At 38.1% G+C, this 972500-nt stretch overlaps 31 protein-coding genes and 4 long non-coding RNA genes across 70 annotated transcripts in view; 12 read left to right on the top strand and 23 right to left on the bottom strand.

Moving 5' to 3' along the window:
• Nucleotides 1–20299: 20299 nt before the first annotated feature.
• On the top strand, nucleotides 20300–107706 carry med13a (mediator complex subunit 13a). Its single transcript, XM_082157127.1, has 30 exons — nucleotides 20300–20897; nucleotides 24934–25168; nucleotides 46841–47009; nucleotides 60004–60149; nucleotides 66894–67091; nucleotides 68047–68244; nucleotides 68344–68506; nucleotides 69273–69386; nucleotides 74013–74735; nucleotides 84685–84901; nucleotides 86832–86862; nucleotides 87121–87242; nucleotides 87522–87612; nucleotides 87967–88175; nucleotides 89009–89208; nucleotides 93417–94333; nucleotides 94948–95115; nucleotides 96538–96761; nucleotides 97283–97472; nucleotides 97664–98066; nucleotides 98213–98432; nucleotides 99168–99359; nucleotides 100153–100376; nucleotides 100613–100755; nucleotides 101070–101228; nucleotides 101998–102183; nucleotides 102324–102481; nucleotides 102698–102862; nucleotides 103653–103753; nucleotides 106515–107706. The coding sequence occupies exons 1-30, from the start codon at nucleotides 20832–20834 to the stop codon at nucleotides 106645–106647; spliced, it is 6465 nt and encodes a 2154-aa protein (XP_082013253.1). The 5' UTR covers nucleotides 20300–20831; the 3' UTR covers nucleotides 106648–107706.
• On the top strand, nucleotides 40305–43610 carry LOC309488817. Its single transcript, XR_014202283.1, has 2 exons — nucleotides 40305–40542; nucleotides 41667–43610. It is a non-coding gene; the product is annotated as an uncharacterized lncRNA (long non-coding RNA).
• LOC309488819 lies at nucleotides 60338–61226 on the bottom strand. The gene is made up of 2 exons (XR_014202285.1): nucleotides 61151–61226; nucleotides 60338–60577 (listed from the first exon to the last, which is right to left on the bottom strand). It is a non-coding gene; the product is annotated as an uncharacterized lncRNA (long non-coding RNA).
• Nucleotides 107707–108683: 977 nt separating the features above from the next.
• On the top strand, nucleotides 108684–133202 carry ints2 (integrator complex subunit 2). 2 transcript variants are annotated; one of them, XM_082157794.1, is made up of 25 exons: nucleotides 108684–109234; nucleotides 109875–110168; nucleotides 110327–110465; nucleotides 111221–111323; nucleotides 111586–111699; nucleotides 116898–117028; nucleotides 117123–117293; nucleotides 117384–117604; nucleotides 117859–117984; nucleotides 118889–118960; nucleotides 119833–119947; nucleotides 121355–121423; nucleotides 121777–121911; nucleotides 123468–123638; nucleotides 124420–124528; nucleotides 125345–125449; nucleotides 125734–125898; nucleotides 126685–126886; nucleotides 126980–127105; nucleotides 127840–128041; nucleotides 128139–128432; nucleotides 129395–129502; nucleotides 129926–130031; nucleotides 130499–130675; nucleotides 132248–133202. In XM_082157794.1, the coding sequence occupies exons 2-25, from the start codon at nucleotides 109876–109878 to the stop codon at nucleotides 132418–132420; spliced, it is 3627 nt and encodes a 1208-aa protein (XP_082013920.1). In that variant the 5' UTR covers nucleotides 108684–109234; nucleotide 109875; the 3' UTR covers nucleotides 132421–133202. The 2 variants fall into 2 exon arrangements, with proteins under 2 accessions (XP_082013920.1, XP_082013919.1); XM_082157793.1 differs by having other exon boundaries at nucleotides 108685–109234; nucleotides 109872–110168.
• A 136547-nt stretch (nucleotides 133203–269749) lies between these two features.
• auts2a (activator of transcription and developmental regulator AUTS2 a) lies at nucleotides 269750–615751 on the top strand. Of its 6 annotated transcripts, none has more exons than XM_082157791.1 (19): nucleotides 269750–270053; nucleotides 271942–272655; nucleotides 349820–350041; nucleotides 405083–405184; nucleotides 480272–480301; nucleotides 566760–566808; nucleotides 599678–600215; nucleotides 600980–601251; nucleotides 601466–601683; nucleotides 604614–604658; nucleotides 605627–605722; nucleotides 606838–606909; nucleotides 607228–607257; nucleotides 607728–607799; nucleotides 607997–608138; nucleotides 608573–608656; nucleotides 609122–609205; nucleotides 612232–612481; nucleotides 612708–615751. In XM_082157791.1, the coding sequence occupies exons 2-19, from the start codon at nucleotides 272380–272382 to the stop codon at nucleotides 613924–613926; spliced, it is 3801 nt and encodes a 1266-aa protein (XP_082013917.1). In that variant the 5' UTR covers nucleotides 269750–270053; nucleotides 271942–272379; the 3' UTR covers nucleotides 613927–615751. The 6 variants fall into 6 exon arrangements, with proteins under 6 accessions (XP_082013917.1, XP_082013915.1, XP_082013916.1 ...); XM_082157789.1 differs by having other exon boundaries at nucleotides 349823–350041; nucleotides 601466–601704; nucleotides 612708–615750; XM_082157790.1 differs by having other exon boundaries at nucleotides 601466–601704; nucleotides 608000–608138; nucleotides 612708–615750.
• A 15688-nt stretch (nucleotides 615752–631439) lies between these two features.
• Nucleotides 631440–633365, top strand: LOC309489195. The gene is made up of 2 exons (XR_014202362.1): nucleotides 631440–632869; nucleotides 632945–633365. It is a non-coding gene; the product is annotated as an uncharacterized lncRNA (long non-coding RNA).
• A 1013-nt stretch (nucleotides 633366–634378) lies between these two features.
• On the bottom strand, nucleotides 634379–692483 carry cxadr (CXADR Ig-like cell adhesion molecule). Its single transcript, XM_082157816.1, has 7 exons — nucleotides 692299–692483; nucleotides 654774–654943; nucleotides 643066–643270; nucleotides 638956–639111; nucleotides 638708–638830; nucleotides 638372–638510; nucleotides 634379–637054 (listed from the first exon to the last, which is right to left on the bottom strand). The coding sequence occupies exons 1-7, from the start codon at nucleotides 692348–692350 to the stop codon at nucleotides 636781–636783; spliced, it is 1119 nt and encodes a 372-aa protein (XP_082013942.1). The 5' UTR covers nucleotides 692351–692483; the 3' UTR covers nucleotides 634379–636780.
• LOC309488734 (E3 SUMO-protein ligase ZBED1-like) lies at nucleotides 666907–669106 on the top strand. Its single transcript, XM_082157072.1, has 2 exons — nucleotides 666907–668124; nucleotides 668487–669106. The coding sequence occupies exons 1-2, from the start codon at nucleotides 666994–666996 to the stop codon at nucleotides 668889–668891; spliced, it is 1536 nt and encodes a 511-aa protein (XP_082013198.1). The 5' UTR covers nucleotides 666907–666993; the 3' UTR covers nucleotides 668892–669106.
• A 1611-nt stretch (nucleotides 692484–694094) lies between the features above and the next one.
• On the bottom strand, nucleotides 694095–712151 carry ehd1b (EH-domain containing 1b). The gene is made up of 5 exons (XM_082157797.1): nucleotides 711409–712151; nucleotides 707420–707517; nucleotides 697273–697685; nucleotides 695713–695877; nucleotides 694095–695513 (listed from the first exon to the last, which is right to left on the bottom strand). Exons 1-5 carry the CDS (start codon nucleotides 711807–711809, stop codon nucleotides 694992–694994), a joined length of 1599 nt encoding a protein of 532 aa, XP_082013923.1. The 5' UTR covers nucleotides 711810–712151; the 3' UTR covers nucleotides 694095–694991.
• Nucleotides 712152–716323: 4172 nt separating this feature from the next.
• Nucleotides 716324–718521, bottom strand: LOC309489194. Its single transcript, XR_014202361.1, has 2 exons — nucleotides 718274–718521; nucleotides 716324–717024 (listed from the first exon to the last, which is right to left on the bottom strand). It is a non-coding gene; the product is annotated as an uncharacterized lncRNA (long non-coding RNA).
• Nucleotides 718522–720889: 2368 nt separating this feature from the next.
• On the bottom strand, nucleotides 720890–726020 carry wdr74 (WD repeat domain 74). The gene is made up of 10 exons (XM_082158580.1): nucleotides 725865–726020; nucleotides 725592–725698; nucleotides 725379–725503; nucleotides 725199–725262; nucleotides 723810–723953; nucleotides 723613–723714; nucleotides 722467–722623; nucleotides 722086–722228; nucleotides 721820–721873; nucleotides 720890–721681 (listed from the first exon to the last, which is right to left on the bottom strand). Exons 1-10 carry the CDS (start codon nucleotides 725923–725925, stop codon nucleotides 721502–721504), a joined length of 1137 nt encoding a protein of 378 aa, XP_082014706.1. The 5' UTR covers nucleotides 725926–726020; the 3' UTR covers nucleotides 720890–721501.
• Nucleotides 726021–729777: 3757 nt separating this feature from the next.
• cnih2 (cornichon family AMPA receptor auxiliary protein 2) lies at nucleotides 729778–739483 on the top strand. Of its 3 annotated transcripts, XR_014202457.1 has the most exons (9): nucleotides 729778–730047; nucleotides 730375–730529; nucleotides 731214–731888; nucleotides 733842–733910; nucleotides 734121–734168; nucleotides 735185–735297; nucleotides 735376–735519; nucleotides 737580–738712; nucleotides 738857–739483. XR_014202457.1 is itself a non-coding variant. In XM_082158454.1 (8 exons), exons 3-8 carry the CDS (start codon nucleotides 731808–731810, stop codon nucleotides 737605–737607), a joined length of 483 nt encoding a protein of 160 aa, XP_082014580.1. In that variant the 5' UTR covers nucleotides 729778–730047; nucleotides 730378–730529; nucleotides 731214–731807; the 3' UTR covers nucleotides 737608–739483. The 3 variants fall into 3 exon arrangements, 2 of the variants coding, with proteins under 2 accessions (XP_082014580.1, XP_082014579.1); XM_082158454.1 differs by having other exon boundaries at nucleotides 730378–730529; nucleotides 737580–739483; XM_082158453.1 differs by having other exon boundaries at nucleotides 737580–739483.
• An 8200-nt stretch (nucleotides 739484–747683) lies between these two features.
• uqcc3 (ubiquinol-cytochrome c reductase complex assembly factor 3) lies at nucleotides 747684–748660 on the top strand. The gene is made up of 2 exons (XM_082157440.1): nucleotides 747684–747953; nucleotides 748408–748660. Exons 1-2 carry the CDS (start codon nucleotides 747837–747839, stop codon nucleotides 748534–748536), a joined length of 246 nt encoding a protein of 81 aa, XP_082013566.1. The 5' UTR covers nucleotides 747684–747836; the 3' UTR covers nucleotides 748537–748660.
• A 1112-nt stretch (nucleotides 748661–749772) lies between these two features.
• faub (FAU ubiquitin like and ribosomal protein S30 fusion b) lies at nucleotides 749773–751849 on the bottom strand. The gene is made up of 5 exons (XM_082157439.1): nucleotides 751741–751849; nucleotides 751547–751631; nucleotides 751303–751447; nucleotides 751023–751078; nucleotides 749773–750117 (listed from the first exon to the last, which is right to left on the bottom strand). The coding sequence occupies exons 2-5, from the start codon at nucleotides 751619–751621 to the stop codon at nucleotides 749992–749994; spliced, it is 402 nt and encodes a 133-aa protein (XP_082013565.1). The 5' UTR covers nucleotides 751622–751631; nucleotides 751741–751849; the 3' UTR covers nucleotides 749773–749991.
• Nucleotides 751850–752017: 168 nt separating this feature from the next.
• Nucleotides 752018–753978, top strand: mrpl49 (mitochondrial ribosomal protein L49). The gene is made up of 4 exons (XM_082157438.1): nucleotides 752018–752159; nucleotides 752368–752515; nucleotides 752693–752817; nucleotides 752912–753978. Exons 1-4 carry the CDS (start codon nucleotides 752058–752060, stop codon nucleotides 753056–753058), a joined length of 522 nt encoding a protein of 173 aa, XP_082013564.1. The 5' UTR covers nucleotides 752018–752057; the 3' UTR covers nucleotides 753059–753978.
• Nucleotides 753979–754454: 476 nt separating this feature from the next.
• On the top strand, nucleotides 754455–756430 carry znhit2 (zinc finger, HIT-type containing 2). The gene is made up of 2 exons (XM_082157798.1): nucleotides 754455–754594; nucleotides 754679–756430. Exon 2 carries the CDS (start codon nucleotides 754727–754729, stop codon nucleotides 756323–756325), a length of 1599 nt encoding a protein of 532 aa, XP_082013924.1. The 5' UTR covers nucleotides 754455–754594; nucleotides 754679–754726; the 3' UTR covers nucleotides 756326–756430.
• A 54-nt stretch (nucleotides 756431–756484) lies between these two features.
• tm7sf2 (transmembrane 7 superfamily member 2) lies at nucleotides 756485–760674 on the bottom strand. Of its 2 annotated transcripts, none has more exons than XM_082157801.1 (11): nucleotides 760409–760674; nucleotides 760112–760178; nucleotides 759786–759982; nucleotides 759649–759703; nucleotides 759017–759211; nucleotides 758761–758864; nucleotides 758116–758235; nucleotides 757825–757993; nucleotides 757670–757750; nucleotides 757384–757506; nucleotides 756485–756862 (listed from the first exon to the last, which is right to left on the bottom strand). In XM_082157801.1, the coding sequence occupies exons 1-11, from the start codon at nucleotides 760517–760519 to the stop codon at nucleotides 756702–756704; spliced, it is 1383 nt and encodes a 460-aa protein (XP_082013927.1). In that variant the 5' UTR covers nucleotides 760520–760674; the 3' UTR covers nucleotides 756485–756701. The 2 variants fall into 2 exon arrangements, with proteins under 2 accessions (XP_082013927.1, XP_082013928.1); XM_082157802.1 differs by having other exon boundaries at nucleotides 760430–760674.
• A 51-nt stretch (nucleotides 760675–760725) lies between these two features.
• On the bottom strand, nucleotides 760726–768746 carry vps51 (VPS51 subunit of GARP complex). Its single transcript, XM_082157796.1, has 11 exons — nucleotides 768408–768746; nucleotides 768061–768190; nucleotides 766331–766477; nucleotides 765944–766163; nucleotides 764227–765151; nucleotides 762822–763037; nucleotides 762662–762745; nucleotides 762429–762563; nucleotides 762208–762329; nucleotides 761572–761659; nucleotides 760726–761458 (listed from the first exon to the last, which is right to left on the bottom strand). The coding sequence occupies exons 1-11, from the start codon at nucleotides 768582–768584 to the stop codon at nucleotides 761198–761200; spliced, it is 2505 nt and encodes an 834-aa protein (XP_082013922.1). The 5' UTR covers nucleotides 768585–768746; the 3' UTR covers nucleotides 760726–761197.
• A 285-nt stretch (nucleotides 768747–769031) lies between these two features.
• On the bottom strand, nucleotides 769032–777508 carry frmd8 (FERM domain containing 8). The gene is made up of 10 exons (XM_082157800.1): nucleotides 777347–777508; nucleotides 776815–776902; nucleotides 776535–776702; nucleotides 774393–774494; nucleotides 774244–774302; nucleotides 772429–772595; nucleotides 772083–772304; nucleotides 771732–772005; nucleotides 771305–771527; nucleotides 769032–771188 (listed from the first exon to the last, which is right to left on the bottom strand). The coding sequence occupies exons 2-10, from the start codon at nucleotides 776900–776902 to the stop codon at nucleotides 771076–771078; spliced, it is 1416 nt and encodes a 471-aa protein (XP_082013926.1). The 5' UTR covers nucleotides 777347–777508; the 3' UTR covers nucleotides 769032–771075.
• Nucleotides 777509–780618: 3110 nt separating this feature from the next.
• Nucleotides 780619–782800, bottom strand: rab1bb (RAB1B, member RAS oncogene family b). The gene is made up of 6 exons (XM_082157817.1): nucleotides 782572–782800; nucleotides 782258–782330; nucleotides 782079–782174; nucleotides 781898–781993; nucleotides 781638–781769; nucleotides 780619–781292 (listed from the first exon to the last, which is right to left on the bottom strand). Exons 1-6 carry the CDS (start codon nucleotides 782583–782585, stop codon nucleotides 781098–781100), a joined length of 606 nt encoding a protein of 201 aa, XP_082013943.1. The 5' UTR covers nucleotides 782586–782800; the 3' UTR covers nucleotides 780619–781097.
• Nucleotides 782801–783311: 511 nt separating this feature from the next.
• On the bottom strand, nucleotides 783312–811490 carry ehbp1l1b (EH domain binding protein 1-like 1b). Of its 12 annotated transcripts, none has more exons than XM_082157763.1 (30): nucleotides 810956–811490; nucleotides 806153–806210; nucleotides 805548–805643; nucleotides 805322–805375; nucleotides 803914–804095; nucleotides 803355–803494; nucleotides 802855–802929; nucleotides 801154–801420; nucleotides 799679–799840; nucleotides 799279–799434; nucleotides 797804–798121; nucleotides 797013–797072; nucleotides 796718–796880; nucleotides 795546–796265; nucleotides 794771–795166; nucleotides 794025–794438; nucleotides 793296–793679; nucleotides 792349–792987; nucleotides 790087–791307; nucleotides 789557–789797; nucleotides 789272–789444; nucleotides 788509–788557; nucleotides 787852–788409; nucleotides 787698–787767; nucleotides 787546–787595; nucleotides 786046–786157; nucleotides 785852–785951; nucleotides 785687–785760; nucleotides 784893–785007; nucleotides 783312–784428 (listed from the first exon to the last, which is right to left on the bottom strand). In XM_082157763.1, exons 1-30 carry the CDS (start codon nucleotides 811057–811059, stop codon nucleotides 784341–784343), a joined length of 7239 nt encoding a protein of 2412 aa, XP_082013889.1. In that variant the 5' UTR covers nucleotides 811060–811490; the 3' UTR covers nucleotides 783312–784340. The 12 variants fall into 12 exon arrangements, with proteins under 12 accessions (XP_082013889.1, XP_082013890.1, XP_082013885.1 ...); XM_082157764.1 differs by having other exon boundaries at nucleotides 786046–786166; nucleotides 789707–789797; XM_082157759.1 differs by having other exon boundaries at nucleotides 786046–786166; nucleotides 810956–811489.
• Nucleotides 811491–815464: 3974 nt separating this feature from the next.
• Nucleotides 815465–818126, bottom strand: fam89b (family with sequence similarity 89 member B). Its single transcript, XM_082157071.1, has 2 exons — nucleotides 817340–818126; nucleotides 815465–816330 (listed from the first exon to the last, which is right to left on the bottom strand). Exons 1-2 carry the CDS (start codon nucleotides 817592–817594, stop codon nucleotides 816061–816063), a joined length of 525 nt encoding a protein of 174 aa, XP_082013197.1. The 5' UTR covers nucleotides 817595–818126; the 3' UTR covers nucleotides 815465–816060.
• A 1353-nt stretch (nucleotides 818127–819479) lies between these two features.
• Nucleotides 819480–824312, bottom strand: znrd2 (zinc ribbon domain containing 2). Its single transcript, XM_082157070.1, has 4 exons — nucleotides 824219–824312; nucleotides 823645–823793; nucleotides 820820–820904; nucleotides 819480–820729 (listed from the first exon to the last, which is right to left on the bottom strand). The coding sequence occupies exons 1-4, from the start codon at nucleotides 824232–824234 to the stop codon at nucleotides 820281–820283; spliced, it is 699 nt and encodes a 232-aa protein (XP_082013196.1). The 5' UTR covers nucleotides 824235–824312; the 3' UTR covers nucleotides 819480–820280.
• Nucleotides 824313–824747: 435 nt separating this feature from the next.
• Nucleotides 824748–831110, bottom strand: LOC309489682 (solute carrier family 35 member F4). Its single transcript, XM_082158544.1, has 7 exons — nucleotides 830984–831110; nucleotides 830133–830445; nucleotides 827950–828166; nucleotides 827730–827855; nucleotides 826319–826511; nucleotides 825933–826022; nucleotides 824748–825504 (listed from the first exon to the last, which is right to left on the bottom strand). Exons 1-7 carry the CDS (start codon nucleotides 831054–831056, stop codon nucleotides 825257–825259), a joined length of 1260 nt encoding a protein of 419 aa, XP_082014670.1. The 5' UTR covers nucleotides 831057–831110; the 3' UTR covers nucleotides 824748–825256.
• Nucleotides 831111–832132: 1022 nt separating this feature from the next.
• On the bottom strand, nucleotides 832133–837750 carry arr3a (arrestin 3a, retinal (X-arrestin)). The gene is made up of 16 exons (XM_082157090.1): nucleotides 837707–837750; nucleotides 836827–836852; nucleotides 835756–835786; nucleotides 835563–835623; nucleotides 835431–835475; nucleotides 834942–835135; nucleotides 834685–834744; nucleotides 834523–834599; nucleotides 834305–834440; nucleotides 834137–834221; nucleotides 833703–833775; nucleotides 833462–833599; nucleotides 833183–833266; nucleotides 832931–832954; nucleotides 832797–832846; nucleotides 832133–832679 (listed from the first exon to the last, which is right to left on the bottom strand). The coding sequence occupies exons 2-16, from the start codon at nucleotides 836835–836837 to the stop codon at nucleotides 832675–832677; spliced, it is 1074 nt and encodes a 357-aa protein (XP_082013216.1). The 5' UTR covers nucleotides 836838–836852; nucleotides 837707–837750; the 3' UTR covers nucleotides 832133–832674.
• Nucleotides 837751–845111: 7361 nt separating this feature from the next.
• mcf2b (MCF.2 cell line derived transforming sequence b) lies at nucleotides 845112–863779 on the top strand. The gene is made up of 26 exons (XM_082157795.1): nucleotides 845112–845430; nucleotides 846347–846466; nucleotides 846798–846914; nucleotides 847190–847339; nucleotides 847568–847692; nucleotides 848001–848115; nucleotides 850861–850980; nucleotides 851281–851472; nucleotides 851562–851753; nucleotides 851887–852058; nucleotides 852138–852226; nucleotides 852329–852414; nucleotides 852582–852648; nucleotides 853999–854114; nucleotides 854184–854253; nucleotides 855247–855339; nucleotides 855420–855512; nucleotides 855600–855725; nucleotides 856756–856977; nucleotides 857370–857462; nucleotides 858101–858179; nucleotides 858281–858332; nucleotides 859203–859405; nucleotides 859643–859749; nucleotides 859904–860016; nucleotides 862963–863779. The coding sequence occupies exons 1-26, from the start codon at nucleotides 845380–845382 to the stop codon at nucleotides 863192–863194; spliced, it is 3195 nt and encodes a 1064-aa protein (XP_082013921.1). The 5' UTR covers nucleotides 845112–845379; the 3' UTR covers nucleotides 863195–863779.
• A 1610-nt stretch (nucleotides 863780–865389) lies between these two features.
• f9b (coagulation factor IXb) lies at nucleotides 865390–870284 on the bottom strand. Its single transcript, XM_082157799.1, has 8 exons — nucleotides 870126–870284; nucleotides 869626–869795; nucleotides 869513–869537; nucleotides 869251–869364; nucleotides 868548–868682; nucleotides 867990–868297; nucleotides 867687–867810; nucleotides 865390–867286 (listed from the first exon to the last, which is right to left on the bottom strand). The coding sequence occupies exons 1-8, from the start codon at nucleotides 870190–870192 to the stop codon at nucleotides 866697–866699; spliced, it is 1533 nt and encodes a 510-aa protein (XP_082013925.1). The 5' UTR covers nucleotides 870193–870284; the 3' UTR covers nucleotides 865390–866696.
• Nucleotides 870285–871418: 1134 nt separating this feature from the next.
• fgf13b (fibroblast growth factor 13b) lies at nucleotides 871419–888172 on the top strand. Of its 2 annotated transcripts, XM_082157820.1 has the most exons (7): nucleotides 871419–872768; nucleotides 872987–873129; nucleotides 875736–875903; nucleotides 881929–882039; nucleotides 882136–882239; nucleotides 883423–883621; nucleotides 886539–888172. In XM_082157820.1, the coding sequence occupies exons 2-7, from the start codon at nucleotides 873078–873080 to the stop codon at nucleotides 886673–886675; spliced, it is 771 nt and encodes a 256-aa protein (XP_082013946.1). In that variant the 5' UTR covers nucleotides 871419–872768; nucleotides 872987–873077; the 3' UTR covers nucleotides 886676–888172. The 2 variants fall into 2 exon arrangements, with proteins under 2 accessions (XP_082013946.1, XP_082013945.1); XM_082157819.1 differs by lacking the exon at nucleotides 875736–875903 and having other exon boundaries at nucleotides 886539–888168.
• A 4377-nt stretch (nucleotides 888173–892549) lies between these two features.
• tmtops3b (teleost multiple tissue opsin 3b) lies at nucleotides 892550–902127 on the bottom strand. The gene is made up of 4 exons (XM_082157815.1): nucleotides 901235–902127; nucleotides 899912–900240; nucleotides 898684–898914; nucleotides 892550–898602 (listed from the first exon to the last, which is right to left on the bottom strand). The coding sequence occupies exons 1-4, from the start codon at nucleotides 901578–901580 to the stop codon at nucleotides 898372–898374; spliced, it is 1137 nt and encodes a 378-aa protein (XP_082013941.1). The 5' UTR covers nucleotides 901581–902127; the 3' UTR covers nucleotides 892550–898371.
• A 3605-nt stretch (nucleotides 902128–905732) lies between these two features.
• LOC309489173 (uncharacterized protein) lies at nucleotides 905733–910213 on the bottom strand (the record flags this gene model as incomplete). Of its 4 annotated transcripts, none has more annotated exons than XM_082157756.1 (4): nucleotides 905733–906585; nucleotides 908136–908531; nucleotides 908624–908812; nucleotides 910077–910213. In XM_082157756.1, 3 exons carry the CDS (start codon nucleotides 908805–908807, stop codon nucleotides 906542–906544), a joined length of 624 nt encoding a protein of 207 aa, XP_082013882.1. In that variant the 3' UTR covers nucleotides 905733–906541. The 4 variants fall into 4 exon arrangements, with proteins under 4 accessions (XP_082013882.1, XP_082013880.1, XP_082013881.1 ...); XM_082157754.1 differs by having other exon boundaries at nucleotides 908624–908808; nucleotides 910077–910192; XM_082157755.1 differs by having other exon boundaries at nucleotides 908624–908808; nucleotides 909958–910181.
• A 128-nt stretch (nucleotides 910214–910341) lies between these two features.
• On the bottom strand, nucleotides 910342–917331 carry htatsf1 (HIV-1 Tat specific factor 1). The gene is made up of 10 exons (XM_082157752.1): nucleotides 917256–917331; nucleotides 915720–915884; nucleotides 915429–915603; nucleotides 915122–915169; nucleotides 914772–914926; nucleotides 914095–914258; nucleotides 913857–913953; nucleotides 912390–912479; nucleotides 912139–912276; nucleotides 910342–910870 (listed from the first exon to the last, which is right to left on the bottom strand). Exons 2-10 carry the CDS (start codon nucleotides 915882–915884, stop codon nucleotides 910580–910582), a joined length of 1323 nt encoding a protein of 440 aa, XP_082013878.1. The 5' UTR covers nucleotides 917256–917331; the 3' UTR covers nucleotides 910342–910579.
• Nucleotides 917332–917401: 70 nt separating this feature from the next.
• adgrg4b (adhesion G protein-coupled receptor G4b) lies at nucleotides 917402–929535 on the bottom strand. 3 transcript variants are annotated; one of them, XM_082157745.1, is made up of 29 exons: nucleotides 929095–929535; nucleotides 928726–928808; nucleotides 927981–928634; nucleotides 926837–927104; nucleotides 926723–926753; nucleotides 926597–926640; nucleotides 925353–925501; nucleotides 925022–925216; nucleotides 924788–924931; nucleotides 924610–924683; nucleotides 924426–924508; nucleotides 924293–924326; nucleotides 924095–924117; nucleotides 923827–923975; nucleotides 923609–923732; nucleotides 922034–922143; nucleotides 921485–921689; nucleotides 920883–921051; nucleotides 920204–920350; nucleotides 919991–920116; nucleotides 919868–919913; nucleotides 919656–919759; nucleotides 919351–919472; nucleotides 918888–919156; nucleotides 918696–918801; nucleotides 918333–918613; nucleotides 918150–918251; nucleotides 917910–918074; nucleotides 917403–917821 (listed from the first exon to the last, which is right to left on the bottom strand). In XM_082157745.1, the coding sequence occupies exons 1-29, from the start codon at nucleotides 929097–929099 to the stop codon at nucleotides 917670–917672; spliced, it is 4164 nt and encodes a 1387-aa protein (XP_082013871.1). In that variant the 5' UTR covers nucleotides 929100–929535; the 3' UTR covers nucleotides 917403–917669. The 3 variants fall into 3 exon arrangements, with proteins under 3 accessions (XP_082013869.1, XP_082013871.1, XP_082013870.1); XM_082157744.1 differs by having other exon boundaries at nucleotides 924788–925216; nucleotides 926837–926916; nucleotides 927007–927104; XM_082157743.1 differs by having other exon boundaries at nucleotides 917402–917821; nucleotides 924788–925216.
• A 1421-nt stretch (nucleotides 929536–930956) lies between these two features.
• Nucleotides 930957–943098, bottom strand: fhl1b (four and a half LIM domains 1b). The gene is made up of 6 exons (XM_082157753.1): nucleotides 942946–943098; nucleotides 936995–937169; nucleotides 932581–932755; nucleotides 932148–932317; nucleotides 931852–932038; nucleotides 930957–931757 (listed from the first exon to the last, which is right to left on the bottom strand). The coding sequence occupies exons 2-6, from the start codon at nucleotides 937148–937150 to the stop codon at nucleotides 931603–931605; spliced, it is 843 nt and encodes a 280-aa protein (XP_082013879.1). The 5' UTR covers nucleotides 937151–937169; nucleotides 942946–943098; the 3' UTR covers nucleotides 930957–931602.
• Nucleotides 943099–943522: 424 nt separating this feature from the next.
• slc9a6b (solute carrier family 9 member 6b) lies at nucleotides 943523–958427 on the bottom strand. Its single transcript, XM_082157751.1, has 16 exons — nucleotides 958057–958427; nucleotides 954968–955167; nucleotides 954768–954845; nucleotides 954525–954601; nucleotides 954061–954173; nucleotides 953845–953950; nucleotides 951570–951711; nucleotides 951368–951473; nucleotides 947476–947564; nucleotides 947265–947378; nucleotides 947059–947170; nucleotides 946834–946987; nucleotides 946722–946752; nucleotides 946485–946570; nucleotides 944453–944558; nucleotides 943523–944323 (listed from the first exon to the last, which is right to left on the bottom strand). The coding sequence occupies exons 1-16, from the start codon at nucleotides 958328–958330 to the stop codon at nucleotides 944030–944032; spliced, it is 2082 nt and encodes a 693-aa protein (XP_082013877.1). The 5' UTR covers nucleotides 958331–958427; the 3' UTR covers nucleotides 943523–944029.
• A 709-nt stretch (nucleotides 958428–959136) lies between these two features.
• Nucleotides 959137–972500, bottom strand: part of synj1 (synaptojanin 1) — a 26931-nt gene continuing 13567 nt past the window's right edge. For 6 of the 10 annotated variants that reach the window (XM_082157771.1, XM_082157774.1, XM_082157773.1 and 3 more), the window contains 16 exons: nucleotides 972434–972500; nucleotides 972084–972224; nucleotides 971808–972000; nucleotides 970492–970650; nucleotides 970248–970404; nucleotides 970001–970118; nucleotides 969543–969755; nucleotides 968664–968742; nucleotides 968377–968539; nucleotides 968093–968278; nucleotides 967183–967314; nucleotides 966239–966277; nucleotides 965868–965914; nucleotides 965597–965783; nucleotides 964681–964961; nucleotides 959137–962633 (listed from right to left, as the gene is read on the bottom strand). The exon at nucleotides 972434–972500 is cut by the window's right edge and continues 18 nt beyond it. In XM_082157771.1, the coding sequence (XP_082013897.1) occupies nucleotides 961725–962633; nucleotides 964681–964961; nucleotides 965597–965783; nucleotides 965868–965914; nucleotides 966239–966277; nucleotides 967183–967314; nucleotides 968093–968278; nucleotides 968377–968539; nucleotides 968664–968742; nucleotides 969543–969755; nucleotides 970001–970118; nucleotides 970248–970404; nucleotides 970492–970650; nucleotides 971808–972000; nucleotides 972084–972224; nucleotides 972434–972500 (3071 nt within the window). In that variant the 3' untranslated portion in view covers nucleotides 959137–961724. Of the gene's footprint in view, nucleotides 962634–964223; nucleotides 964248–964680; nucleotides 964962–965596; nucleotides 965784–965867; nucleotides 965915–966238; nucleotides 966278–967182; nucleotides 967315–968092; nucleotides 968279–968376; nucleotides 968540–968663; nucleotides 968743–969542; nucleotides 969756–970000; nucleotides 970119–970247; nucleotides 970405–970491; nucleotides 970651–971807; nucleotides 972001–972083; nucleotides 972225–972433 lie in introns of all 10 variants that reach the window. The other 4 variants (XM_082157780.1, XM_082157772.1, XM_082157779.1 and 1 more) reach the window with 3 other exon arrangements.

Here is a 972500-nt window from a genome sequence, read left to right as displayed (position 1 = left end):
TCATTTTATATGACATTTCAATCTCTTGCAAACCTGTCACTAAACCTTAATTTGTGTAAAAAAAAAATACACAATAATAAATAAGTAAATAAATATGAACATAAATATTATTTCTAATAGTTATATCCCTTATGCTTGTATCTCTAATCTAATGCAAAAAAAAAAAGAAAGTTGTAGGATCTGCAGAATACATTTAGGATGGGATTTAAAATTGCCCTAAATATTGTAACTTAGTGTCAGTAAACAACTCTTTTTTTTCCATCTAACTCAATTAAAAAATGTGTGAATGAACAGGCCCATGGGAAAACGAGTGTAATTGCAAACATTGCAGTGTGTATAATACTGTGTAATAACAAGGGATCAACAATGCTTTACTCTCTGTGCATGACATCATGCGTGTAATATCTCTCTTATAAGTCACAAATCACAGCGCATTCAGTCAAGGGTCGAACTAGAGCGTCTTAATACCTTAATGTAAAAGCTCAACTACATCTTTAGAGTGACAAACAGCCTTATACGTCAGACAATAAACGACTCGCTAAGGTTATTTATTTATGTATTTTGAGCATTTTTATCTCACACTTTAATGAGCAATAACTCATTGTGATATGATATTTGCCACTGCTTAATTGCACATGAATAATTCAAACATACTGATGACAACATTGCTGTCTTCCTTCATTTTATAGCACCTGCTGATAATGCAGATGAGGGCTTATGAATGTAAAAGAATCTGCTTTGGCTCTATCAGCATGGATGGAAATCCAGATCAAGCTTTCGCTGTCATAAAGAGCCGCTCTCCTTCAGTCTGGGTTTGTGCAATGGCTGTGTGGGGAAGATAATCTCATTTAAACCATATCATCGTGAAGACTTCTCATTTCAGAACACTTACAGTCTACAGCATATGTGTGTGTGTGTGTGTGTGTGTGTGTGCAGTCATCCTTCAGTCTAATATGTGTGATTGCTCTACAAGACTGGCTTAGAATATGTGTTAAGACCAGTTCTCTTTCTCCCCAGCAAAATATATATTCTCTCTCATGAAGTGAGCAATTTCCTTCACAGTATCTTTCACCCTTCTGGTCATAGTGCTTTCCGAAGATCTCACAATAAGTTGCTTTTCACAGCCGACCTGTTTTATAGGTAAACTCAATCTGAACTTATTTTGATATGTCGATAAAAAGGAATTGTTCCAGTGTGAAATAACTGCACCTGTAGACCTGATGATGTGTAATGAAGAAATGTATGACTTGACAGCTGTCTCTGTTGCGTAATCTCTCCATCTCTCAGATGCACCATCTTTACCCATAAATCCCTCCGGGCAAAGGCTTGTATAATCAGACTCTAGTCGTGGTCATATGGGTTCTCCGGTGAGTATATGTGTGTATGTCAGCGTGTGTGTGATTTAGGAGGGTCTAATGTGTTTCTCTTGTACGGGATTTGATGGGACCGGTGTGTGCGAGGGTTCAGGAAGGTTAGTGTGTTCCTCTGTAACAGTAAACCTTTTTTCAGCTGCTGTGAACTGTCATGCTGCTATTCAAGGGGTCTGTTGATGTGCATGCACCTGTGTGTGTGTGAGTGTGTGTGTCTGGGGAAAAAAATGATACAAAAAGGTCAAACTGAGGTTGATACAACAAATAGTTCTTGGTCTCACTCCTAATGTTACTGGCTACAAATCAGCGTGAGTTTTACAGGTGCCATCAGACATTCTCAACCCCTTCAGACCCATGGTTTTTGTTATAAAATGAGTCTGGTCACTGATTGGTTCCTGATCAATTAATCACAATGAAGATATGACCGCACACGTAATCTGATTGAGCTAATCTGATTGAGTAATATCACAAAAGATAGGCAAGGCTATCCGGCTAGACAGGATGAGGAGTAAGCCCTTTTTTTTTTTCTTCAAATTGAATGTCCATCGCAATGGACATCAGGTGTTGAAAGACACCAGCAGGAACCTCTTAACTTGTGTGTGTGTGCCAGGTTGTAAAATGTGTGCAATTCAAAGCTAAAATAAAGCTACAAATTCTAATATTTTATGAACATTAATGTTTATTAATATTATCAATATGTCCTCCAAGTGAATATAAACTGCCATTCCCTTTTTCACTGGTTTTTGTGAGAGACTCATGTGAAATGAGTGAATACACAGCAACACACACAAACACACACGCTGGTGCCTTGATATACGACAACACACAATAATTGTTGTTGTTAATAATTTCCTTTGTTTATGTATTTTCTATTGAAACAGCAAGTAAAACAAATTGTTTCAATAGGAAATGCATCAACTTAGGGAAAATGACTGGCAACGATGTGGTCTGTAGTTTTAAATGTTCTTATATCACTATCACTGAGTTTGGATCATAAAGAGAAGAGACACTTATTTTGAAGCAAGAAACAAAAGAGTGTTTCCAGCCACAAGCAACTCCTCTCTTTCTTTTCTCTCTCTCTCTCTCTCTCTTTCTGTCCTCTCTTTTCACATCCCATTCCTGTCAGAAAGTGCACTGGCGTTCAGTCTCTCCCACCGTGTGTGTGTGTGTGTGTGTGTGTGTGTGTGTGTGTGTGTGTGCGAGCATGACTCCAGAGACATGCCACGAGTGTGTATCCAGAGAGTAATCAGGTAATTGATCATACAGACAGGTAATCATTCCTGTGCCAGACTCTCTGGCTGCGAGTGGTCGGGCAGCATTAGCGAAACATGTCCTCAAACACAGCACAGAGAGAAAAACAGTCAGGCAGGCCGACGGCTAACACAGAGAGAGAATTAGATCGAGGACACATTACATAAATAGAATCCCTAGAATGTTGCCAATGATTTGCAAGGCCACAACAGTTCTAAGAATCTAAAGAGTCAAGCTAACAGCTCTTAATCATGAATGATTCATAAAGCTTCTTTGACACCTTTTCTGTGTAATGAACTGAGCAGATGGCTGGTGAACCCAAAGAACAACCTTATTTAACTTCGGTGATGTTTGTGCCATGATATGTCATACACTTCTTCAAAACATTTGCTCAGACAAACTAGAACAGAAGGAAAGGTTTTAAATGAGTAATTGTGGAAGAGAGTTTTAGAGAGCTGCTTAGAACGAACAGTGATTTACATCGATCGATGTTCCAGAAGAAGGTTGTTTTAACAGCTGCATCAAACAGAATCATTCCCATGGATTAAATGTTTTATGTTGTGGTATCTTGACGGTTATTAAATATTACATGTTTTGCTCCTTGAGCAGGACAGGACTGTAATGGAAAATGATCTCACCAAACTTGAGTGGCTGGTAAACCTGCTTTTATTTGTGGAGTGATTCTCAACACACCCCAGTGACTTTGATATGGCAATGTGAAATTTGTTATGTGATAATAAATAACGGATGCTGTATGTCACATCCGCCCATAATATCCACCAGAGGGCACTCTTCCATCCATTGCAACCATTTAATGAACTGCATTTCCCATAAAGCCTGGACTCATTATGTGCTGATTACTTTCACCTGTTTGTCATAGACCTTATTGACAGCAGCGCCATTTTTGATTTTTAATGTGAATGAAAGCGAGGCTGTGAGGGACAGACATGCATCTCTTCAATGGGCTGTACTGTTGTTTAATGTGTTTTTGGATTGTTCTGCTCATGAAACACTGGAAAAATATCTTTCCAAGAAATTTCAGTTGACAGAAAACTTCCAACAATATAAGCTGTGGAAAATTGTAAGTAATCTAGGAGCTTTATACAGCTTTTGACAGCGGATGCCATTGGAAACACGGCAAGTCTATCCCTCACAGCCTCACTTACCTGTCATGGCGCTGCTCTGAATAAGGTCTATTAGCTCATTTATATTTGCTTATTTATAGCCTGTGTGTTCATTCATGTTGTTACACTGTATTTTTTTTTTTTTCGTTATTCTGGTTTCCTGTTTCTTGGTTTTGATCTTCTGCTCGTCTCCCTGGATTTCCGTGTTTGCCTGTGTCTTGGACTCTGTTATTATCTGGATTGCCCTGTGGTTATTGACCTTTTGCCTGTTGTATGGATTATGATTCTGGATTGTCCCAATAAAGCTGCAATTGGATCTTCAACCCAAAGTCTCGGAGAAGAACGCAACACTGTATTTCTGAAGAACTTGACATTTACCCAGGCCTATACCCTTCCTCTCCATCTGTTCTTCCTATAATAATAATAATAATAATAATGTATTTATAATAATAATAATTCTAAAGTACAAAACAATATTCTAATTAATACTGTTTCAAAAAATTTATTTTATTTTCATTAAATTTCATAAAATGTAATGTTTAAAATTATATTATTTTATTTCAATGATAAACAACTTTCAAGATTTTGTTATTATTTAGGAGATGATAGTAATAATAATAATCATAACTATAAATTATTATTGTTGTTATTGTCGTTTTGTTGTTGATGCTGTTATTATTATTATTATTAGATGTTATGTATAAACCTTAAAAATGAAAATATGATAACTGTATTATTATTGTTGTATATTATTATGTATGTTTTATAAATAAAATGCAATATTAAATAGTAATAATTTTATATCTACACTGAATGTTTAAAAGGCAAAAAACGTATTTCAATAATAAATCACTTTCAAGATTTAGGTGGACATTTAAGCAGATTTAATAATATTTTTTTTTATTTTTTTTTTAATGTACAGTCTCCTCTGACCAAACAGACCAAAACTATTGATGACTCTTTTTTTTATTTGTAAGAAATATTTAAAATACTTTAATATTAATAATATTCAATCAACCCATTCAAAATAATTATTATTTTTAGTATTGTTTTTGTTAAAATTCACTAATAAATGATTAAATAATTAAATAATTAAATAATCATTGTTTAAAATGTAGCCATATACAGATAAAAAAAATTGATGACCCTTTTTTAATTATTATTAAATCAATATTATCATATTAAATTATTTTATTATTATTATTATTGTTGTTGTTGTTGTAATTGTTAAAATTCGATTATAGTTTAATTATTAACTGATTTAATAATCATTATTTAAAATAAAAATTTTATAACTAATATATATATTTAACAATTTAACAATTAACAATATATATATATATATATATTATATATATTATTATTATATTATTATTGTATTATGTAAGTTTTATAAATAAAATGTCATTATAAATCATATTTAATAGTAATAATTTAATATTTATATTGATTGTTTAAAACTCATTTTATTTCAGTAATAAATAACTTTCAAGATTTAAGTATCAATGAGATCCAAATACATATTTTAGTTCTTTTTCTTATATCCCGAATTTAAAAGCAGCCTTGCACTGACATTTCTCCTGTGGCCCTATAAGAAGAGATCTTCTCCATCAACCCATATTTGGCCTGCATTTTTCCAGGGTAAGTGACAGAAGCAATCTCAGCACATACAGTATATTCAGCCTACTCTATGCCTTATTTACGAGCTGCACAAGTGCAGCACTGCGTCCCATTTGTTTCTTGTCATTTCACTGTCTGTATAGTTCAGATGCCTTTATGTTCTTTTAGGAAACGAGTCAGTTAAGGGCTTTTACTCCTACTGTCGGATGTAAGGATTTGTGCACACCATATAAAAGACTTAGTGTGAGTTTATAATTTATTCCCAGCTACTAGTTGCCATTCTTTCATTTTCACATTAGTATAACACAATGTTTGTTCCAGCTATAAAGAAACAAATTAGAAGCTAGTTTTTTCCAGGATTTTTAATGGATGCATGTACATCAGAAGACTATTTTTCTATGGTGTTTTTCGCTTTTCATCTTATGAGAGTTTTTCCTCGTTTAGTCCTCTCTCTCTCTCTCTCTCTCCCCTCTCCCTCTCTCTCTCTCTCCCTCTCTCTCTCTCTCTCTCTCTCTCTCTCTCTCCCTCTGTCCTGGCACAGATACCCACTGGAAGCATGTACTTACAATATTTGACTACAGGATAAGATCATTGTCTGCTAAACGGAATTGCCAAGTATGAATCTGGGGCTGTGGACTAATCACAAAGTTAAAAAGCAACAAAAGAAAATAAATAAAAAAGCAGCACTGCCAAATTAATTTAGCCTCAGCATGCTGCCACTGCACACAGGAGAGAGTAAGACTTTAGGGTTCGATAGGAGGAGAAATATGGGCAAGAAAGAGAAAAGGAGGGAGAGGGTGAGAGAATGGAAGATGCGGAGAGAGAGTGAGAGTTGCTCCTTTCGTGTCTGTTCAGCATGAGACGGGGGAGAGGGCACCGGGGGGTCGTGCTTGTGTTTGTGTGTGTGTGTGCATGTGTGTTTGTGTGTCATGAGAACCCTGCAGACGCTGCCCGTTGGGGGTCTGAGACAAAGTTGAAAGAAGTGATTCCCTGTGTGTTCAGAGAAATAGCACACTCTTCATTAATTATGTATTTCTCCCATAGAAAGCCTGGCAAACTCATTCAGACACCCAGCACTAAGCCAGCTTCCTGTAGCCATAAAGGAAAAGAGAAAAGAGGATCACAACAACGGAATCAGAATGTGGAGAAAGTGACTTTGTAACATTTTAAAAGAAAGGTTGTTGTAATAATTTTCCTTAAAAAAATAAAATAAAATTGCTGTACTTTCACAGTATTTTCTTTCAATATTCTACAATTTGTTGCAATTAAATGACAGTTGAATATTGTGAAACCCGTTTTCACATCAGAGTAAAATAACAATTTCTTATTCTTTCGACTTTATTTCTCATATATATATATATATATATATATATATATATATATATATATATATTGTCACAGTTGTGTTTTCATTAGTCACGTCTTCCTTTGTTCTGTTTTCCCGCCACTCCTTTGTTTCCACGGTAACCCTCATTAGTTCATCTGTCACACCTGTTTCCTCGTTAGTCTTGTCAGTCTGTCTGTCTGTCTGTCTGTCTGTCTGTCTGTCTGTCTGTCATTGTGAGTAAAAGTTTGCATTGGAACTTTTGATTCTTCTTTGACTTCTTCTGCACCACACCGTGACAGAAGATTGGACCAGCCAACATGAATGATAGGGTTAGAATTATCGTCATGGCTCAGGAGAGCAAACTTTTTTTCATTTACCAAGGACTTTTGCTGCCTTGCTGTCACTAGCACCCTCGACGACGAGAGCCTGATTACCTTGTTCCGGATTGGGGCCACATTCAACCATCCCATCAACCTCCCGGACACGACCGTCCTCCGGTGTCTAGAGTGTCGTGCCTCGATCCAGAACACCGCTAGACCCAAGGCTTCTTCACGTCATGCCTGCCCAGCCTGAGCCCTCAGCCAGGATGGCTGCTGCCACGCCTATACCTGTTCCCCGTTCTGTTCCTCGACCTGTTCCTGTTCCTGCCCCAAGAACTGAGCCTGAATCTGTTCCTGAGCCTGTTCTCGAGCTTGAGCCAGTTCCCGAGCCTGAGTCTGTTCCCGAATTCCCACCCAGCCTCCCATCTGCCACCTCTCAATTCCGCCCCTGCCTGTCAGCCCCTCAGCTCATCAAACCACCTTCGGGGAGGTGGGGTCACCGTGGGTCTGCCAGCCTGCAGCTCCAGCCTGGCTGGTGGATCCCCAGTCTCCGCCTCCGACCTCCCCGACCAGGACTCCGCCTCAGCCCGACGGTCCATTAGCTTCACCTTGGCTCTACCTCCCTCATCTCCACTGTGGCCTATCATCTCCACTGTGGCCTATCAGTCCACCAGCTTCGCCGGGCTCCCTCGTCCCCCAGGCTCCGCTTGGTCGGCCTTCCCTTGCCTCGGGACTACACTCCTCTGGCTTTGCCTTGTCACCTATTTTTTGACACTTATTTTCATTGTTATATAATGCTGTTTATATTGTTTTTTTGGCCACAGAAAATGACCTGGGGCCTCATTTATTGAGGCCCCGTTGTGTACGCACAAAACAGGCCCTGAAAGAGGTGTATGCCACTTAAAGTTGTGATTTATAAAAACAAACTTGACTGGAAAATTTGCCATTTGTACAAACATTTGGGAGACGGAGCAGTTTGGCGACACCGATAGTGAGCTGAGGGACTGACGGCAGATAAAGGAAAACATGAGTCATGATTCCTTATCATAAATGCAATGCATGTTCACAATAATAGTTTAAATAAAAGAATGATTTAAACTGTTTTACATCTGATATACACATTTAGATTAAATTCTCATTAATGGAGTTAAGTCAAGTTTATTTGTATAGCGCTTTTCACAATACAGATTGTATCAAAACAGCTTCACAGTATTAAATTAAAATAATACAACAAAGTTTGTTTCAAGAGGAATTTATTGATTGATAAAATTAAATTAAATATCCCCAAAATATCCCCAACTGAGCAAGCCAAAGGCAACAGAGTTAAATTACTTGAAAGCACTTAAATTACTTGAAATCATTACTGAGAAGTTACTATTTTTTTTTGTATATTCTCATAAATAGAAATATTTATAGTGGATGCGATGCTTTGAACACTTTTCTGGTGGTATTCTGTGCACTTTTTTTTTTTTTTTTTTTTTTTTTGCCTTTCGGGCACACGTACACTTTTAATTAGGATCCTATGCACAGTTTTATAAATGAGACCCCTGGCCTGCACTGAATCCTTTTATTTTTTTATTTTTTCATAATGTTAAGGAAACAATATCCTATCTGCAAGAAGAAGAAAAAACCGTTAAACAAAAATCAGCTTCACACGATTGAGTTGTGCAATGTAGATCCACCATGCAAAAGATGCTTTAAACATCTGTGTACCAACTAGCTAGGAAAAAAAAATGCTGAGAAGATGAATTCTGCCTGGAGAGGACATGTTTCATCATATCCCTGACATATTAAAGCCATTTGCTTAGAGGTTATTAGAGGTTAGAGTTTTCAAGGAAACCTGTGTGTGATTGTGCTGCCCATAGCTGAAATATGCGTTGACTGCTGTCCCCATATCTCTAATGTGAGTGGAAGAGCCCTTAAGCAAAAGTATTGTTATGTAATCAGTCTGTGCGATTGAAATCACCAGAGCCACATTAAAGGTTTGAACAAGATCTGGAGAAACTCGCATGGACCTGTGTTTAAGAGAAAGACTGAACAGTTTAATTGTTCATCAAAACTCTTGCAGACTGTTGGTGGTTCCAGTCATACACACTGATTACACAATGTTTTTGCCTGAGGGCTCTCAGACTCACAACTTTCACAGAGCTTGAGTTTGAGCTGAATGTTTTGTGTGGAAATGCATGTGAAGGAACTATCAAAACATGATAAACATCCTGATGATACAAATGGGAGTGACTGTTTTATAAGTGACCCGTAAAAAAATAAAAGGAAGAAATGTTGAAAAAAGAGATGAGAATTTTTTGCTCATGATAGTAATGCTAAATCTTTCAAATTTATATTATTAAATATTTTTACAATAATAAGTATTTATTTATATTTATTATTAATAAAAATGTTTTAATATTGTCACAGTTAGGCTTAATTTTTGTTTTATCAGTCTGTTTAATCACCTGTTTGTCTGTGTTTCTTTGTTCTCCTTTTCCCGCCATAATCAGTTGGATATTCATTTAATCATCACAGCTGTTTATTAATTATTTCGTTATTTAGTTCATCACCATGTGTTTTTAAGTTCGTCACTTCACTCATTCTGGCATTGTCATTCCGGTGTTGGTTTTGTATGGTTCACACTGTTATGTTTGATCTTGTTGGAATACTGCTTTCATATTGTTTTCCTCAGTTAATATCTTTATTTGAACTTCATCCCTGTCTTCATCCTTTTTCAGACAAACCGTGACAGAAAACCTGAATATTACCCTTCCCCGTGCTGGGCTTTCATTGTTTGAATTTACACTTCGCTTTTGCCAGATCGTTGAATGATCAGACTTAGATAATGCGACTTTGAATTAGGTTCCAAACGCAGGTTCGGGAGGAGCCTAAAACATTCAGTCCCATCAATCATCATTACGAGCGTTCTATATAAGCAGCAGACACTGCATCATCCCACTGACAAAATTCTTCCGGCAGGCAGCCTTCCTCCTCCCCGTCTCCTCCTCTTAATTCTCTCTCTCCTCCTATGTGCAGTTCCGTTATAGAAGGGTTTTAACTCAGAGCTCAAGCCGAGCAGGGTTCGAGCCTCCTTCAAGGACAGCAAGCCAAGTTAACCTTTAAGGATGAATGGGCAGGCGAACTCGTGAAAGTCTCTTTTCTGGATTGGGGCAAATTTTCACTACCCTCGTGACTTACCTGATCTGAAGGCGGACACATGGAGAGAACCAGTTCTCCTGTGTCTGCAGTGTGCCTACCCAAAACTGTTAACATCTGGTACAGCCCTAAAGCCCCCCACATAGCCAAGAGTAGAGCCCAGTCAGCCACCCCCCATGCAGCACATGGATTACGAGCCAGAGCCCACCGCAGACGGGGAGCTTACACCCGCCATGGAACCTGAGCCAGACAAAAATGCCCACTATGTCTGTCTCGGAGTCCCAAAGTGAGTCTGACCACGTGTGTGAGCCAGCATCATCCGTGACAGAGGGGACCTTGGTGGAGCTGACGAGTGCTTGATAGACTGGGAAATGGAGGAAATGCTTCCCATCCTGCCCTGCCTTGTACCTTCTGAACCTTCATCATCGCCGCTGGTCCTGCCCAGCATAATGCCTGTTTCAACGTCTTGTATTGAGATGCAATTATCATCACTGATCCCGCCCAGCCTCCCTCTCCCATCTCCACTGCATTATTCAGCAAGTCCGTCAGCCCTGCTTCCCTTCAGCCCATCGACTTCTCCCCTAACACCATGCCATTGTGTGGTTAAGCCTCAAGTCTTCTGGTCACCAAGCAAGTGGATCCCCCGGCTCCAGCCGCTGATCCCATCACTCCACCTCGGTCTGTTGACCTATCGGCTCCACTCTGGCTCCTCCCTCCCTCGGCTTCACCAGAGACCGTCGTCCGTACCGCTCCACTGGGCTTCCTCCGGCTCCACCTTGGACAGCCATCACCCTGTCTGTGCCATGGACTTTCAAGCTATCCGCTGCGCTCCGTCTCTCCACCTCTTCGACTCCAGCAGGCTCCACCTTCCCTCCGACTACCCCTTGGTCCTCGGTTGCACCGGCTCCACCTCAATCCTCAGGCACTCTGGCTCCATCGTGGACGCTCGTTGCTGTGGGTCCGCCTCTGGCCTTCTGGACCATCAGTGTCGGCCGTCCCATCTTATCTATGTCTGCGCCATGGGCTCCACTTCCTAAAGCTTCATCTCTGTTAGTTGTCCCCCAGGTGTCATCAGCCAAAGCCCCACGATGGCTCCTCCCTCCGTCGATTCCACTGTGGGCTATCGTCCTGGTTGTGCTCTGGACCACAGCCTGGCCACTCCTCCTATCCTCGCCTCTCTGGTTCTGTCCGCCTCGTCTTCCACCAGTCCCTCATCTGCCGCCAGAACCACCTCCTCAGACATTTTACTGCAAAAGGTGCCTTCCCAGGAAGGGGTGTTCTGTCACTTTTATGCTTCTTTTTGTTTCATTTTCTATCAGTCTGTTTAATCACATGTTTGCCTGTGTTCCTTTGTTCTCTTTTTCCTGCCATAATCAGTTACCATAGATATTAATTTAATTATCACAACTGTTCATTATTTAGTTCATCACCATGTGTATTTAAGTTCCTCACCTTCACTCATTCTGGGTCCAGCATTGTTTGTGTATGATTCACATGGTTACTTTTTGATCTTGTTGGAATACTGCTTTCTTTTTGATTTTCTCAAGTAAATATCTTTATTTAACTTAATCATCCTTGTCTTCGTCCGTCATTGGACAAACTGTGACATTTACCATTTTAATACCATTATTATTATTGTAAATATTAATTAATTTATAATTATAGTCGTTATTATAGTATTTATTATTAAATTATTAATAGTTATTAATTATGAATACATTAATATTTACCTGATATTAACCTTATTATTATCATATTAATTTGTTAATAACGTTTTTCATTCATTAATAAAACAATATATAAATATAAATAATAATTCTTTTTTATTGATATTTACAATAATAGTAATAATAATAATACAATAAGTAATAGTAATAAAAATATATTATTATTATTATTATTATTATAGATTTTATTGTCTTGTTAAAATATAACATAAATGAAATGAGTAAGATTAGTTTTATGTTAGCAGGTAAAGTCCATAAAATAACTAAAATAAGACAATAAATCTGTCATGAAATATAAAGATTAACTCAGATAAGACAGATAGCCACACACTTCCATATATCCATGAATTAGTATCAAAGGTGACTTTACTCATACAGTTATTAAAGCAGCTTACAGTAGGCTCTGTTGCAGCACTGATATGAGTATGCATTATTCATAAGCACTGAGCAAGTGTGTAAATTGCTTTAGCATGGGTGCATGTTGAAACGGTGTATGCAGCCCGATCTCACGGGAAAACGTACAAATTCTACAAAGTGGCTTATTCGTACGAATTCATACGACCTGACTCGTACGAATTAGTACGATTTTTGCAAAATCGTACATATTTTACGAATTGGCCAATTCGTATGAATTCATACGAATGACCTACCCCTGACCCCGCCCCTAAACCTACCCATCACGTGGGTTTAGACAAATCGTACAAATTCGTACGAGTGAGGTCGTACGAATTAGTACGAATTAGCCAACTTTTTATCATTCGTACGAATTCGTACGAATTGGTCGTGAGATAGCGTTGGTATATCTCTCCATGGCTAATGCTATAATACCCATATTGATTCCAACTGTTTTCAATTTTACACACACACAGTGTTAGATTGCACATCCTTGCCACATCCTTGCCATATCCTCCACAGAGCACATTACAATTTATCATCAGTGTTTATCGCACACTTGTCACACTTTATAGCTCTTTGTGTTAACACCCGTTAAATTGTGCCATTTGCTATTGCAGTTTCACTCTTTCTTGTGGCCTGCTGCACAATAAGTTTTTGGGTGATTATGTGTGTGTACACTGGCCTTTCAGATAAGAGCCAGACTGTCACACCATCACCTGCCCATAAATACTGTTAAAATCTCCAGTTGTAATGTAACAGTCTCTTTTACATTAACTGTCTGATACTTCTGCAGCAATTCAATGTGTGTGATCCTATACTCATTAAACATTCACAAGACTTAAGAGACACCACAGTGAATCAGAGTAAGACAAAAACACATTTTGGAAGAAATATTGATGATGCATTGACTCATTATTAAAAATAAAACAAATTAACAAAAAAAGTTAGCATACATATTGCACCTTGAAATAATGTTAATATACCAGAAAAACTGTTTTCTACCACTTCACACCATGGTAAAGAAAAAGCCACATTATAAAGTTCATCCACAAATAGCTTTTCCATAAGCTGAGGTAAATACTAATATAGCATACTGGTCTAGAAGCTATACATGCATACAAATTCAAAACATCATAACAAACATGACACTCAAATAATGCAATAAATGTTCATTTAACAACATAAGAAGTATAAAAACCCTAATGTCCAAAACTGATAAGAAGAAATGTTATTTCATTGAAAAACCATCAAATGTGAACATCAGAATTCTCACACAGAGAAGTCTGGGAATGTCAATGTATGTTTGTTTTTTTCACTGTAAATTATTAAAAAAATAATATATTTTTCACTTTCAAACGCTGTTCATTTAACAGTATTTTACTTGAGATATCCCATCAAATCTATTACAGTTTTTCTTTGTAGTGAATTTACTGTGAACTAATTAACAGGTTTTTATTGTATGATTTTGACAGTCTTTTACAGTTAAAATTCTGATCATTTTTAGCTGGATGATGAGGGTTTCCCCATTGCCTGTGTAAATGCCTGTAATCATTCAGCATCATGTCGAATACGATCGTGGTCAGATGGCCAACATGTGGTCACGTCCTCTGTGGCAGCATCCGAGCACACGGACCCCGGTCCCCCCCCCCTTGCCTCTCTGACGCCTGTCCTTGAGGATAACCTGGCAAGGACGCCACTACCCACTGTTTCATGTCTAATTGGCAGCCCCTACCCAGACCCAAGGTGAAACTGCAGCGTGTGCACGCTTTGATTTAAGAGAGGACCGTGGTTTTCATTTGTCATTGATTCTGTCCTTTGAGACGAGCGGAAGGGAAAGCAGGGCCAAATTGTGTGGGTGGCTGATTTCTCAGTGTCTTGTTCGTTGTGGACGTCTCAGCATGTTTGGACTGTTGCAGGCTTGCTGAGGTGACGCTCACGGGTGTTATTTCTGGATTCCACCGAATGCTTGATGCGTATCTGTTCTTAGCCCCCCGAGAGACACTTGTCAAAATGTCAAAAATAAGAAATTCTAAATTTGAGGTTGTGCTATTTTAATCTATTTTATTTGACATATTTCAGTGCCTTTACTTTATATCATGTCTGTCAGGTGCACAGCAGATTTGACTGAATGTGTGGGTATTTCTAGGATTTCAATCTTTAAGGGATCTGCTTCTCAACATGTGTTGATGGAGCTCATTTGAATATGTCTTGCTTCAAGTGTAAAGGTGACAACTTTTTAAATTAATATTAACATTAGACCTGTTTGGCTGTATGTACCATTCAAAAGTTTGGGGTTGGTATTTTTTTTTTATGTTTTGTGCTCACTTATTTTTATTATTGGTACTCAATTTTAATTTTTTATTAATTAGTTATTATTTTGAGGTAGACATCTTTTTTAACATTATACTTTGCTGTCACTTTTGATCAGTTTAATGCATCCTTGGTGAATAAAAGGAAAAATATTAAAACGCTAAAAAAAATTATCTTGCACTCAAACATGAATCATGGTGTCTATACCAAAAAAAAAATGTTCAACACTGATAATAATAAGAAACGTTTCTTTAACACCAAATCAGCATATTTCTTATTTCTCATTTTGTGTACATTTTTTATTTTTTGTCAAATAAAAGTGTAAATGTCTTACAGCAGCATGCATGTATTTAATGATTTCACTGTAACAAGAATTGCAATATATTTATTATAGAAAAAAAGATACACCATCTTAAAATATTTCACAGGTATTTTTTTTTTCATTTGCTTTGTCTCTAGTACAATGACAAAATGAAAGACAAATATTTAATTTTGAAAAAAATTTGACTTTAAACTAGATGTCCCTTAATCTCCAAGGCTCTTTATACAGTACATGTAGCTGTCTATAGGCTACACACACACACACACACACACACACACACACACACACACACACACACACACACACACACACACACACACACACACACACACACACACACACACACACACACACACACACACACACACACACACACACACACACACACACACACATATATACACTGTATAAGTGGGTCCCTGGCAGGTGGATTATTATATTTGAGGATCTGTGTGGTTGCAAAAAGTTTGAAAAGCCCTTCCCTAGAGAACCATAGTGAAAGGGCTCAGGAAAACAGTCTCAGTTGTTTCCCCCTAATGCAATGAATTAATCTGAAGCTATACAGTGATTTTCCTTTTATTACAATAATGTGTTTTGTGCCCATATTGTGTCAGATCTAAGTGTTGATGTGTTTATTGGTTAAAGCTGCAGAGGAATGACAGAGTGAGCTGCCACAGAGGAATCTGCAGAGGTCAAAGTCTGTCTGCGATCCAGGGGCTGTTTCTGCTGACTCCTGCTTTTCAATGGTGCTACTTACAGGCTCCTCAGACGGCAGAAAACACAGCTGAGACGGGAGGGGGAGAGGTTCCTTTCATTAACTCTCTATTCATATTGAATTTATTAATCTCATGCTGTTTCTGCAGCTTAACTAAAGGAAGCCGTGATACCGGCACTTTTCATCCATCTGCTGGTGGAGAGAGAGGGAAAAGAGAGGGAGAGAGATGAACAGAGCGACATGATTTCTAACAGTGCTGAAACGGCAAAAGACTGCAAGTGTGTCACATTATTTAGCGGCAGGGATGTTCAGCTGAGAGGCAGTAGCCCTGCAGAACACCCCTCCTCACATCAGGTGCACAACAAAAGCATGTCATGTCTGCAGTTGTGTACAGGGGAATGTTCCTGCTAATCTCACGTGTGTTTAACAGTGCTTTCCAGTTTTGCAGGCATGGCCTCAACTGTGTGCCATGGCGGTATCACAAAAGCAATCCAGGCTCCTAATGCTAAGTAACAGGCCCAGACGGAATCTGCAGACTTTTTTTTTATTCAGACTTTCTGCAATGATTTGGAGAGAAAATTCTGCACAACATAATAAAATGTGCAAAAAACCAATAATATTTGTCAAACATTTATGTCAATAACATGATGTTAATTTTTTTTTGCCCATTCTATTAATTAATTAAAAAATAAATAAATAATTGTTTATTGTCAAAATGTCTGTGAGACTCAATTGTCCTGATATTTTAATGATTTTTTGATTTTTGTATTTTTTGGAATATTAAAGTATTATTTCTTAGAAAACAACATATTTTAACAAAACTGTAGGATCAGTTCAGGTTATAAAATATCATGGTTCGTGACTCCCCTAAATCTTAATTATATAATTAGGCAACTAATTCGTAGTAGCCTACGTCTTTTCGAAAGTTTGAGGTCGGTAATCAGTAGCCTATGTTACAAATTTTTTTTTATTTTATTTTTTTTATGTTTTTGAAAAAGTCTGTTATGCTCAGTCAGGCTGGATTTATTTACAAACTAACGTATGCCATTCCCACACACACCATACTCGAGTGAATCGCGTCACTCAAAATAGCCAGAGCAGCCCTTTACTGTGGACGAGACCGCACGGGCGAGTGGCCTTTATCCCGCGAAAACCATCCCGACAGGTTTAAAATATTTATAATAGGCTTACCATATAGGCCTAGTGATTCAGGGTAAGAAAAAAAAAAAAAAAAAAAAAAAATTATTGGAATATCCGTTTTGGAATAAGGATTGATTATGTTTGTTTAAATTTTGTTAGTTTTTAACAAAAAAGTTACAAATTGCCTAGTGCTAAAATTACTCTTTTAAAATGTAATTTATTCCTGTGATGGCAAAGCTGAATTTTTCAGCATCATTACTCCAGTCTTCAGTGTCACATGATCCTTCAGAAATCATTCTGATTTGCTGTTCAAGAAACATTTCTTATTATCAATGCGCAAATCAATGTGCTGCTTAATATTTTTGAGGAAACCTTTTTCCAGAATTATTTAATGAATATTAAAGTGGCCGCAAATTTTTTAACAGTATTGTATACAAGCAGAGTTTAAGGTGTATACACTCACACGTATTCATGTAAGAAAAATGCTTTTTATATTTTCTTGCCATTTCTTTATTGTGTTGTTTGTTAATAAACAAACAAGGGGCTGTAGAACATTTTGATGGTGTTCTGAATAGCATTCATCATAACAACCTGCTGAAAACTCCCTGTGTGAGTAAGTGATAAGTGTGAATATAAATGAGAAGCTAAATGTTTTTTTATTTTGATTATTTCCTTTTAGCAACAAAGGAGAAGGCTTTCCCAGAGTTCTGCTGAAAAGATATTGAGCTTGACTGACACAATCTTCCACGGTTCAGAGGAAGTATATGGTTGCAGGCAGCCTCCGTCTGTGGTCAGCAGGTCCTCTCTCTGCAAACAGAAACAGCACAGAGATGAGAGGGGCAGAGATTCTTGTTCAATCCTTCTGTGTTTCTAAACAAGGACATCCAGCAGAGAACTCAGCCAGAGCCACAATTACCCCCTAAATGACCCATTCAGTGGCTTGAAGCTCTTACCAAAATAACCGTGAACCCTTACTGTGTACTCTGGTTCAGCTTGAAGAGCTAACAGGGTATTAGGCTGATTGCAGTGGTGGAAGAGCAGAGAGGTCCTTACACACTCTCTGGCTCTGGTTGATCCACACACCTGATGATGGGATGGGAGACATCTGGAAACTAAATCAAGCATCGTGTTTAAGCACCTTCATGAGTTAAACATTTTGCTGCTGCATTTGACCAAAATGAATTGTCATTAGACTTACATCGAGAATAGAATAATTATTTCAAGTGAATTTTTTCCCCACATGTAGCTCTAAAAGTTTGGAATAAGTAAGATTTTTTATGTTTTTGAAAGAGGTCTCTTATGCTCAAGGCTGTATTTATTTGATTAAACATACAGTAAAAACAGTAAAATTGTGAAATATTATTTCAATTTAAAATAACTGTTTTGTATTACGATATTTCAAAAATGTATTCCTGTGATAAAAAGCTGCATTCTCAGCATCATTACACCAGTCTTCAGTGTCACACGATCCTTTAGAAATCATTCTAATATGATGATTTGGTGCTCAATAATGTATTATTATTATTATACACTTTACTTTATTTTAAACTATTACTTTAATTCAAAGAGGATTTGTTAAATTGATCAAAAGTGACAGTAAAGACATTAATAATGTATGGTGAACATAAGACACTTCTTTCAAAAACATAAAAAAAATCTTAATTATTCCAAACTTTTGACCAGTAATGTTGGTAATATTAATATTAATGAATGTTAATATTACATTTTGTACAATTTTGGCACTGTGTTGGCTCGCCACTTGATGTCCATTTTGTGAATGCATGTCTGCATTTATTCATATGTGTGTTTGTACTGAAAGAAGCAGTCAGACCGCTTCTGTATTTACACGAATTACCCTTTTTGAACCTCTGAATCCCTCCTTGACTCCACTTTTGCTGAAAGGAGCAGGAAGGATATCACCACTTAGCCTGTGTAAACAGCAGGTCTGCTGTTGAACTGTGGCCCTGCAACTACTATTGACACACATTCCACTGACCACTGATGAGTCCCGTGTCTGCCAGCGGTCTTAAATGCCCTGTGTGACAATGTGTGAAAGTGTGTGTGTGTGTGTTGCTATCAGACAAACTTTAAAAGGAACCTGCCAGGAAGGTGGGGAATAATTAACATGAAATTTTTTTTTTTTGATACATTTTTTTTTTATATATATAAGCATTTTTATGTAATGGATGACAGAGATAATAACAAATGAGGAGAATATGTGAGAGTGTGTGAGAGAGATGTGGATGCCTTGACAGATCTATTGTGTGTGTATGTGTAGGCATGACCTTGTAAATCAATGCAGCCATCAATCCACCTCATTCTCGATCCATCCTTCCCCCTTCACATCAAAAGCCTTCATAATTTTACCTCTGACAAATATGCATTATCTAAAGTAAAAGTGTTTCATCTAGTGGACATATCATTTGAATATTAGTACAAATCTATAGACGAAAAGTAAATCATGTGAAGCACCGGTGTGGCTAATAGGTTTGTGTGCTCATCAATGAAGTTTTCATTTTCTAAATGCACTTCAGTCAGACAAGCCCCACTACCATTAGAAAAACAGCGAATGATGCTGGCATCTGATTATTACATCCATGGGAATACATCTCACTTAAACTCTTGAGTGAAAGTAATCTCATTCAGCCAGCTGCGTGTCTAACTACGCCTAACACTCCACTGTGTATTATTTTTATTTTTGATAGTCCTCTTCACACACAAAAAATGCGGCTCTTGTCGTGGAATCATAAAAATGCAAGGACACATTCAGGGAGGCGCTCAAGTCCCTCACTAGCTGTATACTGTGCAGTTACTTTAACCTATTATGCTTGACCGCTTACATTGTGACTGAAATTTATACGTTTCCAATTTCTTATTGATGAGTTGGCAGCTGTAAATAAAAGTGAAGACTGTTTTGAATGTGAACATGGCTGGTGTAAATAGTCATGTGTACATATCTATATTTCCATATTTTAAATCTATTAAAACAATTATAATATATATATTTTTATATAATTACCACTGATCTGTATAACTTTATAAATCAACATTTATTCCAGAGCAATATAAAGAAGTAACTGATTGATTTATGTTGTAAAAGTATTTTCATTAAAAAAGTTACACAAAAGGAAATATGCATATATTTATGGTTTATAATTATCTTTCACTCACAATTGCCTGTTGGTAAAATATTAAATGATGTTAGTTTAATGTTGCAGTTTTCTATTTATTTTAGTTTTTTGAAAATGTGACCAGGAATAAAACAAATATTTTTTTAAAAATATGTTTTTTTTTAAATATATATATTTAAAGATAATGTAAGTGTACTACACTGGATTATCCAAGGAGTAAAAAAAGTGGGGAAAATAATTGGTATTAAAAAATAGTTTTAAATACCACTAGGTGGCGCAGGTTGAAAGTCTGCCAGTTGTAATTTGTATCTGCTCAGTGACTCCCCTAGCGGCAGCGCCCGTCATTTACAGTGTTGTTACGCCCCTCATGACCGCCGAGCAGCCAATGGGCTCCGGGAGGCAGAGTTCTCCCTGTGGCCGCCATTAGAGAAAGGAATCCATGAATTCAAATGGAAACCAGCAGGAACACAGACCTTTTACGCTTTTAAATGAAAATGAGCCATTTAATGTAGTTTCTCGTCACCGGTCGACGCTTTTAACGCGGAATGTTTTTCGTTTTTAAAGCGCTTTCGGTGGGGATGGAGACATAAGAGAGCCGTTTTTAAGCTAAAACCGTTTTTAAGCCAAGGGGGAGGGGGGGAGAGTTGCCTCTTTTTGCTCTCCCTTTTCTTTTTCTATTTTAATAACACATTCCTCTATCTTTACATGTAATCTATTCCCCCACAGCCTCGTCGACGGTTAAGGCCGTTATTTTTTTTTATTCTAATTCGGGCTGAACGCGGGAGGCGCGAGCGATCGAATGGGGCTGTTGAATTCCATTCCCCCACCGATTGTTTAAAAATAATTCCGTTCACATTCGACTCGAATTCGGAGAAACGTTCTTTTTTTTCCATGGAAAGCCCGATGGTGGGATGTTCGAGCGCGCAGTGAAAGGATGAGTTCTTGTTTCGTACCGAACGGGGCCAGCTTGGAGGACTGCCATTCCAATCTATTCTATCTGGTAAGAGATTTAAAAACTAAAAGGAAAAAGCAGCCATTTTTAGCCACCTAGCATGCTAACATCAGCCCCAGTGGAGAGAGAGCGAGCAGGATCATGGCCCAGTGTATGTGTGTGATTCAAACACACACTGCTTGTTTATTTGCTTGTTTGTAAGCTTTTCTTAAGAGATTACATGTTTGTAGTATTTTGCACCAGATGGCTTAACGCAAAGCGACGTTGTGTTTTGATTTGATGCGTTTGTAAATCGCACGCAAGGAAGAGAGTTGGCAGAATGAAAGTTGAAGTTTCATTTTAACAGCACTTTTTGTGTGCAAGTAACGTTACAAATCGCTCTGCTGATTTTTAAAATATATTATTGTAAGAGATGTGTAAAACAAAGCCTTTTAGACTTTCGTTCAAACTCCACGTTCGTATGTTCGGTGGTGTTTACATGAATGTTTACACGCTACTCCACAGGCGTATTTTGGGTCATTCCACGAAAAGGTGTTTTGATGTCTCTCATATGTTTAAGCAATGCGTTTAACAATGCAAACCTGACGCCAGGTTTTAAGGATTTTTCTAAACACGTAAACAAAAAACCCAGAAAATCTGATCTCTTTGACATGTGTTTCCAACTTCTTGCTTTATTATCAAATACGTATTTTTGCTAATATAGTATTTTATACCTAGTGTTTTGCATTTTCTTTTCATATAATTAAAAAAAGTGGACATACAGTTTTTTTAATAAAATGCCGTCAAATTTTTTTATTGCAATGTTAAGTTGTCAACTTTCCATCATAACTTCACCGTATTAAAATGATGTGCAGTTCCATAACTCGAATGACTGTGTCATAATGACATCATTCTTTCAGTATGTTTGTCTGCAGATTATTGAAAACTGGATGTTTGTAGAAATATCTGCATTAAATTCTCCTTTCTAATAACAAACACTGTTATGTAATGACCTTGAGCCAATGGCTAAAATAATCTATAAAACTATAACTAAATTCCAACATACATTAAAGATGACAATGCAGTTTGTAAACACTTAATATGTTTATTAACAATCAATTAATAGGATGAAAAATCTTACAGAAATCACCCTTTTGGAATGTAAATCCAGCCTTTTCATGGAATGGCCCTTTATTGACAGATTTGGCGTGTTTGCAATAATCATGTGAGCCATGCATCAGTTGTTCGGCTCAAAATAACCAATGTTGGGTTTGGGGTTTACCTCATGTCTGCAATAAGAGACATGGGGTTTGAAATAGATTGGGCATTCCTGGAGCCTGCAGGGTTGTTTACGGCACTTTCTGCTCTCTAAACGCACGTGCACACACTTGTACACACACTGGTGTCCCATTGACTTCTATTGTTGTTAGATTAAGCTAATTATAACTACTATGGACCAGCCCTGCATTTGTAGATTTGAGAACAGACAGTATTTGTTCTCTTTATGCAGCGTTTTCATCGCTGAGAAAGTTTTGCTATATTTGACATTTTCATTAATGTATCCCTCACTATTACAGCAAAACAAGTACACAGACGCACTCTCATGAACAGTGTCAAGGCCTTGTGGTGAATTATATAACTTCAGCTTATCCAGTTTAATGCCTGCTCTGTTTTATTACTGCCACAGCACAATCTCTGATATTGTCTGAAGATGGATGGCTCAACTGAGAACTTGTTTGCACACTTAGTTTGAATGTATTGCTTGATAATTTGAATATGAATAGTTGCAGCTTTCCAGAAACTTGCTTGTGCTGTGTTTCGGAAGAGTTTTTGTTGCTGTTTAGTTACAGGTGTGCTTTTTTTCCCTCCTCACGTTTCCCCCCAATGTCAGTTACATTTGTTTTATTACATTTAGTTAAAAAGCGTCCCCATATGATCATGCAGAACAGCCCATCTGCATATTTCTCTGTACATGTAAGCTCTTAAAGTGTTTGACCCCGTTTTGTTTTGCTTGGTGTAATTTTAGCACACGACTGTAAGGCTCAACTCATCATGGGGAACGCTGTCTCACCTCAGCACACACATTTGCTGCCTCATAACACACACACACACACACACACACACACACACACACACACACACACACACACACACACACACACACACACACACACACACACACACACACACACACACATCTTTTTTAGTTTTAGTGCATAATATTAGCCAGGCAGGTGGAGTAAATCTAATTTTGAAATCTGATTTTGAAAGGAACTTTAATAAGCATCATCACCTAACAGCTAATGTGTAATGAAGATTTTAGTACATGTTTATTCACTTTATTTATGTCTAGTGTAGCATTAAAAATGCTTGCCAGAGATGAACTTTAATGTTGTCTGATGCACTTTTTCATGCAATACGTTGTAGATACCTTGTGGCTTCCTGAGATTGACATTTAAATTTTTGTTACACTTGTTGGGTTAGTGGGGTCGTTATGCTTGTGAAAATCTCTTGAAGAGGAAATCTTTCAGTTAAATGGATTTAAAACAGTCACAGTTTTTATCTGGAGTGCATGTAAAGCTATTTTCCTGTCTTTGGACGAATCTCCAGGGGCTATTGGTCTTCGGGCGCCGATTGACTTTTTTGAGTGGCTGAAGCAATTTGAGACAGACGCTATTGATAAGTGTCTCTTGGGAGTGAGAGCTACAGAGAAAGCATCCGATAGTTTTGGGCCGTTAGATGGAGTGCGTCTCAGGAAGGTTGTTGGTGTCACTTCACCTGTAGCTCAGCTGTTTGCTTTGATTCTCACTGGAAGCATCTGCTGTCGTTCCTAGAGGCACTCAGAGGAGTTCTTGTAAACTAGTGAAAAAGGGAGCGAGAGGAAGAAAAGATGTTGTGACAAAGGAGGAAGTTATGTGGAAGGCCATGACCCAGCAAACCACTCAAGTTTAAGTGGAAAGTCAAAAGAGCCAGATTCCTCAACCTGAACATGACTCCTGCTCTTAAAACACGCACACTTTCCATTGATGTTTTTGCATATTGTGGTTGTTACTAATTTTAGACTATATGAAATTCCATCAACAACAGAAAAACTCTTTTTGGAAAACAAGAATTTTGAGCTGGAAAAGTGGATTGCTTCATGTGGTTGTTTACTTTGCTCTTACATTTCAGCCAAATTTTTCTTTCTGGCTTTAAGTCCATTTTGACTTTTTTTCCTTTTTCTCAGCTGTCAACGGTCTAAACTTCGACCGCTAGTTTTGTTCCATTTTTAGTTTCAGTAACAAGTGTGTAACAGCTTTTGCTGCTGTTTTTTTCAGTGCATCCTCTGCAGATGTTCTCTTCTCTTTGCATATTTTGCAGGTGTTTGAACTGCATTATTTTCCAACAGCTGCAACAAGTTTCACTTTGTAATAAATGAGCATTATTATGAACATGGCTGTAAACACCTGGCTTAAGCTGTCTTTTTCCATCTCTGATTCTAACTAGGCGTGCACAAGAGAGAATGACTGCTGTTAGGCTTGCCAATGGTCAGGGTTTTTAGATTGTAACAGTTAATGGTTGTTTTTATGTTGTTCTCTTTATAAACGCTGCCGTCCAGTTTATAAAAGCTGAGGTCTGCATGACCTGTCCTCCTGGCAAGTCAAGGATTTGTATAACTTCACTGCGTGTGTTATTGGTTAATTTGTGCTCTTATAATGTGGGTATTTTTATCCTCTTCCATATTTTTATTCCTTATTTTTCTTACTTTTTATGTATAAAATCCCTGCTTGCTTTTCTTCATAGTAAAAAAAACAAAAACTTTTATTAAGACAATTTTATTGTAACCCATTTCTATCCATTTTATTCTTCACTGCTTGTTTTTGGGTCTGAGTGTGGCTGATCTTACAGCGGATCATTAAGGCAGGATTAACTCCTGGGCTGGGATCCATTAAGTATTTCATAGCTCGAGTGCTGCTGTTCCATCACATCAGTGCCGTTTATCTTCGGTCTTAAAACCAGATAATAGATCAGCACTAAGATTTTTAGATGCTGCCGAATATGTGTCTTTTTACTGGTGGTGAGTGGCCTTACTGACAGAAGTTAACATAATCTCTCTTTCTCACAGGCTGACTTGACAGGGATAAAATGGAAGAGGTACGTGTGGCAAGGTCCGACCTCGGCGCCCATTCTGTTCCCGGTCACCGAGGAGGACCCCATCCTCTGCAGCTTCAGCCGCTGTCTAAAGGCGGATGTGCTGAGCGTGTGGAGGCGGAGCCAGAGGCAGGGACGCAGGGAGCTCTGGCTCTTCTGGTGGGGTGACGATCCAAACTTCTCTGATCTCATCCACCACGAACTCACAGGTAAGCTGTGGAGTGCAGCTTAGAATTTGTTCCAAAACCTAGTGAGCTGCCAACCTGAAAAGCATTTTTGAAAATCCATATTATCAGTGTGTACTTTTGTACCAAGTTGATGCTTAAATAAAAGAGATGCTGCGATATGGGGTCATAGCAACCCTAGTGTCTTTTGAAGCTGTCTAGGTAGGTGGCTCACTGTGTTTTTTTTGACACAAAGTCGTTGACTCCAACGAATACTTCTTTTTGTTTTGCGTTTTTCAGTTTCTTTTTTCCTTTTCGCCCACTTCATCTCTCTTTCTCTATCGACTGTGGTCTCTCTGAATTTCTTCCTCCTTCTTCCTTTCTCACACCCACACACTCTTTGTGTGTGCATTTTAGTTACTTGTCATCAAAATGTGCCGTAGGCCCAAGCAAAAATCTTCAAGTTTTTATTTCTATAGTCCCAGTACAGCAGTCAGTGTCTGTCGCTTGAGAATAAACCTAGAAAGTGTGCCATTAAGTTTATGCACGGTACAATATTTTTAATGTTTACAAGAACCGTTAGAGTGATAAAAATAGATCAAGAGCCTCTGCTTGTGTTTGAACAGACTGGTCTGAAGGTGTTTGATTCATCTCTGTAGAAGTTCTCACCTGTAGATCAGTGTGGTAGGAATAATGTGAAATGCATTTGTAATTGTGTTTTCCTTTAAGATCAGTTCTCGCTCTGCTAACCCAGACCTGAGGGTTATAGTTCTGGGTTTGTGTTGTATTGTGAGAAATGGAGCAGTGGAGTCTGTGTGATGCCGTCACTTCTCAACCGATGTGTGTGAGTGCAAATCCCTTGGTTTGATAAAAAAAAGAAGAAAGGAATAGGAAATATCGAAGAAGTTTTGCCTCATTTTTATTTCTTAAGCGCTTTGAAGGATGGAATAATGAAGAGCACTGAAGCATGAACGAGCCGAAAGCATCATGGATGTCTGCGGAAAAGCTTTCATTTTCCACCTTTCTCTCCTTCCTTGTTTTTTTCTTCATTTTCCTTTATGGACCAGGAAGATGGACCTGCCCCATCTTTATTCATGCCTTTTGCAGTGTGAAACAGAAGGAATGAAAAATGGGATGTAATAGAGATATAGGAAAAGGCGATATTTTTTATTTATTTTTTCATTTCATTTCCCCCCCCATTTTTCCATTGACCCACCCTCATTACCGTTCATTGTGCCGGAGAAGGGACAGAAATGGAGCCTTATGGGCAAAAGAATGATCAATTTACCCATTCCATAATATCACCCTCCACACAAGATATTGCTGTATTTTCCTTTCGTTTGTGGAGATGTTTGCTATAATGGTTGCATCCCTGTTGTGTCTCTTGACTTTCAGAGGAGGAGTCAGACATGTGCTTCTCTCTTTCTCTTGACACCTCTTGTTTGTTTCTTCACTTGTTGGTCTCCGGAACAAGGTTCCCACGGTCAAAGGAAACCCTGGAAATATTAGGACATTTTCTAATAGAGATTTTCAGGCCTGGAAAAATATATATTTTTTTTTTTCTAGCTATGCCCTGCTCTAAAATATTTATTTATTTAGTTAGAGATTGCACATCTAGAACAGCTGGAAAAGTCATGGAGGACTTTTAATTGGTCATAAGGTGTTGGGAAATCTGTTAGATGAACTCTATTTAAAGGGATAGTTCGCCCAAAAATGATATTTAAGCCATGATTTACTCACCCTCAAGCCGTTCGAGATGCATATGTCAATCTTTTTTCAGACGAACACATTTTCAGTTATTTTAGAAAATGTCTTAGATCTTTCAGTGGTTATAATGTGAGGCAATGGGGTCCAGCTGCTTCAAGTCCGAGAATGTGCATGCATCCTTCACAAAAATAATCCACCCGGCTCCAGGGGGATAAACGAAGGCCTTCCGAGGGTAATCCTTGCGGTTTTGTCGTAAAAATGTACATATTTAAAACTTTATAAACGAAAATAACTGGCTTCCGGTGGCGGTTGGTGCGCGTTCATGGAGATGGATGCTGGCGTAGGACGTAGCGTAGGAAGCGTCGTGACGTAGAACGAACGTAGAGTTTTGTTTTGCTCTGCTCTCTGGCTGCGCTGTCACGTTCGTTCTACGTCACGACGCTTCCTACGCTACGTCCTACGTCATACGCCAGCATCCATCTCCATGAACGCGCACCAACCGCCACCGGAAGCCAGTTATTTTCGTTTATAAAGTTTTAAATATGTACATTTTTACGACAAAACCGCACGGATTACCCTCGGAAGGCCTTCGTTTATCCCCCTGGAGCCGGGTGGATTATTTTTGTGAAGGATGCATGCACATTCTCGGACTTGAAGCAGCTGGACCCCATTGCCTCACATTATAACCACTGAAAGATCTAAGACATTTTCTAAAATAACTGAAAATGTGTTCGTCTGAAAAAAGATTGACATATGCATCTCGAACGGCTTGAGGGTGAGTAAATCATGGCTTAAATGTCATTTTTGGGCGAACTATCCCTTTAAGTGTTCATTTTATTGCAGATGAAATCGTTGTTCATTTTATGTGAGTGCTAATCCAGATTGTCAAATGTCGCATTAAGCTGTGCACTTTTAATTTGTTCCTCTTGTAGGCATCTGTGCTTCTCTGTTCAACTAATTCAGGATCAGATAAAGTGTCAAACAGCCTGTGTGTCAGGACTAAATGTTATACTTGTGGTCGTCTTGAGATCAGCAGGGTCGTTGCCACTTGACCTTCTCTCCTTGCAACAGACGTGTGAACCTGCTGCCTGTTCGACAGCTCTCTTGACGCACACTTCTTGATATCTTTTTCACAAACACACATGCTGTTGTCTTTCTGCTGGCCTTCTCACAAACACAGTGGAGACCCACGGGATGCAGTAGTTTAACCTTCTGAGACACACACACGTAAATATATTGGCCTGCACTGGACCACAGAGCACCTGATTTAGATCTCGACTGGCACCCTGGCAATGGAGGTGTGAATCAGTGAACAGCAGGTCCAGTGAGATTTTAAAGGGGATAGAGAGAGAGTGAAAGATGGCACTATCACTTCTTTTGTATGCTGCACTTGAGGAACACATGTCTGAGGATATTTCAAGAACCAAGTGGATGGGCCATATTTGTCTTGCCATAATTCAGACTTTTGTCAAATATGAGACACAACCTTGAGTCACAGGAGGCTCAGAAAAAAAGGTTGGAAATTTTAAGATTTGCATTTCACCTAGTGGCTAGAGCTGCTCACCTCTTCATCATCATATTCTCCACTCTGTCTTAGATGTAAAGATCCTGTTTACACCTGGTGTTACTTTTGAACATGCATCTGAAATGTGTCCCTTTTGAACACTTCTCACATTTTCTCAGTGTTTTGAGAGGATGTCTTTTAGATTGGAGTCAAGTGCTTGTATTACCTGAACTTCACGTGTTAAAGTAAGGAATATGCTCAGATCTGTACCAGTGTTGTTTTTGGCAGCCCTTTTAGTTTTAGTCTTAGTCTTTTGGACGAAAATGCTTTTTAGTTTTAGTCACATTTTAGTCACTTATAAACTTCATAGTTTTAGTCAAGTTTTAGTCGACGAAAACACAAAAAGGTTTGTCAATTTTAGTTAAAAAAAAAAAAAAAGTAGTCTTTAACAAATTAATTTAGGTTAAAAAGTATTGGAAATGGGCTTAGGTTTGACAGGTTGTAGCAAGTGTTGCAATTCGAGTGTTGTAACTCAATTCAATTTGAGCTACTACAACATTACACACAGATAAAGTGGTAACAGTGGAATCACTGTTTTACTCCAAAAAAAGCCAGGAATAAAAACATTCTTACTTTGGCAATTGTGGCTTTATTATATAATTAGTTAAATAATAATTAATGTTATAATCTAAGTTATATAATAATTATATATTACTTTGTACCAATTAGCCTACTAAACTAATGCTCGGACACACTCGGTCTCTCTCGCGTGCAGACTCACTCGGTCTCTCTCGCGCACTGTCGCTCACTCGCGCAGTTCGTTTCGCTTTTGTCCAGTCCGGCGCCTCATATCGAAGATGTGTGGCGAGGGACTAGCCGCAGCCTGCTGGTGTGTTGTTGTTGTGTGGAATCTGGTGCGCGGCATGGCGGCAGCCGGGTGGTGGGCGTACCCAAAACAAGGATAGGAAGCGGCAGCATTGCTGATACTTTTTTAGCTCAAAACAGACAGATTTCACGCAAAATAGGCACAAATGACATGCATTGTGAACGTCAGACTTATAATCATTTTCGTTCCGTCTCGTCAACGAAAACTCGAAAACGTCTCGTCATGTTTTAGTCACCTTAGAGCCATTTTTCAGCTAGTCATCGTCGCGTTATCGTCATAAAAAAAGGTGCGTCAACGAAATCATTTCGTTATCGTCATCGTTGACGAAAACAACATTGATCTGTATGTATAACAGGCTTTTTTCCTCCATTCGGACAGATTATTATTTTTTTTTACGCATCACATAACCTTTGAGGTTTAAGTCCCTGTTATAGTGCAGTGATGAATTTACAGTTGAGTTGGCAGTCTGGGAATCTGCATCAGGGTGCATTAGCATTTACATTACAAATACAATGTGGTCACATGGTTTTTTTGACTAGGGCTGTGCGATTAATCATAATTGATTTTTGATTTTGATTATGAAAACAAAATAATTTAGGTAAAATGATTATTGTGCTACTGCCACATTCCGTCCCGCGCACCTTCCTTTCCTTCACAGCGGTGCGCTTTCGTTTCTCCTTTAGCCAAACTTAACATCTGAATCAGCCGAACAAGTGAGTGTTGTAAAATGCAGTCTACTGTTGCTAAACTGTGGGACGCAGCTGATATTAAACAGTGTCATTAAAAACAAATTAAGCTGCGAACGCGAAGAGCGTGCATAAGCAAAGTATACTGTGGGTCTCGGTTTCGCGCCTAAACGGTCAAATAGCCTACACACAAAATGTCGAATAGCCGTTTTGATAAGTATCCTCGTAAACAGTCCATTATGTCTTAAGTGAATGTAAACAGTTGAGAACGAAAACTCGTGTGTAACAGTATATTGGATCCATGCAGCCTAATAAATCTGCTGCAGTCAAAAGACAAATATAAAATCACTCACTACTCTTGAATGAATAACTTTTGTAGCTTTAATAAGTATTAATCTATATTTAATGTATACAGTGAAGACTATGCATTGTTATTATACATTTGATTACTTTATTCAGTATTATTACATAACACATTAATATGATATACTTTAGTCAGTTTCAGTTACTTTATTCAGAAACATGCAGTTTCTTTTGTAGGCTGTTTGAACCACATTTAGGCTACACCTATATTCAGCACGGCCCACTTGTGATTGCATGTTAATACCAAGCATAAACTAAGAGATTTTGTCTTGGGTTGGTGTCTTCACATCTTTATCCCTCCATGTTTGTTCCCTCCTCTCATAGTTTACCCTACTCATCAGATCTACGGCTTGTTAAAGTCTGAAAATTTTGCAGCAAGTGCCATTCCTGTCTGCTAACTAATCACTCCCATCCCAAGGGAAGAGCAAGTGAAGGAAGAACTTGACGGATCTTCTGAAGCCTTGTATTTAATCACGGAGCGAGTGGAGGAAAACATGGAGTGCTGTTTCGGAGATGTGATGAGACAGAAGGCCATTTGGCTGATGTTTGAGAGGGAACTTTTCCCGACTCTGAATAGAACGTGGGAGAGAACCAATCCCAGTGCTCCACTTGCTATGTGATGGAATGATCTGGAATAACCGAACTGCCATTGGAGTAAATAAGCATCTCCTCGGTAGACCATGGCCCTCTATTTTTATGTAAATGTCCGATCGCCTCCCCTCCCCCTTCCTGCTCTCTGTTCCCGTCGGTGGCGCTTGCTGATGTCGTTCTATCCAGGGGCATCCACTGAACGAGACATGAATAAGGTCTTTTTTCCCTCCTCCTTTCTGTCTCTTTCTTTCCCTCCCCTCTGCTTTTCCTCTCTCCCTTTTTGCCTCTCTCCTTCTCTTTTTTTTTTTCTTTCCTCTCTCTGATCTTTTTTGCATAGAAATTAAGGAGCTGTAGTCTGTCTGTAAGGGTAATTGCTGTAGGGCTCATTTCTTCCTCATTTTTCCTCCTCTGACACTCGTCTGCTACACTCTCTCGCTCCCTCCCCCGTCTGCCAGTCTCCCTGTGGTGCGAGTTGTGCTGGCAGCTTCTGTCTCTCTCTTTTCTTCCCGCTCTCCCCTGTTCTCTCTCTCCCTCCTCTGGCTTTTTTTCGCGAGGGCTACCTGTTTACCGCATAGCTCAAAGACAGCTGCTAGTGATACCCATTATGCTGAAGGCTGATGGGCTTTCAGGCTATGAAATTAAGGCTCATACCGACTTTTTTTTTTTAAACGACATGTTTAAATTTATTATGTGAGGAAAAAGGAGAGCAAAGTCTTTGTTATTGGAGTATTTCCTTCCATATATTGGCTTATAATGTAAAAATTTGTTGAAGGTAAAGTGTGTTTTCTGACCACCAGGTGCTCTGAACAGAATTGCAATAAATGTTTTGTTTTTAAGAGGTTTCCCACCAAAACAGGATTGAGTTATTTTAGGTATTTATTTGAATTGCCTATATACTTTTTTTTTTTTTAAGTTTATTTTTATTATGATATGAATTTTTAATATACCGCAATACCAGTTATGTATGCCGCTTTAACAACGATCGGAATGCGGCACGACACTGTTTGAGAGGATCACTTTTCACTGTTGCACTGTGGTGAGGCACAGCTTTATGTGTTACTAAGCGTGACGGTGAAGATGGATAGGTTAAACTATAATTGATAGCTGTCAAATTATATTACTGTGCGTTCACACTGCCGCTGGCGAGTGCGGGAAAATTCGCTCTCGCCTTCCTGACAACGACGCCGTAGAAAGATTCGTGGACGCTCTGACGTAGATCGAATGCTTGGTCTTTTTTTTATTTTTTTATTTAAAGGGGCAGCAAAGCAAACAAGCATGTTGATCGTTATTTTTGCAGACTGACCAAGTAGGGTATAAGTTAACCCCATGGACTCTTTTAAATGTGAAAGTAAGAAATTGATCGATGGAAAGAACTTCACAATTATAGTGACATGTTTGCAAACAAAATAAACCAATTAAAAGCCATTTATGTGGTGTCTTTTGTGTTCATGGTTAAGTGCTAATCTAATTTGCATTCCCGCTAAAAAACAAGCGTTCTAGCATGAGCATTTTGCCTTTAAATAGTGTTTCGTGCCATCTTATCAAATTCACATGATCAACCTCTCCTCTATTTTGCTTGGGAACTAATGTGGTCGGAACCAAAGTTTACATGACTGCGTTCTCTGGAATCCTCTCAAGCGGAGGACTTCTACATTCCGATTGGTTGCCACTGAACCATGTCATGCTCATTACCATAATGTTGACCTGACTTCAACTCTTCTCGCCGCTCTCGCCGTAGCTCGCCACCAGCTCACATTGAAAATGAATGACTTCCGGCCACTTTGACTCTCTCGCCGGCGGCGGTTTGAAATCACAGTTACAGTGTTTCCCATACATTGGTTCGAAATATCAACACGGCCTTTTGGAAAATCTATTTGTGGTTGACATTGACATTGTTGAATAAACATGAGCACTGCACGTTTCAAAATCAAAACGCGGCACGGGTGTTTTTATATAAATGTATCTGAAGTAAACTGACTGTCTTTAGAAAAGTTTCGATGTTATTTCAATTGAATCTTTCTTTATCTTTCCTGATAAAGCAGCGTTTATGAGCGCTGCTGCTTTGGGTTCAGCCGTTACTGAGGAGACCGCTATTTCTGCTGCTCCTAAAGTGCCTCCTGCTGGCACCTCTTTGTAAACAGCGTTGCAAACCTGTATTAATACTAGTGTGGATTTTTTTCTACAATATTCACTCATTACAGTAAAATAGGGCATTCTATGTCAATCTACTGCAGTATTTTCCCTCTCAATCAGTAGAAAATGTGATTAACGCACAGTCATGCTTGAAAAAAAATAATGCCTTGAAACGGTATAATTTTGAAAAATAAATAATTAATCAAAATGTATTATTATTACTAAATATTATTATATCAAATTAATTATAAAGTTAATGTAATCATAAAATTGCTGTTGTTTTGCATTAATAAATGCAGTTACTAATAATATTACATGGAAATTTTACAGTAAAGCACTGAACTTGAATTGAGATGCAGATACAATTAACTTGTATTAACAGCAGTAATGTGCAAAAACCTAATGTGTATAGGGAAAATTTAAATATTGTTCTCTTATTAAATGTACCATTGTTAATCTATAGTTTCATACTAAACTGACCGACAGCTTAAGTGATTATAAATGGAGCACTCTTAACTTGCTTTCTGTGTAATTCAGTCACAATTGAAAGAAACGTTTTAGTTTTTCACGAGACTTTGTGCCGCCTTACTTTTCTATATATTAGGCAGCGGAAGTGGCTAATAAGTCAGCAAGTGCTCCTATGCCGCCATCGACTGTTTATAGTGGTAATTTCATGTATTTGTTTAAATAAAAATGCTTGTTTGCCACAAAGTGTTCGTTTTCCTTCATCTTTAAACTTGTTTTATAAACATCACATTAAAAATAACGGATAATAACTGAATAATATTTAGAGCTTTGACGTGCTGGAAAAAGTGTGAAACCATTGAAAGCTCTTGTAAAGTGTTTGAATTTCAGTCTCAAAAGGGTTGTACCCTTTGAGATGAATAAAAAACATTCGACTATTTATGCCACAATACCATGGTTACAGTTAGCGTTGCTACATTAAATCCATGGTGAATGTTGGTGATTTGTGGATTGAAAAGCCTACTATTACTTGTTCTTTCATGGCACAATGTTTCTCCTGGTTTAGACATCAGCACGTTTTGATCTGATATGGTTTGTAACAGAATTCTGGGCTAAATTTGAATGCGTCCCACTAGATCTAACTGCAATGTTATTTATTCTGCAGTGAGTTCAAATGCTTTCTTACTGGATCTCCCAGCGCTGTGTAGTAACGGTGTCATGTGATCGAGATCATCACGCCAGAAAACCTGTCTATTATTTCTCAGAGCTAATAAACGTTCCGCACTGCGCAGCTCAAACAAGTAGAACGTTTCGTTCCACTTTTGTGTCGTTTGATGTTTCTCGTATGCAACAGAAATGGCAGCCTTTATCAGTTGGGCAACATGGTGATGGGACAACAATATTCTTGGTTAATCTTTAGCTTTTTGCTATGTGGGGCGGCCACTGTAAAACTAATTGTCCCATGTAGTACTGAAATTAAACGATGCACCTTTAATACAAGTGTTAGTTGTGGCAGTAAGCCAAGTACACCAAGAGCCTGTCAGTCGCAGTAATCCCAGGTTGACCTCTGAGACTCTCCCACCAACATAATGACACAAGTTGTGATGAACACCCTTTATTAAGTATTTGTCCGATGTCACATCGGCCGCATGACTCTTAGGCACACTGGTGGTGTGCTAGCGGCTTGACTGGAACTGTTTGTCAGACACATGAGCCATGCATTTAAGAGCAGGAATCTTCTACTGGCAAGCTGTGTGTAGTGTGAACCCTCGGGCCACAGAGCTGAGCTTCTCAGAGAAAAGGTTATTTGAAAACATGTTGGATCCCATCTACAGAGAGAGAACTGAGTGCTCTGGAGGAGATGATGTCTGCTTTTGCCTTTCTTTGACATCACTGTGTGTCTGAAGATCTTTGGGGTGGTTGTGAGTGAGATCATCCCAGCAATGTCATTTGTAAATCCTCTGCTTGCTTTGGCCTTTGACCCATTGCTGGAAAGATTTGCCTCCAACAGGAAATGATGTCAGATACAAAAGGAAATAATACAAGTTATTTTGCTTCAGAAGGTGTGTTGTTGTCCTTCTCAATTTCCCCGACCCTCCTCTGTTTCCGCAACGCTTCCAAAGTTTTAAACAGACTTCGGATACCATAACAGTCAAGCAATGTGATCAGACAATCACACATTGTGCCAGATGCCTACCAGAAAACAGCATGGGTCTTGTACAGACACATTCTGTTTAGTGTTAAAAAGACATTTCTAGGTCACCTGAAATTGGTGTTATTTCATTTGCTTTATTGAAGGAGAAAGATTTGGGTTGATTTACACTGCTGGTGGTTAGCTGCCCGGCATAACGCGCAAAGCTTCTTTTTGTTCTCACTGTTTGTGAGGTCTTTTTGTTTTGTTTTTTTTGGTAATTTTGTTGTGCCATTTGACAGTTTAAGGGCTTTGTTGCAAGAGTGTGTTATTCCTCTAATGACAGGGCTTTGTTTGTTTTCGTTAAAATGTGCAATTGCAGTTGTCAATAACAATCTATTTTATACCTTTACCAGTATTGCTGGCAAACATCAGTTTACATTGTACTTGAAAGTAGCTTGTGTTTGGCTTAGTGGTCAAGATCTGCAGATATGTGAAATAGGTCAATGATTTAATGTTTTTAGATTAAAGGAACCTGGTTTAAACAGTTTTTTGGTGATTTTTGGATAGTGTTTATGATATGCATTTTTAGTAGGGATTAGGGGTGTAAAGGTTCAAATTACTCAGTTCTTTTTTATCACGGTTTTACGGTCGCTGTTTCGGTTAGTTGTCTTTTTTTTTCTTTTTTTTTTTTCAGAATTGTGGGAGAATCGCGATCTTCATTTCTTCATCTTCATTCGTGATTATCAATTTATCCTGAATCGTGCAGCTCTTGTTCAGTTTTTATTACGGTTTTGGTACGGTTCGGTATGTGCTATGTTCAGGGAAAAAGGAGTACTGTTGAATAAAAATAAAGAAAATAAGAACAAATAATCAAACTACAAGCAATAGCACAAATAAATTCAGTAGAGCAAAGATACAAATAAAATAAACAGTGCTTTTCAGGTTATTTCGATATCTAAAAGTAGTTTTCAGGTACCAAAATTGAATAAAGTAATCAAATGTAAAACAACATTGCAAATAGTGTTCACTGTATAAATAAACCCGGTACTGCAGAAATGCTGCCGTCATCAAATTTTTTAAATATCAGTACCGACTTGGATCCGAAGTAACGGTACTTTTGACAAACCCTAATGTTAAAAACAGTCCAACAATGCTAGAGAGTTTTTGTGGAAACTCTCATTTTTATTCATTGATGGGAAAAAAAAACAGCATTTATTTAAAATAGATTTTTTTGTAACAATGTCTTTAGTCACTTTTGATCAACATGCATTCTTGCTGATGCTTTCTTTCTTTATAAAAAAAATTTAAATTAACCCTAAACTAATGAATGCAGTATATGAATGTAGTGACAAAAGAAGTGTTTGAAGTGTTTCATAGTTTATGAAACCATAATCATCATAATATAGGAACTGGTAGAATTTACTATCTATGGTATTGGCTGTAATCGTTATTGATAATTTTCCTCAGTAATCTGTCTCTGAAATGCACTTACAATTTTCAGCGAGTGCTGTTTGCTGCTTGTTGTTTTGTCTGTTCTACTGAAACTATGGTGTGGTCAGACTTGTTCACCCTGTCCTGATGATACATTGGCTTTTGTACTTAATTCCCCAAACCAGAGACAAGGGATAGCCCTGCCTCCTCCTTCCTCCATCTGTATGCTTCTCTTTCCTTAGCGTTTCTCTCTCTCTTGCTGTGCTCTCCTGTCATCTTTGGAAATAGTCATTAATTAGTAATTGAAGCTCTCCGGTCCTTGTATGGCTCTGCACTCAAAATCAGAGAAAAGGAACAAATGAGAGCGAGCGAGAAAGAAAGGAAAGCCAAGGGCACAAGGAGAAGAGAAAGGAATGGAGGTGCATATAGAAAGAGAAGGGAAGACGGATTACAGCAGAGGATGAAGATGAGGTAGACCGAATTAAAGAAAAATGGAGATGGAGAGAAAGAGACAACAGAGAAAATAAGCAGAAGAAAGAGAAGAGGCTCTTGTAGCGCACAGCTCTGGCTCTTCCCTGGTCTGGCGCAATCCCCTGGGGCCAATGGTTGAGCAGACATTAATCTCTCTGTTTAATGACCCTACAGCTGATCTAATGACTCCTGCATAGGAACCTGTGGCTGTAGGGAGCAGTGCTACACTAAGGGGTAGGGCTCACTGTCCTGCTATTATGAGCCCATGTGTGTCTGAGGCAGGATAATATGGTACTCACTGCTGGTGTACTGAATAATACAGGGAACTGCTGAAAAGACCAGCATGTTCTGGCCTCCTAGTTATGGTCAGGTTAGGGTACATCTCAGAATTTCTCTTATTGTCTCTACACATGGAATTCATATATTTGCAATAATTTACAGTTTATATTGTAAATGTGTAAACTAGCACTGTGGAATGTAATCGTTTTTGCAATGCTGATGTGAATGATTTTGCATCAATGCATAAAAACCAAAGAATCGATTTTTATTTTATTTAAGTGTAATTAAATAGGCCTATAATATATATAGTAATGTGCTATACATGTTAATTTATTGTAAGTAAAGTAGGCTACTCTATTAATAAAGTTACATATGTCTTTAGGAAGCAAAGCATTTGCATCTGATGTTATCTCTTACTGTATGTACTTTACTGCCTTGCGTTACCTTAAGTTTATTATCCTATTTTTTGTGTGATACGTGTATCCTCTGTGATCTTTGTTCAATAAACAAAAAAAATGTATAAAATAAAATAATAATTTCCGTCTGATGTTTCGGTTTTTACAAAAAGAACATACATGTATCTGAAAATAAAGTGCAGGATGTGCTTTAAATATGTATAATATAAATGTAAATGAAAAAAGCACTGTTCATTTAATTTGTTTTTCTTATATTGTACTTGTTCGACTGTTTGTTGTTTGCATCTTTGTTCTATTTTTAATTACAAAGATAAGATAAAATAACGAAAATAACTATATTGTGATTTATTAATACAGTAATTATTATTAATATTATACTATATAAAAGATTGGGAGGAAAAAATTTATCGTGATACCCCCCTTTCCATTAAACATTTTATTGGACTGTCCCTCTTTTAATGCAAGTAGAAAACATTTTTATAGTTGTTGTTATGGCCGATACCGATATATACCGATGTCGATATCTCTGTATAGAAAACGAATTTGAATGATTATCAAATAAAGAGCTATTTTTCAAAACATGATATTGGGCACCTTTACCTGTGTGCAAAATATGTCACATATACGACACACATGCATTATATTGCATTGCATATAATGTGTGCTGGTCAACTTGTCTAAAATGAAGAAACCCTTAGAAAACAGTAAAAAAACAAAAAAAAACAGGAACATTGTGTACAATTAAGATAGGCTACTTAATTTATTATTCCAATATCCAAATATGATACTAAAAAATACCACAGGGAAAAGGGCTTTTATTTGTGACGTGCTGTCTTTGCGTTTGAACATTGCACATTTTAAACAGGAGTGGACACGCATTAACTGAATGAATGTTAGCCAATACAAACATGTTTATAGAAAACAGTTGACAATGAATAGACAGTAGTCCAATAATTGCATAACGAATCACTTATTCTAAAAATAGTAACAAGTAGGCTATAAGACGAATCCGACATATGGGCTGTGCTAACAGTAAAACGTCCGTCATTTAACGAATTTTAAAAACACGGATGGATAATACAAAATGCTTTCTGACATTTTGACAGAAAAAAACAAGCAAGAACAAAATTTAAACTTAGTCCGTCAATTTTTTATTTTACAATTATCTTCTCTCTGTGTGAGCGCGTCCGTGTTTGTGAGAGAGAGAGCTCGCGCAGCACTGATACAACGGTAGCCTACTTTTTAATCCATAAGTAACGAACGTGCTAGTTTTCATACAAAATAAATATGTAACATAATTAGGTAGGCTACTTTAGTTATTATTAACACAACGTAACACATGAAGGCTACGTTTCTCATCACTGAGAATGAATAAATAAACGCCAGTTTCTCCAGACTCGCGCTTATCAGTAATCCACAAATCACACGTGCTGTCACTTTTGAGAAAAATCTAATTCGAACGGGTATCAAATATCAAGCAATATATTCAAATATCTACGAGTCAAAAAACGATCAGTCAAAAATTTGTCATGAAGAGGAAAAAAACAAGTCGCACTGGACTGCGTTAACAATGTTACGGACGGGACAGTTCTCCGTTATGGACGTGAGCGCTCTGAAAGCAGCACTAAAAGACTGCTTTAAAACTTTCACAGAGACCTCAAACAGAAAGCACAAAGCCTGTATTTAAATTTAATTTCGTTTTGTATTAATTGTATCTTAATTTTGATCAATGTTTCATCAACCTGGATTTAATAAATAAGAAGTAAATATAGTAGAAAATATTTAATCAGGACATGGAGGCGACGGCACGTGAACCTGGAGCGCGTCTCATAAATGAACCGAAATCTACCTGCCTCACAGACCGGAGACATATATAGAAAGCTTGAAATGTCTATTTTTAAACAGAACAATTCAAAACGAAAGAAAACAGACTGTTCTCTGCTTATGTCATCTGTATGAAATGTGTATTTCTCTCAGGCGCGTTCACTACTGCTAAGATGCGCGAGTCAGCATCGTCAACTTCATCTTCAACTTCACACGTCAAATATCGGCCTGTTCACATCGGCCATATTTTGACATCGGAACGATACCGATGTGTAAGAAAATATCGTGCACCACTACATTTTTATGAAGTAAACTCACTTCAGGACTTATTTATTAGTAAGGTTTTACCAGAAAAGGTTTTAAATGAGTAGGGCCTATCTTATGTTAATGTTAAAATCTTGAATAATGTTAATAACTGTATTTTTAGTGTTTGCTTGGTTTTTATTTTTGTGTATATATGTAATTTGTATTTTTTGTCATGAAGATAGCCACAGATGCCGACATGGCATTAAAGCTGCCGTCGGCAATTTTTTTTTGATCATGTTCAGTGAAATCGACACTATAATCCGACAGAACAACATAAATTAGGTGGTTTTAGGAAAAAACCAGAGCTTCTAACTCCACCTGGAGCGTGTTATTTGTTTTGCAAAAATCCACCGCTCCCGGATCATCGGGTCCAATCAGTGCAGGGGGGTGTGAGATCTGACTGTCAATCACAGGTCGTGCACACGCCACAGATCCTACTCCCCCCTCGCCATAGTCCCACTCCCCCCCTCGCCATAGTCTTCATCCGAGACTTGTATCTTGCTTTCAAAACACTAACAAATCAAATAAGCTCATTTAGAGTATAAATGACATTAGCAATTGCAATCTATGGGTAGATTTGCCAGGGCAGCATACCTCCGAGTATTCCATGGTGTTGATCGATGCTGATGAGACGGGCGCGTTCACAGAAAATCTGGTGCACACGCACTGACGAGCACGAACTCGATGGGAGGGTATTCGTTGATAGTGGGGGAGGGGCATGAGAGTTGTAAACATTATAGAGCTGTAGCGGTGCGTCGATGACGTCGACGCGTCGACGCCAAAATTACGTCGACGTCATATTTTTTGCGTCGACGCTTCTTTATTTATTATCTATTTATTTTTTTGCACCATTCCCGGAGGTACAGCTCGCCACACACACACGTCTCCTTTCTCTGCAGAATGCCACAAATCCGCTCAACCAATCACAGCGCACCATTCCACGCATTGTAAACAGTAACGGTGGCGCTCTGACACCCGGCATCCTAGTTTTCCTTATCTACTTTGCACTTTTTGATCAACAAACAAACAAAAAAAATAATACATTGATGAACCTGTGGTGGATTCTGCCGTAGGGAAGAAACGTAAGCCATCGAAATCTAATCATTTACGTGAGGAGATTAAGAAGATGAGGCACGCGGGAGGAAGAGAAATGCCGACTGATGCTTGTTCTCACACGACAGCGTCAAACTTCTGTCGAATGCTGACACGTTAACCCCAGAGGATCTTTTAAAAAACTTTCAATTCTTGTACTCAAAGTCAACGAAAACCGAGCAGGACCTAAGCCATTTTACAGCTGATCGCCGTCAAAAAAGAAGGTCGCCGTCGTTCAGAAGGTATTTCTAGCGATGGCTGATTGAATGTAGCCTATGTTTAGTCCAGATTAGTATTGACCGACATCAGAGGCTGTCATATGTGGATCAACTTACTTTGTTGTGTATTTTCAACAGTTTCAATGTGAAAATTAACTTTTATATTGATTCAATGGATTAATTGCATGAAAAAAAAAAGGATTTATCACATTTATACTATATTACTCAGAAGTAAACATTGTAGCTGACAGTGTGTTTATGTCAGAATGTTTATTTTTAAACCACAACCTTCTAAGTGCTTCTTTTACCAATATATTTAACATATCTTTTGCATTTCTCATCCAAACAACGTCAAACTTGGCACTGCACTTACTCGTGCCCAGACAGCTGTCGAGTTTGAAATCCATCGGAGTAACGGCTCGACAGAGATATGCGAATAACAGACAGGATAAATAATTCCAATTAGTCGTTAGATTAGTCGACTAATCGATAAAATAATCGCCCGACTAATCGTTTAATTAATAATCGTTTACCCCAGCACTAAAACATTAACATTTTTGGCTAAGTCCACTCAATCTTCCAGGGTTGCCGACAGCAGCTTTAAATAAAACTATACTATACTGTATCGCATCGAGATTTTTTTTTTTATATAATCGAATTGGTAGTCTCTGATTCTTAAAGGGGAATTTGGCAACTATTTCAACTTAATAAAACCGTTTAGAAATCATTTGGATGGTTAAATAACCTGTTCTGATGAAAATGTTGACTTTCCCCGCTCCCCCTAGCGTTCCCAGGCGGAAAACCAACCTTGCAACATGGGGACTAACGTCCCGGTAAAGTCACGTGAGAAGCGAGAACGAGCGAGAAACACAAACTGCTTTACGGCAATTCGACATAGACATACACACGCCCCCCTCAATACCGTTTTTTTTTTACGACAGTGTTGTGAATTATACGCCCCACAGCTGTAGGGGGAGCTCGTTGAGAAAACACGCGACAACAAAAGTGAAAATCAGTGAAGAAATGGCTAGAGTTGCCAAGTTCCCCTTTTAATCGATGTGAAGATTTACACCTCTGTGTACATATAATAATTGTATTATACATGTTTATTTTTATATAATTATTTACATTATACATTTTTATATTATTATGATTCACTCAAACTTTGCAGTTATTCATTAATAATAACAATAATAGGTTTTGTACAGAAATATTGGATTGGTAGAATTATAATAAATATAACGATTATTAATAAATAATATTTAAATAGTAATAATAATAATACTTTTTATTATTATTATTGTTTTTTTTTTTTTTATTACCCCCACCCCCCCCCCTCTTATATATTATATATTCCCTTAAATCCACCCATGATTAACTTGGCTGGACTGTGTGAACCGGGTGGTTTGTGTGTTTTGAGTCCTATATTGTTCAGAGTCCGGAAGTCGATTCAATTGTTTCCCTTGATAACTTGAACTTTTTTTTTGACAAAAACAACAACACTGTCTCTGTGTCTAAAAATCAGTGTCTTACTCTTACAAAACAAACTACCCTCACAAAACAAACACAGCCCGTGTCAGTCCGACGATACTCATGTCACTACTCAAATTCCATGCATGTAGAGAGGCTGCATCATTTATGCATTTATTTATTATGAATTACTCCTTAATATTGTTTTGCACTCCGGGCTTAATGTGTTTATTTTTCAGGGGTGTTAGTATGTTTTGCAGTCTTTTGAGCGCATGGGTCTTTGTAAGTCAGCTATCTTCCTCTCTTTGTGTCTCGTGCTCTGTGGGTAGTGGTTAGACCATAAGATACAAGGTCATAGGGAACGCTTGATAGAAACCAGGTGCCTCCTCCCCGCAGTAGAAATAGTGAACATGATGGTTTGGTTTAAAGGAGGAATGAAATGCCGTTGACACACAACAGTAGATTTTACGGCAGCTGTTTATATAAAAAAAGTTAGACGGATGATTTGCCGTTATTGAAAGTGGAAGTGACAGTGATACCTTCATTGGTTTTTCATCATCTTAATGCCATCCTAACGCACAGGCTCACAATCTGGGAAAACACGGGATGTGTTACCTATAGCTGAGATTTCATATTAAGTATTGTTATAGGCTAGTGTTTTTGAGTTTCATATTAAAAGCACCGTGTATAGTGTTTTTGCATAGTTTGAATTAGGGATGCGTGATTAACCGGTATAAATTTGTCAATCAGTAGAGATTTTGGATTATTGTGTCTTGCGGTTACGGTCATGTGGTGTTGCAGTGCTACGCTGTTACAAAAGCTTATAGGCTTGTTAAACTATCGATTATGAGGGACAATACGGTATGGAATTTTACATCGGATTAAAGGAGAAACATCATGAATTAAACTTAATTGACACTTGAAAAGTTTCTATATCAACATCCTAATGAAGAGAATACGCTTAAATAATGTATAGTTGTCAGTACACGTCAAGCTTTTCTTGTGATTTTGCTGCCCATCATGTGTACAGATACTAACTTTTCATACACGAGAAGTGCGTTCAAACCCAGACGCAAGTGGTTGCTGTGGTAATGAACAACAATACCTTAACATGCTAATTTGTGTGGACTAACTTTTGAGGAAATCTGTTTATAATAGGCAGGCTATTAGGTTTTAACTTCTTGGTCCTGCACTGCCTTTTATTTCAGTTAATTTGAATAAATGTGTCTATAATAACTAACGTTGTTTAAGTGAACGCTTTAATGATCAAAATGCAAGGCAGGGACATTGCATGTATCTGACCTATTTTTAGCGGCATTCAGGATGGGGTTTGATTGTTCATAGATTATGTAGTCTATTTCAAATGGATTGCATATACAGACTGTCTCTGGGGGGCGGGATTAGACTTCTTTAATAAAAAATTAAGTTTAAACATTAATAAAATTAGTTGTGCACATCCCTAGTAAAAAGATCAATGCCTTTTTTTGTTACTTTTTTCTTTTTTTCTTTGGATGTTGCATGAATGGGAGATTTTCATGGACTCTGAGGTTAATGTTTCTTACCTTGAATGATTCTGTCAAGAGCGTGTATCTGTGTACAGGTGAAAAGTAGCTGGCCCTGTACTTAGGCTATTAAAAGATGCATGAGACAGCCAAAACCACCTAATTTTCTCTCATTCTCTGCCTCTCTCTCTGCTTTGACAAAAGACAAGGTGTTTCATTGTTGCCAAGCTGTTAGTCAAATCAATGACATCCTTTAAAAGTGAATTGTGCTACTTGCTGCCTTTTCAGGAGACATCAACGAATTATAGATTTGCCTTCTGGCCTGATTCCAGTTCTTCAGCTGCGTTCAGTTTGCACTTCTTTCACTGCATGCAGACAAACTCTGATTTAATGACCTTATGATTTGGCCCACAATGAATCTTCTACATTGATTGTGTGGGAATGTGTTTAAATGGTTAATGCAGACCTGAGTGAACTAGGGGTGTAACGGTTCTCTGTAAAAAATCGTGCTGTTCTCCACCCACGGTTCGGCAGACACGTCCTTTTTTCCCTGAACATAGCACATACCGATCCGTACTCAAACCGTAACCCTGAAACCGTGATAAAAACCGAACTAGAGCTGCACAATTCTGGATAAATTCAGATTTACACATTTTTATTTAAAAGATATATTAATTTGAATGAAATGAAGAATAATTTGAATGGAGTCGATGTCTCTTTCATCGAGACTTGTTTCATTATTGGATGAATCAGCATTTGTTTATAAATCATTTAAATGAATGTTTCAATGAGAAACACTTTTTTTAAACACCCACTTGTCAACACCTCCTGGCATAACGATAAACTATACAATACATACAAGTGTCAAAATAATTTTGAAAAGAGTATTTACTCTTATTTTGATCCATACCATGTTTATACCCAAACTATAAAGTTTTATCCCAGTACACTTTTATCTCCTGTTATTTAAATGTTTGTAACCCATAAATAACGATAATGTGTGGTTGAAAACACTCTTTGTTTGTGATGCTGCTTCATACTGTACATTTACATGGCAACTTCTCTCTCCGGATCAGCGGCAGCGCAAACTTGGATTTGAATGTTGCAGTGTGATGATCTTACTTTCAAAGGTTAACCAAAGTCCTTGTTTTAACTTGTCCTTGTTTAGCATGTGTTTTGTCACTGCCCATATCAATGAATGAGAGCGTTCACATCGGAAGCGTGACGGCGACCCTCTCGTCCACTAGCGCGGAGCAGAGCGAGCGGTTTCAATTCATTCCTTTAGAGCTTCAGAGAGAAGCTCAACTTCCATGGGAATGAATTAAAAACGCTCGCTCTGCTCCGCTTGCTTCGCGCCAGTGGACACTCGTCATTCAATAACACGGACAGCAGCAAAATACTTAATGTTCATGTGAAACAGGCGTAAAAGACATAGCAGAATCGCGGTCATTTAGGAATAAGATCGTGTGGGTGTTTGAATCGAGAATGAGATCGCGATCTTTTAACGATTAATCGTGCAGCTCTAAACCGAACCGTTACACCCCTAGGGTGTACAGAACTATTACTGAGAGCTGATGGCTTGATCAAAGTAGCCTCAAATGATCTTTTATTTCAACATTTAAGCAAAGCATTTAAAATCAGTCATAAGGAAAAACAAATAAATATGCAGTGTTGTTAGCTGCAACAGGTACAGTAACTGCGTTTTAAATATACCCGAGTGCATGCCATGACCAGAAAGGGTTGCACATAAGAACACTGTTGTGATTAGTTAGGAAGATACGTTCAGCTTCTTTTTACCTACAAATGATCAAGTGCTTTTGTGTTGTCACCTTAACTAAATGTGTGTCTAATTTATAACACTGGGGCAATTATGTTGTCTCAGACGTCTGCGGTGTTGGGGAATCCTATCTGAGCTGTTTGTTACTGTTTTATCAAGTGGATTTGTTGTGTATCCATCTGCAGACCTGCGGGCGGGCAAGTGTGGGTGGGTGGTGTAATGCGTGCAGCCTCTGGGTGCTCATGGGAGCTGTGCTGCACAGAGACATGTTTGAAAGGAGCTTAAGAGCTGCCAGGTTTAAGCAGTGACTCCTAATGAGATTACTGAAGCATAGAGGCCACTGCCGAACGTGATCCAGAAACAAACCAGCGCTCAGATTTACAGCCCTGTTGGACACCATACCTGCAAGTCTAGTCTGTGCATAGCAAGATGGCATTTGCTAGAATCAGTGCATCAGATTAATTAACTCGAATCAAAAAAAGAAAAGAAAAAAAAAAGCGTTGCTTTAAAGTAACTAGAGCTTCAGAAGTCTTTTTCTTTTTTTAAATTCTGCAGGTGCATAGGTCTCTTTTAAATTCAATTAATGACCCAAGCTTTTCATTGACTTAAAATCAGCAGGAGCTCTGGATTGTTTTAAATTTGTGTGATCAGATGCAGCATTGTTTAAGATGGTCAAACATGTATATACCTGACATTTGTTTATGGTGCAGATATGCAGCCTCAGCTTTGTAGAGTGATCTTGTTTTTCTTCTGGTCAGTTAAAAATTGCAGTTATTGTATTAGTGAAGTATAGTGAATACTTTTTTGCCTTTGTATAAAAAAGTTGTAGATCTGCCTTTCTTTTTTGTTTGTGTTCTGTCATTCACTTCTGCAAATTGCTTTTACTTACGAACGTTACATCAGATGTTTATAGACAGCAGCAGGCTGGTGACCGGGGTCTCTGTGTGTTTGTCCTCTCCACAGGCGAGGATGACGGCGCGTGGGAGAGCGGTCTGTCCTACGAATGTCGAACTCTTCTCTTCAAGGCCATTCACAACCTGCTGGAGCGCTGTCTGATGAATCGCAGTTTCGTACGCATTGGAAAATGGTTTGTTAAACCCTACGAAAAGGATGAGAAGCCCATAAACAAGAGGTAAGAAAAATAATATTTCTGTCCAGATGTTCTTACCTTTTATTTGTGTTTGATCATGTTTTGATCATTGCTTTGATGGAGATTTGAGGAGATAAATCACTCTTTTGTTCAGTGAGCTACCAAGTTTGCAATTTGCATTATCCATTGTAGTCCTTACATTAGAAAACATCTTTTTTGTGAAGCTCAGGTTTCTAGACAGAGTAAAAATAGGGGATTTAGACCTGGTGGCCTCAAATCAACCATACTTCCGTCCCAGTCTGACACCAAAACGTGAATATCATTGCTATCAATGCATATTTACACACCATCTCAGTGTATCCAGAGATCGTTAATTGCAAGGCTATTTGCACTCTAAATCTATATATATGCTGTACGCTCTTGTGTGTTTGTGTACATTAGCTTCTTGGCGCGTTTCTTGCAGGCGTGCAAGTGCTCTGTCTCCAGCGCTGGGTTTCTCCTTGTCAGCATCTGTGCTCTTTGATAAGAAACTGAGACGACGTGTGTAGAGGTGGAAAAAAAGAGAGCAGCTTGGCTTTTCTCTGCCCTCTGCCACAGTTCTCTCCTCACAGCGTCATTTATTTGCGCTCTTCTCTTATCGTGCTCAAGGTCATTTATACACTCTATTAGCACAGCCAGACAGCTTTCAAGTAGATTCAAAATACAGTGGGTTTTTTTCCATACAGAAAATCACAAGAAAGGTTGATAGTCTTCAAGCTCAAAGCTAGATATGTATTTGAGGCATTGTTTAGTACTGAAATTAATATTTTAATCCTAGAGCCCCTGAATTTTGAAAGATCAGAGTCTGTTGGTTAAACATGGTTAAAACACACATTCCTTTGAGATCTGTTAAGGCTCTAACTGTGTCTGTGTTTTATAGCGCTGTCTGTCTGCAAATCACTGTAAAGTGACAGAAAAAAAGGAACAACCACATTTCCTCCTTTAGCTCACACTTTTTCACTCATACAGACACTTTCCTTCCCTCTTTCAAATAGTAGTTTCCTTTAGATGGCATGTTGAAGATTCAGCAGTCTTATAGATTCAGTTTTATTTATTTATTTTTTATTTATTTTTTACCTCTAGCATTTGAAACCAAATGATTACGACCATGCTCGACGTGCTGAACACGGCTTACATACTCATTAATTATTAATTGAATACTTGCATATTTACTAAATACTTTTAACTCTTTGTTCCTCTCTCTTATCGTAAACTGATAAAATGTATAGACTCCATCCGTTAGATTTTAGAAGCAAAGGTATGGTGGAATTTGGATGTGGAGCTTGTAACACATTTGTTTCTCGTGTACATTATCGTTAAAAATGTTTTGTTAAATTGTTTACATTATCTTTCAAAATTCTTGTTTACATTATAGTTGTTGTTTTTTAAATGTTTTTGAAAAGTCTTTAATGCTCACGAAGGCTGTGTTTTAAAAAATCAGAAATACAGTAAAAACAGTGATATTGTGAAATTATCATTTGTAACGACTGTTTTCTGTTTTAATGTTTTGCAATTTTATTTATTTCTTATATAGCAAAGCTGAATTTTCAACATCATTACTCCAGTCTTCAGTGTCACACGATCCTTCAGAAATCATTCTAATATGCTGATTTGCTGCTCAAAAACATTTCTTATGATTATCAATGTGGAAAATAGTTGTTGCATAGTTTTTGTGTGAAATTTATATAGTTTTTTTTTTTTTTTTTTTCCTGATTGTTTGATGAATTTAATGTTCATCAAACTTCACTTTTGATCAATTTGATGCATCCTTGTTGAAATAAAAGTTTTAATTTCTTATAATAAATCATATGGCCCCTAAACTTTTGAATGGTTGTGTACATTCCAAGATGGACCTTAAAGGTGCTGTAGGTGATTCTCTGCAGACATTTTTTTGGTTATTATGCTGGTTGAAAGTCTCCTCATATCCTGATAGCGGATATGTCTAAATGTATTTTTATAAATATATGTTGTCTGTGGAAGGCGTAGGACCATAGAATGTTCATTCAATCGTTGCGTTCTGTCCGAACGGGTTCCCTGTCGGTCAATGTGTGTTTGCATTCAGTACCACTGCGCAGGCTGTTCCAGACATAAGTCATCAGTGTGTTCACGTACTGTGCACAGAGGGAGAATGACAGGCAAGCAGTAACAACAACCAGACTCTCATCAATGAACCCCTGGCATGCAAGAAATATTACACTGATATGTTTTGCTAGCTAAACAAACCGAAAACTTGCTGCATCTAATTCCGTTTTTAAGAATTTGTTTACATTTTGTATGTAGTATTGTTATCTGTTATTAACTGTACTACTATAAAGTTTTCTCACCGGTGAATGACACATGATGTATTGCAGTAATGTTGTCTCCAGTCTTCTGGGGTGTGCGCGCGTTCATGCTTTCAGGAGGCGTGGCTTTGGACGGTGATTTGCAGGGAGGGTGGGATGTATGCTTTTAGTGCTATCAGGCTAAAGTTAGTATTTTCCCAGATGTCCTACTGCACCTTTAATGTTGAAGCAGCGCATGATGTCTTTGTGTTGAGAATTTCTGTGGAGTTCAACACCTAATGTCTCTCAAAATCTGATTCTTCTTAATGTAAGTGTTCATCTTGTATGAGTTTTCAGCCCCTGCATCCCTACAACAAGATAATATGAACTGAAGGGATCTGATTCTCAATCGGTACTCATTGAGCCTTTTAAATTACAGACAGGGCAGGCAGAGGAACGGGGAACACTGTGTAGTAATGGGCTGGATGGAGATTAGCTGCCTGCTACACTGATTCACAAAGTTCGCTTGTGTCTCTCTTAGTGCCAAATCCCTCAGTGAGTGGCTGTGTTCAAGTCTTAAACGTGTATTTTTTCCACCAAGCAGGTGTTTAATTTTGTCCCTGAAGAACCACCATAGCAGAACACACATGTGTCCCTTAGAGGATATCACCTGATATGGCTGTGGGTTCTTGCATGCCATAAAATCTCAAAACACATCTGATTCCTCACAGGCCTCCATTCATAAACGGAAAACTAGCAGTGCATCACAGATTGGCCAAAACTTGTCCAATTGTCATACGATATATTATTTAGTTGATTATTTTGTAGCATCGAGTGATTTTATTAAAAAATATTTTGAATTTGGGACAAAATAATGTACATTTTACATCAGCCATAGCATGAATATAACAATTGCCTAAAATGTTAATCAGTGTTTAAAAAAATTTTAGTCAGTGTATCCCTTGTTAATTATTTATATATATATATATATATATATATATATATATATATATATATATATATATATATATATATATATATATTATATATATATATTATATATTTTGTACTATGACTCGTTAAATTGATAAATGTAACAGTAAAGACATTTATAATGTTACAAATGATTTCTCTTTCAAATAAATTCCTTGTGAACTTTGTATTCTTCAAAGAATCCTGAAAAGGTGTATCACTGTTTCCACAAAAAATAATTGTTTTCTGAATTTTTTTTTTTTTAATTTATAAGAAGAACTTGTGATTTGCGGAGCAAATCAGGATATTAGAATGATTTCTGAAGAATCATGTGACACTAAAGACTAGGGATGGGTACCGAAACCCAGTACTTAATGGGCCTCGGGGTTAAATTGTGAAAGACTGTATTATTAATAAGCTCCAGTGTAATCAGTTCTGCTTTTGGTACTAGAGAATTTCAGAAAATTTCCTGTTTATTGCTACATAAACGTTGTCTTGAAAATGTTTTTCAATTTTACCAACCATTTCTTAATTGCTATAATATTAAGACATTTGTCTGTGATGTGTTTTCGCCTATTCACAATCCAGAAGAGAGATCTCTCTCGCGTCGAAGTCTGTGCCTCTCGCACGCTATAGCGCGCCCAACACGAAAGCCCTGCTTAATTAGTGACAGTGGCAGAGAGAACTAAACCTACAAAAGTGTGGTTACACTTCACTAGAGTCGATACAGACAATGCTCATTGCCACAAGTGGAACAAGACTTTTGCTTGTAAGTGCGGAAAGACAAGCAATCTGTCCAAACATCTCTAAAAAGTGCATCAACACAAAGGACCTGATAAGAATTCCGTTATAGTAAGTCGTATGATACCCATCCCAACTTTGCCATCAAAGGAAGTAATTGCTTTAAAAAAAAGAAAAGTTCACAATATTACCGTTTTTTTATTTTTAATTTTACCATTTTTATAATTTTTTGTGATATTTTGCATTTTATGTTTTTAACCTCTGTGCACTGAATGTTTAGATTAGGTAAAGTGTAATTAAGGAGTGGATCCATACTCGCAGCACACACATACACACTTGTATTCTCTTTTGAGGGATTACCTCAGTAAACCTGTTAGACTTCAGGTCTGTGTTGTCCCCACCTTTGCTTATCCTGACGCCCGCCCTCTAAATCCTTCCGCACGGAAAACACAGACAGCCTCTGCAGCGCCACTGGCTTCCTCTCCCTCTCTCTCTCTCCCCGCAGGTTTTAAAAAAAAAGAATTCCAGCTTGTGAATAGACCCAAACCCTTCCTGTTCTCTTCTGCGCGCTGTGTTGTCTTGCATATGAGCAAAAGTGTCTTGTGGTTTCTCTATAATTAGAGGATCTGTGTGGACGGGAGCTCAGAAGCTAGGCTCCGAGGAATGCCAGGGAACTTGTTTTGTTTTATTAGATTTTTTATTTATTTATTTTGAAATGGCTAGCACACTCCAGCCATATATAGCTCTGTGTAGTTTGTGTGTGTGTTTGTGTAACTATGCTCAGTCACTAGGCGGTTCTCCCATTGGCTGGCTGTGTTGTCACACGGTGCTGCTCTGTAACCAAACCCGATGTGTTTTAGCTGCTTACATCATCCTTCATACAGGTCAGAGCTGTGATCGTGCGCACTCTCTTTCTCTCTCTCATGGTGGGTGTGAGCAGCAGATCTGTTACCATGGCTAATCCACAGATCCAGTGTGTTCTTTTATGGGCAGTGCTCGCAGGGGAGCCGGGTGATGCGTGAGCCAGTGCAGAATATGATGCATTCCTTGCACGTCACTGCACGTTACTCAACAATTATTGTGGTGTAATGTCGCAGTCATACTGTAAAGGGTATCAAAGATGCATCTGTGATTTTTCTGTTTGCTTAGCAAGGCAGCGGAGGAGACAGACTGCGGCTGCAGCGCTGAATATATCCATCACGATACCTACCTGAGTGAAACCACAGACATTTCTGAACATCTGTACACACCCACAGAAGTCTCATGTAATAAAATCATGCGCTTGCATAGGCACAAAATCATTTGCATGCAGAAATGCATGCATGGTCTCCCTTGAGATACACATCTATGACAAACTACATGTTAGGATGTTTTATAGAGGTTTGCACACAACTGTCACAAAGCATTCACACACCAGCAGATGCAGCAACGGGATTCCACAGAGAGCGAAGCGGCATGTGATCTGGTGTGTTTATCTATTATGAATGAACTTGCTGTAACTATACTGTTAAAAGGATGAATTTCTCCACACCAGGTCCCTTGTTTCTTTGTCTCGGTCATAACCAGACCCACACAGAGTCCTTCTGCAGAATTGGGGCAAAGTTCAATTAATCCAGTCCCCCAATTAATACTTGTTCATTTATTAAAATGAAAGAGATGAAACAGAAGTAGCGACAGATTTTCTTCTGTATTGTCATCCAAGTCAAACAGATTATCAGAAAATAAAATGATGTAAGTCGGGACTTGGTTGGAATGGAGACAGATCTGAAGGCAAGCTTGCAATTTATTGTAAGAAAGGGGCAGTATTGATCTGGACTAAATTATTATCCGGCATACAACATTAGAGAGAAATCTGTTGGTTCACTGGAAGTTCCAGTTATGATGTTTTGATAAAATAAAATATAAGAATATCATTACGAGGCATTTCGGGTTTGTGTACTTTCTAGGGCTGGGCGATATGGCCAAAAATCATATCGCTGTATTTTTTGGTAAATGGCGATATACAATATATATCTTGGTACTTTCTACGTTTTTCGATTTGGATAAGGAAAATCTGTATTTATTTAAAAAATATATATTTCACATCCTGCCCAATGATATCCTACAAGCGATGTTGATATTAAAGGATATGGAAACAAATATAGTGAATGTAATGTAGGCAATGCAATATATTATGTGCAAAAAAGGTGGTTAAAATAACATTACATTCTAACATTGTAACATTACAATCTAAAAACAAAAATAATGCTTTTGTTTTTAAATTGACTAAAGGCTAAACTAAAAATGAAAATAAAAACAAAAGCACAAACTAATTATATTAGCCTGCATTTGATTACCCCATTATAATGGTCACTTTCATAAAAATATACTTGTGGGTTTAAAATTCCACACGTGGCACATTTATAGTCTCCAACAACAAATATTTTATCAATATGTATATTTTAGTCAGAATTATTGCGCTACTATTCTATTTTGCTCCGTCTGTATGCCGCGCATGAGTGTGGCGGTGCTCGTTCACGAAAGCTTGAATTTTAGCGGAGATTCACTTGCAGAAGGCTCGTCCTCTCCTGACAGTGAAATGGACATATTTGTTTGAATTTCTAACATTTACAGATGGAGAATATACCTGTGAAATGTAAGTTAAGCACTGAGGAAAGCACCACATCTCAAACGCATTAAACAGCGCAAGTATTTATCTGTCAGTCAGCAACAGTATCTGTCAGAGCATCTGACAGGGCAAGCTGCTTTAAACTTGTTAACTATATCTTACCAGTTATTTTGAAGCCCTTAAAGGTGGTATCAGTGATTTCAGGCCCAAAAATATTTTTTATCACATTCATCTAATCTTTCCTAACGATCCGCTAGCTGCCCGCCCCATAAGCATGCCGTCAAAAAAACGCGTCTCTGTAGGCAGCCTAGGCTCTGAGATCTGCACACAAAAACAAATGGTTTAGCCAAACACTCAAAACCAAAACAAAGTGTTCCAACCAATCACCGACAGGGGGAGGGTGCTGTGAGGTTTTGTGCTCGTGCACGGCTGCACGCAAAGTCAGAGCTGAAGAAAAAGCTGGCTCAAAACCTCACAACACCCTCCCCCTGTCGGTGATTGGTTGGAACACTATTTGTTTTGGTTTTGAGTGTTTGGCTAAACCATTTGTTTTTGTGTGCAGATCTCAGAGCCTAGGCTGCCTACAGAGACGCGTTTTTTTGACGGCATGCTTATGGGGCGGGCAGCTAGCGGATCGTTAGGAAAGATTAGATGAATGTGATAAAAATATTTTTGGGCCTGAAATCACTGATACCACCTTTTAATATAAGCTTGTGTCATGTTTAGGACAAATTGTACTATGTACTTTCACTGCGGGAGCTCACACTGCGTCCTAAACTATTGACTAAAGGGCCGTTTCAGGGCCGCCCACACATTCAAAACTAAATGTAAAGCATAAACTAATAAACTAAATTTTAACCAAAAATCTGAAAAACTTCTTAAGTCTTGTTTTTCCTTTTTATTAAACAAAACGTAAAAAACTATAATCTAACCATTTCTTGTTTCTCGTTTCTTTTTAAGTAGAAAATCAAATTGCCAGAACGTACCCAGATCATTTAAAAAAATAGATAGGGTGAATTTCCATTTCATGCCAACTTTTAAAGATTTGGATCAATTTCATTCTTTTAACTACCAGTCAGAATTTAGTGCTCAGTTGAACAATTTTTTACCACATTGAACATAATTCTGGGGATTTCCCCCCAAAATTTGTGCATTGAAAAAAATCTGTCTCAATCTTTTCTATGTTGTTGCAATTTGGATGAGATAGGAACAGTCCTTGTTTCATTTTGTCCTTGTTTCATGTTCAAGTTCAAAGGCATGTCCAGATTACATCATTAAATCGTCTGATAACCATTTTTCTACACTTCACTCCTGGACAGCTTCAGATAAACGCACTGTAGTAAATCTGGATCATTCAGGGCGGGTCCAGAAGATTGCTGTAAATTTAGAACCCTGCCCAGAATACAGCTCCCAGATCCTCTCTGCTGCTTTCAGAGCTCAGTTCCAAGAGACTGATGTGAGATTCCTGACATTCCAGAACTCCTACTCTCTCACTTCCCATTCCTGTTCTCCACTCACACACTACTACTGACACTACACACTGGTCATAGATATCAATGGTGAATGCTGAAATTTCAACTCTTTTTTCCATTTTTATTCTGGTATCTCGTATCTCTTCATTCTCCTCTACCTCCTCTCCCTCTCCACAGATGCTCACTGCAATCTGGCCTTGACCCCGGAGATTGACTTCATCAGAAGCTCCTTTCTTTGCTCTAAGGAGTGTGTGTGAAGGGTGTCTGCAGTGAATAGATTTACAATCTGTGGAGATGTTCCAAGGTCTCCAGTCTGGCACCTCCCCCTATTTTCAAAAAGCATGTTTATTAAGGAAAGTCCCTTTCCTATAAAGTTTAATTTTGAGGATGGAATTTATGGGTGGTAGCCTATATTGAGGAAGACAGGGTGTAATGGCTCATTTCGGAGGGGTTTGTTGGCTCAAGAAGCAGATTACATGCTTACATGCACAAATGTACAAAGAAAACGAGCACCTGTACATATTGCTCTTTAAAATCAGTCTACATCATAGTTGTTTAAAAAAAAAGTCTTTGATTTTTGTAGCTAAGAAATTACTTCACTTTTTGAAATCCAAATACAGTCTCTAGGGAGCACCGCTATTAATTGTTTGCTGTTTATTAGTTTTATAAAAAAAAAAGCTTAATTCAAAACCTATCCCTTTGTGGCTGTTGTGATAATCTTTGCCAAGATTGAGAGTCTCTATGGCTTTGAGCCAATCAGGTCCTCTTTTAGTTAGAACATTGACTTTGTATTTAGTGAAAGCCTGTTACATAAGATCAATAAACATTTAATTAGCATAAGTGACTGTTGACTAACTAACATTTTGTTTGAGAAACGTCTAGCCAGGTTTGTTCAGCTGTTATTATGAGGCAAACATTTAAAGCATGCAGAATATGAGCTCTTGTCTAATCTAGAGGCCTTTTAAGTTCTGTTATTGACTCTGCGCGCTTCGTTTAAAGGCCACACATTATGAATGAGTGAGAGGATGTCCTCTGTGTGTGTGTGTGTGTGTAAAGGCTTTGTTTGGAGGATCTTTGATGGATGCAGTAGACCGTGTATGTTTGTGTGTTAACTGCCATTGCTCTGTGGTCGACTGCTTTAATCTGAAGGTATTTCAGAGAGTCTCAGTTCTCTATTTGTGGTAAACTCTTTGCTGTTAGTAATGCACTTCAATACAGTGGCTGATGTCTTCCAGGGGTCTGGTTTGGAGAGAGGCTGTGTAACGACATGTTCCTTCAGTTGATCACCTGATCTTGCTACTGCTATTGGTCTGGTGACAGAAGACAGACAGTTAGTCATGTGGTTTAGACACGTGACATGTTAGAGGAATAGTTTAACCAAAATTAAAAATATAAATGAGTAAATGTCTGAATTTGTGATGTTTGTCCTGACAACGTTTACATCATCTCTCTTGTTTTACATTGTTAAACACTCCAGCTCTTTGAACATTCTGCATGATAAGTTAAATGTGAATTATGTTGGATGCTTAGACAGAGGCGTTTCAGATGACTTGGCCACAGGGCCGCCCGCTTACACCACCTGCTTGCCTGTACCTGGGTGTGCTGCATGTGTAAAGTCGTTGAATTTAGATGTGAAGTGTGTTTGTGGGTTTTGCTAGTAGTAGTTTGCTACGCCCTGACCAGAGCCACTGCTTTCAGGAAGTCAGTAACAGACCAACACTACAACAACGGTGGAATGTTAACCCTCGTTTTCTTTTTTTTTTCTCATGCTGTTTTTCTCACCACAAGCTGTTCTTAATTTTTTGTTTGTTGCTAATGCTTTTTCATTCTGCTAATTTTCCCCTCTAAACCTCATTGGGTTAGCTGTTTGGGATCTCTTTTTCTTTTCTTCCTTTCTTGCTTTTTAGATGAAATTCGCGGTCATCATAATTAGCTAGTTTCATCAGGAGTAGCTGGTGTCCTGAGAGTTCTATTTTTGTCATCGGTTGACTGATGCAGAGACCATAAAACTGTTTTGCAGTTATGTTTGTTAAAAATACACTGCTATTCAAAAGTTTGGCGTCGGTAACATTTGTTTGTTTTGGAAAGAAGTCTCTTATGCTCACCAAGGCTGCACTTTTTTGATCAAACATATTCTACAAACAGTAATATTGCGAAATATTATTACAATTTCAAATATTAATATTTAAAAATTAAGAATTTTCAGCAGTCATAACTCCAGTCTTCAGTGTCACATGATCCTTCAGAAATCATTCTAATATGCTAATGTTAAACAGAACAGTATTTATTTGAAATAGAAATATTTTGTAACATATAAATGTCTTTACTGTCACTTGATCACAATTTAACGTCATTTCTGAAGTATACATTTCTTAATTTTTTGCTGACCCTACACTTTTGAACTGTTTATGTATTTTTATTTAGTTGTTTTTCTTTGCATATTTGTGACAAAAAGCACGGCCACTTGCAGAATCATACAAGTACATCCATAAAGTCCCTTGGTTAAGCTCGGTCTCAAAAATGTGAAGGCGAAATAGTATGAATCTTAGTTAAACCTCTGATGATGAATTGGCCACAAAGGGATAAGTTGTCTGAAGATGCAGAAGTCCCAATACGTGTCGCTCTGTTTATTTTCTCGTTTCCAAAGACAATTTTTTTTTTTCATTGGTTGAGTGTTAATTTTGGACTGGTGTAAACTCGAGCAGGAACAGTGGTCACAGGTCACGTTTTTGTTTTGGAGCTGGTCAGTGATGCATACACTGATCGTTCTGTCTGCTGCTGAATAGAGAACTTCAGGAGCATGCTGTTATTGAGCACGCTCTGTGTGTAGACCATGTGATCAAATCTGATGGTGCAGCAGGATTGAGCTCGCTCCGAGAGCTTCCTTTTGTGTGCATTGTTGTTGAGAACGTTTAAGACCTGTGCAGCTAAAATAACGTCAGATCGCAGTTGTGCTAATATCTCTACAGGGGGCAGCCTGCTGTAAAACATCCTCCCCTAGCAAGACCAAGAGCTGTTGTAGTGCTTGGGGTCAGTGTGGCAAGTTTACTCAGTTTAGGCTTGACGTAGTTGCAAATCAGTGTCTCTCTGTGGGTTAGTGGCCAATCCTCTTCTATGGTTCTCACTCTAAATGCAGTGTCCATATTGATGGCACACTGCCTGGACTGTTTTTTTTCGGACAGACTTTTTCAGGTTAATGACCATAGTTATAAAGCTGCTCTCAGTGGGTCTCATTTATCTAACATAAAAACGAGCGCAGAAACATTCGTATGCTGCCAATCCCATCGTACAAATGATCGGACGTTGATAAATGTGGCGGCTGAATACAATCGTCATTTGAATATCACGCCCCTAAAAATTCACATTTAAGAAGCCTCGCCCCTAGGAGAGGAAGTAATCTCATGAAAGAGAAATTGATTTTACTCTAAAAACACCTATCCTCGTAATTGCAAACAATGACTTTAATTTATATGTATATTAAATACCGATAAATAACACAAAACATTTTCAAACATTATAAACACTATAGTCAAGTGAGGCTATTTCCCCCCTCACTCCACAAAAAATCCTTTACATTTAACGGTATTCAGAACAGAACAAGAATTAAAAATAAGTAGCTATAAATTAGGGCTGCACGATTAATCGCAATTTACTTGCGTACACGAGCTGAGACCTGACGCGAGATTTGATTGTAGCCACTGCTTACGTCCATATTGATAAATGGCACGTTTTAACTAGAAACGGCCTTACACACAGATTTCTGTCATATGTTAATTTCATAAATGAGGCCCAGTAACACTGTATGGGACAATGGCTGGACCAGAGACACATCCATAAACACTTTCTTATAAATCATGCAGTGTGAACCCGGCTTTAGATGTTCTGGGTTGTTCCCAGGCTCAAAAAATCAAAAAAAGCAAGACTTGTGATATTCTGTTCTCTAAATGAGTGGTTTTCAAAGTGTGGGGCGCACCGATACTGCAGGGGGGTGCGGGAGATAAAAAAATAAATAAAAAAAACAGCCGTTGCTACGGCGTTCAAGTGCTTCACCGTTGAAACAGGCCCAACATAGAAGTTGCTAGCCATAGAAAAGCACCTCTTCAGTGGACCGAATCACAAGCTGCTATGCGTTGCTCAGCTGCTGTGCGTGTTCCGGTGAGAAGATGAACAAGAAGCTGAGCTTGAGAGGCGCAGTCAAAAGCTGTTATATATTGACACTTTTATATATTGTTTATCCAAAGCATCACTGAAATATTTAAATAACTCCCAATTATGAGCAATAGCAACAATTGCCGTAGCGAGCATAATTAATTTATGCAGGAACTTTTTTTATTTTACAAATGTTTCCTTTTAAAGCATAATGCAGTGGCATTTCATGGAAATACAAGTGGGTTTTTCTGGTCAAGCAATTTTACCAATGGACTACTTTTGCTTTAAGATGCTTTAATGTCTGCAATGATTCCAGATCAGCAGAGCTACCCTAATGCACCGTGGAACAAAGGATTTTAAGCACATATTAGGAAGCTGGTGTAGTTTGGACTTATTTTCACAGAGCTCAGGCTTTACAAAGCTCTGAGTGTGATTAATTTAGAAGTGTTATTGTCCTTTTACATATATTAAAGAGCCTAATGCATTCATGAAGAGCACAGTCAAACGCAGTGTAATCCTTGAGGTCAAAGACCAGACACTTGCATCTTATTGATGTGTGATGTTTATAACATGTTTGAAATATTGACAACACTGTTTTTAGTTACAAATTAATCCGATTTTTTCTTAGGCCTGTAATGATCACATCAGATGGCAGTTAAATACATAAAAAATCCAATCAATGATATGTCGTTAGTTGTTGGGTCTCCAATTAATATTTTTTTTTTTTCTCTTTTTGAAGCACATGTTGCTGCTTAACTTAAGCACCTGTCTCTCTCTCTCTCTCTCTTTCTTAGAGAACACCTGTCTTGCTCCTTCACGTTCTTCCTGCATGGAGACAGTAATGTGTGCACCAGCGTGGAGATCAACCAGCACCAGCCCGTATACCACCTGAGCGAGGAGCACCTGACATTGGCCCAGCAGGCCTCCAGCCCTTTCCAAGGTGATAGAACACTCTTTACTTGATATGCTTTTTCATCTTTTCCCCCATCTCTCCTCTGCTTTTGTTTCTCCTCACACTTTTACTCTTTCCAGCATTTCCTTTCCAATTAAAATGGGATGAGTTTTATAATTAGTAAAGCCTAGTGGCATCCTTTCTGCCCCTTCTTATAAAAAAAAACTTTTTTAAAAATTAAATACAGAAATAGAGTTAAAGACCTTTTCCTGTTGTGAATACTTGGGAAAGAGGGAAGTGTTTTTCATTACCAGTAACGTGGGCAGGGCTTGACGTCCTGACGGTGGCTTCTGCACATCCTTAAATCTTAAAATCGAAACAAAGGATATGATTTGATATTTTTATTACGCAACCCTTTAAGTACAATAGAAAAGTGGAATTAAGTGGTCCTTCCAAAAGGCTGTTAGTGATGATAACTTTGTGGTAAATCCTAGGGTTGGGCGATGTCCCCTAAATTGGCAGTTGACGATGTTTACAGTAAAACATCGCGATGGACGATGATATCGTCGGGGGGGGGGGGGGGGGGGGGGGTGCTGACGATCACGAAGAGACAGGGAGAGTGCACATTGTAGCTACTTACATCTACTGTGTTTACGCAACGGGAATACTCGGCTTGGCATTTTGAAATGTTTATTTGGCCGTTCAGGCGCGCAACCGAAGACAAAGACTATGTTGCGCTCGGAGCGCGTGCGCAGCATCCTGTCAGTAGAATTCAGTTCTCTTTCGCGGCTTATCGTGCTTTTAATATTTCTTTTCAATAGCACATCCTGCTCTTTTCTTTCTCATTCATGTTTTGTTATTAACTTTACATAATCGTCAACTGAAATCTGCGCGGATTAGCAACAATACGATACATTTATAGGACATAAAGGGTCTCTGCGGCAAAAGTGAAAGTACCAGCGGCCAACGGGGCGTGGCATCACGATGGTGGCTCTCCATCGTGATGTCGGTCAGCCATCACGATGGACGATGATATCGTCCATTGGCACAACCCTAGTAAATCCTCACTTTAGAAGATTTAGGCCTATTTAAAAGCAACGTATGCAAATTTGCTGCTAGAGGATAGGGGTGTGACGATAACCGCATCACCGCAATATCGCGTTAATGAGATGCCTACCGCGGTGTGAGGTCATCACCGCACTTTCTTTTTTTTTTTTTTTTTTGAAAGTTACAGGAGTGCATATGGTGTGTGATATGAACTATAAACACATTAATATTTGCTTATAATTTACTGTATTCTGCGAGTCCCATGTTCAAGTGCTTCTGGAGAAAAAAAACGCTTCCTGCGCAAGGGAGGGACAGTCCATTAAACATATGGGGGATTTATTTTTTTGTGTGTTTCTGATTATTATTAATTAACTGCTAGGTTTCAGTACTTGTGATGTTTACAGATAATGTTCAATTAAATACAAACAAACACAGGCATAAAAGACAAGCATGACGTAAACAGTTGGAGTTAGATTTTAATTGCAAGTAGCGATCTCTTATGTGGTATAGGCAAACAGTTGACGGCGCTAGCCGAATGACATTATTCAAAAAATAGCCACGAGTATAGTGTCTAAGCCAAACACTGTGTCGCCTTTGAGGCAGGTGACAATTAAGGGGAACCCGGTGAATTTGGACAAGGCAATATGCCGTATTTGTTGCACAAAAGTATCTGTCTCGCGAGGAAATACCACTAACTTAAGACCACATCTTAGAAAAATTAACCATCCTGTGGCGTTTGCTGGACTTAAGTGCAGCACACCTACCTTAGGTTGGCGACACTGGCTGCGTGGCGTGTCCGTTTTTATTTCGGCTCCCATGTTAACAGGTTAGAGCTTGCACACTGCCTGCGTGAGACGCGCGTCTCAGTTGCGGCACGAGCCGCGCGGAAAAAAGCGTGCATGCTAGAAATAGAACTGGCGCCTATTTTTCACGCAAGCCTGTTGGAAGCGTTTCCTGGCAAAATAGAATAGGAAAAAAATGTTTGTATGTCATTTTGACATGAATACATATTAATAAATTACATTTTGATGTTTGAAAGTTTAGGTTTTGACATAAATGCAGATATAAATGAAATTAAAAAAAATATGATCGATTTTCAAATATTGCACCTGTCAATACAGAACGAAATATTATGTAGCCTATTTTGCCATCAATACTGCCGACGCTGTCTTTGCTGTTATATATTTATGTTTAACATTAAGTATAGGCCTTCCACAACTCTCTCCCCATATGTCGAATATATCACCAATGAGGCTTATATGTCACCTAGCAGCAGCAGCGCTGTTTCTGGTGTGCAAAGACATAAAAAAAAGCCACGCAGCTGACACGCAACAGAAACGCCACACTCACACCATGCAGCCAGTGTGTCGCCGGCCTTAATTAATAGTTAATTATTAATATTTACAATTTAATTAAATGTTAATTTGTTTATTTGTTAATAAAGAATACTGCTTTATGTTATTCATTTCCATTGTCATTTACAAGCTACATGCGTTCTTGATCGCGTCTGCAGTGTGTGACGCGGCCGCGGGTGATTTATTATTATTTTTTTTTATTTTTTTTTTGGGTGGGTGGGGGGTCGGTTAACCGCCAAACCGCGAGATTTGTTGCTTCTTTACCGCGGTAAGAAAAAATCCCATACCGTCACAGCCCTACTAGAGGATACTTATTCAAAACAAAGGCGCTGTGAATGAGTGTGGAATCACGGGATATGTCGTCTTCACCTCCACAGCCGATGAAAAGAAATCCGTTGGGAATTGGGCAGAAATCATGTTCATGGATGAGCTAATGTAAAAAAGTTTTATTAACGTTACAGTGGTATAAAGTTATTTTACGTATTTGATTTCATTCTAACGAAATTCCTACTCGTACAGGTCATTTTATTCGACTAGGATCGAAATCAAGTTCGATATTTTTGTAATAACAGCTGATTTTCAGCATGCCGGGAGTCGGAGCCACCATCATTGGGGATGAACAGAAACGGCTCAACGACAAAATACGCATTCCACACAAATCGACTAATTATGTCGATTACGTCAACGTGTCATTCCAGCACTCCTATATAACAATGATTATTTTTCTGTTGTTTAAGGTATCCAAACAGTTGCTTACCTGTGGAATAAAATACATAATATATTAAAGCATATTTTAGTGATTCGGAAATCAAGGGTGCCTTTAAATAATTTTTTATTTTTTTTTTATGGAATATTGCAGTGTTATTATTAATGATTTATCTGTGCATATTATACTTTTTTTTTAAATTCCTGTGCCTTCAAAATCTTCAGTCAAAAACCTTAACTTCCCCTCCTCCTCGCAATGACATCTCTTCTCCGATTTCGTCTGCACTGCTGCGATGGCTGGGCAAATAATCCTCACTTCCAGCAAACTGTCACTAACATGAGATTTCAGCAGTTAGCAAATGACAATGGTCTAACCAGCCAATGATTTCTCCATGGACAAAATCAAGTCCCATCCTATGTTTTTTTTTTTTCTTGTTTGAGAAGCCGTTTCACTTGGATATACATCACAACGGGGAAAAAAACAATTGCTGACTTTAAGACCTTAACTGGATTTTTAAAGCCCTCAGTTGCTCTTATGTACCCAAGGACTATCAGTGGGAAGTATTGCTTGTGATGCTCACTTTTGAATGGGTTTCATTTAGTATTGTGTAGTTAAGCTTGGCTGGAACGCTGTATTGACCAATCTGCTCCCAGAACCATGCGCTAGAATCACATCTGATGTTGTTTTGCATAATTGAGATTGTTTGCGTTCCTGCAAATTAAAGTTTTAAAACATAATTCATCCTTTTGATGGGAAATAACCTTTGCAGTGAATCAGGAATGTGTGATGTGTCAATTGGAACCAGCTGACCTTTTTCTCACTCGCCTGCTCTCTCTCGATCTCCTTTGGTCTGCTGCTCACCGTTTCTGACAGTCTCGGATTAGTGAGCGTGCGAGTGTTGCGACTATGACCTCATAAAGAGCAGTGAGAGGGGTGTAATGAACTCATAGCTCACTTAACCGAGCAGAAGAGAGAGAGAGAGACTGGTAGTGTACAGATTGCTTGACAGAATAAATGTGAGGTGAACAGTGTGATATTGGAATACATTTGTTTGCCTATTTGTCTGAAAATTGCTTTATATCGGTGTGATGCCCCCAATCAAATGCAGACCAGAGCAGCAGACCTCTCTCTAATGATGGCCGACATGCGGATACATCTTTAGTAGATTCAATGCTTCGAGCTCTCCTGCAATGCAAATTCTGACCTTCCACCCTGACACCTGCCTGAAGAGCTCAATGGCGGGCTTCCTTTCTGTAAATATTTTGTGGTTTTCAGCGTAGTCTTTTCTGATGCACTGCGACGAGCCGGGGGTCCAGAGGCTAAACAAATTCCGGCCCCGTCACCTTGGCTCAATCAGGGAGCTGTCGGATATTAAAAGAGCTATTTTTGCCTGGAGAGACATTCTGCAAACAAGCCGTGTTTGTTTTGTTAGGTCTGGTCAGCTTGAAATAATGCATTTTGGATGCTTTTGTCTTCCAGTGTTGATAAAGGATAATGATCGCTGTTAAAGCGTGTAGGTTTAAGCCACTGAAACCCATTAAAGATGAATCGTGCCACCTTTCCATTTGTATAGCCCCTCCTCCCCATTCCCTCTTCCCATACCTCTTCCGGATGGACGGAGGTGTCCTCTGTCATTGCGGCTTTTATGGATTTGTGTGATGAAGGCCATGGAATGAGCCGGCTAATGGAAGGACACAGGATGGATTCATCCACACCCCTTCTCACTGGAAGCTCCTTCCTCCTCTTAACCCCCAAAATGTGGATCAATATATCAGGTGGTACAATATGAGATTTTCTTGGGAATTTTTTTTAACTACCTACCGCTATGTTTAGTTGTTTTTTTTAGGCATGAAAACAGCATGTAACAGAGCTGCTCTTGAGAAACTAAAGTGTTTTGGTAAGATACCAATAGGGTGAAAACTGATGCTGTTGCTTCCATATTTGTGTGTCACCTTGTCTTGCTCTCTCTCCTTGTCTTTTTCTTTCATCCTGTTTCTGTCTCTCTCCCTCTGAGTAACCTGTTTATTTAAGTTGGTTTATGGGCCCTGAATGAGTGCTGCTTGGCAGTAACTGGAGGCTGTGTTGATATGAAAGGGTTTAAGAAAGTGTCTGAGAGAAAGGAGGAAGGAAAGAGACCCGGCTGCAGTGGAGGAGTCATTTAAGACCACAGTTAATGAGGAACAGAAGTGGAGAGAGCGGTTGAGAGGGAGCCAGGCGGGAGTGTTTGTACAGTGTTCCCCGCTTCATAGACTCATTTGCTTTGGCCCTGTTCTGATTACACGCTCTTCACTCTTCATGTGTTTCTTCTACATATGCTGGGCTTTTTACATCAGAAGAACCAGCAACTTTCCAATGACAACTCCATATAACTGCCACTTGATTTTACTTTTTATCAGAGGTTATTTTGCCTTAATATGTTAACACAAGTACTTACATGATGGGTGAATTGCTTAAGGGCAAAATGGTTAAATGATTATCCTCTGATGCATGTTACATGGTCTTGGTAATTCCTTTTTCTCACCAGCTAGTGTTGTTACAATTATAAAATTGTTTTGCGGGCTTTTAGATATCATACAATTACAGTTAACAATTGAATAGTCTTTTTTTCCCTCATGTCTTTCACATTGTAAGCTTAAAGGGTTAGTTCACCCAAAAAATTTAAACTGTCATCTACTCACACTCATGTCGTTCCAAATCCATAAGACTTTCGTTCCTCTTCAGAACACAAATAAAGATCTTTTTGTTGAAATTTGAGAGATTTATGTCCATCCGTTGACAGCTACACAACTTAAACTTCGAGGCTTCAAAAAGATTATAAAACTAATCCATATGAATTGAGTGGTTTAGTCCAAATGAAGAAACACTTCTGAACAACAGATTTAATTTAAGCTTTTATTTAGATATAAACATTCATCAACTCACACATCAGTTGTGGTAAACGGAAACTCAAGCATGTTCGCTTGACGTGCAAGAACCAATGAGGTTCATTCTCGTGTCATAAGTAATCTCTATAAGTTTGAGCTTCTGCAAGAGGTTTGTTCTTGGTTGAGCTTCTGTTTGTTCGCTGATCAATAAAACAAATTTGATTAAACCACTTAAATCATATGGATTAGTTTTACAATCTCTTGATGAAGCGTCAAAGTGGTAGTTGCATAGCTGTCAATGGAGGTACAGAAAGCTCTCAGTTTTAATAAAAAAATCGTAATTTGTGTTCTGAAGATGAACGAAAGTCTTATTGATTTGGAACATGGGTGTGAGTAAATTACTTTGGTAAGCTATCCCTTTGATGCACAAAGCTTTCCTTTTTGTTTTTTGGTCTTTTGTACAGAAATATTGCATAAAGTTGAATGACCCAATATTTTAAATATTATAATTGTTAATGCTTAAATATGATTTTTTTTTTTATTAGTATTTATTAGTATTGATAATAATGTTACATTTATAATATCGTTAAATTTTAAGATTAATAGATCTTTCCATTTGCACTGTTGTTTTATTTGAGTGGCAATCTGTGATTAGGATGAAAAGAACACCGTGATTATGATTATCTCAATCTTAATTAATCAGATAATCATGACCGGCCTGTGTTCCAGATTATTGCCCTTTATTTCACTATCGACCAGTATCTCTTGTGTTCTGTACGTTGTGTGTATCAATAAATCTCTTCTTTTACTCTCCCTACAGTGATTCTGAGTCCATTTGGATTGAACGGGACATTGACCGGCCAGTCCTTCAAGCTGTCTGACCCTCCAACACAGAAGCTCATTGAAGAATGGAACCAGTTCTATCCCATCAGCCCCACCTCCAAGGAGAGCGCAGAGGACAAAATGGAGGACATCGACTGGGAGGACGACTCTCTAGCAGCAGTGGAAGTGCTTGTTGGTGAGTTGGACCAAAATATATTTTACTTAAAAGTCTGTTAGGTAAAGTCTTAAACTAATTGCATTGCGGAGCTATACATGTATGCATGTACAAGTGTGCATTAGGCTTGCTACTATAGTCGGTGTTACACGGTGTTCAGTCGCAACACCGGTTTCATCACTTGCTCACTGCGGCAATTTTTTTTCAGTTGAAAGCGTTAAAAATATTTATCCAATTTAAAACGCAGTATACGTTTTTTTTCTGTCACCCGTTGACTAGTGTTGTATGATAACGCTCTTATTAATGCAAATGCTTTTAAACCATTCAAGCGCAACAAGAAAAAAAGAGGCCGCGCTGTCTGTCAGTGTCCTGCCTATGTGACACACACAACGCACAGAAAGACTCGCATCAGTATCGAGTTCTCTTTCGGGCTTTAACGAACCATAACACACAAATTATGCCAAATGTCAGTTTTCCTCATAAGAGTGCACTCCGCTATCTTTTAACACATCTCCGGCGAACGGCTTCTTGAAATAGGCCTACCGTTTTGTGACTCTTCAATGTGTCGTGACAGATTGCCTCAGGTAAAGCTGAACCGATCATCTCTTCCTTAGTTAAGCATCAAATAAACATGAATGAATATCAGGAGGACTGTTGTTTTAATCGCAGAAAGACGTCAGTACACACAGTTTTTCAAGTGCAAATCCACAGACGTAAATCTCCTGACTGCTTTCGGACAAAAATGGCGGATTGTGATTGCTCAAATCGCCTGTCAATCAAACTCCCTGCAACGGGTGAATTGGCGCTTTATTTATTTATTTCATTTTATACATCACCCCCCCAATCCCCCCAACGAAACCGGTTTTACCGGTGTTGTCACAAGTCGATTAACCGGTGGGAGAATTTGATCACTGTTACATCTCTAGTGTGCATTTATTAATTGTTCATTGTGCTAATGCATGGGATTTTTCTCCAGGTGGTGTGCGCATGGTGTATCCTGCATGCCTAGTGTTAGTCCCGCAGTCAGACATCCCGATCACTGTAACACCTACGGGGTCGTCGCACTGCACTGCTGTCTATTCAAACGGCCATCAAGTGCCTGCTTCAAACCGTGACCCTGCCATCTCTTCAGTGACCCTGACTCCTCCCACCTCACCAGAGGAAGCTCAGACAGGTGAACATGCCTCTATTTTAACTCAAACCCATACCCATCTCATTTCATGGGCGAGATCCATTACACTCAAACTTTTTGTCTTTTTCTTTCTTTCTGTAGTTCACTCTCACTCGGCACAGAAGTGGATGCGGTTGCCGATGGCAATGGATGGATTCAGTGTTGACAGCACCAGTCACCATGGTGGCAAGATTCCACGCAGGATGGCCAGTCAGGTGGTTGAGGGCGTCTGGCAAGAGTGCAACATCAACCGAGCTCAGAACAAGTAAGTGTGCTCTGACATCCTCAGATGAGCTCAGAGCAAATCTTACATCAGATAATCCCATTTCACAGTCAAGATAAATCAAAGCTGCACTGCAACAATGCACTGCTAAAACTGGTACAATGCATATCTGAGCCTCAGAATGTCTTATCATTGATTAGTTTAATAAAGAGAAAAAGAAAGCAAATACAAGTCATTGGTGCTAGTTGTTACTCAGGGAACTTTTCACAACTTTTCTGTAAGGTGTTCGTTTTGAATTTACACAGATGTGCAATGGTTTGTTTAATCCATTTTAGGAAAAATCTATTTCTGTCCTCCAAAACTAAAATGTTAGGTTGTGTTGTGACATTTTAGATAGTAAATTAATGCAATTTATTAGTTTAAAAATGTTGGGGCCAAAATATGAAATTTTTGCATGTTCACTTTTTGCCATTTTGTTGTTTAAATTTGAGCTAAAAATGCAATAATAGTCTGTGACTTCTATTCTGCCAGTTCTGGCTTTACTCCAAAAGGTCAATGTGTGTCAAATTAAAAAAAAATTTCCTGTGCAATATTTGTGAAACATTATAAAGCTTTTGTGTAGCCAAGACTTAATGGTATGTGTCTATACAGAAATTGACTTTCAAAACAAAATCTACCCTGGGAAAATTTCATTCGAGTAAAACGTACAACTACTAGCTTTGACGAAATACCATGGGTTTTTTTATTTAGAAAGCCATTCTGAAGATACAAAGTTTGATTCCAATCTTGTTTCATCGTGTCTCCACAGACGGAAATTCTCCGCCACAGCCTCCAATGGGACCAGCGAGGAGGAGACGCTGATGAAAGTGGGCGCCTGGGACTTTGTTGACTCCACACAGAGATCAAACTGCAACTGTTCAAGGTACAAACATGCAAACTCACTTAGCCTTATACTCTCGTAGGCTCTCGTTGTTTAACCACCACGCACTGCTGCTGCTACTAATCGCTTTTCAGCTCTTATAGTGTTATATGCCACTCTTGAAAATGACAGACATTACATTTGTCATGGAGTATTAAATAAGCTCTTTGTGAAAACCAGAGGAACTGGTTTCTAAGTGATTGTGTTAAGCAGTTCTCCAGACTACAACCAAATGGTCGCATTTTGCAACCTTTTTTCTTGCCAGTGCGCACTGATTGCAAATGAAAGGCATCAAACGGCAAACAAATCGAAAGCGGAACTAAACAGCACGATTGGAGATCCAGTGAGAAAGTGTTTGATTTTGCAGCTGTATTAACATCGCTGCAAGATCTACTGAGAAGCATTCAAATTCAAACCACAGATATCAGATCAAACAGCGCTGATGTGGAAACCAGTAGAAATATGCCATGAACAAAGAGGGTATAGAATAGGGCTGCACAATTAATTGCAATGAAACCGCACGCGATTTGGCAAAGGCTGTGATTATTTTATGCTCTCTCACGCACACACGCCAAATATGCCCTGCCGCAGAAGTACGATAAAGCACATAATTCCAGCAGATCCCTATCGGGCATCATACTATCTGTGGCTGAATAAACAGAAGATTGAAACGCTTTGATTGATTAAACATGACTAATAAACACACAACTGCTTTATTCTTGTAAGAAGCCGCATCATCTCATAGAAGGATGCTCAACTGTCATTGTGAAGTGAGTTTGTAGTAAAAGCATTTTATTAAATGTTGTTTTTTGTTGGACAAGAGGTTCATAAATGTTTGGAAAAATGTTTGATGCGTGTTGCTTTTTCAAATGCACGTTATAAATGACTCAAACTCACAGGGCTTTCAGATGGAGCGGCGTTTACAGAGCCGTACATCAATGACAAGCTGCACATAAAAATAATCGCGATGTCAAAATCGTGATTAGCCAAATCGGTTTTGGTGCTATTATGTGTAAATTGCGATTAATCGTACAGCCCTAGTATAGAAGGCTTTTCAGTCCACAAATTACCAAAATTCACCATGGATTTAATGTACTAACGCTAACTGAAACCACGGTATTGGGTTCCAACAACCTTTTGAGAGTGAAATTCTATCTACCTTTGATTAAAAATCCCCCCAGCGCTACTAAATCAGGTGCTGGTGCCACCATCTGTAAAACCTTGTGGCTCCAGTGCTACTGCTCACAAATGTTAGTTTGCTGCCCTTTTAAGTGGTGTCAAGTCTCTGATGTAGAGCAAAAATGAACTTGCTTAGATATTCTATGTAGTCTACATGTTTTGATTGTGTATATGTTTATGTATCAGGCTGTATCTAGTCTTACAGCTCTGTAAATTGCTGAGTTACATCTTGGTCCCTCCACTTGAATGTTTTTGCATGGTTTTGTGAATTCTGAGTATTTTACACTCTTACATAAACTCTTTATCCAGATTTATATTTAATGGAAGTGATCTGGAAACAAATGGAATTCCCTTTTGGCTTGGTAGCATAATTGTTAAAAAACAGTTATGAATTTTATTGTAACACTCAGCATCATTACAGAGCTCTGAGTGTGTATTTGTTTCATAATTAAAGAGGGTGGTAATTAATTCATGTTTGAATGAAGTGTGGTAGGTTATTGTTCCTTGCTTCATGAAGGGTACTTTAGCTTAGAGTTTTTGTGATATCAAAAACAGATATGTGGAAAAAGAAACAAATTACAAGCAAGAGAACAAATTAAAACAAAGAAATAATAAATGTTTAGATTGTGAATTATGTATTAAATAAACATACAAGGCTGTTATCTCTTAGAAGAGTGCAGTAATTTCCACTGAGCAGAATAATGTAAATAGTCATTGTTCAAACTGATGCTGGTTACATGCTACAGAAAATAACTTGTTATAACTTGTGTTTACAGATTAGACAGTAGCTGACTCGCTGCCCAACTGTAGTTATTGTAATAGATGCACACTAATATCGCGGCACGCTGTGACAGGACTTGAAAAGAACTCAGATTGACTTTCATTATCAATGTATTCCAGTAATATCGGTGCTGCTGACATGCCTACTTCAGGTTGATAATGGTTTTGTAAACAAGAAGCAGCAAGTACATGAAAGCGTGCATACATACATACAGCGTAGTGCTGTGTGGTCTTGCTGTTAGTCGTCTTCTCTTTCTCTTCATTGAGTAGCTGTTCAGTTCAGGCCAAAAGAAGGCCAGGCGCTGTGGGACTGTTGTCATTTGCCAAATATGTTTTTTGGAAGAGACCCAGCTTGAGAGGTATGATGAAACTCGGAGTCCCCCCGTGAAGTGAAAATGACCATGCATCGACTGAGATCCTTTCTGCTTGCTTTGCATTCTGCTTGCTTAGCATTCTGCTTGTGTATGTGTGTGTGAGTGGCTGTGTGTTGTTGTGTGCTTACATGTGAAATTGTTTTGAGTGTGAGAATAAAAGGGTATAATTTTATCTTTGACTCCCTTGTGGTCTGGTCGTTTTTTTTTTTGCTGTTAAGTTTGGTTGTGCCGGTAAATGTTTCTCTGAAGAACTGTCTGTAACCAGTGTTTACCGCACGGGATGACTAGTATTAAAAAGAACAGCTGAACATCAATACACAAATAAAATATATTGTTTAAATTATTACTGCCTATAGTTATTATTTTGGAATAAATGGAAAAATGCTTAAAGACCCCCTGTGGTGAAAATCAAGTTTTTAATGTTGTTTATATGTCTATGTGGTGTTTTTAATATGCTTTAAGACAAACCATGTGCAAACTCATAAGTCAGCAGCATTGCTGAGTATTTGCTCCTTAAAACTGCAGTGAAAAAAAAAGACAGTCTCAAAAACGCGGTTTGAAATCGCCGGTATTTCTTACATCACAAACTACCTTATAACCGTTAACGTGCGGGCGGGCTTTATCATTAGAGAAGTCTCAAGAGAAGCCAGGTTATCCCGGCGTATTTTTCTGTTGATATGAAAAATCAGGTACATTTAGCAATATAGTGGGTGAATTTTGTATATGATGTATATTATGATGTTATGATGAACTATATATGCCTTTCTCCAATGACGTTCTGAGTTGTTCAAAGCATTTCTAAGGATACTGATTTTAGACTGATTTTTAAAAAAAAATTTTTTACATAAATATGTAATTTTGGTGATCAGAGATGAGTTTTAAGGGACTTTAAAAACACTATTTTCATCAAATTTATACTTGGTTTTAATAAATAGAACATTACATGGTTAAAGTAAAAATATTAAATAGAATTGTATTTGGGTTCTCTTTTTAATGTAATGTTTAAGCAGGAAAATGTGAAAACATTAAGTGTTGAATTTACATTTGATTACATTTGATTTATATATATATATATATATATAAAAACATGACAAAACTGAGGACATTGCCTCCTCATTTCAGAACACCACTCTATGCCACTGATATAGGGGAAGTCTTTTATGCTTACCAAGGCTGCATTTATTTTTTATCAGAAATGCAGTAAAGCAAATTGTGAAATAATATTATTACAATTTTAAAGAACTGTTTTCTATTTTAATACATGTTCAAATTGAATGTATTCCTGTGATGGCAAAGCAGTGCCTCGTGATCCTTCAGAAATCATTCTAATATGCTGATTATTTGATGCTCAAGAAACATTTTTTCTTACTGTCAGTTGCATTTCACAAACAATTTTAGCTTCATTTAAAATATAAATCTTTTGTAACAACAAAAATGTCTTCCCTATCACTTTTGATAAATTGAATGCGTCCTTGCTAAAAAAAAAGAATATCAATTTCTTAAAAAAAATCCTATTGACTCAAAACTGTAGTTAGGTCACATAAGACTACATACTCACCATTACAGTTCCAACCTCAAAGTGCCCCTGTGGTTGCTTTTACAAATATGGGCTAAATTAAGTTCCTTGACCCCTAAACTCCTCACACTATACATGAACTACACACTCAAGCCTCTCTCTCAAATATTAACGTGCATACATATACCACACTGATTGATATCTGAACCAAACTGAAGTTTCCTGGCTTTGTAACATAAGTGGTCGTTGTGGAAGCTTTGCTTTTTTAAGGGAGGGATAAAAGCCTACAGGCTTGTGTGTTGAGATTCTGTGGAAGTTGAGATGGTAACTGCCTCTGAAGAACAACATTATAAATGAGAGACACTGTAAAAGGGATCCCACAGGGAAACTCTGGCAGCTGCGGAGCTTTACATATCTCTGAGAAAGTGTGGACACACGTTATCAGGTCAGACAGACTCTTGATAGGAGTGGAGTGCTTGTTAAAATGGTTGTTTCTTAAACCTGTCTTTGGACTCGACAAGCAGAGAATCTTTATTCAAAAGTGTTTAGTTTTTTCAAGGATCCAATAATAGTTAGAAAATTCTAAATAATGAGCTAATTAAGAAACTGTTACATTTCTCGGTTACGAGTCTCAAAGGCCTATTAAAAAAATAAAAAAAGTCTGTGAAAAGAAATGATTTAAAAAAAATATGATTTCTGGTAATAGGCTTTCTTATTAGTGTTGTCATCAGTTCATAACTCATGTCCCTGTTGAATTAAAATATTTCTTTCTCTTATCAGGCACAAAACGTTGAAGCAGAGAGGAGGCAGCACGCCTGGTCAGCCGCCCAGTGCCGGTCAGACGCAGCAGCCGCCCATCAAGCACAAAGCCGGAGAGAAGCCCGAAAAGGGAGACAAGCAGCAGAAACGCCCGCAGACACCCTTCCACCACCGCAACTCAGTCTGTGAAGATGTTCCCATGGAAACTGACGCTTCTGCAGGCCAGCGCTTGGCTCTTAGAGGTCAAGAGGGTGGACGATTTCCTGGGCTCCGCCCATCTGATGTGAGCACTGGCTCAAAACCGCCACAGCTACACAGCGGGGGCGGAGCTACCGTGGGCAACAGTGGCCCGACCGAGATGGTCGGTTCCCCTCAGCCACCACCACTGAGCCCTCACCCCTGCGAACGTGGCGAGGAAGCCTCAGACGCCATTAAAAACCCCTCCACCCCACACAGCCAACATTATTACCCTCCTTCTGCAGAACCATGCCTCCAGAAGGGCCCAGATGACGCCCGTTTGGATTCCCTCACCCAACCTTTTCCCCCTGCATACTCCGAGCCCTTGGAGCCTACCCCGTACATCAGTGCAGCAGTAAACCTGGATGACGACGGGAGTCATGCGCCGTGGAGATTCTTCAACCTGCCACGTAGGAAAGATGCAGAGTTTCCCACGCCATCACTACCAGGAGACAAACTCAGAGAAGAGGTGTTACTTGGAGCTGAAGGGATTATGTCTGCTACTGAGTGAGTAACAGGTTCTTTACAAGCACCACAAACAATTTCATGCACTTATTTGAAGGTAAATATAATTTCTGAGCTACTGGGTTCACCAAGTGTGAAATAGCAAAAAAAAGTAAAATATTTGAACACTTCTGTCTTCCATAGGTTGACCACTGACTCTTTGAGTTAAATAGGCTATACTTTATGTAAATGAACTCTGTTATGACTGGCTAAGATGTTCTTGAAGGCGGGCCAGCTTGCAGTGACATTGACATTGACATGACGTGACGGCCTAGTATGGTAACCCATACTTGGCATTTTTAACCCATCACGCGCATTAGTGCACACACATTAGGAGCAGTGAGTAGTGAACACACACACTGCAAACCATGGACACAGACACCTGGAGCAGTGAGCAGTCATTTTGCCAGTCTGACTCTCTAACCATTAGGCCAGGACTGCCCAACTGAATACTGAATAGATTTTGATATGCAGATTTGGCTTGTCATATGTTAATTTACTCATTGCTCTGATAACCTTGATAACCTGATTTCTTAACAACCCATTTTTGCAGGTTAGTATAAATGGGCTCTATTGACTGCTGAGAGATCTTTGCCTTGTGATTTTTGGCTGTGTGGCTAGACGTTTTCAAAACACATTTTGTTTACATTCTGATACAATGCAGTGAACTGAAAGTACATATCTTAAATCTCTCCATAACCTGTAAACAGCCAGGAGGATTGTATTGTGCATTAGTGTTGTGTAATAATGGCTTAAGTAAATGTGTTTCTAAAGTGAGAGCGGGACAACCCTGTGGACCCCCTTAATCCCCTCCGCTCACGGCCCTTTTATTTGCAGCAGCCAGAGTTTGTTAGCGAGAGGCTGAACCCCAAACGTTCCCGTCTGTTTGTGCAGTAGGCCTATGTGTTTTGAAATAGCTGTGATGTAGCCTCGCGCACAGTCGCACACATAAACACTCTTGTTCTGTGTAGAATGTTCTTTCTCTGAGTGCACACATCATGTTAATCTCTCACGATGCGCCTTTTTGACATCATACTTCACTAATGTGCAGGCCCAGCACTGTTGTGAACTAGGAGATTATGTGTCCATCTCACACGTGCATACAAACACTCAGGGGTTTAAGTAGGGATTTAGAGTAGAAATAAGCAAGCGACAATTTTAAACACTAGCTTGTGGATCTGAAGGAAAAACAAAACAGAGAGAGAAAGAAATTGGGGGACTGCTTTTCTACACACTCTGTAAATTTAAGGGACTGTTGCTAAATATATTATGTACAGTACTGTTCAAAGGTTTGAGGTTGGTAAGATTTTTTTTAAAATAAATGTTCTGCTTACCAGAGCTGCATTTATTTGATAAATAATATAGTAATATTGTAAAATATTATTACAATTTAAAATATTTTTTTTCCATTTTAGTATATTTTAAAACTTAATTTATTCCTGCTATGGTAAAGCTGAATTTTCATCAGCCATTACGCCAGTCTTCAGTGTCACATGATCCTTCTAAAATCATTTTAATATCCTGATTTGGTGCTCAAAAAACATTTCTTCTTATTATCATTGTTGTTTTCAAGATTATTTAATGAATAAAAATTGTAATTTCTGAAAAAAAAAAAAAAGGTGTGAATAAATATTACTGACCCTAAATCTTTGAATGAAATCATGATAGAGAATCCAAAGGTTGTTATTGAAAAAAATTATATATAAAATGTAATTTACAAATGGAATCATTTCAGTCACAGACTGATTTTGATCGCTTTACTTGTCAGTCAAACAATATCTTCCTGTCAGATTGGGCAGTAATAAGCTAGACTAGATTCAAGCAAGTTGACTAGATTTAGGTTAAAAGTCACAAGAATGCAGACATGATGTGTGTGAAATGGAAACTTACTGTTGTTGCTGGGTTAATATTTTCTATGGAACAGTTGATGTTAAAATAAATTAAGGATGAAAGAAGGATGTGTTCAGATCCACCATATGCTAAGCCCAGACTTTCTTGGAAGAGCACCAAGGGAACTTCGGCTGGCCTCCCTTGTGGCTACCTTGATTTAAAGGCACAGACATTTGACACCGGTGCCAGTGCTGTTTGATGACAGTCTCCAACTAAGCCGTGACATGTTTACTCGTGTGAAAAATTTCTGCTAAAGTGTACATCTTATCTGCTTCTCCAGAAATGTAAATCAACAAACGGTTACCCACACTGCTTCCAAAAGACATGAAGTTGTCATTGTTTTACTGCAGTTTTCTCTGTATTTGTGCTAATATGCATGATGATTAAAATGATTGTACCTAATACAGCGGAAAGCACGTTCATCACTTTGGCTGTTACTTTGTATACAAAAAATTAAAACATTTGCTTTTTCGTATGGTCCACAACGTCACATCTATTAACATGAGATAGTGTTTGTTGAATCTGTTGAAGGGGGAACATTTGTTGGTCGCACTGATATTTGGCCCAGTTTGGGAATGTTTGGACACGTTTGTTTGAATAATGTTAGTGTAGTATGAACTTTTCCTCTAAACCGTTATGGATGAGAGATACTGAAAGCAGTGACTTTATGCCCCTCATAAATTTACAAAGCAGCAGTGTTATGGGAAAATAAAGTGCACACATTGCTCAGTAGTACCATTGTCTTCTTGGAAGAATGCTTGTTGATAGAATTAAGTTAAAATGTGTGTCCTTTTAATCCCTCACTAGGAAAAATGGCTGTTAGGAAAATGTTGTGGTGTGGATGTTTCACACATATCTAATTCTTAATTTTTTTTAGTTTCCTTCAACAGTTTTAGGTGTACTTGAACATTTCAGAAGTGGTTTTCATCTGTATTGTTTCCATTTTTGCCTGGAGTTGCCTAAGATCAGAAAAAGAGACAGTGCTGTGGTTTAGAGAGCTGTCTCTGTTGGCCACAGTGAGATGTAATGGTATGCAGTGCAATCCCAGGATGCACTTGGCTGGTGTCCTCTTGTGTCCATTCTGCTGTTACGGCCTAATGTAATCCCTGTGCACTCTGGGGCCTCAAAATGGGTTTAATCTCTGGCCAGCGCCACTGTGCACTGTCACCCCCCACCAGAGCTGCAGTGGTTGGATCTGTGTGAGAAAACAGTGGTTGGTACATACCATTCAACAAACACAGAGGGATTTTACATAACATACACAAACAGAGACTTCAGGCACTGGGGTGTGACATGATTTTGGAGTGATAGAACTTCCTTTTGTTTTGTTTTTTCCTCTCAGAGTTGGTGAATAATTTATGGGCACATGGACATAAAAATAGGGCTGTTCTTTTAAATGGTCAACTCTTAATTAGGGCTGGAACAAACTATTATTTTTTTCAATTGATTAATCTATTGATTTTTTTTTTTTTTTTTACGGTTAATCTATTGATTTTTTTCAGAATAATTGATTAAACCTTTGGTTAATTTAACGATAAATAATAAACAATAATTTGCCTATAAATAATAACCATAGCTAATCTATGTATGGAATTTTACCTAATGATATCACAAAAGATGGTTTATGCGGTGTAGACCTAATTAGGAAAGGTGTTTACTATAGCCGCGTTTCCACCGAAATTACCCGGAACAATTTGTACCAGGAACTTTTTTCCCAGGAACTTTTTTCGCCCCAGACCGGTTGCTTTCTGCGTTTACACCGCGGTCTAAAGTACCGGGAAGGTAAACCAGTCTGCGACGGACAGTAATCAGTTGCGCCCATAGACTGTAAAAGGGTTGCGCTACATTTATAATAAGTATGGAGGAGATTCAAACTGTGCTGCAGTTATGTATTGGTTTACTAACGAGGTAATTAACAAAACAAAATAGACGAGCACTGATACTAAAGCGTGTTCAGAAAGCTCGTATGCGTATAAAATTAGACAACGTATGTTATCAGTTATTGTGAGATGCCTGGGACGAACGCGCAAAAAATTCCTCTTTCGCAAATACGCTTAAAAAAAGCCTGAACCCCGTCTATCAATCATAAATAGTGAATAGTCTTGTAAATAGTTGTTTGTTACAAACCTCAAAGTGCTATTTCAATCCTGTTATAGTAAATTTGTAACATGGTTTGGAGTGCCTTGCAATAGATGACAATGTGTAAACATAATGACTTAATAATAAAAGCTGTGGCAGAAAAGAGACGAGCACTGATAAAGCGTGTTCAGTAAGCTCGTAATGCTAACGTTAGATATAACATTTGTATGTTATCAGCTATTGCGGACATTGACCGTGAGATGGCTGGGACGAACGCGCAGAAAGTTTCCTCTTCCACAAATACCCTTAATAAAGCCTGAAACTCGTCGCCAGTCCACCAGTTTTTTTTTATTAAATTCCATATTTGCTGACAGACAACTCTTACTGCATGAAGCCACGACACGAACCGCAATAGATTTTTTACAAAGGGAGGTTAAAAATAAATAAAATGCTGCGTGGAATCATCCAACCAAAATGCGGCGTGAACACAACCAATCAGCTTGTGCAGCGCACAAGTCCCACCCCTGAAAGTTCCTGAACTTTGAAAAAGTACTACCTCATGAGCAGGGACTATCGGAGGGGGAAATATTTACCCGGAACTTCATTTAGACCCTGGTTCCTGCGGTGTAAACACATCGAGTACCAGCCCAAAGTTCCTAGTTCCTGGGGAAAGTTCCTGCGGTGGAAACGCGGCTTATGGCTGTTCAGTCACTTTTTGGGATTTACAGCTGCAACTGCTTACAAGTGTGAATTCTGAAATGTTTTGTTCAGTCAGGAGATTAAAGTAGCTGTTTGAATGTTCATTCAGCTGTATGATCAAACAGCAGAAGTCACAACTGCATTCTAACTCATCATAGCGTCGTAGACATGTGGCGGTATTCGGTAATGTGATAAATCGCGGTAATGAATAAGCTCGATATTGTTATCGCGGGCACTTCAAAATACCGTGAAAAATAATAGATCAGAATATATATTTATAGAACGCACATTAGCTTATTTTCCATCAACCGCTTAAACAAACACTGTGTATATGCTGCGCGAAACACGTGCGCACTCTGATGTAAACAATCCCCTCATGTAGAAGCACTGTGTGCATGCGGCGCAGTGCGCACTCTAGTCTAATGTAATGAATCTTCACATGGAGAAGAAGCATGGCGGAAGGAGGAACGATGCCGACGATTTTTTCCCCCCTTCTAAAAGCAGGGCTGTCAACTCAACGCATTCAGCGTGAGACTCACGCAATCGACACTTTTCACACACTCTCGCGCCACACATCCATTTTCTCACGCAGAAAAAATCACGGAGCAAAGAGGACACTGACACCGACAGACAAGACAGAGCAGGTTACTTTTGATATGAAAAAAATTCTCAGCTCTCATGTTCTGTCAATTTTATTACCAAATTCAGACAATAAATACCGTTTTGGTGCTTGTAAATGTGACGTGACCGATCGCTGTAGCGCCTCAGTTCAAGTAAACTGATCATCTGTTAGTTTTTATTTAAAGATACAGTACAACTTACCGAAAGGTATTTATGCCTCATACATAATATCGATCAATCAGTGTTTTTCATCCACGGAAAGAGGTCAGTAAAGCTGCAGGTGAACAATTATATCACAGAACGTTACATTTACCTCAGGAAAGCCATTTAATGACCAGTCCAGCACGTTAGTTGACTAGAAAAAATAGCTATAGAGAGGAGTATTTTGCTAAATATGTGCACTATATTACATTTGTATTATATTTTTACTTGTGTCATAATTGTTATTATAATAAAAACCAAATTATATTTAATTTAATTTGTTAATTTTTAACCTTTAATACCAGCTGACAGGGCTCTCTGTATGTTTACAGCATTATGTGAGATCTATTTTTTTCTTGAGAAAAATTAACATGTTAACATCTACTGTAGCCTACCTAATATTTATCCAAAGAGTCAATATTGAATCAAGATTGAAATCAAATCCCAAGAATTGAATTGAAATCGTGAAAATTGTGTAAAATTCTGTTTAGTTACCAAATGTTTTGACAATCACAATTACACCTATTGTGATGCAAGTTGTTTTTTTCTACATAATACTATAATTTATTAGTTTTTGATAAAACAAATACATATGAAATGCACAACGACACCTAAAGTCGCTCACGCACATACAAGCAAACTCTACACACACGAGACGCACGGAACTCTCCGCGCACATACTCATTATGAGACGCGCGCGCGCGCACACAAACTCTCCATTCACATACTTATATGAAACGCGAGCACACACAAACTCGCACACATACACATACTCATTGTGACCCGAGCACACACACACAATACCATAAAGATGTGGAAAAGTCGATCAAAAGTGTGGGTACATTTCTCCAGGCTCGATGCCAACAGCGCGCGATGCAGTATGTGCGGTAAAATAATTGCTGCAAAGACCGGTACCATGACAAATATGATGAAGCCCTTGACAGTGCACAGAGTAAACATAAGAGCAGAAGTGGCTCCGTCTTCGACTGGTAAATGAAGATATACCTTGTTGATCAGTCTGATAGTGTTTATATTGCAATAATGACCAACTGAATGTACACTGCCGTTCAAAAATGTGTTGGTTAGTCAGAATTTTTTTTCAGTAAGGATGCATTAAAGTGATCAAAAGTGAACTTAAAACATGTCACATGTGTAATGTTACAAAATATTTCGTTTTTTAAATAAATGCTGTTCTTTTGAAAATTGTATACATCAAAGAATCATGAAAAAAAATGATAGTTTCCAAAATATTAAGCAGCAAACTGTTTTCATATTTCTGAAGGGTCATGTGACACTGAAGTAATGATTTTGAAAATTCATCTTTGACATCACATGAATAAATTACATTTTGAAACATATTCAAATAAGATTTTAAATTGTAATACTATTTCACAATATTACAAGTTTTACTGTATTTTTGATCAAACAAATTCAGCTTTGGTGAGCTCTTTTTATATATATATAAATATTGTTCCTTTGTGCACTGGCTAAGGAGCATGAGTCAAACTGAAAAAAATAAAACCAAAGTTTTTCTGAGGTAATGTGTTATGTTAAAAAAGGGGTGGTAGTGGCGCAATGGATAAGACACATGCCTTTGGTGTGAGAGACCCGGGTTCGAATCCACTGTGAGACACCAATGTGTCCCTGAGCAAGACACTTAACCCCTAGTTGCTCCAGAGGCGTGCGACCTCTGACATATATAGCAATTGTAAGTCGCTTTGGATAGAAGCGTCAGCTAAATGAATAAATGTAAAAATGTAAATGTAAAATGGATTTCATAAAATTGGTATCGAAAAAAGTTTCGTTAGGAACCGGTATCGAAATTGGCACCGGATCGAAAGATTTTGAACAATACCCAACCCTACATATAGGCCTACTGGGAATACTAATACACTCCGTGTTCTGGTTATTTGCGCATGATTAAACATGAGTCTTTATATGGCGATAAAACAAACGTTATTTTTTTGAAGTGGGGATTGGGGGTGCGCCAACCTGGTTGGGACATAGAAGGGGGTGCGCAGGAAAAAAAGTTTGGGAACCGCTGTCCTTAACGGTATAACCAAAAGTTTTGATTATCGTTTTAAGAGGTGTTAAATTTGAGGCCAAAAAACAGGAATTGCAAAATGACTCAAAGTGGTTTTTGTCAATGATTTAATAAAAAGAATGTGAGCGCTCCACGTTCAAAGTCAAAACGCTGCGATGTTAGCCATTCTACAGGCTCGCTTGTCAGAGCAGTTCGCGATGAATGAATACCATGCATTTATGTTAAATGATTGATTATGATTTACTTTTGATGAATTATGACAATGTTTACTCGATGGTGTTTGTATTGTAATATGTTTTAAATGCTTGTAAGTGCATATTTTAGCTCCCCTCATATGTTTTGGGCTTGTTTGTAATTAGAAAAAAAGTCTCGCATTATGCAGAACATTCTTTTTCTAGCCACTTAATTCAACAAGTCTTAAAATTGCGACCATTTTGTTCGCATATGCTCCCGAAATTGAATCTGTGTGACCTCAAAATTTATTCACATTTGTGCAAATGCAAATAATTGTTGTGGTGCGACCTTTTTTCTAGAGATGCATCGGTCGACCGGTGTGGTGAAGAGATGAGTCCCACCGTAGAGACGAATCCCACCATAGAGATGAGTCCCACCGTAGGACCCAAGCAATCCGATTGGTTCAAAGCACGTTTTATGGGTAATCGCTTTAGTGCCTGGTTACAAATACGACAGTCACTTTATTATACAAGTCGTTTGATCTACGTTATGACGACCATTAATGTCTTTTAACTTATATTTTTCAAATACTAGTATGTAACCAAAGCTATTGATTGTGAAATTAAACATTTCTCGTTCTTAGGGTTTTTTAGTTAGCTTACATATGCAGTTCATTTACTATACAATAGCTGTTTGTCTTTCTGTAAAGTTGTGTGTACTGTGAAAAGCGCTATACAAATAAATGTATTACTTGATGGGCGTTATCCCACTTAAGGCGGGACTCATTTCTCTGGTGGAACTCATCTCTTCACCACACCGGCCATAAATCGGAAACGGCCAGTTTGTGCTCTAAACACACGACCGGCAACCGGCTGGTTTTTAGTTTAATTTTGGCTGAACTCTATTCCGGACTTGCACACAAACTGCATTGCAATAATTTCCCAGAATGTTATTTGTGCGAAAACATTACGAAGTCTGTTAAAAGGACGTTAACACAGGCCAGAAACGGGACACGTTAAAGACGGACGCAAAGAGGAGAGCGCAGACATGGAGTAGAGAAAATACCAGGCACAGCAAGATTACTGTTCGCGATGCGAAATATAGGACGAAAAATATAAATATTGAATGGGGGTTTAAATGAATGTATCTCTGAAGAGAACTGACTGACTTCAGAATAGTTTCGATGGCATTTTTTTTTTCCTCTTACCTCCGTATAAAGTAGTGTTTATAAGCGCTGCTGCTTTGTTAACAGCGGTACCTAAAGAAACGCTTATTTTCCGTAGGCGCCACCTGCTGTCAGAAAGTGAATTTTACATTTTTATTCATTCATTCAATCAGTCTGGTTTTGTTTTGTGCAGGTGTGTCTTATGTAGCACAATTTCACAAAGCAAAAGTCAGACCATTCTGTATTTGCTCTTAGTCTTGGAAATGATGCAATCTAATTTAAATAAAAAACAACTGCTCATTCTACATGTGTGTAGCATCTTTGTTTGGATTGTGATTAAAATGCTATGGTTTCCTGTAATTTCAAATGCCTACAGATGTTTGTTTTTTAAGGCCAGTTTGGCCTGTTATAGAGCAAATAAACAACAAATAAGTGGGGGGCGGGGGTGGGCGGACTCTTCAACCGGTATCGGAATTAGCAAATTTACTTGTAAAAAAAAATTGGAATCTGCAATTAAAAATCATGATCGGGGCATCAGTTTCGGTTTTGTTTCTCTACAAAACGTGCTGTTTTTAAATAAAATAAATCCTTTAATATATATTAATTGTAGTTGTGGTGCTGCTGATTTTTTGGTGGGTGCTCCTAAATTTTTGCTGGTACTTAAAAAAAAAAAAAAATTACATTGGGAGCACCAGTTCTACCAAGTAAAAAAGTTAATTTCAAGCCCTGTTCAATGTTTAGAATATAAATAATTATTAAATGCAGTTTGAAGCAGAAATATTTAAAAAGTGTAGTTTCAAATAAATAATAATTTTGCTTGTAAAAATGTCCTCGTATCCCTTAATTAAGAAAATTTCTTAAATACAATTTCATTGTGTCCCATAAAGTTCTTAATTTTTCAAATTAGGAGCATATGTGTTCCTTGGGTATTATGAAATGAGCATTAATTTATTTGAAAAATAATTATTGCCCACTTGATCTGGATGATATATTTACCTTCTGCCAGTATATTGGTATACCATGCAGTGTTGTATTGTTTTAGTCATGGTTTGACCTATTTTTCTTTTTGTCTTGACCAGGTCAATGGTTGCCTCCAAAAGGCCGCTCAAGGTCTCAGATGAACGTCTCCAAACGTACTTGCAGCGACAGAACCAGCACCTGGCTGCTGCCATTACAGGCAACGACCATGAGCCTGAGGTTGACCCCTACGCTTTTGTCGACGGAGATGTTAAGTTCACCTTCTCGGATAAGAAAGACAAAGCAGGGGGAGATAGAGAACCGGGGAAGAAACACAAGGTGAGCGACACTTTTTGCTAGAGATATAATCCTACAATGCACTAGTTTTAAGGCTGCACTAACATTCAAAAGTTAAGGGTTGGTAAGTTTCATTTTAATGTTTTTAAAAGACATCTCTTATTCTGTAATTAACTGCATTTATTTGCCAAACATTTGTATGGTATTGTAAAAGTAAAGGTGCTTTTCTCTTTTTACAAGCTAGTTTCAGTTTCACTTGGAAATATGCAATGTTACGGAAGTAAAATAGGCTGTCAATCCTGTTTCACATGGACTCTTTTTCCCTGTGAAAAGGAATTTTAGAAGCTGCAGATTCTCCATTGGCAGTGTAGCATGTAATGTGCTGGCATCATGCCTGCTATCTTCAGCTTATGGGAGATTCCCATCTGAGATCTGAATCTGACACCCTCAAATGTGGAGGAGAGTGCATGAATAGAGGGGGCGAAGACAGTCTCTCCCATTCCTGTTGGATTTTCACACATACTTTTAGCGTCTTTTTGTGGCAGCTGCGGAGGCTGAACAAAAATCAGCTTTGTCCTTCTGTATTCTGTTACTCCATCATTTTGTAAGAGCTTTTTTGGTACCTACTCTCAGAATTACACGTCATTTGTGTGTCTTGGTACCTTATAGCCTCTTTTTGCAGTCACAGGAGAGGTTTAAGTAATTTGGGCCATATGGTACAACAACCTCATTGCTTATAGCGCACGTGTATCTATGTTACGTATAAACATACACACAGCGGCGTTCATTTGTTTTAAAATAGTCTACATAGAAAATTGGCTTCTCAACTCCTGTACTCCACCCCAGGGTTCTGCTATCGATTACGGGGCGGAGTGATTTGCATGTACAGGCGTTTATTACGGAGTTGGTCATTAGGATGTGAAGTGTGTGTACGGAGGAACAGATTACACTCTTTATGCAGAGAGACGGCCTGCAGCGTAATGAAATTATGCATGGCGTAATGAATCTCCGCATAGTGTGCGGCTTGCATTGTAATGGTGGCTCTGGGAGGTGCAGGTTGCGTGAGGGGCAGGTTAAGGGTCTGGGGTGGGTTTCTAAGGTGCTGAGGGGAAAGCTGCTGTCCCATTAGCCTGCTCTGTTATCTTATATTACAAAGTTATTTGTTATGCTGTGCGTGGAAGATTTGGTTAATTTGGTGACAAAGTATAAATATGCTTCCACCCTTCCTCTCTTCCTCTCTTTGGTTGTCTCCTGTTTCTCTCCTTAGCTGTCACTCTTTTACTCTTCTTTTACCATCACCTTTCTGATTGGTCACTTTCTTCTCTGTGATTAATTAAAGGTGTTCTAAGCGATGTCACGCGTTTTTTAAGCGATGTCACACGTTTTTTAGGCTGAAACATTTTTTGTTTCAAAAAGTGTGGGTGGGGGCGGGGGGGGGGGGGGGGGGGGGATGAGGAGGAGGGAGCCTCCGTTTGTTTGACAATACTTCGAACGTCAACAAGAAGTGACGTCACCCAGCATCGTTTAGATCACCTTTAACGTGATCATGAACTGATGCACTCTGGACTGTTTTATTGTGTTTTATGGAAGTTAATCATTGAGTGCTCGATTCTTATATATTGACGACTTCACCCGAACATTTTTTTTTAAATATGGTATCTACTTCTACATTTAACTGGTTTTACTCAAGTCAAAAATATTATTTAACATCACCTAATCAACATAAATACATTAATTTATACCAACAAAACAATTTTTATGGGTGAAATAGAGTAGAAATAGCTCTTTAAAGTAACAATTGCAGGTTGCCACTTTTTAAAGTGGATATGTTTTGGTTTTTCTCAACTTGCTTGCCATTGATATGTGCCAGAAAGTACATGTTGGACCCTGCATATATAATCTAACATAACCTTTGTGTATGTGTGGCTTATATATTACATTTTTAAACCTATTTTATTTTGCTCTCTTGCAGGGAGAAGATGGCAGTGCTGCTCTATCAGATGGTAAGGATTGTCCTGTTACACTCCAGTGACTCTCTCATGAACCCTCTCAAACCATGAGTCCATTTATTTTATTTGAAATAGTTTCCCTGTTGACAGCCTGGGCCGGTTTAGTGTATTGTTGCCCATAAAGGTTAAATGTGTTCGCTTGGTGAGGGAAAGGGCTTGTCCTGATGTGGTCTCAAGCCCAGGCTGTGGTTACGCTAGATAAAGCTGGAGAACAGGACCATGTTAAGCTCTTTCTCTTTCTCTCTTGCTCAGATGCTCAGCGGGCTGCGGCCAATAACCGGGCCGCTTCCACCAGCCTCATACATGATTCAGACCTGGCAGTCTCCATCAAAGACCTGGACAACCTCTTCAACTCAGATGAGGATGAACAAACAGTCAGTATCAAGCCGTATTTCTGTCTCCCCTGAATGGCTTTGTGTCACTGTGAATTTTTCTCACAATCTGACGCGAGGACTCAGAGTTCATCGCCATACATTATTAGAAGTAGAAATATATCATCTGTACTCAAAATAATTACTGTTAAAATTGCCATTGCTTTGCTATTGGAAAATAAGGGTATGTTGTAATGGAAATGTATTTTCTTAAGAGAAATTGCTGTAATTTGAATGAAATCATAGTTTTGATTTTTGGCTAATTTGTGTATTTCTCCATAGCCTGGAGCACGGAGAGCTGTAAATGGAGCAGATGAGAAGTTTGGCAGCAAGGAGTCGAAGCCAGCCACACTGGACCCTGTCTCCTGTATAAGTGAGCACAGTCTCTGTCTCTATAAATATACAAGATTTACTTCATCATTGAACTCTGTATACTGCTCCCTGCTGGCCACTGTGACAACTTTTACATTGCACGCAGACAAGCAGGGACAACATGCATATGTTTCTTTGAGAGGGAGCAGCATATTCATTTTCTATTGCAATTGGAAACGTTTTTTGTATAGATTTTGACAATAATTATTTTTGTTTTCCACAAGAATAAGTAGGAAATGGGCCCATGAGATGACTTGAAACGACATACTTGTCATGGATGTACTGCCTCTCTGTACCGCCTCCTTCTATCCTTTCACTTACATGTCATCTTTCTCTCTGCCCATCCCTCCCTCAGGCACGGCTGATCTACACCAGATGTTCCCTACGCCACCGTCTCTAGAGCAGCACATCATGGGTTACTCCCCCATGAACATGGGTAGTAAAGATGGCTGTATGGAGCCTGGCTCTGGCCTCAACAATCTGGACGGCTCTACTGTTTTGGGTGGCCAGTTTAAAATCGAGGTGGAAGAGAGTTTCTGCAGCCCCAAACCTTCTGAAATCAAGGTGAGATGCTGTGTGCAGTACAAGAAGTTTCCAGCGTCAAGTCATTTTTCTGTCCTGACAGAAAGCGAAATGTTGTGCAGAATGACACAATCACAGCCAATCAGAATGCACTTCATGCTTAATATTAGGATTTTTGTTTTTGCAGGGACACAGCTGTTCTAAGATATAAGCTTGTGTGCATTTTAGGGGTTCCTTTAGTTTTTTTCCCCCCTTATTGACAACCAAAGTTTGTTAACCATTAACAGACAAGATTATGTTAAATTAGAATTACATATGATTAAGTGTCTGTGACCCATTAAAAGTAACAACAACAACAAATTCCCAGGTGTTTAGTTTTACATGTGTAAATAGCAGCATAAACAACAGAACATGAGGATTCATCATATTATCACACACCTGCAGTGCTTCTGTGAATGGAGAAAAACATAATAAAATGTATAAAAGGAATATATAGACCTATACGCAAAATATATTTCACTTCAATAATTAACAGATTAACAAAATTAAAGACAAAACTGCGACAAGTAGTATATGCTGAGATTTTATTGTGAGTGTACACAAATAAAAGTAAACTCTTAACAGTTTAGAATGATCTCTTACTCTTACCTGAACAGTCTGTATTGTATAAAGCGCTATATAATTAAAGGTGACTTGATGACTTGTTAATCGGTCAGAATACTTACTGTCGGTTAACCAGTTAATTATGAGCGTCCTGAGAGCATTTACTCATTTTTTTTGTTACTCTTGTGAGAGTCATTTCTATTGTTTTGCTGAAGAATATGGACTTATGCAACAGCGAATTTAACATTTTGTTTCTTTCTCTCTCTCTTCAGGACTTCTCATTTGTGTACAAGCCTGAGTTTTGTCAACCGTTTGTAGGCTGCTCCATGTTTGCCCCCCTGAAATCTTTGCCTAGTCAGTGCCTGCCCCCTATCAAACTGCCTGATGAGTGTGTTTACAGGCCCAGCTGGACTGTGGGAAAACTGGAGCTACTCAACTCTGTACCTGCTATCTCCCTTTTCAGCAAGGATGGGTGAGTTTCACATCTGGGGTGACGCACACATTCATTGAACCTACTGAATGAACAACACAACAGAGCCAACAACCTCAGCCATTATATATATTTTTACACATAAAAATTGTGTATGCACTAAGGTGGTCTCACAAAGAAATGTCTGGTTCATATTTCGTCTGTGTGAAGGAATGAGCTGTGCCGTTTCATGTAACTATGTGACGCTCATGTTTTCAGCGCCTGCCGTGTCACAATATGAAGACTTGAACACATGAACATATCATAGCTGCTCTGAGAGAACGATTAATGTGCATTTCATAATTTTATTTGAGAAAAACTATTGTCAAATACACTGAAACTCGAAGGTCTTCACTAAAACCCGTCAAAATAAACTTTCGGTTTAACCTGAAAAAATGTACCCTTCTATAGTACAATAGAATGTACTTCTCATTATAACAATAACAATAAAAAAATAAAAAAAATAAAAAACAAACATTTAAAGGGATAGTTCACCTAAAAAGGAACATTTTGTCATAATTTACTCACCCTCATGTTGCTCCAAACCTGTATGAGTTTCTTTCTTCTGTTGAACACAAAAGAGGATATTTTAAAGAATGTTGGTTATGGGATCAAGTCAGTGATTTTTATTATTTGATTACATTAAAACTTTAATTAAATTGTTAGTTTTATGCATTGTTGATTACCATCTCTTTTGTTAATATATTTGTTAAAGACCTGCCGATTTCTATTTTCTTTCAAAGAACTATAATTGATAGCATATACAAACAAAAATAAATTTTTCTTCAATGCAAATTTTTTTTAATAAATAAAAAGACAAACAATAGCACAAATAAATGCAGTAGAATAAAGAGAGATATGAAATAAACACAGCTTTAAGTTTTTCAGGTGGGTATACAGTATATTCAGGTAAGAAATGCTACAGAAATGAAAGTAATCAAATGTAAAATAACACTGGATAGTCTTCATTGCAAAAATTAAACACGGATGAATGCTTACAACTAATTACTAAAGTTATTCAGTCAAGATCAGTGAGTGGTTTTCTCTTTTGTTTTTTGTTCTTTGATTAACATTGAAAACACAGACAGCAGCAGGAATATTAGACTGCTGTCACTTTAAGAGTTTATGCACGGATCCAATATACTGTTACAATGCTTGCGTTATCTTTCTCAACTAATTAGGTTCCAAAACTTACTGTGTTTAACACAATTTTGTGTGTATTTGACAGTTTATTTTGCACAGAAAGACACTCATTTTGGTATTTGCGACTCACAAAGTGCTTGAGACTGAGAGGCGGCTTGTGAGCGTCACTTTTTATAGATCAGTGGTCCGTTCGCTTTTGGTGTGAATGCGAAACCTGCAGGGATTAGTAAAGTAATGCGCAATACAGACAAGTGATGAGACGAGTGAGTGTGAGGAGGCGGCTGTGTGTCACTCTGCCGTCAGAGAGAATAGAGTGAGAACATGCACCTGACGTTATTCCCGCTGGCAACAAAACGGGACCGGCTTGGAAGACATGAGACTGACCGGCTGTTTACTGGTCTAAGCCGATCATGCGGAAAATCTTGATTTTCCAATCAATCTTGATTGATTTTTGATTATTGAAATTAGAAGAAACAAAACAAAAAATGGTTTCAAGTTTGTTATAATAAAGCATTTGTAAAAAAAAAAAAAAACTTTTCAAAATGACCTTTTCATTCATTTAATGGTCATTTTAACTGATTATGCTGATATTAATAATAATTGATTGTTTTATATCGTATATACTAGGGCTGCACGATGTGTCGTTTAAGCATCGATATCGTGATGTACGAATCCACGATAGTCACATCGCAGGATGTGCTATGTAGGCTGTCGTAGTTGATCCGTGATTGATTCATTAACCGTACGGGCCAGCTGCTCCCCGGCCCTTGACGCATGTGATTCGCGGATTAATTGCACAGCTTAACCATCATAGAGTGAAAGTTTATCATTTGCATGTGTTTTTAAGTCCTGTCAGTTTAACAGGGCGCATATAAGAACGAGCAGAGAGAGAGAGCGAGAGAGCCCCGGCAGCGCGCGCGCTCGCCTTTAAGGCCTATTTATACTTCTGCGTCGAACTGCCGCCGTAGCTACGTCGTAGGCTGTGTGTAGCGCGCGTACCCTTCGGCGTACACTGACGTGCACCTCTCCAAAAATGTAACAACGCGTCAATTCTACGCGGACGCAAGCGCTGTGATTGGTCTGCCAGAACCCCTCCCTCGGGGTTTCACATGCTCCCTAGGTGCGCGTCAACGCGGGCAACAACGCATAAGTATAAATTAGAAACCAACACGTTGCCTACGGCGTATAGGCTCCGGCGTAGGTCCGACGCAGAAGTATAATGAGGCCTTTACCGTCTTCAAACAACACGAGCGCTGTCTTGCTCTCTCTCTCTCCCTCGCGCATATTAATCAAAATCAATTGACACGATGATGTAGAACTATCCAGTGATGAAATGTTGACAAATCTTGTGCGATATCCTAAACTGCTGAGATAAACACAGCGCGTGCCGTAGACTACACGTCCGATTCGCGAACTAATGATTCCTTTTAACCGATTCAATTTAATGAATGGTTTAAACAACTGACCTGTCCAACCCTGAACTCACGAGACGTCTGAATTGGTGTATAAAAAAATCTGTAACACTTTACAATAATGTTCTATTTATTAAACTATTTAACTACATTAGTTAACATTTACTAATAGTAAACTGCACTTCTACAATATTGTTAATTTCAACATTTAGGCTATAGCCTACATTATTGAAATCAAAAGTTGTACAGTATTTGTTAACATAGTTAATGCACTGTGAAGTAACATTACCAAACAATGAACAGCTGTATTTTTATAAACTAAGATAAACAAAGATTAATAAATACAGTAACAAAAGTATTGCTCATGGTAAGTTCATGTTAGTTATTAGATACATTAACTAATGTTAACAGTTCAAACCATATCCTAAAGTTACAAACAAATAATTTACTCTAATTTAAATAATACTCTGATGTTTAAATCATTTAAAATGAGAATGTAAGTGTGCTTACCCCATTTTTGTTTGTAAGAAAAAAATAGATTTTTATATCGCAATATATATCGCAGAAAAATTAAATATCGCAATATCATTTTTTCCCAATATCGTGCAGCCCTAGTATATACCATGAAACCATGATATTTTTGGAGACTGTTATCATACCGTGAAAATCTCATACCGTTACAACCCTAACTGTAAGTACTAACTCATGTTCTGTGCAATCAGTACACACCTTTTGTTCTTAGTAATGGCGAATAGAGAATAAAAGCGAAGAACAGGTGTTAACACACTAGTAATTTGGCTGTCAAATCCATCTGCTGCCACTTTCCTTTTATTTTCTTACATTTAAAGCTGCTTATCTCAGAGCTTCTTCACTGTCCTTACTCAAACAACTGTCATCTGGATTGCTTTTTCATCTGATGTTATGAACCGGTTTTCAACTCAACTACTCTTTCATTCTATTAGGCTGAAGTTAGGGTTGAGTTACACTGCTTAAATGCATTGTGTTTTTATACTGCGGCAATATCGAAGCAGATGAAAAAAAATCCAAAAAAGTTCTTTTCATAAATTAATCTCAGAGAGCAAAGAGAACACTGTGTTCTTGAACATCATATTTGATGTCAGTAGAAATTCAGTGAACTCGAGAGAGAGGAGGGTAGTGTTACGAATGGTCGTTGACAGTGATAAGTCTGGTTGTAAAGTCTACGATTGTTTAAGTCAGTTCAAAAGCCCTTTAAGAGCTAGTTAGGCGTCTTTTATAACCCACAGCAGCTGGGGGAGAGGGCCACGTCTTCAAATGGGGGACCTTCAAACGCCTGCCTGTTTTTAAAGGCCACCGGGAGCCACACTCGGCATTCTCACACACAGACACACAAACACGGTCCATGTGGCACAAGCTGTGCTTTCATTTCTTGCACAGCTGCCTGTTGGACCGTCTGTCTAAAAATAGTTTCTTCTCCCTCCCCCTGGAGGTCTTCTTAGGATACAAGTACAGTACTGCAGCTCATAATATATGTCCACTGTGTTATATCCAATAATCTTTTTTGTTGGTGAGAACAGGATTGACGAGACATTTTAAATGTCGCTCATTTGTTGTAGGGCTTGATTTCAGTGATGCCCAAATTACCCTCTTGTCTTTTTTCTGCTTTCTTCACTCTAGTGAAAACAATGCTATGGAGCAAGAGTACATCCAGACGTATACACCCACTCAAACCCACACGCCATTCTTGTCAAACAGCGCCCCGCCCAGCAACAGTGGCACAAACATCCTCCCGTCCCCTGCCACTCCTCGTTTTTCAGCTCCTACCCCTCGTACCCCACGGACACCCCGGACGCCCAGAGGCCCAGCCAGCGTACAAGGTTCCCTCAAATATGAGAACTCGGACCTGTACTCGCCAGCCTCAACACCCTCAACCTGCAGGCCGCTTAATTCTGTGGAACCTGCGACAGTTCCCTCCATCCCCGAAGCACACAGTCTATACGTCAACCTCATCCTGTCGGAGTCTGTCATGAACCTGTTCAAGGACTGCAACTTCGACAGTTGCTGCATCTGCGTATGCAACATGAACATCAAAGGTGCCGACGTTGGCATCTACATCAGTGACCCCAACATGGAGGTCCAGTATCCCTGTACTTGCGGCTTCAGTGCCGTTGTCAATCGGCGCTACGGTAATGGCTCCGGCCTCTTCCTGGAAGACGAGCTGGATATCATCGGACGGGGTTCGGATGTGAGCCAGGAGGCGGAGAAGCGCTTTGAGGCGTTACGGAGCATGTCGCTGGAGAAGACAGGGGGTGGAGGCAAGGATCGAGTCCCGGATGAGCTTATCTCTCTCCTGCAGGATCAGTGCACTAATCCCTTCTCCCCCATCCTGGCATTGGACCCCGAGGGACTGTCTTCCCAAGGGCCAGGGGGCACCACTGTACCACCATGTGTGCGTGTAGAGGAGAGGGACTTCCACAACGACTGTTACCTGGCTCTAGAACACGGGCGGCAGTTCATGGACAACATGTCCGGTGGGAAGGTGGACGAGACTCTGGTGAAGAGCACGTGTTTGCACCATTGGGCCAAACGCAGCGGTAAGAGATTAGAGCACATTCAACGTTTGTTCACGTCTTTTTTTAAAAAACAATTCCTCTCATTAAGCTGGTACATTAATTATCACAGATATAATCACTAAAAGAGGAAGACAATCACATATATACAATTTAAAATAGTCATAACAACTTGGTCACAATTTACCCTACTTACTTTCATACACATTCCTGGTCTTATTGTGTCTTACAGTTAATTGTTCCCAGTCCTTCCTTTTAGAGTGTTGACCAAATATTTCCACTTATGTGTTGTTCTAGTAATGCATTGACATTTCGGCTACCAAAAATATTTTTCATATTGAACAAAAGTAGTTTTGGAGTGCAAACTTTTCCACTTGTGTTTTTGGCTAAATGAAAACTTAATTTTTGGATATGGTGTTTTTCATAAAAAATATTTTGTTTTGGTGCATCACTATATTCTACTCATGTTTATATATGATAGTAAATATTGAATATTGACAGATTTAAGTGTCTATATTAAACTATATTAAAATTCTCTCTCTCTCTCTCTCTCTCTCTCTCTCTCTCTCTCTCTCTCTCTCTCTCTCTCTCTCTCTCTCTCTCTCTCTCTCTCTCTCTCTCTCTCTCTCTCTACACAGCGGTGGATGTGAGCGGGCTGTGCTCTCAGGATGTGTTGAGAGTTCTTCTCTCTCTCCAGCCTGTTCTCCAGGATGCCATCCAGAAGAAGAGGACCGTTCGCTCGTGGGGAGTCCAGGGGCCTCTCACATGGCAGCAGTTTCACAAGATGGCTGGAAGAGGGTCTTACGGTGAGCAACAAGGGTACTTAAAAGACTAAAAAGGCCAACACAATTTTTGGAGGGGAAATGTTCAAAATCATTATTGTTATGGATAATTATGTATTCAAGATTGTTAATAGACTTTGAAACTGATGTCAGGGGGAATCTTGATACCGCTCTCCTGTAATGGTTATGCACTATGCAATTGATGTTGCGCATGCGTGTTGCAGACCATCGCACTGGTGCCAGTACCAATTTTCCTGACTGATAAGTGATCCCATTTTTGATGCATATGAGAAACATTAAACCACAAACGTGCCAAAAGCGGAACGAAATCGTTTGAACCGCGCCACAGACCATTTATCAGATCAGCTCAAAGCACACCACAGTGTGAGCTTAGAGCGAATGCATTTACTTGCTGACCGTTTCAATCACGCCACCACTAAACAGCACTGTAAGATCCAGTGAGAATTGTTTGAATTTGGCACAGAGCTCTCCCATGCAAACCACAAATCAAATGCCTTCTGATTTAAACTAGTTTAAAGCCAGATGAAACAGCGTTGAAAACAACATTTAACAGAAATCAGGAGTAACATTGAGTCACAACAACACAGTTAGAAAGCTTTCAATCCACAAGTTACCAACATTCATCATGATTTACTGTAGTAATAAACCATGGGATTGTTTTCATAACTGAAACCATGGGATTGTGACAGAAATGTGGGAAATTCATATACAATTGTATTCTATTATTAATGTTAGACATTAAAATGGATTATAATTACAGTATTTTTTATTAAGCTATAGCAGTTTTTGTGCATTTGTATTATACTAAATGTCTTTAGGCTATTGTTTTTCATAACAAATGCCATAGAAACGTTACATGTTAGTCAATGTTACCATCCGTTAGTTTTGATTGTAGGAGAAAATTAGTTAATTTTTAACCTTTTTGCTCTTTTTTCAATTTTAACTGGTTTAAATTCGTCTTTGTGTCAACGTCACAGAATGTGACGCTTTATTGTATAATAGTACGGTGATGACTCATAAACCATGTGTATATTGTGTTGCGCGTAATGGTAATTTGCAGCTTGCATTTGCACTCCGCGGCTCACCACACCCAGTTTTGTAGCATTTTTCAAAACTGTGGTGAGAACTGACTTCTGCTGAAACAAATATGACCCTTTAATTTGTGAAATGCTCACCTGTTTGACGTGTTTGTCATGTTCTGATGATAAAACCACAATTAATTGTCTGGGTTCTACAACCTTCAATCAGTAAGCAAAAATCTGCCTTTAAACTTGAAAGAAATAAAGATTGGACATTTTATCGTGATAATTATCGATATCGGCTGATATGAACATTTTTGTTGTGATAATTTTTTGGCCATATTGCCCAGCCCTACTCTCCTGTTACTCTAACTCTCACTTTATTACCTAATTTGCTCCTCTCCAGGCACGGATGAGTCTCCAGAGCCCCTGCCTATTCCTACCTTCCTGGTTGGGTATGAGTATGACTTTGTGGTGCTGTCTCCCTTTGGCCTGCCGTACTGGGAGAAGCTACTGCTTGATCCCTTTGGCTCCCAAAGAGACGTAGGATATCTGGTCCTTTGCCCGGACAGCGATGCTCTCCTGACTGGAGCAAAGAGCTTCTTCAGAGAGTTGACAGCGGTTTACGAGGTAAGGGAGTTTGTCAATCTTTACTTTAATGTTCCACTCAGATTTTTGTCTGCCTCTATCCACCTTATTTTTCAACTAAGAAGTAAGCTATTTCCTGTGAATGTGAGACTTCCCAATTCATTAGCCGCTACAAATAAATAAAGTGCAGTAAACTGTAAAAGTATTTGCGCAACAAAACAGTGTGTTTATGATTCAGATAATAAACTAAAATAATGTGATAATAAATAGCACATTTCAACATCAATCAGCATAACAGAGTGTTGCTGTACTGCCAAAATAGTTGGAACTGACTGACACTGGAAGCCTTGCATGATCAAGTTAAAAATGTCCATGCCCACTCTTATGTTAAAAATATTGTGGATAAATACAATCTAACAATGCATTAACATGCAACCCTTTTTTTAAGTGATGTATAAAAATGGGTAGTTCGTGTTTGTTTCTGTGTCCACTGCACTCTTTCAGCATTTCCTGGCTTCCCTGTACTGCTTTCTTATTGGTCTCTTTGTGTTTCTGCCCAACAGTCTTGTAAGCTCGGTCAGCATCGACCAATCTCCAAAGTGTATGCTGATGGCATTGTTAGGGTAGGTGGAGCTGCTGCCAAGAAGCATTCAGAACAGCCAGTCAACGATTGGTTCCTGAAAGCGGCTGGTGGCAGCAGTGATGCATTTGCCAAGCTCAAGCTGTTTGCCCAAGTCTGCAGACATGACCTCGGTAAGACCATCTCTCTCATTCTCATTCTCATTCTCTCTCTCTCTCTCTCTCTCTCTCTCTCTCTCTCTCTCTCTCTCTCTCTCTCTCTCTCTCTCTCTCTCTCTCTCTCTCTCCTATTATTCCTATTGTCATGAAAATAAATCAAACAGTATTTCTCTCTAATCTTTGTTTTGTCCCTTCTGTTTCTTCAGCTCCATACCTCGCTACACAGCTATTGGACAGCTCCCTCCTCATTCAGCCAAACCCTATCCCTTCTTCCTCCCAATCATCTTCCTCGCAATCCTCCTCCAACTTACAAACCTCAATGGCCTCCGGAGGCTCCGCCCTCAACAACAACAGCGCTGCCAGCAACAGTGGCTTAGGCCTGTCAGGCAACACCAATAACACCTCCTCCTCCTCCTCAGGCCCTCAGGGCAGCAGCATCCAGTCTGCCAAGCCCAGCTCGTTCCCTCCCTATGGAAGCATGGGAGTCCAAGGTAACAGCTCCCAGTCTGGGGCTCTGGGCCAGCAGGCTGTCACCCAGAACTCGAGCCTCTCTGGAGACAATTCAGCCGTCAACAGCCAGACTCAGGGGCCATCTGAACCACCAGAGAGGTACGCAATGCATTTGTTGCTTTTTCCTGTCTAAATAGTGGCATCAGGTATACATTTACCCTGAAATTGTGATGCAACTCTTTAGAATATTCAGGTTTTGTTTTAAAAGCACATTTAAGACCCTTTCTTTTCCCCATTTTTTTCAGCACTATGGAGAGAGAAAAGGTTGGAGTTCCCACAGACGGCGAGTCCCACGCCATCATGTACCCACCTGCCATCATGATTTATGTTGTGGACCCCTTCTCATATGAGGAGGCGGAGCCAGGGACGTCACAATCAAGCATGTGGACAATGGGACTCCTCCGCTGCTACCTGGAGATGCTGCAGGTCCTACCAGCTCATATACGCAACTCTGTGTTTGTACAGGTAGGTACAGCCACTTTCCCTGATACTCTACAGTGGACACATCTTTAAAAGCCTATTTAACATTTCACAATGATCTTTGCATATATGCGAATGGAAGTCAACAGAACAAAAAGTCTAGCGCAGTGGTTCTCAACTAGGGGGCCTCAGAAACTTCCAAGATGACTATACATTTTTTAAAGTACGAGAAAATAACCATTAAAATTAGCTAATAATCTATACATTTTTATTTTAATTCACTGCCTCAACAAGGGTTCCCATGGTTTTGAAACGCCTGGGTATATGTGGAAGCCTAATTTTAAGAATGTGATTTCTAGATCTGGAAAGTAATGTAAAATCTTAAAACTCCATGGCCATTTTATAATGAATATACATGTTTGTATTTATGCCAAGCTCTAAAATATTTTATCAGATTGTAAAATTGAATAAAAAATATTCTGAAAATTATCTTTCATCTTTATCCAGTTAATTTAAGAACAAAACTTCATGTAAATTCATTGCTTAAATGTAAATTCATTGCTTAAAAAGAGTGGGAAGAACATTCTCTCAACTTAATTGGTGGGCCTTCGAATATTGTTGTGGACAATGGAAGGCCTTGTAATCAAAAAAAGTTGAGAACCACTGGTGTAGTGTGACTTTATTGCTACCGTTTCTTTCCTTTTTGACACCAGAAGAATTTATATAAAGACAATAATAAAACGAATCACTGTTTTACATCTGTGCACTTTGTGTTCTTAGATTGTCCCCTGTCAGTACCTGCTTCAATCTGTAAGGAATGAGGAGAGGCACCTCTACGCCCAACACCTCAAGTCTCTAGCCTTCTCTGTCTTCACCCAGTGCAGAAGACCCCTCCCAACCTCCACCAATGTGAAGTCATTGACGGGTTTCGGCCCCGGCCTTGCCCTCGACACCTCCCTCAGGAACCCAGATGTGAGTAAGGGTCCAGCAGTTTGATCGGTTGATAAATTCAGAAGCATTTGCCTTTCCATTGTATGGAACAGAGTAGCTCAGACAGCCACCAAAATGTCTTAAATCTCAAAAATATAAAGTGTTCCTGTTTTTAAAGTTACATTGCTAAAGCTCTGCCAATACCTTAGACTGACTGAGCTGTTGCTCTGCCATGTTAAAGTGCCAGTCCCTTGTGTCAAAATGAACACCCTGATTTGAGGCTCCCAGAGCCTGTGGTTCTAACCTCCTCCATAGAGCTCCTGCACCGCCAGCCCATTCAGACTCTTTAGTGGCTCTCAGTGCTGTATGAGAACTCGGTGACGTGTGGAGACTGTTACACTGACCTCCCTGTCCTGGAACAAAACCAAAGGGGACTCGAACAACCCAACAGTTCTCTTTCCATTATCTGCTTGGGCAGCTCCATGAGACCTCCCTAATGGGATCCGGCTTGCATGTTTTGGCAGCGGAATCCGAAAGCTCCACTTGCTCTCCTTTCTTCACCGAGCTATTTGTAGAATCCAATTTTCTCGCTCCACTCGCTAGCACTGTTTCTCCCACCCTACTTCCTTTCCCACTCACAAAAGAGATGTGACTACTTGGTGGGGTTTATTGATTTTATAAGAGAGGAAAAAGCTATATTGATGTGTGCACGGGTATGACCACCATTAGTCTGAGGTTGATGGTTCGACCTTAGACCCTCACTTTTTCCACTTTTTTGGGAGACAACTTAAGTTCTACCACTATTTTATTTTGACATTTGACTTTCTTGCCACAGAGACCAGAGTGTCTGCGATTGTACACGCCACCTTTCATCCTGGCCCCAACGAAAGACAAGCAAACAGAGTTGGGCGAGACTTTCGGAGAGGCGTCTCAGAAGTATAACGTCCTTTTTGTGGGCTACTGCCTGTCACATGATCAAAGATGGCTGTTGGCCACCTGCACGGACCTGTACGGAGAGCTACTGGAAACCTGCATCATCAGCATAGACGTACCCAACAGGTGATCTACAACTTTACAAGTGTTCAGTAGCATAGTGGGACATATAGGTGGCGCATTAACTGTCACATATCTAACACCTTTGTAACACTTTTACTTTAATCTCCATAATGTACCTCTTAAATATAACAAATTTACACATTTGACTAATTTCTAATCAGGTTTAAAAAATGTAATCATAAAATATGTAAGCCTTTGTTTTAGAGGTTTTATATAATTTTCTGTTTTTGTCATCTCAGAGCAAGAAGGAAAAAGGGATCTGCCCGGAAGCTGGGCCTACAGAAGCTTTGGGAGTGGTGCCTGGGTTTGGTTCAGATGACATCATTACCATGGAGAGTGGTGATTGGCCGACTTGGACGAATAGGTCACGGAGAGTTGCGAGGTAATGCCAATGTAATGCTTTTAGGCCTTTAGCCTTGGCGATATTCACAATACAGTTGGATTTGAGTTGTTACTGGTTTTTAAAAAAAGGTTGCCACATAAATGTGTTAATATTGATAAAAAAATTTAAACAATTCTCAAGAGAATTATTTTAGGTGGCACATTTCAAGCTAACTGCTCAATCAGCATCCTGGACCAAAGCAAATTAGTCTTATAATTCATTTTTAAAGTCACAAGATTTTTTAACACTGCAGTGCTAACATGGACATTTTTTCCCCAAGGAAGTAAATTTATGGTTTTCTTTTCCTCTTTAAGACTGGAGTATTTTACTTAGCAGAAGGAATCTGCAGTCAGTGTCTCGGAGGCTAAAGGAGAACTGTAGGCTGTGTGGGATCTCAGCAGCTGACACTCCCAGCATCCTTAGCGCCTGCCTAGTTGCCATGGAACCCCAGGGCTCATTTGTCATCATGCCAGGTAGAATCACACTTCCTGTTTCTCTCCGTATGGTGCGCATGTTGTCGTCCTCATTTTTATAGCTAGTTTGTTGCGTTAGCAGTAATTAGTGTGCATAGGTAGTTCGTTTTTGCTTCATTTGTGGCACAAAAGGGACTTGTGAAAAAGGTTTTTTTTTTTTTTTCTTCAAACTTTCCAAACAAGTTTCAAGAACACTTACATGCATATTAAACCGGAATAGAATGAAATACTTAAACAATTAAAAATTGCACACTTCAGCTTTAAAATATAGGCCCTGATTGCTGTAGTCATGCGTCTCTTTTCTGTGGATGTGAATGATAGCCTCAATGTGTCATAACGCATGTGTCTGTTGTCCCTATCTGATATACGCTCCTGTCCTGTGTGTGTCTCGATCTCATAAAACACTTTTCTACATTCCTATTGATTCCTGTGCTGGTGTGATGATACTGAAGATCGATGGCTTTATTTGACAAAAGCTTTTTATTCTGTCGTAGTATCAAGATGTATTTCATCTGATGGATTTTGCCCATCATTCACATAGCTTTGAGAGCTACAGGTTTTTTTTAATACTAGGATACCTATGCAAGGAAAAAACATTCTTGTTCGTATTGAATTAAACTTATTCAAAGTGAATTTTAATTTCAGACAAACCTGATTCACTGATGGAAGTAACTGCTAAGAATAGTACTTCCATCCATGAATCCTTGTTTCTCTTGAGTTCATTTTCAGTCTGTCATTTTTAATCTTTTCTGTCCCTTTTCTTTTCCAGACTCTGTGTCAACAGGTTCGGTGTTTGGTCGAAGTACAACTCTGAACATGCAGACGTCCCAGCTGAGCACCCCGCAGGACACGTCTTGCACACACATCCTGGTGTTCCCCACCTCTGCCTTTGTTCAAGTCAACAGCTCCAACTACCCGCACGAGAACATTGACCTTGCCTTCAACCCTGGAAATGGTGAGTACTTTTTTTCCTCCAGTCTATTTTACTTGGTAGCCCGTGTTTCTGTCCCACTTGGAGATGTTGCAATATGAAATCGTTGTACCAGATTTAATGTCATGTTTATACAAATCCTTGAATCCTTGCTTTATCTCTAGATGGATCGGATCCAATCAGTGGCATCTTTGACCTCCTGGAGCAGGAAGGTAACGACCTGGTTGATCCTGACATCATAAGCATCCTCCCTGCCTCACCCACCACGTCACCAGTTCACTCACCTGGATCCCAGTACCCCCATGGAGGAGATGGGAGCAAGGTAACTGAGAGTCAAGTTAATTTACCTCTAATAAGGAACAAATAATCAGAATATTCTCTTGCAAGACCTTGTAAAGGTTAATGACATGACCTTTGAATAGAAGACACAATGGATAAGATTAGTTGATAGAATAAAATATTACTTTTATCAGCTTTTTAAGGTTTTACGTGATTAACTGAGTAACTGACATCTTCATGTCTTTTCATCTTTTTTCAGGGTCAAAGTACAGACCGTATGGAGTCTCACGAAGAAGCTCCCAATATCCTCCAGCAGCCATTAGCTCTGGGCTATTTTGTGTCCACAGCTAAAGCAGGTCCACTGCCTGACTGGTTCTGGTCCGCATGTCCTCAGGCACAGAACCAGTGTCCCCTTTTCTTAAAGGTAACTGCTCTACTCATAATTCAGAAATGCTTCTCTTGAAATTTGTACAATTTATATTGCAATATTTGTATAAATCACATTTCCCTAGCAAATCCTGATTCATCCCCCAAAAAATACTGCATAAAAAGTGCAAAGTAATAATTTTTTATCTGGCATTAGACTTTATTTATTATTATTTTTTATCTGGCATCAGCAGAGTGATTTGCCCAAAATATTTTGTCCAGAATGTCATTTTCTTGTTGACTTAGAGTATCGCCTCCTTGTGATACTGCACCCATCTACCTGTCATGCTTTGTCCAGGTCACATGAACTTCTGTTTCCCCCTCATGCAGCATTTATAGAGAATCCTGCAATGAGGGATTTTTAATAATTCAGTACTCAGGGATTGGGCCAGACTGCTGTTGGTGTGTATAAGAAAGACAAAGAAAAAAAATAGGCTGTTATATGTATACAGTATATAGAGAGAGGGAATTGAGCTCACAAAATGACATGATTTAAGGCAAAGCATTTGATTTGATAAGCAGCTGTTAGTGTATTGCTGACTTGTTGACTTGTACACAATTGAAAAGTCTGGAGCAAACTGTTCCTTAATTAAGGAAATTGTAAACAGTGGTATGAATGTTTCTGGCGTCTCATGTTTACTTGTTCATGGGCTTGTCAGTTTAATTCATACCAGGCCCTGACAATGAGAGCTTTGTAACTCCGCTTTGTAGCTTGTTTTGGGTGGGCGTGGATTAATAGATGCTGTCGGCTGAAAATTTCCTCTTGCCTCTCTCCTTCTCTACTCCAGGCCTCTCTACACCTCCATGTGTCTTCAGTGCAATCGGATGAACTTTTGCACAGCAAACACTCTCACCCGCTGGACTCCAACCAGACCTCTGATGTTCTCAGGTAACGCTCCTCTTAAGTGTTTGAAAAGCTATCTTCTAGTGCAGGGTTCCCAAACTTTTCCATGACAAGGCCCCCCAAATACCACTAGGTTCTGGCCAAGGCCCCCGTTTTGCAGGATGTGTTATTGAACCCATCGACAATACTAGGGCAAATGTAGAAATAAATAAATAAAACATCTAAAACATCAGATAATGTGATGGTGTTTAATACCAGCCAATCAGAAAGATTATAGAGATGCACCGATTACAATTTTCTAGGCCGATTCCGATTTTTCATCGAGTTTGACCTGCCGATACAGATTTTAGCCGATTCCAATTTCATTTTTTCTAACCACTTTACAGCACACACAAATATTTATTATTATATTTTTTTATAAAACACCACTTTTACCCAAACTGATTCATAAAAACAAGTTTAAATGGGTACTAGTGATGCACCGAAATGAAAATTCTGGGCCGAAACCGAAAACGTAGGATGCACTTGGCCCGAAAACCGAAACTGAATCCGAAAATGGCTTCTTTTAAAAACTTAAAAAGTGCTACTTTTAAAAATTATACAATATAATAAAACTTTTATTAACAGTTACATAACAAAACATAAAATATTTTTAACAATAAATATAAATAATAATAGCCTACCAAATAATATTATTCTTCAAGTTTTATGTTCCATCAAATAAAATTGTTTTTTAAAAGTTGTGCAAAAAAAAATCCACAATTTTGGAGAATTTTGCAGAACAAATGTTACATATTGCAACTTTGGTGTCCTCTCGTATAGGGCTGTCACTTTTGTGAAAAAATCCTGTTCTATTTTTGAGACTTAAAGTGTTCATTGAATCGTTAGAAAATTGCCTATATTTGGCGTTGATCCGTTTTCAACGCCAAATATAGGCAAATCCACGGACAACTAAACAGGCATTAGGACGAACGTAAAGAGGGCGCTTGAGACGCGCACAAGTCAGCAATGTGGACTGCCATAACATCAATGAAAAACATTACTGAAGGCTATATATTATGCACTATATTATGCAGAAATAGGCTATGTATGTATGTGTGTGTGTGTGTGTGTGTGTGTGTGTGTGTGTGTGTGTGTGTCAGAACCTGCAGTTGCTGTGTGACGCGCGTTCGCTGCGGGTGTATCGTGACGAGCTGGACGCGCTCCGAGAGAAGGCCGTTAAAATCGATTCCCTATTTTCGTTTTCGAAACTTGTGTTGGTTGGTCCGATCGATTGTGCAATAAGTGACAGCCCTCTGACATGCTTAATCTTTGATAGGCAGACGCGTGATAACAGCTCGACCGTGAGTGAAACCTAAAGGCCAATTTATACTTCTGCGTCGAGTGTACGCCGTAGTGTACGTCGTAGGCTACGCACGTAGGCGACGCCGTCGTGAGCATTTATACTTCTGCGAATGTCTGTGTTGATCTGCAGTTACACCGCCGAAACGCTAGTTGGCGCGGGTGGGTTTTAATGTTCCACTGTGTTTACATTCCTCGCGGCTGTTTTGAGTTTAGGTTTCTACGAGCAATGGCGACTGAAGGAGTCATACAGATGGCTGTATTTCCGCACTTCTTCAAGCAATCTCTCGGTCACTTGTTCTATTTCCATGGCTCTTCACTGATCTTCGGAATTTAAAAATGGCGGGCGGTGCAGAGTGCAGAAGATCATTCCGGAAATGCGTAGGAGGAAATGCGATGCTATCCAGCCGACCAATCACAGATCTTGCGGTCCGCGTCGCTGCGACGCGTAGTTACATTTTTGAGGAGGTGCGCGTCAGGGTACGGCGAAGGGTACGACGTATGGTACACGTCAATGCGTATGCTACGCCGTACCTTCTACGCGCACCCGACGCAGAAGTATAAATTGGCCTTAAGCGCTTGCGCACGGATGGGAGGGGCGGGTGACATTCATTTTCGGTTTACGGTTTCGGCAGTTTTTTTTTTTTCGTCCCGAAACCGATAATGCTATTTTCGGCCGAACATTTTCGGCGGCCGAAATTTCGGTGCACCCCTAATGGGTACATTTTCTATAAATATTATTGAGTCTTCATTTTCTTTTCACATAGCCTACTCCAGTTCTTGTTAAAACACACTATACATGCAAATTATGTGCATTTTAGGTACTTTTTGTGTGAAATCATATTTATTTTGTCCATCAAAAGTGAGCTTTCACTTTAATTGAGCGTGAGCAGCGCAACGCAGCAAAAATAAACTCGGCGCCGAAACCCTCTGCTTCACTACTGCTCACGCGACACTCCTGCTTGACGCTCACGCGCTGCTCCTGCTCGCGGTGTGAATGCACTCATTGAACATGCACGGCAAAAAACATTCGCGCTGCTCACGCGCCGCTCGCGGTTGTGGTCTGAAACGGCCGTAATTCACAAGGTTTCCTACATATGCGTTCCGTGTGCACGTGTGATGCTGATGTTGGCGCAATGTTAATCATGCGGCGCCCGAGTGCATTTGACCGGCATAAAATCGGCATATGTCAGACTGAAAATCACGTGCAAATTGGCCAATTCCGGTCACCAGCCGATCAATCAGTTCATCTCTAAAAGATTAGCATTAAAAGTATAATGTTCAGATAGGCTATGCAACAAATTATTATAATGCTATTTCATAACAATACTCATATTAACAAATATTTGTACTTTTTTTTTTTCAACTTGCTGCGGCCCCCACTTTGAAAACCCCGGTTCTAGTGTATACAATTAAACTTGACGATAGCTAATATTGAATATGTCAAAATGTTTCTCTTTCGCAGATTTGTGTTGGAGCAGTACAACGCCCTTTCCTGGCTGACCTGTGACCCTGCGACCCAGGACCGCCGCTCTTGCCTGCCCATCCATTTTGTGGTGCTCAATCAAATGTACAACTTCATCATGACCATGTTGTAACACTTACAGAGCAGAACTGAGAACAGGACCTTATCAGGGAACGAAAAAAGAAGAGTGAAGAAAGGTGGATCTAAAAACAACCCAATGGATAACTATAGTGCTGGACTTTATATGTATGTGAGTTACAACGGAGATGATCTGGGTAGGCAGTCACTACACCTGAGACCCAGCACTGTGGAGGAGAATCAGGCATCTGGTGTTTATAACACTCACTCGAAGAGAAAGAGAGGATACGACAGAGGACGAACGTAGGCCTTGAATGAGTTTTCCGCAATGTGGAGGCCAAAGAAAGAAGACAAAAGTGCTTACTGGTGGTGTTCTACATCCCTGGTTCCACGCTACTTCGACAGTTGCGCGCGGATCCTCGGTTATCATGGATTCGGCCAGTTCTATAATCAACATGTATGGAGAAGGAATCTGTATAGTATCTGATGGAAAGGGACTTTGATGCTCTATGAAATGAGAGAATGAATTCTTGGTTTTAAGACCTCTAATTCCTTGTTTCTTTTGGATGGGATTATATCCAAATGAAATGCCTGCATCTGTCTTATTTATTGTAAGTTTTTAAATGTATAATTTGTCTGATTTCTTAACCTCTTTTATATATAAAAGTTCTAGAAGGTTTGTATTGCCTTCCTGCTTTAAAGCAATTGGTCAAAAATATATGTAATCGTCTTAATTACAAAAAACAAACCAACAAAAACCCACTAAAAAGATGAATAAAATAAAGTTGCGGTAGGTTGCTTTTAGAGTATTATTTTTTGTAAGGGAGACAGATTATTTGTATTGTCACGATGTACAGAGGAGACCAGATAGGGGGTTTCTGTCCACGCCTTTGCGTGTGGACACAATTACAGCTAAACTTTAGCTGCACGGGACTTGTACAGCAATGAAGTTCACTGTGTTTAAAAATAAAGAGGTACATTGTCGTATATTGTATTTTATACCACACATTTAGACACAAAAACGAAAAACTGCAATATATAAATAATTATATATGAATGCCGCACCGGACTTGGGTGGCACTGCTTCTGTTTTAGGAATAAAAAGTCAACTTCATGTTTTTTCCTGTGCTTGTGTTTTTTGGGGGGAGGGACTGTGATATAAAATCTGATTGTAGTGACAGAGACTTATGGCTTTGATTTGATGAAGATAACAAAGACCTATAATAAGCTTCTAGCCCCCCCTTAAGAAGTGAATTCATTTAACTTCACCTTGCCCTCCCTGATTGGCTCTCCTGTTTGCACCATTTCTGAGTGAAAATTTACACTTTTAGACCAAAATCACTTTTCTTTGAGTGTGACAAAGAAATGTGTGGTGTAAATGGACTTTACAATCTGATCTGGGTACTTGTTGAAAATGCAGTGTTTGTGCACAGAGAAAGATCTATTTCCTGTATCTTACTCTGTTCAGAATAAACTGTATGCTGATATTCAAAGACCCTGGGATTTCTCTTACCTCCCACACCAGTTCTACATGCTTTCCAAATGCAAGTGTGTGATGAACAGCATGTGAAAAGCTATAGGGTCAAGCACCTGAAGGTTAGAGCACACCGACATTTAGTTTACTCTGATGAAAATCAACTTAGTGTGACAATAGACAGAACTATAGTATGTGAGAAGCATACTAATTGGCTATTTGCAAACTACCACCTCAAATGTGTTTTAAGGTACCTTTTCATGACAAATCCCATATTTCGATTTATGCCTAATGGAAAATATAATTACATTGATCTAACCATTCTTTTGTAGGTTGCACCTGTTTACTATGGTATTTACACATTTAAATGAGTTACTATGACAGCTGAAGTAAATCTGAACACAAATACTACATTTACTGAGCTTAAAACTATTGTTAAATTTTAATAAATATAATAAAAGGTTAATATTACTTCTTAAATCTGGAATACAATAGAAAACATTTGAATGGGAAAAATAGTAAGCGAAGAAATTGACCTTGCTGCTCACAGCTACAATATAATGGTTAAACAAGTGTGCGCTGTCCTCTCATGGTTGTGTCTCAAAAACCTTTTGGGTTATTTGCATAGACAGCATTTTTGGGCATCACAGGCATGTTCGGTTATTTTTTCCCTTAATGTGCCATATCTCTTGCACTAGTCTGTTACCATAATTTTTTAACTATGAACACGCCTATGCTGTCCAAACAATGGTGTCTGGGTAGGCAGCTCACTAGGCTTTGAGACGCAGTCAGAGTTCAGTTCAGCATGCACACCGCAGGGAAGATGAGCGCTTGTGCTAAAATCATTCACCATTCTACTTTTTAGCTTGCTGTCTGGAAACAGTCTGATGGACACATATCGTTTTAATACAGAATAAGTGAATTATATGAAGCATATACATATTAATCTTGTAATTATAGTGCTTCAATTAGTTAAATCTTGATGAATGGATCTCTTGTTAAGCGGGATAGCTCTAGCAGCTAGCCTGTTAGCTTACCGGTGAATTCTGCTACGTTGACCGACGACGCTCAACTTCCCGTTGGCGTGAGAATCACGACGAACCGCGGTCACACGGGCCACACCGGGGCTTGTGTATCCATTGTAGCCATCGGCTGTGGTAAACTCCAGGTAAGACTGTGTCACTGTGTCACTGCTGTCACACGGTCCTTTGTAATGCAAAATATACTTGTATTGGATTCTGTTAAATTAACGTTTGAGCCGAAGAGTTTGATACATTAAGCATAAGTTTGTACTTGCTGTTTATCTGAGGGCACCGTCTCTCCACAGTGAGCATTTAAAGTGTTTTAAATATAAATGTAAACATTTTTAGACCAACACATGTTAAAACTGAAATATAACTTAAAATATTATATAAAAATATTATATAAATTATTATAAATACACCTAAACGCCAAGTAAACTCACTCTTATACAATGGTACTGCTATTTATGTAGCTTACTATAGTATTTAAAGACGACCACTATATACTTCAAGGAATATCATGGTATTACCATGGTAACTTACATGTCCAGAATGTTGTAAGTGCAAGAACATGGTAATAACACAGTACTTTTGCCAGTGTGGGTTTGTACTGAAATTATTATTATTATTATTTTACACTTGATTAAAAAAATCCCATTGTCATTTATTATTATGATCTTGCAGCAATGGCAATACTGATGAACTAATATTGTGGGGTTACTGCAAACTTTTTTTGTTTGTTTAAATTTAAACATTTACTTTCTATTTCCTTTTTCTTCACAGCAGAATGTCAGACAGTGCCAGTCTTCAGTTTGTGAGCCCATATGCATTCGAGGCAATGCAGAAGGTAGATGTGGCCAGACTAGCAGCTTTAAGTGACCCAGAGCTGCGGCTCTTGCTGCCCTGTCTGGTGAGGATGGCTCTCTGCGCCCCTGCGGATCAGAGCAATGCCTGGGCACAGGACAAGAAGCTCATCTTGCGACTGCTGTCAGGGGTGGAGGCGGTGAACTCAATCGTCGCGCTGCTGTCTGTGGATTTTCATGCTCTGGAGCAGGACGCTAGAAAAGAGCAGCAGCTTAGGTGGGTTCATATGAAATTTATCCCAGGTGGCCATTGGCATAATATATCTGATAAGTCAGTCTCGCTCAGAAGTGCTCTGAGAAACTGATAGGGATGTTATGGACAGAATCTCTGCTTAGATATCTGATGATATATATGACCAAATTTTCTCCGTACAGGCATAAGGCTGGAGGCTCTAATGGTGAGAGCATCCTGGTTTCTCAGCTGCAGCACGGTTTGACTCTGGAGTTTGAGCACAGTGATCCTCTCAGGAGACTCAGACTGGCTCTCAGTGAGCTTTTGGCAATTATGAACAAGGTTTAGTGTCCTTTTATTTACTCATGAATAATGATCTGTCCTTCACATTCTTATGCAATTCAAAGATGAATTGTGTTATTTTTTTTCAATGTTAAAATTCTTTATCTTAGACATTGTAAGCCATTGAGACCGGACTTGATGTTTGGTGTCAATAGTTGTGCAGAATTAAAGTAATTTAAAAACATGAATATATATAAGGCATTTATAATAGTACAAAATATTTATATTTAAAATAAAAGCTGTTCTTTTGGACTTTCTTTTCATCAAAAAATACTGAAAAAAACCTGCACAATTTCCACAAAAAAGATTAAGCAGCACAACTGTTTTCAACATTGATAATAAGAAGAAATGTTTCTTGAGCACCAAATCAGCATATTAAAATGATCTCTGAATGATCATGCGACTGAAAATGATGCTGAAATTTCAGCTTTGTCATCATAGGAATAAATTACATTTTAAAATATGTTAAAACAGAAAACTGTTATTTCAAATTATTTCACAATGTTACTCTTTTGACTGTATTTTGGTTCAAATAAATGTAACCTTGGTGAACGTAAAAGGCTGGTTAAAACAAAAAATACAGACACCAAATAATATATGTAATATGATTATTTAGTTCACAACGCTGCAAAACAAAAACACATTATAAACGGCTAAATAAAAAAAACTGTTTTCCTCAGTATTTCATAAATATGCCATGCATCTTTCAACCACACATCAAAATAGTGTTAAAAATATTTTCCTCTTTTCAAAAGGTGACTGACTCTAATGGAGAGTTTTTCCTCAAGTCCTCTGAGTTGTTTGAGAGTCCCGTGTACCTAGAAGAAGTGGCCGATGTTCTCTGCATCCTACAAGCAGGTGAAGAGTGTAACATTTTTAGTGTGAAGACTAAAAGCTTTTAGTTGTCAAGACAAATTTAACAAGTTTCAGCAATCATCTCTAGATCAGTAAATATTTCCTTCATGCATGTCAGAAATGAAGACCTAGCTAAAATTATACTTCAGCTGTGCCTGCAATCTGATGTTTTGTCCTTTATTTACCGACTTTAAAGATAAAACTATAAATCTTTCTTAAACAAGGAAAATTACTTTTTGATTTTAAGTTTATATTCTCCCAACAGAGCTGCCTTCTTTGTTGCCCATCATTGAGGTGGCCGAAGCCCTGCTTCACGTGAGGAATGGGGAGTGGTTCTTGTGCCTGCTGGTGGCAAACGTCCCAGACAGCTTCAATGAAGGTATGTCCATCACCTGCTGAAATATTATGTTTGACTTTAAAACAATTTAGATATGTAACTTAATACATTAGCTTTCCTATCCTTCAAAGACAACATACAAAATCTATGTTTATTATAGGGGTGAAATGGTTGTCGGTAAAAAACGAACCGTACCGTTCTCCACCCACGGTTCAGCAAGCACTTGCACCGCTGTTCATCTTTAATTTGACGACGCATCTATAATATGGGTTGTTGAAAATAACAACGTGTAAAGCAAAGATCGAGGTCGGCTAATGTATGTTTCTGTCGATAGATACGCTTCCCAGTACGTTACAAGGGACTTGGGAAGCGTTATGAAAAAAAAAAACCATGGACAAAACAGTGACTCTTTGTAATCTGTGTTCAATGGGAGTGCTGTATGCTCTAATATGTGAACGTAAACAGTAGAGAAAGACAACGGATGTGTATTAGTATCGGTGTACTGGATCCGTCCATTAGTCTTAAAGTGACAGCAGCCTAATATTCCAATATAATATTCTAGGGCTGCATCTAACGATTATTTTTGTTGTCGATTAATCTATCGATTATTTCTTCGATTAGTCGACTAATCTAACGATTATTTTTCCGATTAATCTAATGATTATTTTTGGGATTAGCTGATTTATCCATTGGCAAACTTTCCAATAAATAATAAGTACAACAATATATCAGCTGTATTTTGAAGAGGGTAGTGCATCTGTATATTATTTTAACATGAAATCTATGAATGATGACAAAAAAAAAATTCTTTCAGAAAGGGTAATTGTCATTTTATTATGAAATATGCGAACAGGAAGCATTTTCAACTTTATTTTTAACTAATGGTACTATTGAAAAAAATGTAAGATACACAGGCCCATTTAGGAAATGTGTTTACTATAATCTGTTATTAATTACCGTAGTGGGAGTATGATTTACTCAATTAACTTGTCCGAAAATGCACTTGTGTTTATCTGCAAAAAGGTTCACATACACTAGATTGCAGCCTATAGGCTACTGTTAATGTTAATATAACGTTAGTCGTTTGTTTTTAAAGTCTACATTAGAGACCTGCGCAGGACGGATTTCTCCCTTAATAATTCCTAAAAAGCTGACATCTCAGTTCATCGCGATCTCACAGATTAACTCTGTTATTATCAATGAAACTGGCTGCACAATGAATCTTTCATAATATCTACACTTTGTTTGCTATAATCAGATGATTTGCCAGTATGCAGAATTCAGCACTGAACAAAAAGTCCATTTTGAGCGGTGAGGGGATTCTAGCATAAATGCATCTGATTGGCGTTCAAGAAATCAACACATATGTCTGTGATTGGCTACATTGTTCAACGCTGCAAACATGTTATAAATAGATAGAGACTCTGGCCTGTAAATCGTTTCTATTTTGTTTTAGTTGTTCTTGTTGCTTTTGTCAAACAGATGAATGACAATTTATTCGTTTTTAGATGTTCAATTTATAGATAATTCTATTTTGCGGGAGTTCCGCGAATCGTTTTATTCTCCCGCAACCAGCACACACACGAGTGCATTACCGCCCGCGCCCGGCCATCAGATCTATGTTCCCGGCTCCCGCGCCGCACTCTGTTGCGTTGTGACCCGCGGGAGTGCAGGTCTCTAGTCTACATGTGCATACACAACTTTTAAAAACTGGCAAATGAAAGCTTCGTTAACAGATTTAAGTTTAAGTTATAAATTAAAGTCCATTTTATTGTCACCGAATGGGGCATAGTTTGCATAGTGAAAGCACCTTTCTGTTCGGCCGTAGTGGTAAAGTATTCCCATACTTTGGATGATCGTGGTCTGTCATTTTCACCATGAGAGGGAGCAGAAGCCGCCATTACTCGATATTTAAACGTAAATAATTACGCGTCGACGCATTTCATGCGTGTCGACGTATTTTCATAGTCGACGTAATCGATGACGTCGACGCGTCGTTGCGGCCCTATAATATTCATTAATCAAACAAACAACAAAAGACAAGGAAATCACTCACTGCTCTTGACTGATTATCTTTTGTAACTTTAATAATAATTAATCCTTATTTAAGTTTGTTATTTCGGATTCATTTGCAGTTTTTGTATTTTATTTATTTGTTGTTTATTTGTACTCTTTAATAGAGCAAACTGGCCTTAAGCAAAAAAAATATATGTAGCCATTTGAAATTAGAGGCAACCACTGCATTTTAATCATGATTCAAACAAAGATGTAGCATGAACAGTTGTTTTGAATTAGATTGCATCATTTAAAGCAAAAACACAATGGTCTGACTTAAAATTTCTGAAATCATGGCACATTAGACAAAAACAGCAGACGGATTGAATGAAAATTCACTCCCTGACTGTAGTTTCTTTCGGTACCACTGTATACATATCAGCATTGCGCTTATAAATACTACTTTATACGGAGGTAATAGGAAAAGAAAATGCCATCAAAACTTTTCTGAAGACAGTTCCCCTCAGAGATGCATTCATATAAACCCCTCACCCCCAATTCAATATTTCAATTTTTCTTATTATTAGCATCGCGAACTTGTTGTGCCTGGTAGAATATTTGCTCTGCTGACGCATCTGTGTTTTCTTCTTTGCCTCCGTCTTTGGTGTGTCCTGTCTATGGCCTGTTTTAATGTTCTGTTTACAGACTTTGTTATATTTCCATGCAAATTACATTTTGGGAAATGATTGCAATGCTGTTTGTGTGCAAGTCTAGAATAGAGATTGGCCAAAATAAAAACCAATAGTGTGTTTGGAGCAAAAACATCCGGTTCCGATTTATAGCTGGTCGACCGATGCTTCTCTATAATTAAACGTTCCTGGCCTTACTGTGTAAAAATTAATCAGTCATCTTCATTCAGAAATACTCCACATTATGAAAGTTTATTGAATGGAGTGGTGCAGGGACCCCGCCCCCTGGTTCCCTCGAGATTTTCCTGTGTGGTGGGGTTTTCAATTTATGAGTAAAATAAAGCCTGTGGTAAACATAAGTTGATGATACTTTGACATTTTGTTCCACAAAATAAATTGCACACACCCATACTGAAAACGCGCATAAGCAGTTATGTTCATTTCTTTTTTGAAAACGTGCATTTTGGGGTGTGAGTGTGTGCAGTTTATGTTGTAGAACAAAACAGAATCAGAGTATCGTGAAGTTATGCATGGTTCTGACGTCATCCCTGCATTACTCTATTGCGAATTGTCTTAAATCATGGATTTGTATTCAAGTGTTTCTGGTTTTTGGATCAGGGATATGTACGATTTTCTTTTTAACATACCAAAATATAACTATGTTTTATTTTTCTTCATTGACTATAAAACCACTCGTGACTCAGTTTTACTTTACATTTTATCTGCCTTATGTGGCTATTGCACGATCATCCGAGAGGTGCTAAATTTCCATTTTGATGAGTTTGGCTGCTGATTATGTGCAGTTTGGGCTTGGGTGTGTTTGTGCACCTCTTTATGTGTATGTGGGTTTTCCTCAGAGAAACTCGAAGTGGAAATAATAATATCTCTGAGTCTCTGGTATCCTTTCATCACTCCCAGGTCCTTGTTGAGTCAATAGCTTATTTGTGCGAGGCCTCATTCAGAGCCAGTTTGAAACATTTCATATTATGAATGGCCAATTCTCAAGGCTCATTACCTAGACAGGATCTTTCATTGGGAGAATATTCCGCTCAAGGCTGAATCATTAAGGGAAAGAGCTTGTCTATAGAGATACACTGTAATCAGATGCAGCATGAATTGTGACGGACTCGGCTACGTTTCCTCTCAATCAGATGTTTTTTTCATAAGAGACTATTGAAACTAATATCATTCCGGCACTCAGTCATAAATGGTTCTCTGTAATTCTAATCATTCTGCGCGGCGAACTGTCATCTGTGGTTAAAATCACAGAATAAGAGGGAAACAGATATTTTAATTCAAGGTGAGAGCATAATACAAAGCCAAATAAAGAAGAGCTTATTTAAAGATATTTGTGGAAAATGTGTTAAAAATAATCTTGCCTGAGCCATAACATAGAAGTTAATACATATGGTTCTGTCAGGTTTAGCTGTTGTGCTCACATGAACATGCAGGATCGAATCTGGTCTACATAACATCCCAATATTGGAGGTCTAGAAGACTTGTAGAAAGCTATATGTTAGCATTCAGATTCTTATACACACACATATATGTATATGTGTGTATATATGTGTGTGTGTGTATGTATGTGTATATATATATATATATATATATATATATATATATATATATATATATGTATATATATATATGAAGAGTTCAGATGCAAAAGCCTCTAAGTGCCATCTGAAATTTTCTTCTCGAATGATCATTTTTATCAAGCTCGTATATTTAAGTTCAGTAATTTCACTTAAATGACAATTAATAGGTAATTTTCATTGACATTTAAGTGAAATTACTGAACGTAAATATATGAGCTTGATAAAAATGATAATTCGAGAAGAAAATTTCAGATGGCACTTAGAGGCTTTTGCATCTGAACTCTTCATATAAATATAAAAATATATATATATAAAATCTATTAAAAAGATCTCGATATATTTGGCTGTATATTGACATGAAATGACACGAGGGAAGGATGAGTTAAATGTTTTTGAAAAAAAGCACCAAGGCTGCAATTGTTTGATCAAAAATACAGTATGACTAATATTGTGAAATATTTAATGTAACTGTTTTCTATTTTAATATATTTTAAGGTCTAGTTTATTTCTATGTTGGCAAAACTGAATTTTCAGCAGCCATTACTCCAATCTTACGTCACATGATCCCTCAGAAATCATTTTAATATGCTGATTTGCTGCTTAAGAAACATTTATTTTTATTATCAATGTTGAAAGCAGTTGTCCTGCTTAATATTTTTGTACTTTGATACTTTTTTCCGGATTCTTTGAATAGAATGTTCAAAAGAACAGTATTTATTTTTAAATAGAAATCTTTTGTAAGATTATAAATGTCTTTACCGTCATATTTGATCAGTTTAATTTGTCCTTGCAAAAAAAAAATATATATATTAAATCTACTGGCCCAAACCTTTGACCTGTAATGTATGTAATGAAAATATAACAATATTAGTATCTTTTATGTGGTTTATAGGCTGTTAAAAATGTATAAAAGCAGCACATTTAATCAAAATTGCTTGTGTTTCTTTCATGCCTCTAGTGTGCAGGGGCTTGATAAAGAACGGAGAACGGCAGGATGAGGAAAGCGTGGGTGGCCGACGTAGGACAGAAGCTCTCCGGCAGCTGTGTCAGATGAACCCATCTCAGGCTCTGAACATCAGGGCCATGGTGGTGGGTTTCCAGCACTAGACCACCTGTCATGCTCTGTAATTGGCTGCAGATAAATAATAATAATATTGCTGTTAAAACCATGGTCTTTCCACAGGTGGAGGAGTGTCATCTTCCAGGTCTCGGTGTTGCTCTAACACTGGACTATAAGCCAGACACGGCAGATGAGGCGGTCAGTCCTCTGGTGTCTTATGTCAGTGGCCTACTTCTGGGCACCAATGGAAAAGTGCGTACCTGGTTCAGTATGTTCATTCGCAACGGTCAGCAGGTAAGGAACAACAGTTGCCCTAAAGCATTTGATGATTACCTGCTTTTTAAGCACATGAAATCAAGTATTTGTCTCACTGTCTCTCTTCAGAGGAAAAGAGAGAGCAGCTCAGTGCTGTGGCAGATGCGGAGGCAGCTGTTGTTGGAGCTGGTGGCCATCTTACCCCGCTCTCGCAGCACCCATGTTCCTAATGACAGTGAAATGGACTCAGAGAGCAGCTCGGGGTACTCTGGCCTGCGGGAGGAGCATGTGGTCAAGGCTAGTGCGCTGCTGCGGCTCTATTGCGCACTTATGGGGATCGCTGGTCTTAGGTATGCTACAGTTGACACAATCAGGTCTCTACAGTGGTGCAGTAGCTCTTAATCACAGGTAACATAGGCACTTATGCTGCTAAACTTAATTTTCCACGATAAGAAATTCCTGGCTCCTTTCCATGACAAGGTTGCAAGTTATGGAAATGATTAACTCCACCTGTTTGATTGTATCAGTTCGTGTTGACAGCGAATACCTCTTTGAAGTGTCGCAAATTTTTAAAGATGGTTTCAAATGTGTTTTCTCTCCACAGGCCCACAGATGAAGAGGCGGAGCAACTGTTGCAGTTGATGACCAGCCGTCCACCAGCCACACCTGCAGGAGTGCGCTTTGTCTCCCTGTCCTTCTGCAAACTACTGGCGTTTCCCACCCTCGTCAGGTACATCCTTGCTCTACCCATTAAAATTAATCATAAATTATGATTTAATGATTAAAGCGTCATATCATAAATTAATAACATTTTTCTCCATGAGGTCCACTTGTATTATGCCCAAAATGACAAGTTTCACACAATTTTAATCTTTGATGTCAGAAATCCAAGGATTTTAGTATGAATCATTTTAGTTGCTGATCATTTTGGAAACACTTCTGAAACACTCTTACAACTTTTCAAAAGTTTGGAGTCAGTAATTTTTTATATATATACTTTTATTTGCAAGGATGCAATAAATTGATCAAAAGTGACAGTAAATACTTACATTGTTACAAAAGTTTTCTATTTTAAATAAGTGCTGTCTAAACTTTCCATTCATCAAAGAATCCTGAAAAATAATGCATTACGAGTTCCATAAAATTAATAATAATAAATGTTTCTTGCTCACCAAATTAGCAAATTAGAATGATTTCTGAAGGATCATGTGACACTGAAGACTGGAGTAATGATGCTGAAAATTCAGCTTTGACATCACAGGCAAATATGTTTTTTATAAAAAAAAAAAACATATATTTAATCCGAAAACAGTTATTTTAAATTGTATAACATTTCACAATATTACTGTTTTTACTGTAATTTCTTTTTATCAAATACATGTAGCCTTGGTGAGCATAAGAGACGTTTTTCAAAAACCTTAAAAAATCTTGCCAATCCCAAACTTTTGAATGGTAGTGCATGTCAAAAGATCAAGGAAAACTCTTTAAATGTGTAACAGTTATGTTCAGTGTAAAGCTGTTTGTTTCTGTTCAGTTAAATTTATATCCAATAGTTCAATAGTTTAGTTTAATGTACTCAAAATCCGGAGTTAACCCAGGTGCGTCATCATTGCTGTTGTGTCTTCTCTCTGCAGTACTCCAGAACAAGAGCAGCTGATGGTAATGTGGCTCAGCTGGATGATAAAAGAGGAGGAGTATTTCGAGAGGTATGACAGGCCTGAATGGACAAGCCCTTCAAACCCATAATAATCAATAAATGCATTTTACAACATTCTAAGTATGCCAGTTATTTTATGATAAGCCAGAAGGAAATCTTCTGGAAAAATAATAAATTACAGAAAAAAGAATTGTTATGCATGTACCAAACATATGTTATTCCTTATCCTAATCCAATTAGTTTCATTTTGAAGAGAACTAAGTTTTGATTTATTTTCTCATTCTTTGCATCCTGCAATTATTAGTTCTCTGAGGTTTGCCTGATGCATTCAGACCCACTTCTGTTCTAGACATGTGTGGTAGAAGAGCATGTTTCATGTTTTTTATGTATAAAGTCCACTTTAAGAGAAAAAATAATAATCTTTGTGCGTACACAAACATTTGTGGTAAAATGTGCTTTCTATCTTTTAGACAATTTTACTCCTATAAAAGGAGGGTGGGGAGAAGAGCATGAATGATAAAATGAAAACAGATGGGGTTATGCAGAGGTTAGGCAGTGACAGCCTTTTTCAATTTAATAACTAATAAGCAGCTGATGGGTTATAAGTCATCTCTCCTGCAGCTTGCGCTCCTCCTGACCCACTGTGATTGGAGCGCTTATCCATACTATAAATTTAGAGATAAATGTCCATGGGTGCGCGGCAGTGTGTGTTTGTGGTTAGTGTTATCATGGATGTTAAGCCCACTGTAACCCTGGGGGTTGGTATGTGTGTATTCATATCTTCTGTATAATAAGAGTGTTTAAATATCATGGACTCTTTTTAATCCATTTCCCCCTTTATTCCTCCTCCCCCTCTTCTTCTCTTCCCCCTATTTTGCTTTTCCGTCTCTCTCTTCTCCTCCCTTCTCTTATTCTTTCCAGTGCCGCCGGTGTCTCTGCCTCTTTTGGAGAGATGCTATTACTGGTTGCCATGTATTTCCATAGCAACCAGCTCAGTGCCATCATCGAGCTGGTTTGCTCCACTCTTGGGATGAAGGTGAGTTTAAGTCATCAGTTGAGCAGCACCAGAGCAGCCTATTAATCGATTAAGAACATCACTTCAGCTCTATTCTGGAGGGATTCATTTTCAAAATGACATTTGAGTTATAATTATTAAGACTGGACGCCTGTCATTTCATGTATTTTACTAAGTGTCTTTTTAACACATGTGGATGTGACGGAAGTTCTTGTGATCACCAAGGCTGCATTTATTTAATTGAAAATACAGTAAAAACAGCAATATTGTGAAAAATAAAAAAAACTGTTTTCTATTTTAATATATTTTTTAAATGTTACTTATTTCTGTGATGGCAACGCTGAATTTTCAGCATCATTACTCCAGTTTTTAGTCTCTTGATCCTTCAGAAATTCTAATATGCTGATTTGCTGCTCAAGAAACATTTATTATCATCAATGTTGCAAACAATTGTGCTGCTTAATATATTTTTGTGGAAACGTAATTTTTTTATTTTTTTATTCTTTGATGAAAAGAGTGGTCAAAAGAAAAGCATTTATTTGAAATAGAAATCTTTTGTACCATTATAAATGTCTTTACTGGCGCCTTTAAACAATTTAATGCATCCTTTCTGGATAAAAGTATTTCTTAAAAAAAACAAAACATTTACTGACCTCAAACTTTTAAACGTATATGATAAGGGAATTCCATAATGAATGTGCACTAAGTAATGCAATGACAATTTTCCTTTTGATTAAAGCAATGAATAGTTCACATACATTCCTTAATCACAGATGTTTCTATCCCTGTTGGTTTAATTTCACAGAGAACCTCAAAGATAGCCAATGAAACATTAGCTAATATGCGCTGTAATTTTTACCAGTGAAATCACAAAGTACATCTGTGAAACACATATTTCAAATAAGTTGGACAAAAGTTAGTAGTTGGACAAAACCATTTAAAACTAGTGCCTACAGCAGTAGGTCAGGTTTATCCATCAGTGGCACACTCTAGAGGTATTAGGCTTTTAAAAAATAAAAACAAGTCCAATTTAGAACATAACAGAGGGTGTACTTAGTGCAGTTTACTTTTGGGCTTAAATGCCAACATTGGTTAAAATCCCGAATTAGTCCTGTAGCTGTAAACATCCATTATACTTAGCTTGTACTGTAAAAGTCTCTGAAGGAAGTGAATTAATTGGTGAATTTATTGATTGTTAGTGTCTGAGAACAGGCACATCCCAGAGAAGGCTAAAGTGTGATATGTAATTGCCTTTAACCGAGTCGTGCATTATTGATGAGTCATGGAGGGTTTGTTTAGCCAGAATGAGTCACTTTCGGCATTTAAAAACCTTCATATTTTGTTGAAATTGTTTTTGAAACTTGCAGTTTAAGTTTAATCGGGTTTGGAAAAATATTTTGCTGACTTAAACTCCTTATCCTTCCACAGATCGCCATCAAACCCAGCTCACTGAGCAAAATGAAGACCATTTTCACTCAGGAAATCTTCACAGAACAGGTACTTCTTTCCTTGTAGTGGATCGATGGTGTTTTAATGCAAAACAGTCTCTTTTAATAAGAACAATGTTTTTGCAAAAGATAATGAATTGCGTATGTCTCTGAGTTTGCACAATCTATTTGACTTATTGCAAGAACTGTTCAGTCACCAGAGCAAACATCTTAATTACTAACAACTTGTTATATTATTACATGCACTATTATAGATATCCTGTCCTAGCAGATAACTTGCTTGCCATCTGTCGAACACAGCGGAAACAAAGCACTTTTTGTCGTTATGGAGAAGGCATCTGCTAGAATATCTGAAATGTAAATGTAGAAGCTGATATTAAGTGGATGTTTGTGTTGTGGCAGGTGGTCACAGCACATGCAGTGAGAGTGGCAGTTACTAATAACCTCAGTGCCAACATCACAGGATTCCTCCCCATCCACTGCATATACCAGCTCCTGAGGAGCAGAGCCTTCACCAAACACAAAGTGTCCATAAAGGTAAACCTGATGATCCCCCATACTGGTCTGACTGTGCTGTTTCTCTTCTGTTGGAATTCTGCCCTGTTGTGTTGAGTTATTTTGTTTTTGTGTCACCTGCTACCTTTTTTTGTGTGCTTTTTTATTGTATAGATTCGATTGTATTTTCTTGCATTCTCTTTTTTTCATTTTTTTTGTTCTGTCATTGTTAATCTTTTTTGTTAAGTTTGTTCTAATGACTTTAAAGTATTTAAATTAATACATCATTATTAATATATAAAAAATATTCTAACTTTAATGTCATGTTTAATGTTCTTCAGTCTTTTTGAACTTTTTATTGAAGAACCTGCAGTTCTTGACACTTCAGGAATCATAAATTAAACCAGTTAATGAATTTAATATATCTTATGCGCCAGAGAAACAAGACCATCTTTAGAATTTTGTGTTTGAACTTTTGTTTTTGCGGTAGCTCTGTGTATTTCTTTGGCATCGCTGTCAAAGAGTAATTAGCTTGTGAAGTGGATTTACTTATTGTAGAGTTAACGAAAGTTATCATGAGCATTAAAGGGGATGTGATGACAGATGTCAGTAGACCGGGAAGATTTAAAAATGAGCGGTTCATTCATAAATCTGTAAGATATAACCTTAATGCTGTGGACACGCAAACTTAAGACAGAACACAACGAGTGCAGGGCTAAAAAGGGGCGGGGCAACATAATAACTATACTATATAAAATAAAATAAAGTAAAATAGAATTATTTGTTCTCTGTTTAGTATTTTGTTTTGTTGTATTCTGTTTTGTTTTCTGTTCCCATCTACTTTATTTACATTTTTTCAACTTTCTATTTTACTTTTTGTACTTTGAACTGTTCTTTTTTATTATGTTCTATTCTGTTCCATTCAGTTCTGTTATGTTCTATTATTTTGTTTTGTTGCATCCTATGTTCTGTTTTGCTCTGGAGATTTTTTTCTTGTCCTGTTTTGTTGTTCTGTTAAAAAAGCCCACACTGTGCTAACTACACTACATTACTCTGTTGAGACTGTTCAGTGCTAGTATTGACTTTAATCCATTGGGTTCTATTATATGTTTGACTGGCTGGCTCCTCTCCTGACTCATGGAAAGGCACTTCATTGATTTAATTAAGGATGTGATTTTTGAATGTGGTAGTGCATCGCCCGGCAGATCAGAATGTTTCCTCACAATTACATCGTCAGCCTTAAAGACTGGAATCTGCCTCCTCTAGAGTCAGTAAGGCATGTTATAGCTATTGATCTGCTCAGCTGGAAAGATGATTTAATCACCCGAGTGCCAGAGCTAGATGATTGGATAATTCACTTACTCTGAATGATCTGACTTTCTTTCTTTCTTTCTTTCTTTTCTTTCTTTCTTTCTTTCTTTCTTTCTTTCTTTCTTTCTTTCTTTCTTTCTTTCTTTCTTTCTTTCTTTCTTTCTTTCTTTCTTTCTTTCTTTCTTTCTTTCTCTCTTTCTCTCTTTCTTTCTTTCTTTCTTTCTTTCTTTCTTTCTTTCTTTCTTTCTTTCTTTCTTTCTTTCTTTCTTTCTTTCTTTCTTTCTCAGGACTGGATCTTCAGACAGCTGTGTGAGACGACCACTCCACTCCACACTCAGCTGCTTCCATTAATTGATGTTTACATTAACTCCATCCTGACCCCTGCTTCCAAGACCAATCCTGAGGCCACCAACCAGCCAATCACAGAGCAGGAGATACTTAATGTTTTCCAGGCAGGGGTGAGTGGAGATAAATCATCTTTTTACTCACATTGACTGCAAAATCATCTAAAACAGCACACACAAAAAAATAACTCTGATAAATGACCGCCCTGCAGTAACAAATATCAGCCTACTCAAATCAGTGGCATAGATATTATTGAAGGTTATTTTTAGATAAACGGCTTCTGGATATTGCAATATGTGCAAACGATTTATAGAAGCATAAATTATATAATATCAAAAAGCAGTTTAAAACATTTGAGGTTTAACAGCCTTGAGTCTGTGGTAAAGTATATGTCAGTGATGCTTCCTAGAATAAAGACAATTAGTATTTGGTAATATTGTCTATTAAACTTTACTGACACTATCAGATGAGAACAGCATTTCAACTAAATTGAGCTGGTAAAGACACTAACTTTGCAATATATTGACACTGTTATTGAACTAATTTGAATAAAAATGTAACTGACTTGAGCTGAATGATGACAGTGTCTTCTGTAGAGCTGCTTTTTATATCTGAAATGATCTTGTTTCATAATTACATTTTCAACATTTACACTTATTTTCCTGTTTATTAATGTGAAGGTGCTTTGAAACAATCTGTGTTGTATAAAGTGCTATAAATGCTATAAATAAATGTGACTTGACTTGAGTAGATGACACTATACATCTACAATTCTATCCAATACAGAGCCATATATTCCTGTAACTTCTCTTGCTTTTAACCTCTGTTTGACCTCTCTCCATCTCCCCCTCTAATCTCTCTCTCTCTCTCTCTCTCTCTCTCTCTCTCTCTCAGGGAGATGGAGGGAAAGTTCGTTCTCAGTACACCATCACCACCCAGTTGCTCATTCTCTATTACATCCTGTCGTATGAGGAAGCTCTGCTCGCTAATACAAAGACATTGGGTCAGTATATTACACACCTGACATAATATTTAAAAATGTCACCTTTAAATACATTTTTATTATATTCGTTTACTTTTTCTATATTGAATAATTTTTTTTGGGTAAATTTTTTTTATTATTATTTATATTGTATGGTATGGTATTTAAGTTACATTTTATCGACAACAATGTAAGGACACTTAATTTTGAAGAATTTTATTTCCCTGTATAAAATTTCTTTATATTAAAATTTGGTCATTTCAATTAATCCGTTCAACCCAAATTCCAACTTCATCCTGAGTTTTGCATGTATGGTTCTTTTGTTTTTGGACATCTTTTCTGTTTTGTTGTCTCCTTGCAGCCTCCTCCTTTGTTTAATTTTAAACAATTAAATTATTAAATGAACAACAAGACTTAATCATTTTATCTACACTTAATCTGTTGCATTCACACTTATGTAAGTTCCTGTCTTGCCACCCAGAGTGCTATTATAATATTAGGATGAGAGCAATACAGCTTAGCTTCCCGCTCCCTCCTCTGCATGTTAAATTGCTTCGAACTCACACCAATCACCTGCAGTTTGACTTTGCTTTGGAAGCCTCTCATGGGTTATTAGAGCGGTTACTCTTCACTGTTTATGCACACAGCTCTTCCCAGAGTGCTGTGCTTATTTAATCTCTCTCTCTCCCTCTCTTCTCCTCTATCATCCTGGAGTAATGATGCCCTTTGGCTGTGCTAATGAACTGGAATACAATGAAAAATCACCTGTACATGAGCTGCACCACAGAGGCCTATTTTTAACAAACAGCCTGATAACCATGCGTTCTCTCCTCCCAGCACTTATGCAGAGGAAACCAAAATCCTACTCTCCTGCCCTCATGGACCAGATTCCCATCAAACACCTCATCCGCCAGGCCCAAGGACTGCAGCAGGAGCTGGGAGGTAAAGGACACCCGTTTAACCTCCAATGCGCTTATATTCAGCCAAGTAGTTTTCAAATATGTTCACCAGGGCTGATAATGCTGCATGTTTAGATGCATCTAACTGACACATGACATTCATTTTATACTTGAAATGTTTCTCTCAGTATATTTTTATTTTTATGTGCATTGATTTCCAGGCTGTATTCATACAAACAGTGAAACATTCCAGTGGTGTTATTCTAAATACAATTTATATAAAATAAAGTTTAAAAAAAGACTATTTTATTTTATTTCCATCGTCAGGCCTGCACTCTGCTCTTCTGCGTCTACTGGCCACAAACTACCCTCACCTGTGCATGGTGGAAGACTGGATCAGTGAAGAGGAAGTTACTGGTACTCTGCCCTTACTGAGGAAGATGCTACTGACATCATCATCCTGCAAATACTCACAGACACAGCTACGAGAGGGTACGAGCCACTCCCACTTAGTTAAAGATGAAATGTGTAAATCACTTTACTATTGGGACAGATTTCATTAAAGATTTTCTGGCATTTACTGAATTTTCAAATATGATGCATGATTTAACAATCATTTTGATGGATTAAATATATATATATATATATATAATTGATCAAAAATGCCAATTTTTGTTCAGTCAAAACAAGGAACTGGAGTGGCATATGTCATTTTTTGTAAAATTAAAACAATAATGGATAAAAATAGAAACGTTGCTCAGTTGGATTCTGCAAACTATTTAGCACTTCTCTGCTGTATGACGTACTTCAAGCAAATTTCACACTACTGTAAACCAGACCACTGAACTCTACATTGAGACTCATAAGGCCCTTTGGCACTGGAGGAGATCACAAGTGCTTATTATGGCCTATGATATGAATAGTTTGTTGTTGTAGTCTAACCTTTCATGTGCATAACTCAGTTTTGCACCTGTGGATTAATGAGCCTGAAGGTGTTTGTGTATTTATACATCACTGCTCTGACAGGCCTGTTTCTCCACAGGGCTCTTGTATTCACAGACAGTGACAGGCTTGTGTTATTGCTATATTTAATGATATGGAAATAAAACAAACAATATATTGACTTTTAAAGGCTCTAAATGTTTTACTTTTGTCTTTGAATTAATTATAATCAAATTCATATATTAAATAATTATTTTTGATTTGATTTATTTATCAGCATGTCATGTAAATCAATTACATTTAAAAATGAATCGCATATGTTTTTTTATTTATTAGCTTTCCAGAATGTCCTCTCTGGCGGGCCCAGGCTGCTGCGTATCCTGGAGCACCTGACGCTGCTCTCTGCGGGAGATCTGATCCCATACGCAGAGGCTCTGACTGCCAGCATGGGGCTGCTCTTAGAGGACGGCGTATCTCGCAGAATCCTACAGACTGTTAACAAACTCTGGATGGTACTTAATACAGTCATGCCACGCAAGTGAGACTTCCTCTCTGTTTTATATGCTGTAGTAAAATGGAAGGATATCTTCAGCACTTGTACTTAAGTCTCTATCTTCCTTTACTTTGTCAGGCTGTGGGTGATGACAGTAAATGCTCTGCAGCCCTCAGTAAAGCTCCTGCGGCAGCAGAGATACACTCAGAATGATCTGATGGTGGATCCTCTCATTGTCCTCCGCAACGACACCAGAGTCTTCAGGTATTTTCTGCTTAGAAATGTTCTAATTTATGCCAATTGTTATGCTGCTAATATAATTTGTAATGAAAAAAAGAAAACACAAAATCAGTTTTTTTCTTTTTTTTATTCGATTAAGTTTGAGGTAGGTAAGATTTTTGAAAGAATTAAGTTGTTTACCAAGGCTGCATTTATTTGATCAAAAATACAGTAAAAGCAGTAATATGAAATATTATTGCAATTGAAAATATTTTTTTCTAAAAACAAATGCTTTTTTCTATTTTAATATATTTTAAATATATTAAAATATATATTTTATATATATTTTAAATATATAAAAATATAGATTTTATATATATAGATTTTTTGCCTTTGGCTTGCTCAGTTGGGGATATTTTGGGGATATTTAATTTTATTTTATCAATCAATAAATTCCACTAGAAACAAACCTTGTTGTATTATTTTAATTTAATACTGTGAAGCTGCTTTGATACAATCTGTGTTGTGAAAAGCGCTATACAAATATACTTGACTTGACTTGACTTAAATATATAATTTATTCCTGTGATTGCATCATTACTCCAGTTTTTAATGTCACATGATCCTTCAAAAATGCTGCTTAATAAACATGTATTATTATTATCAATTATATTATATTATATTATATTATATTATATTATATTATATTATATTATATTATATTATATTATATTATATTATATATTTATATTATATTATGTGTGTTTGTTCTTCTGAAGGTGTCCTCCGCTAATGGACATCACTCTTCACATGCTGAACGGCTACCTGCTGGCATCTAAAGCCTACCTGAACGCCCACCTGAAGGAGACGGCTGAATTTGAGCGACAGGCTCAGACGGTATCAAACCTTGGGCTCGGTGGCCAACCTGACACACCTGAGGTCACCAGAGAGGAGCTAAAGAATGCTCTGCTGGCTGCTCAGGTATACACATACACATGCACGCACACACACACACACATCTCTAAAACTCGGAGTCATGAGTTTTGTACATATGTGTGTTGTTTTTGTCCACCTTCAGGACAGTGCAGCAGTACAGATCTTGCTGGAGGTGTGTTTGCCGTCCCCTCAGGAGGAGCTGCAGCTGGGAGGAGGTGGAGGAGCAGACAGTCTGTTGAGGAGCGTTCAGTCTGCTCCAGGTATTCCCATGCGGAAGCAGGTGGGCGACACAGTTTTTGGGCGGGGGTCCCAGCGGGAATGCGAGGCAGAGGGCGGGCTGCTCAGTGACCTGAGGGAGGTGCAGTGCCTCATCTGCTGCCTGCTGCACCAAATGTTCATCGCAGACCCCAACATTGCCAAACTAGTACACTTCCAGGTAACTAAATCTCTTTGTTACAGAACAGTGATCACCGTTATAATGATATACATGCGTTGTAATTATCAAACCTCATGAAAGTCTTAAAACACCATGCACACACAGTTTTTCCATTTTCAGATTACTTTTGTATGTGTCATTTTTTCTTTTACACATTTTAGAGTGAAACAGGATATTCAGCGAGAGAAAAAAAAATTTAGGTCGGGATTTAATTTTCTCCATTGGGATTTCTCCATTGTTTAGATTGATTCGAGAAAAGTGGTCTCTGTATGACAGGTGGTTGAAAGGGAGCTATTAAAATAGGTGGAGCAAATTACACTACTTTTCAAAAGTTTGGGATTAGTAAAAAAAAAATTTGAATCTATGAATCCTTTAAAAAGTATCACAGTTTCCTCAGAAATATTAAGCAGCAAAACTGTTCTCAACATTGATTCAACAAATGTTTCTTGAGCATCAAATAAACATATTAGACTGATTTCTGAAGGATCATGTGACTGGAGTAACTGATCCTGAAAATTCAGCTTTGCCATCACAGGAATAAATGACATTTTAAAAGATATTAACTTAGAAAATAGTTATTTTAAATTGTAACAATATTTCACAATATTACTGTTTTTACTGTATTTTTGATCAAATAAATGCAGCCTTGCTGAGCATTAAATACTTTTTTTCCAAAACATAAAAATCTTAATGACACCCAAAGTTTTGAACTATCCTTTAACATTTTGATGACACTGCGAAAACTTTCCCCCCCCCCAAAATATGTACCAGTGAATCATTTAGCAAATTTAGCAGGAACATGTAATAAGGTCATTTTCCTGTTGGTGTGAATATCATTTTGGAAATTTTGAAATTAAACAGCCATTAGGTTTATGTAAATCAGTTTCAGAATCTCTAATTGTCTCTCTAAGCTCTATTTGAGTTCTTAAGGTTTTCTAAATGTTCTTTAAATGTTTCTTCAGGGTTATCCACAGCCCTTGCTTCCTCTGACGGTGGCAGGAATTCCTTCCATGCACATCTGTCTAGACTTTATCCCAGAACTCCTCGCTCAGCCACAGCTGGAGAAACAGGTAAGCAACTATCAATGTGTCCATCCGTATTATTAGCCAGGACTAAATGGACCATGTACTAAGTTCTGGGAGTGACAGCATCATTTGAATTTAGGTGTGAATGCCATAAATTATCATCCTGTGTGTGTGTACACTGAATATAATTTCTCACAAACCTGTCATGGTCTAAAACGATAACCATAGCGATGCTTTTGACTAAATGAGATACAGATGTATGTGGTTTACTATATTAAGTATATAAGTATACTCAATAGGATGTGAGACTCTTTATAGTATATACTACAACTTAAATTAGAGCTGTACAGCTACAAGTTGAAGCATTAAGAGTGTGTATTACATCATTCAAATTGCTGACACATGGTGAGCCCTCAGGGTTGACCTCTGGGCTTGATGCTAATGGCAGTTTTGTTTTTTCTGCCACAGATCTTCGCCATACAGCTGTTGTCCCATCTGTGCACCCAGTACGCCCTGCCCAAATCCCTCAGTGTGGCACGTCTTGCCATTAGTGTGATGGGTACCCTCCTCACTGGTAAAATAACTCTCATCTGTTTCTTTATCTCTCTTCCATCCTCTCTTTATCTTGGTCTCCGTTCTTATTCATTTATTAGGATCTGGCATTTTATTAAAGAGTGTCTAAAAATAACATTGATAATTGGAGAGATCAGACTATTACCCTGACTTTTTTTGTAACAAAAACCAGCCAGTGCAAACTTGTCTGATTATCTTTGTACACACTGCCCTCTGCTGGCCATTTGTTACTGTCTATATAACAAACCTTCATCTGCAGTGTTTATAAATTATGCATCAGCCATCCATTTATTATGTTTTATTGAATGAGAACCAGAGGTGTCTTGAGCACTCTTAAATCCTGCAGTTCCTTACATTTTGTATTAGATCATTTAAGTTTAATGTTATCTCGTGCATCTGTTCTCAAAAGCAACCAAAAACTGGTCCAATATATTCACTTATGTAACTCATTTTTGGTATCTGTTACAGTACTGACCCGTGCCAAGCGGTTTGCATTTTTCATGCCAACGCTGCCATGCCTAGTTTCGTTCTGCAAGGCTTTCCCTCCACTCTTCGATGATGTCATGTCCCTGCTGGTTCAGGTGGGACAGGTGTCCGCTGCTGATGTCACCACCAAGGCCAGAGACATTGACCCTCTCATTGCTAGTGAGTGTGTTCTTGTCTTATTTGACTTAATTGTTTTAAAATTTTGCAATGTTCAATGACTGTTGTATGTCGCATGGATAGGGCAAGATTAAGTTTGTATTCAATTTTAGATTATATTATTTTACTCATTTGATGCTTTGAAGAGATTTTTAACTAAGTTAGATCTAATAGATTGCAACAGCGCAGGCTCACTTTTTTAGATGCCTTGTTTCCGGAAGTATTTTTCACATAGGGGGCTTAGAAAAAGAGTTACAAGCCAAGAACCAAACCAACCAGCGACAAGGTGAATCTTAACACCACCATGATTTAAAGTGCAATAGATAGATTTGCTTGTTGCAGTTCTCTGATTGGTGGTGATTTCTTTGCAAAATCATTGATAATGCAGCTTTCACCAAGAAATCCACCGATATTTAAATAAGTTGAAATAATGTGATCTGATGGCTTTAACATAAAAATATACCATCAGTTAAAAACTTTGGAGCTCACAGTAGGTTTGTCGTTAAAAGTTTGTTATTGTTAAAAATGTATCCCTTTTTTTTCTTCCAAAACCCAACTGTTGCACTCTATTCAGTTTAAGAGTTTTTAGCAATTATAAATCTTAAAGGGTTTTTAATTCATAATTTTATTCAAAAATTTAATCAAAAATTATATTTTTATTCATTTATTATTTATAAAAAATTTTCTCTCCATGGAAATGGCTACCAAAGCTGGCAAACTTGTTAAAGGTTTTGAATAGTGTTATATTTGCAAATGGCTGCACAATTAAATGATTTAATGATTATTAAACAACCAAAAAAAGCCAATTTATTTCTTTATAACACACCGTTGCAATGGATGCAGGATTCTAACCGTAGAGACAGAACAGACTATTTTCTTTAGCGGGAGCAATACAATAGTTTTTAAATCAATAAACTCCTTTTTAAATCAATATTTTGTGTCAAATTATTGATTTATTTGGTAGGTAGCCATGTAATAAGCGGGATAAAGTAGATCCGCTTCGCGTCGGGGTCCTGATCAGCCTGTCGGGGTTGTATTCGCTATAACAACCGCCTCGCTCTACATTATCCCTTACTTATTAATTATAGAAATATTGCATTGATATATTCATTATATATAAACTCATACTACTTCACTATTACATTACCATCAAATTCCACGATTTTTTTTAAAAGTGGCCTGTGACCCCATTACAGCTAAGGTGGACCAAAAATCTACTTGCATAACCATATAGGTGCCACCAAAGAACGGTGTTCATTTCACTCAGTACACTTTGAAAGAGGTTTGAGTTTGATTCTCAAATGTGACGACTCTTAAAGAGTAACTGTTTCTACAGACTTTGGAAGCACATTGCTTTCAAGTTTATTGTTTCTGCACAGTCTGTTGAGCATGTGTGTTTTTGTTTCAAAGTGTGTTATGCCTTTTTGTTCTTTTATCTTTTTTTCTAAGCATCGGCAATACGAGGTTATCATTTCTCAGTATATTTCTCAGTGATTATCAAGATAAGCACACTATGATTTGGCCAAATCACGTAGCCCTAGATTAAGATCTAATACACTGTGCTCTTGTGTTTAGGGCTTCAATATCTGAGAGAGAAGCCACAGGAAATACCTCTATCAGAATCCAAACTCTCTCTACCAAAGAGATCTGCAGAGGAGCTGGGCGGAGCCGATCCTGACGTACAGCTGTGCTATCAGATCGAGGCCACCTTCATGGACATCATCAGCTCCAGCACACAGACACTGTGACAACACACAGGCAAATAGAAATGTTGATGGACTGTGCATTGATTGGAATGAGTATTTTGTCCCATGTAAAAAATTAAGTATCATGTTACAGGAATCTTGGTCGTACAAATCTACTTATGAACCTACGAAGCATTATAATGATAGATGTCTTGCAGCTGTTGGACTAGTGCTGAGAACATTTCAGTTTAAAGTCAATCCACTCAAAATCCTCCATTATGGCATCCAATACCACAAGTGATGAAAACATCTGGAATGAAGGTGATGAAAGATAGTCTAATTTGACACAGTTTTAAGTAAACTGTTCTTATATTATATATATGAAAAGTCAAATCACTGAGTACCATTTTAAAAAACGAAGGACAAGATGTACTGAAAGGTTAAAATATAGATTGCAATTCCATATTCTGTTGCCAGCAAAATCCACAGTCTATATTTGACTCAAAATAACATTGACTTTCCAGGAAACTTTTCATTCTCTGGCCTGTCCTTAAGGATTGGTTTAATTCAGGTCACAAAGCAGCTTGCTGTAGAAGTAGTAGATTTTTTTCTAAATAGTGTGTTAGGTTGTTAGTAAATTGTGTATTTGAGTGTCTGACGAGATGTGTGTGTTCAGGGCACTTAGCAGTGATATTATTGGTCTGTTTTCTAGACCAGCATTTAACTGTATTTTCTTGGCACACATTCAACTTTTCTTGAAGTGTGACGTCTTAATTTTTTTTTGTTACCTTGGTTGTTTACATGTCTATCCTTTGAACATTTGTATTAAAACATCTTTTGGGAAAGACTTGTAGTTGCATATTATCTCACTTCACCTTTATTTAGCACATATTGATAAGAACATATCTGGCTGGCATTATAAACAGTTTGGGTTGCCAAAACAAAACTCCAAGTCACAAAAAGCACCAACAATTTTTCTGAATATTAAATGCATTTACATAAACTTCAATATTTCAGATAGGCCACCTAAAATTATTTTATCCTTTATCTGTGGTGATGAAATGTAAAAAAATTACATTTCCTTTAGATCCACATGGGGGTGCTCTTGTTTCATCTAAAAATACTGTTCCACAACCTGGAGTACACATGGAAACGCTTATGCATGTTCAGTTATGGCATGATCAATGATTGGAGCATAACAAATAACTTGGCCAATCACATGCTCCTTTTGCTCCAGTACAATGGTTTTCTGTGTTATGAGAGCTTTAGAAGATTTAATTTGCAATCAAAGTTGGCCTATGTACTTCACATTAGAGTAGAACAATCCAGTACAAAAATGTACTTTTTTTTCTGAGCCAGATTACACCATGAGGCTTGACCCAAACTTGTGTTATAAAAAAATAAAAAAATCTTTTATTTGCATCACTTATATAGTCATTCTCACCCATGTAAAATCTTTTGTAATGTCCTTTATAGAAGCTGTTGAGTTTTTCCTCTTGTCTGATGTGCAGTATGTGGAACTACATAAGGATTCATAAAAATAACTATGGCATCCATCACTCCTAAGTGCACATCTACCCATAGGGTGATCTTAGATGTTCTTGCGTGTGATAAAAGTGGAAGAAAAGGCACAAAATATGCATCCGGAGTGTTTTTGTGGTGTAAATGGTTCTCACCGCAGGTCTTTTGCCTCTTCAGAGCTTTAACTCTGAGCTGCTGTGAATGGCCTTAGGCTAGCAAAGGCAAAATCACAGCTCAGTTTTGTTTCTCCTTTAAGGCGCTGTCAAGTTTAAACATCTTTTTCACACAAAAAGCTTCTGTGCTCTTTTCTCTCTTTCACCTTTCCTTGCACCGCTGTTGTTGCATGGCAGAGAGAAATGGAAATGTTTATCGCCTCCCCTAGCAGACCCGGCTTCCTCTTTTCCAGGGCCATTTCTCGTTACTTGCTCATTTGACCTTCGATTGAGTTATTTTCCTCACTTCTGGATGCCTTGAGTGGGAAGTTTGCCGTTTGAATATCCGTGCACGCATCAGTAAATCGGATTGACTTTGTGCTGCGAGACAAAGGTCTGCTGAAATCTAAAAGCACGGATAATGTAATTCACGCTTTGATTTGGTAATTGACATCTGTTTAGTGTTGCGCTCCTCGCTGCACATCATCCATTTGTGAAATCCACTGTGGCGGATGCCAGCTTTCCTTCTGGTAATGGCTGGCGGGCATGTGTGCGAGATTAAATCCGATAAAGATCTTTACAGTAAACATCAAGATTGTAGGTTGTGACCGGTCAGTCTATCTCTCCTTGGATCTCGTTTCAGACGCTCAAAGATGGAGGCCATTTTTCAAAGGAGTTCAAACGGGAATGTCAAGTAACTTTGTGAAGCCTGCCAGTTGGAAAGGCGAACGAAACCGAGTGAATTTGTCTCTTGCCCAGATAGTTATATCAAGTCTCTGATCTCAGGCAAGCCTTTGGTGAAATTCAAAACATCTCGCTTCAGAACGCGAGGCGCTGCGGTGAGTTTGTGTGTTTTATTTCCCACTGAATCAAAGCAAGCTGTGCTGCAAATCGTGTTGTCAGCATAGGCCGACCGAACTGGCAAAAGCTATTTACAGACGCTTGCAATCAAATCACCATATTTCAGCTCCGGCCCCACGGGCTCCATCTAAATGCAATATGCCTCTACGTTCATGGCACCCTGGAGCCTTACATCATGTCTTTTAGTATTGTTTATGAGATTAGAGACTGCACCGTGTAAAATACTCTTTTCTTTGTAGGCTGAAAGGTAGCAGATGCCAGCGTGTGGTCTTCGGCGTGCTCAATCTAATTACCCCTGCTATTACAGGCCGAGCTGTATGTAACCCCTCTGCTCCGCGGCCGGCGTTGCGGGGAGAATCGGATGCGGGGGAATCTTAAGGGCTCTTCGATGCTATACCATCTGGAGAGACGGGAGAGTGCATTACATGATCCCACACCTGGTGAATGTGTGATTAGCTTTTGGTCTGAAGCATAAATCATTTGCAGCCGGTTGCTTTGGGCTCACATTGACTTCATCGGTCGCTCTGGGTGATTACATTAGTAAAGGCAATAAAGCTATTGGGGAGATGGTCTGAGGTTAAGACTGCGTTACATGACTGATGTAGCAGCATTGTGCTTTAGCTTCTCAGTATATATTATGCACATTATATTTGAATATTCAGTGTAGTAGTGTGATGTACCCAACATGCACTGCGCCATGATCTATTTATTTATTTGTTTGTTTGTTTGTTTGTTTGTCCGTCCGGTCATTTCTTGTTACGACAGAAAACAACACAACTGTTTTGTGTTGACCTGACGTAGTACCAGAAATGTTTATCACTCAAACACACACACAAGAAAAAATAAAGTTAGAAATGTTACAGTATATTATAATTTTAAGGACTTTTTTAGGTTCACGCAATTATTTCTGTTAAGTAATTTTAATTAATAGACAATTCAAACAATTAAAATTAAACAACAATTTAATGTTAAAATGAAAATAAATGAAAATAATATTAATGACTGTCACTTATGATGGACTGTACAAAACATATTGCGGTCAGTACAAGTAATGTTTACTTGTAAACCTATATTGTACAGTAGGTATTCATGTATTTGGCCTTTCCTTTTACGATGCTGATGAGTTTAGATTGGATGCACAGCTTTTGACTTTTGAATTAAAAGCATTTTTATTTTTCTTCTCTGATTATATGGTTTGTTTCACTTAATTATTTGCATTTAGCATCGTTTTCTTCCTGATGTCCGTGACCCAACAGTTGAGAATTGACCTAGTCTGCATTGATTTCAGCTTAACATTCTGACAACAGTATATTATTGTACATAACTAATATTATTCAATATTTTAGTGTTCATTTGTTTACCTAAAGAGGGTGAATGTTCATGGCCTTGGTATTGAAACATTTTTTTTTTTTAAATGCAAAAACATTTGTACCTGTTGTCATTGCTAGAATGAGGGACCATCTTTGATGACTCGAAAGCTCACTTAAATACATTGTAATCTTTAATTACCAGTGCTGACATGGCGTATTACTTTTCAGTGTTTCCCCTCAGAGAGTAAATTGCTCTTAACCAGCCAACCAGCCATTTAACGCCCTCATTATATACACATTTGACCTCGTTCTGACGGCTGTAAGCTTCGTAACACGTCCTCTTAAAGTGCTGAAGAGCCTTTGAGCACCTCTCTCTCTCTCTCTCTCTCTACACAACAGATGGCTGCAGTGCTGAGAGAGTATACATATTAATAGCACAATTACAATGCTCTACATCAAGATTGTGTCATTATCATTGTGATTGAAAAAGCAATTATGGTTCTTGATTATCATCAGCCACTGTAAATCTCTGTTATTTTGTTGTTGCCTCTGGGCACGATCCCCATCCGCTGTCAAGAAACCGATCTCTGTGGTGCAGGGTTTGGGAGATGAGCACTCCTCTTTGACTGCCAATTAATTAGCTAGCCTCACATTTGCATAATCGGCTCCTCGGGTGGTTTTGGGAGATTGCTCAGCCTCATTCTAAAGCTATGGCGACAGTTTGAAGGTGTAGATACTGTTACGGGATCAGGCGGGTTGGCGTAGGAAGTATGTGCTTTGAAATCCGCTGCCTTTGCTCTTGATGGTGAAGTTCTGCAGGCAGGGTGGGTTTTTTGAGGCTCTCACATAAGCTGTAAATCCCATGCGACTAATAAAAGAATGAAACAGGACTATATGTATATACACACCACTTTTCAAAAGTTTGGGGTTGTTTTTGAAAGAAGTCACCAAGGCTGCAATCGTTTTATAAAAAATCTGAAATATTGAGTACAATATTGTTCAAATGTTCTATTTTAATATATTTTAAAATGTTATTTATTCCTGTGATGCCAGGCTGAATTTTCAACATCATTACTGCAGTCTTGGTGATCCTTCAGAAATTATTGTAATATGCTGATTTGTTGTTCAAAAAACATTTCTCATTATTATCAATGTTGGAGACTGTTGTGCTGCTTCATATTTTTGTGGAAACCGTGATACATTTTTTAGGATTCTCTGATGAATAGAAAGCTCAAAAGAAGAGCATTTATTTGAAATTGAAATATTTTGCAACATTAAAGATGTCTTTACTGTCACTTACTGCCACTCATCCTTGCTTAATAAAAGTAATAGTTCCTTTTTTATTTTATTTGTATATATATTTTTTTATTCTTACCGACCCCAAGATTTATATATTAAGTTGCCCTTAAACTTTAGGGCCTAAAGCCTAAAGTGACATGGAAAAGAAATGGGGAAAAAAATATGAGATAGGAGAAAAAAATATATACTTCAATGCTCTTCCATCCATCCATCCATCCATCCATCCATCCATCCATCCATCCATCCATCCATCCATCCATCCATCCATCCATCCATCCATCCATCCATCCATCCATCCATCCATCCATCCATCCATCCATCCATCCATCCATCCATCCATCCATCCATCCATCCATCCATCCAGACATCCAGACATCCAGACATCCAGACATCCAGACATCCAGACATCCAGACATCCAGACATCCAGACATCCAGACCCCCTTTCGCCTTCAGAACTGCCTTAATTCTACGTGGCATTGATTCAACAAGGTGCTGAAAGCATTCTTTAGAAATGTTGGCCCATATTGATAGGATAGCATCTTGCAGTTGATGGAGATTTGTGGGATGCACATCCAGGGCACGAAGCTCCCGTTCCACCACATCCCATAGATGCTCTATTGGGTTGAGATCTGGTGACTGTGGGGGCCATTTTAGTACAGTGAACTCATTGTCATGTTCAAGAAACCAATTTGAAATGATTCGAGCTTTGTGACATGGTGCATTATACTGCTGGAAGTAGCCATCAGAGGATGGGTACATGGTGGTCATAAAGGGATGGACATGGTCAGAAACAATGCTCAGGTAGGCTGTGGCATTTAAACGATGCCCAATTGGCACTAAGGGGCCTAAAGTGTGCCAAGAAAACATCCCCCACACCATTACACCACCACCACCAGCCTGCACAGTGGTAACAAGGCATGATGGATCCATGTTCTCATTCTCTTTACGCCAAAATCTGACTCTACCATCTAAATGTCTCAACAGAAATCGAGACTCATCAGACCAGGCAACATTTTTCCAGTCTTCAACTGTCCAAGTTTGGTGAGCTCGTGCAAATTGTAGCCTCTTTTTCCTATTTGTAGTGGAGATGAGTGGTACCCGGTGGGGTCTTCTGCTGTTGTAGCCCATCCACCTCAAGGTTGTGCGTGTTGTGGCTTCACAAATGCTTTGCTGCATACCTCGGTTGTAACGAGTGGTTATTTCAGTCAAAGTTGCTCTTCTATCAGCTTGAATCAGTCGGCCCATTCTCCTCTGACCTCTAGCATCAACAAGGCATTTTCGCCCACAGGACTGCCGCATACTGGATGTTTTTCCCTTTTCACACCATTCTTTGTAAACCCTAGAAATGGTTGTGCGTGAAAATCCCAGTAACTGAGCAGATTGTGAAATACTCAGACCGGCCCGTCTAGCACCAACAACCATGCCACGCTCAAAATTGCTTAAATCACCTTTCTTTCCCATTCTGACATTCAGTTTGGAGTTCAGGAGATTGTCTTGACCAGGACCACACCCCTAAATGCATTGAAGCCATGTGATTGGTTGATTAGATAATTGCATTAATGAGAAATTGAACAGGTGTTCCTAATAATCCTTTAGGTGAGTGCACATATACATATACATATATACATTTTGCCTCCAAAACATTTTATCTGAATTGGCGGCTTCTTTTAAATGATGCTCACATGACATGACTACGCTAGCCTGTCAAATCTTGACCACTTATTTGATAACTTTGTGTTAAAATGCCGTACTGATCCACATTTGTTAGTGCTGATAAATAAATCAATATGTTTGCTTTGCTAACACAATCATTCCCAGAGCTGTATTCCCATCACATGAACCAATAAAGCTGAATTTAGACCAAATGATTGCTGTAGATCCGTTGAGCGGAATATGTACCCTTTTGTTATGGAAAAGTATGATTCTTTTTGGGAGGTCGGGGGTTGCTCAAGGGGAGTGTGCGTATCTTCACTTTGTAAAGTCACAGATCCAATCTGTAACGCTATTGTAACCTCAGGTGTGAAATCTCGTACACCCCACAGCTCAGTGGCTTTAGCAGCTCAGCTGTGAAATTATATCTGTTCTACCTCTTGAGAGCTCCAGAGAGGTGGGAGTAGTGTGTAGTGGTCTACAAAAAATAATAAAGATTGTCTCTGAAAGAGAGAACAAAAGACAGAGAAAAGTAAGTGGTAGGCCAGATAAAAAGTAGAAGCTGTATGTATCCCTCATTAAAGGCCCATGCCTCAGCTTCAGCATCATGAGGGATTCTCAGCCCCCAGTCACTGTTGGGACAGTCCACTCACTCCAGAAACAAGCTGTGGGGTTAGAGGACTCCCCTGAGGTGGAGGAACCTGACACTGTCAAACATATAATAAAGAGGCAGATTATGTATTGTGGACCAAAATGTCTTTGGACACCTAGATCCCACTTTAAAAATGTCTTTATTTCATTGCAACGAAATATAAAAGTGGCAAAAAGTTTATAAAGAATAAACAAATGATACTATACCTTTAGTTTACGTGTGACTTACAGTAAGTGCCCAAATACTAACTAATTTAAACAGTGTAGTGTCCAATCCATCCATCTAGCTATCCGTCAGTCCTTTCCATCCATCTTTCTATCAGTCATTTCATCCATCCATAGCTGTTCATCAGTCCTTTTCATCCATCAGTCCTTTCCATCCGTCTTTTTATCAATCAATCATCAATCTAGCTGTTCATCAGTCCTTTCTATCCATCTTTCTAGCAATCATCCATCCATTCTTCAGTCCTTTCCATCAGTCTTTCTATCAATCATTCCATCCATCCATCTAGCTGTTCATCACTTCTTTCTATCAACCTTCTAGCAATCATCCATCCATCCATCTAGCTGTTCATCAGTCCTTTCCATCCGTCCGTTCCATCCGTCCGTCCGTCCGTCCATCCATCCATCCATCCATCTAGCTGTTCATCAGTCCTTTCCATCCATCCATCCATCCATCCATCTAGCTGTTCATTAATCCTTTCTATCCATCTTTCTAGCAATCATCCATCCATTCTTCAGTCCTTTCCATCAATCTTTATATCAATCATTCCATCCATCCATCTAGCTGTTCATCAGTCCTTTCCATCCATCCATCCATCCATCTAGCTGTTCATTAATCCTTTCTATCCATCTTTCTAGCAATCATCCATCCATTCTTCAGTCCTTTCCATCAATCTTTATATCAATCATTCCATCCATCCATCTAGCTGTTCATCAGTCCTTTCCATCCATCCATCCATCTAGCTGTTCATCAGTCCTTTCCATCCATCCATCCATCCATCCATCCATCCATCCATCTAGCTGTTCATTAATCCTTTCTATCCATCTTTCTAGCAATCATCCATCCATTCTTCCGTCCTTTCCATCAATCTTTCTATCAATCATTCCATCCATCCATCTAGCTGTTCATCAGTCCTTTCCATCCATCCATTTTAATAAATAAAATAATTACATTTATTAAATTATATATATTTTTATTTTGTTTACACACATACATGTGTGTGTAAAAACATTATTTATTGCCATATATTATTTATAAAGAATGTTGTGGTTTTTACATGCATATAATACTATTATATATAATATAATAATATAATAAATATTGTAATAATAAAAATGTCCACTGAGGGTGTTCCTGTGAAAGGTTCACAGCACTACAGCGTAAAGATCCGATGCATGCAATGATGGCTAATCGTTGACGGGATCCATGACGGGATTTTGGAATGCCAGACACAGCTTTATAAAATGAACCATGAAAGCTAATCAGATTTTTACTGCAAGGATGATTTCATTTTGTGCTGAACCAGTGTGGTGATTAACTCCAAATTACGTTTAAAAGGTTGCTTCACACTGGGGATAATGAAATATGAAATCGGTAGTTTTTCAGTTGACGGAGAGCACGTAGGTGGACGGGAAGATGGAGGGAGATGAAGGAGAAATGCTGTGGATATTGGGAGCACTTCTTTGGAAAGCCTTTGTTATGATTAGAACGTCTTCCAGCTGTCGTCACCTTTATTACCATCTGCTTATTGTAGCTTTGGGAGTGATGAGACAATTCGCTGTTTCTCTCCAAGCACATAAACACACGTAATGGGCTCTTTATGACACTTCTGATCTGAGTATGAACAGACTGTCTGGTCAAAAAATATTAGGTTTAGGGCCTCTGAGAGCGGAAACAAAGGGAAGAGTAATATCTGTTGTTGCTACTTTTTTCCCATTCAGGTTTGCCTGTAACCGTGTCATTTCAATAACCACTTTAAGTGGTGTCAGATGCAAACTGACACATTAAACATGAACCAGGCCTATTTGCTCCTCAGCTCATTTGAGTTGCTAATGAGATACCTTGAAATCATTCCCATGCTGAGGTGAAGAAGAGAAGAGCAAGGCCCTTTTTAACTGCATTTAAATAAGACCAATGGTGTATGTGAGAGTAAAGCATCATTAGTTCAATATCCTTATTAAAATGCTGGACTTATAAATGTACAAGTTTTTGTTGCAAATTGGAACTTTCTACATTTTTAAACTACTAAACTGATATTTTAGTATTATTTACATACTATTACAGTATTTCTTATTTGAATTAGCTTTTATTTATATATTTACAGTTCATTTTAATTTTAGTAAATTAGTCGTGCTTTTTTTTTTTAAATGATTGCAACACTTTTTTTAACTTTCAGCTAAAACCACAGGCAGACAAAATATTACTCCGTTTTATTGTGCTGTAGTTCTTTGTCTTCTAATGTTAGCATATGCCCCTATTAAGTGAATGTGTGGGGGTCGTTTCTTTTTAAGAAAAATAGTGTGCACTTTAAACCCTGCAAATGAAATTCCCGGGTTTTAGTGTGATAAAAAGTCTGTTAATCGGCTTCTGGAAAATGCTCTACATTTGTCTTCATGAACTAAGCCGGCGTGTAATTGCTCTTTTGACACATGAATGTGTGTGTGTTTGTGTATTAACAAGTGTGTGTGTGTGAGAGAGAGAGCTCTTGAGCAGCCCCAGAGGTAATTTTCACCCGTCTTTGCATGATTTTCTCTCCTGGTGAGATGTAGAGTAACACAGAACAAGTGTAATATCACCTTTTGGAGGTATCAGGGCAGATTTTATTTAACACTCAATAAATAACACAATTTACAGTTTTTATGTGATTCTTTTTATCAGCAGTGCCTGAAAATCCTCTTATATTTCTCTCCCATAAGTGTTCTCACATAATGATAATGACATAGCTGATAAATTCTGTTACATATCGAAATTAGCAAGTAAACAAAGAAACAAAGGAACAACTTGTAATTTCATTTAAAGCAATTTATCTCATTCCCAGAGCCATGAATGAAAAGTCAGTACGTGTGTCTGTTTCTCTCTCAAAGCACAGGCACATTCCACCCAAGATGGCGTGTTTAAAGTCACCATGAAATCAAAATTCATGTGCCCTCATAATCTTTAATCAAAATAACTTCCCCTCCCTCTTGCAGTGACATCTCGGACATCTCTGGTGACGTGTTTAGTGGCGTGAGGTTGGGACAACCTGTCACTCAAGAGATCACAGCAATAGCAAACCATCCCAATCCATTCCAGATGAACGAAAGTCCTTGTTCGAGAAGCCGTTTCACTCGGATATATATATCACAATAGGGGAGTTTCAACTTCTGTTTCATGCCTTCTGTAGTCAGGAGGAGTCGATCTTGAAATGATGCGTCCATATGCAGTATATTGTCTGTGTTGGGGTTGAGGTCACCTTGTCTCAGCCCAGGCTACAAAGGCAATATATGAGAGGAGATTGCTGGTGACCTCATTTCCTCCCACTTCCTCTCTCTGCCACAATAAGCTGTTTGTATTCCTCTCATGTATGAAACTCCAGGCTGGTGAGATTACTTTCATCCAAATTATTTTTGTGACCTAAGGATATCCTATCAGTCCTTACCTGTTTAAGCCACTCTTTTCCTCCTTCCTTCATTGCAGGCTCCAGTGAGCTGGTAAAGGTGTGTGTGTGTGTGTGTGTGTGTGTGTGTGTGTGTGTGTGTGTGTGTGTGTGTGTGTGTGTGTGTGTGTGTGTGTGTGTGTGTGTGTGTGTGTGTGTGTGTGTGTGTGTGTGTGTGTGTGTGTGTGTGTGTGTGTGTGTGTGTGTGTGTGTGTGTGTGTGTGTGTGTACAGTTTGACTTTTTCCCCCTCTAAGCCGTCTGTTTCCTTTGGCAAACACTGCCGTGTGCTTTCACTGTTTATTAACTGCCTCTCGGGTCCCCTAACTTTTTCTTGGAGCCCTGTTCGTGAAGTTTAACAAGATCTCTCTGTATTAAAATCAGCTTGATTTAGTTTCCAGACGCTGCGGGGTGAGACCTTAGGGGCTCTGCGACTCTCCTCAGGCTCTGCTGGTTAAAGTTAAAGTGTCCTCAGTCAAATGGACAACTTTAAGTGTGAAATATATATATATACCCTATCTTAGGAGGGTGAAAGAAAGAGATTGAAAGATATTATTAACTTGCTTTCTTTTGCAATTTGCAATTGTTTTGGTTAAAATTGTCAGTGTAGAGCTTTTATTACAGTTGATCATTTAAAGAGAAGTTCTAGAGCTTCTAAAGCATTGTCTCTTTCTTTATCAGTAAATATTTTAAAGGGATAGTTACTCCCAAATTGAACAAAAAAGTTTAGGGTCAGTGCGATTTAAAAAAAAAAGTTTTTGAAAGAAGTTTCTTATACTCACCAAGTATGTATTTATTTGATCAAAAATACAGTAAATACTGTGAAACATTATTACACTGTAATTTATTCTTGTATGTAACTTATTCTGAATTATGCATGCCAGGCCAATAGTTGTTATTTTATAAAGAAACACTATTCACCTATAGAGTAGACTTAACATGTAATACGCATGCGCGTGACGTCACACGTTTTTGTAGTATAGATGATAACGGTATAGTTTTTAAAAAAATGTGCACTTTAAAACCCATTTTCAGGCCCCCAAAATGGCGTTGTCGTGTAAATGAATGACCAAAGTGCATAAGGTTTTTTTGCTTTTATTTGAAAACGGTGTTGTAAACAGCCCCTAAACTCGTCCGCTGTTTATTGCTTCTAACAGCTTTCACAAAGCTTTTGTTCAGGTTAAAGTAACCTCTAAAAGATTTCAGGTTACAGCAGAGTTCAGAATAAGCCTGACAAACATGCTAAACAGCCATGACAGCTCAGATTTACACGGTCCTGAATTAATTCAGACCAAAAAGAGAGAGAAAGACATTTTGTCAGTTCAATGTTGCTTTATAAACTGTCCCAATTAACAAGATGGATGGTTCCTGCCTTCAATTTTGTCTCACGAGAACGTAAATATACAAGTCCTGTAATGCCACAAACAAACAGACAGATATTTTTCATTCTTGCCGTCTCGTTGTGTGCCTGCTGTTTTTATCATACCTGACAACAGTGTGCTATTTTAGGGAGAGGGCTTGTGGGACAGATCGACAATGGATTGCAGGAGTGGGATGGTGAGCCGGAGATGGAAGTGTGAGTGTGTGTGCACTTAATATTGAGCAAAGCCTCTTGTGGGATAGAGCCGAGACGTGCAGTGATGTTTTCTCTTTTCCCATGGGATCTTTCCACATCCTTCCTTTCCTAGCCACTAACCAGACAGGATGCTCCTCACACAGCCAATCTGCCTGACAAATGGGAAGCAGAGTTAAAAAAACAGCTTTTTTTCATCTTATTCCAGCAGGTTTGACTTTGATATGCAGCATAGCTCTGTCTCATTAACCCCTGATTTTCTCTTTGATTTCTCTTCTGTGAGCAAATTCAAACATATCTTGCCATCAAAATCTAATGTAAAATTCATAGAGTCCAGTTTGCATCAAGCTGATATTAACAAAGACAACATATAATGTTATTTGCCTTTACCAAATTGATATATGGTAAAGCACTGTATCAATTTAGGGTCCAAAATTCTCTTTACGCCACTCTGGTAATTTAACTCTCTGGTGCTGTTTGGTCATTAATTGGTCATTGAAAAATTTAACGTTTTTATTTTTTCATTTTTTTTGATCAGAATGGTATGATAGTACTTTTATGGCACTTGTTATCACACAAAAATATGGATTTTTTTTAAATGGGGTTAAATGTTCTTTAAAAAAAAAAAAAAAAATTAATGGGAACAAAAAAAAAAAAAAAAAAAAAAAAAAAACAGACTTAAATACAGCGGGGGCAATAAGTATTGAACACGTCATCATTTTTCTCAGTAAATATATTTCCAAAGGTGCTATTGACATGAAATTTTCACCAGATGTTGGTAACAACCCAAGTAAGCCATACATACAAAGAAACAAACAAAAATAAGTTCAGAAATTAAGTTATGTGTAATAATGTGAAATGACACAGGGAAAAAGTATTGAACACATGAAGAAAGGGAGGCGCAAAAAGGCATGGAAAGCCAAGACAACTGCTGAAAACGTACAGTAATTAAAAAGCAATCCAGCCCACTGTCAGTGTAAATTAATAACAGCTGGTTCAGTCCCAAATGATGGCCTACAAAAAGGTCTCATTGCCAAGGTGTCACACAAGACACATCTCATGATGGGTAAAAGCAAAGAGCTGTCTCAAGACCTAATTGTTGCAAAACATAATGATGGCATTGGTTATAGGCGCCATTCTAAGCTTCTGAATGGTCCAGTTAGCACTTTTGGGGCCATAATACGGAAGTGGAAAGACAATAATTTCACCATAAATTTGCCGCGACCAGTGCTCCTCGCAAGATTTCTGATAGAGGAGTGAAAAGAATAATCAGAAGAGTTGTCCAAGAGCCAAGGATCACTTGTGGAGAGCTTCAAAAAGACCTACAGATAGCAGGTACTGTTGTCTCAAAGAAAACAGTAAGTAATGCACTCCACCGCCATGGCCTGTATGCACGCTCACCACGCAAGACTCACAACATTTGGAAAAGCCAGTGAAATACTGGGAGAATATAGTGGTCACATGAGAGCAAAATTGAACTGTTTGGATGCCATAATACACACCATATTTGGAGGAGAAATGGCAGTGCACATTACCCTAAAAACACCATACAACTTGGTGTTGGCTCTTGGACAACTCTTCTGATTATTCTTTTCACTCCTCTATCAGAAATCTTGCGAGGAGCACTGGTCGAGGCAAATTTATGGTGAAATTATTGTCTTTCCACTTCCGTATTATGGCCCCAACAGTGCTCACTGGAACATTCAGAAGCTTAGACTGGCCCCCGCTGTAGATATAGCCAGATGGATCTGATTCATTTTCTTTTTACATTTTTATTGAATTTTAAATGTGTGGGTAAAAAAAGACTGTGTTTTGACAATAATAATATTGCAGAAACTGACACTTAAAATCAACATTTAAATATAAACTTTGACAAAAAAATTATTTGATAATGTCTAAATATATATCCAAATGCAAAACCTAATTCTAGTAAGTAATTATGTCTGAAAACACTGTTCTCAGCAACTAGGGAATTCACAGGTGAATAAAACACTGACACAATGACGAACAAGTAACAATAATATTCGCAATAACATATCGTTTTACTGAATAATTAATTAACCTGATTTCTTAATTTATCTTTGTAAAGAAAGATACTCTCTGCTGTCTCTATTTTTCCTGTCAGCCACCAACTTATGTTGGTTGCAATTCGCAACCTCACCGCTAAACATTTCACAGTGCACCTTTAATATACTTAAATACTGTTTTTATTTTCAAATATTTTTATTATTTTATATAGAAATAAATGGTTTAAGAGGGGACTGTTGTTTAGTACTGTGAAATCTTATATTATATATCTTATATTTAAGCTAAAATATAGTAGGCCTACATTCATTTCATTTCATGCATTTTTTTTTTTACACTTATTGTCTCTTAGCTCTGTTTTGACTGACGAAGTTCAAGTGTGAGCCCCAAATAAACAGCACCTGACGATAATAAAATTGTATTGTCATAAATATTTTATACCAGCCAACTGTATTTTAAATATATATAAATGCCTCGACACTGATCACATACTCCAGTCTGGAGTGATGCACGTTAAATGTTATACTTCAACCAATCAAATTTGAGGAACAGAACTAAATGTTGAATAAATGTGCTTTTTAAACCATTGTATATGGTAATTCTTTATAGGTTATATAAGTTACCTGCCACTTTTTACTCTCATTTGGCGTGTTAATTTTGGACCCGGCTTCAAATGCTTCTTATAATTATGCTAAGAAACTCATTATTAGGAACATACCCTGAGGACAGTAATGAGTTTGCCTTTTGTCATTCTATATTTATAAATTAATTTTGCAAGGGTCAAATTCAGCCCTGAGGACATCTGTTTCCACAGCTGTAAATCAGGATGATAATTGTAGTAACCTAAATGGCAAGTTGATTCATCATGTGAGTGAGTGTGTGTGTGTGTGTGTGCGTGCGCGCCCCCGAGGGCATGCAAATAATGTCTACATGTGTGTTTTTCTCTGAGTTAAAGCGTATTTTGCTAATTGCACAACTCAGATTTGTCATATTTTTATATTGAAATCAATATGGATTTCATGTATTTAGGCTAGGCTATACATAAACTGGAACACACACACCCAGTGCTATCTTTCACATGAAACCACACTCATCCTTTTGACTGCTCATCTTCAGATATTTGCTAAACAAGAGAGGAGAAAAGGGGAGAATTATCTTTAGTGATGACAAGAATTGATTTCCAATTTCCTCCAGAATGGCTGCATTATCGCGGGCGACTCAGGCCATTTGGTCTACATTACTGCGCCAGCCTGAGGCTGTAGATCAAGCCGACAGCTGTCGTAACCTGGACGAGAGCTCACACTGACGAGGGACTGAGAAAGATATGCAGTCTGAATAGCTCTATCAAACACACTGAGGAAATAGACCCTGAAGAGAGAAAGAAAGAGTGGTTGATGTCACTTGTTTCATGCAAAAATTTGCATGATAGAAGCTATACAATATTTAGCTCCAGCAAGGTTTTGTTTGGAATTGGTTGCTTGAGATAAAACGGTCAAATGTTAATGATATAGTGTTTGCAGAATGCAAGTGACCAATCAGATGCAACTTAGTATCCTAGAGCGTCACGTGCAAGTCATGTCGGAAAGATCGTTTGATCGAGTTGAATGCACGCGGACTGTACCACAAAGTCGTAAATACCAGTGGGAAGCTCGGGATTTTCTTTGAGCATCGATCTTTACGCAAATCGATCGAGTTGGGGGAGTGTCAGTGAGAAACATGGTAGCAGTGACGTTGTCAGGCTTTTTTATTTACGACAAAATAAGCTAATTGCCTGCACAAAATATGATAGCATTGTAGGCTAATATAACAATGTAACATGTTATGTAACAATAGGCTATTATTTACAGAGGCTTCCTAAATACATTAAAAAGCAAAACACACCTGATGCACATTATTTGTTCTTCATTTTTTTTAGAAGTAGGCCTAGAGTTAAAAAATATCTTGCTGTATTATATTTGTGTAGTTAATTAAGAGAAGGTAGGCCTACACCGCCAACTTGCTCCGACGGAAGTGACTTGAACGCATATGACCTCGTAGCCTAAACACAACTTCCCAACTCTTAAATACCAACTTCCCAGGAGGACGTGAGCGCACCATCTGACTGATAAATCGTGCCATCTAGCACTCTGATATTTTCTAATGTAGCGTCATATCTGGGTAACTGAAACCAGCTTTTATTTATTTACTAACTAGTAAAGTAGAAGTTTATTCATTATTATTTGTTATAACATTGCAGACTAACATGTGAAATATAAGCCTCAATCTCTGTCTGTCTGTGTCGATATTGTGATAATAACAAATGTCTGGCTGTACATTATCCCTTACTTAATTACAACAATAGTAAGCAAGCAAAACTGTGAAATAGTAAATTAGCCTACTACTATTTGCAAATGATATATCATCACAAAATTCGAGTCAAGCTGCTGTTTATTCTTCATAATACATCTTTCTCTCCTTTACCTATCATTTTCCGAGGCCGCATATGTCAGCCGTCAGATTCAGATAGTGCTTCTCTGTTAGACTATTCTGTATAAGAGTGTATTTTTATCTTGGGCTTTGGCAGGCAGAATAAATGGAGTCTCATTAGTTAGCTGTAATGTCTCTCACTCTGTGGTCTGTGAACACGCCGTTGTTTGGCATATTGAGGAATGACCTGAGCAGGGCTGTGTGTGTACAGAGCTGGAACTGAATACCGGCTTGTCTCTGTGTTGTCGCATCAGGGAGGATTTAGAGTTGATGCAGGGATTTAGTGGCACTGGATAAATGTGTGTGTGCTTCTGTAAAAGCACTTCAGCTGGCTTTTGGGAAAGCCTACTGCTGAAGTTTGAAATTCTGTTACGGACAACCGAACTTCTTGTGTTTGAACACAGTTTGGAACATTAATAATCACTCATAAATTCTAATAATTGAACTTTAATGTAATTATATAACTTTTAAAACTCTGTTTAAAGTGTTTCAAGAAAAAAAACGTTATTGGTGTATTACCTTTCAGAAGAAAATGTGTGTAGCGTTTGCCATCGGTGACATTCTGGTATCTATTGAGACTTAGTAATGTAAGTCTATGGGTTTTTTCCCCACATGTTTTATTATCCTACACTCATAAAACACAAGTAAGATTGTTTAGAAAAGAATTAACATCTTCCCCAACAAGCCATGTTAAAATATCCTTAATATGTTTTTAAAAACTGCCTCGATCCTAATACATAATAAATATCATACTGAAACCCCGGAGGTGACAGTTTTTTTATCGTCATGACTGAAAATAAAATTCTCTCCATTTTATCAAGAAAATCGTATTTTGTGTGGCACATCGGGAGAGACATTTCCCCTAATGTCCTCTCCTAGCGACAGCTGTGGGCTGATACATTCCCATATAAACCAGATAAGACATGGACGGTTCCTCTGTAAACCCTAGAGCATGTCTGATAACAGCATCACTGATGAACAGGCCTCTGTTAAACCGGTCTGGACTGTTTGCCACTTCATTCAAGAACATCAGCATAACCCATTAGTTTCTCATTTCAAAGGCTCCTATTTGTGTCGACAAGCATCTTGTGCGCAGGCTGTAATTTCCTGCAAAATGTCTGCCTGCATTTTACATCGTTTCAAATAATGACAGCTGCATGATGCATGAAAAGGGGAGAGTTAATACACAGAGCATTTCAAATGTCAAGCACTCCGCTGTTAATAAACACACAATGCCTGACTCGCAGCATAAAATACTTTACGAAGACGTCTAATGCAAATCCCATAAATATTTAACCTTGTTCATTTTTAAGAGCATCCAAGGGGGGATGTCTTTAAAACATTTACCCCTCCTACTCACATACTGTATTTACTTGTATAGGTCCGCTTTGTAGCTTTACTACTGTGTGACAAGCAAAGCATCCTAACCTCACAATAGAATACTGCTTTGATATGATCCGCAGATATAATGGGGTGTCTGGGAAATCCATTAAAAGTGCCAAGCCACCATTAATGGAGATCTCATATCGTGTCAAATGGGCTTGTTCAGGCATTAATTCACACATTGTAGCCGTTTCAGCTAAATTCAATCAAAATCCCAATAACCCTCATTTAGTGGTACTTAATCAAAACACGAACAGAATCTGAACAGGAAATCATCAATAAATGCAGAATAACTATAAATACAGTTCGATCCTTTATCAGGAAATGTTGCATAATAGGTAAAATATATTTTTGTTGTTGTTCCAGTTATGGAGCTATGGACTGGCCATCATAGAATCTGCTCCTGCAGAAAACTCAACAGATTTAGGCCTACATAGAATTGGAATGTGTGTTATTAAGTTGAACACATCCTTCACCCCTCGTGTGTTTGTTTATTAAACATTTTGGCTAATTTGCTTATGCTTTTATCTACCAATATGAACACACTACTCATTTTACCAAATAGATCTGTTAAGCAGATTTGCCCTCAAAATAAGCATTGAAAATGTGGAAAAATCCCACAGATTTTGCCTAGACCTGCATGGAGTGCTGAAGGGAATGAAGCCTGATCTGAAGCTGTTTCTCACTGTGAGGGAAGGTCATGGTCTGAGTTTGTAGCCTCTCTCTCTCTCTCTTTTTAACTGTTCTTGGCTTATTTGCATGCAGTTTATAGTTTAATATAAATGCAGTCTTGGTTTGAGGCCTGGTACCAAACACGATTAAGCAGCCAGTTAGTTAAGAGTTTGGAACTGAAAGCTGTGTGACCATTTTTTTCTGAATGATATTTTAGCAATTTTTATAGTGGTGAGTTAATGAGCACAACTCCTCTGAGCAAATCCTATTTTGGGATCCTTCGTCAGATCAAAAACCTCATATTACTTGTCTCATTATTTTAAACAGTCCTGCGTTACTTGGACGATGCAAGAGGAGAAGGGGTTATTGTTATATTTCACTACAACTAGATGAGATTTTAAATATGATAATAGCTACCTATGTACATATAGATACAAACACACCAGTTTAAATGAAGACACTGCAAACTAGACATCTCAGGCCCTTTTTCTCCATCTTTGCTGGACATACATCTTTTCACTTGTGAAGGTCAATTCATTTCACAAGCAGCCTAATTGCACTTCAAGGTTCTTAATTTTAATGAGATAGTTAATCATTGAATTCCCAACCATATCAATAAACCCTGTCAAAATTATTCTTTATTAACCTCATAATTGTCAAACCTCATTAGAGCAAATGGGCAGTTATAGTGTATAGCTGAGCCCAGGTAATGAAGGGTGGATCCAATCGCTGTTCAGGGCCTTTAATTCCTGTTTCTGCATGCTTTGAATTATCCGTCCTCTGTGGAAAGCATTCTGATGCTGTTGACCATCATAAAGACCCTGTAGCTGGAAATGACATATTTAAATCACAAAACATTAATCACCTTTTCTCATTAAGACCAAATCAGTCAGGCCTAAATAGCTGTCCATCAGTATGTACAGAAAATTGAGACGAGAACAAATATGAAGTGAGCTAATTTATGTTATCATTGTGTTCATTTTTCCCGGAATCTTAAATAAATAAATAATATACTCCTTTAAAAAAAAATTTAGAGATAAAACAGTTTTGAAGTCGGCATGAAATGGAAGTCGCAGTAGTCTTTTCTTCCCTATTGTGACGAATATTAGCCTGGAAATCCAGACCTAAATCTAAAAGATTAATGGTCTGGCGTCGACTAGTCTCGCATAGCCAGACCTTCAGACTGACGGCAGAAGGTCTGGACTCTATCGCAGCATTTCTTGGCCAAGGACCGCCCAAGAGGACGTTTGACTGACATGTAACACAACCAATCACAGTTTATTTTGTACCGCGTCATATTTAGGGGCGTGACAATATAATGTTGATGTCCCTACAATAACAGACCGGCGTGCATCTAATAAATTATTCATTCAAGAACCTTGTGCAAGTTTACTGCATCAATGGAGCCGCGAACTTCACACACTTTTGAAAATACAGCGTTTAGTTGATCGTGGTAAGCGCTCATTGTCTCAGTTGTAAAAACAACGGCTTTCTTCTTCCACGAGGGGTTTTGGCGTCATGACATTTGTTTCCAGGCGGACCGAAAATAAACGCGACACTCGCGCCCCGCGGAAATCCGATAAAATTCAACCAATCAGATGACGACTTCGACATTCCTGAAGTGTTTCCAGTTAAGTGTACCATATGCATCAGACGTTTAGCCAACGTTCCGTGGGCGTGACGTCTGAGGCTGAGACTAGGCGTCGACTAATAAAAATCGTCCAGCTCGAGGGGCGGCACCAAGCATGCATTTGAAAATCTCACTGCACACAACTGGATAACACTACGACCAATCACAACAATAAACCCCATACGCTTAGCTACCAGCGGAGCTAACTGGTAGATTATACTCTTACCGTATCCGGTCTGCAAAACAGCAAAAACATCCTGCTTGCAAAGGAACGATTCGAGCGGCGTCTTCTGTTCCTGTTTTAAATAAAAAAACCAAGTCTAACTCGTTCATTGTAGCGGCCAAAGCCGTTTCAAACAACTGGTATTCATCCATAGCCATCTTGCAATGTTTACTAATGACTTCGACTTCACAGCGCTGTCGTCATCTGTTTAGCTCGCCTCTGGCCCGCCTATATCAGATAACCGGATGTGATTGGTGCAGCTCAGATCAAGGGGCATATTTAATGAGCATCATTACTCTACACCAGAGTAACTCGCTGAGCAAATTCAACTTGTGCTCTCACGAGAACTCTGGATTACCAGGGTAGACGAATATATGAGTGAACAAGAAAAAGGGAGGACCAAAAACCAGTGAGGGGGGGCCCATGGGAAATTTGGAAATAAATACTTGTTTAGAAAATATTAAGCACGATTTCAGAAATATTTGCAATGCCCAGTGTCCTAATATAGATGGTATTAAATGTGGCACTGCATTTATTGGACCACACAGTTTTGTTCTAATAAATAAAAAACAAAAAAATACTTTTTTCATTCTCAACTCCCCCTTTAATGTAATAAACTTTAATGTTTACCATGCCAGGGCTTTTTTGGGAAAAATATAATTGTGCCTTTAGTCTTTAAAACAACAGATAAAGTAATATTTATCTATTTTATATTTATGTGGTGGAGTGCGCTGCCGCTGAATAACACTGAAAAGTCCTCTCTATTCAGTAACTTTAGTCTGACGAAATTACGTTAACTAATCTAACATTACTGTGGCGACATACAATAGCTTGATCAATCACACATGAAAGTAATCAGACTAACATATGGTGCGATATTTCAATATATATACTGTAATTGAGTGTGTATATGTACCATAAACAAATGACGTGTTGAGGTGTCTCTCTCTCCTGTTTGAAAAACGCGGACCAGTGATTCTGCTTTGCGAATCGCAAATTAAGTTGGGCATTGCCATGTTGACAGTAAATCTAGCCCAATGATGTTGGGGGGGCACCGGGCGGGGCAATCATATTCCAGGGGGCGCTGGTGCCACCCCGTGCCCCCCCCCCCCCCCCCCTCTAGACACGCCCCTGCTTCGGAACACAAATTAAGATATTTTTGATTAAATCTGAGACCTGGCGAGTGAGTTCAGGTAGTGAGCCAACGTTCTGACTTACAACCCAGAAGCGCTGCGCTGTTACACTATGTGAACTCACTCAGAGGCACACATAATGGAAAATGAATAGTTGAATAAATAAAGTCGTTGTTTTTGTTTTGTTTTTGCGCACAAAAAGTATTCTCGTCGCTTGATAAACTTAAGGTTGAGCCACTGTAGTCATTTGGACTATTCTAAAGATGTCTTTACTAACTTTTCTGGGCTGGCAGATGAAATTACATAGAAGCCTATGAAGGAGTGAGCCAGCACTCAGATGTCATCAAAAATATCTTAATTTGTGTTCCGAAGATGAACGAAAGTCTTACGGGGTTTGAACAACATGAGGGTGAGTAATTACTGACAGAATTTTCTTCTTTTTTTTTTGGGTGAACTAACCCTTTAAGTCCCAAAAGGCATCAGACTCTTAGTAGATTTCATGTTCACCAGCTCGTATCAGCGGAAGTAAAAACCTGGTAAAGCACTCGACTCTTGATCCGCTCCTGAATATTTCAGTATTTAGATTACTTGCAGCAGCAGCATTGCTGAAGATTTGTCGGAGCACCTCAGACAGGAGTGTAACGTAAAAACCAAGCAGGTGGGTTTTGAATTAAAGATGAGCCGTGGGGTTTAAGAAACGGATTCGACATGAATTTTTGATCTGAATCTGCCAGATGAGCAGATTCCACTCACCAGACGCAATTACACAGCTGGCCACTGGGTGGTACTGTTCACCCGTACTTATTTGTGTTAACACTTAAAAACGCTGTTTTGGTAGCGCTTGTATTTTTTTTATTTACTTTTTTTGACTTACACTTATTATTAACACGGAGGGGCTTCTAGTGTTGTTTTTACTCAGCTTCCAGAATTTCAGTGGTCTCTTAATACATCTCAATTATTTTGTATGCGTCATCATAAGCCACGGAGCCCTTGGACTGCTGTAGGTGCATGGTAGGCTTGGCTTCTCATAACACTCCTGTAGTTACTTATTCTCATATTTACATACTTTATGACCCATACATTGCATAGAAATTTAATTAACAATAAGTGTTATTAATGTACAAAATCATGTAGCCTACATTTTGATCTTACTCCATATGCCTGCATTTCAAAGTTTAATGTAAGTGGCACATTGAAACATTTAGATGAGCTTTTTTGTTCAACACATTTTATTTTTTCATAATAAGTTTGAGATCAAACAATAATTGTAGTAGCCCCTACTGTTGCTGACTCCTGTCGTACAGTTTGGTAGCCATATTGTAATATTATTTCGCTGTAAACATATTAAGGATTTGGGGTTGTGGATGTAGGCTAATGATTTAAGAATGAGCTATTGAAAAAACATAATGCTCCAAGAATCTGCATCTGATAAATCCCTCTTAATACCTGTAGTTTATCACCCCAAGAATGAAACGTTTGTCATTTTTGGGTGAACTCTTTCTTTAATGTTTAAATAGACCTATACAAAACAGGCTAAACATTGTGTTGAACTGGCTTGCCATTACATATAAAGGTGGACAAAACTGTAATGAACATTATAATGTAGTTTACAAAAAGCAACATCCTTATTTTATTCTTACAGACTCTGGCACTTCTTTTTTGTTTATCTTCATTTATATCCTTAGCTACCTGATTTAATTATGATAACATATGCACTTTCTGCAACAACATATGCGTGTTGCTATGATAATCATCTGCCTAGAAAATAAATGCAAATGTGATTAGGTAGTGTGATTGGATTATACAGTAGGCACAAATATCTCTGAACATGAATGGAATTAGAAGAGCGTTTTATGTTAACTCTAGAGTGCAGTAGCTTTGGGTTTCGAGCTGAAAGCTAGGGTTCTGCTGGCCTGCTTGTCTTGGCACAGACAGAGTTTGTCTTGGATTGGCGAGACGGCCATCAGAAAATCAATGAACCGCAGTGCAATCTGTAAGTGGTGTTCATTTCCATAATCACACACAGACTTTCCATGGGGGGTGCAGATGCTGAAGGATTTTGTGGCCCTCACACTCTCTCTTTCTCACTCTCATCTCCTTATGTACACACATATTCACCCCGTTTTTAATTCTCAATTAAATGGTTTTCAACAAACAGAATTCGATAATCCTTCCCAAATTCAGTGTGAATCCCAGCAATCTGTGGACCCTCTTCAGTCACACCATGTGTTCTTTCTCCTCTCACTGTGTGTTTGGAGCACATTCAATTCTGTTGATTTATTTATTTTAAATCATTAGCACTTAGTACTTGGAATACACATTTCCCCATTTGAGTCCGATTCACAAGCTCTCGATTACTTTATAAACGATATGCACATAATATCCCATCCATATATCCTGAAAATATATTAAAATACTCTGCCCTATTACTCTACATTCGTTGATTCAGTATCTTGCCATGACAAGTTCAGTGAGTTTATTAATTTAAAGAATCGTGACGCTGATTCTCAGATTACAGGGAACATTCTCAGAACTTTAGGTAACGTTTGGCAAGGTTATCTCAAAGTTGTGAGCAAACATTCTTGCTGTCACATTACAGAAAGTTCTCTGGTCTTTAATAATGTTCTCAAAATGTTAGCACAAGAACGTTATTTATACATAATTCATTAAAAATGTTTGTTTTGTTTTGTTTGTTTTAAAGAATTTTTAAAAACTGGACATTTTGATCATTCAACATTCATTTGAAAATTTCATAACTTCATGGGAACGTTAGCCAAATGTTCTTAGATCATATTTGTTTGCTGGGTTCAAACGGCTTTTTGAATGATTCCGTATAAGGCAAAAATAATCATTTATTTGTGAATTAGACTGCACAGATTGCACTGTATGTTATTGATTCATTAAAACAAACCAGTTCATAATAGACTAAATCGCTAACGCTAAATGTGAATTCCAATATAAGACATGTTTTCTGCTATTTCGTAGTAAACTACTTTTATCTTTGAAATCAGAATTAAATGTCATAACTCGGGTAAAATATTACTTATTTTGCCACAAGGCTGTAGATTTATCAGTGGATTCTTTCAGAGTTGACTGTAAGTGTTTCACAGATGTGATGGTTAAAATATGTCATTACAACGTGCATGGCTATTGTCATGCAGTATCAAAGCCCATTCTTAATAAACATATCATGTATGTATAGTGTGTGAAGACGTTTTGTATTGAATACCATTATACAATTGAAGTATTTTTTACAATTTATTAGTAAATTTAAGTAAACACATTATATGGGTTTTTACATACCACCATCATACAGCACAGGTGTTATAAACATAGGCCTTTTATAAATTAATTGTATGTGACTCAATTAATTTGGTGTGTCAACAATGTGTGAGGCAAAGTTTCAAAGCATTAGGCTAAAAATATTCTGAATAAATGAGCAAAAGCAAGTGTTACAATTACTCCTGCTCCCTGCTACTTAATCAATAATAATCAGCTTAGATGAATCAACTTTGTTTTCTCACAGTAGGGAAGGAGGAGATGAAGTATGCTGCTTCAGATTTCCACAGATGTACATTTTATATCACAGCAGGGTGTTCAAATTCCCACAAATCCTCTTCATTGAGCATTCTCTGAGCTTTTTCTGAAACCCAGATGGACAGCCAGACAGATGAAGGTGTATTTGTCTGTAGGCTTCCTATCTCTGCCTTCCTCCACCTCATTAAATACAGCATATCGCTTCCCTTCATCTCTCCTTCCTCCCTTTCCTCTATTTGCTGCTCTCTGTCTGGATCTGTCTCATGTTTCCTCTTTTTAACTTGCATTGACAGTGCTGTGTAAATGCTGTTGCTCTGAGGAGTTGTTTGTGTTTGAGTGCCCGTGTGTTCATCTTCTCTTGAACGTTCCTATTCCTTTCTCCACACGGATAGATACAGCATGTCTAGGATTCGTTTGGTTTTCCCTGTGATTTTCTCCAGAGAGAGTTCATAGTGAATGCGGTGCATTTTTCTACAGCAAGCCAGTCTGGTAAAGAAGTGCTGAGAGTTATAGCCCCTTTTCAATGAAAACCTTATGTTTGTTGTCTATGAAAATAACCCAAAAGAGTGTACAGAGACAAAATGGGACATTAAATGATGTATACAGTGGCCCACAAAAAGCTTTTGGACACATTAGCAAAATTTTGAAGAGATTTGGCGGGAAAGGGGTCCATTGTTTATTGTCAATAGCGATTTTTGAAGCACAGCTCACAAAGAACTTTTAAGAAAAGTCTGTACAAAAAAGAGGCCAAAAGTACTGTGTTAATATGAATCTATAGTTTTTTTCACAGTTGTTTTACCCCTATTTTGAATTGCATTGTGTTGTGTTTTAGGGTTAAAGCCGGAATCTCCGGGTAGAAAATTACCAGTAACTTTTCTGTTTATTTTTTTCTTTCATTTAGATGGAATTATATCATATATATTGTTATTATATCAGTGTTCTCTATATCAGCATCAGCGTCATCCTTTGAACACCTATTGATTGACCACAAATCATTTGATCTGGAAGAAAAACTGTTTGGATCATTCTGAAATAGCCAATATATTTGTGTTGGCAATTCAGTTGTTTGAAAGCAGAGCAGCCCCATCCTGTTTGCACTTAGTAGACATGTTATATTTTGTATTTTGAACACCCATACACATCACTCCTATGTGGTGTAAATTGCACCTTGACCTCTGTAATGGCTGCTGTGATTTTGAGGTTGTATGAACGATGGCTGGTTTGAGCCATGCTTTGATGCTTGTGGAGTGCTGTGCCAACATCAGATGACCTGACAGATATCAGGTATTAATGGAGCTGTAGACAGGGGCAGCATAACAAGGTAGGATTGGTCTCAAGTGCACTCTCTCTTTTTTTCATTGTTTCTCCCTGTGTGTTTCACCTCTCAGTTCTGTGATGAATTATATATAGGATTCAGTCTGGCTATACATTGCTTTGGATCAAAGCTCAGGCTCTTGTATGTGTGTCTTTGTGGATATGTTTGCATGATCTTTGCCTCACATTTTCTTTACAATGATGAAATATAGGCTAATGCATATTTCCAACACTATTTATTCACTCTGTTCCGAAACCTAGTGGGATGCCTATATAGGTAGGATTTTAAAGGGATCATTTATCAAAACAGACTTTTTTCTTCTTCTGTGAAACACAAAATAATATGTTTGGAAAAATAGTTTTTTCCCCCCATACAGTAAAGTCAGTGTAGTCCCGTGTTGTTTTGGATCCCACTGATTTTGACGGTATGAACAAAAACAGCTGAAACATTCTTTAAAATATCTTCTTTTATGTTCCACAGAAGAACGAAAGTCATACAGTTAATGATAACAGAATTTTGGTTTGATCTTTTGCTTTTAGGCATCTTAATGGTAACGCCTAAGATACAAGCCCTGTCCCAGATGGCACCATAAACACTCACTTTCTTCCTACGAGTCCGCTCTTTTGTTATGCAATGGCGCTTTATCTGTCGGGGAGCTCGCTTAACTACGGGCTCGGCAAAAGCATGCATCGAGGGCGTATATCGACCGCAAGGTCACGAGCACCCTTCTGACAAACGGGACACCCTACGGTCTCATGGACTTAACGTACATGTGCACGCCACAGCCATTGTAAGTCCACAAGCCATTTGGGACAGGACCACAACTGGAGTGAACAAATCCAAGATGGCAGAGTAAGCTGGTGGTTTGCTATTGCCGTGATCTCATGTTATTGACAGGTTGTCCTGGCCTTGCACCAAAAAACTTCATCAGAGAAGAGTTGTCGATGCAAGAGGGAGGGGAGGTTTTTTTGATTAAAGATTATGAGGGCACTTGAATTAAAAATAAATCATTTATAATAAATACTGTAATGTTCCATAAAAAAATTGTCAGTTTTGATTTCATGGTGACTTTAGTTTAAACCAGTTGTAGTAAAGTTCTATGCAAAGAGGCACGTCCTGATCTTATTGGTCACAGTGAAGTGAGTCCATACTTCTGATATGTTTGCCTATATCTTGTCTACTTTGAGTGCACGAAACAGACATTGTCGATGTCAAAACAGATCATCAGAGAAGTGCTAATTAGATAATATTGTTTGGGTCAATGGTTTTGGCCCAAACCGATTTTTGTTGTTGCTGTATATTAAATAATATTTATTATATAGTTTTAATATAGTTAATATTTTTGGTTGCCGCTAATTAAAAATGACTCTTTTATCCAATATTTGTGTGTGCTATGCATTTTGATTCTTACTAGAATATCATATTGACAGTTTAGCAACATGGTAATGGAAAACTCTTCTGAAATCAATTGCAATGCAACTCTCTAGGTTTTGGAATGGAGCTTGTCTAGCTTTAAGTGTTAAATGCTGTACGCAGACATACCAGGTCACGCTATTTCCATGGCTGGACAGCAGAGGATTACATTTCGTTCTTGGCCAAAGTAAATGTGTTGAAAGATTTAGAGCCCTCTCTAACAGAGAAAGCTCTTCACTGCTCCTAGGTTTCCTGTGTAAAACAGTCTGAGGAGTTCATCATCGTGACAAATGTGAACTCTTGGCTTGGTGCTGATTAGCCCTGTCAAAACACCTTTGTGTTTCATTTATGGCCCTCCCTTTGTATCCTCTTTCCCTTTCCTTTCTACTCGGTTTCAGTTTTGACCTATCTATGCAACAAGTGAACTCTTCATGCTGTTATGCCCTTGTTTAAAAGCCTCCTGTCTAGGTTCAAATGCACAGGTTGAACCTATGTGTTGTTTTCTGCCAATCAATGCTGTTATGTCAGCTTCTTGGAAACTCAAGCTCACATATCAAGTGCCGGCCCACCTATAGATTCTGATGAAGTGATACATTTTGCCTGGGTTTAAAAAAATCAAATAAGCTTAAACTGTGGTTGAATGACATGATTTTCATGGTTGATTAGGAGATTGCTTTTTTCTACTCAAAGCCTTTTCAGTATAATGACTCTAATCAGCTGCTTTTGAAAGCTAATTATGGTTATTCCAGTGTGTGTGCGTGCGAGTGCGGTTTCTGTCAATGTGTTTGTTTGTTTGTTTAATGTCTGAATAATCTGAGAATTGCAAGCGTATGTGCGTGAGTAGATGCATGTTTGTGTGTGTCTGTGCGTGGGTGAAAATGAGCTGTGCGAGCTTCTGTAAATGGTGAGATTTTCACTTGTGATAGACAGTCATAGTGAAAGAAGGAAAGAAGGCAGGCAAAAGCCGGGATACATGATGCTAGGGGTGCACAATATATCCCTGTGTATAATTTATATTTTGGTCAATATTGATTATTAAATTGTTCATGCTTAATGTCCCCTTTTTGTGCATTTAAATTGCTATTATCATCATTACACACTCAAGTTAATCTTCTAAATGTATTAACACCTTCTTTAGCAAATCTCAGAATGAATATCCAGTTTTCATACTTCACTTCTTGTAATTTTAGTCTTTTTAAAAATGTATTTAGACAAAATAGTTTAGAATATGAATATCAACAAATTATCATGCAGAATGAATACATTCATTCAGATTTTGCTTGCGATGCATAACAGGGGCCAGTTAAGATTGTGTCTTACGAACTAGTTTGACTATTGAGCACTGAGCAGTTAGATAATAGGAACTTTTCCAAATCAAATGATCCTGATGTAGTTTTTTATGTAGCTGACTCAAAAAAATGAGATGATTAACTTTTAAGACTAGTCTTAGCAGTAACTTGTAAGTTACCTTACCATATATGGTGAAAAATTGTAAATGATTTAACATTGGATAATTTGTCATTTTATTGTAAAATACTGTCAGATTAAAGTAAAAAAAATGTTGATTTATGTTGATTTTAATGAAATACTTTTTAGTCTTTTGAGTTTTTGTGAATTCAGCTGGATTGGAACAGCTTTTCCCAATCATCTCAATGACAAAAAGTGTCCCAATAGACCTGAATTTTGTAAAATTTTCTGTTATTAACTTAATTTTTATTGCATTATTTTAGTGTCATGTGTGGGTTACCCTGATGGCGTTTTGTCTTTGTTTGTATGACTCTGCATCGTAATTTTTATGTTGAATTTCTGGCAACCACAGCTGCCAGGTTTTTTTTTTACCGTAATTTAATGGTTTACTGGTGTAGTCATAATGGAAAGGAGGAGGAGGAGGAGGAGGAGGTATAAGGGAGTGCATGAAGAGGGCGCTGAAATAGATTTCATTAGTTCTAACGATTCGCCAGTGAAAGAGTTTCCTCCATTTCCCCACTTATTCCTTTTCACCCAGATGGAACGTAAACAAACACAATCAGAGGCAAATGGGTGCAAATGCGATGTGGCAGAGGAATTGAGCTTAATTTATTAGCAGTGTTTACACGGCCCCTGTTTCCTTCACCCAGCTAACACAGCTGACTGAGTGTAAATGAAGGAAATCATCAGGTTCATGCAAAATGTAAATAATTAATCCCGACATAAATAGATGGTGCCATTATGAAAAGCAGCTCTTGAGTTGATTCAGCCTGGCTGCTTCAAACGAGAGTATTGTGCAGTTTGACAGCATGAATTCAATTCAGATCTCTCATATGGTGTATAATGCCACTTGAGGAGCGAGACATCAATTGGCCTTGAAGGTGGCAGTAATGATGTTTTTCCTGTCGGAGCTTTGAAATAATAATAGGTCAGACCTGCCCATGATTATTTTTCGTGTTATGGTGCTGCCAAAAGCAGCAGATTCAACAAATCATACTTCTTATTGTTCTCATGCTTAAAATTCATGGAAAAGATTAGATTATGTGTGTTTCTGCTCTGAGACACAATCTTGTTATTACAGAGGATGAAATGGCTTAGATTCACAGGGTCAAGCTAAATGACTCCTTTGAGTGAACGTGGTGATTGATGGCACCGGCGTTTCCTCATCAATATTTGTTCCGGCAGAGTGGCACTGTGTGAAATATTTATTTAGGTTCTGTTCCATCTGTGGCATTCCACTCTCATTCACATTCTACTCCGTCGTGTTCCATGAGAATTCTAGAGGGTTCCTGCGTTCCGCTGGGTCTTAATCAACTCCATTTCTATGGGGGTCAGCTGTTCCAGGACATTCTATACAGCCGTCGATTCGCAGAGAACCGAATGAGTGGTATTTCCTGCCCTCTTTCTTCCTCTACCTAAGCCCTATTCACATGCTCTCTGCTTCTCATCCGAGAGAGAGAGAGAGATAAAGATTGGGAAGAGTCTGGCCTTAGCTTTTCTGAAAATTCTGAGAATACACTTCTAGTGAAGCTCTACAAATATTTGATGCTGGAGGATAAATTTACACTAGATTTGTATTCATTTACTAAATCAAGTGTGGGATTTCTTGGTTGGCACAGTGCTATTAATTTCCACAGGCATATCTGACACCTTTATCTTAATGTTTTGAAACATTTAGGCCTGTTTCACACTGCATGCATAACTACAGTTAGCTGTAATTCCCTCCATTGTGTTTATACTGATTCATAATATCCTATAGTGTTATAGACAGTGATGATGATAAATAAAATTCATTTTTAATACACTGTTTGCATGCACATTTTGATAGATCAAGGTTCACCCCTTGTTTGGTTCATACCTGCAGCCTTTTGATTCCTATCTTATATCTTAACCATAAAGCCACTTATTTATTCATATAGCCTACCCTTTATCATTACAGTGACCATGCAAGTATTGATATACGTCTTGCTAGGGGTTCTTTGATCATTTGAAAATCAGATTTTTGCATATTTTCCCCCTTTTATGCAATTCACTGTTGGGAAACACTGTTGCGATTTGGCAAAATGTTTAATTAGCTGAATTAGCATAATAACAGGTTTGATTGCACATGAAAACATCAGAAAAACAATGAAACCGAATTAATTAGCTTCATGAATATTGTGCCTATCATGTCCGGATGGGTGAGATTATATTGATTCAGAGCCGGTACACTGATCTAAGAATGACTGCTGCTTTACAAAGGGTGGCATGCTCGGTTTTTCAATGAACTGAATATACTAATAAAAGTAATCACTATTCGGACGGCAAATAGCAGCTCTGTTGCAGATATGAGATTTGGATGGGAATTCAAATATGTATTTGTCATAAAACAGTGGGCAGTTTGGCTATTAAATCACTACGCACATGTAAATGCTGAAATTACATCACATCCCTATGTAAAACAATTACTGGCTGTGAATGTACACTACACGTTTGTAATGTGAAATCTGTAGTGTTCATTATCTTTTATTGCCATGATATTTACTCCTAAAGTACTGTATGATTGCTTTCATTACCTGCTATCTAAACTTCTAATACCACCTTGAGAGTATCAATTTCTCGCTTGACTTCCCCTTATACATCGCTGACCGTAATAGCATGCAGGATCACACACTTGTTTAGGTATGGTTGGTAATCGCTTAATATCGTTCACGGTCATGTGACAATATCCATCTGATTTTGCACTAATCATAGAAGTGCTTTGTGTTTTTTTAATATATCTATTATGACAGATTAAGGTTTCAATCTCCTCTGCTAATTGAATGTGACTCCTTTGTTCTCGTTTCCATCAATGCAAAGAGTGAAACAAGACAGTTGACTGTGCTGGTAAAACTGATCAGCTATAATTAGTCACTGTAGGCTCGCTTAAATCACAGAAGTCCAACATTTCCTCTGTTCTTTTATTACAGAGGAACATTTTTGCTTCACTTAGAGCCACTGTGTCTGTGTTTACAGTTCTGGGAAAATTGACGACGTGGTTTTACTCTCTCAAATGAAAGAGATTTTTTATTTTCTTTCTTTTTTTCCCCCCTACCAAATCATTTTAAGATCTTGTCTCTTGATCTTGGTTTATCTTTAGCATATACCAGACTTGGCTGAAAGTTGAAAGTTTAGTCATTAGTGACTGGAAATGGTGTGGCTGATGTTTGGTTGCACAAGTTTACTCTTTCTCTATCAGTGATGTTATAATTCCTTAACGTAATTTTTTCCCCTGATGTTAAAATGCTGTCTTAAATCTGTGTACAATGCAGAGACAACTATATAAGCCATTCATTGGTTTATTTTTGAACCACTTGATGATCTAAAGCTCTGTGATGATTTCAGAACGTCTAGGGAACCGTCGCTCTGTAGTTTTGAGTATCCTCACCTGGGCATTTCCTTTACAACAATGTAACTTGCTGCTTACATTTACATTTACATTTAGTCATTTAGCAGACGCCTTTATCCAAGGCGACTTACAATTGCTTAACCCATGTAGTAATGCATTGATAGAGAAATTAACTAGCTAACACGCAGATGGTGTGGTAATGACTTCTGCTAAATAATCGATTAAAGATCGCAATTAATGCCAGATTATTATAGTTAATTTCCTCAAACAACAGAAAGTCGGTCATTTTTTTTATTGATAACTTGCAGTATGTAAATGGCATACACTTTCTCTCACATACATGTGAGTCATTCAGCCAGCATCTTTCTCCACAAAGTCATTTCTCAGAGATATTGTTTTATTGAACTTGGCATCTGTTAACTACTTCACTATTTTTGTTCCCTATTGTTTTGCTTTATTTGATGTTTGATTCATTGCATGATCCCTCTTACATCATTCGTTCCCTTATGTATTTATGCACATGCACACGATCATGGTATCAAAGAAACTGCGCTTACAGGTCGAGAACTGTAATTCCAACCAAACAAGTTTGCAATGCAGGTTTCAAGAAATGCAGAATCGTTGAACTATGGTGGTATAACGACTGATCTTGCGACCATAATTGACTAACAGTGTTTTTGGGAAACAAACTCCAGCCTGAACAGCAGCACTGGCCCAACCAAAGGTGTGGGTTTGGGGCGGGCTAGCTGTTTATTTGGCCAATGGAAGACATTTGTTTAAAACTGGTACTTTTCTCCCCCTTTTTTGTTTTACAAGTTTGACACAAAGAATAGTTTTAACAATTTAAAGATATAAAAGACATTTATTTTATTAGATTGAGTGTTGAGGAAATCAAATGTTTAAGTCTCTTTAATCTTGTGTATTTCTGTAGTCTACAACATATTCACTTGCAGTTATAATCAAATAAAATGCTGAGAATTATGAGAATTTCTTGTACTAAAATTTTGTGTAGTGATGTAGAGGTGCTTTGCTTAGGTGAATTGGGCCTAGTTACATGGTGAAATTGTAAGACTAGACTGAACTAATCTGTGTTAGTAAGATTCTCATTTGGAGGTGAAGTAAGAACGAATGAATGAGATTTTATGGACTATGAAGGACATATATAGCCTAATCGTACTTGTAATTTCTGTTGCCTCTATAATATAGAGGCAACTGTATAGCGATTGTATATAAGTACAATCATTTTTTGATGTTGCCATAGATTTATTTTAGCTGATGCATCATGAGATCCATTGGGTGTTCATCCCAAGTGTCTGAATCTCAGCAGTGTTAACAGTGTGAATTTGTCCCTCAAGACCCACTGATTGTTATAAGCGAATGCAACCTTTTCATATCCGACATGGATTTAGTGTTAATCCTCTAATGCTTGTCTTTGTTTGTTTTAAAGACGTAAACTAATGGCCACCTTGTCAGTGCCTTTTTCCAAATGGGATGCACGTTAGAGGCGTCAGCTAATATTCGCCTGTCTGTTCTAATTCCCCGCCCTGCTTTCTATTAGCCTGCAGACGGGGTGCAGCGTGCAAATTACTCATCGGAAATGATTAATTCTGCACAAGATTAATAGCTCTGGCTCTATTTCACCCAAAGCTAATTTAGCAGCCAGGAAGGAGATTGGCTTTATTGCTAAACGAGGCTATTTTCTTTCTTCTCTTGTTTCTTAGCGACAGGTTTAGAGAAATCATGCAAATTGGCTAAAGAAAAAGCAAGATTTTGGCTGCTTCGGAATAACCGTTTGTCATAAACACTGCATTTTGCTGCTTGAATTCATTCCTACACTCAGATGGCAATCCTTCATGATGGTTTAATACAATTGCGTTATACAGCTAGTGTTTGTGAGGCTCTTTCAAGGGAAGCACATACTGTATATTAATTATTATACTGAAGTAGTTCTCATAATTTTTACAGTTTTTTTACAGTAATTTTTACTTTTTTGTGTGTGTGTGTGTGTGATTGTTGCCTTGGAAAGTCCCCTGTAGTCAATAATTGTATTCCTTAAAATTCATCTTTGATCACCAAAACGACATATTTAAAAAAAAAAATCAGTGAAAACCCAAAAAAATTCTTCATGCCTTAAAACAGCTTGAATAATAACTCTACACCCTTGCCTCATATAGTATACGCGGTTCTATGAATATGCAAATTAGCCCCGCCTCCACTCACTCACACCAGCTCAGAGATCCACTCGTTGACGATCACACGGTTGACGTGATTGGTTATAAGGTAGTTTGTGACGTCAGAAACATCAGCGATTTCTCGTTTTTGAGACTGTCTTTGGTTCAGTTTTAAAGAGCAAATACTCAGCAATGCTGCTGACTTACGACTTTGCACATGGTTTGTCTTAAAGCATATTAAAAACACCACAAAGGCATATAAACAACATTAAAAGCTTGATTTTCACCACAGGGGGACTTTAAAACTTTACACACAAAAGGTTAGTGATATTTTTTCAAACCAAAATAATATGAACTGATATTGTTCACGTCTTTTGGTGAAGCAGCCTTGAAAGTGTATTTCAACATTTACAGATTTGCCCAACTCACTATCACTATGTCTATGCGTCACTGTAATTTTTTGCCTTGTTCTTATTTTATAATTTTTTAATACAATTTTTTGCTTTATTTTAAAGAAAAGCAGGATAGTAGAAATTAATTTCTGTGCTAATTGATTATGCCACAAGTGCTGTCGATTGACTTGTCGCTTTTACTAACCCAGAATTTTCTTTGAACAGTTTAGCGTCTTCTATTTGCTGTATTGATAAAAACTTCAGTCTTTCAAAACTGAAATAGTACAGCTTTGGATAAAAGCGTCTGCCAAATGCTTAAATTAAAAATGTAAATCATAATTGGATTTTTGACCCTGTAAGATTGCAAAGCCTCACATCCAGGCCTCCTCTTAAACTGTGCGCTCTCAATCGTTGTGGACAACCAGATTCATCCTTTCTCTGTCCCCGTCCTTCATGGCAGACACCATATTGATCCCTGCCGCCCTGTAATAGCTCTAATTGAAGGCCGTCACGCTCTGCGTGTGATATATATCCGTCCATCTGACCATTAAAAGGCGTTTTAGCTGCTGTCATGTGCGCTGGGATGATCTGTGATTCGGTATTGATGAAACCGCGCACCCTTTCTTTAGCCATGGTGCTGTGTTCAGACCATGACCTCCCAATGGTCACAGACGTCTGGTCTTGTGATTTGGGAGGGTGGCTTTTAGAGCAGTTAGTTACAGCAGTTTGCTCCACGCTTCTTTTTTTTCCCTGTGTGTATGATGGGGTCAGAGCTTGTCTTTTCACTGCTGTCAGGAAGACTGATCTTTGCCACACTACTCTGGAAGATTGTGTTCTCTTGATGTTGCCTGGTTGTTGTTTAGAAAAGCTCCCTGGGGATGTATGAACTTGGTCCCTGCACACCAATTCAGGCTGTGTGTGTATGGTGTGTATGGTGTGTGTGTGTGTGTGTGTGTGTGTGTGTGTGTGTGTGTGTGTGTGTGTGTGTGTGTGTGTGTGTGTGTGTGTGTGTGTGTGTGTGTGTGTGTGTGTGTGTGTGTGTGTGTTTCTGACTCTTTAAAACCTCCTCTCTTCATACGTCCATAACAATTTCTTGCATTGAACCTGGTTCGCTTTGTGTTTTTTGATGCGCTGCAGTGGCATTATACTTTCTGTTCTGTTGCATTATAATTAGTGTTGTCAAATGATTAAAATATTTAATTCTCATAATATTTTTTGTTGTTAACGTGTTAACACATTCAGGGATAGTACACCCAAAAATTCAAGTTCTGTCAGCATTTACTGACCCTTTAATCTTGTATGACTTTTTTTCTGCAGAACACAAAAGGAGATAATTGAATCAATTTCCAGCTAGTTAAATTCAATACAATCATAGTACATCATATTTAGCTTACAATGGTGCCCACCATAATTGTACAGTTAAATTGTTTAAATATCAGGTTTTCACCAAAACCGATCAGAGCGGGTTTGTTTGTGTGCGCCGAAACTCTTGAGTCCTTTGAGCATTAAAGTAAGTTTAGAAGGACACGAAGGTGAGTATATGATAGCGTTTTTCATTCTTGGTTGCTCTGGTAGTAAAAGTGCATATATACACTAGACAAAGGCAGATTTCTTCAACATTCTAGTTTTAAAATGCACACAAAAGTTCAAGTTACTGAAATCCAAAAAAAAAAAAAAAAAAACTGCAGTAACCAAATATCATTTTCTACAGACTTTTTGGATTTTAAGTTACAGTGCTGTGATGCACTTCTCATTCGTGTTTGTACAAATAATGTTGTCTTTGCTCATAATATTAATGGTCATTTTAATATTGACAGCCCTAATTACAATACAATGCCCCTTGATAAAATAATTGTATTTAGTGCTCTTTTCACTTAGTGCCAATGAAAACATCAGTTCATGCATTCCCTGACAATCGAACCTTCAATCTTGGCATTGTGTTCTTCATTTTTGGGTGAACTATCTCTTTGAAGACAGAAGAATCCAGTGGTGTTTCAAGCCTAAGAGTGTAAGGATTGTTTAGAACATGACAGAAATACTGGTGAATACTTCAGTTTTTGTGTATTCACAAAGATCTCACTGTCATGTCTGCCCTTTTCAAAATGGCACCCAAACATGTCAGATGAAAGGTCAGTGATCTCAGAATAGCATTGACGACATCTCAAACATTTGACTCCACTGTTAACGATATTAGATACGAGTCATGTTCGCCTTGAAGTGTTTATTTGCCACGTTTTACTATTTATTTCATCTTTTGATATGTGAAGTCGTGCTGGGATACTTAAAGTAGCCGTGATCCTTTCCGAGATGGAGTCTGATCTCATCTATTAAATGGATGCTGGGAGATGGCAACCCCTTCACCCTGTCTCGCCTCATGTCTCCATTTGTCTCACCTCCCTCCGTGGGTAGTTAAAACAGATAGCAGGTCCCCACAGCACAGACACAGCAGGTCAAGTGCACACACCACAAACAGACCACCGTTAGCTTCATTCTCTGAGCAGATGTCGATGGTTGTAAATCACACTAAACAGCACTCAACGGCAGAGGGTTTTCAAAAACAGCTTTGTTACTCTCAAAAACTTATCGACAAGTCTCAGCGCTTACATTTTGCTCTGGGTGGAACTTTAATCGCAAGCCTGGAAAAAGTCACTGTACTTTTAACCTCTCAGACAACAGCATTTGTAAAGTAAAGTATTGTAATAATGCACCTCATCGTAATTTAGTTTTTATGCTAATATATCCCTTGTACATAATAGACTATCATCTGTGTGAAATAACACCGTTTACACAGTAATGTTATTTGCATAATAATATTGTGTTGTTCTGTGGTAGTATTACTATACAAATATACGACAAGGGGATTGTGCATGATCTGTAGTTTGTATATTAAAGCTTTGATTATATTGCATAAAATATTTTTACATTATTGCCTTGAGCGCTAAACAGTGGCTTCATGCACCATTTCTTTATTTTAATATATTTTGTTGAATAGAGAAAAGTCCAATTGAGGAAAAAATACACTTTTATTTAAAACGCATCATTTTTTGAGGGGAGGAATCTCCCAAATCTGAAAGGACACGAGGCGTCTGAGATGTTTTTGCTCATGATCTGGTGTCTTCTCTCCCATCCTTGCAGTGGAGGGCGCTGTTACTCCGTAAGATCAGAGGCCACAGTTTTTCTCACTTTTCACTTTTTTTTTTTACCTCTATTCTGCTGCACATCATCAAGCCTGTGAGGCTGGGCTGTGAATCTGTTTCGCTCTGTTTGTAGAATAACTATTCATCTCACATGCTTCAGTCTTTAGAAAGGGTGTGTTTGTTGTTGTCTGGATCACCCACCCACCCGTGTGGATGTCCTACAGCTGGCAAATGCACCTCTCTCAAACACCTGCTCCCAGTCCCATACTGTTTTCACATTTTCCTCTGAGATTTTCTTTCTAATTTACTCACCCTTAATGTCGTTCCAAACCTGTAAGACTTTTGTTCATCTTTGAAACACAAATTAAGATATTTTAATGAAATCTGAGATATTTCTGTCCTTTCATTGACAGTCTACGCAGATTGAAGCTTCAAAAAGTTCATAAAGAGATTGTTAAACGAATCCCTATAAATTGACTGTTTAGTCGAAATTTTCTGAAGAGACCCGATCGCTTTATCTGAGGAAGATGTTTCATTTAGCATTTTATTCACATATAAACATTCATTAACGCACACATCAGGGCCTGGTTTCACAAACAGGGCTTAGATTAATCCAGGATTAGGCCTTAGTTCAATTAGGATATTGAAGTAGCTTTTATCAACATGCCTTAGAAAAAAAACATTTCTGGTGTGCATCTTGATACAAAATAATGGCATTGACATATTTTAGGAACCAATGAGGTTTATTCTTGTGTGTTACGCAGCACATTTGAGCTTCCACAAGAACCAATTAGATTCATTCTCGTGTTTTGTAGCACGTTTGAGCTTCTGCAAGAACCAGTGAGGTTAATTCTCGTGTTACGCAGCATGTTTGAGCTTCAGCAAGAACCAATGAGGTTCATTCTCGTGTTACGCAGCACGTTTGAGCTTCAGCAAGAACCAATGAGGTTCATTCCCGTGTTACGCAGCAAGTTTGAGCTTCAGCAAGAACCAATGAGGTTCATTCTCATGTGTTATGCAGCACGTTTGAGCTTCAGCAAGAACCAATGAGGTTCATTCCCGTGTGTTACGCAGCAAGTTTGAGCTTCCACAAGAACCAATGAGGTTCATTCTCATGCGTAAAGCAGGTTGAGTTGAGCTTCTGTTTATGTTCGCTGTCATCAATGTTATGTGAATAAAAGCCTGTTCAAAATGGTAGTTGCATGGAAATCTCTTTTTAAAGATTTAATTTTAAAGATCTTAATTTGGGTTTTGAAGATGAACAAAAGTCTTATAGGTTTGGAATGACATGAGGGTGAGAAATTAATAAAACGTTTCCCCATTTTTGGGTAAACTAAACTTTTAAGTCTGAATTAGGTGCAAGACTTGAATAAAATTAATTTGTTATATTTATTAAGTTTATAATTCTAAAATAAAACAGCTTTTTGACAAAAAAAAAAACTTTAATTTGAAGCATAAACAAGAAGAAAACTTAAAATCAGGTCTTATTTTACATTTACTTCAGACTAATTAAAAAAAATTCTTATCACATTGGCAAATATTTGTGTTTTGTTTCTTGTGTTAAGAAACAATCCAACACAATTTAGTGAGGTTTAAACAGGGAGAACATTCCCAGTGCAGTAAGAACAAATAAACTGAATTTAATAAGATATATTCTGTGACACAAATCTTATTATCTTACACAATTTAGCTTCTCAAGTAAGTTTATCTTGCTTTAAGAAAAATGAATTAAGAAAAACAATTGCAGTGTATTACTTTCTTCCTGATCGCTGTTCTATTGATTGTTCTTCTTTTCGTGCTCTTTTGGGCCTCTGTGCATTCAGCACCTCAGTAGAATTGATTCAGGATAGCTGTATTTTTGCTAACTCATTCTACAGGAGCAGATTGTAAAAGAAGCAGTGTGCAGTGTAACAGTGTGTCTCTGGGGATGGTAGTACGGTTATCGGTCTGATTAACAGTGAACTTGGAGCCGGAGGATGTTTTTTAAGGATGCAGACAGATGTTCAACCTTCCCCTGAGAGGAAAAGTGATGGGGTTCGGCCCCGCTGAAGAAAAAACCCTGCATGATTAAACTGAATATTACATTTATTTAAAGTTTGATAAAGTCTTATTAATCTTTAATGCTCTTACATCATCCATTCAGTGATAATTAACACCCTTTCTCCGGCTGAAGGCACACTGACTCACATATATTAGCTCTGTGCTGGTTCTGCTGAATGAAGGATGTTTGATTGACATGTTCCTCGACTGCTTTGTCTCTGCTGTCAACTCGGGAGGAAGCGGACGTGTACAGATGCTGTCTGTCAAAAATCATGCATTTTGAGTTTTATTGATGGAGGCCCTTTTTCAAAGTTTAGATTTTGCTTTTGGGCTCTACTAGAATAGGTTTTCATGCTTGAATCAAAAATCACATTATTTTTCACATATTTTACGTTGTTGTAGCACCTCTCTTCTCAGTCTGTCAGGAATGCTCTGTTTAGTTCCTGTCTCTATGAAGCCCATCCTTCCAAAAAGCATAATGTGGTCAGCTGGACCAGTGTGTTGTGATTGGTCAACCGACTGGAGCGCGTTTTGGAAATGTTACGCCCCTTACCATAACTGTGAGTTTCAACACACTATTAAAGCCACTATTAAATTTAACAAGGCCTCATCCCATTTTTTTACGTATGCCTTTCCTCAATTGTTTAAATGAGGAAAATTGTATGTTTCCGGAAGAAGAAGCCTACATACAAGGCATTTTAGGGAGTTCGGAAACAGTGCTTACTGATATAACTCCCGTTGGAATGGACATTTACTCACCTTTCTGTTATTTCAAACCTTTCTAACTTGGAACACAAAAGGGGTGGTTGCTGTTTTTTTGGATGGATCTTTAAACAATTACACAAAAACATCATAAAAGTTGTCTGTGTGCAAATATCCAAGTTTTCTAAAGCAATGGTGTCTTTGTTTGAAAGATTGGTCATGAAAGGTAGAATAACGACTTTATTTGTTTGGAACAAGGATGATTTAATGATGATCATATTTATTTTTGGATCAACTTTCATCTTTAACATCTTGTTCTGTTCAAAAGTTTGGGTACAGCAAGATTTAAATGAATACTTACATTCAGAAAGAATGCATTCAATTGATCAACAGTGACAGAAAAGACACTTATAATGTTACAAAAGATTTATATTTCAAATAAAAATTTTCTTTTGAACTTTCTTTTCACAAAAGATTTATCAAAAAATGTATCAGGGTTTCCACACAAATATTAAGCTGCGCAACTGCTTCCAACATTGATAAGAAATATTTATTAAGCAGCGAATCAGCATATTAGAATATTTCTTAAGACTTTCAACTTTGTCAGCACATGAATAAATTACATTTTAAAATATAATGTAACAATAGAAAGGTTATTTAAAATTTGTATAATATTTCACAATATACTTTTTTTTTTTACTGTATTTTTGATTAAATAAATGTAGCCTTGTTGAGACTTTCAAAAACATTAAAAAATCGTATCAACCCCAAACATTTGAACAGTGGTGTATTTGGAAAATGAGCTACTTTCCCCGGGATAGTTTTATCTGTACTCCAGACATTATTCAGGGGTTTGATACCGTGCGTCATCAACTTCCACATCTGGTATCAGCGTAGTCTGAAAGAAAAGAACTTGTATGTGAAGGTGTGAACAGAAACGTTAAGTGGTACTTCTGTCGTTCTGTTACTTAAGCTCTTTACACCTTTCCCCCCCCCCCCCCCTCCTCTTTTCCTGGTTATTCTCCCAGCAGTCTCTTCTGGTTCTGTCTGTTCCTCTCAGCAGCTCTCCATCCATCCCCCTGGGTCTCCTTACATTCCTGTAGTGATAAGTCACTCCTGGCTCTTATTTCCTACTGCTACCCCTGTGGAAAACACACTCCAGACAAACACACATGGACATGGTTATGTGTACCGGAGGCCATGTAATTCAACCAGCATCCTTTTGATTTTAACTCCCACCCCCCCTTTTCCCTAGATCAAACACGCGTCGTTTGAGTCGTTGTTGGTTCAATCAAGGTTCAGTGCCAGTCTGTTTGGCTTGAGGTCCTCACCCCAGTGGAAATGTCCTCAAGGTATTATTAGCAGGCATTTGTTCCTCTGAAAGAAGAGATCACAGGTATGCAAGACCACCTACTCCCACGATTCAATACGACAAAAAAGACATGCATTCTGTGTGGGCAGATAGAAAGGTTATTCTAATTGTTTTGCTAAAGCTGTTTTGTGTCTCGCTTAAAGGAAAAGCGTTTGAGCCCCTAATAACAAGCCCATTGTCAGTGATTATGGGAAAGGGAATTTCAGCATGTTTACTGCATGTGGCTTCACTTTGGGTCAGTGCTTTGTATTGAGGGATGTTTTCTAGAAGGCAAAACTGTACGGCAGCATACATGATTTTGCATACTGTGGCGCATTATTCCGTTTTGCAGTACAGTGCTGGTCCTGCTGATGGAAATGATGTCATAGAAAGGACCCCTGCAGACCCTCATGACTGTGTGTCAAGGTCAACAAATATCAGATAATTTACCCTTTTATGCCAAGGCAATGCTATTCGAGGTTGTAAAATATAATTTGGTGCAACTCCACAAAACGTAATGAGCTTTATTAATGAATACATGATGACATTTGTAACATAATAATAATAATTAAAAAAAAATTACCTTGCAAAAATATATATTGAAACTACCAAAATACACTAACATTCAAAGTTTTGGGTCAGTAAGATTTTTTTATGAAAGAAATTATATTTTTATTCAGAAAGTATGCATTAAACGCGACAGTAAAGACTTCTACATTGTTGCAAAAATTCTATTTCAAATAAATGCTGTTCTGGAACTTTCTATTCAAAGAATCCTGAAAAAACTATCACAGTTTCCACAAAAATATTACATTGATATTAATAATATACTATATTTTGATCACCAAATCAGCATATTTGAATGATTTCTGAAGGATCATGTGACTGAAGATGCTAAAAATTCAGCTTTTCATCAGGTATAAATTACACTTTTAAAACATTGAAATAGAAAAGTTATTTTAAATGATAATATTTCACATTACTATTTTTAATGTAGTATTGATCAAATAAATGAGCATATGTGACTTTTTCAACAAAAAAATTAAATCTTACAAAAACCCCAACCTTTTAAATTGTAGTGTTTTAAAAATATTTTATTTTTACTTGGTTACACCACATTATAATACATTTAAGTCATGAAATGTAAACTTTTTTAAAAGAAATTGTATGAATGGTTTTTAAAATCATTTAAAAAAAACATTTCTAATAACTCAACACCCTTATTAACAAGTTTTAAACAAGATTTTCCTTTTTAAGATTTTCCGTGAACACGCTTTTATCATTGTCCCTGATCACACCAGCTCAAAGTGGTCAAGCTGTTTTCTGGAACATGGTCACTCCTGGTTGACTAGCTAATAAGCAGCTTCTTCTGTAGCTACCAGCTTAAGCTGGATTTCTCCAGTGACGAGAGGTGCCTTCCAAAGAAACTGGCATCCCAGGGCCTTGTGCAGCCATAACTTGCCCTTGATAGTCCTTGACCTTAATTCAAATCTGTGGGCCGTATAACTCTGAATTATATTTGGGACATTATTTGCTCTGACTTTAATTTGGGGGTAATGCTACTGAGGACCTAAAACTGTCACATTCTTTCCATTTCCTTGGATTGATGCAACTGGTTAAAAAAAGCCTAGAGGTGAAAAACGACGAGTCTCTCCTGAGCACGGCTCATTTCAGCAAACCAATGAATTGTTCTCTATAATTGTTATTTCCCTTTGCCCCATTAAACAGTGAATGGCAAAGGTGATGGTTTAAATGTAGGCTAAAACACATTTGTTTTGATCAACGTGACCTCAGATAGGAAGTGGAACAAAACACGCCAGTGGGTGAATCACTAGTGCTGTCATAACCAGCATATATGCGGCAACAGCTGTGTTGATTTATTATTTTATTTCGAGCCTCACATGTTGTAATTTCCACAACAGTATAATTGCTTTTGTGTGCTCTTGACATGCATTCACAGTCTGCTCTGAACGAGCGGTGTTTAGCGTCTTTAAGTGGATTCTCTCCAGGTGCTAAAGTGCTCATGACTCATTCGCTTCAAGCGACCAGTGGCGTGCAGTTTGCTTGAGCGCACTTCTAAGAACTTGTCAATCATATTTTATCTTCTGTATTTAAGCCATAATGATGGCAAGGGCTCTTTTGGTTTTGTTGAAAACTATGCGGTGCCCTTGCACAAAATACGACTAGTTACTTGCTTTAAAAGTGAATAAGTGCTCTTTCTCTCTTTCGTTCATGCTGAAGTGGGCTGCCAGTATTTCATCTATAATCCTCTACAATTTTAACTTTGTGCTCTGCCAGTCCTTTTAGCCCAACTATTAGATATTGTCCCAGGCTCAGGGTTGGTCTTAGTAACCAGTGGGGTTCCATTATAAAATATGCTTTCGCTTTCCCCCTACTGTTAGGTTGCCACACGAATGAATCCTACTTTACCGGCCTGCCCAAGGGGATTGTGGGGGGATTATGTTTGGTCTCTCTCCACTGAAGAGGGCCTGAGGCTGATGTTTCAGCTTGTTTACTAACTCAATCTCTCTGTAGAGGAGCAAATCATGGTTTTCTAAGCACTTCATCCATTCAATAATCTGTGTGGTGGTATTGTGGCGTAGGCCATGGTTGATCATGTTAATGTTGATATGATTTTTACACTCCATCTCTGAGAAAATGAGAATTTGTTTGTCAGTGTTTTAATAAATATATATAACATAATAATTAGTCAATGTTTATCACATTTATTTAAATTGATATGGAAATTGTTACTTTTTTCCTACTATATAACTAAGTTTGACTTAACCTTAAATTCTCTCTCTCTCTCTCTCTCTCTCTCTCTCTCTCTCTCTTTCTATATATATATCTATCATTATTCCAGTCTTCAGTCACATGATCCTTCAGAAATCATTCTAATATGCTGATTTGGTGATCAAGAAACATTTATTATTATCACAGTTCTGCTGATTTTTGTAACATTGTAAAAGTCTTTACTATTAGTTTTGATTAATTAAATGTCATTGCTGACATCTTTCTTTTTTTTCCTGTTGTCACACATAATATTTTCCCCCTCAGATTGAAAATATATTTGTTCATAAATAGATGTATTTATGAATTGAATATATAATATATATTTATTCTAAGGGGGTCCCTTATATTTCGGAGGTGATGTCATCAAGAATTATTACATTTCTAACAGACTTTTTAATGCAGGTATTAGATGATCAAGTGTTTAAACACAGCATTCACTTAGCAGCTCCCCACAGACATATAGTTTGTCATTCGCATCTCTGCTCCAGTTATTCATGATGCATAAAATGAGGATTCACTTCACCGAATGCAAATAATATGACTGAGAGAAATAGAGGGCTTGGAGGGATGTGCATCTATGAAAATAAGAATGTTTCACACCAAAAGTCTTTTAACCTCTGTTTGTATTACTTTTATAAATATTTGCAGGTACACACTTCTGCAACCCAGTTGGCATCCATATTTATTTCATCTCAGCCGGCTGGTCATGAGTGGCAGTGTGATGTTCCCATAGCAACCCTGCTGTTTGGTTAATGACTGTTCTGCTGTTAAATAGCATGGGAAGACTGACGGCAGGCGAAGCATAAAACATGATGCAGGAGTAGAGAGAAAATATACTGTCGCATCTTAGGGGATAACTCGATTATTTTGGTGGATTTGTTTGCGGAATTCGTTTTGCATGGAAATGAAGGATGCCATGCAGAAGAGACTGACAAATACTTTCTCATATGCATCTTATTCAAACAAACAAAAAGTTCAAAACATTAAATCAAACACACGCTTTCAAATGGGGAGATGACGGTACAATGAGATCACCGTTATCTCTTACCTCTAAAAGTACTTTGATTGACACTGATCTGACTCCACCAACTGAGCTGAGGGCTTCTGCAGTGAGGGATGCTGGGATAGAACAGATGGAGTGATTTAGATAGTCTTTCATGTGGAGATAGGAACTGCCAGTACTTCAGCCTTGACAACAGGTCAAATAGACAACAGGCCTACATTCATCAGCCATGTACAATCATAACTCTATCATCATTGTTATGAAATAAATGTTGAGCTAGTGTAAATCATATATTTTAATTTACCATCGTGGTACCATGTCCACTTCTATTGTATTTTACTGTATAAACACAGTTACCTTTTACTTGGTTGTGTGACGATAAGATCTTCTTGTTGAATTACTAATTTATAAAGTTTTTTCCAGTCACAGAATCACAGAGAGTGTCGTTTGATCTATGATTAGCCGGATTAAATGTCTACAATACTGCCTCATGTGTCTTGGAGATTTGATGGAAACGTTTTGATTCACGCTGTGGCTTATCCTTTAGTTTAATGCTTGCAAATTTATTCCACATTTTGCTCTCTCTTCATTTCTTAATATCACACAGCGCATGTTTCAGGAATGAAGCTCGCCTCAGCACTCTAGGTTAAAGAAACCAGATTAAAGCTAAAGCAAGATTCGCTCATCAGGTAAATCCAGGCCGTGACCAAGCAGGAGCCAGTGAGAGAGTGTGTTTGTGAATAGTGATGGACCCAGGGGGACAGAACCGCTGAAGGGGAATCAGGAGGAGAACCGAGAGATATTGAGGGTTATGATGGTTTCCAGGAACCCCAGAGCTCCCCAATCTCTGTCACACTCACTGTTTTAGACACACATTCTTCAGGGGATGGATAGGCACGGTATCTCTGAATAGCATTGTCTCTTTCATAGCTTCCATCCTACTTTTCCAGTGTGCTGACCCTGGGTAATCAGCTGTGTTAATCTTGTAAATGAAATTCCATCCATCCATCCATCTTCTTCCGCTTATCCGTAACACGGATTTATATCCGTAAATTAAATTGATAACAAAAATGTTTAGCTTAATCAACAGCATTTGTGGCGTAATATTGATAGTTCACTCAAAACAGAAAATTCTGACATGATTTACTGACCCTCATGTTGTTCTAAACCTTTATTTCTTCTGTGGATCATAAAATATATTTTTAGCAGGGCTGCATGATTTGGGAAAAATAAATAAATAATTGCATTATTTTGTTTCTGGTAAAAATTGCCATTTTATTACAATTAATTAATATTTATTTTTCTATGCTTGTTTGTATGGCTGCAGAATGTGGCCCAACATTTTGTTATTATATATCAATGTGGCTATAATAATACAAATAAATGTAATTATTATTGTAATATTTTACTGTAAAATAAAAAAAAGATTAGATCGTAATTTTACAGTATAACTGTAAAATTGCAATATTTATCTTATATGTCTTAATTTCTTCATTTTCAAATGTTTTAAACATATTTCAAAATATAATTTTTTTGTGTTTCGCAGAAGAAAGAAAGTCAAACAGGTTTGGAACGACATGAGGGTGAGTAAATGATGAAATCTTTCTGTAATTTTTCCGCTCTCTCTACAATAAGAGAATCTTAAAAGTATAATTTATAATAAAGTAAATGGGGACCATTTCTGGATAATTTAAATGCAGAAATGTAAAGCTTAAATTTGATAAAACCGCCCATAACACTGTTTAAAGCATCAATTTTTTTTGGTTTATGGCATTGCGTTGTCATGATGACAAAAAAAGCCCTATTCGGACAGGATTCGTTTTACAATGGAGTAATGTAATTTTACCACTGGACGTCTGTAATATTAATGGCCATTTCGCGCGGGATAAGAAATCTCAGTAAAACTAGCAGAAGTGGGAGGGGTAACTTGATTTATGTACTGTCGTCACCTCCCTGTCGTCATGTGCGTCATTTAATTAATTAATTAAATTCTGATTGGATTCTGTTGGTAATAGGCACTTACCGAAAGCTAAAAGAAGTTTCCTGCCTCTAACAAAAAGTGCTTTTTACCTTCTTTTTGATCTGAATAGTATATGGAAAAAACTTGAGTTTAACACTAATCTAACACTAAAACACTAATCCTGTCCAAATAGGTCTAAAGTGGTACAATCAAAAATTGCTTAAGTGTGCAAGGTTAACAAATGATATTGAACCCAGAATATTCCTTTTAAAGGATATTTTTGACAAAAGGCAAAAAATATTACTATAACTAAAAAAGTAAATACTGGTAAGGAGTGATGGGAGAGAGAATCTCCCCAGTATGTGGTCATTATGTTGTCTCTGTTCAATCCCTCGTGACTGTGCAGGAACCTGAGGGGTGTGTGTGGCCCTGTACATGTTAATGGATGATCTGCTGTTACTCACATCCCCTCTGGTCCTCCTCACGCACTCCTCTCTGCAAAAGAGCCCAGTATTTGGTGGTCTGTGTGATAGTATATCAACCTTATTTGTTCCATTAACTGGATTTGTGGGTGGTCTAATACCCATGAGTAATATCTTAAACAAAGCTTTTTAGCCTTGTAGCTCATTTTTGGGAATGTGTGTGTATTTGTGTGTGTCTGGTTAGAGGGCCACGGGTAATGACTGTATTTGAGCCGGTGAATGGTGCTTTCAATCAGCTCAGACTCATATCCTAAAGCTGGTTTGCAAAAATAGTCTATTGGATGAAACAGGTCATCGGGTTTGTACACCGGGCAGTGGCTGTAACAGGCACAGTATTGAAAAACCTTCCTTGCGTGTTGCCTAGCAACCTTGCCCAAAAACTTGCCCCATGTATCATCACCTTAAGACACTGAGCTCCATGTTTACTTCTCTTGCATTTGAGGTTTGTGATTCTCACTCCTGCTGCTTTGGATTATGAGGTTGTTTCAGTGAGTTTAAGCATCTCTTCATTGTTACATCCAGTTTCAGCAATACCAGTTTCAGCAATACAATACAGTGGGGTGGTGGTGGCGCAATGGATAAGACACATGCCTTTGGTGTGAGAGACCCGGGTTCGAATCCACTGTGAGACACCAATGTGTCCCTGAGCAAGACACTTAACCCCTAGTTGCTCCAGAGGCGTGCGACCTCTGACATATATAGCAATTGTAAGTCGCTTCGGATATAAGCGTCAGCTAAACGAATAAATGTAAATGTAAAATGTACTTCATTCTTTTGTCTGACAGACATATTACCTATTATTGCATCAGCACAGTGTTTGATAGCAAACTAGTCAATATGTGCACACCTGGAATACACTCATATGTGAGTTCCCTTCCTCTGCAAAAAAAGTTTTCTCCTTTTTCCCCCAGTTTCTTTCTAGCATGTAACTCAAACGGAGATGTTTAGCTAGATGTCCAAGCTGCTCCTTTTCATACAATGAAAGTGAATGGTGACCACAGAAGTATATTTTCACACTAGACTTTGAGCATTCAAAATTTGTACAGGCACTGCAACGGTCGTGATATGATGGCACACTCTGCAGCGTCTTTTTTTATAAGCAAAAATTCAACATATAACAGACAATAATACATCCAAAAAGTAAAAAAAATACAATTGAATCCACTTTACTGATCAAATGAGCATTCTTTTAATTCAGTCAAGAGGTCAAGCAGTGGCTTATCAATCTTCTGTTGGTCACACATCTTCACGTGATGTGGATTCATAGGTCAGAGTTCACCAAACTTTAACTTTGAAACGCGCCCTAAAAGAGCTTGCGTTTACTGTCTCCCTCATTTGCATGTATATGAATGGAAGTCAATGGAACGAAAAGTGTGACCGCCCCTTTCCCCTGATGGTATTTTGTTTTTGTGTGTATGACCCTGTGCACTGTATATATACAAGCAAGCATTGGCCATGTTTAATGAACCTAAACGGGCTGTTTACGCTGAACTCTGATTTATCATGTGGCTTTCTGTTTTGCTACCTTTATAATCATGGTGGTCATCGGTACATTTTAATGTAAAAAGCTGAATTTGGTAATTGAAGTAGTTTGATTATATGAATATCACCCAATGAAATACAATTGTAAGTAGTAAAATATACAAGCAGCAATATGCAATGTAACACCTGTCACTGTATATTTTACTGTGAATTTCTGGCAACCACAGCTGCTTGTTTACTGTACATTTAACAGGATAACATTGAGCACACTCTTAGCTTACGGTTTAATACAGATACCCCCTTTTTATTTAAAACAAATTTATTCTTGTTGATAACTGTCATCTCTTCATGCATGTATTGGATGAATCATTTAATTTGTAGCTCCATGACTGTGCTGATTTAACAGACATCCCGAGAGACTGGCGTGATTTAGCTGTGTCTCTCCGGTGGATTGTTAGATAAGATGTAGGTGAGGGGCAATGCTCTTCTTAGGGGACTCTCGCTCTCTGCGGGGAGAGATTCTCTCACCAGCTGACACTTCAAGGGATTCGCAATCTTCTCACCCACATCCCGAGAGAAGCTGGAAACCCCTGTCTCAGTGAAACATGGGGTGGAGAGAGTATCTTTGTCAGGCAGAGACTGAGAGCGGATTTAATGTTTGGATTAGGGGGGATGAATTTATAGTTATAAATATGATGATAAAATACATATTTGTTTAGCCGTCAAGTGCGTCTTCAGTGTAATTGATTTAGTTCTGATGCTTATTCAGTATACTCCCTTATACAACAATGTTGTCTAACTCTCTGTTCTAGATGCAACCAGTGTTATTGTAGTATTATTTATATTCTATTATACTGTTTATTTATGCAGTGCAATTGACAATCCTTAAGGATCATATGCTCCCTTTGCTTTCAGATGTTTCTCAACTTTCCTTTCATCCTCTTCATTCCTTTCTTCTTCTTGTCTTAGATTACTGGTGAGTTATGGGGCGAAAATAAAGCTGTTTCAGTGTTTAATTGCCCCCTCCACCAAAAGTCATTCTGGAAAAATCTGGCATCAGCTGCACTACTCTTCAAAAAGAAATAAACTATGTAAAATCCATTTGATTATCTTGCCAGGATCTTAAAACACCAAACATTCTTGTTTACTGTGGGGAGGAAGATCACTGCCTTCATTCATAGACTTAACAACCGAAGAAACTGCAGATGCACAAACAAGGACTTAAAAGCGTGTAAAATTAGACTAGAGGGCCTGTTAACCTCATTTTTACAATGGAAAAATTAAAAACATTAAAAAACACATTAATGCTGAATATTTGTCTCTACTTCTAAAACCATCACATCTTTAGTAATCTCTCTCCTAATGCCTCTTTCTCTCTCTTCACGTCTCCAGAGGAACACAGCAGGAAGAGTAACCTTGTGGAAAATGACATTATGTGGAGTAAAGTGTCTGTAATTTCAGCGTGGATATGGTTGAATGAGCTCTGTCTTAAGCATGTGTTTTATGCTAATATGGAGATTACCTCTGTAATTGCTCTTACAACACTCACTGCATATTACTGGAGTTTTAGACTTGAATGGAACTGAAGGAATGTCGAGGGTGGATTATGATGTGATGATACATGTCAAGATGAATGTGCTGCTTTGAAGTCAGCTGAGTATTTAACGCCCCACTATGTTGGGTGTTTAAGAATACAAATGTGTGTTATGTGTTGTGTAAAATAAGTGGGATAGGGTTGCATGATATATTGGTCATCTGCTCATTTTAGAGGTTTATTATATTGATATTGGATATTTAACAGCATTTAACACTAGTAATTAAAAAAATGTAATTTAAAATTAGCATTTTTCACATTTTATTTTTCATACTGTACATTATAATGTTGTGATACCAATTAATTAATTAATTAATTAACTAATTAATTAATAACCTCAATCGTTTTGACAAAAGACAAAAAAGTAGTTCTTTAATATTGTCCTTCATCTACAGTATATTGGCCCGGATTTAAATATCAATGCAAATCCTTAAAATGCAGATACATACTGTTCAAAGAGTTTGGGATTGGCAATATTTTTAAAAATGTTTTTAAAGGAAGTCTCTTATGTGTTTATTTGATTAAAAATACAGTAATATTGTGACATATTATTACAAATTAAAATAACTTTTTATTTTTACAGGGACGCTCTTTCTGGAGCAGTCTAAGGTTAAAGTGAACACAGTGTCCTAACAAGGTACAACACGATGAGTGGCCAAGAGTAATTTATCTTTCCACACTGAAAGTGAAAATGCTGTACAACACAGGACAGTCTCAGTCAATCAGAACATATTAAATACAGTTATGTAGAGTAAGCAAGGCTGCCTAGCATGACACTGCAGAAAAGTGTAAATGAGTATGTTCCACCAAAGCCGATGGGTGAAGCCTCCCTTTTTGTTCATTTCACCTTACCTATAAGGAAGTCGTGTGGCGTCCCTCCCTATTCCCATCTCTCTGTCTCGGAACCAGGAGCTCCTGTGATAGACTGAGGGGAGGGGGCCTTCCGCTGTGATTGAGGATGTGCAGCTGGCGTCTTCGTCCTTGCCCGAGTAAAAATCCATCAGAGTATTAACCTTGTGAAATAAATCAGGAGATGCAGGCAGACAGGATGAATAGCACTGCCTGAATATAGGCTTGTCATGTGAATAGCGAAATGAACAATGTGCGCGCCGCTGAGGGGCCGATGAATGCTATAGCTGCACTATTGTGTCACACACAATGGACAAAGCTACATCAGGGCTTCATTGCGATTTCAGCTATTTTGACATTTTGACTGCTTTTTTTTCTTTTTCGTTCTGGATCACCTTTAAAAGCCAGAGCCGTTCAATGTAGGAAGGCTCATTCACGATTAGGCACGCACTCAAATAGCGTTGGTGAGTGAAAGCAGAGAAAGAAAGAGGAAGCGAGAGAGAATGGTGAGAACTTGATTGATCTGGATCCTTTTGACCTATTTCAGTGGTTAATGGTGCTGCTTTAAACCAGTGAGTAAAGGGAAACACTCATTCTTTCAATACACTCTTTACTCTCTGCCAGGTGCACCATAAGAGGTTTCAGAAAAGAACCTGGATTGGAGGCACCTGGTTGGGGAGACAGCAGCACCTCTCTTGGCTATTGCTGAAATTCAATAAATCAATATACTCTTTGGTTGCAGAAGACTTCTACCATCTGGCTATTTTCACTATTTTCACCCACAAAAGTTCTGGCAGGTCACGTTAGTCAAGCTTGCATCAGCTGACTCTCAGCTGATCCACGTCTACCTATAGGAATAGGACGCCTATCACTGTATACATATATAAGCTCCTTCAGTATTATCAACAGCCATCGTGTTTCTCAGGAGCTAATTACCCTCCTCCATCCCATGATCCCCAGCTCCTCCTCTCGTCAGTCAGGATTTGGCATTCTGATTCCCTGTTCCCTGATCCTGAATCAGACTAAAATTCTCTAATTATGTTGTACATTAAAACGAATTAATGATATCTGCAATACATTTATGTTTGTTCTGTTGTGTTTACCGTAAGGGGATTATTGCTGCTCTTATCCATGCTAGGCTGCATGGGTGCGCAGGGAGTTCTCGCCCAGAACGGAACCATACCGCCAATCCAAACTGTATGCTAACTGTCAATCGTATTTGACGATTGTGGTCCTGACAAAAATCTAATAGCTAATACTTGTCACATAGTGATTTATTGAATTGCAGTCTGGTAAAAATGAGTGCAAGCTTGGTATGAAAATGACAAATGATACAATTGAAACGTGAAACACATACATACGTTTTACACTCCAGGCTCAACTTCACAACATGGACACAAAATATTGAATAAATATATACTAAAAAGTTTGAATAAAGTGTATATATGTGTGTATAAAGTGGATTTGTATAATATATAACAGTAGTAATTCATAAGATATTCCTCTTGCCCCTCTTTTTCCTGTCATGCTTCCTTCCTCTCTCTCTCATCTGTCATTCCCCATGTGTTGATTGCTCGGATGTGGCAGGCACTTGGAAGCAGCACCACCTGTGGTCTCCAATAACACATCACTCCTTTCCTGTGTACTCATGTCTCCCCCTCCACCAGCATCCATGCCTGCTCCGTGAAGCTCTAAACGGCCTTTGCAATCAAGGTTTTAATTAGTATGGGGAATATAAGGCAGATGAGAAAAGAGACAGGCTAAATCGACAGCCCTGTGGGGTCTGTAATGGAAGTAGATGTGGAGGCCCTGGGTGGTGATCGAGTTCACGGCACATTCTTACTGCTTCTCATTCCTGCTCAAGAACAAGCCTAAATGACAGCACTGTCAGTCCTCTGTGAGTCCTTAATCTTTGTTTCCTGCCCTCACCGCACTGCGCTGGGAGAGGCTTACTGCTATTACTTGGCATGCGGTTTCCGAGATATTTGATGTTGTTGTTATGCTTTTTGGATCAAAGTCTTTGTAAATCCCCAACAAATAACATAAGAAAAGAACATAAGAACATAAAAACCATTCAGAAAACTGGGGTCTGAATAATTTTTTTTTTTTTTAAGAAATGAATACTTTTTTGTTCAGCAAGGATGTGTTCCATTGATAAGTAAAGACTAGGTTGCACAGTTTTTCCCTACACCGAGCATTATTTCGGTTAAAACACAGATTGAGTGATTACATGAGAAATGATACGGATTTCAGTAAATTGTACTTAATCTTTCAACATAATTTCTGATATTCATACATGTTTTTCGAGATTTTAACTTGTATTAAAGTGGGGATAAAAAGACTCGCGCTCCATGCTGCCGCTTGAACTGAGGTGCTACAGTGATCTGTCATGTCACATTTAAGAGTGTCAAAACGCCATTTATTGTTTGAATTTCATGATAAAATGAAGTAACAAAGCAAAAAGCTCCATGTGAACAAGAAAACCAGTAAATTAAACAACACCAGTGTGTGTATATTTTTGGCCTGGAGCTTATTTTCAGTATAATTCATCATCTTCGGATGGCATGGCACCCACTCAGGAGGTGTTGATTGAAGTTGGTGCTTTCACTGCGGTAGAGGTTGGTTGGCTAAAGTCTTCACTGGGCTGTGACGAAAGCGCCAGCAGAGGCTAATGCCCGCTGAATGCCAGTGCACTCTGTATGTAATGCAAATGGCCTGACATTTAACTGCTGTGGGCAGGGTGTAATTAAAGATGTGGCCTTTAACAGCGCCTGTCCTCCCCTACTGATGAGAGAGAAAGAGAGAACAGGCTATAGTCTTCATTTACAATGGAAACAGGCTGAAGGCAGTTAAAGAAAACAAAGATGGTTTAAATTAATCATATTATTCATTTGAGAATTTGTAGAGTCCTTTTTAATACTCTGACTAAAGCCGGGTGCACACTGTACGATTTATAATAGTCCTTTAAGATTGTTGCTTGTCAGATTGTACGAACATGGTCCCCGCTGTAAGCCATGTCACACTGTAGGATCTCAGTTGTCATTTATGTCAGACTGTACGACAGTCAAGACGCGTTAAAAAACAGATGCACACATGACTCTCCGGAGTTTTACATCATCAATCTGTGACACGTTCATTGATGTGAGCTCAATTATGCGGGATAGAAATGGTGGCTAGCAAACAAAAACGTTAATTTTGATCTTCTCTTGAAAAGCAAACTGGAAAAAAATAAATATGATGTGTGGAGCAAGTGGTGGTTTGTTGTGGATTTTTCGTAGGAGAAGCCACACTGCAGGTGTGTGACACACTAATCGTGTGTCGGTGAACATTTCAAACTAACGATCAGATTTTGACCTAGGATCAGAGGAATTTTTTAGGATTCACAAAATTAGTCTCAGACGGACAAATCGTGGTCAAAATCGTTTAGTGTGAACCCGACTTAACAGCAGAAGGTCTGGTTCACATTGCATATTATTCTTGCCATTAAGATAAATGTCACCGAAAGCCCACCCCGATGTTTTTCATGCAGATATTGAGAGCAAATAATTGATAATCTCATGGAAATCAGCAACTTTTTGCTTGTGTCTTTGCTAAGTCTTTGAGCCTGTTTTTTATAAATCATAGGCCTAGTTTCACAGACAGGGCTTTGATTAAGCCAGGATTAGGCCTTGGTTCAATTACGACATTTAAAGTGCCCCTATTATGGTTTTTCGAATATTCCCTTTCATGCAGTGTGTAATATAGCTGTTTGTGAATGTAAACGTTCTGCAAAGTTGTAAAGTTGAAAGTGCACAATAAATAAAGTTATTGTCTCCTAAAAGAAAGAATCGACTCTGAACCGCCTTTACGAGTCGTTTGGATTTCGAATCCGACTGCTTTACGGTACTACGTCACTACGAGATACATTTGCATATAATGCCCGCCTATGTTGTACGTTGTCCGCCCGCGAACAACTTGACCCGCCCACAACACGTCACTTTACTGACGATTGAGTTCAACGCGGGATTCTCAAAGCGCTTGCTCGTGAAAGATGGATCAGTACCCAGTTTATTTGGACCAACTTGCTCCTTTAGAATCACAACTTGTAAGTATGACTAATTATTGATGTGTATATTTTTTTACCGAGTGTTCAAAGTACATTGAACTTTGTGTTTTATATTGTGTAGGTCTCCTGCTAATTGGCTAACTTACGTTATTACTGACTTACTGAAATACTTCAGCTGTGGGCCACTATTACCTAAAATTGTGTTTATTAATGCAGAGCATCTGTCATTCTCACTACTTTGAGTAAAGATAATGGATGGAGCAAGATTTGTTTTACCAACGTTTATGTTACATCAGTCATTCATGTTAGAGCTCGGCTAACGTATGCACCGTTATTGATATGTTATTGATATCCCGCTTGTTCACTGCAATAAATTAGAAATATACACATCGGTTTGTTGATGGACGTTCACTTGTTAATGCTGACGGTTAGGAATTACAGTTGCAACATCTCATAATGTACCTCAAACTGAGTACTGTATCACTGAGAATCGTCCTGCTCAAGTCATTCTTGCTAGAATAACTTGTTCTTCCAATGTTTCATCTTCAGACTCGCACTCAGATGGATATGGTAAAATCGACGTCTTCGTTCGTTACTGTCTTTAGTTTATGGTGTGTACAATCTCTGAGCTGTAAGCCTCCAGATGGGCCTGAAGTTCAGTTATGGCAATGGGCGTTTTTTTTTCCAACAAGCGCTGTTGGCGGTAGATAAATCACAACAGTCTGAGCCGTGCAGAGCAGAGTAGCTCGCGGAAAGAAGGGATTTAGAGAGATTGATTCTTCCATTGATTCGTTTGAGAACTATTGAAAAATGTAATGATGTGCAATGTATATTATAAGAAAATTAAACAGTTTTTTTTTAACCTTTGATGCATGTAAACCTGTTGTAGGAGATTCCAAAACCAAATTTTGGTGGTGGTTGAGGAGAGATTCCCTGATATGATTGTAAAGCGTTTTGGGTGTACAGTAGTACATATGAAAGCGCTATATAAATGCCTCATTCAATAATTCATGTCAGTGCAAGTTGCTTTCAGTTGAAACAGCTCAAACATACATTCTAGTCTGGAACTAAGCCTTGTCTGTTAAACCGGTGGATAGACAAATAATAAATGCAATGAAAAAGGAGTTAAGATTAACTTTGCAGCATTATAGTGGATCTGATTGGAGGTGATAATGTGACATGCTAAATGTAATTTTCTTTTATCATCAGCCTGAGTTGTCAAATTCACCTTGATACTGAACCTCCCAAGGTATTACTGAGACATTATGGAACCGTTGGATTGGTATTATAGAGAAGCGTAAAATGAAACTGAAATCATGTCTGATTTTGCCTTTAAAATGAACAAGATGAGATCCTCAGAGAGCCAGAGAGGGAGAGGACGAGTCAAGCCAAGGAGAATATACTGCTCTCGTTATAAAGGTGACATAACATGGCTGTCCCTCTGTGTCTCTTCGCTACTACCAGCCATATATCACACAAGTGAAGATGTATGAAGAGCCGAGCGAACAAATCAAGGGCACAGACACAAGGGAAATCTACTGGCGCGGTGTCACAGGCCAGGTTAAAGCCCTGCTCATCTACGCGCTGGTTCTCCATCGCCAGTGACCGTGTTGAGGGCTCAGGGAAAAGAACCGAGTAGATTCTCAGATAGCGACTGTGCCGAGGGATGTCGAGCCCACAAGAGGGTAGCTTAACCTTGAATCCCCTTACATGATGCTCCGTTTAGACACTCCAGATAAGTAGCCAAGAAAAATAGCCTCTGCCAAACACTATCTGCACTATTTTACTTGGTCTTGTCTTTGAAGTTGCACAAAGCTGTATTTTAATGAATATCATTGTGGCTTAATGTAATGCTAAAGTTAAATGAAGCAAAAGTTTGTGATTAGTAAACCAATCGTTCTTTTTAGGCTGATCTTTCTGGTGTAAATAAATGTTTTAAATGTTTTTGAAAGAAGTCTCTTATGCTCTCCAAGGCTGCGCTTATTTGATACAACTTAAAATAACTTTTGTAATATTTTTAAATATATTAAAATAAATATTTAAATATAAAGTAATTTATTCCTGGGATGGCAAAGCTGGATTTTCACATGATCCTTTAGAAATCATTATAATATGCTGATTTGATTTTCAAGTGGAAACCTTGATACATTTATTTTTCAGGATTCCTAGATGATTGGAACAGCAGTTATTTAAAACAGAATTATTTTGTTACATTATAAAAGTCTTTACTGTCACTTTTGATACCTTTAATTAATCCTTGCTGAATAAAAGTATTTTTTAATTTTTAAAAAAATGTTTACAACAGTAATGCATACCGAAACAAATTAAAAATGGTTAATTCATGTTCATGAACTGGACTGAACTATCTGGTGTAGCAAGTTAAATGATTAATTCACCCAAAAATAATGCTATTATATATTTATGCATTTATGATTGCAAACCTCTTTCTATTTCTTTAGTGAAACATAAAAGAAGGTATTTATTTATTTATTTATTGTCTATAGATACAATGAAAGTAAGTGGTGTCCAAAAACAAAAACAGTTGAAACATTCTTTAAAATATTTGTGTGTGTGGTCATACAGGTTTGTGATGATGGTAAGTAAACTATAGATTTTTTTCATTTTGTGAAACATTCTGTCATCATTTACTCACCCTCCAAATCTATGAGTTTCTTCCTTCTGTTGAATACAAAAGAAGACATTTTGAAGAATGTTTGAAGAACTTTTTTCCTACTATGGAAGCCAATGGATACCATCAACTGTTTAATTACCAGCATTTTTCAGAGTATCTTCTTTTCTGTTCAACAGAAGAAAAACTCATACAGGTTTGGAGCAACTTGGGGGTTAGTAAATGATGACAATTTTAATTTCTACAATGAACTGTCCCTTTAAGAGCTCACAGAGCTATTGTATGGCTTCAGAACACTGAAAAGCTTCAGTGCCCATTCATTATGTGGAGAGGAGCAATTAGGACATTTAAGTGTTCAAGGGTCGTACGATATGAAAAACCTGCAGTGTGTTTGCATGCAATTGTTTGTTCTCACTCTCTCTCCTTTACCTTCTCTTACTCTGTTCCCCTCTCTTTTGCTCTGTTTTTGTGGTTAAATGACTCTTGTACAGTTTCAGTGGCTTGGTTGACCTTATCAGTATGCAATAATAAGGCGAGTTTATTATGAGTTTGTGTGTGTGCCAGTGTGTGGAGAGTATTGAACTTCTGCTCAGTCTGTTGTAGCTAACACATTAGGACGGCTCCTCAGCAAACAAAGGGCACGTTATTTTCTCTGGGTCTGACCCAGACAGAGGTTATTAAAGTACTCTGTTATCATAGTGCACACTCAGTGTTTTTTGTGGTTTAGCCACATGGGATGTTTTAGTATGGTTTGAGATGGTCCTCACTGCAGAACATGAAATCCACGGGGCGGAGTCGGATCTAGATCCAACTCCTCCCACCTTATACCTAAACATAGACATGTATAGAAAGGCTAGATAGCTTACCGGCGCTGAGAGCCAATGGGACCCGACGACGTCACACGGCGGCCATCTTAGGACAGGACCGCTCGTCCAGTTATAACATTAAAGTCTATTGTGCGTGTAGTGCTGAAATAACTATATTTTGCTCAATTTTCAACCGATTTTCAAACGGCTTGGTGTGTCATAAACGTCAGGGATGCGGCTATTTAACTGCATACTTGTGAAAAATTATAGCCACAAACGGCATCAGCACAAATCATAGCCACGTTAATAAGGTTTGTAATAAACCAAACCGTTTGTAAATCCGTCAAGAATTCAGCAAGTTACGAGCATTTTAGTTGGCGTATGTCACTCACCTTCCGTCCACAGCAGCAGGGAGCAGCAGCGCAGTCTCCTGACCTAAGATGGCCGCCAAGTGACGACACAGCTGACTCCGCCTTGAGCCATCTAGCCTTTCTATACATGTCTATGTACCTAAACCTACCCATCTCCACCCCCTGATCCCTAAACCTACCCCTAAACCTACCCATCTCCACCCCTTAATCCCTAAACCCACCCCTAAACCTACCAATCTCCACCCCTTATATCTGGATCCAACTCCGCCCCCCGGATCTCGTGTACTGCATTGAGGTGCTACTGTATGGTTTTGACACTTAAAGAGTAGGCATTATTTGATGCTGTTTATGGCATTTTAATTATTGTTTATTATAATTTAATTGTGTACTACCTACATTGTTACTGATCCCAACAAAATATAAAACTTTTTACATATTTGCTTTTTTAAATGTTTTATATACACTAGGCTACAGTTCAAAAGTTTAGGGTAAGATCTCTCATGTCTTTGAATCAGTTTTTAAAGTCTCTACTCACCAAGTCTGCATTTATTTGATCAAATACAGTAACAACAGTACTATTGTGAAATATTATTACATTAACTCTTTTCTATTTGAATATATTTTAGAATGTAATTTATTCTTGTGATAGCACAGCTGAATTTTCAGCATCATTACTCCAGTCTTCAGAGTCACTGTCACTGAGTCAACAACGTCGACAGCACCAGACCTCTACACTCCACCCACTCGTTCCCAGTCACCAGAGTACTAATCACCGTCACCTGCCTCCATCTTCACTGAACATCACCCAGCACTATATACCTCTTCCCAATGCAGTTTGGGGACCATTGTCTGGTCTCGTTGTTCCCTCAAAGAACACTTACCTGACTCCTTACCTGAACGATTTGTCTTCAGTCATCTGCCTCGATCTCCATTTCCGAACCTGCAACAGATAAGACCCTTACTCATCCAGATATCCATCCTGAACACTATATTCATCAGTTCCTCTCCTGCTTCCATCGTTGCGATCACATACTTGTGTGAATCCTTATGTATCATGACAGTCACATTATCCTTCAGAAATCATTCTAATATGCTAATATTTCTAATTATTAAACTATTATTAAATATAACTATTATTAAAAATAGTTATGCTGCTTAATATTTTATATATATATATATAAATATTATGTTTTTCAGTACTCTGATGAATAGAATGTTCAAAAGAACAGTATTTATTTTAAACTAATGTTTTGTAACAATATAAAAGTCTTTACTTTCACTTTTGATCAATTCTTAAATAAATGGCCTTGCTAAATACTAATAATAGTTACACTAATACACTCCTTTTTTATTTTTATTTTTTTTACATTAAACATTGTTTTCAACAAATAATTGTTAATAATTTGCAATGGCTGGACATTTTACTGTTATATATTTGTACTGCTATAAACATTTGGAAAATAATGGCATAGTGTAAAACATTTACATAAACTTGTGTTCTGACTCCTCACAGAATTGGCATTTTCAGCTTTGGATTGCACCAGATATTTGCATTTTGATTATATATATATATATATATATATATATACACATACATACACATATATACACATACATATATATACCATTTCTTGTTTTTTGGAATTGAATGTGTGGGGACTTAATCATTAAGAGAATGTAATAGAATTAGCTACCCTTTCAGTTTGTGTTCTTGGAACCATCTGTTCATGTTTGGAATATCAACTACAAATGCTGTTGAAACATAATCAAAGTAGTCAGCCAGCCATTGAATATACACTACTTCAGAACTCATTTGCCAAATTACTTGATTTGTGAAATTAAAAAAGCCAATAGAATTCCAGTCTGAGATCCATCTGTAATGTTGCCATTAGATCATACTGGACCCAGAGTGCATGCAGTAAAGATCCCTCCGCTGCATCAGGCTTTCGCAATAATAAATTACAATGATGGCTGGTGCTCTCTCCCAGTCTGTGAGTCGATACTGTTACCTGACAGCTTAATCGTGCGCACCGCCTAACCAAACAAAATAAACCTCACCCTATTTCTCTTTCATCCTGACCTTGCTTGTGCTCTCCCCCAAATCCAACATGTCTTTTGTCATGTCTATGCATTGCTTTCTTCTCTAACTTATCACTTTCCTTTCATCCCCTTCTTCCTCGCTCTCTCTCTCTCTCTCTCTGTCATCAGTGCTCCTAGTGTGGGTCCGATGTAATGCATAATAAGTAACTTAGTCTCTCTTATTGACAGAGGTGTCAATCCAGAGCAGTAGTTGTTAAAACAGGTAGGGAATTAATTTACTACCTCCTTCTAGAGTATAGACGTGAGTGCCAGAAGTCACAAATGTGCTTTGAGCCAGACAGGCACTGTTAAAGCTCTATTGTCTGTCGGCCCATAACTTCCTGAAGACATAAACTACCCTAGACTGTAAAATCAATTCAGTCAGTGGCGCTCGTAAAAGCAGCAGCATTCTGCTCTTCACACACACACACACACACACACACACACACACACACACACACACACACACACACACACACACACACACACACACACACACACACACACACACACACACACACACACACACACACACACACACCTGCTGTGTGGAAATGCGCAGTCCAATCACTCTCTACTGGGTTCACAGTGTGCAGTTAAGTAATTACGGCTTATTTGGGCTTTTGTTGGCACCGGATGAATTTTACACTTGAGAAGCCTTTAATATGTTTGCATTTGTTTAATGGGGGAATCTACCTTGGCTAGGTTGGAAACACTGACCTGTAAAATCTTCCTTGTTGTCTTACGCCAAGTTTAGAGAGAGAGAGAGAGAGAGAGAGCATGTTAGATATTTATTTGTCTTTTTATTAGAGCTGTCAATTGATTCAAGAGTTTAATCAAATTAATTGTGTGATTTGTCAAGTAATAAAACCAATTAACCACAATAAGATGCATATCTGTATTTACGGATGAATGGATGGATGTAGATAGATATGGATCGCGATGGATGGATGTGGATGTGAATGAATATGGATTTAATAATATGGATGGATATAGATATAGATAGGTGGAACAATAGATAAAATATATATATGTATGAATGTGTGTGTGTGTGTGTGTGTGTGTGTATATGTACACTGTTAGAAAAATCTGTAGAAATTACAGTATTACTGGCAGCTACTTGCCAGTAACTTACTGTAGATTTAAATTGATGTTATTTACTGGCAACAATTTGTTCAAAATTAAATGAACATTAAACATTAACAAGTCTTTATCTTTACAGAATAAAACTAAAATAACAGCCTCATGCAAAGCATTCTGGGAACCAAAATCTAAAGGAAAAAAAACAGAAAAAGGTTGATGAAGATTTCTGGTTCCCAGAATGCTTTGCATTAGATTTTTATTTTATAATTTTATTCTGTAAAGACAAAGACTTGTTCATGTTTAATGTTCATTTAACTTTGAACAATCTGTTGCCAGTAAATAACATAAATTTAAATCTACAGTAAGTTACTGGCAAACAGCTGCATAACTACAGCAAATTTTTTACAGTGTATGTATGTCTGCCCATATCTATTATCTATTGTATATGATATTTATGATATATAGATAGATGGATAGATATAGGGGTAAATATGGATAGGTAGATAGAGTTGTAGATAGATAGATAGAGGGGTAGATAGATAAATAGAGGGATAGATGGAGGTGTATATAGATAGATATGGGTATGTTGGGGTATATACTGACAGATAGAAATGGATAGTAGGTATATATGGATAGATATAGGGGTAAATAGATATGATAGGTGGGTAGATACTTTAATTTGTGTATGTGTGCATATGTCATTAAGTGTCTTTTTTTAAGAATTTACAAATACTATTTATAACTAACAGCCTATAATAAAGTAAATGTGTTAAAATGCCAGATCTAGTGTGTTTTATTTCCACTGTGTAAAACTGTATCAGCTCCAGTAATGTGGATTAGCAAGCGTTATTATCTCTACTGGAGCATCCTCCAAGTGAACTGAAGAGTGGAGCGGCTGTAAAAGCCAATAAAACGTGTTTGTATTACCTGCCCCATGCGGCCTGCTTCCTCTCTATGTAACATCTGCTTCTGTTGCATTTGCTCCATTTGTTCTGGGCCAATTAATTCCTCTCTAATTCTATAAATACAACAACGAGTTCAATTAGCTCTGCCTATAAGCCCACTGCTGTGAAACTGATTTCCACAGGTATCGAGACACTCCATCGTAATGATAGTCAACACCCTGTTGAGGGTTTATGAGTTTGTGTGTATTTGGAAGGAAAGAATGAGAGGTCGAAAAACACAGAAAGAAAAAAGCGACCATTTAAAAGCAAATGAAGTGAGACTCTTAAATTGAAATATGGCCTCTGTGGAAATTAACATGTTCAAGAGCACTGAATGTTTATCCGATTTAGTGGGGGTTTTACGGCACAGCTGTTTGTTTGAAAGAGTTTATCTTGATTTGAATCCCCTTCGTCCCAGACTGATGATTATTTTCATTTTATCATAGACATTCATCATCATTTTGGAAGTGGGCGCAAAGCATCAATTGTCTGCTAATTACGTGGCTTCTCCTCGTTTCAGAAGTGTGTGTGTAGATAATTTTGTTATGAAATGCATTCTCTCTTGTGTGCCGCTCATTTACGAGAGCTCTGAGGAAGAGATGCGTTTTCAGCAGTTTAACTTTCATCTCGTTATAAGAAGCATCGTTATGAATTCTTGATCAGATTTGAGTGCTCTTACTTTAACAATGATCACATTAACAATGATTAGTGATCGTCACAGCAGCAGCGGCCAGGGGCATGCCATTTCCAGGGAAAGATTTCCTTAAACCCTAAACAAAAGTAGGCCTATTTTATTTTTTATATTATATTATTTTCCTTTATTTTTGTTTTGCTTAGTTAAGCACAGCACATTTACTGTAATGCAAAATCTCATTCTCATTACGGTAATGCAAAAAATTAAGGATATATTTAAATGAAGTAGGCTATTTATATATCATGGTAGTTTAGTTGTACTGTTTTTTTTATGTAGCTTCAAAAAAAAAAAATCAGTGTAATTCAGAAAAAATTGTGCAATGAGAATGACCATTGAGAATTCGAATATTAAAACAGACATATTACAGTAATAATGGGAATTTGGTGGTGAAAAAGTGCTTAATTATCCTGAAAAGAATGTTAATGCTCCTAAAATAGGCTTCATTTTCTTTCTGGAATATGACAACAACATAAAATTGCCATTTCTAAGGCACCCTCGAGTTTTCTACAAATAGTTTTGCACTGTTGAGATGTGAGGAGACGGCACATATTGTTGCCACCTCAATTTCTTCAATGTTTTCAGTTTTAGCTTCAGTTTTTGAAAAGCTGCCCCATCTTTGATCTGTTTAGTGTGGGTGGACAGGAGGGTTTATAAGACCGAGCAGCCAGGGGTCTTTATTTTTATCACAGAATTGTTGCCTGCGTTCGAAAGCCACTGTGATATTCCTGTATTTCAGCACATGAACAGCAGAAGGCTTTTGTTTTTAATGATGCAAGTCTTTTAAGTATGGTTGTTAAAGTGATACAACTGAACATTTAAACTGTAATTTACTCACCTTCATGTCGTCCAAATGTGTATGACTATACTTTCTTATGTGCTCAAAAAAAAAAAAAAAAAAATTATTTTGGACCCCATTGACTTTCATTGTATTGCACATAAGAATATAAAAAAAAAAAGTTTAATCTTTAATTTAGTGATTCATTGTTAATTGATAATTGTTACCTTTACTTTTAATAAACTAAATTGATCTTTTTGTAGAACCAAGAAACATGGTCTGCTTATATGGTCTGCAATTTTTTGTTCAAAAACAGTAAAAAAGAATAAAAAGAAAAGAAAAAAAACTAAACCTGTTTGCTCATCTTAGCTGGTCTCTCTGTCTTTTCTAGCTGATCTGTTGGCTGGTTATAGAGGGATTTTGGAACGATTCAGCTTATGGTTTAAGCATTTTTCCCCACAGGGATAGGTCTGTTTTTCTCAGAAAATTATTATTATTATCTGTGAAAATGCCCAAATGTTTTGAGAATCAGTTTAGAATGTTCAATGAAACCATGGAAAACTGGACTGTTCATAATGACTCCAAAGAGCCAGATCATTTATTAGCAAACCAATTAAAACCTGGATATCACTGCAATTTGAGATTCTTGTCACAATATGTTACACTTTTATGAGGGGATTCCAGTCAAACCATTGACTTTAATTAATGTTAGCAGACATAAAAACTGGTGGGCTTCTCTCCATGAAAATGCAAAAAAACAATTCAGATTTTGAATTCATATTCATATTCAATTCATATTTTTATTACTCTTCAGTGCTTTTTGTCACTGCCATTAAAGAAGACCTGAACCCCATTGCCCTGCTGGAGCTTTTCAAACACTCCACAGTCTGGGTCTCTTTGTGCATTTATCCCAAGTCAAGCTCCGGGTTAAACTACCTAATCAAATTCTTACTGTTTTTGGCACCTCACATTGAATCAAAAGACCTAAGACATAGAAGGGCGCCTTTGCTTCAATTAACCTTTTATCAGCAGAGCTATTAAAAATTCCCCAAGTTTCTGTGAAAATGTCATTTTTTGGGGGGGGGGCTTTCTTATTCGATACACGCACTGGCAGATTAAATCAAAACTTAATAAGAGGTTTTGTAGTGGACTTAGAAAAGCAAGGGGCGTTCTCGCTGTTTTACATGAGAATGAACGAGTCCCGCTGAAAGACTTCACGGTGTAAATAAAAGTACACGCTCATCACTGTAATGTCCCGCTGCCAAAAATCCTGAAGGCTTTTGAATGCTTCATGTTTTATAAAAAAAACTCTTTATATTCGTAAGATGAATAAAGACATGTTTATAGAATAGTAAGATTGGCCTAGATTAGTCCTCTTTTCTTTTCTGTCTTTATTCTCTCTCTCTCGCACATACAGATTGCTTATGTTTCATGCTTCGTGAACTAGTTTCCTCTTTCAGCAAAAAGGCAAAATCAATTTGTTTTCATCATCTTGCCTTCACCTGATGATGTTTCTCCATTCAGACGCACATATGCGGCGGTTTCCTGCTGCGCTGATCCAGCTGGTAAGCTTCCAAAAACTGAAGGGAGGCAAAAATTGGTCCAATTCTGCTTTTATTTAGAAGCTTATGCTGTCTATTATTTAAGGCAGCAGAGAGCCACTTTAGTGTTCAATAGGCACTGATTTTCTGCCAGGTGCTATCAGATTCAATGGGCTCTTTCCCCTCCAGATAAGAGGAGATCTCCTCTGACTGGGTCTCTGAACTCTGCTCTGTTACTTATCTACGACCTGGACGGTCTGTCTGCAGTGATCAATTTCAGCTCGGCTCCCGCTAACCCTGTTATTGATAAAGAGCCGCCGCTTCTGTGAGATTGGAAAAAAAACGAAAGGAGAAAAGGTCTCATGAGAAATAAGTTGCCTTTGTATTTGTACTTGAGCCATGGCTGAAGAAAAACAACAACAATGCTCGTTAGATTTCTTCTTTTTTAGAGGAGCTGCCACAAAGCGTTTCTCTCACAAAGAGTTTTATTTCACCAAACATGTTTTGTTTTTAATCTAAAAATGGCCCCATGAGTCAGACTTTCTCTCATCATTTGCTGCGTGGTGAGCCGGGCACTACGCAATTGTTTCATAACTTCAGGAATGTGCTATGAATTTAAAGGAGGAACAGATGAAACCGACTGGATCTATAGAAGACCACGAGGCAAAACTCATAAAAACTAATCAAAACCTCTTTTCACCCAGACTTTGGTCCTTATGAGTTCAGAAAAACTGGAGGAAAAAAAAAATAATGTTGCAAGGTGAAAAGGAGAAAGGAACAATGAAGCCCGGTTTGTCAGATCCGACTTCCTGCTGAAAACCTCTTGCTTTAATAACCACAACTCTTATGTGATTAGACATTATTTAATCTCTGAGCTCAGTGTTCGCAGTGTGATTTCTTCATTTTAAGTCGTTAAATCTCTGTTAAGAGTTATAATTAAGTGTCCAAATTGACATGTTTTGAAGTCTCTGTAGTGATGTTATCAACACTGGCATCTCTATCACCAACCTGATTTTGAATCTTTTCATTCTTCTTTGCAAATTGACAGTGAAAGATGAAAAGAAGCTTTAGCAGCATAAAGGCACTGGCCTGGAAGTTGGCAGCCACCCAACAGACATTGATTTGCCTTTTAATCCCTCACATATTGATGGACTGGGGCATTATTTGGTGAACCTCTTGTGCTCTGTCTCTGTCTACGGTGGACTTATTCTTACCTCACTCTCACTTCGCTGGAATTCCACCTGGAAGTTCAATGAAAGCACAGTTTGAGAGGCAGGCATTGCCACATCTGAGGCAGTCAGGGTGGCCTTGGCACCAGAAACTGAAGTGTTTTTTTTTTCTGTGTGGGTTTTGAAATGGCGCTTTGATCCCCGCTCCCCCCCCCCCCCCCCCCCCCCCCCCAAAAAAAAACTCTGTTTACCACAATATGAAAAAGAAAAACTGCTGGGAGATTTTACAATGGGCTCGAAAAAGAGACTGCATGATGTTATTTTTTTCACCGTTTCTCCCTGTCTTTTTCCACGTATTGAAACCAAAACACTTCCAGACTACCTCAGTGTGGTCCGCCCGAGGCTAACTAGCATTTAACCTGAGAGGAAATTGATCATTATGGAAGACTTGCCTGGTTGCATCTCAAGGCTCTTGCCTAATGCTATTTTAGCGCCAGCTTAGGCGTGTGGCACGACTGCCAGTTTGCATCTGCTCGCGCAGGTTTGATCTCTGATTTGCTCCTACTCTGTCTGCTTTTGATGGTAACGACAACATGATTTGATTTAAGTCTGGGGGGATTGATGGATTGAGTGATGTGTGTCAGTGCGAGAGAGTATGAGACAATGTGTGCCAGCTGGGATCTCGACGTGAACAGAATTCAAACGGCACAGTTAATGTCAAATCCACAAAACAAAAGACTTGCTTTATAGAAATTGATGGGAGAGGACTATATCAGAGGCTTCATGGGAGCATGAAGAAAAAAAAATCTATATTTTTCTCCACCGTTTTTTATGTCCATTGACAGATGGCTGTTTTTTCCCTATCCTATAAACTCAGGATTTGCATACATTTACCCCAGCCGCTGTAAATCGATTGGCTGATGAGACTTGGCTCAGAAATGAATTACCTTGCTTTTGTTCTACGGTTGTTGTTTGTACCCACTTTTAATGCCTCATTTAACAAGATAAGTAAAGGATATATAACTCTTCTCAAATGAAGCTTAAACATTTTATAAACCTGTTAAAGTTGTACTTCTCTCCAGACTAGATATGAATCCCTGAGGGAACATTTTGATACTCCAAAGTCCTAGGACATAGCTTTTTTACCTCCTAATACTTGTTTATGTTTAGGCTACAGAACAGAATTTAGTGGTTGTTTTTTGTTATATTCTCATAAATCAGTGAGGAGCTCTGCTGAGTATGTGTACTCATTTTGAATGTGATGTTGGCTATAAACAAACCAGATGGTGAGTGTGTTGTGCGATGTGTGAGAAATCCAATGCATTTAGTTCCAGTTTAAACCGCTCATATTTGAGGTATGACGATGTTAACAGCTCTTCTAGCACTGTTATATTCCTGACCTGTGTAAAAAAAACAAACAGAAACATGACAAACACGGTTAAGCGCAATTGATTTTTGCCTTGTTTACTCATTTAAACTTTTTGTTTTCGGCAGGGTTATAAGAAAAAGAACTCTGTTGGTTGCTAGTTGAAGACTTTACAAAGCCTGAAAGGACTGTATTGCCAGTGCTGAGCTCAAAAGGGGGGAAAACAAGAAAACAATCTTGTGAATTAAATCTTTAGCTTGCAGCTTTCCCATAACGGCAATCATCTGCACTTTCCGCTATGGCGTCCCCCCTCTAGTTGCTAAGCTTGCAGTTCAATTTGTCCTAATTCCGGGCTTAATTGTAGAGAGCTTTGCAGCTAATTAAATGTTCAGAGGAGTGATAAATTGGGTGGGTCGAACACAACTACAGTAATTAGTCCAATGTACCGAATGCAGAAACTTCCCAGCATGCACTGCAGGAGGAAAGGAAAGAGCAGGGCTTATAGAATCGTGCAGAAATGACTGATCCACACACACACACACACACACACACACACACACACACACACACACACACACACACACACACACACACACACACACACACACACACACACACACACACACACACATATATATATATTTCTTTGAAAGAAATTAAGGCAAGGGCACACTAAAGTGACTGTAAACACAATTCGTATGTAAATGCTGTTCTTTTGAACTTACTATTATCACTATTTTAAAAACAATTAAGCAGCAGAACTGTTTTCAACACTGATTATAATAAAATAAAATAAAATAAAAGCTTCACGAGCAGCAAATCACCATATTAGAATTATTTCTGAAGGATCATGTGACACTGAAGACTGGAGGAATGACGCTGTAAAATTCAGCTTTGCCAACTAATGAATAAATGACATTTTATAATAGAAAACTGTTATTTTAAATTGTAATAATATTTCACAATATTACAGTTTTTTTTTACTGTATATTTGATCAATTAAATGCTACCTTGGCAAACATAAAATACTTTTTTCAAAAACACAACAGAAAAATCTTACCAACCTAGTGCAATGGTATAGTGCAATGTGTGTGTGGGTTTTTGATAATATATTATGGGATGTGTGATGACAAATATTGCCAGCCTGCAACATAATAAAGTATTTTGTACTGATAAAATGACCAAAATAGATGCTAGTCTCACACAGCAGTCCCTCCGTCCGTTTCACTGACCGTCTGATGCATTACACAACATCTCTCCCTCTCTCACACACACACACACACACACACACACACACACACACACACACACACACACACACACACACACACACACACACACACACACACACACACACACACACACACACACACACACACACATACATGCACTTTAATGACAGATGTTCCTTAATCGCTATACTTAACTTTGTTGACCCTTAATCCTGGTGGTTTCCTATAAAAACAAGCTGAAAAGCTGTTAAAAAGTGCTTCAGCTTGCTTGTGTGTGCATCCCTGACTCACAGTATAATCCTTATGTTGTTCATAAATTGAAATGAAGTGTGCATCTCTCTATTCATTCGATGTTGAAAGGGTGATTTGAATCATCCAGACAGTCATTGTCGACTGCTTAGCAAAGACAACGGAGCAGATTAGCTGGTTTAGCTTTTCAAATAGATGGTGAAATATAAAGGAGGTTTTTCAGTCTTCACTTGTCTGCTGGCTAAGTGCTGTTATCTAAAGATTTACAGTAATTCTCTTCACTTAGAGTGTAATTAAACATCTTGGACACAATCACAGACACTGAGAGATGTAAGGCCGGCGCTGAACCTGAATCGTCTGCCTGCCTCCCTCTGACAGAGCCATTCTGCTGGGCGGATTGGAAATCAATGACTGCAGTTTCCCCCTTACTGCTCTTTAATCAAAGATGTAATTTATAATCAAATCAGAGGATGGACATTGGGAATATCATCTATGCTGCCTGCTCTTTTTCTGCCTGGGTTTCAGCAGTATTCATCCATCTTCATTTTGTGTCACCTTCAATATATTTTACAGTTAATGTTTTTATAAATGTTTTAATGGGCAAGCTCTTTTTTAAACATATTGTATTTCACTCTCTCATGCCTAATTTCAATTCCTTTGGGTATGTTCACACTTGTAAATCGGTTCTTTTGGTCCAGATGGAAAAAAGAAAGAAAATGTTACATTTAGTCATGGTTCACAGTGTTCACACTGTCATTTTTAACACCGAACCTAAAGATACGTGGAAAAAAAGCATTTGATGTTTATTTTGTGAATGAACTTAGCGAGCATCCAAAACAATGCTGAGTGATAAATGTGCTTGTTGTATGTGCGTACATATGATGGTATTTTTTACCAGCTGAGAACTTATAAAGAGCTTATAAAATGTGTAATGGAGTCAAAACAGAGCCAGGAATTCCTCCGTTGCACACACAAATGAAGATCTGCTGCAAGAAGAAGACGCCTGTATCGAACTGTTATGGGCAACATAGCTCCTATGATGAGAACAGAGACAGATTAATGCATGGGCCTACCGGGCTCGTGCAAACCAGACAAGCTGCGGGGGGACTGGTTAGACTATTTAGACTAGCTGTATTGAGAAGTTGACCATTAAGTGGTTTAATTTCACAGCAGTTATATTGCAGAAGTTTAGAGCAAACACGATCGTGGCTGTCACCAATGAAGGCAGGTCAGGGAGACGTGGATGCTGCTCGTAGGGTTCGTGATTTGTGTGCTGAGATGTTGAAGAGGGGGAGTGGTATAGGGCTCATGCAGTCTTTCAGAATTATAACTTAAATGCAGTTGTCGGGCACACACTTAATTGAGAATTGATCCTTTTGGGCCAAATGTAAATAGTAACTAAAATATAAAATAAAAACATGTCTTGCAAAAAGGGCACTTATCTAGTCAGAGGCCTAAAGGCAGGTGCTTGAGCACCACTTATGGTTTATCAGTTCACGTGTCTCACCATGTATTTTGTGTATCATTAAAGGAGAACTCGGTAACTCTAGCGAACTCTTGTCACTTCTTCGCTGATTTTCCCTTTTGTTGTCGCATGTTTTCCCCACGAGCTCCCCCTACAGCTGTGGGGGGGTGTATATTTCACAACACAGTCGTAAAAAACTCATTTGCGGCGGCCTCCTCCCTCTCTACCGCTGCTCATGTGCGTTTGTTTTGATCGGAGCAAGCCAACTGTATCGCGTGGAGCTATGTCTACCGAGGTGGGTAATCTGGTAATACATCATACATGCGTGTGTGTTTATGTCGAATTGCCATAAAGCAATTTGTGTTTCGCGCTCGTTCTCGTTCTAGTTCTCGCTTATCACGAGACTTCCAATTTCTAACTTGCCGGGACGGTAGTGTTGCAAGTTGCAAGGTTGGTTTTCCGCCTGGGAACGCTGGGGGGAGCGGGGAAAGTCACCAATATCACCAGAACAGGTTGTTTAACCATCCAAATGATTTCTAGACAGTTTTATTAAGTTAAAAAAGTTACCAAGTTCTCCTTTAACTACTACTTTGTGTATCTTTAATTGTATCTTAAACAACCCATATGAAAATTTTGAATTCCAGATATGTGCATTGGAAGATCATTGGAGCAGCATTACATTTATGAAATAGTCTCCTATTTGACCACATTTTTTTATCTGGTCTTTTGTTTTATTGTATTTATTTTATCTTGGGCTGTGTGTGTGTGTGTGTGTGTGTGTGTGTGTGTGTGTGTGTGTGTGTGTGTGTGTGTGTGTGTGTGTGTGTGTGTGTGTGTGTGTGTGTGTGTGTGTGTGTGTATGTGTGTGTATATGTATATGTATATGTATATATATATATATATATATATATATATATATATATATATATATATATTTAAACACACACACACACACACACAGCATAGAATTGCTGGCCTCCACACTGCCGGTGGCATGACCACCAGGGTTCTCTATTGCTAATGGGGTGTGTGTGTGTGTGTGTGTGTGTGTGTGTGTGTGTGTGTGTGTGTGTGTGTGTGTGTGTGTGTGTGTGTGTGTAGGTGAGCTCACACAGATCAGAAGGTCGCGGGTGAAAACAACAACAGCAGATCTGATCTTTTTTCCTATACCTTTCAACAACCGCCTGAGGCCGTACCATCTGCACTCCATTTCTTATTCGAAGAAGGCAGTTGGAAGGAAACATTCTGCCAAGGTTAAAAGAATGTTATTTAATAATCCCAGCAGGCATACGGTTGGCTGCACATTTCATAACATTGATGAGTTTCCTTTGAGACCTGGTGAATAAATCTACATTTTTAGAATGCTGCATGTTTCTCTTGCGATCCATGCTATATTTTATGACTGACACCTTTCATGTCATTACTTTTTCTGTGTAATATCACAGGCCAATTGTCAAACAAGTGTTTTCCCTTGAGTAATACAACAAACACTTCAGCAGACCTATCCCAAATATGCTGGAGGTCGTGATATGTGTGTGCACCTATTCTCACTTTCCCTATATTTATAGGCTCTTAAAATGATAAATGATAAAAATTATTTTCAATGTTTAAATATTTTAGCAACACTTTTACAATAAGTTCAATAAACTATATTTTTGCAGCATTATTAATGTATTTTGTATTTTAAATTTGTACCTTACTAATACCTCATTTGTATTACTAATATATTTGTAAATTTCTAATTGTATAAATTAGCATTAGTTAATGTATTATGAACAAACATGAATTAGCACCGATCAAGACTATATTTAAAAATTAACAATAACCTAGAAATAAATGCTGTTAAATATTGTTGTTCATTGTAGTTCACAATACCTATTTGAATTTAACATTATTGTAAAGTGTTACAGATATTTTCTCCAATACCAGATAAATATGCAGAGAAAATAAGCCATTTGTATGTTGATTTTTCTGTTCGTTTGAAAATCTCAAACAGCCCAACATAGAAATATTGGCTTAACCAATGGCTTGAGGCCATTTGAGGCGGCTTCTTCTGTTTTGTTGACCAATGGCTTGAGTTCAGGAAATCTGTTTAGAAACAATTATTTATGTTTTTCCATTATGTGATAAATGGCAAATATATTACACATTGCAAAATTAAATAATTAGAATATGTATAATTTATGCTTTAAGAAGCTGTCGGTTTGGCTTGCGCTTGAGGCAGATTTCAGCCGTCTCTCTTTCTGATGGTGTGGTTGGTATGGAAGGAGTATCAGCTGTACTGTTGCTGTGGTGATGGGTGTTGTAGCTGTGTCCTCTGAGGGCGGTGGAGGGCATGCCCCCTGGTGCCCCCTGCTGGCATCAGGCAGATGTTCACCTGGAACACATTAGCCATGGAGCCTGTCACTACCTGCTGATACATTTATCAACCTCCTGCCCAGATTTAATTATCTCCCATAGACAGAAACAGAACAGGGCACCAGGCCGTGTGTGTGTGTGTGTGTGTGTGTGTGTGTGTGTGTGTGTGTGTGTGTGTGTGTGTGTGTGTGTGTGTGTGTGTGTGTGTGTGTGTGTGTGTGTGTTGAGAGAAGCTGCTTGTCTGTATGTGTGGGGTTAGTTGTTAAGAGAAAATATTGTATAGAGAAACCCTATTTTCTTTCTTAATACACATTGCTGGTTTTATTGTGAACAGTTCAATAATGCACATTGTAATGCACAAAGGAACAAAAAATGTCCTAGAACTAGTCTGTCTGTCTGTCATTCTATCAATCTGTCTGTCTGTCATTCTATCAATCTGTTTGTCATTCTATCGATCTGTCTGTCTGTCATTCTATCAATCTGTCTGTCTGTCTGTCTGTCATTCTATCAATCTGTTTGTCATTCTATCGATCTGTCTGTCTGTCATTCTATCGATCTGTTTGTCATTCTATCGATCTGTCTGTCTGTCATTCTATCGATCTGCTGTCTGTCTGTCATTCTATTGATCTGTCTGTCTGTCAATCTATCGATCTGTCTGTCTGTCTTTCTATCAACCTTTCTGTCTGTCTGTCATTCTATCGCTCTTTCTGTCTGTCATTCTATCGATCTTTCTGTCTGTCATTCTATCAATCTATCTGTCTGTCTGTCTGTCTGTCATTCTATCAATCTGTCTGTCTGTCATTCTATCAATCTGTCTGTCTGTCATTCTATCAATCTGTTTGTCATTCTATCAATCTGTTTGTCTGTCATTCTATCAATCTGTTTGTCATTCTATCGATCTGTCTGTCTGTCATTCTATCAATCTGTCTGTCTGTCTGTCTGTCTGTCTGTCATTCTATCAATCTGTCTGTCTGTCATTCTATCAATCTGTCTGTCTGTCATTCTATCAATCTGTCTGTCTGTCATTCTATCAATCTGTTTGTCTGTCATTCTATCAATCTGTCTGTCTGTCATTCTATCAATCTGTCTGTCTGTCATTCTATCGATCTGTCTGTCTGTCATTCTATCAATCTGTCTGTCTGTCTGTCTGTCATTCTATCAATCTGTTTGTCTGTCATTCTATCAATCTGTTTGTCATTCTATCGATCTGTCTGTCTGTCATTCTATCAATCTGTCTGTCTGTCATTCTATCGATCTGTCTGTCTGTCATTCTATCAATCTGTCTGTCTGTCTGTCTGTCTGTCTGTCATTCTATCAATCTGTCTGTCTGTCATTCTATCAATCTGTCTGTCTGTCATTCTATCAATCTGTCTGTCTGTCATTCTATCAATCTGTTTGTCTGTCATTCTATCAATCTGTTTGTCATTCTATCGATCTGTCTGTCTGTCATTCTATCAATCTGTCTGTCTGTCATTCTATCAATCTGTCTGTCTGTCTGTCTGTCATTCTATCAATCTGTCTGTCTGTTATTCTATCAATCTGTCTGTCTGTCATTCTATCAATCTGTTTGTCTGTCATTCTATCAATCTGTTTGTCATTCTATCGATCTGTCTGTCTGTCATTCTATCAATCTGTCTGTCTGTCTGTCTGTCTGTCTGTCTGTCATTCTATCAATCTGTTTGTCATTCTATCGATCTGTCTGTCTGTCATTCTATCGATCTGTTTGTCATTCTATCGATCTGTCTGTCATTCTATCGATCTGTTTGTCATTCTATCGATCTGTCTGTCTGTCATTCTATCGATCTGTCTGTCTGTCTGTCATTCTATCAATCTGTCTGTCTGTCATTCTATCAATCTGTTTGTCATTCTATCGATCTGTCTGTCTGTCATTCTATCAATCTGTCTGTCTGTCTGTCTGTCTGTCTGTCTGTCATTCTATCAATCTGTTTGTCATTCTATCGATCTGTCTGTCTGTCATTCTATCGATCTGTTTGTCATTCTATCGATCTGTCTGTCATTCTATCGATCTGTCTGTCATTCTATCGATCTGTTTGTCATTCTATCGATCTGTCTGTCTGTCATTCTATCGATCTGTCTGTCTGTCATTCTATCAATCTGTCTGTCTGTCATTCTATCAATCTGTTTGTCATTCTATCGATCTGTCTGTCTGTCATTCTATCGATCTGTTTGTCATTCTATCGATCTGTCTGTCATTCTATCGATCTGTCTGTCATTCTATCGATCTGTTTGTCATTCTATCGATCTGTCTGTCTGTCATTCTATCAATCTGTCTGTCTGTCATTCTATCAATCTGTCTGTCTGTCATTCTATCAATCTGTTTGTCATTCTATCGATCTGTCTGTCTGTCATTCTATCAATCTGTCTGTCTGTCTGTCTGTCTGTCATTCTATCAATCTGTTTGTCATTCTATCGATCTGTCTGTCTGTCATTCTATCGATCTGTTTGTCATTCTATCGATCTGTCTGTCTGTCATTCTATCAATCTGTTTGTCATTCTATCGATCTGTCTGTCTGTCATTCTATCGATCTGTTTGTCATTCTATCGATCTGTCTGTTTGTCATTCTATCGACCTGTCTGTCTGTCATTCTATCGATCTGCTGTCTGTCTGTCATTCTATTGATCTGTCTGTCTGTCAATCTATCGATCTGTCAGTCTGTCTTTCTATCAACCTTTCTGTCTGTCTGTCATTCTATCGCTCTTTCTGTCTGTCATTCTATCGATCTTTCTGTCTGTCTGTCTGTCATTCTATCAATCTGTCTGACTGTCTGTCTGTCATTCTATCGATCTGTCTGTCTGTCATTCTATTGATCTGTCTGTCATTCTATCAATCTGTCTGTCTGTCATTCTATCAATCTGTTTGTCATTCTATCAATCTGTCTGTCTGTCATTCTATCAATCTGTCTGTCAAATCACATCAAATCAAATCAAAGTTTATTTATAGAGCACCTTTTTAAAACAGCGGGTGTTCACCAAAGTGCTGTACATACAATATAAAATAAGCAGTAAAACTAAAAAGAATAACATAAAATAAATAAAAACACAATAAAAAAGCAATAAATACAATAATGGATTATAACACACACTTACAAAGAACTCCTAACAGGTAACTCTCATACTGTGTTATATGCAGTACTATACAAATATGTTTTTAAATGTAATTTAAAAACAGCAAGTGAAGGTGCCTGCCTAATGTACAGAGGTAAATTATTCCAGAGTTTCGGGGCCGCCACTGCAAAGGCACGGTCACCTCTGCTCTTTAATCTTGCATTGGGGGAGACTAAAAGCAGTTGCCCAGCAGACCTAAGTGCTCTGGATGGAACATATGGCTGTAATAGATCTGAGAGGTATTTAGGAGCAGTGTTATTTAATGACTTAAAAACCAAAAGTAAAATCTTAAAATCAATTCTGAAACGAACTGGCAACCAGTGAAGGGAAGCTAATATAGGTGTAATGTGGTCCTGTTTGCGTGTCCTTGTTAGTAGACGTGCAGCCGCATTTTGTACCCTCTGCAAACGTGTTAGAGATGCCTCACCAATGCCTACATAGAGACTATTACAATAGTCCAGGCGGGATGATATAAAAGCGTGGATGACCTTCTCAAAATCAGTAAAAGATACAAATGACTTGACTTTAGATAATTGCCTTAACTGATAAAAACACGATTTAACTACCAAATTAATCTGTTTATCTAGTTTAAAGTCACCGTCCATTAAAACACCTAGGTTTTTTACAACGGGCTTCACATATGACTTTAAGTCGCCAAGATCTACATCAGAGGTATTGATGGTACCACCAGGTCGAAACAAAATGATTTCAGTTTTATCTTCATTGAACTTTAAGAAATTGGAGGCCATCCAGGCTTTAATATCCTCAAGACATCTCAACAAAGGTGCTATAGAGTTTGCATTGTTTCGTTTCAAAGGCAGATAGAGTTGCGAGTCATCTGCATAACAGTGAAACGAGATGCCATGTTTCCTAAATATGGACCCTAAAGGTAATATATATAAAGAAAATAAAATCGGTCCAAGGATGGAACCCTGAGGGACTCCACATACAAGAGATGCAGTAGAAGACACAAATTCCCCAAGTCCCCCAAGTCTGTCTGTCATTCTATCAATCTGTTTGTCATTCTATCGATCTGTCTGTCTGTCATTCTATCAATCTGTCTGTCTGTCTGTCTGTCTGTCATTCTATCAATCTGTTTGTCATTCTATCGATCTGTCTGTCTGTCAATCTATCGATCTGTCTGTCTGTCTTTCTATCAACCTTTCTGTCTGTCTGTCATTCTATCGCTCTTTCTGTCTGTCATTCTATCGATCTGCTGTCTGTCTGTCATTCTATTGATCTGTCTGTCTGTCTGTCAATCTATCGATCTGTCAGTCTGTCTTTCTATCAACCTTTCTGTCTGTCTGTCATTCTATCAATCTGTCTGTCTGTCATTCTATCAATCTGTCTGTCTGTCATTCTATCAATCTGTTTGTCATTCTATCGATCTGTCTGTCTGTCATTCTATCAATCTGTCTGTCTGTCTGTCTGTCATTCTATCAATCTGTTTGTCATTCTATCGATCTGTCTGTCTGTCATTCTATCGATCTGTTTGTCATTCTATCGATCTGTCTGTCTGTCATTCTATCGATCTGCTGTCTGTCTGTCATTCTATTGATCTGTCTGTCTGTCAATCTATCGATCTGTCAGTCTGTCTTTCTATCAACCTTTCTGTCTGTCTGTCATTCTATCGCTCTTTCTGTCTGTCATTCTATCGATCTTTCTGTCTGTCTGTCTGTCATTCTATCAATCTGTCTGACTGTCTGTCTGTCATTCTATCGATCTGTCTGTCTGTCATTCTATTGATCTGTCTGTCATTCTATTGATCTGCTGTCTGTCATTCTATCGATCTGTCTGTCTGTCAGTCATTCTATTGATCTGTCTGTCTGTCAATCTATCGATCTGTCTGTCAATCTATCGATCTGTCTTTCTGTCAATCTATTGATCTGTCTGTCTGTCAGTCTGTCTTTCTATCAACCTTTCTGTCTGTCTGTCAGTCAATCTATTGATCTGTCTGTCTGTCAATCTATCGATCTGTCTGTCTGTCATTCTATCAACCTTTCTGTCTGTCTGTCATTCTATTGATCTGTCTGTCATTCTATCGATCTGTCTGTCATTCTATCGACCTTTCTGTCTGTCTGTCTGTCTGTCTGTCCTTCTATCGATCTGTCTGTCATTCTATCGACCTTTTTGTCTGTCTGTCCTTCTATCGATCTGTCTGTCATTCTATCGACCTTTCTGTCTATCGATCTGTCTGTCATTCTATCGATCTTTCTGTCTTTCTGTCATTCTATCGATCTGTCTTTCTCTATTGGTATTTCCCATGTAATATGATACATTTTAGTAGTAAATAATATAGTTATCCTTATTTCCATTATTGTCTAATTAATTTAAGTCTTTAGATTCTCTCTGTCTTTTAATTATGTACAAATTGGCATTTCCACGGTAATCTGTGATGCCTGACAGCTTTGGGCTCCATGATCCACAACCATCTCACGTCAGAGACGCGTACAGGATAGGCACTTTATTCAGTCCCACTGTCTAAATTAGCAACAGCAGTGTTGTCAGTCACATAATGGATCTTTCCCAGAGACAGTGTCATCCATCAATTGAATTTATTTTAAAAGGCAAATGGCACTACCAGCACTACATACAAACATAAAGAAATCAAACTCTCATTAGCGGCAAGTCGATCTTCTATTTATGCGATGATTCACGACTTGCCGTTCTTATTCTTGTGTTGTTGCATACAGAAATGTGATAGTATGCCATGAAAAGATTAATTACATTAAAAAAAAATATATTTTTAGTCTTTTAAGTGCTCTGTAGCAAAATAGTCCAATATATAACAAAAATGTGTTTATAAAGAATGCAATCATCAGAATTCTCCAGGTGAATATTGCAGATGATTATAACATTGCTGCAGTTTCTCATTCATTCAGTCGGCATGATGCTTAATTTATGTTCCTCATAGCACGCACTTTTGAAAATCAAACGTGGTTGTGATATGATTAGCTTCATCTAAACATGCCTGTTTTTCCGCTCATGTAATTTAATTTAGCCAAATAGTCGCTGGAAGGTTTGATCTTGTGAATAATGTTTTGAGAGAAGATTCTAAGCCCGTTTCAATTTATTTATCATTGTTTAGAGCGAGAGGGGAGATGAGGAGGAGGTGGTGCGCTTGCCTCCTCAACTTTAATTACAGCTAGAAACCCAGAGACCAACAGTTTTTATTTTATTATGTTATAAGATCATATATATATGGATGAGTCACAATGGCTTGTGGGTTGCTCCTGGTCAGCAGTGATTTTTGTGGTTTAATTTACCAACATTGGCTCGAGGAGGGACAAATCTCAAACCGGCTACAGGGGGTTGGGCACCCAAGGATAATGCACCGTGCCACTGTTCAGGAATGGTTTGAGGAACATGCCGGCTTTACCTCACAACCTACAGGACTTACAAGGGTCTGCTTCTAGCATCTTGGTGCAAGTTACCACAGGACACCTTCAGGAGTCTTGTAGTGTCCATGCCTCAGTGAAGGAGTCTCAGAGGACCACACGGAGGTGTGTAGATATGTATACAGGGCTTGATATTACAGTTTTTCTCCATTGGTTTGGCTAATTTCTTGAAACTGAAATGACATTCTCAAAACAACATGGACAAACCTCCAAACCACTTGGCAATTGTTCACAACAGAATTGAATTTCTCATTCATTTCATCAAATTGCAAATGTCTAAGTACATGTCTCAATGTCTCAGTACATCTTTGCAAATGATTAAGTACACGTAGCCTACATTTAGCACAATTTCCAAGTGAATAGATCTTGTTGATCTCAACTGATTGTTGATTCTCATTCTAATGGTTGTTCGCTCCAAAACGTCAGCGTCATTTCATTGAATAAGTCATCACATGCACAATAGTCTGTTCAATTGTCAAAATTAGTCAAGAACATAATACCATGATGAATACCATATATGTATATATATACACTCACCTAAAGGATTATTAGGAACACCTGTTCAATTTCTCATTAATGCAATTATCTAATCAACCAATCACATGGCAGTTGCTTCAATGCATTTAGGGGTGTTGTCCTGGTCAAGACAATCTCCTGAACTCCAAACTGAATGTCAGAATGGGAAAGAAAGGTGATTTAAGCAATTTTGAGCGTGGCATGGTTGTTGGTGCCAGACGGGCCGGTCTGAGTATTTCACAATCTGCTCAGTTACTGGGATTTTCACGCACAACCATTTCTAGGGTTTACAAAGAATGGTGTGAAAAGGGAAAAACATCCAGTATGCGGCAGTCCTGTGGGCGAAAATGCCTTGTTGATGCTAGAGGTCAGAGGAGAATGGGCCGACTGATTCAAGCTGATAGAAGAGCAACTTTGACTGAAATAACCACTCGTTACAACCGAGGTATGCAGCAAAGCATTTGTGAAGCCACAACACGCACAACCTTGAGGCGGATGGGCTACAACTGCAGAAGACCCCACCGGGTACCACTCATCTCCACTACAAATAGGAAAAAGAGGCTACAATTTGCACGAGCTCACCAAAATTGGACAGTTGAAGACTGGAAAAATGTTGCCTGGTCTGATGAGTCTCGATTTCTGTTGAGACATTCAGATGGTAGAGTCAGAATTTGGCGTAAACAGAATGAGAACATGGATCCATCATGCCTTGTTACCACTGTGCAGGCTGGTGGTGGTGGTGTAATGGTGTGGGGGATGTTTTCTTGGCACACTTTAGGCCCCTTAGTGCCAATTGGGCATCGTTTAAATGCCACGGCCTACCTGAGCATTGCTTCTGACCATGTCCATCCCTTTATGACCACCATGTACCCATCCTCTGATGGCTACTTCCAGCAGGATAATGCACCATGTCACAAAGCTCGAATCATTTCAAATTGGTTTCTTGAACATGACAATGAGTTCACTGTACTAAAATGGCCCCCACAGTCACCAGATCTCAACCCAATAGAGCATCTTTGGGATGTGGTGGAACGGGAGCTTCGTGCCCTGGATGTGCATCCCACAAATATATACAGTATATATATATATCCATATAATATTATTGGCCACCGGGCCACGGTGGATGTCCCAGGCCAGTGATGGGGCAATATAACTATGTGTGCTGCCATTTCTGAGAATGGTGTGGCCACTCACATCCCCAGTCTTGGCCCATACAATACACAGAAGCTCCTCATCTTCTTGGACCGCCTTCATTTTGATTTGATCCCTGAAAATGAGAGAGGCCTCGTAGGGCCTCACCTACCACTATGTCATTGTATGGGACAATGTGAATTTCCACCGTGGCCTACTCATCAGGGTCTGGTTCACTACTCATCCAAGGATGGTCAAGGTGTTCCTACCACCTTACTCTCCTTTCCTCAATCCTATTGAGGAGAATTTCTCCGCTTGGAGGTGGAGAGTGTATGAGCATCGGGCTCAAGATCAGAGGTCCCTGCTCCATGCAATAGACGCTGCGTGTGAGGATATTACAGGAGATCAGTGTAGGGGATGGTTGCGACATGCACGCCGTTTCTTCCCTCGTTGCATCACAAGGGAGAATATACGCTGTGATGTGGACGAGAATCTGTGGCCAGACAGACAGCAGCGTGTGGACGGCCAGGAGGGTGAGGACGGTGGCCAGGAGAGGGAGGGTGAGGACAGCGACAAGTGAAGAACTGTTAGTTGTGAAACTCCAGCTTTATTTACAGCACTGTAGGCTGCATCATTTTCATTGTTTTTTGTTTCTGTGTTTATATTACAGTATATTATGCTGTATACATTTTCTTTTTACTCTGATGTATGGAAGTTACTTTATGTGTGTGAATGATAATGGTTACAATTTCCTTGGCAGTATGAGTGCAATGTGTGATGTCAAACCTTGGAGGCTACTCTTACCCCTAAAATCCTATTTCTTTTTTTCAGTTTTATACACAATTGTATTCTGTTAGCTAGACAAAAAACAGTACAGTAACCATTGTCAATGAAGGACTGGGCTAAGCATGAAAGGTGGACATGAGGGATATTTCAATGGTCCTCTGCCATAGTGACAAAACATCTAAACATTTTGACTTGCAGTGCTTACACAATGCCAAAGGGACGAAGCATTTTGGGGGCACTGACTGTTTAAATGAGAAGGAAATTTAGTTTTGACACATGAGTGAACTGTTTTGGGAGAGGCATGAGCTTTTGCAGGTGAACCATGGTGTTGTGCCGAACCATTCACGTTATTTTGGCAAAAGCACCAAGAGTGTTGAGAACGTCCGGTCTGTTTCAAGAAATGAGCCAAAGCAATTGAGAGGGATATTTGCCATTTTCATGGCATTGACTCTTTATATGGGAAACAAATTAATTTTTGAAGCATGAGTGAACAGTTTTGGGAGAGATATGAGCTTTTGCAAGTGAGCTATAGTGTTGTGCTGAACTGTAAGACTGTTTTGTCAAATTATCTTAGAGTTTTGAGAATGTAATTTCTGTTTCAAGAAATGAGCCAAACCAATGGAGAAAAACTTTAACACCCGCCAACCCGTTAAATGCGGGTGGATTTCAGCAGTGGCGCTGAATTTGATATAATATACATTTTCAATTGTAGTCTTTTAAAAGGGCATCTAAAATATTATTCTAAGTGCAATGTAGTGTTGTCAAAAATATTGTTTTTTTAGATAGATATCGATACTGAAATATCTGAAACACTTTCAATACTCATTTTCCCCAGAATAGAAACACGACGCCAGCTGCGCGTTCTCGCTCTCTCATCTCTCCGATAGCAAGTTGACACACAAACCTGCTTCCCCTCACTCACTCGTTTCATTTGCTCCAGATGAATATTGTTGGTGTTACAGGCCTTGCATTTCAGCTTGGAATTGCGCATATTGCACATAATGTTACTCATTCCCACCGATTTTGTGCTCACACCCAAAGTGCGCGCATATAAAGCCAAGTATATTGGCTATATAAAACAGTATAGTGGATCTGTGCGTCAGGTCTTAAAGTGACAGCAGCCTAATAAATGAGATAATATTAAAATATGTTTATGCCAGTTTTTCTCCATGGTATCGATGTCAAAGTGGCCAGTGAAAATGCTGAGTGGCAACTTTGGAAAACCGCTAGCCACAGAGGCTGGTGGGCAAAAAAAGTTCATGTCAAGCCCTGAATGTATAAATATATACACATATATACACACATACCCATGCCCGGATTAAGGCCTACCACCTTGGCCTACCTTGGTGCCACAACGTTTTCTACTACAAAAATAATTATAAGTAATTATATATATGAAATAATAAACAACAATCCCATCATAATGTGCCCAACTCTATCTCTCACTGTCATTCAACACAGTGTCTTATATCAACTATTCTTTTGGTTTGAAAATGATATGCCTGTCTGCCTCAGGCCTCACAGTGTGTTTGTGTGTGTGTGTGTGTGTGTCGAATCAGACGTGAGTTTGCACAACCTGTTCCTGAAGACCCCCTGCTGGCTTGCCATCTATCCTGTCATTACAGAGCTCCTCTTCACTCAGAGGAGATGAAGTGCTTCCTTGGTACTGAACACAATCACACTTTTCCCAGTGTCACAGTAACAAGTTCTAGAATTCTCAACCATGAGCAGAACAACACATTTAAATATGTACAACCCTTGCTGATGCCAAACTAATGAGAGTTTCAGATCTCCAGTTGAGTTTAGACTCTTGCTGTTTGGTTGCAATCTGCAGAATGTTTTATGCAAAGCACTTTTGGACGTAATTCAATGTAATACAATATAATTGAGTAACATCTTAGTCTTTTTGACTGCAGAAAAATGTTTGTGCAGTCTCTCTCGTTTTTGTTGTTGTTGCATGCTTATAGCAGCTGCTGGGCTAATCTTGTTTTGTTTTCATATTTCTATTGTTGCTTATCTGTGCAAATAATTTTTCATTAGATGAAATAACTGTGTGCAGTGTTTTAATTAAAAGTGGGTGATGGTTTCTGTTGGAAACACTTTTGTTCATTCTTATGAAAAGAGTCTGAGAAAAAGGTACGTACAACTTAATCATTTATTATTCTATTTTCTCCTTTGACTATAGTATGTTAATGAGTCAGTAATGAAAAGTTAATTGAAGAGAAAAATTAGACTATGTTTGTTGAGGTTAAAAGAGGTTCAAATTGCAATTATTGAAACAAAATTACAGGCACACATTTTTATACACACACACACACACATATATATATATATATATATATATATATATATATATATATATATATATATACATATAAAACAGCATATTACAAGGTTGCACAAGTTCACATATTGAAGAAGCTGTAATTGCCAGAATTTACTATATTATGATGGGGTGGGAGAAGGTGAAATTATGTCCAGTGTGGGTCCATTTTATATGTAGCGCACGTTGTAGATTTGATCCCCAGAAAAAAATACAAAGATAAAATGTACATGCCCTAAAGTCACTGAATAAAATAATACGCCAATTGCTTTAATGTAAATGTTTATTCTCTTAAAATGCGATTAATAATCATAAACATGTAGTTTCAATGGTTACATGCAATTCTGCTCCAATTTAGCCAATTATGCTCTGAGCACAATCAATCAGATTTAACTTGTCTCTGAAGCAGAAATGGGACACATCCAATTGTCATTTGGAGCTCATTTGTGTTTGTACACGTGTAAGTGTGTTTGCATGTGTGTTTTATATCACTGTGGGCTGCAGTAGAGGATTACAGGGTGCAATGCAGCATTCTGTAGTGGCTGTTTTAGAAATCCACTCAAAGCTGTGCAACCTCAAGTGGTCAGTGTGATTAAGCTAATACGATTAGCCATAGCTATTTTATCCCAGAGATTAGTGTGTTGGACAGATGAGCGAAAGGAAACATACTTCAGCCCAGGCTGATTCAAGAGATTATCAACTATAATCTGGCTCTTCAAACTGTCTGAGGCCTCTCTACAGGAAAATAAACCATTTTGTTTAGAGAAGAATACATTACTTCACATTTTGGGAAGGATACATTTTAAAGATGAAATATGTAGTTTCTGCGACACTAGTGGCACATGGCGGAATTACACACAAAATTCTTGCAAATGCCCCTTTCAAGTGTGTCCGACTGCATCCCGCAGTAGCCTACCACAAACCACGCCCCCTACAATGAAACAGCCATTCAGGTTGTCATCAGAGCCCCTCCCTCTGAAATCACTGATGCCATCACTAGTACTGCTCTTTGTATACTTCACTTTCCTCGCTTTTTAAGCTTCACTATCGCCACCTAGTAATAAGGCATATAGATCGTATAACATAGATCACAAGACCCCAAAAGTCATCCTGTTTGTTTTCATCAGTTTAAATTTTTTTATTTTTTTTTATGTTGTGACCAGGGATTTAGATTTACCACCAGGAACACATTAGGGGGTTCTATTAACTTTGTTTATTCATTTAATGATGTCAAATAAAACAATTTATTTTCAAATGTTGTCTATCAAATTTAATAGAAAAGAAACAGTTCCAGTTTTCAACGTTCACAAAAGAACCAGAAAAGAGCAGAAAAACAAATTCGATAAATAAGGTTCACAGAGATGGTGATACAATTAAACCTCCTCACCGCTCTACATTACTCAGAGAGAGTCCAATTATCTCTGTGATACACTGTACGCCTGGGTATCACAGTCCACTTATGTGTAACAAACACAACAATACTCACAGCAATACAAGAATACAACCGTTTCAAAATGCAAAAATATGGAAAATCAAAAATACGAGTAATGGAATAATTCCAAACCGTCACAATACAATACGGCAGTGGGAATATTGTACAATGAGAACGAAACAACATAAGTAAAAAATATATATATTACCCACTTACCCACTGAGAAATAAGAGAAAAACACACAGCGCCCCCTGTTGATGACTTCGGGAAATACAGGTAATCCCTGTTTTTTTCCTGTCTTCATAATTGAACATATAGTAAATGAAATAACAGTTTTAAACATGCAAGGAGAGAAACAAACTTTAAGGGTAGGCTACCTGGTTGCAATTTTTATTTTTTATTTTTATTTTCATTATTTAAAAAATAATAATACAGTTTTCCCTGTAGTCAGTAACAGATCTGCAACCATCACCTAAGCCATTGCCATGCCATACCGGTAAATACCAGCATATTTAGCATTTAGCCAAGTCATGCTATTACTAGCTGACACAGTAGTGCCACGCTTACTTTACAATACCTTACATGCCTCAACAAACTGGTTCATTAGCACCCATATGCTCAGTCTTTATTGCTATTATAGAGGGCAGATACATATAAGCACTACAAACATGGCAGGTTGATCTAGCACAAAAGGCCTGCCAAACCTCTCCTGGCCCCAACTGGATTTGGTGTTGCCAAGGCTAATGAAATGGAATGTAATTGAGTGGAATATAATCAGATGGAATAAATGGAATGGAATGAAATGGATCAGAATGGAATGGCAATGGCTGGGATGGAACAGGACTGCTCAGCTCACTGCACCCAGATTCTTGGCCTGTGTGCTGCGCCTGAGAGCAGGTTAATTTGCACAGCTGCTCAGTAAGAGAGCTCGGTCTAGAGCAGTAGTTTTGATTGGCTGTGATTTTATTCCCATGATAACAGGTGGTGTGTGCGCCAGGGGCACAGATGTGGCCCTAATGTCATCATTTGGCTAACAGCTAAAGTGGAGTCTTTGACAAGATTAGTGCACCCTTAAGGATAGATATACTTAGAGTCAAAGAGCTTTATAGTGAAAACCTGCAGGGTGGATTTTGTCTTTAGATTTCGAACTAGTTACATTTACAGTCAATCATATAACCGGTTCAATCCGGGTTGGAGCATTGACTCCTGCTGTATTCTCACAACAGTGAACTTCTGAACGCCCTAAAGGAAATCTCCCTACAGTTGAAATGCTGAAAAATGAACAAATCAGTCCTTTAATGGAGTCTTGTAGAAATGAAGTATGAGGCTCAGCGGTTCGTTTTTAGGAGGTACATTATTCAAGCTGTAAATTGAAATGGCGAGCGGGGCTCGTAGACCAGCTCACCGATGGATCACTCTTGAGGCCATTCATTTTTCATTTTACCTATAAACCGCTATAAACCACAGCTCTCAGTATGATTTTCATTCACTGTGTTGATTATGTGATAGTTTCAAATGAAACTTTCTAGAATAAGCTGCTTTGAATTGAGTTCAAAGGAGGCTCACAACAGTGACAAAATGTTAAACGAATAGTTTAAAAGTCCATATCTATAAGAACATTTGACTAAATCTATACATTTATACATAAATCCTTACATGACTTTAACAATTTCTGCTGACCAGATATTTACTTTATTTTATTTTATTATTATTTTACATTAACTAACAATGAGAAATATATTTTTACAGCATTTATTAACCTTTGTCAATGTTAGTTAATAAAAATGTTAATATTAATGTTAGTTCACATGCATTAACAAATGCTAACAAATACAACTTTTCAAAATTCAAATTCTGTAGAAGTACTGTTCATAATATATTTAACAAATGAAACCTTATTGTGACCCATTTTTTATTTTATTCATGGTTTTATTTAAGTTTTATTTAACATTCTCATTTCTTATTTCATTTATTTTATTGGTTTAATCTACTAGTTTTGTTTTTACCAAAAATATTGACTGTACAAAAAAATATTGACTGTACTATTGACTGTTAAATAATGGGTAAATTATTCAATTCTTTGTTCCATAATTGCATTACTAGATGGATCCACATGCTTGACTCGTCATGACTTTTGCTTTTGTTCTTCTTTTGTAAACTCATTAGTTTGGTTTCTCAATCTAAACCTTTTTGTCATTTCCTTCTTTGCTCTGTCTTCGCCTCAGGCAAGCCATTTCTCTGAGGATTTGTGTTGTAATGGGTGACGTTTGTGACGGAAAGGGTGGAAATGACTAAGGCTGATAAAAGAGGGTAATACGAGAGACACTTATGCAACGATGCTGATTTCTGTTTCATTGGATTTATGGATAGGTTACAAAGGCCTTGCTTTCCATATCAGAGACTGCTATCAGACTTAAGGCAACTGTGATGAAGAATGCACTCAATTGCGTAGAACAGTAGAGCGAGTATTTACATCGCCAGTATTGCAGCTGTCAAGGGACATTCATAAGGGGAGATCCGAAATCAGTCTTTATTGAGTTGGTGATTTTAGGTGGCGTCAAATATTGATGTCACAATGTGGGAGTGGCTAATGACAAAAAAAATTTGGAAAGTAGTGAATGAGGACACTGGACATTGATTATAGGTTTATTTCAGGTTTGCACACATACAGCAATATAATATAACAATCATTCTATGTAAGTTTAATTAATAAACATTCATCTTGTTCATGATATGTACTGCTGCAAGTCAAATGCAATTTTATTTCTCCTTCAAAATGTGAATGTTTTGCAGCAAGAATGCTGATTCTTTGCCAAAATAAAATGTTTTTACCATCAATAGCGCTGAACAGTACAGCGAACTGGTGACCTCCTGAGATTAAAAAGCGTTGTCAGTGTGAATGGGGCTTCAGACTGAGTGGCTTTAATGTTTCTTCCTACCTGCTTGTGTGAGCCACATTATAAGAGGTTTTTTAGAAAGCAAAAAGCATTTGAGATTATGTTTTCAATTTACTTGGAAATCGACCTGTGTCACCCGTGCTTGTATATATGAATAGAGTATCTCATGCATTCTCAAGGATGAATGTCTCTGTTTACTGGGGTTGATGTCAGCTGGATTTATCTGCTATCATTTCAAACAGGTACTAGAGCACTTATTTTTCCTCCTCCTCTTTATCTCTCTCTCACTGACATCCCACGTCAGGTCACGACTCGCGCCGTGTTCCTTTATCCCTCCCCTCTCTCGTTTTTAATCTTCTCCCCCTCTTCAAAGATTGTGTGATCTGCCACTCTGTGAGTCTGAAATTAGATTAACCTCTGATCAGATGGAGCGTCTCTCTGTAGATCAGCCCCAGCGTGCTGCCTAATGCCAGGGTTCACTCGGAGCTGCATCAATGATGCTAATTACACTTTAAAGGACACTTTACAAAGGTCAATGAAGAGGTGAGTAATTGGAGGTTTGCTTGCATTTAAATGTGTAGAAATTGAAGGCTTAAGTCAAGTCAAGTCACCTTATACAGTAGCGCTTTATACAATACAGATTGTTTCAAAGCTGCTTTACAGTGATAAACAGGAAAAATTATAAATTTTCGGAGTTCAGTGTTGATTCAGATCCGTTGTAAAGATCATCATCTATAAAGCAGTTCTGCAAAAAATGATGTCATCAACCAGCTTAGTTCAGTTCTCATACAACAGTGTCAGTGCAGTCAGAACAATAACATTGTTGAATATTAAGTGTCCCCAACTAAGCAAGGCAGAGGCGACAGTGGCAAGGAACCCAAACTCCATCAGGTGACAGAATGGAGAAAAAAACCTTGGGAGAAACCAGACTCAGTCGAGGGGGCCAACGAACAAAAACGGTGTCATTATGATTCATTACGCCGGTATGGAGTCGAAGCTGGCCATAGGGTTTGTGCAGATGACCTGCCTGGTTCTTATGGTCTCTACTGAGGATCTGTGCCCATGACTGTCATGTCCACGAGGCCTTCACAGGGGGTCGTCTAGTATACACGGTCTCTGCTGACATTCAGGAATGCGTTGCGTTTGTGTCTAGGTGCAGGTCAACCATCTGATCAGGATACGAACCGGATCCGGCTGACTACGGTAACCTCGGGAAAAGGATGAGACAGACATAATATTACCGTGAATGCCATTCTTCTTACGATGTAACAGAAATACATAGGAGAATGTCAGGAGAAACAAAAAAATCTCTCCACACATAATGTTAACAATCACCAACAAAGAACTAAATAAAACAGGCAGTACTTATACACAGAGATAACAAAGTAACTAATTAAACGACAGATGAAATTAATCATTATTAACTCATGAAAAACCAAGGAAACTAACAAGGGTGAGGAGAAAAATGCTAAACTGAAAGGATATACCAAAACACATTAACAAAATACAATGAAACTAACATAGCTCTGACAATATTATATTATATTATTATAATAAAACATAATATTTATAAATAAAATATATTCGAATGCTTTAACGTTAGTATTGTTTTCATGTTGTTCCAACCTCCTATAACTGTTTCTTAAATAAAGATATGTCTTTTAGGGTGGTGGAAACATTGAACTCTCAAGCACGTCTTTTGTTTTCAGGCTGTGTGTTTATGTCTATACATGCCTGTACATCTTAAAAATTTCATATTTTTTTATGCATGCCTAGGGCCCGAAAACAAGCACAGATTGACAGTTTATTCACCAGACCAACTCTAGTTTTTCAGGGGAGAGTCTGGCTCTTCACAAAGCACTTTACAGACACTTACAATATACAAAAGATGTCTAAATGCCCTGTCAATAAATACAATTATATGAAAATCCAGACAGACATGTTCAACAGTGCAAGGATGTATCTGTCAATCAAAAATTTATTTTATTTTTATATTCTGCACATAAACTGATCCATTGATAATTGCATCAACACTTAAAGGCATACAAATAAACAGCCCATATTTAAAAATACAGAATTTTGGTTGTGCACACATGCAGATTCAGTTTATTTACTAGATATTTTCATCTTATTCTTTAGAAAAGAACACATTTTGTACATTTGAAGATACATTTGCACTTATCATCTCCTTGCCTTCACCCTCTGCTCTGTCTTTTTTCGGAGGATCAGTGGAACAGCTGTTTTTCTGCAGTATCACTTCTCTGTGTGGTCAAATCTCCTTAGAGCGTAGCCTTGTTAGATCCAACATGACATGCCAAATCAGCGTGAGTGGCAGATAGCGGTGCCGTGGGCCATCAGGCACTTCACTCACTCCCACTCACTCACAGCAAGAAGACAAGCTTTACTTCTTTTGTATTTTGGTGGAGGAGGTTGGTGGGTCGTGTGAGTTTCACCAGCTAGAGTGTTAACTGAATCCTGACAGCAATTAAGACACAAACACAAAAAAAGATTTTTTTTTTTTTGACTGAGGTAATATTGTGAGATAATTTCCAGCTGACATGTAACATTAATTCTTTGGGGATCACCGTTTTTCATCATGAAGACATCCATCAGCTCTGTAAATGACACTCTTCTTTCATTTGTCATGTTTAATCACTTTGAGACGTGTCAGCGCACTCAATGTCATTGCAGTGCTCCTTCAATGGAAGGGTAAGAGCCTCATCTGGTGTCATTGTGAAGTCCTCTGTCTCCATTTTATTAAAAAGACTTGTCGCCTACAGCGTTCAGGCACACTCAATAATTCGCTTCGATTACCTGAAGGAAATAATACACTATTGCTTATTTTAATGACTTTAAGATCCCCGTGTGCATCTTGCTGATGGGAGTGCTTTTAATCATCAAGTTTCGATAAAAGTGGCTGAGGTTGTTCTACCCCGGGCTTACTGGAATACTAATGCTGGTGTAACGGCGAGACGAGGTCAACGCTGAAACACCCTGTCACTTCATGACAGCGCGTGAGGAAGAGGAAGTCGTTTCAGAGGCTTCTCACACACCGTTTAAGTCGTTTAATGAACTGCTGAAGAAAGTAACTTTTTTTCTTGCGGTTTGTGGTTGCGTAAGGGCAGTGCGCATCTGCGACCTCAACAATTGTGGTTTGGAGTTTATGTTTTGAACTGTTTGGGTTTACTAAATAAGCTCTTACAGCGGAGCTGACTTAACTGCTAACACGTGTGCACGTACACCAGGGATGGGAACATTTCTGTGTTTAGGAATTGTTTCCTTTTCAATGCATTAGTTATAATTTAGTTAAATTAGCCACCCATTATTTTTTGATCAAAAAATCAAACACACTTTTATGCAGATGGCAGTTTTGTAGGTGGGATTTCATGTTTTAATTTTTTGTTTTTAGTCATTTTAATTGTGTTAATTTACTAAATGGATACACTACTGTTAAAAAGTTTGGGGCAAGGAAGATTTTAAAATATTCAGTGAGAAATTAATACTTTTTATAAATATATTTATAATATTGCAAAAGATTTCTGTTTTCTATTCATATAAATGCTTTCTATTCATTAAAACATACACACAAATATTAAGCAGCACAACTGTTCAACACTGAAAATAATAATAAAAGCACCAAATCAGCACATTAGACTGATTTCTGAAGGATCGTGTGTCACACTTTGCATCACAGGAACTAAATGTAATTTTAAATATATATAAAAAAAATGTTATTTTAAATTGTATTGTATTACATTGTTTTTAAATTTAAATTAAATTGTGTAAGTATTCACTGAGTTACAGTTCATTTTCAGATGCTTTTCAGAATGGACTTCACTGAGAGAGAGACGGCAGAACGTGCCTCATGTTTGTTTTCTTTATTTTACGAAAAGCACAACATTTCGTTTTTATTGTGAGTGTACACAAATAAAAAAGTGTGACAAAATTCGACAGAAAAATAAATTGAGTCTCTTTTGTACTGATAAGAAAAAAAGCGAGACGCGACCGCCGACCCGTGGGGATTAAATGTTTCACATTATTATGTTTTACTGTATTTTTGATCAAAGAAATGCAGCCTTATTGAGCATAAGAGACTTCTTTCGAAACCATTAAAAAAATACCGACCTCAAACTGTTGAATGCTAATGTATATAAAAAATACAAATCTATTGGATCTGTTTCAGACATTATTCATATTGAGTAATGTTTTCAGAAAATACCCCATGTTCCAAGGTGACATGTTCATGATTATGGCAAATTCCGATTACAGTCCTGTGTGTTGTTTGCCACCTCAGTTCAAACTCTTTAAAACACATTCTCACTTCAGTGAATGGCGCACTACCCTGACATACACACAAAGTGTCTGTACAGTCGCTCATCTCCAGTGTCTCCCTCTGTCATGCCTCCAGCCGTTGCGCCTGCAGTTTCCTCTTTGTGCTGGTGTCAGTCTTCCTGATACACAGAGCTCCCACTGTCATGGCTCTCGGCAGCTCCTGTTGGCGTGCTGTGGGGTCTGCCGGAATAATGGATAGAGAGGTTTCTAATGTCACAGCAGACTGACAGCTTACCGGAGGAGAGTAGAGGGACGCCATTGCGGCTCTGTGCATCTAAGGGAGGCCTGACATGCCCCTGAGAGAAGTCGAGCTCTGTGTTTTTCAGGCAGCTGAGGAGAGCCTGTACCGATATTAGTCTCTAGACGATGAAAAGCTGCACTGATGTGGAAATGTCAACTCTTTCTTTTGATTTTATGAGTGAGGTTGCTGTTAGTTTGGGACAGAGAGATATCCGATCCCAGTTCAGCATGCTTTGTTTAACCCAGAGTAACTGGGAAATATTTACTTGAAGCCTGTATGCATATTACATTATAAAACTGTTCATATTGTCTTTTAAAACACATTTTATAACAATTATTTATTACAACATTATCAATATTTGAACGTGTAATAGTAAAAAATGTGAAAAGTATTTACTGATTCATGTTCAATTTGTCACGGTCACTTGTTAGTCACCGTCTTCACTACATGTCCCATCATCCTCTCCGGCTCACACCTGCGCTCACTGCATTACGCGCACCTGCCAGCGATCATCATCATCATCACTCTCCATGTTCAGCTGTTGTCACCTTGTCTTCCTATTTCATCTGTGTATTTAAGTTCCTCATTGTTCTCTGTTCACTGTTGGTTCTCGTCAACACTGAGTTGTAGTTTTGGTTTATATTAAATTCCTGTTGTCACTTCATCCTGTCGTCTGAGTGTGCTTTGTGCCTAATGCAGCCAAAAGCGTGACAATTATTAATAATGTTGCAATATATAGTATTATACTTTTAGTTATAATTGTTCATGGGATTATATAACTGTGATTATAAGGCAACATTTTTCATCCTCAAATATGATGATCCCCTTCCTAAAATATAATAGCATTTATATATAAAAATACCCATTCATATACTTATACAATGGTTTATTTTTTCAAAACTATATGTAGATTTTTTTTGTTTGTTAATAACTATATGTGTCAATAGAATAACATTTTATAGAACAATAAATTAAGTTTTATGTAACAAAGTTCGGGAGTACTCTGGGTTCGGGCAAAATTCCGAGCCCGGAGCCCTCCCCTGGACAGCAAGCCAAATACGCATAAATACTACATTAGATTTCATGTACGTGTGAACTCGTGAATACACATTTTATTTGTTCAATAAATTAATATGTTAACTTTGACAGTTCTTAAAGAGATACATTTCTGTCATAATTTGACAGAATAATTTCACCCTAATGTGATTCCAAACCCATATGACTTTCTTTTTTTCAATGGAACACAAAAGATATTTTATGAAATGTCATGTTTTTTTTCCGTCTTGTCTATACAATGAAGTCAATGTTATGACATAAGGGTGAGTAAATGATTACATAATTAAAATTTTTGGATGAACAATCCCTTTAAGTTAAGTTTAACATTTTTGTTTAAATCTACTTTTTTCTTATTTTTCTTCTGGCCCTGTACTTTAAAAAAACTGTGTATTATAGCTAGTATCAATGCATTCTATATACGCTTCATGCAAGATTTATTTTTCTCTGCCAAAATAGCATCTCTCTATATTGTCTTTGGTCACTGTGAATGTCAGTAATAGATGATTTAATGTGGTGAGAAAATAAAGGGAAAGAAACTGAGAACTACGGTGTGCAAAAAGTTGTTGAAGCATGTCAAGAGGCGTGTTACAAACCCAGACAATGAATGTAACAGCTTTTTCCTAAAAGTGTGTAAAATCAATTTTTGCGACAAGCAGAAAGCCTTTCTGACCCACATTCGAACAGCTGTCCCCCCTGTACCAGCCTTTAATCCAGTCCGACCAGAGGCTCCGAATAAATCTGCATTCAATTAAAGGATTACCGATGTTTAAACAGCATTTTTTTCTCTCCCTCTTTCTTCCTTTATCTTTCAAGTGGGTGTCCATGAATGGCAGAATTGTACATGAGTGGCACTATGTCCACTGAAGGGGACATAGTTGGAACTAATATTAATGACATATGGCACAGTTGAGAAGTTAAAATTGGACCAGTTTAAAACAATAGTTCCCTTGAAAATGAAAATTGTCATTATTTTCTCAGTCATTTCAGACTTGGTTTTCTTTTTTCCGTGGAACAAAGGGACACATTTTTATGAATGTACTGGTCACTTTTCCTGTGTTATTAAGGCGAACTGGTATCATAAATATTACTCCGTTAAGTAAAAAATGTAGTACTCAGAAGTACTCGTTTTTTAAAAGTACTTAAGTATTGAAAGTAAAAAGTAAATATCAATGCATTGTGTTGCATTGTTGTATGTAATACTTACAGTACCTTATGCCTCTGAATCTATGCCTGCCTACCTACCTTCATATCAATATCAAATTTATTTCTAGAACACAGTTCCAGTAGTGGGATTGAATGTGAGATTGAATAAGTGCACTCAATAACATCCACAATGGTTTCGGACACCCAAATGACTGTTCCCTCAAATAGTGCCCTATTTAAAGTTTTTGGGCTTTTAGTATGAATATGTTAGCCTTAATGTTATCTATAAGCTAGTGTGCTCCAAAACAATGACAAGATTCACATAGAAGACCAAACCCAACGTTGAAAATGAAAATCAGGTTGATGTCAGAATCCAACACCAGGTTGACATTAATCTCCAACGTTGGACAGACGTTGTATTGTGGTTGAAAATGAAATTCGGGTTGACGTCAGAAACCAACATCAGTCGGGTTCTGACGTCAATCCGACGTCATGTTCTGACGTCAACCCGACTTTATTTTCCAACCAAAATGCAACCCCTGCAACCAAAATCATCTCCTGACTGACGTTACTACTTTCTACTCAAGAACCTTGACAGAATTCTAGTGGAGTAAAAAGTACGATATTTGTCTTTCAAATGTAGTGAAGTTAAAGTAAAAAGTTTCCAGAAAAATTTGTACTCAAACAAAGTACAGATATTCAAAAAGTGTACTTAAGTACAGTACTCAAGTAAATGTACTTTGTTACTGTCCACCTAAAGCCATTCTAATTCATGCAATAATGACTCAAACTGATATAGTTCTTGAATCCATTTGACATACTTGACCTGGTAGCAATGGTTAACAGCTCACTGGAGGGGAAGATAACTTTAGAAGAAGTTCTAACAAGATATGGTAATTTTGCATCTTTTTGAAAGCTCCAGTCTACATTAATTGGAAAAGAATTCTATTCATTGGAAAAGAGAGACTAGGATGTTCTTCATTCAAAATATCTATTTGTCTGTTCCAGAGAGGACATTTGGAATAATTTAAGGGTGAGTAAATAATGACAGGATGATGTCCGAATTTTCATTTTTGGCTTAACCAATTTCTTCTTCAAAGCCATGAAGGGTGAATACCTGAAACAAGCATGAAAATGCCCAATACTGCTCAATAAGATGATTTTAACTCATTTAAACAGGTTAGCAGGGATGCAATAGAAGATCATTTGTGTTCATTTAATTCAGAAGATATTTATGCACTCATTAATTTTTTCATCCATGATATTTTTCACACTTTCCTCACATACAGTATGATGTAAGCGCTGTGGCATTTATTATACTACAATGAAAACAAGGCTGAATAGGCTTACTGTAACAGTGTATGTGAACATGAAGATTGGCGTTTGTAAATGGTAGGTTATGACAGGGTCCATATGCTCTGTGCAATCAGCCCTCTAACTGAGAGTTTATTTAAACTGCCAAATATGTGCATGTGCTTCTGTAATGACAGGCAATAAATCAAAAGAGACAGGCCTTACGCTGAAATAACGAAGAATAAAACCTTTCACCATTGATTTAGAAGAAAACGTGTGTGGATTTTATAGATTTACTGCGCCGAGAGGCATTTGACTGAATTTATATTGTAGGTATGGCAGACTGAAGGTATGTTGTGTGTGTTAATATATCCTTCTTTGTAGTCTCCTTTTTCCTGCTCTGCAGGGTTGTCCTATTGGAAAAATAAATTGGATGTGACACAGTTTGAACGCCTCTCTGGGACGTGAACATGCTAACCAGTGACTTTATTAATTAGCTGATAATGAACCGCTCATGCTCTGTTCCACTCAGAGGTGAAGCTGTAGATTCTGTTCTCAACTGTGTGTTAATTACAGGTGCCTGTGGTGCGGACGACCCCTCTCTTTCTCTCTCTCTCGCTCTCTGCCTGTGTATCCATCAAATACTGCATTTATATGGTCGACAGGGACCATCACATCTGGAGGGGATGTGTGTGGCATATATATACACACATATCATACATATATATACACACATATCCGTGGGAGTGACAACAAGTGATGTTATATATAAATTCCTGACAATTACTGTCCTGAAGTCACTGGTTATGAGATTTAGGGCCAGATTTACTAAACAGGGCAAATTAGCACCAATGGGAGTGTAAAGTTCTGCACATGATCTATTGACGGCACGCAAATTAAAGAACACAGATGCAGCCAGATCATTTCCATAATGACCAACGCAATCTACCAAGAGCAGCGCGAATTAGCGTCTGGTTTAAATCATGCTTTTTTGGGGTGTTAAATAATGGTGCAAATGCCAGTAAATTGACTAGCACAATCCTTAGTAAATTACCTTGCATGATGCTAAAAAAGAAACTCCTACAAATGCATATGCATATGCAAGAGGATTTGCACTGACACAAGTAAATCTGGCCCTTTGTCACTGATTATAGGAAGAATCAGACCACTACTGTCACTCCCACTGATAAGAGGTTTATCTGATAGGGCATCCATAGGCCAGAAAGAGCTGTGCGTGTAAACCTCACTCCCCTGGTCTCAAGAGGTGTGCTGGCGACTGATGCTAGATACTGTGTTCTTTAGCATCCTTGTTAGAGTGCCCGCCTCCCATGCAGGTGACTCGGGTTCGAGGCCCGCACAGAGCGAGATGAGTAGATCCTGATTGGTTACATATGGGGTCAGGCCCAAATCCAAAGTAATTTTCTTTGGTTGAGATACTGATATTTAAGATTAAAATGATATGCAGATTTTAGTATACTGATTTTTTTTCTGTGTCCAGTTTGGAGAGGACTGCCGATTTACAGATGAATTAATCTAGAGCTTTCGATGAAAGGAATATGCAGCCTAATGGGATTCATCTCTAATGAATGAACACAGTGGTTGACATCATAATGGCATCATAATCTGTGAATAATCCTTATAGGCTCGTTCCTTAATCTGGCCAAACTAAAATGTATGTGCGGCTGTGTGCACTGTATGTAACGCATGACGTGTACGTGTGTTGGTGTATGTTATGTTGTGTGTGAACAAGGGAGACGGGGGGATGAAGAGAGAAAAGCAGAAGCGGAATTACAGCATGGTACATTTTTTCCGAATCGTAAAAGGCTTGGAAGCTCACTTGAGGATGACTGCAGAGAACACCGTTTATCAGTGTAGGCAGTTTGTCAGAGCTGTCCTCAAAGTACTCTTTAATACCTCTGCTCAAAGCGCTGCCTCTTTCTACTGCAGCTTTTTCTTCCATCTGTCTGATTAAAGAAGCTGCTTTTCAGGTGTCTGCATATAATCATTTTCACTATAGCTCACAGATCATAGCGTAAAAAGTCACTAAAAGCCAGAACACGATGAGCAAATGGGATACATGAAAAGATTTTCTCTGCATTTTTACCCTAAAGGGGTCATATCATATTTTCCTTGATCTTTTGAGATTTTTTGAGTTCATTGTGCCATGGAATTGTACTGTATCCCTTACAAAAAAGAAGTTTATTCAAGTGTTCTATTAGAATATTTCTTTTAAACTAAAAATAAGAAAGTATACTTTCAGTCTACTTTTTATATACTTCTCAAAAATATACTTGATGTACTTCTCAGAAATATACTTAAAATTACATTTAAGTGCACTTGACCTATACTGAGAGAAAAGTCCAAGTATATTTGGCCTGTACTTATACTCAATCTTTTGATCGAGATATACTTAAAAGTATTCAAATTAAGTATTCAAAGTATACTCGGCTTGTGTTAACTCTTTTGATCGAGTAGCCTATTAAATATACTTTTTTTATATAGTTTTTCATATACAGTCTTATGAAACTTACATTGTTTGAAAATATTGATTAGAATATTGATATAAAACAGATATGTTTCTTATTCTGCGTATCTGGTTTTTTGTGTAGGCTAGTCCACTGGTAGAGTACATAGGAATTTACTCTAATTCTACTTTTTCACATCATTGACTGAATTTTCCAGCTATCCATGTTTTCACTCTTATACGGTAGGGGGCGTTATGACACATCTTCTAGTACAGAATCTCTGGATCAAAACACAGGAGAAGAGGAAGCTGAAACAAGTGATAGAATCAGGGGGGCAGTGTTTCGGAAAACATTGAAGCTTCCCTGGGCTGTCCATTGATTGGCAGACCTGCTGTTAGCATTCCATTGACTCCCATTCATTTTGGTGTCACTTTGACAGCGAATAACTTTACATCTGAGGCGTTTAAAGACTAAAGTCCGGTTAAAGTCCATTATTTATTTCTAAAGAAACACGAAAATGTATAAAAGGCTCCATTACCTTGTATCTTAAGTTATGGCCCAGTAGAAACAGTTTTTGTAAAAATAGGCTAACGATTGCGTCATAACCACGCGACTCTCTGTCGCACAGTAGAGAAATTACCGTATGGACATGAGGAGAAGCTCACGGCAATCGGGGGGACGTGGAGGCAAAATGACAAAGTAATTAATCAGAATACTTAGCAAAAGTTTCTCCTGCTCCTAGCTCATGGACACCTCCTACTCACATTCTCCGTCTCTGCAAGTTTCGGAAGGGAATGATTCAGATTTCTCTTGGCACAGCTACTAGAAGACAAACGGGTTGCTCACGTCACATCTACGTCGTCAAGCTCAGTTTGAGTCTGCGCAGTACGCTCAGCCATCAGGAAGTGAGAGCTTCTAATTGACTTCACTTTTCTCCGTTGAATCCAATGGGGTCGCTGTGTCCATTTATTTTACTGTCTATGGATGTGTTTTGATCATCGTTATGAATCTGATCAAGGCGTAGTCTTTGAATTTTTTTTTGATTTTCTCAACTTTTTTGTTTAAAATGTTGTCTTTCTTTATGAAACTTACCGACATTCAATTGTTGATAAAAAACGATGCATGCAGTTAATAAAATGTTTTTTAAATGTAAGTACAGTTAAAGGTATTTTTCAAGAAAAAAGAAAAAAAAAATCTACATTTGAACATAGTAGAATACTGCAAGTGCAAAAATAATATATAAATAGTAAACTATTTAACTAGTAAACTAAATAGTAACATAAGTATAATGTTATGTTCACTTAAAGAAAACTTACAAGTATACTTCCAGTATAAAATACTAAACTAGTAGTTTACTGAGAGTACACTTCAGTGTGTACTTTCATAAACTAAAACATTTACTACTTGTATTAAAATAGTAAACTACTAGTATAATTATAAGTTCACTTTTAGTACAGATGCATTACAAATGAGAAAAACCTAGTTGTGTACTTAAAGTTTACTACTGTTACACTTATAGTACACCTAAACGTATACTTTTATATAAGTGGGCCAATTTAGTCCCAAGCAATATTGAAATATTACACTTACAAGTTTACTACAAGTACACATTGATATTAGTATACTGACTACATATACTTAAAAATATACTTGAACATTACTTAAGTATACTTCATAAAATGAACTTGAAGTATACTTCTTTTTCATAAGGGACTCAATTTGAACACTTGACTGCACATTTACATATCAACAAATCATTGTAGGCCTCATGAGTAGGCCGGATGAGTGAGCTACAGTAGAGCCACAAACGAATCAAACCCTTTCCCTCTTTAAAGTAGGCCTATATTGTGATTTATAACTGATAAGTCTGATCTTAAAGGGATTATCCGACCTCATGTCTTCCAAACCCTTTATGATATCCTTGCTTCTGTGGAACATAAAATAGAATATTTTCAAGAATGTTTGTAATGTTTGTTGTTTTGGCGACCATTGACTTCCATTAAAAAAAAGAAAGAAAAAAAAGAACACTGAAACATTTATTTTCTTTTATCTTCCACAGAAGAAAGTTTTACAGGTTTGGAACGGCATGAGGGTGATTTTTGGGTGAACAATCCCTTTAAGACACATTTGCTGACCAGTTGTACAGTAATGGAATGTAGCAACTTCCTTTAATCCATTCATACTTGTCACATTCTTGTCAGTAACACTCACATATTTTTATCCCAACCATCTGGACCAACAGCAGGACTGGATGCCCTCTGTCAGACTCCCATGTTTGGGAGAAAATCTAGAGCCTCAAGTTAATTATCCCAGCCAGTTTGTCCACAGACAAGTGGAAAATAGCCTGGACATATCTAGCGTCCCAAAATGTGTGGTTTTGACTTCTGTCTCTCTTATTTTACACTGAGCATCATTGCGATACTTGACCCAGACAAAGATAAAGCAGGTAGAGAGAGAGAGAAAAAGAGAAAAAGATGGAGGCAGGAGCCTGGGTATTAGACATTTAACAAGGGAATGAGAAGTGTTTTATGTGCTAACATCCCCTCCAGGCCCCTCCACATCTCACATTAAACATGCCATTGAAGCTGTTTCATGTAGCATGTCTAATTAAATACAATACCTGTTTTTCTTTCTTTGCAGGATGCTGGTTGGAAAATGCATCCTGGGCCAGCTTAGAAGAAAGATGACATAATGCCCTCGCTTCAGCCCGTGAGAGACTAGATAAGATGGCAAGATGGATGTCTCAGTTTCTTTCACTTTTTTTCTCCTTGTTTGCTCCCCCAGCAAATTCTTATACAATTTTCATTCTATACTGCTTAAATGTTGTTTAAGTGAGACCAGAAAGACCTCAACACAATAAGGAATTACTGACCCTCCAGTGTTGCTGTTTAGTGTGAACTACACAGCAGATGCCAGACGTACAGTATATGTGTGTGCGTGACTCTGATGTCCAGCCTTTTGAGAGAGCTCTCGACCATTTCATCTTGTGCTTTGTGCTCTGGCTCTTTGAAGGCAGCTTGCTTTAAAGTCCCTGTGGTGAAGGTGCTCTTGAGCAGTGGTGTGTGTGTTGCTCTAATGCACACTAAGGGACTGTATTTTCTACAGTTTATCTAAGTGAGGTCTGACCTGTAAACCAAAAACCCGTTTTTGATCATCTAAGATTTCACGTCACCAGCAAAAAATCTACAGTGTTTTTTGTGTGTGTGTGAAAATGTGCTATTGGGAGGTGAGGGGTTTTAGAACAAGTGAAATGGAAAAATAACTCTCAGAACATCCAGTGTGTGGTTCAGGATTTGCCTACACTGAAAGGACCAAACGTCCTCACAAGGTTAGTAAAACCTGAACACCTACATAAACTTACACCTACATAATGAAAATGTAAAATTGCACAATGGTTTGCGTGAGGGTTAGGTTTGGGCTGTAGAAAAATATAAAATAATATTATAAGCTTAGTTTTAAAACTAAATTATTCAGACATCTTTTTCAGGCCAAGTGACCCCTTTGTGGATAACAAGACTTATACAAACTAAGACTTTTTACAAACTTATAATGCATATATTGCATATCCACAGTAGTACTCAACCTTTTTGACTCCAAGGCCCCCCCTTATCCACAACCATATTTGAAGGCCCGGTGACTTTTTCAGTTCGTTCATGAATTTACTGGAAACGGATTAAAGATAATATATATAATTTCTACCTGATTGTAATGTAGTCCACTGGAGGCAAGTGTAGATGAGAACCCAAGTGCAGTTTATTTACAAAAACATGATGGCATATCATGGCATATCATGGCATATCATGGCATATCATGGCATATCATGGCATATCATGGCATATCATGGCATTCATGGCATATCATGGCATATCATGGCATATCATGGCATATCATGGCATATCATGGCATATCATGGCATATCATGGCATATCATGGCATATCATGGCATATCATGGCATATCATGGCATATCATGGCATATCATGGCATGGAAACAATACTTGACAAAGATACATGGCAAACATGAGGGCTTAAATACACAAGGATGAATGGACAAGGGACACCTGTGAACAATGAAACAATGAACCAATGACAACATGACACATCAGACAAGGGAAGTTAGGGAACACATGGCAGGATCACATGACTAACAGGGAATCACATGACAAAGACATGAAACATGACTGACATGAAACAAAACCAAAACAAGACGTGACACTGATCAAATGAATATTTTATAACATTTTAAGATTTTACTAATGTTGTTCTCCAGGTCTAAAAATCATATTTCCAAGGTTTTCCAAAACGCAGATCCTGGTTCTTCAATGAAAAACAGTTGTGGTCAATAAAATAAGGAATAACTTTTTTTAAAGCTTGTTTTGTCTTCATTTTAAATATTTTTACACAATCTTGAGGCCCCCTAGTTGAGAACCACTGCATGCATCCATCCATCCATCCTTTATTCACACATAATAACCAAAAAAATGATTACTTTGTATGGCGTCCTTTGGACATTTAATTTAACTTGTGAACTAAAATGTTAACTTTTCACTGACTCTGACTGACTCTCTTTTCTTATTTGAGCCTATTAGTCTAACATTATTGGTTTCATTGAGAGTAATTAAAATAAACAAAGTAACCCAGACTCCCTGTAGTGCTGTGCTGAACCCCCCTAGGACTCACTGACCTCTTGTTGAAGACCCCTGATAGAAGCTAATGCCGAGGTCCTGCCATGTTTTTTATGTGATGGATAAGTATGGTGTTTTGCTTAGCTCCATGACTCAGAATGAAGCCAAATTTGTTTTCACACTTATACACTACACCTGATATCATTTTATGAGGGGTTTTTATCCAGACCTTACACTCAGTGACACTCATGAAGACTTCCTGCGATTTTTCTATCATCCTCAAATTACACAGCTGTTCGATCAATAGGCTCAAATAAGAAAAGAGAGCCAGTGAAGATATAGGTTATAAGGTCTACAGTAGAAGACAATTCATTCCCACAGAGAGATAGAGATAGAGATGGTGTCTAAATAAGCGAAGAGTGATCAGGCTGTTTGTGTCACGGTTCAGGGTGCACCATCAGCTTCTCTTGTTGTCTGTGTTTGTCCTGTCATTTTCTGCAGATCGCGACCTGATATCCCTCATCTGTCGCTTGTTCCCTTTTCCCTTATTATTCTCTATTGTGTCTGCGTCTTGTTGTCAGTAGATCATGTGTTATTTGTGTCTTACCTCTGTTTGCTGCTGAATGTGCCCAGGTCAGGACGCTTAGATGAGGAGTGACACCGCTGGTCGTTTTCTGTCTCGTTCTCTGTCTCGTTCCCCGTCCCGTTGAGCGATGCATCTTGGGTGGTCTCCACAGCCTGTGTATCCGCTGGTGGGTGTACGGACAGTGCTGGAGCTCCCATATTTTCCGTTAAATCTGTCCACGTGTGTCACTTCATTTTGGAGGGTGTTTTTTCCCCCAAAGTATTCCAAGAAACTCTTATTTCACGAACCCCCTGCATTTAAGTCCTCTGTTCACCCATTCTGACAGTTTGTGACTCATGTCTGGTTTCTCATGTTCAGGTTGAGGTGGTGAAAATTGCTTTTTTGAGCCAAAATAGGCACTTGATGTGGAAAGATTCATTTTATTGATAAATCTGATGGACATGCTGGTGCCTTTATACAGTTGTGGTCAGAATTATTGGCAAATATCATCAAAGATGGCTGTAAAAAAAATCTGCATTGTTTAACCTTTTGATCTTTCATTCAAAAAATGTGCGAGAATCAAACCTTTCATTGAAGTAAAATAATTGAAGTGGGGGGTGAATCACATTATGAAATACATGCTTTTCTCCAAAACACACTAGCCAACTTTTGCCAAGATAACAGCTCTTGAGTTTTCTCCTATAATGCCTGAAGAGTTTTGAGAACACCTGACAAAAGATCAGAGACCATTCCTCCATACAGAATCTCTCCAGATCCTTCAGATTCACAGATCCATGTTGGCGCTTCTTCTTTTCAGTTCAGCCCACTCATTTTCTATAGGGTTCAGGTCTGGGGACTGGGATGGCCATTGCAGCAGCTTCATTTTGTGCTCAGTGACCCATTTGTGTTGATTTTGATGTTTGTTTTTGGATCACTGTCCTGTTGGAAGATCCAAACACGGCCCGTTATAAGTTTTCTAGCAGAGGCCGTCAGGTTTTGATTTTTTATCTGTTGGTATTTGCTAAAATCCATGATACCATATCTGAACAAGATGTCCAGGACCTCTGGCAGAAAAACAGGCTCACAGCATTAAAGATACAACAGTATTTTTTTCATTTTTTTTTCATCTTACCATAGAATCTGGTCCCTTTTGAAGTTCCAAGTTGTGTCTGACAACTGAATATGCTGGAGTTTGTTTTTGGATGAGCGAGGAGGATTTTTCTTGAAACCCTCCCAAACAACTTGTAGTGAGGTGCTGTTTGATAAAAAATATATATTTTTATTTATAAACATTTTTATTTATTTATAAATATGCTGTGCTGTCTGACCGCAAGACTCAAGTAATCTGTGCATTTTCAAGCTGTGATCCTTGGAGAGTCTTTGGCCACTCAAACGTTCCTCCTCACCGTACTTTAGGACGTTATAGACACATTTTCTCTTCCAGGCAGATTCGTAACATCTTTAGTTGATTGGAACTTCTTAACTATTGTCCTGATTGTGGAAATGGGAATTTTTCAATGCTTTAGCTATTTTTTTACAGCCACTTTCAATTTTTGTGAAGCTCAACAATCTTTTGCTGCACATCAGAACTATTCTTCGGTTTTACTCATTGTGATGGATGATTAAGGGAATTTGGGTTTTGTGCTTCCTCATATTTATACTCCTGTGAAACAAAAAGTCATAGCTAGAAAATTTCATGTTTCTAGTCACCCTGGTGTGCTAATTTTTAAAAATATTAATGGGAATATACTTCAGAGATATTTTACTCATAATTTTTTTAGGGGTGTTTTTTCAAATGTGTTTTGGAGCAAAACATTTATTTCATAATGTAATTCCTTTCTTTGTTTCTTCCTTCTTTTCATTCCTTACTTCCTTTCCTCCTTCATTACACCATCCTTACTTTTTTATCCACCCTTTCTTTTCTCCCTTCATTATCTCCTCCTTTTTTGCCTTACTTACATCATTACATTCGTCCATCCGTCCGTCCGTCCATCCATCCATCCTTTCCCTCCTTACTTCTTTTCTCATTTATTACACCATCCTTCATTTCTTTTGTCCTCCCTTTTTTTATTAACAACAGTAAGACAAAATGTATCCTTTTTAGCCGAAAACCGGTTACCAAGACTCCACTTACAATCACCCGCATGAACAAACCAAACCCTAAAAAAACTTGACACACTCTATCATTCAGCCATCCGTTTTGCCACTAATGCACCCTTTCACACTCATCACTGTGACCTGTATAAACTAGTGGGCTGGGCCTCCCTTCATACCCGGCAGCTCCATCATTGGTTTCTCTTCATATACAAGACAATCCTGGGCAAGACACCTCTCTATCTGTCATCTCTTCTTCATGCCACTCATAACACCTATCACACAAGATCAAGTAATTTTATAAAATTTAGTACCCCCCCCTACTTCTACCACCTTTGGACGTAATGCCTTCCGCTTTGCAGCAGTACATGACTGGAATGTACTACAAATATCCTGAAACTTACGTCTCTGATCCCAATCTCCACCTTTAAGCAGAACCTCCAAAATAACTTAGTTGACTCTTGTTCCTGCTGACAATCCTGAACCATATTTATACTCACTTTTATTCTTTCTTCCCCCCCCCCCTCTTTTTTTTCTTTTTTCTTTGTTCTTTGTTGTCAACCTTTTTTTTTTATTCAATTGCTTGTTCTATGTGTCATGTGTATGACTATGTACAGTTGTACATTATGTTTCTATTTATTCCTGTAGCCTCTTGGCCAGGTCATGTTTGTAAATGAGAAGTGGTTCTCAAACAGTTTACCTGGATAAATAAACGTAATTTTATTTTCCTTTTTTGCCTTATTTCTTCCTTCCTCGCTTGCATCTTTTTCATCCATCCATCCATCCCTCCTTCTTTCCCTCTTTACTTTTTTCTCCTTCATTACACCATCCTTAATTTCTTTTATCCTCCCTCTCTTTCCTTCCTTCATTTATCCCTTTCTGCCTAATTCCTTTCTTTCTTTCTTTCTTTCTTTCTTTCTTTCTTTCTTTCTTTCTTTCTTTCTTTCTTTCTTTCTTTCTTTCTTTCTTTCTTTCTTTCTTTCTTTCTTTCTTTCTTTCTTTCTTTCTTTCTTTCTTTCTTTCTTTCCTTCCTTCCTTCCTTCCATTTTCTTTAATCTTCCCTTTCTTTCCTTCATTGAATCATTTACTACCTAATTCATTCCTTCCTTCTTCCTCACTTTCTTCCCTTCCTTTACTTGCATCTTTTTTCAGTGTACGTCCATCCTTCCTTTCCCTCCTCACTTAATTTCTTTCATTACCATCCTTCCTTTTTATCCCCCTTTCTTTCCTTCTTTCATTTGATCCTTTTCTTCCTTATTTCATCTGTCCTTCCTTCCATCCTTACTTCCATCCCTTTATTTATTGAGTTATTCATTCTTTCATAATTCCATCCATCCATCCATCCTTCCCTCCCTACCTCCTTTTCTTTCCTTTTGTTCTGTTCATTAATTATAATTCCTTCCTGCTTTTTTCCTTCTTATCAGGTATCAGATATCTGAGTAATTTGCTTGTCAAACTCATTCAGCAGCATAAATCTGGGCTTTTGTGTTGTAGTGACTGTTTGTGTATTAAAGAATGTGTGTGTGTGTGTGTGTGTGTGTGAGAGAGAGAGCGAGAGAGAGAGAGAGAGAGAGAGAGAGAGAGAGATGTACAGTCATGATGATTAATAATATATACAGAATCATGCTGATAACACTAAATGGAAAATATTGTCTTCATTATCTCAGCCTTCCTTTAGATACAATTTAGCTCACAGGCCTCCTTTCTGCCCTTGCTCTTTCACTGCTAAATTGGCTTCTCTTTGTGTTTTATAGATTAAGGCTTTGACCCCGGTATTCTGCTTCATTTGCTTTGTGTGTGTGTTCTGACCAGTGTAAAACAACTAAAGGTTAAATTCCCCACTAAAGACTCCATTAATGCCCATCAGTTATCTGTCGGCCATGACTTATGAAGCATTTATGAGCTCTAATTAACTGCTGTAGATTTGTGTGCATGTGTGAATATGTGTGTAAATCACAACCTGACAGTCGATGCTTATCTTCAGCTTAATTAACCCCACATAAGAGCCAGGGCCTTTTCTTCTCTTTAACAATCAGAGAATATTAGACACCACATAATTACCTTAATGAAGGGTTCCGTCTCATATTTGTAGGAAGACATGGATATATAGTGCACACCTCCCTTGTTACAATAGGTTATTCTGTTCCTGCTGTGCTTGCATGTTTTAATGATAATGCTTGTCATTATAGTCCCAATTCTCTCTCAAAAAAAAAAAATTGTGAACCTTTTGTAATTATCATTGTAATGTTTTAATAATTTGTTTGACAAAGATATGGCCATACCAAATTTTATCTATGCTGTTTGTTAAATGAGATTTTCTTGTGTGAATTCAATGAAGATCAAATGACTCATTAGAAGACCTGCAGAAATCCAGATAATGACAATTAATCACAAATTTGAACTTGAATCTTGTTTGCTTCCAGAATGATGTGAGAGTTGTCCAAAGAGCATCTTGTGACCTATACATAATCTTATTTAAAATTGTAGTCTTATTTATTATGTCTTAATTTTAATATTATTATATCTTATTTATTAACATCATTATTCTGGTGGATGTGTCATAGGGTTTAGCCTACAGGGCTTTGACTGTTTCCCTGTGATAGTCTGCAGGTCAAGACATAGACGCTTGGACTTCCTGGTTTAGCCAGGGACTCCACTCTCATTTGACCCATTCCAGCACTCATCTCTCAGCCGACTGACCCAGTGTGACCCTCCCAGCGTGACTGGAGTACACAATAGGCTCTTTCTGCAGCATCTTCCAGACAGGTGCTGTACGTCCGATTGTACAGACCGAGAAGAGTTATGCTTGTTTAAATCAGCAACAAATTATCATGTCCGTGAGCCAAGCTGGACAATGCTACTGGTCCCTCCCTCAGCAGTAATTTTTATCAACCCAAGCCTTTCTGTTTCAGACATCACAACATATATATTTTTTTATTTTTTTTTATTTTTTTGTGTTCCGAAGAGTATTGTCGATCCCTTGGGTCTGTGTGAACTGTTTCATAAGCCTTGGAGAGTTGATTTCAAAACGGCAAACTGTTCAGTCTTATTCTATCAGTCATTCTACTCATTTTTTGGATGTAATTTTGAAATATTTTCGCTGTGTTTGTGTGGAGTAGAAACCGAAATGAAGCCAATCCAGCAGCAGCTTGTAAAAGAATTCCCACTTTTGGATTTTAGCAACACTCTTTGAATACTAGTAATATAAAAGAGAGTAGATATGAAGAGTTCAGATGCAAAAGCCTCTAAGTGCCATCTGAAATTTTCTTCTAGAATTATCATTTTTATCAAGCTTGTATGTTTATGTTCAGTTATTTCACTTTAATGGCAATGAAAATGAACTATTAATTGTCATTAAAGTGAAATTACTGAACTTAAATATGCGAGCTTTAAAAAAATGCTCATTTTAGAAGAAAATTTCAGATGGCACAGAGGCTTTTGCATCTGAAGTCTTCATATGTACTTTATGGGTCAGAAATATTTTTTATTGATTCTTTTATCCGGCAAGAATGCATTAAATTGATCAAAAATGTCAGTAAATACTTTTATAATCTAAAAAAAAGAAATTCAAATAAATGCTGTTCTTTTGAACTTTTCTATTCATCAAATAATCATAAAAATTTCAATATTAACATTTAATATAAATATAATAAATGAAAAATATCAAGCAGCACAACAGTTTTCAACATTGATAAAAATAAGAATTGTTTCTTGAGCACCAAATCAGCATATCAGTGTAATGATCACCAGTGAGAGTGCCCGGGATAACCATCAGAGGGCACTCCGTCCCGGACAATCACCACACATCCACAAACTACATTTCCCATAATCCTTTGCCCAGACTAATCAGCCATGATCACATTCACCTGTATGTCTTTACCTTGTTTAGCTCACCCCATATAAGCCTGGTTTTCACATTCATTCCCTGCAAAGTCTTGTTAGTTGTTTACACTGCATCTCTGAACATTTTCCTCTGTTTTCCCTGTTCCTGGTTTTCCCATTCCGGTCTCACCCTCTGGATTTGTTTGTTTGATTGGACTGATTTACTGTGCTGTGACTTCTTGCCTGTTTTCGACTACGATTGTGGATTACCCTTTCCATAAAACTGCATTTGGATCCTCAACCTTCTCGTCTCAGAACAGTACGTGACAATCAGAATGAATTCTAAAGGATCATCTGACACGGAAGACTAGAGTAATGATGCTGAAAATTCAGCTTTGCCATTAGAAAAATAATATATTTAAAATATATTAAACTAGAGAATAGTTTCATATTGTAATAATTTTTAAACCGTCTATACAATATTTTCAACCTTCTTTCAAAAACACGTAAGTGTATATATCTATGTATGTTTGGATGGAATTTTAAAAATATATTTTGTCTTTCATCCCCCCCTTTCTTCATATTCACACCCTCTGCTTTCCAGTTATATTATGTTTTCATTTGGCCTCATTATGAAATAACTGACCTGGTTTGAAATGTAGGCTTGGTAGTTCCACCCTCTTTCACACAGCATATAGAGGACGATAAACCATGCTGTTCAATCGCACAATCCATTTCAGTGCAAAAAGCTGACCATCAAAGTGTAATAGGATAGGATGAGATTACTTTCTAATTGAGGTGTGATATCAGGGGATATCTTTCCACAGAATATGCTCTTATTTCTCCCACTCAGGCTTAAATCTTTGTGTGTGTGTGTGTATGTGTGTGTGTGTGTGTTCACAGTCTTACATATCTCTGAGGCTTCTTCTTTTTTATACCATCAAGAGGCTTATCCAGGATTTCCTGGAAAACGGAGAAACAAAGTCTGAAGTAAGAAAACATTAATGACAGCAATAGTGGCAGTGGGCATCATGTGTACACCAGATTAGTGGTGAATTGCTTTTTGGTTGGTGGATGGGATTATCACTGTGTTAAGATTTAATCCCCCATAGAGGGCTATCTGTAGGTCGAGATTAAACCTCCAAAGGATGCGACGGGTGTGCAATAGAAGTGCCACAACTTTTTATGCAAGACTATATGAATGATGGGTGATATGCCAATATCTTCTAAAACTCTTCTTCCAAATCTGAGACTTTTAAGCAGAAAAACTGTTTTCAACATTGATAAAGAAATGTCTCTTGAGCACAAAATCAGCTATTAGAATGACTAGGATCATGTGACACTGAAGACTAATGTGTCTTCAAGTGATGTGCAGATATCAGTGCTGGATCCAACATCAGAGGTGAGCAAAATCTGAGGTGATCCAGCTTCTTCTGGCACAAATGAAGCATCGCTTTTTAGAAAATCCAAGTTAGATAACAGTGATGCTTGACACAGCAGATTGTGCGCTGCTGCCATTAAATAATGCATGCATGTAGACATATGTTGTCCCTGTCATAACATTTTGTATCTCTACATGTATAACACAGTCGGATATGAGCTTAAATCCTGGTTGTTTTGTTAAATCTGCTCGCATACAGATCTCTTGACAGAGAACATGCACACAACAGCACCTGCTAAAGCTAAGCAAGGTGAGCATATATCTGCTCCTACCATGTCAATAGGATAAACATTCATCCTAGATGCCGTAAATGAACTACTTGCAGAGGAGAAATTAAATTATGGCTCTCGCTTTGACTGGAAAATGAGAGCTTAAGAACCTTATTGCAATATTGTGATAAATCAGGGAATTATGAAAGGCCAGATGGATGAGTGTGATTAGGGGCCTGTGTAGAGCCCAGCCAAGCATCACTCACCAAGGAACCTTTCTGTCGAGTACCGCCGACACAAAACATTCTTAATCACTCTTTCAAGATTACGGCCGGCCCCCGAGACTACATTTCCACCTTGTCCTGTAGTTAAAGGCTTAGAGCTAAAATTGAGGCTGTTGCTCTCTTTGTGTTTCAACCCCAATTGGAACAAGGTTTGGTTTTACTCATCTCTCAGGGAACTGGTTTGGGTCAGCATTTCCATTAAACTGCTTGAAAGTCAAATATCACAGTGAGTGTGTAGCTGATACATGTGAGGGAAACATGAGAATAAAGGAGAACAGGTGTTTTAACACGCATGAACAATATGTTCTAAATACTACCTTATAGTTTATTCCATAAATCCTGCAATAACATCCTTGCACAACCATTTCATAAATAATAGATATGATGGCGGTGTTCCACAGGGACCTTTCCTGGGTCATCTAGAGTTTACTGGGTATATGTGCAGAAAAGGGACCAAACCATGAAACTGAAACTGTCCACTCTGTGTATCGCAACTGTTCACATATGATTTGTGTGTCCGGTGGCGCTCTTTCGTTTTCCGGAATATCTGCATTGGTTTCTTTGTCATTGACGTTGCATTGGTAGGCATATGCTAAAAACAACAACAGCAATGTGGAGGGGTTTTCAAGACAGATGGTGTCTTATTTACAACATGAAAATATGTAGCTACCGCGCTGGACTACTGTGTCTGAGGAAGCGGCAGAAATGCAGTAAATGTAGGATGGTATGCACAGCTTTATTCCGCGCTGTCGTCTCTGCAGGTGTGCTGAATTCTGACCCACACCAGATTATTACCCCCCCTGAGTCCCCAGTATAGGATTAGGGGTGGGGTTAGGATAACCAGGTAGCTGCCTCAACGAGGGGGGTAATAATTTGGCACAACACCGGTCTCAAAACATGTCTCCATTGTATTGTAATTTATTGCTCGACCGGCATTTCGCAAAAACACAACCTGGTTTCTGTAGTGACTCAGCAAGTTTCCTAGAACAACATCTGACAAGTTTTGGTGTGAGAAAGTGACGCAAAATCCGATCAGAGCAGTCAGACTGAAATTGAATAGGATTTCAAACCACATATGAATGTACAGTAGCTTGTAATGGATTTGTAAAAAAACGCATTTCATGTGATTATTTTTTTTTTTGCCATTCACACTTGCTAAACATGATCGGATTACAATTGGATAAGCAAAATTCCCGGATTTGGGATGAATAAATTGTGCGGGATCACTGTTATTTACATGTGTTGTTTGTGCCGATTTACTACCTGTGTTGAATTATATTATATTATTTTTAGAATTATGTTGTGTTTCGTGTTAGTTTAATTCCTATGTGTTTGTTTCTTGTGCTTGAGTTCAGTTTTGTCTTGATTGCATCCTAGTTAGTCTCTTTGGTTACGGATTATGTTCAGATGTCTGTTGTTAAGTTTCTCTGTGTATTTATACTCCGTCTCATTCAGTTAATTGTCGGTTCTCATCTTTTGTGCGAGTAGTTAATGTTATGATTCTCAGTGCCTTCACCTGTGTATTCTCTTCATGTTCATTAAATAAGTTAGTATCTGATATTCTGCATCATGATTCTGTTAACTACCACTACAAGTGTGACTATTATATTATATTATATGTTTATTATAATATTGTTTGTATGTGTGTGTGTGTGTATGATGTATATGTATGTATATGTATATGTGTATATATATATATATATATATATATATATATATATAATATGCTGCTGACATTTGAATACAGCCCTAGGGACAAGCTGTTAAACTAGATTGTAGATGTTAATTGAATAAGTTTTTCCTGAAATTCTGCTTGAAAGAGTGGTAGTACAGTTTATGTGAATGTGTCTCAAATTGCTTCAAAAGAGTAGGCTGATGTCTGATTCAAAGCCTGACATAAAAAGGGCAGGAAGGAATGTTCTGATAACCATTGTGAGAGACTGTCGCTCAGACAGCCCAGTGTGTGAGATGCAGAGAGTCAGCCCCTCCATTCAATGCAACTAATTGAATGCATTTGCTCGTGGCCATCAAACAAATGAGAATTTGTGTCAGGCTGCCGTTGACATACTGAATTGTGATAGATGATGTTCAAGCGTCTGACTCACATTTCATTCAGCTCCGTGAAATGAAATCAAAGCTACTAAAGGGAGGAAAAATCCGTCTGTCACCAAATCTGATCGGCTTGTCCATTTGTCAGCGTACAACTGCATTGAATCGCGTGTCAAATGAGATTTTGAGACAGCATTTCTAGAGTTTTGGAGATGAGAATTTATAGGAACATTTCAATTTTGTCTGGAAGGCCCAGAAAAAAAGCGTTGCCTTGTGTTTGTCCACTGGTGTTGTGAATAGAGCTTTCTCTCGGTCCAATCCAAAGGCATGACAAGGACAGCGGCCACTCAAGAGCATGTCTGTGGAGGTGCTCTTCCTCTCAGAATCTTAAAGAAATAGTTCCCCCCAAAAATGAAATTCACCCTTATTTTGTTCCAAACCCTTTCTTTCATCTGGAGGAAATGTTGAATCTGCATTTCAACACAAGGAAATGCTTTAATGAATGTTAACACTGCTTTCCTCTATAAAGTAAGTGTGTGTGGACTATGCAGTCAAGCTCAAAAAAGCATTAACCATTATTAAAGTACAGTGTAAATTCGAACAAGTTTGATAAAAAAAAAAGAAAAGAAAAAAAACCTATTGCCTTATTTTCACAAAGCAAACCTAAGTTAAATAATCAGCTAAAAGTAAAGAAAGCAAACTCTCCCTGAGTAAATTAGTTTAATATACTATATTAATATAATATATAAAGGATAGTTTACCCAAAAAAGAAAATTGTCATCATTTACTCACCCTCAAGTTGTATGTACCCTATGTTCCAAGTTGTATTTCTTTCTTCTTCTGAACACAAAATATGATATTTTGAAGAATATGCTTAACCAAACAGTTGACGGGCCCCATTGACTTCCATAGTATGGAAAAAAATTATAATACTATGGAAGTTAATGGGGCCCATCAACTGTTTGGTTACTGTCATTCTTTAAAATATCTTCTTTTGTTCATACAGGTTTTTGGAACAACTAGAGGACGAGTAAATGATGATGACAGAATTTTCTTTTTGAGTGAACTTAATATTTAATTGTAAGTTTACTGCATTTAATTAACATTGTTATGTGCAATTTTATTCTGCAAAGAAAAAAAAGAAAAGAAAAAAATACTATGCGCAATTGGTTTCCAACATTTCTTCTTCAAGTGAACGTATTTTAGTACAGAAGGCAGTCAACAAGTTTGAATTCTTAATCGTTTATTTTTGTAATAAACGGCTAGACATCTGTTTAAAAACGTCACAACAATAAAACTATGCTTCTAGAAAATCTGTTGTGTTCTTATATAAAGCTCTTTTTGCACGAGTAAAGTTTTCACAGTGGATGTTAGAGAAATCCTCATTTCACAAAAGTACTTTGAGAAAAATACAGACTTGACTCAAACCAGATTAAAATCTCACACAACCTCTTTAAAATTTCCAGAGCAAATTACATTTTTCCAGCAAGCTCAATGGAGAAATCTAATCCCATCAGAATGCAAATGTCTGTGATTGCTGATTATCCCAATGCATCTCCTCATGGTTTTTTTTTTACTAACCTGAGCTCGTTTCACCTCATCATGCTGCTCCTTTCAATATGGATGGCATCTGACAAAAGAGAAATATAATACATTTAAGGAAAGACGAATTCCTGCAATGTAGGCTACACTCTATGACACTAAGCTAAACTAAGACACTCTCTAAGAGCCACTTTTTGAGCAAGAATCATAAAGTATGCCCTGGCTCATGAGCTGTGTGTCCTTGGGGCTCACTTATAAAACATGTGTATACAGATTTGTATGCTAAAATCCACGGCAGCGTTCATATTTATAAAAACAGTCTTAGACATGGAAAAGTGCTTAGCGCCACGTCCGGGTCTAAGCAGACGTACACACCTTTTCTTGTGGCAGAGTCGGAATACTGCAGGTATTTGGAAATCTAAGCAATTCTTGCAGCTCACCGTTCTCAAGTAAAGGATTTAGACATTGACTGGTGCTCTTTTATATGCTAATAACATTAGTTATAGGGCATTTACAAGGCGGAGATCTGAAACCATTCAGCTGTGAACAAATTTCATCATTTATGATTTATACATTTCACATCTGCAAGAGAGGCGTTGTGCACATCTCTGAATCAGACATATGCACATTTGAGAAATGATCGTAAGATCAAATGATGGATGGTTTCTATGCAACATTTTATAAATGAGTCCACTAGTCTCCTCTCTCGGGCCAGTTTAGCACCCTTAGCAGCCGATGGTCAGAGTAGAGAGCTGCTTTGGCACTATTGTGACAGCTCCACTCATGACTCAGCAGCAATTCTGCTCTCCTCCTCTCTTGTGCTCCACTAATGATCAGTGTAAGAGAAGAGGAGATAGAGCGAGGTGCTATTCTTTCATTTCAGTGCCCTTACTCATGAGTGCCTGTCTCAGAGGTGGACCTAAATATTCCTTGAACCTTCAGCAAAGAGCCCTGTAAGATTCATTTTAAAGACTTTATTAAAAAACAGACACCATTACATAATTTGCAACCAAATTGGTGATATTCATAAATATCAAAAATGGCTTTTTGTCACGTTGTTAAAGACCAGGCATTGAATTAAAGCACCAAAATCCAAAAAAGAGTTTTGCTTTCACTGTTACCACTCATTATGTTTCCTTTAACCTTCCTGAATCTGCAGGGTGGCTGAGATTGTGTGTCATTCCTTCGGTGTCTTGAAGGAGCAGCCAATTTAACCATCTTCCTGTCTGGAAGCTTGACCCCTGAGGACCTTTGAATGCAACTTGGACAGAGGGTTGCTGATTACAGTAACTGGAGTTTGGTGTTCAGGATTGAGGGATCTGAGCACACAAAAAAGGAGTAGGCCAAAGTATTTCTTTCTTTCTTTTTTAATACATTTTTAATTTATTATTATTTTTTAAATTCTGTTTTGCTTGGTTTAGTTTTGCTTAATTTTTTACACCATGATGACACAAAATAAACATTCTTTTTTATTGATGTTTTGCATTTTATTGATGAAGTTGCAAAGAGGAATTTTTTTCTCTTGTGTTTTTATCTTTCTAGGATGTTCTGAGTCATTGCTTGCTGGTCCAAAGCTGCATTTAAGTAAAAAAAAATGTATGTCCTTCCCTTGCTAACTTCCCCTTCATCTCGTTCACTCAAGTATACAGTTTGCTATTGCTTACATTGCTTGAGTGTCCACTACCGGCAGAAGTATAGGTTTAAATGGAACGCCCAAAGCCCTTGATCACTTGGAATTTGATATGGAGCCTGTCATGCGATTTGCTGTTGTGTCTTCACAATCATGTTGCTTACGGTATATGGATCTTCCTGTAGTGCAAATATGAGTAAACTCACTCTCTCTGTCAAAAATCGAGGGGTTGAGGGTCTGTCTAAATAAACTACCCTCATCCACTTGATGTAGTTTAACGCAAAAGGGCTGCAGAGTGCTAGGGAAGTACACGAGTGCATGTCTAAAAGTTGAGTCAAACAGAGCCCAAGTCAAGAGCCCACTCATGTCTCTGACTTGGGTCCCTCCTTCAATGTAAGTCTATGATGCGTTTTTGTTTCAGTTTTTTTAATTATATTATTATTATTTGCCTGATTTGCCAGACAAGTAATAGGCAATGCCACTTTGTAGAGAAAGACCATGCGCCCGCACACATACGCATTCAAACACACCTACAGTATAGACTAAACACGTAAAACGCATGTGCATGAAGTCACAGTTTTCACAGATTCACGTTTTTGATTCAGATTCACACCAGAACGCATTACGTTTTTTTTTGCCGCCCCTAAGTTGTGATTTTACAACGTACAGAAATCAAAAACTTAAGCTATAAATGAATTTCTTCTAGAGCTGCTGTACAGCAAAGGCAATCTTTGTTGCATACTCTGAAACAATCTGTATTGTAATAAGCGCTAAATGAATGTGACTTGACTTATTGACTGACATCCAATCACTTAGAAAAGTACTTGCTCTGCACAGTGATTCATGTCTGTGTGGTTTGAGTTACACACTAAAATGTAATACTTGGGGTTAAGGATTGGAATAAACCCCTAACACGGAGTAAACTAACACTGATACTGGCCTTAGCAAACACCACTAAAAGTCTATAAAGAATAATGCACCCTCAGAGAACAGAGCTTGGAAATGCACGAGGCAGACCTGAATGACACTGTGTGAGACAGGATTTCCCCAGTGGCCGTTTCTCTCATTATCAGAGCCTTCATGTGCCCAGAGCTTTGAGACTACAAACTGTACTCATTAGAGGGGAAGAGAAGGCAAACCTAGCCCACTGCGTCTGCCCTAAATCTCTGTAACGTCGACTTGCTGTCATTTTTATAGTGCTGATGGAGGCCTGGAGAGAGAGGACAATGGCCTTTTAAAAGATAACAATAAAAGCTTTCAGATGTGTCCCATGCTTCAAATGAGAGCCGACACAAATGTGACTGCCTTCTTTTTAAGGGCACCTTTTATACTGGCAGGAGGTTAAGGTTTTATAAAACAAACACCGCTTTGCTTGTAATGAAATAACTAATAAACTTATTTAGCTGTTTATTACCCTCCAACTTTTAACCAGTTTCACTACTAAAACATAAAAAAATATGAGGACTCCTTTAATACTAAAAATATTGATATAACATGTACTAGCGATGCATTTCATTTTAAATGCCAAAAGCTTAAAATTATACGAGCAGTATCCTTCAATTATCCTTAAAGGCCACTGTCCCGCTTTAACTCTCTGCTTCATTTATCTTATGAATGCACATTAAATTTCAGATAGCCATATGTTTTTGCTTTTGAACTTTATAGTTTGCTCTCCCTTATGTCAGACCATCACCTTAAATTATTAATTTATGACAGTGTAAGGTCAGCATTAAAAGCTGAACGGTTTAATATGACCATATAACAGAAGTGAGATTCTTTTGTGGGGTCATTGAAAACCATTATGAAAATTGGATCAATTTTTCAGTTCATTACCTCATTATGAATTAAACAGCTTTGTTGGCTGGTTTGGCCATTTCTTTTTTTTTAACTTTTTTTTTATCAAGGCTGTGGAGAAAGGGATGAGTACATTATTTTTAAATTCTCATAATACCACATAAAAGGAAAAGCGGTTATGTTGTCATATCAGAAAATTGTCAGATATGATTGAAGTGACTCCTCATATGGATGCGGACGAAAAGTGAGTGAAAATGACCCATAAGAGTTCCTTAAACATTCATTCATAACATCTTTCCTCATTTTTGCACAGACATGGTTTTCATGGGTTTCCTAGTGCTCTGTCTTGTGGTGTCGAATCACAGAAGTTATTCAAAATCCGATAATATCCATGCCAGCACAGGTTTAAGTTGTCTGCCTGGAAACACAAGGTAACAGTTTGTTCCTTTTACTCAGTTGCATTGCTTTCCTGTTATCACTGTAAAGCTGCTTTGAAAATCTGTATTGTAAAAAGCGCATATTATACAGCGCTTTTTCGAAACCATATCGAAATGACGAATCGAAATCACTCTTTAAGATCTTTTTTTCTTGTGTTTTACAGTTTAAGTTTTCAGATGTTGATGTAAGGCCACAGAACATCAGGGGTATGGTAATGCCCACACACACACTTAGGTTTCACTCCTTATTGTCAAAATGTCATCATGCAGTTGTAGATGTGCTGCAACTTTATGTTGTATTATTTTACTGGCGTTTTTTCTGGCTTAAATCCTATCAAATTTTAGCCTGCATATATTATTCTGTTTCTTTGTTCTAAAAGAAAATTCTTCATTGGGTTCGTCTTTCCTTTGCAGCAACATCCTACTCAGTTTGTTGGACAGGACTTTAGGAGATGCTCACACACAGAGCCCTGATGCATGATGCAAGGGGAGCCAACAGTGAACACAGAGGTGTTAATGTGCTCACAAACAAGTGTTATACTCTCACTCTTTCTTTCTCCCACACACATATACAGTCAACAGTAAACACAGCTTTATTATTTACAGTATATTGCATTGAAATCGATTATAAAGTGACAGAAAGGTGAAATATTAAATGTGTATTTGTTTTTATAAATTCTTATTATAGAAATAATATTCAATATATATATTTTTGAAGTAAAAATTAGGGTATATACAAAGTATGCAGGGTAATAAATGCTCCATTCAGCATTAGTATGGCCAAAGTGTATTTTATCGGAATAGACATTTTCATAAAGTTATTTTTATTATTAATTTGTTTATTTAAGAAATAATAGAATTAATATTTTAATGAAATTATATACATGTAAATAAAATGATGTATTTAAGTATAGTCACTTATAAATATGTCATTTTTATTTTAATATTAATTTTTTTATATTTTAATAATTTATTTTAATAATAATAATAATAATAATAATAATATTATTATACTATATCATATTTGTAACTTAAATATAAACATTTAAATAAACAAAATTGGGTAGCCTACATACAAAGTATATGTCAGTCAGGGAACACCAGACTGGGAGACAGAGATAAGGTTAATCCCAAACTGGGTACAGTGATGGAAGAATGAATTTAACAGCAAGCAGGGGAGTAATGGAACAGTCCGTATAATGAGCAGATGAATGGTAGCCTACGTCTAACGATATGCTTAAAACGGAGCAGCCAGTTTCTCCTTTGAGTTTTCCGCGTATTTAGGAGCTGTTTACACGACACCGTTTTCAAATAAAAACGTAAAACTTTTAATACATTTTGACGGTTCGTTTACACGACAACGGCGTTTGGGTGCCTGAAAACGGGTTTCAAAGTGCAAGTTTTTGAAAACGGTCACCGTGTAAACAACAAAAACACGAATCTCTGAAGAAAATGACGTCATGCACATGCGTATTATGTGTTCAGTCTTAATGGCCTGGCAGCAGAATACAGCGTTTAGTCGTTTTCGCGGATCTGTGTGAATAGGGATCGTTTTGACAATGGTGTCCTCTGTACGCGGAAAACTCAGAGGAAAAACTTCTCTGTTTTAAGCATATCGTTGTCGTGTAAACATACCCTCACGGTCTCTTTTTCTTTACCAGATAGCGGAGCAGTGATGACTGGAGCGAGAGAGCACACGTACACCTCTTCACAGTGAGTGGACAGGTAGGCCTATGTGTAATATTCCAAAGAGTAGCTTACATGAGATGGCTGAAGAAACACAGGGAGATCCAGCAGTTAAGTTGTCTGTAGTAGCCTACGTCTTAGTAGGAAAAGTAACTTTGAGGTGCGTGCTCTTATCCTGGTGCAGATTGGAGTGCTAATGGGAAACAGGTGTGGGTGATGGCGGGATGAGTGCAGGTGATGAACAGGAGGAATACTGGGAAATATAGTCATTGAAATGTGACTGGACTGTTGAAGATGGGCAGATGGAGGGCATACTTGACAGTATAGAGACTCGTCAGAGTAATAAATTGGTCATTAAAATACATGGTCACAACTGTTTCTTATTGTCATGTTTTTTTTATTACTATTATTTAAAATGTATAATACATTTTTATTTTACAAAGTATACATACAAAGTATAGAGTAGACTCTTGTCAGAGGAACAAATTGGCCATTAAAATACATGTTAAAAACGGGTCCTTATTGACATGGTGTGCTATCACTCTTCTCCCACAAACATACACAGATATTCTTTTTCTTTCACACCCTTTCTCCATCTTCAGTGAAGCTCATTACAGTGGAGATGCAGCTGGGTTAGGGGAACACACACTCTCACACACTCACACAGAGGAACATGTGATGGTGTAAATGCGCTGAAAGGATAATTTGACACCCACTTGTCTATGATAGCCTGTAATTCTCTGACTCTTCCTGAACTCCTCCTCAGCACGCACACATAAAGTGCACTCTTGGTGGAAACTACTGCAGAAATGTGCCGGTCTTCTCTCCATTTTTTCCGGATGCAAAAATCCATCCCACTTCTGGATTTATGGCATGTATCAAAGCAATTCACAGCCGCAGCTCAGTCAAAGGTTTAGTGGTGGAAACCTGTGATTTCTGTCCACTCAATTCATTCAGAGCGACAGTGCAATTTGTTTCTCATCGTGATATGGGTGTTTTTTTTCCTTCAGACATGCAAGCAGGCAGCATCATCGCTCAAGGACAATAGGCCTGACAAGCCAATGACGGAGACACACATTTTTCTGTGGAAAATTATTTACCTGCTGAAATGATCAAGAATCAGGATGTCACTTCTTCCCTACAAGGTGCTTTGTTTATTCTGTTGTCCTATTGCTGTTTCAGTTTCCATCTCTATTTATAGATATCTTGCTGGCTTCCGTTAGAAAATGAAGAAATAATTGAATACTGTCTTTGTCCAGCACACATAAAAGTTGTCGTTAATTTCAGGTATGAAAATTATGCAGGCAAGTTATATTTTTACTGAAATATAGAAAATCTACATTGATAATACGTCATCCAAATATTGTGATTTGCTACACTGCAAATAAATCATTTTCTTAACCCCCCCCCCCCCCCCCTTTTCCCCCCAGAAAAAAATATTTTGTCATCTATATATATGAAGAGTTTAGATGCAAAAGCCTCTAAATGCCATCTGAAATTTTCTTATAGAATGATCATTTTTATCAAGCTTGTATATTTAAGTTCAGTAATTTCACTTAAATGACAATTAATAGGTAATCTTCATTGCCATTTAAGTGAAATTATTGAAATGAAATATACGAGCTTGATAAAAATGATCATTCTATAAGAAAATTTCAGATGGCATTTAGAGGCTTTTGCATCTGAACTCTTCGTATATATATAATATATATATATATATATATAACTTTTTGAAGCCAAAATCTGAAAAGTATTAAAGACTTATTTTCAAAGTCTATTGATTTAAGTTTATTTTTCTTACCCCTTTATTTTATTTTAAGCATAATTCGAACAAAATGTACCAATGTTAATTTATTTTTTGTTAAAAAAAATTACCAATGTAACGAGAAAGATAAACTTTAAAAGACTAGTTCAACCAAAGATGTAATTTTTCTGTTTTTCAAAAGGAGTATGTGGAAGGATGAATGAATGGATGGATGGATGCTTGTCCACGTTCACCGTGATTTTGCCAAGCAAGACATGTTCCTGGATCAACATATTTTATCCACATAAATCAGAGGGAAATGATAGGTGAATAACACTGATGTAGAAACACCAAACCCTGCTTGTAAGCCAAAACTTGACATAAACTGTAAATGTGTCCCTCAGATCTGATTGGTTGATTGAAATGTTACTGTATAAAATGTTACTGTGACATGTTTTACATGTTGTCTACAGACCGACAGAATAAAATCAAGGAAGTGGTCTGTGAGCTGCAGGTCTGGTGAGACGCGTGGAGGTTTGATGCATGGCTTCATCTCTGTACAGCAGCAGCTGGAGTCATTGAGGTAATGTAATAACCTACATCACAGTAATGCCAACATGCAGTGCTAGAGAAGGCACTGAGTCCGTACAGGGCACAGACCACCTCTCAGAGGTCTATCATAGGAGGAGAGCAGGCAGACATACCAATCAGTCACATATCCTACACAGTTGTGAGATGAACACGTATTTTACTTCATACCCATAACTATATTGTATTGTATACAATAGTGCTGTATACCAGCATGGTCCATTTTATAATGCACATCATTTTTTGACAGGTATTAGTTTTTGTTTTCTTTCATGTGTGAAGGATTAATTCACATCCATTCCTGTTATTTTTAAATGCTTCATATTGGACACATTGAAAGCACCACTGAATGCAACAGCTTTCCAAGAGGCACGAAAACTAATAAGGATGATGGGATGAATGGATGAACGGATGGTAAAAGCAAAGTTTGAATGCCAACGGCATGTTGTATACTGCATGGCATGTGTTCGCCAATCTGAATGTGAACAGTGTGTCTTCGGTATTTAAGTAGCTGGCTGCTAGCATGAGTGTCAATGGAACCCAGCAATAAGCAGGTCACACTTTGCCAAATCACAAATAACAGTGCTGTAGCTTTGAGTCTGAGGCTGCTGTCAGATTTTAGCACTGTACTGAGATTTTCACTGTTTCTCTCTCTGGATAAACAGTCTCTCCAAAAATATAGAGTGGTGCAGGTATGACGTCACTTTGTAGGCAGTTAGAGTGTTAGAGGCAGTTAGCATCACACTGGTTCCCTCGACCAAAACCCAATAGGATTTTCCCATGGGCTTTTGGATTATCGCTAAAAACAAGCTCTGTAATCAACAAAAGTTTATGATACTTGCACGTTTTGTCCATCAAGATAATTATCACAGATGAACACAACTTTTATGAATTTTGAAGCCTAAATGCAGTCGCCATAAGTAAAAAGCTAAAGGTAGGCTATAAACGAACTACACCACGGTCCCACAAATTCAACGTCACCACCACTGAGCTTCCGACAACTCTTGCAGTTTTTATCTAAAAACATTTTCACAGAACGTTTGAGTTAGAATAGTTTGTAAGAGCACAATTATAAGCATAACTATGCTGTAAAAGCAGACTTTAGCAGAGTTTACCTGTTCAGCGTGATGATGTTGAATCTCCTCGAATGTCTCTGTTGTCCCATTTAGCCACTTGTTAGCAACCGCCTATTACAAGACACGAAACAGTAATATAATAATATACATATTTTAAAAATATTGTTGTTATTATGAATAATAATAACTTTTTTTGTCTTATACTTATATTATAAGTTGACAGTGGGGTTTAAAAGACTATTCATATTCAGTAATATTGATTTGACTGGACTAACACTATTGGATGAGCACAAAACTTGATAACACCACTATTTTCTGCTGAGCTGCTGAATTAAACTCCTTTTATAATTGATGGACTTTACACAGTGTTTGAACAGAACTGAATCAACACCGATATGACTTCAGCTGAATAATGACTCTATTATCATTTTAGAGTTGCTTTACAACAGACTTTGGATTTGGATTTGAGTTTGCATCATTGAATCGTTATTTTCCTGTTTATCTCTGTAAAGCTGCTTTGAATCAATCCGTATTGTACAAAGATGACTTGACTTATCTTTCTTTAATTTTATAATGCCTTTTGATTTGATTGTATTATCTGAAGAAATTACGTTCATGTATTTTGAACGTGACTTACAGGAAGTATTCAAATACTTTTCGGGGACAAATGTACCTCTGTGATTTTCTTAATCCCCCTAATGTCCTTCTATTGCCCTTTGCCACCCTGTGTGTGTGTGTGTGTGTTCTGCTACTATGTGTTGGGACCACAGGTCTGGGAGGAAAAACAGAAGAGGCCCCCTAATACTAATAAACGAGTGTGACTTTCTCTTTGCCTCTCTTGCGCTCCAGAGCTTGCCCTCTGGGATAGCAGAGAAAGGCTGAATAATTGGAAAATATCCCTGCCTCCTATTCCGGAGAGATCCTTCTATTTCTCTCTCTCCATCGTGTGCCTGCACAATGAGATACTGTTCTCATTTTGCCTCTTAAAAGGAACAATTAGCCTGGTTCGGGTATGTGTGCGCGCATGCTTTCAAGATGGGGGCTGAGAGAATATGCAGTATTTACATATCTCTATGTAAATTGTGTATTCAGATGGCTGAATGTCGCAGTGCCAGGGAAGAGGGATAGGTTTGGGCGGCTCATCTGTGTCTCTTTCAACTCGCTTGCGAGCGCACACCCCCCGACACATGCTTTGAGCTAATGGCCCTTCTGTTATTGGACATTCAGCAGACCCAGTGCATGTACGACAGGAAGCGGAGTGTTGCGAACTTCCTTTCATGCCATAAAACGGTGAAAGAAAAACATAGCACTTCTACCTCTCTTCCCCAATCCATCCTCTTCTATCCCACTCCTCCCCCCTCCATTTATTCCTCCCAAAGCCCTGTGAGGAAAACCCTTAAACATGCATTTGAAGTAAAAGCTTTTTTGTGATCTTGACGAGAGGGTGCAGGAGGTAATGGAGCAGTGTTGATTCACTGAATGGCAGTCTCACAGTAGGGTCACGGAATGTTTCATGTTCACCCTTGACACTGTTTTAGGGATGCTGTTTTACCCATTTCACTTTTCATCTTTTACTCACTATAAATGAAACAAAGGCAGGCTTTTATAGATCACCCATCAACTCAAATTTCTTGACAAGAAAACATGTTGGAGATCTTTGCTGAAATAAAATAGCCAGATTCAAACTAAATATGAGCATCAAACATGTAGTGCCAGGAATTTTGGTAACACTTCATTTCCACTTTAGACATTCTCCTAACTGTAAGTAACTTTGCAACTACATGTCAACTAACTCTCATTAGAGTAATAATAGAGTATTAGTATACTGTCTGCTTAATATCTGCTATTTTTATAATATCTCAATGCTCTCCCAACATCCATTCTACTGACTATAAGTAACTTTGCAACTACATGTCAACTTATTATACTAAATCAAACCATAACACCTAAACCTGTCTATCTGTTGTTCTGTATGTATGCCCTTCATCCATCCATCCATCCATCCATCCTTCCATCCAGCTATTCATCTGTACTTTCCATCTATATTTCTAACCATCCATCCGTCCGTCCGTCCGTCCATCCATCCATCCGTCCGTCCGTCCGTCCGTCCGTCCGTCCGTCCGTCCGTCCGTCAGTCAGTCAGCCTTTCTATAAAAATGACATGAATCTATTTTTATTAAAATTTAAAACAAGGACTTTGGCAAACAAGCATTCCATATTTCATCCAGAACACTCTTGCAACCACATAGCAATGATATGAAAACTACCCAGTTTTGATGAGTTCTTCATAGGCAACGTATTATACTAACCCAAACCCTGACATATAATCCTGTCTATCTGTATGTCTGGCATTCTTTCTGTTGTTTATCTGCCTGTATGTCTGTCTGTCAGTCAGCATTTCTATATAAATGATATGAATCTTTTTTATTATAAAAAACACTCAAAAATGTAAAACAAGGTCTTTGGCAAACAAGCATTCCATATTTAACCCATATTTAATCTTGCCACCACATAGCAATGCCCTGGAGACAACCCAGTTTTGATGAGTTTTGCATGGGAAAGCACTACTCACATTTTCAGAAAAAAAGTTACATTTATGTAAACTACACAAAAAATAATTTGTCATGGCATTTTGCTGATTTTTTTGCAATTATGACACCAAACCATGCTCAGCATCCATATGTAATATATAGCTGTTTCTTTCATTCATGCTTGTATCTGTATCTCTGGATATATGTGTGTGCTGATATTTCACAGAATATACAGACAAAGTCAACTCCAGACATAGTGATAATGGATAGTTATTCGTAGAAACAAGATAAGCAAAGAAGTTTGACTTGTTTATATAAGGGACTTTACCTGTCACTAAAGTGAACATAAAAGGGTGGTTTGATCCACATAAATAGACACGCTTGTCGGCAATCTGAAAAGTGAAAACTGTTTTTGAAAACTGGAAGAATAAATATTGCGGAGTTGATATGAATGCTACAATGATAGATTTTATCCTCACACTTTTCTACAGTACATATATACATGTATTTGTCACGGTGGAGAGAATGACAAGGAATGACAGGGGAGTTATCAAAACCTCATCCCCTGAGTCAGAGACACAGATGGTTGTTAAAGTTGGTAATAATATGCTGGCAGAGGTCCATGTGTTACTGTGTGACTGTCAGCGCATACAGGGAGCAGAACAAGAGGAATGAGTGGCATTTAAACCATAATGACAGATTTTAAAGGGTTAGTTTGGGTTAGTAAATGAAGTCAGATTTATTTTTTATTTATTTTTTTGATAAGGTTTTACAAGAGATGGGTTCTTAAAATTGCTTTTGAATAGGGCTGTTGTTTGTGTGTGTGGTAAACCTTTAATTGTCTGCAATGTGATGTTTTCCTCTGGGCTAGAGAGACTTCAGCTGTACTGACAGTGTGTTTGATAGGTGTCTGGAAGATTCTGAGCCGATGGGCCGCAGGGGAGTCACTTCTTCTTGAGGAATTTTATTTAGCTGCATCTAATTGAGTAGTTTTTTCTTTAGAGGATGGACATTTGTTTACTCGCTTTTATGGCTTTGGTTTCAGTTTTATTAGCAGTCTTTCCTGATCAATACTCTTCCTTGATTTACAGATTCTCCAGCTGCTCCTGTTTTAGGAGCCTTTGCTATTTAAAATGTTCTATTAAGTGTCCTCCAGTATTCTAGTAAGCAAGTGATTTCTACATTTAAGGTCAGTTAAGTGCTTATCTGGCTGTTTGGAATAAATGTTTTAGGTCTGAAAAGTAGACCGTTCTTCTGTTCAAAGCTGACAGTCGTCTGTTAGAGAGCAGTTGGCCTTGGATGTTGTGTAAATGGTCTATCAGTATTGTGTATTCTGAACTGCACTCAGCTTCCTGCTGCATATAAATATGAGGAAATGCTAACATTGCTTAAACATCATTGTTGCTTTGAGTTAATCATTTTGTCCATAGGGGCTGGTGAATAAATTACTTCACTTTCACTTGTAATGCTCTGTAGTTAAGACTGCATTAGGGCTAAAAATAAACAAGCTTTCCAAAGGCAAGCACATCCACCACTATATATAAACATATGTTGATGCTGTGTAATGTGAAATTCTCCATGCCGAGTTCTGAGTGTGTTATCAGTGCAGAAATATAAGCCTGTTTCCAATATGACAACATCTCAAAAAAGAGAAAAAAATAGTAGCTGACACTGATCCAGACGTGCCAACAAGTGAAATGTGGACATATTTGAGAGGACATATTTGCTTTGCTTTCTGAAATGATACACACTCAGATTTTTGCCACATTTCAGATATGATCAAGATATGATTAATTCAAACACCCATGCGATTTCATTCCTGAATGAGAATGATTCGGCTTTCTATTAAACCTTTGACAAGTACAATCACAGCGAACATTCAAAACAGCATTGGTGCAGCCGTTGAGCCAGAGAGAGTAGTTGTCAGCTTCACAAACAGTCTTTTCAACCACACAGAATCATTATTTCTGTAATTCAATAACAACAATTCAAATAATCACATAAGTACGGGGAGTTTGTAGTTTGGATATAAACGCTGATGTCTATGATAGAGTAATCACCTAATAAAGATTGCATAAATTACATCGTTATGCCAGTAGGTTTGTCATTGAATCATTTATTTAAGAGATTCGTTCAAAAACGCAGATTCATCCAGTAATGAAACAATTTAAGTCTTTATATGTGAGTTATTGAATCATTGAATTCATTCATTCAAAGCGTAAAAAAAAAAAAAAAAAAAAAAAATTCAAAATGAATTTAATATTTTTTAAATGGACTGTTGCTATTAACATTTTGTCAGAACCTCTAATAAATGACATGTTTTTGTTTAGTTGTCTATTCAGAATCGAGGGAGATTTTTGATCGTGGAGCTCTACAGTAAACTCTTTTTTTCCCCCGTTTTTATTTATTTTTAATAGTGATGCCAATCCACATCATAATAGCCTAATGAATAACTTCTGACAGAATAAAAATATTAAACCATTAGAAATGGATAAATATATGAATATTTCAGAGAATGATTTCCTTTCGTCATCTGCCTTTTTCATCAGCCTATTTAGAGTGTTTTACTGACTAATTAAAAACCCACAAATGGACGACAAAATCAGTCCCGCCCATCTGGTGTCAAGGAGACAGCTGTTACATCCCTTCTCTCCCGGGGAGCAGATAGAAGAGCTCGCTCTGTTATTTCAGACAACATCGATAAAAACACTATGGATACACAGCATGCAAATCGTTACAGTGACTCTCCATCGGGTGCCAGAAAGAATGAAAAATCTTTATAGCTAATGAAAGTGCAAATGAGGCATTTGGTTAATGATGGGGTGAGGACAATATTGGCCTGATTGCACGAGAATGAATTAAGCAATGCGTGTTATGCTCTGAGACAATTGTTGCTTTAAAAATCAATTTTATAGAGATGCGGAATGCTGCAATTTTAAGTAGAAACGTTCCTTTTTCTTCCTTCTCGCACAAATATTTACTTGATACATTCACATTATTATGCTTGAGTGTATTGGTCTATTAATCACAGGCAGAGGAGCGCAGTTAAAGATCTATACGCTATATAAATATCCTGTATTGTACCGTCCCAGTCTTTAGAACACACTGTATTAGCTGAATAAATTTCCAGGACTGCAGGACCTCTAGTAGAAAATCCATATCTTGATGCTTGACAGTTTACATGGTAGAAAGTGGTGCAGAGTCATACTTGCTTGAAGCGTTGCATTGTGCTCTTTTTAATGAGGCATGAATGTGGAGTAAATGGTTGTGTGTTTTCTATCAGGATGCGTAAAAGATGGATTTAAACTAGGGATGTCAATTTTCACAAATTCCCATGATCGATCGTCGTTTAAACTAACGATCAATTAATCGATTAATCGTTAGCCTTAATACTGCGATATGTGTCCACTGCAGTGGCTATGACAGCATGACAGGGTCTGCAAATGCTGCTCAAAACGCTATGTTCCTCACCAAATCAATTAGAATGGTTTTAAATATAAATAAAGGGCTAGTAGGATTGTAAAATGTTTCGATGTGATTGATAATTAAATTAATTATTTTTGTCGCCAACGCCGCCTCATATGCGCTTAGAATGTGTGACTGTTGTGGACGCGCTCTTCCTGGAACAACTGCACGCGCTGAATGAATCTGCTACCGTTAAACTGGAGCACTTTGCTAGCACGTTATTTATCTAAAAGAAACGCATCCTATATGAGATTATTCAGATATATTCAAAATAAACATAATATTACAAATTATATCTGCACAAAATGACGCAAATTCATGCACAAGTGAACTTGAACTAAGTTACGTGCCATTCATTCAGAACTACTCATGTTGTGGACGCGCTCTTCCTGGAGCAACGCGACACGGCAACTAAACCCAAATAATTCACAATGTTTTATTACAATATTGTTCTCTTTATAATGTTATGTGATATTACAGTCCCAATAGTCATTATTAGTCGTGCACTGCCGTTTGAGCTGCGCGCGCTGAAGCTGACGCTTTACTACAGAGTTCATTCTTAACCAAATGCATCCAATATGAGATCAGTCAGATATAGATAGGCCTACAGAAAATAAACAGTATTACAACTTACATTTGCACAAAACAAAAGGCTGCGAATGCACACGCAAACTTATAGTCATGATGAAGGTGTAAAATGGTCCCAAACATAACTCCGGCTCGCTCGCTTTACAAGTTTCGCGGTTGAGCAGCGCGCACGCGCATGAAGACCTGCTTAATCGATGATCGATAAGTTGTATCGATTAAATGTATTATCGACAATTAATCGATCGTCGATTAATCGTTGACATCCCTAATTTAAACGCATCTAGTGGATGAAATCACTCATGCTAAGCTGAATAGCTCCTTCTACACAGAGAATTTCATATTGGTTGTTTCTTAAAAAAAAAAAATCTAAATCAGATATCCAAACTGCTTTTTCCAGCATTCTGCCTCTCGGGTCCCTAACCCTATTAAATAACTTGGTCTGCATTGATTTTACAGTATGTTTTATTGCATGAAATTAGTGTAAAACATAATAAAATCATGACCATTCTTTACAGTATGCCTTTCCCCCCCTTTTTTTTTTTTAAATAGTGATGCCAATCCACATCCTATAATGAATAACTGCTGACGCAATCAAAATATAAAGCATTAGAAATGGATAAGTATCGGAATATAACACAGAATGGTTTGCCTTGAGTATCATAAAGTCTCTCATGGAGCATTTTTCTCCATCTAGCACCAGCTGTACCTCTCTTGACCGCACAGACATTTTGAATAAGTAAAGTTAGGCTCCGGTTTCAGTGCGGTTTGATACGGTAGCAGGGGTACGTTAGGTCACCCCTTGGTTGTCCTCAAGTGGAAACCTGTTCATGTTACATAATGAAAGCAATATTAATAGTATAAAGGAATGAAAAACAACATCCGACTTATTCACAATATGTAAGCATAAATGATGTGTTTGAAGGCTTAATTGATTGTAAATTTTGCAAATGTTACTAATTGTCAAATAACTGCATAGTGTTAGAGGCATATGCACAGCCTGAGGGTAATACAGTACTAGATACACGAATTGAAAATGTTAAAGGGGAACAGGTGTTTGATTATGCCGTTTTTTTTAAAAGTGTTTCATAGTATGATAAAACACTTTAAAATGCATTGTGCATTGATAAGATGCACGGTTCAAAAGAAACTTATGCTGCTCTTCAGCTGGATCAGAGTCCTGGTTGAAAACCAATGTGTTGCCAAATTAAGATTTAATAGCCTGTGCAATTACTAAGTCTGATTAGCAGCCAGCAAGTGTAGGTGCTGTAAATTTCAGGATTGTTTTCACTGATTCATGGGTGCCAATAAGGCCTGAGTCATCACACTGTGGTTGGACAGAGGAAAGAACATAAAGGGACAATGTGCCTTATAAACTGTAAATAAATCAAGAAATCAACGTAGCTTATATGCAGTGATTCAGCATGTGAAGTATATTGAATTTGTCATGTCAATGTATTGTAAGGTTGTAAGCAAATGTTCTTTGGAAATAAAGACAATGTTTCCTAGCTGCTGCAAGTTTTAAAGCATCAACTCAAATACATGTAGGCTAATTGATCCACATTTAATGCACAAGTCAATTAATCATGCAGTACAATACACAGTGGTTTTCATTGTCATAATCTGTGCAAAAGGCAGTGTAATAGGAATGTTTAAAGACATTTTAGAAGGTCTTAAGAATGGAACAATAGGCTATAAATATTATGTATATATGTGCTTTAACTTGTAATCAAATTTTTGTGGTCTCATACGTTTAAAGACACAACTGAACGTTCTTTAGGCCTATAGTATGCTATGTGTAGATTTAATACGGAAGTAAAACGTCTTAATACTTCTGCTTTGTTTTAGCCTTTAAATAGCGGGAGTCAAACACCCTAATTTGCACCCTAATGGTATTCTAAATTACATTTAGAGTGTTTTGTAAGATATAATATCTCCATTCCTAGAGCTTCTGAACAAATGGATTTTTGGGGGTGCGGACTGATGGGGCAGTGAACCCAAAGAGTCAGTCTTAGAGCTCCTCCTGTCCGATTTTAGGGAAAGATCACCACAGACACATTACAATCCACATGGGATGATCTCACAGTATAATAAGCAGCTGTACAAAATATGATACAGTGTTTTGCCAGTTTATCTCTTTTTATTCTTTTTATAACTGTATCCACTGTACGTCTGACTGACTGCACTGTATTCATCCTTTTGATTCTAAACTGAACTCAAATGGCACTGAGAATTGGGTAAGAGAGAAACATAAACCACCTAATTGGGGAACTTGAGAGATGAAACCATGCTGATGACCTGGGTCTGTGGTGGAGTTGTGAGTTTGATATGTCAATTAAACTCGAGGTTCTGTGGGGTGCGGACTGGATCGACTCCATTCCTAGAGCTTCCAAACAAATGGTTTTTTTGGGGTGCGGACTGATGGGGCAGTGAACCCGAGGTCAGTCCTAGAGCTCCTCCTGTCCCATTTTAGGGAAAAATCGAGTCCATTGGAGACGTCCAACCCCACAGACACAGTGTAAGAGTAAAACTATATGTAAAATAAGATACACCTGTGTTTTGCCAGATGAAAAGTTTATTCTATGTATCATCTTTTTACTACTTTAATTCATTTTACTCTAATTCATTTTATAACTGTATAATGAATCTCTTTTAATTCCTTTTATAACTGTTTAAATTTCCCTGGCTTTTATTTTGTGCTAATTTTTTTTTCCTTTCTGTGTAAACCACTTATGTATTACAATTATACATACCATATGAAATGTGCTATATAAATAAACTTGCCTTGCCTAATTTAAGTCATCAACCAAGTAATCAGCGCCATACAGAATACAACGATTGTCATTATCTTGATAATCAGCGCAGATGGCAATGTATTGGAAACGAATGGTATGCTAAAATACATTTAGAGTGTTTTGTAAGATATAATATCTGAAAGTAATGTATCAGGCATTTAAGCCGAGAGATCTGTATAGAGAGCGCAGCACTATATGCGCTGAGGAAGCGGATCGCCTGTAAAGCGGCACTGCGGCAGTACTGTATCAATCCGCCCGGTCCCCGCTCGCTCTGGGATCCTGAAGCACGGACTCGCGGAGAGGAGCAGCTTCGCTTCCTTGCAGGATTTATTTGTTTGTGGAAAATTTTCTCTTTTGTTTTCCGTTCTAGAGCAGCGCGTTTTCCGAATGTCGACGACTCGCTCGGACGGCCCTTCTCCACTCGCCAGGCTTTGCATGTGTTGCTTTTGTCCTGCAGGAGAGAAGGCAGGCTTTGTGTTTTGGTGGATCTAGAGCTGAAGGAGGCAGTGCCAGGCGCTGCTGCTGCTGCTGTGGGCTGGACCTGCCACGGTGCGTGAGATTTACTGACGGAGAGAGAAAAAAGAGAGAGACAAAAAAGACTCATGGAAGACAGCGAGAGTGAAGGGAGGGCTGGCAGGGAGTGTAAATACATTAAAACCATTTATATATTTGGTGTGTGAGTGCGCGCGTGCGCGCGCGTTTGTCTGACAGGAGTGCCAGCACAGGGCATCATCAGGTTCAAGGGATATGTGATTGGGAATAGCTTTGCAATAATAGTCGACCTGTACTGTTGATCATTGCTGTTGGTAAAATGTTACTAGGATGCATAATTCATATGGAAAAAGTCAGATTGCAATGCTGATATTCAGTGTTTTGTAAGTGGTGGATTTTTAAGGCAGATGAAGGTTGGTGGCTTGTGAAGTTTAAGTTGATGAGTGTCTATGATGTCATAATGTAGCTGCTGTAGAAGTTTACATTGATGCTTGACTATGATGTCAGTATTGCTGTTGTAAATCTTTGTTATCTACTAAGGTTAACATTTATGGCTATTTGTGATATAACATAGGTGTTTGTCATCTGATGCTGTTTGATGCTTGATTATGATGTCATAATGTAGCTGCTGATTTGGTGAAGGTGTCAATCAATTATTATTAGTTATGAAGTCAATGTTACTTCTGTAAGTGTTCATGTTGTCTAGTAAAGTAAACATTTTTAGCCGATTACCAAAATGTAGGTGTTTATGTTATCTGATAATGTTTTAGGTGATGCTTGATTATGATGTCAGTGTAGCTGCAGATTTAGTGAAGTTGATGGATGATTATGATATCATAATGTACTGTAGATTCTATATGTGTTCTGTAAGTTGTTGAAGTTGATAGCTGAATATGATGTCATAATGTAGCTACTGAAGGTGTTAATGTCGGCTGGTGATGATCATGATGTCATCAATTTGACATCATGCATTTTAGCCAAAGCCTTTTGGTAGAAAAAGATGATTCTAATAAAAAGATTCATTAGTTTAAAAACAAACAACTTAAGCAACTTTATAATGACAGAACATTATACATGAACACTGCAATTATTTATTATGTTGTGCAGACTTGTCTCTTTTTTAAGATTAATGAAAAAATAATGCTAAGAAAGAATAATTTCAGAGGCTGTGCTGGCCTTGGTTTGTTAGTATTCTAATTCTAATAATCTGTGCTGCAGAACCTGTACACTTCTCTTTGACAACCCTGAATTTAGCTAGTTATATTGAAGATTTTTAGTGTTTTATCTATAGTTTGGTGACATTGGGAAATAAACAGAGGAACCCTAGTAGAGATTATCAGTAAGGTGCAGAATGATTTTTTTGTGGCTCTTGGTCTTGTACATAGATGTAACTGTTGAGAGTAGATGACTAGAAGTAAGCCATAAATGTTCTGTCAGTGTACTCAGTTGAACTAAAATTTGCTGTTAGAAAATGACAATTTTTTTCTCTTGATCTACAGTTCTGTTAAGAAAAATGAATAATTTTACTCCGCCTGTCTCCGGTTATAGCAGTCTCAGAATAATGACTCTGCAGGAGGAGAAATATAAGCTCTTGAATATGTAATACAGGAGATCTAGACTCAGCTCTGTAAATGGCTCATTATATGATGTATTTATTCTGCAAGAACACATTTTGAATAATTTTCTACAATAGATTTTGTTTTCTTTCAAGAAACTGTAAGATCTAGGAAGATGGGAATGTGAAAGTGACTATAGTCATTGTGGAATTAGATCAAAAGGAAAGCATCTTAAGATGATCTCTCGCAGAGAGTCCAAATGTATTATGAAAATTGCTTTATTCATTTGCTGCATGATGTGTTTCTATGTATAGCTAAGTGTGGGGATTCTGGGAATGCTCTTATAGAAAACATTTCAAACATCTGCTCTCTATCTCTTTGACTTGTAGGATGGGAAGGTGTCAGACTGCACTTAAACAGAGTGTTGGGTCCGTGAGGACAGCCATGTGGAGACCTGTTACAGCTCCGTTGGAAGACACTTCAAGTGATCTGCCAGTTTGTTTCCCTTAAACGTGGGCTGAATTTGGAAGTTTGGATTCTTTCCAGTTTGGCAACCCTTAACAGGATTCTATTTTGGATTTTTGTGCTTGTGGATATATGCATTTTTCTTTTGGAATCTCATGTGCGTATTGCATTTCAAGCAAAGTCACATAACATCAGCCGGTTGTGGAATTTGGATAATAGCGCATCTCACACTGGAGTTCAGTTATTAAGCTTTCAGTTACAGGTGTTTGGTTGGGAATTGTGCGAGTTCTGCATCCACAACTGAGCTTGAGCCGAGAACCTCCTTTCTAGGAAGTGTTCGTTTGAGTGTGTCATCTGGTGAAATGGATGGCCCGCGGTGCAGCGGGATCCGGAAAAAGCGGAAGACTCGGTCCGTGCGAGACCGGGAGCGCATGTCTAACGGGATCAGGAATAACCATGTCCGGGGACCCGTGATTCGATTCTCCTCGGATTCTGAGAGGGAAGACCGCACCAACCCCTCTTCCTCCTCCTCACGACCCAAGCCACCGAGGAGGAAGAGGAAGGAGTCTACCTCTGCTGAGGAGGACATCATTGACGGATTCTCAATATCAGGATTTATGACGTTGGAAGCTCTTGAGGTAAGATACCAGGGTAGTCTTGTACTGCGGACTTCGTGTGAATGTGTTTTTGACTGCTGTTTTTGGAAGTGCTTGTTTGGTTTGGCTGTGAAAAGCTCAGTGGCGGTATAATGACTGGTTTATTATTGTCTGTAGACTGCTTCTTTCTGGACTCTAATTGCCTGGGTCTGTTTGCACAGTATTGGATTTTCTGTTGTTCCACTGTGAGTGTGTTTGTGATTCAAGCAGATGTGGCTTTATATGCCATTTTCCTGCCAAAGGCGTAAGGCACGTCTGAATTTATGTACTTGTGCATTATTCAATGGCATTTTGTATGACAAATACTGTGTGTGTAGAGTGTTCAAAAAACGGGAAATTCCAACTAGAAGTGCACTTCAGATACTGTACTTGGATGATGCACTTACTTAACTGAACAAAACAAAACAAAGTGCGGAACGTAACAATTCATGCACTCAACTATTACAGCTTTCCTTACGTAGAAGAAGACAAGGGACTATAGTGTGTCTTTTGGGACACAACTGTTGTTGAGGATATCCCTGCTTTAAGATGCAGTTTCGAGAATGTTGTTGACTGTTTTAGATCGAACTACTTGATGTTTGAATACTAATAATTTATTATAACTGTTTATATATAAATCATCATGGAAGGATGTTATATTTAGCAAAAGGTGTTCATGTCTTCTGGTGAAGTTGAAGAATGATGATCATTATGTCATAATTTAGCTATAATTGTAGATGGTTCAGATGACACAGGCCTATTTCAGTCATAGATTTAGATTTTAGTCAGAGACTTTTGGTAAGAAAGATGATTCTGCTAAAAAGATTCATTTGTTAAAAAAACAGACACACACAGAAACTAAAGAATGAAACCTCTAGATCTCTAACTCCTTTTGACAGCATTCATATTGAAACTAAACAGGCTGCTTTGGTCTGTTACACATATTATTTGCAGATTGATCAAATGGATACTGTGTGGATGTTTATTATTGTTCTGATTGCCGGTAAAACTGAGTTTAAGGCTTTATACAGCCATCAAGTGAAGTTGGAAATATGTTACATGCACGGAAATAACCAAGTGAAATCAGTTTTACCAGTGGGAAACTCTGAATTTTACAATTATACCTGAGTTTTGTTGTTTAAAAGTAAAGGCTGAAATACACTACATAACTTTTAACATCTGAACATATTTTAAAACACTAGCCATCATACACTTTCTGACTTTGTAAATGGTTACAGAGAAAAACTGGGCATTATGTACACTGAACGACTGAGGATCATACTGTATACTACCAGACTTTCAAAGTATTTCAACTTTCAAACTTCCTTTCTATGAAATCTGTCATCTCCGACTGCCTAAAATTTGCAGACTGGGGTTAGGGTTAGGGTTAAGGGTTAGGGAAACCTGTCATCTCCGACTGCCTAAAATCTGCAGACTGGCGCAGACTTGCGGCAACTATTGTCGACTCATCTAGATTCTAGACTGCAGATTGGGGCAAAAATCTGAGCAAAAGTCATGTAGTGTGTTCCAGACTTAAGACGCTGGAATGGAAAGCAAGGGGTCAAGTTTTTGATTGGGGTCCTGCTAACAAATAGCTTTTTCCATTTGTAAGAGCTTCTTGGTGGAAAGCAGTAAATGGTAAATTAAAATGACCAGGCTGTCTTTCAATAATATTTTCATTATTTAATAATTTATTTATGTTATTATTTATTAAATATGATGAATTTAGTCCTATTTAGAGATGCACCGATTACAATTTTCTGGGCCGATTCCGATTTCCGATTTTTGCGTTCCGACCCAAACGGTTCAAGGTCCAAATGACAGTTTCATTGCCGCTTCAAAGGGCTTTAAACGATACCAGACGATGAATAAGGGTCTTATCTAGCGAAACGATCGGTCATTTCAAAAATAAAATAAAAAGTTGACGTTTTATAAGCACAAATGTTCGGCTTGCTCTGTTCTGTGATGCGCGTTCGTGACGTCACGTAATACGCAATTACGTTGAAAAGGTCACGCTTGAAAAATTGAAGAAAATGTTCTTTTTGGCTTTTTAATATTAAAACACTCAGGATGCGCACACGAAATGGGCATTTTAAACGATAAACTGACACAAATACATTTGAAAATGTTTATATGGTCCTCCTTCCGCACATTTGTAAACACATCAAACTTGACCTTTTCAACGTAATTGCGTATTACGTGACGTCACGAACGCGCATCACAGAACAGAGCAAGGCGAACATTTGTGCTTATAAAACGTCAACTTTTTATTTTATTTTTGAAATGACCGATCGTTTCGCTAGATAAGACCCTTATTCATCGTCTGGTATCGTTTAAAGCCCTTTGAAGCGGCAATGAAACTGTCATTTGGACCTTGAACCGTTTGGGTCCCAATGGAATCCATAATATGTGGAAAAATCCTGGAATGTTTTCATCAAAAACCTTAATTTCTTTTCGACTGAAGAAAGAAAGACATGGACATCTTGGATGACATGGGGGTGAGTAAATTATCAGCAAAAGTTTTTTCAAAAGTGAACTTCTCCTTTAAGTTTGACCTGCCGATACCGATTTTAGCCGATTCCGATTTCATTTTTTCTGACCACTTTACAGCACACACAAATATTTATTTTATATCTTTTCTGTAATAGGACATTTTACAATTTGCATAGTACATATTTTTTTGAACAGATAAATGCTATCAAATAGAACTATATAAATTACTCCAGGTGTGGGTGATTCACACACATCTAAAGTGTAGTGTTATGGAAGAACCATTTCCTTTTCACATTCAATATCCAATAATTTTTTTATACATGTATTTAGCAAACTAAACGTCTGTATGAAAACAGGGAATGGCGATAAAATAATATATAAATAAAAAAATAAAAAAATATAGCCTTGCAGTATAAAGATATTTCTCAAAGCACACACACAGGCCTATTGCAATCACTTGTACAAACTGAATAATAAAACAAGTTTAAATGGGTACATTTTCTATAAATATTGTTCTTCGTTTTCTTTTCTGACATTGCCTACTCCAGTTCTTGTTAAAACACGCACATTCTGTGCATTTTGGGCACTTTTTTGTGAAACCCTATTTAGGCTATTTTGTCCATCAAAAGTGTGCTTTCCCTTTAATTGAGCGTGAGCATTTGACCGGCATAAAATCGGTGTTTGTCAGACTGACCGGCCGGTCGCCGGTCACGGCCGATCACGTGAAAATCGGCCAATTCCGGTCACCAGCCGATCAATCGGTGCATCTCTAGTCATATTATAGTTAAGTAATATAAAGCTAATTACTCACCCTTCGCAGTTTGCAAGTTTCATGATTTTTTAAATGCTACTCATTTAATAAAACATAGATTGGGAATAAGTAATGCCGGTGTAATTCACTTATGGTTACAGTGTTTTTTTTTCTGTCATTCTTTGTTACTTCCGTATTTTGTTTCTGACTTTTGATGTGTCATATCGTAGGTGCTTACCAGGAGCACTTGAAGGCAGCATTGGCCCTCGCCATTGTTTTATTTGTCAGTCTTGACAGGACATCTGTTGAGTGTCATTCTGACTTTCAGCGTCGCTCTTGCTGTTAAAAGCCCAACAGTCTGACACGACAAAGCTTTGCACGCTTTACCCTCACATCCCCTACAGATGCTGTTGCATTGTGTTGGATGTTCACTACAGTAATCTGTGAAAGGAGCCCGTCAGCAGCTTACACTGTCACGCTAGCGCTATGAACCGCAGGCGCAGTTCTCCAGGGGTGACATCTCATTCACCGCTCTTCACTGTTCTGGGATCTGTGACTTATAGCCGCCCCCTGGATGCTCTCTCATTTTGCTTCATTTAGAAGTTCACCGAGCAGGAGACCTTAGTCTAGATCCTGCATGTCAACGATCAGCTCCATTCTCATTCATGCATCTCAGATGATCATGGGACTTAATGAGCCAGTGCAGCTAGCCAAATCGAATGTATGTTGGCCTATTCTGGTGTAATTATTGTGTTTTTTTTGCCATTGTTATTAATAGTGATTATAGAAAAAGGATTATAAATGATAAGAGGATACTGGATATGGAAATGACACAACCTAGACTCACATTTTCCGTATATGAGAACCAGAGCTCAATGCATCAGCGCAAACTGCAATTCCACAGCGGCAAATTTATTGAATTATCATCATATGAAATTAAAGCAGTAGTGGGATGTTAATATTGGTTTTGCTCTGATTGCTTGCTGTTGTGATTTTGGCCCAAAAATGTAGCAGCAATTTTTTGTCCATATGAATCCACTTTTACAATATGTCTGAGCCATCTTACTTTTACCCAATACACCTATTCTCTCTTTATCCCATCTCATTTAAACGGTCTCTCTCTCTTCCTCTACCTCACTATTTCTATTTCTTGTCCTTCTTTTACAACAATCCCTTGATGGTTTCAATTTGAGCAGGAATTTGTCCTCAATTTGCCAGGAGGGGCTTGAAGAATTCGTACAGGTATTCCCAAATGACACATTGAAATCCAACTCGTTCCACTCCAGTGGACAGACTCGCATAGGAGTGAGCCATCAGCGACCGGGTGTTTATTAATGCTGCTTAGTGCTGGAACGACAGGCCTGAGAGGCAGTGTTTTACACCACTTTGAGAAATTACTAAATCATCAGGCTCGGGCCGCCTCAACAAACCTCCTCCCCCTTGGTCCCTTAGCACAAAGTTGCCACGTAATCGTTTCAACCTCCTCCCCCTTGCCCGCCTCTGCATCCCCAATTCAATATTACTTAATGCCTGCACCACTGGTGCCCTTAAACCACTTTATGTGATCATTGTGTTGTAAAGCTCCAAGCTCATTTGATTGAGAACAGCAGTCACCCTGCCTGCGTTCCCCACTCCATTGATCCACTCGTAAGAAAATGGTTAAGTCAATGTAAATAATACTAATGTTCTAGCACGTGTCTGACGCAAAACAAAGCATTTGTTCTACACAATGGTTTTAATCTTTCAGCTGGCGATCAAAATAGCTTTTCTGATCTTAATGCGAACACATCTAGCCTAATGTTTCTTTTTTTTGTTTTCAACTCCATTGTGTTCGCTTCTTTAGCTAAATTGATGAGTGGCATGTTAATTATTTCAGACCGAGCTTTTATCATTTACAAATATTTACACAGCCTGCAATAACTTAAATGCTGTTTAAATTTTTTTTTTTTAATGAGCATTTCAGAAAGAGACAGGGAAAAGACAGAGCGGGGACCCATCGTGCCAGGCAGTGGATGGTTGAAAGTGGAAATTAGGTCATGGCCGGAGGAGGGGTTGGCATGAGGCCCAGAGGGGCACATCTTTCGTCTTTCGCCTAATGCCACAGCAAGACAAAAAGCATCCTGACAACTTGTAATTCATTTGAAATGAGAGTGAACTCTCAGTGTTATGCATTCATGAAAGGTTACGGTCAGGTAAATGTTTTGTAGTAAGTGTAAATCGTCTTCATAATGTAAATTGTTTTGGATAAAAGGCATTAAAGGAATAGTTCACCCCAAAATTAAAATTATCCCATAATCTTCACACCCTCAAGTCATCCTTGGTGTATATGACTTTCTTCTTTCAGCACAACACAATCCCAAAAATATCCATATTTAAAACTTTATAAACTACAATCACTAGCTTCCGGCAACAGCTGTACGTGCGTTCAGAAGAGGTCCTGCGGAAAAGTGACCTCTGACCCGACCCCTCTTCTCTCATATCGAATTCCTCCTGCATTTTTCTTTAAAACTTTTAGTTTAAGACTTCTAATTCATGACCGGTGTTTAGTTTTGCTCTATCCTCTGTGCTTCCGCATTCGTCAGTTTTCACCTAAGCTTACACTACACCTACGTCAGATGTCAGGTCAGAGGTCACCCTTCCGCTGGAACTCATCTCTCTTGTGAACGCGCACGCCTGTTGCTGGATTATACATGTTAATATTAACATGCATTTTGTGTACATCTCGTGGCTGTACTTAGGGATGTCGCGATAACCGCAATATTGTAGTACTGCGCTTCTGACAAGCCAACCGCAGAGCAATGCAAGTAACCGCAGCAACCGTGAGATTCGCGTATTTTCTTTTTTCATAAGGCTATACCCTTCTTGTTTTGAACTTCATGCATGTGTATTGAATGTTAAATAAGTTAATAATGATAACAAGACTGTTTTTATCATGGTGATTTGTACAGAGGCTTCGTGGATTTGCACTTAAGCCTAAACAGACAGTGAACGAGAGAGATCGACTGAGCGCGTGCGATTACCTGCGTCTGTCTTTGAGGTCAAGTCATATATATTCGTGAAAAGGTTGCCGTGTCCAAGGAAAGCAAAATATTTGTCATGTCATCCTTTTAACGTTTAAGGGTATTAAGCGCGAGGAAGCCGCGTGGGAAAAAAAAATCAGCGAGTCACGCATTGAATCAATGCCTTTGGTCTCTATTAAGTGAGCATCAGCTTCAGCATTACCCATGCGACGCATTGCAGGTCAGCTGAGCCTTGAAAAGTGGAGCCTCAAAGTTAAAATTAATTAACACCCTGTTTCATTAATATCTTTTAATGAATCAACGTTTTTTTAACATGTTCGTTCGTTGAACTGTTTAACGACTCGCGACAGTCCGTTGCCGTAACAATGTGACATCACGCTGAGTGACAGCCTTTCAGTGCGCAGAGATGCTGTTTAGTTTCGGTTACATTGGTTACTGAAAATGTACTCGTTTTTTGCATGCTGACCATATTGTAACACTTATTTATATAGCAACAAATAAATATAGATAAATAAAGATAAACAAATAAATGGTGATAATACCGCATATTGCGCTATTGAGCCACTCAAAATTACCGCAAGGGAAAATCCTTCACCGCAACAGCCCTAGGAAGCTAAGTATATTAACATAGTAAAAAGTTGCCCATTTCATTTTAAGTGTCTTACTGTAATCTATTTTTTTTCTTCCGTTGATTGAGCTTAACTTGAACCTGGAAAAGTATAATATTCCATCTTTAAAGCTGAAGTGTGTAAGTTGTAAGGGAAATAAACCTATGTCTTACTTATAGCTGTCTCTACAAATTAAGCCGAAAGGATAGCAGAAAGTTTGTTAACATGCCAAAAATGACACACTTCAGCTTCTCGTTGACAATGTGCATGTAAATTGCCTGGTATAGATGAGCAAATGCTAAAAGTTTATTTTGTCTGTGTTGATGTAATCGTGTCAAAAGCACTATGACAGAAATGTCTTCTTGGCAGAATTGCGAGACGGGCTATAGATTTTCTGAGCTGTAGATGTCTCTTTGCTGTTTGAAACAGACAAATCGAAAGATGAAGAGAGAGAAACATAGAGAAATTGATTACACTCTTCATTGAGAAGAATATTGTTGCGCTGAATCTATTGATGTTGCATGTGTGTCTAGTTTAAAACACACAAAGTCTGTCAATAATGATGTCAGAACAAAGAAAGAAAACTGGTTGTAAAATGCATAAAACACTAATTTGTCAAAAATTGCTGGTGATTTTCAAGGCAGGTTCTGAATATTTCTATACGTGATATCTGTCAGTGTCTTTAAACCTTCAATTAATTTCCTCCCTAACAGTGCTTATATCTACTAATGGCAGTGACAGCCGATATTCATTTAGACCTCATTTGAAACTGTCAGAATATGATGTGTGATATGCATTAATACAGTGCTGCAGGAGCCATGACTGACACATCAAATATACAGTCCTGTCACTTCAAGGCATGCTAAAAGCAGCCAATGGATCATTCTGTAGTTACGCTTTTACATTCCTTTAGACTCCTACTTAGGCAGCGTCTCTTTTGGATCACAAGTCACATGTATAGCAATACTTTTGCTGTCTTAGGGTTATTAATGCATGATATGGGATTGCAAGTGAAGCTATTGTGCAAAAAATCTTTTATTAAAGATACAAAACATGCTGAGAGCAATTGAGGATCAGCTAAATGTGGAATTACTGTAAGGCTGAGTCCTGATTATACAGTGCTGGTGATTGTCAAATTCAATGTTATATATATTTTCTTTATGCATTAGTATATCCACCTTTCTTTGCAATGCAGAAGAAAGCTATTTTCTGTGAATGTGCAAGACTTTCGATTCGTTAGCTGCCATACTATAGATAAATCAGTGGTCGAATAACAAAGTGCTGTAAACTGTTTAACTGTTGGCACTTTATACCTATGTGTTTATGATTACTATAATAACTTAAAATAGTATGATGATAAATGGCACTATCAAATATCAAATCACGTTGTAAAATTGTGTCTTGGTGGTACACTGCTTTGTGTACTGCATTATAAGCATTAGCAATCAGCCCAATTCCTAACCTTAATGAGTAATTATTGTCTTTGAATTGAATTATTGATTGTTAACTTTTACATTTAAAAAGTGCTGTGGAAGTTTGTGAAAAGACAATCATCCCAAATAGCATAAACGGATGCAAACTTAAAAAATTCAGAAGAAGTATGTTATCTAGGCACTGTTGATTTGTTACTTTTAACGTAATATGATATAGAGCTGGCTACATCTAATCTCTAATGCTATTTACAATAAATAGTATGCAAATTCGGACGTAGCATACATTTAAATTTCTGAATCAAATTCAAAGTCATCACCATGTGGCATTGATGTGAAAAAATCTCAAATTTTTAAATAAATGAGCGTTGTTTGTAGACCCAGAACTCAGTATTGTCTAAAACGAATGCACATATGTCTCCAGTTAAACTAAATATCAAGCTGACATCAATACTGAATAATCTTTGGGCGCCCAGCAGGAGTTGTCTGCTTATTGCATGATTAAAATAGTTTGAAATGGCTCATTAATTAGCTGTGTTGTTCGAACGCTTTTTCTCTCATTTTGGCTCCATTAAAAGCAATCATCCAATCTCTGACGATATTAGCCATGACCTGACATTTAATTGATCTTTAGAGGCATTTTGAAAAGAAAATAACTCTGTGTACCTGTTAAAGGAAAAATGAAATACAAAGATGTGCATGGTTGTGACAGGTAATTTGTTAAATGGTGTGACAAGTACAGGTGTGACTAAGGTTAATTGTTGTAAGAGCTTTAATCCAGCGCTGGCACAAGTATCGGTGCAACAGCTGCACATGTAATTTTGCCATTGACAAATCCAGGTGTGACGTCCGCCGCATGCATATCGATTTGTACAGACAAACATATGTAAATCATTGTTTTATGGTTATTTCCAGGTGCCATGACACTCTCACACTTTATAGCAGCAGCTGTGGTAATAGCTGGGGTGTTGCAAAAGGGCTGTTAACCACAGTAAATGTTTGCTCTCATGTTTAAATGGTGTGGCAAGAATATCATTAATGACCCTGTGAGGGTGTGCAGAGGGGATAGTGCACTGTGTGCGTGTGTGTGTGTGTGTGTGTGTGTGAGAGAGAGAGAGACAGAGAGAGAGAAAGAGTCAACACTCAGCATTCCCTCCAAACTCTCCCAACATCTGTTCACTGATATGCACTGATGCCTTCGTAGCTTTTAATTAAAAACGACAAAAACGTTTAAGATGTTAACAGTTTTGAAATTAAAATGTGTGTATTGGCCTCACTGGCGGCTCTGGTGTCTGTTAACAACTTGTGCTTCTGAAAAGAAAACTCACCACCACCACAATGTAGGAGTTGACCCAACATTTTTTCTTTTTCCATGTTTCCGACACAGGGTTTCTGTATACTGAAGTCTAATCCTTAAAGGAAGTTTAATACAAGTTAAGCTCATTTGACTGCATTGGTGACATAAGATTACCACGTTTATTTACTTTAAAACAAAAACAGAAATCAAGGTTAAGGAGAGGCACTTAAGAAATATGGAGCTACAAATTAAATCACTTAAATTAATTCTTATGTTAAAACATGTTATTTGAGCTTTAAAGCTCTTTAAATCATTTTTTACAGTCATTTTAGAGTTTAAGGGTTGTGTTGTCATGGTGACGGAGTTTTAAAATTGGATATAAGGCGAGTAAGCGGGTTTTTTTCCATTTTAAAATCGTTAACGCACACATTGTTAACTAATTGGCTAAGATTTTTGCCTTTTATATATTTACGTGACCAATTCAACGTAGGGAATATTTTTCATCGTCACAAAAACTCCCGATTGCACAGACTCCTATCGAAATGACTGGATTTTGCCCACGAATATTTGCAGAACAATGGTAAATGTGTCCAAAACTTGAACTTGTAAACCCCAAACTATTCCTTTAAGGTTACCAATTCCCCCCTCCAAAATGAGCAATATTACTAGTTATGGTTGCCTTTGCGGAGACACGCTCAGAATGCATGCGCTCAGCGTTTTGGTGTAGGCGTAAATAATGTATCAAATAGCGGTGTTAAGTGCCCGAAGTCTATCCCATATGCTTCTAGCTGCAAACGCTTGTCTGCAAAGAGTAGATCATATGCTGCTCAAACTCTAACAGCTAATGCTTAGGCAAATTATATTTTTTATTCAATTATAACTGGCTTGTCTAAGTAGGTTTATAATAATACATCTGGCATGTCTGAGACTTAGTATCTGGTGGGACACCACTCATTCATTATCTCTGTTCTCTTGTGTGGAGGAATAGAGTGAAAGTAAAGTGTTTGTGAAAGCTAGTCAACAGCAGGGCTGTGAGGGCTTGAAGGCTCACAGAGACCTGGATGAAGTTAGAACTTCTGGCTCTCTCTGCCTGCCAACATCTGGCAGCAAGTGATGTCATTGCAGTTCCAAAGCAGGTTTGTGTTACACCGTGTCCTGACCAGATGCGATGCGATAAGATTCCAGCGATCTTATAATAATTTGTCTGTCCACACTAGACGCGACGCGACTTAGAGATGCGTAAAAATCAATCAAAACCCTCAGCCAATCAGAACAGCTTGTGGACGGGCTCTCACGGCAAGTGCACAGCACCAGAGAGTAATCGCAAGAAAATGGATCAGAATCAAATTCACTAATATTACACCATTTAAACATTATTCAAATACATAGGCTACTGAGTTACTAAAACAATCTTTGTCAAATAATACACTTGTTTGTTCACAGTTTGAACGTTCTTGTTTCCATTGTTATTGAATTATCCATTGTTGCTTTTACAGCTACAAAGCTGGGAGCACTAAATGATATTCAAAGTCACATTTGCACACTTTTAACATTAAATAAAGCACATAAACAGTCCCTGAGATTATCATTGCCACACTTTGTGTTTGTTGTTGCAGTGCGACGTCGCAGAAAAATAGAAACCGTTTCTAAAATAGAATCATCGCGTGTCGCCGTCACGGCTGGTTAGGACAAAAACTCTGATTAACATGGAAAATATACATTCTATCGCGTGTCACGGCGTCGCGTCGTGTATGGTTGTGACAGAGCCCTGTTCCTCTTCTCATACCCTTCCTCTCACACGTTTCATCCTCTGATTCACACGCACACACCCAAAAGCAACTTGATCTTTCTTTATGCAAGACAGGTCGAGACAGGGCAAGTGGAGGGGAGCTCGCTCTCTTTCTTTCTCTCCTTTTCTCTGAAATGTCCTTATAGTGGTTCATTCTACGAAAACAGGTACCCATGAGACAGTTTGATAAGGGGATTTGAATAGAAATAGAAAGTACTGAATATTACTAATTGTTGACTTTAATCATCAGAAAGGTAATAGGGTTGACAGTTGTAGTCTAATTTGACATTACAAAGCCTTGTGCTCATGACCTTGTCTCTTAGAGAATTAATACTAAATTTCTATAGACTTTCAGTTTTAATAATCAGTTGTTTACTGTACAAAATCATGGTAACAAGATTGACATTTTAATGTTGTTCCCTATACTGACAAAACGAGACTTTCGCTGCATTAGAAAATCCCTACTTCCATACTATATAATAGGTGACAAACAGTATGTGAGCTGAGTAGTATATCCAAATTTATAGTATCCATAAAACAAAAGGCGAAAGTACCTGGATTGCCTTCTACTTCGGTGAGATTTCGGGAAATTAAGCGACGCAACTGACTCCGTAGGTCACATGACAATGACAACATAGTGAATGTTGTACGTCTGAATTTCAGTCATATTACACACATTCATACTATATAAAACATACTTTTTTTTAATGGTGTTGAAGTCAGTTTCAAAAACAAATGTAGTACCTACTAGACAGTATGCGATTTCGGAGACAGCATTTGACTTTTCCTCGAAGAGTTTACTTCTTCAATAGATGATGTCATAATGACTTTTTTATTTATGGACTTGTTTATTGCTTTAAAAGGAGAACACATGCTTAACGGTACTCATTAGTAACAACCTGGAATTTTTTATAATACATCGTCAACAAAAATATACAATATAAAAATGGATAAATGACAAAATTAAAAATGTGCATGTTTGTTAATACATAAAAGTAAAGTTGGAGAACAAGACAAAAAACACAAAAGGCAACCTTGTAAGAGGAAAAGGTAAAAAAAAAACTTAAAAAAAACATTCAAAATAACATTACTGAACTTTTGTTGATGTGTTTAGATAAATGTCTACAAACTAAAAATTGGCATTGGTTATTCATTTATAAAGTAATTTTTACAGTTATTTATATGAGGGACACAAATGGCACTCTGTTTTGTATAATGAATGTCCCTTTCCATATTGTAATTTCCTTCTTTTGAGTTGTATGTTGTTGTTGGCCCTGACTGGATAGAGCTATTTTTTTCCTCCTTACTACACGCCATATGCAGGAACGCCATTTGGCTTGATTTTATATCCTGTAGCTCTTCATCAAGATCTTCAAACCACAGAGTTTGTGTTACTCAAAGCGATGTTAAACCATGTGTGTGTGTGTGTCATAAACAATCATTTCTGTGTCTCAGAGTGTCTAAATTCATAAAAGCCTGAAGAAACAAAAAAAGAGATGGACTTTTTCCATCAGTTCACCTGCCTCCAATAAATTATGGTTATAGATATCCCAGAATTTCTCATTTCAATTTCATCATTTTAATTACATTGCAGATTTAGATGTACTGCCCCAGATTGTATTTATTTTCGGAGCCCAGATGTTAGATTTACTTTTGCAGTCTGTTGGTTTTTCTGTACTTATATGATGCATGAAATAGTATGGGAAGAGTTACATGCTTAAGTTTAATACTTATAATTAGGGCTTGTTCAAATTCATAACCTTAAAAATGAGGAATAGGATGCAGATTGTTCTTTTTGCTCAGTGTAAACACATTTTAATCTGAATTATAAGCAGAATTTGTGGCCAAGGACTCAAAATCTCTCCACCACTTGAAAAGCCACCTTCATTGTAACTAAACTTTAGCCTGTAAATAAGTTAACTCGAACACATGCCAAATAATTGTTTAGGTTGTCGCTGTTAGCACATGAGAAGAATGTGTAATTCCATTCCAAGTCTCTTTTGTTTTTCCTGAAGTGACTGATTAGGTGTGTGTGGAACAGCTTGCTGGTCAGCGGAAGTGTTTGGGGTCAAGAGCAAGTCCAGCCAATGTCTGCAGACACAGGAGGACAATACAAGGGCATGTATTCACAGACAGGGCTCTCGTAGTTCATTTGCACATTGTGTAGATATACACTTTTGTAGTCAACCATTATTAATCTATTCTAGTCCGTGAGGGAAAGTATTATCAGGAAATGCAAATCTAGTCAGGATCCAAAGGCATCACCAGAGCTTCTTTTGGACAGAAAAAAACCCTTTCACCAAAACCACTGCTGTGAACATGTTAGCTGCGTGTTTCCGTCTCTATTTTCTCGTACTCATTTCTGAATTAGCGTTTCGCATTTAGCCTCCTGTTTGTGCCCGACCCTTGCTGTTCGATGCCATCCTGCCTAAATGCCATATTTGTGGCTGCTGAATTATGCATGAGGAGCAGTTTAGAGGCCCAGTGAGTTTGTGCTTGGTGGGAGAGTAATGAGGAAGCCTTGTTTCTAATTTGGCTTGGCAAGATGTTTTATGTGCTAATTGAATCGTAGAACTGAGGAACATTTTGGAGTCATTTGAGATGACAGAAGTGATGTAGTGTTGTGACTAGAGATATACGGATGTGTGAGTGTGTTTTTTATGTGTGACTGTCTGAGAGCATAAAAGGAGCCTGAAATGTAATATGATGTATTACAGGGTTTTCATACATACAGCGTTCATCTAACTTTATATTACCAGCTCCTTCATCACGCTAGTTTTCACCCTGTAAATTACAGCTACTTACTACCAGTAATTAATTGTTTAAATGTTTTGTCCACTCTCTTAACAGCAAACCTCACTTATGGTTTGTCTATTTCCAACTAGTTCTACGATAGAAAGTTCAAATCTATAGATTAACTCTTTATAATATGGATATACAACTGTTTTGTTTTGTTGTCCTCCTTGATCATCCTAATTAAGCTCAATGCAAATTGCTTGTCACGTTTTTCTTCCGTATTTGCTAATTTTGGCACACACCAATTCCCCTCTCCAATGTTTGGGTGTTTGCTCCACTGAAATCTCTTAAGTGATTTTTTTCTACCATGTCACAACATGCCAGGCTTGCCTTCAGGCTGTCTGTCTGTCAGCAGAACCTCCGCTTTAGAGCTCTGGAACTCATCCCTGTCCTCCTGTTGGCTCTCACTGGTGTTTTCAGTCCCGAATGATTTGGATCAAATGGGATATATGCACTACACACTTTTTATCCCCTGACATGCAGAAATAAATACATTTAAATAAAGTTAATTTAATTTAAATAATATAAACTTCAAGGACAGATGATGTTAGATAGTAAAAACAGTTTCTAGAATGAATTTACACCATATCTTTGTCAGATCTGGTGTTCTGTGCATCTAATTATGGACACTAAAAACTATTCATGTATTCCAAGTTACAAATTTAAATTGATTGCACTGATTCCAGATATTGAACGGCTTGTTTCTAGGGGATCTTTGTGCATTTATGTGCTTTGCCTAATGGTTTGTATAGGTATAGGTTGAAATGTTACAAGAGGAGTGCTTGTGCTTTTGGATGGCTGGTGAATGCAGGTCATTAGTTTGTAGGTAAGAGGGCTATAGAAGACACAAACTATTGCAATCAGAGTTCAAGAAATGAGGTCCACTGTCATTCAGAGGCACACAAACTCACTCTGTCTCTGCTATATGGCTCCATGCTGACAGCCTTATTTGTTCCATCAGATCTGTTTTTTCCTCTTCGGCTCGAGTTCAACTAGGAGGAAGAGTTTGCAGTGTGAGGTCAAATGTATCTAGCTGAGGTTAAAGCCTGCTCTGATCATAAGGAGTTATTTTCAGCTGTCTCTGTTACAGCAATCTACACTGGTTTCACAAGCTATTATGTACCTGATGTGGGTAGATAGTAGATACCATACAATTGTTGCTTTTAGACCTATGCTTGCTTGACAGACTACTTGCTCACCAAGGCTGCATTGATTGGCTTTCCATTAAAACAGTAAACTATTACAATTTAAATTCAATGTTTTCTATTTTAATACATTTTAAAATTGACTTTTTTCCTGTGTTTGGTGGCAAAGCTGAATTTTCAGGATCATTACTCCAGTCTTCAGTGTCACATGATCCCTCAGAAATCATTCTAATTTTCTGATTTGGTGCTCAAACTTATTAATTTATATTATTTTCAAGGCTTGACATTTACACCTGCCAAATGCTTTCAGCAGTGGCGTTTAACACAGTCACTCATACTAGCCACTTTGGCAGGTTAAATTTTATATAAAATATATACATTTTTCGATTGTAGTCTTTTAAAAAGGCATTTGCAATAAACTAAGTGCAATGTAGAAAATATGAAATGATGTCTTTCAAAAAATATATCAAGTCACAAATCAAGTCATTTCAGTTTAATCTTTACAAAGAATCAGTCTATTGATTAGGTTACTTAAATTTAAGTATTGTGACAATCCTATAAATAAGTGTATATTGTAAGTTTGGGCTTTTCCATTTCAGTTTTCATCCATGAGCCTGTCTTATACACTAGTGTGCCTGTGTCTAATACACTCGACAACAAAATGTGCTGTGATTGACACCCTCGCATTAAATTGATCTGTTTTTCTAACTCTCAAGTGTGCCGGCAGAGGCCTGGGAGCATTTACTAAACACACTTACGCATTTTTTTTTTCACGCGAGGCCATAATGAAGTTTACTCACATTATAAAACACACCCGCTCCATCTTCAGTTTGACAGTGATGGATTCAGTGGGAAGTGTTAACACGCTCATACTTAATGTAGGAGGACACATGGAGGAGGCCTCTAGGGAAGACGAGCAGAAATATAAACAACAGACCAGTAAAACAAAACAGAAAACAAACAAGAAAGTGCCCAAACCAGCCATTTATACCATGAACCATGGGGTTATGATGGGGGTAAAGCCCTCTGTTAAGATTTTTGGTTAGATTTGTGTGTATACCACATAAATAGACTCCGTTTGTAAAGTTTGATGGAGAATTAAATTACAGTGGGAAAACACATTATCCTCCCCACTCACAGTGCTGCATTCACAATGACATTTTATTCCAGCTCTTTCAATATTTGCCTCCATCTCGTGTAAACACACACACATTTTGGTCTCCGTTCTCTTTTCTCTGAAGACGGCATATTCGCTCTTTTGATGTTTATTTAATAAAGGTCTGACCGTCTCCAGTCTCCCTCCCTGTTTTGATTTATTTGTAGTCGGTATGGGGTTGTGAGCATCATTCATGGTAATGAATCAGAGTTGCTTGGCAGGCTGCCTATCCGAGCGGACACCTGCAAACATTTCCCAGATCATTTCAAGCTCGTTTGTATCATTAATCAATATACTTTTATGTGACTCTTGAATAGACTGAAATGATCTGACCGTACATGCGTAATTGCTGAAATGATTCAGACTAATCTCTGTTCTTTTTGCAATGAAAACACTTTTGTTAAATATCTAAGAGCTGTTTTGTTGTGTGAAAGCATTTTGTCATCATTACTGAATTCAAATTAAACCTTGCTGAATTCATAGTGTTGCTTTCAGTCATCAGTCTCTAGGTAAGGTCATGATGTAAGACTGTGAAAGTCTTATCCCTCTATTCATTGAGATTTTTCTTTTGGCAAAGCACAGATAAGACCTCTTTATGGCTCTGTCTTTCTTCCTGTGTGTTTTTGTCATGCTGTGCGTTTAACACGACTTTGGTGTGTCATATTGATTTCTCTGAGGCGGCAGTAGGTTGGATTTTGTTCAGGCTTGCTCTTAAATGAAGTGTTTATTTACTTGAGCTGTGTTAGTATTCTTCTTTTTAGATTCTTTTCACACCCTTCCTCCCATGCAGGCCTTTCAGAATAAAAGTTATGGCTACTTTTATACATCAACATTTTCCAGTGTTAAACAGGTAGTTATGATTAGGTAAAGCATTTGTTTGATTAATGTTTGAAGCATTATTTGCACACCTCACATCAACTGTTTCCCATGTTATTGTGTCAAACATACATACTTCTACAGTTCGGCTAATGAACTTAAGTCAATTTAATTGACCATCGGTTATCTGCCAATATTAGATTAATTATTTTTTTTGCTTCAGCCCAAAAGAGATGAAATAATTGTGCATGCTTATTTTACACATTTATCTTTGCTGCCATGGAACCATTTTAGGTTTTAGCGTTTTATTTTATCGGTTTATCGATTTATTAATTATTGAAAATTGTTGGCCTTTATATTTCTGTAAAATAATGCTGTTTCAGTGATTTTTAACACATTAAAGTGGGGTTTCCACCTCAAAACACCCCATTTACTTTATACCACAGCTCTTCTTTAGACTTATTGCTTTAGTTAAATACTATTGAAGTGTGTTCAGCGTACAAAAGTACATGTGTCACAACATTGCGCTTTCAGGGAGGCGTGATGTGAGGATGGTGCTGGTGAGGTGTCAGCAGGCGGAGAGAGAGCCCGCAGCTGTGCTGAGATCAGATGCTAACCGTGGAGATGACAGCACAAGCTGTTATTAAGTATTGAGCATAAAAGTCTTTACCGCAGCGAGAGGAGGATCAGCAGCCGCTGACAAACATGTTCAGGAGAACCCAAGAGTCTCACACAAACCACATTAACCAACACCTAAAATCCATTCTGACAGGATTCAAAAGAGAACTTCTGTGGATTTAGAGCATCAGCGGCGGCTTTGCTATTCATGAAAAATGAGCTGTTTTAGAAACCTCAGATGAAGTCTGGAACTAAACTCAATAGGGATCAGGTGAGGAAATATATACGGCTGAATTCAAAGTGCTTATTACAGATGACCAAAAATATGCCCTCAATTTTAAATGAGATTTGAAAGAACCATAAATCATTTAAGACAACTTAAGTCATACACTTCAGCCTTTCTGAATATCCCATAAAACTTTTTCTGTCAAAGTGGCCCCAAAAATATTTGGACACTTAAAGGGGTCCTTGATTATGATTTCCCTTTTTTAACTGTAGTAAGTGTGTAATTTTACTGTTTGAGCATTAACAACATCTGCAAAGTTATGACGCTCAAAGTTCAATGTAAAGGGAGACAAATGGATGGTAGTGACTACAACGAGCTTTGTCCCGGGTGGGTGACATCACAGACCCTAAAATTGACAGAAACCCTGCCCTCGGGACCACGCAACAAAGGGGAAGAGTTGTTGTTGCTGTTTTTTACTGCCCGGAAAAAGTTTGTCCTAAAGCTGACGAACTTAGAGAGGTTAAAATGTATTTTTAACACTGTTCCTGAACATTATAACCTCAACGTTTGTCTGTGTGCTGCACATTTTACGAAGAACAGCTTCCAGAAGAGAGTACAATGCAAGAACAAAAGCTTCTCCTGAAAGACGTAGCCATTCCCATTTTGTCGGGACAATCTGTTGTTTATAGATCACAACTTGTAAGTATGTGTTATTATTTGTAGTTGTGTTTTCTATTAACAGTTCCAATTATAAGCTTTATGTAGTTGCTATGATAGCTATGATGTAATTAAAGGGGAAAGCTTTGCCTCCGCTAGCCTGCTAACTAACATTACAGTATTGATGTAGTGTTTACTTTAGCTTTTGGAAGCTCTTGACTGTTCACCACCCCTTACGAAAATGATCCATGATTTTGTGATTGATTACTGTTTGTATTACCATAGTTTTCTCACAAATATGATTAAACGGTGGATAACATCGTATCTATAAGAAAATAAAAATAAAAACATATCACTCTGAAATGTCCTGTGAAATCCACACTTGCAAAGTCCGTGATTGAAATCCTCTCAGCACAATCCTCTCGTTCGTTAACATTGTCAGGGTCTGAATCGGGCTCGAAATGGTTTGAAATTGACGCCATTGTTAATATTTACATCTGAGTTGAACTTGTGATTATGAAGGGACGTGACATTTCCCGAACACGTGCTAGGTGCTGCCAATCACAACACACTGGGCCAGATAACCAATCACAGCACATTTCGTGTTTCGGAAGGAGGGGCTTCATCAAAAACAAAGCGTTCAACCAGACTGGGGAGAGAGGAGCTGTAATAATGTAAAATATGTGAAAAATAATGCGTTTTTTGAACAATCAAGCATGAAAACATATTCTAGTACACCCCAAAAACAAAATCAAGACTTCGAAAAGGGTATAACAGGACCCCTTTAAACCACACTTTACAATGTTTTAATGACACTGAATTAGATAACAAAATATCAAGTTGAATGGTATAATTTTTGCCTTGTGTTTTATGAATATTGCATATTCAGATATAGTACTCAATACTCAATTTTGCTTGTTCTGACGTGGGAATCAAAAGTGTGCTGTGAATGTCTAAATACATTTCAGGGCCACTGTACATAGTTAGGCTACATTGATTGATTGCTTAGTCTCTGTTTCATGCTGAAAGATAAGCCAAACAGTCTATGTAGATGTGTTCAATTCAATTTATGTTTAAATAAGCGGAATAATGATTTAGCACCCGTTTCCTGTAGTATAATGTGTGACAAGCCAAATAACACTGAACCATTGGGTTGGATTTATATTTAAGACCTTCTTTGGCATTCATGCATTTCTCAGAGCCAATAGATACACCCACACTGTTTTGTTTGACTGGAGTGAATGTTGAAGGACTGTACGTGTGTAGGTTTGCATTTCTAATTTAATGGTTTGTGTTTAGAACGATAACACAAAAACATTTCTCTTTCTCTTTCTCTTTCTCTCTCTTTCTCTCTGCAACAAATGCAATCAATCTGAGGTCTATCCCATGACATCTTTATGACACGTGCTAATAGAAATAGTATATCTTCTGCCAGGGATCTCCGTAGGCCTTCCCACAACCAAACGTTGTTATAAATGTGAGCCAACTGAAGTAGTGAATCCCTGAGACGGCCTGTGCGTGAAAGACTGTTCAGCCTCTGGCATCTGTGTTCTGGGAATAGCTTTGCTCATCACGCTGGTCTGCCGTAAATGAGAGTGGCACTGCGGTTTACTGGGCAGATCCTAAAGCTGAGATCTCTTGGGGCATGTGATATGATAAGACAGTTCTCTTTTTCTTTTCTTTTTTTTTGTGCTATTGTTCAAACGTTTTTTTTTTTTTTACTTGTTATTTTGCTTCTTTGTGCTCTTCTTATTGCATCCGAGTTAATAACTCATTCACATCTGGTTTCTGCCTGCCATTTTTTTCAACATCAGATTGATTTAGCTTTGCCAAGTTATCAGGCTTACTGTATATGTAATATGCACACTTTTTGGTTAAAATGTACATAAATGTAAATGCATCCTTTAACTGCTCTGCTACTATTTCTTTTAAGGGGATAGTTCACCCAAAAATAATAATAATCATACCAAACCTGTATAATTATTTATTTATTTTTACTTTAATATATTTAATATAATTGTAATATAAAGAATGAAATACATTTTTACAAATTGCTAAATTTATATATTTCATTAAATGTTATTTTCTTTTCACATTTATCAGATCAAACATGGCACAGGTCTGACACCATGATGTTTGCTTACAAATCATTCAAGAACCAGTGAAGTCATTAATATCCAACCTGTATCTAGGCACCAATTGTAGGCAAATTTTTGGGTGAACTAGTCCTTTAAGTTTATTGTAATTATTTTGCCATTCACCTACATTTTACATGGTGTGACAGATTTTTTAATGTACAAGTAATATTGCAATTAGGAATGGTAATAAAAATACTATACTATACTATAAACTATAGAATACTAAACAATAGAGTAATACAAGTATTATAATAGTTTTGTTTGAGATATTTTTAGATAAAGTATGCTGCTGCAATTTGAAGTGCTGAATCTGTGTAGACCTGGATACTATAATAGGTGTTGGTTGCATTTCTTACCACACCATCCTGATTTTACACTGGGAAGTTTTTTTTTTTTGGTGTCTTTAGCTATAAAATGTGCTTTAATTAAATATCAGTTTGTAGAATGTTCCCAGATCAGCTAGCAGCTTTTTATGGCAGTGCACAGTGTGGTTTTATAGCACAGTGCTTTGGCAGCTTGTGTAAACAGAGTGGGAAAATGCCTTGCTGTCAGCGGCCCGTCAGCTGCAGGCTTGCACCGTTCTGCTCCCTCGGGCCCGTGACCACAGCACCGAGATTCTCTGCATGGAGAAATACTGCTGGCTCAGTCGCGTTCTCCGCATCTGTGTGGATCTTTCTCTCTGTTTTACTTGCCGTCTCTCCCTCCCCCATCGTTCCTCACCCAGGGGGACTCATATGAAATAGAACATTGATTGCATCAGCGTCTGCATGGAGCAATGCATAATATTACTGCACTATTTTAATGCCTCTCTTCTCAATGTGAGCAGAGTATGAAAGGAGGAGGAGGAGGAGAGGAAATGACAGCCTCTGCTCTGTGTGCTGGGTAAGGCCTGCTTCACTGGTTTAGGCCCAGTTCTGATTAGAGAGCTGAAAGCTGTCCCTGCCTCTGCTGAATAATTGAACATCTCCATTTCCAGGTGTAATTTTAACCTCTGTGAAAACGGGAAACCTAGGGAAGGATTTGACGTGACTTTGATGTATTGTTTCGGATGGATAAAAGGCGAACGTTTTGATTCTTTTAGGTGGTACAAAATTCAATTTAATGCCTGACAGTTTTTTTTTTCTTTTTTTTTTCTAAGATTATTTCTGAAAGTCTGCATTAGATGGAGATGCTACGATTAGAGAATACAAAGTAGCGTAAATCCTAGTTGATAAAGCATTTAGCATCTGAGATGTTCTCTACTCCCTGTTGGATGTGGATCTTTTGTATCGAGCTTGGCTTAGTGGGTAGTTAGATTAAAAATGTAGTCCTCATTTTAACCAAAACCTCAGCGTAATCCCTTAAGTATCCTTACATTTAAGAAGAACGTAGAGTTGCACAATTAACCTTAAAAAAATTTTAATCTTGATTCAAACACCCAGGCGATCTTATTCATAAATGATAATGTTTTAGCTATGTCTGACCTTTGACAAGTATGATCACAGCGAACACTAAACATTAAAAGTTTATAGTTCGGATATGAACACTGATGTCTACAGCTATCACCTTTTGATAGTAAATTGACTCTTCACATAAACATTGTATTAATTATATCTTTATGCCTGTAGGTGGCAACAAGTGACTGTTAAAAAATGTATTTGTCATTGAATCATTCATACAGGAGATTTGTTGAAAGATGTTGATTCATCCAGTAATGAAACAAGTGAAGTCTTCATGAGTCAGTGAATCGTTTATTCAAACCAACAAAAAAAAAAATCGAGTTAATTAAACATATTTTAAATAGATTGCGACAATTTTTTTTACACCAAAAAATTGTGATTCTCAATTTATCCATAATCATGCACCTTTAGTGTAACGTAATCCATAGGCGTAATTTGCGGGTGGGACATGTCCCCACCACTATTTTCTAAGGTCGATATTGTCCCCACCACTTTTGAAACATCTCGCGGCACGAATGTACCAATACAAATAAACAAAACATCTCCAGTTAATTAGCAGAGCATTCATTTCGGTCGTTTTTTTAAATAAGAGACGATCTAGCGCTGAAATGTGTTGTTTTCTTAAATCAACTGATAAAAGTGCTCGTTGCCGCTGCGATCTGTGGCGCGGATACTGTGTTTGTTTCTGGCTCGCGCACAGTCTTCACTCAGACGCGCGTGCGCTTCAGTCCGTTGTGGAGAGACTCTCTATTCGTTCCGGTGAAATTAGAAAACAAAATGCACACAAAGTGTCCCTGCCTGATATACAACCACTGAAAAACATAATCGGTTTAAAAAAAAAAAAACTATATGAGTGCGGATTAGAACCCAGAACCTCTGACACGCTTGGCAAAAGTTCTACCCCTGGACCACTTAAAAACATGCTTAGAATGGTCGGATCAACATATAAAAGGCCTCATTGAACGACCAATTAAGCCCAATCAATGTACTATTTAAATCGATTGCTGGACATCGTAATGTTATTGTACATCTGTTTTATGATTAAGCATTGTGTGTCTTCAGTGTCGCATGATCCTTCAGAAATCATTCTAATGTGCTGATTTGGTGCTCATGAAATATAATTTCTTATTATTATCAATGTCAAAACAGTTTTTGCTGCTTAATATTTTTGTGGAAACCTTGATACAGTTTTTTTCAAGATTCTTTGTAGAATGTTCAAAACAGCATTTATTTGAAATAGAAATCTTTTGTAACATTATAAATGTCTTGCGTTTTATTTTGATCAATTTAATGCATTTCACAAAACTTGTCTAAATGATTCATTCACAAATTTTACTGATCCAGTTCTTGAGTGACCTACTCTAATCTGGTCACTGGAATGGTAGATTATCAGCAATATCATTTATTTTAATATTTTTGTGTTTTTGCATTTCATCTACAGTAAATAGTCCTGCGGTACAGTGGATTTTTAAGTTACAAAGATTCCTTGTATTCTCTCAATTTACATACAAATTGATTTTTTAGATAAAGTATTGCACTGTTGTGATGTGTCATACTTACCAGTGAGTATTACTTTTGATTGTACTTGCTTTGTCTCTGCTTGTCTACGTTTGATGTGTGAGAGAGATAATCCAGCATGTGTGTGGGTGTAGTAGTTATGGGGAGGGGGGACAGGTTTCTGGTGAAGCCCCTCACTGTGTGTTGTCTTCTGGCTCTCAGCCACACTGGAGACGCAGCCTGTCACATCTTCTCATCGCTCTGTCACGGGATCATTCATCGCTGCTAATTAACAATATTCATTGCTGCTGGAAGCATCCACATGCTACGAAAATATTTACTGCGGGAGAATTAAGAGATTGTGGAACACAGTTTTTGTTGATAGTCTTCTAGAGTGTGTGTGTGTGTGTGTGTGTGTGTGTGAATTGTTGTGAGCGTTTAAAAAAAAAAAAATGTAAACGGCAACAACAAAAAATAAATGCATTTGATAGCACATAGGCTAAATGGTGAAAGCAGTGAAAACAAGACAGGGGCAAAGATAATGTGAATTATGGAAAGCTGAAATGCTGTCACTGAGTCATTTGGAAACGCTGATGTTCAGTATTCAGAAATAAACTGCTAATCCCAGGTCTCAACTTCAATTAGGTTAAAGATTTATCTTAGGTCTCCCACAGGCAATTAGCTCTCAGCTAAGCTCAGGTAATTGATTTGGAGTGAGTAGTAAGAAACTCTTTCATGAACTAAATGTTTTGGGCATACATTTGACTATTTATGGGAATTTTACTGGAATTGTTTGTTTTAAAAGATTTGACTAAACCTAGTCCTGCACTGAGTTAAATTGTAATAGTACTCTCGAAAAGTCAGACTTAGGCAAGGATCAACATCAAGTGTCCACCTGACCCTCATGTAAATCGTGATAAAATAATGAAAGTGTATGTAAATCATTTTTATATACACACAGTATTAACTAATATATATTATATATATAGTTAATACTGTATGTTATGTTGTGGTGCTTAAGTTCACTTGTAGCATTTTAAAGGATGGATTTTAGTTTAGTTTTGCTTTGTATTTTATTTTTATTTATTTTATTTATTTTTCATTTATAGATGTGAGCCATCATTCAAATTTGAACGGGTGATTTCATCCACCACATTGGCACTCTGTGGACATCTCACTGTTCTGAACTCCTTTTTCAAATTATTTTTTAAATGAATGAGTTTAAAACCCCCAAAAAAAGGTTCTCTTTGTACACCTCGGGTTGTAAAATACGTAATAGTATGCTTACACTCCGCGCTGTCTTTCAAGTATGCGTTGCTCTGTTTTCTGCCTCTTGTGCGTCTTTAAAGTTGACATTGTGAATGTCAAACCTACCAAAGCAGGAGCCTGAAAGCAAGAGATGTTAAATGTGTTTCTTGTCATCCTTTGCTCTTTCATCTGGCCTGCGGAGAGCTGTTTTGCAAGGGAAATGCAGTTGTCTTGGCAAGCAGATCTGTACTGCCTAAGCAGGGCGCTGGCTACCGGGACTCGTTAGATTGCCTGCAGCCTGGAGAAGCACTGTCACTACCAGAAATATTTCTGCGGAGCACCATAAAGCAGTGTTTCTTCATGGTGTCCGATATACTGATGACCACAAAGGTCCATCAGAGATAAACAATTTAAACATAAGGTATTACAATGTTTTGTACCGGGTTTTTTGCGCTGTCAACATGCTAATTAATTCACCACCATAAGAAAACTATACTTGTGCATCCCATACATGAATGCACGCGTGTATGGAAGTAAAATAATGACAAATTTAAAATAATGTTTTGAAAAAAAATAGGCATTGCATTAACCGTGCTTGCATTTTAATACATTGTATTTTTAGGGCTTGCATTTGTATGGGCTGAAATTCAACATGGTTGAATATTTAAGCTGTGAATATTTCAATTCGAAACATTTCGCACATATTTTCATTGTTAAAAATTCAGTAATTCATATTCACCTTTCAGATTTCACTTCCAAAATGTTCATTCTGTTTAAAATACAACCTATAATATTCTACAGGCAATTTTCAGTCCATTTTATTTCGCCTTACAAATTCGCTTCCACAAATTAAGTGGTTCAAATTCGACATTTGACGTCTGGGAACGGCAGGAATAGCAGTAGATTACCGATTAATAATCTCCATAGCTGTTAGTCGACCTCCCCAGCAGGAGGTGCAAGCGGCTGTTGGCGAAGAAAACTATAGGGTGAGAGACTCATTCATTCGTAAAAACGCATTTACCGAAATGGAGCAAGCGGTCAGTATGTGTGGTGTTTATCAGGGCCAGAAGTAGCTATATATAGAAAATCTGATAAAGGCATAAAAGCTGTGTTTACATTTAAGTGAAATGTTTTGAAATTAAATATTCACAGTTTAAATATTCAACCATGTTGAATTTCAGCCCATTGAAATGCAAGCCCTAAAAATACAATGCATTCAAATGCAAGCACGGTTAATGCAATGCCGGTTAGTGCAATTCAACAAGTTTTTTTGTTTCAAAAAACATTTGTCATTATTTTACTTCCATACGCATGTTTGTGTATGTCGGTGTGACTCAGGGTGAGGAGGTAAATGATTCACAGAAATACTTGAGCACACACCAGAATAATATTTTCTAGGAGCCTGATTACGCCGTCACCCCGCAGGCACTGAATTGCCCACTCATGGCTCTATGCCTGCAATTGATTTATGAGTTTTACTGAAGTGCATTTAGTTGAGGCATCTTAAAAAAGATTGAGTGCATCTAACAGATTGACTTGTCTTGCAGTTTACTCTCACAGAAATGGCTCTGTGCCGCTGTGCTGAGAATTCTGATTATGGTTCTCTGTCTTTTTCTCCCTCCCCTTCTCTGAGAAAATGTACTTTCAGCAGTGTTTCCTGAGAATGAGACACCAGAATAGGTTTATCTATGAGGAGAGAGGGTTTCTACAAGGTTAGGGAATGGAGAATGGATTACACGGATACAAATGCCAGGAATTCCAGCATGCCTATGTTTGATCAGTAGAGAGCTGTTGTGTGTTTTGTGTTGTTGTTTGTGTGTACTGTATGTGTGATTGTGTATGTAGGCTATTCTTTGCCTTTGGCCAATGGTTCTCTTCTCTTATGATTTTGCTTCAGGGTCCATAATTGACATTGGATGTTAAAGTCATGAAAAGCATGAAATGAAAATTCACCCTCTTTATTTTTCAAATGTGTGTTACAGATCTTATTGTGAAGTAATTAATTCATGTGTTTGTTTAAATTGTTTGTTTTTTTAGACTTTGTTATATTTGATTGAAATGTCATGGCAATATATGCCGGAATGTATCCCGCTACGCTACAATTGAATCCAATCTCCCAAGTGAGAACAACTTATTAATAGCACCAAGTCTCCACCCTATATTTAAAACATTTTCGATAATCCGTTACACTCTGATGTACGTCACAATATGAAAGACAAAATATGTCACTACTTCAAGTTTAAGTGGCAACTCAACGCAGTACTTTTGTGCAAAAGTGTCCTGAAAAACAAACACTTAAATTAATTACTAATACCATGAACTGAATAAGTCCCATCAATTTATTATTACCATCAAGTTATCAGCACAATATTGGCTGAATTGGAAAATCTATGATTTTGTAAAGTTTTTGTGTGTGCAAGTTCTTTTAAATGTAAAACAGCAAAAGTGTAATTTTAGTAGCCCAACACATAACAAACTCTAGGCCAAATACTTCAGTATTAGCCATATTATGAGGTAAATGATGAATTGATGTACTTTGATATACGTAGCTAGGTTTGTTTGTTTAGAATAGAAACATAAAATGCTTTGAAATCTGAATAATGCAGTTAGTCTCTGCTAGCAAGCCATGCTAGGTAGCTTCAGACAATTATGTCATAAAGAACGAATACATAAAACGAGTCCAAATACTTCATTTCCTTTTTATGGTTAGTTGGATCATTAGTAATTTGTTGTATTTCTCACTTTCAAGCTTTGTCTTACCCATTAAGTTGTATATTTTTGCATCTAATGCTAACTGACTGGGTTGTCAAAACAAGAGTCTGTGAAGCAAATGCTTATTTCTTCCGGATTAAAATGTTTAATTAACAAGATATTTTTTCATTTCATATGTACATTTAATGTAAAAAAGAAAATGTACAACCTCTCCAGAATCATCAGCACTGCCGAGCGGCACTCTGTTAGCTTTCACCGTTATAAAGTTCTCGCACATTACTCTGCTTTCACCCGGTGTACCTCAGGGCACCCCTAAACACACCTTTTAGCATCTGTAATTGATATTGATGTGTGGATTCAGCAGCTCCTAAATCACTGTTTGAGAGGCGGGAGGCGCTATGCTAGGCTAACGGCTGAGTTATGAATGAGTTAGCAGCTGTCGGCTTTAATGACGTGCTGTTTGCGAAGCACACAGTGCTAGCCTGCACGACAGCCTTGATGAATGGAGCCATCCTGAGCATGTGAAGTTCAGCCACGGCTCGCCACGAGCATTCCGCCTCGTGCCTCTAATCTATGCGTAATCAGAAGCATGGTGTGCCTTTGGCGGGTTGAAGAGGCAGTCTTCTGGTTCTGTTAGCTCAGCGTCAAGGTGAATGTCCCTCAACAGTTAGTTTTGCGGCCTCAAGTAATATTTCAACCTTTTCTGAATGCAAAAATGTTTTAGCCTTGGATTCAAACGTCTTTGAAAGGTATTCGTTCATCCCTGGAAGCTCCTCTGAATCTAGAATCATGTTTTGGTTTTTGAATCCAGGAAAACAGCCAAAACCACACTCTCCATTGTCAATTCACTGTGTGGTTGTTTATATTTCCTGAAAATTGTTCAAGCCCACACCTCCTGGTGCGGTTGCAGTGATGCATCCGTGTTCTTGCAGTTTTTTGCCATCACTTGCCAGAAGCACTTGTTCAACAAAATGCTCATTTTAACAACTCATCCAAATACCTTTTTTATCTTAAAGGCATTTTAATCATTAAATTACTAGCCTACTGTTTTGCATTAATAAGTGCAGTTAGTAATAGTATTACATGTTTATTTCTTGGAAATGCACATTTGACAGTAAACCACTGAGCCTGAGTTGAGATGCAGATAAAATTAACTTTTAACAATTGTATTGAGCAAGTATTTTTGTAAAATGTAAGTATTCTACTAAGTATATAAGTATATTCTAAGTATATAATTAAATGTACCATTGTTCTTCTATAGTAGCATATTGAACTGACCGACAGCTTCAGTGATTATAAAAGGAGCGCTCTTTACTTGCTTTCTGTGTAATTCTTCACAATTTAAAGAACTTTTTCATTTTTATGAGACTTTGTGACTTTTCCTAACTTCAGTACAAAAGTGTCAGACTTTGACAAATTTTGACAAATAGGGATTTCATAATATCTAAATATAAATTAAAAAGCAAAACGTGTGAATACAATATATATTATTAGGGAGTGGAAATGGCTAATAAGACTAATAAGTATCTTGGCATCATTATTGATGATACATTATCTTTTGGCTCTCACATAACTCAATTAAAGAAAAATTAAAAATAAAGCTTGGGTTTTATTTTAGAAACAAGTTTTGTTTGTCATTTAATGTAAGAAAGAGGTTCGTTTCTGCTACTTTTTTTGCCTGTACTTGATTATGGTGATGTGGTGTATCAATTTGCTTCTTATCATCTTCTCTCCTCTTTTGGATGCCGTTTATCATAGCGCTTTAAGATTTATATCAGATCGTACATCTGATATATTTACTGGGGTTGTTGCCTTTGTATCTAGGTTGTCTAATCCAAAAGAAAAGTGAAGTTTTGAAGTGCATTAAAAAGTGTGGAGCACTTGAAAAGTCCTTAAAGTGGTTGAATTTCACTCTCAAAAGATTGTACGTACCATGAAATGAGTAATGTAAAAACATTCAACTATTTCTGCCACAATACCATGGTTACAGTTAGCTTTACTACATTAAATCTATGTTGAATGTTGGTGATTTGTGGACTGGAAAGCCTTCTATACCCTGTTCGTTCATGGCAAAATGTTTCTCCTGGTTTCCACGTCAGCGCTGTTGGATCTGATATGGTTTAGAACAGTGTGATCAAGATCAGCCAATGAGTAAACTGAGCCTGGGATGCGCTGTCTAAAATTGGTCTTAGCATCTCTGCTTTCGTTTCGTTAGATTTTTCTTGTACACAACAGAAATGGCAGATCTTATCAGTTGGGCAATGTGGTGGAGGCACCAGTGCGACCTCCTAACAAACTTTTGTCGCTCCGGCAGGAAAAAAGGTCACAAAATGTGACCATTTGGTCACAGTCTGGAGCCCTGCCCGTGTAAATGAATGAAAAGGCAAATGAATGCGCTCAGTGGTAGTCGATATTAGGGCTGGGTATCGATTCAGATGTTACAATTCGATTCGATTTCGATTCGCAAGCTCTAATTCGATTCGATTTCGATTCTCGATTCGATTTTCGATTTCGATTCTCGATTCGATTTTTCCAATTTCGATTCTAAATTAATTTCGATTCGACTCACTCAATGAATATTAAATACAAATCCTATATTTATTAAAAAAAGAAAAAGAAAAGAAAAAAAAGTGAACAAGTTTTCAAGTGTTTAATTAATACAAAGAAATTAAGAGCTACAAACCTGTATATTAAACTCTTTTTATTTTAGGTACACTTGGGTACATTAAAACAGAACCCAACTCTATATATTTTAAAATGCATACAATGAATAGACAGGATTTTGATGCAAGATGAAAAATTGATGCTGAAAATTGGACAAGTCAGAACAGTCGCATGTCTTGATCAAACAGGTTAACAATCCTCACATAAACCCACATATAAAAACGTTGCATATAATATAATATGTGCCCTTCCTGTCTAACAGCTAGGCCATAGAAATTGAATAAAATTATCAAACAGTCTGTGTTGCATTAATTATAAATTATATATTGACTAATCAAAGTTACAAAAGTTCTTTATTCAAGAGCAGTGAGTGTTTTTCTCTGTTCTCTTTGTTCTTTGATTAACTTAAATGACAGAGATAATTAGTGGCTACAGTGTACTGTCCCTTTAAGACCAGCCGCTGTTGACAGAGACGCGGAATTCACACGCGGACTCATTCTCTCACGAGGCACAACTCTTCACGTTCGTCATAAGACTGCTCTTATGTTATAAAGATACTCGACAAAAATACATTTTGGCATAATTGTGTGTGTTCTTCGTTCAAGCGCGAAAGATAATTATATTCTGTGCTGTCTTGTGCGCACGCACGATATCATCGCAAGTTTTTCTGTCACAGTCACGACAGCATTTTGGCAGCATTTTGGTCATATAGCCTAATTGCGTATAGGCTTGTCATAGCAATTGCGATATGATTAAACGTGCAGCACTAATTGAGGTTATTTTATGATTTAGATAAAACTACCATAAAATCTCACAGCATTAGCTATAAAATTGAGTTTGCAAGCCTATGAACAGTGGAGGAAAACTAATACATAAAGATGGAAAAAAATCGATTCTTGGCGTTTGAGAATCGATTTTGAATCGACCACATTTTAAAAAACGATTAATCGAAAAATCGATTTTTTTGCCCAGCCCTAGTCGATATCAACTTCCTCTGTTTTTCTCCTCCATTAGTGTTTAATCATTTCAACTCGGACTGGAAAACTGTCGTTGTGCCAAATTCATATTAGCCACTGCGCTGTGGAGTTTTAGCCTGCTGAAATGACAAATCATGGCGATTATTTTGTAAGAATATGTTTGATTGTCGAGTGTGTGTAATTAAATCAGGATCTTGGAGGCTCATCACCAAGCCCATATTTATTTTTATTTTTATTGTGTGTCCCAATTCACAGATGACTTCTGGTGATTTATATGTATAGATGTATACTTTACTGTTCATACATTTGGGATCATTACGTTTTTATAATTTCTTTTGTTTTTGAAAGAAGTGTCTTATGCTCACCAAGGCTAATTTTATTTGATAAAAATGCAGTAAAAAGAGTAATATTGGGAAATATTATTATAATTTAAAATAACTGTTTTCTAATTTAATATATTTTAAAATTCCTGTGATGCAAAGCAACATTTTCAGCATCATTGCTCCAGTCTTCAGTGTCACATAATCCTTCAGAAATGTGTAAGAAACATTTATTATTATATATAATAATCAATGTTGAAAACAGTTGTGCTGCTTAATATTTTATTTTTAAAAGATACTTTTTGTGGTTTATTTGATGAATATAAAGTAAAAAAAAACACTATTGATCTAAAATAGAAATCTATTGTAGCATTATACATCTTTACTTCAATAATAAAATGATTAATTAAAAAAAGAAAATCTTGCTGACCCCAAACTTTTGAATGATACAAGTTTTGCACACTCAAATGTATTCATACTATTCACAGTATCTTGTTTCATGATTGCGGATGCACTAATCTGGCATACTATATTGGCTAGAATGCATACTGGCATTCAGTTATATTGATGGACCATTGAGAACATGTTGTCCATGAGCATATAGATGGAATAATTTAGACATGATCCCTCAATATGTGGATGGATCTCATGTGCATCATTAGTGCAAATAAACAATCTCACATGCAGTCCGCCGCAGGATGGGAAACGCATTCAGAGCACACCCCTCAACCTCAGTTAATGGGGGCTGGGTTAATCGAATCACCTTTTAATCACCTCCAGGTAATAATCTCCACTTAATTGAAAGGATTGCTATAAAATGCTAAGGAAATGCTTCCCTGGAGGTCTGTGCTTATTCCAGACTGGCCCAAGACTGATTGGATTTTGGAAATTAATTGAATCACTGCCTGGAGTGACTTGTGCCATGAGGAGAGGAGGAAATACTGATATGTATATATTTTTTTTATTTATTATTTTTTAAATACATTTAAGTTGTTTGCATTGTGATGCTCTTAAAGGTTGCGATTGAGAGAGTTTTTGTAAAGCGATAAATAAAATGTAATGTGTGTATGAAACACAGAGCAAAGAACGACACTGACTTTATTTGCCCTGTCAGATGAGCCCTTAGGGACAGGCTGAGTAGAGAGGAGAACACTGTTGTTTGTCTCCATTACCCACTCAGTATGGCCTCGTTTTTTTTGTTGTTGCAGTGGTTGACACAGGCTTATTATGTCATAACATGTGTCATTGAGCCCCTGCTGAATTACTTGCAATGCTGAGAGCTCATTATCCCCAGCTAGGAATAATTTCCCGCTATTTCAAACAAATTGCTGGCCATCGGTGTAAATATATAAATGACAATTCCACTAGGCCTAAGTATTTGTAATTATGTCTAAGTTGGTATGATGGCATTGTGGTCTACTGGTTAGTGCATATGCTTTTGAGACACATTGAACAATTTTATTATGACTAACTTTAGTATTAAGTTCTGAATATGTATGCATATTATATTAAAATATATGTTAAAGATAATAAAATAAGTTAAATATTGTTTGTCACCCATAATAATTATAAATGTTATATAATAACACACACACACACACACACACATATAATGCCTTAATTTAGCGATTACATTTTTTTCAGCTTTACGCTTTAAAAATATTTAACACAATTTAACAGCTTCCTTTGGCTGCACTACAGTATATGAATAAGCTATCATTCAGTCAAGTGCTATTAAACCTTTCAAGCTCCATAAGACGCAAAAAAGAACTTGAAAGACGCGCTATCATACAAAATTGTCAAAATTCCTGTTTTGTCGAGTATCCTCGCTAGCAGAATCTTAAAAGTTAAAAAGTGTTAAATGAACGTGAAGAGTTAGAAAAATAGAAAAAGAGTGAGAAAACAGGATGTGTGTCAGGTCTTAAAGTGACAGCAGCCTAATAAATCTGCTGCTGCTGTCTGTATCATTAATGTTAATCAAACAACAAAAGACAAAGAGAAAAACCTCTCACTGCTCTTGACTGAATAACTTTTGTAACATGAGTCAAAAACAACAAAAACAATAACTTTTTTTGTGCATTTTGGCAGGGCATTGTACAAATCTGAACTGGTCTGACAAGGCCAATAGAGAAAAAACGTATAGGTAATCCCATAAAAGCACAAGATAAATGTGACATTTATTACATTTATGTGACGATTTGTTTTGAGTTCACTTAAATTAAAAGTTTATATATTTTTAAAGCCTATTTAATGTTAAAATCAATAGCTTTCAATTATACTGTAATATTGAATGGCTATAATTAAAGGCTGAAATTGAGAAATAAAATTATTTAATAGAGACCTCAGTATTGGTATCAGTGATACTGGCCTTCATTCATAGTGCTTAGTAAAAGATACCATTAAACAAATATTTAAATATACCGTCCGTCTTTGTTGTTTCTGCAATATTTTGGAGATTCAATGTTAAACTATTACAATATAAAAATATATTAAAAACTTACATTTTAGCTACGATTAATCGTGGTTATTAACAGAAAAATGTTTGATTAATTAGGCTAGTTGTTGTTTTTTATTGATTGACAGCACTAATTTATATACATATATGTGTAGATAATGACACATTTAGAACAATGTGAAATTGAGTGTTGTGCTGAATGTTTCTCTCTATATATATTTATGGCAAGCCGATTAAATTGTTTATTATTTGTAAATTTTTCAGTATTACCAATGTTGCTTTGATGCCTACAAAGTGTTTTTGCACTTTCTCTTCACATCCCTTGTTAAGGTCAAGATTTTCAAATGAGAATGTGATCTCAGAAAGGGCACCCTCTGCCCAGAGCCACTCTCACAGATGGAGCTCTGTTTCTCTGCCTCTGTATGCATGCCGCTCATGTTTCATCCCAGGCTGCTTTAGCCTGAGAGGCAAACGGTATGGTTTACAGTCACTGAGGACTTTTATTGTGCTGGGTTCAGCTGACTGGGCTTGCTGGAGCGAGAACGTGGAGGGTAACCGAGAGATGAGGTGAATTTTTTTTTTTCTTTTTCTTCTTTCATGCTGCACCAGTCAGTTCAAGTGCCACACAAGAGGACACAAGGGCATTTGGGTCGACACTCCAGAACAGATTGTTGTCTGAAATGTAAAACAGTCTTTCATAGTCAGTGATTTGATATATCTTGAGTTTCAATGGGAATAGTAAAATACAAGGCAAGTCACTGAATGTGGCTGAGGACACATGTCCTTGTCAGCTACTTCGTGTTCATAGTCACAACCCTTTAAATATATGTAAAGTAAACTGTTCAGTAGCCTTTGTATTGCTAAATAGAATCAGCTGGCTCAAATTCATTTGGCATAAGTGTGCACTAGCTGAGTATTGTAGAGACTTAGGCTACATTTACACGTGGCCGGCTATTTTCATAAACAGACATTTCACCCTCTCCGTTTTCAAAAATAACATTGTGCACACCTGTCAGTTTTCAGAAAAGTGTTCATTTACACGAACCAGTGGATATATGCCGTCAAGAGCATTCCAAACCTGTAGGTGGCAGTGTAACGAGAAGCTCAAGCCCACGTTAGCCAATCAGAATCCCGAAAAATAGCAATAACAACATTGAATCATTTGCTCTTTCTCTTTCGAACAAAGATGGCGCCAGGATCATCATTCGTATGGACTGACCAGGAGGTAGAGCTCCTGTTAATAGGTCGCACTTTAAACATAGGTTGCACTTTTGGCGCAGGTGCAAGTTCTGTCGCATACTGTGACGTCGGCTGCCTAAAACTCTGTTTTTCTCAGTTTACATGCAAATGTGCAAACATGCAATTTAATCACATTTGTTGTGATTAAATTGTTGGCCAATAAGTTAATTTAAAAAATGAACACCACTTTATCATTCTTATTGTAGAGCTGACTTAATTGTTAATTTAAGTCTGTGTTAGGCCCTCTGTTATTCTAAATATATATGATGCCACTTGGAAATATTATAAGGAAACATGGAATTAGTTTCCATTGTTATGCAGATGACACTCAAATATATATTTCATCACGGCCGGATGAAAACGCTAAATTTTCCAAATTGACAGAGTGTGTTAAAGATATAAAAGATTGGATGACGTGTAATTTTCTTTTATTAAATCCAGACAAGACAGAGGTAATACTTATCGGTTAAAAAAACCGCCCACAAAACCTCGCACAATACAACTTTAACATCATAGGATGTCCTGTTACTTTATCCTCTACAGTAAAAGACCTGGGTGTTATACTCGATTGCAACCTGTCTTTTGAAAATCATATTTCATATGTTACAAAAACTGCCTTTTTCCACCTTAGAAACATTGCTAAGCTACGTAATATGCTATCAGTTTCTGATGCAGAAAAGTTAGTTCATGCATTCATGACCTCGAGACTGGATTACTGTAATGCTTTATTAGCTGGTTGTCCTGCATCCTCAATAAACAAGCTACAGTTAGTCCAAAATGCCGCCGCTAGAGTTCTTACGAGATCAAGAAAATATGATCATATAACACCGATTTTATCATCACTGCATTGGTTACCTATAAAGTTCCGTATTAATTACAAGGTATTGCTACTGACTTATAAAGCCCTAATCGGCTTAGCTCCAGTCTATTTAACGGATCTTCTATCGCCCTATAATCCATCGCGCTCTTTAAGATCACTAAATTCAAGGCTTTTGGTCATACCTAGGATATCCAGAGAACCACCAAAGGAGGGAGAGCATTTTCACATTTGGCTCCAAAACTCTGGAATAGTCTTCCTGATACTGTTCGTTGCTCAGACTCGCTCTCCCAGTTTAAAACTAGATTAAAGTCGCATCTCTTCAGCCAGGCATTCATATAATCTTACAGTTCAAACTACAATCCGGCCTCTAGCTCATAAATGCCAAAGGAGAACTGGCCCCCGACTGAGCCTGGGTTCTCCCAAGGTTTTTTTTCTCCATTAGGTCACCTGATGGAGTTTTAGGACACCATTAGGTCACTTGATGGAGTTTTTCGGTTCCTTGCCACTGTTGCCTTTGGCTTGGTCAGTTGGGGATATTTAATTTAATTTTATCAATCAATAAATTCCACTTGAAACAAACCTTGTTGTATTATTTTAATTTAATACTGTGAAGCTGCTTTGATACAATCTGTATTGTGAAAAGCGCTATACAAATATACTTGACTTGACTTGACTTAAATATGTAACAAAAGATGAACTATATTTGACTAGTCACACCATGTAAAAAATGCAAGGCATTGGAGAAACAGTCTTTAAATTGCCTAAATGACATTGTGTTCATAGACGAATTAAAACAAATTTGAAATGACAGATTTCAAGAATGTGTTCTTTGTGAATTCTTAAGTCTAGACTAGTTAAGGGTCGCCGTTCGCCAACTTAGTGTAAAAAGCTGGTAGTGGTAGTTGTTAGTATGTTGGCTGCTCCATGTCCAAGGTCATCTGCTTTTGTTGAGTTTACCGGCAAATTACTAGATGAATACAGTTGTAGCGATGCATGCAGGGAAGCTGAAGACAGAAGACCCAGGTTCTCACAAAACACTAAGTTTAATTCCTACTAAAAAAGCAAGCAAACAGGCAGTGCAAACACATCTCAACATAACAGAGACTGGACCAGCATATTAGAATGATTTCTGAAGGATCATGTAACACTGAAGACTGGAGTAATGACGCTGAAAATTCTACTTTGATCACAGAAATAAATCAATAAATTAAATTGATAAAAATGGAAAACAATTCTTTTAAATGGTCATAATATTTCAAAATATTGTGCTTTTTACTGTATTTTTATATGTGGAAGAGTCTAGAAATCTGGTCATCTAGTCACCCATCATGAAATACCTAGTGTAGTTCTCTCAAAATGCTGGTAATTTAATTGAGCCTCCTCCTCTCAACATTTCATTACATCCCACTTCCTTCATCCTCAACATGTTTATTATTCTCTCTTCTTATTGTTTTTCTCCAATTTTAGATATTCTTTTGCGCACAATGTGCGCCACAGAGGAAACAGGCTCAGCAGGGCAGCCATTCATCATAAGATAAATGAAACTCTGTCAGAAGTAAAAGAGTGGTCCTTTTTTTAATCACCTCTATCCTCTCCCTGTATTACCAAAGAGAGAGAGACTTTTGGATTAGATGAGGGAGCTGTATTTATGTTGGAATAACACTTGTAGGATTTGTAGGAACAGGCTGTTTTTTTTGGCTGGAGCTTGTAAAACCCCCTCGGTAAGGATGTATCTTTAAATTCATCCCTGTTGAAGCACCGCTCTTGATTTTTGAAGATTGTCAGATTTTTCAAGTGTGTCTAGTGTGAGGTGTGTGTAAGAAGTGTAAAGAGTAAATTCTAAATGGATCCTTATGGGATCATAAGGGCAGTACACTATCAGCACATAATGAACTGATAATGACTGTGGATGATGATTATGTTTGCAGTTCTCCTCCTGCTGCTTCATCTAAACCTCACAGTCTGATGTGCTTACATTGCCTTATTGCTTATGAGAATATTCACTTAAAATGCTATAAGTGCCCTCTTGATAGGGGCACAATGCAATTTAAATGTAATTGCAGTTTATTTACGTTCGAATTCTTTTTTTTTTTTTTTGCCTTTTCTAACACACCTTTATATTGCTATTGACACCAATTTAATGACATTTAATTGTACAGTTACCTGGCCTAATCATTTTATTCTTTTCCCAAATTCCTGTATTTAAAAAAGTAACTGCTTAAAGTCACCATGAAATCAAAACTGACAAATCTTTTTTTTTTTTTTTTATATTGCAGTCATTATTATAAATGATTTATCTGTGCACATCATTATTTAATTTTTTTTGTGTCCTCATCTTTAATCAAAATAACTTCTTCCTCTTACAACAACATCTCTTCTCTTCTCTGATGATGTGTTCACTGGTGTGAGGGCGGGACAACCTGTCAGTAACATGAGATCACAGCAACAGGAAACCACAACCATCCAATCAATTCCCGATAGACAAAATCAAGTCCCACCCTAAATTTTTTCTTGTATGAGAAGCCGTTTCACAAAGAAGCCGTGATATACATCACAATCATGAAGAAAAGACCATCACAACAGTCATATTAGTCAAGGATAAGAGTATTTTATTTTATAGAACAGATGGGAAATTATTGGGAGAAAAGTGACTAAATAAACTCCTGTTGATATGCACGTCTTGTGAGACATGGCGTCTTCTCTCACCAGCAGGGTAAATAAATGACAATCATTAGTGTCAGCCATACAGATCTGGGTCATAAACCCATTGAAACCATCTTGTTGCTGTCAGTGTTTTCGCTCGCTCTGTTTTTGGCTTCCATCAGAACTCATTGGCGAATGACTGACGCTGAGGGCTTCGGTCTTTGCCAAGATGGAGAGATCCCAAAAATCTCATAATGAATGGCACTTTGCATCGATATTCATCACCACGCCAGTCGATCTGTCATTGCAATGTGTCACTTAGGAATAAAGAACATGCTGTCTGATTAGAGGGCTGCTGTAATGCCTGTGACAGTTATTTAAGTCCCTGGATCCTGATCAGAATGCAAACCTGTTCTGGAGACCGAGAAAGTGATCAATTAAATATGTTTGGAAAGGTTTATAAGAGTAGATATAAGAAGTTGGGGCACTATGACATCCATCTCAGGTGATTCAATCGCAAGAAGTGCTTAATACAGATATAAACTAGGAACAGTGTCTTTTTGGAAACGCATTCAGGGTGGTCAAAAGATTTTATTAAGATTTAAATTTTCACCAGATGACTTGAATAACTATATCATTCTAGAGTTAGTGTGGCAATACTCTTGGAGGGAAGCGCATCTACTAGTATGAGCATTTAAGTGTTCATACTTGTTTACTTTTCCAAACCTCTTTCAGTAACCATCGTTTAAAAATACAACAACTTTCCACTTGAGTTTGCATATGCCACAGTTCCCACAGTTTTTTTTATTGTTATTATTATTAAATAAATAAAAATATTAAACAAAATAAGAAATATTTTGTAATTATACCACTGTACTTTAAAAAAAAAGATTAATAAAATAATTTTAATTTTACTGTAAAATTAAAATACTAATATTTACATCCTAATTTCTTCATTTTCAAACGGTAAACCATTAAACTTTTATTTTAGTGAGTTGCTGGCAAATACAAATATGTGATGCCAGTTTCAAAATGAAGCTTGAAGCTGTGTTCATTTAAACGCATGCAGTCGGAAACGGCTTTACTCTGAAACCAGTAGCGCATATACATATACAATTATACATATGTAATAAATGTGCAGCCTGTGCGATTTGACAGTTGACTTAAGCCATATCACGATATCAATTTTATCTTGATATATTATGCAGCCCTAGTTTTAGACACTAATGAGACCTGATGTGACCCAGAAAACTTTAAAAGGCCTGATGTTCACATCCTGTGACACATGATGTAAAATTGATGTATGTTGTCACATCTGATCACAAGTGGTCACAGGAGATGCATGTTAATAGCAGGTGCGAACAGCAATCGGTCTCGGCCGAGTGCTTGTGATCGTATCACCTGAGACGAATGTTAATACCGGCTGAAAAAACAGCCAGATTGAGGCGAGATATTTGAAGATAAGACCAGTCACAGATATATCAAACCCTTCTTTTCTCCAAGCTATTGTCAGCAAATCTGATTTCCTTGCTGTTTGACTGCTAAGTGGTGCAGCAAACACTCAGTTCCCAGAGGCCTCTGGGAGATGTGGCACATCTTCTGTGCGCGCTGTGGCCCTTTGATTGTGTTTCTGAGATAAGTGTTTTTTTATGATTCAATCACATTTTAACTATGCCAGGAATAGTTGCTTTGTTTGTATGAAGAGTTTTCACTTTATCTTTCTTTAGAAAGAGAGCGAGAGAAATGCTAGGTGTCCGCTGGCGGTGCCTCCTCAGTATTCACTTCACACACTCTCAAGGACAGAGTTTTCTTGTCTCGTCACAAGCCGTCTGGACATGCACACTTTATCTTTTTCTTTCCCTGTTTCTGAAAGTAAGCCAAAAGTGGAAATGTGCAATAATTGCTGCTTTGATCGTTAAAAGCTCATAAACCTCCTCAGCTTTTGCATTTGTGAGTGTGCGCAGTGTTTATATGTATTCATTGAATTTTTTTGGTCTGTGTGTGGTTGCATATTTGTGTATGTGTGTGGAAGGTGGATAGATGTGGTTATGTTTTCACAAACCTGTCATTAACTTTATTGCCCTCAATGTCTTGATAATTCATTTTGAGGTGGAAAAGTTAATTCATGAGAACCTTTCTAATCTAGAACGTCTCCTTGTTCACTCACTGAAGTCGCTATAAACTGTAAATCTTCCCTGCCAACCTCTTAAATCTCAGCTGCACTTTTACTCAATTCATGTTTTTGTGCCAAGTTCTCATTTTGGGGGTAAATAACTCCTTGAACAAACTGTAAAACTCAAGCAGAAGAGCTGTGATGGTAAAATAAATAATATGCAGTTTTATAGTTTTGTGTGAAATCTCTCTCTCTCATATTTATGTGTCTGTATTTATTTTAATTCATGTATTTGCAGTCTCATTGATTTTGTCCAGTGAATTCCAGCCAAATATTTTAGTCATAGAACATTATTACTTCAAGACAAGTTATTGCTGCTAAAGGTGGTTCTACAAGCAGTTAGATCATAGGGTGTACTTAGTTTGTCACACACGGCTTCTCCATTTTGGCTTTATTTTATTAAATAAATAATGAGACTGTGTAATTCGTCATTGTGTTGTTGTTCATCTGGGGTTGTACTTCACAAATTTTATGACCTGCTAATGACCAAATGACTTCTATTGTGTTCTGATGCGTAAAACCATAGAATTCAAAAGGGTGTATTTTCTTTTTTTATGTATACTGTATATTCTAAATATACTGTAAGTGAGAAAGAAAATATAATAAACTTACTGAATTATAATGATTTCTGTGTGAATGTACACACAAAGTCATGTGTATGAATGGTAGTAATGGTCAAGTAATATGTTCAAACAAGTATACATTAGGATCTGAAAACTCACTGAACTTCTGTAAAGAAAGATTGAACTGATGTTTTTCTCCAAATGGAAATGTTGTGTTTTTTTAAAGCTGACTTTTATGAATACCAAAATAATGGATTTAGAGGCATGAAAAAGGATCCTCCTCAGAAGAACTGCGGGAACTTCTTCAAGACGCTTGAAGAAACCTATGTGCAAGTGTACCTAGGACAAAAACTATTTTAAACGCAAAGGGTGGTCACACCAAATATTGATTTGATTTAATTAATAGTAGTTATTTAATAAATAAAATCTATTTCTGATTTTTTTTTTTTTAAAGCATCCTCACTTTACAGCATTTTTACACAGGTACCTAAAACTTTTCACAGTACTACTACTGTAGCTTTGCAGGTCAGTTTCTTCAAGTGTCTTGAAGACGTTGCCGCGGTTCTTCTGGATTTAGTCTCTCTCCGTTTTTCTCGATGATGGTGAGATCAGATCTCCGTGTGGAGCAGACCGGCTGTTGTCAGACTCCTTGTGTATACAAAAATCTCACTGGATTATTAGAGTTAATGGTAAAAGGAATGTTTGGAAATGTATTTTTAAATCGCAATTTTAGGTGAAAATAGTAACGTGCACAGTGACTTTTGCACAGTACTGTAAATGACAAATCCACCATAGTGTCAGAGCCCCCCCCACACACACCCTCTCAGTTTTCAGTACATGCTATCTCCTATTAAGAGTGTATATGTGGTTGTGGTTGATTAGGCAAATATGGGAAAAGTATCAATTATTTCTATGTATAAAACTTTTTTCATGCTTAACTTGAATTGAAGCTTTTAAAAAAAAGCCTTTTCAGGGCAACTTGAGTAGGGATGGCCCGGTTCTTACGGACAAAACAGGTGGAGGCAGCAATCTGGGGCAGATAATCATGATAACCCTGTGAGAGATTGGACCGATCTCAGGGGAGAGAGGACAGACTCCCTCCCCATCCCTCTTTCTCCTCTATTTCACTCCAGGCCTCATCACTCTCTCTGCTCATGCCCTCTCTCATCCTTCTTTTCCATCTCCTCCTCTACAGAATGATCCCTCGCTCGACCAGAGCCTGATAACAGAAAGACTGAGGGGAAATATTCTGCTCTCTCTTTCTCTTTCCATCTTGTCCTTATTTTATCTCCCTCCTGCCTTTTGCATTCAGTTTTGCCTCATTCTTCCTCCCTTGCTCTGTTTCCATCCTTGATTTTTCAATCCCTTACCTCTCCCATCTTCCTTCTCCTCCTCCAGTCACCCTCTTTACCCTGTGGTCATCACTCTGCAGCTTTTCCATCCTCTCCTCTATTTCTTTGTTGACGGCCCAGCAGAATGCCATGTGATCAGCTTCTTCAGCTTGTACAGCCACAGGCGGTTTATCATGTTTCACCTTTTCACATTACTGGCTTTGAGTGAAGACTAGAAATCACACATTCATTTGGAATGCACCTTTCTGTCACAAAATGGGAGGTATTTCTTTTTTTCTTTTCTTTTTTATTCTAAATATAAATTCAAATCTAAAGTCAGTGGACAGTGACTAAGGATTCATTTTTGAAATATCAACAAATAATAATTTATAAAAAAGTATTATTATATTATATTATATTATTTGATATGCTTACACTATTATAATTATACTCATAAGTACTGATTAGTACTAATCAGCTACATGAGACTTACTATAGAGTTACAGTTAGGGTTTGGTTTAGGGTTATTTACTTGTAATTATGCATAATTTACTGTTATTACTATAGTATGTAAATGTAGTAGCATGTAACTACTTCACCTTAAAATAAAGTGTTACCATATTATATTATATTATATTATATTATATTATATTATATTATATTATATTATATTATATTATATTATATTATATTATATTATATTATATTATATTATATTATATTATTATTTCCTGAGTTAAAATTTCAGTCTTTGTGCAATCTGTGTATTTCCATAAAGTCCTTTTCCAGTAATCATAAACAACTGGAAAAGAGATTAATTGCGATGTTGTTCCATCTGTAAACCAAAGGATATTGATCCAGGTATATGTCCTATTTTTCTAAATCCATGTTCAACTATAGTTCAAATATAATTTCCAGACTCTGAATTCATGATCAATCCTTTGTCCTTTCAAATAATAATATTGATAACTATGTCATGGTGTAACTTGCTGTGAAATGAAATTATGACCTGCTTCTTTCCATCTGTCTGCATATTTCTTTAGAAGGAGGGAGAGTAGAGGAGGGGTTGCGGGCGTCCAAGCTTGGGATGATTAATGAGCTGTTGGCCTGGTCATGGAAACGGAGCAGAACATACATTAGAACATACAGACATTGCTCTTTTATGTGCACTACAGACTACTACAAATACACACACAGACAATGGAAAAGGTGGAGAAGAGACATACATCATTTGAGATATGTTTGTTGCACAGATTATTTTCAGAAGAGGTAAAGGCACTTATGGTGCTGATGATAGATGTCCACTCAATCAGTTGATCTCGATGTATTGCAGACAGAGCTGTTCTGAGCTGTGTGATTCAGCATGAAGGTACTTTTGGTTTCAAGCTCATAGAGGAATTCTATATTAAAATTCTACATTTTGATTTGTTGTTCAGCTTCTGAACTTTGTGCTCCAGGAGTTGTTACAGTCACTGTCTACCCAGAGGATAAATGAAGAGTGAGGCACAGAAATTTAGAATGCTGTTTAAATTGTAATGTAATTTAATGTTGTACCATGTGAGATTTTGAAGAGTAAGTTGTTTGGATAAGATTTTACGTTTGGATGATGTAATTTATTACCGTGTTTCTGGTGAGTTTCAGGTCTGTTCTGGTAGTTCAAAAGTTTGGTTTTTGTTTGTAAAAAAAAGAGAGAAGTCACAAAGGCTATTCTCACAAATGCATCGTTTATTTAATCTAAAATGCAGTAAAAACAGTAATATCGTGAAATATTATTACAACTTAATAATAACTCTTTTATATTTTAATATATTTTAAAATGTGATTTATTCCTGTGATGGCAAAAGCTGAATTTACGGCATAATTTCTCCAGTCTTCAGTGTCACATGATCCTTCAGAAATCATTCTAATATGCTGATTTGCTGCTCAATAAAAAAAAAAAAAATTTTCAATGTTTAATACAGTAGTTCTGCTTAATTTTTTTGTTTAATGGTGCTAAAAAAAAAATCATGACTGATTAGTAGAAACTTCAGATAGACAGCATTTATATGAAATTGAAACAATTTAAAACAAATTTAAAACAAAAACGTCTTTACTGTCACTTTTGATCAATTTAATGCATCCTTCCTAAATAAAGTATTAATCCCCCTAAAACAAGTTTTTTGAACGTTAGCATAGATGCCAACATGGGCATTTTGCGTGGCATGCTCTCACAATTAATACAACTTTTTTTTCATATTTTATTTTTTATAAATAGCTACAATGTATTTTGTGCAGTGAAGAGCTGAGTGCATGAAAAACTGACACTACATTATCACTGTTAATAATTGTGCATATTGCTGTTTCTATGCCGTTCTAAGTAATATTGATACATTTCTGTTTATTTTAAGATTGGTTTAGTTTTGTGTATTTTGTTGGATCAGTTGAGATTATAAAACCAGTTGGGACTGCATTGATGTTTGAGAAGTGTTCCATCTCTGGAGGTCACTAAGTCACTCTCCCATCTTACTCTCATTGAAAAGGAGTAGTCTTCAGTCCCTCTATCACTTGAAACTGCAAAAGTGAAAAGGAGTGATGTTTCAAGTTGAGATGTATTGAATGAAGTAGCATAGTGAGGTGTGGAGGATGATAACTGATTATAATGTGGAGAATGTTTTGGCATCTTCCAAAGTACTTTTCTAACACTTATCGACTGTCACATCATTTGATCAGATTTTGACAGTTGTTTGGCAGCTGTAGTGCAGGTATCGTTTTCAGTGCTTTAACTCTCTTCCCTTTGTTCATCATCTCTTTATCTCCCAGTTGCTTCAAGTTTTGTTTCTTGATTCTTATATTTGATCTCTCATGCTGTAGTTCTGTGTCTGGCGGTGTGCTTTCTCGTTCTGTGATATATTGTGAAGCTTCCAGCAGAGCAGATTGATTTCCTTCAGTGTTAAGCTTTCTATTTGCCTGTCAGTGGAGCTGAACGTGTCTTGCGTCAGTCCATAAATGTGTTAAATTCCCTTCAGAGGAGATTGAGCTCTTGACTGTGAGCGTTTGAAGGGTTTACGAGCCATTCATAGAGAAGTGATAAGCTGTTATTAAACAACAAAGATAATGTGGGTATTTATTTTTGGACTGTTAAGCTTAATTAATGCATTACAAACTTGGGGCAAATACCAGTGGTTGAAGCTGAGTTTATTAAAAGCTTGTCTATTCAGATAGTGTTTATTATACATCTGAGTTTGCATGAAGAATATGAGGATTTTTCACTCGGCTCATTAGTTTAGGACGTCGGAGTGAGCATCTCTGGCTCTGTACCAGCGCTGTATGTGAGTAATGAGAGGCTTTGTGCATGTGTGTGTACAGTGTGTAAGTGACTGTGCATGTGTATGTTTTTGGATATTTACATGTTTGTTATTTTGGAGCTTGCGCGTTTTATGAAGTCTCATTTAGGGTTGGATTGGTACCAGTAATTTCAGACTCTGGACTCTCTGTGTTGATGCTAAATCAATAACTTAGGCAACAAATCTGAATTTATCAAATATAACAACTTTCCCCACACTTTAAGCATGTATTTAACATGTTTTTGCTGTTGTCTTTTGGTTTTCTTATTAAATGGTTGTACAAAAACACAATATTTCATAGTTGAGCTTAATAATTAAATTCCACCATGCAAAGAATGCAAATTACTTTTGTTCCTGAACACTTTTGGACAATCACATATTTACATCGTTGTTGTATTTAACAATTTAAAAATTTAGTTTAGTCCAATTAGGTCATGCACTTCATTTGAGGTGTGTGTCCTTGCATATTGCTCTCATCAGCTGCTTATACAGCAACTGTGTGTACACGCACACACTTTGAAAGAGGTGCTCAGCTAAACTGCTGAGCTGGCACTAAGGGAGGTTTGAGGAGGGTAGTGAGACATTAAGAGCTGTTTAAAAGGAGAGAGAGAGAGCGAGAGAAAGTAAGGAGGAGAGTCGGAGCTGAGGGAATATGGAGTCAGTGTGTGCTCTCTCTGATGCTCTCTGAGGGAGAAAGCGAGAGCTTACAGTCTTCTGACAGTCAGAGTGGCTCTATTTGGTCTGTTCTGCAGGCTTTGATCTATTGAGCTGCTGTGCTTTGCCATTGTGAGAGACTGCAGATGAGAGTGGCTTACAAAGTCTCTGTTAAACACTGCGCACCATCTGTATGTTGACAGCATCTGACACGGGCCTTCCATGAATACAATTGTTAGCTGTGATTTCTAGCACTATTCTCCTTTCATATTTATTTTTTACCTGTATGCCTCTTTTATTCATAGTTACAGTAGTAGAGAGAAGACTGGAAATGATGTGTGGAATGATATTGGGAGATGATGTGGGCTGGATTCAGACTCTCACTGACAATATGAGCACCACAATGTTCAAGTTATCAAGTTATATATATAACACCATGTGATTCGTTTAGATTTTTTTTATAGTAATACAAATAATTTAGTTCAGTTACATTACAATTAAAAGCTGGACGTGTCTGCTCAATGCAGTCTGAGTCGAACGAGAGTTGCAGCACAGATCAGCAGCAGGAGATTTAATTTATCATGTGATGAGAGTGAGGCCAGCTGACTGACAAGACGATGGCGGATGATTTTGGTTTCAAAGCAAAATGTAAAAGCTTCTATTTGGCAATATTTTGGATTTAACCCCTTAAGTGTCACCCCTCCTTTTTTTGAATAAACATGAAAAGGCACATTCCGAACTTAAATGGTTGTAATTCAAGAATGCTTTGGAGTAAGATTGATCTTGTTTTAAAGAAGACATTTGGCAGATTTTTGTAGAAGTGAAATAAATTAAGAAAGTGAAAGAGAAAAAAAGTTATAGAAGTTTGAGTTAATGAAAATGTAAGCTACAATGTAAAAATTAGTGCTGCACGATTAATCACAATTTCCATGTAATTGCACTTTAATCAAGATGGCGATACATTTTAATTATTTGAGTGTTTTCCATGGTTGTGTTGACATTTCTGCCTTATAACTGAGGGGATTATAATCAGAGGAAGGTTAAGTTTAAAATAAAAAAATGTAAATGTAATATATTTTTCTCCTAGTCCTTATTTTAAATAGGTCATAAAAAATATCAATAATTATAGATATCGACAATTAAACCCTTATATCATGATACAGTTTTCAGCCATATCGCCCAGCCCTGCCAGTGACACTTAAGGGGTTTTAAACCCAGTGCTAATAGGGGACCTGCAAACATAATCATAAAGAATAATAATGAGGCAAATCAAAACTTTTGAGAGAATGCAAAAATTGAAATTGAAATAGATTCCTCCCATCTCATATTTTTTCCATCATCATGGGGCATTTACGATGGAGACTGGAGATTTCAAGGATGCAAAATCAAGCAAAAGCAATCCAAACGACATGTGATATGTTTGTTTTCTGAAGCCAAATGAGAACTTTATGTGCTAAACAAACCAAAATGTTTCTTCTTAAAACTGCTGACTATGTAAAATCCCACCGCTGTCAGATTTTTAAACCACACGATTAACCTGTTTAATGTGAAAAATTTTTGCTACAAGCACAGCAAACCAATAAAAGCTGATATTTATTTACTGTGATTAAGTGTTTATATTTACACCCCTGGGTTTGGTATTGAACATATGCATGTTTGTGAGTTTAGCAGGAATCAAAGGAATACTCAAACATGCCTTGAAGGGCCATATTTTCAACCCTGTTGCCAGTGAGAGCTAACAGACTAACGCAGGTGCCCATCTCACCCTCTGTTTATTTTGAGCGGTCTCCTAAGCTCTGTGCTCTTCAGTGCGGTGTGAACGGCCCCGGGCTCTTTTCCTCACACTGCTGCACACATAAACACATCCAGCAGAATTCTCTCTGATCATCTGCTGACTGACAACATCAGCTCCGGTTGCTGAGGAGCCGCAGTGTGGGTGGGACATATTCCAGCAGAGAAGTTAAACAAGATTTCTGTATTGATTTCTGTCAAACTGAAATTTTTTACGGTGTGCTAAAGTTCCTGATGCTCATTTCTCTCCATTCCCAAACAATAAAATTGCAAGTTATTTTAAGCTGGCGGGTGTGGAGGATGAAAATGTTAGGATATGCGTGTGTCCATGTGCTTTGGTCTGTGTATTTGTGGTGTGTTGGAATGTGCAATTGTCCTGATAGACCAGTATTAATGGCTCTTTGGTAGACAGTCATAGTAGAGGATAACATCCTTATAACTCTTTACTGTTAGTGTGAATAGTTTTTTAGTGTCAGGGAACTTAGTTTGCATATTTAAAACTTTTGTTTAATGCTGATAAATACAGATCTCTGAGTTTCCGGGTGGATTTTGTATAGTAGTTGTCTGTTTTATAGTCTCAAATAAATTATTTCAAACATCTTAGTAAAATACTTCATACTTGTACTTTGGTTCTCTTGGTTGTTTTGGTTTGGACCAAAAAAAATTTGTTTTGTCCATGTGAACGCTCCACTCATGTTCATCGGAAAAGCAAAGTCAAATAACGAGCTGATATGAAATTGCTGTGCAGTAGTAGAGTTGTTTCTGTTTGCAATAGCCCTATACTGTGCTGTAACATGGTGGGCCCTATTTTAACGATCTGAAACGCAAGTATCAAACGCGAAACGCAGGTAACTTTGTGGGTGGATCTCGGGCACTGTTGCTATTATTCCGGCGGGATAAATGACTCTTGCGCCCGACGCAAATCTAAAATGGGTTGGTCTGAAGTAGCTTCATTTTTCATAGGTGTGGTTTGGGTGTAACGTGAAATAAACCAATCAGAGCATCATCTCACATTCCCTTTAAGAGCAGGCGCTTGTTCCATGGCGGTTTGCTATTATAATGGCGGATTTGCCAGGCGTGTGCCAGGAGCGGTTCACAGCCGAGGAGACCGACGTTCTCGTCAGGCCCGTAAAACACAGAGAAGTGACATTGGGGATGGGAGGAACCCACCCAAAATTAGCTTCGGTTAAACAGCATTATAATAATTTGGGTAAATGTGTAAGCTAGATTTATGCCTATTTTTTCACATCTTCATGGACACCACAATGATTTCCCTCGTGTGTTAATATTTTTCCTTGTAATAATGTATGATTTGCAAAAATGAAAACTGCTGCTTCTGTGTAGATGAGAGAATCAAAGTTTATGCACGTTGTGCACAAGCTACATTATGGCCAAGCATGCGCCCTTAAAATAGCATATGAATAACATGTGTAACGCGCCACTGACTAGGTTTTTCCTGGTCAGTGGCAGAATTGTTTTCTAAACTTGCAAAATAGCATGAAGGAACGTTTGCGCCGGAACACGCCTACTCTTTTATTCCCTAATTTACCTACGTGCGTCTGTGGAGGGAAAAGTCAGCTGTGCGCGGGTGCAAAATAAGAATTATACATGCGTCGGTGTACAAAGTCTATTGCGCTGGGTGCAAGATAGGGCCCGGTGTGTGTATTCATGGGTTTCATCAGGTCCCTTTCCACAGGTGTATAAAATCAAGCACCTAGATTATGAATGCAGACTGCATTGTGCTTGATTAATACACCTGTGGAAAGGGACCTGATGAAACCCATGAATAGCCGTGCTGGGCAACGCTGGTAAAATGATGCTACCCTCTCGTTCACTGATCCGCTCCGATCACATCCTCTGATAATAATAGCTTTGTAGGACAGCACATTATTTGGATAATTGGTCAAAAAATAAATCTGTTAAATCTGATTCTCTTGCATAGAACTGAATAAAGAATATTGATATTTAATATTAATATATTTTCTGTCCAATTTTAGTGTTACTTTCAATATTTCTTTGTTTTGTATATTATTTTTTAAATTCAGTATCATTAAAATGATTGAATTTCATTAAAAGTTGAATCTTTAATACAATTATAAAAAAAAAATAAAAAAAATAAAAGGCTTATTTAAAATAATAAATAAATACATTTTAAAAAGCATTTTCGGTTTTCAGCCCAGAATTTTCATTTCGGTACATTCCTAATATTTAGTCCTGGTTCTCTTAGTTCACAGTGTTATTTTCACATTGAAGTAAAACTACAAAGCAAAAGGCATAAGGATAAGGTCACAACCTGATTACACCTCTTTTATGATGTATATTTTGCGTACTCTCTGAACATATGAACTTTACTTTACTTTACTTTATGAACCCCAGACAATATGAGCTGTGGAAAATGATAAGTGAATGAGCTTTAAACAGATTTTTACAGGTCTGTGGTTCACCTATATCGAACTGTAATGGGTAACATAACTCTTATGATGAGAAGAACCAGCTATGATTGAGCATTCTGTGTTTTTTAGGGTCACATCTTGTGACATCACATCCTGTTTTTGGTTCATTCAGATAATTTTGATCCGTGTTGTGTTCATAGTCCAGTTGAACGGCATCAGATTTTGTTTTAGAAGCGTGAAACGGTGGTCCTTGGTCTGCTTGTTTGGTGCGCACAATGATTCGGATGGCAGCGTTCACACTTGTTCAGATAAGCCGCATTAACAGAGCAATCGCTCCAGTGTTCGTTTATATCGAACCAAACCTGCCAAGTGTGAACACACCATGAGAGTGAGAAAAGCATTAGTTTAATATTTAATATCTTAATACTCCACAGGGCTAAAAGTGCCGATAGTTGAATAAACACTTGTACAGATATTGAGCGAAAGAGTGAGACTGAAACAATATCACACTGAAATGAACATTTGTGTTCTTGGCAAACAGAAATGAAATGAAAACCCTGTTGTCCACACACACACACACACACACACACACACACACACACACACTCCTTCTGTCTCTCTCTATTTCAGTGTGATACATTAGCATGACAAGAAGTAACTGTAAATTTATATTGCCAACTCAGAACCAGGTGAGGCGGTAATTATATTAAAATACAAAATGTGTGCAAAATATTAATTTAAATAATAAATGAATAAAATAAGAAAATGATCAAGTAAGAGCAGCAGTAAAATGGCAAACATCTGTTGCTTGTCAGGTGGTCTGTCTGTCTTTCTGTCTGTCTGTCTTTCTTGCTCGCTCTGTCTCTCGCTTTCCTGTACATTCCTGGAATTCCTCCCAGCTTGGCTTGGATTTAGGCTTTGCAGTGTGTGTGTGTGTGTGTGTGTGTGTGTTGCAGAGTGAGTGCGCGTAATCTGTCAGAATAATTGATTTAGCCTAGTTTATTAACAGTCCTGAGAGAGGGAAAGTGTGTCATGTAATGAAGAATGAGATCGCTTGTGTCTGGCATTAATGATATTTTCCTCATCTGTAGTATTTCATTAGTGATGCTAATTGAAAAGGAACCCATTTACAGGGATTCAGAACTGAAGCTTGTTTTGGTATGTGTGCGTGTTTGTGTGAATAAAGTATATTGCATATCTTTTTAAAAAGCTTTTTCAACTTGTAGACTAGCTTGAAATTGCTTGCATTGTAGTCGAATGTGTGTTATTGGATTGTACTGGACTTTCAAACTGTGTTCCAGTTTCTGTCCAGAGTTTTTTTTGTCTGAATGTTGATGTCGTGATTATCTACAAATGTTTTTCTATTCACAACTAAAAATTAGGATCTGTTTTATACAGTAGGCCTAAACTAAATTATTAAAGACAATTGTCATTAAAAACACTGCATTATTTTGCTGTTACAATGATATACAATGTTTCAGTTCATGTTTGGGTTGATCTTTTTTAGTCTCTGTTAGAATGTTGTGTTGCTGGGTGGCAGATAGTATGGCGATGAAATTTATTTTAAAATGAATTAACTTGAAATGTATTGCGATTCACTGTGTGACATTAAATCATAAGGAAGGAATGACTCACTCCAACATAGGGATGGGTACCGAAACCCGGTATTAAACGGGCCCCGGTGCTGAATTTTGAAAGACCGCTGGATCGTTAAGCTCGGACGTTATCGGTTCTGCTGTCGGTACTAGAGAAATTATGAAAGTGCACGTGCTATTTTGCTATTAAGAAATTATTATCTTGCGAATTTAATCTCGCCAGCCACTTCTATAGGGTAGACTGGGTACAGTTGAGACACTTTTTGCGTTTTGATTTTTCACACAAAAAATAGATACTGAAAAGAAGTGAATTTCCACATGGCATGCCACATGACATTTCATTAGCTTGTAGACAAAGATATTATAAATCAATAATACCCACAAGTAGTTTATATTTTCCACAATTACCTAATAAAAATAAGGTGCTTTTTGTCTCAACCTTGTCTCAACTGTACCCATATGTGGTACAGTTGAGACAGTGCATGGTACAGTTGAGACACCCATTTTTAATGATGTAAAGATAACTTACCATTCATTGTAAATATAAAAAATAAAGACAAATAAAGAAAATAACAATTGGGCAACATTTTTGTTTATTCAACCATTTATATTCATTCATTTTATTTAAATTAGCACTGGTTAAAATTTATAAAGCAGGAACAAGATATTAAACAATATTTATTAATAATACACAGTTTAAATATCACAAATATCAAATTTTATTTTCATTTGCGTCCTATGCTGGCTAATTACGACCTTTAACCTGTTATCATAACACTGAACAATTAAACAGTGTGTTTCCTAATAGAGCTCTATCGGGGGTACAGTTGGTACACGTGTGTCTCAACTATACCCCGCTGGCCACCTCGCACATTTCTCTAGATTTTGCAATTACCTTGCATGACACAATAATGCCGAAATATGCCAGTTTTTAGGGCACAGAATAAAGTTTGTGGTGATACCAGTTATGTTTAACAGTCATATAGGGATAATAAGCTATTCATTGTGGAGAGTGCATGGTGAAGTGAACGTCCTACTTTAGAAAAAAAACTTTACCCGATATTTTCGGATCGGAGATGCGTCCACTGTTCAAATTTCCCACAAACAAAGAGGACACTAATACGCATGTGCACAGCAAAAATCACAACTTGTGCTTGCTGCGAACGCAAGTTATTAAAGGTGTCTCAACTGTACCTATGTCTCAACTGTACCCAGTCTACCCTATATAATAATATTGAACCATTTGTCTGTGATGCATTTTTGCTAAAGAGATAGAGTGTGTGTGTGTGTGTGTGTGTGTGTGTGTGTGTGTGTGTGTGTGTGTGTGTGTGTGTGTGTGTGTGTGTGTGTGAGAGAGAGAGAGCGATCTTTCACGCAAAGCCACGGCGCGCGCAACACAACAGCCCTGCTTAATGAGTGACGATGAGGACAGAACATTCAAAAGGTTACACTTTAGATCTTTGATATTAAACTAATTTTATTTTAGATTTAGATTTTGGCTTCCAATGATTATAAAAAAGAAGATATTTGAGGTGTAACCATTAAAAACTAAAGCCACATTCTCTCCAGCGCAACTTCCTTCCCTTCACAGAGCGATGCACTGTCATTTCTCCCTAAAACCCAAAAGTAACGTCAGAATCTGCACGATCGGTGATTGTTGTAAAATGTAGTCTATACTTTTGCTAAACTGCGGGACGCGTTTGATAATAAAAGGCTATTAAAAGTACCAAAATTGACGCAATAGACGCTGTTCCAAAATGCGGCGCACGCTCTGAAACACACCGCAACGAGACAAGCAGCAACATATATTTTGGGCTTCGTGTGCGCATCTAAACGATCAAATACACAAATATGTCAAAATGGCCGTCTTGGAGATTCACTTAAACAGTTTATTCACTTAAATACAGTTTATGTCTTAAATCGGCGTAAATAGTTGGGAGAAAATATGAGGCTTAATAATGATTAGATCTGCATTTGGTCTTAAAGAGGCAGCAGTCTAATAATCCTGCTGACGATTGCTCCATTAATGTGAATCAAACAACAAAAGGCAAAGAGAAAATCAGTCACAGCTCTTGAATTATATAAGCTTTAATCTATCTATGATAAACTATGCAGTGTTATTTTACATCTGACTTTATTAGATGTCTTTTTAACCCATATTACTCCTGAACAGTAATGTCAGTGGACATTACTGAAATTAAAGCACTGGGTATATAATTTGTATATTTGTTTTATTGTATACTTTTTTGTTTGACCATGTGTTTGTACTTTGTTTTTGGCGTCCTGTCTGTCTATATAAAACACAAAAGCCAGCACCCTTCTGCATAACATACATGTTTTATTTGTTTTGTTAAAGCATTGCTTTTTCTTTTGCTATAGATATTTATTTTACATTTCAAAATATAAAGCAATATTAATTATGTTCTAAATAATTTTTTCCCCTTTTTTTAATATAACAAAAAGAACCGATAAGAATACCGTTAAAGTACCGGATCGATAAGGAGTATCGGTAAGAGTAGTAATACCGTTAAAACCTTAACGATACCCATCCCTACTCCAACAATAAATAACAATATATCCACACAACGACTGTGTCAGAGTTGTGATTTTAACACCAACCGACCAATTGGTTTCTGTACATTAAAGGGTCGTTCCCTGTAGAAAACTCTCAGACGCTTTTCAATTCAATCTCTTTGTTCAGTGTTGAGAGACAGATGCTATAAAGATGTCAAGTGCAGAGGGAACAGGGAGGAACAGTGAAAGCATTAACGCTGACCCTGCAAAGAGAGACAAAGTGCTCAGGGAAAAGACAAAGTGAAGAGATCAGAGCCATTAATATATTGCAGAATACATTCCCAATATAGTGTTTCTGAATGTTTCTACTTCCATACCGTCTTCATATGAGAAGGCGAAAGAGGATTTTATGTGATAATATAATTAGGGCTGTCAGTTTAACAGTAGTTTTAGTTTCATTTTCATTTTTCTACCATACGTTTACACTGTAATGAAATAAAATCAGTTCATTTTCTAAGTGTTCTCCATCTGTCTGCTCTGATTACATGAGGAAGGCTTCCATTACCCCCCTTTATCATTGTGCAGAGAGTTTGTCTCCTCTAATGACACCTCCTGCCATCCCATCCCTATCCTACCTAATTATCCTCTATTTTACTTAACAGCCGGAGAAAGAGGAGGGTGGCCGCAGAGAGACCGGGGTCGGTCTGGGATATGAGGATCAGGGCTGGATAATCATTGTTCTAATTGCTTGTGTTGCATATAAAGGCCCTTTAAAAAAAAAACTCATTTAGAAAACAACTCAATTAACATAATATTCAGATGTGAATCAAAATGATCGGCTTGTAGAGAGCTGGTGTAGGAAGTCGTGCATCAGACTGTTTTAAAAAAGTGATTGAGTCAATTAAAGTTGATTTTATTCCTGTAATGTTGGCAATTATAGATTTTATTTCAGACTGTTATGCCCATTCTCACAGCAGCGCTGAGGCTTTTTAGATGTGTTGCTTTTAGTGAATGTGATTGCTTACTGGCTTAAGTTAAAATGAGTCCTCCCCCAAGTCTCTATGATATTTTGGCCCCTAGATTTTGGCCCCTAGATATTCCTTAGGCCCCTCCCTTGATGTCATTCTATGGGAATTCAATAACTAACATAAACGTATACTAATGTGGTGCACCATATTTGGTCACGTAATTTGGTCACCATTATCTGCTGAGCCGTGGCCCAGATTTCCCAGTCCCTGGAAGACTCTTTCTGTACTGCAGGTCTGAAAAATCCCTTCATATGATATCTTAAATGACACTATAATGGCTCTAATGAGAAGAAATGTGATCTAGTCTATTCACTCCGGCCTGATGACGTACAGCGATGCAGGTGCTGTGGTGTGTAATCAGGTGCCTGGACAGAACCCCTGAAAAAAATTAATAATGGTGTCTGTGAGAGAGTGTTTTTACTCTCACATATTAAGATGGGATTTGAAACCAAGTCCCCTAACAAGCTCAATAAAGACTGTATCACCAGACTAACACATCCTACACTAATATACCAGAAACTGAAGAAATACTTACCTGAAGAAGCTCCAAAAGGGGTTTGTCTTAGCGATGCCATATTAGCATAGAAGAACCATTTTTGGTTTCCCAAAGAACAGTGAACAAACAGTTCTTTAAAGAAAAAGCATAGTGTAAAGAATGTCTTTAAAAATCTAAAGAACTCTTTTTCACTTTAATGAACCTTTTGTGGAATGGAAAGTTTCCATGGATGTTAAAGGCTCTTCAACCATAGATACCAATAAAGAACCTTGAGTGTACTTTACTTAAACTGTTTATGATTTTAGCTGATTTTTAGCCACTTTTGAGAACTTTGATGTTTGAAAAATGTGTCTAGACACTCAAGACACCTGCATTTTTTCCCCATTCGGTTGTGCTTCAGTTTCCAGTAAAGAGTAAAAGGGATGTCATTTAATATGATAAATAACCAAAATTATACACATCATTTACACACTAGGGGACAGATTTACTAAACAGGGCAAATTATCGTGAGAGTTCAATTCCCAAAAAAGCACTGATGGGAGTGTAAAGTTCTGCGCGGGATCAGCCGCAAAAATAACTGTGTCCACGCCTTTTCAGCGCTAATTTTAAACTGCGTGTCTTAGGTAAATCCTGACAGTCGTTTTTTGGGGTGTCGCTGTTGCAACCTGTTAGTAAATCTGGCCCTAGGTTCGGAGGCAGTAAGATTTTTAAGTCTCTTATGCTCACCTAGATTGCTATGTATTTGATAAAAAATTCTGTAAAAACAGTACATTTGTGAAATATAATTACAATTAAATTTTTTTCATCTGATTTAATATATTTTATAATTTATTCCATTCTTCAGTGTCACATGATCCTTCAGAAATCCTTCTAATATGCTGATTTGCTGCTCATGAAACATTTCTTATTATTATTATCAATGTAACTGCTGTGCTGCTTTATATATTTGTGTAAACATTTTTTAAGATTCCTTGATGAATAGAAAATTCAAAAGAACAGCATTTATAAATCTTTAAAATTTAAATCTTTTTGTAACATTATAATTTTTTTTTACTGTCACTTTTGGTCAATTTAGTGCATCCTTGCTGAAAAAGTATTAAGTTATAGTCAATAAATAAATAAAATACTGACCCCAAGCTTTTGAATGGTAGTGTATATGGGGGGAAAAAGGAGAATTAGGTTGGGAACCACTAGCTTAGACCACCAAGAGAGTCAGAGCTGCAATTGGTGCCCTTCTCTCACAAAAATAAGTGTACAACACCCCGGTGTGTGTATGTGTGAGAGAGAGTGGGAAAAAAATATAACACTTCAACATTAAAGTATCCATACTTCTGCTTCACTGGTTTGTAATTGATTCCCGGTGACATGGTAGCAGTTTCCAGTCTGTCATTCAGTTTGATTGACAGCTAGCAAAGAACAACGTAGCCTACAGCTATGATTCTATAGCATACTTCATCCCTTTTTCTGTTCATACCTTGCTAGTCATTTTTAGAGCACTCCTTCATAAATATCTGAGGCTGCGTTTTGTGTGCACCAATTTCTTTAGGTCTTATTTTTTGTGTCTGAAACCAAAGACAGCTGTCTGGGCTCTGGAGTCAGTCAGCAGTAAGCATTTACTGCTCTTAGGAGGATTTAAACCTATTTTGATGTGTTATTACGTCCGTCTCATGCAACATTTTTCAGGTTTATATATTCTTCTTTGTGAACATGACTATTCTCCTTCTATATTGCAGTCAACTTGCATATAACAGGTGATCCTTACAAGAACTCTTGTTTTGATTGGTGTCGGTTGCTGTTTTAATGACTCGTAATGGCAGTTTCACACTTAGGCAAACATGCGGGCCTGTGTTTCTAATGGAAGAGCAGACAGATGGTCTATTACAACCATCTAAAGGAGCAACTTCAACAGAAGAAGGCCACTCTCCACTAGACGGGAGCCAATTAGCCGCTTGCAGATTACTTCACTGTGAAGTTCATCTAGTGCTGTTAAGAGCCATAATTGCTCTGGTGGACTGGAGAGAGAGAGAGAGAGAGAGAGAGAGAGAGAAACAGAAAGACATGAAGGAGGTTGTCTGGAAACGTATTAATCAGACAGCGCTCTTCAGGGAGCGAGAGAAAGGTTAGATGGGTTTGTTTTTGTCACGGAAGGCTGACTTTACGGCATAACAACTGCTTGTTTCTGTCGAACGTGCTTCACAAACGTCTCTCAGCCGTGCCGTGTAAACACAATATGCTGTTTGTTTACTTCCATGTGATGTGTGGAAGAGAAGTGTGATTACACATAGTACCTGAATGTTAATTGTGAAACTAAAACCTAATCAAACAATAACTAGCACGCTTTAATTAGCCAAATAATAACCCTTTTACATGATTGACTGTGTGTGTGTGTGTCTATGCCACTCACAACCTCTCGAAACCTCTCATTAGCCGTTATTGACTTGTCAGTGACTGCAGATGTGTGTTTGACACCTTTCCAAACGCACCAGCTGGCTGTCTGTCTTCCCAGATTCCAGCAGAGGCATGAGATCTGAGCAATCTGAAAAAAATTTGATACGTCATTATTTTGGAACTTTAGTTGGTGTGAGAGATCACACACAAGATTTCAAGAAGGACAGTGAGTGCTTTATTTTATGTTTTCAGCTGATATTTGGAAGACATGTGAAGTGTGTTCTGATTGTGCAGCTCTCTCTGTTCCGAAACCTATGTGAGCTGCCTTTACAGGGAATATTTCTAGATACTGTATATATCATGGTAAAAGTCAACATTGATTTATACTGTATGTATTTTTTCTCCTGCTTTATTGTTTGTCAGGCAACAATTGTTATGTTTGCTTGCCTAGTAAAGTAATATCTCACATTTCCTCACCAAGCCCCATGATTTGAGGTTTCATTCATGTCCGTGGCATGGGATATTTTGTGCGGAACATAACACACTGAATTTTAATACATACGTTAGGGTTTGTTCAAATCCCCAATTCTAAGTATGTGATTGTAAAAGTGATGCTTACATTTGCAAATAGCACTGAGACACAGAAAAGACAAAGAAAGAGAGTCTGAGGGTAAAACTACTAGAGACAGATGTTGGAAAAATAAGTCTGATTTTCAATTCACTTTGATATGCAGTTTTGGACAAGACTGTTCTCTGTCTCAGCATGTTTAATGCAGTAGAGCCAAAGCTTTCACTTTGTATTTATCTAATCTCTTTTGTGTTGAGCTGCTCTTCATGTTTTGTTTCATTGTTTGGACCACTTGACTCAAAACTGTTTTTTTGGTTGTTGAAGAATTTGGCTCATGACGTACGTCTTTACCACAGTCATGCCAGGATTTCAGAGTCTGTGCACACTCAGTGAGATTTTCCGAATGAATCTCTCAAATCTCATTAGCTCACTTGAGGTAAGATGAGGGTATTTACAGAGCATGTTTGTGTTAAATCTGCCGTCTCTTACTGGTGTGATATTCTCTCGATTCAGGTCTAATTAGTGTAGAGGGAGAGTGAGAGGCTTCGCGTTACATTGTTAGTTTAAAGCCCCTCAGGACCGCACAGGAGCAGGTGGCTTGTCGCAGCCCTCGGGAAGGTTGGGGTTTGTGTATGTCTGTGGTGGTTTATGTACGTATAGTGGGAATGGAATTAAAAGCTACTTAATACAGTTCTAGAATCATCAGTCCATTAGCATGCAGCTGGAATTTTGGAATCGTAGAATTGGAACTGAAGGAACAGTTGGACTGAGAGGAGATTTGATCCAGCTGTCTGTAAGGAGCAGGACTTGCAGTCAGGGCGGCTGCATGTCTGGATGGAAACATGTTCTTTGTGACATCTTGAACCTTTTGACGTCACACTGACAGTTTGATGGTAGAGTCACAGTTTAGAACATGCATTTTGATAAATGCACCCATTTGTAGTGTCTGAACTTGTGCACGCATCTGTAACAGAATTCATTACCAATTACACATTGTGTATATTACTTTTTAATTTTAGAAGGTTTCGACAGGAAGTGAGTTCAAATACCACAGTTCATGATATTATAAATTACATTACATTTTATCATTCATTTTTATATTACATAAAATAAATTAATCAGTTGGATTTTTATAATCATTAAATACAATATAAATAATTATTACATGGCTTGGTTGAATTCTAATGTAGAATGCGGTCTGTTATTTCTTGATAACAGAGCGCTGCTAAGTATAACACACCGTTGCCATGAAAAACAGAGCGTTGCTATGGAAGCAGGATTCTAACCGTAGAGACGGAACGGACAATTTTCTTTAGCGGAAGCAATACAATCGTTTTTAAATCAATAAACTCCTTTTTAAATCAATATTTTGTGTCAAATTATTGATTTATTTGGTAGGTAGCCATGTAATAAGCGGGATAAGTAATAAGCATAATAAGACCCCTTCAGGCTGATTCAAGATCCTGATCAGCCTGTCGGGGTTGTATTCTCTATAACAACCGCCTCGCCCTACATTATCCCTTACTTAAATTATAATTAAGAATAAAATATATTATTATTATTATTTTTATTATTATATATTTTAATTGTCCTACTTAAACATGTTGGGATTTTTTTCCTTATATACACTACCAGTCAAATTTGGACCTTCTGGTTTTCTTTCTTCTTCACTTTTTTCACTTTTTAAATTTTGTAAAGACATTTTTAGTAGGCACTGTATTCAAGAATTTAAATCTCCACATTTAGTTCAGGAATATTTTAAAGATCATGACCAGCATAAATTAAGTTAAGTGTCTCCAGACTTTAAATTAGTATTTTAGAGCATTATACAAATTATTGAGCCAGATCATATATTTTTTTTATTGCTCTGAAAATGACAATATTGCCAGAGCGGGTGGAGCATAGGTGTAAAAGAAAGAATTAAAAGTGTAGTTAATGGAACCGAACTGTGCAAAAAGCAGAGTATAGATAAATTAGAGAAGGACACAGTGTAAGATAATATGGACTATGAGATCTCTCGCTCTGTGGCTGTTGCTGGCTAGACTTCATCAGCAAAATTTAATGATCTGCTTTCTCTACCTTGTTGCTAGGCAACATTGCCTGATCGACACAAGGTGCTCAAGCCATGGAATCCTGCTAGCGGACTGGCATGAGGTCACCTAAAAGGTGTACAGGCATATATTTGTGTGGTTGTGTGTGATATGTTTTTTTCCACTGTTTCTCAAATGGGATTTTGAATAAAATGTACAACAACAAAAGGCAAGTTTTGCATGTTAGTAGGGATGGGCATTCGATTACATTTTCTTAGTCGATCGTCGGGAGAATTAACGATCGACTATCGATTAATCATTAATATTTTTATATTGAAATTCATTATTTCTTTAACTTTTTATAAATTAAAAATGCAATGAAAATACAAAAATACAGTTTGTTTGTCCTCGATGAGATCTTTATTACAAGAAGATCAACTTGTGGCAGTGAAACTGGATGTTCGGTAGACTTGAAGATTCCTGCGGTGCTCTAAACCAGCGGAACCTGCAGCTGCGAGCCGGCGTTCTTAAACAGAGACCCATGGCCACTTCATCCGTTTTCTGTGATCGGATAGCTATCCGGTCGTGAAAAGACCAAATCTAAATGCCCTCCGAAACGCATTTGAGACGGATTTAAATCCGATCGCTCAAACCACTTCAGGAGGAGATCTGAGACGCATTCCAGACGAAACTGGACAAGAGTAAATGCATCTGGTTGTTGAAAGCACATATGTAAATTTGACTTATCCCAAAAATGATAAGAAATAAACGTGTGAGAGCGTGTTATAGGCTATATGTCATGTTATATCCAGATATGACGACGCTACTTCAACACGCATCACCACAGATGAGCATCTATTCATCAAGCCAACGTGCAAACTATCGCAAATCAAAGTGAAAGTCATTCATCAACACACAATCATCTTCATTAAAAGTAAAGAACCGAAATGATCTTACCAGGGCTGTTGCCGCAATATCTTGTTGCGGTCTTTGATTTAGCAACAATTTAAATATGCATATAGCGCGGGAATTCAAGATCGGATTTATATCCGTTTTGCAAAAACACATTTATGTGACCAGGTGTAAATGGAATCGTTTTGATAAATCAGATAGCTATCCGATCTGAGAAAACGCATGAAGTTCCCAAAGGGGCTGTTTACACCTGGCCACTTCATGTGTTTTTGCGAAACGGATTTAAATCCGATCTTCAATTCCCGCGCTATATGCAGATTTAATGGAGTGTACGTCACCGAAAGCAAAAGATATGAGCTGCATTTTATTGATCATCAGCTAAAATTTCAAAGACTGCAATAAAAGAGAGCGGCAACAGCCCTGGTAAGATCATTTCGTTTCTTAAGAATTTACTTTTAATGATGATGATTGTGTGTTAAGCGTCTACGACTTACTTTCACTTTGATTTGCGATAGTTTGCACGTTGGCTTAATGAATAGATGCTCAGCTTCTCATCTGAGGTGATGCGTGTTCCAGTAGCGTCGTCATATCTGGCTATAACATTACATATAGCCTATAACACGCTCTCACACGTTTATTTTTTTAGCATTTTTGGGAGGAGTACAATTTACATATGTGGTTTCAACAACCAGATGCATTTACACTTGTCCAGTTTCGTCAGGAATGCGGCCCAGACCACCTCCTGAAGTGGTTTGAGCGATCGGATTCAAATCCGTCTCGAATGCGTTTCGGAGGGCATTTACACCTGGTCTTTTCACGATCGGATAGCTATCCGATCTGAGAAAACGCATGAAGTGGCCAGGTGTAAACAGCCCCATAGTCAACCAGTCTACTGATTTCTGTTGAGAAAGATAAGCATGTTGACATGATCTGGGATCAGACGCGACCGCAACCAGGTGACAGCCAGTCCAGCCGCCGAAAACACCCGCTCTGAGGGGACTGACGTTGCCGGGATGCACAGGTACCTCCGCGCTAAAATTAATTCCATTGCTTCAAGACTCACACTACGCAACGCAACCTGCATTAGTTTAATCGATAACAAATAAACGTGATCGACGAAATTCTTAACGATCAATTATCGATCGTCGATTAATCATGCCCATCCCTACATGTTAGCACACTGAGGTTATATTGGCACTAACTGCTCTTCTTTTGTAAGGGCCTGCAGTTTTTGAGATGTTATCGGCTAAACACAAACATAGGAGAATAGAACTGCAGCAGTTAAGATCTTGAACTCCAAAAAAAGAAAAACAATATGTGTTAAAAGAGTGCGAAAGAAAGAGGGGGAATTCACAATTAATGAATATCTCCTGCTAATAGTGCAGTTTATTCCACTCTGTGTATCCTGTCATTATGCTCTTCTTTATCATTTGATTATATGACCAATAGAAAATGTACTCGGGCATGCATCTCTGTATAATTCAATTCAGTTTGCCAAGTTCTTTTAACAGCAAATGCTGCTGACTTTGGTGAACAAGTGACAATCTATCTTAAACCTAATTTACATAGAAAGGACGCGTGTTTTTACTGAAATAATGACTGTTAATTGGCACAGTACTATACTAGTACAGATAAGTTATAACATCTGGATTGCGGGTAGTCAGTAAATAAGAAGCAGGTCTTTGTGCTGAAGTTCTAAGTGATGACAGTTTGCTTTTATTGGGTTGAGGGTTTTTAATCAAAACTGAGGTGAGCTGCCTCTCTAGACAGCATTTTGGACATATTATGCACATTCACACCTGCCTGTTGCTATGTTTCCATCCAAAGTTTCCAGTTTTCCAGTTTCCATGCCATTTGTTCAAGAGAAAGAAAATAATCACTTCCTGGATTAGAGAAGCCACTGTGGCTCTTTTTTCGCTGATGAAACACAATAAACTCTGTCATGTTATCTTGCGTTCGTGTGCAATCGTGTGAGACTGTTTTGGGAGGTTATTATATTTTGGGAGTAACTATCAGGGATTTCAGAATGACCAAACCAACATTTGAGATGCTGTGCATTGAAATTGTTCCACTGGTTAGAGTTTTTTTTTTTTTTTGCACATCAAGGGATTTATTTATAGTTTTATGCACGTGTCTTTTTATCAGATTATCTTAACGGATAGTTATCCGCCTCAATTGAGCGCATTTTATGCGCATCTTGGCGTTTCCATTCAGCGTTTTTTCATGCAATATCTGAAATTAAATGGAATGGAATGCTAATGGAAACAGCTTGTGAGACCAAAACATCACGTTTTGAAACATATCCAGATGTCAGCATCTACACAAAACACTGAGATTTATCTGGATAAGAAGCGAAAAACAGAGTAAACAATGACCATAGCATGAACCAGTGATGGAGAGTGATGGAGAGTATCGGACACTTTGCTGATGGGTGGGCTGTTTTTTTTTTAGTCTAAGCTATTGATTTGACATCTGCATAAAAATCACACAAACTTAAAAAAGGATTGCAGGATCTAGTGTGTTTAGTGGAGTGTTTGAATGTGTAATGAACCTCAGCACTCCTGAGGCGTTAGTGTGGATTACTGCCTATGAGTCACTGCTGCTAGAGAGAAAGAGAGAGAAAGCCGTAGGTTAAAAGGGTAAACTGATAGAGAGTGTGTAATAAGTGGGGTGCAGAGCTCTTCTTTAGAAGCTTTTGTAACACTGTGTGTGTGAGTGTGTGCGGGCGAATTAGCCTGTGGGTGAAGAATCAGGTCATGTGTCACAGTGAATGGACGAGCCCTCAGTGAGCACATTGTTCATACTGCAGCCTTACTCAGCACTAGATTACACCACTAGCATGCTCTACAACACACACAATGTTCACTGACAATACACTGTCTGCTGCATTACTATAAAACTTGCTTAATGTATACTGTCACTATACAGCCCATTTACTCTACTACATACACTATATAACAAATGACTGCACCACACTACTGGGGCTGTCAATGTAATGCTTTAATATAGTACAAAAGAGCAAAGCATTAAAAATGATGTACTATTTTTTACTGTAAATATTTAAGCAATATCCTAAAAGTAGCCTAGTGTTTATAAACAAATTGCTTGAGTGACAGACTCAGTGTCTACACCGGATGCTCGAGGCTGTCTATACAAAGCGACCTTTGCAAATCCATTTGTCCTTCATAGTACGTACACTTGGAGTAAGTCAGCAATAGCATGCAGCATTAGTTTACTGTTGGGATTTGTTTTGTCACATCACGCACATCCAGTGTAGACAGAATCATTGATTATAATGAGTACCATTCGCTTATTTTATTGTAAGAACCAGTTTTTTTGAATGAATCGATTGGGTGAATGATTAATTGACTCGCTCAGTTAAATGAATGATTCACTTCACATTCACTTATAAAGACATGAAGTTGTTGCCACCTACAGGCATAACGATGTAACCTGGAGACAAATATCCCACATTGAGCCATGTATACTACTGTTATTAAAATGACTGATACTAAAGTTTTGGGTCAGTAAGTATATGCTTTTATTCAGGACGTATCCATTAAAATGATTAAAATTGACAGTGAAGACCTTTATAATGTTACAAAAGATTTATTTTTCAAATAAATGCTATTGTTTTGAACTTTCTATACATCAAAGAATCCTGAAAAAAGGAGATCAAGGTATTTTATTTAAAATTTATTCAGCGCTGATATTAATAAGAAATGTTTCTTGAGCAACAAATCAGCATAATAAACTGATTTCTGAAGGATCATGTGACACTGAAGACTGGAATAATGGCTGCTGTTTTAAAAATATTTGTCATCATAGTAATGCATTACATTTTTTAAAGCCATTCATTTAGATGGATTGTAATAATCGTTCACAATATTTTAGTTTTGAATGTATTTTAATTACTTAAATGTAGCATTAGTGAGCATAGGAGACGTTAAAATAATCGTATCCACTCCAAACTTTTGAATGGCAGTGTAGTGTACCTGAAGCCATGTCACTTATATTGAAATATATTGAAACTAAAGGCTGTGTGAAAGCACACAGTGGCTTTATTGTTGTTATAATGGATTTGGTATCATAATGGACTGTGATAGTGTGCACTTTCTTTTGACTTATTTAACTGAATTTAACTTAACATTACTGTTTTATATGAAGCTTTGTGATTAAAGACAGTAAAACACTGGAATGGGCCTCATGTGAACTACTTGCAGTGCGTAGCATATAGGTTGGGGATCAAACATGAAAGCTGTGAATAATTATTCATATCATTTTGTACTCATCAGTTATAAAGCTATTACATTTTTAATAATTACCCCCAGAGCCCTTTTTGAGCCTTCCCTTATTTTTCATTCTGATGTTGAAAAACTGTCTGAAGCCAGCTGTTGGAAAAGTGTTTTATCCCGTGGAATTAAATGACTATTATAATCATGTTAATTGCCTGGGCTAAATCCAGACGTTGCTCTCGGACCAATTGATTCTTTTGTCTCACGTGAATTTAATTAAAAGACTTTGCCCTCTCATAACATAAAAGGCAAGTATCACGAAGCAACCTGTTGTGCGGCCTTTGATGTGCTCTTGAGTTGGTCTTTGATACTTCTTATCTTGCGGTGTGATCGTATTGCTTAGAACCGCAGTAGAGCATTTTGCTAATCATTCAGTACAAAAAAAAAAAACACGCTCAAGAGATTCCAGTCTGCATGTTGTTTAGTTTTAGAATCATCTACTACAGTATTACTCATTTAAATGGACTAATTTACAGAAGAAAGAGATCATACATGTTTGCAACGACATGAGGGTGAGTACATTTTTGGGTGTACTACCCCCATAAGTCTGAAAGTGCCCCTATTATACTTTTTTGGATGTTACCTTTCATGGAGTGTGTAATAAAGCTGTTATTGTCTCCCAAAAGAAAGAGGTGAACTGCCTGAAATTAGTCGTCAGTAATTCCAGTGTTACTTCCTGCACAACCTTTGTAGGTTTGTTACAAATTTGCATAATGGCAGCATGTTGTCTTCACTGGCTGAATGCGTACAATGTCTAATTTGACCCGCCCACAAAAACTGTAGTTGAAGCTGAGGCCTGGAAGAGTTTGGTTTGTGCTGTTGAATGTTGAGAAGACGCTGATTTCTGTGCTGTGAATGCTAAAGGCTGAGGACTCAGACTCGAATTGATATGGTAAAACCGACGCCATCGTTACTGTTCACACTGTTCGTTACTGTCACTGTGTATCTAGTGCTGAGGAAGCCTCCGGAGCTGAAATTCAGATATGGCAATGGCCGTTTGGTTTCCGACATGCGCTGTAAGCAGTAAAACAATCACAACCAAGACTTTGCAGATAATTCTTGATCGAACCATTTAAGACACTGTGAGAAAAGAGGTGATGCTGCACTGTATATTATGTATATATTGTATTGTTTATGACCTTGGATACATGTAAACCTATTGTTGGAGACCTCAAAAACAATACGAGGAGCCTTTAAAAAAGCCTATTTGGGGCACTTAAAGTTAAGATCACAGATGTTCTAAATGAGATCCTAAATGAAATTGGCATGGTTACTAAACAGATATAATAGGATTCTGGGTTGAGATGTTTCTGAAATGCATCTCCTGGAAGAAAAAAAAGAAGCTATTTCTAAAATGTTCTAGAATGTGAAGAAAATACGGTTCAGCCCAGATCTCTGCTATTACAGGAACGGCTTTGTTACAGTGAATCTGTACAAACTGCCCAAGCATGAATGACCTACTTCCCCCCCACGGACACAGACTGCTTCATTCGTTCATTCGTTTATGCGTTCGCTCGCTTCCCCCCGCCGCTCCCTCCATCTGTCAGCGATTGAGCTCCATTACTTGGGAGGATGGAGGCAGAGGGCTTCAAAGCACAAGCCCCTCTCCCTTCCTGTCATGGTGATTGATTTCAGAACAAGATGTTTGCCTTTCATGCCATCCATGCATGACCTCTTCGGTCCATATGGGGTCTTTATTTCCCCTTGCCTCTAAGGATTCACACTCTTAGATTGGCCTGGCCTTTAATTAGATACATCTTTAAACCGGCTCTTATCGTTCTTTGAATTGCTTATTGAGTTGAGCTAATGAAATATTCTCTTTGATGAGTGCCGGATGGTGGAGGGTGGTTAACCTTTGTTGTAATAGAGTTGATGTCTTTTAACCTGTATTTGAAGGCCATTGGTCCGTCCGTCCGTCCCCCATTTTGGTAACACATGACTTGACAATTACACACTGTCATTATTTATTTAATAAAAACTAGGTCAAAATGGAGAAGCCATGTGTGACAAACTAAGTGCACCCTTACTGCTTCCAGAGGAATTAAGAGGGTAAGTAGCAGTCAGATGCTGCTGATCAAATGCGTTTGATTAATCCATCATCAGCAAGCGTGATCCAACTCTATTAAAACAAAGTTTTAAACTCTTTTAAAACAAAGTTTTAAAGAAGTTTTGGCAGTTTTCTGGTCTAGAGTATTCAGGTGTACTGCATATACAGTATTGACATATAGACTACACCGCATGTTTCTGCAGTGTAGGGAGTCAGTGGGAAGACAGATGGACGTATGGTGTTTACTCACTCATGTGGAGGGCACGGGTCCCTTTCCCCTCTCATTTCATCTGTTTTACCCCCTCTATCCATCTTTGGAATATAACTAAATTGCTGTGTTATGTTTTCTAAATCGGTGCTTGCTTGGTCACAAAAGCCTATTGCTTCTTGCGGCGTCTGAAAGCAACCATTTATGTAGTTTGCTTTCCTGCTAGTGCTTTCTTTGTTTTTGTTTTTTTTTGCTGAAGAAGTAATATCTTCCCTCAGGGCCACAGATAAGACTAATAAAACAGAGAGGCCATGGACAGAATCTCCCTCTCCATCTCACAAAAGCCTGTGTAGTTACGCTTGGCAGGGGAACTGATCCCTGGAGTGGCTCTGCTGTAGAACAGGGGTGTAATCACGGAATGGGATCGAAGTGCAGGTCTCCCATGCTGTTCTCTTTCTGTCGCTCTCATTTACTGCTGGGTAAAGGGAGTGGGAGTTTTCCTGGTTGCCTCGTCAGCATCCCCTGCATCTGTAGGATAGTGTGCACAGCCCTCGTATGTGTCACTAATGAATCAGGAGGAGGTTTTAGCAGCGCAGTGCAGAGGAAAAAGTGCGCTAGATTATTATCATGGTTTGAGAAACAGCACGTTATTGAACTGGTAGTCTGTCACATACTGTTTTCCTAAGCTTTTGACAAGATAACACAAGAATACAAATCTTTTTACTTAGTAGTTCAGTATATAAATAATGTTCTAAATGATAATGATGATTAAATATAATGTTTTACATTATTTATTAACCTGTGTTAATATTAAATACAGTATAGCCTAATAGAATATTGTTTGTCCATAATTCATTAACTAATGACAACATAAAACTTTGGTAACACTACAGTAAGGTCTCATTTGTTATTAGTATTAGTTACTAATTACTAACATTAACTAACAATGAGCAATATAATGTTAGTTATATAAACATGTTGTTAATGTTAGTTAATAAACATGTTCATGTTCATGTTAGTTAATAGTATGAATAGAAATTTAAATAAACCATATTTAATAAATGTTTAGTTCATGTTAACTGTGGAGTTAAGTAATGTTTTTGCATTCAAAAAAGTTGCATTCAGAATCTACTTGGCTTATAAAACTGAGACGGCAAGTCTGTGCATTTTGGATGTTGTCTGAATGTGTCTTTCTTTCTGTTCAGACATCATTACACTTTCGTGGTGAAACAGATGAAAGATAAACCCTGTGTTGACTGTAAAAACCTACTTTGCACTTGAAAGCTGCTGCCTTTGAGTGATGTTGTGTGTGAGAGAGAGTACGGAAGTGTTTTAAGTCCCCACAGCAAAAGAAGAACTTCTAGAAAGCAAGGCAGCAAAGTGAACTCTAGGGAGCTTCTGTGTTATGTTTATTTGTGGGTAAATGCAGGGCTGTTCTTGTATCCAGAGTTTACCTCGCTAAATCTCCTGGGAAATGGCAAAAAAAAAAAAAAAAAAAAATTATACAAACAATTTTCTGAAATTGATGACACTCTTTGTCTTAACATTAAGCAGAATATAAAAAAAAAAATTATTTTCTCTTTATTCAAAATTTTTGCATTCTGATGAATGTTACACTGATAAACACGTATCAGTATGTGCTATACTACAGGCAAAGAAAGAAAGATAAAGAGAATAGTTTATGCTAAAATGCACAAAAAAACACACACACAAAAAAACACAGCTGCTTTCTTCTAGAATATAGAACAGGGATCTTTACCTAAAAAAGTAGGTCTTGATGTTTTTTCCAAGGATAGACTAGACAAGTTAGATGAGCAAACCCAATCAAATATATGGTAAGATGTTTTCCCAGAGTGAACTTCTAGTGTTTTCTCTGCCAGCTTTAGAGCATCACATGTTGTTATACTTAATTCACACTGAAAGATGCACATTAGGGCCAGATGTGCTTGCAGATGGATTAATGAAGTTTGCCATGTTGTCGAGAGATTATTGCAGTTCCTGCAGAATAAAAGCCCAAGAATCCGTGTCCCAGACTATGGCTCTGGTTCAGCACATACTCGAGCGCTAGTGATCATGGAAGTGATTGCTGTGGAAAAGCCATTCAGGTTCACGCTCAGTACGCTTGACAAACTCAGTTTCCATATCCTAAATAATCTCTTGCGCTTTTCTGTCATTCCAGACAGTTTCCAGACCGCCTTAGATTCCACCCTCCTCTAAAGTCTCCCTTCATACGGCATTGCTTATTGTACGCTCTTATGGCCTTTTTGATTAAAATCTGATGTATTTTTGAAGGAAAGAAAGAAGGATAATCTAAGTTTTTGGCTCAGATACTTAAGGGATAGATGCTACTGTTCAGAAAATACTGTCTACTCCATACAATTTTTTTAAATATCACTTTAAACAGTACGCCATTGTAATGGTTTCAAAATGGGGCTGTGCGATATATCGTTTTAGCATCAATATCGAAATGTGTGCATCCGCGATAGTTACAAGACAGGATGTGTGATGTCAAGTATCGGGATCGTAGTTGTACTGTACTGACCAGGCCTCACGGTTCGAAATGCACGTGATTCACATATTAATTGCAAAGTTTAACCATCATAGAGTGAAAGTTTATCATTTGCACGTTTTAGGTCCTCTCAGTTTAAACCTTCAAGCGATTTTAAAAGAAGACACGAAAGAGAACTCAGACCTCGCACGCTGTTTTCTGTGCGCACTTAGAGTCGAATTCCGTTCCCTTTCACGATATTTGTTCTTGAACAGAAACATACACTCAAAATGATGTCAAATGCCTGTCTCAGCGAGTATTCTCGTAAACACAGTCACTTATGTTTTACGTGAACGTAAACGTAAACAACTAAAACAGATGTGTATTAGTGAATCTGTGCATTCAGTCGGCCTCGTTTACACTGTCAGTGAAATGTGACCCAATTCCGATTTTTTGCTCATATGTGACACAGATCGGATGTGTTCTATGACAGTGTAAACAGGAAAAAAACGCATGCATTCGGATATTTCGAATCGGTTTCAGGCCTCATTCATATGTGGAAATAATTTGGATATGTGCTAGTGTGACTGTCATGTAAACAGGCAGATCGGATATTCTGAGGCATTAGGCAACGTCTCCGCGGTTTAATGACGAGAGAAACCCCGACGCACATCTGCAAAGGGACGGATGGCCCAACGAAACGTTGTGTCATCATAGGAGAGGAATGTGGACGGGGCACGGGAAGTGTTTTCACAGGATTGTAAATGTAACGAAAGTTTTTGTTCATTTACATTTATTAATTTTAAGCATTTAGTAATTAATTTGTAATAAACACTTTAAGTGGGCTATTTAAAAAGTGTTAGGACTATTCACATGACCCCATTAAAGTCACCATGAAATCAAAAATGGACAATTCTTATTTTTTAATAGAATAGCAGTGTTTATTATAAATGATTTATCTGTGTGCACATATTTTGTTTAAAATTCATGTTCCCTCTTAAGGGAAGACACCCCAGGTGAATAGGAAAAAAAACAAAAACAAAAAAATGAATATATATCAGCTAATTTGCATATATTTCCAGAAGAGAAATCTGAACATTGGATAAAGTCAGATTCAAAATTCTTGTTTAATTTTTTTGACATATTAGAGTCAAAGGTTTTTACTGAGGGGATTTTGGATATCTCTTTTTATCACTCCATTAATCAGAAAAAAATGTCAACGGCCATAAAAAAAAAAAATCCTTTTTCATTTTTAGGTATAAAATGTTGCATAAATCAGAATCCGAATGATATATGAACAAACCCCTCTGTAAAAACCTTAAGAATATAGATAGGAATACAAAGTTTGGTGTATGTATGTGCTGCTGAAGTGGAGATTTCTGGCTCAGAGTATGAGAAAAAAACCATTTTGAGAAAACGGCCTTTAAAGATTTGTATTGTAAAAATTCATACTTTTTTTAGTGGAAACAACTATTTACAGACACAATATCTTATCAAATCATTAGCAACAACAATACAAACCACCTAAAACACATAAAAACTTATAACACAGCATTTATGGCCTTCAACTGAACAGAATACAGGAAAAAAACAGGAAAAAAACACACATAAACGGTCCCATGTAGAGCTGCCACCCAGGCCTAGATACCGTCTTGCCAATGAGATTTCGCTTTTAGAGTTAAATGCCCCATTGTACTTTCACGATTGGTTGCTGATAAAAAAGGAAATGACCATATTTGAATCCAACAGCATTGTACAGGAGAGAGAGAGAGCTTTCCAACAGTATATGTGATGACAGGGTGCAGACAGTGATCGCGGAGCAGCATGTTGATTTAAAAACGCCACCTTTTGTTGAATTTAGGAGAAATCTACAGACGCAAATAGACAAAGTGTAGTAAAATAAAGACCCTAAATGTGTATTTTGGACTTTTTCACCACAAGTCTGAAAGAAGACATGTTATTGAAGACATATAGCCCAAAATCTCAAAATTGACCAGTGAAAAGTCGTCACTGTCTACCCTTAATCTTTAATCAAAGCAATTTCCCTTAACAATCCAATAAAATCTCGTTGGACAAAATCAAGTCCCGCCCTACAGTTTTAACATACCATTAACATACTGAACATACCCTCAGTCTCGTCTAGATGTTGTTTAAGATGAGCATCTCCTCTCAAGCAGCTGAAATGAATCAACCTCAGCTTGATTTTTTGAGTCTGAATGATTCTGATCGCTGAATAGAGAGAAATTGAATGAATAGAGGCTGTCCCTCAGCACAAATACCCAGAGTGCTCTATCAGAGCTGAAGAGTTGATGGCTGGTTATCAGCCTGTTGTATCTTGCAGTCCTGACATGCTCCGTCTGCTCAGCCGAGAGCTCTTTTGATGTCTCTGACTTCAAGTACATGAACAAGGCTATTAAACATGTAATGTCTCTGAAGCATGTAATCTGATTTAGTACATAAGTTTAACATGATGGATCAGCCCCGCAGGCGGATGAGGGCTGATGGTGTATCTGCTCACACACACACACACACACACACACACACACACACACACACACACACACACACACACACACACACACACACACACACACACACACACACACACATGCACACACAGTAGAAGGTTTGCATCTTGCACGGTATATTCGGTTTGCATCAGATACATAAAAACACATTTCTTTACGTTTGAGAAATGGTGGATTTAATCTTCTAAGGGCTTGGAGTGATGCAAAATAAACACACAACTTAGTACATAAGCAGTGTTTGCTTATGTTTCATTTTACTGGACTGGTCTACACAGACATTTGCTGATAAATCTGAAGGCTTTTTAAGAGAAGAAACATTTGTCAGAGCCATTACTCATTTTTAATCACACACTAACATTTTACTCACACACACACACATGCACAGAGCTTAAAATGAAGAGCATAAAAGGAGCATTTAAGAGGAGTCATTTAAGGAAATTAGCGAAGCTCTTGAAAATGAGACAAAAAGGACAGTGTTCTACATCTCTGAAATAAGATATGAAAACTTTGACCATGTGGAGAGGCATGAGATCATTATTTTTACATTAAACAGCACTCTGCTGCCCATCGTTTTGTAATTGGTCTGCTCCCTCTTGTATTTTTTTCGACAAAGATTGTAATGCACTTTTTATTTTGTCATTGCGATTCCTAAAGAATGTGTGATTTGAATAGTTTTGCAATCCCTTCTTATCTTATGATACAGTAGTAAAAATTACATTAGAATAGATTCGTTTTTGTGAATCACTACAAACTGTCAGCTTCAGATTCAATGATTCATTTGGTTCATCACTCAGAATTGTTCACGGAATGTTTAGTAAGAAAATATGTCATATATACACCACTGTTCAAAAGGTTGGGAATCTGTTTTTTAAAAGTCTTTTGTGCTTACCAAGGCTGCATTTATTTAATAAAAAAAACAGTAAAATAGCAATTTTGTGAAATATTATAATTTAAAAACAAGTTTTCAATTGAATACATCATAAAATGTAATTTATTCCTGTGATGGCAAAGCTGAATTTTCAGTAACATTTCTCCAGTCTTCAGTGTCACATGATTTTTCAGAAATAATCCTGCATTAGATGTTATAAATATAGGCTAAGCCCTGTTCACACTGACATTGCTACAAGTTGCCAAGTCACTGTGCTGTTTCTAGTAGACGTTCCTACTCTGAACTGTATTGAATGTCTCACTTTTCCTTCTGTAGTGTACAGTTTTCAGCACGGGAAGTATCTATCTCTCTATAGCTGGAGTATAATAATGTAATTGATTCATTCCGTAAGCAGAGATATGGTGATACACAGCTCCCCTGCAGAGACGAGCTTTGTCATATTGAATATTGATCTTCCTGTCTAGAGTTCTCAGTGGATGAGAAAGTTCTGTGTCAGACCGGAGCAATGCGCCTGTGCTTCCTCTGCCGTTCTTCAGACTCCTTTTATCAGAACACTTGTTTTTCTGTGGGGTAAAGATTATTTTATTTAGCAGCTTGGCAGAACAATGTTTGCTGGAGGTAGACAAGCGTACGCCTACTGGAGAGTGTACTGCTTATGTTGTGTAATGTCTTTTAGCACAAACAGTATATCCGGTCTATAGCAGGAATAGTCTTCATACTGTTTATTAATGGTCCTTAAAGACATGAAACAGCATGTGCATTTCATTTACATCACACTCATTTCCATAATGTTACACACATTTCAGAGTGAGACAGAATATACAAAAGTTTGGGGTCAGTAATATTTACAGCTTTTTGAAAGAAGTGTCTTCTTAAATGTCACATGATCCTTCAGAAACCAGTCTAATATGGTAATTTGCTGTTCAAGAAACAGTTGTGCTGCTTAATCTGCTGCTCTTTTTTATTTTTTTTTTATTCTTAGATAAATAGAAATGCAAAAGAACAGCATTTATTTCAAAATAAAAATATTTTGTAACATTATAAATAGCTTTACTGTCACTTTTGATGACGCTTAAATGTGGCATATTTCTTTAAATTCTTACTTTGATCCCAAACTTTTGAACGGTTGTGTAGTAGGAAATACTGTTCAGCAAGGCTGGATTTTATTAATTTACATTTGATTGGATTGTAAAAAGTACTATTTAAAGTGAACAATATTTTGTCTTCGCCCAGCAGCCTTAGTTAAAGGGATGGTTCGGAGTAAAATCAACCTAGGGTCCTTTACACCTTGACCTCGAGCCAAACAGATATCAGCCGGATGGCTTAGTGCAGGCACTAATGGATCCTATGATGTATCTCGTAAATTACCCCACTAATAATGCCCAGAATGGTACCAAACGTATACAGTAGTACAAATAGGTTCTGTACTTAGGCATTGGAAAGTTTGTAAGTTCATCAGGAGTTTATTTAAATAACACTTGCCTGGCGGCTCATGCTACTGCTAACCTGGATGTTGACGTCACTTCAGTGGTTTGGGAAAAGCACATAAAAGTCCTGGCAGAAAGCGATGCATAAGGATGTAGTGTAACGACGCCCAGTTCCAAGAATGCACTAATATTTTGTTTGCAACAATTTTTAGTTAACACTAAGTTGTTAACACTTCGAATGTCGTTACACTACATTCTTTTGCATCGCTTTCTGCCAGGACCTTTACGTGCTTTTCCCAAACCACTGAAGTGACGTCGACGTCCGGGCTCGAGGTCATGGTGCAAAGGACCCTAGGTTCATTTTACACCGAACCATCCCTTTAAGTCAGTAATCAGGAAAGCCATTTTATAGGCTTAAAAAGTTCTTGCATTTTGTTAAAATATTTTTTCTCTTTAGAGTAACCTCTACTAATGAATTGTGATTCATTATGAAAGGAAAAGATTCAATTTTCTGCATGTCGCCTTTAATCCAAAAACTGGTTTATACTCATATCTATTTTTTTTTCTGTTAGAAGGACATGACCCTGAAGCCCCATGAGCGGAGGCAGAACCAGGCAGGACCGCTGCGCAAGAAGAAGCCCGGACGAGTGCCGAACGGACTGAACATAGACCTACACAAAGACCGACTCAACCACAACAACCACCAGCACCACCACTCAGACCAGGAGAACAACCCTCACCTGGCCCATACACACAGCAAGAAGAAGAAACACCTGCAGAAGAAACCCCGACCTGTGAGTTTAACTTTAGCTCGCTACATCTGTCCAAAAATCATGATTGTGATCTGTTCAAACAGGAACTGGGAGCCTTGATGTATTTGGCAGATTTTATTGGTAGATTAAAGGCATTCTATTGATTTCCCACAAGTGCATGAGCTTCAGCATTTAGTTGGAGTAAAATTGGTGTCAGACAGAGCTGTTGAATAAAGTTTATTTCTGCTGCGAAATTATAAATGGTTGTAATAATAGTTTTTATCATGATTTAAAAAAAAAAATCTAGATTCTCTTATTGTTACCCATAATTCTGGTGCAGTGTTATCTTTGTATCGTTTACATACGATTATATTTTTTATATATTCAGTTTTTATTTGAGTTATCCATCCATCCATCCATCCATCCATCCATCCATCCATCCATCCATCCATCCATCCATCCATCCATCCATCCATCCATCCATCCATCCATCCATCCATCCATCCATCCATCCGTGTTTTATATGCGTTTTAAATAACTATATGTGTTAATATTTCTATATTTTTTTCCTTCATTTTATTTCTAATTTATTTCATCTAATATTTATATTTTATTTTATTTCAGCTTTATTTATATGATCAAAAATAGGTTTAATAGTTTTTGTTTTAGTCAAAGATAATAACCCTGTTCTGGTGGGCTACTGTCTGTTCCCTTTGCACCTAATTATAGTTTACCTCAAGGCACTGCTTTGTTTCAGTGTTTTTTATGAATGTTTTTACAAAATTAAATCATGATTAGATTGTGTACTGAGATAATGCAAACCTACAGTCATGTTAATTTCTCAAAGCCGTGTATAATGTCTATGTCTTCATTGAGAATGACTGAACAACAGAAGAGGTGCGCCAATCTGACTCCATTAAGGCAGAGCTCATTTGAATCAAGTAATTGTCGATGATCATTAGCCGTCTCTGTCACAGTGTAAGACTTATTACCGATCTAATCGAAGGAGGTAATTAATATGATACTAGGTTTTACAGGCAGGCTGGTGGTTTGTTGGATCTTTCAGACATTATACAATGACAAAAGTGTGGACTGATTTCCAAAAGTGTTAAAGCAGAGAGAGAGAATAACAGAGATTGTGTCCTCTAACATTAGATGTGTAAAGACACTGCTGATTAACTCCGTCATTAAGGATGAACGAGGAGCGAACGGGCTCCGGCTTTTTTTGACTTGTTTTATGGTGCTAATTAAATTAGTCACTCTTGTTATTGTTGCTGCGAGGTGCTGCTCTCTTGCTCTTTGTGTTTGTGTGTGTTTGTGACATCCTCTTGTTTTTACTAATGAGTATTTATGGCATGTTTACACAGAGGAATTGCCACTACAGAGCAAGCAATCAGATGGCCACACAGGCTACATTGAACACACACACACACACACACACACACACACACACACACACACACGCACACACACACACACACACACACACACACACACACACACACACACACACACACACACACACACACACACACACACACACGCTTTAAGGAACAGTTCACCCCAAAAATATTCTGTCATCATTTACTCACCCTAATGTGGTTCCAAGACCAGTATGATTTTTTTGAAATCATGGAACATAAAATATCATATTTTTTAACGATGTCCTGGCAACTCTTTTCAGTATAATTATGTTTATTTAGGGGATATTAAGCACAAATAAACAATAAACACAATAAATGCAATTTCTCATAAAAGTGGTTCATACACTTTATTTTAAGCCTTGTAAAGTCATTCAGTAAATTTGTGTGACAATTTTTTTTATTTTTTTTTGCTGACAATCTTCCTCTCCGGTGAGCTGTGAATCACTGTATTGAACTGATTCATGTAACTCATTCATTGAAAGGTTATGGCTCAAAAGATATAGTCATATAGTCTACATAAAATTATAATGAGAACATCATTATAATTGTGTGATTGGGACATGATGAGACTTTTGTTTTTGTAATCAGGCTCTCAAAAATGAAATAAAAATTTCGGATTTATATTTATCTGCCAAAATATCGGTTATTGGCTTTCAAATATAAATAATTATCAGTTATCGGTATCGGCCAAAATGTTAATATCGGTGCATCCCTACTTTAAACACATTTTCATAGGCATACACACACTTTTCTCCATAGATAGAAGCTGTAGACAGGTACCATTTGTCCTTGTTAGAGAGGGAGAGAGAGGGAGAGAGAGAGCGCTCCCAGCTCTCTTGTTCATCATGTGTATTCTGCCCATGGCTGAATTAAGAGCAGACAATCCATCTCTCATGGAGCAGGCTGAGGGAAGTGATGGCTAGGACACTTTAAGCTTTTATCAAACACCAAGGCAATGGCCATAAACTTGAGTTACGCTGGATGGTGAGGAATTAAATTCCTTTTCTTCACTGTTTCATCTGCTTTCTCCCTCACCAAAATTGTGCTGCACAGGTGTGAGTTTGACCTCTAGGGCATGTATCAAACATGGAAATGTTTCATGGATATATATATACAACTTGTTTCTTGCAGACAGTTTATGGTAGATTTGTAAACAATGGATGAATACATATTGTGTTAAACAATGTGGTTTGTTAACCACAGTTTCATAATCGGTTTATGTTTGTTCTGTATCTATGTACACTACCGTTCAAAAGTTTGAGGTCAAGATTTTTTTCCATGTTTTTGAGTCTTATACTCACTGAGGCTGCATTTATTTAAACATATGTAATAACAGTAATGTTAAATTATTACAATTTGAAATAAGTTTTCTGTTTAAATATATTTTAAAACGTTTTTTTTTTTCCTGATGGCAAAGCTGAATTTTCAGCATCATTACTTCAGTCTTCAGTGTCACATGATCCTTCATTCTAGAAATCATTCTAATATGCTGATTTGTTGCTTGAAACATTTATCATTATTATCAATGTTGAAAACAGCTGTTCTGCTTAATATTTTAGTGGAAACCATGATACTTTTTTTTAAGGATTCTTTGATAAATAAATAAATCAAAAGAACAGTATTTATTTAAAATAGACATTTTTTGTAACGTATACATTTGATCAGTTTATTGTGTCCTTGCTAAATAAAAAAAATAAAAAAATGTCTTCTTCATAAAAATAATTCTTACACTAAGTACATATTGTAGTACATGACTGTAGAACTATGTGTTTTATACTACTGTATTTTGATTTCTACTTTAAAATCTGACTTTCTTACTGGGTTTCACACAAGGAGCCCACATTTAATTTTTTGCTTGTGTGTATGATTGTGTGAGTGAGAAAGTTCACAGTTGTGTGTGTGTGTGTGTACGTAGGTTTGAAGTTCCAGCAGATGGGTCTCAATGTTTCCTGGTGAGTTGACTCAGTTGACAGCTCTGACTCACCTTTATATTGCTGTCACACAAAATATTGTTCACAGTCTTGGCTTCAGAACCCTTGGCTGCCCTCTCCTGAGCCCTGAACAGCTGTCCACTACAGTGCCTGTGTGAAGAACACTGATTTAGAAAAACAGGGAATCTGGCGGGCGACCCCGGGGAAGGCTGATAGGATCCAGAGGAGTACTCATATCACATACGGCCAGGAAAACATGATTATCCATCCATCCATTTTCCAAACCGCTTGTTCTACGTTGGGTCGTGGGGATGCTAGTCCTAGTGTCTATCTATCTATCTATCTATCTATCTATCTATCTATCTATCTATCTATCTATCTATCTATCTATCTATCTATCTATCTATCTATCTATCTATCTATCTATCTATCTATCTATCTATCTATCTATCTATCTATCTATCTATCTATCTATCTATCTATCTATCTATCTATCTATCTATCACGCAATTAACGCATCATCTGATATTTTCCTATTATCCTTTGGCTAGCGTTACAATCAGGGTTTGAAATTAACACCTGCCAAACTGTGGTGGGTAACGCTGTCAAAATAGCCGTTTTGACGTGTTATTATGTTTACTCACTTTGCTGGGGAAGTTCGTCTAAGCTGTGACGTAGTTAATCTGGGTTATTTCTTTTTTTTCAGCCTTTTTTGTTTGTTTTTTGTCTAGTAGAAGTTCTGAATGGCCGGTAATTTAAAAATGTAGTAGCCAAATTGGGCCGGTGAGAGAAAAAGTAAATTTCAAACCCTGGTTACAATATATGATCGCGCTCTTATCTTCTGTCTGTGTGACAAACACACTACTCATGTGGACAGAAAGCTGCTTCAGACAGCGCTTGAATGGACAAAAACTATGACTATGATGCAGGAGAAGAAAGTTCAACACTCTTACTTCAACAAAACAAACAAACAAAAACACAAATGTGATGTTTATCTAAAGTTATTTTTATTTATTAGTAAGGTTGAATTGGATCATCAAAAGTCAGCAACAAAGATAATGGTGAATAATAATAAATGAAATTAAATACATAAAGTATATTTTGGGTACTATACGGTTATCCGGACCACACGATGGCCTACCCCTAACCCCGCCCCTAAACCTACCCGTCACTGGGGTTAAGACCAATCATACGATGGCCTACCCCTAACACCACCCCTAAACCTACCCGTCACTGGGGTTAAGACCAATCATACGATGGCCTACCCCTAACCCCGCCCCTAAACCTACCCGTCACTGGGGTTAAGACCAATCATACGATGGCCTACCCCTAACCCCACCCCTAAACCTACCCGTCACTGGGGTTAAGACCAATCATACGATGGCCTACCCCTAACACCACCCCTAAACCTACCCGTCACTGGGGTTAAGACCAATCATACGATGGCCTACCCCTAACCCCGCCCCTAAACCTACCCGTCACTGGGGTTAAGACCAATCATACGATGGCCTACCCCTAACCCCGCCCCTAAACCTACCCGTCACTGGGGTTAAGACCAATCATACGATGGCCTACCCCTAACCCCGCCCCTAAACCTACCCGTCACTGGGGTTAAGACCAATCAGGGATGACTATACAGACTATATGGGACTAAAAGACACACGTGTGGTCCGGATAACCGTATAGTTTACATTTACATTTACATTTATTCATTTAGCTGACGCTTCTATCCAAAGCGACTTACAATTGCTATATATGTCAGAGGTCGCACGCCTCTGGAGCAACTAGGGGTTAAGTGTCTTGCTCAGGGACACATTGGTGTCTCACAGTGGATTCGAACCCGGGTCTCTCACACCAAAGGCATGTGTCTTATCCATTGCGCCACTACCACCCCTATAATAAAGGAGTTCAAATGACAATTTATACACAATTTCAAAGTCGCCCCACACTGGTCTCGAACCCACGACCACAATGGTTCGGGATTCATGACGCATGGTTGAACAGATTGCGCCACCCAGAGGACAGTTCCATATTTGGTTTTATTTAACATTTAATTATTGCAGGTTTGCGTAATATTCTAAGTTTGCATTTCACTGTTTTTATTCATTTTGAGGAATACTGAATCTGTTTATGTGCAAGTCGGATGAGTAAATGCATGCTCACATTTGATCTAGAGCTATAATCTAGAACATACAAATATGAAGCAGCACCACACCATTTTGATTTCTGAAGGATCATGTGACAGTGAAGACTGGAGTAATGGCTGGTGAAAATTAAAATCATCTTTGCCATCACATGAATAAAGTACATTTTATAGTGTATATAGATAGATTTATATTTAAAAAATGAAATGAATTTGTTTAGTTCATTCATACATTTATAATGTGGTGCATGTGCAGATAGGCAGAGACATGTTCAGGTAGGAGGGTAGACCAAAGCCACACAGGCAGGGCTATCTAGGCACTCTCTTCTGTTTGCAGTAAATCCCAGATTCACAAACAGTGGCCATATATAAACATAACCCCAGCAGCAGACTCAGATCCATGATGCATTACCTTCTCCTGATAAAACCCTGCAGCTGCAGGGAAAAGAAAACATCCACCTCTTTGTCAAGCTCTTATAGGCATGTATGACAGAGATATATGTACATGCTTCTCTCATAACCCAGTGGTAATTAGAGGCTGCAGGAATGTTTAGAAATATTAATTATGAGAGCTGTCACAACTACTGTATGTACATCAGAGTGTTGGGTTTTAAAGGAGTTATCTCTTGATTTGATAATGAAGTTATCTTCTGTTGTGCTGTTATTGACTACTGTGACAAATTCAAAAAATATTGACATTATATTGATATGAGTAGTAGATAGGACAGGGAATGATTGTGGTTGGTGCACCCACATGACCCCCTAGATTAGAGCTGGGTGATATATATTGCAGCGATTTTAATGCACTTTTTATTTGAGCCATTTCTTATATGTCCACACTTTCCTAGAGTGTCATTAGATTTGTTGTGCCAATATGTCTCTATTTCAGTGTTTCTCTGATTTAAACTTCATTAGCAAAATGAATAGCATTTAAGAGCATTCAATTGCCTTTGGTTTTAGTTCAGACTGTTTCAATGAATCACTTTGATACTTTGTGATTCAGCGATTTGTTAAAATGTGATATGTTTTCTAGCATTTTTTACTTTAAAACAGTTTTTTTGTTTATAGAACTATACACTCCCATTCAAAAGCTTGAGGTTAGTACAAATTAGTTCGTTTTTTAAAAGAAATTCATACTTTTATTCGGCAAGGATGCATTAAACCGATAAAAAGTAAAGTACAGTAACAGTAAAGGCATTTATAATGTTACAAAATAAAAAGTTGCCACACAAGTATTGTACTACCTTTTAACATTGATAATAGTAAGAAATGTTTCTTGAGCATTGAGCAAATCAGCATATTAGAATGATTTGTTAAAGATCATGTGATACTGAAGGCTGGAGTAAACTATAATAAATAATATATATTATACATTGTGTCAGTTTTGGGAAAAACAGTGTGCTGATTCTTTTTTAATACAGCATTTAAAAATATATATATTTGTACAGTACGTTTTAATACTTACATTATACATTTTCAGTATAATTGGTTACAATGGCTGTTTGACAAATTGAATATTGACAGTGTTGCTTAGTCCTACCATAGAGAGCTCATATGGGTGTCTGCGTTCATGCACTAATCACAGGCCCATGCTCAGACGAGGTTAGCATGGTTGTCATCTGCCTGGAAGGTTGTGTGTGTGCAAGACATGTGTTTATGAGTCAGTATGTGTGAATGTGAAGTGTTGTGTGTGTGTGTGTGTGTGACAGCAGTGGCATGCTGAGAGGCCCATCTGGCCAGACACAAACACACATTCTCTGGCCTTGCCGCTGGGAGCTGTGTTCAGTTGTTTGTGTGAGAAATGTACACAGTGTGACACTGCCGAAGAGGACACTGGGCCGATGTTGTCCTGATCAGTATGTCCTCTTATTTACACACAGCCCTGAAGGCTGAAGTATGTGTGAGTGGCTAGTAGGGTTGGGTATCGTTTATTTTATCGATTCCGATTCTTATCGATTCCTAATTTCGATTCCAATTAATAAAGTCTTATTGCCACAAATAAATAACAACTGAACAAAGATACGATTGAAATAAACAGTGTTTTAAGATTTTCATGTATTCAGGTACAGAAACTTTAATCAAATGTAAAATAACACTGCACATTATAAATCAAATATACAACTATACTTACAAAGGTTATTCAGTCAAGAAAAGCAAGTGAATTTTCTCTTTGTCTTTTGTTGATTTACGTTATTATAGAGATTCCAGACCTTAAGTGTCCGATTCCAGAATGCTCGTAGCCAGTGCCTTGATCAGAGTGAATGTCTGCAGGAGGCTTGTATACATGGTCCAAGATTAACTTTAATCAGATAATAAATATTTGTTAGTGGATTTTAATATTCTATTCTATTGTATTCTATTGTATTGTATTCTATTATTTACATTAAAATGTGTAATATATTTTCTTATTTTTCACATTAAATATCCAAATGAATGTAGGAACAGCACCAAGACTGTATATTTTAATTATTTTATTACATTACAGTATAATTAAAAGCCATAATTTTAAACAGTTCGTAGGCTTAAAAATATGAAACTTTTAATGTAAGTGAAGTTAATAAAATCTTTACATAAACTCATTTTAATAAATGTCAGATTTCACTGTGCCTTTAATATAATGAGTTGTGAATAGAAATAGTGATGTTTCTGTCTCTGTATAAGCTTTCTCTATCTCTATTTTCTCTAGAGCTGTCAGTTCATTTCACCCACTAAGTTTATTTTGCGCACTGATTTTCACAGTGAGTAAGAAAATGACATTTTGTATAATTTTTTTAATGATCCATCGTCAGTATCACAAGTATTTTTACTTATTCCACACTTGCAGCTGCGTGTCTTAAACATTGTGACAAGCACGTTAGCCAGACCGAGCTTGAAACATGAGAACCTTCTGTGGGTCTTGCATGTTGCGCCCATCGACCTCCTAAAGAGAAGCACATGGAGGTGAGTGGTGCTGATCACAGCATAGGCCTTAATGCTGACCATCCTCGCTCGACCGCGCTCTCTCACTGCGCAGAGCTGTAGAGCAGAACCCAGATAGTGTGATCTGCCAAAAACCAAAAGATGTGTGGAGACATTAGCATAGCTAATGTGATAGTCCCCTTTTTGGGGATCCTTGGCATCAAAATATTTTGTCCTGGGCCCATTTGAATATAAGGAGCTATCACTATCACAAGTTATCCCCCCCCCTCTCTCTCTCTCTCTCTCTCTCTCTCTCTCTCTCTCTCTCTCTCTTTTCTTTATTTTTTGGCAAAGAAATGTGCCCTAATGTTGTCTTTGTGTGGCAGTTACTCGTACACACAACCAGTGATAATGGTGCTAATGTAATGGTAATGCTACTTCCTGTCAGCCCCCAGCGTTTCCTTTTCCTCTGAGTCTTAATGCAGTTTGACAAGACTAGGCCATGATGTCCCCCCTATCACAGTGTGGTTCTAATTTCTCCCCCTTGCTCATCTTTCTCTCTCTCTCTCTCCCTGTATGGAAGGGATGGAATTAGCTCTTTTTCCACTTGCCATGTATTACAACGTCTCGGCTTGACAGGATTGGGTGAAGCGTTAACCTCGCAGACAAGCTTGTTAAGCATTGTTGCGGTGGTGACTGGGCTAAAGACAGGATAATAGACACCCCTCCTGCCGCCCGTCCGTCAAGTTGAGGGTGGGCAGTCCATCTGCTGAAATTAAGCAAGAGCAGTTTACGTGTTCGTATTGTAATACCTCGGACAGTTGCTGTCAGTTGGATTACTTGTGTAGGCAGTATTAATTGCACCTCACTACAGCACTTAAAGAGCAGCATTGCTAAAACTGCATGCCAGTCAAACCTACCCACTTAGCTGACATCAAAAACGAATGGCCCTTCAGGAAGAGACACATACACACACACGCACGCACACACACACATACACTTTCTTCTTAAGAAGAACAATGTAAGATCCTTAATCACCATCTTGCTGAGTCACAGACAGAGTAAATGACACTTAACAATTGTAGAGACTTTTAGCGAATGTAAAAGCACACACACACACACACACACACACACACACACACACACACACACACACACACACACACACACACACACACACACACACACGTCTGGTTCACTATCTTTGTGGGGACTCTCCATAGACTTAATGGTTTTTATACTGTACAAACTGTATATTCTATCTCCTTACACTAACCCTACCCATCACAGAAAACTTTCTGCATTTTTACATTTTCAGAAATATATAATTTAGTATGTTTATTAACCCATTTCCCTCGTGGGGACCGCTGGCTGGTCCCCACAATGGAGGTGATCTCAGGTTTTACTATCCTCGTGGGGACATTTGGTTCCCACAATGTAATATAAACCAAACACACACACACACACACACACACACACACACACACACACACACACACACACACACACACACACACACACACACACACACACACACACACACACACACACATTGAATTAAATGTGAAATGTCCAAAAATCTGAAATTGTATTTTCTTGTACTCCAGTAATCTTTGTTTTATTTACAGTGGATAACGATTACTTTCTCCATTTGTCATAATGGGACCATTATATCAAGTGAAGGAACCATCAAGAGTAATTCTCATTCCTCAGTGCCACTTCTGAACAAATATTGAGTCAGAACTGTCAAAAAAAAAAAAAAAAAAAAAGGTTTTCAGTGTTTTGATACACAAATAATTTTGTTTGAACTACATCCTCTTTAGACAATCAGATGAGTCATTTAGCCAGTCATAGTACAGCTATGTTCACCTCTATGACTTGAGTAGCATCATAGTGTCTTTTTATTTAGTCATGGGACATTCAATTGTAATAATTATTCAGGAGCCGAGTTAAATACAGTACTCATGACATCACTGTTAGCTTGTGACCAGCCAGTTTGTGGTCAATATCTCATCTGAGCAAGCTCAGACTGGTTTAGATATTTGATCAGCCATGTTTGACTTGATTGACCATCTTGGTCAAGGTGCTTAGGTCCACCTTTGACCAGTAACTAAGAAAAAAAAGGGGAAAAAAACCTTGAGCTGTGATTTGTAGATGTTGTTTTCTGTAGTGTTAAAATAAGGTCTATAAACACCTCAAGCTTTGGTTGTTTTCATGACTTACCTTTCTTCTGCTCAATTCTCGCATTCTTCCCATATTTAGGGAAGGGTTGCTAACCAAACATTTTTCCAGGATTATATTGTATAATGCTTTTTTTTCAGTTTTTTATTGCTTGCATTCTTAGAAATTTCATTGGAGATGTGAGTCAATGGAGAAGCTGGTAGTTCTCGGAGTTTGTGTTTGTTTTTCCAGTGGTCTGGCCAAGGTTTCCAGAACGAGGGTCTTGATCATCTCATAGAGATGGAATTCAGCTCTCCATGGATCAACTGTTACATCTGGACTGGAATTGAAGACCAGTGTTTAAGAATCCAACTTCACGTTTATGTGGGCTTCTTGTGGAAACCTAGGCCATGCTCAACACCCTATAGTGACAACCGAGGTCAGCTCGGAATATTATCAACAGGTCCCTCCCTTATAATTCACCTAAAATGTAAATTACCATTATCTCATCAAACCTGGCAGTATATTTCATAGGTGTTTTAACTCATTTTGGGATGTTTTATGGAAAGCAATCAACCTTATCACCGTTTCCTTTACTGTTATTATAACCACAGTCAAGAAAATGGAAAATAATTTTTAAAGACTGTTCTGCCCGTCCTCTTCAGTCACAACACATTCTCCATGATAACATAATTTCCCCTCTCCTCTCCAGAATATAGCTTCAAGATCAAACTGATTTGACTGTAATCCTCTGTATAACCTCTATCCTCGTAGTTGAATTGCTTTTGAAGCATAAAATTGACTGGAACAATATAGGAGAAGAATGTGATCACATTCAAGTAATGTGTGTATAGTAATATGTATATAAGATCACAGCTAATTGCTTGTAATGCAATTCCTTCCTTCCGCATTAGTAGCTGGTCATCATGACTTGCTGGACATGAGGACTGCAACATACTTCATGGCAAACAGGCCATTTATTTGCATCATGGCATATAATTCAAAACATATAATTAATTCCCAGTTCTTCACGCTTTGATTGTTTAATCTTTAATCCATGTGCCTAATCAATAATCTTGATTATTCTTGAGAGATTGATTTGTTTGCTTCAAAACATTTGCTTTAATATGTTGCAGCATATCTTTTCTAGATTTACTCTATGTTTGTCTTTAACGTTTGCTAGTTGCTAAGATGCAGATGGATGGCATCAGCCTTGAGATCTTATTGTTGGATGTTACATGTTTGGGTGTTTATATTAGAAAATAGAAGAAGACACAGTGAATCAGTTCTCTCTCTTAGTGGCCATCAAACACCACAGAGTGCTTTTGATATTATTTTCTTCCTGCAGAGGGATTATACTGAGTTCATTATCTCTATATTCCAGAGTGGAGGAATCGCTCACATTATTTATAGTGTGAAATTGCATAGAAAGCAGGATATTCCCATAATCATGTGGGCATATTCAACAAGGATATAATGCAAGAATGTAACAAGAAGTTACTGCATGACATGAAAATGGCGATCACAGTCATTTCAGAAGATATTGGTTGATTAATGGACAGTTTTGAGGAGGGATTTTGTGGACCAATGAGATTTCATGATGGGCAGGGCTACCAAGTGATTAGGTTATGTGTTCCGTCTGGTTAGTAAATGATGTAACATTCTGGATGAAACCCCAAGCTTAACAAAAACCAGCAGAGACGTTGGAACTGCGAGTGGGTATTACTTTTTATCTTTGAAACTAAGGGAGTGCTAGAAATCATATGAAGTAAATTGCGTCACCCTCAGGCGTTTACCTGTGAAAGCACCAGGAGGTGTGCAGTTTTAGATGGACCTGTAAAGACACTATTGATCAGGTACCTGTGCAAGGGTTCTTTGAGGCAATGGGAGATTGGGAGCAGAGAGGGAGATGGAGAAGCATGCTGGGCAAGTTCCGAATGAAAAAGGAAGGAGGAGGTAGTGGAAAGAGAGAAGTGCACAAAGCTTTTATGGTAAGAACAGATGGGGTGATATTTCATGTCCAGTACACATAGCACACAGAGAAACATAAATTCCAGCCTGCATTGAATACAGAGCCTCCTGCAGGGAAGCCGTTCAGAGGTTCAGGCCCTTTCCGTGCTCGTTTTGAATAGCTCCCGGGAGAGATTCTACCCTAGCGATGATCAAGGAACTGTTCTCAACACTGAAATCCTGACATAACGTATGATAAGATCAACTGGACTATGCAAAGAAAAACTGGTTTCCACTCAGCGGTGAAGAGCAACTTTAGCTGAGTAAATTCTGGATGAATAAGCAAGCAAGCTCTCACTATGGCCTAGATAAGTGCAGCTGAATTTGGAGGTACTAAAGACGCCATACATGAATAGGAGGCAAAAGAAACTATGAGTGGAGGTTTGAATAGAATCTGTTAGTGAAGGTTTCTGTGTGAGAGGAATAGAGTGAATGAATGATCTGGGTGTGTTCTGGTATAGCTCAACAAATTGGCCATAAAGTGAATTGAATTTAATAAATAAAATCTAATTATGGTCACATGACCGCCACTGAGCCACAGTCCACATCTCTCTGTCTGCCTGTGTCTGTTCTTTGTTCAACTGGGACAGGTTATAAATCTAGTAAAGTTACTCAATGAGCAGCCCAGTTGTTGATGATGATGATTTTCATGATATTCATTATTATTCATGATTTCATGAATAACAATAATAATAATAATATATCACTGAAAATACTGTATCATTACATCTGAATTTGACTAGTACAACAACAACAATAATAAAAAATAACAATGATAATAAAATTAAAACTATTAGTATTTTTGTTGTTGTGTCACTATAAATATTATTACAGTACATCTGAATTTGAGTGCTTATATTAATACACATTGTACAATTTTGGGCTGTCCCAGACAAAAGATGGCCAATCGTGGCGATTTCTGTCGTCGTGTCTCCTAAACGGTGGTCCTACATCATAGACTGAGAGAGATTTAAAGATGGCCATTGCCACGATCTTGCAACCAAAGATAGCCTGCGATCATTTACTGACAGTCTCAGAAATTTAGCATTTTCATCTCACAGTGTGTTTTCTGCTACGACCTTCGTCTACTGACTAGCCAATAAAAATGCAACATGAAATGGTGTTTTGATCAACGCGACATGGCTACATGTCCAGACATAGTCAACTTGTCGTACCCAAGTTTATCAGATCCATGTTGTACAGTGTGATTTGTAATGATCTTACAGGGTTGCCGAAATCTCAGTCTGTAGCAGGCATAACTAACTAATCAAGTTCAAGTTACCATTTGATTGATTTGTCGTGAACCAATCAGATTCCAGAAAAAAATGGATGTGGGGGCAGTGCGTATCATATCAAAGTAATGATGATAGGCTCGTAGTGATGGGAAGTTCGGATCATTTTACTGACTTGGATCTTTGAATCTCGTTCATCAAAATGAACTAAGCTTTTTTCAAATAATTTTGTTAATTTCAGCAGAATGTTAATTTCCAAATTCCTTAACACATCTACATACATATGTTGATCACATTTTGAGTAAGAAAAAAAACTATAATGCAACCAAGGCCAAATTATGAGAAACAGAATTAATGAATTGCTTAGCTGGGTCTTCAGGCTATGCAGTCTGTTAGTTTACATCAGCCTTCTGTCTACAGTCCTACAGTCTTCTGGGTTAAAATGGAATTACAGGTTGTTGTTGCACTGTCTCAGATTGTATTCAAACCTTGTCTATATCAAGAATGTGTCCCAAAACCAAGGCTGTAAAATATTTCTGTTCAAATCCTATGTCTTCGTATTTTCAGCCCTTGAAATTACTTCAGTTTTACAGCCTGAAAATCACATTATCTGGGAAGCAATATTTGGACATTAATATAATGAAAAGTATTATTCATAGGCATTATCTTCTTTGGCAGTGGTACATTTTGAAAAATAAAACGTGTAATTTGCTTAAATATCTGATCCCTCTGCTATTATGAAACACAATTTTGGCTGTTTATAGCATTATCTCTTTTAATGTGATAAAAACACTAAATAATAATTTTGACTATGTATTGGTATGTAATTTACGGTGGTGTAAGGTGCTGGAAAAAGCTTTAAAATTGACCTTGAAAGTGCTTGAAAAGTGCTTGTATTTGACTTTGGATAAGGTGTACGAACCCTGCCGTAAGCTAAAGCTATGCAGTCGGTACCGGATGCAGTTCACCTTTCGAGGCTTCGGGTTGGAGTCGTACATTCATCACGTGACAGCCCCATACGCTGAAGCTATGCAGTTGGTACCGAATACAGAAACATAACTAATTTCTGTATCCAATATGGCTGTCACGTCACGTGATAAAATAACGAACGACTCGGGAGGTGAACTAATCATTTCTCTTTCCGTTACGGACAGGATAGCCTCTATGGGGCTGTCACAGGATGAACGAACACCTAGGACCCGAACCCGAAGACTCGAGAGGTGAACTAATCATTTCTGTTTCCTGTTCAGAACCTATAGGATGTTGCGCATGCGTGGTCAACACAAAATGAACAACTCACTGAGGCATTCGTTGTTCCCGAGTCATATTGAAAATTCATTCAAAATTAACGAATCGTTAATGATGGAGCCATCAATACTGACATACTCCGATTTAAAAATAGCCAAATCATTACTCAATGATAAGAAGTAGGCCTATTTGTTGCTGTATTTTATTTGGGTTTTATTTGTTTTTCACCTGTCATTAGAGGCTCACGCTATTTACTCTAAGGTAATACAAATACTACTATTAGATGCAAAAACTGTTACATTAGATGGGAATATTCTGAGGAACTCTTGTCAGTTGTATTTTTGAGGGGCTCAGATGAAGGTAACACATGACTGCCAAGCCCAGATAAAGAGCGGCGATGGTGAACGGCAAACGGCTCGTCTGACTGGTGCTAAAAGCCGACAGCCTCGAGAGCTGGCGCTGACATGCGTGTCACTGTCCCTCCTCCACATCACCGCAGCGCTTCATTAACATTTGTGTCAACTGAGTAAACTATTTGTCAGAAGTGTGACAGAGGAACAGATGTCACAAATGACGTTAATAGATAGAATACTAAATAACCCTGTGGGAGATTGTTGGTTATTAATGTGGAGTAGAGCACTAAATGTTTTCTCCAATGTCATATAGTGTATTTCATTTAAAGTTGCACGTCCCTGTGTACTTTAGTGGTTTACATTTCATTATACATTTCGTATTTTTATCTTCTCCTTTTTTAATCAGACTGCATAACCATTCCATTTTTTAATGGAATGGTCATGCAGTGTGAAAACACATACTGATGAATATGAAATCCTTAATTACATATATAATTAATCTTTCATTTCATATGATTGCGTAATAGACTATAGAAAGTCATTATGAATATGCAAATAGTTGCAAATATGTATTTAAAGAGTGCAAAGGCCATATCTTGTGTCTATGGGAGCAGGGTGATGAAGATGGTTTGAGGAGAGCATGTGTAAATCTCTCTCTGTACACTTGCTGCCTATAGCCACCCTCAGGCAGTCAGAGCTCTTGGCCACTCGCAATCGATTCTGATTTATATCCGTTTCTTTTTTTTCTTGCTGGCCTGTAACTCTCTTAAACTTGTTTACAATATTGTCTTACCCTCAACTGTCTCTGGGATGGGTAGGGATTGTTCTGTTTTACTGACAAAATAACTCCTAAACTGAGAATACAAGCACAGCCGGTGATCTCTAAGAAATGTGTCTTTAAACACAAGGGCAGAAACACACTTGTGCAGGCAGGGACACACACACACGCTAGACTGGAGAGCCAGACATAAATGTGTTAATATCTTCATTATCTTGAGTGTTCTGTTGACAGGAAGGACAGAAACATCTCCAAACAGATGTTTAATTCTTCCACTTTGACCTCCTGCGGAACTGAATTAGAGGATCTGGTTTATTGAGCTGACAAATGTGTGTGGGAAAACAGAAAGATGATGCTTTGGCACCCTCTGGTGTCCCGAGTGAAGAATGTTTTCAGCAGTTTTGTTTAGGATTTTAGAAAATCTATCTATCTATCTATCTATCTATCTATCTATCTATCTATCTATCTATCTATCTATCTATCTATCTATCTATCTATCTATCTATCTATCTATCTATCTATCTATCTATCTATCTATCTATCTATCTATCTATCTATCTATCTATCTATCTATCTATCTATCTATCTATCTGTCTGTCTGTCTGTCTGTCTGTCTGTCTGTCTGTCTGTCTGTCTGTCTGTATGTCCATCTATCCAACTATCCATCTCTTTTTCCTTCCATAATTAATTTGTCCTTTCTTTCTTTTTTCTTTCTTTATCTGTTTGTCACTTCCTTCATTCCTTGCTCGTTGTTGTTCCTTCTCCTTCTCTATTCTTATTTTCCTTCATTCCATTCCCTTTTCTTCCTTCTCTCCCTCAGTCTTAGTCTTTGAAGGTAAGGTGCAGCTGCAGTCTCTCTCTGTAACGATTGCCTTCCTTTAAATAAGTTCTCTCAATTAGTCAGCTCTCAGCTACAGACTGCTATTGCTGCTGGTGTTCGTGCACAGACAGAACTACAGCTAACTTAGTTTAAAAACAAATAAATATAGTGCACCTCTGTTGTTGACTTTAAAATGCTGTTTTGTATTTTGTGTATAAAAATTGGTATTAGTGAGCTCTACAAATTGGTCGACTTCTGTCATATATCCACCAATGCTTGGTTGAGTGCAGAGAAACAGTCTATATCCGTGTCTTATTCTTCCCCGAGAGACAGTCTCTTCCCTGCAGCTAAACAATGCACATGTCAGAAGTGCCTCAAAAAGACAGGCAGCCTGACAGCAGGGAGTATAGTGTGTGTGTACGTGTGGTTTAGCGAGGTTGTTTATACTGGAGCGACCGGGCAAGTATCATATAGACACAAGAGCTCTGTAGCACTTTTTTTCCTCTTCATCTCATTCAACCTTTTTTAGCACCTCTCTCCCCCACACGGCCTGCGGCATCCCTCCCTGCTCCATCCCCCTTCCTCCATCTTCCTTTCGCTCTCCCTGATGCATTCACCCTGTCGATGCAGCACATGTAGTTCACAGGTCCGCATCGATCGCTCTGTGATAGAGGTCTGCTCTGCTCGGGCTGTTTTGCAGTGATTGCAGTTGCTAAGGTCTCTTGTAATGACATGCACTCTGTCTCTCAGAACGATGGGGTTTTTAATGCAGGAGCTGAAGATTGTTTCTTCCTCCAAGATAAATTTGTGTTAAAAGAAGAAATATTTGGAGGCATTATTTAGCAGTGTGATTGATTGCTAGATTAATTTGTTATTTGTTTTTAAGTGTTGTCTACTACTATTGCACACACTAACTCTAGATATTAAAGGTATAGCGGAGGATGTTTTACTTCCTGGTGGGTAGTCTAAACTATTGGTCCTCCTAATTGTCAATCATTCTGGTGAATCAATCAAACTTTTCAAAAAGTGGAGAGGGCGGGTCTTATCTAAAATTTGGAAAGATCCTCCGCTATACCTTTAAACTTGCATAACTTAAGAGCGGCGGACAAAAACTGTCACAAATTCCCATAGACCGCATTGAAAGAGGGACCCAAGCCATGTTTAGAGACTATATTATCATAGAGACTTGAGAGTGGGTTTTTCTGGGGCAAATTCCTATTCAGCAGTGATCATCACTATGCCTTACTCACTCCGAAGGGCCTTGAAGTGGGGAGCAGAGCACTTGTGTGTCATAATGAAGCCTTTTGGAATGCACTTGGCGGAGGGAGCAATGAAAGACCATGTCATTTCCTCATTACCTTTACATGAAATTTGACCACGACTAAGCTAGGCAGCGACAACAGGAATATCTTATTATTGCTGTTAATATACAATACAAATAAATGTACATTTATAATGAAGTTTTTTAAAACATGCTTTGTATGTGTGTTCCCGATCTGCTTTTAACTTTATAAAGTTAAGCAATAAACTTAAAGCATTAAACACATTTCTTGCCTATGAAACTTTTTTAAACTTAATATGAAATGCATGATGAAAACGTGTGTAATATATCACAACAAAACAAAACAACTTAAATTATTCTGTTTATACGTTAAAGGTAGGGTAACACTTTTTGTCATTCTGGTTGAAACTCTCTTCACATCCTCATAGCAATCAATAATAGAAGTGGTCTAAAATGAGTCTCACGACCCAAAAATGTTTGTCCAATCAGTGCAATGATATGATGTCCTACCTGCCTGTCAACATATGTATTTCCATACCTCCTCACTCACTGCTCATGCAGACATCACACGTTATCAGCATGTTGCTTGAGGCTATGCAGAGTTGAAGACGACAGTCACTGAGTGCTTATGCTGCGTTCACACCATGTCGTAACTGTAATTTAGACTTGGCAACCCGTGATGTTTTACCCGAAGCGGTTCACGTCCTCAGACTCGGATTTATGCGTTTCTATGTCAACATTATCAACGCCGTAATGAATCTGCAGCAGTCAGGTGGTACAAGAAAGAGCTCTGTAAGTTGTTTACGTTCATTATTATTGTAATGCTATGTGCTTTGAGACGAGGTAATTCAACGCCGTCTCTTGGCGTTTTGCGGATTCTGTGGACTTTTATGTGTTTTGAAGGAGGCGTGGCTTTGTAGAGCGCTCTGAAGGGAGGGTGGGATCTAATGCTTTTAAAGCTAGCTTGCTATTGCTAGCCGCTCCAAAATTGCCTACCTTCGACCTTTAGATTTAAAATGATTTATGATGACTTGTCACCCTGGGTCACATGACCATAAACAATTAAATCACTTCCTTGGAGTGATCATCGCATGTTCCCTTCGCTAACGGACTTGTGGAAGGGCCCTTTGTGAAAGGAGTCAGTTTTTCACTTCTGTTTGAAACACCCCTGCAAATGGCGTCCCCTTCCCAAAGTGCCCTTGAAGGGTGCAAAAGCGGCATTTGAAATTCGCCCTTGACCACATAGCACAGCACGACAGCCCTCGACACAAATCCTCAGTAAAGACCACAAGAACCAGACAAGTTCTCCGCAGAGATCTTTATGACCAGCTTTGTCTCTACAATGGCGTGGTAAAACCGATCTTCAAGCAGAAGAAAACTGGATGAAATATTTTGAATACTACCGATCCACAGTTTGACTTCTGACCTGTGATGCAGCCTGAATCATAATCACACCGTGTTCGTTCGTGGGCCAGAGGAGAACTGGCCCCCCAGCCCCGACTGAGCCTGGTTTCTCCTAAGGTTATTATAATACTTAGTTGCATTTTTGTGCAATATTCATGTAAATTTTGTTTTTGCAAATGTATTAGAGAAACCAATTACAATTACATGATTCTGTATTAGTTTCACTTAAAGAAAATGAATGTGCAGTTTAAAAATGTAGTTCATATTATGTTTAGCATTAAGTTCTTAAAATTGACCTCTTCCTGGTGCAGCGCTTTAATGCAGAATCTATAAATATTGTTTTAGGTTTGGCCGCTCTGCACAGTAAGTCCCTTTTTCTCCCCTCAGCTAGTTTTGGACAGCAGACGTATTACTTTGCACTGAGCCTTGGCAACCAAATCCCATAATATGTGGGCAGGCCAGAATTGTGGCCTGGGTCGATGCGCTGTAAGAACTGTGTGGTTTTAGACTAAAGTTGACTGAAGTTATCTTTGCCTTTTGTCTCTTTTGACTCTCTTAGGGCGGCTGTTGTTATTGCTCATGTGCTTTTTGGTCTCTGGCCTCAATTGACAGACAGTTCACTCGGTAAATTGGTTACTTTACATGTAATTTACTTGGCTGCTCGGTCTCTGGATCTGATCCAGAACTGTTGGACTTGACAACTGGCTTTACAAGTTGCCAGCTCTTTTAGCTCAAATTGGTTAGACTGAACAGACAAACTGCCTTGTTGTGGTGAATATTTTTTTTTATGTTTGTTTTATTCATTTTACAGAATCATAAATCTTTAAGTAAAATTTAGTTCTCTGTAAACCTTTTGCTTAAATGCACTGAAGCTCAAGTTTAATTTTAATGTGAAATTTAAAATGATTTAAAGAGGACCTACTGTATTATGCTTTTTTACATTTTCATCATTTTTTGTGTGTGTGATGATGCTGTTTAACCATAAAAAAAAAAGAACCATAAAGTCCACTCCAAAGAGAGTTATTCTCTATATCAGTAAGGAAAGGTTTCTGAACTCCCTGAAACGCCTCAATTGTAGTCTTGAGTTTTCTTCTGGTAATGTACACATCACAATATTCCTCATTTAAATAATTCCCACCCATGTGCACAAAAAGGGACGAGGCCTGGTTGAGTTGCGCTAGTAGTGTGTTGAGACGCTGCTTTCTGCGCTGTGAATACTAATCCACTTTGCACGCAAGGTCAGTGTTTTTTTTAAATCTTGGATGCATGTAAACCTATTTCAGGAGACCTCCAAAACAAAACTAGGAGCCTTTAAAATAGCACTTTAACTATCTATCATATTCTCAACTTTTCTCTCTGTGTAAACTTATCTTATTTTGATATAACTATATTTTTAAAACATAATCCCAAGCTTCCTCAACATTTATTCTAGTTTAATTGTTTTATATAAATTAAAAATATCATAGAGCAAAATTTGAATATGGGATTGGTAATTCCATGTGGAATATGTCGATGTAGATTGCTGTTATCATGCAGTTATTTGCATCGTTGTAATTGCCAAGGGAAATATTTGTATTTGTGTCATCATTGCCTAGTTTCATTCTCCTGAGTGACACATACACATGGAAGCAAACTATATACACTATATATTTACATTTTTAAATACATTTTGTATGCATACTTATATGTTTGTTTTTTGTGTGTTCGAGTCCCATAGGAACTTTTATTCCAGAGTTGGAGTTTGTTTGTGTGGTTTTCGAGACCTGTGGCAAACACACAACCCTCTTACCTCTTCTGGTTCAGGTCCTCTCCACTTTACACTTTGTTCCATTGTTCTTCTCGTCATCTGCCAGCAATTACACTAGTTTATCTCCCTTTCCTCTCTTTCATCTGATCCCTCGCTTGCTAAAGACTCACCAGCTGGGCTGTAGCAGAGGGCGGGAGGTGTGCGTGCGAAGCCTGGGCTGTGGAGACCCGTTTCGTGTTAGGACAAATGAAGAGCGCAATCTGTGGAGAGGGTTTGGCAGTGGCCCCTACGTCTGAAAGTCATTGGATGGTGGAATTGTTCCCTCATCTCTGCCTCTCTAGGGCGGTCTTATCTCCATCCAAGTCTCCCGCTGCCTGGAGAGCAGAAATGAGCTCCACACGCAGACATGTCACTGTTCATAAAGCCCACAGAACATTAAACCCGTTGTGCGTCTTAAGCGACTGGTAACAGCTGACAAACGTTTGCCTAACCTCTCTGAGAGCTTTGCTTAACATATCCATACGGATCATGGGACAGAGTCTCCAAGATCTGCACATTTTGTTCTTCAGTGTCTTTTGAAAGGCCTTCTTAGCCTTGTTGTGAATTAGATTGGTATGGCCACACTGGTATTGCATAATATTTTGTCGTTCTCACAGTAATAGCGGGTGCAGTACATCTGAAAGATTATTTTGTGTTGAGATGTTTTGTGGACCGACACAGTTGGTAACCTTGGATTAAAGGGGACATTTCTGATGCCACGTCAAAACTAGGGATGCACCGAAATATATCTATATTTTTTTTTACTAATGAGCGATTACATTAGACATGATACATTGCAGCAATTTTTACTGTTTCTTTTAGCATACATTCTGATGCTAAATTATGTTTATTTCATGCAGTAAGTAGTAGTAAAGAAGAAAAGATGATGAGTTAACATGCGCTCTGCGCTGCTGCTTTAACAGAGGGATAGTTCACCCAAAAATGAAAATTCTGTCATTAATTACTCATCCTCGTTAATTAATCACCCGTATCACACTATTTGTCATAATAAGATGACAGCCCTCCAAAATGGATCTTTAGGTTTAATCCGAAATCGAAAATAATTTTTGGGCAGAATATTTTGGTTGCTGAAATTTTAGTGCATTGTTATTTAGAATCCATGCTAATATTAGTGTTTCAAATGCAAATTGTACATTGGCGGTGCTTTATAAGTATTACACTTTGCATGTAACTTATCTCCCTGCTACGGACATGAATGGAAAAATGCGACTGATCTACATCTAATGACCAACTGGCAACTTTCTTTTCGCTTTGTATTCTCTCTCTGTCTTTTCTCTCACCCTTTTCCTCCCTTTCATTTACATAATGTAAGTTCTCTTTCATTTGAAACATAAAATGTTAAAAAAGATTGAATGAAGCACTAAAAGCATGTGGAAGTGGAGGTCTTTTGTCTGTGGTTCTCTCTCAGCGTCTGGCATCTGGTTAAATGGATAATTTGCAAGATTTAGAGGGGCTGTAGGGGTGTAGCTCAGGATTGCCAGGGGAGCTGCGGTGGGATGGCCCGTCGTTCTGTTAACATGCCCAGGGCAGGGCCTTGGGGGTCAGGCAGACTATCTCTCACAGCCACCCAGAGCTGTTGAAATCTGGATCAGCTGAGGATGTGGCTTCCTGCTGCTCCGCTAAGCCTGAGGCGCTTACCCTCAAGCACAAAAGATACTATGGACTGTATGTGTGTATTGCTGTGCGGATGTGCGTTTGTCAGTGTGTCTATGCAAGAGTGTGGACATTAAGCTTTTCTCTACTAGAGTCGCTGTTTGTGTTTTCTCACTTGAGACCATTTACTATAGAGTATTTTAATTCTACAGTATTATCATTTTCAATTGAACTAGCATGGCCCATTGCCTTAAAAATTAATGACTGACTTGTTTTTGAGCGAGTCTACATTATAAGCGAGTGTTTTTTCCCCCCACCTTAGTCAAAGTTTGCACTAAAAATAACAAATATATTTTACTCTTAGAAACACTACGTTAGGTGCTCTAAAACTTCATTCACATCAGTGGTCTAAAACTGTTTTATTCAAAAATACACAGTGATATTGTAAACATTTCTGCATCATTACTCCATTATTCAGTGTCACATAATCCTTCAGAAAACATTCCAGTATGCCATTTTCTGGCACAATAAACATTTCTCATTATCAATGTTGAAAACAGGTGTGTTGCTTAATATTTTAGTGGAAACAAAATTATGTATATTTTTGTAATAATATAAAAGTCTTTAATGTCACTTTTGATCAATTTACTGTATCCTTGACGAATAAAAGTATTAATTTATTTAAAAAAAATCTTACTGACGCCAAATACTACTGCTGGTTAATAAACAGTTGTGAATATGGTGTTCATACAATGGCATTGTTACACGGAAACCTTTGCTTTTATAATGCTACATCAGTGCTAATAGGTGTCGGTATAAAGTCCACAACCACTACCCACCGGCCAACATTTATTAGTATAGCATTAATACTTAATGTTATGCAAATGACCGCTGTTATGATTAACTAGCCTCTGTGCACCAGCATAGTTATGTCATAGCAGTTTCAGATGTCACTTTTTTGCAGCAATAGTACATTCAACTTTTTTTTATTTCAGAAAATCAAGAAAAAGTAAAGTTACTGTGGCTGTTTTGAAGCATGAGCTTGTTGCAGTTCATCACAGCCACTGATTTCAGGCTTGCATTAGATCATTAAACATTTTATGCTGTTTAACAGGACAACAATAGCTGTTGACAGGACAAAAGACAATAATATTTTATGTTAACAAGATGAGTGCTTCCAGAGTCTTAGAACACAACAGGCACTTCTTGTGGAAATATTTTGTCCTTGCTGTGTTTATTTCTCTCTCGTTCTCTGCTTTATTCTCAGATGCGTGTGTCTCTTTCTAATGGGCACCAGAACATCTAATCTTATTTATTTACTGTTTTTCTCTGTCTTTTTGTGTTTTGTCCACGGGGTGCACAGTGAAGTGGAGCATGTGTGTGTGTTTGTGGCTGTTGATGTGAGCATGCAGATGCGCTGTCACTAAGTATTACCATGGCGATGGGTCTCAGTGCACAACATGGGATTGGATCAACTGCTAAAACAGCTCTGGGGCCCGTGGGTGTCCTAAATCTGCTATTAATATCTCCGTGTTTGTTGCTACATTTTCAGATGATGACCCTAGACTACATTTCTTATTTCCGAAATGTAGGGGTTTAGCAATTAAATCTGGTTTTAAAAATTGATTTAGCGATTAGGACTGTTTAGGTTTGTGAGTGTGTCTTTTTCGTAATCCATTCATTGGTTGATTTCACTGAAAATTGTGACTCTGTGACACTTCAAAACATTGTAATAGTTGTAAATAAATGTCAGACATGTTTGATTGGCTTTTTTATTTGAAGCAGTGGGGGACTTGGCAGCATGTGTGAGATTGATATGGTTATCTGCCAAATTTAGTTCATTCTGTTGATTCTGGTTGGCATGTGTTTTGGTTCAAATGCGCTGTTGGAAAAACATAATTACATTGTGTGTGTGTGTGTGTGTTGCTTAGTTTTAGACACGAAAGTTTCTTCATTACAGTTAAACATGATGTGGGAACTGTATGCATTTATAAAATATTTCAGTGAATGCTGCTTACTTAGATTTTATTTAGTAATGAAATCACACATAAACAAAAAAGACTGGATTATTTATTTTGTAGTTCATGTAATTCTTTTTTTTTGTGTGTGTGGTTTGATGATTGTTTCTGGATAGACATACATGATGATTGCTGTATATATAATTAAATGAAGTCAATTGCTAAGTAGATATGGATGATGTGACGTAACATTTTTCCAACAAATGGCACGGTTGCTGAGTCACATTGCTGGTGTGGTTTATTCCTGTGACCCTGCAGTCTGGATTTGTTTTGTTTTGAAGTTGATTGGAGTGTAGGCCTATCAGAAGTGTATACATTATCTGCCAGATGTGTTCACATTAGTCTAGCTGGAGCGTAAAGAGGTCAGGTCATACAATATTTGCTCTTTTTTTTGGCAAACAAGTTTGATTTACTATGTTGGCACAATCTATCATCTCTACTCTCTTTCACCCAGAGCATTTATAAAAGCTAAGCTGCAAAAATAGGTCATTTAGAAATAGTGGTATTGATGTCACAATCATGAGCGCATTAACAAATGACCATCCACATATCAAAACTATTTAGTATTCAGCAATTTGGTGATGGTGGCAAAGAGGTTAGTCAGTGATAATAGAGGTCATTTACATTCTGTATAGAAATGTGGATACGACACAAAGCAGATCCACACCAGCACATTGACTCTGCGTCTGTGCCTTTTACTGGAAAATGTTACATTACATCATTCACTTTTATTTTGCGAATGACTTCATTTAAATATACAGGTTTGAGCAAAACCTGATGATAATCTTATATTGTGCTTCAGTGGAAAAATAAATCTGACACTTTAAAAGGGTAATAAAAATTCCCTTTTGAATAATGACATATATAGAGCAGACTCTGAAATATTTTTTATTCATTTTACTTTTAAGTTTCTTTGTTTCCAAATGTGTAATAGTCTATGTATTTTCAGGTTTACATTAGATTTGGAATCTTAGATTTTCATTGTAGTCTCAAGACATTTGGACCCCACCAAAACATTATAGGTATAGACAAGTGTCAATATTGTATGTTTATAGTGATACATCTGTGGAAATTGAGAGAAGACACAAAGAGAAAGACAGATAAGTAGAAGATGCCAGAAGATAAAAAGTGGATGAGAGTGTGATATTGCCATGAATGATATGGCTGGCTTAGGGGGAAAAAAAGCCCAAACACAGACTGGAAAAAAGTACAGTAGCGGAATATGGCAGAAACCGAATGAATCATTCAGAGACTTTTGGTCTTATATTGTTTTAGAGGATTGTCAAGCTGTCACAAAACCGTAAAGGACAGAAAACAGATTGTTGGAAGCATAGAGTGGGGAATGAGAGACTGAAAAGAGAAAGGCTGGATATCTTCTGGCTCTCTGGCATGTGTCATCGCCGATGAACACAGCTGAAACGTATTTGAAGAGCTGGGCTGACATCCTGCCAAGAGAATGAGAGAGAGAGGCACAAGCAGAAAGCAAAGCGAGAGAGGGAGAGAGAGCGAAGTAGAGAGCAGGACAGAAACAAGCACAAGCAGACAGAGGGATTGAGCTCTGGTGAAGCAGACCGACCGCATTCAGATCTCCATCCTCTGGCATTTTGCTCTTATACCGGACCTCTCACCCCGTCTGACCTGCACTGCTGCCCCCAGGCACACCACACGCTCCGGGCCAACAGCCGACATCATGATTAAGTCCAGCTGGTTCTATGTCAAGTTCAAATATAACGAGAAGGTGAGTCAGAACAATGTCTGTTGCCTTTTTCTATTTTAACTCCGATTTTTCCTCGTTCAGTGTTCGGTCTGGGGTTTAACTAGGCTCACAGCCCTCTGTCTTCCCGAGACACTCTGGTCCTGTAATCTAAACCTGTCATTGATCTGTTGATAACAGTGCTGGTGCTATATTGATAGCTGAGTGTTTGTGTTTATGTATGTGTGTGATGGTCTGAAATCCCTCTCATGCATTTTGTAATAATCATGCCTGCATTTTGAAGCATTGAATATTTAATTGAGCTTGAGTCTGCCACGAAGGGCCAAGGTTTAAATTTTCATTTAAACACGTTTTCCACTTTTAAGAGCTGCCCTTATGCACCACATGTGCTGTGTAATATGAAAGAGCTTCTTTGACATCACTATTGACACTAGTAACAGAAATCTGCTGAGACTGAGCCAGATGGTAACAGTCATACAGATGTGATCTATCTGTGTGTGTGTGTGTGTGTGTGTGTGTGTGTGTGTGTGTGTGTGTGTGTGTGTGTGTGTGTGTGTGTGTGTGTGTGTGTGTGTGTGTGTGTGTGAGAGAGAGAATCAGGTCATGCCCCTGTCCTGTTCTGTCCTGTCAGCTGTGTTAAACTTTAATGGAGGCTGATATTCTATTCTTCAGAGAGGGAGAGAAACTGATAGATGGTGTTACCGTGAAAAATAAGATGTAGACCTGGTTTGCATGTTTTGGCAGTTACGTAAATGGTCAATTGGAAAAAACTGCATCCGTCCATCTGTCATTCTGTTATTGGATTGTAGCTCCTAAAATCTCTTAGATTGCAAAACCTTATCAAAGGTCACATGTCCATATGATCAGCACTGTGAAATATGAACTTGATCCAGTTACCCACAGACCTGATGCATTACAGTGGACTGAAGGTCAAACAGGGATGATGGTACCTAATGGTTAAGGAGCTCAGTTGTCTACACAAAGGTTCCAGGGGCAATCTAGAAGCTGGAGAACTAGGACAGGAAATCGTGAACCTTCCTGATTTTTCTAGGGGGAATATTTCTGTACCTTATCTTTTGTAAAATGTCAAGAATTTATACTCAATTAAATACCTAAATTTGATTGATTGATTTATGGATTGATGAGTGAGTGAGTGAGTGAGACTGAAATGGGATCTTGCAAAAATTCACATTAATAGTCAAAATACTTGCTTTGCTGTCTCATCGTTTTTGAGGTAGGGGAGCCCATATTTTCTGTAATAACGGCTGATTTTCAGCATGCCCAGGAGCCGGAGTATTCCATACAAATCGACTCATTTATGTAATCAACGTAATCGATTACGTCGACGCTTCATTCCAGCCCTAGCGGTGATTTGTATTAAATAATTGAAAGTTAAAATAATTCTTCTTTAGAGTTCGGTTGATGGATTTATACCTTGTAAACTAACTAAAACGAATAATTATGAGTGTTCACACCAGAGAAACGTTTCATTTTAGTTATAGGAATGCCTTTGGGGGGACTAATTTAACTCCTACTTAAAGTGTCTAATCCAGCACAATAGGACCTACCAGTGATGTAAGTGTATGTTGATTGGCCGAACGCATGCCATACGAAACACTGGCACCCGCCATTCTTAAAAAGCCATGTAAACCCACAGTTTACATATACTTACTCCACAAACTATTTAAGACATAAAGATAAAGAAAGCAATTGTTAACAACATTTACCTCAGTGATATGTAGCACTGCAAGTTGTCATAGGAGATTTAGTCTCTTAGCCTTTTTTTTTCCCCCCTTTTCAATCGCATTACTTATACGTCTACTTTCCGTCTTCGTCATCACGAAACCCACACCACAAAAAAAAACAAAAAAACATCGCTCCTATCTTCCATCCTCCTATCCTCCATCCTCCAGTTGTTGACATTGTTGAATGCCGCTCTTAAATGAAGTTGCTTTTGGCCTGCTTACATCGCTTCAGAGTTCCTACTGGCGGTGCGAATGCATCCAGGAAAATGACCCTAGGAGAAAATGTAGTTCTCGGAGGACTGCCCTGGTGGCTTGTTCCTATAATTGAGTCTCTATAACTAGCCGTTGCTAAAGCCCCTTTTTGCAAATCAGGGTAGTTGTAATCGAAGTGAATAGGTGTGAATATTGAGGGGTGGAAATATCTGTCTGACATGACACTGAACTGTGAAAAGTGCGACTGTGAGTGTGTGAAAAATACTGTATGCTTACCGTTATTTTTGACCGTGTTCCGTGTATTGCTCTGTCCAAGACACTGTTATTCACACAGGCCGTCCATTTTATGTGAAGCCTGTATTTCCCTCTCTCTCTCTCTCTTTCGCCAGCGCTTGTCTTTCTGTGCTCCTCTCATTCTAATGCCCAAGTGTGCTCATATGACATGTGAACTGCTTTAATTTAACACGGCACCTAACAGTGCTCATAACTCAGTGTGTGTGAGTGCTAGACAGACAGGGAGAGAGAGGGATTGAAATGGAAGAGAGATGGAGTTCATACACTGGACAGGAGAGCGGATGAGAGAAGGGAACCATGACAACCGCCTGACTGCTCTGCTCCCTGGTGTGTGAAAGTAGAGATTGAGAGAATGCTTTTGATTCAGGCCATGAAACAAGGGTGAAGAGTAAAAATATTCACTTCACAGCTGATTAACAGAGCAATGGATGAGGACAGAGAGATGAGCTGAGAAATGTGGGTAGCAGACCAGTGAATGACTAATTGAGCTTTGAACAAGGCAGAGATGTGAGGGTTCAGTGTGTCAGAGTAGGCTGATACTGTAGCCTACTTTCAGGTGTTGAAACTTCTCAGAAATTCGTCTTGTCTTTTGGATTCCTCAAAATTGTCTACATACTTACTGTTGAGATCTGAAATGAGAAAAAAAAGGCCTGTTATTGGGGTGAAGCGTTATAGTAGTTTTTAATTTTGTTTGGTTTTATTTTCCCATTTGTGCTTTCAGTTTAGTTCATTTATTTTCATTCTATCAATGTTTTTATTCAGTTTATATATATATATATATTAGGGCTGTCAATCGATTACATTTTTTAATCGCGATTAATCGCATGATTGTCATGAGTTAACTCGCGATTAATCGCATTTAATCACACATTTTTTTATTTGTTCTAAATGTACCTTAAATTAATACTTTTCAAGTTTGTAATACTCTAATCAACGTGGGCATGGATAAATATAGATGCTTTATGCAAATGTATGTTTATTATTGAAACCATAGTCAATATAGAGCATAAGGACGAGACATGTTTCAAAGGTCATAGATGTTTTTCAAAGAACTTGTTCATGTCTATTAGACACATGTAGAAAGAACAAAAAAAATGCCAGGTTACCATTACTTCTCTTTCTTTGCACTGAGCAATTTACTAACACAAACATGTTTAGATTTTGCATGACAGGGCAGCTCTTCTGAAAATGCTAAATGTACATTTATTATTTATTATTACATTGTAGTTTGTCTCTCTCTGTGCCCCTTTTGATGAAGCTAAATTCTCAATAAAACTGTTTTCATTGGTATATTTTACTGTTTCTGTTGTCAAACAACGGAATGAATTTGAAATGGTGACTGAAACGCGACCCATTAAGACATAACCAGCTCTCCCTTCCAAGATGTTAAGTTAATCTGCACAACAATTCTGATAATCGAGCCGTCGTCTGGTGAAATCAAATTCACATAAGATAAAGACAATATCTGTGCTCTGATTTCGGCTATACTTGTACAATTAGTGAAGCAACATAATATCTGTGCTTAACTTAATTAAAGCACTGCTCCTCGCGCGCGCGCGCGAGAGAGAGAGAGAGAGAGAGAGAGAGAGAGAGAGAGAGAGAGAGAGAGAGAGAGAGAGAGAGAGCGCGAGCGCGCGCTGAGAGAGCAGTACCGGCGGTACCGGTAGATTCTCAGAAACTAAATAAGGTTTGGGCGCTTTGTTGAAGGGAAAAAATCGCTAAAGGGGTCTGCAATGTCGCTAAGTTGGCAACACTGTGTATCTCCATTTCTCCAACTAGAGGTTGGGCCACGGGTCAAACAGAAAATACGCGCTGCGTTAATAGCGCGTTAAAAAAATTTGTGCCGTTATCATGATTTTGCGTTAACGCGTTATTAACGCGTTAACTTTGACAGCCCTAATATATATATATATATATATACTAAAACTAAAATGAAAACTTTTAACTTTTAAAAAATTGTTAAACCATTTTCATGCAAGTGGGCTTTAAAACTTTCTACGTTTTTTGATATACCATAATAATATACCGATTTTTTTTATTTATTTTTTTAACACAAAACCAAAGTTAAAGTATTCATTTAGCCCAAAAGTGACACCAAAAATAGTTATATTTTATAATCAATTAATCTTTAATAATCAATTAAATGTAATAATCAACACTCAAATAAAAACTGAGTTGCATACAAACATTTCAATTGCACATAAGATATTTTTATTCAAACTTTGTAATGACATAATGATGTTTCTACTCCAACTTATTATTGAAATATAAACATTTAAATGGTAGTTGTAATAACTTGTTTTTTTTATGGCAGATTTATTAAAACATGCATGAAATAATGAAGACATATATATTTAATATATATGTATATTTAACATATTTTTCAAGCTAACTAACCAGCTACAAACACTGAATGGCTTTGTTTACAAGCTGTTTTATTGACGCCTTTATGTGGCTGAAACACTGATTGAGTGAGATACATTACATGAGACATGATACATTTCAGTAAGTTGTACTGTTTCTTTCAACATTCTTTCTGATGATCATTTATGTTTATGTCATGCTATAACTAGTAGTAAAGAGGAAGAGATGACCAGTTCACGTGTGCTGTGAATGGGATGCACTCATTACCATGTCTAGATCAAAGAGGTTTGACTGACGGCAGGCGTCCAAGTGTTGTTCTAAAAGCAGAGTAACTCTAGAGCTGCAGGTTCAGCCCTGTTGACCAGAATGCCACTGATTTACCTCCCTTCTGACATGTGTGGGCTAAAGACAGGCTCCCTTATGCAAAAGAGAGGACTGGAACAATCCACCCTTCTTTAAACAAGTATAAAAACAAACAGGGAAAATAAGATATTGTGAATTTCTCATGGGTTGTGCACTGCACTATGTTTTGGTTTAATTGCATCAGAATGCTTTTGTTGTTTTAGTTGCGGGCTGGAAAATTGTGAATTGTAAACGGCTCTCACAGAGAAGCATGCAGAGATAATTTTACTGATTATGGGCTGCTTTTATTATACCCCAGCTCTATGACCAGTTCATTGCTCTGCTGTTGATGGAAGCCATGTTAGGCTGGTTTAGAGATGGGTGGTCTTTCTGTCCGGGTGGTAGCTTGGATTTGTTGGCCACACCCTGTGAATACATATTTCTTATAGCTTCAAAAAAGATTATTTTCATTGATTAATAAAACCAACTAATTACATACTTTTAATAAAATTTCTTCTTCAAAAATGATTGGTTTAGATTGATACAAATGCAGCAGTTTTGTAGAGAGTCCATTTTTAATTATTTATTCTTAGTCTGAAGTGGTACAATGGGTCTTACAGGCTAACCCTTTTTTTGACTGAGGCTAAACATAGGCTTTGAGGCCCAAACTGTGTCATTGTGACTAATTCATCAGCTGTGTTTGGGTTATTGCAGTGGATAGATGACAGATCCCCAAAACTACTGCTCTTTCAGAGCTTTTAAGCACTACAATCTATCTATGTCTGCCAGTCTATATATATGTCTGTCTGTCAGTCTGTCATGTTTATTTAATATTAACTAATATTCATGAGACGTCTGATCAAGTTTATAATATGCCCTGGTCCATTTTTGCAATTCTTCATACTCCACTGCTAGAGACAGTTTCCTTATTTAGTGCTAAACCACCCAATTATGTCTAATAGAGTCTAATTCAAGTCTAAAAAAAAAACCTGTGAGTTAGCAGTGTAGTCCAATTCTTTATGGATGTACTTAGAGGGAATAAGAGCTGGTTGTCCCTACATACCTATGTTATGAACTTTTTACCCTTTCAGCCTAATTTTGTGCATGTGATGTGTGTACCTGTCAAATTCACACACTGCATTTCCACAGATAAATGTTACAATAAAGAAAAGCTCTCTTTTTATGTCACCCACTGTAAGCAATTCCATGTTTAAAGTATCTTTAGTTGCCACTGTTAAACTGAGGTAGCTTTTTCCTTTTCATATGACATAATTGATTGACTTGATTCAGCTGTGTGACGAATAACAAACAAAAAACAAATTAGTACAAAATAATTGATTATAATTGAAGCTTTACATTTATACACACTGTTGTGGCATGCAGTGAAAACATTACTGATTTGTTTGGTGCTTCTGAATTGACAAATCCTAATCTTTAGCTCTTTCTCACGCTGGCCATCTTTATTGTTGATCTCTTTGTTCTAGCACTAATGTTTTTTTTTTTTTTAGATAACATTCTGTAAGTCTTTAGGAAAGTTAGTGTCAGATGTAGAGATGAAGGGAAAGTTGAACAGAGAGAGAGAGAGAGAGTGAGAGAGAGTTTGTATCAAAGAGAAGCAGCCATCTGTGTGAGTGAGCAGCAAACAGCTGGTCGAGGGGATGCAAGATGTCTGTACCAAGACTGACAAGATGGGTGATGACAGGAAACAGATTTCCTCCCGCTTTTTCCCACTCTCTGAGCAAGGCAAGCGGACAGCCCGTGTGCTGTGATGCCTCCCCAGCCTCCAGATGCTGCTGTCCTCCTTGCGTGTGTGTGTGTGTGTGTGTGTGTGTGTGTGTGTGTGTGTGTGTGTGTGCATCTCAAAAATATGACACATTTTCACCCGCCCATCCACAGAAACTCGCACTCATTTACATTATCATCAATTCATGGTTATGTCTTCAGAATGTTTGCTTCAACAAATTGTGCATTTGTTCTTTTCATTTTGTTTTCAATGCTTTTCATTTTCCACTTTATATAAGTTTGCCTGGTTTCAGAAATAATAGACATTAGTTTCAGATTTCAGATTTTTTCTTCTTCTTCAGATTTCATGTCTGAAAAGGGTCACACTGTAGGCGCCATGATCTCGCCTGCTACAAATCAGATTAGTTCAACACAGTAAGGTTACTGTGAATGTTTGAGTCCAACATTTTACCCACCACACTTACAATCACTTACATGATTAACAACTTTTCAGATCCAGTTTCGACCAAGTCATTCAAAAGAACTTGTTCAAAAAATTAAACAGACATCACTAACTGGTGTAAAAATCTTGGTTATATAGTGGACTCTTAGCCATTTTAACATGTCTTTCTGGCTGTGTTTCAAAACCTAGTAGGTTGTCTTCCTAGAAAGCATTTTTGGACATCATAGGCCCAAAAATGTTGCTTGGCTTTTGAAACAGCCTGAGACCGGCACCGAATCTTCCTCCTCAGGGAGCACTCCTGTTTTTATTCTTTCCCATCTCCTTCCTTTTTTCCCCTTCATCCCCCTCCACTCTGACTCTCGATGTGATGAGAGGAAGATGTCTGGCAGCTGCTGAGGCAATGAAAGGTCACCCTGTCGTCGCAGCAACACGATAGCGAATGGGAGAAGCTGTCATCTCTCTGGCATTTTGATTGACAGGCTGCCTGGGTGACTTAAACTCTGTGGAGAAAAGTCCTGACAAGGCAGAGCTGTCACTTTATTGGGCGCACAGAGCCTGTGCTGTACGTGTGGATAAATGAGAATAGAGGAAACCGTGTAAGAGGGACGTTCAATTAAATGGAAAGAAGAGAATATAGATTCTGTATGCACCTTGAAAAAAGAATTGGTGTTGGTTTTGCTTTGAAACAATTTTCAATCAGAAATTGCTAGTACATTTCACAAACAGTTACAAAGAAATGACACGTCTCAACCCTATTTCCTACAAAAAATGATGCTGACAATTGCTTGCAATTTTACATAGTGTAAAATTACCCTTATTTTAGACCTTATATCTTGAAATAGTCTCACTTATACCATGTTTTACTTTGCCAGACTGCTGTTTCCTTTCTTTATGAAGTTAATCAGCCAAATTAATTAGTTGGTTAATTCAATGTGCTTTTTTCCGATTTGAATTAAAGTGTAGCTTTATTTTCAACCTGCTTTTTACAATGTCAGCAGTATATGTAAATGAACAATGTTTACTCGTTCTCTGTGTTACCTGGACAGAGAAATTCATGTTTATATATCAGCAAAAGTCCACCGATTCAGATTTTCCGCCGCAGAGATGTAGACTGCATTATGGGTGTTGATGTTTTTCTACATATTTGGCCAAAGGGAAGACAACAGCTTTTTTTTCTCCATTTTCTCTTGTCAGGTACAGTCACATTTGACTGTATTGACAGCTGAGTTTTATTGAAAGCTCATTTTGCCAGCGAAGAACCCCTTTAACTTGTTTAGAAATTGTTTATTTATCAAATCAACTTGTGAATCAACAGTTTGAGAAGCACTATACCACACTGACGTCTCTATTGACCCGCTCATATACGCAATTACTAATTATCTTTATGTGTGTGCACTTGGAAAAAACTAAAGGGTGTCAGTCTTCGGAGTCTACATGTTTTATTAATCATGGGAGCTGAAAGACCCTCAGTCTTCCTGTGATCATTAATGCATGCACCAGATAACGTATTTACATGTTCTCATGCATTATTCATGTCCAGAGAGGAAGAGTAAGAAGAGTCTGGTTGAGGAGGACCCTCTGCCCACAGGCTCTTGTACTGTGTGTGTGTGTGTGTGTGTGTGTGTGTGTGTGTGTGTGTGTGTGTGTGTGTGTGTGTGTGTGTGTGTGTGTGTGTGTGTGTGTGTGTGTGTGTGTGTGTGTGTGTGTGTGTGTGTGAATACAGTACCTGCTGTAATGTTGTGTATGGCTAAGTCTTAAGAAAAGTGCTGGCCGATTTCATGTTTTAGTAGGACCAGTTTTTCGCTGAATGTAATTATGCATATTATTTTTACACCTAACTGAGCATTTACAGATAAATAAGGATAAATGTACACAGATTGCCTCAAAGGATCTGCTTTATTTTTCAGCTAATACCTGCACCCTTTCCTGTTTCTTCCTCTACCTCCCTGTATTAAGTCTACTCTGCTATCTATCTGATTTTTCAGATCTGTAAATGAGACTGCTCAAGCATCTCATTTGCCTTCCCTGATGAACTTTTCAGGATTAGTATAGCTGAATTCATTCAAGTTTGATTCACTGATAAATTGTCTTATGGGATTTACTGTATATGACTTTTGGAAAATCAACCTCATCATAGTGTTTTTTAATGTTTCTATCACATCTTTAAAACTGAAGTTCGATACAGCTTAAATAACGCATGTGCTGTCTTTATCTGCTCTGTTTCAGTTTAATTCTTGGAATCAGTTTAATCATCTACAGGATCAGAGTTTTCTTCAGTTTGCCAGTAGTGTGCAGTCATTAATGCAATGTGATTTGCTGTAATAATGGGGTCCTAAATGCACAGATCCCATGAATACTGGCACAGACCCCCACTCCCAAAATAAGTAATTAGGCCACATGGTATACTCATTTTGGTGAGTTGATGTCATGTGCATCCTGGATGATTTTTGTGTTCGTACACAACCACAATCGCTGGCACTGCAGAAGAGAATTTTCGAAATTTCCAGTCATAGAAAACTGGTAAGAATTTTTTTGATTCCGTTTGATGACACTAGCGATGTGTAGATTACACATTTTCACCTAGCTGATGAATGCTAAAGTGATAAGTTGCTAATGCTTAAATGCAAATGTATAGTCTGAATAAAATGTTTGATGTATCAAGGTGTATGATACATATGATATGACAATTATAGACCATTTGGGAGTAGACTTTACAGTTACTTCACTGCAGTTGCGCACACATTGTGGTAGCAGAAAAACGGTGGTAACAGTGATCCACGGAATAGGATAAAAAATTTTTTTTGTTTTGTTGAAAAAAATATAGTCTTCATTTTTATAGAATACCATCATCGAAGACACCATTTGAACGCAGACGGTTATGGTTGCAAGCCATTAATCGGACAGACTGGACTGATGAAACCTGCGATGATTGGTCTACTATTAAAGCATGAATTTGATGTAAACAATTAGGTCTACATAATATTCACATATGCAGTTCATTAAGGGCATAATGTATTAGCCTACAGTTACAACATCAAATATTTAAACCTATTACATTTTATCTAAAAATTCTGACTTTTTTTTAGCCCAATTGGGAGTTTATATCTCACAAAAAAATCATAATTGCGGGATATAAACGCGAGTGGAAAAAAAAAGAGTTTATATCTCTTATGCTCACCAGAGCTGCGTTTATTTGATTTACAATTTTTAACACGGTTTTCTATTTGAATATATTTTGAAATGTAATTTATTCCTGTGATGGCAAAACAGAATTTTCAAATGATCCTTCAGAAATCATTTTAATATGCTGATTTTGTGCTCAAGAAACATTTCTTATTATTATCAATGTTGAAAACAGTTGTGCTGCCTAATATTTTTGTGGAATACATGATATATTTTTTCAGAATTCTTTGATGAATAGAAAGTTTTAAAAAAACAGCAGCTTTTGTAACATTATAAATGTCACAAAAAGACTCACTGACCTGAAATATTTGATTGGTAGTGTAAAAAATCCTGGATGCAGCCTTCACATGTCTATGTGAGAACAGATTATGTTGGTGTGTGAGTAGCTGTCTGTGTGTGTGATCATTGAAATAAAGCTTTGAAGTTTTGGACACTAAGAACCTGGAGAGCATTTCTGTAGAGCAGATGACTGAGCGTCTGTCTGTGATATAGCAACTTATGCTGTGTGTGTGGTGCTGTACAGTTGTCACTATACGTACATCGCATTCGTTCTTCATTTGTGTTTGTTTTGAAGTGTAACGGTGTGTGCGAGCTCTCCGTCTGTCTGTCTCTCTCTGTTATAACACGCTCCAGCAACACAGGGCAAAACAAAGGAAATGCTTTGCGTGATGCGGGGCCGATTGGCGCTCTCAGTGTAAGCAGACCCCTCCCCCCGGGGAATGATCTGCCAAAGCCTCCACGCTGCTCTGCTTTTAATAATAATTATCTAAAATCGCACCAATTAGCCTGCAGCTATACAAGGAACCGGGGGGAGGAACGGGAGAGAGGGAAGCAGAGAATAAGGACTGTAAGATTGCTCTTCTTATCTTTACATTCATTTAATATCACTAATGAACCCAGAATGGATCTTTTTGTGGTTTAAAAGTCTTTGATTTGTAATATCCCAGCACACCTTATAAATATCTGAGCTTTAAGGCCGAATGTTTCTGTTCTGACAAAAGGATCATTTTTATTCTGAATAATCTAGTTATATATTTTTTAATTAGATATTTTTGTGTGGTTTTAGTAGTGTATGCTAGTTTTAAGGCATATATATATTATCCTGATTTGACTTGACATTTGACATATATTTGATAAAAATGTCTAAATTGCAAAAGTGACCTGATTGTTTTGGAAACAAATTCTAACTAAATGTATAGTTGTGTAATTTCCAGCTGAAGATCTAATTAAAAATCAAATCAATTATTTGTTGTAAATGTGTAATAAAAATATATGTTAATATTAAATAGACTATTTAAAAACATATATTTGTTTTCAAATAATTATAATGTAATTATAGTTTATAATATTTATTATATAGTATTTAATTTCTATCTATTTATTGTTCATTCCACATAAAAATGTTGGCAGGGCAAGTAAAAGTCTGAACTACCTTAGCATCAGAATAAAATCCTTATAGTTCCTGTAGGACAACACTTCAACAACTCTCCTCACCTCTCGTCCTTCCTCTCTTTCTCTCTATCTGCCTCACAGACACATTTATATCCACGCATGCTCTAAGAGAATGGGAATAACTGTCATATTATATTTTATACTCCTCTCCGTGTGTGTTTCTGTTTTTGTGTTCTATCCCACCCTGCCTCATCCTCCTCTGCCTCACCCTGATCTGATCAGTGATCATGTAGCACCACCTGCAGGTCAGCAGAGAGGTAACACCCTCTTCACAGGTACCTGATGTCCATGTACACGGACAGATGATTACTTTGCTGTCTTATGGAAGCAAGTTTGACAGGATCAACAGAATCGATTAACCAATGCTCTGTGTGTTCATGGCATCAATATTACATCAAGGGGAGCTTGTAAAGTAGAGCATTATTATTGTGCGTACACCAACTCAATGTATCCCTGATCAGACTTTTTTTTTCTTTTCTCATACGAAAGTTAAATGTCACACCCCTCTCAAAGCTCACATGCACCTTAGAGTTTGTACCTCATATTTCCTTCAATTGCTTTTTTTTTTTTAAATCCCCTTTTGTGGCTCTAGGCTTTAAAATAAATCCTGTGTCCTGCATTTGCATTCTGCAAGCTTCTGCATTATTCATACAACAATTGGCTTTCATTTTCTTCTTGTGCAAGCCCAGGGCAGAGGCTGTGGTGTGTATTCCTCGCATGTGTGTTGTTGAATGCATGTGCTGCATTCTTTTTTTCCCTTCAATTATTGAGGAAAACAAGTTCATATTTTACTCTCTATTCATCTCTAATAGTCATTCAGATATATTGCAATTCTATTATATGATATAATGTTTTTTGATTTAGAGTTAATATGGATGTTAAATCTAAATTGACCCTCTTTATTTTATTTAAAATATGTCCCTAATGTTGTTGCATGATTTATCAGTCTTCATAATTCATAATCTTTTTTGCACCTCTGAAATAACTTTTATGCTGATGTAAGAGAAACTAAAGCAAATAACAATCAAATGTATTTTACTGAAACTGCTTTGAAAGCTTTGATGCTTTGAAATCTTTACAAATTTCAATGGCTTTTCGTGTATAGTGTACCCCCTTTTCCATGGCTTGCACTAAAGGGTAGCCAGGGCCTTGTTTAATTTTCTAAATAGTGTCATAATGCAGTAAATCCTAAATTGTCAGAGGCAGTAAAAGAGATATCGTGAGCAGCTGTAAATTATTTTTTAGCACAGGCAACTGCAGCTTATCACAGACACCTCTGTAAGTGTGTAGAGACGATATGATAAGAGGTTCAGGCCTCTGGATACAAGCACCAATCATCTAAAACGCATAACTCTTAACCATACGCACACCCACACACAGTATATCCTCTTCCCTGATGTTTACACAGGGTGTCATGCTGATATCAGTCACTTGCAGGGCAGTCAATCTTATCAGCCTCGGCCAAGGTCCAGAGACAGGCATGATGTGTTTGTTTTCACCCCTCATTAATGTAACAAAGCTTAATTAAGCCTCGCTTATCTCTCAGGCATGGATTCACAGACGTGCCATTGATGGAGGTGAGAAATGTGTGCATATTTTTCAACTCCCATATCTACCTGACTGCTATATGGAGGATGTTTGTACAAGGCTCATCCTGGAATCACATTGCCGAAGAGGTCAGACAAACTGTTATTTAACTGACAAAAGCAAAGTGTCATAATTCAAATTCTGCGTTTGAGTTTTTTGTTTGCGAAGCGTCGTGTTGATATAACAAGGAAAAACATTTGCATGCTCTTTTGACAAAGTCAAGTTATCTGGGCATCTCAAATGACAGCGAAACCTAATTTTCTCATGCAGACTCACAAAACCGTTTTGATTGGTGCGTTTCCCATCTTTGTATTCCTTCACCAAATTGCCGCTCGCAGGGTTGCAAAACTCATTTGCTGTGTTTACTGAGAGGAAATGTGCTCACGTCCTGCTCTGTCCCTCTGCAGGGCAGCGAACACTTAGTGAACACACCGCAGAGACAAATGATTTGCCATTGGCTGTGATTTCCTAGATAGCTCAGTGGGGGGAGCCAGGAAGTGGGGCGGCAGGAGGGGAAGTTGAGCCCAGGCAGGGGAATAGACGGCCTGCTGGGAAGGAGATGGCTTTCTCTGACACAATCCGCCGGGAAGCCGTGGGGTCCTGAAATTGGGGGGGAACGGGAGGAGGCATCGCCTGCTCTGAATTTGTTCTGTCTGTTTCGCCCTTTCTCACTTACATCCCTCCCGCCATCTCTTTACTTTCCGTAGCAAGGGGTGGTTCTGAATGACAAGGCAAAGCTTCCTCCCCTCAAGAAAAAAGTGAATTATTTGTGTTTGAGAGAGAGAGAGAGTGTGCGTTTTTGGATATGCATATGAATTTGTGAAAAGCTTATGAAGACAGTGTTAGTCTGGAGTATTGCTCACAGCCTTGAGTTTTTTGCTCCTGGTTATGTTTGTGTGTGTTTATTTTGTAATGCTTCTGTGTGTGGGGATGTGTTGGAGCCTGTCTTGTATTGTTTTACAGGCAAGGTTATTGAGTCAGTGGTAAGACTGTGAGTCTCAGAGGCCGGTTAGTCAGTCTGACCTTGCAGTGTGAGCTGAGGATATGCAGACTGGCAGGCTAGGGGTCAGTGCATCCCAAAATCCCTTGCTAGCCTGTCTTTAGATTTAGAAAGGCAAGAGGAGTTCATTCTGCTCTCACTTTTATGGAGCTCAGTAAACATGCATGACAAAAAAAATTAATTCAAAATTAAAATCCAGCTGCCTAAGAAAGTCTGCAAAGAATAAAATACTATGTTTTTCTAAGTAATATATATATACAGTAGTCAACTTTGATGAACGTATTTGATCCACTTCACTTGACTACTGTGTGTGTGTGTGTGTGTGTGTGTATATATATATATATATATATATATAATATGCTTATACAGTACTATATATATATATACATACATATGTGTGTATGTAATAAAAACATGATTTATTATTATTATTATTAAATTCATATTTCATATTTTGCTGCATTTTTTTTTTTTCTCTCTCTCTCTGTGTGCGTGCGTGCGTGCGTGTGTGTGTGAGAGAGAAATCAATTTGAACATTATTATTATTATAGTACAGTCGTTTTGTGGAGAGGAAACAGTAAATGGTGAGAAGAAGTGGGTGGAATGCGACTGACATTCCCATTCATCTTGGCCCCATGATCTACAATTAATGGTCAGAGCCAGATTTGACATCCCTCTGTGCAGTAAATACAGAATGTGCAGCCTTTAGATGGGTGGATCTCCATGTTCAGACAAAGAAGATTTAGTGTGCAGTGTGGGTGGAGCAGAATTTGCTGTAGGTGGAGCTCTTGTGTCGGAGTTCGATGTCAGAATGTTTTTCACCTGCTGGTAGAGGACAGGACAGCTGCCTTTGTGTGGGTGTGAGTGTGTGCGAGTGTGTTAAATTGTGCGCTTCTCAGAGACGGCAGGTGAGAAATGAGCATATAGGAGCTTTTTTAATTCATGGATGCATTTAGAGTGTGTAACCCCAATTAAAGCTCTAGTAGCATATTTTATAAGATGAATTAATTTGCGTTCAGGTGGAGTTTATATTTAATGGCAAACTGATTAACCGCCTTAATTTAGAAGTAATTTCTTATATAGTTGTACACGCATCGTTTCTGTTGCATTTTATATAGAAATCACAAATCCACAAATTACGCGGTTCATCATATATGACAGTGCGGCATACTCTCCGTCAAGCACGAGAGCAAGCATTTTCCCTCGCAATATCTCTGGCATGGCTTTCACTTCCTTTCTCCTTTCCACTGCTCTCTCTCTCTCCCTCCCTCCCTCCTGCAGTCTACCGCAGGCCCTCCATCTCTGTGGTCTGTCAGCATGCTTTTTCATTTGGCTTGTTGCTACAGGGGGCTCGGCGCTGGCAGATTACAACTCGCCAGCCAGTCATTTTCGATTTATCTGAGCTCTCCGCGCCCCCACCTCCCTCCCCCGCGCCTCGCTCTCGCCCCGGTCGGCATCAATCCGCACGCACACACACATACAGCCATTTGTCAGACCCTCCTTCCATTTCTCTCCTCCTCCACCTCCTCCCTCCCATCCTCCCTTTTTCGATTGGCACGAAAATTTAGCTCGCAAGCTCGGAGACAAAAAAGAAATATTGTGTCAGGGGAAGCGTTTAAGTTGGAGGCGGCAGCCAGGGTTGTGTTATTACTTAGGGCTCTGTCACCACCGATGACCCCAGAGAGTAGAGAGTATCGATCACTTGTCACTCAAAGCATTCAGAAGATTGCATTGACAAAGCTTGTCGAGGCCTTTAATAGCAAGGTTAGCAGCCTTTGGCGGAGGCCCAGGAGAAAAGTCTAACTGAGCCCCATTACATGGTAGCTTTTAACCAGTCCCCTGGCCCACAGAGTGGATTGATAACAGTAAGGAAGTAATTTTAGTCTCATAATTGCCTTCCTCTGGTTGACATTTGTGGCCCTAAGAGCATGTAAAGAAAAAAAAGAAAGAAAAGCCCATCATGGCCAGACAGAGACGATAAAGGATGCTGTTGTCTGGCAAAGCAATGGAAGCGTTTGGCTGGAAAATTAAGGAAATTAGCTAGATTTTCTAAATGTATCCTGACAGAGGTAGACTATAGGTGTGCACAATTTACATTTTCAAAATCAACTATTCGGTGGGTTGCTTAAATGACTAGTCCATTAATTGCTAGATATTATGGTTTCGAGTTCACCTGACCCTGATTGGCCGTGTTTATTGGGGGGTGTTTACATAAGACACAATCATATTATATGTAAGGAATAATCAGCTAGTTTCCAAGGCAACATTTCTCATTTCCGTTTAGTTTAATGTGAACTACAAAAATAACTCTAAATAAACTAAAACTAAAAAACTAAAACATAATAAAAAAAAAAAAACTTTATAGACATGTTTAAAAAAACTAATAAACATGACAAAAACACATAACAAAATTACTACAACTTTAAAAATTAAAATCAATAAATACAATCTAATTCAAATATATGTTGGAAATTGTGTGTATGTGTAGAAAAACATGCCTAGACGCATGGAGTGAACTGAGGAAACATGAGATTGAAAAAAGCATATGACTGTGATTTATGCTCTGAAGGAAGTCCATTACTTGCTAAAGGAAGTGCAGACCTAAACACAAACAGAGAGATGCCGTGCATGGCTGACAAGGTCAAACAGCCTTAAGCCGCTTAAAAAGATGGACGATAACAGCCTTGTTTAAGATGAACTTGTGCCAGAGGCTGAACAAATAAAAAATATTTCAATCTGGTTATAATTTCACACTATTATTATTAATTTGGCACAAAATAGCAGCATCAGTATGAAGTAAGAAGAAACGGGGCCGAGGCCAGAACTTCTCCTGGGAATGCTGTAATTTGTGGCTGACACTGGTGGGACGGTTTGTCCCCAGCCCTGGTTTTCTATCCCATGTGATGTAGGTGGTGACAGGTCTATGAGAGCAGGAAGCTATTTTAAACACAGTGTAAATCTTATACTCCGAAACGCACACTGATCACCTGTGTCCCGCATTCCCAGAATGGCCCACCCAGATCCTTGGTGTCATGAAGGGAGGCTATATACCTTATCTTTACAGGCAACTCTGAAAAATGAAGACAAACACCTGAAGAAACTAATGGTGTGTATAACGCTAAGAGAATTTTTCATCAAAACAGATCAAGGCCTCATGCATCATTTACATCATGCATGTTTCCCATAATAATGTCCAAACCACAGAATCTGCGCGCACATGATTTATAAATAGTATCACGATATGATGTTGTTTTTAAATGCAATCTTTTGTTTAAACAATGGAAGAATGGCGGGAAAGAAAATCACATGACATTAGTGTTGTTTTCATGACCTTTTATCAAAATGTCTTAACTTTCGATGCTGCTTAAACTTTGTCTGTGTAACTAAGGTCACATTTGTTGGCCACTTTGATGATTCAGTTCAGTCTTTTAAAATAAAGTCATTACTTTATTTAGTAGTCGTTACCTACTGAACATTCTTTGACTTGGAAAGCTGTAACATGACAAGTTAATATCATCCTTACACCAGAGAAAAATAATTGGCGTTTGTTTTGCCAGGTATCATAGCAGTGTCTTACATAGTTTCCGCTAGCAGTATGAATATGTTTTATGTTTTCATATCAGTGGTTCATGTACTTAACCTGTGCTTTTACACATTATTTACATTATTTATAAACACCATTATTTACTATCAGATCACTTGCTGTTGTCTTGTTTTATGGCACTGTGATTTTATATGTTATTGTTATGTAATGTTATTGTGTTAGTCAACTGAATGTTAGCAGCAGGGGTTAAAAGGGTTTAGACCTAAACAGACAAACTGTTTAATAGTCTGAGCACACAATACTGTTGTATTCTAAATAGTTTTTCTCCTTGTATTATACCAGGGCAAAGACATGAAGTGTGTTTATGTGCACCCTCATAAAGCGCCGAATAATATCCAATACGTCCTTAGAAATGTGTTTTGCATTTGACGGATGGATGCAAGTGGATTTAAACAGTGGCCAGTAACACACCTACTGTATGTGAGTTCATCATTTGTGCTATGATTAGGGGTGTGTGAAGAATGGCGGTAAAAATAACCATACTTCTTGGCGAATAATTTGAATAATGAAAATGTCACGTAAACTGGAGTTTAAGTCCTTATTGTAAAAAAATCCCATTATTAGTGCGGATGTAAACGTTGTGATGGAATGATGGAGGGAAACATCATTTGAAAAGATTCACAAATTCAGCTCCCAATCACTAGGCCAGCAGTAGGATACTTTGTTGCAACATGACTTGTGTAATAAATCACCAGTTTGTTTCAAGCTGTGTCGTGTTCTATTTGTTGTCTGTCTAATAATAGAGTGGAAGCACTTAAAGTCTCTGTTAGCCATTTTTTGTTGGTTTGTTTAGCATGCTAATGCTCAGTTAGAGATTTTTCCACGTCTGCATGGGCTGTAAGGTGACACTCCGGTCCTGACCTGTTTACATCCACAGATGTAAATAGGCCATATAAAATGAATAAATATAGAAACCAAAAAAATAAACATCATTCCACACCAGTGCCGCACATTCTCCCTGTCACTTTCAACATAGACAGACGGACAAAAAATAAAAGTGGTCTCTACCACACTAGATACCCCTGTTTATCATATTACCGCCACACATGAGCCGCGCGCATGGCTTGACCCGGTGTTAAGTGTCCGCGCTAAATTTCATTGCTTCCATCTACTGGAAGGCTTGCCAATATACTGGCAGTGAATTCCTAGAGGAAAATAAATGGCAATAAAAAAGAGAAATGAGAGCCCCTGCAAGCTGAGAAGAGAGGGGATTTTTTTTTCGTTCTCTTTTATTGAGGCTGGCTGGTGTTGGGGGATGTGACTTGGCACCGTGAGCGAGGCTTAGTGAGATGGCGAGCCCTGAAAGCCGATAGCCGAGTAACAACTACAGCCGGATCGCGGAGGCCTGGGAATGTAATTAATTGCACACAAATTTCTTTGATGAAATGTTATGTAGTGATAAGCACTTGGCCTGCTTGCTTAAATTCTCTGGCTTCTCTGTGACAGCCTGCCCTCTATGTATCTGCTGCATTCTGGGAAATATCTGCTTAGCTTCCAAGACCTTGTTCATTTGCTTCATATCAGCCAAGTTGTATTTATCTCTTGAGTGTCATTCTGTTAGGGATGGGTCAAGATAGTCATCTAGTTGTCCACCAACTTACTAGATTTATTTATTTATTCTCAATTTCCCTTTTTCCTTATTCTTTTTTTTTTATTCTTATTTCCTCATTTTGTCTTTATCTATATTGATTAGGGCTGTCGAAACGCAATTAACGCAGCAGCCGTTTTCCCCATCATTCTTTGGCTAGCGTTACATGTGAATCTCCTGTCTGTGTGACACACACACGACTCATGCGCACATAACTTTAACATTAGGTGTGATTAATTGCGATTAATTACAGAAAAATTCGTGATTAATTAGTTACATTTTTAATCGATTGACAGCACTACTATTTAGTTTTTTATATTAGTTTCTTGTTGTATCTGTATTTATCTTATTTAATCTTATGTATTTATTTATTTTATGCAGTTTTGATAATTATGATGGTGCTTTAATTAGTATGCTAAAAGGATTATGTGTTATAGTTGCTAGATACTTTGCATAGTAAAAACGCATCTTATGTAAACATCCCAATAAATGGTCTAATCGGGGTCAGGTAGACCTTGACTAGTCGTATCTGTTCTGTACATGTGTGGTGTTCACAGACTGACGACCTCATCTTTTATTGTCATTCTGTGCACCATGACTAGCTGTTCAGATATGATCTAAGAGAATTGAAGTCTCCGGTCGCTCGTAATATCTCACTTCCCTCCTCTGCTCTTCAGTTCATTATTAAATCTGGGAATTGTCCCCATATATCAGTATGCAGGAGCAGCACATTATAGAGCCATTTGTAGGAGTGGAACTGGAGTAGTGCTGAGCACAAGCAGAGGATGGATGTTAAAAGCATATTGATTTGTCTATAATGTCATTGTACATCACTAAGTTTTATATCCATATAAATGCGTCCTCAGGTTTGTCCTCGAGGCAGCAGCTGAAGTGAGTAAACGTGGCTCTTTGTGTGAGTTATGAGGTTTAAACTGCACTCTGCACTGTTTTTACTCCCTGTCCACCTCTGCCTCTCTTTTGTCTCTCTCTTTTTTTCCCTTCCTTCAAGGTTCATTTACCCTCAGGCCTCTGTTGAGAGACGCAACCTCTCTCTTGCTTCCTAAAAGCGTCGCATTCTCACACAGGTGGAATAAAAGGCAGGTTAAAGCTAATGGTAATCGTCAGTTAAGATCCCTTATGCCATCACGACAGCAGCTCCTGACAAGGTCACTGAAGGTCGTCGCATGTCACTTGAGCTTAGCAACCGCAAAGAGGGGGGCCCGCAGCGTTTCCATGGCAATCGCACCTTGGGGAACGAGAGACGCTGATGAAAGCTGCAATATTCCTGCAAAATTGTTTCTGCTGACATTTAGGATGTGATGTCACCTACAGAATTGAGGCTTTGGGGGAATGTAGATGTCGATTGGAGCGCTGACGGAGAAAGGTGGCGAATATAACCCAGTGTCTTTGCGAGGACAGGGTGATCTAGTTTAAGCATGACAATGTGCGAGTGGAAGCACGCTGCAGTACGTACTCAGGCGTAATGTTAGCCTAAATAAACAGCCACGCAGGCCTTTTAGCCTGACCCGAGCTCTGATCCCTGTTGACAGGCTGTTACTTTAGATCGGATGCGATACAGGCAGCTTGTCTGCGGCGGTTAAGAGCCCTGGCCCTCAGAGCTGAGGAGGTCATAGCGGGGCCGATCGGGTTGGCGGGGTGACTCAGTGGCTGTCCAAGCAATGACGGAACATTTGCAGCCGTGCCGCACCAGCTATGATGGCCCCTGCATCCTTCTGTCAAGCGCTGTTGTCGTTGGGGTAAGCTCACTCAGGTTAACTGCTCACAGCTGTATCCAACTACTGCCGGCTGCCAGAAAACCAGAACGCTCAGATGGAGGTCCAGGGAGCTCATGCAGGGCCTTTTAATTCACTAATTGGGAACAGAGTCAAGACCTCTGTGTGTTGTGACCTATATACAGACGTATTGTAGAGCAATATGCCATGAGAGTAGGGAATTGTGATTCTTCTGAATCACAAAGATCTAAAAAGAGCCATTTGAAATGTGATTTTTTTTTTACTGTGCCCAAAATGTTATTTATGTAATTATATATAAGACTACAATAATAATACAAATAATTATTATTACAGACCCTCCTCACCTCCACATGTAACAGTATAATTATCCCTTTTATATTGTTATATTGCACTGAAAAGAAAGCAGAGAAGGAGATATTTAAAGTGTAGTCATTGGAAACTGAGGGATTTGACTCTACAGCAGGAAATGGACAATTTATTATAAGCAGCCAAGCACACTGGATTATCTATCTCGCTTTCTATAAAACGTTGCGTTCCCAAATGCACTTTATAAGTGACCCAAACTCAAAGCAGACGCAATGATGAATTCGTGTGGAGAAGCATTTACTACAAACCCTTTTCAGAGATACTGAAAATTCTGGATCATGAGCTGCTCATGTGCAAAAGAACACAGTGCCGTGCTTCACTCTGAAACATGCAGCGCATGTATATATTTGATTAAATTGCAGCTCTTCGATTTGATAATCGCACTCAGCCATATTGTGATTTCAGTTTTATTTCAATTAATTGTGCCCCCCAATATAAAAGGTTGAGTGCTACAGTCATTTCATCACAGTTGATGGGTAAATCAAATCGATAAAATGTGATAAAACCAAATGTTCCATCAGTGATTAAATAAAATGTATTAATTATGATGATGATTTCACAATACATTTTTATTTATCCAATCAAGCCTTTCGATATTAGATATTGAATTATTTTGAAACATTCTTCAAAATATCTTCTTTTGTGTTTCACAGAAGAAAGGAAATCATGCAGGTTTACAATGACATGAGAATGAATAAATGATGACATAATTTTATCTTGTCAGCCAATCACGGAGGGTACTGTGGTAAGCATTGTCTTCAGAATGTAAGCCAATGTTGACTTATACAGACCAGACCCTCCTCACCTCCACATGTAACAGTATAATTCTCCCTCCACGGGCTGCCGTCTGCTCCAGTGTTAAAACAGGCGTTATATTGCACTGAAAAGAAAGCAGAGAGGGATATATTTAAAGTGTAGTCATTGGAAACTGAGGGATTTGACTCTACAGCAGGAAATAGACAATTTATTATAAGCAGCCAAGCACACTAGTGGATTATCTATAAAACTTTCATGGCTGTCCCTCAGTGGCAGGCAGCCATAAAACTTCCCGAATGAGGGACTTGTTAATTTACTTGTTAAAGCAAATTAAAAATTTATAAGCGCTTTTAGGTAAATGAGATCCTCTTTCATTGGCGCTCTAGTGGGATTCTCACTCTCTCTTTCGGCTCCTTGGAGGACAGGTTAGCTGTGCTGAAACCCGCAGAAGAACAATAAAAGCTGGTAAATTGTTCCAGGTTTTATTACTGTCAAGCTGCACAGCTGCTGTAGTGCGTAACTAAGGAAGAACAGAAGCCGATAGCAACAGAATCCATCGGGCTTCCACTGGAAGTGAAGGGTCAGCCGAGCTGTTCAAAGTAGGATTTTAGATGAAAAGAGTATTGGGGTTTGCGAACGGCGCCGTTTAAAAGGCCAATGTGGCGGAGTCAGTCTTTGTGTTTGACTGCATCGGGTTGTGGGCCGAGCCTGTGGGAATAGTTCAATAGACTTGTAAAATTTTATCATAACACCGGCAAGCACTTTTCAGCAAGTGGGCAAAGGAAGTAATTGACTACATGTGCTAACGATAATCCTGTAAAAGCTTCAAAAGCCATTTTAAGAGTCTAGTCAGAGCCTTTCAAAGGATACTTATCCATTATTTGAGCTTTGTTTCTACCTCTGATGAACCGTCAGTGAATTTCTATAGAAACTGTACTGTTTTGTTCTTCCAATGGGTTCTTTGCTATCGAATATGCATAGCAAAACACAACATCTACTTACACCATCACGCTGTTGATAACTTTGAAAGGATGCTCATCTAAGCTCTCGCCTCTTTACAAGTGCTTCCATCTCAGTATAAACTAATATGGCTTTTACAAGCAAGCTCTTAATGTATGTCAGTATTATTTCAGATTAAGGCACCATTCTCCAGTAGTGCCATTGAAATCCACCACTCCCACTTTCAAATTTAAAGGGCCATTAAAACTGTCTGTTAAATGGAAACTCAAAGCTATTGTGTGCTATGTATTTGAGACAATCCCCATAAAATACATTTAGACTTATGGACTGGTTGTAACAGCGCTTGTAATGGATGCATAGCTTCAGTGCGGGTGCCAGGGTGAAATCGCAGTAAATTCAAAATAAAAAGTCTTGTTGTATTGCTGAAGTTGTTCACAAAGAGCTGGTGTGAATTAATGTGACTTTCTATCAGTATAATTCAGTCAAAAGCTGTTACGCTTGGCCTCCGTATGCCCCGTTGGAAACAAACTACCTTCATGGAGGTTTTCTCTCAGACGGACTCGCTAAGTGCAATGTGATTACAGCGCTATAAAACTGTGCTATCTATAAAACGACCATTGACGGCTGACTTTCTTTTTGCGGGCGATTGCAAGAGCCAGGTTAACGCGCTCAGGTCTCTTTGACCTTTTTATGAGGAAGGCAAAACGAGAAGCTCTTTCCATTACTGCCTCACATCAAAGCCTTGGCAGCATAAATTAATTTTTAATAGCGTGGAGGCTTTTGTGCCAGGGAATCATGCTGACTGCTTATTGAAAACAGTTGTTAATTCTATACTTCAGTAAACTCAGACAGGGGGAGGGAGAAATCAGCCCTAACAGGGAACAGATTGAGGCAAAACAAGAACTTACTGTGTTGAAATTAATGGCAGATGCACTTACTGGTAGTTTAAATGTTTCATTAGATGCTAATGTCTTACTGTGTTTTTAATTGTTGAGGAATTAGTTGCTGGAATATGAAAACCATCTGTTTGTTATCTTCCTGGAGGGGGAATCTTTACCAAGGCTCTGCTCTCAGGGTTGTTAAAGGAGTTTATCCTTATGGTGCAACCTGGTGGAACTGTCAGTCTTCATTAACGTCATTATGATTGCACAAGCAAGACTGTGAAAACCCACAGACGCCCATATGCACACATACACACTCCTAAACAACATTATTATGTACACACACTCACAGGCGTGTACATATGGGAGATGCTTGCTTTCCAAAGAACGATCATTTTTACAAGAAACTGCATTACGTTTGTTATGACAGTTAATCTAGCGAGCAGCAGTAGGTAACGATCATATGCCAAAACCGAGCTGAGTAGTGCCAGAAAGAGCATAGGAACAATAAAAATGAACACAATAGATATCACACTTTATGTGTCTAGACATCAGACTAATTTTAGAGTTAGTGAGATGCCCTGTTAAACTGTAAATGTGGAGTAATGAAGAATGTGTGGACATAGCGGTTTATAGACAGGACTGCTCCAGCTTTCTGATTTATCGACTGTGGGTGGAAACCCGATTTGCACTGAACTTTTTGATGATGGTAATTTATCGTGGCTACCAGCATTGCACTTTTTTCTTTAACACCTCTATTAATAAAATCTCTTCAAAAATTACTCCGAGAACTCATAAGAAATGACCCGCGTGCCTTCAGGAAAAAGTACTTCATTTTTCAAAGGCTATTTAAGAGGCATTAAGCGGAATTGAGTGGGGAAACCTAGTAACAAATCTCCACATCGCTTTTCAATTCTCATGTAAAAGATGTTCCTGCTTAACTGGTTAAAGGTAGTTTATCTGGGTTCGATATCTGTGTTAATATTTGATTATTAACTCAACCCATAGTAAGTAAATATGCACCATCCTTTTACAGACATCAACATTATTGGAGAATAATACAAGTGCTTCCTCATAGTAATTTATTTAGTGGTGTTTTCTTCTTCTTTAGAACATTTAACGCTCAGTATGAAACTTCTTATAGCATGTTATGCACAGTGCTATGGAAATGATTGAGTGACATCATTTTTACAGCCAGTATCCATTATGCATTTCTTGTCATCTTAACTAAGCAATACTGAACTAAAACCTGTTTATTTAAACTTTTATCCGGAGCTCTTAACCAGTGTCTTCAGACTCACTGCCCAGAGTCACTTGAAAAGGAACACCAGCTGTTGCAAGTTTTTGATTACAAAAATGCTGCAAGTTGGTTGAATAAACCAAATACAAATAAACAAGTACAATAATACTCACTGTATGCACTACCTTGCCCTAAAACAAAAGCTTCTAATACGTCTAATGAAAACAAGTGGCTTAGACAAAATGTTATCCATATTAGGATGAATTGGTTGATAAGCTTAATAGCTAAATGTGGAATTGATATAAAATACAGTAGTTTTACAATAGTTTCAAATACAATAACACATCATTTTTTTTATTTATCCATACGTATTTCATTTGATATTGTAATTATTATTCATTGTCCTTTTATTATTTTCCAATTTATTATTGAATTAGTTTATTTACATTTTACATTTTTAATGCTGAATATAAATAAAGACATTAAAGACAGTATTTGACCTTGAAGCACAAGGCTTCTCAACAGGAATAAAACGACACATACTAGTTGACCTGTCCATCCTCCCTCAACTTCAAACTTTACAGTCCCCTGTCCTCCTTTTTGTTACTGCCAACTCTCACTCAGTCTCTTTCTCTCTGTGAGCTGTGCCTGCCTCTTATCACGGTGGCCTGCTGGTAGAAGCAAGCGTCTCTGCCTGGAGTCACTGAGCTTCTCCCTCTGAGAGAGATCCTTTCACATAGCTAATGGCTACAGAAAGGGAACAGTTTCATTTTAATTATGTGCTTTACTCAAGGGCCCTCTTCCCCGCAGTCCCTTATCCCGCCTGTGCGCCTTTAACAACCCACAGCCTGCACCAGTGAAAAGAGATATTCTCCAACCCTCATCTTCTTCCCTCCCCCGTCCCGCTGCCTTTGTCAAGAACTATCGCAAAGAATCTGTTTTTATTCTTCTACGTGATGGGGAAGTATGAAAGAGCGAGTGAGACAGAGAAAGAGGGAATGTCTGGGAGAGAAAGATAGGAAAAGAAATGAGCGGCCAAACTATCTCTCCATCTTGGTAAACAACCCCCCAGTGTGCCGTGGCCTGCTCTGCTTTTTCCATTAAGTGACACTGCAGTCATTTACAGCTCATCCCGACTCATAAAACTGGGTTTTCATGTGCTGAGAGATGAAGGCAGTGGGTTTTTGGCAGTGCGAGGGGTACGGAAACAGCCCGTCTGAATGGCGAAGCTTCAGAAGACGTAAACTGCAGACCTTGATGACAGTTGCCGGGTCCCAGGAGTATGCCATTGTTCTCCAGACTTTACTGGGGCTCAGATGTTTTTGGATTTTATGTCCTCCTCCCGCTTTCCCCCTCGTCCTTCTCCTCTACACTCTGCTCTTATTCTTTATGATTTCTAGCGTGCTGAAGGACACCTGCTGTGAATCTCTGGTTCTTGCATGGGGAGAGTGGCTTACTGAATGGAAAACTGCTTTTGATGTAGTTTGGTGGGTTTTTATTTCTCTTTCTCACAGGTCTGATATGAAGTCAGGCTTCTCCAGATGAAACCGTGTAGATGTCAGTGGTCAGAGTTGCTTTTGCTGTTTATTTATTTTTGCTCTTTATTTGATAGAACCCAGTTTCAGTATGTTCAACCCTCTGTGCCATATCTTCAACAGATTTACAAGAATTTTGGGTTACCATTTTTGGTGTCCTATTCTCGTTGCATGAATATGTGTTATATTTTAATGTTTATAATTTATTCTTTTGGAACATTGGCCAATGTATTTGTAACAAAATTTAAGTTCAGGGAAGAAGGAGGCAGGAACCAGCGAACGTTCATCGTAAAAGTTTAATCACAAAATAAACATAAACAACAAAATGACAAGCGGCAGCCTCTGACGGATGACTGCCACATAAAAACGAAAACAAAACAACAACACAAAGTCCAGGCCTGGTCCTCTCTCATGTTCCACTGTCGTCACTCCTCCTTTTATCCTTCTGGAGCTCCTCCGTGGGACTCGAGACCGGTGTGCCCACGGTATTCATAGAGAAAGTGATGAAATTACATGAAAGGATCATGACAGAATCTAGAGATGTGCCGATCCGAATTAGCATCTCCCAAATGTTCACTCATCCTAATGGTTATGTTCACACAACAGCAAAATATGGTTGTCAGTTTGTATTTGGCTGATTTGCACAGGAAGATCAGTCAGATTTGCCGTTTATGTTTATTATTTTTTGAAAGAAATGAATCCTTTCAGCAAGGACACATTCAGTTGATTAAAAGTTACAGTTTATAATGTTACAAAAGATCTCAATTTAAATAAAATGCTGTTCTTTTGAATTTTCTATTTATTAATTGATAATAATAACAAATGTTTCTTGAGCAACAAATCAGTATAGTAGAATGATTTCTGAAGGATCATGTGAAACTGAAGACTGAGTAATGATGCTGAAAATTCAGCTCTACCAAAAGAGGAATAAATTACATTTTAAAATATATTAAAATAGGAAAAAAAATTTTTAAATTGTAATACTATTTCACAATATTACTGTTTTTGATCAAATTAATGCAGTCTTGGTTCACATAAGAGACTTTTAAACGGTAGTGTACATCCAATAGCTACATTTTACCAGAGCTGCTTCCGTTTGTTTGTTTTATGGTCTGTGCTCTATCTAAATTTAATTTATTTAGATACATAACTTAATTTAGTGCCTTTTCTCTTCTTGCTTTATCTGATTGTTTCTTTTTGCTGTCTTTGTGGTTTCCAGTTGAAGCCGGGCCAGAACAACTGCAAAGACAGCGACAGTGAGAGCGTCAGTGGAGAATCCAAACCCTCCATCCGGAGCAGCTCCAGAGACAGACTGACAGACGTGAGTGACCAATCAAATCTGTGCATCACTCACCATACTGACAAGAAATCACACTCAGTCAACACCCCAAAAAAAAGTTTGATAGATTTGTTAACAATTCCTTCTTTTCAGTGAATCCATCTGTGTGGGAACTCTGCATTTATAGCAGTCACAAATAATATGCAAAATCTATCAGAACTGGCATTTAGTGTAGAATTTTACCATTGCTATTGTGTGTAGATGCTGCATGAAAGTTTGAGCTACCAGGAAAAAAAAAGTAAGGTAGGTCTTGTCTTGACACCTGATTTTTATCTGTCAGTTGGTGGCTTTTCTTATCTGTCTCGTTCTTACGAACAACAAGGTTCAATATTTAAACAGGATTTTACAATTTCTCTTATCCACTCCATTGGTCTAGACAAGGCCCTGTGCCAACAGGAACAATAGGAGTGTTTTAAGAGCCGAGCTGTTCTTGAGCTCAGTGTGTGTGTGCTTGTGTTGTCAGGGTGTGAGGTAGAGTAGCGCGGAGACTGTCTGCACCCTCAGGCCTGCAGGCTTTGGTATGTGTTTGTGCTCGGGTGGTGATAAGAACATCCTATTTACTCAGCTGGCAGCTTCAGTGGAGACTCAGGCTGAAGCGCGACTGTGCTTATATACCGGAGAAGTGGAGACGACAGAAAGGAACACAGTGAAAAATGTAGCAGTGACCATGATTGGACATCAGTGATGTACCGTAAAAACACAAAGCACATATATTAAGTGAAAACACTGAAACTCCAAATGTACTATTTCAATATAACGTTTTAAGTTGGAAATTATTTATATATATATATATATATATATATATATATATTATATATTACATGCATACATTCATACATATATCGGCCAGAATCAATGCATCCCTACACGCAGACAGCCATATTTAACCCTCTTGAAGCAGCATTCAACCATGTTAAAGCAGTCTATACAGTTTACATTGCACTGAAAGTTATGTTACAGTTGTTTATGGATCGTATACACAGGCCCGTGTGAAAGCTCAGGCAGTCTGGCATTGGCCCTCTTCAAACCTCAAGCTTTGGCTCCTGCTGTGGAGATGTGAGTTTGTGAGTGTGTGCCGGCACTATCAGATATCGGGCATAATTAGAGCTGTCAGCTGGAGGGCGAGGCGAGTCGTCGGAACAGACACGGCAGAACGAGTTGAGCGCGACCACTCCTGCGTGTAGCTATAGGATGCTTGGCCAGGCATGAAATGAAATAAGTAATTTGATGTTGACATCAGAAATTGAAATGATACCTGCAGCCCCTCGTCAGGGAAGAGAGGGAAGACCGAAGAGATAAAGCATGAGAGGGGGGCAAGGAGAAGGAAATGGAGATAGGAAAAGAAGAAATGCAAGTGGAATGGGGGAAACAGATAAAGTTAGAGATGAAACACAAGATTGAGTTTGATTATTGGACAGGTAAAAACAACTCACAAAGATATGCAGAATGTGATGTGTATGATGGGTTTTAACTTGAAGTCTTAAAGGGATAGTTCACTCAAAAAAGAAAATGTATGTTGTTCCAAACATGCATGTTGTTATTCTATGGTGGAACTCAAAAGTTTTGTTTTAATCTGGATGCAGGCTAGACATGAACTCCAGTAGAGATGAAGATTAGAATTAAAACGATCAAATTTATTTTTATTTTTGTTTGAACTCTCCCTTTAAGACTCAAGTTAACGGCAAGTTAAACCAGATAAATAAATAAATAAATAAATAAAGGAACACATTATATAATTAGTATTTATTTATTTATTTATTTATTTATTTTGTGTAAAATTTCATGAAGTCAATGGTCATAATCATAAGTTATTTTATTATATTTAATAATCATAATTATAACTTAAATTTTAGCAAAAGAATAAGGTGATCACCTCTGAGGATCTCATTGAATTTTTTTATTTTGACATGAATAATAGTAAGGCTGTGAGGGATTGAAGTATAGTCTATTCACCGTCAATAATGAATTTTCATTCTCATCAAATTAGTATGCCGTCTACTCAAAGTTCATTGGCAAGTGGATTTGTCTGTCACTGAATGTTTTGAAACCCTTTGAATTCTAAACAGGAGGTGCTGAAAGGGGCTGGAGATTTTTTGCTTGAGCAGTTTCTCAGGGTCACACTCAAAGTAGAGCTAGTCCTTAGGGGATGGTGGAAGCAGCTTATTCACAGTCACACCATAAAAACCACTTCATACCAGCATAGAGTTACTTGATAACAGAGATGGAGAGCAGGGCCTGAATTTCGGCGTGGGTTTGCGGGGATTGAGCATAATTTTACTCATTCCAGCAAGTTCCCCGCTTGTAATGAGGGAACTTCCTGCAAACATTTATTCACTATAGCATGTACAGTAGGTTGAATTAGTACCTACTGTACCTACTTGAATTAGTACCTACACTGCCGTGCAAAGGCAAAAGACCGTAACTTCGTTTTTGGTCGAAAATGAGTTATTTATATTTTTGGCACATTCAAGACTTCCTTTATCATGTGGATGAGTATCTTGAATCAATTCCGTTGTTTTTTCGAGAAAATAATGAGTTGTCTTAACAGTAACTTCCAAAAGCCCATGAGAAACAACGGCAGAACACCGTAACACCAGTTACCGCTCTTTGGCTTTGTTTTGGAACGCTCAAATTGAGTTACGGTGCTCTGCCTTTGTTTAGCCGCGCGTCAATATGAAGTTACTGTGCCGGTGTTCTATCAAATAATGCTACCTACCAGATTGTATGGTTATCATCCTTTGTTTTAATGTCCATTAAAATTAAAATGACGGTGTAGCCTGTGTACTTTGTACAGCTGCCATCAGTCCCTGTAACTTCTGATGTCCTCAGAGCTTTGTCCTGCATAAACGCGGTCAAAAGATTTAGTATGGTCTGAAACCGCTCCATCGACAAACGTGCGATAGCAGATGAATACAACCAAGAACTAAAGCCCCGCCTCACCCAGTTCAGGTAGCGGACCTAGTTGAAACACTCATGCATCTAGCTGGCAGAGTGCCAAAACTTCGCCGGCGACTTCAGCCCCGCCCTAAACACGGTCGAGCCAACGCTGGACTAATATATCTATGGAGGTATTTTGTCATGTCAAATGTATTAATAATGCCATCAGAATGCAACCAAAGCACAGGGTAGCAATAGATGGCTATAAATAATTGTAAATCATACAAAATAAATGCCATGATCACTAGATTTTATACAGGTGTTACTATAATGATTTTGTTAATGGTGATCAGCAACCAAATATTGATAATGTGGAAGTTACTGCCTTTTGCCTTGGCATGACTTCTCACTTTTTGCTGACAATACAAAGGCAGAGTACAGTAACTTAAAAATAGTGGTCAAAAGTCAAGTTTGAGCTCAAGATTTTTTTATGTATATAATTGTCATTACTAAAACATCTATTTGCCAGATTTCCAGTGTCCTACCTATAATTAATTTGGCGGGACAACTAAAAATCTTTAAAGTCATTTTTCTCAGTTCCACACTCTAGCGACTTAAGATCTTTTGCCTTTGTAGGGCAGTACTGTAGTACCTCTCTCTCTCGCTCTCTCTCTCTCTCTCTCTCTCTCTCTCTCTCTCTCTCTCTCTCTCTCTCTCTCTCTCTAGTCACCTAATAAAGAGCTCAGTGTTTTTTTAATGTTTTTTTATCAACAAATCAAAAATATACAGTCAGACAGTGACAGAAGAAGATACCTTTTAATTGACAGGTAATCCCCCGGTTGCACAACATACATCTTAAGAGTGTAAAATATGAATACAGTTAACCAAATTATGCATAGGAATGAATCTAGTGGGATTTAGAAGCCAACACCATATTCAGAATGAGGGCTTGATTCCTTAAAAAGAGTGACGATCTGTTTGGCCTGTTGGTGAGATTTGGTGATCTACACAACATTTTATCTGACTGCATCACTGCACTCTTCGGTTTTCCAGTTGAAGCCAATTGAAAGTTTAAAATCTAACTTCCGTGTGCCCTGCATAGGCTATTGTGCAACAAGAATGACCCCATAGGACCATGTAGCATCCAAATTGACTTTTTACATTTCTGTATCTTCCGAACATATGATTAGCATAATATAACATAACACATATGTTTTAGCACATAATTGCATCAGTTGTAAAAGCACAAATACATTGAGTGAGCAAACATTTGGGTGACATAATTGTAAACAAAAAATGATTTTAAAAAAAGTGACAAATATCACCCCTCCCCCAATTTCTGTAAGAAATGCAGGCCCTGGAGAAACATTATTTTTTGACATGTAAAAGTGTTTATTGTTTGAATATATTCTTGATTGCATACGCACACAATTTTCCTAAGAGTGAAATGAAAGAAGAGGGAACGCTTGAGTTGGGGTTTTGTGGAGTAATTCTTGCTCTTCGTTATAGACTGTTTGGCAGAGTTCTAATGATGTCTTCTCTCTCTTACTCCTATCCACTGCATTGATGGAAAAAAAGAGAAAGAGCCTGGTGTTGATCTTCACTTGACAAAGAGGAAGCTGGGGTCAAAACAGGTCACACAGGACATTTTGCTCGCCCCCCTTCTTTTCCTCCTTTTTCTCACCCTCTCTCTTCCCTCTCCCTCTCTCCCCCTGCCCCTGCCCCCATGCGCTGCCAGCTCATTAAGCTACAAATGGTGCATCAGCCTTGTTCTCACCAGCAGTAACCCCAAACCTTGGATAAATTGGCAGGCTTGCTGTATTTGCTCCGAAGCCCCGGGTCCCCTTTCAGCCGCGTTTGAAGCCAGCATGGCGGCACGGTTTCCCCAGGCAGGGTGGCTGGAGGCCAGGGCAAAGGGAAGAGGAGAGAAGGGGATGTGTGGTAGAGACAGGGCGAATCAAACACACATGTGTTTAGTCTCTGTGGCAGGAGTGAAATGCCATCATTATCCGGCTGCCTATCAAATAAATTGGCAATTACAGGGCGCCGGATTCCAGTAAACAGCACATTAATGCTTTTCTTTTGGTGTGTGTGTGTTTGCCGAGAGGAATGGGGGACGGCCGTACGTGCCCCCTGTGCGTTTGGTGTCTTTGCCTACCCGTCACCATCTTGCTGATGAGAGACAAAGTGGGAGACGATAATGAGGTCAGTCCAAGCCGCGAACAAAACCAAACTAAAAGGCTTAAATATGACAGTTAATTTAACATCATCATCACTGCAGTGTCCCTCCTATAGAGGGACCATCCTAAAGCGACTCTTTAACTCTCATTACAGCCTGCTAATCTGACACAGAGAGGCACAGACAGACAGTGAAACAGACCGAAAGGCTGAGAGAAAGCGATGACATTACCTGCTCTTTGGTCGCCATAGAGACTGTACTTTAGGATTTCTGGGTAACACGTTTTATTGCTCATTCATCATTCAGTGCAGTCTTAACTGAGGCAGAGCAATGAAATATTTACATTGAGGGTCAGGTGGCAGTTTGGCCTGTTTAGTGGTCTGTCATGTGTGGGGGTCGGGTGTGTGGTGTAAAGAGACGTGCTCTCGACACTCATACACACACACACACACACACACACACACACACACACACACACACGTATGTCTGATCAGAATCTGCATGACTAATGCTGTCGGCAATGTATCAGAGTGGATGAGTGTAATCGGCAGATTTCAGAGTGAAGAACTCAGATTTAGAATTTACATTTACAATCCATATACAGAATTCGGATTCATTATGTCAGGAGTTCTATTCAGAATAGATGAGACAACCTGATTTTTGTGGTTGAAGGAGCATAATTCAGATTCATAATTTGTATACAGAATTCAAATTAATCATCCCAATCATTCAGAATAGATGAGCCAAATCTGATTTCGAGGGTGAATGAACAATCAGAATTCAGATATAAATACTGATTCATAATCTTCATAATGCTATCATAGATGAGACAAACCTGATTTTGAGGTTGAAGAAACTGAATCAGAATTTAGATTCAGAATTCAAGCTTTGTAGGTATAGTTAATTGTATCTTTAACATGAATCCTCAGCACAGTAAATTCACAGCACAGTGTAATCATTTTTAACTATCCATGTGAAATAGAGCTGCACAATTAATAGTTAATAAATAGCAATCTCAAACACCCACACGATGTTATTCCTAAATGACAACAATTCGGCTATGTCTGTGAAACCGTTGACAAGTAAGATCACAGCGGAACATTGGCAATTAACATTGTGTCTAGATTACTTCTAAATTACATTATTTTGATTTGGTGTCTATTCAGAATTGTGGGAGAATTGTGATCTCTACTTTTTTTTTTTTAAAGTGACTCAATTTCTCCAGAATTGTGCAGCTTTACTATAAACACATTGCAGCTATAGTTATGTATGTGTTTCCAGTACTTCATCTAAATGTTCTCTAAATGCAACGCTATGAAAAATCATTCTTTCTCTTGGTCCCGTGTGTTCACTTTGGAACTCTCTGAGTGGTTTGCAGGGATTTCTAGCCCTCTCGCTGTTTTGCAGTGAACATATTTGAATCCAGCGTCGTGGTTAGTGGCTGTAGATGATTAGTTCTGCCTGTGCTGGGGGATTCTTTCGCTATGTGGTAAAACAATCTCCACCCTGTTATTATGGCCGCTGGAGAAGATTTATGTCATATAATATAGATGTTGTTCTTAATGATTACTGTTATTATTTGATTTCGCCGGGATGTGGAAAGAGTCCTCAGCGTTTTGCGGAGAGGTCATGTTTCTGCTGAAGATTTGACCTGCGGATATTGCTCTCTGGTGGCTGAAGTCAAAACAGATTACATTAGAGTCAAACTTTCCGCTCTCTGTTTGTCACGGATCCTCAAACCTCGCTGCTAATTTTGATTATTCTTCTACACAGTTGTTATAATGAGGTCAGGGGCCCTTACATGCTGAGAAATGCCGACCAATTTGCTCCGACATGGAAGTTGTAATTGCTCGCATCAATTATCTAGTAGTTCTTTTGCCGTCTCCATTCGTCACTCCTGATCTCTCTCTCTCTTCTTCTCCCACTCGCTCGTTCTCTAATTTGAAATGTTCCTTATTAGAGACGTGCATTCAGATATGGCAGTTGCACCGCACCTATAATTAGCTTATTATCATGGCAGGAGTTAAAGTGTTTGAACAGGAGTGTAGAATGTGTGTCTGTGTGTGGCAGAAAAATGCATTTGTTTGTGCATTTGTGCTAGTGTGCCAGCATTTGAAGAGGTTGTTTTTGCCTGTCTGGATAACAGTGTGTTTATAACTGTCAGTCCATTGTGTGCATGTGGTAAGGAATACGGAGTGTGTCTAAAGAACAGTAGTGGTTATGATTGCTTTAGAGCTTAACAGCACTGCTCTAAATCAGCTGTCAGTCACTCTGACCTGAAACACGGCTGGTGACAGCACCTCAATAAACCTGCCACTCGTCCCTCTCTGCTTTGCTATTATGTCTAAACTGGCCAGCGCTACACACACACACACACACACACACACACACACACACACACTTATCTATATGGATAGCACTCTTCCTTTAGATGCCACAGCTGTTTTTACCATTAACGGTCACTCTTTTAGCACAGCCACTAGCTAAATGTGTGACTTTCTTTTTAATTATTTCCAAGAATCAGAAAAAAACAACATTCACAAATACTGTGTATATATGATTTTTGTGGAAGTCACCCTTATTAGGTTGCTCAAGGACTATTTTAAGGACTAGATATATGTATATTTACTAGTGCTGTCAGTCAATTAAAAAAACAACTAATTAATAGCACATTTTTCTGTAGTTAATCGCAATTAATCACACCTTACATTACGTTAACAAAAAAAAAATTATTATAATAATTTCACAGTTAATCTCCAAATTAATGTAGAAATAACATAAAAACAACATAAGGACAGTATTTTTTTTAATTATTTGATCTAAATATAGATGAATCCTTATTAAAGCTACAGAAGTTATTCAGTCTAGAGCAGTAAGGGATTTTCTCTTTTTTTATTTTTTTTTTATTATCCTTAATGACAGACAGCAGCAGGTGTATTAGGCTGTCGTCACTTTAAGATCTGAAGCACATGACGTGGATCTGACGCATATCCCATGGCCTCACAACTCTTTATGGTCATTTAAGACTTTAACTCATTAAAGACTGTGCTTTCGAGGATTCTCGACAAAGCGGGCATTTTGCCATATTTTTGTGTGTTTTTGTATACAACTTTATTTGTATGCATACTGTACTATATAGCAAATCCCAACTGCTAGAATTTTTATTTTGTTACAAAATGTCAACAAAACCTCACTGGCAAAAACAACCTTACTACAATTCCTTGTACAATACCTTCAAGGGGGACTTTTACTGTGTTTTTAATTTAAACAATTCAAAGGTCTAGATATGAGTACAATTTTACTTGAATTTATTGAATTATCAACTACAATCTAAATTTCGCTGTTGTAAGTTACATGAACCGTTCCAAATCAAAGATGTGCCTCTTGAGTCTCATGGACGCTAAGACATTTTATTGTCATAAATCTTCCTCAATTCCTCCACTGTTGGCAGGTGTGGACTGAGGTGAACCTGAGATTGTTTTTGTGTGAATGTGGCAAGAGATTTTGACACACAGTGACAGGGTGGTCTGCTTTCATCACAGCCTGTCTGTATTGTGCTGTCATTATCGAACAGCTAACTGTCCATCATGGGCGATGGGAGAGAGACAACACAAATGAACATATCTACACATACAGTCAGCACTTATCTATCAAGTAGAGAACCAATCATATTGAGGCTCTGAAGCATCAGGTGCAAGCTTTCTAACCTCTAGAGAGACAAGTCAACCATGGCTGGTGTAAGAATAGTAGAATGAATACTAAAAAATTTTCTCCATCATCACAGATTTTTATTTCACTTTATTTTATTTATTTGTCATTTATTTTAGTATTTTTTGTATACATTTAATTTTTTACAATGTTATAAATATGATATTGTACAATTTTAAATATATATTGTACAAGAAATGACTAATGAACATCAGAGACTGACTTTATACTTACATGACCCTCCATTGCTCAGTGTGTTGGAGCATGTGCATTTTCAGTCTGTTTTACAGATTTTAATTTTCTTCTCTTATGTCTATTTTTTTGTGTTCTGATTATTTTTGTTTGATCTGGTTAACAGTGTCTGAACCAGAGCGAGCTACCAGCGCAGTGCCCTTAAATCCAGTCCAGTTTAACAGCATCCAGTCAATCACCAGCTAACCTTGTTCCATTATTCTCTAAATCCCTCTTTTTTTTTCACCCATAGACAGTAGGAGGAAGGGAGTGAGAGAGAGAAGCAGACAAAAAGTGCTGGCAGAGATTGGGTTGTCTCTTTCTCTTTGTCTTCTTTTCAGATCAGAGTGCAGATTGTAGTGCCATTTAAATGCCCGTCGTTTCCTCATTTATTTATTTTTTTTCCAGATAAAGACGGATAGCTTGGAGGAATCTCTCACTTGCTGTCGTTCTCTCTCTGTCTCCCTTTAGTGTTAAGGTCAGTTCATCATAGTGAGTTGAATAAGTGGAGCCTGAGGGAATCTTAACAAAGGTCTTGTTCTGATTGGATAATGACAGCACGGGGCCCAAGGAGCAAGGGAAATAGCTTGTTGCCATAGCAATAAGAGACCAATGTGGGTACCATATTCAGAATGTGCGAGAATGCGGCAGAGAAAGAGAGAAGAAAAGAAAAGATTTTTGACTCAGAGCCTGTATAGAAAGCATGTCTGTGTCTTCGTTGTACGACACACACACACACACACAACGTATGGGTGAAATGCTTCGACACCCCTCACCCTCTGTGGAGCAAGCGTCAATTGAGAAAAGTTGTCAAATACATTGCTATGACTATGAGCTAAAATAAAATAAACCTTTCCCACCAGGATACAGGCATCAGTCGCTTTCACAAACACCAGCACAAGCTCACATCTCCCGGGCCTACAAATCACCCTGACCTGGAGCCTCTGTGTGTGTTTGTGTGTGTGTGTGTGTGTGTGTTCAACTGAGCTGCCATGACCCTATTCCCTAAGCCTAAGCTGTAAATATACCAGACTTCTTTCTCTTCCTGACATTTTTTCCCCCCGCTTGTTTGGCTTCCTCAGAGGCAACTTGTGTTTTCAGTCCTTAATGATCCTTCCTTATGATGGATAGAGACAGCCTTGCCCAGGCCAAGTAGTGCTGCCGTATCTTCAGCAGACCCAGGTGCTGACGGAAAGACTGTGTGAGGTTCTCCGGGGATGAGAGAAAGTGGGAGGAGAAGTTGGAAAGGTTTCGAATTGTGAGGTTGTAGGCCTGGTTACTCTCCATTTTCTCCCCGTAAAGCATGGCCGAAACTGTTCAGCACTGCCAATCAAATCTCTCACTGTTGTGCTGGATTCGCTACATTGATTTTAATAAACATTCATGTAGTTCACACAGTGGTGCAAGTAATGCCAAGGACATGGGTTTGATTCCCAGGGAATGCATAAACTAATAAAATGGATGCAATGTATATTAAGTCGCTTTGGATAAAACATCTGCTAAATGCATACATTTGTGATCATAATAATAGGGTTGTGTATATATATATATATATATATATAGTGTTTGTGTGTGTGTGTGTGTGTGTGTGTGTGTGTGTGTGTGTGTGTGTGTGTGTGTGTGTTAAAATAGATTGGAAAAACAACACCATACGACAAAAACAGTTGAACATTCTTAATGATTCATAATTAAAGATAATTAAGTAAATTTCTTCCCAATGTCAGTAATCACAATAAACAATTTATCTACTAAATAATGTAGTTAAATGCAAGTTATTTATTATATAAGGCTATTCATTAGCTGTTTACCAAGCACATAAAAACAAATCCACCTGCTTCAACTTAACCAAACTTAAGTTCAGTTACTTGCTGCCTTACATTTTTAGGCTGTACAAGTCATTTCAAATCATTTAAAAAAAATTGTCTAGTTGAATCTCGTATTACAAAAAAAATGAAGTTGAAATTGGTTTAATTATTTTGAAAAACATATGTTGCCATGACTTATTGGTCATATCATTTTTACAGTATACATTTTATTAGTATATGTTTAGCAATTTGTGAAATTCAGTTGATTGGTCATAGGTGGTGTGTACTGACTATATTCAACAGCTTCAAGTGTAGCCCATCCAAACAGATTTTAGAGCCGAACTATCTATCTGTAATTTCCTGTTTGAAGGATCAGTTGTGCCATCTTGCTGCCATTAAACAGATTTAATTTGTTTCATAAATGTTGTGTTAATAAAGAACACAAAGTTGAGCCTTCAGATACCACCTTCCTTGCTTTACAGCTCTGTACGCCAGTCGGATATTATGGTCTGAATGGCCATTATCTCCATGCCCGGCCTTCCAGCTGTTTCGTCCCCTCATAGGATTTTAATGTGTGAATGTGTCTGCTGGGCTGCAGTGAGAAGGTATATTGCTGGACTCCGAACCATTAGACTGTATTCAAAGAGGCTTTTAACACACTGCAGGCGTCACAGTGGCGTTGTGCTCACTGACGTTGAGTTAATGAACTGTGCTGTGTTTTTCAATTATTCACTATCTGGTCAGACTGTGATCAGAGAGCGTGTCTGTTGAGAATAAAATCAAACGTTTCTTCATGGCTTCAGTCTAAGCACAGAGCTATATGATCAAAGGAAATGAGTAAATAAAGAAAATCTCTTATTTCTGTTAAAGTTAAAGTGATTATGTAAAGGATTTGTGATATATAACAAATCGCTAAGTTTTATTGCCTTTGTGATTTAGTGTAACAACCACAAGTTTTCCTCCTCATATGCAAAAGAAGAAAAAAAAACCACGAGATGGAATGAAAAAGTAAAGTAGTTTCTTGGTTTTGATTTTCTTCCAGCAGCAGTTTAAATGGCATGTCAGGCCACGCAGGTGGTTGGGGAAACATAAATCCTTGCTGGGTGTTCTGGATCCAGCCAAGGTTCCAGAACTATCTGTCACGGTTCTGTTGAGATTTATGCTTGAGTGGAAGAGGCTGAGTACACACAGAGTGTTAAAGAGTGCTGTAAAGAACAAGCTATTAAAACATCCACCTCAAACCCTGCCCAGAGCTGACGTCTGAATCCTGACCGGACCTGGGATCCACAAGTCCAAGAGCAATAGTTAAAATGCTTCTATTGTGCATTTTTGTCATGTGCAATATTTAAAAGGAAATAAAATAGCATAACAATTTAAGTGAAAAATGCAACTCTTTTGATTAATGACTTGTATGAAATGGGGCTTAATCTTTAATATTTATTTCTTTGTTTATTTTTTACATAATACTTAGTTTATTTATTTTTTTGTACTTCGCCTTTCTTTTTATTGCCAATTTCCAATTTTGAATCCCATATTTTAATTGTGATCTCAGACTTTTACATCACACTGTGTTGCCATAGAGCAGTGGTTCTCAACCAGAAGGCCTCAGCAAACTTCAAATATGCACAAATAATAAAATTATTTAAATTAAGTTATATTAAAATAATCTAACTTAAAATTCTAAAAAGCACATAAATCTTAAATGGAATATTTCTCTCTTTTAATGTTTTATTAAAGAACATGAAACTTCTGGAATCACAAAAATAAATGTTTTTAATCAATTCAATGCACTGACGCGTTTCTGTTAATTAAAAAAGATTGAAACAAGCAACTTCATCATAATTACAGCAGAACATATTGAAATATTATAGCATATATGAGGGCCCTTTGAATATTGTGTTGGACAGTGGTTGAGAACCATCAGAGATTGGCAGGAAGTGATGTTGAGAAGTAGGGCTGTCAAAATTGCTCAAAAATGACGTTCGAATATTCCCTCTAAAAAACACACGAATATTCGAACTATTCGAACATCTGGTTGCATTTTTTCAATGACGCGCATTACGTCAATAACAGGACAAATTAATACAAAGAGACATACATAACTTGTATAGGTAGTTCATTTAAGTTTAAACATATTTGACAATGTATTACCAACACAAAACCAAGTAAATAAACTAATGGCCAAGACCGCAGACCTCAGTCTCGCTCACTCGCAGGCACTCTCTCTCTCTCTCTCTCTCGCGCCCTCGCGCTCACGCTCTCTCTGCTCATAATAACGGTTTAAATGAACAACAATAAGCACATGTTGAGTGCTGATCAAGAGTTTTGTGCAAGCAATTTAAGGTCGCGACTCTTGCCCCAAATATAGCAGGCTTCATTCAGTGATTGAAACAAATGTATTAACATTAATTGAAGTTTTACAGTATAGAACCGACATTGAACGCTCCGAGCGAGCTGTGGTAAACATGGAACTTTTCTGTTTAACTTTAAATAAAATGAGGCACACAATTCCGAGAAATGTGACAACAAAGAACTTTTACCCTGAGGTTCATAAAAAATAAAGTGCTATTAAAAAAGAAAAAGGCTACTTACATTATTGGTGCTTGTATTAAAAAAAGGAAAAACTGACTGCAATTTATTCCATTGTCTTTTAGTGCACTGTCAACTTTCAGCAGTGACGCTGTGCTAGACAGTGCGACTCGTGTGACCTGTCCCTCAAGTCTTGTTTATACTCGACGCGTCCGCACGAGCGCGAATCGCCCCCTATCGTTTCAAAGAATAGTACAACGGCGAGCGCGTCGAGTATAAACGCCTCGTCCGTTTGGGGAGGTGCGCGCGCAGTCTGCGGAGACTCGCGCTGCGGAGACAGGCGAAAGTATAAACAAGGCTTCAGGCAGCGCGCGCGCCCACTCGCAAAGCAGACAGCCGCGCCTCTGCTTCCGCGGGCGTGTTTTTCCATATTCGAAATTCACATTCGAATATTAATTTTCACGTTCGAATTTCTGTTTTTTAAAACTATTCGAATATATATTCGAATTTAGAATATTCGTTGACAGCCCTATTGAGAAGTGTGAGGAACAGGATTGAGGAATGATGTGAGCTGGACTCAAGCTTGTGTTGACCGTTTGCGCAGCACAGCTCAACGTGTCTGATCATGTGTGTTCACCACAAAAAAAGCACTTTATCTGGTTGTTTTGCAATGCTTACAATTGTGTCATTCTAGGCTTAACATTGCAAAGGGTTGAGCTAATATTGTGCTTTGCATCAGCTCTGAGTGGCGCTCGAAATGCCTCTCTGACAGGCGCTGTTGTGTGCGGCTTTCTGTCCGCATCAGGGCTGTTTAAATGTTTGGCAGAGGGCATGTTCGGTCCCCGTCAAGGCCTCGCTGCGATTGAGGGGATTACAGAGAGATCCTCTGTATGTCGCATTGCTTCCATATCAGAAGCCACTGCAATTTCCTCCAAAACCGCAAGGCAAAAAGCCTGAGAACAGAGTAAATAAATGTGAAGGTATATAAATATATAAAGAGGAACACAGCCCCTTGGAATCATAGTTTCGGAAAGATAATTCCAGAGACATTATTTCCCCCTAGTCATGGACTTAACTCAAATTTAGAGGGAGAATGAAATTGCTGGCAGTGAAAAAAGGCAGACAGAAAAGGTGGGAGTTCATGAGGAGAGAAATAACATTTTCATTTGTTTCGGGCCCTGTGGGAGAGATAGGCCGTGCCAGTAAATAGATGCCGTTATGAGAAATGATTTTCTTTTCCCTGATGGGGGATGTGGTTTTAAGGCACACTTATCCATCTGCAATCTAGATGTCAAACCCCAGGAATCCAGAATAGCAACACAGCGGTGTGGTCGTAATGACACACGAATCGAACCCCCCCCTACTTGTTTCTCGTCCCTCTCTCAGCCTCCTGCCAGCACGCTGCTCTTTCTCTCAGACTCGAGGTTTGTTCTTTGATGTCCGTTTGTTCTTTCCAGCTCAATCATGACATGTTTAAATTGGCCGGTCGAATTACCTTCTAGCCCCGCTGGTACTGTTGAGTTGAGTGTTCGAGAGGGATGGAGAGAAAAATAGTTTACAGTTTTATAGATATTTTTATCTCTGGAATATTCTTGCTGCTGCAGTTATGAAGAATTTCTTCACTTCCCAGAACTGGGTGCACTGCGGGTCTCCATGATTTAGCTTATTATTGTCCATTATGCTGCTGGAAATGAAAATACGCCACAAGAATGTTCATTCTAAGTGAGAGTTTATGTTTTTAGAAATGACACGTCACAGTAAGTGTCTTTGGGCTTAAAAGCTTTTTTTTTTTACAAGGCAAGCAAGCTTAAGAGGAATTTTTTTATTAAATTTTTTTGAGCGAGATATTTCTTAGACAAGCCGCAGAGTTTCTCGACACTTTATCAAACCCGTGACTGCATTCTGCAAAACTCCCTCCGTTCTAGTTAGTCTGATCAAAAACAGCACTATGCACCAAACTCTGAGTCATCAAAGGATTTGTGAAGCTTTCATCTTCAGGGTATCTTATTGCTTTTCACCTGATACACTGCTTCATCTCACTTCTCTCAAAACATGCCGAGCAGTCAAAGTTATACGTTGCATTACAGTTTTTTCTATTGTTCTATTGTTCTTGATGTTGTTGCTGTATATTCCACAAAACCAGTTTTTCAGTACAACGGTATGTGAGAAAATGATGACAGGATTGTAATTTTTGGATGAACTATACCTTCAAATAAAATGAACGAATTGAACATTAGTGTAAAGTAGGACTGGAACGACGCGTCGTCATAATCGATTACGTCGATTACGCACTGTTTATGTTCATCCCTAATCCCCTGTCATATTTCACACAAAACAAAGATGCTATGGATAGTATGGCAGCACCGCTTAATACTGTTGCGTTCATACAGCGTTTTGTTTTTTTACAAGCGTGACAACCCAATTCTGTAACTGAACTGACACCTCCACATTTTCAGGACTCCCAACCGCATTCTCGAACAAACCCTCGCTGAATAAACAGACCGCACTGGACAACTAGTTGTCTGCCACATCATATAATGTGAGAGCCAAGGTGAACTGTAAAATCATGACGGATTTAGTTTACTCAAGGAGATGTCGAAATTATTTGCGTTCATCCTCAGATCCACCGGAGCTGTGAGGCGCGTGGCTCAAACGTTCTCTCTGCACTCAGTTACTAAGCATTTAAAGTCCTTGTTGGTTGTTTAAAATATCTGATGGATGAACTCACGCCTCCATTGGACTTGTTTATTTAACAACACGCTGTCGATTGGGATAAAACTTCCTTATGTTATGGACGCCATTTTTTATACTGTCGTTGAATGCGGTTGTTAGTCCTGAAAATGTGCAGGCTCGTATTAAGCGCCGTACTAGCCATTAGCATATGCTTTAGAGTTTTGTTTTGTGTGAAACATGACATGGGATTAGCGATGAACATAAACCATGCACAATCGACGTGATCGATTACGCTGACGCATCGTTCCAGTGTAAAGTGTTAACAAAACAAACTTCTTTATATGGTTAATGAATCCCAAAGTAAAAATCTGTTCATTGTACAGGTTTGTCTTTTTTTATTAATTATTATTATAAATAATTTTTTCATATTGATTCATTTTGTTACATTCATTTCTAATTATGTAAAATTATGTAAAAATAAAAATGTTATGGCAGCATGTGACTTGTGTTGTTTACTATCTTTAAATTAATTAGTGTGAAATATTGGCTTTATATCGGCATATTGTCCGACCACTAGTAATGTGTACTCATGTTAAAGGTGAAAAATATTGTGTGCAAATCAGTAAATCGTTAAGATACGGAGTTTATTCAAGCCATCCTTGGGTCTTTTGTTAAAAAAAAAACTAACAACATTACCACCCTGCCTCCAAGAATAATTACTATGAGAAGTGGACTCTATGTAGGACCTCAGAGTTTGTGGTTGTTTGGCAATGTCATGTGAGCTTAAATATTTATGTAGTAATTTATCCTGCAGACAGCCACTACAATCAGCATCACAGTTCAATAGATTATGCATTTGCAATTAGGGTCCTGGCTCAGGCTCTTGTCTGGGTGGTCAGGTACACTTGTTCTCTTGCCTCAATGGCTTGGAGGCCTGGCTCAAACAGGAGGAAGAGAGGTGGACAGTGGCCCAGATGGTGATGAGCTGGCTTGGGGGTGGGATTGGACAGGATTAACCCCCTGTAGTTGTGGCCATGGCCTAGCTATTTAGGCAGGTCAGGGATAGTGGAATTAGCCTTGGCCTTGCCATGGAGTTCCATCTGATTTCAGGCCTCATCCAATTATAGCCTTATCTCCTCAACAAATGAGATCAATGCCGCAGACGCATGAAGACCTTCTGCCTGGGGGACGAAGTGTGATAATCGCCCATAATACAGCTCAGGTACAAGGGCAGACAGGTGCCGGCAGAACAAGCCCAGCATGCTTGAACCCAAGAGAGAGAGTCTGGACCGACATTGACTACAACTTGTCATTAGAGAGGCAAAGGAATTAATATTGATTAGCACTGAGGTTATGCTTCCCTTTATGCTCTTTCTGCTGGTTTGTGTGTAGAATTATTGACCTTTATTGTCTCAAGTGCAGCTTCAAGAACCACAGGATATTGGGCATAGTTGCGATTTTTCTCTCTAATCTGCATTGAAATGTACGCTGCTTTTTCGTGATTTTAAAGGATGCCGCAGTGGGGAACCATAATGGCTTTTTATACTTTCTGTGCATTGAGGCACTCACACGCCTTATACAGCAGACTTGAGATTAACCCTCTGCGCCTAATGCAGTTCACAATTCATTTTCTTGTCAATTAGGGAGAAAAACAAATGTTTGGCATTTCTAGATGTAATTAGGAAAATAATTAACCTTTGCAACTGCCTGTTAAAAATGGACCGTTTTGCGAATGTCTTTTCTATACTCTAAATGTGTGATGAGACTAGAATGGAGGGCGTGTAATGAACGCAGTACATCTCATCATGTGAAATTGCGTTCTTCTGTGCTCGTTTAATTACCATTGCTTTGCTCTCAACATGATTTTTGCAGTATCTATAACCAGCACTGAACATTTTAGGGTCTTGAATGCCATGAATAATTGCAAGGGCTCTACCCGTTGATCTTGCCTATAGAGCGGTGAGTAGCAATTTCATGACAGAATTGTCCACGAATCAGTTTTATTGAAAGATTTAGTAGCAATTATACCGCCATTGTGAGGCAGGTTCATTTAAATGCTTTGAAATGGGCCGTGGTGTATTTGAGACTACAAAAATATGATGGTCTCTAATATGTAGTCAATGGCCAGTCCCAAACTCTGACTGTAATGCCACCAGTCTGTTTTACAACCATCTGGAATGGGGTGAGCTGTCTGCTGTATGGCTGACCAGGGAGCCATCTTCCTGGATTTATGTCTGCCCATTTCTACCCACCGCAGCATCCAGGATGCTATTAGCCACCCGATAGCTATATAGAGGTTTTAAAATAGAGTCCTTCAACAACTGTGCCTATCGCTTTCTGTCTCTCAGGCCTGGTATAAAATCTAAAAATCTCCTTGGAAGGCAGCATGGCGTCATAGGGTGTGTTGACATGAGAAGGAACCTTTGCTCAAAACAGCCTGAATGTGGATGATTGGGCACGTCATGCATATGTGTAAGTCAGGGAGCTGAGTCTTCTCCTTTCTGGCTCAGTCATGTGATTAAGGGCAGGGAAGATGAGATTTGGACAGTGAGGTAGGGTGAGCGTGGCGTGGCGCGGCCTCCAAAGCACAAGGCTAGATTAGCTTCTAAGAGGGCACAGCAGCAGTTAGTTTGGGAAAATATCACAGCCCATTAGCTGGAGCAGCGATATGGAGTCAGCTTCAGGGACTCTATTAGCCCTTCTTCGCTTACGCAGACGCCGTCCCTCAGCTCTGCCCTGCTATTCTGGAAGAACTGAGCGCACAGCTATAATTGGACTGGGGAAATCAAGCAAGTTTCAGTGGTCCTGGTGGGGCTTTCAGACAGAAAATGAGAACACGGTCTTTTGTATGCTCTGTTTTCTTGCCTACTTCTAGTTTGCACCCACCCCCTTGTTAGCATCACCTGGTTTGTTAACACTAAAGCATTGGACTGTGTTTGGACTATATTTTTGAAGTGTTTCCTTTTGTTGTTTTTTCACACTTTGTTTTCTTTATTTTCACTCCTGCTTTGAATTGACTTCACATTATTAGCAAATCCTACAAGCACGCAGGAGTATAAATGCCGTGCAGCCTTTTTTAAGCACGAGTATTCTCCCTGCACTGATTAAACCACAGCGTGCTGCTCGTTAATAAACACACAAATCTCCCAGAGAGGCATGCTCATGTGCTCTTCAAGAGGATTTAAAGATGTCTCCCGGCCTATTTGTTGTCATCGTCACAGAGCGTGCTAACACTCATCCCTTTTAAGTCATAGCAAATGTTATCCTTATATATTCTCTCTTTTTTCTCCTGTTTTGTCTCTCCTGTAAATGTCCTTGATGTAATGCTTTGTGACTTGAGTATAGACATTTTCTGGTTTTATAAAATGGTGGCTGGGACATAAGACAGGCCTCACTGCTTCAGGTAATTGATGTGCAATTTTTAGACCTTCCAAAGGACGTTTTCATCATTCCCATTGTAGAACCGGGACATTCGAGTCAGTATACCAAAACTGTTTAACACGGCCCTCCTAAAAGGAAGGTCATCAATCCTGTGTCAATCACTTATAGACCAGACTATTTTTAGCTTTACTTTAACACAATAAACAGTTTGTAACACATCCTTAGTTGGTAAATTGTGTTGACATTGTGACACAATCAGCTTATTATTCGTATTATTGTGACAGTACCATTTAAAATAAATATGAATACAGTATATTTTTGTCATAAATTGAATAGATTTGAAATGGTCACTCCAAGCTAGAATTATATATATATATATATATATATTTTGTCAAATACATTAATCTGATCAAATGTTGTAAATGTCTGATTGTAATTGGAGTGAAATTATTATTAGCAATAGGAATGGAGTAAAAAAAAAGAAAGTTTGTGGTGCACATAAATGTTAATGTGTAAACCAAACCAAACACTGGTATTCCTTTAAGGCTTGATTTGATGGACATTTGACCAAGAGAGTGAAGTGGAAATGCTGTGTTCTCAAATTTGGCTCTGAGGCAAGTCTATTGCATATCTCTCAGTCCCAGAGTCCCCGGTGTCTACGGGTATGACAGCCCATGGCCTCAAAGCTGTGACATTTCAGAGACCCTGGGGAGCCCATCACAGAGAATGTTATCAGCCCCTTAAAGAGACACCTCCCAGTCTTTTTCACTAACACCACTCAAACTCTGTCTTTCTCCCTTCCCTCGCTTCATCCCTCTGCCCCGGTGCTCTGACCTGACCGCAGGGCTGTTGAAAGGCTTTTTGTGAGCTTTTCCTGTAAGGCACAGAGACTTGTGTGGGGGGTGAGACCAGACCTCAGATTAGATGCGAGGGCCGCTTATACGCTACGGCTGTTCTCCCAAGGTGTCATATGTCAGTCCTGATGGTCGCTAATACACACACATACAATCACACATGTTCTTAGTCTCCTCTTATGGTAACACACACAAACATGTTGGCCTCTGGAACCCATCATCCTTCAGCCTGGCTCTAGATTTATCCTCTCCCTAAACCCGCTCTGACAGGTTTGTTATCTGTTCACCCGGTCGACAGACCCATGAGAGTCGGAACGCCGGGAGTTAGAAGGCAGAGAAAAGCAGGGCAAGTAAATGTCAAGTGAACCGCCAAGGATGGATATTATAGCTTCTGGGTTCCAGGGAGAGTATCGTCTGTCTTTCCCCCATCTCTTTTACAGTCAGCCCAACTCTCTCTCTCTCTTCCTCATTCTTTGTGTCTCTCTATCTCCGTCGGTCTCTTGCTGGACTGTAGTCTATTGATTTTTAGGCAGAGTTATGTGGAGGTCTGAATTAGATAGTTCCCACAGAGCGGTGTAATACAGCGCCCCTCCCCAACCCCCCAACCCCGTCGTGAATCAAATCGAAACGAGCAGTGATTACCGAACTCCCTGTTTTGTAGAAGATCAGCACTATTTAAACAGCAGGGGAGTGTGTGAAGGTGTCTGTGTGTGGGTTCATGTCTGGATTAATGTTCATAAGCCCAGAGTCCATCAGCTAAATTTCATATTGAGTAGATGCCAAAAAAACTGTGCAAGAAATATATATATTTTTAACAATAATAGAATTCATTTAATAATGATGAGCACAATTCAGTCTAAGCACATGCATTCAAAATTAGAGCACTTGCTCATACATTGAAAACAAATGTTCATGGAAGCTGTCTCACGATGATCGTTATTGACTTGATGAAAGTTATGATGTAGTAGCTTGGAATATAGATAACAAGTCATATAAAAAACGACTTTAATTATACTTTTTTATACTTTTCAGAGCTTATCAGAGTTGTGCATCATTCTGAATTGAATTTAGAATGGCTTTAAAATTCCATTTGAGTTGCTAAATTTGAATTGAGGTAACAGGTTTCAGAATTACAATTTGAAATTATAAGGAAGTAGAATTAAAATAATATAACATAAAAAAAACGTTAAAAAAACGGACCTGTGTCCTTTTAAACCTGGTTGGTGTTTCATGGGATTAAAAGCCTGTGACTGCGTTTCTGCAGTTATAATTGCTTGACTGGGGTTTCAGTGCTCAAGTCCAGTCACACATTGGCTTGCCCTGCACTAAGGTGTGAATTAGACAATAATAGGTGCAGCAGGGGGGCAGGTAGGTTTTTCGGGATTTCTGCCAATGTGTTGCTCGATGCCCCAGGAGGTTTAATGCACTATGGAGAAACAAGCTGTGTGCATATTGTTTGTGTGACAGGGTGCTTGATTGGATTACAAGCAGTTAAGCAAATTGATTGGATTGGAAGCTGAGCCCATTTATCCCTCCAGGTTGAATTGCAGGTTAGGAGGCTCAATCCCAATTTACCGTGCACCAGGTGAGGTCTCCAGCGTCCCTCACAAATGTGCAACCAGTAGAAGCAATTAAAGGCTTTGCTCTGAGCCTGTAGATAAATCTGGTTCATTTACAGTGTCTATTGGAGTACAGCCTTCTGCCCGCCCCCATCTCATCATTCTCGCTTTCTCTCCTCCCCCTCCTGTGTGTCAGCAAGGCCTTTTTGTGATTTACAGTCAAATCGCAGGCCCTTTTACCACCTGTCAGATGTCCGTCGCCCCGAGATAATTCAGACACCCCATCTCTGCAATGTCAGCGGGTCATTGTGATGGAGAGCTTCACGTAGACGCTCGTCGCGCTATTATTTATGTTGCCAATTAGAGTGAGAGTGCAGGGCCTGTTCTGGGCCTGCCATAGATTATAAGCGGTTAGAGCCGTACAATTTAATTATTATTCACTGAAAAGGTCACTCTGTTCTGCCTGTTTGAAAGCGCGATGTTTTCAAAGACAAATTAATTCAAGACGCCCTGTTCACACATTTTCTCTCGGTCAGCACATTTAGTTGTGTTGTGTTGTGTGGAATGATGTGCCCATGGTCTTTATTGAATGTATAATTATGCATGCTCAGTTCCTTAATTGTACATTTATATCTCTCTTTTTTAATTTTTTTATTGTACACTATACTGTTGCATATAAATGTTTTTTTTAATAGTAGAAAATAGTTTTTAGTGTTTTATTTTACATTTATTTAGACAAAGTACTATACAATTTCAACATTGGCTATATATTAGTAATAAGCCATAAGATGAAAATAATAATTAGCTTGTCATATCGGCTTAAAGGTTTAATATTGGTGCATCACTCAGAATAATATATAAACTGTTCAAAATTTAGACAAACTATTTGGATACATAATAGAAATAAATTGTGTTATATTATGCAATGCCATTCATTTATTAGGTTTAGCTGTGAATTGTACGCATAACTTTTTTTCTTTAAACTTTCTTTAAAATGATTAAAGCTATGTATTTTTTAATTCTGGGCACAATGTTCTCATGGGAAATGAAAGTCTTTTTTATGTTATCATGACACACATAGCAATTTTATCTACTCGCAGGGAGACAGTCGTTATGTATGAAAGCATTAAAGAATATTTGCCTGCAGTTAAATTTATGAGATGGAAAATTCTGTCCTTCTCTTCTCTGTCCACACCAGACCCTCGGGGAGTCATTCTTTGGTGATCTTCTCTCCATAGACTCACCCCATAATCCGTGAAATAGTGCCTCTACAAGCCCTCCGCTGAGGATGGAGAACATCCTCGCCCTGCACAAATCATATACATTATTTTCACATTTAGGACCCCTTTTTCGCTTAGATATGTATTTCTGAAAAATACCCTTTTTATCTCTGCCTATTTGAATTCTCCAGCCGCCACACATAAATCTGGAACCATTTTCTTTTGCACCTCATTTTCTTCCTGCCACCAAGCCATCGCATATCACAGCTATTCAGTAAAGTGTCCCTTCGTCAATGAAGGATTTTTCATGGATATGTATTAATATTTCCAGTTCTTTTTCCACTTGTGTAATCATGTTTACTAAGTATTTTCTCTCAAGATCTGTCAATACAGGTCACTTGTAGACTTCACTTGTTTATTTTTGTACAATTTGTACAAAAGTCCTACATTCCATCTGTTTTCCAAGTTGACACATTTTAGTTTAGTGACTGACAAGATTATAATGCATTAATAATTAATATTTAAAGCTATCATGCAGAAATCATCTGTATGGGAGCATAATCGCCAACACAAATTATGGTGCACCTACTGTAAGATAATCTTTAATTATTGCATTCATTTTTAACCTGGATACCTGGATTTTATTTTAGGATGCTCATGAGTGTGTAACAGTCACTCCCTTGCCTATATCTATCATGCTCCATCTGGAACTGTACAGTACTAGCTGTACAATGCCGAAGGGAATAATATGCTGTCTGGAAAATGCTAATCCTCCATCTCTGAGGAAGCCCTCAGAAGACAGCTCACAAGTAGACAGGCATCACCTATTTTGATTTATTAAATTCAATAACGTTACAGGCCTCAAGAGAGTAGGAGGAACTGTTTAGGGACAGTTTATTATTGTGGCAACTGCCATCTGATTATTGGTCCCAAATATGTTTCAATGCACACTGTTACAATTCATCATCTAGCATAGCTCGTTTCTATAATAACGTTATGTACTGTTGTGTTCTGTATTTTGACATGCAATTTAGGGTAGTTATATATATATAGATATAATGTTTAACTTAAGGAAAGGAAGGAAGGCTTAAATTGTTGTAACTACATTGAAAGGCAAATTAATCTGCTAACTGAACTGGTTAAAACTGGTTTTAGACGCTTTTGGAGATGGAAAAAATCTTTTCACTGAAGCAGAGTTGAGTCAAGCTGTAAAATGTACTGGAGACTCACTTCACATGTCGAAAGAACCCTGGAGACCTTTCTGAAACTTGGTGACTGAATCATAGTGGTTAGTGGAAGGAGATGTTTGCTCAATTTCTTTTTTTCATATGCACACACAATGTTTGTGTGAAATGTGCATTTTTAATTAGATGATCTTATTTTGAAAAAGTTACTTTCCAGTGCTGAATAAAGGGCCATTCACATAAAGTGTGATAAAGTTTTGATAATTGTTCAAATTCTATGAGAATATCGAAGTCCACACTACAACTATAATGACACAGAGGAACAGTATCGTTAGAATGACTTTCAGAAAGACTTTTTCCAGCTGATGAACAATAAAAACAGCCAATCAGAATCCACACAACTTCAAAGAGCTTGAGCATTTAAAACAGTAGACAACATGCAGTAGCTGCAGCGCACACTTAATAAAGAGAATATTATCCATCCATTTTCGATGATATTCATTTAGCTCACAATACATGCTTGAAAGATACATTCTGCTTTATATTTTAGCCTGAACAATGTATCTTACAAGGCAACCTCATAGTTGCTGTCCACGAATTGACAGGAGCACCTAAAAATGCTCTCTAGTAGGTAGGTAGGGTTTTTTTTTTTTTGCCACTAAAACATGTCAGTGGTCATTTGTAACAGCTTGTGTTTCAAGTATACTTTTATATAATTTACTGAGGCAGAGGCAGAGAGAGAGAGAGAGAAAGAGAGAGAGAGAGAGAGAGAGAGAGATTAGAAGAAAAAGGGTATCATTTTCCCTGACAGTGTCTAATTTGCTGCATGCTCCACTGGACATCTGTGTGGAAAGATGATCATCCCTGGAGACACATTGCTAAGAACAGTTACTAGAGGAGGTGGGTAAGAGAGTGGGGCGGAGATATAGAAGAGTGTAGGGTAAGCTATGTAGTTATCCTGGTTTTGACCTGAAGACCTAAGAGCCTATCAAAGCCTCTATATATATATATATATACAGTTAGTTCTGATTCTCGAATCTGATTGACCCGAGAGCCTTTTCCGGCTATGCGATATTCTACTATAATCACACAGAAACAGTTTCACAATTTGTATCACTCCACTTGTTTCTGCCGGATCTATACTGGCAGCATTCTCACAGCGAGCGTCAATGGCAGAGGAGCAAACCAACTATCATTTTAGAAACTACTGTTATTGATATTTAGGCGAGAATGTACAGTAGTTGTTTATGTCAAATATTTGTTTTATATCTAAACATTGCCCCTATTTGAAAATGTGTTTAGACGCTTTTGGAGATGTGAGCTCCAGGCCGTCAGCAGCCATTCAGCGCTCATGTACTGTTCACCGCTAATATATATTATTTTGTTATTATTACTATTATTATTATTATTTTACATGTTAAAGGTTCTGATTTTATTTAATTTTTTGTAAATAATTCAAACCACAGCATTAATTTTTCATTTAATTTCATTCAAATTAATGATAAAAATTGAAACCGTTCAACTAATTTAAAAACTGATAGTTCATAACCTAAATTCTGAGTGGATAAGCTTTGGCCTGGAAGTTTTCACAACTTTTTCGTCATTTTAAAAAAGCCTTTACAATGGCTGAACTCATCAGTGACTTCAAACCAGCAGTTCTGAAAAGTAAAAACCAAACTTGGGGATTTGGGTGATGATGTGTAAAGACGTTTCAAGTTTCATTCTCAAGTCTGAGTTTTGTGCTCCTGCTGCTGTTTTGGATTTAACAAATCATGTTTTAATCCATGTGCACTGACAATTCAATTTGTTGATCGCTCCCCCGTCCTGTCTCCCTTTGCTGTTTAAAAAAAAAAAAGAAGCCATGTTGAATGTGTTAATTCGACAAGATGAATCCTGTATTCAGCCCAGTGGAGTGAATAATGAAAATTAGGCGATAAAACTTTCAGCAGAATTACTTTGCTGAAATTGCTGAACAGATGTGTCATTTTAATGAAAATCCACAGTTAGACTCCTCTCCCCTCCCCGCTGGCGGATGAAATTATTATCCCCGTGGCGGATCCTTCATTCGCTGGTAAATATGTATGCAGCCGTTCCCATTTAAAAGGGGAAGTTGGGGTGATGGAGGGTGGAGTGTAGGGGTGCAGTAGTCAACTTGTCACATTCAGTGAGTCGATCTCTCCCCAGCTCACACTAACAGCCTTCTGTAGCAATTCACAAAACTGCATTGTTGTCTCAAATCCCAGAGAGGACTTATTAAAATGCAATAATCTCCTATTTAAACAGAAACAATAACCATTAGAATTCCCTTGGATCTAAAAGGGGAGCGCAAGACTCCATCTGCCATGAATGATTAGAGCTTTGACGAGGGAATTTAATTTACAACACTCAAAGAGTAAAAAATCAGAGCGGATCTGTCCTCGGAGGTTTCCGCCATCTTTCTCATTTCCTATTCATTCCTCTTTTATATAACAAGTCACTCATCTTCTCATTTTATTTGCTTGTTTATAGTATTAAAGCTTTGATATTCGCCATAATAACGGTTTCATTTGCAGATCTGCGTGACCCTCTACCAGATATTTGACCGTACGTATAAATTATATTTATTCATAAGAGGGTGGTGAAACATGTCAAATCCAGATTGTCAGTCAGACATTTCCATGCACTGTTTGCCATGTAGCTGCCAGTCTCAATGACCAAGTCCATTCTTCAAATCAGTCCTGAATGAAGGCATTAGCATAGATTGTTATTCGTAAACATTACATTGAGGCTCATTGCTGTTGCACACAGCAACAAAGCAGACTGTGAAGTGCTCAAAACGCTATTTGTAGGATAAAACTGCATAACCTAATGTACAGCTAATGCTGTGAAATTTTGTGAAAATGCAAGAAAAAAATAAAACTACAAATAACAATCCTATATGAAAAATTACATTATTGCTTATTAATTATACAAGTATTTAAATTTTAATGGTTGAATTATTTGCTACAGTATTAAATTAAGAACAAGTATAGGTGCATACAGTATATCTCTATGTTCTCTATGCAATTATTTTGCAAGTGATTGTTTCTAGTGAGTGTATTGTTTTTGTCTAAAAGATATACAGCCAACATTTCCTCCATTAAAGCCCATTAGGTCTGGGTTTGGTGTTTGGATCTCATAAAAGTAATGACAGCTTTCTGCTGTGCTCTTAGCAAAACATGCAGGTCTCTAATCAGACCCCAGCAGAGAGTGAGAGCATGGAGAAAACCCGGTGCCAGTGGAAAAAAAGTGAGATGGTAACATAAGAAGGTTCTGAAATGTTTATTTTAAAAGGCACGTTGAAGGGTGCAGGATTCAGTGCACTATTTTGCCATTTTTTAAAACTTCTTTAAGGGCTCCAGGCAGGCAGCTTATTTTAAAGCAGCTATTTTACACATTTTACAATAAAAAAAAGTGCACTGATATTAATTAATAGCAGATATGATGACCAATCAAAATTAGCAAAGTTAGAAAAAAAAGCATCATATTTATTATATTTCAAAAGTAGCGCTGTATTTTGATGATTTTGATTATTTTTTGGAGTGCTTTTAGACGTGTAAAATTTACTTATTATTATTATCGTTATTGCTTTAGATCAGCCTTTCTCAAACTTTTTTCAGTCAGGGCACCTTTCAAAAGTGCATAAAATCTCAAGGCACCCCAGTGTAAAATATAATTTAAAAACACTGCATAACCCAAATGTAAATGCAAATTTTATTTATATATATATATATATATATATATATATATATATATATATATATATATATATATATATATATATGTATCTAAAATGAATTTACAATTTTATATGTTTAAATGTTATGTTTAACCCTTTCACACGTAAATTCTAAAACCCAGCGTGAGTTTTTCAAGGTGACCGTTATTTAGAATGTGTCACTTTATGGTTTCCATGGTGACGCGTCATTGCTTGTCACGTGACACACCGCAGCAACAACAGAGCTGAATGAATGATGATCTGCTTTTATGTCATTTTTCCTTTTTTATTCAAAATATTCACAAATGTGTTAGATATGGCATGAAATATCTGATATTCCGATAGTCAAATATATGCAAGTGGAAGTGTTTTGTTTTTTGAACACAATTATAACGATCGCGTTAGTTCAGCTGTATGCGCGATGGGCGCCGCCATCTTAGTTTGTGCCGCAGACGCAGTTCAGAGAATCGGATCTGTTGGATTTGCAACAAGTGAATTCATCCACTTCTCCCGAAATACATACAAGTAAGTGGCAGGTGAACTGGGAGAAGAATAGAGTAAACTTTAAAGTTACTTACACAATGTGTATCTGATATGAATAAAACTAATTATAATGGAAGGGATTATTATTGCCTCTTCCTTTGACATCAGTGTGTATTTTACAAACTCTAAATGTATTGTTTTTTTTTAGTTCTTATGTCTGAAACCTAAAACAAACATTATGTGGATGAAAACACTGAAAAGTTGTGATATATGACAGCTGAGCGCGGCGCGCCTGTCTCTGGCTCAGCTCCAGCCAACGCGCGAAAGCACATTTGAATTTAGCAGTTGATCACGTCATGCACTGACTGTTCTAATCACACCGGTGCTCCAGGGACCAGCCTAGACTGATCACACCGGTGTGAGCGTACGTGTGAAAGGGTTAAAAAGAAGAAGAATGTATTTATGTAAATTCAAATATATTTATATATGAAATGTCAGAATTTTTTTTTTTTTTGCCTACATAATTTTTTGGCGGCACCCCTGACACAGTCAGGGGGCACCCCAGTGTGCCGCAGCACTCACTTTGAGAAAGGCTGCTTTAGATGATATATATAGTCATTATAGATTGATCGGTTACTGTCTCTGTCCTCTCAGTTCTGTGCTCTTCTCAATGAACAGGTCCTCCTCCTCTTAATCCTATTGACGTAAGTGTGTTTTGTTCATGATCCATCCGCTAAACCACATAACCAGGGGCAGAGGGAGTCATTAGATTTGACTCCCCTCAGCATTTTCCCTGAGTCTTTGAAGTTGCTGGATCTTCAGGATGCTTCTCTCATATCTGGATCATGAGCACACAGGTGCAGGGCTTAATGGAGGCCCCTGGTAGCAGTCCCGCATTTCAGGGTGAATGGCGTCCAGCCGTGAAGGCCCAACGGTGCTTCATCAAACACCTCCCTGCAAAACAGGGGCAGCCATTCCGCTTCCGTGGCTAAAGTGCACCAGGTGTAATGCTAAATATATATTAAAAAGTGGCTTACGCTGCAAAGCAACTCTGACTCCCCAAGGCTGACGCTCTACCTGCTACTGATCTAACCACCCTGAACCATCTATTTAGATTGGAGAGAGAGAGCAAGCGCATAGCTTGTAAAGCACAAACCTCTGGTTAGAGCAGCACTGTTGAGACTAGCTGTAATGAGCTGAGAGGTTAAGGAAGAGGGGAAACAGTCCCCAAAGGTGTCATCCAGTTATGGATGGGCAAGAAGATCCGGCGGGTCTCTAGGGGCCTGGTTAGGGCAAAGCTGTGAGCACAGCGCTGCATGCTTTATATTCCCCCTGAACATAGAAAATGATGCTGTGGCATTTTGAAACGGGCTTAATTTGCAGGGAAAGGAGGCAGACGGGATGGATAGGAAGAATCAGGCTGATGGTCCTCAAATGCTGATAATGTAGTTTCTTTTATTTTGAATGTTTCTTTCTGTATTAATACTGAATTAACACTAGATGAAAATGTTAATCTTAATTAGAAAATTAAATAGATGTGGTCTTTGACTGCTGCTTCAAATTAAACCTAATTACCATCTCAGGAAATGTGGGAGTTTGGTGAGTGACAAAGTGGTGCATGACAAATATAACCCTGCATTTGATGCATATTCACCTTTTCTTTCAGTCGCTGTAGTTATTAACAATTTGATTTGTAAACTGTCTGTTTTCTAATCATTTCTGCTGTAATTTCCTTTTCAGTTGTCTGGAAAATAACATTTGAAGTTCTTTTTGACAAGCCACAGATCTGAGCATGAATTTAGCACTATGTCAAAAAACCATACGTCATTATTTACGGATAACTCACTCTCTGCTGCACATCATCACTCTGTCCTTTTATCTGTTCATCTCACTCTCTGTTCATTTGGCGATGATGAGATTTGGCAAGGCTGAGATGGGGTGTCAGCTACAATTTGTCGGCCAATCGTGGGCTGATGGCCCTACTCAGCATTAGTATGTCTAAATTAGGGATGATCCACGATGGCCCACTATCGTCACCAAACAAGCTACTAGTTCGTTTTGTGAGGTTAGCTTGTCAAGATGTTTTTGTGCAAGTGAGATGATGTCTTAAGTAGATGCCCATAAGAAACAAGATATGATTATTATAATATTATATTCATGTTTTATAATATATTTTATTTCATTGTTTTATTTTTATATTTACATACAACCCCATATATCCACATACAACCCTATATATCCAGAAAAGTTAGGACATTTTGTAAAGAATCTCTGATTTGTTAATTCTCTTTAACCTTTAACTGACAAAAGGACAAAGAAAAGATTTTCAACGTTTTCACTGACCACTTGAACAAAAGTGTATTTTGTTAATATAATTTTTTTTTTGATTTTGATGCCCTGCAACAAAAAAGTTAGGACAGAGGCATTTTTACCACTGTGTTACATCACATTCCCTTTTAATTACACTTTTTAAATGTTTGGGGAATGAGGATACTAATTATTTAAGTTTTGCAAGTGGAATTTTAGCCCAATTACGCCTGATACAAGACAGCTGCTCAGTAGTCTGTGGTCATCGTTGTCTGATTCTCCTTTTCATGCTGGGCCATACATTTTCAATAAGAGACAGATCAGGGGCCTCATTTATAAACGTTGCGTACGCACAAAAGAAGGCGTACGCCGCTCTCTACGCAATAATTGGTATTTATAAAAAGCAAACTTGACGGGAAAATGTGCGGTCCTTCACGCAAACTCTGACCCAGGCGTACGCGCAAAAACGGGTGAAATGAGAAATGGCGACACCGTTGGCAGATGGAAGAAACACGTGAAAGTGTGTGAAACTGTAGACCGTTGTGTAAAAGAAATGGCAATACTGCCTCTCATAAATAACATGAAGACTTCACAAAGCAAGTCTTACAATTAACAGCCTACACGAACACCCGTTTGATCGATCTGCAGTGTAAAACAAACAAAATCAAACGAAGATTACAACAGAAATGCAAATTAACACATATTTGCAAAAAGAAAAGTGAAATATGTTCTGCAATAATATTGGCATGTTATGAGTTAAGAGGGGTCAGCTCCGGTGTCCCCTTTCCCCCACCCGTGGCAGACACACTCTGGCGATGGAGCGCTAGACGCTTTTTTGCATCGACTTTGATGTCCGACCATTTCTTTTTTATTTCGGCCACGGTCCGAGGTTGTGAGGCTGCAGCATTAACGGCGTCTGCAATCTTTTGCCACTCAAGTGCCTTTTTGGCATTAGTAATGCCCACACTGTGCCCTCCAAACAACATTTTACTCCTCTTTTCCACTTCGCCAACGATAATTTCTACTTCACATTGAGTGAAGTTACGTTTCTTGGTTTTCCTCTCTGTGTTTGCCATGATTTCGCAATCGATGAATATTAACTTGTGGGCGTTTCACGGACTATTTATGGGCAACTATGGGCGTGACATGAAGCCGCAAAAGCTGCGCTACATTTAGAATTGATTGTGATTTATTAAGGGAAAACTGCATAGGATGTGCGCGCGCACGGTTTTATAAATCCGAATATGTCTGTGCGTATGCACGTCCTATGTTTCATCCGTACGCCACTTCTGACGCAAATCCTACGCAAAGTTTTATAAATGAGGCCCCTGAACTGCAGGCGGGCTGTCAAGCACATCCCTTCTACGGTGAAGAGCAGGGGTATCTGTTCAGGTAAAGTTCCAAGAGGTCTGTCTGGTCTCTATATTTCCTTCCCAACGGAGGTCCGGACAATACTTATTTTGGAACAGTTATACATTTCCATTGAGACAAAAATATTAGAGAATGTAGCGTGAAAGATCATTACATTGTTTTGACTTACTGTTCACTTTAAACTGTAGAAACTGTAAAATGGCGCAGTTATGTCCCGTGGTCTGGATGGAACCAAGCTGGGGTCCAGAACCGGACCACAGTCCACCATTTGAATACCACTTTAGCATGTGGAGAATGAGACCTGGCATTGTCTTGCTTCCCAGGAAAGATTTTAATGGCAGTAACAGTATACTGTATGTCTCTGTACAATCCCAATATATTCCTCCACGTAAATGGTACCTTCACACATATGCAAGTCACCCATACCTTTTACACTGATGCACCCCCATACCATGTCAGATTTTTGCTTTTGCACCTGGCACTGATGGTCCTTTTCGTCTTTGGGTCTGAGAACTCAAAGTCAGTTTTTCCCCAAAAAAAGACAGCTGAAACGTTGATACATCTGACCACAGCACACATTTCCACTGTCTTTTAGAACTAAGCGCCATCTCTTGATTGAACAGAGCTTTCTCCTTGCATAGCAGAGATTCAAGTTACATTTCTTAAATGCAGCGGAAGACTGTGTTAAGTGACAATGGTTTTCCAAAGTACTCCTGAGTCCATGTGCCTATATTTAACACATAGCGTGATGGTTTCTCATGCTATGCCATCTGAGGGCTCAAAGGTCTCGCACATAAAAAAAAAAAAAAGAACAAATCACAGAATCTTGATTTTATTACATTTTACAAAATGTCCCAACTGTATATTCATATTTTATGTTGTTTTTCTCTATGGTTTTGAGTTAAGGTTGGAGATTAAATGGTTCCACTTAAGAGAAAAAAATTAGTATGGCCACCTTCAGTAGACCAATAGCTCCGTGCTGTCGAATGTATTGACAAACAGTGTAAGGTATACGAAGTGACAGGAAACAACCTATTTCTAGAACAGGCAGAGCTTTAACTGGAAGGAGGGATATTTGTGGAGGTGGAGGGAAAACGTGTGCAAAAAAAAGGAAATGTTATTTTCTTATTATCAATAACTGTTTATATCTGATTCCAACCCACTTGTTCAGCCACAGTGCTTTAATTAGTGCTAATAATATATCATTTTTGTTTATGTAATAATGCATCAATATCTGTATTCTTGCATCTCATGCTGTTCATATCGCATTAATAATTTGAGTTAAACACAACACAGAGATGTGCTTACCTTTGGCTTGACAGTGGCCTGTGTTGTCCTCTGTAATCGTCTCGTAGGTGAAAGCGTACAGTACAGTCAGAGTAGCCCTGATCCTCTGATTAGCTTAATTAATTACTACACTGAGAATGGCACACTTAGGGCCTATTAGATTGGCAGTGACTGAAGCACAGTAAAATGAGAGAGACAATTAGCAGTTGACTCTATGCCAACATAATGTGGGTGAAAGTTTTGCAAAAACAGTTTTACTGTATTTAGTCTCCCAAGTGCTCAAGGTTGTGACCAGTTAATAAATGAAAATTTCCTGTGAATTTGATGGCACATTTAATTGAAACTCTTTCGTATTTGTTTGCTACAGATTGGTTTGTGCTAACAGTGGCCTTAAAAAGATATTGGATGCTTAAGTCACTTTAAAGTGTACTACATTTACTGAATTAAATAATTCAGGTTAAAGCAAAATCACGCCATTTTCAAGCAAATGAGCTCAAGGTCATTTTTAGTAGATGTATATGTTTTGCGCTTGTTTAATCTTTCTTTAAAATGAATGCCACTTTGTTTGATATAATGTTACATGTAATTCAAAGACATTTTTAGTGTGGCTAATGTGTCCAAATATATTTTGGGGCCAAAAGGGTTCCGCATATTTTTTCGTCTTTCATGTTTTAACACTGACATCATTCATGCCATTAGCCAGATTCATAAATCACTTCTGTTCACCTTGGGTTCATAATATGTGTACTTTACCACATGTTCTAAATAGACAGGGGAACCAAAGTATACCAACCCATCTGTATGAAAATATGATTAGCTGTTTGTTGATGCACAATGATCAAGTCAGAGTCAAATTTTATACACCATGCATCAGTCATTGCTGGAACGCAGCATTTATTTATTTAGGTATTTTTTTCTCTCTAAAAGTACAATTCCGACTTTCTAAAAGTGACAGGCTATTTTCCCTAAAAATCAGTACAAAAATATGATTCAATTTGGGACTATCCATTAGTGTTAGTAATTCAGGAAATGCTATTAAATTACTGCCAGCCACATTTCTGTTGTTGCTTCTTCCATATTCAAATGCAAAACTTTAGTTGATTTTTTATTTATTTTTTCCGTTTTTGAGATTGAGTTATTTCCGCTAAAACAATCACAGACTGCACTGTAAGGCCTTCAGAGTCAGCATAGAATGAAAACATGTTCTGCTGATCAAAACTAAATAGGGAACGAAAATAAACCTCAGCATGCTGTCAAAACCTTAAAGGAAGTGGCATAGACATAGACAGGGACTGTGAGTCGGGAGGGTGACCCGAATTCTCTTGCTGCCAAGAGAATGAAGGAGATAAGTGCTAGTGACAGGATTGAATGATGTTCCGCCATGGTGTCGTGAGCTTCTCCAGCACTAAATCAACATCGTTGTCAAACACATCCCTCGACGACCTAACCCCCTGTGAACCCCAATAATACGCCAAATGGGAGCTCTAATTCTTCATTAACTGGTAGGAGGGAGAAGGGAGAGCTGCTAATGTCATTTTCTCCTGGCTGCCTGTTTTAAAGATTCCAATAACCAGTCGTTTACAGTTGAGTAGGCAGGAATTGCTTTTTCTCTGTCTCACTTTCTCTCTTCCATCTCCTTCACCCCCTCCGTTTTTCTTTTTTTTCCCCCCTTTCAATCCTTATAATTAGTGACATGAAGGCAGTGAAAGCTAGTGGCGCTTAAAGCCAAACTTATTGCCTTGGTTATCTTTAATGACTTCAAAATATATTGGCTCGTTAATAAGCGCAGGGGTTATCAATTCCTCTAATTAGCCAGGGTGCTCCCAGAAGAGAGTCTGCATTAAAGAGCCCCGAAGATGAACCGAGGCGTTTGACGCTGGTGGATAAGGGCAGCGAGGGCACAGCGGGCCACGGGGCATTTGTGGGAGGGGTTTGTTTTTCAAGGAGGTTTTCTTTTGCTTGTTCGTGAAGATTAACTAATAACCTTGGTTTCTCTTTTCACTCCCTCTCTCTGGGTTGCAAATTGCCGTATGTGTGTTATGGTGGCTGTTTAGGTTGGAAATAGTAATAGGATGTTGGCTCTGCCGAGTTCCTATCACAGAGACCTGATGGGCGTCCCTCTTACACACCGCATGCACACACATAGCCCGTTTGGCACACTTTAATGTGCTCAGCGAGGTACCAGGAAGCAAATAGGGTTGATCTGAAATGGATGGCCCCCTTTCCTCTGTGAATACTTTGCTGTGAAAAAAATTGTTCTTCGGTGCTGCGAAGAACAAAAGTTATTTACACTTGTTCCTGGTCTTATTGTGTATAATTCGTCAGGATTATATATAAAAAATATATTATATTTATATATATATATATATATATAATAACAACATGTATTTTTATGTACATTTATAATATAATATAATTAGAAAAAAAATTTCTCTTCATCTTTCCTTAAAATCTAATAAATTGATCTTAACCAATAACTAAATAGCAATGCAGGCAATGTTTTAGATTACTGTTGGCCTTTTTAGAATCTTGCAGTGCAGTAATTTAATGTCGAATAGCAGTTATGTCATTTAGAATGCACGAATATTGGTGTTATCTACCAATAATAGAGATTTTTTAATGATTATTATTGATCAGTATCTGTTGATTTTGGATATTTCATTGTGCATGCTCATTTTCTCTATTTTTTACATTTATATTACATTTGCAATTTGTAAAAACTTTTAAAACACTAGTAATGTAATAAATCTCTAAATTAATATATATATATTTTTTTTTATTATTATACATAATGTTGTGATCAATTGGTTCTTCAATCAATTGATTTCAGTTGTGGTGTTTCATTTATTTAGATAAAATAACATTTTTACATCTGCCATTTTTTTAGTTATCAGCCATAACTTGAAATTTGACGGAATTTTGATATCGGTGCATCTCTAAATATAATACATTTTCTGGCAACTATATCAAATAGGTAAATAAGCATTGTGTCAGTCAAAATACAAACACAAAATGGGTGTTTACTGGAGTTAGTTGTCTCTCCTGTTCAATTGAACTCAATTCAGGCTTGGCTCCATTTTGGTGTAAAACGCCCACTTTTCATGACCCAATCAAGACCTATTGAGTAAAATCAAGTCCCATCCTGCATTTTTGCATATTGAATAGTTTGAATATACAGAAATATGACACATTAGAGAAGTAAAATGGGTTGCAAATGTTTTGTTTATCTATGACTGACTAATTTTGTCTTGTTCATAGTAGAAATAATTCAATCTATTTAAGGTGTAGTATTTTTGTTGTTTTCCGTGGTTTCTGCTAGATAAAGGTGCTGCATGCTGGTATGCGTGTGCTTGAGTGTTAAAGCATCGGCGTGTGTGAGTGTGCATGAATGTGCATTAGTTTGACCGTGTGTGTCTGACATTAGAGAACGACGAAGCTGGAGACGCCTGCTGATTTATTTTTGCTGGGGCTTTCAGAGCCAGCATGTGCCACCCGTAAATTTATTGCCAAACGTCACTTTCACATGATGGGTTTGTAACAAATATCCGCTGCATATTGTTAAATTAATCTTCCATTTAAAATTAATGGAGTTAGACTCCCCGGGTTCAATGTAATTTGGTGTTCACGGGCAGAGAGACACGCGCGCTGCATTCAGGATGAGGCAGGGCCAAACAGTCTAATCTTCCATCACCTTGAACCTGTATAGAGAGGACAGCGTTTTATCCTGCAGCTACTAATGAGATCCTGCTCCCCTCCAGAGAGAGAGAGAGAGAGAGAGAGGGAGAGGGAGAGGAGGGGCTTTTGCAGTGGAAAGATAGAAAATTGGTTTGGCAAAAAAATAAGTGCAGAAGTTGTCAGGTAGACAGAGTAATGCTGAGAGAGAAAAGATTTTGTCAGAGCTGTCATTTTTGCCGAGCTAGTGGCCTGATGTGACTGCTGTGTTTGTGAAAACAAGCGAAAGTCTGTTGAGATGAACAAACATAATTTTGAATCCCCCCCGACCCCTGACCTGGAATAAACTGAATTCTAGAGCACCTCATTGCTATAGCCTGCACTTTAGTACTGCACAAATGTAGTGTCATCATACTGTTTCACTTGCGCTTATGTAGCACTTTTTTAATATAGTAGAGCCGAGGTAGGGAACATTTTGTACGTTTTGTATTTTCAATGTGGCGGGAAAAGCCAGATGCATACATCTGTACAGTTTTTGTTTGTTTGTTTTGTTAATTTTATTTTTAATGAAGAAATTAATACTTTTATTCAGCATGGAAGCATTAAATGGACATTTATAATGTTTAAAAGATGCCTTCTCTTAATCAAAGAATCCTGGAAAAACCTTTAAGAAGCATAACTGTTTTTTTTGTGGTTTTTTTATTAGATTTCATAATATTACTGTTATTATTGTATTTTTTTTATCAAATAAATGCAGCTTTAGTGGGCATAAGACAATTATTTAGAAGTTTTACCAACCCCAAACTTTTGAACGGTATATATATATATATATATATATATATATATATATTGTTTTTTTTTGTTTTTTTTTGTTTATGTATGTATATTTATTTACATGAGTGAAGTGTTGTCTGTATGACAGACAGAGTGTTCTAGATAAACACATTCTGACATGTAATACTGAGTATGAGTACATAGGGAGCAGTGAACCCTTCAGTTTCAGAACCTAGCATGCTAGCTACCATGTCAGTATTCTTGTCAGTACATATGGGTATCATATCATTATTATTAAAAAACTGTTTACAGATTTCTAAGCTAAAAGAAACAGACCACGTGTATTCCACACACTCCTGGACAATCTCAGTAAAAAATAACAAATTGCTGTATTTTTTTAACAGTAAGCTCATCAGTTAGCATAGCAATATTTACATGAGACACTGTAGGCCCATAAGCACAGCATGAGCTGTGAGTAAAATAATAAGATGGAGTGTTGTGTAATATCCTAAAGTTTTAACACCAAATCATAACAAATGTTCATAACTTCACCTGTATGTAATTGACGCATATGATTACAAAAAAAGAGCCGAGAGGTACAATATACACAAACATCTTTTAACTTAGTTTTGTATTCATATATTGTATTATGTTTGTATGTATTCATTGTATTTTATTTGATATTGGTCGCTAGGGGCATTTTCAATGTGTTCGTACATGAAGTTTGAATTTCTCAACTTTAAGAGACAACCCCACTGGGGTTCATTTTCCATACACACCTCAGAAGTGACATATACAGTGTTTTATAGTGTTTTTCTTCCCCGCCTGTAGATGCGTTCTGCTTGTGCCATGTACTGCACTCATAGACACACTTAAATGTGCTTGTTTGTATGTGTTTGACTGAAGCTTAGCTAGTGTTTAAATCTTTTTCTGTATTTTTCCAGCATCTTTTGTTGTGCATGTACACACTTGGATCAGGATCTCATTCTCTATGCCAAGTGTGTGGATTAGGAGAACTGTAAGGCTGTGCATTGTGGGCATCTTACCCTACATACAGGATTTCTGTGGTATAGGCACTATGAACAATAGCAAAAATCTCTGCATGTCAGCATTTGCTTACCTCCTAGAAACACAAGGAAATATTTAAATGAGAAACTAAACATGTATACAGTACAGTGTACATTGTCTGAGAAAAATGAAATCATTCACTTATTACACTGGTCTACAATTTTTTTAGAAGCCGTCTGCTTCAGAGATAAAATGTGCTGTTTATTATGTATTTTAATGTACTGAATTTACATATGATAATTAAAACAACCGATTGTCTACAGTTTCCAAGATATTTGAGTTTTTACATTTTATATCTATGTATATTTTGTAGATAGTACCCATAACCTGTCCTGTTTATGTAACCCTTTAAAAAATCAGCAAAAGAGTTATATATATCAAATGTATTAGTCCTAGTTTAGTCCTATTGAGTGTCTACTCTGTGCTTGTTGGCTCTTCTCTTCATTAAATGGAGCATCTCTTGTCACTGTCCAGCAATAGTGTACAAGCATTGATGGGCTCCATTTGAAGTTATCTGCACTGTTCACACAACTATGAGGCATCTCTGCTCACTTTGTCTAAACACTGACAAATAAGAGAGCACGACACTGTATGACAGGTGTGATATAGGACAATTTATTCAGCAGAGTGATGTAAGCTTTGTTATGATCGCATCATCCTTGATTTCTAGGAATAACATGATGCAATTCATATCATGTATGATGCAAATCCAGCTTCAGATTGCATCTTTCATTGTTTTGCCTAAAAAGCAAGTACTTACCAAACCTAGTCATAGATTAATTCATAGATCCAGTCAAAGATGTATTTCAGTCTTTTCTGGTTTAAATGTATATCCCTTCCCTTTATTACTCACTTATCCTCTGCCTTTCACAAGTCAACGGACCTATACTGTACTGACCCAGTAGCATATCTTGAAAACTATAGAGCCAATCAACTGGCATAAGCCGCCTAAGGAAGGAAGATTTGTCATGTTAGACAAGGACGCTTGTACCATATGAGGAACAGGAAGGCAATGATTGGATGAAATGATGACATAATGTCTCCTCTCTGTGGGATGGCCCCATTCTTGTTACAGTATGTAGACCATGGTACCCACAGTCTGTCACTCATCTGTAACCATGGAGACCAGATAATGAGGACAGGAATTTTTCCCAGGTGTCAAAAGTAAGGATTTGTTACCAGGCAAGTGTGTGTTTGTGCATGTGCGTGCGTGTGCATGCGTGTGCGTGCGTGTGCGCGTGTGTGTGTGTGTGTGTGTGTGTGTGTGTGTGTGTGTGTGTGTGTGTGCGCGCATGTGTGCGTGTGTGTGTAGGAGCCAGGAACCAGAGGCTAGCTCGGACTTTGATGTTCTTCAAAGTGCCATGATCACGCTGGGCAGACTTCATCCCCTGGGTGAAAGAGGCAACTTCATAGGCAACATCTAACAGACTTGTACATCTCTCCTATTTATTAGTTAATTATCACTTTGAGGGTTTTCTTTTTCTTCTCCTCAAAGTTTTGCTTCAGATAAATAGATCATGTGAAGCATGATTGATAAAGTATACCTTATTACAATGTTGCAGGAGAGAGGAAGTTAACCACACGACAATAGAATAATAGATCTATTCTCAAATAGTATGTACACTACAGTTCCATTTTTTTAAATCGATATTAATACTTTTATTCAGCAAAGATGCATTAAATCAAAAGTGACATTAAAGACTTTTACATAAAAAAAAATAGCTCAAATAGATGCTGTTCTTTTAAACTTTATATTCATCATAGAAACCTGAAAAAATGTATCGCAGTTTCCACAAAAATATTGAGCAGCACAACTATTTCAAACATTAATAATAATGTGAAATGTTTTTTTAGTACCAAATCATTTATATCGTTATCGACCATAATGTTTACGAATATTTTGAAGAAACTTTAATGGAGAGTGTTAGCTGTTCATGAGAAACATGGCTTCTCCAAAAAAAAAACAAAAAAAAAACTGTATTCTGTTTCTATCATAACTGTTGGCCAAATAGCTCAGAAAGATGCTGACCCATAAGTTTTGCCAGTCCACATATTGCCAACTACCAAGTTGATGGTGGTACAATCTTTTATAGAATTTAATTTAATATCTTATATGCATGAAACTGTGATAGAGAAGCATCAGTTGTACATATTTTGCCACGTTTGGTTAACTGTGCTATGTACTGGCCTTCATCTGAGATTTTAGGCAATGTTTCCCTCTCTGAAAAGGTTTAGGCTTCTGTCTGTATGAGGCACTGATGTAAGAAGTTCTGCCAAAGACAGAAACCCTCTTTAATTCCCCCCTTCTGGCCAGATCTCAACACAGACTGCATTTCCCCAGGTCCAGCCCTGTGAAGAGCTGGGCAGCAGAGACTTTTGTGCGTGCCAAGACTCGGTGGCATTGATCCCCTCACAGTCTCTGGGTCTCCTCAAGGGGGAGTTTTAAACATCAGATTGGCAACACTTTACCCGTTTCAAATGGAAAGCTTTGGAGAGGTTGCCAAGTCTGGGCCTTGAATAGTTGCAAAGCAATGAAAAGTTGGTTTTTAGGGAATTAATGCGAAGGCCAGCGGAACTGTTGCCACATGCAGCACACATTCAAAGCTCTTCTGTTGCTTTATTGGTTGCTTTATAGATAAAATGTTATGCTTTTTTTTTTTTTACATACATAAACCAGGATAGAGAATGCAAAATAAAATAAGCAGAATGAGAAATTGGAAATCAAATGTTCTCTCATCAGTGTTTTAAATCATGATTGTAAAAAGTGCTGATGTTAACGGTGATTAGATGTGGTTCATTCTCAGTTGAAGCTTCACGTCTACCTGGTCTCCATCTTTTTCTGGCGAAGATAGAGAGGCTGTCATGCTTTCAGCTAGCTGGGGGCTCTGTTTATGAGTTTCAGCTGAGCTATAAAACGTCTACCCTACTCTCCTGAGACATGACAGAATCTTTCTACTCGGAGCTCGCACCAAGCTGAGCTCCACGCCGCCGGCAGCCGCCACAGCATCTGTGCTGAGAGAGCGAGCAGGTAAACTTGTCAACAGGGGGTTGACACTGCATAATGATCTCTGCTGGAGAGATGGGGCGGCTGAGAGAGATTGTCTTAAATGTCTGGATCGTCAGCACACATATTGAGCAACAAGGAGGAATGTGACATAAGTAGCAAATGAGTCTTTGTTTAATTCCCATTAATTTCCGTTTATTCAGTTCTCCCTTACTCCTCTCCTATGAAGTCTTGAATCAATATTCACACCACAAAGTACTAGATTTCACTTCAGTAAGAATATGCAGACTTAACAATTCAGAAAAGCAGACCATTACATGCCAGACACTGTTTACTCTCTTAGGGATCTCAGATATCATTTCCGGTGGTTTGGAGGTTCAAGCAAATTGCATTTTGCAAATTGCATCGCCCTTAAATGTTTTTTTTTTGTTTTTTTTATCCCACGTAATTGGAGACTTAGTGGATAAAGAAACCTGATAAAACTTCCAAGAGCCATTAAAAAAAGTAGAGGGAGAAAGAGAAGAAAAATATCATGGAAGTCAAGCTGTAGGGGATCTCCCCATAGAGGAAGTGCAGATTGCATTGCATAGTGTGAACAACCGCTTCTCAACTTACCCTCAGATCAAAGAAAGACGAGAACATTGTTGAAACATTTATGAGTTGTGACCGATCTGGTCGGAGGAAAACATTGTGTGTCTGTAACACACAAACAGGACCAGAGGGCTCGTCTCATGGGCGTTGGGAGAGCCATCCAAGGACAGGCACTCTGTGAATACGCTTGTACAGCTGACCGGGACGCAGTATACCAAATTTTCAGCTGTATTTTTCCTTGAAACCAATGCTTGAGTTATGTGAAAAACAGAAGAGAGGGAAAATCCCCACGGGGTGACAACTAGCACCTGCTTTCCATTTGGTCTGCGGCAGCCAATGGCTCTCTTTCCTCTTTTATTCTTCTCTTATGAGACTTCTTCTCCAGGCCTTGACCTGAAAGATTCCCTTCTCCCCTACCCTAGAGCCTTAAACACCCGGCCTTTTCGCTGCATGGCTGGTTGTGTAAGCCCCTGAGGGCAGTAATGGACACAGTGTTAATTGCCTGTTGAAGGACAGAAGAAACTCTTCACAGCCTGATTGGACTCTCCCCTGAGAATACAGCTGCCCATTCTGTGACTTTCTTCTGTGGAACACAAAAGAAGATATTTAGAAAATTGTTTCCATTGTTTTTATCCATACAACAAAGGTAATTGGGGCCCAAAACAACATTAAACCACACTGACTTTCATTTTATGGTCTTGCAGAATTTTGGGTGAACTATCCCTTAAATGCACAGGGTTTTATTTATTCTGCATGTGTGGAGTCTCTTTTCCATTCTCTTTTCCAGTGTATATCCATCAGACTAGGCCACAATCTCTTCATGCAATGTGTTTCATCTTGAGCGATCCCAGTTCACTGCTTAAAGTCTCAGAGCCCCCTTGTTAGGGTTCAGATAAACACCATTTCTCCCCATAGCCCTGATGTCAAGCTAATCTAGACAGATCTCTCACCAAGGGCAGAGGGAGCAAGGAGAGATTTATCTATGGCCGCGTTATGGATTGTTGCTAGATGTTTTATTCAGCGGGATTGAGTCAGGCCAGCTCCTCTATGCCACCCCGGTCTCTCTTAAGGGCCGTTGAGTAACACTCATCTGGGCTCTACCTTTTCCACGGATACCTCTTGAGTGCTGTTTTCCTCACATGCTCGGTTAGCTGAAGGCATGGTAAAGACATCATGGCAGAGAGCGTGTTATTTTTGTGTGGAACAAGGGACTGTTTTGGTGCCAGGGTTTTTACTGTGGATTCTTTGTTTCCTTCCTCCTTGTTTTGAAATCTTGCTGTGTTTTACTGTTCAGGTTCTTTTGTAATTAATTGCATTTTCCTTAATTTTTTTAAATGTAAGTCTTTTTTTGTAATTTGTATATAGGCACAGTAGAGAGAGAACAGGAAATGATGCTGAGGAGTGGATGGAACTGCATCAGGAAATGATGCGAGTTGAACTCAATCCTGTATTTCTTATTTAAGCACCATTAACTGCTAAGCCATGTGTCCAGTATTCTTTATTCTTTTGTAAACTTTATTTTCAAAATGTCATGTTTGGGCCACCGGAAGTGTTCGAGCGGCCATCTTACGATTCCCTATCGACAGAGGGCGTTATTGACTTACAGCCAAAACACTGACCTAAAATTTTGCAGGATTTTCAGCATATCAGTCGCACATTAATAGTTTTAAGACGATTCGTTCTTTCAGACGAACACAATCGGCCGTATGCATCGATTTACGCCAACCCTAAACTTGACGCACAACGTAATGACGAACGCGGTTGCCCAGCCGTAAATTGTCAATTTGGCGTAAATCGATGTGTACGCCCGTCTGCCGGAAGCTAGTTATTTTAGTCGATGAAGTTTTAAATATGGATATTTTTCTTACACAAGCGCATCGCTTCACTTCAGAAGGCCTTTATTAACCCCCGCAGAGCCGTGTCGAGCACTTTAATCATGAATAGATGCGCTTTAATGGACTTCAACAGCCATTCACTCCCATTATCAGGCTTGGAAGAGCCAGAATTTTTTTTTATATAACTCCGATTGTATTCGTCTGAAAGAAGAATTTCATAAACCTTGGATAGCTTCAGGGTGAGTAAATCATGGGCTAATTTTCATTTTTGGGTGAACTATCCCTTTAAGATGGGTGTGTCTATGGCACACTGCCGACACGGGTAACTGAACTAACACAAAATAGATTTCTTTATGTACATAATTATGCAGGAAATATTAAGCATGAACATATATCTGGGATTATTAGCAGACATTGATAAGAATATAGATAATATACATTAAACATGTTTAGGGCGTTTGCGTTGTAAGAATGTACAGGGAGACTTCAGATATAAAACTCATTAGGTACTGTTTTCTCATTAAAATCAGATGATTTCCTATTAATTCAATAGAATGTGAGGAAATACAAGGGAATACCAATATGACGCCAATATCAACTTTTTATGACGTCATGAACAATCCAGTCATTTATATAGAACAGTTATCATACACTATGCAATGTTTTTGTGAAATCTGTCAATGTCAAATCTGCAAACTGGCTCTGACTTTCATCCAGACTATAAATCAGGCCAAAAATAAGGGCAAAAGCCATGTAGTGTTATTTTATAGCTAAAATTGTTAAGAAATAGGGTAGATATTATGAGCATTACCCAACAAAGACAAAGCAAATCTGTTGTCAGTCAGTATTTCGAGTTCTCCCGCACCTCTATTTAGCTTTAATTATCAGTCTTGTTCCAGTGTTTCATAGCGGTTGTTTCTAATGAGTAGAGATGACTGAGCATTTCCCTCATGTCAATTACCTGAGTTAAGCTCCATCTCGCTGGCTTTGGTCTGTCATCTCTCTTTTCCTGTCTTTTTCTCTCTCATCATGAATACGGGCAGCAAAACAGCCAACTAATGATGTGCTGAAGCCAATCAGTGCCTCTTAATGTTTTTCAAATCCATTTTGCTTAACTGGACATGATAAATTGTCTCTCTTATACACACCACTAATTCAGCAAGATTGAACTTTCGATTCAATTAGCTGCAGTCTACAGGGAGCACTGAGGGACTGGGGGGTGTTGAAAGCCATGCGTTTCTCAGCTGCACACTGCTCAAACGCTGGGTCATAATTGCATTAAAAAGCCACTAAAAATTTCCTCTTTAAAGTGTCCTTTTAAAAAGGATTGAATTTTAAACTGGGAAACGATATCATTAAAAAGGAAACTCCATGGGAATGAAGTCTTAGATGTTATAAGCACAGGCCATGTGCTCTGAATTCGTGGTGTGGTTTGATTAATGACTGGTTATCATATTAATATATTCCCTGGCTGAGTCTGGAGTGAATTGAAGTCTTATGAATATAAAACACTCCTAGATGGTGTTAGCAGTTTGTGAGATCACCAGAGGTGCTCGCAAGCACAGTTCCCTATTAAATTTAAATACAGACACATTATTCTAGAGGCCTTATGGTAAGGTGCTTGAGGTTAGAACAATACTCTCAGTAAATTAGGAAGGCAGCAGCAGCAGCAATGCACAGATCTCATGGCCAGTCGCAGGAGAGATCAACTTGGCTGCTTTCAGCATTACAGATGAGGTCAAAGACTTTTCATACAGCTTCTCTAAGGAACTGTTAAGTTTGATGTAGATTTGCAGACATTATTGGGTCCTCTTGGTTTGAGGCCTGAATCAGCACAGTTCAATGAGGCAGTCCTTCAATCTCTTTCCCATTAACTTTAATGCACAATTCCACAGTGTGAGATGTGATACTGTATGTGCTAAATTAAAGGGACCATTTAGCTTCTTTTCTGCTGGTTTTCTTTTCCGAACACTTTGGATCCAAAAAGAAAAAAGAAAAAAAGAAGCAGCCCTAAATAGAGTGGCTATGGGACAGACCTAGCCAAAGCCACGTTTCCAAAGAAAAGCTAGACCACATCACCTCCGAATTCACATATGTGGAAAATTCAGGGGTCATGTGCTTTAGCTTTTCTTTGGAAATGAGGCATTTTACAGCCTGAAACGAGGCTTTTACTAGCTCTCCATGCCTTGTAGAGTTCCACGGAGTCATTTCAGAGAATAACCAAAAACAATAGTACAGTATAACTCACTTTTATGACAAATGCACTAAACATGGTACTAAACTTTGACTTTGAAAACTGGCAGTGTAACGTTCTAGTGTGCGATGAATCTAAATGATTTTAAATGCATTTGAATTAGGCATTGCACAATATATTTATCGGTATAATATCAGCTGATGTTAGAGATTTTTAAATTGATCGATAATGGTTTTGAATATTGAATTGTGCATGCTCATTTCCTCTTATTTTTACATAAAAACAGCAATTAATGAATAAATATAATCTTTAGCGAATCTCGAAATGAATATCCATTTTTCATACCGTGCAATATAATGTTGTGATGTCTAAATTCACTTGTTTACATTTCACACTTAAAACATACAATTCAAATTTTAAAAGACTGATTTTAGTTTTTATATGTTTGTATATATTTATATATAATATAAATAATCAGCCATATATTGATTATCGGCCATATCAAAATATCAGCCATAATTTAATATTGGTGAATCCCTAATTTAAGTTGATACACTTTTGATGCCAGTTGCTGTTTTACATTTGTTTACAGATAGTGGAGAATTGATGCTTACAGTATGATCCTTCAGCATCTGAATTCGTCCTTTAGAGTTGGCTTCCCTCAGAGCCATGTAAATAATGAGACACCGATCAAGACGCAGAGATGGGAGAGAGACAAGAGATGTCATTTATTGTTCACCAACTGCATCCCTCATAGCTTTTCTTCCTCACTCTGTCTCTGAACCATATGAGGCAAATTGCCTCGCTGACTGACAGTCAGTTGACAGTGCATGGGGGGAGGGAGGTGAAAGGGCTGAATCTTCTAGTTGCTCTTACATACCCCTCTAACTTCCCATCTGTTTTTTTCCAAGTGTCAAGGCCCTCCATCTCGACAGCTGTAATGGCAGTAAGAAAGCTAATAGCAGGTGGTATTGGATGTGCAGCTCTACAGACCTACGCAATGCATTACCTTCCCTTTTACGCCCCCTCCTGAAGGGCCTTCTTTTGTACTCACCCGCACATTCTGCCGCAGGGGGGGGCCTGGAAAGGGGGCCCATTTTCTTCAATTTGTCTAAAAGCCACTGGCTTACGTGACAATTTAAAGGCTTTAAGCTATTAGTTTCTTTAACCTACTGATGACTGAAAGAGACCTGTGATCTGCCCATCATTTCCACACAATAGACTGAAAAGGAAAGTACAACGTGTAGAAGAAAGAATGCAGGGAAAGGGAGGGCAGGCAAAACTGAACAGTAAATTAGGCTCTCACAGTTGGTGAGCTCACACTTCAAACTGCGGGTAAGGTATAAGGCCAGTAGAGTTATGAGGCTTTGTCCAAACTAGCGCAGCTTTGCATTACTTCACATAAATTTGAAAAACTTTAATGTTGACCATAACTACTCCACAAGTGCTAGGTAGGGCTGGGGGAAAATTATAGTATATCTTGGTATTATGTCAGCCTTTTGACAGTATTCATAATATATCTAGATGTTTTTATATTTTTGGTGAAATAACATTAAAGGGCTTTTTTTTTGCCCCCTCAATAATAGGAACCATTTCAATCAAACATTCTTTTTAAACACATAAAGGCCTGGTTTCACAGAAAGGGCTTAGATTAAGCCAAGGTTAGGCCTTTGTTGGGTAATGCTTAAGTACGACATCTAAGTAGCTTTTATAAATGTGCCTTAGAGAAAAACAAAACATTACTGGTGTGCATCTTGAGACAAAACAATTGCATTAACATATTTTAAGATATGTCAGTACAAGTTGATTTCAGTTAAAACAGCTCAAACATTTAATATGGGACTAGACTTAAGCCTTGTCTGTGAAACTGAGGGCAACTTAATTTAACATTATTATTAACCCACACACTCAATAATTGATCAAAAGTGCCAGTATAGACTTTGACATTGTTATATAAAAAACAATGCATTATGGCTTCCACAAAAATATTAAACAGCACAACTGTTTTCAACATTGATAATAATAAGAAAGATTTATTGAGCAACAAAACAATATATTAGTGTGATTTCTGAAGTATTTAGAAAATGCTAAAAAAAATTTAAATAATTATCAAATAAATGACTTGGTGAGCCTAAGAGGCTTCTTTCAAAAATACAAATCTTACTGGCCTCAAACCACTTATTACATGTAGAACTTACATTTTTGAATCGTTAAAAAGGACAGTTTGAACTGAATCACAGAAGTTAATAGAAGCTGCCTACTCTGGTACCATTTTTGGCTAATTTTAATGTAATTAGATTTTTAGATTCAAATTATTGAAACTTTTATATACTGTATACTTAAAAATCATCACAAACGTGGATATTCAATATGTGACCCTGGATCACAGAACCAGTCATAAGTCACACGGGTATATTTGTGGCAATAGCCAACAGTACATTGTATGGGTAAAAATTATACATTTTTCTTTTATGCCAAAAATCATTAGGATATTAAGTAAAGATCATGTTCCATGACCTTTTACTCAATGTTCGATTTTCGTTCGATTCGAGGGAACCGATTTCGTTCGTTCGAGGGAAGGCGATTTTCCCAATGTTTTGATTTTGTTGCAGCCTCAGATTCCAGATGTTCAATAGTTGTATCTCGACCAAATATTGTCCTATCATAACAAACCATACATCAATGGAAAGCTTATTTATTCAGCTTTCAGGTGATGTATACATCTCAATTTCAAAAAATTTACCCATGTGACTGGTTTTGTCGTCCAGGGTCACATATATCAACAGTCTGATTGTTTTTTGTTTTGTTTTTTGTTTGTTTTTTATCACAAGGAAGATCATGCTCTCTTCTACTTAAGAAAACTTGGAAATTACTAGAAAAACGTACAATCTGGCGCATGAAAAATATAACAGAAACATCTCTTAAACAGAGAGACCAGAATATCCATTAAGCAACCACCTAGAACACCCTAGTAACCACATATCAAAGTGCTGTAAACCACTCTGAGCACACTAGCATTGAGGCAAAAGTTTTTGGCAAGCACTAGATATTGTAAAAAAATTTTTTTAAATAAATAAAATCTAGTTAACTATATAATTGATTTATCCTGACGACTGATTGATTAAGACCATCATGAAGCCGAGTCTGTCTTGTGGCTTCTCTTTTTCTGGCAGGACACCCTGATTGATGTCAAGTGTGGGAATGTAGTGTCTGTGGTTTCTGTGCTGAATTTGGTAAAGCTCAGCTCTATTATTTGCAACTCACAGCACGCTAAACTTCAAAACCACTAATCTCAACCATCTGCTTACTCCCAAATGAAAGCATGCTTTTTAGAACAGATCCCAATTACTCACTATTTCATGCCCTATTGGGTCTTAATGTTATCATCCTGCTAAGTTTTGTTTCATTTTGTTTGTTTCCATTTCCATTTGTTTTTTGTGACCACTGGTACTGTTTATCAGATGTAGTACTCAAAGCAGTTGAAACAAACAGTCCAGAAAGGATGTGACATCATTATGGAATCCTGATCCTGATCTCCTGTTCATAAAAATGGGCCTTTTGTTCATTGTCTTTTATGGCAATGCATCTTATTACTTGACCACACCAAAGGGCTTTGGCAGAATTAATGAGTATCTAAATTCATCACTCAGTCTCCTATACGTCCATAGAGAAAATGAAGTCAGCCGTTGTCATGAGAGATTATGGGCCCTATTTTAACGATCTGAAACGCAAGTGTCAAGCGCAAAGCGCAAGTAACTTTGTGGGCGGGTCTCGGCGCTGTTGCTATATTCCCGGCGGGATAAATGACTCTTGCGCCAGGCGCAAATCTAAAATGGGTTGGTCTGAAGTAGCTTCATTATTCATAGGTGTGGTTTGGGTATAACGTGAAATAAACCAATCAGAGCGTCATCTCACATTCCCTTTAAGAGCAGACGCGCTTTTTCCATAGCGGATTGCTATTGTAACGGCGGATTTGCCAGGCGCGCGCCAGGAGAGGTTCACAGCCAAGGAGAGCAACGCTCTCGTCACGGCCGTAAAAGAGAGAAGTTACATTAAAATGGAGAAACCCACCCAAATTAACTTCGGTTAAACAGGCGTATGATAATTTGGGTAAATGTGTAAGCTAGATGTATGCTTTTATAATAAATTGTCTATCTATCTATCTATCTATCTATCTATCTATCTATCGTAATAATGTATGATTTGCAAAAATGAAAACTGCTGCTTCTGTGTAGATGAGAGAATCAAAGTGCATGCGCGTTGTGCACACGCTACATTGATTATGGCCAAGCATGCACCCTTAAAATAGCATATGAATAACATGCGCAACGCGCCACTGACTTTAAACTATTTTTTCCTGGTTAGTGGCGCAATTGTTTTCGAAACCTGCAAAATAGCATGAAGGAACGTTTGCGCCGGAACACGCCTCCTCTTTGCGCTGAACCGCCCCCGGGAGCGCAAGTGTATTTACTTACCGACGTGCTTCTGTGGAGGGAAAAGTCCGCTTTGCGCGGGTGCAAAATAGGAATGATACATGCGTCGGTGTACAAAGTCACTTGCGCTGGGTGCAAGATAGGGCCCTATATGTGTCAGTTAACCCTATGTTATTCAACCCAAACAACATCTGACACAAATTGTTTTGCCTTCCAAAAAACAATCCCCTGATTAATCTTTGTGGGTCTAGAAGTAGCGAGTTCTTGCTCCTCACGATGCTTTAATTATCTCACAGAAACAACCAACCTCTCCGATGCACGACAGCAACAAGATGCACACAATACTGGTGCACTGATCCATGAGAACCCATTATGTCTGCATTAAAATGAACATGAGATGGAGAGCTCTGAGCAACACAGTCAGTAAACGCTGATCTGTCGTGAGTTCTTTCCATGGTTTAGAAAAACACATATCCACAGTTTATGTCACATTTTTTGCCTTTTTAATCACTATTTACTGATTATTTTAGCTGACAGAGGACAGGAAAGGATTGGGAAAGTGGGGAAAACAGGGAAATGTGTAAAGTGTATAATATATTTATTTAAAATAAAATAAACATTATGCCAATCAAAAGGTTGAAATATACAATTGCCATTATTATTAATATTTATTTCATTTTATACATGTATTTTTTTACATTTTTATATCATTTATTTATTTAAGACTTATTTATTGTGATTCTTAATTTTAAAAATTCATGTAAGTAACACATTTTGGGTTGTGCATGGCCTGGTCATATGTTGTAGTTGATATGTTGTTCTTATGTTTCCTCTGTCTTGTGTTTGATCTCTTATTTGTGCGTATAGTCTCTCATTACTGTCCAGACGGGGAACCGTTAACTCACCCAGACGGCTCTTTGGTTGCACTTTCGATGTCACTGTTCGTCGGCGGCCCTGCATTTTTCATGCGGTAATTAAAATTTGTAGGTCAGGTCTCCCATGACACCTCTCTGTGCTAATATGAGGGAGTGGAGCGGTCACACTCGTTAATGCAGCTCTCTCGCTCATTGCTGACTTAAAGGATGAAAGGTGACATTTTCCCCCATTTTGTAAATTAATGCAATTGATCTGCCTAACAAGAACAAAGTTAGGCTTCCAAATACCACATGATGAAGAGATTAAGCCCTTAAATGGCTTTCCAAAGGCAATCTTTATTGCGAGGCCCTGGGCGAGGGTCATTGATCTTTCTGTTAGAATTTCTAATAGACTATTGACATGAATTTATAAAATGTTGCTACACTGTTGTATAGATCCAGTGGAAATGCCTTTCCCATAAGCGTGTTGAAGCCATGCTGTTAGAAAAGACCACCTGATGCTGTTTATACATGTTAGTTTTGTTGTTAGGAGTGGGACAATGGTACTGGATGTGTTCCATATGTAGAGACGTATAGACTTACATAGCAGCTGTTTGGATTATGTAAAGGCTTGCGCATTAGACACATATGGAGTTTCAGAAAGCTCTGATTGTCAGGCATTACAAAGTTTACTTAGCAGCAAACCTCTTGTAAAACCACCACCGTAATCTATGACCATTTTTACTGGAGTTGCTTTCATCCCCAGACCGGTTAGAACTTCTTCAATGTGTGTCAGCTTGATTCTCTCCCCCATCCCCTTCCTTGGTGCTTTGAAGCCCCGCCAAGACCTCGTACTTTCGTTAGCCCTCATTTCCAAGGTTTTCATGTGCGAGTCAAAAGACTGTTTCCAATTCACAGAGAGTGATCTCACACACTAAATCCCAATTAATTGGTTCTAATGCCACATCAACTGTTGTCAAAATGTTTTTCCTGATGTCACCCTAATTCAATCTGCTATTCCTAGAGTCGGCAATTGCAGCCAGAAAAGCCTGTTTTCAATTTTCCACCGCTGTCTCTTTCACCCTGACAGAAACGTACACACGCTCACACATACGAGCTCTCCCTCTAAACACTGGTAATTATAAGTCTTCAGAGAGAGGCATGGGGATACAATTTGTCAGGGTCTAACTACCCATTCCATTCAGTGGGGTTAACATTCTGTTTGTGTTACAGTATATTCAGACTTTAATTAAAAGAGCATTACATCCCCCATCTGCCAATCTCCAGTAATCTTCTTTAATTGCTGTAATTAAACTATATTTACATGTTCAGAATACTTGTAATTTAGCAAATTGCACTCTCCCCCACGCTCTTTTCCCCTCTCTCTCCTACACACACCGTGCGTTTAATCAGTGGGACACCAGAACCAGTGTGTCTGCTGATTGGGTTGTTTTGATTTTAGACATGGGGCTCTTTTGACAGAATAAGTGGACCTCTGCTAGGGTCTTCAGTGAGGTTAGCAAAACATGTCCGCAGAGGGGGATTGTGGGTATTGTCATCGGGTTTTGATTGCCGTCGCGGGTCTAATTGTGGGTCCCGGGAGCTGGTGGAGAGAGGTTTGATGTCTGTGCGTGCTCTCCAATTAAAGATCATTTCACATTCATCTTTAGACTTGTTATTTGCAGAGAATGTGACGTGTGGTATGAAATTCATAATGTCAGATAAAGAACAGCACCTCATGCAAATTACCTCTGTTAATTTAAAGTGATGTCATTTACATAATTCAGTAGTATTAGATAAACAAATAAAACATCAACTGCTCGGTATAAAAGAGCAGTACTCTCAGAGAGAAATGCTATCACATAAACTGTTATATTCTCTTACATGTACAGTAACAATTTGTGTTTTTTTTATTCAAGTACTTAATTAGCATCAACGATTAGCTTTAAGCATTGTTTTTGGCTCTAGTTTTAGAAACCCAGAATATCTTGGTGTTAAATGGCACTAAATAACTCTAAATAATGGTGTAAAGCTTTTTTGAGTTGTAGTTTGGCTTAAGGGAGGATGTGTGCGTCACTAAATAATGTCCTAAGAAATGCCCCAAATCCTCATTAGCTGAAGAGTGGTTCCTCCTAATTAGTTTCCATTCAGTGTAATTAGCATGGATGAGGCTAATCATCTGATGTGAAACCAATCTAACGCTTGGGATACAACGTCCTTGGCCTCTCTTTCATGCACGGTTTGGAAAACCCGATATTTGTAGGTGCAGGGAGTTTTATTTCATGCACACTTTCTTTTCACACACAATTATTTTACCGTTTAAAAAACTGCATGTAGCCTATGTTTGTGTGTTTATTTATGTATGTATGTATGTATAATACATATGCATGCATACATAAATAATAATCTGTAATCTGCATAAAGTGTCTTTCTTCATCTTTTTTTTCTCTCTAACACTCTTTCTTTTTGCTGTTATTTTGTCTGATTTCTTCCCCTGTGATTTATTTCAAGGCAAAGTGTTTCTCTGCATCAGGATTTGATAGAGGCCCCTTTTTATTTCACAGGGGATCATTTCTTGGCTACAAGAATGCCAAGCTTTTAGATGGGAGGAGAAATTATAGGAGAAAATAATGATATTGCCATGTGATTGTTGTCTGATGTGGAAAGAATTGTTTTGTTTTTTCTGTCCTTCCCTCCAAAATTGTTCTATGCATGATCAGAACAAATGTGAATGTGACAATTTGTGCTACACACAAAAAAAGAAGACAAAAAGAACAAATAAAATTTTCTAGGGATGAAAGGAATGATTAAAACTTTATATTTAATAATAATTCGTTACATTTATATAGCGCTTTTTCTGAGACCTCAAAGCGCTTTACATAGAAGGGGGGGAATCTTTCCCCTCCAATGCAATATTTCTTTGCATTGCCTCTGAAGAAAATGTCTTGTGGGAGTCTTTTGGGTGGTTGCCATAGCTTAGAAAAGTAATAGAACACCTCTCCTCAACAAACCACATGATTTTAGGTATCGCTTTTGTCTGTAGTTCAAACGGTGCTGTAAGAGTTTCATTATGTTTCATTCCGGCTCTTTTACATTTTCAGTTTACATGCTTAAAACAGTAGTCTCGTGACTTATCCCCCCGCATAATCATTTGGTTGCCTGCCCTCCATGTAGTTAAAGACATAGTTTCAGACATAATTTTAAACTGAAATTGAGAAAATGAAAACCGCAATCTGACCAGCAGAATAATCATATCTCCACATGTGTTTGCCAGCAGGAGATGTACTGAGGATAAGAGCCTCTTATTTGATTTTTCCTCCGCTCGTGGCTCCAGCGGCTCCACAATCCATGCCTTTATTGATTTTGAATCCTGCAAACGATCCCTTAAATCCTAAATGTGTATCCAATCTCCACAAATGTCTTCGGAGCTAATCTTTTGGACAGAGACAAAAGGCCTTGTGTTTTCTTTGCTCTCCTACTAAGATCACCGACTTGACTGTCTTCGCTTTAGTAAGTGCTGAGGGCAGTGCAGTTTTGGCAGGCTCCTCTGCGCTGCGGATTGCGCAGTTGATCTTAAGCAAAACCATGTTTATCTTCGCGCTCTCTGTTATTGTGGCCGTGTTTATCTGAGAAATGAGTGGAGTTGGCCGGTCTCCTGCTGAATTACACACATTCGCAGTCACCGCAGCAAATCAATCAAGAGTGCCTGCTATTTTGACAACTCCTCCGTCTCTTTCTGTTTTATCTTAGTTTTAAGTGGTGGAAAGGAGAAAAACATTCTGCCTTGTGTTCCTCCATCTTTTGGAGATGGTCTCCGCCTGCGAAGCGCAGCATTTGACGTGAACTTTTGCCATATGCCTGTAGTTCTGCCAAAAAAATTAAGTATGGCTCTCTTCCTGAGCCAAGTATCTAGCCATCTGCTGAAGCTTTTACCCAGCAATGCCAAGGGACTCCATCAAACCCAAACTGTGAGGAGAGAGAGAGAGAGAGAGAGAGAGAGAGAGAGAGAGAATAAGACTGAGACCAAGAGAAAATGAGAGACAGCCTCCCATATTTCTGCAGTTAGGGAAATCTCCGTCGTCAGGCTGATTTACTGTGGGCTAATATCCAGAGAGCTTGCCATGATTGCTGGGTAATTTTGGTTGACTTCATTGCCTTATGTCTGGGCCAAGTCCTAAACTCGTTTCAGAGCCATATTCAACAGAGCCATAGATTCCTGGAATTTTTTTTTTTAGCCTTTTTCAACAATTTGGCTTGTCATTTGTGGATTGATTCCTTTGAGAAATTGTTTTTGTTTGACTGATGTAAGAAATGGGAGCTTTTGAAACATGGCGGCCTCTCCCAGAATCCAGGAAAATCTGGATACTCTAGAGACAGAGTGGGAAATCACCTCAATCCCATACTTAGGATAAAGCCAAGGTTTGAATTTGATGGTTTGGATTTATAGTGACATGGAAAGATAAGACTATCTATCACTGCATGTATGTGTATGTCTGTTTCTGAACATCCTTAAAATGGTGCAAGGGGCTCTTTACAACCCCTCATTATACAAAAGCTGTCATTTAGAAGTAGTTTGTCATTTTTTCCCCCCTAAACTCTGGTGCTAAATGCAAGAATGAGAATGAAAGAGAGACTTTTTGTGAGGTTTTACATGAGAAAGATCATCATTATGCAGTCTGCAGTCTGACATTACTGGGCCCATTACACACTATGACAGCATCACATTTATTCTTTTCTACCTGCTTCTTAAAAAGGCGTAATAAATATCCTCAGCCTCTGCTGCCTCGCCATAAAAGAAAAAGGTCGTTACTGATCTGCTGCCATTTGTCAAAATTACTTCGTAATCTCGGGTCGCAGAGAGAATTTTCACTCGGTTAATTGTAGATAGAACTAATGAACATAAATTTACATTAAAAAACACTTTGTTATCCACCAGTGCTTATGACCTCCTTCTGACAGGCTGCACCACTTTTATTTGGGCCAATATAACTTCGATAGTCTCTTATCAAGGTTTTATATTTTATGCATATTAACAGTATATTTATTTAATAAATAAAGCAAAAGCAAAGCCTTCAGTGTCATACGATCCTTCTAAGATGCCTCTAAGATCCTTTAAACCATTCTAAGATGCTGATTTGGTGCTTTGGTGTTGAAAACAAACAGTGCTTCTAATATTTTTATGGAAACTGTGGTGCATTTTTTCCAGGATTCCTTTGATTAATAGAAATCTTTTGGAACGTTAAAAATGTATTTAATATCACTTTATCAACTGATCAACTTGCTGAATACAATATTTTTTTCAAAAATCATATAACCTCGAAACAAACTTGTAAAAAACATGTAAATATATAATAACTTGATAAGAGACTATTATTAGCAGTGTAGACAAGTAGTTAATCAGAGACAAGAGTAAGGATCAATGCATGACATGAGTTTCAACCCTTTGACCTCTAAAACAAACAGTGATTTTTAGCCGGACTAAAGAGGAGATCCCTCAGGGCTGAGCGTAGATTCCAACATATTGTTTCTGTCACGGAGGTTCAAAGGTTGGCCGTTTTTTTAGCCATCTCATTTACTCTCGTTCTCTCCTGCCCCAGCTGAAACCAATAGCTGGCCTGTGAGCTGATATATGACACTAATACGACTATTTGAGTGGGCCGAGGCAGCAGAAAAGAGTGATTGTTGGGAGGTTTAGCCGGCATGTCGGATCCATGACACATAGGTACCGTGCAGTCTGGCCCCTGAGAGCGCTCTAATTGCTTTACATTGGTACAAAGGTTTCTTGTAATCGAGCCTCTCTGCCTCCATTTGTCTTGCTCTCAGCCTGGTGCTGAAGGCTTTAATTGGTCTTGGTGGGCCTTTTTCTTGCAGTCAGCTCTCTAGGCCTGCAGTAGAAGACGGTACCGTAGGGAGCGCAGGGAGGTGGGGGGTGGGGGTTGTAACGAAAGAGGAAGTCAATACTTCTTTTAGCTTTAACACTTTAATTAATGCTCTTCCTGACAAGGAGCTTTCTCCCTCTCTCTTTCTCTCGGTATAGAAATCTCATTTCTTTCATTCTCCTGCAATCTCTTCCCTCATCACCCTCGCTGTCTCCCTAGCCTCATAAATATGGACTCCTGGGACGAACACAAAGCATCAAGACAGCCGAACGGCAGGAGAAAACCACCTACACCGCCTCTAGCGAGCAATCGACAAGTGCACCACTGAGAGGATGGTGCCTATTAAGTTTTATGTCTTTTAGAGGCTTGTGTTTGTGTTTTTACCGGAGGGCTTGTGTGTGAACGTGAGACGGCGCGAAATAGAAAGAGAGCATTTGGTTCTCACATTTAGATGGAGCAGAGAGCCAGAGTCTTACCACGACCTTCCCAATTATCTCTCAAACATTTTATTACAAGTTTAGCATGTGGTAGCTCATCTGTCAGCCATTTGGACCAGAACGCGGATTACTAACAGAGGAATCACTCATCACAGCGTTTGTTTAATGATTTGCCGTCTGCAGTTACTTTTACATTTCCAGCCAAAGAAATCTCATGACGAATGTTGCCAGCTGTGAGATGTATGCCCAAGATTCATCTTTCATCCGATATGCTCAAAAAACACCCCAAAAACACAAGCAAAAAAAAAAGAAAAAAAAAATATATAGGTGTGGGCTGACAGGCTCGGATAATTATGCTGCTGGGATGCTGACAGTTTTAAGCACGATAAGGTGATGTGATAAGACGGCGCGGCTTGTTGTTAGTGCTTGTGGTGGTTTATTTAAAGCTGCAGTAATTTCTGCGTTTAGCTGCTTCACAGAGGTGTTCTTCCTGAGATGTTAAAAACAACACAGTCTATTCCTTTTCACACACCTTTCTCATATCTATATATGTGTCAGATACTGTATAAGGTGGTTCAGACAGATCGCCAAGTTATACCACTCAGTATTTGTTTACATGCACTACTTTTCATCAACCTGAATGAATCCAATCTGATTTCATATTCTGAAAGTTATGTTTATATCAACCCTAAAAAAAACACTTTTATTATAAAAAGGCTCTGGTCAACCAACCACGGCACTGCACATGTGTGCAAGGAATTGTTCAGTACGATTGAGAAGCTACTCAGGCATTTACATGCTTTATTTATTTATTTTTTCTCCACACATTTCAGTCCGATCAGAATCAAGCTTGATTAGATCGATTGGGGTAATTACATAAAGGCTTTTCATTCCGATTGAGCCATCAATCTGATTACTAATGGTTTATTTGGGTGCATGTAAACATAGCTAATGTGGCTTTTTAAATTTTGTAATGCTTTTTTGAGTTTGGAAGAAGAGTGTTTATGAGGCCAAAGAACTGATTAGTTTTGTGCTAATATTTTGCTTGAGTATTTTATAATGCTTTATAAGTTTTATAATATGGCATGTCTTTATGGCTTAATTTTATTAGAGTAAAATCTATTTTTCTATAGTGAGCAAAGGGCATATTGGGGGCATGGGCTGGTGATTTCTGGGCAATTATATTTTAAGGGTGTCTGTTTCCTACTTGCCCCTCTCTGCATGTCCCTGCTCTGTCTCTGTGATGTGACTGATGGTGCCTCAGGGCTGCCAGTACTTAAATAGGCGCTCAGAGGGTCCAGCTGCTCTCTGCCACGCTCCACTTCTCCCCAGATGGCTCCAAGACGTTCCAGAGACCCTCCAGAGGGCCACAGCCTGAGGAGGCAGCTTTGGAGTGGGCTCACTCTCTCCCTCTGCCTCACAAACAACCACCCTCCTCCCCTGGGCCTCCAGCCCGAAACAGTGACTCAAGGGGCTCTCAGCGAAGCCACAGAACAACCCTTTTACACACGCCATGTAGACACTCCTGGGAGAGATCGCCTGCCTGCTCTGTATCACTCGCCAGTGGACCGATGGGACTCGGCAGATGGCTGTCAGGCTGGAGCGTGGGCCACCGCCAGCGTTCACCAAGCTCTCCTGAGAATGGAGGGATTTAAGACGGGCAGAAGAATGACTCTCCGACTTGCTTGAGACTCTGCAGAAGTGTTTGAAACCTAACACCAACTGTTTTACAAAGAGAAAATGGCTTGAATCTTAAATGTCAGCTCGTTTATGCTGTTTCTGACAGTGTGATATGGACAGGATGTTTTTAGTGCAATAAAAAAGAGTTTAGCTCTTGACAAATATATCACAACTGGCTTACATAATGGCAAAGTGGGTTTGCCTGAGTGAAAAAAAAATCTATATTGTGTAATTTATGACCATAAAGGGACAGAATTTTAATCATAAAGTTGACTGGTTGAAATCTTAACTCATGTCTATATCCTTCGCTCCCTCTCTCTTTCTCAATCTTTCACTCAAATGCTTTCAAAAACCTGTTTGTTTGTCGTTCAAGCCCCTCTACAATATGTGCTCAGGTGGAGAGATTCCTTTTAAGTATGGCAACCCATACTCAAACCCATCTGACTCTCTAACCATTAAGCCACGACTAAGGGTGTTTCTTCGGGCACTCTTGGCCCTCTGAACTACAAATAAAGTAAAACTCTCTTAAAGCACACTTTTCATACTTTTAATAGTTTATTTGATTTGCTCCTTTTTTCTGAAAGCAATGGAAATACCCACCTTATATGAAAATAATTCATATATATCATGTTATGGATCTTAAATCTATTTAAAATACACAAATAATATTATCACACAATTTGACTAAATTACATTTTGATTGGTAATGATGCGTGTTTTTGGATGTGGTGGATATAACTGGAACATTACACATTTAAAAAAATATATATATATTTTTTTTTTTTTTTTTTTTACACAAGTATTGAAATGGTTTATTTTATTCTTTGCTTTAAACATAATCCATAACTGAATGAATTTTCGTATTTTCCGACAAACATAAAAGTGGACATATAGGGCTCAACGTTAAAGAAACACCCTTAAATGGACCGCAGAACCGCACTTGGGGGTCTTTGGCTGGCAGTGATGGTGAAAAGAAGCACGTCCAAAGGTTAAGGGGCAGGGGAGCAGCTGTAGCTCAGTCACATATAATACCCCCTCTGACCTGATCCTCAGCAGGTGGGGGTGACCCTGCCCTGGTCCTGTTACTGTTATCCTGGACCTGACAGGACGCATACATCACAGCACCGGGCCCCTAATGCGAAACACATTCCACCAGGGCCTGATCAAAGAGCGTCTGCTCCAACAACAAAGTGCCCCCTAATTCCGTGTTTGGACCACATAATTGAAGAGTAATTATGGCTGACAAAACACTTCAGGTTTTTTTTGCCTCTCCTTGTCTCATTTTCTATTTTCTCCCTCTCTCTCTGAGAGAAAAGCCAGATCAGGCCTGTCATAAAGAGTTACAGGGGACCATGTGCTGAATTTGCAGGATGGAAACAGAGGTCAGGCTTTAATGGAAAAGAGCAAGCGCGCACACACGTGCACACATTCACGCGCGGCTTTACCCGGTGGCCTGGAATAACACAGCCAAACCACATGAGGAGTAGTAACACGATCCTATGACCCTCTCCAACAGACAGGGCTACTGTTTCTGAAGATCCGTAACTGTAACTTCTTCACTAACGGCTCTAACTGCTGACCATGAAGGCCATGACACGCAAATTCCTTCCCAAAGTAAAGCAGGCCTTAGCTCGAGAAGAATTTGACTAATAAATGTGGTGTTGACAGACAAGATTTTGCTTGGCTTGTGCACCAATAAGCATTTGGTTTTAGTGTTTGCTGTTCTGTCGGTTCGCCATGTTAAGCTAGTAGGACTGTAGAAACCCAGAGACTAAAGGCCACTTCCTGTCGGGCAGATCGATATGATAACAAGAGCCCTGGGGTTAGTCTAGAGATATGAGCATCTCATCTTACTGCGGTTTTACTCAATAAGGGCAGACTGGCCAACTTCCACCGGCAAATCTTTGATTAACTTTGGGATTATTAGCATGATGTTAGTTATCATGTTAAGAAACAGAACTTTAAAGCCAAACAAAGTAGCCCAAAGGGAGGGGAGTGTTGTCGAACACACTAATCGCAAACAGGTGTTGCATGCGGGCGAAAGTTTGCTTTTGTAGCTTTTGGATCATGTTCCAGTGCGAGCATGCGGTGCTAGCTTGAGATAATGCCTATGGCCAATTTCTAGACAGGAAACGCACAGGAACAGGGCTTTGATTGTGTTTGTTTCCCTCGTCCTGCTCTGTAGTTTTAATGGGCTGAGCAGAGAGACTGATGTTGGCAGGGGCTTTGCTCTACCGCTCTCATCTCTCCATCTCTTAATTAGGCTTATCTGCTCAGCGCTGGTGCCAGGCGGAAGCTCGCTCTTTTTTGAAGTGCAATAGGCCAGGTCTTTCAGCTGCTGTTTTGAGGTCACATGACGGCACAGGGCCAAGCAGGGGGGCACAACCCCTCTTCTAATTGTAGAGATTATGATCAGAAGGGTCAGACTCATATGGAGTTCTAGAATCCAAAGCCATTTTTAGAATACTAAAGTGCGTTTAGAATGTCTAGAACATAGATTGTACTATAATTTATGCTGTGTTCAGTTTGTAATAGAATTGCATTTTTCCAGAGACCCTCCAGAGGGCCACAGCCCCTTTTTTGTGATTGTTGTAATAAAAATGTAGAAATCATAGGTTCATCAATGGTTATTGTACGATATTGGAGTTTAGTTTATTTATTTTTATTTTAATGTACTTTTAACTTATCAGTATTGGCCAGTATTGTATATTTAATTGTGCATGCTCGTTTCCCCCATTTTTACATTTTTAAAATAAAATGGAATCAATAGAGGAGAATGGGGGGGAAAAGATAAGGAGGAGTAATTGATGTCTTTTTGGCTGCCACTTATTAGAAATAATGTTGTTCACTCTTAACTGCACATCGAGCAGACACCTTTTCTGTTTTTATTTTGTTCTTCAGAGAGGAGTGTATGTGTGAGATCACTTCTCAGGGGTGCGATTACAATCTGCACTGCCGCCACCTTTGGTGAAAATCCACACTTCTGGGGTGTGTGTGCATGTCAGATGGCTTCTGCTTCACACCCGCTGCCTAGTGCTCCCCTCCGCCACTTAGCATGCTAATTAATCCCAGTGACAGCCATTCGTGTCACTCACCCCTTGCTCCCATGGCGACGCTGCCACAGCAACACCCCCACAGGGCCCACCCTGCTTTAGATGGTCTGCTTTCTTAAGAAGCCCCAGTGTACACTAGGATTACAATCCGAATCTCAGTCTTGGCTCTCGACGCCAGAGTTTATGAAGTTGAGGGAAAAGAGGTGGGATAATATAATTATTAAAAAAAAACTGAAATAAACAAGTGTGCGCAAAAACTTGAGAGAGGGAGAGAGAAATAGTGTGTTTATTAAGCCTCCTGGGATGGGAGGGAGGTGAAGACTGTAAATAATTAGCTCTGGAGTGCTGGAGTTTTCCCGTTTGATCTCTCCGATGGAAAAGCAAATGTAATTTAGCGTGCTGCGAGTAATTTAACAGTTAGCATGAGTTCCTTTTAATTTCATTTTGCTCAGCATCACTCTCTCAAATTAAATATTTTTGTTGTTTACAAAGCAGATCTTTGGCAGCTCTGCAGGGCCGCCAAGTTGAGAGCGAGACGTTTCCATTGGTGTTTATTCATCTAGGCTTGTTTGCATGTTGAGAAGTGTTTATGGTGATTGTATGAGAACAATTGGATCAAGCATGTCTGGGAAAATTAATTCATAACTAATGATAATGGCACAAGAACTAAAGCTGTTCGGCACTTGGAAGATACAAATATTAGAGTTTTGCTTCATCCAGCACATCTGTGCTGTGTGTATTGGCAGCACAAATTGTTTGTTTGTACATATTTAAATTGAGATTTAATTTCAAATTTAAAAGCTTGACATAAATCTAATACTATGGCCTTTTAAAAATTGTGTTTATGTCTGTATATATATGTATGTGTGCGTAATATGTCTGTGTTTGTGTGTCATTTTTTATAGTTTTTTATTTAAAATACTGCATTGAGGAATGCATACACATACAGCCACAAATGCCCAGGCTTCATGGGGTTTATGTCAGCTTGTCAGGGAATTGTCAGTTAATTGCTGGAGGTGCCTGTGGCTAGCAGAGGCCTCTGTTCACCACCACGGTCTGTGTGTGTCTGTGTGTTTAGACAACCATCCCTGGAGCAGGAGGGTTATCAGAGTGAGAGTTGTCCACTGGCGCTGTGTGAGACTGTCTTATCACCTCTGTCCGTGTGCGTGGGTGTGTGTGTCTCTTCCAGCTGAGAGGCTCATTGGTCTGGCCTGTAGTTAATGCTTTTGTTCGACAGTTACTGCACTGCTGTTTTTGTAATTACCTTTGTAGATAAGCAATTTATTAAACAGTTCAGATTTTAATCCCATACTTTTAAAGACTCCCTGTGGTGAAATCAAGTTTTTAATGTTGTTTATATGTCTATGTGGTGTTTTTAATATGCTTTTAAGACAAACCATGTGCAAATTGCTGCTCAGCATTGCTGAGTATTTTCTCCTTAAAGCTGCAGTGAAAAAAAAACGCAGTTTGAAATCGCCTGTGTTTCTTACATCCCAAACTACCTTGTCACCAATCACGTCAAGATGCAGGCGGGCTTTAGCATATCATTAACTGCTGCAAAGCAGGGGAATCTCAAGAGAAGCCAGGTTATCCCTGTATATTTTTCTGTTGATTTGAAAAATCGGATACATTTAGCAATGTAGCGGGTGAATTTTGTATATGATGTATATTACGATGTTATGATGAACTATATGCCTTTCTCCAATGAAGTTCTAAGTTGTTCAAAGCGTTTCTAAGGATACTGATTTTTAGAAGGCAGAATGGCGAATGGGAACATGGTATGTGTAACATTAGCAAAACATTATTAGCTGTTTGATAACGTAGTCAAGCAAAAGGCTAATCATATTAATTACTGTTGCCTTTGGCTTGCTCAGTTGGGGATCATTTGGGGATATTTAATTTAATTTTATCAATCAATAAATTCCTCTTGAAACAAACTTTGTTGTATTATTTAAATGTAATACTGTGAAGCTGCTTTGATACAATCTGTATTGTGAAAAGCGCTATACAAATAAACTTGACTTGACTTGACTTGACTTATGTGTCAGACGTTGTAGAGAGCGATACATAGAATGCATTACCATTCTGATACATCGACTTGTGGATGAGCCTGTATGAGTGAGTGGAGGCGGGGCTAATTTGCAAACTCATGGTTCCGCATATACTAAATAAAGAAAGGATGTAGAGTTACATTCAAGCTTTTTGGTGATCAAAGATTAGTTTTAAGGTATACAATTATTGACTACAGGGGGACTTTGAAATGATTCGGCCAAAGTGATTCATAAAATATGTAGATCAATTGACACTCAAATTTGTAAGTAAATATACAAATGTGCATACACGTATTATTCAAATGTACAGACAGACAGACAGACATATAGATAGATAGACAGACAGACAGAAATAATTTTACAGGTCAAGATGTGTGTCTTCCCAAACAACTATCAATGGTGGAATGGAGCTCTGTTAATGATAGGTGGTGAATGTGCTGCAGCATTTCAGATGGATTGTAGTAAAACCGAGACAGAGGATGATGGAAGTGTGCAGTAGAATGAATATTAATGGTGGGCGTCTGGGCCAGAGCTAATGATGAGGAAAATTCCCTAATAAAAACTTGATGTGATGGGCAACGACCCGCAGGGTCACCAGAGAGACCTAGAGTTAATAGTGTGCCGTCAGGTGTGGGGAGCAAAGTGATTAGAGCTACACATCCGTTCCTGCTGGAGAAAGAGAGAAAGTGGGGGAGGCACAGGGAAATAGAGAAAAAAAGAGATACTGCAGTTTGATAGAAAATTAGAGAGCATGATGAAGAGTAATTGAAGGAAAGCTAGAATATTGCTCATTCATGTGTGATGTCTATATGGGCACGAATGAAACTGGTCTGTCAATGAAACTTTCTCAATGATAAAATAAATAGTTAGTGTTTGACCTGTGTGCTTATGCATTGTCCAGTTGCCCTATATATGTCTTTGTGCTGTCGGGATATTCAGTTATATCACAATTGCGTACATTCATCCACACTTTTTCCGCCTCACTGCTCTTTTCCAGAGGGTACGAGGAGAAGCATAACAAAGATGGCAGCTGGCATCAGAGCAAATGTCAGCTGTGCATGCAGTAATTAAAATGCAAACAAAGTGGACTGTTCCCCAGGGAGGAGCCATAATGGTACAAACAATGCAATCTGATGTATTTAATTGTCTGAAAATCTCTCTATTAATCTTTGATTAAGCTAGCAACTGTTTGCTGCCTAACCTTCTTCAGCACTGAATGTCTGTGGGAGTGAAATTCACACTGACTCTGCTTGTTTGTTTGTTTGTTTATTAGGGAAGAGAAAAGTGTCTGGCATCTTGAAATAGACCTTAGTCAGAAAAGATGCCATATTTAATTTGACATAAACAGCAGTGAGGGACAGAAGCACAGTTTATTAATTATTGTGCTGTTGTCTACCTAGGTGTTGATTGTTAGCTAACTAAACATTAGTTATATCTTCCAAAGAACTTTTCTGTGGATAATAAATTCCATAAAATATTGGATGAATTAAACATGAATTAAAACAGATTCATGAAAAATGTATTTAAAAACTTGTCATCGTGTTTCTTGGTTAAAACCCTTTGAAAAGACTTTTTGTCCTTGACAGTCCTGCTTTCTTTTGTCAAATTAAATATGTTGTTGCTCTAAAGTCTACAGTAGTAATGCAGACATTCAGTCGTGTGTGTGTGTGTGTGTGTGTGTGTGTGTGTGTGTGTGTGTGTGTGTGTGTGTGTGTGTGTGTGTGTGTGTGTGTGTGTGTGTGTGTGTCTACTATACAAAGATTTTTTTATTATTATTATTTTGCAAAACATTTAAAACGTTTATTCCAAAAGGATGCATTAAATTAATAAAAAATTACAGTAGGGAATTTTATAATGTTACAAATAAATAAAGATTTAGATTTCAAACAAATGTCGTTCTTTTGAACTTTCTATTGTAATCCTGAAAAACAAATGTATCATGGTTTCCACAAAAATATTGAGCAGCACAGCTGTTTTCCACATTGATTAGGAGAAACGTTTCTTGAGCAGCAAATCACCATATTAGATTGATTTCTGAAGGATCATGTGACACTGAAGACTGGAGTAATGATGCTGAAAAATCTGCTTTTCCATCACAGGAATAAATTATGCTTTACTGATTTGTACATATGATTTCATCTTCCCACTCTTTTTTTTTTCTTTTCCAAACAAACACACACACAGCGTTTACCCTACCCTCCCACTCTCACTTGTGGCTGGCAGGCTGGGTGACAGTGCCACCCTTGGTTGATCAGCTAAGCGCGTTGCCCTGTGGCACCATCTGTCTGTGCCAAGCTCCACCTCGGGGCGCCATCTCACATCTGTCAGCCCGAGCAGCTTAGCTGACAAGTTATTTTAAAGGTAGACGTTCCCTCCAGATACGTAGACACATTTACATACATGCATACAGGCATAACACAGACACATCTTGTACCCGCTAACCCTTTTCTGTTTCCTGGCACGGCATCACACAGAGAGTGTGTGTGGCTGATATAAGTCTAAGAATGGCTCTCAATACTTGAGATTCAGCTTCTTATCTACAATTTTCTTATACACCAGTATTTCCCACACAGGTGCTATTTTAAAACTACCGCAATAGCAATACTGCAGTTTTCTAAGACAACATCCAAACTGTCATGGAACCTCACAAGTGACCAAATTGGTCCTACATAGGCAGCAATTCTGCATCACAAAGATAGCAGTTGATTTTAATAGATTTTGATGTTTGCACGTTGCTAAGCTACTGGCACAGTACTTTAATAAACAGAATATAAAAATAATATTGTCTAAATAATATCATGTAAACAAATTTAAATTTAATTCGAAAAGGAACAAATATTATAACAAAACAATACAATTAATCATTATAATAATATATAGCAATATCAAATATTTTTATCAACTATTTAATCATTACATTTTAGTATTAATTTGAAATAGAACATTTATCATTAAAAAAATGTGTGCGTTGTTTTTCCCCCAGTGCAGTGCATTATGGGATTGCCTTCTCCATGAAGGACATATGCAATGCTGCTTTGTGCTAGGAGCGCACTTATGATTAAAGTGTGCTTTATTTTGGCAGCTTTCTAGGTTTTGGAACAAAGCTTCAGTATTTGTGCTTTCTAAAGTCCTTTAGTTCATATTCAGTGCTCATGGTCTGGCGAAAGTGTCATATCGGGGAGGAAATTGCCTGCAGATGTTGGAAAGGTGCATGAGGGAGAGGGTTGGACGCTACGATCAGGCTGGAGGTTATTAGGCCAGGCAGCAGATGACTGCTTTCTGACAGGCGTGAGAGAGAGCTGCCCTAGGACAGGCCACACTCCACTGGTGAAGGAGATGTTTTCCCTGTATCTAGACGCCCTCCTGGCTGTCACGCTTCCCTCCTCATTTGTTCCTCCGCTCCTTCATCCTGCCGTACTTTAGGATGACAGCTGGACGTCACACAGATGCTGTGTGAATTAGTCCCTGAATGTCATCAGGTTTGGATCCTGGTGCTCTTAATGGCCTAAGCCAGTCAAAGGTGTCGAAATACATTTCCTCCTTCTCGCTGATGCAGCTGACAGCAGCACTGCTGTGTTTTTTCTTCTAAGTGAAGTTAGATTTCACTTGAGTTTAATGTTAAAGGCTTGTGGAGAACACAGAGACAGGGTCATTGGGTAGATGATTCGCAGTCATGTTATTTATGTCACCCACCCACGTCTGTCATTTATGCACTGTTAGGTTTAGCTTAAGTTGGACATTTGAACTTAAAATGACATTAACACTGAATACATAAATAGTGTAATGCAGCATTGGCATCTCCAATGGTGTGTTAGCTACATTAATGTTATAATGGTTGTCGTCTGTCTTTTTTTATTTATTTATTTGCTTTGATTTATCTATGATGTCTGCTTGCAGTCAGTTTGATCAGGGTTTCCAAAACTTTCATAAATTGTGGCCTAAAAAGGCCATTTTGATTTTACCTTAGACCCAAACAAGAGAAAATATATTGAATGCTATTTTTTTTACATTTCTTATGGCTAAATTCACTAAACAGTTGCACACACACACACACACACACATTCTGTATATACACTATCAGTCAAAAGTTTGGAATAATTGCAAAAAAAATGTAATGTTCTTGAAAGAAGTCTCTTACAATGCCTCATTTATTTGATAAAAAATACAGTAAAAACAGTTATGTTGGGAAATATTTTTTACTATTTAAATTATAATAGAATATAGAATTATAATAGAACTGTTTTCTATTGTTATATATTTTATAATTTCATTTTTTTTATGTCCATTCTTTTTGGATGATACCACTTTGCAAAAAAGTTATATATAAATAAATGAAATAAAATAATGTATACAGTTCTTAAAGTAACGATAAGTTAAATGGTTCATGTCACATGTAAAAAATAGTGTTCTGTCAAACTTCTGTGGCCCAACATTCCTGCCTATTTGCCGTAAGCTTATAATTTCACGTTCAAATGAGTTTGTGAACTCATATTAAATGAAAGTTTGTCATGAGTATCACTGGAGAAGAAAATCATTTCCTTCTTATTGGTTTAACCTCAAAATTTTAATAAATTGAATCATGAATAAGTTAAAATATTTGAATAGGTTTAGTATTCAGTTTTTGAAGAATCTGCCCAATATCTTGAGAGCCACGCTTGACTCATCAGTCTGTTAAAATGTCACCTTGGTACTTATGGGTCGTCAGTAGCCGGCTCAGTGTGGCATAACTCATTCTGTACGGTTGAAGCGTTGGTTTCAGTCTTGAAATTTCTTGTCTCTCTGTGGCCCAATGCTCAAAGCCTCACTCTCAGCAGACAGTACAAGGCACGCCGCCATTTTCTCCTCAGAGCGTCTGACTCTTAGCTCAGTGCTGGCTGTGCCTGTTTTTGCTTCCTCTCTCTCTTCATCCTTCCTCTTCTACCCAGCTCAACACACACACATACACACTCCTACTGCAGAGCAGAGAGTGGGAGCTCCAGGCCTTGATTTGCCAACACATTTCCAATGATTAAAACGTAATTAGCACTAGCGAGCGCCTCCTCCCTGGCTAATTTCGCTGCACGCTGTGACAGGCAGGCGGCCGGCGGCGGCGCGGCCCCAGTGGCAGATGGAGAAGCAGGCAGCAGGAGGGGAAAAACCATTTTGCCGCGCCATGGTTTGCATCAGAAAACCATCAGGACGCGCAGCTTTTTCTGTGGGAGGTAGGAGGACAGGGAGAGAGAGAATGAGGGGGGAGGAAGGAGGTGGGGCACATAGCTCTCTGTGGCAGCGCATCAAATTGGCACTGTCAGAGCTGACCCTGGCAATGGTTGCCATTCTTCAAGCTGTCCCCCACCGCCACCCACCACAGCCCGCAGGCAGAGCGAGAGAGCGACAGGCAGAGGGTGAAAATAGCAAAGGAAAGAGAAGGAGGAGGGATGGAGGGAGAAAGAGCGTTCAAACCTATCGTCAACCTTCCGGACCCCCACTGCCTCTGTAATCAAGCACAGATCAGTCTCAATTAATTTCAGCGTTCGTTGACAGTGCCAATTACAACACAATGGCAAATAGACCATGAAATGGAACGTTGAACACTTTGCGTCCTAACTTGACATTTGATTGCGGTTTTACATCAATGACTGCTAAATAAGAATAGATCTCTTTATGTGCTGTTTTTAAACATATTTTTGAAGCATATTTTCAGAGTGTTTGCTGTGTTTGGCTCATAGCTGTGCTGAATTTAAACCACATATTTTTCATTGTGTTGGCCCTTCACCAGAGTGTGTCATGCAGTTTGATGTGGGCACTGAGGTTTTCGTTTCGAGAAGTCTGGTTAAGCTCGGAGCTTTGGACAATGGCAAAGACGTGGTTAAACGAGCTCAGAATACGGTTGCTTTCGCTCCTTTATTGTACCGCACTTATGAGGCCTTTGAGATTTGACTTCAAATAGGAATGAAATGAAATGTATTTAGCTTGAAGATATTTTCATGTAAATTCTCTGTTTTTGCCATTGTGGAAATTTGTCGTTGTGTGTGTGGTTGTGCTCGTGTTAAAAAAAGCTTAATTTCGATGTTAGTGGAAAACCAGCCAAATTAGGGACTTTGATTCCAGTCCAGACTTTTAAGAAACCATGACATTGTTTAAAGAGTGCTGGGTTGACATTTCATGTTGTAACAAGAAGTTGGTGACATATCAAAGAGCTTGTTTCTTGTTATAAAGCCAAGGGACAAACCACAAAACATTGAAGGCACTTTTAAAATGCCTATTCCTTTCAATTGATATGTGGGAAAGGAAATAAAGAGTGAGTGTTAGCACAAGTACAAGTGCATAATGAACCATGATTTCATACTTTTCCTGCTTCACTGTTATTCTGAAATATGTCAAATATGTCATTTTTGATTTCATGAGGATTTTCAAGATGTGTGTAGCTCCCATGCTGCACTGCTGCAGTACAGACTGCGTGAACACAGCAGGGGTAGACAGGATCTGTTACACTATTGGTCTCATTCGGAGGCCTAATCAGCTCTTCCTCATTCGCTGTATCTGAGGAGTGTGTGTCTAACTAAAGCAGATGGCTCTACTGTTCCACTGAGGCCATTGGCTGTTTTAATAAGCTTAACATGCTATATTGATCTGCAGCCAAGATCAATTGGCGAAGTGTTTGGCTTTGAAATTAACACCACACCAGAAAAAAAGCTTGAAAATGCTGAGATGGATTCCCAAGTTAATCCATCCAATATGACTGTAATACCAAGTATTTTAAAGGAATTAAATATGTTGGACTGACCATCATTTTGCCAATCTCTTCATATTTACTCTTGTCAGCATCCTTTACTGTTGTTTTCTTAACTTCAATCTGTTCAAATGGATGTTTTCTTGACTGAAGCAATTATAATATAAAATGAATAATGCTATTACATTATATTATAATAAAATATATAACTATAATAAAATATGAATTGTATAGTATAATTGTCAGTCAACAATATATTTTTCTACTTTATTTGATGAAACAGGACAGGAAATAATGGAGAGAAGAGCAAAGAATAGAAAAATGACACTGGACTTGAACCTGTATCTCCCACATGAGCACCAAAGCCCAATATGTACTAAGCACTATGCCACGACTCAGACGCTCTAATATACTTTGAATCACAACATGCGACAGATCTTACCTTTTTTTTGTTGTTGTTTTTTTTTTGTTGTTGTTGTTTATTCATGAAAAGTGCAGCTTCTCGCTGTTAAGGACAAACAAGCTGCTGCCCTTACCTGTCAGATCTAATCTTACTTTCTCCGTTACTTTTACTCTCCCTTTATAAAGGTATTTCCATCTGGGCCCACCCCCCTTTTCTCAATCTTTTCTCTCAGCACCAGTATGGAAATTTACATACCTCTATTCTTGGAAAGAAGGAGCAAGAGAGAGAGAAAGAATAATGACAGCAATTTCTTCCCTTTCTCCACTCGCTGGCTTGCGAGAGTGTCGTTTAACGGCACCTGTGTTAGCGACAGGCACGCGGATGAGAAGCGAAGGAGAGCAGTTGATTAAATCATCAAGTCGCGGCGCAGAAAGTCAATTCTGCTCACCGTCTACAATGATATCCTTTTATCCTGACGTAATGAGCTATGGCACTTTTGCATTGGGTAATGCGATGAGTTCTATTAGCGCGTTCCATTTGCTTCACAAGCAAGGGCGAGTCATTTCGTTCCTCTCATATCTCCGCAATCAAAGCGCTAGGCTGGGCACGGGGAGCACTGACACGCCAATGGAGATGCCGGCAGTGTTTTTTATGGATCACAACACACTGGAAAAAATGCATTTTGCTCATTATTATAACTCTTCAGGAACTTTGCCTGTGCCAGATGAAGGGAAGCCTCTGGCCTTTAGGAAGGCTTCATGTAGTCGTACATTTTAAATTGACCATTGTGGCCAAGTACATGGAAGGACGGGAAGAGTGTGGGTTATATTTCAAAAGCCTCAATAATATAATACTGATTGTGTTTCATAGCATTTTTACTGTAATGCTAACAGTATTACTGTACTGGCACACACAGGAGCAGTAGGTTATTAACATCTGTGTGTGTGTGTGTGTGTATTGGTTATGTATAATACATGAGCCCCGTATGTCTCGAATCCCATTGGACTGGGGCTGTAAATTGGATGCTGCTCAGCAGGCCCTGTATCAGGTCAGACGGGAGAAACTCGTGCCAGAAAATATTCTCCCCTCTCTCACTCTCTCACTCTGTCCCTTCCTCTCACTTTCTATCCCTAGCTTTCAGTCCTTGCAGGAATACGGCTCCCAGAACTGTCAATCATTCAGGGCTGCCACAAGGTTTATGCTCCACTGGGTGTAATTGGCCCTGAAGACCTTAAGCCCCGCCCCTAGCAGGCCTTCATTAGGGAGTCCAAACCCAAACCCTGTACGCATCTCTCCCAGCCAAGTCATCTGTGTGCTGCTAGCTAATTAGCAGATAAAGGATTAAGCGGACCTTGAAATTGAAATTGGACAGAAAGGCTTAAATTCAGCATTTTAATATCATTCTATGTTTATTAGCTCATTTTTTCATTGCTTTATTTTGAATGAAGACCCCATTACCCTCTGTTGTTTTGTTTTTGTTGTTTTATTTTAGTTTCTTTTCTTTTCATTCATGGTAATGTCTAAAATGTTAAATTCTTAAGAGCACACTGGAATTGTTTTTAACTTTCTGTTTGAAGTTGGATCACTATAGTCTTTTTTTTATGGCTATGTATGCACTGCAAAGTTTTTGGAGTGACAACCGTGGTTCTTTTTAGTTAATCAAAAACATAGTGTAACCAGTGTAGCCCAATTCTGAAAACAAACAACTCTTATGAACAAGTTCTTCAGCCAGGCATTCATATAATCCCACAGTTCAAACTACAATCCGGCCTCTAGCTCATAAATGCCAGAGGAGAACTGGCCCCCGACTGAGCCTGGGTTCTCCCAAGGTTTTTTTTTTCTCCATTAGGTCACCTGATGGAGTTTTAGGACACCATTAGGTCACTTGATGGAGTTTTTCGGTTCCTTGCCACATTTGCCTTTGGCTTGCTCAGTTGGGGATATTTTGGGGATATTTAATTTAATTTTATCAATCAATAAATTCCTCTTGAAACCAACTTTGTTGTATTATTTAAATTTAATACTGTGAAGCTGCTTTGATACAATCTGTATTGTGAAAAGCGCTATACAAATAAACTTGACTTGACTTGACTTGACTTTTTAATGAATCAAAAACATACAACAAGACCAATGTAGCCCTATTCGGAAAATAAAATACTCTTATTGACTTGGTTGTTTTAGTGAATCAAAAACATACAGCGCAACCAGTGAATTCTGATTCTGAAAATGAATGACTCTTGTGAATTGGTTCTTTTTAGTAAAAAACAAAAACGAATGACTCTTATGAGCCAGTTCTTTTTAATGATTCTGAAAAATACAGTGTGACCAGTGTAGCCCAATTCTGAACATGAACAACTCTTATTAACTGGTACTTTTTAGTGAATCAGAATAATCTGAATATAATCGGAACCACAAACTACTCTTACTACCGTATTTAACCATATCTTTATATGGCAGTAATAGTAATAGTACACTGTTCCAAACTCAGCAACCAGTCTGATTCATGAAAAAGTTAGAAATACACCCAAAGGATTCAGTATCTAATTGAATTAGGAAGTATGCAGTACCCAACCCTAAACATCAATGCCAACAATTAAACCCTTTTAATATGAGATATTTTTGACCAAGTAATCAATTTGTTGAATTTCAGGAAAGTGAATTTGGTTGTTTTGATTGTAAAAGGCTGTGTACAGAACAAGCTTAAGTACTCGGCAGCTGTATTTAGCTGCAGTGTGTCTGTGGCCTATGAGACGTGAAGATAGTTGGACTCGTACTCTAGTTGGTGTCTGGGAGAAAAAGCCCTGCTGGTGGTAATAGGCAGATGTAATGAGGCCTGGCTACTGAGTGAGATAAGAACAGCCTTTTCCTGCTTAGACTTTTATTACTCTGCTGATGAGCTGTGCAGTGCGAGACTGCCGGAATCAGATTTCCACTTCATAATGGCTTTATATTTAAAAGCAAAAAAAAAAAAAAAAAGTGTTTCAGCTTTTTCACATCTATTAGATTCTGCACTGTTCTAATGTTGCCTTTGTCTTTGTCTTACAGTGTGAAAGCGAGAGTGACCAAGAAGACAAGGTAAGACCATGCCTAATTATTTCTATTAATACAGAGCTCACAACAACAGCAGTGTATTGAAATCTCTGTATTTTATATTTATGGATTTTTTAGGAATTAAACATTAATGTTGAAATGTTTTTGTTATAGTACTGTTTCTTATCCCTACATATTATGCAAAGACAACTACAAAGTCCCGTTATAATAGCGAATACATCATTGAAGATGGTTTCTAGTAATCGTTCCTGTGTTTTAGGCAGCAGATCACTGTCTGTTCTCTTATTGGTAGTTGTTACGTCGTATCGATTCGCTTCTAATTTGCATAAATCGTTTGTTGCATTGCCTCTGGTCGCTGTTACTTTTCTCTTCGCAAAATCTTTCTTGAAAATGAATGATGTCTGGTCGCTTTGGTCACTCACTGTGAATGTCTTTTAGTTTAGTTTCTTTTTTGTATTTTTTTTTTTATGTAATATTCGGATTTAAATGTGGCCCAAAAAAAATTCAACATTGTAATTAATATACTGAATTGTGATTTCCTTTAGGAAATGTAAAGCTAGTTAGCGATCGTTTTAGTGCCAGTAGTGGTATTATTAATACCATGTTACATCATATAGCACTTCTAAAATCATCTTTATTCGTTTTTAATCAAACTTGAATCAATGAGAATCCAATATTAGACTCTACTTAAAAGTGTGTTTCTATTTAATTAGAATTACCATCTTGTTAATGACTGTGAGAAGGCCTTAATTAACTCTGCATTAATTATGAATGACTAAATGGTGTGCGAAATTTGAAAAGAACCATTACGAGCTTCACAAGTTACATTTTACACATATTAACATGTAACAATTCCTACAGATTTATTATTTGTAGATATAACCCACAAGACATACAGTATGTTATTTATAACTAAATCAGGCCATTATTTAAATGCATGAATGTAATTGAACACTAGGCTCTAGGCTAACTTTGATGCAAACTAGATACAAAAAGCTTTACAAGACACATTGCACCACTTATTTACTGTCTGTTGAACATCAGCATGATTACACGAAAATGTTGTTTTGTTCACTCTTTTAGAATTCTCCTCAGTTGTTGTTTTAACCAGTAATGGTTTGACGACGACGAGTGGAATTAGCCATGTCAGTCAAAGCCCTTTTGTTGTGGCATGGCAGAGATGTGTGGTGTACGACATTAATCGCTGTTTTGCTCGCTGCGTTCGTGCTTCTCATTATTCCTCTAATGATTTTCACAATGTCATGTCATTCTCTCTGCCTTTGATTAATTATGTGTCAAAACAATGGGAGGGTTTATTAGGTAAACAAAGAAACAAGAGCGCTCTCTTTCAAACGCACACACATTCGCAAACACTTCAGAGGGATCTCTTTCTGTCAATAGCTCTTAAAATGTGTTTACAAAACCGTCAGCATGTTGAGCTGCATTAGCAATAAGCGACACATCAGTGATATTTTCACATGCTTTACTCTGGGAATGAATTCAGTAGCTCTTCCCCAATAGCAGTTACTCTACAGTATATGTTCAGCGGCTGTAGGGGAGGACGACTTTTCACATTAATGGGTCAGTTCTATTCATCCACAGACAAACTGTCTCTTTTTATTCTCCTCCGGCTCAAATCAGGAAATGAAAAAAGACACTCTGGAGAAATCACTTTCTGACTGCAAGAATGATACGAACATTCTCCCTTTTTCCCTTAAATTACATGCATGCCCACTCTCCTTAAAGGGTTAGTTCACCCAAAAATGAAAATTCTGTCATTAATTACTCACCCTCATGTTTTCGGAACACAATTAAGATATTTTGATGAAATCCGAGAGCTTTCTGAATCAGCCATAGGCAGCAACGTCAATGCAACTTTCGAAGCCCAGAAAGGTAGTCAAGACATCATTAAAATAGTCCGTGTGACTACAGTGGTTCAATCTTAATGTTATGAAGCAACAAGAATACTTTTTTTGCACAAAAAACAAACAAAAATAATAACTTTATTCAACAATCTCTTCTCCTCCATGTCAGTCTGCTACGCTGTTCACGTAGTAAACTTCTACTCTACCTCAGAACGCCGGATCATCATTGGCCGACGCTGTTCACGTGAGCACCACGACACATGCGTGTGATGCTGACAAAATCTTAGTCTTATAAAATATAATTTTTTATATTATGTATAATTTGTATAAATTGATGATCAAATTAAAGAATAGTTTTATAAATGTATAATACAGTATAAATATATAAAACAGTATTTAAGGCGAGACACGGCAGGCAAAAACATCGATTTTTCATGCAGTGGTCAGTTTTGAGATTTTGGCCGAGTTTACTCCTTCAATATGTATTATATCAAGCTGCTATAAAGAAAACGCTGAAAATATACATTTCAATGTTTATTTTATTACATTTTGTTTACTTGCGGCAGTAAGTTTCTCCCGAATTTACCAGGAAGTTAGTATTCCATCGCGACATGCCGAGCTCCGTCTGTTCACTGAAGTCTGTCATGTCCGGGATCGTTGTAAAGCTCTGATTCTCATGCACAACGCTATGTAAACCAAATATGGGCATTTCCTTTCTATCAGTAACCAATCGTGAATGTCCAAAGGGGGATTTAAAGCTAACGACGAAATCTCATTTAGAGCTATTTAAATCTTTAACTGCCGTTTTCTCAAAATATTTTTTTTGCGTTTTTTTGTCATTCTCCAGTAGAAACATCTCAGCCTATGTAGCACCTATGTACACCAAACTTTCCAGTTATACACTTAGCAGTATTCTGAAGATCTGTTCAGAGGGATTTGTTAATAAATCATTCCTGGCCTGATTTATGTGACATTTTAATAAAAAAAATTTTCGAAAAATCGATATTTTAAGGCTATGGACAGTATATTTTGATTTCCTAGGTAATGAAAGCATATATCCTGAAATCCCTCTGAACATCTTTTTTCATCTTGTGTGTAATCAAAATGAAAAAATAATTTTGCGTCTGGATTTATCATATTTTCAGATATATCTACTGAAAAAATATGTAAAATTGCACATATTTAATGAGATAATACCTAATTTGCATAATTAAACATAAAAATTTCAAAAACTTGTAAAACATTTTTTGTATGAACTTGTGTAAGTAATGAACTGAGGAAGTTTCATGGTGATATCTATTATTTTAAAATGTTACCCTATTCACCTGTAGTGTCTCGCCTTAATAAAATATAAAAAAATTATACTATTGATTATTGTTTATAAATGTTATAATTCTTTTTTACTAGCTTTAAATGTAGGCTTAACTTTAAAGTTTTTTTTATATTATTAATGTTTTAAAATATATTATATTATTTATTGAATAATGTAAAATAATTAATTTCATAAAATATTTAATAGCAATGTCATTTATATTGTTTTAATATTTATATTATTATTAATATTGTTATTTATAAAATATTCGAACTAGCTTCTAGTTAAAAGCCTACTGTAAAAATAACTCCAGCAATGATTTATTTCTTTCACTTAGGTAGTTTACTTAGTAATAATGATGCATTAAATGCAGGTTTGATTAATTAGTGTAATTGATGGAATGGTGTTTTATTAAATTTAATTATAAAATAATAATTTTTTTTATGTATTTTTTATGTTAATGGGAAGCAGTATGTGTGTGTGTGGACGTGTTGCGTAAAGTGTGAGAGTGTTTAATGGCCTTTTGACATCTCGTTTGTGTTAGCTGGAGCGGAGCGAGAGATTTATTAAATGGTACAGTCTGTACACTGTTCATCACGCGGGCCTGGCCTATTCCAACTGGAACCCGGCCCTAGTCCTGCTGTCTGCCCTCTCTGGCTCGCTCTCCCTCTCGCTCTCCCTCTCCTGCTGCTGGATGAATTGGCAGCATGCAGACCGAACGGGGTCCAGAATGCTCTGAATGCATTTGGCTGGCTCTGGCAACTGTGGCTGGCCTCCACCTTCCAGGCTTTTGGCTCCGCTTGGGTCCCTGGTTGCCCCGTTACTTTCGTTCTCTTTCTCTTTCCCTCGGTGTGCCAGGGATCTTGTTCTCACCTCTCCCCACAACCTGCTCACCCACCAAACCCCAGGCCCCTGCCCTGATTTGTGTGCAGAAGAAGTGTGTGTTATTAGAGAGAGCAGGTAGGACCCTGTCTTCTCATTACCTGGCGCTCAAGGGGGATTATTATGTCTTCTGTGGCTGGCAGAGAGAGAAAGAGGGAAAGATTCCACCGCCCGGATCCAATAACGTCCCCTTTTCATGGCGCAGTTAACACTAACAGGTCTGTGCCATCTGAGAGCGTTTAAAGACCGTTGAGGCTCAAGTGAATCTGTGCCGACTTTAGCCAGCAACAAATCAGCACATGTGCTCAGGCTTTGTGCCTCTCTTCCCTCAGAATCCCTCTTTATGTCTGAGCCGTGGTGCAGTGGCTTGCACATGTGCTCTTGACATATAAGCCAATGAAGATCGCCGGTTTGAGCCTGACATGCTTCACATCATTGTTTACTCTTATTTTCCTGTCTCTCTTTACTAATCTTTACTTTTTAAAGACAGAAAAAGCTCAAGTAAAACTAGATTTTTACATTTCAGATCTCAACAATAAGGCCTTTTTTCTGCTGTCTCAGTCAGGAACAGTCATAAAGGAATAATCCATTTTTTGTTTTTAGCTTATTTACTATTTATTTTTTATATTTACTAGAGATAATATTTGTGACCCTGGATCACAAAACCAGTCACAAGTAGCACGGGTATATTTGTGGAAATAGCCAACAATACATTGTATGGGTCATAATTATCGATTTTTCTTTTATGCCAAAAATCATTAGGATATTAAGTAAACATCATGTTCCATTAAGATATTTTGTAAATTTCCTACCGTAAATATATAAAACATTTATTTTTGTGAGTGAATGCAGCACAATCGCAAATATAAATGGACAACATTTATTTTCTCAATGTCTAGATTTTTTGCACCCTAAGATTCCAGATTTTCAAATAGTTGTATCTCGGCCAAATATTGTCCTATCCTAACAAACCATACATCAATGGGAAGTTTATTTATTCAGCTTTCAGATGGTGTATAAATCTCAATTTCAAAAAATTTGACTGGTTTTGTGGTCCAGGGTCACATTTTATCTTTTTTTCTTAACATTTTTAATCATAAAATATAGATATAGATTCATGAAAAGATTGTTATATTTCACAAAATAAAATGAACACAAATAAATTTAGCAAAATGAAAACTTGAAACAAGTTGGAAATAGTACAGCTATAAATTCATGAACACACTTCATGAACTGGAAAATGATATTTTGCATACAATGCAAAACATTACTGATTATCACATAAAGCCCAACGTTTAAGCTTGCAAGTCATAACATGGATGTGCAAGATTAATGAATGTAAGATTTTTACTGACAATAATACTTATTATTAAATCATATGGTTCTCATCGTATGTGATGTATCATAACATTATGGACTTTTTTTATTTTTAAACTTGCTGTTTTTAACCACGAATAATGCTTTTAAACCATATCATAATCACAGCATAAGCATTATGCTGAAGCTCTGTGTTTAATGCCAAAAAAACATTAACAGCGAGCAAAAAGTGTGCTGAAAAATGGTTTTATGTGTAGTAATCAATTATCAGCCCATTACCTTTAAGAGGTAGCTGGAGATGACAAATCGCACAAGCATGGACAGATTAATCTTAAGTACCTTTAAAGTATCCCACCTTTGGCTCCAAATGAACATCCTCTTGCGTTTTAATGCACTTGATGAGGCCTTAAAAGGGAAAATAAGAGGACCTTTATCGCTGAACTCTTTTAACACCCCTCACTCTTTTCATGGGCCCTTCATTCCTTCTTGCATATTTTCCCCCCATCTGTGTGTGGCCAAGGGCAGAGGACACCATTTGAAAGCAGTTGCAGATTTATTAGCGTCTCTGCGTCAGAGAAGTGCTATAATTTCACTCACTCGCATCTCATTCGAGACCTTCACTAAAGTGTTGCTTTAGAAAATGTGTGTCTTTCACAAAACCATGATCAGAATTGCCCATATAGTAACTGATTACATGTAGTCTGGATTATGTAATCAGATGTCAGAAATTAAATACTTGTAATTAGATTATATTACATTTTAAAATATTCATAATCAGACTACAGTTACTTTTTTGACTACATGATTACTAATATTCACAAAATGGCAGTAAATTCATAATTCATTGATGTTTCCCTAATTCTTCTTTCTTATCTTTAAATAAGAAATATTTCCCCATAAAAAATAAAATAAAATAAAAACTATATATGTTCGAAAAGTCTTCTAGTTTTCAGACCGGCCACTAGTCTGGCAGCTACTGTATAGTCACACACACACACACACACACAAAAAACATTGAAAGGCCACACAGCAAACACAAATAAAATATTTATTATCTTTATCTTTATTATCTTTTTTATGTGTTTAGAGCTTTAAATATTATCCTATTCAAATCAGTAATGATGAGTTAGATCAAAAATAATGTAAAAGGAATTAAAAAGGAATATGATTATATTAGCTAAAATGTGTAATGTAATAGATTTGTATTCAGTAATGGACTATAATTAAGTAATCTACCCAGCCCGTATGTATAGTATGTATCCTGGCTTCCATTTCTCTGTCTTTTTCCACTTCATCCGCCGCTTCTCTCTTCGTCTTCTGACGATGTTTGCCCTGAGGCGGTTGGAGGAGGAGGAGGAGGAGAGGCACATTAGTTTCTCCATCACTCAGCCGGAGCACTGGAACATAAAACAGTTTTTTTTTATCTCCTCGCCACACTTCCGCACGGTGAAACGGGGCGGGTAATAAAGCTTCGCGAGCGAGTTGTCAGCGGTAAAAGATTATGTGTTTTGCCCTCCCTGCATCTGGAAAAAGGAGGGAGGACAGAGAGGGGAGCGAGCAGAGGGGTGTTTACAGGCTTGAGTGGGCGCTCGTGAGGCCGGGAAAGAGGCTGATTGCTGTAGAGTGGCCTGTCAGCCCGTGATTTGTCATGTACTTCATCATCTCTGTCACTCCGCGGAGCGTTGTCATAGCTAACGTATCGGCCCGCATTTGTACCGGGCCATGTAGGAAATTTGTATTTACTTTGGGGTTGGGGGGCGAGGGGAGCGAGGAAGCGGTGGGGGGAGTGGTGTAATTTGTTCCTCGTGGATAATGTGACCCTGAGTGGAGCCGGATCATGGGTTAGTTGAAGTGATATTTTCCGGTAATGGTAGTCGTACATCACGGCTGTCAGACAGAGTTAGGAGGCATGCACATAACAGCTCCATTTCAGCCACTGCAAGCATCTGGGATTATTTTCCATAACCAAGTATGACATGACCGCTCTGCGGAGTGCATTAAATTTTTACTGGCTTTTCTTCCTTTGCTCCTTCTATCCCTCCCTCTCTTTGCTCCCCAGTCGGGTCAGTGGCGTTTCCCCTGAGCCGACCGGGGGGCTCCGGTCTGGCAGGGTGATTGATGCTCGAGAGACTCGGCGTCCCTCACAAAGACCGGGACGCTGCTGCAGCGCTGACACGTCTCCTTTAAAGCTGCTCGGCTACAGTCCCGCTGCGGCACCCCCCTCTTTCTTTTATTTCTAATGACGTGTTTATTTCTTTAATTTCTTTCTTATGGTTGCCGGCTATTTTGATCCTTGTTATTTCCAGGCAAGGTCAGCGTTGTAAATGCCAGAGCTGTGGGAGACGGATCACGTGTCTGTGGAAGGCTAATCGCTGGGATCCTGGGGGCGGGTGGGCAGGCAGTGCTCATTATAGGGGCCTACCGCCAAAATTATGTGACGACCTTACAGCCCCTCAGACTTGCCAAGGCAGCAGAAGGATTTCGAGGGAGAGAGAGCAGGGTGATGCATGCTGCTTGATGGATGGACAGGTCAGCAGGCTATGCAGTCACACACCACCCCTCACCCCTGGCCGTCCCTCTCATTCCTGTCTGCCTCAGCGGTGCATTATGGGAGAAAGAGTGCAGCCCACTTATTGTACTGGCGGAGCGCTGCTGGTTGAGTGACACCAATTAAACAGAACCTCTTTGTGTTTGAGAACAGCATTGTATGGGGACTGTCAGCTAGTGATTTACTAATGGAATTTATGTATTTATTTTTATATTCTTTTAATTATTTACTTATTTTATTTATTAAAAAAAATATGATTTTTTTTCATATACATGTATAATTACTGTGGGTAGTATTGCAGTATATTATGTGTGTTGTATTTATTTGTATGCTTATTATTATTACTATTACTGTTGTTGTTACTAATGTTACTAAAACATTAAATTAATTTCGCATGTAAACAGAAAATATATTAATGACCAATATAATAGTCAATAATGTTAATGATAAAATCTGTCATTCTTTTTTACAGCTCGTAAAACATTATAAATGTACAATTTTGATAATCATATCTGTACATTTATATTAATATCTGCAAAAAAATTTTTATCACAGCATTCCTAAAAATATTTTGTAGATGCCACATAGCAATTAGCATTATATCAACATTATTCTTTATAGAAAACTCAACAGTTTGTTTGGCTTATTATAGTGGAAATAGTGACTTGCAGCTGTTGTTTGTGCTGAGCATAAGCAGAGAAGCATCCAAGTGCCCTAAGGCAGTCGGTAATGACCCCCACCGACCCTTACTTGCTAACACAATCACACTCACACACACATTTACACACTCTCTCCTCCATCTCCCCCAGCAGGCAGAGCCTCATTCTGTCATGGTGTATATCTAGGCGCTAACGCTTGCCTCTAACATGTGGACAACGATCAACTTGTTAGTGTGGATTCAGCATCTTCCTTTCCCCTAGGCCATGATGAGCCTTGCTGATGCCTCCAGATTCCTTACACACACATAGTCCCCGAGGAGAGCTCAGTGTGGTGGGAGGTTGTGTGGTTGGGGTTTGTTTCCAGGACTGAGACTCACGCTGTGTGCTCTTGCCATTAGGGACACAACCCCGCAGTAGGGGCCCTACGAAGAAAATACTCCTCTTTTTGGGGGGCCCTGCACACTCCTGTCTGACCTCTTATGGATCGGGCTGGACTGTAGACCTGCTACGACAGCGCAGCTGGTGCGGGCCATTAGACCTTTTCTATCTTGCTTTATCCTTGTTTAAAAAACTTTTATACATCTAGTCAGGAACTTGGAGAAGGAAAAAGGGTCAAGATCCTTCTTGGTTTGTTATGTAGCAATCCACTCAGTGAAAAGGCATAAATTGCTTTTTTTCTCTCTGAGCAAACACTATTATTTCCAACACAGCATAGGGAGGCTGGATGGAATAAAAGAAAGGTTAACCTGGAGAAATAGTTCAGTGACTTCTTGATTTTAAGTTTCATGTTGACTTCCAACCCAAGGCATAAGATATTTTACACTTTCCATTATCAGACCTTCCCGGGAGCCCTCAACCTCAGCATTCATTTGCACAAGCCAATAAAAGGTAATAATGTACCTGTGTGAATCAGACAAGGTTGCAAAGTCCTTGAAATAGAATTGAAGGGAAACATCCCTTGTGAATTTTGATACAGTGGCAAAGCTTTAGATGAAAATGATTCGATCAGTGTTGCAATCTACAAACAACTTCAAAGTGAGGTATTCAGACCTTATAAATGGTTTTGGAGGACCATTATATTATTATATTATATGATATTATATGATATTATATGATATTATATGATATTATATGATATTATATGATATTATATTATATTATATTATATTATATTATGGACATTAGGGCTGTGCAACGATCACATCCAAAATAAAAGTTACATAATATCTGTGTGTGTACTGTGTATAATTATTTTGTATATATAAATACACTCACATGCATGTATATATTAAAGAAAAATGTATTTATATATAAAATATTTTTATTTTTATATAATATAAATTATATATAAATAAATATACAGTATTGCAAATATTTCTTAAATATATACATGCATGTGTGTGTATTTATATACAAAATAATTATACACAGTACACACACAGATATTATGTAAACACAAACTTTTATTTTGGATGTGATCGTTGCACAGCCCTAATTATATTATATTATATTATATTATATTATATTATATTATATTATATTATATTATATTATATTATATTATATTATATTATATTATATTATATTATATTATATTATAATTTTTTCTGGATGAAGAATAGAAGTTGAAAAGAATAGCATTTTTTAGAATAGACATCTTTTGTAACATTATAAATGTCTTTACTGTCACTTTTGATCCATTTAATGCATCTTTGCTGAATAAAAGTATTAATTTTGTTTTTTAAAAGAACTTACTTACTTTTAAATGGTAATGTATCACAGTTTCTGAAAGAATATTAAGCAGCACAACTGATTTAAAAATGTATAATAATAATAATAATAATAATAATAAATGTTTCTATGTTTCTAATAAATGCACCTAATCAGCATGGTAGAATGATTTCTAATTCATCCTGTGGTACTGATGCTGAAAATTCAGCTTTGCATCACAACAAAACTATACATATTATATACACATATGCCAGTATATGTATATGAAAAGTTTGGTTCCAAAACGCAATAAATCCATTTTGATTAATTTGAGTAAAAAAATTTTCTTTACCAAGAAAGTGGCAAAATGAAAACCACTATTTTCTGTTTCAAACTTTCACATACAGTAGCATTTTTAGGTTATAATAACATAAAAAATTAAAATCCAGATTTTGATTTTCAAAGATTTATTATAAAAACAGTTTGTTTGTTTTTCCCAAAATGCAATAAATCCATGACATTTTTTTTTCAAAATGCAATTAATCCGTTGAATCAATATAAAAGTTATTTAGTATAATAATATTAGTATAGTTTCACAGACAAAAACACGCACTTTGTCATATTAAGAACACTGAAGATTCACATATTATAGTATCAATTTTATATCACTTGTAGGCCTAAAATATTTTTAAAAAGATTTTATTCAACCCATGGCCCTGTTGAGCAAGGTCACCACAAGCCATTGATAGGTAAAGGAATAGCTATCAATAGCTCACAGTGACCTTGCTCAACATGGCTATGGGTTGAGTAATGCCAGAGTTATGCTTCAAGTTTTAAACAATGAATAAACATCACATTCATTTTAAACACTGAATTTGTCTTCTTGTGCATACTATAAATCCATTGCATTCATATAATACCGGTGTAAAACTGTTCAAAATAGAACTGTAAAGAAGATTGAAAACTGATTTGCACATGACACCTCTTGTATTAGACTACAGAAAATTACATTCATATTTAAGACATCTTTGTTGTGTTGAATTGATTGTCTTGTGCATACTATAAATCCATTGCATTAATATAACAATATTCTTTGTAAAAACATTCAACAACTTATCATTCATTAAGAAATCAGTGAATGGTCACTCACAAAGGGCAGCTACTCTTCATGACTGTCACAGTCAACATCGTTCATCTGTTACTGAGAGAGTGCATTATCATAGAAGGCACATTGGCACTCACACCAATTTCAGAGAGCAAGTTCAGCACATCCTTCCTTTTTGCTTCTTTCACTGTGTTTTCATTGGGAAGCTGACTTGGCTTGAAGTTTGCTCACTTCTTTCCTCTCTTGCATCGTGTGAGAACAAGCAACAGCCGGCATTTTTCCTCCTCCCGAGTGCTTCATCTTCTTAATCTCCTCACGTAAATGATTCGATTTTGATGCCTTATGTTTCTAATCCACCGCAGAAACCACCACAGGTTCATCAATGCCGTCAAAATTATTATTATTTTTGTTTGTTTGTTGATTGAAAAGTACAAAGTAGATAAGAAAAACTAGAAAGCTGGGTGTATTCAAAGTGCCGCCGTTACTGTTTACAATGCGTGGAATGGTGCGCTGTGATTGGTTGAACGGATGTATAGCATTCTGCAGAGAAGGGAGACTGGCGTTTGTCGCGGTTTGGATAGAAAGGGAGAAAACATGACAGAATAACGTGGCGGATATCGTATTTTACATAAAATAAAAAATTTACTTTTCAATACCGACTCTTCATATATTTTTCTGGAACCAAACTCTTCATATATTCTACGTTATTTCCCACCTAACTACTTGTATAGTCTGGTGATGGATCTATGTGTGACTTGTGAGCCTGTACCTGTAAAGTGTTCTAGAATATTCTATTCCATGTGAGACTGGTAGGTGTGTGACACTTCTCACCTGGCCTGAGATGTGCCTATCTGCACTCATGAATATGAATGAGTCAGGTTGACTGTTATCTAGTTTAAATAATGTATGCGTTCAGACCTTGGGCTCAGATCCACGTCTCCTAACAGACTTTTTCCTCAAAACATGAAACAGTAGAACATGGAAAATTTCAGACATTGTTATGCAGGGTTTTGTTATTTTACTCTTTCTGTCCATCTCTTTGTTCTTTACCCTTCGTTCTGTCTCTGACTTGGCGTCCTCCGCAGGCTGAGTGCTGACAGTCCAAGGTTAAACTGAGGCCGTATGCATGGTGGATGTCTGTCAAGGACTTCATACCTACTCACAGACCCATACAAAGTGACTCATATACATAAACACGCAATCACATTGTTCTTGTCCATTAGCATGTTAGTTTTGTAGAGCAAACATCCATAGACTTCATTTTGAACTGGAATTATTGCCTTCAGAAAATTAAATTTCTGTTGCTTTAAAGGCACAGTATGTAAGTTTTCAGCACTAGGTGTCACTTTTTCAAAACAATAGCAAAGGCATAGCTTGATGACGCCATGAAACTATAAACTATGATAAACTCAAATAAGTTTGAAGTTGAAGCACTAACATTATTACCTGGAAATAAAAAAAGCTAAAAATAAAATTAAAATAAATTAAACCTAAATAGCATTATTTAAAAAAATAATACTTATAAAATGACAAAAACACATAATGAAATTAATTTAAAAAAATAATAATTAACCCTTTAATGTTCACTCCAAGAAAAAAAACAATGTAAAAATTACTTGTTTGCATTTTTAAGTTATTGGGGCACTAATAACACAATTAATAAAAATAAATATATATATACCCCCCAGTTTTTTTAAATATAGGCCTCTACCAAATGGTTGAGATGCTGCTTGATGGTAAAAGTACCTATTACATAATTATAAATGTATAATAGCATTTAAATGATCATTTAATACCTACAAAGACAAAAACAAAGTTGAAAACTATATTATATTATATATATATATATTATATACTATATTATAAACTATATTAAAAAGGAAAAAAAATACAGGCTAATTCAAAATATGAATAAAACTAAACTAAAATAACTAAAATGACACTGGTATGTCCTCAAAAATAAAATTAAAAACAGAATAGATTGATAGCGTATAATATCTGTTATCCGCTATTTCAGTGTTGTCCTCACTGTAATGTTTCCCCAGAGCATTTTTTGCGTCTACGGATTGAAAGAAAATGACCATAATGCCAGGTGTGCCGGCGTATACACTGAGGACACCGGACATGCAGACTCATGTGTAGACGCATCTTTAGTCGCCTGTCCCAAGTGCTCACTAACACGCTTGTTACCGCAGAATAATTGGAGGGTGTTCAGCTTTGCAAAAACAGGTCAGGTCAGGAAAATCTTGTCCGTCTATGTCCTGATTAACCCCAGGAGGATGATCAACAAAAGAGCTCGGCCTGTTGTGCGCGAGGCTCCAATTATGTGTACAAGACATCGTCGGCCTGAGGGAAATTAAATGGAGTCCCCCAGCTGGATGTGCAACCGAGGCCTCATGGGAGACATTTTGTCTCTTATTAAAACAGCCCCATTGTCTAGGCTTAAGGGTCCAGAGTGTCAAGCTGCAAATATGTAAATATAATGCCCATAAGGACTTTGGCTTACTTCCTTGTGTGTATGTGTGTGTTCATCCACACCCTACGCCATTTGTGACAGCCAGTATTGACTGGGAATAATGAGGCTGCCGCTGCCCTGTTGATGTCCTGCATTGTGACTGAAGCTCATTTCTGTGTGGACGTCTTGACAGCAGCATGATGCAATGGTTGTGGTATTCTCTCCACTGTCTTTCTGCTGTTATCAGGTCCTATTTAAACACCTCAGCAATGGTCCCTCGGGCTCTGAGAGCAGGACAGCCATTGATTGCGTCCAGTCTCTCTAAGTGAGGTTGTAAACAGCTCCGACTCAGGACAGATCACCGACACTAAGTGGCCCTCTGGAGAGAAATGAAGATTAATGAACCTCAGAGGATGGTTAGTTTGTTGTTTTTTTGTTGTTGTTGTTTTTTTTAGTTAGAAACTAATGATTCTCTCTAAGTTATTTAAACCGAATGTCAAATAAGCGTACAGACACTTAATTTAAAGGCTAATGTAAATCTAATGTCTGACAAATAGCACTGCTTTGAGGTAGCTTAAAATTCCGGTGCAAACCAGACATTAAAATTAATTGGGAACCAATAAGGTATTAAAAATTATGTCAACAGCAAAAGATACACTCTCAGAAAGAAAGAAAAATATACAAAAACTGCCACTGGGGCGGTACCCTTTCAAAAGGTACACCTTTGTACCGAAGAGTGCATATAAGTACCTCAAAGGTGCATATTGGTACCAAAAAATGCCTCCGTTTTTCTTCCATGCAATTAAAGTGAATGGGGTCCAATGTTGTTTTGGACCCTATTGACTTTCTTTGTATGGCCAAAAACAGAAAGGTAAGCAAGAAAGTTGGACAAATCTGGAACAATATCAAGACAAGTAAATTTTTGGGGTGAACTAACCAGGCTTATCCTTTGGTAAGTCAAATGTTAATATTAAAAACAAAGGAAATGTTTATAATCATTTATGCCATGTTTCGCCTGGTTTTAAGGAAGGGTGTGTGGTGGGATTGGGTGGTTTAAGAACGTTCCTTCCTTAAGCACACAAACATTTAAGTCACATTTCTTTTAATTATTTAGTGCTGTAGTGCTTCAAAATGCATTTAGCTTCCTTTCAGTCTGTCCTTCCTCTGAAGCTTCAGGCTTTTAAAAGCCTCAGGCAGTTTGTAAAGGTCTGTAAGCTGAAGAAACTGTTCTCAACACAACTTCATATTCTTGCAAACGCAAATCATGAGAAAACATCCTCTCTGCACAGCCAAGACCCCTAGACATATGACAACAAAATGTTTGAAGATAAAGGTGTTTACTGTGACAGAAGAATGCTGAGCCGTGTGTTTATGTGTTTATCTGTAACAAGGTAATTAGTACCCACAATCCTCTGTTTCCACATCAAGACAAATAGGAAGTAGTCAAGTACTTTCGTTGCACACATTTACTTTTAAGCTCTTTTTTAATTAGACTGTTCACATTAACATTTGTAATAAGCTGATGGTAAAAAGCTGATAAATGTACATGTAAATGTAAATGTTGCAGACTCTGTGTCATTTCCATTTTCCATATGATATGTTTTTTAATTAATCAAAGACAGTTATGAATCCAACAATCTGCTTTGGTTCGGAATTAAATCAAGCAGGGAAACATAAAACACAATTGACTATGCAAATTTACAGCATCCATTCACTGTAGCAAAGCACCAGAAGAAATGACTGTAAAATATGGACGTCTGACCATCATTTACGTGAGTATAGAGTGATTTTATCACCAATTTACCTTTCAGTGTTCATCAGACATGATACAGACTTGGCACATGTGGCTGCACACACGTTATTACGCACACACTCACACTATTACGTGCACAGCGGGCTAAATAACAAAGCCTGCAATGTGCCCTTTGGTGGGTAGATAGCTCATTTCTAAAGAGAGACCTTCCATCTGTGCTGATGGCAGCCGAGGGAACCGTTATGATCATGATGGAAATCTCAGCTGCCATTATGGGACGGCAGCACAGGGTGCACTGCACACGCACTAATGGACTCATTTGTAATTGGGGGAGAGGGAGATAATGTGTGTTTGCATGTGGGTGTGTGTGACATACAGGATCGAATGGACCAGGAAGAAAGTATAGATTTAATTTTGACATCAAAAAACATGTTTGTTTTTGTTTCTTTCAATGACGATCTGTTAAGTATTATTAAAAAAATCATCATAACATTATATATATATATATATATATATATATATATATATATATATATATATATATGGCTGGTAAAAACAACTGAAAACAGGCGTGAGGCTACATGAAACAAGTGTGAGGCCACAATAAACGAGAGAGGGAGACTAAGACAAGAAAATTTGGTCAATTAGATATAATTAGATATATGAAATAAACCACCGGAGCTCACTGCTGGTTTCCCACACATTATAGGAACCCAAACTGTGTAAGAAAATAGGATCAATGAGATTATATGGAAACATTCGGCTGTGGGGTGCAAGTATGTTGAGTTTGTGAGATGGGAGAGCAATGTGTGGTCTGGTTTTTAAAGAGTTCAATAAAACAGCCAGCTAAAGCCAGATCATTTAACATTAATGTGGTGCATAGCCTCTGTTTGTGTGTGTGTGTGTGTGTGTGTGTGTGTGTCTGTGTCTGTGTGTGTGTCTGTGAATGTTGCACTGTAGTAGCTTAAGGCATTTGTAGGCGGATAAGTGAGTTTGGGTACAACATGGGAGAAAGATAGTTAGCGGGAGACAGGAAGCAAACACTGATACTAATCACTGAGCTTCAGGGCGACAACTGTCCCAAACCCCAAACTAATTCACACAATTAACTCTTTTAAAACACTTATCTATCTTGCCAGCACTGAATGTTTTCGCATATAAACATCATCTCAAAGAACCACAGCAGGGGTCTGGAACATGATAACACCACCATTATCTGTGATTTTTCTATTGAACCTGCTATAGCTTAAATTACACTTAACAAATAATCAATGACAAAACTTCCGGGAGCTGTTTTATTTTAGCAATTCGTTGAAACTGAAACTGAAACTGAAATGACCTGAACCTGTTTCTCTTAATGTGCGACAAATATACCAGCAAATATACAGTAATGGCCAAAAGTGATGTCCGGAGGGGATATTTGTTCTTAACTACCCTACAAATTCAATTAAACCATCAAAACACTAAATTTGGTTAAGGTATTTATCTGAATTTTTTTTTTTTTTTTTTTTTTTTTGTGCCAAAAAAGCCAAACTACAGCTACAGGTTTTATTTTACTATGCAAAAAAGTGCATAGAAAAACAAAAAGCAAACAGGACAAAACATACACTTACTACAACATAATCAGTTATTAATATGTCATTGATTATTGCTTGCTTTTGCATGTGTTCATTTCTTTGTATGACAGCCTGGACAAAAATTATGTTAGTACAATTTGGCATGTTTCACTGCATTATCAAAAATAAAACAATTTACTCCGAGCACTACGTAATATGCTTACAAAATCTGAAAAAAAAAGTATATATATACAGTATATTTGAAAAAAAGGTGATGAAAATGTTCCTAGGCCAGACATCACTTTTGGCCTCTACTGTATGTATGTATGTATGTATGTATGTATGTATGTATGCATGTGTGTATAACCTTTAATTAAGATTCATTTTATAGTATTTAGTTGGAATGTTTTTGAATAGAAATATCAGATCAATACAATATATTTTTTTCCCTGAAATTTGTGTTCAGCTGGCAGATGCTTATAGAGAATTTTTGTTTGCTTGTATCTCTAGATGCTATATGATAATATGTTGTTGACAGTCTTGCGTAGTGTGTGCTTTCATCACATTAATTCTTAAGATAGTGAAGTATAACAGAGGGGTGTGGGTATAGATATGGTAATACTGTGAGTTATTATATATTCTGTTATATTTGCTTGGCTTGTGATATATGCATTATTCATGGAGTTATATTAACATCTTTCTTGCTTTCTCAGATTTGTAAACTCATTTCAGGTCAGCTAGTGTTTTCATACACATTTGATAGGAGGCCACAAGTGAACATGTAATTTAAATCAGACATCAGTCACCAAGGCATTGAGGGATGATCCAGCATTATCAATCAGCTGTATTATTTAGCAGTAAATGGTGAAGGATGCCATGAAGTAATTGGTAACCAAATGCCAGTTGACTCCTGTCTGCTTGCACGAATAGTTATTAGTTATTCTCTAACATCTGCTGCTGGAGTGAAGTCATGTGTGTTTGTGTGTGCGTACCACAGTAATGCCCTAAAGCCTTAGTAATGAGCTCAGTAGAGTGAAATAAGCAAAATCAATTATAGCTACAGTGTGTGATGAGTGTATTTTTGTTTTAATCATATCTTAAATCATCTAATTTAATCTAATATGCAGAATTAAACAATTTCATCATGATACATACTAAGATATTTAACTCGTGTAGTAGTGTTCCCCTGGGCAAAATAAATAAACAGACTAGTGAATGATGAAAGCTTTTAAAAAAATTGCCCATGCTGCTCATTTTAAAACATACTTATCAGTTTGGAGCAAATGGATGCAACACATCCAGACAATATGGGCGATTTTGTGTCATCCAATCATTACAGCAGTTTAATTGATAAACAAATCAATAATGTTTTTTGTTACATATTTATTTATTATTTATTTTAATAACATTAAAGTATATATATAAAATATAAAATTTATATTATATATTATATTATTTCCAAATAGGAAATAATGATTTATAAATCATGAATATATAAATGTAAATCTGATTATATAGATACGATTTGTTCTGGTTTTCGATTCTGATTGGCTGAGAGCCTTTTCCAGCAATGCGATATTCTACCAGTATCACCATAGGAACCATTTCACCGTTTGTATCACTCCGTTTGCGGCATTTCTCACAGAGAGCATCATGGCGGACGAGCAAACAACCATCATTTTACAAATACTACTGTTGTTGTGTCACGGAATGTAGTTTTAAGAGTTTTTTGAGGCAAGAATGTAGTTATTTAGACCTCAAACATGCGAAATATATAAGCATAGCACATATTTGACAATTTGTTTAGATATTTTCGGTCATGTGAGCATCAGGTGCCATTCAGCACTCATGTTAGATAATGTTTAAACATGAGCTATTCATGTATAATTCATTTTAGGTGTATCAAACAGGCAGTTTTTGATCTTATTTATATATGACTTTTTACAGATCAAACCGTTTTGGCTAGCCTAAGAGCAAAGTTACAAAGGACTGTTTGCTTGTTTATTTCCTGTTGTACAAACTTCTTATACTTTTAGAATGGCTAATATTGTTTATTTAAATATAATTTTTCAATAAATATTGTTTTATATAAATAATATGCTGTATTTGGTATTGAGAAAGGGTCTGTTAGTGATTGTGAATTTGACTTCAGTGAAAGTTACATTATTACACTATTACATTAGCCTGACTACGTCAGACTTCCTACTTCCGCTAATTTCATTTCGCTCCTGTAGTCAGTCTGAGATAGCAGCCTATCTTTCAGTTTTCCACCGGCCTGAAAACAGCCGGGCCAATCAACGAACAGAGGGCGGGCTGAGAGCCGTGACGTAGACGCTGATTGTACCGTGGATGCGTAGATTTACTTCACATAATCTGCAAAAGTCATTCACAGCCATGTTCACTCCGGTATTTCGCTCGATGGTTTAGTTTTTGCATCATACATGCGTTTTTTAGAGTGGAAGTTAGATGCGGCTGAGCATGCGCATAACACACGCCATAACCAAACGTTATGTGATTGGCTTACGGGTAACCAATGATTTTAAACTTCAGACAAGCGCCCCCCCGCGAGAGAGAAAACACTTCTCTATTATGCTATTCCAGACTCTGTATACGAAGCAAAGTGAAGTAGCAGAGTCTGGTATTACCAGGCTACTATTACATGGCAGCTTTTGCAAAGTCTTTAAGAGTGAGTCAGTAACAAAGGGTCTCATTCATGAAACATTCGTAAATATACGAGTAAATATGTGAGTGATTTGCACGTAAAGAGACATTCCCGAAAATTCTTCTCCTGATTCACAAAGACTTCGTAAACGTCAGATTTGATAGTGAAATGTGTGTGGGGGTTAATGAATTCCAATCAGTCGTAAATGGGACGCTCGTGCACGTTCATTCTCTCAATTACCATAAATCCCGCCCATTAAAACCGACTGACAACTATATATGGGCATTATATTATGACACGAAACGAAGGATTTCATATGTCTTCTCAAAAGCGAATGAAGAAGATAAATTTCTCAGATGCAGAAATTGAAGTTTTATTATCAGAAGTTCATTCAAAACGCCACATTTTATTTTCAAGTGTACATAGTGGCGTATCAGGTCCTAAAAAAAAGGATTTTTTAGGTAATAATGCTTTTACCTAAATGCTTTAGGTAAAAATGCTTGGCAGATGCAGTTAATGGAGGTACATCTGTTAATCGAACAGTCCCAGAAGTGAAAAGAAAATGGTTCGACATGAAGCTTGACTGCAACACTTGTGACTTGCGGACTTAAAAATGAAAAAACAGCTTGAATATAAAAAAATAAAAAAAGACTTGCGGACTTGTGTTCCGTTTGCAGATGCTATTACTGGCTCTCGTAATAAAAGTAAAAAGAAAACCCGTATGTAATTACTATATATAATATTTTTTCAAAATGCTGTGTAAATATGTACCCGATTAAGGTGAATTAAAATGCAGCCTTATTAATGAGCAAAACGTTCGGATGTTAAACGCACTATTTACGCGTGGCTGGGAGCAGGTGTAGATTTATTTCGTACCAACTAACATTTGGAAAATATCCGAAAATTTACGCCAGAACCACTTTACACACGATTTACACAAAAATTCGTTCTGCTTGTGTTTCATGAATGAGACCCATTGACTTTTGCATTGACTTGCGCCGTCGTGGGAAATCCCCTTAACTGTTAAAAGGACATAGACAAAGATATCACTTTCCTCAGCGGACATTCAAACTGATTTTGTCATTATCTCTCTCTCATAATACTCGACTGTAAATAATACATTAAGCTTCAATGAAGCAACTCTGTGTTTAGTGCAGCAGATTAGTAAAAAAATCGTTCACTTTGGTATAGAAGCATGAAATTTGGCACAGATACTCTCTAAGGGCCACTATTTTGGAAAAAGGCGTTGGCCACTCAAAAATTCAATATGGCGGCCATTTTTCAAAATGGCCGCCATTGCTATTCAATGCTTATTATATCAATTATTCAAACAGTGATCCAAGCATAACATTTTATACAAATACTCTCTAAAGGACATGTTAATAGAAAAAGATGCTTGTCCCTCAAAAATTCAAGATGGCCGCCATTTTTAAAGATGGCCACCGTTCCTGTCGAATATTAATTATTTCAAGTGTTCAAATGGTGATGCAAGCATAAAATTAGGCAGAAATACTCTTCAAGGAACACTCTTTTGGAAAAAGGTATGTGCCACTCAAAAATTCAGGATGGACACCATTTTCAAGATGGCCACCATTTCTGTCAAATAGTCATAATGTCTGCTTTGTCTGCCTCCTCTCCTTTGACCTGTCCAGCTTAGTTAAACTTGCCAGGGATATAAAATCCCCACCGGCATAGGTCTCAGGTTCATTGGAGTACACAAGCCTCTCCACCACGGCAAGGTGTAGTCCACAGAGAGGAAGTGCCACTGTTAGAAAAAGGATACGCTGCTGGTACAGGTTGCACATACAGTGGGGAGAACAAGTATTTGATACACTGCTGATTTTGAAGGTTTTCCTACTTACAAAGCATGTAGAGGTCTGTAATTTTTATCATAGGTACACTGAAACTGTGAGAGACGGAATCTAAAATCCAGAAAATCACATTGTATGATTTTTAAATAATTAATTAGCATTTTATTGCATGACATAAGTATTTGATCACCTACCAACCAGTAAGAATTCCGGCTCTCACAGACCTGTTAGTTTTTCTTTAAGAAGCCCTCCTGTTCTCCACTCATTACCTGTATTAACTGCACCTGTTTGAACTTGTTACCTGTATAAAAGACACCTGTCCACACACTCAATCAAACAGACTCCAACCTCTCCACAATGGCCAAGACCAGAGAGCTGTGTAATGGTCTACAGGACAATAGGCAAGCAGCTTGGTGAGAAGGCAACAACTGTTGGCACAATTATTAGAAAATGGAAGAAGTTCAAGATGACAGTCAATCTCCCTCGGTCTGGGGCACCATGCAAGATCTCACCTCGTGGGGCATCAATGATCATGAGGAAGGTGAGGGATCAGCCCAGAACTACACGGCAGGACAATGACCTGAAGAGCTGGGACCACAGTCTCTAAGAAAACCATTAGTAACACACTACGCCATCATGGATTAAAATCCTACAGCGCACACAAGGTCCCCCTGCTCAAGCCAGTGCATGTCCAGGCCCATCTGAAGTTTGCCAATGACCATCTGGATGATCCAGAGGAGGAATAGGAGAAGGTCATGTGGTCTGATGAGACAAAAATAGAGCTTTTTGGTCTAAACTCCACTTGCCGTGTTTGGAGGAAGAAGGAGGATGAGTACAACCCCAAGAACACCATCCCAACCGTGAAGCATGGAGGTGGAAACATCATTCTTTGGGGATACTTTTCTGCAAAGGGGACAGGACGACTGCACCGTATTGAGGGGAGGATGGATGGGGCCATGTATCGCGAGATCTTGGCCAACAACCTCCTTCCCTCAGTAAGAGCATTGAAGATAGGTTGTGGCTGGGTCTTCCAGCATGACAACGACCTGAGACACACAGCCAAGGCAACTAAGGAGTGCCTCTGTAAGAAGCATCTCAAGGTCCTGGAGTGGCCTAGCCAGTCTCCAGACCTGAACCCAATAAAAAAATATTTGGAGGGAGCTGAAAGTCTGTATTGCCCAGCGACAGCCCCGAAACCTGAAGGATCTGGAGAAGGTCTGGAGGAGTGTGCCAAAATCCCTGCTGCAGCGTGTGCAAACCTGGTCAAGAACTACAGGAAACGAATGATCTCTGTAATTGCAAACAAAGGTTTCTGTACCAAATATTAAGTTCTGCTTTTCTGATGTATCAAATACTTATGTCTTGCAATAAAATGCAAATTAATTACTTAAATCATACAATGTGATTTTCTGGATTTTTGTTTTAGATTCCGTCACTCACAGTTGAAGAATACATATGATAAAAATTACAGACTTCTACATGCTTTGTAAGTGGGAAAACCTGCAAAATCAGCAGTGTATCAAATACTTGTTCTCCCCACTGTTTCTGCGAGACGGAAGGCGGAAGGACCATCAGAATTGAGACTGGTTTCAACAATATAGGTGACCAGTTCAGAAAGAGCCATAGGAAAGATGGCTGGTTGAATCGTTTCACTCTGTGACTCTTTCTCAAGCCTTCTGAGGTTTCTCTCTGTTGTAAAGATGAATGAGACGCAAATGATGGTTTTTCAGCTCCTGTGCAATGGCATCAGCACCACTTAGTTGAGACAATAATTTAGCATCATTCAGTGTTTGTGCACATTCATGTTGTCTGTCATTCAGTTGCAGTGTCATTACCTGACGTAGGTCAGATTCAGGAGATATGTTATCACAAAGAAAGCAAACCTGATCATCTAGACTTTTCTGCATCATGGTTCTGCGATGCTTTGTTTGGCCTTCATCTATCTCACTACATTGAGCATCGGATTGTTGCTTCTGGGCATGAAGTAACTTTGTGTTGTTGAACCGAAGTCGACAATTGTAGTGATACTTCGCTTGGTTCCTTCTCAAAGCTTCTATACCACCACCTTCATCCAGTCGTTCCAGGTCCAGGGTCATTGGCATTTTGTTCATCTTGTGTAAGAGTGGAATGTTGGTGGCAATCATTTTATAGCCATCATGTTGAGAAACATGATGGGTAGGTGATGATTGGAGGGGTTCCTTTGTGTCTGTCTGACAAAGACAACATTTCTTCCAATCAGTTGGCCTCTTGGCTGACATGGGATTTTCATTTGCCATTTTGGGGGTTTGTTGTCTGATTAAGGCCGAGGGGTTATCCTTTTACCACCTCAATCATAGACATAGTACACATTCAGGTATGGGATACAACTAGGTACGGGTCGCCTACACCTAGCCCTGTCATTCATCCAGTGCCATTTAAGTCCAGTGTGATCTGTACACCTTCCAGGTAAGCATACATGAACAAGTCATGTATTGCCCCGCTTACCCTTGGCTCGGCTCTCCCGCGCTGGCACAACCCGTCAATTCAGGTGCGGCTATCTAACTACATCTATTACTAGCTAATTGATGAGGGGCTGGTAGACAGCATTTGGGACACTAAACTTAGCTATACTATTACTACTAGTCAAGAACTACAGTGTAAGTAAAACTAGATCAGCTGACACTAAACCCCATGCTGAGTTCCACAGCAGTTAAGTCACCAGTGTGCCCTGGTTGTGTAATGACGTTCACTCTATTAAACAAAACCTTCCTTAACACATTAAATTGAGCTCTGACAGAAATGGTGGCCATCTTGAAAATGGTCACCATCTTGAATTTGAGCGGCACACACCTTTTTCCATGATAATGTTCCTTGAAGAATATTTGTACCAAATTTCATGATAGCAGCACCATTTGAAAAAAAGATGTAAGGATTCAAGAGAAATGGCGGCCATCTTGAAAACTGGTAGCCATCTTGAATTTGAGGGACAAGCACCGTTTTCCAAAAAAACATTCTGAAGAGAGTATTTTCACAAAATGTTATGCCTACATCACTGTTTTAAAAATTGACATAATGAGCATTTAACAGAAATAGCGGCCATCTTGAAAAAATGGCCGCCATGTTGAATTTTTCGGTGGCCAACGCCTTTTTCCCAAAAAGTGACCCTTAGAGAGTATCTGTGCCAAATTTCATGCTTCTATACCAATTTGAACGATTCTCTTGAAATTTGCCATTAATCTGCTGCACTAGTTCTATCATTGATAGTTGAAGTGAGGTTTAAAAAAATTAGTAACGAAGGCTTGGGTTCAACTGTTAAACTGTCAACTTGAGATTTGAATCTGTGGTGGAAGGAAGTAGTTCCGCACAAAATTCAATTCAATTCATCCATTCAATTCACACTTCACTCGAGAAATACCGTTTCTTTTGTTGTGACACCATAGATTCAGCAGGATTCAGAGGAAACATTTAAGATATGCCCTAGAGTTTACCAGGTACAATTTTTTGATTTGGATTTGATTTTAATTCTCGTTGAAGTCACGTAGACGTCGAAAAAAATGTTGCAGCCTTTCGCTGTCATCCACCCTGAGACCACCTCTCCATTTCCTGTCCCCTTGTTTCCCTTTCTGGTTTTTATCTGCTATTTCATTTTTCCACTTTGTCTTTCTCTACCTGTATCTCTTGTGTTTTCTCTGTCTCTCTCCCTCTCTCTGGGGATGGTGTGATGAGTGGGATGAGTGCAAGCATATGTGTGGAGTGTATGATGGGTTGTTGACAGGCAGGTCTTATCTCCTCTGCTCCGCACCAGTAGTCCTCTGATTACAGCTGACAGCTTGAATCCTCGATAAAAGAGCCGACATTAAAGAATACAGTGGCGAGGAGCAGTCCCTCTCTCTCTCCCTCCCTCGTACGCATGTCAATGCTGTCGGGGGAGGAAGTGACATCAGAAGATTCCGCTGACAGTCTCAGGCCCGTCAAGTAAGACTAAGGGAGATTTGTGGCAGGCTTCCCTTAGGCAAGCTGTGATACCACATTTCTCCCCGCACATCAAGCTATCGACGCACTTTCTTTTGCATGCCTCTTTTTTTCTATCTCTTCACAAGAAATTAACAGCATCCTCCTGTACCGCGCACTGACAGCATTGTTCACCTTGTCAGAGAGCGATATCTTTTGAGATTCAGCCTGTGATTGCCATTTGAAAGTGGGGGAGGTCTGGTGATACCATGCAGAGGCCTTATCAGAGGAGTTTGATGGAGCTTTGGTCCAGACGACATCCCAGTGCAGAGCTCAGAAGGTCTGAAGACAATCTCAAGCATCTTTTCATTGAGACAGAGAGGAGAGACATACAGCATTTCAGCCGTAGTCAAAGCCGTAGTAGCGGTTAGCGCACATGCTCCAACATTTATGTGCAACTTTGACAGCAATGAAAATCTAAACAAAAATAGGGAAAATTAGTATGCCTGTATAAATGTCAAATATTGGCCAATATACACTACCAATCAAAAGTTTGGGGTCGATAAGGTTTTATTTTTTTAGGTTTTTGAAAGAAGTTTCTTATGGTCACCTAGGCTGCATTTATTTGATCAAGAAGTTATATTGTGGAATAGTATTACCAATTAAAATCACTTTTTTCTATTCGGAAATCATTCTAATATGCTGATTTTGGCACTCAATAAACATTTATTGTTATTATCAATGTTGAAAACACTTGTGCTGCTTAATATTTTTGTGGAAACCATTATACCGTTTTTCTTTTTATTTGATGAATAGAATGAACAACATTTATTTGAAATATAAATCCTTTGTAACATTATACGTCTTTTGTCACTTTTGACTAATTGAAAAGAAAAATTGGGGGAAAAAATCTTACTGACTCCAAACTTTTGAACACTAATGTATAAGCAATATTGAAAATACCAGTAAATCCTGTTGTTTATGTGTTTATTTGACAATATATAAGTGTGAGTATGTGGCCTGTGTATGTTAGACTGCGTTATTTGTCCTCCACTTATTGTACCTAAATCTTATATCCAGTGAGATATTTCCCCAAGCCACTGGCAATGTTACACACACACACATAGACACACTCATCTCTCCACAGCCAACTCCCATCTCACCCGTCTGGCCCAGACTCAACTCATTTGGCCTGAGCCAGGGAATTTCAGCAAAGCGTTCTTTTCATTCTGCTCTCATTTATTTTAACTGATATACTCTGATTAAGAGCTTTGTGTCTGTCTCTCTCTCTCTCTCTCTCTCTCTCTCTCTCTCTCTCTCTCTCTCTCTCTCTCTCTCTCTCTCTCTCTCTCTCTCTCTCTCTCTCTCTCTTCATAGCGTCAGGGAGTTAGGAAGGGAGGGAAGCAGGGAAGGAATCTGCTGCCAAAATATGTGAATAATTAGGGCGAAGGCAGTGGGCTGGTGCCAGGCCGAGGGGAGGCATTTGCCCGGCTTATTAGATCCACTAAAGCACAGCTGTAAATCAGCATCAGGTCCAAACCCAGCAGCGCTTCAGAAACTTCCTGAGCCAGGACGTGTCAGTTAGCCTGGCTGACTATGGCTACGAAATTAAATTATAGCTGGGCGGCTCGATTTGAACTCCATTTAGCACTGTCATACATTTTTTATTGTTGTTTTAGTATTTCTGCTTTTCTGATGAGATTAAAGTCACAAATTTGTCTGTGAAACATGAATTTACCTAATTTAGTCACATCCAAATAAATATGAGGAATTACTTCCAAGCTTTTGTTAAAAAAAAAATTCTGGCGAACTCTTAAAAATAGCAAGTTTCTGGTATCCATGGTTCCATGAAGAACCTTATACATCCATGGAATGTTTCCATTGCACAAAAGGTTGTTTATAATGGAAAAGTGTTCTTTAGATGTTCTTCACACTAAGAAAAACCTGGTTCTTAGGCACCCAAAATGGTTCTTCTGTGGCATCACTGCGAAATCAACCTTTTAAATGCAATTTCTTCTGTTTCAGCATCAGGGAGTTAATATTGCATTAGCACTATAGCTGGATGGGGTTTGTTTCCATTGTTGGAAATGTGATTTAAAACAGTGGAAAGCTGATTACTTTAGCGTTTGAGAGTTGGCGGTGTTGATTTAGTGTTCGCCTGATGAAGGCCAGTAAAGACAGGCTTCCTCTGCCAGGGTGTTTAGAGAGTGACACATCATCATTACTGAACCGTTTATGGCCCTTCGGATCACAGTCCAGAGAGCTGCTCTATTGTTCTATGCAGAATTACAGAGTGAGATAGAAGAACAAATGAAAAAGAAAATGAGCTGGACAGAGTGCAGGAGATTGAGGCCCAGTGAGAGACTCAGTGGACGATTGGCATTCGCGGATTCAGCGGAGTCTGCCCTCCGTGCCTGAGGAAGTCCAATCAGCTTCTCTATTCAGCTCATTGACAGGCTGCAAGAGGGTGAAATCAGAACACATTGTTCCTGAGCCTAAGATAATAAGGACCTCGGCAGTGGTGACAATCTCTTCTTTATGCCCCTCATCATGACAGACTCACAGTTGCGCTCTGAAACGCAAAGACCTTTTAGACACGCATCTCCTTGGGGGCTGTGACTCTGAGATGGATCATGTCTTACATTTTGAGCGTTTTATTCCCATGTTTAATGCTGCGGGCTTATATAGCATACTTGAAGGTCGGGAAAGCACTAGAAGTTGCTTGAATTTTTGGGGGAATTTCTTTTTTTTTTCTATTGCCGTAATTTTTTATGTAGGGTTCTACAGTTTCAGTCTCTCTTGTGCAGTTCACTTAGCTTCAGCTAACTTCACCTTTGTCCAGTACGACACTTCATAGTGGCTCTGATAACATTGAGAAACACTATATTCAGAACTTACTCTTATTCATTAATTGAACTGTAATAAATTGTGTGAACTTGAACATAAATAAAATGTCAGCAAACTTAACTTGGCTTACCTTCAGATTAGCCTTCAGACACCATACTCACAGCAGATAGACGTCTTTGTACATTGCGTTGCGTCTTAAGATATTTTATGATCATTGCATTTAAAAACTTACGGAGCCCACGTGTTTAAGTAGCCTATATTAAAGTAAAAAGTAGAGGTGTGAATCTTTAGGCACCTCACGATCTGAGTCGAATTATGATTTCTACATTTAATTTTTTTGTTTTTGTTTACCGACTTTGAATTAGTGATGCACCGATCATGATTTTTATGGCCGATTCCGAGACCGTTTTTTTATACAAGCATACTGGCTGATTCCGATACAAACAAAAAAATAATATAAGTGTACATAAACAAGATGTTTATTTGGTATTTAACAGGCCAAACTGGCTTTTGGCTGTTAAAAACAATAACTGTAACCATCTGAAATTAACGGCAACTTTTGTTTTTGCATTTGTTTTTGTTTTTAAATTTGGTGTAAAGAAAAAAGGTATTTACCAGTGAAACTAAACAAAACCCCCCCAAAAAAGTGTATTCTAAAATGTTAAATCAAATAATGTTTAGTGCAACGAGTAAAACATAGCAGGTGCTTTTTAAATCAAATTAACTCAATGTAATTTTAAGGTAACATAAAACTGATCATCTAACAGAAAAACTATACAGAACTGACGTTTACCTCTAGCTTTTCAAAAGTGCATGCAAGTTTTTCTTTACAAAAAGAAGCATTTCAGCTTTGTCACATGTTAGTCTGTTTCGTTTCTCATCAACACGTGAGAAGCTGAGCTGAACATACAAACGTTCACTGTCTACGCTAGTGCAGGGCGCGGACAGGTAGCTTACTCTCGCGTAACTTCAGCGTAGGAAAGCGGTCACTACACTAACGGCTGCTCGCTTATCTGTGCCTCAGACTAGTACCTCTGCATTTCCAGTACAATGCTTCCAAACAAATGACATTTTCGCGAATAATTCCAAAGTAGTCTGTGCACTTCCGGAAAAATCGGCCAAAAAACCAACAAAAACGTCCGATTCCGATTTATGATCGGTCAGTCGGTGCATCTCTACTTTGAATATCAAATGTTTTTTGCTTTTTTATTAAATTATTTATGCAATAATATATATACTTTTTTAAATGTCTTAAAATGCAACTTAAGTTTTATTTTTTATTTTATTTTTTACGTCACTTGAAACCTCTCTTTAATTCTGTCTCAAAAACAAGAACACGCCTTATGTAAACTTCTCACAAGAAATGTGCTGACCTGGGTCAAGCGAACATGAAATGATTAAGGAAGACCAATTCATCGGCAACCCACCAAGTAGTCGATTTGGAAAATATGTAGTTGTGCACAAGTTTTTCTTACATTCCTTTAATCTTTCTTTCCATCATCTTCCATTATCTTTCCTCCCTTTTTCTTTCTCGAGCATTTTTCACTTCTTCTACTTAAATGCAGTGGCATAGTCAGCCAAAGATGGATGGGTGTGATACGCCTGTGCCAGATAGTGAGGTGTGTGTGTGTGTGTGTGTGTGTGTGTGTGTGTGTGTGTGTGTGTGTGTGTGTGTGTGTGTGTGTGTGTGAGATGAGGTGCTTTCGCAGGGCTGAGCTGCAGGCACAAGAGGGGAAGATGTATGAGCCTCAGGGTTCTGGGCAGTGGAAAACAGTGCTCTAAACTAATGATCCACAGCCTGATCGTTAGAGCCCTTACAGCAGCCCGCAGCAGCACGAGGTGGCGTCCCTGGGAAATCAATTCTGGAGACGAGTCCTGGCGGAGACCCAGAGTGAGAATGCTGGTGGAGGGGGGGAGGCGACGGCGGACGAGGGGAGGATGGGTGGGCAGTGGTGAAGAAGAAGAATGCTCTTTTGATCATAAGAGCCTGCAGGCAGAATGAATCTAGGTCCCCTAGAAAGCGGTTCCAATGATACGCTTGTTCCGGCTCTGTGCCCTCACGTCTCTCACAGCCAGCCCCAGCCGAGCGCAGAACGCTTTGGAGGGTGTTCTGGGCTTGATTAATCTCCCCTAGCTGCAGTGCCATCAATCCTAATACCGCAGTGATGAAATGGTCGGGCGTCGGGGGAGGGGAGTTTCATAAGTCACTTTCGTAACATATCATGATAAAAAAGGCATCGATCAGGGCGTACGGAATGATGACGGATGCCGTCGCTTTGGAGAAGACGAAGAGGGCGAGAGATGACACTGTATTTGAAGGCTTTTAAAGCTGAACGAGTTTGAAATGAGATCTGGATACGAATCTGTCATATGCCAGAGATGAATATTTTATTTTGTGGTTGACAGTGAGTTCAGATTTTAAGACATTGCTCTTTATTAAGCCTCACAATCAAACACCAGGAACACACACACACACACACACACACCAGCAGTTGGACTCAGAATCTCAGAATCTTAAACTAGTGGTTCTCAACTGTTTTTGATTCATGGTTCCCAGATTTTTCATTGGACATTAGTTATGGACACAATCAAACTCCAAAGGCCCAACAATATGCAAAATAATGAACATTTACCTGAATTGGGAAAATTGACTAAAACATGAATTTCCAGCCAAACACATAAAACAAACTCTGGGACAAATATAATTTCATTTTAAATGATTTATTTGGGGTCAGTAACAGTAACTAAGGGCCCTATCTTGCACCCAGCGCAATTGACTTTGTACACCGGCGCATGTATCATTCCTATTTTGCACCCACGCACAGCGGACTTTTCCCTCGACAGACGCACATCGGTAAATTAGGGAATGAACTTGCGGCCCCGGGGGCGGTTCAGCTTAAAGAGGAGGCGTGTTCCGGCGCAAACGTTCCCTGGTGCTATTTTGCAGTTCCAGAAAACAATTCCACCACAGACCAGGAAAAACCTAGTCTAAAGTCTGTGGCGCGTTCAGATGCTTATTTTAAGGGCGCATGCTTGGCCATAATGTAGCGTGTGCACAACACGCATACACTTTGCTTCTCTCATCTACACACAGACGCAGCAGTTTCCATTTTTGCAAACCATACATAATTACAAGGAAAAATATTCCACATGAGGGAAATCATTGTTGTGTCCATGAAGATGTGAAAAAATAGGCATAAATCTAGCTTACACATTTACCAAAATTATTATACACCTGTTTAACCGAAGCTAATTTTGGTGGGTTTCTCCCATCCCCATACAATGTCACTTCTCTGTCTTTTATGGGCTTGACGAGAACGTCGGCCTCCTCGGCTGTGAACCACTCCTGGCGCGCGCCTGGCAAATCCGCCGTTATAATAACCATCCGCCATGGAACAAACGCGCCTGCTCTTAAAGGGAATGTGAGATGATGCTCCTATTGGTTTATTTCACGTTACGCCAAAACCACACCTATGAATAATGAAGCTACTTCAGACCAACCCATTTTAGATTTGCGTCGGGCGCAAGAGTCATTTATCCCGCCGGTATAATAGCAACAGCGCCCGAGATCCACCCACAAAGTTACTTGCGTTTCGTGTTTGATAATTGCGTTTTAGATCGTTGAAATCGGGCCCTAAAGGTTTCTATTTCAAGGAAATGATATTCTTTTGAACTTTCTATTCATCAAAGCATCCTGAAAAAAAATGCATCACAGTGTGCTCAAACATATTAAGCAACTGTTTTCAACATTAATAATAAGAAATGTTTCCTGAGCACCAAATCAATATATTAGAATGATTTCTAAAGGATCATGTGGCACTGAAGACTGGAGTAATGAAGCTGAAAATTCAGCTTTGCCATCACAGGAATGTTAAATTGTAATTATATTCTAAAATGTTACTGTTTTTTGATCAAATAAATGCAGCCTTGGGGAGCACAAGAGACTTCTTTCAAAAACTTTAAAAACATCTTACTGACCTAAATTTTCTGAATGTGTAGTGTAGTGTGCGTGTGCGTGTGCGTGTGCGCGTGCATGTGTGTGTGTGTACGAAGAGTTCAGATGCAAAAGCCTCTAAGTGCCATCTGAAAATTTCTTCTAGAATGGTCATTTTTATCAAGCTTGTATATTTAAGTTCAGTAATTTCACTTAAATGACAATCAATAGGTAATTTTCATTGCCATTTAAGTGAAATTACTGAACTTAAATATACAAGATTTACAAAAATTATCATTCTATAAGAAAATTTCAGATGGCACTTAGAGGCTTTTGCATCTGAACTCTTCATACATACATACTATATGTACACAAATATACATATATTCTATATATACAAATATTATCCTGTTTGTTTTGCTGATCTAACCTTGCATAATATTTTTTTTTTATATATATATCATTTGCATTTATCATTGTTTCCCCCCCTCAGAGCAGACCTCCATCACATTTGTTTGGTCACAATCCATCACTTTCCTAAATCTTTATTATATCAACTTGCCTTGATTTCATGAAATGAGTCTTATTTTAGCTGTATATATTTGTTTCCCTTAAGCACTGATTAGATTCTTATACCCAAATCCTGATCTCAACCATCACACAACTGATTTGAAACCAATAGTTACCAACACCTCCCCCCTCCTCGTTCATTCCTCATTATACAGGCAGTCCGGCAGGCAAAGGCTATCAGACTGAAAGCTGCTATCTCTGTGGCCCAGCTGTGGGCTCTATCTCACTATCGCTTTGGGCTGAACCCAGCCATAGACAACCAGGAGATTCACATAGCACTCAGGAAATTAGTCCGCTATCTAGATAGACAGCCATATTGTGTGTGCGTGCGTGCGTGCGTGCGTGCGTGTGTGTGTGTGTGTGTGTGTGTGTGTGTTGTATCAGTGCATCAGATCTTGAAACTAAATTGTAATTTAAAAACAAATTTATATAATTGAGTCAGAAACATTGTTATACACAGCAGCGTTTAAGTATTCACTAAGAATAACATGTAAAAAACTGAAACAAAAATAAAATAAAATAGGGCTTATGTGCAGTAAATCAGTTTTTATTTAGTTCATGTATATAAATCATCTGACTGAGCCAATTCACTAAGATAAATCAAACTTCCCAAACTATACATAAGTGTGAGGATATTCTGTTTATTTATAGTAGTGTCTCAACTTTTTCTAGTATCTCTTCTCAACAACTCTGTAAGATTTTGTTGTTATTGTACAATTTAAATGCAAATGCTTGTTTTGATTTTGATTATGAATGGTTAAATAGTTTTCAGTTCTGTAATAAATCAGCCTGAAAAAATGTGTATCACTGATTGAATTTACAAAAACATTATTTTCTGTGCCGTGGTCTCCACAGAAGTTGATTATACCACGCATAGAGTCGTGTTGGAGGAAAGCAGTATCATTGTCCTGCTAATAAGCCTGTGACTGTGTTCAGATCTGCTCTCCATCTCTCCAGAGACCCACAGCAAGCCTTAAATTAGCACAATAACACTGAAACATGCAAACAAACAAAAGGCTTACAGCACAGAGCTTTCAAAAATATAAAAAAAAAAAAAAGGCTTGAGGTTCTGGAGCATGTTGTGTGTTGCATGGATAATTTGTAGGTTCATTTGATAGGAAGCTTATTTATCTGGGTTAATCTGTGGTGTGGTTTATTGTAGAACAGCAAACATGAGAATACCAACAAAGAACAGGCTGTTTTCTGGCAGCGAGAGATTTGTGTGTTTAGTTTCTCTCAGCACTTTGGGGAATTGTTAAAAGCTTTAGTTCACAAACACACACGAGCGGAAGTTATTTTTAGGAGAAATGAAATCTAAATGGAAAACTACCTTGTGTTTCTCACTGCAGTGGTAAAAACATTCCAGTCATTGGAACCTTTTCCTATTTCTTATTTCCAAAAAAATTATTCTTTCTAAGAAATTCAGTTAATATTTCTCTTACATAATTATGTTCCCCATTAGCCTCTTTTGTTTAATAAACAAATGCATTTTCTTCAAAATAGATGTTTTAAATACACAGAGAGGTTAACATAATGACATCACGTGTTGTCTATACAATGTCACTCACTCACAGGCCTATTCACACCAAGAATAACTACGTTAGCATCCACACCAGTGCATGATAACGTTCTATTTAATATACGCATGCTTCAGTTTTGTCGTCTACCGCTTTAAATGCTTGAGCTCTTTAAAGTCGTGTGGATTCTGATTGGCTGTCAATGTTTCGATTGTTCATCCGCTGAAAAAAAAAAAACTGAAATTGATTCCAACGATATTGTTCTTCTGTGTCATTATTGGACATCTCTATTCTCAAAACAGTAGAATGATAATGAAAACTTTATAGCTGAACTTATTGTTATAGTTATTGGCCCTTAAGACATCTTAAATATGTAACCCATCAGTAATCTGTGCTAATGCTGTAGCATCTATGTTTCAGACCTGTCTAATTGTCTTTGACGACAGTACTTTCCTCCCCCCGGTCCTGTTTCCTACGTTTGTCTGGTTCCGTCTGCCCCAGAGGTGCTTTTGTTAAAAGCTGTAGGCTGTTAGCAACAATCAGAAGCCGTCTGACTTTCTGTCTCTCCCTCTCTCTCTGTCTCCGAACAGCCGGTTTGATTTCATCTGCATCCCGTCGTTTATTATTCTATCCCAGCGCTGGGCCGAACTCCTCGGAGAGACCACGGCCTGATCAAACGCTCTCTCCCAGGAGCCGATCGCACGGCGCTCCTTTCCCTCTCTTCCCATCGCTCTCCCCTGTTATGTCTAAATCCTCCATACAAATCGCTGTATTTCTGCTCTCCCAGTGGGGCCTATTACTGCCTGTGGGGCATTAAAGATCATTAATAGTTCTGTCAGAATGAAAGAGGGAAAACGAAAGGAGAGAGCGATAGAGGGAGAGGTGGAGGAGAGTTGCTTCTCTGCTCATAAATGGGAAATTAATACATCTGCCTCATTAATGCTGCCTGGTTTTTGATGTTTGTTAGCTGGCAACTTTAATGATGTAGGTCTGAGCCAACAGGGTGCTTGACTAAATTTGATTCCTCCAATTAAGTAGTCAGAGTTCTTTTCTTTCGGGAGGAAAAAAAGAGAGAGAGAGGCGCGGAGGGTGAAGAAAGAAAATTGGACTCCCCCAACCTTCAGTCTTTATTTCTCTCTTGCTCTTTTTAGCACCTCCGAGACGTTTTTTTTTTTTTTTTTTTTTCAGCTTGATTGCAGCACCACGTTCATCAACCTTGGTCTTCAGGAAGTTGTTTACCGTTGGCAAATCAAGGGGAAATATTTTAATCAGCGTCTGCCTCTGTCTTAATCACTAACATTAGCAAGCCATGTATGTTAATTGCCGTGTAGAGGAAGGTGATCGTCGTCGGTCTCGAGTGCAAATGATGGAATCTAACACACTGACATGAGCAAACGAGCTGGAGGCGTCAGCCGGAAGAATGAGGCATGGAAATGACATGAGGCTTTGTCTCCAATGTCATTTTTTTCAGGAGTGTGTAATATGTGTTGTCTTACGTTGCAGGTAGTCGGTGGGTTTTTCTTCATAGTTAAAGTGAAGCTAAGGCCTGAAAAATACAGTGCGAAAGTACATGAATGCAAACGGTTCAAGCTACACGATCTCAGTTTGTAATCCTACAACATAGGGATAGTCACACTTGTCATTCCAAACTTGTTTGACTTTCTTTCCTCTGTGTAACACAAAAGAATATATTTTGAACAATGTTTCAACAGTTTGTGTCCATACAATGAAAGTCGGTGTGGTCCAAAACAACATAGGACTCTAATAACTATCAATAAATGCACTAAAAACACTTGTTTTTGTGTTCCACAGAATAAAGAAAGTCATCCAAAATATCTTTTGAATTTAATGCTCCATTTTAGATGTCTTTGTTAGGTTTTGTTGGAGTGTGTGATCTTGTACATAATAGCAGCTAAACATTATTGGTTTGGCCTGCAGACGGCCGGTCTGCTGGGCCTTCACTTTAACTTCCAGTACGTGTGGAGCTGCAGACAGGCATTATGGGAGAAAGCTGAAACAGAATTTTAAATCAGTTTAGCCTGCTAGCCCTCAAAAGGATTATTCATCTTCAAAAGAGTGTGATTCATGCCTGCAAGGCCCACCGCTTCATCTTTCACCTCCACTTTCCTTTCTCTCTCCCTTTCTTTCTGTCTCTCTCTAATTTAAAACGGCCCCTTGACAAGCTGAATGAAGGAGAATGAGTGAGCAGATGCATTGTTAATGTACTGGTCATGTTGAGATTTGAGGCAGTGCCGTCTTCCGTTTACAAGTGTTACCTACGGCATGGGAGGAATTGTCCTGGACACAGGAAGTGTTGGCGTGGCCACCTGTGTGTGTGTGTGTGTGTGTGTGTGTGTATATATATATATATATATATATATATATATATATATATATATATATACATACACACACACACACAGTATATTTGCCAAAAGGTGTTACCAAGATGGGGTTTAGTATATACCAGCCAGTCACACTAGGTTGTCATCTTACGGATAAATGTCTTGTAGTTACTGTCAATACACCAGGCTTAACACCACATCCAGTGGTCTTGGATATCAGCTGTACATTTCATTGAGTTACTTGTGTCTCAGCTGGTAAAGAAAGAGATTGAGCTAGAGGAGACAGTACTAGTGGAGGCCTTTCTGAACATGGGTCCTCGGCTGGGCATTAATAATGCATCTCTGCAATTGTCACTGCTGTTAAAGGGCTTGTTGGAAAGAAAGTACAGTTGCATTAAAGGACCTTGTTGTGCAGGCCCAACATAACCCTGATGCTGGCCCTGAACATCATAGAGAACGTGGAGGGCACACTTTGCATTCATCAAATGGATAGATGGAGCAAGATTAAGGATTTTTTTCATCAAGTTGCACCACCACAAAACAAAACACTAAAAATCTATATTTATACACTACTTTTCAAATGGTTTTTTTTTTTCTTAAATAAATGAATGCTTTTGTTCAGCAAGGATGCAATAAATTAAAGCTGCACAACTGTTTTCAACATTGATGATAATAAGAAATATTTCTTGAGTACCAATTCAGCATATTAGAATGATTTCTGAAAGATCATGTGACACTGAAAACTGCCGAAAATCCAGTTTTGCCATTACAGGAGGAAATTACATTTTAAAATGTATTAAAATAGATATCTGAATGACTTTAATAGGCTACTTCAAAAAGTCAAAGTTTCAGGTTGACGCATATATCAGAGAATAGACTGGGCATGCAGCTGTTACTTGTGACTTGCGCACAGAAAGCTGCCTCTTTGACAGCATGCAATCCCGAATTCAGTTCTCTTTTGTGACTTATTGCTCTCGAACAGTCAAATAACTCGAACACAGTTATGTTAAAATGCCTTAGCAAGTATTTATGTAAACACAGACGATTATGTTTTAAGTGAATGTAAACAGTTGGGAAAGAAGGATCCGTGCATTAGTCTTAAAGTGACAGCAGCCTAATACAGTATACCTTCAGCTGTCATTAACGAAGAAAATTTTAAATAAGAAGAATAACTAATCATCCACCATCATTTTCAGTTTTCAAATGTATTTAAATATTATTTTAATTGATTTTACACACTTAAAGCCTTATTGTATTGCATATCGAATATCGATTTATTTAACAAGGTATCACATATTAAATTGGTCTTCGATATCGAGCAGCCCTAGTCTAATGAAAGAGGGTTTAGTAGAGCTGTCGCACTGTGCTGCATTTCCGTCTGCCGCAGAGTAATCTACAGCACCATTACAGGCAAATGATTAGCCACAAACACCCAATTAGGGTGTAAATGTTTTAAGGGGGTGACAGGTTGATCAGTGATAATGTTGGCCGTGTGGCTGAACTAGTGGAAATAAATCACAGTGCACTTACTGGGGCAGCCCATGTGAAATGTTTTAGTTATGCTAATGAGAATTGCCATAATTCAAAGTGAGCAAACTCCTATCTGAGCTTGCATTTCATTTAAACACACACACACACACACATAGAGGAGGAGAAACATCAAATGAGTTTCTTGGTATTCTCTGTTTTGCGTTATTTTTGTTTTTCAGATGTATTGCAGGCCTCAAGCTATGTTTTCATTTTCCCCTAACTGTGTTTTGTACGGTTTTTTTCTGTCCTCGTTTCTGACTGAATTTCTGAGGTAGGATCATCAAATGTATAAAAAGCTCAGCATAAATACGTTTTTATTTGTTTACCAGTTGAGAAGCTGGTGGCAACTGTTGACGACTCTTCATCCTTCCTAAAGCTCCTTTCACCTTTGTCTGGTTCCTCTTCTTCTCTTTGTTGTTCCCTGTTCGCTCTTGCTCGCTCTCTCCCAAACAGCACTCGCCGCCATCTGGCAGGACCTGTTGGCTTGTTTGTTTTTCAGAGCAAACAGCAAATCACTCCCTTCCTCTTTCTGCCTTTTACCATATGCCGCAGCCTGTGTATTAGAGGATGTCATGTTTATTAATGAAGCTTATCAAAGGCACTCACACACACTCAAACCTGCTGGATGGGCTTCAACGAAGATGCTTCATAGGAAGTTGTCTTAAGCGTTGTCTCTATTTAATTGGCCACTTTTAAATACTCACATGACGAGTAGATTTCTTTATTGGCGTATTTCCTATAACAATGTAAACAATGCTAATGAGATTTTTGTACATTAAATGATTTTGGTTCAGTGTTTGGTCTCCACTTGAACCACCTAGCATATTACACGGCTTCAAGGCTAACAGACATGGACTAAAGGCCACAAAACTTCAATATTGGTTTCATGCGGTCTCTCACCTGAATACACATGCCATAAAGAATTAAAGCAACCGTTCTGTGGCCAGTTAAGAGGATAGAAATGCAGAGAGAAGGTAGTGAGTGAAAGAGAGATCAGCTGAGAGAGAGAGACCTCAGGGTGCACTGGGAGGTAGGTAGACCTGGAGGAGCCCGGAGGGCCATTACCATAGCTTTAATGCTAATCAGTGGCTGAGCAAGCTAAATAATGCATCAGCCACAGATGGCAGGCACTGAGCAGGACTGTGCTCGAGCATATACAGCCACCGCTCTCAGGGCTCACGGGCCTTAGGAGAAAATTAGGCTGGAATCATTGTTGTCAGATATGCTTAGCATAAAATGATCCTTGATCAGCATTCCTATTTGAATTTTTCAGCAAGTCAGTGCTAGTCAGTATAGAGGTATGCACTATAGATGGCAATGAGCAGTTGACATTGGCTAGGAGGTCTGACATTTCCATCGGGGCTCTGGTGGACCTTCCACATTTGGTAGCACATGTGTAAAGATGTTAACTTGAACTAACATGGAGGTTTAATCCCATTCTCATGTCACATGACTTTGGCTAGTGCAAAGGCTTCATGGGTCAGTTTGAAGGTCAGTTAGGGGCCATTTAAAATGTAGGCGTGCGGCAAGTGCGCTCATAATTGAAGCGACGCGATCGTGATGCGCATGTGCTGCAGCGTGCTCTTTTTTCCAGGCGCGCCTATGCCGCGGCAAGATTAAAACATCTCAACTTTTCAGAATGCTGCAAGCGCACTGCAGGTCATGGAACAAAAACCAACCGATCAGCTTCCGTAACAACATCGAAAGCTGATCATAGCTGTACAGGGCGGGTTTTTATTTCTCATCTCCATAAATATAGCTAGTAATAAAGCTAATGCAACGGCTAGAAATCAATTAATCCTTTGCTGATACTTCTTCGTCATCATGAAGAGCGCAGTTCATGGTTGCATAGCAACGACAGACGCCATGGGAGCGCAATTGCTTGTGAGAAGAAGGAAACGGCGATTTTTCCCGCGCATTTTTAGACGTGATATATGAACAGCCCCTTACTCTGTTCTATAGTAAAGGGTGTGTTAAGTTTGAGCAATTTTTTTGTTTATAATATTATATTATTGACGTAAATTATAACTAAACTATAAATTAGATTTATTTATAGCACAATTCATAAATGTTATGAATTATCAGTGTTATTATAGTATATTTATATAGTTTTTATTCATATTTTAAATTTGCTTTTATTTTTATCTTTTAAGTTTTCTTTTTTGTTGTCAATTTTTATGTGCTTTTTGTCATTTTTATTATTCTTTTTTCAAATATTTTTTAGTTCCATCTTGGTTTATATTTATTTCCAGTTAGTAATTTCAGTGCCTCAACTCGGACATATTTCAGTTTGTTGCCAGTTAGTTGTTTTAGTTTTAGTTAACAATAATAACAATATATTTACTATTCCATACTTCTATGAATTGTCTCTTTGTAAAAGCAGCTTTTTGCATGGTGACTCATATGAAATGTAAGGAGATATTTCTTGTTTACATTTGCAAAGCTCAGCTAAGCTTTAGATGCTCGTCAGTAGTATCATTATGAAGCAAATGGGATTTCTGCTGAGAAATGTTACCGCTCAACGCTGCTTTAATCTCACTTTTGTTTCGGAGACGTCACAGGCTAATCCTAATCTATGTGATTAACACATTTTGTGCTCTTACAGAAGTGTATATTTGCGCATGTGTTCGTTTGTATGCATCACCTACTGCTTTTCTGCATGAATTACGTGCTCTATCAGGATTAATGAACTATAATGCTGTTAGCTGAGGAAGTGTATCATTGCCATGGTGTGTGTGTCAACAATATTATAATGATAGTTAAATCCTCTGCAGCGCTGGCTCTCTCACAGTTGGGTATTCTTGATATGTCATGTTCAACTGCTTATCAAACTGAATAAGTTTATTGCTTTCAGCTCATAAATCTTTAGCTACATGAGATCAGAATCTCATTACATGAATGTTTCTGAAACAGCATTTTCAAAGAATTGTGGTCACTCTCTGATCTTACATACCGGTAATCAACTTTAATCTCAGCATTTGTCATATTTTAAAGAGTCAAAATTGGATTTTTGTAACATTTAGTCCATGTCAAGATATGCATAAGTCTTTCTCTTCTTTTTTTTTTGGCCAATCAAATATTTTGCAGAGTGTAATGTATATTTTGCAGAGTTCACTACTTGTTAGAAATAAATATGGCATCTATTTTTTACTAAGGCTTTTTCTGGGGGAACAAAAACGGCCATATCCGGAAAATCTGTGGGAATGTGTTTTTATACACAGCACCAACATTTGTACACCTGACAGAAATGAAATAGTTGAGCTGGAGGTTACCCTGGCCTTCTCTCCTCCATGTCAGTGTTTGAGTGGTAGATGCTATGGTTCACTTTAAGCCTGGCAGGACGGGTCCAGTCTGTTTGTAGGCCCCGACACCTGCATGCATGATTTAACATGCTCTGTAACTGCCAGCAGCAGTGCCTGTCAGGAGCTTCACCCCATCCACCCTCACGGCTCAGTTTAAAACTCTTCGTGCCCGTGTTTCGGCTTTCTCAAGGCCACCTCCAAGGCTCAGCATGATGATTCACTACGTGGCGGAAGGTGTAGCCAGGAGCAAAGTTTACCCACAACATAAAAAACATGATCTGCTACAGTGGAGGAAACCCAGGAGGGGAAAGCTGGAGCTGAAGGGCTTTTGCTGATCACATTACACCATGGGCAGAGAGTTTGCTGGCAGGATTTCTGCAAGAAACAAGTCCACAGGCTTTTTTGTTGTTTCTGTTATTCTAGCTAGCAATGGTCCTCAGTACCTGCAAAACATGACAGAACTGTTTACCACTGATACATTTTTGATTTTCACTAGCACTTTTAATGAAGAGCTGAGAACATGGAGTATGAGTAAAGCCTGAAGATATGTGAATGCAAGCACTTTTAGATGCAAGTTCGATGTTATGCATTGTTGTGTTCTGAAATGTTTTCCTATGCAATTAGGAAAGTGGCAGATCCTGTTACGTCGATAATTATTTTCATGTTATGGTCTGTAACCAATAAATGGTGATATTAAAATTCTATTATATTTTGTCTATACAAATTCAAGGGATAGCTCACCAACAATGTAAGTTATGTCATCAGAACCTCATGTCATTCCAAATCTGTATGACTTTCTACTGCGGAACTCAAAAGAAGATATTGTAAGAATGCTGGCAACAGTTTTGGTGACCAGTAACTTCCATTGTATGGATGAAAAAAAAAAATATATATTTCTCAAAATATCTTCTTTATGCTTCACAGAGGAGAGAAAATCATACAGGTTTGGAATTTTGGGTGAACACAAAACTGAAGCTCTAAGAACTAAAGTGAAAATCATTTGTTTTAAATGCTAAAGTGAATTTAGGCATCACAACATTAAAATGTACATTGTACAGTATGAAAAATGGATATTCATTTTGAGATTTGCTATTTTTAAACTTTAAATGAGCATTAAATTACAGCAAAAGTGTTAAAATAGGTGAAATGAGTGTGCAAATGGGAATCCACATTTGTACAATGTGCACACTTTCATAGAGTATATTTATACTCGCTGCCTCTCGTTGTCACCATAGTTCACTGTTAATCAGAGATAATGGTGATCTTAATGAATCTGCTGTTGACCCCCTCTTTCTCTTTTTCTTTCTGACCTTATCTGTTCTTCAGTACATTTATCAGGCCCTGTCTCTTACACACCACCTCATGACTGATCACCTCACGGTCAACAGAAGACATGGCCACCGCTTAAACACACAAACACATCAGATACACACCTAAGCCATGCCACCCAGAGGTCGTCTGGACTGACATGAACACTAAAAGAATCTATCATCCAGTGTTTTTGTAATCTTATACAGTGTTTTGTTGAATAAACACAAAATCCAGCCAAACCATAACTTGCAACAACAATGCCCCACAGCAAAAAGCTTCATAAAAAGCACTTTGTAAAGCTTGTCGTAATATAACAGCGGGGTGCAGTGAATGGCCGGTAGCTCGGTTGGATTTCCTGCCGGTACCCGTGGCAAGACTAGTTTCCTTGTAGCACCATTAACATTGTCATCATCATCATCATTTTCGTAAATGAACTTGAGCTCTGACCGCCTCACTGAAGCCCATTAGACAGCACAGATGGCCCTCTCTTGAGGCTAGGCTATAATAACATGCAGTTTAGTTATGATCTGACTTTAGGGCTTCGGGGTGCTAAGCCTCCGTCATTGTCCTCAGCAACACCCCTCCCCCTGTGGACTCAATCCAGCAATAACCGCGTTCCAGCTGAGACTTGATCCATGGGATTGACCTCTGACCTCCTGCCGTTGTTAGTGCCTGTTTACATTGAGCAGATTGAAGCTGTTTTGGTACTTGATTTGTCTGGCAGTCACACACACACACACTACATGAGTGTCTCTGAGAAAGAGAGGTGAAGGTGGTTAGGGAGGAGCATGTTGGTATGCTGTGTCTGTCTACTCACATTAGGGAGGGTATCAAAGTGCAAGTATGAATCTGGCAGTTCTCATAATGAGAGAGGGGGGAATGTATTATAAAATAACTAGAAGTGACCGACAGCAAGAGACAAGACACGCACTCCTTTGAATACCAATTAGAGACCAGAGAGACAAAAGGGAGAGAGGAGAGGGAGAAATATAACTGAACTAGAGTGGAGAGAACTATGTAATCTTTTGTAGCTTTGATGGTCTTATTTATCTGTTAATGATCATGATTATTTGCATTGCCCTGCTATTTTTTAACATTGACATACAGATTTTTCAGAGTTCATTGTAGAAGATGTGTTAAGAGGACACTAAATGTAGTCAAACATTTGATTATGGGTGCAAAGTTTGATCCAGTTTGCAACATGTTTTGGCCCAATTATATAAGAAGGGACCATGTGACTGACATGTACACTACTGTTCGAAAGTGTGGGGTTGGTAAGATTTTGTAATATTTTTTTAATTATTCTCTTATTTTAAACTAAAAAACAAACAAACATTATTCCAGTCTTCAGTCTCACATGATCCTTCAGAAATCATTCTTATCATTCTAATATGCTGAGTTGGATTATTTGATTAATAGAGAACTCAGCATTGTTTCATCATTTATTTGAAATGTAATTTTTTGTAGCATTATAAATGTCTCTACTGTCACTTTTTATCAAATCAAGGCATCCTTGCTGAATTAAAGTATTCATTTCCTTCAAAAAAAGTACTGATCTTATTCGGTAAACCATAATTAGCTTGTTTATGTGACATTTAAGGCCAGATAAATCTGAAATGAAAGCAAATATACAGGTGTGAAGTGGTATATACAGGTGTGCAGGTGAAATGGATAATAAAAAATAAAAATAAATGTTTATTGTATATTATTTTATGGAAGGCCTGGTGTCACAGACAGGGCTTAGATTAAGCCAGGATTAGACTTTAGTTCAATAAGGACATTTAAGTAGCTTTTATAAACATTTCTGTAAAAAAATGTTTTACTGGTGTTAATTTTGAGACAAAACAATGGCACTGGCATTTTTTAAGTTGCTTTCTGTTAAAACAGCTCAAACATGCATTGTAGTCTGGGACTACTGTTGGCTTAAAATTAAGCCTTGTCTGTGAAACCTGGGATTAATGTCAAAATACTTTCTTATGCAATGATTTTACATTTTAGTATTTAATGTTTAGTCATATCTTACTTGGATTTAAAATTGAATATTATAGATTCCACTAAGACGTTTGAAAGCCAGTAATGAACATTAAAGACTCAGTAATGAAGATTAAAGTTTTTAGATGAGGATACACAGGAAATGTTTGCTTCAATTCTGTCTTAGGGCCATAACCAGAGTGCATTCTGGGTCTTGCTTACCCAAAGGAAGTGCTTCTAGTCAGTGCACTCAAGCAAATAAGCTGGTCCATGCAGTCTAAGATCAGGTCCCTCAAGTCATAAAAATGAATCCTAGATGACAGCTCTGGTGCATTTCACAAACACAAGACCTTAAGATTGAGGGAAAGGACAGCGAGCCGCCATCACCATGGGCCCACACGACGCTCCCTCACGCACGTATCATCCATGGAAGGGAAATCAATTAGAGAGAGGGAGGAGATTCTCTGCTTGCTTCGCCATTGAACTCAAAGCGCTATTGAGTTTTCATGATTGGCTTTGACTGGGATGAGAGATCAGAGGTAATACTGATAGTCCTGCCATACTCTGAACACATTATCTGCTGTATACAATGGAAAACACTTCATCAAACCAGAGAGGCGCTGTAGGTCTATTGATAGATGGGCTTTGTCTGTGTGGGGAGGCCGAGCGAGGTGAAGGGAGGGGCAAAAGAGAGAGAGTTTGTCACAGATGTCCAGCCCTTTGAAAGAAAATTAAACAAGTACCTCATTAGCAAGCGTTGGGCTGCTCCCGTGAGGAGAGAACTGAGCCAGGCCTTTTAATAAGCTGGGAACTTAATCGCTGCCAAAGTCTCCCTCCACCCTGCAGTTTCTGCTTACCCCGGTGGCTCCAACTTTAACACCCCTGCCCACCCCTTTTTGGACCTCCCTTTCCTGTTGAAGTCCTCCCCTCTGACCCCCTGAGAGGCCGTCCCCATCTCCCAGCCTCTTCTATTGACTGCGGCTGATGTGGAGGCCCAGGGAGAGATACCACGCTGGTTCCCTTCTTTTCAGCTTCAGAGAGAGGGGATAATGTCTTTTTTGTGCCACGCATCCAGCTGAATTATGTGCGCTAATTTGATTAGGCAGAGATTTGATTAACTGGAAAATGAGGGCTTTGCGTAGACTTTCACACGCTTAATTTCTTCCTTGCAAAGCAGACGCAACATTGTGTCATGAAACTCTGAGGGCATATGGGAACCCCTTTCACAGGCTAGAAGGGCCTTTCAGGCCTTACAATATCCAGGACTGCCACGGTTTATGCTGGGATAATCAGTTTAGGGCTCTTTGCCGGGCCGCAGAATACAAATTGCATTTGGCATCAGTGGTGAAAAGGTTCAAAGGATAATGAGATTAATGTAGTAGAGAACTGAGCTAAGCAAAAAAAAAAAGAAAGAAAGAAAAAAAGTAAAAAGGCTAGAAAGTGGAAAAGCGTTTTAAGTGATGCATGGACATTTCTAAGTATTCATTTTATGATAAACAGTCGCCTCTGCACTTTTTTATTTGATTTTAGCTGACATTTACCATGTCCTTTATTTATTATTGTGTTGTTTTTTTAGAACATGCCTTTCAGTTTTGAAATGATTTGCCTTATTTTAAAGTAATTGAAAGTGACATGTGAAGGCCAAGTATGGTAACCCATACTTGGAATTTGTCCTCTGCATTTAACCCATCCAAGTTAGTGCACACACATTAGGAGTAGGGAGTAGTGAACACACACACACACACACACTGCAAACCGTGACACCCGGAGCAGTGGACAGTCATTATGCTGTGGCGCCCGGGGAGCGATTGGGGGTTATGTGTCTTGCTCAAGGTACCTCAGTCATTTACTTCCAGTACTGGAATCGAACCAGCAACCTTTGGGTTACCAGTCTCCGACTCCCCCCTGATATTATTAAATATCACTATACTATAAAGTAATTTTTAAAGTTGTTAACAGGACTGAGAATGCTGTGAAATCAATGAATGATGTAAACAGCCACTACAGAATATGCACATTTTCACATCATCTGCACTGATTGTGGGGGGTAATCTACAGAATTGAAATGTTTAAAATGTTTTAACGAGACTATAACACTGTATTTGTAGTTGAATTCATTTTTGCATATTGCATATTGCATAATAAGAATTAGAGCAGAACGATGACAAATCATATTTTTTCCCCCATGATTCTTTTCAGTTGATAGAATATTTAAATAAGTAATTTTGTAAATGAAACATTTTGACGCAGTAGGAGTAGACCTAAATGGAATGGTATAATCCAGTGTTTCTCAACTCCGGTCCTCAGGACCAACCTTCCAGAATGTTTTAAATGTCTCCCTATTCAACACATTAAGAAGATGATGAGTTGAATTTAGGTGTTTTAGGGTGTGTTCACACTTGACAGGTTTGGTTCGATTAAAACAAACTCTTGTGCGATTGCTCTGTTAGTGCGATTCATTTGAATAAATGTGAACACTGCCATCCGAACCCCGGTGCGTACCAAACAAACTTTTCAGGTGGTCTCGGTCCGGTTCCAAACAAACTCTTTGACTGAAATATGAACGCAACATGGACCAAAGACATCTAAACTAATCAAAAGAACCAAGAGAACCGAACTACAAGTGTGAACATACCCTTATTTAGTGAGACATCTAAAGTATTCTGGTAGGACTGGAGTTGAGAAACACTGCTATAATCAACACTTTTGAATTAATTGCCACAATTATAATCACAATCTTGAATTTATTATATCAATTGCAAGGGCTAAGCTCTTTGTCTTTTTGTACCCTCACTTCAACAATAAAAGTCAGTGGGCTCCAAAACAACACTGATTTTTCAAAATATCGTCTTCTGTGTTCCACTGAAGAAAGTAAGTCTGGAATGACATGAGACTTAAAGTCACCTATAAGTAAGCCGGTTGGATTGTAAAACAGAATTTCTGTCCGGCTCAACAGGCCTGAGCAAACCTGTTTTACCTCCATACACTAATTACCTACCACTGTCAGATACACACACACATTCTCTTGCTGATCTGGACTGGCCGTCTGTCATCCATCCAGAGTGGAAGCTTTAAATTGGGAGGTTATAGAAAGCCAAGGATTCATTAAAAAGGATAGAGTGAAACAAGATGTACGGTGAAGAGAAAGGGAACTGAGAGAGAGAGAGGAGAAATGGGGGAAACGAGTGTGGCTCAGACAGATGAGCTGTCTCCTGTTGGACTTCCTTCCATCTCCCCCCATCTGCTCACCCCAGTTTTAATTAAATCTACTGAGATGAGGACTATCTCTCTCTCTCTTCTCTCTCTCTTTATCACTTCCTCTGTTTCCAGCGACTTCTTTGTGTGTGAGCGTATGACAGCGAGTAAGCGGGTAATGCCATTCTGTGCCAGTGTCCACTCATCTCTCATGTGGTGTTGCCAGCTGCTAATGAGAGCCAAGCAGAGAGAGAGACAGGCAGGGCTCGAGCATTCATTTGCCAACCCGCATGAGCTGTTAATGAGGGGGATTGTGGGAAGCCCTGCACCCAACCACACACACTCATGCATGCCCACACAATCAAATTCACTCCACACTGTGCCAAAGTTTTTCGTTCACATACAGACGGACCATGGTTGCATGCAGACAAACAGATGGATAAACAACAAAATATCCACATTTCAACATTTTGAAGAAAAGTTCTTTGGTTTTTGGACTTGTTCTCGGTGTTGACAGCATGCCATGTTGTTGTTCATGGCTGGGCCTGTATAGAGATACAAGCACAGCAGAATATTCCTCGGCTGATCAGTATCAAGGACTGTGGAGGACTGTTTTGTTCTGCATAGTGGTCCTAGTTAATTAATGGTGTTGTGCTTGCCTTTATGGCTATTCTTTAATCATAGTTAAGCATGTGTAGTCATGTATTTCATTATTTATCAAGCATTGTTCATTTATATACAATGTACAATTTCAATGTTCAATGTAAAATTTTATATACAATTTCAGCAAAAACAGTAATATTGTGGAATATTATTAGAATGTTAAATAACTGTTTTTGATTTTATTCTATTTGATTCATGTATTATATTTGATTCATTTTATAAAATGTAGTTTATTCCTGTGATTCCTGTGAAATCACACAATTCATCTTTAAAATTCAAAGGAAACACAAACAAAATCCTGACCGCTGTCCTTAAACATCTCTGTGTGATCTAATGGCTTTATAGGGAGCTTATTCGGTCCTTGGTTATTAGTCACTCATTAAAATGTACACTCACTCATTCATTGCACAGAGCTTTATCCCAGTAAAACTCATCAGCACTAGCGTTAAGTGCTGCCTCTTGTCTGGAACACTGGTTTTATCACTTCATCTATAGGATGTGAACTAGAGACCTTAATGCTATAACCACATGCCAGTGAACCCCTGTGCTTGTGTGTCAGCCTGGATGTGTTTATGTACACTTGCGTGTGTGTGTCCCATGCACTAATCTCCACATTTAAATTTTAATTGATCTGTACAGTCTTCCTGTTTCTGAGCAGTTATGTGGCTTGGCAGCATGCAGGTTTGATAGGTAATTATGACTCTCTTCAACTCTGATGGATATTTGAGCAGTCAGAGTGGAATGAGGTACCTGTCGCCCAGCACCGAGATCAAACACATGTTTTCATATTTGTCTAGACAGAAACCCTCAGGCACGAAAACAGTCCATTACAAATGATCACACTAGCGGAGATTCACACAAAAACATATGACAGCAGCTCATTTGAATAATACGGCATGTATTAGGCCATCATAATGAATACTCTCAAGATCTGTTTTTAGTCAGATTTTGACAGGAAGGGATTAAGAGCTGCTTATGAATGCAGATCACCGTTTCAGACAGCGTTTGTGTGATTTTTATGCGAACATGTTGCTGTTTAGAAATCTTAACAACGGAGTCTCTTGGGAAAGGATGAAGACATTCTGTTTTTTAATCCCATAGGAGAAAATTGTCGTTGTTTGTGAAGTACTTAACATTGATGTTTACGATGTGCTTACACCACCGTTTAGATCAGATACCGCATTGTGGATAAGTGTTTCAAACAAGCTTAGCTCCTAAAAAATCAATCATCATGCAAGTTTGATTCTAAGAGTAAAAAAAGTGAAAGTAGGCTAAAGTCATCCTAAAGACAACAGGTAAACTGTGAAAAGCTCAATACTTAACCCAATAACCTCTTCAGTTGCCATTAATAACATCTTGGCAAGCAATTTATTTCAAGGTCAGTTTCATGCTGACTGAAAAGTGCTCTTAGGGTCATATACCACTGCATGCTCCACAAAATCAACATAATGAAGTTTGTGCGCCCTCGACATGCAGCATTACCTTTATTTATAATGACTAGAATATCGTAGACTTGAGGGTAGCCTTTTTTCTTTTCTTTTTTTACTTGAGCCAGTAAACACCCACCTAGCACCATTCAAGGCCGTATTGGCTGTATGGGGACAAGCTCCACACACATTTTCACTCTAATATTTTCTTCACAAAATGTAAAAATCAAATTAACTGGTAATAGCTCAGATATATTTTGTGGAGATTTTTGCATCCTATTAATGAGTGGATGTTTATGAGCTCACAGGGGAAGTGCAGTCATGTGCAGCACCAGATTTCATCATTTATTAAGCATTATTGCTACATTTTTTATACATTGATAAGCACATACAACTGTTTAAAATGAAATAAAAATAAAACCGTTGCGAATGAATTATTAATCAGATCAGTTTTATCAACATTATATAATCATTATTAACAATGTTTTTTTTTGGGGGGGGGGGGTCAGACTGGATTGTATATTGTTTGTGTACAAAGTATATTTTAAAACTATCAACAAACAACATCTTGCAGTTACAAGTACAATGGGGCCTGAAAGTCTGAGGCCATCAGTGAAAATGTGTCGATATTGTATTATTTTCTAATTGAACAAAAAGTATTAAGTATTATCAAAGTAAAATTTTACATGTATGTCTTAGTACTTTTCAATGTGGACTCTGCTGTATAGGAAGGAATAAATTAAATAACCACTTTCTCTTTACTAACCTTTACCTATAAGAGCTATCATTTTATAATAATGTAGCTTTTTGTTGTGAGAAATTTCAAACCTTCATTTCTTGCGTTCTTTGTTCAGCTCTTTTCAGCATTGTGCTCTTTTTTTCCCTTCAAAGTGAGTAACTGACAACAACAGAGCCTGATGCGCAGAGGCCTTGAGTCGTTGGCCTATTATCATGATAGAGCTTCAAAGAGTCTCTGAGCTCTAAAGCAGCTGAGACCCAGAGCTCTGGTGTCATGTTTGGCCTTCTCAAATTCCCCTCACTCCCATTGAAAATCAATGATTCTTTGGTCGATTGTTCCAGCCTGGTCTTTGGGAAAAGCTTAACGTGCCTGCCAGAGTGTGCGAGTGTGTGTGCGTTCGTAAAAATATTGGTGCTAGTGTGTATGTGTACAGGTGTGTTGTAGTGTGCGCTTTCTTTGTGCCAGTGTAAATTAGGCTCAGGCAGATTTTCTCGAGCAGTTTTCAGTGCCTGAGTCGAGCCTGAGCCCTGGGCATCGCCAGAACAGGTTGGGTTTCAAAAGGCTTATGGGGGAATTAGTCAAATCCATGGAGTTAAAACGTGGCCTAATTCCGACTGACCTCTCTCTGGCTCCACTTTGACTTTCTACAGTGATCAGCAACGCTGTAACAAGCTTTTCCGTCTGTGTGGCAGGGGATTACTGAAGCAAAACCCTCTCCCTCCTCAGCCATCTGCAGGGAGAGGGAGGGAAAGGGCTGGGAAGGGAGAAAGAAAGGAGAAGAAAGCAAGAGGGAGGGTGGAGAGAAGGGCTCTGTGGAGAACCCGGGAGAGAAAGGAGGCATTTGCCTGAAGGGCTATTGTCTTGTCTGTGTGCGTTGCTTTGGATTCTTCTTTCGCCAGTGTTCCCTTTGTTGAGATTTGGGCTGTTTTGTCCTGTGTGCAGTTTGAAGTCTTTCCAGCTTAATGTCTTTGAACAGCCAAGGTCACTCTAATCTAGCTCAGGATTCCGCATTCTGCCGAGTAGCTTTGACAGGCGCTTGGGATGTTTTCGTGACACTTTTGGTCACAGTCTCGTCTGCTGCTTTTGCTGGATGTAGATCACTTGGAGTTTAATCAAGAGCTTGTGTTTAGATAAGCATCTTCTCATTATTCTTAAGAAGCATTGCAGAACTGAGACGTTAATTTTGTACATGTTTTAATAGAACTGCTCTACTGTGTATGTATGTTGAATTTGTTTGAAGATTCACAGTGCATTCATACTATTTACACATGATTGCTATCTTTAATTTGTCTGTCGTCTCATTTTTATTACTTGTTTTAACTTTGGATTGGAGGGTGTATGCGTTTGCAAATGACAAGAAAGGCACTTGTGTAACACTAAATTAGAACTATAAAAGTCTATAGGAGTAACCATTAAATGAGTGTAACATTCGCCATTACCATTCAGGTTTTAAAAAGATGTTCAATATAAAGTTGGGTTCAAAGGTCTGAGACCTCTAGTATGAATACTTCTGTTTTGTATTTGTCTTATTTAAAATTCCATATATATATGCAAACATTTTTAATATTTAATATTTGTATTTTATAGTTTTTTGCCCATTTTTTGTATCTGGTCACAGTTTTGCTTTAATGACTGCAACATAAACTCCTGATGAACCTAATGATCATGTTATCCTGCATTAATTTAGAATGATCCAAACAACATCTGACCTGTAGTTCATATGATCAACACAGTCAAGAATAAATATTTTTTGTTCATTTTAGATCATAAAGTGTTTTTGTTTCCCATTTTTCCATTTTGAAATACATTTTTGAATCCCATATTTTTTGGATACATAACAGTAATCAAGCATTAATAGTTTTACAGTTACATTTATGCATTTGGCATTTGCTTTAATCTAGCTTTTTACATTGCTTATATTTTTTCATGCATTTTTTCATCTGTTCATACATTCCATGGAATCAAACCCATGACCTTGCGATGTTTTTGATTGCATGTTTCTATTGCCCAATAAAGATGAGAGCTGTAAGGACACACTTTGTGCTGGTTATCCTAGAATGTAAGTGATTGTTTACATTCTACATATTCAATACTTTGATTCTTTGCACCTGTGGCTTACCATATTGTATGTGTGTGTTCAAAAGCACAATGAAGTCATGTTGAAGGACACTGGGCCTCAGTCTATCACCATGCATTCCATCTGTGTGTGTGTGTGTGTGTGTGTGTGTGTCTTCTCCCTACGCTCCACTGCATTATCATAAAGAGTGATTTGGAAATGATAGATGCAAATGGCTCTCTTCTATCATTAACAGCCTTCTCTTCTCTCTCTTTCTCTCTCTCGACGGCCACAGGCAGTGATTAAAGCTGTCATCTACAGCTACTCATTAAAAGAAAACAGCTATAGAGGATGGAGAGAGAGGAGGCCAGAGGGAGAGAAGATGATGCTGGATAGAGAGACAAACTCTGATTTTCCTTGAAAAACATAAATCAATAGAGAGTGGAAAAAGGGAAATTAGTCAGAGTTTTACACTACTCCTATATATATACTTATGAGCCAAAATATTATGGCCAGTCACAGGTATACCCCAATATCATTGATCGTCTCCTTACAAGGCCATATATTAAGGTCTAGGTAGATGAGATGGTCAGAAAACAATCAGTTCTCATAATCAACGTGTTAGATGCAGGAGAAATGGGCAGAAACTTTGACAAGGGCCAAATTGTTAGGGCAAGGCGACTGGGTAAGAGTATCTCTGAAACGGCAAGGCTTGTGAGTTGCTCCCGGTCAGCAGTGGTGAGAATTTACCAACATTGGTTCGAGGAGGGACAAACCACAAACCGGCGACAGGGTGTTGGGCGCCCAAGGCTCATCAATGCACAAGGGCAACAAAGGCTATCCCATATAGTCCAAGCCAACAGGAGGTCTACTGTGGCAAAAGTCACAGAAAAGTTTAATGATGGTTATGCGAGGAATGTGTCCCACTTTTACACACTGTGTATGGGGCTGTGTAGCCGCAGACCAATCAGAGTGCCTATGATGACCCCTGTCCACCATCGAAAACACCTACAATGGGCACACAATTGAACTGGACCTCGTGAACTGGACCTTGGAGTAGAGGTAGAAGATCGCCTGTTTTGTTTTATATCACATGGACGGGCGTGAACATGTGCTCTGTTTACCTGGGAAAGTGATGGTACCAGGATGCACTGTGAGACAATGCCAAGCTGGTGGAGGGAGTAGATGTTCTGGGCAATGTTCTGCTGGGAAACCCTGGGTCCGGCCATTCGTTTGGATGTAAATTTGACACATGCCACCTACCTAAACATTGTTACAGACCAGGTAGACCCCTTCATGACAACGGTGATCCAAGTGACCTCTTTCAGAAGGATAATGCACTGTGCCACACTGTACACATTGTTCAGGAATGGTTTGAGGAACATGATGAAATGTTCAAGGTGTTGCCAAGTTTTTTTTTTTTAGCTTGTAGGCATCTGAAATCTGAGGTGATTTGAGCAATCAGATGCCTCTTGGAGGACGTTTAAACTTGATCTCTTAGTGATGGGATAACATGAAAGTGAGCAAGTGTAAATATCCTCAGAGACAGGGAAGTATCTGATTCATGGATACACAATGGACCTCTCAAGAACATGTTTCTTTCCCGTTCTCTTTGCATTTCTCCTTTAAGACTCATCAGCTGGTTTCCTTGGAGCAGTGATCCCTCCCTGAGCCGCATCTCTTGCGTGATACATTAGAAGCAATTAGCCACCAGATGAAAGCACTTTAATTACTAGCCGCAGGCAAACATGCACAAATATTTGATGGGAAATTACTGGTGATTTAAAAGCTCTTTTCTCTCTCCCTCGCTGTCTGTCTCTCTCTCTCTCTCTTTCTCTCTGTCAGCAGCTGAGCTGAACTGCTGTGATAGAAGAGCTCACAGCTGTGAGAGTCTGAGTTCAGAGATCAGGGTTTCTCTCGCTCGTATGCTTTAACTCTGCTGGTACTAGTGACTGAAACAACTCGCTCCGGTTTAGTTCATGGCACAAAGCCCAAAATTGAAATCATCTCTGATTGTGAACCCCTGGGTACTATTACCTAAACAGAATTTTTAAAAGACTGATGTAAATTCAATTTGCTCTCTTTATCATCAGCTCTACTAAACAGTTCTATTAAACATCTTAGGGACTAGTTAACAGTATCACTTAGCAACTATCAATAAAGGTTTTTTTTTTTGGTTTTTTTTCACGTAGTGGATTTTCTAACAACTTTTTTATTCAGTGGGTGGAAATTGAGAAGCTTGTCTCAGATTTTTTAAGTTCAAAACTCCATATGGCGACACATATGTGGAGTATGCCACTCATTAAGCCAGCAAAATGAATGTATTTGGGACAAAATCATGATGTTGTCGTCTTCAGGTTTTGGTTACAGGTACAGTTGTACAAGAAATGTCTTTTATATGATGCTATTTTATATATATATTTATATATATATAGCGTATTCTATAGTTTATTAATACTAATGAAGTTCTAATAAAAAAAAGAAATATTCATATAATGTATCATTTTAATGTCATTTAATTTGTTTGTTTTAATATATTTAGTTATATAGTTATATTTATATAAAATTTGAATGTATATATAATGCAAAACATTTCATTGCCAGTAAGAAAAATGTGTGGCTAGCCTTTGGTACAAAGACTTGACCAAAAAAAAGTCAACCTTTTGGACCCTGTTTTACGTTTGTTTGTACTGTATGTATGTGTATATTACATGCCTAAGACATAACAAGACGCTAAATGCCATGTTCATGGCTCTTGTGAGATTCGGTCTAATATAAATCTCAATCCTGTGTTTATTGCCGATTAAAGAAACCTTTATTTTATAGCAAGTGTTGCAGTAATTGGCTTTTTCTCCAAAGTATTTTTTATCATACATGCACATTTTGAAGAGGAGGCTGCTATGGTATTTTCTGTTGGGGCTTAATGGTGCAATTAATTCCCCTCCATCTGTTCCAGAGACTTTTAAAGAAAATGGATTTTTTTTTTTTTTTTTTTTTTTTTGCTTGTGCAGTTCTGTAAACGGGCTCTAATGAAGGAGATAGTCTATATCCTTGCCCGTCTCAGGGGCTCGATGTGGAAAGTTAGTTTGGAGGTGCAGAAGACTGCCAAGCTGGGCCTGCCTGCAATCCCTGCTGTGAATGTATGTGTGCATGTGTGTGTTTGAAGGTCAGTCCACACACACACACACACATCTGTCCACAGACACCACATTTAGAAGGATTAGCCCTGTTTATTAATGGCAGTGTAATTGGTGCCCGGGACGGGGTGTGTGTCGGAGCCCAGAGAGCAGTGGCTCTCATCATTACTCTCTCCCTGCTCCCATCTCTCTGTCTGGCTGTTCCTGCCTCCCTCATTACTCCAAAAGAACGATGGATAGCTTGGGGGCACACTCATCTCCCTAGGAGGGAAGGAAAGGTTGATCAGGTCATTATGGCTTCAGCTCCCATCATGCCTTGCAGTTCGCCTCAGAGATAAATGAGCAGATTAGCATTAGCTTTTAGCTCCAGACAACCGAGTATTAGCATAGCCACAGAGTTTGCACTGACGTGATTGGACGGGAGGCATGTAAATTAGCATGTTCAGAGCAACCGTGAAAATGTGATTGGCCGGGAGGAAGAGTTGAGCCTCCTAATTAACACTTCTTTGGTGTTATCAGTCCCTGGCATTAGTGCAGGGTTTTAGCCTTGAGTTAGTAACGCTCTCTCTTTTTGTTCTTGTTGGCTTATGTTCCCAAGACAATCCCAGTCTCATGAAATCAGCTTCTGCAATCTCTCTACTTTGGTCATCACTGTGTATTTGATCCTTGCCTCTGTCTGAATAAAAGATGGCTGATCTTGGATCAGGCTCTGCATGCCTTTCACTGATCAAAAACCCTGCGCCTTATTTAAACAAACTGAATCAGAACCAGTTAGTAATTTGAAGAACATGATTAGCGAATAGAATACTGCCCTTAGGCCTTAGCTGATTTCTGTGTGTTTAATGCCTTTAGAGCAGAATCTGGCTTAGTGCAAAAACAGTGTAAATCCCTGTTTAAAAACTCACCGCCGGAGGAGCAGAGTCCTCACTCTGCTCTGTATGATAAGAGCTTTTCATACAGTTTGTCTCACAAAAGGGTTTATTGCTTAAAAAAGAGCAATATAAAACCTCAGAAGCTTAAAAATATTTAGTTCCAGGTTAATATGCATAAGTCTTGAGATTCAAAATGTTGTTATATTGCATATATGCAATTCACTTTAGCAGATGAAAATATAATAATATACCATATTATATTATATTGCATACGATCATAAAAAAAAGCTTTTTATCTTATATGGCCAGTAGTGCCACTTAGTCGTGACCAGAATATCATCCCAAAACTTCCTAGCAGCCACATGGTACACTAACGACCACTCAGGTCTAACAAACACCTCATCAACAGCATAGAAACACCTTGGCAACCAGTCACAACACTTCAGCATCAGTGATGCTGAGCCCTTGGGTAATTTTGTTCAAAATATATATATATATATATATATATACACAGTGCTGGTCAGAATTATTTGCCCCCTTGGTAAATATGATCAAAGATGGCTGTAAAAAATTAATCTGCATTGTTTATCCTTTGGATATTTTATTAAAAAATAAAATAAAATAAAAACACTTTTATTGAATTAAGAGAATTGAAAGTTGGGGGGAAATCACATTATGAAATAAATGTTTTTCTCCAAAACACATTGGGAACAATTATCTGGCCCCTTTTATTAAATACCTTTTGCAACCTCCTTTTTCCAAGATAACAGCTCTTGAGTTTTCTCCTATAATGCCTGATGAGTTTTGAGAACACCTGACAAGAGATCAGAGACCATTCCTCCATACAGAATCTCTCCAGATCCTTCAGATTCCCAGATCCATGTTGGCGCTTCTTCTCTTCAGTTCACTCCACTCCTTTTCTATAGGGTTCAGGTCTGGGGACTGGGATGGCCATTGCAAATGCTTGGTTTTGTGCTCAGTGACCCATTTTTGTTTTGATTTTGATGTTTGTTTTTGGATCACTGTCCTGTTGGAAGATCCAAACACAGCCCATTATAAGATTTCTAGCACAGGCTGTCAGGTTTTGATTTTTTATCTGTTGCTATTTGATCTAATCCATGATATCATGTATCTGAACAAGATGTCCAGGACCTCTGGCAGAAAATTAGGCCCACAACATTAAAGATACAGCAGAGTATTTCATTTTACACATGGGGTACTTTTTTTTTTTTACTCATATTTTTTTTTATCTGTCCATTAACAATGCAGATTTATTTTTTACAGCCATCTTTGGTCATATTTACCAATGGGGCAAATAATTCTGACCAGCACTATATACTGTGTGTGTGTGTGTGTGTGTGTGTATATATATATATATATATTAGGTTTTGAGAGTATTATAGAAAATAGACAGGAAAAGTCTTTACCTGTAGCCTCAATTCCCTCACACCCAACCTCATCCCCTCCCCCCCACCCCCCACCCCCCCTTGTTTTTTTTTCCTCCCGTCATTTCCAGCAAAGTATAGTATTGAGAATCCAGCTGTTAGTGATTAGAGATCCACATCATGCTCAGAGATTCTGTCGACTGTTTACATTTGATTAGCAATTACACTCGTTCCCCACAGCAGAAAAAAAACAGCCGTGATGGGGGTCGGACAGAGAAAGAGCATGTTCCTTATGTGTTTCCATTAGGGCTGGGCTCTGCCAGGGCGTCCTAGGTTTCTCCGGTTCACCTCCAGCCGGTCATGAGTTTGCATCTAATTGGACCCAGTCGGGCCAGCTGGTTCTGTTTTGTTCCGCAGGGAAAATAAATGTTTTGTTTCTCTGTTTTGGGGCTTTCTCATTAGATACTTATAAAACAGGACTTTGAAGATTAAAAAGCAGTGCTCGCAGAGCCAGCCAGTCAAAAAAAGAGCGAGACATTCTGAGTTCACTGTGCACATCTTTTTCAAATACAGTTTGTCTCTCAATTACATCGCACAGCTTTACTGTGGCATTGTGGAGGATTAGTTCAAGAGTTCAGCATCTTTCATTGATTAAGCCGGCCCCTTGGGGGGATATCATCGCACGTCACACTCCTGTTCGTGGTTAGGGCGGGAACCGCAGCTTGCACAAACTAGTTCAACTGTGTGCTGGTGCGATCTTTGCTGCTGTCATGGATGTTTTAGGTTGGCTAGCCTTGCACAGCCAACTTGAAGTTGTGCAAGTTTGTACTTCGTGTTGTGGTTTTACGTTCCAGTGCCAGAGAAAGACCACTGTAGACATTCAATTCAGCAATCATAATGAAAAGCACTCATACCCCTGATGAAAACATGATGGTTCATGGTCACCCGGTCTGGCCAAGCTGGTTAGGTTGGTCTATTTTGATGGTTTTACTGGGGTTTTGGACACTGGCTAGGTTCCCATTTCAAAAGCAGTTGTTAATAGTATTTTCATGGGCTTTTAAAAATCTTAAGACTCCTGTATTCTGTTCCAAAATATGTTTTGCTTGATCCAGCTGTTTTTAAAGTATATAAATAACACACAGTAGTTTTTTAATATAATTATTAAAATGTTCATTCATAAAGACATATCGTTTGTTTGGTTCTTGAATGAATCAACATTTTTGAACAATTTGATTCAGTTTAGTGAATGACATTTATAAGACAGTGACTGCATCCAAATATGCATACTTCTCTACTGGGGTAAAACGGTATGTCCGAATTCACGTTATTCATAAAACATGCATAAAATTAGAGAGTCTGAAGTGCTCCTCCAATGGACACTTTACTTTCCCATGAGACCAGGGGAGAGGAGTGAATGCGCCGTAACTGATGCTGTAAAAGCCCATTCACTCCAAGGATGATAACTGTAACAATAACGATAGTTCACACTATAACTACAACGATAACGGCACAGAGATGAGATATCATTGTAATCACTTTCAGAATGATTTTTCCAGTTGATGAACGATAAAAACATTGACAGCCAATCAAAATCCATCCTTGCTTAAAGAGCTCGAGCATTTAAAGCGGCAGACGTGCTTAGAACAAACAGAATGATATCATGCATTGTTGTGATAACATAGTTATCACTATAGTTATCGTTCTTATTGTGAACAGGCCTTTAGTCACATGACAATGACAGCATGACGAATTTGGTACGTCCGGATTACTATCATACTATATAGAACATAAACTATTTTTTGTTTGTTTTTGTTGTTGTTGTTGTTTTTTAAAGGACAAGTTCGGTATTTTACACTTAAAGCCCTGTTTACAGATCGTATCTGATGAAATAGAACGGTTAAGATAAAAATTTGGACACATGCTCCTGTCCCGAGAATTTTAGGTTTATTTCGCTTTTGTGGACCTATTTTGCCAAACGCGTCACACCCGTGATTCTTCCGTTGAGAGCTTGAATAATAGACACTCCAGCCCAGTTGGTGGCAGTTGGGAGCGAAATAAACCTAAAATTCTCGGGACAGGAGCATGTGTCCAAATTTTAATCTTAACCGTTCTATTTCATCAGATACGATCTGTAAACAGGGCTTTAAGTGTAAAATACCGAACTTGTCCTTTAAATGGTTGCAAAGTAATTACTTTTTCAAAAGTAAAAGTAACTTTAAAACTTTAATCTTTAAATATGTGGTTTAATTTTGTACTTTCTCCTCAACAAAAATGTTAATGAAGTATATGACGATGAAATATTGACTAAATTTAATGGGTAACACTTTACAGTAAGGTTTCATTAGTTAACTACTTGGTTAACAAGAATTAAGAATGAACAATACTTCTACAGCATTTATTAATCTTATTTAATGTTAATTTCAACATTTACTAAAACATTTTTCAAATCAAAAGTTGCATTTGTAAACTTTAGTTAATGCACTGTGAACTAACATGAACAAACAATGAACGACTGTATTTTTATCAACTAACATTATTGAAGATTAATAAATACAGTAATAAATATATTTCTCATTGTGAGTTTGTGTTAGTTAATACATGAACTAATGTTAACCAATGAGACCTTATTGTAAAGCGTTACCATTTAAAGGATATTTTTGTCAAAATACAACAGCTGTGTTATACTGCTGTTATACTTTACTTAAGGTAGCATTTTATAAGAAAACTTAACAGCCTGAATATTTTTGAAGGCCAAACCATGCAATGAATATCTTTTAAAATGTGTTTACAATCACTCTCTCACATCCTAGCAGATGAAAGTGTGCAGTGGGTATCGTTTCCTACACCAGCGATGTGCTGTTCTGCTTGAGAGAGACAAAGTGTGTGTGTGTGTGTGTGTGTGTGTGTGTGTGTGTGTGTGTGTGTGTGTGTGTGTGTGTGTGTGTGTGTGTGTGTGTGTGTGTGTGTGTGTGTGTGTGTGTGTGTGTGTGTGTGTGTGTGCGTGTGCGTGTGTGTGTGTGTTTGAGAGGGGGAAAAGAGGCAGAAACCACACACCAGAAGTAATAGTGTGTGTGACTACAGGCCAGAATCTAATAGCGAGGCTGCTATCATGCTGAGCAGCAGGTGTTATTGGCCTCTCTTCCCGATTGCCGTGCCCTCTTGCACCCCGGACGACTGCTGACCGTAGGGGGTTCAGAAGAGCCAAACACTGGGTCAGCCAGCATAGCAGGCTCGGGTGAGAGGCCAAACATATGCCTGAAGAGAAAAAGAGGAGGGAGGGGAGGGATGGGGGGGGGTCTGTTTGAACAGAAACAGCTTGAGATGCCCCCATCTTCTTTTTGCTTTGGATTGGTGTTCTTGTTCCGTTCCAAATAATAGATCTCTCTCTAAGCCGGCAGCTTGACGACAGGCGCTGTTGCTTTGATTTAGGGCTTGTTTTTCTGCAGCGAAACTTTGCGCCTCTCAGGGAAGATGTTTGATGAATGCGGTGCGATTTATTTGTTCTTTTTATTTGATGTGAAAGAGTAAAAGAGAAAACACCCGCCTTTTCTCTGAAACATCTTTCAACCTTACAGATTCGAATCCTGTTGCCATGGATATATGATGGAATATAAGGAAAAATGGCATTAATGAATAGGCCATTCTGTGAGGGTATATGATCGTGTACACAAGATGTTTTTCAAAGTGCACTGCTTATTTCAATTAAGACGAGTTGAAATCAGTATCCCATCGCATTCTTTTTTTTTTTCCCTAAGGGCAGTGCGTCTGATGAGTGTATAAACTTATGCTACGGCAGGTCCTGGAGAAAAAAACAGCTCTTTTACCATGATTTTTACATGTCTTGTCACTATAAATGTCAGGGTTGAGCACATTAAGCAGCTCATGACTCAAGATTTACATTTTCCACTTTGTCTGACACGTCTTACATCATCAAGACTGTTGTTGTTCCTAACCGTGGCTTTGATGCTCTTTAATTAGTCTTTCTCAGAGCGAGATGTCTTCAGAGAGATACAGAGACATGCGGGGAGACGTTGCGTCATCATGAACTGTCCTGTAATTGGTTTTGTAACAAATAACTTCCTATTTTAATCAAGCCTCACGACAGGCAGGCAGAGTTCTAGCATCTCTGCTTCTGTCAAAACGTCAGCGGCGTCTCGGAATAGAAAGCAACATGCAGGACGGTCTGTATTGTGTACAAACACGGGGAGCAATGCTCAGAGAAACAGCTCTGTCAGGCAGATGATGCCAACAAACAGAGACGACACCTGCCTCTGTGCTTGCTTGCGTGTTGTTGAAGCTGAAGTGTTAGAAGTAAATAGACTTTAACGTTAAGATCACTGATGTTTGCTGACAAATACAACAGATGGACTCTATAGCATGACGCATTCAAAAAGATTGCATTTTTCTTCAGAATAAATATTTAAGAGGCTAGTTAGCTTACAAATATTTTTCTACCCCCTTTTTAAATGTGATACCTTTTAGGATGGATGGATGAATACATAGTTCTGAATAAAGAAGAAAATAATCTTTTAGTAGCATAAAATGAAGTAGCGTTCATTTGCTAAATATGTACTATTACTTTAAAATACAAAATGCAATAAAATATACAAAAATAATACAAATATTTAGCAAAAAAAATGCATTGCTGTATGGTTATATATAAGCATGCTTTAATTTAATTTCCAAATTTCCGATATCACAGAAATAACTGTATTGCTAGAGCAATATTTCTGTGATATAAAATGACACCTTCTGTAATATAATATTTTGGCTGTACCACCCAGTCATAAAGCACAGTCAGGAATTGAAGCAGTCAAAGTAAGTCTTGTATGTGTGTGTTCTCCGGTCTAATACACTCAACTCAGTTGAAAAGCTCAGAGGTGTCAGAATGTCTGACCTCCCTCTACGTTTTGACTGAGTGACATTTCCCATGATGGTTCTGCGGTCAGAGGCACGCCACCAGCAAAACAAAGGCTAGTGCAGGGCTGGGGGGAGTGTGTGTGTGTGTGTGTGTGTGTGTGTGTGTGTGTGTGTGTGTGTGTGTGTGTGTGTGTGTGTGTGTGTGTGTGTGTGTGTGTGTGTGTGTGTGTGTGTGTGTGTGTGTGTGTGTGTGTGTGTGTGTGTGTCCTGCGTCTTACTGTGTTACTCTGACCATGTGTGACAGGTTGACAGTCTGTGACATTTGATGTGATCTGGTCTCCTGGTATTTTCTGAGGCTCAGGTTGTACATTGTGTCCCTCAGACATGCTGGTCACCTGAGGGCAACTTCTTTTAATTTACCTATTTAGCACTGAAGCATCATGCTGCTCTCTGTATGAATATGTAATATGGTGATTCAGGGTTGAACTAGCCTAGTTAACGTTTCAAAATCATTTTCAAATATGTTTTCAAAAATATTTTCATTTTGGAATTTGCTGTTTCCATATTTTCATAACCCGCATTTTTTAATGCTTTTAATAATCTTGACAAAATAGGGCTATTATCAGTTAACTATGGAAGCTGGTTTTCGCCACGGAATAAAAAATGTAAAAGATAATTGCAACTTTTTATCTCACAATTTGAATTTTTTCTCACAATTCTGAATTTTTCTTGCAGTTCTGACTTTTTCTCGCAATTGCAATTTAACACACAGGGCTCTATCTTGCACTCAGCGCAATTGACTATGTACACCGACGCATGTATCATTCCTAATTTGCACCCGCGCACAGCGGACTTTTCCCTCCACAGACACACGTCGGTTAACTAAGAAATACACTTGCGCTCCCCGGGGCGGTTCAGCGCAAAGAGGAGGCGTGTTCCGGCGCAAACGTTCCTTCATGCTATTTTGCAGGTTTAGAAAACAATTTCGCCACTAACCGAAAAAATCTAGTTTAAAGTCAGTGGCGCGTTGCGCATGTTATTCATATGCTATTTCAAGGGCGCATGCTTGGCCATAATCAATGTAGCGTGTGCACAACGCGCATGCACTTTGATTCTCTCATCTACACAGAAGCAGCAGTTTTCATTTTTGCAAATCATGCATTATTACGATAGATAGATAGATAGATTAGATAGATAGATAGATAGATAGATAGATAGATAGATAGATAGATAGATAGATAGATAGATAGATAGTTTATTATAAAAGCATACATCTAGCTTACACATTTACCCAAATTATCATACGCCTGTTTAACCGAAGTTAATTTGGGTGTGTTTCTCCATCCCTAATGTCACTTCTCTGTGTTTTACGGCCCTGACGAGAACGTCGGTCTTCTCTGCTGTGAACCGCTCCTGGCGCGCGCCTGGCAAATCCGCTGTTATAATAGGAATCCGCTATAGAACAAGTGCGCCTGCTCTTAAAGGGAAAGTGAGATGTCGCTCTGATTGGTTTATTTCACGTTACGCCCAAACCACACCTATGAGTAATGAAGCTACTTCAGACCAACCCATTTTAGATTTGCGTCGGGCGCAAGAGTTATTTATCCCGCCGGTATAATAGCAACAGCGCCCAAGATCCGCCCACAAAGTTACTTGCGTTTCGCGCTTGATACTTGCGTTTCAGATCGTTAAAATAGGGCCCACAATTTTCTCAGAATTGTGAGGGATGAACTCACAATTAACTTTTTTATTCAGTGGCTGAAACAAGCTTTTTTTTAACATTTCTCATTTTGTTTAGTTTAAGTTGAGGTTCTAAAATAGCTCTAATTAAATGATAAAACTTAATTTAATAAATATTTATAATTTTTTTAATCTTTTTAAACAATTGATTAACATGATTTTACTTTAGCAGGCTGTCTTTTTTGCTTTGAACATTAAGGGCCCTATCTTGCACCCAGCACAATTGACTTTGTACACCGACGCATGTATCATTCCTATTTTGCACCCAACGCATAGCGGACTTTTCCCTCCACAGACGCACGTCGGTAAATTAGGGAATGAACTTGCGCTCCCGGGGGCGGTTAGGTTAGCGAAAAGAGGAGGCTTGTTTCCGGCGCAAACGTTCCCTGGTGCTATTTTGCAGGTTCAGAAAACAATTCTGCCACAGACCAGGTAAAACCTAGTCTAAAGTCAGTGGCGCCTTATTCAGATGCTATTTTAAGGGCGCATGCTTGGCCATAATGTAGCGTGTGCACAATGTGCATACACTTTGCTTCTCTCATCTACACAGACGCAGGCAGCAGTTTCTATTTATTTTCACAAGACTCATTTATCCGGCCGGTATAATAGCAACAGCGCCCGAGATCCGCCCACAAAGTTACTTGCGTTTCACGTTTGATACTTGCATTTCAGATCGTTAAAATAGGGCTCTAAAACTCTACTTAGAATGTGAACACTAGAAATGTTGAAATATGGAGGAAATGAAGGTGTTTGATTTTATCATATATCATATAGAATACGTCTGAGCACACAAACATCAACTCTTGACAGAGGTCGGCAGAAAGCGCTCAGGTCTCAACAAGCTCCTAAAATGTTGTGAAGCAGGCTGACACCTTGCCTCATAATGCAGTCAGTGTATTCTCCGGAGAACAATTCTCTCTGATCCAGGGAGCGCGCCAGTGCCGAGCAATCTCTCCCCAACATCCCTGCAACACTTAATTAACTGTTAGCACAGTTTGCACATGGCGGAGAGGAAGATGTCACAGATCATCAAGTCTCTAGGTGCAGTTACAGCAATTAAGGGCCTTATCGCACCTTCTCTTGCTTTCTCTCTCACTTTATCTCTCTGCACTCATTTGGTTCACTTCCAGCTCGTTTTTAAGAGCCCAGTATGCTAATCAAATCATTTCTACTATGCAATTCCACATTGTTATTTAAAGTCTTAATAATGCAACTCTACACCTTGACACACACACAAACTCATATTCACACCTTACACACCACTTCTTCGAAATCAGAGAATACACTGGTGTTTTGTGCTTTAACATGTTGTCGCCAATTAATCATTTATTAGAGAATGACTTACTCTTTATCTCTCTCTGTTCCTATTCTGGTCTCTCTCTTATAGATAGAACTGTTTACTTGCAATATATGTGTGTGTGTGTGTGTGTGTGTGTGTGTGTGTGTGTGTGTGTGTGTGTGTGTGTGTGTGTGTGTGTGTGTGTGTGTGTGTATACATACAGGATGGATGGATGGATGGATGGATCAATCTTTCACTCTTCAGAACTGATTCACAGAAAGTCATAATGCTGTTTTGTCAATCATATATGTTATATTGCCCAGCCCTAGTACTAACAGATGTAGAAAGTACCATTTTAAAGTATTTTTCTTTTAATTTCGGCATGGGCTTCAGCTACAGTCACCTTGCTTTCTCAATGATCTAATTGAAGTCATGCGGTTTCCTTTCCTTCCAAACGTTCATTAATTTACTTTTTCTCCAGCCCCCAGTTCTTTTTTTCCTCTATTGGTGGAGCTCACCAGTGGGGTGCTTAATGCACTTGGCCCTGAAGTGAGCTGAAGTGAAGTGTGCATGATGGTCCTCGAGTGTTGCCTGTTGAATACACACCCTCTTGACTATAGGAACACACAGCTCTCATTCGCTCTCCCCCTCTCTCTCCTAGGCAGGATGCTCTATTTAACTTTCTCTTTAACATCTAGAACAGATACGGTTTTGAAATACCACACTGTGCATAAATTTAGTAGCAAAATTACCAGTTTTCCTTATGTCTTGACCGCTGAGGTTTTGGAAGCGCTTTATTTGAAGCCTGTGTTTGCAATATAGTTCTATAGTGAAAATGTAATATATTATAATGTGCTATTAAAATGTGAATTTAATCCCAAATTAATATTGCAATAGTATTAATTTAGTTGGTAAGTGGTAATTTAATTTAATAATATATTCTCAATGTATTGAAATTCATAATGAATACCAATATAATGCATGTGCATTTAATTTATATATACATGCGATAAATTCAAAATCCTTAACGCGTTAAAATAATTGTACGCAAAACCAAATAAATTACTAAAGCAATAAAAAAAACGTATTGAAATTGAGTCATTAATGTAATTTGCGTCATGCAGTTATATGATCTCAGAAGTCGAGCGCATTACTATGGCACAAGCACCTGTAACCCTGGCTGGAAATTTCTATTCAAACCCTTTAACACGATTTTGCTTCTCTGTTTGCAATCAGATCATTTTAAGACGCTAAACTCCAGGAAATTTTTCAGTTCAATGATCCAGTAAGCAAATTCATTGAAACAATCAGTCCATAACAACGTTAAAAAAAAACAGGCTGATTGCATTAGAGATGGCAGAGAGAATAGAGACTCGCTTTGCGTTTTCAGTGAATTATTCATTCCAGTGTGTTTTTCGCTTTAAAACACAAGCTCTGTCTAATTCTGGATAAAACAAAACAGTGTCTTGCTAGTAAAGTTTTGATGGATGCAGTTTGTAATCAAGGTAAAGGCGATTGCGGTGATGTACAGGGGTCGTAAAGTAAGCACGCGTGAGTCCGTTATATTGATGCACAAATATCAATATTGTGGTCCTGTTTGGTATCGCAACTTGACTTAATGTAAGCAATATCTTTGCCGTTGCACTGTACAGATACTGTACACTGTACATTTTGAAAAGTTTGTTTCTGTTATGTTTTTTTTGGTTGTTGTTGTTGTTGTTTTTTCATGGGTGCTTTGGTGTGGATAAAATTATGAATTAAATGGACTCCTTATATCATTTGGTTATTTGGTATCCTTTTGGAGTCTCCAACTGTCCTTTTTTTAAAAGACACCTACATTTACCTTGAAAAAAGCTTGCAGAAAATACATTGTTGTGAGAGTCACCCTTCAGTCTGATGGATTACTTTGCTGGATATAGCAAATGATGACAAAATAAATGTGTTAAACTATTTAAACGTTGAATGCTTAATTTCACGATAACGTATTTTTTTTAATCTATTGACAGCCCTAATATACTGTATATCTTATATTAGTATAGTCAAAATCTGCTAAGGGGTAGAATTGGAAATGGTTTTAAAAACTGATTTTTCACTATTATTGACAAAAGGATCTGCATTTGCATGGTTTAAAACAAACAAACTTGTTACAAACTTTGTGCAACAAAATCACTCTTTTCCGGGTAAAAAAAAATGAACTTGACTTTCAAAAGTCAACGAATTTGCGACAGCTGAATGTACCATTTTTGACAAGCCAAACATGTTAGTCTCTGAGTAACATGTTATTTATTTAAGCCACTTTATTCCTTCAAATAAGTACAGTGAACTACAGAAGAACATTTCAAACGTCTTTTCAGCACGTTTTATAATTACACAAAAATCAATCATAGTTCACCCCTCACGCACGTTATCACGTCCGTCAAAAACTTTTTCAATTGACATCATTAGCCGGGTTTCCATTACAGATTTTCTAAATGTTGATAACTTTTGTTATCTATAATTGTTAAAAACTATTGTGAAATGACTGTGTTTCCATTAATCGATGTTATGCAACTAAAACATAATTGTTTCCTCTCGCGATAAGTCGTTCCAAAACTCATGGCACCGGATGTAGTAGGTTTAAGTATATCGCAGCCACCGCACTAGCCATTATTTTTAATCGAAGGAGACGTACTGTAGGCGTGTTATCCAAGCATTAATGGTAAGGAAAGCCCCTTATACTTGGGAGCTGCACATATGAGGTGTTTCTGGGTGTTTCTCCCTACTATCTGCTTCGAGGTCTTGATAAATTGTGGCATTTTTTTGTTGTTGCTTAGAATCCAGTATTCCCGTATTTCTTTTGTCTTTTATGAGTTTAATGAAGAACTCTGTCTCGTCTTCTGTCCAAACATACTGCGCCATCTTTAAAGAACGATCTAATTTTACGTACGCCAGGTGAACATTGCAGTTTTGCAAAATATTCCTTTTTCAAATTGCCTGAAAACCACCTCATGCAAGCGTAAAAACTTTTAGTGAAATTGATGCATATATATGTATTGTATCTGCCCAAACTAGGAAGGGCCGAGTCAGGTTATAAACTGTGTTTTGCTGTCTTTATCTGCCTCACTCGTACTGGCCTGAAGCCTGATGCTTAGCACTGACAAGGCTGCAGGTTGACCCCTGACCCCTGCCCTGTGCTTGTCTCTCTGGTGTGTTCCTCTTTGTCAGGTGTTAAATGAGAACTCTACATCTGTTGGCCCTGACAGTGCGACCTGGTATCGATCCTCCCGACAGCCAGAGGAGCAGTGGGGGGTGGGCTATATACGGACTGGAGCAAGAGTAGATATTGCACAACAAAATGGAAGAGTAAAGAAATTAGATTTTTACACTTTCAAGAAAATACAACTGCTGTTGACTAATGCAAAAATCATTGTCACAATTCTGACTGTTCTAGGTTGTTGTTACTGCGTTACAAAGGTGTTCAAAAGAATTCTGGTCCTGAGATGGTGCTCAAGTCTTGTGCCAAAATTTAATACGTTGGGTTTGGTTCAAATAATAGTGATGCTTGCTTTAGCAAAGTTATACCATTCTATGCACCTGCTGTTTGTGTGTATTTGTATGTGACTAGGTCTTTTGTACATGATGACCCATCACAATGCCTCTCACTTCCTCTGAATGCCCTACAAGAGTGCTGTTAATTTACTCTTGAGGCCAGCAAGTGCTCTCTCATTTGCATAAACTTGATGGCGGAGAAATCAGTAAGCGTTACACGTTCACATTCTGCACACGGCCTACCAACCAGACAAATATTAACACATTAGATTCTGTTTTTTTTGTTTTTTTGTAGCCAAATCAAAACTAAGATGTTTGTTATACAGGTAGCATCAATCTTTGCACATGAAGGAATAACTTCATGCTGTGGAACACCTTTTGACTAAATCAGGGTTATTGTAGTTAACAAAAATTTAAACTATTAAAAAAAATTACGTTTTCGTCACTTGAAATAAAATAAATGGTAACTGAAATATAAATGAAATCTAAAAAAAAACTAGATATGTATATATACTGTGTGTGTATATATATATATATATATATATATATAAATTATTTATTTTTTTAGGTACACCTGTTCAACTGCTTGTTAATTCGAGGCATTTGCAATCGATAATTAGCACACAAAAAAATAGACAAATGTGAAAAATCCCTGGTGGATAATTTCTCAAAGTGTTGAAAGTGAGTGACTAGATTGGTGAATGGATGGATGGATGGATAGATGGATTGATTGTTTCAGCTCTATCAATCATTGGTCTGGTACCACAGTCACCTTCACATTTCCCTGAGCACCTCAACCAGACGCTCTACAGAAATAATAAGACCACAGAGAGGGGAGAGAAACGGAAGGAGGGAACACATTTCTTTCTCTTTCTCTCCCCATGGGTGCAGTGATTGATGTGCTGTGTTAGTAGTGTATTTCCCCCATGTCTCTCTCCCTCCATCTCTCTTTTCCTTTCTTGCTCTCGTTTTCCCAGATGAAGGTCTCATCAGACGTCTCTTCTAAGGCAAGTGGACAGGTTTCATTTTGCCTCCATTACAGAAGCCACAGGAGAATCATTCTGCTTCAAAGGCCTCTGATTGTGTAATCAGCCATTTGCTGGAATGCTTTGAGTAATCAGGGAACAATTGTATGCTGAGAAGGATTGAGCGTCTGTGTGTGTGTGTGAGTGCGTCCCTCTGTCTGTCTGTGTGCCCGTGACTTGGCCTGCTTCACGAGGGGTCGTTCGGATGTCAGTCAACCCTGAAGTATTTACAGCTGACCACCTGAAGCCTGAAATGTAACATTTGACCTCTCTCTCACACATGACCCCATGACAAAACAGCTGACAGACTGGAAGACAGGCCTACGGGCATGATACTTACTGTTAAAGAGAACAGATTTACAGATCCGACTTGACTACTGTATCAGGTGGTTGACTTGGTCCCCATTATTGGCGGTCTGCCTGAAATCTGCCTGTCATTCATATTGTTCTTGTTTGTTGTTATAGTAGAGCTTAATTTAACTACTTTTACCATTGCAATTTGAGTAAAAGTGCCATATATTTTCCTCCACAATCAGTATATATATATATATAATTAAATTTTTTTAAGATTCTGCTTATCTGTACTTATCTATTGCCACAGTTGGCTTGTTTACTGGATGATTTTATGGGATAGTTTACAAAAAAAATTAATGTTTTGGGCCTCTCTCACTTCCATTGTATGGACAAAAAAGCATTTCTCCTTTTGTGTTCCACATAAAAAGAAAATTCATGTAGGTTTGGAACAACATTTTATGGGCGATTAAATTATGACCGAATTTTTGGGACAGAACTATTAGTTTAAGACATTAAAGTGTCATGAAACGCAGATTTGGGGGTAACCTATTTTTAAAATATAACCCTATGACGAAAAACTCACAAAAATGTCATTAAAGACTACTAACAACTATCATGATCAAAACAAATACATTTTTATAAAAAATAAAAACATTTTAAATAACAAATCAGCATTATAACTTTGCAGCGCTGTTATATTTCTTTGTTTATTTTTATTTCGAACAACAAAAAAGATACTAATAAAATAAAATATATAAATACAATAAGTATGTTGCAAGTATTATAACAATAATTGCAATATGTTTGAAAAGGAGCAGGATGAAGCAGAAGCTGAAAGCTGTTAGAAGCTGTTATATGCAAAATGAGGAAAAACATTTAAAAGGTCTGATTATATTTATATTTATATTTTCATTATATTTACAAGCTCTACAATCTTTGTAGAAATTATACACATCAGTTTAACACAGAAAAAATAAAGGCATAGTTACTTTTTTGTCCATTCTTCTTTGAATTTTCCGTCTACTTCATTGTCTTCTGTGTATCAGAATAATTCATTGTGTCATCGCTTTCATGATCAGACGTACCGAAATGAACAGGCAGAGGTAAACGAACAGCGCTGAAATGAACAGCGTTCATTCTCATGAATAAATGCGGATAAAAGTTTAGAAACTGATGACATAAACGCGTACTATCCAGTCATGGCAGCCAATCATCACTCTAAATAAGCGCATATACCTCACTTTTCGAAATGGCTCAGAAAAACAAATTTTCCTTAATAATAAACTGGAGTGCTATAATTTTTTTCATTGATGTGTAACCTGTACATAATTATCTGATAACATCTCAGAAAAAGTGTTTTAGGGTTTCATGACACTTTAAAGGGATAGTTCACTTTGAAATTAATTTTTGGTATGTTTTAGCTTACCTCAAGGGCATCCAAGATGTAGGTGTCTTTTTTTCCGCAGTAGTTTCAATTTCGATATTTTTAGGTCAAACCGTTCTTGTCTGTCAGTCATATAATGCAGGTCGATGGTCACTGTCTCAAAGAGCATGCACAGAGTCCAAATTACTCAACATCGTAAGTACACATTGATGGCCTAAGACACGAAACGAGCGGTTTGTGTGAGAAAACGAACAGTATTTATATCGTTTTTACCTCTTATACACAGCCATGTCCAAGTGATCTGATCTGACGTGTACGCAGACTGGTGCATAGATATATACACACTAGATGTCGCCTTGTCTACGGCAGTTCATTGGAACGAATGTCTTTAAGGCGACATCTAGTGTATATATCTATGCACCAGTCTGCGTACACGTCAGATCAGATCACTTGGACATGGCTGTGTATAAGAGGTAAAAACGATATAAATACTGTTCGTTTTCTCACACAAACCGCTCGTTTCGTGTCTTAGGCCATCAATGTGTACTTACGATGGGGAATTGTTTAATTTGGACGACGGGGAATTGTTTTAATTTGGACTCTGTGCATGCTCTTTGAGACAGTGACCATCGACCTGCATTATATGACTGACAGACAAGAACGGTTTGACCTAAAAATATCAAAATTGAAACTACTGCGGAAAAAAAGACACCTACATCTTGGATGCCCTTGAGGTAAGCTAAAACATACCAAAATTTTATTTCAAAGTGAACTATCCCTTTAAGGTAAAATTTTTTATAAAGCTGCTTTGAAACAGCATAGATTGTGAAAAGCATTATGCAAATAAAAAGACTTGACTTACGAGGAAAGCAAAATACCAGCGCAATCCCATGAGTTTCATTAGCCAATGAGATCAGCCACAACAAGACAGCAAGATATTTCATTAGAAACCTGTACATGTCAGTTATAGTTTGTCATTTGTAGGAGATGCACTGGAGTCGGTCTAGTGTTGTAAACAATGTTATTTCCCAAAACACTCACACCTGCTGCACTCATGGGTAGTTTGTGTGCAAATATAATCCAGCAAAGGGGGATTCCCAGCATCGTGAGACACTTGTTCAGCATTTGTTCTATCAGTTTCAGAGGCAGTGATTGGGTAATTACTCTCCGTGGTGGGATAGTTTGTTTTGAGTGTTTTGTGAGTGAAGACGTATCGACACATGGGGAGAAATCGATGTTTCGGGTCTGAGGGTGAGACAGACACAGAGAGAGAGCATGTTCAATTCATGTCTCCACTCGTGTGAGCTTCTGTATCCCAGTGTTTTTGCATTTCACCAGCAGGCCTTGTGGATGAATTAGTAATGCTAAAAGAAACCGTGTTATCTTTTAAATGCAGTTCACGCCGCTCAGCCTGGTTAATATAGTTAGCTGCTCAATTTTTTATGGTTGTGCCAAGTGTAACCTTCGATTTAACAAGAGCTGTTAATCCTGGGAGCTCTAAATAGTCTTTTTGATGCGTTGGAACACAATGTTTGCTGCGTAACTTCTAAAAAATGCATCAGGAAAGGAGCGGGGGGAATCAGACACGGCCAAGTGAACAAAGCAACACCACGGAAAAGTGAGGAAAAAAATGGCAATGTTGTTTTGACACCACAGTTCCCACCGCAGGGCCCGTGAGGATACACAGCAGTGCTGCTGGGGAGAACAGACAGTGGCTCTGTGTGTGTAAGAGAGAATATGTGTGTGTGTATTATAGATACAGTATATATTTTTTTATATGCAGTAGAAAATTATTCTTAAGTTGATCTGTTAACATTTAAAAGTGTATTGTGATTATTCCATCAATGACTAGCAATGTTCCTTTTAAATTAAATAACATGATTTTTATTTTTTATTTTTAGTGAATCGATAACACAGTGCACGCAATAAAGTCTTGATTACTGAATGAGTCTATGACATACATCTATGTAGACCGATTGCCAAACGAATTACTCTCTTAGAGCCATGACAAAGTTAAGAGTTTTATTTTTTGTCTGGATATTAAGAGTGATTTTTGTATTTTAATATTTGTACTGTATATTTTTAATATTTAGAGTCTATTTTATGGCATTAGTCAATTTCATACATTATACAAATGTATGAATAACCTTGTTTTTTAATTAGGAGGAGGAAGAGGTTTGTTACTAGACAGTCTTTTGACCGTGAAATCAGTAAAATCTTATTTAATTTAAATCTTGATTGAGTGTAAATGATAAAGTTTGATTTTTGTTTTTGTAAGCAGACAAATGAAAAGTAAACTGTTACACTACAAGTTTATGGTTTTAAAGCGGAGAATGGAAAATGGATTAGACCACCATTATAGACTCGTATAAGCTGCTTCTTTGCTGTGAATCAAATAAACAGTGCGGCTAGTGTTGTTCGATTCCCCAAAAAATGACTTTTTAGTTTCATCTAAACAAAAACTCTTTTCACTTTATAATTACTTTATACTATTCCCTTTTCTGCTTAAGTATTACTTATTTGCCTTAGCGAACACTAATTAACAGATTTTGAATGTTTGAGAGTTGTTGAACTCTCAAAGTCTTGAGACCTCACAAAGCGTGAATGTCAATCCTGTTTTTTTAATATCCTCAGGGCCCGTGTTTTGAGGTGCCATTTGGTTGTAACTCTCAGTAGAGATCGCTCTCAGCACCTGGAAAAGTAGAGCTTTATTCTGGCACAGATTATGTTTGCTTTATGAGCCGCCATCTGGCTACTGATGGCTGTATGTGTTGTTAGAAGGGTTTGCAGTGGGAGCTGTCAGACATTAAGGTTTTACTTAAAATTGTCTGTGCATGTGTTCATGTTTTTTTCCCTCAGTGTCGCAGTGACGCAAAGGCCCAATGGCTTTTTGAAGCTTCAGGATGCTGCCTTATCAACGCACTAAAACTGTTGCCCTCTCTTGTATGTGTGTTAGTCCAGGTTTAGTGTTCCTCCAGAGATTATCTTTCCCTCACTACAGTTAGATCAGTGTGTGCTGTGAGACTTTATGGAAGTCAGTGTGTGTAGATAATGTGTTCATTGGTAAATCCTCTTACAGTCTCTCTCACTCTGTTTTTGTGTTTTTCAGTCTTGTGTTGTTAAACAGAGGTCAGACTAAGCCAGGCTGACACGACTAATAATGATTGAATCGTACAAACACACATTATCCAATTTGCCCACTTCCTTCAGACTTAGACGCTCAATCAAATAGCTCCACTATTTATTTATTTATTAATTAGATGTTTCCTAGCAAAAAAGGGCCATGTTTATCAATTTATATTAATTTATCTGGATTTACATTATAGCTTTGGAATTTCTTGGTATTATTGCAAATTAACACAGTAATTTTTTTTCTGGCACATTGACAATACATAATAGCGCTAAAAATTAAAATGTAAATAGCGTCAGTGAAAATGTTGGCAGAGCGCATAATAATCTTCACTAATGGTCCGACCGGACCAAGAGAAAAACTGTTCTGTTGAGCCGTGTTACCCTGACAAAGCCAGCTTTCACACACATTCACACACAGATCAACCTGACAGGAAACTCACCTTCACACATTTCTACATACATACATATACAAATTACACACACATATCATGCACATACTGTATACTAACACTCTCCCCACATGCTCACACTCTTTCTCACCCATTCAAAGCTGTGCAAATCTATGTAAAAACGAATCAACACCCCTAGACTCACTTTGCGATGTGTGCACATTCTGAACGCGTGTGTGTGGAGTCGAGTGGAATAACTCCATCTTACTGTGAATGTGTGCTTCTCTCCTCTCGGGGCAGAGGCCTCACAAAGTCCACATTTAGCTCGTCAGAGGGATGTAAGTGTGCCGAGAACGTGAGGAATGCCTCCGCCGACTCGACGCGGGTTCAGTACAGGCACTCTCAAAGGCATCTCTATTACAGCCAGACAGGCGGCCCTTATAACACAACACACACAGATATGCATTGCAACCACCTGGAAATCTACTTTACAAATCAGGCCACACAGGAGATTGAGCGTAAACATACAAACACACACCCTGAAAGGACTCATTTAGAGGAGATTTAACATGATATAGTGGCTCTAATGCTTTTGAACACAACTTTATTAAACAGTTCCGGCTCTATCTGATTGGATGAGCCACATTCAAAGCCTGCGTTAAAGGGATAGTTCACCCCAAAATTAAAATTCTGTCACCATTTACTCACCCTCAAGTTGTTCCAAACCTGAACACAGAAGAATATATTTTGAAGAATATGGGTAACCAAACACTTGTGGGCCGGCTGGGCCCCCATTGACTTCCATAGATGCAAAGAAAAAATATTATGGAAGTCAATGGTGTCACACAACTGTTTGGTTAATAATAATTTAATAGTGGTTGACTAATTTGTTTGTGTTTTAATGGCCAGTGATGATTTACATAAAGCAAGGTGGATGGTGAGGCAGGCAAGACATTTATAATGTTACTAAAGTTTTCTACTTAAAATAAATGTTACAAACAGTGATACTTTTCTGTAAATGTATAAATGTAATTATTACATTTTTGAAAAAAGTTGGCTATGGTAAAATCACTGTAATGCCTTTTATCTTGTGCCCTTCTTCAGTAAACTTCCGTTACATTATTTTTTGTACAGCCTAGAGCAGAAAATCTAATGGTTAAAATCCAGAGTGTGATCCTGTATGTTGTATCACATCTGCTTGTGTAGGCAGCTCGGCACACTCGAGATAAGACAGCGATTAGCGCTCCTCCTGATAACAACATGTGTTAATCAGTGCAGACATCTCGTATCTGTTGTGTGTTTGCGGGCTCTGATACACCTCTCTTATCAGTAATTGTTTTAATTGGCGTGTGCGGTTAATGAGATGCTGTCACAGATAAGGCCAGCGCAGATTGTAGGCGAGGACTGTGACTTGCCACCGCCGGCCCTCTTTGAAGGGGAGATAATGAAAGGCCACAAACAAGGGGAGGGGCCAGAGCTGAGCATGAAATATTTAAATCCAGACAGCTTCAAAGTAGATCCTCATGTGCCATTGTCTTGACTTCATCTTCATCGCCTTGTTGCATTACACACTCGCACGCAAGCGTTCGTGTCATCCTAAGGGTTATGAGTGCTTTATTCCATTCTTCCCATCACTCCCTCTTTGTTCATTCTCCCCCATCATTCCTCTCGTTCGTTCTGTCGTGTACTTCTGTTACCTGCAGGGAAATCAAAGCTCTCTGTCTTTCTCTCCCACAAGATTTCTGACATGTTAAAGCTTTCTGTCACACAGGGGAGGCACACCTCCTCTCGATCTCTCCGTCTCTCTGCCCCCCAGCAGGGTAGCAGCCAGAGAGAGAACAAGGACCTTATTTAGCTGGGCTCTCCCTGTGAAACGCAATTAGAAACCCCTCCAGGGCTGGTGGGGGCATGGGGTGAGATGCAGTTAGAGAGACGGAGAGGAGGAAAGAGACCTCCCTCGCTGCCTGTCAGCCTGCTGGTGTTTGAAGTCTTGAGGCCATCTCTGATCCCCAGAGAGCCAGTCATCAGACGCCCACTTTGTAGCATTTCAAACCAATGAAGCCTGGAGTGAGTCAGTCGAGGCGGACCGGGGGTGGGGGCTGCGCACTGGGGCTGACAGAGAGGTCCTGACAGGGCGTTTGAGAGACCTAGTCCTCCCCCCACTGCCCGCATGTTTCTGCTGTCATCCAGAGCGCTTTGGGCCCCAGCGATCTATGGCAGGTCAGACAGATTTTGATGGCACGCTTCCTGGTTATTTCCTGCCGTGATTTACCTTAAAGTCACAGCGGGATTCTCTGTCTTGCTCGCCCTCCCTCTGTGTCTGTCTCTCATGATCCCTTTATTTAGCTTTCTCTCTGTCTATCTCTGTCCTGTGCTCTTTATCTCTTCCTGTATTTCATTCATTCAAAAAGGGATGTAATATTGGCGGCCCTTATCTCACTAATAAACAAAAGCAATCTTGGAAAGTCTTCTTATTTTTTCAAATGTTTATGAGCGACATCTCTTATGCTCACCGAGGCTGCATTTATTTCATCAAAAATTCTGCAAAAATAGTAATAGTTACAATTTAAAATAACTGTTTTGTATTTTAATATATTTGAAACTGTAATTTATTCCTGCAATGGCAAAGCTGAATTTTCAGCATCATTACTTCAGTCTTCAGTGTCACATGATCCTTCAGAAATCATTCTAATATGCTGATTTGGTGCTCAGGAAACATTTCTTATCATTATCAATGTTGAAATCAGTTGTGCTGCTTTATGTTTTTGTGGAAACTGAGATACATTTTTTTTTTCATTATTCTTTGATGAATATAATTTATTTGAAATAGAAATCTTTTGTAACGTTATACATCTTTACTGTCATTTTTGATCAATTTCGTATGTCCTTGTTAATTAAAGGTATTAATTTCTTTAAAAGAAAATCTTACTGACCCCTAATATAATTTCCTTCTTTTTCATAACCAGTTTGAGTCCATTAGACAGGGGTATTAATAAGGGATGTTCATAAGCCTGAACCAAAATGGCCACAAACCAGATCAGTGTAATGGTTTCACTGTTTTTAGCTCTGAGCAGTTACACCCCAATGATACTGAGGAGGAATTAGATTTTTAACATTGCGCATATTATGACATAATGTTTTGCTTATGTGTGTTTCCATGTGCGTTACAACTTTATATAACTAAATAATATCCATATGGCACAGGTTTATTTGAATGAATAAATCCTGGATGTGTTTAAACACTATTATTATTATTTTTGCATTCATGCATGCATTGGTTTTTCTGCTGATTTTTATGGCTGTTTTGTGTGACTGACTGCTCTGAGATGACTCTTGGCACTGCGACCTGTACTCTCAGTCATGCCTGTAATTTGGACCAAAAGGGCCCTCTGCTTTTCTCTCCTTTCCTTCCCGCTGAAAATATGTTGAGTGAACGACAGACGAAAACATATTAAGGGCGTAACCAGAGCATTTGAGACAGGAGGGATAAACCAATTTTCCTGTCCAGTTTGTTTTAAAAGAGCGAGAGAGCGGCTAGACCTGCACTGGTGCTTATCAGCCAACTGGCTTGACTCTGGCCCGTGTCATTATGGGCTTCCAGATGGTGATAATGTTGAACATTGTACTGCGCATACCATTTGCCTGCTCTAAACCGCCTTTTGACTGAGGGAGATAGTATCTAGACAAACTGATAATACTTCAGTTACACACTCACTCTCTTTTTTTCCCGCTGGGTAAGCTAAGTGCGTGCGTTTCCTGGACCTGTGTGAAATGATACACGTTATGAGGGTCATATCACAAAGCGCGGAAGCCGAAGATGATTTAGTCTGAATAGACAGCTTGCTTTTAAAATTCCTAATGTCTCGGTGGAACTGATGGACGTCTCGTACTCCCTCCTCCCCCTTTTTTCTTCTTGTTCACATATGTTCATCTAACTTGTATCTAACTTTCTCCATTCTCTTGATGCGTCCAATTGTCAGTATAATTTTTTTTAAATCCCTGAATGAGTGTGTTGTGAAGTTTGCGTTGCACGTCACATATTTGTGTGTTACTACAGGCTGTGTACGTGTACATCTTCCCCCTACTGTTATGTGCTGTGTGAATGACAGATTAATATATGTATGGTAGGGAATCTGAGGAAGGAAGAGAGAGCGGCTGTCAGCGCGCTGTGTTTGGGGAGGAGGGAGATTAGAGGAGCTGTCATAGGCTGCGTTGAGCGGTCTCACACAGATAAGTCTCAGCAGCGAAAAGTGTTGTACCACTGCCTGTAAACAGGGAGTGAGAGATGGAAGATTATCTGGAGTTTTGCGTTTCGAGTTTTGTGTGTGCGCGGCTCAAGGTTCACCTGTTTTGTTGACTGTTCCATTTCAAAGCATTCAAGACTTTCACATTCTGGCATATTTAATAATGCAGGCAAATACCTCTAAAAGTAAATCAGTTTTATTTTTTTGCTCTTTTTTCACTTATCTTAAAGTGATCCTTCACTCAAAAATTTAAATTCGGGTCCATTCAAATTCATTTGTAGAAATTTGTTAAGTAGTTTCAAGCCAACAAAAGGTGTTGCTGTTCCAGTACAACACGCGTACCTGTACATACACTGTGCTATTATTTCTTCTCGTGAACAGTGCAGCGCTTAGCAGATTGCAGACAGTGGCTGCCGGTGGAACCGGAGGAGCCTTATCGCTCTGGATTTTTGTTTGTGGAAAAGAACCGAGGAAAGCAGATCGCTCCATCTTTGCATCTGTGTCCGCAGCTCTTTTGTCTTGTGAAAAACCTCTCCCCTCCTCTGGGCTAGCATTGTCGATCTGGTGTTTTACACACCACTAATACCATCCCGAAGGCCTCCCAGATGATCTGGTCAATGTTCCCTCCTGACTGGCGAAGTTTTAAGTGTCACTAGAAATGGACCTTTCTTTTGAGTGTCTCTCAAAGGCTCTAGCTGAAAAGAGCACAGAGAGAATACAAGAGAGGAGATTACAGACAAGGGCCGGTCAGAGCTACCCTATTTAACACATTATATCCAATCCCCTCAGGTTACACTTATGCACAGCAATATTTTAAAAGGGAACGAGAGAGAATGAGAATGAGAGATTGCTTCCGTAATAGCTGTAGAGACCATAACAGAGTACCGATCTCTTGTGATTGCAATCTAGCACCGAGTTCCTATGAAATTAAACCATGCGTTTTGAGGGGGAAAGAAAGCAGGGAAGGGAATGGGAGGGAGGTATAAAGGAGAAAGGCAAAATGCAGCTCTGGTTACTTTGAAGCAGTGGATAAAGGCCAGAAAAAGGAATAAAATATGACAAAACGACAGCAGAAAGGGCTTATGGTCTATAGGCGGAATTTTACAGGCACAGACAGCAATTACTGGCATGCATAGCATAACTCTCGATATTAATGTTTGATCTCCTTTTCCACTTTTCTGGCAAGCTTCACCAAGTGCTTTTCCATACCCCACTGCCACTTTAAATTAGTTTCTTGGCAACTCTGCGACATGTTCTCTCACTGCATTTCCTTCCACTTCTTTCTCTCTCTCTCTCTCTCTCTTTCTCTCTCTCTCTCTCTCTCTCTTTCTCTCTCTCTCTCTGTTTCTCTCCCTGCTTTCTGTAGTCTGTCAGCGTTTCATTTGAATTAAAAATAATCTGCGCTGAGAGATCCGGACGTTGATTGTGGAGCGGAGAGCGGTAATCACAGGCTTGAGGTTTCGCTCAAATCTGATGATAGGCATTTAGGAAAGCGAGCTCTGATTTTGGGGACGAAGGCTGCTTTGGTGCACCTCATCCAAACCCTTACATGCTCCATATGTAATCATAATGTAATCATATCTATTTAATCAAATATAGATGAAAAAGGGCCCTTTTTTATAGCCAAACCAATTTTGCCACGGTTACGTCCAAATAAAAATATACTATACGGTTTAGAAAAAAATGACAAGCATAATATATTATGTAGTAAATGTGAACCTCAAATGAAAAAAAAAAAAAGAAAGAAAGAATATTATTATGATACATGGATCTGTTTCAATTTTGAATAAAATTGAAAATGTTTCCTGTTACAATTTTGTCCTGGCATATTTGTTGCAACTGCAATTAAAGTGCTTAAAAGGGTCAGTAGAACTCATTGCTTGAACATGTATCCACTGCACTTTGTATGGATAATTACCAATGATGTTTCCTTGAAACTCTCAAGGGTTTTTGATAGTGGCCCTGCGCTGACCACCTGATCCTGGGAATGGGAGCAGGAGGCCCCTAAGCAGCACTAAACCTGTCCTCCACAGACTCCACTTAGCTCATTTAGAGTCTGATAGACCTAATAAGCTTCAGATGCCTCTGTATTCTGAAAGTCTGTGGGCTAAACCTAGATTACCTCAGGCTTGTTGTGACAGAAATTAGCAGAGGGCAAAAATGTGTGAGGGGAAGTATTTTAAAAGCCTACCCCCTCCTCTCCCTTGAGTGGCATTGACTTCTCTCTGATCCCTTGGGATCACTGCATTTCATTTCTTTGTCATTGTCAGTTTATCCATATGATGAATAAATAGCCCCTTTCACACATACAGTCTTTACTGGTAAATTACCAGTAAATTACTGGTAAGAGATCATGTGTGATCATGAGATCACATACCTGTTCAAAAATACGCTGCTTTTCAATAGTTTTTTTATGTAAATCTATATGCACTGGATGGATATCTTTGACCGTTTCGCCACATCTTGCAGCTTTTTCAACGTGTTGCGCTTGAGACCAAGCCTTCTTTTCCATCAATCAGCGCTGCGGCTCTGTAGTTGGATTCTATTGTGCGCATCTCGTATTTTTAAGAGCAAAAAAGTGTTCTGTTTGATCATCCCCTTATGCCTGTCACTCAAATGTAAACATTTGATAATAAACAGATATTTAAACTGAAGCGCTTCTCCTCATGCGGGCGAATGAAGATAATGCCGCGGCGTTTAAAGATAATTTCCAATGACTGACATCACAGAATTGACTGGTATTTTGGTGCTGAAAGTCATTCTGGTAATTTTACAGTAATTTACCGCGATTGCTGCATGAAAGGGGCTACTGTGAGAAGGATGACAAAAAAAACTTTTAACATTTTTAAATAATCAAAATATTTTTTACATAATATTACATTTATTTTTTGCAATTCTGAGGTATTATTCTAAGTTCAGTTTTAATAACACAAAATATTAGTTTTGTTTTTTTATTGTATTTTATTTAGCAATTCTAAGAAATAATCATTTCAAATATTAATATTTTTATTTCTTTTGACTTATTATTATTATTATTATTATTATTATTGCAATAAATACAAATAATTATAATAATTTGTATTATTAAAAGTTTTAATTTGTGCAAATAATGTAATAATACTTTGCTTTTCCAGCAATGTTGGTCACAATAGACTATACATGTTGAACTTAATTTTAACTCACACAGAAAAATAAACTCATGTCTGTTGTTTGGTTGAGGCAGATGTTGGAGGTTGAGTGCATGTGGTGTTATGTTGATAGAGCATGCAGCTCCTTTTTCCCCCCTGGCTCAAAGGAGAAGGGGTGAGAGATATAGAAAAGAAAAGATAAACATCCAGCAATAAGCTAACTCATTCTCTTACTCTGTTGGGGGCAGTCAAGGTCAGAGGTCACTGCAATGCGAGTCCCTTGTTAATCCATTGACCCGCAGTGCAGAGGGTTAATACTGGTTTGCTAAGCCACGGGACCCCAAATCAGTCAGATTAAGGAGATTTTCCAGGAATGTCCGGCTTTATCTAAAGATTGCTGGATTGTTTGGGTTTGAGTGGCCATGGATTGAGATTTAGTGGAATTAGATCTTCAGGCTTTTCCTCAAACCCTGGGGGAAGGAGGTAAATATTACACCACGGTTTGGAAACACAATTAGGATCGGTCTTAGCGTATAATTGCTAAAGACGTGGTTGATCAGTTTAGTCTTTAATTCTTTTTCCTGGTGTTAAATATCCCTCCATGTTAGTCTCAACAACACACCGTGCAGCTTGCCATCTTGTTATTTTCTAAAGGTGTTGTCACATTTATCGTCGCTTGGCAAAAATGTGTGGGCAAAATCCTGTCATTTCAACAAGAATTCATGTTATCTGGAATTTCACATAAAGGCAAAGTTTTTTATGTTTCAAATTCACCATGTTGACCACCAGAACACTGCTTGGTTTGAAAGTGACTGTTGGGTGTGCGGTTTTCTACACTATTGATAGTGGACAATGAACCTTTTTCTCAGCGAAATTGCAGCAAATATGGCTGTCTTAATATGCTGCATCTTTATAAATACTAAACTTTTGAACAGCTGTAAATTTGCACATCTTTGCCCCCTGCTAATTATTCAGCAGGGCAAATGGTGCTTTTCTGGGTCAGCCTGGGTGATTTTAACCCCAATGAAGGAAGGCTGTGGCTGAGGGAACCAGAGAGGTGTGTTGCTGCTCATGAAGAGAGTCTCTGTCTCCCTCCCCTTCACAGTAGCTGCACCCTACTGGGAAATTCATTAGTAGCTGACATCATCCTCACTCCGGCCAGAGAGTGAAAGAATATCATTCTATCCCAGTTCCCTCCTCCTCCTGCTCCCCCCCACCTCTCTCTCTCTCTCTCTCTCTCCCTCTTGGTCGCGCCATCTCCTGTTTGCACTTAGGACTCCGCTACCAGTAGCTCTCATTGAGCACCGTACACACACGCCCGCGCGCGCTCTCACACCCATCGTCTGTCCGGTGAAGCTGAGCGGAGGAAGCACGCTCCGTGTGTGCGAGGCAGAAAGAAGCAGGGGGTAGAAGCTGAATGAAGTCAGGTTAGAATCAGGAAGTGGGAGGACTCGGTCGCGCTGTGGGTCAATGAGAGAGTTTGTATGGATACAGGCAGCACTTGCGCGAGGAACGGGAGCCAGCGACAGGACACGAGCTTAAAACCAGCAACGATTTCGAAGAAAGGAAGTAGCGGTCGGGGTTATTAGTGCGGTTTTACTCCACCCAAATCTGCATATAGGAGGAAAATACTGTACGCTTTGTTGGATTTTCTAGCTCTGCACGAGCGCACGGGAGAGAGGCGCGCGGATGGTTTGTCACTGAGCGCGCCCCTGACACAAAAGCACATAAGCGGCAGCTTCCGTGAAGCGACGGTTGGCGAGGATTTCAAACGGCCAATTCGCGCGAAGGGGGCGAACTGAAGGATTTCTCCACTTCTCTGCGCTCTTGGGTACCAGACACATGTCTGTCTTTGTCCAGGAGCCTCTCTCGCTTTGAGCTCTGGATGTTTTTCTTCTTCTTCCCTGGGAAAAGGCTTCTTATTTTGCATGGCTGTCATTCTCTCAAAGGGAGCGAGAGGAATTCGCCGCCTGTTTATGGATTACATTGTTTGACAAGCAGAATGTGAAACGGCGTATTTACTAAACCTACTAAAAGTGATTTCTTGACTTATTTTCCTCCATGCCAACCTCGCCACATTAAAAGGTACACCGCACCTTCATATTCCTCAATAAATTATCGATTAACGTTACCACAATGTCATTCGACGTTTTATGGGAATTTTAAAGCAGTTTCAGTGGATTACTCGATGGCTGGAGAATTGGGAGCGCTGTTTTCTTGTCGTTGGTTGTGAATAATTGTAGTTGAAACCTCTGCAGTGAATGTTGCCAGATGTTTTTTGGTTGTGGTTTGATTAAAAAAAAAACTCGCGGTCACGCGAACGCATCGTTATGTGGAAATCTCTTGACGTCATGTGTTAATGAATGCATATCACCTTGTTATTATTATAATCATTATTATTGACATTTTTAGATCTTTAAATGACCTTAACATTTTATTTACATAGCTCATTTTAAATGTAACCTACTTAAAATGTGCACATATTTGGGAAGGTTGTCGTAACTTGTCAGTATCGTTTTTGCCTCGAGCTGGTTATGGATGTAACGTTAGTGTTGCTATACCTGTCAGAATAATTGTCTTCAAATGAGCTGTTTTGTGTCCAATGTGTATCCAATGAAAGACGTAGGCTACAAGGTGTCTCTTTACAAGTTAACTTCCAAGCAAAACATTTTCTGTTTGTTATTGTCTTGGTTAATAATTGCAAAATTGTTTAAAAAGTGCACATATCATTTCCTCTCGAATGACTGAGTGGAGAGCCAGGTCAGACGCTAATGGTGGACTGCAATGGTTCTATCTTTGTTGCTGGTTAACCAATTGAATTAGCCGATGCCCCTTTGACACCACATTGTCACTTAAATAGGCGTTTATTACCTAAATGCTGTGTAAATTGCAATGCTGGATGTTTGCACAATAACAGAGAAATGTTAATGCGTTCAACCCGTTTCAAGTGCAGCGCATCGTTTTGCGCATGGAGCCACAGTGCCATCCAGTGGCCGCTCTGGGAAGAGACTGAATTTTTGCGCTCATTAGTGCTGCGCTACCTTTGATGATGAAGCCCACCTGCTTAGTCCTGAAGCAGATGTACTGACTCTCTTTTTGTCGCTCTCTCTCAGGGCTCAGATGCCAGCTCAGAGAAACTCTTCAGCACAGCTGCAGTTAAAGGTATGGTGGTCTTTCTTTATTCCATACTGCCAATATGCTTGTTATTGATTGTGTAAATTACAGTTCTGTAATAGTGAAATTGCTGTTGACAGATTATTATACCTGTCCCATGGAGGCACATACTCCAAATGATTGTTGTTTTCTGTAAAATTACATTTTAAAGTTGTAATTTTAATATTATAATCTCCAAAAAATCAACATTATAATATGTGAGAAATAATCCAGTCTTTACAAAACTGTTTTATAATGTAGGTATTGTATGAGTTCTGGAACCAGCATGCAGTTTTTGATGTGTTACAAGACAAACTAGAATCTGTCACATTATTCCAGACAACCTTATTTACCAATATCACATTACGATTACGTTTAATGTGTTGCTTTCTGGGGTGGCATGGGAAATAACGCATTTCCTCGAGGCCGACTGCGATTCCATTGACAGACACAGTGTGTTGTATTCGTGCTTTCTCACAGCGTATGGGCTGGGAGAAATCCATCTGAGCCACTCTGTTAAACAGATCCCAATGTGCTGCTGAGTGATGAATGAGAAAATCCATTTCAGGCGCGCAGCATGTGTAAACGCCACACACTGGGTCCCATGTGCAGCGGCGTCTGGCTTCTGTTATGGAAATTGATTAGTTGTGAAATGCTAAATAAAGGTGCTGGATCTGCGGCACAGACGGTAGTAGAAGAAGCAATTCTACCCTGCTGCTGGCTTGATACTCTGTGTGTGTGATATTGTTTGCCGTGTCTATTTTAAAAGCCTGCTTTGTATTTATACATTGAGGAGCTGCGATGTGCACACTGTCTGTTCTTTGTGTGTGTGTAAACGTCCCGCCATGTGCGTAGGAAGTTTGTTCGTGTTGAGACTGCGGTAAGAACGTGCAAGTCAAAGGATCCGAGGCATTGAGAGCGGAGTCAGTTGAGTTGCTTTTAAAACCTCTGTGTCTTTAGACAGCAGGAGCCCATCAGCACACTGCTAATTTGCTCTTAAAGCCTTTGGAATTTGAGCTCCCCCATTTTACAAACCCCAGGCAGGCCAACATAATGGAGCCCAGCCTTGTGAATCCACATTCCTCTGTAATGGTGCGTTACTAGGATGGAGAGCATGATGGGTGGGGTGGGGAGGGGGGCGACGGAGGCTGGAAAGAGATCTGACCCCGGGGAGGACGTGAGAGAGGACGACTGATTGATGCCGACAAGCCTTTTTCCTCCTTTTTCCCCTTGCTTCACTCCCTCGGGACCCCAAACACATTTCCCACATTCTGCTCTTTGAAGGCCTTTAGAGGTTTGATTTGTGTGGTTCCAGAGGGGTGCTGAATTGCGACCCTTTTTTTTCCGGAAAGGCTTTCCCTCCTGGAGACGCCTCTCCGTGGCCATTACGACCCCTCTGAAAGGATTAAAACTCTCTTTATGTGCCTTAAACTAACACATGCCCGCCCCCTCTGCTTCTGAAAAGCTGGCGCTTGGGAAACAGTACACAAATATGCTTTCTCTTCTCACTGACTGCCAGGCCACTTCGTCTCCCTCCAGACTCTATTTCCATTTAAATGTGTCTTTTCTCTGTATTTTCCCTCTCTCCTTCACGTCCCCTTGTCCCCTTCTCGCCTTGCCATATGCAAATCTTTTCAGTGGGTAAAAAGCACAGGTGTTAATGAACTGTGGTATTTTTATTGGAGGGTTTTAGGATGATAAAGACGCTGAGTGTACACAGGACGCTGCTCTCTGTTACAGAGGATTACCCGTCACTCAGACTCATAACCCTTATAAACAAAAGAAGAAAGAGAACGCAGGACTGAAGAGCAGAGAGACAGGCAACAGAAAAGATGTCAATATTTGCCTGGAGCCTATCGAGAGAGACTCGCTGTTGTTTTTCACACTCAGGTGTTTGACGCTCACAAAATGCCTCACATTCAACAGCTAGATGAGACGGAACCGTCACTTCTGAAGGGAAATATATAGATCAAACTCCACAAGAGCAAAGCAAAACTGATCTTAGATTATTTATTGGTCTGTAGGCCATTTTGAAAGCTGGAGAGGGAAGGTGATAAAAACTTGTTGGAGGCAGAAAGGATCGAGAAGCGAGTTGCATGCATCAGACTTGATATGGTAACTACTAGGTCATCGCCCTGACAAAATATCTTAGAGTTGATCTTGTTCTGCTTAATTTGTGTTTGTGTGACGTAAGTTTCAAGAAGTCTGATTGCATAGATTCCCACTTAACATGTTCTTTAGCCAAATTAGACCCTCTGTTCTGCTCTCCTATTTTCTCCTCTTCTTCTCTCCCTCCTGATGTTTTGTGTAATTGTTGCTTGTTTTATTTTTTTCTCTCCTCATTGCTCCATCTCTCACTCCTATTAAGCAGAATCATTAAATGTTCGACTTAATTACGGTCTCTCTTACATAGCCTGCAGGTGGCTGCCAACCAGCCTGCCTCAATTAGTGTATTCATCGCCCTCGTCTTGCGTTTCTAAGAAGCCTTTTTGCTCGATTTCGGATCAAGTTAGAGTGAAAACAAACATGTAAAGGTCCTTCAAATGAACTGTGACCAGTTAATTACATCTTTTCAGATTCTGAGACTTTATAGCAGTATTTATGTATATTTGATGTCTTTTGCAATTGTATTGTTCCCTCCATGCTGTTCAAAGTGGGACCAAACTGTTTACAAACATACTTTTTTACACAAGTCCATTTTTTTCATTTTAATTATTTTTCTGTCATTTTCTCAAGATCACAAGAAAAATAAGTCAGGACCTTAAGAAAATGACAAAAAATTAAATAAAATAAAAAGCAAAGTTTCTGTGAGATTCCAATTTGGTGGTGTTATGATTTTAAGATTGGTTGACTTTGGATATCTTGACAAAAAATTATCTTGGAGTTTTCTTCAAGATGCGTCTGAAAGTGGTCAGTCCAGTGCAAAAAAATAGAGGGAACATTGATTGTAACTATGAAGTAGTATGATTATTGTTAGGTACTGTTATGTACGATTATTTTACACATTATATTTTTATGTTAAGCAGTTATTTTTTCTCGCTATGGAAATAGAGCACTTCTAATGTCAGCTAATTTAAAAACACTTGTTAAGTAATGATCTTATTCTCTATATTCAATGTAAAGCCAAGCTTCAGTTTTAAAACGACACCTATTTTGTGTTAGTTAAGCAAGTGGCTGTTAAGTAACGTGATAACTTGGTAGCAACCCTGCTTTGGATTTAAGAGGTTAAGTTTAAAGATTAATTGATTAATTAAACAACAATCGATTATGGTCATTTCTGTATATTGACATCCCTATTATGAAGTAATTAATTTGATAATGTATATGTCTGATATAATGTTTGTTGCTGAGTATAAATTGAGTCTGACATTGTATTGGCCACATTTAGACTTGGATGATAAGACAGTCTGCTCACTACAGACCCCTCTCCAGATACCTCTCTCTCTCTCTCTCTCTCTCTCTCTCTCCCTCTCTCTCTCTCCCTCTCTCTCTCTCTCTCTCTCTCTCTCTCTCTCTCTCTCTCTCTCTGTGTGTGTGTTTTATTTATGCCTGGTCACTTGTTCTAAAATCTAGCTACCACCACCAGTCACACAATGTCTGTGGTGCACGTCTAATGCACAATGTAATATTTATATATGTTTAGTACTTGGTTTGGTTGCTTGTAAATAAAAAGAACAGAACCTGGTCAGTTATCTCTTACAGTAATATGTGAATGAGCACTGTACAGCTCAGACAGGCTCAATCAACGGCACATGCAGGCAGCTGAGCGTTCATCTGAAGAGCAGGACTCCGGTGAGGCCTTGTGTGGATGGTGTAATTTCTCCGACAATGACATTGTCGAGAGATTGAAAAAGAGGGGAATAGAGGCTGAAGAGAAGGAATGAAGAGGCGGAGAGATGAAGTTTGAGGCAGATGAGAGTTGTTAAGAGCTGGATGGATGGATGTGGAGAGCTCTTGAGATAGCGGAGCACTCGCTGAGTGCTGTAGTCTCACAAATGTCTGAAGCTTTAGGAGTGTATGTGTGTTAGTATGAATGTTTGCATTTTCATGTGCTTGACACTGGCATTAAAGGCTCAACTTAAGGTTCATTGGAACAGTAAATAACTAGAATAACAAAGTGCTGTAAACTGTAAAACCATTTGTGTTTGTTTACAAAATTAATAAAAATAATATAACAATAACAATATAACATAAAAAAATTAAAAATAAGTTTGCAACACCAGGCATCATAATGGACTCTTTTTGTACAGCTAAAATAACTGGAAGTTGTTGACACTGGAAGCCTTGCACTTAAAGTTAAAAATGGCTCGTGTGGTAGAAATAAGCTGGATAAAATAGATCGTTTTAACTCTAAAATCTGATTGGACGGGGCACATTTAAGCCATTAAATAAACAGGACATGATCCCTACACAAAACCGTTGTAAAATGTATACACATCAGTGTCTGCAATTTTTTTTCTTAATTCAGAAAGTTGTGTTCATGTAATGATCTTGTGCCATTTTTTTTTTAGCCTAAAGTCTACACTACAAATGAGCTTCTCTTTAAAGCATTACAAGCGATGATTGCATTTTATTATTTACTAAGCTGTTCTCAGTCAGCTCGACTATGCTTCCTCAAGCTGAGCTAGAAGTTTATTTGCATTTCGACTCAACATATCTCTATGGATATGGCTTCATAGTTTGTATAGAGACAGGCTGTAATTTATGGCTCTGTGAAAGTGTGTTTGATGAGAGATGGGCTGTAATTCACAGCACACTGCATTTGTAGTCTGCAGTGATGTCTCATCCCCTGACACACAAACACACAGAGGTTAACACACCATGGCCATCATCCTGATTTACTGCCCAAGGCCAGCAAACAATAGCACCACCCACTCTCACAGCCTGCCCAGTGATGCATGAGTGTGTGTGGATGTCCTTATGTATGAGTAAGCATTGTTGTATGACCATATGAATATTGTTTTTCCAGTAGGCTTGCTATAAGTGGTTTTCCTGCCATGGGGGAAACAAGAGTGTGTTTTAAAACAGCTTAAGTAGAGCCGCACACTAGCGGAGCTGGGAGGAGAGGTGGGGATGCCGTGGAACTGGTGATGAATTGGAAGTCAGACACTCGTTTAACGCTATCCATCATCTCAGTCCATCCCGCCTGTAGTCATAACACAGCCACGACTGCACTCCTACACTCTCTCAATTTGTCCCTCTCTCTCAAAGAGGTCATTCCGAGGTTGTTCCCAAACCCCAAAGGTTGAAGGACTAAAGTAAATCCATTCATCTTGGTGACTGGAGGAGGATGCAGAGAGAGAGGAAAAAAGAAATGCCAGGGAGACAAGTCATTGTGTAAACATTACTATATCCGACATGTCACAATAATCGCGGAGAGTCTGGAAGCCATCAAGCTAAATGAAAGTTATGTGCAAACATTAAAATGGGCTGCACTCCAGAGATAAACGTAGAGCCTACTACTTAGGGGCATACGGCAACTGCTAGCAACACTTTTGGACTTCTTTTTTCACATGACATCTCATCAGAGAAGAACTGAGCAAAGTTTTTTTGAATCACTCAATAGCGTCATAGGTCACCTTTGTGGTTTGTAATATATGTAAGTCTAAATGTAAACTCTAAATGTGAGAGATTAATTCTAGTTCAGATGCCATGATGAGCTCAGATATGTTGGAGTGCATACAAAGACAGTCTCTAATTTTCATTCTCATTGAGTTTGCTTGAGTCAAAAAGATCTTGCAAGGTGTTGCAAATATCATCTTTTGGTGGAAGGGCTTTTTGTACCGCTGCCCCAACTCTTTGGAATTCTATTCCCCAACACATCCGCGACCTTTCATCACGATTTCAAAACACACCTTAAAACATATATTTTTGCTACTTGTTTCCCTGACCCCTGACTCTATGATCTGATTTGTATGTATATGTACCTCTATCTATTATGTTATCCATCTCAGTTTATTTGTATCGTTTCTGTCATGTTTCTATGTCATGTTTATTTGTACTTTATTGTAAAGCGACCAGTTTTCAGAAAGGCGCTAGCCTATATAAAATAAACGTATGATTATTATTTATTATTATTGCAATTCTATTTAATGACATAGTGTGTTTCAGAAGCCACTCTGAGATTATTTATCAATTATATGCCACTGTTCAAAAGTTTGGGGTCAATAATATTAGATAAAAAAATAATCAATGAATACTTTTATTCAGCAAGAATGCATTTATTGATCAAAAGCGACAGTAAAGATTTACAATGTTACAAAAAAACTTTCTCAAATAAACCTGAAAAAGTTATATCGCAGTTTCCACAAAAACTGTTTTCAACATTTATAATAATATGAAATGTTTCTTGATCAACAAATCGGCATATTAGAATGATTTCTGAAGGATCATGTGACACTGAAGACTAGAGTAATAATGCTGAAAAATCAGCTTTTCCATCACAGGAATAAATTACATTTTTATAATATATTCAGTGGAAAACTTGAAATCATGATATTTTACAATATTACTTTTTTTATCAAATGAATGCAACCCTGGTGAACCTACCACAAACTTTTGAATGTTCGTGTATTTGTGTGTGTTTATGCTTTTTTCCAGAACGTATTTCACAATGCATTGGCAATTCAAAGTGGACTTTTGTTCTTTGTCTGTGCTTAATCTGAAAAGTCTGTGTATGTAAAATATCTGCTGGTCTTACCACCTGCATTGTCCTTGATAGACAGTGGTTGACTGACACGAATGAGTGACTTAAAAGCAGAAGTGAAAAGGCTCCCTATGGTTGTAACCCTGCCTTACACCTGTGATGACATCACCTTGTAGCTCCCATTCCTTCTGTTTGGACAAGATTAACATTTATTTTATTTAGTTTCTTTCCCTCTTGCTCCCTTTTTTTCCGTCTTTTCCAAGGTCTGTCATATAATTTTGTCCAATTATGCATGTGGCATTTCAAGGTCTCTGTTGTAACAGAGCGATTTGTAAGCGGAGCTCCCGACAAGGTGTGCGTTTGTATGTGTGCTTAAGTAGGCTGTATATTTTAACAAAAACCTCAAAGAATCATTAATTAATCTGTAAAGCCAGTGCTCTTATGGAAAGAGGTGAGTAATCATGGGATATAATGAGCACAAAAACTGCAACACATTCTCCTGATTATATTAAACTTCCTGAATTTTGTAAAGTTCACGCCCCTGCCTTCAAGGTCACAGATCAGTTAAGATAAAAGGTAAAGTTTCAGTTGGAGGAACTGATCCTGTATCAGCTAATTCACATAGTCTATGTTCAGTTCACCCCAGCACCTCTAAAACAAGTCTTTGCACATCTGCAGATGTATGTTTGTGTGTTTGATGGTCTTCTTGCCTGGCTGTGAATGAGTAAATAAATGTAATCCCCTCAATTTCTTTCTCAATGCTCCACTGGAAAATGTATTAAAATGCCAGCCCATGTGTTTAACCAATGCAAGATTAGACCTACGGCTTAAGTTGTCAGACCAAGACTTTGCTTAGCATAACCTTATAATGTTGGGAAATCATTAGTGTTTTCTAAGGTCCAGCTGCTTGAAGAGATGGTTTAATTGCTTGTCTAATTGCTCTGTCATCACAGATTGTAACACATCTTAGATTTGCAGATTTAAGTCCAGAGACCAGTTAGTAGGCGTTTTGTGCTGAAGTCTCTGATTTGAAGTCGTATAGACACAACTGTGCCATTAAGACTGAAAGAGGAGCTGTTGCAGCTGTATGAAGTTCAGGAGGTAAAGCAGTTTTCCAGCATAGCTGCTAGATGTTTTTTCTATAGATGAGCACCAGCCTGAAGTAGGATCAAGCTGGTTAGGAACTGTGATCTATAAAAAGAGAGAGTGAGAGAGAAATACCTTGTGGACACCCATGGTGGTAGCCAAGGATAGACACTTTGACTGACCACCTTCTGGGTGGGATAACTGCCTCTCTGCCACCCCTGTGGTCCCTCGGGGAAGAGAGCTCCTCACTCAAATAGTAAACACTGAAACGCTCAGTTGGATAGCGGGGGGTAGAGGCACAGCTGGTGAACAGACTGAGTTCAGAATGTGAGCTCATATCTAGGAAAAGCAGAGTATTAATTGCTCCCTGAAGAATGTATGCTTCCTAACTCAAGCCTCCCTCCATCTCCCAGCATTACTTCTGCTGACTCTCACTCATACCTATCCAGGGCAAAATTAGCAAAACTAGGCCAGGATTAGGAACTAGGAGTGTCGAAATGTATTGTTTCTACGATGCATCGCAATGCAGCCGAGGACGATTTTGTATCGGTTCAGTAATAGACCACAACCGATTATAATGTACTGACGCTTTTCTTACGTCATTTGTCGCGTACGTGCTTTGTCGTGGTAGCATACAATGGCAGAGGGAGGTGAGACGCGAGTGCGAGAAAATTTAAAATGCTCCAACTACTTTAAAAGCCTAAATCTGGGCACATTTCGGCTTTTATGAACAACCTGGTAAGCACGACCTGCAGAAGACACGCGCTGTGTGCGCTCATGTCACACACAAATAGAATATGCAGGAGGTAATACCACTAACTTGATAAACCACGTTAGCCGTTTTCACCCCGAGCTGTTAACGCCTGGCAGAGTCTGACTGCTTTAGAGTAAACGGATGAGCTCCAACGTCACCCGAATCCGCAGCCAAAAACAAATCATCCACCCGCCCCAAATAATTTTCTCTGATTTAAGTATCCGCACCCGATGGTCAAATTACAATTATTCTGTGTTGTTACGCGTGATTATAAATGGATGATCGTCACCTTCAACAGTGGACTCGGCGACGGTTGATGCGCGCATCTTTAATGGTAACATAATACACTGATTAATGAGCGCTTTATTCCACTATTCATTTCCTTCTCTCTGGGCCTCGAGTTATTTCACGTAGTGTTTTAACGCAGCGCGTCTATGTTATACGCCACACGCATCACACACATGACCAGCGTCGGCCAATAGTGAGCCTACGTAGTGACGTGCAACACAGACGCGTATAATGTATAATTATCATTATTCTTGGTGTGAACAAGCCTATAGCCTGGTTAGAACCTAAGAACCTTTTAAAAATAAAAAATATTATTAAAAGGCACAATATTGTTTCTAGCTTACCTTTGTTCCTATAAGTGTAGTATCTATAGGCCTGAATAGAGCAAAATCAGGCCACCTGAAGACCGTGCTCAACTCAGGCCAGCTTGTGGTTGCTCCGGAGAATTCTTTGCTAAAGGGAAAATCCAATGTGTGCTTTCTTATAAATAAGCACTAATGAAGTGTGAAATATTCAATTTTATCACCATTTCCACTCAGTGGCCGTGGTTTCATAAGCTGTATGAAGAACTATCCCACACGCAGGATAGTCACCATCTGTTCCAGATTACATTGCTCTTAGAAGATGCTGTTTGACTTCGGTTTTAAATGGCAGCCTTTATCCTGTGCATCAAGTTCTATTCAAACAAGGACATTCTAAACCAGATATTTCAGTTTGGGCCTCAATGCTTGGGCTTAGGGGACACTGGAAAAGCAAACAACTCACCCAGCTGAGGACTGCTTTTAGATTAGATACAACAAAAACACACACACAAATGCATTGAATTCTGATGGCTAGTGCCTACCAACATACACTCTGGAGACTCACACACACTGGTTAGTTTGCTTCCCTTAGCCTCAGACATGTTATGTGTTTCTACACTCGGCCCGTCACAAGTATGTGTGTGTCAATGTGTCCATCTGAGCCACTGCCTCCTCTGAGAGTGCTGCCCTGCACAGAGCCGGCATTGTTCTAATAGTAACCCAACCCAAGGTCTCGCAGGGTTTGAGGGGGTCCTGGGTTGCCCAATGACTGTCCCATCCTCTGTCGTATTGAAAGGTGTGTTGAGAGACTCCCGAGGCAGCTGGCTGTTTTGGCTTCCCTTAACATTTCAAATAAACGAAATAAGACGTATAGAACACACTCACTGAATACTTCACCAGCCTTGCGTCATTCACTTCAGCCGCGGTTTCCTTCGATCAACACAACAATGACCAATTGAGTTTGATTTTAAAGGAAGAGCTTGTTAAAGTATAGCAGGAAGGGAAATGATGCAAACAGGGGAATAAGAGAGAAGAAAGAGACTCTGCTTTGGATTCTGGATTTATTTGGCAACAGGTTGAGCCAAAGGATTGGTTTACGGCCATGCCCTAGGAAGGCTGAGTTTCCAGGTGGCTCAGTCCTAACACCCCTTAGGCATACACACACACAAACAGCATGTGTGTCTCTAATCTCCAACTTACTGAAACATGAGTCTTGGGTAATGAGGGGGGCTTTACACACACACAGGCTGTGTGAGCTGGTAAGTGCCAGTTTTGGTAGGCTGTTGGAGGACTTATGTTTCCAGAGATCTCAGTGAAGGGCAGCATTCGGTCCCCCATGTCACACATTCAGAGAGGCACTGAGTGCAGTTTCTGCCCTGTTTGAATGGATTAAAAACATTTAGCTGTGAAACCTGAGTGAGAGAAAGGAATGATTGAAGTTCCCTGAGGGACACACCACTAACTGTGATCTAAAGAGGAGGAATTCAGGTGGTGTCAAAGTGTTAATATTGTAGCAAATGCACTCACTCACTTATTAATATGCACACAAATACACACTTTATAGTTAGTAGTAGATATGCCTGATATATTTAAATCATATTAATATAGGCAAATAATACTTACTGTATTTAAGTAATCAAAACTTTTTATATTTTTTAAACTATTGTAATTTATTTATATAAATAATACATGATATTTATTACTTATATAAATAATACATCGCAAATTGAAATACATTTTTATTGGACACAGACGATTATAAATATGTATATTAATATATTATTTTTTTTACAAACCAGTAAATAATATACCATTATTTAACTAAGCAGCCACAACAAAGAAGTTTATATTGAATATAATTCTTTATAAAGATTTATAAAAAATAATCATAATAAAGATTTTTAGATATATTTTATATTTAAAAATACATTGAGTCCCTCATTCAACGTAGGTCAAGGATATTTTTACCCTGTTGTATCAAGCTCCAATAATTACCATATGGCATATTGGCGAACGTTTCTTTTGTGCAGAATGCTATGTGTGAGCACCCATTGGGGTTGTTATTAATCTCTGTAGGTGATGTCAGTCTAACTGTTCTTCACTGTGTGTCAGGTCCTTTGCGCCCTTGTCTACCCCAGAATTCATTGCGTGCCAGTGACAACAGGATTTTTTTTTTACAAACCACGCATAAACATCTCTTTCTCAAAACTATAAACTTTTACATACATGCTGCTCACATATTATTGTAGCTGAGTTTGTGCTCAATGCAGTTTAATCAGAATTTAGCCATGAAAATGTTACAAGTAACAGAAATAAGCACAAATGTCAGGGCATGTCAAAACACCTCCTGGACCCAGAAAACACCTCAGACCCCGGAGAGTTAAACGCAAGTATTGGGTTTCAACTTAAAATAAAATTAAAAACTTTAAAGCGGTTCAAATGTTGACTTATATCTTACTAATATGCGATTATGTCTAGTTAATAGCTACTCTTAATTCAGGGCCTGGATTTCGTTTTGGAACATGGGGGGAAATCCCCCCGTAGGTTATTCTTAATGGGGGGATTTTTTTTTAGACAATTTTTTTTATTACATTTATCTCACCCAAATGTTTGCTCACTCATTGGATTTTTACAATGGGGTCATTTTGTTGTTAAGAGTTTACACAACACAAGGCTGCTTGATTTCAATCTTTGAATTACATTGAAAAAAGTAGATAGGCGATTCCACAGTTTAGGCCTAACTGCAAGGACAACAGCCTGCAAAATCAATCTTCATGGAGAAAGCCATTGTCCTCAGGTTAACATTAGAGGTCGACCGATTCATCGGTTTTGCCGATTAATCGGCACCGATAGTTGATTGGTGAAACTATCGTTATCGGCAAAAATACATACCGATAGTTTTTCCTGGTTGCGTCCGTTGCTGGAGCGGCTGAGAAGCGCGCGCTGTCATTCATTACACAGTAAGAGAGAGCTGAGAAGGGTCTGCTAGCATCTTGCAGTACAAGAGCGGCCTCTACAGGTGTAATAAAAACTATCGCTGATGCCTCGTGTTGTTTATTTCGACACGTGATTCTGCGTGCTGCACTGAGAGCACACGCTGCGTGGAGAGCGCTGACATCAGATGCGTGTTTAAAGCACCGACAGCTAAAAGGTAGCCTATGTATACAGTACATTTTGTCATATCATTATAAAGTGATTAATTTGTTGACTAAATGCTGCATTAGTAGAGAAAGAACAGCACAACAGTATGTTTGTTTGCCTTCGAGGCTGATAGGACGCTAACATTAGTATTACCTCAAGCGGTTAAAACACTGACAAAAATAAACGTAAGTCCGACCCGAATGTTTAATGTCACAATTGTTACCTCTATTTGCATTAGTTTATATCGAGCTGGTCACTTTTATGCATTTAATATGCAGAGAAGTTGCATATTTAAAGCTAGAGACGTAAGATAGCAAACTGATATGTTCATACAGCCGACAGAAACATATAAACAAATCAGAAAAGCATTCGATTTCGGTTATTTTTTCGTCATCACTTTAATACATGTTTTGTTATTTTGATTAGATAATCATCAAGTGTTTATAAAATAGAAGCAAAAGTGTGAGACTATACATTTAATATTTGTGTCATTTCAATGCTCTGGCATTGTAGATATTTAAGCATGACTGTTTGGATTTATATGAAATGATAACACTTACAATAAAATTCCATATGTAACATTAACTAAGGTTAATAACTTCTGTATAAGGATTGTTCATTATTTGTTAATTAACATGTACTAATACATTTTTAAATTAAGGTTTTTATTTGTTAACCATAGTTAATGCACTATCAAACTAACATGAATGATCAAGGTGCAATTGTATTGCTCAAATATTATACCGATCAAATTTTGTTACTTTTTTATTCATTAAGTTGGCTTGAAAAAGAACAGTTTAACAGTTACATTTTGAATGTAACTGGTTTTATTTGTTATTTGGAGTATTACTTTTTGTTTCAGTTTGAATGAATGTCTTTTATTGACTTCAATATATATTCATATTATATATTTATTTCATTTAGCATGTTTTCATGGTTCAATACAGTTTTATTATTTTTATAATAAAGTTCAGCACTGTTTTACTTGGAGTGTTATGTTTGTTTTTATCCAGTATCAATTTTAAAAACTATCGGTTGATTAATCGGTTATCGGCAAGTATGGCCCAACCTAGCTATCGTTATCGGTAAAATCCACTATCGGTCGACCTCTAGTTAACATCCTGAGAAAACCTGGGGTACAGCTGTGTGAAAGGCAGGATAAATCTGGCAATGGTAAACTAGTAAACTTTGATCAAAGTTGAGTTGATGTAAAATTTAACGTATGTAACATGGACAGAAAAACTGTAAGTTCAAGCAGAAAGTGTACTTTATCTAATTCATCTTAATAAAATTCTGGTTGAAACCCAGTTCATGTTTTGCTTTGTTCCTAATTTGGTATAGTTATGAGTCATGCGTTGTGTATGGTTCACAAAACTGAATAGGACTTCCATGCAGGCAGGGTGGCCATCTAATATTATCTGTTCTATAAACTTAAAGGTGCATTTTTGAGTCTGGTATGTTCATAAACTGAAAGCCAGCAAAATTACAAAAAAATACCACAGGTATATTTTTCAAATTTATTTGCCAAATGTAGAAGACAAAGGAACTCCTACAAGTGTGCAAAGTTATAACATGCGTAACGTGGACGGAAAAAAATTTAACAATCCTGCAAGATTGCCTCTGTAATACAAAATAATACCATTTCATCAAAACTGGCAAAGAATAGAACAAGTTCATAACACATTAAAATAACCTGTTATCATACTATCAAATTTAAAGATCATACATCGTGAATGAAATAACATTTGTAACGTGGACAGATAAAATGAGTAATTCTGCTGAATAGAGCACCAATAACTCTTTATGCAAAGTAACCCTGAATATTTGTTAACTAAAGGACTATTAATTTACTGCAGAAGTAAATGGAAGGCAGTTGAGGATGAGTCAAAAATACGCAGAAAACAACGTTCGAAGTTGGACAGACTGAACATTTCCGTCTAATTTCCGAACAAGATGTGCAGAGTCTGTCAAAATGTAAAACCACCATTCATGCATGCTCTTTCACGATGAACACAACGCTTTCGGTCCGAAACCACTCGCAATCATCCGACTCGCACACTCTTTTATCCTTTCTCACCACAATGATCCTATTTAATGTTTACTTAACCAAAGTTTACCACGTTCGTATCATTTTAACATTCGTAAACTTTTGGACAGAATCCACAAACTTACCCACATTCGTCGAAATCCGTGAAATCCTGTTAACTCTTCCTTCCACGCAGAGCGACCGTGACCTAGGCAATCTTATTTCTGACATGAGAACCGTTGAGACATTAGGAGATGGAAATTCAGCGTCAGAATAAAATGTACGAGTGTTATAATTTTTGGACAGAAAATCTCGGCCCCCGTTTTATCCCGATTTATTAACAATTTATCATGTAGCAACGCATATGAGAATTTAACCCACACAAGATGTTTTTATCGTTTTGCTACTGATAGAATTACATGGAAAATGTATATCTCTGCTTCCTTTAGAATCATAGTTTAACGTGCGTAACTGCTTGGACAGAAAGTGTAACGAACGTTAGTAAATGTTTCCATTGCATCGTGGGGGATTAAGGGAATTATACTTTCAGTGTTAGTAGTATTTTGTAGAAGACACACCAAAATAAATGTTATGCGCCAAAATTCAGGATTTTATTAAAGGAAATGAAAGAAATGACTTAGGAAAAATCCAGATGCACTGAATGTCCCACCATGACATCCGCAATTTCTGGGGACAGAAATAAAATAAAGTCTCATTACACGATAATTCCAAGGCTTAGTGGGATAAAAGTAACTTTATTATTTCTTACATCTATCTTTAACAAAACAGTGAACAAAAAAAAAAAAAATGACAACAACTGGGTATTATTCAATCTATATTGTTCATTACACCCCTTGTGGACAGAAACTGTGGATTCGCCCAGATACGAATAAATACAATAGAATAAAGATACAAAAACAGAGAAATAAAGAGAAAAGTTTTTGGTTAGGTCTAACACCAGTATACAGAAATACAGAAACTGAATAAAGTAATCAAATGTAAAATAACACTGGATAGTCTTTAAGTCCTCACTAAATTAAATACTTCTATAGGCTATTAATCCTGATTCCTTACAATTAAAGCTGTCTTTTGTTGTTTTGACAAAAAAAGAATGACACCTGTGTCTGCTGTCACTTTAAGAGCTAGTGCCAGAGCCATAATAGTGATTACTGTTTTCATTATACTGTCACACTGTTACATGCATTTTATGCTTATTTAAGACATACATGACTGTGTTTACGAGGAATTTCCTGCTTTATAAGTTGGAGACCTGCGGCAATTAATAAAATGATGCGCAATACCCGCAATCCCCCACCGAAATTCAAGCCCTGCTTAATTATATACTGAATGGACAATGATGAACATCCTTGTTTGTGAACCCTTTTTTGTTTTCAGACAGTTTAATATAACTTTCAAAAAAGTTACTTTAAACGGTACTGTCACTCATCAACAGCAGCTGTCACAGTTGCTAGCCAACAAGAACAGTCCTCCGTAGGCTAAACCGTCCCATTTAACATCGCTTAGTATGACCTTCGCGGCCTTCAAAAGCGTGGCCTTTGAAGTACAAGTCCTTTGAAGGATGCAGCCTTTGAATTAGGACACAGCCAGACACTTAGTTCTCCACCTTATTAAACACTATGGTACAATCCACTGGGTTAAACCACTCACCGCTTGGGCCAAATTAAGCTGTGTGTGTCATTCATCCACTACACCTGACGCTAGTTATATGACAGGACAAAACAGCAAGCAGCAGGTGGACCTGCTAGTTGAGTAGGTGTGTGTGTGAATATAATCTCTACTGGTGTGTTCCTTTGTCATGCTGAGTTTAGAGCTACTTCATTAGTTTATGAATCACTGAAATAGCAACGAGGAGTTAAGGTGATGGAAAGACTCTGATTTCCGTTCCATTCGGTTACTGACAGTAAACTTATGTTAAGTGAATACTTGTAATCCTTTTTGTAGAATAAGTAGGGGTTACATGCCAGTTATGGTGTGCTCGCCATCTACTAGTGTGAAAGTGTGTGTGTGTGTACTTTGAACGCTGTGACTGCAACAGGATCTTACCACAACTGTCTCGCTTTTTACAGTGGGCATCTGTTCGACATAATGCTCTTGTGTCCTGTATTAAAATCTTTGATGACTACAAGGTCACATGGAGACTCAGTTCAGGTTTGGTTTCTCTGTGGATGCCGACTTGCATGGCTGCTTTACTAGCTGTTAATATTTACAGTCATACCAACTTTTACCCAAAGCATTAGGTACCTGCTTTTCAGAAAGGTAAGAGGGTTAGTTTAACAGTGAATGTCTGTAAGAGGTGTTGACAGGGTGAAATTAACATCTGCTTCTAGCTAAATATGGAGGGTTTTTTGCTTGTGACCCCTGGGGCTGAATTTCCTATCTTAATTCTTGCCTCAAAATTGGAAAAAGTTATATTTCCAAAGTGAAGTTACTAGGGATGGGCATTTCAAGCTAAAATAATATTTGAAGATCGCTGGGTATTATTCGATTATTATTCAAAAAGTGCACCCCTCCCCCACATGCACGCACGCGTATAGGCCACACACCAGAGCATGTGAGCAAAGTGGAGCGGTGTGACACTTAAATATATTTTTTTTAAACTTAAAATGTTGTGGTAGCTGACAGAACATGTGCAGCTAAAAAAGGAAGGTGTAGTGCTAATAGACAGGACTTTGACTCACTCATCACCTCTTTGTCTCTTTCTGACTGTGCTGCTGGTGTTTTGTCTATGTTCTGGCATGTTAACATTAGTATTCACCATCACTGCAGCTGGTCTTTGAACAGCTGTATCATCTGAATTTTACAGTCAGATGTAACAATTTCCATTTTTTCTAAACAAATTTAGAGAGCTATAATTTTGTAAACACTGTAGATTTTACTTGTGCTTGAATAGTCAGAGTAAATGGTCAATTTAAATCACAGAGGGTATGATGGACAGAAGTAAAGTCCGCAATATCATTCTCTTGTGTACCTATGTGTCAGTCTTTCAACTGATAAACACTCTTTTCCACAATTTTATAATGGAAAATAAAACATATTGGAAATGACACATTATGCAGATATTTAAAGTGAATGTGAATTGCTGTTTACAACCCATTTTACTTCCATAATGTGATGTAGCCTACTGTATTTCTAAGTGAAATAGGATATTCAACAGCACACAATAAAGAGCAGGACTTGAGTGTATCCAATGTGAATTGATTGGATCCTAAAAAAATCCTACCAGTTCACAGTGAAGTCAGACCAAGTTCGCTAAAACAAAGCTATTTGGCTATTGGTTAACATAAGTCAAGAGTCTGTGTGGGAGGGATATCAGTGGTCTGTACTTTCTAAGCCTTATTTTCATCCAGGGTCAAATTAAAAATGGATTATACACAGACTAAGGTCTACAGTGACCATTGAAAAGAGATTGAGTTATGCCTCTTTCCTTGAGTGACTAGATTACGTTTGCAGCAATTGTGTTAACACCCTTCTGGGCACAGTGTGTGTGTGTGTGTGTGTGTGTGTGTGTGTGTGTGTGTGTGTGTGTGTGTGTGTGTGTGTGTGTGTGTGTGTGTGTGTGTGTGTGTGTGTGTGTGTGTGTGTGTGTGTGTGTGTGTGTGTGTGTGTGTGTGTGTGTGTGTGTGTGTGTGTATGTGTGTGTATGTGTGTGTGTATGTGTGTGTATGTGTGTGTGTGTGTGTAACATTCCCAGTTGCTGTCAAAGCATTCTCTGGTTTCAATGTGTGCACATGATTTTAGTCCTCAGGGATATATAAAGATTTGTTCTCAGAGGGATCAACACTGTCCTCACCATGGAAGAAATCTATCCTTCTGCTAGAGTCTACCAGTCACACACACAGACTAACTGAAATATAGATCTGCCATGGCCCCCGTGATCAGAGAGACAGTTTGAGAAAGACGGAGGATATGTTTCAAAACCTGGTGAGATGCTTGTCTAGGCTGTATTTGTGGGCATCATAGGCATGTTCAGATTGACTAGTCACAAATATGATACATTAAGAAATTATATCTCACAAACATTCATGGGGTGCTAAAAAAAACAAGTGTTCAACAGAGACAGAAAGGAAGTTAATTAACAACAGCAGGAGCTTGCCAGATTCGAGCAGAGGCAGTGAAAAGCGATGTGTGACGGAGTGAATGAGGTGTGTGTGAGACTGAGCTGACAGTAATGTGTTTGTGAGGGTGGGATGGATAGTAGTTTGTGCGTGTGTGTGTGTGTGTGTGTGTGTGTGTGTGTGCGTGTGTGTGTGTGTGTGTGTGTGTGTGTGTGTGTGTGTGTGTGTGTGTGTGTGTGTGTGTGTGTGTGTGTGTGTGTGTGTGTGTGTGTGTGTGTGTGTGTGTGTGTGTGTGTGTGTGTGTGTGTGTGTGTGTGTGTTTACAGGGCCCCGGGGAGCAGTGTGTCTGTCACAAGTGCTTAGATAAACATCTCTGTGTTAATCACAGTAATTACATCAGATTGACCAGCTTTAAACAGCGGCAGCAGCAGTTATCACCTTAGCCATCTGTGGGAGACAAACCCTCACATATCCACTGAGCTGAACAATCACACAATTCACACACATCCATAAAAGCAACAAACACAGCACAAGGTGTTGATTGGAGATTGAATTGTGACACTAAATGGGTGTCCAACATAAACAACTAGACATCTGCTGTCGTGTTTGCTCAGTCTCCTCAAAAAAGTCCTGTGTATGCTCAGAATGGCATGTTGGGTTTAGTTTGTTTGTCTCTTGTGATTCTGTATGTAGTTGATTCCCTCTTTTAGATTATCGCTGACATGAAGTAGTCATGATCTCACATGATAACCATGAGACTCATCTACTTACAAACATGCTCTGATTGGTCCATTACACAGTCAGAGAAAGGTTGTATACTGACTGACAGGTACAGGTCAGTCATTGACCAATTTAAAAATGTAGCTTACTTTGATACTGAATCCGTAATGAAGACTCCTGGGTCAGCAGCCTGCCTGAGTGTATGTTATTTCAGCCCAAAGGTTAAGAGGCAGATTGGCCTGTCTGTCATTACAGTGATTGATTATGGCTGTGAGCTTGGCTTGATTAGGGACCGCGGTGATCTCCTTCCAGTAAAGTGTAAATAAATATCACTTTCGCAATATTTGGCTGATCTAGTTGCTGATATTGATAGTACACCGTTAACCAAGGATAGCACCTTCATAACAAATGCGAGAGGCTCACAAGGGACAAAATCTAATCAATACTAACATCGAAAATATAATCAGATCTAATCTAGACTAAAATCTAATCTAATCTAGACTTACATCCTAAATCTAATCAGAATTTCTTTTTGCTTTTTTATTATTTTTGTACTTTCATGTCGTCACTTTTATTTATATCACTTTATACAATATACAGTGGTCAACATTTGAAGTGGATCAAAACCATTCATCAAAGTTATACATGAATTTTGAACAATACCGTTCTTGTCTTGGGACAACTTTGATGAACTTTTTTGATCCACTTCAAATGTTGACTACTGTAGATTGTTTCAAAGTAGCTTTACAGTGATAAAAAGGAAAATAATTTATTGATGCAAAAAAAACAAAATCAACTGCTGGAAAGCAGCTCTAAAAAGACAATAGTAAACAGTCATTATTCAGTTGAAATCAGTTCAGTGTTGATTCAGTTTGGTTTTATAACTGTAAAGTTCATCAATTATGGAACGAGTTCAAATAATCTAAAGCAGCTCTGGAGATGTCAGTGTATTCAAGTCAATAATATTGACAAATATTAAGTGTCAACAACTTAACAAGCCAAAAGTTGATAGTGGCAAGGAACCCCCAAAAAACATGATTCTGTTCTGTATTTGTCATTGTCAGATGTGGCCACTGTCAGCTGGGATTAGTCAGCATCTCAGTCACCGTTGTGTTAGCATTCTCTCTCAGTTAAAGCTGTAGTATATCCGCTTTCCATCTGTGGTGCTGCTAAAAATATATGCTGGGAGTTTCTTTTTATTTTATTTTAAGACACTCAAATCAGTGTTTTACTATTGATTACATCAAGTGATGTTCTTTTAAATGGCCAGGTTTAAAAACAGGCTTGTTTTTTTTTTCAAAACCACTTTTCTGAACACCTAGCACAGGTGCATCATTACTGCATCCTGAGCACATCAGCTGTTGAGTTCAGAAGCTTTTTATTTTTATATGACACCCTCTTCAGTTAGGAATTTATGCTTTGTGCTGATCTATTTGTAATGTTTACTGTGGTATTAGGAGAGATAAAGTCACTGATGAGAGATGAGAGCCTGTAAGAAGACTGTAAGAAATTATGTTTTATTAACAAAGTTCGGGAGGAACACGTTCAAATTATCTATCCAATCACGCACGGGGACAAAAATAAATAAATAGCTTAAATAAAACGCACATCGGCAAACCTGACCTTACAAGGTCTTCTCTACGAAATGCACATTTCATACGGATTACATAAGCAGAGAGTAGTCGGTTTCTTTTTCTTTATCGTTTTGAATTTTGTTTAAAAGTAGACATTTCAAGCTTTCTATTTATTTATTCGTTGTCAGGGCCAAATATTCTACATCACCCAGCTCTTTCGTGATGTTACTTCTGACCTCGTTGAAAAGGTTTGGGATAGCCGTCTTGGAGAAATATTTCCGACCTGGCAGCTCGTATTGTTTATCAAATGTATGGCCAGGAAGCGAGTTACCTTACTAAATGATCTTACAAAATGGAATTACTTTTGAGTTATTATCACTACAATGAGAAATCACATGAAATCCAAACAGCAGTCGAATGAGGAAAGACAGCTGTCCATCACTGCATTGACAAACCAATAGCAGCTGTAGCGTGAGTGATCAGAGATGATAACTTGTCTGATAGCAAAATGATTTTGAGACATATACTTCCTTTAAGTTTCGTTGAGGGAGACTGGTCGAAGAACTGAAAACGCAAAGTGCTGTTAGAAACTTCGCTTAGCACACCGTTATCTGTGTCTCTGCAACGTCTGTCAGCGCAGCGCGTTTTCTCACTGGAGCGTGTGGATATTATTGTTTTTCTCAACATAAACGTAAAACAATATAAACACGATAATCATTTGCTGATTCAAGTCTATATGTACGTTCCAGTAGGATAAAGCAGCAGTCTGCTTTATTAGGCGTTTATTTTGCCGTTCGCGCTGCTTGAGCTTAAATGCTTTTGTTCTTTATATTTTTTGTTTACACACTATGTTTTCAACTAAAATAAAACTTGACATATATTGTAAGCTTAGTGTGTATATTGCCTAATCGTAAGCCTGTTCAGAAATGGTGACAACAAACCTTTAAAAATAACGTCTTTTTCGTTAAACATAATTTAAATAAACGAATATTCGAATGCAATATTTTTTAAATGCCCATGCCTATCTTTAATATCTGATTATTTGTAAGTGTGAATTAGTGAATAACCCATTTTTGTTGTCTTCGTTGGGTCTGAGCTGGTTTTTGTTGCTAATCTATGTTGTGGTTGCAGCTAAAACTTGAGGATGTGAGGCCGAATGCTTGTTGCTACTGCATTGTTTCAACTGTGCCTTTGTAGCTGCCCTCTAAAGTAATTACATCATCTTTCTGTAAAGCCCCCTGTCCTCTCTTCTGCTCCAAGTGATCACAAATAGCCATTCCTAAGCCGTTACCACTAGGCTGAAGTCTCAGCTCAGCTGATCTGACAGTAAAACGGCCGTCAGGCAGGGAAGACGTGAAAGGCTGTCAGTTACAATGAAGGGAAGAGTTTAACACAGGCCTGGGGGTGCTGAAGGAAGGCCCCATAACCCCAGACCTCATCTCTAGCTTGACAGGAGTATGTGGGGATATTTCGGATTAGAAGGGATGTAGAAGTGGCAAGATGCCTGAAGCCCAGCTTAACAGCATGACTGGCATTTGCCAGAAGGATTGGCTGTCGGCACATACCATCCAGGGAGGCCCTGTAAGTATCCATAAGTACTTACAAATGACAGCACATAAACTTGTTTAGAGAGACTGAATTCAAACCACACTAAAGTCGCTTAGAGTAACTGGTGGTGTTTTTTTTTTTGTGTGTGTGTGTGTGTGTGTGTGTGTGTGTGTGTGTGTGTGTGTGTGTGTGTGTGTGTGTGTGTGTGTGTGTGTGTGTGTGTGTGTGTGTGTGTGTGTGTGTTTTGTAGGAATGTGCAGAACTTCATAGCTTAAAATCAAGTAGTGATTGGTTTGTCTGGATACAAGCACTTTTTTTAAGAATGGTAAACAGTGTATTTTCTAATTATACCTCATACAGATAAATCACTTGTTCTGCTTTGAATGAGATGTTTTGGGGTTTTGTACAGAAGGTCACTACTAAGGCTTTTGAACTTGAACTGTAAATATACAGATAAACCATACTAACAGGGAATAATAACAGCTTTATCTTAGAGTACTTTCACACTAAGTATTTTGGTGCAGACCTGGGTTCAACTGACCACAAAGTTTAGCTATCTTCTGACCTCCAAGGGATCGGATTCAATCCATAAGAAAGTGGAACAGTTGCTGTGAACACAATCTGGAAGTAACTGCTACTAAGTAGGCAGAATATTGTGTGAAAGCAGAGGAAGGAGTGTATTAAACTGGTTTGGACATCCAGTTCAAGATATAATAAAATGTATTAGGAAAAAGTCTGATTGGATTTGTGTGCATAATTGCCATATCATTATTACATTTACATTCATTCATTAAGCAGATGCTTTTATCCAAAAGCAACTGAGGAATACAACAAGTGATTCTTCCTAAAGAGGTAATAAACACGACAAGTGCTTGTAATAAAAAAATTGTAAGCAGGCTTCGGGAGGAGGAGATGAGTTTTCAGCTGCTTCTTGAAAATTGTCATGGATTCGGCTGTCAGGATAGGGTTGGAAAGATCATTCCATCAGCAAGGAACAGCGAACGAAAACATTAAATAGGATTAATATGTTTGATTTGAGTGAACAGTGTGGCCTCACACCAGACAGACATGTTTAATAGCAGTGATACCATGCAGACATGGTGTTAGTGCTGGGCAATGTCATAATATTGTATATCGAGCCCCAATGTCGATGTCACCAGTAGGGATGTGAATCATCACTGGTCTCACGATTCTTTACACGATTATCATGTCAAAACACAACTTAAGTCTGAACACAGCAGACGACAGGACCATTTAGAACAAACACTAGTAAATACTAAAAGCGCATGAAACTGTCAAGTGTTCTTAAGTTACAATAACGCTCACACACACTCATTTGACCGCGCTTGACTGCTTGAACGCGCAGACACACACGCTTACAGCCTCGCACACACAGACTCGAGCTCACACGCTGTAAATTTTCAAATAGTGGGTGCATTTTTATTACTCGTTTTTCTAGTTTGCCTCCCTCTGCCGTTTTACGCTAGCACGAGAAGCTATGTGACGAATGATGTCAGAGAAACGTCAGTAGGCTATAATCGATTATGGTCTATTACTGCATCGATGCAGAATCGTCCACGTCCACATCGCGATATGCATGTAGATGCAACGATTAATTTCAACACCCCTAGTCACCATCCGACTATGCTGTGGTAACAGTCCATTTTAAGTCCCTTTAACACAAGTAATTTCACTTGCTGCCATCTTTGAATAGCCTCTCAGTCATGTAAGTGCAGCTCCTATTTCTTTGAGTTGGAAAACATCAAATTCTCCAAAACTGTTCGCCAAGCTTACAATTAAATTTCATATTTGAAATTGCCTATGAAATCTGTCAACTGTCTCATAAATTTTGTTTCTAAATGCTCAAATAATGAAAAATCAAATCATGCTTTTTTTGACCTGGAATCTAATGCGCATACACAGTCCTAAGCGCGCGTCACAGAACACTGACTGTTTCTATGGGAATTGGAGCTTCTAACGGGAGCTGCAGTGACGCGATGACTTTACCAATCAGTGATTGGCTCTTTTATTAATTTATTCCGCCATATTTAGTGTTGCACTTTCTCCTATTCATAGTAATACGAGTGCACCGTCTTTCTATATATAAATTATATATGGTGGTAAGAGAAGCATTCCCTGCCAAACATTTATCCTTATTTTCGTAATTTTGTCAAATATTTTTTCTTGATTACACATCTTGATTTTATTTTTTTATTCCTAAGATAACATTGCAAGTTAAATGTTTTTTATGCTATTCATTTTGTTCAGCAAATAAAAAAAAATTTTTTTTTAACTGCATCATATAAATTCTGAATAGGTAGTGATTTCTTCCATTGTTTTTCCCCTTTTGTGTATGAGATCTTCTGGCTCTGTCTGTGGTTTTTAGCAGCTGAATATAGCTGTTTTCTTTTAGAGTGGACTCGGGATAATGAGCTGTGTTTTGCTGTCCGTAGAGACCTCACCCAAGCTCACTGCTCCAGAAGCCTTGTATACCTTAATCCTGCTCAAACACACACACACACACATACATAAACATTGTGTGATCAGATGAGAACTTTGCAAAGTCTGCCTCCCGGTCTGTTCTACCATCTTAATAAACATCCTCCTCCACAGCTGCCATTTGGAATAAAAATCACCTCTCTTCACTCTTTTTTGGCGAGGCTAGAAAAAGCTGCATTTATTTGTTTCCAGGGATCAAGGAGACTTGACAAATTAACTCCCCAGGGAGGAGAAACACACTTCTCTTCCGCTCCCTGCCCGGCCCTGGAGTCTTCATTACGGGAAGAATAAGCAGTGTTTTCACTCTCCGTCTTGTTTTTTTAGGCATGTTAGTACATTGAGAGAGTCGCTCCAGGGAGGAACAGCAGAGCTCTCTGTGGTTCAGCCTTTTAGAAGAGCTTTGGATATTTTCCATCAAGTCTCTACAGGAAGGCCACAGTGTAGGAAAGAGAGCAAGAGAGATGGGCACCCACACTTTTGTGTCTAGTAAAGAGAGCATGTCCGTCAGGGCTCCAGACTAACTTTTTTCACCTCCGTCCTGGAACCGTCCTGAAAAACAATTTGAACCGTCCTAAAGTGAACGTCAACCGTCCCAAAATAAACATGTTGTTTCTGTACTTTGTTATTATCATCTATAGTTGTTAGTCACATAATAAAAAAAAAGGTGAAAAAAGTTAGTCTGGAGCCCTGCCACTGTCACTTTAAGACATCGGATCATGTCCAATGACATGCGGATCCAATTGCACTGATGCACATCCGATACACTCAAAACTATTTAAGACATAACCAACATAGTTTACGTGAATACTCTCCAACACAGACATTTCGACATAATGTTGTGTGTATTTGTCCATTCAGACACGAAAGAGAGCTCAATTCAGTACTCGCGCGCTGTATAGGCTAGGTGTCTATGTGAATGGCTGCACGCTTCGGGTCGGGTGTGTGCGCACAGAAAACCGTACCGAATAGAGCTCTTTTTTTTGCGTTGTCACTCTTATTCAGATCTATATGTCTGCTCTACTCATTCTCCCAGACGTTTACATTTTTTAACGTTTTATGAGACATGCAGCGCATGTCAACCCGTGTGCCGCTGGGTAGATCAGCACGTTACAGTACAAATGTGCGCATCTACCACAAACGCAGGACATCAGTTCTGACTGGATCGCTTCCCAAATCGTCACTAACATTTTTGTTTAGTTTTTATAAGTTGACGAAAATGTCAATAGATTTTCGTCATAGTTTTTGTCATTCAAAACTAGTTTTTATTTAGTTATCGTCTCGTTTTCGTCTGTGAAAAAATGTCGTTGACGAAAATAATGACGAAAATTATTCGTTAACGAAATGAACACTGCATCAATAACAGGGACTGTCCACAGAAAACGTGAAAGTCTGGTCACCCTAAATTAGACTGACTGAGAAAAAAGACCACAAATATATTGAAATCTAAATGTATGCTTTAGTTAATATACACACACACATAGCCGGGGTAGCGCCCGTAGGTTAGTAGCAAGCAGTTAGCAGACTGTTTCAATCCAATGACTAATACAAATAAAATAATCAATTTAAATTGTACATATCAAACTCGGGGATTGTAGGCCTACTCGGGTTCGATGAAGGAGATTCAGGGCCGTCTTGGTGCTCAATCTGTTTGACCTCGTCCTCACCGTTGTTTAACCAGCGCAACATATTTGCGATGTCATTAAGCCATGTGATAGATGTACCGCGAAACAAGTCTCCGGGTGAGTAGCCGGCCAGTGATAGTAACTATAGTAACAGCATGAGAAGACGCGCTCCGTTGTAGTAAGCGCTTGGTCAGTTAATTTTGGCATTTTCTAAGTAAGTTACCCTAATAGGCTAGTAATAAATGAACACGCATACAAAAATGTCTTTCGTCCTGTAGGCGTCCTGGAGAATATTTCTGTTCGTCCTAAACACATTTTCTATCGTCCCCAGGACGATAGGACGCCGTTAGTCTCGAGCCCTGATGTCTGTCCTTACAGGTCATATCAGTCGTTGACTGCCTACTGGAACTATATAATCTGAAGGAAACTCTTTTATAAAAGCCCTCATTCTGACACAAACAAGTGCGAAAGGCTTTTCTTTGAGTGCTGTTAGCCCTCTCCGCCTTAAATCCAGTTATTCAGGCAGGATAAAGGGTGACTTATTGCACCCACTGGACAGCTTGTTTCTGAGCTGGGAGGCTGAACTGCCCTTGTTTGTTAAAGTGTTCGTAGAGTGCCAGAGCCAGAGGGTATTGTGAGATTTCCCGGATCAAATGAGGTAGCCTATGGCCACATACACACTGTAAAGATTCAGGAGTGACAACCGCTTTTAAATGCGTTAGTAGGGTTGGGTATCGCTGAATACCATGAACAAAAATCAGCAGCATAAAGAACAACTAACTAATAAACTACAATAATATTCATTTCAAACATTATTAAAGATAATGTGCTCAGTCAATAATACAATAAGAGCAAATTAGCAATTGCTAAATTGCTTTAAATCAAATGTAAAATAACACATGGTTTTCTTTTTATAAATAAAATATAGATTAATCCTTATCAAAGTTACAAAAGTTTTTTCAGTCAAGATCAATGAATGATTTATTTTTCTTTTGTTCTTTGATTAACAGTAATGACACAGATGGCAGCAGGTTTGTTAGGCTGCTGTCACTTTAAGAGCTAATGCACAGATCCAATATACTGTTACACGTGTGTTTTCTTCCTCAATTGTTTACGTTCACTTAAGACATAACCGACTGAGTTTACGAGGGTGTTTTGACAAAATTGTGCATTTGTCCGTTCAAGTGCAAGAACACACGAAAGAGAAATCAATTCAGTATTCACCATATGAGAGGCGGCTTTCTTTGCGCTCTCTGGCTGTGCACAGTGTGCTCGTGCCAACTTAAGTTCTCGTTCGCATCTTCTTGCACTTGAGTGGTTTAAAACCACAATAAAATGTGCACAACAGAATCGATTGGCAAAATCTAAATTAAAATGTTATAACAAGTATCCGATTTCAGAATTTGAATCTATTTTCAATTCCCAACTGTATGTAAGAGTGAGTCCCCTAAATTATCGTTCCATGTTTGTACAGAACATGACTCACTCCCGAAACTAGTATTTGTTTTATTTTTTACATTCACTTCAGGCATAACCAACTATGTTTACTAGGATACACGCCAAGACAGGCATGTTGACATAGTTTTGCAAGTTGATTAAACTGCTCAATTCTTATGGATTAGTTTTATGAACTTTTTTCGAAGCATCAAAGTGGTAGTTGTGTAGACTGTCAATGGAGGGAAAGAAATCTCTCTAAAATTTGTCTGTTCAAGTGCAAGACGGCGTAAAAGAGAAATCAGTTCAGTATTCGCATGCTGTCAGACGTGGATTTCTGGGATGTGTGAACACACAGAAACTTCTCACACAGCAAGTACTGAATTAAGCTCTCTTTTTTGTCTTCTTGCACTTAAATGTTTACATTGGCATGGCTTAAAAACATGTACAATCGATAAACATTCACGACGATGCAGAACTGGCACAATCGGAACAGTGACAGTTCCATCAACTCTTGTCCTTATTCAACTCTCCTTATTGTCGAGCCCTGCATTTAGATTCAGCGCGTCAATTCTGTGTCAGTTCATGTGTATGCCTCTCGCTGTGTTCATTTATGCATGTTTGTTAGAAAGCGACAGGGGGCGCTCTCAGCCATGCAATGGTGCGTAAAGCTTAGCAGGAAATTAAATTAGGCCTATTCGGTTGTTAAGTCGTGACGTAACCACTCTCCGATAATACTCTTTCCGGGTCCAAAGTCCAGGTCCTCTCTACCTACCTACCGCTTTCGCTAGTGTTTTGGTTATTATTGAGTGTTTTTACAATGCCGCAGTGCTGTGTCCCGTGTCCCGAGCTAACTCACTTCAACCTCGTAAATCTTCTTTTTCATTGATGCCTGGACTCTACCCTTAATTATGCCACCTGAGTGATGAGCTACACTAACCACTCTGTTGGTGTTAAAGGAATTTAAACCCTTTTTGACCGCCAAAGGTGCCGCACTAAGAAGGACGTGATCGTAAATAAATTTACAGGTTCCACCATTGTTATTTCTGGACGAGAGGAGCGCTTGGACCCGGAAAAGGCTAAACGTCACGCGTGACGTCAGACTTAACAATCGGATATCTGCAGGGCTCTACGCTAACTTTTTTCCTAAGAAGTACATGTGCTCCTAAATGAAAAAATATATATATATAAATATTGGAGCACAGTGAAAAAAGTTGATTAAAATGCTCAATTCATATGGATTAGTTTTATGAACTTTTTTCGAAGCATCAAAGTGGTAGTTGTGTAGACTGTCAATGGAGGGAAAGAAATCTCTCAATTTCATCAAAAAGTTCTTCATTTGTGTTCCGAAGATGAGTGAGAGTCTTACGGGTTTGGAACGAAATGATGGAGAGTAATAAATGACAGAATTTTCTATTTTGTGTGAACTACCTGTTTAATAATGATGCAATTATTATTTTTAGCCTACTTCAAAATATATAAAAATAATGAACACCTCAATAAAGTATAAAGTGCTAAAAACAAAACAAAAGCCCGCTTGCTTTTTTCCTTTGCAGTACTTGCAGTAGGCTACATTAAGTTGTCTTCAAAAATGAGTTTTTGTCGTCTTCCTGTCCTCAGTGTCGACTGTTTTGGTCGTAACTTCAGTTTCTGCACTTGGGCTTTTGGTGAGACCTTGCTAATAAAAATGTTATACTCATTTGCAAGTATTGATAGTGTGCTGGAGTTCCTTGTTTTGTTTTTTTTGCTCTTGGTCTTTTGAGATAATGACTATAGGCTTCATACTAGGGGTGTAAATCGGACAGTTCATCACGATACGATACGATATCGATTCTCTCAGCCAGCGATACGATATTTGCCGATACTTCAAAAAATTCTACGATACGATTCGATTCGATTCAGGGCTATATCGATCGATTAATCGATATTTAGATATTATGTTCACACAACCAGTTACGTTTTTATTAACTCACAAATGCAACCAAAATATATAACATGAATGTTTAATTAAACTCTTTGAAAATTGCACACCCTCTCCCAATTGGGACATTTACAACAGAAGAGGTCATTTGCAAGTACTCCGTTCTTGTTCATTTTCATAAATCATGTTTTTTATTATTATTATTGTGCATTCCAAGTAATATCAATCAAACTGCAGCTGGGTTGTTTTGATTAATAATAATAATAACTTAAATACAGGTAAATTACAAAATCAAAGTTAATTGAAAGTATGCTTTAATGTTAAACGTTTTTTTTTTTTTTTTGCAGAGCAGATTCACATTTCTCTGAGTCAAACAAAATCAAGTAATTGCTATGATAAATAATACAACACTCGGTTAATCTTCGTAACGTTAATCTCCTCAGCTGACATAGACGCCTGACAAACTTTGTTGTTGTGATAACGTACACGCAGTACAGAGAGCTTTTCTCTCACCACTAAACAAACTGCTTTAGTAAGGTTCTGTGAAAATGTTTCCGGTTTTATTTTCCTTTTACGCGCTGAAGAAGATATCACGAGTTCATTGAAATTATCCATCCTCGATCACTTAGTCAGCTTTGACGAAACTCCTCTTAGCCAGCGCGTCTTTTCAAAGTGACATCTGAATACTGCGCGCTGAGTAACGTTAGCTAAAACGGACTCGCGTTCACCAACAAGGGTGCGAGTGCTTGTCTCTGCTCTGTAAAACATGAACTCGCGATGCCTTGACAGCGGACAACCGGCTTTTGTGAAAAAACGTAGGGTTTAGTCAGTCTTGTCAGGCGTCTATTTCAGATGAGGAGATTAACGTTATAAAGACACACCGGCAGGCGGTTGGTGAGTAAACGAAAATGTGCGCTTTGGCGGAAGGATGTTACGTGAGAATGTGGAGTGTCAAAATAAAGGTGTATATCGATATTTTAAGAGTGGAATCGATGCATCGTATCGTTAGACGTTATATCGATGCATCGATCCATATCGATGTATCGTTACACCCCTACTTGATACTGTGTTGCGTATCTAGCTCACTAAGTGTTTACTTGACTTTTTTTTATGGTGTAGATCCTGTTTACACCTAGTCACATAAGTGTGTTTTCGCAAAACTGATATAAATCGGATCTTCTATTCCCGCGGTTCTTCTATATGCAGATTTAATTTAGGCCTATGCAGAGTTCACGTCACGAAAAGCAACAGATATGAGCTGCATTTTATTGATCATAAGCTCATTTCAAAATCAGCGATAGGAGAGAGCAGCACTGGAAGCCTAATATAATTTCGTTTCTTTACTATTAATGAATATGATATGTGTGTTGAGCGTCTACGACTTACTTTCACTTTCATTTGCGGCAGTTTGCGCGTTGGCTTGATGAATAGATCGCTCATCTGTCGTGATGCGTGTCGCAGTAGCGTCATCATATCTGGCTATAACATGACATATAGCCAATAACATGCTCTCACACATTTATTTTTAGCACTGTTGGGAGGAGTCACTTGACTCTCTCACTTAAAATCCAGCAGTTCCCGCACATTCCCACACTATTTCAGTGATTGGCTCATTGGTTGCGAATCGTCGCTCTCATTTGAATAAAGTTAAGCACATCATCATGTTATGTTCACATCGCGCAGTTGCAACCCCGTCCTCTTGCTTGCTTTCCATGTGAAATCAATGGTACGCTTCGCTTCATCGCGCTGTTGTTCAGTGTATTGAAAACAGCCCGTCACTGTGCTCGTAAATAATTTTTCAAGTTCGCACATAACTATTTTTAGGCGCAAATGCGAGTGAAATACTCGCACTGTAGAGCCCTGACCTGCGCTAAACATATTTTTGGCCTCTAACTGGATCACAGGCCAGTGAAATTGTACAAATTACTAGCCATTGGCTAATTAAATACATTTATAGTCACCTAGCATGCAATTTGGTGATTTACTCGCATTGTAGAGGGTTGCATTGAAATGATCGGGTTTTGTGTGTGCATTTCGTTTGTTCTTTTGCATGCACGCATATCCATACATATGAGTGTTTATGCATACGTGTGTCTTGCATTCCCACCATGTCAGATGGCAGATGTTTGACACAAACCCATTCCCCAGGGGCACCTTGTACTCCCAGATTATTATCTTCATCTGGCAAAGTGCTGCAGCCCAGGCTGACCCTTAATGTCTGCATCACACACACTATCTCTCAGCTGCACACTCGGGACCTTTTGCTCTGAGCTGGGTCCCATGAGCCACTGCATTGGGAGGCCCCCAGGCCCTTGAGAGAGGGTTCAGCAGTCCATGGGGGTTCTGTTACAGAAGGATCCCCAAAGCCTATGGGATTCAGGCTCAATCAGCATCCCTTGCTGCGGGCGATGAAGAGGCCAGGCTGGGTGTGAAGAGATGGAAAAGACATAGGGCTGTGGTTCCCTCTGAGGCAGACAGAGAGTTAATCAGAGTTGTGCATGCACTGTGATCCCCAAGAGCTTTTGGTCCCAGAGGATACATCAACCCTCGGTTGACAGTCGCTCTCTCTTCCTTTCTCGTTGTACTTTATGTACTTATGTACAATAAAACACTAATATCAGCTCATTGTAAAAGCAGTTTTGGGTGTGCCGGTCAGGTTTTCCTTAGTTTATGTCCTTTCCCTAATAAAAGACATTAAGGCATTCACATGACCTTACCGACCAACGGCAACAGACACGTTCGGCTAGCTTTGACTGTTGGCATCTTTTAGCATTGCTCGGCACTTGTTTTCGCAGACTGAACATGTTGAATCGCCGTCAGTATTCCCAGAATTGGAATTTCTGAGAAGTGGCGTACTGTAATTGTCAAGTGACTGTTGCCGTTGGTTGGTGTCTGTCGGTGCAGTGTGAATTAGCATTTAGGCTCTTGTCCCTCATGATGGTTGTATGTTATGTTATGATTTTGCTCTCTGAATTTGATTATGAGTAGACACATCTTTGATCTGGCAGAGCAGATTTACACATTTATTTTGCTCTTTTAAAATCAATGCTACAATAAATTATTTTCTGTGGCATAAGTCTTGCTGTTTTATGAGTTTATTTTCCATTTAGTTCAAATCTGATTTTGTTAAATCAAATGATAGACCTTTACCTCCAAAATATGTTTGCATGTGTGGTTTCTCTTGTCTTTTCAGTTCCAGATTTTAGCATTGACACAAAGTCTACTTCTCTTGTCTCTTCAGTTCCAGATTTTAGCATTGACACGCTCTCCACCAATGCCAGCCAGGAGCTGCGTGGCCTGGCCATTCCCAAGGTGTCAGGCCTAGAGCGCAGTCAAGAGAAGAGCCAGGAGACTTCCCGCGAACTCTCCTCGGCCACCCCCTCACTGGTGCCCACTTCCCATTCCAAACCTCCCCTCCCCACCCCTCTTCATCTCCAGCCACCCCCCTCCAACCGGGGGTTACCCTTGCCCCCAAGTCCAGCTCAAACCCAGCACCCTTGCCCAGAGCGCCCACTTAGACCGCTCACGCCCGCTACCGCTCTGCCTCCAACCCAGAGCCACAAGCCCTCTCAGGCACCCCCGCCCCAGCCTCGGGACCCATCTGAGCCTCCATCTAACCCAAGGCCACCTCGAACCCCAGGCATCTACCACCACCCCCCATCACCAGTGCTACCAGCCCAGCAGAACCCCACCCTACCTGTGCAGCACAGACCACCGTCACGGTGCCACCCCCGTCCGATTTCAGCCTACAGTGGCAGCCTAACCCTTAACGGCCTGAGGTGAGTGGGCAACAAATGAGTGTAATGGAGTTAAATATTAGCAAAACGTTTCTGTAATACTCCAGATGTGCTGTACATTGATTGAGCAGATGTTCTGAGCCCACCGCTCTTAAATACTGTAGCGGAACAGCGTGATTCCTGTATTAGAATGTAAAATGTATCAATCCTCCAGTAAACATGAGGCACAAATCCCTGTCTGTATGTGTTTGTGTGTGAGTGTGCGTGAGCCTGACAGCACCACAGAGAGAACCCCAGCTGAGAGATTAGACGGTTTGATTCGTTCCCCTCCCAAATAGATGCTGCTGCTGCCTTGTAGCTGGCGGCGTCTTGTAGATAACAATTTCTCTGCTTGACTCAGACACCCCAGTTTCCAGCAGAGAGGCAGATCTTCTCCTCCCTCCTCTCACCCTTCTCTGCCGACCTTTAGATTTCTTTAGACTGCTGATGATAATTATACCTTGTGTTTCTCTGTGTCTGTGTGCAGCTTTTAATATGAAATAATTTGCGTTTAAATGATTACTTAGCCTGTAAATTAGCTCTTTGTTAGATTGCGTACAATTCTGATAAATCCTTTAGCTTGTGCAGCTAGAAAATCCCTCCAGGAATAACATTCTTCACCACTGTATGCACATTTTCCAGGCTTTTGAAACTGGATTCTTTTGCTAGATTTATAGCAGACTTTGTAGCAGTTTTGTGATCATTGTTTGGAAAGGTCTTTTATACAGGCACATTTTTACAGTTGTTTATTTTCTCTTTTTTCACAGCAGTAGTCGAAGCAGCACTCCAGGGAAGCCCCCGGGCCCCTCTCCAGCCCCTCATCTGCATCATCACCAACCTGCCCCCACTGGGGCAGCAGCAACCTTCCCCCTGCCAGCGAACCCCACGGCTTCGCACGCCTTCCCCCCCTCCCTGCCGTCCTCCACTCTTCCTCATCACACCAATATGTTTGCGTCGCCTGCTGCTCTGCCTCCACCTCCTCCTCTCACCTCAAACACTCTGCCGGTCCCCGGACACCCAGCTGGGAGTGCCTACTCAGGTACCAATCTCTCATCTAGCGTCCTTTAATACATAGTATAAAGTAAGATATTTTTGCCAGCTAATGTTGGATCATGTAATTATCGTTTATCTGAATGTTTGTTCTGCATTCAGATAAACACTTTTGAAAAGGGGTTCTGGTTAAGTTCCAATTTAGATGTGTGTTTTTAAAACGTAACGTTTATTTTTGTTTCCCTACCTCTTTCTTCTCACAGAACAAGACATTCTCCGGCAGGAATTAAATACTCGTTTCCTGGCGTCTCAGAGTGCTGATCGCGGGGCATCACTGGGTCCCCCTCCATACCTGCGGACTGAGTTCCACCAGCACCAGCATCAGCATCAGCATCAGCACCAGCACACACACCAACACACACACCAGCACACCTTCACCCCTTTCCCCCACGCCATCATGCCCACGCCTGCACCGCCCATGGTGCGTACCCCAGCCAGAAATGTGAGGATAAGTGGAACACAACTCTAAAAAAAAAATACATTGTGGTGATGGTTGGGTGATTGTATAATTGAATGGTTGAATGGGTAACTGAATGAATAAAAACAACATAAAAAACATAAAAACTAGGGCTGCACGATATTGGAAAAAACTGACATTGCGATATATATTGCGATATGAAAACCATTTCACCATGATTTTAATAGCTTTATTTGTAAAGAATGAATAATTTTAGGATGATTGGGGTAATTTTGTAGGGTTGTGCTAGCCTGGTTAAAACCAGACCATTCTCAGTAGTAACTGAGTTATGGTCTGGCAAAGCTTCATTAATAACTCATTTCCAAAGGGGCGTCACCAACGGATGTCGCTCAAATGCCTCTGGGCGCAGTTGGATAGACCTAAAACCAATCAGAGCGATCGTCATCGTGTAAAGCCATATGCTGCGTCCCAATTCGCCTAAGTTAAACTACGCCATAAAAGTATGTACTCTTTTTGTGAAGAAAAGGTATTTACTTTTGAATGTGTAGAAAAAAAGTAGGCAAGCTTTGAGACATACTACTTCGTCATCTTTATCAGACGGATCTGTCGCGTGCATCCTGTCACTTAAACTGCCCTGTCAATCATCTTGTCACAGTTAAAATCCTCTATTAAATCTAATTTAATTTCCTACTGTTTCGGAGAGAAATGTAGTAGCACGTTCACGTGCCAGTGGGTCTTTCATGGAGACTGTCCTCATGTGTTTGCAATTTGAATATAATAATGCATTTAAAAGTTGGTGCGCTTCACCAACGGACGTCGCTCAAATGTCTCTGGGCGCAATTGGATAGACCTAAAACCAATCAGAGCGATCGTCATCGTGTAAAGCCTCAACGTTTCTGATTGGTGCCGCGATTTGGACAGATTAGAAATCTGCTTGAATGGGCTCTTTGCCAGACTACTTGCAAAGCAAATCTAAATTTGCCGGAAGTTTGTCTGGGTTTTCCCAGGCTAGGGTTGTGCATCTGCATAGACAATAATAAACTAATTACAAGCCTAGATGAATACAATAGAACAAAGACACAGATTAAATAAGTAGTCCTTTATGTGTTTTAGTTAAATTAACCATTCAGGTACAGACATTGAAAATTCAAATGTAAAAGTCTGCATAGTGACTTCTGTATTTTAATTAATACAGTTTATCTTTGTTAAAGCTACAAAAGTGATTTTCTCTTTCTCTTTTGTTGTTTGATGAACTTTGGTGACACAAACAGTTGCGTGTATATTGGGCTGCTGTCACTTTAAGACGAATGCACTATCCACTATCGGTAATAACAAGAATCCGTTTTCTTTCTCTGTTTACAACTCATAACCAACTGTTTATGAGGAAACTCGTTGAGACGGCATTTTGATTTAATTTTCCGTGCACATATTCGTTCATGCACAAATCGATAAGAAAGGGAAGGGAATTCGGTGTTCATGAACTTCACATGCTGTCTGCGTGGCTCTGTGTGCGCACACAAAAATGTGTTTCATTCTGCGAGTTCCAGTCTTCTTGCACTTGATGTTTAAACAGACAGGACTTAAAAACACATGCAAATGATGTCACTCTATGATGGTTAAACTTTGCAATTACTCTGCGAATCACGTGTTCTGAACCGGGGAAGCAGCTGGCCCGTAAGGATTACGGATCAACTACGAACCCTATACTACATCGCACATCCTGCGATGTGACTATAGTGGATGCGCACATCGCAATATCGATGCTAAAAATGATACATCGTGCAGCCCTAATAAAAACCAAATGCATGTATATAAGATACAGGGTTCCCACGGTCATGGAAATTTCTATTGTGAGTCCTTTTAATGAATCATCAAATCAGATCACATCTGTCAAAATCAAATGCATCAAAATGATTTGTAAAAATCCTTGAATCATCAGAAATCATTGTCAAAAACTGTGGGAACACTGTAGGTAACTACTAAATTTGTGCATGTGTATGTGTCGTACCGACTGCTGAATTATAAACGGGTACGGTACAGTATTCAGTAAACACTAGAAGCAATGGCAGTGGCTTGCTTTCTCTATCGTAACGTTTCTCTCTTGCCACAATGTGGCTTTTCTATGTTGAAAAACTGCTGTTTTTCTCTGGCATGCTTCTCCACCCTCTGTTCTCTGCCCTGATTTTAGAATTGGCAGTCAGAGCCACTGGCAATACATTTTTGTTCCAGCCAAGCCTTGAGAACTTAATACTAGTTTATTCATTCCCAGTTTAATGACATCATTTTGGTCTGGTGGAGTTTTGACTGAGGGCTTTTGGTTGGCAAGCAGCAGAGCTGATTAGTGATTTGAGGCTTCATACAGACACTCCCACACACAGCTCGATCATAACCACAGTGCCCACAGAGGCTTAAAAGTGGCTTTTGAACCATGCCAGGCTCAAAAGCCTCTGAGAATGGCGCTCTGTTAGCTAATGAGAGTATAAAACTAGTTTGAGAGCCGCATTGTTTACTCACGAGTGGGAAACATTCTCTCTGGATCCAGATTAGACCACTCAAACCTCATTAAATGAGCTGTTTATAGGACTATTTTTAGACTGCCGAATGGCTTCTACTTGACCACTCACAGAATTGCTGAGTTATACATATTAACGAGAGAAATCCCTTGTGATAATTCACTGTAAAACGCAAAACAACATTCTGGATGGGGGCAGCAGGAATAATGCAGGGCTACATTCTGATCTGTGCTAAAATTCATTAATCAGGGCAGAGACGATTTTACTGCCAACCAAACACACTTTTCTGGAGAGCACATTAAAGCATTTGGTATTTGTTTTGAGCCTCATGACTCCACAAGATATTTGTCAGGAGTAAATTTTTTGTAGGCCTGAAAGACTCCTGTGTGTACTGAGCTCTGTTTCTCCTTTTCTCTGCAGTTCGACAAATACCCCACTAAAGTCGACCCCTTCTACAGACACAGCGTGAGTCCTTGTCATATTTTTGTAATTTGTTGTGGTGGCTTTTTTTCTTCTTGTTTAGTGTAGTGGTCATTGTCATTTTTATGTCTGCTTCATTTAATTTCATCATACTTTATATTATGGGTGTTTTAAGCAATAGGGGCTATGCTGGTCACAGCTTAGGGCATTTTTAGGTACCACACGCAGCCAGAGCTATATTTACAATAGGCCTCTCAAGTGCCTTATTACACTTTTATAAAATAAAAATAAAAAAACACTTAACTACATTCTAAATGTATTAAGGGCACAAATTTTCATAAAAAAATGTATTAAGCAGATTGGCTGCAAGATATGTTTTTACTGAAATGCCTTCCTGGATACTGCTGGAATCGGGTTAGAGATGAAATGTGTTTCATTCTGCTTGTCTGTCCAACAGGTTAATGCAACTTTAATTTATTTGATCTCTGCCCTTCAGTTACGGAGTCGCCATTTAGCAATGATTCATTTGTGACACCCACCCAAGAACACACACTCTGCAGTAATTACATGCATTATGCAGTGCGTTGTGATAATAACAGTCATTGCTATCAGAGCAGGTTTAGAGAGTGACCCGTATTGTAAATTCATCTTGCTGTTAATCTTTGTTGAATGTCACAACAGCCAAGGGTCAGATGAAGGTTGTATCATTATATGGAGCAGAATAGGTGCTTTGTAGTCACTTTCTTTCATTTATTCATTTATAAAGAGAAAAACTAAGCAAAACATTGTTGTGAATTATTTTCACATGGTGCGTATTTTCATGTTATGATGCTTTATATCATGCATTTTGTAATGAAGAAGGCCATTTAAATGTCAGCAGCTGATCTTGTGTAGTTGTTAGTTTGTACAGCGACCTGCAGGCTCTGGTCTCACTGTATAACTGTAAACAGCTGACACGATCAAACAAGAACCTCTTGGAGTAACTGTGTCTTATATCCTTTTTCTTTTCTCAGCTGTTCCACTCTTACCCCCCAGCAGTGTCTGGCATTCCTCCCGTCATCCCGCCGACGGGGCCCTTCGGATCTCTGCAGGGAGCGTTCCAGCCCAAGGTATCACAATATCAAACGCTGAATGTCGGAATTTCAAGACAACTCCCAAAACTAACCTCCTGTGCTCTTCTGAGTGTTCTCCTGCACACATGGAATGGATCTGGCTAAACATAAACAGATCTCAGACAGTCCGTTACTACTTTAATTTTATGTATAGGTATAGTATAAATAGAGAATCAGTTTCATATGTTCTTTTTAACGTGTACAGTCTGGTGATGTCCCCAGTTAGCTAACAGTAATGCTCGAGTAAGTGAGAGATGATACTGGAAGATTTAGGTATCTAGGGCTCTATGAAATCCGTTACATTTTTTCCCAAATTCCGTTTTTTTTATTTTTTATATACTTTTTTTTATTTATTATAATTTATAACAACAACAATTAATTAATTTAAAAATAACATTTCAGAAATTCTGTGTTGTGTATTTACATTTTTCTGGCAATCAAATGAAGGCATAAAACTAATTAAATGTATCTTTTAATCATATGAAATTAAAAAAAAAAAATTTACAAATAAAGTTTTAATAATAATTACATGGAGAGGTAGCTAAATTCTACTGTACAACAGTAATATATTTGTCACAATTTCTTCAAGTTAAACCAAACTTATTTTGGTGGGTTGCCGTGAAGACCTTTGAATTTCTGTGTGTTTATGATATGACGATAGATTTCCTCTAATGAAACGGTAAAATGCTTGTGAAGTGACTCTCAGAGCGGCTCTGGAGATGAAGTTCATGCGTTCATGTCCTCATATAGCGAGGCTGAAAGCATGCGTGCTTCAGTGTGTGTGTGTGGTAATGAACTGCAGTGTGTGTGGGTGCGTCTGCACCATTCATTCTACGCAGAACATGCAGGATTCATATTTAAATAGTTTTTTTGCGGTTTAATATTCACAGAAACTAGTCTATATTGTGTTTTGATTTAAAGTGTACTGACCTGCTTTTATTTATTCATCAAAAATGTGACAACTTCCATGAAATTCTGCGTTATACAGTAAATTCCGTTTTTATGACTTGATTCCGCGATTCGTCTGGGTTTTCTGCATCGCGGAAATCATAAGGCCCAAGGTATCTTGTGATAAGCTGAGAATGCTTAATTTTTGTCTTTGTACACTATAGACCTCAAATCCTTTAGACGTGGCAGCCAGGCCTGGAGCCGTCCCACACACACTTCTTCAGAAAGACCCTCGGGTAAGCACCCCAAAAACACAGTTTGCAACGAACAAACTGTGATGACTGTGGTTTTTAAACTACTGCTGGCAAACTAACCATCATATTTGTCAGTCATGATAAACTGTTGTCCACATTGGTATGCTGGCAGTGATAGGAAGGGGAATACTCTAAATTCTGGCCTAATTATTCCACGAAATGCTTCATTAGAAAGGGAAATTTTAACATTTTAATTTGGTCAGTGATGAAGTGATGCTCGGATGCTAATTAAAAGCCCTGACTGACAGCTTTGTGTCCCTAATCTCTCTCACTTGCGCTCTTTTTCCCTTTCCTCTCTAGCTGACAGATCCGTTCCGGCCAGTTCTCAGGGTAAGACTGCTTTATCAGTTATTCAGTTTGTTTCCCCACAGGACTATGAAGGAAATAGAGTAAAAGCTCATTACAGTTTAATCCCACCTTACACTGAGCACCTGCCTTCCGCTTCACAGTCTCTTTAATTAGCTGTGTGCTGGGACTCTACGGTCTCATTTCAGAGTCTATAGGAGACACTATATGACTCCCTTATCTGAAAACACTTTGTAATGACATTTTGCTTAATTAATTTGCAGCCATGCCCAAAATATGGGAACAAGCAAAGAAACTTGAAATGAACATTTTAAGTTAAATTTCACTTTTAAAAGTGCTCAACAGTATTACATAAAATTGTAGATAATCTTGTCAGATGTACGCGATATTCTTTTATAAAAGTGCTTAAAAGGTTTAGATTAATAAAATGAAACTAACATGAATTTAGTAATGTCTAAACATGAAAACCTTGCCTTGTCTTTCTGTCTCCAAAGAAACCAGGAAAGTGGTGTGCTATGCATGTCCATATAGCTTGGCAAATTTATCATCACCAACAGAAAGTAAAGGTGAGATTTGCATACATAACCTGATTTCACTTTTACTGCACCCTTCCGATCACTACATATGAAAATAAATATTCTTTTGGCTCTCTTCTGTCTCCTCCTGTTAACTCTGAACTACATAATACAATACAATCTTAATTTTTGAGGTACTCTGAGAAGGGGTATCACATTTGTTCTCTCTTGTACCTGGCCTTCTCCAGCAGCAGATGCAGGTTGACCCACACAAGCTGGACTTTGGCCTCAAACCGGAGTTCCTTTGTCGACCCCCAGGCCCCACCCTTTTTGGAGCCATCCATCACCCTCATGACTTGGCACGACCTGCATCGCTTTTCTCAGCAGCAGGTGAGTGGATTTTCCAAATCTTAGAGTTGAAAGAGATCACTACACAGATTAAGTGCAGTGCTTCCAGTATTTTTCAGTGAGTAACCATTAATCTAATTAATTATTTTATCCTTAAAAGTTTTGTCATTGTTTTAGTCCCCATTTCTTAGTACTCATTACATGCAGTATCCAACTGTACTGCAAACAAGTGAAGTAACAAAACTACAATCCTTCATTATAATTAAAGCAATCTGTGCTTTGTTGAGAGCAGCTTTGTTGATGGGAACATTCTAATTTTATTATGTTGCTTGCATTGTGTTATGTACTGTTTTTTTTTCATTCCTGTCAGGATGTATCATCAAAGAAGATTTTGCCCATTAGTATGTAGCCTAGACCATTAGGCTTGCTTTAAGAGTGGAATAGTTTTCATTGTTGTCTGTCTGTCTTTGTTTCAGGGTCCACGCATCCCTCAGCTGCACCTTTCGGACACCATCCACATCATCCTAGCAACTTTCTTACCCCAGCACCCCACCACTTAGGTAAGCTAACAAGAGTACACATGCACATTCACACTCCTCCACTAGGTGTCACTGTGCAGTCAATTACTGACTGAAATGTGTATATTCTAAGGCAGGGGTGTCCAGTCCTGCTCCTGGAGGGCCAAAGTCCTGCGGAGTTTAGCTCCAACATGCCTCAACACTTGCCTTGAAAGCTTCTAATAATCCTGAAGACCTTGATAAGTTGGTTCAGGTGTGTTTTATTAGGATTGGAGCTAAACTCTACAGGATTGGACAACCCTGGACTAAGGGTTGCTGAACACTTCTTTGAAAGTCAGTGTGCTAAAACGTGTTGATAAATCTGTTCATTTGTGAACTAAGGACTCGGTTAAAAGCTGGTTCATTGTGAAAAGTTAACATTCTATAATGAAACAAGCTGTAGTTCATTGGTAAATCACACAATCATTTGTTCATTGATTGATTCTTTATTCCTGTTTTGATTGTCAGAGCCCTTCAGCAGACCGCCTTCATTTGGAGGTCTGGCCTCATTAAGCACTGCAGCTTTTGGTGGGCTGGGAAACCCAGCACTCAGTGAGTGTCAATTAGTTAAATTGTTGTTTATTAGAAATTTCATCTTCAGTCAACTTTTTATCATCTCATTATTACAAGGCTCTGTGGAATACTTGATTCTGATTGGTCAATCGCGCCATCAAGCAGTATGTTATCCCCCAATAACAACCGGAAAACACTGATAACACAGGCTCATCCGGGTAACCTAAGTCAGCGTTTTATGCTCGTTAGGAACTATTTTTCCTCGTGGAAGTTATGCGTTTGGAGAGCTAATAAAATATTAAAACTCAAATCCATATTTTGCGTACAGTTATTTAATTGTCATCTGGTATCGCAGACTCACTCTCTTGTTTCATTCAAATGCAGCTGCTGCCATTTGCAAAGATTGTTTTGTACACTGTAATGGTTTATAAGATAACAAACAGGTACGATTTTAACACTAGAACCGCCAAGGGTCTTTGTATCCCTAAAACCACGAGCGGGTCAAATTTACCCATGCACATGACTTCTGTTTTGATATGGCTAAAAAACATATTATGTGACTGTATTATGCCACTGTCTTTACAAAGTAATGTCTAAAGTCATTCAATTATTGTTTTTTTAGACATCAATTATCTTTTTGTCCCGTTGTTTTATGTTCAAGGCTATTTTAAGCAGTCTATACTAATCACTTTTCTTAACGGTGAATATAGGCTAAACCAGCCTGCAGTGGCAACGAGAATTAGAAGGAAATAAATACATATTTGGGTGGTCTAATATTATAATAAAATGTCATTTATCACATATTAAGATAACCCATCTTATTTAAATGAATAAAATACCGCACTGCAGTCAATTACAGCAACTACAAATTCAAGTGCACAGTATCACCTAATTAATTATTAATTTGTTCAGTTATATCATTTATAATTTGAACAAGAGAACAACACCAATAAACTTTGGGTAATCATGAAAAAAAAAATGTCATTACATCATAGATTGGAATTTTTTTTTCAGGAAATGGGCAGACTTCAACACAGTAGCGAATAATACACAATAAAAATAGCAAAACATAAATGTATAAATACTCCAAAGTTTGAACATTTATGAGTAGGCCAAAACATCTTCATTTGAACATGTGTTGTGTGACTGTTTACAGTAAGCTTACACGTTGCTCAAACACCAGGCCCGTCGCGACAAGGCAGGCAAACCAAGCAATTGCTTGGGGCCCCGAGCTGGCCTGGGGCCCCAAGACAACGACTGGTTAAGAATAAAATGCAACGACAAACTGTGTGAGCGCCCCTTTGATAGTCAATGCAGTAAAGTGCAATGACACTGTTATCGGGATCCCCCTCAAGGGGGCCCCTCTCAGTAGTCGCTGACAGCAGCCAGCCAACCACGGTTCGTTGGATAATTTTTCCTGCCGACCAAAATTTCGTTATTTCAAATGTAGGCGCGTTGCGCGTGGCAAGCGCGCTCATAATGTAGAGACGCCGGCGCGACCACAACATTGCCCAACATCAAATGGCAAACGTAATGTAAGCGGAACGAAACTGAGCTACTCGTTATTGTGTGGTTGACGGACCGTTGTTTATCAGTTTGGACCAGTGCAGCGCGAGCCGATAGTGATCATGCGACACTGTTACTACACAGCGCTAATAAGAGATCCAGTAAAGAAAGCATTTGAATTCGCCACAGAAGTAATAACATCGCTGCGAGATCTAGTGAGAAACATTCACATAGTTTGGCAGGAATAGTAGGCTATAATGCCTTCAAGTAACATTACGTCGGTTTTATTTTGACATTATGAATACAATGCAAATGTTAATCTTAACTAAAATAAACATTTGTTTATAACTACTACAATATTACATTAATTTTTTTCCAAGGAGCTGTTTTGTTTTATATGCTCCTAAGAAGAGCCAATTATAGCTCCAGAATTGCTCAAAGTAAAAAGAAATCATATTTTATGATAAAAAAAAGAAAGAAAAATAAATAAATCAAGGAAATTGGCATTTCTTTCTTTTTGCTTTATCGAAAACATACCAAACCGTAACACATGTGTATCGTATTGAACCGAACCGTGAATTTTGTTACACCCCTAGTGGTAAGTGATAAATTACACTGGATAAAATAGCTCCACTTGTCTTGTACAAATGGTGTAATTTTGCTGCAGGTAGGCTAGAAAAAATATGTTTATGTTAGCTACCTCCCTGACGGCAAATGCTGCTTGTAACAAACAGTTAGTGCAACTTTTTTTCGAACGGACGGAATATGGTTACATATTATAATATGTTTTTTATTGGGGGGGGGGCCTCCATGTCCATTTTGCTTGGGGCCCCCAAATTCCTTCAAACGGCCCTGTCAAACACAGCGTGAAAATAAAGGCATTAAATGGGTAAATTTGACCTGCTGGTGGTTTTAGGTATAAATGCCCCGTTTTTAATCCGGTTTTATCATTTACAATCCCCTGTTAAAAATTGTTTAAAATTTTTTATTAAAAGTCAATGACTGGGAGACTTGGATATTTTATTGACAATCTACATTTGAACGTCTACGTGGCAGTTGTAGTGTTAAAACCACTTCATCTCAAATCAATATCTCTTGTCCCCATAATTATTTATGTGGTGAAATACCATGTAATAAGTGGTATGACTGTACTGTATCCCTTAAATGTCCATCTAGTTTGAACTTGCCGCTTGCTAGCAGCTGCTTTCACCGCGGAAGCTTTTCATTTGCGTTTAAAGAGCTAATAAAATATTTTGACTCGTCTCGGATCAATATTTCATGTCAAATTATTTACTTATGTGGCAAGTAGCCATGTAATTAAGCGGGATTATGTGCATCCAGCCGGTTGTTATCGCAGAGTAAACCCCTTCCTGATCACCCTGTCTGGGTTTATTCTGCAATAACAACCGGCTGGATGTACATTATCCCTTAATTAACACAACTAATTGTAGGTTAAAAGGTCATTACAACTGTAATTATCTGATATCAAAGATTACTATTTGCATGAAATAGAGATCAACATAAATAAAATTTCACCATGTTGTTTTTCCATCTACCAGCACCAAACTCTGTATTTGGTCACAAAGATGCACCCAGTGCACAACAGCACTTCAGCGGACCCCACGAGCCATGGAACAGACTCCACCGCACTCCGCCGTCCTTCCCCACCCCACCTCCCTGGCTCAAACCAGGAGACTCAGAACGCAGCGCATCAGTCAGCTCACATGAGAGAGAACGAGAAAGGGACAGGGAAAGAGAACGTGACCTGGAGAAGAGGGATTCATCAGTCAATAAGGATGATAAAGAACGGTGTGTAGAGCTGTGTGAATGATATTAACACAAGAATCACGTAATATTATTTGTCAAAGCTTGGAAGAGTTTTTCTTTAAGTATGTATTACAATCAGCTGGTCATTATTGCAGAATAAACAGGAGGTGATCGGAGGTCTTGTGTCACCCTGAAGAGAGGTTTATTGTACATTAATGAACAGTAGACTGTTGATTATCCAAACAATAATGGTCCATTTCACCTCTAGGGAACCTGCTGAGAAGAGGCACCAGAATCACCAATCCCCGATTCCTGTTAACCCTCTCACTCTGTTGGGTCACACTCGGTCATCTGAGCCCTCACGGAACCACATCTCTTCCAGCGAGCCTCGGGACAAGGACAAGCCCAAAGATCGCGAGAGAGAACGAGAGCACTCAGACTGGAAAGACTCCAACACAGATGAGCACAAGGGGAAGGAGAATCACCACAGTGACAAGGACATTTCTGTCATCCACGATGGCCGAGTTTCTGAAGACAAGCCGGCCAATCGGGTTACAGCGTCACCCTACATGCGGCCAGGCGGCGTAGATCGGGTGAACGGCGGGTTGACTCGAGATGTTCTGGAGAAGAAGGCTGAGATCACCTATGAGAAGAAAAACAGTGAGGTGAAGGTGAAAGAAGAGAGGAAAGAGGAACAGGACGGTCCCACGGAAAGAACACCAGAGCAAAGATCCACGCCACAAGCACCTCATCCTCCCGCTGCTCTCCACCCTCCATCTTCAATGCCGGTACCCATGGGCATGGCCAGCATGCATCCCATAAACAGTATCAGTAGTCTGGAGAGGACTCGTATGGTGGCCCCCTTTATGGGTATCAGTCCCATCCCAGGGGCGGAGAGGTTTCCCTATCCCACCTTTCATTGGGATCCCATGAGGGACCCTTACCGGGGACTCGACATCCACCGGAGGGATCCATTAGCTCGGGATCTGCTACTACGGAATGACCCTCTGCACCGGTTAGCAGCGCCGCGGCTGTATGATGCAGAGCGCTCATACCGAGACCGTGAGCCTCATGACTTTAACCGAGACCACCCTCACGGACTGACCTTGGAACAGCGGCGAGAACAAGAGCGGGCACACCTAGAAGAGAGGGAACGTCTGCACATGCTCCGAGAGGACTATGAGCAGGGACGTCTGCACCCCATGCATCACCCCGCTTTAGATGGACATCTCCCTCACCCTGGTCTCATGGCCCCCGGACTTCCCAGCATGCACTACCCCCGTGTTAGCCCCTCCTCTGCTGTGGCTGCTGCCGCCCAGAATGGAATCCTCAACAAACCCCCCCCCACCGCATCACTCAGTGCCCCACCCCCTCTTATCCCAACGCTGGGAGCACGTTCCACGTCTCCCAGACGGACTACCCCACTTGGCACTGACATTAGAGACAGACCCCCTTCACACACACACAAAGACATCGAGGCACGGTGAGACCCCCTGATGAACTAATGGAACTCAGAAGCAAGCACTTGAGGCTGTATTATATCGGTGTATAGATTGTGCATTACTGATTTTTGTGTGTGTTGCGTTTTTGTTTTTGTACAAAAGACTGAGATTTTTTCATGCTCTTTTATCCTGTTCGCTCCTGCGTTGGTGTGTATTCTTAAACATATACAGTACACTGATCTTGAGCAAGTGGACAAATGTTAGATCTCCATCATGGAAAAGATGGTTTTGGAATGTACAGGTACCTCAATACATTGACAAAAGGCAAAACTATGTAGATATGTGCAAAGTCTGTGTTTTCTCCCCTTGAGGGAAAACAATGTAAGGTACAAATATGCAAATGGGTGTTATGAAAGCTTTACTTTGAAATGCTGTACATAGTGGGCAGTGATCAAAAGGAGAGCGAGTGCACCGGCTCTGGTTTTAGTTTAATGCTGCATATTAATGGTTTTGAAGGATCATATTGTCCAAGAGACCACATCCCTTCTTTCAACTATGCAACTCATGCGTGGGCTCTCTCTGTATCACGTTTTCTCTCTCCTAGAGGACTACCCGTCTCTACTGAACCCTCACATTCTCCTTTCAAAGCAACAGTACATGCTTACACATGACTTACAAGATTGTTCTTAGATGGGGATTTTCAGCAATGAGTATTACTCACACTGAAGCTCAATCTGACAAGCATATTCCCTAACTCTTGATCCAAAAACAAGCTTTTGTTCGTCAAGATAGAAAGAAAAATAAATAATAATACAAATCTGTGTTGACAATCCTTACAAATACACAAATGTTTCAGGAACCTAACAAAACTTAAATTCGCTGAATTACCTCTAAATCAAAAGACTGTGCAAACATGACAACACAACCCTTCATGTCACCAGATGTTTGAGGACAGAAAGCAGGACAATTCCCTATTGGTCTAACTGTGTATTAAAATATTATGTATCTACACAATGATAAAGTGAGTTGTAAGCTATGGAAGTTTGTTTTTAATGAGCAGAGATCTATTTTAGTAGTCCATGGGAGGGATAGTTGTGCGCTTTTAAACTCTGTGAAATTCAGATGTTGTGCAGTGCTTTTTTTTTCTTTCTTTTTTTAATTTTCTCTACTTTTTTGTTTTCTTAAAATCAAACAATAAAATGTCCACTGAAGCAGTAGTGGGTAGTCAATACGTATTGCAAAGAGATTGTAAGAAATTTTTGCTGTTTATCATGTACGTAAAAAAGTCCTTTCTAGATCATGTACAAAAAAAGGGTGAGGCGACAGCATGCTCCTCAGTTAAACTTGTGTTATGTAAATTGTGCCATGTTATTAAAAAATGTGAACTAATTTTGTCCTAAAGTTTCTGTTTCTCAATACTTCCCATCATAAAAAGTGCACATACATGAAAGATTGAGATTTAAGAACTGTTATACTTAGAATCAATACACCTAAGCCAAATCTGATAGCAGAATTTAGAGCAAGCACTAGTTATTACTTGTTTAGGATTATAAGTGCTTTTACTTTTCTGAACCAATTGATTGGCAGCTCAAGTAGCTACTTTTGCCTGAAAAAATATATATATATTTCTTTCTTTTGTGTGCATTTGGCTACCTACCAACACATAAGGAAACTGTAAAAAGCATGTTATACACAGCACACGGAACGAGCATGAGAGCGTTTCTGCACTGAACACTGCGATGAGTTTAACAACACTTGCAGCGCTGATTACAGTTTATTGGCCAGTTTTACAAACAGCCAGCGCAAACCCTCTTTTGATGTAAAAAAAGAAAAGAAAAAGGTATTGTAAGGATTTACTGTAGACAGGCAGTGAAAAATTAGCGCTGAAAAGGCGTGGACAGTTGTTTTTTGTGGCTGACCTTATAATTGGCTATATGCATTTGTAGGAGTTTTCCTTTCAGAGGCTAAATTTATGGGAAGAGAGTATTTAAATAAATCACGCAAGGTGATTTACTAAGGTTTGCGCTCGTCATTTCGGTGGTGTTTGCGCCATTACCGCCCATTAAAAAAAACGTCTTAAATCGGATGCTAATGTGTGCTGCTCTTGTTGGTCATTATGGAAATGGTCTGGCTGCATCTGTGTTCTTTAATTTGCGTGTCGTCAGTAGATCACTCGCAGAACTTTACACTCCATCCCATCAGTGCTTGTTTGGAATAATTTGCCCTGTTAATCAGTAAATCTGGCCCTATCTATATCCAGACCTGAGTGAGCGTGTTTCAAGTTTTTATGGACATATTTCCTGTACTCTTTAACAAATGATGAAATTAAAACGTAAACAACAGTTTTGAAATTTTAAAGTTGTACAATAAAATAAAATAAAAATTATTGAATAGTAGGCTACGGTGGCCGAGAGAGCTCAACGCGCTGCAACTGGAGAAAGCACATGCAAATAGAAAAAAAACACATACAAATAGAAAAAAAACATGCAAATAGAAAAAAAAAAAAACATGCAAATAGATAAAAAAAATTAAGAAAACATCATCAGTTTCGCAACACAACCAAATACAGAAACGCACAGCAAAAGTTCACAACACAACCAAGTAAAAAACGCGCTGCAAATAACACAGACCACAATAGAAATGTTTCCAGGGGAACCAAATAAGTGACTAACCCGGCTGGGACGTGCTTACCATGCATACAGCTCAAAAGTCTATTTTATTTTATTTTATTTCTTTTAACTTTTTTGTTGTTGTTGTTGTTGTTGTTGTTGTTGTTGTTGTTGTTGTTGTTGTTGTTGTTGTTGTTGTTGAAAAACATACAGAGATGACATCTTTATGACATACAACTTGTATACAATATACAAAATGTATGAACAATGTTCAATGTCGTCAGAATACAAATTAATGAGAAAAGGACAATGAGCTAAAAACTAAAATAAATAAAAAAGATAGAGAATTTTTCTATACGAGAAATATTAATCTATACATCAGTTACACTGTACACATTTTTTCATGTTATGTTTAAATTTTCATAAAGAAAAGTTTCATAAGAAATGTTAGGTAATGTAGGGTCCAGCGTTTTAAAGTTGAGACACTCACACACAGATATATAATGCATATTTTAAAAGTTTTTTTGTAAAAAAAAAAAAAATATATATATATATATATATATTAGGGGTGGGGGAAAAAATCGATTCTTCGATGCATCGCGATGCGGACGTGGACGATTCTGAATCGATTCACAAATGTCAAAAAATCGATTTTCAAAAAAAAAATTTTTATTTTTTTGTCTAATAACGTAATATTGACGGAACGCAAAAGGCGGACGTGCAGTGGGCGGACTATAAGCGGACGTGCAGTGCGCGGACAGTCTGTGGCGTGCACATAACAGAGACGCGCACATACATAACAGACTCATGATGGCTGAGCGCCAAATTCGAACGGCACCTTCTTCGTTAAAAGCTAACGTATGTAAAATTGGCAATTTCATTGTTGCCTATTTAGTATTTTTGTATGAGAGCTGCTTTCTGTATTGTTTAGTTTTCACATCAGTACACTGTGTAAACCGATCTGTTATACGTACGTTATACTGCAATATGTGCAATTTCAGTCACAAAAAGTTACATTTTGACTGTGCTCTCTGCAGATGTTCATTCACTTTTTTTGTATAAGCTGTTTTTGATTGTAGTATACAGCAAACATTTCAAGTCATAACTCTTTATTATTTAGTTGTGTATAAGAGTGGCTTTGTATGTAACTAATTGAAGCTACAGTAAGTTGTTCAAAAATGTTCATTTTGTCTTCTTAATGATTAAATTGGACAATTTTCTTCTAGAAAGACAAGGTGTTCAGGTGGAGAAAAAACTTTTTCTTTACCTTGACATGTTTCGACTGCAACCTGCAGTCTTCTTCCACCTGAACACCTTGTCTTTCTAGAAGAAAATTGTCCAATTTCTACAGTATGTTGGTTCTGATCTACTTCCTAAAGGAAATAAGCCTTTCATTTATTTGTTATTGTTTAGTTCAACTTGATGAGTCACAACACAATGTGATGTATTCATTTCTGTGTTCTACAGAACATAAGCTACATACAAATAATTCTGAAGTTATAACTACACGACACAGAAAGTGCTTTGAGTTGTTGTTACTCAATAAAAGAGTTAAGTAATTCAGCAGCTGACTTTTTTTAATACTGCAATCACTTTGTAGTGTATTTTCGTTTACTGTTGTGAAATGGAAAATCAATAATCGCTAATCGAGAATCGTTAATAATCGAAAATCGACTGTAATCGAATCGGGACTTCAATAATCGTAATCGAATCGAATCGGGAAATCAGACAGATTAACCACCCCTAATATATATATATATAAATTTGCAACAGTTATGTTAACAGCATTATATTTCTGTCGTAAGAACAGCTATTCTGCTGATGGACACCGTGCTTCGTTGTCATGGGAACATCCCAGGTGAAAATAATGAGGAAATTACGTTGCCTTTCGTTGCTCCCTTCATTAAGTGCGTTCCAAACGGCTACATAATGCCACACTAGTGCCCTGCTCACTCCAAAGTCCCACTTCAAGGGCTCTGCCGTCTGCCCTTCAAAGGGAGGAGGGCATAGGGATGCTCACGAGCAATAAGCATAGATAGTATATAAACTGGACACAGCGACCCCATAGGTTTCAACGGAAAAAAGTGAAGTCAATTAGAAGCTCTCTTCCTGATGGCTGAGCGTAGCCTACTGCGCAGACTCAAACTGAGCTTGACGACGTAGATGTGACGTGAGCAACCTGTCTGTCTTCTAGTAGCTGTGCCAAGAGAAATCTGAATCATTCCCTTCCGAAACTTGCAGAGACGGAGAGTGTGAGTAGGATCTGTCCATGAGCTAGGAGCAGGAGAAACTTTTGCTAAGTATTCTGATGAATTATTTTGTCATTTTGCCTCCACATCCCCCGATTGCCCGCGAGCTTCTCCTCCTGTCCATACGGGAATTCTCTACTGTGCGACAGAGAGTCGCGTTGTTATGACGCAATCGTTAGCCTATTTTTACAAAAACTGTTTCTACGGGGCCATAACGTAAGATACAAGGTAATGGAGCCTTTTATACATTTTCGTGTTTCTTTAGAAATAAATAATAGACAAATGGAGTCTTTAAACGCCTCAGATGTAAAGTTATTCGCTGTCAAAGTGACACCAAAATGAATGGGAGTCAATGGAATGCTAACAGCAGGTAGGGGTCCGCTAATCAATGGCGGCGCCCGGGGAAGCTTCAATGTTTTCCGAAACACTGCCCCCCTGGCAATAAGCACGTCCCAGCCGGGTTCGTCACTTATTTGGTTCCCCTGGTGGTCCGTTGTGAGTGGTGGTCCACCACTTATTTCCGTTGTGGTCTATGCTATTTGCAGCACGTTTCTGTATTTGGTTGTGTTGTGAACTTTTGCAGCGCGTTTCTGTATTTGGTTGTGTTATTTGGAGCACACGTGTGTTGTGAAACTGATGAAGATGTTTTCTTAATTTGCGGATGTTTTTTTTTTTCTATTTGCATGTGTGTTTTTTTTCTATTTGCATGTGTTTTTTCTATTTGCATGTGTTTTCTGTTGAGCTCTCTCGGCCACGGTAGAATAGTCCTACTCAATTTCTGTCATATCAAACTGGTGATTATGATTAATCTTACAGTAATGTCAATTGTTTTCTAATCTCAAGTATTTTGGTGAATCTTGAAATTATACTAGATGGGTCCTGGAATGGAAAAGTTTTGGAAATTAAATCGTTCAACACCTAAATTACAGCCTTGAATCCATTATTCAACTCGGTCGCACAGAACGGCTCGCAGAAGAGAAGATGGTGTAAGGACAAGCTGCTAAGTCTAAATATCTGAGGTCATTGGTACACTCTAAAAAAAAAAAAAAAACACACTGGGTTAAAAACAACCCAATGGCTGGGTTAATGACAGAACCCAATGTCAGAACAACCCAATGACAGAACACATGTTGGGTTAATTTTAGCCAGCAAATTGGGTTAATTTAACACAGTATAATCGTTTATTCATTATCTACTAATACTAGCATATTTTTTTACTTCATGAATTAATGTTTACAGATTAACTTAATCCTCTAAACTAAAAAATATACTCCACACAACCACTGGTTTGCATAATTCCTTTATTTTCAATTATATTTTACAGTATAGCATATTTTATATAGTTTTAATATATTGCCTACATTTAAGCTCGTTTAACAAATATTAGAAGTAAAAAAAAATTAACATAGAAGTAATTAAAGTGTCAGTCTCTTGTCTGTTTCCACCGTAACTGCGCTGGATCTCGTGCCGGAGCATGTGTCATGTTCAGTGATGGGAATAACGGCGTTATAAATAAACGGTGTTACTAACGGCGTTATTTTTTTCAGTAACGAATAATCAAACGAATTACTGTTTCCCTCTACCCTGGTAAACCAGAGTTCTCGCGAGAGCACAAGTTGAATTTGCTCAGCGAGTTACTCTGGTGTCGAGTAACAATGCTCATTAAATATGCCCCTTGATCTGATCTGCACCAATCACATCCGGTTATCTGATAAAGGCGGGTCAGAAGCGAGATGACGACAGCGCTGTGACGTCGAAGTCATTAGTAAACATTGCAAGATGCTTATGGATGAACACCAGTTGTTTAAAACGGCTTTGGCCGCTACAATGAACGAGTTAGACTTGGCTTTTTATCTAAAACAGGAACAGAAGACGCCGCTCGAATCGTTCCTTTGCAAGAAGGACGTTTTTGCTGTTTTGCAGACCGGATACAGTAAGAGTATAATCTACCAGTTAGCTCCGCTGGTAGCTTAAGCGTATGGGGTTTATTGTTGTGATTGGTCGTAGTGTTATCCTATTCGGTTGCTAAGTCGTGACGTAACCACTCTCCGATAATACTCTTTCCGGGTCCAAAGTCCAGGTCCTCTCTACCTACCTACCGCTTTCGCTAGTGTTTTGGTTATTATTGAGTGTTTTTACAATGCCGCAGTGCTGTGTCCCGTGTCCCGAGCTAACTCACTTCAACCTCGTAAATCTTCTTTTTCATTGATGCCTGGACTCTACCCTTAATTATACCACCTGAGTGATGAGCTACACTAACCACTCTGTTGGTGTTAAAGGAATTTAAACCCTTTTTGACCGCCAAAGGTGCCGCACTAAGAAGGACGTAATCGTAAATAAATGTACAGGTTCCACCATTGTTATTTCTGGACGAGAGGAGCGCTTGGACCCGGAAAAGGCTAAACGTCACGCGTGACGTCAGACTTAACAATCGGATTGCGTGCAGTGAGATTTTCAAATGCATGCTTGGTGCCGCCCCTCGAGCTGGGCGATTTTCATTAGTCGACGCCAGACCATTAATCTTTTAGATTTAGGTCTGGATTTCCAGGCTAGTTTCCCCCGTTACTGACAATTAAAATGTGGTGTTACTATAAATTGAGCTCACTGAAGCCGTTTTCATCGGAGTAGGCTCTCTATATGGACCTGCAAAGTTTTTTCTCTGGTGTGTTGTGTGTGTGTATGAGGCGGCGGACGCGAAAAAATGTTTCCCAGGATGGTAGGGGAAGACTCATGAATATTCATTAGGGAAGTCATCCCTGATTGGTCTTAACCCCAGTGACAGGTAGGTTTAGGGGCGGGGTTAGGGTAGGTCATCAGACCCCCAGTGGCGGGTAGGTTTAGGGGTGGGGTTAGGGGTAGGTCATCAGACCAATCAGGGATGACTTCCCTAATGAATATTCATGAGTCTTCCCCTACCATCCTGGGAAAAAAAATATCGCGCGCCGGACTGGACAAAACCGAAGCGAACGCCGCGAGCGAGCGTGTGTGCGAGAGCGCGCTCGACAGTGCACGAGAGACACCGAGTGTGTCTGAGAGCGAGCGACATTGCGCGCATTATATCGCTTGTTTATAAATAAATTACACATTTCAGCATTAGAATATTCTCTGTAGCCTATTGGTATCATCTGCAACGTTTTGGTTATATACAAATAAAATATTTAAAAAAAACCTGCAGGGAACGATCTAAGGTTCTGTTTAGGTTATACAAATTATAACATAACGTTCTGGGAACGTTTTCTTTAGGTTATAAAATAAACCACCAAAATAACCTTCAGGGAACTCTCTCAGAAAACACCTTTGTTTGACTGGTTGTGAACACATGCGGCAAACACGCCTAGAATTTGTCTGAAATAACCTCTGATGATGACGTTCTCTGTAGGTTATACAAATAAAACACAAAAATTAGATTTTTTTAATTATTATTATTTATTTTTGGTACATTGTTCAGTATTATAATGAGAGCACTTCTTGTTAAACTTTACTTTTGCAAGGAAGAAAATACTTCAAGTAGGCTACTGTCAAATGTACTGTGGTACATTTCTTAAGAAGAAGAATTTATTTTTAGACTTATTTGCTGGCCAGTTGTGGTCTGTGCAATAAATATTAAATGTTCTAAACCATCTAGCCTATTGTGTTTTATTTTTCCACTATAGTAATGATATTTACAATAATATATCGAATTTAATAGGTGTCACTTACATTGTCCCACAGCAACATTAAAATAGTGTAGATTAGTGTACAATGTTTCATAATAACAATTCATTCTATTTAGTGTCCATTTCATTCATTTAATATATTGGGAATCCAAGTTATTTGACAAATTCATTATTATTATTATTATTATTTTAAAGTAACTCAATAGTTACTTTCACTGGTAAGTTACTTTTATAATGATGTAATTCAGTGACTAACTCAGTTACTGTGTTACTGTGGTGTGATTTTGAGCCCATTTCATTTCAAACTTGTAAAGGTATTACTGAACATCTGAGACCAACATCCTGTCCTCAAGATATTGTTCCATCTAGATTCCTAAAAACAAATCTTTGACTATTTTGACCCTGCTCTTTGTGAGAAGTAACTAGTAACATTACTTTTTGAAAGTAACATGCCCAACACTGGTCATGTTCAGCGGGGGAACTCGGTACCCGAAATATGCTGTGTCTCACTCCATAACATGTCCATAAACAATCAGTGTACATTTCTGAGAACATATTTTAACACCCTAAGTAATTATATTCTGTCCAATGTCCTGTCCTCAAGATATTGTTCCATCTAGATTCCTAAAAACAAATCTTTGACAATTTTGGCCCTGCTTTCACCGGAATAGTCCCTGACTTTATAAAACTTTCTTCACTGCTAAAGAGGTCCAATCTTGATTTTACTAACTTTACTCATTTTAGACCCATGTCTAATCTGCCATAAAACTTTTTTTTTTTTTTTACTCTTGAAAAAGTTGTGCTAACCCAGCTACAGTCTTATCTGAAGTCAAACAGTATTTTTTGAAAAGTTTTAAATCTCACCACAGCACTGAAACTGCTCTTTTAAAAGTCTTAAATGACATTTTATTGGAAAAAGATGAAAGGAATACTGTTGCTTTGGTGCTTTTAGATTTAAGCTCTGCTTTTGATGTGGTTGACCACAATATTCTTATATCCAGGTTGGAGTGTTATGTTGGACTGTTTTTAAATGTTTTTTTTCTTCTTCTTTTTTTTTGGCAAACAAAAAAGTTCAATGTTTCTATTGACCAATATAGGCTACTCCCCATGTCCTCTTGCATGTGGTGTATGCTACCCCATGGATCAATTCTTGCTCCAATTCTATTTTCATTATATATGTTATACACCACCACCATCACCACCTTCTCCGGAAAGGACACCACCGTCTCCGGCACGGACACCAAAGTCTCCGGAACATACACAAACGTCTCCGGAGCGGACACAAACGTCTCCGGCGCGGACACCAAAGTCTCCGGCACGGACACCACTGTCTCCGGAAAGGACACCACCGTCTCCGTCTCCGGAAAGGACACCACCGTCTCCGGCATGGACACCAATGTCTCCGGCACGGACACCACCATCTCCGGAAAGGACACCACCATCTTCGGCACGGACACCAAAGTCTCCGGAACAGACTCCAACGTCTCCGGAAAGGACACCACCATCTCCGGCACAGACACCACCGTCTCCGGCACGGACACCAAAGTCTCCGGAACATACACAAACATCTCCGGCACGGACACCACCGTCTCCGGAACAGACATAAACATCTCCGGCACGGACACCAAAGTCTCCGGAACGGACACCAACGTCTCCAAAACGGACATCAACGTCTCGAGAACGGACATCAACGACTCCGGCACGGACACCACCGTCTCCAGAAAGGACACCACCGGCACGGACACCAAAGTCTCCGGAACATACACAAATGTCTCTGGCACGTCGCCGCCGTCTCTGGCAAGGACACCACCATCTCCGGCACGGACACTTTTCGGGCACATCAACTATTAAATTTGAATGGCAGCCTATGGTGACTTCAAAGCGTTTTGACTTCAAAGAAGCAAATCAATGCGGTGGTTGAACTTTTTCCATCCATGACATTAAACGAAAATCAACTGGCGATCAAAATTAACTGTTTTTAATCCAATCCAAACAGATTTATATTTTAGAGCATTAGTACGGTGGCCGAGAGAGCTCAAAGCACAGCAACTGAAGAAAACACATGCAAATAGAAAGAAACACCCGCAAACACGGGCGTCGTAAAGGGGGGGTAAAGGGTACCGAGTACCCAGGGCCCGAGGCAGGGGGGGGCCCTTAGAAGTCAGTTTTCTATACATACATATATATGCACTAACATTTGTATAGCATTTATGTACAAATAAAAAAGTTCCTGTGCAAAACTAAACTTGTAGTTAGGCACTGGTTTGGTATAAAACAAAGTCATTTTCATGCTGTGCAGGGCCCCACCACCCCTCTCGAATCAATGTAAATGGTACGACCCGCAGTTCAGGTGCTTCGGACCTGCGGTCGGTGAATCAGTTGATGAGACAGGAGCTGGAGTGAGCCGTGATAGGAACTAGGAAGACTGGGGAAGAGTCATGTCTTTCCTTAAGAAAGGAAAATCAGGGGCTCAAAAACGAAAAGAAAAGAAGATTAAAGAGAGAAAGGCAAATGAGGGCAAGCAGTTGCTCACTCAGTTTTTTGAAAAGAAAGGTGAGCTCCAAATGCATCATCGAGCATTGACATTGTTTTAACATAAATATCTACTCCAGGTAGAATAGCATACATTTATGTTCGTACTCTATTTGAATTATATATCAATACTTTATAGTATCACAACCTACATAGCGAGCAAACAATGTTTCTGGGTAAATAACGGAGTGAGAAGCAGACGGAGGCGGAGCTGGGAGCTCAACACACTGCCACTCCAGGCAGCTGCGCAGCTTGTCTCCTCTTCTGCTGCAGTTCTCCCCAGAGTCAGAAGTTTACATGAAAACACTGTATATTTCCCTCCATTGTCAAAATCTAACACCCGCGAAGACACAGATCGTTAGCGCCGATTTTACCGCAATGTTATGCAAATTAGTTCGCGCACGCTCTTACATTAAGTACAGGATTGTTCTCAGTTTAATGCACATCTTAATGATTGAAAATGACTTATTTTAAAAACGTAATTCAAAGACTGAATGTCTAGTTTGGCGGTTAGTGTACCCTGTGATTCTATAGTCTGCATTTATTTTAAACAGACAAATAATCATCAATTATCTTGTACTTTTGACAATAAAACAAAAATATATTAATCAGAGTGTGGCTTATTTTGTTTAAATTTTAAGTGTTTTTATGATAAAAATGCAATACCCCACCCATTGGTATCACTATGGTATTTGGTACGGGGGCCCAGCAAGATGGTTTGTACCCAGGGCCCAAAATTTGGTGCTACGCCCCTGCCCGCAAATTAAGAAAACATCTTCCTCAGTTTCACAACACACGTGTGCTCCAAATAACACAACCAAATACAGAAACGCGCTGCAAAAGTTCACAACACAACCAAATACAGAAACGCGCTGCAAAAGTTCACAACACAACCAAATACAGAAACGCGCTGCAAAAGTTCACAACACAACCAAATACAGAAACGCGCTGCAAATAGCATAGACCACAGCCGGGTTCGTCACTTATTTGGTTCCCATGGAAACATTTCCGTTGTGGTCTGTTTTATTTGCAGCGCGTTTCTGTACTTGGTTGTGTTGTTAACTTTTGCAGCGCGTTTCTGTATTTGGTTGTGTTGTGAGTATTTGGAACACACGTGTGTTGTGAAACTGATGAAGAGGTTTTCTTCATTTGTGGGTGTTTTTTTCTATTTGCATGTTTTTTTTTCTATTTTCATGTGCTTTCTTCAGTTGAGCTCTCACGGCCACCGTACATGTCCTTCGTACATGTCCTTCGACCCTGCATGTCATTATGTCATTCCATAAACAGAAAAGTAAAAATTAAATTAATTAATTTGAAAGCATTTAAAGCGACCTCAGAGATAGCTTTTCCTTACTCAACGGGTAAGATATTTTATTGAACTGAGGGATAGCCATGCCACCTGCTCAGGTGACATATTTTTATATTTCAACGTGTGCACAATCACATGTGCCTGGAACTACATTCATCCGCGCAGTGGCAGAACCGAAGCACAACCAAGATTTTTTATTATTTTTATTTTATTTTATTTTTTTACCGCTAGAGGGCCAAAAGTTACATTGTGTTTTAATAGTATGGCTTTCAAAAACTACTATTGCTACTACTACTGTCTGATACTCCGCGTATTTTTACCCCAAAATAAAAATTATATCATAATTTACTCACCCTCAAGTTGTTCCTACCTGTATGAATGTCTGCTGAATCTGTCTTCGATGAGGCCCATTATCAACTGGTAGCCTACAATCTTCAAAATCTTTTCTGTAGCCTATTATGTTCAGCAAAAGAAACGCTTTTTTTCCAATCCGCTTTGAGCACCTGTCACCACTAGATGGCAGCAACGCTCCTTCGTTAAATCTGAACACGTCATTGATAGTTCTGGCAACATAACCAGCTAGAGCAGGTATATTATAGACTAGAGGAACAGGTGCAGCGGAGGGAAGAAAAAAAGAAAGAAAAAAGGTGCAGCGGAGGGCGTGGTACACACACAGCTCTTACATCGACTCATCGTGCTCGCTCTGTCATCTGAGAAGGTTCATGAGCCGGTCAGTCTGGTTAATGAGTAGTCACCCACAGTCATGCAAACAATGAATGCTGTCAAACAGGAAAAACCCTTGAAGACCAAAACGCAAGAGAGACAGTGAGGAGGAAATATTAAATTCTGTGAATTCGAACGAAACAGACCAGATCCTGATTCATGCTACATCCGTGTTCCACCACAAATTGCGTAACATCTTATTTGCATTAATTTCAGTCATTTAGGGTTACAATTCTAATCCATGAGATGCAGCAGCAAATAAAACTGCATTTCAAGCACTGAGTGACACATGAAAGAACCATCAATCAAGCACTGAATAACATCTTCAGTTCCTCCGGCTGCACTGCAAATCTAAAACATCCTCTGTTAAGATGCTAAAGAAATCTCCTGAGTGCATCAATACAACCATGAAGAGGATTAGTTACAAATAATCTCATATGCATCCATAACATATTCATGCACACAAAATCCTTGTCTATTTCTGGTTACACATAGGCTACTTCTCATTGTTCAATATTCCAGTTAAATCTATATTGTGTAAGGATGAATGAAAGAGACAAAGAAATATAATCTTAAAAATGCACTGCCTCCAAACCCCTTTTGCAAGAACATTTCTATTCAAATTATTAAGGTAATTGAACACCTACAGAATAACATTCCAATAGGAAAGAAAGAGTTCCTCAAAGGAATTGAAGCCTTGTTCTGTGCACCAGCCACATGTCCTTGATTCCTGTGAACAGACTGAAATAAGCCAGAGCACTGATAAGACAAAAACAGCTGCTTTAGCTCCAAACAAGCAAGATTCAACAGTTCAGCCGTATAAATAACATGTTCACAGTGCAATGTAATATTTATGACATGCACTGAAATACCACATTTGAACTGTTTTAAACTCATGCTATGGATTCTGTTATCAGAGAGAGCGTGACCTTCTCTTCAGTCTGACTGCATTAATATTAATGCATGTTGAGCTTATCAGAGTGAAACTCATCTATTCGTAACATACCAAAACCAGTGCATGATGTGTCAAGATAAGGGAATTTTTTTCTTTTTCTTTTTTCAAAAGTCAATTTCTGATGCATTTCATGGATCAGTCTGGGGTGTGATTACTTGAAAAAGCTCCATCCGTCAAACATGACTAAATGCGAAAGAGTAAAAAAAGTGCTTGTCTTCACAACAATTAAAATGTGTTATTGTGGATTTGGCATTAGATTAACATTATGGACAAAAATAAAGACATAATCACACTGTAAATGATTGGTTGGTTTAACTTAAAGTAAGTGGCCTAACCTTTGTAAAGCTGCTTTGAAACGATAAATATTGTGAAAAGCGCTATACTGTATATATATTTTTACAATAGAAAACAAAAAGGGAATGGTTTAATATAGAGGGCAGATTATTGTCAATCTAGACAATTACAGTAATGTATCTATATTCTAAATGAATTAATTTGATCTGGTTAAAATGGTTTGAAATAAAATCAATATTCAGGGTTTGACTTGATAGGCAGTGTAGAATGATAAAGTTGAAATCTTTTTTTAAAGTCCCTAGTGAACTAACATTTATACAAAGGTGAAATAATCTGCTAATAGATTTATTGGCCTTGATGTAGTTAATGAGGGTCTGCAGGGGTTCACTGACATTTTCCTGTTCAGTTTTTCAGATTTTTTGTTTTGTTATTACAATGAAAGGATTGTGCCAAATAACTTAATACATTTTCTCCTGATGAATTGAATCCTTCAAAAATCCCATCAATTTAGATATTTTCAGCACACTTTCTTTGTACAACCATCGGTGGTATTTGATAGCATCATGTTCTGAAGACCCTCAAACCATCCAAGCTAGACCACATCAACCGAACCGTTCTACCAATTATCAGCCCGTCTCTTACTGAAGTGTCTGCCGTCTGACCCCTGGATTGTCTCTCAGAGCCATTGAGATCAATGCTCTGCAGAGGCACAAGCCCGATCAGACCGCAGTTATCTCCCATCACACAGACTCTGAGCCCTGGAGGCCCACTTACACGGGGCATGATGTGTGGGCCCTCGGGGAAGACTCAATCTCTGTTAGAGACAGAGACACTCTAATTGCCTAACTGGATTTAGCCTCCGGTGTGAAATATCTCCAGAGGGGAAATGGAGAAGGAGAGAGACATAAAGAGGGATGGAGAAACAAAAGAGCAAGAGGTGAGAAATGGCTCTACGCAGCTAATTCAGTGGTCCTGACCTCTGCTCTCCTCTGGGAGATCTCATACCACACATATATCCCAGATACACAACAGACACGGCAGCTGTAATGGAGATGACCCCAATATGGCCACAAGAGAGGAAAAAGTACACATTGCATCGACCCTCTAACACCCACAACGAAACCTTACCTGCTTGTTGAAGCCTCTGCTAATCATCTATGTGTGCTGATTGCTTGTAATGGAATCCAGCGGTGCTTCAGACACATGGCAAAATTCATTGCATTCAAAGCTCAGGGTTAAAAAAACACCAATTGTGAGTAAATATTGGCGCCTGGTGAGTGAATAAAACGTTCTAGCCTGGAACTTTATTAAGAGCTGCAAAATAATACATGGTTTAAGTTAATTTCTTTTACGAAAAATATTTGTTGACAACCTTTTTCCCCATGACTAAGACGAAAGTTAGACATCATTAAAACTGTGGCTATGGGGCTGTTTACACGACACCGTTTTCAACTAAAAGCGTAAAACCTTGTATGCGTTTTGGCCGTTCAGTTACACAACAACGGCGTTATAGGTGCCTAAAAACGCAAACTTTGGAAAACAGGTTTTGAAGTCCAAGTTTTTGAAAACAGTCTCAAAAAACGATGACATCATGCACATGCGTATTACATGTTCAGTCTATAGTGTTTCATCCTCTATGGTTTCATCGCATCTAATGGCCTGGCAGCAGAATGCAACAACTTGGGGTTGAGACTCGATAATGTTGCGACTGCACTTGCGCAAACTCGTGATTTGCTAATACTTACTACGTTTTTTTTTTTGTTTTTTTTTCTGACTAAAAATTATTTCACTTAGAAAGGATGTTATAGAAGACTAACTACATGGAAAGTAAAATTGAGGACACAGGCAACTGATTTGACATTAAAAGACACACATTAGAAGTCTTTCCTATATGGTCACGCAATTTTGTATCCTATGGTCTGTATTTTGTCGAGTGCCAGCCATTAACTCCAATTACAGTTTGAGCTCTCACGGTTCTGACATACAAAGCCAGAATCATTACAGATTTCTTTGAACTAGACTGCAGTCAGTCTCAAACTTGGTCACACCTATAAGGCAACACAAGTCATTCACTTTCGTTGAGTTGTTGACCAATCCATTCAATTATTTACAAAAGATATATTTCTAAAATGGATAGTTCTAATTGGACGATGAACCACATTTGAGGCTTTAACGTCCACCTAGCAGTGCTGTATTCCTACTGTATTAATGAGTTAATGATGCATTCATGGCATGTCGTAACCACCATAATTATGAGATGACAACATGACGTTCTACTTAGAGCTGTCCACGTCCTCGGACTCAGAGTTATGCGTTTCTATGGCAACACTGTAAATTGTAATCCAAGTTCTACAAGGACCGTAACGCTTTACGGGAACTCGTAATCTCGTTATTATGGTAATTCCGACATGGTGTGATCACACTTTAATTATGCTCTAACTTCTGAAGTTGTGATGATTATGAGCCTGTCGGGTTCATGTGCTTTGTTGACGGAATAAGAATCATAGAGGACACCAGGTTCATAATTGCCTAATTCTTGGGGAAATCTTATTAAAGCCAAAATGTATTGAAGATATTTAATTTTGAAATGTAGCATCCCATTCATTGACAACCATATAAACATTCACAGCGCTAGATAGTAAGCTTGCTGACGATTCTGGAATTTTGGTCAAATACAGGATATTTTCACTGTGTATATAACACCCTCGGAAAATTATGGACTAATACAGAGTTTCAGTATTAAATATCAATTGAGAAGGCGTTCATGTCCAATTTCCTACTAGGAAACTAGTATTTACCATAATTCTGATTGCACGTGATTCCATCATAAGTTCATACGTTGCTTGGCACCCATAAACAGCCTACAGTTGGGTGCCATTCACACAGAATTCATTTTTGCTTTTAAAACAAGATGCAGGACAAAAAACAAACAAAAAAAACACTAGGTATGAAGTTGAACTTAAAAGTTAACTTGAGGGCTGCATCATGCCATGCAAGAGAAGGGTCAAATGCAGCACAATGGTCAGATTGATGTATGGATAATCAAGTAAACTAAGTTTCTTCAAGTATTTTATGTATGTGTGTGTGTGTGTGTGTGTGTGTGTGTGTGTGTGTGTGTGTGTGTGTGTGTGTGTGTGTGTGTGTGTGTGTGTGTGTGTGTGTGTGTGTGTGTGTATTCTTATGTTTACTTAATAAAAATCAGTACAGATTTCACAGAAAAAAGCCTAGCAAACCATTCCTCTTTTTTTTTTACTCGACTATCTCCTTAAGAATGTCCGAGCTCAAGAATGTAGGTCTAGATTGCACAAAACGGGTAAGAATTTTACACTTACCCTTGAGATCATGTATGTGTCTGTATCCGAAATCTTAAAAACCCTCTGGTACAAGAGCTCTAGAAATGGCCCAGAATGTTTTCTTGAAATGCCAATCAGTAATTATTAGTTATTAATTCTAGAAAACTGCTTGGTTGACTGTACAGTACTTGCTGTAAATGCACTGTTCTGTGAGTTTAATACATAGTTTTGATTAAAACCATATGGACAGGTTGCCCAACTGACTCCACATTCCTTTGTGTGAAGATGTAGGGTAAGCAAACAGAAGCCCAGTATCTGTGTTATCTGCTTCCCAAACATGATGCATTCCAGACAGTGATATGTGGCCTTGTTGTGGGTCATTACCGAACCCAAGCCAATTTATTTAAAATCTAACACAGGCCTAGAATATACCTTCCTATAACATTTTCTTTTCTTCAGGATCAGTGAATTTTTTATTCTTTAGTTAGAGTACTGTCAGTTAAGTCAAAGACTAGAAATGTACTCCAAGAAGACCATAATGTTTTTACCACTATATAAAACAATTTATGAAATGGGTGAAGCAGAGCTTGAGCAAGACCTCCGCCGTTTTAGAGGCTTCTGTTGTTAGGGCTCAGAGCATTACACTTGCAAGATAAATCCTCCCCTCTCACATGCTTCCACTCTCTGTGTACAACCAGATAACGTTACCGTGGAAACATGCAGCATCCAACCAATCAGCAATCAGCATCGTCCCTCCAACCTGCTCCCCATGTGATATGCAAACAATTAATACATTCAGCAAGAAAAATAAGAGTATGTGTATATATGCGAGGTGGGACGTTTACATGTCCTCATCTCACTGACTGCAGGTTCAGCCCAAGGACAAGAGGAAGAGGGGTCTATAAGAATCATGTTCCTATTGTGTGGGATTAATGCCTTGTGTAGATTCAAATCCCATACACAAAAGCAGAGGTGGACATTGAAAATACTCAACCGCACACATCACTGACTCTGGGAGTTAAAATCGGCTCTGGGGAAGCGATTTTCGCTTACATTAACACAATTACTCTTTAATGTGCTTTTGATGGTTTGAGCATGCCGTCTCTGAAATTACCACACATTCACAGTGCAATTATTCTACCCAGAATTGCCTTATTGAAAAATATACTGAGATTCAGCAATTAATGAATTGCTCTGCAGTTAAGTCATGGCTTTTTGGGGTCTGTGATTGGTTACAAATGCCCTTCGATCGATAAACATAACTGCAAGCCATTATGATCATTCAGTTATTGCTATAGAGATTGGTGTTGTAACTAATCATGCTATTGACCACCATTCAAAGCCTGAGAAATTAAAAAGATATTAAAGGTAGCTTGAAGGCCTTCATTATATTAGGGCAAAAAACAAACAATAAAAACATTAAAAATTAAAAGGATATTAAAGGTAGCTTGAAGACCTTCACTGTGTGATGGTAAAAACCAAACAATAAAACATTAAAACAATAGTTAACTTGCGTTCACGCTGCCATAACGTTAAAACAGCACCTTTTAGAAACTGCTATGGTTATTCAGCCTCTTACATAATAATATAATAACTGTATTGTCCTGAGAACCCGACTCAATAACATTACACTGGATGAAATGTACAAGAGACCTTAAGAAGAAATACTCAATAGATTTGCGTTACAAAAAGGATGAAATTTAAATGTTATGTCATACAGTGCATCATTGGTTCTTTAACATCAAATCTAATGTGACATACTTGAATTTAATAGAGCACTGCAGGGATGAGGAATTTTGGTTTGTCAAAACCCAGAAATTAGTTGGCATTTTAAAACTTCCGTTTCATCATCCTGAAGTCAATGGTTTTTTTTAAAATGGGTTTTAGGTTGTCTGGAATAAGGTCTGTGGTGAATACAGGTCAAAATACAGATATGTTCAAGTTTTCTTCTACAACATTAAAAATAAAACCACAAGTGGGGTAATTACTGATGTATTTTAAGATTGTACTTGTCTTGAAATGGGAAAGTGGCTAAATGAGACTACAGAGATTAAGATTAAACATCATCACAGGTAAACTCATCTACTCATTATTCCACTTTTACTGGCTCACTGTGTTTATAATCACACTCTTGAAAACTATTTTAAACTTTCAGGGAAAATATATTAATGAAGACTGAATCCTATTGGTTTTTTGTCGAGGGAATTAAGGTGATGTTAACTTCTGGGTCGGCCTACAAAAATGTCCCATTGCAGCACTCTTATTAGATTTCAGATTTGCATTTCATTTTAGGGGGGGATCTAACTAACCCTTTAAGAGTGATGCATCGTTAGAAACAGAAAGCACTTTAATTTAACTATAACAAAGGGTATTATTCACTTGTTGACTTGATTGAATCCGCACACGTTATTTAAATCTTTAAATTTAAATCAAAAATGATTTGACCCTATAGCCTAATCAAAGCAATTCATCACCCATTGCTACACTTTGATTCACCTCTCTTAAACTGGCACAATGGCTGAGCTTGCGGTACAAATGAGTTATTTGCAATGACTTGGCTGACTGATTCAGGCAGCGTGTTTTATGAAGCACCCTCAAGGGCATCACTGCACATGCACTGAGCTGCAGGAGCTTTTCACTTGCACAAACAGCCATCGCTTCGGGTTCTGTTGCTCTTGGTCAGCGAAGCCGCCGGTGCTTTTGTGAGTCATTGATTAATTGTGGTCATTAGGCGGCGAGAGAATGGCCTCACCTGGAGTTAGAGGTGGAAATCAACGGGAGATTAAAATTAATCACTCTGAAAAGCGACAGCATCGCTGGTAGCCTGTAGAGAGCCGGATGCAGAGGAGGGAATGAGTGAATATCACAGAGAACGTGTGTAGAATAATAGCTTTAATTTTTATTAAAAAAAAAAAAACATCACAAAAAGCACACAAAAAAATCAAATGAGGTTTTTACATCATGTGCAACCCAAACAAAGAGGAAGAGAAAAAAAAGTTTTGTAATATTAGTACACAGTATTTAAAAAAAAAATTAAATAAACTACAGTTAATATCATTGGTTGTCTCTTATTAGTAAGGAGAGTTCACTATCTCTTTAAATGGCACTGTACAGAGAACCGGCCTAACCTCTACTTTTATGAAATACCAAATGGGCCCAATCCAAACAGAAAACAGATCATTCGGTTCCAAGAAGCTGATTTGCACAGCTAGCAAGTAAAGGTTTGCTGATCAAGGATCAGATTTCTGTGTTTACACTGGCATTAGTCTCCACGTTTAAACAAGCTGAACTGATCCTGTAACAGCACCCCTATTCTTAGAGGCTTAATAAATAAAAGCCCAGGGAAATCACGAGTGTGTGTGTGCTTTCGGGTAATGACAACATATGTATAATAAATGTTAATAATACCTTATCCAGATGGTGGATGATTAGCCTGATCATCCTCATGTCCTTCATCACATTTGCAGCCTACCCAAGCGGCAACAGAGTACAGACGTAAAGACAAACGCAATCAATCGCACCCAACATTTACAGTAAATATATTTACACATTCAACAGGAACCCTGGCTAAAAGACAAACAGATTGTGAAAAGGCTGCTTTTCTGTATACAACAGACAGACACAGACAAGCATATTATTGTCAGCATACACAGTACTCTCCCATGAGACCAAAACCAGCATTTCCGAGAAAAACTTCATTATATCAATATATCGAGTAATATTTGTTGCACAGAGACTGGCAACAAATCATATAATGTTAAATTGTGCATTACAACTCACCACAAATCAATATGTACTTCAACTGATGAGTTTTGTAATTGTTCATGTATTATTTACCTTACTCTGGTGATGTAGACCCACTCATTGTGTGATACACCGGTTCATTACACCCAAAGTTAAAAAAGGCACAGAGTGAACATTAGTGTGACCCTGCGGGATAAAATGTACAGTAAACCACACCATGAGAAGGACTGTAATGTTTCTTCATGACTGGTAAATATTATGGTAAATGCGGTGACTTAAGAGTGTTAAGAAATCATATTCATACTAAACCTAATCAACGCAGTATTAATAAAAAAATAATCTATTATAAATCTATGGATGATCATCTGTTTAAATTTACATTATTTAATTGGTTTAAAGTGATGTAAAACAAATCCTTCAGTAAGATGTCCTTCATCTAATAAAACTACACACCAACACGTCAAACTGACAATTAGCTTTAAAGCGGGATGTGTTGACGGCCAAGCCAAATGCAGGTTTAGGATTAGTATCGCTTGTTAAAGTCTGCGCATTATGCAGCTCCTTAATCAGAGACATCTGTGATCAGCTTTTCTGGCCTGGCTGAAGCTGAGAAGTGGTGGTGGCAGCTAGTCTTTAAACTTACCAAAGTCTGATTGCTCAATGAACCGTATTTTGCCACCCAGCATAAGCATCTTTTGAAATAAACCCTTTAATCTTCCTTTGACGACTAACACTACGCTGCAGTGTAGGGGGAGGTGGAGGTTTGTGGGTCACAAGCCAATCTGACCAATCAGAGGTTTGTACACTAATCCCTCTGACATGTACCAATTGGGGTTTAAAACTACCAAATGCTCCATTAAAAAAAAGTCACAGTATTAGCTAATTTTAAGATAAATCAATTTCATATTGTTATATATACAAATCGCATGTAAATAATCTTCAATCCAAACAAATGCTGTTATCTTTTTTTAAAACAATCTCATCCAGAAACCAAAGCCAACCCACATAATTCCCGTAGAATAAGTCTTTGCCAGTCTTTTGTAGCATAAAGAGGAAATAATTGTCATAGATAAATGGTTTAAGTTGCCTTAAAATGTTTCAAACTGATTCAAAAAAGAAAAAGGAAAAACAAATCAGCTTCTAAAACAGCAAACTATGGGTTGTACCACATACATTTAATTTAGTTTGATTTCGGGTTAATTTTATCTCTGGAGAACACTTAATAGGCAAACAATTCAAGTGCCTTACATTAGACAGGTCCTTCTATTTAAAAAAAAAACAAACAAAAAAAAACATCATGCACTGCATTATTTACAAAACAGGAGCAGGCATACCAAATCACCTTTCCGCACCCCGTTGAATAAAGTTTTTTGTGAATGTTTGTTAAAGTTCTGGAAGTCAAATTTGATTTCATCGGATTTCAGCTCACTTTGATCTCTCTGCAGAGACCTTCATTTGCTCCTTCACAAATTCCGGTAGAACAATGAATAGAATAGTGACAGTCAAAATGTGCAGAGACTGATCCCAGTTCAGCTTTACACAATAGACCCATCCCTGTTCTGGGCAGGGATCATGACGGGGATGGCCCCCATGCGGCTGAGGTTGGGACCGGCCATTCTGCTGGGTGGGGGAATAGGGGCATGGCTAGGGGGCCTCTCGTACTCTTCAGAGGGTATTTTGTCGTACTGAGGCTTGGTGTACTCATGCAGGTTGGAAGGAGACATGGAGCCCAGAGAGGAGCGTTGGCTGCCCACACTGGTGAAACTGCGTGCGGTAGAAACACGACTCTTTGGAGGGGGGACATCCTCTCTGTGGGAAGGAGAGAAAAAATAAATAAAGTGTTCAATCAAAACCTGTCAGGGAGATTTCTTAAAAAACAAGGTTGAAAGAACTAATCTTACCTTAATAAAAATAAGTAATAATAATTAATAATAATAAAAGCCAAAGGGTCCAATTTATCTGACATCAAATCACCTGACACGAGTTCCGTCTGTGATATAATTTCTCTGTAATTATAATCTTTTTGTTTGTTTCTGCATGTCAGTTAGATCACATGACTTTGTTGGTTGAGTTTGATTTTGCAGACAGAAGTGTTTTTAAACATGATTTATGTATATTAAATCACAATAAGTGATTATGCACAAAGTTTGGGGTCAGTAATATTTTATGCTCACCAAGGATGCATTTATTCGATGAAAAATACAGTTATAAACAGTAATAGTGAAATATTGTAACAATGTAAAATGTATTCATTTAATCTGTCTTAGATGAATAAAATATATACTTTTTTATTAATAATATTTTATGAGGCACAATGAGGCTAGAATAGCAGCTGAGTCAAGACTTGTTTTGCTGCTTTGTCACTCAGCCCTCAGATTGGCTGAATAAAACTATGGAGGGATTTCCAACGTAGCCCATCAGGCCCTGCTCTTCCACCATCCTCCAAATTAACAAGAACACAGCAAAAGATACAGACAGCGGGGTCTCCTCTAAGAGAAACTGGCTTATTTGGATAATCCTCTTTTGTCATGGCCTAAGTGAGGCAGCGCAAGTCTCCCAGACAGAGAGTCCAGCGGGGTCCAAGGGGGGCCTAATAAAGGGCCTGACCCACAGCCTGCCCCTTCACAGTGAGGAATTCCATTTCAATAGGCCGGGGGAGCGAGAGAGGGACAGAGGGGTGAGGCATTGACAGAACAGGAATCGACTGAACAAACAAACGCACAGAACTGATTACACCAGCCTTTCGTTTGAAGAGAAAAGGGGTGAGAGGGGAAGGGTGATCGCACCGCTAGCCAGTTTCACTGGCCATCAGCTTTGTTTGGTCATCAGTAAATGCGGGGGAGGCCTGCAATTGAATAGAGGCTGAGTGAATCAAACAGACATAGGGACAGTGACACGTACCAAATGGCAACTGGGTCAAGAGCTCCCTTTCCCTACCATTCTTGTTCCTTTCGTTATAAGATTGAAGAATGATGGCTCCAGACATGTCAGTTTGGAAAAACAGGTGTTTTTTAATTGAGTTTGTTTCTGGGGTCTTGAGGGAAAAGGTTCACATACACACGACTAAACCCACGTCAGGAGGTAACAGACTGTTTAGGACATTATTGCCAAGAGTGTGTGTAGTACCTGATCTCATAGGCGATCTCCTTCTCGTACTTCTTCTTTTGGCGGGCACGGCAGCAGCAAAAGACGATGAGGGCGAGGAGAATGAGAAGCAGCAGAACACAGATTACTGCAGCTGCGATGACACCAGCTGTGTTAGGGGCTGCAAAGGGAAAGATAGATTTTTATTTAGATGCACAGTTTAGAGTATAGGACACAACCCATAAGCCCATTCACAACATTACAGTAATCAGATAAATAAGAGAAAGACAAGAAGCACCTTAGATGCAGTTTGAAACTCAGCTATTTTGCCATTTACTCAGCTACTTGAATGTTTAAGGCAGATTTTTGAAGACCTACGCTGTGTGACATTGACCACCACCATACACTCTTCCGTTCCAACACGATTTTTAGCAAGGCATCGGTACGTTCCTGAAGCTGCATCAGTGGCATTCCTCAGACTCATCGTGCCCCCGACTGGATCTGTGCGCAGCAGGAGACAGATTCTTCATTTTAACTGTGGCACCTGACAGTTATGACGGTTTTTCAAAAAACAAAACAAACAAAAAAAACACTTCTTTCAGGGTACACGAGTAAAGGGAACTTACCGAGGACTGCCAGGGGTGGCAGTAGTTTATTGCCTGTGGTTCTCTCCCAGATGTACTGCAGCGGCTGTGTGCCCTCCACAGAGCTACACCTCAACATCATGTCTTTCCCCACCTGAGTTTGACCCTCTGCATAACATCTGGGTTTAGAGGGACGCACTGAGGGAAAGGAAATAGGAAGGAAAGAAAGTTAGAAAAACTAAAACAAAACTACTAGGACCGGGGGTCTCCTATATAAAGGTTACATTGCAAATTTTCCACATGACAATATGCAGACTTGACAGGCAGCAATATAAATTACTTCAAACACATGATGAATACAATTATATTATGAATAATAATACAACAACTTATTAATTATATTTTAATAATAAATGTAAAAATACTAATTTATTTTTCTTTTTGCAAATTAAATTAATTGAAAAACCTTTTAATTAATGCATGAAACAATCAAAGACATAAAAGATAATGTAATGGTAACAAGATCTCATGCTAAATAAGATTTATAAACATGCAGAACTTGTACAAAGTGTGTACAGTCTTATGCACAGAATTACACAGTATGTATGAGCTATTAGTATAGCAGTTTTATGCATGAGACTGCATGTGTAGGCAATTATCTCAAAAAGGAAAATATCATTCCACTCTGACCAGCTAAAGGCTGAATTATCACCTTCTGCTTCATATATGGTGCATCACGAATGTAAAAGGACAAGTCCCTGAGGCAATTCTCTCACACTCAACCCATATTCATTCTCACTGCATCATAACTAATCAAAGCATAGGAACTGGAAGCCATGATCAGGATAATGGATACAGCTGCTGCTATTACAGGTGCTGCCAATCAACTTAATTAAAATCAGAGCGCAGTGGGTGTCAACATTCTTTGAGATAAAAGAGCGAACAAAAACAGAAGAGGGTGGGAAAGAGGCTGCCTGGCTGGCAGACAGACAGCATGTGTTTTCTAAAGAGATATGCATTAAAAACAGCAGGCTTAAGAGAAAAAGTGGGTGAAATCTATGCATTTAAGGGAGGGAGTGATAGAAAGAGATGTGGAAAGATAGTGAAAGATTGGATGGGGGAAGGGGTGGAGAACATAGGGAGCTCTGTGTAGAAACCAAAGCCTGCACAAACAGACCCCCACTTCGCTTGGCAGGAGATGACATAAGAATTCAAAGGCAAACAAAACTCCAAATTAAAACCAGGAGGAGACAGATACACCCCATGTAAGGAGGGCAAAGAGACAACGAAAGAGAGAGTTACAGGGCAAGACAGACAGAAGAATGTCAATAGTTGCTCTTTGTGATTCCTCCCAACCTTGGGCAGGGCGCTGGCATTTGAGCATTGACATCATCGTTTGATAATAGAAGCTGTAAAAACAGATCTCTGGGGCTGCTGGGACAGAGGCTTAGAGACCTGAGGATTAACAGCAGGCAGGACTGAACAGCAATTTAATAGGATGAGGGGTCAGAGCACAGCAGCTTCCTCTGACGGAGAATTTAAATGTGTGGTGATGGACAGGTGGGCGGAAGAAATGAAGGAGTAGATTGATAGTCTAATGCAGTTGCTTAAACCAACAGACACACAGCTATACTAATGACCTGTATCTGCTTCTTTGAGAAAGACAATTTATTATTAGACATTACTTTCAATAAGGTGAAATTGTTTTATAGCTCAGCAGTGAGATCAAGGCAAGCGTGTCAGTATTCTGAGGTGATCACACTCGACTGGTCAAAAAGGCGAGAAGAAAAACAAGAACGAAAAAGTCAAACTGCCTGATGACACTCCAGACGCATAAAGGCATGAAAAGAAAAAGGTCAAGCATTTCTATTTTTTACTGTCTGGGAAGGGATAGATTTTACATTTTCCACCTTGAACACTAGAAAGTTCCCTTTGGAATTTCCCAACTTGAAGTGTTGATGGCATCAACAAAATTATTATTAATCCTGGAATGATCTGCACTGTTGTTTCAATATGTGAAATAAGTTATGAGTTGTTTAATTTAACATTTTAAAACATTCCAATTATCAAATACAACACACACCAAACCCATAAAGAACTTTCTATTGTGATAAGCAACCACTTAATGATTGTTTGCAATAGAAGTTCAGAGAAATTTAAGAGAAACCCAGGGCAGTGGTGATGTTAAATGAACATTATTATTTGTGTAATAAATAAGTGAGCAGCAGTGTTGTTATTGTTAACTAAAACTATTAAAAACAACTTTCATTAATTGAAATAAAGCTGAAATTATATAAAATATAAATATTACACGAAAAACAAACTTAAAAATGTGAAATGTTGCCTTGGCAACTAACTGAAATAAAATACTATAAGTACTAAAAGTGATAAATATTTAATATATAAACTGATAAACTAAATATAAAGTTAAATGAAAATAAAAACAATAATGACAAAAGCACATAAAATTACTAAAATTAAAACGTAAACTTAAAACATAAAAATAAAAGCCAATTCAAAATAACAAATAATATATTAGTATATAAATAACACAGGGCAGATGTCTTCAAACCTTGTAAACTACATGCTCAACACCAAACAACAAATATTCATCATAAACCCATATAAAGTTGCCTTGTGGAGGCACTGCGTTTCTCTGTGTCTGCATCCCTTGAGCAGAGCCGTGCCTCTCTGAGGTGGCATATAGCACATATACAGCCCCTTCAAGTGAATGCCCTTGGAATGCTATCTCTGATGGAGACGCGTTTAGTAAGGAACACACGCACGCAGCCAGACAGCATCTGCTCTGAATGCAGGTACAGAGTCCCCGCGGTCATCAGCGATAGGATGAGGGTGGACAATGAAGGGAACAGGCGAAGAAAGAACAGCTGCATTCATCAACTGCTGAGAGCACAACCAATCTGTGTCCTTCCATCTGTCTTACTATGATCCACCTCCAATCGCCAGGTCGGCTCTTGCCAAACAGTCCTTGACACTCATGTCAAACAACCGCTACCGTTTCGCTAATTTATGCCCTTTCACATCTTTTTAACACATGTTTGTTAATACCAATACTGTTGAATAATTCTGGATAACAATCTTGATCCTATAGCAAAAAGAAATCCAACTGATCACTCCTTTATTTAAAACGGTAAATAAAAAAACAAGATATATGATCCAGTTCAAAAGTTTGGTAATTTTTTAAAATATGTTTTGACAGAAGTCTCTTGTGCTCACCAAGGCTACATTTATTTGATCAAAAATACAGTAAAAACAGTAATATTGTGAAACATTATTACAACATAAAATAACCTGTTTTGGACATTTAAATTTTTTAAAACAGTTTATTTTATGTGATGTCAAAGCTGCCATGTGTCACACGATACTTCATAAATAATTCTGATTTGGTCCTTAAGAAACATTTCTTATTGCATTGCTTAATATTTCTGAGAAATCCTAATATTGTATGTGTATATACAGATGCATTTATTTGAAATAGATCAATTGAATGCATCCTTGCTGAATACATTTTCTTTTTTAAATTATACCTTTTTGAAACTTTTGAAAAAAATAATAAAACACCAGACAATTCACTAAAAGAATGGTCATTTTAAGGATTTAAGTATTCAGATTTCAGTATAAACTCTCCTTTTTCCTGTTTCTTTTTTATCTTACAGCTACTGCCATTCATGCATCTGTAATGCAAATACACATCTCGGTCATGTGGTTATTGAGTTTCGGGAAGTGACGCCACTTTCGTCATATTGTTTGGGGAGTTGCTTCTGATGGCCTTGTTTGGCAAGAATGTGTTTGCCTAGGGCGTTTCTGTCTCTGCACTAGTCAACACAAGGAACAGGTGATTTTTCACACACGAAGTAGCACTGATGTCACATTTGCTGTTGACAGCGATCAATGCAGACCCTGAAACAAGGCATGTCAGAAGGCCTGTGAAATCCAACTTTATTGTGTGTTTATGGTGCAGATCAATACTTTGTCACTCAGGACTTTCCCTTATGTTTTATAGCTCACCTTCCAGAAGAATGCCAAATAGAACCTCCAATGCCAAATAGGTCACGCATTTTTGAACAAACGGGATTAGAAATTGGTTATTTAGTCAAAAGTGGCATTTACAAGCTTATATTTTTTACTCACCCATGACTGTTAGTAGGAACTTCGTGCTGCCTATACCAGGAACCTTCTTCACCTTGCACTGATATGTGCCCGTATCTGTGGCTTTCAGGCCCATGATGTTCATGGAGGCATCACCGGTTTTAGGATCAGGGGAGTTGAAGTGGACTCTCCCTTTAAGAGGATCATAATAGTGTTCAAAGGCCCTGTCACCAGAGTACACAATCACCTGTGGGAAGGAAATAGAAATGAAAAAAAGAGAATCATGTTTTAGTAAGTGAACCTCATATATTGGTAAAAATTTTGCTCAACATTTTAATTTAAACACATTGGGTGGGAAACAGTGTATATGTGTCAGTGAAAGGCCAAGCCAATGTTCAGATTCAGACTACAACCAAATTTTTCTGCTTTTGAAAGCCAGTTAGTCAAACACAGTGCTACTCCTTATCTCAAAAACATCCTTCAGCACAAGGGAAATATTTGCCCTTTCAATGCTACAACTTGATGATGCTACATGAACACCTTCTGTCATAAGTAGGGGTGTGACGAGATCTCGTGCCATGAGATCTCGCGAGATTAAAATGTGACAAGTTCTCATCGAGGTGAAAAATATCTCACGATATTGCCATGATGGAGAAGTTAGGATAGAATATGCCACCGCTATGTTTACATTACGCTTCTACTGTCGTTTTGCTTTTCATTGAAATAAAAACCAGTTAATTCAGTTGGATAACGGTCGCTTCAATTCCATCCAGCTCAACCAACACAAGCTGCAGAGTCACACGTATTGCAGCAGGAATCAGAGTTCACTGATCACGTGATGAGGGTAAGTCACGAGATGACTGACAAGATCATGGCGGAGGATTCATTGCACAACAAATGTCTTATCTTGTAGAATGCGCGCTCAGCACCACCGCTCCCTATTCACAGAGTACATGCAATCACGAAAGCGAAAGTAAAATGGGAGCGTGCATTAAAACTCAATTTCAATCCCCCCGCATTTTGAGAGTGGCTCCCTGATGCATGCAAATATCTCCCAATATAAAAGCTATCTTAGGCTTGGCAGTTGTAACCATCTCTTAGCTCTGTATCATGTTTGAAGAAAAATTTGGTCTCTATTAGCACTTTGAATATTAAGAGAGTACTTTGATTATGGTTGCACTTATTGTTTGCACTAGGGCTACACAATATATCGAAATTATTGAAATATTGCAAATGTATAACAGCTTGCAATAACTGGGGTCATGCACAAAAGACAGATAAAAATCACTCACTGCTCTTGGCTGAATAACTTTTGTAGTTTTAATCAGAATCAGTATAATTCATACAGTGAAAACTAAGCAGAGTTTTATTTTTACATTTGATTATTCATTTTCTGTTGTTAAATAATCCTAATGTGGGCCTACCTGAAACCCTAAACCCCATGGTTTACACTGATGTTAAAATAACACTTCTTATGCTACAGTAAAACACTGCTGTTCACTTTCAGAAGTTGTAGGGATGTTTTATTGTCACAAAAAGAAACACTTATGTAGGTTATATCATTTTAAATATATTTTCAAGATAATTTAAGTTTATTTTACACACTTTAAGCATTATCGTATCGCATATCGAATATCACATTATATAATGAGTTGTCGCATATCACATTTTTCTTCAATATCGTGCAGCCCTAGTTTGCACTTAAGAAAAAACGGTGTTATTAATTTTTATTTATACTGTTTTTATTTCTATGATCAATTTGTGGAAAGGAGTTTAGTTAGGAGGTCAAAAGTTGTAGAAGCTCATAAATCATATGCAGTAAAGTCTGAAGAGACTCAAAATCATACAAGAGAGAAGTCAGTCAGTTGAGTTTGTGGCTAAACCTTTTACAGTGCTTGAGTATTGTTGTCTTTTACAGCATATGTTAATTCTCTTCTAATACTCCAAAAGTAGAACTGAAATGATATACATTACAAGATGATTAGTTAAAACATTGCAGACTATTTTCTAGTTATGCATTTCGTCATTAAGGATTTATTAAAAATACTGTGTAAAAATCTTGTCTCGTTCTTGTGAGCCAATCATCAAAATATGCTTCTGTCTTAAAAAGCTACATTAGAAAAGACAGCACCAGTCTGTTTCTGGCTAAAAGACACACATAGTACAAACACAGATGCACAGAGTCTTGTCCCTCGTGGAGGTAAAATATGGGATCCATTCAATAGTCCCCATCCCCACCACTTCATTTCCATGACGATGGAGAGGCGACGGCCTCCCATAGCGTCTTGCGTCAAGCTCAGCAGTCCTGAGAATGCACCTCAGGGCAATGGAACAAGAGCTCGGAGACACTCAGAATCCTAATGAATGTATCAGTCAATATTCAGCACATGGGCGAGGAGGAGAGAAGGAAAAAAATGTGTGTGGGGGGTATGTTAGAACCTCTTCCACATTCTTCCTTTCACATTCAAACATCTGCAGAATCTAAGAGCATCTTGTCCAAATTATCACTTAGTAAGCAGGCCTAATACATGCCACATGGAGTCTGCCCACAGGACTTCAAGGAAACATCCAACAACGTCTGTAAAACACTCCATGTCTAATAACTAAAATGTAATAAAAAAGGGATAAGGAAAACTGCCTGGAGTAACATACAGGCACTATATAACATACTTAAATTCAATAAGCCAAACAATGTCTGCTCAAGGCAGAGACCAAAAGATACAAAATAGCAATCAGGGACAAGATTTTTCTCCTCATGACTTTAAGAAAAGTTAGTCTTTACTATGTGGGGGTCAGTGTGCAGTTTCACCGCTATTTATGAGTCAAGTCTTCAAGGACAGTGTGACTTGTTAAAACAAAGTGTGCATATGTTCACTTGTGTATCTGTTTACACTTGAGTGTGTGTGTGTATGCCTTTAGGTATGTGCACTTCCTCTAGGGCCACATCAGGCTTGTTTGAAATGCAAAGCAGCACTGAGTCACCTGTGCTGGAGATCACTCTGCTTTATAACCCGGGCAGTTTCTGTAGGCCTGCCTGTCTACATCAGTGTCTACACTTCACTACACAACCACAGATTCTGCTCTGACCTGCAGTATATGCTACCTGGAACTAGTGCATGCACCAACTATCACAGCCCTTACATTTGGGAAACACGGATAGAGATAGATTGAGAATCAAACAGTACAATAAAATACCCCATTTAAGACCTTATTTGAATTACTCCGTTTTATTTAACTTCCTTAAATGCACAGTCCTTGTATAAAGACAATTTGTTTGTCTTTGCAAACTGTACAATGAAGTGACTTGCTGTTCCCCTGAAACAGGACATAACTAACATCAGGATCATGGTTTCCACAAAAATATTAAGCAGCAAAACTGTTTTCAGAATTGATAAGAAATGTTTCTTGAGCATCAAATCTGTATACCACTATGATTTCGGAAGGATCATGTGACACATGAGTAATGGAGGCTGAAAATTCTGCTTTTCCATCACATAAATAAATAATTTTAAAATGTATTACATTTATTAGTATTAAAATAGAAAAGTTATTTTAATTTGTGAAATATTATTACAATACTATTGTTTTTTCTGTATTTTTCATTAAAAAAATGCAGCCTTGGTGAGCATATATATATATATATATATATATATATATATATATATATATATATATATATATATATATATATATATATATATATATATATATATATATAAAAAACGTATTGACCCCAAACTTTTGAATGGTAGTGCGTGTCATAATTCAAACTACTCAAGTGACAATACATGCTGATTTAAAACCGTTCGAATTAACTAGAAACTTTCTCTGACTCACACATACAGATATGAAAATACAAAATTTCCAAAGAATACAAAAACAGCAACTGGGGTAATTAAAAAAAATCTCCTTTTATATGTAAAAATTCAATGATAAAATCAATGCTTGTTTACTTCTATTTTCTAAACAATCCTTTTGTTTTGCATTTCCCATTGTCACTCTCAGGCTCAATCACAGCAGGACTATTGTGCAATTGCAGGTGCCGTGTAAGAGATTATGGAACTACAGTGTATGTACCGTGAGTGTCACCCCCATTTCCCATCCATTCTTCACTATAATGCTAACGCTAATGACCAATGCAGTTTTGTATGGATTTCCTCAACTCGTCAGCAGCGTCCCGCAAACAAGAGAATCATTCACACTTCACTGTGTCCCAAAGACCTTCACAATGAATGCAATCATTGGAAATTGGGTTCTGCATTCAAGGTTAATTCATTGTTTTAGTTCTGGCACTAAAACAATTAAATAAAAAACTGTTGTTGTTTTGAAAGAAGATGTTTTCTCCTGTATTCATTTTCCTTGTGTGTTTGTGTAGTGTCAAGCCCTCTTATTTTATCTTGCATCAAAAGTGAGAGATGAAAAAGAAGGGAAATGTCTAAGATGGACCAAAACACTGGGCAATCAGTTGGTCTTTATCTGTAACATATTAGAGGTGCTCTGTTTTCATAGCAAAAAAAAACAAAAAACTTCTTTACAAAAATGTGATCTGTCAAATCATTGGACATAACAGATAGACGTGTGTCATATATTGTTGAAAAAGTCCCAATTGGCAAAATACAGCAGTTAGAGATCAAATAATCCCAAACAATATTTTTGAAAATGTTGCAAAATGCAGTCTCTACTGTTATTTTATTTATTTTAAATAAAATTTTCATTTTAAAGCAGCCTACTTCAATGTTACCATATCATCATGCTTAACACTGAGATGTTGAATAATTGTAATGTGACGATCAGATGCAGATATCTAAATCAAAGAATATCATAGGTTCGGGCAGGTGGCGGATGGATTAATTATTTTTAACAGCAGATTCGGGTGACTCAAAGTGCACCAGATTAATGAATTTATCTTTAAAATGTACATAATTTTCTTACGGGAGGTATGCCCCCGGACCCCCCTAGAGGTACCAAGGTCCACCCACAGGAAAACTGTGGGAAACAAAGTCCTTGCACAGGCCTACATGATCAGGATTTGACTACCTCCGCCTCGTTTTGAGCCAGGAAAAACTCTGTTAAAGTGGCAGCAGTCTAATAAACCTGCTGATGATTGCGCCATTAATGTGAATCCAAAAACAAAAGGCAAAGAGAAAATTACTCACAGCTCTTGAATTAACAACATTAGCTTTAATAAGCATTCATCTTAATGTATACAGAGAAAACTATAGTGTTATTTTACACTCGATTACTTCATTAGATTTATTTTGAGGGCCACATTACTTACCGGAACAGTAATGTTAGTAGACCTTCCTGAAATTAAAGCACCATTTGTTTTATTTGTATCTTTGTTTTATTGTATATTTGCTACATTTATTTGACCTTTTGTTTGTCCTTAGTTCCTTTTTTCTTGTTCTTATTGTTTCTTATCTTATTTACATAAAACACAAAAAATGCCTGCACACTGAGCCATTTACAAACAGACGTTTTATATTTATTTTGTTCAAACATTGCGGTTTCTTTCGCTATAGATATTTATTAGTGATGTCAACGTTAAAGCATTAACGCATGCGATTATTTTCAGTTTAACACGTTCAAAATATTTACCGCAATTGATGCAGCATCCGTATTTTCTGTCATCCTTTGGCTGGGCTACATTTTACGATCATGCTCTTAAGCCGCCTTTCCACTGCATACGACGCATTAACCTTATTAAGTTATTAAGAAATATTAAGAAATAGCTTTACAGAATAACGTTAAAGTGTTCAAATATTGGTAATTCTAGCTTCACGCTCATAGTTTTGATTAGAATACATCACATCCGGTCGCATACGGTCTAGCCGCAGAAGTTCAGATATTTCAAAGCATCCGAAGCTCAAATCGGATCCAAAGATCGGAACTCCACGCAGCTCCCGTACTACTCTCCATTGGAAATGAAGGACTTCTGGTCCGACGGCTGTCGTTTGTCGTGTGCGGCGGACAGGCTGCTTTATTCATGCAAATCATTCAAGACAAAAGAGAACATGCTGTCTGTGAACGTCCTCCTGACACACGACGCACAGAAAGACGTGCGCCAGTAAAGTGAGAACAAACAGCGCGCCAGAATCAAGTTCTTTCGCGCTTGAACGTTGTGAGAAAATGATATCCGCGGCATCTGCAGCAGCATCAGGTCTTAAAGTGACAGCAGCCACTAATGCTGTCGGTTATTAAAGGCACAATATGTATTTTTTTTTATTTAAAAATATAAAAAATCACTATATCTATGTTATATATTTTTTAAAGTTGTGTATTTACATTATCCCGACAGTTCCAATTAACTTCTAAATCCAGAGAAATTAATATTTTAATTCGAAGACACGGACCGTGTCTTTATTTCCGTTTTGTCGCCGTCAATGGCGTCATATCCGTGTTGTCTCTGGTTTCCGCTCATGCTGCCATGGCAACCAGAGCTATGAACCAGAGCCCTCTTATAGTAACCAAACTGACGCGGACAACTGTGTAGTTCGCAATGTCTATTTGCACGCTGTTGTTGTTTCAAACATTATGGACCATGGCAAGCAGACTTTGGATAAAAAAGGAGAACTAAACCGAGAATCAATATCAGCGCGGTGTTTTCGAGATGTCGAGAGCTCCCATGGACACTATATAAACGAGAGCTCCACGTCCGAGACTTCGACAACTCCTACATGTACTTTATTAAACAGGTGAGCACATTTACATAAAACTAATCAAGGTTATATAGTTCAACAATGATAAAATGTTAGAATATGATCTGTATGTTATTCTAATGTTGATCTAGCTAGCTTACTGCTAGTCTCATTACAGACAAACTAACGTTAACACATACATTTCAACACATTCAAATGCAGTTTAGAGTGATAGTGTAATGTTAGACCAAGTGAAACAGCGCTGCGTTACCTCTCAAGTTTAATTTGTCTAATAAACTGACCTGTGACTGTGAGTAGTAATTCTGCGTGTAGTTCGGTAGAATGAAATGTCCATATTCCTTTTATTTCCGCGGGACTCGCATCGCGTTTGGAGCTGATAGCTGTCTCTTAGCAATCCCGAACTGCTTCATATCACAGTCATGATAAAAGCATCGATGTATTCAGTAATCCATATACATACATTATTAGATCGGTCGGCTTGACGTTGACGACAAAATCCATAATTCATAGCAAATGTTGCGTCATCAATCTACGCCTTTGTTATTGTAAATAGGTTAGCGACCCCTAGTGGAGAAAAAATCCCATATTGTGCCTTTAATGTTGATCAAAGCACAAAGTAAACAAACAATTACTTGACGCTCTTGACTAAAGAACTTTTGTAGCTTTAATAAGGATTAATCTATATCTAATTTATAATTTATGCAGTGCAGACTGTTTGATAACCTTATTAAATTCCTGTATATTTCCTACCTGTTAGATAGGGCTGGGTATCGATTCAGATGTTACAATTCGATTCGATTTCGATTTCGCAAGCTCTAATTCGATTCGATTTCGATTCTCGATTCGATTTTCGATTTCGATTTTTCCAATTTCGATTCTAAATTAATTTCGATTCGACTCACTCAATGAATATTAAATACAAATCCTATATTTATTAAAAAAAGAAAAAGAAAAGAAAAAAAAGTGAACAAGTTTTCAACTGTTTAATTAATAAAAAGAAATTAAGAGCTACAAACCTGTATATTAAACTCTTTTTATTTTAGGTACATTAAAACAGAACCCAACTCTATATTTCAAATGCATACAATGAATAGACAGGATTTTGATGCAAGATGAAAAATTGATGCTGAAAATTGGACAAGTCAGAACAGTCGCATGTCTTGATCAAACAGTTTAACAATCCTCACATAAACCCACATATAAAAACGTTGCATATAATATAATATGTGCCCTTCCTGTCTAACAGCTAGGCCATACAGAAATTGAATAAAATTATCAAACAGTCTGTGTTGCATTAATTATAAATTATATATTGACTAATCAAAGTTACAAAAGTTCTTTATTCAAGAGCAGTGAGTGTTTTTCTCTGTTCTCTTTGTTCTTTGATTAACTTAAATGACAGAGATAATTAGTGGCTACAGTGTACTGTCCCTTTAAGGGTAACTAAACCCCTGGTCAGAGCCTGACTCCACCCACTGGCAATATTTGAAAAATGCTGGAAAAGTAGGCAGAGCCCAGTGGAGAGGGGGCGTGCATCTCTCTCGGCAGGTAAGGGCGTGGTTAGCTGGTACTCTCTGACGTCAGAGGGTACCACAACTTCCAATAGGAAAATTCAACTGCAGTAGCCACTGTTCAACCTGAAGAGGGCAGCACTCAGACGTTTTTACACCATATTTTGTCAAATTAAAACACTTTAAACACAAATGTCAAAAAAACTACTTGAATCAATGAACAGCACTAATAAAGCCCCATTCTTACAGATCATTAACTAAAAAAAGTTGGTTTAGGGTTTAGTTACCCTTTAAGACCAGCCGCTGTTGACAGAGACGCGGAACTCACACGCGGACTCATTCTCTCACGAGGCACAACTCTTCACGTTCGTCATAAGACTGCTCTTATGTTATAAAGATACTCGACAAAAATACATTTTGGCATAATTGTGTGTGTTCTTCGTTCAAGCGCGAAAGATAATTCTATTCTGTGCTGTCTTGTGCGCACGCACGATATCATCGCAAGTTTTTCTGTCACAGTCACGACAGCATTTTGGCCGCTTTTTGGTCATATAGCCTAATTGCGTATAGGCTTGTCATAGCGATTGCGATATGATTAAACGTGCAGCACTAATTGAGGTTATTTTATGATTTAGATAAAACTACCATAAAATCTCACAGCATTAGCTATAAAATTGAGTTTGCAAGCCTATGAACAGTGGAGGAAAACTAATACATAAAGATGGGAAAAAATCGATTCTTGGCGTTTGAGAATCGATTTTGAATCGACCACATTTTAAAAAACGATTAATCGAAAAATCGATTTTTTTGCCCAGCCCTACTGTTAGACAAGTAGGAAGGGCACAGGTAAAATATGACGTTTATTATGGGTTCATGTGAGGATTGTTTTAAGTTCACTTAAAATAAAAAAGTTGTTATATTTTTTGAAGCATAATAAATGTTAAAAGACAGTTTGCTTTCAATTACATTGTAATGTTGAATGGCTATAATTAATGTTTAAAACTGAAGAAAAATATTTCAGTGAGACATCAGTAGCTGTAATAGGCCTTCATTCTAAAAAGATGCCATTAAATGTTTGTACATTAATGTTTCTACATTAATTTAGAGATTAACTGTGAAATTATTACACTATGAAATATAATAAAAACGTTTTTTAATCATGATAAATAACAGGAAAAAAGCGTGATTAATCTAGTTCATTTTTTTTATAGATTGACAGCACTAATATTTATTTTACATTTCAGAATATAAAGCAATGTTAATTATGTTTATTTGTTTTTCTTTTTTTAATAAAAAAAAATATATAACAAAAGAACCAATAAGAATACAGTTAAAATACCGGACCGATAAGCAATATCAGTAAGAGTAGTAATACTGTTAAAGTCTTAATGATACTCATCGATACATAGTAGGGATGATGTGTAGAACCATATCGGACACGGCTTTACAGCTGGAGCATGCTTGGATTGGTTCGATCACTCAGATTGACAGGTATTTATTTACCATACGACATAGAATAAGAGCGCACAGCTAAAACAGCTCTGGAAGATCATCACTCATCAACCAGGATATTATTTGTTTATTCTATGTACTTTGATTGTCGTTTACACAAGCAGATCTTCTGTTTAGTAAAATCATTTGTTTGGAGGGTTTTGGGACCATTGGTTAATTATGTTTCGAAATAAATGCGTAACTATGGTGCGCTCACTAACAATACTAACATATACAGGCCATATTTGCCATTCCAAGCACAATATAGCTATATAAATGATCTGGAAAAGTGTGAATATGTAGATACTTTAAATAATAGCTTCCAAAGTAAGAGTAAAGCATTGAAAAGCACTGGACAAAGTGGGGCACAATAACTGTTAGAACTTTCTCCAAAAATACAAAAAACATGGACCTAACCCACGTTCAACCTTCAACTTCTTATAAACCATTAAAAACGATGAAGTGGGTCAAAGACAAATCTCAAGTCCTGGGGCAAAGCCTGGCAGAACAGAGGGGGAAGAGTACAGGTCTATTCCCATGAGGACGACCCAGCAAACAGCAAACTGAGCAATTGAGGGGAACAGAAGTGTGAGGGGAAAGGGAGAACGATAAAAATAGAATGAAATATTAGGTGAAAAACGACAGAAGAAATGAAGGAGCTTTGAGAAGAAAAAAGATGGAGTAGAGAGAGCATGTGAGAGAGGAAGATAGGAAGAGAGGTGCAAGAATACCAAAGGGAGATCGACCATCGAGGGCTTCTGACCCAATTCTGTCCCCAGCTAAATGCATAATCTCTGGAGAGAAAGAGTATGAGGTAATCTCTGTATGAAGGGGCTGCAGCAGACAAGCAGTATATCTGGCTGCTTACTCTACCTGCAAGCCCAATGTTAAGGCATAATCAGCCTTTTGTAAAGAAGTGAGGGACGGTTTAATTATGGTCTATATTACAGAGATAGCATTTGTGTGGATCAAGAAAAAAAGCAGTGCCTCTGTGGACTACAATTCACAGTGAAGTGAACCTATAATCACTTAGATACAAACAAAAAACATCAATACATAACATCAACTAAGAGCTGCCAAAACCAATAAAACTCTAAAGCACATTCATCAGAACCTTTATGTGGAGCCACACATATCCATCCAGGGAACAACTTTACAGAGCACTAAAACAACAGGACGGGTTCATAAAACACCCAATGTGGTGTGCAGCATTTCCCTTACTGACAGATGTGATACTCACAAACCAGCACCTGCTTGATGCAGATCAAAAATCTAATTTAGAATGAAAGGTCAACCTTTAAGGACGATACCACCCAAATATCTCCATATCTAATAGCAAATTGTGATGTATAAGAAAAAGCTCCATGTTTGCAATGCTTGTTTATAGACCTTATGCGCCAGAGAAACGAGGGCGCCGCCAACTTTAGAATATTGTCTTTTAACTTCCGTTTTTGCGGTCGCTCTGTATATTTCTATGGCATTGCTGTCCAGGAGTAATTAGCTTTTGAAGTGGATTTACTTAATGTAAAGTTAACGAAAGTTATCATGAGGACTGTGATATTTAAAGCAGATGACTTAACAAATGTCAGTCGACCGGGAATATTTTAAAACGAGCCGTTCATTAATAAACACGCAGAATCGCTGTGAAAATACAGACCCAATACAGTCAAAAGACAATGAGCTCAGCGCTGAAAAGGGGCGGGGCTACATAAGGTCTATAAGGCTGCACAATTTGCTCAAAAATTTTGTGAATATATATTAATATGATTAGAAAATATAATTATTTGTATGATGCTGATGATAGTTTGTAACTGGTCCTTGGGTGGGACACTAAAAACATTAGATGAACACATAACTTAGAAGGAATGTTACCGTTCTGCTTTATACAACAGAGGCAGTCAAACTAGTTTTGTGAGCTTGTTTTTTTCTGAAAACAAGAACTTGTGACAGGAAAAGCGGCAATGGGGAACAAGGGACAAAGTCAAACCTAAACCTCCCAGAGGCTTTTGAATAATGAGACATCAAATATGCTTTCCTCTAGAGATATTCTCGCTCACATACTTTAATGTGATTGTTATGAGATACTCACCACTTTCTCTTCTTTCTGGTTGTCAGAGGGCTGCAGGGTCCACTCAATGTCCAGAGGCCCAGAATCCTCAGTAGCAAGAGTAAACTGACAGTCCAGCTTCACAGTCTCTCCGCTGGCTTTCTCAATGGTTGCAGGACCAGTGGATGTGATCTGTAGTCCACAGGCTGAGCCTGAGAAGAACAAAAAAGATGATGCTTTTTAACAACAATGAAGATGCAGCTTTTTTCCAAAACCAATCATTTGCATCACCCTTGCATCTATAAATATGAGGAAGGATGTTTTTTGTTTTTTTTACATCATTGCATGGTTTTGACATCAGTGTAGGGATTATCACTCAAAGACCGTGCAATGCAGTATCCTTTAAACAGTGAGTGTGTTTAATAAACTGACAATGCACGTGATCATGGAAACGCGTTAACCCGTTTTCCTTTATCGGAGTAAGATCATTAACGGCTTAAGCATAAACCAATCGTCATAGCTACATTTTTGCCCCTAACACTGATTTCGCCCACCATGTAAACGCATCAACCTGCTTTCTGTCAGCTTATTGAAGTGCACATGAATGATATGTGACAGGAACGCATCATTTCATTACTGTGAATTTAAGCGCATCCAAACAGAGAAAGCATTTTGCAGTACGGAGGAAATATATTGCAAACTTGATCACATTCTTTTCTTGAAATCTCATGCAGCAGCAGAAGTGGTACAGTCAAATTTCTGCATCTCTGTAACTGCACAAGAGGATAATATATGAGCTGTAAATTTCCTGCTGACATGTTGCTATACTCTTCTTGGGTTTGTAATGCTTTGACATAAATGAAACACTCGATACGCAATGATAAGCAAATTATTATGTTTTGACATCACTACCCGGAAATAAACTGATTTATTAATAAAGTCTTGCAAACACGTTTTACTTGCGTTGTCGGGTTATTGGTTTGCATGTAAATCCAGACAACAGGTTATTTCAATAAGCTGATTTTTGTGAGTTATCAGCGTACTGGTGTGCATGTAAATGTGCTCAATGACTGATTGCTGTGGTATGAGAAGATATGTATGTTGCATGACCTCATTAGGACTCAAGATGAATACATCAGAGATCTATTCTCATCTATTCTTGGAATGAACATAATTTAGTAAATGACAACTAACAGAGCAGATAACAGTGGGGTTCTGTACAGGCGTGGGCTCAAGAGTCAGACAAACCTCAAAAATAAAGCATCTGCCTGTAGGAATGCCTTTTTCTTTCTTTTTTTAAACAAATCCAGACTGGCCAACAATTTGTACAGTTGTTAAGCTCCTCTTAAAAACTTGATGCTGCATAGTAAATGCCATTTCTTTGTTAGTCAAGAATGACCAGAAATGAAGTGACATGAATTTACATAAAGTCTACATTCAGTTGTCACCTTCAGCTAAGGATGTGGTGTTGCTATTACCATTACATGGGTAAACAGCTAAATGTGTGTGTTCAAAATTATACTAATAAATACTAATAATAAACAAATAAGTAAAAAGGAATAAACAAATATTAAACTAATATATAAAAATAATAAATATGTAAAAAGTAATAAATAAATAAATAAATCTTGAAGAATGCTGAAAAAAAGACCAAAAGTTATTGTAAAGTACTGAGTACATGTGGGATGTTTCTAAAGTTTCAGTTGACTCAGCCCTTAGACATTCACAGTGATACAGAGCTGAAACTTTAGAACGAGAAAGTCCACAATGTCTTTAAATGCGGCCCGCTGGACCACTCAGATGATCAATTTTAAAACAATATTTTGAAAAGTAAGTGGAAAGATTGCGTTCAGATTACTAAATCAAACCAGGAGAGGTCGCTATTTTTCCAGCCGATCTCCGTACTAATTACAGCGTAGGATGTGCACGCTAATGTGAAAGTTTACTAAAATTAGCACAAAAAAAACTAAAAAATGACATTAAAAATTATGTTTTCCAGTCAAGATTTGAACGGTTTATCTCTTTACCAAGTTCAATGAGTCACTCATATGTTTAGTTTGTTTGGAAACGAAATCTGTAATGAAATATTTTAAAGTAAATTGCCATTACACCACTCCACTGCCGCTTTTCCACCGTCTGGTCGAACGGTTCTAAGAATGGTAAGGAATGGTTCTTCCAGTATTTTCACTTAAGCCTGGTACGGCGCAAGACGGCACGATTACAAACCGTTTTCGGCCCAGAATTAACCAACCGTGCCGAACAGGGCTGCTAGAGTGCGTGTAGTGACGTCGCCACTCAGGATCGGTCACTTGTCTGTTGCCTGGCTACCGGTTTCTCTGTAGCTTGCTAAACGTGCTATTTGAGAAATGTGAACAAATTAATAATACAATTATAATAAATATCTGATCATCCTCCATAATGCAATCGATATTTACATCGCATATCGAGCCCATATGCATTACCAAGAAAACGACTGACTCATTTGTATTACATTCCAAAGAGCTCCATTACCAGACCCTCAGTGGAAACGAAACCATATCCGTACCGGCCGGCTCGGATCGGCACGGAATGGAACGGTTAAGCAAAGAGAATGGTTAACGAGAAGTATAAAAGATAAACCGATGACACTTGAGTTGCACTTGTCTTAGATTTCAACGGTAAAATGCATTCAACAAAAACCTTTTTGCCAAATGCATGACAGAAATGTATGCACTTAATTATGTTTTTATACATTTAAATTTTTTTTTTTTTTTTTCATGGTAATATGTGGATTAGGTAATACCAATACTATTTTTTGAATAAGCACTTTTTAACTTATAGGTTGATTTGAGAATGTTCTCTAGGCTTTTAATAAAAAATAAGACATCTATACATTTGTTTGTTGCAAATTTACAGACAATGCAATTGAGATGTTTTCATTTGCTTGTTGGGGTAGACTAATATTGCTTGTCAACTGACAAAGTTTCCCATCCATTTTAGCATAATTTCACAAGTTTTATAGTTAATTAAATCTTTAAAAACAAATTACATTAATTATAAATTGATTTCCCTTAATAAAAAGTAAATTGAGTAAGACTGTGGATTAGTAATTTGGAATTAGTAACTTGGTATGAAAGAAAGAAATAATGTCGGCCCTCGTCGAAGTTGCCCATCCCTGTTGAAGAGGCTGCCTCTAGCTATTAACCTGAGATCAGTCCCATGAAGTTATTCTCTTTAGACACAAACAGTGGACTGGTTGTAAATCAGCTTTTAAAACGACATTTAACACGACACAATACAAAAAGTTGAATGAAGCTAAAGGGTGTGTTACACAGCATTATATAAGAGAGGATTGTTTAAATGTCACACCTATAACAGAGTGTGAATTTCCCTATGGGCATCACCAACGCTTTGATTTGTGGGATTGAAAAATATTACAAATGTGTAGGCTATAGCACAAGGAATAATAATAATAATTCAAATGAAAAGCGGCACTGAAGTCAACAAATTAATATTGCTGGCATGGGCCATTCAGAAATCCCCCATTAGCAGTAATATATGCTCGTTTTCCAGTGATCAAAGTAATTCTTTAAACGAATGGATCCTTTGGTGACCCTGGCTGAAGGCTGCATTTCATTTAAATTTTAATTAATATAGCCAGCTCTCAAGCACAGATCAGGGCTGCGTGGAGGACATGACTTCATTCAATCACCTAGGCCTACTCTCTCCATCTGGAGCCGTAAATCTGGTAAAGCCTGTAGTGTTGAGCTCCACTACCATGCTAATCACATTCACAACTACTACCATTTTTTGATTCTTACATCTATAAAATTATATTACTAAAGAACGTACAACTTTCTTACCAAAAATTACAAAACAGTCTAAACCAGCTTTGCTACAAATAAAATCTCCCCTTTCCAACCGCACCGTTTTTCTCTCAACTCTAATCATGCAAATGGAATAGTACAGAAGAGTTTTCTTATCTGATGGAAGTCAGTATTCAATATCGGCCATTACCAGAGCAAGAATACAGATCAAGAATGATGAACTGAATATCAACTAGTATGGCTACAAACAAAAAAAGTGATTCATCGCATAAGTAATGTACACATGCATAACAACGCAGAGCCAACAAATGTATAATCGTTCTAAATATCATAACCATTCATTCAACATCTGATCTTCAATCACCTTAAACGGCACATTAATCATGCATACAAAAATCATGTAAAGACCACGTGAGCATCAGCAGTGACATTTCACAAATGGTTCATTGCCAGCAAGGAAAATGTGATTGAATGGGCCTCATTTCAGTGTGCCGTGCTACTAGATTATCTCCACTGGGTAAAAGAGTGAGTGAAACCAACACTCAATTAAAATGCAAGCTGAAGGTTTGCTAACATCAACATCCTTGCATCAAAATAAATGAATTACACGTGACGTTCCACAATTAATTTTTCATTTTCACATTATTGGGCACCATTTTGACTGCCACAAAACAAGAACAAAGTGTCACCATCAATACACCACCAAATAAAATAACTATTCTGAAAATTCTTTAATATTACAATTACACTGATATTTAAACCAATATCCCAGTCAAATATGAAGCAGAAAAAATTGCTGCCCATTTAAAAAATATACAAAATCAAGACTTGCTACATTGCGGGGATCATGTAATCATTGTAGAAATGGAAAAAGAATAGTACAAGCCTGCATGAAAAAATCTTAAGATTAAGGAAATGAGAGGAGATATTAATCAAAAACAGACTCAGGATCTGCTGCCTGGGCAGAAACATATGTAATACTACTCCACATAAACAACAGATACGGTAAAGCTGATGCAACTAAAACTACATGGGATATCACAGAATCTCATAATTCAAAATACACTTGTAGTCACATGAGCAGGTACTGCACAGGTACAGAGTTGTATCTCAAGTGTAAGGGACGCCAAGCGTGGGGGTCTGGAGTAAGAGGGCCTTAAATTCTAAGAATATCCATCTCTCCCTGGCTGCTCTTGACCTCCACCAGCTGAGCATGACAACAAATCCTATGAGGTTTAAAAGAAAGCAATTAGACCAACTAGAATGAGGCCACAAGCCCACCACAACACTCTCCACTATGTCCCCCATTTATTTTCATCTCCCGCTCTCCCATTCCCCTCCAAACTCTCCCTCTCACGCCGGTCTCGTGAGCCCCAGCACTGGCGATTGCAGACCCCCTTTGTGCACTCATAATAGGTAGAGAATCCTGTCTCCTGGCAACACATCGTTCTGAGAATGCCTGAGAGGGGATGAGAGAAAAAGGGGGAAGGTAGTGCAGATAAAGAAAGAAGGAGTGAGCGATACAAACAAAAAAAGTGGGGGAGGCTGAGTGAGAGGAGAGTAATGACTTGGTGTGGACAGACAGAGTGACAGTAAACAAAAGACTAACATCTATGGGGCAATCAGTTTCAAACTGCAGACAACAATTACAGTCAGCTGCAGATCAGAAAAACAAAGTAATAAAGTTAATCATAGGTAACAGAAAAACCTGGGCCCACAAACAGAATGCACAGCCATAAACAAAACCAGAAAGATAGAGAAACAGGAAGTAATTTTAAAAAAGAAAAGTAGATTTATTGAAGATTTATGGATATTTATACAGAAATGAGCACACCAACATAAACAGACCCACAATAAATGCCATCCTGCCTGTTGCTAGATCGCAATTTTAGCCTATTTTAACAGTTTAAGAAAAGTATAGCAATACTATTGCTACTGATATTTATGTTTTTCTAGACACTTTCAATGCAACATTAAACTGAAGGCGTGTTGTGGAACTTCATAACACTGAGAAAATGTATTAAAGATATGTGCTATGGTGTGAAGTGCAACACTGTTCATTTACATGTGTGCAGTTCATGATACAGTTGAGCATCTCCCTTCATTTGCTGTGTTCCACATGTCACTCTGAAATCTAAAATGAAACCTTGTTGGTTTAACCTTTACAAGAATAAATTAAGATGTAAAAATTAGCACGGTAATTTAAAAGTTTTAATATTAAATTATTTTATTTTTATTAAATACTCTTTATTTGACAGTATAACAGCATTATAACAAAAAAAAATGTTTAGTATCACAATAATCATAATAATTATCATTTATAGCTATATTAAATGGGTCAAAAACTGTGGGAATGCAGTATCTGCTAAAGTGTAACACGTTTTTTATTAATGTTGACTTTGGTTACTTAAGGTTTGAGTTGGTTTCTGTAAAAAGTTTATCCAACACCCTAATTATTTTTTTTTTTGTCAATTGTCAGTTTTGCGATGCTAGTTTTTTCAATATCATGCAGCACTATTAAAAGAAATACACTATAAATGTGTGCAGGCATGTCTGAATACTGTAAGTGCAAGGAGGTAAGAGTGAGTGTGCTTATGTCAATAGGATTGCTGGCGAGTGAAGTTAATTTATCAATTATAAAAACCAAGCTGAAGACCACACTAAAATCATGTATGTCACATTTCCATTTTCCAAAGTCAATTCAGCGATATCTGAGCCACACTGAGGAAAGGTCACCCCCCCGCATATATGATATGCAACAGGAGGGAGATTTGGAAGAATCTTTTCACAGCCGATAAGACATCTTAGTCCATCCCTCTAGTGTACAGACAGACAGAACAGTTAATGCATTTCAAAACTAACAAGATTGTTCTACATATCAGCATGTGTGGCTGTTTTGCATACAGTACAGCACAACTTGAATTGTAATTAGGTTGTCATACGAGGATGGCTGGAGTACAAATTGAGCTCTCTCTCTCTCTTGCTCACATAAACTCTCATTTTAGAAGCAGCAGTGAAGTGGAAGTTATTTTGGGGTTCCGGCAGTAGAAGAAAAATGACAAAGCAGAGTGTGACAGCTCTAGAGAGGATCGTGGCATGCATGGCATATTTTCCAGGATGGGGAAGGAAGGATTACTACTTGCAGATAATTCCCATTTAAAAAACACTGCAGACGCCAGCTAGTTTAAAATTACTCGCTCTCTCTGAGCAGGAAGCAAAGGGCCTAAATATGCAAGAATTAATTTGAATAATATATATGATATATATATATATATATTAGGGGTTGCACGACTACTGATTTCTGCTAGTCGATTCCTTATCAAAACAATACTCGAGTTACTCGACTACTCGTGGTTCATGCTACTTTAAATGAAAAGACATGAAATAGCTAGATCTTATCAATAAACATTTATTAAGTCATAGCCTAATGCAACAATTACATAAGTAAACTCTCAAAACATTATAATTATGACATTTCATTTTTAAATTTTCATGTAACAGTCTAAAGCCAAATAAATAGCCGTTCTTGCCTTTCATTTCAGACGTCTGCTTCTAGGGGCCGTTCACATATCGCGTCTTTTTCGCGCTCAAGGTCGTTATTTCAAATGTAGGCGCGGCGAGCGCGCTCATATGGAAACAACGTGGTGCGCTAGTTTTTCCAGGCGGGTTTTTCCTTCTCATCTCCAGAAATATATCTAGTAGTAAAGCTAATGCAAGGGCTAGAAATCAATTAATCCTTTGCTGATACTTCTTCATCACTGGCTTCCTGTTAGGTTCAGGATTGAGTATAAGATCTGTCTCCTGACCTATCAGTGTGTCTATGGCAGCGCACCAGTGTACCTCCAAGAACTCATTAATAGGCAAAACACAACCCGACATCTCCGTTCCTCTGACACCCACCAACTCCAGGTTCCCAAGTCCAAACTCCGCACTATGGGAGATAGGGCCTTCCAGGTGGCTGCACCTCGACTGTGGAATGCCCTCCCCAACCACCTAAGGGCGCCACAATCTATAGAGGTTTTTAAAAATAATTTAAAGACTCACTTATTTTGTATTGCATTTTCTTAATATAATTTTGTTTCTAGCTGTTTTTGACTGTTTTTATGTTCAGTGTTTTTAACTATGCACCTGTAGCACTTTGAGATGTGTTCTTCACGTGTAAAGTGCAATACAAATAAAATTTATTATTATTATTATTATTATCGTCATCATGGAGAGCGCAGTTCACGGTTGCATAGCACCGACAGACGCCATGGGAGCGCGAGCGCTTGTAGGAGACAGCGGCCGCGCTTTCCACACGTTTTTAAACGCAATATGTGAACGGCCTCTTGCAGAGTTGGCCAATTACAATATTTTTGTCATCCTTGATGAAATACTTCCACACATCTGACGTGTGGCGTCTGTTGGTGACGTTCGCCATTTTTAATTCATTTATGGTTAATGGACGCTCGAGTAGTCGATTGTTTCCGACAGCGTCGACTAGTGGTTGAAGTAGTCGATCTATCGACTACTCGACTAGTCTATGCAAGCCCTAATATATATATATATTTTAAACATCTCCCTACAGCCAACATCTGGATTGAGTCAAATGTTTGGCTTTAAGAGTTAAACAAAGATAGCAGAAGATGAGTACATTAATATTGTGCCAATTAAACAATTATTTAAAGGTGCAGTAGGACATCTTGGAAAATGCTAACTTTAGCCTGATAGCACTAAAAGCGTACGTCCACCCTCCCTGCAAATCGCCGTCCAAAGCACGCCACCACGCGCACAGCCCAGAAGACCGGAGACAACATTACTGCAATACATCATGTGTCATTCACCAGTGAGAAAACTTTATAGTAGTACAGTTAATAACAATACTACATACAAAACGTAAACAAATTCTTAAAAACGGAAATAGATGCAGCAAGTTTTCGGTTTGTTTAGCTAGCAAAACGTATCAGTGTATAGTAATATTTCTTGCATGCCAGGGGTTCCACGATGAGAGTCTGGTTGTTGTTGCTGCTTGCCTGCGATTCTCACTCTGTGCACAGCGTACGTGAACAGCCTGCGCAGTGGTATGCAAACACACATTGACCGACAGGGAACACATGCCATTAAGCCCTTAATTAAACCATTAGCATAAAAAAAACCCCCACCACATCAGTTTTAACATTTGTACTATTCTACTTTTCTGCAGTAGTGCTAATATTGTTGACTCCAGCATGATAAATTCCTCATGCTTTTTCTCATTTGTAAGTCACTTTGGATAAAAGCATCTGCTAAATCATTACATGTAAATGTATTCTTGCCTTTTCTGCAAATACGCCTCCTAATAACATTTCACTACCATTCCTGTTAATAAATAATCTGAAGAGGAAATTAACTGAACAGAAATAAGAAAAAGTCAGTGACCGGCAGTGTAAAGCACCGTTAGCGGATCTCTTATCAGTGATGAGAATCTTTGACTCTCTTGTCCTCAAAGAATAAGAGGCTGTTTATTTTATAAGGTGCCTGAGCCAATGGGCCATTGCTCTCATTTCCCCTAGCATCTGCTTAGCATCAACTCCCTCCTCCACTCCTTTTTCTGCCCTTCAGACAAAGAACTAGTAACCTTTCCTCTCCCCTCTGCTCTCTAACCCTGAGACAAACACAGTAATGAATGCAAAACCATTTACATTTTCCCTGCCCACCTCTAGGTCACTCAAACACACCCCTCCCCCACCACAAATAATGTAACACTTTCCCATAGTAGGAATCTCCTTTGTCTATGGTTAAGAGTAAGACTCCCACACTTTATGCTGGAAATACATGATTTTGTTCTCTGTTGTATTGGGATTAGGGCTACACAATTATTCGAAATTAAACCATTTATGCATAGCTTGTCAGTGAAGCATGGCTCTGTGATCTGAAAAATTATGGACGAAATATCCAAAGCTGAATCTGGTATATAATAAACAGAAATAAGTCACGAAATCCTGATGGGACTAATTTGGACTTACTGTACATTTTAAATGTTTTGAATTATTATTAATTTAATTATCAATTTGTTTGGTCTCAGAATTACAGATTTTGATTAGCTTATATTGACCAACCCCTTTTGTTTACTTTTTTTTTTTGCATAAAAAATAAATAATAATAATTGCATTCGATTTTGGATTAATTCTTGTGATCACAAAATCCTGGAAGGACAGAATAACTTGTAGTGTTTTGCAAATAATAACTGTAAAAAGATCTGTTTGAGTTATATCGAGGCCTACTTGGAATATTTTAGCTTTTTCTGTGCCATTTTGTGCGGAATGGATTTAAACACTGTAAAATTTGTAATACAGAGCAGAAAGCACTACATACCTCTTGTTAGCTGAAAGCATTATCAATTTAGCCCAAATATTTAATTAACAAACACACGCAGGGTGAAGGAATGTGTTGAACAATAAACAGGCGTTCCAATTCTGTGGAATTTTTCTATGGGCACAAATTTCATGTTAGCTTAGTCACAACACATTCCAAGTAACTCAACATTAACTGGAAAAATTTTAATCTGTGGAACTGAAACAAATCACAAGATTAGAATTGTATAAGTTTAAAAAAGAAGAAATATAGAAAGTCTTACAAGTTTGGAATCACACAAGTCTGTGTAAATGACAATTTTCATTTTTGGGGGAACCATCTATTTAAAAGGGGTGTAAATCGGACAGTTAATCACTATACGATACGATATCGATTCTCTCAGCCAGCGAATACGATCATCATAATTGCCGATACCTCAAAAAATTCTACGATACGATTAGATTCGATTCAGGGCTATATCGATTGATTAATCGATAATTAGATATTGGTATGTACACAACCAGTTCCGTTTATTAACTCACACTAATACATGCAAAAATATATAACATGAAAGTTTAATTCAACTCTTTGAAAATTGCACACCCTCTCCCAATTGGGACATTTACAAGTTGTTTGTTACAAGTTTTTTAAAAAAACATGATATATGAAAATGAACAAGAACGGAGTTACATGTTTTTGCAAATGAACTATAATGAGTTCATTTGCAAAAACAGATAACTCCGTTCTTGTTCATTTTCATATATCATGTTTTTTTTATATATTGTGCATTTGATATCAATCAAACTGCAGCTGGGTTGTTTTGATTAAGTAATAATAACAACAACAAAAAATACAGGTAACTTATACAATTAAAGTTCATTGAAAGTATTTTTTATATAGGCTTTTTTTTTTTGGGGCAAAAGCAGATAACTCCACATTTCATCTTTCAGAGTTAAACAAAGCCAAATAATTGCTATGATACATAATAAAACACTTGGTTAATATTTGTAACGTTAATCTTCTCCGTGACATAGACGCCTGTCAAACTTTGTTGTTGTGATTAACATACACGCAATACAGAGAGCTTTTCCCTCACCACTAACGTGCTGTTTTAGCAAGATTCCGTGAAAAGGTTTCAGCTTTTTTTCCCCTTTTATGCCCTGAAGAAGATATCACTGGTTCATCAAGTTCGCTGAAATCCATCCTCGATCAATTTTAGTCAGCTTTGACGAAACTCCTCTCAGCTAGCACGTCTTTTCAAAGTGACAAGCAAGCAGCCTTGTCACCTGACCTGAATACTGCGCACGGATTCGCTAAAACCGACTTTTCGGGGCTTGTCGTTTCTGCTGTAAAACATGAACTCGCGATGCCTTGACAGTGGAAAATACCGGCTTTTGTGACAAAGGGTTCAGTCAATCTTGTCAGGCGTCTATTTCAGCGGAGAAAAGTTACGTGTGTGGAGTGTGTCAAAATAAAGGTACCGTATAATCGATATTAGGGGTGTAACGATATTCAAACCGAACCGAAAAACCGCGATACAACAGCCACGGTTCGAACCGCGATACTCTCATGTCGAACCGGACGTGCCCCGCCCCCTGCTGCCCCGGCCCAATTCTCACTTCACTTTGTCACAAAACTTTTTTTCTTCCATGACATTTGATTAAATAGTAATTAGTACACGTTTAACAACTAATAAGAGCTGTAGTTTTACTAAATATTATTATACTATTATTTACTAAATAAAGTGCATGTCACACACGTGATTTGGGCGATCGATCACGCTCGGGAGTTTACATACGCACTTCAGGATGGCAACTTCGCGGCATATTGAGATTGAAGATCCTCCGGTCACATTTACGTCTCCTGTGTGGGCATATTTTGGTTTTCCAGTGGACTACAATAATGGAAATCGTGTCATAGACAAAACGCACGTCGTCTGTCGTAAGTGTTTCACAAAAGTTTCTCATACGACGGGAAACACTTCTAACATGCAAGCGCATCTCCGGAGACATCATCCCGACATTGATATCAGCAGCACACGTAAAAGACCTCAAAAACAGGAAACTCTTCCTACTGCCTTTAGAATTAAGCTACAGGCCGACTCAGACCGTGCTCAAGCAATTACCAAGGCAATTGGTGTTTTCATGGCGCTGGATATGCGCCCATTTTCAGTTGTTGAGAACGACGGATTCACGCATTTGCTACATGTGTTAGAGCCCAGATATCAACTACCGAGCCGACCACATTTTAGTCAGAATGTTTTGCCTCAACTTTACAACAAAGTGAAAGCCAAACTGGTGGAGGACCTGAGCAATGCAAAATTCATTGCTTTAACTACAGACGGATGGACCTCCCGTGCAACTCAGTCCTTCATCACGATCACGGCGCACTATATTACCGACAACTGGGTAATTGCAAATCCCGTTCTCCAGACACGCGCTGTCTATGAAAGCCATACAAGTGATCATCTGTCGGAAATACTGCAGGGAGCTGTAGCTGAGTGGAAAATTGACAGAGAAAACGCGACTGTTCCCGTCACAACAGACAACGCCAAAAACATAGTGAATGCAGTTAAAGCAGCCGGATTTTCACCAAACATTCGATGTTTTGCACACACTGTTAACCTGGCTTCACAACGGGGGATGGGCGTTAACCAGATGTCACGGCTTTTAGGCAGAGTGAGAAAAGTTGTCACTTTTTTCCATCGAAGCACTACTGCTGCAGCAGTGCTCAAGGACAAACAAGAGATGCTCCAACTGCCTACACACAAGCTGATCCAGGATGTCCCCACCAGGTGGAACTCAAGCTATGACATGCTTGAGCGCTACCTGGAACAGCAGGCTGCTGTTTTCTCAGCACTTACAGACAAGAATGTTAAGAGGAACATTAAGGACATTGTTACTCTGTCTGATGAAGATGTAAAAGTAGCTGAGGAAATTGTTCAGGTTCTCAAACCACTGAAAACTGTAACAGCTCTGTTGAGCACTGAACAGCTGCCAACCGTTTCAATGATAATGCCACTGAAACACACCATCCTGGAATCTATGAACGTGAGTTACACAGATTCAGCAGTTGTGAAAGATGTCAAGTCTGCCATTGTGTCCGACTTCACCAACAGATACCCAGACTCTGACTCAACACTTGTGCAGTTTCTTCATATGAGTACTGCACTTGACCCACGTTTTAAATCTCTGCCGTTTCTGGATGACACCACGCGCAGCATCGTCTTCAACAGCCTGATAGAGAAGATTCTGGAATACCATCCCTCACAGCAGGTATTTTTGTTTAATTGTTTTAATTCCAAAATGAGTTAATTTAATACATTTTATGAATTAATTTAAATTAATTAATTAATACATTTAAAAAAATACATTTTATAAATTTCATGGTTTATAAATACCACAGACCTGCAAAATATCTTACTTGTAGTAGTGAATATGTCCTGTGAAAAGCACTTTACATATATAATTTTTGAAACTCTAAATTAAATTAAAATAAATTAAATTAAAATCTAAACAGAAACTTAGATCATCAGAAATGATGAGCATCACTATGTTTTTGGTAGTTTTATTTGTCAGATATGAATTGCAATTAGCAATAGTAACTTAAAACTATTTTGTGGCTTTGTCCTTGTTAGGCCCAAGCCTCAGAGGAGCAGTCAGAAGTGGCATCCAGCAGTGAATGTGATCCTCCAGCCAAAAGAGCACCAATCGCAGAACTGTTTGGAAAGTTATTTCCAGTGGAGACGAGCACACCTACATCCAAGTCTCTGTCTCAAATGGTGCAAGAGGAGGTGCAGCGTTACAAGGAAGTGCCGACTCTTCAAGTGGAGTCAAATCCACTTGCATGGTGGAAGGACAAAGAGAGCCAGTTTCCCCATTTAGCCAGGTTGGCTAAATGCTTCCTAGGAGTCCCTGCAACATCAGTCCCCAGTGAGCGGGTGTTCTCTACAGCAGGGGACATTGTTACAGCGCAGAGAGCAAGCCTCTCACCTGAGAATGTGGACATGATGGTATTTTTTAAGAAGAATTTAAAATTTTAGTATTATAAATTTTATTTTATTAGACCAGTTTATTTCTGACTAGTCAGTGGAGGCATTTATTTAATTTTAGTTGACTCAGGTGTGCAGTTTATTTCTGACTAGTCAGCAGAGGCATTTATTTCATTTTAGTTAACTCAGGTGTGCTTACTGTTCTAAAGAAAACGTGAAGCCAATGTATAAAGTTAAGTTAATAAAGATAAAGTTAATAAGTTAAATTATTGTTGTTGTTGTTGTTGTTTTTATTAAGTTAAAAGTGAATCTAGTGTTGTATTTGCTGGTGCCCTGCCATGAACCCTGCCCCCACAGCAAACAGAACCGAACCGAACCGAACCGTGGCTCCAAAACCGTGATATGAACCGAACCGTGGCATTGGTGTATCGTTACACCCCTAATCGATATTTTATGTGTGGTATCGATGCATCGTATCATTAGACGTTTGATCGATGCATCGATCCATATCCATGTATTGTTACACCCCTACTATTTAAGATATGATCATGGTCTCACTCTCAAACACAAATAGAAATCAAGAAAGTAGACTAACAGGAGCAAACCCTTCATGTAAAGACAGGAGGATCATGTGCCCGGTCAGTGCTTGCTGAGAGGCCAGTCCAGGAGAAAGACCCCAGGTGAAGAGAGACTGCTGATTCCATAAATCTCTCCTGACTACTGGGACCTACATTAATCTAGAAACGCATATATTTCCACACAGTCTGTCTCTCTTTTTCAATCAGTGTCAAACAAACTCACATATACAACTTGAGCCATCAGACGACACACCCAATCGGAACTAAATCCACCGGTTCAGTGACCTCTTCCATCTGCCTTACATATCAAAACTATTCCCACAACAACTAAAATCACAAAGCAGCTTAAAAAAATAAACACTGCTCTGTCTCTGGATAATTTTTTGCTGCACTTTTTCTTGTTTATGACAAGAGGCATGTTTGGAGCGTGAATAAATTGTAATACTGTATTAGAAAACAGAGTGACTACAACATTGAAGTTACAGGAAGAAAATATGTGTGGTGGTATCCCTGGTGAACAATGTTATTTGAGAAACTGTGAAGTATAAAGCTCACAGTGAGAAGTATAAAGCTTACAGTATAGTAAAACGGGTGGGAAAAAGGGCATGGATGAGACAGGAATGAAGATGTAAATTGATAAATATGCTCTTCCAGGGGGCAGAAGAGAAGTAGCCTATCAGTATAGTTTTATTTAATGCCATGCCAGCATCTGTGGCTATCTTCGTGGCAAAAACCGAATTACAAAAATACAAGTTACACGTATACAATAACAATAAAAACCAAGCAAACAGAAAAAAACCGTAATTAATATTATACAAGATTTTTAACATTAACATATGATAACAATTCTAAAACCTTTTCTGGTAAAATCATACTAAACAAGTCCTTAAGGCGAGACACTACAGGTAAACATTTTAACTAGCAGATATCACCATGAAACTTTCCCAGTTGATTTAATACCTACATTAAGATGAGAAAAAAATGTATTACAAGTTTTCTGTAATTTAATGTTTAAATATGCAAATTAGGCAATATCTAATTAAATATGCACTAATTTGCATATATTTTAAACTAAATCTGAGTATTGGATAAAGCCAGGTTAAAAATTATTTTTTCATTGTGTTCACATATTAGATGGGAAAAAAATTACAGAGGGATTTATGGATATCTACTTTTGTTATCCTGTAAATCAGAATATACTGTCAATAGCCAAAAAAAAAAAAGATTTTCGCCATGTTTTTTGGAATAAAATGTTATATAAATCAGGCTAGGAATATTATATTTACAAATCCCTCTGTAAATGTCTTCATAATAAAACTAGGTACAAGACTGGAAAGTTTGGTGTATATAGGTGCTACTGAAGTGGAGATTTCGGACTTGGAGTATGAGAGAAGTGTCATTTTGAGAAAACGGGCTTTAAAGATTTATCATCAGCCAATGAGATTGCGCATTCAGCCCTTTTACTTTCACGATTGGTTGCTGATAAAAAGGAAATGACCATATTTGGATCCGACAGCATTGTACAGGAGAGAGAGAGAGAGCTTTCCAGCGGTGCATGTGATGACAGGGAGCAGACAGCGATCGAGGAGCAGCATGTTGATTAAGAACGCCAACTTTTGTTGAATTTAGGAGAAATCTACAGATGCAAACAGACAAAGTGTAGTAAAATAAAGACCTAAATGTGTATTTCTGAGTTTTTTTTTTCACCACAAGTCTGAAAGACATGTTAATGAAGACAAAAATCTCAAAATTGACCAGTAAAAAAAACACGATGTTTTTGCCTGCCGTGTCTCGCCTTAAAGGTGCTCTAAGTAACTTTTTTATCTTAACTGAACAGCTTCGGAGTCATTGGAATGGTTATATTACTTATTTCGGGTTGAATGGTGGTCGTTTCGCACCCCCCTGGTGCCCGTGAGCGGAAAATACGCACTTGCAACTTTGAGCCGGCGGGCCGCCGCGTCAGGAAGTATCGCGTGATATCAGGTCTCGCGATGTAAACAATTGCTTTACGGCCAAAAGAAATCTGCTAAAATGCATTTCATTATTGCGCTCCCTCACGCTGTTTGAATCCGAATGAAGAAGACGTTTTAAAGAATGTCCCATCTGCTTTGATGTCGTTGATCTACTAGCCTCTGGTGTCTAAGAATCGCCAACGAGTTTTTACAACAGTGTTGTCAAATATCTTTTCCGAAGCTGTGGGGGGAGCTCTAGAGAGAAGCCTGCGAGCAAAAAGCGAGAATACAGCGAAGAAATCCCGAAACTACTGAGCCCTGCTTTAAGTGAGCTTACTTCATAAACATGTTTTCTAAATTTTCTGCATTAAAAGCGGAACAGTCCAATAAAATATGTTTAATTGGTCTTGCAGAACAAACATACAGTTGGGTGGGCAGAAGAGAAGTTAAATGTGGATGGATATATCTAATTTTTGTGTATTTCTAATCTGACAAAACTAGACTACTAACAGTCTTTGATCAGTAACTCAGGGCTGGTCTTCTTTACAGAGCAGAACAGACACTACACACAAAACCTTGAGCACCCATTAAATTAACTGTTTAATTGAGAGCTACAACACCAATCATATGTAAAACCGGCACACATAATCCCACACTCACACATGTACACACAACGGCTTGAAGTTCTCACGCATGTCTTTAATGATTTCGGAGGGGCCAAGAGAGCGGAGGGCTCAGACTGACAGAGCGTGAATATCATTCTAGAACATTCTCTCCTGAACCGCAGTGCTCAATTAAGGATTAAAGACCCAAACTAGTTTGGCAGTAACGAGGCCTCTTCTCAGAGTTATTAGCAATGGCTGCTTATGAAAGAGAGGGCTGGCCTAAAACCGTCATTGCGCCTGGCTTCTCTGCAGCTTAACATATAGAACACCTGCCAAATTTTGACCACAGCAGGAATGCTTGAAAAGTATGTTGGAGAGACAGAGTGAAGTTTTAGAGCAAAATACAGAGTACCAATTTATTCTGACAGCATGACTTCACAAATCCCTTATGTAGTTGGTGCTCTCGTCACCAATCCAGGGAATCCTTGATAGTTTAAGTTTTGTTTCCTAGAAAGGTTACAGGCACGTCCCAGAACTGATTATATCTCCACCAAACGCAACCACTCAGAAACAAATATATTAAATGAACATCAATCTGTGTGTGCAGTTTAATTTGTTTAACAAAATAAGAAATAGGCCAAATTTGAACAGTCAAATGAAATTAGCCACGCATGCACTCAGAAAAATCACTGAAAATAGACAGACATTGCAATTACTGAAAAACTAATTAGTAGCTTCAACATATGCATACATGCACATACACAGCTTGCTCATATTCTGAAATACAAACTACTGGACTGTAATGTTAACAGAATGCAGATAAGCCAGCAGACACACTCACAGGGATACATTCTGTAAGTATATAGCATGTAATAGATTAAAATCCTCCCTCAACGTTTGAGCGATTGAAAGGCATCGCTCAAACCTCTTATACAGGTCAGCCTGCTGCTATGAGATCAGCAGGAAAAAACATTGCAGCACTTACTGTGAAATCTGTCTGAAACATCTGTGGATCCACCTAAAAGTTCAAAAGTTTAACTTTTAACTTTTTAAATTTAAAAATTGATCAAAAGTGACAGTAAAGACATTTATGTCACAAAAGATTTCCATTTCAAATAAATGGTCTTTTGAACTTTCTATTCAAAGAATCCTGAAAAAAATGTAATCTCTGTTTCCACAATAATATTAAAGCAGCACAACAGTTTTCAACACTGATAATAATGAGAACTGTTTCTAAAGAACCAAATCAGTGTAATGATTTCTGAAGGATCATGTGAGACTGAAGATTGTAGAAATGGCTGCTTAATTCAGCTTCGCAATTACAGGAATAAATGATATTATAATAAAGTATTAAAATAAAAAAACTATTTTAAATTGGAATAATATTTCACAATATTACTGTTTTTATTGTATTTTTGATCAAATAAATGAAGCATAAGACTATGCTTATCGACCCCAAACTTTTGAACAGTAGTGTCTAATCGTGACTCCTAGAGAGTAGGCTATATAGCGGGGTCGTGAGGTTTGGGCAGACTGGAAGAAGGAGATTAGTCTGTGTTATATGCAGTTCTAAATATCATTTTCCCTACAGAACCAGCCAGTAGTCCCCAAGATAATGGCAACTAGTTCACACACTCACCCAAAACCTTTAACAAGACTTAGTGGGAAAATAATCGCTTAACATATGGTGGAAAATGTGGAAGTAATTTTTCCATGGACAAAGAGTTTAGTTTAGTTTAGGATTAAAACTGTGGGTGTTTTCCAGACACAGCATCTGCCCCGGGCTGCAACAGCATTTTATTTTCATCTACAGAATATTGTATTTCCAATGATGGCTCCACTGGGAGCTTGGCAAGCTGTGAATTTGATAAAATGTGTGCCTGTGTAAATCAATAGCACTTGACAAAAGATAAGTGACATTGTCTGAATGGGCACAATGCCATTACCAGCACTGCACTGAAACTCCACAGATCATCACAGATCCAGAACATGTTCTAGAATTCATACCCATTTGAATTTGGAATTTTTTTAAGGAGCCAGGAAACCAGCTACAATGAGTATAATAACATTAACTTTGATTTAAATCAAAAAAGCATTTGAAAAATCAGACAAAAAGGTAATCTACTAATCTTAATCTACTTAACCGCTTTAATAATGAGGGAAAGAATTACAATCCCATGAAGCACTGCAAATGACAACGGAATCAAAAACCAATGAAAAACACAAAACTGTTGATTTTTAAAAACTAGTGTTATCAAAAGTACCGACTTCAGTAATTAAATTTTTCAAATATGCCGCTTTGAGCGCTGTTGAGCGGAATCGTAAACACCTCTGATTGCCCATTGTGTCCACACGCTCATGGGTCTGTGATTGGCTACAATGATCAGTTCTTGAAAAACAAATATACATAAATATACATAGTGTGTGTACACACACATAAATATATGATGTAAATATACATCAATGACGATCTTCACCACCATGTGAAGCGACTTGGTACTGAAATCTGTACTTTTGACAACACTAGAAATATTTTTATATTTCACAATATACCCTATAAATGATGTAGATATATACAAATGAAGTATTCAGATCACAGCGAGAATGACATATGTAATTTACAGTAGCCTCCTTCATGGAAGTGGAAGCCTCCAGTAGCCTCCTTCATGGAAGCAAATTTCTAAAAATGACGACCTACCCCCATGCAGGTTTTAGCTGGTGTTCTTTTTGAAAGTCACAGCAGGACAGTAAAGATAGGACTTTAGTCACTAGGTGATAGCACTATCAGATCACACCCAGCCCTGCTGACGATAACACACAGCAAGTCAACTCCACACAGGCCAATCTGTATGGACCACAACAGTGAACATGGTCTCAATATGATGAGCGATCTCATGCATTACACACAAGCAAGAAAAACAAACCAGCAGGTGTGTTGAGCGCACCTCTGTGTGAGTTGCTCCCTCAGGCTCAGCAAATCTGTCAGGGTCTATTACTGAGGAAGAGGAAGAAAGAGACTCTCTGAATGTCAAACATTAAAGCAAATGCCATTTCCACACAACAACTCTGTATAGAGAAGAAAAAAAACGTATAGAAAAAAAGATAGAAAGGAAGATGGACATTCTTTGACACTATCAGCAGAATGATGGGAGAGTGAAGTATCTGGACTGTATAGATAATAGTGTAAAACTGCACTAACAGTGCCACTGGATGTGTATGAATGTGATATAGCAGCAAGGTCTGCTTCAAAAATAACTGAATATGCATCACAAGCCTGCTGTGGGGCACAGCACATTGTGTGGCACCATACACGCATGCAATATGCAATCCATGTTTCTCTCAACATTCAACAGGGAATGGACCAATCGGTGCATGAAATTCACTTTGCCTTTGCTTTGAATTAAAAAGATTCTCCTAACCATTCAAAGAGTAAGTAACATTACAGACATGCAAGAACAAACTCTGTTTAGAGAAAAAAACTTCACCAGGTGATAAAAAAGATAGAAATGAAGATCGACATTCTGTGGGTTGTCACAAAATGGCACTATTATCAGCAGAATGAGGAGAGAGTGGAGCATCATCTTGACTGTAGATAAAATGTAAAACTGCACTAACAGTGCCACTGGATGTGTATGAAAGTGATATAGCAGCAAGGTCTCGGTACATGAAATACATTTTGCCTTTCTTTTTTTCCACACAAATTCTGTGTTGTTTTTTCAGGTAATCAAATGACATAAATTAACTACATTTCTTTTAAACATATGAAATTAAACAAACTTTTTTGTCAAACAACGTGCTGCACAATGAGCTTTACTGTTAAAATTAAAACATGGAAGAAAAATTGTGATTATTCCTTAAAAAAATTAAGTTTTGATCATAATTTATTTGTATTAGTGTTAGTATTATTATTACATTGAGACGTTATCTAAATAATATATAATATTATCTAAATATATAAACGTATCTAAATAATATACAACAGTAATATATTTCTGTCAAGTTAAACCAAACTTTTATTTTGATGGGTTGCCATGAAGACCTTTGAGTTTCTGTGTTTATGACATGACGATAGTTAAATGCTCATGAAGTGACTTTCAGAGGGGATCTGGAGTCTGGAGAGGAAGTTCATGCATCCGTGTCCTCGTATAGGCAAAAAAACAGCTTGAGCGTCACATATGCTTCAGTGTGTGTGTGTGTGGTAAATGAAACTGTGCGTCGTCTGCACCATTCATTCACACAGAACATGTAGGATTCGTATTTAAATAGTATTTTTGCGCCCTAATTTTTGCAAGCTACTAAGAAGGAGCTGTTGGAGCTCCGCCCTCTGTGCCAGGAACAGCAGCTCATTTGCATTTAAAGGGACACACACAAAACCTCCATCTACTGTGAATGCAGAGATTTATGTGTGCCTGTTCTTCTTTTACCATTTCCCAGTTGTTTATTTAACAGCTTGCCTTCCTCCTCCACACCACCTTTAATTGTGTCATTATTTAAATGCAGCACCATTCCAGGAATATGCTATATAAAATTACTTCATCTAAGAATATCTGGCAGAATGACTATTTTTGGGCTAGAGAATCTTGTAGTCTATAAACTTTTGTGGGAAAGCATAATTTCCAAATACTAAAACAACCTTCAGATCTAACATATACTCATCTCGATTCAAGTAGTTTCAATACTTGCTAACAAACAAACAAACAAAAATATCTATTTTGCTGTTAAGTGCCTAAAAACACCATATTTGATTTTGTTGATGTTTGGAGGGCAATATGAGGACAGTGAAGCAGTGGAAGCCTTCTGGGTAGATTATGGCTCGCATCAGTATCCAGCTCACACCTAGACATATTTGTTTAACAAAGCCACATACACCAGACCAGAAAACACACAGATGACCTTTTCACAGTCAAATATGACATTCTTAAAATAGATTATAGACTCTCTACAAAACTAAAATGAAACATTTATATAAAGTTAAACCTGCATATTTGACAATTCCAATGAAAGAAGAATATTAATTCATCAAATAAATCACTTATGGAATCTGATAATATTCCTACAAAAGTCACTTGCTTCTTAAGCTCAACTGCCCATGTGCTTTGAAAGCCAGTAAGCCCACACAACATGCACTCATTTCCACATGCACACAGTGATACTAGAAGCTTCTTGGTCTTGAATCCAAAGAGGTTAATTCAGGAGTGGTCAAACAGACAGACAGCTGTCTCTCAGCTTATAGATCAGTCAGGGTCAGACAGGCAGCTCAGCCCAGTAATCCCAATGAAAGTGTCTGATCTCAGCTAACAGGCTTTCACTCTCAGCAAGAAACCTCAATCAAAGAATCAGAGAGAGCTTGTGTTCAGAGCCAAAAGTTGTGCAAGAACACTGAAGTGCTCATACACTAACTTCTTATTTGACAAAGGCTAAAATGAAAACCTAAAATGCATCAAATGCTGTATTTTTACTCAAATCTCCATTAACATGGAACCTTTTTAAACCACAATAGGTAGGATATATATGAGACAGAAAAAGACCCAGTATTAATCTTCATTTAAATCATCTTGCAAAACACACTGAATAAATAAGTCAAGCAGAACAACGGAATGGCTTTGCAAAAAATGACACGCCATAAACCTATATGGTGACAAATGTATCTGATGCATTCAATTTTACAGAAATCAAACCTGACATTTCATTTGAAATATTTCACACTGTAGCCAAGAGCCTTAAAAACATTTATTTTATTTTGCAGGCCAGGAAAGCTTGAGGCTTCAGCTTGGGTGGGTTCTGCAAGTGAGGATCTTTCTATGATGCTGAAGGAATTCATATTCTCACCAGTAAAGAAAGTGGGACAGATAAGTAGGGCTAGAATACGCAATACGCTAATATTCTTAGGGAAGCTTTGTTTATTCAGGATGCACAAGAGAAAAAAGTAATCATTAACCTTCTACAAACAGTTAAACTTAAGTTTTCCAATGTGTCAGTAGGCTCTGAGTCTTCTCATGTGCAAAGGTAAATGTCAAATCATTGTAAACACTATAAAGAATGAAGCAAAATGTCAAAGTTCTGATTTTTAAAAAGGTGGAACGTGCCTCTGGCTGAACAAAGGACATTTTAAATGTGTTGTATTTGTGTCAGATGAGAGCACACCAGAGAAAAACAGTAAATCTGAGGATTACAGAACACCTAGTGCTGCCTAAATACATCGCTTTATACAGAATGAAAAGGGAGGGGAAAGAGAGAAAAGAGAGAATACTCTGAAAGTACTGAGATGGCAACAAAAAAAACAATTCCTTCTGATTCTCGCGCACAGGATGGAAAGGGATGAGAGAATGACACCGAGAAGAGATGAGCCTTGTGATGTGGCCATGAATTAAACATGAATCCATTAAGACACTTAACAGTTGGCTGCTATAAAGCATTTTTTCAGAGGAACATCTACAGTAGCAAAAGCCATTATACACACACATTATACTGGTGTCACAAACACACACACAGTTATACTGTATATGCAAAATGCTCACTTAAAACAGAAAGATTTCAGCATAAAGAATTCAAAAACTAGGTTGAACTTCATAACTACCACTGCATGGGTAAAATAGGTTTTATTTGTTCACAACAGAACAAATTTTACTTCCAACGTTACTGTTTGCCAAGTACCATGAAAACATGGCTTATTATATCCAGAGGCAGTCTCCAGGGAAACAATATGTTCTGCAGTCAATTACACACTTTTTTTCTCTATATCTCTGACTTTCTCCCTGCAACTAAATCTCAATATTTCTGTCTCCTTCATTTAAGCTCTCTTTAATGTGCACTGGCTTTGAGCAAAATGCTGTTGCAAATACAGCCCTTAAGGACCTTCAAGCACACACACTATAAATTAATGAATCACTATTTGCAATTCACACTGATGCTGTCCAGGGGCCAGATTCACGAAACATTCTTAACAATAAATTCTTATTAAGTGCTATTATTATTTAGAATATTTTGCATTCCCAAAAACATTTCTTAACAATGTTCTTTTTCTCTTTTCTTAAAGGGATAGTTCACCCAAAAATTTAAAATGTCATCAATTACTCACCCTCATGTTGTTCCATCCAAACCCTTAAGACATTCGTTCATCTTAAGAACACAAATAAAGTTCTTTTTGATGAAATCTGAGAGCTTTCTGTCCCTCCATTGACTATATGCAACTACCAATTTGACACTTCAAATAGTTCATCAAGAGATCGTAAAACTAATCCATATGAATTGAGCGGTTTAGTCCAAATTTTATGAAGAGAAGCAATCGCTTAATATGATGAACAGATTTAATTTAGGCTTTTATTCACATTTGAAAATTGATCAGCAGAAATAAACAGAAGCTCAACCGAACGTGCTTGACGCGCGGGAGCAAACCTCATTGGTTCTTGCGGAAGCTCAAAAGTGCAGCGTAACACAACAATGAATCTCTTTGGTTCTCGCACATCAAGCGAACATGCTTAATCTTCCGTTTACCACAACTGATATGCGAGATGATGATTGTTTATATGTGAATAAATCCCTAAATTTAATATATTTATCATGTAGAGCGATTGTGTCACTTCAGAAAATCTGGACTAAAACGCTCAATTGATATGGATTAGTTATACGATTTTAGTTTTAAGCTTTTTGAAGCATCAAAAAGGTAGTTGCGTACCTGTCTATGGAGAGTACAGAAAGTTCTCAGATTTCATCAAAAAAGATCCTCATTTGTGTTCTTCAGATTAATTAAATTCTTACAGGTTTGGAACAACATGAGGGTGAGTAATTAATGACCATTTTCATTTTTGGGTGGACTATTCCTTTAAGATTGTCCGAAGGACAAAACTTAAGAATTGAAATGGAATTTCTGACAAGAATGTTCTTAAAAAAAACATCGTATATATATCCTGTTAAAGTTGGGATAACTTTCAATTGCAGTCTCTAACTTTCAATTTCAAACTTCTATTTATCTTATCTATCCAAATAATAATAATAAAAAGAGTTACAAATGTCAAATCACAATTGTGAACATTTATGGGGATTCTAATGTGGTACTCTAGACCCCTAATCACCAAATCCCTGAGGATGTTTACACCTAAATCCAAAACTTAATGCAATAACAAGGTCATGTCATTCACACACAGAGACAAGCTGTTGACACTCATGTTCAAGGTTATACTCGGCAGGTGGGCCTTGCAGATGCTTTTTAGCTTTTGTTTCCTAACACCACATGATAAACTCAAATATTTGCGCAGAAATGGACTGTAAACTTCCTTCTTCCCCCTTTACAACATATAAACTCAACTCACATCCATGCATGATCACTGTCTAATCATAGCCCCAGAAGCAGAACGTAGGAAATTATCATGAAGGCTGTAATTAAACAGTTTGTTTGGGCAAACATGGAAGATTTATTGGAACTGGGCCAGAGCCCAAAATGTTATTTGTAAAATATTACAAAATAGGTTGCGTATGAGCACCACGGGCTAAATGTAAAGATTGTGACATGAATCCTCCCCTCATACTGAGAAAATAGCACATGAAAAAAATGTGCATACTAATGATTATCTAGGGAAAACAAATCACTTTTTCGCGCACGCTAGGGTAATTTACATATGTAGGAACAGATTACAATTTGCCTTAACATTAGAGTGGTGTTGACTTGAATGCTAATGCTGAGGCAGGACGTGTGTGTGTGTGTGTTGAGGGGGTTGATATGAGACAAGAGCATAGGAATTTTTTTTGTTTTTTAAGTCTGTGCAAATTAGCTTTTTCTCTTACACGCTGGCAGTCAATAATGTGTAATGTTTCTCAATGAGATAAAAAGCCTAAAATTGGTTTCTACACAGCTGATTTACTTCGCTTCCTTACTTCTAGAGGAACTAAATCTCTTTGATAACGCACAACATAGCGACAAAGGTCTTATACACATGATTACATTTCCCCAATCTAGATTATCATCTAATTGAAGAGAGCTGGAACGGACTTCTTGCTTCTGTCTGAAAGTGAAGTGCAGCTTTAAAACCATCTCTGAATTTGGCAATGTTTAGCCTAACTGTTTAAATGTTTGGCTAATGCTGGACCAGGGATAAGGTAGTTTTAAAGGGCTAATCTTAGTATTATGTGGTAAAGGCTGATTTATACTTCTGCTACCTTGTAGGCTGTGTGTAGCACGCGTAACCTATGGTCTAGCCTGGCGTGCACCTCACCAAAAATGTAACAACGCTACGTTGTGATTGGTCTACTAGAACCCCTCCCTGCATGTGTAATTGCACATTAACACCCCTGTGTAGCCTACAGCGCTACGCCGTAGGTCCGACACAGAAGTATAAATCAGCCTTAAGTGTCAATATTTGATTTTATTCTCCAGCTGATTCATTCTTAAGCAGACTGATAACAAACTTTATTTTTCCAGTTAATGTTTGTGCGAGGGAGACGGAAAGAGGCAACAGTGCTGGAACATAAAGCTTCTGAGTAGAAGACCTGCTAAAGTAAATCCCTGTAGACATGATTCCAGCATAGTGAAAACTCTCACACACACACACACACACACTGTGACTGCACCAAGACTTGTGTGTACACCTTCACACAGACATACCAATGTCAAGCTGGCAGGCATACACACGCGCACATGCATGCGCACGCACACACAGTCTCTAAGGCAAATATAATCTCACACTGGAGCCTGACCACTCTCTCCCACACAAAACGCATAAGCCTATACACCATGCATTAGAAGCCACATACTTTTAGAGAATATGTTGCCTCCTACCAATTTGGATTAAAGAACAACTGCTGCATGACTGACTACTTTTCATACTACATTTAATAAATGCTGAAATATGCTGATTATCTAAGATAAAATTCGTGAGCTAAGTGCACCACACATAAACACTGTCCTCGGAGGACCGGTAGGACACAAAGGAAGGATCATGTTAACCCAACCTAGCAGTCTCTAAACAGGGAGGACACGATCTACATTCTGAGTAATTCTGACAGATGTCATCTGTGTGTTTATGACAGGACACAATGGAGTCAGTTAAGTAATACACATTACTAGTTACTCAATCATTGATTGGCTTGCTTAGTTTAAACTCCATACATAGATCACCAGAAAGTGTAATACTTTACCATTCAAAGGTTTAGGGTTGGCAAGATTTTTGATGTTTTTGAAAGAAGTTTTTAATGTTCATTTAAAAGAATAAATTCTAATTTTTATTCTTGGGTGAACCATCCTTTTAAGTTGGCTTTATATTCTTTGAAGTCCACTTCACAGGGGACTATTAAGGGACTGGAACATACCCCTGTTTTTGAATTTCTGTCTGAATCACAAACGGGAGTTTATTCGTCATGTGTCATGTTTATTAGTCAAGACGCAGAAAACAGAAAAAGAGGTTTCATGACCTTGTGTTTTTGGAAGGTTTATCAGAACAGTGGGATGGGAGAAGTGTAAATCCAAGCCCAAGTCTGCTTGGCTATGATCTGAGCTTCACAATGATTCACACAACCCTAAAAAAAAAAAGAAAAAAAAAAGAAAAGAAAAAGAAAAACTCCTACCAGCCTTTACATACTTAACCCTCAACCCTGCCAAATCCCTCTGAAATTCGATTCCATTCTCTTCCATTATCCCTTTAGATTCCTTGTTTCATTCGTCTCTGCGTCTCACATGATATACTTACAATGATCACACTTTCTTTCTTCCCTCCATCCTCTTCTAAACTCCCACTCATACACTCATCCATGACTTTAACCTCTGCTCCCATCTCTCCTTTCTGTTTGAATCGCTTTCCTAATGTCTCTTTCTACTCCCCTCTGTTCCCGGGTTGCCTCAGCATGTGTGAGTGATGATCCATGAATGCATAGCAAGTCTCCAATTGAAACTAGAGTGACCAGGAAAAAAAACACCTTGCAACCTTGGTTATTTATCATTATCACTAGGTCTAATGGAACGTGATCAGCCCGCCGTAATGGCCCACTTACTCTCCAAATTGAAAAAGAGGGCAATGAAAAAAGGCGAGAGAGAGAGAGAGCGAGCGAGGGCTTGGCACACTGGATCAGAGGGTTGTAACGTAACAGGAGTAGGTGTTGTCTGCGTCTCAAGTACGAGTCTTGCATCCTAAAATATATATGAAGCAGAGGCCTGAATATTCATACGGGTAGTGTGTCCTCTCTTAGATGGAGGGCATACAGCACATACACAAACACAAGTGCTCAGAGTGTGATTCTACTCTAAAGCTCAGTCCCTTATTCAGGAGGACAGCACCAGGGGGAACGTTGTGTTGAGAGGAGGAGAAAGAGACTACAGAGGGAGCAAAACACAGGGCTTTGAGTCGCAGGTGAAGTCGATATCAACATTTTGTTTTGAGAGGCTTTGCTGGTTGGATTATACAACGCTGCTGCAAAACAGAATAAGAACTGTGGCCTGAGGCCATAACTCAGCAGCTCGTCTCTCCTTAGATTACACAAAGACAAATCTTGGAGTATCTCAAATAAATATCTTTTTGCCTCACAGCATGCCCTCCAGCTCTACCTTCTCAACATATTTTTTGTCTGCCTACGTCAAACAGTTTTTGTTTATTCTAAAAGTAAGCTAATTAGAAAGAAATTATATTTCTTAAGAACAGTAACTGCAATGTGCCTTACATTAACCCTTTAAACACAAAGTGTACCACAGACAGTCTTCAGTGTCATTTATATTTTTGTGGAAACCGTGATAAAAACAAATTCAGGAATAAAAAGGTTAAAAGAACAAACTCTTTTGTAACATTTTAAATGCCTTTACTGTCACTTTTGATAAATGTAATGCACACTTGAATAAAAGTATGAATTATTTTCAAAATAAAAATATCTTACAGACCACAGTCTTTTGAACGATAGTGTGCATATTATGCCATTATAAATGTACAAAGCTCAAAAACAGACTAACCCAAGATTTAATTGTTCAATGGGTTCCACCTCCATTAGCTGGATGACTATGTTTGGAAAAAAAAGCAATCAGGAAACCACTCAATAACAGTGAACAAAAAGAAGTGATTCTCTACAATCACTTTCCAAGGACCCGCGTTGCTGTGTGCTAGAGGTCTCCTAGCAACGGTCTCCAGGCAGGGTCTCCAGAGTTGGTAGGTTTATCAGGTAACTACATCACAGGTCTACTCAAGGTTGAGGAGGTTGAGGAGCAGTACACCGACTTTAAACGGGGTTAAAACAAGAGACTACACTCAGTCGTTTTTTAATGGGAAGGTCCTGTAGGGTTCTTAATGGCTTTTGAAGACAAGTTTGAATCAAACTTTAGAAAGGAGAAGCAGATAGCATTGAGGACTTGAGTGCATACTACAACATGGGCCGGACATGAATGAGTGATCTTGCACTCATACACGACCGCAGGGGCAAAATAAAAGTGCTGACTGACCAGGGATGTCTGACAGCATCTGGCTAATATCTAAGTGAAGGGACAGGCCTGTCAGAGCCTGTGGAAGGTATATTTGGGAATATATCTTTAATGGACACTAGGGATTATAGGACAGAACAGGGAAGACTACAGGACTGGACAGTGAAGACAGAGTGTTGTCTCAAACCTTAGAAAAGCCTGCATGCTCTCTTTGATTTTTATTTTTAATAAAATATACACATAAAAAAAATTACTTAGTATTTGAACAATGAATACGAAATGTCTTAGAGTTGACGGGAGAAATGTTCTGTGTTGACAATTCCTATTAAAACCAGAAGTCTTTAAAAAGAAGCCAATCAGCTTTAGTTACGTCACAGCCACAAACCCTGATTTGGTGCTTGGTATTATGAAAGTTATTAGAGAACATTTGATTGGACAAAAATATATGTAGCGAGTCATCAATATTTTTGTCAATTTTCACAGAAGAGAAAGATTGTACATTTTAATTGCATATCATCTCCTAAAAGAAAAACATGGATTAATATAAGACTATTGATCGAAAAATGTTGCTATACATTTAGAAACATTATAGTTGATATTTGTTGCAAAATATTCATATATATGCAAATATTTAGGTAGTTTGTGCAAGTAACCGCAGCAACCACAATATTCGCGTGTTTTCTTTTTTCATAAGGCTATACCCTTCTTGTTTTTAACTTCATGCATGTGTATTGAATGTTAAATAAGTTAATAATGATAACAAGACTTTTTTATCATGGTGATTTGTACAGAGGCTTCATGGATTTGCACTTTAGCCTAAAAACAGAAAGTGAATGAGAGAGATCGACTGAGCGCATGTGATTACCTGCGTCTGTCTTTGAGGTCAAGTCAAAATTACCGCAAGGGAAAATCCTTCACACTTCGACAGTCCTAGTTTGAGAGCTTAAGGAGTACATCATTACAGTGATATCATCAGTACATCATTTGCAGTGCTTCATTAAGGCATTAAGCCTTGATTTTCTGATTGGTAGGGTTGGGTACCTCTGGTTCTCCAAAACGGACGTAAGAACCATCATCACCGCACGTGATCACTAGTTAACCCTTTGAGGCATACGATCGTTCACACCGGTGTGATTAGAATGTCCAGTGCATCGAGTGATCATCAACTGCTAAATTTAAATCTGCATTCGCGCATTGGCTGGCGCTGAGGCAGACGCGCTCAGCGCTGTCATATATCACAACTATTCAGTGTTTTCAACCACATACAGTTTATTTTAGGTTTCGGACATTTAAATACACATAAGTAATAGCAAAACAATAAATTTATAGTTTGTAAAATACACACTGATGTCTAGGGAAGCGACAATAACAATCTTTCTAGGGCTGTACTGTCCCAGTCGATTAGTCGATTAATTGGTCGATACGTTCTGGTTCGACCAAAATTCTGATTGGTCGATTTTTTTCCGCGTTCATTTCATCAGTTTTTCCGCGTTTATTTCATCAGTTTTGCCGCGCTGAGGCGCACTCATTTCATCAGGTGGAAAGCACTAACTGCTAATGGGGGTGTTTTCAGAGTACCCTTGTTTCACTGTAACAGTCTGTCTTCAGAACACCCCCCTTGTTTTCACCTTTTTTGGATTAGCCCAACCCAAGAGAGAGCGATAACTATAGAAGGTTTAATGCTGAATATTATTTATTTAATTGTGAGAGCGTTTAATAGTCAGTCCTCTTCTAACATGTCAACAACAAAGAAATCGACAGTGTGGCAGCATTTTGTTCAAATTGATAACAGGAAAAAGGTCGAATGCAAAGTTTGCAAGCGACAGTTTTCCACAGCTCGACGACAAACATGACATATCATCTAAAAGTGGTAAGCTCACTTGTCTGCGTTAGCTTGCCCTGTCTGTTTTGAGTGGGCTATATGAACATATCAGAATTTGCATATTTCAATGTTTTAGTGTGATAACCTAACTTTTTTATTTTTTATTTGGAGCCTAATGCGCAATTGCGCTGTGCTGTTGGTTGTGTTCGTTTTGAGCCTAGGATGCTTTATTTTTCAGTTATGCTCTTTATTTCGTTTCTGCTCTTGATCTGGTTTGTTTAATAAATATCCTTTTTTTATTAAAATGGATGTGCCTTTTGTGTTTATTAAGAGTAAAAGCTTTAAGTTAATAGTCTATTCGTGTCTCAGCTGCGAAGCTGAGCTCATGTTCAGCCTCGCTCGGTGCGAGGACATGCACGGTGAAATGATAGTGTCTGACAGTTATAACTTATTATTATAACATATGACAAAAATAATTGTCTAAATTATGTTGCATATTCCTCAACAGTTCTTGTGATGATATCACTAGTTGACAACATAGTACTATTTTCGGAAATCATAAGCTATGATATTGCGCAGGTGCACGTGATGCAACGCTGTCAGAGCCGACAGACTGGAGTGTCAGACTCATTTCAGTGCAAAATAATTAGGTCAAAAACGATTTAATATACTGCAAATAGCCTACTAGTTTTTTATGTTTATTTATAATTCATTTAGGCGGACAACAAGGCTACCAAGTACTGCGCACAGTGCGCATCTAATTAATTTAACTTTTTTTTTTAACCGTCATTTTTAGTCGAAAATTTCAGGACTTAAGTCGACCAAGATTTTCTTTGGTTGAGTACAGCCCTAAATCTTTCAATTATAAATTGATGACGTGTTTAGATGCACATTGTGTAGGTAACTATAAAATGTACTCTATTCTTCTCACACTTTACCGGCCACTTACTTTCATGTATTTTGGGAGAAGTGGATGAATTGACAAGTTGTAAATCTGACAAATACAATTCTCTGAACTGCGGTGCGTAACATGGCGGTGCCCATCGTGCGTTAGATCAACTAACATGAATCATGATCATCATAAAAGTTTCTTAAATAACAAAACACATTCACTTACATGTAGTTAAGAATAAAAAAATATCAGCCAAGGACCACCCAAGAGGACGTCTGACTGACATGTAAAGCAACCAATCACAGTTTGTTTTGTTCTGCATCATGTTTAGTGTGAAAATGTAAAGTCGATGTCCCTACAATAACAGACCAGCGTACATCTAATAAATTATTCATTCAAGAACGTTGTGCAAGTTTACTGTAACAATAGAGCCGCAAACTTCATATACTTTAGAAAATCCAGCATTCAGATGATCCTGATGAGCGCTCATTGTCACAGTTGTAAACATGACGGCGTTCTTCTTCCACGAGGGGTTTCACGTCACGGCATTTAAATCTACAATATGTAGCCTACACTTTTTTGCAGCTAGGAGTCGCTAACCTCTTACAATAACAAAGGCGTAGATTGATGACGCAGTGAATAAGCGGAATCATGGAACTTGCTGTCATGCTGATGGATCTAATGTTTATGGATGAGTGAAAACATTCATGTTTTTTAACATGACAGTGGTATGAAGCAGGGCACGATTGCTAATGAGAGACCGATATCAGCGCCACACGAGAGTCCCGCGGATATAAAGGAATGAGGACATTTCATTCTACCGATCTACCCACAAGTGCTGAATAATACTCACACAGGTCAGTTTATTAGATGAATGAAACTTGTGAGGTAACGCAGCACTGTTTCACTTGGTCTAACGTTACACTATCATACTAAACAGCATTTGAGTGTGTTTAAAGTTATAATGTTATTCTTTGTGTTAGTTTGTTGGCTATATAAGACTGGCAGTAAGCTAGATCAACATTAGGGGTGTCAAAATTAATCGTTTCTACGATGCATCGCGATGCAGACGAGGACGATTCGGTATCGGTTCAGTAATAGACCATAACCGGTTATAATGTACTGACACTTTTCTTAAGTCATTTGTCGCGTACGTGCTTTGTTGCGGTAGCATACAATGGCAGAGGGAGGTGAGACGCGAGTGAGAGAAAATTAAAAATGCTCCAACTACTTTAAAAGCCAACATCTGGGCACATTTCGGCTTTTATGAAAAACGTGGTAAGCACGACCTGCAGAAGACACGCGCTGTGTACGCTCATGTCACGCACAAATAGAATATGCAGGAGGTAATACCACTAACTTGATAAACCACGTTAGCCGTTTTCACCCCGAGCTGTTATCGCCCGGCAGAGTCTGACTGCTTTAGAGTAAGTGGATGAGCTCCGTAACCCAAATCCGCAGCCAAAAACAAATCACCCACCCGCCCCAATAACTTTCTCTGATTTAAGTATCCGCACCCGATGGTCAAATTACAATTATTCTGTGTTGTTACGCGTGATTATAAATGGATGATCATCACTTTCAACAGCGGACTCGGCGACGGTTGATGCGCGCATCTTTAATGGTAACATAATACACTGATTAATGAGCGCTGCTTTTAAATGAACATTTCTTTAAATCAAAATTTATTTGACAGATTTTCCTTTTCTTAGTGTCATAAACAAGCTTTAATCCCTTGAAACTTAAACTGGAATGTCACTGTTTCTGTCACTGCAACTTCCCGAACAGGCGAGCACATGCGCGCACACATCACTTTTAAAGTAAAATTTTAAATTGAGGATGCGGTGCATCGTGATGCATCGTGATATCGAATTGAACCGGATCGATGACATAATAATCATAATCGAACCGAACCGTGAGACCAGTGTCGGTTCACACCCCTAATCAACATACTGATCATATTCATTTCATCATGTTGAGCTATATAACATTTGATTTGTTTTATGTACATTTGCTCACCTGTCTAATAAAGTACATGCAAGAGCGGTGTCTCTATCTAGTCGTGAAGCGCTGTCAAGTCGAAGTTTGCTGCGAAGCTCTCGCCATCTCGAAAACGCCACGACGATATTGATCCTCGTTTTAGTTCTCCTTTTGTCCCAAAGTCTGCTTGCCATGATCCATAATGTTTGAACGAAACAACAACAGCGTGGCGCTAAACATTACGTAGTTGTCCACATCTGTCACCATGGTTACTATGGCAGTACAAGCGGAAACAAGGGATAACGCAGATACTACGTCGTTGACAGGCGACAAGTCACAAGGGATGGGCACTATTTAAAATTGTGAATTTCACTGAATATGTTGTACACAATTGAAAGAAATAGGCTATATAACACAGTGCAAGTGGTTTTTGGATATTCTGATACAAAATTCTTACATGCTGTGCTGTACCTTTAAGGTGATGCGTTCTAAAATAACGGTCACCTTGTGCAGGACATACAATAAGTCAGGAGAGGTATCACATTTTGCCAGAGAAGGCAAATGTGGTCTCTTATTTCTGCAAAAGAATTGCTGAAATTTAAAGCTGATTTGTAAAACACCAAGAATACAGACTACTTTGCTGTAATTAGTACTGTAACTGTTATTTAGTGTTAAATGACTGTAGTTGAGTGAGGTGGCTTAGGTTTTATTGTGAATTTGTTTTATAAATTTGCGTATTTACTTATATGTATACATTTAAGTATACTTTAAAGTTTTAATATATTGATCTATTGTAAGTCAATAAAAAAAAAACGTACTTTAATGTCATTCACCATCGTTTTGTGGCTCTTTTTTATTTTTAAGTATCGGTTCAGGCACCAGTACCATTTTAAAAGAATCAATTTGGCACTGGTATCATAAAAAAACTCAAACGATGCCCAGCCCTACTGATTGGTGGAGATATCTTTGCAGAATCATGGATGTAATGTAGTTTTTTTTACCATAAAGTCCATTGTTAAACATGATTATGTTAAAATAATACAGACTGACAACTTTAACAAAAGTATATAGCCTAGATAGCACTGATTAACAACCTTGTAGCTCACAGTAGGTTTACAAGTTATTGTTAAAAATAAATTCCTCTATAGGAAAAAACAAACAAACAACAACAACAACAACTTCAAGAATCAGACTTTTGCACTCTATACAAAGAAAACAAATTGGTCTACACTTACACATTTCTGCTTACTAATATTACTTCGATAAAACAAAACATCAAACAGGTTAAACCACTGGCATACTGCATTTATTACATTGTTTACAGCCACGAGTCTCCTAACTTTGCTGAGTATCGCCATGTCAGCCACTCCAAATTCAGGAGAGACTCCAGCATTCCGTATGCACACAGAACAATAATTTAGATATGGAATATGAGATATAAAAAAAAAAGAAGCTAAAATCGCTCAGGAATGGTGAAAATAGAAATAACTGGCCAATCCACACTGTTAGACATCACAGTTTTGAATGTTTTAAAAGTTTTAAAAACCCTTTGAAATGTCTAACAGTCCACATAATATTCATGAAAGATCGTTGACAGAAGTCTCATATCTATATATTTAATATAACAAATGACATATGAATATTACACAGATGAAAAGGCCATGTCTTCACATACCTTATTTCACTTTATGAATAATCAGTATTGTGACAGAAGGACAACACAAATGAGAAATATCCTTGTAGCCAGCACCTAAAACAATATCCCTGTCTGCTGAGAAGGACACAGAGTACACAAATGTCAGACTCAAAATTCAGTAGTGACTGTAGTGAGTTTGACAAGTTAAAACCATGGAGGAATAAACATCATCCACAAGGCAAGCCTACAAAAACATACCTGAGTGTATCCCACAGTAATGGGATATAGGCTAGCTCAGAAAAACACCACAAGCAAGCTTGCACACATTCCACATATGCATTAAACCAAAAGCAGTGTTTGCGTTATTGTTAGATTCTAGTAACCAGTGGCCCGGAAAGTCATCGCCCTACCCATGCCATTCTTTCTCACTTTATTTTTTCCTTGCGCTGGTCTGTATGCTATGCAACCTGAATCTCTATCTAAAGAACACAGATAACTTCTACCACAACTCCACAAGCAGTTTCAGATGTTACTCAAAAGAGAAATAAGCAGAGGAGTGCCCAATACTAGTAGACAGCATGTGCAACTCACAGAAAATCAATGTTAACTCTAGACAAGTCCACTGCCAAACCTAGTGTGACTGTTTGCATTCTAAGCCAAGGGATCAATATCAGGTCTTGTATGTAGACTGGATAATAAGCAACCTCAGTTTCAGACATCTCGAGGAGTCTCTTCTGAAAAGGGGGGTGGGTCCACGTGGAGCTTGCATTGGCAGATGGCAGTCTGAAAGAAGCCCCTCTTGATGGCTTTAAGACGGTTAAGCCTATTGTGTAAACTCCTAACTAACAACAATATTCAAGAAATGTATTCTGGAAAATGTATAATTCCACCTAAGCTTGAAAACACATGGAAATGACGCAAATCTGCTTCAGCAGCAGCATAGATAAGACTTCATACAGATAATGGATATAAACCGCTAAATAAACAGCTTCGCGCGGACTGGGATTGTTGGTATCAAGGCGTCGTTAAAATCGACGATGAAAATAAAAACAAACTTAACTCCTCAAATGTAAGTTACACGTATTACCCATTACTTCAATTCTGGACGTGTATAAGCTTTTAGCAGGATTATATTTAATTTAGGCTATAAAATGTGTTTTCCTACTGTCCCTTATACACGTTACATGTATTATTTAATAAATTATTGTAAAATGATTAAAAATGAATATAATTTATTAATAACAAATTGTCTCTATCAACTGGGAATATATAAAAAATATTTGTGTCTAAATATCGCCGTGGTTCGATTTAAAAAAAACTGCCATTAGACTTTGAAACTAACGTTAGTGACCGTTTTTTATTCAACTGAACACCTTTAACTTCGCTTACGCTGGTCAGTACGATTTACATTGACCAATTTGGTTTACAGCTGAAACTTACACAGAAACAATAAGAACATAAAAATCCGATATAACAAAAACTAAAAGGTGTAAGAAAACGAAATAAAGTATTTAAAAAAACTTTTGAGGGAAGGTAGCAAGCGAGCTAACTAGTCCGCAGCCTTCCGGACAAAATAAAAAAAAATACAATAAAACTTAACGTTACCTGCGAGAAGAATTCCATAGATTAAACAGAGGCAGGTCGTGCTCAGATCCATTCTTCTGCTTTTAAGTCACAATTTAGTAATATGCGTAAGTATAAAAACAACTTTTCTCCCCGACTTGAACTGTTTCGCGTTCACTCTTCTTTCGCCAGTCTCGCGCAGCATCAATAGTCCACTAGCTCGGCTCGCTCGCGCAGGTGGATTGTGGCTGGAATCTGCACACGTGATTTCCGGAGATATCAGCCGGAGAGTTTTCACGCCCTCTTGCGTACACATGCTCCAAAAGCGACTGAATTTCTCCACACATCGGAGCATATTGAATACATAATATTCCCATACTGTGACTTCCCATACGAAGTGAATTCGCAGCTGTGTTTGGTGCAATTTCTTCTATAATATGTTGTTCTAACAGCAAAAAAATATTAGATTACCAGCAACTCCCACCCCTCTCACCAAATCACTCCCTCCCTTGTTGGTAAAATATGTTTCTCCTGTCGTTGTAATAATTATAACAGATCAATCTAGCCCTTTTAGGCTATTTGATTTTGTTGGAAATGTTGATGAAAATTTTACCTTACAGGGGAAATACGTTCTTTTAGGTATTATTGTTAACCCCAAAGATAAACCAACCAGCACTTATGATATTTTAATGGACTATTTTAACGAACAAATGTACATTTTCTGAGGGAAAAAAAACGTTTATAGTAATTCAAATTGAAGTGAATCCTTGTATTGAGTCCATATTGCCCCTCGAAGAAACAAAAAGCTTTTCAAATGTTACAAGCATATATACCGTTTCTTATTATATTGTTTATACCGCCCCTAGCATTTGTAATTTTAAATTGTTTGTTTTGATATTTTCTTCAATAAAAAAAAGATTGAAAAAATACTGAATAAATCATTTACATGTACAGATCACTTTAATGCTAAATCTAACCTCAACCCCTCATTTCCCCAAGTTGACTTTACAAACTCTTGTGAGTTCTTCACCACTATGTATTCTAGCACTCATTTTTAAACAGTCTTTTGGGAATCACATAAATTGTTATGATGTGACTTTGGAGCAACTACTTTGATACTTTTCAGCTACAAACATTAGCTTCCTCCTTCATAGGCCCAGACCTGACACAGCCCCAGTTTAGCTTTTTATAGGGGCATTTGGGGCCGTATTCACAAAACATGTTATCTTACCACCAAGAGTTCTCCTAAATAGCAGTAAAAGTTCTTAGGTAAGACTTTCCTCTTAAAACCTATTCACAAAGCTGCTGAGACCAACTTTTACTAAGGAATAGATAAGCTAAGAGTAAAGGCTTGGTTGACCACATTGCTATGGATGATGTTAACACGCTTACTAACCATGCACACAGTGATTGGCTGATGAGGAGGGGTCTCTGTCAGTGATTTAATCATAGAAGTAGAACGATGTATCATGTTGCCATATTCAAATCAAGATTTTAAAATAAAAACGTTGCCATATTTTTCACAGATTTAGGAGCTGGCTTTAGCACTAAAATGCTTTGTGAAATACTCCCAAGAGAAATAAATTAGGACTGACACGGCCATTATTTTTTAGAGTTTCTCCCAAATCGGCAAGTTAAGAGCTACTTTTAGCCTTAAGATGTTTTGTGAATACAGCCCCTGGTATCGTAATCATTCACACACTCAGTATAAGCACATCAATATATAAAGACAGTGTACTAGTAGGCTATTCAGGACATATATTGCTCATAGTTTATCTCAATTTACAATCCTTTTATGAGGAAAAATACTATAGAAAAATAAGAGAAGACAGGCAGGCTTGTGGTAGATTTTTATTATTGCAAACTAGACACATTTTTTTTTTTACATATGAACAGTATTTATAGTGTATAAAAGCTTTTGATATTGTAGCAGGGTGAGGCACTCAAGAACAGATAGAGACCAATGCAATGTTGGTGCTACTTATATCACTGACACAGATCATACAGAAGAAGTCTCTGTCTGTTGAACGTCTTGTCACAGACAATCTGTTTTGGACCATCACGATTGATTATGCAACACCAGTTAACATACAATACAAAAATGCAGCACTGTTTTTTGCTGTTTTATAGTGCTAAAAAAAAAATGGTCAAATTGGCGAGTCCAAATTGTAAAACCAAAACTGGACAAAACTACAATATTGTTTAACTGAAAGTTTCAAAGGATAAATCTGAATAGCCTGAAACCATCAGCAAAGTTAATGGAGTGTAAGAATGAAAAATAACCATTTCTCCTTGCATGACTAAGTATGAAGCAGCATCATTGTAAAGATCTGGAACAAGTAAATGCCACTAAAAATGTCTAATATTAGCCTATATTTTGGTCACACTGGACTCCTCTCCCTGCCGTTGTACATGCTTAAATAGAATTTAGCTACATCTAGCATTTGAGAAATACGATAACATCTATCTAATTTGTTTATATTTTTTAAGTTTTGATTAGGTTCCTAACTACCGGTCTATCAAGAACAAAGAAGATAATATTAGTGAGAATGACAAACTGTAGTGATAGATAAGTTAAAAGCTATTTTGGCTCTTTTTCCGCAGCTAATGCATACTGTATAATTATATCATAAATTCTGTTTATATATTTTCATATTTATAGACCCACCCTTCCACCCATATCCATAACCTCTACAAAGTTTGGCTCAAAGATAACATTTATTTTCCCAAATTGTTTACAGTCCTCGTTTAGAAGGAGGCACAAGGTGATCAGGAAGATCAGCAGGTAACTCGTGACCTTCCAGTTTAACCTTGATGAGGTGGTTAGCTAGGGCAAACTCCTCATCATCCAGGTACCCATCCTTATCCACATCAGCGAGCTTCCAGATTTTTCCTAGAACGTTGTTGGGCAGTTTGGATTTGACCATCTCTTTCTTGGCCATGGCACCAGAGACCTTCCCGTTGACAGGTGACAGGGTGTAGAAGATCTCGTCGTAAGTTGGCTTGTCTTTCGCCACTATCCACTCCAGCTCATCAATGCCTTCACTAGCACCCTCTCCATAGCCATGCCCGAAGGGTCCATTCATGGTGCCCTCAAAGGCACCACCCTGGACAGACTGGCTGGGCATGGCAGCCTCCTCCTGCCGAACGAGGGTCATGAGTTTGGCAATGTCGTTGGCCAGCATGTCCTCTACTGCTTCCAGCAACTTGGGCTTCAATCCCTGAAACTTAGTGAAGTCCTGACCAGCAAGGACTTCCTAATGACAAGGACAACAAAGATGTAAAAAAAAAAAAGCATATTCTACCCATGAGATAATATTTTTTGGAGCTTTGAATCTAGTAACTAAAATAAAACAAGGGGGTAAATTGTTACAAAACAATTTTTATTACTCTTAAAAGCTTTGGCTAAACAAACAAAACAAAAAAATATTGGGACAGATGGGACCATTTCCATACCTGCATTTTACTGAGTTTAGGGAAATCACCAGGGGAGATCTGATGTTCTTTTTCAATCTTTGCGTAGATTTCACCCAGGTTAGCGATGAGTTCCTTTTTCTTATTCTCTTTCCCAAAAACATTTGGCATTTCCTTCTTCAAAGCACTGATGATGTAGGCTTGAACCTGGAGAGAAAACATTGTCATAACATATAATATTTAAAACAAATCTGTGTTATATTGATATTTGAGCAATTTATATATGAGCAATTTGTCAATTTGATAAAAAATGTATGATAATAATGAATACATACATACCAAGGCTGCATTTATTTGATCAAATACAGTAAAAACAGTAATGTTGTGTTTGTGATATAGGCTATTCAAATAGAAAAGTTATTTTTAAATTGTAATAATATATGTTAAATTTATATTGCATTGTTGGCAAAAACCGAAATTTTCAGCGTCATTACTCCAGTCTTCAGTGTCACATGATCCTTCAGAAATCATTATGCTGATTTGGGGCTCAAGAAAAAAAATACTATATAATCAATGAAACTTGCGCTGCTTAATATTTTTGTGGAAACTATTAATACATTAAGATGTTTTGATGAAAAGAACGTTCAAAAGAATAGCATTTATTTGAAATAGAAATATTGTGTAACATATAAATGTATTTTAGTGTAATTTTTAATCATTTTAATGTGTCCTTGAATGGTAATGGATCATGGTTTCCACACAAAAAAAACAGCAAAAACTGTTTTGAACATTTATAATAATAAGAAATGTTTCTTTAGTACCAAATCAGCATATACATATGGTACTGAAGACTGGAGTAATGGCTGCTGAAAATTCAGCTGTGTCACAGGAATATATTACAGTATATAAAAAAATACTTTAAAAGAAAACTGCTTTTTTTCACATTTTAAATTATTGCAGTGCAACTCTTCCCAGTCTGTCTAAAACACTGTTAAGTTCCTGTCTCTATGAAGCTCCTCTTTCCGAAGAGCACATTGTGCTCTGGTTGGTCACCTTGACCAGTGTGTTGTGATTGGTCAACCGCTTCCTGAGTGTTTCGGAAATGTCACTCCCCTTACAATAACAGCGAGTCTCAACACACTATGCAACTCAACCAGGCCTCGCCACCCTTTATTGTGTATACCTTAGGTGGGAATTATTTAAGTGAGGAATATTGTGATGTATACGTTCCCAGAAGAAAACTTAAGACTGCAATGGAGGCGTTTCCGGGAGTTCAGAAACAGTGCTTAAATCTCTTTAGAGAGGGCTTGGTGCTTTGTAACTTTCAGCAACATTACACACTAAAGAGAGTTGAAAATGTATAAAAGCAAAATAGGACCCCTTTAAAAAACAATGTGTTATACATAAAAGGAAGACTTATAAAATGTCCTAGACAATAAACTTGGATCACATCTTAGATGGACAATTTATAAAGTGATCACATGAGGGCAGCACACACCAGGTTACTAATCTAAACAAAAAAATTCAAAGAACTTTAAATCTAAAATGTTTCAAAAAGACACCTCTACATTATAAGTAACTATAAAAGGTTTAATTTCTTACTTTGGCAAGACGTGCCCGTTTGATAAGGTCGTTCAGCTTGCGCAATGCTGCATTACGTGGAAGTCCCTGGATGTCACGGAAAAGGTCTTGTTCCTCTGCCTCAAACAGTTTCCTGTTATCTGGAATCAGGAGAGGCTGAGCCCAGAAAGAACCAATGTACACTCGGATGACCTCTGGGGTGTTGACGATTTTACCGAGAGACCACATGAGGGCGCCATAGACCCTCATGAGCTGCTGGGTCCCGATCTGATCAGCTTTGTTGAGAACCACCCGCATCTTGTCCTCGTGGTTTTTCAGAGCTCGGATCACCTCAGAGAACTCGTCTGAGATATCTAACTTGTGTGCATCAAAGAGAAGAATGATGCGGTCCACACGTTCAGCAAACCATTCGAGCACAGCAGCAAAGTCATAACCTGAAACAGAGATAAGAATATGACATTTTTAATACAAGACAAGGCTTTTTAACAAACAAAAAAGTTAATCCACTTAATAGTCATTCAGTTTATTTAATGCAAAGGGAACTTGTGAGCTTTCTTTATAAAGCACAACCCAACACTTCTCTTTCCATCTAGATAAAGGACAGTGCATCAGTAAGCAGATATTTGATCCAAGAACTTCCTGATCTTGCCCATATCACTCAACAACACCACCACAAACAAGCAGAAATCCATTAACAGGTAAACTCACACAATACAAAATGTGTGAGTTTTGCTGTCAAAGGAAAGTCTTTACACAATAGAACCCATCTCCTTTTATCCAGTCCTTTTATCTTGCACTACACCGCTACTGGCTCATAGGGTGGAGTACAGCTGCCCTTAAACATGAGGGGGAAAAAAACAGATGAAGAGACGTCTGGTCAACTACAGCGAACAGACATCACGTCCACTCACGCTGGCAAACAGGAAAGAGAATAAATTGTCCCACAGAAACTCCTTCCTCTCCCCATGTTTGGTTATTTTCTTGTATGGTTAAAAGGATCACAGGGAACAATGGAAATCGGAGTAAAATATTTTGACAGTAGCCAAGGAGATGAAGATGTGTCAAAACTAAATTTAAGATGCTGGGATATGAAACAAATGTGTGGTAATGGAAAAAAGTCTGTGTACTCCAAAATGCCTAAATTTTTTTTAAGTCTTTTTTGCATTCACATTTTTCAACAAGGGTCAGCATTAATATTGCTAGACTTGACAAATTCAGCGGTCTTTCCAAAAAGCTACTTATGAGATCTTGAGGGTTTAATCTTCAGAGATTTCTCTATATGCCATAATACACATGCTAAAGCTAAAGAATTTCCAACCTAACTCTCCTGCTTACTGAGACAGAAGTTACCAATTTATATTTGGATTGTGTAGAGTGTGTGGAAGACAGGAAAGACTGTGTCCCAGCTCACAACAGTTGTGTCAACGTCAGCAGGATGTGAAATCTGGATCTGAATCCAACATGGGTGTGACTTCACGGATACACTACTCTGCTTTATTGACAGTTATCCATCACAATATTTATAGCAATACTAATGAAACAGGCTGTTACTGTTATGATATACAATGCAACACAATAAAATGAAAAAAAACAACTGACCTCAATTGAATTTGTGTGTGTACCAGAAATGCAGTAATTTGGTACACTTAGTAAATGGTGTTAAAAAAAAAATAATAAAAAAAAATATTGTTCTTTTTGCCAGCAGTTATGAATTTACTGGGGGTAGATTAGCCATACAAGAAGGCTTAAAGGCTTTTTTATGCATCTAAATCAGCATTCTTTCTGAATAGGATCCATTTTCTTCACGAGTTTCTTTAGTCTACATTCAGAGCAGACACTGATAAAATGGTTGTGTATACATATACACATTAATATGGCTGGTAAAGACTGTGACAGCAGAGGTAGCTCATATGGATGGAATTTTTACTCTGTTTTTCCCCTAATGGTATGGCTTTTTCCAATTCTTTGCTTACTTTCCTTCTAATACTTTCCAAAAGCATATCCTTGTGTAAACTATGGGATATCCTTGTTTATGTAAGAATGCCATAGTAACAGTGTTTGTTCCTGCACTAAAATATGTACAAGTGGGCACACAAAAGCTGCACTTAATAAAAGAAATTGAAATTACAAAATTCTCCTCTTGCTGATGCAGTTACGGTTACAAACATACAGTTGCATCAAACGATTAATTCAATTCATGAACAAACAAAAGCAAATGAATGAATGAATGAATGAACAACAAATGCACAGACAAATGAATGACAACAGACTAAATGAATGACCGAGGAAACTATGCAGATAAGCAAATATAGCTGTTTGGAAAATAAATTACACCAGCGGTCTATAAAGATGATGGTTTTGTGCATATTATGTACAGTGAATACAGTGCTGGGACTTAAAGTTTACAACCAACACAAAGCTCCAACCACCATAAATAGGCATTTGGTTCATACTGGTCTGAAGGTTGGATTTAATGTCCGTAAAAAATAATACTATTTGGCTCAGTATAGATGGCTGTCATTTAGATTTTAGTATTGCCTCCACCCCGCTAAAATCTAATCCAGACATTGACCCATAATCTCTCTGCCTGAAAAAAAAAAAAAAAAAAAAAAACATTACAAGAACACTCTACGAGATATGAAAGCATGCATAGATGTCATTTAACAAGCACTCAGTAAAGGTTAACCCCTGTTTTTTGTACCTTGAGACCCTAGAAACTATATAATATCTAATGTGAATGTCAATAAATAACTGGGAGGTTTTAGTGTTTAGTAATGGTAACAGCATCTCTGCAAAAAGGTTTGCTCATAACATTAAGCAGCAGCTGTTTCTGAAACAGTTGTGAATGTTGCTTAACAGGTGTCGACTGGAACACTGAATTAGACCAGATGAATAGCTACAAACTATTAAATGTTTAGGATTGTGGTGGCTATGTTGCTTTTGTCTTTCAGCTCTGACATGGACATTTTCTATAGTTTAATCTTAACTTTAATTAATAATAAATAAATAAAATCAGCCCTCAAAATTCTCTCTTTGTAATACCGTCATACATTTGACAGTAGTGCCATAATATCAGAGGGGAGAAATGTTGGAGAATACATTCAAGGTCAGTAAGATTGTTTTAATGTTTTTGAAAGAAGTCTCATGTTCACCAAGGCTGCATTTGATCAAAAATACAGTAAAACAATAATATTGTGAAATATATTAAAACAGATAACAAACATACTTTTCTTTTTTAATTGTAATAATATTTTAAAATGCAATTTATTCCTGTGATGGCAAAGCAGCATTTTTAGCATCATTACTCTGGTCAACTATCAACTATTAATCCAACAGACATTTTGTATTTGACAGATCAAAAGTATTTGAACCCACTGATTAACCATGTTACATACCATTCAATCCTTGAAAACTGAATTCAACAATTTATTTCATAGTAATATGCTATTATATTATATCAGCAGCATACATGTGAGAATTATGGGAGGGGGCCTGATAAAGTTGTGAGCATTCATCTGTACATGGAAGGAAATTATCCTTTTCAAGTACCAGCACATGTAAATGTGGCACCTCCACAAATTCCTGGAAAGCACAGGGAGAGGAAGAATGGAGCAATCTGCTGTAATGATCTATATAAACAATAGCACATTCTCAGGGGATCAGTTTATCCAAGCTTTAAATAAGTCATTAGAATTATCATTTATGTACACTCTTCATAATAAAAGGCACTGATTTACACAGAAGATGGCAACATGGACCTGTTATAAAAGGCATAATGCTTGCCCTGAAAACTGCACAGCCACTAAATCTAGCCCACTGACATAAGATGTTCATCAGTCTCAACAGATGTGATTTCAGGAGAGAAAAAAAAAAGAGTGCTTTAATAAGTATATTAAGTAAAGCATTATGGGATGCTATCAGTGATGAAAATTGACACACAGCAAAGCCTCCTAAGCATTGAAGAATTTAATGTGGGCACTGTGTACAGTAAACAGGAGAGGTACTAGAATAGAGCCCTGTGGAACACTATACAGTTTAAGACAAGGACACAGAGCAACATTTAGGAAAAAAAACAAATGAATAAAGTGCACACATAAAGGGATCACAATGGAATTTGATTCTATATTCACGGAATTTAAAATAAAAAAGCTAAAAATGTAACATTTATATTTTGACTTATTTGAAATATAAATCGTAATCTTATATGAATAAGAATTCTGTTTCCACAATCACAAACACTAATTGATATAATTAGGGCTGCACAATGTTTCGTTTTAGCATCGATATTACGATGTGCGCATCCGCAATAGTCACATTGCAGGATGTGCAATGTAGTATAGGGTCCGTAGTTGATATGTGATCCATACGGGCCAGCTGCCCCCCGGTTTTAATTGCAAAGTTTACCAATCATAGAGTGAGTTTATCATTTGCATGTGTTTTTTAAGTCCTGTCAGTTTAAACATCAAGAGCGCTGTTTTGTGTGCACACACAGAGCCATGCACACAGCACATGAAGTTCTTGAACACCGAATTCCCTTCCCTTCACTTATTGATTTGTGCTTGAATGGAAATGTGCACGGAAAATTTGGTCAAAATGCCCGTCTCAACGAGGTTCCCCTCAAACGCAGTCGGTAATGGTCATTACCGGTATTGGATATGTGCATTTGTCTTAAAGTGACACCAGTCCAATATACCCGCAACTGTTTGTCATACCAAATTAATCAAACAACAAAAGAGAAAGAGAAAATCCCTTATGTAGCTTTAACAAAGATAAGCTGTATTAATTATATTTAATTTATACAGTGAAGACTATACAGTGTTATTTTACATTTGATTATTCAATGTCTGTGCTGTTTATTTACCTGAAAAACAAAAGCACTGCTTAGCCTGTCTTTGTGTATTGTATTCATATATGCTTGGTATTTGTTTATTATTTTCTACCAATTTACCCCAATCATCCTGGAATAATTAATTTTGTATCATATAACATTTTGAAGTTCCTTGTTGTTTACTGCTTGCAAAGTCTAACTGCAGTCAGGGGAAGGGGGATGGATGTGAAGTCAGCAGACTTAAGAAGATTATTAACTGACCTTAAAAGGTCTACGAATGAGCAGGACATTTTTAGGGTTTAAGGTTGAAAGTTAAAACATGGCATACTATCAAAACTATTATAAGCAGTCCTCACTCTATTCTTCTATAAAGTCAACGCAGGAGTTCCGAACCACAATATGGAGACCACATTGCTGTGAAGAATGAAGTGGGAGGAGATACTTTTTTTTTTTTTTTTTGATTAAATGCGGAGAGAGAAAAGGACTGCCTTAAAATAGCAAGCACACTCATCCTCTTCCAAAGAACATCATGACTGTGGCTAGATGTCCAAATAGTTGTCATTCCTGAATATCCATGTTTTTAAGATCAGTTACAAAACTGATCATCCCATTATTCCCAGACAGGCCCAGATTTCCTCCTAAACGTATTGCTGTTAGGATACTGTATTCACACATAACATCCACTTGACCTCAGACTGTAACTGGCTACAAGCCACATTACGATCTATGACAAGGAAATGACTAGCACTTTACGTGTTAATTATTGTCTGTTTTGTTGTAAATTCTTCCTAAGTAGGACTTGAAATAAGAGCCAAATACTAAAATTTTCCATGTTTAGATAATGACACTACCAGGACTTTCCTTATACATTTCCCTCCACTAGCATTTAATTACTGTAACATCAGTAAAGAGGAAGCTTTGAACACAATAGAGACAGAATCTTTAAATAAATGCATTTTGTGAAGAGACATACTTTCCATACGCATCACAAGCTTTGTGAATAGCTTTCAGGGGAAAATAAACAACTGTTATAATATTAGTTATAACAGTTCTAAGTACATTAAAGTATATATATATATATATATATATATATATATATATATATATATATATATATATATATATATATATATATATATATATATATATATATATATATATATATATATATATATATATATATATATATATATATATATATATATATAGTAACATTATGAAATAAAATGTCCAAAACACGTTGGCCACAATTATTGGCACCCCTAGAATTTTTTATGAGTAAAATAACCCTGAAGGTTACAATGTATGCATGTATGATGTATGTGCATGTATGTATGTATGTATGTATGTATGTATGTATGTATGTATGTATGTATGCATGTATGTATGTATGCATGTATGCATGTATGCATGTATATATGTATGTATATATATAGCACACCAGGGTGACTAGAACATGAAATTCACAATAACTTCTTGTTTCACAGGAGTATAAATATGAGGAAACACAATAGCCAAATTCCCTTAATCATTTATCACAATGAGTAAAAAGCCAAAGAATATAGTTATGATGTGCAGAAAAAGATTGCTGAGCTTCACAAAACAGAAAGTGGCTGTAAGAAAATAGCTAAAGCATTGAAAAGTTCCCATTTCCACAATCAGGACAATAGTTAAGAAGTTCCAATCAACTAAAGATGTTACGAATCTGCCTGGAAGAGAAAATGTGTCTATAACGTCCTAAAGTACGGTGAGGAGGAACGTTTGAGTGGCCAAAGACTCTCCAAGGATCACAGCTTGAAAATGCACAGATTACTTGAGTCTTGGGGTCAGAAAGCCAATTTTTTTTTTTAGCAAACAGCACCTACATCACCACAAGTTGTTTGGGAGGTTTTCAAGAAAACTCCAGCATATTCAGACGTCAGACACAACTGGAACTTCAAAAGGGACCGGATTCAATTGTGGGCCAATTTCTTACAGAATTTTGGACATTTTGTTCAGATACATGGTATCATGGATTCTAGCAAATACCAACAGATCAAAACCTGGCGGCCTCTGCTAGAAATCTTATAATGGGCAGTGGTTGGATCTTCCATCAGGACAACAATCCAAAACAAACATCAAAATCAACACAAATGGGTCACTGAGAACAAAATGAAGCTGCTGCCATGACCATCCCAGTCCACAGACCTGAATCCTACAGAAAATTAGTGGGTTGAACTGAAGAAAAGCACCACCAACATGGATCTGGGAATCTGAAGAGATTCTGTATGGAGGAATGGTCTCTGATCTCTTGTCAGGTGTTCTCCAAATTCATCAGGCATTATAAGAGAAAACTCAGAGCTGTTATCTTGGCAAAAGGAGGTTACAGAAGGTACTTAATAAAAGGGTGCCAATAATTATAGCCAACGTGTTTTGGAGAAAATCATTTATTTCATAATGTGATTTATTACCCACTTTCAATTGTTTTACTTCAATGAAAGGTTAGACTTTTGCACATTTTTTGAAAATCAAAAGGATAAACAATGCAGATTTATTTTTACAGCCATCTTTAATCATATTTACCGGGGCTGCCAATAATTCTGACCACAACAATATATATACATATGTGTATATATACATACATATAGGGCGCATTATCCTGCCTGAAAGAGGCCACAGCCACCAGGGAATACCGTTTCCATGAAAGGGTGAACATGGCCTGCAACAATGCTTAGGTACTGTAGGTACGTGTCAAAGTAACATCCACATGGATGGCAGGACCCAAGGTTTCCAAGCAGAACATTGTTCAAGGAATCACATTGCCTTCTTCCCATAGTGCATCCTGGTGCCATCTGTTCCCCAAGTAAGCGACGCACACACACCCGGCCATCCACGTGATTTAAAAGAAAACGTGATTCATCAGACTAGGCAACTTTCTTCCATTGCTCTGTGGTCCAGTTCTGATGCTCACGTGCCCCACTGTTGGCACTTTCGGCTGTGGACAGGGGTCAGTATGGGCACCCTGACTGGTCTGCAGCTATGCAGCCCCATACGCAACCAACTGCGATGCACTGTCTATTCTGACACCTTTCTATCAGAACCAGCATTAACTTCTTCAATTTGACCAACAGTAGCTTCTAACACATCAACTTTGAGGACAAAATGTCCACTTGCTGCCTAATATATCCTAATATATAATTTTTTTGTAACATTCATAACCAAACAATTTCAATAATTATTGATTTAATTTGCTAAAATGTTTCAAAGATGTAATTTCACATATCAAGCATTAGCACTAATGGACATCTCAAAATCTCCTAATTTCATGGCAATCTAATACAATAGAATCTTTTTGGTGACTATCAGGTGACCCATCGCTGTGCCCGGTCTCCAGAGTCTGAATTCTCTCAGTCGTCACGCCTTCACCATCCATCACTATCATCTTTATGGCTCTCATTCTCTCTCAGAGAGAGGAAGGGCAAAGGACAGCAAAGAGAAAGTAACCCTGGCCTCTGGTGGAGAGCTGTTACCTCTCTTGCTCTTTTTAATGAGCCCAAGACCATGTGACTAAAACCATGTGTGAAAATCACTGGGTTAAGTTCAGAGTGCAGTACATGGGATGCATACTATGATCTCACACAAGCTTATACAACTATGTATCAGCCTGGAAATACTTTTCTCATTCACTAATGATGTTTTTACATCCGCCCAGGCACTGCCAAGCTCTGTGTGTGTGTGTGGGGGGGGCGTCTTTGCTTATCAGAGACCATAGGGTGCGGCCCATTTGAAAGTAAACCTAAATAACGTGAGATAAAGCTGTATGGTGTGGAATGCAAGAGTGTTCATGAACACCTGGTTATTGTCATCCACTCATGTCTGTACTTTCTCATGGAGCTCACAGGCAATTCTCCTATGTATACCACCACCAGATCAGAGATCACCCCCTTATATAAAAACATTTTGTGTCTCTACCATTGTACAATGATCCATACCATGGTAATAAATGATTATCATTATCATGTACCAGGGTATTTAATATGGTACACCTGGATACTCAAAGAATACCATGGTACACGTGTCCAAAAAACATGATATTACCATGGTTTGGTGGTATCTTAAAATCTTCCCCTTAAACGCTTTTGCCAGCTTTTTTTCCCTCTCATCTCCTGTATTTTTTCATCACCATGTCCCTTTAGGGGTGCCGTAAAATGAGTTATTCATTATCAGTTTCTTTCCGAATAATTCAGAAATTCGGCTTTTGGTATTCGGCTTCAGGCACATCCTTAGTCTGTAGGTAAAAAAAAACTTGGTACAATTTTACCATAGCCACAAAATATGTTTTTACTATAAACATATCCAATTTTTTGTGAGTGTACTCTTGTCTGTCTGGTGCCGACAGCAGGAAAGCCATCCCGACGTACATCTACTCACGCACATACATTATACATGCTCAATAACACATAACTGAATCTTTAAACGTGGATGCATTCGAGCAGTCCGCTCATTTGTACGTCCTTACCACGCCCTCTCTGTTCCGCGGTAATGTCTGTTTCCTGGCCTGAGCTGTCGCCCCTCTTTGTCAGACTGTTATCTGTAGATGCCACTCACCCTCTGATCACATTTACATGGTCTTCAGGGAAAGCCAAGGAGAGGCCCGCACGCACGCACACACGCACGCGCCACAGCAGATAGACAAGCACAGGAAGAGTCTTAACGTGACACCGGTTACCCCACACACAATGCTCTCTTAGAGTTTTCTTGAATAAACAACATACCAACATGCTCCATTGTCATTTCTGAGCCTGTAACAGGTCCAGACTAGTCAATTATACTTCTAGGGAAGCAAAAATCCTGTACCTTATCTCCTGTGCTGCTTAAGGGCAATTAACCATCAAACACACTGCCTAAGGGCTATTTGAACATTTTACACATTTTTGCACCATTTTTGTTTTCAGTGAGGACTTAGAAAATCCATTGTTCTTGCCAAATCATAGTATTTGATGGGAAAGGACAGTCCGCATTGTCACTATAGAATAATTAGTTTTTCAACTTCCCTTCCTTCCTACAGGAAAAAAAACCTTTGGAAGAAGAGTGGGTTTGTTTTGCTGTAATGTAAACAGGAGAACTAAAAATACTTCCCTCTTAACACTCCCATAATGCAGAAGCTAACTAAATTAACCTCACTTCCTTTGCCTGGGACATATGTTACACACTCACAGCTGTCTATGCAAATGGCACTTGTATTAATAGGACAAAGAGTATGAAGTTGTGGTAACTCTGGGAAGGAAAGTCAGGGGATGGTAAAAGAAGTGAAGACGGCAATTATAGAAAGAGGAAATTAAAAATTAAAAAAACACATACCTCTGCTGATCCGCTGTTTCTCTCCGGACAGAATTCCAGGAGTATCTATGATGCTGATGCTGTCCAGCACTGCATTTGGCATCTGAGCACATACAAACCTGAGAGAAGAGGATCAAACATAAAAAAAAAGGATAGATACTTGAAACAATCAGACATTTCACCATTGGGCCTAGTGATCTTGCAGTAATGTTTTTAGTGCAACATGACTGATTGGAAGGAATTCCCTTCTCGTTCGCTCTCGCCAAATCTTATCATTCCAACTCTTACCTCAGCTTTTCCATAACCATATGTTTGCAGCTTATCTTTCTGTGCGTTCTTCATTTATGTGCCAACTGCCAACCCATATGCTTTTATTTCCATGTCGTTAACATACCAGCACATTTTAGTCATACAAAAACAATCTTCAACCTCAAACCCTCTGTGTTCCCCGTTATGCATTTCACTCATTCCCCTTTATTTTTCCAGAAAGAGTGCCATCACTTATTCTCTACATGCGGGTACCTTCACTCCTGCAAATCACATCCCATAATTCCTTGCTGCATACATTCCACTCATTACAGGACTTGCTGCCAGTTGACAAAGACAGATTGTGTCATTATGGCTGATGTAAATCAAAGTAAGCAGGGCCAGAACAGAGACATGTTTCCTTCCATATATCCAGAAATCCAACATGTTTATTTTCGAGAATTGAGCAATACATAATTTAGAGTTAACTGATAACATCTAAACACTACTAGCCTGTTTTTGAAGTCTAGCTTCAGAGGTTCAGCAAACATTCTGCAGAAGTTAAAATTCATTTTCTGCATTATGCAACTTTATATACTACCATTCAAAAGTTTGGGGTCAGTAAGATTTGTTTTTAAAGATCTTAACACTTATTATTATTCTATTTCAAATAAATCTTTCTATTAGTCAAAGAATACACACCAAGCTGACAATCGACCATCGGGCAACGTCAAGCCGTTTTAGTCGGCTGAATTCGTTTTTTGGTGTGTTCTGCACCGTTGGCTCTAGTCGGACGCCGTCTGTTTTTTTGGGGGGGCCGATTCAGCATGTAGAATTGGCGTCGGGCCGTCGGTGAGAGAGAGAACTCTGATTGGCTGTTTAGCTTAGTGAATGCATGAGAATTTTGGCAAAACAGCAAGCAAAGTCGTCAAAATGGTACAGATGTTCTAATGTGATGTCATTTTACCTGAGTGTTTCTGGGTGAATATTTTAATATTAAGATGAGCTGAGTGGAATAAAGAAAGTGATCAGCAGGACTGATATTCAAAACGGTTAGCAAGCGCTGCTTTGTTTACGGTATGTGTATCTGCAGCGTCAGTTTCCCTTTTTGAATGACGAATATAGATTAATATTTCGGCAGAATTAGACCGTTGTCTCATTTACACGCAGGCGCAGAACACGCAGTCGGCTGTAGTTCTCTCAGTGCGTTCAAGTGTAGCTTTTTTGCCCCGACGCAGGCGAATCGAGGCAACAACACAGTCGGCTTTCATCAGCGCTAGTTCTTTGGTGTCGGTTTAGTGTGTCCCGACTCCCTACCCTTACTGTAAGAGTCAAACTCGGTCTATACACTTCTAGTAAGTAAGTATGGACTGCATATGAACAAACTAATTAGCCTGTGTTGTTAAATATTCAGGGAGAGTAATGCCTTATTTCCCCGTGTGTAGTTTACTCAAGAAAATTTAAATTTCAGCTGCTTCCAGGACTTCTTAATGTCCCAAAAACACACAAAAAAAAATAATCATTGTATTGCTTTTTTTGATTCAATGAATTTCAGAAACCAAGCTGACAAAGACACAAATCAAAATGGCTACACAGAGATGCATATCAGAAGAAAAACCTGTTTAGTAAGATAGACAGTTACGGAACATGTTTCAATGCATAACACCAAAGAGTAAACCGCAACCAACTACGGCAATAACTGTAAATTAAATTAATCTTCACCCTAGTAGAGGTTAAAACACCATATAGGGCTTAGACGTGCATACATTTGCTCTTGGGAAAACTGTTTGACAAACACTACAGTGGTGAGAATCTGCAATCAGCTATATGGTTCAATACAGGCCAGAGCCTAGGGAAAATGATGAATGCAGCTGCACAGGAGGGGAAAGTGCATGCATACTCAAGTTACACATGAGTAGTAGGGAGAGTGGGGACAACAGTACAAAGGCGGAGCATCAAGTTTAACTGAACTACTGGAACAAGGTTAATATGTACTAAAAATCTACAGCAGTGGTAGTCACAAGGCACACACACACCCTTGATACCTCGCCAGTGACCTTCAAGCTACCTTTGAACCTCTCCGACAAGGTCAGAGTGCAAAATACTGGGAGGGAAAATTCAATATGCTTGATAAGCAATAATCAGCATAATATAAAGGAAGCTGGGGTCATATATTTGCAAACGGGGGACACTTTTGCGAGTGAACACTGAAATTGCTGAGTCAGTTCCTCAGATTATCTGTGCAGTGCCTTAGCCGAGTCAGTTCTTTTTAACCTCTTGCCAACCTATTTAAAAAAAATATATATATAGGCTATATTAACACAAACAAGTGTCAAAACACTAAAATCACGGACTTAACATATAGGGCAGCACCTACAGAAAAGTCTCTGATCAACTCATGACTACACTGAGCTTCTCAAGAAAATCTGATTTGACCTTAAAACGACACTGACGGTCAAGGAGAGGGCTGAAATCTTTAACTATTCCCCTCCCATTCATGATTGACTAGTCAACCTACTTATTGCACAAATTGAAAGCATTCCAAGATTTTTTTTAAAAGGACATTTTCGTAGAATAAAATTTTGCCTGCCCAGGCCTGTTGGGGTGTAAATATGATCCATGCATAATATGATCCCTCTAATTCAAGCATTGACCAGCATGGGGTTGTGGTAAGTCCTCATATCTGCAACAAGCACAAGTCAAAGGAAAAGTGTAGTACTAGGCTAGTCCTTGAGAGAAGACACACCCATCTCTGATCATGTCTATGTAACATGTTGAAAAGACAACTGTGAGTTGAACTGATACACCATTACAAATGTCAACTCATTTCTTTTCATGTCATTCCTTATGGAGGGCCCCATTCCCCAAGAGCTTGTTAAAAAGACCTTTAAAGGCCTCTGCAGCTGTCAAAACCAGGGTCAGCTGACGTTCCTCTCCGAAGAGGGAACCAAAGACTAACGAGCAAGAAGTTTTAAGCACACATAATGTGTATTAATATCTTCAATAATTATTGAAAAACAATGAAAAAGGGAAAGTTTTGCTGGTATAAAGGTATAAAGTTGAGTTCAGGGAAAGCTTTAATGTCAGGTTCAAAAGCTTGAAGACGTTTTCTCTGGGCGTGACAACTATATCTAAAAAGTAATAAAGATTTGTGAGGATTACAATAAAGCAAATCATATCAGTCTTCATAAACTGACAGACATACATGTTTGCAGGCCAGAGAACATGTGATTTGATGTTGGCTGTCAAAGTGTGTGTTAAACGACATACAAATGACTGTATTGCAATAGTGTGAGTGGTAAAAAGCAGGAAAAAGTATGTAATATACATAATCAAATCTTCATCAATGATATAAAACACCGGTAGTGAACCAGTTAAGAATTCAGCTTTACTACTGTTAAAGCTCCACCCTTGCAATACAGCTGGGGACTTCAGCATGCAGAAGTATGCTGGGGAAAAAAGTGCAGGAGATTCCATTTTCAGTAACGTTACAACATGAACACCCTCTTCACCCTTTTTAATGTCCAGAAGGCTCCTATCATCATTACATTTCATAAAAGTAATGCGGAGTAAGGTTATATGAAATACAAAACTTGACAACCTCTTGACAGACAACACCCTGAAAAGCTGCAATCCTCAGCAAAGAAAACCTGAGATAAAAACAACTGCAAAAGAAACGATTATTGTAAACACTGCACTTTTTTCAGAACGTGTTTATTTTTAAAAAGAAGGTTGTTTGAAAGTGTAATGAATGAAGATCTCACCTGTTCAGAAAGGCGTTTCCAAAGGCGTTGAGTTTTCTGAAGGGTTTCTTGGGGTCAACCACTAAAGCATTGCCCGGGATCAGACCCTCTTGTTCCCCGTACATCACCGCTATGAATGAATCGGTGGTCGGTTCGGGGCCTATGCGCATCCCGGGGAAATCCTGCTCCATGAGATGACGAATAAAAGTGGTTTTCCCTGTGGAGTACTGGCCCACTAAAAGTACCATGGGCTTGTTATCGAAATCAGCATCTTCTAGAGCCGGAGAGTGGAAGTCGTGAAAGCGATACGCGTCTTCTAATGGAAATAATTTGGTCCGGTAGAGTCGCTTCAACCCGTCAGAAACAGTCTGAAACAGTTCGGGGTCCTTTTTCTTCCCGTCCTTGTTCGCCCAGCTGAACATGTTGCAAAATGTGACAAATAAACTTGTGTAAAATAAACTACAAGTTCTTTGCTGGTTTCTAGGCAGTTTAATCCAGCGGTTCGAATGAATTAACTGTCCAATGTCAGATACAGCGGACTGCCAGCGTGGTGGGTTGGTCCTGTCAGCTGTTCAACTAACTGTTGTCTTTTTATGCATTCATTTATATTTTGCTAACTTTGAGTTTTTTAGTAAATCAGACTTAAGTTAGTTTACTCCCGTCAGTTGCGACCTGCCTTGCAGGAGATCGTTTTCTTTTATAGCCGCTTGAGTTGCTCCCAGCCTCCCACAGTCCGAGCACTCTGCGCGTGACAGTGCGAGCTCGCGCCCCCCCAACATAATATATTACTATGGACCGGAACTCAAGGGAACTTCCAAAATAAAAGCTCCTCCCTCCATCACCACCTACCCAAATTGGGGTTTTGTGAAACACAGCTGACGTTCTTTTTTTCTAACAAATAAAGTTTATATTGATTGTAATAACCTTAACTTTTAATTGTTTTAATAAATGAATGAATGAATGAATGAATGAATGAATGAATGAATGAATGAATGAATGAATGAATGAATGAATGAATGAATGAATGAATGAATGAATGAATGAATAATTTAGAGGCCATAAATTAGTGCACATAAATTTATTCCACAACATATAATATAATATAATATAATATAATATAATATAATATAATATAATATAATATAATATAATATAATATAATATAATATAATATAATATAATATAATATAATAATAAATAATATAATATGTGAATTCAGCCAGAAAATAAAACTTGATCTTCAAAGATGGACTAACCTTCAGATCTCAATGCAAGCCAGAATCAGTACAGTCAAGATAAATATTCTACCACACCTGAACTTCTTGTTCTTTATGATCCCATTCACACCACCTCCCAAATATTTTAAAGAGTTAAACTCTGCAGTATCTAGATTAGTCTGGAATGGCAGACAACCCAAAATAATTTTTTCTGTTTTGAAGCGCACAAAATTAGCCTTGCCCTCCCTAATTTTCAGATTTATGGGCATTCCAGATTAGAGCTATGCGAACATGGACGGACAAATACATAAAGTGCCATGGAGAAGCATAGAATCAGCTATTGTACATCCCCATAGACTTCAAGATCTGCCCTTCACAGGTATAGGATGTCGCAACTCGCACCATAAATTTGGTAATGTTATTTCATCCACTTTAGCTGCATGGTACAGTACTGAAAAAGCAATAGGCCATTCAAAGAAATTCTCTCAGCAATCTCCTCTATGGAACAATGCTCACTTCTTATCTGATCAATAACCTTTTGTTTACCCTTTGTGGTCGTCTAAAGGGTTTTTTACTTTTTCCAATATTTTTGATGGGACTGGTTTGCGCACATTCCAGGATATCCAAGCAGAATACAGCCTACCTGGCTTTTCTTTTTTCTTGTACTTGAGGTTGCGATCTGCTATGAAAGCTTATGGCGTGCCATGGAATTCTGTTTTGACTGACCACCCAATGTTTAGCTGGATTGATCCTGTCAAAGATCCTAGAGGGGCGGTCACAGTAATCTATAATTCTTTACTCAGTAGTGTTCATAAGCCTTTAAAGAAACTATCAACGTGGGATTTGGAACTTTCTTGGTTAGGATTCCACCCAGACTGGGAAACAGTGTGGTCAAACCTTGGCCTTACTTCTAAAAACCATAGTGATGTACTTATTCATTTTAAGACTATCCATCGTTTCTACTACACACCTTACAAGCGATATCGCATGGAACTTATACCCAATCCATACTGCAGTTTCTTTAACACTGGTACATTTCTACATATGTTTTGGGACTGTCCAATGATTCAACTATTCTGGAAGTATGTGATTGTTATGTTACATGATCTTACAGGTCTATATTTGGATTTGGACCCCTGTTTACTATTATTGAATGATGATTCAAAGTACCAATTTTCTTTACGTGACAAAAAAGTGTTGATGGCAGGGTTCACAGCTGCAAAAAAAAGCTATTTTACAGCAGTGGAAAACCCCAGACACAAACTTGAAGCAATTTTGGATAGTCTCGTTTCATTGCATAGTTTGCCTTGAGTGTACAACTGCAAAGATCAATAAGGCAAAGACAACCACTGTAAACACCTGGATGAATATAGCCTCTGCCCTTAAAGAGCTTCTTTGAATATTCTACAGTCAATATGAGTTTGCTGCCAGTGTTTGTTAAGTGTGTTGTGTTCTGTGCGTATGTGTGTGTTTTTTATTTTACTTCCTTTAAATTTTATTTCTATTCTCATCCGAACGCTCTCTCTGTATGATATGTGTTGTTTATTGATTGAAAATAAAAAATCATAATCACAAAAAAAGTAAATAATATAATATAATTAATATAATATAAAATAATTAATTAATATAATATAATATAATATAATATAATATAATATGATATGATATGATATGATATGATATGATTGATCTGATCTGATCTGATCTGATATAATATAATATAATATAATATAATATAATATAATATAATATAATATTATATAATATAATATAATATAATATAATATAATATAATAAAGTCAATTTAACAGGTTAAATCAATGCCATCTGTTCATGCCAAAAAAATTGTATGAATGAACCTCAAATGAAAAACTTGGGAAGGACAATGATATTCCTGTTTTGGGGGATGGGATGGGGGTTTTCTTTTGAGCATGTAACTGGCTGACTGCTATATTTGTCCTGGAATAGAGAGACAGTTGCTGCTCTGAGTCTGTGCCAGGTTTGACACTGTCATAAGGGGGTCCTAGAAACTGACTCATCACCCACTGTGTCAAATGAAGACTCTGTAATGTTCTTTTAATCTGAAACTTTAGATATGAAAATTATTTAGAAGTGCTAAGGCCTTACAAATAACAAAAGTAAAACAACCAAGAAAAGCAAAAGATGCGTCTTTATAAAGAGGCCTCTTGTGAGTTGGTTCATGGCTCTGCTATTGTATCAGAAAGTGAAAATGAAAGAATTCTTTCATTTTGACAGTCATTCTTTTAGAGTTCTCAAGTTTGCAGGAATTCCCAGGAACTTTATGTTCTTCAAGTGTCAGAATGGGATGCAGACAAACAAACCCATTGTTTATTTATTTATTTTATTATTTATTTTTAAATCAATTAATATTGTTTTATCTGCCATGTTTGTTCAGTCTAGAGGCAATTTACTGGCTGTAAGCTTAATTCTAGTCTTAGAGCTATTCCTATATCTAATGACCTTTCAGGGGGGAACTCTGGGCAAAACAAAACTGAAAGTGAAAGAAGTCTGACATTTACAGGAAATTGGCTTTGGATTCAGGTTGTTTGTGAGTGCAGTGGAATATTTTGTCTGTGATTAAGCTTTCTTTTCAATGGCTTATGTGTGACTAAAGGGCTGTTGACACCAAGGATAATAACTAGGCCTAATGAGAACGATAACTGAAAAGTTTTAATAATCGTTCTAATTCTATAAAAAAGGGAAAGTCCACACCACAACTATAATGATAACGACACACTTTCAGAACGATTTTTTTGAGCCAATAGGAATCCAGCTTGATTATTTAAAACGGCAGACGACAAAAACTGCAGCTTGCACTTATAATAAACTCAGGGTGCATCTCAATCAGCTCCCTAGTTTAATATGAAAGAATATGAGGTTGGGCCCCCTACTGCACCCATTCCGTTAATAAAATCGATCTCTGGGGCTCCCAAAAGTGCCTGGGCCCTTAGAATCGTCCTAACCTTTCCCCCCTTGGCGGCGCCCCTGGTCAGGGCACTGAACAGGGAGTCAGCCATTTTAAATGGTCACAAATTCAATCGCAAAATCCTTCCAACATTCGCTCCCTAAATAGTCTCACAATGCATCGTGAAAACCAAGGAACGGAAGTTCTAAAGCATGGAACATAATCAAGTGAGCCAACTCACTACACATAATGACATGCGATAGATGTTTTTTAAAATACAAACGATTATTTATTTATATTTTAGCATAAACATACATCGCTAGACAGGTAATGAACATAATCTAGCAAACATGTATCATTTATTTGGCTGAAATGTTGCACACATATGTAATAAGTAAAGTGTTTATCATAATGTACTTTTAATAATGTTAAAACCTAATGTCAGAAAGATACCATTCTGCTGTTGTTCATACAGTAGTGATGTTGTAGGCCTACAATTAGGACGTTGTCAGGTCGGCGGAAATAGAGTCATCAGTGTCCCAATGTAGTGAACCAAGGTACTGTCCGACCAAGGGAAGGTATGGAGCTGATTGAGACGCACCCGAATGTTACCATGCATCGGTACGGATGCTAATGTAGTTATCGTTATAATTATCTTTATTGTTATAAGTCATGACACGTTGATTTTGGAAAACTTCGTAAAAAATGTTAAATGAAATGTAGGCTATGCAAAGAATGTGACAAAAAAACATAAGAAATAAGTAGGCTACTGTATATGTTGAAAACAGTGTGAAAACCTCTAAAAGTAGTTTTATTTTAAATATTCAAATGCAATTAAATACAGTTCAAATAAATATATAAATACAAATCATGTTGTAGGCTATTGCTAGTAAGCAACATCCAAAAAAATACATAAATGCATTTTACAAAAAATACATTTCCAAATGAACAATTACATGAAGGTTTTAAATTTATTCAGCCCAACAATTATATATAACATTTATACAGTGTCCTGCATTCTCTGTGCAAACCAGTGTGTGTTTAGTAGGATAAACAGGACAGTGGCCTACAGAACTGACAGGCAGCTGGACTGCAAACACTGGCTGTCAATTCATAGGTCATCACCCTGTGTCCTAGACCCTGGGTTAAACATGCTTTCTTCTAGTATAGATGTACATTCACAGCCAAGTACTAGGCAGTACATTAAATAAGAATAAAAACATTATGACTTTATATTCTTTGTTCACTTCAAAGGACCAGTATTGTAGAAATAAGGCAGTTAAAGGTGACTATCTGCACGCAACAGCAGCTCCACTGGAAGAAACAAACCTTCCACATGGAGTTGCTGTTACAACCAGTCAGCACCGAATCTTTGGAGTGCGCCCCTTTTGGACAGCGGAAGGAAGTGCACTTATTCCTTATCACAAAAACTCACCATACAGGGTAGTTTTCTATAATATATATAGATAGTAGAAGAAGAAAGTGTGGTTCCACCTGAAATGAAAGCATAGAAGACAGAGTTAGATCAGGATTCAGACAAAGGCTAATGACTGCCATTAAGAACATGTGAGAGTTCCTCTGTTGGCTCATGACTTTGACCTCTTGTTTCTTTCTCATCTTTATGACATGCCATAGACTCCATTATTGGCCAACAGCATGTCCAAAGTGCTAAGACTGATCTTGATAACAGCAATTTTATGACGGCAGTCAACATAAGGGTACTCGGCAGAATGTGTGTGTGATCTGAGAGAAATAAGGGTGTGTCGCTCAATAATCTATGTGCCTTTATGTCTTAATTTTGTACATATCACTTCCTTTTAGTCATGAGTTACCCATCCCACGTTCTCTATCATGTTCTTTCTCTCTTCTTGGTTTCTTCATTTATATCATATTTTAGACTTTGCCTTGTTGTAAAGCTCCCTGCTCTTTGCTACCTTTGGAAAAACAGCATAATAAAGTAATTAAAGGGGGCACACATCGCATGAGTCAGTCTGTGTTATCTGCCCCGTTATCATCTTGTGAATCCACCATTTTTTTCCTCATCCCTGAGCCGTATCCAACATTTCTGTTGGGTGAGAGAAAATCAATGGCATGAACTCATGAAGGTGGTTCATTTTTATCCCAATTCCCAATTGCCGTACTTGATATTGGAGAAAGTCACATGTGTTTCATCAAATCTACTTTTCAGAAAAGAAAATAATTGTGGAAAAGATGTGACATAGAATATTAGATTGTTGTATAAAAATTGAATACAAAACCTAAAACTGCCATTTATTTGCATCTGAACATCAGCACCAGGCAGTTTGCTTCATGTATTGAAGATCATTTAAAAGAAACTTACTCTATACTCTTTTTGATTTATAAGATCCTCTTCTTGGAAAATAATGTTTCAAATGCTTGAGGGCCCGAGCGAAGGCCTTTTGCATTCTTTTCTTATCCCCTTTTCTTATCCTTATTACCTGTACTTTGTTAGACAATGCAGGTATATTTACATTAGTAAAATTAATCTAGCCTTTCACAGACAAACAGTCAGACATTAACATTACATTTTCCTACGTGAATCAGCGTAATTGCAGAGGCGAGGCAAAGGTGAGAAACTGCATGAGTTTTGGACTGGATGTTTTTTTAGTTTTTTTTTTAAATACATATATTTATTTGACAAAATTACAATTTAAACCACTTAAAAATTCCATGTTCCTCACATATGTACCCACAACTTAATTTTCATTAAAGAGTTACTTACCTCCACAGTTCTTCCTCGTGGGAGTCCAGGACGCATCAGAAAAAAAAAGAAGAAAAAAAAAAAGAATGAATGCAAACAAAAGAACAAAATAAAAGTTTATATAAATATAGAGATTAAAGAATTTACAGAAGCAAAGTAAAAATACGTCTACAAAAATTTGAAAAGGAACTGAAAACAATAAAGATTGTGACAGCACAACGAGAGAGTCAACTAGTGAGAATGGTGTGTCAGTCAGCAGTGCTATGTCAGGCCAGAGAGAGGCCAGTTTAAAAGTGATTTGGAGTTGAAGCTTAGTTAATAATTACACTCCTCGTCAATATTTAACATCTTTTTGGCCCTGCCCCTCATATTCAACATCCTGGACTCTTATGGACTTACACACAGGCTACCTCAGGACCCTATTTTGTAACGTTTTAGGTACATTGATATTTTTTAAAACAGTTCAGAGCAACACATTTTATTAAAATTGTCTAAACAAATGTTGTTGGCCAAACAGACAACCAAATCATAAGTCTTGCCAGTTTACTTTAAACGCAATAAACCACTAGAGGGCGTCACGGTTTAACTAGATTTTTAGTTATATTATTTAAGATATAGAGAACAGAATCATTCAGAACATTGTTTGTTGCACATCACAAGTCTTATTTCTTGCAACATATAGCTGTTTTCACCCACTGTGAGTTACTAAGGCTTGATTTATAATGTAACACAGCAAATGAGTGATGTAGGTCAATGTCTTAATTGAGGTAATGCTGCATGATTAGAATAGATAAAGTAGACTATGGACTCTAAACATTGATCAAAGAATGAAAAAAAAAGAAGCTTTATAACAGGATAATAAAATACTCATGATGAGAGAGGGTTAATTATTGTCATTGTTGGGGTTAAAGAGCACAGAAGTGCACACTGTGTGAAGGAATTTCGATTGTCAAACACAAGAATGGCGTGTAAATTAATGTACCACGACAAAATACTCCATCTAATCACATAATATTGTACCTTAGGCGGGTGAAGGTCTGGTACTAGAGGGTGAAATTTGCTTTGTGTTTTTTTTGTGATAAGAGGTTTGCAACTGGACCAGAAGATGACGACTGTGGTCACAATCTAAAATTTTAATCAAGATGTTGAAAGAAATGCAAAAATAACTATAGGCCTATATGATAAATATATTTCAGGAAGTGCAATATGTGGTGATTGTGTTTTGGGGGTTAGGTCAGCTATTTCCCTCACTCTAAAGGAGGAAATCATGAGGAAATGAAATCTTTCCAGTGGTTACGACCTTGGAACTGCACACAGGGTCAAACCACAAACATGCAATAGTTTATGGGTTTCATAATTTACAAGAATCATACAGGAAATTCTGAGGCTTATGTCCAGTGTATAAAGCCACACTTCAGGTTTTAAAATCACAAGTCAGCAGTCAGGAATACTGCCTTCACCACCCAAGGTCTCAGAGTTCAATTCATGTTGTCATACTTCATCATTCCCTCTATATTTTATGCCCTTTGCTCCTCGGCTCCTTGAACATGTTTCCATGTTTAATTATCTGTCACGTCGAAAGTGTCACTTATTAGATGCACTAAACTCCCTAAAAATTGTACATATGGAAACTACGTCATCCCTTGAACATCACTGTCTATGATCAGATCTATAAATACATTTGATTTCAGAAGCTTGGACAGAATGTTTGTTAAAGAAAATGTATTATTTGATTTGGTTCGTTGGTTACACCACTGTAATGTCAAATGTTACATTTTTGAGACATACAGATTCATTCTGTAACTGTGCTCAAAATAAATCAGTTATTAGCCAATAATTCTCTCATTTACAAAGTCGACAGTTTCAGTGTTAACCAAGATGTCCCTTATCTTATCAGAGGCTAGTATAAGGTGTGTTTAAGTGTGCATAACGCAATGCGTAATACACACCCACACAAACCGTGGTCATTCACGGTCAAGTCAAGGTCTTTAGACAAGCACAGATTCATGATTCTTTTTACTTCAGTAAAATGTACCTCAAATTAATTTCTGAAAGGGACACTGTACACAGGCCTTGAGAATGAATGTAAACTTCACATAAAGTAGCATTGTAAACCACATAACAGATTTTTGTAGAAAATATTTTCTGAAGGGCACACTTTCTTCAAGTTTGTGTGACAGTTTCACTGCAAAAAATGCTTTCTTACTTAGTACTTTTGTCTTGTTTCCAGTCCAAATATGAAAAAAACATAAATCAAGAGGCATTTACTAGAGAAGTAAAATGACATAAGAAATCTTTTCTGATAATGTTTTATTTTAAATGAGTTTATGCTTAAAACAAGCTAAATTATCTGCCAATAAGTTAAGAAAAAAAAAACTTTATTCAAATGGAAAACAAGATTATTTTTCTTATCCCATTGGCAAAAAAATTCAAAAAAAGATCAGAAAACAAGATAGGATTTCTTATGTCATTTTACTTCTCTAGTAAATGCTTCTTGATGTAAGAATATTTAGATATTTGGACTGGAAACATGACAGAAATACCAAGTAAGAAAAGCATTTTTTGCAGTGTTGGTGTTACATTTCATATATATTTGAGTCAATTGAAACTTAATTATTGAAAATACAGACAAAGCTCTGCTACAGAATTGTGTTTAATTCAGAATTACAGTGATAGAAGGGACAAGTTGTTTTTGTTTGTACATAACAGGTCCATTTGTTCCAGTTCAACAGAATTGTAACATTTTCACGTATTAAAAAGGTAATCTAAACATAAAATTTCAGATCATTTAATGTTCAAATCCACTTCAAAATGATGACCTGTACACATATATATACACACACACACACACGTATGTAATAAAGGGATTGTTCACCCAAAAATGGAAATTCTGTCACCTGTATGAATTTCTTTCTTCTGCTGAACACAAAGGAAGATATTTTGAAGAATGCCAAACTGTTGACGGGCCCCATTGACTTCCTTAATATGGAGGGGGGGAAAAGTAAATGGGGTCCATGAACTGTTTGGTTACCGACATTCTTCAAAATATATATTTTTTTATGTTCAGCAGAACAAAGAAATGCATACAGGTTTGGAACAACTTGAGGGTGAGTAAAAAATGACAGAATTTTCATTTTTGGGTGAACTATCCTCTATCAGGTTTAAGTTTCTTTCTGGCCACTTCTGATACAGTTTTAGTCATGACATGACATCAACAGTGTATAAAATGATAAAAATGTCCTTTATAAATCACTTTACAGTAGTTTTTACTAGTTTTCTTTTCTTTTTTCCATCTACCCCATTAACAGCTGTTTCGCCTTTTTGGGCAGCCCTCTTTTTTGTCTTCTCCGTCACTGTTTCCATGGTATCCCAAACCTCATCCTCCTCTGCTTTCACCTCCTCTACATCTCCAGAAACATCAGGACTTGACTGAAAGAGAAGAGCACATACGATTAACAAAGTCATTAGGATGCAGTGTAAAGTCATCAGCGAGAAAGCAACTTCCATTGTTGCCACTGTTGATAGGCTGTTACATAAAGTGAATTATCAAAATGATGCACCGCTTACCTCCAGTTCTCTGCTAGAAAGTAGCACACAATTGAGTCGTGACTTCAGATATACCTGCAAAGAGAAAATATGTTCGTAAAATTACCATTTACACAAACACGACACTGAGTGGGAGGCACTTATGATTATATGGTGTATGCAACCAGATGGAAATAAGAGTGGGGCAATGCAGAAATCAAAGGATATGGAAACAACAGCAGAGAGAAAGAGACAGATGAAGTGCAGAGAAAATGGATAAAGAAACCAGGTTTCTTGTGTATTCATACCTTGTGTTGTAAGGAACGGTCCTCCAGGCTGTGTACTCTCAGAAAACGATCTAAACCACAAGAGGCCACCAATGGGAGGGAAGGATGGCACTGCAACCCCCGCACTGCCCCCGCCAGACCCTTAAGACACCCACGCACAAGCCCTGCAGGCAGATAGAGAAGAAAATAGGGTCAGACAACACAACACTCTCAGGAGTTCAATAATATAACAGTGCATTTACAGAGAACGGCCGGCCAAATACATCTTTGATACTTGGAACACACACAGATCCAGGACAAGAAACAAAGCAATGGACTTTTAGTTCAAAACAACTGCTTTTGTGCTTTTGATCCAAGCCTGCCTAAGAGAAAAAATAAACAGAGCATCCACCTACTGCTTACCTTTTCTGAGGTCAAGAATGCCGATCTCCCCGTGAGTGTTGCCCACGACCACTGTGTCCTGGCTGGCAGGAAGAGAGAGCGCTGTGAGCGGGTACTCTCCAAACTGAGCCTCCATCACCGGCCTCCTCTGAGACGTCGAGGGGTCGTACACACGCACCTGTCGGAGGAGGAGCAGAATGAACAGGGCAAGATATTTTGAGTCATGTTTGATCACATATTTACCTTAAGACACAAAGGAAGACATGCATAAAGCAAAGGGTACAGGACAGGAAGAAAAACATGGTTGGCCCACAATACTTATGGAAAATTGTCAAATATATTCTGAAAAAGCTGTTAAATCTAAATAACAAGATAAACATTTTTGGTAACACCTATAATGCATGTTGAAGTGGCGACCAATCAGTTACAAGCTGAAGGTTGAGGCTGTGACACCAAACAAATGGTCAGCTATCTGCGGCTATAGTCAGCTCAGTTTTTGCGGAGTGTTCCGCACCGTCGGCACAAGTCGGACACCATTGGGGGCTTTAAGGCTGATTGAGCATGTTGAATTGGCATCAGTCGGCATCAGTGCCATCAGTGATCAATGAGAGAACTCTGATTGGCTGTTCAGCTTTATAGTGCACGAGACTGAAAACAAATGCGATTTTTTTTGGCATAGACACACGCAACAAGCCGTAAACACAGTGAGCTTTCATTGCTGCTAGTTCTTTGATGTCGTAACAAATTCATTGGTCAGTTTTTGATGAAACAGCCTGAATTCATTTAAATACAGCCAGAATTAATTAATATATACAACCATTAAAAAATTTGGGGTCAATACGATTTTTTTATTAATACTTTTAGTAAGCAAGGATGAAGTCACATCAAAAGTGACTGTAAAAACAATGTTTCAAATGATAAGATTTCAGATAAATACCGTTCATTTGAACTTTCCATTCATCAAATAATCCAGCAAAAATTGATCATTTATGTGTATATATATATATATATATACAGGGCTTTCCTTAGGGTGGTGCAACCGCACCGGGCCCTGCAACAAACGCGAACGGACCGAGGGGGACCACCCAGAAGACGATCGTGAACGGCCCAACGGTAGAAAAGCATGAATGGATAAAGCCAGAGAAAAGGGTTAATGGTTTAACAAACCTGATGGTGTCCAGTGCATGTGACTATTTTATCTGAATCTGGAATAAAGCCGATATCTTTCACCCACACGGGCACTCGCATATCCAACCAGTCATGGGCTACCTGATGGAAAAAAGAAAAAAAGAACAGCTTGTAATAGTACTCACAAACTACTGGGTGCTGAAAAGTTCATAGTTATTTTTTCTCTTCTGCCTTACATTTTTGGCTGTGAAGATTGGCTTATCTGGTCTCTCCATATCCCAGACTTTCAGCGGGTTCTCTTTACCCCCTGTAGCCACACGATGGCGCTGTGACGGGTTCTGTTGCATTCTACAAATTCCATTTCCAACATTTACCTCAACCTAAGAACAAAGATTGATGAGGTTGGTTGAGGATCCGATTTACTAAGTCCACATCTTAAGAGTCAACACAATTATCATAGAGATGAAATGATCATCATACATTATTCAAACCTAATCTACAATTCAAACAACAGAAGCAGGGCCCACGTGTTCCAAACGTTTAATCTGGACAAGAATGGTCCTGATTTGGAAAGCCTATGTTTTGCTATCCATGGTGAGGTAATTCATTTTACTTTTTGTGCTGGTTTTTCAGAGCAACACTGGATTGGATCACCCCAAATAGAGATACTTGTCCAGATGACCAAATCCAGACTACTAGTATATACAATATATTATATATATATATTTAATTTTTTTTAAACAGTTAGAATAGTCAGTCAATGTGACCCACAACAAAGAAATAAAAATGAACAAATTTACATGCAATAAGGACTTTTGACTGGTTAATCTCTGAAGATTGCGACATCATAATTAATTTACAGGAACAAATGCCTCTAAAAATTAAATATATTGTTTTTGTTTGATAGTGACAAAAGTTTATCTACTTTACCACTGTAACAGTTAAAACAAATCAATAGCAAAACATGTAAACTACATGATTCAAATGGTGCATTATTTTACCAATTTTTAAGTTATTACATTTAGTTTCTGAAATCCACCTTAAAAAAATTATACAGATTTAAATATCCGGCATTCTGACGTAGAACCTGGAAGCCTTCCACTGTTTACTAAGTGATCAGCATGGCAGACTGACATGGAGGCGAAGAGATTGTTAAATAAAGTCGTTCATTTGGGGGATTCGTCGCTTCATAACATTAATGTTAAACCACTGTAGTCACATGGACTATTTTAACGATGTACAACATAAGGGGGAGTAATTAATGACAGAATTTTGGGGTGAACTAACCATTTAATGTATAAGGGAATATTCATATTTGTAGATGCTGATGATTCGTGTCCATTTCATTTATTTTTTCCCACAATTTTTTATATTTAATTTTGAGTAAATACTCATGCAGTCTAAATGCTCCACCTCTGTGTATCTATTGGGTGGATGAATAGAGTGATGGGTAGGGTTAGGGAGTGGTCGGACCTTCTAGCTCCACCCATTATGCCCAGAGAGGGGGAGCTGGACTTCATGATCCACCCATGGCTCTGCAGTTAGCAGCCACTCAAATAATTATTTTTATAGCTTTAATTGAAATATAGAAGACACTACAGGACATTGAAATCACACTGACTTACTGTGTCTGTACAGCCTTCCTTCCACACCTTCAGCAGTCCTGACTCCACACACGTGATCAAAGAACTGGAAAAGGGGGAAGAAAGTACATCATTCCAACAGTACATTAATGCAAACCAACAAAACATCCAGTAATTCATCAGCCACTGCAGAGACAATCATAACATGATATTGGCAACAACCTGTCAGTGACAGACAGTCCTGTGAATCTGCCCTGTGAAGGATCCCCACACTCTCTGGTCGCAGTAAAGATCCCCTTATCCGTGCTGAAAGTTTTCACAGTGCCGTTCACACTGCCCACTAACACCTGCAAAGACACACACACATAGACAACGTCTGTCAGACACTAAATCATGATGATGAGGTATGTTACTCCAGTTTTCTCTCTTTCTCACCTCTGATTCGTGCGAGTCTCCCCATGCCATCACGCAAACCTCCTGATCCCGACTCAAACAGCTCATCTCACAGAAGTTAAACGCCTGCTTTTTGCTGAGACTCACCCCTTGAGATGAAATATGGATACGAAGTCATTAGTTAAGTGGCCCTCAAGAAAATTAAATGGCAGGTCTGTGGTGCCAACTCACGTGTCCCATACATGGCTAACTAGATAGTCAGAAAAGTGTACAATGTGTCGACAAAGAGACGAGAAACCCCCAACAACACCTTACCTTTTAATATTCCAGTTTCGGATCCAAGCCATATTGAGCATATTTGGCTTTTAGCAGCCATTTAAAAGGAAATGGGTGATTTTGGATTTACTGATAAAAATACAGACGTCCACGCTACTGTCGCACACAACTCCGTCCGGGTGTAACGCGCAAGCCAAGTACTTTTAGTTCCGCTCCTCACTGAAAGTGGAGACAAATACGATACAAATCATCATGTTGTCAAGCGATTATATTTAATACCGTTGGATAAAAGCATATATAAACTATATCTATATGGATTTTTCCCTCATATAATTTTCAATTTTTTCACTGACATACACAAAAGAAGATATATTAGGCAGAATGTTAGGGACTGACAGTATCAGTCACTTTGCATCTTTTCGTGCAATGCAAAGAGAATGTAATAATTCAACCGAACATCTCCGCCGATTTGCACGGCACAACATGAGAGTGAGTAAACCTTGAATAGCCTACATCATATCTTCATTTTTGGGTGAAGTTTTCATTTAATGTAGTGGTTCTCAACCTTTTTGACTCCCAAGGTATTTCTGATACTTCTTGCTATAATTACATAGCTGCTCATTTTCACACCTTTTATTTACAGAAACTAAGTGGCTATATATTAAAAGAATGTATAATAGGTAGCCTACTTTACTTAAATAGTCCACTTTAGACATTCTACTAACTATGGAACTACGTGTCCTCTACCAGTCATTATAATATTAGTAGACTTAATATCTGCTTAATGTCTGATATATATCTGCTAACACTTTATTCACACCTCAACAGACATCCTACTGACTATTTTGTAACTTTGCAAGTACACTACCGTTCAAAAGTTTGGGGTCAGTAAGATTTTTTAATGTTTTTAAAAGAAGTATCTTCTGCTCACCAAGGCTGCATTTATTTGATAAAAAACAATTTTTTTTTTTTCTATTTTAATATATTTTAAACTGTAATTTATTCCTGTGAATGTGATCAAAGCTGAATTTTCAGCATCATTACTCCAGTCTTCAGTGTCACATGATCCTTCAGAAATCATTCTAATATGATGATTTGATGCTCAAGAAACATTCATTATTATTATCAATGTTGAAAACAGTTGTGTACAATTTTTTTCAAAATTCTTTGATGAATAGAAAGTTCAAAAGAACAGCATTTATTTAAAATAGAATATTTTCTAACATTATAATTCTCTTTACTGTAACTTTTGATCAGTTTAACTTTAAAAAGTATTGATTTATTTTATTTCTTTCCCCCAAAATAAAAATAAAATTCTTACTGACCCCAAACTTTTGAACGGTAGTGTTTAATGTTACAAAAGCTTTAGATTTCAGATAAATGCTGTTCTTTTGAACTTTCTATTCATCATAGCATCATGAAATAAAAATGTAAATAACTGTTTTCAACATTGATAATAATCATAAATGTTTCTTGAGCATCAAATCATCATATTAGAATGGTTTCTGAAGGATCATGTGACACTGAAGACTGGAGTAATGATGCTGAAAATTCAGCTTTGATCACAGGAATAAATTACACTTTACTGTATATTCACATAGAAAACAGCTGTTTTAAATTGGAATAATATTTCACAATATTACTGTTTTTGTTTGTATTTTTAATCAAATAAATGCAGCCTTGGTGAGCAGAAGATACTTCTTTTAAAACATTAAAAATCTTACTGACCCCAAACTTTTGAACGATAGTGTACATGTCAAATTATTCTACTAACCCTAGCCTAACAGTCTACTAATACTCTAATGAGAGTTAGTTGATATGTAGGCTAGTTGCAAATCGAGTTAGTTGACAAGTTAGTTGCAAAGTTAGTTAGTAGAATGTAGTTAATAGAATGCCTATAGTGGAATGTCGAAATAAAGTGTAAGTAAAGAATGAAATCAAATAATACAGACAAAATAATTTGAATAATTACATTCGATAATCCCAATAACTGAATGTTCTTCAAGGTTTACACTTTTTATTATTAATTAATTTACATGACTTTTATAGTTTGTGCTTGCAGGGTTTTTATATGCTAATTTCCATTTGTTTTTTAGGTCTAGAAATCACACTTTATAAAATTCCCTCTTACACTATATCTATTTTGTCTAAAATCATGAGAACCCTGATTCTTAAATAAAAATGGAAGTTGTTAAAGGAAGGAATTAATCTAAACTGAGTTGCGGTAGCCTTAAAATGAATTAAAATGGCATTTCCTCAGGATAGAGGAGAGAGTGAAAGGAGAGAGTGCAGAAGAATCCACCAGATGGTACTATTGGACTCCATTAGAAGAGCAAACACATGGCATACTGGAAATATGTGTCAAATGTGACATATGAGCTTCAGGATATTTCCAAGCACCCCTAAATGTTTCTTAATCCCCTAATCCTTGAGTCAAACCCTACAAAATTCATGCCATTCTTGTCTATAAAATGTTCAATATTCAGTTTCCGAAAAAACAACTTTTTCAAACTCCTAGGCTGTTTATCCAATCTTCACCAAACTTTGTATAAAGCTGCTATAGACTATGCTGGCAAAAAGTTGTCAAAAGAATTGTGATACATACTGTAGAAGTGTTGCGAAGATATTAGCAATAGGACATTCTGAGGACACAAGCCAAGTTGCATCAAATTCTACCCATAGGGGGCACAACAACAAAAAAACGCTTCAAATTGCATATTATTCCGATAAATAAACAAACGTGGCCGCCAGCCACAAATACAACTTCAGCAGCTTATAACGTCAAATTTGAATGGCCAATCTTTACGAAATATAGCAGACACTTAGAAGGTGTTTCAATTAAGCTGTGTATTAAATTTGGTGGGAATCAGCCTCAAGGTGATGCTATAACACAATGTTGCCTATAACTCTAAAGTCATCATATAGTTAAGATTAAAAAAAAATTATTCCTTCAGTATTAGTTGATCATATGCGTATCCAGTTTTTGAAAAACCTACTTTTTCTAACTTATTCTATCCCAGTTTTTTTCATTTCGCACAGAATTGGGTTCCCACCATCTTGAAACAGTCCTGACAAAAAGCTGTCAAAAGAATTTTGATTTGTTTTATTGTTGGGGATTTAGGCTGACATTTTTGTGGGTGTAGCCCATAATGACTTATTGGCCTATATCTTGTGAACGCAATGCCCACAGTTCACTAAACTTGACATAAAAAAGAGACACTTAGAGACATAGCCATTGTATCATCATATCGTCTGTTGATGCTTGGACCCCAATAATTGCCACTTGCGGCTATATTTGTCAGTGTTCCTGGAAAACAGAGAACGCTGTATATATTGCTGTGGTAATGTAAGCAATAAAAGCAAATCAGAAGCCTTAATACTGGAATGATTCAGTCTCATCTCCCTGGGGAGTATATGTAAATGAGGTGGCAGGGAACCGTTCAAAGGGGTACATTACTACGAACCTTTTTTTATATGTATGTTTTCTACAATTATATAAATGCTGGAAATAATATTAATATTATTATTTCATGGAACATAAAGTGGAATTTTTTTAATGGTTTTAAAATGTCCAAGCCTGGAAAAGTTATGCAAGTTAATAAAATAAATCTTAAAAATCAAAGAAATGTTTAAAGTAATGAATACATTTTTACATTCTACTCAAGCTGTACAAAATACTTGTACAAAAATATTTTTTTACAATTTAATATAATAATAATAATAGGCCTAATCTATTTATTCCCATAACTGTATGTGATGTAGAAATAACAAAAAACACACCATAACTCTATAAAAAAATTTTTAAAAAACATAATAGTTGTCATGAACGACTGGAAATAGAAAAAAATCATGGAATTTGTGCAAACCCTGTGAAAAGGGAAAAAAGATTGTGAGTGAAATAAAATAACTCTCTTCTACTCTTGATCTCTGAAAATATGACTGCATATTTGACTAAAAAGAATCAAACCTTACTTCATCTCTCTTGCAGTGACAGAGATGCACTTTCATGAAGAAAGTACTGGTAACATTGTGTGAGAGAGAGATGGTAAGAGAATAAAAGAGGGAGGGAGAGAGAGAGTGAGAGACAAACAAGGGAAGCCAAAAAAGCTCCGGAGCTCCCTCTGCCCCCTCATATCTCTCCAGGGAATGAGAGAGTAGGGCAGAAAATACAAGGACGGAGGAAGAGAAGACTGTTGAATGTAGTTGAGCAGCGCATTCAGAGGTAATAACATCACATTTTTATTATAATCAAATAGATGGGGGCGAGAGAGAAGGGCTGTTCCATTGCTTCTGCTTTTGAGATTAAAAACCAGCGGGGAATGCTTGAATTCATAAAAAAACAGAGAGAGGCAGAGAAGGAATGAGAGCGAGAGAAAGCAAAAGGGGTAAGGCAGATAGAGGGGGGGGGGGGGGGGGAAAGAAAACGCTTAATTAAGTGTCAGACTTCAGAAAGCTGTGCGGGATCAAAAGCATAAGATAAAACAGAAAAATACGGCTATCACATTCATACATGTTTCGCTTCTTTCTGCTGTTTCATACCTGGTCGCAGCAGCCAATGAAAGACTGTGATGGGACCGACACTGGCATACAGAGCAAAGCAGACCAGAGATTTCTGACATGGTGTCGACCCAGATTGATGGGAGGAAAATGAGGGGAGAGAGGACAGATGTAGACAGACTTGCGCCGCTGCTTCAGAAAACACAGGTAAATGCTCATGTTCTTACATCCTGGCATGCAACTTAGTTAACCATTCTTCACCGTCATGTTGAATGCTTTGTTTATTCATGTTTACACTGTTTAGAAGGACTGAAAACCATTATGGCTTTGTTATGGATTCATGCCCAAAAATTGGCAATGAATCAAAGGATTCATTGCATCAGCCAAATCCAGTAGTAAATATTTGAAAGAAATGCAGTGGTATCTTGGAAATGCATATGTCTACAAAGCCTTGTCTAGATTACTTAGGATAATAAGTTCAATATATAACTGTAAAAACATGTTTTTGTTGCAAATCCACATTAAGCGAGCTACTCAAATGATCTAACAAAGATTTATTTGTAAAAAATAATGTTTTATGTTACACTTACAGCCTCAATGACTCATTTTAAAGTCATATGTTGCACTAATTCTGTCTATAAAAGTATGTCATTTTTGGCTTTGCTTTTGTCATTAATTTGTTCATTCATATTAAATCCACCTTTCATTCTAAGAGAGGATATGAATCATTGTAAAACCTGTCGATTAGATGCTCATATGTGTCCTGTTATTTGATTGAAATGACAACATGATAGCAGTTAAAACACGTCTAATTGTAATTACTGCTCAAGCTGGGGTGAACACATTCATCCATTCTTTACTTTGTAACTCGAATCAATGTCTCTTTTTCAGATCGTATACCGAGGACATTCATCTTCCGATGTGCCCACAAGTTATTTTTTAAGGTGTTCTGCTGTAAATATGGTGTGTGGACCCCGTGTACAGCACTAATCTTAGAGACGGGGGAGGGGAGCGATTCTCCACAAACATACAAACACCCCTCTGCCAATCAGAGAAAAAGACAGAGAGGGAAAAGGAGAGCAAGTGGAGGAGCAGAGGATACAGCAGAGAGAGTGAAAAGAGGAAACAGCTCTAGCAGTTATCTTAGGTGAACAGAGAGGAAGAATTACGCACAAACACACACGGTCCAGCCACAAGTTACAAGGCGCTTCAGCCAGCGGAGGCGGATAACCAGCCAGACACCTCATATCTGCAGCTCCAGACCAAGAAGATTCCTCTCTAATTCTCATCCTAAGCTGGACCGCAAGCTTTAAGACGAGGGATAGAGAGAGACAGAAGAAGAGGAAAGTGCTTTGCAACTTCCTTGACGAGGGCGAGAGTAAGGGCAACGTGGTGAAGAAAGAGTCAGAGTGAGAGAGAGAGCAGGGGAAGATTCCCCCTTGCCCTCTCTCGACCCGGATCACCGTCAGGCTGGCTGGAACAGACATGGCCTTCACCTTTGCGGCCTTTTGCTACATGTTAACACTCGTGTTATGCGCTGCCCTCATCTTCTTCGTCATCTGGCAGGTACGTTTCGAGCCATTTGTAGTTTTACATCTTACTATGTAAATGTGTACGAGTTCCTGTTACCTGTAACACTGTGACAATTCCATTCCAATTGCCATCGGAATCCATGTCAGCATGTCTCTGACTGCGTGAGTGTGAATATGTGTCTCCGTGCCAGTTTTTTGAGCGCAGAGACAGGTGTGTGTCTGTCCAAGCTGTCTCCCCTGCCCTTAACAAGAGGCCTTATCCATGAGGTGAATACAAATCGCGGCAGTTATTATTAGAGCAGACATTATGAGTCATGGATGATTAATGATTTACAGAACAAGTAGACGGATACAAAAGAAAAAAAAACGGAGGAAGGTGGGAGTCTACCTGTGCGTATATGGACTCAAACATAGACACATACAGTCAAGAATGTAAACGTAAATCTCACGAAACCTTAAGAATGGTTATTTTCACCTGAAAATCTAAAGAAATAAACAAGAAATTATATTTTGCCTAAAGAAACTATTAAGACATTTTATTTGAGTTATCCCCTAATTCTCCATACTGTAGTAAAAATAGTCAACTAAATATAAAAGTAAAAGTAAAAAGTAAAAATAAAATTTCATTCTCTTAACTGCAATGCAAAAAAATATATAAATAAATATCTGCATACGCACACACACACACGATAGATGTACAAATACCTACAGGGTAATTACAAAATAATTATATATTATTAATATTATTATGGGAATTACAAAATAATAGCAACGTCTGGATGCTTTTCGGCAATGAATATTTTAGGGGAAAATGTCATGATATGTTACAATAATATTGATATATTATATAGAAAATTCTAAAATAATGTATATTTCAAATATATATATATATAAAATAGATTCTCCAAAGTGCTTATCCACTGCAGGGTTGTGGGTTCAAAAATAATATGTTAATATTATAAACATTTTAATTTTCAAAATAGGTGACCATTTTAACCAAAATGTAATTTCTTATTCTTTTGATATTGGGGTGTAATGTGACTTAGACGTGTTTTAGTGAGATTTACCGCTGCCACATATAAACACACAGAAGAGGAAGAGGTCAACAGCCCATTTGAACTCCGGCTGTTCTGTTCCAGCCCACTGTCTGTAGAATCACAAATGAAATTTGCACAGTCGCCACCAGAGACCTCAACATCATTTGTATTCTTCATATCAGATGCAGCATTCTCACAAAAGGCAACAGCAGACAAACACAATGGCCCTGAACTGTTAAAATCTGTCTGAAACACTAAAGCACCATAGATCTACTGCAGCAGAGGTTTCAACACCTAAAACACAAGCCCTGAATGCCAAACGAGAAGTCAAGGATATTTTCAGATTGGCATTAAACTGCAGACCTTACGTGTAATACGTTCAAAGGGCTATTAAGAAGCAGACTTGAAATGACTGAGAATTGACTAATGACAGGAGTGGGAGAGATTCTAAACATGAGTCATTTGGTGTGAGTGTGTGTGTGTAAATGTATGTGAGAGAAGGAGACAGAGAGTGGGGGAGGCTGAGAGTCTGTGTATGAGTGCATGACGGCGAGAAACCATGTTATTGAGAATGCTTATCAAACCGTAATTTCGTTCTGACACCCCATCCTCCTTTCCTCTCCTTCTCCCCCCATCTTTGTATGGCTCTCAGCCAATAAGAATGTGAACTCACTTCTATAGTAACCATGACGCCCGCTTAGGGGCTCATTCGGTCACCATGGCAACTGCATCTGTTTACGGAGAACGAAGTGAGGGGATGGCAGGAGATATGGATCTATAAGGGGGGAAAGAAGGAGGGGAGAGCATAGCTCTAAGCTGTAGGAATGGCTTGAGAAATGTGGAAAGTTAAAGATAAAAAGGGACTCCTACATCCTCTCTAACCTCCAAAATGTCCAGTGGTTTTGTGGAAAATGCTCATGTAACACAAATTCTGTTTGTCTCTCCTCAAGATTATTGCATTTGATGAGCTGCGCACAGACTTCAAAAACCCCATCGATCAGAGCAACCCCACAAGAGCGGTAAGGCTTTTCTTAGATCACGATTCCTTTCACACAGCATCAACCACTCAGCATCCCAACTGTGAACTGTGGGTTTCAGAGAAACTCTCTGGCGTACATGTACATGCATATATGTGAACACACACAGCAACATGCATCCATGCTGCACAGTTACAAAACAGTTGGAGCGTGCTGCTAGAAATATTATTGCGTTCTTCTGTATTTCCTCAGAGGGAAAGAATATTGAACATCGAGAGAATCTGCAACCTCCTCCGAAGGGTGAGTGAAACTGTGGCAGAAGTGTAAACATTGAGATTTTATAAAGAATACATTTACCGTGTTATTGAATTATAAGTGCTATTAAAGATTAACTACAGTATAAGTGAGCAGATAACAGCATGAACAATTCAATATCCAATACTGGTTGGTAATGATAAATGATAAAATCTCCAATATCGACCAGTAATGAATATAGTAGCCTACTGATGCAATTTCATACATTTTTTCTTCTTTAAAAAAAAAAGAAGACATTAATAATATTATTCAGCAAGTATGCATTAAATTGATCAAAAAGTGATAGTAAAGAGATTGATAATGTTACAAAAGATTTCAATTTCAAATAAATACTGTGCTTTTGAACTTTCTATTCATCAGAGAATCCTGAAAAATACATCACAGTTTCCACAAAAATGTTAAGCTACTGTTTTCAATATTGCTAATAATAAATGTTTCTATTCAATATCAGCATATTAGAATGATTTCTGAAGGATCATGTGACACTGAAGACTGGAGGAATGATGCTGAAAATTCAGCTTTGTCATCACAGGAATAAATTACATTTTAAAATATATAAAAAATAGAACATTTTGAAATATTGAAATTCACAGTATTACTTTTTAATGTATTTTTGGTCAAACAAATGCAGTCTTGGGGAGCATAAGAGACTTCTTTCAAAAAATATTAAAAATCTTACCAACACCACACTTTTGAACAGTATTGTATCATGCATCCATACTTTAATATTTAGAAATGCCATGAAAATGCAGTTTTAAATCCCTTCTCATAGACCCCCACCTAGAGTATCTTCAAAGCCTAGAGTATATTCTACCTCTTTTCTTTTATCTTCTCCAGTGGTACTTGGAGGCACACTCATTTGTTACTTTGTCACTTTTTTTTTGCATACACATAAAGAATCAGAACTGAATGTGTGCACGATGAGACAGTTATGATGAATATTTATATATATTTATGCTTACAATTATTATGAGTACTTGAAACTATCCTCTGTCTTCCAGCTGGTGGTTCCAGAGTATTCCATCCACGGGCTGTTCTGTCTGATGTTCATGTGTGCAGGGGAATGGGTAACTCTGGGCCTTAACATCCCCTTGCTGCTCTATCACCTCTGGAGGTACAAACTGTTCCTCACTTGACTGAAATTCCAAAATTGTTCCCCTGTAGTAATTCCCTCTCTCATTTTCTCCCTCAGGTTTTTCCACCGTCCTGCAGATGGGTCTGAGGTTATGTATGATCCAGTGAGTGTGATGAATGCGGACATTCTGAATTATTGCCAAAAAGAGTCCTGGTGCAAACTAGGCTTCTACCTTCTCTCCTTTTTCTACTATCTGTACAGGTAAACCCTCCTCATTTATTCAACTTTTACCCATTTAAATATGATTTTATGTTTGGATTTTATTAACGGCATTGCTATTATTAGGGCTCATACGTAGGGTTATGTATCTCAATTTGTACTTCACATGACATCATTTGAAATTAATGATCCCTCAAAATCATGTGAGTTTTTGTGAAAAGGTATGTTTTCTAAGTTTTTCTAAGACTTATAATATTCGCTTGATAATAAAAAGGGTTAAAAAAAAACCTTAAGAAGAAAACCAAGCAGTGTCTACAGAACAGAACATCATAGAATTGGGGTATTTTGGATTGTATCACTATGGAACCACCCAGAACACCCTAGTAATAACCACCTAGAATACCCTACCAAATAACAATCACTCAAAACACCTTAGAAATTGCACAATAACACCCTAGTGATCCCTAGTAGCCCAGGGAAAAAGAAGTGCGTTTACACAACAACGGTGTGCTAAAAATGGAAAAGTTTTTTCTTTGTACAGATGACAACGTCATCAAAACGATCCCCGTTCACGCGGACCTGTGAAAACTACTAATAGCATTCACAAATTACATAATCTATCATTTGTATGTCCAATTTTCATTCTAAGGATGTTAATCTTGATAATACTGTATTATTACTTGCACTTTGGAACTCGTTTTCAAAACTTAGCATTTGTCAGGCCAACAAAACGCTGTTGTCGTGTAAATGAACGGCCAAAACACATAAAAAGTCTTCCGTTTTTAGCTGAAAATGGTGTTGTGTAAACAGCCCGATACACAGGCTAAATGAAGACACAGACACCCAAACAAGACACAACATAAACAGAACATAACCATTACATATAGAATCATGGCTATTATCTGGATAATATAAATACAATAATTTACTTACCTACACATCTACTGTTGAAAAGTTTGGGGTCAGTAAGATTTTTCACCAAGCACGCATTAAATTAAAGTCTTATAAATATCTTGGTGTCCATTAAACTGGAAGAAGAACAGTGAGGTTGTGTTCAAGAAGGCAAAATCAAGATTGATTGTTCTTTTTAAGATAGCTAAGTTCTTTTGTTATTAGTGGGAAGCTTCTTTATGACTTCTATCAGGGAATCCTGGCCAGTGTCTTGTTTTATGCAGTGCATTGTTGGGGAGGTAGTATAACTGTGGATGACAAAAATAGGTTTATTAAAATGATTAGGAAAGCTGGTTCGGTTGTTGGTTTCACTCCAGATTCACACTATAGTATTTTTAGTGTACTTAAAAGTTCATTAATTGAGAGATTAGTGATGCCTCAGTGTTTTACTGTGAGATTTAGAAGTTCTTTTATCCCTAGTTTTTTAATGAAGTTGTGTAATTATTGTATAGATTGACTGTGCTGTAATGTTTAATTGTTTGTGTTGGTTGTGATGTGTATAATGGTGGCAAATGAGTTTCCCCTCAAGGGGATTAATAAAGATTTCTAATCGAATCTAATCGGCAATATTAAGACATTTAATGTTACAAAACATTTCTACTTCAAATAAATACATTCAGAATTTTCTTCATCAAAGAATCATAAAAAATGTATCAGTTTCCACAGCTGTTTTCAACATTGATAATAATAAGAAATGTTTCTTCAGCACCAAATCAGCAATTAGAATGATTTCTGACACTGAAGACTGGAGTAATGATGCTGAAAATTCCGCTTTGTCGTCATTAGAATAAACCTAATTAAAACACATTCAAATAGTTTTTTGAAATCTTAATAATATTTCAAAATATTATTGTTTTTAATGTATTTTGATCAAATAAATGCAGACTTGTTGAGCTTAAGAAACTTTGTTCAAAAACATTAAAAAATCTTACTAACCCTAAACTTTTGAACAGGAATGTAAATACATATGCATATCTGATTAAATAATTTGAGGAATAAACCATTTTTAAATAATTCTCTACGTACTGTATTCTTTGTAAGGGATATAAATATTTGAGACATCACTAGCAAGTGTTTGCCACAGAATGTCTTGCTTAATCAATTTTTTTTGATTAAATATCTCTTAATTTCTCTCTGTGTCTCTTTTGTAGTATGGTGTATGCTTTGGTCAGCTTCTAAGTGATCAAATGAAGGAAAGAGGACTATGAAAGGAAGGAGAGAAACGACAAAGCAAAGGCCGACTGTGTCGTGCTCACCTCTCCCTCATCCACAGACCTTGTTCAGCTCCTCCTCAGATCTCCTGGGTGGGGATGGACGATGGACAGATGTAGAAAAAGCTCAAGACAAGGAGGCATTTAAAGCCGTCAATGTAAAGCTGCCTCAATCACTGCAATTAAAAAGAAGAAAAAGAACGAGTGCAATAGAGAGAGAGATATGTGGTGAACAAAAGACTCAGGCAGTGTAGATGTTTTGTAACACCATTTAATTTCTCAAGGGCTGCTGAAAATTTCCGCTGCTCATAGCAACAACTGATCGGTTCTTAATGTCTACAAAGAGACACATAATGTGCTACCAAGACCATTACAGAATGTGTTACCTTGACTTTTAAATCAATAGACCATGGACTTTATGTTGCGACGTCTTTTTCTTCAGATAACAACCGCATTTTTTTGTGGAAAAACTTGTTACGTCAAAGTATTTCATAACTGCTAAGTATTTGCTATTTCAGTATTTGTGGTAGATACCTATAAATGTACCCTGTATGTAGAGGTACAATATAATAATTGATTAAATGATGAATATATGGCTCAGTTGTTGCAGGGTAGTTCTATTAGTGTCCTTAAACCGCACAAGAAGTATTTTTTACGCAAAATCAGATGGTGAAGTTTACACAAACATTTCAAAGCAAATCAACCAATGAGATAAATATTACAAGCCGGAGAAACTGTTTGAGCAACATCACATCTGAGGACTGACACCCGATGTTTTGGGTTCATTCATCATGGGCTGCGGTGAGGACGAGCGGTCGAGCAGAACGGCAGACTCTTAATTGAGACGGGCATGCGGGACGGGCCGTACCGGAGGGAAGAGAGATCTGACCCCAACCTCTGCCGGAGTTCAAATACTCGATAGACTGTGACAAATCATAAAAGCACTTTTGGATTGCCAACAGATGAACTGTAGCAAACAACAGAGGAAGACTCATTTGCGTTGAGTGGGCTGATGTGCGTGAGACAGACGAACACAGCAGGCCGTGATGTAGATGATGGAGACACTGGTGTCGGTAACGTTCGCTCATGATGCTTTTGACAACAGACTGATAGTGTTGTCATGACCACGATGATGATGAATACAAACTTTTCAGGCAATCTTCTGTGTTGTTAGACTATACACAACATTTAACGCCACTTTGTTCTGTGTATTATAGGGCCTCTCGATTCGCCTCACCTGGAGTTCCAGTGTTGTGCTGTGTCCATCAGTCTGCTAAACAAGTAGAATAATGATTATTTAACTAAGCTGTGTGTAGTTCTGGCTTTGTAGATGAATAGACTGGCCGAGCGTATCACTCCTGAGCCACTGCACTAGATACAATGGCTTCATTATTACACGTACACACTCACACACCTCAAATTTCAGTACAATAAGCGAGTAATTTAATGACGACACAGTCTGAGTGCTTTTTAGCAACATTGCCTATCTGGTTCAAACTCCTGGGTCCTCTTTCCATCTTGGCTTTGACTTGATGTACCATGTACCCTCAAAAATGTGAAAATATACCCTAGACAATCGCTATTAGCACAGGAATGTGGGCCGAGAGACAACTGACTAGGGTCTTCATTATAGACGTCATCACTGAATGTTTTTTTGTGATTAATATAGTTCACATGCAGTATCTACATTTAAGAATACCTGCATGATAATGTCTTTTATACATGATTCATTAATGTACGCTACAGCACCTTTGGTAACTTTACGGTCTGTATTCAGTTGAATACAACCGAATATCTTATATACTACAAAAGCAATTCCAGATGTTCTAATAAAACAATGTTTCCGACAGAAAAAAAAAAAGTGTTGTTGATTTGCATCTTGGGGTGGGAAGTAAATATACACTAGGCTACCGTTCAAAAGTTTGGAAAAGGAAAACATTTATTTATCTTTTTTTTATTCAGCTAGGATGCATTAAACTTTCTATTCATCAACACTGATAATAATAAAAGATCTTTCTTGAGCATCAAATCACCATATTAATGATTTCTGAAGGATAATTTTTTTTTATTATTATTATTTGCCATCATAGGAATAAATTATATTCTAAAATAGATATTTTAAATTGTAATAATATTTCACAATATTGCAGCCTTGGTGAGCATTAGGGACTTTCCAAAAGTTTGAACAGTATCAGCCCTAAAGTTTGTTTACAAATCACATAAAAATAACATTACGCATTACGTTAAGCCACAACGATATTTAATAAATTGCAGTATGCAATATTATTTTATATCCAGTAAAATAAAATTTCACATTATTAATGTTTTTACTGTATTTTGATCAAATAAATGCAGTCTTGGTGAGTGAGCATAAAACATCTTTCAAAAACATAAAAAATCTTACCAACTCAAACTTTTGAACAGTAGTGTAACTTGGTCGATTGTCTGTAAATTCACATGTTGAAATCTTTTAAAATGGGGAGGGAAATGAGAAATTAGTTTAAAAATAAGATGGTCTGCAAAAGGAGGAAATTGAATTCAACAAAAAGAAGAAAGAAAGAAAGAAAAACCCAATAAATTGTTGATAAATAAAGAACTGTGATAAGAGAAAAAAGATCAAGGTAAATGATGAAGGCCAAGAGATAACGTTTTTTTGCAAGTCTCAAGCAAATGGAAATGTGAAAGAGTGATAATGAAAGGGAGAGAAGCAGAGAAAGTGCGAGTGCATTGGAGTCAATAAGAGGCTAACACAGTTTGGTTGCCATGGAGACACAAAAGGAATGGAATGCATTTTATGTTAGGTTCTCTCTCTCTCTCTCTCTCTCTCTCTCTCTCTCTCTCTCTCATGCTGAAAATCAAAACCAAAAAGTCTGTCCAAAATAGGTTTTCTGTGCATGGCCTCACAGCTGAAACATTTGCCAAAGCTTTGAAAAGCAATTTGATATGAAAATGGAGCAGGGAAATGGAACAGAGTATAGATAAATAAATAACATCATAATGTCAGGGAGAAAAAAAAAACCAAATTGCTGGGTTTTTTTAAACATGCAGTTTTATCACAGAGCACCAGAGTGCTGTTTATCTGCAGCGCATGCCGAATACACGCATGTAATCACATACACTCCATTGCCAAAGTCTGTCTCTCTTTCCGCTATTTCTCTCCATCTCTCTTCAACTCTTGAGAAATGTTGCTATGGAAACTGGTTACAATTGATAAGTTTGAAACATGAGTGAGCCACAGACAAGCTGCTGGTACATACAAACACACACACGCACACACACACACACACAGACAGACTGAGACAGCTACACTAGTATGGAAATGGTTCTCTTTTTGAAGAGCTGCTTTTCAAATAACCAAGATTTTCCATCCAAAGGAAATTAAATGTAGTAGAATCAGCAATTTAACCCTTTCTTTATACAGCTTAAGATGCCTTTTGTCAATGATGAATCAACAGCATACGATATAATTCGGTCTGATGTCTAGAAAACCTCTCGGTGCTGTTGAATGCATGAGAACATCTCCCTAAAATTGGAAGAGTCATTTCAATAATATGATGAAAAGACTGACAGAACATTAAGAAGGACAGAGGGAGACATGAATTATGCATCAGTGCAAATCTCAGTACAGTGAACCTTATCAGAATTAAGATGAAGTTTAAAGTTAGGGGAGAAGAACATTAAATTAGAACAGTGGAGTGAGAACTAAATTAGAATGATAGATGAGTTGAGAGAACAAAGATTGGCCTTTGGACATCAGACAAAACGTCACCTGAGATTTTATCAGCACAAATAAGACTCTGAACTGGTAGAAAACCTTCTTTCTAATAAATGCAAAGGTTTAATTAATGGGGTTAATAACATTAATGAGTACATAAAAACATATATGTTCATAACCCTGATTTTTGTAATTGAATTATTATGTGAAAAAGTGCAGAATGATATGAGACACATGGACGTTTATGTTATTAACGTAACCCCTCGTTCCCTGAAGGAGGGAATGGAGATGTTACGTCAGTGGCTGACATATTGGGATCTCGCCTGAGAGTCCAATCACCTTCAAGTGGTAACAGAACAAGCCAGTGGACATTGGCGAGTGAGATTTGCATCGCGAACCACTCATGCGTTGTGGGTATATAAGGAAGTGTACGGGACTCACTTATTAAGTTTTCACTGAAGAGCTGAGCCAGTGCCAGGTTGCTCAGCAGTGGACATAGGGATTGTGGTGACAGGACGTAACGTCTCCATTCCCTCCTTTAGGGAACGGGGATTATATTAGTAATCTAGACATTCCCTATCAGTCAGTCATGTTCGACGTTACGCTCTGCCAAGGGAAAGACACAGGCTCACCGAAAGGGAAGCCGTATTGTGAAAGAATACACATATGATCAAAGGCTCAAAGGAAGCTCTCTGTAAAGACCAGAGAGAGGTCCCAAGTGGTGATGAGGCGAAGTCGAGGAGGAACCTGATGACCAGGTCATGTTTTCCCTCAGACTTACCGTCTACTGCATCGGGATGTCCGGCATACACTTTTAGGGTGGAGGGAGACAGCCTTCGCTCCAGCCCTTCTTGCAGGAGGGAAAGGACGACTCTAATCAGGCATTTACAGGGGTCTTCTCGGTGAGAAGGACACCAATCAACGAACAGACTCCACTTCAATGCGTAAGCATGCCTTGTAGAGGGGGCTCTAGCTGAAGTGATCATGTCAACTACCAGTGGGGGTAGGCCACTTAAGTCTTCTGCGTCCCATCCAGAGACCACACATGGAGGTTCCAGAGGTCTGGCGGTGCGGTGCCATCTGGTGCCCCGTCCATGAAAAAGCAGGTCCTTCCTTAGGGGAATCCGCCATGGAGGGGCTGTTGTGAGTAGCATCAGTTCTGGGAAACAGGTCCGGGTGGGCCAGAAAGGCGCAACCGACAAGATCAGCTCCTCGTCCTCCCTGACCTTGCAAAGTGTCTGTGTGAGCAGACTCACTGGGGGAAACGCATGTGTGCCAGCTGTGTGCCAGTACATCCGTGCAGAGGGTCTCCTCGGTCAGGGAGTAAAACAACTGGCTGTGGGATGTGTCAGGAGAGGCAAACAGGTCTACCTATGCGGCTCCAAAGCGCCTCCTAATCAGATGTACCGCTTGAGGATGGAGTCTCCACTCTCCTGGGAATGTGAGGTGTCATGAGGGTGCATCGGCTGCACAATTTAGCTCGCCTGGAATGTGGCTGGCACGAAGCGACCTTAGTCACTTCTGACTCCAGAGGAGGAGATGGCAGGCGAGTTGCAGCATGTGACAGGAGCATAGACCACCATGATGGTTGATGTATGCAGCGAGCGACATGTTGTCCGTCTGGACTGGCAAGGAATACTGCTAGCAACTCGAGGCAATTGATATGCCACTGCAGTCGAGATCCTGTCCAGGAGCCTGAGGCAGCATGCCAGTTGCACATGGCACCCCAGCCAGTGGTGGAGGTATCTGCTGAGACAACAACATGCCTGGACACTTGTTCTAGGGGAACTCCTGCCAGGAAGTTTGTGAAGGGCCGATTCAAACGTAACCCATCGCATTTCTTTGGTGCAATGAAGTAGGGGCTGTAAAACCCTGACATCATGACGGCTGGAGGGACTGGCTCTATTGCATCCTTCACCAGTAGGACTGCGATCTCTGCACGCAGGACAGGAACATCCTTGTCCACACTACTGAGGTGAACCGAATAAACCTGGGGAGACACGGGGCGAACTGAATCGCAAAGCCGAGTCTGATCGTCCGAATGAGCCAGCGTGATGGGCTGGAAAGCGCTAGCAAGGCTCCTAGACACTGAGCAAGCGGGACCAGTGGGACCACAGGTGTACCCGCAGCGAGGTGGAAGACAGGGACCCGACCCGGAAGGCATAGCGTCCCGGAGTGGGGTCTGAGTGTACGATGCAACACTTACCTGGCTCCACAGTTCCCGTGAGGGAATGACAGAAGACACATGAGAAGGCGTCACGTTCTGGAAGCGCAGACTCCTGCCTACTGGCAATAGAAGAGGGGGCTGAGAGTGGCATAACGTCGCTCACTGTCAACCGCGCCCTCTTGGGACCCAGAGATTGTGGAATCTGCTCTTTTGTTGAAATTGTGCGGAACAAAAAACAAACTCAATGAAGGATTCTCCACCCTAGCCTCCTCTGGGAGAAGGAGCGGTCCACCCACCGTCTCCTGAAGAGCAGCTCCCTCCATCTCTGGGTCGCCCGTTTTAGGAACGCCACTTCGCCTGGCAGGAGGATCTGGCAGGGACTGAAACGGGCTGCATCGCCTCCCTGTGACCAGTTCCATGTTGCGGCCTGGATGAACACTGCTGTTGGCCTGGCTGGAGAACCCCCACTGTAACCCTCAGATCACCCTGTGAATAAACCAAAGTAGCCCTCTGCTGGGCAGAGGAACTATAGGTGGATAGCAGAGGGGACCCCACCTCTCTCAAGTCACGTCAAACATGAAAGGCTGATAAGGACCTAGCACTTTCCTTGGCAATTATACAAAATTATTTGACGGGAGATCTGTGATTGATCAACCACAATTAAGTATTCCAGAACTCAGTTTATTAAAGGAGCGTTCATGCCATGTCATAATTACCGTAATGATTCGGAACTGTAAAAATCACTCATGTACTTGTAGAACTTGTAATTGCAACGAGTGCTACGACTTGTACCACATCGCTGTACCACCTGACCACTGCAGATTTAAGGTGTGTTTGATTTTAAGCGGCGCTGTGCAGACCGATCGTTGTATGACATTAAAATACCGTCAGAGCGATTCAAAAGCATACAGAGCTTAATTTACGGTAATTACGACATGGCGTGAACGCACTACGCAGCGTAACCCCCATTAAACCATTACAAAAGTACTTTTTTACCTGCAACACTTTTAATTTATTATCTGTATATTTATGTGTTGATGTATACTCAGGATAAAAATAGCACTCAATGTTCCTCTTATGTATTTGCTCGAGACAGAAAGGTCAGTTTTGCACAGAGCAGAAGCTTGAGCACATATGTACTTGTTTTGCTATGTTTTACTATTGTGAAAAAATATGAACTTCTTTGTATTTGGGAAGGACTTTTATCCATTTCCAAACACGCACTCACACATACCACGTTTCCTCTTTCTACAGATGATTTATGTACAACAACACATACGCAAACTGTAAGTGTGAAATAGTGTTTGAAATTCCGCCGAGAACTGTAAGTGGGCTCTGCTTCCCAACGCCATCCCAGCCATGATTAGCATTCATACTGGATGTGCTGCTGTGAAATACCACACAGGACCTCACCACACAGGTGTTGAACTGTGTTAAACACTGTTGAGAACATTCTGAAAGCATTGTGCATGTGTTCTGTATACATAAACCAATACTGCATAGACAAGGGCAAACTATTACAGCTTAAAAATGCAAAACACACCTATAATCATCGAAGGTAAACCACACACAGTCTACATACACAGACACGCACATGAATATTTCCTTCAATGATCAGCAGTGCACCTTCGGGAAGAAACGGGAGTCATGGCAACAAGAGCAGGCATCTGCAAGCGTTACTGTAGCAATCAGAGAGGAAAGGCAGCCAGGGGGTTGGCGTGAGAGGTGTCATTATAGACTGAGTGATTTGGAGGGGGTGTGGGGGGCGCGAGAAGCAGGAAACGATTAAATATTCAAGCAATAACGCAGCCAGTATAGAAATTACCTCGCTTTCTGCGTCAGAACATCAGAAGTTTAAACCTCTAGCACGGATGGAATTCAGAACAGGAAAGGTGAAGGAATCGCTGTGGTTACAACATGTAGGCTGTCTGAAAGTTCTAAATGCTGGAAGTTTTAGAACAACATTTTTATATATATATAAAATACACACACGCTGCATGGCCAAAAAGTCACTGTTTGGATTTAAATGGGCAAATGCTTGAGAGTCTATGATTGGATCATTATTGTAGTGATAATTATATTTCTAGCATGTTATATGTTTGGCAACAGTTCTTCTAACCATAATTGATGGAATGTGTAGCTTTTTATTTCTTAAACAACATTTAGGAAGACACCATTGCCATATTCCAGGATGACATTGTAGAGATTCATCAGGCTCAAATTGAAAATGAAGAATCATTTTCACACATGAATTGGCTCCTCTGAGTCTATACCTTAAATTCATTGAAAGTCTTTGGGATGTGCTGGAGTATGCTTAACAGAGTGCTTGACTCTTGCATTCTCAATATAAGATCTTGACCAAAAATTGATGCACCTCTTGATGGAAATAACATCACAACATTTATTTCCATCAAGAGGTGCAGCAATTTTTGGTAAAGATTTTGTATTGACAATGCAAGAGTCAAGAACTCTGTAAAGTCTAAACATAATCATGCACATATCAGCAAAAATAGTTTCTGATAGGATTCCTTTAGACTGCTCTGACTATACCGGATGTAATCCATTTCCAGTAAAATGCAGGCTGTTATTGCCGTAGAACCATAATATATGAATATGACATCTTCTTTAAATGGTGTAAGAGGCTTTTAGAATCATCTTGTTTTTTTTCTGCTTTCATTGTTATGGCAGTGATGGATAATAGCAAGTTATCTTAGTTGTGTTGTAGTAGCTGCATCTATGGTGTTTGTGCAGAAACTACGGTTGCCACAGCAATGTTTCGTAACGGATGAACAAAGCTCAACATGTGCTCAAGCAGGGAAAATGTCGCTTAAAGGGACACTAATGTATACCTTCCTTTCTAGCTATCTATTTTGCACCTTGACTCTGATGGACACACATTATCAGCACTTATGTGCTTTCTCTACACCCACACAGCCTGCAGTGCCTGTGCCCCACACACACACACACACACACACACACACACACACACACACACACACACACACACACACACACACACACACACACACACACACACACACACACACACACACACACACACACACACACACACACACACACACACACACACACACACACACACACACACACACACACACACACACACACACACACACACACACACATTTAGACCAGATAGTATGTTAGAGCCATCTGGTGGAAAGTATAATTAACAACTGGTCTGTGTTCTGCTGTTTTTTTATTATTATTTTTTTTACTTATTCAGTCAGTGCAGCTTTGCATTATGCAGAATGCATTAATTTGACCCTTGAAAGATGACTCATATTTTAAAAAGCAATATTTCAAATTGAAGTAATGTTCTGTTTTATAGTCAATGATTAATACCTGACTCATTACCTCATCATACCACATTCCACAAATAGTGTAGTGTTTGTGTCCTATTAGTGAAAATTAGAAAACTATTATCTAACAAACAATTCACCTAGCATGAAAAGTAGATAGCTAAATGTCTGAATCCACTGTCTATAAAATGTTGATTTTGGCCTGTCCTGTGTCAGAGGTCTTGACCTTCTTGACTATATCCAACAGTTAATGTCATTTTCACATAATCTATTAAATTGATATTCAGTTGATTGTTAATTCAGATTTTTTTTTTTTTTATTAGCTGCTTCATTACCAAAACTCTTATGCTGTGTCCCACATTTTGTGTGCAATCCTGTTAGATAATATTCCATTACAAAAAATTTAACAACTCCTATAAATTTGAAACCCAAGAAATAACATTATCTGGATATTATCTTTCCACATGAAAGTTAATAATATAATTCAATGTTTCTACACAAATTGTATTGACAGCATTAATAAAAAATAAATTAATAAAATGTAAAAGTTATAATTATTATATTATATTATATTATATTATATTATATTATATTATATTATATTATATTATATGTTTGTTGTCGATTTGATTTTTATGTTTATTTTGTGTTTATTTAGTTTTACAATGTATGTATATCCCACTTTTGTTAACAGGTTCTAAACAAATTATTGGAGAAAACAAAATTAGACTAGACGGTAAACAGTGATGTGAGAGTTAAAAGACTTAAAAGCACGTGCGCAATAATTATTGACCAATCTGCCAGTAACAGGTTAAAAAAAGTTGTATAATGATGTAGCTACTCCCACAATGCACCGCATCGTGTCAACTGACATTGTTGTATAGCCTACTGACACTGACCTAGCTTTTTCCGCGATCTTGGGAAGCTTGATCATTTATATCAAGAGTATAATTAAAGAGTTTGGTCGTGCTCGCGGAGAGCTCGTGCACACCATGAGCGCCATGAGGACCATGTTGGTCTCGATCGGACTGGTCGGGGTTGTTGGTGTCGGTTACGGAATGTGGGCCATAATTTCACCTGGAGAGGAGAGGAAGAGGGAAATGTTGAAGGTATGGAAACATTGCAGTTTTATAAATGAGAAACAAACCTATAAAAAAAATGCGGGGGTTATGCGACTAGGCAGCTGCCTCATGTAGCCTTGAATTGTTTGTCAACAATCAGTTTCATAAGAATGTGTTCGTGCAGGGATTTACACGATCTCTTATTAACGAATTTAATTTAAGCAGGGTCATGTTTTATTACACTCTGATAATGATATTTACTCTCTGGTCCCTTTTTACGCCTCCGGGTTAATAACACAACAATGAGTAAGCTGCATTAGTAGTTGTTATTCCATTGCATTGGATACTATCACTTAATAGTCATGGATGAATAACTAAACTCCCTTGTTCATGAGAATGTTTACAAAATATATTATGAGGTCTTTAAATTGCATCTGATATTATAGTTCAAATTCCTGATAAGATTTGTAACCTTGATCCCTCTCTCCTTCTATTTTTCCAGAATCTCCCCGAGGCCAACCCCGTCCGAATGGAGGAGAGCAGGAGGAGAAATGCCCTCATGCTCCAGGTGCTGAAAGAGGCTGCAGAGACCAATGAAAACATTGCACGTGGAATTGGGAGCCAGAAATGATGGAATGATTTTTCACATATCAGACTTTAACATGCTACCGGGATTCTGTACGCATGGGAGGAAGAGTATGAAGGCTGTGACTTATTTAAATAAATTCTCTGCAAATGCTACATGTCATAAGCTATGATGTTGATCATTATTTGATGGACATGGCCATGAATGGCACTGGCAGATTTGCTTTGCTTTTGTTTTCCTTCCTGGAGAAATAATATTAAAATAGTTGCTGTTTTGGACCATATGTTCCAAAAACAACTTGAACATATTAAGTTGGCATGACCTGCTATTTGCTGGTTTTATGGCTGGTCCAAACGCCTGGATTATCCAACAGGGTTAGTGTTTTACGAGTAAAATAGTTTATATATATTTATTTAAATTGTAAATAAAACAAAGTGTTTTTTGTGTGTTAAGCATATTTGTACAAATATTTGGCCGTACCCTTTATATTGTACATCTCAATCGTGAACAAGTTAAATTAATATTGTTTTTATTACGCTCTGTTGTCGAATGGTAATCGTGTCTGCGCAATATGTGCACAGCAATGACTTGCACGAGTGCATAACACAGCGCCTCCACTAAATGCTTCCGGTTTTAAGGTCATTGTAACACACGATATTCTTCACAATGCGTCCAAATTCTTGATAGAGTTGGTGCTGGTGGATAATTCTCTGTATCAAGATTAATAATGTTACTAAATGATTTGGAAAGTAGACCGTGTCATTGTTTATAAACAGCAGAGACCAGGACAGAGATTTGACACTTTCTCCTGAACATGTCAAGTCCAACGCCACTACCGGAGAAGTCGAGTCCGGTCACTAAACCGCTCTCTGAGAAGTGCTGGAGCTGTCGAATCCTCTCGGGCGGTGGGCTGCTGGCTTCAGGCGGATATGTGTACATGCAAGCGCAGAAATTCAAACATTTACGTGGACCCACATCTATGGGCACAGTGGCTCAGATCATATTTGCTGCAGGTGAGATCATTAGTGCACTCTCTGTTATGAGTTATGAAATCAGATCTGACTTTGAGACATTCTCTCTCCAGGTTTGGCTTCTTGGGGCGTCGTGTTGATCGCTGATCCAGTGGGAAAGAAAACAAGAGAACAATAGCATTGCACTTGCTGCTCCTATATTGACATGGACTTTTAGAATGATCACCAAAGCCACATTGCATGATGCTGCAAAGTTCAAATTATATTCCAATGTATATTCAAACCGTGCAAATGAAATGAATCAATAATATTGCATTAAATGTTTTTTATTTGCAACTTACAAACCATCTTTCTTTTACTATACTATGCTTGTACAAAACATCATTATAGCATATAAAGTGCACAAATTAGATTTATGAATCAGCTGGCTTTTACATTACAATTTACCTATCAAAAAATCTATTACTGATAAGGCAAAGTAAACTGCCCAGGAATGCAGTGAACACTGATAGTCGTTTTGAAGAGGAAATTAGGAGTTGGCATTTGGGCCTTTCTTTTTGCCAAATGTTGGGACAACATTGACAAAGCGCCGGTTGTACTGAATTCTTCTCTTTGCCCTGCCGGTCTTTTTCTTTTTCTTTTCCTGCTTGTCCACCTGAAAGGATCAATATCAGTGCAATAAGTCAATAAACAAGTAAATGCTCACAATAAGGATTCTCACAATATTACGCAATATGAATATTGTTGAAAATTGCTGCATCACAAATTGCATACTATTCATCCTAATAAATTCTCAAAATTAGAATAAGTGTGTCCAAAATCATAGTATGTTGAAATGAAGCGTGCAGGGTAAGGTTAAGCGAATGAAATGATTGGAGAAATCCTTTATCAAATCTGCAACAACATTGTGAACTTTTAGGGCCATTAACTCTTAAATGCAGCATTATGCAAAAAGAGAAGGAGTTTCTCCACATGAAAGACCCTCGACTCGCATATCAACATGCTACTTCTTTTCTCTCCAGTACAGTAGGAAGACTTGAGTAGAGCAAATTAAATGAACTGAAATGCGTGTATATATGAAGATGTTAAAGGGATAGTTCACCCAAAAAATTTAATTTCTGTCATCATTTACTCCCCCTCAAGTTGTTGATAGATCCCTTTGACTTCCACAGTAGGGAAAATAAATACTATGGAAGTAAATGGGGTTTTTGGTTACTGACAATTAATAATTTTTTTAAATACCGGTATATATTTTTTGTGTGTTCAGCGGAGTAAAATTCATACAGGTTTGGAACAACTTGAGGGTGAGAAAATGATGTCATAAATTTCATTTTTGGGTGAACTATCCCTTTAACTGTGACAATATATGACTGACAGGACAGTTTACGATGACAGGATTCATATTCGCGGTCCATTGAAGACATTATGACATGGTAGTAGTATGTCCCAAAAGATGCCTACTCATCTATTACACACAAAATTTCATACTTTTTCTTCACAGAAAGAGTACATTCTTATAGGGAATAGTTTAAGTAGGGATGCAAATACATGTAGACTTACCTTGGGAGTTTGTCCTCTGACCTTTCCTGCTCTAGCCAGGGAACCGTGGACTTTGCCTTTGGGTGAGGAGATGTTATATTTATGAAAACATGCAAACCAAGATAATGCATCATAAAGAGGCAAATACCAATTACTCATCATAAAGGAATATTTATAATTTCTTTGATCTATTTTGAGCACAAATGAAGTTTAAAATAATGGAATTCAATAGACCTTCCATCTACAACATTACCATGGTAACAGGTAGAGGGTAATAAAGCCATATGGGTTTGATTCTTACCCCCTAACAACCTCGAAGAGACCTCAAGAGTGTTGAACTCCTCAATACCAGACTGACAAACCAGTGTCTCATCCTGAAGGGGAATCCCGCAGTGTGAAATGATCTGATCATCACAGGCCAGACCCTCCAAAGCTTCAATCTGAGCCTGAGAAAACAAGTACAGTTCGTGAAATGCAATTTCCGATTCTTATTCAAGTTTGTCTAAATAAACTACATATAAAATGAGTAATATAAGACAAAGTACCTTGATATGGGCAACAGTCTCTGACCCATTCAGATGAACAGAGTGCAAAGTCTGGGCACGAACAAACAACTGCATGGTGTCAAGTCTTCATACAATAGAGAATTAAAATGTCATTAGCTTGACAGAATTGTTAAAAACGGCACAATAGAATCACCACTATTACTTAAATATTGAAAGTAAAGAAAAGTACTAACATTAATCGATATAGATGATAACGAGCGCCAAACACAACATCAAAAAGTCAGAAGTGTTGTTAACGCGATTCTAGAAAATGCTATGCGCATGCGCATATTATTAAAGCCACTTAAAAGTCCCATGGACAGCATTTTATGCACAATTTTATTATAATGTTGCGTTTTAATTTCCTGGTACAAAGAAGTGAAAATAACATGTTATAAATATAGATTTTAGTCAAGTTAATATTCTAGATTTTTTCTGTTGTCAATAAAGCTTTTCATTCAGACTCATGACGTAAGATGTTGCTGTCCTTCCTGTCTCTCAGAAAAGAGAAATGTCCGCCTCCGTCAGAAGCATGTCTTTGACAGTCTGTCGAGTTGTTTACAGAGCCTTTTATCCAGCAACGCGTTCATTGTGTTCTGGATCTTGCTTAAGAGTTAGTATTACAATCAGTTTTACCTTATAATTTATTATCCTTGTAGTTTAATAATCGGGTGCATTGAATGTCACAATATATGTAAATTTCCATCGGGATGATTTGTTCTTGAAATGTTGCGAGTGGTTTTGTGCAATAACAAGCAATAATTTTGGCTTAAAATTGAAAGCTTTGAATGCTTTAACAAGGCGGTTTTGTTTGATTTTAGACACAAAACAGCCCTTCTGAAGGATCAGTGGGCATCATCGAATCCACAGAAGAGTTCAGGTTTGTGGAGAGACTTATTCCTTCTTCACGCATCCCAACTCCTCCTAGACATGATGGTCCTGCACCGTCAGGATGGATCCCACCACCAGGTAGACGCACTTTTATTGTTACCCTAGATGGGAAAATACATATAATCATACCAGTCACTTAGCTATAACAAGGGGTAGATGTTTTGCATCATATTTCATTTTTAATGAGTTGTTGGAAAAGTATTTTGTGATATTTCCATTGATGGAGTTTTATTTGTTTTTTTATTATGTACACAGATACTCCGCCTTCACTGCCCTACATGATCCGTCGCTCCAGAATGCACAATGTTCCTGTTTACTCTGACATCAAGCATGGGAGTCAGCACAGCACTCTGCTCAGAAAGGTTGAGGGAGACATATGGGTGAGTGCAATGAACAGACGTGTTTAGAAGAGCTATGTGTAATAATATAATGGTCCAAGATTATTTTTATTAACTTCACATCAATCATTTCCAGGCCCTGAACAAGGATGTTAAGGAATTCCTGCTGGGGCTTACGGGCAAAGAGCCTCCAACACAGGTCAATGAAGTAACCGGGACTATTAGAATTAAAGGGCAGTTTGATAAAGAGCTGAAGGACTGGCTTCTGCAGAAGGGATTTTAAATGATGATGTGGTGAACAGTTACTGGAGTCTCAAAAGCCACAGCTAATGAACTGAACTGCAATACAGAAAAGGCTGAGTGATAACTTTGTCAGTTTGTTAACATTTTTCATGTTATCCCTGATGTTTAGGATTAAAACAAATAAATGTAAGGTATTCTCACAAAATCCGATTTGTAATACTTGTGTCTGGAATATCTTTCTAATAAAACATACATATCATTGAATAGCATTATGTACAATAACAATTCAATTTATTTTGGTCCTCATAGACAATTTTTCATGCTAATTTACAAAATATACATTAAAAAGGTGTAGGCTTGTTGATTTATACAAAATAAACAAAAACGGTTATATAAGACATTTCCCAAAATGGGCATACTTAACTAAAAAGGTACATCTTTCAAACATTAATAAAATAATTTATATCCCACATACACAAATTATTCATTTCAAGTTATTTAATTGTTTACCACCTTGTTTAAAAATAAATGAAAATGGATTCACATTCTTAATTCCTGTCACATTTATTCCATGGGTTAACCCCTTTGACACAGATACATGTTTTTTTTTGTTTTTTTTTACATTTAATATATATTTATTTTTTACTGTCTTATTTTTTAAATGCGTAGATTCCCCTTAGTCTTTACTGACTTCCTCTCATTTCAAACCTCTGAATACAATTATAAAGTAAATTATTACACACTTTATACATCTGTGCAGTGAAAAAAATCAACTAATTTCTTTAACCATGTTATTTATTAAATAATATATTTGTTGGTTCACATAGTAAACCTGATTTACAATCCTTATTTCTCTCTTCTGTAACATATTTCGGATTTATGTTGGTTATACATATTTTCGTTCAAATATTAAACATACAAGTATGAATACAGCAATAAAACAATACAAAATAATTGTTTTGAGAGGAAGAGGAATAATCTTCCTCTTTCTTTGAGATCTATAACTTCTTTCCGTTTTTTCAGATCATCCCTACTTTTATATTTTAAAACAACCTGTTTATGTTTTTAAATTTTAAGTTAACCCCAATTTTTTGCGCATTTGTCTATTTAAAAAATATTTTGGTGGGTGGGATTGGTAGGTGTATGTTGGTGAGAGAATCTGTGTATGAATGTGTTGTGTATGAATGAATTTATATGTGTATTTGTAATGTTGTTATTTTTTTGTTTATGATTTGTTTTTTGTATATGTTTATAGGACCCTCTTGAAAATGAGATGTTGCATCTCAAGAGGCTATCCTTCAATAAATTCAATTCAATTCAAAAGAGAAAAAACGACAAAAATCTATCTGGCTTTCTGTCAATCTCATAGACAGGTCAATCTGCACAAATATTGCGCAGCCTTGTCGTTTAGAGCAAAAGGAGGTATGCGTCATCATGTTGCGACGATCAACGTAGTTCTAACGTGACGCGTCAGTATGAAAGCATTTTATAAACACGCGCGGACGAAAAGATCCATTACTTTTTAAGTTTAATTGTGTGTGAGAAAACAAAGTGCGCATACACAGATTTTGATCAGGTAAGATAAATACCAAAATAACTTTATTAGTAGTGCTGTTGATGTGCAATTGGATTTAAAGATGATTTTACGTTTTAATTGCAGATCATAACTATCATACAAATGCATTCTAACTCTGGAAATTAGCTTCTCATGGATCCCGTTGTTAGACGTAAAATCCCTGCGTGTGTTCGTTCATTACTCACTGATATTGCACCAAAGGAGGAAGAACACTTAAGCGACTGGCCAGAAACAGACTCTGACTCAATTACCACCAAAGATGGGATAGCACTTCCCAAAAGAGGGACTTCTGAACCTCTCCTGACACCTGCTAATGGCACAAAGGACGGAACTACTGATGGAAATGCATCTTTAGTCAAGCCATGTGGGCTTTGCTTATCCAAACCGTCCTGTTACACTTGCCCAAGGTGTAACGTCCTGTATTGCGGACTGGCTTGTTACAGGAGTCAGAATCACTCCTCATGCTCAGAGGAGTTTTACAGAGAGTCTGTGCTTCTGGAGCTCAAATCACAAGGTGCCACAGATGAAGAGGGGAAAAGGAAAATGCATGAAATTCTGTCACGGCTCAGACAGAGTGCAGAGAGTGAGGGAGGGATGGAGAATTTATTAAGGAACTTGGGAGAAGATGAAAATAGTGTGACTGAACAAGACGCACATGCTTTGGAGCTGCTTTCTAGGTTAGCAGAGATTCAATCTGGCGGGGATGAAAAAACTCACGAGGCGCAAGAAATACTGGCGAAACTCGGAGATATTGAACACGGGTGTGATGAAGAGGAAGCTGATTTAGCTGAAAAGTTAACCGGGCTGGATATCGACTTTCTTTCAGAGGAAGAACTTTGGTCGTTGTTGTCAGCCCAGGAAAAGGAGAAATTTGAGAGTCTTGTGAAAGAAGGTGGCATCGGTGGGCTGGTTGTCCTGTGGAGCCCCTGGTGGGAACGGCATGAGAAGGACACAAGAGCACTTATAGAGGAACTTCAGTCTGAGAATCAGGAAGAAATGCACGATGTGAATGAGAAAAAAGACGAAAAAATCAAGGAAGTCAGTCGCAGTAAAGTACAATCAGACAAAACACTAAGACGCTCAATCCCTCCAATAAGTGCCAAAATTCCCCCTCTTCACACGCTATCGTCAAAGCCATCTCCTCTAGTGCGGTTCAACCTCATCAATGCTCTTTACGGTTACACCTTCTCCCTGTGTCTCTACAATGGAGACTTCTCAGAGATTCTGCTAGAGTTTTGTCAGGCGGTGCTTGCCATCTCAGAGGGTCTGGGTGGCGGACGGGTCTTCAACTCTGTCCCAGAGGCGCTTGACGCCGGGATAAGGGCAGTATCTGCAGGAGAATACTTTGATTCCGAGGACCCTTTAGCTTCCCTTCGAGCTGTGGAAGCGGTGGCTCATATTCTGACTGGAGAGAGCAGAGAGGACACTGAGGGATACGCGCTGTCCGCTCTGTCCCAGCTGCGCACAGCTTTGAGCGAGGCAAAGGCTTCTGTTCCGAAGGAAGACGAGCGGACGAGGCGGATGTTTTTTCAAGCTGGAAAGAAGTGCCAGTTTTTTCAGTCTTGGGTGAAAGAGAATCCCAGAGCTTTGAGGAATCTGGCAGGATGCGTGTGGACGGACTATGAGAGAAGGGAAGTGGAGAGGACGACATTAGAGAGGGAAAAGAAATGCTTGGAAGAGGGACGGGAAAAAAGTAGAGGTAAAGGTGCGTTGATTGAAGAAATTGAGTGAGATTGTGATTATTACTATATATTAGTAATAATAAGGCAATTGTTTTTTTAAAGCATTTGTGTGTAATGTAATTTAAAGAATTAAAAATTGTGGTTGTTGAGTATCCTTAAATGTCATTTATGCTAGTCCACACTTGATTCAAAAAGCACTGAGCACTGATGATAATAAAATGCTTTTTAATAATATAATACAACATATTTTTCATACTTAAAAAAAACCATTTGAATGAATGGATAGAGGTGTTATGATGCAAAAAAACAAAACAATGTATGCAATATATTTTATCTTGGATCAATGGATATCTGGTTCTCTGCACCGATGATGGCATCCACTTTTGCACCCAATCTTTTGGTCGTTCAGAACACATCAGTCCGCATTAATAAATGAACGGGATTATTCTGTAGGGCACTCGTCTGCAGTAGGTGTCCCAGGCCAGTCCGTACTTGGCTCTGCATTGCTTCTCATCTCTGGCCTCTCGGTGGATGAGCAGAATGGTGAAATATATGACATAGAAGTAAGGCAGGATATGTGACATTCCTAGGGAAAAAAGTGGAATAAACAATTCATTATATTGGAAGTATGATTTGTCTTACATTTCTTACATTTGTCTTACAATTTGTATTTAAAGTGATAGTTCACCAAAAGAAAAAAAAAATACAATTATTATCATTTACTCACATCACATTCCAAACCCGTAAGACAAATTAAGATATTTTGGTAAACATTGTGTTGTGCTCTGTGTATGTGTGATGATCATTGTTTAGATGTAAATAAAAGCCTAAATAAATCTATTCATCATATAGCGATATTATTTCTCGCAAGACTTTAATATAAACCGCTCGATTCAAATATATTTATTTTATGACCTAAGTTTTGATTCTAAGTTTTGGTTACCTGGACTTTCAATCGAGGGACAGAAACCTCTCATGTATCATTAGAAAGTCTTATTGGTTTAGAATGACATGATGGTGAGTAAATTATGACAATTTGTAACTGAAATGATCAGCATGTAACTGAAATGAAGGACATCAGTTATTAATAATTTGCCCATCACTTACCGCAAGGCAGGGACCAGGCCAGAGCCATGAGAAGGTCCCCCAGGTAGTTTGGATGCCTGACAAACCCCCACCACCCTGACACCAGTAGCCGCTTTCCTGTTGCTGTGGCAATAGTTTCCAGGTCTACAAGTGAAAAGGGTGGATGAGAAAATTTATTTATATTCATTTGGAGGCCCTAATTGTCTCTCCAGTAAGAAATTCATCCTGTTTCATGTGTTAGATACTGATAATGTACAATGTGTTTATTGGATACAAACTCAAAGTATGTAGTAATGCGATTACTGACGTTCTACACTTTTATGTGTGGGGTCTCTTCTGAACTGGTTTTTCTGAGAGTTGGACTTCCGGAAAATGAAATAACCCATTCCTGCGAATGATTTAAAAGAGGAAAGTTAGAAACTGTTAAACGCTCAGATTGCTGCAAAACAGGCTGTAGATTACCATTTAGAAGAATAATCCCTGCTGCTCCAAGAGTACTGAGTGACTGTGGGTGCACAACCAGAAACATGGCCTGAAGGCCATATGTGAAGGGAACCCAGGCCAGATCGCCAAACGCCAACATGAACCCAAATCCATCATGCACAATGTCCATAGTAGTAAGCACAGCCTCCTGCAGATACAAGGAAAAGTATAATGTTATGTATGTGGGACTTTGTCTACTATTCCAAACTGTTCCTTCCACCATTATAAATGCATTTCAGAAGTTTTCAGACTAGACTAGTTTTGTCATACTTCATTCCACAATGCATCTGTTACATAGAGGAGCTGGAAGCCGTTGACGAGCAGCATGGCAAGAGATGGAGAGTCCCTCAACTCTACTTCTTTCATTAGCATCCCCAGGTTTATTACCACCTGAAAAACAATGGCACAAAATAAAAAGAGACATAGGTAAAAATACTTTGGTGATAATTTTAAAGTAGCATAACCTGAACCTGCATCTATACTTTCATTCAGCAAGGATGCATTCAATTGATCAAAAGTGACGGTAAAGACAATTTTTATAAAAGATTTATATTTCAAATAAATGCTGTTCTTTTGAATTTTCTATTCATCAAAGATTCCTGATCAAAAATGTATTACAGTTTCCACAAAAATATTAAACAAGCAACACAACTGTGTTCAACATTGATAATAATAAGAAATGTTTCTTGGGCACCAAATCAGCATATTAGAATGATTTCTGAAAGATCATGTGACACTGAAGAGGTGCTGAATGGTGCTGAAAATTCAGCTTTGCCATCAGAGACAAAAATTACATCTTAAAATATATTAAATTAGTAAACAGTTATCTTAAATTGTAATAATATTTCACCATTTTTTTGGTCAAATAAATCTAGCCTTGTTGAGAATAGATTTCAAAAAGATTAAAACTCATACCCAGCCTATTAATCCAGGTCTTAGTTCACAGAAATATTTCAAGTCAAAGTCTCCAATGCGAGGGTTGAGCTCTCGACCCATGAAGAAGTCATACAGAGGATTTCCTTCAAATGACAAAGAAACTGAATTGACAAACAGTAGCAGCATCTGGAATATCTGAAAGGACTCTGCATTGAAGAGGTCAAGTGACTGCATGCATAGTGAAACATTACTTATAGATAATATAAAAAATAGGTATCAGAACTGATTATCTCACCTGTGTTTCCTCCAAGTGATAAAGCATGTTGAGGTGCCCAGAAAGAGCGGATATACAGGTACATAGACAGCAGGTAGGACAGCCCAATGGCACATACAGCCAGAGGCAAAATGAGCTCAAACAGATACCCGAGTGGCATTCCCAGCAAAACACAAACTATCAACAGGGCAGCAGTAATGCTCAAGGCATGGAAACCTAAGAAAAAAATAAAATACTACAGGTCACATTCATATCCACACATATACATATCCACTACATTTCAAAAGTTTGGGGTTAGCCAGTTTTTTGATTTCCATAAATAAAACATTGATGATAATAAGAAAAGTTTCTTCTTCACCAAATCAGCACTAAAATAATGAAGCGTATTATATTAAAATAACATTTATTTTATTTTGAAGCACAGTCCAGATATAGGGAGAAAATCGGAGATTACTGGCAAATGGAATTTGAACTTTACTTTGTATATCATAGGTGGTAAAAAAAGAACAGAAAACCAAGGACAAGGGGTCAAAGGCTATCCTGTTTAATTCATGTCAAAGACATGAAAAGTTCAAAGACAATTACAAATGTAAAGCACCCATTATTAGCATTATTTCTATAACATTTCAGACAGACAGCCAAGCCTATATTACCATTTATGGGATATTTCAGTCTGGATCCATCTCTGAGGACCAATCCTTCAGAAACCTGTAAACAAATAAATTCTGACATTCTTTCCTCAGAAAATAATCCAATGACTTTCAAAGAAATGAATGATACAGTATCTCACCTTCCCAATGGGCAGCAGGTAGAGAAAACTCTGCAGGGTGATCCAACCTACAACCAGAACCGCAGCCAAAGGGTCCCATAAATGTGCTGCGGGGGTCAAAGGAGGGGGCCACTGCAGGACACTGGCTTCTGGAGACCGACACACACTCAGGAGGTAGAGAACAGTCAGAGGCAGGAACACAGGGATGCAGGTGGCACCTGGACAGGTGAGGAGAACAAAATTCTCAAATATTGCACAGAAGCCATATGTAATCACACAGTAGATCCATTATTATTATACATACACAAACATGTGGATATATAGGCCTATAACAAATAATGGCTCACCAAGAGTACCGCCAAATTCCCTTTCAGCTGAATGTAATGCTTTGCGCTTGTTCGGCTTCATTTTTGCCTGTTTGGGACAAAAATGAGAGAAGAGAAGAGAAGAGGAGAGCACTTAGCATGGCTGACAACACATTCAGTATACAAGAATAGTGCGTTATTTAAATTACATTGCGTTTGTTAATATAAGTTGTGTAAAAAACGCATTCGTAATATCATGATTATTCTCAGACTTAAGCGAATCAACCAAACAAAACATTAATATATACATAAAATAAACATAGCGTATTTTTCGCTTACCTCAGCTTTCCACGAACTTACTGTTATATTGTATGGTAGCCGCTCATCATCACAGTTAATGACTGAGAAGGTGACGCCTGCGTAGTTCCGCCCAGAACACGCTGTTTGCATGTACTGTCTCTGACCAATCAGTGCTTACCGCTGCTATCAGAAGAGTGGGGAGAGACAACCAGCGGACCAATCCGAATCAGAGTAAAGCGGAAAAACCCGCCCCTACTGCTTTCCTGACCAATGGGGAGAACGTTTTATCTGGCTTCATATTATTACAGTGCATTAAATAACAGCATTCTCATCCCAAGACAGGGTTAGACGCAAAGTTCTTTTTGTGCATTACGTTTATTAAATACATACTATCCAGTTATGCAGATTGAACAGCCTTCAAAGTTGATGAATACAGCAATCAACAATAAAATAAACATTTCAAACATACTGTTTTGTTTTATAAACAAATCATCTTACCCTTAATATATAGCGGTTTTAGTTAAATAAATGGCTTAATTTACTTTTACAGTTGTGTTCATTTTGTGACACTTAAAAAAAGATCTTCATAATTGACCTTATAGCACCCAATGTTCACACATCCAAAGCTTCAATCAAATGACACCCAAAAAAAGTGCAATCTCAATCCATCTGTTATTGGGTTCAATTGGAGGTCACAGACTTTATATTCAGTGTTCAAGCGACCAGATACAAGAAAACTTAAAATATAAGTATTAATATTGTCCACCCATGGAGTTCAGTTTCACCTATGTGCAAACTAGACTGCAGATTTAAGGAAAAGCACCCACTCTACCCCCTCTCACAGATGACCTCAATGACACTTTGCTCCATTGGAGACGGGTCTAAGCAACGATGGGCGGCACTACCCACAATCTCATCCAACAGGAAGTGCACCAAGTTCTCATCAGACACAAACCGCCACAGGTACATCTGTAAGTAGTGGCAGTCCACCTGGATTTGCTGCAGTCCGTATCTGCCAAACGTACGGAGACGGACACATTCAAGGAATGTCTTCAGACTTATCTTAATGATGCCAGTTAGCACTGAGACCTAGGAAAGAAAACTGATTATACAGACTGAAAACACTCAAATACGGAAATCTGCACTGGTTAGTTAGATAAATTACAGTAACAATTGTTAGCTAATAGTGTTTTGTTTTCTACCTTGTTGAACTCCACTGGGCTAAATATATCGATCCTCTCAGAAAATAGTTTGTGAATGTTACTGAGCAAGTTTGTGTCCATTGGAGCACTGGAACAAAAAACAAAACAAAACAAAACATAAACAATATCCTGTATCAATGTGTGACTAAATATTTCATTATACCTTTACAGAACTCAGGCATGTGATCATCTAAAGACAAAAAAGAAGGGGAAGACATGACCCCCCCCCCATACAACAATAATAATATTCAAAATATAAAATGATATAATTTAAATATTATTCAAACTGTACAAATTAAACAATCATTCCAATAATACTGCAATAATATAATGCAATAATAATCCAAGTATTATTGCAATAATACTGTAAAATAAGAACCATGCATTTAATAATAATAAATAATAATAAGTAAATGTACAATAATAATATTCATGGCTGCCTTCATTTCTTTTTTTAAACGTTAAAACCTAGAGCTTATATTTTACCGGAAAAATGCAGGGAGGCCCTAAAGCTTCTATTTGTTTGACAACAGATTTATAAAAGCTTTTTATTACAAATTTGGGAAGATGGTTGATGCAGTTTGCATTTTCAAATGCACGTCATAACTTAGTAAAATTAGTGCAGTGATTGTGCACCTGGGAGTGTAGCTTGGTGCGTAGCGGATCTGCTGTCTTGAGCTGCTGTACACAGAGAATGTGCGTTTGCTGGAGTCACTGCTGTGCGCTTTCCTTACTCCTTCTTCATAAAGCAGTCCCACCTAGACATATGCAGGAAAGAGAAACATTACAATTGGCTCATGCAAATGATTAAGATTTTTTTTGTAAATGACATTTGGAACAAATGTTCAATGCATCACCTGTACATCAATAGAGGTAGTATCTTCCACCACCCTCTTCATTACAGCTCGAACATTTCTAGGTTCAATGGTGTTCACCCAGTCTCTTGTTTCCACGCTCTTCCTCAGCATTTGACTGATGATTAACCCCTGAACCTGTATCCAAAACAAAACCAGCTCAACAAATGTTGTCCAGCAACAATCCTAGGCCAAAATAAATGACTCAGGACAGCTAAATATTTTCTATGAATTACCTTCACATAGTGGTTCAGTAATTTCTGAGCTGCTTCTCTGGCCTCTGTACAAAGTGCTGTAACAGGAGTGACTGGAGTGTGGTGCTGTTTAGAGAAGAAAGTCAGCATGAGTAGTGCATTTAGAGTTTGTTTTTATCAGAATATAATGGATATGGAATACCTGTACAAGAAACTGTTCATCTGTGAGTGTGAGAATGTAGGATATGGTGGAGGTCTCGTAGTCCAGACAGAGACGAGAGAGCAACAGAAGGAGGGCAGGAGGGGTGGATCCTCCTCTGTCACCTGCACTCTCACAGTACTGCCGAGACGACTGGCAGATAAACTTAATAAAGCTCACCACCAGACCCTCACGCACACCCTGACTGCAAAACTCACCCTGTGAGAAACATACGAGACAGGTATTAGACAAACGACATGGGAACAGTAATACTTTTAAACAAGGGTTACTTCATCCAAAAATGTCATTATTTACACACCCTCGTGTCATTTCAAACCGGTAAGCATTTCGTTCATCTTCGAAACCTGAAATCTGACGGATTTCTGTCCCTCCATAGACAGCTACGCAACTACCATGTTGACGCTTCAAAAAGTTCATAAAGAAATTGTAAAATGAATCCACATAAATAGAGCGGTTTAGTCCAAATTTTCTGAAGAGACACGATCAATTTGTGTGACGAACAGATTGAATTTAGGCTTTTATTCACATTTAAACATTGATTCGCAAACATAAACAGAAGCTCAATAGAGACTGCTTGATGCATGAGAACAAACCTCATTGGTTCTTGCTGAAGCTCAAATGTGCTGTGTAACACACAAGAATGAACCTCATTGATTCTCGCACATCAAGCGAACATGCTTAATCTTACGTTTACCACAACTGATGTGTAAGTTGATGAATGTTTATATGTGAATAAAAGCCTAAATAAAATCTGTTCATCATATAAAGCGTGTCTCATCAGAAAATTTGGACTAAACTGCTCAATTCAAATGGATTAGTTTTACGATCTCTTTATGTACTTTTTGATGCGTCAAAAGTGGTAGTTGCGTAACTGTCAACAGAGGAACGTAAATCTCTCCGATTTTATTAAAAATATCCTAATTTGTCTTCCGAAGATGGATGAAAGTCTTACAGGTTTGGAACGACATGAGGGGGAGTAAATTATGACAGAATAAAAATGTTTGGGTGAACTAACCCTTTAACCCTCTGGTGGTCTTCAGCTATTTTAGTTTGGATTGGAATAGTATAAAACTTGATGACTTTTGTGGAAAAATTGTAGGCAGGATTAATTAAAAGTCACACTATCATTGTGCTCTTTGACAATGTCTATATACTTCTATACAGTCATTTAGTGGTAGTAATACCATTGTATTTTCTCCTGCCAGATGGCACAAATCTACCCTCCATTTATTGAATTTTAAATACCTTTAAATTAAACACAGTATAGTACATTGATTTCCTAAAAAAAAATGTACGCTTCAGTCTGTTTTGACCGCAGAGGATCACAAGTGTGTGAAAGGTCCGATACTAAAATGTAAGTATTACATATATACACTTCATTCTTTACCTTGAAATAAGGCTTGTTGGAGAATGTGATGTCCTTTGCTGTGAAGAGATGCACTGATGCTAATACAGACTTTAACTGATTCAGAATAAAGTTTGATAAGGACATCAGCAGTTCTGGCAGACTGGGCGGGGCATTGTCTTTGCTTGTAGACCCTCCTACGAGAGCCCCACCTCCCGATGCACTGGCCCCACCCACTGATAGACGAGGGGCAGCCAATGCCTGTCTTACATCAGTAAGGCTGTCATGGTAGAAGGTCTGTAAGGCAGACAGGTACTGTTTGATTCTCTCTCTTGCTGCTCGCACCACTATCTCAGTTCCTTGGCTGGGCACTGCTGACCCCGGAAGTAGTTTGGATATGGCCTGTAATCTGCGATGAAAGCGATCCAGAGCTCTCACTAACAGAGAGTTATCTCCCACCCCCTTCTCTTCCTGTATCCTCCGCTCCACTAGAGAGAAATACCTAGCAGCTAGATTGTCGACAAACACATGTAGCTTGCCATTAGCCATCTCTGGGATGTTCTTCGAAGCTAATTCACCTTCTTGGGGACGGTTGATGAACAATTCTTGATAGGAGGCAATAACCAAACAGAGACTGCTGACAAACTCATTACACCCTCGATCTATGAACTCTAGAATGTCTGTTCCGGCCGTAGGGGAGAGGAATGGATTGGACACAGAGGAACTAGGAGATACGGGATTTGATCCAGGACTTGTTTTTTGGGCCGAGCCTCCACCAGTATCAGTAACCGCAGAGTCTTTAAGCTCCGCAGAGTCTTTAAGCTCCGCCTCCAGTCCCTGGAGATCCGCCTCCAACCGAGACTGGGCGTGGCTGAGGAATTTGTCACAGAGCTCCTCCGCTGGCTCGTCCAACTGCAGAAGCAGCTCAACACATTCAGAGAGATCTTTAGCACTCGAACCTCCATCCCTGCAAGCAAATATTACCTTTACATTAATAAAGAACATGACATTAGATTTGAGGGGAGGCATGTACTGTAAAAAAAAAACCACTTCATCCCAGTGTTATAAAGTATTAGTTATATACTATTAATATTTAGAATTAGCTTTTAATTTTATATTTTCAGTTTTTTAATAATAATAACAATTTGTTACATTTATATAGCGCTTTTCTGAGTACTCAAAGCGCTCTACATATGGTTTTGTTTTTATTTTTATTTAAATAGTTATTTTAAAATATATTTCTATTTACATTTTTTAACTGTATTTTTAAGCTTTATTTCTAATTTTCATTATACTAATATTAATATTAGCATTATGAAAATGATGAATATGCTGGTAACACTTTACAATAAGGTCTCATTTGCTAACATTAGTTAACGTATTAACAAACGTTAACTTACAATGAGCCATAAATCTGTTACAATATTTATTAGTATAATAATTAATATTAATGTGTGATATTAATGTATATAAATACTTATTATTAAAACATTTTTAAGTTACATTTATTCATCTAATATTTAGATTTTATTTCAGCTTTACTTCAATTACTGAAAATGATTTATAATAGTTTTATTTAGCAATAACAACACTGCTTCCCCCATTTCATCATGGTCGTTGTATAATGTATGGTAGAAGCATCTCAACTTTGATTTAGGACCAAATTTCTTATGATTCTTGCTAAATTATACTAAATACAGCAACTACATTTTTTTCAAAACTAATACAAATATGCAATGACATCCGAGAGAGCACAGACCTGAATTTCTGCCGCAGCTGTTGAGCGAGCTGCTCCATTATGACATGGCAGTCGTCTTGGATGCCCCTGAAAGAGGGCATATGACTATACTGCTGCAGGACACACCGTGCCCTCCGGTGGGCACTCACTGCCTGGGCATAGGCCTGCAGCTCCAGACACTTATTAAGCCTTGCTGGCAGCTCAAACAGAAACTGCAGCTTACGGAGGAGAGTGTGAACACCTATACAGAAGGTGAACGATTCATGACTTGAGCAGAATTCTTTTAGAGCCTTTAGATCAATTGTATATGAGAGCATCTAATGTGGTTTAAAGACATAATGGTTGTTATACTAGCAATACAAGGCTGTAAAGGGAACCAGTCATGGATCATACATTTATTATTCATACCTGATAGTTTAGTGATCTGTGCATGCTGGCCCTGCAGCGTCCCACTAATGCAGGCACTAAACTCTGTGATAGCGGCCATGTTGGCTGACAAGCAGTCCATTTCATCTTCCATCTTCTTGAAGTCATTCTTCATTTTTCTGATTGTGTCTGTGGAGAGACAAATACACTTTTAACATAATCAGAGGTTTGATTATGGTTATGAATGATACAATGCTGTGATTAATGTCCAAACAAAATCATCAAAAGGAACTAGAAGACCAGCCATGCTGGAGAAATGTCATTAAAGTCAGCATAATAAGAGAAACTAAACAGTCTTTTTTCCCTATTGAGATGTACATCTAAGTGAAATGGCTTCTCGAGCAAGAAAAGATGTAGGGATTTTGTCAATCAGGAACTGACTGGATTGTTAGATACACCTTACAGACTATATACAGGTGAACAGATGCGTTCAGAAAACCCTTATAAAGAAAACGCTTAAATGGATAGTTCACTTTGAAATTAAATTTTGGTATGTTTTAGCTTACCTCAAGGGCATCCAAGATGTAGGTGTCTTTTTTTCCGCAGTAGTTTCAATTTTGATATTTTTAGGTCAAACCGTTCTTGTCTGTCAGTCATATAATGCAGGTCTATGGTCACTATCTCAAAGAGCATGCACAGGGTCCAAATTAAAACAATTCCCCATCGTCCAAATTAAACAATTCCCCATCTGGCCTAAGACACGAAACGAGCGGTTTGTGTGAGAAAACGAACAGTATTTATATCGTTTTTACCTCTTGAACACAGCCACGTCCAAGTGATCTGAGGGCGCGCGCGCATCCTGCTATGTGACGTGTGCGCAGACTGGTGCATAGATATATACACTAGTTGTCGCCTTGGCTACTAAAGTTCATTGGAAAGAAACCGTAGCCAAGGCGACATCTAGTGTATATATCTATACCCGCCCGCGCTCTCAGATCACTTGGACGTGGCTGTGTTCAAGAGGTAAAAACGATATAAATACTGTTCGTTTTCTCACACAAACCGCTCGTTTCGTGTCTTAGGCCATCAATGTGTACTTACGATGGGGGATTGTTTAATTTGGACGATGGGGAATTGTTTTAATTTGGACTCTGTGCATGCTCTTTGAGATAGTGACCATAGACCTGCATTATATGACTGACAGACAAGAACGGTTTGACCTAAAAATATCAAAATTGAAACTACTGCGGAAAAAAAGACACCTACATCTTGGATGCCCTTGAGGTAAGTTAAAACATACCAAAATTTAATTTCAAAGTGAATTATCCCTTTAATGTGCAATTTAGCACACTGCGTTTATTTTATGGGCTCATCTGCTTGCCTGTAGGTGTATATTGAATTTGATATTTTAATACTGCCGTTTTAGTACATATGGGTACATTAAGCATTATTAATGTTAAAGTCGGCATGAAACGCAAGTTTTGATAGTCTTTTCTTCCCTATTGGGACATATATCCAAGTGAAACGGCTTCTCGAACAAGAAAACATATGGGACGGGACTTTTTATGACAGGAGATTGTATATGAATTGTATATGAGATGGCACATGAATTACAAAACAATAAAAATGATTTGCAAAGATAAATAATTTATAAGGCACACTGCAATATTCCATAATAAACAAGAAATGTACATATTGATTTCATGGGGATTTTAACAGTAAATCTGAACAACATTCCATTCCGATATTTATCATTTCATCCATTTGCTAACCTGTGGCTGAGATGAACTTATTGTAGTTTTCATAAACCAGGGTTTGCATGTCACTGTCCAGAGATCTAATCTGCTTCACCATACAGCTTTCATGATCCATCAGCTCAGCCAGAGAACACTCCTGCCTCAACTGAGACAAACAACACATTTCAAAGCCAAACCACAGTACATTTTAACCTTCTATTATAAAATACAGAGCATGTATTGGAGAATAATGTAAATGTGGCATTGGCATACTAAAAAGTGACAGCATACTTCCACGCCACATTGCTGACGGATATGTGCACATCTCTAGATAACAAACAATTGAATAAGCACTCACTATTTATCATTATTCATCACAATACCTTATTTAAATAAATCTCTGGGTCGAAATGCGGTCCGTTGATATCACACGGACCCAGAGACTCGGCTTGTTCTGCGGCTTTTCCTTCCTCATTCAGGCCGTAGTAGAGCTTCAGCATATTGTGAGCCCGTCGACGCTGGGCCGGGTCAGAATCCGGTGGGGTTGTAGCTGAACTCATTTCCACCACAGCTCAAGTATAGCCTAATGTCAGAAGGAGTAGGACTTTAATTCATGAATGAATGACAGATGTCAACAAAACATCTGTTGCAAGAGCTCTGGTTGCTACCTGCCAACTCAGTTTGTGTATATGGAGCTACTGCTCTGGTCCAAAATGGCACCACTGTAGACTATTTCAAAATAGAGGTCCCGGATGCGAATTTTTATATAATAAAAGCAAAAAAATTACTATTTGGCCCATTTTTAATTTGGCCCAAATAATAATGTTCTTAATATTAATTCAATAATAAAAAAAAAGCCTTTTAAAAATATGTTTTAATGTTCATTAAATAGTAATACAAAATGCCTTTTTAGCAGATACATTTCTTTTTTCCCCTGAAGATTTAATTATGTTAATCACATCAAATACCTTATTGCAGGGATAGTTTGTTTAAATAAAACACCAATATAAAATCCATTATACATAAAGTTATTTACTGATCAGTATTCCAGAAGTTAGTACAAAGCGTGGATAAAAAGGGTTTAATGTTGCATATAAATGGTTTCAGTTCATTTTACAGTCACAAATCTTGGTAGAGAAATTTGTGTATAAAAACTTCACAAACAACAAAAGGTAGTGGAGATACAATTTCAAGGGACAGATGACAGCAAAACTACAACAACAGATTAAATGTATATGTAAAAAAAAAAAGGCACTTTAAATTAGTATTGACAGACTCAGCATTTTATAACAGATGTGACTATCTACAGTACAGTTAATATGTGCATGACAGATGTTCAGTTAGAAATACAAATAATGGATTAGTTTTAGAATGGAAAATATAATATGGTACAGAAGATCAGGGATTAAGCATTTTAGGATTAACATCTTGACGTCAACGTAGGCATTTAGCATAAATACAGAAATGCAGTAAGATTTTCTGACTTCAGTGTGTACTTCTCGTTTTACACCATTCAGCTGGACATTTTCTTTTCACAATTCAGCTTGTGATGCAAAAAAAAAAAAAAAAAGGTTAATTTTACACACTTTTAAATGTCATCAAGTCCCATGTGTAAGCAGGTAAAAACAATGATTACAGAAACATGCACACCACAAAATCTATTTAAGACAACAGATGTCATGCATGGATAAATACAGAATTGTGTTTGGTAACTGAAGACCTGTTAATGCAAGGCTTGACATTAAGCTTTTACAGGTACCTGAACATTTAAGTCACTTGTAAAAAAGCAGTGCATATTAATACCACAACAGGATGTTTAATGAACATATATTCAATAATTTTTGCACAATTCAGACAACTGGTAAAATCTTGAATTGTTTGATGATGATGCCACAGGGAGAATAACTGGACACTGAGGACCAGCTGTTACGGTCAGATAAACTATGACACCTGACAATTAGCATGACACTTTAGTTACCAGATCAAACAACTTCATTTGACATTTTTAGCAATTCTCCTGAACAAACATTAATGTCAGGCCCTGCATTGCCAATAATTTAGTAAAAAAATCTGATAAATTTCATTTAGTTAGATACATTCAAGCTCTGAAAGCCTGGACATACAGTACAATGCTTAGGGTTTCATACACTGTTTGAAAAAGAATTACTAAATAGAAACACATCACTGATTGATCATCAAGCACCAACACAACTGGTGATTTGATGAATTAATTAAAGTTCTCTCTGCTTGAAAAATGCAGACCTGGATTGTTTTCAGCAGAGCATTACATTGCACCCCATCAGAAAGGCATGATTCTTCAGAGCAACAAGGTAGTGAACAACACTAAACATGTTGTTTCATGATTTAACTTTGGTCACCAGTGAAAAAAAAAACAAAAAAAACAATTTGACCTTGTTGCTCAGAAGAAGTCGGCATATGCAAACAAGCCCAATAATAAACAGACAGCCAAAACAACAAACACATTCAGTAGACAAGTAACGCAGAATGTCATAATCTCACTCTATGCCGTCTTTGCAATGCTTTGCCACAGACTGCAGCCCTGGTTTAGTGTATAAGAGCGGTCGTCCTATACTAGAGGCATTGACTGTTCGCTTTGGTGCAGAAGGTCTAGTTTTAGCTGTATTAGTGGCATGGATCAAAGTGCTGAACTGCTGTAGTCTTGATTTACAGCCACTGGGATGTAGTTTGGTTTGATGTTTGCATAGTAGAATCTACATTCAGAACAGTGACCTAAACAGAGCTTTCAGATCGTCTCAAAGCCTTAAATTTGCACCATAATGTCCATAAATTAGTTTGACAGAAAAGCATAACTGAAGCAAATTTCACATTCGTTTTTTTAACAGCCAACGAAGTTAACTTAAACCTGTGACATAATGCTCAAATCCTCTATAAATAGTGGTTTAGCTCTTCAGTCTGTGATCTTGGTCCGATCTGTCCATTCAGGGGGTTTTGCACTGCGTCTCTAAAGAACTCAATGGACAGATGTAGTTTTGGTCACCGGGCAGAAGAGGGCAGTGTTGAAGCCGGGGCTCACCCTTGCTCTAAACTTTCAGTCACCTGAACAGCCGAGTAAGTGGGAGGCTGCGCCTGTCGCGTGAAGAAAGAAGCAGCTCTTTTGGGCTTTAGACGTTTAATCTCCTTACCTGAAACAATAGAGGTAAATTAAACGGAGCTTATTATTGCAGGTGATAAAAGTTAATGGGCATTAACAAATGAACACTGAGTCCATCTATGCATGGATACAATTTAAGTCCCTCACCGTCATCAACATAGCTGATGGTGTTGAGTGAATGGACTCGACTACAGACCACGCTGCTCTGTCTGCGCAGTTTCCCCTGTCGACGCTCTCGAGTTTTCTCATTGGTTTCCTGACCCGTAGGTTCTTGGGAAGGCGTGGCCTCACCGTCAGTACCCGCGGCTGCTGACTCACCAACAGAGCGTAACTCCACACAAAACTCAATGAGTCCACTCATAAGTTCGGCCTAGAAAACAAAAAGTATATTGGTAAATAATGCACAAGTATATCATGGAGACATTATATAAAATTTAAAATTATAATTAATTTTACATTTAATTTTAATTTAATTTTATTGCATTTTATTGCTATAATCCAAAACATTTTAGATATATGCTTGCTTACACTTTCAAATATAACATTATTAGTTATTCATTTATTGTGTGCGCACCTGTTTTGAATAAATTTTTAATAACTTATTGACATGCACGCCAGCCTCCTCTCCATCAAACTCCAGCCAGAGTATATGCGAGTCTCCCTCTGTCTCTGGATAGCTGTGATCCCAGGACAGCTCGCTGAACTTGAGACCCAGGAGGACATGCTTCTCTTTCACATCCATGACATACACTCCTTCCAGACTGATGCCCACATTCACGGCCTTACGGCCACCTCTGTGAAGGAGGCCCTGGGCTGGCTTGTCTATCTCACCCATGAAGAAAGCGCATCTGCCAATGCAAAAATAAACAAATGTAAGCGTCCGTCACTTCATGTGCGAACAACTTTCCGCTTGCGTCATTCGTACCCGTAGTAAGGCAGTGTGTGGCAGCTCTTGAGGTACTGGTGCAGCAAAGCAACAGGGTCCTGGCTGGGTCCGGTGGCAGCAGAGGAGCAGACCGTGCGATACTCCTTTATGAGATTATGCTCCATCTCAGCATTCCGCCCTCCTCTCCCCCTCAGTGTGGACAGAAAACCTCCCCCTCCTAATGCAGCGTGGGCTGGAAGGAATGAGGACAGCTTCTTCTCTCTGGAATAACATTAAGGGGAGAAACTGAAATTAATTACAGCAATTCAGGATACATTTTCAACACAAAATTATAGCTGAACACCTTTACATTATCCTCATTTAATCACTGATATGATTTAATCACCTGATTGCCGCTGTTAGAGCCTGGTCATCCAGTCCAGTCCCCAGCTCGACAGCACAGGACAAAGCTCCCAACGTCAGCCAGTGTTCAGGGTCACAGGGGTATCGACCCTCCAAGATATTCGTCTTTGCCTCGTCATAAAGCAACCTTAACACTCCTCCATCTTCAATCTGACATTACAAAATAAAAATGTTACACAACATGAAATTGAAATAATCTTATAGCAGTGGTTCTTATCCAAGGGGGCCTCAACATGACTAATTAATTGTTTTTATTGAAGAACATACAGTTCACAAAACAAATCATGGTTAATTTAATATATCAATACTCCCATTTCCGTTAATAAATACAATTTTGAAAACAAGCAGCTGCAAGATTTTGCGTGTCTATGATTGATATGCAACATAAATCTCTTTAGGTCCCTTCATGTTATGATCGCTCTGAAGAATAAGCAGTCCATGTCATGACCTCCACTGCCAAAGCTAAATGACTCCAGACACAAATGCTGTCCAAGGAATCAAGTCCAAAGTCTTAGATAAGATGTATGTTGTCTGACATGAGAGACATTTGATGTTGCACATGAGCCTTGGATTTTACGTAAGATCTCTCTGGGGTCATATTGCACAATCTGATAAGCAACAATCGTAATAGACAGAGAAAAACGCAAAGTGTGCACTGGGCTTAAAGGGATAGATCACCATAAAAAACACCATATACTCAACCTTATGTCATTTCAAACCTGTATGACACACTAACTTCTGTAAATGGTAAATGGACTGCATTTATATAGCGCTTTCACAGACCTATGGCCACCAAAGCGCTTTACATAGCCTCACATTCACCCATTCACTCACACATTCATACACCAACGGCGGTGTCAGCCACGCAGGGCGCCATCCAGCTCGTCGGGAGCAGCTGGGGTTAGGTGTCTTGCTCATGGACACCTCGACACTTGGTCAGGTGGAACCGGGGATTGAACCACCAACCTTTCGGTTTGTAGACAACCTACATGAACCACTGAGCCACTGCCTTCTTTTGTAAAACACAAAAGAAGATATTTTGATGGATTTCTCAGTACACATATAGTTTAAATGGGGTGCAATACTGTTTTGGACCCAAGCGGCAACATTCTAATCTGAAAAATGAAGCCTACCCGGAAGTGCGAAAAACTGCAATACATCGAAAATCCGCTAGGGGCAGGTCCCAAAAGGGAGCAAATGTCCATACACCCCCATGTTAAAATGTCCGTTTTCACAGCATAAATTCATGTTTTAACAGGTTGGTCCCATGGACTTTTATTGTATTTTTCGATAGGTTCCGAGTGCCTGACAACTGTGAGGGGGGTGAATTTTTTTCTAACTCGTTAGTTTAGATCGTATTTAGATATAAAATGTATGACAAATAAGGGCGCGATTGACAGCTTGATTGACAGCTGACAACGAGCATAGGCTGCGCCGAGTGGAATTCCTGAAATTTGACGTCTCGGCCATGATCTGACACAACACATCATACCTGTAAGTTATCCTTTCTGAACATTTGTATTGAAATATGGCGCCGCCCATACCCCCCATAAACGGCCTCAAAACCGTTCTTCAGAAGTCTATGGGTGACGTCACAGACGCTTTGTCCATATTTTTTACAGTCTATGTTTGGACCCCACTGACTTTCAGTGTGTGGATAAAACAGTTGATGCATTCGTTTTTTTCAGTTTCTGCATACAAAAATAAATAAAGTCATACAAATTTGGAACAACATAATCTACATTTTTGGGTGAACTATCTCTTTATAGACACAAACATCTAAAAACATGTTCATTACCTGAAGTTCTTTTGACCTGGGACAAAAAACATTTCTTTTGTACATCAGAATTGGCTCATCTGAAAAACACAGAGATGTTTTTTGTTAGGCACTTAAACTTTCAGGTGAAGTGAAGTATGCAAAAGCACAAACACACCAAAAACACACACCTTGAGAAATATCTTCTGCGGGGGCCTCAGTAAAGCGGTACAGCAGGTCCTGCCACTGACGACACAACTTGTAGGGAAGATGTTTCGGCTTCAACTGCAGGTCTGTTCAAACATATCACAGCAGAATGAGGCAAAAGGCGGGAATCAACAAGAAGGACCTCAGAAAAAAATTATGATGATCAAACACTGACACAAACATATTTCCTTTGTTATTCATCAAACACAAATGTTTTTATTGTGTTGTTTTTCATTATTATAACACAAATAATGTTATTATTAGAATATAGGTCTAAATAATGGCTGGAATACTGAAATTTCTGCCCCGATTTGCAGTCTGGACAACTTTAATGCCAATTGGTAAAAGTCAGAGACAGCCTGCAGATTTTGGACAGTCAGTATTAACAGATTTCACAGAAAATCCTGTAGTGTATGATGGGCACAAACTAAATTTTTTTAGCTTCAGACTATGATTCCTTTCATTTGGCGGATATCAAAATATGTCTGATATTTTGAGCCAATTTTAGAACACATAGTTTGTGTTGTTACTTCAACTTGAAAGTTAAAGGGGTGGTATAATGCCCTTTTCACAAGATGTAAAATAAGTCTTTGATGTCCCCAGAGTGTGTATGTGAAGTTTTAGCTCAAAATACCCCACAGATATTTTATTTAGCATGTTAAAATTGTCTTTTTAGTTTTGTGTATGTTCCTTTAAATGCAAATGAGCTGCTGCTCCCGGCACAGAGGGCAGAGCTTCAACAGCTTGCACTCACACAGACACGCACTGAACATTTCAAAAACTTTTAGCCTTTTATGTCCAAACCGGATTCAGACAATGATGGAGAGACTCAAGAAGTGACAACATGTAGAATGCAACAGGACGTTTCTGAATGGTTAGTTGATAAATGTATGTAGCTTATGTGTAGATATCTTCTAGTCATTGATTAACATATTCTGTCTTGATAATCTATAAATTGTGTTCCGGGGGCGGGGTTTATGTAAATTTTAGAGTTTGTGATGTCACTAACCCGGGAGGAAGCTCGTGTAGTCCCTACCAGCCGTTTGTTGTAGTCCTTAAAAAGTGATTTCTTTAAAAGCAAATATTTCCCTTTGCTTTGAACTTTGAGCGTTGTAACTTTGCAGGTGTTATTTATGCTCAAACAGCAACATTACACACTAACTAAAGTTAAAAAAGTGAAATCATAATCAACCACCCCTTTAAAGGTGCAGTAAGCGGTTTCTGAGAAACACTGTTGATATTTGAAATCACCAAAACATGCCCCTCAACAAATGGATCACACCCCTATCTTGATGGCTCCGCCCCCAAATTCACAAACACACTATGCAGCACAGGCTCCTCCCCCCTTGTGAGTGTGTACGCCCCTTACCGCTGATTGGCTGCAAGTGTGTTTTGGTGCTCAGTCCAATCCACTTTCAACAGTTTCTCAGAAATCACTTACTGCACCTTTAAGGCTCGTCCACACCAGGAACGAGAACTATAAAGATTACTATAACAATAACTAAGTAAGCGTCCACACCAATGAACAATATCATTCTGTTTATTATGTTACGCTGCACTTTTGCATGCTCGAGCTCTTTAAAGCCAGGCTCATTCTGATTGGCTGTCAATGATTTTATCATTCATCAGCAGGAAAAAAAAATCTGAAAGTGATTCAACTGATATTGTTCCTCTTTGTCATTATCGTTATAGTTATGGTGTGGTCACTATTCTCATAGAATTAGAACAATAATTAAAAATGTATAGTTGTCATCCTTGGTGTGAACAGGCCTTTAGTGTTAGATGCCCAGTTTTTCCTCTGTAGCCATTACAAAGTTAGCAAGTGTATGATGCCTAGTATTTTAAAATCTGTTAAGATTTTAAAAGTTGTGTGGTGTATTCCAGCCTTTGTAATAGATAAGAAGTAGACATCAAATAATTCATAAATGCCAGTTGATGGCATTAACACCCACAGGCATTAACAACCAGAGGACTTCCTGAAGTTCCCTCCCTTCAATTGCAAATCAGCCATAGAGACTGTAAATGCCACCATTGTGTCACATCTTTCTTCATAGTCTAAATACGAATAGGTCATACGATCTTGTATGAGTCTGACATCTGGCCCGGCACAAAAGAGCATTAATTACCAAGCAAAGGAGAGCAGAACCAGAAAGCAAACACATCTACGGCAGAGTTGGGAATGTTGAGAGCCTCCCGGACATTGCGGCCGAGCTCCTGTGCATTCATGCAGCCGAGACCCTCCAAAGTCAAGTGCACTGCACTGTCGCTCACCAAGTACACCAACAAATCCTGAGCTGGAGAAACACAAGAGTGACACTGATCATTTCAGGTCAACAATGATCAGATCGGGATCTCCGGTCAGATCCCGAGAGGAACCAAAAAAACATTAAGGAACAGAGAACAAACCTCTTGTGACTGAGGAAGCCACACTTCCTCGCTGGGACTGAGAGTCCTCTGATGGCTCAGGGAGGAAGTCGCCATCATCTCTCTCCATCTAATCCAGAAACAAACACAAGTACTGAATAGGAAACACAGGACGTTGTTATATAAGATACTTCTACTACTTGTTATTGGCATATTCTTAACAAACTAAGGAAAAACGAAGTCATCATTTCAGATAGAAGTTTCCATAGCAAAATGATCAGTCATAACTAAGCATAAACAAGTTTAAGTAATTATTAAAGGCTAACCCAGCAACTTTTAAATTCCTGAAGTATTCTTTGCATATTTTACAGTTAGTTTTTGCTCAGTTGTACCATAAATATCATATATAATCGATTAAAGTACAATGATATTATTTTATTTTTTTAAAAGAGAGAGAGAAATAAAAGAAGATAATAGGAAACACAGCTGACGTCCCTTTTCTGACCAGCTAACGTTAGCTAGCTAACACTACTCCAGTAACTGCCTGGCAACCAAACTACAAACAGCAACATACCGAGACACTGTCCTTCGTTTCAGAAGCTTCTTTCTCGATCAAAACAGACAGAAATCATCGATATTTGAATGGATTAAGTTACATAAAAGATCTGAAAGTATGACGGCAGCAGAAGCGCATCTGGATAATGTTCTCAAAACAGCGCCCACCAGTGAAATCAACAAAAACCTGGAACAAGCTTCATGAATGAAGAAGCGCCGTACTAAAAATCGCCAACAGAGGGCGCTCCATCACTGTGAACACTGGAATATTTAGTAAATTTATCCTAAAAAAAATATAACTTTATAAACTATAAACTTTATAAACTTTTATTATTCTTTTTTTTCTTCCATTTAATAAATACAAAAAAATTAAATTATATCTTGCACATAAAACTACTGGATATAGATGTTTAAAATCCTATGCTAAATTATGGCGCAGAATATATGACTGGTCATTCATTCATATAACGTTAGCTATGTAAAATAAAATATTAAGTTACAGCGGGACTTAGCCTATTTCACCATATTCTCCCATTCATAACGACTTCACCGTCTTTGTATATCTGAAGTCTTTGATTGGCTTCATACTAGGAGACTCTCTTCTCCTCTCTAGGTTTTAATCATTTCTGTGCGGCGCCAAAGTGGTCCACGTGATTTCATCACTGGCATGAGTTAGTGCCATCCGCTGCTGCTTTAGATAATAAAGATATTTTTGAGGATAGTTTTAATAGCCACTGCATTAATTTTATATTCCATTAAATTACGAATTAGTTTTTGCTTTTGTACTGTGATATTTTGGGCAAAATGTACATTCATACGAATCTACTTTTTGTTGTTGTTGTTTTATATAGGCTATATATATATATATATATATATATATATATATATATATATATATATATATATATATATATATATATATATATATAACCATCAGTTTCACATTGATGCCCATATTGTAATAAGGAGTGAATTCAGTCACTAATCTTGGACTGTGATCTGGGGCTTTATTACAGAAACTTCCTATATAAATTCTTGATTTAGATGGGAAAAAGTTCTATTTCCTAAATGAAATGACCACTGTTTCTAAACGGATATGTATAGGATTATATTAGTTAGGATGTTTCTGTACAGCCCCTGTAGAAAATGTTCCAGAAAGCATGCGGGATAGATCACCCAAAAATTGTAATAAGTTTTTCACCCTCAAGTTGTTCCAAACCTAATTTCTTTCTTCTGCTGAACACAAAATAATATATTTTGAAGAATGGGTAACAGAACAGTTGATGCGCCCACTGACTTTCATAGTGTGGGAAAAAAAACATGAATATTATCACCTTCTTGGAAGAACAAATGAAATTTCTAAATTTCATTAGTCAGTATTTTTTATTTAGGAGTGCAATACAGTCCAATGCATAATTAATTATCACTTAAGACTGGTGTAAAAATCAACAATAATAAAAAAATTCCTCGAGAACATTATGGTGTTTCACGCCAATGTTTGAATGAATTCTTTGACCTCCCCAATTTACTTTTTTGTCAAAAAATTACCCTCTGAAATGACATTCTCTCTTTAAACCGGCATTTTGCATTATTTTTGCATCATTTTCTCACTGTGGCAACTTTGGGCAATGCTTTTTTATATGATTCAGTAGGCCACTTGACTGGCAGAAGGCCCTCCCACATGAAGGGCAGATGTATGGCTTCACTCCTGTATGAATTCTCTCATGTTTTTTCATAGATCCTGACTGTGAGAAACTCTTTCCACAGTGTGAGCACTTGTGCGGTTTCTCTCCAGAGTGAATTTTTTGGTGGTCTTTCAAGTGACTGGCTAAATTAAAGGCACTCCCACATTCAAAGCACACATGAGCTCTCACATTGGCATGCAATTTCTGGTGCGCTTTAAAATGGTCCATGTGTGAATAACTCCGTCCACAAACGGAGCACAAGTAAGGCTTTTCATTTGTATGGATTCTCACGTGTCTTTTCAAGTGTGCTGCAAACATAAATTTTTTGCCGCACTGATCACATTCGAACGCTCTTACTCCAGAGTGGGAGAGCTGGTGATCTCTGAGATTCCTCGGATCCGTGAAACTCTTGCCACACAGATGACATTCGAAAGGCTTCTCTCCAGTGTGAATCCTCATGTGAATCTTAAGGTTTCCTTTTTGTGCGAAGCTCTTTTCACACAGAGGGCAGGGGATTTTTTGTTTGGATCCTGCTTTGTTTTCAGTCTGTGAGAAACTGGAAGATTGTTGTCCTGTTATCAAATGATTCTTCTCCACTTTGCTCAGTTCTTCTTGGGTTTCAACCAGGCCTAAAATGAGCACATCATTTATCAATTGTCAAAAAATTCATTAAAATGTGAAATAAATGCTTTTATGAGATCTATGCCATTCTCACGTTAATAAATCAACGTACACTGTTTTAACCATTTAACTTTTTAGTGGATTTATTACACCACTCTGCTTATATTAAGATATGACCACCAGATCAGATGAACTGACCTTGATTTCTTAATATCAAGAAAATCAAGAAAACCAACCTTGTTCTTCAGTATCTTTGTTTTTCCCTTTGCGTGGTCCGGAATCACTCGTGCACACTCTTTCCATTCTGCTGATTTGTTATGAGGTAAAATGGTGGGAGGCCTACTGATCAATGTATTTATCACTGAATTGTTGTGGGAGTGTCTTGAATCTCTGAATTATGACCGCAAGGTGAGAATGGGACGATGTTTGTGAGTTTTTGTGTAAATCGCTCTTTAGACCATTGTTACATTTCACAATCGATTCAACGCGACCATTTAAGCTTAAGAGAACGGACGTTTGCAGGGCAATAGGAATGATCCTAAATGTGTTTTGGGGGCGGGGAGTATTTCGATTCAAAACAGCAGTTTCAGTTTACTTTTAAATGTAAAATGTAAATTAATTTTAAATGTTTAAAAAATAGTTATTCCGAATACCGTTTTGACTAAATAATAATTACAAAAATTACAACAGTTTAATTTACTCACCCTCATTTTGTTCACAACCTGTATAACTTCTTCTGTAGAACACAAAACCTGATATTTAGATTTCCCCTCCACAATGAAACTCAATGAGTGTCGTTTTTGGGACTTGAGATGAAAACAGTTTTTATTATTATTGTTTTGCGTTCGATGAAATAATGTCATAGCCCACCAGTTTGGAGAGACATGAAAGTTACATCAATTATGACTTTCATTTTTAGGTAAGATCCCTTTAAGATCCTTTTAATAAATAGTCACAGGCGCACACAAATAAAAGGAGAAACTGATTAATACACACAAAACAACATAGTTTAGTTTATTATCACAGAACCACAGTAAAACTCCACATGAGAATGCTAGAGAGTCACTGCTTTACCATGCTGATGTACAATGACCACTCAACCACTTGATCTTCTTCAAAGCATGAACAAGAAAAGGCACCACTTCAGAGTTGCGAATCCCAGTTCATAGGTTATGAATAGTCACACTATTGGATCAATTAATTGGATCAACTATTAACACAGTGATCTGGATATTTTTCACCTTCATTTGAATCAGAGTGTGTCTGTGCTTTAATCTTATTTTCAAACACAACGAAAATGTGGGAAGAGCCATGAATGCTTCTTTGTTAAACAACAGTAATGATTTCTGACTTTATTGAGCACCATGTAGGAGAAAGTCTGTCATTAATATCCAAATTGGTCATCTCTACACAATACTCATCAGTGTCCAGTCATGCTCATCACTCTCCCTGAGAAAATATGCTTTAGCAGCATCCGCCGCCTGACTGTTTCACTGGGGTGCTTTCGATTTTAAGATCAGGTTTCTCTGAACCCCCTGAAGTCCCTGGTCTCATGCGCTTCTTTATTTCCTCTGCCATGGTCATGAAGGCCTGCTCCACGTTTGTGGCATTTTTGGCACTCGTCTCAAGGAAAGGGATGCCAAGAGAGTCAGCGAACTCCTGTGGAGAAAAAGTTTTTTCAGTTAAGTTAATATACAAAGGCCTGGTTCCACAGAATGGGTTTAGATTAAGCCAGGATTAGGCCTTAGTTCAATTAGAACATTTAAGTAACTTTTATTAACATGCATTAGAAAAAAAAAAACATTACTGGTGTGCATCTTGAGACAAAACAACGACACTGACATATTTTAAGTTTCAGTTGAAACAGCTCAAACATGCATTTTAGTCTGGGACCAGGCTTAAGCCTTTTCTGTGAAACCAGGGAATGTGATTGGTGTAGAAAAGACACATTTCACGTTTAACTAGTCTAAAGAGAAAGTTCATTATACTGCCCTACCAACCAACCTTAGCTGTAGTGTAGTCGACAACTTTTTTTGTAGTGAGGTCACACTTATTTCCTACAAGTAGTTTGTTGACATTTTCACTCGCATAGCGATCGATTTCCTTCAGCCACTGTTTCACGTTGTTGTAGGATTCCTGAAAAGGCACCAGCATAAACTTTTTTTTTAAAAAGTGTCATTTAGATTTCAGTTTAGCTCTAAATCTTTAAGCAAGCAATAAAAATGGGTCTCATTTTCTCATTTTTAGAAAGGGGTCTCACAAACCTGATCCGTAACATCATACACAACAATGATCCCGTGAGCTCCTCTGTAGTAGCTGGAAGTAATCGTGCGGAATCTCTCCTGGCCAGCGGTGTCCCACTGTAAACATGGACGGGACTCAGTTTATCTGTGGTTTCACATTAAATGACACACTTCATTTGAATTTTAAAGTCTACAAACTCACTATCTGCAATTTAATAGTTTTTCCATCCAACTCAATAGTTCGGATCTTGAAATCCACTCCAATCGTGCTGATGAAACTCTCTGTATAGGTGTCGTCCTGGAAGAGAATTGTCAAGAACATAAGATCAGATATTGTTCATATTAAAAAATATCCAAAAATGCTGTTAAGAAAACACTTACTGCAAAACGCAAGAGAATGCAGGATTTTCCAACTCCAGAATCTCCAATCAGAAGAAGCTTGAATAAGTAGTCACTGGAGAAATATGCAAAGATAAATACAGTTTCATTACATATGAGTAAATATATATAAACTATATATGCAGTCTGACAATTGTTGTGTCACTCGTATCACAATATTCATACAATTTATTATTTAATTATTATAGAAATTGATAAACGATTGCAAAGAAAATTTGATTGACCCGTCAACGAAAGGTTTAATATATTATTAGGTCATCATAAATATTCATATATGATAGGGTAAGACGACTTACTATTCAGGGTTCATGATGTGACAGCAAAGGGATTGTTATTGTTTGTCCAGCTGGTAGAAGCGCTCTGGGTCGCTTACTGTTCACCGGCTGACCGCAGACTCTGAGCCAGTATTTAGCCTGGAATAGTAGCAACAAAATGATTATCTTTGAGTTTTGATAAGCCTTTGTGCGCCGTTTCCAGATTTCCTTGCCAAATTAACCCAGCCTGACTTTCCGCCACCTCTCTTCTTTCAGGTTTTTCCAAGCCGCGCAGGTGCGGCAGTGACGGATGAGGATGCGCCGCTTTTCTTATCCGCTTTCGCCGCCTAGTGGTAGGATCTATTCATATGTAATGTTGTGTAAATGTAGCCATAATTCACATTACAGAAACGTAAAGTTTACTTGTTCTTGTGGTTTTAAAATATGTTGACGCCGGATCAAACGTCTGTCTGCGTGTTGTTTTTGCCCCATAAAACAAACCGCCACGATGCTTAGTTGTTGTAACTTAGGTGGTTTCCAAGGCGTTTCAATGCGGTTGCTTAGAGACTTCTGCGTAACGTTAACTTAGCTTTCTTTCACTTCTAGTCAAAAGATCTCCAGTGTCAGGATGATTTGTGATCCTGACTAAAGAGACTCAAGCTGCTAAGGTAAAACGTTTGAGTTTGTTTCATTTGTCTCAAATGGTATAGTTGTAAAAAAAAAAAAAAAAAAAAACTCCATGTTTTATCCAGAAAAGAATACTTCACTTTATACAACACTAATTCAAACAGCATCAAACTTTATTGAATAAAACACTAATAAATCTTAAAATAGGAATGAATAACACATTTATCAAAAAGAGTAGTCAGACAAAATACTTTTTGTATATCTATAAAACAATTCATAAATATTTTTATTTTATTTTGTGTTATCTTTCAAGGTTTTAAACTGGAAAATACAGGCTTCGGTATATATAAAAAGCCCCTTTTCAAAAAGTATTAAATATGTAAAGGCACTGCAATGCATTAAAATTGTATGAATACATTCATTTGGAGACAAATTGTCTGATAAACGATCAGAGAATACAATTTGCAGCTAATACAAGACGACAGCCCAACAGAGATATTTTGGCATACCAGGAAACAACACGCTTAAATAAATAATGTAAAAACAGCAAACTTTGGCACAAGTCTCTTTGCCTGTTCGATACATCTTAAAGAAAATGTCTAATCATCTGGAGCAAAGTAAAAAAAAATTGACAAGAAACATTACATTTCCAATAAAACTTAACAAAGGAGAAAAAAATCCTACTCACGGCTGTAGCTTGAGCAATGTTTTGTTCGCTTCAGCAAAAATGTAAAAAATCCTGATGGTCACATGACAGAAGTCTCAAATTATTTTTATTTTGCAATCTACAGCAGTATGAAGGATTTTTCTCTTTACTCCCTTTTAGGTCTCGTGTTCGGTTCATTTGTCTGTAACCATTCAGGTATGAGAAGTGTGTTTGTTTATTGTCCAAGAAAACAATAAAGACCTTTTCAGATTTAAAGTAATATTGCTTATAATATCAAGCTCTTTACCAGTGCAACCTGGAAGAACCTCCAAATCATTGTGCAAACTTTCAGGGTATAACGAGTACATGCTATACATCCCACATATGTCACTGAAATCTTGAAGATGATGTGAGGAAGGGCTTAAAGTTGAAGCCAAATGTCTTTGAAAGTTAAAACAAGGCACACTAATGTCCTGGTGTAGTCAAAATCATCTAGATTGTCTCTTGTGCAGTGAGCCTCAGTTTTCATATGAAGTCTTTATTGAAGAATGCACTTTTCCTTGTTGCTGTATTTTCTACGTCTTGCCTCCAGACCTTTCTGCAGTCTTTCATCCTCCTCCAAAGCTCTGCACATACAAAATACATACAGTGCATGTGTATTTGAAAAATCACATAACCCATTAATAATTTTCACCATGCCAGTGCACCAAAACAGTCGCTGCGTCCGAAATCGGATACTTCCCTACTATACAGTATGCGAAAAACAGTTCGCCAGCAGAGTAGTGTTCGAAAAACAGTATGCAAAAAGTACCCAGATGACCTACTACTTCGGTGAGATTCTGAAGTGTGCATTCGATGGACACTTTACTATCCCATGAGGCCATGAGAGAAGATTTATAAATAGCAGTGAAGCGACGTAACTGACGCTGGAAGGTCACATGATAATGACAACATAGCGGATGTAGTACATCCGGATTACATAATACACACAGTCATACTATATAGAACATACTTTTTTAACAGTCACAAAGTAAGTTCAAATTCAAATGTGAACCTACTCAGAGAGTATGCGATTTCAAACTTGACTCACCCTCTCTCTTTTGCATCCATGTCTCTGACCAGCTCATCCCGCTTGTTGACAAGCGACACCAGCTCCTGCAGCAGTAGCTGTTCTCTGTGCTGCTGGGACTGAGTCTTCTGCCAGTCTGAGTGATGGAATATTAATGTGAGTGATGAAATACTGACTACTAAAGCTGCAGCCACATAGGAAATAGGTAAGTAAAGGTTTAACGTATGAATAGACCAATATATGGGCCAAGCAGGGGATTATTTGTGCGTGTTTTTTAAACCTGTTAACGGAAACCCCCCTTTTTAAGCATAGACGTTAAAAATAAATGGTTGTAGTTCATGAATGCTTTGGAACACAGACCTAAAGTTGGTCTTTTTTACAGAAAGTTTACTGTATATACACACATTTATTTATACACATATATACTGTATATGTACAGTATATGTGTGTGTATGTATGTACATATACAGACACGCACATACACATAAAAATTGAATAATATATACACATATTATGTAAACACACTTTTATGTTAGATGTGATTAATCGATTTGACAGCATGAATTTAAATGGACTGATTTCATTTTTGTAATGCTTTATTTTAATTTAATGTAATGCTTATCTATAATAGTATAGAATTATAATGTCAACTATTTATTGATTATCAGCCATAACTAATACATTATTATGGATTGTTATTATTAAATTAGTCTTATATATTAGAATTATAAACATCAGGCAAAATATGAGTGTATTGTTAAGCTGTGACTGACCAGCGTTTCCATTAAATAACTCATATCAGTTACATGTCTTACCTTCAATAGCCATCATGGCTCTGAGCTCTCGGTTTAGCAGCTCAAACCTTCTTTCTAAATCCTGCTCTTCTTGCCTGCAAGGATAACATCATTAATGTTTATCGGTGTGGACTGACTGTGTCTTATATATCACTTGTGAATGCGAGTAATATTATCAGGACATACAGCAGCTCCAGATGGTCTTGTCTCCTGATCAAAGCATTCTTCTTGTTGACCAGAGTGAACCACTCCTGAATCAGCTTCTCTTCTTCATCTTTATCACTTCCTGTTAAACAGATAATAATGAAGTATCATGTTGCATTCCAAGAGTTAACTTGAAATCACCTTAACTCTTTCTTTCTATGTGAGTTTTTTCTTACCCGTCTCCATGAGCTTTCTGAGCCTTTTCTCCACGACATCAGCTCTTCTGTCTATGTGCTTCTGTTCGGTTTCCAGGGCCTGGAGTTCACTCAACACGTACTGATTGGTGTCCTGCAGACACTGGCCAGGAAGTACCACAGGGAGAACCACAGGGAGACATACATAAAACCAGACAAGAGAGTATCGCAGACAGAGAGAGAGAAAAAGAAAGCGAAAATGGTTGGAAATGGGGAGGAAGAGAGATGATGCACAAAGATAATGGCGAGGAAAGGAAAGGCTTGATTTTCCTGGAAACAAGGAAATTAAAGGTGCGGTATGTAAGAATGACAACTAGTGGTCAAAATAGGTACTGCAATCCAATTCAAAATATCGGAGATTGTCGTTTCTCCCGCCACCTGCTCCTCAGACTGGACGGCGCTCACACGGGTTGCCAGTTTGAGGACACGCAACAGGAACGAGCGCAATGGACAATGAAAATTGGCAAATTGTCACAGTGCAGTATCACAGACCAAAACAATAACAAACATTCCAGCCTGGAAACGCACATTTCAAAGTAAAATACCTGGCTGTAGAAGTGTTTTTCAGAGAAACGAGTATGTGAACTTAGCACGTTTCCTCAATATATGCAAATATATTATGGTATTTTTATGCTTTAGTAGAGTGAAAAAGTTACATACAGCACCTTTAATTATGGGATGGTAAAAGCTTGTGAATCAGGGGCCGGATTCACTAAAAGGACATTTCTTAAGATACATTCTAACACTGTGTCTACACCAGACGCGAGTGGGTCTTAAGAAAAAAACAGAACATTCCTAAAATTTTTCTGGGGGAATGCATCATATTCTTACCTGTATTTTTAAGTTAGAAAATAAGAGGAAACCGCAATTAAGAGGACTTTTATTTTTAAGAATGTTTTGTGAATCCAGCCCCAGAATTTGACTTTTATGATGGTTATTGTAAATTTAGATAGTAGGGATGCACAATATTGAAGAAAAATGTGATGTGCGATAACTTGTTAAACAATGCAATATGCTTTATGATAATCCTATATTTAAATATATATATAAATATATATACTATTACTAACATACATGTTTAACGATTCTCTAAATCCTCTGCAGCAACTGCAGGTGACTCTTCTCAGATGGCTATGAGATCATTGTTGACATGTGAGACGATCATGAGTAACAGTCTATTCTCTGCCATCTGCATCAACCTAAAACTTTTACACTTTTTTGTAATTTTTTGAAGTAATAAAATCATTTAGTTATCTCAAGTCATTGCGATATGCATATCAAGATTTGTACATTTGTAATATTTCATTCATTTAATTAATATATTGCGCAGCCCTATTAAAAAAAGACATTGTCTATGTATTTGACATGCAAATTGGCTAATTTTATATTTTAAAATCACAAGCTTTGAGGTTATCCAAGAATTTCACTTTTTAAAAAAAGATGAAACACTGTAATTTTCTCAAAGACGGAGGGTATACTGACCATTGTCTCATGATCTGCTGATTTAACATCATGGTTTACTTCGTGAGGTTCTGCAAACACATATCAAATGGCAAAAAGAGGTAAATTAGAGTGTGTAATATCAAATCTTTCCAAATTCAATAATTTTTTAGGAAGATGTTTAGGTAGGTTACCTATTTCAGCACTTCTTCTTGCAGCTGTTGAGCCATTTGTTCCTTGAGCTGTTTGTTCATGTTTATCTGACTGTCAGAGATTAGTTGAAAAGATACTATTAGATTAAATATTGAAACATAAATGCGAGGAAAGGGAACATTTAATGTCCTTTACCTCCTTTGGTGGTTCTTTTGAATCAGGCTCATCCATGGATTCACTCTTCAGCCGTGACCGCTGTTTCTTCACCAGATCCGCATCTCGTATGTGCCCGAATCCTGATCTGGATGCAGCTGCGTTTGGTCGTGGCGGGGCCACAGGTGTCTGCGCACCTTCTTGTGTATCCTTACTGCCCTTCTCATCCACCTTTCCCGCACGTTTAGTCCGAGGTGGAGGAACAAGACCTCCGTTGGGCTTCGCCACAGAGTCACTTCCCTCCTCTCCCAGTGAGTCCTTGCTGTTATTGTCTCCTGACACAGATCCAGCCTGGAGCCTCTCCGCACAGAATCTGGCAGCTGCTTGTACATCCGCCTGCTGGTTTGGCCCGGCTACTGCGTAGCTGGACTGACTGTTGTTCTGTTCAATCTGTAACACGCTCAACTCCTGCCCGGTGAAGTGAGCACGGATTTGGCACAAGTATGTCATGATGATCAAACGATCTGGCACAGAGAGAAGCACCATGTCTGAGGGCTCCAGCAGACGAGAGATTCCCTGTGATGCAAAACCATCAAAAGCCTGAAAAAGAAGAAAAATAGGTAGCAAGAATGATGAGGTTTGTTTTGTGTTTATAGTTAAAAATTGTCCATGTGGAACATCTGCTTAAAACAAACTTACATTTTTGTTGTTTTGCTTTATGTTGTGAGGCTCTAATGCATCAAAGTCACTGGAAAACAACAACTAGGTCAGTACATAATAACAAATTCATTCAATCAGATATGTTTTACAGTGTTTAATGAATGTTTTAATTGTAAACAGATAAATGGCGACAAAGAATATATAAATAAATAAAAAAGCCTTTGAAAGAATTGTTGAACCCTAGCAGTTTGTTTTGTTTTAACATCTGTATTTGGGAGATTCATTCAAGTAATTATTTTATAATTCATATTTGAATTAATTCTGTAATTGTTGTCATAAATGAACAATAAGCGATGAGTTTCCAATATTAATATTCTACATTACTTTGTATAAATAAAATGTATTAAAATTAACAATAAAATAAATTATTTTAAATTCTGCAAGTTAATTTAGGCATCACAACATTATGTTGCACAATGGATATTCATTTTGAATTTGCCAAAAATTAAATTTTCCAGTGTTATTAAAATGTTGTAGTTTTTAAAGATTTCAAGTGAGTGTGATATGATGACAAAGATAAATAAAAAATAGATAAAATTAACATGCAGAATTAGGTATTAAATTTAAAGCTATCAACCGATATGCTACAAATACATAGTGCATCGCAATTTTTTTTTTACAAAATGGCTGTTAATTGAACCAAGTAATCTATAAAATAGTTTTTTAGGCAGTTGAATAAATTGAATCATACTAAGAAAGAATAAGTTTGTTTTGAGCTGGGTATGAAAGACATGAAACTCACATTATCTCAGGGTGGAAGTGATGTAGGATGGCACAGAACGCCAAGCCATTACGCCAAGAGGTGCTGAAGTTTGTGACTTTTACTCCCTTATAGTTCTTAGTGATCTCTTGACACCACTTCAGCAAGGACTCACTGGAGGTCACCAGACCAGGACTGGGCAGTGGACTGGCAAACTGTATAGTGACAAATGGAAAGACAAAAAGAAAAAAGAAAAAAAGACCTGATTAGAAAAAACTAAAAACAGTCTACATTTAACATGCACTTTAAACAGCAAATGCCACTCACATCCCATGCAGGCACTGCTGAACCCTCTTTATTTGATTCATCTATTGTTTGTACTATTGTGAGGTCCATAGGTGGTGGAATGATTTTCTTTTTACTGCGTATTGGGGGCACAATCACATGACATGCGTCTACAGTGGTCTGGCCATTAACCTGCACACTGCCTGGGCTCCCAGATGGTGTCTCGTTCCCTTTAGCCTCTGGGGTTACATTAGAGGAATCCTTTTCTTGAGGATGACCAGACCTGTCAAAAGGACAGTAAATATGTAAGACATACTGACATGACTTCTTTGCCCCGTGCTACAATAAATACACAATTCCTCATCATTGTTTTATCTTCACCTAGTTAAAGTAAAAATGTAATTGTTCTGCTATGCAAAATGGGTCTTCCTCTGGAAAGCTTAGAACATTTTGGGTGTTGTTTTTAAAGGTTGATGAAAAGACATGCAAATATTAATATATTATGGTACTCAAACAACATAATATGGTAAAATAAGGCTGAATTTTAGTGTTTACACGCCACTCAAACTTACAATTCATCAGGCACTGATGGTGGTCTATCCTGCTCTATTTGAGCCTCTTCACTTCTATCAATACTTAAATCTGGTTGTTCCTTGTTCTTAGTTTCAGCTTCTGTTTCTGTGTTCTCTTTCTGGTTTGTGGGCTTAACAGCTGGGGTATCTTGGCACTCCCTTTCAGCTGCCATACATTCCAGCTGGACATTTTGTTCTTGCTTGTTTAACCGGACATTATCATCTAAAACAGCATTTCTAGCATTGGCTTCTCTATCATCTAACTTCAAATTCTCCAGTGGCACAGAGGAAGTCTGAGACTGACTGATGTCAATTTTCTCATCTATCTCATGAGAAATCACTGATGGTTGAGGTCCAATAGTATTTGTGATCTCAGTCTGATCTAAATTTGTCTGTATCACATCCATGGGCAGTTTCATGCTAGATTTGAGTTGCAGGGGAGGAGTTGGAGGAAGTTCGAAATCAGACTTGCAGGGGATCAAGCGTTTCTTAGTGCGTGGAGCAGGAGCTGGAGGCTGTGTCGTCTCCTCTTCTACCATTTGACAAATCTTTGCTAACAGAACATTCTCCTCTGAGAGGTCGTCATCCTTTAGACTGGAACTTTCTGTACCTTTTGTTGGCTCACTGTGTCTTTCAAGTTTAGGAGAGGGGAATGGCCACGGGACCACAGAGCTTCTCGGAGAAACGTCTTGCCCGGAAATAACATTCTCATCAACGTTTATATCTGTTGGCTTCACTGTGGCTCCTACAATAATGCTTTCTGATGCCTTAGTGATGACTGGGCTGCTCTCTTTTTCCATCTCAACTTTTGAAGTGTCGCCCTCTAGTGGTGATAAGTTATTCTCACTCATCTCTTTTGCAACATCATCGCATATCTCAGCAGTCTTTACAGTTGTTGCCTCTGTAGTTACATGTAAAGGAGTGGTTCCTTTTTCATCGTAATGTGGAACCACATGTTTGTTATCCGCTGCACCGCAACTGTTTTGATTGATGGCATCAGGGCCGACTTCCTGTGAAGGCACTGGGGGTGGTGACTGCATACACTCATCTTGACAAGGAGGGATAACTTTGTTAACAGGTTGGGAAATAGTTTCCGTTAGTGTAGTGTCTTTTAATATAGACACAGATTCTGATGGAAAGGCAGTCTGAGGTGCTTCTAGTGTTTGTATGGCAGTGAAATCTCTTGGTTGTGGTATTGGCTGTTTTGAGGATTCCTCTGGTCTGTGAGAAATGGGACACCAGAACAAAATATCAAAATGTTGCACCTTGCCAATTTGGTTATTATAGCGTGCAAATGTTTTTCAGTAAAAATGCAATTAAGTGAAAATGGCACAATCAGTTCCAGCAAGGGGCTACAAACAGCAGCGTTAGCCCACAGTCGCTGTGTAACGTTTTCTGCTAACATGTTTTTGCAAGCTTGCAGCAGCAGTTGCAAAATAGACAAACAAGCTGTGAAATTGCTGTTTATTCCTTTCTGATAAACCACAGAGAGCCCAAAATCAAAGCCTGCACTTTAAAAAAAAGGAACCAACACAATATGTTTCATGCTCATAATACACTACCACTCAAATTTTTGTGTCGGAAAGATTTTTTTTAAAGAAACTTCTTAAGGCTGCCTTTATTTGATCAAAAATACAGTCATTAAAAAAAATAAATATATATATATATATATATTTTGAAATAGTATTACAGTTTAAAAACTGAATTTATTCCTGTGCTGGTAAAGCTGAATTTTCAGCAGTGATTACTCCAGTTTTCAGTGTCACATGGTTCTTCAGAAATCAATCTCATGTGCTAATTTTGTGCTCAGGAAACATTTCTTATTATTATCAATGTTAAAAACAGTTGTGCTACTTAATATTTTTGTGAAAAATAGTGGTGATCATTTTTTTCCCCAGGATTTTTCAGGATAAATAGAAAGTTCAAAAGAACAGCATTTATTTGAAACAGAAACATTTTGTAACTATAAATGTCTTTACTGTCACTTTTGATTGTGTCCTTGCTGAATAAAGTATTAATAAAAAAATCTTTGACCCAAAGTTTTTAATGGTAGTGCATCCCAACCCATCTCTTAGACATAAGATACATTAAATGCACTGCTTTATGTCACACACAGACACCACCAGCCCATGTCACAGACAAATACGAATAACGACTAGAATGCTTGACTGTCAGCCAGACGGAACATTGCCAAAATCGTGCCGATCATATAAGGAGGGTCATAAAAATGAGAGGCAGTGCAGGCAGAGGTCATGCACTTACCCTCCATCCATATATAGCTCAGCAGACCACACTGTCCCTAAGTCTTCCTGACCCAGTTCAAATTCCAGCTCCTCCGCCATAGGCCTTAAATCTGCTGTCTTTATCTTTATCTTTCCAGGAGTAATCTTGCCAAGCAGAAGTTCTCCATGTCCATTTCTTTTTGGGCATGTCTTAGCAGGTATGTCTTCTTTTGTGGTTTCCAGAGGCAAGCATGTCTCTTCGTTTATCTTTTCATTTGATATCACACTCTCAGACTTTAATTCCATCTTCATGCTTTTGTCATTTCTTTTTGATGTATGTTGGGTTTTCTGTTTAGAAGGACTTCCTTCATCCTGGGCTTTGAAATTAATGGATCCGCTTTGAGTTTCTCTGGCAGCCAGTTTCAAGCACTCCACCAAGCTCATGGCCACCGGCTCGGCAGTCTGAATATCTATCTGTAACTCGCTAGACGGTAACAAATCCTTGATTAGGTGTTCCTGGGGCTCATCATCAGTTGGATGCTTCATTTTGGTGTCACAGAAGGCCTCGGGAGGGAGAATTTCCACCACAGATCCATCTTGATTGTCCAAGATCGTGTCATCTTGAACATCGCTTTCTTCAGCACTTGGCTGCTGTAGTATAGATGTCATGGTCTCATAACTAAAGGACGAGGACATTTAAATTACATAATTACATTACACCATGAGAAAACAAATGGTTTCCATTCACAAAAAGGCTGTTTTTGATTTAGCCGCGAAAATCACCAGCCAGTATTTACTCAATCAAACAAGCAAGCTATGCTTCTCATCACTACAGGACACTCTAACTGTGGATGCAAAAGCTTCCTTGCAAATGCACAATCACACCTAGTAACAACCTTTCAGTGTTTCGGGGAAATGAAATTGTAGCCATGCAGATGCCGAGGCCAAAGAAGCTCTGTGCAAGTCTCAGAATTGTCCCACACTTACCCTTTGTACAGAACACCGAAAATCCCCCTTATGAAGCCTACAGATACCTCTTCCTGATCAGAAACAGAGTCAAGTTCCTGTTTGCATGTGTCCATTGTCCTATCTGTTCCTACATCAATCTCAAGGCCAAGTTCAGTCCCTGAACAGACACCTACAGTCCTGAGATCTTCTTTAGGTCCAGCTTGAGTTGTCCAAATTCTCTCACTGCCAGTTTGCAGCAGCATCTTATCATCTGAATCTTCCACTTCAGGGGTCTTCTCTTTGTTTTTTTCTCTCTGGCTCTCTCTGATAGCATTTTTATTCAGATTGTGGTGGAAAGAGGACAAATCGAAGGAATCCTTTTGCTCCTCTGGCTTGGTTTCTGATGTTTCCTGTCCACGTTGGCTGCCATGGACCAAAAAGTGTAAGTGACAGGAGTATTCTTTGAATTTTAATATTCTCTCGCTAACATCTCAACTCCCAGCAAGTAAAACTAATGCTTACTCTTTAAGAGATCCATTAGAAACACAGGCAGAATAAATAAATTGTCAATGTTGTTAATATAATGTCAATATATTAACTGTCAGTTTTGATTAATTGAATGCATCTTTGCAGAATAAAAGCATTAACTGTTTTAAAACAAAAAAATCTTTCTGACTCCAAACTATAGTATGGACGGATCTATGCAAGCCCAGTTTGCAGTCCACACAAAACTCCATGCAGTGAGGTTAACAAACCTCACGCACTTACCCCCTATCCAGGACCTCTTTTTCTGGCATCGACTTGGCCATGCTAACAACCTCATCACTTTTTTCTTTTGTTTTCTCCTCTACTGTGGCCCACAACACACTCTCTGTTTCAAATGTGACCTCTTTGTTTAAACCATTTTCGTCAGACTCGGTATCCAGAGACACGTTGGGCGTCAGAGGGCAAAGTTCCTCCAGATGCAGTGATGTCCTGGTTTCCTTTGCAGCAACAGCAGGGGAGATCACAGGAAGTGAAGGCTTCATACGGACCTGTATACTGACTTTGAAAGGTTCTTTACTCTTCTCCTTAATTGTCTCAGCTGGTTGTGGTTTTAGGACATTGGAGGGCTGCTGGGACACTGGTTCAGTTAAAACGAGATTCTCAGCACCCTCAATTTGGTTTACAGCTTTTTCTTCACTGTGAGGTAAGGAATAGGGTTTATGACACATTTTACTTACCTTGTTTTGATCAAACATGCATTTATGAAACTTTATCCACATTCATTTGCCTGCTATAACACTCAGTAGTACCAATATCAATATCAGCACATTTATATCCAATTCATCAAATATGGCTTGCCGAAACTCACTCTTATTGACGCATGAGAGTGCACAAAAGCCCCAAAAGCCCCAAAATACCATTTTAACACACTTAATCATATGAGACATGTGACAAAGCTCAAGCATGCAAGCACTCGGCCATGTCTGAACATTAGAGACCATGTTGGGCACTGTCAAAATGTCTCTTACCCTCCATCTAAAGATTTTTTTGAGGACACTTCCGCTTTATTTTCTTCTTTTGGCATCTTGTGAGGCGTTTTGTGCTTATTTATTTCCTCATCTCTTGTTTCCTCCTCCTGATCTTTTACATTCTCTTCCAGAGAACTCCAGATTGGCACTTCTGCTTGGGTGAACGGAAGTGAATGGACCTCCATGCTCTTCTGCGTTAACACTGTGCTGTCTGACTCCTTTACAATCGGCTCACTGACTGCTGGAGTTTCTTCTGAGATGCATTTAAGGACTTTGGGCTCCAGGGATTGGGGATGAATAGGAGGAAGCTTTTTGGGCAGAGCTGTTATCTGAGGGGCAGCTGCTTTGAGGCTAATGCTAGGCCTGTCATCTGGAGTGAAGGCCATTTCATTTTGACTGAGAGAATAACAGGGAACAGAAGAATGAGACAGGAAGAAAATAGTTACAGACAGAGAAAAATAAGAAAATTAGAATTTAGTAAAGAGTTTAGTAAGTTCAAATACAAATTTCTGGAGAATTGATGATGTAATTCTACAGAAGTGTCATTTTGTGGTTGGCGAAGAAGATATAACAAGCCTATCTGTTCATACTGAGGTCAGTTAGTATATTTAAAATGTGTTATCTATAAAACAGAATTTTATGTGCTTAACTATTCAAATGAACGTCATTAAAGGACAGATAAGGGTTTATTGAAACAGGAAGTAGCACAAAAGAGGAAAGTTTAAGTTTGCAGCAGTTTGGGAGTGTAATAGTACCATGCGAGCAACACACTAACCTTTCCACAATAGTTAAAATCTTGTCCAGCTGATCCTTATGGGACTTTTGCTCTCTCAAACTACTGTCGACCTTAGATGCATGACCTTCTTCCACCCACACTTGACTTTTTTCCCTGGGAAGATCCGTAGGTTCTTGCTGTGGAGGTGATGAGCTGGATAAAACATTGCGGATATTTTGTGCTGTAGGGGTAACCACAGTTGAAGCAAATTTCTTGATTATCTTGTCCTCGTCTGACTTGTTGAGGTCGGCACAAAGCAGAGCACCCTTCGCTTTCTGCTCATTCGGTTCCTCTTTTGGAGGAACTTCCCCTGCTGATTCAATTGTGTTTTCTGGTTGCTTTAGTAAGTCATCATCGGTTATTGAAAAGGTTTGAACCAGACTGGACTGCATTGGCTGTTCAGTGTCAATTTTGAGTGGTTCTTTCTCAGGGCGACTGCTAATAGTAACATCTTTAATGGGTTGAGAGGTAATGATCACTTTATCAAAATCGGCCACTTTAAAATCAGGCTCTTCCTCAGCCAAAGGTGGTTTCTCTGCAATAAAAACTTGTTGATTTTTCTTTGTAAGAGTGGAAACCACTGATGAGTGAGGTATTGTTGCTGGAGCAGAGAATGGGTGTGGGGGAGGGACAGTCCCAATGTCCAATTGCTCAGATCTGGGAGCTTCCACAGGCGGTACTCCAGATGTGTCTAAAGATGACTTGCCAACAGGCCCAAGACTGGGGGACAAAGATACTTGGTGTCAAAGGTGGCAAATATGGGGTGAGAAGCCACAAAGCATGGCTGTGTTTGGTAAGATTAGATGCAGCTTTTCCTTAGACAGCACTTTGTGTGGCAGCAATGTTAGTGGCGAAAGAGAGATGCAGGATTGGAGTGGTGAGGGAAAGCAATGGAGAGTTCAAACATTTACACAGCTGGTGTAGGCAAATGTCATGGTCTGTTTATGATAGGCTCATCACAAGGTCATGCATTTCCCCTATTGGTATTAAGGAACAGTTTTTCTCATTTAAAAAGTTAAATCCATATTCATGCAGAAATGCTTTATAAACAGAGCAAAATACTAAATTCTGATTACACCTCTGCCAATCAGACTGTGTCTGCAAAGTTAATATTATGTTATTAGTGAATTATACTTGATGCCAGAAAAAAAAAAAAAAAAGTAATTGCCCACCTTTTTACAGCTGTGGCAGGTCTGAGCTCTTTTCTTTCAGTGCTGCTGGTTTCAGGTTGACGGAGGGAGGAAGGAGATTGTTGATTCGCTATACTAATGCTGCAGACTGTCCGATGTTGCTCTTGTTTGGGCTCGGAGGTCTTCAATTCTTCAGCGAGTAAATCTGTGGAACATAACAGCAAATTGAATCAGAATAATTATTAAAATAAAAGCTAATCAATCTTAATCTATTTGGGTTTCAATCATTTTTAGGCCTTTTACATCATTAATGACAAGAGTGAAGAATACTATTCACCTTGTAAAAATGGATTTGTTTGATCCTCCTCTGTAAGTGTGTTAAGCTCCCTGGATATTTCTGGAAAACAATTGACATACAATAAAAGCAAAAATTTTTAATAATTGTATTAATGTATTATGCGTTTTATTAAGTTTTAATTTTTGAATTCATTTTCAAAGACAACTGCTGATTTGAGATGACGTGAGTGGAAACGTCATTGCAGAGTTTTATGCAAATAAGCAATCTCTAAAGTGGGATTTTGGACCAATGAGAGTTCCCTGTAGGCGGGACTATCTAGCATGACATGGCAAACATAAATAATCTAGTCGCGTGTGGTGGTTGTAGCTAGTTACAACAAAAACCTTATATTAATGATAGATGTAATTTAGGGGGCGTTTACATGACACGACAACTAAAAACAAAACTTTTTATACATTTTTGCCATTCAAACATGAAAACAGCATTTTGGGGGGTCTGTAATGCAAACTTTTGAAAACTGTTTTCAAAGTGCAAGTTTTTGAAAATTATACTGTTATGGTCTCTGTGTAAACTACAAAGGCGCAAATTTGTGGAAACGGTGACGTCATGTGCATGCGCATTATGTGTTCAATTTAACAACACTGTGGTCTGTAAGCGAACTTTTCAAAAGCGCAAAGGAAAAACTTTTCCATTTTTAGTTAATCGTTGTGTAAATGTACCCTTAAATCGCAAAATAAATCTTCTAGTACATTATAATCGTTAGACCTATCACCAGTCACACTAGTTCCTATTACGGTCTCTTTTAAAGCAAACGAAAGGCAGTTTAGTACCTGACCGTGCAGAAGAAGATTGAGGTGAACAGCAGGGGGCATTTGTAAGAGCTTCACTGGTTGACAGGGCAAGAGCAGAGATAGAGGAGGAGACAGTTGCTGGGGTAAAAGAGACAGGTTGAGGTTTGCTAATGGGGTAAGAGAGGGAGACAGAGGGAGGTGGAGGTGGCTTGGGGAGTTGACTAGAAGGGCAAGATGTTTCACAAAGAGCTTCAAGATCTGGTTTGCTCAGCAATGGAACAGCAGGTTCATTTAGAGGGACACTGAAGAAAGGAGATGTAGAGTCCGCCATCGTCCTCTCATTTAGCTCTGCAAAAGCTGTGAGAAAAAGATGGAAAATATATACAAAAAGAAGTAAAACAGGCGAAGGAAATTTTTAGATAGATCAACCTAAATAACAGGCATTCCTTGATCAAGTGTTAGAGGCTCAGTTTGAATCAATATATATTTATCTGAAGCAAATATTGATCTAAACATCAGAGTAGGGGCTTTCAAACTTTTTAAGAGACAATCACATATGATGAAGATGGAACCTTTCCTAAAGTATAAAGGCAGCTATACATTTTTATGTATAAAAAGCCTTTATACTGTTTAAGAAAAATAATATATGATACAGTGCGGCTTAATTATTAAGTCGTTATTCTGATCATATTTTCACAACACTTCCGCTTGTAGTTCTTATTAAGTCGGTCATATTTTAGGATTGTTTACCTTAGCAATGTCTCTGAGAACCTGACACTTTACACTACTGGAGAATCCAAGTAGGTTCTGGAAAATGGTGGCACTGGAGACTAAAGGGTTCCTGATGGTTTCACACCTAATTCTCTAAGTCTTAAAGTATTTTGCAGTTAACCTGCTTTTTTGTGACCCTGCTGACCCAATGAGCATTTCGCTGTCCATTGGTCATGCCTTGCTTTTGCAATTTCTAGTATTGCATCCTTCTCTTGGGCATTTCATAATTTCGACACTTCAGTATGAGTAAATTTTTTGGCTCATTTGAATATCCAGCGTTTTTCACTTCCAGCCCTTGTTAACAATATGTCACTTATAGATTTCAACTAAATTAATAGTAGTTACTAATATTGATGTGGTTTGGAATTGGTAAAATGTGCTTGGAAAAAATATGAACAGAATATCGACTTGCATAACAATTATGCACACAGTTTGAAGACAAACTTAAATTATTTTTAATTTTTTCAATAAAGTAAATTAAAATATCTTTAAAAAAGGGTTTTTTTGTTGTTGTTTTTTACAATAATAATAAAAGTTGCAATTTTTACAATTTCTGACCAGTCTTTAGAAAGCAGAATTAAATATATTCCTTGTAGTAACATTACATTTAAAAGGAAATTTAAATGAAGTGATTGTGAACAAATGTTCAACATATTTAAATAATACTTTAAATGCACTTTTTAATTGTACTTTAGTATTGCTGCCTCTACTGTTTACATGCAGTCTGGAAGAATTCTCAATACCTGGCACACTGCCAGCAGATGGATGGTTAAGCGTTTCAGAAAGAGAGAGGGAAGAAGTTTTGGGTTCGAGGAGAGGGACAGGAGTGGGGGATACAGGGCGAGCACCAGGGACAATCTTGGGCTTAAAAACATTGGTGCGAGGTGCTCCAAAAGAATCTGAGACAGAAGTGCAATGACACAAAGAGAACGCAGACCACGTGAAAGAAGAAGATTAGTCAGAGATGCAGAAAAAGTGAGAACAAGAGACAGTAGCTAAGAGGAAATGAATCTTACTTCTCCAAAAGCTATCTTAAAGTTTCCTTTAGAGTCAGGCTAAGATGTACTATTCCTATTAGAATTACAGTAAATGTACTCTGACTTGCATTTAGTATGTGAATGTTTAGAATTCATGAGTCTTTACCTTTCGGGAGCACAGTGGGAAGATAGGGAGAGTGGGAAAGGAAGGGATCGGAAGGGGAAGAAAGAGAAGCCCGAGGGAGTTTGAGCAGAGGATAGTCAGAGGTCACCGGACCCTCCAGAGGGGCCTCGGAGCCTGACAGTCTTCTTGGAAAAGGCACAGGAGCTATAATTATAGAGGGAAAAATAGATAGATAAACAATATGTAGTTCAGGCTTTGTCGAGAAATACACAGATGCATAAGCGCTATTAGAATTGTTTCTCTGGGTGATGACTGTAAAAGAACATTTGCATGGGTCCATTTGCAACCCATGCATGTGGATGTCAATGAATTCACGCATGCACACTGCAGCTAAATACGGCTCTCACTCTTCTTTTTTCTTTTTAATTGCGGTTGTCACTATTAAAAATTTGCAACGCGTATGGGGCCATAGTGAATTTCAGTTCTCAGTTCTCTGAAACAATTTATTTTGCACCACACACCCAAATTTCGCAGCTCTACACATGCTTCATAGTGATCAAAAATATTTTCAAAAACTTTTGGCCGAATCCTCCATGTAAAGTCAATGCAGAAGGGAATGAAATTATACCACATGACCCTGGTGTTTGTCAAAAACAGTACGCAAATCAGCCAGGAATTTTCTGATGAGTGGAAGAAAACTACCAAAATGTTCAAAATTCAGATGGCAATAAAATTACCGACTACCAGTAAATGCTGAAATTACTTCACTTCCTCAATTGAAACAATTACCATTTGTGCAGTGCTTCAGACACATATTTATGAAGAAATATAAGACTAGCAACACGAAAAGGTCAATAAATATTCACTTCCGTTGAAAAGTTTGGGGTTGGTAAGATTTTTTTGTAAGAAGTCTCTTATGCTCACCAAGGCTGCATTTATTTAATCACAATACAGTAAAAACTGAAATATTGTAAAATATTATTACAATTAAAAATAACTGTTTTCTATTTTAATATATTGTAAAATGATTTAAATTTTTCCTGTAATGGCAAAGCTGAATTTTCAGCATCATTACTCCAGTCTTCATTGTCACATGATCCTTCAGAAGTCATTCTAATATGCTGATTTGTTGCTTAAGAAACATTTCTTATTATTATCAATGTAGAAAACAGTTGTGCTGCTTAATATTTTTGAGGAAATCATGATAATTTTTTCTCAGGATTCTTTGAAAAAGAACAGCATTTGAAATAGATATTTTTGTCTTTGCTGTCACGTTTGAAGTCTTTGCTGTCACGTTTGAACAATTTAATGTATCTAATTTGGTATTGTACCTGAGATGGTGATTTTATCAGAAGAGAAGAACTTCAATTCCAATTGAAGTACACGTTGTTACCATAGAAGCCATATAACCATACATACAAATAACTGTAATCAAGTAGGAACGTCAACTAGCATCTAACAGTATAGCAGGCCACTTGCTGACCTCCAGTGGTTTAATTTAAGTCGAGCTATGGTACCTGAGCCAGGGGATGGCTGGAAGACTTTGGGCAATGCTGGGGGGAGCAAACCAGTAGTATTTTGCTCTGTGGGGGAGTCAGGTGGGGCCTGTAGCTGGGCAATGGGTGGTGGACGTGGTGGTCTGGAGCGGGCGGGTGAGGGCATGGTGCGAGGGGTTGGACTGGGTGGGGTGGGTAAAGGTGGACGTGCTGGCAGGTCAGGGTTACGGATAGTGCCAGACGCTGGGCGTGAGAGGACACCATCAGCAGGCCTCTCCTTACCACTGACTGAGGTTAGCATGAAAAATGGAGGGAGAAAGACAGCAATAGAGTGAAAGAGAAAGTAAAAGAGCAGTATTGAGGAAAAGCAATGAGGCAAAAGAGAAATATAGAGGTGAGAGAGAGAGAAAGGTCATGAATGTATCATTAAGGATGGTGGTGCATCGTCATAAAAGACATTTAAAGGGTTAATTCACTCTAAAGATAATATTATTTTCAAACCCTCATGTTATTCCAAACTTGTACGCTGTTATTTTTCTGTTATTTATTTTTATTTTAACACAAAAGGAGAATTTAATGCTATTTTCCAACAACAGTTCACAGAAGCCATGTCTGTCCCAAAAAAGTACAAAAATTTTGTAGTAAGTAAATTCCCAGGCCCTGCTTGATTTTAAGATGGTCATTATTTCCCATATATTACATATGACAGTTTTCATTTATTTTTTAATTACTGGTTAAGTAAATTTTCCGTCACGTGATCTCAGGGCAAATCTATTTCATCGACATACAAAAATAAATGTATACTACAGTTCAAACTTTGGGGTTGGTAAAAATGTGAAAGTTGAAGAAGTTGAAATATTATTGCAATTTGTAATAAATATTTTCTATTCCAAAACATTTTAAAATGTAATTTATTCCTGTGATGGCAAAGCTGAATTTTCAACAGCCATTACTCATCTTCAGTGTCACATTCTCCTTCAGAAATCATTCTGACATGTTGATTCTTTTATCAACCTTGCTTAATAAAATGATTAATATATATATATATATATATATATATATATATATTATTATTTTTATTTTTTATTTTTTTTATATTAACTGACTTTTATATTTTTTTCAGTATTTGACAAATGCAAGTTGTCTTTCCAGTTACATTTATGTCATTTGACATAATTGACATAATAAAAACATGGAAATAATTATGCACCATTCTAAAATAATCTAAACTAATCAAATCAAATTGGACACAATTTCATATTTCACAATGCATCTATAATGACATGAAGAATCATAAACTTTGTTAAGAAACAGAGTTGCATGAATATGTTTCAAAATTCCTTTTGTGTTCCAGGAAAAAGACATGAGGGTCCTGACAACAACATGAGGATGAGTAAATGATGATTTTTTTTTTTATTGAGAGGTAAACTACACCCTTTAAATTAGATTTAAATATTTTCATGAAATGAATGATGAAATGCAAGTCAAAGCAATGGAGGACAAAGAATTAATGTGATAATCATGTGCAACAAAACCACATCAGTGAAGAATCATATTCCTGAAACATTCTAGGAATATTTCAATGGAAATAATTAATTGAATGTGGTTTATATGAACTTAATTTTTATAAAGAAAGAAAATTATATCAGTATGATCAGACACATGATTTGACTTAAAAGAGTTTATAGAGAGAATATGCAAAGAGCATGTAAATATTAGTACCTATTGCTGAAGGGCTCTTTATAGATGCAGGTCTCTTTTCTTGGGAGCGTGTTGGTCGAAGAGGAAGGTGGGGTGCTGACAGAGAGAGAAAGACAGAAGGAGAAGTTCTAGCATGTGAGGAAGTAAGGGTTACTACGGTAAGAGAAAATATACATGCATCAGTAGTGATTCATGCAAGAGGGCAGATGAATAAGGATATAAGATAAAGAATACAAGACATGAGTATGCAAGTGTTTAATAAATACAGTGGGGCCACAAGTGAAAATGCATCTATTGTGTATCTGTTCAACTTAATGCTTTAACTTTTCATTACAAATCATATTATCAGCAAAACAATGGATATTTCTTTTGCATTTTACAACATAATGTTACTTTGTTTCACATTTTCCAGAACCCAAAAAGTTATTTCCAAGTTTAAAATGTATTTTGAATCCTAGATTTTCAATGTGGTTTCAGACGTTTGGTCCCCATTGTATATGTTCATTGTTTTTTTATAATACCTGGAGCTGCAGTAATGAGATTAGCCCCAGTACTGGATCTCTTATCCTCCTCTTCATCACTCTCATTAAAGTCGTCCAGGTTCCCAATGTCTGTTGGTTTTACACTCATCAGACTGGCGAGACTCTGCATGTCCTCGTCCCTACAGAGGAAACCCATAACTGGTCAAGAACTGTAAAGTTATTGGATCTAATGGAGATTAGGCACGAAATTCTTTTGCATTACATCCTAATGCAGCATCTCTACAAGGCTGTATTGTTTTGGAAATTCTGCTCTGCATGCTTCTTGACATGCACATGTCAGGAAAGAAACTAACGCCAGTGTTCAACAGCAAACCATTTCTCTTGTTGGATTCAAACACACTCCAAATATTTTTAATCGAAATCAAGGAACTGTTTTTGCAACAATTTTCATGAATTCGGTTTTGGTGCAATCACAAAAAAAGATTTGCTGTGGTCACATTCCCACATGATTGAATCTAAATAATTAAACACCACATGCAAGTGTTATAACTTCCTGAGCAAGAACTCCATGTGGATGAGGTCAACAGGGAGAACTCACGTAGCTTTCCCCTCCTTGAGGAACACACAGGATAAGGAGAGCTTCAGCGTGGCCTCCACCACCTTCACCGACAGAGGCTTCATTTTGAGCATCAGGTCCGTCTGTGAGTGTGTTGCACTGGCAAACTTCTTCATGTTCAAGTCCACAGATGCTAGAACTTTCCGACTGCCCTTAGCTGTCTCCTGTAGAACATCAGATCAGAAAAGGTAACTTTGAGAATAATTAAAGCAAATTTTTCACATTTTGTTCTTTTTGCATTTTGAATTACCTATATATATATATATATATATATATATATACAGTATATATATATACACACTCACACACATTTACACATCACTGGCCACTTTATTAGGTACACCTGTTCAACTGCTCGTTAACGCAAATATCTAATCAGCCAGTTACATGGCAGCAACTCAATGCATTTAGGCATGTAGACATGGTCAAAATGAGCTTCAGAAACATGAAATTTAAAGAAATGAAATGTGATTTAAGTGATTTTGAATGTAGCATGGTTATTGGTGCCAGACAGGCTGGTCTGAGTATTTCATGAAAAGCTGATCTACTAGGATACAACCATCTCTAGGGTTTACAGAGAATGGTTAGAAAAAGAGAAAATGCTTTGTTGATGCCAGATGTCAGAGGAGAATGGCCACACTGCTTCGAGCTGATAGAAATATAACCGTAACTCAAATAACCACTGGTTTCAACCGAGGTCTGCAGAAAAGCATCTCTGAACACATAACATGTCAAACCTTGAAGCAGATGGGCTACCGCAACAGCAGCAGAAGACCACCCTGGGTGCCACTTCTGTCAGCTAAAAACAGGAAACTGAGGCTACAATATGTACAGGCTCACCAAATTTGGACAATAGAAGATTGGAAGATTTCTGTTGAGACATTCAGATGGTAGGGTCAGGATTTGTTGTAAACAACATGAAAGCACGGATCCATCCTGCCGTGTATCAATGGTTCAGGCTGGTGCTTGTTTACTGGTGTGAGGGATATTTTCTTGGCACATTTTGGGCCCCTTAGTACCAATTGAGCATTGTTTAGATGCCAGAGTCTACCTGAGTATTGTTACTAACCTTTATGACCACAGTGTACCCATTTTCTGATGGCTACTTCCAGCTGGATATTGTGCCATGTCACAAACCTCAAATCATCTCAAACTGGTTTCTTGAACATGACAATGAGTTCACTATACTCAAATAGCCTTCACAGTCACCAGATCTCAACCCAATAGAGCACATTTGAGATGTAGTAGAATGGGGGATTCGTATCATGAATGTGCAGCCGACAAATCTGTGTGATGCTATCATGTCAATAAGGACCAAAATCTCTGAGGAATGTTATCAGACACTTGTTGAATCTATGAATCAAACTTCATCTTTATAAAAAAAACTTACATTCTCAATGAAAAATGTCCATTCTTTGTCTTCAAACTCATCTGCATGTGGGTCCTGTGAAACAAAAGCATATTCAAAAAGTCAACAAATGTACTGACGCAAATGATAGTATAGGTCAGCAGTTGTCAGTATCTTTAACAAGTTGTGTATTGCATGAGTTCATGCAATATATTTATATATATATATATATCGTAAAGCTAATAATACGATGCGATAGGTGTCATACCCTGTAGAGTGTGACGGTAATATCCACATTTTCAGGTACAGGCCACACCACCATTCCCCTGTAGGGATTTTTGATGCCTGGCTGCCATGCGTGAAGCTGATGAGAAAATAACAACACTGTCAGTCATCATAATCCACATTGTACAGCAGTTGTAATCATTGTAAGCACTTGTAAATCACTGTAAATAAAGCATTGTTAAACATAATAATTTAAGTGTCAGTACACTGTTCTGACTGAAAGCTTGGGAAGAAAATCGACTTTCCTGGACATGTAGTCATAAACTAAATTACCTTCGCTTTCATGAATAATTTTGTATCTAGAACAAGACTTATATTTTATAATATTTTGTATATTATTTAAAATGTGTGTCAATAAAAACATTGATTAATATTAAATAATATTGTTTAAAATATCTTATTTATATAGGCAAGGCAAGTTTATTTATACAAGCTATTTCATACACAATGGTAATTAAAGATTAAGATTCATAAATTCCTGATCAACTGCCTGATCACTAAGTTTTGGTGTGCTCCTGGAAGAAACGGAAGAAATCGAGACTCAGGTTTGTGATTTTATAGACAATTAAAGATTGTTTATCTTTGTACCTTGGAGCAAATGCGTCTGTTCCTCCTTGTCCACACCACTCTCAGTTTGTCTGGTTGCCTATAAAACAAAAATAAAAGAGTGCTGAGTGGGAGTTTACAAGTTGAATAATGGGTCTTTTACTATTGATAAGGACTTCTACAATAAGACTATCACTTTTCACTTCAGTGCTTGCTTAAAATAGCAGGAAGTACATATAAAGCCGCTACGAAATGATCTTGAAAAAGCCACTGTGGCATTGCTTGTTTGTGTATGTGTCTACAAAAAGCTACAGGCAGTGAAACAGATCTTGCGATCTGGTCTCCCAGTGTTACCCAGAGGCAGAAAGGAATCAATAAATGCTGCCAAATGTTTCCAACCCAAAACAAAACAAGAGCACATGATGCAAGGCCTTGCATACAAGACGAATCCAAACTGGGTGAACCTTTTACTCACAAACAAGCACCAAGAACAAATAATTGAGTGAGGCTGATGCATGAAACGTTGTCTTACTAAATAACAAAATGTCAATTTGGTGTCATTTGGGACATGTGGTATCTATTACATTCACACCCCTGCATTGCTACCAATACTGCCAGATGAAAATGTAAACAAGTTAAAGAAAAAAAGCTTTTAAAAAGTTCCTGTGCTGTTTAAGTCTGTTTATTGAGGTCACACAGCACCCTGTAGTCCCATATAAGCCTTATATCTGATATCCAGAACATTATGATGATATATTGCCAGAAAAAATGCAAATCAATAAGTGTGGAGCTTTAAACACAAATTAATGGAAATCATATTTATCAAGTGTACAGTGTACATGTACACATCTGCTCTGGCACGTTTCCTAAATAAAATTGGCCTTTTGTAGTGAATTGTTCAGATGTGAGCCCATTGTACACCTCTGAGCTGTTCATGCTCGCTGCATTAAGAATTGGAGGAAACTTGGCAAGGTCACATGACCGAGCTGACTTTGGCTCACAGCACAAGGGGTGTTGGTCTCTGATCTCACTGTGTTTACAAACAGCTGTTCGCATTTAATAACGGCGACTTATATTTAGGGGTATAAGGGTTGTCATTAAGCATACTGAAGGGGGAAAAAAATATGTGTAATACAAAAGTTTTAGATTTTTTTGTCTCTTGTGCTCACCATGGCTGCATTTATTTGATCAAAAATGCAGCAAAAACAGTAATATTGTGAAATATTATTACAATTTAAAGCAACTTAATATATTTTATTAAAAAGCTGAATTTTCAGCATCATTACAGTGTCACATAGAAATCATTCTAATATGCTGATTTGCTGCTCTTGGTTTTTTTTCTTATTATTATTAGTAATGCTGAAAATAGTTGTGCTGCTTAATATTTTTGTGGAAACAGCTTGTTAAAAAACAGCATTTATTTGAAATATATATTTTTTGTAACTTTATAAATGTCTTTACTGTCACTTTTGATCAATTTAAAGGGATAGTTCACTTTGAAATTAACACGAAACGAGCGGTTTGTGTGAGAAAACGAACAGTATTTATATCGTTTTTACCTCTTATACACAGCCATGTCGAAGTGATCTGATCTGACGTGTACGCAGACTGGTGCATAGATATATACACTAGATGTCGCCTTAAAGACATTCGTTCCAATGAACTGCCGTAGACAAGGCGACCTCTAGTGTGTATATATCTATGCACCAGTCTGCGTACACGTCAGATCAGATCACTTGGACATGGCTGTGTATAAGAGGTAAAAACGATATAAATACTGTTCGTTTTCTCACACAAACCGCTCGTTTCGTGTCTTAGGCCATCAATGTGTACTTATGATGGGGAATTGTTTAATTTGGACGACGGGGAATTGTTTTAATTTGGACTCAGTGCATGCTCTTTGAGACAGTGACCATCGACCTGCATTATATGACTGACAGACAAGAACGGTTTGACCGTTAATTAATTAATTTCAAAGTGAACTATCCCTTTAATGCATCATTGAAGAATAAACTACTATTGACCCCAAACTTTTGAACGGTATAGTATTTGCTCTCATGATGTTCCAACACAAAATGAGGCTTTGCCCTGTTCATCACACAAAGCTATTACACGGCTTCAAAACATGTTTCCATCCAAAGCTGCAAATTTAACTAATGCGCAAAATTGGAATATGGGTTTAACAGATTTGTGAATAAAGCAGCGTTTCCATCCCATGTGTTCAAGAGAACAAAATTGTCACTTCCTGGGAAAATGGCGCAAAATATATGTAATAAAAATGGAAGTTGCTGCATTACTTGACTTGCATAGTCGTAGTCGTGTGTTTTAATCGTAGTTTATGTGTGTCTTCTTATCAGATTTTTTTTTTATCTGACTCAACTGAGCACATACGTTTTTTTCTGCGCATTTTTAGAATTTCTGCGCATCTTGCCGTTTCCATACAGCGTTTTTTTAATGCGATATCCCAAAATGCGCTTAAAAATAGGTGGATTGAAACATAGCTATTGTAGCGTATGAGTCACATGGACCAGATATTTTTATGGTGCTTTAATGAAGTCCCTATTCATTCTATTTGCATGGAAAACCATGACCAAAATATGAATAGAAATTGCTACTATTGCATTCCACAGAAGAAGGTCAAACAGGTTTGAAATGGCATGAGTTTCCACGAAGGGAAAATTAATAACATCCCTTTTAACTAACCGAGAATATGATTCTTAATGAACGTGGTCCAGATGTAAATGTCACAGTACAGCTGGATCATCTATTGTTGTTCACATTGATGTTTGCAAAGGTAATGTGTGTCAGTATCAGCATGAACCGCTACACAAAAAGAAGCGAGACCCAACTCTTACTCAGGTTACAGCTAGTAATAGCAACAGGGCAGAACAGTCTAAAAGGATAAATTAAGAGGAGAAGAGGGGGAACATGGGTAGAGCGCGGATGGACGTAAAAATAGACTGCCAGCCTGGTCGGAAAAATTTGTTCTCTTTCTGTCATTTACTTCCTATAATTCAGTCCTTTTCTCATCACTTTTACCACATGTAAAGTAACTGTCAGATAAACACACACGTGCTCACATACACACACCCCGTTCAAGTTATATGACCCCATCAGAAGCAACCGCTGTGTCATTTCCAGCTGTCTGATATCTCCTGCTCACACCCTCCTCAGCTGTGGCGTAACATCAACAGACTTTGGCCCACTGGCAGTATATGAAAATCACCCACAAGATCAGACGTGCTTACAGAAATACACATTCTGTAGTTTCTTTTCACCTTAAGAAACACTACCTGCTCTACAAAAGAGATTTTAAGAAAGCTGTACTGCGATACACGTTTAGGTCAGCAAAAGAAAGCTCTGGGAAAGATATAACCTAAAGGAATTTCTTTCCTCGGTGTTGCAAGAGGATCTAGGACACATTGCACATCAGCTGTAAGCTCATTAGGTGATAACAACAATTACGACTGCTCAAGTTTACTATTAACCCAATCTATTTTTTCCAATAACAAAGTTGAAAGTTTGAATATGAGGCCATATTAAATAAGAAAGAGTAACTCATTTCTAGAATATAGAATTGGTGAAACTGAGATCATTTAGATCACCAATAAGATGATTCGGGCATTCTATGACAGAGATTGTGCTAATCTCAGATAGTGCTTAACTCTAATAGGCAGAAATTACAGAGTGATTCAGTTCTCCTAAAAGCAGATGACAAACCATTGAATAAAGGAGGGTTGCTTCATTTGCCAGGCCAAGACTTGTTCATAGAATATTGGCAATAGTTAATATCAGCAAAATGATTAAAACAAATTATCCAGTCCAACAGAAGCATCAAACATCTTAGTGTATTATGTGTATTGTGCATAGGTATTCTGCATCTTGGATATTGTCTTATACTGTCATTATTACATGACTGCAATGTTGGTGGATGATGCACCCAATATTTCAACACACTGTTGCACTTGTGAATGGTGTAGTGATGATAAAGTAATTTGATTTGATTTCTTTGATTTAAAGACACCTTTTTGTCTTTGCTATGTACTTGTGATTGAATAACAGTATCTTTTTCAAATCCAATCAGACTGAATTCTTCCTTATAATGCTGTCTTTGATCATAGATAAGAACAGATAGGCCATGTGAGGACCGAAACACTCCCTGTGTCGACAGCTGTCTCCTGATCAAGACACATGACAGACAGCAGAAATAGTAGAATTGTTTAATTCTCTCACCTCAACACTGTTTATATGAAAAACTTTTTTCAAGAAAAGAAAAGCCAAATATTGCACAAAATTTAATATTTGAGTTTTGTGTTGGAAAACAGCAATAAAGTAGTTCCCCGACTATTTAAGGGTGAAGTCAAGAGGAATTCAATGCTTTTTTAAGCTCTCATAATATAATATATGAATAACCGAAAAATGACAAGGACTACACCTAAAAAGAAAGGAAAAGCAACACCACTCAATTTGAAACAATGAAACAATTATAACTCCCGCTTATGTGAGTGAGGTAAATTAAAATTAAAAGAAGCAGCAGCAGTTTATTCTGCTTAGATTATCATGATGGATGTTCATAATATGTTCAGTGTTGACAGCACGAGTGATGGAGGCGGAAGTAGAGGTGTGTGTGGCTGTCAACGTTCTCCAATTCATTTCAAATACAGTCTTAATATCAAGAGCTGTATTAATTGTTCTATTCACAATCATTTAGATTAGCCTACCAACGCTAAATTAAAATAAGATACAGTGTGTGCGCATTGTACTGTTTCAGTCAGAAGAACCGCCCTTCAGCACTGCGTATTTAGGAAGCACACGCGCTATAACGGAAAAGAAATCATAACTTACCATTTCTTTGTACATTCCAGAACAAGTTCTTGATACGAAGCCACGAACTGAAATTTAGTAGCCTTTTTGCCAACTCTTTGTAATCTTTTCCACACTGAAGTCATTCTTCTGTAGAAAATGCAGTGTCCGCGAATGAAGTCAGGAACATGGAAATTATGTTTTTACCGTCCCGTCACTGAACAAAAAGTAAAGCCTGCTGAAATATACGGCTGTCAAATGGCTCGTAAAGTGAAATGTTCCTGCTGAGGAGCACGAGCTGCACCTCATGCGGCTCAGTACCACCGAACTGTCGCCATCGAGTAAAGACCATTTACGGAAACTACTGCATCACGTTACACACCAGAGCGAGAGATTGTCAGTGTATTGCAATTAGTTACCTTGGAGCAAAAACATTAGTGCGTATAGAATCTTGAGGAACCTTATCGTTTTTGAGTCGTGGAAACTCAAGCGATACGAAATTATTCTTAAAAGCAGCTGTCTGACCATGAACTGATGAAAGTGGATGAAGAAGTGCAGGAGTTGGTGGGAAGGGTTATGCAAACATATGATGCAGCTCTATGCAAAATCTCCCTCATTGTATTCCGTAGGCTACAGTAGGAAAGGTACTATAATGGCATGATGGATCAGGGGTTACATCCAGTCAGCTAGGGGTCAGAAGAGGACGCACTCTATGAATAAGTTTGAATGATTATAATATCTTAGTTGCAAAATTACAGATAAAGTCCAAAGTGATGCTTTTATGAAAAACAGTTTAAAAAAACAAACAACTAATTGAATTATTTACAATATAGTTGCTAAAACTGTAATAGGTGGCGCTACAAAATGAACGCTGTTTGTGGGGTTTGCGAAAGGAATTTAAAAAAAAGAAAATAGAATTGTGGACTTGCAGTATGGGTAATAAAAATAAATAAAATTGGTCTGTGATTTTAGGGCAAAATAATTCAAAAGTATGCATACGTGCATATTTATGATTGTTCATTTATGTTGTCTCCAAACATTTTGGGTAGCTTTTACTACATTTTACCAAGTTATGTTGCAATTTGACAATACTTTACACAGATAGATAGACAGACAGACAGACAGACTTGACTGACTGACTGACCGACTGACAGACAGACTGACCGTCTGACATTCATTCATTCATATGGGAGCTATTTGGCAGCCCATAGAACCATTTGGTAAAATAGGTCTATGTTCATCGTTCATTGCATTGTCACTTAATTTGGGTCAAATCATCTTCAGATCATATAAATGTACCATATGGGCTGCCATAGACTCCGCTATGGGCTGCTATAAACTCCGTGAGGCTGTCCAGTCCTTGATCACGATGGGTATTTTTAGTGGACATTGACATGGGGATTTTTCAAGTTACACAGGATCTATTTTAGAAGCCTGGGAGCGAGGGATAAATGGACAGAAGCAGCTGGAGGGATGGAAGGAGTGGTGCCGCTTGCTTGGGTTATGAGGGGGAGCACAAACGTTTGGCTCAGTTGATGACCTAGAATCCAAATCGGTGACCCCCTTAGTCATATTCCTGTGTGACACTAACCTCTTCCTGTCTGGTGTTTCCACTCACTGCTAACCCCATTATATTTCTGTATTTAAAACAAAAATGAATTTGAAATTACAATTTCAAAATTGCAATGTCAAGGCTATTCAAGGCCATGTGCATTTCAGTAAAGCTCATTAACAATAACTGATCAGCACAGGTGATTACTGACGCGTGAAACTAACTACCAGTGGTTTGTTTTTGAGAGTTGTTGAATATAGTTTGCAGTCTAATTTCAGGAATGCAAATATGAGCCAGCTCATGTAAAACTTAGCAAACAGACTTAAGTCTACTGGGAAACAGTGATTTGTGGCCATGACTATGAGTTTCCAAAATGGGCCCCTCCCTTCACTGGACATCATAAGCTGAGTTTGTATCTGGGTAAGACATGAGCTCACTCATAATACATGCTTACTCACTAGGTGGATCAAGAAATGCCTCATACTTATAATGACGTGCCACACCACACCACCTTATGGTATAAAAAAACAAGGGCCTCCTTTATTTGCGAAGAACATGAAGATTAAAAATACTGTTCTCCTTCGACCACATGCTACTTTTGAAATGTCAGTAAGATTTTTTTTTTTTTTAAAGAAAGAAAGAAATTATTACTTTAATTTAGCAAGGATGCATTAAATTGATCAAAAGTGACAGGAAAGACATTTATAATGTTAAGATTTCTATTTCAAATAAATGCTGTTTCTATTTCAAATAAACGTTCTATTAATCAAAGAATCCTAAAGAAAATGTTTCTTGAGCATTAAATCAGCATATTAGAATGATTTCGAAAGGATCATATGACAATGAAGACTGTAATTATAGTAATTCATACACATAATACACTAGTAATTATGCTGAAAATTCAGCTTTGCCATCACAATAATAAATTACATTTTAAATTATATTAAAATAGAAAACAGTTATTTAAAATTTTAACAATATCTCACAATTTTACTGTTTTTGCTATTTTTGATTAAAAAGTAGCCTTGATGAGCATACGAAATGTCTGTCAAAAAAAAAACATTGAAAAAAATCTTACCAACCCCAAACTTTTGAATGGCAAAATGCAAATAAATTCACGTTAGAATGATGGGAATGGTTTTTAAAAATGCTTAGAAGTATGTAAAAAGTATGTGTAATAATTTCTGCCATAATATTTATGCCTTTAAGATTAATCAAAGGGCAGAAAGTGCATATTTTTCATATTAATGTGATTGAAAAGATAGCAATGTGACCTTTGGTTTGAGTTACTTTTAACAGACATTCCTTGTTGAGATATTGTATCCAACAATATCTTACATCTGTATTTTATTTATAGAGCTTCCAAGAGAAATGCCACATCCTTCACCACTTAATCACTCCATCATGCCAAATATGGGGAGTTTGAGATTGTCTCCCTGAAGAAGTATGCAATGTGGAAACCACAGTGTGTTTCAGCAAGATGAGTGGGGCTTGTGGGACAATGACAAATTCTCAGTGCTGTAAGACTGCCCAGAGCTTTGTTCTTGTTGTCTACCTGCAAAGACTCAAACATACGACCACTTAGCCTAGAGCACCAGACGGAAACCTTTAATAACTGTTTGCTATTCTTTGGAGAACAGACTCTGACAGCCGCTGTAGGAGAACCATGACCTCCCCGGATAGCAGAGTTTAGACACTGTGGTTCATCCACCTGCTCAACTTCAACCCAAATAAATGTCAGAGATTAAACCAATGGCTATTTATAAAATGTTCAATTCAATAGACATAGACTTCATAAAACCTAAAGCTACAGTTTGCAGTGTAATTTTAGTTATGCAAATATCAGCTAAAATTTGTGGTCATGAGTATGACTGAGTTTCCAAACATCTCCTCCATTTAAATTAATTTGAACAATAGAAAAGGCTACAGTATATTGTTATATATTACATGAAACTTGCTATAGTATATTGCTATTTCTGTCATGACAACTCTCTGAGTGTTTGGCATGGTAATGAAAATGACAATGTTGATATGTTTGGTCTTGGCTGAATAGATCATACGCTGCTGCTTCTGCAGAGAAAGTACAGGACTTGCCACTGCCAATATAAGACATATACGACTTGCTGCTGCTGTACAATATAGCATACATGAATGACCCATAGCAGATCTATACAGGTGGAGCTGGGAAAGGTGGAGGGTTTATAAAAGCGCGCTGCAACTGCTACAGCAAATGCTGACCAAGTCTTTGAAAGTTGTGCAGCGAGCTCATTGCTACTGATACAGGAGGAACCAATCAACTGTCAACCCTATAGAGAATCATAGAAGATTGAGTTAAGGACCTATCAGCCTGCGCCATCTGGAGTTTTATGACAGAACTTTGTATTTATTAAACTGCTATAGACTTACATATAGACTTGATAAAACCTAAAGCTTAATTTTGATGGAAATTACAAGACATGCCACTGTGTTACTGTAATAATATGAATAATAGTGATGGAACAGTATATTTTTTTTTTTTTACTGCCTGGCCTATGTCTGAACTTGTTCCTCCCTTCTCTCCCTAATGCAAAAGAAGCTAGCAGGATTACCTAATAAGCACAAGAGTAGCTGGAACCATTTGTTTATACTTTCTGCGTAATAAGTGAGTGGTTCAGAAAGATCTGAACGAGTCTCAATCCAAACATTCAAATTTAGTATAATTGTTTTAATCGGATGGCATGTATCTGGTCTGACTCAAAGATAAACATTACAGGAAAAGAATCTAGCAATCTTCTTTTGCGCTAAACGGTACCAAGGCAATGGAAAGAAGAGATGTTTCCCAAAAGAGTAATTTTGTTTACTCTGATATTCTTGACATCATGACTCAAAACAACATCAATTTACAAACTTTAGGAAGGAAATGAGTGCCACCTAATGGCTGATGTGTTCATATCTGCACTGGACAGCTGATTTGAAAGTGTTGAGCATGTATTTTGAGACATTGGTGGATAAAGAATCAGACTATAAAGGAAACAAACTTTTACTGTAGTACATTCTTGAGACCGTCAGCAAAAAGGAAAAGTTTGACATGTTTTATTACTTTTTCATTTAGTACAAAATGCAAGTTTAACTTATTAATGGAAAACAAAGGTGGTAAATAATATTGTATAATAAAATAAACAGTATCTCAAATGCTGGTAAGTAAGAAAATAGACAAGTGATAATACACATCTGACACATCTATATAATATAATGAAATTGTGACTTGATATATCAAAAGAGAGAATAGTAAGGCATGTCATTTTTTGAAGTATACACCCTTTACCATAAGTAGAAAAACATCCTAGACTACACTGTTTCTGGCCATAACATCCTCTTCCTGTCAGTCCACATCCGGTCTTTATGACTTCACAGGAAGTAAAAAGGCAGTTTTCCATGGTTCCCCTGATGAAACAAGCTTACAATCACCATTGTAACAGTATCCTACAAAAACAAAAGCTTTGATCATTTTGGATGCCTATAGAATCCTTCAAACAATGGAGTCATGTTTGTCACGGTTTATATCGATGAGGATCATGGGAGATCAGATCTATAACTAAGAGAGCGCATGCTTCATTTAAATGGGGATGTGGAAAGAGTCTTTGATCCACTGGTCTCTGGAGTTCTGAGTGGGCTGAGGAAGGGATAACAGCGTCTCCCCACGCTCCCCTTCATTTTCATCTTCATCTTCCTCCTCTTCATCTTCAGAATAGCCATTTTCGGTGTTGAAGGAGCTCTCACACAAAGAAGAGGAGATTTCATGGAAAGCTCCTTTGTATTCCTGTATGGACTCATATAGAGACCACAACTGGCACAGCAAGGACATGTCTAACTGTCGAAGACCAACCTGCAAAAGACACAAGAACGTATGAGCTATGCGGAATTACCATACATATTGTAATTACATATTTTATTTACCTCTAATGTACAATTTTTATATTAGAGTGAACACATTTTACATTACACACATTTTAATTACCTCTAATGTACAAACAATATATGTTCAAACAGCTGTTATGAGTTTGCAAAGTAAAATTTTTTACATTTTGTAGGGAGAAGACATGTTTTTACATTGCCGTAACTCATCAAAATAAGCTAAGCAATTTTCAACTTCAAGATTCAACTCATTTTTTAAGTCAGTTTAATGCAATTTAAGTTTAAATTACTTAAACATCCAAGTTAGTTGTACTTAAAAATGTAAGGCAGCTCATTTTTACAGTGTAACATTGCTTTCAATAAAACTGTCAATGAAATGTTAATGAAAATGTTAAACTTTTATTAAAATACATTTCAAACTAAAATGACTGTCATACAAAAATATTATTGAATGATTAACAAGTTTTTAATTTCTGAATTAAAAGTTGGTTTGAATTTTTTATTTTTTATTTTGTGGAGCTCAAGTCACATGTAGGTAGGGTAACTTTCCAGAGATTGTAAAAATAATAAATTAGCCTATGATTTCATACTTTCTAATTATCCATTTTTCTTTAGAAAAAATACATTTCAAATAGAAATTTGCGGGGTTTTTCCCCTTAAATATTCGGACGTTTTAATAAAAAAAAAAAAAAAAAAAAAAAAAAGTTGTATTCAGGTCAAAAGGAGTAAACCTAAAAAGCTTGATATTCTTAAAAAAGTTTTTAATAAATGTATGAAACTACAATGAATACGATTACAAATGTAGCCTACATTTCTTTTACATTTTCAAAAAACTTAACACAAATTTTAAACGAGACTTTTAAAAGATGTAGCCTACTTTTTAAATAATCTCTATAATTTGTCCTTGACCCATAAATAGCTGCCAATTTAGCAGATATCCAGTGAAGGTCACACTGGCACATTCAGGCGTTGTCTCGTACCATCTCTTTGCGCAGCACGGCCAGCGCTGCGTCAAGGCTCGCTGGTTTACTGCGGCCAAGACAGTCGCTCACTCTGGACTTGCTGATGTCCGCTTGGATGCGTGTCCTCTTGCTGTAGACCTTCTCAATGTCCCTCCACGATCCCCCGCTCGAGTTTAGGATGCCACTCAGTCCTTTGGGTAACGGAGGCAAACCTTCAATGGAACAGACGCTTCCAGCCGGACAATCCGCTGGACTGGACTGAAACCCGTTCATTTCCGATTTCACTGTTTTTGCTTTTAAAATAAAATCCTGGTTTGAAACTTTTCTAGGCCTGGTGTTGTTATTTTTCTAATTAAGTTTTTAACAAATATTTTTTAATGTAAAAAATATGCAATTGAGATTAGCCCAACCTTTCTATAAAAAGACAAGCTAAAGGTGAGCGCATGACCTTAACTGCAACCAACTGTCACGTCTAAAAACTAACTTCCGGAAAATATAAAGAAAAGTCATATGCGATATTCCTCATATGTAACCGCTGGTCTAAACTAAATTATAACTATAACAGCTCGTTTACACCGTATCTCTTCAGGAGGCATTTGATTTTCCGCTCTTCCTTACTTGCATTTCGTCGTAAAGCAGCGCATTTATTCTACTGCTCGAGATGAAAACAAATCCCTACCCTTAGATATAAGCAAAACTGGTCAGGGAACCCTGTTCGGGAGATCAAGGAGCCCCGCTTTGTTTTCGTTTAACGTTTTCTTTTGTCTTGTGCAGCTAAACCTCGCCCACTGAATCTCTCCGCCCAGTGCGCCGTTTGGCCACAGTGAGGCGCTGTTTCTCATTTCCAGCAGTAATCTCAATAAAACCATGGCTGCATCCGAAATCGCATCCTTGATCCTTCCCTATATAGTAAGCAAAAAACAGTAGGCTATGTGACACAAGAAATATGTCCGAATTCATAGTAGCCTACTCATGAAAGAGTAGGCAAAAAGTACCAGGATTACCTACTACTTCCGCAGAGATTCTGAAGTGTGCATATGATGGCCACGGGAGTATTTGTGAATGGCAGTGATGTCATAATGACAGCGTAGCGAATGCAGTATATACATTCATATGCCACCTTTCCACTGCACATAGTATGACATTACTTCACGACCGCTAAAAATGTATGTTCTGCATAATGTCACTGTGTGTAGTATACATTTTAAAATAAAGACACTCATACTATAGGCTACAGAACATCATTTTTTTTAGTGGTCGTGGAGTAATTACTTAGGCTATAGCCTACTCTAAAATAAAAAGTACCTACTCAAGAGAGTATGCAATTTCGGCCGCAGCCTATCTGATGTCAATCATGTTATTTCTTTCCTTGTGTATATTCTTGAGTCTCAATGAATTTTTAAGGACCCCTGTGGTGAAAATCAAGTTTTTAATGTTATTTATTTATATGCCTGGTGTTTTTAATATGCTTTAAGAGAAACCATGTGCAAATTCTTAAGTCAACACCATTGCTGAGTATTTCCTCTTTAAAACTGCAGTGAACCAAAGACGGTCTCAAAAACGCGGTTTGAAATCGCTGTTGTTTTCTACGTCACAAATATGTTGTAACCAATCACATCAATAATTTAATTAGTATAATCATGATTCCACCTTTACTAAATGAAGCAAGGGTGCAGTTACATTCAAGCTATTTTAAGGCATGGAAAAAATGTATGTAATTTTGGTGATCAAAGATGAGTTTTAAGGGATACAATTATTGACAACAGGGGGACTTCAAAGGCTTCATCTGAGCTTTGGTGGCCACAGGGAGGCGCTGTTTCTTAATCTCAGCAGTAATCGTAATTAAACCATTGTAGCAGATCATGTTCTTTCTTTCCTTAAGTATTTTCTTGAATCTAAAGGCTTCATCAGAGCTTTGTGTGGGAAAAACGTATATCTAACGGGCCATTCGAACAGACCGTGTTTTTTTGTTTAAAACGCAAAACAGAATAGAGGAATGGAAAAAAACGTCTGGAGACGTGAAAACTTGAGCACCACGTTTTTAGAGTATTGTATCAGACGCAAGATACGGCAAAAAGTCAGTCCATCAAGTGTTTACGCAGAAAACCGATGAAATAGTCGTGTAGTAGAATAAAAAAGGCAATGCTTAGAAACACCCTTTTTTTTTAAGTTGAACTTTATTAACGCTAGCACAATGGTCACTTCTGTCTATTGCTTTACAAAGAAAAATGATAGAAAAGCGCCGTAGTGGAAGGCAAAAACAGGTTTTCCCCATTCCATTGCCTGCATCTCACTTTTTCAATGCAAAAACGTGTTTTATGTGACTGGCCCCTTAAGGACCCTTCAGTTTTGTTTGCGTTTGAAAACGGCAGACGCAGGGCAGCGAAAAAACCAAAACGTCTGTATAAGTCATTGAGGCTGCTTCATTTCAGTAAACTTATCAGTACATTCCAAAGTCTTTAAGACATTACAATTTATGCTTCACTAGGAATAACAGTCATTTTTATAATAGTTAATATTCTGAAATAAGACATCCTTAATGACTTGAGACGAAAGCGACCACCGGAGGACGCGGTCTTCGAAATAAGATACAGCTATTATCAAACTTAAGATGCTGCTATTCCTTACAATGGCAAAGCTCATAGCACCAAAATGGTGCCACTGTAGTAACATTGCCACAACGGTCAATTCAGTGCTTTCAGAACATATGGATTTCATAAAGAAATGGGGGAAAAAATCATGAAAAAGAAAAACAGCTTTTGCAGCTAAAGCAATGTATTTCAACACACAACAGTCACATGCTGCTTTGGAACAAACACAACTGAAACATTCCATTGAGTATGTTACTTATATGTATATGTATATATGTATATATATATATATATATATATATATAAGTGCTGTTCATATTTCATATTATATGTGTGTGTGCTGTTACAGCCCTGATTGTAGTTCAGTCTTATGAGAGCTGCAGCTCTTTCAAGCTACGCAGGGATTCGGCACAGCCTCGGATGAGATTGCAGAGCTGGATACTGGCCTCCACTGACGCAGAGTGCTGGAGCTCCTGCGTGGCCCATCTGAGTTTGTGTAGCACTGCCTCCTCTGCGCTCGACAAGGCTGCGTGTTGGAGGGGGTTACCCAAGGACCCTGAAGGAGGTGTAGTCTGGACAGGAGGGTTGGCAGGTGGCAGGAAGTTTGCGCTGGCAGGGGGGGCAGAAACAGGAGTGGACTGTGTGGTGGGAAGGGGACCTCTCAGTCCAGACGCGGCCCCCTCGCAGTGCTCCGGCCGGGGCTGGCCCGTGATGGAGAGAGGGGGTTCGCTGGAGGAGGCTCCGTTAGATTCAGGGAGAGACTGACTCGCCAGCTGACGCTCTCGTACCTGTGACAAGGCTGCCTGGGCATTCAAAGCTGAAAAGGAAAGTGAACAAGTTAACAGAGATACACAAGAGTCAAGACTGTACATTCATAAACAGTTCAAGAGGCTGCATTTAAACGTACCTGGGTTGTCCTTGTCAACATCGGAGTCCAGCTCTTGACAAGCAACACAGTAATATTTCTTCTGCTTATCTTGCAGCAGAATTGTCTGAAAATATATAGGACAATTCATTGCATTCCTTAATTCATACATATTGTAATCAAAAAGAAATAAATATTAATTATTATAATTTCAGTGGTCTAATCACCTGAGAATGCTAGTACAATGCTTATTTAATGTTAAATTATATTTGTTCCTGTGATGGCAAAGCTGAAGTTGCAGCAGGATTACTTCAGTTTTGAGTGCCACATAATCCTTCAGAAATCATCCTGATTTGTTGCTCGAGAAACATTTCTTATTATTATCAATGTTGAAAACGGTTGTTGTATTGCTTAAAATATTTGTGGAAACCGTGATACATTCTTTTCAGGATTCTTAGATCAAATATCTTTTTTACATTTAAATGTCTGTAGTGTCACTTTTGAACAATTTAAAGCACATCCGAGTGACACAAAGTGGTGCTCACTACAGAGCCAAATGACGTCCAGCTCCATCTCTCTGGATGTCATGGGTTGAGCTTGACCTAGTCCAGCTCCACCTCTACCTCTGTGTATCTAATGGGTGGAAGGAGAGAGTGTTGGGTAGGGTTAGGAAGAGGTCAGCTCCACCCATTATGACCAAATTACATCCAGAAAGGGGAAGTTGGACTTCATGCTCCAGCCATGGCTCTGCAGTGAGCAGCCTCTCAGCGAAACGGCTTTTCCAAAAACAAAAACATTTGGGCGGCACTCGATTTTGTCCATCAGCAATTGATTAGCCTTTTTCACATGGAATCGGAAACTATGTCACACAGGGTAAAGTTACTTCCGCTACGGGTCTGCGCCTATTATATTAGTATGCACTTTTCTCAAATAACGTTTCCTACCTTTTCTGTTTTGTCTGTTTTCCAAGTTGTTGTTAAATAATCTACATATTTAAATAAGGTTTTACTTGTTTGTAACTTACACGGCCACTCAGACTGCTGACTCATTGAGATATTACGATTTGTATTCACCGGCTGCCGTGTCATTAACTGATATATTGACTATTCAGTCATTTCCCTCGCATCACCACACCATGAGAAATTATTTAAAACATTTATTCCGACTACAAATTTCCCCCAAGGATAAATTAAACAATTATGAGTCTAATTTAAGCATGTATTAAACTCAGAACAATGCTAATCACAATAGAATAAATCAAATCAAGTAATTTCTTATTTATAATTTATTTCCTCAGGCATATTATTAGTGCAAAGGATAATAAATATAATAAATACAACATTACTTAAATAATAAAAATAACAACGTTATTATTATTATGTATGATGTGCTTTAAGTATTATATCAGATATTACAGTGCAAATTTACAGACATTGTCCAGGCAGGGTGTGACCGGTCCTGCTTCTCAATCAAGCACCAGAGCAAATATTTTTAAATTGTAAAAAGACTTCTATTGCCACATTTACTCTTGTTATGCTCAGCCATTGTTGTAACCGAAAAAAAAAAAAAAGTTTACCCTGCGTGCACCAATCCGGAAGCCAAAAACCCGGAAGTGTGAAAAAGGCTAATTGGATCACTGTCAATACAGGGGCAAATCAATTGTAGAAAAATAGTGATGTCCATGGATAAATCTTTTATAAATACTGAATATTCCATAAAAAATAAGATTTCATATTGTCTTTAAAGCATCCTTGTTGAATACAAGTATTAATTTCTTTACAATCATACTGTTTGTTTATATACAGGTGCTGGTCATAAAATTAGAATATCATCAAAAAGTTGATTTATTTCAAGAATTCAACAGGTGAAACTAATATATTATATAGACTCATTACATGCAAAGTGAGATATTTCAAGCCTTTATTTGTTATAATTTTGATGATTATGGCTTACAGCTTATGAAACCCACGAAATCAAAATCACAGAAAATTTGAATATTACATGAAATCACACAGTAATACCATGGTCATTGAACCAGGTTTTGGTTCTTTTGGCAGTGTGGGCAGGTGCAAATCCTGCTGGAAAATGAAGTCAGCATCTCCATAAAGCTTGTCTGCTGAAGACTGTGGAAACTTCACACTGGACTTCAAGCATCTTGGATTGTGTGCCTCTCCATTCTTCCTTCAGACTCTGGGACCTTGGTTTCCAAATGAGATGCAAAATTTGCTCTCATCAGAAAAGAGGACTTTGGTCCACTGTGCTTTATTAAATCCAGAGTCAACACAGCCGTCTACCAGGACATTTTCAGAGCGCTTCATGCTTCCTTCATTTTCCAGCTGGATTTGCACCTGCCCACACTGCCAAAAGAACCAAAACCTGGTTCAATGACCATGGTATTACTGTGTAATTACTGTGTGATTTCATGTAATATTCTAATTTTCTGGGATTTTGATTTCGTGGGTTTCATAAGCTGTAAGCCATAATCATCAAAATTATAAGAAATAAAGGCTTGAAATATCTCACTTTGCATGTAATGAGTCTATATAATATGTTAGTTTCACCTGTTAAGTTGAATCAACTTTTTGATGATATTCTAATTTTATCACCAGCACCTGTATATATATATATATATATATATATTTACTTTTTTAATGTTTTTAAGAATTTTAATGTTAGGGCATACTAACAGTTTTTAAATATGGTACCTCAATATGTGTGTGTGTGTGTATATATATATATATATATATATATACACACACACACACACATATAGTGTTTATATATTATGACTATATATGTATATTAACAATAATGACAATAATGTTATGGAGTCACTGATGAGTGAAGGTAAGGTGTTTTACTCTCACCCCACACAGCTCACAGCAATCCCCCAGCATCTTATATCCCTTCAGCAGATAGTCTCCCATCAGCTTGCTGATCTTGTCCTGCCGCTCCCGTCGAGCCTGAATCACCTTCATCTCCGCCTCGGAGGGAGGTTCCCATTCAAAGTCTTCATCTAGATTCATCAAAGCACATGGATTCCTCATGTCTATTCTGTACATGTGTGTGCGTATGTGTCATTAATGTACAGATGACAAACAGCCAGCCAGCTAACATCCATGTGTTTGGAGATTTCAGACAGTTAACTTACACGACTTTAGGTTCGGTTGTCCATAGACTGTGTAAAATAAGGTTGTCACTAATAATCATTTATGATAAGGCATTGTAAGGACCTAGATATTTCGAATAAATTAAAGCTACACACCCATACCGACAGACATTGAAGCGCTAACCTGCTAGCGTGAGATGTTATTTTAGCCCGGCTGCACGTGCACTACTTTAGCACGACGGAAGTAAGTGAAGTGACTGAAGATTATTGAGAGAGATAAATAGGGAAGTCAACAACAGAATAAGCTAAATTTGACTTTATTAACATTTTACCTGCGTTAAGGGCCATGCTTTCCTCATCAGCCGACTCACAACACAGACAACGTTTCCTGCTGCTCGAAACATCAGCGGTGAAATGTGTGTGTAAAGTGATGAGAAAACGGACTGACGCCATCTAGCGAGCTGAATGTAGGTCCTGACCACAGGGTCCTGACTCATGCAGTTTTGTTTTCACTTTTATTGAATATGACCACATTGAAAATCTGACATTTTGTTTTCACTAAAACTGGAAATAAAGTTTTAGGATTTTGATAGCTTACATAGACACGCATTTTGACAACAGAGAAAAGTTATGATGGAAAGCAAAGAATGATTATTCAGTTATTAAATATTCTGGCATTCATGTTCATTTTTTAACTTTAATATAATTTTTTAATTATTAGAGAATTTTAAAAAATATTATATAAATATATATACATATACACACACACAGCCTATATACACAATTTATTATAATCTTTACATAAATAAATAAATAAATAAAATGTACAACTTATATTGGCTTTTATTTTGTTGTTAACACTTTACAATAAGGTTCTATTTGTTAACATTATTAACAACATGAACAAAAAAAGTACTTTGTATCTGTAAAGTAGTTGTATCTGTTAATATTATTTCATGAACCAGAGCTGACACGAAATCACAATGAGCAGTTATTTTTTAATTAATATTAACAAAGATGAATAAATACTGTAACAAATGTTACATGCTCATTGTTACGTAATGTTAGTTAATGCATTAACTACTTATATGTAGGGTTCTATATAAAACATAAACATCATTTAACTTTTTTTCTAAGAGTGTAATGTTAACTAATTGAACATTATTGTAAAGTTTAAACTTTTTATTATAATCTTTCTTATTATCTTACTATCATTATTGAATCTGGTGTGTCAGCAGCTAATAAAGACATTTTGAATTTCAAACAACATGAACACAGAATTACAATGTGAATAGTTGCATTTACACATCAGACACACAAAACGTTTTATGATGTTATCAGACCAACACTCAATTGTTCTAAAAATAGTCTCAGCTGAGTGCCACTATGGCTGGTTTGGGTTTTGCTCGTGCAATCCCAGCAGGGTCCCCTACAGTCTCCTCTCCAAGGACACTGTCCTCTCGCCAGTTTCCACACCACAGTGTGCTGAGCCAGCGCAAAGTGCTCTCATCCCAGTTTTCTGGAAGCTGCAGCATGAGATACCCTGCTGAGATGATGCTGGCTGCTGCTGTTCGCACATGACTAATGTCCAGAGTTACGGTCACAAATGTATCTACAGCTTGAGAAAGAGAGAGAGGGCAATAGACTTGACCATGGAAAAATATGCAAGGTGCAAAAACAGAAATTAAATGCTTTACACATCCAATCATTTTTATACATCTAGGCCTCTAGAGTGCGCTGCAGGGATGACATATATTTGTAGGCCAAAACCTGGACAAGAGTTAGCATTTTAGCACTTTCTGTCAAAAGTCAATGGGTTTTTGGTTAAATGCATGAAATAAGGTCAGCGGTTTACACAAGCTCAAGATACTTTCACATTTGATTCTACAACATAAAATATATCATGATTATCAAAACGTATGAGCATCTACAAATGCTAATGCTAATGATGCTAAGTTCTACAAAAATCACTGCAGCACTCTGTTTCACATGTCTGTGAGGCTTCAGAAGGTCAATTTTTGTGTTTATTTATGTACTAATACATACCTGCACTTGCTGGGATGGTCAAGAGAATTCCCAGAGAAATTAAACTGGGGTACGTAAACATTCTTCCCAGATTTACCAGCACATTGAAAACTTATGAGAAAATAGGACAAAAATTAGTTAAAAGTTATATGTCAAATAAAAATCTGACCTATTTTGTTTTGAATATTTAATAATATTATTAATAATATCAACAATAAATTATGAAATTATAAAAACTTTAGTTATTAATAATTAATAATAGCAATAATATCATTTAAAATATAATTTAAATACAATCAAATATAACACATAAGTAATTTTCATTTTCTAACTTCAGAATTTCTAAACATTAAATGTGTGCAATCATTATTACATAATGGATAGTGGAAAACAAAAGCATAAGTTACCAAACAGCAGAGAAGCCATGACACAGAGTTTATCCCAGGGGATGTGCTGAGAGGAAGGCCAGTATTCCACATGTGTGAAATAAAGCAATACACACACCCAGGAGTGGAGGACGAAACTACACAGACCCACACAGGATAGTAACACACTGGCAGGGCCTGGATGGACATTCCCTACACGCTTTCTGAAAAGCACCTGAGACATGAAGCCATCAGATGTTAAAGTAAAACTGCAGAATTATTTTTTTTTTTTCAGTTGTTTACGCACTTTTAGGTTTATATTAATTTCTAGTTTTGTAGTGATTAGTAATTTTAAAGGAGTAGTTCACTTTCAATAAAAAAATTCCTGATTATTTACTCCCATGTCATCCAAGATGTCCATATTTTTCTTTCTTCAGTTGAAAAGAAATGAAGGTTTTTGAGAAAAACATTCCAGTATTTTTCTCCATAAAATGGACTTCAGTGGCAACCAACGGTTTGAAGGTCCAAATGTCTCAATGCAGCTTCAAAGGCTCGACACGATCCCAGCCGAGAAATAAGGGTCTTATCTAGCGAAAACGATCGGTCATTTTATCAAAATAAAATACTTTTTTTATACTTTTTCACCACAAATGCCCGTCTTGTACTATCTCTGAGATGCGCCATGCTTTCCATAGTTGGAAAGGTCACGCATGACGTAGTCAGAAGTACCGACCAAGTGTTTGCAAGTTTGGAGTAGGAGGACCGTTCAAATTTATTGTATGTTGAATGACACATATGTTTACTTATTTGTGTCAGTTTATTGTTTAAAATGGTCCTTACGTGTGCATATCCTGGATGTTTAACGATGTCACGCGTGACCTTTCCAACGTGATGACGTAATGCGTGGCGCATCTCAGAGATGGTACAAGACCATTTATTTTTTAGAAAATCACAGATCGTTTCGCTAGATAAGACCCTTATTTCTCGGCTGGGATCGTGTCGAGCCTTTGAAGCTGCATTGAGACATTTGGACCTTCAAACCGTTGGTTGCCATTGAAGTCCATTATATGGAGAAAAATACTGGAATGTTTTCCTCAAAAACCTTAATTTCTTTTCGACTGAAGAAAGAAAGACATGGACATCTTGGATGACATGGGGGTGAGTAAATTATAAAGAAATTTTTATTTGAAAGTGAACTAATCCTTTAAGAACAGATAATTGTTTCGGATGTGAGTGATTTGTTAACAAATGGGCTAAATTAATGATTCAATGACTCGTTCATAACACAAAATTTGTCACCTACTGACGCAACTGTATAGTAACTGAATAACATGACATGTAAGTCACTAAACGAAAGTGAACGTTTCTTAAAGAATCTTTCTGATGAACAAATCTTTTTCGGATTCAAAAGAGTCACATGGGATGAATTAAAATCCCCACCACTAGTGCTGACCTTGAATAAAGCAGAAGTTGAAGCTGAGCCAACTCCAAGTGCCACTCCTGTGATTGAGTCGCTGTGAAAACCATCCCCATAGACCAACATAACAATGCCAGTGATGGACAGGACGGCAGCTACTATCTAAATAGAAATGAAAATAAATAAATATTTGTGATTGCCTCAATTAATTGCCTTTCACACACACACACACACGCTATCCTGTTTGATTGCTTACCCTGACACCCATGAAGCGGTCCTTGAGTCCGATCCATGAAAGGAGGAAAGTAAAAGCTTGGCTGCAGCAGAGAACGGCACTTACGTCCACTTTGGATATGCGGCAAAGCGCCAATAAGTACAAATAACCAGATAAACTCCATAGCACAGAGAATGGAGCTGCTCCTTTCAGAACAATCCTTACGGTCAGTTCTTCACCCAGGAACTGACTACATTTTCTGTATGTCAAAAGAGAATAGAAAGATAGACCTATAAGGGTAGCAGCACGTCACATCAAAATGATCGCACAACACTCTCTATCACTTATTCTTTCAGTAGTGAAATAGGGTAGACTGGGGCAAATAGTCACAAGAGCTTTATCTCAGTCATTAATCCAAAACTCCAATAATACAACAAAGCAATAAGCCCCAAGAAGCCATGGTTTATAGTGAATTTAAAGGCCGTTGTTAGGCACGACGTGGCTTCACGGGGCCTATTGCTTTTATAAAAAGGTTAATCCATAAAAATACTTATTTTAATATTTATTTTGGTGCATGTTTGTAGAGTAATTTACAACGCAGCTCAACCAATCAGAATCAAGGGGCCCTATCTTGCACCCAGCACAATTGACTTTGTACACCGATGCATGTATCATTCCTATTTTGTACCCGCGCACAGCGGACTTTTCCCTCCACAGATGCACGTCGGTAAATTAGGGAATGAACTTGAATGAAAAGAGGAGGCGTGTTTCAGCGCAAACGTTCCCTGATGCTATTTAGCATTTTTTAAGGGCGCATGCTTGGCCATAATCAATGTAGCGTGTGCACAACGTGCATAGATTCTCTCATCTACACAGAAGCAGCAGTTTTCATTTTTGCAAATCATACATTATTACAAGGAAAAATATTAACACACAAGGGAAATCATTGTTGTGTCCATGAAGATGTGAAAAATAGGCATAAATTTAGCTTACACATTTACCCAAATTATTATATGCCTGTTTAACCGAAGCTAATTTGGGTTGGTTTCTCCCATCCCCATACAATGTCACTTCTCTGTGTTTTACGGCCCTGACGAGAACGTCGGTCTTCTCGGCTGTGAACCGCTCCTGGCGCGCGCCTGGCAAATCCGCCGTTATAATAGCAATCCGCCATGGAACAAGCGCGCCTGCTCTTAAAGGGAATGTGAGATGTCGCTCTGATTGGTTTATTTCACGTTACGCCCAAACCACACCTATGAATAATGAAGCTACTTCAAACCAACCCACTTTAGATTTGCGTCAGGCGCAAGAGTAATTTATCCCGCCGGTATAATAGCAACAGCGCCCAAGACCCGCCCACAAAGTTACTTGCGTTTCGCGCTTGATTCTTGCATTTCAGATCGTTAAAATAGGGCCCAAGGACTGGAATTATCAGTTTTAAAAATATGTGTTTTCTCTAGCAGAGGGTTTTTAAAACTTAATTAAAAAATTAGGGTTAGGGTTAGAAGTAAATGATCCAAAATGTAAACAATGTACAAAATGTATTACTTTAAATTTGCATGGGTCAAAACAATGTCTCACTATTGGGGCATGTTGTCATAAAAGGTCAGTAAGTCCGAAAAGAACTTTGAGAAATATTAATTGGAGTAAAAACTTGCCCCTGTCCCCCTGTCAATTAATTCAAAGAATGATTTATTTGCATGTGAATTTTCTGCAACAAAAACCAATATCCACAATTTTTTCACTATTAAAGATGAATGTATGCAGTTTTATTAATAGAACGACCTAAACCCCATGTGTAAAAATACAGCTTAGTCAGGACTCTGTGCATGCACAGTACAATTTATAATAAAGCTTTAACCTATCCCCAAATGATAACGCTGAAGGTTTTGCTGTTATACCAACAATTGCCAGCCAGTTTCAGTGATGACTTTGCACTCATTATGGGTTGTTGGACAGACATATATTCATTAATAAAGTGGCAATTTGTTTAGCTGTACTAGAAGCTGGGAGGATTAGGGACTGAAAGCAGCTTGCACTAAACAGCTTTCAGAACATTAAGTCAAAATAAGAATGATATACAGTACAATAATGTTTATTTTACTTGATTTAATTGCTTCAGCACTCTAAGCAAATTAATACTGGACTGCCACACATCCTAACATGAGCAAGTCATGAAGATCATTTAAAACAATCCAGTGTCATTTTAAATGTTTTCTTCTGACCTGAACTCGGTGGTTGGCAACTGCTTCTGTTTCTCCGTGAGAAGATGACACAGATAGTAGAAGGGAAAAAAGAGAATGTTCCAGATGCTACAGAACCAAATGATAAAGAAAGGGGTGGGATGTTTTATCAGAGTTTCTTTAGCACTGTGAGTACCCCAGGCCCAGGAAACAGCCACACAAGCACCTAAAATGAGGCCACAGGTCACCCTCCGTACAGCTCGGAATGGCCATCGAGTGCAGCAACGTTTAGATGGTCGTTCTTCATCAGATTCATCCTCAACTAAGTTCTGTTCCTGGGGATCCTTCTCACTTGCTAAGAAAAACAAAGACAAGTCATTCAGAGAATTACAACTGTCACCTTTTCCTACTTCTACATTTGATAGATTTCCATACACACTTAAAAATATAGGTTCCAAAAAAGAGTGATGCCATAGAATTAATAACCAGTAATTTGGAAATAAAAACAAAATGGAAAAACCATTTTTGGTTCCCCATAGAACCTTTCAGTGAACAGTTCTTAGTGTGAAAAACATTTCCTTGATATTTAGATAAAATCTCCCACAAAATAAAACTTTCACTATAAAGATCCTTTTGTGCAATAGAATTCAGGAGTTATTAAACAATAAATCACATTAGACTAGCAAACTTCATCCATCTTGTTTACTCCTTCACTTTCGTTCTCACACTCAACACTTCAAAATAGTAGTTACAATATAATTAACTTATGAACACAACAGAAAGTTTCCATGGATGATAAAGGTTCCTTATGGACCTTTATGTTTTAGATTGTCCCAATACTAAATAATATCACAACTCCAGTAAACTACGCAGAGCTAAAAAAAACACATTACCTGGAGTAGGCAGGTGAAGTGTGATGGGTAGGGGTCCGGAGGAAGGAGATATCTTGGCTGTGAGTTTGTTCATTGTTTGTTGTGCTCTCTTAAAAAAAACCTAACCCTTAGGTCAGGGTTCTGAGCCCCTCTATGAGCTCGGGCTCTCATACCAGTAATATGCTTTAAGTAAACCCACATGCTAAGTGCAGATTACTACAGATCCACCTGTGATTAAAAATCTACGGTTTAACAGCTTACAGTCCCACTTGCTAAATGCTGTTAAATCACAGTTGATAATGAGTAGTACAAAGAAAACTGTAAAAAGAGTGAGAGAAGTTTTGCATTTACAGTTTTAGTATAATAAAATAGATTTATGGATAGATATTGTAAATATTATAGTATTAAGTCTCTCAACCCTCATTAACATTACATTGACATCTGAGCTAATCCAGATTTTGGATCATCATTGGACTATAAAAACACTGATGGTTGTAATTATTAAGAACAAGTTTAGGGCAAGACAATTTGGTTATGTATCTCCAGTCTCTAAACTAGTTCTAGGTGCACAATAATGTTTTCTGTGTGTGAAAGTGTATTTTCTGAGTGACCTATTCACGTGTCATGCCATTAAGAAGAGATTTTCAGATAGTTTTCTGTCACTGCATACATTTGGGCACTATAATGGCCAGAAAAAGGTATAGCTTATTTTGGACACAATAACTATTTTTGACAACATGCCCCAGTAGCTGTGCATTGATCTGACCAACAAATAGTCTGTCTCAAAATCATCGAACAACAGCAGTTTGCTACTTCCCTATTTCATCAGTTGTCAACTTTACAAGGTCTCATTTGTTGAAGCATTAACTATTAACTAATTATGAGCAATAAAAAGCATTAATTAACCTTTGTTAATGTCAGTTAATAAAAATGTTCACATTCATGATAGTTCACAGTGCATTAACTAATGTTATACATCTTTTGATCTTCAAAATGTATTAGTAAATGTTGAGATTAACATTAACTAAGACTGATAAATGAAGCAAAAGTATTGTTCATTAATGTTAACGAATGAAACCCTTTAAACTATATTCACACGTTTACCATTTAGTGTTTTATAATTTATACCAATCCATATAAACACAAATGTCCATGAAGGTTTTGGGGGTATTCTATTTAATTTAATGACTCAAGAGTCAAAATTTCCACACATGACAAAACAAACATTACACAAAGTCACATGAGCTGTTTTGATTTAAATGTACTGGTTTAAATGACTAGACTCTAGGCAAGACAAGTTAACACAAGCATGCATACTGGATAGTGATCAAACTCCATACATTTTGAAATTCCTCACTCAGACACACTTTGTAACCTATGGGCTAATGTATAGGAAATATGATGACCATCAGGGAGCACTTTCACCAAGAAGAGGTTATTCCTGGACCGAGTACCTCAAGGCAACCATTCACCCCACACATTTGTCTTCAAGTTGGATTTATGCTTTAAACTGTCATTTTATTGCCATCAGTATGACCTAGCGACTTTGCTAAGTGATATTGATGTGCTTTCTTTGTTGTGAGATACTCCTTTTATTGTATGAGATGCCTTCTTTGCTTGATGGGGAGACATGTGACTTTTTCCTGTGCTGTCTCGCTGTGAGGGAATGTACTCGTGGGTAACGTCTGTCCTGTGGAATCTTACATGGGCATTCAGTCTGTTATAATCAGAGAGGGAGACAAAGAAATTGGGTGAGATACTTCACGTCAAAAAGCACTGGTAGACCACGTTTGGCCATGGCAAGAATGAAAAGAAAAGAGGGTGCTTGTTTAACCTTTGGGTTTGGGGTGCATCAGGGTCAGAGGCAGCTCTACTGTCACATCACTGTAAGGAGAAAACAACAGGTTAAATAAAGGCATTTCTTATTTCCCATAATGCATTTCAATTGTTTTCAAATTTTTGACCTACCTTGCTGTCAGTCCTCCCAGCAGACTGCAAAAAAGAGAGAAGAAACAGATAAGTATAAATTATATATAATTTTAGTTAACATATTGTTACAATAATAATAATTATTGTGTGTGTGTGTGTGTGTGTGTGTGTGTGTGTGCATCTAAATATATGTTCATATAATAATCATTATTATTATTAATGAAACAGTAATTTATTTATTATTGTGAGTTTAGCATAAACTGGAGAGATCTCAAAGAAAGCAATCCTTACCCTCCACCTGATACCATGAGGTTAACTTTGATCTTGTAGGACACCAGAATTCCCAAAACTTCCTTATCCATTCCTGCCCTAATTCTGAAGATAGGAAGGAAAAGTAAATGAATAATTAGCAGAGTTCACAGTATAGCGAATGTGCTGTATTAGGAGCAGTTCATTACAGCCCACAAATATTTTATATTTAATATTTTTTATAACTGGATTATGCGTAAGTTTACTAATTTCTATCGGCCGTTCTGTAAAACTCTGTTTGAAGATGAAACAAACACTCACATAGTGGTTGAGGCCAAATTGGTGTCTTCATCTTTAAGCCTGCCGTCCAGTGCCAGGCCACGCTTCTCCTTGTTGTCTGACAGCAAAGGAGTGATCGCGAGGGATTTTTCAAAATTTGCACTCCCTTCTATAGTTTCCCTGCAGAACAAAATTGAATCATATAACTTACAACTGATCATTGAAGAGAGCTTCGCTATGGCTGACATACATGCATTTCACAGTCAAAGAAAATTACACTCACCCAAACTCTTCACTCAGCACATTCTTGGTGTATTTGTCGGCTGAGTAGAGAACGACGTCTGTGGTTTGGTCAACTATGAGAGTAATGGATACATCATCAGTTCATTCATATACTGCTATATTTATTATACCCCCTGATGGAATGCTTGACTATATATATGTGATTGATTGAAGTTTTATATATATATATATATAAAAAACTTAAATCAATCATCCTAAAATAACTTAAATCAATATTTGATGTCCATTTATTGTTTTATTTGGAAGTAGTCATGTAATACGATAATATACAGTCAACTGGTCATTATAGCAAAAGAAGTATGGTACAATAACCCTGTCAGGGGTTATACTCTGTAATATCGACAGGATTATTCTACATTACCTGTTACACATACAACTTGTGAATCACTTGAAATTGCTTTTGATCAATCTCACCTGTAATCTTTATTTTTTTCACAACTTTGTTTGTCTCGTTCTTGACCTTAATGTTGATGGGGATGGGATCACCATGGTAGTAGATCTGTCATCAATGGGAAAAAAACACATGAATTTCTTCTTGATTTGGTAAATATCAAAGCATACAGTGCATCATAGTTTACACACATCCTTGGTCAGAGAAGCTTCCAGATGAACAGGCTTATCAGACATCATAAAGCTCTTGCAGATCTCAGCTTTCTGTCCAGATCCTGTGTTATCAGGAGCGAACTGGATTTTACGAATGATAAGGCGGCAAGTGTCCCTGGGAGAGACGACAGAAAAAAATATTTGTAAATAATTGTTAACAGGGGTGAAATGTGCGAAAGAACCTATAACACACTCACTTCTTGTCGACTTTCTCATCGGGGTCATCGGCTGATTTGGCCACGTAGGCCTTGACCTCAAAGTCAACACCGCAAGCCTGCAAAAACAGAGCCATGAGCAAGTCCATTCAGCGCATTTCCATTTGAAGATAATATATTGAATTCGCTCTCATTTCATTTCACCTTTCCACTGTCATCTGGGCCAGGCTGAAGCGTAACAGAGCAGGGGAGGTTGGTAGGGATCTGAAAGAAAAAGACATTCATTTTAATTTGTCACATCATTTATGGGAAATGTTCTGTGACAAATGGTGTACAAATGATATTTTTTATTTATAAGAAATGTGTAAAAGGATTACTCCTAATCATTGTCTGTATTATTTTGCTGAGTTATTCACAGTGTAAATGAATTATTCTGTTGTTGGTGCTGGCTGATGACTTACATTAAAAGTGAAGGGATGGCCCTGCTCTCCAGCTTTCTTTAGGAGAGTGTTGTGCATCTCCGTCAGGGTGGGTTTGTGTCCTGCATCAGGATATAGCTGTATGTGCTGAATCCAGATGTCTTTTCTGAAGGAAAGCCCAATCACATCCAGGTCTTCACGACCATAACGGAAAGCGCAGGCCAGCTGAATCCAAACTGCATGAAGCATCATTAAGCATTGTTTTTTATTTGTTCTATTGTCTTAAATTCATTTTCATCCTTTTTTAGAAAAAAATTACATAATCATATGTATGAATGATTAAATGAATGATTAAATGAATTTTTTTATTTACATTTATTATCTATGCTTTTTATATAATATTTTTATTTATTATTGTATTATATATATATATATATATATATATATATATATATATATATATATATATATATATATATATAATTATTATTTTTTTATATTTTTTATTAAAAAAAATCTTAATGACAATACCTTTTCTGTCCTCAAGGTCTGCAGGGTCGATTTTCACTACACCCTCTGTTTAGAATAAGAAACAATTCATATTTAGTTGTTGGATATTACCTGTTGTCTGTGTTTCAAAAATAAATGCAAGCAGTTTCTTACCAACAGTGTCAACTGAGTCAATATGGTCAACATAGTCTCTCTTCCCCAGGTAGAGAGTGAGCTAAAACATAAGCAGTGCATTACACTAATTTATTTCTAAAATTCACTAAAATTCAAGCATTAATCTGTAACAATAAATTGAGGAATTCAGTTCAGAATCAACTGAAAAATCTTCAGTTAAGTTCAGTCGTACCTGGCCATTTCCACTGGTCTTTTTGTAAACTCTGAAAACACAAAAAATAAAAATGTGAATAAGGAACAGTAAGATACATGGTTGATGGTGTAGTAAAGACTGATAAAACAAGATGAAATTAGTAAGTGTTACAAAAATGTAACTCTGTAATGCCTGAATATATATATATACATTGCAGATGGTGTCAAAGAGGAGTGAGCAGGGATCACTTGTCCTATTAAGTCTATACCTCAGGCATTAACCTCTCTACCTCAGCAGCAATATATTTGAGTTTGCAGGTTTGACCTTTTTACCCTAAGCGTTCATCACGTTGTTAAAGCTTAGTATTTTAAGACACTTTAAGGCCAAGGCCTGAATTACCCTTTGCTAGTAATCCAGGCTTCATGAATGGAGGCAGCTTGTTTACTCCAAAGAGGATGCCTGGTAATTGATTGTGACTGCCGGCTTATGACACGTTCATGCTGGACTCAAATCAATGTTCCAAATTGATGAGATCTATTCTAAACTGTCAAGAACTCCTCATTGTGGCATGTAAAGTAAATGTTTTTTTCTCTCTTACTATGTGATTCTTCTACTGTAATTTTTGCCATCCTATCCTATCATATCCTATCCTACTTAGACATGACATATAAAGTGGTTTGTTAATTTTTGATTTCTCAAATTATTTAAAATATATCAATATATTTTGTGATTTGCACTTTAGATTGACCCTTTGTCATTTCTTAGACATAACCCGACGGGCCAATATCTAATAAGTACATACAATTTTAAAGTGACACACAAAAAAAGCATGCAATATTAATAGAAAATATAAAAAGAATATAAAAATGAGTTCCTCCAAACTAAGCACTTGGTAAATATTATGGTGAAAAGTATGATCCAGCAATGTTAGAGTTCAGCAGGTTGCTATGCATAATTAGCTTTTCGGCTTTCTCCAAATCTTTAATAAATTGTTTTGGTATTGAAAAGCACAACTAAATAAAACAGTAAAATGTATTTAGAGCAATTTTTTTTGTATGTGAGCAGCATGACAATTCTGAAAGGTGAAAGCAAAAAGGAAAGAATACTTACTTGTCTGCCATTGTACAAAGATTTTCCTGAAATAAATTAAATAGGAAAGTGAATTTTATGAAGAGTGTTTTTTGTTTTTGTTTTTTTAAACAAATGGCTCTCACTGCATGAGTGTTTATGTGTGCATATCTCCCCACTCTTTATTGCAAGACATGATGTGTGTTTGTGGATGTAGTGATAACAAAAGAGCAGCTATTAGTTTTCTCTCAAACAAATCTTGGCACAGAGATAAGCCTAGCTGTACGGCATTGCTCATCCAGTGAACTCAGATACTTTGATGTAATCCTCTCTAAATATGCAAACGTATGGGCTTTAAGCTTATTTCTAAATGCAAATTGCATGGACAGGATATATATTTGACTAAAACTAATATAAAGATAAATCAAACAGGTTGTGAGCACCTCGTATAGGCCTACATTTCAAATAAAAATGATCAAAATAAAAAAAGAGCTCATAAGAGGCTGTCAAAGACATGTGCATATACTATAATGGCCTTTATAAATGCAAAAGAACCATGTGGAGACCTTTTAGATTTTTTTTGCACAAATCTAATGTTTCCAATGTCTCTCAGCTGTAAAACTCCAATGCACATCATGAGGTTCTTAATGCTCGTCATTGTCCAATATCAATTTAGCTGATTGAGTGACTCTTCACAGGAAGACAGTCCTAATGCAATCAAATATTGGTTGTACACATAGGCTAAATTAATATTCACAAGGCCCTGCTGATAATCTAAAGAGGGCTAAATGAACTCAAAGAAGTAAATTTTATACTGTACTAAAGACAATAATGTCCTGCTTTCTTTTGTAGGATGATAGGAAGAATTGTTCCCAGAATACCTGTTACTGAACTTTTTGATGTAAAGTCATTGAGTTCTTACCTGTTGACTGTTAGGTCGATCTGCTCCCTCTTTCTGGTAATCCGCAGCCCGTCTGGTGTAATCAGAGAGTGCGGATGAGAGTCAGAGGCGCAGGGTTTTATACTCGGACCTTTGCTCTGATGGCTTGTGCTCCTCTGATTTAGATGCCGTTGTCTTTCTGTCAATCCAATTAAACACTTAAAATGCTATTTAGGGCTACGCAATGTTTATAAATACAAATAAAAATGGGGAATTACACCAAAGAAATATGGGAAGCTTGCAATGGTTTAGTCTAAAATGAATTAAGTTTGTGGAAATTAAAACATTAAACAATTAAGAAAACAAGAGAAGAGAATTATGAAAACAAGAGAATTATGACAGAGAACTGTGACTGGATTGGGACAAGGTTATGCATCTCAGTTAGTCAGATTTACAATTGACTTGAAGCAATAAATAGTTTTTTGTTTTTACTTTGTTTTTTGTTTGTATTTTATTTATTTTTTTACTCTGCTTTACTCACCTTTCAAATGCTAAACAAGAAAAACAAGAAAAAAAAAGTGGACAATTTAGCATGAGGTCAGAAGCCAATGTAATATGGTCAGAAGTGAATGTAAGATTGTACAGTAGCATCTAAATAAATTATGGTAAAGCATGAATGTTATAATATAATATAATATAATATAATATAATATAATATAATATAATATAATATAATATAATATAATATAATATAATATAATATAATATAATATAATATAATATAATATAATATAATATAATATAATATAATATTCATGGATTTCCATTATTAATCATTTATTTTTATTTTTCAACTTATGCCTAAAAGATCACAACATTGAATGTTGGCTGCTTCATCATCATCATTCCTTGAAAAATCAAGGAAACCCAAAAAGAAAGATAATAGTACAGGGATAAAACAGGAGTCTTGCTGCTCCAGATGGCCAACAGGCTTGGGAAAACAGTGACCGCATGGGCACATAAGCCTTTCCTTATATGAAAGCTTTTTGTGTTGAATGATGTTCCTTAAATTGTTTTCTTTATTATTTTAATTATATACTTTTAATCTCCACACATTCTGAGGTGCACATTCACACATTAAAGGTGCTTCCTTGCACAAAAGGTGTATGTAAGCTTATTAAGAAATCCCAATTTGCCCAACCCCAGGTAAATCTCTTAACGTCAATGTTCACTGAGATGGCTTTTCCTTCCATCTGTTCCCTCCTATCAGGTACTGGCAGTCCAATGACATCGTGTTTATGAAGAAGCTCTTTACCAATCCCAGGAGTTCAGAAAGAGCAATCAGATGGCACGTGTTTCACCGGTGCAAGAATTGGCACCATAAGGACATTTCTTGAGCGTAATCCACTTATTGCTAAGAATTTACTTAAATAGCTACAGTCGAGTCAAAACATTAAGTTAAGAATCTTTATTTTTAGAACATATTAAACAGCATCAAATTATCAAAGTATTCTTTAATAAAAAGTGTGATAGGTTAATTGATTCACTTAAACCTTTCTTATATTAGGGACATTTTGATTGCAATGATGTAACTAAAGAAAACTGCATAAGCATTACATAATCAACAAGTCAGTAACACCTTAGTCCCTAACTTCTAATATCTAAGGTCCATTTTTAGTTCAAAGTGTGAAGACTTAGGATTTAATCCAAAGGTAATTACAGAAGAGCTCTGGGGCGTCTGTAATTACACTTTAGGGAGGGAATGGGCAGGCTTGTTGAGAAAGAGGTAAAGCCCAGGTCACAAAGTGTCAAAGACTGTAGTGCACACATAAATAATTACTTATTTCTAAATTAGTGAATAATTACAGAAAATATTTTAGAATCCTTCTGAAAAATAATTAAGTCATTTTTCACGGCTTGTATCCTTGATAAACAGGATTGTATAAATTTTTTTTTATTCTAAACTTATCTGACTTTTCTAACCAGCCCTGACCCTTTTCAAACGTGCTTGAAATAATAGAGCAGATTTGTCTTTGAATTTAATTAACTTTGAGTAATGATCCAAAGCTATGTTAATGAATGACTTAAAGTGGATCTACAAATATATACAATGTTATACACATCCTCCCTAGATGGCATCTGGATGATCACTGTTTGCACGAAAAACTCACTAAAAGATCTATAACAGATATAACACTAACACCATACCAGTCATTTTTGTCAGTTGATTAATGTACAGTTTGGTTCTGGTGCTGTTTACCCACAGTTGGCACAGATTGTTTCAAAGTTTAATCTCTCTTAATCTGTCTACACTCCCACTTTGTCCATAATGGGATTGTGTCGACTGAGCACACAGGATGGATTCCCTCTTTATTAGAAAGTGCTCGCAGTTCTCTGTGACAAAACCAATGTCACTCAAATGAAGTAAAGACCTATGAACTCCGGCCTGACCTTTTGTAAATGCTCAAAGATCCCAAAAATCTGGATGGCGCTCAGCACTTTCCTGGCATGTTTTCAGCATGGCTTCCGTTGTGATTAAGCTTTTTAATCTTTGTTATGGACATTCAGTGAACAAACTGTTCCCTTTCGAGAACGTCCACTTTGTATTGCGTAGCTATACGAATCGGGAAAACTCCTTTTCTCGAGAATACTGAAGCCATTATTTTAAAATGCAGTGCAGCTGCACAGCGAGCACAGAGCAGGTCGTCTAGCTCGCTCATTGGCTATGCTGGAGCAACTGCACGAACCTATGGCGAGGCGGCTGAGACGCGCAAACCAATCGGGTCGCTTCGCGCCCATGGCGCGTCAGAACCCACCAGAATGGGTGTGGCTTATGCCTATATAAGCGGACCATTTCGCCATAGAATCAGATTTAATCTCCTTCAGCGAATACCTTCTTCGCTGATCTTCGAGCCTTCGCCGTCGACGAGCCCCTGCAGCGGAACGAGCGACCTCATCAGCGGACGCGGCACCTTCTACTCAACGCTGCCTTCCCCTGAATCGCTGTTAACCTGTGGCCTCCCGGCGAAAATAAGCCATATCCTGTTTCTAAAACTCTGTGTGTTCACCGCCGCGACACTTTGAGAAAAAGAGCAAATTTCACGGTGCTGTTACAAATGCCGCGCTCTGATTGCGCTTTGTGCAGAGCCCCTCTGCATGAAACCGACGGACACAACGAGTGCGCCCTATGCCTGGTACTCGCCCATGCAGAAACTGCACTCAACAAGGGCACTCAACTGCCCGCACTGCGAGAGCCTGCCCATCTCCATCCTGCGCTCGCAGTTGGCTCTACTTTTGGATGGCGACCTGCCCCTTGCACTCACCCGCTTCCAGCCCCCTCGAGCCACGACGGAAGAAGCAACGGGGTCAAAGGATACCTGAACCGAGCGAGCCCACGCCGGCCCAGTCCCCGTGTGCCTCGCTCTCTCCTTGCGAACCCAGTGCTGTTTTCGCAGACGCATCTATGCCCCTCCTCTCAAGTGGCAGGACTCGTCTCGTTCGGCACATCTGAGGAAGAAGGCGATGACAGCCTTTCCCTGGCTGCATCTGAGGGAGACGACTGGCCGGTCTCGACGGTTGACCCCGCCTCTCAAACTCAAGCCAGCGGAGACGGCGCTAGAGCGAGCGCGGACGCTGAACTCATTCGCATCCTCACCAAAGCTGTCAAAGGCCTCGACATTGAGTGGTCCCCGCCTCAGGAGCCCACCAGAAGCCGTCTTGACGGATGGTTTCTGCAGCAGGTCTGCGTCAGCAGACCCCTCGCCAGAGACCAGCACCCTGCTTCCCTGAGGTACACGATGAGCTGACCAAATCATGGCGCGCCCCTTACTCGGCTTGCCTGAAGACATCAACTTCCGCAACGCTCTCCACTATCGACGGCGCTGAAGAGAAGGGGTACAACGCGTTGCCCCCCCTGGAAGAAGCTGTGGTAGCGCATCTCTGCCCGCCCATCTCTGCCCGCCCACCTCTAGCGGATGGAGAACCAAGACGGCCCACCCATCCAAGCTCTGCCGCACGACATCAGCCCTCGCCGGTCGCGTTTACACCGCCGCCGGCCAGGCTGCATCGGCTTTGCACACCATGGTAATCCTCCAGGTGTTTCAGGCCAAGCTCCTCCACTCTATGGATGAGGCTGGCCCGGACCCTGAGGCCTTTGGGGACTTGTGCAGTGCCACTGACTTGGCCCTGCATGCCACCAAAGCCACCGCCCAGGCAGTCGGAAGAGGTATGGCCAGTTTGGTTGTGCTGGAGCACCACCTCTAGCTAACACCTAGCTATCTCCAACACCGGCCTCTGAAGGGAATTCTCAGAGCGCTTCACGGAGGCGCAGAGATCGTTGCAGGCCATGCCAAAACATTTGAGCTCGGCTTTGTTTTAAACAACAACAAAAAAACTGTTTTATTCTAGCTTCATGCATTCCTTTTTTATCAACACTTGAATATGGGTAAGTTTAATAAAAAAAGCAACACTGAGCAAAAAGCTGAGAAAATATTTTTTTTTGTCAAAGCCTACATCCAGATCGGATTCAGAACAAGGATCAAAACATAGATGAAGTAGATCGAATCCATTAAAACCTCCAAAGCTTCATAGTCCTGTAGCTTGTCCTGGGTTGGAATTTCATTCAGTAACATTAGGCAGTGATTTGCTTTTTAATGTTAATGGTCGCGTTAGTTTAAATATGCATCTGCTTACATATGATATTGCATGTTTCTGCTTCTTTTTCGCCTGTGTTTTTATCAGGAGAGTCTGTACTCTTTCAGGAGATGCTTAATAGCGCCCCCCACCGTATAACAGTGAAAAAACGGAAAGCTGCAAATTTACGTCAATGGGGGGCAACCGTTTTCTCAAAAATAACGGAAATGTACGTCAATAGCATGGAATGAGTTAAGGAACTGATTTCAGATGCTCCTAAAACTGATACAAAAGTCCAGGAGGGTGGTGAAGCAGAGGGGATTCAGGGGGAGGGATGGAGGGTCAGGCCTGTGTGGCGGAAGTGGGCCTAAAGACCAGGGCAGAGCTGACAATACAGGGAGCCAGGGTGGAATTTGCAGTGACCAGGTGGAGTCAGAAGAGCAGGAGACCTCCAAGACGGAACAGAAGACTACCACAGTGGAGCAGACAGAGTTGAGGACCACCAGGGTGGAGCAGAAGACCACCATGGCAGCACAGGCGGAGCAGAAGTCCCCTAAGGTGGGACTGAAGAATTCCCCCATGGCTGTTCTAAAGACCATGTTGGAGCCTGGAACCATGACGGTACTATCAGTGCTGGATACAACGCAACACTGAAACAGAGCACAGAGAGATTATTGACGGCCTCAATGGCCGTAACAGATAGGATAGACAGTCCATAATCAGTCTCCTTAGTCGTGACTAGGCAGACAAATAGTTCAAGAACAGCCTTCTTGGCAGATAGTGGACAAGCAAAGAGTTTATGGATGGCGTCCTTGGCCATAACAGGGCCGACTGAGAGTTCAGATTCAGGCTCCTTGGCCTTGAAAGGGCAGACAGAGTTCACGAGCGGGCGCCACTGCCTCAGGAGGAGCTGTAGCGGTTGCCACCGCCGCCGCCTCCTGGGGAGGAGCTGTAGAAAGTGTGTGTGGCCCAAACACACAATATGGCGGTAGCCATCACAAACAGTGCAGAAGACAGTGGAAGTAACTTTGGGACCACCTGACTTGAGATGAGACCACCAAAATTTAGTGCGCTGAGACCACTGTGTTCTGTGACCACTTTCACTCTCATTCTGAGAGTCCAGAACAAAGATTTAAAAGCTTAATCACAGTGGCAATAAAGCCATGGAACATGCCAGGAACATGCTGAGCACCATCCAGATCTTTGGGATCCTTAACATTTACTAAGGTCAAACTTCATAGGCCTGTCCTTTATTTTAATGACTGCCAGCATTTTCTAATGTACAAGTAAGTGTAGTGTATGGCTTTCTGTCTTCTCCATTTTAATGGCTCATCAACCTCATCAGAGACATTCCCATTTCTCACTCTAATTGCTATCTAAAACATTAAAAATGGAAGTGGATCCATGGACCATAGATCTATCAGGTATAGTGATCCGCTCCTGGCTCTGAGATGGACTGGGCAGCTTGCTTTGGCTCGGGGTAAGCTGGTTATATGTAACTATAACTATAACTATCTTATATGTAACTGTAGAAACAAACAAGGAGATAATCAGTAACGGAGTAGGCAAAACAGGAACTAACAGAACAGAATAACAGAATAGAAGTCCGCAATCGTGACAGTAACATGTATGTTTTGTTTTGTTCTGTTTTATTATCATGGTGTTTTGGTTTCCCTGTTTCCCTGTCTGCCTGCCTGTGTTTCCTGGTTTGCTCTGCTTTGGTCAGACGTTGCTCTGCCTGCGCCACGGCCTTCAGCTATGTTTCGTTCGTCTGCCCCTTCGGCTCCGTTGGGCTCTGCCCTGGTCCTCAGTCCCACCAGCTCCACGTCAGTCCTCTGGCACCCTGGCTCCACTTCAGATGCTCGTCTCTGCGGCCCCGCCTTGGCCTTCATTGCCATTGGTGGCTCCCGATCTCGTTGGCTCTCCGTCTGCATCCTGGTCTCCTCTTCCATCAGCTCCATCTCCGTCAGTCATCCCCTTGGTGTCATCAGCCAAATCTTCACCCTGGCTCCTCCCTCCCTCGACTTCACCGTGGGTCATCGTCCTGGCTGCGCTTTGGGTCCCCACCTGACTCCTCCTGCTCCTGGCTCCTCCAACCAACACAATGCACAGCACTGGTCTCTTGCCACCAGCACAACTTGGTTCTAGCCTTTTGCTTACTTGACGTTCCCCTCCAGAGCCCCCACCCTCCCTCCTCAGTTAGACTGTTACGGTGCAAGGACGCCCCCTCCTGGAGGAACGTGCATGTTCGGTTTTGCACTTCACTGCAGCAATGCGCGACACACAGGAATAAATTACATTTTAAAATATATTAAAATATTCACATTTAATTGTATAGAAATCTGTTGTTTTCATTTTCAATAATATTTTGCAATATTACTGTTTTTACTGTGTTTTTGATCAAATTAATTGGGATTTTAACCAAATAAGATCAAATCAGTTCATTTATAAATTATGTTAATTGTGTAATTGATTCACTCCTTATATTTTATTCATTTATATATTTATATTTATTCTATATTTACTAATTTATCATACATTTAACATCATATCACTCACACACAGTATTCATAATTTATATATATATATATATATTATATATATATATATATATATATATATATATATTTAATTAATTTATCATTTTTGTATTACATTTTAAAATAGTTCTGTATTTTTATAATTATCGTTTGTTAGTGAGGTGATGATGTGGTGTTAGGTGGGAAGAAGGTATTTGGCCGAGTGCTTATCGACCTCTGTCCATGGTGCTGGATTTGATAACTCGTGTCCCTCACCATCTATAACACTTGCAATATAATCCAATCAGATCTGATTCGAGTAAATCACAAAAAAATGTGGTTTCATGGATAGACTTTGTTACGCGTAAGAGTGTCATTTTATAGGTGTGACAGTAATGAGCAGATAAGTGCGGTCAAGGTGTCGTCGCCACTGCAGCATCCGCTCTGCGACTGCTCGCTGCTTCTGCTGCTGCTCACAGTCCCGCAGACAAAGTGATGGAGGGAGGGAAGTTGTGAGGCTAAGAAGTGGGTCTACATCCCCACGAAACGGGCAAATTAGAAACAATGGCGGAGGCTAATCCACTCAGGGGACTGCCCCGGATCCAGAGGGCTGCGGTAAGATGGATTCTTCTCTGTTTTGGACCGGGTTTTTACTGCAGAACTGACACACGCTATGCGGGCGCTGGGTGGGAGTCTTATGCTTTATATAGAAACTATAAATTAGATCATGCGCGCGTTTGTAATGTTAACTGTTAGATATTAGCCTACTGTGATCATTATTGCAGTCAGCATTGGTTTGTTTTACATTTGAATAGTTATGTGCAATGATCGCCACGTTTTTAAACACCTGACCACGCTTTTAACTCTTATGACTAACGCAATAATAATAGGCTACATTAAAGACTTTTTTGGCTGTGTATATGTTTTATTGCAAGTAAAATATGCACCATAATGGTACATTTTAACCTCTGATGATTATGGGAGTCTAGCACAGCAATTTGAGTGAAAAGTGTGAGTGTCTCTGATGAAGTTTATTGACCATCAGTCTGTCAAAAAGGGAGAAGACAGACAGCCTACACTTTCTTGTCAGCATTAGTAGGGTAACAGTCAACAAATTCAGCCTTGGATTTCCACTGACATTGATTGTCTGTAGGGTCTGAAAAAAGTGCATAGTAGTTGCTTGTAGTCAGACTGAATTTCCTGCTTTAATCAGCAAGAAATGTGTTACAAAAAGCAATAGTTTCACATTTTTTGTTCTAAATTGAGCTCTGTTCTTGATATTACTGTAACTTTTCTGTGATTACTTAATTACAATTTAAATTTAAATATGTGCATCCACGGGGACATGTGGGTGTCTGACCTAGATTTCTATACATCTATGAACACATTAGAAGTGGGAGGATGATATACAAGCAGCCACATTGCTGTTTATGATTATATTACCATATTATTACTCTTTAAATCATCCTGAATTATGTGAAAGAAGTTGAACATGTACTGAAATTGCTGAAATATCACATCTCTTCTTCAGATGTCATTCCCTGGACATTTGCATTTAGTTCTAGTGCTGAGGCCCAAAACCCACCTTCAGACCACTGGAACAGACCTCGGTTTCCGCTTCAGTCAGGACGACTTTGCGCTCAAGATGCCGGTAAGAGCTGATGAGAATCCTCTGTGGTACAAAACAATAGGTTTTTTTTTTATGTACAGTATATGAGATGCATACCTGAAGTCTTGAACAGCAAAACAAACATCAAGTTGTAACTATAATATTGAGACCAGTCATTCGTTTTAATCCCCACTCATTATGTGGGAAAACATTTGCGTCTATTTTTATTAAATCTTTATTTAACAAGGCTGTTAAAAGGCCATTCCACCCTTACAAGGTTAGTCTGCTTAACGAATGGATTATTAATCGTATTTAATTTTCATTAAATATAATGTGCTTAATTAATTCCCTAGCTATTTTCTGCCTTATTCAGATGATTATGCTGAGCTCCTTGTCAGACCTGCTTCGCTTCATTGATGAAAATCAGCTGAATTCTGAGTTTGGTGGTAACCTGGAGCAATGCCATAGTGACTGGATAGTTCTACGAACGGTAAGCTTTCTGATTTCAAGAAAGGAAAATGACAAGTCATTTATGCCATTATATACTCACAAAATGGAATTAAATTGAAAAATGTAGTATGTCACTATTTAATGCTGATAAGAGAAATAAGTCACTTACTAAAGGATATCTGTTAACTTCCTATTAATTCATTTAGATTTGTTACTATAAATATATTTATATCTGATTTTAGATAAGGAGGCTTTGAACTATGTTTGCAATAACTGCTGAGTAATGCATATTTCTGTCTGTGCTGCCTCCTCCAGGCCATAGAGAGTTTTGCAGTGACAGTGAAGGAGATCGCTCAACTACTGCAGACATTCGGCACAGAGCTGTCTGAGATTGAGCTGCCCGATGAAGCCAGTGGCATTGAGTACCTACTCAGATCACACACTGACAAATACAGACAGATGAAGGTATGGAGATGAGTCTCACAATAGTGGGCCTATTCTGCACATAAACAGTGGGGTGAATCCCAGACTTTCAATGTGGTTTCAGACTTGGGAAGTATATTAAATATAAAACACAATGACTGTGTTTGGGGGGAAAAAGTTGGTAACACATAAAGCTTTAATACTGGAAAAAAAATGAATAATTATTGAAGTTATGGTTGAATAAGACATATGGTTTGAAAACTACTACAGGATGACATAAGGTCAGTTATGAGGGATGGACGTCAGCTGCTCTCAAACCTCGAGGCCTCAAAAGCAATGGAAGGTGCTGCAGCAGAAGACAGAGACATCAGCCAAGACAAAGAAAGAGTGCAGAGGTAGCCTTCATACAGTATTACTCACCACCAGAAGAGTAAGTAAATCATTGTCAGCTCTTTCGGGTTGCTGAATAACTCTCCAAGGAGTTTTTATGTTTTTCGGGTAATCAAAATCATGCAGTCTTTATTGCCTCTTTTAATTTTTATCCTCCTAGTTTTGGATTGGTTTAGACCCACACAACTTCCTCTAGTTCACAATGTATTTTTGTGCCAATCATCAAAATGAACTTCAGCTTAGGCTCTTTGTGTAAAATTCAGGTAGGCTCTTTGTGTAAAAAAAATCATCATGTTCCATTTGTTTATTGCAGGCTTGTGGCACAGTTACGGGACATGGAAATGGCTTTTGATGGCTTTTTTGAGAAGCACCACCTAAAGCTTCAACAATACCTTCAACTCCTCCAATACGAGCTGAGCTTCCATGAGGTACAGACCAGTGTTGGAGTAATGAGCTAAAAGTGTACTAACTTAACTACTTTAACAACACTGCTTTTGTAGTAACAAGCTTTTCCAACTATTCACGGTAAAGCACAACCAAACCCATACACAAAAGAAATATATTTGAAATATATTTTCAGTATATATTTTGGAATATATGCAAATATTTGAAATTGGCCCAATAAATATATTTCACACTTAACATCATATATTTTTGTTATATTTCAGAATATATTTCAATGTATTTGGAATATATGCCACATATATTTTGACACTTTTGGGAACCCATACAGAAAAAAATACATTGAAATATATTCTGAAATATAACAAAAATATATGATGTTAAGTGTGAAATATATTTATTGTATTTCAAATATTTGCATATATTCCAAAATATATACTGAAAATATATTTCAAATATATTTCTTTTGTGTATGGGAATGCTACATCGCTGTTTTGAATGTCATTGTACTTCGCATGCTACTTAGATCAAGTCTGCTACTGTGAGCTGAGGTTTAACACGATCTTTCGGCTCTCTATCATACTATATGTAACGCTGGAAAGTTACTATTAGTGAAAGTTAGTGATTCTGTTGGTCCTAAAGTCAGTGTACTCGCCGCTTTCATAAGATGCGCTGGAAGTCATTCTAGTAAATCGGTTTGTCTGTAATGGTCTACTTTCTCATTTGCAGAAATGGAAAGTCCGATTCATTCTACTGAATCGGTTCATCTTAAATTATCCACTTTCTGTTTGCAGCATCGGAAAGTCCTTTAATTTTAGTGAATCGGTTCATTAGGATGGTTATTGTAAATCAGCTGAAAAAAAGTTGTTGATTTGCACCGATTTGAGTTGCTGTGTTATTTAAAGTCTCTGTTCATTTGTATGCCTTCGACTACATTTTTTAAATCACTCTACTCTTACTGCACATTATGTTTAATACAAACAATTTAAAGGGGACCTATTATGCAAAATTTACTTTTACATGGTGTTTGAACATAAATGTGTGTCGGCACTGTGTGTACACAACCACCCTATAATGGTAAAAATCCACCCACATAAATCCAATCCCCATAAATCATAATCAGTGTCTCAGAATAAGCCGTATGCAGTTTTTATACATTGTGACATCACATTGCAAAGGCACTGACTCTGCCCTATTAGTATAGACCCTCCCTGAGTGAGCTGTACATAGTCCGCCATGTTTATCTCCCTGCCAGAGCATTTCACAGCAGCATTCGTGTAAATGAATTCTTATTAAAGCTACTAAAGTAATTCACTCAAGAGCCGTGAGTGATTTACTGTTTTTCTTTTGTTGTTTGATTCATATTAGCAACACATTTAGCAGTAGGTACTGTATATTACGCTGGTTTCAATTTAATACACAGATCTAATATACATATGCGATTTCTTAATATGAAATTAAGATGCTTTGTAACTTATGCTTTGTCCCGCACTTTTTTAAGTGCTAAAAGATGTGAAAGATAACTTAGTTTAAAGGGGTGGTTGATTATGATTTCACTTTTCTAACTTTAGTTAGTGTGTAATGTTGCTGTTTGAGCATAAACAACATCTGCAAAGTTATGATGCTCAAAGTTCAAAGCAAAGGGAGATATTTGCTTTTAAAGAAATCGTTTTTTTAAGGACTACAACAAACGGCTGGTAGGGACTACACGACATTCCTCCCGGGTTAGTGACATCACTAACCCTAAAATTTACATAAACCCCGCCCCCGGGAACACACAGTCCATGTTGAGAAGAGGAAGAGTTGTTGTGGTAGAGCACAATTGTGAGTCTGCTCAAGCTGTCGCATTCGTCTTTTCACATTTATTGCAATACAGTACGTAACACAAATGCAATAGCATGCCACTCTGTATGCATCTTACGACAGTTCCCACACGAGCGATTTATAGATTATCATGACAGAATATGCTAACTAAAGACTTGTTATGCTTGTTAAGCACTAAATATGCTTGTCTGCTACTAACATACACAAAGGGACACACACGAAACGACGCATTTTTACTGACCCTCAAAAAGGGATAATTTTAACATGCTGTAAAAAATTATCTGTGGGGTTTTTTGAGCTAAAACTTCACATACACACTCTGGGGACAACAGAGACTTATTTTACATATTGTAAAAAGGGGCATTATACCACCCCTTTAATACTCATCGTCAGACATCCAGCTCTCTGTGCTCGTGCTTCGGATGTGTGCGCTCAGAAAAACATATATCAGAAGTTTAGACTGAGATGGCTTTAAAACGCATGCAGATAATAAACCGTCACGATGATGAAGAACTGCAATGTCTTTGAGCGTGACCATGATAGAGATGATAATCAAAAGCAAACAGATGTTTTCATTTTTTGGCAGGGTATTGAGGCAAGAGTTAATATACAGGCTCCGCCCTCTTCTTCTGCAGCTCATTTGCATTTAAAGATACATGCTCGAAAACAGCATGTTTTTCCTTCCTCTCAAAAATGATCTGTGGGGTAGTTTGAGCTGAAACTTCACAGACACATTCTGGGGACAACTGAGACATATTACATCTTGTAAAAGGGGCATAATAGGTCCCCTTTAACAGCTGTGGAAAAAAACCCATTAAAACATCTTTTGTAATTATACCAATGCCAAAATCCTCTATAATATTTTTGTGAAAATCTTGAATGAATTCAATATGAAATATTGATCTTAAATACATTTTTAAAAATAATTATTTTTTCTTTGTGCATAGATGGAGGCCATTCTGGAGAAACTCAGTACGCAGGAGAAAGCAATTGCATCTGTGGGGACAACAGTGGCCCAGACGGAGCAGCTGCTCAAAGACCTCGAGATGCTGGAGACCACAGCTGAGGTTTAAAATTTTAATGATTCAAATATTTGACCTCTTCTTTTCTTTTCTTTTCTTTTCTTTTCTTTTCTTTTCTTTTCTTTTCTTTTCTTTTCTTTTCTTTTCTTTTCTTTTCTTTTTTACTAGTAATCATTCATAGAAAATGAAAAGAAACCTTTTTGAGACTGTGCTTCAGTTTAAATGCATTGCACACCACAAATGTTGACTGATGCTGATGTTGAGAGCTGACAAGGTGAAACATCTTTTGCCCTGTATTTTAACTGATACACAAGTGTTTGATTAATAGCTCTGTTGTTCTTGCAGGATGAAATGGGCCGTGCTCAGATTATTATTCTACATGGGCACCAGCTTGCAACAAGTCATCACTACGCTCTTGCCCTAATAGTTCAGCGCTGCAATGAACTGAGGCATCACTGTGACACTCTCACAACAGCTCTGCGTGCCAAGCGGGCGTCTCTCACACGCATACGGGACCTGCTGTTGCGGTTGGAGGAGGTATTAAATGCAAATGCAAGAACCTTGGAATACTGTATATGCACTTTATGTAAAGCACATACAGACTTTGCATATCTCTGTATGGGCAGACTGTGCGTTGGTGTGATGAGGGGGCCTATATGATGGCTAACCAGCTGCTGGATAAGTTTCAGTCCAAAGAGGGGGCGCAGGTAGCCCTGCGGGATATCGAGAAACTGATGGAGACAGCGCCCTCAGTTCTGCAGTCTAACCCGGGCTTCCTCAGTCTGGAGTTTGAGGCAATACTCACACCACAGCTGCAGGTACTGACACACATAGACATGTGTACTTGAGACCAGTAGTGGAAATGTCCCTCTTTTTCTACAGTATGTCCTTAATCATTTTCTATTGATCAAGTGCCTATTTTAAGTTCACCCCCTTTTGCTTTCATGCTAGTCTCAGATAGAGGCTGTCACAGAGAAGGTATCAACAGTACAGGGAATGATCCAGAGCAGACAGGCCTGTCTGAGAAAACTGGCTGATATTCAGGTCAGACCCATCCAGCTGGTCGCTCCAAGGCCCGAGAACTCGCCACGCTGCAAATCCCCTCTGTTCTCTCCTAAACACAGTATGTTTATCTATTTCAACTGCATTTGCTCATGGTCAACAATTGCCATCGGTCTGACTGTATCCTGTCTTTTTCTAAGGTTTTGATGTGAACTCCAGTTTAAGGTTTTCTTTTGATCTTGCACTCCCTGGTAAAAGGGCCTCACGGAAAGGTCCCAGCACAAAGAAGGTTTGGCTGACCGTCCTTGTTCGTCTCTAAATCATACAAAGCGCACCGGTTCTACTCGTTGCTGACAGCTTTAGGAACTTTTTCCTGGTTCTTGTACTGTAGATAGAGGTGATGCACGACTACGAGGAGAACCGCAGCTGTCTGTCCTACGGCCCCGATGGAGTTGAGAACCCTGACCAGCACAAACGGTGAGCATTTATGCAATATCTCGATAAAAATATATGTTCACGAATCATGAATTCCTTCTGAAGCTCCTCTTTTTGTCTGTCTCTCACCAGTCTCTTTCCCTTTCTGTCCTCATCTCTTTCTTCCCCTCTCTCCTTTTTTACTGCCCATGCATCCTTCGCCTCTACAGTCACGTAATGAAGGAGCTGATTGAGACGGAGAGAATCTACGTGGAGGAGCTGCTGTCTGTTTTGCTGGTAATGTCTTGACCAAATGACCTTTAAATAATTGGTCTGTGTTTTGTTCTCCCACATCCCATTTGCCTAACAGCTGTGATATAGTTGATGATCTTTGAATGCAATCATTTTGAATTCACATCTTTCCTTTCACACTGTAGTTTATAGTGTCACGGTGAGTCAGAGCCGGGTCACGTTCATAAATGTTTTTCTGATGTTTTCTGTACAACCATTGGTAGAGTCTACCATATAAAAAGAAAGTAAACTGTGGTGGCTCTGATCACTTGGCACAATGATTACTGGTGCAACAGAAATGAAAAGTGTGAAAAGTGTAGGGGAATTTACAGTCAAAGACCCAGAACCAAAAAAAATTAATTAAGACAATAGTCAGAATTATAATCAATTAAAGATAAGTTTTACTAAAGAAAGTTTGCAGTTTCATCAGCAGAAGTCAGCTTCAAGACTCAATGGAGTTCATAGGCCGCCCCGCTTACAGTTACAAAGATCACAGCAGTTATACCCTTCACCAAGGTCTAAGCTACGTCCTTGCTTCAGGTTGAATGATTCTGATTGGCTAAGAAATAGATAAACATAGTAATTTTCCACACATATACAGATAGACTGAGGTATATCTCCATGTATTATGCAGCTGACACTCGGACCCTGAAGTTAGGCATGTTGTGACCTCCCAGGTTGCAGATTTGGGTTGCTGGGCGCCAGCATGTCAAGAACAACAACTCAGTGGTTCCTTAACCTGTTACCAAAAAGACTAACTCACGCACCGACACATCTTTTCCAAGGTTGGATTTGGCCAGGCTCTAACTATAAACAGGAGAGTCTTCTCAAAACATCAAGATAATACGTTCTTTCTCTCAAAGAGAGGACACTTTAATATAACTGGAAAGTAAGGCTTTAACTGAGAAATGGTCCCTTAAACTATAGACTTCAATGACCATAGTTGTCAGGGTACCCTAGAAAAACAGATGTATGTATTGACATGTTAAAGACCTTTCTCAAACAAAACATCTTTCCATATTTCCTTTCTGGAAGCCGGGCTAAATGTGCAAGCACTGCATTCCTGACATCATCTTCAGTCACCTCAGATATTTAATACAGACATTAGAGAATACATGAAAAGAACATTTCAGCAATCACACTGGTAACTTTTATAACAAAGTAAAATCTCACAAGCTTAGAGAAGTCATTCAACTCATTTGATATTTAGAAGGAAAAATATTGATTAATACCTTGACTATAATCACTCATTAGATATTCCTTTAAGCAGCAGTAGATTCCAGATTTTCACCTTCAAGAGCTAATAAATTATTATTTGAAATGCATATATTTTTTCCTGTTTTTTCCTGGTGAAAGGGTTATAGGGCGGAGATGGATAACCCATCTCTCTCTGATATACTGCCATCTGTACTGCGAAAGAAGAAAGAAGAGCTGTTTGGAAATCTGCCTGAGATCTATAAATTCCACAGCAGGTGAGAAATATGCCCACACACATGGATAACTAAACACATATTCATGCTGATCCTGTATTTGTTATGCAGGATATTCCTGCAGGACCTCGAGAGCTGCTTAGAGTCCCCAGAGAGAGTGGGAGCACGCTTTCTGGAAAGGGTGAGAAATTCTGTGTCATACCTATGTAAAGGCATTTCAACTAAATGCTTTTTCTTTGACATTTCTATTCATCAAAGAATCCTGAAGAAAAAAGTATAAAATTTTTCACAAAAATATTAAGCAGTGCAACATTGATAATAATAAGAAAGATTTCTTGAGCAACAAATCAGCATATTAGAATTATTTCTGAAGGATCATGTGACACTGGAGTTATGATGCTGAACATCACAGGAATAAATTACATTTTGAAATATATTGATTTCTTTTAGAAAAAAACGTAAAATTGTAACAATATTACAATGTTATTTCACAATATTACTGATTACTGTTTTGACTGTACTTTGATCAAATACATGCAGGCATTAGACTATACACACACACACACACACTGTAAATATAATTCAACAAATCTATGTATCTTTAATGACATATCATAAAGTATGAACAACTGGTCAGTAATGATACTGACACAAAACACATTCATTTTGATATGGACATGACTGAAAATAATGATAACTTGCTGTTTAGTAAGTGAGTTATACAGTACGTTGATTCAGTCACACTGACTGAAACTGTTTTTTTTTAGTTTTTTTTTTACTGTTTATTAAAAGAACCTGCTCAAAAGAGTAATTCACGGTGGACTTAAACTACACCAGTCATGCTGTGTATCTTTGATTCACTAAAAAGAACCGACTCGTAAGAATCATTGGTTCACAAATTGTTTGTTCGTGACTAGTCACGTTGGACGTTGTTTTTGCATGCAGGCTCTGATGACATCTCAACAGAAAGACATTTTTTGCCATACATTTTTGGTACACTGCCTTTTATTGCATCTCATTCAATAGACTGTGAACTCACATTCACAATTCAGGTAAATATGATTTATTCTGCTGCGGTGCTGAAGATTCAGTAGTGACGCCTTAGAAAAGTAGTATAGGAACCACTGATCTATACCCTATAACAGTTCTCTTGTAATGTTTTTTTTTTTTGCAGAAAGAAAATTTTCAGGTCTACGAGCGCTACTGCCATAACAAACCTCGCTCAGATGCCCTCTGGAGGCAGTGTTCTGATTCAGTCTTCATCCAGGTATTGATATGGATATTTTTTGGGGAATGCACACAAAAACATTTTATTTTACTAATTTTATTTTCTGTTTTCTTATTTAGGAGTGCAAAAGGAAGCTGGATCATAAACTAGGGCTGGACTCATATTTGCTGAAACCTGTTCAACGTTTAACCAAGTACCAGCTTCTTCTGAAGGTGCTTAACCAAACCAAAACAAACCAAATCTAAAATTCCACATTTCCCCCAGTATTTTTACTAAGTGCTTCCTTTCTCTTTGATTAGGAACTACTAAAGCACAGCTCAAACTCACAGTATGCATCTGAGCTGCAGGGGGCGCTAAATGCCATGCTGGATCTCCTCAAGTCCGTCAATGACTCCATGCATCAAATTGCCATCACAGGTTATGAGGTGTGGCCAACAAATGAGAACGGAGACAGGCGGATTATTAAAGTGTGCCTATTATGCTATTTTAAAGGTTCCTAATTTTGTTTTGAAGGTCTCCAACAATATGTTTACATGCATCCAAGGTCAAAAAACAGCATCACCTTTTTTTCTCACAGTGTCTGAAACGGTTTGATCAAGGATTCTGTCTTTGTACTCCCTGCCTTTCTGCGAGCCTACTCTGCTCAGCCTCTGATTGGTCAGATGGCTCAGTCTGTTGTGATGGGTCTTCCGCTTAAAGGGATAGTTCACTTTGAAATTTATTTTTGGTATGTTTTAGCTTACCTCAAGGGCATCCAAGATGTAGGTGTCTCTTTTTCCGCATTAGTTTCAATTTTGATATTTTTAGGTCAAACCGTTCTTGTCTGTCAGTCATATAATGCAGGTCGATGTATATATCTATGCACCAGTCTGCGTACACGTCAGATCAGATCACTTCGACATGGCTGTGTATAAGAGGTAAAAACGATAGAAATACTGTTCGTTTTCTCACACAAACCGCTCGTTTCGTGTCTTAGGCCATCAATGTGTAGGCTACTTACGATGGGGAATTGTTTAATTTGGACGACGGGGAATTGTTTTAATTTGGACTCTGTGCATGCTCTTTGAGATAATGACCATAGACCTGCATTATATGACTGACAGACAAGAACGGTTTGACCTAAAAATATCAAAACTGAAACTACTGCGGAAAAAAAGACACCTACATCTTGGATGCCCTTGAGGTAAGCTAAAACATACCAAAAATTAATTTCAAAGTGAACTATCCCTTTAAACGCCCATTACCATATTACATTTTACATTCACAAACAGCTATATTACACACTACATGAAAGGTATCCGTAAAAGCATAATGGGGCATTTTAATGTTTAATGTTATCGTGACTGACAGTTGATGCAATATGTTTTTGTTATTAGAATATGGTCTGCAATTAACTTTCAAACATGTTTCTATTTGCATTCCCTCATTTGTCTTTTATGTGTTCTTTGAATCCAGGGTGAATTGAGTGATCTGGGCCGCGTCCTTATGCAGGGCTCCTTCAACGTCTGGATCAACCATAGGAAAGGCCCAACGCGCATGAAGGACATAGCTCGCTTTAAACCCATGCAAAGGCATCTATTCCTTCATGAAAGAGCTCTGCTATTCTGCAAGAAGAGAGAGGAGAGTGGAGAGGGACATGATCGGACAGCCTCGTACAGCTTCAAACACTGCCTGATGGTGAGAGAGAGTGAGAGACCGACCTATTTGGCATTTAAATATTTAATTGGTCAGAATGCATGACTATTTTTGAATGACCATCAATGTAGAAAGATGATTTTGGCAGCCAGATGGTGCAGTTACAACATCCACCATGCAGCTAACCAGCCAACTTTGACCTACTTTCTACACTTAAACCAATTTTTGAGCTTGTTGTGTTGCACTGATGTTGGAGTTAAGCACCTATTTGTTTATTCCAGCCCTATTTTAAGTGTGCTCAAAAAGATTTTTATGAAAGGGATTTTAGGCTTAACTCAAATTTCATTGGCAGTTTTTAAAACCCACAAGGTTATTAAAATACTGCATTACTGAATTTCCAAGTGAGGTCTTTGACTCCTCTGTTTCATTTGCAGATGAGTGCTGTTGGTATCACAGAAAACGTCAAAGGGGATGTAAAGAAGTTTGAAATTTGGTACAACGGAAAAGAGGAGGTGTATGTTGTTCAGGTGAGTCATTTTATCAAGGTTAAAACTCCACAGAATGCAATGGATAAAAAGTTACAAGGGCCTCTGTCATCACTTATTAACGCCTCCTCAATACCTCCTCACAGTGAATGTTAATGTCAAGTCCTGAACACAAATTTGTTTGTAGAACTTGCAGAACTAAATAATACTCTATGTGGGTTTTTAGATATACTGTACTTGAGAATAACTAATTAGCCATTTTTTATTCAGATTTCATAAACACTGCAGTCCAGAAGTTGTGAAATCACATTTAAAGTATGGGATTCAAAGATATTTTAAAATAAGTAAAAAGTTTTTGGTTTTAACAAAAGGAAAAAAAGAAAGAAAAGAAATGTATGATGTGTTTAGTTTAACTTATTACTGAAATCGTTGTGATGATTATATAGCTTGTAATAAAAAATAAATAAATAATAGAATAAAGTATTTTAAAATATTATATTAAAAAATCAGAAAAGATATATAAATAATATAACATTATATAAATAAATACATATATATACAGTATTTACATTTTTTTTTTAAATAAATATTAAATAAGAAAAAAATATGAAATAAGAAAAACATTTGCTTGTAGGAAAAAAAATATCTGTATTTTGTAGCCTAATTATTTTATTTTGCAGGCTCCAACAGTAGATGTGAAGATTTCATGGCTCACTGAGATTAGAAAAATTCTCAACAATCAGCAAAAGATTGACAAAGGTTCCTACTTTGCATCTTTCGTTTATGCTAATTCAGTTAATATTGGTCTTGATTAAATCAGTCGTGCTTGGTGGGTCAAACTCTGCCTTTCTCTTTCTCAGGTGATGCTCACCTGGATAGTGAGCAGCCATTATTTACACCCTTGGGCGACAGGTGATCCTCACTGTATTCCCATAACCCCTCACATTGTTTTTGCAATCTCTTCTATAGCATGGATGTAAAATGTGTAAATCAACATCTGCATATGAAAGGATCTGAAACATAACACTTTAAACTTAGGTTTTATCTTATGTAAATCATAAATACTGTTTGCTTTGAGTCCATTTGCATGATGGATATAGTAATCTGTATCATACTGGCATCAAAAACACTCTTGATTTCCCTAATTTTTGAAAACTACTCGATGGAAACATTGGGCTTGGACTTTGGAGAACCAAATGTACTGTAAAATGCTATTAGCAAATTACTGTTTAATAAGCATTATGAACTATTTTCAAACATTTAGTGTGAAGTTGAAGAAGTTCTAAGAAGCACTGAATCCTATTCATTCATCTAAATCTAGTTTAAATGTAATGTTAGTCTAGTCATGGGCTAATTAATTGGCTAATGTGCAAGTTTTGATTATTTTAATGTAACAATTAGGATTAATTTTTGATGTGACAGACATATATATACTTCACCCTAAATTAATGCAATGTATATTTGTAATAAATAATAATTGTGTATTTATATAAATAAGTTATTTGCAGCACATGGTACTTTATATTTGGTTTTTCAAAACAATTTACTTGAATGTCATGTTGTTCAGCAGAACAGGATTGGAGTCAATATCATGTCAACTCAGCTATTATTGAATATTTACTGAAATTTAATTGACCGAGTTTACTAGCCATTTATTTGTACATGTTGGCAACTGACCGCAGTCCTGTTCTAGAATATCCTGTTTGTGACGACGTTTGATGGTTGTTGTTGTGTTTTTTTGATGCCCTTGTTTCTGTTCGGTTCATCGGTTGGTGGGGTCAGTGTGAGGCATATGTCCGTGTGCATGCCCTGGAGTTCCACACAGATCACTGGCTGCTCAGGTTGTTTTGATGTCCTTCCTCACAGCAAGCTCCAGGGGGCGTCCGTCAGCTCAGAAGAGGCCGATTCAGGCCGCGTGAGTCCGGTTCTGACAGACCCAGTCCTTGTTTCTCCACGTCCACGTCCCCTTCACAACAACCGTCGCAGTGAGTCAGAGGCCGTGGGAAGGCCATTTTCATTGGAATTAAATCTGGTTGATAAGGCGCGGAAAAATTGACTATGCTATCGAACTCAATGGGTTTTTGAAATGGGATTTTTAATGTAATATGTAAATTGTGGCACATTTATATGTATGAAATTGAATCACGTAATTGCAATGCATGAAAGATTTACAATCCATATGGTGGGAATGTCATTATGGTTTGGCTGGTTGTGGGTTGCAGGCTGGCCTGGGACTTCTCAGTCAGTGGATATCTGTGAGGGTCTGGAGGACTGGACCACTGACATCTCAAACATCTCCGACTCTGATGAAGAAGACGATGTGCTGCTGGTGAGCTTTGACCTTAAGATATCGCTCAGATTCACAGTTATTTGGGGGGAACTTTGAATTGTTTAATCAGGTTTCCACAATGAAGGATTTTGGGTTTATATTGTCTAAATGATTTGCTTTAACCTTGTTTTATGCTGGTTTGGTTGGTTATTAGGTTCCTGGAAGGTATAGAGCAATGGTGGATCACTTAAAGTGCGGCAAGGATGACGTTATCGTCAAATGTGGTGATGTCATTCACGTGCTGCAGGAGAGTGCTATGGGGCTTTGGTGAGAGTCATTTTCCATTTTTAATTTATGCTTAAGTTGCGATTAGTCTTTTCTTTCCTATTGTGACGTATATCTGAGTGAAATATCTCCTCAAACAAGAAAAAATGTAGGTCAGAGTAAGCCAGATAAGGTTGATGATTTCCAGCCCCAAAGCTCTGCAAAAATATTCACAGCCAAAAGAATGTGATAGAATTCAATTGTCATGGCAACCAAGGTTTATGAGGACCATTTACCTCCTTGAAAACGAAATCATTTCGATTTCGATAAAAACGATTTCTCTCTGAGTTATGGTTATATTTACGAAGAGCCTTTGCGTCATCTCCCACCACAGGTGTAATCCATCTTTTTAGAGGGTCACTCTCCCACTCTTTACTGTAGCTACAACTTAAGCAACTTTGAAATAGCAATTACTTGAATATATAGCTTCAAGTTCAAAATCTGACCCCTTATTGAGCTAAAAACCTGTCACTCATAAATCATCACATCTGCCTGCTATCGCTCTTGATTGGATAATCAAGACCTAAAAGTGCAAGCTTAGCCGCAACATCAACACCAACCCAGATTTTGGCCTACTGCCCAAGCCAATTTTTACCCGCATAATCAAATACAAAACTGCCCAGTTGGGTGGAAATCTGCCCTATGTAGCAACGCTGAGAGGGTGGGACTTGATTCTGTCCATCGTGAATTGATTGGATGGTTGTGGTTTGCTATTGATGTGATGTCATGTGAGTGACAGGTTGTCCCGCCCTTGTGCATCATCAGAGAAGAGAAGAGATGTTGCTGCAAGAGGGTGGGGAGAGTTATTTGGTTAAAGATTACAGAGGCACATGAATAAAAATAAAAAAAGAATGATGTGCATGGATAAATAATTTAGAATAAATACTGTAATATTCCATAAAAACAACAACAACAAAAAAACAACAAGAATTGTCCATTTTGATTTCATGGTGACTTTAAGTGCACCAAAAAATATAAGCCATGGTCTGATGTTACAATTCTGGTCGATGTTGACATGCTGATCATTTTCATGTTATTGTTTATAACTATTAAATGGGCAATATTAAAATACTATTTTGTCTAAATAAATAAAAACGAAATAAAAAACGATATAGTTTTTAACTATCAATAGTTTTAAGTGTGAATTTAGGCATAACAACATTATAATGATCAGTATAAAATGGATATTCATTTTGATATTACACTTAACGGTATATATATATATATATATATATATATATATATATATATATATACTGGACAATATATTAAAATCTTTTAATATCTTCCATTAACCGATATGGTACCAAATACTGATATATTGTGAATAAAACGCCACCAACACGTTCTTGCCTATAAGACCCATATATTTGGCTCCAAAATGCCAAATATATTTTCATTTTGCATTGCGGGACAACCTGCCATCATTTTGCATTACCTTCTGGAATATAACATTGATTCATTGCCCTCAGGACGAGAACATATTAAAGGCACAATATGCAAGATTTGTACCTTAAAGATGAACTGAACTGAAAAAAAAAAAATTTGATAACGTGTTGTTCATGACAATTAAAAGTAAATTACACTAAAAAAAATTATTACAAATATCAATATAGCTTTTTTTAAAAGCAACACAAAAATTGCGTTTGTTAGTATAAGAACGCTGGCAATTCTGATGACGTCACTGGAATGGTAGGACCTGCGAAGGTATATGGCAGCTGCAACTGCAGGTCTTATACACACGAAAATGAGTCATTTTGGTTACGTGTTTGAGCCTGTGAGGGACAGGCCAGTAGTACTGACTACCACCACAAGGAGGACGATCAGTTTCAGGCTCCACCTACAGTACAGGATCGTTTGGGGGCAGCGGCGCGCGCTGTATCGATCCGCCTCACTGATCAAGTGCAAAAGAAACTACGAGCATGCAACGCCGTTACGTTGTAAATTACACGAAATAAAAGTAATGCAGGTATGATCCAGATTGTATTTGCAATGTACATAGTCAATTATTAATGGAGCAATAGTGGTTCATGGTGTTATAAGAGGGAAATGTGGTGGGAGGTTGGAGGGCTGTAGAAGCCTGTCATGCACTCTCATTTATTGTATACAAGCACATTATGCATTTTATTAAATAGAGACTGCTTATATATGTCGTGTGCATTTAGAGAAAAATACTAAAACATGGTTGAGGTACTGTGCGTTTTAGAAAGTCGAGGCAGATAAATGGCAAATGTGATTGGACGAATTCATCCAATGGGATCTGCCATATACCTTCGCAGGTCCTACCATTCCAGTGACGTCATCAGAATTGCCAGCGTTCTTATACTAACAAACGCAATTTTTGTGTTGCTTTTAAATTAAGCTATATTGATATTTTTAAAAAAAAAATTTTGTGTAATTTACTTTTAATTGTCATAAACAACACGTTATCAAATTTTTTTTTTTTCAGTTCAGTTCATCTTTAATATAGCAGCTTGGAAGTCATTTTGATGGTAAACGAACTCGTAGTAGGGCGAATCATCCCGATAGCAAAGCGGGGGGGGCAGGGGGACGCCGCTGGCAAAACCAGCAATGCAAGTTTGAAAGGCGGCGCCCCAACAAATCTCGCGAGAATCACGACTTGCCTTACGGCACGACGTCACATACATCAACAACATATGAAGCAGCCTCTATGGAAGACACTAGCACGCATTTCAGACGTGAATCATGGCAGAGTCGATGAAGAAAACGAAGAAAGCGCGGTCGGAAGAGTGCAGAGACGGCTCTGCGTGAGTGGTATTTACGACAGTAACGTTAAATACAAGTACTCCACAGCGACTCTAGGGGTCGCTGTTTGAGAAAACTGAAACTGCATAGTGTGCCTTTAAATAATTCTGGATCACTAGTTACGCAACAAGCACCACTCTAATTAACAAGTTAGTGATTAATATCATGCTGTAATTCCCACAGGCATGTTAAGAATTTGACTCGTGGAGGTGAAGGAAAACTCCCTGTAGATACACTTCTGAGAATGCTGGAAGATGCAGGCAGAAGTTCCTCCATTAGGTCGGGCAGTGGACTTGTGGTGAGTGAACTGTACAGGCCTAATGATTTTTGTCTCCTCCTGCTTAAAATGCTGCTTATACATAAATTAATGTTCATTAAAAATATGTTGGAACATTTTATTTTAAAGGGGTCATGACATGCATTTTAATATTTTAATGTTTTTTGAGGTTCACTTTTAATGTTAAAGTTTTTTGGCAAAAAAACTAAACTAACAAACAAATATATATATATGTGGAAAACCGATTATATATACCGATTATTGACCCTCTTTCTGAAATGACCTGTTTTAAAGTGGCGGCTCCTTTAAGGCTTATCAGGAAACAGCAACTGTTATGATTGGCTAACGTCATTGCATAGGAAACGGTATAAACGCCCACTCGCTATTGTATGTGAGTAAATGTTTTGAAAACATAACTGTCATCTACAGACAAAGCATTATAAAATCCTTTACTTATGGATGGTTTGTGATGCAGCTGCTGTCAGATCCAGTACAGTTGGCTGCTTCATCTTTAAACAAAAGTTTTTTTGCCAACCCTCCATTACACTGGTGCCTCGTTTACAAAACAAAATGCTACAAACAAACATATAAGTCTCTGACGTGATCCAGTATGCCATTAAAATAAACCATCCAATTGTTTCCGATGCTGGCATCCATCTGAGGTCTGCATAGAGATGCAAATGAGCTGTTTACACTGGACGCGTCAAAGCGAACTTTCTTTCACTTTTCAAATTGCTTTCACTTTTCGTCTGTATACTGTATCCAGTGTAGACAGCGTTAGTCATTACAATGGGTTCTATTTGACACAGCATGATACTCACATCCAGTGTAAAAAAAAAAATCAGCCGTTAAAGGGGTGGTTGATTATGATTTCACTTTTCTAACTTTAGTTAGTGTGTAATGTTGCTGTTTGAGCATAAACAACATCTGCAAAGATACATCGCTCAAAGTTCAAAGCAAAGGAAGATATTTTCTTTTAAAGGAATCGTTTTTTAAGGGTTACAACAAACAGCTGATAGGGAGGGACTACACAAGCTTCCTCCCGGGTTAGTGACATCACAAACCCTAAAAATTACATAAACCCCGCCTCCGGGAACACAATTTATAGATTATCATCACAGAATATGCTAATCAATGACTAGAAGGATAACTACACATAAGCTACAAAAATTCATCAACTAACCATTCAGAAACGTCCTGTTGCATTCTACATGTTGTCACTTCTTCTTGGGTCTCTCCATCATTGTCTGATTCCGTATTGAACATAAAAAGCTAAAGGTTTTTGAAATTTTCAGTGCATGTCTGTGTGAGGTAAAAGGACACGAGCTGTTGAAGCTCCGCCCTCTGTTCCGGGAGCAGCAGCTCATTTGCATATATAAGGACTTAATTAAATAAATGCTTTGTTTATAATGAAGAGGATGTTTTAAGCTATGAAACGTGCATGATGTATTGGTACAAAGACCTCTTATATTTCAAAAGATTGAAGGCGAATTTGATTTCTCATGTCATGACCCCTTTAAAGAGACAAACTGATTATTTTGATCAGACTTGAGCATACTGTGCTGTACTGCAGTATAATTTTTTCTTTCTCTAAAACACTTTGGTGTTGTCTCATAGATACAGGAAATATAAACAGCAGGAAGCCCAGCAACACCCAAGTACATAAACCACATGTACTGAAAGCTCCCACCATGTGACAACCCTAAAGGCCATTACTGTCATTCAAGACTGAGCCCAGTCACGCCAAAACGACGCACACAAACAAACACAAAGTCAGGAGAACAGAGCCACCTAGTCAAGAGAAAGTTTCCATCTGCCATCAGTGGGGAATGTGGATTATGTCGGATTTAAAGACAAAAAGAGACGCCACCTACAACAATACAGTGTGGAAATAAAAGGAGCTTTGCGAAGCACAAACTTTACACTGATCCACTTCATCCCTGGAAGGTACCATCACCATACTGTGCCATAACACATGATATGAAACATGTATTTGTGTAGTTAGCACAGTATTTAATTGTATTTTAAAACAGGAAGGTTTATAGCATAGCGTGTACACTGACCTGTGAGAATAGCAAACTTTTTATCTCTCTCCTCAGATGGGTACAGTGGTTGGACCCTTGTTTTAAAAAAGCCATTTAATGCTGGAATAGATACCAGCGCTACAGTGAATGAAAGATGAAAGCTCACATCAGTAACTAGTCTATGTGCCAAAACCTAACATTCCTTTTTCAGAGTATTAGGTTCTTTTTTTATTATTCTGACTTTACTTTTGGCATCAGTATTTCAGAAATATCTCAGAGAAACATGCAAGAAATAGTTTGGAGAGTATGTGAGGTGAAAACTTATAAATCACTATTCAGCAATGTGATTGCTTTATTGCTTCATTGTTATGCTCCAAAACATGCTGCTCATCTTCAGATGATCCTGCGTTTATATTCATATTTACTTCAAGTCAGATTGCAAATAGCTGTTCTGGGCTATTTAACACATCTTTTTAGTTTTTAAAGTATTTTTACTGTAGAAATGGCATAACTCATTTGTTAATCTTTTGTTTTAAAATTCATTTTTCAGCACATTCACCATATTTGAGTTTTTGTCATTGAAATAAAAAATGTGCTTGGTGGTATACATCATCAAAATGCCCACTGTAAGCTTATCCATTCCATTATTATTTTTTTACTTTCTCCCTGTCCCTTCCTGCATTTACAATGTGCACTTAACTTTGTTAAACGCTTAGAAACCATTGAGGTGAATATGCAAGATGTCATCTATTAGTTAGCCTCATTAAAAACTACAATGAATAAATACACAACCGTTCAAAAGCTTGGGGTTTTAAATATTAACTATCCAATTCAACTGATTAAAAGTGGCAGTCAGGACATTGATAATGATTTATATTGTAAATAAATGTTGTTCTTTTGAACTTTCTATTCATCAAAGACTGTATCAATATATCAGAGTTTCACGGATTCCACAAATATATTAAGCAACCAGCACAACTGTTTTTAATACTGATAATAATAAGTAATGTTTCTTGAACACCAAATCAGCATATTAGAATCATTTCAGAAGGATATCTGAAGACTGGAATAATGATGCTGTAAATTCAGTTTGGCCACCACAGGAATAAATTACATTTTAAAATATATTAAAACAGTTGTTTTAAAATTATAACAATATTTTACAATGTTACTATTTGTACGGTACTGACCAAATAAAAAACAGCCTTGGTGAGCATAAGATGTCTCTCAAAAAAATCTTACCAACCCCACACTTTTGAAAGGTAGTGTACACGTGCATGTCATAAAGTTAAAAGGGGGAAGAAGAAAAACAGATGTGGTCTGAATGAGTTTCATGTGTACTTCAGTTTGAAGGACACGTCTTAAAGCCATACAGCCATTGGTGTATATTATGTACAGAGTTAGTAAGAAGAAAGTGGTACTGTATATCATGTATGAAAATAATTTCACTAGATGTACAAGCACAAAGTATAGGATGGTAAACTATATATTTTCTTGATTGTTACAGTATGTTTGTTGAAAGATGACTAGTAAATATTATCTGTAGAAATGACTGTGAGCTCTAAATTATTCCAATGTGTATTTTTCTTCAAAACAAACCTGGAAAATGGCCTCATCTAATTCAAACTCTGGTGACCAATATTGGACATTTGTCCTGTTCTGATCCCAGTAACGTTACTTATCCAGTACATATATCTTGAGATGCGGGTGTAGATGCCGTACTTTCCCTTTTTGGCGCACTCTTCACCCCAGCTGACGATGCCCGTGAGAAACCATGTGTTCTGATAGCGGGTGGCATGGGGTCCTCCGCTGTCTCCCTGACAGGAATCCTTGTGTACCGTACTGTAACCGGCACAGAACATGAAGCGGGAGATGGCGTCAGTGCTGCTGCTTTTGCACTCTGTCCGGTCCACGTAGGGGAGCTCTACTTTCTGAAGTGTTTTGGATTCGATGCCCCCGAACTGTAGCCTTCCCCAGCCGCTCACCAGGGAGTTTTGCGCGCTCCTGAGCAGGTTCTCTGTGAAGTCTTTAGAGCCCAGGCAGATGGGCAGGACGTAGTCTGAGAATTTAACGGGTCCCTTGAGCTTTAACAGGGCGATGTCATGATTGTAAAGACTGTGTTGAGCGTTGTAACGTGGATGGATATGGTACTCCGCTATGCCGTGGTCACTCTCTTTTCCCTCCTTCTTTGAGAAGTCATGTTCCCCTAAAGAAATATAGCAAATCATTTACAATATGCATGACATCACATTTGCCCTTAAAGACAAAACTGTTGATTGTTAAGAGTCTCTTAAATTAAATAAAAAGCAATGATAATAAATTAAATAATTATTTAATTATTGTTTTATATATATATATATATATATATATATATATATATATATATAGGCTATGAGAAATAAAACAATAATAAATTAATAATAATACATGGGTTAATAAAACAAATAATGTATAAACAGATAACATAGTGGTAGTAGTAGTAGTAGAGGTAGTAAAAACAACAATAATAATGATTTTTGTGCTTTATATGTACAACTGCATACTAAAAATTTTTTTTTTTCTATAACCAAATAGCAATAACAACTATGTGACAGTGTAGTTCTCACCCACTCTGATGAAGAAAGATCCCACCTTTCCTTCAACACAGTGGGCAGCTGTAATGACCCATTCTTCACTGAGAAGAGAGCCTCCACAAAATACATTCTTATTCACCTTTGCCAAAAAAACCACCTGCCAGAGAAAAAAAGACAGATTGATATTACATTTTATTATTATTATTTCCTCCATATAAGGTTCTGTTCTGTGGATTTTTCGACACAAACCAATGATTATGCCAGCCCTGCTTCATAAGACGAGGAGCAGTCTCATGAATGTTTTATTTACACACACACAATTCATCTCTTCACTACCTGCCAAGGAATCTCCCCTGGTGTTGCCTCATTGCCTCCTACAATGCGATGGTCATTGTTTGTTGCATTTTTGATAGTTGGTTGAGTGGGAAAGAAAGCCCAGGAGGAGTTGTTGTCCAGTGTGGGTTGAAGTGTGCCAGTGCTGTTCACTTCAGGGGCATCTGTAGGACTGGAGTCTGTCATATTGTGTTCGGTTGTATTGACGTGATTGATGAATTGATTTTGATTTTCATCCTCAGCACTGATAAGGGATCTTGAGTTGAGAGTTTCAGCAATAATCTTACTGAGACGTCCACATGGGTATTGCCCTATAAAAATGCAAGTAGATGAATCAAGAGCAAGATCTAATCAACAAACCAACCCAAGCGTCTGCTAAAACATGCAATCAAATTCCTTTGAATGTAAATGGTATTCAAAATACACTACTGTAGATGAAAGGTCATACTGCACACAGTATAAGTAAAGCTTTGAGCTTGAAATACAGTATATGTCCCAGTGACAATACAGTGGCTTAATGCAGGTAAATGGCATGTAATAATTGGGAATAGATTCCAGTACCTATAGGTTCACATGTCCTGCTGTCCAGAGCCAATCTGTAACCCTCGGCACAGTCACACACTGCTCCATAAATTTTATCCACAGTGCAGAAGTGCATGCAGCCTCCATTATTTACATTACACTGTTTTGCCATCTCTGCACCAGACCAACCCATGAAAAACAACATAAGGTTTAGCAGAGGAAGACCTTAAGATTAACTATAGCAGGTTAAGAATTTCTACTAATGAGATAAAAAGGTGTATATTTGTATACATTTTATGATGTTTTCTTTTAAATATATATCTGCATGTGTGTGTGTATATATGTATATATTCACTTTGTTTTTTTATATATATATTTTATTTTTATTTTTTATTATCATATATATACACATTAATATGTATATATACAATATACTGTATGTATTATTCATATATATATATATATATATATATATATATATAAAAAAACAAAATAAATGTAATTTATTTTAATAAACAAAATATCAAATTTTATTCATGTTTTTTAATATATATTAAAAACATACAGTATGTATATATACTGTATATATATATATTTTTTTTTTTTAAATCAAAATAAACCCTATAACTAAAACTATAAAATAAGACAAAATATTATGGCATATTTGTTTATAAATTATGTTGTCTGAACTAGAAGATATAATGTCAAATCTTATTGATTATGAGCTCATCACGGATCTTACCTAACTCACAGTTCTTCCCACTAAAGCGTGCTGGACACCAGCAGGTGTATGTGCTCATACCATCCTCACATTTCCCAGCATTCTGACAGGGATTCGACTGACACTGGTCTCCATCTGAAAGAGGAGAGGCCATGATCATTATATTATCAATACATTCTGTTATGTTAATGTAATGTAAAATTAACACACACTATGGACAAAATAAAGGATAGAAAGATACAAAAACGTTTTACATAGCACATACATCAACATTCGTACTCACCTATATAATTCCTCCAGAATTTCATCTGAAACAGAGTTTGGAACGTTTTAAACTCATAAAGAGAGAGTCCTAAAAAAATGTTCTTAGGAGATAAATGTGTTTATGCTACTCACGGTTTGCTCCTGGTCTTCAAAGACCTCTCTGACCTCCTCTAGATCGCAGCGCTCTTCAATACATTCCCTTTCCAAGTTAGCCTTCATTATATACTCCTCCAATCCTGTGTTATAGCGTTTTTGTCTCTTCAGAAGAGACCCCGCCAGCTCCCTCGGCAGAAACACTGAAGCTACATACACAACAGAGACACACGGAGAAATCACAAACGCCAAGGTCTGTTTCTAGGGCACAGATGAAGTAGTCTACAAGCAAGAGAATATTGTTTTACTTTGAAAGGCTTTTTATGCTGAATTTGAACAGCTATTGAAGTCTGAGGCAAATACTTCATTTCAGTTCCACCATGATAGGAATGATTTCACAATTCATTTTTGGTTTCCTTTACGTTTTCTCACAACACAAAACATTAGAAGGCGTATGTTATATGATATATATATATATATATATATATATATGATTTTCAGGAGCATACATAAACAAGATTATAATAATGTCAACATACCTTCAGACATTAGCCATGTTTCAAGCAGCAAAGTGCATATCAAAATAATGTGATAAACCTTCACCATTTTCTCTTTGATGATTTCCCTTCAGGCTGAAATCTTTCTCAGCAGTCAAAATACTTTCATGATCTATTCCAAAGTTCAGGACATATCTGTTTGCACTTCATGCAAACAGATATCTCATCCGGTGGGTGTTTTTTCCCCCCAGTCTGCACCTGCAGTGTTTGTGGGTAATTTTACCATATAAGCAGTTTGTAGTGTCATGAGAAAGCATCCCAGTGTTTGAATAATGCATTTTGTCACACTTTAGATTTCATAACATAAAAGTATGAAAACATAATATGTGGATTATATAGCCTAATCCCTGTGGATGATTATATTTGTTTGGATAACCAATCACATTCCTGAGTCATTTCTGCCCCCACCCCCCTTTCCTGCTGATTCAAAGAACTCGGTTCAGACTTGGGACCCAGCAAATATTGACAAGACTTGGCTGACTAACACTGGCCTCATAACTGATGTCCATGGCTGCTATTAAGAAACAACAAACACCGACATTATGTGCTAAAAGTTGAGATGTAATATTTTGGCATACAACTACACCTTCTATGACATAAACTCTTTAGATGACCTACATGCATTTTTTTATGACAGTATCTTGTGCTAAGCATATAAGAAACCGGAGTTTAAAAGTTTTAAATATTTATAGTGCTCATATCCGACAATCCAAAAAAAAAAAAGAAAAAAAAAGAGCCTCATCTTTTTTATGTAACAGGATTTGTGACTTCTCTCTGGCAGTCAAACAGGAAGTTTAAACTACATAATTAATGCTGCTCTTGGATGGGTGAATGAAATGGGAATTAAGGCTTTCTGGAGGTCAACTAGTCAACTTTTTCTTTGGCATCTTAATAGATCATTCTAGGTATTCAATATGTAAAGATTTGATCTCACTCAAACAATATTTTCACTCCCTAGTTAGCCTACCTTTTTCTTCTCAGCAGAAAACGATTCAGAAAATTAAACAGGATGCCTTACTGAACATCCAGTGGGCTACAAATATAATTAGTTATTTATTTAGAAAATGAATGAATGAAATGAACTACTTGGTAGCCTAATGCCTCCACAATAATTGCATATTTTAACAACTACTTTTTGCCAAATTAAGCAAGTATAGCGTAGGGGAGACCGGGGGCAGTTGCAACAGGGGATGGTTGCAACATGTCATTTTTCTCCAATCAGAAACAAGCTAGAGTGATGACACTCATACTGCACATGCACAGTTAGACATTGAACAAAACTTGTTTTGGAGGTATGAAAGTAAATTTTTTCATGAGATATATTTTTGTCATACTGTCCTGAAATTTTGTATGAATTAATCAAAACTTACTTCGTTTGAATTATTGTTTTGTTGACTTCTAAGTGACACGGTTAGCATGTGTCAAAGTCAGTGTGTCTAGCAGGCATATGATGTTCTGTCATGGCTGATAGGGTTGGGGACGGTTGCAACATGTTATAAATTGCATGTTTAATAAAAGTTTGTTGCATTGCAAATTGTTAAATTCTTCCTGTCTGACACTGAAATATGGAGAGATTGAATAGCATCTGTAACACCTGCACACTGAATCTATGTAGGCCTATGTTCTACACATGAACAAACAAAACTCAATAACTGTTATTTGATAAATATAACTAAATAAATAAATAATAGGCTACAATAATATTATTGAAATAAATAATACTATAATATTATAGTAGGCCTAAAACAGTTGATATTTTCAGAATTCTATGCTCATTGAGACAAAAAGCTTAAGTTAATTAATGCAATTGAAGGTATTTTTAACATGTTGCAACCGTCCCTGGGTTGTGTTGCAACTGTCCCCTGGGTCGGGGTCAGTTGCAACATCTGACTTCTTCCATTCAAATAAATACTGTGAACGATATGTCATATATAATCATCTTTAAATGGTATGGGTAATTAGCAGACAGATGCAAGTTTAATATATACAAATTTGGTTGGTCTAGTCCAAATAGTCTCTGAGTAATTGAGAGAAATGCAAAAAGTGTTGCAACAGTCCCCGGTCTCCCCTAAATGATAGCGAGCTAACGATAGGCCTAACGTTACCTGTTCAACTAATATAGGAATTTTCGTTTGTTTGTTTTTTAAATCATAGGTTATAGGGTTAGGACCGACCTGTAGCTGCTCTTTAAACAAAACCAGCATGTCAATCAAAGAATGCGGTGAGTTCAATTAATGAATGGTCTTGCGTAAATCTACGTAATGTTTGTCAACTCGAGAGCATTCTGACTCTTCTGACTGAAGGGCGACGTCATGCGTCACGTGGTGAAGTTTGGGACTGGGCTTCACAACGCGACCTCAATAGTTGCGTAGCGAGGGTGATACACCGCCATGTGGTCTGATTAATGATGTGTCAAAGCACATCATGAGCGCACGAATCGTAATCTTGCAGACTGCAAATTGAACGACACTAAAACAGCTTGGGAAGTGGCCTTTCACGTCTTAATTTTATCTGAAGACTGTTGTGACAGTTTTTCCACGCCTTGCTTTTGCTGCCTTGTCTTTTGTCATAAGGAACAAAGCGTTATGCACACCTGCCAGAAAAAATAATAACGACCAGCAAACGGTAAGGATTCTGCAACATTACAATGCACTGACTAAATTGTTCATTAAATAGGCTTACATTAAATTAATGCAATTATCTGATGAGTGTGATTGTAAAAACATACAGAATTGATTTATTCTGGATAACAGTATTCTTGGATTGAAAATAAATGAAAAACATAATTAAAAAGATATTATACAATGGGAAATCGTTATGAACTGAGCTCTGGTTCCTTTAAGGAGGGGTTGGCCACTGTTTAATAGAAGAGCCAGTTTTAAATGATAGGACCGATTTGGTATCATCTGGAATTCTTCATCAAAACTGGGATCTATGAGCGGGAAAGCATTACTAAAGACGAAAGAAGATAAGGATGCAAACAAGGGTAAGACATCGCATTATTTTACTTAAGCCTTTTTTCCTCTCCATGTATTGACATAAATTTGGTTGTTTATAATTACGCGGAAAAGGCGCACGTTGGAAGCCATTGATAGTTCTGGTTATGCAGACGGTTACAATTAATGGGCCGCTGTCAAGCATATTGCACTGGAAATCATTAAAAATTGATTCCCTCGTCGCTATAGCCGATCTATTAGGCATCTACAAAGAGAGTAACTTAACATTAAATTATAAAAAATATGTCGGCGATTAGGCTTAAGGATACGCATAATCAACAAGTGTGATGTTTATTTTGCGATCATAATTTGCGGTGATGCGGTCACTTTAAATCTACTTTAACAGCTGAGCGCGCGCGCTTCACGAGAAGCAAAAATAGCTTTCCAGTCTTCTCACGGTTTGCCTAAAAACAACAAACGCTTTTATTAAAAAGCGTTCTTTTGATAAAAACCCGTTGATAGCAAGAAAACAATTATATATGTATTTATTTATTTTTCTTGAGCGTGAAATACTATCCGCGGTTCAGTTCACGGATGTAGGCTGGGTACCTATTGCCATGGAGACAAAGAGGCGCAGAGGCTGCCTCATAAAAAATACATACCAAGCTGTATAAAGCAGATGTATTCTGTTTTTAGTGTCTACAGTGGTTCTTTCACTGGACATACATTGCGTAACATTTTATATAAGGTCAACAAGCATTAAAGTGCATGCCTGATTTTTAGCTTAAATATGTGTGTTGTGTGGTTGGGTCATAAGTAATAAGGCTTCACAAACCCCTGAGAGGGAGCTGTAAATGCCAGTGCCGAGGATTATGTTTGATTAAACTGTTATGAAAAACTCATTAAAGTTTATTAAGTCATGGAAAAGCGAGGACCAATCTACACATCTACACTGAGACCATGTTAAATGAGGGGTCATTAAAAGACACTGCTTTTAATTATATTTAATAGACATTTGGGAATTCAGCCTAAATGAGAGATTAATCTTGTGTTGAGTTTTAATTGAACACACCGTTCATTTAGAACACCTTCATTAATTCTGGTCACTGTATGTCACCACTTGCGTCCATGTTTTACTTCAAAGATACATTTTTACACTTAACAATAACATTCCATTTATGAGCATTAGTTAGAAAAATACTTATATTATACTACACCCAGTTTCACAGATAAGGCTTAAGCCTATAGTCCCAGACTAAAATGCATGTTTGAGCTGTTTTAACTGAAAGCAACTTGCACTGACATATCTTAAAATATGTCAGTGTAATTGTTTTGTCTCAAGATGCACACCAGTAATGTTTTTTGTTTCTAAGGCACGTTTATAAAAGCTACTTAAATGTCCTAATTGAACTAAGGACTAACCCTGGTTTAATCTAAGCCCTGTCTGTGAAACCAGGCCCTAAAGCATTTATTAACCTAACTTAATGTTAATTTTATCATATACTAATATACTACGAAAATCAAAAGTTGTATTCATTAATATTAATATTATTATTATTTAATTATTATTATTAATGGACCTGAGCATATGAACAAATAATGAACAGTTGTATTGTCATTAATTAGTGTTATAAAATATTAATAAATACGGCAACAAATGGATTGCTCATTTTTAGTTAATGTTAGTCAATCCATTAACTAATGTTAACCAAGTGTTACCGATACATCATATGCTGTGTTAAAACTAACAAAATTGATTTTCTATGTTGAAGCCTCAGTGATTTACACTTTGTAACCTCATAAAAGTGTCAGTGAAAATAATTCATCATACGTGATCTACTATATATAAATGCTCCACCCCACATGTGTAAACAAATAATAATAAAAACATAAAATGTTTCTAAAATGTAATTACAGGTAGGCTATATGTGACCCTGAATCACAAAACCAGTCATAAGTCGCACGGGTATATTTGTGGCAATAGCCAACAATACACTGTATGGGTCAAAATTATTGATTTTAATTGTATGCCAAAGATCATTAGGATATTAAGTAAAGATCATGTTCCATGAAGACATTTAGTAAATATATAAAACATTTATTTTTGTGAGTGAATGCAGCAAAATCACGAACATGAATGGACAACTTTAAAGGCGATTTTCTCAATGTTTAGATTTTTTTGCACCCTCAGATTCCAGATTTACAAATAGTTGTATCTCAGCCAAATATTGTCATATCCTAACAAACCATATACATCAATGGAAAGATTATTTATTCAGATGATGTATAAATCTCTATTTAAAAAAAGTGAGAAAATAAATTATTTTGGACCATTTGAAAAATATGTCTTTTTTAGATAGCCTAATACTGTGATGTGTTCAGCTTAGTAACTAATTTGTTTGTATATTTGTCATTATTGAAAACACTACAGAATAAGTTAATAGTTTAAGAAATAGTGAAGAAGATATAGTGTGGTTATCACTAAATCCAAGGCTTTACCACCAGATGTCAGTATCATCTTTCCAAATGATTTGGTCTCTTTCGGCCTCCCTCTGTACGTGCACTGTTGCATGCGTCAGCATAGTGTAAATATGATTTCTATATTTTGCCCTACCAGAATTTTTTCTAATACTTGTTGTTCTGTCACTTGTTGAAGTATACACAGTTCAAGATGGCAAGGAGTACATTCTGTTGCGGGTGGAGTCAACTCTGTCTCTTGCAGTAGATCAGAAAGAAAACTCCCCCTTTCATAGTAAATGTCAAGAGCTCTTTTGCTGTCCATTCTGGAAAATCTTCGCTCTAAAGAAAAAAGAAAATGATGAAGGTTTGTCGAGATAAGAGGTTTATCGGTTCTGCCTGCCTAGCACCTTCAATGTTAATTTCACGAAAAATAACCACAGACTATAGCCTTAACATTGTTTTTATTATCAAATCCCTCCAACATACACCGTAACCCATCGGAAATAGCATGCGTTGTAAACGTTTAACATCGCAACGCATGCTATTATTTCAGTGCACGATGTACCAGTGCTGTTATGAATTTGAATGAACTGCTTATGTTCTTTCGGTTGGACGTTCTGTCTCTGAATAGTATGTTTTCACGTCTAGGCAAGCACAAGTTCTTGTTACTCCTGCATGTATACACTGACTATATTTCAGACCCAGGTCTGATTTATTGTGCACTTCAAGAACGCTTGGATGTGATAATGATCCCAATGTTCTCTCTCAGTCTCAGGCCATTTCACATGTTTTAGCGCCATCTTGTGGTGTATTTTAAGATCAGCTTTCTCGGGGTGGGGTTGTTTTCGCCTTCTCGTCTGAAATATGGCTGGAAATATAAGCACAAACCCAAATAGATTTTTATGACTTTGTGCGATAAAAAGACTACAACTTTGTTTTCTCATCATAACAAGATCTGCTTAAACTATGAGGTTACTAATAGCCTTAATAAATTAGTTTGAGGCTTTATGTGGTTATGTTATTGCCAGGCTAATTCAATTCAGTTCCTAGATACAGAAACAACTGCAGTATATGTGTTAATAACAGCACAGAAAATATAGAATGTAGATAAAAAGTGCTCCAGCTCAGGGTCCCTTAAAGGAACACTCCACCGTTTTTTGAAATAGGGCTTATTCACCTTCTTTCCTACATTTAGATAGGTGGGCAAATGCATTTTTGTCTCAGTGCATGCATTGTTTTAGTTTGACAGGGTCGGCGCTAGCTTAGCTTAGCATAATGAATGGAATCCTTTGTTGCCAGCTAGCATGTCCTGAGTAAAAGTGATATAAAAAATGTAAAAAACCCACCTAATTACTTCTTGTGGCCTGCATATTCACAACAAGTACAAATAGCGATGCAGATTAACACTAGACGATTTCCTTTGCAGATATTGACTTGGGACTATATTAGGGGGAAGCACAGGTGAAGCACTGCTACTTGGGCGCATCACGCCCAAGTAGCAGTGCTTCGCCTGTGCTTCCCCCTAATATAGTCCTTAATATATAAGTCAATATCTGCCTAGGAAATCGCCTAGTGTTAATCTGCATCACTATTTGTACTTGTTGGGAATACGCAGGCCACAAGAAGTAATTAGGTGTTTTTTTTTAATTTTTTATATCACTTTTACTCAGGACATGCTAGCTGGCAACAAAGGATTCCATTCATTGTGCTAAGCTAAGCTAGCGCCGACCCTGTCAAACTAAAACAATGCATGCACTGAGACAAAAATGCATTTGCCCACCTATCTAAATGTAGGAAAGAAAGTGAATAAGCCCTATTTCAAAAAACGGTGGAGTGTTCCTTTAACTGTAAAAACATCAAGAATAGATAGAAGTCACTATCACCAGAGATTTGATGTGCATGAGTAATATAGAGACTGCATAAACATAATAGGATTACATAAAACACTTGTGTATGACAGTGACTTTGATATGATCTTAAACTCACATTAGATTAGTTGCATTAGATGAGCAGGAAAATATGCTTGGTTGTGTCACATGTTGGCCCAACACACAACAGGAAGGAAGGCCAGACTAATTCGATTCCCCTTGTTTGAGAAAAAAATTCTGTTTCCTCATTGCCCTGATATCTCATTAGTCTCTCTCTCTCTCTTTCTCTGAACATGTTGGTTCGCTCTGCTGTTCTGGACTATTCCTAAACTCTGCATGGTTTTCAGAGCTTGTAAGCCAGCCAGATCTCTGACACTTTTATTATCAAGAATAATATCTAGAAGTTCTGCTTGTTTCCAAATGGGTTTCATTCATTGGCCTGTTATTTTTCATGACGCTGCCTTGGAATCAATATACTGCAATCTGTTATTGACTATAAGATGAATATATAGAGCATATACATTTAAGTAAGTCCTCAGGTTTGTGATTAGGATTCATTCACAAAGGTTTGAGAGTGTTTGCTCGCTCTACCCTCTTCTCTCCTCCTCTTCTTGCTGTGAATGACCCTGAAGAGAATATTAGAGTTGGCATTATCTCCAGTGCATCTGATGAATCATTGATAAGGTGCCCTAAACACATAGTGGTCTGTAATAGGCGATAATGATCTGCTATGATCGCCGGGCTGTGCTCTTTTAATGGACAGAATACTCATGAGAATTAGTTGAAAGTTCGCAACGCCCTTTTTCTTGCTTTGAACACTGTGAAGAAGTGCGAAAGAATAAAAGTCATCCCTGGATGCCTCTGAGAGTAGCATGGCGTTTCCCTTGAGAAGATCTGTATCAGGTACACTTTTAGATATCTGAAGATATCCAGTCAAGGGGCTTTCTTTAAAAGGAGTTTAACAAAGGAATGAGATATATATGCATGGTATGTTTGAGTGGTTGAATGGGTTTATTTGCTTGGCGTGGGTCTTCAGTGCTGTCCATGGTGCTGAAATTCACCAGTTCAACTGAACTTCAGCTTGAGTGGCTCGGAAGAGCTTTCGAGTTGTTTCAACAAAGGAGGATTTCTGTTTTAAAAAACAAACAGTTTTGAAAACTCGTATATTCGCTCTGGAAAAGAATGTATTTTTCTGCTGTTCTTCAATGTAGTTGGCACCATCCATCCTTATACACTGTAAAAATGTTTTGTAAGGTAATTTAAAAATGTGTTTGATGGGGTAACATCATCTTCAGTGAAAAATATTATATAACCTATTATTTAACCTTACCTTATACAGTAAGAGTATTTTATGTAATATTATATATATGTGTAAGATAAGTTGCTGAAGAGTTTTTTAATATTTTATAAGTACAAAGTATGAATTTCCTCATTTATATATATATATATATATAAAAAAACATACATTTAGTTACATATTAGTGAAATTGTTTTTTTATGAATAAAAAAGAATTTAATTAATGAGGAAAGATACATTCCCAGAATCCCCCGTTCAAACAATCTTTTGTTTATTATTTAAGAAATAGTTTTAATTTAATAGGTTTAATTTTAAGTCGTTATGAGGCCATATCAGTGTATTTTGCAGTAACAAACATATCGGAATACCACAAATTAGTTGATAAATTAACATTATAAATGAGATATACAGTTACGAAATGTAACTTGTCATTGTAATGCTTCATTTAAATAATTGTATTTTACGGTAAAGTTCTAGCAACCACAGGTTTTTTTTTGTAAACTCTTTAAAATAAAGGTTCCAAAAGTGGGTTTTCACAGCAATGCCATAAAAGAACCGTTTTTGGTTCCCCAAATTAAACTTTCAGTCAGCAGTTCTTAAAAGAACAATTGTTTTTCTGACTGTAAAGAACATTTTAATAATCTAAATCACTTTTTTCCCCTATAAAGAACCTTTTTTTGCAATGGAAAGGTTCCACGGCTGTTTAAGGTTCTTTATGAAACCATCATTTTTAAGAGTGTATAATTCTACAGAACAAAACAATTTTTTTTTTTATAAATAAAACCTATTAATGAGTTGGATTAAATGTGGCACAAAGGCCACTCCTCATTTCAGGAGGCTCTAATGTTGCCTGTTTATACACGGCGGCTTGTTGAAGACCACAGTCACGTCTCTGGGGCCGTGCTGAAGCCGTGCTGCTGCAGGAGAACGAGCTGCTGCTGCTGCTGCTGCTGCTGCAATACAACCCACTGTCGAAAAGAGAGCAGTCTGAAATCTCTGCAATATTGGATGTGGATATTTTTCTTTCATGGATCATATTCCTGACACCAGAGTTTAGATGCCGTTTCCTACGCCTTTGAATTTGTATATTTTGGGCGGTCTTTGGGGAACGGGGACGGGGAATCTGTTGAGTACCTATGCAGATCTCCACTGCTGAAAACGAGAGCGCATCTGCAGGGGAAGACGATTAATCTACTCAACTTCAATTAAAGGCTGCATTATTGAAAGGCGGGGACCTCTTGCTGACAATTTTCCAGCTCAATCCCCCACCCACCTCCTCGTTCTCACATGAAGACACTATTTAATTATTTCCTCAGACGCGGTGTGTTAACAGGTGCCCATTTTTCTGAATCAGCGCATGGCTTAGTAAAGCTTTGGATCATGGCACAATGGCACGCGTTTCGCTCTCAAACAAACGCGCAACAAAAAGGCAACATTTTCTAGAAGACAGCTTTTTTCCCCGGAGAGAAGAAGAGGAGCTGCCGTCCGGGATCTGCTGCACCATGGCAGGGCACAACAGCCGACGCTGAATGAAGCGGCTGTACAGGTTTCAAACCAAGTGATTTGTCAATGAAAAAAATGCTCTTTCTTCTGAAATGACCATTACGCAGTCCGTCGTGGAGTATTGATTTTTCTTCCTCAGTGACAATGTTCTGAGCACACAGGACTTTAATATACACAACATATGGTAATTTTTAATCTGGGACGCGTCGCTACAACAAAACGCCAAACTGGCTACAGCCGCAGCGATCGCCAGCTCCCTCATTCGGCAGAAGAGGCAAGCGAGGGAGCGGGAGAAAGCCAATGCCAACCGATGCGCCAGCAGCCCCAACAAGAGCATAGGGAACTGCGAGAAGCCCAGCAGGCTCAACTTATTCTCACGCGTCAAACTCTTCGGCTCAAAGAAACGCAAGAGAAGACGGCCAGGTCTGATGTTATGTGTGTTCTTTTTATCAGACTTTACCCATGTCCATCAATCATCGTCATCATCCTCATCATAGTTAATACACTGCTCTATATTTAACTCCTTTACTGTACTAAGATCCGCTGCGCAGAGTAACAAGACAGGGATTTCACAGTCCAGTGCTTTTGAACACTGGCTTCTCTCTGAGCTAGAGCTGATGTTGCAATATCACCAGGTCACACTGCTCCTCACTTCTTCTAATCTACACTATATCATGCGGTCTGAATCAGATTGGGCTAAACAGAGATCTGTGGCACTCTTTGGGTTATGCTGATTTTCATTTGATGGATTGCTATTGCTGATATTGAACATTTGTTGTTAATATGCTGTTGATATGATCACTGGCTGGTCTTTTACTATATTCAGTGTTTTATACTTTTTGTTCATCAATAAATAATAAATGATCTTGTTTATGAATTTATATAGTGGGTTTTTGGTTGGTAGGTTGGGTTTTTTGTTGGGTCACAGAAAATGTGCTTCATGAGGTAACATGCAAATTAACTAAAAATAAACATTTTATTTTTATTAAAAAATTATATACTCTGTTGAGATTAATGCTCAATGCATTGAAAATACAACCACTTACAAGAGAAATCAGTACAAAACGAAATTAGAAATGCAATTTATTGTTAATAATAGTAACATAAATAACAGAAACAAATAAATAGTAAAAATAATAATAATAATAATATAATAATAATATGAATGCACTTACTTGACTACTGTTGGTTTAAGTGTCAGATCAATTAGAAATATCTCTTAAAGGTAACTGGTTAGGTGGGGAATTGGGAATTACTATAATTAATTGTCTAGAAAATTGTTTGTGACGAAAATGAATTATTTTACAGCATCATCAAATATCAATAGCACAGAATCGGTAAACATTAATGTGATTTGTGCTCTCGTTGCTCTTTTTTGTTGCATTTTCTCTTGTATGCAATGAGGAAATAAAGTTTTGTAACTCATACATTAGCTAGAATCAGAATATTACAGAAATGCATGTTATATAAGCCATAGTTATCTATCACCTGAACACTGAGGCATGCTTGGCAAATCCCTGGGTCCAGTTGGCACTGCACTCACTATGTTTTCACAATTCCCATTTTATGGTTTTCCAACAGTAATTTCTTGGCTTTCACAAGCTGTGCCTTTGTGCTGGATGTTCTCCTCTTCTTCTTCTTCTTCTTCTTCTCATATAATGTGCTGTTGCATGTCCTCCCTTTCCCCCCTCCTCCTAATATGTGTTGAAACAATTTTACAGAGCCTCAGCTCAAGGGGATAGTCACCAAGCTCTACAGTCGGCAAGGCTTTCATTTACAACTCCAAGCTGATGGGACCATCAATGGTACAAAGGAGGAAGATAATAGCTATGGTCTGTTCACTACACGAAACATGTTAAAACACGACCAAGCCTACACGCTTCTTTCCCATGGGTTCAATTCTGTTTTGTTGTACTGTAACTTCACAGCTATTTTCAACCTCATCCCTGTTGGGCTGCGGGTGGTGGCTATACAGGGCGTTCAGACCAAGCTCTACCTGGCCATGAACAACGAAGGCTACCTGTACACCTCTGTAAGTATGATGATCTCTTCATACTGCATCTTTGTGAGTCCCTCCTACACATTGTGGGCTCTTCTGAGTTCAGGGCAGTAGTAAACATCCCACATTTCATCTCTGCCGCTCTTATTGGAGTTAAATCTATGTCTTAGACAGCATCATGGATGCCTGAGGATCCGAGCTGTTAACTTAAAGGTTGCAGGTTGGATTCCAGACAGCGGGCGATCGATAGACTGAAGAGATAATGAGATCCAACTCCTGCCCAAACACCATCTGCCTCTCTTATTTATCGCAGCACTGTATCGTGATCATATTCAAAGAAGAGATGATGGCATATTTAGACATTCTTGTTAGCACCTCGCATCCACGCAAAATAATTCACACTTCGTATAATTGCTTTGTATTTGGACTATGAATAGAACGCTCTTGGGAGATGATGCATCATCATACCCAAGGTTTTCTGCCCGATATCTACTCCGCAGTTTTTAAATATGGAGAAATCACTATAATGCTCTAATGGATATTCTGTTTTGCGAGTGCCTCCCTCGCCTCTTTCCTTTGATTAAATGTGCTGTGGCGACATGAATAATTTAGTGCCGTGCCAATAAGTGCTTCTGTCAATTCAAAATGGACATTTTGAGCAATATTGCTGGCATTAAAATGCTAAAGATTTGCAGTGGCCAGGTCTGTGTTTTCATTGTGCAGGAACAGTTTACTCTGTACCTTTGCATTTCAACTGTGTGTGGGTTCACATCTGACTGCCCACAGGAATAACTCAAACTCGCACCTATGGTCTTGCCGGTATACACGTATCTCCTTGTTGATTTTGAGTGGTTGTTTTCCCCAGGATGAATGTATTGATCTGCAGGAATGAGTTTCGGGCCTCAGGAGCTTAATGGTAATCAATCTGAACCACAAACTGGACGGGGCGGCGTGCTACCATGTTTAGACGACTTATTACAGTTCCAATCAGTGGAATTTACCTCCAGGTTTAAAGACAAATCATGATGAGGTGTTGTGTGGATTTTTATGGAGGCTGGTTTGGACCAAATTTGTCTGCTCTCGCTTTCTTTATCAACCTTGCACACAATTTTTTTTCCCTCTCTCTTATGCAAATACTCCTCCACAAAACATGTAAGAATAATTCTCTCTGTTTCTTATATCTCTGTTGTCTTCTCTGCCTGTTTCACTCTCGCAGGAGCACTTCACACCAGAGTGCAAATTCAAAGAGTCAGTGTTTGAGAACTATTACGTGACCTACTCATCAATGATCTATCGGCAGCAGCAGTCGGGCCGAGGCTGGTACCTGGGTCTCAACAAAGAGGGTCAAGTCATGAAGGGCAACCATGTTAAGAAGACCAAGCCGGCTGCACACTTCATCCCCAAACCTCTCAAAGGTTCGTTTAAGTGTCCCCTGCACCGATCGCAAGGCTGATAGCTTTCTAAAAATACCCTCTTTAGATTGAGGAAATATTGGCTGATTGTAGCACAAGCATTCAAGTAGATTTTCAGGTCGTATCTGCAGTTGTTTGGTGTTATTGCTTTATGAAAAGATGAAAATGCATTTGTGTTGGAAGCGCATGCTTGTATTGTACAAAGTTTTATGGCATAACCGTGGTGTGCATAAGGGATGTCTGTGCTATTAAACTGGTTAAACCAGTATAGGCCTAAGCGCTGTAAACATGTTGACAGTTTAACAAACTTTATCTAACTTGCTCAGCAAATTCTGTTTTGGGTGCATGATAGTTACCATATGTTTTATCAGACATTTTATCGGATGCTGACTTAAAGTTAATCTTTAAAAACATCATGGGCTGGTTTCACAGACAGGGCTTAGCCTTAGACTAAGCCAGGATAAGGCCTTAGTTCAATTAGGACATTTAAGTAGCTTTTATAAATGTGCCTTAGAAAAAAAAAACATTACTGGTGAGCATCTTTAGACAAAACAATGGCACTGACATATTTTAAGATACGTCAGTGCAAGTTGCTTTCAGTTAAACAGCTCAAACAGTTTAGTCTGGGACTAAATTTTAGTCTGCATTTTAGTCTAGGACTAGGCTTAAACCTTGATTCAGATAATCCGGTAACACTTTACAATACGGGTGCACTAATATGCATTAATTCATGCTTAACTAATGCACAGATAATCATGTGTTAGTGTATGACTCATGAAGAACTAAAACATTAATGAATGAATACTGCATCAGTAACTAATAAAGATTCTAATTGATTACTAGATTAAGTAATATATGAATTGTTATTAATTAAATGTGTCATAATGTATTAATTCCTTAATAACATATTTTATTAACTAATAGTGTAAATTAATGCGTTAATTACCACAATGGGTTGAAGTCATGTACTTCAACTTCGAATTGTCTTCTTTAATTAATCATTAGCTAATGATTTGCAAATGTATCATTATGTTATGACTTTACTTGTTGAGGCACTATTAACTAATTGTTAAGTAATATGCCATTTTGGTTTGGACATCCACACTAAGCCATGGATTTCAATTTCTAACCATCTACAACCATTAACTATTTATTGGTTATTGGCCAAAATAAGAAAATAATTATTGCATTAACTAGAATCTTAATATCAATCCCCTTATTCTTAAAACATTGCTCTCCCATTGAGCTAATAGAGTAACAGACCATAAAATTAGTCGTATAGCATAAAGTATAGGCACAGTGGCACACCTTATTTTACCCCTTGAAGAAATCATTTTTCCTCCCTAAATTAAAGTGGTGCCTTTCTTTCTCAGAACTGGCTAAATCTGAGGGGAAATCAAAACCTGCAGCTGCTTGTTCACAGTCAGAAGTGAAGCTAAGATTACTAGACATTAGTCTGCTTGAAATGAGCATGGGTGCTCCATGCAATTGGATTTAAAACAAAGTTATGTTATATTAGAACAATGTTCAGAGCAAAATTATTCTTTTACTGCAATCAGGTGTTTTTGTGCTGAATAGGGTACTTACCTGGAACTTGTCAAATGATTATTTTCCGTTCCGACAAACAGACCAGAAGTCATTCATTTCTAATTGAGAGTATAATATGGGAGCGGAGTGAGTTTCCGATCATATATGGGTATGTGGAGATTTCGGTTCCGTTTTGATCTTGTTGAAATATTTGAACTTTTGCGGCTAGACCGTATATGACCGCCCAATCAGTATTCTAATTCTAATCAAAACTATGAGCACAAATGAGAATTACCAATATTTCTCCACCAAAACGTATTTCTTTAAAACACAATTTCTTTTAAATGAGCGGATATGATTAATTATGTCAGAAATAATTATATTATAATCATTGCTAGAAAATCTACTATGTTTTTCTTTCAAACATATTGACGGTCAGTTGTTTTGTGTGGATACATACTCATACATTCAATCATTTTACCATGGTGAATAAGTGGAGGACGCAGGACGGCTACTTCACAGCCAGTTTGAAAGTTCCGTGTGACTGCCAAAAATGTGACAAACTTATGCAAATATCAGAGATGGGGTAGGAAATACTCTGAAAGTGTTCAATGTTACATTGCTGTTCAGCGCGGAACATACAGACTGCAAACAATTGTGAATCAGCAGTTTTTATGTTCTTATAAATAGGTGTATATATATATATATATATATATATATATATATATATATATATATATATATATATATATGTGTGTGTGTGTGTGTGTGTGTGTGTGTGTGTGTGTGTGTGTGTGCCTGTTTTTCTATCCTGGTGGGGACTTCAACCTGAATGCACACAGACTCATGGGGACTCGTGTCACAGTGGGGTCCCCATGGGTACACAAGCTTATAAATCATACAGAATGAGTTTTTTTGGAAATGTAAAAATGCAGAAAGTTTTCTGTGATGGGTAGGTTTAGGGGTAGGGTTAGTGTAAGGAGATAGATTATACAGTTTGTACAGTATAAAAAGAATTAAGTCTATGGAGAGTCCCCACAAAGATAGTGAACCAGACATGTGTGTGTGTGTGTGTGTGTGTGTGTGTGTGTGTGTGTGTGTGTGTGTGTGTGTGTGTGTGAAGTATGTTCCAAGTCCAACATTTTATGTTATTTGTTGTTTTTCATTTTATTCTTTTCATTATATTCTGTTTTACAAATATTTCTTCCTCAAATTCAAAAGAATTAATAAAGGAACCCTTAAGGATTCTGAACCCTTAAATTTCTTGTGATTTCCATCTCTTGTGCTGTGTAGACACTAATAGCCTTCTATTGATTTACTAATAAAGAGACAAGCTTGCTTGAACCTGAACATGAGATTCATGAGGCCTGTTACTTGTGTCTCCCCATTATAGTTGCTATGTACAGAGAGCCGTCGCTTCATGAACTGACTGAGTTCTCCCGCTCCGGAAGTGGTACTCCGACCAAGAGCCGCAGCGCCTCGGCCATGCTCAACGGTGGCAAGACTCTGAGCCAGAATGAGTCGACATAACCTGCTGCTGTACAGCTGCTGGACTCTACCATCGACTAAACAGCACAAACGCGTTTACAAGAGTGCGGTGAAACCCTTAGCTGGTCGCTAGCTAGTGTTTCCTGAAATCACTGTGATGAGAACTGAAGTGCAAACCTACACTGTACAATCTTCTGCAGGTCAACCTCCTGAGACAAACAAACCAAGCCATCTTACTGATGTAGGGGTCTGCCTTCCATTTGCGGTCGATCCCCGTTTCCGTGTGTAGCATAAAGAGCTATGGTTCTCCTCCGTGGCGTTGTCGCAGAATCTTCTAGAACACCTACTTTTGTGTTTTGCTCCATTTCTTCTAGGGATGCCAACTCCATAGTGCTGAGTCAACTACAATATGACAATAAGCAGCTTGTGTGTCCCATTTATCGATATATAGAGGCAGAAATCCCAAAGGTTTTGGACATATGATACAAGTATTTCAGCTCAGCTTTTTTGAGGCAGCGGTTCATTGTTGTGAGCTTTTTAGACAAGCCGGTTTGCTCCTCTCTTCTCTTTTTCTGTCTTATCAGCTCCCCCCCCCCCCCCCACACACCCCCACGCACACACATTGTTATTCTGCAAATTAAACAGATTTAGGGTTCGGTCTGTCTGCACACCAAAGATGCCATTAGTCTCTTTGTATTGAGGTAAGTCAATCTGTGTAATTTCAGCTCCCTCAGACTGCTGGTTGAGAAAACCACTGGAGTGAATGTCATTTAGTTAGAGGAAATGTATTCAGGATAGATAAAAGCTACTCGCTGTGCGTCCCTGCTTTTTTTTTCTTTCTTTTTTTTTGTCTGTTTATGTCTTCCTTTACTTCCCTTCTAATTTAAGAACCCAGCATCTTGGAGAAGTGTCAAATTAGAAAATGTTTAAATTATTGATTAACATCAACCCGGTAAGATTTCCGTTACGTAAAAACAGGGCAGGCTTTTTTCCACTCCTCTTTTTGCTAAACAAAAATGTAATGAAAACCAAGCAAGAGGAAGCTTCCATTGCTTCAACAGGGCTAAATCAGCATAAGGAAATAACTTGTGTATGAAACTTCATTCCTATAGTTCTTCTTTCTTGTCTTCAGTGGTCAGGCAGTAGCCCCTGGTTATAATTTTGATCAAAATCCTCTTCTGTTATATGTATGTATGTATGTATGTGTGTATGAAGCATATTTAATGCATGGGGGACAATGGACGCTGCATGTTGTGTAGCTATGTATATTAACTACAATATGGAACCATGTGCTCTAATGGATACTGGAGTAAAATACAAATGTATATAAGTGCATTTTATCCTGCTACTGCTACGTTTATTATATGTTGTACATTTAAGAAGCTGCACTGAATAAAATGTTTTGTATGTTCAGAGCACTCATGACGTTTCATAATAATAATAATAATTTGTTACATTTATATAGCGCTTTACATATCCTCAAACACCACCAATGTGCAGCATCCACCTGAATGTTGCGACGGCAGCCATATTGTGCCAGAACGCCCGCCACACACCAGCTTATTAGTGGAGAGGATTATGGTGTTAAGTGACTCTTCTTCAAAACAATATTAACAAAGTAAATATAAGAGTAACTGTATGTTGTGACAACCCTACATTAAAAAGCAAAACATTTACATATACAGATCCTCGGAAATCTTTGAATGAAGCATATTCATACTGAAATGGAATATAAATATGAAAATATGCATTAAATATGTAATATAAAAAAAATAAAGAAATACAAATTTAAATATAAAATAAATATATACAAATTATCTTGGCATACTAAACCTGATATTTGTGTTTATGAGTGTATGTATTAATTAGGAACAAAAGAGGTATCTCTTTTATGGCAGATATATAATAACCCCAGAAATCTTAAATAAAATAAGATTTTTTTTTTAATTTTTTTTCATATTTTGCTTATACCTCGAATGTGACCAATATATCCCATTGCAGACTTGAATAATGTTAAAATGATCAAGGGTGACCTTAGTTTTAAACATATGGTACAAAAAGTGCAATTATAAGACACCTCTCTGAAATACTTGATTCTGATTGGCTAATCACTGCAGATCATAAAGACTGGCTGACTGTATATTATTGTTTGCATTTATAATAACATCATTTAGTTAAAGTAATTTGACATACTGGGCTGAAGTTATCAGTAATATTAACTGAACAATATAATGACAACAGTAGCAAATGACAAAAAGTGGCTTTAATTAGCCTACATGATGAATTTGTAGTTATGTACCAGTTTGTCAGTGAAAATCACACCCTTTACATATGCAGACTGTGACATTCAGAACTCCTCAGGAATGTACTCAATGTTCATTTTGGCACTGCACTGCATAAACAGTCTGAATTTAAACCATAGGCTAAGTCGTGAATAAACATCAGGTCAGCAAGCACAGTTTGATTTTCAAGTAGATAGTTCTACCTGTTTTTATATTCATGAATTCATATTGATGAAGTCACCATGAATGAAGAAATTGATTTTGTTGTGCGTTGCTTCACTGGAGTGGTGTAATGAAACCTTGATAACCTATGAGGAGGCCATTGGAAAACCATCTACTGTTGTTTAATGTACTATAAATGGCCATCCAATTCAACTCTATTTAATTCAAATAAGATGATCAAACCATTAAATAATGTATATAGGGACATTTTAATGGAAAAGCACGGAAAACAAAGAAGGCAAATTGGCCTTGCTTGATTGTGTTTTCGAGACGTTTAAAACGCAATCGAGCATTTGAGGCAGACCAATAGTTTAAAGCAGCAGAGGGAAATTAAATGACAGAAAATAGCTTCAACTTTAATTGTTTTTGGCTGTCATACACTAAAGGAAAAAAAAAAACATCAAAACAAATATGATTCATTGACTCCAAAATATAGGAAAACTCATACACTCATTCAAGCACACAGGGCGGTCACTTCAAGAATACATAATGTGCCTCAATAAGCTCCTTGGGTGAATCTGGGATGGTTACATCATCACTAAGGCCATCAAGTCCTACCTTAATATTTCATAACCTGAAATGAATTTTGAATGAACTGGGCTTTCGTTCCCAATAGACCCAGTGAGATGGGATTATTTGCCCCTGGGAAAGACTTTACATTAATTAACAGTCTTATGATTAGCATTACATGTGGTGGAGAGGATGTGACATCACCTGATTGGTAGCCAGATGGTGCCTGAACGAGAAGCACAAACTGACTGGTATGGAAGAGTGATGTGGGATGGATAGATGTGTAGATACTGATGAAAGGAAATGAGATGGAGGAGTAAAGTTATGATGGACAGCTCAGTGCTGATCTGCCGTTTTAAAATCTGATTCCGAGAGCAGCACTCAGGAAATTGTGCTCGGTGCTGCACCAGTATGCAAATAATGAACGGAGTGAGACCAGACAAAGGTGAGTCTGAATTGCATGTATGGCTGAGCAGCCCCAGCTTTGTGCAGTCATGCATGGTCACTCTAACTCTACCACAGTCAACCTGGACTCTATAAAGGAAAGGCACGGCTCAGTGAGCATCAACTTCTTAAAATAATTGTATCGGCTATACTGTGGAAAATATCAAGTTCTACGGACTTCTTACATAATATTGGCAAACCTGCAGATACTAGAAAGTATATTTGCAGGTCTGTGTTTATATTTACAGTAGAGCAGTGTGCTGGAGCAGATTTAAGCGTGAAGTTCCCATCTGTTTTGGTGTGTGTGTGCTGCAAGTACTCTGATGTTGATGGAGTGCAGAAGAAAGGTGGGGCTGACAGCCTGTATCATCACTGGTTGCCATGGAATCAGGGAGGATTGGCTTTTTAAAGGTTATGGGACTCTTTAAAACCCACACACACACACACACACACACACACACACACACACACACACACACACACACACACACACACACACACACACACACATACATATACATACATAAAAAGTATATATATATATATATATATATATATACATACACTTTTTTTGCTGACGAATGAGAGCATATACGCTTTAGATTCAATATAGTCATATTTTATTCTGTGTCATAAAAGCTTTGAGTCAGGCCATCAGGAGAATCTGAAAGCTTAGGGCTTCTATCGTATAAATGGAGAGAGCAGGTTAAAAATGCATGTATGCTCTGTAAAAAAAAAAAAAAAGAAAAAAAAAAAAGAAAAGAAAATTCATATACCTTGCGTTGTTTGTGGGTTTGTTATATGCATCTTTTAAAGTGCCCCCATTATGCTATTTAAAGTTTCCTAATGTTGTTTTGGAGTGTCCTACAACAAGTTAAAAAAACTGTTTCATTTTCTTATAAAATACATTTGCACATCACCACATTTTCAATGACTCTCAAACGACTCGTCAGATGAATCAACCCCTCCTTTCCAGTTACTTTGCTCTGATTGGCCAGACAGCTCAGTCTGTTGTGATTGGTCGAATGTGTACAGCGTACAGCGCGCGTCGAAAACAAAAACGCCATAACAACGTCAGCTCTGCTTGTCCTGAGGCTTCCTACCCGCAAACTAAACACAGTAGCGAACAATGACGTCGGTTTTACCATATCAATCGAGTGGGAGTGCAATGATGAATCTTTGAAAGAACTAGTTCTTCAACCCGAACCTCCATCACAAGGACAACTCGAGCAGGACGTTTCTCAGTGATGCACTAACGTTACTCAGTTTGAGGTACATTATGAGATGTTGCAACTGTAGTTACTCACCATCAGCATTAACAAGTGCATGTCCATCAACAAACCGATTATTTTACTTGTAAGTTACTTATTTATTAGTATTTTTCTAATAGTTTTCTAATTTATTGCAGTGAACATGTGGAAACTGTATCAGTAACAGTGCATATAGGCTATTTGCCGAGCTCTAGCATGAATGACTGATGTAACATTTAAACGTTGGTAAAACAAATCTTGCTCCATGCTTAATCTTTCCTCAAAGTAGTGAGAACGACAGACAATCTGCATTAATAGACAATTTTAGGTAATAGTGGCCCACAGCTGATTAGCAGAAGTATTTCAGTAAGACAGTGATAACGTGAGTTAGCCAGTTAGCAGGAGAACTACACAATATACAACTCAAAACTAATCATTTTGTACACCATCTTTCAAGAGCAAGCGGTTTGCGAATCCTGCATTGAACTCCGAGATATGAGAAGCAATAACTAAGTCAGTAAAATAAAGGGAACACAGCAAGAGTTTAGGATTATATTGCTTTGGTATCGTTGTAAAGATGAACATGCTCGTCTTTGGGCAGTGAAAAACACTGGCTTTACCGTCACATTGTAGAGCACAGCATCTCCTCGACATGATGCTACCCAGTATCCACAGGAATCAGAATCAGCTGCAGTGTTTGAGGTTCAAGTTTTCCCAGGTGTCTGCGCACGCAATAATATGCCGTATTGACTCCACAATGAAACGGCTTATGACTCGTTTGAAAAATTATTCATTTCACTGACTCAGAGTTGACTCTTACTTTTGAAAAACAATAACTGTATATGCAGTGCACTTTCAGATTTAAAACGTGCAGGTGTTTTCATTCACTTAGAGCTGTGTTACACACTACATGAAAGGTCATTTTCAAAAATCCGTAAAAGGGGCACTTTAAAAGCTTGGCAATGTACAGCTTCTTGTCTCAAACTCTTCTCTTGGGATTTATACATACGCATACATACAATCATGCACATATGCAGGAAGACACCTCAATGTAGCCCCGTCGCCAGAATCTTTTTTTCCCAAGGTGAAAAAAAGCTTACAAAATATAGTTACACATGGACTATCAGTGCAAATATGACAACAATATTTTGTGACAATTTAATATGGAATACTTGGGAATTGGGAATACTCTAGTTGGGAATAGTTGGGAATACTCTATCTAGGTCCATACAGGGTTTAAAGTAGACATGAAACAGAAGTTGCAATAGTCTTTACTTCCTTATTGTTATGAAGCGGCTTCACGCATGAGAAAAATGTAGGGCGAGACTTTATTTTGTCCATTGGGAATTGATTGGATTGTTGGATGGTTGTTTGCTTGCTTTTGCAGTGATCTCAAGTGAATGATGTTGTCTTGCCCTTGCACCAGTAAACAAGTCATCAGGGAAGAGGAGAGTTTGTGATTACTTCTAGCACACCACAATGAACATAGCGCAAGCCACGCTGTCTGATTCAAACGGCTCCTTTGAACTGGTTTCTTCGTAATGAGTCAGTCAAAATCAGGGGCGTTTTCAGTAGCAGTAGTAACATTAAATGACATGGCATCTAATGCAAAAAAATCCATTGGAACATGCCATTTTCTTTAGTGGCACATCCGGTTTTCAGTCGCATATGCCACTCATGTTCATGCATGATCCCCAGTGAAATACCGATGTGCCCTAGCAAAAAACTTGGTCTACTGATAAATGCATGTCTGACAATGGAGATTATCGTATACCGACCTGATAATGACTTTCCAAGATAATATTTTAGCAATAATGTCATGCAACGCAATGAAGCAGCTCATGAACAAGCAACACATTTTGAACTGCTTCTAAAGAAACTGTATATCCATATATCCAAAACAGTATTAAAAATCTAAATATGGAGACACTTTTAATGGGTATCCTACTTATGAAAGGCTAGAAACGCTTCTTGTAAAAATGATTCACATAACTCAAACTTGTTTAAAATAGTGAGATTCAACACAACATCTGTAGTGATAAAAGCAAACCAAACACCCATGCACGCATAATTCACACATACAACACTTTTTACTGCATAGGCTTGTGTAATATCACCATATCTTTCATAAATAGAATCCAAGGACACCTCCATAAGACTGACAGTGATTTATAGATTTCTCGGACTCTGTGCTTGGCTCAATGTGTGTATGAGCTCGTCTTTGGCACTCATTTCACTTGATCGATCAGAAAACAGTCTGATTTCAAGGATAAGACTGATATCTAGAGCAAAAATGACAGCTTGATGATGCCATTTGATTTGATGATGTCATTCTATCGAAATTGGAACAGAGTGAACTAGAGACCAAATGGAAAGCAGTTGAACATGAATACAAATGGGAGAATGCAAAAGCCTTTTAAAGAAATATAGACAGGAACCTCCTATTCATTAAACCACAGGGTTGCGGTTTGTAATTATAAGAGGTCCATGCATCATTTTTCTGCCGAAGCCGTGTTTACCACTGTGCTGAGATTGAAATACTGCCATATATTATCTGACATGACAGGCCAAATTAATGTCTATCGGTAATCATGCATGTGAACCTTTGCCTTGCCCTGTATAATTAATGACAATGAGGTTCATGAGATTTGTGTCGGGATAATGATGTCCAGAGATGAATACAGAGGATATAATTTGATATAATACACAAATCACTCACATTATGGATTTAATTATGGCAAATACACAGATTGCTTTGTGATGTATTGAAAGTAGATGTTAGGGAAAAACCTAGGACCACCTAATTTTGCCATTCATTTGGTGCCCTGATTGCACTCGCTTTGTGCAAATACAATGCAGGCTCACTCTAGCTCGTATCCAAGGTAAATCATCAACAGTATCCTCCCTTACGTGTGTTTTAATTAACTAAATACATCGTAATTGGCTAAAACGCGTATGCGCAGGTTACTTTGCTTCCTGAAAAAGCGCGCACCCGAGTCCGTGTCGCTTTCACATTCACGTGAATCGCGCCACAGTTCGAGTGCAGCTGAACTCAGACCATCTCCTTCAGGAGGTCTCAGGGTTCAGTACCCGGGTCCGAATGACAGCTTTCACGTAAGCAATTTTTTATGTGAACTGTGCCCCGTTCCGAACGAAACTACCAGTGTGAGAACGCCCTTATAGTTCTCTTGTTAGTTTCCCTGGTTGTTTTCCCTCTCCCCCTCACAAATGGACCTGCCTGCTGTCCAACTACTATGTCTGGAGCAGAAGGACTGTTCTCTGGAGGACCACACAAGAGAATTTTTGGATTTGACCTAATGGTCCAAGGCACGCCTCCCAAGGAACGGTCCTCGAGAGGATTCCACCGCTGTTGTGGGTGCTGGTGAATAATGGATCGGCTTTCACCATCTGCCCTGCGGAGGACATCACCACACCAGTCCCACTCTGGACCCAGAGCCCAGCCAGCCATCACCCCACTGCATGGCTAGAGACTGCAGCGGTGCACGAGCCAGCACCAGTAACGAGGACTGAGCCAACCATAACCCCGGAGCCCGAGCCTCATGAAATGTCTGACCAGGTGCGTGAGCCGGCAACATCATGTGCTGCCGTGGGAATGGGGAGGGTGAGCTGAAGCTGGCCTCTGTAATATATTATTTTGAAGAGGATGTTTGCATGAATCTCCCGTCCCCGCTGGTCCTGTCCAGCTCAAAGTTTCCTGTGTCTCCAGAGTTCCCTCCCAGCCTCCATCTCCCACCTCCTCTTCAAATAACAGCCAGTTCCTCAGCCCCGCCTCTGCTTGTTTCCTTCAGCCTCTCGGCTTCTCCTCTGATGCCACTCTGTGGTGTGGAATTGCCTCTGGTCTTCCGGTCTCCAGCTCCACCTAGTAAAGAGGATCCCCCATCTCTAGCCACTGATGCCGTCACTTCACCTTGGCCCGTTGACCAGTCGGCTCTGCCTTGGCTGCTCCCTGCCTCGGCTCCACCTAGGACCATCGTCCTTACAACTTCACCGGGCTCCCTCATCCCTTCGGCTCTACCTTGGTCAGATATCACCCTGTCTGCGCCACGGACTTAAATACCTTAAGCTACGCTTTGTCTCTCCACCCATTTGGCTCCATCTGGCTCCTCCTTCTTTCCAGCTCTGCCTCAGTCCTCTGGCACTCTGGCTCCACCTCGGACTGTTGTCAAAGCAGCACACGGTCTCGCTGGCTCTTCGTCTGTGCCCAGGGCTCTACTTACATCGGCCTCGTCTCAGTCAGTTGTCCCCCTGGAGTCGTCTGCCGAGTCTCCACCCACCCTCGACTGTGGGTGGATGGCCGTGGGCCATCATCCAGACTGCACTTTGGGTCCCCACCTGGCTGCTCCTTCTCCTGATTCCTCCCTAGCTCCTCCCACCATTATGACCACCCTGGTCTCTCCTTCTGTCATTTTCCCTGGTTTTCTGCTCTCCACCTACTCTGCATCCTCCTCCAGAGACCCCTCATTCCCTCCTCAGTTGGACTTTTATGGCGCAAGGACGCGTTTTTCTCCTATGATCTCCTGAGTGTTCCTTGTGGATTTATTAAAGACTATTTCTGTCCTTTTTTGTGTGCTTCATTACAGCTACTCGTTACAATGTTATTCTCACAGTGGTAGTAAATTATTTATAATTCATTGATTCTCCCTACTACTTTTTTTATCTTTTAAATTTTCCTTTCTAAAAAAAAAGCCTCCTGCTTAAATACATTCAGAAGGTCATCCAGGTTTGTAGAATTGCACAAACAGATCAGCCACTAGGCATGTACCTGTCACTGAAAACTGAGACCCAAACAGAATTTGATCATTTGTCAGCAATTTTTTGTCAGCTGAACCTCTTTCATCTAATGTATTTACCTGAAGTAGCCCCTGAGATTTTAAGTTAATAGGTTTGATCAATAATAAAATTAAGTCAATTATAACAACAACAACAACAACAATACAATTAAGTTCACCAAACCTTGTCAGCACAGATGGGTTTTTCAGATCAACTTGCCATTTTCAGAGCTGAAGATCTTCTCTCATCAACTGGATTGCTGGCTAATTAGAGAGTGTGATGTGCAGTTCTATCTCTGTCAGGTACAAGCCAATTTCAGAGCCAGTCATTCTGTGATGAGAACCAGGAGCACTATTAATGAAAGCCTTCCTCACATATATCCTGTGAACTTAATCAGCCAAGGCTAATCATAGAACCTGCACCATCTATCCTGACGAGCAGTTAAAAAAAGTTTGAACCTTTTAAAATAGTCTCGATAGCTTCCATCTAAGTCAGTATTAATTAAATTCTGTCATTTGACAATATTTTACAGTGCCACAAAGGTTTTATGTGAATATTACTTATATTTAGTACATTTTGGGACCCCAATTGCTGTCAAATTCGTCCTATTGCTGACCTGCACAGGAGGTATTTTGGTCCTTTCCTCTACACAAGCTGTATCATAAATATTTTGGGATATCTTGCATATTTTTGGGATGCCTCAAATGGCCTTGAATAGAAATCATGCCACAGAATATCAATGAGATTGAGGTCAGGACTCTGACCTGACCATTCTAATATATGGAATTTCCTCTGTTTGGACCAACTCTGATGGTGATTTATTCCTTTGTTTAGGAACAGACACGTTGCATGACCCACTTTCTTTAAAGTTTCAGATAACAAACATCCTGGCAATGTGCTATACAATTGGAACAATTAGATTCAAATGCCTGAAGATTCATAGAGTCATACAATGCTCTCTCGCGGTACATTGCCATTTAAAGAATCCTTTGACATGTCTTTACACTGACCTTTGAAAGGACAGCCAAGGCATGACTGGTGCTAATTTTTTTCTATTTGTGATCAATCTGCTTCAATTGGGACTGATGAAGCCCCAAGTCTTCAGACATCCTCTTGTAACCTTTTCCAGACAAATGAGCTTGTACAATTATTCCTATGTGGTTTTCTGAAATCCCTTTAGGTCATGCCACATTTCACTTGAACAAAATTCAGTGGTAACCAACTCTTTCATAGGGCAGGATGACATTTTAAATATTTCATCAACATTTTCTTATAATTGTTAATATATAAGTTCATGTGGCAGATATAAATTTAAAGGGATCCTATTATGCCCTTTTACAAAGTATTGATTTTGTGTTTGGGGTGTACTAGAATATGTTTACATGCTTGATTGTTCAAAAAACACATTCTTTTTCACACATTTTACATGATTACAGCACCTCTCTCCCCAGTCTGTCTTGAACGTGCTGTATAGTTCTGGTTTCGATGAAGCCCCTCCTTCCGAAATGAGCTGTGATTGGTTAGGTGGCCCAGTGTGTCGTGATCGGCACAGATTGTTCAGGAAATGTCCCGCCCCTCCATAACTGCGAGTTCTGCTCTAGTGTAAATATTAAGGATATGGCATTTCTTATGCATTATAGATACGATTTTTGTCGGAAAACGAAGGTAATACAAAGAATAGCCTAATCGTTAACAAAACCATAGTTAATTTTCCTAATGAGAAGTGAACCATCTTACAAGTCCGAGAGCTTACAAAAGCAACAGAAAACAAGTTCTCATAAAATGTGCAGCGCAGAGATAAATGTTAGGGTTATAAAGCTCAGGAACAGTGTTAAAAATCTATGTTAACCCCTCTAAGTTCGTCCGCCTTAAGAAGGCCAAACAAAGGTGTTTTAGAACCGGGGTGGGGTAAAAAAGGCATATCTTTGACATAGTGGCAGCAAACCTCTTTTTCATACCTTTGCACATCATAGGCATGACCTTTAGATGCTGCCAAGCCCAAGTTACATTGTTGCACGTTTGAACAAATACTGACACCTGGTGGCAATACTTTCATGCAACATTTACAAGAAATTTTAACAAATTAAATAATATCATTGCACAAAAACAAAACTTTGATATAATATATTTCTTATAAAACACACATTGAGTTATGCATGTGGCAGTAAAAATGCACACAATGTTATTTCCTGTCTCTTAATATGGTTTTGCATGGATAGTGCTTTCATATCCAGCACTTTCAGGGAGAACATTGCACCACACGAACCAAAGTCTTATTACCTTTCTGTAGTGAAGCCCTTTGGGTCATTGTGGGGGTCCCAAATTTGTCTGGGCTATCAGGTGGAGAAGTAAGACCATATGACCCCATAGGGATGCAGTCCTGTTGAGCACCACCTTCTTCAGTGTGAAGGGTGAGATGGGCTGGAGGCTCTGGACCGCATCTTACTAAAGCTATAAAGCACCTGTAGAACTGGCAATGAATTCAGAATTTATAGTAATACAAGTCTATAAGGATAATGAGGAAACAAATACACCTATAAGAGGCACATACCTGATTATTAAACAGAACATAGACGATAGGATTCAAAACAGTGCTGCTCTTTGCTAGTATGGACGACACAACGCTGGCTGTGGGGCTGACAATGCCAACGCTGAATGTGCCAAGCAATGCCATGACCCCATACGGCATCCAACAGAGCAGGTAACAGGACACCATGGAAACCACCATCACCAGCACGTGTGTTTCCCTCCTCTGCGCAGCTGTCTGATTGATCTTAGCAACCTGTGGGGTGAGGAGACATGCTTTGAGGTTTGCTTTTCTAGAACAACAGCATCAAGCTGTACATTTGCGTCTGGTTTGAAACACCACATGGTGTCTATGACCCAGAATGTTTGACAGAATTTAAAGCATTTTATTTTCTCTGTTTTGATTCACAAATAATTATTTTTTTGCATTTGTTAAGGCCTATAAGAATTTGCTAAAATGCTCAAATCTGATCCAGCTGTGCATAGCCATTTAAAGGGATAGTTCACCCAAAAATGAGAATTCTGACATCATATACTAACCCTCATGTCATTCCAAACCCATAAGCCTTTGGTTAATCCTCGAAACACAAATTAAGAGAGAGGGTTCTGTCCCACCATTGAAAGTCCAGGTAACCAAAACTTAAACGATCCAAAAAAGTTCATAAAGGCATCGCAAAATGAATCTATATGAATCAAGTGGTAGTGTTGTGAAGATATATGATCACTTTATATGATGAACAGATTTAATTTAGGCTTTTCACATGACACAGGCACAAGCTCCTGTTTACAATGTGTGATGCACTCTATGTAAGTGTTTATATTTGAATAGAAGCCTAAATTAAATCTGTTCATTATATAAAGCAATAATATCTCCTCACAAGACTTTGATTAAACCATTCAATTTAAATTGATTTATTTTATGACTCCTTCCCATTTTTGGATCTTTTAGGTTTTGGTTATGTAGACTTTCATTGGAGGGACAGAAACTTCTCAGATTTCATTTAAAAAGTCTTGTGGGTTTGGAATGACATGAGGATAAGTCAATGATTACACAATTGTTTTATTTTTGGATGAACTAACCCTGTGAAAAGGACTTCGGTTCTGGACAGTAGCATGAAAAATGCTTAATTTATGAACAAACGTTTGGCTAGAAAGATCGATAAGTCTTACTCGAAGAGAGCTCTTTATCAAAATCACTGCTTCCACTCCCACTCTCTCTCTTTCAACCTTTTCCACTTTCACTCTTCCCTCACCCCATGAATGGCAATGAGGATCTTCCCGTAGCAGTAGACCATGAGAAGAAGAGGCAGGAGCAGGCAAAAGACAAAGAGACAAATAACGTAAGAAGTCGTTTCTGGGGAGCGATGGTTCCACTGGACTGAACAGATGGTGCCGGGACCCTCAGGACCATAACTGCTCCAGCCGAAGAGTGGTGGCGATGTCCAAGCGAGAGAGTACAGCCAGCAGCCTGTGATGAAGAGCCAGGCCTTCCTATAGTCAGACACATCCACTTTTGTGCAGCAGAGGATGGTACTGTAACGCTCGTATGACAGTACAGCAAGGGATACCAATGAAACAATACCTGTTGATGTTGGATAAAGAGACAAATCAATTAGGCCTATATGATTATCAACCAAATGTTTATTTGACCTTAATTTACCTTGATAACCATAGATGCTGCCAAATTCTCTTTTTGAACTTTTATTAAACCATGTACAAATCTATACATCTCACAACAGAACAGAAAACATTTACACAAATATACAGCACGATCAGTGTAATCTGATCCCCGAACGAATGACTCTTATGAAGTGGTTCTTTTTAGTGGATTAAAAACACATAGACTAATCATGTCAAGACACCTTAAAGGAATAATTCACCCAAAAATGAAAATTCTGTCATAATTTACTCGCCCTCATGTTGTTTCAAACCTGTATAAATTATTTCTTCTGCTGAACACAAAATAAAATATTTTGAAGAATATGGGTAACCAAACAGTTGTGGGGCACCATTGACTTCCATAATGGTTTTTTTTATTTTTTTTTAAATATTTTATAGAAGTCAATTCTGCCCCACAACTGTTTGGTTACAAACATTATTCAAAATACCTTATTTTGTGTTCAGCAGAAGAGAGACATTTATAGAGGTTTGGAACAACTTTAGGGTGAGTAAATGATGACAGAATTTTTAATTTTTGGGTGAAGGGAGGCCCATTCCTTTAATATATATATATATATATATATATATATATATATATATATATATATATATAATTTATTTTTATTTTTATTTTTTATAAAAAATACGGTTTTAAAACAACTTCACAGTAGCCTATAATAAACAGGATAATATAACAACAATCAATGATGCAAAATCCAATTAACCAATTATTTGTAATAATTAACCAATCTGAATTAGCCTACTAACATGCTACTACTGAAATGAACCGACACCAGTAATGTATATTTTCAATGTAATAACGTGCAGTTATAGATAGGATAACAGTTAATCATTACGATTTTGTTTAATTATCAGTAGAATGTAGAATATATTAGTTAATTAAATCTCAGTCTTACCGAACATTGCATTGGCAAAACCATACCACCTGCAGCCGTGAACTCCCGTCAGCCACCGGCCGTATACAGACGCGGCGAAACTTAAAGGTGTGCCAAAAATACAAACAAGCATGTCGCTCACACAGATGTTCAGCAGTATCAGATTGATAGGAGTCCTCAGGACATGAAATCGGGCGAAGACCAAAAGAACAAGAAAGTTATTTAGGAAACCGAAAACGAAGATTATTCCCAAACACACTGCCACTACAGTGTGTCCCGTGCGGCTGAATCCGGGCTGATCTGGAGTCGGTGTGTCCAGCTGGCTGCCGTTCTCTCTGAGGAACATACAATAGCGGACAGTAACCATAATAATAGACTGAATAGAGCACACCTGTATGCTGGAATGGAGAAGTTTGAGAATGGGAAAGTTAGTTGCACTCTCTCAGGCTGTTTAAATACCCCGTAGACACACAGATCCCGTTCATTATCGCCTCTCTAGTGCCCCCCTCCTCAGGAGAAGAACGCGACCCTCCCGTCTTTAATCTCTCAGCTATCAGCATAAACGCCACTCAAACGCGCGTATCCTCAAAGTAGGCTATGGCAAGTCATTTATTCCTTAAAAAGGAATACTTTTTTTTTTTTTTTTTTTTTCTCTAGGCCTACTATATATTTTTAATTATTGGTAAGAAATCCAGTAGTGATGAGCCCTTTTATTGTTGAATTTCACTATTAAATTCTACATTGTAAAAAAAATAGAAACGGAAAATGTAGCGCTGGTAGGCATAATTTTCTGCCAGGACATTATCCCGTAATTATACAGAAATGACTGTTAACGCTAAAACACAACACTGAAATGCGTAATTCAAGATACAGGTAAAACACCTGTATACAAAAAAAAATCCCTTCATATTATAGAAGGCTACACTGTGCACTTTTTACGTACTTTTTTTTTTAACAGTGTAGTAAGATTGGCTGTTCAACTATAGGTCGCCATTCAATCATTACACATAACAAGTAAAAGCGCAAATGTAATTAGTGAGATAAGAAATGTGACTAGTAACAAATGGGATATATATTAGTGTCATAAATACCTGCACTGTTCAATAAGCTATTCATTTGGAGTAGATACTAGTAATTACTAACTTTTGGAATATTTTTTTTATTTGGTGAAACTGAAAAATACACAATTTACTACTGCATTTTATAAATTATTTAAAAAATAAATACTAGTATAAAAAATATTCTAGTTAATTTAAAGAAATAAAGGTAAAGATGGCTTGCCACAATACCCGTGCATGGCCTACCTAGGTCTGTCTAAAAAGGGAACTATTAGACTGACATACTGTATGAGAATGTCTCACATCTCTAAAGGTTTCAGACATTATCTAGTCATTGGGATATTTAGTTTCATAGTCCATTTATTAGAGGAACAACTATTTTAACTGCACTGGTCATTTCCAGAATTAAACAGTTTAACAGTCAGTCTGTAATTCAGTAAACTGCAACAAAATTAGTCTACAGTTTTTCTCGGTTGTTTCTCAAATGTGTTGAATTCGTGACAGATTTAGATTTAATGTGCCCCTGTTGTCCTCTTGGTTAGGCATCAGCCTGATTTATTTACTTCATAAGAGAGCAGGAAAATTAGGGCAGATGGGAGAGAACTTAAAATGTGCCAAGGCATCAATAATCGAATAGTGAGCATGCCGAAATGAAAAGTTCCACCATCTGGTCCACTATAATGTACCCATTTTTGAGCATTGCTTTCCACATTTTTCAGCAAAATTAAACTAATTTACTTTCTAAATCTAATTTCCATTGCTTAAATTTACATTCTGGCCTGCAGATTGAATCCTGTTTCATTTGTACTTCACATTATGCTAGTAAAATGGGTTACAAATGTTGCATGCTTACTAAAAAACAACTAAGCTTCCTATAGCATGGTTGAGATTACTGCTAACAGTTAAATCAAATGATAAGATCATTAATTTAGTGTTCATTTAAATCTTTATTGATCTAGGGTAAATGCTTTGAGAACATCTCACATTGTATTTTCTCATTCATTAACACACTCTGGGGATGTGAGAGGATGATGGGAAAGAGAAAAGCACACAAAGCAAGACTATAGTGCACTCACTGTAAAAAAACTAAAACATGTTGGGGTTATAAACCACTGATTGAACCCAAGAGAGTTATAAAGCCTTCAGTTCTTATAACGATTCTCATTCTCAAACCATAGAGTTAAATGTGACAGTAGTGAATATTTCTTAATGATTTTACATTTATATTTATGTATAGTCCCATATCTTAAAGTCTTGGTTACAAAATAAGCTATTGAAAATTTCCACCATTGTTGCTCAGAAAAAAAAAAGAAGCATATACTCATTGAACACACAGTGATTTTTTGGACAATATTGTCACAATATGAATAAATATTGCCTCTATAGTATCTAGAATGTTTGCTAGTATGTTCAAAGCTATTAATATGCTGACCTAAGATAAATTATTTATAATTTTGCTCTCATTTTTGAAAAATTAGCAAAGTTGCATTCAGTGGCTCTCTATAGTTATGCCCCTTTAAAGGGATAGTTCACTTTGAAATACATTTTTGGTATGTTTTAGCTTACCTCAAAGGCATCCAAGATGTAGGTGTCTTTTTTCCGCAGTAGTTTCAATTTTGATATTTTTAGGTCAAACCGTTCTTGTCTGTCAGGTCGATGGTCATTATCTCAAAGAGCATGCACAGAATCCAAATTAAAACAATTCCCCATCGTCCAAATTAAACAATTCCCCATCGTAAGTACACATTGATGGCCTAAGACACGAAACGAGCAGTTTGTGTGAGAAAACGAACAGTATTTATATCGTTTTTACCACTTATACACAGCCATGTCCAAGTGATCTGATCTGACGTGTGCGCAGACTGGTGCATAGATATATACACACTAGATGTCACCTTGTCTACGGCAGTTCATTGGAGCGAATGTCTTTAAGGCGACATCTAGTGTATATATCTATGCACCAGTCTGCGTACACGTCAGATCAGATCACTTGGACATGGCTGTGTATAAGTGGTAAAAACGATATAAATACTGTTCGTTTTCTCACACAAACCGCTCGTTTCGTGTCTTAGGCCATCAATGTGTACTTACGATGGGGAATTGTTTAATTTGGACGACGGGGAATTGTCTTAATTTGGACTCTGTGCATGCTCTTTGAGACAGTGACCATAGACCTGCATTATATGACTGACCAACCCGATCTCACGGGAAAACGTACAAATTTTACAAAGTGGCTAACTCGTACGAATTCATACGACCTTACTCGTACGAATTAGTACGATTTTTGCAAAATCGTACATATTTTACGAATTGGCCAATTCGTATGAATTCATACGAATGACCTACCCCTGACCCAGCCCCTAAACCTACCCATCACGTGGGTTTAGACAAATCGTACAAATTCGTACGAGTGAGGTCGTACGAGTGAGGTCGTACGAATTCGTACGAATTAGCCATCTTTTTATAATTCGTACGAATTCGTACGAATTGGTCGTGAGATAGCGTTGGACTGACAGACAAGAATGGTTTGACCTAAAAATATCAAAATTGAAACTACTGCGGAAAAAAAGACACCTACATCTTGGATGCCCTTGAGGTAAGCTAAAACATACCAAAAATTTATTTCAAAGTGAACTATCCCTTTAAGTTTTGTGGACAGGCAAATGAATGACTCTGTTCTCCTAGAGTCTCCCAATGTGTTATTAGCAGTAATTGCAGTTTTACGGAGATGTGGGAGTAAGTGAGCGTGAAAGGCTGTCCTCGTGCATGTCCATACCCCACATCTCCTGAATACACGGAGAGCAGATAGCACTGCAGCCTTCTCCTGCTGAAGCTGGTATATTTATGAATGAGTGGAAGACGAATCCCCCATTGGCACCTTTGCTCAGCAGACATTGTCTCCCACTTCTGGACAAACTGAAACAGCAGTACGTGAGCTCACAAAGATGTGTGGGTGGCCTTGAGTCTTTATCCTCAAAGAAATGTCTCCTTACACTGCAAATCAATGCTTTAAACAGGAGAGACAGAATGTAGTTGACTTTGAAAATCAATAAATTGCCTTTAAAAAAGTAAATATAAAGTAAACGTATAAGTCTAATTTACTAATAAACAACAGACTGTCAAAAAATTTAAATCATTAATAATTCTGACAGGTCATTCTGACCTGCAAAAAATCAAACGTCTTGTTTAAAAAGTATGTAAATGTGTAAAGTAGATACAAAAGGACTATATTTATGTGGGATTTATTAAACAAATGGTCACATGTCTAATCATTCTGAAAATAGACTACTGTATACTATTCTTGGAAATATTTGAGGAAATTCATCAAAAAAGCCTTTAGCTGTTTTGTCATACTCATATATGAAAAGTGAGGGACTGTGGCAGGGAAATACATCATTGCCCGAGGATAAAAAGTGTGAAAAGGTTTTAAGAAAACAGGTTTGTAAAGAAGAAATTCAACATTTGAACAATTTAGAGGACATTTATTTTTGGTTTGCTCATGTCACATTCAGCATTGCATGAACTATGCTTTGCTTTCTGTGTAACCTGCTCTGAAGAGTTTAAACAATTGTACATGAAGTTTTGAAGGGTCCCCGAAAGTATGAGGATCTTTTCAGAGAGAAAAGGAACTATATAAAAAAATTTTTTTGTCAAATGACAACAGTTTTTTTTACAGCTTACAGTAAAAATATGAACTTTCAAAACAGCATATAATACAAAAAGAAAGTTTAGTAAAACTACACTGAAAAAAAATTATTCGTTGAATTTAATTTAAAAAAAAAGTATGGTAAATGGTTGCACACAATTGATTTTATCTACATTTAAACAAATGCATTAAGTTGAACTAAAATTGATTAAGTTCAACTTAATGCATTTGTTTAAATGTAGCTAAAATCAATTGTGTGCAACCACTTACCATCATTTTTTTTTATTAAATTCAACGAATCATATTTTTCAGTGTATGATTGTATTACAAATCATATAAATAGACTTTACTTCCTCATTCATCCAGCTAAGAGAAGTGAACTATTTCCAATCAGGTTTTTTCACTTATGTTCTATTATAAGATAGCGTATTCACATGCTCACGGCTAAAAGAAGCAATTAACTGCCATTCATCTCTGAGGAATGTTTGACACCATGAATATAATGGTTTGAGTCACTTTACCGAATGTCCAAAAGCATTTTTAAGCTTACATAATAATGTAAACACAGGCAGTCTTATGCTGAAAATGTATTTTCGTCATACTGTAAAGCTAAAAATCTCTTCTTCAATACCAGTACAAATCCTTATTGATTTCTGAGACAGGCACACCTGAAAAACACAAAATAATACAAATAATCTATCCACATAAACAAACAGAGTAAACAAATGCACTGCATGTTAAGCTGCATCCGAATATGCATAAATCCCTACTATATAGCCGTTTCTTTACAAAGAGACATCGCCAACAGTATGTGTAATAGAACATACTTTTTTAACAGTCATGAAATTAGAATAAGTAATTACTTATTTAAAGAAGCTACTCAGAAATTGAGACGTGACAATCACATTTAAAGCAACTGTACATTTTTCATCAATATATATCAGTTTCAACCCATTCACGGACCATGAAAACGACGAAAAATGCTGTATTATGTATGCCAGGCCAGTAGTTGGCGATGCCACTCTGTAAAGAAACACTATGCCCCTATTGACTGAACACAATACAAATGTGCATGATGTCACCGTTTTCGCAAATACGCATTTTTGTAGTTTACACAGACAATAACTGAATAGTTAAAAAAAATTGCACAACTCTAATGGGCCATTTACACTACAGGTTTCAACTAAAAACTGTAATTTTTTGTGCGTTTTGGCCATTTATTTACACGACAACAGCGTTTTGGGTCCTGAAAACACAAACTTTTGAAAACGGGTTTCAAAGTCCAAGTTTTTGAAAACGATACAGTTATCGTTTAAGCGCAAACTACAAAAACACAAATTTGTGAAAACGGTGACGTCATGCCATATTAGGTGTTCAGTATATAGGTGTTTAGTGTTTCTTTACAAAGTGACAGCGCCAACTACTGGCCTGGCATACATATATACAATTTTTAGTCGCTTTCACAGATCCGTGTGAACAGGGATCTTTACTTTACTTTATTGTGTATTTTTACAGGGACAATGCACGATTAAGCGTAATTGCACAATGAGAGCACATGGATTTAAAAACAAATAATGAAGTGCACAGATAAATAATTTACAGTACTGCAAAAATCCATTAAAAAACAAATCAATATTTCGTGCCTATGTAGGCAGGCCTATTTAATAATTGTTGGTTAATAGCCATTTAACACTGATAATGTATGTACATTTAGCATTGCATTATCACAAAACAAACCACTTCAGGGTTATAAAGGCTGATCTAATCATCTGTCTTAGTTTGTTTTGCGATCAAGAACGGCAGACTTTTCATTATCCCTTACTTAAAGGGATACTCCACTTTAAAATGAAAATTCTGTCATCATATACTCACCCTCATGTTATTTCAATCCTTTGTGAATTTCTTTCTTCTGCTGACCAGAAAGGAAGATATTTTGAAGAATATACCAGGCAGTTTCTGGTACCATTGACTTCCATAGTATTTTTTTCCTACTATGGAAGTCAATGAGACCAGAAACTGTCTGGTTACTGACATTCTTCTAAATATCTTCCTTTCTGTTCAGCAGAAGAAAGAAATTCATACAGGTTTGAAACAACATGAGGGTGAGTATATGATGACAGAATTTTCATTTTAAAGTGGAGTATCCCTTTAACGATGTATACCCTTGCATTAGATGCATCTGTGAACGAACAGTAAGCAATGGCATAAGTTGCAATACCTGAATCTAGGCCGATCCTGCTTCCAGACACATCTTTAAAGGCTGTCCCAGAATTCCACTCTGGTCTGGTATCTGATTTTGAGAAGGGCGAGATCATGTTGCCCCCTGTTGGGCGATCCATTTGTAACAGATTCAGGTAAGAGCTGGCGCTGCCCTCAGCAACCATGGGCGGTTGGTAGAGTATTTGAGGCAGTTCAAAGCCTGTGCTCTGTCTGGGTGGACAGGGCCAGAGGGAGGATGAGGATGATAGTCCTGAGGGATTCACGATAACTCCCTGGGATGGAGCTGTGGCGTCCATGGATGTCAATTGGGTCAACTTTGAGGAGCCAGAAGAGTGTGTGTACTTAGATGTTAGACCAGGAAAAGCCCATGGTGATGATGAAGATAGGCGGGCATCTGGCATAAGAAAAGCATATATTTAGATGATTGATTGATTGATTGATAGATGATAGATAGATAGATTGATTGATTTACTGGCATTAACACACCAGATTTGGGAGTCCTGTTGCTTTCCTTGGCTTTAGTGCTGAGGTCTTTTGGTGTGGTGGCTTTGTTCAGGGCACGGAAGAAGTGCTCATCCACGGCAGTGTTGATATCACCTTGATAGTATGTAAACAGCTGAGGAGAATCTTTACACTCCTCTGAGTGCTCTAACCGTCTGTCCTCCATCATCCTGACTTAGGGATACAATATTTATTTTTTTACAAAATGGGTTTCATTTGTGTTCCCCGTGTACATATGTGTAGAGTACTTAACATTGAAATAAATCTAGCATTTTGAATTTATTCTCTCTAATTTATTCATCATAAAAAGAATGAAGTTGTGCATCAACCCTATTGTATTTCCCCTTTTAAAGCAATTTACTGTCCCATACATTAAAATAAATAAATAAAATGGTTAACATTGTAATAAGACCAATCTTTCAAAAATAAACTCTCCAGTTAAAATCTTACCATGTTACAATGATTTTGTATAGGAAAATTAAGTGGATATAAGCCTAATGGATGTAAATATCAGCATTTAACTGATAATGTGTAATTCTTCATTGAGCACAACGCTTGTACTGTTAAATGAAACTGTAAATCTGTCGACCCTGGTACCTTTCTAAAGGCATTACTTTGATCCAATATTATTGTTTGAAAGTTTGGGGTCAATACGATTTTTTTTTTTATCATCATCAAAAGTGATGGTAAAAACATTTACAATGTTACAAAATATTAATATTTTATATAAATGCTGTCCTTTTGTTTTTTCTATTCATCAAAAAATCCTGAAAAACAATGCATCGTGTTTTGCACAAAAATAAAACAATGAACGCACAACTGATTTCAACATTGATAACAAGAAATGTTTTGTGAGCACCAAATCAGCATATTAGAATGAATTCTGAAGGATCAAGTGACACTGAAGACTGGAGTAATGATGCTGAAAATTCAGCTTTGCCAGAATAAATTTAATTTTAAATTATATTAAAATCAAAAATTTATTTTAAATTGTACTATTTCATGACAATTTTTACTATGAATTTAATTAAATAAATGCAGCCTTGGTGAGCATAAGAGCCTTCTTTCAACAACATAAAATCTACCAACCCCAAACTTTTGAAAAGTAGTGTATATTAAAATGTATGAATGTAGCTTGAGATGGCAAAGTACAGTTTATTAATATTTAAACATTACTTATTTGATAGAAAACTGGACAGTGCAACAAAATAGTTGAGGAAAAACAAACGAAATTACCCATTTCATTTAAAGAATCTCTTTTAGACTAGTTATAAACAGAGAACAGCAAAAGATTTTAAAAAGACAAAGATGAAACCCACATTTATAAATAGGTAGTTTCTATTTATCCTCTAAAGCACTCCTTCCTCAAACTGAAACAGGACTTCTGCTGCATTCAGAAAAAAAATCTAATCCTCGAAACATTCAACACGCTGCTTACCGAACTGAATCCAGCGCACATCCAGCCACCGATCGCACTAAAACAAAACCAATGTGATACTTTGTGCGGGAGGTTGTGCGCTGAGAAATGTGCCCGAGCGAGTTGAACAAGGTCATCTCAAACAGATAACATCATAGCTGTCATTACGCTTACACGGAATTACACTGGGCTTGTTTTTTTTTGTTCCCATATAAACCAAAAATCTTTTCTGTGGCAAAGTTTATAAGAAACGTCTTTTTCACGAAAGCAAGAAACAATGAAGAGGTCACAAAATGTGTTTTTACTATAAAACTATTAACAGAAGTTCAAAATGATTCGGACAGTGACACACATTAGCATGAAGGAAAGTGATAATCACACAAATGATTATTTGCAGTTAAATTTCCATCAATGGTGAAATGCACTGGCATGTCATGGGAACAATAAAAAGGAGACCACTGTATATTGATGTTGAGATGTTTGAGCAAGAGACATTAAACAAAAGTTCTGTTTTCTCTCCACATCTACGCATCTTCATCATCACTTCCTGCTAAACTGCTATCGGTCGACAGCATTCCTCCTTCCTCCTTGTCCTCCTCCTTGTCCTCCTCCTTGTCCTCCTCCTCATCTTTCCCCTCCTGTGGTTGTGCGGTGCATTCGTTTGTACCCTCCTCCTGTTGAGTCGGTTCTGCTGCTTCTTGTGTGCTGGAATTCTGTTGTTCTGCTGCTTTTGAAGGGTCCGCTTTAGATCCGTCACCCAGGAAAGAGGACCAGCTTTTCAGTCTCTCTTCTCGTTCTCGTGAGGTTTCCTCAACCTGTGTGACCAGAGCCAAAAAGTGAGGCAAAAAAGCAGAAGAAAATAGAACCGATTTGAACATTTAAGTTTTCATTTTATAAATAATTATTTTTTATTTCACTAAACATTTATTTTATCTCAAGTTACAATTTATGGTTTTTATTCATATTTTGAACTATTTCATTTTAAATGTAAAGTTTTAGTATTTTTGTTGTGTATTTGTTATTTTTATTAGATTGCATTTTTTATCTGTCTATATCGTTTTTAATAACTCTTAACATGCAGTTAAACTAAATGACACTTACATTTTTTATTTTTTTAATCATTTATTTTATTTCAAGAAACACATTTTTCTTTTAAATGGTTTTAGTCAACTATACTGACCCTGAAACTGACTCTTAACTTTCTTAATATACATCTCTGGTCTTATTGTGCATGTGATTACAAAATAAAAAATGTTTGTGTTGGTTTAATCCATGTAATAACTTTCCTTTTCTGATGACATCATGCAGACTGTAATGTTAATTAACAGCCAAATAGCTATTTAGAGACAGTTTTAGCAAACCCACATTCGGTTTGTATTCAATGCCAACTTCTCGTGATTCAGCAAATTCCTGAATCAGATCGAGGAAGTAAACTCTGTAGCAAATTACAATTCTTCATAACTTAAAGGGATAGTTCACTTTGAAATTAAATTTTGGTATGTTTTAGCTTACCTCAAGGGCATCCAAGACGTAGGTGTCTTTTTTTCCGCAGTAGTTTCAATTTTGATATTTTTAGGTCAAACCGTTCTTGTCTGTCAGTCATTTAATGCAGGTCGATGGTCACTGTCTCAAAGAGCATGCACAGAGTCCAAATTAAAACAATTCTGATCTGAGAGCGCGGGCGGGTATAGATATATACAATAGATTCCGCATTGGCTACGGTTTCGCAGTAGCCAATGTGACATCTAGTGTATATATCTATACCCGCCCGCGCTCTCAGATCACTTGGACATGGCTGTGTTCAAGAGGTAAAAACGATATAAATACTTACGATGGGGAATTGTTTAATTTGGACGATGGGGAATTGTTTTAATTTGGACTCTGTGCATGCTCTTTGAGACAGTGACCATAGACCTGCATTATATGACTGACAGACAAGAACGGTTTGACCTAAAAATATCAAAATTGAAACTACTGCGGAAAAAAAGACACCTACATCTTGGATGCCCTTGAGGTAAGCTAAAACATACCAAAATGTAATTTCAAAGTGAACTATCCCTTTAAAACAGGCTGAGTATTTTACCTGGTAGTCAGTTACACCGTCCCACGGCTGTGCTGATAGTTTCCTCCCTCCAAACCAGCGTCCATTCAGAGCCGCCTGACACATGTCCGCCTCATCAGGTTCCTTAAAAGCCACGGATGCCACTCCATCAGGGTGCCTCTGTTTCCAATGGAAGAAAGCAAAGAGTTAAGCATAAGAAATAGCAAAAAAAAGTTGTGTAAACATAATTAAGTTATCATAATAATTGTGGACAGAAGTAAAAAAGGACTTACGTCAAAGATAATGACCTTCTTCACTATCCCGAATTTCTCACATTCTGTCCGCAGATCATCTCTGTACTCATTCAGAACCAAAGGATCCTCCTGCATGACACATATGGTGCAGCTCTTTTTTAGTTAAATGTTTGGACACATTTGATTACATTTATATTCTTCATTATCTTAAAAAAAACATTTGATCTAAAGGCTTAAAAGATTGAAATGGGCTTTGTAGACAAATATAAGTGGTCCCTAACTGGTACTAAAATTTTAATAAAAAAATCTTGAAAGTTGGATGAGGTTGTACTGAATAATGAAGGAAAAGCAACCAAACAAGTTTCTAAAATACATGTGAACCCTTTTCAAATGTTTAAAAAGCATCCCAGGATGCACTTCATGATGTTTGTTGACGTTTTAAATGTCCAGAGTGTACAGAGCTAGAATCTAGTACACTCTTGAAGAAGCTACAATTTAACATGGCTTTGATTTGTTTAACATTTGCAGTCAATTCCTATTAATCTTACTTCATATGTTTTGATCACTTGCTATTATTTAAAAAATGTGAAAATAGTAATAATAAAGAGTGATTAGGAGTTTCTAAATGATTAATGGGGTAGTATACACACTACTGCTCAAAAGTTTGGGGTTAGTAAGTTTGCTCTTGCTCACCAAGGCTGCATTTATTTGATAAAATACAGTAAAACAGTAGTAGTGACATAATATTACAATTTAAAATAACTTAATAAAAAAAAATAAAAAAATTATTTAAAATTTAATTTATTCCTGTGATGGAAAAGCTGAATTTTCAGCATCATTACAGAAATTAAATTGATTTGAGATACAAATCTTTTGTATACGATGTAAAAGTATTCACTGAGACTTTTAATCAGTTTAATCGCTGAATAAAGGTATCCATTTCTTTAAAAAATCTTACTGATTCCAAACTTTTGAATGGTAGCTAGTTAAATTAGCCATATTATTTATAGTTGAATCACAAACATAGTTTCAGTTCAATCTTAGTATCAGTCTCATTTCTTAAACACAATTAAAAGATGTAGAAAGCATGAGGATCCTAGATTCGCAGATCCACACCTTCATTCCTGCTCTTCTCTGAGCCTTTAAGCTGCACCTACTTCAGGAATGCAGACAAACCTGCCTTGAGCTCTGACGCAGAGACGTTTCACGGGTACAGAGAAACTCAACAATGCCGTAGCTCTAAACTGTTCCTAACCAAAAGCATTTCTGTAATTAACTTTACACATCTTGAATACCAGTGCAAGGCTAAACATATTCTGTGCTGTAAAAAGAAAATTCTGTAGATCTGGTTTCAGCTGCAGCAAAAGACATTTTACAAATGCTCTTTTCCATGCAGATGTCACTCAATGTGAAGTGTTGCCAACAAAATGTTCTATTCAATAACATCTACGATATGTTCAAGTGTTTCTTCTGGGTGTGTCGGTATGTTCTGAGATTGGCTCTTACCTCAAAGTCACTGGGATGAAACATGTTTTGAATGATGAGAACTTTTTCATGCCTTTTGCGAGCGTCCATGGCCTTCTCCGGCCTCCAGTCCAGCTGCCTGATAATCATAAATGACAAGTGTCAGTCGTGTCTACAACAACACAAAAAATATGATGCTGATTAAGCAGAGCATTGTTGCACTATGTGTCAGAATTGACTACATTGAGCCACACAGGATTCAGCTAGAAAAGGTTTGTACTTTTGTTGCATCTGGAGCTTTTTGCGGTACTCTTTGTTCTTTTTCTTCTTCTTGTTGGCGTCATATTGTCCTTTGAGCTCGAATCGCGCTGCCTCCACGTGCAGTCGGTAGCCCCGAATCTCAGACTCATCCAAGAGCCGCTCGGCAAGAGCCACAGACTCTTTCTGCAGGGAATAATCAAATTAAAATGTTTGTCTGCAAATTATATAAATACACATGACATGTCAAGCATGTTAAACCGTTTTAAAACTAAAACTATTCAAAATAGCATTTGTTCATTGAAATCAAGCTGAGATCAAATTAAATATAAATATTAGATTAAAAACTTAATCTAACAACTTAATCTAACAACTAACTAAAGTAATATAGGGCGAAGATGAAGTGCTAAAATTACAACAACTACAAATAAAAATACATACTATATATATATATATAAAGCCAAATCGAAAGAGTTTAAAAAAAAACTAATAAAAATGACAAAAGCACATAACAGAATTGCTTAAACTAAAATCTAATAAATAAAAACTGCAATTATACAAATAAAGGCTAATTCAAAATAATAATAAATACTATAAATAATACTAAAATAACACTGCACATCAAACGTGTATGTGTTTTTATTTGAAATATATATAGAATATTTACATGTACATGATCATAATGTTATAATGACCAACCTTCAAGTAGCAGCAAAGTCCATCTCCTTTTTGGTTCCCATCCTTGTCCCTGTAGAGCTTGATTTTATATTCTTCTGTGACAGGATCACGCATGATAATTCCACATTTGGACATAATCTCCACAAACTCATCAGGAGTTATGTCTAGAGGAAGACCTAGCAGAAAGACACATGCACTGAAAAACACTTCATGAACTGAATAGTTGATTATCAGTTCTTATTTAAACCAACCAACTGATTTAAAAAGTAGATATGGCCACTAGAGGGAGTCATACCAGTATTTACAACATGATATTTATATTAAAAACATGTAGTAATCTAATCTAATCTAATAATGAGGACATTATTTACCTGTCACATAAACATTTGTGTTTTTGTCCTTTTCAACTTCAAACCAGCCTGTAAAATACAATACATATTTGTTTATTTGTTAATATAGTTAGAATACAAAACATTTATGTCAAGTCACCTCGTTTTATATAGAGCTTTATACAATACAGATTGTGTCAAAGCAGCTTAACAGTGATAACAGGAAAATAATGCATTTCGGCTGATCAGATGAAGTAAATTCAGTGTTGACATTGTAAAGATCATCAATTATTAAATTAGTTAATCTATAAAGCAGTTATTAGGTAAATGATTATGAATATCTTCTAACCTGGGTCTGCTTTTCTTTTCTCTCCTTTCTGAGCGCCTTCCTTAGTTGTGTCCTGGTCCGAGCTCTCCTCCGTCTTCTTGGGCTCCTCTGGAGGGGCCGCAGCGGACGGATCAGGGGCCCCTTCCTCGTTGAATCCATAGTTTGCTTGATATGCTGCGATGAAATCATCATTTATCTATAAAGAAAGCAAATAACATGAACTTTAATGCAGAACTTACAGCGAATCAGCTCTGATCGGGTTATTAAAACAGACATTGTGTAAATGTAGTATTTTGTTTGGTAATGGGAGACCTTTGGAAACCATGCTCTCTTTTCATGGTCCCAGTCGTACGCAGTGCCGTCTTCTGGGTCGACGTACGTGAGTGGATCATCTCCACCCTCTTTCTTCTGTTCATACAGCTGCTGCAAACGGAGCTGCTCGTGGAACTCTTTATTACCATCCGAGTCCCTGCTCATCTACAGAAACAAAGACAAGATGGAGATATTTCACTGAAGTGTGCCATTTGGGACAGGGCCATACTGATGGGTTCATATGAGGATTGCTGATGGGTTCATATGAGGATTTCAAACACCGGAATAAAATAAAACCGCTGGTAAACAATGCTAACGTTACATTTACATCAGGAAATCTATTCAATGACCATCACTCATTAGTTAACAAGAAAGAAAAAAGAAAAAAACTCTAGAGGGGAGCATTTTAATAAATATCTGCATTAGATTACATATTGATTATTTTTTACTTAACCTGTTCATTCATTTTTACATATTTATCATTCATCATTTAGGCTAATTATTTAATGTAGGTTATTTTTAAATAGGACTAAATCTGTCATGAAAATAAGTTAGGCTATTACTACCATCGTTTAAATCACCAACAAATTGTAGAAACATTATTCTGTTATTAAAAAGTTGATATAAAAAAATGCCTTACGTGTCATTTTAATGTTTCAACAACTCTGTATTATTTGAGTGTTGGTTATTAAATACATTTGATGTATCACTTGATTATTATTAAAACTGTATTTTAATTTTTGGTGTCGGTTTTCAGACATGTGCATCCTGAATTTTCATGTCGGTGCATCACTCGTATAAATGTATTTACACAGGAATTTATAAATGTATTTTACAGTTCATTGCTAAACAATGTGATTTATGTGCATACTACCTAGTTTTATAAATATAATTTAATCTGCATATCAACCTGACAAATTACATAAAAGAAACGCAAGTAGTATAGAAAAAGAATAGATATTGAAATCAATGCAGGTTACCCCTTCCCCCCCGTTGTTTTAGTGTGCCAGCCTAGGATTTTTACTGTCCCCCTTTGGCCACCCCATTAAAATGTCCTGGAGGCGCCACTGTCCACTACTCCATCTGGCCGCTTCTTCTCCATCCTCGAGCCCCTCGCATTGATTACTCTGATCGAAACCGTTTGACGGAGCGGACGTGAGCCGAACCGTAGCGTTGCCAGTAGAGACTAGTAGATTCATGATTTATTATCGAATGCCGGATTCGCTGTGGTACAATGAGCAGGCAATAACATAAAATAATTTAAAAAATATTTTTTTTGGTAAATAATATTAAATAAATACAGGGCAGCGGGCCAAACTAGTCACCAGGCCACCGGGAATTCTCCCGGTACTCGCGGTGGCCAGTCCGGGCCTGGATGAGACAGAACTAACCCACATAAATCCGCTTATGCCGAGTTGACGGGGTAACAACACAACTGTTCCTAGGCGTATTTAGAAAAACAGCACGGTCTACATTTGATATATGAGGCAAACAGCAAAAATACACCGCTTTAATGATTAAAAAAAGACAACCCACCTTTTCCAATGCCGTGCCTACAAAACATAAATGTTGCACTTCCGAGGGTAACGCGCATGTCCAACACTTTACGTCATCCGGAATGCAACTGTCGCGCTTGTGTGTAGTTCCGCCTTAAGGTTTATCTCAGTACTAATAGCTTACGATTTTCATTCAAATCCATTTTTTAGACTTTATTGCAGATTTATTATGGAAACTTACAGGTCATTCCACATTTTTACAAACAAATCATACATTTACATAATTTCCGTTTTAGATAGTACAGCATATGATAGGATATAATTTGAGGAATCTGTTTTCAACATGTTTATTTGTTTATTTATTTTTCTGAAGAGCCAAATGTCATTTTAAAACTGAAAGTTTCTAGAAAAACACGTGCTTTGGTACAGAGCAACAAACAAAAAACAGTCACATTTATTTGGAATAGATATCTGTGTTGAATCCATTCTTCCATGGTCTTGAAGGAAACTCAAGCCCACTTCCTGCAGCAGGAGATGCATCACGGGGAAGAACCGACAGTCCTGCCCTGGCTCTTGGTATTACCAAACTGTTTTCATATACTAATCCTACCACAGGAAAGGTTAAGACAAGCAAATGTAAAAGATTTGAACATTATATCATCAACAAAATATCTTATTGGTAACAACATCTTACCGAGGTCAGGTCTTGTGATAGTCACCTGACGTTGGCTGGATTCTGAGGAAACCGTTGAGCTCTGAGTTGAATTAGACTTGATGGATCTCACAGATGCCATGAAGGGAAACGTATTTGGTGGATTGGGTTTGTGTTTGGGAACCACAGTTGCAGTTTGGCTCCATTCTGAAAACAATCACAAAGTTAGTGCTTGTGCTTTCCATGATGATTAATATTGCGAGGAAGAAATTTGTGCTTTACCAGAGTATTCCTGCAGCTTGAAAGCTCCACAACATAAATGTATTCTCCATTGCTTCCGTACGTTTTCCTTCATGAGACAGTGGAACACAAAAATGAAGAATCCTGGAACAAATCACAACATAGAATATTAATAGATTGGATTGTAAAGCTGAATCTAAATGAATCTGATGTGCTCTTTCTCACCTTGAAGGGTGTTCAGTATGGAGAACAGGTAGAGGAAGAACACTTTGACAGGACCCCAAGCGAGAAAAGCCACAGACCAGGTGAGACCCAATAAAAAGGTAAGGCTCGCCACAGCCCGCAGGTCTTTCCAGATCCCACTTCGGGTGCCAGCAGGTTGATTGACTTGCATATTTCGGATCTGGATCAAAACCACTAAGAAGATGGAGCCATTGCACAGTAGTATGAAGGCTATGTAGCTCACTACTGATATGTAAAAAACCACATCATTTTGTACCCAGCAGCTGAAAAAGAAAGGCATGACAATTATTTACTTACATTTGACACTATAGTAAATTTGAAATGCTGTTCTGTTACTTCACTTACAACATTTCAGAATCATCCAGTGTCATTTGGGAATCACTCATGGTGTTCATGCCATATGCATCTCTCTTTATAGCCAGCACAATGCCACATATAAAAAGTGGAATCCCTGTGCAAAGACATAATGGTTGTTAAATTAATTAATTAAAAACATAAATCTGTCTCTGACTGTTTTAATAAGCTTAAATATCTCACCCCAGCCAAGCACGCAGAATTTCAAGATGTATGAGGGCACATAAACATTGAAAACTTTGACCAAAGCAAAGTACATATTCACAGCCCCCAAGCCCATCCAGGTAAAGGAAGTCAGTAAGAAATAGTGTAAGGTCACCGCCACAGCAACGCATAGGCCGTATATGCCAAAAGAAGAAATCCAGGAATTCAGTAGGAACACCAGGTTCAGTCCCAGCAATGCAATGGACAGGTTCAACAGAATTTTGGATGGGTAGTCTCTTCTTAACTTCCTGTATTAAGATGCAATGCATCCAAAGTCAATGGCAAAGAAATGTAACATGAAAAATGACTTTTAAAATATAAAGTTTATTGTAAAACTGTTTGAATAGACATGACAATATGGCATATCCATTGTGGCAAACATTATAGCAATGCATGTATGCTGCAATGCCATTTATTAACATAAAATATGAAAGCATCTTACTCTAAGAGGGTGTATGTTAGCACTGTGATCCCAAGAAAGCATGAAGACAATCCACAGCCCATGTATGTAATAATAGTGAGGATTCTTTCATTATTTTCATCAATAGGAGTTCTGGACACGTCCTTAAAAAGTAAAAAAAAAAAAAAAAAAATCTTGGCTTAATACATAAAATATTCAAATGCTATTGAATCATTATTATTATTATTTATAAAGCCAATATATTTTATATATTTATTGTATTATTATTATTATTGTATTTATATACTATTTTTCAAACTAATAAAGTAATTGTAATTGTGTCGCACCAGCAGCACTCCAAAGTGGGTCATGTGGTCACAAAGACAGGTTGTGTATTCTTTGCTGATATTATACGTCCAGCACCCCTTTGGACTCCATCCTCCATATCCATCTAAAATAGTACATTCATAAATCCACCGACATAAATACACTTATGAGACATAGCACCTAATGTATGAAGAATCATAATGTATTCATTCATTTAGTACAAGTGACTTGCCATTCTTATTGAAATCCCAGTATACACACTGGACATTCTGGTCCTTCTGTCAAAGGTAAAGACAGTTACATTTTTTCTGCCAGTGTTTTTTAATTCCTGGACATTTCTAAGAACTCCACTTACTTTCTTAGTTGTTAGATGGCGCAGAGTGATTGCAACATATTCTTTTAGGTTTTCAATGGGTCCTGTGGCATTTGTCACACTTGCAGACACCACATAAGTGTTCAGTCTTTTCATATCTGGGTCTTTCTGTGGCAAATTGACAAAATGTAGCGTGTCAAAATAGTGTCACAAATAAACTGTAAAATGAACATCTGCCTCAGTAACTGAACTCACCTTTGTTCGAAAGAGAGTTGGAACACCATAAAATTGAAACTGAATACGGGGGCTGGTATCATTTACGATTGGGAATCTGTCTTGTATTTCAGAGGGAAGAGAAATGAAGGCCACTGTACCATCAAAAGGCTGCTGGTTGATATAAATCTATAGAAGAAAACATAAGATTTGATCATTGTGTGACTTTTAAGATGTCTTACATATATTATTCATTATATTAGATAGGAAAAAGTATAAAATAGAAATGTAGTAGCATTCAAAGCTCAATGCTTGTGATGATGATTAATATATTATTTTATACTGTATTATATTATATTATGTATTGTAAAGTTGTTTTCTATTTTAATATATTTTAAAATGTAATGTATTCCTCTGATGGCAAAGCTGATTTTTCAGCATCATCGCTCCAATTTTTAGTGTCTTATGATGATCCTTCAGAAATCATTCTAATATGCTATTGCTTATTATTATTAATGTTAAAAACAGTTGTGCTGCCTAATATTTTAGGGGAAAATTCAAAAGATTTATTTAAAATTGAAATCTTTTGTAACATTATAAATGGCCTTACAGTCACTTTTGATCAATTTAATGCACCCCTGCTAAATAAGAGTATTAATTTATAAAAAAAAATAAAAAAAAATTATACTGACCTCCAACTATTAAATGTAATTGTGCTTACCTCAGGGTTTAAGCCTTTGTTTGTGGATGAGACTCCAAAGGTGAGGTTCTGGAAGTTTTCTTGGTCAATATTGACCACTGATATTGCCAGGGCAGAAGCTGTTAAACTGACTGAGTCTCCATTGAGCCCTACCATCTGGTGTCCAACAGCCTCTGTGATGTTCAGAATACTACACAAAGACAGGATTTTCTGTTTAAATGGTTAGTATAAAATCTCCCAGTAAAATCCTCACATAAAACATCAGACCTAATTTAATATGTAGTTACGCACAACGTATTTCACGGCCAACCACATCAATGAAATAATTTATTATATTGGTTTTATTACTTTTACTGTAATAAAAATCAAGCAAATATATTAAATAAACATTCAATGTCACACACAGCCACTGATTTTTATAGTGTACAAACTGTATATTCTATCTTACACTATCCCTACCCCTAAACCCAACCTTTTGCTTTTCAAAAAACATCACTTAGTATGATTTATAAGTTGTTATCTTCATGGGGACCAAACAATGTCCCTATAATGGGACATTTTGTCCCTATAATGTAGAGTTTACCAGGACACACACACACACACACACACACACAAACACACACCTGTTGGTAAAAGGTAGCAGGTCGCTTTTAGACTCCAGGATGTCAGATGTGATGTTGAGGATGACCCCTCCCAGCGGAGGTGTGATCACGCTAACGTGAATCACATCGGCTAGTTTATTCAGTATCGTTAAGAGCTCGTACTCATCCAGAAATTCGCTCTCATGTATCAAGTCCTTAATAATGATCAGAATATCTTCTGCATTGTCTAATAGGGAAAAGCATAAGGGAGTGTTTTGAAGAAATGCGCATATAACATAATATATCAGGATGATATAGAGGCTAATGTGTTAAAATAGATTTCTACACTCTTAAAATTTACTTATTGGCATTAATGGTTCCGTGAAGAACCTTTAACAGCAACAGAACCTTTCCATTGCACAGAAGGTTCTTTATAGTGGAAAACAATTCTTTAGATTATTAAGATGTACTTCACACATTTTGGTTCTGGAACTTTTGAAAACTGGGGAACCCAAAATGGTTCTTCTTCTTCCTTCTATTTACTTTAACAGGAAGCTTGTGTATCTAATATGAATTCTAAGAAGGGTTTACCATTAGTGACTGTAATGTTCTCCAGATCTGACACACTGTTGACCACAACCTGACACTGGCCCAGGTCTGGAGACTTCCAATGAGCATTGTTAGAGTTTGCATCCAGAAAACTATGGGAGACGGGTGAAACAGTCACAATCAATAAACATATCAAACCATGAATTATTTCATTTCATCAAATTCCTCTAATAATTAGTTCAGAGCTGCCTGACTCCAAGATACAAAACATTATTTAATGCTCTTCAGGTTCAGGGTACCTGTCTATCTGTTTTATGGCTGTAAATAAATCTGAAACGACTGGAACATTGTTGAAATGCAAGAGATTGTTTAACCTCTGCAAATGAAATCGATCATACAAACAGTTCTGACGTTAATGGTACCACCATATGGAACATACATATGTGATTAATTGGTTTACAGCAGCCCCATTAAATATTAAATCAAATGGCTTCCTCTTTTTAGAGTTGGTGATTAGGAGCAACAACCCTGACAGTGGATTTATTCTGAAATTAAGGTTTCATTAAGCAGAAAGGCAACTATGAACTGGCAGTGTTATAATGATTTAATGCAATTATTGCAATATGATCAAAGATTAAGTTGCTGTGCCTCTAGTGGCACCAAATGAAACCGCATTCAGTTGTTAGAGACAATGGGCCCTATTTTAACGATCTAAGCACATGGTCTAAAGCGCACGGCGCAAGTGCACTTAGGGCGTGTCCGAATCCACTTTTGCTAGTTTAACGACGGGAAAAATGGTCGGTGCGCCCAGCGTATGGTCTAAAAGGGTTGTCTCTATTCTCTTAATGAGTAATGGGTGTGTTTTGGGCGTAACGTGCAAAAAACAATCAGAGTGTAATTTCCCATTCCCTTTAAAAGTCGTTTGCGCTCGCCCCATGGCGGATTCGCTATTTACATGGCTCATTTTACAAATGGAAAGACTGAACTACGGGACAAGCCATCTAGACCATCTACGGGACAAGCCGGATTCTACCATACCTTTATGTATACGAACACTAATTATGGAAACTTTAAGCAGAACATTGAATTTGTTCTTCGAGGAACCGTTGAGGCAATGGGCCTTATCATACACCCAGCGCAGCGCCAAGCGCAACGCAAGTGTTTTTTGCTATAGTTTCCGCCTGACGCAGTTATAATTTTCACGTCCAGCGCCACGTTGTTTAAATAGCAAATGCATTTGATGGGTCCACAACGTGCTTACACACTGCTTATTACACACACAGGGACGCGTAGCAGCACAAACATGCCAAATAAAAATAAAAGGTTTCTAATGTAAAAGATTAATATAAGCAAGGAAAATAATTCTTCCCAGAACTTCAAAATAATACTTCCCAGAACTTAAAAAAAAAAATGTTTCATAACTAAATGGGAATGTTGGGAAAACAATACTTTTGCTGGGAATGGCGTGAATTATTCTAAATTATGTTTGGTGCTGCTGCAGAAATTACACACTTTACCATTAAGCTCATGTTCTTTTGGGTTGGAAGCAATTTATAACATCAATTTTGTTTTTGAAAAATTTAATATTTTCAAGAGATTTACAAGAGAGGCTCTTACCATTCCCTATATGCTGACTTTTCAGGGTTTCCTTTACAGGGGAGTGAGGTGATGCGCTGAACCCCAACTTGGGGCCATTTAAAAAGCCCCTGTCTGGTGTGATGGTTGTGTTCAGGACATGGCCCTGTTTTTGGAGATGAAGAGAGTTATACTGAGAATGAATCATGATCTGATTCCCTCATCATCAGATTTTTCTTTTCTTCAGATATAGCACATACCAATATAAGAAATTACAATTTCCTGAGGTTGGGCATCCAAGCATACTGATTCACTGGTGTATGGTTTCTCCAGAAGCCAGTGAATCTGTTTTTGTGTGTCTACGATGTTTGAGGAAGTTGTTACCTGAGCATGAAAGACACAGCTATGGCTGGAAACAAGCCATATCAGATAACCACATTAAATCATGTTGTACGTTCATAACAATTATTATTCACTATTGTTTACTTTTCTTCAATTGCTGTTGAGATCTTGTAATAAAGATCGCACCTTGTTTTTGAGAACTGGGGATGCTGCGAAACAAATGAACAAGATAATAGGAAATATAGTTATTTTGTGTATCTAAGAGATAGATAGATAGATAGATAGATAGATAGATAGATAGATAGATAGATAGATAGATAGATAGATAGATAGATAGATAGATAGATAGATAGATAGATAGATAGATAGATAGATAGCATGTACCTTTCTAACCACTTTGGATGATTTTGTTTCCACACTGCAAACACAAATCAGACATGCATGTTTAAAATAAAATCAATAGTGTGTCTTGGGATTGGGTCTGTTCTCTGCAATATAACAACCAAGACTGACTAACCTTCGTTTTCGTGCACGTTTTGAGGAGGTCACGAGTTTGAAGTGCAACACAGATATTCCTTTACTAGAAAGAGTTTCATTAAGCTGTAATGATGATAAAAAACACAACTGAGATACGTTACCTGTTTCCAGTTTGACATGCAACACGTCTGGATAAATTCAGGTTTACTTTGTTGAGATCTTACCCAGGTTTCAATTATATTCTTAGGGTCACCAGAGCCTTTTATAGTCACATTGACGATGACATTGAAATAACTATCTATTTACAGGACAGAGACATTATTAAATATGCCACACTTCACAAGAGCAGTAATTGTAAAAAAAAAAAAATAATAAAAAAAAAAAGATATTGTAATTCTTTACCTGATATTATTCCTCCAGGTGAAACTGTAGAAGAGAATGTAGTTGTATTTAATGTAAGGCTTGTGGAGGATAAAACTGTTGTGTCTTTAATTGTCGAGGAACTTTCTGCCAGCGTTGTTTCCATGAATGGTGTGGAGATAGTGACTGTTGAAGATATGTTATGAAAAACAGTCAGATAGTCCTGTGTGTATCTAGAATTGAATATGCATATTACTGTTCTATTTCTGTACAGACTTGTTTCAGTGGAGGATGAAACAACTGCTGTTGTTGTTTCCACTTGTATGGGTGTTGTGCGTATTGTTTTTGCAGTATTGAAGATTTGAGTAGTCACAGGCATCGGCTGAGGAGTTGTGGTTGTTAGTGTTTCAGTCGTACGAGGCAAAGATGACGTCGCTGTTATTGGTGTAGTTGTGTCTGGTAAGAGATCCTCTAAAGAGAGATCAGATCATTGAAAACATGCATGCCTGCACTGGTACTTGTTAGATAAGAAAAATGCTTGACCATGGAAAATTGTTGATTTGGATGGAGATTATGCTTTATTTTCTTTGAGTACTATCTGATTTACCAATAGGGTATATGAAGATGGCATCAGGACTTGTAATTATTTCATAGTGGTCTATTTTGTGACGCTTGGCAAGGATCTCAGAGAGTTCATCCTGAATTTGTCCTACATCAGCACTAGGAATCACATTCAGGTGAGCCAAACAGTCAAACCTATGAAGAAACAAGAATGACATTCAGTAGTCAGTCTGCTTGTGCTATAGGGCGACATTTTGCAGGTGTTTAAACTTTAAGGGCCCTATCTTGCACCCAGCGCAATTGACTTTGTACACCGACGCATGTATCATTCCTATTTTGCACCCGCGCACAGCGGACTTTTCCCTCCACAGACGCACGTCGGTTAACTAAGAAATACACTTGCGCTCCCGGGGGCGGTTCAGCGCAAAGAGGAGGCGTGTTCCGGCGCAAACGTTCCCTCATGGTATTTTGCAGGTTTAGAAAACAATTGCGCCACTAACCAGGAAAAAATAGTTTAAAGTCAGTGGCGCGTTGCGCATGTTATTCATATGCTATTTTAAGGGTGCATGCTTGGCCATAATCAATGTAGCGTGTGCACAACGCGCACTTTGATTCTCTCATCTACACAGAAGCAGCAGTTTTCATTTTTGCAAATCATACATTATTACGATAGATAGATAGATAGATAGATAGATAGACAGACAGACAATTTATTATAAAAGCATAGCCTACATCTAACTTACACATTTACCCAAATTATCATACGCCTGTTTAACCGAAGTTAATTTGGGTGGGTTTCTCCATCCCCAATGTCCCTGACGAGAACGTCGGTCTCCTCGGCTGTGAACCGCTGCCGGCGCGCGCCTGGCAAATCCGCCGTTATAATAGGAATCCGCTTTAGAACAAGCGCGCCCGCTCTTAAAGGGAATGTGTGATGTCGCTCTGATTGGTTTATTTCACGTTACGCCCAAACCACACCTATGAATAATGAAGCTACTTCAGACCAACCCCTTTTAGATTTGCGCCGGGCGCAAGAGGCATTTATCCCGCCGGGAAAATAGCAACAGCGCCGGAGATCCGCCCACAAAGTTACTTGCGCTTTGCGCTTGACACTTGCGTTTCAGATCGTTAAAATAGGGCCCTAAAAGTTTTTAAAGATCATTTGTAAATACGTGATCATTTCAATATACCAAAATCAATGTACGAAAAGCACAAATGGTATCTAGAAAACTCTTTCAGATTGTGAATATCATTTAGAGGTGAAAAAGATGAAGAAGATAAAATCCTCACTGGCTGGCTCCAGGATTTGTCGCCAACAAGTTCATGGTTCCCTCCTGAAGAGAGAAATCTCTTAGTTAGTTTGATGAGCATGCAGATTTTTATTTTGTACAGATAGTCTTAATGCTACTGACGCACCTCTGCATTTCTACTGGAAAGTGTGTGTAAGCTGTAGAAAGACAACAAGAGTAAATTTAGATTCAGGCCTGACAACTTTTGTACTGTGTTTAGAGAGATATTACAAGATCTTACCCTACTAAAGGTTGCACTATGACTCTGTGCAAATATATATGTGTCTTCCTCAATTTTACCTCTTGCATTACATGTGTCAACTTGGAGAGAGGATAATATACAAATATTATTGACATTTTGTCATGTACTAATTGCAGTAAAAATTCAATATGCGTTTTGTTGTTGCTCACCCACTGATGTGCAACTTCTCTAGCATCCTCAGTGCTTGTTTTGCTTCCGTCTTCACGAAGGATGATAAACACTAATTTTACTTCATAATAACACCAGTCTGAAACATAGGAAATTGTGTGAGGCATAAAAAAGACCAATAAAGGTGGCATGGCGTATATACGACTGTAAATATTGAATAGGACACAATTTAGCAAACATAATTTAATTTTGTTTATATGGACATAATTTAATTACTTCAGCCAAAACGTACTAGCACACTAAATAGGGAACTCTGTTGTACTCCATTAATTTTGAAAACATTAGAAGCAAAAATCCTTTTTTCGTGGCCCTATTTTGATAATCTGTTGCTTAACATAAAACTAACCTACTATCATAAAAAAGTAGCGAAGAGACAAGCAAGGAATATTATTCCATTTTCTCATTTTACACAAACTGGACTGTTGATTTCGTAATACACGAGCGTTCAACCTTGTCCCCAGAAAAACACAGAACGTTCCCCTAACGTTTCCATTTGGTAATTTTTTTTGGGAACCAAATAAGAACGTTCTAGGAACGCTCTCTGTAGGTTCTCTTTTTATAACCTAAAGAGGACGTTCCCAGAACATCCCCTGCAGGTTATTATTTTATTACCTAAAGAGAACCTTCCCAGAACGTTTAAGTAATTACTGAAAAAATTAATAAAAAAATGACGCTCCACGTTAGGGACTTCAAGGCTGTGACCTCTTCACAGACACAGGGCATCTTATCAGAGCGGACGGACAAATAAATGACAGTTTCTTTGTTTTTACAACCAGTAAAGTAGAGCAAAAACATATAGTTTGGAAGATACATTTTTTGGACATTCCCATAAATTATTATTTTATTTCATATATATATATATATATCAATATCTTTTACAGGGTACCCTATTTGTGGAAAGGGCCATATATGTCCTATCAATAACAAATTTGGTGTGTGCATTTTTGCCTCTTACCACACTGTTGCGTAATGTCTTGTATAGGCTTGCAGTGCATGACATTGTCCCAGATTTGTTCCTCCCAATGCAGAACATCCCCATCAGTGCAGGTCAACCCTGAAATGTCCTCAGCGCTGCGTTCATGATTCCACACCCTGAACAAACTTAAACTGCCCTTCAGTTCTTTTCCTGTTTCAATGTTCATCTCGCCATTCGAAAAATTGTGGGCCACAGCTAAAGTCAAAGTGCCACCTGCGGCCACACTATGGTAGTCAGGGTACAGAGCCGTTTCTGTAGACTGTGCCTTTAAGTCCACCTTGGATCCATTAACATAGACTCTTGGCTCAGTCATAGACTTGGACCAGGTCATGCAAACTGAATGCCAGTTGTCCAAGAACACCACGGAAGATGTTGTCCAGACTCTTCCAAACATTATGATATTTAGGTTTGATCCAGAGCCCTTCATCCCTAGCTCTATGCGTGTCTTATCAGGGTGCAGGTACGTGAATGCGGTCCACTGCGCGCTGTTGATCTTCCTCTTTATGTTCACACACACACTGAGCTCTTTCAGGTCTTGTGTGATTGTGCGTTCATTTTTCAGTAGCCAGTATGTACAGTCCTTCTTCATGAAATCCACCTTCTTCCCCCACAGACTGTCATGTTTTACTGAATCTCGGGTGTAAAATGAAATGATGTAAATCATAACAAATCAACAAAACATAACAAATTGTGAATTTTTTTATATTTTGCACAACAATAATACCTCCATTCTTCAATGTTATTATACATAGAATGAGGACGATGAATAAAGCCTTAACCTGTTTATTGTGTTTTTCCATTCTCCACCTGACAAGAGGCGAGAAATAAAATTAAAGGTAAAAAAAGGAAGCAGAAAATGGTTTATTTCTAAGACAGTATCAAACTCCACTGCAACGGTCTAAAAGAGTTTTGTCAGCATTTTCCATACAAACCATTTATCATTTATTGAACATATTGCAATTAGATAGATACATACATAGATAGATATTTCAGTTACAAATATCAATTATTCAATCATTCTTGTATCTTTATGAAGGCAAAACAAAATTTAGATGTGACAGAATGCAAGCAAAATGAAACAATAGTTACTCACCACATTCAATATGTGCTAGTGTCAAATTTCCATGTAGGATATTTCTTCATTCAAGAGAGTACATCAACATGTATGTTGATTGATGTGAAAGGTATGACCATGAGAGAGATCTTGTGTTCATCTTTACAAGTTCCCCTGTCCTGAGTTATTCATTAAGCTCATCGATCATCCACTTATTCAGATTATGACCATCTTCATAAAGCCAAGTGCAGCTAAATGATCAGTCCGTATAGTTGTCATATGATTAGCAAACAACAGCTGCAACTTTGAGGTTAAGTCTATTTGTACAATTTCTCTCTCATATTTGCAAAATTTCATAGCATCGATGTAAACATATGCAATAAACCTAGAAGCACTTGTTTTTGATGGCCAGTAAATCACTTATGATAACGTCAAAATTCAGAGAACTTTATCCATGACGCTACTAATTGTAATACCAATGCTCTTGAACTCACCACTGTATAGTCCTACATTGGTGAGTTTGGAAATGTACATTACAACAGTGGTGTAAAGTATTTGAGTAGGCTAAATGTCATTAGTTACTTTAGTATCTTTTTGGCTACTTTGTACTTTGATTGAGTATCAAAGATAGTAGCAACTTTTACTCTCTTGACTACATTTTTGAATAAGTATATCCAGTACATTTGTGATGAGTAATACTCGTTATATTTTGCATGGCTTTTTGGAGTAGCATCTACCTGCAATATACCGGAGACTGCATTTTCAGGACCCTAGTCTTTTCTAGGACCCTAGGTTGTTAGGGTATTGTTAACAATACCACCTACCGAATTAGAGGACCAGCGACCGCATGTTTTTCTAGAAGATGCTGGACAACTATTAGAGTGTGAGCATCAAATGTGAATCAATTTTTATTTGTTTGAAGGATATCGGTTTACTTAGGGATAAGTCCCCCCAAAATGACAATTCTGTCATCATTTACTCACCCTCAAGTTGTTCTAAACCTGTATGAAAACCTCTTCTGCTGAACACAAAAAATATATATTTTGAAGAATGTCAGTAACCAAGCAGTTGATGGACCCCATTGACTTCCATATATATTTTTTTTTTCATACTATGGACCTCAATGAGAAGTCATACAGGGTGAGGGTGAGTAAATGATGACAGAATTTTCACGTTTGGGCGAACTATCCATTTAACTGAGATTTGAGTGTTTGCAGACGTTAAGAGGCTGTTCTGTCGACCTTGATTCATTGTGATTTTGAGGTGTTCAGTTTTATTTCGGCTTAGAAAAATAAACGTGATTGCTCTCCTCACACATCAACTGTTTCTTGTTTTTCACTGGCATATGTCTCTTATACTGTAGGTGTTGAGGACTAGTGCGTATGTCAGTGCAAGTTGCTTTCAGTTAAGACAGCTCAAACAAGCATTTTAGTCTAGGGCTAGGTTTAAACCTTGTCTGTAAAACCGGGCATAAGACTTTTACTCAATTAGTATTGGAATTTGTGACTTGTAACGAGTAATGGAGGCATTTTCAGGTACAAGGCTAACATCTATCTAACAGCGCTGAAACCATGATGTCGTATCTGAGTTAGGTTTACAAAACACATGAAATTTTGACACCATTAATATAACTTAATATAATTTATTTAGCAAAACTGGTAACATTGGTGTTCTATTGTAATTCAAAACAATATAGAGTAAAATGAACATTTTATTCTATAGCATGTTTAAAAGGTACAGTTAAATTAACAAGAGACTTTTATCTAAAAACAAAGCATATTTTTTGAGGTTTTTAAAGCCTTCATACTGATTAATCTTTTACTAATTCTAAGCTACATAATGCCACTAGATGTCGCTGTTTTATGAAAAAAAGACATGGCAAATACAAATGACATAAGCAGTTTTGTCAGAATCTCAACTTTATTTATTTTTTCTCAGATGATACAAAGGTAAAATATGTATTTTTTTAATGTTAGTCTAATGTAAGGAGAATGTGTAAGTAAAGAGAGCGACAAAAGCTACGCATTTACATTTTTCCAGTATTGGTTTTTATGACAATTACAAAAAAAAAAATACAATTAGTAAGGAAGCAATCTAAAAGATATAGAAACCCATAGTACTGACAAGTTCAGCAGCCACGATTACAAGCTGTTACAGATTTAAAAGTTATCAACACAAAGCTTCATTTGATACAATGAAACAAGTCGTTCTGAAACACAGATATACCGGTCATATGTCTCAAACAACACACACACACACACCTCTTTTCATTATTATCCATCTGTCATCCTGTCTCACAATCTTTCCAGAGACAAATGGGGCTTTGGAAAGAGAGAGGATAAGTTTTCCCATCAAAACCTCTAGGTAAACGTAACATTTCTCACAGGAAATATCAAACTCCCCTCATAAAGAAGCCAGAACCAACATAACAGAAGCCTTTGTCAATACTTCAGCATATTTATGTGGGATTTCTGTATAAATTCAAATGAATGCTGACATTTTTTTTCTGAATTAATCTCTCTTTTTGTCTCCACGGTGAGCAGGCGCTTACAGTTTCTTGGAGCAGTCAGAGCAGTAAATGTCTCCATCGCGAGCTACAAAGCGCTTGTCTGCCAGGTTAAGAGAGCACTTCTTACAGTTAAAGCAGTAATCGTGCCAAGAGCCGCCCTCGTAGTTCACTACGTTCGTAGCCTTGCCAAATCCTGTGGGATGATTTATTTGTCACTTTAGTTCAAGTCAAATACACAACGGTCAAGAAGAACGCATAACGTTGAGTGTCTGTGTGTGGATTCAAACCTGTAATGGGATTCTGGCAGCTGCTGCATTTCTTCGCCACGGTGCTTTTGTAGCAGTCCACACAGTAGACCTTTTCCTCGTGGGAGGTGAAGCGGGTGCCAGCCAAAGGCTTTCGGCAGGAGGAGCACACAAAACACTCCGAATGCCACGGCTGGTCCTGGTAATTCACACCTCCTGTGGTAATGGGCTGGAGGACAAAACATGTGGAAGCAATAAAAGAACATGTTTTGTGTTTACAGAATATTAAGAAATCAACCAGTTTAAAAGTGATCCATTAATTCTACTAAATCTTTCACCTTCTTGCAGCAAGCGCATTGTTTGGCAAATTTCTTCTCGTGGCAAGGGCTGCAGTAGATGTTGTTGTTCTTTGTAATGAAACTTTTAGAGCCGATTGGCTTTTGACACTGATAGCAGGTGAAACACTCATCATGCCAGGAGTTGCCTTTGTATTCCACATTCTCAGTGCCTGTATCAAACACATTAGAGAGAAAAACGGAAAGTACAGTCGGTTACACATGAATATATTATACATACAAAGGAAATGAATTAAACAAGAAATATAATGTCAGTTTATGTCTTAGTTTTAGTTTATTTAATGGTTGTTTTATCTTATTTTAAAGCAACGTGTGCTGAGGCCCTGTCTTTCAATTTGCCACAGTGAAAATAAATATTTGACAATGATTTATTGATTTATATACTACTGAATATAAAAATACATTTTTATTATACCTGCCAGTATGGGCTTGTAGCAGCCATGGCAGCGAGGGGCATCCTCACGTGAGCTACACGTCCCACACAGGACCCTGTCATCCTTGGAGGTGAAAGACTCCTTGGCCAGGTTCTTATAGCACTTGGCACATCGGAAACAATCTGAGTGCCAGTACCGCCCTTTATGGTGAAGCTCCTACACAGAAAGGACTGAGACTGAGAGATGTACACACATATAATATAATATAATATAATAATATTTTGTGAAAGTAATATATTTATATATAAATATACATTATCGTTCAAAAGTTTGGGGTCAGTACGTTTTTTTTTTTCAGCAAGGATGCATTAATTAATCACAAAGTGACAGTAAATACATTTAGTATTTTTTTGTCTATTTCATCAAAAACTCCGGAAAAAGTTTCAGCAGCAAATCAGCATATTAGAATGATTTCTGAAGGATCATGTGACACTGAAGACTGGAGTAATGATGCTGAAAATTCAGCTTTGCCATTACAGAAATAAATGACATTTTAATAATATTTCACAATGTTACTGATTTTATGTTATGTTTATGTTTTGTGTTTTCTTAAATAAAATAAATGCAGCCAAAAAATTCAAACATCTTACCGACCCCAACATTTTATAACGGTAGAGCATATATTATATTATAATATATATATATATTATTATTTTTCAGTTGATTAATTAAAAATATAATTAAAAAATATCTTTTTTTAAACATCCATCCATCCATCCATCTTCTTCCGCTTATCCGGGGCCGGGTCGCGGGGGCAGCAGTCTAAGCAGGGATGCCCAGACTTCCCTCTCCCTAGACACTTCCTCCAGCTCTTCCGGGGGGACACCGAGGCGTTCCCAGGCCAGCCGGGAGACATAGTCCCTCCAGCGTGTCCTAGGTCTTCCCCGGGGTCTCCTCCCGGTGGGACATGCCCGGAACACCTTCCCGGGAAGGCGTCCAGGAGGCATCCGGAAAAGATGCCCGAGCCACCTCAGCTGGCCCCTCTCGATGTGGAGGAGCAGCGGCTCTACTCTGAGCTCCTCCCGAGTGACTGAGCTTCTCACCCTATCTCTAAGGGATCGCCCAGCCACCCTGCGGAGAAAGCTCATTTCGGCCGCCTGTATCCGGGATCTTGTCCTTTCGGTCATAACCCACAGCTCATGACCATAGGTGAGAGTAGGAACGTAGATTGACCGGTAAATTGAGAGCTTCGCCTTACGGCTCAGCTCCTTCTTCACCACGACAGACCGGTACAGCGACCGCATTACTGCAGAAGCTGCACCGATCCGTCTGTCAATCTCCCGTTCCATCCTTCCCTCACTCGTGAACAAGACCCCAAGATACTTGAACTCCTCCACTTGAGGCAGGAACTCTCCACCAACCTGAAGCGGGCAAACCACCCTTTTCCGACTGAGAACCATGGCCTCGGATTTGGAGGTGCTGATTCTCATCCCAGCCGCTTCACACTCGGCTGCAAACCGTCCCAGTGCATGCTGAAGGTCCTGGTCTGATGGGGCCAACACGACAACATCATCCGCAAAGAGCAGAGATGAAATTGTGTGGTCCCCAAACCTGACCCCCTCCGGCCCCTGGCTGCGCCTAGAAATTCTGTCCATAAAAGTTATGAACAGAACCGGCGACAAAGGGCAGCCCTGCCGGAGTCCAACATGCACCGGGAACAAGTCTGACTTACTGCCGGCAATGCGAACCAAGCTCCTGCTCCGGTCGTACAGGGACCGGGTAGCCCTTAGCAAAGGGCCCCGAACCCCATACTCCCAGAGCACCCTCCACAAGATGCCGCGAGGGACACAGTCGAATGCCTTCTCCAAATCCACAAAGCACATGTGGATTGGTTGGGCAAACTCCCATGAACCCTCCAGCACCCTGTAGAGGGTATAGAGCTGGTCCAGTGTTCCACGACCAGGACGAAAACCACACTGTTCCTCCTGAATCCGAGGTTCTACTATCGGCCGGATTCTCCTCTCCAGTACCCTGGAATAGACTTTCCCGGGGAGGCTGAGAAGTGTGATCCCCCTATAGTTGGAGCACACCCTCCGGTCCCCCTTCTTAAAAAGAGGGACCACCACCCCGGTCTGCCAGTCCAAAGGTACTGTCCCCGACCGCCACGCGATGCTGCAGAGGCGTGTCAGCCAAGACAGCCCCACAACATCCAGAGACTTGAGGTACTCAGGGCGGATCTCATCCACCCCCGGTGCCTTGCCACCGAGGAGTTTCTTGACTACCTCGGTGACTTCAGCTTGGGTGATGGACGAGTCCGCCTCCGAGTCCTCAGCCTCTGCTTCCTCAATGGAAGACGTGACGGCGGGATTGAGGAGATCCTCGAAGTATTCCTTCCACCGTCCGGTGATATCCCCAGTCGAGGTCAACAGCTGCCCACCTCCACTGTAAACAGCGTTGGTAGGGCACTGCTTCCCCCTCCTGAGGCGCCGGACGGTTTGCCAGAATCTCTTCGAGGCCGACCGATAGTCCTTCTCCATGGCCTCACCGAACTCCTCCCAGGCCCGAGTTTTTGCCTCCCCAACCACCCGGGCTGCAGTCCGCTTGGCCCGTCGGTACCCGTCAGCTGCCTCAGGAGTCCCACAAGCCAGCCAGGACCGATAGGACTCCTTCTTCAGCTTGACGGCATCCCTTACTTCCGGTGTCCACCACCGGGTTCGGGGATTGCCGCCTCGACAGGCACCGGAGACCTTACGGCCACAGCTCCGAGTGGCCGCGTTGGCAATGGAGGTGGAGAACATGGTCCACTCGGACTCAATATCTCCAGACTCCCTCGGGATCTGGTCGAAGCTCTGTCGGAGGTGGGAGTTGAAGATCTCTCTGACAGGGGATTCGGCCAAACGTTCCCAACAGACCCTCACAGTACGTTTGGGTCTGCCGAGTCTGTCCAGCTTCCTCCCCCGCCATCGGATCCAACTCACCACCAGGTGGTGATCAGTTGACAGCTCCGCCCCTCTCTTCACCCGAGTGTCCAAGACATACGGCCGGAGGTCAGATGAAACAACCACAAAGTCGATCATTGACTTCCGGCCTAGGGTGTCCTGGTGCCATGTGCACTGATGGACACCCTTATGCTTGAACATGGTGTTTGTTATGGACAAGCTGTAACTAGCACAGAAGTCCAATAACAGAACACCACTCGGGTTCAGATCAGGGGGGCCGTTCCTCCCAATCACGCCCCTCCAGGTGTCACTGTCGCTGCCCACGTGGGCGTTGAAGTCCCCCAATAGAACGACGGAGTCCCCAGTCGGAGCACTTTCCAGCACCCCTCCCAGAGACTCCAAGAAGGCCGGGTACTCTGCACTGCCGTTTGGCCCGTAGGCACAAACGACAGTGAGAGACCTATCCCCGACCCGAAGGCGCAGGGAAGCGACCCTCTCGTTCACCGGGGTGAACTCCAACACATGGCGGCTGAGCTGGGGGGCTATAAGCAAACCCACACCAGCCCGCCGCCTCTCACCATGGGCAACTCCAGAGTGGTGAAGAGTCCATCCTCTCTCGAGGAGTGTGGTTCCAGAGCCCAAGCTGTGCGTAGAGGTGATCCCAACTATCTCTAGTCGGAATCTCTGAACCTCACGCACAATCTCAGGCTCCTTCCCCGCCAGAGAGGTGACGTTCCATGTCCCTAGAGCTAGATTCCGCATCCAGGGATCGGGTTGTCTAGGCCCCCGCCTTCGACTGCCGCCCGATCCACTTTGCACCGGCCCCTTACGGTCCCTCCTGCAGGTGGTGGGTCCACGGGAGGGTGGCCCCACGTCGCTCCTTCGGGCTGAGCCCGGCCGGACCCCATGGGGGGAGGCCCGACCACCAGGCGCTCGCATACGAGCCCCAACCCCGGGCCTGGCTCCAGGGTGGGGCCCCGGCTGCGCCATGCCGGGCGACGTCACGGTCCTCGATTTTGTCGGCATCATAAGAGTTTTTGAACCGCTCTTAGTCTGACCCGTCACCTAGGACCTGTTTGCCTTGGGAGACCCTACCAGGGGCATATAGCCCCAGACAACATAGCTCCTAGGGTCGTTCGGGTACTCAAACCCCTCCACCACGTTAAGGTGGCAGTTCAAGGAGGGGTTTTTAAACATGAGAAATACAAAACATTTATGTATACAGTAGCCTATGTCTACTTTTATCTTGACTTCAAAGCCTAATTTATATAGATTATTGAAGTTGTAAAACTTTTTCTAAACTATTACATTAGTAGCCTATGATAAGTGCTCTTATCTGACATTGACAGATATGGGTCAGAGCTATAAAGCATATGTCAAGTTTAATGTCAAGGGCACAAAACACATCAGACCAAGATTTCAGCCTGGGTTTTTGTGGCATTTTAAAAACAGTACCACCCATGGAAAACACACACACACCCACACACACACACACACAGATCATATCACGCGTTACCTTAGACTCGGTGCTGATTGGCCGTCGACACTCTGTGCAAGTGTTGGCGCAGAACTTGTCAAAGCATCGCACGCAAACTGGTTTCTCGTCTTTCCTCACGAACTTCTTTCCACTGAGGTCCTCGCGACAGTAAAAACAGCTGGAACGATCTGCCATAGTCCCCCAATAAACCCAGCTGTGAGAAATAATAACAGCGATTACCTCATTGTTATAATAAAATTTGGTCATAAAAATACATCATGATGAATAAATGTAGAAAAAAAGAAAAGGAAAAAAGAAAAAAAGTTTAACACGTCCCACACCCCCTCATGTGACTAACAGTGTGCAGAGTTTCCTCAGGAAACTGAGGTAAATTATTGATAAGATAGTGTTTGTTCCGTTTTCCCTTAGGCGGAGGGGCCAAATTGCTTTGAGCTGTTATGTAACCATAGGCAACAGCACACAGCACATGTTTTTTATTGTCCTCAGTTCTTATCTTGATCTGATAGCGGGTTCAGTTCAGTTGTAAAGCAGGTTAGCAGACCGGCACACGGGCTGAAAGTAAGACAGATCCTTCTTTCAGTATGATAGGCCTACATCTCTTCAGTAATGATGATGAAGCAGTGCACTCATTACACACATTCATACCTAAATCAAATGATCTGGTGAACCAGCCAAGGAAGTACAATAAAAATTGAATTTGTTATGAGATATTCGATTATAAACGAATGCCTGGTTTGAATTACATATTGTTTCACTCGCCAAAACAAACGTCATTGGGAACTTTCCCATGTAGTCATTAAAAATGAGGGCAGAACACTTCCTGGGAATGAAATATTAACTTTTGTGCAAATGCTTCAAGCGAATATGTGCATGTTTTAGTATGTGGGCACACATTTGATCTCTTTGGTTTATACGTGCTGAAGTATGTCTGGTATGCATGTGGTGAGATGAGGAATGTTAACAGTTCTTTAACAAAGTTTAAAGAGGGAACCTCTCATTCACTTTGCAGTGAGCTCACATATCTGGTTCATTATTTAGCATGCATCAGATATGAATAACTTCTAGGTGGGTTGTCTGTCAAATAACTAAAGGCTGTGGTATGACATATTTTACTGATCTCTACTGAGTCCCAAAAGCGTAGGACAAAAATAACACGTTTACTTTCCTGTCTCCTTTGCAAATGTAAACTCTAACTAACATCCTTAATGGTTATGGAGCCGGAAAATCCCAAAGTTTCAAATTAAACTGGGCAAATTGTACTGCACAGTCCATAAATATGTTTTGCTCAAGTTCTAACATCACTGCCAAAACCAGAATAAACTCTACGCCAATTTCTATCTCACTGACTTTTTCTAGCGTATCGTCCCCTGTACTGACCAGTGGTCCTGCTAACACATCTAAAACCAAATATCCCGTCCATGTCTGTTTTAGACTAGCAGAAGTATTTTTTAATGGACACAGGAGAAGTATCTGAACTGTAATGAGGCTTAAATATGTGGGATACTGTTCCAGGACTTGGCAAAAGTGGTCTTGTTTTTCCAGAAAGTTCCAAGACTTCCGAAATCTGCTGTTCTTCATGATACCTTTTCCAGTTCTGTGTTTCCTGGTCAGTTAACTTTAATGACAGACCAGATAGACATTTGGAGATAACATTTCAGCTCAGTTCTAACAGCCACTCAGCAAAGCTCATACGTTTTCAAATGGGATTTATGGGAGAGTCAAGTAAGGACAGAAATGAGGAGGAGAACAATGTGAACCAGGGGTTGGATACACAAAACATTTTTAATGATAACATTTCTCAACTATTATTTTCTTTGTATTTTCTAGCTCAAGATTAAGAACATTTGTTTTTCTGAAAAGACTTAAAAATCTTTTTTAAATATTATTTTTTAGATTATTATAGATTCTATTTTTCATTATTATTTTATTACAAAAATATGTATTTTTATTTATTCATTTTTCAAATGTTCCTTAAAAAATGAAAGTGAGACATTATTATTATGCGTCATCATTTTTAGTAACATTTTTATTATTTTTAAGAATTGTTTATCATTAAAAATAACAACTTTCATTATTTTTCCTTCAGATTTTCATGAAACCCACCCCAGATTCAAACTCACATCGCCCACATAAGAACACCGCAGCACATGTGCTAACCACTAGGCCACAACTTAATTTACTTGTTAGAATTAATAGCAAACAGCTCAATTCAAACAAATAATGGGGAACCCGCTAAATGGGTCACAGATAAGTGTGAAAGGGGGCATTTTTACAGACGCTGATGTAATGGCGAACGGACAGACTCTTGTTTTAGTCAAATATTTAATGTGATCTCCAGGGAGATGGCAGACTGTTGAGACTGGAATCTGGTTTCAGGATGACCTCATGCACCAGCATCTGGAACACAGTCGGGCGAGCGTAGCAGCCAAAGCAAACGAGGGGAAGAATTGGAACAGTCACGCTGCTCGCGACCCATTGGTTGATGCGATATGAGGGAACTTGAGAGCCTGTGAGACTTCAGCTGAAGAGAAAAATAATATGGTGATACGGGCCGTGTTTTTTCCTCCTTTATGCTGCTTTTGCATGCATTTAACGAGTTATTTTTCTTTGCAGGCCCACAACGGGGTGCGGTGCATATGATGAAGGCGACCAAATTAGAAGTTGGGCAATGACATCACCTGCTGGTTAGCTCAAAATTGCTGCATTCAAAAACCACACACATGAACGCACTTGTGCATATGCTCTAACGTCTAACCCAAACAGAGAAACATATGTTGGATGAATTGGTTTTTTAAATGCATTTTAAGGCACAAATGGTCCTGATTAGCAAATGTTGGTCATCTGAAATATGGTAATGGAATCAACCCTGTTTTACAGCTGGTAAAACTGAGGGGGTCTTGGTAGAGTGTTATTGTGTTGGCATGATCTACTTGCTGAAGAATGTGGCAAACGCTTGGAAACAGGAAGCCAGTGAAGTGGCGGTAAGAAGAACAGGCGAGACGGCTGGCCAACTGTGTAACCCTAGTCCTCTTGATCTGCAGTCCTAAATACACTAAGAGGAAACTCAAACAAGACTACCGTCCCTCTATAGGGTTAATCTGGGGCCACATGTAAACCACCATATAATTACACTGATGCCTTCATAAATTCATTATAATTTATAATGTTTCTCTTAAAGGGACCTGGCTGTAACAATAGGCTATGTATTACATGGCGTGCTGGAATACTTTCTGATTGGCCAGTCACTGGATTTTGCTGTCAAAAGTACAATTTAGTGCAACAGTCATGTTCGGGAAGTAAAAATCCTATTAATTTTCTCCATAGGTGAATTGATTTTTTACAATAACTTATAAACCGTTAAAGACGGACCTACTGTGAGCTATGAGGTTGTTAATCAATGGTATATGCTTTTGTTGAAGGAAGCCACCAGTGCACATTATATCAACTTATTTTTTTAATATTCATGTTTAACATGGAATTCTGGGTAAAAACTACATTACCCATGATTCTGTAAAGAAATCTCCACCAATCAGAGAATCAAAAGCAAATTTCTCAGAAAGAGCTCTTTAGTGCTCGTCCTCTCCCATGAAGTACAAGTCAATCTCAAAATTCTCTCAAAATACTTTGTATATATACAGGACATAATCAACATCTTTAAATCAGTTGTTTTATATTTCTCCATTGTTTTTAATTCGATTGTCATTTGCAATGCTTCATGGGATTGTAGTTATTTCCCCCCATTCAAGCCGTTAAAGGGATAGTTCACCCAAAAATGTAAACTAACCCATGATTTACTCACGCTCAAGTCATCCTAGACATTCTTCTTTCAGACGAATACAATCGGAGTTATATAAAAAAATGTCCTGGAGCTTCCAAGCTTTATAATGGCAGTGAATGGCCGTTTCTGTTTTGAAGTCCATAAAAGTGAATCTATCCATCATAAAAGTGCTCCACACTGCTCCGGGGGGTTAATAAGGCCTTCTGAAGCAAAGCGATGCACTTGTGTAAGAAAAATATTCATATTTAAAACTTTGTAAAGTAAAATAACTAGCTTCTGACCAAACGAACACACGGATTCCACTTAATCCTAATCGTTATTTTACATTTCCAGAGAATAATAATAAAAGCAGTTTCTTATCAACTTTAAAATCAGCCCTATGGTGTAAATATCACCCTTTACACTCTACGCAAACAGTTTGTAATATTTGTTGTAGGCAGCGCTCACTGATATTCATCTGCCTTTTATTGCATAGTCAAATACCTACACAGAACAGAGGGATATGAAAAACCATGTGAGTATCAATCCACCGAGTTCTTACCTAAATGTTTCGACATATGCTTTTACCAACAAGCAAAAATGGGGAGGAAATGAATCACTTTTCATCTGACATTAAAGGGATAGTTCACCAAAAAATGTCAAATTAATTATTTACAATACTCACCCTCAAGTTGTTCCAAACCTGTATGAATTTATTTCTTCTGCTGAACACAAAAGAAGATATTTTGAAGAATGTCGGTAATCAAACAGTTTTGACGGTAGCCATTGACTTCCATAGTATCTTTTTTCCATACTATGGAGGTCAATGGGGTCCATCAACTGTTTGGTTACCGACATTCTTCAAAATATCTTCTTTTGTTTTCAGGAGAAGAAATAAATTCATACAGGTTTGGAACAACATAACAACATAAAATTTAAGGGAATGTCAAATGCTTCACTGTGTTCTTAGTAGCAGGAGAACACAAGATCATTTCACGGACGTTAAACTAGATCTGCATGGATCAGACGTAAATTAGGAACAGAAAGATCTGTTGATGGTGATGTCAAATGTTTTTGACTATCATTGTGTACTCTTTAAGAAAACCCTTTGTTATACAGTAATTGCAATGGATTTATTACATTTTTTAGGAAGTTTGTTGCAACTGGCTCCTGATTCATAATCAGTCATGAGGCAGTGACTCAAACACATGAGATTGTCCATGCACCCTTGATACAATACAATACTTGTCTTGGGATGAACAGGGAGTTTGGCTCCAATTTTAAATGTATGTTATGTCAATACTTACTGTTATTAATTTATGGACTATTCATAAGGTATGCGACCAAACTTTTTTTTAATATTAATTACCTTAGTAATAACATGCTTAATTCAGTGTCTGTAAAGGCACATTTTTTCAGCCAGCAAAAAGTGTCAGAATGGGAAAATGGTATGATATGATAGCCTATTTTCCTGTGCATTTTACTTCTTCGGAATGTGCAAAAGATAATGATAGAATTATGGACATCAAAGACAGATATCAGATATTTATATCGCTCTCATGGGGTGAATTCCTTTCTGCAGACAATTTAGACAAACTGTCCAGCAGAGTCTCTCAGCCCATCAGTCCATACCTTAGACATGTGGCTAGATCTCTGGAGTGAAAATATTTAATAAGAAACAGATTTCAGAGGCTGAAAGAACATGCAGAAAATCCCTGCAGCCAACGCCCCATTACTGTACTTACATTAGTGCACTTCATTTTCAGACTCACTGGTAGATCATAGGTTAATCAAAACAGCATACTGCACATGTAAGGGTAGGTTTTGTCTTGGACAGGTTAAATATTAAACAGCGAAACCATTTTGAAAATGTGAACTTTTTTCAAGAGTATAATGATGGATGTTTGTTATAAGTCTTGGTGGCAGGTGAAATAAATTCCTGTTGATCAACAACACTAAACTGATTAGAAAATTATTTTCACATTAGGCCTAATATATATATTGAAAATATATATATTTGATTATTTATTTATTTAAATATGAAAACATTATTTTGCTAAAATGTCTGCCTCTATTATTTGATGTTTTTCTTAGCATAGGTTTGCATGTAGGCAGAATAGCACGTTCTTGTGACTCCGTGTCCTATTAAGAAAACGTAAATTTTGCTGCTTTGTTATCCTCAGTTTTTAACCGTTGAGAAAGTTAAACTTACCTCTTTCTGTGGGACACGGTGCTCTAAGTGTCCTGTCCACTGCAGCCACAGTAAAAGTTTCAATGTGTTTTGCACTTGGTTCGGTTTTGCGTTGGTGGGTTGTCGAGAAGTCTTAGCTCATAAATATTAATTAGCTCATGCTAACGTTCATTGGTAGACGTCCAATGGCGAAAGCTTTCTTCTTAATATTAATTAGGTAAAACTGGCACTGCGCAATTACCATCTAATGACGAAGATTTGGCTCATGAATATTAATATATTTTACCATCGTAGGATTCGTAAATCACAGGGTGCGCGGGTTTTTATTTATTCGCTGCAAAAACAATCACATTAAGATCCAACAGTTTCATTCTATGAAAAAGGAGCCTTTTCCATTATCAAAAATGGATTTAAAAGCCAATTTCTGAAATATCTTCAAAATTCCATCAGGCAGTAGCCTATGTCTAGCAATTTCTAGAAAGCTACGTTTAGCAATATTTACCTGTAAAAATACGAAATCGATATCAGTATATCCTTTTAGTAAATTAATCAATAAAGATGACTGCACTCAAATAATTTTCAACACTGGCTTAAAAAGTACATCAATCCTCATTTATTAGAGGGTCAAAGGGTATGGAAACACTTTGAAATAAATCACTTTTTTACAAATATGAACCTCTTCTTTGTAAATGTTAATGAGGTAATGATGAGCCACAGGAAACACCAGGAAACAGGACGGAGGCATTTATTAAAATAGATTTATCCACAATTGACCCACAAGTTATGTATGGCTTTGAAATGATCCATCAAGACACATCAATGCATTCACAATAGAAGCAGACGTTCAGTCTGAGCTACACACTACTAAACACAAAATTTATTTAGAATCTTTTATGGCACTTTTTTTTCTTCTTGAGAAATTAGGAAGAAAACAGAAGGATTTGCCAACACAACCATAGTAGAACAGTGTCTAGACAAATAAATAAATATTAATGGCACAATATAATAAACCAATAAAAGCACAAATAAACATTTAACTTAATATCTCTGAAAAAACAAAAGAGCATCACTTAGAGAGCAAGAGGTCAGCAGCTGTCCGGCAGGCTCAGACTCTGTGGCGCAGAGGGTCCGACAGAGGCGGGGATGGTGGAGGAGGAGGAAATGATGTCAGCGGCTCTGGATGCTCTTCTGTGGGGAGGACCAGACGGGTGCCTCCGAACGCAAGCTCCCTGTCGAGAGGATCATCTGACGTTCCTGCTAGTGAGTAAAGACCAGCCTGGCCCGTGGAGGTGGTGGGCATGCCATGGGCGTCCGTGCTGATCGTCATGTCACTGTACATAAAACCATCTCCGTCATTTAGAATCAGCTCAGTGTCCTCATCATGCAATTGACCGGCGTTCTAGAGGTGGGGGAGGGGGGAAGAAAATCCACGATTTGCACAATTCAGATTACACTCATGTGCTCATATGATTTTACACATTTCTACACTGTAGTATGAGCCAAAAGCAGCTATGGTTCAATGGTTTACCTCATAGGCTTGTGAGCTGGTAAGACAGCGCGCTAATGGACCACAGCAGGCCGGCAGAGTGGTAGTGAGAGGAGGCCCGCTGTGTGTGAGGAAGGGTTTTAAATAACTGCACCACTTCATTAAGGATTAAACATTATTTCAAATGACTTAAATAATTATACTACTAGTTTTTATTAGTTATACTGTTACATATACAGGCTGCAATCATTTGATCAAAAATACAGTAAAAACAGTGATATTGTGAAATATTATTTCAACTTAAAGTAAATGTTTTCTATTTTAATATATGTTAAAAATGTAATTTATTCCTTTAATGGCAAAGCTGAATTTTCAGCATAATTACTCCAGTCTTTAGTGTTACACGATCCTTCAGAAATCATAATAATATGCTGCTCAAGAAACATTTATTATTATCATAATAATGTTTAAATGTTTAAAACAGCTGTGCAGCTTATTTTTTTATGAATAGAAATTACAAAAGAACAGCATTTAGTAGAATTTTTTTGTAACATTATAAATGTCTTTACTGTCACTTTTGATCAATTTATATACTTTTTTTTAATTATTTATATACTTTTTTTTTTTAACATTTTATGCACACTGACATTTATTTAAAAAATGTTCATGCCAATTTGTACTTCTGCTAGGATATCTCGAATTATAATAACTATACAATAATGATTATAATAGTAATCATAATAATCATTAGTCCGGTTTGTGAAAAATGAAAATTCTAGGGCAGGGTTTCCACCAGTGTGTTCATGAGTGAATTACAGGGGGTTCATGAGTTGATGAAAAGCTAGTAATTGATCACAAAAATGTAAAATTATAAATCGAAACACTTCCTAAAAAGAAAACAATATTCTTTTACCTGCATGTCATGTGACCACATCTGTGGCGAATGTGTCATTAGTGAATCCCAGATGGAAAAATGAAACCTTGATTTACATTTTACAGTTGATCATGAGCGCCCTCTACTGTTTAACATGCTGTACTGAAGACATTCCCCTTTCACACAGAGAGTTGATCCCAGAAAATTGCCATAGAATTGTTAAAGGGATAGTTCACTTTGAAATTAAATTTTGGTATGTTTTAGCTTACCTCAAGGGCATCCAAGATGTAGGTGTCTTTTTTTCCGCAGTAGTTTCAATTTTGATATTTTTATGTCAAACCGTTCTTGTCTGTCAGTCATATAATGCAGGTCGATGGTCACTGTCTCAAAGAGCATGCACAGAGTCCAAATTAAAACAATTCCCCATCGTCCAAATTAAACAATTCCCCTAGTGTATAGATATATACACTAGACGTCGCATTGGCTACGGTTTCGCAGTAGCCAATGCGACATCTAGTGTATATATCTATACCCGCCCGCGCTCTCAGATCATTTGGACGCAGCTGTGTTCAAGAGGTAAAAACTATATAAATACTGTTCGTTTTCTCACACAAACCGCTCGTTTCGTGTCTTGGGCCATCAATGTGTACTTACGATGGGGAATTGTTTAATTTGGACGATGGGGAATTGTTTTAATTTGGACTCTGTGCATGCTCTTTGAGACAGTGACCATCGACCTGCATTATATGACTGACAGACAAGAACGGTTTGACCTAAAAATATCCAAATTGAAACTACTGCGGAAAAAAAGACACCTACATCTTGGATGCCCTTGAGGTAAGCTAAAACATACCAAAATTTAATTTCAAAGTGAACTATCCCTTTAAGAGTGTTTTCTGTGTGAAGAATGTGCCCTGTGTGAACAAAAGGTAGGACCAATGCCATATGGGGTGTAGTAGTGATGACGCTTGTGTTGTCGCAATGACGCAGTTATCATGCGATTCTTTGACCGGGGGTTTTAACACTAGCATTTTCACATTATCAGTGTATTTTCTGGACTTTCTGTGTGAAAAGGGCTATTCTATTGGAGATGTACAGTGCATTATGGTTGCCTAAGATTGTCAAATCTAATATGTAGGGTGCAAGCAAGAATGTAACAATTAAACGTTGATAGAACTCGGCAGAACAACTGAAGGATACTTGTGGTCAAAAGTGTACCACAGTCTGAACGGCCAGGCGCTTTCATGCTTTGTACTTCTTTGTGTCATCCCATCTGGTGCTGTGACCTATGTGAGCAAAGAGAAAAAGACAAGAAAGTTAATATAGCCTGTTATATTACCCTTATGGTACAGATTTGTACAGTAAATATTTGAATGTTAAACAGCATTTTTTCTGATATCAGCAGTTGCATTTCCAGCAGACAAGAGTAGAACTTACAGTATTATCTTGATCTGTGTCCACTCCCACTCTGTGGAAAGATAATGTAATTTAAGCAAATAAAAAAACAAAAAAAAACACAGTTTGCTTCCAGAATGCAAGTAAGACTCACCGAATATGCATGAGTGACAGCATGGGGGTCGTCCCGCCCCCACAGACCCACACGGTGAAGAAAACGATCAGCAGGGTGGTAGAAAACATCATCTGCCTGGCGTATGTCGCAGTGTCTCTAATTGAGAGGGCAAAGGTCATAGCCCCTCGGAGACCTGTGAGGTCAGCATGACATCATAAGCAACAGAAAACAGGAAAGTATGCACATTAAAAAGTAAGGTATTACCTGAAAACATCATGACGTGTTGGAAATTGGAGGCGATTTTGTTCTTGCGGCCCAAGTTTACCAGGAAAGACAAGGGGTAGATGTTGGCCGCCCTGCCAAGTAATATAGCCAACTGGCAATGAAAGCCACGGTCAAGGATAATGTGTGAATGTTTATCCATACACAATTCATGAGTACAGCACAAATACACTGTTTCAAAAGGATACAAATGCACCTATGATGAACAAGGGATTGAACACATGGTGCTGGAAGGAGAAAAGTGTCAAGCCCATGTAAGAAAAGATGAAGTTTTCAGCCAGGAAATTCAGCAGCTCAAACAACTATTGGGGGAAATGGAGGACAATACTATCAGTATACCAATCTTCAAAGATGTAAAACGTTTGTACAGTTGTTTGAGGGCTTTCAAACGCATGTTACCTGTTTGGTTCTAGTTTTGGATTCAGCAGAAAGGTTGTTGTATGTATAGTGAGCCTGAGTCATGCCACAGAAGAGCACTGCAACCACACCTAAACAGAGAAACAAAGAAGATTCTTTTAGTATTATTAATATTATTGCCAGGAATTGCTAGTCCGCTGTAAACAAAGCTGATTTCATTACATCTATTTCTAGTCATTCAGGTCTCAGCCTACTGGCCCTGACTGAGACCTGGATCAGACCAGAGGACACTGCCACACCGGCTGCCCTCTTCACTAACTTCCCTTTCTCCCACACTGCTCGCCTGACTGGTAGGGGTGGAGGTACTGGTCTGCTCATCGCAAACGATTGGAAATTTGATCATTTACCACCTCTGTGTGACAACAGCTCATTTGAATCACATTCAATTACCATCACTAGCCCTATTAAAATCCATTTTGTAGTTGTATATTGTCCCCCAGGTCAGCTTGGCAGCTTTTTGGAGGAGCTTGATGTGCTACTCTCATCCTTCCCTGAGGATGGTACTCCTCTCATAGTTCTTGGAGACTTCAACATCCACCTAGAAAAACCTCAGGCTGCTGATTTCCACACTCTGCTTGCCTCATTCCACCTCAAACGAGTATCTACTGCGGCTACTCACAAATCAGGTAACAAACTGGACCTTATTTACACACGCTACTGCTCCACTGACCATACACTGGTCACTCCACTGCACACCTCAGATCACTTCCTCCTCACTCTCAACATCAACCTGCCTCAGAACACAACACACACTCCTCCACAGGTCACCTTTCGGCGAAACCTACGCTCACTCTCACCCTCTCGCCTATCCTCTCTGGTCTCATCCACACTTCCTCCACCTGATCAGCTTTCAACACTAGATACTAACAGTGCAACTGATAATCTTTTCTCCACTTTAACATCCTGTTTGGACAACTTATGTCCCCTTTCCTTCAGGCCAGCCCGCGCCACACCCTCTGCCCCCTGGTTCTCTGATGTTCTCCACAAACATTGTTCTAAACTCAGGGGTGCAGAGAGGAAGTGGCGAAAAATCGAAAGATCCTACTGACCTTGGTCTTTATCAATCCCTCCTCTCTTCTTTCTCTGCTAATATCTCCACTGCTAAAATGACTTATCACAACAAAATTAACAATTCTTCAGACTCTCGCATGCTTTTCAAAACCTTCTCCTCTCTTCTCAACCCTCCTTCTCCTCCTCCTCCTTCATCAACCCTAACAGCTGACGATTTTGCCACATTCTTCATAAATAAAACAACCACCATCAGCGGCCAATTTACCAATCCACAAACTGACACACACATTTTACCAGCTAACACACACTTTCTACCCTCCTTCTCTCTACTTTCAGAGGCAGAAGTCTCCAAACTCTTCCTTTCCAATCACCCTACCACCTGTCCGCTTGAGCCTATTCCCACTAACCTACTTCAAGCCATTTCATCCTCAGTTGTACCCGCACTCACACACATCATAAACACCTTTCTTCACACTGATACCTTTCCCACAGCATTTAAGCAGGCTTGTGTAACCCCACTGCTTAAGAAACCCACTCTAAATCCAGCACATCTGGAAAATGACAGACCGGTATCTCTCCTTCCATTCGTCGTGAAAACACTTGATTGAGTTGTTTTCAACCAGATCTCTTCCTTCCTTACACAGAACAACCTCTTGGACAACAATCAGTCTGGTTTCAAAAGCGGACACTCAACTGAGACTGCCCTGCTCTCAGTAATTGAAGCTCTGAGACTGGCAAGAGCAGCTTCCAAATCCTCAGTTCTCATCCTGCTGGATCTGTCTGCTGCCTTTGATACAGTTAACCACCAGATCCTCCTGTCAATCCTAAAGATGAAGGGCATCTTGGGAACCGCACTGGGAACCGCAGTGGTTCAAGTCTTACCTCTCAGGTAGGTCCTTTAGGGTATCGTGGAGGGGTGTGGTGTCTAAGACCCAACATCTAGCTACTGGAGTGCCTCAGGGCTCAGTGCTTGGACCACTTCTCTTCTCCATCTACATGACATCACTAGGATCTGTGATTCAGAAACATGGCTTTTCCTATCACTGCTACGCTGATGACACACAACTCTACCTCTCATTCCAGCCTGACGATCCGACGGTAGCTGATCGTATCTCAGCCTGCCTGACAGACATTTCTGGCTGGATGAAGGACCACCATCTTCAACTAAACCTTGCGAAGACAGAGCTACTCGTGGTCCTAGCCAACCCATCCCTTCACCACAACTTCACCATTCAGCTAGACTCGTCATCCATAACTCCATCAAGGTCACCCAGGAACCTTGGTGTGGTAATTGATGATCAATTGAACTTCAAGACCACATTGCTAGAACTGCCTGGTCATGTAGATTTGCCTTGTACAACATTAGGAGGATCAGGCCCTTCCTATCAGAGCATGCTACACAACTCCTTGTCTAAGCGCTAGTTCTATCCAGACTGGACTATTGTAATGCTCTCCTGGCTGGTCTTCCAGCTTGCATGGTCAAACTTCTGCAACTGATCCAGAATGCCGCAGCTAGGGTGGTCTTTAACAAGCCGAAGAGAGCACATGTCACTCCTCACAAAATTGCACTGGTTGCCAGTTGCCCCTCGCATCAAATTCAAGTCACTGACGTTTGCATACAGAACAACCACTGGCTCTGCTCCCTTTTACTTAAACTCATTACTTCGGACTTATGTGCCATCCAACAACTTGCGCTCCTAAGCGAACGACGTCTTGTGGTGCCATCTCAAAGAGGCACAAAATCTCTTTCTCGTACCTTTACCATGATTGTTCCCTGCTGGTGGAATGATCTGCCTAACTCAACCAGAGCTGCTGAGTCCATAACCACTTTCAAGAAACGGCTGAAGACGCTTCTTTTTCGACAGCACTTGATCCAGTAATACTAACACTTTCTCTTCTCTTCTCTTCTCTTCTATTCTATTCTATTCTATTCCATTCTATTCTATATTAAAAAAAAGAAAAGAAAAAAAAGAAAAATGTATTATCATTTAATGCGTTAGATTAAACTAACATGGGTCATAGCACTTGCATATTGTTGTCTTACTGTTAGGTTAACTGCTTCTATTGTTCTCATTTGTAAGTCGCTTTGGATAAAAGCGTCTGCTAAATGAATAAATGCAAATGTTATCTACTATTATAGTATTTATTAATATGCTGAATGTTCAGTTTTCATTTTAACTTTAGTTTAAGTGCTTTTGTCATTTTTAGTTCTTATTTAGCTTTAATACATTTTAATTTCAGTTTTAGTTTTAGTAATTTTAGTACTCTAGTTTAAGTTTTCATCAAGTATTTATATATATATATTTTTTGGAACTATTTTCAATAGTTTTAGTTAACAATAACACAATTGATTAAAAATATAGGTAACACTTCAGTTTAGGGTCCAATTCTCACTATTAACTATGCATTATTAACGCTTATTGCATATTACTAGGATATTGGCTGTTTATTAGTACTTATAAGGCTCATATTAATGCCTTATTCTGCATCCCTTAATCCTACCCAATACCTAAAATTAATAACTACCTTACTAACTATTAATAAGCAGTAATTTGGAGTTTATTGAGGCAAAAGTCTTAGTTTATAGTTAGTTAATAGTGTGAATTGGACCCTAATCTAAAGTATGACCAAAATATAGTTTATGATGTTTATAAATGATAATGTATAGTCAGCCGATCATTATAATGCAAAACAGAAATATTAGAGCACTGAGGCCATGATTGATTAGAACCAAGTATTCCTGTAACAAAGCAATTTTAGAGAAGTCACCTGTCTGCATAAACCAACAGTATTAGCTTTTCCATTATGTCATATGCAGCAAGTGGCTAAACAAAGATTTCTATCATAGGGTTGCCATAGTTACCTGTGAAGCCGCAGGCTTCAGCCAATAGGAACGTACTCCAGGACATCAGGAAGAAAAGGGCCGTTTCCAGCAAAGGGAAATCTCTCAGCCTGGTGAACTTTGTGACCTAAATAACATCACATATTAATACATCAACTACCTTAGATGGGTTTAGACTGATTGTTTTTGGCTAGTTATGTAAATGACGCAGATATAAAGATACCAGAGCAGTCATGACTCCAGTTGCAGCCCCCATTGCAAAAGACCCACTGAAAAACCCTAGAAAGACACCCAGAGACTTGAGCAGGGCACTGCCATCAAATGTGTGACGATTGTCTCCTTCAGGCTGGTATGCCACTATTGATCTGTTAGAAGGTGAGAAAGATACTTTTTCATATTAAAACAAGACATAGCCTATCATGATTGACTGAACATGTTTACAATAAATAGAAAAGCTTGTGTGCTTGACAAGTTGACATAACTCAAAACATGGAAATTAATACTTTTATTTAGCAAGGAAGCATTAAACTGATATAAAGTGACAGTAAAACATTTATAATGTTACAAAAGAATACTATTTAAAAATATTCTGTTCGTTTGAAAATAGTGTTCATCAAACAATCCTGGAAAAATGTATCATGATTTCCATGAAAATATTAAGCAGCATTGAAAATCTTTTTAACATTGAAAATAATGATAAAAAAAATTTAAGCAGCAACTCAGCATATTGACACTAAAGACTGGAGCACTGATGCAGATTTGCTATCCCATTTCTGAATATATTAAAATAGGACACACTTTTTAAAATTTAACAATACTGTATTTACCAGACAGGACATCTTTCAAAAATATAAAAAAATCATACCAACCAAAAACCTCTGAAAGGTGGAGCAAACAACCTGTTTATTCTTGATCTATTAAAAATGAATAATTTACCTTAAAGAAACAGAATAGGCTACGTTCAGACTGCAGCCAAAAGTTTCCCATTTTTTGCTCATATGCGACTTGAATCTGTTTTTTTAATGACAGTGTGAAGAGCAGAAACCACATGGAATCTGATCTTTTCAATTCTGATTTGGGTCACTTCCATATGTGGTCCTAAATCAGATACAGGTCTAATGTTTTATGCAACCTCAGTCTGAACAGTAATATCGGACTTAATGCGACTTTTATGTCAATCTAGATTCGTCACAATTCTATGCTGATGAGAGTCACTCCAAAGATTTTACATACCAGAAGAAGTTCTTTGCTCACTCAATGAATATGGAAGACAACAGTGAAGTTAGTCAGTGGAGGGATGATGAGCTGTTACACTCATAAGTATTACGGTGACAGCTCTATACAAGCAAAACTTGAGGAAAAACTGTACGAAAAGAAAAATGGCTATCTTTCTCCTCATCCTCGTCTGCATCCTCCTTATTACCACAAATTATCTGGTTTCCGCGGCACATCACCTTATAAATGAACGTGTAAATGCTGACTTCAGAAGCCTCTGTGCTTACTTCCATATGACAGCGTACTGCGTGCCATCTTTGTTATTGTTCTTTTACGCATGCAGTTCAGGATTGTGATCTGTGATCTGAACAGCCAAAAAAAAAAAAAAAAATCGGATCTGGGCAATAAATCAGAATTGAGCACTAAGGCTTGCAGTGTGAACGTAGCCGTAGTCGTAGCTTGACATTAACTTTTTTGCTCATCAGCCACTGTGGCTAGTGGTTTGCCAATTTCATTTGACATCAGTATTTCATGGGGAAAAACTACCATATATATATTTTTTAATATTCTCTCATAATTTGGCAGCAGGTACTGTATATTAGTCTGCTGTCACTTTAAGACCTGACACACAGATCCATTACACTGTTACACATGCGTTTTCTTTCTCAACTGTTTACGTTCAATTAAAACATAACTGACTGTTTACGTGACTCGCCAAGACCGGCATTTTGACATTCTTTTTTGTTTATTTGACTGTTTAAGTGCAATAAGCAGTGAAAAAGAACTCAATTTGGTGTGAGCACAAAATCTGCGGGAATTAGTAAAATTATGCACAATACGCGCAATCTCACGGCAAAATTCAAGCCCTGTAACAGCAATAATTTTCATCCGGTAGAAAATGAAACGTGAGTGAGGGGAGGAGTGACAAAGCGCAGCTGGTATCGTGTTTCTATTCTGTGAAAAAATAAGTACTGGAATCGTTTCAGATATTTCAGTATCGATATGTATTGAAAAATCAAAAATTTTGACAACACTACATAACACTTAGTTTATTCTTTCAGATGCCTTTTTAAAACACCACAATTGAAAAACCTATATATTATATATAAAATTCAACCCGCCAAAGTGGCCAGTAGTGTTAATGTCAAGCCCTGGCTGTAGTGACTAACTTATATCTGTGTAATTTAGATTATCTGAACGTGAGAATATATAGCCCTGAGGAACTTCACATGAACCTGCTGTGTGTGTTGTGTGTATTTTTGCACAAAAGGGTGTGCACTCACGACGACAGGACGATGGCCACAGCATCATTGAGGACGCTCTCGCCGAACATCAGCGCATAGAGATCCACGTCAACTTTCAGCTCATTGAAAATGGCCAGAACAGTCACTGTAAGAAATTAAAAACTTGGTTATGAAATCATTCGAAGTGAATTTTAATATAGCTAAATATATTAAATATAAGAGCTCAGTGTACTAATTTTAAAGCAAAAACAATACCTGGATCTGTAGCAGATACAATAGCACCGAAGAAAAGGCAGTCAGTGAAAAAGAAATCCCCTCCAAGCTGCCCGATGGCTTTCATAAACACCACACAGCCGTACATGACCAACCTGCACAGAGGACATTTGACAAAACCATATTATAATTATATAATATTATCTTTTATCGGTCACACTTCTCACTATTAACTACGACTTTTGCCTCAATTAACTCCTAATTACTGCTTATTAATAGTAATTAGTAAGGTAGTTGTTAAGTTTAGGTATTGGGTAGGGTTAAGGAATGCAGAATATGGTTAATGCAGAATAAGGCATAAAAATGTGTTTTATAAGTACTAATAAACAGCCAATATCCTATGCATGTTAATAAGCAACAGGGTTAATAGTGAGAATTGGACCCTAAACTAGTGTTACCCTTTTTTCATAGCAAAGCTCTTTTCTTTTTAAAATATCATCACTCACCCTGTTACAAGGCATGATGTCAGTGTGCCCACAAAGGCGTAGGAGAGGATAGACCCCAAATTTCTGAAAAAATGCCTCTGATAGTTAAAATGAATAAAAAAAAAAAGATTACTAAAAATGAAACAAGCTAATCCACATCAGCCATTGATAAAAGAGACAAAATTACTGATTAAACAAGCTTCTTTTTTTCGCCGATTATTTATGTATTTTGTGATTTTTTCATTAGGATAATCATATTCTTACTCGTTTGAGACTGTATCCCGCATGAAAGATGATGGGTGGAAGCAAAATGTTGAAGAAAACCTCAGGATCAAAAGTAACCTAGAAGTGTGAAAACAAAATCCCGTATACAATATTATACATTCACATCCAGTAGAAGGAACAAACAATATAAAAAATTGCAGGTAACATATTTGTTATTTTAGAGGATTTAACATCAGTACCTTCCTGAGCATCTCTGCATTTGGCACATCATGGCCCTTGCTGTCCCGCACCTCTCCTTTCAGGCTGTACTCGTATAATCGGCCACTCACGTTCACCAGGATGGTGGTGGGACTGCTGTTCACGGCACAACTCAAGGTGACGTCATTGAAGTCCTGTGGCGAATGGACCGCAAAGCGCAGAATCACACCCACAAACAAACCTGGAGATGAAAAACATATACATCAAATAGTAGTGTTTTAATACTCATTATGTTAAGCAAAGCACATACAGAGAAATAAATAACAAAAGCAATTATTTATCATGGTAATCATATTTCCTACAAGAATACCTATTATTGCTATTGAAGTAAAATGGCGACAATCAGAAAAATTCTGAAAGCTTTACATGTATTCAATTTATTAAAATATAGAAATTAAGTCTTATATTTAAGATTACATTTAGATTTAAATATGAATTACACAATAATTGTATTAAAGCTGCAGTCCTTAGTTTTTCCTCTTTGTCGCCATCTTTGTTTGAAATCTGCTATTGCAGTTATTCGCGGAATTATCAACTTTACATGGGTTGTGCCTCGGCACGGCGCAGCGCGGATGAATCCAATGTTTTGAGGAGAATGTGCAGCTGTCAGTCGCCGCGCCGGTGTGGATACTGTCATTCGGAATCACAGATTCTTCTTTTTGGAAGTATGACTAAAATAATAATTTTCACCGGAAAATGTCATCTGAACAAGTGAGTAACATCCACTTTTTTCCTGACCAACTAAGGGGAAAAATGTGTAGTAAATCGCGCTGATTAAATCTAACGATCGCTTATCATATCACGTCAAACCGTGCAAATTATACTTTGTTCTCAAATTGTTAATGTTAACAACATCAGCATTGCGTGACTACATTTAATGCCCTTCTGATATTTATCCTTGTTTTCGCATGGGCCGGTTGCGGTCTCTTTTTTTCTCCGAAGTTCGAAGTCTTTCGCATTTTACAACGGGTGAATCTCCAGTTGTCACTGATTGTGTCTAATGTCTAATAAGGCGAGAAGTTTCACTCTCAGTACACTTCCGGCTTCTGAACTGGTTGCAGTTCCACTCTGATTCCATATGAGGGCGCTCACAGGATGAGTGCAGAATGAATGGAGGTCTATGGCGCTATAGCCATAGATATCCATATAAGGCTAGATGTCTTAAGGCGGAGTCTCGAACGGCATCACCGGCGACCATTTTGTCACAGGGAAGCTTTCTGGCGAGTTCTGTGGTATCTGAAGTAAGGTGAGTGATCAGCACGAACACAAATGTGACGTTTATAACAAACCAAACCATTTGAAAATCTGTAGAAAATTGAGCAAGTTATGGTTATTTAAAAGTACATGCACCATTAAAACACAATGTTACGAGTGAGCGAGCTCCCTGTGGCAAGATGGCCGCCGTGTGCGGAAGTCGCCTCCATTGGCCAGCAGCGCGGACGAGACATCTAGCCTCATCTTATTATATGATATCTATGGCTATAGCCATCAAAATCCACTTTTCTCAGGATATAATTTTTTGTCTAGTAATTTGAATGTTGTATTCGAAAGGAGATGGAAAGAAATTACACATTGCTGGGTGTTAGATTTTTTAGAGTCACTTATTTGCTTTAAAAAGTCTTTTAAAGTGTCAATGACGTCATACACATCGTACGACCAGAGATACTGCTTTACGGCAATCCTTCAGTCACTTTGGTGCTTTCGCGCTCTGCACTTTCTTTTCTCTCGAGGCTTCGACAACACAGCTGACACAGGTAAATACACGTGCTAGAAGAGTTTTTGGTTTTTTCTGGTCCCGCTTCGGATGCCACAATACCATCAAGCGGTATCTCTGGTCGTAATCAGTCCTTCACTGACCAATCAGCGTTCATTAGCAGAATGCTAGCGTGTTATGGGCAACAACAACTTAACCTGTAAGAAATCGAAAGGACATAAGTACTCGTTCATTCAACTTTCGACCTATAACCCATGTTGAACTTGCAAAACCTACAATCAAATCTGAGATTTCTCAACGGCAATCGGGTGAAAGAGACAAATTTAGCCGTCTAGCCCCATAGACTGTCATTCATTTTGCACTCATGGGCGATCGCCCCCAGTGGAACTCTGGTGGAACTACAACCAAAATTCGGTACAATAGGACTTAATAGGGAGTGGGCGGCTCTCCGTAGACAGGCTCTGCTCATAGGCTATTAGCTGAGACACCTTCTTTATGTGTACAGATGTGACATAATGATGCAAAGACATGCTTGAATTTCCCGTGGAAATCCACCAGTACCACTGAAATTAAAAACATTATTACAATTTTTTATTTTTGGATAATTTGTAACCCAAAAAAGTTACGGACTGCAGATTTAAAATAGACTTAGGATTATTACTTTTATAAATTAATTAAGACTTACATTTAAGATTTAAGTATTAAGTAAACAATAATTGAATTAAAAATGGATTTAAATGTATTAAAATATATTAATGAATTAATACTTATATTTAAGATTTAAATTTTGATAAAAGTATTTATTACACAATAAATGCGTTAAAAAGACTTAAAAGTATTACATTTATTAAAACATAATAAATTAAGACTTAAATAATAAAATCTTAATTTGAATCTTAAATATATTACGCAATAACTGCTTTAAAATAAATGTACAATATTACATTTATTAAAAATATAATTATTAACAATTACAATTAATTAAGATTTATATTTAATATTACAATTTAGATTTTTAAGTATTTACTACACAATAATTATTAAAAACAGACAAAATCTTAATTAAAAACAGCTTATATAAATATATAAATCTGGCTAAATTGCGCAGTTTTGTAAATCTGTCAAAACTTGGACATTCTTTATTTTACATTTGCCCCATATTAGCGACTTACAGCATTGGTTGTCATTGAAAGTAATTTTTGTCTTTTTTTTTTAGCTGCATTGCAAAATAATTTATTGAACAGATTGACAAGTACTTTGAGAACATTAATGAGCTCATGCACAAGATTCCTGGTGCCCTCCTACACAAGGTTCCTGAATGTGAACTTGAATATGAATACATCAACTAAATCTCACCATAAATCATAGCCAAGCCCGTCTCATGCAGGAACCTGAAGCGGCGGTGTTTGAAGAGCCATATCGTGAGAATAGTGAGTGTGAGTAACATGATGAATATGAGCAGGTTGGCGCTGTCCTGCCTGTGGCTCTCCTCCGCTTTCCTCTCCGTCACCACATTTACCATGTCCATGTTCTCAGCCAGACTAATGACAGCAAAGCACATCAGGCAGAGTAAACGGGGAAGCATAAAAGCCCCTGACACGGAGGTGCGTCTTCTTTGACATCCCATCATGGCTTTTTATTATGAGAGACTGGTCTGGTCTGCCGTTCAGTTCAGCACTGTGTTGATGCGATACACGGTGTGAAGACAGCAGCAATAACAACCTTGACAGAACCTACCCCGTTTGACCGGAAGTGTTATATTACAAAATAAAGGACTCTTAAACTGTTTAGTATGTGTCATGTAGAACAACTGTATAAAAATGTAATCTCAAATTGGGGTAAACAAAATACTAATATTACATGTAAACCAAAAAGAAAGAAAGAAATACATATAGCAGTATAGTGCTAACATACTGCTAACTCAGTACTGTTATTAAAATTAGAAATATTTAAAAACAATAAAAAGTAATAAAAAGCACATAACAAACGTACTAAAACAAATAAAATAAAATAAAAATAAAAGCTAATTCAAATATAAGGATTAAAAAAAAAATACTATAACAGTATTTAAATAATATAGATTAAATAACTGGACTATAACACCTAAAAAGGACGTTTTTCCTTTTAACAAATGGTCAGTGAAAGGCGATTAACCCTCAGAAAAAATATCTCTCTATTTAATCTATAATAAACTTCGGGAGGTCAAGCTAAGTAATATGAGCTTGATTTTTAAAAAATAATTTTCGAATTTTTGCAACTGTTATTAAAAGTTTATGTACAGGTTGATTTGTGTGATTTTGCACATTTCCAAAATATTTCACAAGAAAACAGATACTCATAAAAGCTTTGCAGTAATATATTGCATTATATATATACACACTTTTGAAAAACTTTGTCATGTAATAAGATCTGATGCATCCAATAATAACAGTACGATTCATGTTGAATTACATTTATTATTGCATACATACAACATCAATTGCTCCATACATAAATGTGCACTTTTGATATGCACTTAAATTACAGATCGAGTACTCGTTACTGAATTGCAGTTTTGTGGTTTGTGTATACATACATATAAGGTTAATACCACAGACTTTTGTTCACTACTGGGCTAAAAGCTACAATGGAACGTTAACTTCACAAAAGGAGTTAATTCCTATAAAATCTTGCTTCTTTTTAATAACTAGCTCTGGCAATGTCAGGTTCAACGCTTCCATTACATACAGAACACCTGAACAAATCACTTCTAATGCCTTTGAATGTTAAGTGGTTACATTGTGTTTATCAGGCATCAAAAGAAAAATAGATATAGTTTATTATCCATAACCTGATACTTCTCTTTATTCTGGAGATGTTCACAGTTAGTGCTTTGGAATGCATTTTGGAATGGATTTCTCATGCATTAGTACACATAATCTTGCTGGCTGGCTTTCTTCTGACCCCTTCCTCAACCAAACCACAAATGGAGACAAACTTTTCAGTGCTTTCCAGGTTCAAAAATATATCTGTAAGCTCAAAGCCAAAATATGTTGCTCAACACATCCCAAGAGAACAATTTGAACAACTGTGCAGATGTTAAATGTGTACCTAAAATGTAAACAAGGAACAAAAGTACAAGTAAAATACTGCTTTCCTGAAATACCTACACTTTAACCAAGACTGAATCATTTCACTATGCCCTTGAAGGACATTTAAAAACCTGCATAATATGAGTAAACCAACTGCACACATAAAATGCCAGTGCCTGAAGGCTGACCATTCACCCATAATGCATCATTACACAGTCCAGAATGCTATACAATCAACAAAAACAACTGAGGCTGAACCATTTATCCAATAAGAATCCAATAAACACTTCTTCAAAATGTCTAAGGCATTATTAAACAACATAGGATGGTAGCTTTAAATATCACGGCATTCATAATCAATCTGTGTGTTCATTTAACAGTCTGTCTTCCCCTCAACATTATACCATACTTCATACCATAACAAATATATTTCACTAAAACAGTTTGAAGACATAATGCTATAATGAATTATAACAAAGATATCAGAATCCCTCAACATGACGACGCAAACACTCAAGCGCACTCACACGAACAGCTAAAGTACACAGAAACAGACGTCACACTCCAAAACACAGCACAGTATTCCTCCGCACAACAATAAATAGATTTATCCACAACCTGTTCACCGAAATTAAAAAAGAATATATCATTGAGCGAATAAGTACACATTGCACTAAAGAAAGCATGACCGACATCCTGAGGGAGGAACCCACCAAATCAAACACACACACACTACACATTTGTTTAATACAGCATTTCTGTCAAGAGCTTTGGATCAGAGGAGACTGAAAGCACGTGTATATACACTGTCGATGAATGAGAGGGCAGCTGTGACCCTCACTCGCCCTCTCCGCACAAACGTAACATCTCAAACTTTTGCGTTTGAACGCCTAGAGGACCGAGCTCTTCAGTGCACTTTAGATATGGCATGTATATGCTGCAAATATAAACACAATTCAGACCTACTTTACATTTTTTTCCCCCACTAGGAAGACATATAATCACTATGAATATGTATAGAAGATATATTTTGACAAGCTAAGCACATTGGTCGTGCTACACGATGCGTGGGGCGGGAGGGGGTCTTTTGTGTACACTCATAAAAATTAGACCCTCGATTTGAGTATGCAGAAAAGCACAGCAACTGTACTGCACACATCACACTCTGAATCTTAACATAGGCAATAGAAACTGGTGAGAGATACATTCATAATGAGATAAACATCAAAAAATATCTTGGCTCACTGACAAGCCCATTTAACGGATATTATGGTGTAGAACAGGTCGGACACAGCCAGGCATTTTAAATATGTGCGTTTGATGATACGTTTTTCTTATTTGAATTGGGCTACAGAATAAAGGGATATTTCACCAAAAAGTGAAAGATCTATCATCATTTACTCACCTTATGTCTTTACAATGCTGTTTGACTTGCTTTCTTCTGTGGAACATATTTTGAAAAATGGTTTTGTGTGTATAATGCAAGTCATTGGGGTCCAAAACAACCCCATTGAGATCCATTGAATGGACACATTTTTTTTCTCTCCAAAACATCATCTTCTGTTTTCTGACATGAAGGTGAGTAAACAATGAAAATGCAACAAGATATATAATTTAATATTTGTACATTTTTTACATCTGATTAACATGTAGTTTGATGCTGAATGATTTGCGGGCTAAATGTTTAATATCTGGCCATTGAATAGTACAATTTTACACACGTGTGTGTATACATCTCTGACCATTATTTTAAAATCTAAAAAACCCTACTGTGATACATCTGCTTGAATTCTTCTTGGTTTCCTATCTGCATTGGGCTAAAAGAAACAGCCAGATTTCTTTCTTTCGTACAAACAGGTCAACATTTCCACCACCGCACTTTTATACAAACCATACACGTATAGATACACAATAATATTTTCTCCATATTTTACATACATGTTCTCCGCTGTATCATCTCTCTGTAAATTCGTTTCTGGAAGGGATGTGGGTGTTTTTGATGCTGGTATTAGTCCTGGTTGGGATCGGAGGGGGGATTGTGGGGAACGTAGAGGTGGGAAGCGACACCCAGTTGCTGTCCATGTCAAAGCCTGAGCTGGGGAAGCTGCTCTGGGGTTGTGGGAAGGGAAGGGATGAGGCTGTGGGTATAAGTGGCGGGCCAGTCTCAACTGCAGATGGAGCCTTTCTTAAAAGGAAGTCAAAGCCTGAGCTGGGGAAGCTGCTCTGGGGTTGTGGGAAGGGAAGGGATGAGGCTGCGGGTATAAGTGGTGGGCCGGTCCCAACTGTGGATGGAGCCTTTCTTAAAAAGTCTGAATCGTCATCAAAGGTGACCCACTTTTGGGTCTGTTTGGTTGGGGCTGCTGCTGTAGCAGGAACTAAGGATTGTTGTCTGGAGAAAGATGTTGGAAGAGTGGAACTGTGCACCACAGCTGACATGGCCCTGTTAAGGTCAGGCTTGGCCGCTTGGGCCTGATGCTGGGTGTAGAAATCGGGTGTGAGTGATCGGCGAGGGGAGGACAGCAGGTTGCCGGTGAAAGGGTTTGTGCTGTTGGGTCTGGGTTGGGCGTCTGCGAGGAACGGACTGGGGGATGAACGGAGGGACTCCTGGGATTTGCTGCGTGAGGTGACGGGTGGAGACAGGAGACATGGAGCGTTGCTGGCGTCCGAAGACGAGAATAGGGAGAGGGAGCTGGGTAACGTAGAGGAAGAAGAAGAAGGGGAGGTGGTGGATGAGGATGAGGATGAGGAGCGAGGGAGGGAAGCGGAGAACGATGCGTTCTGGAAGAGGGACTGGCTGTTAAGCATGTCGAAGGGGTCTAGTTTCCATTGTGCTTCTCTTTGGACTCCATTCATGCCCTTGGCCTGGGGAAAGAAAAACACATAAATCAAACTTATGACATGATGAGAAGCTAGAACATATTGAAGTTTTAAAGTCAACATGAAATCAGATTTGAATGTATTAAATATGTTGGGAATTTTTTTCACAATAGGAACTATCAGTGACGCAAGTGTACACTGATTGGCCGAACGCACACAAAACAACTGCACCCGCCATTTAAAAAAAAGCCGTGTACACTCACAGATTATAGCCTATATATTTACTCCACAAACTAACTCTATGAACAAAGGGCAGAACAACAGTGATAGATGGGCCTCTTAACCTTAAGGAGAAAATCCGATGCAACTTTGAGGGGACCAAGAGAAACATGATTATGTATTTCTGCTCAGCTAGCGACATTGGGCATCAACCACACGGCTTGTACCAAATGCTTATACTTTTTCATATACTGTCTACTTTCTTTCTTGTATAACAGTTTTATCTAATAACGTATTAGACAGAACTGTTAAACAAATCGTAAACAAATGAAGATGGAGAATGGGAGTGCTGTATGCTCAGGCTCTGGCGTTCTCAGTGCTGTCAAAATAAAAGTCACAACAACAAGCGTGGTATACATCACTTGAGAGTTCCTATTGGCGGTGCGAACGCAACCAGGAACAAACCAGGACCCTAGGGGAACATTTAGTTCTCGGGGAACCACCCTGGTGGCTAGTTCCTAGAACTACCCAATGCAAAAGGGGCTAATAACTTTGGGGGACTTTAGATTATTTAGATCTCATTTACCCCTCCTAAGCTGCTAAATAATAGCCCACATGTTGGGGGTCATTTATGACCCAGAACAGTAAAAATGTTACTTCTTTTTATTTAAATATAACTCTAATTTCCCTCAAGTCGTAAAAATTAAATAATGCACTTATTTTAGGTTAATCAGATAGTAATTCATTAAATTAGTACCAAATTACTGAATGCACCTTTTAATATCCTGTTTAATTATTACAGATGTAAAAAGAGTTGAAAACCCATGTTGATTCATGTTGACTTTTCATTTTAAACATTGTATTTGTTACAATTTTTGATAAAAATCATGATGACTTGTTGGTTAAAACATAAATGGTGCAATGACAGACATCAACATAAATCAAAAACTAAAAGATCCTAATACTGTTTTATTAAACAGTCTATTATAAAACAAAAACCAGCATTATAAAACAAAAAGACAAATATGATTAGTGTGCAAGTCTACTAGAATTGCTTAACCTTGTCCAAGAAACATTGAAAACAATTATAACAGATATCACAGATTAAAAACAAACAATACCCACAACAAATACTGGATGACACTTTCCTTGAACCCCCCTGTTGGAAAAACTTGATAAACCTCATAACCAGGTCATTTTTTTATATATACAATATTATCAAGGGGTTCAAGTTAAGTTTTACATTATAATTTTCTGACATTCAAAAAAAAAAAAAAAAGTAAAATTAAAAATGGAAAGGGGAAAAACCAACTATAACATGGAGGATCCTATATGTATGAGCACCCCATACATCGTGACTACAGGCTATGGTGCCATGAAGACAACGTAAATACTAGAAATTACTTAATCCAGTACCTGTCAACCTGAGGATTGCTCCTGCTAGTGAAAGAGAAAGACACATGCATCAAGAAGAGCGAAACATGACTATGAGAACCACCTGAACAAAGTCGTTATAACTAGAAAAGTAAAAAAGAAAGAGGAAGAGGACTTGGATTATCTGGAAGAGGCCTTATTAACCCCAGGATGGGATCTTGTGGCTCCTTAGAAAGGAAAAAATGATGTCCGCACACTGAAGTTACAGCTCCATACATATACATATACATATACATATACATATACATATACATATACATGCTATCTTTTTTGTCTTGCACCTGAGCCCGGCTTGGGTTTAGGATGTGAACAAGTTTTTGTCATTTTTGAATCTTGTGGGTCTTTGCATCTTCGAAAGAGTGTTGATCTTTATCACAATTAAATATAGGGCTTATGATCTTGACATCCATGCAAAAGTAAGCAGAGAAAGAGGACTAACCTGGGTTGTAGGAGGAGGAGGAGGAGCAGACTCAGGTGGCAGTGTGTGAGCGGACCGGCTCCGGGGTGGAGGCTTGGGAGATGCCAGTCCGGGCTGAGGGGCGGCAGCGGCTCCAGCAGGTGCTTGGGGGGCCGGCTGAGGCACCAGAGGGGCAGGGAAAGTGGGCTGCATTGGTATAGGGAGTTGGGCTTGGACAGGAGCCTGCACTGGTGACATAGACTGAGGCTGCATGGGTGATATCATCTGAGGTCTCATGGGACCTGGCAGTGTGGGGGGTGGACCTGAAAGACAGACACACAGTAGATGGTTAAAGATTGGTTAAACTTTTAAAACATACACACATACATAACCATATATCTCAATTTTGTGTAAAATCTCATATAAAATGATATATACAGTTTTAAATACTAAATTAAAGTGCCCCTATTGGGCTATTTTAAAGGTTCTTGCATCCAAGGTCAAAAAACACTTTAATTTTCTCATAATATTCATTGGACATCACCTCGTTTCTCAAAGTCTGGAAACGGTTAGAAGATTCAGTCTCTCTAAACCCCTTCTTTCCGCGAGCCTACTCTGCTCTTATTGGTCGGATGGCCCAGTCTGTTGTGATTGTTCTATAGCTTTCAGCGCGTGTCAGAAACAAAACGCCTATTATCATATCTGAATTTCAGCTCCGGAGGCTTCCTCAGCACTTGATACACAGTGATACGAACAGTAACGATGGCGTCGGTTTTTCCGTATCAATTCCAGTGCGAGTCCTCATCCTTTCCAAGTGCATGCAATGTGGATTCCCACCACAGAAAACAGCGGCTTCTCAACATGTCGACCAAAACCAAACTCTTTCAGGCCATAATAGGGGCTGAACTTCAATAAGAAATGAAGAAAATTAATTGGTAATTAGAAGAGTTTAACGAACCCAGAGGCAGCTCGGATGGCTTGCTTTGGGGTTCAGCAGTGGGTCTTGGTGCTCCGGGGTGATTATCAGGTGAAGGTCGAGGGGCCCCAGGATGCACCTCTGCTACGGGTCTGGGGGCCCCGGGATGAGCAGGAGGAGGAGGTCTAGCCTGAGGAGGGACACTGATAACTCCTGCTCGAGGTGGAATCTAAAGCAAAATCATAATATTTAACACGATATACATCTTATTTTTTCCTTTTTTAATAATATTCATGTCAATTAGCCCACCCACCGGCCTTGGGGCGCCTCCAGGGGCTGATCCAGTTGGTTGACCTCGACCTGAAAAACAGCCGATGCCATAAATCAAACATTCAGTAATAGTTATAGAAAATTTGTTTGTGAAAATATCAGAAAATCTATATTTTGAACTTCAGGTCCAATTCAAATGCCAGTCAATTAGTCTATACTACAAAACTGATGATGGAAGATTAAACTTAAACAGATGCCTTAAAAGAAAGCCGCTCCTGTCAAGAACGTCAACTAACTTTTTTAGCTCCATTTTGTTAAAACTTGCCCGAGGCTTGCAAAATCATGGCATGATAAAGGCCCAAATATGTCCGTCAATTAAATTTTCTGTCACAGATGAGCTAGACAAGAACTCACCAGATGCATCTGCACGTGCTAATGCTGGGCTTTTTTGTCCTTTTGTCAGCATGAGGGGAAAAGTTATTAAAAAGTTTGGAATTATTCAAAATTAGTTTTGAATAACATTACAGCCTTCAGCTAGGGAGAAAATATATTTGACCAAGCAGACTCCTTACCTGATGGAGAGATCATTTCTTTCTTTCTCTATTCAATTACAAAAGCTAATTCACCTAATTCAACCCAGCACTTCACACTCGAAAACTAAATCAAAATCATTGGAACAACTGAGACTTCATGCACTGCAAGATGGTTGACTTGAACACCCCTGCCCCATCTAAATTAGTCTATTTCTGTAAGCAAGTGCAGGAGGTCTCAACTGACCAGGAGGTCACCATACACAAGGACGAACACTGCAAGAATCTTCTAAAATCTAAATTTCTTTCAGAAATTACCTTCATATTCAGTCAGATCAAACTCTAGATTGAGAGGCTCAGCAAAGCCTTTGAAAGAAAATTTTAAAATTTTCCAAAAAAATTACATCATGAACAAAAATACAGTTGCAATATCATTTACAGTGCAAACTTGATTTTTACAAACAACAAAAAGCCAAAATTACGAGGCTCAAGAAAAGCATATGAAACACTACCAAACAGAACACAGAACTGCATCATAGTGTATTACATTCGAAAAAGTTAGCCAGACACTTTTAATATCTAGGCCAACTAACTAACCAAATCACAACATTATGTACAGCATTACCTGCTGAATCTTTCCTAACAGGTGTAGTAGAGCCTCCTTTAGAACCATTGTAAAATGCCAATGAAAAACAGTGAAAACAAAGTATTTATAATGTATTGAACACATCTGTTTGGGCGTTTCAATCCCAGGAAAAACTTCTAGTGAGAACAGATCAGAAAATTGTCATGCCTGTGTAAAAATGAACAAAGACTTCATAGCTGTACCTGAGGGTGGCGGTGGGCGCTGTGGAGGTGCAGGTCGGGCTGGTCGGGCATTGGGGCGTGGAGGAGGGGCGCGTTTTGGCTCTAGCCCCTGTGATGAAAGAGCTCCAGCTGGCTGACCATCAACCGGAGAACCTGAGCAAAAAAATAAATAAAATAAAAAACACATCTCATCATCAAAACACCAGCCTGAGAGATTTAGCTCAGCCCACAGCACTGCAAACCACATCGAAGCCTTGAGACTCACACACACTCTAAGAGCTCAGGAACCATTGAAGCACATCAGCAACATATCTGAAACAGCACTCTTTACCTGCCAGTTCCCTTATAATGGATGATGGGCTTAATCCTCCTTTTCGCAGTGTAAAAACAAAGGAAAATTAATGTACTGGAATTTTTGGTCTTCTTGAAGGGAATTTAAATATTAAGATATATTTTTTGCTCTTTTACTTTACTAATGCTTACTATATATATACATATATATATAGTGTTACATGATTTGGGGGTCATGAGATTTTTGAAAAATGTTTTTGAAAAAAGTCTTGTATGCTCACCAAGGGTGCATTTATTTGATTTAAATTATATTGTGGATGGATATAATAATATTGTTATATATTAATACAATTTAAAATAAAAGTTTCCTTTTTTAATATATTTTAAAATGTCATTTAATCCTGTGATGCCAAATCTGAATTTAATCAGTGTCACATGATCCTTCAATTGAATGCATCCTTAGTGAATAAAAGTATTAATTTATTTGAAAAATAAAAATCTTACTGACCCCAAAATTCTGAACTGTGTCCTTTCCTACATTTTCCTACATTTCATTTATACACCAAAGCAAAAAAAAAAAAACCTGATATAAATACAAATGGGTTGGTCAATGTTGAGTAGAGTCAAATATTAGCACTACCCTGTGGTGGTCCAGCTGTGCGTGGGGGGGCTCTGCTGGGCCGGATGGGGGGCGCAGGCTCTCCATGGGTAGGAGAGGGGCAGGGGCTGCTGCGTGGGGATGGGTTTGGGGATGAGCCAAGATCCATGCCCGCTCCAGGCTGCAGGTGCTGGGGTAAGATATCCTCAACCTCCTCGTCCACGTCACCTGTCGACACAGCAGTAAAAATGGAACTCCACGCTGTCCCGTATTTCCATTGGTTCATGTTGCATTTTGGAACAATGTAACCCAAACAGATGCCATACCTTCCATATCATACTCTTCTCCCATGTCAGAGTTTTCTGCCAGCAGAGTGGAGCTGGTGGACGTTGGGATGCTGCCACAGATTCTCTCCACACTCATTTCTTCCTCTAGACTCTTTATCCAACCAGGACTCCTCAGACGGATGTCTATGGTCTTTCCACTCACCTGCATATGGACATAATGAGGGACGATTAGATTACCTGTCATTATTATGATACAGTATAATGCATTTCTGCATGTAAATGTTCTTTTTTTACAATGAAACTTATTGTACAGTAGAGTCACTTACACTAGAGGCACTCAAAGACAGAGCTGCCAGTGCCGAGTATCCCTCCAAAAATGTCACCCACATTTTCTCTTCAACAAACCTGTTCAAGAAAAAATAAATAAAATTGCTCTAAAGTTTGGGGTCGGTAATAATTTTGTATGTTTCTTATGCTCACCCAGGTGGCATTTATTTAATCAAAAATAGTAAAAACAGAAAAATACTGAAATATTATTACAATTTAAAATAACTGTTTCTATATATTTTTAAATTGTAATTTATTCCTGTGATGGCAAAGCTGAATTCACATGATCCTTCAGAAATCATAATAATCTGCTGATTTGGTGCTCAAGAAACATTTCTTATTATTATCAATTTTGGAAAAGGTTTGTTTTTTCTGCTTTTTTCCCATGGTTCACCCAAAAATAAAACTTCTGTCATCATTTACTCACCCACAAGTTTTTCCAAACCTGTATGAGTATCTTTTCTTCTGTTGAACACAAAATAAGATATTTTAAAGAATGGTGGTAATCAGACAGTTGATGGACCCCATTGAATTCCATCTTAAGGAAACTATGATAAATACTGTGGAAGTCAATGGATACTGTCAACTGTCTGGTTGACGGTAGCCAACAGAAGTAAGAAAATCATACCGGTTTGGAACAACATGAGGGTGAGTAAATGATGACAGAATTTTCATTTTTGGGTGAACTATCCCTTTAATATTTTTGAGGATGGACAGAAAATATTTTTTCTGTCACCCCAAAAGAACATAATAAAATGTCTTAACTGTCACTTTTCATCAAATTAATGAGCATTTAATACATTTAATTAGTGTATAAATAAAGTTATATAACAATCAAATATAATAATAATTTAATTATATATGCAAACAATTCTTACCTGATAAGAATAACCTCGCCAAAATTAGCAAACTTGTCCAACAGTTCGTCGATCAAAGCATCATCAAAGTAGTCATCGGGACCAGAAGAGCAGAGAGAGACGAGGATGGTTCCATCAGGTGGACCCTGCAGGGCGATCACATCCTTATACACCTGATGTCTGGCCTCTGGGTCCACCTCAAGTACGTCCATGTCTATGATGGCCACCACAGGCCTTTTGAGAGACAAATGTTAATGGAAATAGAACTGCGGTCCACAATGTGATTTAACTGTCCAATCCTGATCATTGTGGCATTAAGAACAAAGATAGACTTGAATTTTTATATTTTAACAATGACTGACAATAAAAAAACATTAAGGGACAGCCTCCTGCTGTACCTCTGAGGCCCACTGGATGGCACTAAGCATGTTGTCAGTGTAAATCCTGAAAGTTGGCTTTCTGGCTTTAGTCTCTCTCACCTGTGATCAGAGGTTTTGAGCTCTGCTCTACCATAGTACTTGAGCTCTCCAGGGCTCCATGGGTACTGATCTTCCTCACTCACTGGGGCTCCTACTACATTCAACTCCAATTCTTCTGCTGTAACACACACACAGACAGATTTAGTGAAAATTAAAACTTCAACTTACATAAGCGTAAGCTGTTTTATACTGCATTTAAAATTTGGTTGTTGGTTAAGCCAGGATATATTTTTAATTAAATTCTCACCAGTTCTATCAAAGTTCCACTTTCTTCTCTTCCACAGCACACGGTCAGTCCAGGCCGGTGTGCGGCACTTCTCACTGGTGTCGTAGTCCTCCGAAAACAGGTCATATTTGTAAGTGGGGGCAAAATCCAGCTTCCCTTCAATAAAGCCTTTGAAAACCTGAAATATGAATAAAGTAATTAAAAAAAATTTTTCAGAAGTGTACAAATAAACTGCTGATATAGCTGTTTCCCCCCCCTAAAATACCTGTCCAGCATTCTTCTGCTCCACCAGTTGATCTCCACCGATCAGTGAATCCCAATTCTGCTGTCTGATCAGCTCCTTCACCTCTTCATTAGGAATATTTATTCGGTAGTTGAAATCTCCACACCAGAATACATAATCATGGGAGTAAAGGAGACGACCCTAAAACATAATACAAATAAAAAATATTCATAATTAAATAATAATACTATATTATTATCATTTATTAATGATAAATATTTAATCTTTTTTTGTATTTATATTATATAAACAAAATACATAATAAATGTATATTTATATTTATTATTCTGTATTTAATATTACTAATAACAGCAATATTACTGTATAATAAACAATATTATTATTGTTTTTATTATTTATATTATATAAAAATAAATATAAATTATATATTGTTAATAGTTCATTATGTACTTAAAATATTAATACTACAACTAATTAGTGCTGTCAATCGATTAAAAAATGAACTAATTAATTGTAAATTTTTCTGTAATTAATCGCACCTAACATTTTAAGTTTTTAATATATTTTTATATTGTAATAATTTCACATTTAATCTCCAAATTAATGTAGAAACAACATAAAGACAGTATATATTTTAAATATTTGATCTAACAGATAGGAAATATCCAGAAATTAAATAAAGTTATCAAACAATTCACAATCTTCACTGCATAATTTATCAATTAAATATAGATTCATTTGTATTAAAGCTACAAAAGTTATTCAGTTGAAAGTAGTGAGGGATTTTCAATTACTCTTTTGTTCTTTGATTAACATGATAGACAGCAGCAGGTTTATGAGGCTACTGTCACTTTAAAACCCGATGCGTCACGCACATGGAGCTGACATCCATTTTCTGACAACGCTTTATGTTCATTTAATACTTCATTCAACTAATTTAAGACTGTGCTTACGAGGATACTCGACAAAACGGCATTTTGGCATAAGTTTGTGTTGTTGTTTTTTCAAGCGTGAAAGAGAACCGGCGCACTGTCTGAAAGGAGATTCACAGACAGGACGCCTGTACCGCACTTTGTTTCGTCATGCTGGAATGGTTTAAAAGCATTTGCATGAATAAGAGTGTGATCACATAATGTAATGCTAGCCAAAGGATGACGAAAAAACAGATGCTGCGTTAAATTGCATTAAATATTTTTAACGTGTTAAACTGAAAAAATTTATCTCATGCGTTAATGTGTTAATTTTGACATCCCTACTACTAATATTATTATAAAAAGAAGAAGAAGGTGATCATAACCTGAACAGAAGTAACACATTTTTACATCATAAATGATTACCATAGGGAAGGTCAGTTTGCGTGCGATTTCATTGTAGTCGTCGTTCCTCTCTTTGACCTGTGACTGGCCAGCGGCAAAATGTGAGCACACGAAGCAGATGCTAGTTGTGTGGAAGAGCATGCGAATAGCCACGCCTCCTTTATTACCAGTGGCCCCGCCCATGCCAGTCTTCACTGTATCAACAGCAACGTCCCTATTATAGAACAGCAACACATAATATGAGAACAGAGAAGTCATTTAAATCCTCTTAAATACTTGAAATGATCGTACTCCTACCTGATGAACGGTGCGTGCTGAGGGCGTATGAAGACGAACAGACACACACCCACCAGCTGCTCTGAGGCCAGCAGCACGTATCTTTGATCTCGTGAGATGTTCTTCTGCAGTTCTGCAGCCCACAGCTTCTGATTAGTGGTGCTGCCAGGGAAGAAAGAAAAGTTAAACAGTTCTCAAAGGAACAAGAGCATGACGATATCACAAAGAAATATTTAACTTTAAATGCTGATTGAAACAAATTATTACTGTGTAGCACATTCCCACCACTGACCACAGGAAATGTTCTTTCCGCTTATTATGCAAGTACAATCGGTGAACTTTGAATTCTCTGATGTCAGGTTAGTTCTTACCTTGCGCTGACAATATTGCCAGCATTCAGCTCCACCATTTCCTCAAAGCCGATAGCAAAGATGTCCA

The sequence above is a fragment of the Leuciscus leuciscus genome (genome assembly GCF_965113295.1).
Source record: "Leuciscus leuciscus genome assembly, chromosome: 24".
NCBI lineage: Eukaryota > Metazoa > Chordata > Actinopteri > Cypriniformes > Leuciscidae > Leuciscus > Leuciscus leuciscus.
This window is presented reverse-complemented; position numbering and strand designations above follow the sequence as displayed.

Coding starts and splice junctions, on each gene's coding strand:
- med13a (XM_082157127.1), top strand. CDS start 20,832: ATGAGTTCTTGTTTCGTACCGAACGGGGCCAGCTTGGAGGACTGCCAT. Junction 94,334..94,947: donor CCATTGGGCCAAACGCAGCG/GTAAGAGATTAG, acceptor CTCTCTACACAG/CGGTGGATGTGAGCGGGCTG. Junction 100,756..101,069: donor AGGTCACGGAGAGTTGCGAG/GTAATGCCAATG, acceptor TTCCTCTTTAAG/ACTGGAGTATTTTACTTAGC.
- ints2 (XM_082157794.1), top strand. CDS start 109,876: ATGTCAGACAGTGCCAGTCTTCAGTTTGTGAGCCCATATGCATTCGAG. Junction 111,700..116,897: donor CCCAGACAGCTTCAATGAAG/GTATGTCCATCA, acceptor TCATGCCTCTAG/TGTGCAGGGGCTTGATAAAG. Junction 117,985..118,888: donor GCGTTTCCCACCCTCGTCAG/GTACATCCTTGC, acceptor TTCTCTCTGCAG/TACTCCAGAACAAGAGCAGC.
- auts2a (XM_082157787.1), top strand. CDS start 272,380: ATGGATGGCCCGCGGTGCAGCGGGATCCGGAAAAAGCGGAAGACTCGG. Junction 272,656..349,819: donor TGACGTTGGAAGCTCTTGAG/GTAAGATACCAG, acceptor TTTTTCTGTTAG/AAGGACATGACCCTGAAGCC. Junction 606,910..607,227: donor TTCTTCAGAAAGACCCTCGG/GTAAGCACCCCA, acceptor TTTCCTCTCTAG/CTGACAGATCCGTTCCGGCC.
- LOC309488734 (XM_082157072.1), top strand. CDS start 666,994: ATGGCGCTGGATATGCGCCCATTTTCAGTTGTTGAGAACGACGGATTC. Junction 668,125..668,486: donor AATACCATCCCTCACAGCAG/GTATTTTTGTTT, acceptor TGTCCTTGTTAG/GCCCAAGCCTCAGAGGAGCA.
- cxadr (XM_082157816.1), bottom strand. CDS start 692,350: ATGGATCTGAGCACGACCTGCCTCTGTTTAATCTATGGAATTCTTCTC. Junction 643,271..654,773: donor ACCAGAAAGAAGAGAAAGTG/GTGAGTATCTCA, acceptor TCCTTCCCACAG/GTGATTGTGTACTCTGGTGA. Junction 638,831..638,955: donor GCCACCCCTGGCAGTCCTCG/GTAAGTTCCCTT, acceptor TGCTGCGCACAG/ATCCAGTCGGGGGCACGATG.
- ehd1b (XM_082157797.1), bottom strand. CDS start 711,809: ATGTTCAGCTGGGCGAACAAGGACGGGAAGAAAAAGGACCCCGAACTG. Junction 695,878..697,272: donor AACGGGCACGTCTTGCCAAA/GTAAGAAATTAA, acceptor TTTTCTCTCCAG/GTTCAAGCCTACATCATCAG. Junction 695,514..695,712: donor CTAAACTCAGTAAAATGCAG/GTATGGAAATGG, acceptor CCTTGTCATTAG/GAAGTCCTTGCTGGTCAGGA.
- wdr74 (XM_082158580.1), bottom strand. CDS start 725,925: ATGGCTGCTAAAAGCCAAATATGCTCAATATGGCTTGGATCCGAAACT. Junction 725,263..725,378: donor GGACTGTCTGTCACTGACAG/GTTGTTGCCAAT, acceptor CCCCTTTTCCAG/TTCTTTGATCACGTGTGTGG. Junction 723,715..723,809: donor CAATCTTCACAGCCAAAAAT/GTAAGGCAGAAG, acceptor TTTTTCCATCAG/GTAGCCCATGACTGGTTGGA.
- cnih2 (XM_082158454.1), top strand. CDS start 731,808: ATGGCCTTCACCTTTGCGGCCTTTTGCTACATGTTAACACTCGTGTTA. Junction 731,889..733,841: donor TCTTCTTCGTCATCTGGCAG/GTACGTTTCGAG, acceptor TCTCTCCTCAAG/ATTATTGCATTTGATGAGCT. Junction 733,911..734,120: donor AGAGCAACCCCACAAGAGCG/GTAAGGCTTTTC, acceptor GTATTTCCTCAG/AGGGAAAGAATATTGAACAT.
- uqcc3 (XM_082157440.1), top strand. CDS start 747,837: ATGAGCGCCATGAGGACCATGTTGGTCTCGATCGGACTGGTCGGGGTT. Junction 747,954..748,407: donor GGAAGAGGGAAATGTTGAAG/GTATGGAAACAT, acceptor CTATTTTTCCAG/AATCTCCCCGAGGCCAACCC.
- faub (XM_082157439.1), bottom strand. CDS start 751,621: ATGCAGTTGTTTGTTCGTGCCCAGACTTTGCACTCTGTTCATCTGAAT. Junction 751,448..751,546: donor AGACTGTTGCCCATATCAAG/GTACTTTGTCTT, acceptor TTGTTTTCTCAG/GCTCAGATTGAAGCTTTGGA. Junction 751,079..751,302: donor CTCTTCGAGGTTGTTAGGGG/GTAAGAATCAAA, acceptor CCTCACCCAAAG/GCAAAGTCCACGGTTCCCTG.
- mrpl49 (XM_082157438.1), top strand. CDS start 752,058: ATGTCCGCCTCCGTCAGAAGCATGTCTTTGACAGTCTGTCGAGTTGTT. Junction 752,160..752,367: donor GTTCTGGATCTTGCTTAAGA/GTTAGTATTACA, acceptor GTTTGATTTTAG/ACACAAAACAGCCCTTCTGA. Junction 752,818..752,911: donor AGGTTGAGGGAGACATATGG/GTGAGTGCAATG, acceptor AATCATTTCCAG/GCCCTGAACAAGGATGTTAA.
- znhit2 (XM_082157798.1), top strand. CDS start 754,727: ATGGATCCCGTTGTTAGACGTAAAATCCCTGCGTGTGTTCGTTCATTA.
- tm7sf2 (XM_082157801.1), bottom strand. CDS start 760,519: ATGCAAACAGCGTGTTCTGGGCGGAACTACGCAGGCGTCACCTTCTCA. Junction 757,751..757,824: donor AGGGATTATTCTTCTAAATG/GTAATCTACAGC, acceptor AATCATTCGCAG/GAATGGGTTATTTCATTTTC. Junction 757,507..757,669: donor CACACATAAAAGTGTAGAAC/GTCAGTAATCGC, acceptor TTTCACTTGTAG/ACCTGGAAACTATTGCCACA.
- vps51 (XM_082157796.1), bottom strand. CDS start 768,584: ATGAGTTCAGCTACAACCCCACCGGATTCTGACCCGGCCCAGCGTCGA. Junction 766,478..768,060: donor TAAGTTCATCTCAGCCACAG/GTTAGCAAATGG, acceptor GTCTCTCCACAG/ACACAATCAGAAAAATGAAG. Junction 762,746..762,821: donor ATGAACAGTTTCTTGTACAG/GTATTCCATATC, acceptor TTCTCTAAACAG/CACCACACTCCAGTCACTCC.
- frmd8 (XM_082157800.1), bottom strand. CDS start 776,902: ATGGAGAGAGATGATGGCGACTTCCTCCCTGAGCCATCAGAGGACTCT. Junction 776,703..776,814: donor GGCTTCCTCAGTCACAAGAG/GTTTGTTCTCTG, acceptor GTGTTTCTCCAG/CTCAGGATTTGTTGGTGTAC. Junction 774,495..776,534: donor GTTCTGCTCTCCTTTGCTTG/GTAATTAATGCT, acceptor ATGTTTGAACAG/ACCTGCAGTTGAAGCCGAAA.
- rab1bb (XM_082157817.1), bottom strand. Junction 781,994..782,078: donor AAACTATTAAATTGCAGATA/GTGAGTTTGTAG, acceptor CCATGTTTACAG/TGGGACACCGCTGGCCAGGA. Junction 781,770..781,897: donor TGTATGATGTTACGGATCAG/GTTTGTGAGACC, acceptor GTGCCTTTTCAG/GAATCCTACAACAACGTGAA.
- ehbp1l1b (XM_082157759.1), bottom strand. CDS start 811,059: ATGACTTCAGTGTGGAAAAGATTACAAAGAGTTGGCAAAAAGGCTACT. Junction 787,768..787,851: donor CAAAAGAACCACCAAAGGAG/GTAAAGGACATT, acceptor AATCTCTGACAG/TCAGATAAACATGAACAAAC. Junction 787,596..787,697: donor AAGAAGAAGTGCTGAAATAG/GTAACCTACCTA, acceptor ATGTGTTTGCAG/AACCTCACGAAGTAAACCAT.
- fam89b (XM_082157071.1), bottom strand. CDS start 817,594: ATGAACGGGTTTCAGTCCAGTCCAGCGGATTGTCCGGCTGGAAGCGTC. Junction 816,331..817,339: donor CCGTGCTGCGCAAAGAGATG/GTACGAGACAAC, acceptor TGTCTTTTGCAG/GTTGGTCTTCGACAGTTAGA.
- znrd2 (XM_082157070.1), bottom strand. Junction 820,905..823,644: donor ATTGCTGTGAGCTGTGTGGG/GTGAGAGTAAAA, acceptor ATATATTTTCAG/ACAATTCTGCTGCAAGATAA. Junction 820,730..820,819: donor TGTTGACAAGGACAACCCAG/GTACGTTTAAAT, acceptor TTTCCTTTTCAG/CTTTGAATGCCCAGGCAGCC.
- LOC309489682 (XM_082158544.1), bottom strand. CDS start 831,056: ATGAACAAACTCACAGCCAAGATATCTCCTTCCTCCGGACCCCTACCC. Junction 826,512..827,729: donor CAACTTCTGCTTTATTCAAG/GTCAGCACTAGT, acceptor TTCATGTCTCAG/GTGCTTTTCAGAAAGCGTGT. Junction 826,023..826,318: donor CATGGCTTCTCTGCTGTTTG/GTAACTTATGCT, acceptor TTTTCTCATAAG/TTTTCAATGTGCTGGTAAAT.
- arr3a (XM_082157090.1), bottom strand. Junction 834,222..834,304: donor AAGCTTCTCTGACCAAGGAT/GTGTGTAAACTA, acceptor CATTGATGACAG/ATCTACTACCATGGTGATCC. Junction 832,955..833,182: donor CTCATGGTATCAGGTGGAGG/GTAAGGATTGCT, acceptor TCTTTTTTGCAG/TCTGCTGGGAGGACTGACAG.
- mcf2b (XM_082157795.1), top strand. CDS start 845,380: ATGGCGGAGGCTAATCCACTCAGGGGACTGCCCCGGATCCAGAGGGCT. Junction 858,180..858,280: donor TCAGCAAAAGATTGACAAAG/GTTCCTACTTTG, acceptor TCTCTTTCTCAG/GTGATGCTCACCTGGATAGT. Junction 860,017..862,962: donor GAGAGTGCTATGGGGCTTTG/GTGAGAGTCATT, acceptor TAATTCCCACAG/GCATGTTAAGAATTTGACTC.
- f9b (XM_082157799.1), bottom strand. CDS start 870,192: ATGGTGAAGGTTTATCACATTATTTTGATATGCACTTTGCTGCTTGAA. Junction 868,683..869,250: donor TGGGAAGAACTGTGAGTTAG/GTAAGATCCGTG, acceptor GGTCTGGTGCAG/AGATGGCAAAACAGTGTAAT. Junction 867,287..867,686: donor ATCTTTCTTCATCAGAGTGG/GTGAGAACTACA, acceptor ATATTTCTTTAG/GGGAACATGACTTCTCAAAG.
- fgf13b (XM_082157820.1), top strand. CDS start 873,078: ATGAGCGGGAAAGCATTACTAAAGACGAAAGAAGATAAGGATGCAAAC. Junction 882,040..882,135: donor GGAGGAAGATAATAGCTATG/GTCTGTTCACTA, acceptor GTAACTTCACAG/CTATTTTCAACCTCATCCCT. Junction 883,622..886,538: donor CATCCCCAAACCTCTCAAAG/GTTCGTTTAAGT, acceptor TCCCCATTATAG/TTGCTATGTACAGAGAGCCG.
- tmtops3b (XM_082157815.1), bottom strand. CDS start 901,580: ATGGTTACTGTCCGCTATTGTATGTTCCTCAGAGAGAACGGCAGCCAG. Junction 898,915..899,911: donor TCCTCATTGCCATTCATGGG/GTGAGGGAAGAG, acceptor CTCACCCCACAG/GTTGCTAAGATCAATCAGAC. Junction 898,603..898,683: donor ATGTTCTGTTTAATAATCAG/GTATGTGCCTCT, acceptor ATTCATTGCCAG/TTCTACAGGTGCTTTATAGC.
- htatsf1 (XM_082157752.1), bottom strand. CDS start 915,884: ATGAGCAGGGACTCGGATGGTAATAAAGAGTTCCACGAGCAGCTCCGT. Junction 915,170..915,428: donor GAAAAGAAAAGCAGACCCAG/GTTAGAAGATAT, acceptor TGTATTTTACAG/GCTGGTTTGAAGTTGAAAAG. Junction 914,927..915,121: donor CACAAATGTTTATGTGACAG/GTAAATAATGTC, acceptor TCTTTCTGCTAG/GTCTTCCTCTAGACATAACT.
- adgrg4b (XM_082157743.1), bottom strand. Junction 928,635..928,725: donor AATAACATTGAAGAATGGAG/GTATTATTGTTG, acceptor TTTACACCCGAG/ATTCAGTAAAACATGACAGT. Junction 924,118..924,292: donor CATCCAAAGTGGTTAGAAAG/GTACATGCTATC, acceptor TTTGTTTCGCAG/CATCCCCAGTTCTCAAAAAC.
- fhl1b (XM_082157753.1), bottom strand. CDS start 937,150: ATGGCAGATCGTTCCAGCTGTTTTTACTGTCGCGAGGACCTCAGTGGA. Junction 932,756..936,994: donor CAATCAGCACCGAGTCTAAG/GTAACGCGTGAT, acceptor CTTTCTGTGTAG/GAGCTTCACCATAAAGGGCG. Junction 932,318..932,580: donor CTACAAGCCCATACTGGCAG/GTATAATAAAAA, acceptor TGTTTGATACAG/GCACTGAGAATGTGGAATAC.
- slc9a6b (XM_082157751.1), bottom strand. CDS start 958,330: ATGATGGGATGTCAAAGAAGACGCACCTCCGTGTCAGGGGCTTTTATG. Junction 953,951..954,060: donor TGTATCTGCTACAGATCCAG/GTATTGTTTTTG, acceptor AATTTCTTACAG/TGACTGTTCTGGCCATTTTC. Junction 946,571..946,721: donor ACACAGATCAAGATAATACT/GTAAGTTCTACT, acceptor TTGCTCACATAG/GTCACAGCACCAGATGGGAT.